This window comes from Ambystoma mexicanum, chromosome 6q, assembly GCF_040938575.1.
Source record: "Ambystoma mexicanum isolate Mex_15411 chromosome 6q, UKY_AmexF1_1, whole genome shotgun sequence".
In the NCBI taxonomy this organism is placed as follows: domain Eukaryota; kingdom Metazoa; phylum Chordata; class Amphibia; order Caudata; family Ambystomatidae; genus Ambystoma; species Ambystoma mexicanum.
The window spans coordinates 1179235535-1180388967 of record NC_090937.1 but is presented as its reverse complement, the minus strand read 5'-3'; the positions used below and the strand labels follow the sequence as shown (position 1 = coordinate 1180388967).

Sequence of the window (1153433 nt, the reverse complement as noted above, 5' to 3'; positions counted from 1 at the left end):
CTCAGCCACAGCTACCAGGTAAATCTGGGTGGTACAGACTGCTACCAATTGGGTTTACTGCCAACCACCTGTAGTCCTAAATCTTTTGCAGCGGTCCCTGAGGGAACTGCACAGGTTTCTGCCTAACACCTCGACTAACCTCTTCCGCCCCTATGGCTTTCTCCATCTCACCCATCTTCTCTAACTGCTACACTATCACCTATCCCCCCTCTCGCATGGTAGGGTAGGAAAAAGCACAAAAAAGGCATCTTGAATGCAAACCCTGGACTTCCCAACGCAAACACCTATGCCAGTGCTTCTGCCAGAGTGGTTTTCACGGATATCCTATTCTCTGTCCCCTCTCCAGATCTATGGACCCCTCACCTCATCTCCACTCTCTCTCCTGCCACATCCTCTACCATTAGCACGGCTTCTCATCTTCTCATTGCTACGTTAATGTCTATCACACAGGCATTATCTTGGTTCAGGGCACACAACCCAACCTCCTTCTCTTTGACCGGATCCTGCCTTCTCTCATTAACTTCCTTCCTTCTCCTGCATCTCCCCTTCTACTCTCTCTCTTCCTCCTCTGGCTGGTGTACCACGACCCTGAACCCTACCTCAGAAAACATTCAAAGGCAGAGACCTCCTCCATCTGGCGACTCCTAACGCCCACTCAGCCAACCAACACTCTGCTGACATCTGCCTCCTTCTTGAATCCATTGACCTCAACCTTCTTGCTCTTACCGAGACATGGTTCAATGCCAGCTCAGTCACTGCTTTTGACTCCCTTCTCCCTAACGGCTTCAAAATCATCTCTAAGCCTCGCCCCACCGCACTGGCATGGGGGGGTTGCCTTAATCTTCCCTGAGTGGGTTCATGCGTCCATCCTACCCACCCAGCTCTACTCTTCCTTTGAAAGCCTGGTTTGCAAGTTGGTCATCTCTCCTATCTCCAAACTGACCATTGCTACCATTTACCAATCTCCAGTCGAAACCACCCTGTTACTCTCTGAATGGCCTGATTTCTGCTCTTCCTTACTTTCATCCACCTCCAACTCCTCCTCCTGGGTTATTTCAACATCCCACTGGACTCCCCTGGTTCTGCATCCACTCGTTTCACTGACCTCTGCACCTCTCTTTCCCTCTCCATTCTCCCATCTGGGCCAACATACTCAGCTGGACACACCCCAGACGCCCTCATACACCCTGACCTCTCTCTCTCCACCCCACTAGTCACCCCTCTCTCCTGGTCAGACCACTATCTCCCCTCCTCCCACTTGGGTCCCTTTGGTCCTCTGACCACCCATCAAAAAGCCCTGCCAACCTCAGTCACTAACATCCGCCCGATGAAACGAGTATCTGCTGCCACCTTCGCTTCCACCATCACCCCCCTCACCCTCCTACCCCTGGTACTACCTCTGACTCTACTTTCAGCAACCCCACCTTTCCATCACAAACGCTTTTGACATTCTTGCCCCAGTCATGGGGACCTGCCTGAAACCTGCATATAAGCGTAACAACTGGTACGACTCTGAACTTGCAGCCCTGAAATCAAAGTACAGGGTGGCGGAATGGAAGTGGCAAACAACAGGCTCATCCTCTGACAAACTTGCCTGCAGCCTGCTCCAAAGGCAATACAGACTCTCCATCCGCATACAGGCACAGGTTTCCATTGCATCCAACAACACGGTTGAACTTTTCAAAATCTACCGGGAACTAGCCAAACCTTCTGCAGTCTCCTCCCCCCCTTCTCCTTCCCAAGCCCTCTGCAATGCACTGGCCACACACTTCACCACCAAAACTCAGGACACTCTAAGCACACTTGCTACCCACCCTCTCAACTCATCCCATGCCCCCTTGCCTCCCTTGGCGCCTCACTTTCTTCCTTCCTCCTCTTCCTCCTTCTCCTGTGTCACACCTGAAGAAGTTACCAGAGTTGTCTGCTCCATGAAGGTCTCTTCTAAACAGGATTCCCCTTGCTCGTCCATGACCATTACGGATAACATTGGCTCTCTTGCCCACGCACATGCTGATTTCTGCTGCAGTCACTCTTTTCACACTGGATCTTTCCCCTCCTCCCTTAAGCACTCCCTTGTGCACCCACTCCTGAAAAAGCCTTCAGCAGACCCTACTTGCCCTGCCAACTACCACCCTATTTCCATCAACCTCTTCCTGGGGAAGCACTGCAGAAGTTGCATCACACTGAACTTGTTGATGGTCTCCACAACCATCAATCTGTATTCCAAGCATCGGGAGGCCAGAAACTGCTCCTCTGAACACCCGTGAAGAACTGCTCACATCTCTGGACTCCAACTCCCTTGCTGTCCTCATCCTTCTCAATCTCTCCTCTGCCTTTGATACAGTCAACCATTCCATCCTCATACAAAGGCTCCATGATACCCTTGGTATCTCGGAACGGGCATTAGACTGGCTGACATCCTTTCATACTGACCGCTCTTTCCAAATCATCCTGGGCACCTTCTCCTCTTCAACTGCCTTCTCCTCCTGTGGTGTCCCCCAGGGTTCTATCCTCTCCCCTTTGCTCTTTAACATCTACCTTGCTCTGCTTGCACACCTCATCCGCTCCTTCTCCTTCAACTTCCAGTGTTACGCAGATGACACACAGCTCTTTTTCACACTTCCTGCTGACCCTCTTGCACCCTCCAACATCCATGACTGCCTATCTGCCATCGAGTCCTGGAGCATCTCCTATGATCTCTGCCTCAACGCCGGTATAACTGAGATCCTTCCCATTGGGACCCCTGCTTCCTCCCTCTTCCCTTCACACTGGCCTTCCTCATTGGGCTCACCCTCTGGTCCTTCTTCTGAAGCCAGAAACCTTGGAGTCATCTTCGACTCCTCTCTCTCCTTCCTCCCTCACACTCAGGACATTGCCAAGAAGTCGCCTCCTCCTGAATATACCTTCTACCACTCTGTGACACCTCCAGCTAATCCAGAATAGGGGAGCAAAACGTATCCTTGACCTTAAACCCAGGGACTGCATCTCTCCTGCCCTAAAAAGTCTTCACTGGCTCCCGGTTGCTCAACGGGTTAAATTCAAATCCCTCTGCATCATCCACAAGGGTGTCTGGGCCCGAAGATCACACTATCTTTAACTTTATCTTACTAAATACTCTCCCTCTAGACCACTACATTCCCCTGGCACCAACTCTTTGTGTGTACAGCATTTTGTTAAACAGAGGATAGGTGGTCGATCGCTTTCCTCAGCTGGCTCCCTTCTATGGATCAGCCTTCCCCTGCCTCTGCGCCTTGAGCTGGGCTTCCTTAAATTCTGGAAGCTGCTCAAGACTTTCCTCTTTACCTTCTCCTTCCCTTCTTCTCTTCAGCTAATCCCACAGTTGCTGTGATTGGTGTCCAGAGCCCTTATGCATTCTCGGGACCCCTGACCACACACACCCAATCGGCCCAGCTCCTGTCTTCCCTCAGCACTTGCCTCAGCACATCCCCCCTCGAGTTTTGCACTTACCCCTAACTTAGCACTCAACAACCCAAGCACTTCATCCGTGGTTCACGCATGAGCCTGGACTCCCCAGCATTTACGCCCTCTTCCCTCTTCACCTCTGCACTTGCACGTTCTGAATGCTCACAAGGCATAGTAGGTTCATCTTTCCTTCCTTTCCCTTCCTTTGAAACAGTATTTTACTTGCCGTATAAGCGCCTAACAAGCACACAATAATATTAAAATAAATAAATAAATGTATTAAACTAGCAACATGACATCTCTGTGAATCTGATGATGACTGCTGTGGGCTGACCCTAACCCCCCCTCCTCTTCCCCGCTCATAAATCAAGGCAGAAAGGACCAAACTGAGGATGGCAGGCTGTATACTAAAACTCTATGACCACTGCTGCTGCATTTATTGATATCAAAGAATCCCAGCCTGACAACAAGAAGAAGTATTCAGGAATATGGGTCTGTGAAAGATCCCAACGCTGTAGATCAACTGTTACAGGCAAATAGCTCCTTCCTCAAGCCTTTGAGACCCAGTTTCAATGCAAACATGTCCTCATATTCTAACACCAAGAAGATTTCTTCGTAAAGAGCAGAGGATACGTTCATGCAGCTATGGGCATTAGATAATCATACTATTACTTTGCATTCTACATTCTCAATGTCTAGGCAGACTACCGCGGGTTACATTCTAGATGCCACCCAACATTAGATATGACATTGAGTAACTTGGAGTATGTTTGTCAGCTCAGATGCAACTCTCAAGTTGCAAATAATTCTTCGTGCCACCTGTTGTTCTCCTATACTTGACATTGAGTTATTTTTCAGACTTCCTTCCACTTGGAAGAGGATGCCCCCGCCTCTGACCTGATACTGCCCAGGAGGTGCACATGGCATGTGTGGCTCATTAATGACTTCACTATAGTATATATTTTATAAATCATTATGCAACTCTGTTACCCACGTTAACATTTACATCATTTTAATTCCAGTCCCACTCCTTTTTCACTAGCTTTTCAGTCATATGTTTGGGACTTGGTACATCCTTCCTGAACCCCCCACCCCCACTCGCACTCGTAGGCTTTCCAACCTTTCAAAAGCTGTTCGATACTCTGGTGTGGCATGCCTATTTTGCCTCTTCCATAGGAGCCTGTGCTTTCCAGACCCTGTTTCAGGGAGCCAGTTCCTACATCCAGTTGTGGTCGATGGTAGATGTTGTCCTGAGGCCTTTTTGCTGCATGTTTTACACTGTGCCCTGTCCTGCACCCAGACCTGATTGCTGTTTTGGGGAGTCAGTCGGCATCATTGTTTCTACTGCTGCACAGCAGCCGACCTGGAACTGTGCAAGAGCTGCTCCAATGAGATGAGCGAGGGAGAAGATCTGCCACGCTGCCGCTACTGCTGCCTGTCTTGTGAACCATGTCCCTCCAGCCCAGGTAACTGTACAGAGAAGGAAGGTTGCCATGGCTGGCCTTCTCCACACCATCCCGACTTCAGTCTTCGAAGACCAGAGGGTAAAGAATGGATCCCCTGATCAATGGGGCTCAGTAAGTTCCTTCCCTGCTCTTGAGTAAAACCTGCAGTAGAGTTCTGATCCTGCCTGTACTACATACTATAAGGGACCTCTCGGCAGAACATGCCCTGAGTACCTTAACTAGTGACTCAGCCCATATTCCACACTTAAGTACTATTCAGATATTCCCCATATGTCTCTAAAAGACAGTGTAAATAAGTTAAGTTATTGGAAACAATGCCCAGGTGCTGAGTATCAAAATTGAAGTTGTAGTTGTATAAAAAGAGGTTATTAGGGGTGGGTTCACTCATTCTCTCCCTGTTATGAAATTTTATAGAGTTAATCAGAACCACAGTATAGATACTCTTGGGTACATATATTTCTCAACTGTGTTTTCCGTGTGTGAAATGTTTAAAGCAGTTTATAGTTAACAGTGACACATACTGATAATTTAAAATAAAATAAGTTGCTGTTGTAAGAATTATCTTGTGTGTGGAGTCTTAACTCATTGGGCCTCATTCCGAGGTGGGCGCAAAGGGATACTGGGCACCGTTAAGGACATTGGTGCCGATAATCCCTTTGCGCCCTATTCCGAGGTCCCTTTGCGGATCCCGCTAAGGCTGCCTGGTTTTACCTTAGCAAAGGGTCCAGGGAGCAAATAACGGTACCGCAAATTGCGGTACCGTTATTTGCACCTTCTCCATTCCCACTGAGCCCTATGGGGGCTCAAATGGGAATGGGGAATGGTATTTTCAATGGGGACTTACTGGTCCCGCAAAGGTCCGACTAGACCGGTAAGTCCCCATTGAATGAGGGCAGACTCGGTACCGTTATTGGAGGCAGCCATGGCGCTATTAGCGCCATGGCTGCCTCCAATCTTGGAATGAGGCCCATTGTGTTTGTGGATTTATGAAAGAAAGTTGATTCAGTGGGCCTCATTATGAGTGTGCCGGTCGCGGTAACAACGGTGCTGGTAAACTACCAGCACCATTGTTACCGGACCGGCACACTCCGAGTTCTGCGGGAGGGTGCCGTCCAGTGCTGGTGCTACCGTCTTCCCCATTCCCACTGAGTCCTATGGGACTCGAATGGGAATGGGGACTTACTTTTTCCGGCGCCTGGCTTCCAGGACTGCCGCAGCTGTAATGCCCCGGTAATCCTCAAAGCCAGGCACAGCTACTGCCGGGGTCATAATGAGGCCCAGTTTCCCTGTTGAAGTTAAAGTGTGCACTTTTCCATTTAAACAAATTCAATTGCCCCGGTATCGATAATATTCCCCTGCATACTTCCTGCATATTTTGAACTGTCTGAATTTATGCTGCCTGTGTAGTATTCCATCCAATTTAAGGGTTACCCCACTGATATGTGTAAATACTACTTTAACATCTTGCCCATGTTACCAGTAAGAATATTATTCTGCCTGATTGTGTATCATTTGCATTTACCTTGTTTTAAATTATTCCTATTCATTTTTACTAAAACTATTGTTGGCCTCCATCCCTGGTGTAATGGTTGGGGGAATGAAAGACGGGATCCCCAGCATGTGAAGTTGCACAGTGGATCCCAAAATAAAAGAAAAAGAAATTCAGGTCCCTGACACGAGCCGCGCCGAGGACCCGGAAGAAAGAAAAAGGTTAGAGACAAAGGTTAGAGTAAGGGACCCTTGCACGTGGGCACACAAGGGTCCCTTTGCTCTAAAGAAAAAAAGCAGTCATCGGTGCTAGCAGAGTGCCGGTGACAGTTGGAGAAACCCTTCAACAGGGTTGGAGGTGTTCCGCTCAGTACAGATGTGACCTCTTTAACCCGGGCCTTTATGTTGGCATGATTAGCAGGAGAGTGCCTGTAAGCATTTCCACCCCCCCCCCAATGGCATCCCAGCACCTGGGACCCGGCCATTATTAACGACTGGCGCTCCCCATAGCAGGGGAGTATCCAAAATGTGTATTTCACCCCTCCTGGGGGCTGAACTTAAATTAAGGGCCATCCCCTTTCAGGTGGCCCACCTGAACTCCCTGGGCCACACCTGGCAGACGTGGCCTAGGTGGAGTGAATAGTGGGGGGCCCCCCACGTTCACTGTGTGTGATGGGCTGCATCTGACATACGCAGCCCAGCTCATATAAATACTTTGGGGCCCACACACTGTTGTTGTTGCCGCTGCTGCCCCAAAAGCCATCACAGAAGAGCGTAGGAAAGCAGGAAGAAAGAAGAATAAAAAGAAAGCAGCAAAGACCTTGAGACAGCCCTGGCCAGGTTGTCTTACAAGTAACGTCTTTTAAAATAGTTTATTAATACAGTGCACCGTATAGACTTTGTATATATTTTTAAGGACATATTATATTTTCTAAGGGACTCTTTTTCTATTTTTTGTGTTTCATTTGTAACGCAGCTGCTTAGGAGTAATTTAAGTTATATTTAGTGGTTTGTGTTTTGCCCCTTTTTGTACAAAACTCACAAAACCCTGATGGTATACTGGAAAAGTATATAAGAAAGCTTTTACCAACTAAAAAGAACTGTACACCAGCATTCCTTTTGTCCGCCTCTCCTTTTGTGCTCCAGTTACTCTAACCTTGTGTTTTCTCCTTAGGGGTATTTGGGGAACCTACCTGTCCTAACCTCATGATCTCCCCTACCCTTACCTTCTTTATAGTGAAGTACACCATGGTGATCTCAAACCCATGAGAGCGAGGTTTGGAGACAGGTAAGAGGTGGGTTAAGTTATAAGTGAGGGGTTAAGCTGTATATTGTGTGCCCGCCTATACCTGTCTCCCTATAAGGTGTGTTGGAAGATCACCCTGCTACACTGGTGTTGGTAATCATTTCTTAGGTTTGCTCTCATTCTTGTTGACATATCCAGTCTCCCATTACCTTGTATCATTGTGAATGTGTTGCATTGGCTACAGTTATTTGTCATTGACTCGTGATAGTCCATTTTATCACCCGTTGTGCAACGAGGACCCCAGCCAACTTCTTTCTCTCCTTCAGGCAGCGCCATTGTGGAGGTTTCTACAGTAGCTATCCTATCTACACTGTTGGTTCAAACTCAGGAGCATTTATCAGATTAACCTTTTATCATTCAGCACTAATTTCATGGAGGCACTCGCAAATAGGAACTCTAGTTTTTGAGGCCCTCATCCAGTGAGGGCACTTCGATACATCTGGGCCCTTTACAAACACATTTGTGTTAAAATGGCATAAGAGACAGGTGTGAGGAAGTAGCAAAATGTTGGACTTTATTTAACGAAAACAAGATATACTATCGTAGCAAAGGAGGTTTTTCCAGTTACGAAACTGCTATAACCGTTGAGGAAGTGACTTTAACGACCACAACACTCAAGCCTTAATGTATCAACCACCAAACGGGGTAAGAGCATATTGCTGGATTAGTTATACCAGCTCTTGCTGTGACCGAGGCTCAGAACCACATCCAGGCACACCCTATAATAAACAAGAAAAGAATTACTAATTACTCAAAAGTAATGTCTGACAAACACAAATTACAAAATATTTTAGTGAGCGTACCTCTGTCTGGGAGTCGCATAACACAGAGTTTATAATCAAGTAAACAGGAAGCTGACAGTCAAAAAGAATATGAAGATCTATTGGAAATAATGCATCAGGCAAATATTACATGCCTGTTTGGTAGCTGGTCAAAGGCAGTATTTGAAGCAAAAGGACACTAATCTACAATACAAAACCACCCATGAGCCAGGTTATTAACACATCACCGCCATACGGAGGATCTCTCCTCACTCAAAACCCTGTGAACCTTGCACAAAAAGCTGATTACTGACACCAAAGCAGCTTGTTATGCCACTGCAATTGAGAGTCCCCCTAATAGTAGCAGAACCCTCTTCGACATAGTCATACACTGCGCCAGGCCTACCCCGGACCACAAGGTCCCGGCTTCACAGGTGAAATGCAATAGCATTAACAGCTTCTTCCTCAATATAATTGCCAAAATCAGGGACTTTGTCAACTCCGCAAAGGCCTCCAAGGAGCCACCCTCAACCGGGAACCTCCCCGTTGGTGAGACTTCACCCCTCTCACCATTAAGGACCTGACACCCTTGCATCCCTCAAAATCACAGCCTACTCGGACAATCTCCTCCCAGCCTCCATCATCAAACAGCTCCGAGGCCACGCCCTCAACATACTCCTTAATATCGACAATCCCTCTCTCGTCGAAGGCTCCTTCCTGGACTCTCTAAAAACAGGCTGATTCGCCCCCTCTTGAAAAAGCACTCACTCGATCCTGATGACTTAGCAAACTACAGACCCATCACGAGCCTCCATTTCATAGGGAAACTCATTGAAAAGGCTGTAGCCAATCAATTGCTAGCCAAAATTGACCAACTCTGCCTCCTCCGCGACTACCAATTAGGGTTCCACCCCAAATGTAGCACGGAAACTGCCACAATTCAGGTGATAGATGACGCACTTCATCTTACGGACAGAGATGACTCCTGCCTCCTCATCCTCCTTGACCCTTCAGCAGCGTTCGACACGGTCGACCACCCCACGCTCATCTCGATCCTCACTACCAGAATGGGCCTCACAGGAAAGGTCCTTGACTGGTTCTCCTCATACCTCGCCAACAGATTCCAAGCCATCCCAATGGGGCAGTTCAAGTCCAAATGCCTACCGGTATCTTGTGGCACGCCACAGGGCTCCATTTCTGTCACCCATTACCTTCAACTTTTATATGGAACCCCTGGGTAGCCTCTTAAATGGCCCCAGCATCTCCATCCACCAGTACGCTGATGACAGGCAGCTGTACCTTAAGGTTACTGGCCCTCAAGATATCTCTCGTCTCTGCTGCTGCTTGGACACCATCAAGACCTGGATGTCATCTGCCTACCTAAAACTCAACCTCACTAAAACTGAGTTGATCTTACCAGCGCTCCCGTTCAAACAACAGATCTTTCAAAACTTGCTCGACAACATGAACCTAGACAGATTCACCCCCAAACTGACCGACTCAGCCAAATCCATAGGCTTGCTTATCGATAGCGGTCTCTCCCTCCAAAAACATGTGGCCAATAAAGCCCACACTGCATGGCTCAAATCTCCACACTTAGGAAAATCAAACCCTTCATCCCCCTGCTAAATTCCGTACATTAGTTCAGGCACTGTTCATCTCACACATTCATGCGGGTAACACCCTCCTTGCTGGGCTACCAGCCACATACCTGGCTGCCCACCACGGCACAGCCCATCTTATTGTGGGTGCTCATAGATTCAACCACATCACCCCCATCCTACGTGATCTCCACTGGCTCCCCCTCCTGCAAGGATTCTCAGTAAACCCACGTGAATCACATGCAATGCAGTCTCCAAAGGAACCCCCTCTTACCTGGCAGCCAAACTCCATGTCTCAGGAGGATCCCACACCTCCCGTAGCTTGACCATCAAAAGCTTAGTCCACACTTATCCATAAGGAAAGGACCAGAAAGAAGTCCTTCTCCTGCTATGCCCCACCCCTCTGGAACTTACTCCCCCTGAAGGCTCATACTGCCCCTTTCATCATGCAGTTCCACAAAATCGTGAAGACATGGCTCTTTCAACGCTTCCTCCCCCGGGACTGAAACCCAGACAATCCCCCACAGTACTGCGTTACTGTTAAAAACACTAGCTCGATGCTAGCCTTTGGCTTCTCCTGAACTCTGTAAAGCGCTCTGCTGCCATTCGGGCCGGGTTCACGCTATAAACAATAACAAATAAAAGTAAAATAAATACAAATCATGAGTGCTATCCTATGCATAATGATGTTGCTGTATGGAACACTCATGCAAGTGGCCATTGACTATTCATGCTCTTTTGTACCATAAGTCTGGAGCTTCTAGTGCCATTGTTGGTGTGTGTTGTGTGTGTGTACACATGGTTATTACTCCAGTAGTCATGAAACTCTGTTACAACCATGACGGTGTGCTTACTCCCGAAACATAACATGACTATTGGCTATATGTGTCCCTACAGTTCATCATTTGCGGCACTGTGTATTGTCATGTCGAGGGATCAGCAGACAACTTGAGACAGTTTAAAAGTTCATTACCAGATTTAAGTCTGTGTCACATAATGTAGTAATTAGGTTACTCACTAGGACTGTGGTCATCTGGTCTTCCCTCGCTATCTTGATGAGGGCCACCTCCTTGACGGGCAAAACAGACACTTTCAGTCTTTGGCAGTAGTACCCCTAACCTTTTTTTCTTGTCACTGGGACTTTCTTGATGCTGCAACCAATGTCAAGGCCACGTGTTGATCCTGCGGGACTCTAATACGAGGTATCCAGCACCCGGTACCTTTAGGATGGAAGCTGGTGGTTTTGCATAGATTATTGTAAGTGAACAAAATCATATAGATCTATGTTTATCCATGCCAAAGGTAGACAAAATGATTGAGCAGATTGGGGCAGCAGAATATACCTGCACTCTTGATCTAACAAAGGAGTATTGACAAATACTTTTGACCCCAGAAGAACGAGAAAAGACAGCTTTCATTACACTGATAGGAATTTCCAATTTCCAGTGTTACCCCCCCGGCTTACATGGTGCACCAACCGCTTTTCAGAGGGTGATGAAGGTAGTCCTCTAACATCTTGAAGCTTTTCCAGGGGCATACCTGGATGGCATTGTACTCTTTAGCAATCGCTAGGGTAACTATGTGAAATATCTGTTTCTGGTTTCCCACAGCTTACGAAAGGCTGATCTCAATGGTAATCCATCTAAGTGTCTCTTGGATTTGTCTTCAGTCTTCAATAAAGTATCTAGGCTTTCAAGTTAGAAAAGGAATCATGCAAGCACAAGCAACCAACGCCAACACGTTAAAACAAAGTTTTGCGAACTTTCCTGTGCATCGTCGGCTACTATTGACGGTTTGTACCAAATTTTTCAATGAGCTGTAGACCACTAACTGTCCAGTTAAAGAGGTCAAAGTTCAACCAAATACAGTTGACTGAGACAGCCTTTTGTCTATGAAAGTGTTAACAATGTCATCCATCCTTTGAAATTATGCAACACCTTTCAGAAACATTTATCCTACAGACAAATACCTTCAAGGTGGGTCTAGGGGCAGTAATATCTCAATTGAACAACACAATGGAACAAGAGGCCTCTTTCCGAGCTGGGCGGTCTGGTAAGAAAATGCCAGTATCCCCGAACGGGCTGGCATTTTACCGGACCGCCCGACTATGGGTTTGCCAATGGGCACCTGGGTTACCTCCAGCTAAATCCTAGAGGTAAGACAGGTGCCCTACTGGCCAAAAAAGCCCTCACTACCGCCACCGGCAATGCCGATGGCGGTTATGATGGAAAATCCCCTCATGGAGTCCTATGCATTAGCCAAAAGCTTCAATTTCATGAAAGGAATTATGCAACCACTGAACTGGAATGCCTGGATATCTGGTGCCCCATGCAGCCCCTCAAATACTATCTAGCTGGGCATAAATTTACATTAGCCATCAACAATGTCCCTTTGACCTGGATAGCGTGGGGGAAAGAGATACTAGGCAAAGACAACAATACTTGTTTTGCCCTTTCATAATGCACCCTTTCAGTTGTCCAAAGGGAGTTGGCCCAAGGCCAATGCAGGCCACTTTACTAGATTCCCCATTGGTGATCTGCAGAAGGCCCAAGAGGGAGAGGGTGGAAATATTTGATAAAGCCTGCTATCTGGTTCTGGGAAGTGGAAGTGATTAATTAACCGGTGTGCTACCACGAGCCAGTGCAGGACGAGCCAAGGGCACTTTGGTGAGGATTCTTTGGTCACAATTCATGTGTCTCTAAAATGTGCTCAGCTTCAGATTTAAGCTTTACCTGTTTCTTGGCAGTGGTTCTTCTTTGGTGGAAAAAAGGTCTTTCCTCTCCCGATGCCAGGGGTATCTGGATAGATACAGACTGGCCGGGCAATAGGAGAGGTCAGACCAAAGGAAAAACTCCAATGGAGTGACAAAACCTTGGTATTGTAGTAGTGTCCGTAGCTTAAGGAAAGTTCAAGGGTAATTCCCAAATGGTCTGAGGTTCAGGTGGATATTCTGAGAAGCAGGGTAACAGCGTAGAATGCAGGTGGCAGATGGGATGATGAGAAGTTCGAATACACCACAGATGTAGGTCAGCCAGAACAGGGCGAAAGGAAGCAAGCAGGACTGCAGAATGAGGAACAACATGGAAAATCGAGAAAACGAGAATAGAGAAAGGAACGACCAGGGAAGTGGAGGAAACTGGTTAGAAGTCAGAATGGAATGAAAGGACAGTTCTGATAGAGCATTTCCGGCAACAGGAAAGTTGTGATGCACCGCGTTGAGTCGGAGCTTGTGTTTTAATGTCCGGGTTGATCAGCCTCCTCCTCTGGAGAGTATCAACAGAACGTGAAAAACATGGGGGGCATTTTGTGAATGGCAATTGAACACTGGGAAAATGCTGTGCTTGGTATTACCTACGCCGTCTATCCCAAAGAGACTGCAGGCAATGTCGTGGTCTAACACTCAGGGACAATCACAAGTAGATCAACCCTCTCCAATACCATGGCAGTAGGGCAGTGCAGAGTATGTAGGACAACCCTGAACCATCCTAACCTGCATTACAGTACTGAGAGTGCCAGAGTCATGGTGAGGGATGTCTTTAACTGAAAAACTGTCCAGCTCAGCCAGACCTCTCCACAGGGCCATGGATGTGCTTACAATCTTTCCAGCAATGTCTGTTCAACTTGAACAGGCCAGGGACGCTTATATAACAAATTAATTCTAATTGTCAGGAGCCTACCCATAAGCTGCAGATGCACATACAATTTCTTTGGGCTCAGGGAGTCTGTGAACCTCACAGTCCGAGAACCTCTTGCACAATTGCCTCCTCTCAATCGTACACCATAAGAACAGTTTAGAGAATGATAACAAAATGGTCGGCCCAACCATTATAGGTTTGGACCCATCTTCAGAAATCCCAGTGAAACCCCCTCAGGAAATAAGGAACAAACAATCATAGGCATACATACATTGGCAGCACACCTGCAGACCTTGGAAAGAGGTCCTGCCCAGCAAAGTATAAAATAGAGGCAGCTCATACAGGTAGTTTGCGTCTTTGAAGGATATTGTGGAGGGCATTTGGAAGAAGTTTGAGAACAATATATGGAGCAGCAGATGGAGGTTTCAGATGTTGCAGGGGTAGAGGGAGCAGTAGGGATTGATGCCAGAAGGAGGTAAAGGTGATAATAGCAGGTAGCAGTGTTGGGGAGGTGTCAAAATTCATGTGGAGGTGGCAGTAACATTTGAGTCATTTTGGAAACCAAATTGGGTGTTTGGGTCCTTTAATCACCAAAGAAGTGATGGTCATCAAGCACATGTACCCCCATTTCAGGTATTGATCTTCAGGAAGGACAAAGAGAGATTCACGCATAAAGGTAGTACACCTTTGACCGGCCTCAAGATGTGTTGGACACAGTTGCATTTCTTTGGATCCAGGAGTGATATTCTTAGTCAACTCAAATTCTGATTTCAGACTAGATCAGGGAGAATTTTCGGTGATGGATTAAAACAAATCTTTTACTTGGAGCTCCTTTTGTCCTTCAGTACCCCATGGACCAGTCACCACAAATTCTACATAGTATGATCAGGCATCCATCCTGGATCCCTTTATGATACATTATCTTTTGTCCCCAAATGCCAATAATATCTTGCAAATAAAATCTGTATTCATATCCCTAATATCTTTTCTCTCTCGCATTTCTGAGTCCTGAGAATCTTTATACAGATGAAAAGAGCTGTCATGTTATCTGTAAACAAAGAGGATGTCACTTTGTTCACTTATGTCTCTTTACAGCTGGAACACAGTTATTGGCAATACATGAGAAGGAAGCACTGGCAATACAAAAGGGCTCTACCCCAACACTCGGACCTCTGCCACGGCAAACAGAGGAGTCACTACAAACGGCGCAAAACCTTTCCTTAAGTTGATTATCCTGGTGTTAGGGAGAATTCTCTCTTTAGGCTGAATTTCCTAACCTAGTGAGTCCCCCAGCAGCTTTGCTGGATTTCTGGAGTTTGTTTTTTCCTCCTGCCAAGAGTGAGACTCTTTTTCTCCCACTCTTGGACATGATGTATGGTGTTCCTTTGACTGGTAATGTGTTTTATGGGCTATGGGGTCCTTTACTCCATAGGGTCTCATGTGTTTTTACTATGTGTGTTACACAGCACCCTCCGTGCAGTAACACAGGGGTGTCATAGTGACACCCCACCATACACTCCATACCCTGGGACTGACTACTGTCTCCCAGGGCATGTAAAGTCACCATTGGCTTTACTAGTCCCAAATTCTTAACAAAAACCAGTACAAACCATCATATTGTGGACGTACTGGTCGGGGCAATTCGATTGCCCCGGGGTCTGTTAGTCGAGGGGGCACGTCTCTGTCCCCCCTGATCGAGTTTTGGCTGGTGGCAGTGGAAACTACATGTCATATTCGACCACGAATATTTTTCTATGGGATTTTCCCATTGTTCGAAGCTACCAACTTTAATTATTTAATTCTCATAGCCTCGAACATACCGCCAGTTTATTTAATTAATATTAATTCGCCGGTTGGCATTTTTTGCCAGGACTCGATTCTAAAATGGCGTTTGTGTTCTCTTCTGTGACTCCAACCCAAGTCGAGCCCTTTGTTCCACTTTTTGGCGGGCTTCTCCACAGAAGCCTCCAAAAGTGGTGCCACTCTGTCTGGGTACCACAGGGGGTGTGGGAGGGGGTTTAGGCACCCTGGACTGAGTTACCTTGGTAACTCAACTCGCACTCTTGTGTGATTGGCCTAGCATGTTTGATTGACAGCTAGGCTGAGTGAATGGGGGTATGCTGTATAAAAGCAGGGCTTTGGGGACTGGAACTTCAGAAGTCGCCACAGGACCTGAGAATCCGACGAGGGAGAAGCTGAGCCGCCCTACCACGACGACACCACCGGTGGAGCCCTGCGGAACCGACTCACCACTTCCCGACGACAGAGAAGATCTCCCGGCTGGAGAGGCTTCTTCCCCTGACTGGTGGGCACAACCAGTTTTACCTTCTTTCTTCGCACCCCAGACCGGTTTGTGGTCGAACTGCCCGTGCCAAGCACCCCGGCGGCCGGATAGCCACTCACCACTGAACCGCGAATCAACGGACCGCTCCTTGTACCTGAGAAACTCTGTGGCTGGTTTCTTCCCTGGCAGTGCAACGGACTTCTGTCTTCCTCCACGACGAGATCCTCTCTTCCCCTGGATGAAGCACCGACTTGCATCCGCTGCCAGGAGCAACTGCCCCCGCTGGAGTGTTCTCACCACTTTTAAGGTACTGTGTCCGCCAGGCCTCCCTTTCTAAAGATTGCTACAAGGTAATAATAACCCCTTAACCTTCTGGACTGGGCTGGCCGCCTTGACCCTCTAACTGGTCCCTTTCTTTGGTCCAACTCCTTTTGAACCATTACAAGACTTTTGTGCACTGCAACCGTGTGACCTTGGACACATTTCGTTGGATCCTCTTAAAGTGGATCTGGCCTATTGAACTCTAACTTCACGGTTGCCTTCCTCTTGTGTCATGTTCTTGTAAAAGCGTTGGGATCTGTTTCAATTTATTCTCTGCTTTTCTCTCCCTTTTTAAAACGAATTATTAGAGTGCCATCTACGTTAAGCGCTCACCGCTGTCTGAAAATAAGTGGGGCTTTACTTAAGACTTGTCTAATATTCTTTTAAGGGAGTGTATATCTTTTAGTGACCGTGTTTTTGAATTGCTTACTATTAGTGCCTGTGTGTTTTTCTAGATGTGGTTTTAAATAAATAATTATATCTCTTTTACACCAAGCCCTGGTCAGTGTTTACTTGTTCTATTGTGTTCTCTTGACCTATTGTGAATACTCTGTATACTGCCTAACTCTTCTTGAGGGAAGTCTGACTGCTCAGCCACAGCTACCAAGTGAATCTGTGTGGTACAGACTGCTCCCAAGTGGGTTTACTGCCAAACACCGGTAGTCTTAAATCTTTTGCAGTGGTCCCAGAGGTAACTGCACAGGTTTCTGCCTAACACCTGGCTAAAGGATGTCCCTTTTTAAGGTGCAGACAAGTTGAAAGCGACTGTGGCGATTCCATTTCGGTGCATTGGGGAAAGGCCATCCTGCTGAGCTCTAGAACAGGAACCTAGAAATCATCTGTAGCCCTTAGAATGTCTGGCTCTTGTGCCAAGCGGAGCTCTCCTGAGTGACTGTTGATAGATAGAGCTTCTTTCCCAGTTCGCACTCACTATCATTATAGGTAAACTAGAATTCTGGATTATTGAGACTCCCAACCATTTAAAGGCATCAATCACCTTCAAGAAACTGGGCCAACGAGTGGCATGTAATAGTTGGTTTCTTCCAGCACACATTTCCTACCTAATGAAGAGACATGGACTACTGGAACACACTGATGTGTCTGGGTTTCTACTCCCACATGCCAATAAAAATGTCGCTAAAATGTATAATCATTTGGTAATAGCTTCTACTACTTGAATAGACATATAGGTACACTGCGACCCAATGTAAAACATGTGAATATTTATGCACACTGTGCCAAAATCAGGTCTAGAATACCTGTGGAGAATCAGAAGAAGGACTCCCACCATTGGCTGACATGGTTTAAGGGTCATTATTGAAAGTAACAGAAAAACACTAACTTGCCCATTCTCTATCAGTGAAGTTCCCTACCCAGAAACTGAAACTAATGGTGCTAAAAGGAAAACAGTCCTTAATCCAAAATCCTATCCAACTAATCTGGCCCTACCCCTTCCGAAAACTTAACTAAAAGAGAGACCAGAACAATGACCTCTTTCTATGGCTTCTGCCTGGTCCAATCACTTGGAGGGTTTGTTGCTAGTTCCAGCGTTTATCAATAAAATAAAAATAGTTCTCAATTTTCTTTCGGAATTGTTTGGTCTAAAGAAAGTGTCTCCTTATAGTTTTCTTTTAATACATCTCTTTATAACAAGGCCATGGCTCTTAGACTACCCAAAGTCCTACAACCTTCTATCTGGAGGCAAAGAGATAGAAGAAATGTCACTGTTTGGTGGAGTCAAAACAGAAGTAACAACAGTCTGTCCAATTTTCATGTAGGCAGACAATGTATTCCTTATCAAGAGGGGAGTCAGTCCAAGTGAGGTCCCTCTTGCACAGGCCCCTATGGAGGGTCTTACTTAGCAGACTCATCTACCTCACTTCAAAGGGGTTGGCTCCAATTAGAAGAGAAGAGACAAATACCCTGGATTCGCAACATACCCCATAAAACATTTCTTACAATTGATGTACTCACTATGTCCTTTTCTCTAGACGTATGATTGATATATCGCTCCCATCATCATTTTCTACAACAGTTCTTACAATGTATTACATATGAATCTATGAAAATACACTTAATTTTCATTTATTATATATAATTTTTGTAGGAAAAGAATACATGTCAAGCATTCAAAATGAAGCTGAAGAAAACATAAACTGGCATAACAGAAAAATATTTCTACATTGCCATCTAAAAATAAGTGTGCCTTATTTTGTTACATGTATAATGGTTTTAAGCAACGATTTACAATGGATGTCGCATGTATGTGTTATTCTACGTTGTATACCATTAAGAATGTATGTACTTACAAGTTTATTTCTTTGTTTTTTTACTTGTTTCTAGGAATTAAACATGAGCAATTAAAGTGCATAGCTTTGGAAAAACCAATCATGAAACAGATTCCTTACATTGCTGCACAAGTGTTCCTGCTCGCACCATTACTTGTGGGTGCCTTATTCGGAAAGAACGATTTTCTAGAAAATCATTCAGAGAAGCGTCTCAGGAATGTGCCACATAACCTGCCATCACAGACCACCATTTTGTATTTATCAGAAAACAGCATATCTACACTGCTCCAGTCTGACTTCAGCTATTTGTCTAAACTTAACTTTTTAAACATTTCACACAATCTCATCACAGAGCTAGACTTCAGCATTTTCTCATTCAACAGTGACTTGCAATACCTGGATGTCTCCCACAACAGCTTGCGGAGTGTGAGCTGCGACTCACTGCATCACGCTGGGCATCTGAAACATTTAGATCTTTCCTACAACAGGTTTGCAACACTGAGCTCCTGCAGGGAATTTAGTTTTCTTTTAGATATGAAGTATCTGGGCTTGAGTGCCTTAGAGATCCATCATTCTGATTTTGAGGAAATCAAGGAATTGGAACTGGAAACTCTCTTCCTGGGATTAGAGGACCTCTCTGTCTATGAAAAAAGAAGCCTTCAAGTTCTAAATGCAAACAAACTCCATATTGCTGTCCCAACAAGTACACAAGGGCATTCCCTTTTACTGGATGCTTTCAATGCTTCTAGAACATTGGAGCTCTCGAACATTCAATGTGAGGCTCCATGTGATTATCCAACAGAATCTCTAAGCCAGATAAGCAAATCATCCAGGATAAAGACTCTCATTTTCCACAACATCACATTGTCTTTTGCTGACATTACCATTATCCTGCAATCTGTTCTTTGCTCGTGCGTGCAGTATTTAAATATCTATAGAATGACAGTAGTGTATGAGCTTCCATATTTCAAATTTGACTTTTCCCGCAGTTTCCTGAAAGAACTGACAATTAAGCACCTGATTAACAAAGTAACTCTGTATCACGGCATTCACCCTGTGAGAATGTTTTCTGAAATGGTTGTTGAGAACTTTACCTTATCAGATTCTGACCTCGTATATTTCTACTGTCCTCCAGAAACGAATAGATTCCACTTGTTGGATGTTTCCGAAAACAGAATCACTGATGATACTTTTCAAAATTGCACGACCTTGTCCCATTTAGAAATACTCCATCTACAAAGTAACATGCTTGAAGATCTGTCTAAAGTGAGTGCCATGACTGTCGCTATGAGATCTCTAAAGTATTTAGACGTAAGTAAGAACTTCTTGCAGTATGAGAAAAGCAAGGAATGTTTCTGGTCAGAAACATTGGTCATTCTAAATGTGTCATCAAATGAACTAGCTGACTCAGTGTTTGAATGCCTGCCAGCAAACATCCAAATACTTGATTTGCAAAAGAATCAAATTACAAGTATCCCAAAAGTGTTGAAATCTCTAACATTTTTGGAGGAACTGAATGTTGCATCCAACCGACTAACAGACCTCCCTGACTGCAGCAACTTTGGCAGCCTTGCAATACTGAATGTGGAAATGAATTCTATATTATCCCCCTCTTCAGATTCCTCCCATAAATGTCGTAATGTCACAAAAATAGATGCCCGAAACAATCCTTTCCTCTGCAACTGCGACATCAGAGAATTTATTAGCCAGGTAAAGGCATCACCTGAAAGACTGATAGGTTGGCCCAAGTCGTACAGGTGTGAATATCCAGAAGACATGAGGAGAACTTTGCTCAACAACTTTAATTTGTCTGAATTATCCTGCAATACAACCATTTTACTTGTGTTTGTTCTAACCACGACTGTGGTCTTTGTACTGTGCATATATTTTTTGTGTATATATTTTAACCTGCCATGGTATGTTAGGATGCTGTGGCAGTGGATACGAACAAAGTACCGGGTAAGGAACATGACTACTCAAGATCTTCAACGGGATTTGTTATTTCATGCCTTTGTCTCTTACAGTGAGCATGATTCAGGCTGGGTCAAAAATAGCCTCTTACCTAAGCTACAAAAAGAAGATGGTTCCATACGGATATGTCAACATGAAAGGAATTTTGTTCCAGGCAAAGGGATTGTTGAGAACATAATTAACAGCATTGAGAAAAGCTACAAATCCATATTTGTTTTGTCCCCTAACTTTGTGAAGAGCGAGTGGTGTCACTATGAGCTATATTTTGCTCATCACAGACTCTTTTGTGAGAGCTCCAATTCCTTGATCCTAATCCTGTTGGAGCCCATTCCACCGTACTTAATTCCTAAAAGATATCACAAACTGAAGGCTCTCATGGCACGTAGAACATATTTGGAGTGGCCTAAAGATATCAGCAAGCATGGGCTTTTCTGGGCTAACCTCAGGGAAGCTATACAGGTCAATCTTCCTCCATGTGAGCAAGAATTAGACAACCTTTTACACACCAGCCAAACATATGAGGAGAACTACATATAGAAATGGATGATGCAATGTGCTAACATGCAACGTTTAGATTATTGGACTGAGTAAAAATATTTATGAATCTCAATGCTACAGAATAAATTGTCTTCAGGTGCCTAACACAGGCAGCCTCACTCTACCTGAATACATATTATTCAAGATCTCTGCAAAGGTTTTAACACTGCAATATTGCTTTGCTAATTTAGTATGATTTTTAAAAACATGAATTTTATTCAAACCAACATGTTGCATGAGTCATGAAACTAGCAAGAGGAGAGATGTAGCCTTGGTATTACCACCGGATTACAAGTGGCGGTAGGTGGTATAGGTCCCCATTTATTTTGAGTTATTGGGACTCAATTGGAGATTTTGGTGGAATTTCTGCAGCGGTAATTCTGCCGACATTAATTCTGCCAAAATTTGGCAGAAAGTCAGCGGATTTACTGCCAACTCATAGCTGGAGGTGAAGCCTCCATCTTTCCGCCAAATGTATAGTTGGGCAGTGTTATAATGCGGTTATACGGTGATACCGCTGCATTTTACCTTTACCGCCCAACTTGTATTGAGGCCCATTGTGTGATATTACATGATTAGGGTAGCACAGTCTGCGTTTATGTAATCTTGCATCGCTAGGGCTTTCATGGATTTAAAAGTGCCTGCACAATGGATAATTGCCTGGATACAATCTTTGAGATTTATAACTGTTATGCTTCGACAGAGTAATTGATATTGGAGATGAGACCAGAGGTAAGAAAAATCAGTAAAGAACTGGAAGTTACAAAAATGTTAAAGCTGACAACGTTCAACCTGGTAAAACTCTGACACTCATATGAGACAGGTGCAGGTTTTGGCCTCTAAGACAATGGTAATGTGAGAAGAGGTGGATGAAATTAAGTTAAAGTTGGGTTTCTACAGTAATCAGATAGATGACAGTTGCAGGCTAAGCATGAGGGCACAGAGAATCAGATAAGAATGAGTAACTTGAGGTGTGCTATATTTAATGAAAGGATTAATGAAGGATACTTATTTTTTTTTTGGAAGACATCATAGAATGATAATCTTTGGTAGAATATAAAATAAGCTGGTGGTAGAAATCACTTGAGCATATAAATGCACCCTATTAAGGGGAGACATAGGTCTATTAGCGCCATGACTACCACCAATAATGGGACTGTGTCAATGGGGACTTACCGGTCCAGTCCGACCTTGGCGGGACCGGTAAGTCCCCATTGGAAAAGCCATTCCCCATTCCCATTTGAGCCCCCATAGGGCTCAATGGGAAGGCGTCAATAACGGTACCGCAAACTGTGGTACCGTTATTGACCCCGATGCCCCTTAACGGGTCCCGTCCATAACACCTGGTAAAACCAGGCGTTAAGGGAGGGACCCGCTAAGGGACCTCAGAATAGGGCGCAAAGGGATTACCGGCAATGGTGTCATTCACGGTGCCCGATATCCCTTTGCGCCCACCTCGTAATGAGGCCCATAGTTTGAATTGCCATATGCCAATTATGTCAAATATACTGAAGCTCCACAAGAGATTTTGGGACAGACACGAATATAGTACTAGTTGGCACGAAAAGGTTATGTTCTGTTGAAGTTGCAGATTACAGCAGGAAAACTATATTGAAGGAAGGGAGGTTTACAAAGTGTGCAAACCATTAAAGCCTGTTTTAGTCCATTTATCTAATTTTATTACCTGGCTGTAGTATGCAATTGATAAATTGTACTATTGTATGAATCTCAAGATGTGACACAGATTTGTAGTTTGATGTTTATGCCTATTTTAACTATTTTAATGTATTTTGGATTATTTTGTTTCTTTTATGGAATTTTATATTCTGAATAAAGATTTACTTAACGTACTTTACTAACCCTTTTAAAGGGCTTTAGCCACTATGTGTGCACAGCACACAGGTAGATCTAAATTGCCTCAAATGCATTTGCCTCACTGTTGGCCCCGGATAGCGTTGACACGTTTTGGCATTTCTGTTTGGGAGGCCACACAACCTCCCTGGTTCTAGCGGTCACCGGCTATTTAAGAGCACTGAACTTGGAGCAAACATTGGACGTTTTTTTTTTCTTTCTTTTTAACAGCTTGAACCGATTGACATATTTGTTTGTGTGATTTGTACCCTCATCAAAGGAGATTTAATGCGATGTTTTTCTAGTGATCCATGATATTAATTGTAGTCCAGCAAGCTTTTTCTCTTTTTCGTATCTAGATGTGTACATGTATTTACTGTTTTTATCATATTTATCCCTTTACATTTTTGTATTGTTCTTAAAACTTGTTTAATTTGTTAAACGTTAGATCATAACCATATGATAATAAAACAAAATAAATACGTTTAAAACAAGTTTGTAAGAATCGCAGGATGCAGTAAATTACATAACTATGGATAGAAAGCAAAGGGGCACTAATATACAAGTTACAATAATTCATGAAATAAGTGTAGCAGCCTGCACGGAAAGAAGCAATTTGGGGGAAAACATTAGGATGAAATGGGATAGGGATGGATAACGGGCATTTCTACACAGCATTTGGGTAGTGGTGGTAACAGTAAACCTGTGGTATTTTAAACACCTTCTACCACCTTATTGTAAATTGAGATTGCATGAGATATTTATCGCATAGGGCACATTGAAAATATGGTGGGGAAATAGCCCATATTTATTCCAACTCATACTTAGGTGGTATTCTATTAAGAAATACCACCATACTCTTATGGACCTTTGATGCTGTATAGATGGGATGCTATATAGAAGTGAGGAAGTTAAAATTGATAGAGATGATGAAAGATATTTTGTAAAATTATATATATAAGGTATTAAGTTAATAGGAATTGCAGAAGGTAACAAGAAATACATACACAGTGGTGTAATTTGTGACAATTGTTGAGTGAAGTTTGGCACAAGAAGCGTCTCTGGCAGGTGGGGAAGGTTTTGGCTCTCTCTATTTAGTGAGTGAGGCTGGTTGGAGCTGTGGAGAGGCAAGGGGGAGAAACTGGGGTGGGGATGGTTCGGACTGGAGGAAGAGTCTGTATTATGCATGTTATTCTGCATTTATAGTACATTGCGGGGCATTTAAAAATTAAATGAAATTGATGAATAGCATATTGTTTTTTACATATACTTTCAAGTTAAAAAAGTACCTAAAGTGAATTAAATATTAAGGCTGCAAGATGGTTACGTGTTCTTCTGAACTCCCAGAGGAATCAAGTGGAAAAGAACACACTATCAGGTCAATCAAAGGAAACTTTCATGTGCATAGTGTTACATGTTCAGTACTTTAGAAGAGTCTTACTTCTTGAATCAAATAGAAACTAGGGGCCACGTGGGTAAATATATGGAGAATAATCCTCATAGCTGAGTGGTAAAATAATTCAAAGTATAGGACTAATTCTACATGAACGTAGCTTATTATGGGATAACCTGCCCTATATGCTTGATGGAAGAAATAACCATATATTTATTTTATTTATTTATTTGCATTTGGTTAAAAGAAACCTTTGCAAAGATAAAACCCTAAAAACATTGTTAAAACTTAATTGCATTATAATTCAATTCATATTAAATCATTAAAACACACACATCATTAGACATTGCTGTCATTACATTTCAAAGATATACAAAATGTCCATTTCATTTCACACAATACAAGTTCAAAATTGTTTAAAACTGATATAGCCAATGATAACTCACAGCCGTTTAAAATCGTAGCCCAAATCTACTCAGTGTTGATAAAAATCTAAATCTACATCTGGGGCAAAGCACCGAAAAAGCTTAAGGTGGATTTCAACCAAAGCCAGGCATTCTAGCAGAAGATGGTGACTTGTTTCAATGTGTACAGAGCAATAACTACACACCCGCAGAGAGCGCCCAATACCCTGCCTTGGATCCATAACTTCCCTGGTAGGAATCGCATTCAATTTGAAACGTATCATTCCACAACGATGTTTCCTTGATGGATGTTGTTTCAAATAGAAAGGCATATTATTGCGTGCTCTTATTTCATATTTAAAGTTGTTAGTTTCTTTTTATCGATGTGCACAGTTACCAGTTTCTCAAGATTCAAATCATACTCAGCCAAAGGTGTTGCGCATCCTTGGAACCATTCTGTCAAAACTCTAGAGGAGTTACAAAACAACACTGCGTGCAACTCTGCTAATACATAATTCAGTGGTGGAAGCAGAAAAGATCTCAGAAGTTGCAGCCACTTCCAATCTGCCCGTGCTTGCAACAAAACCAATCCTACCTCTTGTCTAATGACAGACATCGGCGACCCCTTTGGAAGGGAGAGTAGGCTTTTCCACACCAGTGGACCCAAATGTTCGGCAATAAACCTGATTCCACTCCATACATCAGGCGCAACTCATTTTTTGATGATAATATTTCACCATGGGAATAGCTGAGAACCTGCCAAACCACATATCAAACACAAACATTTCAGAGGTGTTCAATCTAGTTTTTTTAATTCTTCAATCACAGTCATTCTGCATAGATCTCTTTGAGCTGATATCGATCCCCAAATCCAAATATTTGAAAGTTTGGACAACTTCCAATCGTTCCTTTGCTAAGGATAAATTAAACGTTTTTCCTTTTTTTACATTCAATTTCACATCCAGTGCTGCAAAATATTTGTTGGTCACTGTTAGTGCCCTTTGTAGGCCAATGGGGGTCAAGTCAAATAAAACTAAGTCGTCGGCGTATGCCAGGTAATTTATTGGCAGGTTCCCTAGCTTTGGGGGAACATTTCCAATTTGTTTAAAAGTCTCTCCCAGGTCACAGGTCTATAGACTATATAAGAATGGAGCCAACACACAGCCATGGTGCAGTCCACATCAGCTCCCCACCCACCTTGTGTAATTTCGTTTTTGGTCCAAGCGCACTCTCACCTTGGTGTCAGCATGTAACGCAATCAGAATATCTACCAAGGCCATCGGACATTCCATCTCCCTTAATTTTTCACACCAGCGTTGCGGTTTACTCAGTCAAATGCCTGTGAGATGTGCAAAATTGTACAATAGAACACCCCTTTTCCTGTTTGACCTGCATTTGCAGGAGATTGATTACAAAACAGTTATGAGCGGTGTTGAATCCTGACTGAAAACCAGATTGAAATGTATCAATAACATTGTTCCCATCTGCCCACACCCACATTTGGTCCTAAATAACAGCCCCAAAGATTTTACTGGAAGCATCATGGAGGGAGATAGGGTGATAGTTTGATGGAATGGCCCTGTATCCCTTATTGTAAATTACTACAATATTGGCTTTCTTCCAGGAGGATAGCAAAGTTTTGGTCTTTACAATTTCGCAAAATAGTACATACAAAAGTACTGCTCAAAGGTTCGGGTTCCATTTTAATGTGGCATTTGCCAAGCCGTCCGGACCTAGAGCATTTGAGGCTTTACTTTTCTTAATGGCCATCTTCATCACCCACAAATCAATCTTAACCTGTTCCGATCAATTGCTATTAAGCGCAGGTGTACCCTCCACCCCCTCATTTGCACGATGAAGGGAGGAGAGATGTGTCTGCCACACATTCAAAGGAACAGGCTGGCTTTGCAGTGAGCATTTTATGAATAATAGAACAGAGCATTGCTTCCGCATCGTTGATATAAAGCAAAAACCGGTGACCCTTGACCCAATTTTTGTACTCAAGTCTCAATGTTCTTGCTTTTCCTTCATCGTCTGAGGGACATTTTCTTAGCTGTCTCAAGGCTTTGTTAAATTCCCTCTTTTTCTCAGCCGACATGCTATCATACTTGTGCCTGTAACCTCGGTTCGTATTTGCATTCTTGCTACTCCCCCGATTCAGCGGATATAGACTGCCCAAGGCCCTTTGAATTGCCTTGTCATAGGTGGCTGGGTTACAGAGATCACCATCTTCATTGGAGCCCAAATAAAAATGCAATCATTGAACGATGCGATAAAGCTGGCTTCCAAACTAATGCATGATTCCTTAAGTAAAGTCACTTTTAAATTGTCACATTTCCAAAATAAAGATTTGGATAAAAATACATAATCTAAAGTGGATCTGGAGAGGCCGTTTACCCTAGTAAATTCGGGGGGTTTATCTTCCCTTAGGTTTCCATTGGCTAGGATTAGGTCCCAACTTTTAAATTCGGCTCTTTTTTGCCTCCCTCTTTTCCTTGCCATTAAAGATGCCCCAAGTCTGTTCTTTTCATAGTACCATTTGGGATCCAAGAAATTCACTATTGAAATCGCCCAATATAATAATCTCAGCACCCTCTTTTTCTAAGACATTTGACAAAAGAGCAGAGAGGGCTTTCAAGAATATTTCGATCTGCACAGATTTTGGGTAAATGTAGACATTACAGATATAGCAGCAAAAACTAAACAAGATTCCACAATAACCCTCCACCCTTACTTCTGGAATATCCCTCCCATATGTTTCGATGCTGGACATCCTTAAGCCAATACCATTCTTCAAAGCACATAGGAGACCCCCCCACTGGGTGATCCCCTGCTCACTGAGTAACATCTACAGTTAGAACCACATAGCCATCTATTATTGGGCATGCCGTTAACCTTGACTCTTGCAAGCATAACAAACAGCATTGAGGAAAAGAAAAAAAGTCTGTTTCTAAAAATGTATTACTTCCATGTTAGCAGTTCCATGAGGCCAAGCAAAGGTGGACCTTTCATCTAGAGTTTTGTAGATTACCCCCTTCGTGCAGAGTAGACAAAACTGTGGTCCAGTCATATGCCGCTGATGGTCTCATTGGGTTTTCATAAATTATACTTTGCCTGCCTCGATCATGCATATTGATAACTACTGAGAATGGGTTTTAAGAAAGCAAGTCATGAATGGACATAGGGGCAAGAGGAGTGCTAGCAAACTCTCTTTTAACAACGCATTGGGTCATACTTGATCCTGCAGCACATCATAACCCAGTGTTAGAAAAGACACCAGGTCGGACAGGACCAGAGCCCTAATCATAAGTGAAGAATAGTATAGCTTGGCCAGATGCCGTCTGCCCTTCACTGGACACTGGACCAGAGCGATATCACCAAAAGAAATCAGTCTCAAGCTTGGTGTTTCTAAAAACAGTGCCAGAGGAAATGTGGGACTGATTTAGTGGGAGTGAGTCCCTATTGGGAAACACCTCTCTTAAGAACAATGTGTGATCCTCTGGTAGGGTTACCCTGCTCCTGACTCTTCGATTTTTACTTTCAAAATTATTTATCTTTGGCCCTGGATCATAGCGTCACTGCGGGCATCATTCACCCCTTCTTTCTTTTGGATCGTTGTAGGTTGAGTTGCCCATGCCTGGGCGCTGAAGTAATTTTGCCTGTGGTTCCACTGAAACCCTCAGCCCACTTAACACTGACCCCGATATAGTAAACCACTTATCAGGTGGACTACGGGGAACTAGCGTACAGGCCCAAACAGGTTCCTCCAGGCCTGAGTCAACCTTGCTAGCCAAATACGACTTTTGCCTTCTTTCCTCTAATGTAAGAAAGAGAGGCTACCATAAATCTTTCTGGTTATTTAGTTATTTCTCCAAATGGTCTGGTATGACCAATGGGACACCAAAACTTCCTGTTTCCACATTTTGCACATAGACGTCCTTACTTTTAGGTGATAGATCTTTAGTTGCGAGACAACTCTCTTTAGCTAAACATGTCATTAATGGCAGCTTGGGCCCAAGACCCTGCGATTGAAAATTTGGTGCCAGTGGTTGTATTTATTTTTGTAATCAGCAATGGTTCTCTGCAAGGTTACTATCAGGCACATGTACCTCCAGAGGAGAGAGAGTCAGAGCATTCACTAGAGCGGAGGTAGGTGAATAATCCTCCACAAAGGCCAGGCTTAAGTCGGCCGGTTCTCCCAAACTCTCCATCTGAGAATACACTGACATAATACTTTGGTCCAAGATAACATATGGTTTTACAGATGGCTTTACACATTTATCTATGGGGACCTTTTGGCATGCCAGTAGTCTCTTCATCAACGTATCTGATTTCTTCTTTGCCTTCTTTGGAGTGATTAAGAATTCCTTGCAGGGCAGCTTTTTCTTCTTTTGATTTTCCAAACTTTCCCTCAACACATCCTCCTCAATTGTGGGAGATAGACTTTGACTCCGCCACAGGTTCCTCATAAAGCTGCGAGACCCACTTTGCCCTTTTTGAAGAGTTCTTTTATTTTTTTGTTTTTTCCTTTACCAACACGTTTCCTTAACCGCTGTATTGGTAGCCATATCAGCCATTGGACGCTTCACAATGCTGTTAGTTGCATTCTTGTTTGGTTTTTGGAGTTCGGAGCCGAGGGCCCACTCACTGATGGCCGCCCCACACCAGACTGCATTGGACCATGGGTTCAGTACGCTCCCCTGTACTCTGTGTCCACCCATAAATGCATCCTTCTATGAATGCAAGTTTGGAAGACATTGCATTTAAAAGTGAATGTTGGTCGCGAAACTCCTCTGCAATTAAATCGTACGAGTTTGCCATTTGGGAGAGGGTAAAGTTCAGAGCGTGGAGGGCAGAATCAGGTGTGTTAGGGGCCTCTTATGTTGTAGTGTGCTTATTAATAAAGCCATCTGCTTCCTGTGACATATCCCGCAGGGAAAGATCCAGTGGTGAGGCCATTTGCTTATGACCCAGAGGCTCAGATGTGAATAGTGACGGTGATTGTGAAAGATTTGCATCGATCGCTAATTGAGGCCCTGGGGAAAAAGAGATTCTGAAGTTGTTGTTTATTTAGGCGATACACTGCCACCTTTTGTAGAGGCCACATTTTGAACAGTCTTTAGAGGACCTGCATTATTATTTCTGTTTGTATTTATGCAGGATAACTGTAGTAAAGCTGTGTCAGTCAATGGGGAATTCGAGGTCAGAGAGGAGAGTGAGGGAGGGCTAATTTGGGGTGCCGGAGCCAAACGCCCAACGGTCCCACTTTTGAGCACCAGATGTGTGTTGTGGCAGAGCTTATGCCTGCTCCTTAGTGAATAAATTCTCATTTGCACCAAACAGTGTGATGAAATAGACAGTTTAGGGAGGCCAAAATAGATATAGACAGTCCCGTTAATTTGAGGCCATGTCATGGAAGCTGACTTACCAGCACTGTAATAGAAGATCCAAACGGGGCATCAAGGGGCTGGCATGCGGTTCTGCCCAACAGCTGCCGGTGTTTACCACAGGTCCATGGAGCCCCCCGCGGACCACTGCAGACCACTTTCGCCACCACCTCTGCGCCCGTACTGGTAATTCTTTAGAGGAAAGGGTCTCCTGCCAACTCTGCCTCTGCTCTGATAGAGGTAAAAAAAATACTGCTACGGTGTCTGGTGTCTACCGGGACTACTGCAGACCACTTTCACCACCACTTCCGCCATATCTGCTAGTTGCGGTAGCCGAAGATTGACAAAGCAAAGAATGAATTTAGAATTAAAGCCCTAGCTAAGAGAATATGATCAATTCAAGAGAGAAAGGGATTTTAAATGCATCAGAATTGCCAAAAAAAGAGTGGTTTGGTGTAATAACCGATCGGAGTTCCCCTCACAGATAATGTTTTATAAGTGTCAGTGCCTCAGTGAAAAGAATACAGCAAAATTAAAAAAGGGAAAAGATACAGATTGACCGGTGAATATTTTATTGGATGGTACATTTCAGGAAACAATTTCCAAAAACCGCTGACCGCAACACATGACCATCTCCTCTGAGGAAAGCCTCTTGAGCATGGTCATCTCAGCCATCTCTAGAGGTCACTTTGTCATAACGCGGAGCAAATGTAGGAGGTTACAGTCAGGGCAGCAGGTCAGATGATGAGAAATGAGGGCTGCACATTTCTCACTCCTGTAATCCCGAAAAACCCATTAAAATTATCTCACATAGCACCTTCAACAATTCTGCATGTGGGCTAAATCCTTGGTATTTTTCACCTGTGATGACTGACACAAAAGGTTGCAATTTATGTTACCACTTCAGGCAACGCATGGCAACATTAGTGTTTAATAAGCAATTTTTGTGTTATCAGAGCAGACAGTTCCGAGTGATGTGGGGTCCAACAGGGATATGGATGAGAGTAACATGCTGGACGTCATGGTGCACATGTTAAACAGGGCTTTAAAACACAGGTAATTCAGTTGCTTCTTTGATCACTTAAGATTACATATTATTGAAACATGTTATAAAATGACAGCAGTGAAATGTACTGCACCGTCTTAGGTCCTAATGTGAGTTTGCTTTTTGTGTCTAGTAAAACATATGGACAGGAGACGTGTTAGTCGTTTGTAATTAGTAAAATGTGTTTCACTATCAGGGCCATTTGTGATTGCAACTGAAATATATTCTGTGCAGGTTCACCTGCTATATGATGCGTGGTGAATCTGTTAAACAGGGGTTTAAAACACAGATAATTTAGTTCTATTGTTTACCTAGGATTGAGTAATATTGATACACCATCTTATAAGATGGTGGCAGTAATAGCTACTGGAGGGGAACAGTTCATTAAGTTCAAATTGATTCCAATTGTAGTAACTGTACGTGGCGTTTTGTAGGAGCTATCTGGATTGAACAGATCCTATGACACAAGGATCCAGAAATATAGGCAAGAAAAAAACGGTTAAAGCTACCCAGTAATGCCAGATGCTCACAAACTGCTCTCCTAATCAAAGCTGCAGCGTATGTTTCAATAGCCATTCAATATCGTTCTATCCGGTTGTCTTGAATATCCTTGACAGGTTATAGAGAAATAGAAGCAATCTCCATTTAATCAAATGAGTTAAATCAAAAATGTCAGGGCAAGCAGCTTCCTTAGCGGTATCAGGCTCATACCCCATGCATTTCGGAGCCTAACTCCATCTTCAGGGCTGAGCAATTAATTGTACACATATAATGATACAGGGGTTACATTGAAAACATGATGACGTAATTCAACAATGAATCAATACATACAGTCCATTTTTGTTCATGTGTCGTATGTACAAAGAAAACATGTGGATGGAGAGAGAAAGTAAAAAGTGAATAATAAAGCTCAAAGTCATTAATGACATGAAATGGAATTACTTAAAATGGGCTCCATCCCTTAATAGTAGACCCTTTAGTCTCTGTGAATAATAATGAGGTGCTTGTTAGCTAGAAACCAAACCAATGTGAGGTGAGGTGGGATCGTATTTAAATAGTATTACCTTGTAGTACGTACCGCGATCGTGGGAAGCTTCAGTAGTAAGGTTATGATGAAACACTTTGTGCGAGTGCTGCGCTGACTTCACCAGCACTCATCAGCGTGAAGCTTACCTGTTCAAGCGGGCGTTCTGTTTGCAAAGATGTTGTGCACGGTTGCGCGCATTCGTAAGTTTGTATATATGTAACCATGGAGACCCAAGTCGCCGACTGTTTTATGCACAAATACGAAACAGACCATGTTCTTACCCACCCAGTATGGCAGAAATATATCAAACTTTGGATCAGACATATAGACAATATTTTTGGCATATGGACAAGCACAGAGAATGAGCTCATGGATTTCTTTAAGTATCGAAATGCGATTGATCCAAGAATACACTTCACACATGAAATTTCGAAAGAGGAAATCCACTTTCAGGATGTTAATATCAAAGTGGATACAAATGGATACAGGACCAACATTTACTGTAAAGATACAGACAGGAATAATCTTCTACATAGGTTGAGTTTCCATCAACCAAGTCTATCAAAAATCTACCATACAGCCAGATGCTACGGGTTAAGTGCATTGTTAGTGACCCTGAAGACTATGCATGTGAAATAGCAGAGATGGGGAAGAAGTGTATAGCCCGAGGATACAACATGCAAGAAGTAGAGGCAGCTGCTGCCAAGACAACAAGAATACAAAGAGAAGAACTATTGACCCCTAAGAATAAAAGCAACACAGAATCTCCTCTTGTACACATTTCTAGATATTCTACCCAGAGCAACAGGATTAAGAACATAATAAAGAAGAATTGGAGAACGTTAACATGTGATTTTAGAGTGGAGCATCTTTTTAAGGAACTTCCAGTATTTGCTTACCAGAGGAGTAAACACTTTAGGGATCAACTGGTCAAGACCAGACCTCCGACAAATGGCGTCAGCACCTCTCGTAAAGGAACATTCCCCTGCCTCCATTGCAGCAACTGCAGATATGTACACAAAGGGAACATAATCACCGATCTGAGTACAGGTGAAAAGATGAGACTGAAGGATTATCCGACATTCAATGCCCCAAACATCATCTACTCTATTTAATGCCCTTGTGGTTTGTACTATATAGAGCAATTGAAGAAGTCAGCGAAGCTCAGATGGAATGAGCACAGTTCATGTATAAGGAATGGAAACCTGAACTCTGCTGTGACCAGACACTGGCAGGAGAAGCATCACAACCAATCCCAAATAAGGTTTCAAATTGTTGAAGTAGTGACAAGATATAACATACATCAAAATATTCACAAGAGACTCGATCCTAGGGAAACCTTTTGGATTGATCACCTTGGTACCCTGGCACCGAATGGCATAAATGAGGAGATTAATTATCTGGGCTTCATCTGATACTCTGTGCTGTTTATAGAATAAATGCTTTCAACCTGACTTCATATGGTGTTTGTGTATTACGTGACTTTTTATTCACATTTGTTTACACCAGACTTACATAGAATGACCTTTGTGCAAATGCCTCGTTCGCACATGCTTATTTGTTTCATTTGGGTTTTTATTTACACTTGATTGTGCATGCTGCACAGCATTTACTTTACTTTATCTGTATTGTACATATACATGGCTCCTCCTGTATTGGTTGTGCACTTTATACATACCTCCCTGCACTACAGGGTGGATTGTATTTGTGAGCATTGTTATTCGTAGGGGAACTCCTACAGCTTCAATTTCTCCATGCTATAATTTATACGGAATTCCACTTAAGCCGGAGAATCAAGCCCTGTTCATTAAATCTGCAATGGCTCATACTTTTTCTGACCAGACCTAGCCCTGGCCTCCCTGTTCGCGGAGGGCGTCAGGGGGCATGAGGTGTTGATGATGTCACGCTGCCACATGGCGCGTGAGACTTCAGCGCCTTGCGTCTCCATGGTTACATATATACAAACTTACATTTAATAAGTTCATCATCTTGGATATGTAAGAAAATCAGTTGGTATGAAATGCGTTCATGAAATTATTTAGCTGCACGTTAATTGTAATTTAAATATATTGGGCCTCATTCCGAGTACGGCGCTAACCAATGGCGCTATTAACGCCTTGGTTGACGCCGTACCCGGACCGGCAGCGCCTTGGTGGATGGCAGAATCACCGCCCCATTCCAAGGTTGGCGGGGCGGTAATTCCCCATTCACCAAGGCTCTTCCCCATTCCCGAATGAGCCCCCATAGGGCTCAATGGGAATGGGGAAGATGCAAATAACGGTGACCGTTCATTACGGTCACCGTTATTGGCTTGGAGGCCCCTTTGCGCCCTCGACTTTAACACCTGCTCAAAGCAGGCGTTAAGGGCGAGGGCGCAGAGGGAACTCGGAGTATGGCGGTAAGGGATTACCGCCACCGGTCTCGTTACCGGTGGCCGCTATCCCTTACCGCCATACTCGGAATGAGGCCCATTCTCTGTAGATGTAGTACCTTGATGAAGATGTGGCATTAATTAGCCATTAGACAGAAGGAAATAATTACGAAGAAAAAAGTATTTCATGGTGTTGGAATTAACTTGCCATTTGTTATTTATAGAAGGACTATTTTATTTTCAGAGCATAATTGTTGAACAGAATGAATTCCGGGTGTGATGTATTATTGTTTGTTGAATAATTGCACATGTATGTATATAGATGAAATTGTGGTATTTAGGAAATGTATTTTTTCAATGTGTTGGCAATTTGTACATAGATGAAATTTGTGGTATTTTGAAAATATATATTTTGTCAATGTGTTTAATATGTTTAAAAATAACCTGTGTATATGGATGAGTTTGACTTCGAAATTATAATTGTTGTAGCATAGAGTTTGTCAGTGTTATGCTGCTGGTTACACATAATTTGAATAATTATTTATTAAAATAATTTAACAGTACAATTTTGATTTATCCCATGTGTGACAATATTCTGCATATATAATGAGAGCAGACGTGAGGCACACACCCTTCACACCTATGGGTAACGCCAAGAAAATGTGTATAAATGACCACCCACCATGGGAGTTCAGAACGAAGGATGAACCATGGCTCTGATTCCTCAGTAAACCAACAGAAGCAGCCAAGCTGTGAAGAGGAGCAGACCAACCCTGTGGCAACAGAGAAGGCTCAATGATAGTGGAAGCAGGATCTGACCACATAAAGGGCAAAGTGAAATAAAGGCAAAAGATCCTCGAAAGGGTTAGGAACGGTGAGCCTGCGCATGGCTGGACTGCAGGGTGTTCTCTAGATGCCTCTGGAAGACACTAGAGGACTATACCCAGACCTCAGTTTTCTCTGGCTTCCTGGGATGGCAGAATACAGCATATTGAATTAGGAAATGATGGCCAGAGGAGGCAAATTCCTCAACTTTCAAGTGTTATCATTAGACGTGACAATAGCAGAAAATAGAACGAGGAATCTAAGCACAGAGACTCCACACAAAAAAGAAAGGGCTGGTGGAACTGCAAGTAGATGATACTTCAGAGCCCACTGAGTTCACTAAGGGTGAAAAAGGAACCACTGTTCTCCCATCACTTTCTCCTTTAAATATGGATCATTGACAGCCTATATCCAGAAAGCCATGGAAGCTAAATTAGAACACTTGGAGAAAAGATGGATGGGATTGAAGAAATTATCGAGTAATGTGGATAACAGATCGCCCTCCCTCTCTGTATCATGCTGTATGAGGAATCAAGGCCACGAACGATGCAAGGTCTCTCACCATGGCCCCATACCCTGACTTCCATGGCCCACAGATCACCACAACACCGTCAGAGCTCGCCACATCTTCAGAAAGCTTGCATAGCCGCACGAACAAGCACCAACCTGAACCACTATTACAGGTTCCCAAGGCTACTGGGCTGCTCACTTCTCTTGTTCCCCATCACCCTAAACAGCCCACAGAAAGAACAACTGATATTTGCCCCTATGATATAATCACGACTCAATCCCGCCTCCTCAACCTGACATTGCGGACTGACCCACCGCAGTTCCTGGACCTCGCAATCCCAATTAAAGAGAGGAACCGCCGCCTCCGAGCTCATACTCAATTACTGTCTCAGCCTAAGTTGTCTCATTTACACCGTACTCTTCCCTACATCTCTCCTTCCTCAATGAACCCATCTGAGCAAGCTACTGCACGTCCCTGCATGGATGCCTCCATCACCATCCACCAATTTGCCCATTATGATGTTAGTGCAACGGCCTCTGCCATAGGCACCTTCCCCAACATACCGTCGAGTGACTATGCTGCTAACCTTTTTACCTCTGCCAAAACCTGCTGCCCAAACGCTCTTCTGCACAATGTGAGTGGAAATGCTTCTGCCAAGATTTGTCCCGCGAATATACCTCTGCATGACAATGTCAATAAAGTATTTACTTCTGCCAAAGTTAGCTGCCCAAATGTTCTTCTGCCAGACAATGATGCGAGTGCTAATGCCTTTGCCAAGATTTGTCCTGTGAATATACCTATGCTTGACAACGCTGGTAATGTTTCTACCTCAGCAAAGGTTAGCCACCCATATACCCTTCTGCATGTCAACGCCGCTAATGTGAAAGCTATAGTTAGCTCCACCAATACGATCGAGCATTACAATAATGCCAGTCTAAATGTCCACCCCCACACCACAGATGCCTCCACCAAATCCCCTAGATCTGGCCCCTGCCTGCAGACTATGGCCCCATCCAAGACCTCTACACCTGCAAAACGTACCCCCTCCGTTACCTCCAACACCAATCTACCCAAAAGGCTATCATCTGCCCACAACAACTCCAAGGTCAAGCAACCCCTTTGCCCAGAGAAAGAGTCCTATCAAACTGTGCCCTTATCAACGCTCGCTCCCTACCTGCACATCCCCTTGACACCATGGACCTCCTTACCTCGCGCAACCTCGACACCCTAGCCATCTCTTAAATCTGGCATTAGGATGCCTCTGGCCCTGCCCTTGCACTTGCCCTCACCATGGGATATACAATATATCGGAAAGACTGGCCTAACGCTAGAGGCGCTGGTATGGCCTTGATAGCCAAAAAACAACCTCCCTTTTAGACAAGTGAACACTTCACTTCTAGGCAATGAAGACATACTATCCCTGAAGCTGACCCCTTCTGCCACCTGCACCATCACGTTCCATATCATCTACCGCCCCCCAGGCCCTCTCCACAACTTCAATGAAGAACTCACTTTGGAAGATAACCTTAAGACCTCCTCAAAAATAATCTTGCTAGGGGACACAAATCTAGGCTTCAAAGATCCTGAGGACCTGCATGCCACCTCTTTAGCAAAAGCCCTAGAAACCATAGGCATTAATCAGTATCAGTAATCCCACCCATTCCAAAGGCCGTACACTGGACTGGATTACTGACCTCAACTGTAGGATCTCTGTCATCTCCAACACACCCTGTCTCTGGTCGGATCATCAAGTCGTACTCTTCTCAATCGCGCAGCAAGAAGAATTCTACCTTTCCTCTCCTTCGCGCACAAAACACTCACTATCGTCGCCCTAATCATGTCAAAAATCAACTATGCAAACAACCTCTACCTTGGAATACCAGAATACCTCCTGAAGAAACTGCAATGGATCCAAAATGCAGCAGCAAGACTACTCCTCAAACTATCCAGAAGAGACCACATCACTGCAGCCCTAAAAACACTACACTGGCTCCCAGTAAAACACAGCATCACCTTCAAAACAATGTGCATAACGCACAGGGCAATCAGCGGACAAGGATCAGAATTCCTACAAAAGAAAATAACAGTCTACAAACCAACGAGATCCCTCCGATCAAGCAACGAAATCCGCCTGGAACTCAAACCATACTTTAAGAAAAAACTTGGAGGCACCTCCTTCTACCACTTAGCCGCAAAAACCTGGACCAACATCCCAAAAGAAATAAGAAACACTGAAGATCACCTAAAATTCAGAAAATCACTAAAAACCTGGCTCTTCAACACCACAGACTAAATCTGGAAACCAAAACCGGAAAAAAGATGAATAAACTGGAAAGCACACGGACATAGCCGACCCGAGAGGGTAACTCCCACGGCACCTGGACGGATGACACCAGATAGACTGGAACTTAGGCGACACGCACGAAAACTGAGTCAACTACCCCAGACAATCCCACCAACACTTTCTCCCACCCCTTAGTTACCGCCAGGCACCACAGTGATGTGGCAGCGTCGAGATATTGGCAATCACCACATTACCTGAGAGGTTGACATTGGCAGGTGCACTGGCCACAAGAGTATGAAGGGAGGATAAGGAAGCTATGAGAGAGCATGTTAGAGATGGGGACCAGAGGAGTAAGGAACCTTATATGCCAGTCGGACCCAGATCAGGACAGAGCCGAATCAGGGGAGACTAAGCAAACCGAGCGCCTCAATTCAGGATAGAGACGCAAACTAACCAACCCTACTAACAACTTCCCTTTCTGCATACACCTCTCAAACTCCAAACCAAGCACAACCAAAACCTACAGCACAACAAACTGCACAAACTTCACTACATCGCAACAACAAAACAAAAACACACATAGTCTTGCACAACAGTACACGATGACTACCGGCCGCAAACACCCCAGGCCCAGCCAACGGACCCACCGGGCTGAGGCCGCCAACAGCACATCACTGCTCTCTTGCACTTTTCCTGCTTCCTCCCACTAACCCAACCTCCCCTCCTTCTTCAGAGCCACCAGAGCGCCAGGGGACCACTCCGGTGGTGATAGTGCGCGGTACAAATGTCCTTTAATATTAACATTAACATTTACCATAAGAAACAAAAGATCTCTTCCCTGCCCTTGCTCCCAGCGCTTACCCGTAGCTTATGGAAGCTCACCAAGGGGAACTTTCTAACACTGCTGGACATGCCTAACCTTAAACCGCCATTCTCCTTTGACCCTACCACACTCGCCAATCTCTACACAGAAACACTAACCGTAATTGTGGACACAATTGCCCTGCTCACGGCAAGTAGAGCTAAACCTGTTAGACACTCCAACTCTTGGCTCACCCCTGACCTGCTAGAACTCAGGAATAATAAGCAACCTGGCATAAAAATCCTTCTGATGACACAAGAGCAGAGTAGCACAAAACCTCCAAATCATTCAAACTAGCTATAATTACAGCGAAATTCTCCTCCAGACCTCCTCCTAAAACCAGAATCACTAATGCCAAATGTGACACTAATGAACTGTTAACCATCTTCGGGGAATTGGAAAGTCCATCACCCCCTCCCTCCCCCACATCTAGTCACCAAGAATGAAGCCTGGTACACCAACATTCAGACAGCAATGCTGAATAAAATCGATTTGCTAAATAGAAGAACTCAGACCCATCAAGCCACCTCCCAACCGCACCCCACTGACCATAACCATGACACCATGTTGAACCCCAAGTCGTAAAGGTTTCCACAGTTTAATTTTAATATGACCACTGAAACTGAAGTCCAAGCTATCCTCACCAGTCTAAGACCCTCAAGGTGCAAAGGAGATATCTGACCAACCTCCACTGTCAAGGAATGTGCTGAAGCCCACACCCCATTCATCACCACATTCATAAATGCCTCCTTCTCCACAGGCCTATTACCCGCCAGCCTCAAGGAAGCGCGGGTGCTGCTGCTTCTAAAAAAAGTATGTTAGACCCCAAAAACTCTAACAACTACAGGCCCATAACTACAGTTCCTTTCCTTTTGAAAAATAACCGCATGTCAGGACTTTCAATTGATGCAAATTGATGCATACGCTCCCTTTTACCTAGGCCTTAAGCACAGGTGCACTCATTCAGAGTGTTTACAAGATGGTTACTCTCCAGTGCAATTCCATGCACATTACAATTTCATGCACATTGGACCTTCCCCATAGGCCCATCTCCAGCTTCAAATTCTCTTCTCTCTCGCCAGGTCATGCTGTTGTCATGCCAGCCAGTCCCATGCTCTTCAAATGAGGGACAGCCAGCGTTGAATGCGAGTGCAAAATGCTTTCAAAGCACCATAGATCAATGCTCAATCTCCTTCACTCAAGAGAACAAAAGCTTCACTGCTTTCAAACGTGGATTAGGCAAGAAATGCTTTCAGAGCGTTTATTCCTGCTCATTCCTTCATTTTTCTCTTTCTCTTGCTCAGGCACAAACTTGTCTGGTGCTGCTTCACAAAGTAAGGCATTCCAAATGGATTCTCTTCTCGCTGTAGATTACAAAAGCTGCTCACAAAGAAATTCGAATTTCTTCTCTTCTTCTCTGCTGCTGCACAATCTCTTTCACTGCTCTTTCTCTCTCACTTGGCACAGGATGCTGCAAGGTGTATTATCTCTGCACAGTCGGTCACGATCTTCACTTCCCATGGCAATAGGTGTCATGCCACAAAGTCTCTTTAGTCTGGGTAGCAAGCAGATTTTCTGGGTACATTCTCAGAGCACAGCCATTGGACAAGTCCACACCCTAAGGCCTCAAATCGGTCGGTCGGCATTCCCCAAAAGTGCTGCTGCAAAGCGTCAAGTGTCAGATGCCAATGTCTCATCATTGCTGCAAACAAACAGCCATGATGAGAAGTCACATTACAAGGTGACAAAAGCCAGTCTCTTTCTGGTGCTGCTTCAAAACAGCCATGCAAAGTCACAAGGTGTCAACCATCATGGATCAATCTGGTCTGGTCATGCCGGTTTCAGGCGTCATGCTGCTCCCTCATGGTCTGGTCATTTCATGCGGCGATGCCATCTGGTCTGGTCATCAATGCAATCTCGGTCTGGTCAAGGTGTCTCCAGATTTCATGCAAAGAAAACAAAAGTGCAAATATCAGTCTAAATCAGTTTCAGGTGTTTTCAAAGCCAAAAAATAAAACAGCATTTCTCATTGTGCGTTGAAGTGCACATCTATTTCTCTACCCTTTCCCATGTCTCTCAAAGGACATCAATGCTATCTCCCCTGTGTGTTCTATCAATGTTTCAGTGCCTCTAACTACTGTGCCTGTCTCTCCATGCCTGTCTCTCCATGCCTCATAATGCATGCATTTCTTAATGCATGACTCCTGCAGTTCCATCCCTATCTTTTTCAAAACAAAACAAAACAATCAATTTCACATACTCCAAATGATGCACATTCAAAAATGTCACAACTGCATTCAATTTCACTCCTGCATTTCCTTCTGTGTCACTTCATGTCTTGTAACCACAACACTCTCCCCATTTTTCATCATAGAGAATTCAAAACATTCAATTACTACATGTTGAAAAATCAAATCTGTTTCATTCAAACAGCCTCTCTCATATACAATGCAATTCACATTCAAACTACATTCCTGCAATCCTGGGAGAGATGCACTGCTATCTCCTGCTTCAAATACACAGTCTGCCAGTCCAGTGCGATCTCCAATGTCAACAAACTTTCTTTCCATGCACACATTTAAACTACGAAAATTCCAGGCATGCAATGTTTCAAAACATCCAAATTTACCACGATTCCCTTTATCAGCGTTCTCCTGCAATGCTGTCAAAATATCTATGTCATTGGACAATATTGTTTTCTCACTCGAAAATGTAGGAATCAAAATACTGGTGTTACCACTTGTTACGCTCACCTGGCTCCCCCAGGGGCGACATTTGGAACTGGATAGCTGCGGCCTGCACCAACGTAATTTGTAGTGCAGAGATGACTGACTGGACTGGCCTGCTCAATTTCATCTGCTTGACCCGTAGGAGTATTCTCCTGAAAGCGGAGAAAAGGAATTAGCCACCCATGGATTGAGCGAGCACACCCCCACCGTTTTCCCACTAATCACCTCCGATATTCCCTTTCACCAGTCTCACCTTATGGTTTTGAATGATGAGCTCTCCATCCTGCGTGGAGTGCAGGGGCGCGTAGATAACCAGTTACTTCACTGGTCCGAAGGAATTGGGTGAGTTCCAGACGAATATTGACTTCGAGGTAAGTGGCGAGGAGCCGTAAGTATTTGGTTCTTAAGAGTTCAGCTGGCGGTGCATCGTGCACAAAATAAAGTATTTTTCCTTGTTCGGATGCGCGAAGGATCCAGGATCAGATGAAGAATGAAGGTAATGTTCTTGCTCTAACCTTTTCTTCTTTTTTCCCTTCTTTTCTAGGAGCTCCGGATTCGAGGCGGGCGTGGCAGAAGACTGGATGCTGGACTGACAGGCACAGTGAACGTTACGCTGCAGGATGCAGAATAACGCGAAGCGTGTGCTGTTCATCGGGCGTGGTTTAAATAGCCTCCAAAGTAGTCCCAGGTAAGAAGTTCCCCAAGACCACACCCGAATAAAAAATAGTCCCTGAAACAAAGTAGTTCCTTCCAGGCCTCACGTTGGCTTGGATTCTTTGCAGCATGGTCTGCATGAGGTAAGTTTCTTCATATGAGCCTATGGCGCCAGGACTGATCCCATATATGAGCCTGGCGCCTATGGCGCCAGGACTTAACCCAGATAGCCCCTAGCCGGGGTGGCTGGGTTTTCAATAGGTGTCTGGATGCCTGCTCCATGGACTGATGGACTTGGTCTGGATGTCCGGGGTTAGGCATCAAGACAGCACTCCCCCCAAGGCCCCTCCTAAGGTCGTTCTTCCCCTTGGTCCTGGTTTGTCTGGGAAATTCCGATGGAATCTTTCCACCAATCGAGGTGCATGAACGTGGTCACTAGGCTCCCATGACCTTTCTTGTGGCCCGTAACCCTTCCAGTCAATTAAATAAAAAAGTCGTGATTTGACCATCAGAGTCCAGGATATTTTTAACTTCGAATTCGGGTTCCCCGTCTATTAGGATGGGAAGGGGTGGTTTGGTTAACCTGGTTCCGGGTTGTACTGGCTTCAGAAGTGAAACGTGAAAGACAGGATGAATTTGCATATTAGAAGGTAATTCCAATTTGAAGTCCACCGGGTTGATAATGGCTTTAATGGTGTAAGGTCCCAAATATCTAGGGTTAAAGGTATGAGTTCCTTTTAGAGGTAGGTTTCTTGCAGCTAGCCAAACTTGATTCCCAACCTGGTATTGTGGGGCTTCACTTCTATGTTGATCTGCATGTTTCTTGTATTTTTCTTTTGCTCGTTTCAAATGTTCAGTTGCCTCCTTAAAGGCTTGTGTAATAGTAGCGTGTAGATGGTTCACTGCGGGCATTTCCAAGTGTTGGGGCGAGTCGAGTTCTGAGGTCCGAGGATGATGCCCGTATATGGTATAAAAGGGGCTTTGTCCGGTTCCTGAATGTACAGAGTTGTTGTATGCGTATTCGGAAATCCATAAAATATCCTTCCAATTGCCTTGGGTTTGGTGTAACATGCAATGTAGGTATTGCTCAAGAGTCTGGTTGGTCCTCTCGGTCTGACCATCAGTCTGGGGATGATGACTGGTTGATAACCTCACATCGATTTGCACCAATTGACAGCATTTCCTCCAAAACTGCCAAATAAAGTGACTACCTCGGTCAGAGACCAACACGGAAGGAAATCCATGTATTCGGACAATGTTTTCAAGAAATTCCTTGGCCAAAGTTGAAGCTGAATGTAATCGTTTCAAAGGAATAAAGTGAGCCATTTTGGAAAAAAGATCCACTATAACTAGAATGGTGTTAAATCCACTACATGGGGGAAGGTCAGTAATAAAATCTAGGGACAAGGTGTGCCATGGTGTAGGCGGAATATCCAAAGGTTGGAAAAGACCAGCTGGTTTCTTCTTCAGACTCTTGTTTTGGGCGCAGATACCACAAGATTGCACAAATGACTTTACGTCTCTTCGCCAGGTGGGCCACCAGAATTGTCTTTTAATTTTGGCCTCTGTCTTTGCAATTCCTGGGTGTCCCTCAATCAAAGCATCGTGATAATTGGAGATAACTAGTTCTTGTAGTTCCTTGTGTGGTAGGAATAGACGACCTTGATAGTAGGGTAGTTCATCGATGACTGAATAATCTTGGCCTTTCTTTAGCCATTCCTGCAAGGCAGCTGGATCGAAAAGTTGTTTGATCTTTAAATGAATGTCTTCTAGAGTTTGTAAAGTAGTTATACCAAGGATTCTTTTCTCTGAAATTATAGGCACCGGTTCAGGGTTCGAATATGCTTCTCCCATTCCTATACGAGATAAGGCATCTGCTTTGCCATTTTTACAACCTGGTCGATAAGTAATCACGAAATCGAATTCCGTGAAGAACAAGGCCCACCTAAGTTGACATGATGATTGGGCCTTGGCTGTCTTCAAATATCGTAAATTCCTGTGATCAGTGATTACAGTGATGGTATGCCTGGCACCGAGAAGATAATGCCGCCAAGCGTTGAATGCAGATTTGATGGCCAATAACTCCTTATCGGTAACTGCATAGTTTAATTCGGGTGCCGAAAATTTTCTTGACCAGAATGCTACTGGATGAAGTTGGCCGGTTTCAGGATCCTTCTGGGAAAGAACAGCCCCCATGGCTAAACTGGATGCATCAGTTTCAACTACGTATGGAAGTTCAGGGCGTGGGTGCTTCAAAACAGGTGCAGACGTGAATTTCAATTTTAGTTCTTGGAAGGCCCTCCAGCCTCTTCGGTCCATAGGAAGCGCTTATTCTTTCGCAAGAGTGCTGTGAAGGGGTGTACAATATGTGAGAATTCTGGAATGAATCTGTGGTAGAAATTAGCAAATCCAAGCATGCTTTGTACTCCTTTAACTGAACTAGGTGATGGCCACTTGAGGATTGCGTCCACCTTTCGAGAGTCCATTCAAACTCCTTTTGGGGTCAGAATAAATCCAAGGAATTCGACTTCTGTAGAGTGAAAAACACATTTTTCCAATTTTGCATATAACTTATGCTGGCGTAGTTTTTCAAGAACGGCACAAACGTGCTTAACATGGTCTGATTCTGAGGAGGGGTACACAAGGATATCGTCTATGTATACAATAACACAGATGTCAATGAGCTCTCGAAGGACATCGTTCATAAAATACTGGAAGGCTGCCGGTGCATTGCACAACCCGAAAGGCATCACCTGATATTCGAACAATCCATACTTGGTGTGAAAGGCAGTCTTCCATCCGTCACCTTTCTTTACACGTACCAGATGATATGCCCCTCGGAGATCTAACTTGGTGTAGATACAAGCATCCTTTACTTGGTCCAGTAATTCGGGGATCAGAGGCAATGGGTATCGGTTTTTTACCGTAATTTTGTTTAATGTGCGGTAATCTATGCATGTTCTAAGGTCACCTTCCTTTTCGGGCACGAAGAATAAAGCTGAGGCTGCGGGGACTTGGATGGATGAATGAATCCATTAGCAAGGTATTGATCCAGGTATTGTCGTAGATGACGGTTTTTGGGCTCTGTAAGGGCGTAGATCCTACTGCATGGAGGTTGTGCACCGGGTAAAAGGTCGATCTGACAATCGTATGATCTGTGAGGTGGTAACGTGTTTGCCTGTTCTTTCTGAAAAACATCCTGAAATTCTTGATATTCCTGAGGTAACTGCACAATTGGAGTAACGACTGTGGCCAAGCCTTTATTCAAGGTTTTTTCCGGGTAACAGGTATGTGCACAATCCGGGAAGGTCATTCTCTTCTCTCGCCATTCAATACAAGGATTATGTGTTTCCAACCACGGCATTCCCAGAATTATTTGGGGCCTTGATTAAATCAAACCCAATGCTTTATCGATGCCCATCTTGACCCAACAGCTTCACCTCTGTAGTGGAGTGAGTTACTGGCCCAGAGGCAATTTCAGTCCCATCGACAGTGGTGATGACATCAGTTGTGGTCTTTTTGCGAGGTCTGAGTGTCCTTTTTTAAGCTCGGCAAGCGGACCTCTACGCTTGTTGGGCGTGGTCATTTTCCGAGTCAGGCTCTATATGGCTTTTGTCCGCAACTCCTACCACCTTCTTGGGTGGTTTAACAGAGCAATCTCTCAGAAAATGTCCCGAAGTTCCACAGTACAGACACAATTGCAATTGTCGCCTCGTTTCTTTTTCCTTTTGAGTAACCCCCCCGATCTGCATGGGTTCTGATGTATCTGTTCCCTTGGGAGTAACGTTGGGTTTAATAAATACCCGATTCCCAAATTTAGCTCGATCAGCCTTTCTATTCTGAAGTCTGTGATCTAACTGGACCACCAAGTCTATATATTCAGCGCAATCCTGGAGTGGATTCACTACTTGAGCGAACACATCTTTGAGTTCTCCTCAGAGTCCACGATGAAATAACGCAATTCGTTTTGCCTCAGGCCATCCGGTTTCTACCACCAACCTATTAAAGGTTGTGATGTAGGTGAGCAGATCCTGGTTACCCTGTTGTAGGCCTGTCCTTGTAAATGTCGGGCGAATAGTCTTTCCATGCTTATTTGAAAGCCCTGAAAATCCCAAAGAAGAGGATCATCCTGGTTGACTAGTGGAATTGACCAATCAGCTGCGCTGCCACTGAGATACGATAGTACAAAGGCTACTTTGGCTTGATCGTTCGGAAAGGCTCCATGTCTACATAAAAAGTGCAAGCGGCACTGGTTCATAAATACGGCAAACCTTTTTGGGTCTCCGGCAAAGCGTTCGGGTGGTGCTAAAGGCATATTTCCAGGTAAAACTATTTGCACAGGGTTCCCCTCCGAGTCCAGGTAAGGGTGTTTGCCCAGCTTGGTTTTGCAGCAGTTGCCTAGCAAGATCATCAGTGCGTTACTTAGACACAATCAGTTCTCTCCTGAGAGCATTAGTTTCTTGGCGGGTGGAATGTACTTCTGCCCTAAGTTCCCCTAATAATTGGGCCAGTTGGTCAGTTTCTGAGGTCTCCATAACGCCCGGGTGGGAATTTGTTGGCGGCTTCGCATTCTGTTACGCTCACCTGGCTCCAACAGGGGCGACGGTTGGAACTGGATAGCTGCGTCTCCACCAACGTAATTTGTAGTGCAGAGATGACTGACTGGACTGGCCTGCTCAATTTTGTCTGCTTGACCCGTAGGAGTATTCTCCTGAAAGCGGAGAAAAGGAATTAGCCACCGGTAGATTGAGCGAGCACACCCACAACATTTTCCCACTAATCACCTCCGATATTCCCTTTCACCAGTCTCACCTTATGGTTTTGAATGATGAGCTCTCCATCCTGCGTGGAGTGCAGGGGCGCGTAGATAACCAGTTACTTCACTGGTCCGAAGGGATTGGGTGAGTTCCAGATGAATATTGACTCCGAGGTAAGTGGCGATGAGCCGTAAGTATTTGGTTCTTAAGAGTTCAAAATGTCTGTTATTCACTCTTGTCTGATTCCTTCCTTTGTCTTGCAGCTTGATTCGAGAGGAGGTTGTCCCGTAGCAGCTGTTTGCGTTTAGGTAAGAGTCTGTGTTACCCAACACTGTCCGGTAAAAAATGCCAGTGCTTAACCTGTTGCTTTCTCTCTCCTTACAGGTGCAGTGTAAGACGATGTGGCGTGTAGAAGAATAATATCTCCGGCGGTAACTCGGTAAGTCTATAGTGATAATAGAAATTGTCTTTGTTGGTTTTCTCGGCTCACCTTATTGTCTTTCTTCGTCCCCTTAGGTGCCGGGAGTTCGGCGATGAATGATGGAGCAGCGCCGGGTCGAGGAGGTGCTGTGAAGACTGGTAAGTATAGCGCGGCACTGCAGCTCGCGGTGTGACGCGCACAAAATAAAGTCTTTTTCCTTGTTCGGATGCGCGAAGGTTCCAGGATCAGATGAAGAATGAAGGTAATGTTCTTGCTCTAACCTTTTCTTCTTATTTCCCTTCTTTCTAGGAGCTCCGGATTCGAGGCGGGCGTGGCAGAAGACGGGATGCTGGACTGACAGGCATGGTGAGCGTTACGCTGCAGGGTGCAGTATAACACGAAGCGTGTGCTGCTCATCGGGTGTGGTTTAAATAGCCTCCAAAGTAGTCCCAGGTAAGAAGTTCCCCAAGACCACACCTGAGTAAAAAATAGTCCCTGAAACAAAGTAGTTCCTTCCAGGCCTCACGTTGGCTTGGATTCTTTGCAGCATGGTCTGCATGAGGTAAGTTTCTTCATATGAGCCTGCCGCCTATGGTGCCAGGACTGATCCCATATATGAGCCTGGCGCCTACGGCACCAGGACTGAACCCAGATAGCCCCTAGACGTGATGGGTTTTCAATAGGTGTCTGGATGCCTGCTCCCTGGACTAGTCTGGATGTCCGGGGGTAGGCATCATGACAACACTGCTGTAAAAACTGTCATAATCTCTATTCAAATCAAAGATCTTCACATAACTACCTTCATGCACATAACTGTTTTCATGCAAAAGTCTCTTCAATGCACAATGCCTCAAATCTTCATAGGCAACCCCTCTATGCATTCCTCTAGCCAATTCTCTAGGCTCACTGCACATGTCTATCAAATCTGCACTATCTCTCCCACTATTCTGAGGTAACTCTCCCCACGAACAACATACATTACTATAGGAACTGTATTCCCGCCCATCACTGCTGATGAAATTGAATTCAATGGGTCTGATTCTGCTTTCAATGGGACATTTTCCCAATTACTAATCATTTCTCTGAGACGATATATTACTGAATGCAAATCAACAATATATGGGCTCCTCTCTGTCATAGCTATGTCACTTTTCACTTTCAATACAGTTGATCCCTGTGATACATCCCAGGCCTCAAGCATATTTTTAAGCTTATTTCTTATTGCCTTCAGGTCACTAAGAAATGAACTCATTCTGCAGTTTCAATTATTTCTAGTACCACGAGCGTCTTCAAGAAAAAAAACTGTTTCTCTCACTCGGTGAATCAATGTACATTTATTCATAAAACATTGCCAGTCATAAAATACTGCTCTCGGTCAATGTCAATCAAATGTCAACTAATGTCAACCAATTCCGGCAAATCAAGGTCAAACAATTATGTGCCCCTTCATACAACGAACGAAATTGCAGACAGCATGCTCTAAACATCCCCAAGACAGACAAAACATGAAACACAAAAAAAATCTCTTCCCACAACGAACTTACAGAAAAAAACAAAACACAGTTGCACAAAATGTTCAAACTTCGACTGCTGCAAAACCAATAAGTATATCAACAAACCAGCTGCAAAACATCTTATCAGTGAGCATTTAGTGAAGATCCAGGTGTCCCCTCCATTTGTTTGTCTGAAATTACAAATCCTTAACCATCGCCTTGCCCCCCCGCCCCTGGGCAAGCATGCTCCGGTCTCAGACAATCTTTGACAATCCCCTAGGGGGTTATGGATCACTATACCCCCCCACCCCCGCTGCATTCGTATCTCAGGCCCTATGTGCACTGTGTTACTCCTAGATTACTTTTAACAACAGAATAACATAAGACACAACACAAAAATAACACATGAATCGATTCAATTATAACAACGAAATACATTTATTTATGATCACACAGAATGCAAAGCATAGCAATGCAGGAAATCTTATTGCTATGTCTAATTTGCACCTTTTATGCTTCTGGTGCAAAGCAAATCTACCATGCAATATTTATAAGCCTTACAGGTTTCTAATGCAAGCCTGTAATGTCTAATGCAGTCTAATGCAAGCGTCAGCATCCATCTCCTTCATGGACAAATCCACACCAATCCACACCATCTTTACACTCTCACTCTAAACAATCCCTGTCTGATTTCCCCTTCACCCAAAGCTCTTTGTGTGTGTGTGTGTGTGTGTGTGTGTGTGTGTGTCTGTTCTAATCAATCAGTTTAGTGTAGGTCAAACCCATGCTTCCCATTTTGCATGTGTTCCAGCTCTGTCTTTGCCATCAGTCAGTCAGTGGCAGGCCTCTCAAGATCTGGTAACTGCCAACTGCCAAGCTCTCGATCTCATCAGAGCCAACGGATTCTGCTGCACCAAGACACCTCTCTCTCATCTCGTCTTGCACCATCTCCAGCCAACTCTCTGCAACTCTCCCGAACTCCCCTTCAGCAACCAACAACTTCGCAACTCCTCAGCAACTCACTCCAGCCAATTCCAGCCTCCTTGGTTATACTCTTTTCCTGACGCACTCATCCCTATTGTTACTCACACTCTATAAGCTAAGAATGTCTGTCTGTCAGTGTTTAGCAAAAATGCCTGCCAGACTGTGTAATGTGTGTTCCTGTCTCGTGTACTTTCACGGCATGTCTTGTGTCAAAGAGTGTCAAAGTGACATTGGACCTCACATCTTCTTTCATGGCCATCTGTGTCTGGTGCGAAAAACACCATCTATTACCTATATTTCTGCATTACTCCACTGTTGGCTCTTTTTGGCATCACGAAATGCTCTCTCTGTCCAGTCTCTATCTCATGCAAAAGCACTCCCTCCATCTCTCCATGTCGCTCTCTGGTGCACCCCCCCCCTCGTGTTGTCTCCGCGAAGCTCAGAGCCCAAGCTGATAAGCTTCCTTCTCGGACAAGGACTCGTTATCTGTGTCTGCCAAACAAATGTTTACAAATTCCTTCTTTCAGTGTTAATTCAAAACACTCTTCGCACACAGTGGCGCTTCTGTGTCTCCATGAGAAATGGCTCATAGGCCTCATGCTAAATGCTTCCTATCGTTTACCGCAAATCCAAGCACTATAATGCAAACTCATTCTAAGTGCATACTCAACATACATACATACATGTCAGTCTATAACAATCTGAATGGCTTTTCATGTCATTTCAAATATGACTGTGTGTGTCATTTCCAGGCCTAATTCGTTCTCTTCTAGTGCAAACAATACGTTTCTCCCAGCCTAAGCGCTACTTCTAATGCAAACATAGATACATAGCAAATCATGATGCAAATATACCGTGTCTCTAAAGCACTTCAAAATATGGTGCAAGTATCATTCTATTGCAAATGGCAAAGTGTCTAGCAAGTTTCTCTCCTAATGACAAGAACTATATGCAAACATGTCAATCTATAAGCAAATGGCAAATGCATACAAAGGTGTCAGTCTAATAATGTGGATAGTGTCTACTTCAGCAATGTACCTATCAGAACTAGACAGAATGCAATAATGGAATGATTCCATAGCAAAGAGTAATGATTGGGTAATGGTGATTCTAATGATTCTCTAACAGTGAGTCTAATAATGGGTAATGGTTCTCTACAGAGAGTACTGATTCTAATAATGGGTCTTATGATTCTTCTGAAGATAACAATCCAGGGTCCTCATTTTATTCCACAAAGTAAACGCCATAGCCTCCTTGGAGCGGCTTACGTGACCAAATTACTCAAAACCACTAAACCCTTCCTAACCACAGAGAGTTGCCTCACTATCGCCCAGGCAGTCATTGGTTCGAAGCTGCACTACTTCAACGCCTTCTTTGTGGGCACTTCCTCAAAAAATATCCTGAAGCTACATGTCATTTAAAATAACGTGCTCCGAGCAGCATGCAGCATTCCTAAGAAAGACCAAATCTCTGCTGCAAGGATAGCTGCACATTGGCTACCGATTAAGAAACTAATCGTTTTCAAAACCGTATCCATTCCCCACAAATGCCTTTCCAAGTCCGCACCCCCCACCTGTCCCAGAACATCATCAAAGCCCACTCTAACAGACCAACCAGAACACCCTGTGCACACTGCATCATCCAACCTAAATTCAGACTTGCGAAAGCAGGGGGCTCTCGTTTCCCATACATGGCAGCTAAACAATGGAACGGCCCGCCTACCTCCCTCAGAGCCAATCTGTCTTACTTGATGTTCTACAAAGCCCTAAAAACGTTGCTATTGAATAATCTGTCTGACAACACTGTGCCTACTGCACTGTCCTTCTCAGATGCTCATGTTATTGAATTGTGAGTAACTGGTTGTAACAGCGCCTCGTTGCTGGGCACTTTATAAGTGAAATAAATAAATAAATAACACAGAGAAAAATCCCTGGAATCAGCTGAGACATTTTAGTGGTGTGCAGTGGAAAGCATCTTGAAACTGGAAACCAAACATCTGAGGAGTTAAACCCACCCATGAGTGCTCAGACATTTGTATGATATTGCGGAGGAGGAAATTCTTACTTAACTAAAGGGGCTTCTAATGGACCTGATGGTGTCATAGGAACGATTTAGAGTTCTGATACTGCCAAAACAACACTAGAAACACCTCCATCATTGACCTCCTTTCAACGATAAATGCTGAGGTTAAATAACATACAGATGCAGGCCATCAGCCCCAGAAGGATAGAACTGTCCCCCTCACCCCCCAGACATCACAAACACACAAAGGTCACCATGCATCGTGTAGATGAAGATCCTTTGTTAGCTCTGGAGATATGAAAACATCCTGCAACATCGGGCCCTACAGTCAAGGAGCAGCTTGCAAAGGCCACCCGCACCCATGATCAGGCTTTGGGAACTAATGGACACCCATATCATGATGCTTTGTCACCTGAATAGATAAGGCATCATTTATGTACTATAGCTCCTAGAGGGGGGGACATAGAAAGTCACATATGTGTACTATACACACAGCCCTACCCCCTCTACTGAAGGTGGTGGCTGTAATACATTTAAGTACCAGTGACGTATTCCAGCCTTCTGTTGGCATGTTGCATGGCATGTCACAGCCCACATTTGTATGTGTGCTTGTTTGGGTATTAAGTGATCTCCTTCGACATACCTCAGATCACATCACACTACCTACCACCAGGATGACAATCAACTATCACAGGCACAGTATGGGGAGGGTTTTGGTAAGCTTGAGCTTCCGCCGGAAGACCTCCACCAACTAGGTATTCCTTTCCTGGCTCGTTCAATACATATCTATTCCATGGTCCTGCAGCTACTCTCCAAACCTCCCTCTTAGTTTACCTCCTTGACAGTCCACAAAGGTCTGGTTCCAACAGGAACCTTGCATCTATACTCCTCCATTGGTCTTTCCTCCTCCTTCCTCTTTCACTCCTTCCTGTTCTTCCTCCTCCTAGAGGTCTCAACACAATCTCGTGCTTAAACCCCTCTCTAGAGTACTTTCTTCTTCTTCTCATTCTTGAGCAGACTCCCCTCCTGACCTCCCACGGTTCTGCTGCTTCTGTTCCTTTCTAGTGATAACTTTCTTAATATTTCTCCAAACCTCCTTGAGGCACACAGACTACCATGTATCTGTCTAAGGGACAGCATGGTCACTGGCACAATTGTGGGGAGGTATTTTCACTTGTAAGTCATTTCCCATGTGTTCTATGACTTCTAGACCTCTGGGATGACTTGTATGTCTCTTGGCAAGCTTTGCTATGCCATGGTATGATCTGCTACATATAGTTTCAGATTGTTCTAGTCATCGAGGTTTCTAACTGCTCCCGCACTAGTACACACAAATATTATAGTCAAACACACAATATGTGTATACCAACTAAGCCACCTGCATTTGGCAATTGAACAACCCAATCCAATAGAATATTGAACTCATAACTCATACAACCAGCATACGGACCACAGTTCTGGCCATTGCATGTTATCACCACGGACACACATGGCTTCACATCAGACACACATGTCTCTAAACTCTTGAAACAGAATGTCTATGAACTGATCTGCATGCAGATTAATGCAATAGCACTGTGTTCTTTCATTTCCCTCCTTTACACTGTGGCGGCCTACAGAGAAGTATGGATATTTCCTAGTGGACTTCTACACCCTAGGCCTCTTTCTCTGGGCACCTTTTTATTCTTCTCCTCTTGCCCCTTTGACAGTTTAAATTCCCCAACGCGCATGCCCAATGGCCAGCCAGGCCATGGGCATTTTGCTTCACCAGCCTTGCAAGCCCCATTGGGGATGCAAACTGGGGAACTGCAGCCCTAAATGCACCTAAGAGGCACTACCACACCTCGCGTACATTTAGACATTTAGGCCTCCCTGGATTTTGTTTGGGAGACGCTCTGCCCTCGGGAACCCGGAAGCTCTTTCTGCTTCCTGGTTCTTGTTAATGATGCACAGGAGCCGAAGGTCTTCTGTGGAAGATGGCATCGGGGCTGGGGCAGCAGAAAGGGGATTTTTTAATGAGTCTATCTGTATGCGTGCATGAGAGTGCTTGTATCTGTAAGTGTGCAGAGTGAATGAGAGCGTGTCTGTTGTATGTGTGCACATGTGAATGGAGAAATGAATGGATGTTTTTGAATGCATGTTACAATGAAAGGATGAATGAATGTGTATGAATGTGTGCAGGTCTGCGCGGGGATGGGAAGGGTGCAGGGAGGGAGTGACGCTGTAATGTCATTCCTGGCACACACACATCTTACCCTTACAGTGAGGATGAGGGTGGTATGCCAGGACATGACATTGCATGATTTTAGGTCATCAAGAGTCAGCAAGAAAGGCTCAAGTTTGCTTTACTCTAAATGTCCATTTTGTTTTTACATGGCAAGACTGGCCTACGTTGGTAGGCCAGTATGGATACATTTTTACTGTAGAACAGTAAAAATAATATTCGCTCTGGATTCCGGTCCACTTCGGCCGTGTGCTGCCTTGGCTACGTTGGTGGACCAGTCTGGATATATTTTTACTGTTCTACAGTAAAAATATATCCAGAATGTTCTACAGTAAAAATATATCCAAATTCGCCCACCAATTGCCTTTGACTTCTTGTACCTCACTGTTAGGTATTTGCTACCTGTAACCCTGGCATTGCCTTTTACTTCTTGTAACTAAGACACTTTCTCGAAACAGCGCCTCAATGCCTCTGGGCTGCTAGGCGCTTTACAAATATAAAAATAAAATAAATAAATTAAATATAGCCCAGTATTGACAAGGCAGCACAAGGTTAAGTGGCTCAGATTGCGGAGCAGGAATGCTGATAGGAAAACAAGAAAATATGTATTTGTGTGTGCGTGTATGCAAGGGTGTGTGTCTGGAAGTGGGTGTGTGAATGAGAGAGTGTATGTTGTTTGGATGCGTGTGTTTATGTGAGAACGTATGAATGCTTTATGGGTGCAAGGGTGAATGTGAGTGTATAAGTGAATGAAGAATTAATGCCGTATGAATGCTGATGCATGTGTGTGAATGTAGGAGTGAATGAATAATTAATGCATGATGTTGAAGGAATGCTAATGCCTGTGTTTGAATGTGAGAGTGAATGAAGAATGAATGCTGGTTCATTGTTTGAATGTGAAAGTGAATGTAGAATGGATATTGTATAAATGATGAATGCCAATACGTGTGTTTGAAAGTGAGAGTGAATGAAGAATGAATGTGGTATACACTTGTTTGAATGTGAGAGTGAATGAAGAATAAATGTTGTATGAATGATCATTGATGGATGTGTGTGTGCCAGCTGGGCAGCAGGATTCGTGGAGGGGCGGTGGGACGGTTCGCCAGGAGGATTCTTTTTTTTATAAGTGAGGTGAATATTTGTCCAAACTGGACACACCAAGGTGGTATGCCCAGTTGAGCAAATATTCACTGTGGCATGGCATTTTGTTACTGTGCAACAAAGGAGAAGGAAGCATATTGAGAGTTCTTGTACTGCTCCACATTGGTGGCTCCAGTCTAGACAAGTTGCTTTACTGTGGCATGGCATTTTGTACTGGGCATCAAAGGTGAAGGCAGCATAGTGAGTATTCCTACATGCTGCTGGACTCGTTATGCTGTCTTCACCATTCTGCCTTCAGCAGTATGGACATATTGCTCTACTGTGGCATAGCATTTCATATATTGGGCATCAAGGATGAAGAGAGTATGAGTGTTCCTTCATGGTACTGGGCCACATTGGTGGGTCCAGTTTGGGCATATTTATTTAATGTAATATGGCATTTTTTTTACTGGGCATCAGGGGTGAAGACAGCATAATTATTGTTCCTACATGATACTGGCCCACATTGGTGGGTCCAGTCTGAACACGTTTCTTTACTGTGTATTGGCTCACATTGGTGGGTCCAGTCTAAACACGTTTCTTTACTGTGGCATGGCATGTTTTATTGAGCATCAAGGGTGAAGACAGCATGCATGTTCCCACATGATACTGGCCCGTATTGGTAGGTCCAGTCTGGACATATTTTCTTACTGTGTCATTTCATTTGGTACTGCTAAAGCCAATATGAGTATGTTCCATTATGGTAATATTGGTGCAGCCTCCATGGACATGTATAGGCACCAACAGCATGAAAATATTTTTATAATCGCATATATTATGTGGAAGAGCATCATGACAATGAGCTGGACATGCTCCTGTGCAATGTTGATGACTTGCATCTATTGGATTTGTTCATGAGTTACCCTACAAAACCCTGGCTTTTCACTGAATTTATCACAGCTAGTGTGCTTAAAATGCAAGATTTTAATCCAATATTTCAAAAAAGTTCTCATGGGAGAACCCCAACTGTACCCTACTTGCTTGGTTTGGACTCCCTCCTTATGGGAAAACATTACGCAACTTCAATTGAAGAAATTCACCAGCCGCCACAGTTTATGTTAGTATTTTTATGTTTACTTTTTCATTTCTCTAAATAGACAAATTCACTTTAAAATCCACTATTTGGACCCATTTGTCCACATTTGGAAAAACACTGCCACCCCTGACCAATACCTTAGCTAGAGTGGTTGAGCTTCCTCGCTGCATTCAGCATGGTCTGTTATCCATCCACTTTGAAGAACATGTCCAGGGCCACTTTTGTTTCCCATTCCACCCTGCTCTCACCCCACTAACCTCGTTCAGACCCCCTAGAGCTGGAAACCTATCAAATGGTAGCAGAACGCTGTCTATTTCTCAAAACTGTATCACAGGTTAACTCAATGAGCATGATAATCCTCTTCGCATTATGCTAATGCATATTCATTTTTTTATAATGCTACGCAGCGTGTTTTATTGCTATTTCTTCACATGGAGATGTAGCCAGATTTGGAACTGGACAGCAGCGACACGGAAGTGAAACTGCACCGGCAGGGGGACCTATGAGAGGCACCAAACTCAACCCCCACAGATGCAAAGAAAGACTACTACAGCGTAAATAAAATTATTGGCCACCTGAAGGCGCTAAAGGCATACAGTAGCTGGAAGTTCTGCTGCATAAGTGAAACAAATTCAGTGGCGTGTGATCAGGAAATTGGAGTTGCCTCAAAGCATAATAGCTTTTAATTCGGTTTGTTTGTTTGTTTGTTTATTATTTATAATGCGTGTCATACCCGGGGGTAACAGGGCTCAGCGGTTACAAGTATATGCGAAGCTTGGTTACAGCAGTTACAGTGATACATATATACATAAGGGTGAAAAATATATACAGGGAGAGCAAATTTGCTGGCCTATGTACAGAATAAACAAAGAATATCGTATGAGTGTTGAAGCGGTGAGCAAGAGGTTAGTCATGTTGGTTATGGGATTTTAGCCATGTAATGGCGTTAGTTCTAAACTTGTGATAAGTTTGGTCTGCTCTAAGGCTTGGAGGCAGGGTGTTCCAAAGTTTGGACGCTTGCAACGGGAAGCTGTTCCCTCCAATAGTGGATCTTTTGAAGGTCGGTATGATGAGGCGATCTTTGTTCATGAGTCTTGTTGGTCTAGTAGATGTCTGTTTGTGAAATCTTTCAGCCAAGTAGATAGGTGCGGCATTGTTGAGAGATTTGTGTGTCAATGACAGAGTTTTTAGAAGGACTTTGTCGTGGCTGGAGAACCAGTTATTCTGTCGACTGGTCTCTGAGATGTGGTCTCTTCTGGATATACCTAATGCCGCTCTAAGAGCGTTATTTTGTAGAATTTGGATTCTTTTAGTGGTAGATTTAGGCGATCCTAAGTAGAGGGCGTTGCAGTAGTCCAGACGTGAGAGGATGAGGGCTCTAGCTAGTGTCATGCAGCTACTGTCAGAGAGGAAAGGCTTACCAGTACGTATAAGTTTACACATGTAAGCTGTGGAGGATGCTAGTGAGTTGATCTGTTTGGTAAATGAGAGATTGGAGTCGAGGTAGACACCAAGTGTTTTCACCTCATGTTCAACATTTATAATATTGGCATTGATGATGAATGATGTGTATATGGGTCCTAGTTTTTTTAGATTAGACGGGGTGCCCAGGATGATGAGTTCAGTTTTATCATCATTCAAGCATAGACCATGTGTGGCCATCCATTCCTGAATGATAATATACACTCTGTTTACCAAGGCCAAATCCTTTTCATAATCCCCAGAAAGCGGGAGGAGGATCTGGGTATCATCTGCATAGTTAGTGTAGGTGATACCGAGATGGTCCAGATCATCGCAGAGGGGCTTGGTGAAAATATTGTAGAGTGTCGGTGAAATGCATGCACCCTGGGGCACACCGCAGGTGATAGGTATGGGATCTGCGGCAGCTAGCGGCGAGAAGACCCTCATCGTTCTGCCATTTAAGAAGGATCTAATCCAAGTGACAGCTTCATTGGAGAAATGTGCTGCTGTGTATAAGTGGTTGCAGAGGATAGCATGGTCGACTAGATCGAACACTGCTGAAAGATCGAGAAGGAGGAGTATTGCTCATTTCCCATTGTCCTTGAGCTCGTCAATTTGAGTCTTCAAATCGATAAGGGCAGTTTCCGTGCCGTGCTGGGGGCGGTAGCCAGACTGTCTAGCACCTAATAGTTGTTGTTGTTCTAGGTGTCTTTGAATTTGAGTGTATGCTACCTTGTCTAGAATTTTTAGGAGGAATGGCACAGTCGTGATAAGTCTGTAGTTAGTAGGTGAGGATGGGTCAAGGGTGGTTTTTTTTAAAAGGGGGAGTACCCATGATTGTTTAAGGTTAGTTGGAATAGTGCCCGTGGAGAAGGACGCATTAATAAGTTTAGTGATGAATGGACAAAGGTTGCGGGCAGCATCCTTAATAAGCTGCGCTGGGCAGAGGTCGCCCTGAAAATTTGAGGGTTTGAGGGACATGATCATTTTTTCCACCTCAATGATGGAGACATTGGTAAAATTAAATCGCGTAGAATCATCTCTACTGGCCTTGTCTGTTATACTAGAATCAGGGGGATCAATTAGGCTGGTCCTTTTGCGTGAGTTTTTATTTTGTAAGGTGGCTATTTTGTTGGCTAAGGCATGTTGGATGTCTTCACACCATTTTTTATCCTTCAAGCAGGTGTCAGGTGGTGCGATTGGAGTCTCTATTTCTCTAAGAATGGTGAATAATTCTTTTGTGTTGGATTTGGCGTTAGATGTGCGTGTGTCGAAGGAGGTTCGTTTGGCTAGGCATATTTCTTTTTTGTAGAGGGAGGACAGATTAGTAAGTTTGAGTTTGTTGGCTTCAGTTGGATGTTTCGTCCATGTGGCCTCGCAGTTTCTTTTTTGTAGTCTTAAGTTTTTTAAGAAGGGCGTGAACCATTTATTCAAATGGGTTTTCTGTTTGCTAGGTCTGAGTTTTGCGGGGGCAATCTGGTCCAGTGACGAAGTCATGATTTTGTTAAATTCTTCGACTAAACTCTCCGGGTCAGTTTTGTCCTGGAGTGAGTTGAGAGTGGGGATTATTAATGGGATAAGTCTGTCTGCAGTGATGCTTTTTTATTTCTGGTTAGAGTGGGTGTAGCTCTGGGGTCCATGCTCGGTGGAGGTTTATTAGTGGAAAGCATGAAGGACACGAGATGGTGGTCCGTCCAAGCTAATGGGGAGATGGAAAGGATGTTGGCCTGCCAGTTATGGTCAGCCCCCCAGTCGAGTATTCTGCCTTTCTCATGTGTGGCACTGTTACATCTTTGGGTGAATTCAAGTTCCGTTCGGGTATTGGCTGTACTAATAGCAAGCTGGTCTGAGTGGTCATTGAAACCCATGTTCACGTCCCCGAGAAGAAGTACTTGCAAACTATTTTTAAGATTGTTGGTAAGGATGGAGTTGATGTCATCCATGAAAGTTCCGGGTGGGCCTGGGGGGCGGTATATAAGGTGGATGTTTAGAGTTTGGGCATTGTTTAGAGGAACTTTGACTGAGAGTAGTTCGCACGACTGGATATCGATCTGGGTAGCAAGTCTCATAGCGAGACCACATTGGTAGATAACGGCGATACCTCCTCCTCTGGAGTTAGGTCTGTCATGTCTCAGGATGGAAAACCCATCAGGGACTGCTAGCATAATCATGGGGCCTGCAGCAGGGTGTAGCCATGTTTCAGTGATGGCCAGAAAGTCTAAGTCCTCTTTCAGGATCAGATCGGCTACTTCCGTAGCATGTGCTACCAGGGATCTGGAGTTTATTAAGGCTCCTTTTATTTGTGGACTTGAAGTAGTAGGAATGGTTGGCGAAGGGGCCTGTAGTTGTTTGGGTTTCCTGGGCTTGGTTAAGCTAGTTTTCGTAGGCAAGGAGTCGCAGTGGGAGGCTGAAGGCAGGCTCGGTGTCCTAGTACCTAGGGATATATTTAGAGACCTAGCGAGAGGCTCGTATAACTTGGCTAGTCTTGCTCTAAGGCAGAGATTTCTTTCCAAAGTTGGGCATGGCTTGCATGGGAAGTAGCTAGAGTTATCTGTCATGTTATGAAGTGTCGTAGTAAGCGGCAAGGGTAAAGTGGTAGATGTCATGGAAGGCAGTGTCCTGTTGGCCGAAGTGGAAGGTGCCATGGTGAGGAGCAGGTTTCCAGGTCATGTGTTTTTCAAAGGTAGGTGCTCACATAACAGTTGTTCTTCTTATTTTGGCAGATAAGCCTCAGGGAGAAAAAACGATTTGCCCAGGAGCACACACTTTGTTTAAGTGGCGAAGAAGGGATTTGAGATCAGTCTGCAACTCAGGCACATGAACAAATGTCTCTAGGCTGCAGTTGGTGAACATTGTGTTGATGTCTGGTCTTTTTGTAACTTTGCTAGAGAACAAGCCAACGTTTGGGGGAATGTACTGTGGAATCCAGTGCAAAAAATGTGATTGTGATTTTTCCAGCTGAACTAATCTGTTGTTATTGCAGCAGTTTAATGATTGTTTTTATTGTTATGGTGTATATATTTGGCCATTTTGTCCAACCTAGCAATATGCCTTTAAAACATTAGGTGTGGCGGGGAGCAGGAGAAACACATGCAGGTGTGTTCTGCAATTTCACCTATATTGTTATGCTACAAAGATCAATATGACAATATGTAACTTGATGACATTTAAGCATTTGTTGTTTAGTTTTTTTTTATAAATAAGGATGAGAGTAATTTGCACTGCACACTTTTGATTTTCTGTGGATGCACAAGTTGATACACAAGTTCAACTCGAAGTGGACTTCTGATTGTTTTAGAGGGATGGGAGTGTTTTCTTGATTAGGCATTTCCTTGGGTTTTCTTTATTTTGGTGGTAGGATTTGGTTTTTCTGCAACGGGGAAAGTTGTGATTTTTGCGAAGAAGATATTTTTCCTTTTTCTTATTTGTCATGTTTAGTAGTCATTTTATGTATGTGAATGTGTTTGTACATGATTTTCTTATGTATATGTGTAAATTAAACTTGAAATTGTTCAATGACTTTTGAAATACTGTCATATTGATCTTTGCAGAATAACAATATTGGTGAAATTGCAGGACACGCCTCCATGTTTTTCTCTTGGTCTCTTTCATGATCCCAATTTGGGGTGTGTGCATCAGAATAAGTATTGGTGGATTGTGTCTCCTCTTTAGTTTGGGCTATTAGGCGTCGCTTGCGACACCTATAATAGCCCAAACTATTGCATTCAAATACTGATTCATGTGTACATAGGGAGAAGGGCTTCTGACATGGGGCACACATGAATGACATCTGAGTTGGGATACACAGTGTATTGGGTGTTGTTTGGTTATTGATCCTTCCCATTCACTGACCATAACCATGCTAATCCCTATGACTGATCCCACCCATTCCTGCCCATTTTGGGAACACTTTGAGCTCTGAGCTCTTCCGGGTAGGCAGCCATCTTGGATGACTGTCTCTAAGGAAGCTCTCTGGAAACAAGCCATAACTAGCGGCCATCTTTGAATGCAAAACGTACCATACCTCTTCCAAATAAAATGATGCATTGAAGCATGTGAGTGTATTTGTTTTTATTTTGGTGACACTTGCCAAGATGCCTTTCGCTGTGGGGGGTTGTTCTTTCTTGGTTCATATGAGCGGAAATGGTTTTTCAAATACACACACACCGAGACAAATGCACGTGTGTCTTGGAAAATTGATTCTCTGCATGAATTTCTGCAGCTGGCAAAAACAAAAGAAAATCATTTTGTGTACACCTGCATACTATTGGCGCCACTTGTTGGGGTAACACATAATGCACCTAGAATGAAGAGATTTGTTTCAGGAATGGATTGTCAGCAGACTAATAGAATATATATATATATATTTTTTTTAGAAAGGTGTATATATGTGCAAATATTAGAAATTCGTTTTGAATTTATTTTCGATTTATTATGGACACGTTGACTTAATGGATCATGATTAATTGTGACTTTTCACTCATTCCAACTAGGCACCTAAGACATTGGTCTTAAAATGGTTATTTTTTTATAGTTGCCTCTGATGTTATAATTAATTGCAGTATCATGCTGTCATCTGCAACTGTATAATGCAATGTCGACTCAGACTGCCTCAGCGCTTCAAGACTATATCTGTGTCATTAAGGGCTTTACAAATATTCTGAAGTATCCTGTACGTGTTGGTGCACTAAATAATTTGTATTCCTGTAGTGCTGCATGTGTTTAAGTACTGTAATAACCAGTTGTTGTTTTCTGCTCAATTTATCGACCTCAGGGATGAGTTGACCCTGCTGATGGATTGGGAAATCCACACTCCTCATGTCGGAGGCCAGCATTTAACTCGTGAGCGATCCACCCAAAAAACCTAACATAACACGGAACCCTTAGTGGTTTCTCTATGGTTCCAGTAACAGCCGTAACTTGCAGACTGCATCTCTGTAAATGCTGGCAACCCAAAGTCTAGTGTTATTACCAGTCACCGGGGATAGTGTAGATTTCAGTACTGGTGCATTGTGAGAGAGGTAGCCTAATTTATGGGGGTTTGGCAACAGTAGTCCACAAGCAAAAATTGGAGCGTGGGTTTTGCAAATGATTGTTAGGCTACCTTATGTCGAACTATTCATGTCGTAGTGAATTTGGGCGGGGCTTACCAGAAAACCACTTTCATTTTGCATCCATTGACTACTTTCTTAAAGCTTTATTGAACCACAAGGCAAAATTATCAGCATTTTAAGAGTGTTCTATTCCTAATAATGGCCAGTGTGCAGCCGTGGAGTTGCAGAACTACATAGCAATCAATAATACAGACTGCGGCCTGGTGTATGCAAACAGTAGGGAGCATGGGGGTTGCAAGAGATTGTGACTTGTGTGTGCAGATTCACAGCCACCTGTTGTGGTCACCTGCACACAGCATGTGCAGGGATGTCATTTCACCAAAATGCCAGGGGTAGCGGAAGTGATATCACATACCACGCCCCCAGTGACATCACAGGAAGTGATGTCATTTGACCACACCCGAGTGACATCACAGTAAGTGGTGTTATTTGACTCCCCACGTGACATCACCGGACGTGGCATCCTAAGGCATTATCCCTCAGTACACTAAGAAAACTAAGGTTACAATATCAATGTAATATGACACACATGCAATACAAGAATGGATCATCATGTAGCAGTGTGTCAAGGCCCATATTATCACGGAAGTGAATGAACCCAAATGATAAATCCCCTCTTTATGTGGATCCGCCCTGTTATTTCAGCATGACTACAGAGCAAAATCACATTCTGGGAGGATAGGGGCGCATGGGGCGGGTATAGGGATAAGGGAAAGCCAGGATAGAAGGGGAGAGAGGGAGAATATTCCACCAGAGAACACATGTTCTTATACAGTTGCTTTTCCTTCACTGTTCTGATCATAAAACTTAAAATGTAGTTTCTTACCAGCTTGACCCCATTTTTTTCTGATTCGAAAAGTTACCTTTAGTATTACCTCTCAGTAAGACGTGTTGCAGTTGTTTCATGAACTCATTATTCCTGCACAAAACAGCCAGAAATCTCCGATATTCATCTCCTTCAGAACCTACAGCTAAGCTTACAGCTAAGCTTAAAATGGTTTCATTAGTGCATTGGCAAATCCTGCTACCTGCTACCTGATCATCCTCCTGTATCTATTCAAAGTGCTTAGTAACAAAACATTTCAAGTTCTTATGCATTACTATTATCACACTCACTCTCATACTTTCAAACAAGAATAATTTTGTTGTTTCATGTACACATCCAACCATACAAGGTCTGCTACAAGACCAGGGGCTCTGTGTGCAACCAATCTACTCGCACACTTTACTTTTTCTTTCTTTCACCAATAAATCAGGGCTGTGGACCTAAGATGCTCACACTGGCCATCTTGATTGTAGCAAACAAAAACTCTGCTACAAGACCAGGGGATAAACATGGATCTGTAAAATGTAATTATTTGTACAGTGTGTGTCATTTTTCAAATAAAATGGACAGACACGTACAGATACATACACAAGTAGCATGCCCACAATCGCCTCGACACTCACCTGCATGCTGGTTGTAGCCCGTTGCACGGCCGCAGACATCATTCTGCCATTTGGTCGGAGCCAGCACCTGCCCTCTGAACAGGTGTAAGGGGCGAGCGGGTAACAGTCTCATCATCTGGTGGTGCCCAGCCTCTGCGTAGAGAAGAACAGGGTCCAGGCGAGCTGGAATTGGATGCTTAGGGCACCCTGGGCATCAATTTAAGATTAATTCCCCCCAGAGGTGCGCCGCGCTCAGTAATTATTTTTCTTCCTCTGAGCGCCAGTCCCTGGGCTCTGATACAAAGGCGCGATTGTGCACGCACAGCGCTCTCGGTTAAGCTAATGGTTGCTAAGCAACCCTTGCAAGGCTTGCAGAACTGAAGGCCAATCAAGGAGACACATTGGTACCTGTGCTTGCCCGCCGCCCAAACAGCAAACTGACAATCAACCACGAGCTTGAGAACGTGCGGTGCAGACAGAGTCTGCAGACACAGTGGTGCCTACCGGCCGGGCCAGCTTGCGCATTGTGCTTTTTTTAACTAGTAGTTTGCAGTGGTCTGTCCCTGTTGAAAACAGCAAACTGGGCCTCATTACAACCCCGGCGGTAGCCGTGCTGGTAAAAACGGCAGGCAGCTGCCGGAGTTGTACATTTTTTCAGGCGCCTGGCTTTGGGTAATTTCCTGGGCAGTACAGCCCTGGCGATCCCTAAAGCCAGGCGCCGGAAAATGTCACTCCCCAGTCCCATTTGAGTCCCATAGGACTCAATGGGAATGGGGATGATGGAAACACTGGCAAAGTCATTCAAGTCCATGCTAGTCACGCCATACAGGACAGTCACTCATTTCCCTCACCAAGCGGGAGTCCAGCTATTTCCCGGCATACAAAAAGAGCACTCGTTGTTTGCCCACCCATTTCAAAGACTATATGGCCTCATTACGAGGTGGACAGTGTGGGAAAATTTGGCGGGAATGCAATGGTAATTCCGTTACCCACACAATCCAGCAGCTGAACTATGAGATTGGTGGTGGGATGGAGGTGAATCTGCCAACCTATCACAATTTTTCTGCAGAATTACCACAGCAGAACTACCGCCGGAGGATTTCTGCCAAAAACCTCATGGAGTCCTATGGACTCCGAAAATGGGGATTTACACCACCATCCATGTGCAACTTGTAATCCTGCGTTACGGCCACAGGACAAAGTAGCAGTAACAGTAAACGAGTTTGGCGGTACTTCAGCAGCATTACTGCTGAACTACCACCAATCTCATATATACGAATGTATGAGTAATGATAAGATAATTACAGGTTTATTTTGCCTGTCCTTCATGCTTGTGATAGGTTTGTTTTCCGTTTGTTTGAGAAGGGATGTTCCTTCCTAGCATTAGGCTGTATCAACATGCATGATCATGTCATTGAGTTAATAAAGCCCATGAGCACATAGCTTGACGTATGCATATAGAGAGCCACTCTGAGCATTGCTATAGGGTGATGTAGTTCTAAATCTGTATCTGCCATTCTCGCAGAATCTAGCACTCAGCACATCATGCATGTACTGCCAATGCCGAGCAGAGTTGATGCTCTTGAGTTCAGAGAAACTAACACTGAGTTAGCCAATGCAGACACTGGCTGTAAAGATGCAGGGACCCTCCCTGCTCCGCTTGGCCTGGTCTTCCAAACAATCAAGCTATGAAAGGTGGGGAGTGAAGGGGTGCATAGCATTCGGGGCCTCATTGCGAGTTGGGCGGTATCCTGGCGGTAAATCCATCGGAATACTGCCCAACTGAATTACCGTTACCGCCACTTGGTCCAGCGGAATTACCACCAGAGTATAGTGCTGGTGTTAATCCCCATTTATTTTGAGTTCATTGGACTCAATGGGGCTTTTTTGGCAGAATGACCACAGCGGAATTCCCACAGTGATAATTCCAACAATGTTGCTGACTTTTGGGGGGAGATGGGTGGAATTACCTCCAGGATTTGTCTGCAAGTAAATCCTCAACTCCAGACCGACCTCAGAATTTGGCATAGTGGTAAAGTTGGCGGTAATGGATTTACCGCCAATTTTACCATTTAACGCCATACTTGTAATGAGGCCCTTTGTTTGTGAAGTTGAAAATGTAGACTTTGAAGGGTTCATAACACGTCCTCTTGTCAGGGTGTCAAAATGTAGAGACACAGACACACACGAACACAGAAAAGCATGCTGGAACACCCCATAAGAAATGATGTACTGGAAGGATTTATTTAATAAAGTAATTAGATACATAACAAAAGCCTGGATCACAGGCTGGTACGGTATGGGAGGAGGGAAAGGAGGAACAGTCGATGCCAGACTCTCCAGCTGAAAACGTGAAACTGAAAGGATCCAGAATTCATGCCATTTCCCAAAAAAAGATCTGGCTTTGTTATTTATTTGTTGATGCTGAGAATGGATATGTCTTTCTCTGTGCGATAAGTCACCTTCTTTGATATTAATGTGAAGGAGTGTAACGCAGGTGATGGGTATCAAAGACTTGACCCACAGAGAAAATTTTAATTCAAAGGGCCACATTACAAGTATTGCAGTAAATCCGTTACCACCAACTTTACCACTACGCCAAATTCTGAGGTCAGGCCTGGAGTGGAGGATTTACCTCCTGAAAAATCCTGGAGGTAAATTCTCCCACTTACTGCCAAAAAGTCGCCAAAATCAGTGGCATTTCCGCAGCGGAAATTCTGCTGAAGTAATTCTGCCAAAACAGCCCCATTGAGTCCAATGGACTCAAAATAAATGAGGATTTACACTGTCACCGCCAGTTGTAATCCAGTGGTAATTCAGCCGGACCAAGTGGATGTAATGGTAATTCAGGTGGGCAGTATTGCAGCGGATTTACCGCCGGGAAACCGCCCACCTCGTAATGAGGCCCTTTAAATGTCTTTATTCGGGAACTATAGCAGTCTGGGGCCAAAATAATAAACTGGTATGTCATGAAGTGAAATTGAAAACGTACCACAGTAGGTTCAGTGGTTCTAACAAAAATTTGAGGAAAATCAAATTTCACAATGTCTCTCAGTCTGAGGAGGTACTGGGGTTCTACTTATAGGAAGTGAAAGTGATGCCCCAAGGAAAAAGTCTATCAGAAAAAGAAAAGTCTCTAGTTCTTCCGATAAATGGCACTTGCCTTCTACTGAATTCAGGTAATTATTGCATTCCATGGAATTCTTCCCCTTTCTTTCCTCTTGTAATTTGTCCCTTGTGATTGCTGGTTTGCTGTATGCGAGGCTCGGCAGTGATTCCCTTTGTATAGTATTTGAAGTAATCTCCCCCTGTGAAGTTCTTACTTTCCCATACCCGGAAAGTTGTGGTTTGGGTGTCACTTCTCAAAGTCAAGGATGTGGACCAAGGAAGGTCAGTAGGGTGAGGGGGTGGCCAACTGCTCTTCCTAGGATTGCATCCCTTACTCCCTTTAGATGTATCCATCCAAACATTGAGGGGAATGCTTTCCTATTTCAGTCCTAGGCTCTTTCGCTTCACTTGCTCATATTCCCCTGTTTAAAATGTTGATCTCTGGGATCAGACTTCCATTCACCCCTTTGAGCTTGGCTATCTCCCCTCTACAAGTCTTTAACACTATTAACTTCTTCCCCTCTTTGAGCACAGCTATCGCCCTGCTCCAGTTCTATCCCTTGCACCCGTTTGGGCACACCTTTTTCCCCACTCTCCAGCTCCCTCCAAGTATCACATTTGTCACCCCTTCGGGAACAACTGTCTCCACTTTCCAGATCTTTCTATCAACTTCACCCCTTCGGGCACAGATGTGTCCACTTGTCAGATCCTTCTCTCCATCCCCTTCTTCACACCTGTGTAATGCTCACCTGGTATCCACTGGGACATCACTCAGCCTGTTCGACTGGAGACTGGGCCTGAAACACAGGATTGGTAGAGTTTAACTCCCTATTGTCTCTGTGTGCTTGAACCCCTTCTTCCCCGGGGTCCAACCCTTCCCTTTGATCCACAGCTCACCTTGTTTTCTTGGATAGAGTGCTCTCTGTCCTGCTTTCAGCGCAGGGGCGCGTTGATTGATGCAGGCTTGTTGCTGCCTAGTTACTTCACTGGCAAGAGTCCAACAGGTAAGTATAATGAGTCTTTTGAACATTTCTCTAACTTCGTTCCTTTCCTTCCTTAGATGATGGCCGGCGTTCGCGGGTGGCGGCGTGCTGCTGAGATGAATAGTGCTGAAGGTGAGCGAGAGCGCGATGCACCCCTTTCGTATTTGCATTGAACTGAGTTCTTTTTCTGTGTCTTTTAGGTGCCGCAATGTTTTCAGCGTGGATGCCGGTTATGAAGAAAAAATGCGGTGGGTAAGCGCGGTATGCGGCGCCTCTAGATGTTTCCACGCTAACCTGGAGTGTCTTTTCCCTCTTGCAGATGGATGAGAAGTTCTGTAGACAGAGTTCCCCCAGAGCGGCTGGGATTCAGGTAAGCGTTTGAAGCTCGTACAGTATTTAAAAATAAGCGAATATTTGCAGAATGCTTACTAATGCCTTTTTTCTGTTCTTTTCCCTTTTCCTTAGGAAGCAGCGTGCCGGGATGGGAATGACACCGCCGAAGATGCCCGCAGAACAGAAGGAGCGATGAAGGATGGGCAGAAGCGCCGCAAGGTAAGGCTGTTCCTAACGGTGTTCTTGTTCTTGCAGGAGCTGAGCGCAGAAGAAAGATGCAGGCCTACTGGAGACCGATCCGAACACGGTGAGTGTCACGCTGCAGGTGCAGAAAACGCAAAGCATGTTTCTCAGCCTGGGTGTGGCTTAAATAGTCTCTGGGTATCCCAGGTGTCTCTGGGCTGAACCACACCCAAAAGACTAGACCGCACATGCAGTTCGGGGAACTGAAATATGTGGGGGCATCCATCTTGTCCCCATCTGTTACGCTCACCTGGTTCCCACGGGGACGTCGATCTGGACCGGCCTGGTGCCACGTAGAGCCGAGATGACTGACTGGACACCCCCACTTACTTCGTTTGTCGGCTCGTATGAATATCTTTCTGCAAAGGAGAAAGGGAATTAACCTCCCGTAATTCGAGCGTTAACCCACCTTCCACTCCCGTTGTCTGCCCACTGACCACTCCCGATGTTCCCTCTTGTTCTCACCTGATGGTTTAGAAAGGTGGGCTCTCCATCCTGCATCGAGCGCAGGGGCGTGTAGATGACCAGTTACTTCACTGGCGTGGAGGAATTGGTGAGTTCCAGTATTAACTCTAGGATCCAATAGTTTGTAAGAGTTCAAATGTCTGATCTTCACTCTTTCCGATTCCTTGTAGGTTGCCAACTTAACCACCACGGAGAGTCCAAAGGGCAGTTGGTGAGAGTCAGGTAAATCTATAGTGGTTTTCCCCTTAGGGGCTGGGGTACGGCGATGATGCAGAGTTAACTGCGCCGACCCGATATGAGGTGAGTTCCCCCTGCGGTAAATCAGGTAAGTCTTTGGGGGGGTAGCTTGTAATGTCCAGTGGTTTCCCCTTAGGGGCCGGGGTGCGGCGGTGATGCAGAGTTAACTGCGCCGACCCGAGATGAGGTGAGTATTCCCCGTGGTAATCTGGTAAGTCTTTGGGGGTAGCTTACTTACTTGTCCTTTTGTTTTCCCTTAGCTCACCTTGTTGTTCTTGTCTCCCTAGGTGTAGGCGAGCGGCCGGGAGATGCTGAAGATCGCGATGGAATGCGGAGATGCAGCGAAGGCCGGTGAGTTCAGCGCGGCGCCGCGAGATGCGAGGCGACGCAAGTGTGACTTCTTGCTTCCAGCTCGAGTGCGTGATGGATCAAGGATTCATGTAAGGATTACTGTGATGCTCCTGTTCTAACCTCTTCTCCTTTTTTCTTCTTATTTCTAGAAGCTCCGGGCTTGAAGCGGGCATGGCAGAAGACTGGAAGCTGCTGCAGGCACGGTGAGCGTTACGCTGCTGGATGCAGAATAACGCGAAGCACGTGTGGCTGTCCGGGCGTGGTTTAAATAGCCTAGGAAGAAGTCCCAGGTAAGTATTCTTCCACATCCCCCACCCGAGAAAAAAGTAGTCCCTTAAGTAAATAGTCCCTCCTAAGCCCCATTTGGCTTGTGGCTTCGTGCAGCATGGTCTGCACCAGGTGAGTATGCAGCATGCTTTGCATTAGGTAAGTTTTCTGAAATGAGCCTGGCGCCCATGGCCCCTAACTGGGGTTTTTGGGCATGCTCTAAATGGCATGATGCCTGCTTCCGGGGTTGCTGGGCCTGGTCTGGCTTCCCGGGGGCAGGAATCATGACAGCACTCCCCCTCAAGGCCCCTCCTAAAGTCGTTCTTCCCCCTGGCCTTGGTTTGTTAGGAAATTCTCGGTGGAACCTCTTCACTAATTGAGGAGCATGCACGTGGTCACTAGGTTCCCAAGACCTTTCCTGAGGACCGTAGCCTTTCCAGTCGATTAGATAAAAGATTTTTGATCTCACTTTTTTTGAGTCCAAGATGCTCTTAACCTCAAATTCGGGCTCTCCGTCTATGAGGATGGGGTCCGGAGGTTTGGTTAGTCTTGTTCCTGGTTGTGCTGGCTTTAAAAGGGATACGTGAAAAACGGGATGAATCCGCATATGAGCAGGTAGGTCCAACTTGACAGCCACCGGGTTAATGATGGCCTTGATGGAGTAAGGTCCTAAATACCTAGGGTTAAAGGTCCGTGTTCCCTTGAGTGGGATGTGCTTAGTGGCCAACCACACTTGGTCCCCTATCTGGTATTGCGGTGCTTCACTCCTGTGCAGATCCGCATCTTTCTTGTATTTTTCCTTAGCCTTTCGCAAATGTGCAGGCTTGTGTAATAACAGTGTGGAGATGGTCCACCGCAGGCATCTCCAAGTGTTGGGGCGAATCAAGGTCCGAGGTTCGAGGATGGTGTCCATAGATGGTAAAAAAAGGACTTTGTCTGGTTCCCGAGTGTACGGAATTATTGTACGCATACTCGGTAATCCAAAGAATGTCTTTCCAAGTACCCTCAGACTGATGTAGCATACAACGCAAGTACTGCTCAAGAGTCTGGTTGGTCCTCTCTGTTTGACCGTCGGTCTGAGGGTGGTGACTGGTGGAAAGCCTAACATCTATCTGCGCCAATTGGCAACATTTTCTCCAGAAATGCGAAATGAATTGACTGCCCCGGTCCGAAATCAACACGGATGGGAAGCCGTGTAGGCGAACAATGTTTTCAAGGAACTCTTTGGCCAGGACTAAAGCTGAAGGTATCCCTTTTAAAGGAATAAAGTGAGAAATTTTAGAAAAAAGGTCTACAATAACTAAAATGGTGTTAAAGCCATTGCACGGGGGTAGATCTGTTATAAAGTCTAATGACAAGGTATGCCAAGGAGTGGGTGGGATAGCCAGAGGCTGTAATAGTCCAGCAGGTCTTTTCTTTTGACTTTTATTTTGGGCGCAAATGCCACAAGACATGACAAACAATTTAATGTCTTTGCACCAGGTGGGCCACCAGAATTGTTTCTTAATTTTGGCTTCAGTTTTTGCAATACCAGGATGTCCTTCCAGTAAGGTGTCATGGTACCGGGAAATGACAAGTTCTTGTAGTTCCTTTTGTGGCAGAAATAGCCGGCCTTGGTAATAAGGTAAATCATCGGTGACAGAATACTCTGGACCTTTCTTGGCCCAGTCCTGTAAGGCAACTGAATCAAAGAGCTGGTGGATCTTTTCTTGAATGTCCTCCAGTGAATGTATAGACGTCAGGCCAAGGATCCTTTGTTTGGGAATTATGGGTACTGGTTCTAAGGCTATTTCTGTTTCTCCCATTCCAATTCGGGACAAGGCGTCTGCTTTACCACTTTTACAACCTGGTCGATAGGTTATTACAAAATCAAACTCGGCGAAGAATAATGCCCAACGGAGTTGGCGCGAAGATTGGGCCTTAGCTGTCTTTAGGTATTGCAAGTTTCCGTGATCGGTGACAACCGTGATGGTATGTCTGGCACCCAGCAGATAGTGCCGCCAAGCCTTGAAGGCGGACTTGATGGCTAATAGCTCCTTGTCGGTAATGGCATAGTTTAACTCGGGAGGCGAAAACTTCCTTGACCAGAATGCCACTGGATGAAGCTGGTTGGTTTCGGGATCCCTTTGGGAGAGCACCGCTCCCATGGCTGAACTGGATGCATCCGTTTCCACTATGTATGGAAGCTCAGGGCGCGGGTGTCTTAATACAGGGGCAGATGTGAATTTTGCTTTTAACTCTTGGAAGGCGTTTTCGGCTTCCTCTGTCCACACAAAGCGTTTATTTTTTCGCAAAAGCGTTGTTATGGGATGCACAATGTGTGAGAAGTCCGGGATAAACCTGCGGTAGAAATTGGCAAAGCCAAGCATGCTTTGGATGCCTTTGACTGAAGTTGGCAAAGGCCAATTAAGAATTGCGTCCACCTTACGTGTATCCATCCTGATTCCTCTCGGGGTCAGAATAAATCCAAGGAATTCCACTTCCGTAGTGGGAAAGACGCACTTTTCCAGTTTAGCATATAGTTTATGCTGGCGTAACTTCTCTAGGACTGCTCGGACGTGTTTTACATGATCAGATTCTGATAAGGAGTATACTAAGATATCGTCGATGTAAACGACCACACAAACATCGATGAGCTCTCGGAGGACATCGTTCATGAAGAATTGGAAGGCTGCTGGTGCATTGCATAGTCCGAAAGGCATCACCTGGTACTCAAATAATCCGTACTTGGTGCGAAAAGCAGTCTTCCATTCATCGCCCTCTTTGACACGTACCAGATGATATGCCCCCCGAAGGTCTAGTTTAGTGTATATACAAGCGTCCTTCACCTGGTCTAGTAGTTCAGGTATCAAAGGCAATGGGTATCGATTCGTGATGGTTATCTGATTCAGAGCGCGGTAGTCTATGCATGTTCTAAGGTCGCCTTCCTTTTTTGGTACGAAGAACAAAGCTGAAGATGCAGGGGATTTGGACGGGCGAATGAAACCATTAGCAAGGTACTGGTCAAGGTACTGACGCAAGTGAAGGTTTTCGGGTTCCGTAAGGGCATAGATTCTGCTGCAAGGTGGTTGTGCTCCCGGTACAAGATCTATTTGACAATCATACGATCTGTGAGGTGGTAAAGTGTTTGCCTGTTCCTTTTGGAAGACATCCTGAAAGTCTTGGTATTCAGCAGGTAATTGCGTGTCAGCTGGGATTACTGGGGCCAGGGCTGAGTTTTGAGTTTTCTTAGGGTAGCAGGTGTGAGCACATTCTGGGAAGGTTAGTCTCTTCTCTCGCCAATCAATGCAGGGATTATGTTTTTCTAACCAAGGTATTCCCAGTATTAGTTGGAACTGTGGGGCCTTGATCAAATCAAACACAATAACCTCTTGGTGCCAATCTTGACCCAGCAATGTCATTTCTGCAGTGGAATGAGTTACGGGCCCAGAGACAATTTCCGTTCCATCCACTGTAGTGACGACATCGGCAGTGGTCTTTCGTTGAGAGATAGATTCATCCTGGAAGCCAATTCACAGTCCAAATAGTTACCTATGACTCCACTATCAACGTATGCCTTTACCGCGTGCATGCGTGATGGTTGCTCTGGATCTACAAGGACCATGGGTATGGTGAAATGCAAGGTCAGAGTGTCCTTCTTTAGGCTCGGCAAGCGGACCTCTACACTTGCCGGGCTTGATCGTTTCCCGAGTCAGGTTCTAAATGGCTTTCGTCTGCTGCTCCTATAGTTTTCTTGGGTGGTTTTACTGGGCAGTTCCGAAGGAAATGACTGGTAGCTCCGCAATAAAGACATAATTGCAGTTGTCGTCTTCTTTCTCTTTCCTTCTGCGTTAGGGGTCCTCTAACCCCCCCAAGTTGCATAGGTTCTGGGGCATCTACTCCCTTGGAGCTTACGTGGGTTTTAATCAACACCCTATTCTCAATCTTGGCTCGGTCAGCCTTTCTGGTTTGAAGTCTGTGATCCAACTGGACCACTAAATCTATATATTCAGCACAGTCCTGAGGCTGGCTCACTATTTGGGCTAAAACATCTTTGAGTTCTCCTCGAAGCCCTCGATGGAATAATGTGATTCGCTTGGCTTCAGGCCATTCGGTTTCCACTACTAATCTGTTAAAGGTTGCAATGTAAGATAAAAGGTCCTGATTGTCTTGCCGTAAGGATAAAAGTTCGTTATCCAAAGCCTGTCCTTGGGAGTGTCGGGCGAACAGTCTTTCCATGCTTGTTCGAAAACCCTGGAAATCTCAAAGAATCGGGTCATCCTGATTGACTAGAGGAATGGACCAATCCGCCGCACTGCCGCTGAGATATGACAGTACAAAGGCCACCTTGGCCTGATCGTTCGGGAAGGCTCCAGGTCTACATAGAAAGTGCAAGCGGCATTGATTCATGAATGTAGCAAACCTTTTTGGGTCTCCGGCAAAGCGTTCAGGCGGAGCCAAGGGAACGGCTCCAGGTAGATTTATCTGCACCGGGTTACTCAGTGGTACAGGAGCTGGACTTGCCCCAAGTCCTGGTAGAGGAGTTTGTCCAGCCTGGCTTTGCAATAGTTGTCTGGCCAAATCATCGGTTCGTTCTTTTGATACTATCAGTTCTCTCCTGAGGGCATTAGTTTCTTGACGGGCGGAATGCACTTCGGCCATTAATTCCCCTAATAATTGGGCCAACTGATCCGTTTCCGAGGTCTCCATGACGCCCAGGTGGGTATTTGTGGGTAGGCTTTGCGTTCTGTTACGCTCACCTGGTTCCCACGGGGACGTCGATCTGGACCGGCCTGGTGCCACGTAGAGCCGAGGTGACTGACTGGACACCCCCACTTACTTCGTTTGTCGGCTCGTATGAATATCTTTCTGCAATGGAGAAAGGGAATTAACCTCCCGTAATTCGAGCGTTAACCCACCTTCCACTCCCGTTGTCTGTCCAATGACCACTCCCGATGTTCCCTCTTGTTCTCACCTGATGGTTTAGAAAGGTGGGCTCTCCATCCTGCATCGAGCGCAGGGGCGCGTAGATGACCAGTTACTTCACTGGCGTGGAGGAATTGGTGAGTTCCAGTATTAACTCTAGGATCCAATAGTTTGTAAGAGTTCAAATGTCTGATCTTCACTCTTTCTGATTCCTTGTAGGTTGCCAACTTAACCACCACGGAGAGTCCAAAGGGCAGTTGGTGAGAGTCAGGTAAATCTATAGTGGTTTTCCCCTTAGGGGACGGGGTACGGCGATGATGCAGAGTTAACTGCGCCGACACGATATGAGGTGAGTTCCTCCTGCGGTAAATCAGGTAAGTCTTTGGGGGGGTAGCTTGTAATGTCCAGTGGTTTCCCCTTAGGGGCCGGGGTGCGGCGGTGATGCAGAGTTAAGTGCTCTGACCCGAGATGAGGTGAGTATTCCCCGTGGTAATCCGGTAAGTCTTTGGGGGTAGCTTGCTTACTTGTCCTTTTGTTTTCCCTTAGCTCACCTTGTTGTTCTTGTCTCCCTAGGTGTAGGCCTAGCGGACGGGAGATGCTGAAGATCGCGATGGAATGCGGAGATGCCGCGAAGGCCGGTGAGTTCAGCGTGGCGCCGCGAGATGCGAGGCGACGCACGTGTGACTTCTTGCTTCCAGCTCTAGTGCGTGATGGATCAAGGATTCAGGTAAGGATTACTGTGATGCTCCTGTTCTAACCTCTTCTCCTTCTTCCTTCTTTTTTCTAGAAGCTCCGGGCTTGAAGCGGGCGTGGCAGAAGACTGGAAGCTGCTGCAGGCACGGTGAGCGTTACGCTGCTGGATGCAGAATAACGCGAAGCACGTGTGGCTGTCTGGGCGTGGTTTAAATAGCCTAGGAAGAAATCCCAGGTAAGTATTCTTCCACATCCCCCACCCGAGAAAAAAGTAGTCCCTTAAGTAAATAGTCCCTCCTAAGCCCCATTTGGCTTGTGGCTTCGTGCAGCATGGTCTGCACCAGGTGAGTATGCAGCATGGTCTGCATTAGGTAAGTTTTCTGAAATGAGCCTGGCGCCCATGGCGCCAGGACTGACTTTATCCTTAAGAGCCTGGCGCCATAGGCGCCAGGACTGCACCCAAACAGCCCCTAAATGGGGTTTTTGGGCATGCTCTAAATGGCATGATGCCTGTTTCCGGGGTTGCTGGGCCTGGTCTGGCTTCCCGGGGGCAGGCATCATGACACCATCAATGCACTACAAGTCCAATCCCCAATGTTATCCTATGGGAGTGAGTGAGTCTGGTGCCACAAGCGCCAAGTCTGACTCCAAGTGGGTCTTTGTAGGGATGGAGAGGCCCTTGAGGGCCATGTAGGTGATTGTGGCCTGGCTCCAGCCTGACATCTTGGAGGGCTGGGGACATGAGGGGCAGGAATCATGACAACCTGTGGGCTCATCTTTCCCTACTTACCAAATCTATTAAACTATTACCCGATTCACTCCTTTGGGCAGATCTGTCACCACCTTCTCATCCTCTATTCCTTCCGCCCTTTTCAGCCCTTTGGGCCCACATTTCTACACTCTCCAGGGATGTCCTACTATCAACTGCATCACCCCTTTGGGCACCTACCACTCTCAGGACACCTTTGCTCTCTTTGGCCACCACACCCTCCCACCTTACCAGCAGCCCCATTTGGTCTGTTGGCTCTTTCAGTTCTCTCCTCCAGCTCCCATGCTCCAGTATGGACGGCTCTTTGGTCCTCTTTTCAAACCTCCTGGGCACTACTCTCCCTCCAGGGTCTCTAGCTCTCTCCTCCTGCCTTCTCCAAAACAGCTCATGTCTTCTATCTCTGCTCTTCAGCTCCTACTACAACTGCTCCCAACCACAGACTAAGCCATTGGCTTTGTATAGGGCTTCAGTCATGCTTCTCAGCCTTTGGTGAAAGGGAATTCAGGTATGTCTGCTTGATGAGGATTTATTGTTTGGATCCACCTTACAGCCCTGTTGTGAGACTTGGATTTGGCCCGTCCGTCCCACTAGGCTGTCCTCCTACAGTCTGCCACACTGTGATTCTGCTTTCTAGCCTCTCCCTTGATAAAAGGTGTGTTTCTTCAGGCATCTGGTGTAGGGCTGGACTCGTTTGCTGCACTCCTGAGTATGGCTCCCAGTTCTGATAGGGGGTAGGAGAATGTTAGGTGGTTGTGTCTTTGATTCTCATGACTACTCCTGCCTCCTCAACGGACTGCCTAATGACTTGCATGATGGATAGCTGGTTGACTGGCAGTAATCCCTTCCTAATTCAGGTTCCCCTCTTTCTTGTGGTGGATGGCTTTCCTGAAGTTGCATGAGGAGAGCCAAGCATGTCGACGCTGCTGAACCACCATCCCTCGATTCCGTTAAAGGGTCAGTAGCTGCATGATCACTGTCTTCAGTAGATGAAAAAGCTTTGTGATTTGGTTTGGGGAGAGTCTGATTTCTCAGATCCCATATGGTCTCTGCTTCCCAGGTGTCAGGGTTTTGCCCATTAAAGGGACTCTGTCTCTAGCTGATTCCACGCGTCTGTCTCCCGTCCTAGGACAAGGACCAAGTGTGGGTTACCAGGGACTCCCATACTGCCCCTAGGCCCATCTGGCAGTACCTTGGGGAGGCATCTGGTCCCCTTGTTCACCTCTTTGTAGCTCACCAGGGCAAGAGAGGGGACTACGTAACAGGAGGTAGTATTGTTTGCTGTAACTTGTGATCATTGTTTACATTTAAGCAGAATGATTGTGCGGTTATGCTGATGAAGGAAGATATGTGACTTGGATGTTTGGTTTCTTATTTTGGAGTCTGGGGACCTTAGTCCTCTGGTCCTGGCTTCCACACCAGGTCTTAATCACTTACGTGGACAAGTGGGGGGTTTGTTAAAATGAATGATCTATTCATCTGCCAAAATGTCACATATAAGTCATTTCATGGGTCTACTGATTGGAATTACACATGAGACTGTTTCTTTCATTGTTTCCTAGAAGCTGATTTGGAAAGGTTGCTGGTCGCACTATCACATGGTCAATAGAGCCTGTTGTTTTAATTCATGAGACATTTTAGCCAAAATAATCCACCCTTTATGTTCATAGGAATGGTGCAGTCACTTTTGTGTCATATGCCACTTCTAGCTGCTTCACAATGGTTGACTATAGTTTGTGTAAGGAAATTTGATTATAGGAATTCAGAAGTATAAAATGGCCATGACCAGCAACGCAATACTCACTAACACACTTTGGCAGTTATATTTGATGTCGTAATGCTGTGGCTTTGCTCCTCTGATATGATATGATATGGCATTTGTAACGCGCCTATACACAAGTGTTTTTAAAGGCGCGACGAGACAGGGAGGGGGGAACAAGGGGAAGACAGATAACGATCCTACTAGGCCAGGTGTCATGCAGACCGTGCAGGGGTAGTGGTAGGGGGAAGGGAAAAGTGCAAGGGGAAGGGGAGGGGGGAAGTGCAGTACAAGTAAGTAGAATAAAGTAAATAAATAGGGCCAGCTGGTGGCAAGTGCAAGGTAAGTGCAGACAAGTGCTGGGAAAGGGGGGCTGTAGGGATACAGAGACAGTCCCTCAGTGCAGGGGTTGCCAGGGAGGCAGTGCAAGAGGAGAGTGGCTGGGCCCAGGACCGAGGTCGGTGAGAGTGGCCCAGTTGCAGATTCGGTGCAGATTCAGTCAAGAATTTAGCAGGGGAAAGGGAGAGAGAAAGCAGAAGCAAAGAGGAAGGTTTTGAGGTGCTTCCGGAACCGGAGATGGTTCTCCTCAAGTTTAAGCGAGGCCCCTGCCACGGCGAGAGATCTACCCCCAGCTCGTTGCTTCGAGAAGCGGCTGACCCTGAGGGAGTTGGAGATGGATGAGCGAAGGGCTCGGGAAGGAAGATATTTAGGAAGAGAGAGTTGAAGATATTTAGGCCCCAGGCCCCAGAAGGCCTTGTGGACAATGCAGAGGGTTTTGAACTTAATCCTCGCAGCCACTGGGAGCCAGTGTAGAGATTTCAGTCCTGGAGAGATACGGTCCCTGGGCTTGAGGCCAAGGACAAGTCTCGCAGTTCTGTTTTGGATGAGTTGCAGGGGGCGGAGAGTGGAGGCAGACAGATTAAGATAGAGGCTGTTACAGTAGTCCAGCTTCGAGAGAACCAGGGCTCGGGAGACAGGGAGCTTCTGGGGGAAGGAGAGGAAGGGAAGAATACCTCTGAGGAGGTGCAGGTGGTAGTGTGACTTCTTAGAGACGTCAGATATATGAGGAGAGAAGGAGAGTGTGGAGTCGAAGATGACCCCAAGGTTTTTTCCCTTGCAGATAGGAGCAGGAGGAGGGCCAAGCGAGGCTGGCCAGAGAGCTACAGGGAAGGAGGGAGTGGGTGTGCCGATGAGTAGAATCTCAGTCTTACTAGCATTAAGGCAGAGGTCATTGGCGGCACACCATTCCTGGATGGCAGACAGACAGTCAGAGATGAGGGAAGGAGAGGAGGAGGCCGAGGGTAGCCTGAAAATGAGCTGTGTGTCGTCCACATAGCACTGAAAGTAGGGGCAGAGAGCGGCGATGCGGTGGGCAAGGAGTGCCAGATACTGGTTGAACAGCCAGGGAGAGAGATTAGATCCCTGGGGAACACCACAGGTGGAGAAAAAGATGTCAGAGAGGAAGGACCCAAGTTGGACCTGGGAGGGTCGATTGGAAAGGAAAGAGGTCAGCCACGCCAGAGCCTGACCAGTGATACCCAGGTTATCACAGAGACGGTTGAGCAGGATGGCATGGTTGACAGTGTCAAAGGCAGAAGAGAGATCGAGCAGAATAAGAACACACAGAGTGTTGGAGTCGAGGTTCAAGAGCAGGTCCTCACGGATGTTCAGGAGAGCAGTTTCCGTGCTTCTGGCCGCTCTGAAGCCAGATTGATGGTCATGGAGACTACCAACAGTTTCAGCATGGAGGTTAAGCTGGGAGATGGCCAGTTTCTCCAGGAGCTTGCCCAGGAAGGGAGTGATGGAGATTGGCCGATAGTTAGCCGGGCAGGAGGGGTCGGAAGAGGGTTTCTTAAGAAGAGGGTGCACAAGGGAGTGCTTGAGGGGGGATGGGAAGACTCCAGAGGCAAAGGAGTGGTTGCAAAAGTCAGTCAGGGCAGGAGCCAGGGAGTCGATGTGGTCCTTGATAGTTTTGGAGGAACAGGGGTGAACCTGTTTAGACAAGACTTTCATAGATCGGACTTTTCGGGAAACTTCATCAGCAGAAAAAAGTGGAAAGGCAGAGAAGGAGGGAGGAGGGGTGGCTGCAGAAGGGCCAGAGGAAGAGCCGGGAAGAGAGGGAGGGAGGTGATAGGAGGAGAGTGAGGACAGGATGTCCTGAGTTTTAGAGATGAAGTGAGAGGCCAGTGCAGTGCAGAGGGCCTGGGAGGGGACAGGAGAGGTAGAGACTGCAGCAGGCTTGGCAAGCTCCTTGCAGATTTTAAAGAGTTCAGCCGAGTTGTTGGATGCCGCAGAGATGCGGGCTTGGATAAGGGCTCTCTTTTTGGTGAGACCGGAGAGACGGTATTGCCTTTGGAGCAGGCGGCAGGCCAGTTTATCAGAGGATGAACATAAAGCACGCCATTTCCTCTCAGCCACCCTGCACGTGCGTTTTAGGGTGACGAGATCCGAGTCATACCAGGAGTTACATTTGGCTTTGGGCTTCAGGCGGATTCTCATGACAGGGGCAAGGATATCAAGAGTATCAGATATAGGAGAGTGGAGCATGGAGAGTGCTGTGTCAGGGTGGGAGTCAGCCGAAGGGGGAGGGGGGGGCGAGAAGGTGGCAGCGAAAGCCTCAACTGACACGCGCTTCATGGGTCGGATGACCGAGAAGGTGGGTGGCAATGATGAGGGTGGCTTTGCCTGTGGGGTAGGGAGGGTGAGGTGGGAGGTTAGGAGAAAGTGATCACTCCAGGAGAGAGGAGTGGAGAGAGGGACAGAGAGGGGAAGGTCAGAAGAGATCAGAGCATCAAGTGTGCCCTGCAGAATGAGTAGGCCCAGACGGGAGAATAGAGAGTGAGAGAGAGTCGCAGAGGTCACGAAAGAGTCCAGTGGGGGGACAGGAGGCATCAAGGTGGATGTTGAAGTCACCAAGAAAGAGGAGTTGAGTGGTTGAGGACAGGAGTGAGGAGGAGAGGTCAGCCCACTCAGAGAGGAAGGAGGAAATTTGACCAGGTGGCCGATAGATAGTAGCCACGGTAAGGGAATGGCTAGGAGAGAGAGAGAGTCGGCAGACAAGACATTCAAAAGAGGAGTAGGTCTGCGTAGGAGTGACAGTGACAGGAATCCACTCAGGGAAGATAAGGGCAACAACCCCCCCTGCGCGGTTGGGCCTGGGCACGGAGAAGATCTTGTAACCGTCAGGTAGGAGTGTGTCAAAGCTGGTGACAGAGCTGGCTGTGAACCATGTCTCAGTGAGACCGAGGACGTCAAGGTCCAGTTCCTCAAGAAGGCGACAGATATCAAAGGAATGCTTGATGGCAGAGCGAGAGTTAAGAGTGGCAATGTGGAGAAGGTTGCCAGCCTTGAAGGACTTCCGGGGAGGGGTACAGATCAGAGGTACGCCCTGCGGAGGTGTAGAAGAAGGAGGTGAAGAAGGAGCACGAGAGGGGGCAGGGAGGGTAGAGGCAAGGTAGCCGAGGACAGAGGAGGGGGGACAGCGGGAGAGGAAAGGAAGTTGATGAGGCGAGGGAAGCGTCTATCAAAGAGGTGATGGTTGGCCTGAGGACCTTGGACCAAGACGGTCCCATTAGTGTAGACATTAATGATGGCCTTAGAGGAGCGGAAGGGGGCCAAGAGGACATCCCAACGGGTGCCACCATTAATGGGAGCACAGGAAAAAGGAGAGAGCACAGAGACCATATGAAGGGTCCATAGGTCAGGTAAAGGCACGAAAAAGAGGATGTCAGTGAGAGTTTCCTTAGAGCAGGCACTAGTGTAGGTGTCAGCGATAGGGAGGCCTGGGTTGGAGACCAGGATGTCCTTTTTAAACTTTTTCCTACCAGATTTAGTGAGGAGAGCAGGATAGTCAATGGAGAAGCAGTTAGAGAAGATAGGCGAGATAGAGAGCACCATGGAGTAGGAGGGAGTGGGGGGGGGGAGACAGATGATGCGAGAGGCCGCAGACAGGAATAGAGCGGCAAGCACAGGTTTACCACAATTCAGAACAACAACAGTAATGCGTATTAGGTACACAGAGGAGAGCCCACCTAAGTTTGAGAATCCTGCGAGGGGAGAAAAACCCTAGTTAACCACAACTGTTGAACACAGTGAGGTGAAGACACCAATGCGAATTTAGTGACCCGGTGTAGGTGGGGTGGGCCGGGAGAAGGTGGAGATAGCAAGTGATGCTGGCGCCTGGCGTCCCCTGCGGACACCTGCAGACACACAGGGAGCCGCAACTGTAGGAGTCGCCCTTGGCCTAGGGGCCCTTAGCCGCAGGGGGCTGCCGGGCAGAGGGCTGCCCAGGAGGGAATGGTTATAGGAAGAGGAGGGGGAGAGGGGGTGTGGGCGGGCAGGGAGGCGGGAGGGAGAGGAGGACCAGGAAGTGGGAGGGGAGGGGAGAGCAGGCACAACAACGCGCTCAGAGCGCAGATGCAAAAAGCATCAAAGGAAAACACTTGATCAACTCACGGAGGCCCGCTAGGGCCGGGCAGGGCTTCTGACATTTTTGTCCTGGTTTTTCTAGATCAGTCAATTCTTTTTGGCTTAGATGAGATGTAGCAGTAGGGTACATGTGGGGGTGAGTGGTAATTTGACTGAGAGTAGCTCAGCTGATGGAAGTGAGGTGCTGGAGATCTCTCTGAGGCGGAGGTGGGATTTGGCTATGAATGCGACACCGCCCACTTTGCCAGAGGTTCTATCAGCTCTAATGATGGTATAGTTGTCTGGAAGGGCTAATGCTAGAGAGGGTCCTGTAGCTGGGTTTAGCCAAGTTTCTGATATAGCGACAAAGTCTAATTGATTAGCGATGATGAAGTCAGCAATATCCAGTGAGTGGGCTCCTAGGGAGCAAGTATTGATAAGGGCTCCTTTGATATCTGGTGAGGTAGGTGGAAGTGGCAGAAGTCACGTGGAGGGGGTGTCTTTAGAAAGGGGGGTGCATATGTGCTGTGATAGGTGTCTGTGCCGTGGTGGGGTTGGTAGAGAGCTGGGGAGTGACTGTCCTGGTTCTTGATACCTTGTGACAGAGGCGAGACCCTAGTCTTGCATTCCTCATTATGAGAGAGCAGGGTGCCAGATGCGTATGTGGTGCAGCAAAACGAGTAATCCATTCCTCTGGGGTAAGTGGACAGGAAGAAGTCAGGGTATTCCAACTGGCTGGAGGGGTGTTAAACACGTTGGAGGATTGGGAATTGGTGGGAGAAGTAGTATGGAGTGTAGGTAGAAGAAAGGCCATTACGAGAGTTAAGCTACAGAAATAGGCCATTCAGAAGAGAGCTGGGCACGGTGTTGTTAGGTTTGTGTGTAACTGTAGCGTTCTTGGGGAAGTGACGGTAGGCGGCAAACCTGGTGGGCGATTAAGCAATAGATGTGGGGTGCTAAGGAGGCTTGCGAAGCACAACATGTGGTTCTGTAACACTGGGCAATGCAAGGGCACTAAAGATGGGTACTATGCTCGAGGGACAGTAATAGTCAGTACATTAACTAGCCCTGGCTCCTTTCTTGTACATTGGTTGAATTATGGCCAACTTCCAGGATTAGGGTATGAGCACAGTTCTGCAAATTGCATTAAAACTAAGAGCCAATAAGGGGGAACACAAATGAATCTCAACCCGGAACTAGTCCACTGGTATGCCGTTGGGGCCAGTACAGAGATTGAGTTTCTGACTGGGTATAGCATTGCTTATCTCAGTGTTGGAAAATAGTAGAACTTGCGGCTCTGTGTGGCCACACTCGATGATGTTGCAGTAATCGGGACGATTATGGGAACCAAGCTCCTCGTTCCGCTGGTTAGTTTCTATATCATATAGAGTGGTAAATTGATTGATCAATATTTTATCCGGGACATTCGCCTCCAAACCCCCTCGCTCTCGTTTGTATTTGGGACGCAGGGTCACCAGTTCCAAACATTTTCTGGAGGTATTTTCCTTTGCTGCATCAACCAATTATTTTAAAGAAATGTTATCTCAATCTCTTTTCCGCTTAATGATCAGTTCCTTATACATGGCTGTGGCAGCCCTAATGTCCGGTTTCAAGGTGTCTGGATTTTTCAGTAATAGGAGCAACCTCCTCCTCACACTGCTGTATTCATTGTTAAACCCCGGCCATATGCTGAGTTACCTGGTTTAACATAGGCCTTCTGAAATTCATCTGAGATGTTATAGTGCAAAATGTTAAATTTGGATACCACAAGTGGAGGATCTGCCATCAGCTCAATCATAGAATTAATTTCTCAAATGTTACTATGAATTATGCATTGCTGTGTCACCTTTTTGTCAACAGCTGCCCAACACACGGCCACTTTTGTTGGATTTGTGTCTGCCATCCTCAGATGCAGGTTATTACTACTATTCCTTCCTGTTTGCCATTTGATTTTAGAGCCAGGGGATGATGGTCACTTAGTGTGCCCTCCACAACATGGTAATCTATAATTGAACCCCAATCGGAGACCGGAAAACAACAATAATCAATGGTGGAACTACCCTGTATGCTCCTAGATGTATGTTTCCTGGGTCTATCGCTATATATTCACCATTTGAGGGCCTAGGGCCCCATTCCTACAACCAGAATACCATAAGCCCATTTGTGCACAATCTAGGATCCATCATATGTGGGTTAAGTATGCCTTGCGGCCTGTCTGCGGCTTGATCAAAGAGGTCAAGGGTCGGGCCATTCCCTAACTTTATATTAAAATCCCACACTAAAATTACAGTAGCGTTCTCTGTACAGAATCCAGACAAGGGGCCTCATTACGAGAATGGAGGTAGCCGTGGAGCTATTAGCTCCATGGCTGCCTCCGTTCCGGGCTCCATTACCGGGTTCCAGCAATGGGGACTTACCGGGTTACTCCGACATAGGAGGACCCGGTAATTCCTCCTTGCAGGAACCCATCCCCATTCCCATTTGAGCCCCCATAGGGCTCAATGGGAATGGGAAGAGCGGTAATAACGGGCAGATTACATCTTGCCCGTTATTGCCTCCCTCTTCCCCTCACGGGACCCGGAAAGCACACCTGGTTTTACCATGCGTGCGATCCGGGTCCCGCGATGGGAAGTTCATAATCGGCGCTCCCGGAATGAAGGGGGCCGGCCCCGTACCGGCCCCCTTCATTCCGGGAGCGCAAGGGTCATAATGAGGCCCAAGGATTCTTTCAACCATTGTTTTAAAGAGATTAGGCAACTCGCCTCGTTGAATTTATGCAGACTGTTTAAAACCTAACAATTATCAATTGATTCAATGGACCTCATTACGGGTCCAGCAGTAACCCTGCTGGTGCTACCGGCGGGTTGCCGTCTGCGGCTTGATCAAAGAGGTCAAGGGTCGGGCCATTTCCTAACTTTATATTAAAATCCCACACTAAAATTACAGTAGAATTCCCTGTACAGAATCCAGACAATGATTCTTTTAACCATTGTTTTAAAGAGATTAGGCAACTCGCCTCGTTGAATTTATGCAGGCTGTTTAAAAAGTAACAATTATCAATCGATTCAATGGACCTCATTATGGGTCCGGCAGTAACCCTGCCGGTGCTACCGGCCGGGAAGTCAGGTGCCGGTAATTTTGTTAATCCCCATTCCCATAGAGTCCTACAGGAAGGACTCTATGGGAGTGGGGACACGGAAGCACCGGCACTGTTGTTAACGGTACCGGTGCTTCCGTGACGGGCTTGCTTACCATGACCACTGCGCCCGGCAGGGTCAGACCTGTTGGGCACAGCGGCTCCGGCAGGCAAACCCGTAGTTTGCCGGTCTGGAAATAAGGGTGACGGTCAGTTTACTGGCACCCTTATTTCCGGACCGGCAAACCTGTCATGAAGCCCAATGTGTCGGTTTTAATGTTAACTGATTGTAAAAACGATTTGATGTGCCCTATTTCCAAATGTTGACACTCAAGGTAGGTTTCATTAATATTGCGATCTGCCTATATAATCTGCCTGTTGGCTTCCTTTGAGCAGGGATTTGAAATGTCTGGGTGCCATCTATTAAAAAATCCTCAGATGCCCATTTCTCTTGTTTAAGTATTATATGACATCTGGCCGTTCAAATTTACACCTGGCCCCAACCATGTTCCACGCGATAGACATTTTGACTGAATCCTAGATTGCTCCAACACATGTACGTACTTATGTCTATCAGTGATGCTATAGCCCGAACCTAAAACTATAAGCATGTTGACCTGATGCCCACTGACTCCAATATTTGGCGTGTAGCGTACACTTTTGCTTCACCCTCTTTGCTGCTGCATAGTCTTGTCTCATGCAGCGCAGGTCTGTGTTAGGCGTCATGTTTCAAGAAGCTCTGAAGTTTCTGTTCTCAGATGTTGTGGTTGATTCCACATTTCCTCTATGTGGGTTGGGGAGGATCAGTTCTGTGTGGTAGGCTACCTCAGTTCTTCATGTATCGTTGAGATGATATCATAAGGTGTTTTTCTGCAACGATGTGGTTGTCTTTTTGATTGATTGCAGTCAAAGATTTTCTCTGGGATTCCAGGGATTTCTCGTGGACATGGCATTGATGTGACACATAAGTACTCCTTATCCATTGCAGTATGTGGTAACATATGCTCCATTGTGTTGCTACAGCTTCTGTATGGTTTAAGAATATGCAATAAAGTTGTTTGTATACTCAGTTTTGGTCTCTCTGTGGCTGCATTGATTGTATATTGTGATTGGTCCAGAAGTGACTGTTTCTGGTCTTCCCTCCTGTGGTTATGACTGATGCAATATATGTCCAAGTGAATGGATTCCTTCCTTATCTGAAGTCTAGTTAGTCCTTGTTTCGCAAATATGTGTTCCTTTTTAATCGTCTCTACTGGTGGTTATTAAAAGTCTCAAACACCATATACCCTATAATACATTATTTTGATAACACTGAAGAGTGATGAGAACTTACATTTTCAATAGAAAATGTGAATCTTTTGTAATCCTGTGTCTTGAAATCACTTTAAGCTTACATTTCATACAATTTAAAGAACCCCCTCATAGAGAATCTGTATTAAAAATTATAATTGGAAATTCAGGTGGTCATTGCTCTCTGGTGTTATTAAACTTATTTATCACATTGTATGTGTTTTTGGATACTTTCAATGATAGTTGTTCCTAAACCAGGAAATCAAATGAGTTTTGGACTATAATGTTGAATTTCTGCGTCCAAAAGTTTTGCATTAACTTCCTCTGCTGGTGGTTAGATGGCTATCCATCTGCTGGTTTGCTCTGTCTAGTTTTTCTCAATTGACTGCAGTTTCGCTGCCGGGGTCTAAGCCTCTCCCCATAAACGTGCATACGTCATTAGGCAGTGGAGCTATCATGAGAGCTACATATTTGGAAGGGTTTCTTTACATGAGGAACAGTGTTGCTGTGTAGGCAGGAACTGCTATTTCTGAAATGCGGATATAGATGACCTCCCAGCAGTGGAGGAGAGACATATTGCACACTCTCAAAGTCCTGTGTGCAATGAGGGACATAAGGGAGGTGGCTGCTGAAATCAGTTTGATTCTTGTTTGTCAGCGTTTGCTGTGACTGTATGTTTGTGTAAATGGAATAGAGCGCAAGTTGATTTACACTATTGAAGGGACACTGCAGTAATGAAGGTTACTCTCTTATACTAATGCATCCTTGACTCAATTTACTTAAACAGATATGTTAATTCCTGGTTGCTTAGTTCCAGTAAAAAGTAAGTTCTTAGGGTACATATGATATATATACCCTCAGGCCCCTGTCTGAGTCTGTCCGGGCCGAGGAGGGCCTGGAGGGCTTCTCTACCCCCCCCACAAACTATGACTCAGCCTCCAGACTAGTTACTGCTACCCCATGTTTTTAGATCCTTGGACATCTACACTGCCTGCAGATCTGCAAGTGAGTGATGGCTGAACTCCTCCATTGCCTCCACCACTAATCTTCCTGAACCATTTACTGCGCCTATGTACTCTGCCTTCCTTGCTTCAACTATCCTACATCCTGTACTTTTACATCTGTGCACCTCCTGCATTGCAGTTGGTCCTCCTTTTAAAAAAATCAAATTTAGCTGTGTATACTTTTACATTTGTGCCCCTCTTATTGCATTTCTGCCTCCTTTTAAAAAAATCAAATTTAGCTGTGTGTACATTTACATCTGTGCACCTCTTGCATTGCATTTGTGCCTTTTTTTACATCAAATTTAGCTGTGTGTACTTTTACATCTGTGCACCTCTTGCATTGCATTTGTGCCTCCTTTTTAAAAAATCGAATTTAGCTGTGTGTACTTTTACATCTATACGCCTCTTGTCTCTTGAAATTTGATTTCCTTTCTGGATTGCATTTATACCTTTGTGACTACTGCTACTAGGCCTAATGGTGATTGTAGCTAGAACCGTGCTTTGCAGCCACTCTTCTTCATTCCTCGACTAACCTCTGCCACCCCTATGGCTCTCTCTAACACCCCATCTTCTCTAACTGATACACTATCACCTATCCCCCCTCTCTCACAAAGTCCGTCAGGAAAAAGCACAAAAAAAGATATCTTGAGTCTCGGGGGGATAGCTCAGCAGCAACGTGTTCGCCTTGGAAGCAAAACGACACAGAGCATCACAGGTTCGATCCCCGGGTTCGCACTTAGAAACCTCTGGGTATTAAGCGTGTTATAAATAACCCATCATATCATATCACATCAAACACTGGCATTCCCATCGCAGACACCTAATTCAGCACTTCCTCCAGAGAGGTCTTCACTAATATCATCTTCTCTCCAGATCTATGCACCCTCATGTCATCTGTGCTCTCTCTCCTTCCACATCATCTCCCATTAATGGTGGTATTAAGTGGGTAGTCCTCTTGGCCGGCTTCTCATCTTCACGTTGCTTCGTTAATGTCTATCACACAGGCACTATCCTGGTTCAGGGTCCTCAACCCAACCTCCTTCTCTTTGACCGGATCCTGCCCTCTCTCATTAACTTCCTTCCTTCTCCTGCACCTCCCCCTAATACTCTCTCTAGCCCCTGTACCCCACCTCAGGAAAACCTTCAAAGGCAGATACCTCCTCCATCTGGCGACTTTTAAGACCCGCTCAGCCAACAAACACGCTGCTGACATCTGCCTTCTTCTTGAAGACATTGACCTCAATATTTTCGCTCTTATTGAGACATGGCTCAATACCAGCTCAGTCACTGCTTTTAACTCCCTCCTCCCTGACGGCTTCAAGATCATCTCCAAGCCTCGAACTCACCACCCTGGTGGCAGGGTTACCTCAATCTTCCCTGAGTGGGTCCTTGCTTCTATCTTACCCACCCAGCTCTACTCTTCCTTTGAGAGCCTGGTATGCAAGTTGGTCATCTCTCCCATCTCCACTCTGACCATTGCTACTATTTACCGGCCCCCAGGTGCCACCACCCTGTTCCTCTCTGAATGGGCTGATTTCTGTTCTTCCCTACTTTCATCCAACTCTAACCTCCTCCTCTTGGGTGATTTCAACATCCAACTGGACTCCCCAGGCTCAGCATCCACGCTCTTCATCTATGTCTGTACCTCTCTATCCCTCTCCATTCTCTCTTTTGGTTGAACCCACTCGGCTGGACACACTCTGGACGCCCTCTTTCACTCTGACCTCTCTCTCCCAGCCCCACTAGTCACCCCTCTCTCCTTGTTGGACCATTCTCTCCTCTCCTCCCACTTGGGTCCTTTGGCCCTCTGTCTGCTCCCCCAAAAGCCCTGCCAACCTCGTTCACTAACATCCACCCGATGAAACGAGTGTCAGCTGCTGCCTTGCTTCCACCTTCATCCCCTCTCACACCCCTATCTCAGACTCTACCTCTGACTCTGCTCTCACCAATCTCCACTTGTCCATCACCAATACTCTTGACCTTCTTACCCCAGTCATGAGGATCCGCCTGAAACCTGCATCTAGGCGTAACACCTGGTACGACTCTGAACTTGGGGCCCTGAAATTAAAGTGCAGGGCGGTGGAACGGAAGTCGCAAACCTCAGGCTCATCCTCTGCCAAACTGGCCTGTCGCCTGCTCTAAAGGCAATACAGACCCTCCATTATGCCAAGAAAAGAGCCCACATGCAGGCACAGGTTTCTGGTGCTTCCAACAACATGGCTGAACTTTTCAAGATCTGCAGGAAGCTAGCCAACCCTTCCACAGTCTCCTCCTCCCCTTCCCCTTCCCTGGCCCTCTGCAACGCACTGGCCATGCACTTCGCCACCAAAACCAGGACATCCTGAACACCCTTGTTACTCACCCTCCCAACCCATCCCACACCCCCTTGCCTCCCTTGGCCCCTCACCATTCTCGTTCCCCCCTCTCCTCCTTCTAACCTGTCACACCTGAAGAATTTACCAGAGTTGTCCGCTCCATGAAGGACTCTTCTAAACAGGTATCCCCTTGCTCATCCAGAACCATCAAGAATAACATTGGCTCTCTTTCCCCCACACTCACTGATTTCTGCAATCATTCTTTTGCCACTGGATCATTCCCCTTCTCCTTTAAACACTCCCTTGTGCAACCCATCCTGAAAAAAACCTTCAGCAGACCCTAGCTGTCCTGCCAACTACCGCCCTATTTCCATCACCCCCTTCCTGGGTAAGCTGCTTGAGAAGCTGGCATTGCCCCAACTCAACTCACACACCAAACTTGTTGGTGGTCTCCACGACCATCAATCTGGATTCTGAGCATCCAGAGGCATGGAAACTGCTCTTCTGAACGCCCGTGAAGAATTGCTTTCATCTCTGGACTCCAACTCCCCAGCTGTCCTCATCCTTCTCGACCTCTCCTTTGCCTTTGACACGGCCAACCAATCCATCCTCATACAAAGGCTCCATGATATCCTTGGTATCTCGGAATGGGCACTGGACTGGCTGACATCCTCCATAACTGACCACTCTTCCAAAGTCATCCTGGGCACCTTTTTCCTCTCCTACTTCCTTCTCCACCTGTGGTGTCCCCTAGGGTTCTATGCTCTCCCTATGGCTCTTTAATATCTATCTTGCTCAGCTTGCACGCCTCATCTCCTCCTTTTCCTCTAACTTTCAGTGTTATGCAGACGATACACAACTCTTTTTCAAACTTCCTGCTGACCCCTCCTTGCACCTTCCATCATCCCCGAATGCCTATCTGCCATCCAGTCCTGGTGCACTTCCAACAATCTCTGCCTCAACGCCAGCAAAACAGAGATCCGTCCTATTGGGATCCCTGCACCCGACTTGTTCCCTTCACTCAGGCCTTCCTTCTTGGGCTCTCCCCCTGCTCCTTCTTCTGGAGCCAGAACCTTGGAGTCATCTTCGACTCCTCTCTCTCATTCCTCCCTCACACTCAGGACATTGCCAAGAAGTCCTACTTTCAGCTCTTCCTTCTCAAAGGAATTCTCCCTTTTTTCTCACCTCCCGCCAGAGGCTCAATGTTACCCGAGCCCTGGCTCTCTAGGTTTGACTTTTGGAATAGCCTCCTCCTGAATCTACCTTCTTCCATTCTACAACCCCATCCAGCTAATCCAGAATAGGGCAGCAAGACTTATCCTTGGCTTTAAGCCCAAGGACCGCATCTCTCCTGCCCAAAAAAGTATTTGCTGGCTCCCAGTTGCTGCACGGATTAAATTCAAATCCCTCTGCATCATCCACAAGACTGTCTGGGCCCAGGGACCAGACTATTGTAGAGGAGGTCCCAAATATTGCCTGCACTCCAGTCACCCATTTTGAAGTACCAGGAACGTTCACACCGAGATATGTGACGTATGATGAGCAAATAAACCAGCAGAGAGCCACACTAGGACTCTGCCCAGTGCCCATCAGAAGAGCAACACCTATTGAAGTGCCAATAACCAGACAACCATGGACAGTAAGGTGTCCATTGAGACAACCCTACCAGAAAATGACACGAAATGAAGGTTGCTTAAACACTGTCCCAGAAGAAACTCAAAAGGCCTTAATTGAAGACGAATGGTGACGACACAAGGGCCCGGACAGACTCACAGATGAAACAAACAACAACCAAAAGATGACACACAAAGACAAAATGTCCTGAATAAGAACATCATGAACTTAAGAAGAGACAATGTTGAAATATAAAGAAACTCAAACTGTAGAGCAGGATGAAAATATCCAACCAGTTAACGCCTGTACATATGCTTGAAACGCAAGAAGCTAAGAGGATCAATGCGGCTTGCTATGCTTAGTAGGAGAATAGAGCGGCAAGCAACAACCATATATCTACCTCAACGAAGCACACTATGTAAGTGCACGTCCACGTTATACAAAAGCAGAATTAACCCAGGTTACTAAGGGTCAAACAGGACAGGAATCGTATTCCAGCTAAAACAAGAAGAGAGACGGCAGAATCGAAACTCAGCAAGGAGCAGGCCATGCCTGGGAAGTCGAGGTCAAACTAAGAAAGGGAGGCGGACTGAAACTTCAGAGAATCGAAACTTAAGAGCTCGAGATAAGGAGGCCCAGGCAGGTGGCAGGCCGAAATGAGAATTAAATGCACAAATAGAAGGAAAACAAAGCTGATTCACGGTGTACTAACGCGTGACCAGCCAAGCGTGAAGAGGTACCAACATCTGATGTCACCAGAAGATACCATAACTTATCCTGACAAGAAGCTACAGTTTCGAGGCCAACCACAGCCAACTAATTGACACATAGCAATAAAGTACCGATTGATGGAAAGGAGGCTGGATGAATCTTGGGGCATCCTGCATCTGGGTGACCATTCTGCATGCTGCTAATTAAAGTGGAGATTTATGCCTGGGGTTGTAGCCAACCCAATCACAATGGACCAAATAATCTAGGGTCCTATAGCTAGAGGAACCAATGAGACGTCGTACTTTTAGTGACATTTACCTGAGTAATGTAAGAGGGAAGGGCATAGACGCCCACCCGATAAGGGTTATCCAATCCTCGCACTCCATTACCATATACAGATATAGCACCTATACTTAAGTTACCTTTTCCAACCAATACATTTGTATGACAAATTTATGAGTGTTACACGTCAATGAAGATGAATTTTGGGTATAACTGTCACTGTTGAATGAAGATTGCTGGGAGTTGAAGCGAGACGGGCTATCGCATCACTGTTGATTTCCATGTTTCCCCGTTTTCTGTACTTGTCATTAAACGGACTCCCCTTTGCCAAACCATTGAGTTGTCCTTATTGATTGGGGCTTGAGTAAAAAATCCTGCACCCCTTCCACCTTGAGGTGCAGCTATCTTGTCTTAAAGTACTCAAGAGCGAGCTCCGACTCTATGGGCCGGTCAGGGATCACTCCCCCTCTTGCACACTTGGTAGCAGAGGATGGTTGGAAACCATTGATTATTGATTATTGATTAAAATAAGACACCTATTGACCGTCGACACGAAGTAACTCTAGGGCTTCGGCAATATCACAAGTCCTTCGCCATTCGGCTGAGTAGACTGTGAAGCTTCCTGTGGACAATGGTAGTGTAACTGACCGAAGACTGCAGTCAGGGCCTGAAGGGACCCGTTTTAAAAACATATCCCTTCCCATTCCTACGGGCAGCTGATTGGACGAAAACCTGAAGGAGGCAGTAACGGAGGCGGTGATCCCGAAGGTCTGGAGACGAACGGTGCGAACAGTGAGTGAAAAGAAAGAAAAAATTGAGTGCTTTGGCAAATGGCGTAAGCCTTAGAACAAGTAAAGGGAAAAGGTAATGGAGGGAGGAGGAAAAACAAAATAGTCAAAAGTAGAGAAGACTGTATATATATAAGGGGATAATGACTCGAGAATAATTGAACAAATAGAGAATACCGGGATGGACACCTGAGAAGAGAGGGGATACCAGGGCGGACACCTGAGAAGTGAGAGGATACGCCTTATTCCTGCGCTTTAATATAGCGGTCAGAAGAAACGTGAACCCAGAGTCCCACATAATGGGGAACAATTAGGCTACCACCACGTTTAAAGACGTCGTAAATGGGGTTCGTTTAAACTCCATGTAGGGGTAATGATTAGAGGCAGAGATATTTATGTCCAGCTGGTGTCTGTCTAGTATGTTAAGTGTCTGTCCTATATGTTTTGTGTGGCATCATTTTGTGAAATTGTTATTACGAGAACTGGTTGAAAAATTGTTGCGCGATTCGATAATTGAGACTGAATCGCACCTGAACTAAATGTTTTTGAGCAAAGTGGTGATATAAGAGATTTTTGTTTGGTGGACAATTTGGTTTGGAGCTTGCAGTGTTTAGTGCTCGCTCATATTGTTACAAGGTGTTTTAATCACAAAGTATGGACAAGTGTTGTACAAGAGGAAAGAAAACAGATATAAACATGGAAGACATAACTCCATTAGCACACTTATGCAAACAGTTACCGAAACACGCGCCCAAGCTAAAGAAGTATAGCACCGAGTGGGTTAAGGGTACTGCCCACAAAATGTTTATGCCATGGCCACAAAATGGGTCTTTATCCAAAGCCGTCTTACAACACATGATGACATATTTGCATGCCACATATACAGTCAAAAAGCTAGAGAAACGCCTTGCTGTTCTATAACTCTGGAAAATGTTTGAACAGTCAAAGGAGGAAGAGCCACCTGCAGATTGGATATTAAATGTATGCACAGAGGGGGGTGAGATGCCTACCGCGCCACCTGCCCCACCTGAAACAGAAACCGAAGAAAGTAAGGCTGAGGGACTCTACCCATTAAGAGAGCTTAAAACAGCCACAGGGTACAGCAACCCCGCATATGAGTCACCTACATACAGTAGTGACGAAAATGAAAGGAAGGATAAGGACAAGAATCTTACCTCTGCAGTCCCAAGGGACAAGGGGAGACGCGATGATGAAAGAAAGGATCAGGCACAGACAAGTGCATCTCCCGACAAGGAGAGAGAGGGAAAGAAATGGAAAGGTAGCGAAGATAGAACTGATGAGATAGCATTCGCAAAAGACAAATGGATGGGAGGACAAATCTTATTGAAACTTGATGGGAAAGGAAGTGATGACGTGAGACCTAAAGAGAGGTTAGATGAGGCACAGAGAAAGGAGGAAGAAAGGGAGTTAAGGGACGAAAGGATAAGAAGGAAAGATAGGTTGAGGCGAGAACAGCTATATCATGAAGAGCAAGAAAAGCAGCTTGATCGCAAACAGAGAGCAGCCTATGATCAAGACAGACAGAAACAGCAAAGGTTGGAAGAAGTGCAAAGGGTATGTGAAAAAAGGATAAGGAGACAAAGAGATGAGGAAATACGAAGGGCAGATGAATGTATAAATTAAAAGAGAAGGGAAGAGGATTGGGTCAAAGAAGAGGCGAGGAAGCGCATGGAATTTGATGATGATACTGAACGTAAGCATAGACAGAGGGCACGCGATCTTGAATAGTTGTAGACTGGGAAGACATTGAAGAATTCTTTCCTGCGTACGATTCAGTACCAGGCACGTCTAGGGCAAATATTGAAGATGACTTCGACACCAGAAGCATCGGGGAAACAATCGATAAAATATATGATGATATTGGGCTAGAACAAATACCCCAAGGAGAGGGGGAAGACAAGTACTTGGAAAGCACTCCGCTGTATGACACTGAGGATGTCACCCGAGGTAGTGGGAGTAGGAAACTGTCCCTGGATAGATTAGAAATCAGTAGAAACGATGATGACACAAGAAGTTGCGTGAATTGGGAACAAACAATGTCCGAAGAGGAGGAGCGCGAGGCAAATGAAGAAGGGCGACAGCTCGAAAGATGACTCCTAAGGGAAAGAGGGGTACAATAGTCAGATACTAGCAAGTCCGTACCAAGGGCATCAGAGTCAGCCGCACAGTCTGACCGGCGTGAAGGAACAACCCATGGTCAGAAGGGGTGTCGTCACCGCCCTATGTAGACAGATTAAGGACATCGCCAGGTAGACGGCGATGCAGGAATATCACCCCTGCGATAGACAGGAGAACAATGAGGGCAGAGAAAGATGGCTGCGCACTTACATTTCCACTACTAGAAAAGGGGGGAGCAAGACCACAATATATTCCATGGCCACACATGGATCAAGAAAACCTGAAGAACAAGCTTCCAATGCTGACATCGGGAGCTGGAAAATTGATACATGAGTTAGAATAAATGACAGGAGGAACCACGTTAGCTATAGGGGACAGTAAAGGTCTCCTGATCGCCATACTTGGTGAGAGAGCAGACGATGTGTGGACACGGGCAGGCTACCCTGGTGTAACCACAATTAACACTGCGCATGGCGGAGCACCATTCAACAACTGCAGAGCAGCAGTATGGAAAAAGCTACGAGTGCTTTACCCAGGCACTTCCGATATGGGAGCTATAATGACTCGGAAAATGAAGGAGGCGGAAGATCTGTTAATTTATATCCAGAATTTCCAAGACGCGTGGGTGCTCGAAATGCATGAATCTTGGACGAAATCAATACCTGTGTTTTACCACATATTGTGCCAAGGGTTGCCAGAACCAGTGCAGAAACAGCTCAAGAAATTGGTAGGAGTTCAGGCTAAACCTTGTGCTGAAATACAGTTGACTATCGCACATTACTGTAGACTGTTGCAAGTAAAGAATCGGAAAAAAGAGGCGACTCGAAAGGGTGAGGAAGCGAAACTGGTGCAAAAGAAATTATCAAAGTATGCTCTTGAAGGAGCTATGGTAACTAACGCAGTTGAACAAAACATTTAGCAGGTGGTTAACCCGCAACAGAATAACCAGGGTAACGTAGGATTTTACCCGAGGGGAAGAGGATTTAGAGGAAGAGGATGGCAGAGCAATCAGGGAGGTTTCCAAAGTAATCAAGGAGGCTTTCAAAATGTGCAAATTGGTAATCCAGATATGTCAAATGGACAAATAATCCGACCACCACTAGTATGTTGGCTGTGTGGAATGACAGGGCACTTGGCGCGCACGTGCAGAAGTCAAGGCATGTTGCAGAACGGGCAAGGAATGGGAGCAGGCATGGCGAATCCACCTGAAGTTTCACAACAGGGCGTTACACAGAATCACACGGTGCAGCAGCAAGCGCCAGGAGTGCAGCAAGGTGCACAACAAGGGGTACAACCGGGCGTGGCTTGGCGGCCATGCAAGCGTGAGCGAACTCTGAGAGGCTCCCACTCGATCCGGCTAATGATCCTGAAAAAAGGCCGAAATACACGTCGGAAGACCGAACGAACGCCAGGGAAAGGCATCGGAAGGCTCAGGGCGCATACGGGAGAAGACCCGAGAAAAATCGGAAGCTGGAACGAGCGAAAACGGAGAGGGAGAGATGCGTGGCGACACCAACAAAATGGCGGGCGCGCAACACTGAGACCACGACCCGCGTCCTGAGACACGAAGGAGGACGCGAAGAAGGACCGGAGGTGAAGGGAGAGACCGGAGGCGACGGGGGAGGCAGCCGACCAACACCCAGCTCCGGCAGAACCGGAATACTTCCCGAACGACGTAGGTGCGGAGTACCGACTGCAGCAGGCGGAGGAAGGAGCCCGCGACGGCACTGCAAGCAGTCGCGCTGCGTGGAACTGGAGCGGGCAGAGTCGCCGCGAGAAACGAGAAACGAGAGGCGGCCCACAGATCGGATCGAAGAAGAGCCCTCCCCTGCCGGCGCGGAGGTGAGCAACTGTAACGGAGACCCGGCGGAAGAAAGGGGCGCGGCAGTGACCGGGACGTCAAAGCCAGGACCCAGACCCGGACCGAGGACCAAGCGGAGCCTGCGAGAGGAGCTGCGGCCGAACTGGGACGGCGCAGAGACGAGTAGGCGCGAAGTACCAACTGCGTGGAACTGGAGCGGGCAGAGTCGCAGCGAGAAATGAGAAGCGGCCCACAGGTCGGACCGAAGAAGAGCCCTCCCCTGCCGACGCGGAGGCGAGCATCTGTAACGGAGACCCGGTAGGGGAAAGAGGTGCAGCAGCGACCGGGACGCCAAAGCCCGAACCCGGACCGAGGACTAAGCGGAGCCTGCGAGGAGAGCTGAGGCCGCACTGGGACGGCGCAGAGCCAAGAGGCGGCCGTTGACATAACGACAGGGAAGTGAACCAAAGGGGACACACACAGAAGCAGACCCCGGCCCAGCCGGCCGCCTCAGGACAATAAGTAAGAGAGTAAAATAACCCCCGAGGCGGCTCCTCAATAGAAGCACGAGCTACAAATTCAGCTGGTAAGACTGGCCGCCCGCAATAACGCCAGGACAGGGGCAGTGACCAGGGGAAGAACCGCCCCACGGTAAGATAGACCGCAAGCACCCACGGGTGAGCGAGAAGACAATACCGCAGAGAGACACGGTGGAAGGGCAAATACAGAGAGACAGAAGGAAGAAGCTCTTTAGAGGCCAACACACGCAGGAAGTGTGTAGGTGAGGGCGAAGACTGCGCAGAAACCCATCGGAGCGCAAAGCAGACCCCGGGCAAGTAGGACTCCACTACAGGCCGAGACGAGCAGGTATCAACATGCCAGACAAGCCAAAGAGCGGCAGAGGGAGACAGACTGTCATGGAGACATTTGCCCGCAAGAGTGAAGACCAGCAGCCTGAGGCGGAAGAGAAAGACACGCCAGAGCCATATGTCACGCAAGGAGAGATCAGGCAAGTGGAAAGCAGCATATTGGAAGCCATAGAGGCGCTAAAGACGTCAATAGAAGGCAAGCTAGATGCAGTAATGGTGGATGTGGGTCTCCTCAGACAAGACACGAGGAACCTGGCGGAGAGGATGACAACAGTAGAGCAACAAGTGCACAGCAATTCAGCGGAAGTATCCACCTCGCGTACACAAATGTCAGAAGCAATAGAGAGAATCAATATACTAGAACGCAGAGCGGAAGACGCAGAAAGCAGGGCCCGACGTAACAACGTACGCATAGTAGGGCTGCCGGAGGGGGAGGAAGGAAGAGACCCCACGAATTACATAGAGAACCTCCTGATCCAAGAAGTAGGAGCTGGGACCCTGTCCCAGGGCTTTGTAGTGGAGAGAGCACATCGGGCGCTAACCAGAAAACCGCGCCCAGGAGCACCACCGAGACCAATGATTGCAAAGATCATGAACTTTAAGGACAGGGAAAAAATCCTGACTTTCTCGAGAGAAGGAGGGAGCATAACAAGAAATGGGGCCAAGATAACGATGTATCCAGACTATACGGTCCTTGTGCAAAGACAGAGAGCCCAGTTCTGGCAGACCAAAGGGCGCCTTCGAGCGGCAGAGGTGAAATTCATGCTGCTGTACCCAGCCAAACTTAAAATACTGCATAACGGAAAGACACAGATCTTCGAGACAACGGCTGACGCCCAGGAGTGGATGGACCAACAAGGGATTCCGCAGTTGGCAGAGGGAGGCGAGCGAAACAGAAACTCCCCCCGGCGAAACAGAGAGTGAAACCAAGCGCGATATGCGTACCCAACGCCACAGCAACAGAGCAGTAGAGACACCCTGCCGTGAAATACCGGAATAGGGTGACCGACAGCCTCCAAGTTGAAAAGCCTACAGTAAAGAGAATTGCAGGAGGAGCAAGAAACTCAGGGAAGCGGAACCGCCAAGACCCACAGTGGAACCCCAGTTATGACAATGTTTATAGTGTCAGTTTTGAGACACTACGCCGCGACAGGCAGGCCCAAGGAGAGGAAGACGGCACCTGGAGAGCGGTGGGGCCCGAGCAGGGGGAGGGAGGCTGGGCGTTTGTTGATGTTCTTTTGGTTAACAGTTATAGCAGTTGGAGAGTTAAGGCTAAGCCCGCAGGAAAAAGAGGAAAGCAGAAGGAGAAATAACAGTTGTCATACACAAAGAATCATTATGGAAGACAAACACAGAGAGCAGCACCCACAAGCAGAGAGCTGGCGGAAAGCACGAAACGAGACTGTCAACAACGGAATACAGCGAACAGTAGGGGAACCGACCCGAGAGGGCCGACGAACAGACTATTTAAATTCCAACAGGCAGAAGAAGGGGTACAAATTCCTGGCAAGAGTAAATCGAGGGAATGGAACACTGAGCAGGCCCATGGGAAAAAATAGGCCTCTAGAGCGAGTCTCCATAAGGACCGAGACGACCTGAGGATTGTCACGTGGAACGTCAGAGGGATGAACGCATATGTCAAGAGATTGAGGATATTTACCTGGTTGAACAAAACAAGGACCCACATTGCAATGCTGCAGGAGACACACCTGACGGCCGCAAAACAAGCCAAGATAGAGAAAAAATGGGGTGGTCAGATGTATAGCGCAACATACTCCAATTACGCAAGGGGAGTAATGACCTGGGTCGCTCCCGGAATCCCATTCCAGCTCATCAACCAAGAAAAAGACGCGGAAGGCAGGGTCCTGATGGTCCATGGGATGCTGGAAAACCGGGAGATATGCCTGGTGAATACCTATGCCCCCAATCATGACGCGACGGCCTTCTTCAGGACACTCCTGCCCCGGCTGGCCCCGTACAGGAATGCTACGATGATCTGGGCGGGCGACCACAATTGCACATTAGACCCCCGGCTAGACAGGTCGGACAATAAGCACAAGAGAGCGGCGCCACCAGCGAGAGCACTATGACAGATGTTAGACCAACTCGAGCTCGAAGACATCTGGAGGAAGGTACATGGGGAAGAGAGGGGATACACGCATTACAGTGCCCCACATGGGACATTCACACGGATAGACTACCTTTTCACGGGCAAGGAGACACTGGGGGAATTTACTGAGGCACATATACATGCGCGAACCCTATCTGACCACGCCCCCCTGACAATCACATGGGAGCACACACACAGGAGAGCCCCTATACCCACGTGGAGATTAAGGGCAGAAGCATTATTAGATGGAGGTTTCCAAGAATACATTCAAAATGTAATAGACGATTATTTTCAGCATAACGCGGGTAGTGTGGAAAGCACGGGCACGGTATGGGAGGCCTTCAAGGTGGTGGTCAGAGGTGAGGCGATGGGGAAGATGGGAGGCCTTAGGCGAGAAACCCTAACGCAACTAGACGAGCTGGAGGGGGAAATCGAGAGAGCTGAGGAGCAGGCGGGGGAGAGGGGAGCGGAACAGGGGAACCTCACCACCCTGCGACAACAGTGTGTAGAGACCTGGGAAAGACTAGGGCGCCTTGACTATGGGAAATATATACAGAAATTACACGCCGAAGGGGACAAGCCCAGCAGACTCCTGGCCTGGCTAACCAAACAGGACACTAAGCGGGAACCGATCAACGCAATCCAAAATAGACAGGGAGAGGTGATAAGATCCCAGGACGGTATAAATGAGGTGTTCTCGCAATTTTACGAGGATTTATACTCCAGGGTCCAGGAAGCGGAGGAGGGGGACCTGGAGGATGCCCTCGCGGAAATCAGCCTCCCACAATTGACGGAGGAACAGGCCCAAATGTTAGAAGCCCCTCTCACTGTAGAGGAACTAACAGAAGTGATTACCCGGTTACCGACAGGGAAATCTCCGGGGCCAGACGGGTTGCCAGGCGAATTTTATAAACAATACAAAAACGACATAGCCCCGAGACTGCTGGAAACATTAGAGGAAGCATATGAGAAAGGAAGACTCCCGAGAAGCATGTCAGAATCGATAATAGTCCCCATCCTTAAACCAGGAAAGCCACCCCTCGAATGCGGCTCCTACAGACCGATCTCCCTAATAAACCAGGACTCCAAGATCCTGACGGCGACATTGGCTAACCGCCTTAAAAAAGTGCTACCCACCCTGATCCACACAGATCAGACAGGGTATGTACCGGAACGAAACACGTCCTGGAATCTACGCAGACTCTATTATGTCATAGAAAGGACAAACCAAGAGGGAGGGGAGAGGGCTGTGGCTTCACTGGATGCAATCAAAGCATTCGATTCGGTGGGATGGGACTGGCTCCTGGGAACGCTCGCCCACTACGGGATTGGTCAAGGGTTCATACGATGGATTGAACTATTATACAAGGATCCGAGAGCGAGGGTCAAGACAGGTAGACAAGTTTCTAAGGAATGGGGCATAGAGCGAGGCACAAAACAGGGATGCCCCCTGTCTCCAATGTTATATATTCTGGCCCTGGAGCCGTTCGCAGTATTCCTAAGAACGGATTACAAGGACACGGGCATAGAGATAGATGGGGAAACACATCAGATATCCATATACGCAGACGATATACTCCTCTACATACAGAACCCACGCGCCCACCTGCAGGACTTGCTGGAAGCGCTGAGCGCGTTCGGTAGGTTATCCGGAATAGTGGTCAACAGAGAAAAATCCTCACTATTTCCCTTAGCTGGCCTACGCGCAATACCGACAGACCAATTGCCGCACCTAGGTATCGCATGGACCCCGAACACCTTTAAATACCTGGGAGTAGACATTTACCACGACACCACGGAAACACATGCAGGTAATACACAAGCAGCCCTGAACAAAATCGAAAACGCCATGAAATTTTGGCAGACCTTACCGTTGGGCATGATAGGCCGAGCGGCACTGCTAAAGATGACGGTCCTGCCCCGACTTTTATATTACTTTACAAACATCCCATATAACATACCGAGGTCCTTCTTTAAACACCTACACACCAGGGTGAGAACCTTCCTGTGGGGAGAGGGGAGAAACAGGGTGGCACTAAACACACTACAAAGGAGCTACGAGTGGGGGGGCATAAAACTCCCAGATTATGAGCATTACTACTTGGCAGCACAACTCCAATTTGTCGTGCAATGGCTAGGGGAAGAAATCTCCATAGACGCAATACTTTTTGGGCCAACACTCCGGAGATACCACCTGAGAGAACTTTTATGGATAAAGGCCACCCAAGCCAAAGACCTTCCCAACATAGTTCAGCTAGGCCGAACACTATGGAAAAGAGCTTGGAAATCACAAGGCATACGAGACCCTTGCTCAAGACATATTCCACTAGCAGGGCTAGTGGACACCCGAGTGGCCAGTTTGGCCACGTACAGAACACAATGGGAAGACAAAGGAGTAGCCCAAATAGGGGATCTGTGGCGAGAAGGACAATGGGTCAAATTCCAAACCCTGGTAGATGAACAGGACATGCACAAGGGCCAATTCATCCTACATAATAGCCTAATTTGCGCAATAAAGAAAAGGTGGAACACCATGCCAGAGCCCGAGGACACCGAAGGAGCACTGGAAGCATGGTATGATATTTCCGAAGGGGGGCACACCGTATCCAGACTCTATGAGCAGTTGCTGGGAATCACCAACAAAAAGACACTAAGAGTACGTATGAAATGGGAAGAGGAACTTCAACAACCCTTTGAAGAAGAGGAATGGAACAAAGTCCTCTGGTACACGAAAAGGGTCTCCAGGAACGCCAGGTTCAGGCAGCTGCAACTCTACATAGTGCATAGAGCATACCTGACTCCCAAGAGAATGTCGAGGATGGGAGATGGACAGGCCCGGTGCTGCCCGCGTTGCGGAGTCGAACAAGCCGACATGGTGCACATGTTCTGGTCGTGCCCGCAGATAACAGACTTCTGGAACATGGTGAAAGAGAAGGCACTGACAGCAGACATACACATGCCAGCGGGATCGCCAGCATCATACTTGTTGGGCCTGTTCCCAAGGGGGCACCGGCAGATGTCACATGTGGCAAAAATGAAAGACTTAATGATAATACTGGCAAAGCGCTGCATAGCGATGGCATGGAACAGGAGCGAAGGCCCCTCGAAGGAGGGCTGGTGGGCCGACCTACAAAAATGGACAATAGCAGAGACGGCAGTCTGGGCGAGAGCCACTCAAAGGGGGGAGAGTAACAGTGGAGCCAGACTATTGGCATGGAACTCTCTGGTACGAGACCTGCTAGGTAACAGAAACGGGGATGACACGAGCGACCAGGGCGACTCAGGAAATGAGGAAACTGGCCCGCCCACGCCAGAGGGCACCATATGATTCAGAGACAGGAAAGAACTGGGTGGAAAGAGGCCTGGCCGTAGCCTGCGCAGACGCTGAACAGTGGAAACCCTACTTGGAAAGGCCAGCATACACACGCATAGACGAGAGCAGGGACACTCCCAGTGAAAGGAAGGAGGCTGCTGAGAGACCGGTCCCTCCGCTATAAACGCGACAACTGTTAGAGCCAAGCCCGAGGAGGCGATGGACTACGAACATACTGCGGCAGCCTTTGGGAGAGGGAGGGGGGAGGAGGAGAAAAAAGGGAAATGGGGAATGCGTTCTTTTTTGGTTTGTTCTTTTCCGTTATGTTGTAAACAATAAAAAGAAGTTAAAAAAAAAAAACAAGGGGTACAACCACAGAACATGGGAAATTTGTCACAAGGACAATCCCAACAGACACCGTCACACGAGTCACACACGATGAGCACAGGGCAGGTCCAGAAACCTGGAAGGGGAAGCAACACTGGGAATGGGGAAAATCTGCAAGTGCACAGTAGGCGAAACATATATTTAAACTAGGACTGCTCACTGAGAACCCTGATGTGCTCTATCCTATCAGTGACACCAGACCTTCATAGAGAACCTAGGGTGGATGTTGTTATAGGGGGTAAAGAATATTCCTTCCTAGTGGACACAGGTGCAACACGCTCGTGCATACGTGAAGGCAAGTTTTACTTGTCCGGCGAGGCCATAGATACTCAAAGGTTTACAGGAGGTCACAGTCGAGTTCCCTTTACAGACGCACTCCCAGTCTCCAAAGGAGAGTGCAATGTACCTCTATTATATTCACGTCAGACCCCAGTAAACATTTTGGGTCGAGACTTAATGACAAAGTTGAACATGACAATTTGGTTCACCTAAGAGGGCATAGTATGCTCCACTCCAGGAATGCACTATTCAAATGTATGCGAAATGATTAGAGCATACTCAGGACACATAGCCATGAGGGCCATACCATTGGAGCCAGACATTTTCGCATATGGCATCCGTGTGCTTATGGCAGGATTTCCAGACCTTGCAGATAGAACTATGAGAACCCCTGATGAGTTCTTATTCAGACCAAGAATACCTATGCATGAGGAGGAGGGACAGGTATTTTCCTTGATGATAAATGCAGCAGCAGTGCGAGGAAACATAGCATTGGTTGGCGGATACGATGATGAAGGCAGACAATGGTGCGCTATTATCGCCATCGAAGAAGGATATCGAGTGACTGTCATCACCGATGGTGATCTGTTTGAAGAACAATCAGGCACGGAAGAGACAAGGGTGGAAGTAAGTCTCGTATTTTGGGTAAAAATGATCAAAAGAGAAGTGCCCCAGAGAATGATGTTGGCACTGAAACGCCCAGAATATTTTGATGAGGATATAGCTAAAGTACCTGTCTCAGTGTGGACTACATGACCATATGACGTAGTCCTCTTGAAAGGGGTGGGAGAAGTGAAAATTAAACAAAAGCCAGGAGCAATTTTGCCGAGAGTCCGACAATATCCCATTCCCAGAGAGGCAGACGAAGGGATTTTTAAGACAATCTCTGCGAGGATAGACCAGGGCATCCTAGTGACGTCAGAGTCACCATGTAATACAGCGGTTTATCCTGTCAAGAAATCAAAGGGGGGGTCTTGGCGTTTGATCCAGGATTTACGAGCATTGAACGATATTGTTGAAGCTGAGTTCCCTTTAGTCCCTAATCCATCTACAATTCTATGTAATATACCCGTCAAGGCAAAATATTTCACAGTGATCGACTTGAAAAATGCCTTTTTCTTAATCCCGTTGCACCGTGACTCACAAGATCTGACGTCATTCACGTTCAGACAAATGTGCCTGAAAAGCACGAGGCTGCCACAGGGGTACTGCGAGTTCCCGTCCATTTTCAATAGAGTCCTGCAGATGGACCTAAAAGCAATATTGCATTAGAAAGTGTCGTCTTGCAGTATGTGGATGATATCCTAATCTGTAGTACCACAGAAGAGCAATGCAGGCACGATCCTGTTCAGCTACTGACTATATTGGCTGAGAAAGGTTATAAGGTTGACAAGGAAAAGTTACAATATTGTCAACAGGAAGTGCTGTACGTAGGCCAGCTGATCTCTCATGAAGGAAAGAAGGTGACCCCAGAAAGGGCAGAAGCAATATTGAACACGGCTAAGCCACACACGATAAAGCAAATGCAGAGCTTTCTGGACCTGTGCAACTATGTTAGGGCATGGGTTTTCGATTAAAGCTTGTATACTAAGCCTTTACTTGAGGCCCTAAAGAAGGCCCAAGTGACAAAGGAAAATATTGAATGGTCTGAGACGATGGAGAAAGGGTTTACTGAACTCAAGAGAGCGATTTGTACGGCTCCAGTTCTTGGAATTCCTAATTATGCAGAGGAATTCTACCTGTTTTCGCACACAGTGGTAACGTTATAACGGCAGTGCTCGCCCAAAGAACCTCGCTGGGGTACAAACCCTTAGCATATTACAGTGGGAACCTGGACCCAGTGATGAAGGGCCACTTCCTATGCGAACAAAGTTTAGCTGCCGCAGCGTTCGCCATAGAAAAAGCGACAACCATTGTAATGGGCTGTTCCATGACGTTATACGTCGAGCATTCATTATTTGCCATTTTAGAGAAACCAAAGAGCACATTGACATCTCAGAGAGCTTCGGCCTATGAAGTGATCATATCAAACCTATCGATCAAAATGGTCCGATGTAAGATAGTGAACCCAGCTATGTGTATACCAGAGCCAGTCACTGAAGGAGAGCCGATACATGACTACACAAATTATGAAGAATTCTATGATGAAATCCCCAGGGTAAAGGAAAATGCCTAGGCGATAGGAGAGATCGTCTTTATTGATGGTTCTTCGAGGATCGACCAAAATGATGGACAAAGATATACAGGTGTCGCTGTGATGAAACACATAGCAAATGGAGAATTTCGAGTACTTGTTAGTGCGCGAATACCATCTCACTACTCAGCACAGGCAGCAGAATTATTGGTGTTGATACTCGCCATTGAGAATCACGCAGACCAGGAAATAACAGTGTACAGTGAATCCGCCTATGTGACGTCAACAGTGCACGCAGGTTTAGCGCACTGGAAAAGGAGGGGCTACCTCTGAGCAGACGGCACACCAGTGCAGCACGCAGCCTTATTGGACAACCTGATTAAGGCACTAAATCTCCAAGTGGGCATAGCGGTCGTGAAATGCGCCACCCACACCAAGGGGACAGATTTGGGTCGCGTGAAAACCACGCAGCAGACACGGAAGCCAAGCGTATGGCATCCAAAAGCAAGACGGTTGTGGAAGTGGCGTGCATCCATGAAAGGATGATGGTAGCACAAACCACACCTATAGCAATCTTGGGCAAATGCAACTAATGGAACTCCAAGGGGAGGCACCACAGGAAGAGAAAAACCTATGGAGACGTCGAGGGTGTTCTTTAAACCCCTCTGACAGCTTGTGGCGACAAGACAGCACTGGTAAACCAGTAATGCCTGTAGCCCTACTAAAAATAGCGTTGGAACAATTGCATTACCCGACGCACATGGCAAAGGAGAATCTAGCAGCAACACTCGCGGAAGACTGGCTTATGCCGAATTTAGCTGAGCATGTTGCATTTGTTATGGTGAGCTTCATAATCTGCCACCAATTCACCTCCAGGCACACATTAAAAGTTATGAGAGGAGTCATCCCCAGGCCAAATGGTCCTTTTCAGCACTTGCATGTCGATTACGTCGACATGATTCAAGTATGGAACGAGTACAGGTATTTGATTGTCGTGGTGTGTCCATTCTCTAGATGGATAGAAGCGGGTCCATGTGAACACCCAAACTCTACCTGTGCGGCCAAATTCCTTGTGAGAGAAGTGTTCCCTAGGTGGGTGGTGTGTGAAGTAATGAGATCAGATAATGGGGCTCATTTTGTAAATGCAGTCTTTGAGCAGATTAGCTTGCTGCTTTGGTATAAAGTACAAGTTCTTGTCGGCGTATCATCCAGAAGGTAATGGGATCTGTGAGAGGCTCAACAGCTTGTTAAAGGAAAGGATAGCCAAGATGAAGCTCACTCTAAAGAGGGGATGGTTGCACTGCCTTCCTCTGGCATTGTATGCTCTTCGGAACCAATCCGGCTCCGACCATCATCTTACTCCACACGAGATAGCCACAGGAAGACGAATACGCACTCCCTTGATGCTCCGAGATAGAGCTAGATGTGATGCCCAGTCGACTAGGGAGATTCTGGGAACTGAAATGCAAAACTATCTGAACTGCATGACATCTTGCCTTACTGTAATTTCAGACCAGCTGCAGCGACGACGAACAGGGTGCAAGGCAGCGCAGGACACAGAAAGAGACAATACATCAGACCCAGCTCAGGGTCTACGTTCTCCACTCGTCTTCCCTGGAGATACTGTCCTGGTGAGAAATTTCACAAGGAAAAAGTGGGATGAGCCAAGATTCAACGGACCATTCACAGTTGAAGACGTTACTCCTTCCGCAGTCAAATTACAAGGGAGAAGAGCGTGGATCTTCCTGGGTGATATCAAGCCATACGTCGGAGGAGATGCCCTGCCTGCACCCCACCGTGAAGAAACTACAGACAACGGTGAAGAACCACAACACGTGCAGACGAGATCCATGACGAAGAAGAAGGACGCATGACCAGCAAAGCAAAGACAAGGAACTCTTTTGCAAGTTGTGGCTTAACTTGGACATTTCCTCTAAACAAAAGGGGATAAGGACATAAAAAATGGACACTCTGTGCATCCTAGTTGTAGGGTGAAGAAGACAATTGCGCATCTAAGCCACAACACGTTTGGTGACGCAAACTTTTGAACCAAGTCACAATTAAGCCTTGATGAGGAAAAGACTATAACAAACGTTTGAACAAATATAGCTAAATTGGAAACAGATACAACATCCCAAGTTGTCAAAAAACCGAGACTTTGTTTGTCAGCACTTATGCTGTCCCACAGTAGAGACACCACAAAGGACGTGGTTACGTACTTCCACTTAGTGCTAATATCATACCCGTCACTGGTAGGGAGGGTCACCAGTGTCACAGACTTTCTTCAAGATCCTGACAATGGAAAAATAATCAGACACCTGCTTACTGTCATTGCGGAAGCATTCATCGTACTCCCGGAGTACGGTGAGAAGGACATAAATGCTTCCACCACAGGTGATACTAGATGAACTCATCAATACACTTTTCTTTCGCATAATCGAAGAGTGCCCATCTATTGTCGGAAGAACCATGTATACATTGACGTTTCTTCGAGATCCAGCAAACACTGAACATTTGAGTCACCTGTTAAACAAAATCAGCATTTTGGACGCACTCCACGCGACCGGACAGTGCAAACATTGCTCACGTCAAGGAAAGAACATATAATCCTGAATCTCAACAAAGATTGGACAATTGTCCCTATCACCGGAAGACAGTAGATTTGCATACCACGTCTTCTTTCACCTCATTGAGAACTTTCCAGGGCTAGTGGGAAGACCAACCAACGTTGACGTACTTTCATTCCTTGGAGATCCAGTAAAGAATGCTCAGCTCAACATGCTCTTGCATGCCATCATAGCTTAAATTAAAAATACTAATGTCCATCGACTCCTTAGGAGATCCTGAAGAAACTTTCCGCCGAGGGACAGATCGAGGGAGCAGAGTCAAGAACCTTATTTGTTATATTTGTTGCCATTTTTCCCATATTTCTTCATACTGACCAGTGTCCAACACGTCCTCAGGACTGAAGCACAGTAAAGGAGTGAACTGGGAACTCGCACACTTTGAACTTGCACAGTGAAGGTGTCTCACTGAAGTGTTACTTTAATCTATTTTTCCCATAGTAGCAAAGGAACTGTATCCTGTATCAAGAGACAATTACCTTCTGCAAGAGGGGGGACACGTGTGACACAACTGACACTTTCTGACACTAAAACTGTCCAAAGAACGATATTGGGGGGATAACAGCGACATTTCACAAATGATTGAGATGGGGGCCCAGAACAGTAACCTGGTCCTCCCACATGTAGAGAGGCATCCCCGCTTCTCTGGAAGAAAATGATGTTGTCTTACATATCGAACTATAATGTACTTATGCATTGTATTTGTCATTATTTTACTTTCATTGACGATCAGAACTGCATTCTTCATTGGTGCACAAATCGTTCCAATTTCAGTGCACCCACCTGATGATGCACGCATGAAACCCACAAAAGCACCCAGACCGTATATAGTCATTCCAGTCCCGAGAAAATCTGATGGTAAAATAAACGAACTGGAAATTAATGTAATTAGCAGCGATACACACAAACGTGAGGTAATGAATGAAGATGAAAGCTGGAGACATGGTCAGCACGAGATGAATGAAAACAGAGCACTGACAACTACACACGCACACACACTAAATGCACACGAACCAGGCCAGATGGCAAGAACCACAGAACCTCAAACGAAAGCAGCAGAGAAGACGAGACTGCCTACCGAAAAAGCTTTCACAGGAGATAGTGAGAAAAAACGAGACAAATTAAAAGGAGAGCCAACAGAAGCAGTTCTGTCAGAAGCCCTAACGAAAACAGAAGCGGCCGTAGAAAGACTCTCTGCAAGGACACAAATGTTAGTAGACCTTCTATTTCCACACCTGAGCAGAGCGAGAAAACGACAAGAGGAACTGAAGAACAGAACAATAGAGGCTGCACTATCCAGCACGCATAGTCCAACATGAGGGACAAGTACCAGGCCTAAAACACAGCCATATACTGGGCCAGCGTCAAGATGGTGGTTGATAAGGGCACTTATAAATGGCAGAAAAAGGATGCAAGAAGAGAAGGAGAGAACTGCAAAACCTCCACCTACCCCATTGATGCAGATAAAGAGACCTGCACCGTGGACCAGAATACCTGAGAGTCCTCCAGCAAGAAAAAGTCATACAGATGCATTTAGGGATATAGTTATAGCAAACTACAGGAAGACACTAAGAATCAGGAGAAGCCTACATGAAGAAAATAATGAACTGAATGATTACCTGGACAGCACAACACATCTAGGGAACAACATTTGGTACCAGCACATGAAAGAAATTGGAAGGCGAAATTCAGAAGGAGAATGCTTCGTTTGTGCACTTCTACAGTACAGTATGGGGAAATCCAAGATCTTCGTGGCTTTAGAGATTGATGTCCCGACAGCACATTGTCTGTCACATGTAGCAATATGCAACACCAGAGGCCAGTTCATGGGAAGCAATGCCTCATTGATATGGGCAACCGAGACAGATTACCCCGATGAAGATGATTATGTTCAGGACATTAAGACGAGAAATAGAGCTCACACTAGGAATCACGTGATCATGTATGAAAAGCCTGAAGTTAAAGGAGCAGGAATAAGATGGGAAGTAAACGCGAGACTGAACGCCCAAGGAAAAACTCGAGAAGAGGCTCAAATTTGGGAAACAGTGCTTCCACCAAACGGATGGGAAGAAGGAGTGGTGATCTGCCGAGCATGGATGGACCTTGGAGCCTGCAAGGAAGCAATAGAAAACTCACAGAGATTGTGCAAACCTCTATGGCCGAAACTCACAAAATGACTAACATGGGTCGAAGACAGAGGAGGACCCCTGCAGATAGTGCCCCTGGAAAACCCGAAATTGTGCTTCAGGAACATTGGCACAAGGAAGATGGGGGAGAATCAGAGCTGCGGACGAATTTTTGAAGCTCCAGGAATGACGCATGGAACTGCAGTAATTATGGATCATTATTGGGCATGTGGATCCAAAGCATATAATCAGACTGCCGAAAAATTGGGGAGGCATATGCACAATAGTGAATGCCCACGTTCCAGCACTAGTGATCCTGAAAGGTGACCTGCATATTGATAGTTTCCCAAAAGCAGATGCTCACCTGAGGAAGAGGAGATCTGTGGAACTGACAACTCGAGTGAAAAGAGAAAATTACTTTTCTGCCAAATCAGAAGAAGCATTTCATGCAATCCCATATGAACACAGGCTGTTCAGCCTCACTTCATCAGTGTTCGCGGCAATCCTCATGCCAAGATTCCAAGTTGGAGCAAATACTAAATGGTTACAGATAACCAGATGGGAGTTACTGCAAACCATCAACTTGTCAATAAAAGGATTCAATGCAATCAAGGAAGAGTTAAGAGCAATCCGACTGATGACTCTCCAGAACAGATATGTACTTGATATGATCATAGCTATGGATGGAGGTGTTTGTGCAAAAATCGGAGAATCATGTTTCACATTTATACCTTCTCACGACGAAGAAAACAGAACTTTAACAGAACCATAGGTATGCTGACGAACCTACAGAACCAGATGATCAATGAAACTGACGAAGTTGATGATGACAGCTGGTTTGGATGACTATTCTCGTGGGTCCCACATTGGATGGCAGCCATATTCAAGTTTCTGGGAGCCCTGCTATTGATGATACTACTAGGATTTTGTGTTATCAAGATAATAATCTCGCAATGGCAGAAAACTGCAAAGAAAGCCATAGGGATGAAGATCATGATTGGTGTCAAACCAGGATGCAAGCCCAGAGACTTAATTGATGATGAAATAAAGGACTTTGTGAAGGCAAGCAAACATGCACCAGAAGGTACGAAGTTTCTGTATCCCAGGAAACGCACAAATTATGAAGGAAAATTGATATATTGTAGCCCAAAGGGACAATGTCATCTAATGACATGGAACAAGGATGAACATGTAAAAACAGCAGGAAGCCTGAAATGAGTGATAAAACTATGGACTCCAAAGAGACACTCCTTCATACCATCATGTACAAACCCAGAAGACGAAGAAGAAATGGACACAGAAGAACCAAGTAAGACGAATCCAAAGGAGGAAGCGGAAGTGGTCGATAAACCGGCCAGAGGGGGGAGTGTAGAGGAGGTCCCAAATATAGCCTGCACTCCAGCCACCCATTTTGAAGTACCAGGAACGTTCACAACGAGATATGTGATGTATGATGAGCAAATAAACCAGCAGAGAGCCGCACTAGGACTCTGCCCAGTGCCCATCAGAAGACCAACACCTATTGAAGTGCCAATAACCTGACAACCATGGACAGTAAGGTATCAATTGAGACAACCCTACCAGCAAATGACACGAAATGAAGGTTGCTTAAACACTGTCCCAGAAGAAACTCAAAAGGCCTTAATTGAAGACGAATGGTGATGACACAAGGGCCCGGACAGACCCACAGATGAAAGAAACGACAACCAAAAGATGACACACAAAGACAAAATGTCCTGAATAAGAACATCATGAACTTAGAAGAAGAGACAATGTTGAAATATAAAGAAACTCAAACTGTAGAGCAGGATGAAAATATCCAACCAGTTAACGCCTGTACATATGCTTGAAACGCAAGAAGCTAAGAGAACAATGCGGCTTGCTATGCTTAGTAGGAGAATAGAGCGGCAAGCGCCAACCATATATCTACCTCAACGAAGCACACTATATAAGTCCACGTCCACGTTATACAAAAGCAGAATTAACCCAGGTTACTAAGGGTCAAACAGGACAGGATTCTTATTTCAGCTAAAACAAGAAGAGAGACGGCAGAATCGAAACTCAGCAAGGAGCAGGCTGTGCCTGGCAAGTCGAGGTCAAACCAAGAAAGGGAGGCAGACAGAAACTTCGGAGAATCGAAACTTAAGAGCAGAGCAGCCTGCCCCGTGAAGGTCGAGATAAGGAGGCCCTGGCAGGTGGCAGCCCGAAAGGAGAATTAAATGCACAAATAGAAGGAAAACAAAGCCAATTCACGGTGTACTAACACGTGACCAGCCAAGCACGAAGAGGTACCAACGTCTGATGTCACCCAAAACCAGAAGATACCATAACTTTTCCTGACAAGAAGCTACAGTTTCGAGGCCAACCACAGCCAACTAATTGACACATAGCAATAAAGTACTGATTGATGGAAGGGAGGCTGGGTGAATCTTGGGGCATCCTGCATCCGGGTGACCATTCTGCATGCTGCTAATTAAAGTGGAGATTTATGCCTGGGGTTTGTAGCCAACCCAATCACAATGGACCAAATAATCTAGGGTCCTATAGCTAGTAGAACCAATGAGACATTGTACCTTTAGTGACATTTACATGAGTAATGTTAGAGGGAAGGGCATAGACGCCCACCCGATAAGGGTTATCCAATCCTCACACTCCATTACCATATAGAGATTTAGCACCTATACTTAAGTTACCTTTTCCAACCAATAGATTTGTATGGCAAATTTATAAGTGTTACACGTTAATGATGACGAATTTTGTGTATAACTGTTACTGTTGAATGAAGATTGCTGGGAGTTGAAGCGAGACGGGCTATCACATCACTGTTGATTTTCATGTTTCCCCGTTTTCTGCACTTGTCATTAAACTGACTCCCCTTTGCCAAACCATTGAGTGTTCTTATTGATTGGTGCTTCAGTAAGAAATCCTGCACCCCTTCCACCTCGAGGTGCAGCTATCTTGTCTTAAAGTACTCGAGGGCGAGCTCTGACTGTATGGGCCGGTCAGGGGTCACTCCCCCTCTTGTACACTATCTTCAACTGGATCTTACTAAATGCTCTCCCTCTAGACCACTACGTTCCCCTGGCACCAACTATTTGTGTGTAAAGTGTTTTGATAAACAGAAGGTAGGTGGTCGATCGCTCTCCTCAGCTGGCTCCCTCCTACAGAACAGCCTCCCTCTCACTCTACACCTTGAGCAGGACTTCCTTAAATTCCGGAATCTCCTGAAAACGTTCCTCTTTACCTCCTCCTTCCCTTCTTCTCTCCTCTGCTAATCTCACAGTTGTGATTGGTGTCCTGGGCCCTTATGCATCCTTTGGGCACCTGATCTCCCACACCCAATTGCTCAGCTCCTGTCGACCCTCAGCACTTGCCTTGGTACACCCTCTGGCCCTGGAGGTTCGGACTTACACCTAACGCGGCTCTGGCCTTGTAGCACTCACCACACCATGCACCTCATCTGTGACTCAACCATGAGCCCAGGCACTTCAGCGCTTACCCCTCTACCCTCTTCTTTGTTGCACTTGCACGTGCTGAATACTCACATGGCATAGTAGGTTCGTCCTTTTTTCCTTTTTCCCTCAAGTACTTTTTAATGATGGTGTTTTTTAATGTGTTTCACTCCTGTGTTCCCTCCCTTTGCCCTGTGGGTGCTTTGAAACAGTATTTTACTTGCTGTATAAGCGCCTTACAAGCGAACAATAAATAAATAAAATAAATAAGCAACACCCACCGGACCATCAATTCAATTGTCCTTAATTGACAAGCACAGAACTCTCATTCATGCACTCAAATATTCCACAGTCAACCATCCACATACATCACGGACACGCACACTGCAATAACTCTACCTGCATGCAAATTCAAAAGACCAGGCCCAGTAAAATAATCACAGAGTAAGAAAACATGTGCAATACAAAACAATGCATCCATTTAGCCTACCAATCTCACACGCACACAAAACACCACTATCTCATACATCTACTACTACTACAGTCAGGTAGAATTCAATTGTAAGAGGCGAGGCCGAGATGAAGGGAGTTGCAATAATCTAGCTACGATTGCACAACTGCAGTGACAGTGGTTGTGTGTGCAGGTGGAGTGAGGAAAAGGAGTAAGATAAAGCAATGTTGCTGATTTTTGGAGATGAGGAGATTTCGCCATCAAGGTTGAATCCTGGGTTTCTAACAGCAGACAATGGTGAGGGGCACAGCAGAAGTGACAGAGGCCAAATGACAGGTGACCACAGGATAGGGAGGCCTGCAAAGACCATGACCTTACACATGTGATAACATCACATGGCTGATCCCTTCTGAAACCACTTTGATGTTTATCTGAGGGCGTCTGGGGACCATAATTATCTCCCAGAATGCACTAGTAGCACTTACAATCCCATACATGGAAAGATCACGAGGAGGAAAGCAACATCTTCCTCTCTAAAAAGTGACTCAAGAAGAGGAAAGGCCTCTAGCCCATGCAGGAGTGATCTCTAGAGGGAGTATAACAACTGGGGCCCAATATACCATACCAGGGTAGAGTGAGGGTTGACGGGCTAAGGACAGGATTTAGTGGGACCCTAGCACATGAGCTTCCATATTGCCACAAGACCAGATCAGAATGGAAGAGTTTTGATGCATAATTCCCTCAGATTAAAAACCCAGAGCATATTTCAGATTTGCCAAAATAAACCCAGAGAAGGAAATATTTGGGGAAAGCCTTAAACACCAGGTGTTGCCTTGTTTTACAGGGAATATACTGGTATGGGAAACACACAACTCTCCCTCATGCAACAGCAGTGCTTTCAACAAGAAGCACACAGCTTTCCACAGGGAAAGACACCACACTTCTGCCTCTCTCAGGTGGACATAGAAAGAGCTTGAACACTCCCTCTAAAGCAGCAACCATACCTGGAAAGGTGGAATTACTGACTTTTGCCAACCCAATTGAAAGAAATGGAAGACATCCTTCCCTCTCACACTCTGAGGGAAATCTTTTTTTTCTGTTTGGGAAAGTTAAGAGACTTTTCCTTAATACAGATACTGGCTCAGGAAGAGCAGCACACCAAAAACGCACCTTAAGGAGTTAGAAGATACCAGAGCTCTAACTTAACACAAGACAGTGGTTAGTTAGATCAGAACAAAGCACTCAAACTATGGCACTGCTAACACATGTACTTGAGAGGGAGAATCAAAAAACAAACACCTGATTAATATCTGCTCCATACCTGCTAGGGGGCACTTTCTTTGCCTCCCTATAGCCGCCTCTAGGAAGAAACCATAAGAGGCAATTACCATACGAACGCATCACATTCACACGCGCACTGCTGCAAAAATTATACAAGGTACAAGGAAAAGAAAAAAAGACATTGAATGAAGTGCAACCACGTGCGCACAACAGCAAGGTCTGGAAGGACAGGAAGGACACGCATGAACTGTAGACACAGCGTGCATGTCCATTAGGAAGAAAAACAACCAAGATACAAGCCAAACTAAGGTGAAGTGACATAACTGGTCACAGCCGGACTGGACCAGATCCAGTGATGTAACTGGTTAGAGTCAACTCAACCTTTGCATTACAAGTAAGTCGAACCCCCATCGGGGTGGGTTTGGGAAGTTGAAGCTTAAAACCTGTAGTAAAGCAGCTTCTTTCCCTTCAGGGGATCCCGCTGACAGAAGCAGCCTTGGTGCAACATTCTTCATCACCAACCCTACTCCCTCTTGTCCTAAGCACGTATGGGGGCCCTCAGTTGCGCCTCATGTGGTTGGGGCGGAAGGTGGTGTGAGATAGTACACAGAGTCCTGACGTCCCCACAAGACATAAAGTAAGCATTACAAATATTTCCCCTCCCCTGGGTTCTCTCTTTGTAACTATCTTGTTAACTCAATAGTCTTCTCTGTCCTTCTTTATTACAAGATTTTATGCCAGAGATTCTCCCCTTTTCATCTTGGTGTTTGTTAGGAAAGATTTCGTAATTGTAGGGAATTTTCCTTCCATGTGGCAACCCCTAAACTTTTTGCTATTGTTTTTAACCTTGTTCTTGACTTTGCCAGAGAAGTACAGCCTTCTGCCGCACTTCTCTGGGCTTTCGCTCCTTTTCTTATGGGGAAACTGACATGCCCTTAAGACAGTCAGTACCGGGGAACGCTGTTTCCCGTAGTTTCTTTTATCATGTTGCGGCTTTAGTGCAACATGACACAAGAGGGCACTGTAAGCTAAGTTACAGCTCTCTTGGGTCTCTAGCCTTCTACAGGCCCTAGATACTCTTTTAGGATGGTATTTGATCGGTGCAAGTCATTCAGGGACTGGAATGGTGGCAGCGATCGTTTTGTTTATTTTGAGCTCCTTTTGCCGTTCTGAGCACATTTTTGCACTGAACCCAAAATGGTGGCCTGGCTCCCCAAAATGACCAGACCACGAGGCTCCTTTGTCCTGTCCACTGACCGTCTTGCTCCCTTCACCTTCCCCAGGTCGGGCGACCCGGGGCCTTCCTTATTTGGGCATGTACTTTCCCGCGAAACGTGGTTGCTTTCGCGGGCTTCTACATGTCGTTTGCGTGCCTCCAGGGTGTGGGCTGGGATGTCTGGTCCCAATACACATCCTGGGTGCCAGAGAGTCTAGGGTAGTGTGAATGCCTGGGACCACCGTGGTCCGTGATTGGTCCACGTATGGTATGTGTGTTGAGCGGATCTCCCATTGGCTCCCCTCCGTTTTGGCGCGAAGGGAACCGTGGATAAGAGGGGGCTGGAAACACCACTACCATGTCGATCTCCTGAGTTCTCACGAACGAAGGAATACAGGAGCCAAGTATCCTGCAACCAAGAGGCTGGACCGAGGAATCGCTGGTGACCCGCTGAAGGAATCCTCCTTTGCACTGCTGTCGTCCTGTGAAACCCTTTCCTCCTTGGATCGAACCAGAAGGCCTGTACTGGTGCTTCGACCTTTGGAATAGCAGGACCAGCTATTCCCGGCGACTTCATCATCTCCTGCCAAGTAAGCCTTCGGAAGTGTCTCTGGGCCATCCAGTTGACTGACCAGCTTACAAGGGAGTCCTGCTCTGTAACTGCCGCCAGGTTGTGTTGTATTTCGAGTCCTTGTCACTCTCCCACGCTTCGTACACTTGGCGTTCCCAAGTCTGAAGGGAGGAGTGTACATTTGGCTTGAATACACACGGCCGCTCCGTTGTCCTGCTGCGGCAACAAAACTGTGCTGGTTCGTCGATTGGGACGTCTTTTTGCTCTACACGACTACGAGGCGTTCCCTGCTCTTCTGAACCTGCCAGCTGCTGAAACTAACGTGGAGAAGCCTGGGTCTGCTTGCTTCGGGGACCGGTGAGTAGTTTAGCTAGGATCTGGTCGCCCTCCTGCAGTATCCCATTGCTTTTCCCTGCTGTGTAAAAACAGCACCCTTTTGGCCGTACTCGCGCTCTGCTTCTGCCCGCTGTGGAGGCTGCGCTTGAGTTGCGGAACCTATTCTCCTTCTGCTGTGCACTAACCCGAACTGCCTGACTTCCTCCGAAGAGCTTCCCCTTTTGCCCGTTGGCACCGGCGTGGCAGGTACTTTGAGCACAAGGCTCCACTCTTCGCAGGGCTCGGACTTCCATCTAGTTAGGTGCCTCTGAAGGCGAACTGAGTCTAAAGCGTTATCGCACTGCCTGTTTTCCTTTCCTTTCAGGTGGACTACATATTTCGTGCTTTAAACGCTTGCGACTGTGTATTTGTATATATATTGTGTTGAGATGGTATGTGTTGGTTTAATATTGTGATATTGTGATTTTCTCGCTACGGTCATTGTTTTAAAGGCCTTAAAATAAATGTGTATCTATTTTTGATATAACAACTGTTTGGAGTAGTTTGTAAGCGCTCTTGCTTTGTGTGCTCATTGCGGGCTTTCAGTCACCCTCACCCCTCTTGAGACCTAGTCTTGACCGCCGCGATCGCTACCTTGATTGGTCTGGCTTGTCCAGAGGTTACCCTGTTCCAAGTAATTAGGTTGGCCTTCTGAACTTCTGCGCCACCAGGACAGAGTTCAGAAATCCGTCTTAACAAATTGGTGTACAGCGGTGGGATACGACTGAAGGTATCCAGTGTTGCGCTCGAACTAAGGCATTTCAGGTTATTCCAAACAGTACACGTAGTGAATTGTTGTAATATAACTTTAAAAAGGCCATAGTCCTATCAGACAGTATGGAAACAAATACCTTGTTAACTTTAAATGCTTCCAAATCAGAAACGCTGAAAAAGATGTGTGCGGAGAGAGGTGTTTCCTCTCAAGGCACAAAATTGGAAATGATCCAGAGAATCGTGGCGTGGCAAGAAGCGCAGCTTGACGCTATAACTTCCGAGGACAGTGCAGAAGGTGGTGGGGCTGCTCTCACTGGCAGAACCGACGGTTCTGCCGCTGCACTGATCCATCGCGACCACGAGGACAGGGAGGATGTGATGTCTAATGTTTCCTCTGCCAGTGTTGATGGGGAGGCTATGCTTGAATTCAAGAAGCAAGAGCTGCGGTTTAGGCAGCAGGAGCTTGAATTCAGCATAGCCAAACTAAAAATCGAACAGGCAGAAAAACAGAAAGACAGGGATCACCAGTTGGAACTGGCCAAGCTTCAGGTTGCAAATGGATCCAAGGGTCCTAGACATGGGTCTGGGGCTTCCTCTCATCCACGGTTTCCGAAAGATCTGCTCAGTGTGTATGAAGAAAGGAATGACATTATGGACTGGCTGAATGCGTTTGAGTATGCATGCGAGGTTCAAGAAGTTGACAATGCTGATAAGATTGCGTGGTTGCTCAGTAGACTGCCCCATTCTGGCTGCAGTGCCATTATGGAAATGTCGAAGGCTGAGCGGGCTGATTTCGCAATGTTAAAGCAAACTCTCATTTTAAAGTTTGGCAAGACTCCGGCCCAATATTTAAAGCGTTTTCGAGAGTATAAGAAAAAGGAAGGTGGTACTTGGGTATCTTATGTCGCTGAATCCTTGAAAAACTTAACTGGCTGGGTCGAAGGTTATAAGGTTTCTACCTTCGAAGGCATGATCAATCTGGTCATGCTGGAACACATTTTTGCTTCTTCTTCCCCGGAGCTTAAGCAGCATTTGGCCGATTCGAAGGAGATAGATCCTAAGAAGCTGGCCATTGCAGCAGACTTATGGGTGTCACATCGAGTGTCCCATAAGGACAAAACTCATCCTGGTAAGCAGGAGGAAGGGAAAAAGTCCAAAGATATGGAGGGTGGGGAATCTGCTAAATCTTCTTCCCATAAGGGCCACAAAAAGAAAAACAAGGGTAAGACACAAGAGAACTCACAGGGTAGTGGAGGTCAGCCTCCAAAACAGAACTCTGGTTACAATAAGCCTCCCTACGTAAACAGACCCACTGGGGCTTGTTTTTCTTGTGGAGCAACTGACCATGTGAAGGGGGATCCCCGTTGTAAGGTTAGACCTTTGGGGGTCCACTCCGCTAATCTGGCCTTCTCCTCCTACGAGGAAGAAGAGATTACAGGAGCATCCTTCTCCTCAGACTCATTTCCCAGCGGAATAGAGGCTGAGGTAGTTTTAGTGTCCCTGGGTTCCTGGGAGCCTAAAGTCGCAGAGGCTTATGCTAGGATTCCGGATAATACCAAGCACTACTTTAAAGACAGTGTGCTGATCAATGGAGTGGATACTCCAGCTCTTAGGGATAGTGGGTGCAGTCGCACTGTAGTGGATTCTACCTTGGTAGACTCAGAGGAAGTTTCCAGAGCTACTCTGATGCCCACTAAGTTGGCTGACGGCCCCCTCCGTATGTTTCCCGTGATCCCTGTAAATCTTACTTTAAATGGTACAGCAGTCAGGATTCCAGTGAGCATTCAGAGAAACGTCCCGGGAAAGGTCTTGTTAGATAATGATCTCAGAGCTTTAGGGCTCGTAGGAGACACTGCCGAAAGACCCTACACACGGTCTCAAGCACGGGCAGCATTGGCCAAGTCCAATACGCCGCCCCAGCCAAAGGGGAAACCCAAGGCGAAAGGAGTCTACAAGTCAAAACGAGGGAAAGAGAATATTCCCCCGAGCTCGCCCACCACTGCGGTGGAGGAAGTTGGTCAATCGCCCGGGCCTGACGAGGAGGTGGCGATGCCTGAAGTATTCGACCCCAACGATCATCCTGAACTAAAAGACTTGTTAGTTGAAGGAGGTCCTGATAGGGACGAATTCAGTAAAGGCCAACGTGAGTGCCCATCTCTGGAAGGCCTAAGGAGACAGGCCTGCTCCCAGCTTGAGGGTGAACCTCCTGGGAAGCATAGGATTTATTGGGAAGGTGGACTCCTGTATAGTGAGCCCACAGAGTCTACAGAAGGAGACCATAGGAGGTTGGTGGTTCCCCTTGCTGTTAGGCCCTTCCTCCTGCAGTTGGCGCATGAAGTTCCCCTTGCTGGTCACCTTGGTATGAAGAGGACCAAGCAAAGGTTATCCATGCACTTCTACTGGCCCAAGATGGGGGTCCAAGTAGAAAGTCACTGCAGGAGTTGTGCCTCCTGCCAGTTGTCTGGTAAGGTTGGCGCGACAATCCAAGCTCCGTTGGTACCGCTCCCAGTTGTGGGGGTACCATTTGAAAGGGTAGGGATCGACATCGTTGGTCCCCTTGACCCGCAAACATCCTCGGGCAATAGGTTTATCCTGGTGCTGGTCGACCATGCAACCAGGTATCCTGAGGCCATCCCATTGAAAACTGTAACTGCCAAGTCAGTTGCAAAAGCTTTACTCGGCATATTTACTAGGGTTGGCTTCCCTAAAGAAGTTGTGTCAGATCGTGGCAGCAACTTTATGTCGAAGTATATGCAGGCTATGTGGAAAGAATGTGGGGTCACCTACAAGTTCTCTTCTGCATACCACCCCCAGACCAATGGTCTGGTGGAACGTTTCAACAGAACGTTAAAGAGCATGATTGGGGCTCTGGAGGAACCCCAGAGAAGAAAATGGGATCTTCTTTTACCATGCTTACTGTTTGCCTACCGAGAGGTACCACAGGAGGGTGTTGGCTTCAGCCCCTTCGAACTTCTGTTCGGTCATCCCGTACGGGGACCCTTAGCCATCGTCAAAGAGGGATGGGAGATGCCCACTCCCCCTGTTACTACCAATGTAGTTGACTATGTGCTAGGGCTCAGAAAACGGATGGTACTTCTGATGGGCTTGGCTAGTGATAAATTGAAGGCAGGGCAAGCGCTGGTGAAACATTGGTACGACCAGAAAGCTTCCCTCATCAACTTTACACCTGGTCAGCAAGTCCTGATCATGAATCCAATAAGGCCTCGAGCTTTACAGGACAAATGGTCAGGCCCTTACACAGTGGTGGAGCCCCTGGGTGAGGTGAACTATTTAGTGGACCTTGGAAGGCCTGGACAGGCCCCAAAAGTGTTCCACGTGAATAGGCTGAAGGCTTTCGTCCCAAGAGTCGAAATCGCAGCACTGCTACTGGCTTCAGATGTTGAGGAAGAGGAGTCAGAACCTCTCCCCGACCTGTTCCAAAGCGGTCCTTCAGATAGCTCCGTTGAGGGTGTCCGAGTGGCCCCTCACCTGACTTCTGCTCAGCAGGCTGAGGTGAAAAGTTTGCTTAGGCAGTTTTCCCCCCTGTTTTCACAGTCCCCTGGTTTGACACCTTGGTGCAAACATAACATTGACACAGGAGACAGTGTACCTACCAAAAGTAGGGGATACAGGATGTCAGATAAAGTACGGTCTTATATTAAGACCGAGGTCAACAAGATGTTAGACCTTGGGGTGATTGAACCCTCTAGTAGTCCTTGGTCCAGTCCTGTGGTGTTGGTTCCAAAAGCAGGCACTTCTGAATTGAGGTTCTGCGTGGATTACAGGGCTCTGAATGCTGTCACCAAGACAGATGCACACCCCTTGCCTCGAACAGATGAGCTGGTGGATACTTTGGGTGCCTCCAAGTACCTCAGCACGTTTGACCTCACTGCTGGCTATTGGCAAATAGCTTCAGCAGAACATGCCAAGGAGAAGACAGCATTTTCTACTCCAGACGGCCTTTACCAATTCCGGGTAATGCCGTTCGGGTTGAAGAATGCACCTGCCACTTTCCAGAGGCTTGTGAATCATGTGTTGAATGGGTTGGACGAATTCTGTCTTGCATATCTAGACGATATAGCAGTTTTCAGTGCCACCTGGGAAGACCATGTGAAACACCTCAGGATTGTGCTCCAGGCTCTTCAGAAAGCCCACTTGACCATAAAGGCTAGTAAATGCCAGATTGGACAAGGCTCAGTGGTTTACCTTGGACATGAAGTAGGTGGAGGGAGGATACAGCCTCTACCCAGTAAAGTACAAGCAGTACAAGACTGGCCTACCCCCACTACGCAAACCCAAGTGAGAGCCTTCTTAGGACTCACGGGGTATTATCGCAATTTTGTGGCAGACTATGGCACCATAGCTGCTCCTCTGACTGCCCTCACAACTCCGAAGAAACCCAAGAAGGTAACTTGGACCGACGAGTGTGAGAAGGCCTTCAATGGCTTAAAAGACTCCTTGTGCCAGGCCCCTGTGCTAAGGGCCCCTGATTATCAAAGACCTTTTATCGTGCAGACGGATGCCTCTGACACTGGGATAGGAGCTGTACTATCACAAGTAGATGAGAAGGGTAAGGAACACCCTATCGGTTTTATTAGTCGCCAGCTTAAGGACAGAGAGCTCAGATGGTCCACGGTAGAGAAAGAATGTTTCTCTGTTGTGTGGGCCCTAAGGAAGCTGAGGCCCTACCTCTATGGGACCCACTTCACTGTGCAGACTGACCATAAGCCGTTAAAGTGGCTAATGAACATGAAGGGGGAGAATCCAAAGTTGCTTAGGTGGTCCATAAGTCTACAAGGCTTCGACTTCACCATTGAGCATAGGCCAGGTGTCCAACATAGCAATGCTGATGGGTTGTCCAGAATGTTTAACCGACCTGAACAAGAGACTCATCCAGGGGTGGATTAGTTCCCCCTGTCCATAGTCTGGGAGGGGCGAGTGTTAGGAAAGATTTCGTAATTGTAGGGAATTTTCCTTCCATGTGGCAACCCCTAAACTTTTTGCTATTGTTTTTAACCTTGTTCTTGACTTTGCCAGAGAAGTACAGCCTTCTGCCGCACTTCTCTGGGCTTTCGCTCCTTTTCTTATGGGGAAACTGACATGCCCTTAAGACAGTCAGTACCGGGGAACGCTGTTTCCCGTAGTTTCTTTTATCATGTTGCGGCTTTAGTGCAACATGACACAAGAGGGCACTGTAAGCTAAGTTACAGCTCTCTTGGGTCTCTAGCCTTCTACAGGCCCTAGATACTCTTTTAGGATGGTATTTGATCGGTGCAAGTCATTCAGGGACTGGAATGGTGGCAGCGATCGTTTTGTTTATTTTGAGCTCCTTTTGCCGTTCTGAGCACATTTTTGCACTGAACCCAAAATGGTGGCCTGGCTCCCCAAAATGGCCAGACCACGAGGCTCCTTTGTCCTGTCCACTGACCGTCTTGCTCCCTTCACCTTCCCCAGGTCGGGCGACCCGGGGCCTTCCTTATTTGGGCATGTACTTTCCCGCGAAACGTGGTTGCTTTCGCGGGCTTCTACATGTCGTTTGCGTGCCTCCAGGGTGTGGGCTGGGATGTCTGGTCCCAATACACATCCTGGGTGCCAGAGAGTCTAGGGTAGTGTGAATGCCTGGGACCACCGTGGTCCGTGATTGGTCCACGTATGGTATGTGTGTTGAGCGGATCTCCCATTGGCTCCCCTCCGTTTTGGCGCGAAGGGAACCGTGGATAAGAGGGGGCTGGAAACACCACTACCATGTCGATCTCCTGAGTTCTCACGAACGAAGGAATACAGGAGCCAAGTATCCTGCAACCAAGAGGCTGGACCGAGGAATCGCTGGTGACCCGCTGAAGGAATCCTCCTTTGCACTGCTGTCGTCCTGTGAAACCCTTTCCTCCTTGGATCGAACCAGAAGGCCTGTACTGGTGCTTCGACCTTTGGAATAGCAGGACCAGCTATTCCCGGCGACTTCATCATCTCCTGCCAAGTAAGCCTTCGGAAGTGTCTCTGGGCCATCCAGTTGACTGACCAGCTTACAAGGGAGTCCTGCTCTGTAACTGCCGCCAGGTTGTGTTGTATTTCGAGTCCTTGTCAATCTCCCACGCTTCGTACACTTGGCGTTCCCAAGTCTGAAGGGAGGAGTGTACATTTGGCTTGAATACACACGGCCGCTCCGTTGTCCTGCTGCGGCAACAAAACTGTGCTGGTTTCGTCGATTGGGACGTCTTTTTGCTCTACACGACTACGAGGCGTTCCCTGCTCTTCTGAACCTGCCAGCTGCTGAAACTAACGTGGAGAAGCCTGGGTCTGCTTGCTTCGGGGACCGGTGAGTAGTTTAGCTAGGATCTGGTCGCGCTCCTGCAGTATCCCATTGCTTTTCCCTGCTGTGTAAAAACAGCACCCTTTTGGCCGTACTCGCGCTCTGCTTCTGCCCGCTGTGGAGGCTGCGCTTGAGTTGCGGAACCTATTCTCCTTCTGCTGTGCACTAACCCGAACTGCCTGACTTCCTCCGAAGAGCTTCCCCTTTTGCCCGTTGGCACCGGCGTGGCAGGTACTTTGAGCACAAGGCTCCACTCTTCGCAGGGCTCGGACCTCCATCTAGTTAGGTGCCTCTGAAGGCGAACTGAGTCTAAAGCGTTATCGCACTGCCTGTTTTCCTTTCCTTTCAGGTGGACTACATATTTCGTGCTTTAAACGCTTGCAACTGTGTATTTGTATATATATTGTGTTGAGATGGTATGTGTTGGTTTAATATTGTGATATTGTGATTTTCTCGCTACGGTCATTGTTTTAAAGGCCTTAAAATAAATGTGTATCTATTTTTGATATAACAACTGTTTGGAGTAGTTTGTAAGCGCTCTTGTTTTGTGTGCTCATTGAGGGCTTTCAGTCACCCTCACCCCTCTTGAGACCTAGTCTTGACCGCCACCTTGATTGGTCTGGCTTGTCCAGAGGTTACCCTGTTCCAAGTAATTAGGTTGGCCTTCTGAACTTCTGCGCCACCAGGACAGAGTTCAGAAATCCGTCTTAACAGTGTTCATATAGTAATTTTCCTCCTTTAAAAGGTATTTGTTTGGAGTCGTCAGAGAACTCCTACACAAGTTTATTCAATCTCCTCTTTATCAGCTTCATACAGTTCCAATTAAACAGGTTTATATTATGTAACTCGTCGTGAGTACTGCAACAAGTTTTTTTTCTTGTACTCAGCTGACCAGGCAGCCTCCCGCTTCTCCTATTCTCCCCGTTACTTCTCTGTCAGAGAACGTTGCAGGCCATGGCATTTGCTCGGCTGATCCTCTTCGATACTGTCTTTCTTATTCCTTATTTTCGTCATTCTCCCGTTCTCAGCTTCCCTTCTGCGGTAAATGGAGATTGACGGTGGGAAGTGTGATGAGTCCTATGGAGTCCTCACAAAAACCCTGCATAAAGTCTCCTCTCAGGTGGCCAGGGAAAGGCAGACACTTCTTCATCCTGACCCTGGGGGCAGTGTTAGCCGGTACGATCACCTGGGAGGAAAAGGGCCCAGAGAAACATGAGGACTTCATGGGATGAGACCCAGTACTTGTCTACCTCAAGGATAGGAATGTCATTAATAACAGCACATATAATGGCATGTGGTAAAAGAGAATGGTTATTCCCTAAAGCTAACTCCAATAGTGCGAGTGAAGACAATTATAATCAGTGATTTAACAGGAGTAAGAAAAGCTCTTACCAAATGTATAACACTCACAGAAATAGTAAAACCTATGACTCCCAGGAAAAGCATGCGCAGAGGTCTTTAAAAATTACCAATTTAAATTGGGAAAAACCTTAATCATCTGTAAAAACAATATCTTTTAATCTTTATGCTACTCCTTTAAGGAGTATGTTTGAGGAGAGAAAAGAAAGTTGGTGGGAAAAGGATTAGTGAGAAAACAGACTTTTGTTTTAGGGACTTCGGGTCCCAGAATTCCCAGAGTACGGGGATGAAGAAAAGGGCTGCAGAGGCACAAGGTTACAGCATGTAGCCCATTAGGGCTGTTGACCCACACCCGAGGGTGGCTGAGAGGCATAAAAGGCCCCCTCAGGTGCAGGCCATAGGACGAAGGTGGATGAAGGCGAGGAAGGTGAAGCAGCAGCAGCAGGAGGGCAGTTGTAGTCATGTTTTGATGAGTTTTGAAATCTACACGAAGCAGCAGAGTAAGAAATATCATAAGAGCCAGGACGCCGGGACCAGAGTGGTGAGAGAAATGTATGCCGGTCCTGAGAGCGTCATATGGGCTCGAGATTTCAGCTACAGAGGTTGCGCTGTGGAAAGCGCACCTTTCTGTGATTTTACCCATTGTGAAGCGTTCAGCGGTGGCAGACGAGCACCAGATCGCTGGGGGAGCCTCAAGGGCTCTGAAAGTCACATACGCGAGACCTGGGAAGCTGTGAAGGAGAGGTTGTCGGGCCACGCAGAAGAACTGAAGATTTTCTGCATGTTATATATAATTTTCCAAAGTACAAATAGGTTCAATCTTTATGAGTCCAGATTTCTCGATAGGGATTGTTTTGATTAGACCGATGGGTGTCCCCTATCTGCTACTACACGTTTCGGGCTCTCGCACCCTTCTTCAGGTACAGATATCAGGAGTTAATAACATCTGTAAAAGTAATACTATTTAGGTATCGAGATATCTGGACTCACAAAGATTGAACCTTTTTGTACTTTGGAAAATGATATGTAACATGCAGAAAATCTTTATGATAAACACGAAACACTTGTTAATGAGTTGTTGTTGAACAATAGAGAATTGTTTGAAATGATACAGATAGTAATGGCATTAATTACTTTGTATGAATAATAATTATTTTGACATCAAGTTAATGCTTGAGATTGTATGAATTGAAATCTTCAATATAAAATCTTTTATGAAAAAGAACCTTTTTGTTTGGTTTAAAAAGAAGTGCAAAAACTTTAACAATTATATTAGTTGTTGTGTGCCCTTGTTGGCCCCTCGTTCTCAAGGGACCTGCTCTCTTCAAACATTACACATAGGGCCTCATTACGACCCAGGCGTTAAGGGTTAACGCCGTCGTTAACCCTTAACGCCTATTCTGATTTTAACGGCTGCTCTCAGCAGCCGTTAAAATCCATGGCGCTAACCAGCCATGATGCTAATTACGCCACCGTAATTTACGGTGGCGTAATTAGCGCCTTCCCCACTCCCATTATGCCCTATGGGACAAAAATGGGAATGGGGAAGGGAAAATGGGAAATGGGGATTTACCGCCCCACTCACCTTGGAATGGGGCGGTAAATCCGCCATCCACCATGGTGTAAACGTAGTTTACGTAGTAAAGTTGGCGCAATTAGCGCCTGGGTCGTAATGACCCCCATAGTCAGCAATAATTGATCTAGGATGCCAGAGGGCAAAATACAGTGTGGTAGTTAAATACTAAAACTTATAACTCAAATGCTTCCAGGGAAGAAAAACTCAGCGATCCATGCAGACAAAATGTGAGAACTTTCCTAACACCCAACCAGGCCCGGCCCCCCCAATCCCCCTTCTGGCCCCCCTAGAAAGTAGCCCATGCCAGTGGGACCTCAGGGAATATGGGTGTGGGGGTGGATTTCACTCTACACATGCAGCAGCAACCTCAGAGATATTCTGAGAGGCTGAACTGTAGGAGGCTGGCCAGGATTTGTTTTCATGCCCTAAATAATGATGTATGCCCCCCCAGGCATGAAATTACCAGGGAGATGGAGGGCCATTCACACCTATAAGTGAAGTAGCATACTTATTCAAGTTGGCTGCCTACAACTATTTTCTCAGACCTAAACTCACAGGTTAGCTTTATGTAATTTAAAGCATGTCTATCTTTTGTGGCAATATAGCGGTTTTTCGCAACATGCTTAATAAAATTGTTATCTATATCAAGCAATAAATGATAGATTATGTTGCTTGAACATAGATTTCTGAAGAAGATGCATCATCTGACTGGGGTACCTTACAAATTACATTCAAAGTATTTATTCTGCTGCATTAACTACTTGAGTATAAGTGAAAGGATAAGGTTGATAGTAACACAAATGTAATTCTGGAGGGTAGTAAAATAAAAAGTGAGAGATGCAAGGCTTTGAATTAAACATTACCACTAGGGCTGCTCTGAGCAACATGCCATGCCATAATTATGTAGTATGTCTGTGCCATTACAGAAGGGGACAAGCCATTAGCAAATGACCCTTGGTGCTGCCACCAAAAGGTGCAGTCCAATCTCAATTGCTAGGCCATGACCCCTCTGCACTGGAACACAGCAACGACATGCATTTTGAGTCCTGGTGGTCTAGAAGTTTGGGAAGGACTTCTCGCATTGGTGAATGGGCCAAGGCTGATTTGCAAACAATGGTAAAGAAGGCTGGCCAGTGCAATGTCAGTGGTTATAATTGTTTTAGACCTTTTCCTATTAGGTTCAAGACAGAACAGTACTCATGTAGTGGAACACAGATAGGATTGAGATAAAATGTAAGGAGAAACACACATCCTATGGGTGCATTTGGTCATTTACCCACTCATTGACTAGCCATGGCTATGTTAGAGCCGATGGCATTAACAGCAACTACCTGCCTCTTGCCACCAAAACGTAACCTTTCTGGAACTCTTTGAGCAAGCTCTATCACAAAGTAACACCAAACGTGTTGCTATATAGGGCCTGCCAGTGTTATATCTAAGCATTCTTTTAGTGTTTAATTACTTAATTGCCACTGTAAATGAGCTCCTGGTATGATAAAAAAACTCTTAATGTGTGTCTTCAGTTAGTTGATTTTATAAAAAATATCTTTGTCAATGCATGTGCCTGAAGTAGTGTCTTAGACAAGCAGTCGCAAAGCCAACAGTTTTTGATTGTGTATTGGTATTAGACACTTGCCAAGCAATGCCATCATATGTCCAGGTACTCGCACCATTTTCCAGCCGTTCCCATGTTATGGCCAGGTGGTACCCTTATGGCAGTGCCTGGATAATGCCTATCCATGCCTAATCAAAAGCCCAAGCTGTTTGTTTTTTCAATGTATATTGTTTTCAGTTTGTCTCACGAAGTGAACATGTATATGCCCAGATGTGAGTGCCTTGCTTGCTACGCCTAGGTAATCAAGCTGCACCTCACTGAGTTGGTCAAACAAGGCCATACCTGAAAATTATAAGGCTAGGATGGCAAGGGTGGACCAGTTTCAGATCTTCTCATGCATACTTAACAGTGGGGCTCCAACCTAAATAGAATATATCTTTTTCTGTGTGGAAGCTAGTCTGCCAGAAAGCTTCATGATTCAAACTAAGTGCCAACTTAATAAGCTCATAATGTTTGAGTAACTCAACACAGTTTGCATTCCAACAGAATACATCATGTGCATTGTGGGTGTTGTTTGGAAAGTATAATGGAAATCCTGGGTGCTGGGTGTTTAGGTAGTGCCAGAATCCCTTTAAGAGCACCTTTAAAATAACACGAGAGAAGAGCATTTCCTATAATGTTGCGTGCAAAGCATAAAAGGTGTAAATCTTTTCAAACTAAAAAGCAGTATTTAAATATTTCTTAAAGAGTGCAATCAGATGTGGATTTCACATTTGGACATGGGGCTCTACCTCTCTCCCCCAAATACAAACAGTCAGGGCTTCACAGGCCCTCCCATTGAGGTTGTGTCTCAGAGGCAACTTATTTACAACAGGAAGTGATTAACAGTAAGTAATTAGAGATGGAAAAGGTAACATGTAGTGACCATTTCTGTGGCCCTCTTTTCTTTACATTATATAGGGTTTTAACAAGCCGTTTAAGTGTGATCATTGGGTGATTAGGAGACAGAACAAGCAGTGTTTCGCATTGTGTCTGTATGAGATTTTTTGTGAATTCTCATTAATGTCTATGCTGGAACCTATATGCTTCAATTCAGGATGGGGAAAACAAAGTTACAATCGTAGGGGGTCATTTTCCAAGCAAAGCGGAGTGCAAGAAGTGGTGATAGATTGCATTTATATCAGCTTTTTATGACCTGCAGGATTTTGTATGATTTTTTATGCGAGGTTGAAGACCAGAGGTCCTACTGCCAAATCAGATTTGTTTTCCACCAGCATGTATTTTTATGTTGGCAGAAAACCAATGGATTCCTCTGGGATCCATGTGACATATACACCTGGTAAAAGCAGGCAGATTCCAAAGGAATCCATTGTGGTTGGCTCCCACAATCATTAATTGTAGAAGCGATTTACACTTTCCCAGACACGTAGTGAAAATGTAAAGAGCAAAGGCGATTTTCGCCTGTGTTTTACACTTTACATTTCCAGTACTTGGTTGAAACAATTACAATTAATGAATTGCCCCTTTTGCAAAAAGTGCAAACAGGAGTGGTCCCTTCCTGTGAAATTTAGGATTCAAAACAAAATGCCCCTGTGTTATGTTTTAACCTACCCTGGGTCTGAGGCCATTCCCTATGTATGTGTGAGCTTGAGTCCAGAATGTTTTGTGTGGTGCATTCCATGTAGAATGTTATGGTATGAGTGCCAAGGTTCTCCCTCTGCAGTTAGAAAATGAACTGGGCAGAGGGGGACCGGTGGATGCTTCCCTCCCTTATGTACTTATCCTGCCTGTAACTTATTACCTGTGACTTATGTACCACGAACCCACTAAACTCTCTTAACCCAACCTGGTCTCCTGGCTCATCATTACAACCCCTCAACTTGCGTTGTAACACTGGCGACGAGGATTTTGGTGATTGAGGTGTACCTGGGGCTGAAAAGCAGCAAGAAAGGACAGAAAAGAAGCAAACCTGTGGCAGAAGGAATATGGTGCACAGGAAGTTGCCCACCAAAAAGGAGTGAGGAACCAGATGGGGCTGAAAAGCAGCAAGAAAGGACAGAAAAGAAGCAAACTTGTGCCAGAAGGAATATGGTGCACAGGAAGTTGCCCACCAAAAAGGAGTGAGGAACCAGAAGCATCCACCGCCCCCTCCACCCCCCGGACCCAAGGTGAGCGCGCCCCATGTCCTGCATGACTGATTAGTGAGGGACATTTATAGTGATTTTGGGGGGCAGCGCTGCTCACTTTCATTTGTTCTGCATCTGCCACAGCAATGGCTTCTTAATATATGAAGGCATAGGCGCATTTTTAGTTTGGCGCTTCACAAGAAGTCAATGGCGTGTTATTGGCAGAGCAAGGGGTCGGGGGAACAAAAGAGAGACTCTGCTTATCAGCAGTGCAAGTGGCTCCAGCGATAATGCGCATAGAAGTAGCCGGGCATTTGACATCACGCCCACGTTCATAAGACTTTTACAAGCTGCGTTTGAACATGCTGTAAAAAGGAGCAGCTGCAAGTCATATTAACACTGAGTAGGAGTTAAAGGCGCAGCTGGATTGACTGTTCATTACCTTCGGCATTACTGGAACGTTACATGTACTGCAATGACTGGAGGATGCATTTCAAGGCTATCAAAATGAAAGCGGCAGGCATTTATTTTCTATTAGCATTTCCATTTCGTCTGATCGGATCTTCAGGAAAGTGTTTCTGCCTTTCGATTTTCTTGAAAGTGTAATGTGCAAACTCAAAATGTTTTGCCTTATGTACATTGCAATTTTCTTTTGTGACATTGCCATTTTATTGAGCTGATATTTAAGAGTTGAAAGCAACATGCAATGTACCCATGCAACGTTTCTTTATATTGTAAATGCAAAGGCCATCACATGCTAAAATGTTGTTTGGAAAATGAAAATGAAGGCAATGCATCACTTTGGGAATGTGATATATGAAAACATGGGTCACATTTTGCAGGCATTGTGGTGTAGTTTTTATGGTTTGTTATATGGCATTCTATAACATGCTTCTGGGAAAGGAGTTTCCTGTTTTTTGTGCCAATAGCGTTGGCAGGAGTGTTGATATACAGTGGCCATGTGCTGTGGGTCTCTTTATTGGTGTTGGTGCATCATTGTAACAATGTGGTGTTGGCATTGTTTGGGAATGTGGTTCCCGTATCAGTAGCTCCAAATTGATTTGACATTGTACCAAGGATATAATGTTGCATGGTGGCGGTGGCAAGCCACGCATGGTGGCCATTTAGTGACGCAGCGCCACTGACAGTGGTGTTTGGTCTTGGTGTACCTCATGAGGTAGCATGTGAAATGCTCTGTCCAGGCACATTCCCACTGCTAGTGGTATTTGCGGTAGGGTGCCACTACATTTAGGGTCAGTAGTGACTATTGGTCAAAGTATTTCATGGTGCCAAAAGTGGTTTTGGCAAAATGTTTTGGATTATGTTGAATTTAGGCAGCCAACAAAAAAAAAGTACCTTATGAAATGTCAAGTGTTTGTTTTCTTTATGCACTAATCCAAATTCTCTCCACAGGCACATTAATACAAGACTCTGCAAGCATTACATTTTGAACTCTTATTGTGGCGCAACTAAAATTCCGGATATTCAAAATTTGTAATGCAGAATTCGTCTTGTAACTATATGGATTTTGGGAGTGCTTTGGGAGAACTGCATATCTGTATCATAGTCACTTGAAAATGTTTGTTCTCAACCTAATTTTGTTTCCACAGTAATTTTAAAAAGAAAAGTGGACTCTGCAAGAATGATTTTGGGACTCGCTATGGTGATTTACTTACAATGTCTTATATTCCCAAAAGTCATTCTGAATTCGTTCATTAATTGTTTTAGGAGTAACTGTGTGAGTAATTAAAGTTGACCACCTGAATGATTGCGGTTGTATGGTTGTCTGAGTGTCAGTGTGTGATGACACGCAGTGCACTCTAGTTGCAATGCTATTAGGCATCAGAACTAAGGTGCCTATGTCTTGTGCTCAGCTGCGGCGGGCAGTCAGTAGAGTCATGGGTAAATGCTCAGGTGAGCATTGGTTGTTCGAAGTCTGTGGCCAGGTTACAGAACTGGTATTGTGTTGGCACACTGCTTGCGTCAATTTGTTGGTAAGTAAATTTTGACCTTTTGGTTGGGTATCAACTTTGGTGATCTACGTCATCGATATTGTGGTTGGTGCCCAGCATTATGTTATGTTGAGGCTCATTGTTGCCTCAATAGGTTTATGCTTTAGGCAGATAGAGGGTTTAACCCTGTGGTTTCTTCAGGAAGCTGTTGATGTTGGTGAAGGTTGATACAGGGTTAATGAGGTGATGCAGGCCGTTAGGATTGCTTATATGACTGTGGGCTGGTCCCCTGTGTATGAGTTCCATAATTGCCCATTATGGTTCTGGTGAGTGTTTTTGTAGTGTTTTAGCTATTCATAGCTATATTATGGAATTGGTAGGGAATAGCATTTTGCTTTCAGTTGTTTGCAGGATGGGTTTTGGAAGAATATAGTTCTTTGAGATTTATGTGTTCATTTACTTCTTCCCCTGCTTTTCTCCTTTATTGTATTGTTATGAAAGGGGGGAGATGTGTTATGTTTTAACCTACCCTGGGTCTGAGGCCATTCCCTATGTATGTGTGAGCTTGAGTCCAGAATGTTTTGTGTGGTGCATTCCATGTAGAATGTTATGGTATGAGTGCCAAGGTTCTCCCTCTGCAGTTAGAAAATGAACTGGGCAGAGGGGGACCGGTGGATGCTTCCCTCCCTTATGTACTTATCCTGCCTGTAACTTATTACCTGTGACTTATGTACCACGAACCCACTCAAGTCTCTTAACCCAACCTGGTCTCCTGGCTCATCATTACAACCCCTCAACTTGCGTTGTAACACCCTGTTACTCTTTTCATCAAAACGTTTCTATAATGATGAATTCATTGTCAGGTTGATTTATCGTTTGACTTGTGCATTTTTAAAGTAATCTGTATACAATTCAGTATTATTGTAGGTATTCAAAACCAAACTTCAACAAATATTTGTACCAAGCTGAGCTTGGACGATGCATGGTCAAGTATCTAAATGTCAGGCTAGACTCAAATTCTGGCTTTACCACTCAACCAAAGTGTGTGATCCCGTACAAATCATTTAATTTCACTATGTCATACCTGCTAAAATGAGGTGCCCCTAAAAGTCATTCATTTTGCATTATAAGCTATTCCAAACGCCCCACTCATGGTTTAATAGATGGGCAGCACATGAACACACACACACATCTTTCTTTGAAAATATAAGGCTGCATTTATTGAACAAAACCGTGTTATTCAATAGCAAATCATAGTAAACACATCAAACAAAAAGTCATCATGGACAATTGCATATTATAACCAGTATGTACCAGACAATGAACTACAGGGGCAAGGCAAGGGAGCAAGGCCCTCTCCTCCCTGCCACACGCCACCAGGATTGATACCAGGAGGCCGAAAACCCCTAAACCTGCACAGTCTGCCTCCTCATGCAACTCTCCCAGCCATAGCACTCTCACCTACATGCTAGCACTCCCTCAACTCAATTAAAATGGGCTGCAAAAATGCAACTTACTTTTCTAAGAAACAAAATCTCCTATTCCTTACTTCAGTATTCTGGGGGCAGGGAATGGGGGGTCTATCTTTCACATAAGATGGAGGGACCACAACACCTCCTCTGGGGCCTCTTGGGAGTAGCCACAGTGTTCACGAAGGCATTGTTGGGTGAACACCATCATCTGAGATGGTACACAGACTGGGGGCCTCACTGCTCAGCCCTCTCAGAGGAGGTGGAAGATGCAATACCCACCATGCTCCCCAGCCAGGATAAGAAAGACATGCTGGGGGCTGCTCGCAGTAGGTGGGAGTGGAGGTAGATGGGAATGGTGATTAGGGGAGCTGAAGGAAGGTGACTGGGGGTGAACAGTGGAGGAGGATAGGACATAATAGCAACGGAAGAGCAGATGGGAAGTTAAAATAGGTAGATTGATTTTACAACACTATTTTCCTTGCTTCTCCTTTTGCTCTGTACTGTTTTTTTATAGAGGGGTGCAAATGTATTTTTCCAGATCTGGGAAGACATTTTTGCTGGATCACGGATCTGGCAAATCTGGAACAACGCCAGCACTTTCTTTAGGGTGATCCTAGACCCAAACCCAATGGAATTTTCAGCCTCCCTTATCAGAAACCTGGCCCTCCCAGACAAATATTCCTGGAGCCGGGCCTGCACCCAGGCCTGCACCCAACACACCACTAACTCTGACATGAGGCAAACCCGATAAACATCACTTACACAATAGAGACCCAACGTTGAATTTATTCCTGAGGTGTTCAAATATTTCTCAATACCACACATAAACCAGAAATGCTAGCATGCCATACTCTTGTACACTGAATGCAGTCACAAACACCTATAACCCACCTACCAGTACTGATACCGAATTGTATCACATAACCTGAATTGTAAGGCTCCCAGAACATTCCTGCCATTCCAGGGTATATAACACAGCATTTGGTGCACCCCCTGAGCGTAAACGGCTATCCCAGGACAAAGTGCAATGCAAAGTACATGGCACAAAACAGTACACTAACTTTATGTTACCATATATCATCCAGAACCCACTGACCAAGCATCCAAACCTCAGAAAATATCAGACAATTCCAGACCCGCCCACGCACCACAACAGTAGATGGAACAAAAACACGCCCTCATGAAACATGCATGTTGCTCCTAGCTGACACTAGTGGAAACACTGCACCAACATTCCACACACATTCCACATCTGACCTCACACACCTCATGACATCACTGCACATCCAGCCTGATCACCAGGAAAAGGAAAGAAGCATGCACAGAGGTGTGCGAGGTCAGATGTGGAATGTTGGTTCAGAGATTCCAGTGTCATTTAGGAGCAGCCCGGGTGGTGGGCTGCGGCGGGCTTTCCCCTTCTCTTCTTGGAGATTAAGCTGCATCATTGCCTGATACTGACACCACAGCAGAGCCTCTAGAATCCATATCCGAAGGCAATGTCTGCAGGGTCTTTTTGAGAGGAAGTGAGAAAATATCATCATACCAAAAATAAGGATGAACGCCAACAATTGTCTCGAGGCGTATGGCCAATACCAGAGCACAGATACACTTTAAAAGGACCAACAACGAAGGGGCACTAGAAGAAGTACAACTAGTGAAGAAGAAACGAGAGATAATATCCTACTTCACGCTCAAGAAATAACAGCCATCGAGCGGAATAGAAAAATATGTCACTTTACAATATTTCACACAAACAGCAGACACAAATAACAAAGACAATTGTAGATTAAGGCGTTTTGTTTGCACCAACACATTACTGACATTTTTCCCAGAGCAAGGTGGACCTTTTTGCAGTCGTTCAGAAACTCAAAATTAAAAAAAAGATTTCAAGTATACTGCCACAACGATGAGCCATAGTCATACATACAAACTACTAACCAATTTCAGAATTCATAACTGATGACTGTTGATCTTGAGGCCATATGCCCGAGGCGGCAAGCCGACCCTGTCAGTAAAGGCCTGCCACCCAAGTTAAGGGCCAAGCAGCCATGGACTCTTAAAGAAGGCGGCGGTGCAGTTACTGAAAGTGTCGGCCCACCGCCGAGGGGCATATCGTCATTAGCACCTGTGTAGTTCCCTACATAGCTGCTAATGGTGTTTGGTTGTTTTTTATAAAAAGATTTAAAAATAAATGTGCCTTTCCTGCGTGGCCTGGCTGCCGCTTTACAGTGCTGCTTTAAGCCTCAGTCCATTTTCACTGTTGATGAAAACGGACTGAGGGGGCAGCAGCAGTGCGTGGCGTTGGGCCGCGCAGCAAAGGTACTTTTTAAATATATTGTTTTTAAAAAGACTCCATTAGCACCTGTGTAGAAAACTAAAAGGGTGCTAAGGTGAGGGGGAGCAGGGAAGGGAAGGGGCGCTGGCTACCCAGACTGCTCAGAAACACAGGCTTGTACCAGACAATACAGCCAGTGATCCGAGCATCCTGATTGGCCAGCACCCCATTCCAGCGTGTTAATGAAGACCTTGTTATCCTAACAGGTATTGAACATAATGAGGATCTAGAAGATTCAGGTATAGTGAAGCACTGAACATCAACTTTAGACAAAGCAGGAATTGCGAGTTTGGCAGAATTTATTGGTGGCAAAACCTCCAAAAGGAAGTACTCTTACCACCACGTTGCCGCATCAGAACTGGAGGTAAATCCTCAATTTTCCGAGGTTGGGTTGGGTGGAATTACCGTCATAGGTATTTTCACCAGTGGAAATTCCTCCACTTTTGGGACACAAACTGGTTGGAAATATTTCCAGCCAAGTGTTGGGAGGTTTTTCCTCCACTTTACCTCCAAAGTCAGAATTTGGCGATATGGTAAAAGGGGTGGTAATTCCGTTATTGCCACTTTTGTACCGCACCGCCAAACTGCGACTGACTGACCCACCAGCATCACAGATGTTGTTTATTCAGCCATTTCTAAAGACCTGGGATAGCTCTATATAAAATCAGAAAAGGCGGCATTCTAGAATCCAGTAAAAGTACTGTGGCGTTGGCCCTTTAAGGGTACGCACGCGACGGGGTGACGTTCACTCCGTCGTGTGCGCAGTTAAATAAACGGGGCGTTCCCAGTGACGACTCAGTCACCGGGGAGCCCACACTGGTAACACCGCTGTCTCCGTGTCTCTGTGTCACCGGGGGTGGGGGGCTCACGGAAGGCGGCATCCGGAGACCGCCAACAGTGGCGACGAGTGCCGGGATCACTTCCTGGAACAGGCAGAGACATTTGCTGGGAGCGTAGATGATCCTACGTGAACGCTCCAGCGAATTCTGACCGCGGAGAAGGAAGAGACACACGCGGCCGGCGGCCATCTTGATGAATAGGCCTCGGAGACTCACGGCTTCATAGCGAAGCGTCGGTGAGCCATCCGGACATAATTTTTGGATATTTCAGCGGCGGACAGTCGCTGGAAACAGCACGTGTCAATTTCAGAATGATTCATTGACATTTTCACTGTTTTTCACCGAGTAGATGGGTGAGACTCTATGGGAAGCCTGCTGAATGCACTAGGGGTCTTCCCCCCTGCTCAATTTTTGGACACTTCATTGTCTGCCTGCCGGCTTGAGTGATACATCTACGAGGAGTGCGCCTGGTGAGAGGCAGAATTCAATCCATCTCTGGAGGCTGACTGCTGGTGGTGAGTTGCGGCCCCATCAATTATATCTTCGGGGGTGCCTGTGCGCTATCCACCATGAGTCAAGCTGCTGCTGCTGCGCCTCCGCCTGCTCCCCCGCTGAAACCACCTGGGTCCCTACAGCCAATGCCTGAGTTTGATACCTCGGGTGCTCCATCAAGCCTGGGACAGAGGTGGAAGATGTGGATGGATAGGCTTGAGATGTACTTCAGGGCCACGATGGAGACAAGCGACGACAGCAAGCTGGCCACTCTCCTGTACTCTGCTGGCCCAGCAGTGCATGAGATATTTCTGTCCCTGCAGCCGGCGGATGGGTCGTTTGCGGCGGCAAAGGATGCACTCCATAATCATTTTCTGCCAATGGCCAACGCAGATTATGAACGTTTTCTCATGGGAACGGCTCGACAGAAGGATGACGAGACTCTGGATGTATTCTATGGGCAGCTGCGGAGACTGGCGGCGCCATGTGCGTGGAACGACCCTGAAGTCATGATTCGCAACCAACTCATTCAGGGGTGTGTCTCTGGGAAACTGAGGCGCCAGATATTGCACGAGCCTGGCATCCCCCTTCCTCGCATCCTAGAACTGGGAAGGTGCCACGAGGTGTCGGAATTGCGGGCGACCAGAATGGAAGCTGGTGCCCGCCCAGGCAAGGTCGAGGAGGTCTGCGCGGTCGGAAGAGGCCGTGGAGCGAGGCGCCCCATGAACACTCAGAGCCCGCGCCCGCTTGGGACCACTTCCTCGTGCCCAAAGTGTGGGTACGATCTCCCGCACCCAGCTGAATGCCCTGCGACTGGGGTTAAGTGCGGTAGGTGCGGAGGCGCGGATCACTTCGCCAGGATGTGCAGTTCTGCAGCTCCCAAGATAGTGCCTAGGGGGCCTGTTCGAGCTGGTTTCTTCCGACCCCAAAGGACGTCCAACGCCGCTCAGGTGGACCAGGGTGACGAAGGGGCGCCTCAGGAAGGGGAGGAGGAGGAAGAGGACGAGGAAACGTCTTCTTCGTGTCCAGTGTGAGCATGCTCAAATCCCGCTCCAAGAGACAACCCAGGTGCAACGTGCTTGTCAATGGTGACTCTGTACCAATGCTAGTGGACACCGATGCGTCCGTGAATGTGATGGCCAAACAGCACTATGATACCATGCAGGCCCCGCCCACGCTGACCGCACCGAGAGCACGCATATTCGCTTTCGGCAGCGATCAGCCCCTCCCTCTGGACGGCGTATTCGTGGCTGATGTTCAATATGGTGACTCACACATCCGGGCCAGATTCTATGTCACCCCGGTGAGCGACAACACCTTGCTTTGCTGTGCTGCGGCTGAGGCGCTGGGAATTGTCACATTTGCATACTCAGTGTACTTAGACGACATTCAGGTACTCCTGGCCAAACACAGCTCCCTGTTTGAAGGCATTGGACAGTTGGTGGGTGAGCCGGTCCGGCTCCACATTGATGAGTCAATCCAACCAGTGGCGCTGAAGCACCGGCAAGTTCCTTTTCATCTCAGGGATCTGGTGGATCGAGAACTGGACAATCTGGTGGGGCTGGACATTATTGAAAAGGTTGAGGGCCCCACCCCGTGGGTGTCTCCCATTGTCATCGCGCGCAAGCCTAAACAGCCGGATGCGGTGAGGATCTGTGTGGACATGCGACTCCCCAATAAGGCCATAAAGAGGGAGCGACACTTTACCCCTACCATCGATGACATCATAGCAGAACTGCAAGGGGCGAGGTTCTTTTCCAAACTGGACCTGAGAGCAGGCTATCATCAGGTGGTCCTGCACCCAGAGTCCCGCTACATCACAACCTTTACCACTCATCGAGGTCTTTACCGATACAAGAGGTTGAGTTTTGGGGTGTCTTCCGCGGCAGAGGTTTTTCCAAAACATCATAAGAGGGGCACTAGCGGATTTGGATGGAGTCCTTAATATTAGCGACGACATCTTGGTGTATGCCAGGTCGGAGACGGAGCATCTGGCACGCCTGGCCAAGACCTTTGAACGCCTGCGCTCGCTGGGACTCACCCTGCACAAGGACAAGTGTGAATTTCTGAAAACAACGATCGAATTCTTTGGGTTCGTGTTCAAGGCGGATGGGGTGTCGCCGGACCCCCGCAAAGTGAGGGACATAAAGGAGGCGCGTCCGCCAGAGAATGTTGCGGAGGTGAGGAGCTTCTTGGGTATGGTTACTTACTGTGGCGGTTTCATCAGGAATCTGGCGTCCCGTTCAGAGCCGTTGAGATCCCTCACAAAGAAGGACACCACCTGGCAGTGGGGCCCCCTTGAGCAGGCGGCATTCGATGACATCAGAGGTGCCTTGGCGGCGGACGACACCATGGCGTTCTTCGATCCGAGTCTGCAGACAGAGATCGTTGTGGTCGCCAGCCCATATGGACTGGGGGCAGTGCTTACACAAGTGGGGAATGACCAGGAGATTCGACCCATAGCATACGCCAGTAAGGCGCTCTCCGACACTGAGCAAAGGTATTCCCAGATTGAGAGGGAAGCCCTGGCGGTGCTGTGGGGTTGCAGACATTTTCGCCTCTACATTCTGGGGCGCCCCGTGACTGTGGTCACTGACCACAAGCCGTTGTTGCCGATCATGGCGGGCTCATCATCCCGTCCACCAGTGAGAATAGAGCGCTGGATGCTCGCCCTGCTCGAGTATGGAGTGTCGTTGACATATCGTCCAGGGGCTAACAACGCGGCATACTACCTCTCTCGACACCCAAGAGGGGACTCGCAGGAGTCTGCATCAGCGGAAGAGGCCGACGAACATGTCCGCCTGGTTGTGGAGACGGCCACCCCAAACTCCATGCAGGTGGAAGAGCTCGAGGTTGCATCAAAAGGCGACGAATGTTTCGCCATCCTGAGGGAAGCCATGCAGAGGGGTACCTGGAAGACGGTACTGGAGGCCGTGGAACGCAGGACATGTGAAGCCAGAGTGGCCCTCGAGCAGTTATGGAGAGTGAGAGAAGAACTGACATTCTCAGAGTCGGGGCTGCTACTGAGGGGTGAGAGAATCGTGGTGCCCCATGCCAAAATTGCACAGGTCATCGCCTTTGCGCACCAGGGTCACCAAGGGGCGCCCAAAACCAAAGCTCGCCTCCGCCAGAAGGTGTGGTTCCCGGAACTCGAGCGGAAGGTGGAAGCATTTGTGGCGTCGTGCGTATGGTGCCATGCTGCGGCACCGGCCCAGCGGGAACCATCCATTGAAGCGATGCCCAGAGGGACCAGGCCATGGGAAGTAGTGCACGCAGACTCCGGGTCCACGTCGAGAGGCACTCACTTCCTAGTTGTGGTGGACGAGTGGTCTCGATACCCGGAGGTCGAGTTCATAGAGTCCGTCGCATTTGAGAACGTGGTGGTGGCGCTGGAGAAGATTTTCGCCACCCATGGCCTGCCCTCTGTGCTGTGCTCCGACAACGGGGCACCATTCCAAGGCGAGAGTTTTGCCGAGCTCATGAGGGAGTATGGCATTCAACACCGGCGGGTAACCCCACTGTGGCCCCGGGCCAACGGGGAGGCAGAGCGCATGATGCGCACCCTCAACAAAGTGTTCAGGATCGCCCATGGAAAGGGCGAGTGCTTGCAGAGGGCCCTGTACGTCTTCCTGCGGGGATATCAGACCACACCTCACTCCTCAACGGGTGTGGCCCCGGCGGAGGCTCTCTTCCAGAGATGCCCGAGAGACGTCATACCGGAGGTGGGGGACAGGGACCCTGCCGTCATTGACAATGAACAGGTCGAAGAGGACAGACGAATCAGGACGCAGATGGAAAACATCCGGAGGGGCCTGAGACCCCCACACATCGCGCCGGGAGATGAGGTTTTGGTGAGGAATCACCACCCACAAGGAAAGTTGTCCCTCACGTATGAACCCGCTCCTCTAGATGTCGTGGCGGTCAAGGGCTCTATGGTGACAGCCTCTGACGGGACGTCGTCTGTAACAAGGAATGCTTCATTCTTCAGGAGAATCGGCGACCCGAGAGTGGACAGCCCGGACAAACGAGAGGGTGAGGGTGCCTTGGATGAAGGTGGGGGTGAAAGCCCCGCCGTGGACTCTCCGGCTCGAGGCAGACCAGGTCAAGAGACACCGGCCAGGGACGTTGGCAGGAGGTACCCCCTGAGAACAGGGCGTGGGAAACCTGCCCGTCTCACAGACTATGTGACGGACTAAGCTGGGGAGGCTGACCGGGGGTAATGGTCAGGCCATGACAGGTACCCGCGGGGGATCCAGGGTGGCTGTGAATAAATGGGGGTTTTTGGAGTTGACAGAGTTGTGTGCGTTATAAATGTGTGATAGTTAGTCCCTCCTGTTTCCAATTTGTTGTTATGGAAAAGGAGGAGTGTGGCGTTGGCCCTTTAAGGGTACGCACGCGACGGGGTGACGTTCACTCCGTCGCGTGCGCAGTTAAATAAACGGGGCATTCCCAGTGACGACACAGTCACCGGGGAGCCCACACTGGTAACACCGCTGTCTCCGTGTCTCTGTGTCACGGGGGGTGGGGGGCTCACGGACGGCGGCATCCGGAGACCACCAACAAGTACTGCAATACAAGCAGCAGGCAAAGGGAGCAACATTGCTGTGATGAATATGGAGCAGCATGTACATGTTGCGCACATCTTGCGGACACAACTATTATGAAGAATTTGTAAATCCAACTCTAGAACGCCAATCTGAATGGCATGAATGATTACACCAAATGCTAGATAATAGTCCGAGTACAAATGAGTAATGCAAGTACTGTGATAGGATATGATAGATATGAATGATGCGCAGACCCGGGGATCGAACCTGTGTTGCTCTGTGTCGTCTTGCTTCCAAGGCAAGCCCGTTGCCCCTGAGCTATCCTCCCAAGAGAATACTGGACGAAGCAGCCCTTCGGAGCGCGGGTGCCTGTCACAGTGCTCTACAAGTCTCCATCTGAATAAATAGCTCACCATCTATCAACTATTGTGAAGAAACACACATCTTATGTACAAGCTTCCAGTGACCTTTTCAAAAAAAACAAATACATACCAAATGAGACAACATCTGCAGACTGTCACAGCATAAACAAACTGCTTTAAACAACAGAGAAAAGTGCTTCCCAATAGGATTGTTTTTGCATTGGAAAATAACTTTGCCTGCGTATTTTACAGAAAACAATTGTTTTCTGGGGAACAATGATATTATAGTGAAATGGAACAGAGATATGCTATCATTGACTACATACACTGAGTGCAGCAATGAGAATGACATCTTAGAAATTAACCACTGCGGTAAATACATTGGGCCTCATTACACGGAAGGCGGTAAACCATGGTGCTATTAGCACCACGGTTGCCACCGGTACCATACCGGTACCACCATGGAGAAAAGGGGAATTACCACCCCATTCCAAGGTTGGCGGGGCGGTAATTCCCCCTTTCTCCATGGCCCTTCCCCATTCCCATTTTTGCCCCATAGGGCATAATGGGAATGGGGAAGGCGGTAAATACGGTACCGCAAATTGCGGTACCGTAATTAGCACCATGGTCCCTTTGCGGGTCCCAACTTTAACGGCTGGTCTACACTAGGCGTTAAGGTCGGGTCCTACAAAGGGACCTCGTAGTAAGGCGGTAAGGGTTAACGGTCACCGGTACCCTTACCGGTGACCGTTAACCCTTACCGCCTTCCGTGTAATGAGGCCCTTTCTATTTCTTGATTGAACATTGTACGTACAGCACAGCAGACTACAAATCACCAATCACTGTACAATTGCAGCACTGAACTCCAATCTGCATGCTGACAGTATCCATTTGAGACAATTCATTTAAAGTGTACTTTATGCTGAATTGTATTCATAAGCATAATTGTAGAAGCATGGGAAAATTAGATACACTAAGAAAGGGTCATTAAAAGAGGACAAAAACACCAGAGTGCCACCACATTACAAACCATAGGCAGATATTCTGCCTGACCCATGACCCATGATCTGATGTAGCTGTCTGGAACACAAACGTCTTTGACCAGGATATACGTTTATCCAAGATCCATTCTGCACGTGGCCTTATAGACATTGGGAGACCTGAATAGATTCTCTAGTATTAAGAACCGAACCCTGACTAGAAATACTGTGAGAGCTCCCACACAACAGGGTGCTATATGCCGGAAAGGCATCCCTGAAGGCAAATGTGAGACCGGCCGAATGTGCTGATGCCGGAATGTAAAGCAATGTAAGGTACAGGCTCAAACAGTGTTTACATACTGCACTCAAACAGGGATCTGTGGAGGATCAGAAGAAGGACGCGGACACTGTGAAGACATTTTTACCATATAGTTTATTTAAAGTAAAATAAGGCCTCCCTTTACCTATGTCTATGGGGCATTCCCTACCTATTTTACTAACTATGGTGCTTGTCAGTCAGAGCGAATGTCCAAAACAAGTATGTCCACTGTCCAAATCTAGCCTATCTAACCCTACCACTAATATATCAAAAAAGGTAGCAGGCGCTCCTCTCCAGAAAGAACATGGCATGATAACCTGTTCTGAAATGAGAGTTTGCAGCACACGCTTTTTGCTCACTGTACCTTTCACAGTTGGGAAATATCCATTTGCATATCAGTCTTTGTCCCGCCCACATGGGCAGTCTACCACTAATATAACTAACTAAGGCAAGGAGAATGAGTCCCTTTACCCGGATGCAGTGTTCTTTCACTGGGGCTTTCTTGATTATATTGTCCTACTCAATAGACCATGTGTAAATAGTCTCTACTTATCCTTTGGACTAAGTTCTGCAGTTCTTTTAGGGACTGTCAGCTTGCTTGTTCTCTTTCTTAGAGATTATCTTTGCTCTGGTAAAGTTACCTCTCTCTCTCTTATAGGACTCCAAACATCCTTGAATTTGGTTCACCTCTCGGGAATGTTGGTTGCCCAATTTCCTAGTATAGTTCACCTGTTCCTGGGGTGCTCTTTCATGTATAATGTTTGTCTTCCTGACCTCAAGGGTCTTGACTCCCCAAATGTCTCTCTTTTGTTTCTGTTTCTTATGTTCGGGATATGGATTGACCTTTCCCTTTTCCCAAGGCAATAAGATTTTAACTCTATTTCAGTCCCAATCTGTCGTTTTTGTGTTACTCTTCATCTCATTAATATAGTTTGGATTGATCTGCTAATTTCCCATTATTTTTCCATTAGTACTGGGACAAGTTTCATTTAACTTATAATGAGCCCCTTTCAACTTTCTGGTACTTCCTGTTCCCCGTATTACCTTCTGTCATCAGGGGTAATGTTGCCGGTACCTGCAGGACTTTGGGCTCTCTCTCTCTGCATCTTGGTAGCTCCGTGGTTCACTCTCCACAATATGCATCCCACTCGTGCCTGATGGATGGAACTGTTGCCGGGACTCACTTCGGGAGTTTCTTCCACCCAATGGTCGTGTTGGCTTCATTGTGGAGGCTGGCTGCCCACCACGATTGCTGCGTGGTCACGCCACTACCGAACGCTCGGTTCCAACTTGTTTGCATTTCCTCTGTTCTTGGATGCCAGTCTCTCCGCGTTTCTCATTCTGCGATGGTGCTGCTCTGGCTTACGCAGGCTCTGCGTTCTGCAACTGCTCCGCCTCCTTCTGCTCTGTTTGTACACAAGGCATCCCCTGGTATTGTCGGCTTTCCTACCTCTCTTGGCTTTCGGCCTCCTCTCGCTGACTCTTTGGCTTGTGATCCCTTTTCAGCATACTTGGCACAGTCGATTGGAGACTCTGATTTATAGGGATATCCTCAGTTTCTTGTTGTTGATAATATAAATTCACTTTATCTTCATGAAACTGATAACATTCAGTTATATTAATAAAGTCCATATAAGCCAGGACTTTTTCCAGGTGAGATCCCAATTGCCTTCAATACCTAGCGAAGCTGTTGAGAAGCATGCTCACCTCACTAGCCTCACAGGGGGGAGGTCACGCCCTTTGGGACAAGGGACAAGTTCCCTCAATTCGTCACAGATACCTATGGTTTTATGAGAAATTCATACCTTTGCTGACGTCCCCAGTGACGTACAATGCTATAGAGCAGAGCTGCCAAAGGGGATGAGGAGCAGCGGGAAAGCAAAGCTGAGCCAAGTGAATGGAGCGAGATTTCCACCTAGAGTGAACATGGTCATGGGCTTTATGTGGGCTCAGGAAGCTTTTGACCTGCAAAACTCAATCAGATCACATAATAAGGCATCAAGACCTAAGAGTTGCAGACAATTCAGGAAAAACAAAAACTAATTGGAGGATAATTGAGATGAAGATCAGATAGAGAATAGATAGAGACCTATAAAAGACCAGAGCAAGACAAAGAAATCAAAGCATTTCTCAAGAAACAGAGAGAGAGAGGGGGAGATCAAGGAAGAGGAAGTGAAAGAGGAAGAGAAAGAGAAAGAAAAATATAAAGAGAACGACAAAGAGAGAGAGAGAGATTCCAGGACCATAGAAAGGCAGCCTGAACCTGGGCCACAGACTCAGACTAGGAGAGCCTTAAACCTTGAGATTCCTGGGCCATCTTGGGAGGCTGGCCAAGCTGCTGATGCTGAAAGACTGTAGCATTCCAGGAAAGCTGGAAATCGTTAAGGGACTGAGACTGCCTACCCAGGATAAGGGCAAGATATCCATTGAATGTAGGAAGGATAATGATATCCCTTGACAGTGAGACAAGCAAGATATCCCTTAAGAGTGATAGGGGCACTATATGCACTGTGAGAGAACTGGGGCATATACAACTGGACCAGGAAGAAGTGGCTGGATTACAAATAACGAGCTAAGCCCATAACACTATGAAATGGAATTGTGGGAAGAAAGCTGCTGGGCACTACATGCCTGTGACTGTGAATTGAGCCAATACGTGGCAAGGGACTATAACCTTGAGACTGCTTTTTAAAATTGGGAATCTGTAATAACTGCATCAGTGAGAAAGGATTTCAGCATCTCTTGACACTTGGTTATCTCAAGATTCATTATCATGTAGATTCCAGGTCTAAACAAATCTTATTGTCTTAACTCCAGCTGTTCTCTGGCTAATCCTCCCTCGGTGTAACAGCCTGCAAACCACCTTGGTTCAAGAACTCCTGTTTTAAAATGTATTTATTTTTTTATTTTGTCAATTATATACCCCATCTAGGAACATTTTGCTTAAGAAGTTGGTTACAGTGGTTACTTAGAGAGTTAGAAAGTTACAGTCAATGCATGAATAGATTACAGAATACATTACATGATTAGCTCACAAGAGATAATAGGTTACAGATTACAGTTATGGTTAACGTAGGTTACAGCTCGCTAGCAGACACAGGAGGTTACAGACATTGCATAATTCGTTCACATGAGTCATGGGTTGCAGAGATTGCTTGCGTACGTAGCAGACAAGATTACATAGGTTTCCACCTTTAGTTACAGCCAACCTTAAATTAGTTGTGTTCTTGGGCAAAGAAACAGGTTTTAAGGCCTTTGGGGAAGGACCAAAGTGATGGGTCTGTTCTCAAGGCTAGGGGCAAGGAGTTCCATTGTTTGGCCGAAATCACCAGGAAGCTGGAGCCACCGGATTTGCGTCGTCTGAACCTAGGGATGGCAATATGGCCCTCATAGGTTGAGTGGGTGGGTCTGTTGGACTGGGCATTAGAGATTTGTCTTGCTAGGTAGAGCGGAGCACTTTTGGAGGGGCATTTGTGGGTTAGTGAGAGGGATTTGAATTTTATACGATCTCGGACTGGTAGCCAGTGGATGTTGCGTCTAGCTGAGGAGATGTGATAATTTTTGGGGATGTTGAGGGCAGCTCTGATAGCACCGTTTTGAACTATTTGTAATTTGTTTATGTTACAGGCGTTGGAGGCAGCAGAGAGGGAGTTGCAGTAATCAATCCATGATAGGATAAGTGCTCTGGCCAGGGTGGTGCAAATGTCTGCGGATAAGAAGGGTCTGCTAGCTCTGATCAATTTGGAAGTTAAGCTGCTGAGGAGGCTAAGGCATAAACGTGCCTTGTTAGGGAGAGTGAACAGTCAATGTAGACTCCTAACGTTTTTACCTCCTTTGCTACAGTGATAATGTTGCTGTCAATGGTGAAGGATTTGTAGGGCTCTCTCCGACATAGATCCAAACCCTATTCTCCAATGTCAAAACATTGTATCTCTTGGGGGGGCGCTATTGAGCACAACGAAGATGGCCGCCTGATTGTGAGCTCCCGCTCCAACTAAGAATCCTAGGTCCAGACATCCTGTTAGACGTCGCCCGGAGAGCTGGAATTCAAGGCACAGATGCCCTAAACACCCGACTGTACCTTGAGAAAACCCTGGACAGCTGCGTGAGTGCTGCCCGAAGTTGTGTCCGTCGGATCCTGGGCCAGCCCGTGCCATGGGCGCGATCCGCCCGAGGGCTCCGCGGTGAAGTAACCAGCGGCCGCGGATGCAAGGAGGCGTGAGGCCGCGGTGGGTGGAGCTTGCGCTGGTGTAACGTGCTGAGCCTTCGCACATGGCAGAGGACTGTGCCGCAGGCCGAGTGGGGGCAAAGCACCATCAGCGAACTGGGCGCCTGACTACAGCTGCCGGTGGCTAGCCCGGGGGCCGCACTGTGTCATCTGGGGCCCCGGAGTGTGCGGTCGGCTTGCGACTGTGGTGCGAGTGGACCCGAGGCGACGAGCAAGGACACAAGTAAGGAGGCAGTGGAGCGGCGGTTGGGGGGAAGGAGTCTATCCAACTAGATGCATATGTTGGAGGCAGCTTGGACCCCTCCAACCCCTCTACTGCTTGACGGCTGGTCGCGTTCGACCCGACTTCTCTGTGGAGCTGATACATCCGAAGCTGTGTGTCTCCTGGTCCTGGCGGGCTCTGGGCTGTGAATTGTGGACTTGCCCGGGCTCGGTGGGACAAGCTGGGCTAGGCCCTGCCTGAGGCGCCCGGCCTGAAAATCCTTCATACCAGGCCCCTGGATCTCACCCCGGAGTGGCAACATCCGCCTATATTAGACTGAAGGGGCTGGGTGGGGGTAAGAGCCCACCTGGAATCTACTGGCTGCGGCTGGCGCAACCTCATTCCCCTTGCTGCTCTAACAGTGGCTGTGTTGGGGCTCCCAACCTGTTTGGCCTATGGTGCGCACATGGCCTTCAACTCGCACGCGCCCTATTAGACAACTGAGGGTAGACAAACCCCGGACTCAACCTGTGAAGAGCCCAGGTTGTCCCTTCAACATAATCATTGCGCAGGAGGCTCCCTGGAAGCTCCTAGCTGATGACGACGCTAGATTGCTCCATACTCGTATCCTTTGTCAAATCTACGTGGGAGAACACAGTCCACTGGCGGCGGACACCCCCTGATCCCCTGGAACCCCCCTTTGCTAGGCTCCCTCTGCCAGAGTCCGTACCTCCATACAACATGTGTCAGGGGGAAGAAAGGGGGGAAGGATAATACTACAGAGCAGCGAAACATCCTAATACACCATGAGCGAACCACAGAAACTTGGAAAAGGAGGCAACAAGAAAAAAGGCCCAATGGACGCCTACACAGGTGGCCAGACCCAGACCGCAGCTGCAGAGGTATGCACCAACGCTAAAGAGGCCCTGTGCACTGAGTGTGAGGAACAGGAGGACAGGCTAACAACAATAGTTCAAAACGGGTTCCGTGCAGTGAACATTAAGTTGGACGACATAGTATCCACCATAGGCTCTCTTAAAGCAAGGGTCGAAAAAGAGAGTGCACGTGTCACAGAAACGGAGAATAGAATAAGCACTAACGAGGATGCCATAGCGCACCACAGCCGAGACATCAACCAGCTCAAGGAGGCCATGTCAAAAATGCAAAACAAGTGCGAGGACCTGGAATCGCGATCGAGGCGTAATAACATACGGGTAGTAGGAGTGAGAGAATCATTCGGCAAAGGCCAGATGGAGAAGCAGCTGGAAGCACTACTTAAATTCGTATTCGGCCCAGAGGCATTCTCAGAGCATTTCCTAGTAGAAAGGGCTCATCGCACTTTGGCCCCGGACCCTAAACCAGGTGAGTTGCCGCGCACGATAATTGCGAGGCTCCTCAATTACAGGGATAGAGACACAATCCTACGGATGGCAAGGGAGGCTGGAACACTCCAATATGAAGGGAGCCGTATCCATATATACCCGGATTTCTCTGCCGGGGTTCAGGCCAGTAGAAGATCCTATGAACCGGTTAAAAGACTCCTCAGAGACCGCCAAGTGTCATACGCCTTGATGTTTCCGGCCAAGATGAGAATACAGCATGCGGGAAGTGCGCACTTCTTCGAGTCCCTGGCTGAGGCAACGCAGTACATTCAGACTTCTATACCTCTTCCTCCTAGAGGGGGCAGACCGGCACAAAACAACAGGCCCAGGCCAGAGGACTAGGACAAACGTGTTGTTTGCATATTTGGAGGGCCGCTGTGCCGTATGGAACTCAGATTAGTGGAAAAATGGTCCGGGCGGCTCCATCTAAGATTATCACTGGAGTGTTGGGGCCAAATCGGCGGTCATGTGGAGCGACATGTCCACCCCTGGAATGCTCCATCAGTTAATTGGGATATATCATCAAGTTGGGGGTGATGATGTGGGAGGGAGGGAGGGGGGAGGGGACGGGACGGATTTCGCTGCAGGGAGAAGTTCTGGTCACCAAGAGAAGAGTGACCCAGGTTATAACTTGGCTATCGTTAACTGTTTGTTCTATGTTAAAAAAGTGGCCGCACTGGGAGTGGCGCTGTTCGGCTGGTACAGACGGCACAGCTTTAATGGTCATGGCTCTGGGAAGATTTGTCATTGCACAATACTGGTGACGAGATGAGAATACAACTGCTTACATGGAATGTAAGGGGACTGAATAACCAGGTGAAAGTCAAGAAGATTGCCAATTATGTTGCTAGACATGGCCCCCAGATACGGATGCTGCAAGAGACACATACAATGGGAAGCAGTAATTTACACATGATGCCCAAATGGGGAACCCAGCGTTTCTATACAGACTGTAAGTGCACGAAAGTGTGCTGTTGGCTGAGCAGGAATTCTACACGCTTCGTGGATTCTATTTGGAAGCGCTTTTCTTCTGAGGACACAGTCGGCAAGACACGTGGAGGAATTCCTTTTCAGTTACACTGGGACTCTGCCTGACTTTGCAGGCACCGGATTGGCCCGACCTACTTGGTCCCACCTCTCCACTTCCCCCGAACTGGAACTTATTCCCAGCATGCAGCGCACCTCGCGCGCGCACCTGTAAGTGCACGAAAGTGTGCTGTTGGCTGAGCAGGAATTCTACACGCTTCCTGGATTCTATTTGGAAGCGCTTTTCTTCTGAGGACACAGTCGGCAAGACACGTGGAGGAAGTCCTTTTCAGTTACACTGGGACTCTGCCTGACTTTGCAGTAAATATATTTGAGCAGTTTGGTTTAGCACGTCATTCCCCCTCTGTGTCACTCGGGGTTTTGATTTTACTTGGATACGCCCACCCTCCTTGTACAAATGCTCTAATACAGCCCCTCTTGGATACGCCCACCCTCCTTGTACAAATGCTCTAATACAGCCCCTCTTAGACACGCCCACTTTTAGAAAATATACTCGATCCTCGTTTGTTTTAAGACACATTTCATGTGTTAGCACATGATTTTAATGAGTTTTTTATTTGTTCTGACTTTCCAGGGCACCGGATTGGCCCGACCTACTTGGTCCCACCTCTCCACTTCCCCCGAACTGGAACTTATTCCCAGCATGCAGCGCACATCGCGCGCGCACCTGTAAGTGCACGAAAGTGTGCTGTTGGCTGTTCGCGGTGCGAGGCGCGAGTCGCATTGCGAGAAGTTCAATTAAGAGAACTAGAGACTAATACATGAGAGGTAACTAATTAGGTCTGCTTTTTAATTTTTTTTTTTTTTTTTTTTTTTAACGCAATACAGATTTTAACTAAAAGATTCCACCTGTGTATATTACAATAAAGGTGTGTGGAATTATAATAGCCATTTAACATTTTTCCTGTTCTTAAAATAAATTTAGGTTGAGAATGAATTTAAGATCTAACAACAGCATTGATATTGAAGTGAAAAAAATTACGGAGATGATTCAGCGCCCCAATCGTGCGTGCAAAAGAAAGATCATAGGCAAACAGGGTCTCCTACCGGAGGCCAAATTAGCCAAAATGACGTCCTTTTTTGACAAAATTGAGCCAATAAAGTCAGCTAATTCTACACTAGCTGAAAGTGTCAGATCTGAGACAAGCGCTGAATTAGTAGAAGATCTTGCTAATAGACTTCCATGTATCGGTTCTAAGTTTCTTTCTGAGTTGTTAGAAAGCCAAAACAACAAAGAGGAGCTGAAACCACTACTCAAGGGTAGTCACACCTTAGACTACTGTAACTCATGTACCGATATGGCTATATGGAGTAGTACTGCAGTGCATCGACCGGACTTACCCTATTCTATAGATCTAAAAAAATGGCAAGCACCCGACCCCATTACCCATACATCAATTAAACATGACATATGTTACGATACTGCTTCCAAGATGGACAGTAGTCTGAATTCCAGTCAACGGTGCAAATTAGACGGAAGCACTAAAGACAGAATTATTGTCGACCCCATCTCAGGTTTAATAAAATACACTGCCACTTGCCTTAATGAGATAAATACAAATACAGCTATCCCCAATACCTGTATGAATGCTAGTATGATCACCATAAACAGCCGACAATCTGAGGAGAATGAGAGCTTTACTCTCATGAAAAATGAGGAACTGTGGGAAGCTCTAGAGCGAGTGCAAAATGAGATAGTCGAAAAATGTGACATAATTGAACGAAAGTTAGAAAGTCACACTACTATACTGCAAGTTCACTCCTCTAAAGTAAGCACAACATTCAGAGAAACTTCCACCAATACCGAACCAATTATAACCCCAAATACACAAAGCTGTCCTGTGATCGACGTAAATACATCTAAGGCAATACATGACCACCAAGCGGGATATTCTATTGATTCTAATGCGACAGTTTGCTGGTATAAGAAAAAGCTGAAAAAAGGGAAAAAAAAAGCAATGTACCAAAGAAAACTGGAAAAAATTCAGCAACCATCCTCACGTGGGGTGTGTGAGAGACCATTCACGAACGGATGTATCGTAAATGATGAGACTCTGCCCAATAAAGTAGAAAAATGTGCAACTATCAGTTCAGAAGAGGGTACGATGGAAGTTATGAAAACCAAACCAATCCATATTCCCAAAGAACCCAATTTCTCCGGTAAACATACAGTTACAATCCACGCTCCAGTTGATAAGACTGGTAATGGTAGCAGCAAAAAACAAAAAAATCCAAGTAAAACCTGCAAGATCCCAAAACAAATTAAGCTAGTGGCACCAACACTTGATGAATGGGTAGTCCCTATAAGTCAAAAAGAAAAGCGAGGTAAAAAGACGGACAAGAATAATGAAATCTCTACCAAGGTACTAAAAGCCATTAAAACTCTCTTCTTAGAAGAGAAATTTGAACCTGTCCTCAACCTAGTTTCATCTTCCGAGGCTGTCCTCACCCATGAATGTGAAGAGGCAGAGAAACTAGTAGAAAAAGTTGTCCGCTTTGGTGAAAATAGTGACGACAAAGTGTACGATCCTGCCTATAAGAGAGACCCATTACACTTTGTCAAGGCACTACAGTTTCAGGTAATTGATAAACATGATCCCCTAGTGTTACTAAATAGACATCGAATAGTCGAACTCTGTTCTCTAGTAGTACCGTTGCGGATGGTAAAAACTAGCGACTTTAAGATCGTTGACCAACTAGTAACTCCAAATTCAATTACGACTAATGTATGGTGCCTAGAAGACTGCATCCATGAATTTATACTTAGTTACCATGAGTGCTTTACTAAACTTGGACTCACCTGCACAGAAACTTCTATGGGTAGAGTGAAATATCAAAGATTACCAGTCGAAGTAAAGAGAAATGCGAATGTAAGATCAGTAAATCTGACTACGACTCACATCGACATTAATTCGAATTCACCACATAAATGTACTAAAGCAATAGTAAACCAAATCCAAGCTAGTAAGGATAACCAATCGAGAATACCCGGTAATGTAAAAGCTCATGGTATGTCTAATAGTGATCCAAACACCGCAGGCTATTGGCAATGGCTTCCAATAGAATTTAAATCCAGACTGGAACAAAGTTCCTGATGACACTTGCATGATGATTTCATGGAACACCAGAGGGAATATGCATTATGAGAAGAATGCGGGTCTCCTTAATAATTTAGACATATTTAGTTTGGTCACACTGCAAGAGACATGGTTGTGTGACCCCTGTGAAATAGATGGGTGGTGCTCCTTTCAAAGTTTAGCATGCAAAGGGTTGAAAGGCCGCCCGAAAGGTGGACTCTTAACAGCTATCAAATATCCATGGACCGGTGTGAAATCTAGCTGGTCAAATAATATGATCCTGGGAGTGATTGTCAAAACTAATAGCATCCACCTTCCCAATTTTTTGTTGATAAACATATACAACCCCCCAAATGGAATTAAGAACAAAGAGAACATTGAGATGTTAACTGAAATATTGTTAGAATACAATGCTGTGCTACCTATCATTATCGCAGGAGATTTTAATGCCAAGATATTCTTACCTGTAGACCCTATGTGTGACGATAAGATCTCTGGCCCCATTACTAGGGATTTTCCCAATAGGTGTGGTGATGCTTGGTGTAAACTGATCATTAGCCAACAGCTTTCAATGCTAAATGGCCACACTAAAAGCGATACCAACCGTGGGATAACAAGAGTTGGCTGGGGTAGTTTATCCACAATTGACTACATCTTAGTAAATGAAAAAGCCAATAGTTTTATTATTGATATGGCAATAGGCAGTCGTGAAGAAAGTGACCACTTTCCACTTGTTGTGATGCTGGAACACCCCAAAGACGAGGCTGACTTCCATATGGCTGGGAATATTAAATGCAATAATGCGGCTAACCGAATTTCTTGGAATCCTACCAATCTAAAAAAAACTAATTGCGTAGCCGTTAAAGAACTGCTAGAATGGTGGGAGTCGATTGATGCTGGGCAAACTGCTACTGACAATACATTGATTGTCACATATGAAGCAGCCATAAGTAAGATCAAAGTAACCTCCTCTAAAAAACGAGAGTATTCCAGCAATGGTGAAAAATGGAATCTTACTCATGGCAAACATAATTCCTATGACACGACAATAAATAAAGCAAAAAACATCTTAAGGAAGGCTATAAAGCATATTGCTGAAACCAAGAGCACCGAAGCTACCTCACAAATAAAATGGCTAAAAAAACAACACAAGAAGTGGATGAGTAACCATAAAAGATTCAAGGCAAGTGAAATCTGGTTAAGGATTGCAGACCAAGCGAGAAGTAATAACCAACAAGGGATGTGGAGAGTGATAAACGATGCAAAAAAACGTAACCTCCCTATTAATTGCGTGGGAGAAAATGAGTGGATTATGCACGTTATACATACCCTGGGCTCTGAAGAGAGTATTAAAATCAGCCCATTATCTTGACGAGCAATCTGGGTAGGTAACTTCTCTGAATCTTCCTTGGTTAATATGATAAGGAAATTGCATACCTCTAGAGCCACTGGCCCTGATGGGACATGTAATGCTCTTTTACGCTTATCTCCAGAAGTTTGGGCTAAAGCCTTATATCTGTTGTTTAGATGGATTGGCATGAATGGGGTGATTCCAAAAACTTGGCATGAAAGTGTCATTTTGCCAATCTACAAAAAGGGAGAGTGGAAAGATCCACGTAACTATCGCATGCTAGCAATGCTAGATATTCCAGCTAAATTATTTGCAAAAGTTTTGCTAGACGACCTTGACATATGGATAGAGAAGAAGAAGATCCTACCAATATACCAAGCGGGGTTTCGAGCGAAATCCTCCACTACTCATAATATAATTAACCTAGTATCAGCAATTGAGTATTCTTGGTATGTTCGCGAACTTCCAGTATATGTGGTGTTCATAGATTACTCTGCGGCCTTTGATACTGTAATAAGAGGTAAACTTTGGTCCAAATTAAAACTTTGGGGGATTCCCGAAGGCCTTCTAGCTATGATACAGTTATTATATTCTGATACCTCTGTCAGGATACGTCTAGATGGTGAAGGACGGCTCTCCCAACCAATTTCCACCTTTTGTGGAGTAAAACAAGGCTGCAGACTAGCAGCAACATTGTTTAATCTTTATCTAGCCGATTGCATGAATGAGATAGACAAAAACATCGTTAACCCAGTGCGGACGGGCACAATAGAGTTACCCTGGTTAGGCTATGCCGATGATTTGATTCTATTAGACTACACACCGGCAGGTCTTCAATCAAGATTAGACTGTCTACTCCATTTCTCTGAAAATAATGGGTTAAAGATTAACATCGCAAAAACAAAGGTAATGGCATTTCGAAGCACTACGAAGCAAACACGGTCCAACAACTTTAAGTGGATGCTGAATTCAGAAATACTTGAAAAAGTCGACTGTTACCGTTACTTAGGAGTCATAATTGACTCTAAGCTACTATGGAAACCCCACTGGGAGGCTACTAAACTGCTATGTTTAAATAACACCGGTGCCATTAGTAAATTTATAGGAAAACAAGGAGGCATCTCTGTAAATACAATTTTATTACTGTACGCAAGTAAGATAATATCCTGCTTATTATATGGTGCTGAGATCTGGGGGAGTAAATTTACCAATGAAATGTGTTTATTAGAAGGAAAATTTTTAAAAACACTGTTCAGGTTACCTAGTTCAACATCTTGTGAATACATTTTATTAGAATGTAACATTAGATATGCGAAAGACATTTTAGAATACAAATCCGCAATGTTATACGCTAAATTAAGTATGCTATCTATTAGTACTTTTGTGGTTGAACTGATGAAAACATTTACCAAGGAGGGTCATAAAAAACAGTTTGTATCCTTAAGCAGATTACATACGATATATGAGAAATGGGCGACAGTTAATTCAAAGAGTTGGCTACTCGTCAAGCAAACTAAGATTAAAAACGTATTACAAGGAACTATATATAGCCATGCAAAAGAACGTGATATGATTACTCTGTCCACAAAATCCACTAGTGGCTTATTCCTAGAATACTGGACGCCAAAAACTGTGAAACCTAAATATCAATTTGCGTTTCCGACCGCAGCCACTATAAGACAGTATTTTTTGTTTAAGTTCAACCGTTGTGATACTCTGGAAATTTTAGGAGCTAAACTCAAGCTCGAGAGAAATATAAGGTTCTGTCGATTATGTGGAACCCTAGAAATCGAAAATGCGAAGCATTTAATATGTTACTGTGAAAGTCTTACAGTTATTCGTGGAAAATTTCTCTTTCGCTATAATAACACCAGTATCACTGAGGATGTTGAAATTATTTGGAAAAAACTACTAGAAGGAAATGATATCAATTTAATATATCATATGATGAAATTTTACAAACTAGTCTTAATAATTTTAAAGGATTTATCTGAGAGTATTTTTGTATGAAATTTGTTTTTAATTTTTATGGATTGTGTGATTTTTGTATGTTAAATTGTTTGTGTGTGTAAATTGTTTGTATATGTAAAGCCATTATTTGGCTATGAGCATATTATAAATAAATAAATAAATAAATACAGACTATTCTACGCAGGCCAGAGGGGTAATTACTCTTATCCACCCAAGCTTGGGGTTCAGGCTGGAGGGCCATAAGGTGGATCAGCTGGGAAGATATGTGGTCGTATGGGGCAGGCTCGCCAGACAACAACTGCTTCTGGTTAATACGTATGGGCCGAATATAGACGACCCTGCATTCTATGTAAATATATACCAGATGATTACTGCCTATGGTTTGTCTAATGTGATATGGGGAGGGGACTTCAACGTGGCACTGGACCCTGTGTTAGATAGGTCTTCCAGGGTCAGTAGAACCCCTATTAAAACAGCCTCCACCCTGAGTAGCATTCTTGCACAATTGTCAATGGTGGATGCCTGGCATATGATACACCCTGGGACAGGAGATATACGTATTACTCTTTGGTTCACGAGTCCAGGATAGATTACTGGTTTGTTACATCGGTTATGTCCTCTATGCTGCAGAAATGTGAAATCTTGCCCCGCACGTTCTCGGACCACTCCCCAGTGATGATAGAATTGAAGATTCAGAATGCCCCTTGTCCCGCTAAAAGATGGAGAATGCCGAGTGGAATGTTGGGAGACCCTGGGGTGGTGGAAACACTACATGTTGAGATAGCAGAATTTTTCACCAATAATGTGGGAACGGTAAGCAAATACTCTACTGTGTGGGAATCTTTTAAAGTGTGGATCAGAGGAGTACTGCTGTCCAAATCAGTTGGCATGTTAAAGAACGTGTGCGCTGAACTAACGGACATTGAAAGTAAATTGGTTGAATTGGAGGGAAACTACACCCGAACACAGAATAGGGAACTGTTAGCGGATATACACACACACTTGCAGGAATTTGATAAGCTGGCCGCTAGGGAGGTGCATTACGCGGCGACCCTCATGCGCGCACATAGATACGGAGAAGGTAACAAGGCTGGCAGGACACTCTCTAATCTTCTCAAGTGTGATAAACAACCTAACCAAATTACTAGTATACAAACAGAACAGGGGGAGGTACTCTTAGGGGAAGATGAGATAAACAAAGAATTTGTCAAATTTTTTACCAAGCTGTACTCCAACCAAGATAAAAAATCACCCGTAGACATTAAAAACTATCTCGCGACTCTCAACCTACCCCAACTCTCAGAGGTTGAACGTGTAGCATTAGATCAGCCAATATCGGCAGAAGAGGTCACAGAAGCTATTAAAATGTTGACATCAGGTAAGGCACCAGGGTCTGATGGGATAGGGGCAGAATTTTATAAAGAATTCCGGGAAGAGCTTGTCCCGTGCTTCTCCAGGTGTGGGAGGAATCCCTTGAATGCAATATACTGCCTCCATCTCTGAGAGAGGCGGTGATTACGGTGCTCCCCAAGCCACGACGACCACCACAGGATGTGTCGTCCTACAGGCCCCTGTCACTTATAAACACGGATGCTAAAATATTCGCAAAAGTAATGGCCAATAGACTCTTACTGGCGGTCCCCGGGCTGGTCCACCCCGATCAAAATGGGTTTATTCCCGCCAGGTCCACAGCCCTGAATCTCCGTAGGCTCTTCGGTCTAATGGCACAAATAGACCCCAAGAGAAGCGCAGCTGCAATATCCTTAGACGCTGAGAAAGCCTTTGACTCAGTGTCCTGGGTCTACCTTGTTGCGGTACTTGAGACATTTGGGATGGGCCCTAACTTTATTAGGTATGTAAAGCTGTTATACACTGAACCGGGGGCTTGAGTTCTGACCAATAGGTCAATTTCCGACCTATTCTTACTGGGCAGGGGTACCAGACAGGGCTGTCCGTTTTCACCCCTGCTCTTTGCACTGACTATAAAGCCCATGGCAGCTGCGGTGAGGCTGAGACACGCTGACAAGGGCATAAATATAAAGGGGTCCATCCAATTAATCTCACTATATGTCGATGATACGTTATTATACATCTGTGAACCTAGGACAAATATAGCACCCATAATGGCGGAAATACAATAATGTGCGGCTTTCTCGGGGTACACGGTGAACAGAGCCAAGTCTGAAATATTCCCACTCACGCCGTCCACTGAGTGCCCTGACGTGCTGCACGGACTTAAATGGTCGGATCGACACATCAGGTACCTGGGGATCGTGGTGTCTAGGGATAGGAACACGCTATACCAGGACAATTATGAGGCTACACTGCAGACCATTACCACGAAGCTCCAGATATGGGGGCGTTTGCCGATATCTCTACACGGCAGGGTGGCGGCCCTTAAAATGATAATCCTTCCCAAGCTGCTTTATCTGTTTTTTAATATTCCCATATGGCCGGGTAGAACCTTCTTCGCCAAGCTCCGTTCCATAGTGGTGACGTTCCTCTAGGATGGAAAAACTGCTAGGATTAGTTGGGAGAAGACGACTGAGTCGTACTCTACGGGTGGTATAGCAGCTCCCGACTTTGAGCTATATTACCATGTGGCTCAAGCACAATTTGCAAAACATTGGTATGATACAACGCAGGAGACACCCCATGCACTAATAGAGGAATACACCACACATCCCACAAATATACAATCAGTCATTTTTGATACACAATACAGGGACACGTGCGAATACAACCCAGATAGCTGCACGATTAAAGCATGGGAGGCCATATACAGAAGATTGCAATTAGAAGCAACCTATAATCCAGAGGTACCTCTCTGGAACTACCCAGGTATACCCCCCACACATGACAGCACAATACAGGAGTCCTGGGACCCCAACATGGAAATTAAAATTGGTGATATGTTCATAAATGGCAAATTTGCGTCCCTGGAGGACATATTGAGAGCGCTTGGAGGTGGCCAACTCAGGACACTCCAATATTACTGCATTCAAAATAAATGGTCACTGTTCCCGGACGAACCCCAGCCACACCCATGTTTACAGATGGTGACTGCTGTGGGAGGCCTGGGAATTTCTAAACTGTACACGGCGGTGCAGTCCCAAACCCCCACTATAAACCAAATAAAAGAAAAATGGCAAAGGGATTTACAGGTGCCCATCGAAGACGAGAAATAGCATAGATATTGCTCACTAACTAAGAAGGTCTCTCTGAACGCTGGCCTGCGGGTAATCCAATTCAAGATTCTGAACAGATTACATTACACCCCAATTAAAATAGCGAAATTTACCCCTGGTGCGTCAGATGCATGACCCAAATGTAATATGCCACAGGCAGGAGACTATCATATGTATTGGGAATGTCGGGTGGTGAGGAGCTTTTGGTGGGAGGTTGCTGAAATGTTGGGGGAAATTACACAGATCCCCCCAGACCTGAAGTCCCAAAAATACCTATTTGGGGACATAGGCAAATGTTCCGAGAATACTAGAAGATTGTTTAATGTTGCATGTGCAATTGCTAAAAAATCTATCCTATTGAAGTGGAAAAATGCGAGCCCACCCAGCATGAACCAATTTCTTCGTGAACTAACGTATGTAAATGAGTCAGAAGAACAGTATGCAATGACCGGACCCACAGCCTGCAGACCCAAAGATATATGGGGCCCATTCAGAACTTACTTATGCAACTTGGCCTCTCATGACAACGAATCTATGTAATGCAAATGTCATGATCATGATGTCTATACTCTGTTTTGTATATGTATGGTGCGGGCGGAGGAGTGTCATGTATCCCTGTGTTGCCACTAATAAAAAGAGTTTGAAAAAAAAAACATTGCATCTCTTGGATGTGGTGCTGGAACCAGCCTTTATAGAGGTCTGCCATTCCCTCACGACATAATCCTATGTAGCATTGACTAGTTTCCACTCTATGTATGATCTCATTGGGGCATCCCAAAAAACCTCACCCTCTTCAAAAAGGAAGCCAGGTATCTGCTGGTAGTGATAAAATAGACTGCCACCATTTTGGAATCTTATTTTAAACTAGGCTCCCAATGTGGAAGATACTCATAACCTTTTAATGTTCAGGTCACTGAGACTCCCAACATCACTGACAGCTACACTGTGCACCCCTTGGTTAGTCCAATTGGAAAGCTTCTGTTCTTGCCTTTTCTCACAGATAAAGCTCAGCTCAGAACATGGTGGTTTGTCCGCCGGTGGGAATGACATTTGAGTACCCTTCCTCTACGCAGATCGGTTGCTTCATTACAGCGAGGCCTGTGTTCAGGCTTGCTTCATTACAGGAGGTAGAAGGCACGTTACAGTGACTATTAAAATCATAATTAGTGAGGTGGATGACCTGGTTCTCTGGCTTGGATGATGTCAAGCTCTTGCATGAGAAGTGAGTCTTGGTGTTTGTGTCAACCTAGGGCACCATGGATACCAGAAACATGGTGGAGCCAAAAGACATCACTATCGCTGTTAGGTGATTTTGCAGACCTCTCCTTGTTGAACCGATCAACAGTCTTTAGAGAGAGTTGCACTGGCAGAGGTATAGATGTCTCCCAGCATGGCTGACGTATGTAGAAATGCTCCAGATGGTGTGAAGGTGCTCCAGCAAGTGGTGCAAACTGAAAACAAGGTCATCTTGCATGGTTATGAGGGCACCTGCACTGATGACTTTTCAGATTCTATACAGTTCCGATCTTGTGTAGTTGCAAGCCTTTGTCTCTGTTAGCCAGAAGGCCTCTTGGTTCTGCTTGCTCTCTCCTATGTCATTGTAGTCAGTGCAATGACCAGGTCAAGCAAAACTTTCAGAAAGTACAAAAGTTGATACTGGTGTAAAGTAAAGTTATATCGAGATTAGTTGTGTGAGCACAATCCTAGGTAATTTGTTCCAAAAACAAGGGGATTTTCAGTAAAGGGCCTGTTTCCTAGTTTTATTCCATCTTGTACTTCTTTGTTTCCAGTTTCCCAATGCAGTGGCTATGGGGTGTGCCTTTGCCTCAGGAGGTGGGTTTTCAGACAGGAAGAGTGGTGTTTAGGGTGTGATGGCTTTATAGGTGACACAAGCTGTTTTGAACATGATCCGTGCTTGAACAGTTCTACAATGCAGTTCTTTGAGGAGGAGAGTATTGTGGTAGGCGTTTCTTAGCACTGGGATGAGGCATGCTGCATTGTGCTGGACAGCTCCCAGATGGGCTAAGGTGGCATCTGGGACTCCTGCAAGTAAGCCCTTGCTGATGTCCAGGTGGGAAAATACCAGGAGTTGAACAACTGTTCTGAAACTTGGGGCAGGTACGAAGGTCTTGACTTTACAAGGAGCACAAGCTGGTACCATGATGATGGGGTCTTCTTGGCTTCAAATGAGTGGTTAGTCGATGGTAAAGCCATGAGATTGTGCATTGGATAAGAGTTAAGGCATGAGTCCATCGAGCTTAATTTCTGTGAGTGAACTCTTGATTAGACCGTACTTGCTGGAATTTCCTAGGAAAATTAATTTGTTCTTTGTCAAGTTGGTCGCTTGATATGTGTGCTTGGATGAGGAACAGACAATGCTTGAATCAATAAACAGTGTTGACATACATAACTGATATTTAGGTAAATCTGTGTGCCATCTCTGTATTGGTGTATCTTAATTTAGGTGGTGGCAAGTTCTCTCATGGACTCTATATAGAGGTTGAAGATGACCAGGAACAGGGTAGAGGCATGTAAAACTCTACAGTTATTGGTCCATACTTGAAAATCTGTTGAGTGGTGACTGGAAAACCACTGTGGGACTATTCCTTTGAAGCCCGTACTGCTGTCTCTGATGTAGATGAGGGCTTTAAGATCAACTCTTTGGAAGATGGCAAAGAGTATGTGGAAGACATCCTTCATAACTTAAATGGTGGCAGCCGCCCTGTTTCACTGTGATTAAACTCTGGATTGGTAGTCCTGTAGGAGATATTTATTTTTATTTTTATATCTTTATTTTTTATTAGGTGATTTGGTAAAAATTAGCTTGCTTGACAGTGGCCCTTCAGTTTCAAAGTAAAGAAAATGCTGATTCCAACAATGGCTCACCGAGGCTGAACTGAGACATTTCCACATGTTGAACAGGAATGTACAGGGAGATCTTGATGGTGCTAAAACATGGTACAATAGAAAGCCGAGCGCAAGCCTGGATTACTTTTTTGTGTCTAGGAACGTAATGACTAGGGTGGCCACTCTAAATGTTCTCCCTGCCCAAGCCAGTGATCACAACCCTGTGATCTTATCATGTAACATGACAGGTAAACCAAAGGTCGCATTGTGTAAACAAACAGTTGAATTGGACCCTGGAAGCAACAAACTGCGTATTAGATCACAAGAACTACCGCGTCTTACTGCTGATATACAAGCCTGGCAAGAGTGTGAAGATGCATGTGTGGACTATGATTGTTTGCTGACTGCCTTTAGAGAACAACTTCACGAAGGCCATAAACCTCTCTTCAAACGCAGGAACTCCTTTGCAGAGCAGTCAAAACCCCAGCATTTTCCCTCCGCAAGGACCTAAGAGCCCTCCAGGATGCACCCATGATTATTTGAGACCAACTAATTAAGAAGCGCAGGCAAAAATATCGAAACTGGATTTCCACTTACAGATTGGTGCAGAACTAATGTTACAAGCTCTAAAACCACAGAATACTCTGAAACCTGTGTCAGCTCTTGAATGGTAGAGAAGCTGACAATGGCTCCCTTAAGCTCAATCCCATCCCTGAATCGTTATGGATGTCACATTTTGAAAACCTGTGTAACAGTTCCTCTAATTTGCAAGCTGAACAACTGCCTGAAAAAAGATGCAATGGCACATTAGCTTCGATAAAGAGGAAATCCTATTAATAATCAAGAAATCCAGTAACTCCCATGCCCCAGGACTTGACAGACTGACCAATGAAATATTGAAAAAAAGTCCCTGAAGAGTGGGCTGAGTTCTGCCAGACTCTATTTCAAAGAATCACGCTGAGAGGTAAAGTCCCGGCATCATAGAGGAAATCGGTGGTAATACCAAGTTTTAAGAAGAAGGGTGATCGAGCTGATCTGAAAAACTACCGCCCCATTGCCCTCCTTGATGTTTTGGGTAAAATCATTGCTGAGGTTCTTTTGAGACTTCTGAATGAGTGGGTGAAACCCTCGTCCAACTGAATTTGCAAAAGAGGTGGGGTGTGATTTGAATCTGTTACTACTGAGTCTCCTAAAGATGGAGACCTTAAGAGGCGAATGCAAAATCTACTTAGCCTGAATTGACATAGAACAAGCTTTTGACAGCAGAAAATGACCACCAGTGGATGCCCAGAAGATCTCCTATCGGCAATAAGGGATTTATACATGGGGACGTCACTACAAATCAGACTTCTGTCAAAGTCTATTCCAACCTCCAGAGTCCTAAAACAAGGATGTCCCTTGGCTGCCGCTCTATTAAGCCAGTTCATCGTAATGGATCCTCATCTTCATGCTCCCCAAAGATCAACGGTCATATGATGGGTTGGCTTTTGAAGGCTGATGATTTAGTTATCTTAGATAGAACATGTGCAGTCTACAAAAGAAACTGGATATCCTACAAAAGTATGTATAACAGAATGGCCTGAAAATCAACACCAATAAAACCGAAATATTGATCTTGGAGAACCGAAAGGGACAAAGGTTGAATTCGCTAAATTGGACTCTGAATAAGCATAGAATCAGGCCAGTTCAGTCCATAAAATATCTAGGGGCAATAACAAGTGCAAGAACCTGCGAAACCCCATGGAAAGAACAACTAGAGGGTAAAATTAAATAACTAACTGTTCAAGGCGTATTGATCACAAGGAAATGTGGGACATTTTCGTTTCTGTCAATCATTCACGATTGCAACCAAAAAGTGACGCCTCCCCTTAACTACACCACTGAAGCCTTTCTTGGCTGCCATGGGACCTATGGGACCGCTTGGAAGGTAGATTCTGGAGACGGATTCTACGTTTACCCAATGCGGTACCCATGGCGGTGATCAGACACGAAATCGGCTTTCTATCCTTGTATGTAAGGGTGGTTTGGAAGCCCCTGCTGCTTTTTGGCAAATTACACACCCCTGATTGTCCACCTCAATATAAGATCTTATTGACAAACAAAGACATAACCCCTGACTGGTCTATGAAGATATGGATAGACAGATGTAATGACCTCTTGTTAAATCTAGGATTAACTATCAACATGCTAATCAGAAATCCCACACATGTTAAAAAGATGCTTTGAGCTGATGACTGGAGGGATACAGAACTAAAAAGAGCAAATTCTAAAGTGCATACCCTTTCAAAAAATCTTTCTGCGTCATTGAATATGACCGCATTATATCTTAAACAATTCCTGAGCGTAAAACACTGAGACCTGTTCCTTAGGTTCCGGTAAAACATTCTACGCACACAGACCACACTATGTAGCTATGGTCTGACCTCAGGAGCCGAAAACTGTAGACTGTGTTACGCCAAAGTGGAATCCTTGAATCATTTAATTTTGTTCTGCCCTTCGTTGAGATCACATTGAACCTTGCTTTTCTATAATCGATTGGCTACAAAATTTGGACATGATGCGGAAACCTGGTGGGAGACCCACTATTGGAAAGAAAATGTAGGACTAACACATGCATTAGTGACATTTTTGAAGATTCTTTTTTTAAAGAAATTCAAAGAACTGGAATTTTAAAGATTGATGGTTTTGTAATCTGTAATTGTGATAGGCAAAGGTTTGTAATGAACTAAATGCCTGCCAAGAATAAAAAAAGAACCAATTACACCAATTACAAAATAAACAGTAATACACAGTAATACAGTGAATAAAAAGCTCATACAACATATACAATATCAATGGGAGATTGTTTTGCATGATCCTTCCCAACAGCAAAATGGCAAGATCCCCCATATCAGTAAAAATATACCCTCTTCTCATAGTCTCTGTGACAACTTATAATCAGTTATCTTTACTAAAATAATTACAATACATAATGAAATTGTTAAAGAATATGTTGGTTATCAGATTAATGGCTTCCACACTAAGTCGCTCCTTTAAAAACATTCCAATGAAGGCGCTGGATGACAGTTTCTCCAACTGCCCCACCTCTGTGAACGCCAACCAAACTATCAGCCTCCTCGCATGCTCAAGAGCCCTTTATCAACAAACTGTCCCTAACAGTTCTTGGGCAATGCTGGCTCAAGGCCCACAAACCAGAGGAGCTTCTATAAGCATGCCTTGGAAAAAGCCAAGGTACTATTTAGGATGGGAGTTATGGCCTACAATGGTAGGCTGGCAGGAGAAATGCTGACATCATGCATGTATATAAAAGGCATAGTTGAGAGCCAGATAGATTACATCCTAATAGATTTACCACACTGGAAGCGACTGAATAATCTGCATGTTCACTGCACAAGTGAAAGCCACCACTATCTAGTGGTCAACAGTTGTATTGCCCCTGAGGCCAGAAGTAAAAAAGAGTCAATCCCCATTGTCCAGACGATATCTACCACAAGTCACAGGAGAAGACTTCCCTGGATAGAGTTGAGTCTAATAACAGTATTCCATCGATTTTCAATGAAATCATCTCTCTACTTGAGGTTGTTCTCTGTCAAAATGAAGCAAGCGATGAGACAGTATGGGAATCTTATATGATTACAACTAGGACTCTGTATAGCCATCATTCTCGGCCATGTGATACCACAGCTCCCCGGGGCCCAAAGAATAGTACTACTGGATGGTTTGAACAAGAGTGCAAGTCAAAAAAGGAGAATTATTAGTAGCACTAAAATCGAATCAGTGGGGGTCATTCCGAGTATGGAGGTAACCATGCCGCTATTAGCGGCATGGCTACTCCCATACCGGGTACCGGGTACGGGTTCCTTGAATTAAGAATTACCGGGCCATTCCGACCTTGGAGGGCCCGGTAATTCCTCATTCAAGGAACCCGGACCCGGTACAGCCCCCATAGGGCTCAACGGGAATGGGGAGGATGCTAACAACGGGCCCGTTAATAACAGGCCTGTTGTTAGAATTCTGGTCTGCTCGCGGGACCTGCTAAGTACGCCTGGTTTTACCAGGCGTCCATAGCGGGTTCCCGAGAGCAGACTCGTAATGGGGCGGTAAGGGGTTGACAGCTCCGGCACCTTTACCGGCATCATTAACCCCTTACCACATACCTCGTAATGAGGTCCAATGTCATAGATGCCTTTTATTCAGCCATTTCTAAAGACCTGAAAGATATCTGGATAAAAATACACTTACTCATCTCACAGTTACTAGAAATCCTTCCAAATTGGAAAAAGCATCACTCTAGAATCTGATAAAAGTATTGCAATCCATTAACCTGACAGGGGTAGAAAAATAGTCATTTTGAACAGGGAACAACAATGCATATGCTGCTATTGCACATCTTGAGGACACCTTATGAACAGTTGATTGCACGTCCAACTCTAGGAAACCAGTCTGAATGATATGATTGATTACATCAATGGCAAGGTGATGGTCTGATTACAGATTATCTATGTAAGTACTTATCTGTGTAATTTCCTGGAATGCCGTTATTTCATATACACCTAAAATACTCAAATCATTTGTAGAGTTGCCAATCTGTAGACTAGTCATCCATGTTTTAAAAAGCACAGCAAAATGCTTCTCAAGGTGATTAATTTTTCTCTGGAAATTAAAATCTCCTACAACTACAAATTACCAATCAATGTACATTTGCTGCAGTGAGTTCCATCCTGCATCCTGACAGCATCAATTCGAGTTAATGTTAATTGTTATTGTTATTGTTATTTTGCATTTATATAGCGCCTTATATACCATTGGTATGGTCTGAAGGCGCTGGTAGGTTGAACGCCCTTGGGAACCGAAGTTCAGGTCAGTAGAGAGAGTAGAGGGAGTCCAAAAGTGCGTGTGCGCACCAGGTATGTGTGCAGCTGGTGCGGAAATCGAGTGGTAGCTGCTTCTTAGCTGTAGGTGTGGTGGTTGAGCGGTCAGGAGTATGTGTTCGCTCTGGTCGGTTTTACCCAGAACGAGTGTGGCTGCGTTAGGCCTGAGGAGAACGCCTGGCTGGGGGGTGTGAAACCAGCAATGATTACTTAGAGTGATGTGGAGTAAGCGGGAGAATGTAGATATGAGAACAGTTATACCGAATGGTGTCACAGTATCTCTGTGTTCTAGATGAGTGGTGGTGTAAGGGGGAGAGTAAGCGTGGGGTGTGGTATGATGTATGTTTTCAAGTGTTTCCTTCATTCCAAAGCATATTAAGTATCGTCCGTTGCACATATTCGTCCGTTCCTCATACTCGTCCGCTCCACACATTCGTCTAGTCATTATCATCGTCTAGTTCACACCCTGGTCCAGTCGGCACACTCGTTCAGTCCGCACGCTTTCTTTGCTGCGATTGGTGTGAGAGAGGGTAGGGGGGTTAGAGGGGGAGACAGAGGCAGCTTTGGTTCTCGCTAGGGCTAGGCGCGCAGTTTTTAGGGAGGGGAAAGGGTGCGGTCGGGGGGGAGGTGGCAGGGGTATGATGGCAAGGCGGGGGGTGGGTGATTGCGGGGTGGGGTGTGGTAGTGGGGGGAGCGGGCACGGGCAGTGCTGGTGGGTCGGCAGTGGGGTTCAGGAGATGAGTGGTCTTGGGTTTCTGATGGGCACTGGTGGAGTTGGTGCGCTCATGATTGGTGTGAGGTTGATTTGGGAGGGTTTTCTGATTGTAGTTCTAGGGTCGGTGACTCACACTTATAGGTACACTTCTGGGCTCAACTAGTCAAGGACTAATTGGTGCTTCTAAGCAATTGGATATACTTCTAAGTGCAACTTGGTACGGTTCTAAATGCAATTGGGTACACTTTCTTAATGCAGTTGGGTATACTACTGAGTTGAGCAACTTTCAGAGAGGCTAATGGGCGCAACTTCAACTGTAGTTGGATATACTTCTAAATGCAGGTGGGAACAGTCCTAAATTCAACTTTCTCAGAGAGGGTATTGGGTGCAATTTCTAAATGCAATTGGGTACACTTCTAAATGTTGGTGGGAACAATTCTAAATTCAACTTTCTCAGAGAGGGTGCAGGGTACAGTTCTAGATGCAGGTAGGAACAGTTCTTAATTCAACTTTCTCAGAGAGGCTAATTGGGCGCAATTCCTTGATAAAGGATATTTGTACCGCGCACTACAAGGTCCCCAGGAGCTCTGAATAAATTAAAAGTGCACCATACGATGAACTGCCTACATAAACACAATTGTAGTAAAATGTGAGACTGAGACACACAATGAGTTATTACAAGAAAAAGAAAACAACAGTCGGCCGCAGCATTGATAACCTTGGGCAGATATTTTGGCTAAAACATGATCTAATGCTGATCGCGGGAACCCTAAAGGCCTTAGCCAGGACATGAATTGATGAGCAATATTTTTAGATATTAAGAGGGTAATTCATAGAATTTCGCAGAAAAGTGTCGCAAGCGGCTGGCGCAGAGTGTCCGCGTGCGATTGTCTGCGCCAGGCACGTGCGCTAAAACCGATTTCCGCGCACAGCGTATTCATGGATTTCAGGCTCCCAAACCAGCCGTGGCGCAGAGTATCGCAGCGACCCTGCAGCAGCGCCAGTAACGCCCCCAAGAACGCCCTCGCACAAGGAAAAGCCATCAAAATCGCTAAATCATCGCAAAGGGCTGCGCTAACCCTGGACCAGTCTACAGGGCTGCCAAACAAGGAACGCAAAGCGGGTAACGTGCATATCAGGGGTACGCGTGAAGTCATACACGCGATTAGCCAGGGTACGTGTATTACAGGGGTACGCGGGAAGTTCTACACGCGATTCGGCTGGGTACGTGTATTACAGGGGTGCGCGGGAATTCTCACATGCGATTTGGCCAGGTACGTGAATTACAGGGGTGCGCGGGAATTATCACACGCGATTTGGCCTGGTACGTGTATTACAGGGGTGCGTGGGAAGTTCTACACGCGATTGGCCAGGGTACGTGAATTACAGGGGTGCGCGGGAATTATCACACGCGATTTGGCTTGGTACGTGTATTACAGGGGTGCGTGGGAAGTTCTACACGCGATTGGCCAGGGTACGTGTATTACAGGGGTGTGTGGGAAGTTCTACACGCGATTCGGCTGGGTACGTGTATTACAGGGGTGCGCGGGAATTCTCACATGCGATTTGGCCAGGTACGTGTATTACAGGGGTGCGCGGGAATTATCACACGCGATTTGGCCTGGTACGTGTATTACAGGGGTGCGTGGGAAGTTCTACACGCGATTGGCCAGGGTACGTGTATTACAGGGGTGCGCGGGAATTCTCACATGCGATTTGGCCAGGTACGTGTATTACAGGGGTGTGCGGGAATTATCACACGCAATTAGGCTGGGTGGGTCCTCACAGGTGTTCCCTGTACACCCTCCACGGCCCCTGCAGGCAGCCCACAAAACAGGGGACTACCCTGCACACCTGCTCATGTCCCCCTGCACCCCCACCCCCCAGCAGTGCAGGGGCAGCCTCCACCAGGCCCCCACCCATGTCCCCTATCACCCCCACCCCCCAGCAGTGCAGGGGCACACTCCACCAGGCCCCCACCCATGTCCCCTATCACCACCACCCCCCAGCAGTGCAGGGGCACCCTCCACCAGGCCCCCACCCATGTCTCCCAACACCCCCACCCCCCAGCATCCAGGGGCACCCTCCACCAGGCCCCCACCCATGTCCCCTATCACCCCCACCCCCCAGCCACCAGGGGCACCCTCCACCAGGCCCCCACTCATGTCTCCCACCACCCCCACCCCCCAGCAGTGCAGGGGCACCCTCCACCAGGCCCCCACTCATGTCCCCTATCACCCCCACCCCCCCGCCACCAGGGGCACCCTCCACCAGGCCCCCACTCATGTCCCCTATCACCCCCACCCCCCAGCCACCAGGGGCACCCTCCACCAGGCCCCCACTCATGTCTCCCACCACCCCCACCCCCCAGCCACCAGGGGCACCCTCCACCAGGCCCCCACCCATGTCTCCCACCACCCCCACCCCCCCGCCACCAGGGGCACCCTCCACCAGGCCCCCACCCATGTCCCCTATCACCCCCACCCCCCCGCCACCAGGGGCACCCTCCACCAGGCCCCCACCCATGTCTCCCAACACCCCCACCCCCCAGCATCCAGGGGCACCCTCCACCAGGCCCCCACCCATGTCTCCCACCACCCCCACCCCCCCGCCACCAGGGGCACCCTCCACCAGGCCCCCACCCATGTCCCCTATCACCCCCACCCCCCCGCCACCAGGGGCACCCTCCACCAGGCCCCCACCCATGTCTCCCAACACCCCCACCCCCCAGCATCCAGGGGCACCCTCCACCAGGCCCCCACCCATGTCTCCCACCACCCCCACCCCCCTGCCACCAGGGGCACCCTCCACCAGGCCCCCACCCATGTCCCCTATCACCCCCACCCCCCCGCCACCAGGGGCACCCTCCACCAGGCCCCCACCCATGTCTCCCAACACCCCCACCCCCCAGCCACCAGGGGCACCCTCCACCAGGCCCCCACCCATGTCTCCCAACACCCCCACCCCCCAGCATCCAGGGGCACCCTCCACCAGGCCCCCACCCATGTCCCCTATCACCCCCACCCCCCAGCCACCAGGGGCACCCTCCACCAGGCCCCCACTCATGTCTCCCACCACCCCCACCCCCCAGCAGTGCAGGGGCACCCTCCACCAGGCCCCCACCCATGTCTCCCACCACCCCCACCCCCCCGCCACCAGGGGCACCCTCCACCAGGCCCCCACCCATGTCCCCTATCACCCCCACCCCCCGCCACCAGGGGCACCCTCCACCAGGCCCCCACTCATGTCTCCCAACACCCCCACCCCCCAGCCACCAGGGGCACCCTCCACCAGGCCCCCACCCATGTCTCCCAACACCCCCACCCCCCAGCATCCAGGGGCACCCTCCACCAGGCCCCCACCCATGTCCCCTATCACCCCCACCCCCCCGCCACCAGGGGCACCCTCCACCAGGCCCCCACCCATGTCCCCTATCACCCCCACCCCCCAGCAGTGCAGGGGCAGCAGGCAGTCAGGCAGCAGCAGGTGGGAGCGTGCTCGGGGCTCTGGGGGGCAGTAGTTCGGCCTTCCGGGCAGGAGCGTGGTATTCCGTGTGCGTAGGCGTGGCCAGCTTGGTACGGAGTGATTTGGCACGTCAGCGTGAAAACCGAGGAAAGGCCCTCAGCGCGTAAGCGCGTCTGTGACGTGACCCGCACGGGTGTTTCCCACACAGCACGTGATGACAGAGCACACGTGGAAAGACTGCACGTCAGAGTGTAATCGCGTGTGATTGGTGGAAATGGCCCTACACGCAGAAGTGACAAAGCGTGTGATTGGTGGAAATGGCCCTACACGCAGAAGTGACAAAGCGTGTAATTGGTGGAAATGTCCCTACACGCAGAAGTGACAAAGCGTGTAATTGGTGGAAATGGCCCTAGCGCGTACACGCCGCGTAAGTGACGCTGGACGTGTGGCCCTGTATAAAAGGTATGTGTAGAACACGTTTTCCTTGTACGTGCTTTTCGTGGAGAGCGAGTGGGTGAATTCTGTACTTCTTGTCGTTTCACACGCGATTTACTTCACGGCGTTTCAAGTTCGTATTCCCTGCTCGGGGCTCTGGGGGGCAGTAGTTCGGCCTTCCGGGCAGGAGCGTGGTATTCCGTGTGCGTAGGCGTGGCCAGCTTGGTACGGAGTGATTTGGCACGTGAAAATCCTGCACGTCAGCGTGAAAACCGAGGAAAGGCCCTCAGCGCGTAAGCGCGTCTGTGACGTGACCCGCACGGGTGTTTCCCACACAGCACGTGATGACAGAGCACACGTGGAAAGACTGCACGTCAGAGTGTAATCGCGTGTGATTGGTGGAAATGGCCCTACACGCAGAAGTGACAAAGCGTGTAATTGGTGGAAATGGCCCTAGCGCGTACACGCCGCGTAAGTGACGCTGGACGTGTGGCCCTGTATAAAAGGTATGTGTAGAACACGTTTTCCTTGTACGTGCTTTTCGTGGAGAGCGAGTGGGTGAATTCTGTACTTCTTGTCGTTTCACACGCGATTTACTTCACGGCGTTTCAAGTTCGTATTCCCTGTTACCTCTGACAGCTTTTTCTCTTTTTTCGCTTTTACTGGTTTACCTGGGCCTGTTCCCTCAAACAGTGTTCCCTTCTACTGTTGTCCTGTCTCCTCAGACAGCGTACAAATCTTCTTTTGGCGGGGGTGTTGCCAACCAAATGTGCTCCTTTTACACGCTCGTTTACCAGGCAGACGGTGAGTCACGCACGTATCTAACATCTGTGCTTGCCCCGTGTGTAGCCTACCCCTTCAGAGGTCATTCTAGGCTGCGTGTGACACGCATACGTTCATTCTTGTGTTACTGGGTGCCACAGCGTAGTGCAGGTTTTTCTTTCTGCACACGTGGTCTAGGAGGGGTTGCGTGCACGTCATCTCCCTTTTTTGGGGCTCCTGTGCGTAGCGTGACCCGTCATCTTTCCCCAGGGGTTACAATCAGCCTTGCAAGAGCACTAGGGTACAATTACCATCTGGTACCCAACCCCTTTGACCCCCAATTGCCCAGGACAATAGTTTCCAGCCACTCCCATGCGCACATTTACATCAGTGCCATGGCTGGGAGGCGAGGATTCCGTAAGGGTGGCAAAGGTGGAAGAGCCACAAGTGGTGGCCGTGGTGGATCCGGTAGGGGACGTGGTCGTTACTTGCAGGGTGAGCCTGTCCCCCCATGTGTGGAGGACAAGTCAAGGGCACCCATAATCCCCCCCACCCCCCCCTCCCGTTGAGGCTGATGTGGCTGACACCATCCATGCTCAGCCCTTGTTGGACCAGCCCATTGTGGCACCAGATCTGGCTGACTCCATGGCTGACTTCCAGGTCAGCAGGCCTATGACACGTGCGCTGGTGCACGTTGATGTCACCATGCCACGTGCATCTGGGCCAGCAAGGTCATCTGCTGCACCAAGGAGGCAGGGCGGAGAGGCTGCAGGGGCAGCTGCGGCTCCATCCACCCCAGCCCTCACACACCCAGCCAGGACAGTGTCGGTCCTAGTCCATGCTGCTGACATTCCCCCTGACACCATCACACTAGAGCCAATGCCTGCACCAACTCCCATGCTGAGTGTGCAATCCCACACTCCTGATACAGAGTCCACCAGGGCTCCTGCCCCTAGTGTCCAGAGCGGCGCAGGACACTCAGGATCACCACCACCTTCCAAGCGGAAGAGGAAGAGTGCTCGTCCGGCACAGGCTGATGCCCCAGACACGGCTACACAGTCCAGCCCATCCAGGAAGCCCAGGTTCACGGATGACGAACTGAATGCACTTGTCGAGTATGTGTCCGGACATGACAACGAGATGGTCATTGTTGCAGGATCCAAGACCACACCTGCACAACGCCAGGCACACTGGCAGACCGTTGCGGACATCGTAATTGCCCTTGGAATCGTGAGGCGCACAGCCAATGATTGCTATAAGCGCTGGAATGACCTAAAGCGCAGGGCAAAGAGTAAGCTGGCCTCAAGTCATGCCGCAACTCTAGTGACTGGAGGTGGGTCTCCAGTAGTAGACATGGAACTCACTCCACATGAGTCAGTCGCTGGGACCTACGTCACGGAGGAACAGATCCAAGGCGTGGGAGATCTGGCTGATTACGAGGCATTGTCCGGTGAGTGCACATGCATGTGTGTGTCATCCATGTGCATGGTGTGTGTGTGAGGGCTTCCGTTTGTGTGCCAGGTGAGAGTGTGTGCGCCTGAGTCGTATGGGTCAGCCATGTGCTTCATGCAATACTTCCTGCGCAGCTGCATTTGGCCATAGCAGTATCCCTTCTGCCAACAGTAGACATCTAGCCCAACTGCACGCCAGTTGCCCTTGAAGTGTCACCTTGCCACAACATAGTTGCTTATTTTTCACTGTTCATTCAGTCAGTTTGTTTGCATTCCACCACTTTTACTAGGCATGTCGCTGTCCACTAGTCACATGTCTGACATGGCTATGGTAAAGTGGAGTGACTTTGTTACCTGGATATCATTTGTACACACATGTCCCTGTGCAATTGGACCATTTCAGACTGGCAGCTCCAGGTGAAAAATCTGACCTGTTAGAATTAGAAAAGCGATTACATGCGGGAACTGGACTGAATGAATAGGTGCTGCCCTCCTCTCCATCTTCACTCAATAGCAATGGTACATGCCATCTGTGTGATGGCATGTGTGTTTCACCTGGCAATCACAGGCCAATGTGTGATGCCACTGCCAGGCAGCATGCAGAAAATGTGTTCATCTTCCATCTTGGTGTCATCAGTGTGTGCCATTTGCCTGCACTTCATACGCAGTGAGGGTGCATGCATGGGAGGGTTTTAGTCATGTGGGACATGTGTCAATCAAGTACTGGTTCTCTTGCTTCGCAGCCCTCATTGTGTGCCATGGTGCTAATGCCTGTTTCCATTTCTTTGTTTTCATGTCTTTGCAGGGGAAGACGCACCTGATACTGCTGGGGTTGTGGAGATGGTGCAGACCCAGGAGGGGTCCGAGGGCCGACCAACCACCAGTGAGGGACGTGGTGTGGTGGTGGGGGAGAACCCACAAGTGCTGCAGGTCGTGCTCTCAAGGGGTGTCTCTGGTTGCACCTCCCCCGAGCTGTACTCAGGTGTTGATTCGGATGAGACCTACGTGCCGTTGCAGGTGAGTGTTCCAGGGAGGGATTCTGTTCTGTCTCACCCACCTGCACCAGGGTCAGAACCCTCCATGGGGATGTCAGTGTTGGCAGCTACGCCTTCGGTGGTTACGGATGCAGGGTCACACTCCGCGACATCTGATCCTGTTCCTGGGCCAGCAGATCAGAGGGGGAATGCAGTCCTGCAGCCTCAGGCAGTGCCGGCACAGCAAGGCGCAGTTCGCCTTGCCCCAGACAGGTGTGGTGCCCGCCGACGTGGTGGCCGTACACCACCCGGCAATACCGCATGGGAGCAATCCATTTACGGTATGGCAACCCAGCAGGCTGCATCATCCGAGATGATGGCTCAGGCCATGGATAGGGTGGCCACTTCCATTGTCCCCCCAGAAAGGCTGATGGAGCGACTAGAGCAGGCAACCGACTCCATCTGCCAGTCACACAGGGAGGACATGTTGGGGTCCAACAGGGACAGGCGGGCGGCACTGGCGACTCTGCAGGAGGCCATCTCCATTGAGTCCCAGGGCCACAGGGAAGCCCTGAGGCAGGAGCTCCTTCACCTCAGGACGACTCTTGTTGAGCTTGAGGCTTCAACACACCAAAGGACAGAACAGCAGCTGGAGCGTCTCACCCGTACGCTCTCAGCTGAGATGCAGGCAACGAGGGCGGAGGTCCGGGCATCCCGTGAGTTGTTGCATGGGGACCTCCGCACACTCATCCTCCAGAACCAGACATACCACACCTGCATGCTTGCAGCCATGGAGGAGCAGACTAGGGCCTTGCGTGGGCTGCCTCCCATAGTGCAACCACCTCCGGATGCAGCTGCACAGGGTGATAATAGCGACAGCAGTGATACTCCCACAATAGGGTAGCCGTGTGGGCCATGAGCCCATGGAGGTGTTTTATCTTCCCAGGATCCACGCAGGTGGGTTCTGGTGTGCATCCTGTCCTCGGACCTCCTGGGTGGCCTCCCCAACCCCCCCGGGCCCATCAATGGCCATTTTTGATTGTTTCTTATTTTTATTTTTATTTTGATTTCTTTTATTCCCAATTTTTTTGGGACGATTTGTTGGCTTCCGTGGTTCCTGTGGGCATACGCTGCATTGTGGCTGGGCACATGCAGGCTTGTAATGTATTTGGTTCAGATGCTTGGGTTTGAGTCACACACACCCCTCCTGCTTCCCGTTTCCATGGGCTTGCAAAGGGTGTGCCCAAGTGACAGTGAATTACACAGTGACGTTGGACTCCCATGAGCTGTGTGGGCTGTCTGTAGTCAATCCTGTGTATACATTCCTAGTGCATTTTGCTGTTGTGTTGTACACTGCATGTTGCATTGATGTGTAACTCTTCTTCTGTGTCTACCTCCCAATTTGCAGGTCCCTTCCTCATGTCTACACAAGGACCTCTAGTCTGGAGATGGGGTCCATGTTGGCAGCAGTGCACCTACAACTCTACATGGCGCCAACACTGCACAGTTGGTAGTGGTGGGAGTGCAGGCATTTCCAGGTGGTGAGACTACTAATATGTAACATTTGTGATGTCATGTTAATGGTAGTACGTGCTCAAGTATGTTGTTGGTCCGGCATTGCTGTGAGCATTTCAGGTGTTGCAGGTTTCTAATAGGGACACTGTACATAGTGACACTAGTGTCATGTTGTGGGGATTACTTTGTTTACCTGCAATTAGCATGACATGGCACGGTGTGTCGTGTGGCGGTGCTGGGGTTGGGTTGGCTGACATGGCACTGTCCTCTTGTTGCATTTTGCAAGTGGGTATTCATTTTAGCTGCTTGAATGTGTAACTTCACAAAACTGCATTAGTGGTGTCTGTGTGGGTAGGGATGCACACATTGTGACACTTCCAGGTGAACAATCTCAGGCTGATATGGTATTCACGGTTCATTCTCCAGACATTCAGGATCAGTGTCAGGTTGAGTCATCATTGATTGTCAGATGGAATGTGCCAGGGCAGTGTGCACTCCACAGGGGTGTGATTTCTATGTGAAGTAATTAGCCACTAGCTGTGTACGGGCTGCCTCCCCCGTGCCCTTTCCCCTCCCATGCGCAGCGGCTGTGCATGTGGTTGGGGATGTGGGGCCACCACCATGTCCACGGCCAGGCCCCGGCGTGTTGCAACGTTGTGCAGGACACATGCTGCCCTATGATCCTGCACACTACTGGGGGAGCGTATACCAGCTGCCCGCCAGAATGGTCAAGGGAGCGAAAGCGTGACTTTAGCACTCCGAATGTGCGCTCCACTATGCCCCGGGTCGTAATGTGGGCTGTGTTATATCTTACCTCGGGTGGCGTGGTGGGGTTCCGAATTGGCGTCATCATGTGGGGGCTGAGAGGGTAGGCACTGTCCCCTGTGGAGGTGGTGATTGGTATCATTGGTGGGGTTGTGACCTTGCTCAGTATCCAACATGCATGCATGTGCAGTGGCATACATACTCACCAAGCAGCCATGTATCGCCATGCCGCCCAGCTTCTAGGTCCCGGCTTAGGGTGGACATTCGGTAAATGAAGCTGTCGTGGGTGGAGCCGGGATAGTTGGCATATACTGAGGTGATGATTCCCTTGGCATTACATGCTACCTGCACGTTGATGGAATGCCAGTGCTTGCGGTTCCTATAGATGTGCTCAGATGCCCTGGGGGGACGTAGAGCCACATGGGTGCAGTCGATGGCACCTAGCACTTTGGGGAATCGTGCCACACCGTAAAAATCCAGGGCGCCAGCATGCCTTTCTGCAGGTGTTCTGGGCAGGTATATGTGCCTGCGGACTGATGGGCGTGCAGTGATGATGTTCAAGACCTGGTGTAGGCAGCGTGACTGGGTGGCCTGTGACACCCCACCCACTATGGCACTTGTCCGCTGAAATGATCCAGTGACTAAGAAGTGCAGTACATTGAGGACCTTCTCCAGGGGGCTGAGTGCTTGGGAGCACAGGGTGGGTGATGTGAGGTCATCCTCCCACTCACTCACCAGGTCCAGTATAATGTGTGGTGGAAACCTGTACCTCCCATACACCTGGTCATCAGGCATCCCGAAAAGGCTGGTTCTGGGTGTGAATATTCTGGCCCTGACTATCCTCCTCCTCCTCCTTTGGTAGCCCAATGCCACTGCTGCTAGGAACGGTATGTTCATCCTGGCGTCTGAGCTTGTTATTGTTAAAGTGCGCAAATTTATGCTTTGCGCATGTTCTAGGCGAGCGTGTGACCCGCGCACCCCTGGAATCCAGTTCCCAGTCCAATAGCGTGTGGAAATTCACACGCACCATGGGATACAGGTTCGCTGACGTACTTGCGTGTGTAAGTGCCCGCGCACCCATGAAATACACGTACATAGGCCAATCGCGTGTACGCGCACTTTTGTCCAATTACACGCGATGACACTCTGACGTGCAGTATTTCCACGTGTGCTCCATCATCACGTGCTGAGTGGGGAACACCCGTGCGGGTCACGTCACAGACGCGCTTACGCGCTGAGGGACTCTGGTCCAATAGAATCGCGTATGCGTGCTGACGCGCTTACGCGCTAAGGGCCTTTCCTCGGATTTCACGCTGACGTGCAGGATTTTCACGTGCCAAATCACTCCGTATCAAGCTGGCCACGCGAAAACACACGGAAGACCACGCTCCTGCCCAGAAGGCCGAGTTACTGCCCCCCAGTGCCCCGAGCAGCCTCCCACGTGCCATCTGCTGCTGCCTGCCTGCCTGCCTGCCTGCCTGCTGCCACCGTGCCCTGCCATTTGGTGCCTGCACATCAGCCATCTGCAGGGGTCCAGTTGCTGTGTCCACCCCTGCTGGAACTGAAGACTCCCGACTGGGATTACATCGCACAGCCCAGCCCCAGGACCCAGTTGCCCACCCACACCTGCCTCTGGGGTTGCCATGTCGGGCACTTCCACATCTGGCACCAGTGGCAACCCCAGGCCAGAGGGGCAGAGGGGCACCAGCTTCACTGACACCGAAGTTGGTGTCCTGGTAGAGCATGTCCTGGGGCAGTATGATGCCCTCTTTGGATCGTCCCGCGCCAGCAAGGAAGGACGGGAGAGGATCTGGGCCGACTGTGTGGTTGCCATCAACGCGGAGGGGGTGGCAACCCGCAACGTCCTGAAGATCAAGAAGCGCTGGGAGGACTTGAGGTCCAGGACCCTTGTGAAGGCCCGGCGCCTCGTGGAGGGGGGCCGGGGCCGCATGAGTTCCATCCAGATGAGGGTCCTGGAACGCGTACGCCCAGCGCTCCACGCCCAGATCCTTGAGAGGGAGGCCCGTCTGGAGTTGAGCGGTAAGTGTCCAAGCATTACTGTGTGAGACAGGGCATGTTGCGGTGTGCTGGTTCTATGATACTTGCCTGTATGTGTGCCATAGGCCATGTATGCATGTATGTGTGCAGGGACATCATGGTAATGCATGTGCGACCAGTGATGTGTGACCCACATGGTTGATGCATGTGTTCAAATGCCGCTTGGGGAGCCCTATGCAGATTTTGAACATGAGAGCATGCCAGTCTCTGTACCTGGACATGGGTGGGGGTGAGGGATGGGTGCTGATGCCAGGTACATATATGGTAGCCATGTCTGTGTGCCTGACCTGCGTGTCTGTGACTTGTGCATGCCATGGATGCATGACACATGTGTGTACAATGCACAGATTCAGTGAAGCAGGCAAATTACCCTTGTATCCGCTGTGTTTGGTGTGTTTGGGCCCAGATGGATGTGACTGAGGTGAAGTGTGTGCATGTGATAGGCATGAGCCATGATGCATGTGAGTTACATATCATTGAATGTTTCAAGAGTCCATTGGACATGCATGGAAATGTCCATGGCATGCACCATGCCTGTTACTGTGTGTGTTTTGCCTGGACTGACCCATGTGTTGTGGAGGGACATGATGGAAGTGTACTTTGACAGTGGTGCTCATCTGCTATTGCTTCCTGTCTAGGGGACCATTGTACAGTGCCCTGATGCGTGTGTTCTTTGTCTCCCTCTACGCAGCGGCTAGTGAAGAAGAGGGCGGAGACGGCGCTGTGGAGCAAGGCGGCGGGGATGCCCCCACGGCTGCAGCGGAAGGGGTGGGTGAGCCCCCACAGGGGCCTGCTACGGTGGGAGACGGTGAGGAGCCATCCAGGTTGGTGGTTTGCACAGAGGAGGAGGAGGCCGCCACTGGGGCACACATGGGGCCTGGTGGGGGCATCCCTGCTGGTGCAAGTGGTGCAGTCCAGGGCCAGGGGCAGGAGGCAGCACAGGTCACCGTGGAGGGGCCTGTGCATGTCGCTGTCCCTGACCCTGTGAGTGCACCACCATGCACCAGCAGGGATGCCCCGTCCCAGGCCCGTCCGCAGGTAGAGGGGATGTCCATGTCACCTGACTCCCCTCCACCTGCGGACGTGGGAACCCCTGGCCGTGTGGAGAAGGTCCTGATTGGGGTCGCGATGCGCACGGCTGTGATTCGTGATGCCGTGCGTGCTTCCCGGGAGGAGGACGCACGTCATCACGAAGTGCACCGTGCCGACGTGGCCCAATTGGGATCGGCCATGTTCGGGGGTTTCCTGCATGTGTTGTCCAATCTGGCGGCCCTCTCCTTCTCTGTGCAGGCTATACACCAGTCGTTCTCCTTGCCGTCTTCCGGCCCAGATGCCACCAGGGCCCCCTGTGGACCTGCCCCGACCAATGCAGCCAGCTCGGTGGGGATCCCATCCCTGCCACAGTTGGGTGTCGGAGGTCCAGCAGGGGTGGACAACACAGCAACTGGACCCCAGCAGATGGAAGATGTGACAGCATCATCAGGCAGGGCACGTGCACGACGGCGTCGGTGGTTTCCATCAGCCTGGATGCCGTCGTGCTGGCAGAGGCAGTGGCGTCGGAGGCAGCAGCAGGCTCGACGTGGGAGGCATCATGGCTCGGGGCCTTCAAGATCAGAGGGGCAGGCATCGGCCGGAGGGCAGGGCAACCCTGGGATGGTGGTGTCTTCCGTGTGGGAGCAGTTGGTCCAGCGGATAGGTGCGGAGCGGCAGCGGGCGGAAGAGGAGCGGCTCACCATGGTCAGGGCGGAGTTCTCCATGCGTCGGGCGTTGAGGCGGGCTGAGTGCCTCGAGGAAGCTCGCAGGGAGTTTGAGCTGGACATGGGGTTATCCCTGCGAGACCTCGGGGCCAGGACAGAGTCCCGCCTCCAGGACATCGACATGGAGTTCGATGATGCCCTGGCCAGCAACATCACCGAGTGAGCCGCAGGACTTGCCCGCTGCCTTTGCATATAGTTATTTAGTTAGTTAGTGTTAGGTTTCCTTTATTAATTTTTGTTTTTTTGGACCGCTCGGACAATGGCCACTTTTTTGTATATATTATTTTCATTAGGTAGTAGTAGGTTTCATTTATGGTGTTGGGCTCATGGACCCTGGAATTTTCGTGTATATAGTTTGCTTTTTGAAGAAACATTTTTTTTATTAATTATTGTGTTCACCATGAGGAAATGGTTTTTCTTTATTTTACTTCCACATGATTTTGCTTTGGACAACATTTGTTTTTGGATTACTTTGTTTTTTTTATTTTTACATTTGTTCTCGGACATGGACCATTTATTTTGTTATCCCCATTGTTGTATGTTTTATTTGTTTACTTATTTTTCATCTTTAATACATGTTTTTTTAACTTTCACTTGTGGTATTTTCTCATTGGTTTCATACATGTCATGATATGGGTTTTGACATTCACTTGCACCCATTGTGTATGTGTGTGTGACGGACATGTGTTCATTTACAGACTTGCCATTGGGGTTGTATCATGTAATTGCATTCACTATGTGGGTGGATGCAATCCTTGCCTGGGTGTTTGTGCTGGGTATGCTGCCCATTACTGCCATGATTGAGTATCGTCAGGACCTGGGGGCAGGGGGACATGTGTGGGTGCCTGGTGGAGGATGCCCCTGGTGGCTGGGGTGTGGGGGTGGTGGGAGACATGAGTGGGGGCCTGGTGGAGGGTGACCCTGGTGGCTGGGGGGTGGGGGTGGTGGGAGACATGGGTGGGGGCCTGGTGGAGGGTGCCCCTGGTGGCTGGGGGGTGGGGGTGGTGGGTGACATGAGTGGGGGCCTGGTGGAGGGTGACCCTGGTGGCTGGGGGGTGGGGGTGGTGGGAGACATGGGTGGGGGCCTGGTGGAGGGTGACCCTGGTGGCTGGGGGGTGGGGGTGGTGGGTGACATGAGTGGGGGCCTGGTGGAGGGTGACCCTGGTGGCTGGGGGGTGGGGGTGGTGGGGGACATGAGTTGGACATGGGTGGGGGCCTGCTGGCAGGCGCCCCACAGTGCTGGGGGGTGGGGGTGGTGGGGGACATGAGTTGGACATGGGTGGGGGCCTGCTGGCAGGTGCCCCACAGTGCTGGGGGGTGGGGGTGGTGGGGGACATGAGTTGGTGTTCATTAGTTCAAGGAGACATGTGCCTTTGCTGGGGGGCATGCCCATGTTGGGTGGGCTGCCTGCGGGACATGACCAGGGATGCAGGGTAGTCCCCTGTGGTGTGGGCTGCCTGCAGGGGCCGTGGAGGGTGTACAGGGTACACCTGGGAGGACCCACACTGTCAAATCACATGTGGGACTCCCCGGCACCCCTGAAATACACGTACCGTGCAGAAATCGCGTGTAAAACTTCCCGCGCACCCCTGAAATACACGCGCACAGGCTATTCGCGTGTGGAACTTCCCGCGCACCCCTGAAATACACGCGCCCAGGCTATTCGCGTGTAAAACTTCCCGCGCACCCCTGAAGTACACGCGCCCAGGCTATTCGCGTGTGGAACTTCCCGCGCACCCCTGAAATACACGCGCCCAGGCTATTCGCGTGTGGAACTTCCCGCGCACACCTGAAATACACGCGCCCAGGCTATTCGCGTGTGGAACTTCCCGCGCACCCCTGAAATACACGCGCCCAGGCTATTCGCGTGTGGAACTTCCCGCGCACCCCTGAAATACACGCGCCCAGGCTATTCGCGTGTGGAACTTCCCGCGCACCCCTGAAATACACGCGCCCAGGCTATTCGCGTGTGGAACTTCCCGCGCACCCCTGAAATACACGCGCCCAGGCTATTCGCGTGTGGAACTTCCCGCGCACACCTGAAATACACGCGCCCAGGCTATTCGCGTGTGGAACTTCCCGCGCACCCCTGAAATACACGCGCCCAGGCTATTCGCGTGTGGTACTTCCCGCGCACCCCTGAAATACACGCGCCCAGGCTATTCGCGTGTGGAACTTCCCGCGCACCCCTGAAATACACGCGCCCAGGCTATTCGCGTGTGGAACTTCCCGCGCACCCCTGAAATACACGCGCCCAGGCTATTCGCGTGTGGAACTTCCCGCGCACCCCTCAAATACAGGCGCCCAGGCTATTTGCGTGTGGAACTTCCCGCGCACCCCTGAAATACACGCGCCCAGGCTATTCGCGTGTGGAACTTCTCACGCACCCCTGGAATACACGTAGCCCGCTCCCCCAGGCCCGATCGCGTGAGGAACTTCACGCGAACCCCTGTAATACACATAGCCCGCTCCCCCAGGCCCGATCGCGTGTGAAACTTCACGCGAACCCCTGAAATACACGTAGCACGCTCCCCCAAGCCCGATCGCGTGAGGAACTTCACGCGAACCCCTGTAATACACGTAGCCCGCTCCCCCAGGCCCGATCGCGTGTGAAACTTCACGCGAACCCCTGAAATACACGTAGCACGCTCCCCCAGGCCCGATCGCGTGAGAAACTTCACGCGAACCCCTGAAATACACGTAGCCCGCTCCCCCAGGCCCGATCGCGTGAATAACTTCACGCGAACCCCTGTGATGCACGTACCCTGCTGAAATCGCGTGTGAGACTTCCCGCGCACCCCGGTATACACGCACACGTATTTTTTGTCAGCGGGTGTCCGTGTTTGTGGGTACCCCTTTGCACGTCATTTTTCCTGGAGGGCCACAGTATGGGACATTCATCATGGCAGTATATAGGTGCTATTTGTTGGCGCACCTTTTGGCGCACATTTCTTACAGCCGCAGAGACGCTACCGCCTGCTTTCTTGTGGCGGTCGTGTTTGTGCCTGTGCGCTGGTTTGAGCGTGCGCTTTTTTCCCCTATTCTATTCCATGAATACGTGTTGTAGGCGAGCGTGTGGGCGTTCCGCGCACTTGTGCCCTGTACTTCCCCCGTGACGCCCACGTTTTGGCAAGTTGTTCCCCATTCCGAGTGTTACGCCCGTGTTCCGCCTACTTTTGTTGCGTGCGCCGCGCTATGTGCGAATTTCGCTGTGGCCTGTGCGATTTTCGCTGTGACCTGGCGCACGCTGTTAGATGGCCTGTGCGCCAACGTGCGCCGTGCACTTTTTTATCGCACATCCGCTGGTTTTCTCGCGCACGGCCTTCCATGAATCGACGTGCGCTGCTTTTCGTGCGATTTTCGCACTTGCACTGCGATTTTCGCTATTCCACTGCGATTCGCACGTTTTTGCCCACTTGCGCCGCGCTAATTATTCCATGAATCGGCCTGTAAGAGGGTAATTCATAGAATTTCGCAGAAAAGTGTCGCAAGCGGCTGGCGCAGAGTGTCCGCGTGCGATTGTCTGCGCCAGGCACGTGCGCTAAAACCGATTTCCGCGCACAGCGTATTCATGGATTTCAGGCTCCCAAACCAGCCATGGTGCAGAGTATCGCAGCGACCCTGCAGCAGCGCCAGTAACGCCCCCAAGAACGCCCTCGCGCAAGGAAAAGCCATCAAAATCGCTAAATCATCGCAAAGGGCTGCGCTAACCCTGGACCAGTCTACAGGGCTGCCAAACAAGGAACGCAAAGCGGGTAACGTGCATATCAGGGGTACGCGTGAAGTCATACACGCGATTAGCCAGGCTACGTGTATTACAGGGGTACGCGGGAAGTTCTACACGCGATTCGGCTGGGTACGTGTATTACAGGGGTGCGCGGGAATTCTCACATGCGATTTGGCCAGGTACGTGTATTACAGGGGTGCGCGGGAATTATCACACGCGATTTGGCCTGGTACGTGTATTACAGGGGTGCGTGGGAAGTTCTACACGCGATTGGCCAGGGTACGTGAATTACAGGGGTGCGCGGGAATTATCACACGCGATTTGGCTTGGTACGTGTATTACAGGGGTGCGTGGGAAGTTCTACACGCGATTGGCCAGGGTACGTGTATTACAGGGGTGTGCGGGAAGTTCTACACGCGATTCGGCTGGGTACGTGTATTACAGGGGTGCGCGGGAATTCTCACATGCGATTTGGCCAGGTACGTGTATTACAGGGGTGCGCGGGAATTATCACACGCGATTTGGCCTGGTACGTGTATTACAGGGGTGCGTGGGAAGTTCTACACGCGATTGGCCAGGGTACGTGTATTACAGGGGTGCGCGGGAATTCTCACATGCGATTTGGCCAGGTACGTGTATTACAGGGGTGTGCGGGAATTATCACACGCAATTAGGCTGGGTGGGTCCTCACAGGTGTTCCCTGTACACCCTCCACGGCCCCTGCAGGCAGCCCACAAAACAGGGGACTACCCTGCACACCTGCTCATGTCCCCCTGCACCCCCACCCCCCAGCAGTGCAGGGGCAGCCTCCACCAGGCCCCCACCCATGTCCCCTATCACTCCCACCCCCCAGCAGTGCAGGGGCACCCTCCACCAGGCCCCCACCCATGTCCCCTATCACCCCCACCCCCCAGCAGTGCAGGGGCACCCTCCACCAGGCCCCCACCCATGTCTCCCAACACCCCCACCCCCCAGCATCCAGGGGCACCCTCCACCAGGCCCCCACCCATGTCCCCTATCACCCCCACCCCCCAGCCACCAGGGGCACCCTCCACCAGGCCCCCACTCATGTCTCCCACCACCCCCACCCCCCAGCCACCAGGGGCACCCTCCACCAGGCCCCCACCCATGTCTCCCACCACCCCCACCCCCCCGCCACCAGGGGCACCCTCCACCAGGCCCCCACCCATGTCCCCTATCACCCCCACCCCCCCGCCACCAGGGGCACCCTCCACCAGGCCCCCACCCATGTCTCCCACCACCCCCACCCCCCGCCACCAGGGGCACCCTCCACCAGGCCCCCACCCATGTCCCCTATCACCCCCACCCCCCCACCACCAGGGGCACCCTCCACCAGGCCCCCACCCATGTCTCCCAACACCCCCACCCCCCAGCATCCAGGGGCACCCTCCACCAGGCCCCCACCCATGTCTCCCACCACCCCCACCCCCCCGCCACCAGGGGCACCCTCCACCAGGCCCCCACCCATGTCCCCTATCACCCCCACCCCCCCGCCACCAGGGGCACCCTCCACCAGGCCCCCACCCATGTCTCCCAACACCCCCACCCCCAGCATCCAGGGGCACCCTCCACCAGGCCCCCACCCATGTCTCCCACCACCCCCACCCCCCGCCACCAGGGGCACCCTCCACCAGGCCCCCACCCATGTCCCCTATCACCCCCACCCCCCCGCCACCAGGGGCACCCTCCACCAGGCCCCCACCCATGTCTCCCAACACCCCCACCCCCCAGCCACCAGGGGCACCCTCCACCAGGCCCCCACCCATGTCTCCCAACACCCCCACCCCCCAGCATCCAGGGGCACCCTCCACCAGGCCCCCACCCATGTCCCCTATCACCCCCACCCCCCAGCCACCAGGGGCACCCTCCACCAGGCCCCCACTCATGTCTCCCACCACCCCCACCCCCCAGCAGTGCAGGGGCACCCTCCACCAGGCCCCCACCCATGTCTCCCACCACCCCCACCCCCCCGCCACCAGGGGCACCCTCCACCAGGCCCCCACCCATGTCCCCTATCACCCCCACCCCCCGCCACCAGGGGCACCCTCCACCAGGCCCCCACTCATGTCTCCCACCACCCCCACCCCCCAGCAGTGCAGGGGCACCCTCCACCAGGCCCCCACTCATGTCTCCCACCACCCCCACACCCCAGCAGTGCAGGGGCACCCTCCACCAGGCCCCCACTCATGTCTACCACCACCCCCACCCCCCTGCCACCAGGGGCACCCTCCACCAGGCCCCCACCCATGTCTCCCAACCCCCCCAGCCACCAGGGGCACCCTCCACCAGGCCCCCACCCATGTCTCCCAACACCCCCACCCCCCAGCATCCAGGGGCACCCTCCACCAGGCCCCCACCCATGTCCCCTATCACCCCCACCCCCCCGCCACCAGGGGCACCCTCCACCAGGCCCCCACCCATGTCTCCCAACACCTCCACCCCCCAGCCACCAGGGGCACCCTCCACCAGGCCCCCACCCATGTCTCCCAACACCCCCACCCCCCAGCATCCAGGGGCACCCTCCACCAGGCCCCCACCCATGTCCCCTATCACCCCCACCCCCCCGCCACCAGGGGCACCCTCCACCAGGCCCCCACCCATGTCCCCTATCACCCCCACCCCCCAGCAGTGCAGGGGCAGCAGGCAGTCAGGCAGCAGCAGGTGGGAGCGTGCTCGGGGCTCTGGGGGGCAGTAGTTCGGCCTTCCGGGCAGGAGCGTGGTATTCCGTGTGCGTAGGCGTGGCCAGCTTGGTACGGAGTGATTTGGCACGTGAAAATCCTGCACGTCAGCGTGAAAACCGAGGAAAGGCCCTCAGCGCGTAAGCGCGTCTGTGACGTGACCCGCACGGGTGTTTCCCACACAGCACGTGATGACAGAGCACACGTGGAAAGACTGCACGTCAGAGTGTAATCGCGTGTGATTGGTGGAAATGGCCCTACACGCAGAAGTGACAAAGCGTGTAATTGGTGGAAATGGCCCTAGCGCGTACACGCCGCGTAAGTGACGCTGGACGTGTGGCCCTGTATAAAAGGTATGTGTAGAACACGTTTTCCTTGTACGTGCTTTTCGTGGAGAGCGAGTGGGTGAATTCTGTACTTCTTGTCGTTTCACACGCGATTTACTTCACGGCGTTTCAAGTTCGTATTCCCTGTTACCTCTGACAGCTTTTTCTCTTTTTTCGCTTTTACTGGTTTACCTGGGCCTGTTCCCTCAAACAGTGTTCCCTTCTACTGTTGTCCTGTCTCCTCAGACAGCGTACAAATCTTCTTTTGGCGGGGGTGTTGCCAACCAAATGTGCTCCTTTTACACGCTCGTTTACCAGGCAGACGGTGAGTCACGCACGTATCTAACATCTGTGCTTGCCCCGTGTGTAGCCTACCCCTTCAGAGGTCATTCTAGGCTGCGTGTGACACGCATACGTTCATTCTTGTGTTACTGGGTGCCACAGCGTAGTGCAGGTTTTTCTTTCTGCACACATGGTCTAGGAGGGGTTGCGTGCACGTCATCTCCCTTTTTTGGGGCTCCTGTGCGTAGCGTGACCCGTCATCTTTCCCCAGGGGTTACAATCAGCCTTGCAAGAGCACTAGGGTACAATTACCATCTGGTACCCAACCCCTTTGACCCCCAATTGCCCAGGACAATAGTTTCCAGCCACTCCCATGCGCACATTTACATAAGTGCCATGGCTGGGAGGCGAGGATTCCGTAAGGGTGGCAAAGGTGGAAGAGCCACAAGTGGTGGCCGTGGTGGATCCGGTAGGGGACGTGGTCGTTACTTGCAGGGTGAGCCTGTCCCCCCATGTGTGGAGGACCAGTCAAGGGCACCCATAATCCCCCCCACCCCCCCCTCCCGTTGAGGCTGATGTGGCTGACACCATCCATGCTCAGCCCTTGTTGGACCAGCCCATTGTGGCACCAGATCTGGCTGACTCCATGGCTGACTTCCAGGTCAGCAGGCCTATGACACGTGCGCTGGTGCACGTTGATGTCACCATGCCACGTGCATCTGGGCCAGCAAGGTCATCTGCTGCACCAAGGAGGCAGGGCGGAGAGGCTGCAGGGGCAGCTGCGGCTCCATCCACCCCAGCCCTCACACACCCAGCCAGGACAGTGTCGGTCCTAGTCCATGCTGCTGACATTCCCCCTGACACCATCACACTAGAGCCAATGCCTGCACCAACTCCCATGCTGAGTGTGCAATCCCACACTCCTGATACAGAGTCCACCAGGGCTCCTGCCCCTAGTGTCCAGAGCGGCGCAGGACACTCAGGATCACCACCACCTTCCAAGCGGAAGAGGAAGAGTGCTCGTCCGGCACAGGCTGATGCCCCAGACACGGCTACACAGTCCAGCCCATCCAGGAAGCCCAGGTTCACGGATGACGAACTGAATGCACTTGTCGAGTATGTGTCCGGACATGACAACGAGATGGTCATTGTTGCAGGATCCAAGACCACACCTGCACAACGCCAGGCACACTGGCAGACCGTTGCGGACATCGTAAGTGCCCTTGGAATCGTGAGGCGCACAGCCAATGATTGCTATAAGCGCTGGAATGACCTAAAGCGCAGGGCAAAGAGTAAGCTGGCCTCAAGTCATGCCGCAACTCTAGTGACTGGAGGTGGGTCTCCAGTAGTAGACATGGAACTCACTCCACATGAGTCAGTCGCTGGGACCTACGTCACGGAGGAACAGATCCAAGGCATGGGAGATCTGGCTGATTACGAGGCATTGTCCGGTGAGTGCACATGCATGTGTGTGTCATCCATGTGCATGGTGTGTGTGTGAGGGCTTCCGTTTGTGTGCCAGGTGAGAGTGTGTGCGCCTGAGTCGTATGGGTCAGCCATGTGCTTCATGCAATACTTCCTGCGCAGCTGCATTTGGCCATAGCAGTATCCCTTCTGCCAACAGTAGACATCTAGCCCAACTGCACGCCAGTTGCCCTTGAAGTGTCACCTTGCCACAACATAGTTGCTTATTTTTCACTGTTCATTCAGTCAGTTTGTTTGCATTCCACCACTTTTACTAGGCATGTCGCTGTCCACTAGTCACATGTCTGACATGGCTATGGTAAAGTGGAGTGACTTTGTTACCTGGATATCATTTGTACACACATGTCCCTGTGCAATTGGACCATTTCAGACTGGCAGCTCCAGGTGAAAAATCTGACCTGTTAGAATTAGAAAAGCGATTACATGCGGGAACTGGACTGAATGAATAGGTGCTGCCCTCCTCTCCATCTTCACTCAATAGCAATGGTACATGCCATCTGTGTGATGGCATGTGTGTTTCACCTGGCAATCACAGGCCAATGTGTGATGCCACTGCCAGGCAGCATGCAGAAAATGTGTTCATCTTCCATCTTGGTGTCATCAGTGTGTGCCATTTGCCTGCACTTCATACGCAGTGAGGGTGCATGCATGGGAGGGTTTTAGTCATGTGGGACATGTGTCAATCAAGTACTGGTTCTCTTGCTTCGCAGCCCTCATTGTGTGCCATGGTGCTAATGCCTGTTTCCATTTCTTTGTTTTCATGTCTTTGCAGGGGAAGACGCACCTGATACTGCTGGGGTTGTGGAGATGGTGCAGACCCAGGAGGGGTCCGAGGGCCGACCAACCACCAGTGAGGGACGTGGTGTGGTGGTGGGGGAGAACCCACAAGTGCTGCAGGTCGTGCTCTCAAGGGGTGTCTCTGGCTGCACCTCCCCCGAGCTGTACTCAGGTGTTGATTCGGATGAGACCTACGTGCCGTTGCAGGTGAGTGTTCCAGGGAGGGATTCTGTTCTGTCTCACCCACCTGCACCAGGGTCAGAACCCTCCATGGGGATGTCAGTGTTGGCAGCTACGCCTTCGGTGGTTACGGATGCAGGGTCACACTCCGCGACATCTGATCCTGTTCCTGGGCCAGCAGATCAGAGGGGGAATGCAGTCCTGCAGCCTCAGGCAGTGCCGGCACAGCAAGGCGCAGTTCGCCTTGCCCCAGACAGGTGTGGTGCCCGCCGACGTGGTGGCCGTACACCACCCGGCAATACCGCATGGGAGCAATCCATTTACGGTATGGCAACCCAGCAGGCTGCATCATCCGAGATGATGGCTCAGGCCATGGATAGGGTGGCCACTTCCATTGTCCCCCCAGAAAGGCTGATGGAGCGACTAGAGCAGGCAACCGACTCCATCTGCCAGTCACACAGGGAGGACATGTTGGGGTCCAACAGGGACAGGCGGGCGGCACTGGCGACTCTGCAGGAGGCCATCTCCATTGAGTCCCAGGGCCACAGGGAAGCCCTGAGGCAGGAGCTCCTTCACCTCAGGACGACTCTTGTTGAGCTTGAGGCTTCAACACACCAAAGGACAGAACAGCAGCTGGAGCGTCTCACCCGTACGCTCTCAGCTGAGATGCAGGCAACGAGGGCGGAGGTCCGGGCATCCCGTGAGTTGTTGCATGGGGACCTCCGCACACTCATCCTCCAGAACCAGACCTACCACACCTGCATGCTTGCAGCCATGGAGGAGCAGACTAGGGCCTTGTGTGGGCTGCCTCCCATAGTGCAACCACCTCCGGATGCAGCTGCACAGGGTGATAATAGCGACAGCAGTGATACTCCCACAATAGGGTAGCCGTGTGGGCCATGAGAGGTGTTTTATCTTCCCAGGATCCACGCAGGTGGGTTCTGGTGTGCATCCTGTCCTCGGACCTCCTGGGTGGCCTCCCCAACCCCCCCGGGCCCATCAATGGCCATTTTTGATTGTTTCTTATTTTTATTTTTATTTTGATTTCTTTTATTCCCAATTTTTTTGGGACGATTTGTTGGCTTCCGTGGTTCCTGTGGGCATACGCTGCATTGTGGCTGGGCACATGCAGGCTTGTAATGTATTTGGTTCAGATGCTTGGGTTTGAGTCACACACACCCCTCCTGCTTCCCGTTTCCATGGGCTTGCAAAGGGTGTGCCCAAGTGACAGTGAATTACACAGTGACGTTGGACTCCCATGAGCTGTGTGGGCTGTCTGTAGTCAATCCTGTGTATACATTCCTAGTGCATTTTGCTGTTGTGTTGTACACTGCATGTTGCATTGATGTGTAACTCTTCTTCTGTGTCTACCTCCCAATTTGCAGGTCCCTTCCTCATGTCTACACAAGGACCTCTAGTCTGGAGATGGGGTCCATGTTGGCAGCAGTGCACCTACAACTCTACATGGCGCCAACACTGCACAGTTGGTAGTGGTGGGAGTGCAGGCATTTCCAGGTGGTGAGACTACTAATATGTAACATTTGTGATGTCATGTTAATGGTAGTACGTGCTCAAGTATGTTGTTGGTCCGGCATTGCTGTGAGCATTTCAGGTGTTGCAGGTTTCTAATAGGGACACTGTACATAGTGACACTAGTGTCATGTTGTGGGGATTACTTTGTTTACCTGCAATTAGCATGACATGGCACGGTGTGTCGTGTGGCGGTGCTGGGGTTGGGTTGGCTGACATGGCACTGTCCTCTTGTTGCATTTTGCAAGTGGGTATTCATTTTAGCTGCTTGAATGTGTAACTTCACAAAACTGCATTGGTGGTGTCTGTGTGGGTAGGGATGCACACATTGTGACACTTCCAGGTGAACAATCTCAGGCTGATATGGTATTCACGGTTCATTCTCCAGACATTCAGGATCAGTGTCAGGTTGAGTCATCATTGATTGTCAGATGGAATGTGCCAGGGCAGTGTGCACTCCACAGGGGTGTGATTTCTATGTGAAGTAATTAGCCACTAGCTGTGTACGGGCTGCCTCCCCCCGTGCCCTTTCCCCTCCCATGCGCAGCGGCTGTGCATGTGGTTGGGGATGTGGGGCCACCACCATGTCCACGGCCAGGCCCCGGCGTGTTGCAACGTTGTGCAGGACACATGCTGCCACTATGATCCTGCACACTACTGGGGGAGCGTATAACAGCTGCCCGCCAGAACGGTCAAGGGAGCGAAAGCGTGACTTTAGCACTCCCAATGTGCGCTCCACTATGCCCCGGGTCGTAATGTGGGCTGTGTTATATCTTACCTCGGGTGGCGTGGTGGGGTTCCGAATTGGCGTCATCATGTGGGGGCTGAGAGGGTAGGCACTGTCCCCTGTGGAGGTGGTGATTGGTATCATTGGTGGGGTTGTGACCTTGCTCAGTATCCAACATGCATGCATGTGCAGTGGCATACATACTCACCAAGCAGCCATGTATCGCCATGCCGCCCAGCTTCTAGGTCCCGGCTTAGGGTGGACATTCGGTAAATGAAGCTGTCGTGGGTGGAGCCGGGATAGTTGGCATATACTGAGGTGATGATTCCCTTGGCATTACATGCTACCTGCACGTTGATGGAATGCCAGTGCTTGCGGTTCCTATAGATGTGCTCAGATGCCCTGGGGGGACGTAGAGCCACATGGGTGCAGTCGATGGCACCTAGCACTTTGGGGAATCGTGCCACACCGTAAAAATCCAGGGCGCCAGCATGCCTTTCTGCAGGTGTTCTGGGCAGGTATATGTGCCTGCGGACTGATGGGCGTGCAGTGATGATGTTCAAGACCTGGTGTAGGCAGCGTGACTGGGTGGCCTGTGACACCCCACCCACTATGGCACTTGTCCGCTGAAATGATCCAGTGGCTAAGAAGTGCAGTACATTGAGGACCTTCTCCAGGGGGCTGAGTGCTTGGGAGCACAGGGTGGGTGATGTGAGGTCATCCTCCCACTCACTCACCAGGTCCAGTATAATGTGTGGTGGAAACCTGTACCTCCCATACACCTGGTCATCAGGCATCCCGAAAAGGCTGGTTCTGGGTGTGAATATTCTGGCCCTGACTATCCTCCTCCTCCTCCTTTGGTAGCCCACTGCCACTGCTGCTAGGAACGGTATGTTCATCCTGGCGTCTGAGCTTGTTATTGTTAAAGTGCGCAAATTTATGCTTTGCGCGTGTTCTAGGCGAGCGTGTGACCCGCGCACCCCTGGAATCCAGTTCCCAGTCCAATAGCGTGTGGAAATTCACACGCACCACGGGATACAGGTTCGCTGACGTACTTGCGTGTGTAAGTGCCCGCGCACCCATGAAATACACGTACATAGGCCAATCGCGTGTACGCGCACTTTTGTCCAATTACACGCGATGACACTCTGACGTGCAGTATTTCCACGTGTGCTCCATCATCACGTGCTGAGTGGGGAACACCCGTGCGGGTCACGTCACAGACGCGCTTACGCGCTGAGGGACTCTGGTACAATAGAATCGCGTATGCGTGCTGACGCGCTTACGCGCTAAGGGCCTTTCCTCGGATTTCACGCTGACGTGCAGGATTTTCACGTGCCAAATCACTCCGTATCAAGCTGGCCACGCGAAAACACACTGAAGACCACGCTCCTGCCCAGAAGGCCGAGTTACTGCCCCCCAGTGCCCCGAGCAGCCTCCCACGTGCCATCTGCTGCTGCCTGCCTGCCTGCCTGCCTGCCTGCTGCCACCGTGCCCTGCCATTTGGTGCCTGCACATCAGCCATCTGCAGGGGTCCAGTTGCTGTGTCCACCCCTGCTGGAACTGAAGACTCCCGACTGGGATTACATCGCTCCACAGCCCAGCCCCAGGACCCAGTTGCCCACCCACACCTGCCTCTGGGGTTGCCATGTCGGGCACTTCCACATCTGGCACCAGTGGCAACCCCAGGCCAGAGGGGCAGAGGGGCACCAGCTTCACTGACACCGAAGTTGGTGTCCTGGTAGAGCATGTCCTGGGGCAGTATGATGCCCTCTTTGGATCGTCCCGCGCCAGCAAGGAAGGACGGGAGAGGATCTGGGCCGACTGTGTGGTTGCCATCAACGCGGAGGGGGTGGCAACCCGCAACGTCCTGAAGATCAAGAAGCGCTGGGAGGACTTGAGGTCCAGGACCCTTGTGAAGGCCCGGCGCCTCGTGGAGGGGGGCCGGGGCCGCATGAGTTCCATCCAGATGAGGGTCCTGGAACGCGTACGCCCAGCGCTCCACGCCCAGATCCTTGAGAGGGAGGCCCGTCTGGAGTTGAGCGGTAAGTGTCCAAGCATTACTGTGTGAGACAGGGCATGTTGCGGTGTGCTGGTTCTATGATACTTGCCTGTATGTGTGCCATAGGCCATGTATGCATGTATGTGTGCAGGGACATCATGGTAATGCATGTGCGACCAGTGATGTGTGACCCACATGGTTGTTGCATGTGTTCAAATGCCGCTTGGGGAGCCCTATGCAGATTTTGAACATGAGAGCATGCCAGTCTCTGTACCTGGACATGGGTGGGGGTGAGGGATGGGTGCTGATGCCAGGTACATATATGGTAGCCATGTCTGTGTGCCTGACCTGCGTGTCTGTGACTTGTGCATGCCATGGATGCATGACACATGTGTGTGACAATGCACAGATTCAGTGAAGCAGGCAAATTACCCTTGTATCCGCTGTGTTTGGTGTGTTTGGGCCCAGATGGATGTGACTGAGGTGAAGTGTGTGCATGTGATAGGCATGAGCCATGATGCATGTGAGTTACATATCATTGAATGTTTCAAGAGTCCATTGGACATGCATGGAAATGTCCATGGCATGCACCATGCCTGTTACTGTGTGTGTTTTGCCTGGACTGACCCATGTGTTGTGGAGGGACATGATGGAAGTGTACTTTGACAGTGGTGCTCATCTGCTATTGCTTCCTGTCTAGGGGACCATTGTACAGTGCCCTGATGCTTGTGTTCTTTGTCTCCCTCTACGCAGCGGCTAGTGAAGAAGAGGGCGGAGACGGCGCTGTGGAGCAAGGCGGCGGGGATGCCCCCACGGCTGCAGCGGAAGGGTTGGGTGAGCCCCCACAGGGGCCTGCTACGGTGGGAGACGCTGAGGAGCCATCCAGGTTGGTGGTTTGCACAGAGGAGGAGGAGGCCGCCACTGGGGCACACATGGGGCCTGGTGGGGGCATCCCTGTTGGTGCAAGTGGTGCAGTCCAGGGCCAGGGGCAGGAGGCAGCACAGGTCACCGTGGAGGGGCCTGTGCATGTCGCTGTCCCTGACCCTGTGAGTGCACCACCATGCACCAGCAGGGATGCCCCGTCCCAGGCCCGTCCGCAGGTAGAGGGGATGTCCATGTCACCTGACTCCCCTCCACCTGCGGACGTGGGAACCCCTGGCCGTGTGGAGAAGGTCCTGATTGGGGTCGCGATGCGCACGGCTGTGATTCGTGATGCCGTGCATGCTTCCTGGGAGGAGGACGCACGTCATCACGAAGTGCACCGTGCCGACGTGGCCCAATTGGGATCGGCCATGTTCGGGGGTTTCCTGCATGTGTTGTCCAATCTGGCGGCCCTCTCCTCCTCTGTGCAGGCTATACACCAGTCGTTCTCCTTGCCGTCTTCCGGCCCAGATGCCACCAGGGCCCCCTGTGGACCTGCCCCGACCAATGCAGCCAGCTCGGTGGGGATCCCATCCCTGCCACAGTTGGGAGTCGGAGGTCCAGCAGGGGTGAACAACACAGCCACTGGACCCCAGCAGATGGAAGATGTGACAGCATCATCAGGCAGGGCACGTGCACGACGGCGTCGGTGGTTTCCATCAGCCTGGATGCCGTTGTGCTGGCAGAGGCAGTGGCGTCGGAGGCAGCAGCAGGCTCGACGTGGGAGGCATCATGGCTCGGGGCCTTCAAGATCAGAGGGGCAGGCATCGGCCGGAGGGCAGGGCAACCCTGGGATGGTGGTGTCTTCCGTGTGGGAGCAGTTGGTCCAGCGGATAGGTGCGGAGCGGCAGCGGGCGGAAGAGGAGCGGCTCACCATGGTCAGGGCGGAGTTCTCCATGCGTCGGGCGTTGAGGCGGGCTGAGTGCCTCGAGGAAGCTCGCAGGGAGTTTGAGCTGGACATGGGGTTATCCCTGCGAGACCTCGGGGCCAGGACAGAGTCCCGCCTCCAGGACATCGACATGGAGTTCGATGATGCCCTGGCCAGCAACATCACCGAGTGAGCCGCAGGACTTGCCCGCTGCCTTTGTATATAGTTATTTAGTTAGTTAGTGTTAGGTTTCCTTTATTAATTTTTGTTTTTTTGGACCGCTCGGACAATGGCCACTTTTTTGTATATATTATTTTCATTAGGTAGTAGTAGGTTTCATTTATGGTGTTGGGCTCATGGACCCTGGAATTTTCGTGTATATAGTTTGCTTTTTGAAGAAACATTTTTTTTATTAATTATTGTGTTCACCATGAGGAAATGGTTTTTCTTTATTTTACTTCCACATGATTTTGCTTTGGACAACATTTGTTTTTGGATTACTTTGTTTTTTTTATTTTTACATTTGTTCTCGGACATGGACCATTTATTTTGTTATCCCCATTGTTGTATGTTTTATTTGTTTACTTATTTTTCATCTTTAATACATGTTTTTTTAACTTTCACTTGTGGTATTTTCTCATTGGTTTCATACATGTCATGATATGGGTTTTGACATTCACTTGCACCCATTGTGTATGTGTGTGTGGCGGACATGTGTTCATTTACAGACTTGCCATTGGGGTTGTTTCATGTAATTGCATTCACTATGTGGGTGGATGCAATCCTTGTCTGGGTGTTTGTGCTGGGTATGCTGCCCATTACTGCCATGATTGAGTATCGTCAGGACCTGGGGGCAGGGGGACATGTGTGGGTGCCTGGTGGAGGATGCCCCTGGTGGCTGGGGTGTGGGGGTGGTGGGAGACATGAGTGGGGGCCTGGTGGAGGGTGACCCTGGTGGCTGGGGGGTGGGGGTGGTGGGAGACATGAGTGGGGGCCTGGTGGAGGGTGCCCCTGGTGGCTGGGGGGTGGGGGTGGTGGGTGACATGAGTGGGGGCCTGCTGGAGGGTGACCCTGGTGGCTGGGGGGTGGGGGTGGTGGGTGACATGAGTGGGGGCCTGGTGGAGGCTGCCCCTGCACTGCTGGGGTGTGGGGGTGGTGGTAGACATGAGTGGGGGCCTGGTGGAGGGTGCCCCTGCACTGCTGGGGTGTGGGGGTGGTGGGAGACATGAGTGGGGGCCTGGTGGAGGGTGACCCTGGTGGCTGGGGGGTGGGGGTGGTGGGAGACATGAGTGGGGGCCTGCTGGAGGGTGACCCTGGTGGCTGGGGGGTGGGGGTGGTGGGAGACATGAGTGGGGGCCTGGTGGAGGGTGCCCCTGGTGGCTGGGGGGTGGGGGTGGTGGGAGACATGAGTGGGGGCCTGGTGGAGGGTGCCCCTGGTGGCTGGGGTGTGGGGGTGGTGGGAGACATGAGTGGGGGCCTGGTGGAGGGTGACCCTGGTGGCTGGGGGGTGGGGGTGGTGGGAGACATGGGTGGGGGCCTGGTGGAGGGTGCCCCTGGTGGCTGGGGGGGTGGGGGTGGTGGTAGACATGAGTGGGGGCCTGGTGGAGGGTGCCCCTGCACTGCTGGGGTGTGGGGGTGGTGGTAGACATGAGTGGGGGCCTGGTGGAGGGTGCCCCTGCACTGCTGGGGTGTGGGGGTGGTGGGAGACATGAGTGGGGACCTGCTGGAGGGTGACCCTGGTGGCAGGGGGGGGGGTGGTGGGTGACATGAGTGGGGGCCTGGTGGAGGGTGACCCTGGTGGCTGGGGGGTGGGGGTGGTGGGAGACATGAGTGGGGGCCTGGTGGAGGGTGCCCCTGGTGGCTGGGGGGGTGGGGGTGGTGGTAGACATGAGTGGGGGCCTGGTGGAGGGTGCCCCTGCACTGCTGGGGTGTGGGGGTGGTGGGAGACATGGGTGGGGGCCTGCTGGAGGGTGACCCTGGTGGCTGGGGGGTGGGGGTGGTGGGTGACATGAGTGGGGGCCTGGTGGAGGCTGCCCCTGCACTGCTGGGGTGTGGGGGTGGTGGGAGACATGAGTGGGGGCCTGGTGGAGGGTGCCCCTGGTGGCTGGGGGGGTGGGGGTGGTGGTAGACATGAGTGGGGGCCTGGTGGAGGGTGCCAATGCACTGCTGGGGGGTGGGGGTGGTAGGAGACATGGGTGGGGGCCTGGTGGAGGGTGCCCCTGGTGGCTGGGGGGTGGGGGTGGTGGGTGACATGAGTGGGGGCCTGGTGGAGGCTGCCCCTGCACTGCTGGGGTGTGGGGGTGGTGGGAGACATGAGTGGGGGCCTGGTGGAGGGTGACCCTGGTGGCTGGGGGGTGGGGGTGGTGGGAGACATGGGTGGGGGCCTGGTGGAGGGTGCCCCTGGTGGCTGGGGGGTGGGGGTGGTGGGTGACATGAGTGGGGGCCTGGTGGAGGGTGACCCTGGTGGCTGGGGGGTGGGGGTGGTGTGAGACATGGGTGGGGGCCTGGTGGAGGGTGACCCTGGTGGCTGGGGGGTGGGGGTGGTGGGTGACATGAGTGGGGGCCTGGTGGAGGGTGACCCTGGTGGCTGGGGGGTGGGGGTGGTGGGGGACATGAGTTGGACATGGGTGGGGGCCTGCTGGCAGGTGCCCCACAGTGCTGGGGGGTGGGGGTGGTGGGGGACATGAGTTGGACATGGGTGGGGGCCTGCTGGCAGGTGCCCCACAGTGCTGGGGGGTGGGGGTGGTGGGGGACATGAGTTGGTGTTCATTAGTTCAAGGAGACATGTGCCTTTGCTGGGGGGCATGCCCATGTTGGGTGGGCTGCCTGCGGGACATGACCAGGGATGCAGGGTAGTCCCCTGTGGTGTGGGCTGCCTGCAGGGGCCGTGGAGGGTGTACAGGGTACACCTGGGAGGACCCACACTGCCAAATCACATGTGGGACTCCCCGGCACCCCTGAAATACACGTACCGTGCAGAAATCGCGTGTAAAACTTCCCGCGCACCCCTGAAATACACGCGCCCAGGCTATTCGCGTGTGGAACTTCCCGCGCACCCCTGAAATACACGCGCCCAGGCTATTCGCGTGTATAACTTCCCGCGCACCCCTGAAATACACGCGCCCAGGCTATTCGCGTGTGGAACTTCCCGCGCACACCTGAAATACACGCGCCCAGGCTATTCGCGTGTGGAACTTCCCGCGCACCCCTGAAATACACGCGCCCAGGCTATTCGCGTGTGGAACTTCCCGCGCACCCCTGAAATACACGCGCCCAGGCTATTCGCGTGTGGAACTTCCCGCGCACCCCTGAAATACACGCGCCCAGGCTATTCGCGTGTGGAACTTCCCGCGCACACCTGAAATACACGCGCCCAGGCTATTCGCGTGTGGAACTTCCCGCGCACCCCTGAAATACACGCGCCCAGGCTATTCGCGTGTGGTACTTCCCGCGCACCCCTGAAATACACGCGCCCAGGCTATACGCGTGTGGAACTTCCCGCGCACCCCTGAAATACACGCGCCCAGGCTATTCGCGTGTGGAACTTCCCGCGCACCCCTGAAATACACGCGCCCAGGCTATTCGCGTGTGGAACTTCCTGCGCACCCCTGAAATACACGCGCCCAGGCTATTCGCGTGTGGAACTTCTCACGCACCCCTGGAATACACATAGCCCGCTCCCCCAGGCCCGATCGCGTGAGGAACTTCACGCGAACCCCTGTAATACACGTAGCCCGCTCCCCCAGGCCCGATCGCGTGTGAAACTTCACGCGAACCCCTGAAATACACATAGCTCGCTCCCCCAGGCCCGATCGCGTGAGGAACTTCACGCGAACCCCTGTAATACACGTAGCCCGCTCCCCCAGGCCCGATCGCGTGTGAAACTTCACGCGAACCCCTGAAATACACGTAGCACGCTCCCCCAGGCCCGATCGCGTGAGAAACTTCACGCGAAGCCCTGAAATACACGTAGCCCGCTCCCCCAGGCCCGATCGCGTGAATAACTTCACGCGAACCCCTGTGATGCACGTACCCTGCTGAAATCGCGTGTGAGACTTCCCGCGCACCCCGGTATACACGCACACGTATTTTTTGTCAGCGGGTGTCCGTGTTTGTGGGTACCCCTTTGCACGTCATTTTTCCTGGAGGGCCACAGTATGGGACATTCATCATGGCAGTATATAGGTGCTATTTGTTGGCGCACCTTTTGGCGCACATTTCTTACAGCCGCAGAGACGCTACCGCCTGCTTTCTTGTGGCGGTCGTGTTTGTGCCTGTGCGCTGGTTTGAGCGTGCGCTTTTTTCCCCTATTCTATTCCATGAATACGTGTTGTAGGCGAGCGTGTGGGCGTTCCGCGCACTTGTGCCCTGTACTTCCCCCGTGACGCCCACGTTTTGGCAAGTTGTTCCCCATTCCGAGTGTTACGCCCGTGTTCCGCCTACTTTTGTTGCGTGCGCCGCGCTATGTGCGAATTTCGCTGTGGACTGTGCGATTTTCGCTGTGACCTGGCGCACGCTGTTAGATGGCCTGTGCGCCAACGTGCGCCGCGCACTTTTTTATCGCACATCCGCTGGTTTTCTCGCACACGGCCTTCCATGAATCGACGTGCGCTGCTTTTCGTGCGATTTTCGCACTTGCACTGCGATTTTCGCTATTCCACTGCGATTCGCACGTTTTTGCCCACTTGCGCCGCGCTAATTTTTCCATGAATCGGCCTGTAAATTAGAGAGCTCAGATGTTCAGAAAATCAAGCTACACTTTGTCCCACTTTGGCCCAGTACAAAATGCAATTTGTTTGTAAAAAGAATCATTTGCTGCAGAGTTTAAGCAGTAAAGAAAGTACAATACTCAACTCCACTCTAATAGCATTGTGTCTTTCCTGTACTATCCAATTTGGGAAATGAGTATTGCAACTGACGTCCATAATGTCATTTTTGACGTACCTCATATAGATCACCTGTGATAAATTACTTTTTTCTGAATGCAATGCCTGCACTCAAATGGGAAGAAAGGGTCCTTTTATTTTTTGGTACATAATTCCGGCTGGTTGAGGACTTAATGATCATTAGAACAGACTTAGTTCCTCAACATTATCAAATGTGCACTAGCAATCATTTATTTGGTCATCTGAGTGATCTGGCACTTATTTGCAACACAACTTTGGTATGAGAGTATATGTTGACTAATTTCAGAAAAATCTTGGATCCGTTGCTTAATTACGTACTGTATTGGGGGTCTTCTGGGAAGATTAACAGGTAACACACTTGGCTTCCTCTTTCATAGCAAAAGAAGTCAAGGCATGGTCTTTCTGGTGCAGGCCAGAAGACTCAATAGAGGTGCTATGAAGGTTAGATTGTGTGAAACTAACATTAACTACATTGGGAGCACATCTGCGAATCCAGTCTGGAGCTGCCAGTCCCTCCCCAACCTGTAACACCTGGCTGTAACCATATCCTCTCTCTCCTTGTCCTTCCAAGTGTAACCTTAAAAGGGCATAATGTTTTTGTGTTTTCTATGTTAAAGTACCTTCATGTCAACTGTTTTGCAATGTTTATATTCTCAAATGCAGTGTGGATTCAGTTATTGTTCACTGTGTATTGTTAATTTTCACTGTTTTGAAGAGGAGACATTTTTGTGCGTGCTTCAATTTATTTTTTACTTTATTGCATTTATACCGCGCACCAATAAACCCGTAGGCGTGAGGGCGCATTGAACATAAACTATTACATTAACACATGAGGAAATAATCATGAGAAGGTAGAGTACCCACGACAAGGTGTGGCCACAAACACGGGGCAGAGGACTAAAACAAGAGCAGAACGCATATCAAAAAGGAAAAAGGAAAAAGGCATAAAATAATAAAAGACCTTACAATATCAAAGTACAATTTGAGGCTCCTCTGCGAAAGTATTTGCAGCGTCTTAGGAAAGCAGGAAGAGTACTAACCCCACAGCCAATTAAGACACAGTCACTATTTGGTTGTGTGCACCAATCATTAAGGTCCAATCTCCGAAGAATCAACAAATCAGCCATTCTGACTACACGCGGTCCTGTTCTCTGTCGTAGCCAGGCAAGAACTTTATTGCGTAAGGCTTGTTTGGATTCTTTTCCTTCGGTCTTTGGGATATTAGTAATGACAATGCTCCTTTGGTCCATAATGAAGTCATAATTGCTCAAGTCATTTAATTTAGGCATTTGTGATTTCTTTTGGGTGAAAACTCCGCCAAGGTGCCTTCTTGTATTTAACAGTCCCCACTACAAGTTGTTCAGCTACTTGTTGACCAGGTATGGGTACCAGTGGAGATATTTCCTGTATTGGATCTGTGATGTCAGCATTGGGGGACTTGGCTCTCTCGTTAATGGATAATGTTGGTCCCTTGGCCACTATGGGACCTTCGTTGAAAAAGACAGTCTGTGTAGCCTGATCTATGTTAGCCCTATGCAAATTGACTTGGCAAGCGTTGTCCAATTTAGATGGCTGTGCCAGGGCGGCTGGACTAAGATGCCCGTCTATACGAGAGACAGAAGTCACCTCAGATTGACGTAGATCAAGCACCCAGTCATTCAGAGAGTCCACCAGAATACCAAGATCAAAGGGGTTAACACATAGAAGGAGCTCTTTGGCAATACTAGCCATGAGAAGTGGCCATTGTTCAAGTTGGGCAGACCCAGCCGATAATGGGATTGGTTCCACTGAGTCCATAGCAGCGGTACACCTTGTGTATTCATGCAGACCCGTGGTAGCCAGAGTCCTGGACAGTGGGTCAGTCACCCCACTCTACGCACATTTCTCAATCGGGGTCATAGCAACATGCAACGCCCCATGTGAGAACGCAAACAGTGGGCACTGCCTAGGCGGAAGTAAATCACAAGACACAGGGTAGTTAGCTACATCCGCTAAAAAAAGGAACTATCATGGAGGTTTCCGTGATCAGCCCTAATTAGATCCAAGCTTACCAATGGTGCCGGCTACACCACAGCATTTGCAGTGTTCACAGTCTTCTGCCAATTAGGGGTTCCAAGAGTTCCCACCGGGGTGCCTTTACCTCATATGAGAGCGTCACCGAGAGCGTCATCAGGAGGCTGTAGGGCAGTTGATAATCCCTGACAGCCGGCTGACACCAATGCGGAACACCGCAGCCCACTACGGCGGACCCTGCTAGAGCCGCTGGAGCCTGCAGCCAGCACACGCATACAACGCCGAGATGTAAGAGGAGAGGACCTAGCTAGACGTCAAACCGCACGGCTACAGAAGGTTGCTACCACCTCTGACGCTTGTAGCGATGCCACTTTGGCAGCATCAGAAACACACAAATCTGACTGGTTAGATCCACACCGCAGCCCACTACTGTGGACCCTGCTAAAGCCGCTGGAGCCTGCAGCCAGCACACGCATACAACGCCGAGATGTAAGAGGAGAGGACCTAGCTAGATGTCAAACCGCATGGCTACAGAAGATTGCTACCGCCTCTGACGCGTGTAGTGATGCCACTTTGGCAGCATCAGAAACACACAAATCTGACTGGTTAGTTTACAGATTGTAGGGAAATTGTTTGAAAGAACCCAATTGTGTGTTTTAATAATCAGATAACCCAGTTTATTCACAATGTCTTAGTTACACAGAATAAGTACAATGGTTGGTTGATATCTTTTACACCACTAACTGAAAATATTATGCTGAGATGCAATATAGGGATAAACCCGGCACTGGGTGCTGAAAGGGCCGATTAACGACTGCTGGAGCCATGTAGGCTTTTCAAGTGCTCATGGCCGTTACTGGCCCTATCAATTGTCGTTTGTGGGGTTATCACTATTAGAACACTACAGGCTCTCACCAGGGCACTAAAAGTTGTAGACTATTTTTTTTATCTCATGTAGAAAAAAACAAAGATGGTCGCTGTCATTGCAAATAGAAAAGGGATTTATAGCTTTTCTATTTCCATGGAGGTGGCTGAGATGACCCCAGACCAGAGGAAAGGAGCAGGTAAGTCGGTTTCGGTGGCTGAGGGAAAAAGGTGGGTGTGGAGAGAGGGAACAGGGGGGGGTTAGTGGGTGTTTAAAAGAAATGATGACAGACTCTAAGGAGTGGCACTCGGGTGGCCAAGAGAATGCAGTTACTGTGGTATTCAGCCCGTGTTTCTGGACACCTCATTTGTCAGGTACTCGCTCCCTTACTAACAATGCAAGACATTTCGAAGATACGTAGATGATCTTCATTCGATAGTAAAAAGCATAGTGAGGGTTATGAACAATAATGAGAGTTTAGCGTCCAAGGCTGGCATGCTAGAAATGCAATTTTGGGATAATTGTATCTAACAGCTTTAAATCTACACATCAGAACCATTAACTTGCAGACAAAGCAGTTGAAAATATTGCACTGCTTAAAAGGTGTATGAAACTCCAAATCCCCAGCTTAGAAAAACTATAATGAAGTAGAATTCTGTCATTGAGGAAAGATGTCCGGGAGCAAGGAGGGGCATGAAGATGCAGGGAGTATTCCTGTGTTTTTCCATTTATGGAGGTTTTTCTTTCCTTTCTGATGCCCTCACTATGCCCATATATAATCAACCCTAGAGCTTATTATTTCCCTTTAAATCAAATCAGACATTGTTAAGAGTTTCCCCTTGGTCTACTGGCATGAGGAAATCCTTGTGAGTGACTTTATAGACTGAGCATGCATCCCTCAGAATATGCTGAGTTTAGACCTTTCAGCATGCCCGGGGTGACAGAGCAAAGGACATCTGCCCACCATTTTGTGGAATAATCTAGTTGTAGTTGGCATAAACAATGAGCCACACATAGGGGGTTGGAACTGTGTTAGGGGGTGGAGGAAGTACACCCCTCTCCTGGAAGGACTGAACTGCATGTTGCAAGAATCCGTCATCATGCCCCAGAAGCGGATTATCACATAATGTGCTAGAATCGTGCAAAGATAAGACAGACTTTTGTAAAAATATTTTTCCCGTTTTTCGTTTTGCTCCCCTCAGGATTATTCCACACTGCTTATATGTGAATTTCTTTTGGCTGACTTACTGACAGGTGAGCATCCACTTAAGGACTGGTTTCATTCTCCCCTTATAGGAACTGGTGGGCATCAGTCATCAAGATGGGGTGAGCTTCCCTGCAAAGCATGTCTGCTGTCTCTATCACTGAAGAAGGTCTAGAACTTTAACTCCAGGTAGGCAGCACTTACAGTGCTCTCCTAATAATCCAAAATGGGTCCAAAAGGAAAGCAATCTATTCTATCCTCCTTGCTGTTGTTATCAATTCTCCTTTCTCTTCTTCTTGCAATCATCAGTGAGTGCGTGAGTGTCTGCCCCCAGAATCTTTGGATTTTGACTTTTACAGAAACCACACCCCTAAAAGGTGTGTATCATTTCTCTAATCCAATTGATCAATGTATGTGATTGGACAGTGTTCCAAAAGTGACATCACTCTAAACCAAACCCTCTGTAGTCATTGGGCATATTAATGAGGAGGGCAGTGTGATGGGAGTAACTTCCAAACCCACTTTCCCTACCTTTTGATGTGATGTCATCTTAGAGATTTTGGCATTAAACAATTATAACTTTCTAGAACACCATATTCCACAAATGTGATCTGAGCATGATATGGGATATGTGTGCCACCATTTTTTGTCTTTTTCACTCTGATACTTTTGCACAAAAATTGCATTTCCAGATAAGAATAACATGCTCTCCAGCACAGACTCTAGCATGTATAAATCGCTGCTGTGTTCCATTTCTGAGCGTAACTATCCATACTTGCCTAATTTGCATAATTAACACAATATTAAAAAATTGATTTGTATTCAACAAATAAGAGTTTCAAGCTGAAATAATGTTTTAAATAAATAAAGTCTCTAGGACCTTCCGTTCAGAATTTACATGCAAAAATGTGATTTGCAATACAATTTCAATGGTCCATTCTTTTCTTATTTTTCTTATTATCTTATTTTGAATGTCTCTTTTATGCCCTAGTTGCTAATATGCAATGCTGAGAACAAAATGCTTGTATTTCAAGCAAATATATAATGTCCTGCCTGCATTCCCACAATCCAAATGTGGAAGGACCGAAACTTCCTGTGCTTGAACCTTGTCAACACTGATCTTAGTATCAGGTAATACAGCCACTTTTAAAGAAATCTGAAAAAAGAGATAGAGCCTTGCTCCTCCCTCCACGCACAACTAAGCAGTAAAGAACATAGGTGTTCTACTAGATTCTAAGCAATCCTTGTTGTCTCAAATAATGAGAGTTCTAAAAATGTTAAAAAACTAGAGTTCAAGAATGTTAGGTTTAGTTACAATGACAGATAGAACTCCAGTACTTCTCAACAACATGCATACATGCTTGGAATCTCAGAAAAAAACATTGTGCCCAAACATTTGGGAATCTACAGTCAACATCATACATAGACATTGTTTTCTCCCAAAAAAGCTAACATAGATTAAAACAAAATGCTATCAATGAAAGCTATGATTACACATATGGAGAAAACTCATATTGTGACTTGTGTGCATACCTTAGAAACTCTGCATGATATGCACACTTGTGCTCACACACTCAGAAGAAACATTATTGTGCCAAGTCAAAAACACACACTCAAACTCATACATACCGTTCTCCAGCAGACAATTATATCACAACTGGTAATAACAATTGTGTTAGCACAAGGATTTCAGATTCTCTCGTGGTTCACCATGGAAGCAGAATGCCCCTCCCCATCCCCCACAGATGCCTCTGAGTTCTGCAATCCCTATACCTAAAAGACACAGAAAGGAAATTAGAACCCCATGGGAAAGAAAATATGGAGTATTGAAAATAACAAATTGTGACACCATTCTTGAGTGAAAACCTAAGGAAACACCAATAACCATACTAATTGAAACTTCAAACTTCGAAATGTTCTAACATTGTTCTGCTTTACTAAATACCATTGATGTACTAACATGCCACCGGTGTCCCTTGTCCTTGAGGTTCTGTGGTGGTATCGACTGGAGTATAGGAATTGGATTTATTTGCTTATTTGCTTTGGTGCTTTCAACATTCATTATATTGATGCTTTAAAAGAAGAGGGACTTCCTTTTTAATCTCCCTCTCAGCTTTGGGTTATTGCATTGCCCACCCATAAAATATGATTCTTGAAAGACTCTAGCCTTCACGTCACAAAATGTCCTTCTCCTTTGTCTGTGTTGAAGTTCCATAATCCGTTATTGTAGAGTCCTATACAAGAACCATTTGTCCAAGTACTTCTGTTCCCAAGCAAATTCTGCAAGAACTAACGTTCCCTTCCTTCAAATCAGTGTCCATTATAGCTTCTCAGGTTTTCCTGAAAACCAGTGCGGACCCTTGCTAGCCACCAGTAGGGCCTTGATGAGAGACTTCTGCAGGCATCGCCAGCTCCTCTGGAGAGCAGTACCAGATCCAGGCTGTAACTGCATACTGGTCAAATTGTTGAAGGACCACAGGCAATCTTATCTCGTTAATCCCTGAAACACGTGAATTTCAAGCCATTCAGCAAATTGAACTTTCTAAAACGTACTTTGTGGTTTGGACAAGTATGATGTCAAATGTTATAAATAAGATATATGCCGTCGGCGTTCACCTTGTACTCAAAGACAGGAGGTTGCTAGAGTAGTTGATGGAGAGGTAGAATATACAAATTGCATGTAGTTAACAGAGAGCTAAAACATTAAAATAGGATTAAGTTGAGGAAGAGATAAAACATTTATAATAGGATTTAGTTGAGGGAAAGGTAGAACATTTAAATAGGGTAGGCCATCTTTTTTAGACTGGTTGAACAGAGACTAATTATGACCACCATTCATGACATACACGCACGTGACACTTCTTGTGATTACAGAGAGAAGAGAAAATACCAGATATATTTTGAGTCAACCAGGATATTAATGGGTGGCTGTACTCGAGTTTTCCATATTTTTGTGATGTTCAAGACAGAATACTAGTTGTGAAGAAATAAATCATAGAAGTGTTTTGAACAGGTGATTACATTCAGTAGCTGTAACTAGGTGTGCCAACTATTTGTGATGGACAAGACAGAATAGGCATTTTGGTTCTTCTATAGATTACAATTATTATTTAATTTCTGTTTGCTGATGTGCATTGTTGTGTGTTTGAATCTAAATCAAGCCAAATTAGTATCCTGGTCAGGGCAAGATTGAGCTACAGAAAATATGCTTAGTAAATATGGCAAATTATAATAGGCTACGGGAGAAATTGCTCAAAATATCAATAACCGATAAACAATAGAAATATTTATATATATATACATGCACAAACAAAGACTATCGCCCTTAATATGGGCTACACAGTTGATCGATTTGAAATTTGTACACCAGTTTTATTTTTCACTGTCTTAGCTGCATTAAATATATCTAGAGCCAGCTCACAAATGTGGAAGACATCATAAAAAGCATAGATATACGAGTTCTATTGACATGTTTTTCACACAAGTTAAACATTGAAAGAGACCATCGATCCGGAACCAATGGTGGTACTAGTGGGTTATGTCAGGAATGTAGGCAATCATGTGCGCAGACTGGCTGGACTATTATTTGCTCTAGCATGCCCATGTATAGCCAAAACACGGGGAAGAGGCCCTTTACTTACACTTATGGTCTGGATACCTTACTCTTATAATGCAGATTCACAGTACATCAGAACGTTGATCTTATCTCTGAGACCCGAGGACATTTGTATATGGCATAGAAATTATCTTGTCACTAGGTCACTAGGAGAGGATAATAATGTTTAGATTTGTAACTGTTGATGTTAGTTAACAGATGATGTAGATGAGCGACACAGGATTGCTAATGCAATGTTCGTGGAATACACACATATGATGTAGGGGTGGAGAGGTTCCTCCTATTGCTCTGGATATGGTACAGGATATGTTACCGGAGTGTGACTATTGTGTCCTTTGTATGCTAAATGATACAATGTTAGGGTGGAGTGCGGAGGAGTGTGTTGCTGTGTGGAAGCTGTGCAGTCTTTCCTTGTTCACTATTGAAGGAAACGGTCTCTGTGCTACAAACACTTCTCCCCAAGCGGAGCATGGCGGAGAGCGGAAGAGTGTGTTGCCATGTGAGAGCTGTGCAGTCTTTCCTTGCTCACTTTTGAAAGAGTTGGTCTTTGTGCTACAAACACTTCTCCCCCAAGCGGAGCGTGGTGGCGTGCAGAGGAGTGTGCTGCCATGTGGGAGTTGTGCAGTCTTTCCTTGCTCACTATTGAAGAAGGCGGACTTTGTGCTAGAAACACTTCTCCCCCAAGCAGAGTGTGGCAGAGTGCGCAGGAGTGTGTTGCTGTTTTTCCATGGTCCCGCGGTCCTGTGGTCTAAAGGCATTGAGGCACTGAGGTACTTAGGAGCAAACAACAGAGCAGTGAGTGATCGACTTGCAGCGTTGCCTAAAATATTGCTAAAACATTTGCTTTTGGTGCTGGGATTTGGTTTGCCGCTGTGATCATCGTGGCTCAATAGTGAGTGGTAAGAGCCTTTGAATAATTTCTGAAGTACTGTGGCGCCGGCTGGCTTTGTTATATGGCGCTCGGCATTGAGCATAAATAACTGTGAACCAGGGACTTAATTCCCGACTCATAGGGAAGCAAGCCAACGGTTGTCCAGTCTTCACCTAATTCACCCACTGCACTTCAGAGGCAGAATATCGAGCACTACAGTGCATTACAGTGAGTTTAAAAATCTACAGGCGATCACAGCTTGAGGGCTTCCAGACTGTTGCACTGCGGTTATGCTGGTTTAAGAACTGTGATTTGTGACAATTTGTGATGATATCCTGTCTGTGTAAAAACAACATAACGATATAAGGCAAAAGATAGAAAGGAAGACTGTGTACAACTGTGTAAAAACCTGTGTATAATGATATAAGGAAAGAGACAGAGAAGAAGAATAACTTGAATCTGCTTACAAGGTTACATTAGCAGAGTGTCACTAATGCCCACGATCTGTATCTTAAGAAGTGGGAGCATGAGAGACAATCTTATAGCACCAGAAATGGATGACGTACCAAGGCAAGATAATGAGGAGGTTCAGAGACATCATTCATTAATATTTGTCTGTACGGATCAGGAAACGTATTGTGCTTGTTCTTTTACTGAGTAAGAGCAGATTTGAACATCTGCTTCTTGGTCCCCCTTTATGGAACGGACCTTAGGAGAAGCATATACGAATAACTTGGAATGTAACCTTTCCACAACATCGATGAAAAGGAAAATAACAGATTTTTTGTAAAAGAGAAGATCCTGCAGTCTTGAGGATGCAGATACTCCAACAATAACTATGCCAATATCAGTATGGCCCCTTTCATTAGAGTTCCCTCGATTGGAGACTCAAGCAGTGGGGGATGACAGAGTTAATATTGACCATATAGCAAGCAAAGCGCTCCAGGCTCATTGATTACTAGTCATCAGTACACCAACAAACAGGGGTTATTTTACTTCTAATGAAAGCATGCTCAACAGGGAGTCTGTCCAGTGCTGCAATGGGATTTCAGTTGCCATGCGCGAGAAGGACCATTCGGAGCCAACACTTTCTGTGCTGAATTTTGGCCTGAATTCTTTGGTTAATGTGTTTGAGATGCTTTAAAGTGAAGTACAAACCCACTCAGGAATCCTTCTTGACTTGACTACAGAATGGGGCTTCTGTGATTCATCACTAGTTGGTTTAAAAAGTGCAATAAACACCTCTTTGATGGACATTCTGAAAGATCTGTTATTATCCCACAGAGAAAAATCAGTAACCTTGTCAAAAGTTGATGATAATTTCTCCAGTATTAACTTTCAACTCAAATTGATGGGAGGAGATATTATGGGCCTAAAGGATCTTAATCCTTCGAGGTACCAAGAGACGGAAGCTTTTACAATGCAATTAGAGGCAAACGCGATAAACTCTATTTTAGATGATACTCTGCTCTGAAATTCTGTCCTAGAAGAATTTATTAAGTTGGCCCGGATTGTTGATGATTCAAGACTTGGGGTGGCTCCATCTGAGACTCCAGTTGAACTGATATCCAAGCGTCCTAAAGCGTTGAAGTTTGTGACCCATTCTTCAACTCCGAAAGTCAATCCATCGCGTGAGCAAATGAAGAAGAAAAACAAGGGAAGGAAAAAGAAGCCCACACAAGTAGTGGAGGTAGTGGAAACTGACTCACAAAATGTTTTTAAAAAACAACAGGAAGAGCAAAGAAAGTGGGAAAGTCCAAAATTCTTTTGAGCCATGAATAAAATATGCGATGACGCACAGGTGGCTAGTCCCTCACCCAATATTAAAACTAAGTCCTTTAATCAACAGGTCGATTTATGTGACAAAGAGCTGAGCAGGGGAAGACTTCGGTTCCTCCATTGCAGAGTCGAGATACAGACCGAAGTTAGGGAACCACGAAAATCTAGTGTGGGTATGCAAACAGAAAAGCCTGTAACCCTGGCGACTCCGTGGGAACCTATTTTCTACAGAGGTAGAAAGAACCTGAACATCAACTCAAACAACAAGGCCCAGGCAGAGAACCCATCTCTGAGGAATTCAACTGCGTCTGCTTTACCCACAGGTAACGTCTTGAAACCTCCCGCGGGAAATACACAGGAAGCAAACAGCGATTAGTCAGAGACCGAGAGGGCAGAAGACACTCGGACTAATCAAGCAGGCAGCTCGAGTATGGAGCAAGCTGTCATGTCTCAGACAGACCAAGGAGACGAGATGAAGACACAGATCCACAAGCCCTTAGCCAAGCCCAAAATTTGGCTAAGATAGTTGAACGCAGAAGAAGGCCATAAGGGGTTAAATCCTGGAATTATATTATCAATTGTGAGATAAATTCCTGATCTATTTTTGTTTTCTTCCCACGATATTGAGTATGTATGTTTCCCTATGAGGAGTCTACTCACATAGTACAAGTAGCTTTAAAGACCAGGATGGGTGCCAACGCAATGTTGAATACAGCCACTGAATTCAGAAAACTGCGAATAGAGATCTCGGCTACCCTACCAGATTACCATTTAAAACAATTGTGTAATGGGTGTGAGGTCTGAAGAAATAGTATTGTGTCCAATTGTAGGGATGCCAGCGAACGTAAGACTTCCACTACGGGCAGAGGTGGAAGACAGGGAGGAAGTGAAAATAGCCCCTCTGTAGATAACAAGATGAAGATTTGGTCTCTATTTCTGGACATTTTGACACAGATATTTCAGTAGCTGAATATGGGTGAGGAATTGCTTTCGTGAAGGAACAGATTTGATATGCTGGAACACGCAGGGCTGTAGCTCTTTTAGGGGCAAAGCCATGCGTGAGTTCATTTTTCACAACCATTACCTGATCCTCTTTCAAGAAACTTGGCTTCAAGAGAGTTTCAAGTTGTACAGCTTTAAGATCATAGAGTAACTATCTATCTGTCCTAATGGTGACAGGCCTTCGGGTGGCTTATTAATAACGGGGCGTAACTCACTCATGCTAAACTCAGAACCCATTAGTACAGAAGTGCAAGGACTTATGGTTATAAGGGTGTCTCTGAGAGCGGGCAATGCACTAAAATCAATGGTCTTTAACCGCTATTGGAACCGCGCCTGTTCCAGTTTACCCTCCTATATGGAAGATTTTTCTGTTCTGTTCACGGAGGTGAACTCTAGATACGGACAGGATAGCTTATAGTTGGCTGGGGATTTAAATTCACATTGTGCCCCTAGTGCACACACAAAGGGTGAAAACTCTGTAGGGAAAGGAAATGGTGAAAGGCGGAAAAAAAATTAAGATTTGAATTTTTGGATTTGGTACCTGCAATTACTTGGAAGAATGGATCTGCAGGAACAGTAATTGGTTATCTGGCGCTTTCTGCAGACCTTTTCAATCAATTTGAGACTTTCAGAATGAGAGAGATAGGCTCTAGCGACCATAACCCGTTCACAGCTTCTTTCTTGATGAAAATTCAGGCAGCAGAGAAAAGTGTATATGCAGTTGTCAGGGTAAACTCTAGTAAAAACAGGATAGTACAATTCAAAAAAGAAGGATCTGTTTTGAATAAGAAATTCTTGGAGGCCCTGAATTCAACTGCAGAATCAGATCTGGAGAAGTGGTGCACGCCTACAGGCTTTGTACAGTTTTTGTGGGACCTGGACCAGCCAAAAGTAAAAAATGGCCAAAAACTCTGTTGGCATAAGCACAACTTTGATGAGGAGAAGTCCGGGAGGAAAAAAGGTCTTAGAAAAGCGATACGAGCCCTTAAATATCAAATGATTTCTACACCAGACTTTCTCCAAAAGAAAAGGAAGTTGTTCACTGCATATAAGAACTGGTCCAGACACCACAGCTTTGATTGCAGTGAGTGTCCTTGATGACCAACTGATGTTAGAGGCAGTAAATACAGGAAACTCCAAAAACTTGGGGCGTATGGTTAATCGGCAACAGTTCTCTCAGGGATATCTTCAGAGCAATGCGTTCTCAGAATCCACTTGGCTGAAGTATATCGGAAATGTATTTAAGGAGTTCAATCCAGTGAGCATGGAGCCATTAAATGAGTCCCCATGGACCTTACACCTACACCGTGGGACCACATGGGTCTTACACCTACACCGTGGGACCATTGAAAAATTAATAATTCAAGCTTCTAATAATAATAATAATAATAATAATAATAATAATAATAATAATAATAATAATAATAATAATAATAATTTGGCATTTATATAGCGCTACGAACCCTCAGGTATCTGAGCGCTGCTTATTATTACCCACGGTGTGTGGTGCTCATTTATCGACCTCGGAAGGATGAAACGCTGAGTTTGGAGCTGCCGGAATTCGAACCTGCATTCGCAGGCTCTGCACCGATGTCAAAGCGAGCGCTCTACTCGCTGTGCCACTTGACCGGCTATGGTCATTGACCATTCTAGGTCAAGGGCACATGGTCCTAATGAGCTGACTAATCGGATCCTCAAAGAGGATGAAGCGGGATGTGCACAACCCTTACTGCTGATGTTCAGAGGTATTCTGACTGCTAGACAGTGGCCGGAATCCTGGAGACCATAATTCCCATCTAGAAGAAGGCCGATAAAATAAATCTGGAATAGTTTTGAGGGAACTGGAAGAGTGGGTGAAAAAGAAGGGCATCTTCTCAAAATATCAGATTGGTTTCCACAAGGGTCTATCCACGACACTGAAGGGCCTGATAATCAACATTGTAAATGATAATTCTTGGTAAAAAAAGAGTCCTGTTCTATACAGAGGTTGGATCGACTTGTCAAAAGCCTTTGATACGGTCAACTGATGTAGATTGTGGCTTAAATTGAAGCATTTGGGGGCTTCCAGAATGTCTGTTGGCTGTTCTTGTTCATTTGCATGAGAACACCTGTATGCAAGTAAGGCTAGATAAGGCTAAGGCCTTGACAAACTTGGGCAGTTAACATCTTCATGCCGACACAGCGAGTGATGCGTCTTGGCTCCCTGCCTCTTTAACCTGTATTTAGCAGATCTAGTGCGAGCCTTAACAGCATAGACACTAGCTAGCCCCAAAATCGGTACCTGCGCAATCAATTGGATGGCCTATGTGGACGATCTAGTCCTATCAGACTATACGCCCATCGTCATCCAACGTCTGTTGACTGCTTTTAACAACTATGCAGCCTTAAATGATCTACAACCCAATCCAGCAAAGTCATGCATTTTAGCCTTTTGTAATCCCCTATAAAGGTTTCCAAAATGTAGGTGGAAGTTAAGTCATAAATCATTATCTGCCACAAAAGAAGTCCTATATTTGGGTTTCCATGTAAGGGCTAGTTCATCATTAAGAAGGCTTGAATCGGACATCACTTTTTTGTTTGTAGTTGGTCTCCCTATGTGAGAGTGGGTATGCCCAGACGTAGGTCCCTTGCTTACTGTGCCATAAGGAACCAAGCTGCACAACAAGGCAGAAACATGCCTGGGGATGCTTGTGTTTTCGTGCAGAGGGGACCTGGCCTAGCAGTTTGGGTTGTGCTGCTACCATTGGTGGCAGTACATGACTGAGTTGCATATGGCTGGACCCCTTTTGCAATGGCACAGATGGGCTAAACAACGATGGTGTGGAAGGTTGCCCAGAGCAGTGCAGTGGTTCAGATTTATTTAAAACCTTCAACCCATTACTTTTCTGGTTGTAATTTGTCTCCCTATGTGAGAGAAGGCATGCCAAGACATGGGTCCCTTGCTCGCTGTGCCATAGGGACCAAGCCACCTAACTTAGGAGACCCAAAAAGGGTGAAACATGTCTGGGGTTGCTTGTGTTTTCGTGCAGAGGGCCCTGGCCTAGCAGTTTGGGTTGTGCTGCTACCATTGGTGGCAGTACATGACTGATTTGCATATGGCTGGACCCCTTTTGCAATGGCACAGATGGGCTAAGCAACGATGGTGTGGAAGGTTGCCCAGAGCAGTGCAGTTGTTCAGAGTTAGTCAAAACCATCCTCCCATCACTTTTTTGGTTGTAAAAAAATCTCATATTCACTCTGTAGATTTTCCATGCTTCTGTTAATAACATTCTGCAAGGGAAAGGTTATCCTGACTATTCTTCATGGCATGGATATTGAGCCTCATGCCCGTAAAATTAATTGGATAAGAGTCGAAGGTCGAATATGGAAGAAGGTGTTGAATCCGCCTATGTCCCCTCCAATTGCTCACTTGAGATATGAACTGGGCTTACAAGCACCAAGAGCATATCTAGATTGGAAAGTAGTCTCACTTTATAGATTAATCCTGGTGCCTAAGAAGAACTCACTATATCTGGATGTAGGAGTTCACCTGGACCAGAGGAATAGTGAGACTCTTTCCACTCTGAAGAATGAAGCCTGCCAAATTCTAGCTACTTGCCAGCAATCAGAGATTGAGTTAATTGAATATCCCACCAAAGTAAAAAAGACCACAATGACAATGGCCTGGATATTGACCAAAGCCAAGATAAGGGATTTGGAGTATTTCAGGTCATTTCCTATCACAGACATGCTGAAGGGTTTTGTGTTACCTTACTTGTGTCGATTTCCAAATGCTAGATGGAGATTTGAATTTCTGAGATTTCGTCTTAATTTAATTCAAACAAAATTTAATTCAAACAAAAGAAATCCTGAGAATTTGTAATAAAGGACTTTCTCAGGAGGGGACTTGTAATCTCTGTGGGGAATCCCAGACTCAAGATCTGAGACACTTACTGACAGTCTGTTGGGCAACAAAGTCTTTGAGAATAAAGTACCTTGCACGTTTTGTAAGCAAAATTGACTGGTTGGACACAAATGACATCTGGTGGAGACTGTCCTTTTAACCTTGGGAAATATTAGGGTTATTAAATGAATTGGGTTTTATTAAATTATGAATTATTTGAATGTGATGAAATGTAATTGCAAGTTAGATTTCATGTCAGTATTTTATTCAATTGTGTTTTTTATTTCCTTCGAATTTTACGGATGAATGCACTAAAGAAATACAAAATAAAAAAGATACAATGATTCTGTTTACCAAGCTGTAGTTCTCAATCAAAAGAATTCAACAAAAAAAAGGAGTGAGCTACAGAATAGGCACCGTCATTCGAGTTGAAGATTTGTACTACCTGAAGTGACAGTGGAAGATACTTCTTTCCTCCTCAGTTGTATTTATGGGCCAAGTATTGCAATCAGAAGTTTCTTGAAAACTCTATAGCTGAAATTGTGTGCTTTGCACACTCGCAATATTATTTTAGGCGTAGACTTTGATACAGTCTTCAAGAATACATTTGATAGGACTTCCATTGAGTGGGCGAGTCGTGGGGGATCTTGTAGGGAGTTTAATAGATTAATTAAACTGCATGACTTGATGGACGGCTGGAGGTTCCCACATCACAACAATAGGGAATACATCCTCTACTCCCCTGTTCATGACTCATACTCCCGGATAGATATTTGGCTCCTTTTTCAAAGGATTGCTAATAGGGTGTTGGGCTCCCTACAATTCAAGAAATAGGTGTTGCAATCAGGTGAACATGCAATTGATTTAAGTTGGCAATAGGTTGAAGAATTGTGATAGATGGACTCTGAAAACATTTGCTGTAAATAATGATACATTTGATGAACTTATTAAAGCATGATATGATATGATAAGTCATTTATAACGCGCCTGTACACAAGTGTTTCTAAGCGCGACAAGACAAGGAAGGCAAGACAGAAGGAGGACAAAACAACAATCTTAATAGGCCTAGTGTCATTCAGATTACGCAAGTGCGGGGGGTGCCGGAGGGGAGAAATGGCAGAGGGGCATGATTTAAGGAATAAAATAAATCTGGGAAGGAATGATTAACAAAACGTATGGAATGCTTTTAAGGCGACTATCCAGGTGAATTCACTACCCACATGACATAAAAAATATAGAGCTTTTGAGTAGAGTATTCTGGATAATTTGAAGGAAGCAGTGAAGTTGCATGCCTTCATCAAGCAGGAGAGGAATCACAGCAAGATACTTATTTTTTAAACATTTAAGTTAATGCCTTTGGATAATTAAAGCCTTTTGCATACACATTAAAACACAATTTACAAAAGAAGGCACATCATGTTAAATCAGATAATTGAATGATTAGTCATATAAATTATTTAAAACCATCACAATTAATAACATCACAATGACACAATAAAACATTAAATGGGTATAATTCACAGTATCCACTATGCTTTTACATAGCAGTTCACTTCAAACCCCACATAAGATACTACTTATAATACTCTTACATAGTGGGTAATTTAACCTAAGGCTGCGACTTCAGTCGGGTACAGCAAGGATGGGGTCCACCCCCTCCCAGATCATTTGTGTTCAATTCATGCCTGACTATTTCCCAGACATGATGAGCAGCAACAACAACAACCAAAGGCTCGGCTGAGTAAACCGTTGGTCAGACTCATGGCCCCCATGCATTGCACAGAACCTGCTATAGGCCTGTGGTAATGTCCATTGAGCTCACTGCAGCCTGTAAGTATGTGCCTACAGGACTCTATCTTACACTTGTAGATGCGACAAAGCTGCTGTTCTCTTTGGTCCCCGAATCCAGTGTGCTCATGCATGGGCAAGATGTTCAATCATAGATATAATATGAATCATAGCAGTTGAAGGCTGCAGTATTTCACCAGGTAATTACATGGCTTTTACCAAACAAAGCCCTGTCTGGTGTACTCTGCATAATGCTTCTGAAGAGCTAGGGCCTCCATAGTCGTGATCCTGTCCCATTTGAGCAATTTACTATTTAATTCGGCCAGGAAAGGGCCCGGGAAGGCCATGTCTTAAATGGGGAGCTCAATGTGTGAAAGATGCTCATTTACAATCTTAGTCAGCTGGGAATAGACAGAATATTTTGGTTTCAAAGACCTGTGAGCTTCCAGCAAGTCCAATAGGGTGGTAGAAGTGGAAGTAGTCTTTGCTGGCAGGATCTTCATTAGCAACCTTATGCATTTCAATTTCCACATCATCGACAATGCGCTAACCCCCGGTTCCATTCTCAATGCCTCAACAGATACAGTTTGCAGTAGACCCAGCATAGATTTTAGGAGTCTCCCCTCGATCTTATTTAACCAGGCTGAAGTTGCGCTGTGGACTGCTTCTAGGCCATATAGGAGGCAAGAAATGGCAGACCTACGATACACCTCCAAATAACCTCCCACGGACTCACCCCCACCTCTGCCAATAAAATGTTTCCAGGACCTGCCATTTAAGTAATACTTGAGTAAGTACTGGCCTCCCAAATGCCACTCCAAAAGGGCTCACAGGAAAGGGACAGCCCAAGTAAAGATAGGAGATCACTCATTCAAGCTAAGTCCCATCTGTCCACCAATTATGCATTACTGGCTTTTTGCTCTTACACTGTCATTGCAATTTCTTGATTTAAAAAAAAATTGATTTGCATATTTGTGTTCTTCTGCATACAACGTTAGGGCATCCAGTGAGCATTTTAAGCCCAATGGTGTGAGATCTAAAATCACTGTGTCTGTCATCCCTGTAGCCAATCCACGCGGTGGGTGTTCCTCCTAGGCATGGTGGATAATTTCAGGACTGAGGAAGAGGAAGACCCATGTACGCCACATACAGGTTAAAGAGCAGGGGTGCTAAAATGCACCCCTGCTTTAATCCTATATTAGATGGGGTTGTACAGCCATCTTGGGTAAGATGCACAAGTATAATCGTCTCCGTGTAAAGGAGACAAATGAAATAAAGGAGCTGGTGGTCAATGCCCCAGGCCTCCAGTTTGTACCAGAGTCGGGCACGTATCACAGAGTCAAGCGCAGCCGTGTAGTCCCCGAAGCAGAGGTAACGAGCACCGGAAGTGCCCAAATCGCTTTTCATGATGAACTGCCCTTCCGGAACACTATTTGTTGTGGCTGTAGCAAGTGGTGTGCTTCTACCCACTCCTCTAGATGCACAAGCAGGATGGAGGTAAAAATCTTGCTGTTGGAATCCTGCATGGCAAGTAGGCGATAATTGCGGGCATCATTATGCAGTCCCTTTTTAAAAACTGGTATAAGAATACAATATCACCAGGAATCCAGGATCTATCCTCCATGCAGGATTCAAGCAGAAATAAGACTTAATACCTCTGCCTAGTACAGGCGGCGTCTTTTAAGTACAACATTTGCAAGCCCATTGGGGTCGGGGGAACAAGATGGTTTAACTCATGAATTAATGACAGTGATATCCTTGCTGTTGACATATCCAATAGCCTATCTCCCCTCAATTTTGTAAAAAGACTTGTGATCTGAGATTTAGGGTCCCAATAAGTCGCAGTCAAATGCCTCATCCATTGCTGATCCGTAACCACACATTCCTCCACTATGGAGTTGAAGGCCAAATGTTTTCTGTACAAATGCCAGAGCTTCTGTGAGTCATTGGTCTTGGCTAATTTGTACACCATTTCAAAAAGGTAGCTGGCGCTCCTCTCCAGAAAGAACATGGCATGATAACCTGTTCTGAGATGAGAGTTTGCAGCACACGCTTTTTGCTCACTGTACCTTTCACAGATGGGAAATATCCATTTGCATATCAGTCTTTGTCCCACCCACATGGGCAGTCCAGCACCGAAATGCTATAGCAATTCCTCACTGAACAAGAGTACCAGCAGCAACCCCATACACGTGTTTCAGCCTTGTTGGGCCTCATCAGTGAGGTGAAGCTGCGCCTCTCTGAGCACAGTGAGCAGGGAGTCCACGTCTGGTTGCCCCCAGGTAACTTAGGGTGACCAACCCCAAGTTCCTTGCAAATATTTCAAAAAGGTAGCTGGCTCTCCTCTCCAGAAAGAACATGGCATGATAACCTGTTCTGAGATGAGAGTTTGCAGCACACGCTTTTTGCTCACTGTACCTTTCATAGATGGGAAATATCCATTTGCATATTAGTCTTTGCCCCACCCACATGGGCAGTCCAGCACCGAAATGCTATGGCAATTCCTCTCTGAACAAGAGTACCAGCAGCAACCCCATACACGTGTTTCAGCCTTGTTGGGCCTCATCAGTGAGGTGAAGCTGCGCCTCTCTGAGCACAGTGAGCAGGGAGTCCACGTCTGGTTGCCCCCAGGTAACTTAGGGTGACCAACCCCAAGTTCCTTGCAAATATTTCAAAAAGGTAGCTGGCTCTCCTCTCCAGAAAGAACATGGCATGATAACCTGTTCTGAGATGAGAGTTTGCAGCACACACTTTTTGCTCACTGTACGTTTCACAGATGGGAAATATCCATTTGCATATCAGGCTTTGTCCCACCCACATGGGCAGTCCAGCACCAAAATGCTATGGCAATTCCTCTCTGAACAAGAGTACCAGCAGCAACCCCATACACGTGCTTCAGCCTTGTTGGGCCTCATCAGTGAGGTGAAGCTGCGCCTCTCTGAGCACAGTGAGCAGGGAGTCCAAGTCTGGTTGCCCCCAAGGTAACTTAGGGTGACCAACCACAAGTTCCTTGCAAATATTTCAAAAAGGTAGCTGGCGCTCCTCTCCAGAAAGAACATGGCATGATAACCTGTTCTGAGATGAGAGTTTGCAGCACACGCTTTTTGCTCACTGTACCTTTCACAGATGGAAAATATTCATTTGCATATCAGTCTTTGTCCCACCCACATGGGCAGTCCAGCACCAAAATGCTATGGCAATTCCTCTCTGAACAAGAGAACCAGCAGCAACCCCATACACATGTTTCAGCCTTGTTGGGCCTCATCAGTGAGGTGAAGCTGCACCTCTCTGAGCACAGTGAGCAGGGAGTCCACGTCTGGTTGCCCTCAGGTAACTTAGGGTGACCAACCCCAAGTTCTTTGCAAATATTTCAAAAAGGTAGCTGGTGCTCCTCTCCAGAAAGAACATGGCATGATAACCTGTTCTGAGATGAGAGTTTGCAGCACACGCTTTTTGCTAATTTGTACACCAACATCCAGTTGGCTGACCTCAAATCCTATTTTGCTCATGCAGCAAGATTTTGCATACCGACTTGACAGATGCTATTTCAGCTTTTTGTTTGAACAGAGTAAGACCCCTTACGTTTAATGAGAGAAATGACATGTCGCAAGCACTGCTTCTTATTGTAAATGCACATATCAAATAAGTGCTGCTTGCAGCCATTCTAAACCATGGCTCTCTTGGGCCGATGACATGGCAGCCACACTATGAGCAATAAGTGTGTAAGGTCGCTTGGGGACCAACCTATTTTGTCAATAATATCAGTAATTTTTTTTTTATTATTTGTTTAGTTGCATAACAACTTTTCAAATATATATAGACATAAAATTAATTTCGTTACAATTCATTTCATTTACAATAAAACTGTCAATTAAATTGACACTTAAAATTCAATCATAAGGTAGCAATTAGTCTGTGATCCAAAAACAGCTTAGAAAAACAAGAAGCAAAAGGGAGCGAAGGAGAAATGGATGAAATGCTTCAAACATAACTTACTAATGCATTACAATAAACTTAAAGCATCATTATTCACCTTCAACCTTCCTACTTTAGCTGTGGTCAGGCACTATGATGTCTAAATAGTGGACAATTGCTACTTTTACCGATAATCTTGGGCTTAAAAAAACCAATTGCCAAATTTCCTGTGCATTTAGGGATGCTGCAAAATCAAACACCCTTTGAAAAAATTGCTTGCGAATCGCAATCAATGCAGGACATTGCACCAACAAATGTTTCAGTGTTTCAGGTTCGCGTTCATTTAAACAGTACCAGCAATGTATTAGCTTTTTCGAAATTATTCTCCTTCGAACCAATACATTGCGCGTATGCCACAAATTAAGCCTAAATCGCATATACTGACATAGAATGCGTGGTGAGAGACATTTAATCAGATATTCAGCCATTTGTCTATACCTTTTTACCCCAAACAGTTATATCAAAGTCCTTATATTGAGTACAGGTCTCCACATTCTGAATCCAATCAAATTGGAAAAGTTTGATTTTTGCTCGCCCAGGGTTGTTCATTAACAATTCCAAATCAATGGATGCTTCTGTCATAGCATTGCATGTTATTTTACACCAGGTTTTTGATAGTGTATTGCAGTTTGATAATAGATGTTTGGCTGCTATGCTCAACACATTGTGCAATTGAGTACTCAGTAAACATTTGCGTAACAAGGAACACATTTTCCATAATAATTGAGAATACAGGGAGAGTTACCCCAGTTCGTGTCGGATCAAGGGTAGAGGGGTGCAGTTGGGTAGATTCAGTACTTTTTTCCAAAAACTGGCTTCCAATTTATTCCACTCCTCTTTTTTTACAACACAAAAGGCCTCCATGCCATATATTAAGATTGGTGTTACTTTCATTTGATAAAATGATAGAACATGCTTGAGTGAACATTTCCCAAACCTATATGCTAATGTATTAGCTTGTGATGTTAAAGCTTGTAGTTTAGATTCTAGTTCGACTCTGTGGTGGATTTGGTTAATTGTATTTGAAAATACTATGCCTAGATATTTATAATGATCAACCACAGTCAAACTTGTGTTTTGAATTCTCCACGGGCCTTCTTGTTTTCTTTTTTTTTAGATGGTCTCAGCTTGCATACTACCAACTGTGATTTATTGATGTTTATGATCATGTTATTTTTTTGGGTGTATGCATCTAGAGCTTGTAGCATGTTTTGCAGCCCACTGGGGGTTTGAGACATAACTACCAAGTCATCGGCATAGAGTAGATATTTTATTTTTTGGTTGCCCAACTTCGGAGCATCACAGATAATACTGGTGAATATGTCCCCCATATCCAGGATGAAGAAAATTGAACAAAAATGATGCAAGAGAACATCTTTGTTTCAGACCTCTCTTCGTAGCTATCATAGCTGATAGGTGGCCCCCATATGTTAGACGTACTTGCATTGTAGTGTTCGTGTGGAGTAGCATAACTAAGGTTAATATGGAAACAGGACACTTATATTTTATCAATTTGTTGTATAGCATAGTTCTGTCAATCGAATCAAATGCTGCCTGAAAGTCGATAAATGGCAAGTATAATGGTTGGCCCTTTTCTGCGTATTGCTGTTTTATCAAGTTTAGGCATAGGATATTTGGCACTGTACCCAACCCCGACACGAAACCTGCTTGAAATGGATCATTTAGATGTTCGGCCGTGGTCCATTTGTTTAGTTCTTTCAATAAAAGTCTTCCATAGATTTTGCCAGGGACGTCAAGCAGTGAAATTGGTCGATAACTAGTCGGCAGTTGACGATCTCCCTTTTTAAATAGGGGCACAGTTATGGCATGAGTCCAGCTGTTTGGGATCACTTACTCTTGATTTATAGCCGTAAATATTTTGTACAAAAAAGATGCCCACAGTTCCGGTTGCAATTTCAGTTGGTAGTTAGATAATCCATCTGGGCCAGACGCCTTAGAGTTGCTTGCTGATTTAATCAAGAGCCATATATCCTCTTGATCAAATTCTAAGTTACATTTTTGCATAGACTTGTTATATTCAGGACATTCACTGCCCTGTGGAGCGGCATAACGATTTGTAAAGTGCTGTACCCATTTTTGTTCATTGACTGCATTTGCTTGAATTGCCACCTGTGAGGCAACCGTTGCTTGATTAATGATTGACCACATTTTTGCTGTATTTTTGGAGGCTAAAATACTCAGCATGTTTGCACCATCATTTTGATACAGTTGGGCTCGATGTTGTCTTACCCAATTTACATATTGATTTTAGCCTTCCTGAGTTGAAGTACCTTCTGATCCAGAGGGTTTCTAGCTGTGCGCCTCACTTCAGCTCGATATGCTCTTTTTCTCAATTTCATTTCTGAATCAAAAGAGTGTAAATGAGGTTTGGCTATTGATTTGACGTATGTTGATTTGGGCTGCTGGAAAAGTTGCATTGCATTACTATATTCCGTTCCCAGATAGCCCCTGCTCCCCGCTTCCATAGAGAGCGAATTTGACAAAAGTTTGTTGAGATGCTGTAAACCCTCCTCAGACCATCTAAGGAAATTCAACCCAGGATTAACATATAGGTGGTTTCCTTGCAGAGCATTATTACAAATTGTTTTCTGATACTCGTTCTCCCAAGTCATTGCTAAAATGTTGTGATCACTTTTTTCTGAGTGCAGCACCTCAAAGCCTACTACAGCTGAAAGTAAATTCTCATTTACATATATGTAATCAATTATGGAGTGGTTGCTCCCTCGTTTCCACGTGGCATGAGGTGGCGTGTCTGTTTTGAATGCACCATTAAGCATGTGAAGGTTTCGATGTTTCGTAAATAACTTCCATCTATGTGTTTTAAGTTTATCACTTTGCGTTTTACTTTCCCAACAATTGATATTGAGATCACCTGCCATTACTACATAGGATACCATTATCAGTAATACTCTGCGCATTTGCCTCCGTCCATACAATGCAGATTCCCTGCGTATTGAGAGAAGACCTGCTTAAAGTTGGGATATTTATTTCATTCAGGTAGATATTAAAATTGACTTTTAACTGGGCATCATCACTGAGTGATGAAAATATAGTCTCAAAGGTGCTTGAGAGGCGACGCGAGTGTAGAAAGCAAACATGCAGTTAAGGCTGGAAACACTAGATTCAGCCTGTCTAGTAATATCATCAATCAACATAGTTTTCCCCTTAGAAATTAGAGGTTGCAAGGAAAATTATACTAGGGTATCTACCCATACTATGTCCCTATTTATCACATAATTAGCATGTTTGCTTGTCATCACTGAGTGTTTCCCCAATAGCTTTAGTTCAGTGTCCGACAGCTGAGACTCCCAAGGGAGGAAACAATGAGCATTAAAATCCCCAGCCACAATGGTTTCACCAGCTGGGTGTAGCCTAATCCATCTTCCGAGTAAGGCTATAATTTATTTTCGGAGAGTCACTGTCCCATGGCCATCCGGTGGATCATGGACTTTGAGAATCCACGTGCAGGAAGCGGGGTAGGGAAACTTGACAATCACTATTGCCAACAAATTTGCTGATTTATTAGGGGTAACAAACAGTGTGGCATCTATGCTGGCATGTACCCCAATACAAAGGCCACCCATCGGACCACCCCTTGGGTCGGTTTGAACAGCTTTGTTGAAAATAGTATATCCATCCATAATAATATCATGCTTGAGCCAAGTTTCTTAGAGGATACATATTTTCACAGATGTTAATGCCTGGATACTGGCTGTGTGAGAAGTGAAAGAGGTGTACCCCTGAGTGTTCTAATAGAGCATGGAGCAGGTGAAGGCAGTAGACATACATCAATGAAAGGGAGTTCCGTTTGCTGATTGCTAAATTCTGATTGAGGCTGGCTATGTTCGATCATTTGCTGCAACTGAGACGGGTAGAGATAAGGATCAAATTGCTGCCTAGAGCACTTCCCTCCATTTGGCTTGACTTTGCCCCTCAACAACAGATTGGTGGGCAAGGGTGGGCCTTCAGATGATGTCTATCACTATTCACACTCTGCGTAACTCAGGTGCTGCACGCATAACCGTTTCCACATCCACCAGTGAAGCAAACAGGACAATAGACCAATTTGTCGAGCTATGCAATGTTGTTCAATATCCCAGGATGTTAAGATTCTTAAATCCTGTATGTTACTAAAAAGGACCATGAGGGACTAAAGGTTAAGGAAAGGGCTTTTCTCAGTTGGGTCCAGCTCCTCAAAACGTACCAGACAGCTCCTGATATGAAATGAGAGTGAGGATTGATGCTTTATTTGCAGAGATGTTTGCAAAATGTTGGCATAATTGCTTAACTCCGAATCCATCTTTGTTATGGCCAATGAAGATGGGCCTCGGAGTAGATAGACTCTTGATTCAGACTCATCTACCCCCCACTGATGTTCATTGGCACCCCACTCTTCACAGTTTGCTCCACTGGATTGTGGGTTCCATCCACGAATACAGGTGCCAGGCCCAAGCTACTTATAGCCTGAGACACTACGGCCTGTTTATAAGTACTGCTGAAAAGGGTGTGTACCGCTGCACTCAACTATTTTTGGAATTGGAAGATAGATTGGATAAATATTGTCAAACAAGCTACATAAAAGTAAAAACAAACATTTTCGCCAAACAATTGTTAGCAATGATGTTAGGTTGTTCTCTTCCAATCAACATATCAATAGCCAATTCATGGAGTGTTATCACAACGTGCATTCACAATAAACCGCCAGTGGGGAAGCCCCCTTAAAAATCTTTTAAGTCACCTTGGCATTGTCAAGATTGGCAGAAGCTATTAAGTTAGCTATGAAAATCGAGAAGATCACAAGGGCATTAGAACAGATTTCAATGAGTAACGCTCATGTATCCGATGGCCTTAAGGATAAATTCCTTATGTTTTTTTTCTGAGCTGCTCTCTTCTATCCACTGTGAGCTCTATAATACTTGAATGGAGCTGGGCAACTTCAGTGACTCAATGAAGAATGCCTTGATCACTCTTATTCCAAAACTAGGAAAGAATCACCATGAGAACCCAAGCGTAAATGTGGATGTCAAAATCCTCTTAAATCTTTTCAGAGGCAGTGCAAGGGTGAACATGCACAATAATTAACATGTTCCAGATAGGTTCAATGAAAAATAGGTATGCAAATCTAGGGGAGATACATTACTTGATGTGCTGTGTGCCAAATGCCATACTCAACTGCAGCAGTTTTCTTGGAGGCTGTGAAGGAATTTAATTTGGCTTCATCTGGTGTGGAGGAGGGCTTTGATTAGCAATTTTGCTCCTTATGCTCTTGGGCATCAGTGCATATTTGGTCCAGTGGGGTTCTACCAGAATGTTTCGTACTTGCAAGGGGTAAGCAAAAAAGGGTGCCTATTGTCATAGCTCCTGTTTAATAGACCAGTAGAACCTCTTGCATCATATGTGAGGCAGAGTCAGGCTGTAAGAGGAATCAAATATGGGGAGAGGGTTAACAAGGTTTTTCATTTTTGGATGGCATGGCAGACTGATCCCAAGATAATGTGCAGTCCCTTGGTGGAATTCAGAAAAAGTTCTGGACATAAAATCACTTAGAAACATTCTGACGTCTTTCCCCTGTAAGCTAGCTCATCCATGAAAGTTTGTGCACACTTGGGAGCTAAATGGCCAAGACAGAAGGTAAGACACATGGAAATCACGTTTAAGAGGGACCTGAAAAAGGTTGTTTCAGTAAACCTGGACTTGATCTTGAAAGAGATAGACCAGACTGCATAACTAAACTTAAATAAAACGTAATCTATGCACGGAGGTTTAATTCCATAAAAACGTGCTTACAACCAAGGGCCCTTTAAGTTTTCCAGACACTGAACCTGTCTTTCGCACATGGGCACTTAAAGAAATTGAATAAAATGATGAGGAGATTCTTATTGGGGGAAGGCAGACAGTGCCCCCCACTTTTTCCTGAGAACAATTGTGGGAAAGGGAGGTTTTGGCTAATTATCATAAGGCATTATCCTTATGAGGCAGTGTTTGATTAGATTCATAGTGATGGTGATGGGAGGCCGGATTGGGTGAACATTGAGAAGTATTCAGTAAGGTTGTTTGGCCTGGGTGCTCTTTACTCTATGGATAGACACGTCTACTTTCTTTCGGTGCAAGTTACTAGAATATTTCTGAAAGGATGGCTGGCAGACAATTGTTACACTTTTTGCTTGAATGCTGAAGGGTCACTCTGGGAAGATTCTACATTACAAAGGAAAAATAAGAATAAGTTTTAGTGGAATTTGAGTGAAGCTAGGATACTAAAGCATGAAGATGTCTGGGTGCCCGATTCAATAATTCCTTTTACGATCTAAAAGAAAAGTTGGGGACCCACCTAAGAGAACTCAAATGCTACCATCAACTTTGTTAACTGTTAGAGAGAATAAAAAGAAGTCCCTCCTCCTCATCACCTTGGCCATAATGTCACCCCTCATGCCACCTGACTCACTAGATGCCCGCCCTCTCCTCTCCGCCACCATGTACAGCTCTACCCCACCTCTGTGCCCCTCTGTATCCTACCCCCCGCTGTATATCTGTTCTGTTGTTACCAGTGAAAAGCGCTCCGTTATGCATCTGTAATGTTGTACACCTCTGCAATGCGCTCGATTATGTATCTGTATTGGTGTATACCTCTGTAAAGCGCTCCGTTGCTTCTCGAAGCTAGGTCCGCGCTTAATAAATACCATAATAATAATAAATAATAATAAAGTATGGTACTCTACTAGGTGGTAGTCCCAGGCAGCCAGTATTTGCAGGTTGCTTAGACACACTCCCTGCAGCACCATTACATATTTAGAATCCCGCAAATGAGGGGGAAGATTCAAGAGGGAGGAGAGAGAATCGGCAGTTGGATTTGCACATACTTTTTCAATGGGCCTATGGGAGACATTATATTTTCAGGCATTTCTGTTGAAAGTTGATCTTGTCTGTAGACTTATTCAGTGGACTATAGTGCCCCCTTGTATTAGACCCCCTCTAAAATGAATTCCATAGGACTGAATACTGGGATTGATGAATGCTGGGATTAGAGGGGGGCTCCCCCTTTGGGAGAAGGGATTAATTCCAGAAATTCATCACAGATCCCTGATGTCTCATGAGAAATCCATAACTTTACTGATGTCCCATTGCCATACAATGCTATAGAGTAGAGCTGCCGAAGGAGATGAGGAGCAGCAGGAGAGTGAAGCTGAGCCAAGTGAATGGAGCGAGTCTTCCACCCAGAGTGAAAATGGTCATGGGCTTTATGTAGGCTCAAAAAGCTTTGGACCTACGGGCGCTGTTGCGCCGAAGTAAGATGGCCGCCTAGGTGTTTTGCTCCGGACTGGGGAGGCAAAGAGACGTCGCGTTCAGGACCGCAACCTCATTGCATCTGTCTGAAATCAACAGCGATCCTTCAGGACCATATCCGCTGCACCCCTGGAAACATTTGGGGAGAACTGCACCTCCACCGCAGAGCTGTGCGCCCTGACCCCCGCTGAGACTCCTGTTGCCAGTTCTCCCGGCCTCCCGCTCCGGGGACTGCGGCTCGCCCGACCACTTGGGGGCGTGGTGCCGTGGCCTGCTGTGGGGGAGGGGCACCAAGTCCCCCAAGCCCGCCGTGCTGCTGAGGCCGACTGAGCCAGCCCCTGCCCCTCCGGCTGTTACAGCGAGCCGCCTCGACCTGCTGTCCCGCAGCAACTAATCCGGCAGCAACCTCCTCTAGCGTCAGCGACGCCCAGACAAGAGCGGTCACCGGTGCGACTGCCATACCAGCCGCGGCCCCGCGCCCATCAGCACTACATCTTCCTCCCCCCTGCCGCCCTTTGCAGACATGCCGGATCGGACCTGCCATCAGGTAGGGGGAGCGGGGGGTTGAGAGTGTGCCTCCTGCGGGCCGCGGCACTCCTCATCTGTTGGCGCGTGGGTGCCTCACGGCTTCACCTCTCCCCTCCTCTGCACAACTACGGCCTCTCAGCTGTCTCGATCCTGCACGGACCACAGAATCTGCACTGGAGCGTGGGCTCCTGCCTGCCGCGGCTCTGCGCCCACCAGCAGGACGCCTTCCTCCCCCCCCGCCACCCTCTGCAGGCACATCGGATCGGGCCTGCTGTCAAGTAGGGGGCGCGGGGGGCGTTGAGTGTGTGTCTCCTGCAGGCCGCGGCCCTCCTCATCTACTGGCGCGTGGGCGCCTCACTGCTTACCTCTCTTAGCTCCTCTGCTCAACTACGGCCCCTCGGCCATCTTGGTCCAGCATGGACCACAGAATCTGCACTGCAGTGTGGGCTCCTGCCTGCCGCAGCTCGGCACCTACTGGCACGGCGCCTCCCTCCCCCCTTCCGCCCCCTTCAGGCGCTCCGGATCGGGCCTGCTGTCAGGTGGGGGTGCGGGTGGTTGAGTGTGTGTCTCCTGTGGGCTGCGGCCCTCTCCATCTGCCGGCGCGTGTGCGCCTCACGCCTCGCCTCCCCATCTTCTGCTCAATTACCGGTGACTCGCCATTGGAGTGTGGGCCCACAACACTTGCTACCACCTGCCTGTGATTTTTGATCCCCTGGCCTCAACCTCGCCCACAATACGCGCTGCTATTGCCTCTTACTGCGGGCAATCTGATCATCCGTGCCTAGCCTTGGATCTCATTGGGGCCCGAGAGACACGCTTATAAAGGCAAACCCTGCTGCGGAGTGAACGTTCTGTCGCTTACACCACGCAGCACCTCAGTGCTGTGGCTGCACTTAATTACAGGATCTCACTGCCTACTGAACTGCTTACTATGGCTGAGAAAAACTGAGGAACCTCGTGGTTCTTGACCCCCTCATAACATCTCCCTGTTCCTGGCGGGCCAACCCGCTGGTTGCACACTGATACTTCATAGTTCCACACGCCCAGGTCCTGCCCCCAGTATTGCCCTGCCTGTGTCGGCCCACGGCAACTAAGGGGAGCATACCTTGTGACTTGCTATCTGGCTTTGTGAGGCTCCTACCACTGGTGCTCCACCCATACCCCGGCCCCGCTTCCACGCTGCGACGATTGGCGTTATCCACCTCTACTGTATACACAGCGGCGCACCTGGGCTGTGTGGGGGGCCATCTCGACCACAGTGATATTGTAGCCTCTGTGTGCCTCCCGGTGCACTCGGACCTGCACCGGTTGCCTGCCTGTAATACTACTGAATGCCCTCCCACCTGCCACAGAAACATTGTCTGCTCGCCTTCTCCCTTCTCGCAGCGAAATAGCTAATCTAAACTACAGGAAAGTTGTCTGCTCGCCTTCTTCCTTCTCGCAGTGAACCAGCTACTCTAAGCCCCTCACGGCTGTGCCCCCATTGCTCTTAATTAAAGCACACCTAGACTTACACCTCTGCTCTCAGGGGCCTCTTGCCACCTCAACGATACTGGTCTATAACCGTGTGCCCACTCGCCATCTCACTCTTATATTAACTACATATACGCTCCACGCCTCATGACCTGGGGGGGGCACCCGCATTGGCACCTAGTTTGCCTACCTCAACCTCCTCGTAGAGGCTGGAGTGCCCCGACCTGGACTCCGCCATACCTCTGCACGGCCTACCCTTGAGCCAGCAACTGCGCCACGTCCTCCTGCGTTACATCGCTGATCCAACGATCCAGTGGCAATATCACATTTGGTCCACCCCTCCGGCCCCTGTTGCCTCGCCTCCTGGTCCTGTGCACTCTGGCGACCAGGCCCTGATCGCAGGACACGGCCTACCACCATGACTAAGGGAGCCGGTTCTAGTAAGAAGCAAAGTTCACTAAACATGTTTGCTAAGACCCCCTCCAAGCCACTGACTGACCGTCCGGAGGAATCACCGACCACCATGGCACCCTCAACCTCTGACGACTCGCAAAAAATGCTGGAGTACATGCGAGAGGGCTTCACTACGCTCCACACTAAGTTAGACGATATGAATGGGACCATCTCGTCTATAAAGGCCCATATCGAGAGGACAGACAGCAGGTTCGCCGAGATCGAGACAAGGGTTGGCACCGCAGAGGACGACCTGGTCTCCTTACGCACCGCTGTAACCACCTTGACCAGCCGGGTCTCTATGGTTGAAAAGAAAAATGACAACCTCGAATCCCCCTCCAGGAGAAATAACCTCTGCATTGTTGGTATACCGGAGGACAACATTCGTGAGTCCATGGAGGATTACGTGGAACGCATCCTCCTAGCGCTTCTGGATAACCCCAAGCTCTCGGCACAATTTGCAGTTGAGAGAGCCCACCGATCCTTGACCGCCAAGCCCAGGCCGGGTGCCCCACCCCGTCCCATCATAGCCAGAATCCTCAATTTCCGTGACCGTGATGCCCTGCTCTGGGCGGCCCGGGCCAAGGGGGAGCTGCATCTTGGGGCGGTGAGAATACACTTGTATCCGGATTACTCTGTGGCTGTGACTTCTACTTTCACCTAGCCACTCTACTTGAGAGCTACCCCCTGATTCCTATTTTATGGGGTGGGGACTTCAATACGATATTAGATGTCACCTTGGATAGGTCCGGTTCTCGCCCTCGCCAACTGTCTAGGGCAGCCTACTCTATCTTGACTTTGCTCCCCCGCTTGGCACTGGTGGACGTTTGGCGCCTGATGCATCCTGATGACCGTACATACTCCGTTTACTCCTCAGTGCATGATTACCACTCTAGAATAGATAGATGGCTAGTCACAGACTTACTGGTTAGATGCGTAACTCACTTGGCCATTCTCCCCAGGACACTGTCGGACCACTCACCGGTACTAATCTCCTTAAACTGGGGATCGGACGCCAACAAAACAAGACAGTGGAGGATGAGTCCTCACGCGCTTCTTGACCAGGTTTTTGCCTCCGAGCTTGAATCCTCCATTGAGGAATATTTCGAGATTAACATAAACTCTGTCTCCACACACGCTGTGCTCTGGGAAGCCTTTAAGGCACACACGAGAGGAGTCGCCATCTCTCAGAAAAGTGGCATCCTTAAGGGCATCCGTGCTGACATCGCCACCAGCGAATCAGCCCTATCTGTTTATGAATCCCAATACGCAGTAGATCACTCCCCGGCTACTTTAGCGATGCTGGGTTCTGAGCTGGACAGGTTCCGTGGCCTTGCCGAGCGCGAGGTTAAGTTCCTGGACTCCCCTCGATCGGCGAGGAAATACGGCGAGGGTGAGCGCCCCGGCAGAATGTTAGCTAGGCTTCTACGTCGCAAATTCGGTGCCCCCAACATACCGGCCATTACTAGACCAGATGGCACACTCGCCACCTCCCCCCAAGACATCAATTCTGAGTTTCTCGCGTTTTACACTTCCCTGTACTCGGAGGTTGACACTTCCCAGATTTCTGAAATCAATTCCTACTTAGAGAACCTCCCTTTATCAGTCCTATCGGCCGACACTAGTGCCTCCCTCGAGAGGCCCTTTACCCTAGAGGAAATCGTGGAGGCCATCGAGTCACTGGCATCGGGGAAGGCTCCCAGCCCTGATGGGCTCCCGATGGATTTCAACAAACTATACAAGGCCCAACTAGCGCCGCAACTACTGACCCTATGGGAAGAATCGTGCGACATGGGCATACTTCCACCGTCTCTCCGGGAGGCATTGATTACGGTGCTCCTCAAGCCTGGTAAAGTCCCCACGCAGTGTAGCTCTTACCGACCCCTCTCACTGATTAATAGCGATATTAAAATATTTGCCAAACTACTTGCCAATCGCTTAGGCCCATACATGTCTCACATTGTTCATCCAGACCAGGCTGGCTTCGTCCCTGGCAGCTCCACCTCCCTAAATTTACGGAGACTCTTCAATGTAGTCAGCAGAATCGCCCGGCCACACAAGCAGTGGCAGCCACATTAGACATGCAAAAGGCATTTGATTCAGTTTCTTGGAAATACCTGTGGTGTGTTCTCGAGAAAGGCAAATTCGGCCCCAACTTCCGCGCCTGGATAAAGCTCCTTTACATCGCCCCGTCGGCCAAGGTCCGTACGGAAGACAGGTGCTCTTCCCCCTTTCAGATATTTAGAGGTACACGCCAGGGATGCCCCTTTTCCCCACTCATTTTTGCTATAGCCATAGAGCCCTTTGCTGACATGATTCGGCAGTCACACTCGCACAGAGGGTTGCGCACATCTGGCCAGACTGACATAGTCTCCCTTTATGCTGACGATACCCTGCTGTTTGTTCGATCCCCTGAAATTAATCTTTTACCTATACTGACAGACGTGGCTCGATTTGGGGACATATCCGGTTTGACGGTCAATTGCTCCAAGTCTACATTATTCCCACTCCCAGATTTGACACGACCCCCTCCCGATCTGCATGGGTTCAACTGGGCTTCCTCTAGCTTCACCTACCTGGGGGTGGGGGTCTGCCGGCACACGTCACAGCTACGTGACGACAATTATCACACTTATCTAACTAACCTGGAGGCTAAAACCTCCAGATTGACTAAGCTTCCTCTCTCACTAGCAGGCAGAATAGGCATACTTAAAATGATTGTATTACCTCAATTACTGTATCGATTTACCAATCTGCCTCTGTGGCCTGGGGATACCTTTTTCCAAACACTGCGCACCATATGTAACACCTTCCTCTGGCACTCTGGGGCCATCCGGCTCAAATTGACTACACTAACTGCTCCTAAGGCGTTGGGCGGCTTTAGCGCACCTGATTTTATCAGATACTGGGTGGTGGCCCAATCACAGTTCGCTGCATTCTGGTTCAACACCATTGATCCGCCCCCTCATGTCCGCCTTGAGAAGCTAGCTGTCTGTGACCGAGTGATCGGGTCCCGGGTCCCTGGTCCTCCAGCCAATCCCCCCTGCCTTAAACTCTGCGAATCCGGTGGCTTGTACATCCCTGGCGTTGACCAAACTCTGGTCCATGGTCGACACACCTCGCCCGTTCCATGGGGATCTGCCACTGTGGAACTTCCTTCCCGATGTTCCACACATTCCACTTTCGGTGGTCACTCGCTGGGCCGCTACCGGCTTCCTGACCTTACACGATGCCTTTGAACAGGGAAACTTTATAGAATGGTCTGACCGTCCCCCTTCACTCAGGTCGCCGACCCTCGGTGTGGCTACAGTACTCTTCACTCCGAGCACATCTCAAGTCCAGATATTCAGACTTCCCCGCCTTGCCCACTGATGAACCTATAGTTGAGGAGCTTTGCTCCTATCTCTCCTTCAGAGGTAAGGTGTCGAGGCTGTATTCCTTATTGCAGACTAGAGCGGCCCCCCACTTCACCGAGCTGAGACGCAGATGGGAGGAGGACCTTGGTACTGAGATCACCGACGAGAGGTGGGCTCGGATGTGCGCCCATACCCACGAGGCCTCCTACAACACTAAATTTAAACTCATTCAGTTTAAAATTCTACACAGGTATCATCATACACCCATGAGACTCCACCGCATGCTTCACGCCAACCCCCCCACTTGTCCTAGGTGCGGCGCAGATCAAGCCTCCTATATACACATGTTGTGGCTATGTCCCTGTCTGTCCCAATTTTGGCTAGACATTTGTTCTACATTGTCTGACATTCTGGAACACCCAATCACCCCCACCCCACTGCACTGCTTATTCCATGATCTCCCGCAGTTACCCCGTGATGCTAAGAAACTGGCAGGCCTCTGCATGCTACTGGCAGTTCGCTGTATATTACTCTGTTGGCTCCGCCCTAGAGCACCTACCTTGAGAGAGAGAGAGAGAGAGAAAGAGAGAGAGAGAGAGAGTGAGAGAGAGAAAGAAAAGGAGAGAGAGAAAGAAAAGGAGAGAGAGACTCCAGGAGGAAGGGAAGCGTTACCTGGGCCACAGACGCAGACTAGGAGAGCCTTAAACCTTGAGATTCCTGGGCCATTTTGGGAGGCTGGCCAAGATGCTGATGCCGAAAGAGTGTAGGGTTCCAAATAATCTGGAAATCCTTAAGGGACTGAGACTGCCTACCAGTGAGATGAACACAGTATTCTTTGCAAGGAGAAAGGCAGGATATCCCTTGAATGCAGGAAGGGTAATGATATCCCTTGACAGCGAGACAGGCATGATATCCCTTAAGAGTGATAGAGGAACTATGTGGGTTATGAGCAAACTGGGGTACATACATCTGGACCAGAAAGAAGTGGCTGGATTACACAGAACTAGCTTGGCGCATAGCACTGTGAAGTGTAATTGTGGGACAGAAGAGTCTCGGCACTATATCCCTGTGACTAACAATTGAAGCAAGACGTGGCTGGGTAGTATACCCTTGAGACAGCTTTTTAAAGTTGCGAAACAGTGGAAACTTTATCAGTGAGAAAGGATTTCAGCATCTCTTGAGCCTTGGTGATCTCAAGGTTTCATTATCATGTAGTTTTCAGGTCTAAACAAATCTTATCTTCTTAGATCCAGGTGTTTTCTGGCTGCATCCCCTCTCAGGTTAACAGTCTACAAATCTCTATGGTTCAAGAACTCCTGGGTTCAGATTCTCTCTGACTAAGCTCCCACCCCTATTCTCCAATGTCAAAACATTGTATCTCTTGGATGAGGTCCTGGAACCAGCCTTATTAGAGGTCTTCCATTCCCTCACAACATAATCCTATGTAGCACAGACTAGTTTCCACTCCGTGTATGATCTCATTGGGGCATCACAAAACCTCATCCTCTTTCAAAAGGAAGTGTGATGACATCTGTGGAGGGGTTCTATACTGAACCCCAGCATAGGATCTCCTCGCATGTGGCCAGGGGAAGGCAGCCACTACCTGATCCTAATCCTGGGGGTGATATCGTGATGGAGGATTGCACGGAAGGAGATGGCTGTCAGGGGGAAGAAGTGACTCCTTTGGGAGAGATGCAGTATTCATATTCTTGTGAGGATGAGAGTGTTATGACCACCAGTGCAGTATCACAGAAAACACAATGGACACTTACCTCTCATGAAGCGCAGTCTGCAAATGGGGTAAATGGGGAGCCTTCCACACTCTCCAACGATGCCTGAAAGGTAGAAACAGAGCCCAGGGGAAAGTCTCGGGAACCCTCCTGGGGACTAAAACCTAATAGTTGATTCAGGAAGTTGTTCTTCCAGACGGTGATTGTAGGGGTAAGTGCTGAGATGCAACCAAATAGTTTCCACTAATGCTGGCAGCAATAGCATCAACTATGAATGAAACGAGAACAATTAGGAAAGCAAACAGGGCACTGTAAGGAGGCATGGTATCAGACACAAGTGACCACAGTTCAAGGGTGTTTATTGAACTTCAAAAAAAGGGTTTGAAAAGCGCCTGTCTAATCCTAAATTTTAAGATGGAAGCTAGCCACGACCATAAAATAATAAAAATGCAGTCCTAGTGGTGTCTTGTCAAGATAAAAGGGCCTATACTGATAAACCTATTGCCAAGCCTTACTTCTAAATACAAATAGTGTGGGAAACAATGTTATGCAAAAGAAAAGTGTTCACAAAATGATATGTCAGGATATTCAGGCCGTTGGCCTCCCTTCCCCACGTTTGATACACGGAACAAGGTGACACACTCCAACTTAGCACATTCTCTGGCTTCTCTAGCACGAGGATGCAGTTGAAAACCTCAACTTCAGGGCCTTCTGTGCCAAAGTCTCTTTGCCATTCAAAGTCTCTTATTCCAGAGGGCCTGATGCAACACGACAAACATTAAAGTTCCTTACTTCTTAGGATTTCACATATACAACTTCTAGGGTGATTTACCGTTCACCCCGGGTCCCCCTCTGCCGGGCTCTGCCCCACTTTAACACAAAACCTTCAATTGGTCTCCCTCCATCGGGCTCGGACCAAATGTATCTACTTTTCTAAACTTTCTCTACTTCATCAAAATCAAAGACTTTCGACTGTTTACAGTATACCCTTCTGTTTTGCCGTCTTACGCCTCATGTTAAACTGCCATCTTGGAACTGCTGGTTCCTCGTGTGCTTTGCCTCACTCAGTGTGCTCTTGTGCTCCGCCATTTATCTGTGTGGGGAAATGTAATGGAAGTCAGGTGTGTGTAATGGTCAGTAATTACCTGACCTCGCCTGACCATTGTATTGGGATACGTCAAGTATACTGCTCGGGTGTTAGTCTGTTTTCTCTCATAGCGGGCTGTCCTTGTGGACGTGTTTTTGTTGTAAAACTGGGGGGTAGAGTTCCTAAATGTCCTAACTGGTAGGATGGGGTAAAGGTATTACAGTGATGGGGATACCATGTCTCACCCTCCGGTTTCCCACTCCCCGAAGACCACTCACCCAGGTGATCCTCCACACTGGTCCACCCCCAGGAACTGGATCCAAAAGCGATGTCCGTGTCCTGGCCACCTGGATGACAGATCCCTGGGGACCAGTGGGTGACACACCTACTGGTTTCTCACACACAGGAGATGCAAGCAGTACAGCAAAACAACATAGTGTATCCCACAGACCAGAGTGGGTTACATTTTTGGCCAAGGAGAAGAGGGAATGGGCGTAGAGGAGGAGGACAAGGCGAATTTCAAAACCCTCAGGGAAGATTAGGATTTAATGGCAGACAGCCGCAACATTGCTGTAAGTGCAGATGAATATGACACATAGCCTGAGCATGTAGAAGCAGAGGAGGCACGCAACAAAATGTGTCAGCTCCAAGAGTGGGGATGGGCTATGTTCCACAATACATTGTGGAACATAGCCCATCCCCACTCTTGGATCTTACACATTATAATACAGAGTCACAGGAGAATCATGACCAAGATCACACACAGGCTCAGACATATGCACTGCAACCACAGCAAATACAGCAAGCGCCATTACAAATGCAATCGCCACAAGGACAATCGCAGCAAGTACCCATGCAAACACAACAGGTACAAACTCAGCAAGCGCAGACACAGCAGGTCATGGTACCACAAAGGAATATGAATATAGGAGTTCAGGAGGAAATCCTTTCACGGGTACAGGGATGAATTTATATCCACAATAGCACAGCCCACAGAGCGACTTGATGTGTTCAGTACTATCTTTGACATCACACCCCCAAACTAATCAAGGGGTCAAGGTGACGATAGGAGGCAAGACATTTTCATTTCTTGTGGACATTGGAGTAACTCATTCCTGTGTCCGTGAGGGAAAATATCCAATGTCAGGTATTGCGATGAATGCGCAGAGATTCTCTGGGGTGATGAGTTTAGTTCCTTTTACAGACGAATTACCAATCTCTATAGGAGAACATGACATGTTGATGCCATTATTATATTCTAGCCAGATGCTGGTTAATATATTAGGGCGTGACTTAATGACAAAACTTAACATGACAATGGGCCTCATTACGACTCAGGCGGTAAGTGATTGAAATTACCGCCATGGCGTAATGAGCGTTAACGCCATGGTCCGATGGCGATAAGAGCGCCACATTACGACCCATCGCGCACGAGCATTACGCCATGGCGGTAACGTAAACTACGCCATGCCGTAAACAGCCCTTACCGCCCTCGTTAACAGCGCAGGGTGACCTACCGCCACCCATCATTGCGCCGACCGTAGTCAGCGGTCACCGTAATTAGCGGTGACCGCAATTAGGCGGAACCGGAAATAGCGTAATCGCGGCGGAACGGGAAACAGCACAGCGGCCATCTTAAAAAACACAATCCATTGCCATCCTACCCAACCACACCACAACCAACCCTCAAACCCTGACATTCCCATAACCCACCCATTTCCTCAGCCAACCATGCCTAAAGTTGTCAAGAAGGCATGTGACAGGCAGTGGCAGGAGCGCTTCAGTCGAGAGGAACTGCAAATGCTTGCAGACACGCTCCAGGAGAAGGCCGATGTTGTCTTCTCCAATGAGATGACCCGAACAGCCATAGGCCGCAAAAAGGAGGTGTGGGAACTTGTGGCACAACGTGTCAGTGCTGTTGGAACCACCCCACGCACCTCCAAACAGTCCCGCAAGAGATGGGACGACCTGCGGATCAGGGTCCGGGGCATTATGTCTGCCAACCGTAACCTGGCCCTGGGAACTGGCAGGTCAGCAGACTCCCCACTGAAGATGCAGCCATGGGAGGAGACATGTGCCTCTCTGATTGGCATTGAGTGCATCGAAGGTGTCGGCGAGATGGAGAGAGGGGCCCCGAGATCTGGAGACACAGGTAGGTGCCTCATATCCAGCCATGCAAGACACCCTGATACACTTGCACGTGACAATCACAATGTGGCAGACGCAACACATCAGCAGATGAGCCACACCCTGCGCACATGCAGCATGTACACTGTACAGTAGGCAGACACACACCTGCATGCAAAACCGAACCTAAAGGGAGGCAACCTGTATGTCACGGGCTACTAACTCCACCATCTATCCATTACACTCTTCACAATGCCTGCTCAATGTCCGCTGAACCATCAATAACAGTCACCCTCCTCTGCTCCACCACAGGCTCGCAATCGGACACTGGCAGGGACGACAGCACCAGCACCCCAGCCAAGAAGGCCAGGAAAGTGGGAGAAGGGAACAATGCATCCACCTCTGCTGGACCCAGGCAGAATCCACGCCAGGCTGAAGAGCCCAGGGCAGCAAAGTCCACCGAGGAAGGTGTCGTGACAGCACCTGCAGCCCAACCACACCCACTGTTGCCCACTGAGGGCAATGTGTCAGCAGGGAGCAGTACTGTTGGGGAGACTGCAGCCATCGCTGCCTGCTCCGACAGTGATGTGGAGGATGACACCGGACTTGACCACAACACACAACTGCACTCACCACACCTATCCCCAATCAGCCATCATGGAGATGACACCCAGGGCCCATCGCCAGCTAATTCATGGCCAGCAACTCCAAGCCCAGTGGGAGTTGTGGAAGATGGGAGTAGTCCCATTGGTCCCCCATTGGCACCCTCCATTGGGCCAGAATTCCAGCTGTCGCTGGAGCAGATTGCCAACAGGCAGGAAGCACTGGGCACACTCCTCACGCAGCATGTTGCAGAATGTGGAAGTACCAGTGCAGCTATGGAGAGGAGTGCTGATGGCATCAGGGCTGCCATCCAAACTGCCAGCAGGGACATTTGCACCGAACTTGCTGCAGGGCGGCAGATGATGAGCCAGCTCATCCAGACAATTCTGGACACATGCCGTACTGAGCAGCCCGGTACATCCTCGGCTGCAAGTTCAGCACAAGCCTCTCCCGTCCGCAGGTCATCCAGGACCCTGAGGAGCACAGGCAGGGGGGCCCGAGGTTCCGGGAGAGGGGGCAGTCAATAGTGTGCTGAACTATACACACTTCACCACGGGCACTGTCACATGTTTGCAGGGTGTTCAGGGGGGAGGGGGAGGGGGGAATTGGGTGTGTTGGAGTGTTCAGGGGGGAGGGGGAGGGGGGAATTGGGTGTGTTGGAGTGTTCAGGGGGGGGGGGGAGGGGGGAATTGGGTGTGTTGGAGTGTTCAGGGGGGAGGGGGAGGGGTACTGTTATACCTATTCAGTAGAACAATACACTTTTTCTTTTCTCACAAACGAAAAGTGTGGACATTGCTCATTGCGTATGTGTGCTTTATTGTTACAGTCCACAGTGTTGACATACCAGACACACACAGTGCCCCAAGTGCCATCCATATGTCACACACTCGCTGTGTGTGCTAGAAGTATCGGTCAATGACATTCTGACGCATTATATGGCCCTCCTGTGCATCGCTGCCTCCCTGAGGTGCTGCCCCATCATCATCATCCCCATCATCAGGTGGTTGTGGTTCTGCGTCAGGGGGCAGAGGCACGTTTCGTCTGATGCACATATTGTGTAGCATGACACATGCCATGACGATCTTTGCAACCTTCTCATGGCGGTACAGGAGTGCCCCGCTAGACCTGCTGAGGCAGCGGAAACGTGCCTTCAGTAGGCCAAAAGCATGCTCTATCACCACACGGGTACGTGCATGGTTATGGTTGTAGTCCTCCTCATGCTGGTTCGATGGGTTCCGCACTGGTGTGAGGAGCCACCTCTTCAGGGGATAGCCCGCATCACCTGTTAAATGTGAGAAAAGAATGTGTCAGGAACGAGATTGATATGTGAACATGATGCACAACCATGCCTTGATTCTGACTGTTACTGTGCACCAATTGGAGTTGTGGTTATGGATTTACACTGTGCAACCAGTATGTGTTCATGGCTCTCATGTACTGTTTTGCATGCTAAAACACAATGCAGGGGGGACGATTGCCTTGTGAGTGGCCATCCACTGTGTCCGTTCAGGACGTCATTCATGTGACCTTGCACGTGTCCTGTGAGCTTGAAGCTCACATGATAGCAACATCGATGTCTGGCTCATTATGACCCCAGTAAGCATTACTGGTGTCAATGGAGACAGTTTGTGGGTCTTGTAGTGGTGCATTGATGTCCCTGTCTGTCATGTGCCTCCTTTGTGCGCAGTTGTGGGGGACAGGCCTTTCAGTAGTTGGTGCATGGTGACGTGCATGTTGGTGTTATTCTTTGGGTCAATGCGGCCACAATTTGCACAATGCACTTGCAAATGGTTGTGTCGTTTTTGGGATGCACTTTCATTCACATGTTGGGATGATTAGGTCAGGCATGATGTGTACACTACTCTGTTGATGTCAGTGCTGCCACAGGGAATGATCTGGCTACTGCTAGTTGCACCCACCCCCCTGTATCTGCCAGATGTAATATGCATTGGTACGTCATTCAACACCCACTTTGCATTTCCATGCTCATGTCATTAGACTCACCGAGTAGGTAGGATCTTGGGCCTGCATGTCGCTCCATGTAGCGTGGTATTGTTGAGTTCCGAAGGATCATAGAATCATGGGTTGATCCGGGGAATCTGGCACAACAATGTGTGATGATCCTGTTGGAGTCACAGACCATTTGCACGTTGATTGAGTGGAAATGTTTACGGTTGCGGTACGGTACCTCCATGGCATGTGGGACCACCAATTCAACATGGGTGCAGTCAATGGCACCAATGCAACCAGGTATGCCGGCCAGTGCATGGAAACCCACTTTGGTGTTGGCAATCTCCTGGGCAGACCGTGGTAATGAGATGTGGTCATCTGTGTGCTTGAGGAGGGCATCGAGCACTTGCATCAGTGTACGCGAGAATAATGGTTGTGATATGCCATGCAAGTGCCCCACTGTGTGCTGGTAGGTGCCTGTGGCCAGGAAGTGGAGCACGGACACTACCTTCAGTAGGGGGGGGTGGCAGTGGGTGTATCAATCATGCTGACGATGTCGTTGTGTATCATGTCCACAATGGTGGTGATGGTGTCCCGGTCCAGTCGGTACAGGGTGTGGATCTGCTCAGCGGTGAGGTTGAATGGGCTGGGTCTGATGCGTGGGATTGGGGGCTGCCTGCGTGGTGGCACTGGCTGTGCTGGTGGGGCTTGCTGGGCCTGCCTTGCCCTCCTTCTCCTCCTGCGTCTCCTCTGTGCAGCCTGTTGTTGTTGTTGTTGTTGTAGTTGCTGTTGTAGCACTCGCATTGCTATCAGGTCCTCCAGCCCCAACATTGCTAGTCCTATTGGTATCATTGTGGAGTGTGACTGGGTGTGGGAAGGGGTGGGGTGTGCTCTTTCTGTACTTCCTGAGTCTGAATTGCCTTCACCTGTGCTGTTTCTGTGCACCTGTGGCAGCTGCATTCACTTTACATGGCCCTTTACGGTTGGTTCGCGATGGCGTAATTAGCACCATGGCGGTAAGGTACTTAACGGGCTGGGTGATGGCGTTAGGGGCATGTCCGCTTGGGTCGGTATTCCCGCACCTTTCCGCCATGGCGCTAAGTACGGTGTGGATGTTCGCGTGCGCGCGCCCTTGGCGCAGTCAGCGGCAGCGTTAGCTACGATGCCGCTAGTGACATCGTAGTTTACGGTCACGGGTCGTAATCGCCCCGAGCGGAAGACGATGGCGGTAATCGTTTACCGCCATCGTTTTTCGCTTTGCGCCAGGGTCGTAATGAGGGCCAATATCTTTTACTGACAAAGAAATAGTGTGTTCCATCCCAGGGATACATTATATGAATGTGAGAGAGCTTATATTAGCCTTTACAGGCTAGAAGGCATTGCGAGGAGTTCCCTTAGACACAGAAGTATTCTTTTATGGAGTGACTGTTTAATTAGCATGGTTACCCAGATTGATAGGTAAACTATTAAGAATACCTGATAAGTTTTTGTTCAGACCAGAAATCCCTATGGATGATGAAGAAGGGCAGATTATCCCCTTGGAGTTAGAAGCAGCAGTGGTCAGAGAGGAAAGGGTGGTTATTCATGGAACAGATGATGAGGGAAGAGGATGGAGAACAGTGATAGCCCTCAGGGAAGGATACAGGCTGACAGATTTGACAGACGAGGAGATGTTTAAGGATGAGTACTCATATGATGAATTAGTATTTTTCATAAGTCTCACTTATTGGATTGAAGTAGAGAATAGAGAAATACTGCAGAGAATTGGATTGGTAAAAAAGAAACCGTAATTTTTCCAGGACGATTTAGAGAAAGGGCCAAATATTTCATGGACCACAAGTCCATATGATGTGTGTATATTAAAAGGGGTAGGAGCAGTTAAAATCAAACTTAAACCAAGAGCCCTTTTGCCACATGCAAAGCAATACTCCAAGTACAGAGAGGCGAATAAAGGTATATTTGAGACCATTTCCGCTTTAATGAAACAAAGCGTGGAGAGTCATACAGGATCTTTGCCCCCTAAACAATATAGTCGAAGCTGAGTTTCCCTTAGTTCCAGACCCTGCAACAATATTGTGCAACATCCCATCTAAGGCCAGATATTTTACAGTCATAGATTTAAAGAATGAATTCTTCTCAATTCCCCTTCACAAAGACTCACGTTGGCCTTCCTTACCCACATCTAATGCACGGGACAAGGCGGCACATTCGGGCTTAGCATAGTCTCTGTTTTTTCTGGCACAAGGGTCCAGTTCAAACATTAGCATCGGGGCCTTCTGTGCCCAAGTCTCTTTGCCTTTGAAAGTCTCTTCATTCAGAGGGCCTGATGCAACAAACAAACAATAAGTTCCTTTCCTCTTAGAATTTCACACATACTCAATGTCACAGGTTATTCACTATTAACCCCAGATCCCAATCAGCCGGGCTCAGATCCCCTTTAATGCAATGCTTGTTGGATTTTCATGTATCCAACTTATACATCCAATTTCTCGGGTGATTCATGGTTCACACCGGATCACCCTCAACCAGGCTCAGATCTGTTTTAACACATTGTTCAATCAGTCTCCCTCCGCCGGGCTCGGACCAATTTGACTTTAACACAAACTTGCTTTGAACAAAAAGCTCTCTGCTGATCTCCCTCGTTCGGGCTCGGACCAACTTCATCTACTTCGTCATCAACTTTCTTTACTCTATCAACATCAAAGACTTTCGATTGTGGACAGGATTTTGCTTGACCTGTTGCAGGACCACTTCGATTCACAACCCTTTGTCACTCTTCTGCTTTTGCCACCTCTCAGTTGGATACCTTACAGAGACTTTTGAATGAGCATGCACGCGGTGCCGGACCACTCTGTCTAAGGTATCGTATCTTGGTTTCAATGGTCAATCACTCATCTGTTGTTCAATTTTACTTCCTTTGGTTATCACATGTGTTTCATAGACTATTCGCTTCAGCGTTCACCATACAATGTTGCTGCTTGCAACCTTGGCTTCAGACCGGTCTGGTACCGGCCTCCCAACTCACTGACTGTGTTCATTTGACTGGCGTTGTTTTGTTGTAGGAGCCAAGGACATTTCAACAGCAGCAGGAGATTTGCCCCGCATTGAATATCGATGCGGGAGAGCCCAGGTACCTCTGACACACACTGCAGGATTCTTCAGCCTGGTTTCCTGATCTTACGCTTTCTCTTCTTGAGGTTTTGTGAAAGTAACAGTTCCTCATCAAAACGGTCAAGGGAACATCCCTCTTTGCAATCCCCTTCTGTTTTGCCGTATTTCATTTCGTGTTGAACTGCCATCTTGGAACTGCTATTTCCTCATATGCTTTGCCTCACTCAGAGTGTGCTCCCGTGCTTTGCCTTTTATTTGTGTGGGGAAATGTAATGGAATTCAGGTGTGAGTGATGGTCAGTAATTGCCTGACCCTGCCTGACTATCGTATTGGGACATGTAAGGTATACGGCTCAGGTGTTAGTCCGTTTTCCCTCATAGTGAGCTGTCTGTCAGAAAGTGTTTGTGTGGTGATGGGGAGGGTTTGAGTTCCTAAGGATGCTACCTGGTAGGATAGGATAAAGGTGTTACAGGAAAGGGGATACCGCGTCTCACCATCCAATGTCCCGCACCCACTCCCGAAGACCCCTCACCCAGGTGGTCTCTGTCCGCACCAAGAAGAGAGTCCATATTGAAGCCTGTGTCTATGCAGCATCTAACAACTTGCCCAAACTCTTTAAAATCTGCAAGGAGCTCGCCAACCCTGCTGCTGTCTCCACCCCTCCTCTTGCCTCCCAGGCTCTCTGCAATGCCCTTGCCTCTCACTTTATCTCAAAAACTCAGGACATCCTGTCCACCCTCTCCTCCCCTTCCCCTCCTTTTCCCTCTCAGTCTGTGCTCGTTGACCCCCCTTTTGCCACCCCCCACCCTCCTTCTCTTCCTTTCCTCTTTTTTCTCCTGATGGGGTCGCTAGACAAGTCCGGTCTATGAAAGCCTCGTCAAAACAGGTTCATCCCTGTTCCTCTAAAACCATCAGGGACCACATTGACACTCTCGCTCCAACCCTTGCCGATTTATATAAGCACTCCTTTGCTCAGTATCTGTCCCCTCCCCCCTGAAGCCCTCCCTTGTGCATCCTCTTCTCAAGAAACCCACAGCTGATCCTTCCTGTCCAGCTAACTATTGCCCAATTTCCATTACTCCCTTTCTGGGCAAACTCCTGGAAAAGCTGGCCATCGCTCAGCTTAACCTTCATTTCGATTCTGTTGGCTGTCTCCATGACCACCAGTCTGGCTTTAGAGCGGCCAGAAGCACGGAAACTGCTCTACTGAACATCCGTGAAGATATGCTGTCCAACCTTGATTCTAACATTCCCTCTGTCCTCATCCTACTCGATCTCTCTTCTGCCTTCGACACGGTCAACCATACCATCCTGCTCAACCGTCTCCGTGATAACCTGGGTATCACTGATATAGGCTCTGGCCGGCCTCCCTTGTCCCTTCTCCTACCCCCACCTGCGTGGCTAAGAACCTCGGGGTCATCTTTGACTCCACACTTTTCTTCTCAGACCACATCTCTGAGGTCTCAAAAAAGTAAAACTTCCTACTGTACCTCCTCAGAGGTACTCTGCCTTTCCTCTCTTTCCCCCAGAAGCTCACTGTCTCCCAAGTTCTGGTTCTCTCTAGGTTGGACTATTGTAACAGCCTCTTTCTAAATCTACCTGCCTCAACTCTCCGCCCTAATCCAGAACAGGACAGAGACTTGTCCTTGGCCTTAAGCCCTGGGATCGTATCTCTCCAGCTCTGAAATCGCTCCACTGGCTCCCAGTGGATGCAAGGATTAAATTCAAAACCTTCTACATTGGCCACAAGACTTTCTGGGGCTTGGTACAAAATACCTTCAGCTATCCCTCCACAAATACCTCCCCTCTCGAGCTCTTCGCTCCTCTACCTCTAACTCTCTCAGGGTCAGTTGTTTTTAAAAGAAACGAGCTGGGGTAGATCTCTGTCTTGGGCTGGGGCCTCCCTCTGGAATAGCCTCCCGGCCACTCTAAAACTTGATGAGAACCATCTCCGGTTCCGGAAGCACCCTAAGACCTTCCTCTTTGCTTCTGCCTTCGCACCCCTTCCCCTGCTGATTCTGCTCTCTCTTGGCACTGTGCACTTGGCCACCCTGTGTCCCCTGGGCCCAGGTACCTGTTCACCCTGTCACCCTCCTTCACTGCCTCCTGGCCTCCCCTTTCACTGGGGACTATATCTGTATCCATATAGTCCCCCACACCTCCCATTTTTTCTTTTTCTGCACTTATCAGACTTACCCAGTCTGCTGCAATTAACACAGCACTTGCCATTTGCTGGCTGCTCTACCAATGTTTATTGCCTCCATCATCTATCTATTTTTATTTATTATTATTTATTTGTTCTCCTCTGCTCTGCACTTTCCACTCTCCACCTTCCAGGAACTGGATCCAAAAGCGATGGCCATGTCCGGACCACCTGGATGACAGATCCCCGGGTACTAGCGGGTGAGACACCTTCAGGTTTCTCACAGCACAAGAGGTAAGAATACATCACTAAGAGAAGTAGGGCAGGCTGTAATGAGAATGGTAATAGTGCTTTACGTAATACTTATATGGGGAAAGCGAGATGCAGTCCAGATTAGCAGCATAAGAGGACTGATCACAAGAAAGATACGAGTAGTGTGGCTTGTTAAAACACAATACAGGATTGGGTTTCCTAATGTAAGCGCATTGTCATGGCGAGAGAAAAGAAATCCCAGCTAGCGGAGTGTCTGGACGCAAAGAAACTAAGAGCACAGGCTGCCGCACAGAGGCTCAGAAGAAGTGTGAGATCCCAAATCGCAAAAGCTTTGAGGTTCACAATGTTAGTAGGCATGGATTACAGTATGCAGGGAGCAGCGCTGGAGCTCAGGGGGAGCGCAAGGCTAATGGCAGTGATAATATCAAAATGAATAGTCACGCAGAACTCCACAATGAAATGGGGAACGAGTTGCGCTGTGATGGGTGAAGCAAACTTGCAGGCTTGGTGCACGAGTTACGCTGAATGCTGCGAGGCAGGAAAATTATTGAGAAGTCACTCTGTGGCTCACAATGAATGATGGATAAAGAGAACAAGAAAAGGATAGAAAGCAAATAGCGAGGTGGGATGGGAGAACAGGATTTAAACAGAGAAAAACCTGTATAGCTAGATAGTAGAATACTTACAGTAGCGCTAGGGTCAAGATAGAAGCAATGCATCAGGCTGGCTGTGTTGATCCTTTAAAAAGACATGCTGAGTGATTGTGATTTGCTAGAGGCCATTTTGAGAATAACTAAACAGTTGTAAGAGCTTAACATCTAAGGAGCACTTGGGCACCATATTGGATGGGTAATGACAGGATCTTACTCTCATGCATTTTCACTTGCACCATAAGGACCGTGAGGAATTCATGACAGAGAATTCATGACAGAAAGTCCTATAATTCCTGAATACCTAATGTCATGTTGTCAAAAAAAGGAGAACTTGGCATCTAAGTGGTTAAAACGGTGTAGGGAGCCAATGATGAGGAGCTCTGTTTTTTCATCATTGAGGCACAAGTTATGCGTAGTCGTCCAATTCTAAATTTTACTATAAACTGCATTCTTTTTGTCCGTATCAGCGTGAATATCACCCATCAGTGGGATAACAATTTGTGTATCATCAGCAAAGTTGGTATAAATGATCACTCTTGTATCAAGGAGATCAAAAAGTGTTTTTTTGTATTATTGTAGAGGGAGGGCGAGAAAGTGAATCCTTGTGGCACACCGAGCGGAGCAGAGATGACATCAGCTTCCCCTATGAACACATGTGTGATCCGATCACTAAGAATGGATTTGATCCACAGGGTGGCTTCTGGGGAGAAATGGAAGTGCTGGCTAAAGTGTTGGCACAGGATGTTGTGATCAACAAGGTTGAAAGCCGCAGAGAGATCCAGCAGGAGGAGGATGGCTAATTTGCCAGAGTCACAGATGGAGTCCAATTGTATTTTTAAATCCAGAAGAGCCGTTTCTGTACTATGCGTAGGGTGACATCCAGATTGCCTTTTGTCTGGAAGATGGTTAGTCTCCAAGAACTGCTGGACTTGGGTGTAGACTTGGTGGTCCAGAATGTTTAGTAAGAAAGGGACTGTGGTAATGGGGCGGTAGTTGGTAGCGATTGAGGAGACCAGGGAGGATTTTTTCAATAGTGGTGTTACCCGGCAGATTTGATTTTGGCAGGTGCCAGCATATCTTTCTAGCTGCCTTTCCTGGTTGGCAGCATAAAGGATGCTCAGGTCTAACAATCGCGACTTCTACAGGCCCCTTGGACCAAGGTTGATGTTGTCGCTCAGGGATCCTTTGCTTATGCTGCCCCCAAGAGCTGGAATGCTTTGCCCCCCCCCGACCTGAGACGGTGCCAGTCTTTCTCAAAGTTTAAACATGGACTAAAAACACTAATGTTCTGTTGACCTTTGGGTCCAGTTCAGATCATGATGGGGCACTTTTGATAAGAGATGTTATGTGTGACAGCCTCTGCAGAAGTCTCAAAAGGGACCAACAATTCTTGGTGTTTTGTGGAAGATGGGCTTACCTCAGGTTCTGAGGTGGCACCTCTGAGTATAGGTTTACATGATGTTTGTGATGTACTGTTTTATGTTCTGTCTGCGTTACTATGCCTCTGAACCTATATAAGTGCCATACAAATAAATAAGGACGCATTGGAGGGCATTTTGTGTTGAACTGAACAGAACTTTGTTTAATCAGAACTTTTCCAAGAGTGTTCCTGAATTGATCCAGCGGAAGGGAGCCCAGCCCTAGTCACAAGGAGTACTTTCTAAAACCTATAAGTTTGAACCTTTACACTGTTTAGTTGAACTGAAGATAGCCAAATATTCCTTGTATGCTTATGCTTTTGCCGTATGTATTAGTGTGAGGGTCATGGACGTTTTGGACACTAGGTCATCTTTCTTTAATTTTAGTTTGCTAGGTAGGGAGATCCTCATTAGGATATGGAAAGACAGGCATTTATCATCTCCCTGTTCAGTTTAATAAGTGGCAAACATTGAGAAAACTATACTTTGTGTCTGTCTCGCATTTCCTACCCCTCACAGAAGCCAGGCATCTTCAGGTAGTGATGAAATGGTCTGCCACAATTTTGAAATCTTATTTTAAACCAGGCTCCAGATGCGGTAGATACTCATGCTGCAACTTTTAAATGCTGAGGCGACAGACTCAAACGCCACTGACAGCTACCCTGTGCATCCCTTGGTTAGTCCGATTGGAAAGCTGCTGTTTTTGCCTTTCTCGCAGGTAAAGCTCTGTTCGGTACATGGTGGTCTGCCACAGGTATGTTATAATGACATTTCAGTATACTTCCTCCACACAGATCACTTTGCTTTAACTATCTCTGGGATGAATCAATGTTCCTGTCAATTCCAAAGAAGATGGGGTGAGGCCTGTGTTCGTGCCTGCTTCATTACAGAAGATAAAAGCGAGATTACAGTGACTATTAAAACCATAATTAGTGAGGTGGCTGACCTGGTTCTCCTGCTTGGATGATGTTGAGCTCTTGCATGCCGAGGGCGTCTTGGTGTTAGTGTCAACCTAGGGTAGAGGGATACTAGAGCAATGGTGGAGCCAAAAGATATCACTTTTGGTGTTAGGTTATTTTGCAGATCTCTCATTGTTCAACAGATCAACAGTCTTTAGAGAGGGGGGCGTGGACTGATTGCTAACGATGAGGACGTGAGCTCTGTGAGCTCCTGCCAGCGCCAACTACATCCTGCGTTATCATCCTATTTTTCGTCTGAAAACAATTGATGAAGGGCACAAACTGAATCCACGAAGTGAGGGTCTTCATTGGGTCGAGTTTGCAGCTTCTACTCTTCCAACTGACAGATAAAATGGGAAGGTAGCTGAGCGCCGGTGATACACCCGAGCGCGCTCCAAAATGGGTGACAACTGATACTCAGAGTGACCAAGTGGCCGTCCGAATTGCCCTCGCTAACTCCAGACCACATAACCCTGCTGCAGCGACGGAGGCAGAGGCTGGTAGACGTACCTGGAATGAGGGGCTGTGCAAGCGAAGTGAACGAATGCTGAGGCACTTCGGGACATTTCAAATCCCCGGCTGCACCAGCAGGCTAAGGAATCGGTGACTCGCCGGAGGACCATATCACAGCCAACGGAGGACAAGGCACGATTGACCCGACATACAGGCGTCCGCAGATGCCGGGATGCTTTCAGCAATCCTGTGGTGAGACTGAAGGGATGCAAGCACCATCACATGCCCCCCTCCTTGTGGGACACAGAGGTGCTGGGTGACGCCTGGTGGAGATAGCTCCTTCCACCCTTGCAGCTGACATGCCGCGCGGAACTCGAGCGGCATGATAGCGGGGGCTGGGCCCCGCTGGGACGAGAACTGCGCTGCCTGCGAGGCTCGGGAATCGAACACTGAGTGAGCGGGCAACCCCTAAGTAGAGCCGAATGCCCTGCGGCTGCACAGCCAACGTGGGACATGCTGCGAGCAACTGGATAAGCACCACTCTCGACAGGACGCCTGACACGACATGCTCTGACCCTTGGGCTGTGCCGCGCGGGGCACACACTTGGCCAGGCCTGCCCTACCTGCATGCCCACCTGCAAATCGAGACGCTGCCCCGAAATGGGCCGCCTGCACTGAGGGCCATCCCCACGCGTCCACCGCCCGCGGAAAGTGAGGAAACGTGCTCTGGGTTTGCCAGACGAGACGGCGTTAGCATCAGCGCATCAGGGCACACGACAGGTAAGTGTCCCCCTCTGCAGAACTCTTTCCAAAATCAATTGGTCCAAGGTAGCAAATCACTCGTGAAGAGGACACCGGCTCCGGGGGCCTTGTAGGAACGTGCAACTGCAGGGCATGGTGATGGAGGGGTTGTGGCAGAGCGGCCCTCCCTCCACCCTACTGGACACATAGGGATGATGACCACAGAGTGAACGCCGGGGTATCGGAGTGCTGAGTGAGGGGTACGGCACAGCTGAAGCTGGACTGGGCTTTCCGAACTCCACCTGTGTTACGGCCTAGACCCCAATCTCTCATGCCACAGGCCCACTGATTGTAAGCATCCCAAAGGCGCTCTGTCAGGACTACTTGAGAAGGACTCTCAAACTCTGCCACATCCGGCTTGCGACACCGGATACTGAATGAGGGTCTGTCCTGTGCCACTGGCAGCTCCGCGCCGTTTCTGAGAACCTCAGTGGGAGGTTGAGCTTGAACCGGTCAGGAAGAACCGACACAGGAACTCGGACCTGATATTGAGTGCTGGCAGGGGCGCTGGCGCACTACAGCCACAGTAAACAGATGCACTGACCAGATATACCCAGACCTGTTGTACTGGGGGTCTACAGCTTTGAACTGGCACACAATCAGTCAGGGAGTTACTCGTGGCCAGACCTAGCCTCACACCAATAGAACCCGGAATCTAAACGATCCACATAATGGGCAAAGATAGACAATGGAAAACGTCAACACAAAGTAGCATGGACCAGTATGCGATCACCAGTACTCTGGTGTCAACGAACCATTCGGCACGGCCGAGCTCCCCCATTGGCGAGGAAGTTCTCTCACTGCAGGATGTGATGGCCGCCATTGCCAGCTCCTGCTACTCTATGGTGACCAAGATGGACAGCATTGCAGCGTATGTCTCCTTTCTACGCCATGACCTCTAAAAGCTCACCTCCCGCACTGGTGAGGCGGAACATCGTATCTCTGGAACGGAAGACAACATCAGAGACATCAACCAGCGACTATCGCAAGCTTTGAACTACATGAAAACCCTGGAAACCCGAGTGGATGAAGGGGAGGGAAGATCACGCCGTAATAATGTGCGCATCCTTGGACTTCCGGAAGGAGAAGAGCCCAGCATGGAACTGTTTTTGCAACAATGGCTGACAAATATCTTTGCGCTTCACTCCTTCTCCAAATGCTTTTCGGTGGAGAGAGCCCACAGGATGCCCTCGGGCAGACCCACGCCAGGCACAACACCCAAGACAGTAATCGCTAAACTACTCAACTACCGGGATTGAGACGCGCTCCTCCAGATGTCCCGTACAAAAGGAACAATCACCCACAATGGGTCCAAAATTGCATTTTTTCCTGACTACACCCGGGAGGTGCAGCTTGCGAGACAGTCATTTGAACCACTCAAGAGTCAGTTAGCACTCATGAACGTGAATTACGGGCTGCTGTTCCCAGCCCAACTCAAAGTTTATCACAAGGGAACCACGGTGCACTTTACCGATCCACAAGAGGCTTGGAAATGGGCAGAGGCACACTTCGAAGGCGACTGGACTGCGAGGCCATCAAGACAGAGAGGGAGGCCCCGGCCCAGACCGGACCACCCCCCCTGAGTGAAACCTAGAAGCTCAAGGATTGGATGTTCCGGAACTCGCAGCAGACCGAGACGAACGGTGAGCCTTATATGATCCCCCTCTACAGAATAAAGTGGACGGTCATAGTGCAGTACTACAGGGTTCTATAAAGTTGTTTCTTTGTGGTACGATCCCAAACTCACATGGAAATCTTGAACAGACGGCGCAGAATGCAGAGCTCAAGAGCAAATTCCTCCCCAGCGGCTAGTCCCTCCTTCTTCCCTTCTTGTCTCTCCTTCTCATCTGACCTCCTTCCCCTGTCCTCTCCCTCCCTTTTCCCCTGTTCTTACTTGCCTCTAATTACCTGCCTGGCGGTGCTCTTTTACAGGCAGCAGGTTTGGGGTATTGAGTGTTGGAGTTTCATGTTTAGACTGACGGTTTCGTTCTGAGTGTCAAAAATGTTCGGGCGACAGGTACTTCGTGTTGGGGTGGAGTATAGGGAAGGAAGGGGGGAAAGTTTATGTTGTTCTGGAGAGGTTAGGAGTCTGTTCAGTTTAGTTATTAAAAGGTTCCATCAGGCACAACACACATTAAAGCATGAAAATAAGGCAGCAACATACAAGCATTGCCCATATTGGCGCTCCCTGGCACTTATCACTGAATACAATACTCCTATTGTCAGCGGACATGACAACACATAACAACACCGCCAGAACTCTCCGGTTCATGACTTGGAATGTCAACGGTCTGGGGAATGGGGTCAAATGATGACTAGTCGTGCAACTCCTGAACAGACACACGCCAGACGTAGTGTTCCTGACCAAAACCCACCTCGCAGGCACAGACTGTACCCTATTCAAACGCACAAACTACAGATTAGCGATACACGCTGGATTTACAATGGGCTCCGGCGGTGTACTGATACTAATACATAAAAAGCTGCCCTTCCACTTAAACAATGTCACCCAGGATACAAGCGGCAGGTACGCATACATAACAGGGACTCTCTGGGATGAATCTATTGCTATGATAGCGGTCTACGCGCCACCTACTCTTCTAACATCGCTACTCACTGATGTTTCTCCCTTGATCACAAAAGACACGTCTGATGTCATGGTCGTAGGTGGCAACTTCAACGAAGTCATGGTCGTAGGATTAGACCGTACACACCTACGCAGCAGAAACCCAACCACGAACACCAACTGGCTACATTTGTAAATGCCCGGGGAATGAGGGATGTGTGTCGGGATCTACATCCAAATTGCAGAGAATATTCCAACCACTCTGGGGCACATGCCTCGCTTTCAAGACTAGATTACTTCTTTCTTCCGTCAACAGACGTACATAAAGCACACAAGGCATACCTACTCCCCAGGGGAGTCTCCGACCACTCCCCCTTAGTATTGGAACTCAGCACCTCCAGACCGACCCCCCTCCTCCCCAGCTGGCGCTTAAATAACTACTACCTGGGATTTCAAGAGCTAATAGACAAGATCCAAGACACAACCAAATCCTACTTCGATCTAAACACAGGGACTGTAGGCACAGAAACGCCTTCAGAACGTGGCTATGGATAATGCCAGGCAAGCTCACAGGGCGATGCGAGCCAGGGTGTATGAAAGAGGAGACAAAAGCAGCAAGATGTTGGCATGGTTGGAATGCAGAGAGGAGGGGCATAGCCAGGTCAGACGCTTAAACACAGGAGATCGGAACTCACTAGTAGTGGATCGAGATATAGAGAAGGGATTGCAGATTACTATGCAGACCTGTATAGGACACCCACCTCTACCTTGGATGACTCACCCTCCCCGCTCTTAGCGCGGTACAGCTGAACCTACCGGAGAAGGAAATCAAGGAGGAGGAGGTGATGGCAGCCATGGCCGCACTCCAATCCGGGAAATCTCCGGATCCGAACGTCTTCCCGGTGGAGCTGTGGCGGAAGGTGGGGGCAAGCGAAATCGCCCCGCACCTGCTTCGCATGTACCAGAATGCAAGGGAAAAGGGCTCCCTCTCCCTGGACCTTAGAGAGGCTACAATAATAGTACTGCCCAAGGCAAACAAACCCCCTGAGTTATGTAGTTCATACAGACCTATCTCCCTCATAAATAGTGAAACAAAAATCTTAGCAAAGGTACTGGCGGACCGACTGCAACAGGTCTTCCCAGCATTGATCCACCCAGACCAATGTGGTTTTATGCCCCAACGATCAACCTGCATGAACCTCTATAGGCTACACTCAGCTTTGGAAAGTGCTGATAGCCTTCAGAGCCCACTGGCACTGCTTACAATCGACTTCAAAAAAGCCTTTGATTCGGTGCACTGGGAGGCCATTTGGGTAATAATGCGTCGCATGGGATTAAGCCAGCAATTTATGAGCTGGGTGAGGCTCCTGTACAGCTGCCCGAGTGCAAGAACTAAAGTCAATGGCTGGCAATCGGACCCTTTCGTCTTAGGAAGGGGCACGAGGCAAGTCTGCCCCCTGTCAGCCATCATCTTTTCAATCGCCACAGAACCCCTTGCAATACTGCTGAGAAGCCCAGCACTCTGGGAGGGCTTCCGATGGTCTGACACATGGGAGGACAAAGTCTCACTGTATGCAGATGACTTGTTGATCTACCTAAAGGACCCGATATATTTATACCCCATAGTTACACACATGTTAGAAAGATACAGAGTCTTCAGCGGGTTACATGTCAACTGGTCCAAATCCACTCTATTCCCGATAGGAGGGGTAAGTGCCACAATACCAACAACCTGCCCTTTGAGACGGAACAATTCAGGTACTTAGGGGTGCAGATCACGAAAAACGTAACAGACTACATACCCATGAACCTACACCCAATCGTAGCGAGATTCTCGGAGGACACCCGGCACTGGGACTCTCTGCCACTAACGCTGTTGGGCAGAGCAGCCCTCTTCAAAATGATTGCTCGTTCTCGCTTCTTGTACTTTCTGCAAAACGCCCCGCTACACATCCCAAAGCATGAATTTCTAAAAACTGAACGCGTCCTCCGGAAACTATTGTGGTGCGGGGGTCACCCACGTATAGCACTCACAACGCTTCAAAGGTCCATCTGGGAGGGGGGAATTGGACTGCCCAGAATACAGACATACTATTGGGTCAGTCAGATGGCATTGGTGAACAACCTGCTGCACGGGAATGTGATCTTGCCACACATTAAAGCGATAAACACTAATAGCACAATGCCGCCACCAGAGCTCTTATACCGCGACCTGCGCAGGGAGTCGCCCCCTGCCATCACATCACAGCTAACACGAGCATGGGCAGAAACGCATAAGTACATGGGATGGGACACAAAATGGACGTCCCTTCAACCAATAGATGCCTCCCAGAAATTAGTAAGCTCCCCAGATGATCTGCCTGGAAATCACAAGGGATAGCACAGATTGGAGATGTTGTGTGGGAGGGCAAGATGGTCTCATTTGAAACTCTGCAGTCTGACTTCTCCCTCCCACTAACAGAAATATACCACTACACCCAACTGAAAAACATACTGCAACCCTACCTCCCGAACATGCGCAATATGCCAGAATGCACCCCGGTGGAACGCAACATAGTCCTGGAACAAATTAAACACAAAGTCACCTCAACCATGTATAACGCAATCACATCCTTTGCCACACCGGAACTAACCAGCCTGAAAGCTAAATGGGAGCGGGACGTGGGAACATTACAACCAGAGAGCTGGGTTACTGCGCTGATGTACCCCCGGTAGGTAACCATATCATCCCAACTCAGGCTGGTCCAACTTAAGATCCTACATCAGACTTATTACCTGAGAGTGGCTCTCTTTAGATGGGGTAGAGCTTCAGATTCACGATGCTTGCGTTGCAAACGCGAAGAAGGTACCTTCTTCCACATCTTATGGGAATGTGCCAAAATACAACAATACTGGCAGGCGTGCTGCAATGTGTTGTCAAGGGTCATGGGCAAACCGATATCGAGGGAACCAAAACACCTGTTGCTGGGGGTGGATGATGAAATCGATCTGACATAATACGAGAAGTTATTTTTGTCAACTGCCATGGCTGTACTCAGGAGGAATATTGCACAGCTGTGGGGATCGGAGGCGACACCCAGCTACGATCAATGGGCTACAGATGTGGACATATGCGCTGAAATGGAACACAGAGAGTACACTGCAAGAGGGTGCCCTGACAAGGCGCACAAAGTTTGGCAGAAATGGGAGGACGCCCGCTAACTGGTTTAATGTTTGCCTGAAAGCCCATACCCCCAGGAGAGTGTGTAAATCATAGATGTGTTAGATACACCACCCAACATTACTAGCGGCTCCGCTTTCTATGTTTTCTCTGTAGTGCTTGTTGGACCCAGGGGGCTGTGACCCCCCCCTTTTCTTGTTTAGTTGCTAATGTAATGTTTGTTCACATATGGAAACCCAATAAAATCTCTGATTAAAAGAAATAACAGTCTTTAGAGAGAGTTGCACTGGCAGAGGTACAGATGTCTCCCAGCATGGCTGACTAATCTGGAAATGCCCCAGATGGCACGAGGGTGTTCCAGCAAGTGCTGCAAACTGAAAACAGGGTTTTCTTGCATGGTTATGAGGGCCCCTGCACTGATGACTTTGCAGATTCTATACAGTTCTGATCTTGTGGAGTTGCAAGCCGTTGGCTCTGCGAGCCAGAAGTCCTCTTGGTTCTGCTTGCTCTCCCCTATGTCATTGTAGTCAATGCAATGACCAGGACAAGCAAGACGTTCGGAAAGCACAAGGGTTGATTCTGGTATAAAGTAAAGTCATATCAAGACTAGTTGTATGTAATTTGTTTCAACAGCAATGGGGTTAGCAGTAAAGGGCATGTTTCCTAATAGTTTTCATCTTGTACTTCTGTGTTTTCAATTTCCCAATGCAGTGTCTATTGGGTGTGTCTTGGCTGCAGGAGATGGTGGGTCTTTGGACAGGGAGAGTGGTGTTCAGGTTGTGACGGCTCTAGAGGTGATACAAGCTGTTTTGAACATGATCCGTGCTCAAACATTTATGAAATGTAGTTCTTTGAGGATGAGAATATTGTGGTAGGAGTTTCTTAGCACTGGGATGATGTTACGCTCACCTGGTCTCTGCTGAGGCGTTCGGGCATGGTTGCAGCCCTCCCAGGGATTAGTTCACCCTTATCTGGCTTCTCCCTCTGCGCTTGTACAGTTACTGTGTTGGTGCTGCTCAAGACTGCTCCTATGCAAACATAAAGGAGGCATAAGTATGCCAATCTGTAATCCGAGTCCCCTTTCAGACCCCTTCCACCCAGGGTGTGGTTCCGTAAGTTGCACTGCCCTTAGAAGGCTCACCTGCTTATCTTGATTGATGAGCTCTCCGTCCTGCTACTTCTGGCAGGGGCGCTTGTCTGACTGGGACCTTCACTGGTCCCTGCGTGTGGTAGTCCAGTCCAGCTGCGACTAATCAATTTCTCCCCAGGTGAGTGTTTTTGTTTGTATAGTCCGCTTTGCTTTCAGCCTGCTTTTGCTGTGTTTGTTTCGTCCATTCCGGTATTGTTGTCCGCTCTTTCTTTAATGTCTTTCTTTTGCTCTTTACCCGTGTAGATGATGTCGTGGCCCGGCAGCAGTTGCAGAGCTGAAGATGGCAGCTGGAGTGAGCAGAGAGCAAACCCACGATGGCCCAGCAACAGGTGAGTGGTCTCTGAGGATGCGCGTGTAGTTTCAGTGCAGCGCGACCCTTTAGCTGCTGAGATTTAACTATCTAACCTTGTCTTTATGCTTCTTTACAGGACCTGACTCTGTGGATGATTGGCGCAGCGTTGGATGATGAGCGCAGCGCCGGAATCCAGGTTGCTGGTTTTCCTGAAGGTGAGTATGCCGATGCAATGAGATGGCAAGCGCTGGTTCTCTAAAGGTGAGTATGCTTGAGTGATGAGACGGTGGATGCTGGTCTCCAGAAGGTGAGTATGCGGATGCGATGAGACGGTGAATACTGGTTTCCCGAAGGTGAGTAAACTGGTCCAAGCGACTGTGAGCGTCACGTTGCATGAGGATGTAAAGTAACGTGAAGCGTTGGCGTTGGAGATGGAACAGCTTTTATAGCTGTGCTCCTGAGGCCACGCCCATGAGTTCTGTTCTGCTTGCCACACCCTGCCCCTCCTGGAATCTGAACGTGCAGCCTGGGCCTGGAGAACCACACCCAATGGCATGCTCATGGAAAGTGTTTCTGAATAAAAGCACATGGACAAGTTCTTGAGACTGAAGCACTCCTGTACCAAAATAAACTGTTACTGCTATCCCTTTACATGAGCCTGGCGCCAAAGGCTCGAGGACTGAGTCCAGCCAGGCCCCCTGTGTACATCTGTCCCATATCCCACTCCCCCATCACTTGATGGCATGGCATCTGTGCCATTGGGCCAGTACTCATGACAGCACTCCCCCTCAAGGCCCCTCTCAAGGGTGGTTCGTCTCCTGGTCCTGGCTTGGTGGGATTGTTGCGATGGAACCGCTTGATCAATCGTGGAGAATGGATATGCTCTCTGGGTTCCCATGTCTGGTCTTGAGGTCCATAGCCTTTCCAGTCTATAAGATAATACAATTTGGACCGGACTATAATAATTTAATAATAATATTAATAATTTGGCATTTATATAGCGCTACGAACCCTCAGGTATCTGAGCGCTGCTTATTATTACCCACGATGTGTGGTGCTCATTTATCGACCTCGGAAGGATGAAAGGCTGAGTTTGGCCCCGCCGGGATTCGAACCTGCGTTAGCAAGCTCTGCACGGATGTCAGAGCGAGCGCTCTACTCGCTGTGCCACTTGAACTATTTTGGAATCTAGGATATTTTTGACTTTAAATTCTGGTTCTCCCTCTATTATTTCGGGGTCCGGTGGAGTATCAATCCGTGTACCTGGTTTCACTGGTTTTAGAAGGGAGACGTGAAATACAGGGTGGATCCGCATGTGAGATGGTAATTCTAATATCATGGCAGCAGGATTAATCACAGCTCTGATGGTGTAGGGCCCCAAGTATCGAGGCCGGAAGGCCCGCAGTCCTTTCAGAGGAATGTTTTTAGATGCTAACCAAACCTTGTCTCCGACTTGATAGTTTGGAGCTTCCTTTCTGTGGCGATCTGCAAACTGCTTTTGTTTCTCTTTGGCTCTGGCCAGATGTTCTGCTGCTTCCTTAAGAACCCAGGTGATGGTCTTATGTAAAGTTGTTATAGCTGGCATTTCCAATGACTCAGGTGGATCAAAGACGGATGTTTGTGGATGTCGTCAGTACACTGTAGAATGGACTTTTCCCAGTACTGGTGTGGATGGAGTTGTATGAATATTCAGCTAGCCACAGTATGTCTTTCCAGGTATCCTCGGTTTGTTGCAGCATACATCTTATGTACTGCTCTAGAGTCTGGTTGGTCTATTTGGTCTGGCCATCGGTTTGGGGATGATGACTGGTGGATAGTCGAAGATCGATCTTGGCAATTTTGCAACATCTTCTCCAAAAGGCAGAGACAAACTGAGTCCATCGGTCAGATATTAATATTGATGGGAACCCGTGAAGCCGATCAATCTGTTCCAGGAATACGGTAGCCAGGGTAGATGCAGTAGGTAGGCCTTTCAGAGGAATAAAATAGCCATTTTGGAGAACAGATCTACAATGACTAAAATGGTGTTGTATCCGTTGCAGGGGGGAAGATCGGTAATAAAATCCATTGATAATGTATGCCATGGCGCTGGGGGTACCGATAAAGGTTGCAGTAGACCTGCAGGACTGTTGGGTATTTTGTGTAGATTTAGGGCCTAGCGGTATTTTCTTACCGCCAAAAACAAAAATAATTTAGCAATAATCACCCCTTGCATTTAGATTGGGTTTGGTATTATAATGGTATAGTGGCTAAGCATTATTTCTGTACACAAATACATTTGGTTGGTATACATTTCGTTGTGGTATAATGCTGAGTATGATTTTCTGTTCTACTTGTGGTCCCCAATATACAAAACCCCCTTTTTCTTGCTTGGTCTGTTTGTGTGATCACTAGAGAGACCTTGGGCCTACATTTTATGGATACCACAATTTTCATATATAGCATTCACCGACCCCTGTGGTATTATCACTAATTTATTTACATTAGTGAAATTATGTTTCCATGGAGTATTCACAATAACATGTGGTATTATCACTAATTTATTTACATTAGTGAGACTATGTTTCCATAGGCCTCTCTCTGCTGATTCATATACGCTCAGCATACTATTGCATTATATTCCACTCAGAAGCCACACACACATACCCTGAGTGGAATCACGCACACAGCTATTTATAATTGCTCATAACATTACTTCATCTGCATAGGAAGTTTGGCACATATATCACCTAATAACCTTCCCTTTTATTATGTGATATGGGCTAAATGCACCAGAGAAAAACAGAAGCATGAAAAAAAAACTTTACACAGGCTGTGATTTATAGCAGTTTCATTTCAAAATAATACATTACCAGCTTTGCGAGGCAGTCTTTTCTAGAATAAACAGAAAAGAGACAAGTGCAAAAATACAAGGCATTTCACTTTGCAACAATAAAAAGAAAAGTCATTTAGATGGCAATATTATAAATTGGCATTTGAACACAGGAGAATTCCCTATCGCTACACTGCCTGTCTAATAGTAGATCATCCGTCCGGCAGTCACAGCAATCTCACTCCATTTGTATATTTACCAGCTATATGTAGCTTTTCAGCACGCAAAGTCTCCTGGCTTGTCGTCTTTGGGCAGTGACACAGGGCTCTCTTTTTTCTTTCTTCAAAGCACCCAGCGAGAACATGCAGTTCAATCTGCAATCTGCATTTCTCAAGCCGGTGCCAAGTGACGAGGAAACCCAAGTCTCTGAAGGTCAGTGGTCCAGCTCCTCACAGCCGCAGTACAAAGGCGACCTCACAGCAACCCCGCAAAATGTCTTCTCCCTCTCCTTCTCCCCGAGCTGCTTCAAGAAACATCTGTTACAGCCCCTAAGGTGACGTGTCACCAATCAAAATACACAATAGTCTACCCTCCTTCCTCAACAATGGCTCACTTTTACAGTAGCAACTGTATCTAACTGATTTCCTGCTATTCGAATTTTTGCTTCCTGCAAAGACCGTGGACAGAGCAAAGAGAGAGAAAGAAAAAAAAATCTGAACACACGTTTAAAATTAATCTCTGCCTGCTTCATTTTGCATATGGACAACACATTATAATGTTAAGGAGTTAAAATCGTGTTAGTATTTGTTAATCCAGTTAATTAATTAAGTATCTAATGTTTCTCCTGTAATTGAGGCATTTCAGGTGAGAGAAAAAAAATGGTGTGCTTTTAAACCAAGTATTGAGAAAAATGGTGTGCTTTAACATAAATATCCTGTCTTCATATACCTGTCCATATGTTACCCTGGCAACACATGGCTTGCTGTACCACATTACAGCAATACTGTGAAACACGCTAAATTACACTACATACCCTCCTTTTTCTGAGAATTTGGCCATGGTCCAAGCCACAATTGGAAGAAATCCAACTTGTTCCCTTTCTTCTTTTAAAATGTATCAATTCAACAAAATGAATATTCATGTGTGGAAAATGAAAATTGAAAAATCATTGTTCAATCATCATAATATCAAAATTCATCTATGAGTCCATCAGTTCTTATAAAATATTTTACATATTTCATCCCAATGGAAGTGTTCATAGTCCAGTGTCTTACTTTTATACTTGAAGTCTATCACAAAACAATAAAATAAAACAAATAGTTAAAATAAAGAATTAACATAACAGATTAAAATAATCAATTAAAATAATAAACACGTGGAACTCCATACTCCAGGACACTTGTCTGCCTCTGATATGTCCCGACCAGCGATGTCACATCATTTGGTTCATTGGGGTACTCTTTCATCCTGGCACTCTTGGATCCTTTTTCAATAGGAGTCGTCTTTTTTTGGCATTCTGATTACTTTGTCTTCACCTCCGCCCGGAGGCAGGCATAATTTGATCTTCATCCAGGGGACTCCAGGACTCCATCATCTCCCATGTCCTCCGGTCCCATGACCTCCAAGCCAAAATGTGTTAATCAATAGTCTAAATCAAATAGAAAAGAAACAAATTAAGTACATAGCACAATACTAACCTCACCCTTTTGCCAAAAATAAAACATGCTTTGTAAAACATTTCGCCCTTTTTCTCTCGCTTTCTGAAATTAAGCACATGTTAAAGAAAAAACAAACATACATAAAATAGCATTCAACATTTACTACATTTTCATTTTGCAAACCAACTCTACTAATTTCAGCTTCCATTTTTTTTTTACCTATATACATATGTAATAATCAATCACCTCTATTTAATTTCTCTGCTGTTGCTCTCTGACTAAACCCATTTACCTTACCTTCTTTTATGTATTCAAGGGACTTTATCTGTTTCTACACGCTCAAGTCTTTTAATTTCGTGTCTGAGGTGCCAGGGTTTAATTTGGTTTACATGAACAACTGTTCTGTTGCTGTTCCACCTTCAGTTTTCAAAATTTTATAAACCACAGGAGAGACCTTATCTATAATTCGAAATACATAAATGACAAAACTGTTGAAGAGAGTCAAATTCTGTCTAGCCAAGAGAAAAGTATTTTAAGTTTGGAAAACATTTTTTTGTATAATGATGTTATGTAAAATGTAATATTTTATCTGGATGTGAAAACAAAAATTTTAAATATTTGAAAAGTTGTTTTTAGCAACTAACCAAATTAAAAAATAAATAAATAATTCGAAATGGCCCCTGCCAGGCTGCTAGAAATTTGGTATTTTTCTGTTTACCTTTTCCAAAATGAAATGTATACACCTGATCACCCACACAATATTCTTTCACTGATGTCTTTTTATCATAATATGACTTTGCACTGTCAGCAGCTCTTTCTAGATTCTGCTGTACAAAAGCAAATGCATGTTGTAAATGCCTCCTCAGTTCATCAATGTATTCATTAACTGTGGATGCACTCACAAGTGTCTGCTCATGTGTTCTGTATAGCAGGTGTTGTGGTAACACCATTTTCCTACCTGTCAAAACCTCATGGGGGCTAATACCTGTTGCTTTGGCAGGAGTTGATCTGATTGCCAGCAAAACCGAAGGTAAACGTAAATCCCAGCTGGAACCTGCTTCTGCTACAAATTTCTTTAATATGTCCAAAACAGACCTATTACAGCGTTCAACTCCCCCTGAAGAAGCCGCCCGATATGCAATATGTAATTTTCTTTTCACACCCCGTATTTGCCATACCTTACTCATTAGAGCACTTGTGAAATTACTTCCTCTGTCTGATTCTATTCTTTGTGGTAACCCAAACCTTGAAAACACATGATTCACCAGTAAAGTAGCTGCTGTTTGCGCACTACAATCTGGTGCAGGCATACACTCAATCCACTTCGAAATCAAACACACCACACTCCAAATATAACAGTTCCCCCTGCTCGGCTTCTTTACAGGCCCTACATAGTCTATTTGCAAATCTAACCATGGAAGATTCAAGCCTCTTTTCATTAATGGAGCTCTGTGCATTGGTGAAGCAGGTTTAAATTGGGCGCATACTAGACATCCTCTAGTATAATTCCACATCTTGGGACATATGTGGCCAGTAAGCATAATCTTTTAGTATTTCCAATGTGTTTTGTGAACCTCTGTTGCCTGCAGTTATTGCATCAGGTGCATGGTGTAGCATTAACCCTCTGAATGAAAGGGTTACCACCCACTGTATATGTCCTGTTATGGATTCTCTAATCATGAGTCCATACTGTAGTCTAATTCATTTTTTATTCTTTAATAGAACCCTCAACTCTTCTTTTCCTATACAATCATTTTCTGTTAAAGGGTTTTGTTCAGGATCTATCAAATGATTATAATATATTCCCAAAATTCAATCATCTTTTTGTGCCTCTATCAGATCTTGATCCGGTGTACCATAACTGCACTGTACCACTGGTTGATCTGTCTCCTTTGGTGCCTTAGAACGTGTTACTGCATCAATTTGTATTTCACCAAGTAAATGTTCAATAGGTAGCAATTCTCCCATCACAGCCCCAATTTTAGCCAGGTGATCTGCCTTATCATTCCCCTCCTTATCCTCTCCTGGAGTTTTTAAATGCCCACGAATTTTCCTCCAGTATATTGTTAAGTCATTCTCTGACACTAATTTGTCTATGGCTTGTATCATTTTTCCATGTTTAAGTGGCTTTTTGTTGTACGTAATCATGCCTCTCGCTTTCCAGCCAGGTAAATATTCCACAAAGCTATTTCGTGCATAGTCAGAATCAGTCACCAGGACAATTTCACTGAATTTATTATCAACTGCAGTAGCAATTGCTTTATAAATGGCTGCCAATTCCGCTACTTGACTGCTCCTAGCTCCAATTCTCATCCCTATACTGGGGACGCCTTCACATTTCAACCAGACATTTCCTATTCCTGACACTCATTGTTTATTACTGTCATTTTCAATGTGAAAAGCACAACCATCAACATATACAGTTGGTAAACTAGATTCCACTTCTACTTCGTTTAATACATGTTCAGCTGCACAGTCATGTAGATCTGCTAAACCCTGAGCAACTGGGCTTTTTTATTTTGGCCATATCTCACTTCTACAGGAAAACCTTGTAATGCTAGCGTCCATGAAGTGATTCTGGACTGTGCTAGGTTACCTGACCTGATTCTTTTACTCTCTAAAAACTGCAATGGTTGATGATTGGTCTCAATAATTACCTTTTCTCCCTGAACAATGGGGCGGAAATGCTGTAGCACCCACACAGTGGTCAAAAGGGCCTTTTCACATTCACTGAATTTAATTTCAACTTGGGAAAACGCCTTACTTGCATAGGCAATGGTTTTGTGATTCAAATCATGTTTTTGTGATAGCACTGCTGACATACACTGTTCAGAGAAACCTATTTCTATAAAGAAATCCCTATTCTTTATGGGGTATGCCAAACATGGTGCCTTTACAAGACATTCCTTTAATTTAGCCACTGCCTCAGACTGCTCTGTTTCCCATTTCCAGGGTGTATTCAGCTTTAACAGCTTAGTTAATGGTTGAGTAATTTCAGCATAATTTTCAATGAACTTCCTGTTATAGCCCGTCATTCCTAATAAATCTTTTACCCCTTTCACATTTTTAGGGTCTTTTAGTTTTTGTATAGCCTCCACTTTCTTCTTTTGTGGGTTTAATCCATGTTCAGTCACTTCATGGCCTAGAAAATTCACCTTTTTCTTGCACCATTGTGCCTTTTGTAAAGATACTTTGGCGCCTGCTTTCTGCAATTGGCCAAGAACATGTCTTATTTCATCAAAATGGTTTTTCAAACTTTCATTTTTTATCAGTACATCATCCACATAAACTATGGTACCTCTTTCTGCTGTATCAGGCATGGCCTTTCTCAAAAATATTCCAAATTCACTCCCACTATTGACATACCCAAATGGAACTCTAACCCATGCATATTGAGTCTTATCAAATGAAAATGAAAATAAATTCTGTATCTCCTCTGCCAATGGCACGCACCAATATCCAGAGGTGAGATCTAACGTGGTAAACACTTTTGAACCATGTACCTGAGCTAGGCCCTGATCAATGAATGGCAGTGGCCATCTGGATACTGGCACTCTTTTATTTAACTCCCTCAAATCTGCACATAGCCGCCATTGACCATTTGGCTTTAACACACCTTAAATAGGTGTGTTGGATGTGCTATGAATGGGCCTGATGATTCCCCACGACTCCAAATTCTTAATAATCTCTGCCAATGACTCTAAAAATGCCAATGGTAATCTATACTGGCGCACAAATACTGGGTTTCTGCTACACCCTTCCGGTAGCGTGGCCACATGTAAATCAGTTAGACCGCAATCATAAGCATCTTTTGCAAATACATCTTTAAACTCCATAAATATCTTCCTCAGTTCATTTCTATCCTCATCGTTGTCACATGCATCCGCTGATAAAATCTGCCCATCTACCATTTTGGAGAATTCTGGAAAATGTTCTGGTAGGGGAATCACGGCGCTTTCCTCCAACTGTGTGGCTGTGTCTCTCTGTAAAGCCGCCACTTTTAAATGTTTTGGTATATCAGCTTCCACTTCAATGGGCTGATTTTCTATTTCATTTTTATTTAAGTTAAATGTTATGCAATCCTCTTGATGACAGCACACTGTCTCATTTGAATCATAAGGGTACACAGAATGAATTTTAAATATTCCTTTGGGTTGGGAATTCAGGTGTTCTGGCAATTCACCCTTTGCATCTACATATTTTTCAGGTATATTTCCAATCACCATGTTGTTCAGATCTACAGTACAGTGTGATTTTTGTATGGCCGTTCCTAATGAGGAGTTTTCCTCTAAATGAATATCTTGACAACTTTTATTATTCACCATGATTTTTACAGACCCTTCACCAATATCTACCAATGGAATGTATTCATAATCCAGGCCTTGCTGTTTTATGGATTCATTCAAGCAGACAAATGCATCAGAATCTTTCAACTGCTGTCCATTTTTGCATTTCAGTGTTATTGCAACCTGTTTGGTGAACGCAGGGATAATAGTATCCTTCCTCAGTTGTAATTCAATTGCATATGGGACCAGCTGTACGCAATGATAAGCCCTTCTTTTGTCTTCAAATTCAGGTGCCAGCCCACCTAGGCGTGACCATATCTTTTGATTAAGGAAATCTAACACCATACACATTCTGTGCATGATATCATTGCCCATGTAAAAGTCATTTTGTGTTCCGCTCACTATCCATATATTATGGTAAATTGTTTTCTGCCCAATGCTAATTTTTAACATGCATCTTCCTGCAATTCGGTTTTCAAAGTCTGGACTGTCCAAACCAGAGACATATTGGTTTTCAATTCTAAATTTCGGGATCTCCTCCCTTTCCATTATTTTTTGCAACAATTTCTCATTAATGAAGCTCCTTTCCTGTTCAAGCGCTAAAGTGGCTTTTATTGTTTTAGAATAGTCATTTATACCAACATGAACCCATGGTTGCTCATCTTCCATGTGTATTTCAGCAAGAGTGGTGATGTGTTTTTCTGAATCTGCTTTAGGAGTAATATCCTGTTAGCATGTTTTCTCTTTTAAATAAAAGCATAATGTGTGCTCATCTATGGCAGTTTGCCATCTTTTCCTTGGGTCCAAGTATATCTGTACAGATTGTTTCTCATCTTCACTCTGCATTTTATCTTGACACATTAATATAACAGTGACGCTAGGTATGCAACTATTCTGGAGATATACCTCCACTGCATCATTTGTTTTGGCAACGGCGTGACATTCATTTATATTGCTGTTTTGTGATTTTAGCTTTTTAGGTCTCAATGGTTTTTTGATTAAGGACCACAGTACTCCATTCACCCCATCTATGAGAGGAGATAATCTTTTCAGGCAATCTGTTCCCATCAAAAATGGAATTTCACAAATGGATGTGACCAATACCTCCTGTTTCATTCTGTGTTTACCTATCTTTATGTCAACCTCGGTGACACCTATAATAGGCACCTCCTCCCCATTAAAATTATGCAATGGACCTTTACTTTCCTTCACTGTGACCTGATTCTGCAGGGATCTCCGTTCATTGATACTCTTTACCAATTCTTTAGGCATAATTGTGGCCTGTGCGCCAGTGTCAATCATTGCAAATGTATTGCATTTTTCTTCTAAAGTGATGGGAGCATAATACCTGTCCTCAACTTCCTCCAACACACATAAGAAGTGTGAATTCTTACTGATTTCAGGGCTCAACCTTCTCAGGTCTTTTTCACTTTTGGCTAAGCACATTGGTAAATGGAAAGACATTTTTCCCTCCTTTTTGCCCATTCCTGTGTGAGAGACTTTATTCATTTCCCCATGTTCAGAGTTTTTTTGGAGTGTGGCCACTGTTAGCCCATCCATCCAGGTATCATCAGAGGTCACACTACAACCCTCCAACTAAACATGTGTAACAACATCACTTGGCAATTTGTCATTGTCTAATTCTGTGCATTTGTGATTTTTCAGTATGGTACCAGCCCTTTTAACCTCTTCAAAAATATGTGGCTCAAAGAATTCTTCAGGTGATTGACCTGTACCCTCCTTTTGAGCATTTCTTTTTCCTGCCTGTGTTTGGTCATTGTTTTGATTGCCAAGGGAAGGAGTTATAGCATCGACACTTACTCCCGGTTCACTCGTATTCCCCAAGCATGAGTCATTTTTCTTAAATCTGTCTCTTTGTTCTTTTGGATCTTCAGGTTTTCCTATTTCATTTGTACAAATCTCCAATGTTTGATTTAGTTCTAGGTTAAACCGTACCTCTCTTTTAGAAGTATTTGCATTTTCTGTTACATGTTCATTTACTGGTATTTTTACTTTTAAATCATTAGGCATCTCAGAGTCATGCAAAATTGCATCAGAGCAAACTGTCTTTTTAGCACTGCAGGTATCATAAGTACTTAGTCACTTTTCAGAAGCCCCCCGGTCATTGCTATGGCCTTCTGCCCCCTCCTTTGATGACTGTTTTTTGTGCTGTACAGAGGCTTCCTATTTGCTCAGCTAACATTTTCACTTGGGCTTCGAGACACTGGAATCTTTCCATCTCTCTAGAATCCTCTCTCTGAGACCTAGATCGATATTGGTTGTTTTCTCCCTGATTGGATCTATTCTGATACCTCTCAGGGGAATGGTTTCTATTGGGATGGTTCCTGAACTCTTGACTCATTTGTGGAGGGGAGCGGGGTGCACCCATCCTTTGGTTGTAGTCCCCTGGTGGGGAATCATTGTACTGACGTGGAGTGTAGTTTATGCTCTGCCTCATGTCCTGTCTCTCATGTTGTGGGTACTGGCCTCTATGGTGATTCCCATTATCAGCAAATCGATCCACATATCTGGGTCTATCCTGATTACCATATATCATGGTATTGGGATCAAATCTGCTTTGTGTCCCCAATGTCTGATAAGGACCATCATCTCTTTGATCCTGATTTTGTCTCTGGTTATTGTTCATACCTGACCTATCAGGTCGATAGCCTGCCCGGGGCCTATCTCCTAAGTACCTGGGGCTGATGTAGCTCTCCCTATTAGTAGGATCATGTGATTGAAACATTGGTGCAGGGTGTGATGACCTTTGTTGATTACCCCTTTGTTCAGGTGCCAAATTATTTTTACTTGGACTTTTAGCAGAGTCAAGGGACATTTTGGCTGACCTGATTTCCATTACTGTTGCTGAGGGTTCTTTAGATTTAGGTCTATTATCTTTCATTTTATCACTTTCTCTACCCTGACAATAGAGTACCTCATACAGTTTTGTGCTTTGGTGTACAATCTATTCAAGGGACTTGTCACGGTCAAATTCACGGACCAATTGGGATATGATGTCTTTCTGTAGCCCATAGAAGTAGGCAGTTTTAAACTCATTGGAATTGGGGTCAAAAGATACATCAAAGCGAGAAAATGCTCTTTTTAAGTCTTGTAAAAACTGGCGAGGGGATGTATTAGGCCTAGCAGTGATTGTGTAAGCGACTTTCTTTGCCTCCTGCAATGACTGGAAAGGAGAAAAATGACGCCTAATCTCTTTTTCAAACTCTGCCCATGTCTTATTCTGCTGTTCATTCAATCCCCTTATGATACTGGCCGTCGGAGCATCTGAAGTTAAATGAAAATACTGCCTGTACTGTTCCTTAGGTATCTGGAGGGCTTTAAAAATGTCATGAACTGCTTCTAAGTGATCCTCTATGCAGCATTCCCCTCCCTTATTAAATGGTTTGATCAGGGCTTTAATGGATTTCATTATCTTTATGGGGCTACTTGTTGCAATGCATGGAATTGCACTACTTGGTGACTCAACCCTGGTTCCAGGTGTATGGGATTGGTGGCTGCCCCCAATGGGAGTATCAAATCCCCCATGGGCGCTGCAACCAAGTTCAGTCACCGGCCCATTCACTGGGGCACTAGCTCTTTGGGTAGAAATAGAATTCACCTCAACTCCATTGAATGTGGTGCCCTGCCGCCTCCCCTGGTACTTGGGAATGCACATTTGCTGTTCCAAGTCCTTACACTTTTTAAGGAGCCTGTCTGCTTCGTTTTGCAAATAGTTGTTTTCATCACTCATTTTATTAATTACCTCCTGCATGTCGCACATTTGCATTTGGCATTGATTACATTCTTTATTTCTCTTGTCCCTTTCTTGAAGCATTTTAACCAACTCTTGTTCTGCATTTTGGAGGTCACTTTCTTTTTCAAAATGTTCTTTTTGTAAAACTTGCATTTCTGAAACCATCTCATCTTTATCTTGTCTAATGTGGTCCACCAATGCTTTTAAGTGTACCAATTCTTACTCACTGTCTTCAAACTGTTTCTTGCTTTTGGACAATTGAATATCAAAATCTCTGCATTTTAACTGCATATCTTTTTGACATACATCCAATTCCGCTCTTAACATTTCCTCTTTCTTACTTGCCCCATCTAAGTCAGTCTTTAACCTGTTAATTAGCTGCGTATCATTTTCCTGCATTCGCAGGGACCTGCACAAAATAAACCAGATCTTGGCGCATAGCCGTATCAAACAGTCTTTCTCTGCATTTTTATCGGCTGCATTTAATAACCTTAGAAGGCACACCTGAATTATGCTGCCTTCTGCAAAAATATTGTCTAGTTTTTATTTCTGCACCTCACCATGAATGCGGTCATGCCATTCTGAGGTACTATTCGATGACCACGTCCCATGTGCAAATAATTTTGCCCCTAAATATTGCACTAGGTCTGAGAATGTGGCTTCCCTTTGAGACATTCTGAAATTCGTTTTTATTGACACACTGCTATTATGAAATGGGTTCCCTTTAATGTACAGATGGCGGTGTGAGACACTTGCCACGCCCTGTAAGTGCTCGATGATCACTTTCTCGGCCTGCAACGCACCATAAATATGTTGGGTATTTTGTGTAGATTTAGGGCCTAGCGGTATTTTCTTACCGCCAAAAACCAAAATAATTTAGCAATAAACACCCCTTGCATTTAGATTGGGTTTGGTATTATAACGGTATAGTGGCTATGCATTATTTCAGTACACAAATACATTTGGTTGGTATACATTTCGTTGTGGTATAGTGATGAGTATGATTTTCGGTTCTGCTTGTGGTCCCCAATATACAAAACCCCCTTTTTCTTGCTTGGTCTGTTCGTGTGATCACTAGAGAGAACTTGGGCCTGCATTTTATGGTTCCACAATTTTCAAATATAGCATTATTATTATTATTATTATTATTATTATTATTATTATTAATATTATTATTATTATTATTATTATTATTATTATTATTTGTATTCACCAACCCCTGTGGTATTATCACTAATTTATTTACATTAGTGAAATTATGTTTCCATGGAGTATTCACAATAACGTGGTATTATCACTAATGCATTTACATTAGTGAGACTATGGGCCTCATTACACGGATGGCGGTGGACCAAAGTGCCATTAGCACCTTGGTCCATGCCGGTAAAATACCGGCACCGCCTTGGTGGAAAGGGAAATTACCGCCCTATTCCAAGGTTGGTGGGGTGGTAATTCCCCCTTCCCCCATTGCCCTTCCCCATTCCCATTTTTGCCCCATAGGGCTCTATGGGAATGGTGAAGGCGCTAATTACAGTACCGCAAATTGCGGTACCGTAATTAGCCCCCTGGTCCCTTTGCTGGTTGGTTTTTAACGCCTGCAAAAAGCAGGCGTTAAATTCCCCAACCCGCAAAGGGACCTCGTAGTAAGGCGGTAAGGGTTTACCGGTACCGGTAAAATACCGGTACCGGTAAACCCTTACCGCCTACTGTGTAATGAGGCCCTATGTTTCCATAGGCCTCTCTCTGCTGATTCATATACGCTCAGCAGACTATTGCATTATATTCCACTCAGAAGCCACACACACATACCCTGAGTGGAATCACGCACACAGCTATTTATAATTGCTCATAACATTACTTCATCTGCATAGGAAGTTAGGAAGTTTGGCACATATATCACCTAATAACCTTCCCTTTTATTATGTGATATGGGCCAAATGCACCAGAGAAAAACAGAAGCAGGAAAAAAAAACTTTACACAGGCTGTGATCTATAGCAGTTTCATTTCAAAATAATACATTACCAGCTTTGCGAGGCAGTCTTTTCTAGAATAAACAGAAGAGAGACAAGTGCAAAAATATGAGGCATTTCACTTTGCAACAATAAAAAGAACAGTCATTTAGATGGCAATAGTATAAAGTGGCATTTGAGCACAGGAGAATTCCCTATCGCTACACTGCCTGTCTAATAGTAGATCATCCGTCCGGCAGTCACAGCAATCTCACTCCATTTGTATATTTACCAGCTATATGTAGCTTTTCAGCACACAAAGTCTCCTGGCTTGTCGTCTTTGGGCAGTGACACAGGGCTCTCTTTTTTCTTTCTTCAAAGCACCCAGCGAGAACATGCAGTTCAATCTGCAATCTGCATTTCTCAAGCCGGTGCCAAGTGACTAGGAAACCCAAGCCACTGAAGGTCAGTGGTCCAGCTCCTCACAGCCGCAGTACAAAGGCGACCTCACTGCAACCCTGCAAAATGTCTTCTCCCTCTCCTTCTCCCCGAGCTGCTTCAAGAAACATCTGTTACAGCCCCTAAGGTGACGTGTCACCAATCAAAATACACAATAGTCTACCCTCCTTCCTCGACAATGGCTCACTTTTACAGTAGCAACTGTATCTAACTGATTTCCTGCTATTCAAATTTTTGCTTCCTGCAAACACCGTGGACAGAGCAAAGAGAGAGAAAGAAAAAAAAAATCTGAACACACGTTTAAAATGAATCTCAGCCTGCCTCATTTTGCATATGGAGAACACATTATAATGTTAAGGAGTTAAAATTGTGTTAGTATTTGTTAATTAATTAAGTATCTAATGTTTCTCCTGTAATTGAGGCATTTCAGGTGAGAGAAAAAAAATGGTGTGCTTTTAAACCAAGTATTGAGAAAAATGGTGTGCTTTAACATAAATATCCTGTCTTCAAATACCTGTCCATATGTTACCCTGGCAACACATGGCTTGCTGTACCACATTACAGCAATACTGTGAAACACGCTAAATTATACTACAGGACTTTGTTTTTGGGATTTGTGTTGTGCGCAAGCACCACAGGTTTCGATGAATTGGGCAATGTCCTTTCGCCAAGTTGGCCACCAGTAATTTTTCCCTATTTTAGCTAGGGTTTTTGTTATTCCTGGGTGTCCTTCTACTAAAGAGTCGTGATAGTTGGTTATGATCTGATTCTGGAATGTACAGCCGTCCTTGAAAATATGGCAGATTGTTCACGATGGTATGACGGTCTCCCTTCGATAACCAGTCCCCTTGTTCTGCTTGATTCATAGAATGTTGTAGACTAGATTTTAAGTCGTCTAAAGAGGTTGTTGCAGCGATCGTGTGTAGGATCCGTCCTTCCAGAATGATGGCCACAGGGTCTGGTGTAATGAATGCCTCCTCATTCTCGCTCATTCGTGACAACGCGTGTGCTTTTCCATTGCGAACTCCGGATCTGTAGGTAATTACAAAATCGTATTCTGCGAAAAAGAGGGCCGAGCGAAGTTGGCGTGAAGATTGGGATTTAACTGTCTTTAAGTATTGCAGATTGCGATGATCTCTGATGACGGTAACTGTATGTCTAGCTCCGACAAGTTAATGCCTCCATGCTTTGAAGGCTGCTTTGATTGCTAGCAATTCTTTATCAGTAATTGCATAGTTTAATTTGGGGGCAGAGATCTTACGAGACCAGAATGCCACTGGATGCAGTTGTCCTGTTTCGGGGTCTTGTTGTGACAGGACTGCTCCCATTGCTATGTTGGATGCATCCGTTTCGCCCACGTATGGTAGTTCTGGTCGAGGATGTCGTAAAACTGAAGCTGTTGTGAAAGCTTGTTTTAGTTTCTGGAAGGCTTCTTCGGCATCTGCAGACCAATTAAATTATTTATTCTTCCGTAGCAAAGAGGTAATTGGATGAACAATCTGAGAGAACCCTAGAATAAACCAATGATAAAAGTTGGCGAATCCAACCACACTTTGTACTCCCTTTGTGGATGTCGGTTAAGGGCAGTGGAGGATGGGGTCTACTTTGCGCATGTCCATGCGTACACCCCGTGGTGTGAGGACAAAGCAGAGGAATTCTACCTCTGTCACATGAAAGAAGCACTTTTCCAGTTTGGCATATAGCTGATGTTGTCGAAGCCTCTTTAAGACTGCCCGAACATGACCAACGTGGTCTTCTTTGATGGTTGAGTAGATGAGAATGTCATCAATGTAGACAAGTGCACAGACGTCCAATAGTTCACAGAGTACGTCGTTCATGAAGAATTGAAATGCCGCAGGGGCATTACATGCCCATAGGGCATGACCTGGTATTCAAAAAGACCATATTTTGTATGAAAGGCAGTCTTCCACTCGTCCACTTTTTTGACTCTTACCAAATGATAGGCCCCTCACAAGTCTAATTTTGTATAAATCTGTTTGTTCAGGGATAAGCGGCAAAGGATACCGTTTTTTTACCGTGATCTGGTTAAGTGCCCTATAGTCAATGCAAGTTCTTAAATCTCCCTCCTTTTTGGGCACAAAAAAGAGGGGCAATGATGCAGGGGACTTGGATCGGTGAATGAAGCCGTTTGCCAGATACTGATCTAGGTATGTTCTTAAATGCTGGTTTTCTTGTTCGATTACGATGTAGATCCGGCTGCACGGAACTTGGGCCCCGGGTACGAGGTCAATTTGACAGTCGTACGGCCTGTGCTGAGGTAGGAAACTTGCTTGCTCCTTTTGAAAAACATCAGACTTGTGGGGCCCATTACCGTTGTTCTCTCAGTGCTTGGGTCAGTGAAACCTTTCAATGGGAATCTTTTGTTATAACAGGAGTCTTTTGGAAAGGTCAGCCCTCTTTTACGCCAGTCATTCTTAGGGTTGTGGGTCTCCAGCCAAGGCATTCCCAATATCATCTGGAACTGAGGAGCGTCAATGAGATCGAAGGAGATGTCTTCTCGGTGACCGTCCTGACACAGAAAAGTAACCATCTCGGTGTAGTGCGTCACGGGCCGGATGATAGCTGAGATCCATCAACTGCTGTAACGTTTTCCGAGATTTGCTTCTGTCGGACAGGAAGGCCTATCCTGGGTAGCCAGATGTTAGTCAATGTAATTCCCCACAGCTCCACTGTCAATGTATGCCTCCAAAGCATGTATTTTTGATGGTTGTTTGTGGTTTACCAAGAGCACCGGGATGACTAGGTGTGAGGTCTGTGTTGGTTGCTTTTTACCGCTCGACAAGTGGACCCCTACGCTTGCCGTTCATTGGAGTTTCCCGAGTCCTGTTGTTCTTCTTTTTCTTCGCCTTTGTCAGTTGCTCCTACTGTTTTCCTGGGTGGTTTCACCGGGCGTTCTCGAAGAAAATGGCCTGCTTTACCACAATATAAACAAAGCTGTTGCTGTCTCCTTTTCTCTCTTCCTGCCTTGGTGAGTGGATTCCGCAAGCCCCCAATTTGCATAGGCTCAGACTGATCGTGTGGCTTGGGTTGATTCTCACGGAATCATACGTAGACCCACCGCCCTTCTGCTCTTGCTCAATCCATTTTTCGGTTCTGTAACCTGTGATCAAGCTGCACTGTTAGGTCGATGTACTCTGCACAACTATCCGGTGGATTTATTATTTGGGCTAAAGCGTCCTTAAATTCCCCTCTCAACCCTCGGTAAAAGAGCGTAGTCCTCTTCTCCTCTGGCCAATTGGTCTGGGCTATACCGTGATTGAAAGTGGAGATGTAGGTTAATAAGTCTTGGTTATCCTGCTGGAGTGACAACAGTTTGTTGTTCAAAGCTTGTCCTTGAGTATGTCGTGCAAACAGTTTCTCCATTTCACACTGAAAACCCCCAAAATCTCGAAGTGAAGGGTCATCTTGGGTGACCAAAGGTATTGACCAGTCCACCGCACTACTTCCCAAGAATGAAAGCAGAAATGCCACTCTAGATTGTCCGTTGGGGAATGCCCCGGGTCTGCACAAGAAATGTAGGCGGCATTGGTTCATAAAAAGGGCATACTTATTTGGGTCGCCTGTGAAACGTTCGGGCAGGGCCAGGGGAACTGCCCCTGGAAGGACCACCTGTACTGGCCTTGACTGTGCAGGTGTAGCAAAAGGGGTTAACCCTGGCAGTGGGATTTGGCGGGCTTGTGCTTGAAGCATGTGTTTTGCTAGTTCATCAGTTTGTTCACGATTCACAATGAGATCCCTTCTTAGGGCATTGGTTTCCTGTCTTGAGGCATGAACCTCAGTCCGTAATTCACACAGTAATTGGGCCAACTGGTCAGTCTCAGAAGTTTCCATTACGCCCAGGCAGAGATTCAAAGAGGCTTTGTGTTCTGTTACTGTGAACTCTAGCCCTCCCACGCTCTCCCAATTTCCACTCCTCCTTACCTGAATCTTCGGATGATGGTTTCCTTCTTGGTTCTTTCTTCTGTGGTTTTTTATGTGAGAAGAGATAAGGCCATCCCCGGACGGAAGCCACCCTGACACCCTAATTGGACAGGGATACAGGGGACTCCCCTCCAGAAGGGCCACCGAGAGGAATAAAGCAACTGCTAAAAAAAAACTCTCTTGTAGGTAGATCAGGTGGATTGGAGGTAAGATCTGAATCGAGAGTCCGAGAAGGTAAGTGGCTCGAAGGGTCTTTGGACGAAATAGAGATTCCGGAATTATCTTCATCAGCACTGTAGCAGATGTTTTGCACACTGCAGTGGATCTCCACGAAGGATACACAGGAATGGCTGAAGGCTTGGAACTAATAGAAAAGTTTAAAGCACCGTAACCTGGAAGAACCAGGGTAAAGGAGGAGGAGTCAAGTAACAAGAAGGAGAAACAGGTGAGCAGAGAGGAAAGACTGCAAAGGAGGAGAGGAGAGAAGGTGAAAGCAAGGACCCAGCAAGACGCCCGGGTACAGAACGGAAGGAGCGACACAACAGAAAGAAAGTAAGAGGACCGACACAGATGAAAAAGGCGGTGCCAGGAAGCAGGGAAAAACAGAGCGTAGCGAGCGGAAGGAAGCGGGACGAAGCCCGGGAGGAAAGCACAGAGGAACGTTGAAGCGAGATAGCACAGCGGAAAGCGCAGGCACCCAGAGCGCAAAAGCAAAGGGTTGCAACGTGCCGAGTGGAGGAAGAGGCGGGGCTAAAGAAGGGGAAGCAAAACAGCAGAAAAGAAACAACTAGACCATCAAACAAGGAAATGAAAGGAAGGAATGGAACAAGCTAATGGTGGATATGTCACCATCTATTCCACAAGCGCCAGGAAGGAGGGCGCATGAAGTGCGTGACAGTATGCCCCCTTCCATGGGGAACACCCCCTGGCTTCCTAGGATGGAGAAGATGGAACTTTTGCACTAGCCTGGGGGCATGGATATATGAAACAGGTTCCCAGGATTCCTCTGCGTGTGGGTAGCCTTTCCAATGCACCAGATATTCTAATCGACCCTTTCTATATCTTGAGTCTCTGATAGTTTCCACCTCAAACTCTTCGGGATCATCATTGCGGACTGCAAGTAGTCTTGGTATCCTTCGGTGGTATGGATCTTCCTGGTGTTAATTGGGATGAATGAAAAACTGGATGAATGTGTCTCATGTGCCTGAGTAGCTGAAGGCGATATGATACTGGATTAAGACGATTCAGGATGGTGAAGGGACCAAGATACCTCGGGGTCAGTTTTGAGGGGTGTAACCAACGAGGTAAGTATTTAGTAGATAACCATACTTTAGTACCCGTGTTCAACTCAGGGGCAGGAAGACAGTGAGGATTCTTTTGCTGACTATACCGTAGCTGGCTAGTCTGTAAGCTGTCAAAGGCGATCTTATGTGCTGCAGAAATATTGGATAAAATGGCATCAACCAATGGCATGGCTGAGGAAGGAAGATTCAAGTCTGGAATGAAGTTGGGGTGAAAACCATATGAGCAATAGAACGGACTAAGATTAGTGGCACTGTGTTTAGAATTGTTATAAGCAAATTCTGCAGTAGGCAATAATGAAACCCAGTTACTCTGTTGGGGATTCACAAAACAACGTAGGTATTGCTCTAATGAAGCGTTGGTCCGCTCAGTTTGACCATTAGTCTGCGGGTGAAACCCTGAAGACATAGCCCTTTCGATGCGCAAGGTATCACAAAGTGTCTTCCAGAAACGAGATGAGTATTGATATCCTCTGTCGGATATAATCTTGTTAGGTAACCCATGTATGCGAAAAACGTCCTCGGTGAAAACAGACGCCATCTCTGCAGCTGTAGGAAGAACCGACAGGGGGGAGAAATTAGCCATTTTAGTGAAACAGTCTACGGTGACCATGATGCAGGAGCACCCTTCTGAAGGAGGTAAATCTACAATGAAGTCTGTGGTTATGATGCTCCAGGGTTTTTCGGGAGGCGACTCCTGCTGAAGAAAACCCAATGGTCTTTGTGTATTGTATTTAGACCTGCAGCCGTTGGGACAGGATAAGACGTAGTTGGCAGCTTCTTGTACCATACCAGGCCACCAAACTGCCTTTTAAGAAGGTCAGACGTGTTAGTAATACCCCTATGTCCTACCACCGGGTTATCGTGACACCACTGCAGAGCGTTCATGCGAGTCTTCTGATCAGGTAAGTACAAGCGATGGTTGACGAAATAGAGGCCGTTGTTCTTCTGTATGGAATCCGGGGACCTGACTAGGGGTGGTGTAAGTAGATGCATGGAACCCTTGCGTACCTCTTCCAAAAAGGAGGATACGGTACCGATAATCCTCTTTTGTGGCAAGAGAAGGTTTGGGTAGGGCTCGGTGGTCACATTTGGAGAGGGTATTCTGGATAGTGCGTCGGCCAGTAAGTTCTTGGTGCCAGGTAATTAAGTCAAAACAAAATCATATTGAAAGAAAAAATTAGCCCAACGGGCTTGTCGAGAATTGACGCATTCCATGATTTTTATTTTTACAATCAGAAGTGTACCCAATAGCCCTTCTGTGACAGTTGAATCTAGAAGTGTGTCCAATAGCCTCTCTGTGAAAGCTGACTATAGAAGTGCGCCCAACAACTTCTCTGTGAAAGTTGTCTATAGAAGTGTGCCCAACAACCTCTTTGTGAAAGTTGACTATAGAAGTGTGCCCAACAACCTCTCTGTGAAAGTGACTATAGAAGTGTACCCAATAGCCCTTCTGTGATAGTTAAATCTAAAAGTGTGTCCAATAGCCTCTCTGTGAAAGCTGATTATAGAAGTGTGCCCAACAGCCTCCCTGCACAAAACCTAAGTTAGAATAACCCTAGTAATGTGTACAGTTGAATTTAAAAGTGTACCTATTAGTACCTAATTAGCCCAACATCATCTCTGTGATCAGTTGAACCTAGAAGTACACGTAATAGTCTGAATTTCAATTGTGCAAATCGAACCTGAAGTGTGCCTAATAGCATATCCCCACTCAAATCTAGAACTACAATTAAAAACCTGCCTAAATTCCTCCTAAAAGTCCAACTAAAACCATACCTGGGGTACTGCTACATCCAATTCCTCCTTAATAGTTTACCTGTGCGCCAGCATACTAGAAAGCCTACCCAACAGCGTAACTGTGCTGTAGCGACAACTAAATAGACCGCCTAATTAGCACTTCCTAACGGCTAGCTACAGTTAAAAACGGCCTAATATCTGCAAGCTAGTACAAATAGTTCGCCAAAACCTAGAATTAGTGAATAATATCACCCGGCTTCATGGAACCCTGAAATCAAGCTCACTCTCAACTAGTGATATCACCGAGTTTATATAAGTCCAATAAACTAAAAGTCGCACTTGAAACTACACCTAACAGCTACTAAGCATGAGTGCACTCACTCCACCAAAGTTTGTTGGAAACAAGCACCATGGACCGCTCCCACTGCATGATCTGCCTGCCCTCACGTCCCGGCCCCCCTCTTCCCCAATCAACCCACCCTTCTTCGCTTTCCCTACCATTCCCCTCTCCAAACACCAAGCCAGAGGGGCAAGATGGCGAGCCAACCACCCTAAAACCACTCCTCCCTCAAACCCCACCACCGACCAACCAAGGATAACCATGCCCGCTCCCCTCACTATCATACCGGGGACATCCCGCCCTGCAAACATCCACCCTAAGACCACTCCTCCCCTGAATCCCACCACCGACCAGCCAAGGTTAACCATCCCCGCTCCTCTCACTATCATACCAGGGACATCCCGACCTACAACCTCCCACCCCCTGCCTTGCCCACAAACCCCCGCCACCTTCCACCACCGACCACACCCTTTCCCCTCCCTAGAAACTGCAACCCTGACCCTAGCAAGAACTGAAGCCGCATCCCTCTCCCCCTCTGACCCCACACCCTCTCTGACACTCCAATCACAACAAAGAAACTAAAGAGGAAACGTACCTGGTCCCCATCAACCTCTCAACACTCTTCATCTCACCTGTCTCGACCCACCTCCTCTATTCCCCAATCACCTCCTTCCCCCGTGGCTTCACCCTTCCTGAAACCCCTGTCCCTCCACTTCTCATCATCTGCAACTGAAACGCCTAACCGACCACAACCCACATTCAAATCCCCCGAGCCAAACCCGATCATCCTAACACAGGCAAGCACCCAATCCGGCCCGAAGCGCACCATTTCGTCAGCGCACCAACTATTCCCAACGATCATCACCCACACTAATACCCCGCCCCCTCTCCAGCTTCCACTCTCTCCGCCAACACCCCCCTCCCTCCAGCCCCGAGACCATCCTCGCCTGCCGAAGTGAACTGCATCCTCTTTAATGCCCGGTCAGTAGCAAAAAACAGACACTGCATGTTTGACCTCCTCACCTCTGACAAACCAGACTTGGTCTTCATCACCAAAACTTGGTTCTCGGACGACTTCGCCCCAATCGCCAATGAAGCCTTCCCCCCTGACTACTCCCTCATCCCACCGAACTGTCCCTCTAGAGGAGTGGGAGTAGCATTCGTCTTCAAGTCTCTCTTCCGTGCCTCAATCATCGACAACCAACCTTCCATTCCTTCCTGCAAATCCCTCCTCGTTAAACTATCCCTCTCCGCCTCGCTCTCACACAGCTTCCTAATAACCTACAGACCCCCTGGCTACGATGGGCAATTCGCAAACAACCTCTGCGACTCTATTGCCACCCTTCAACTAAACCATCCCAACCCCACCCTTCTTGGAGACTTCAACATATGGCTCGACATCCCCACCAACCCTATGACACACTCTCTGGTTGACGGTTTAGACGCAATGAAGCTCCAACCCCACATAAATGGCCCGACTCACTATAAAGGACATGCTCTTGATGCCATCTTTAGCTCCAACACCCGGATTCATTTAAACCCACTCACCCCTATCATCTGGTCCGATCACTTCATTCTCTCTTTCACCATTCGCTCACCTGACCCCCTTTGCGTACTCGAATCCGAACCTCTGAATCTACGCAAATGCTGGAAAAACTAATAATCATGCCAGATCTAGCCGACACCCTCCTCCAGTCTCCACCACCTACCTGCCAACTCAATAAACAACTAACCCCTGACGCCTTTGACTCGTGGCTCAATGCATCTCTGATGCGGCTCACTCCCTCTTGCAAACCATCAACACACCTTGGCCTTTTCCCCAGATGGTTCACTCCAGAGTTGAAGACCACTAAACAACTATTTAAATACCTAGAACGCAAATGGCAGAATAACAAAACCCAGGAGAGCAAGGCCACCTTGGCCAGACAGACATCTCTATCAGTACAAGGCCGAAATCCAGAAAGCAAAAAAAGCCCACTACAACTCCCGAATCCTAAACTGCAAAAATCCAAGCAAAGAACTCCACAAAATCATCTCTGAATTCACCAAACCCGCTTGCACCACCACCGTCCCGACCCCCTCCCAATCACTGTGCGACTCACTCTCCCTCCACTTTTACACCACAGCTCTCGAAAGAACAAATACTTTAGCCACCAAGCTAGCTCTCTTACATCCACCAGACAATACTTCCCCCATACCGCCCAGTCCATCGGCTGCGACCACTACCTGACCAAGGTTCGAATCCTTTAGTCCAATATCTCCAGAGCAATTTCTCAAACTTCTATCTGCCCGCAAACCATCCGGCTCTCCGCTGGACCCTTGCCCAGCCACAACCCTCAAAGAGATTTTCGCTTCCACCTGCGCAGGTGAACACGCAAGATCCATCATAAATGCCTCCTTATCCTCTGGTATCTTTCCCGACGCATTCAAAACGGTTGATGTCAAACCTCTAATTAAAAAACCTTTGCTCGACCCTCTCGAGCCCAAAAACTACCGCCCCATCTCAAACACCAGGTTCCTTGCCAAACTCATTGACCGAACCGCCTACTCCCAACTAAATGCCTTTGTCGAGGCCAACAACCTCCTTGACCCCGCACAATCAGGTTTCAGAGCCCGTCATGGAACCAAAACCACCCTAACCTCAATCTGGGATGACCTTAAAATAACAGCAGACTCTGCGGGATGCGCCGCACTAATCCTTCTTGACCTATCGCCGCCTTTGACACAATCAACCACTCAATCCTCCTAGACCGCCTCCACTCCCTAGGAGTCTGTGAACCTCTCTTAAATGGATAGCTTCATTTCTCAAAGATAGGTACCAAATAATGATACTCTCCACCTATACCTCCCAAGCCAGACCAGTCGACACAGGAGTCTCACAAGGAGCATGCCTATCCGCCCTCCTATTCAATCTCTACTTGATCACCCTCCCACCGATAATTTGTTCACACAACATCCTGTGCTACAAATACCCTGACGACACTCAACTAATTCTAAAACTCCTGAACTCAAAACCCAACTCCCGACCTGACCTGGCCTCCTGCCTCCTCGACATAGAACTCTGGATGTCCCAAAGCCACCTCTTGTTAAACCCCTCCAAAACGGAACTCATGGTATGTGGCAACTCAGAACTTCTTCCGCACCCACTACCCTGGCCATCCGCCATGGGCAACTCACTGACCCCCTCTAACTCAGTGAAAAACCTTGGTTGCACCCTTGACTCTGATCTAACACTCTCGCGCCAAGTCAACAACGTCTCAAAGTCCTGCCACTACCACCTTAAAATCCTGAGGCACATCTTTCCATATCTCTCCTTTCCCAACAGACTCTCCGCAGTCCAATCAATCGTTATATCAAGACTGGACTATGCAAACCCCCTATACCTCGGAATCCATGCGTACCAACTGAATAAACTCCAAAGGGCACAAAATGCGGCTGCCAAAATGCTACATGCGCTCGGCCCAAGAGACCACATCTCCCCAGCCCTTAAGACGCTGCACTGGCTCCCAGTAGCCCGAAAGGTGACCTTCAAAACCTTATGCATCTCCCATCGAGCACTGCATAAAACCAGACATCAAAATCTTCAAGACAAGCTAAAACCCTATCACCCCCCTCGCACCCTGAGATCAAGTTCAGCCGGCCTCCTAGTCATACCAAAGACAAACTCAGTCAGGTTAGGTGGATCATCATTCTCAGCCTTGGCGCCCTCGCTATGGAACTCACTCCCACCCCACATCCGCCTAACCAAGGATTTAACATCTTTCCGCAAACTGCTGAAAACTGGATCTTCCCCTAAAAACCAACCTGTACCAAATAACCCAAACAGACTAACAGCAACTCAATGATACCAACCCAACAAACTACCTGATGCAAGAAATTGACAGCCAATAATCCCGAATAAAAACTAGAAGGACAACCAGAATTAAACGAATAAAGTAGATCAAAGCAGAAAAATGGTTAATAAGAGTAAATCTTACGGAATCAGTAACGAGATTCAAACTCCTGAAATAGACAGATTTGCATGACGAGTGAACAAAGTGAATGGCATGGATGAAATAGTTAGAATAGATGAAGCAGGTGAAGCAGATGCGCTGAGTGGATGAATGCATGAATGGAAGAACAGATAACTATATAGTTCGAATGAATGTGGAAATCGAATGAAAATGTAGATCGGATGAGTGTATAGAATGGATAAACATATTTAGCGGATGAGTGTGTAGAGCGGACGAGCGTGTACCGCAGAGGATTGCGTAAACACGGTGAAGCAAGTAGAATGCAGGAATACGTAAGCCTGATGAATGTGCAGAACAGATGAGCGTAAACCCGGATGAATGTGTAGAACAAATGAGTTTGTGGAGCGGATGAGTATGTAGAGCACACGAGTGTAGATAGCGGATGAATACAGAAGTGGATAGCCAGAGCAGATGAATGTATAGAACGGTTGGGTCTATAGAGCACATGAGTGTATAGAGGGAATGACTGTATAGAGGGAATGAGTGTGCAGAGGGGATGAGTGTGCAGAGGCGATGAGTGTGCAGAGGGGATGAGTGCGTGAAACAGATGAGCGCGCAGAGGGGATGAGTGTGCAGAGGGGATGAGTGTACAGAGGGAATGAGTGTACAGGGGGAATGAGTGTGCAGAGGGAAATAGTGTGCAGAGGGAAAGAGTGTGCAGAGGGAAAAAGTGTGCAGAGGAAAAGAGTGTGCAGAGGGGATGAGTGTGCAGAGGGGATGAGTGTGCAGAGGGGATGAGTTGTGCAGAGGGGATGAGTGTGCAGAGGGGATGAGTGTGCAGAGGCGATGAGTGTGCAGAGGGGATTAGTGCGTGAAGTGGATGAGCGCGCAGAGGGGATGAGTGTACAGAGGGAATGAGTCTACAGAGGGAATGAGTGTGCAGAGGGAAAGAGTGTGCAGAGGGAAAGAGTGTGCAGAGGGAAAAAGTCTGCAGAGGAAAAGAGTGTGCAGAGGGGATGAGTGTGCAGAGGGGATGAGTATGCAGAGGGGATGAGTGTGCAGAGGGGATGAGCGTGCAGAAGGAATGAGCGTGCAGAGGGAAAGAGTGTGCAGAGGGAAAGAGTGTGCAGAGGGGATGAGTGTGCGGAGGGGATAAGTGTGCTGAGGGGATGAGTGAACTCGATGAGTGTGTAGAACAGATGAATATGTGGAGCGGACGAGTATGTAAAGCCCACAAGTCTGAATAGTGGATGAATGCGGAAGTGCGGAGAGTGTTTAGATCGCCAGAGTAGACGAATGTACAAACCTGGCGAAAGTATAGAGCACATGAGTGTATAGCGCACATGAGCGTATGGAGTGGATGAGCGTATGGAGTGGATGAGTGTATGAAGTGGATGAATGTATGGAGTGGATGAGTGTATGGAGTGGATGAATGTATGGAGTGGATGAGTGTATGGAGTGGATGAGTGTATGGAGTGGATGAGCGTAAGGAGCGGATGAGAGTAGGGAGCGGATGAGAGCAGATGAGAGTAGGGAGCGGATGAGTGTAGGGAGAGGATGAATGTAAGGAGCGGATGAGTGTAGTGAGCGTATGAGTGTAGGGAGCAGATGAGTGTAGGGAGCGGATGAGGGTAGGGAGCGGATGAGTGTAGGGAGCGGACGGAGCGGATGTGTTGATGGTGCGGATGAGCATATGGAGCGGATGAGTGTATGGAGCGGATGAGTGTATAGAACGGATGGGTATGCACAAGAGGGCAAGCGTGGAGCGGACAGGAGGGCATGCATGGGGCGGAGAAGAGGGCACGCGTCGGGAGGACAAGAGGGCATGCGTGGGGCGGACAAGAGTGCATGTGCGGGACAGAATAGAGCGTGCGGGGCAGAAAGGAGTATTGGACGGACTGGAGAGCATAGAATTGCATGACGTATATAGTATGGCCTAGAATGCAGTGAGTGTTTAAAGAGCATATAACCCATCAGATCACTCCACCACGCTTACTCTCTTCTTTACATCACCACTCAACTAGAAGACAGAGATACTATGACACCATTCGGTATAACTGTTCTCATACCAACATCTGCCGCTCACTGCACATCATTCTAAGTAAACACTGCTGGCTTCACACCCCCCAGCCAGGCGTTCTCCTCAGGCCTAACGCAGCCACAGCCGTTCTGGATAAAACCCGCCAGAACGAACACATTCTCCTGATCTCTCAACCACCACACCTACCGCTAAGAAGCAGCTATTACACGAATACCGCACAAGCTGCACACATACCCGGTGCTCACATGCACCTTTGACTCTCTCTACTCTCTCTACTGACCTGAACTTCGGTTCCCGAGGGTGTTCAACCTACCAGCGCCTTCAGACCATACCAATGGTATATAAGGCGCTATATAAGTGCAAAATAACATAACATAATTTAACATTAGCTTCAGATTCTTGTGGTCGGTTCTCAGTTCAAAAGGATAGTTGGCTCCTTGTAAAAGGTGACGCCATTCTTCACAGGCTGCTTTGATGGCTAGCAGCTCCTTCTCAATTACCGAATAATGGAGTTGGCTGGTAGTCAACATCTTAGATAGGCTACTGGATGTTCTATTCCGTCACATTCTTGCAAAAAAGCAGCCCCTATGGCAGATGTCGAGGCATCTGTTTCGACAATGAACGGTCGTCCCTGATTGGGCTGACGTAACACCGGGGCGGAACAGAATGCTTTCTTTAGGCGTTGGAAGGCCTCATCAGCGTTGGTGGACCATAAAAAAGGAAGTGAAGTCTTCTTTAGGAGTTGGGTAATGGGTAGCACAACCTCGGAAAAACTGAAGATAAACTTCCGGTAAAAGTTGGCTAAACCCAGAAACCTCTGTACTTCCTTCACAGAAGTGGGAGCAGGCCATCCGAGTATGGATTCAACTTTACGGGGGTCCATCCTTATACCCTCTGCTGACAAAATAAACCCTAAGTACGGAACACTAGTGGCTTGAAACACGCACTTCTCTGGGTTTACTGATAGATGATTTTCTTCAAGTCGTTGAAGCACGCTTCTGAGATGTTCGACATGTTGTTATTCAGAGGTAGAGTATACCAGGATATTGTCTAAATAAATGATAGTACACTGCAGTTGAAGATCAGAAAAAATTTGATCCATGAATCTTTGAAATATGGAAGGCGCATTAACCAACCCGAAGGGCATTACACGATATTCAAAGTGGCCGAACGGGGTCTTTAATGCCGTCTTCCATTCGTCTCCAGCAAGTATGCGTAAGAGGTGGTAAGCTCGTCGTAAGTCAAGCTTCGAAAATATCACAGCCCCTTGGACAGCCTCAAGAATATCTTTTATAAGGGGCATAGGATAACGATCTCTATGGTAAATTTGTTTAATCCTCTGTAATCTATGCATCATCGTAATTCACTGGTGTCTTTTTTAGGGACAAAAAATAAAGATGCACCAGCTTTTTCTTTAAGGGATAGTGAAAACATTCGCCCAAAGGGGATGATGGCATCAGGTATAATTTCTATAGCGCAATCTTCGGGTCGATGCGGTGGCAGTTCTTGTGGTACCTTATCAAGAAACACCTCATTGTTTTGGCACAACTCTGTGGGTAATGCATGTACCCCCACGGATTGTGATGACGAAGACAGTTCTTTGCAAGCTCGTACCATGGTGTAGTAAGCCTCAGATAGACAGGCCCTACGGCAGTGAGCGGAATTGAATGCCATTTGGTTCTTTTCCCAGTCTATAGAGGGATTGTGTTTCCGTAGCCAAGATATTCCAAGGATGATTGGAAAGTGGGCAGCCCTTTTCAGGTCAAATCGAATAGTCTCGGAATGCTGTAGGATCTTCATCTCCATAAGTGGAGAGGTGTGTGTGTGATGATGCCTGAGCTGAGAGGTTTTCCATCTACACCCTCCACCTTCTGATCTACCTCTTTTTCCTGTCGTTCAATCCCTCATTTGTTTGCCCATACTCTGTCCATAAAACAACCGACGGCCCCACAGTCTATAAGGGCCAGCACATCAAAATGCTTTTTATGGAAGGTTAACTGTACCGCCACCACCATCAATCGATTGTCTTCTGATGAAGTTGTCGGGGTTATGGACATTGATACATAGGGACTAGGGGATTCTCCTTGGTAACCTGTCCCTAAAAGTTCTGAGGATGAGCGTTTCCCTGCCGCCGTGGGGGACCCTCAGGACAGTCTCTTAGAAGGTGTTGTTCCGACCCACAATACATACACAGATTATTGTCTTTTCTCCTCTTTCTTTCTTCAGTAGTTAATGGTCCTCTTGTGTTGCCAATCTGCATAGGCTCTTCTTTGGGGTGACCAGGTGAGGAGGTTGGGGGCACAGGGATGTCCTGGAAAGCTGGGAGATTACGACCTTTATGTCGTTCTGACCGTCTTTCTGATAGGCGAAAGTCCAATTGTAGAACGGTGGATCAAAGATCAGACAGTGCAGCAGGCCTGGGTAGGCGGGCAAGTTCATCCTTCAAGTATTCTCGGAGACCACGGCGGAAGATGGTGTACTGAGCGGTCTCAGGCCACCGAGTCTCAGCTGCTATCCTTTTAAATAAGGAGATGTAAGATAGGAGGACGCTGTTTCCTTGACGGATGTCCAGTAATTGCTCACTGGTCACTTGCACCGTCTCCTTTCTTTTGAAGGCTTCCTTAAATTGAGCCGTAAATTCACTGTAGTCTTGCAACAGGGAACTAGCACTAGTAACCAATGGGGTGGCCCAGGCTAAAGCATTCCCCGTTAAATTAGAAATCAAAAACCCTATGCGGGCTTTGTCAGAAGAGAAGGTCTGAGGTCTGAAAGTAAAATGGATAATGCAAGCCTCCATAAATTCTTTAAACTTGCGGGGTGAGCCATAATATTTGCCAGATGTTATTGGTAAAGGAGGTAATTCAGTCTGCATTCTTTCGTGTTGGTCTACCCTTTGTCTGAGGGCAGTATTTTCAGCCTTAAGTGTTTGGAGTTCTTGGGAAAGGCCCTGAACAGCAGTGAGCAATTCCTGAATTTGTTCAGCAGAGGCCATGTCGGAGGTCTTTGGGCGTTGCAATCTGTCAACTCTAGCCCTCCCACGCTCTCCCAATTTCCACTCCTCCTCACCTGACTCTTCGGATGATGGTTTCTTTCTTGGTTCTTTCTTTTTCTGTGTTTTTTTGCGTGAGAAGAGATAAGGCCGTCCCCGGACGGAAGCCATCCTGACACCCTAATTGGACAGGGATACAGGGGACTCCCCCCGGAGGGGCCACCGAGAGGAAAAAAGCAACTGCTAAAAAAAACTCTCTTGTAGGTGGATCAGGTGGATTGCAGGTAAGATCTGAATCGAGAGTCCGAGAAGGTAAGTGGCTAGAAGGGTCTTTGGACGAAATAGAGATTCTGGAATTATCTTCAGCAGCACTGTAGCAGATGTCTTGCACACTGTAGAGGATCTCCACGAAGGATACACAGGAATGGCTGAAGGCTTGGAACTAATAGAAAAGTTTAAAGCACCGTAACCTGACCTGGAAGAACCAGGGTAAAGGAGGAGGAGTCAAGTAAGAAGATGGAGAAACAGGTGAGCAGAGAGGAAAGACTGCAAAGGAGGAGAGGAGAGAAGGAGAAAGCAAGGACCCAGCAAAACGGCTGGGTACAGAACGGAATGAGCGACACAACGGAAAGAAGGTAAGAGGACCGACACCGACAAAAAAGGCGGTACCGGGAAGCAGGGAAAAACAGAGCTTAGCGAGTGGAAGCAAGCGGGACAAAGCCCAGGAGGAAAGCACAGAGGAACGCCGAAGCGAGATAGCACTGCGGAAAGCACAGGCACCCGGAGCGCAAAAGCAAAGGGTTGCAACGCGCCGAGTGGAGGAAGAGGTGGGGCTAAAGAAGGGGAAGCAAAACAGCAGAAAAGAAACAACTAGACCGTCAAACAAGGAAATGAAAGGAAGGAATGGAACAAGCTAATGGCGGATATGTCGCCATCTATTCCACAAGCGCCAGGAAGGAGGGCGCATGAAGCGCGTGACAGTAATGCTCACTGGAAGCGTTGGGGCACGGTTGCAGCCCTCCCATGGATTAGTTCGCCCTTATGTGGCTTCTCCCTCTGCGCTTGTACAATTACTGTGATGGTGCTGCTCAAGACTGCTCCTATGCAAACATAAAGGAGGCATAAGTATGCCAATCTGTACTCTGAGTCCCCTTTCAGGCCCATTCCACCCTGGGTGTGGTTTCCGTAAATTGCGCTGCACCTAGAAGACTCACCTGCTTATCTTGATTGATGAGCTCTCCGTCCTGCTACTTCTGGCAGAGGGCTTGTCTGACTGGGACCGAGTTCCTTCACTGGTCCCTGCGTGTGGTAGTCCAGTCCAGCTGCGACTAATCCACTGTTCCCCAGGTGAGTGTTTTTGTTTGTATAGTTGTATAGTCCGCTTTGCTTTCAGCCTGCTTTTGCTGTGTTTGTTTCATCCGTTCCGGTATTGTTGTCCGCTCTTTCTTTAATGTCTTTCATTGCTCTCTCCCTGTGTAGATGATGTCGCGGAGCTGAAGATGGCAGCTGGAGTGAGCAGAGAGCGAGCCCACGATGGCCCAGCAACAGGTGAGTGGTCTCTGAGGATGCGCATGTAGTTCCAGTGCAGCGCGACCCCTAAGGTGCCGAGCTTTACCTATCTAAACTTCTCTTTCTGCTTCTTTACAGGACCCGACTCCTTGGATGATTGGCGCAGCGTTGGAGGATGAGCGCGGCGCCGGAATCCAGGTTGCTGGTTTTCCTGAAGTTGGGTATGCTGATGTGATGAGATGGCGAGCGCTGGTTCTCTGAAGGTGAGTATGCTGGTGCGATGAGAAGATGAGCGCTGGATCTCAGAAGGTGAGTATGCAGACGCGATGAGATGGTGGGTGCTGGTCTCCAGAAGGTGAGTATGCAGATGCGATGAGATGGTGAGCGCTGGTTTCCCGAAGGTGAGTAAACTGGTCCAAGCGGCGGTGAGCGTCACTTTGCGTGAGGATGCAAAATAACACAAAGCGCTGACGTTGGAGATGGAATAGCTTTTATAGCTGTGCTCTTGAGGCCACGCCCATGAGTTCTGTTCTGCTTGCCACACCCTGCCCCTCCTGGAATCTACATGTGCAGCCTGGGCCTGGAGAACCATACCCAATGGCATGCTCATGGAAAGTGTTTCTGAATAAAAGCACATGGACAAGTTCTTGAGGCTGAAGCACTGATGTACCAAAGTAAAGTGTTACTGCTATCCCTTTACATGAGCCTGGCGCCAAAGGCGCCAGGTCTGAGTCCAGCCGGGCCCCCTGTGTACATCTGTCCCATATCCCACTCCCCCCTTCACTTGATGGCATGATATCTGTGCCTTTGAGCCAGTGCTCATGACGGATGAGGCATTCTGCATTGTGCTGGACAGCTTTTAGATGGGCCACAGTGGCATCTGGGTCTCCTGAAAGTAAGACCTTGCCAATGTCCAGGTGGTAAAATACCAGGGGTTGAACAAGAGTTCTGAAACTTGGGACAGGGACCAAGGTCTTGACTTTACAAGGATCACAAGCTGGTACCATGATGACTGGGTCTTCTTGGCTTTGAATGAGAGGTTAGTCGATGTTAAAGCCATGAGGTTTTGTACTGGGTAAGAGTTAAGACGTGAATCCATCCAGCTTCATTTCCGTCAGTGTAATCTGGATTAGACTGTGCTTGCTGGAATTTCCTGGGAAAATTAATTTGTTCTTTGTCAAGTTGGACGCTTGATATGTGTGCTTGGATGAGGAACAGACAGTGCTTGAATCAATAAAATGTTTTGACATAACTGATATTTGGGTAATGCTGTGTGTCTGTATTGGTGTATCTTGATTTAGGTGGTAGCAAGTTCTCTCATGGATTCTATGTAATGGTTGAAGATGGCATGTACAACTGTACAGTTATTGGTCAACACTTGGGAATCTGTTTAGGCCCAGCTGGACGAGTTGATGTCTGTTGAAGTGGTTGCTGGAAAACCACTGCGGGACTATAACTTTGAAGCCTATACTGCTGTCTAGGATGTAGATGAGGGCTTTAAGATCAACTTTTTGGAAGACGGCAAAAAGGTCAAGTAGGCCAGGTAGGAAGGGGTTCCCTTTGACCAGGATGTGGAGGATATCATCCATAACCTAGATGGTGGGAGTCTCCCTGCTTCAATGTGATTAGAATCTGGATTGGTAGTCCTGTAGGAGATTGTTCTTTTTTTATTTTCATTTTTTGTTGTTAGGTATTTCTGGTAAAATAACCATTGACACAAATTACAAAATGAATAGTAATACACAGTAATTAATACAGTGAATAAAAAGCTCATAAAAACATACATGAAATATCAATGGGAGATTGTTCTACATGATCCTACCTAACAGAAAAATGGCACGAACCCCATATCAGAACCCCATATCAGAAAAAATACCTTCCTCTCACAGTCTCTGTAACAACTTATAATCAGTTTTTTAAACTAAAATAATTACGATATATAATGAAACTGCTAATAAATATGTTGGCTATCAGATTATTGGCTTCCACATTAAGTTGCTCCTTTAAAAATGTTCCAGTGGAGGTGCTGGATAACAGATTCTCCAACTGCCCCACCTCTGTGAACAGCAACCAAACCGTCAGCCCCCTCGTATACTCAAGAGCTCTTTATCAACAAACTGTCCCTAAAAATTCTTGGGAAAGGCTGTCTCAGGCCCGCAAACCAGAGAATCTTCTATAAGCATGGAAATAGCCAAGATACTATTTAGGATGGGAGTTATAGCCTGCAATGGTAGGCTGGCAGAAGAAATTCTACCATCATGCATGTATAGAAAAGGCATAGTTGAGACCCGCAAAGATTATATCATAATAGATTTAACACACTGGAAGCTACTGAATAATCTGCATGTTCACTGCACAAGTGAAAGCCACCACTATCCAGCTGCCATCAGTTGTATTGTCCCTGAGGTCAGAAGTAAATAGAGTCAATCCCCATTGGCCAGAGGATATCTAAAACGAGTAACAGAAGGAGGTTTACCTGGCATAGAGCTGAGTCTCATAACAGTAGTCCATCAACTTTCACAGAAATCCTCCCTCTACTTGAGATTTTTCTCTGCCAAAACAGAGCAAGAGACCAGACATTGTGGCAATATAGTGTGATTATAACCAGGACTCTGTATAGCCATCGTACTCTGCCTTTTCACGGCTAAAGAGTTAGTGTCATGACCACTGTGAGGGGGCACAAGTTGTGCCACAAGCAGGCTCCCACCAGAACCCTGAGGGCCTTAAAACCACTGCAAATGGGCTCTTGGAGCCAGTCCTGGCGCCAAACCACTGCAAAAGGACTCTTGGAGCCAGTCCTGGTGCCTTTGGCACCAGGCTCATATGTAGGAAGGAAGGGCTGTTCAAACGAGCTCCCATTTATGTACATGGGCGTTTAAATCCAACATGGAAGCACCCACACAGTATAGTTCTAAGAACCAAGCCATGTGGTATAGTGTTTTGGGTGTGGCAGGCTTGTAACTACTTTCCCTGGTACTACTTTACCTGGGCTATATAAACCACACCCTGGGCCTCATTAGAAGGTTGGAGGTAACCATGCCGCTTTTAGCGGCATGATTGCCTCCATACCGCAATCCGGGCCCGGGTTACTCGAATGAGGAATTACCGGGCCATCGCAACCTTGGCGGACCCGGTAATTCCCTGTCCGAGGAACCCGGACCCGGTCCATCTCCATTCCCATTGGAGCCCCCATAGGGCGCAATGGGAATGGGGATGGAGCTAACAACGGGCCCGTTAATGACAGGCCCGTTGTTAGCTCCCGGGTCCCCTCACGGGACCCGGTAAGGACGCCTGGTTTTTCCAGGCGCCCATTGCGGGTCCCGCGAGGAGACCTCGTAATAGGGCGGAACGGGTTTACCGGCACCGGCACCGTTACCGGTGCCGGTAAACCCATTCCGCCAACCTTATAGTGAGGCCCCCTGGCTGCAGAACGCGTTTCGTGTTATTCTGCAACCTGCAGCGTGACGCTCACCGTGTCCAGCTCCTGGTCTTCAGCATCTTCCTGTAATCCTGCAAGAACAAAAACAAGATTGTTCTGTCTTACCTGAGAAAACACCATCCAGCACTCAGCATCTCAACTGGGCTGCAATCTGTGGAAACCGAGAGAAGAAGAAACATCACTAACCTGTGAGTACTAGCTTAAGGATTTCCGGCGAACCGCTACCACAGCTGCTGTTCGAACATTGCGACCTGCAATAACGAGAAAGGGAAAAACAATATTAGAAGGCGCGCTTCCAAAACATCGAATTCCATCAGTTTTACCTGAATTCCACACTTCCATCCAGAGCACCACAGCAACATCTGCAAAGGAAAAAAGACATATTCAGGTTCGCTTTCAATATTAAACAACTGCACAGCGCTGCACTTACCTTAACAGATTCCAGGGGCCTGTTATTCATCGCGCTCTCATCCACTCACAGCACCACAGCGGCCTGTGAGGAGAATAAGAAAAAAACACAGGTTAGCTTTAAAAGACAATGTAAAGGTTAGCTTTAAAAGACAATGGCCCTCATTACGACCCTTGCGGAAATCGAAAAACGATGGCGGAAATGCAATACCGCCATCGAATAGCGCTCGGTGCGACTATGACCCGTCACCGCAAAGTACGATGCCATTAGCGACACCGTAGTGAACGCCAACGCTAACTGCACCAAGTACGCGCGCGCGCGCCATGCCAAACCGTAAATACCACCATGGCGCAAGGGTACGCGAATTCCAACCCTAGCGGACATGTACCTAACGCCATCAAGCATGGCGGAAAGTACCATTCCGCCATGGTGAGAAGTACGGCATCGCGAATCAACCGTAAACGGCCCCACTGAGTGCCTGTACACCGCTCCCTGCCCACAAAGTACAACTCCCCGTAGGTGCAATGAAGTCACAATGCAACCAGTGAAATGTACAAGTCACCCATGCATGCCAACGAACAAAAGATTCACAAGAGGGGCCAATGGGAGCTGCAGGGCACAGATGGCACGAATACAGAAGCCATTCCAATGGACATGACCACAGTCCCCCCCCCCGAAACGCACGCAAACACAGGCACCTGTGACCAGCAATATTCCGAAAATCACATCATTCCACCAGTCCACCTGGCTGACCGGCATCTGTTACACAAAACCCAATCCCCCGCCCCTGAGCATGACAACATTCAAACTGTCATATTGGCAGCCCCCATCCCTGACCTCACTGGGCTTCGTAGGCAAACGCGCCCAGCACAGTACCACGCAACTAAACTCCGAAGCTGGAACCCAATGCAGATCTCCTCACAATACATCGCTCCCCAAATAGGAATATGCCACATCACTCGCAAAGAAGAACGCTACACGGCCCATATCAGAATAGAAATTTAATGCACAACAAAATCACCAAGCCCATACAGCCATTAGGCCATGAACTCCAAAACACATTTCACCATTGTGGGCTGCATCCGCAAGAAATGACCAGCTACTACTTGTGTGACGCCCTGTTCCATCATGGTACACAGAGCCACATTCACGTACGAAAAGGCAACATGGAAGCGCACAGAACCGCAGGGCCGTCCCAATGGGGAGCCACTAGTCCAGCTGAAAGGCCGAAATGTTGCTCCGAGCCACTAGTACTGCGTAAGGGCATGTGGCCCATTGGCGATCGTCCCATAAGATCGTAATGCTGCTCCACTGATTAACACGAAGCAGCAGGTGTCGGGAGTAAAAGCCATCTGCAGGAGTGGCATACAGATGGCAGTGGCAAAAGGGGAGGAGATACCTGTCAACCAAAAGAAAAGAAAAAGAACAGAATGGCCATCAGAACTACATTCGAACAACTCACTTCAATGATCACACTAAATCCACAGCCATATGCATGCTAGCCCACTCCAAAGGATCATCACCACCCCAAAGCCACTTGCGACTCATAACCATCTATATCGAGGTGTAAACACCATCACAAACGAGTGTACCTGTGCATGCGTCTGTCAAAACAGAATCCATCAGATGGGAATGTTAACGTGCATGGACACAAGTGTCTGAAGGCGCGTCGAGAAAGGGAGGGCTCAACAAGGCCAGATAGACGATGGTCCCACTATGGCAGCCCTGCATCACATAGCGCAGGGGAGGCGGATAGATTCCAAGAAGCCCTGTACATGGCAAACTCTGTATCAAATCATCTGCCCATGCATCCATTCATCATTCCCTCATCCCGGTATAAAAACGCCTGAATATTTACTCACATAACATTAGAAATATCCATTGAGTCTGTGCGTTATGCAGCCTGCAAAATCCACAGTGCCCCAGCCCGTAATTCCAGTGTTGTGAAGTAACATGTATTTGGGAACGTCCGGCCTCATCGCCCACGTCGCTATTGCGCATCCCAAACTATTCATATCAATCATTGCTTCCTCGCCATGGCCCCTGTCTCAAGGACATTGAACAATAGAACGTTATATTTGCAGTCAGACCTGTGGGCATCTCCTCGCCGCTAGCTGAAAACCGAAAGCGCCGCCCTTCGAATTCCTCATTTGCAACATCACGTCGAAAAGGCATCTGTGGCCGTTTGAAATCACAAATTAATCCATCTAGTGCGGCTGTGTGTGAAAATGGCAACTGCCTTCACCCACAAATGGGACGCCCCACCCGTCGGTGCAACTCGGTACAGTGATGCATGAGGGCCCACCGTTACTCGAGTACTACGTTCCACTGACCCTTCACAAGTCTGTTCGCGACTGCAAAGATTGTATGTGAAACAATGGGACCATAGCCGAATGTACATATCAACAAATGTTACACGGCCATCGGGTACAAATACATGATTGCAATAGCAAGATGCCATTACTCGAATTGCAGCGTTGTGTGTGGGACGTGCTCGGCCAAAGGGGAGAGCAGCTTGCACAGGTGGAATGAATCACCACAGGTGGAGGCCATACAGCCTGAAAACACATAAATTGCACACCCAGTCTCCTCCCACAACCACACCCACTCCGAAATGCTACCGGCAGGACTCGCGATGTTGGCCCTGGGGGACCTGATAGCACTGCAAGTACTCCAACTCCAAGAAGAAGACGAACACCAACTACAACCGGCCGCACGGAGGGGACGCAGGAGGAGGAGGAGGCCAAGGCAGGGCCAGCAAGGGCCGCCAGCACAGCCACTACCACCACGCAGGCAGCCCGCAATCCCACGCCTCCGAGCACATCCGTTCAACCTCACTGATGAGCAGATCCACACCCTCTACCGTTTGGACCGGGACACCATAGCCGCCATTGTGGACATGACACAGGCTGACCTTGTCAGCATGATAGATAGCCCAACCGCCATCCCACCCCTACTGAAGGTGGTGTCTGTACTACACTTCCTGGCCACAGGCACCTACCAGCACACAGTCGGACAGTTGCATGGCATTTCTCAGCCACTGTTCTCACGGACACTATTGCAAGGGCTCGATGCCCTCCTGCAGCACGCAGACGACTACATCTCCCTACCACGCTCGGAGCAGGAAATTACAAACACAAAAGTGGGATTCCATGCACTTGCCGGCATACCGGGTTGCATTGGTGCCATCGACTGCACCCATGTGGAATTGGTCGTCCCACATGCCATGGAGGCCCAGTACCGCAACCGAAAACAATTTCATTCCCTGAATGTACAAATGGTGTGTGACTCCAACAGGATCATTACACATTGTTGTGCCCGATTCCCTGGATCAACCCATGATTCTATGGTCTTGAGGAACTCTACAATACCACGCTACATGGAGCGACACGCAGGGAACAGATCCTGGCTACTCGGTGAGTCTCATTACATGCATGATAATGTGGGGTATGTGATTCGGCAATGACCTGGCAGGAAGGGGGGGGGTGTGCGTACGTAGCAATGGCATTCCACATAATCCGTTTATCGTCCACATACAGGTGATGCTGGATATCCACTGAAGAGATGGCTCCTCACACCAGTCCGGAACCCACGGGACCAGCATGAGGAGGACTACAACCATGCCCACTCACGTACCCGTGTAGTCATTGAACAGGCATTCGGCCTACTGAAGACTCGTTTCCGCTGCCTCAGCAGGTCTGGCGGGGCACTCCTGTATCGCCATGAGAAGGTTGCAAAGATGGTGATGGCATGTGTCATGCTCCACAACATGTGCGTACGTAGAAATGTGCCCATGCCCCCTGACGCAGAACTGCAAGCACCTGATGATGGTCATGATGAGGGTGGGGATGTGGCAGCACCTCAAGGAGTCTGCGAGGCACCGGAGGGCCGTGACATTCGTCAGCATCTCATTGATGCATGCTTCTAGCACTCACGCCTGGTGGCTGATACATGGACACGGTACTCGTGGCACTGTGTGTGTCTGGTACATGCACAATATGGACTGTACGCCTATGATGGCCTAGTACACAAAGATCATTGTCCACACATCTCATTGGTTGATCGTGCACTGTTTATGGCATATGTGATATCATATTGAACACCCTATCGACCCGCCACCCAAGTGAGCCCAACACACCCCCTCCACCCTCCTACCTCCCCCCCGAACACCAGTGTCCAAAGATGCTCATTGTCAGTGGGCTGTCGCTATTGCAAGCCCCCTCTGCGGGTATCAGGGGCACCCCTGCCTGTGGAGCGCAGGTTCCTCCCAGATCTACGTTGGGGGCTGCCCTGGACGGAACTTGCAACGGATGATGTCTCTGCCTGCTCACGTCCATGCATGTCCCTAAGTGTTTGTGAGAGCTCAGTGAGCACACGGCGCACTGCGGCAAGTTCGGCACATACGTCTGTGGACGTCGCATGCAGTTCCCCCCTCAGGCTCTCGGTGCTTCTCTCCATTTGGACTCTCAGGCTCTCGGTGCCACTCTCCATTTGGACTCTCAGGCTCTCGGTGCTACTCTCCATTTGGACTCTCAGGCTCTCGGTGCTACTCTCCATTTGTGCCCTTAGTGTCTCTGTACTTCTCTCCATTTCTGCCCTAAGTGTCTCAGTTGATGTTTCTATGTCTGCCTTAGTGCCCCCACATTCATCGGCATGGTCCTTGAGGAGCGTGGCCAGTTGCTGCTGTTGCACGATTAACTGGTCGAGGGACTGTTGCCTCTGCTGGGCCATGGCCATTTGCGGGGGTGTCACAGAGGGGCTGTTGACCTCATGTTGCCTTGCCACAGGGCTTGTGGGGGATGGCCAGTCGTCGTCTTGTGGGTGCCCCTGCGTGGTATCCTCATGTTGTACGGGATGGGACAGACAGGGGGATTGGGACAGGTCATGGATGGATCTGACTTCGACATCCCCGTCTTCTGTGTCGGAGCATGCTGCCATCAATGGGGTGTCACCTATGGTGCTGCTGCCACCAGAGGCAGTGCCTTCTGTGGCATCCGTTGGGGGGACCTGTGGTGGTGGTGTTGTGGGCATGCTGGCTGCTGGGGTGCCTGTTGATGTTCCCTCCTCTGTGCTGCCACCTGATTTGTGCTGCTGCCGTGTCTTGATGCGTGCAGCTGAGGTGGAGGGTCTTTGGCCGTTGGTCTTGGCCCTCTTTGCAGGTGTGCTGGTAGGGGTGTCCTGATGCTCGTCGTTTGGATCGGACCCTGTGGTGGAGTAAAGGAGGGCGAGGGTTATTAATGGGTCTGTGGGTATTGGAATGGCATTGTATCACATGCATTGGGGTGGTACCTGAGGGTGATTTGGGTCGGGGCCTTGGAGGTGCTTTCATTTGTGTGTGGAGTGAGGGTGCAGTTGTTTGGCAGCCTGCAGTTAGGGTGTGCCTGCTGCACGTGTAGTGGGTGTTTTAGGGGTTTTTAATATTTATGTATTTATTGTGAGTTTTAAAGTGCGCTATCAGGCCGATGTGTTTGGACGTTCTCCTGGACATGTGTTTCTGTTGCACTATGTGGACACATGGTACTTCACATGATTGGACATTGTGGATTTAGCATTGTTTTATTTGGCCCACCTACCTGAATCTTCGGATGTCTGCACTCCTTTCTCCATCCCTCCGACTCCCTCTATGCTCTCCATTCCGATGGTGGAGGCACAGATTTCTTCCCAGGGGGTCAACTTGATGGGTGATTCAGGACCTCCCCCGGTGGCTGTGGCAATGTTGCGGTTGGCAGAAAGTATGCTGCGGACGCGTATCCGCAGGTCGTCCCATCGCTTTCTGCATTGCTGTGGGTTGCGGGGTGCGGTCCCCACCGCACTTACACGCTGTGCCACCAGAGCCCATATGGCCTTCTTGTTCGCAAGTGCCGTCCTGGTCATTTGCGTGGAGAAGACGACGGCAGCATTCTCCTGGAGGGTCTCTGTTAGCACGGTGAGTTCCTCACGGGAGAAGTGGACCTGCCGCTTGCGGTCGCACGCTTTCTTCGCTACTTTTCCCATTTTTCTTGGTTTCGCTAGGGTGGATGACGGGTTGGGGTGTGTCTCAGGGTAGTGTTTTTAGTGGTTGTGTGGATTTTGTGGTTTTATAGGTGTACGGCGGGATGTTTCCCGTTCCGGGCCCATGTTTTTACTTCCGTTTCCGTATATTTACGGTCACCGTACTTTCCGGTTGGCGCTCACTGCGGTGTCCGCTGTGATGGGTGGCGGTATTGCACCTAGGGCGCCGTACGGCGGCGGTGTGGGCCGTTTTGGGGTCATTTCCGCCATCGCGGACTTTGCACTTCCGCCATGGCGTGGTGCTCGTGCCCGATGGGTCGGAATGGGCCGCACTTTGCTCCATCGTGCAATGGCGGAAACGCTATTTACGCTGTGGCGGTCCGGTCAGTCACTTTCCGCCAGGGTCGTAATGAGGGCCAATAAAGGCGCTGCGCTTCGTGCTTTCTCTTACCTAGAAAATGTGCCTCTCCATCCGGCACGCCAGCATGAAGACCTTCGCACCTGAAAAGAAGGAGATAAAGACATTAACGAATTCCCACCCTAAACAGAACAACGACTTACAATTAACAAACCTACCTGCCTATCAGTAGATTCGGGGTCACAGCAGGCCTGGGCCCAAGCAAGACGTACTGCACCAGTGAAGCAACTCGGGCAGCTCGCCAACAAGCGTCAAGCGCCCATGCACAAGAAACACAGGACAGATAGCTCACCCCCGCCCCCGGGGATATCAGGTGAGCGTAACAGAACACGAAGCCTCTAAACCTTATCCATCTGTTAGGCAGAAACCTGTGCAGTACCCTTAGGGACCACTGCAAAAAGTTTAAGACTACAGGTGTTGGCAGTAAACCCAATTGGTAGCAGTCTGCACCACCCAGATTTGCCTGGTAGCTGTGGCTGAGCAGTCAGACTTCTCTCAAGACGAGTTAGGCAGTATATAGAGTATACACATTAGGTACAAAAATACAGTAGCACAAGCAAACACTGACCAGAGCTTGGGTATAAAAGTGGATCTTTATTTATTTAAAAACACACTTGTAAAAATACACTGGCACTAATATGTCAAGCAAGTTCAAACACAGTCATTAGAAATATATACACCTCCCTGATTAATTATTCGACAAGTCTTAGGAAAAGAACACCACTTATTATCAAATACCGAGGTGAGCGCTTAACCAAGATGGCACTCCAATAATTATTTAAAAAGGGAAGGAAAGGCAGAATTAGGAAAGCACACAATACCAACACTTTTAAAAGAACCACATCAAGTCAAGAAAGGCAGAGTCTACTGTAGAGCAAGAAAGTTCATAGGCCAGGCCCACCCTTGGAGAGAGCAAGGCGGAATGTGCCCAAGATCACACAGTTGAAGTACATTTAAAAAGTCTTTGCAGATAGTTCAAAGGGAGTTGGATCAGTTCAGAAAAGTTAGTTAACAGGTCCCAGGTCACCCCAGGATAGAGAGTCAACGATTTACGGCACACCTTGAACAGTCTGTTGCAAGGGAGACCAGGCGGGATAAAGTACCTGAAATGGTGAGAAAGCTCCAGCGGGGGCAGTTGTTCCTGGCAGCGGGTGCAAGTCAGTGCTTCGTCCAGGGGAAGAGAAGATCTCGACGTGGAGGAAAGCTCGAGGTCGTTGCACTGCCAGGGAAGAAACCAGCCGCAGAGTTTCCCGGTTAAAAGGTACTACCCTTTTATTCGCGGTAGTGGTGAAGCGTGGCTACCCGGCCGCCGGGGTGCTTGGCACTGGTGATTCGACCACGAGACGATCCAGGAAGGCAAAAAGAGGGCGAACTGGTTAACCCCACCAGTTCAAAGGAAGAAGACTCTCCAGGATGAAGATCTTCTCTGTCGTCGGGAAGTGGTGAGGTGGTTCAGCAGGGCTCCACCGGTGGTGTCGTCGTTGCAGGTCGGCTCAGCTTCTCCCTCTTCGGATTCTTTAGGTCCTGTGGCGACTTCTGAAGTTCCAGTCCCCAAAGCCCTGCTTTTATGCAGAAAACCCCCATTCATCAGTCCTAGCTGTCACTCAAACATGATAAGTGGTGAGCCGGGCGGCTCACCACTGGGCCAATCACACAAGAGTGCGACTTGAGTTGCCGAGGCAACTCAGCCCAGGGTGTCTATTCCCCCCTCCCACACATCCTGTAGACCCAGACAGAGTGGCACCACTTTTGGAGGCTTCTGTGCAGAAGCCCACCAAAAGTGGAACAAAGGGTTCGACTTGGGTTGCAGTTACAGAGGCGAACACAAACGCCATTTTAAAACCGAGTCCTGGCAAAAAGACCCAACCGGGGAATAAATATTAAATAAATAACCCGGCAGTATCTTTAGCATTGCACCAAAAAAGTGGTGCGTTTAAAATGAATGGGAAAATCCCATAGGAAATATTCCGGTGGAATATTTCGTGTAGTAACCACTGCCACCAGCCAGAAACTCGACAAGGGGGACTGCACAGTGCCCCCTCAAAAAACAGACCCAGGGGCAATCTAATTACCCCTACCAGTACTTCCACAATATGATGGTTTGTACTGGTTCTGTTCACAATTTAAGACTAGTAAAGTCAATGGTGGCTTTACATGCCCTGGGAGACAGTAGTCAGTCCCAGGGTATGGAGTCTATGTTTGGGGGTCACTATGACACCCCTGTGTTACTGCACTGAGGGTGCTGTGTAACACACATACCAAAAACACATGAAACCTTATGGAGTAAAAGACCCTATAGCCCATAAAACACATTACAAAGTCAAAGGACATTCTCAAATCATGCCTAAGAGTAGGAGAAAAAGAGTCTCACTCTTAGCAGGAGAAAAAAATAAACCCCAAAAATCCAGCAAAGCTGCTGGGGGACTCACTAGATTTGGGAAATTAGCCTATACAGAGAATTCTCCCTAACACTCGCCCCCCTCCCCAGACTAAGGGACAGGAGGATTTAATCCACTCCTGGATGAATCTCATACCTCTAGTCGATGACATACATCCTAGAGAGACCATCAGCATTTTGGTGTTGACACCCTGACCTGTGCTCAATGGTGAAATCAAACCCTTGAAGGCAGATTGACCATCTCAGTAGTTTTGGGTTTTCCCCCTTCATTTGCATCAACCATCTCAAGGGTTGGTGGTCAGTCTGAATGACAAAAGTAGAACCATACAAGTATGGCCTAAACTTCTTCAGTGCCCACACAATAGCAAACCATTCTCTTTCAATTGTTGCCCACCTTGTCTCAGGATCCTTCAGCTTTCTGCTGATGAAGCAAATGGGGTGCTCCCTACCTTTCTCATCCAGTTGGCTAAGGACTGCACCTATACCTACATTAGATGCATCTGTCTGCACAATGAAAGTTTGGTGGTAGTCCGGAGCTCTCAGTACTGGTGCTTGGCAAAGAGCTTTCTTCAGGTTTTCAAAGGCCTGATTGCACTCCTCATTCCATCTGACCTTCCTAGGGAATTTTGGAGAGGAGATTACATTCAGTGGAGAAGCTATGGTCCCATAGTTCTCAATGAAATTCCTGTAATACCCAGTGAGGCCTAGGAAGGCTCTCACCTGGGTTTGAGTAGTAGGTGTTGTCCAATTTTGCACAGCTTCTATCTTACTGAGCAAAGGCCTTATTTCTCTGCCTCATGCCCAAGGTAGACCACCTTACTCTGTCCAATCTGGCATTTGCTTGCCTTTATGGTCAGGTTGGCCTTCCCAAGAGCCTGCAAAACATGTCTTAGGTGGTTAACATGCTCTTCCCAAGAGTGGCTGGACACTGCAATGTCATCCAAGTATGCCATGCAGAAGTCCTCCATCCCAGCCAGAACCTGATTTACCATCCTTTCGAATGTTGCAGGTGCATTTTTCAGTCCAAAAGGCATAACCTTAAATTGGTATAAGCCAACTGGGGTAGAAAATGCAGTTTTCTCCTTGGCATGGTCTGGCAGGGCTATTTGCCAATAGCTTGACATTAGATCAAATGTGCTGAGGAACTTGGCTGCACCAAGTCTATCCACCAACTCATCTGTTCTAGGCAAAGGGTGGGCATCAGACTTGGTGACTGCATTAAGAGCTCTATAACCCACGCAGAATCTCAATTCTTTGGATCCTGCCTTTGGTACTAACACAACTGGGCTAGACCATGGACTAGTAGAGGGCTCTATTACCCCGAGGTCATGCATCTTCATGACCTCCCCTTTGATGTGGGATCTCACATTTTCTGACATTCTATATCCTCTTCTTTTGACTGGCAGACAGTCACCAGTGAGTATATCATGCTGGCCCCAAAGGGTCAAGCCTGGTGAAAGTGAGAACAGGGAGGCAAAGTGATTTAACATAGATTTGCACTCCTCTCGTTGCTCAGGTGTCAGATTTGAAGAGAGATTTACTCCTTCAATCTTTTCATCCAAGGGTAAACCGCTGAGGAGATCAGGGAGAGCTTCACTCTCTTCTTCCTCTTCTGTTGAAGCTAGAAGCAAGGCTCCTACTTCAGGCCTGGAGACATACGCCTTTAGTCTGTTGGTGTGGAAGACTCTGGGAGCCTCCTTGGGATTGCCCAGGTCCACCAGATAGTTCACCTCTTCAAGTTTACCCACAACCTTGAAGGGTCCCTGCCTTGTTGGGATCATAACTAGAACTAGCTAGTCTTGAGCGAACTCAACCATGTTAGCCTTTTGATTATGCCAATGCTTGACCAAAGCTTGTCCAGCTTCCAGCTTTCAGGTTATCACTAGCTTCTGCCATCATTTGTGACATTCTCCTCCGGAGACCTATCACATAGTCAATCACTCTGACTGGCTTGGGGGAAGGAGCACTCTCCAACCCCTCCTTAATCTGGGCCAATGGACCTCTGACTGGATGGCCATAAAGAAGTTCAAAGGGAGAATAACCTACTCCCTCCTGAGGGACTTCTCTATAAGCAAAGAGAAAGCATGGCAGTAGAAGGTCCCACTTTCTTTTAAGGGGATCTTCCAAAGCACTATCATGCTCTTCATGGTTCTGTTGAACCTTTCTACCAATCCGTTTGTCTGAGGGTGGTATGCGGTTGAGAACTTGTAAGTAACTTCACAGGTTTTCCACATGGCTTTCATGTAGTGGGACATAAAATGTGACCCCCTGTCAGAGATAACTTCCTTAGGAAACCCAACTCTGGTAAAAATACCAAGGAGGGCCTTAGCTACACCCTGAGCTGTAACAGTCCTCATAGGAATTGCCTCAGGGTATCTAGTAGCATGGTCTACTACAACAAGGATAAACATGTTGCCTGAGGAGGTTGGAGGATCAAGGGGACCAACTATGTCAATCCCTACCCTCTCAAATGGGACTCCCACTACTGGGAGAGGCACTAAAGGTGCCACATTCTTGGAACCAATCTTACCAGAAGTTTGGAAGGTGTGGCAGCTCTTGCAAAACTTATCTACCTCAGCCCCCATTTCTGGCCAATAAAAGTAGAGCGAGAACCTTTCTTTGGTCTTCTTGAAACTCAAGTGACCAGCCAAAGGAATCTCACGGGCTAGTTGCAAGAATTGTTGTCTGTTTTCTTGGGGTAGTACAAGCCGCTTGTAGTCTCCAGGTGCAGACTCAGTCGTTTCACTGTAGAAGAGGCCATATTCCCAGTGCAACCTATACTTCCCAGTCTCTTACCCATCAGCCTGAGAAGCTGCCTGTTGGCGAAGACATTCCAGAGTTGGGTCCACCTTCTGCCAGTAATGACTGCAGCTCAGGATGGTCAACAGGATCCAGATCTCCAATGAGTTCTTGGCCATCCACTAGCTCCTCTTCAGAGGCTTGCTCAACCACACAGGGTTGTACCTCCCTCTCAGCCTGAGCTGGAGGTGGAGTTACAGTTGTAACTTTGGACAACATAGGGGAAGCCCTTGTTGGAAGCACTGGAGTGCTTGCTGCTGGCTGTTTCCTAGAAGTCTTGGGTTTCCCCTTTGCTTCTTGTTGTTCAGAGATAGCAAGTTGTAACTCCAGTGTAGTAGGAGTGATATCCTTCTTCATCATATCCTTGGGAGTACCTATCATGGTTCTCTCCCTTGCAGGTCTGGTGAGCTCCTGTAACGTTTTACTAGGAGGTCTGGGGGTATGTGACACTACTCCAAGAGTTTTCAGGTCATTTGTAATGATGCATACCCCCGGGGACCCAGACCAAGTCCAGCAACCCCGGAAGCAGGCATCTATTGTGCATATGCCTCCCCAGTTTTTCGGTAGTCTTATGTATGCCTTGTATCCACACACCCAGTAATGATCCATAATTACTGCAGTTCCATGCATCATTCCTGGGGCCTCAAAAATTCGTCCGCAGTTCTGATTCTCTCCTATCTTCCTCGTGCCATTGTTCCTTAAGTACAATTTTGGGCTTTCCAATGGCACTATCTGCAGTGGTCCTCCTCTGTCTTCAACCCATGTCAGTAATTCTGTGAGTTTCGGCCATAGAGGTTTGCACAACCTCTGTGAGTTCTCTATTGCTTCCTCATAGGCTCCTTAGACCATCCATGCTCGGCAGATCACCACTCCTTCTTCCCATCCGTTTGGTGAAAGCACTGTTCCCCAAATCTGCATTTGGCCTCTGTTCTTCCAAATTTTTGCCTCTTCTTGAGTTTTTCCTTGGACATTCAGCTTTGGGTTCACTTCCCATCTGATTGCTATTCCTTTAACTCCAGGCTTCTCATACCTGATTACATGATTTCTTGTATGGGCTCTGTTTCTCGTCTTAATGTCCTGTATATAATCATCTTCATTGGGGTCATTTGTCTCGGTTGCCCATATCAATGAGGCATCCCTTCCCATGAACTATCCTCTGGTGTTGCACATTGCTACGTGTGAAAGACAGTGAGCTGTCGGGGCATCAATTTCTACAGCCGCAAAGATCTTGGATTTCCCCCTGCTGTACAGTAGCAGTGCACAAACGAAGCATTCTCCTTCTGATTTCCCTCTTCCAACTTCCTTCATGTGTTGGTACCAAATGTTGTTTCCTAGATGTGCTGTGCTGTCTAGGTAGTCGTTCAGTTCACTGTTATCTTCATGCAGGCTCCTCTTGATCCTTAGTGTCTTCCTGTAGTTCGCTATAACTACATCTCTAAACGCGTCTGTGTGGCTTTTCCTTGCTGGGGGTCTCTCGGGCATTCTGGTCGATGGAGCAGGTTTCTTTATCTGCATCAATGTGGTAGCTGGAGGTTTCACAATTCTCTCCTTCTCTTCTTGCATTCTTTTCCTGCCCTCTATAAGTGCCTTTATTAGCCACCAGCCTGTCACCGGCCCAGTGTATGGCTGCATGTGGGCCTGGTACTTGTTCCTTGTGTTGGAACTTGTGTGTTTGTCAGTACAGTCTCTGCGGTTTTCTTTTTCAGTTCCTCATGTCATTTCTTTGCTCTAGCTATAAACAGTAATAAATGATCTATTAACCTTTGTGTCTTTGCAGTGAATTCTCCTACAGCCACTTCTGTCTTTTTAAAGGCTTGTGTTAAGTCTTCTTTCGTTGGCTTTTCTCTTGATTCTTCTTGGTTTCTCTCATTGTTTTCTGGGGCTAATTGTTCGGTAGGCAGTCTCATGCTCTCGATTGCCTTCGCTGGAGGTCCTGTGGCCATTGACACATGCCCTGGTTCGTGTGCATTCAGTGTGTGTGTGCGTGTAGTTGTCAGTGCTATGTTTTCATTCATTCCGTGATGACCCTGTCTCCAGCTCTTCTTTTCATTCGTTACCTCAAGTGTGTATGTGTCACTGTTAATTACATTCATTTTCAGTTCATTTACTTTACCATCGGATTTTCTCGGGACTGGAATAACTATATAGGTTCTGGGTGCTTTTGTGGGACATGTGCGTACATCATCAGGTGGGTGCACTGAAATTGGAATGCTTTGTGCACCAAGACAAAATGCAGCTCTGATCATTAATGACAGCAAAATAATGATAAACACAATGCATAAATGCATGATGGTATGGTACGTGAGACGGCAGCACTTCCTTGCGGAGAAGAGAGGGCGTCCCTTTGCTTTTGGGAGGACCAGGTTACTGTTCTGGGCCCCCATCCCGCTCATAACAAAATGTCAATGTTTATTTTTTTTCCCCCAATTAACTTGTTCTCGAACAGTTTGTATCATAAAGTGTCTGGTGCTTCACAAGTGTCCCCCCTTTTGCGGGTGATGATTGTCTCTTGATTCAGGATGCAGTATCCTTACTAGACTATGGAAAATAGATTAGACTAACACTTCGATAAGTCACTTTTACTGTGTATATTAAAGTAGGTGAGTTCCCAGGCCAACCCCCGAATCTGCTTCAGTCCTGAGGTCATGCTGGACACTGTTCAATGTGAAGAAATGGGAAAAATGGCAATCAAAACAAATAAAGGTGAAGGTCTTGTCTCTGATCCCTCGATCTGTCCCTCGGCGGAAAGATGAAGTGCTTGCCTCGGCAGAAGGTTTCACTGGAACCTCCTCATGTAATCTCTCTGAAAGTTGGACAGCTCCACTTGAAGCATGATGACATGCAGAAGCGTTCCAATCTGTGCGACGTTAGCTGGATCTCTGATGAAGGTGAGGACGTCAACCTCGACAGGTCTCCCCACCATTTCTGGAAAGTCAGTTACTAGGCAGAAGAGGACGTTGTGAGCCAGTCGGCTGTCCTCAGGTGACAGGGACATTTGTCCTGCCTTGGTGGGTTCAGGATTATAGGCTCTTCCCTTGCTTGATGTGAACAGTGCATGTACTTTCCTGACGCTTGGATTGCGACCAGATAACGTAGCTTGGTCCACAGCTGGCTCAAGCGTTCAGAGTTTGCTGGATCTCGGATAAAAGTGAGGGTGTCAGTGGTTCTCCCGACAATTGCTGGGCACTCCTCTACGATACGAAAGAAAAGCGTATTGACGAGTTCATCTACTATCGCCTGTGGTGGAAGCATTTGTGTCCTTATCACTGTATTCAGGCAGTTCAATGAAGGCTTCCGCGATGACGGTAAGTAGTTGCCAGATTATCTTCTTGTTCGCAGTATCTTGGATAAAGTCTGTGATACTGGTAACCCTCCCTACTAGTGATGGATAGGATTCCAATACTAACTGAAAGTTGGTTATCACATCACATTTCTGCTGGGAGACACCATAAGTGCTGCACAACAAAGTCTTGATATTTGATGATTCAGGATACTGTGTTTAGCTCTTAAGGTAAAAGTCCTTGATCAATGTCTGTTAGAGACTTGTTTCAACAATGCTGGAGTACGGGCTAATTCACAAGTTCGTGTCAACAAAACCTGTTGTGGCTTAAATGCGCAATTCTCTTCTTCACCCTGCAACTAGGATGCACAGAGTGTCCGTTTTATGTCCTTATCCCCCTTTTTGCTTAGAGGAAATGTCCAATTTTAGCCACAATTTGCTTAAGAGTTCTTTGTCTTGGCTTTGCTGCTCATGTGCCCTTCTTCCTCGTCATGGATCTCGTCTGCACGTGCTGACATTCTTCCCCATTGTCTGTAGTTTCTTCGCGTGGGGTGCAGCTAGAGGACTTTCTCCGATATAGGGCTTGATGTCATTGAGAAAAATCCATGCTCTCCTGCCTTGCAGTTTCACAGCTGAAGGAGTGCAGTCCTCTACGATGAAAGGGCCATAGAATCTTGACTCGTCCCACCTCTTCCTCGTGTGGTTTTTTACTACCACCACATCTCCAGGAAAGATGAGTGGAATACGTAGACCTTGAACTGCATCTGTTTCAGTGTCTCCTGCTGTGGTTTCTGCTGAGTTGCACCCTTTTCGTTGGCGCTGCAGTTGGTCTGAAATTACAGTAAGAGTGGATGTCATGCAGTTCAGATATTCTTGTAATTCGGAATACAGGATCTCTCGGGTTGGCTGAGCATCACATCTAGCTCTGTCTCGAGGGGTTAGGGGAGTATTCATTCTACTTCCTGTGACTGTCTCGTGCGGCATAAGATGATGGTCGGAGCCTGGTTGGTTCTGAAGAGCATACAATGCTAGTGGAAGTCAGTGCAACCATCCCCTCTTTAGAGTAAGCTTCAACTTGGCTATCCTTTCTTTTAACAAGCCGTTGAGCCTCTTACAGATATCATTACCTTCCCAATGATACGCTGACGAGAACTTGTGCTTTATACCAAGCAACAAGCTAATCTGCTCAAAGACTGAATTTACAAAGTGAGCCCCATTATCTAACCTCATTACTTCACACACCCCCCACCTAGGGAACACTTCCCTTACCAGAAATTTGGCCACACAGGTAGAGTCTGGGTGTGTACATGGACCTGCTTCTATCCATCTAGAGAATGGACACACCACTACAATTAAGTACCTGTACCCGTTACACACTTGAATCGTGTCGACGTAGTCGATATGTAAGTGCTTAAAAGGCCCATTTGGCCGGGGGATGACTCTCTCACTACTTTTAATGTGTGCCCAGCGGTGAATTGCTGGCAGATTATGCAGTTCACCATAAAGAATGCAACATGCTCAGCTAAATTCAGTATGAACCAGTCTTCCGCGAGCGTTGCTGCTAGATTTTCCTTTGACATGTGTATGGAGTAATGCAATTGCTCCAATGCTATTTTTAGTAGGGCTACAGGCATTACTGGTTTACCAGTGCTGTCTTGCTGCCACAAACTATCAGAGGGGTTTAAAGAACACCCTCAACATTTCCATAGGTTCTTCTCGTCCTGTGGAGCCTCCCCTTGAAGAACCATTAGTTGCGTCTGTCCCATATTACTATAGGCTTCGGGTGTGGTTCGTGCCACCATCATTCTCTCATGGGTACATGCCACTTCCACTTCCATGATCGTCTCACTTTTGGATGCCATACGCTTGGCTTCCGTGTCTGCTGCATGATTTCCGCGTGACACAAAATCTGTCCCTTTGGTGTGGGTGGCGCATTTCACGACTGCTATGCCCACTGGGAGCTGTAGTGCATTGAGCAGCCTGTCCAATAAGGCTGCATGCTGCACTGGTGTGCTGTCCGCTCGGAGGCAGCCCTTCCTTTTCCAACATGCTAGTCCTGCGTGCACTGTGGACGTCAGATGCGCGGAGTCACTATACACTGTTACCTCCTGGTCTGCGTGATTCTCTATGGCGAGTATCAATGCCAATAGTTCTGCAGCCTGAAACTGAATAATGAGATGGTATTCGTGCACTGACGAGCACCCGGAATTCTCCGTTTGCAATGTGTTTCATTACAGCAATGCCTGTATATCTTTGTCCGACTTCTTGGTTGATTCTCGAAGAGCTGTCAATGGAAACAAGCTCCCCTCCCGCCAGGGCATTTTCTCTCACCCTGGGGATTTCATCATAGAATTCTTCATAGTTTGCACAGTCATGTATGGGCTCTCTTTCAGTGACTGGCTCTTCTATGAATGTAGCTGGGTTCACTGTTTTACATCAAACTATTTTGATCAATGGATTAGATATGATCACTTCAAATGCAGAGGCTCTCTGAGACAGCAACGTGCCTTTAGGTTTCTCTAAAATAGCGAACAGTAAATGTTCGACGTATAAAGTCATGGAACATCCCATCGCAATAGTGGTTGCCTTTTTTTATGGCGAACGCTGTGGCAGCTAAAGTTTGTTCGCATGGGAAGTGGTCTCTCATTACTGGGTCCAGGATACCACTGTAATATGCCAGGGGCTTGTAACCCAGCAAAGTTTTTTGGGCGAGCACTGCTGTCATAACGTTTCCATCTGTGTGCGAAAACAGGTAGAATTCCTCTGCATAATTAGGAATTCCGGGAACTGGAGCTGTACAAATCGCTCTCTTGAGTTCAGCAAACCCTTTTTCCATTGCCTCAGTCCATTCAATCGTTTCCTTTGTCACCAGGGCTGTCTTTAAAGCCTGGAGCAAGGGCTTGGTATACGAGCTGTCATCGAAGACCCATGCTCTAACATAATTGCACAGTCCTAAAAAGCTCTGCATTTGCTTTATCGTGAGTGGCTTTGCCGTGTTCATGATAGCTTCAGTCCTTTCTGGGGTCACCTTTTTTCCCTCATCCCTCATGCGAGATGAGTTGGCCTATGCACAGCACTTCCTGTTGACAATTCTGTAGCTTTTCCTTGTCAACCTTATAACCTTTCTCAGCTAGTATGGTCAATAGCCGGATAGAATCGCATCTGCATTGTTCTTCCATGGAGCTGCAGATCAAGATGTCGTCTACATATTGCAAGATGACACTTTCTAATGCAATGTTGCTTGAAAATGTACAGGGACTCACAGTACCCGTGTGGCAACTTTGTGCTTTTCAGACGCATTTGTCGGAATGTGAATGACGTCAGATCTTGAGAGTCACGGTGCAACGTGATTGAGAAAAAGGCATTTTTCAAGTCAATCACCATAAAATATTTTGCCTCGGTGGGTATATTACACAAGATGGTAGATGGATTAGGGACTAGAGGGACCTCGGCTTCAACAATATCGTTTAATGCTCTTAAATCTTGGATTAAATGCCAAGACCCTCCCTTTGATTTCTTGACTGGATAAATCACTGTATTACATGGTGACTCTGACGTCACCAAGATGCCATGGTCCATCATGGCGGATATTGTCTTTGCAATCCCCTCATCCGCCTCTCTGGACATGGGATATTGTCGTGCCCTCGGTAAAATTGCTCCTGGTTTCAGTTTAATTTTCACTTCCCCCACTCCCTTCAGGAGGCCTACGTCATATGATCCTGTAGTCCATACTGAGACAGGCACCTGGGCCTTGTCGTCATCAAAGTATTCTGGACGTATCAGTGCCAACATCATTCTCTGGGGCACTTCTCTTTTGATCATTTTTACCCAAAATATGAGACTCACTTCTACCCTTGTTTCTTCTAAGTCTGGTTGTTCTTCAAACAGATCGTCATTGGTGACTTCAGTCACTCGAAACCCTTCTTCAATGGCGATAATTGTGCACCATTGTCTGCCTTCATCATCTCAGCCTTCAACCAATACTATTTTCCCTCGCACTGCGGCGGTATGTATCATTAAGGGAAATACTTGTCCCTCCTCCTCTTCATGCATAGGTATTCTTGGTCTGAATAAAAATTAATTGGGGGTTCTCATGGTCTTATCTTCGAAGCCTGGCAACCCTGCCATAAGCACACGCATGCCATATGCGAAGACCTCTGGCTCTAGAGGTACGGCCCTCATGGCTATATGCCCTGAGTATGCCCTGATCATTTTGCACACGTTTGAATAGTGCATTCCTGGAGTGGAGCATATTATGCCCTCCTCCGTGAACAAGATCGTCATGTTCAACTTTGTCATTAAGTCTCGACCCAAAATGTTTGCCGGGGTCTGACGTGAATATAATAAAGGCACATTCATCTCTTACTCTCCTACAGAGATTGGGAGTGCGTCTGTAAAGGGAACTCGACTGTGAGCTCCTTGGCCTCGCCAGACAAGGAAAACGTGCCTTCACGTATGCACGAGCGTGTTGCACCCGTGTCAACTAAGAAGGAATATTCTTACCCCCTATGACGACATTCACCCTAGGTACCCTATTAGGGTCTGGTGTCACTGAAAGGATAGAGCACATCAGGGTTCCCAGTGAGCTGTCCTAGTTCATATATACGTTCGGTCCACTGTACACTTGTGGATTCCCTCCACTCCCTGGGCTGCCTCCCCTTCCAGAGTTTGTGCCCTGAGACGATTGCGGTGGTGCCTGTTGAAATTGCCCTTGTGGCAAATTCCCCATGTTCGGGGGTTGAACCCCTTGTTGTGTACCTTGCTGCGAGCCTGGTGCTTGCTGCTGCACTGTGTGGTTTTGCGCATTACCCTGTTGTGAGATCGCAGATGGATTCGCTATGCCTGCTCCCATTCCTTGGCTGTTCTGCCACACTTCTTGACTTCTGCACGTGCGCGCCAGATGCCCCGTCATTCCACACAGCCAACATACTGGCGGTGGTCGGATTATTTGTCTGTTTGACATATCTGGGTTGCCCATTTGCACATTTTGAAAACCTCCTTGATTACTCTGGAAACCTCCCTGATTACTCTGCCATCCTCTTCCTCTAAATCCCCTTCCCCTTGGATACAATCCTATGTTACCCTGGTTGTTCTGCTGTGGGTTAGCCACCTGTTGCACGTTCTGTTCAGATGGGCTAGTTAGCATGGCTCCTTCAAGAGCATACTTTGTTCATTTCTTTTGCACCAGCTTCGCTTCCTCACCCTTTCGTGTTGCCTCCTTTTTCCGATTCTTTTCTTGCAACAATCTACAGTAATGTGCGATAGTTAACTGTATTTCAGCCCAAGGTTTAGCCTCAACCCCTACCACTTTCCTGAGCTGTTTCTGCACTGGTTCTGGCAACCCTTGGCATAATATGTGGTAAAACACTGGTATAGATTTCATCCAAGATTCATGCGTTTCGAGCACCCGTCTTGGAAATTCTGAATATAAATCAACGGATCTTCTGACTCCTTCATTTTGCGAGTCATTATAGCTCCCATATTGGAAGTGTCTGGGTTCAGCACTCGTAGCGCTTTCCATACTGCTGCTCTGCAATTATTAAATGGTGCTCCGTCGTGAGCAGGGTTAATTATGGTTACCCCAGGGTACCCTGCCCACGTCCACACATCGCCTGCTCTCTCACCAAGTATGGCGATCAGGAGACCTTTAATGTCCCCTATTGCGAGCGTGACACCCCCTGTCTAACTTGTGTATCCACTTTCCGGCTCCCGATGTCAGCATTGGAAGCTTCTTTTTCATGTTTTCTCGATCCATGTGTGGCCATGGAATATATTGCAGTCTTGCCCCACTTTTCTAGTAGTGGAAATTGGAATGCACAGCCTTCCTTCTCTTCTCTCAGATCTCTCCTGTCTACCGCAGGGGTAATATTCCTGCATCGCCGTCTGCCTGGCAATGTCCTCAACCTGTCTACATAGGCGGGTGCTGACACCCCCCTCTGACCATGGGGTGTTCCATCATGTCGGTTCGAATGTGTGGTAGACTCTCATGTCTTCGGTGCAGACTCACTAGCATCCGACCATCGTACCCCTTTGTCCCTTGGGAGCCGCTTTTCGCACCGTCTCCCTTCTTCATTTGTCTCGCACTCCGTTTTCTCTCCGGAGTCGAACATTGATTGTTCCCAATTCACGCAACTCCTTGTCTCATCATAATTTTTACTGATTTCTAGTCTGTCCAGGGACAGTCTCCTGCTCCCACTACTTCGGGTGATATCCTCAGTGTCAAACAGCTGAATGCTCTCCAGGCGCTCGTTTTCCCTTTCCCCTTGGGATACTTGTTCTAACCCCATTTCATCATATATCTTATTGATTGTTTCCCTGATGCTTCTGGTGTCGAAGTCTATATGCAAACAGAGGGGCCACTGTTCAGTGGCAATGGTCTGCCTGTTGGGAGACGCACCAGTCAAGGGCAAAAATATCAAATCAAGATGGTGTCGAAGTCATCTTCAATATTTGCCCTGGTCGTGCCTGGTACTGAGTCATACGCAGGGAAGAATTCTTCAATGTCTTCCCATTCTACAGCAGGATTAGGTTTTTTAAGTTCCCGTGCCAGATATTCGAGATCGCGTGCCCTCTGTCTACGCTTATGTTCTATGATATCATCACATTCTTTGCGCTTCCTCGCCTCTTCTCTGACCTTATCTTCTTCTCTTCTCCTTTAATTTTACGTTCATTTTCGCTTCGAACTTCCTCATCCCTTCGTCTCCTTATCTTGTCACGTACTCTTTGCTCTTCTTCTAAACCTTGCTGTTTCTGTCTGTCCAAGGCAGAGACTGCTCTCTGTTTGCGATCAAGCTGTTTCTCTTGCTCTTCGCGATATAGCTGTTCACGCCTCAGTCTATCCTTCCGTCTTATCCTTTCATGACATGACATGACATGATAGGTTATTTATAATGCGCTTAATACCCAGAGGTTTCTAAGCACAGGCCCAGGGATCGAACCTGTGTTGCTCCGTGTCATTTTGCTTCCAAGACAAGCACGTTGCCACTGAGCTATCCTCCCGAAACTCCTTGTCTTTCTCCTTTCTCCCTGCCTCATCTAACCTCTCCATAGTTCTGACGTCATCACTTCTTTTTCCATCGAGTTTGAACAATATCTGTCCTCCCATCCATTCGTCTTTTGCAAATGCTATCTCATCAGTTCTGCTTTCACCTTCTTTCTCTTTCTTTCCCTCTCTCTCCTTATCGAGAGATGCACTAATCTGTGCCTGATCCTTCCTCTCATCATCGCGTCTCTCCTTGTCCCTCGGGACAGCACAGGTAAGAATCTTGTCCTGATCCTTCCCTCGGTTTTTGTCACTACTCTAAGTAGGTGATTCATATGCGGGGTTGCTGTACCCTGTGGCTGCTTTATTCGGTAGAGTCCCTCAGGCTTACTTCCCTCAGTTTCTGTTTCAGGTGGGGCAGGTGGCACGGTAGGCGTCTCACCCCCGTGCGTGCATACGTTTAATATCCAGTCTGCAGGTGGCCCTTCCCCCTTCGACGGTTTGAACATTTTCCAGAGTTCTAGAACAGCAAGGCGTTTCTCTAGTTTTTTCCCTGTATACGTGGCATGCAAGTAAGTGGTCATATGCTGTAAGATGGCTTTAGATAAAAACCCATTTTGTGGCCGCGGCATAAACATCTTGTGGGCGGTGCCCTTAACCCACTCTGTGCTATATTTCTTAAGCTTGGGTGCATGTTTCGGCAGTTGGTTACATAGTTGTGCTTATGGTGTAATTTCTTCCATCCTTAAATCTGTTCCACTTTCCTCTGAAACACCACTTTTCAATGCTTCCATGCAATTTTAACACTGTCAGTAATATGAGCGAGCACCAAACCTCCAATCCAATTTTTCCCACCAAAACTTTTTTTTCACCAATTTACTCAGGAATATCAATCCATGTGCGATTCCCTCTCAACTATTGTCATGATGCCTACCCCTGGAGCACCAGGCCAGGCCCAGCACCCCCGGGAGCAGGCATCATGCCCCCGGGTAAAAGCCCAGCGGCCCATTATAGGGGCTCTTTGGACTCTGTCCTGGCGCCGTTGGCGCCAGGCTCATGTTGGACATCAGTCCTGGCGCATAGGCGCCAGGCTCATAAAGGAAGGTGTTTTGTGCACTTACCTGATGCAGACCATGCTGCAAGATTCAGGCCTCCCTGAGACCTGAAAGGGACTATTTTTTCATTGGGACTATTTTGCCACTCGGGCGTGGCCAGGGAAGGATACTTACCTGGAACTACTTTGGGGGCTATTTAAGCCACGCCCAGACAGTAGCTCACGCTTCTCGTTGTTCTGCATTCAAGCAGCTGAACGCTCACTGTGTCTGCTCCTGCATCTGGTCTCCAGCCACGCTCGCCTCGATCCTGGAACACCTGTAAGGAAAGAAGAGAAGAGAAAGGTGAAAACCAAGAATTTTACCAAACTTCTTACCGGCATCCGGAACCTCCACGCCAGCGTTCCTGAGAAAAGACTTTCATTTAAAAGCACCGCGTTGCTCGCTGCAGCGCCACGCTTCACTCACCTGTCCTCGGGAGTTCTTCAAACTATTTTGATCAATGGATTAGATATGATCACTTCAAATGCAGAGGCTCTCTGAGACATCAACATGCCTTTAGGTTTCTCCAAAATAGCGAACAGTAAATGTTCGACGTATAAAGTCATGGAACATCCCATCGCAATAGTGGTTGCCTTTTCTAGGGCGAACGCTGTGGCAGCTAAATTTTGTTCGCATGGGAAGTGGCCTCTCATTACTGGGTCCAGGATCCCACTGTAATATGCCAAGGGCTTGTAACCCAACAAAGTTTTTTGAGCGAGCACTGCCGTCATAACGTTGCCATCTGTGTGCGAAAACAGTTAGAATTCCTCTGCATAATTAGGAATTCCGGGAACTGGAGCTGTACAAATCGCTCTCTTGAGTTCAGCAAACCCTTTTTCCATTGCCTCAGTCCATTCAATCGTTTCCTTTGTCACCAGGGCTGTCTTTAAAGCCTGGAGCAAGGGCTTGGTATACGAGCTGTCATCGAAGACCCATGCTCTAACATAATTGCACAGTCCTAAAAAGCTCTGCATTTGCTTTATCGTGAGTGGCTTTGCCGTGTTCATGATAGCTCCAGTCCTTTCTGGGGTCACCTTTTTTCCCTCATCCCTCATGCGAGATGAGTTGGCCTATGCACAGCACTTCCTGTTGACAATTCTGTAGCTTTTCCTTGCAACTAGTATGGTCAATAGCCGGATAGAATCGCATCTGCATTGTTCTTCCATGGAGCTGCAGATCAAGATGTCGTCCACATATTGCAAGATGACACTTTCTAATGCAATGTTGCTTGAAAATGTACAGGGACTCACAATACCCGTGTGGCAACTTTGTGCTTTTCAGATGCATTTGTCGGAATGTGAATGACGTCAGATCTTGAGAGTCACGGTGCAACGTGATTGAGAAAAAGGCATTTTTCAAGTCAATCACCATAAAATAGTTTGCCTCGGTGGGTATATTACACAAGATGGTAGATGGATTAGGGACTAGAGGGAACTCGGCTTCAACAATATCGTTTAATGCTCTTAAATCTTGGATTAAACGCCAAGACCCTCCCTTTGATTTCTTGACTGGATAAATCACTGTATTACACGGTGACTCTGACGTCACCAAGATGCCATGGTCCATCATGGCGGAAATTGTCTTTGGAATCCCCTCATCCGCCTCTCTGGACATGGGATATTGTCGCGCCCTCGGTAAAATTGCTCCTGGTTTCAGTTTAATTTTCACGTCCCCCACTCCCTTCAGGAGGCCTACGTCATATGGTCCTGTAGTCCATACTGAGACAGGCACCTGGGCCATGTCGTCATCAAAGTATTCCGGACGTATCAGTGCCAACATCATTCTCTGGGGCACTTCTCTTTTGATCATTTTTACCCAAAATATGAGACTCACTTCTACCCTTGTTTCTTCTAAGTCTGGTTGTTCTTCAAACAGATCATCATCGGTGACTTCAGTCACTCGACACCCTTCTTCAATGGTGATAATTGTGCACCATTGTCTGCCTTCATCATCTCAGCCTTCAACCAATACTATTTTCCCTCGCACAGCGGCGGTATGTATCATTAAGGGAAATACTTGTCCTCCTCCTCTTCATGCATAGGTATTCTTGGTCTGAATAAAAATTCATTGGGGTTCTCATGGTCTTATCTGCGAAGCCTGGCAACCCTGCCATAAGCACACGCATGCCATATGCGAAGACCTCTTGCTCTAGAGGTACGGCCCTCATGGCTATATGCCCTGAGTATGCCCTGATCATTTCGCACACGTTTGAATAGTGCATTCCTGGAGTGGAGCATATTATGCCCTCCTCCGTGAACGAGATCGTCATGTTCAACTTTGTCATTAAGTCTCGACCCAAAATGTTTGCCGGGGTCTGACGTGAATATAATAAAGGCACATTCATCTCTCACTCTCCTACGGGGATTGGGAGTGCGTCTGTAAAGGGAACTCGACTGTGAGCTCCTTGGCCTCGCCAGACAAGGAAAACGTGCCTTCACGTATGCACGAGCGTGTTGCACCCGTGTCAACTGAGAAGGAATATTCTTACCCCCTATGACGACATTCACCCCAGGTACCCTATTAGGGTCTGGTGTCACTGAAAGGATAGAGCACATCAGGGTTCCCAGGGGTCCCTAACTAGCCCACCTGTTGCACGTTCTGTTCAGCTGGGCTAGTTAGCATGGCTCCTTCAAGAGCATACTTTGTTCATTTCTTTTGCACCAGCTTCGCTTCCTCACCCTTTCGTGTTGCCTCCTTTTTCCGATTCTGTTCTTGCAACAATCTACAGTAATGTGCGATAGTTAACTGTATTTCAGCCCAAGGTTTAGCCTCAACCCCTACCACTTTCCTGAGCTGTTTCTGCACTGGTTCTGGCAACCCTTGGCATAATATGTGGTAAAACACTGGTATAGATTTCATCCAAGATTCATGCGTTTCGAGCACCCACCCGTCTTGGAAATTCTGAATATAAATCAACGGATCTTCTGACTCCTTCATTTTGCGAGTCATTATAGCTCCCATATCGGAAGTGTCTGGGTACAGCACTCATAGCGCTTTCCATACTGCTGCTCTGCAATTATTAAATGGTGCTCCGTCGTGAGCAGTGTTAATTATGGTTACCCCAGGGTACCCTGCCCACGTCCACAGAGCGTCTGCTCTCTCACCAAGTATGGCGATCAGGAGACCTTTAATGTCCCCTATTGCGAGCGTGACACCCCCTGTCATTTTTTCTAACTTGTGTATCCACTTTCCGGCTCCCGATGTCAGCATTGGAAGCTTATTTTTCATGTTTTCTCGATCCATGTGTGGCCATGGAATATATTGCAGTCTTGCCCCCCTTTTCTAGTAGCGGAAATTGGAATGCACAGCCTTCCTTTTCTTCTCTCAGATCTCTCCTGTCTACCGCAGGGGTAATATTCCTGCATCGCCGTCTGCCTGGCAATGTCCTCAACCTGTCTACATAGGCGGGTGCTGACACCCCCCTCTGACCATGGGGTGTTCCATCATGTCGGTTCGAATGTGTGGTAGACTCTGATGTCTTCGGTGCAGACTCACTAGCATCCGACCATCGTACCCCTTTGTCCCTTGGGAGCCGCTTTTCGCGCCGTCTCCCTTCTTCATTTGTCTCGCACTCCGTTTCCTCTCCGGAGTCGGACATTGATTGTTCCCAATTCACGCAACTCCTTGTCTCATCATAATTTTTACTGATTTCTAGTCTGTCCAGGGACAGTCTCCTGCTCCCACTACTTCGGGTGATATCCTCAGTGTCAAACAGCTGAATGCTCTCCAGGCGCTCGTTTTCCCTTTCCCCTTGGGATACTTGTTCTAACCCCATTTCATCATATATCTTATTGATTGTTTCCCTGATGCTTCTGGTGTCGAAAGTCTATATGCAAACAGAGGGGCCACTGTTCAGTGGCAATGGTCTGCCTGTTGGGAGACGCACCAGTCAAGGGCAAAAATATCAAATCAAGATGGTGTCGAAGTCATCTTCAATATTTGCCCTGGTCGTGCCTGGTACTGAGTCATACGCAGGGAAGAATTCTTCAATGTCTTCCCATTCTACAGCAGGATTAGGTTTTTTAAGTTCCCGTGCCAGATATTCGAGATCGCGTGCCCTCTGTCTACGCTTATGTTCTATGATATCATCACATTCTTTGCGCTTCCTCGCCTCTTCTCTGACCTTATCTTCTTCTCTTCTCCTTTAATTTTACGTTCATTTTCGCTTCGAACTTCCTCATCCCTTCGTCTCCTTATCTTGTCACGTACTCTTTGCTCTTCTTCTAAACCTTGCTGTTTCTGTCTGTCCAAGGCAGAGACTGCTCTCTGTTTGCGATCAAGCTGTTTCTCTTGCTCTTCACGATATAGCTGTTCACGCCTCAGTCTATCCTTCCGTCTTATCCTTTCATGACATGACATGACATGATAGGTTATTTATAATGCGCTTAATACCCAGAGGTTTCTAAGCACAGGCCCAGGGATCGAACCTGTGTTGCTCCATGTCGTTTTGCTTCCAAGACAAACACGTTGCCACTGAGCTATCCACCCGAAACTCCTTGTCTTTCTCCTTTCTCCCTGCCTCATCTAACCTCTCCATAGTTCTGACGTCATCACTTCTTTTTCCATCGAGTTTAAACAATATCTGTCCTCCCATCCATTCGTCTTTTGCGAATGCTATCTCATCAGTTCTGCTTTCACCTTCTTTCCCTTTCTTTCCCTCTCTCTCCTTATCGAGAGATGCACTAATCTGTGCCTGATCCTTCCTCTCATCATCGCGTCTCTCCTTGTCCATCGGGACAGCACAGATAAGAATCTTGTCCTGATCCTTCCCTCGGTTTTTGTCACTACTCTAAGTAGGTGATTCATATGCGGGGTTGCTGTACCCTGTGGCTGCTTTAATCGGTAGAGTCCCTCAGGCTTACTTCCCTCAGTTTCTGTTTCAGGTGGGGCAGGTGGCACGGTAGGCGTCTCACCCCCCTGCGTGCATACGTTTAATATCCAGTCTGCAGGTGGCTCTTCCCCCTTCGACTGTTTGAACATTTTCCAAAGTTCTAGAACAGCAAGGCGTTTCTCTAGTTTTTTCCCTGTATACGTGGCATGCAAGTAAGTGGTCATATGCTGTAAAATGGCTTTAGATAAAAACCCATTTTGTGGCCGCGGCATAAACATCTTGTGGGCGGTGCCCTTAACCCACTCTCTGTTATATTTCTTAAGCTTGGGTGCATGTTTCGGCAGTTGGTTAAATAGTTGTGCTTATGGTGTAATTTCTTCCATCCTTAAATCTGTTCCACTTTCCTCTGAAACACCACTTTTCAATGCTTCCATGCAATTTTAACACTGTCAGTAATATGAGCGAGCACCAAACCTCCAATCCAATTTTTCCCACCAAAACTTTTTTTTCACCAATTTACTCAAGAATATCAATCCATGTGCGATTCCCTCTCAACTATTGTCATGATGCCTACCCCTGGAGCACCAGGCCAGGCCCAGCACCCCCGGGAGCAGGCATCATGCCCCCGGGTAAAAGCCCAGCGGCCCATTATAGGGGCTCTTTGGACTCTGTCCTGGCGCCGTTGGCGCCAGGCTCATGTTGGACATCAGTCCTGGCGCCATAGGCGCCAGGTACATAAAGGAAGGTGTTTTGTGCACTTACCTGATGCAGACCATGCTGCAAGATTCAGGCCTCCCTGAGACTTGAAAGGGACTATTTTTTCATTGGGACTATTTTGCCACTCGGGCGTGGCCAGGGAAGGATACTTACCTGGAACTACTTTGGGGGCTATTTAAGCCACGCCCAGACAGTAGCTCACGCTTCGCGTTGTTCTGCATTCAAGCAGCTGAACGCTCACCGTGTCTGCTCCTGCATCTGGTCTCCAGCCACGCCCGCCTCGATCCTGGAACACCTGTAAGGAAAGAAGAGAAGAGAAAGGTGAAAACCAAGAATTTTACCAAACTTCTTACCTGCATCCGGAACCTCCACGCCAGCGTTCCTGAGAAAAGACTTTCATTTAAAATCACCGCGTTGCTCGCTGCAGCGCCACGCTTCACTCACCTGTCCTCGGGAGTTCTTCTGGCTCCACCGCGACTGTCTGCACCGGTCGCCACATCTCTGCGCCTAGGGGAGAGAAGAAGAGACAAAAGGTGAGCAGAAGGAACATATGAGGAAAGCCTAATTTTCCGCCATAACACTTACCGGTCTTCTGTTGGTGGACCATTCCTCATTTCGGGTCGGCGCCGCTTCGTTGGCAGGTACCGCACCCCAGCCCCTATGGGGAAAGGACAAAAGACATTACTGGAGGAATATAAAGACATTAAGAGGGATCGCCCCCATCGCTAACTCACCTGAGTTTACCATCGGCAATTCAATCCCTCAACGCATCGCCTTCATTCTGCACCTGAAATAAAGGACAGATCATAGGTTAGGAAGGCAACAGAAAAGGAGGCTCAACACTTGAACTTTTGTAATCTTCATACTTACGGTGTTCCGCTCGGAAAAGTCAAGTGGATTTTGCCAGCGCCATTCTGAAAACCAGTGAAGTAACTGGACTAACACCCGCCCCTGCACCAGAAGCAGGATGGAGAGTTCATCCTTTCAAACCATAAGGTGAGCTTCAAACGGGGATTTCGGAGGAAGTTAGAGAAGAACGAAGGGTGGGAGGGGGGCGCAAGCACACTATTCTGCAGACTGTTAATCCCCTTTCTCATCTGCAGAAGGATATTCCTATGGGCCAGACAAGCAAGATTTGAGGGTCCTGTTCAGTCGGTGTTCCGAGTTCTGCACATCACGCTCGAAGAGGCCACAGCAACCCAGACTAGACCAGCGCCTCCGTGGGAGTCAGGTGAGCGTTACAGAACACAAAGCCTTCCTACAAATTCCCACCCAGGGGCTATGGAAACTTCTGAGACTGATCAGTTGGCCCAACTACTGGGGGAATTACGGGCCGAAGTACACGCTGCTCGTCAAGAGACTAATGCTCTCAGGAGGGAAGTGATTGTATCAAAGGAAAGAACTGATGACCTGGCTAGACAGTTTTTGCAAGGTCAAGCTGGACACACTCCTCTACCCGGTTCCGGGGGGAACCCCGCTCCTGTGGTTCCCAGTAACCCTGTGCAGATTAATCTACCTGGAAACATGCCGCTGGCCCCACCCGAACGCTTTGCTGGGGACCCCAAACGATTTGCCGTATTCATGAATCAGTGTCGTTTGCACTTCCTATGCAGCCCTGGGCCTTCCCTAATAACCAGACCAAGGTAGCCTTTGTATTGTCATATGTCAGCGGCTGTGCTGCCGATTGGTCAGTTCCACTGGTTACTCAAGATGACCCGATTCTCCGTGATTTTCAAGTATTTCAAGCAAGCATGGAAAGGTTATTTGCTCGACACTTTCAGGGGTAGGTTCTGGATGACGAACTCCTATCCCTGCGACAGGACAATCAGGACCTCCTATCCTACATTGCAACCTTTAATAGACTAATTGTGGAAACTGTGTGGCCAGAGGATAAAAGAATCACGTTATTTTATCGAGGTCTACGCGGAGAACTTAAAGATGTCCTGGCCCAAGTTGTAAATCCGCCCCAAGAATGCACAGAATATATAGACTTAGTGGTCCAATTGGATCACAGACTTCAAAACAGAAAAGCAGATTGGTCCAAGTTTGAGACGCGGGTGTTGGTCAAGACCCACGCTAACCCCAAGGGTGCTGATGTCTCTGAGCCTATGCAAATCGGAGGGGTTAAAGGACCTTTAACTCAAAAAGAACGTGAAAGAAGACGGCAGATGCAATTATGTCTTTATTGTGGGTCCTCTGGACACTTTCTACGAGATTGCCCGGCAAAACCGCCCAAGAAGGTGGTAGGAGCCGCTGATAAAAACCATGAAGCCTCTGTTTCGGGAAACGACCACGCCCGACAAGCGTAGTGGTCCGCTTGCCGAGCTTGAAAACCAACTCTCAGACCTCGCATTTCAATGTGCCAATGGTCCTCGTAGATCCAGAACAGCCTAAGGGGTTGCATGCAATAAAGGCATACATCGATAGTGGGGCTGTAGGAAATTATGTGGATCGTGAATTGGTCTCTAGGATTAACCTCCCTCTGCGTCCTAAAACCAGCAAAGATGTCATCACCACAGTCGATGGAACGGAAATTGCCTCTGGACCGGTAACACATTCCACTGCTGAGGTGACACTTATAGGCCCGGACGGCCATCGGGAGGCAGTTGTGTTTGATGTAATCAAGGCTCCACAGTTTCAGGTTATTCTCGGAATCCCTTGGTTAGAGACACATAATCCTCAAATTGATTGGCGAGCGAAGAGAATAACCTTCCCGGATTGTGCACAAACCTGCTATCCAGAAAATCTGAAGATTAGTCTAGCGTCTGTAACCTCTGTCTCCATGCAACTACCCTCCGGAATACCAAGACTTTCAGGACGTCTTCCAAAAGGAACAGGCCAACACGTTACCTCCCCACAGATCGTACGATTGCCAAATCGATCTGGTGCCCGGTGCACAACCCCCTTGTAGCAGGATTTATGCCCTTACTGAACCTGAGAATCTGCATTTGAGACAATATTTAGATCAATACCTAGCCAAGGATTTCATTCGCCCGTCTAAGTCTCCGGCATCCTCGGCTTTGTTCTTCGTGCCCAAAAAAGAAGGCGACCTTAGAACTTGTATCGACTACCGCGCATTGAACCAGATAACTGTTAAAAACCGTTACCCTCTACCTCTGATCCCTGAACTCCTTGATCAGGTGAAGGACGCTTGCGTATACACCAAGTTAGATCTCCGGGGGGCTTATCATCTGGTGCGAGTAAAAGAGGCGACGAATGGAAAACGGCCTTCCATACAAAATATGGATTATTCGAATACCAGGTGATGCCTTTCGGGTTGTGCAACGCGCCTGCTGCCTTCCAATTCTTCATGAACGATGTCCTACGGGAACTCATCGATGTTTGTGTTGTCGTATATATCAATGACATTCTTGTGTACTCCTCTTCGGAATCTGATCACAGAAGGCATGTCAGGGCCGTCCTTGAGAAATTGCGCCAGCACAAACTGTTTGCAAAGCTGGAAAAGTGCGTTTTCCATACCACCAAGGTTGAGTTTCTTGGATTCATTCTGACACCTAAAGGGGTCCGCATGGACTCACGAAAAGTGGATGCCATCCTCAAATGGCCATCACCTAGTTCGGTGAAAGGTGTCCAAAGCATGCTTGGTTTTGCTAATTTTTATCGCAGATTTATCCCGGAATTTTCACGTGTGGTACAACCCATCAGTGCACTCTTGCGAAAAAATAAACGCTTCGAATGGACCGAGGAAGCCGAACAGGCCTTTCAGGAATTGAAAGCTAAATTCACGTCCGCACCTATTTTGAAGCACCCGCGTCCCGATCTCCCATATATAGTCGAAACCGACGCGTCCAGCTTAGCCATGGGAGCTGTCCTGTCTCAGAGAGACCCTGAAACCAACCAACTGCACCCCGTAGCATTTTGGTCCAGAAAGTTCTCGCCGCCTGAGGTAAATTATGCAATCACTGACAAGGAATTATTAGCCATTAAGTCCGCCTTTAAGGCTTGGCGGCATTATCTTCTTGGCGCCAGGCATACCATCACCATGATCACTGATCACCGAAACTTACAATATTTAAAAACTGCCAAGGCTCAATCGTCACGTCAGCTCCGATGGGCTTTGTTCTTTGCTGAGTTCGATTTTGTAATCACTTACCGCCCCGGCTGTAAGAATGGCAAAGCGGACGCGCTATCTCGAATAGGAATGGGAGAAATAGACACAAACTCAGAACCTGTGCCGATAATTCCCGAACAAAGAATTTTGGGGATAACCTCTTTACAAACCCTTGAAGACATTCAAGCATGGGTAAAACAACTCCTGGACTCTACAGCCTTGTAGGATTGGATCCAAAGGGGGTCTTACTTTTCGATCAACGATGGCCTACCTTACTTCCAAGGACGCTTATTTCTGCCAGAAAAGGAGTTGCAAGAACTGGTTATTTCCCGTCATCATGATACCCTGATGGAAGGACATCCTGGCATTGCCAAAACTGAGGAATAAATTAAACGACAATTCTGGTGGCCTTCCTGGCGAAAGGATATTAAATCTTTTGTGATGTCCTGTGGAGTTTGCGCCCAAAACAAAGGCCAAAAGACAAAACCCGCCAATCTTCTTCAGCCTTTAGACATTCCACCAGCACCTTGGCACCCCTTGTCACTAGATTTTATCACGGACCTGCCCCCTTGTAATGGATACAATACTATTCTGGTTGTGGTGGATTTATTTTCCAAGATGGCCCATTTTATTCCGTTGAAAGGATTACCTTCAGCTTCTGTCCTAGCCAAGGAATTCCTTGAAAATATCATCCGTTTGCATGGATTCCCGTCCATACTAGTCTCCGACCAGGGAAGCCAGTTTATTTCTCATTTTTGGAGAAAGTGTTGTCAACTGGCACAAATCGACGTAAGACTCTCAACCAGCCACCACCCACAGACCGATGGTCAGACGGAGAGAACGAACCAGACCCTTGAACAATACCTACGATGTATGTTGCACCAATCGGAGGGTAATTGGAAGGATATTTTATAGGTGGCCGAATATGCATACAATAACTCGGTACACTCTGGAACTGGACAAAGCCCCTTTTATACCCTGTATGGACATCACCCTCGTACTTCAGACCTGGACTCACCTCTGAGCCTTGAAATGCCCGCAGTGGACCATTTGCATTCCACGATAACTCAAGCCTTCAAGGATGCAACTGCACATTTGCAACAAGTGAAAGGGAAATACAAAAAGAATGTGGATCTGCATCGGAGTGAGGCGCCTCCATACCAAATAGGGGATCAAGTATGGTTGGCTACCAAACACTTATTGCTCAAGGGACCCCGAACTTTTAATCCAAGGTATTTGGGCCCTTACTCGATCAAAGCTATAATTAACCCAGTGGCAGTCAAGCTCGATCTACCAGCTAACATGCGGATTCACCCCGTTTTTCATGTGTCACTTTTGAAACCAGTGCAACCAGGAACCAGATTAATAAAGCCACCAGAACCAATCCAGATAGATGGGGAGCCTGAATTCGAGGTGAAGAACATTTTGGATTCTAAGATCTCAAAATCAAAACTTTTCTATCTAATTGATTGGAAAGGGTACGGGCCTCAGGAAAGGTCTTGGGAACCCAGCGACCACGTACATGCACCTCGGCTGGTAAAAAGGTTCCATCAGAATTTCCCAAACAAACCGAAACCTCCAGAGGGAACGACCTTGGGAGGGGCCTTGGGTGGGAGTGCTGTCATGATGCCTACCCCCGGAGCACCAGGCCAGGCCCAGCACCCCCGGGAGCAGGCATCATGCCCCCGGGTAAAAGCCCAGCGGCCCCTTTTAGGGGCTCTTTGGACTCTGTCCTGGCGCCGTTGGCGCCAGGCTCATGTTGGACATCAGTCCTGGCGCCATAGGCGCCAGGCTCATAAAGGAAGGTGTTTTGTGCACTTACCTGATGCAGACCATGCTGCAAGATTCAGGCCTCCCTGAGACCTGAAAGGGACTATTTTTTCATTGGGACTATTTTGCCACTCGGGCGTGGCCAGGGAAGGATACTTACCTGGAACTGCTTTGGGGGCTATTTAAGCCACGCCCAGACAGTAGCTCACGCTTCGCGTTGTTCTGCATCCAAGCAGCTGAACGCTCACCGTGTCTGCTCCTGCATCTGGTCTCCAGCCACGCCCGCCTCGATCCTGGAACACCTGTAAGGAAAGAAGAGAAGAGAAAGGTGAAAACCAAGAATTTTACCAAACTTCTTACCTGCATCCGGAACCTCCACGCCAGCGTTCCTGAGAAAAGACTTTCATTTAAAAGCACTGCGTTGCTCGCTGCAGCGCCGCGCTTCACTCACCTGTCCTCGGGAGTTCTTCTGGCTCCACCGCGACTGTCTGCACCGGTCGCCACATCTCTGCGCCTAGGGGAGAGAAGAAGAGACAAAAGGTGAGCAGAAGGAACATGTGAGGAAAGCCTAATTTTCCGCCATAACACTTACCGGTCTTCTGTTGGTGGACCATTCCTCATTTCGGGTCGGCGCCGCTTCGTTGGCAGGTACCGCACCCCAGCTCCTATGGGGAAAGGACAAAAGACATTACTAGAGGAATAGAAAGACATTAAGAGGGATCGCCCCCATCGCTAACTCACCTGAGTTTACCATCGGCATTTCAATCCCTCAACGCATCGCCTTCATTCTGCACCTGAAATAAAGGACAGATCATAGGTTAGGAAGGCAACAGAAAAGGAGGCTCAACACTTGAACTTTTGTAATCTTCATACTTAACGGCGTTCCGCTCGGAAAAGTCAAGTGGATTTTGCCAGCGCCATTCTGAAAACCAGTGAAGTAACTGGACTAGCACGCGCCCCTGCACCAGAAGCAGGATGGAGAGTTCATCCTTTCAAACCATAAGGTGAGCTTCAACCGGGGATTTCGGAGGAGGTTAGAGAAGAACGAAGGGGGGAAGGAGGGAGCAAGCACACTATTCTGCAGACTGTTAATCCCCTTTCTCATCTGGAGAAGGATATTCCTACGGGCCAGACAAGCAAGATTTGAGGGTCCTGTTCAGTCGGTGTTCCGAGTTCTGCGCATCATGCTCGAAGAGGCCACAGCAACCCAGACTAGACCAGCGCCTCCGTGGGAGTCAGGTGAGCGTTACAAATATAGAATCGCATAAAAACCCTATTTGATTTCAAGCAACTATACAGACACCAGTTGGACACAAATATCTCTGCCTTCTAATTAATACCCTGACATGGAATCTAAACAAACTCCTTTTACGAAGTCTTTAACCGTCGTAGTAGCCTATTTGTTCCCTATTATGTGGGACTATGAGTTCACGTTTCTTCTGACCGCTATATTAAAGCGCAGGAACAAGACGAATCCTCTCTCTCCTCAGGTGTCCGCCCTGGAATCTTCTCTCTTCTCGGGTGTCTACCCAGGTATTCTTTAATATCTCAGGTCTCCACCCTGGTATTCTTTAATATCTCAATTATTCTCGAGTCATTATCCCCTTATATATATATGTATAAACAGTTTTCTCTACTTCTGACTATTTTGTCTTTTCCACCTCCCTCCGTTACCTTTCCCTTACTTGTTCTAATGCCTATAACATTTGCCAAAGCATTACATTTTTTGTTTCACTCAACGCTTGCATCGTTCCTCTCTGGATCCAAAGGATCACCGCCTCCGTTACGGCCTCTTTTAGTCTTTCGCCTGATCCACTGCCCGTAGGAATGGAAGGATTTATGTTCATAAGACGGTTTCCTTCAGACGGTTTCCTTCAGACCCACTGCAGATTTTACATAGATTTATACTATCATTGTCCACGGAAGCTTCACAGTCTACTTGGCCAAATGGCGAAGGACTCGTGATATTGCCGAAGACCTACAGTTACTTTGTGTCGACGGTCAATAGGTGTCTTATCAATAATCAATAATCAATAGTTGATGGTCAAAACCATCCTCTCCGCTACCAAGTGTACAGGAGGGCCAAGCGATCTCTGACGGGCCCATGGGATCAGAGCTCACCCTCGAGTACTTTAAGACGAGATAGCTGCACCTTGAGGAGGATGGGGTGCAGGATTCTCTTACTCCAACACCAATCAATAAGGACTCAATGGTTTGGCAAAGGGAAGTCCGTTTAAAGACAAGTACCAAAAACGGGGAAACATTAGGAAATCATCAGTGAAGCGATCGCCCGTCTCGCTTCAACTCCCACAATCTTCATTCAAACAGCAACTGTTATAGGCAATATTCGTCATCATTGACATGTAACACTCGAAAGTTTGTCATGCAAGTCTATTGGTTGGAAAAGGTAACTTAAGTATAGGTGCTATATCTGTATATGGTAAGAGAGTGTGAGGATTGGATATCTCTTATCAGGTGGGCGTCTACGCCCATCCCTCTGCATCACTTGTAATAAACGTCACTACAAGTACAACGTCTCATTGGTTCTACTAGCTATAGGACCCTAGATTATTTGGTCCATTGTGATTGGGTAGGTTACACCCCTAGACATAAATCTCCACTTTAATTAACAACATGCAGAATGGACACCCAGATGCAGCGTGCCCCAAGATTCACCCTGCCTCCCTTCCATCAATCAGTACTTTAGGGCTATGTGTCAATTAGTTGGCTGAGGATGGCCTCGAAACTGTAGCTTCTTATCAGGAAAAGTTATGGCATCCTCTGGTTTTGGGTGACATCAGCCATTGGTACCTCTTCGCACTTGGCTGGTCACGTGTCAGTACACCGTGAAGCTGCTTCATTTTCCATCTTTTTGTGTATTTGATTCCCCTTTGGCCTCGCCACCTGCCTGGGCCTCCTTATCTCGACCTTCACTGGGAGGCTGCTATGCTCTTAAGTTTCGATTCTTCGAAGTTGCCGCTCTCCTCCCTTCCTTGGGTTGACCTCGAATTCCTAGGCCTGAGCTGCTTCTTGCTAAGTTTCGATTCCGCTCTTCCGTCTGGCTTTGTGCTGGTATATGAATCCTGGCCTGTTAGGCCCCTACCATCCTGGGCTTAATTCTGCTTTCATGTAAAAGTGGACTGCACTTATATAATGTGCTTCATTGAGGTAAATATATATATAGTTGGCGCTTGCCACTCTATTCTTCTACTAAGCATATCAAGCCATACTGTTTTCTTAGCTTCTTGCATTACAAGCCTATGTACAGGCGTTAGCTGGTTGCATATTTACATCCTGCTTTATGGTTACGTTTCTTTATGTTTCGACATCGTCTCATCTTCTATGTCTGTGATATCTTTGCTCTTTACATTTCGTCCTTGTGTGTCATCTTTCGATTGTCGTTTATTTTCATTCTGTACGTCTGTCCGGGCTCTTGTGTCATCACCATTCGCATTCCATTAAGGCCCTGTGGGTTTCTTCTGGGACAGTCTGAAAGTAGTCTTCATGTCGTGTCAGCTGTTGATACGGTTGTCTCAATGTGTACCGTGCTGCTCATGGTTGTCTGGTTATTGGCATTTCAACAGGTATTGCTCTTCTGATGGGCACTGGGCAGAGCCTCAGTGTGGCTCTCTGCTGGTTTATTTGCTCATCATACGTCACATATCTCGGCGAGTATGTTCCTGGTATTTCAAAATGGGTGGCTGGAGTGCAAGCCATATCTGGGACCTCCTCTATACCTGGCATACTCTTTCTCTTGATTTTATTACAGACTTACCTCCCTGTCAAGGTTTTAATACCATTCTGGTGGTTGTAGACCTGTTCTCTAAAATGGCACATTTCATTCATTCAAAGGACTTTCTAACGCTACCGGTCTGGCAAAAGCATTTATTGAACAGATTATAAAACTGGATGATTTCCCTTCAGTCCTAATCTCAGATCGTGGAAGCCAATTTGTATCCAACTTCTGGAGGAAATGTTGTACCATGGCACAAATCGATGTTCGATTATCCACTAGCTATCACTTCCAAACTGATGGACAAACAGAAAGAACAAACCAGACATTAGAACAGTATCTACGTTGCATGCTGCATCAAGTGGAAGAGAATTGGAAAGACTTGTTATGGATAGCGGAATAGGCATACAATAACTCCATACACACCAGCACGGGACAAAGCCCGTTCTACACAATACATGGAAGACATCCACGTACCTCTGAACGAGACTTCCCCACGACCTTGGAAATGCCAGCGGTAAACACTCTACACACAAGCTTAACCCAAGCCTTCAAAAGGGCAAATGAACATTTACTGCAAGCCAAAGACAGACAAAAAAATGCTTGGACTGGCATCAAAAGAAAGCTCCCGATTACCAAGTTGGAGACGAAGTCTGGTTGGCATCAAACCATGTGCCCATAAAAGGTACCCGGACCTTTCGTCCAAGATATCTAGGAACTTATACCATCGAATCAGTGATGAATCCGGTGGCCGTCAAGTTAGCCTTACCACCAAGCATGCAAATTCATCCGGTGTTCCAAGTGTCACTTGTAAAACTGAACAACCAGAAACCCGAGTCTTAACACTGGCAAAACCTGTGCTAGTTGATGGAGAGCCAGAATTTGAAGTTAAAAACATCCTGGATTCGAAACGTACCAGATCTAAGCTATACTATTTAGTGGACTGGAAAGGGTACGGGCCTCAAGACAGAACTTGGGAACCAAGTAAACATATTCACGCATCACGTCTGCTTAAGAGGTTTCACCTGGATAATCCCACCAAACCCAGACCAGACAGGAAGGATACCATGAGAGGGGCCTTTGAGGCGGAGTGCTGTCATGACCACTGTGAGGTGGCACAAGTTGTGCCACAAGCAGGCTCCCACCTGAATCCTGAGGGCCTTAAAACCACTGCAAAAGGGCTCTTGGAGCCAGCCCTGGTGCCTTTGGCAGGAAGGAAGGGCTGTTCAAACTAGGTCCCATTTATGTACATGGGCCTTTAAATCCAACATGGAAGCACCCACACAGTATAGTTCTAAGAACCAAGCCATGCGGTCTAGTGTTTTGGGTGTGGCAGGCCTGGAACTACTTTTCCTGGTACTACTTTACCTGGGCTATATAAACCACAACCTGACTGCAGAACACGCTTCGTGTTTTTCTGCAACCTGCAGCGTGACGCTCACCGTGTCCAGCTCCTGGTCTTCAGCATCTTCCTGTAATCCTGCAAGAACAAGAACAAGATTATTCTGTTTTACCTGAGAAAACAACATCCAGCACTCAGCATCTCAACTGGGCTGCAATCTGTGTAAACCGAGAGAAGAAGAAACATCACTCACATGTGAGTACTAGCTTAAGGACTTCTGGCGAACCGCTACCATAGCTGCTGTTCGAACATTGCGACCTGCAATAACGAAAAAGGGAAAAACAATATTAGAAGGTGCGCTTCCAAAACATCGAATTCCATCAGTCCTACCTGAATTCCATCGCGCTACGCCACGCTTCCATCCGGAGCACCACAGCAACATCTGCAAAGGAAAAAAGACATATTCAGGTTCGCTTTCAATATTATACAACTGCACAGCACTGTACTTACCTTAATGGATTCCGGGGGCCTGTTTTTCATCGTGCTCTCATCCACTTGCATCACCACAGCGGCCTGTGAGGAGAAGAAGAAGAAAACACAGGTTAGCTTTAAAAGACAATAAAGGCGCTGCGCTTTGCGCTCTCTCTTACCTAGTTGCGCCTGGATACCGCCCAACGCAATTTGCGTTACTGAAATTGTACCGGATCATGAGTAGTGGTAAGGCGGTAAGTCCCCATTTCCCATTGGGTCCATTAGACCCAATGCGGATGGGTGGCGCTATTACTGCCGGCACAAATACCGCCAGCGGTAATATCACCAGCTCAGAGCTGGAAGTGAAAGAGTCCAGTTATGGCCATACCCATGATTGGGCGGAGCGGAAAATGTGTCGGTAATAGCATTACCGCTGCATTTTACCGCTCCACCAAACTCATGATGAGGCCCTTAGCTCCTTCAGAGTTGAAACGTTCCACAGTTACACCACTGCTGAAAAAGTTCATGCTTGACACAAATGTCCTCCAAAACTATAGTCCAGTGGCCTGGCTCCCTCGGCCTGTCAAAATTCGAGAAAAAATGGTAACTAACCAACTGCAGGAACATGTGGAAAAACACTAATTGTTTCATAACTGTTAGTCTGGTTTTCGTCCTATTCACGGAACTGAGACTGCACTGGTGGCGGTCTGGGCTGATATATTAAAGGAGGCTGTGGGGCCTGTCTGTGGCCCAGATACTGTGGACCATGAGATTCTATTGTCCCATTTGTGTTTTAGTGAGTGGAGTATCGGTTCATGTGCTGCGCGGGTTCACGTCATTTCTCTCCAATCACTTTGAACGGGTGAAATTAATAGGCCATCTCTCGGACGCACTAGAACTGAAGTGCAGTGTTCCTCAGGGCTCTTCGCTCTCGCCTCTTTTGTTTATCCTTGATTTACAACCACTGATGGCCATCTTTATGAAATTCGACCTGTGCTACCACTCCTTTGCTGATGACACCCAGATTTCTTTGAGCACCAACAAATCAGCTGAGTCTCTTCATAAGGTAGTGCAATGCTTAGAGGAGGTGGGACAGTGGATGTCCCATAATCGGCTCCAACTGAACCCTCAGAAGATAGAGGTTATTTTGTTTGGTTCTAAACATCTTTTAGAGTAGCAAGCTAAATGTCCTCTGACACCATGGCCGTCATTATGAGTTTGACGGTAGCCATGCCGCTGTTGGCGGCATGACTGCCGCCAAAATCGGGTCCGGGTTCCCAGAATGGGGAATTACCGGGCCATTCCGAGTTCGGAGGACCCGGTAATTCCTCCCTTCAGGAACCGGGGCCCGGACCTTCCCCATTCCCATTTCAGCCCCAATAGGGCTGAATGGGAATGGGAGAGGGAGCAAACAACGGGCCGATTACGAGGGGCCCGTTGCTTGCTCCCTCTTCCCCTCGCGGCACCCGCTCTGTATGTCTGGTTTTACCAGGCGTGCAGACCGGTCCCCGTGAGGGAACCGCGTAATCAGGCGGTACGGGGTTGACGGTGCCGACACCTTTACCGGCGCCTAATGAGGCCCCATGTCTTTTGGGCTCCAAGATGACTCTTTCTCCCAAAATTAAGAACCTGGGTAGCATCTGGCAGTCTAATCTTGGGTGTGAGCAACAGGTTGGAGCCAAGGTGCAATCAGTGTTCCACTCTCTCTGCCTGCTTCGTCTAGCTCTCAAATTTGGTCCTAGGGTAGACCATGCTGCTGTGGTTGTGGCATTGATTAATTTGAGACTGGCATACGGTAATAATACCGTGATGGGTATTCCTGAGATACAAATGACCCGACTTCAGAGGGAACAGAATGCAGCAGTGCGACTTATTTTCAAAGTGTCTAAATCGCCATCGATCTCGCCTCTGCATAGATCACTGCACTGGCTTCCCATCAAAGAAAGGATAGATTTTGAGATTCTTTGCTTGGTCTTTAAGTGTTTACACAATCTAGCACCAAAATATCTCTCAGATATGTGCCAACATATTCTTTGTGATCTTCAGAAAGATTTTAATTGGTGGTTCCATCCATATCTGATTCCAGGGGCAACAGATGCTTCTCCGTCTATGGTCACAGATGGTGGAATTCACTGCCGGCGGCTGATATTCGGAGTATCACAATGCTCCCTTGTTTCAGGAAGGCCTTAGAAACCTGATTGGCCTCTTGTGGTTTTACTCTGATTGTGGTCCCTTTGATCCTGGTTTATATGATTGTATGTCTTTTACATGTGTACTTAGAGGCAGTTCATTTTGTCGGTGCCATGATACAAATGATTCAAAATTGCAATTCAAATCTCAGTGACAGAATTCAACCCATCTGTACCAATCAACCAGAGTTGGCACAAGCACAGGTTGGTGAGTCCTTGAGCCATCCCTAGACGCACCTCAATTGCCTACCAATCAAACCTACTGGACACAAGCTCAGGCTGTTTTGAACTTTGAGCCAACACTAGAATCAGCCTGACTAGTTTGATGTCTCTAATTCACATGTTCGACTCCCAAAGCCCTGATACCTACCATCGACGGCCATTGAGTCATGCCTTTTAAATCATTTACGCTCACAAATATCGATTTCTGACAAGAGTTCTCCTTGAGGCATGCCTGCACATTGTGATTGATTCCATCTGGATGGTAAGGATCCCTGCACCCACCACCTTTGACCATGTTTGGACCCACAACCAAAAATGCATGCATTTTGGTTCTCAAATAAAACCCAGGGAACTTGTTGGTTCTACTATTGCACTATATGGACCAACCTCTCAGTATAAAAAAGGGGATAGACTTGCTCAATTCCACTATAGGAGTACTTGATTCATGGAAATTGAAAATCAGATTGAACCCATAAACTCTGAGAGCAAATCTACTGATTTTAGAGTCTGAAGAAGACCATGCGGGACTTGGTGAAGAGCTTCAAGCCTGATTACTCCCCAGCAGACCTACATGTAATTTGAGTATCTCATACAAGACAAGGATCGGAGACTCTTCATATTTCAAAATATTTTTGTCAATCAACCTAGGTAACCACAGGTCGGAAGTAATATGTACAATGAGGGAATAGAGAACAGATTGACGATGAAGCTAGTCCCAGTGTAGAAAGAGTACATTGAAAGCTTTGGCTCGCAAACTTTTAGGTAGACATTTACTTCCCAATCACCAAGAGGGACAGCCACATTTTAATTTTCACTGTGATTGTTCACATGACAAGCGGTGCTCACAATTACACTTAAAACAACACGAGAGTTAAATATATTTCAATTATTAACACTGCTTACCACGCACAAATGGCAAGCAGTGTTCACAAATACAAATGAACCCTCCACGATGAGCATGGTGGAAGTGTTTCATTGTAATTGTACACGCTCCCGGACATGCTCGTATGGCAGGGAGTGTGTACAATGGATCCCTAAGAGGCCCAGCTGCTTTATGCTGGTTCATAAAATAGGCGAACCCCATAGGAATCTCCAGCATTTGTGCCAGCATGAAAATCCATGCTGGCATAGATGCTGGAGCATTTGAATGGTAGAGAGGAAGGGAGAGGAAGGGAGACGGCAGAAACGTAAGTTGTGTTCCGCCCCCTCTCTCCGCCATGCAAATGATGGAAATGAACCGTGGTGTGAATGGAGGGCTTTAAAGCCTTACTCAAGGCTTTTGCACCTTCCATTCACATTATGCCTCTCATGATCATGAGCTCCATTGAGTTGGCTCATAACCCCCTGAAAGAAGTAGTCTATTTGTAACAAACTTTCCCATTCTAGTGTCTCTGCATCTTCCACGTTTCCCTCAATCTATCACGGAGAGAGCTTATCATGCTTTTTCATTGACAACTTTCAGTCTTTTTGTTCCACCGTCTCCTTGTGTTCACTGTCATCGCTCTCACCTTAACTCTTTTTTCTTGTAATTCTATGTCTGCCTCTCCCATTCCTCTACTTGACTCATGTGCCTGTTTGTCTCTTAAGGATTTTATTCACCTCACCAAATTTAAATTTGCGCCACAACTGGCACGCTCCACTGCTAAAATGTCCAAGCTTTGTCCTTTACCATCTATGAGACAAGTTTTCCCTTTCTCATGAACAATCTTTCTTTGGGCTTAGTCTCTTGACCTCTGAAATCTACTGTAGTGACGCCTCTTCTAAAGAGCACATCTCTTGACCCTCCTCATCCCACTAACTACCATCCTATCTCTCTTCTTCATTAAACAATCTTGTATTTTACATCCTTACCATTCTGCCTTTCACCCAGCTCACATTACCAAGGCTGTTCTTTCTGCTTGCCTTGATGACAACCGCATGGTCTGTGATGCCAGTGGTGCCATGGACCACGGTATTCTTCACCTTTATGCAGCCTCCAAAACTATTGACTGCACCATTCCTCTTGAATGTGTCTACAGTCCTAGCATCACCGGTGTGTACTTTCCTGGTTCCCTTCTTTTCTTACTAATCGTTTTAAATCTGGCACTCTGCCTCCTTTCTTTTCAGCCTTCGCACCCTGCTATGTCTGCCATCTCTAGGTGGGTGAATGAAAATTCTCTTCCCCATAACTCTGAAAAGGTGGATCTCACTCTGTTTGAGGTCCGCTCTTTTGGCCCTTTGCTTTAGGCTCTTGCCCTACTCCATTCTCTACTTCAAGAATCTTGGCTGCACATTTTGTGATAATAATTTGTTTGTCCTACAAGTTAATCATGTTTCAAGTTCTTGCTTTTTCAAATACCCCTTGCTCTGTCAACTCTTTCCTTGTCTGCTCATATCTCTCCTGCTTCTGCACTCATCCAATCCCACCTCGGTTATGCCAATACTCTTTATCTGGAATGCCTTGAGGGTCAACTTCAAAGTGTTAATTAGAGGGGAGGGGAGTTTTCAGATTTTAGGCCTATATTGTTCACTTTTCCAATATGTTGGTGGGAAGGTGCAAATGTATCCCCAATTAATGATTGCAGAAGACATTTACAATGGATTTATATGGAATCCACCTGCATTTATCAGATGGTAACTTCAAGTGGATTGCCTGGGAATCCATTTGTTTTCTATCCGCATGAAAAGAAAGTGTGTCTTGCTCCCAAACTATGCCTGGCAAATTAACGAGAATCACACAGATTCGCAAAAATAGTAACTAAACTGCACCAGCACTTTTAACACTATTTTGTACTGGTCCACGAGACCAGCAAAACGATCACCTCTGCCTTCTACCCTTGGAATCTGCAAGTGATTCAGAATTCTGAAGCTCTTCTTATGATTGGAGTCTGTATATTTGCACTCTTCACGCCATTTCTGGCTACCTTGCACTGACTCCCTGCTACGAAATGTAGTGTAGTGTAGAAGTGCAGCTCTATTGCTAGGCCTAGATTTCTATCCTCCCCTCTTGTTCTCTTTGACCTGTGAGCCTGGTCCTTCTGACGATCTGCTTGAAAGGGCGATCAGGCTTTCGCAGTCCTATCCTCTTTGTCATGCTCTCCCATTTTCCTCCTCTCTACCCTTAGCCTTCCATAGAAAACTGAAGGTTTGGCTCTTTTCATCTGCCTTTTCCACTAAGCACTAGGCATCATCATGCACTATATGTGTGCTTTGTCAAAAAAGATCTGAACTAGAGAATAGAAAAAGTTATTGATCCTCATCACCGACTCCTATATGCCTATATATCCTTTGGTGTGGAACATGCATATGCACATATATTGCTGCACACTTGCCTGCAGTGCGCCCGAGATCTGCATCTTTCCCTTTTATTACATACATGAAATTCCAACTAGCCGGAGCAGGGCACAGCAGAGGCTGTGCGCCATGCACTGCATATTTTTATTAAATCTTCCCCCAGATTTTATTACATCTAAACAAGCTGGTTTAGACAGGCTTTTCACAAAGGAGAAACAAAGTCAATTTTGCAGCCATGACCAGCGGGCCACAAGGTACCATTCTCATTTTCTGAACTATTTAATAAGGATGTTTCCACTAAAATGCAAACATACAACAAGCATATCTGAAAGTCAGGTGGAAGAAATCAAGCATTCTAGGTTAGGAGCCACATACCAGATTTTATTGAGACAAGGTGGTTATGAAATCCGATCCTTCTGTTCTACCATAGGAGTTGTGATTCATCTGATGGTGTCATCATTCATTTCCCTCAGGTAGCCTCTGCTCATGTTACCAGGGGAAGGTACCTGCTACCTGATCCTGACCCTGGGTGCAGCTAAATGAAAGAGGGGGCCCCCAGGGGGAAGACACAACATCATTGGAGAAAGGCACATACCCCCATTGCCTTTTAGGGATGGTCCCTCCCTTCCTCATGCCTTGATGACATATTGTAACAGTCTCCTTCAACCACTTGCCAAGTCTACTTCAAGTATTCCCCAATATCACATAAAGAATAGTACGACAACGACTGAGCCGAAGAAGAGAACCACTGTCAGCGGTCTAGTTGCTGAGGAAATTCTATTGGCCCGACATGGTTCAAAATCATGCTGGGAAGAGAAGCATGGCGTTCCCGAACCCTGAACAGAGCAACGTACCAGCAGCGATACAAATGTCCATGCAGCTACACAAAGCAAGAGGGCAGCCCGGTGAGTGACGTACTCAGAGAGGTTCCGCAGAAACCGGAATGAAACACGAGGAAACAAGTCATGCTTCCTGACTACTGCAGAGGGTGGAAAGCTGACTGAAGCCCAAATGCTTACCTCTGGAAAGGGCTGGAAAGCCGACCAAAGCCCATACATCTACTGGAGGTGCCGGCAAGGGCAGAGAGAGATGCAGGAGCCATAGTACCATCCAACATGGAGTTGGGAATGCTGAGAAAGCACAAGAAGAAAACCAAGAGCCCAGGGAAAAGGTTGGGATGCCAAGGCACTGTCGGGCGAGATAACGAAAGTCCTAGACATTGGGTCTGGGGTCTGGGACCCTCAGTACAAACTTGGAGAGACGAAGAAGGGAAACCAGAGAGAATATTTTGTGTTCAAACCTGGTACCACAATATACCAAGTGTTTGGAAAGCAAGCTGAATGATTATATTGAAACACTAAACACACGTTTTTGAAAGAAACTGCATGAGAGTCCTGGCAGGAGAGTATACCAGGCAAAGCCAAGTGCTTGAAAAAACTGCATAAACATCCTAGCAGGAAAGTATACCAGCCAATGTCAAGTGTGTGCAAGAAAGTGAAAGAGACGTAAGCAAGACCTGGCAGGAAAGTATGCCAGGCAAAGTCAAGTGTGTATGATAAACTATGTTAAAAGAGAATTTCAAGGAAGATCTATGCCCTTAAGATTGTGAATTATTGTAAATGTGAAAAAGAGCCTTGCAGGGAAGTATACCAGGTGGCATTGAGTCTGAGACCCACACGCACATTGGAATGCAGCAAAAGAGAATCTTAGGAAGACTTAGGATTTTTAATTGTTTTGAATGTAAAGAGGAAACCTAGGCAATGGAACCATTTCCTCAGGACCAGTGAACCTACCAAGAGGAAGGAATTATCCTCTTGATATACACGGAACTTGGTTCTTCTTTGAACTTTTCATTTTGGAGAAAAGGAATCTGGGGGGGGGGAGCCATTCCCTGGAACTATGAACATTGACCATTTGAAATATTTTTGGTTGGATTTATACTTTTGTATTGGATGTGAACCTTTGTGCACTTTGAGAACCAGAGACAATTTCCTTCACACCTTAGAGTTTGTTTTTAGTGTGAGGGCCAGGATAGGATTTTGGATACTGGACATACCTTTACTTTGGACAGCTTGACAATGGACAGACCCATTAGTTTTGGTTGAAGTAGGCAAACTCCTCCTAGATTACGGAAAGCAAGGCATTTCCAAACCTCTTTTATAATTTAATACAAGTTTGTAACCAAAACATGAGAGCTTTGTGTTCGTGTCTCATTCCTGGCTACTCACATAGTGATCTGAATTATCTGTTCTCGCTTTTTTAAAGAGACCAACCAATGCTAGCAGAGCATTCACTTCTCACACTTAAAGCCAAAAAGACACTAGGATTCTACATCAAGAGGACTAAGGATTTCCACAAATTAGAAACATTCTTTTCAGTCTTTGGCCACTTATCGAAGGGCTACCCTCTCTCTAAGCAGGGAGATGCCCCATGAATCATCTCTTGCTATCTACTACTATCATATGGTGGCAGGCGTTAAAAAAGAAAAAGCTTGGCTGGTGATCACCTTCACTCTATAAAGGTCAGAGCAGTGTAACTTCATATTGGAGTCAGCTTACAGGATATCTGCAAGACTGTAACATGAAGAATGCTGCATGCATTCACCAAACACTGGGTCTCATTCCAAGTGTGGTGGTCTGTTAAAAAAGTGCAGTTATCCAGAGATACCAGCACTTTAACGGACTGCCCGACTACGGGAGTGCCAGTGGGGCACTTGGGGCACCTGCAGCTAAATGCTGGAGGTAAGTCAGGTGCCATACCGGACAAAACAGCCCTTGTTACCGCCACCAGCATTGCCGTTGGCAGTAATGATGGCAAATCCCCTCATGGAGTCCTAACAGACTCCATGAATGGGGACTTACATTGTTCCGCCGGAACCTTTAATCCGGCGGCAATGCAGCCGGACCGGGTGCCGGAAACGCTAACAACCCTTCCCGGTATCGTGGCGGCTCTACCGCAAGGATACCAGCAAGGTTGTAATGAGGCCCACTATTTTCATGAGGTGGATGGGGGAATTGAGTCATCACAGGGAGGTAAGCAGTGGTCTTGTATCTCACATTTGGTAAGGTAAAATAGGCTTCTTCCCCCAACCTGTTTGTAAACTAGCCAAAGCATGTAAATCTATGAAAGATCAATGCTAGCTGCAACTGCAGTTCCTCCATGTTGGTTTGTCCCCAAATTCACAAGTGATCCACCCTCCTCCCTTACAGGGCTTGAAAGGTATTACACATGCAACATGAGATCTCAGTGAATCTGATGATGATTGCTGTTTGCTGACCCTATCTCCCCATCCCCACTCAGTAATCATGGCAGAAATGAACAAACTGAGGTGGGCAGGCTGTAAACTAAATCTTTATGATCACGACTGCTGTATTTATTGATACCAAAGAATTCCAGCCTGATAACGAGGAATATGGATCTATGAAATGGTCCCAACACTGTAGATCAACTGTTACAGACATGCAACTCCTTCCACAAGCATTTGAAACCCAGTTTCAATGCAAGCATGTCCTCATATTCTAACACAAGGAATATTTATTTGTAAAGAGCAGCTGACAAGTTCATGCAGCTATAGGCATTAGAGAGTCATACCATCACTTTGCATTCTACATTCTCAATGTCTAGGCAGACTACAGCGAGTTACAGGCCAGAGGTCACCCAACGTTAGATATGATGCAGAGTATCTTGGAGCATGTTTATCAGCTCAGATGCAATCCTCATGTTGTAAATAACTCTTCCTGCCACCTGTTGTTCTCCTATAGTTAACATTGAGTTGTTCTTCAAACTTCCTTCCACTTGGAAGAGAATACCCCCTCTTCTGACCTGATACTGCACAGGAGGTGCAGTTGGCATGTGTGGATATTTAATTACTTTACTATATTTTATCATAAAACGTGATGTAATTCTGTTGTCCATGTTCAAATTTACTTCATTTATTCCAGTCAGTCTCACTCTTTTTTCACTACATCTCCAGTTACATGTTTGGGACTAGGTACATCCTGCCTGAACCCCACCTGATGCACCTCTCTTCGGTAGAATTTCAAACCCTTGAAAAGCTGATCCATACCCTGGTTTGGCATGCCTATTTTGACCCTTCCAAAGGAGCCTGCACATCCCAGACCCTCTTTCCGAGGAACTGTTCATGCGTCCAGTTGTTCTCCGAGGTAGCAGTGTCTTGAAGCTATGTTGCTGAGTGTTTAACCCCGTGCCCTGTCCTGTTCTGTACCCAGACTCGAGTGTTGTTTTGGGGTTGAGGTAGCTGTTTCTACTGCTGAGCTACAACCAACCTCGGACTGTGAGAGAGATGTTTAACCCCAAAGCCTGATATCCAGAGGGATAAGATCTTCTTAGGCTGTCGCTATTGCTGCCTGTCCTATGAACCAGGTCCCTCCATTTTATCATAAAACTTGATGTAATTCTGTTGTCCATGTTCAAATTTACTTCATTTATTCCAGTCAGTCTCACTCTTTTTTCACTACATCTCCAGTTACATGTTTGGGACTAGGTACATCCTGCCTGAACCCCACCTGACGCACCTCTCTTCGGTAGAATTTCAAACCCTTGAAAAGCTGATCCATACCCTGGTTTGGCATGCCTATTTTGACCCTTCCAAAGGAGCCTGCACATCCCAGACCCTCTTTCCGAGGAACTGTTCATGCGTCCAGTTGTTCTCCGAGGTAGCAGTGTCTTGAAGCTTTGTTGCTGAGTGTTTAACCCTGTGCCCTGTCCTGTTCTGTACCCAGACTCGAGTGTTGTTTTGGGGTTGAGGTAGCTGTTTCTACTGCTGAGCTGCAACCAACCTCGGACTGTGAGAGAGATGTTTAACCCCAAAGCCTGATATCCAGAGGGATAAGATCTTCTTAGGCTGTCGCTACTGCTGCCTGTCCCATGAACCAGGTCCCTCCATCCCAGGTAACTGTACAGAGAAAGAAGGTTGCCATGGCCGTTCTTCACCACCCCATGCTGGCTACAGACTTCCAAGACCAGAGGGGAAAGAATGAGTCTCCTGATCACTTCGGCTTGGTACGTTCCTCCCCTGCTCTGGGGTAGGACCTGCAGTAGAGCTTTGCTCACGCTTGTGCTACACACTATAAGGTATCCCCCCACAGAACTGGCCCCCAGTAGCTTTGCTCATGACCCAGCCAGTATTCCCCCACTGAGTACTTTTCAAATAATTCCCATATGCCAGTAAACAACAGTGTACATAAATTAAGTTATTCAAGCAATTCCCAGGTGCAGAGTATCACTATTCAAGGTGTAGTTGTAGGATGAGAGGTTATATGGGGTAGGTTCACCTGTTATCTGCTTATCTTTGAATTGTATAGAGTTCCTCAGAGGCCCAGTAGAGATACTTGTGGGTAAATATATTTGTAAGCTGTGTTTTTCTTGTGTGAAATATATAAAGTAGTATATAGTTAACAGTGACACCTGCAGATCATTCAAAAAATACAGTTTTCTGTTTTAAGAATGATCTTGTGTGTGAAGTCTTAACTCACTGCGTGTGACTTTACGAAAGAACGTTGATTCAGTTTCCCTGTTGAAGTTTAAAGTGTGCAGTATTTCATTTGAACAAATTCAGTTGCCCCGGTATAGAGAATATTACCCCTGTGTATTTTGAGAACTGTCTGCATTTATTCTACCTGTGCAGTATTTTATCCGATTTAAAGTTTTCCCATTGATTTGTGTTACTACTACTTTCAAATTATCTCGCCCATATTGAATTCTGCCAATTCATTTGAACTAAAACTGGCATCTTTGGTGGTAGAAATCGTTGCTCTCCCCCTCCTCCCTCTACTCCCTGCTCTTCCTCAGGCCCTTCCTCAGCCACCTCTCCTCCTTCCTTCTCTGCCTTTCCCCTGTTCTTCCCAGACGAGGTTTCTGGACAAGTCTGAGCTATGAAAGTGTCGTCAAAACAGGTTCACCCCTGTTCCTCCAAAACCATCAAGGACCACATTGACACCGTGGCTCCTGTTCTGGCTGACTTCTGCAACAACTCCTTCACCACTGGAGTCTTCCATGGCCCCCTGAAGTACTCCCTTGTGCATCCTCTTCTTAAGAAACCGTCTGCTGACCCTTCCAGCCCGGCTAACTATCGCCCAATCTCCATCACTCCTTTCCTGGGCAAACTCCTGGAAAAGCTGGCCATCTCCCAGCTTACTCTTCACACTGAATCTGTTGGCTGTCTCCACGACCATCAGTCTGGCTTCAGAGCTGCCAGAAGCACAGAAACTGCTCTCCTGAACATCCGTGAAGACCTGCTCTCCAACCTTGATTCCAACACCCCCTGTGTCCTCATCTTACTTGATCTCTCATCTGCCTTTGACAAAGTCAACCACACTATCCTGCTCAACCGTCTCTGTGACAACTTGGGTATCACCGATCAGGCCCTGGCTTGGCTGACTTCTTACCTCTCCGATCGACCCTCCCATGTCAAACTTGGATGCTTCCTCTCCTCTATCTCTATCTCTACCTGTGGTGTTCCCCAGGAGTTTAACCTCTCTCCCTGGCTGTTCAACCAATACCTGGCACTTCTTGCCCACCGCATTGCCGCTCTTTGCCCTAGCTTCCAGTGCTATGCGGATGACACTCAACTCATTTTCAGGCTCCCTTCTGCCACCTCTTCCCCTTCTCTCATCTCTGACTGTCTGCTATCCAGGGGTGGTGTGCCGCCAATGATCTCTGCCTTAATGCCAGTAAGACCAAGATTCTCCTCATCGGCACACCTGCTCCCTCCTTTCCTGTAACTCTCTGGCCGGCCTCTCTTGGTCCTCTTCCTGCTCCAACCTTTGAGGATAAAAACCTCGACATCATCTTCTACTCCACACTTTCCTTCTCTCCTCACATCTCTGATGTCTCTAAGAAGTCACACTACCAGCTGCACCTCCTCACATGTATTCTTCCTTTCCTCTCCTTCCCCCAGAAACTCACTGTCTCTAGAGCTCTGTTTCTCTTTAGGCTGGACTACTGCAACAGCCTCTTTCTAAGTCTGCCTGCCTCTACTCTTTATTATGTTTTACCATTGTGAATATGTTTAATTGGCTACAGTTATTTCTTATTGAACCTTGATGAGATCGTCCATTTTATTAGTGGTAGTGCAACAAGGGCCCCAGTCAACTACTTTCGCTCCTACAGGCATCGCCATTGTGGAGGTTTCCACAGTAGCTGTCCCATCCTCACTGTTGGTTCACACTCAGGAACATTTATTAGGTAACCCCTTTATCATTCAGCGCTAATTGAATGGAGGCACTCGCAAATAAGAACTCATGCGGCCCTCACCCAGTCAGATACACTTGTGTTACAAAGGCATAAAAGAGAGTTGTGTGAGGAAGAACAGCAACATTTTGGGCTGTTAGGAAACAAGATACACTAGCCTAGCAACAGAGGTTTATCAAGTTATGAAACTACTATAACCGTCAGAGAAGTCACTGTCCTGGGGTATGAGCAGCTTGCTGGATTAGTTATATCAGCTTTTTCTGTGATTGATGCTCAGAACTGCAGCCAGGCACACCCTTCAATAAAAAAGACAAGATTTACTAATTGCTCACAAGTAATGTCTCACAAACTCACAATTTTAGAGAGTGTACCTCTATAGCTGTCTGGGAATTGCATATCTCATAGTTCCCAGTGATCAATTTACAATCAAGTAAACTCACAGCTGTCAGTCAAATAGAGAATGAAGCCCCACTAGAAATATTGCATGAGGCAACAACTGCATGACTGTTTGTTACCTGGTAAAAAAAGGCAGTATTTGAAGCAAAATTACTCTAATTCCCCATACAAAATAGACCATGATCCAGGTGCTCACCACATCACCTGGAACATGAAAGTGCTGACCCACGTATCCTTTAGCTGCTGGAGAGAGAGAGCGAGAGAAAAAGTAAAAAAGATACAAATATAGAGAAAGAGAGAAAGAAAACTAGAGGAAGAGAAAAAGAGGGTGAGCGAAAAGGAAAGAGAGAGAGAGAGAGAGAGAAAGAAAGAGAGAGAGAGTGGGGGACAGGGGGTGGGAGTGAGAGAGGGAGCGAGAGAGAGTTTACTCCGGCAGTCATGACACTCTGTCAGGTCCACGGCCGTTTGCTTCCGTCCTAAACATAACACGTGACTATTCACTGTGTGTGTCCTCCCAGTTCATCATTAGGATCATTGTGTATTCTCATGGCTGATGGATCATAATGTAGGAATTAGGTTACTCAGTAGGACTGTCTTCCTCAGTCCTTCCCTCTCTCCCTTGATCAGGTCCGCCTCCTAGGCGGGCACATTTTCAGTCTCTGGGAGTTGTAGTGTTCCTAACGTTTCTTTTTTGTCACTGGGATTTTCTTGATGCTGCAATCAACAACAAGGCCACGTGCTGGTACCCTTAGGATGGAAGCTAGTGGTTTTGCATAGATTTTTGTAAGTCATCACAATCTCATATATATACCTCCACCTTTGATCTAACAAAGGATTATTGACAAATCCTATTTACCCCAGAAGAACAAGAAAAGACAGCTTTTACTATACTGATAGGAGTTTACAGATTACAGTGTTACCCCCTGGCTTGCATGGTGCGCCAACCACTATTCAGAGGGTGATGAAGGTGGTCCTCTAACATCATTACGCCTTTTCAGAGGCATACCTGAATGGCATTGTATTATTTAGCAATTGCTAGGCTACCAAGGTGAACAATGTGTATCTGGTTTCCCACAGCTTTATTAAATGGCTGATCTAAACGGTAATACTTCTAAGTAACTCATGGCTTTGTCTTCAGTCTTCAATAAGGTATCTAGGATTGTAAGTTAGAAAAGGAATCATACAAGCACAAGCACCCAAAGCCAATATTATCCAGGAGATGCTGACCCCTTAAATGAAGAGTTGCAAACTTTCCTCTGCCTCGTCGGCTACTATTGACGGTTTGCACCATATTTTTTAATGGGCTGTAGACCACTAATTCACCAATTAAAGAGGTCCAAGTTCAACTGAATACTGTTGACTGAGATGGCAGAGAAAGCCTTTGGGCCTCATTACGCGGTATGTGGTAAGGGATTACGGCACCAGTAAGGTCACCGGTGCCGGTAATCCCTTACCACCCTGTTCCGAGGTCCCTTAGCGGGTCCCTTCCCCAACGCCTGGTTTTACCAGGCGTTATGGATGGGACCCGTTAAGGGAAAAATGTGAGCTAATAACGGTACTGCAAATTGCGGTCCCGTTTTTAGCTCCATCCCCATTCCCATTGAGCCCTATGGGGTCTCGAGTGGGAATGGGGAATGGTTCCTGGAATGGGGATTTACCGGGTCCTCCAAGGTTGGAATGACCCGGTAAGTCCCTATTTTGGGAACCCGGACCCGAAATGCGGTAAGGGAGCACCATGGCTACCTCCTACCACGTAATGAGGCCCTTTGTCTGTAAAAGCCAATGGGCCTCATTACGAGTTTGGAGGTAGCCATGCCCTTAATAAGGGCATGGCTACCCCCAAACTCAGGTCCGTGTCCGGGTTCCCTGAATGGGGAAATACTGGGCCATTCCAACCTTGGAGGGCCCAGTATTTCCCCATTCAAGGAACCCAGACCCGGTCCATCCCTATTCCCATTTGAGCCCCCATAGGGCTCAATGGGAATGGGGAGCATGCTAAGAACGGACCCGTTAATGACGGTCGCTATTGGATCCAGACCCTCGGGGTGGAGAAGCGAGGGAGGTTCACCTGGGTGGAGCGTCCTAGAGGATTGGGATTGGGGTGCATTCAGGCGAGACATGGTATCCCCCTTTCCTTATAGACAACCAACTTAATGCTCCCCTGACCATTATGGGCAATTATAAGCCAGTTCCCCATAACTTTCCACATGTAACACTTGACAGTACTGGGATGAATAAGAGACAGCTAAGAGCAGTAAATATTACATCTTTTCACCACTTTGGTACTGGGACGAGGAAGATGTCACTAAGATTTGTGAGGGTCAGGCATGTCCCTTTGATTGCGGTTAGGCAGGGCTAATTGGATATCGACACCTGCAACCTGTCAAGTGGCTGCAGGTATATAAATGGAGATTAGGCAGACAGAAATAGAGGGAAGGGGCGCTACAGAGGGAGCAACGTCTGACGAGGCAGCCATGGTGGGACTGGAGCCGCTCGAGCCAGGATGCCGGCAACATACCTAAGGGACTTGGGGAACCCGATGTAGGTGAGCGGTGTGATTTCCCCAAGCCTGGGTGCCTTCCTACCACAGAGTGAGCTGCAGGAGCTGCCATGGAGCTGGAGCAGAGAGAACGCTTCCCGTGTGCCATCAGAAGCACTGAAGCTGCCGGTGTACGGAGAGAGGAACAAGGCAGGCAAGCTGGGCTTTAAAGGGAATGAATGGTATCACAAGTATGACACTGACACAATGGACACAATTTGGAAAACATTTATTGAAAATGTTGGGGTCGGAGAAACTCCTATTTTGCCCTATAGCTAAGGATGGGAGTAGTCTCGACCAGCAAACGATAAACAAAACAGTGCTAGTGGAGTCCGTCAAATGAAAATGGCCTATGCTAACAAAACCTAATGCCTGCCCTATCTCTTGTACAAAAGGTGTAAAAAGGAGAAATGTATGCAAAGGAAAAATCAGTGTTCAAAGGAATATAGGTAGTTGAACCAGCTCTCCTCCTCACTCGCAGAGTAAGGATGTCCTTGTAGGCAGGATGACCCACTCTGGCTCAGTTTCTAACACTCTAAGCAGTTCCAAATTGTGGATTGAGGCCCGCCTGGCCTTCCACGATAAAGTCTCTTTCTTGACATTCAAAATTGTACTCTAACGTAAAGTTCACAAAGATCCCCCTCTGCCGGGCTCAGACCTTACAGCACACAGTTCATGTAGGTCCCCCTCTGTCTGGTTCAGACCTCTTCACATAACAGTTCAACACAAACTTTCCAGGGCTCCCTTCCCCAAGCTTATTGTACTTTGGGACTCCCTCACTCGGTCTTGGCCCTTTTCGGATGTCGAAGACTTTCGAATGTGCGTGGTTCTCTTTACAGACCACCGCAGGAACACTTCGACTCAAAAGTTCACGTTTACTCTCGCTTAAATAATTTTTGACATTTGTTCGCTTTATAGCATCAAACAATGTCCCTTTCACTGAGACTTTCGAATGGGCTAATGTCTTTCGCAGGACCACTCCGTTACTTAGTATCGCTGATCTTACAGCTGTATTTTACTTCAAGGTTCTTTCACAGGTCTGCCTTTCTTCACGTCTCATCCACACACGTGCAGCCTTCATTTGTGATATAATGTTGCTACTTCATTTGCTTTAACACACACCGCTCTCTCAGGTCGCTTGGCAACTCACCGCCTGTGTGTGCTTCTTTCTTGTTTTGCTATTTCCAATTTCACGTGTTAAGGTTAGTACCACAGGCTTTGCCTCGCCTCCCCAACTCTGCCGTTCATGTGGGTAGGTCGCTGGCATCCTTGAAACACAATACAATCTTCATTTGTGGGATCTGGCCATCTCTATGTGTCTTTCATGGTCTGTCAGAGGCAACAACCTCCAGTAGGGATCCCTTGGGGTTTTTGACCCACTGCTATCGTCCCTTGGTCTGTTGCTCTGCTCCAGTAGGTGTGCCTTTAACCCCGGAAGTCCTGCTCACACTTGTGTTCTGCCTTGCTCAGAGTGTGTCTTTAGGTGTTGCCTTTTATTCGTGTGAGCAGAGCTAACTAGTATCAGGTGTATGCACTTAATGGAAAGTGCCTGGCTTTGCATGACCCGATTAACGGGACATGTCCTGTACAATGTGAGAGAGTTAGGCTCTCATTATAACTTTGCCGGTCCGGAAACAACAGTGACGGTAAACTTACTGGCACCGTTGTTTCCCCACTGACAAAGTACAAGTCTTCGGGCTGGTTGCCTTTCCGCCCGCCAGGTCTGCCCTAGTGGGCAAACAGAACCCCTGCAGACTTTCACAGAAGCACTGGCACCGTCATTAACGGTGCCGGTACTTCCGTCATCCCCATTCCCATTGAGTCCTAATGGGAATGGGGATTAACAATTACTGCCGCCTGACTTACCGGACCACGGGGGCTGTAATGCCCCAGTGTTTCCGGGGAGTCAGGCGGCAGTAAATCATTACAGGTCTGGCGGCTACCTGCCGGTTTTACCGGCACGGTTCCCGCCGGACCTGTAGTGAGGGCCTTAGTCTGGTTACTCTCAGTCACCCTCATCCTCGGCCCAGTGTTTGTGGAAAGGGGGGGGGAATTGGGACTTTGGAAAATCCTACTAAATAGGATGGGGTAGATGAACAAAAAAGGGGGAATACCGCGTCTCACCATCCGCTGTCTCACCCCTACTACCCAAAGAACGCTGACCCAGGTGATCCTCCTGCACTGGTCAACCTCAAGGGTCTGGATCCAAAGGTAATGGCCGTGCCCTGGCCACCTGAGCGAGAGATCCCCGGGGACTAGTGGGTGAGACAGCCCCTGGTTTCACACAGCTTGCTCTAATAAAGCACAGTAGACCGATGAGTGTCGGGAGGGCAGAGAGGCTCTGGGGCGGTCCGTAATATGGAAACAACTATGTGTTTATTGAATACCGAACTAAAGAGAAATTTAACTTTGAACAATTAAATGCTCATTGAATGCCAAACTAAAAAGAAACTTCATTTTGAACAATTCAATACTCATTGAATACCAAACTAAATAGAAACTTAACTTTGAACAACCACATGCTCATTGAATAGTGAACAAAAGGCAAACTTAAACATTGAAACAAAGGTGTATATTACATATCAAACTGAATAGAACTTTAAATCTGAACAATAAAAGTGCACATTGAACAGAATTGAGCACATGTTGCATAATGATTTAATTCAAACATCAAAGTCAAGAGTACTAAAAGCAGACAAGATTCAAAGAGTGAACTTTTATCAGTAAATGCAGTGCGGCAATGCCTGGCAGCAGGTGTGTGACACATGGTGGCAGGGTCACAAGGCTACTAAGGAGAAGCCAGGAGAAGCCAGAGAGGTGTAAGAATACCCACAAAGCCAAGAGGCCAATAAAAGGAACTAAGTGAAGGTGACTTGGTGCACAGGAGCAAGTTCCAAAGAACCTGTGTTTGTGTGCGCTGAGGAGTCCCGGGGCCCTGGTTTTGTGACCTGTAATGGGTGCGGTCTAACAACTGTGCCTGAACCAGAAAGCCCTGCATGGTGAAGTGGGCCAGAAAGAAGGTCAGGTTGACCTGGTGTTTTGTTAGGACTACTTTCTTTGGAAAGATTGTAACAAGTATAAATGGCAGAGTGAAGTCTTGGGGAAGGGAACACTGAGACTTAAAAGAACCACACTTGTTGTCTTGAGAACGGAGTCTCAAGACCCTTTTTGCTTTTGGATTGTGTTACTTAACAACTTGGGGAAGGGAACCCCAGGATTGGTTCTGAACTACATCACCTTGAACTGGGAAAAGATAAACCTTGAGACTTTTTCAGGGAACGCTTTTGTGTTTAGGGAAGGGATAAAAAATCTGTGAGATGCAAGAAGCTCAGAACATTGAGTTGAACACGATTTCCTTTGACTTTTGCATACATTCCTACACATTGGTTAATTGTAATTGTGAGGCAAGGATAGGTTTTGGACACAAAACAGAATTTTAAGTTGAACTCTTTGACACATTCTTTAGTTTCGTTTAGGTAGGGAAATCCCACCTTAGCATAGGGCAAGTTGGGCGTTCAACCATCCTGACATTTAAGTTAATAAATATCTTTTGTTTGAACTTTACTTCATGATGTCTTCACACTGAGCACATTTTTACACCAACACTGTCCCTTCGACCTGCATAGCCACGGAAGAAGATACTAAGTAAAGATCACAAGAATTGTTTTTGCTCTTGAATAATACACCCTCTTGGTTGTCTAAAGGGAAGTCCGACCCCAGGCCAACACAGGTTCCTTAGTAGATGACACATGGGGAATCCGCAAAAGGGGCCAAGAGGAAGATGGTGTAAATATGCGACAAAAGGCCTCATCACGAGTTGGGCGATGGCACTTAAATGCAGTGGTAACGCTATTACTGCTGCATTGAAGGGTCCGCCCAAGCCCAAGTATGGCCACATTTACTTCCAGCTCAGAGTGATTCAGGGAGCCAGGTGCCTCTATGAGCCAGTGTAGAATGAGCCAAGGGTGATATGGTGAGGATCCGTTGGTCATGTCCCGACCATGTAGCAGGTACAGTCACAAGCAAACCGACCCTCTCCAGCCTCTTTCGAAGGCAGCAGAGAACCTCCATACACTGGCAGTAGGGCAGTGGCAATTATTTAGAGAAACCCTGACCCATCCTCGTCTGCATTACAGTACTGAGAATCCCAGAGAAGTGGTGAGGGTCTTCTTCAACCGTAAAACTAAGAAACTCACCCAGACCTCGCCCCAGGGCCATGGATGCGCTTTCAATCTTTTCTGCAAAACCTGTTCAACATTAACAGACCGGGGACGCTTAAATAACAAATTAATTCATCTTGCCCAAAGCCTAACCACAAGTTGCAGATGCACATATAATTTCTTTGAGACTCAGAGACCATACACCATAAGAACAGTTTAGAGAATTATTTCAAAATGGTGGATCCAACATTTATAGATTGGGACACACCTTCAAAAGGCCCAGTGAATCCCCTTGAAGAAATTAGGCACACTCATCACAGGCATACACACTTTGGCAGCACACCTGCAGACCCTCAAAAGAAGTCCCGCCCATCACAGAATGAAATGCAGGCAGCTCATTCAGGAGTGTGGGTCTTTGGAGGATAGTATGGCAGGTCTTTGGAAGGAGCATGAGAGCAATATATGGAGTGGAGCAGGAGGTATTGATACCAGAAGGTGGTGAAGGTGGCTTTGTGGACGAGGTGCTAATGTCTTAACAACAGGTGGCAGTGTGGAGGTGGTGACAACATGAAGAGATGAGGTGGTGGTAGTTTCAGGATGCAGTCAAAAAACTGGGTGGGATTGAAGGGACATGAAGGAAAAAAACAGGAATGTTCCATCAGGCAAGACCATAAGGGGAAATGGGTACTAGATTCAGGCAAGCAGTCCTTGGCTCCACTTGAGAGCCCTAGGGAAGCTCAAGTTATAAATCCAGCTGCCTTAGGTGATCTAAGGATCTACAGAAGCTGATAGCTGACTGGGCCACATGTTGGAAACCTACTTGGGTTGTGGACTTGACTATCAGGAGACAGATTGACCTAGTGTAGGGGACCCTGGAAAGCCTGCAGCTAGTTAATCTTTGGATAATGCTCACGGGGACTGAGAAACCATCATTTTATGGCGAGAGACTTTTTATTTAATTTTGATTGTTGAACAGTATCCTTTTCATGACTCTTTTGCTGATTTAAAGATAAAGACCTTGTGAATCATATCTTTGAGTCCAGTATTTTGTGGATCTCACCTGCATTCATGACAGAGGATAAAATCCCCACCTTAAATAAGGGTGGACCTTTTATGACCAATATTAATGAGAAAAGCAAAATACCCTGTAATTGATCAGCTCTTTGTTAGGGCATGTGGATAGAGCCACCAGAGTCCTGAACATAGAGGTGCACATGCAGAGGAAAGCCTGGGTTTAGTACTCATTCATTCCCATGAAAAGGTGTTCAAACTCGCAATGTATGCTAAGGAGCCTTTTCCAGAACCACCTGACGAGCAGCTAATAAAAGGCAAGTCTGAGTGCAAACAGTCAAGTGCAAACACTTCATTACCTCCTAGCTCTCAGCTAGGTCCTCAGGGCCAGCATATACCTCAAATTAGGACAAGCTCTGCTATTGTCAGGATTTCTGTGGCATTACAAAGATTAGGAGCAGGCAAGACTTCTCCACACGTTGTCAAAGGGGGATGTGGCAGAAGACAAACAGGAGCTTTCTCTGCTCCAACCCCTCCAAAGGCCATTACCACCCACAAAGGAAAGCAGAAATGAGTGCCACCTGTAAACTGAAGAGTCCTCACCCATGGTGGAGGAAAGAGTACTGAGCCACATCCTGACTAAAGTGTAACTCACCAATGGCCCTTTAACACATGGTACAGATGGTCTCAACAACACACCAACTCCTGAAGATAATTCAAGGGTTTTTAGGTGAAGTTGTGAGACAGGAATCAGTAAGGGCTGCGCCTTTCTCTCTCAGCTAGTGTAGGTCGCCTCACCTAAATAATCCACACCTTCCTGTTTCCTGTGTCTGCTTTTATCTACCCACCTCCCCCTCCATTGGTTAATTCCCCCATCTGGTTCTCCAGGCCAACCTCTACCTGTCTTTTTTGCAGAGGGGAGGTGTACTCCAGCACTGGATTTTACATAAATTCACATGCTGTTTGAATATTGCCCGGTCGTCAGGCTTCCTCCGTATAGTAAAGCAGTTTTTGTTTACATTTTAAAACTGCTGTCACTTTAGTGCTCTATCAGAGTGGGTCATATTGCCCGCAGCCAATTCACAGGTCACCCTTAGCTTCACCCTCAGAGGCCATCTTCAGATTTTGCATCACACGTTCAGTGTTGGGAGTCCTAAAAAATCTCTCAATTTCTTTGATGATTTTTCCACAATTTCTGAATTTTCTGGGATATCCTTCAATTCTTCACGATGCCAGGAACTTCCTCTGCCCATCTGTGTTTTCGTTCCTGCTTTCCAGCTCCTCCGGAGATACTGTTTATGTGTACTCTCATTTAGGCCTTGGACCCGTCTGTTAGGCTATGGCTGACCCCAGAAGGAAAAGCCTTTTCAAGGCTGTGCTACCTGCGAGCTGAAGAACATTTATATAGAGGACCTCTGCAATGACTGCCTCTACTGTCTTTATCCTGACCACAAAATCAGAGAATGCTGTCAGTGGTTTTCCAGCAAGACAATCTGAGACCGTCACCGAAGGTTAGTGACGTGGCTTGATGATGCCCTTTGTCCGTATCCATGCTTCTCTCAGGGAGAGCAGGGCCCATGAACACACATCTTCATCTAAGAGGTCCAAGGTCCCACAATGAAACGCCCCTTGGTAAAAGGGCAAAAAAGGGTCATTCAACCCTATCTCATGCTGCTGCCTCGACCATGTTACTATCAAAATCTTCGCCTGTGGTTACATCAATGACGATTTCGTCCACAAAGACTGCTTTGTCTATACTTGCGAAACATCCGTCCATGTCTTCGGCTGATCCGCGCACGTCATCCATAAAGAGGCACTTGTCCGCACCTGACAATCTCATTGTTCCCAATACTGACAACAACTTCTTTGTTACACCGAACTCCATCAGTGTCTTCGCCAATACCACCTCGTCCACTGTAAAAGTGCATGCCTCCTTCTTGATGGTTCCGGTAGGTGTCTCTCTGGCTGGAGATTGAACTTCTGCGCTTTCTGCACTATGAAGGCCTACGCATACCCATTCACTGTTTACACTGGCTGTGTATGTCCTTCCTGTCTCTTCTGGTCCTATTACACTGCCATCAAAGGATATATGGCAACCTGATAGTGAGGCAGAGGTTGATTAGGGAGGTGTCTTCTCTGACAACGACTACACCTATTTTGGTGACAATCAAGTGAGTCTTTACTATCTACCGCAGCTGGAGTTTCAACAAATATGTCACCCCCCCAATGGCACTCTCTGCTCCTGCTGGGCCATCTCTCTCAGCTCCTGCTGGGCCATCTCCAAAATCAGCTCCCGCTCAACCAGAGCCCTGTGACCTCTTCTTGGACATCCTGTCCACACTGCAAATTCTGCAGAACAGGCTTCCAGCCCCTTCTGTGTCTCCATGTCAAGAGTTTCTAGCGGGTCCATTGCCTGCTACTCCACCACCAGCCAGTCGCCACGTAGGGGCACACACACTGACTTTCCTCCTCCAGCGACCTTTACAGATACTCATACTGAGAACCACATCTTCCAGGGTGACACCTCAGTTGATTTCGATAATGTTGTTCCTGGAACCGATGAACCAAAGGATTCTCCTCTTTGTGACTCTCCTACAGACGAAATCACATTTAGCATGCCCTGATGTCTAGAGCTGTCAAGTTATTTGATCTCGTTCCAGAGGAGCAAAAGAAGAAAGGATTTGTGTACCAGTGACGAGAGCAATTAAGGAAGTCTGCGATGGCCATACCTGTCCTTAACGACATCTGGGAAGATGGCCTGCTTACTATGAGGAATCCTTCCTCTGCCCCTCTGAAAAAGGACAGACTTCAGAAAAAGTACAAAGCTCCAAACCTGCTGCCTAAAGGTCTCAGGATGCAGCCAAGTCCAGACTCTGCAGTTTCGGCTGCAGTACGAAAACGCTTTGCAAATTCTTTCCTTTCATGTTCAGTGCCATCCGACAAGGAGGGGTAACAAATAGAGTCCTTCGGGAAGCGCATCATCTCCACGACCGCCACTACCACCAGGGAAGCTAATGCGATGGCTATCCTGTCCAAATACAACAGGGAGCACTGGTTTAAGATGGGCCCCATCTTGGATTCTTTCCGGACGACAAGAAGGGTGATGCACTTGCCATTCTTCGCGAAGGGCAAGCCGCCTCTGTTCATGTAATTTCAGTGGCAGTAAACATTGCAGACACTAGCTATCTGGGAAACGGGTAACAGCGCTGTCCTTCTCTGTCAAGGTTGTCTCAAAGCCACTAACTTCCATCCAGTGGTGCCGTTGAAGGTGGTGGACATGCCCTTTGATGGGGACGATCTTTTTGGGAAGAAGGTGGACAACACTTTGACACCATCATGACGGAGAAAGATACCACCCTCTCCCTGGGCATGCTGCAACAACAATACCAGTCCCTTTGGTCTGGAAAGACATGTTTTTTAAGGACGTCTCGTGACTATAGGCTGTCTTATTCAGTCCCAATCCTACCACTCAAGCACCTACCGCTCATCTGAGAGGGGAATACAGATCGAGCAGTGCCGTAGCGACTCCTTGCAAGCCAGAGGCCAATTCTCTAAGCATGCTTCACCAGGCTCCGCCATCATCCATACACTTTCACACCCCAAGTGTGAGGGCAACTTGTCAAGTTCATCTAATAGTGGCACTCCATCACCACGGGTCAATGAGTGTTGTCGCTGATCCATTAAGGCTAAACGCTAGATTTTATCAGCCACTCGACCTCCACTTCTTCCTTGTACAAGGTCGAGGAGCACTTGCCATTACTCCTGCAAGAAGTTCAGTACTTCCTTTCCAAAGGGATAATCAAGCGCATCCCCCCTGCAACAAAATCAAGGAGTGTACTCAAGATATTTTCTCTTACGGAGGAAATCAAGGGGCTGGAGGCCCATTCTTGATCCACGTCTTCTCAACAAGTTCCTGCAGGCTCAGATCTTCAAGATGGTCACCCTCCAGCATGATCTCGCACAGCAGCAGGAAGAGGATTTCCTATCATCCCAAGACATAGAAGACGTGCACTTTTATGTCAAAATCCATCTCCGGCAGCAGAAATACCTTCAACTGAGCTGTGAGCAACACAGAGCTCATTACAACACCACATAACACACTCATTCCATCCACCTAAGGCTGCGTACAGAGGTTAGGAGACCTACAAGAAGCCTATAGGAAAAATCTAGAGGCTGCTCCAGCGAACTCTGATCCCAAAACTGCCATCTTTGAAAGGTCTTTCCATCTCCAAAAGAGGCTTCAAATGGTCTGAGAGAAACACAGAGCTCATTACACCACTGCCAGAAGTACACATTCCAACTGCCTGAGGCTTCCTGCAGCAATCATGGGGCCTACAAGAAGCATCCTGTCATGATGCCTACCCCCAGGCATCCGGACCAAGCCCATCAGCCCCGGGAGCAGGCATCTAGACATTTAGTAAAACCTCAGCAGCCCCGGCTAGGGGCTATGTGGGTTCGGCTCATAGTAGAAATCAGTCCTGGCGCCTAAGTCGCCAGGCTCATAGTCATTACTTACCTCAGCCAGACCATGCTGCAAATGACTCCTATCCAACATGAAGCCTGAAAGGGACTATTTTACTGCAGGGACTATTTTTTACTCGGGGTGTGGTTCTAGGGACTTCTTACCTGGGACTACTTTTGAGGCTATTTAAACCACGCCGACCAGCAACACACGCTTCGTGTTATTCTGCATCCAGCAGCGTAACGCTCACCGTGCCTGCAAGTCAGCTTCCAGACCTCTGCCACGCCCGTCCTGAATCCGGAGCTCCTAGAGAAGAAGGAAAGTAGAGGCAAGGTTAGAAAACGAACTTTATTCCAGTTTCTCACCTGATTCCGGAACCATCACGTCTCAGCACCTGGAAAGGACATTCTTTCTACACGCGTCACATCGCCAGCTGCAGTGCCGCGCCATACTCACCAGTCCTCACAGCACCTTTCGACCCGGCGCTGCCTCCATCATTTCTTCGCCGGGCTCCGGCATCTGGGGACAAAAGAATAACCAGGTGAGCCGAGAGAGCCAACAAATACAATCTCTCTTATCACCATAGACTTACCTGATTTACCACCGTAGGCATTATTCTTTAGCTCTTCACATCTTCAAACGCCGCATCTGAAAACGTAGAGAAAACAACACGTTAAATACATGCATCATTTACCGGACAGCATTAGGTAATGCAGACTCTTACCTGAACGCCATCTACCGCCACAAGACCATCTTTCTCGAACTCCACTGCAAGATAGGAAAGGAATGGGACAACAGTGAACATCGGACATATTGAACTCTATGAACACTATACTTACTGGTCTTCGCCAGGAACCTCAGAGTCAACTCTTGTCCGGAACTCCCCAATGCCTTTTAACCAGTGAAGCAACTAGTGTCTACGCACCCCTGCAATCAACGCAGGATGGAGAGCTCATCTTTCAAGAATATAAGGTGACAGTACTGGAAGGGGATTTCGGAGGTGATTAGTGGGGAGAGCAGGGAGGTGCCATCACTAGAATCCACAGGTGGCTAAATTCCTCTCTCCACATGCAGGAGAATCCTTCTACGGGTCAAGCTGACGAGATTAGGAGGGCCAGTCTAGTCTGTCATCTCTGCACTACGTTGGTGGAGACCGTAGCAGTCCGGGTCTGACCGACGCCCCTGTGGGAGCCAGGTGAGCGTAACACATCCAGGATCCATCCAGAGGCTACTCGCGTGAACTCTGTCCCCAAAACTCCATCTTTGAAACGTCTTAGACTCCCAAAAGGGGCTGTAACTGGGCTAAGAGCAATCCAGAGATCATTACAGTGCCACCGAGGCACTGCCTCCAACCTCCTGAGGATGCCTGCAGAGGTTAGGGGACCTACTAGAAGAATCCAGGATCATTCTAGGGGCTGCTCAGGTGACCTCTGACCCCAAAACTGGGATCTCTGAAAGGTCTTTCTACCTCCAAAAGCAGCTTAAACTGGGCTGAGAGCAACATGGGGCTAATTACTATAACCCCAGAGGCACTCATTCCATCGGGCTGAGGATGCCTGCAGAGGTCAAGGGACCAAAAGGAAGAACCCAGGATCATTCTAGGGGCTGCTCAAGTGACCTCTGACCCCAAAATAGCCATCTTTGCAAGGTCGTTCCACCTACTGTTATGCTCACCTGGTCTCTGCGGGGGCGTTGGGGCACGGTTGGAGCCCTCCCTCGACTTGGCTCCCCTGGATAGGCTCTCTCCCCCAACTGCTGCTGAGCCTGCTGTTCTGGACACTGGTATTGCCCGTGAGAGATGATGATAGGCAATGAGAATGGCGTGGTGGTGTCATGAATTCCCTCAAACCTCTCGTGCCAAAATGAAGTGCACAAGCGTTTTCCCATGCAAGCTCACCTGTGGTTTTGTAACGTTGAGCTCTCCGTCCTGCTTCTTGTAGCAGGGGTGCGTAGAGTGGACCTAGTTGCTTCACTAGTCCGTGGAAGTGGTGATCCAGACCGGCTGCGACCAATCCACTTAGATGGTAAGTCTTTTGGTTATGATTAATGTTTGTTATATTATAATGTCTTTTGCCTTGATTATTAATAGTAATTCTTTGCAGTGTCTTATCTCTTCCCAATAGGTGTGAAGATGGCAGATCGGAGTCGGGGAGCGAGTTAGGGGATTCCCTGAGGATGATGGAGCTCCCAAATTAGCTGGTAAATTGGCCTTTATAATGGAACTCTGGACTCAGGTATGGCGCGGCCAAGCGTTCGTTATTATATGGCTTCTAACCTGTTGCGTTCTTTTTCCCTTGCAGGAGAAGACTGGCGGCATAGAGCAGAGTCTGGATGCTTGGGAGCAGCTCCGCGGCTGCAGGATGAAGGTACCGCGAAGATGAAGAAAAGAAGTGGGGCTCCCGCGTCCCTGGACGCCTGGATCAGGTGAGGAAAGGCTCCAACTCCAATAGCGATAGGATGCAGGTAATATGCGGGCACAGCGAGGGAGCGGCTGGAATCAGGTAAGAGGCGCCTTCAGCGATGGATTAGCCGGATTCAGGTAAGATAAGCCTTCAGTGATGGAATAGCTGTAATCAGGTAAGGTGTGCCTTCAGCAATGGAGTTTCTGGAATTCGGTAAGATGCGCCTTCCGTGATGAAGTAGCAGGATCCAGGTAAGATGGTCTTCAGAGATGGAGCAGCTGGAATCAAGTGGATGCACGACGAGATGAAGAACAGGTAAGGACAGCGGTAAGCGTTAAGCTGCTGAAAGCAGAATAACGCGAAGCAGAGGCATGTGGGTGGATTGGCCTTAAATAGGCTGGCCCTGGCACCTCCCTTTGGCTTTGCCTTGTGGCTCCACCTTGCCCCTCCCAGGGACTCTTGGACATGCCTTCCAATGATGTTCTATGGCCACGCCTGGCCCTGGTGCACGTGCCCTAGGCACAGAGTGTGCAAAGCCCATTTTTCCTTGAGCATGTCGCCATAGGCACCAGGACCGGGTCCATTTGGACCTTGGGGGTGAGTAAGGCCTGGACCCTTGTCCAATGGCCATGACAGCACTCCCCCGCAAGGCCCCTCTCACGGGCGTTCCTCTCTTCCCGGTCCAGGTTTGGTGGGGTTGTTATGGTGAAACCACCTGATTAGTCGAGGTGCATGGACAAATTCCACAGGTTCCCAAGTGCTTTCTACATGTCCATAACCCTCCCAATCGATTAAGTAGTACAGTTTTGATCATACTATTTTAGAATCCAGGATGTCTTTAACCTCATACTCAAGTTCTCCTTCGATAACTTCAGGCTCCGGTGGTTTTTTGATCCTAGTCTCAGGCTTCACAGGCTTCAAGAGGGAAACGTGAAACACTGGATGAATTTGCATATTGGCGGGTAGATCTAGTTTTACTGCGGCCGGGTTGATGATGGCCTTGATGGGATAAGGTCCAAGATATCTGGGACGGAAGACCTGAGGTCCTTTTAATGGTATATTTCTGGCAGCCAACCAAACTCTATCCCTAATTTGGTAATGTGGAGCCTCCATTCTATGCCTGTCAGCAAACTTCTTTTGTTGTTCCTTGGCTTTAGTTAAATTCTTGGTTGCTTCCTTAAGAGTTTGAGTAATAGTCTTATGTAGAGAGGTGATTGCCGGCATTTGTAGCTCGTCAAGAGGGTCAAAAGGGGACGTCCGGCAATGCCGACCATTCATGATGTACAATGGGGTTTGTTGAGTACTGGTGTGGATAGAGTTATTGTATGCAAATTCAGTTAACCAAAGAACGTCCTTCCAGGATCCTTCTGTCTGCTGCAGCATGCATCTCAGGTATTGCTCTAACGTCTGATTAGTCCTCTCAGTTTGACCATCGGTTTGGGGATGGTGACTGGTTGACAGGCGAAGATCGATCTGCGCTATCTTGCAACAACTCCTCCAAAAGGCCGAGACAAATTGCGTTCCTCGATCAGAAATCAATACCGAAGGGAAACCATGTAGTTTGATTACTTGTTCTAGGAATACAGTAGGCAGAGTTCCGGCAGTAGGAAGTCCTTTTAGTGGAATAAAATGTGCCATCTTGGAGAATAAATCTACCACCACTGAAATTGTGTTGAAGCCGTCGCAGGGAGGTAAATCTGTAATGAAGTCCATGGATAATGTATGCCAAGGGACCGGTGGTACAGCCAGTGGATGCAATAATCCTGCGGGACTTGACTTTTGGGATTTATGTTGGGCACAAACTCTGCAGGTTGTAATAAATTGGGCCACGTCCTTTCTCCAGGTTGGCCACCAATAATTCTTCCTGATTTTGGCTCGTGTTTTAGTAATCCTGTGATGTCCCTCCACTAATGACTCGTGGTAATTTGCTATAATCTTATTTTGAGTTTCTTTGTCTTTAATGTATAGCCTCCCCTGGAAATAGGGTAAATTATCCTTGACGGAGTACTGGTCTCCCTTGTTTAACCATTCTTGTTGGGTGGTTTGGTCCATTTGAGACTGGGGGTCAACCTTCAAATCTTCAAAGCAGGCAGTTACTGCAATCTGATTTCGAATGTGCTCTTCCGGAATGATGGGTACTGGTTCTGATGGTATAAACGCGTCTTTGTCTTCTCCCATTCGCGACAGAGCGTGTGCTTTTCCGTTATGCACTCTTGGTCGGTATGTGATCACAAAATCGTACTCCACGAAGAAAAGAGCCTAGCGAAGCTGATGAGAAGATTGGGCCTTGGAAGTTTTTAAATATTGCAAATTACGGTGATCTGTCATAACGGTGACAGTATGTCTAGCCCCCAGGAGGTAGTGTCTCCAGGTTTGAAGGGCTCCTTTGATCGCCAATAATAATTTGTCGGTTATGGCATAGTTCATTTCTGGTGCTGTAAACTTATGGCACCAAAATGCTATGGGATGTAACTGACCCGTGTCCGGGTCCCTTTGTGATAACACCGCCTCCATGGCCACACTGGAGGCATCGGTCTCAACTACATAGGGCAGATCAGGTCGAGGATGCCGAAAAACGGGTGCTGAAGTGAAAGCCAATTTCAAGTCCTGGAAGGCCTTTTCGGCGTCTGGAGTCCAAGAAAACTTTTTATTATTTCTTAGTAAAGAAGTAATAGGATGAACGATTTGAGAAAATCCTGGGATGAATCGCCGGTAGAAATTGGCAAACCCGTGTACGTTCTGCACTCCCTTGGTCGATGTTGGGGATGGCCACTGAAGAATAGCTTCCACCTTACGAGTGTCCATGTGCACCCCTCATGGGGTAAGCATGAAGCCCAAGAACTCGGCTTCTGTGACATGGATTTTTTTTTCCCAATTTGGCAAACAGCCGATGCTTACAGAGTTTTTCCAGAACGGCCCTTACATGGCCCACCTGATCTTCCTTGGATGCTGAATAGAAGAGAATGTCGTCGGTGTAGACAAGGACACAGACGTCCAGCAGTTCGTGGAGTACATCGTTCATAAAGAACTGGAATGCTGCTGGTGCGTTGCATAACCCAAAGAGCATGACCTGTTACTCGAAAAGTCTGTATTTGGTTCGGAATGCTGTCTTCCATTCGTCACCTTTTTTCACTCTTACCAAATGGTAAGCTCCTCGTAGGTCCAATTTTTAATAGATTTGAGCATTCTTTACTTGGTTAAGTAGTTTGGGAATGAGTGGCAGAGGGTATCTATTCTTCACGGTAATCTGGTTTAGCGCCCTATAATATATACAAGTTCTGCGGTCCCCTTCCTTGGCACGAAGAAGAGAGCTGAGGGGGCTGGGGACTTGGATGGGCGGATGAACCGATTAGCTAGGTACTGATCTAGATATGTTCTTAGATGCTTATTTTCTTGCTCAGTCAGAGCATAGATTCCGCTACAGAGAATTTGTGCAGCTGGGACCAGATCGATTTGGCAGTCATAAGTTCTGTGGGAATTCCCCAAAGTTTCGAAGTATTGGATCATCCTGGGTAAATAATGGTATTGAACAGTCAGCTGCACAGCCTCCCAAATAGGAAAGTACTAAGGCCACCCTTGCGCTATCGTTAGGGAAGGCTCCTGGTCGGCACAAAAAGTGGAGACAGCACTGGCTCATGAACACAGCATAATTGTTCGGGTTGCTAGAGAAGCGTTCTGGTGGAGCCAGTGGGAGTTGAGGCAAAGGAGTTGGTGCAATCCCGGGTAACTGAACTTGTCCTGCGTGTGCCTGGAGCATTTGCCTTGCCAAATCATCCGTCCGTTCTCTCAAGGAATTAGTCTCTTGTCTTGAGACATGCACTTCAGCCCGCAGATCCCCCAGTATTTGGGCTAACTGGTCAGTTTCAGAGGTTTCCATAACGCCCAGGCAGAGATTCAGAGAGGCTTCACGTTCTGTTATGCTCACCTGGTCTCTGCGGGGGCGTTGGGGCACAGTTGGAGTCCTCCATCGACTTGGCTCTCCTGGATAGGCTCTCTCCCCAACTGCGGCTGAGCCTGCTGTTCTGGACGCTGGTATTGCCCCTGAGAGAAGATGAGAGGCAATGAGAATGGCGTGGTGGTGTCGTGAATTCCCTCGATCGTCTCGTGCCAAAATGAAGTGCACAAGCGCTTTCCCATGCAAGCTCACCTGTGGTTTTGTAACGTTGAGCTCTCCGTCCTGCTTCTTGTAGCAGGGGTACGTAGAGTGGACTTAGTTGGTTCACTGGTCTGTGGAAGTGGTGATCCAGACCGGCTGCGACCAATCCACTTAGAAGGTAAGTCTTTTGGTTCGTTATATTATAATGTCTTTTGCCTTGATTATTAGTAGTAATTCCTGAAATGTCTTATCTCTTCCCAATAAGTGTGAAGATGGCAGATCGGAGTCGGGGAGCGAGTTTGGGGATTCCCTGAGGATGATGGAGCTCCCGAATTAGCTGGTAAATTGGACTTTATAATGGAACTCGAGACTCAGGTATGGCGCAACCAAGCGTTCATTGTTTATATGGCTTCTAACATGTTGCGTTCTTTTTCCCTTGCAGGAGAAGACTGGCGGCGTAGAGCAGAGTCTGGATGTCCGGGAGCAGCTCCGCGGCTGCAGGATGAAGGTACAGCAAAGATGAAGAAAAGAAGTGGGCCTCCCGCGTTGCTGGACGCCCGGATCAGGTGAGGAAAGTCTGCGACTCCGATAGCGATGGGATGCAGGTAAGATGCACGCACAGCGATGGAGCGGCTGGAATCAGGTAAGGTGCGCCTTCAGCGATGGAGTAGCTGGATTCAGGTAAGAGGCGCCTTCAGCGATGGAGTAGCTGGAATCAGGTAAGATACACCTTCAGCGATGGAATAGCTGGAATCAGGTAAGGTGTGCCTTCGGCGATAGGGTTTCTGGAATCTGGTAAAATGCGCCTTCCGCGATGAAGTAGCGGGATCCAGGTAAAATGGTCTTCAGGGATGGAGCAGCTGGAATCAAGTGGATGCACAACGAGATGAAGAACAGGTAAGGACAGCGGTAAGCATTACGCTGCTGAAATCAGCATAACGCGAAGCAGAGGCATGTGGGTGGGTTGGCCCTAAATAGGCTGGCTCTTGCCCATCCCTTTGGCCCCACCTTGTGGCTCCACCTTACCCCTCCCAGGGACTCTTGCATGTGCCTTCCAATGATGTTCTATGGCCACACCCGGCCCTGGTGCATGTGCCCTAGGCAAAGCACATTTTTCCATGAGCCAGGCGCCAGAGGCACCAGGACTGGGTCCATTTGGACCTTGGGGGTGAGGAAGGCCTGGGCCTTGTCCAATGGCCATGACACCTACAGCAACAACACCTGCTCCCAGCCAGCACTTCTTTTACCTTTACTACAGACCTGCCTCCATTTTAACCACCTGTCGGGGGCATTGGTCTCAAATCACATAACCAGGGTCCTCAAGCCAAAAGTGGCAGTCATCTTAAGGTGACTCTGCCCCATCACATAGTTTAGTAGCTCCACATAGGTGTCCATTCCATGGACATCTTCAATTAAGGGCGTTGAAGTAAAGGGCAAACTCTCAGCCTTCTTCCCTCAGCCTCTTACCTATGAGCCTTTGCTTTGCTGTGTCCTGCTACTTGTCTGTAAGCAACCATTAATGCTTCTTCTCAGCCTCGCCCTCACCATGCAGTTCCCATGCTATCTCTTCCTTTCCCTTCTACTCCTCTCGGCACTCTCCTCTGCTCAGAAACATCTCAACTCTCTTCCCATCCCCATCATATCTTCTCCTCGATGACACCCCTCTTCTTGCTGCACTACTTTCTTCATTCACAAAACCTACTCCAACCCCAGCTTTCATTACACTTCATATTCTCGCATTTATCCCAGCACCTCTCTATTTATCAGGCTCAACGTCGCTATGCTTCTACATTTCACTCTCTTTCTAGTGCTCTTTGAATTGTGCAGTTTGTTGGTAGTAAAACATCCTTTATGTCAGACTTCTTCTTTTCACAGTCTCCTTTTCTTGACCTCATTAACCTTACCAAAAAATGGATCCCTCCCTCTGATTCTGCAACACTTTCTGCCTTTCATGGCCCTGCCCACACATTCACCCACTATCTCCACCTCACTGGCAGGGGTGGTGGTGTAGGACTGTTTTCATCTTCCAAACTTCCTACCTCTTCTACTCCCCTATCTCCCGCTAATTCTCCATCTTTCGAATACACTATCTCCACAACTACTGTCCCCTGCGACATGCACATTACCTCTCTCTATCGGCTACCTGGTCTGGTAGATACATTCTTCAACAACTTGCTTCCTCCCGGTCACCACCTCATTGGCATTGGTGACTGCAACCTCCCCTCTCTCTCTGCTCCTCTATCCACTGACTTTAACTCTTTTCTCTTTAACCACTCATTCTCTTCTGTCCACTCTCTGCCCACTCATTGAAAAGGAAACTCCCTGGACCTTATTCTCAGCTTCTCTCAACTCTCTGCCTCAAATATCTCCACTGCTCATTCTTTCTCCAATCACTCTATCACCTTTTCCTCAATCTCCACTCCTGCTTTGGCCTCCCTCACTCTCCATCTAATACTACTTTTACTTAGCGGATGCTGGCCGCCTCTAAACTCCTGGACTACCTCTCTGGCCTATATCACTCTCTCTCCTCCTAATCTGAACTCGCCTTTCCATTGACTGAAGAAGCATTCACTAATTTAAACACTGTTCTCTAAGCTCCCTTCTCCTCTCGCTACACTCTTCCACATTTACTCCTAAATCACCCCCTCCACGGCCTTGTATTAGACCTATCATCCGAATCCTGAAAACAACAAGGTGGAAAAAGCTCTGCACTGGGAAGAGATCAAGACACTCCTCAAATCTCCAACTCTACCTCCCAGCTCTTCAAAACTACTCCTTGGGTCTTGACTCTTCCAAACGTGACTTCTATCTCCCTTTCATTTCACTTCAATCCTCCCAACCCAGGCGCTTTCTGCAAATGATCTTGCTCTCAACTTTGCTTCTAGAATTTCTACCATTTGCGGTAACCCCGCTACTTACCTTCTAACCCCTCCTCCTGCTCACTTTTCTCCACCACCCCTTCCCTCCTCTCCTGCTACTTTATCTTCCTTTGTGTCCACCAACCCTGGTGAGATTCTTGCCTTACTCCTCATGGCCGTTCCCCCACTGACCCACGGTCCCCGTACATTCTAAAGCACATAGCTCCCACTGTGGCTTCATATCTTACTTCCCCTTCAACTCAACTCTTGACAAGGCTACTTTTACCTCATCCTATAAATTAGCTACTGACATCCCATTCCTTAAGAAACCTGTTCTTGAATCTAACTGGCCTGCCACTTTCATCCTGTCTCTCTTCTACCATATTATTCCATAATCCTAGAGTGAGTAGTATTCAATCGACTCACTGAGTTCCTTGATACACCCAGCCTCTGGGACACCCTTCAACCTGGCTTCCGACCTTTGCATTCTACTCAGACAGTTCTCCTCAATGCCAGCTACTTAATCTCTTCCGCACATCATGCAAACCTTGAACTTGATTGTTGCAGCCACAGGGAAACAGTGAAGAGATTTCAGAGCTGGAGAGATACGATCCCTGGGCTTAAGGCCAAGGACAAGTCTTGCAGTATTGTTCTGGATACGTTGTAAAGGTCGAAGAGTAGAGGCAGGCAGTTTTAGAAAGAGGCTATTGCAGTAGCCCAGCCTAGAGAGGACCAGAGCTCTGGAGACAGTGAGATTCTGGGGGAAAGTGAGAAAAGGAAGATTACCTCTGAGTAGGTGCAGCTGATTGTTTGACTTCTTAGAGACGTTGAAGATTTGATGAGGGAAGGAGTGGGTGGAGTCTAAGATGACACCAAGGTTCTTAGCCATAAAGTAATCAGGGAGAGGGCACAGAGGGGCGGCCAGAGAGAGAGAGAGATGAAAGGAGGGAGCAGGTGTCCCGATGAGGAGGATCTCCGTCTTACTGGCATTAAGGCAGAGATAATTGGCGGCACACCATTCCTGAATTGCGGGTAGGCATTCTGGTATGAGAGAAGGATCATAGGTGGCTGAAGGGAGCCTGAAAGAAAGCTGGGTGTCATCTGCTTAAGACTGAACATTGCAGCAGAAAGTAGCAATGCGGTGGGCAAGAGGTGCCAAGTAGTGGTTGAAAAGCCAGGGAGAAAGGTTAGACCCCTGGGGAACACCACAAGTAGAGAGAGAGCTAGAAGAGACCAAAGACCCCAGTTGGACCTGAGAGTGTCGGTCAGTGAGAAAGGAGGTCAACCAGGCCAGGGCCTGATCAGTGATACCCTGGTTGTCACAGAGGCGATTGAACAGAATGGCATGGTTGGCCGTATCAGAAGCAGAGGATAGACCGAGGAGAATGAGAATGAGGAAGATTAGAGTCAAGATTAGAGAGCGGGTCTTCACGGGTGTTCAGGAGAGCTGTTTCCATGCTTCTGGCAGCTCTGAAGCCAGACTGGTGGTCATGGAGACAACCAACAGATTCAGTATGCAGATTAAACTGGGAGATGGCCAGCTTTTCCGGGAGTTGGTCCAGGAAAGGAGTGATGGAGATTGGGCAATAGTTAGCCGGAGAGGAAGGATCGCCAGAGGGCTTCTTTAGGTGTACAATCAAAATCTGGTAACTGTACTGCAAACGAGATAAGACCAACAGACATGAAGATGAGTAAAAACAACTAAGTTTATTCGCTTCAAGCAGACCCAGGTTCTACCCAGCAATAGCTGTGCAGAAATGAGCAATTTACAGCAAGGAAAGCATGTCTTTTATGCACCCCAGTTTACATGTGTTCCGCTGTGAAATGCCATACATAGTTTACAGCTGCATGTTCGTATAGGGTTTTCTGTGAAAACATACATACATTTCGTCAGTGATTTCATGCTTATATATTATAACTTTCTGACCTTACAAGACAACAGACTGTTCTCGCTGTTCTGACTGAGAGGAAACATTCCTACCAACATTATCTTTTGTTTTCATGACCAAGGGTTACTGTGCAGCAGCATGTTTTGACAGTTTGTTTAGGATAACTCTTTCCTAGTACAAACAGAACAGAACAGAACAGAACATCTCCTGTGTCCCAAACTATTCTTATTATTAATGCATGCATTTGTGAGACCCACGCAATTAACAGCTGCAGATGAAAATATTTGATTGTGCTTGGTCGGGCCTGTGCAAGATCCAAAGCTGTAATAACAATGATCTAATTTCTTTGCAACAACATTCTCAGCACTCATGTGCGGCAATTCCTTGCAGCTCCAAAATAGGAGATTTTGCAAGATAGTGTGAGTGCATGGAACAAAATGGGGGAGCTTAAGGCTAACCTGAATAAATGCATTTTCACAAACCCTCCTTTTAGCCTAAGCTAAGCCATTTTTTATACATCATCACATGCATGTATATTGATATTCATAAATTTATGAATTTCCATATCCTGCATAATCAGTGCATTTGTCACATTCCCAGGGCTCAAGCGCTCCAGTTATAAGTGTTCCAGAGCTCTTGAACAGCACTGGCATAGCATAGATCCTAAAGTAGGTAAGCATTGTATGCAGCAAATGCAGCAGAGAATAGCAACAGCGATCATAGCAAGGACAGAAGGTATTTTCCAGCCCCATGTGGTATACAGATTCCTAGCCCAAGTACCAATGTCTCCGCTACCTTCGTTAACATGAATTCCAGACCCCAATGTGTGTAACCTCTTAATAGCCTGAAACACAGTAGAGGAGGAATCTGCTATGTAAACCCAGCAAGATGACCCGAACATTATACAAACCCTTCCTCTTTCAGCTAACATTGTGTCCAATACCATCCCATTCTGAAGTGCAACCAGCCTTATAGCTCTCTGTTCTAATGTCATGTTGAATAGCATATTGGTCGTTTCATTAATCATTCTTTCTAAAACTCGTGCCAACCTTCTGATGTCTCTGGAGTTTATTGTCGGGCCATGAAGGGGAACTATCACTTTTGACATATTCCCTAATATTTGGCCAGTTGTATCGTCATCGGTATCCCTCCTAGTATGGTTATCAATATTTCTGTTGATGTCAAGTAAACCTCTGGTAACAGTATCCTCAGGTAACATGTTCTTTTCCTATCTTTGGGTAATCATGGATAGGCTTGCTTCCCACAAACAAAATCAATTGATCCCCCAATGTGCAAGGGCCTTGTTTCGTTACTGCAGTATTTATATGTTTGCCATATGTACCCATGTACCTAGAACCTTCCTTACTTAGACAACATAGTACCATAGCAGGATTATTGTTAATTGTGTATGCTGGAGGAGTTGCTTCCCTATTCCCTACTGGTGACATTTGAAACAATATCATTGATTGTTATGGCCTAGAATTCCTGTCTGAACATTTGATAGAGGCAGTGTCGCTAGTGCTCCTGTTAGCAAACACCGAGCATCCCAAAGGTAGTAGCACCTGTTGATCAAAAGTATTTATATTTGTCCCATCAAAGTTACCTGTGGTACTGTCATTCCATCTGCCAAAAAACATGGTCCTAAAGGATGCATAGCAAGCAGTGGACAAGGGGAGAGGATATATATGTACCATCCTAACCCTTTCTCAACGTATTGTGGAAGGTGGGGACATACCCAACAATTGGTTTTGTTCAGAATAGCATGAGTATCATTCATTATTCTTATGAAGGTGTTATTGAGATATCCCTCTCAGTGTTCAAGATCAAGGAGACGAAGTGTGTATGTGTATACATAGAAATGAGACATAGTAGTGGAGCTGACCGTAGGCAATGGTGAGCTATGGGTGTGTGAGCTCTCCAGAAACAATAAAACAGTCATAAGTATGATACATGCTACAATAGCTATAATCAAATATTTATCTCTAGTTCACCACAATCCTTTGGACCTGGTCATTCCAGTGGCAAAGCTTTCCATTTCATCGCTTCTTCGTACCCCAAACAGAGGCATTGCACCTCATTACAAGCATGCCAGTAAGAAATCCCAGTTTCCAGCATGCCGCACCATTTCCGATAACCCCTGGTGCTGGAATCTCAGGATGATTACGTGTTGTCGTGCATGCGCATTCCGGCATGCCGGAAACGGCGGTACCGGCATGCTAGAAACACAATCAAAATCCCCAAAAAATGTCAACACCATCCACCCCGGCGCTGATGCATCTGCACCGGGCAACATGGTCCTGGACCCCCTGGAAACAGCAGTCCCACAATTACTGTGACTGGAAATAAAGTGATTGCCGGAAAAGGAAATCAGCTGGCAGAAAAAACACAATCTATTTCAATCCTCAAAGCACAGTATGTATCCAGTTCTTCTTCTCTGCTTCACGCACAGCAGTTTGGGTGGCCTATAAGACCTAGAGTGGCCACTTGCCACACAGTCCAAGGCTGGATTTCCACTGGAAGTCTTTCACCAGAATGTAGTCGCCAGGCCGAATGGTGTGGCCAGGACTCACGTATCGATCAGGCAACGCTTCTCGCACCTGTTGGTGAATCAAGTGCAAGTTTTGAGTCAACTGGTTACAATAATCTACCAATAATATATACTCAATCTCTTCGGCATGGGTACATTCCACACATTAGCAGGTCTCCCCATCACAATCTCATATGGGGACAGACCTGTTTTTGCTTGTGCTGTCCTTCTCATTGACATTAAGGCTAATGGTAGGACTTCAGGCCATTTTAGATGGCTATGTGCACATACCTTAGCTAACTTGTTCTTTAGGGTACAGTTGTGTATCTCATCTAACCTTGCCGATTGGGGATGGTTTGTGGAATAACATTTCTTTCTTATCTGTAATCCCTCACACAAGTGATTGGTGATTGATGCTATAAAGTGTGAACCATTGTCTGACCAGATCACCCTTGCTGAACCAAAACGGGGAAAGTACTCTATTAGCATTACTTTTGCTGTTGACATTGCAGTGTTATCTTCCAGAGGGAAAGCCTCGACTCATTTGCTAAATGCTAAAACTACCTCTAGAACGTATTTAACATTCTGACATCTTTCCATCTCAATGAAATCAAAGTTTATTACTACAAAGGGCATGGAAGGTGGACCAAAGCTGCCCTTAGGTACTGGTGTTCCTTTGCCAATGTTATGCTGTAAACAGATCATGCAATTCTTGACCAGGCGGTCCGCTATTTTGGGTATGTTGGAGTTCCTCCATACCGGGTCTAAATGTTTACAAATGTTTACAAATGCTTTTTGTGCTTATGTGGGTTCGGCCATGGCCATGGTTGCTATAGCTGTACATATGCATTAGGTGATATCCATCTCTGTTTGTCATGGTCAACCCAACAACTTCCTCATCTACGTGGGCTGGTCCTGATCCCCACTCTTTGATTTCTTCGGCTGTGGCCTCGGACTGAATCTCTTTTACACTGCTAATTCCCTCTTCCATCATCCCACTCTCAGCGAATGCCAGAAATGCCAGATTTCCCCACAGAATTCAAGAGAAGGTAATTTCCCCATAGGATTACATTGGCGATATAGTTATTTTAGGCAGGAGACAGTAAAAAAATGGTGCTATTTCCAGTTGAAAAATCAGGAGTCTCCCACCTAAATCAGGAGAGTTGGCATGTATGCAATATGTACATTCCAGACTGTAAGTCTGTGGCTGTTTGTTTGGCAATTCGGTCTGCGAAAGCATTGCCTTTCCGAATACTGTCAGTGATTTTCTGGTGGCCTGTGCATTTCATTATTGCTAGCTGTACAGGTATTGCTAGTGCTGATAAAAGCTGCACTATCAAGGGACCATGCTGAATCTTGGTGCCATGGGATGTCAGAAATCCCCTTTCGGCCCATAGTTTTCCAAAATTGTGAGCAACACCAAAGGCGTTCTGGCTGTCCGTATAAATATTTACTTTGAACCATTGAGATACCTCACAAGCTAGAGCCAGGGCAGTTATTTCTTCTGCTTGGGTGGAGTTGTAAGTAATCCTCCTAGTTTCTACTACTCTGTCTAGTGTGGTGATTGCATAGGCAGCAGTAGAAGTCCCAACCTGGAAGTTTAAAGCAAGAACCATCACAGTGGCATGGCAGCTGGAGCGGCTTTGTAGGAGCTCCCGGCTTGAGCCACGCAACCGACGGTTATGTACCAGTGAAACCGTCTTCCGAACCCAATGCACAGAAGCGTCTTGATCCCCATAAGGTCTGGCTAGCGTGGGGGAATTTTTAAACTTTAATACCAGCTGATTTGGGTGATTCCTCCGTCGGACGAAATGCTCACCATGTGCATAAGGAGACAGGCAAAATGGCGGACGCCTCCTCGAACAATGAGCTCCCCTGGGCTTAAGTGACTCCCGGGACACTAAACACCTGCTGCTGGCCACCCGGGGGTTACGACCGCCTAAGAAGAAGCCATTTCTGGCCGCTGAGGTTCTCGAGGAGGAGCTAGAGCTGTCCTCCATTCCGAAACGGGTGAGATCCCCCCATGTTGCCGCGGTCAGCCCACCCCATCAAGGCGTGCAACATGAGCACACACCCAATGGAGCCTCCCCCCTGCTGGGGGTGGACCGGCACTTCCAGCTTGCTTTCGGTACCACCAGAGAGCCCTGAAGGTTCAAAAGGTGCCCCCATACATGGCTGGGGCTGCGGCTGGGATCTCTCCCAATCTACACCACTCGGCGTAAGCAGAGGAAGAGGCATGAAGGCGGCGGAGAAAGAGAAACTCGGTGGCCCTGCTGCTGATAGCAATAGCCAGTCTCGATGAGCTCCTCTCGTGGGCGGCGTCCCTGAAATAGAAGCAGCCCACATCCCGCTGTGCATCTCTCATGATATGCGTACACGGGAAAGGCATCTGCACCCCTCCATTGGAAGCAAAAGGTAACCTGCATCCCGCTTCCCTCCTGGTGGACGAAGGCCCACCAGAATCACCCAAAAAGCCTCTCAACACCCAGCTGGAAGGTAGGGTTATCCAGTGGCGGAGGCCCCCTCTCCCCGGTACAGGATCTGAGGGTGCTACCCCGTGGGACCCTTGCCCCGTAAAGCATCTGCACCCATCCGTGGTGGTGGAGACCACAGCAGCAGCCCCTGTCCCTACCCTCAACAAACACCACTGCGCTGCACCTGCGCTGCCCATAACTCTTACAAACCTGGCTGGGCAGATTTCCCTGCTATTGGCAGCAGTGCTGGAAGCCCGGATCCAGGCCACAAGGCTGCTAGCTCGCCAGACACTGCTCCTCCCTGCACAAACCAATAAATAAGGTGCCAAGCTTGAAGAAACATCACGTCTCTCCTGGGCGGGATAGAGCGTGCATGCACACAGGCCGCATCAATACAGCCCACACAGTGTGAACTTGGAGTAGAGCCCAAATTCCAGGTCATTTCCAGTAGGTACAAAACAAATAAACAAAGACATCTGTAGCGCTATCGCTGCCCCATCCTGCATAATCAAAGGTGGGGAGTTCACCCCTTTTTTTATAGCTTGTCTAACACCTGACAGAGGAGTAAGGAGCATAGATGGGGACGGACTCGCCCCAACAGTGGACCAGAGGGGAGCATACAATGGCTAAAAATCCAAAAGCAGCAAAACAGGTGGACATTTCCACGCTGCTGTTAACCCCTGCAGCAGACAAAGCAAATAGGGGGGAGTGACACAAAGTCATGGCTACAGGAACGCACGCAGAAGCGGGTTCCGGCCCCTCGACGCAGGCTGTTACGAAATCCAACCTTCAAGGACTGTTGTCGGCCATCACGAAGGAATACCAGAAGGGCACCGAAGAGGTGATGAGTAAGATTACGACCCTAGACAAGCGGGTGGAGATAACACTTCAGTGTCAAGTCCGCAGACACGTCTGAGTTTCCCCCCAAGGGACAACAATTGTGATCTCCAGAGCTTCTGATTCACCAGCCGCAAGAAAGCTATGTTTCACCAAAAGTTATAAGAGGCTCAGTTGCCTCCAGCCTAGTCGGTTGCCTCGGCCTAGCCGGATACCCCGTTGGCCAAAGGCTGGACCCGACAACCTGGTTCTATTTTGGGGAAGGAGGGGTTTGGACGAGGAGGGGAGTTTCGGAAGGGGGCTAGACAAACGGCAAGGGATCCGGTACACCAGAGGATACCTGGAAAAGTGGTTCAAAGCGATCCACAGGCAGAAACCACAATCTCCACATGGAATATGGGGGACTAGCACGCAGTTCCACAGAGCTCTGCTCAGATGACGGACAACAATAAAGAACTCACCATGATAAAATGGAACGTACTAGGTGTGAACTCTCACAGAAAACGAAAGTCGGTAGAACACTAGGCTGCCCCAGCTCACAGCAGACATTGTATGCCTGCAAAAAACACATCTCCTAGTGACGGATGAGAAGCAACTCAACTTCCAACGATACCCCAAGCAATATTTTGTGTCATCAGGCCAGAAGAAAAGGGGAGCAGCCATACTAATCAGCAGTGAGGTCCCCTAACACAAATCACAATTAAGAGAGACCCGGTGGGAAGGTTCTTCCTGCTCAAGGGACGCTTGGTCGAATTACTGATTACCATAGCAGCAATATACTGCCCAAACAATGCCCAAGATTGCTTCCTCCGAAATATCATTCCAACGATAACCACCTTTACAGAGGGCCGCCTACTGATTGGAGGCGACTTCAACCTTACCCCGGACCCCAACAATGACAAAACACTACCGCCCACCAGGGAGGATTTCGCCCGAGTAGTAGGGATGGCAGAATTCCTATGGGAGACAGGAACTATAGACGTCTGGAGGCTTGCCAACAAAGGGGCCCGAGAATACACATTTTACTTGCACGTCCACAGGGGATATTCAAGGATAGACCTATGGTTGGTAACCAGTGTTCTCTTCCCATGTATAGAAGACATACAAATTGGACACAGAATAATATCAGATCACACACCAGTGATAGTCCGCCTGCAAGTTCAGGGCCTGCCAACCCCCCCACAAAGATCGTGGAAGCTGCAATACCATATCCTGTCAGACATAGCCTCCAGTAATGAATCCCTCACCAATTACAGCAAAAGGCACCTCTGAAGCGAATGTCTGGCACGCAATTAAGTGGGTGGTCAGAGGGGTAGCAATCAACTGAACGACGGCACGCAAACAACGGCACCAATTGCAGCTCTCCAAGCTGAAAGTGAAAGTAGCAAGCTGGAGATAAACTTCAAAAGACCCCAGGCTACGAAAACAGGAAGTGAGCTTAGAAAGGCAAAGACAGCCCTCGGTGTGCACCTGGCAGATCGGTCAGCCCGAACCCTAGCATATACGAAACAGTATTATTACTTAAACACCAACAAGGCAAATTGACTGCTGGTGCACAAACTTAAAAAGCTGCACATGCGGAACAACATACACGGCCTCCAAGACCCGAGCGACAAGCTTTGCTATGCAGAGACAGAGAAACTGGGGATCATCACAGAGTACCACCGGGACATTATATCAGGCGCCCCAACAGACAAGGCAGCACAGATCCAATACTTACTCACTAACCAAAAGGGCTACCCACATCCACAAATGGAAACCCTAGAGCTCCCAATGACTACAGATGAGGTGGGCGTGACAATCTGCTCCTTGAAGAACAATGCCCTGGGCCTCGATGGGCTGACGGCCCCGTTCTACAAAAAATATCCTCATATTCTCTCACCCCACCTGGCATCTCTGTATAACACATTCCTCTCCACAGGTAGCATAACCCCTTCAATGGAAGAATCCCTAACAGTCCTGATCCTGAAACCAGAGAAAAACCCAGAACACTGTGCATCATACAGACCCATTACACTAATGAATTTGACGCCAAAATATTCTCCAAGATCCTAGTGCACAGATTGCCAAAAATCCCCCCAGACCTAATCCATCCAGACCAAACAGGATTCATCTCAGGCTGTAACACGCCAGATAACAGCAGGCCCACTCTTAACATAATAGAGTTGGCAAACAGGGCTGGAGTGCAAATAACAGGGATGCCCCCTCTCACCACTCATATTCGCACTTTCCATGGAGCCGTTTACCAGCAGAATCTGCCAGAACCCACTAATACACAGGTTGGAAGTAAAGGGGGAATCCTACAAAACAGCCCTGTACGCAGAAAACGATCTTCTTACCCTAACCCGGACTGAGACCTCCACGAGAGTCCTCTGGCAAGAATTAGAAGCATTCGGGGAGGCATAAGAGTTCAGGGTCAATTTCACAAAATCAACAGCCCTAAGAATTAACACTCTTATGGAAACCCTTGCAACTAGATATCCTGTCCCATGGACCAAATCCCACATTAGCTACCTGGGAGTCCAGATCCCAAGTAAAACAGAAAGAACGTACAAAATAAACTTTCCGCCACTGCTTGAAGAACTACAGAGTGATTTAGTATGCTGGCAAAAACTAGTGGTGTCATGGATGGGGAGAATCACAGAGTTAAAGATGAACTTGGTACCAAGACTGCTCTACTTCTATCTGGCCCTCCCGGTTCCCGTCCCCAGAAAGGATCTGTAGAAGCTACAAACAAACATCCTAATATTAGTCTGGGGTGGAAAAAAGCAGCGAATAGCCAAAACAAATAATACTCTGAAACCTTGGGATGGGCAGTTTGGGGGTGCCGGGCGCCGCTACATACTGTCTCGCCGCGCAGTTATCGCCGGCCTTTACATGGAAGGTGAGCATCAACCAACCCCGCTGGAAAAAAACAGACGAATATTGGAGCCAAAGCACATTAGAAACGCTTCCACACATCCGAAGGCCCAGGGACCCCCCTGACGCTGGTCCCCTGACATGTACTAGAAACACGGTGGAGTGCTGGAAAAAAGCAGCTTGACAATGGAACTGTAGGAGCGCGGTGGGCGCGCTTTCCGCAATCTGGGAAAACCCTGACGTCTACTCGGGAATCACGCCATACGGCTTCGACTGATGGAAAGAAGGAGGCCTGAAGTACATAGCAGACTTCTTCGCGAATGGCACCCCATTGACATTTGAAGCTTGTAAAACTAAATTCCAGGTGCCAAATACGGAAAGATTCCACTACATGCAGCTGAGGCACTGGCTATCCCACAACTCGATAAGAACGCATGGGAGCTGGGAACTAACGGCACTAGTACAAACCTTAACAGCGCTCACTCCTGCAGGCAAAATATCCACCCTATACAAGTTACTGGACAGAACGGACCCCAACAAAAAAGAAGCCTACATGCAGAAATGGGAAAAGGACATAGGTAAAGAACTGGGGATGGAGGAATGGAACTGCATCTGGACACGACTACACAAGAGCTCGAAATGTATCACTAACAAGGTGGGAACGATCAAATGGTGTTGCAGATGGTATTTGACGCTGGAAATCCTAAACAAAAGCAACCCAGCAATCCCATCAAAATGTTGGAGAGGCTACTCAGACACAGTCACGTTGTTCCATCTGCTGTGGTCTGTCTGAATATCATGCAGTTCTGGAAAGAAATACTAGAACAAATCAAACTAATCACAGGACTATCGATCCCGTGTGACCCAGGAATAGTTCTACTGGGAGGCACAGGCGATGGCCAATTCCCAATGTCCAGCCGACTAGCGGAGCTATGCTCCCACTTACTCACAGCAGCTACAATCTCTATTGCAAGACTGTGGAAACATCCAGAGGGCCCAGCTGTACCCATGTGGTGGACCAAGTGTTGGGACATAGCAGTCGCAGAAATAATAACCGCCTATTGCTTCAGAAACAGAAGCAAGTTCTACAGTATTTGGGCACCCTTCTTAGGCTATGCACAACAATTTCCGGGAGTGGTGAGACAACCTCCATCCCTTCGCTGGCTAGCAAAATACGACTAAACTCCGACCGAACCCGGCAAGAAGCACCTGTCCACTGCACCAGAGACCCCGGAAGGAAGCGGAACTCTGCCCCTTATATCCATTTAAACCATAAGCCCCAGGAACATGACGCCTGGAGCCATGGACTACAAAGCGCCCCCTAACTTTATTCGCTACAAACTGATGCTCCCCCGACTCCCTTAGTTATTGTTTCGTGTTTGTTTAATTTTGTTCATTCTGTCTCCGCATAATCTGAATGATGTATAATGATGTACTTATATGTTGATAAAAAACTTCAATAAAAAAGATTTGTTGAAAAAAGAAAAAAGCATGAACCATCACAAAATATTTCTCTATCTGAGGATGGCATAGGTGTGTCAGTCAAATCGATTCTTCCTTTTATTTCATTTTCAGTGATAAAAATGCAATCATGATTGGTATCAAGAAACACTTGTGTACACAGGCCTTATAAATGCCACATCATATCATATATCATATCAGGAATGCTACTCTCCTCTAGGGGAGGTAACAGTTCAGCTGGGTTTAACGTGTTGCATCGTTTGATTTTGATGTGAGGTGCAAACAAAATGAGCTTGTATCTAGTGAGGTAAGCGGATGTGAGATGCAGTGTTTGTGTTCGGTTCAATAGTACATCTACTGAGTGAGGCACCATGACAGTAAAGGGGTGACCCAAAACCATGCCTTCACTCTGCTCTACTGATGCAGTGGCAGCAGCCACAGCTTTAAGACATTTTGGCCAAGTGCATGCAACCGGGTCCAGCGTGCAGGAAAAATAGCTACATGGACTGTTCTTTCCCCCATGTTCCTGCTTTCATGCACAAATAACACAAACTCCTTAGTGTACTTTTGGGTGCCCAACACTGCCTCAGAACACAGCAGTTTTGAGCATATCAAAAGCGTCTTGACAAGCTGTATCCCAAGGTAGAGGTAGAGCTACATCTTTTTTTGTTAGTGCTAACAATGGCTTAAGAAAAAGGGAGAAATGTGGAATCCATTGCCTGCAATAGGAAGTCATCCCGATAAAAGTTCTAACCTCAGTTTGTGAGTTTGGAACCGCCATGTCAGAGATAGCCTGTATTCTTTCTGGTGCAAGACGCTTGCCCTCGTTCAACAGGAGGTATCCTAAATAGGCAAACTCCTGTTGACAATATTGGAATTTCTTCAAAAAAAGCCCTGTGACCGTTGTTAGCCAAGTGTGTTAACAACAACAAAGTACCCTCCTTGCAACCTTCATCAGAATCAGCGGCAATAAGTAGGTCGTCAATGTACTCTATCAAAGTGCAAGATGAAGGTAATTCTAAAGTGTCCAGTTGTTCCTTGAAGGCCCTACTATAAATGCCTGCGCTTTCAGTGTATCCTTGGGGTATTCTAGTGAATGTAAACGACAACCCTCCCAGAGTAAAGGCAAAGGAGTACTTATGGTATGCTGAAAAATGCGTTCTTTAAATCTACCACAGAAAAATGAGTGGCCTGGGCAGGAATCATAGTCAAAATAGTCATGATGTCAGGCACAATGGGAAATTGGAGACAATTTTATCGATGGGTCGTAAATCAATTACACAATGGTAAGGCTGTGCGTTGTCACCTTTCTTGTACACAGGAAGTATGGTACTGTTACAAGTGCTAGCGGTAATCAGTTCAATGACACCTAGATGTACAAGATCTGAAATTATTATTTTGAGTGCAGCTTCCCCGTCCACTGAAACCTTCTATTGTGGTATGTGCGAAATGTGATGTTTTGCTTTAACTGGATGCATACTGGCACAACATTGAGTATTCCCACGTCATTATCGCTAGGGGCCCATAAATGAGTGGGTACATTTTTTCTATTCATTGGGTAGTGGGAGTGCTAACAACTGAGATGTAGAAGTGTGCTGTGGTGAAATAGTCAAATATGCACCATTGGGTGAGCAGTAAATAACAGCTTAACATTTCTTCAGTGAATTCAAACCGAACAAGTTTTTACCACAGTTAGTTGTCAATAGAAAGTGAAATGCATCAGTGAATGGTCCCAGAGAAATAGGTGCTGGTTTGGAGACCGGACTTATTACAGGTGTGCCAGCAAACCCTACAGAAACATTTTGTTGCCCTAACAGAGGAACATCTGGAACAAATAGGTGATCAATGGAGCACTTCGGTGCACCAGTATCAACTAGAAATGTGCAATGGCCTATCCCCAACTTTCATTGTAACATAGGGTCCCTTTTGATTGACAGGGATAGGGGTAGGATCCAGCCCCTGATTCGGGCTGTCCTAGCCAAAGAATATGTCGTCAGATGTGTAGTCCTCTGAAAAATAATTCTGTGAGGCAGTGTTATCGAAACAATGTTGACGGGCTTAGTCGGGTGTTGAAATACTCTGTTACCCCCTCAGATTTCCCTTGCCTGCAGGCTGTTAATTTGTCCCACATAATCCTTTTCTCTGGTACTAAAGTCTTAAGTTTAGCAAGGATAGTGTTAGGTAATGCTAATATTTTCTCTGGAGGTTTATCACCTGCTTTTCTTTGTATCTCAGCAGCCATGAGTTCTGACCATGTTCCCCCCAATGCCCCGTTATCATCTATGTTCCTGATTTGCTTCCATAAATTGGAAGGTAAGGTAAAAACTGAAGAAGCCAAGACTGACTGTACTTCCTTATAGAACCCCATGGGGTTCTTCCTTATGTCTGGGATGAATAACTTAATTGTGTTAACTTCTTGTCTGGAAAGGGGGACATATGCAAATTGGCCTTATCAATCCTATTGTTGGGCAGTAAAGCTAAATCGAGAGACTGGGAATTGAGTGCAGTGTCATCTGTGAAGGTGTGTTTATATATTTTCATAACATCTGGTGTACAACACAATTTGCTTTTAATGTACTTGTCTTGTAGGTATTCAGCCATTATTTGTAATACCTCTTTCTGAATGGATCAGGAGTATTGCTTAAATGTGTCATGGATCTCCAGGGGGGAAAGGGATGGATTAGAAATCCATCTAAGAACGTGTCTAAAGATGATGAGCTTTTCTGCAGTACCTTTACCGTGTTTGGGGAGAGGGCTTTTCAGAATGAATATGTTGTTTATTAAAGGACAAGATATTCCTAAAGCATCTAGCTTTACTATCTGTAGGTCATGTAGTTCCTCCTTATTTGAGAACAGATCAGATAGGTGCTGATGTGCGTCTTCTAGTGTATTAATGGTGCATGCTAAATAATGTAAATGTTGCAATTCTTTGGGTACTACAGTATCAGTGAGTTTGCACCATTCTCGGGCAAGTGCTTTTACCATGTGTTCTAACAAATATTTTCGTTCAGGGGTATGGTAGTCAGTCAACATATGTAAGGCAGCTAATTTATTGCCATCCAGTATATAGTCTTCTGCTGTTCCTTCTAACCCTGTCTTTTTATTCCCTGTCAGTGCGCTACAAAGTCCTGCTCTCTGATCACAAAGTGGGCGTGAATATTGCAATAGAGGGGTGTCAGATTTGGAAGTGGCAGGGGAGCTATGTTACGTAGCCTTAAGGAGCTCCAGTGTGGGAGGTGTAGCAGGCTAAGAGTCAGTGTCTGGTACATGTGGCACTGGTTGAGGCACCGCTGGTACATACGGAGGTGGTGCAGTCAGACGTTCTCATCTTTCATTCAATAGTGCATCCAATAATTTCTCAGCTGTGTGCAGTTCTTTTGATGGGTATATTTTGCATATGTCTAACTGCATTTCTTTGTCTGTCGCCCTATCACAGTTTTCCTGTTGCTTTTGGACATGCACTCAAGCCTTTTCTGACTGGGTCATATGTTTGCGAGCTTGCTTCTGTCTGCATTTGATGTGTTGGGTTGCTTCTTTGCGACAATCCCTAACCGCATCAAAAGCAGCTGGCCTAGCCTTTTTCTGCAATAAAGGTGTCTCCAAATGCTGTATCCTTGCTAGTTCAATCGACCCAAAATCAGGGCATTGTAAATCAGGTACATGTCTGGTCTGGCAATGCCGCTATTAAAAACAATTGCTCCCAGCCCATATTTAATATACATATCATACTATGGAGAACCTTCAGGTGGGTCAGGCTGTCCATATTCTAACCCAGTGCGTTGTTTTCTACAACAGCACAACATTGCCCAACAAGTGTGCATTTTACTGACTCAGGCATTTTACACAAAATGGTGTTTCTCACCTGGGAATATATTTTGCAAAATATTTTTGTACAACCAACTCGAAACAGACTTACCTGATTTCAATCAAACAGCCCCCATCAAGCATAATCCGTGACTGGTGGTCTTCAAAAGGGTGAAACACAGTCACACAGCTATGGTCTGGAACCCTCATCGAGATGATCGCTGGGCAGAGAGAGGCCGATGAGGATCACTGATAGCAGCTACAAGAAGCTTCATCTCAGATTTGGCAGGGATCCCTGGTACTCAGTGGTCCCAACACTCAGTCAGTCCGTCCTCAAAATACAATGGATCATCCTCAAGAGGGCCAATGTCCCGGGCACCAATTTTAAAACCAAAATCTGGTAGCTGTACTGAAAACGAGGTAAGACCAACAGACACAGAGATGAGTAAAAACAACAGAGTTTATTTGCTTCAAGCGGACCCAGGTTCTACCCAGCAATATCTGTGCAGAAGTGAGCAATTTACAGCAAGGAAAGCACGTCTTTTATGTACCTCAGTTTACATGCGTTCTGCTGCGAAATGCCATGTCACAGATGGTTTACAGCTCCATGCTACATATACGGTTTTCTTTGAAAATATACATGCATTTCATCAGTGATTTAATGCTTGTTCATTCTAACTTTCTGACCTTACAAGACAACAGACTGTTGTCACTGTTTTCACTGAAAGGAAACATTCCTACCAACATTATCTTTTGTTTTCATGACCGAGGGTTACTGTGTAGTGGCATGTTTTTACAGCTTGTTTAGGATAACCCTTTCCTGGTACAAACAGAACAGAACATCTCCTGTGTCACAAACTATTCTTACTATGATTACGTGCATTTGTGAGACCCATGCAATTAACAGCTGTAGATGAAAATATTTCATCGCCCTTTGTCCGGCCTGTGTAAGATCCAAGGCTGTAATAACAATGAGCTCATTTCTTTGCAACAACATTCTCAGCACTCTTGTGCAGAGATTCCTTGCAGCTCCAAAATAGATTTTTCAAGATTTTGTGAGTGCATGAAACAAAATGGGGGAGCTTAAAGCTAACCTGAATACATGTATTTTCACAAAGTGCCTGCTTAAGGGGGAGGGGAAGGTTGCAATGGCAAAGGAGTGTTTGCAGAATTTGGTCAAGGCTGAAGCAAGGGTGTCAATGTGGTCTTTGATGGTTCTGGATGAGCAGGGGAGAACCTGCTTTGACAAGACTTTCATAGATAGAAACATTGTCAGGGGTGAACAAGGGAACAAGGGAAAGGAGGAGAAAGGAGGAGGAGAAACGGCCACAGACAGGCCAGGAGTGGTAGTGGAGGAGGAAGAGAAGGTAGAGGAAGAGAGGGTGGACATGATGTCCTGAGTTTTAGTGGTAAAATGAGAAGCCAAGGCTGTGCAGAGAGCCTGGGAGGGAACAGGAGAGGTAGAGACTGTAGCAGGATTGGGCAGCTCCTTGCAGATTTTGAAAAGTTTGGCTGAGTTGTTAGATGCTGCAGAGATGCAGGCTTTAAGTAGGCTCTCTTCTTAGAGAGGGCAGAGAGTCTGTACTGAGTCACAGAGGTTGTGAAAGTGTCCCTAAGAATGGCTAATGGCACACCATCACCTTATTTCCCCTCACTCTCTGGCCGGCCTCCCTTGGCCCTCCTCCTTTCCCCACCTGCGAGGCCAAGAACCTTGGTGTCACCTTTGATGCCATACTCTCCTTCTCTGCCCACATCGCTGATGTATCAAAAAAGTCAAACCTCCTACTGGACCTCCTCAGAGGTATTCTTCCTTTCCTCTCATTCCCCCAGAAGCTCACTGTCTCCCAAGCTCTGGTTCTCTCTAAGCTGGACGATTCCAACAGCCTCTTTCTTAATCTACCTGCCTCTACTCTCCGCCCTTTAAAACTTACCCAGAACAGGACTGCGAGACTTGTCCTTGGCCTCAAGCCCTGGGATCATATCTCTCCAGCTCTGAAATCTCCCCATTGGCTCCCAGTGGATGCAAGGATTAAATTCAAAACCCTCTGCATTGTCCACAAGGCTTTCTGGGGCCTGAGTCCAACATACCTTCAGCTATCCCTCCGCAAATACCTCCCTTCTCGAGATCTTCGCTCCTCTACCTCTAACTCCCTCAGGGTCAGTCGTTTATCAAAGAAACGAGCTCGGGGTAGATCTCTTTCTTTGGCTGGGGCCTCCCTCTGGAACAGCCTCCCTGCCACTCTAAAACTTGAGGAGAACCATCTCCGGTTCCGCAAGCACCTCAAAACCTTCCTCTTTGCTTCTGCCTTCTCCTCCCCTCTCCCCTGTTGATTCTACTCTCCCTCGGCACCATGCACCTGGCCACCCACTGTCTTCTGGGCCCAGGTACCTGCTCATCTTTCCACCCTCACGCACTGCCTCCGGGCCACCTCCTGCACTGGGGTCTGTATCTGTACCCATACAGCCCTCCCCTTTTCTTCCTGCACTTTCAGACCAACACGGCCTGCTGCCATAAACCCAGCACTTGCCACTTGCTGGCTGCACTCCCATTGTTTGTTGCCTTTTTATTTATTATTTTATTATTATTTTTGGGTTTTTTTCCTTCTCGCTCCGCACTCTCCTTTTGTTCCCCCTTCCATGCACTTCTCCCCCTTCTCCCTCTACCCTGCACTTGCACATTCTCAATGTCACTGGGCCTAGTAAGATCGTTGTTTTTGTTCTCCCCTGTTCCCTTTCCTTGCCTGGTCGCGCTCTGAAACACTTGTGTATGAGCGCGATAGAAATAAAATATCAATCAATCAATCAATCCAGGTAGATGTTCAGTTGTCCGAGGAGGAGAAGTTGAGAGGTAGAGGCAAGGAGAGAGGAGGAGTGGTCATCCCACTCAGAGAGGAAGAGGGCAACCTGGCCAGGCAGCCCGTAGATAGTGGCACAGTGAGAGAGAGGTCAGGAGAGATAGAGAACCTGCAGACCAGGCATTCAAAGGAGGAGTAGTCCTGCATACGAATGACAGAGGCAGGGATACACTCTGGGAAAATCAAGGCTACACCACCACAAGGATGGTTGGTTCTGGGATCAGATAGGATCTTGTAGCCGTCAGGAAGGAGAGTGTCAAAACTCGTGACAGAGCTCGCCATGAACCAAGTCTCGGTGAGACCGAGTACATCCAAGTCAGGCTCTTCTAGGAGACGGCAGATGTCAGAGGAATGTTTGACAGCTGAGCGAGTGTTGAGAGTAGCGATGTGGAGCAGGTTGCCACATTTTAAGGACTTTTGTGGAGGGGTACAGGCCAGAGGTACACCCTGCGGAAGTGTTGGAGGTGGGCGAGGATGGGCAGAGGAGGAAGGAAGAGAAGGCAGGGTAATCAGAGAGGAATAAGAAAGTGCCAGAGAGGTAGCAGAGGAAGGAGGCAACAGGGTGGTATGAGAAACAGCAGGAGGTGCTGAATAGGTGGCAGGGGAGCCAAAGAGGGGTAAGTAGGGATAGCAGGAGAGGAAAGGAAGTTGATAAGGCACAATAAGCATCTATCAAAAAGGAGGAGATTGGCCTGAGGGCCCTGGGCCAAGACTGTGCCATTTTAGTAGACATTAATGATGGTCTTAGGAGGGCCTCCCACTGGGTGCCACTATTAATGGGAGAAGAGGAAAAAAGGATAGAGAACAGAGGCCATATGTGGGGTCCATAGGCCTGGAGAGGGAACGACAAAGAGGATGTCGGTAAGGGTCTGTCTGGAGGAAGCACTAGTGTAGGTATCAGCAATAGGGAGGCCTGGTTTGGAGACCAGGATGTCCCTTTTGAGTTTCTTCCTGCCAGACCTAGTGAGAGGGATAGGACAGTCAATAGAAAAGCAGTTAGAGAAGATAAGCGAGACAGAGAGCACCATAGAGGGTGCAGGGTTGAGAGGGGGGGAGCCCAAGCAGGGGGGTGGGGTATAGCGCTGGGGGCAGACAGGTGGGAGGCCCAAGGGGGGACACAAAAGGGAGGGGAGCACAACAAAGAACAAGAAAAATGGACCTGCGAAATCAGATGCAATACAGAACCAACAACATAGCACAAAACACAACAGGGAACATAGAAGAAAAGAATGCAGGCAATGCAATGTAATGCTTAAAACCGTAGGGAACAGCACAAAGTCAATATCATCAACAAGGCACAATACACAACAGGGAACCTAGAAGAAAAGAATGCAGACAATGCAATGTAATGCCAAAAAACATAGAGAACAACACAATATCAAAACCCTAGAGAACATCACAAAGTCAATACCGTCAACAAGGTACCTAGAAGGAAAGAATTCAGACAATGCAATGTAATGTCAAAAACCACGTGGCCTAAGTTGCAAGGGGGTGCACGCAGCCTAGGTTGCGAGGGAGCGCACAGGGCCTAGGTTGTGGTGTAGCCAGATGCATGGCAGCGCACATGGCCTGAGTTTCGGGGGGGTAGATTAACCAGGGGTGCACGTGGCCTAAGTCGCAAGGCCACACACGCGGCATGAGTAGCAGGGGCTAGGGCATGCTGCCTGAGTTGCGGCGGGCGCACGGGGCCTAAGTTGCGAGGGAGCGCACGTATGCAGTGGATAAGTGAGAAAGTGGGGGGGTGTGAGGACTGGTTGCAGGGGGAGTAACGCGTATGCAAGAGGGAGAAGGGACACAAGGTCAGGGTGGTTGCGTGGAGTGTAGGGAAACATACTCTCCCAGCACCTTCTTACCTTGCGGCCACAGACAAGAGGGTGAGATTGTCTGTGCTCACAATCTACGCTGCTACCCCATCGCTGCCAAACACCTGCGTCGCTCACCACTGCAGCCTTGTCCTGCAAGGGCTTTGCCACAGAGGGTGTCAACCTCTGTTCTTAAAGGCTCAGAAGCGTGGATGTAGCATTGCGTGCTATGTATAATCGGGCAGCATCTCCTGCACACCTTTGTCGCTGAACACCGTGGCCTAGTCCTGCGAGGGCTTTGCCACAGAGGGTCCAAACCTCGGTTCTTAAAGTCTCAGAAGCACAGACGTAGCGATGTGTGCAATGTATAGTTAAGCAGCGTCTCCTGTGTACCTGTGTCACTCAACACCACAGCCTTATTCTGTGAGGTAATTGCCGCAGAGGGTCTGAACCTCGGTTCTTAAAGGCTCGGAAGTGTGGACGTAGCGATGTGGGCTACGTATAACCGGGCAATGTCTCCAGCGCACCTGCATCGCTCAACACTGCAGCCTTGTCCTGTGAGGGCTTTGCAGCAGGAGGTCCAAACCACGATTCCTAAAGGCTCGGAAGCGTGGACGTATCGATGCATGGTACTTATATTCGGAAAGTGTCTCCTGCGTACCTGTGTTGCTAAAAAATGTCAAACTGTCTCTCTGCCATCCAATATTGGATGGCATCTCACTCGGTCATGCTCAACTCCGCGAAGACTGAAGTTCTCTACTTCCCAGCCAAACAGACTATGGGCCTCATTACATTGTTTCTGGACCGGCTGATTCCTAGTCCTGCATGTGGGAGGTGTCACTCCCGCCAGGTCTGACCTGGCGGAAGTAACACCACCCGCCTGCAGGCGGACATGAAAACACTGGCTCTGTCATAGACGTAACCAGTGTTTCCATGGACACCATCCCCGTGGAGCCCTACGGGACTCCATGGGAATGTGGATTTACTGAATTACGCCTCCAGAATTACCGGGTCACCGGGTTGTAATGCCTTTTTTGTAATGTTTTTCAGGCACGGCTACCGCCAGACTCGTAATGAAGCCCTATCTCTTCCTTTCCCCTTCTTCTTCTTTTCTCTCCTGACTACCTTCCTTACTCTGCTTCTGCTCGTACCCCTGGCGTCATCTTTGACCTATCTCACAACCTCTCGCTCTTCATCTCCAAATCTGCCACTGCAGCCAGACGCAACCTCTTCAATATGAGAAAAATCTGTCTTCTTCTGTTCAATACTGTCAAACAACTAATCTCCTTAGTCCTTACTAGATCTGACTACTGTGCCAGTCTCCTCTATGGCCTTCCAAACTATGCTGTTTAACCTCTGGACAAAGTCCTCAACTTGGCAGTCTGCACACTTTTCAACCTTTCTTGCGTTCCCTCTACCTCCTCTGCCTGTCACCAGATTGGCTGTCTGTCTATGAAACAAAGAGATGAGTATAAACTTCTCGTCATCTTCAAAACTATCTATGGACTTGCCCCACCCTACCTATCTGCTCATCTCACTCCCTACTCCCCCACTCACTCATTACGATCATCCTCAGCTTACCTCCTTGCCACTACTCAAGCCCTCTGCGCTCCCTCTCATTTCCACTTTCTCCGTCTCCTTGCTCCCATACCGTTGAATGCTCTTCCTCTCCTTCTCTGTACCACTCCAACTTTACCACTATTTAAATCCAACCTCAAAGCCCTCCTCCTTTCTGAAGAACCTGTTTCCTAGCACTCTTCGTTACTCCATCACCCTGCTTCCCTCTCTCCCTACCTCACAGACAGCCCTACAGCACTTTTCCATCACCCCTAGAGCCTTAATTTAGCACTTCTTCCACCATCCAGTTCCTGTGTTATTCTGTCCTGTCCTCGTCCCTGGTTTATGTTTCCAACCTCCACTGCAACATCTGGTCTTCAAGTCAAATTCTCTCACCCATTATCCTCCACTCAGTGACACAGTGTTGTCAATGTTAAATTTTGGAAGCGTTTTTGTGTCAAGAATGCATTTTTCTCCTGTTATTTCTCTAAATAAATAAATACCTTCGATTCACACTCGCAGGTCAACATTTTCAGTACAAGGCCTCGCCCTTCAGCCTCCACTTATCGCCAAGGGTGCTCACGAAGGTTTGGCTCCAGCGGCCATTCATCCACATTGTGGTGTCTCTTAGGTCAAAAGGGTGGGGCAGGTGGAGTACTTGCTATGCGTCCCCGGCTGCTTGTGCTGTATTGGCGGCATCTTCTGGTGCACCTTCCGCCATTGTAGAGGACGCCTTCTGGTCCGACATGGCGGGACATGGAGATGGGCCCATTACTGTGCATTTATCATGCGGTGGGGTGTGCTTTCCTTCAGTTTGGTCGTAACCTTCTCTTGACCCCAGGCCCTGGCTTGGGCCCTGTGCACTGTGTGTGTCTGGCTTCTATGGGGTTGCTGCCCCACTCACCATCACTTAGGGTTGGTGTGCCTCTCCCCTCTGGCCTGAACTGTTACCAGAGCATGCCGTCGAGCCTCTGGTGTGTTGGTAGGCCTTTGTGGTGGTTTCTGCGCCTCCCTGTGCGCTGTCAGGCACCCGCGCCTGGTGTTATTGTAGTGAGCCCCTCCCCCAGCTCTCACCAACACCTGGACCTCGTCCCCACGGTGAGCCTCGGCCTCCAAGCGGGCCAGCGCGGCTGGGCCGTCTGCTTGGGCAATAAAGGGCAGAAGGGGCAGGCATGAGCTTTGGAGGCACGCCAACGCATCTTCCAGGCCTTGCGGCAGCGCATACCTCTGGTGGGTCCTCCACACCACCTCGGGTCCAGAACGTACCTCATCGCGAATGTGGAACTCTCAGATGGCTTCCCACAACCATCCAGCTAAACGGGCCTCTCGGACATGTTCAACGCTGTGCGGGCCTGGCACAATAAGACACAGACAAGAGGAGCTGCGGCACACGTCCTTCTTTATTTCAATGCAGCATAGATCTCGACTATCCCCCCGCGTAACACCCGCCTCCCTAGCCCCAACGTCACTTCCCAGGAAACGACTGCAACGGCAGCCGTCCCACACAACAATGTGATGGGGCTGTATGGGTGCCTCTTGCACACCCTGACACCGTACCTGGATGATTGACTGGTTTGAGACAACTCTCTTGCATTGGCCCATCGATACATAGAGGCGACGATCCATTGCTTAATATGCCTGGGGTTGTTCCTCAACTTTGCCAAGACTTGCTTGACCCCCTCGCTATTCGCCCTATTCTTAGGAGCTTGACTAGACAAGCTGTCCTGTACGGCTATGCCTTCGGAAGACAGGGTGAAAGCCATGCTAGCGAAAGCTCACCTACTGTCACGGAAAAGTCATTCTCGTTCCTCATGTCGAAGTCCCTGCTGGGGATGTTGTCCTCCTGCATCCCCTTGATCCAGCACTGCAGGCTTTGAATACAACCTCTCCAGGAGTTCATTGATGCTCGATGTAAACGGATCTCTGGCACATGGGAGGACATCATTCTTCTGACGCACTCTTTTCACGACACGTCGCTGGTGGATGCTTTGGTCTAATCTCACCAAGGGAGCACCTTTTCGTCTTCCAGACCAGCAGGTCACAGTCACTACAGATGCATCTCTGGAAGGCTGGGGAGCTCACACAGGCAATCTCCATGCCAGGGATCTCTGGTTGCAAAAGGAAAAGACATTGCACATCAACGTCCTAGAGCTACTGGCTGTGAAGTCTTTTCTACCACAGCTTAATGGCTGGGTGGTCTGAGGGCTTACCGACAACATGACGACAATACTTTACATCTGCAAGCAAGGAGGCACATGGTCCCCCATGTTGTCTGCAGAAGCACAACCCCTGGGGTCTGGGTCCTTGCCCACCACTTCTTCATCATCCCATTCCATTTACTGGGGATTCGCAATACGGATGTCGCACTGTCTTGGTGGTCTTTGAAGGCAACAGCTATGTTTTTCCTTTCTAGCCTTCCTACGTATTTCAAAAATCCCCAGGCCTCCTGTAAGAGAACCAAAGGTTTCTAGAAGTAAATGCAATCTATATAGTAACCCCGAAAGTGTGTATTCAAAGTTTTGATTCTTGCTTATTTGAGGTATATAAAGAAATGGGAAGTCTGTCTCTCATATTGGATTTCCAATACTTCAATATGGTGCTTGCACAGGAAACTTTCAAAATTATGCCACTTGGTAATATCCTCTCCTCCCTACAGGGAGGGTATTAGCATAGAGTCATTTTATATATCTGTGAGGCCCACAGGAAGTTCATTTGTTTTATGACAGAGGGAGTAACTTCATTATGGCTTTAGCTCTGTCCCCTGGCTATGGCAAAAGGTGTTGGAATTACCTACATAACCAAACTCATTGGTTAAATGCCTCTTATCTCAGAGGACAACAGATTCTCTTTAGTAAATTTGTCTTTACTGGATATTGGTTGTTAATCAACCTTTTGATATCTAACTTCATCACAGTGCTTGCTCTACATTTGAGTCACTTTGGAAACCAAATTGGGTGGTTGGGTCCTTCAAACAACCAAAGAGGAGCAGGCCATCAAGCACATGTACTCCCATTTCAGGTGTTGATCTTCGGTCATGGCCCTTGTGATTTAAAAGAGAGCTTCATGCATACAGGTAGTAAGCACCTTTGATCGGCTTCGAGATGTGTTGGGCAATGTGTTTGCATTTCTGAGGATCCAGGAGTGAGATTCTTAGTCAACTCAAATCCCGATTTCAGACTAGATCAGGGAGAATGTTCAGTGATGGATTACAACAAATCTTTTGCTGGATGCTCCTTTTGTTCTTCAGTACCCCATTGATCCATCATTGCAAACCCTACACAGTATGATATGGGATCCATTCTTGATCCCTTTATGATGTGTTATCTTTTGTCCCCAAAAGCCATTATCCTGGAACTAAAACATGTATTCATATCCTTGATGTAATTCTTCCCTCCCATCTCTGAGTCAAGAGAATATTTTTACAGAGAAATAAATGCTGTCATGTAAACAAAGAGGATGACACTAAGATCACATGTCACTTTATAGTGGGAATGCAGTAATTTGCAATACATGGGAACGCAGCACTGGCAATACAAAAGTCCTCTACCCCAACACTCTGGCCTCTGCCACTGCAAAAGGCGCAAAGCTTTTCCTTAAGAGGATTATCCTGGCTACAGGCTTAAGGCTGTCCGTTTTTAAGGTGCAGACAAGTTGAAAATTACTGTGGAGAGTCAATTAGGGTGCATGTGGGAAAGGCCATCCTGCGGAACTCTAAAATAGAGACTTAGAAATCATCTGTAGCCCTTAGAATGGCTGGCTCTTGACTGTTGGTAGATTGAGTTTACCTTCCCAGTTCACACCCACTATAATTATAGGTAAACTGGAATTCTGGATTGTTGAGACTCTCAACCATTTAACGGCATCAATCACGTTTGCGCTAGTTCAGGCACCTGGGCCAAAGAGTGCCATCTAATAGTTGGTTTCTTCCAGCACGCATTTCCTGCCTAAAAGAAGAGACATGGGATTCTGGGCCACACTGATGTGTCCAGGTTTCTGTTTCCATGTGCCAATACAAAATGTTGTTAAAAGATATATTCACTTGGTAATAGCTGCTATTATTTGAATAGACATATAGGTACACTGGGACGCAATGGAAAAAACCTGAATGTTTCTGCACACTGTGCCACATTCAGGTCTAAAATACCCCAGAAAATACTTGTTTTAATTGATTTAATCACTATGTCCTTTTTTCTAGACCTATGATTGATATATCGCTCCCATTGTTCATTTTCTACAACAGTTGTTGTAATGGAACCCCAGTGTGTTGATTTCCATCCAGGGTTCCACTTTCTTTATCAGTTGATTGTTGTGTGGGCGGCTGGGTGGCCGAGGTCCGTATCCAGCAATAAACCTATGTTCCGTACCTGCATTCCTGCGTGGACATCCTCACTTCACTAGCGACGAGGTGGTGTGTACCGAAACAGACCTCCCCGAGCCCCCTACGCGTGCATTTTCCATACCTGGCACACCCTTCGTGCCCCCAGCTGCACGACAGGAGCTTGTCCAGCAGTCATCGGAGCTGACCACAGGCAAGTCCTTCCCCATTTGCCTTAAAGGGAGGCACAGGGGAGCATCGGCCCTAAAGTGAGGCGCAAATGCGGCTTGGCTCGGAACGCTTTCCGCTTACGCCTGGCAACCAAACGATTATAGTGCAACCAAGCAACCAAGGAGACGAGCGCTCCCAGCTCCAGCCCAGCAATGAAAAATGAACAACTGACCAAGCGCAACAAGCACAACCGAGTTCACCATCCAAGACACCAAGGTAGGTTCAGCTTGTGCAAGGAATAATAGAACTGGGAACTATTTCTATTAAAGAACTATTTACAATGGATGTAGCATGCATGTGTTTAATTTGTCCTTGTGTACCATTAATAATATTTGTGCTTACAAGTGTATCTCTTTTTTTACTACTTTTTTCCTAAGAATTAAACAAAGTGCATTGCTTTGGAAAAAACAATCATGAAACAGATTCCGTACATTTTAGCACAAGTGTTCCTACTTGCACCATTACATGTGTGTGCCCTATTCATAAATAAGGCTTTTCTTGCAAACTATTCAGAGAGGCATCTCAAGTATGTGCCACATAACCTGCCACCACAGACCACCATTTTGTATTTGTCAGAAAACAGAATATCTACACTGCTCCAGTCTGACTTCAGCTATTTGTCTAAACTTAACTTTTTAAACATTTCACACAATCTCATCAAAGAGCTAGACTTCAGCATGTTCTCATTCAACAGTGACTTGCAATATCTGGATGTCTCCCACAACAGCTTGCACAGTGTGAACTGCGACTCACTGCATCACGCTGGGCATCTGAAACATTTAGATCTTTCCTACAACAGGTTTGGAACACTGAGCTCCTGCAGGGAATTTAGTTTTCTTTTAGAGATGAAGTATCTGGGCTTGAGTACCTTTAAGATCCATCATTCCGATTTTGAGGAAATCAAGACATTGGAACTGGAAACTCTCTTCCTGGGATTAGAGGACCACTCTGTCTATGAAAAAAAATCCTTCAAGTTCTAAATGCAAACAAGCTCCATATTGCTGTCCCAAAAAGTACACAATTGCATTCCCTTTTACTGGATGCTTTCAATGCTTCTAGAACATTGGAGCTCTCGAACATTCAATGTGAGGCACCATGTGATTATCCAACAGAATCTCTAAGCCAGATAAGCAAATCACCCAGGATAAAGACCCTCATTTTCAACAACATCACATGTCTTTTGCTGACATTAACGTTATCCTGCAATCTGTTTTGTACTCGTACGTGGAGCATTTAATATCTATAGAATGACAGTGGTGCATGAGCTACCATATTTCAAATTTGAGTTTTCCCGCAGTTTCCTGAAAGAACTAAAAATGAAGCACCTGATTAACAAAGCAACTCTGCATCATGGCATTTAACATGTGAGAATATTTTCCGAAATGGTTGTTGAGAACTTTACCTTGTCAGATTCTGACCTCGTATATTTCAACTGTCCTCCAGTAAGTAATATATTCCGCGTTGTTGAGGTTTCTGAAAACAGAATCACTGATGATACTTTTCAAAACTGCACGACCTTGTCCCATTTAGAAATACTCCATCTACAAAGTAAAATGCTTGAAGATCTGTCTAAAGTGAGTGCTATGACCGCCGCTATGAGATCTCTAAAACATTTAGACATAAGTAAGAACTTCTTGCAGTTTAAGAGAAGCAAGAAATGTTTCTGGTTAGAAACATTGGTCATTCTAAATGTGTCAGAAAATGAATTAGCTGACTCAGTATTTGAATGTCTGCCAGCAAAAATCAAAACACTCGATTTGCCAAAGAATTAAATTACAAGTATCCCAAAATTGTTGAAAATGCTAACTTTTTTGGAGGAACTGAATATTGCATCCAACCGACTAATAGACCTCCCTGACTGCAGGAACTTTGGCAGCCTTGCAATACTGAATGTGGAAATTAATTCGATTTTATCCCCCTCTTCTGATTCCTCCCATAAATGTCGGAATGTCACAAAAATAGATGCTGAAAACAATCGTTTCCTCTGTAACTGCGACATCAGAGAATTTATTATCCAAGTAAAGGCATCACCTGAAAGACTGATAGGTTGGCCCAAGTCATACAGGTGTGAATATCAAGAAGATGTGAGGGGAACTTTGCTCAAAGACTTTAATTTGTCTGAATTATCCTGCAATAAGACCATTTTACTTGCGTTTATTCTAATCACGACTGTGGTCTTTGTAGTGTACATATGTTTTTTGTGTATATATTTTAGCCTGCCATGGTGTGTTAGGATGCTGTGGCAGTGGATACGAACAAAGTACCGGGTAAGGAACATGACTACTCAAGATCTTCAACGGGATTTGTTATTTCATGCCTTTGTCTCTTACAGTGAGCACGATTCAGGCTGGGTCAAAAATAGCCTCTTACCTAACCTACAAAAAGAAGATGGTTCCATATGGATATGTCAACATGAAAGGAATTTTGTTCCAGGAAAAGTCATTGTTGAGAACATAATTAACAGCATTGAGACAAGCTACAAATCTATCTTTGTTTTGTCCCCAAACTTTGTGAAGAGCGAGTGGTGTCAATATGAGCTATATTTCGCTCACCAAAGACTCTTTGGTGAGAACTCCAATTCCTTGATCCTGATCCTGTTGGAGCCCATTACACTGTACCTTATTACTAACAGATATCACAAACTGAAGGCTTTCATGGTGCGTAGAACATATTTGGAGTGGCCTAAGGATATCAGCAAGCATGGGCTTTTCTGGGCCAACCTCAGAGAAGCCATAGAGGTCAGTCTTCGAGCATCTCAGCAAGAAATAGACAACCTTTTACACACCAGCCAAGCATACGAAGAGAAACTGGATATAGAAGTGGATGATACAATGTGCTAATCTGCAACATTTAGTATTGATGGACTGATTAAAGATATTTTTAGGGCTCAATGCTACAGAATAAACTGTCTCTAGACGCCCAACACAGAGAACCCCCCTCTTCCAGAATAAATATTATTAAAGATCTCTGAAAAGGTTTTAACACTGCAACTTTGCTTTGCTGTTTTAATATGATTTTTAAAAAACATGCATTTTAATCAAACCAACATGTTGCATGCTTCATGAGCACCACACACCATGGGATAATAAGCAGCGTTCAGATGCCTGAGGGTTCTTAGCGCCATATAAAAAGCAAAATATACATTATTATTATTATGAAAACAGCAAGAGGAGAATGTTAGCCACAGTTTCTTTTAAAAAAAAGTGATTGGTAACCTTAATGCTAACCGCTTCTGTACAGTATTGTTTGAACAATGCTATGTTATGTTAAGTTTTCTAATACCTGCACCATTACCATTGGCATGGTCTCCAGGTGCTCACGTGGTTCTGCAAGAAAGTGAGTTGGGTAGAGTAGAGGGGGAAGAGGGAGAAGAATAGAGGTTGTTCTTTTCTGTTGGTGCTTGTAGAACCCGGAGGTACCGGCGTCCGTGCAAGTCTTCTGTTGAGGGGTGTTTGGATTGTGCGGACAGGTATTATTGTGTCCGGAAGGTCAACATCCAGAGACTCGGATGTTTGATTGCGGCAATTAGTTTCGTGGTGGATGTGTATATTGTGTGTTTTTGTGTAATTAGGCTCATTCATTACATCACATGATGCAATTGTGGGGTATGCTGGAGAGGCGGTAGGAGTGGGCAGGGTTAGTATTTAGTGTACTGATTTAGTTATTTTGTTGGTTCTAGAGTTTGTGCTGTCATTGGGTTGTTTTGGGCTCCCTTGGTATCACTGGCGTTTCCTGTTTTATGCTAATCATTGTGAGTGGAATAACCAATTTTTTGTCATTTTCTGAAGGTGAGATGGTCTTCTGACATTCTTATTTCCTTCAGGATTCTGTTCAATAGATTGGCGATTAGCCATGAGAATGCGGATCCTCTGAATTTCCTTTTTTTGTATTGCTTTGTTTCGATTTGAGTTTGTCGCTTGATCTTAGGTTTCTTCCTGGTTGATCTTGGAAAGGAGGAATTCAGCTCCTTGTCCATGCAATGATTTGCGGGCGATGGAGAGGACTTTGAAGTTAATGCATATTTTTACTGGGTGCCAGTGCGCACTTCTCAGGGCTGGTGTGATGTGATCTCTTCTTTTTAGTCTCAGGATGATCCTTGCTGCAGTGTTTTGGATTCATTGGTGTTTTTTAGTCATCCGTTCTGGCATTCCAAAGTAGAGGTTGTTTGCCTTGTCAATTCTGGATAACACTAAGGAGATGATTGTGAGGGTTCTGTGTGGGAAGGAGATAGGGGAGGATCCGTCAGAGTAGTCTCAGGAGGTAGAAGTATTTATTTGCTATAGTGTTGACTTGTGGTTCCAGTTAAAGTCAGTTGTCCATGAGTATTCCCAGATTTTTTACCACAGCTGATGCTTCCTGTTTGTCTCCATGCCAGGCGGCCAGTCCAGCTGTTGCATTGTCCTCTGGGGTTGAGATCATTAGTTGTGTTTTGGTCGGGTTTAGCTTGAGGTTGCTTGTTGTCATCCAACTGCATATGTCACAGAGGCAGTGGTTGAGGGTGCTGTTTGCGTCTTGGGTTGTGGCTATCTTGATGATGAGCTGAGTGTCATCTGCGTAGTTGTAGGCGGTCAGTCTGTGGATTTGAAAGAATTTCATTAAGGGAGACATGTAGATGTTGAAGAGGAGCGGGGAGAGGCCAGAGCCTTGTGGTATGCCACAGGAGATGTTTTTGGGGTTGGAGGTAAATGGGGGTAGGTAGTATCTTGCGGTTCGGTCAGTGAGGAAAGATTTTAGCCATTGTAGAGCAGAGGCTTTTATACCACATTTATCCAGACTATCAATTAGTGTGGAGTGTCTGATATGTCCAGTAGTTTGAGAGCAGATTGTGTGATGCTGTCTGCATGTATTTTTAGGTCATCACATATGGATAGGAGTGCTAATTCTTTTTCTCTCATGGGTCTGAAGCCAACATGCGAGTGGTAGAGTATTCTGTGTGTTTCTATGTGGTTGAAAAGGATTTTGGAGAAGGTTCTCCTGTAGTTTTGCCGAGTAGGGTAGATTAGATAGAGGTCTGTAGTTGGTGGGGTCTTCGGTGCTTCCCATTTCGTTATTTAGGAATGGCTTGATGAAGGCTGATTTGAAAGATTTTGGTACTATTCGTGTGATTAGGGATGATTCATCAGTAGCCGTTAGTAAGAAGGTGGTGTGCTGTGGTTGAGGATTTCTTTGCAAATGCCTGGGCAGCAAGAACACTTGGGGATCCGGTGAGGTTGGTGTCCTATTTTGTTGCCACACACTGGAACACCCTACCTACGCACCTCAGGGGGATCGACTCTCACCTAGCCTTCCGCAAAGCCATCAAAACTAGGCTATTTGTCTGATCTGATAACCCCTAGTACTCAACCTGTACACACTGAAACATACCCAACTGTATTTTGTGACCTAGCACCTCCAATCATCCCCATTGTAACCAAGTAACCACATGTTGTAACCGTAATCTTGCCTATGTACACTTTCATATAAAAGCACCTCAATACCTTTGGGCTGTAGTGCGCTATACAAATGTAAAAAATAAAAAAATTAAAAAACAAATATTAGTTTGGAAAACCTTTCTTAAACTATGGGCTTGAATCAATCGAGTGTTGCTGTTGTTGGCAAATTTCCTGTTATTGAAGGTTCCATGGTTGTATTGTGTTTATATTTGCATGGTTTGCTTCAATGGTCTGTTGGATTGTTTCTATTTTTGTTCTTAGGTAGTTGGTGATGTTGTGACATAGCGCTTGTGATGGGATGATGCCTTTGTTGCATGATGTAAGGTTTTTGATTTCTTTGATGATTTTGAAGAGTTATTTTTGTGGGTTTGTTGCTGCTTGGATTTTCGTGGCATAGTATGTTTTCCTTTTGCTTTGAGGACTGCTGATTTGTATATTCTGTGTTGTCTTTTGTACTTTATTTTCTCACACTGATTATAGTGGTTTCTCCATAGTTTTCCCAGTTTGTGGTTTGTTTTTCTGAGTTCTCTCAGCTCTTCTGTGTACCACCTTGCTGCCATTTCTTTTGCAGTGGCTTTGAAAGGTTTTGCTGGTGCTAATTGGTCTAGAGCCTCAGTGATCCAGGCGTCAAGTATTTTGTCAGCTGAGTCAGGGGTCATTCTCTTCAGTTCGCAAATGTTTGGTTGAGTTGCTAAAAGCAATTCTGTTAAGGGTTCCAGATCCAGGTTCTTCCAGTTTCTTTTCTTTGTAATGTGCATTATTGCATTCCGGGTAGCATGCGGGTCGGACATTTGACGGAGAATGGTATCAGGAGGCTACGTTAGAAGTATTTAATGAAACCTCCTTAAAATACATAGAAATTCATTGTGTCATATTACATGATTAGGGCATCACCATTCGTGTTTATGCCATCTTGCATCGCTAGGGCTTTCATGGATTTAAAATAGCCTACAGAATGAATAATTGTCTGGATACAAACTTTGAGATTGATTTATAACTGTTATGCTTCCACAGAGTAATTGATATTGGAAATAAGAGCAGAGGTAAGACAAATCAGTAAAGAATTGGAAGTTACAAAAGAGTTAAAGCCGACAAAGTTCAATCTGACAGAACTCTGAAACTCAGATGAAATATGTGCAGGTTTTGGAAACGAAGAGGTAATGTGAGGAGAGGTGGATTAAATTAAGTTAAAATTGGGTTTCTACAGTAATCAGGTACATAGCAGTCGCAGGCTAAGCAAGAGGGCACGGAGAATCAGATAAGTATGTGTAACATGAGGTCTGCCAGATTTAAGGAAAGGGATAATAAAGGATATTTAAGTCTTTTGTAAGACATAATAGAATGATAATCTTTGGTAGAGTGTACAATAAACTGGTGGTAGTATAAATTGCTGTATGCCAATTATATCAAATAGATTGAAGCTCCACAATTATGTTGAAGAGGCGATTTCGAGGCAGAATGTAGCACTAGTTGGCGTGAAAATTGAACTGTTCTATTGAAGTTGCAGATTACAGCTGGAAATCTATACAGAAGGAAGGGAGGTTTAAAAGTGTACGAACACTTCATGCCTGTTTAAGTCCATTTAATCTAATTGTATTACCTGGGTGTAGTATGCGATTGATGAATTTTATCGAGTATTCTATGAATCTCAAGATGTGACACAGATTTGTAGTTTCATGTTTATGCCTATTTTAACTGTTTTAATGTATTATGGATGTTGTTGTTTCTTTTATAGAATTTTATATTCCGAATAAAGATTTACTTTTCTAACCCTTTTAAAGGGCTTTAGGCCACTATGTGCACAGCACACACATAGATCAGTGGTGGGAATCCACTTTGTGCCTCATTAGGAGTATGGTGGTAACAGTAACTTTGTGGTATTTTAAATACCTTCTACCACCTTATTGTAAAATGGGATTGCATGCAACATTTAAGGCAAAGGGCACATTGAAAATACTGCAGGGGAAATAACCAATATTTATTCCAACTCATACTTAGGTCAAGAGAAACGCAAGGAACTAGAAATCCAGCGGAAGTGCACCACCATCTGGCACAAGGAACTCTATCCTTTTGGAACACTTTGTGTTGGAGTTACACATTTTCTTTTTGAACATTTATACACAACTAAAGGCCAAAGACATTTTCCCTTTTCACCTTAGAGTTGTTTTGTTAGGATGTGCTGGCCATAATAGTACTTTGGACATAGGGCGTTTTGCTTTGGACATTCTGACCGCTGAGAGACCCTTAGTTTTGGTTTTAGGTAGGGAAACATCTCTTAGAACAGGGACAAAGAGGCATTTCACAACTCCCTTTTATTTTACTAAACGTCTTTGAGCTACACCATGGATCCTCTGTGACCACGTCTCATTCCTGGCTCCTCATAGTTAGGTGTTCTTCTGAACTACCAGAGGAATCAAGTCGAAAAGAACATACTATTAACTCAATCTAAGGAAGATATCATGTGCATAGCTTTTACGTGTTCAGTACTTTAAAAGAGTCTTACTTCTTAAAACAAATAGAAACTAGTGGGTAAATATATGGCATATCAACCTCACAGGTGTGTGGTTATAGAACTCATAGTGTAGGAATAAGTCTACATGATCGTGGATTATTGTAGGATAACTTTCCCTACATTTGATAGAAGAAATAACCATATATGCTAGTTGAGCTAGTTGAAGATTGACAAAGCAAAGAGTTCATTTAGCATTAAAGAACTGGCTAAGACAATTTGATCTGGTTGATAATCGGACTCTTATCTGGGGTAGGAATGTACTTTAATTCATGGGCAAGAAGCCAATTCAACAGGGGAATGGATTTCAAATGCACAAGACTTGCCAAAACAAGTGGTTGGTGTAATAATCAATCAGATTCTGCTCAAAGATACATGTTTCATAAGTGTCAGTGCTTAATTGAAAAGAATGCAGCACAATGAAAAAGGGTAAAGATTGACCAGTGAATATTTTACTGGCTGGTACATTTATAAACCTTTTCTGAAATTAATTTGAGTACAGTGGGATTAACTGTGTGTACTTTGAGTTATTGTGTGTAGTTGAATGAAGAGATTATCATATTTGTTTTATCTAGATAGAAAGGGTGTGAATGATCACCCTGTGTCAAATTGAAGAATTCATACACAAGCAGGGCATTGGCAAGCAGAATTTGCAATGTATAAATCTATTCACCTCCATATAGCAAGTAGAAACAAGGTAATACAAGAAATGTACATCACAAGTGTGCTCTAGCACCTTGAACTGTCTCTTGTGCTAGATGGAATTACCAATAAAGATCTTAGACCATATAACTAGACAGACTTATTGAATATGGCAAAGTACTACTTTATTCTCAATTTAATAAAGCTGGGCAAACTGGCAGACATCAGACTTATTCTTGCACACTCACACACAAACGTGATTACAGAGGTTTTATACCCCAATATGTGTCACCTATGACGTCATCTTACGTGGAAAACTGTAAAACCTATTGACAGTAGGGATTGGTTAGAAGATCCTGTGTGGTCAATGTACTTTTAGGTTTCTCTAAAATCACAAATAATGAATGCTCTACAAATAGTGTTACTGACCACCCCATTGTTATACTTGAAGCTTTTTCAATTGTGAATGCAGCAGCATCTAAAGACTGCTCACAAGGATAATGCCCTTTCATAATGGGATCTAAAATCTCACTATAATAGGCCATTGGTTTGTGTCCATGTTCTAATGTCAATTTCTGTGTAAGGACTGCTGTCATTACTTCCTCATTTGAATGAGAAAATAGGTGAAAGTCTTCATGATAATCTGCAATTCCCAACACTGGGGCTGTATTGATTGCCTTTTTTAATTCTTCAAATCCTTCAGTCATCTCATCTGTCCATATCATTTTGCTCTTGCCCGCCTGCGCTTCTTTAAGCCGTTTTAAAAGTGGTTGAATGTATGTATTGTAAAAAAGAAAACAGGCCTTCAATAGTTACATAGGCATACAAATGGTTGCATTTCCCTCACTGTTTTAGGTTCTGAGGTCTTCATAGTTGCTCCTGCTCTCTCTGCTGTCACTTTCCTACCCTCATGAGAAATCAACTGCACTATATACAAGGCCTCTTCCTGGAAGTATTGTAGCTTCTCTTTGTCATCTTTATATCTTTTCTCTGAGAGTATAGTCATGAGATTAACAGAATCTTCTCTGCATCTTTCTTCTGTCTCACTTCACACCAAAATGCCATACACATATTGGACTATTGCACTTTCCAGCTGAACATTGCCTAGGTCAATTTGAAGGACTCTCTTAAATATTGTAGGGGACTCATAGTACTCCTGGTGTAAACAAGTATGTTTCAGGTGGATAGTTCTGTAGAAAAATGAAGTCAAATCCCGTGGATCTATAAAGGGGAATTGAAAATAATGTGTTCTTTAAATCTCTGACTGTAAAATATCTGGCCTTAGATGGGATGTTGCACAATATTATCACAGGGTATGGAACTAAGGGAAAATCAGCTTCGACTATTTTGTTTAGGGGCAAAGGTTCTGTATGAATCTCCACAACCCCCCTGTTGATTTTCTCACTGGGTACAAAGCTGTGTTACATTGAGAATTGGATGGTACCAATATTCCTTTTTTCATTAAAGCGGAAATTGTCTCAAATATACCTTCAATCGCCTCTACGGACATGGGGTATTGCGTTGCACGTGGCAAGAGGGCTCCTGGTTTAGGTTTGATATTAAGTGCTCCTACTCCTTTTAATAGACCCATGTCATATGGACTTGTGGTCCATAAAATATTTGGCACTTTCTCTAAATCTTCCTGGAAAAATTACGGTTTATTTTTTATTATACCATTCTCTGCAGAATTTCTCTATTCTCTCCTTTAATCCAATAGGTGAGATTTATGAACAATACTAATAAATCATCTGAGTACTGATTCTTAAACAGCTCCTTGTCTGTCAAATCTGTCAGCCTGCATCCTTCCCTGAGGGCTAGCAATGTTCTCCATCCTCTTACCTCATCATCTGCTCCATGAAGAACCACCCTTTCATCTCTGACCACTGCTGCTTCTAACTCCAAGGGGATAATCTGCCCTTCTTCATCATCTATAGGGATTTCTGGTCTGAACAAAAACGAATCAGGCACTCCTAATAGTTTACCTATTAATCTGGGTAACCATGATAATATAAATGTCACTCCATACAAGACTATTTCTGCATCTAAGAGAACTCCTCACAATGCCTTCTGGCCTGTAAAGGCTAATAGAAACTCTCTCACATTCATATAATGCATCCCTGGGATGGAACACACTATTGCTTTGTCAGTAAAAGATACCGTCATGTTAGGTTTCGTCATTAAGTCACGCCCTAATATATTAACCGGCGTCTGCCTAGAATAGAATAATGGCATCGACATGTCATGTTCTCCTATAGAGATTGGTGTCACGCTCACCTGGATTCCACGGGGGCGCCGAACGAAGCTGGACTGCTGCAGTCTCCACCAGTGTGACTCGTAGCGAAGTGATGATCGACTGCACTTGCCCACTCAGTTTCGTCTGCCTGGCCCGCAAGAGGATTTTCCTAGAAGCAGTAAAGGGAATTAGCCACCCGTGGTAAAGGGGTTAACACTAACACTATCTTCCCGAAAACTTCTAGTATTCCCCTTCGTAAAGTCTCACCTTATAGTTAGGAAGGAAGAACTCTCCATCCTGCGTTTGGAGTGCAGGGGTGCGTAGAACTTCAGCTACTTCACTGATCTGAAGGTATTTGGCAGAGTTCCAGACAAATAATGACTCTGAGGTAAGTTGCGTGTAAACCAAATGTATAGTTCTTTTAGAGTTTAACTGTCTGTTTATTCACTCATGCTCCTTTCATACCTTTCCCCATGCAGAGTGGTCCGAGGAGCGAGTTCACCTCGATGGATGAGGGTAGCGCCTTGGTAAGAGCCAGTTTGCACCAAGCACTGTTTAGCAAGTAATATTGTCCCAAGTGCGATTAACCAATAGTTCTCTATCTTCGTTGCAGGTGCGGTGCCTTTGCGAAAATGTCGAGCGTAGAATGGTGACCAGCGCTGCCTCGAGCGGTAATATGCCAAGTAAGTATCTTGCGGTAAGTAAGTGAATGCCTTTGGCGGAACCCCACTCACCTTTTGTTTGTTCTCATTTTTTCAGATGCTGATGTTGCGAGCAGCGATTCAACGGGCACCGCGCTGGGTCGTGAAGATGCTCTAATGATAGGTGAGTATGGCGCGCCACTGCAGCTGGCAATGCGACGCGGTTGTTTTAAATGTTTTTTCCCTTTCTCACAGGTGCGGCTGCTCCAGGAGAAGATGATGACCAAATGGGAATCTTCCTGTTCTAACCTTCTCTTCTTCTTTCCTTCTCTCTAGGATCGGCTCCAGACACAAACGGGTGTAGCTGTAGACTGAATACTGGACTGCAGACACGGTGAGCGTTACGCTGCTGAGATGCAGAATAACGTGAAGCGTGTGCTGCTCTTCGGGCGTGGTTTAAATAGAATCAAAAAAGTAGTTCCCAGGTAAAGAGTTCCAGTACCACACCCAAGTAGTAAAATAGTTCCTTAAGGAAAGTAGTCCCTTCATGGCCTCATGATGGCCTGTATGTGAGTTCTTTGCAGGATGACCTGCACAATTTAAAGATGGCAATATGAGCCTGGCGCCCATGGTGCCAGGACTGAACCCATATAGCCCCTAGACAGGGTTTTGGGAATTCCTGGGTCTTCATGGATGCCTGTTCCCCGGATAGATGGACCTGTTCCGGATGTCTGGGGCAGGCATCGTGACAATTGGTTATTGTCTGTAAAAGGGACTAAACTCATCGCCCCAGAGAATCCCTGCGCATTTATGGCAATACCTGACATTGAATATTTTCCCTCACGGATGCAGGATCGAGTTGCTGCTGTGTCCACAAGAAATGAAAAGGTCTTGCCTCCTATTATCACCTTAACCCCTTGGTTCCTCTAGGGGGTCTAGTGTCACAGATAATACTGAACACATCAGGTCGCTCTGTGAGCTGTGCTATTGTGGATATAAAGTCATCCCTGTACCTGTAAAAGGATTTACTCCAACCATGGTCACACTCCCAAATTTGGGTGCGGGTGCTTGCTGAACTCCTGTATTCTTATTCCATTGTGGTACCATGGCCTGCTCTGTCTGCGCTTGCTGAGTTTGTACCTGTTGTGTTTGCATGGGTACTTGCTGCGATTGCACTTTTGGCGATTGCATTTGTAATGGCGCTTGCTGTATTTGCTGTGGTTGCAGTGCATATGCCCGAGCCTGCATGTGATCTTGGGCATAATATTCCTGCGATTCTGTATTATATTGCGGAACATAGCCCATCCCCACTCTTAGAGCATCCCTCCTTTGCTTCTACATGCTCAGGCTATGTTTCATATTCTTTTGCAATTCCAGCATTCTTGCGGCTGTCCACCATTAAATCCTCCTCTTCCCTGGGAGTTTTGAAATCCGCCGTGTTCTCCTCTTCCTCTAGGCCCATTTCCTCTTCCCTTTGGCCAAAAACTGTACCCACTCTGGTCTGTGACATACTACATTGTTTTGCTGTACTGATTGCATCTCCTTTGTGTGAAAAACTAGAAGGTGTCTCACCCACTAGTCCCTGGGAATCAGCGTCAGTGAAATCAACACAGCCGGTGAGTTGGGGAGACTGATGCAAGAACGGTCTGTGTTGATGCCAAGGTTGCAAGCAACGAACAGTGTTCAAACGCATGTGATAAGAGATGCAAGGGAAGTTGAACTGCTGATGAGTGATTGAGCTTTAAAAGCAAGATACTATAACTTTGACAGAGTGCGCAATGGAAGGTCGCTGTAAGGTATCCAGCTGAGAAGTGACAAAATCGAAAGTGAGAAAAGGTTATATCAAGAAGAAAACGAGTAATTGTGAATCAAAGTGGTCCTGCGATGTGTCAAGCAAAATCCTGCACACAGATAAAATCTTCGATTTTGATGAAGTAGAGAAAGTTTGAAAAAGTAGATACATTTGGTCCAAACCCAGCAGAGGGAGACAAATTGAAGGTTTTGTGTTAAAGTGGGTCTGAGCCCGGTAGAGGGGGACCCTGCCTGAATCGAAAATCACCCGACAAGTTGTAAATGTGAAATCCTAAGAAGAAAGTAACTTTAATGTTTGTCGTGTTGCATCAGGCCTTTGAACAGCAAAGAGAGTTTGGCATAGAAGGCCCTCATTTTGAGGTTTGGAACTGAACCTCGTCCTAGAGAAGCCAGAGAATGTGCTAAGATGGAGTGTGCCGCCTTTTTCCGTGCTGAAAACATGGGGAAGAGAAGCCAACGGCTTGAGTATCCTGGCATGTCATTTCTTAAACACTTTTCTTGCATAAGATTGTTTCCCACACAAGGCGTGGCCAGGACGGCCATGTGAGAGGACGCACTCCGGAGGAGCTCCGATGATCCTGTAATGATCCTTACAATGGTTGTGTGCACGGATGCCCTCCAGTGCTGAAAAATGATATCCATGCCTATGAAGGCGGGGAGTGCACTCGTTGGAACTCTGGTGTTTACGCGATGCACAGAAACGAAGTTACAAATGGTTTCGTACGGCGAGCGCTGGGAGGAAATAATAATCAAAATGGCGGCGAGAACAAAGGAGCTTTCGAATGCTTGGGGACGCTGCCGTGAGCCCAGCTGAAGCCTGTGATCTGCAGACGTGCGCTGCCCTGAGACGTGAATCTGAGGGGGCCGGAGCGCTGTGGAGTGGAAAGCGCGAGGCGAGCGGTACAGGCCGCACAACTGTCCTGTGGCTGGGAGAGCGAAGGCACGACATCTTCAGGAGCGCATTCAGTGCACACGGGTGCATGGCCTGCAGCTGGAAGAATCAGAGGAACACAAACGAACCGGCGGCGGGCGCCGGGCCAGCGACACAGACGGACCGAACTTTGGGGGAGCCATAGAAGATACAAGGTATCTTCATATTGCAAGGCGATATTAATGAGTGCTGTGTTGAGCACATAGGGTCGGCTGCAACAAAATAGCAGTGGCCCCTTTGCCTGGAGAGAGAGGAAGAGCGGCAGTAGCAGCACACACCAAGGCTGGGGATAAGCCTTGTACAGGAGTAGGAGAAGGACAAAGAGGTTGCCAACTGCCCCACACGTCCAACACTATTGTAAACTGCAAACTGGGCTGCCTGTGGGAGATGGGACGGTCAGTGCTGGGGGTTGAGCCAGCACACAGAGGATAAGGCACGCTCTGGGGGGCTGCCCCCAGAGAGCACTGGATGCCGCGCAGACCATAGCGCCCAAGGGCCCAAAGACGAATTGAAGCACATAGGGGGCCCTGGAAGAGGCAACGGGGTGCGCAGGGACACCAGCGGCACATGTGCCAGTGGCGGCGATTGGCGGAGTTAGGAAGAGACTCAGTGAAAGTGCCCTGGCCTGCGAACTTTGAGGGTGGTGGGTCCTCAGTGTGAGCCATAATCAGAAGACAGGAGGCGGCCTCCCTGGCTGGGGAGTGTGTGGACTGCACCCGGGGCTGGACTGGGGCTTGGATGGCCTTAGGGCTGACAGAGAGCCGTGGTAGCAGAGCGCCGGGCCAACGGATGCATACGCTCACTGGCTACAGAGAGATTACAGCGGAGACCAGATGAGCTACACTACGGGGGCATAGCTACGTGGGTGGACACAACCCACCCAAGGCTGGGAGCGGGCAATAAGGACACATCCGAACACGGCGGTATTGGCCCTTGCAGTGCCAAGCGGGGCCAGGCGCCACGTGGACCACTGTCATGATCTCTGCTTCCAAAAGGTCAGGGTTTTCCCAACTCCATTGGAAGCAGATCCATAACCCAGGTTCCGAGTGCCAACCAGTCCCAATTGGGACCTTTTGGACCCAGTCCTGGCGCCAGTGGCACCAGGCTCATAAATATGCCCAGTCCCAGCGCTGGAAGCGCCGGGCTCATAATGCTTGGGTGGACTTACCTGCAGCAGACCATGCTGCTTACTTGCCTGCCAGTTGAGCCTCTGATCCTCTTCTGTTTGGAACTACTTTTCCTGTTGGGTGGGGCTGGAGCCACTCCCTAGATTCAGAACACTGGAACTCTTCTGGAAGGCAGGAACTCTTTTCTTACCAGGAACTCTTTTCTTACTTAGGCGTGGCTGGGGAAGGAGACACCTAAGCACTACAGGAGGCTATTTAAACCACACCCGGTGGATGAATCTTGCTTTGCGTTATTCTGCACCCTCTGCAGCAGAACGCTCATCGTGTCTTCTGCATCCGGTCCTGGGCCTAAGGAAAAAGGCTTACCATCCTGAATCCAGTCTTCAGCAACACCTATAAAGACAAGAAAGAACAGGTTAGCATTCCGGCATCTGAAAGGCAAAGGCTTACCTAATCTTCGTGCGCTCCGGAGGTCTTCACACTGCATTCCGGCATCTGAAAGACAAAAGCTTACCAACTCTTCGCACGCTCCGGAGGCCGTCGGCGCTGCATCCCGCATCTGAAAGACAAAACAAGGTGCGTTTAAAGACATTGGGGAACTTTAATACTCACGTGCCATTACTCCTTTCCACATCTAACCCAGTTGGTATCCCGGCACCCTGCAGCCGCTCCGAACTTGTACCTGCAAAATAAAAAGACAGTTAGAGCGCATCGTGAAGCTGGCAACAAGCGCTTACTTACGTGCTTCCAGGCGCTTCTATCCATCACACGGGCTCCATCTTCAACTCACTTCAGCCCGTCATCCGCCATCGCCGGAACCCTGCAAAACAAGAGACATCATTATTAAAGACTTTAAAGACATTTGAGTTACTCGAAACTTACAGTTCGTGCAGTAAACGACGGACAGCAGTCCTCTGAAGTCAAGAGGCCTGCGCTACCTATCCAGTGAAGAAACTGGTTACAGCACCCTGCCCCGAGGCAGATGGAGAGCTCGGCATTCACTTACCTAAGGTGAGAGCGTTAACCTGTGGGGGTCTACAGGAGAGGAGAAGGGGAAAGAGATAGGGACACCCCAATAACCCCAGTTCATTAACCCCGTATTTTCTATCTGCAGACATCTTACTCTGCACGTCAGGCATACAGGGCACAGAAGTCCAGCCCAAAGAGCCAACCGGGTGCTGCACATCACCTTTGAAGATACGGTAGTCGCCCAGTCAAGACCGGCGCCTCTGCGAGAATCAGGTCAGCGTTACAGAACGCAAAGCCTACCGCAAAACTCTCGCCCAGGCGCTATGGAAACCTCGGATACTGACCACCTAGCCCGGTTACTTGGGGAACTAAGGGCAGAAGTGCATGCAGCTCGTCAGGAAACGAACGCTCTAAGAAGGGAACTAATTATTTCCAAGGAGAGAACAGATGATCTTGCTAGACAATTGCTACAGTCACAAGCCGGACAGACCCCGCTACCCGCATCAGGGGCAAATCTTCCTTCAACATCCTCTATGAATCCAGTGCAGATCAACCTACCTGGGGATGTACCTCTGGCTCCGCCCGAACGATTTTCTGGTGACCCAAAGAGGTTTGCGATATTTATCAATCAGTGCCGGTTGCACTTCTTATGCCGGCCAGCAGCCTTTCCAACTGATCAAGCTAAAGTAGCTTTTGTACTTTCGTACCTTAGTGGCAATGCGGCAGACTGGTCGATCCCTCTAGTTAATCAAGATGATCCGGTTCTCCACGATTTTCAAGCCTTTCAGCTTAGTATGGAAAAACTGTTCGCAAGACATGCACAGGGGCAGGCCTTGGACAATGAGCTTCTTTCGTTGCGACAGGGTAATCAAGACCTTTTGGCTTATATTGCATCTTTCAATAGACTAATAGTGGAAACTCAATGGCCTGAGGACAAAAGGATTACGCTGTTTTATAGAGGTCTACGTGGAGAGCTCAAAGACGTTTTAGCCCAAGTAGTGAATCCCCCACAAGACTGTTCGGATTATATAGACTTGGTCGTTCAAATAGATCACAGACTGCAGAACAGGAAGGCCGATCGTTCCAAGTTTGATGCTCGAGTATTTTCCAAACCGCCAACTCCTTCCAAAGGAGTAGACTCCGGGGAACCCATGCAAATAGGGGGTCTGAAAGGTCCTCTAACACAAAGGGAGCGGGAAAGGAGAAAACAGTTGCAATTATGCCTATATTGCGGAAACTCAGGGCACTTTCTTCGAGACTGTCCGGTGAAACCTGCCAAGAAGGCAGTAGGAGCTGCAGTTACCACAGTTACAAACTCTGAGCAGGGAAACGACCTCGCCCGACAAGAATAGAGGTCCTCTTGCCGAGCGTGAAAACCAGTTCCGTGACCTCGCATTTCGTGATACCTATGGTCCTCATTAGCCCTGATCATCCGGATCGATTACATGCAATTGAAGCTTACGTCGACAGCGGTGCCATCGGCAATTATGTGGATCATGAAATGGTTTTGAGGATGAATCTAACTCTTTGTCCCAAGGCTGTAAAGGACGTCATTACTACGGTGGATGGTACGGAGATAGCCTCCGGGCCAGTAACGCATACCACTCAAGAGGTGACGCTAGTAAGTCAAGATGGACACCATGAGAAGATCGTGTTCGATGTGATCAAGGCCCCTCAGTTCCAGATTATTCTAGGAATACCTTGGTTAGAGAAACACAATCCTCTGATCGATTGGCGAGCAAGAACGGTCCAGTTTCCAGAATGTGTCTCTACTTGTCACCCTCCACCTGGTGTTGCACTGGCAGCAATTTCTTCAGAGACTCCCCAGTTACCTCCCGAATACCTAGAATACCAAGATGTTTTCCGGAAGGAGCAGGCTAACTCTCTACCTCCTCATAGGTCTTATGACTGCCAGATAGACCTGATACCTGGATCTACTCCTCCTTGTAGTAGAATTTATGCCCTCACCGAGCCTGAGAACCTTCACCTTCGACAATACCTGGATCAATACCTGGCAAATGGGTTTATTCGTCCTTCCAAGTCCCCTGCCTCTTCAGCTTTGTTCTTCGTTCCAAAAAAGGAAGGAGACCTTAGAACTTGCATCGATTATCGCTCCCTGAACCAGATCACCGTTAAGAATAGAGATCCGTTACCTTTGATCTCTGAACTCCTGGACCAAGTCAGAAAAGCATGCATATATACAAAGCTGGATCTTAGAGGAGCTTACCACTTGGTACGAGTAAAAGAGGGCGATGAATGGAAGACGGCCTTCCGCACCAAGTATGGACTATTTGAATATCAGGTCATGCCCTTCGGATTTTGCAATGCCCCGGCCGCCTTTCAATATTTTATGAACGATGTCCTTAGAGAGCTCATAGATGTGTGTGTTGTTGTTTACATCGACAACATTCTCGTTTATTCTTCATCGGAATCTGAACATCGGAAACACGTGAAAATGGTCCTCGAAAGATTGCGTCAACACAAACTTTTCGCTAAGTTGGAAAAATGTGTTTTCAACGTGACTGAAGTTGAATTCTTGGGATTCATATTATCACCTGGCGGAGTGCGTATGGATTCAAAGAAGGTTGATGCAGTTCTCAAATGGCCATCACCATCCTCCGTAAAAGGTGTGCAAAGCATGTTAGGCTTCGCTAACTTTTACCGCAGGTTTATCCCCGAGTTCTCTCGAATAGTCCAGCCCATCACTGCCTTGTTAAAGAAAAACAAACGATTTGAATGGTCTACCTAGGCGGAACAAGCTTTCCAGTATTTGAAGACTAAATTTATCTCTGCACCAATCTTAAAACACCCTCGCCCCGAACTCCCCTACATCGTGGAAACTGATGCTTCAAGCCTTGCCATGGGGGCAGTTCTATCACAAAAGGACCCGGTAACCAATCAGTTGCATCCCGTGGCATTTTGGTCCCGCAAATTCTCGCCTCCTGAAGTCAATTACACGATTACTGACAAGGAACTTCTGGCTATCAAGTCTGCCTTTAAGGCTTGGCGGCATTATCTGCTGGGGGCCCGACACACCGTTACTGTGATTACGGATCACGGAAACCTGCAATATTTGAAAACCGCAAAAGCCCAATCCTCTAGACAACTCCGTTGGGCATTATTCTTTGCCGAGTTTGACTTCATAATTACCTATCGACCTGGTACAAAGAATGGTAAAGCCGATGCCCTTTCTCGGATGGGAGTGGAAGAACACTTGATCAACCCTAAACCTGTACCAATCATTCCCGAACAAAGAATTCTGGGTGTAATCGCCACAGAATCCATAGAGGAAGTTAAGGATAAAGCCAGGCAACTTGTAACTCCAGCAGACATACAGAATTGGCATCTGCAGGGAAAGGACTTTGCAGTAAAGGACAACTTATTGTATTTCCAAGAACGATTATACCTACCCAGCACAGATTTACAGAAAAAAGTAATCTCTGTTATCACGACTCTTTAATGGAAGGTCATCCCGGTATAGCCAAGACCTCAGAAAAGATCAAGCGCTACTTCTGGTGGCCGTCTTGGAAAAAAGATAACAGAGACTTTATAATGTCCTGTGGAGTATGCGCCCAAAACAAGAGTCAAAAGGAAAGACCAGCAGGCCTCTTACGCCCTATTGACATCCCACCTCGCCCTTGGCATACGCTTTCTATGGACTTCATCACCGATCTACCTCCATGCTCCGGATACAATACGATTCTAGTAATCGTGGACTTATTCTCCAAGATGGCGCATTTCATTCCGCTCAAAGGCTTGCCAACAGCAGCAACTCTGGCCCGAGAATTTCTCGAAAACATCGTCCGACTGCACGGTTTTCCTTCGGTTCTAATTTCGGATCGAGGTAGTCAATTTATTTCTCATTTTTGGTGAAGTTGCTGTCGGTCGGCTCAAATTGATGTGAGACTATCGACCAGTCACCACCCTCAGACCGACGGACAAACCGAGAGGACCAATCAAACTCTGGAACAGTATTTACGCTGCATGCTGCAACAAACTGAAAAAACTTGGAAAGATATCCTTTGGATAGCCGAGTATGCCTACAATAACTCTGTCCATTCGGGAACTGGGAAAACCCCGTTTTTTCTTTTGTACGGCAGTCACCCTCGAACCTCGGAGTTGGATCCCCTCCAAGATCTTGAAACACCAGCAGTAGACTACCTGCATTCTACAATCACCCAAGCCTTTAAGGAAGCTGTTTCTCACCTTCAAAGGGCTAATGAACAATACAAGAAAGGAGCAGATCAACATCGGAAGGAAGCCCCTCACTATCAAGTAGGGGATCAAGTCTGGTTATCCACCAAATATCTATCTCTAAAAGGGCCACGCACATTCAACCCAAGATACCTTGGTCCCTATTCCATCACTACCATAGTAAACCCAGTAGCGGTCAAGTTGGACTTGCCCCCGCACATGAAGATACATCCGGTCTTCCACGTCTCTCTATTAAAACCCGTGCAACCTCAAACCCGACTAACCAAATCTCCAAAACCTATCCTAGTTGATGGAGAACTCGAGTTTGAAGTCAAAAGCATTCTGGACTCCAAGATCTCCAAATCTAAACTATTCTACCTAATTGACTGGAAAGGCTACGGCCCCCAAGAGAGATCCTGGGAACCTGCTGAATATGTCCACGCTCCTCGCCTAATCAAAAGATTTCACCGAACATTTCCTGACAAGCCAAAACCCCCGGAGAAGCCCGGTTTGGGAGGGGCCTTGAGGGGGGGTACTGTCATGATCTCTGCTTCCAAAAGGTCAGGGTTTTCCCAACTCCCTTGGAAGCAGATCCATAACCCAGGTTCCGAGTGCCAACCAGTCCCAATTGGGACCTTTTGGACCCAGTCCTGGCGCCAGTGGCACCAGGCTCATAAATATGCCCAGTCCCAGCGCTGGAAGCGCCGGGCTCATAATGCTTGGGTGGACTTACCTGCAGCAGACCATGCTGCTTACTTGCCTGCCAGTTGAGCCTCTGATCCTCTTCTGTTTGGAACTACTTTTCCTGTTGGGTGGGGCTGGAGCCACTCCCTAGATTCAGAACACTGGAACTCTTCTGGAAGGCAGGAACTCTTTTCTTACCAGGAACTCTTTTCTTACTTAGGCATGGCTGTGGAAGGAGACACCTAAGCACTACAGGAGGCTATTTAAACCACACCCGGTGGATGAATCTTGCTTTGCGTTATTCTGCACCCTCTGCAGCAGAACGCTCATCGTGTCTTCTGCATCCGGTCCTGGGCCTAAGGAAAAAGGCTTACCATCCTGAATCCAGTCTTCAGCAACACCTATAAAGACAAGAAAGAACAGGTTAGCATTCCGGCATCTGAAAGGCAAAGGCTTACATAATCTTTGTGCGCTCCGGAGGTCTTCACACTGCATTCCGGCATCTGAAAGACAAAAGCTTACCAACTCTTCGCACGCTCCGGAGGCCGTCGGCGCTGCATCCCGCATCTGAAAGACAAAACAAGGTGCGTTTAAAGACATTGGGGAACTTTAATACTCACGTGCCATTACTCCTTTCCACATCTAACCCAGTGGGTATCCCGGCACCCTGCAGCCGCTCCGAACTTGTACCTGCAAAATAAAAAGACAGTTAGAGCGCATCGTGAAGCTGGCAACAAGCGCTTACTTACGTGCTTCCAGGCGCTTCTATCCATCACACGGGCTCCATCTTCAACTCACTTCAGCCCGTCATCCGCCATCGCCGGAACCCTGCAAAACAAGAGACATCATTATTAAAGACTTTAAAGACATTTGAGTTACTCGAAACTTACCGTTCGTGCAGTAAACGACGGACAGCAGTCCTCTGAAGTCAAGAGGCCTGCGCTACCTATCCAGTGAAGAAACTGGTTACAGCACCCTGCCCCGAGGCAGATGGAGAGCTCGGCATTCACTTACCTAAGGTGAGAGCGTTAACCTGTGGGGGTCTACAGGAGAGGAGAAGGGGAAAGAGATAGGGACACCCCAATAACCCCAGTTCATTAACCCCGTATTTTCTATCTGCAGACATCTTACTCTGCACGTCAGGCATACAGGGCACAGAGGTCCAGCCCAAAGAGCCAACCGGGTGCTGCACATCACCTTTGAAGATACGGTAGTCGCCCAGTCAAGACCGGCGCCTCTGCGAGAATCAGGTGAGCGTTACACCGCTTGCACGTGAGGGGGTGCTGCCGGCTTGTGCCCGGATGACATAGCAGGATGTCTTCCAGGATAGTCAAGCCCAAAAACAAGCAATCCACACTGGAGACCTATGCTAGGTCGCCCCATGCTGCAGAAGGGGGCAAAAGTAGAGACACCAGCACAACAGTAGCGGAGACACCAGGCACGATCCAGGAAGTGCTGGCTGCGATAGCAGACTTGAAAGTTGCCTGGGAGACTAAACTGGACCTGGCAATGAGCGATTTGAAAGTGGGCCTGGACCTCAAGATTGGTGCGGTCCAGGAGGAAGTTAATCTGCTAAAACAGGACGTGCGTGCGATTGCAGAACGCACTGGAAAATTGGAACAGGAAATGGCCCCAAACACGGCGGCATGCGCCGCCCATGGATCGGAGCTCCATGCCCTTGTGCACCGGCTGGGCAACCTGGAATTCAGGGCGGAGGAGGCAGAAGGGTGCGCCCGACGCAACTGTTACGCTCACCTGACTCCCACGGAGGCGCAGGTCTGGTTTGGAGTGTTGTTGCTTCTTCTATGGTGAAGCGCAGGACCCGGAAGATGGACTGGACCGGACCTTCGAATCTGGCTTGTCTGGCTCACAGGAATATCTTTCTGTATGTGAAAAGGGAGTATTAACAATCTGCGGGAGAAAGTATAAGCCTCCCGCTCCCTTCTCACCCCTCTACAAAACCCTCCTGCGACCCCCACGTGAAGTCTCACCTTAGGGTTTGAAAGGTTGTGCTCTCCATCCTGCTTCTCATGCAGGGGCGCGTTGTATCCTGTTACTTCACTGGGATTTTGATTATAGAGGGTTCAAGTTTTGTTTTCCCGGTATAGTACCGTAAGGATTCTGTTAATGAGTATGATTCCGCAATAATAATTGTTCGTTGTCTCTTTTTCAGGTGCGGAAACTATTCCGAGAAGAGCTGTGGAACCGAAGAATGAGACTGGTGAGCTTGATGAGAGTTCTCTCAGTGTCCTTGTATCAATGCGCTCACTAACGCTGATGTCTTTTTTCCCCATAGGGGCTGGGGTCCGGAAATGCCTGGATGCGGCACCGACCCGAAACAAAGCTCAATCCAGAAGAAATCAGGTAAGTCTTTAATGGGCGTTTGGGTAATGTCTTTTCATGCGCCCACTAATGCTGATGTCTTTTTTCCCCATAGGGGCCGGGGTCCGGAAATGCCTGGATGCGGCACCGACCCGAAACAAAGATCAATCCAGAAGAAATCAGGTAAGTCTTTAATGGATGTTGGGTAACGTCTTTTCATGCGCCCACTAACGCTGATGTCTCTTTTTACCCTTAGGGGCCGGGGTCCGGAAATGCCAGGATGCGGCACCGACCCGAAATGAAGTTGGAATAACCCAACAGGTAAGCTTTGTAATGGAAATTAAGGTTTCCTTGTTTTCTTTCCCCTCTCACCTTTATTCTTGTCTTTTTCTCCCTAGGCGCGGTGATGTGTCTGCAAGTCCAGATGTCGCCGTAGAACGTGGTGGCACCTTGTACAGGTGAGTGAGATGTGGCGCTGCAGCGATCGATGCGATGTGCTTTTAAATGGATGTCTTCCTTTTCAGGACCGTCGGCGAGATGTCTCCGGAATGCGGATTTAGCAGGTAAGGACTCTACTTTACCCTTTTCTCTTCTCTTCTCTCTTTGCAGGTGTTCCAGGATGCTGGCAGGAGTGGCAGAAGACAGAATGCAGGAGCAAACACGGTGAGCGTCCAGCTGCTAGATGCAGAACAACGGGAAGCGTGAGTTGCTGCTTGGCCGTGGCTTAAATAGCCTTCAAAGTAGTTCCAGGTATGTATCCTTCCTCTCAGGTATGTATTCCTCCCCTGACCACACCCGTGTGGTTAAGTAGTTCCATAGATAAAGTAGTCCCATTCAGGCCTCAGAAGGCCTGGATGTTGCAGCATGGTCTGCATCAGGTAAGTTAACACTAAGCACCTTTAACACAAAGTGCCCTTTTATGAGCCTGGCGCCTATGGCGCCAGGACTGTGGCCCGATATGAGCCTGGCGCCAAAGGCGCCAGGACTGAGACCAAAGAGCCCCTACTTGAGGCTGTTGTGACTTCCCTTGAAGACATGATGTCTGCCTATGGGGTAGCTGGGTCTTGTCTGGCACCTTGGAGGTAGGCATCATGACAGTACCCCCTCCCAAGGCCCCTCCCAAGGTCGTCCTTTCCGGGGGTTTCGGCTTGCTTGGGAATTTTCGGTGGAATCTTTGCACTAATCGCGGGGCGTGTACATGGTCACTTAGTTCCCAAGATCTTTCCTGAGGTCCGTACCCCTTCCAATCAACTAGATAGAAGAGTTTTGATTTTAACATTTTGGAATCTAATATGTCCTTACCTTCAAATTCTAATTCCCCATCGATTTGAATTGGTTCAGGTGGTTTGCTTAGTCTGGTTCCAGGCTGCACCGGTTTTAACAGTGATGCATGAAAAACAGGATGAATTCGCATGTTGGCTGGTAGATCAAGTTTAAAGGCCAACGGGTTAATTATAGCTTTGATGGGATAGGGTCCAATGTATCTGGGATTAAAAGTCTGCGGTCCTTTGAGAGGCAAATGCTTGGTTGCCAGCCACACCTGGTCTCCAATCTGGTACGAAGGTGCTTCACTCCGATGTAGATCAGCATTTTCTTTGTATTTTTTCTTGGCTTGTTGCAAATGAGTTGTAGCTTCCTTGAAGGCTTGGGTTATAGTAGAATGCAAATGATCAACTGCAGGCATTTTCAGGTTTTGAGGAGGGTCTAGGTCTGAGGTTCTAGGATGATGACCATACAAGGTGTAAAAAGGGGTTTGTCCTGTTCCAAAATTTACAGAATTGTTATATGCATACTCTGCGATCCATAGAATATCTTTCCAGCTGTTTTCAGATTGATGCAACATGCACCGAAGATATTGTTCAAGGGTTTGGTTAGTCCTCTCGGTTTGACCATCGGTCTGGGGGTGGTGACTAGTGGATAAGCGTACATCAATTTGTGCCAGTTGGTAACATTTCCTCCAAAAATGGGAAATAAATTGGCTTCCTCGGTCTGAGATTAAAATGGATGGAAAACCATGCATACGAACTATGTTTTCCAGAAATTCCTTGGCCAAGATGGAGGCTGAAGGTACCCCTTTTAAAGGGATAAAGTGGGCCATCTTGGAGAACAGATCCACGATTACCAAGATAGTGTTATATCCATAGCAAGGAGGCAGGTCGGTAATAAAGTTCATTGACAAGGTGTGCCAAGGGGCCGGTGGAATATCCAAGGGTTGTAGGAGACCGGCTGGTCTCTTCTTTTGACCTTTATTTTGGGCGCAAACTCCGCAAGACATCACAAAAGATTTTATGTCTTTTCTCCAGGATGGCCACCAGAATTGTCGTTTGATCTTTTCCTCAGTTTTGCGATACCAGGATGTCCTTCCATTAAGGTATCATGATAGTGAGCAATGACCAATTCTTGCAGTTCTTTGTTGGGCAGAAATAACTGCCCCTGGAAGTACGGTAAATCGTTATTAACGGAAACGTGTGACCCCTTTTGAGTCCATTCTTGCAAGGTTGTGGAATTTAAAAGTTGTTTAACTCGAGTTTGAACGTTCTCTATAGTTTGTAAAGAGGTCAAGCCTAAAATTCTTTGTTCGGGTATAATTGGTACTGGTTCTAAGTTTGAATTTGTTTCATCCATTCCAATCCGGGATAAAGCGTCTGCTTTGCCATTCTTGCAACCAGGGCGGTAGGTGATTATGAAATCAAATTCTGCAAAGAATAAAGCCCATCGGAGTTGGCGGGATGATTGGGCTTTGGCCGTTTTTAGATATTGCAAATTCCTGTGATCTGTAATCACCGTAATGGTGTGTCTTGCGCCAAGGAGGTAATGACGCCAAGCCTTGAAGGCGGACTTAATAGCTAGTAATTCTTTGTCGATGATTGCGTAATTGATTTCAGGAGCCGTGAATTTCCTGGACCAAAAGGCTACAGGGTGCATCTGATTAGTTTCTGGATCCCTTTGAGACAAGACAGCACCCATGGCCAAACTGGAAGCGTCAGTTTCAACAATGTAAGGGAGATCTGGGCGCGGATGCTTCAATACAGGGGCGGAGGTGAATTTGGTCTTTAGGTCTTGAAAGGCCTGTTCTGCCTCAGGAGTCCATTCGAAACGTTTATTCTTCCGTAAGAGGGCTGTTATGGGTTGAACCACTCGAGAAAATTCCGGGATGAATCTTCGATAGAAATTGGCAAAGCCAAGCATACTCTGAACCCCCTTAACAGAGTTAGGAGATGGCCATTTGAAGATGGCGTCCACCTTTCGTGAGTCCATTCGGACTCCTTTAGGTGTCAGGATGAATCCGAGAAACTCGACCTCTGTGGTATGAAAAACGCATTTTTCGAGTTTCGCAAACAGGTTGTGCTGGCGCAATTTCTCAAGAACTGCCCTGACATGTTTTCTGTGTTCGGATTCCGAGGAGGAGTATACCAGGATGTCATCGATATATACGATGACACAAACATCGATAAGTTCCCGAAGAACATCATTCATAAAGTATTGAAAGGCGGCAGGTGCGTTGCATAATCCGAAGGGCATCACCTGATATTCAAAGAGCCCATATTTGGTGCGGAATGCAGGCTTCCATTCGTCGCCTTCTTTTATACGTACCAGGTGATAAGCTCCTCGGAGATCTAACTTGGTGTATATACAAGCATCTTTTACCTGGTCAAGAAGTTCAGGGATCAGAGGCAGAGGATAACAATTCTTAATCGTTATTTGATTTAGGGCGCGGTAGTCAATACATGTCGCCTTCTTTTTTCGGCACGAAGAACAGAGCTGAGGAAACAGGAGACTTTGACGGGCGAATAAAACCGTTGGCAAGATACTGATCTAAATACTGACGCAAATGAACGTTCTCAGGTTCAGTAAGAGCATAAATCCTACTACAGGGCGGTTGAGCATTGGGTACCAGGTCGATTTGACAATCGTACAACCGGTGGGGAGGTAACGTGTTCGCCTGTTCTTTTTGAAAAACGTCTTGGAACTCTTGGTATTCAACCGGTAGTTGTATCGTGGTGGAAGTTACTGTGGCCAGACCCATATCTGGATTTCTTGGATAACAAGTCAGTTCACAATCAGGAAAGGTTATTCTCTTTGCTCGCCAGTCAATTCGAGGATAATGTGTTTCTAACCAAGGGATTCCCAGAATTACTTGAAATTGTGGGGCCTTGATTACATCGAACACAATTGCTTCCCGATGTCCATCCTGTCCCACTAGTGTCATTTCTGTAGTGGAATGTGTTATCGGCCCTGAGGCTATTTCGGTTCCATCTACTGTAGTAATGATATCCTTGTTAACTTTCGGACGGAGAGGAAGATTAATCCTGGAGGCCAATTCACGATCTACGTAGTTTCCAATAGCTCCACTGTTGATGTATGCTTTTATAGCATGCAACCGCTGAGGCTGTTTCGGGTCCACGAGCACCATTGGCATGACAAAATGCGAGATCAAAGAGTCTGTTTTCAAGCTCGGCAAGCGGACCTCTACGCTTGTCGGGCTTGACCGTTTCCCGAATCAGGTTCTATTAAATTGTTGTCCGTGGCTCCAACCACCTTCTTAGGTGGCTTTACCGGGCAGTCTCGTAGAAAGTGACCAGAAGCCCCGCAATAGAGACATAGTTGCTTTTGCCGTCTTCTCTCTCGTTCCTTCTGCGTCAATGGTCCTTTAACACCGCCGATCTGCATAGGTTCTGAAACGTCGGTACTCTTAGGGTTAACGTGAGTTTTGATCAGAACTCGAGTTTCGAACTTGGACCGATCTGCTTTTCTAGTTTGCAGTCTGTGGTCAAGTTGGACCACTAAGTCTATGTATTCTGGGCAGGCTTGAGGTGGATTTACTATTTGAGCTAGAACATCCTTAAGTTCTCCGCGCAGGCCTCGATGAAATAGTGTGATCCTTTTATTTTCGGGCCACCCCGTTTCTACAACCAGCCTATTAAATGTGGCAATATAAGATAAGAGATCTTGGTTACCTTGTCGTAAGGATAGTAGTTCGTTGTCAAGGGCCTGTCCCTGAGAGTGTCGAGCGAATAATCTTTCCATGCTCACCTGGAAGCTTTGAAAATCCTGGAGAATTGGGTCATCCTGACTTACCAACGGAACAGACCAATCGGCAGCACAGCCACTGAGATAAGATAATACAAAGGCTACCTTGGTTTGATCATTAGGGAAGGCCCCAGGTCTGCATAGAAAGTGTAGGCGACATTGGTTCATAAAAACAGCATATTTCTTGGGGTCCCCCGCAAAACGTTCAGGCGGGGCCAAAGGCATGTTTCCAGGTAGATTGATTTGTACCGGGTTATTCGAAACCATTGACGAGGCATTACCCCCAGAACTAGGTAAAGGAGTTTGTCCTGCTTGACCCTGCAACAATCGTTTGGCCAGGTCATCAGTTCTTTCCTTGGATAAGATTAATTCACTTTTGAGAGCATTAGTTTCCTGGCGGGCGGAGTGTACTTCTGCCCTTAATTCCCCCAAAAGCTGAGCCAACTGGTCTGTCTCGGAAGTTTCCATAGCGCCCGGGTGGGAAATTGTAGGTAGGCTTCGCGTTCTGTTACGCTCACCTGACTCCCACGGAGGCGCAGGTCTGGTTTGGAGTGTTGTTGCTTCTTCTATGGTGAAGCGCAGGACCCGGAAGATGGACTGGACCGGACCTTCGAATCTGGCTTGTCTGGCTCACAGGAATATCTTTCTGTTTGTAAAAAGGGAGTATTAACAATCTGCAGGAGAAAGTATAAGCCTCCCGCTCCCTTCTCACCCCTCTACGAAACCCTCCTGCGACCCCCACGTGAAGTCCCACCTTAGGGTTTGAAAGGTTGAGCTCTCCATCCTGCTTCTCATGCATGGGCGCATTGTATCCAGTTAGTTCACTGGGATTTTGATTATAGAGGGTTCAAGTTTTGTTTTCCCGGTATAGTACCGTAAGGATTCTGTTAATGAGTATGATTCCGCAATAATAATTGTTCGTTGTCTCTTTTTCAGGTGCAGAAACTAGTCCGAGAAGAGCTGTGGAACCGAAGAATGAGACTCTGGTGAGCTTGATGAGAGTTCTCTCAGTGTCCTTGTATCAATGCGCTCACTAACGCTGATGTCTTTTTTCCCCATAGGGGCCGGGGTCCGGAAATGCCTGGATGCGGCACCGACCCGAAACGAAGCTCAATCCAGAAGAAATCAGGTAAGTCTTTAATGGGCGTTTGGGTAATGTCTTTTCATGCGCCCACTAACGCTGATGTCTTTTTTCCCCATAGGGGCTGGGATCCGGAAATGCCTGGATGCGGCACCGACCCGAAACAAAGATCAATCCAGAAGAAATCAGGTAAGTCTTTAATGGGCGTTGGGTAACGTCTTTTCATGCGCCCACTAACGCTGATGTCTCTTTTTCCCCTTAGGGGCCGGGGTCCGGAAATGCCAGGATGCGGCACCGACCCGAAATGAAGTTGGAATAACCCAACAGGTAAGCTTTGTAATGGAAATTAAGGTTTCCTTGTTTTCTTTCCCCTCTCCCCTTTATTCTTGTCTTTTTCTCCCTAGGCGCGGTGATGTGTCTGCGAGTCCAGATGTCGCCGTAGAACGTGGTGGCACCTTGTACAGGTGAGTGAGATGCGGCGCTGCAGCGATCGATGCGATGTGCTTTTAAATGGATGTCTTCCTTTTCAGGACCGTCGGCGAGATGTCTCCGGAATGCAGATTTAGCAGGTAAGGACTCTTCTTTACCCTTTTCTCTTCTCTTCTCTCTTTGCAGGTGTTCCAGGATGCTGGCAGGAGTGGCAGAAGACAGAATGCAGGAGCAAACACAGTGAGCGTCCAGCTGCTAGATGCAGAACAACGCGAAGCGTGAGTTGCTGCTTGGCCGTGGCTTAAATAGCCTTCAAAGTAGTTCCAGGTATGTATCCTTCCTCTCAGGTATGTATTCCTCCCCTGACCACACCCGTGTGGTTAAGTAGTTCCAAAGATAAAGTAGTCCCATTCAGGCCTCAGAAGGCCTGGATGTTGCAGCATGGTCTGCATCAGGTAAGTTAACACTAAGCACCTTTAACACAAAGTCCCCTTTTATGAGCCTGGCGCCTATGGCGCCAGGACTGTGGCCCGATATGAGCCTGGCGCCAAAGACGCCAGACTGAGTCCAAAGAGCCCCTACTTGAGGCTGTTAAGACTTCCCTTGAAGACATGATGTCTGCCTCTGGGGTAGCTGGGTCTTGTCTGGCACCTTGGAGGTAGGCATCATGACAGCAAAAACATTCGCATTGTTGGGCTGCCGGAAGGAATGGAGGGCACTAATCCAACAGAATATGTGGAAACCATGCTCCTGCAGGAGATAACAGGCGGAGCACTGACACAGGGGTTTGCAGTTGAGAGAGCACACAGGGCCTTGACGAAAAGACAGCCCCCGGGTGCCCCCCCGCGGCCGCTGATAGCAAAGATTCTGAATTATCAGGATCGAGAGAAAATACTTGAATTTTTCCGGAGAGGAGGAACAATGGAAAAGGGGTCGGCAAAAATTACAGAGTATCCGGATTACACTTTGCAAGTACAGCGCAGTAGGATGAACTACGGGGTGGTGAAAAGAAGGTTGAGAGAGGCCGGACACCGCTACATGTTGCTCTACCCAGCCAAACTGAAAGTGTTCCACAAGAACAGAACCCTGTTTTTTGACACGCTGAAAGATGCTATGGAATGGCTGGACAGGAACCGGAACCGGATGTCCAGACGGGAGTGGCAGAAGATAAGTAGTATGCAGCCGAGTCACCTCTGGTGACATAGATGAGACATTGGGACTTGAATATAGTGTCAAATAAAGCTTGTGGGAATGTATAGTAACAATTCAGCGATTAGGCGCTGGCGGGTCCCGGTGGATGCGGCTATTCCATTTAGATAAGTGGGAGCTCCCGGGAGACAATCCTTCAACCTCTTAGTAGTATACTTAGTTAGGTCACTGTTAGATCGGTGACGCCCCGCGGGGTCCTAGTCCTCGGTACCGAGACAGGACCAGACGCGGGTGGGCCTGAGATCCAGGGATGGAGCTGGGCATTTGTTGGGGCCGGGCAGGGTGGGGGGAAGGGAAGGGTCGTGTGCACTGGGGTGGAGTATTGGGAAGGGGGGGAGTTGTGGATAGCGGGAGGGTTAAAAGCCGGACAATGGGCCATCAGAGAAGACATTGGAGGGGAGGGTGGAGAGGGAGTACACCGAGTAGATGGCATCGGGTAGTCTCAGAGTGGTGACCTGGAATGTGCAGGGCCTCAACAGTTATCTAAAACGCAACAAAGTGATGATGTATCTAAAGAGGATGCGCATTGACGTAGCCTTGTGACAGGAGACCCACCTCACCAAGGAGAAGTTGGAGGTGGTTAGAAGAAAATGGAAGGGCAGTGTCATAGGAGCCACATACTCGGCATATGCAAGAGGGGTGATCACTTGGGTGGCGCCGCACGTGCCGTTCAGGTTGCTCAGCTCGACAATACACCCAGAGGGCAGAATGGTGGTGGTGGCGGGACTCCTGGAGAATAGGGAAGTGAACATTTTAAACCTGTATGCCCCTAACCACGACACAGCTGCATATTTCAGGTCACTATACAACAAAATTAGCCCCCTGGTGGGAGGCGCGATGGTGTGGGGAGGGGATTTTAATTGCACCTTGAACCCTGGGATAGAGAGGTCAGATGGCAAATTGGGGAAGCCAGCGCCAGCAGCTAAAGTACTGTGAGCACTGCTGACAGACCTTGGTTTGGAGGACGTGTGGAGAAGGCTACACCCAATGGATAGGCAGTATTCGCACCATGCAGCGCCACATGACCTGCATACAAGGTTGGATTACGTGTTTGCTGCTGCGGATATAGTGGGAGAAATGGTGGGGGCCGAATACAAGACAAGGGTATTATCTGACCATTCGCCTCTGGTCGTAGAGTGGCAACATCAACCTCCCAGAGCACGCATCCCGACATGGAGGCTTAGAACAGAGGCGCTACAGGATACGGAATTCCGAGAGGATCTGAGGGAGGCAATCGAGGAATACTTTGAAATTAACACAGGCAGTGTGCGTTCTGTGGGAACAGTATTGCAGGCATTCAAGTTAGTGGTACGTGGGGTAGCCATATCAAAATCTAAGGGGCTCCTCGGGGGTATTGAACGGGAACTGCAAGAAACAGAAAGAGAGCTGGAGAGCCTTGATCAAGATGAGGGGACCGCCCAAGAGAACAGTGCCAAGATAAGGGATTTGCGGATTGCCTGTGGTGAACTCTGGGACAGATTATGCAAATTCAATTATAAGAAATATACAGAGAGGTTACACGCAGGGGGAGACAAGCCGGGTATATTACTGGCCTGGCTATATAAAAATGAGACCCCCCATTCGGTGATCAGGGAGATCAGAGATGTGGAGGGTCAAATCCATAATACCCAGGAGGGGGTAAACGGGGAGTTCCTCAAGTATTATAGACGATTATATGAAGATACAGGGGAGGATATGAGCCAAGAAATATTGGAAACAATTGAGGATATGGGGTTGCCCACCCTGGATGACTTAGAATGCGCAGATTTGGACGCCCCCATTACTCCGGACGAACTGGAGGCGGTGATTCAACACCTCCCTACATGTAAAGCGCCCGGGCCGGATGGATTACCCAGTGAGTTCTATAAAACATACAAGCAGGAGCTACTCCAGCCGCTGCTGGCCATGTTTAGTGAAGCTTATGAGCGGGGGGAACTGCCAGCATCCCTCCGTGAGGCAGTGATCATCCCGCTCCTGAAACCTGGCAAGCCGGAGGAGGAATGTGGGTCCTATAGGCCCTTGTCCATGCTCAACCAGGATAGCAAAATAATCACGGCAGTGCTGGCCAACAGGTTAAAGAGGGTAATTGGTAAGCTGATACACCCAGACCAAACGGGTTATGTCCCTGGCCGAAACATCACGGACAACCACAGGCGGCTACACTATATCATCGATCAAACCAAGGTAGACTTGGATGAGATGGCTATCGTGTCACTGGACGCGGTTAAAGCCTTTGATTCAGTGCGGTGGCCGTGGTTGAAAGCAGCCCTGAAAGGAAACAGGATGGGACCAGGATATATCAGATGGGTCCAGCTGTTTTACAGCTCCCCGATTGCGAGAGTCAAAACTGGACCCATAGTTTCCGAAAAATGGCAGCTCAGCAGGGGGACCAGACAGGGTTGCCCCTGGTCACCAATGTTATATATTCTGGCATTGGAACCGTTGGCAATATGCCTGTGCCAACAATACGGGGAGGTGGGGATTCACACGACAGGGGGCACACACCTGATATCATTGTATGCGGATGACATTCTCCTCTACTTGCGCTACCCCGAGGAAAATCTGCATTATGTGCTGGAGGTGATGAATCGTTACGCCACCCTCTCGGGCATATCGGTGAACCCCGGGAAGTCTAGCTTGTTCCCCTTGGGGAGGTACAGGAACACCCCACCGGAGAGACTACCCGTTCTGTGGATACCCTGGCAGACGGTGACATTTAGGTATCTGGGCGTGAACATTTTCCATAAAATAGAAACAGAGCACAAACATAATACAGAGAAGGCGATCGAGGGAATTAGGAATAGCATGGCATTCTGGTCTAGATTACCCCTAGCAATGATGGGGAGAGCGGCTCTGCTCAAAATTGTCGTTTTGCCCAGACTCTTGCACTTTTTTGTGAATGTCCCGTACCTGATCCCCAGACGCTTTTTTGTAAGACTCCATGGCATGTGTAGGGGCTTCTTATGGGGCAACTCCAGGAGTACGGTGGCCCTGTGGAAACTTCAGAATACTTGTGATAGGGGGGGCATAAACCTGCCAAATTTTGAACTGTATTATCTAGCAGGACAGCTGATGTACGTAGCCAGGTGGTTGTCTGCTGAAGACTCGGCGGAAGCTAGGCTTTTGCAGGGTGACTCAGCCCCGTACTTCTTTAGGGAAACGGTGTGGATGCATAAAACTGAGATGGCAGGGAGGGGGAGACTTTTGGAGCTGGGATGAGAAGTCTGGCGCAGGACATGGAAAACGGTGGGCGACCCAGACCCGCTATCTCCGCAGGTCCCGCTAGTGGCGCTATGTGGAAATGACCCCCAATTGTTCAAGGCGGTCCGCAGATGCTGGGAACCGGTGGGCCTAGCTACCCTCAGAGACATATGGCAGGAAGGGGAGATATTGGAGTTCCAGAGGTTGCAGGAGGAGACAGGGGTGCATAGAGGCCAATACATCACATATATTAGGCTTATAAAACGAGTAAGAGGAAGATGGCCAGAGACGGCACTCGCTGAGGAACCCGACGACGCCCTAGAAATGATGTACGATGTCTCGGAGGGTGGGTATGAAATATCTAGGATATATGAGCTCTTAAGAGCGAAGGCAGAGAGGGAGCCGCTCCAGCTGAGGCATGATTGGGAAGAGGAGATGGGCAATGACAGATGAGCTCTTTCCCATGACAGATGGACAATGGGAAAGAGCTCAAAGGTACCATAAAAAGGTGTCCGGGAATGCGAGGCTTCAGCAGATCCAGCTCTACGTCACCCACAGGGCCTATCTGCCTCCTGGAAGAATAGCCAGGTTTGGAGGTTCAACCATACAGAGATGCCCCAGGTGCGGCGAGGAGGAGGCAGGATTGCTGCACATGTTCTGGGCTTGCCCAGAGGTACATAGATTCTGGGAAGAAATAAGGACGAAAATGGCCGGTGGGGGCGTGGTGCTGGATGTGGGGTCAGCTGGGGCATGTATGCTTGGGAATTTTCCCAGGCCACGTAATTTAAAGCATATCAACAAAACGAGGGATCTGGCCTATATCCTGGCCAAGCGCAGGATCGCAATGTGCTGGAAGGCAGCTCATAGGCCTAGAGTGGAGACATGGTGGGCGGACCTCCTGAGTTGGGCGGAAGCAGAAACTGTGGTTTGGTTCGAAGCTGTCACCAGGGGGGGAGAGGAGGAAGTAGGCCCCCTGATAGCCTCGAGGCAACTAGTGACCTCAATGGCAACCCCTCACCAGGTCAATCATGAAACGGAGGACTCAGATGAGACGGCCAGTACTGAGACTCCCGAACATGCTCATGAAGATGACACTGATGGTACGGCTCGAAGTTGTGGGGAGAGAGGGGGGGAGGAAGGGAAATGCATAAATGTGTTGATTTGACATTGATTATGAACGTCCTAAAAGTTGTAATGTTTGGTGTGTTGTTGTTTTAAAATAATAAAAATTGCTTTAAAAAAATAAAAAAAAAATAAAAAGATTGTTTCCCACACGATTTGTATAAGTAAGGATTGGCAATAGGTTTATTAGTATAGGCCCTTTTATTTTGACATACTCAGCTAGGACTGTGTTATTATTATTTGATCGTCGTAGCTTGCTCCTATCTTTAGATTTAGGATTAGATAGGCGTTTTTCAAACCCATTTGAAGTTCAATAAACACCCTTGAACTGTGAACACTTGTGTCTGTCTTACTGTTTGATACTGTGCCTTCCTTACATGTGTCACCATACCTTCATTACTCATCAATACCGCTCCCTCTATGGCGTTTTTTGAAAACTTTTTCTGAACTAACTGCTTCCTCCTGCTTCCTACTCTACGCTTTCTTCTTATTTTTCTCCTGCATCAATCGCCAGTGATGCACGATTGTCAGTTGTATTTCTGGCCATGGTTTTGCTTTCATTCCCACCAGTTTCTTCATCTGCCATTGCACTGGCTCGGGCCGTCCCCGACACAAAATGCAGTAAAATAATGCCACTGTTTTATCCCATGGTTCACGCGTCTCAAGGTGCCATCTCTCTTGAATGTCTTGAATATAGGCTACAGGGTCTTCACTCCCCCCAATTTTCCCATGCAACCATATCAGATGTATAAGGATATTTTACTCTATTAAATGGCGCTCCATCGTGTGTCGTGTTTTGTGCAGTCACACCTGTGTATCCTGCTCACTTCCAAATGTCATCAGCTCTCTCTACTATAATGGCTGCTGGCAAGCCTTTTATGTCACCTATGACTAACGTCAGTCTCTCTAATTCATAAATCCATTCTCCCGCACCGGAGGTTAAACTCAATAATTTACATTTTAAATTGTCTTTATCCATTTGTGGCCACGGAATATATTGTGTTCATCCTCCCTCTTTATCTAATAATGGGAATTGCGAAAATCCTGCTCCGTAATCACACCTGCCTACACTTCTTGTTTTCCAGGCGGGGCTAGTCTCGCCCATTTGTACTGTGTGATTGTGCTTGTGGTCGCTCAGTATATGGTGGCGATTCCGGTGTTTCTTCTTTGGCCTCCTCTAAATCTGACCATTTACACCTTTTTCTACACTCAATTCTTTTGAAAATCTGCATGCAACCTCCCTTCGTGCGCTCTCATTTTCTTCCCTTTGTTCGTCTGAAATTATTATGTCCCAGCTTGTGAGAATGTCATTTTTCACATCATCAAGATCTTGTCTGTTATGACATCATCTAGCCTTCCTCCAGTTTTCCTTGATAGAGATCCTTCTAAGTTCTCTTGGGTTTTATACCCTTACCTATCCCTCATTCGCCTACATAAATCCCCAATTCTTTTCCCCATACGTCATCTGTATCTCGATTATAAGCCCATGTTGGTATTCCCACTCTTTTCCTCAAATAGTTCTTGTGCTCCGATCAGCACTATGCTTTTATGAAATAGATACTCTCTTGTCATCGTATAGCCCCACTTCTGTTTTTTTCTTCTTCCCTTCTCCTCATCTCCCTCAATTTATCCTTCTCTCGCCTTCTTTGCAACCTATGTACTTTCATTATTTGTGCTTCTACCTCCTCTCGTCTCTTCTCTTCTTGTCTCTCCTTTTCGTTCCTTATCTTGTACTGTCTTCATTCTTCCCTTCACTTGTATTCTCTTTCTTTCTGTTCTTTAAATGCACTCTCTTCTTCTTTTTCTTTCTTTTCCCACTCTACTCTTTCTTCTCTTTCTCAAACTCCATCAATGCCCTTATAATCCAGTTCGAGTAATATTAGTCCTCCCATCCATTCATTCTGTACTATTGTTATTCCCTTATCTTTGTTCTTTATTTCTTTCTGCTTCCTTACTTCTTCCTCTATCTCCATCTGCCTAGCTTGCATGTCCTTTCTCTCATCACGCTGCTTTCTTTCATCGCATGTCGATATATATTTGCGTTCTCTGCTTTTGCTCTCTTCTACATTGCCCTCACTGTTATAAGCAGGGTGCTCGTATGTCGGATTAACATACCCCGTTGCTGCTTTCACTGTGTCTATGCTCTTATTTCCAGGAGGGGAAAGGGGAGCTGAAAGGCGTTACATCCTCCCAGCCTACGGGCTACAGCGCGTAAGAAATAAGTAAATAAATAAATAAAATCTGAAATAAATTTATGCTGATTAAGCATCCACTCCTTCTCGGCTGGATCTTCTTTCTCACTCTGATACATTTTCCATAACTCTAAAATAGCCAACCTTTTCTGTAACTTCTTTCCCTTACATGTAGCATACAAATATGTCATTATATGTCGCAATACTGCTTTTGACAATGAACACTCCTGAGGCCACGGCATACATATGTTTCTTATTGGTCATGCCTCGAACCCACTCCGAATGATACTTCCTTTTGGCTCTGTATTTTGGCAATGTTTTGCATAAGTGTAAAAGAGGAGTGTCCCCCATGGTGATGAGTCGATCTCAACTGTCTATACTTACATGTAATTTTATTCCCCTCTTTATTTAATCAAGTATACCACACTTATCAATTTGAGCGGGCACCATCCATCGCTGCTTATTTATCCGTAAAATCAACTACATATTACACGGGCCGCGGTAGAGGGCGTGTAGTTATGGTTAAGTTGCTAAACTCATAGGAAGAGCACTTTTTTCGGCTTATAACTGTGCTCCCCTGGATGAATCCTCACCAAACTTTGCAAAAAACGTATATGGGCCGCTCTGTATTTTTTCGCCAACTTTGGTGAGGTTTCATGCAGGGGGGGAAATGTTATAGGGGGCTACCTAAAAATGTTTTTTTTCATAGACTGAATGGGGGGAAACTTTGCGCATGGCTACAGGCTGAACGGCTGGATGGATTTGCACCAAACCTGTGGCAGGAGCGGGGGCCTAGGTCAGAATGCATGCTTTTGTTTGTTTGGTGGGAATTGGACCAGTACTTTTGTTGCAAACTGAAATGTACGTGTCTAAAAATGTGTGATATCAGACCAATTTCCCTGTTCGCTCCACGGACAAAAGTGTCATTGGTTTTGCAGTGCGGCATGCTGTCGGAGAACTTTGGACGCAGCCGGTGGTTGGCTGGAGGGAAGCGTGCTCTGTGTCAAGTGCGCCGGTGGAAGGGTCTGCAAAATATACCGTACGCCATGTGTTACGGCAAGAAGGGAGGGAAAGTGTGAGGGAGTGAGAAGTGGTTAATGTGGCATATGTAAATAGGTGGAAGAAGACGGAGGAGTGGCTGCAGTATTAGTGCGTATTGCGCCAATTCGCATGTACCTAGACAGGCGATTACTCTGTGTGGTGATTGGTGTAAGCTGTCGTAACGGCCCGATAGCTTCTGCCACGACCTGTTTGGGGCAACCTCTTTCCGTGGTGAGTGTTGGCAGGTGAATTTCAGAAGGGGAGTGAATTGCACATGGCATAGGTTGGGTGGGAGCGCGGGTGCCTGTGCTATGCAGATGGGTAGCGGTAGTTGGGCACATGGTGGCATGCATGGGTGCATGAAGTAGCAGTGGATCTGTTGAAGGATTAAACTATTGGGTGCTTGGCCGAAGGCTGGAGGTCATGCACTCAAGAGCCTAGGGCTTCAGCTCACCCACCCCAGCAATGCATGTCTGACTGTGCATCCGGTCGAGGGGGGTGCTTGCATAGTGTAGTGTGTGCAGATTTGTTGGAGTAGGGACATTGTTGCGAACAGTATGTGGGTAGGTTGCAGTGACACAGTACTTTGTGAATGGAAGTGGCTACGGTCGTAGTATGTGAATGAAAGTGCACAGGGGTGCAGGAGACAGTGTTCTATTTCTACATTATGGTAAGTGTTGCAATTCTTTTCTGCATAGCTCCAAGGCGTTGCGCAGATTGGGTAGGAGTGCTGGTTGCAGTGCTGTGTATGTGGATTGTCGTAGTTGGTGACATGGTGACATGTATGGTGGCATTATGTTGAGGTGGGTGTGTACAAGGCCTAGACTATGGGTGCATGGCCGAAGTCCGTAAGCCGTAGGCTATGCACTGAAGAGCATAGGGCTTGAGCACACCCACGGCAGTAATGCATTGTTGACTCTGCATCAGTTAGAGGGTGGTGACTTGTACAGAATGGGTTTGGAGCATATTTCAGAAGCAATAGAGCAGCAGAAGTGAGCTGCCATGCGTGTATGTTTGGTTTCGCAGGTCAGGTGACTGTTAGAACATGGTAAAGTTTTTGATGCATGGTTGGAGATGCTGCAGTGAAAGGTCATGCAGTCTGTGCACTGGGTACAATGTTTGCATATTGTCAGTATGGTAGAGGGTATGGTTTAAGGGCAGCTTATATGTGCTTGGATAGTGTTCTGTGTGCAGATTGCTTGGAGTATGGGCAATGTTGTGAGCATTTTGAGGTTAGGTTGGCAGCAACACAATACTTTCTGAGTGGATGTGGGTAAGACAATAGTATGTGAAGGAAAGGGCGTAGGGGTGCAGGAGACAGTGTAATGTTTGTACATTATGGTAAGTGTTGCATTTAACGCTGTGCATATGCATTGCGGTGTGGAGGGTGGGTAGGAGTGCTGGTAACAGTGGTGTGTATGTGCATAGTGGTACTTGGTGACATGTATGGTTGCATTACGGTGCAGGAAATGTGTGCAAGGAGCACACCCACTGCAGCAATGCAGGTTTCACAGTACATTAGGCACAAGGTGGTGATCTTTGGAGAATGGGTGTGGAGCACATTAAAGACGCGCTAAAGCAGCACAAGCGAGTTGCAAAGCATGTATTGTGCATTCCACGGTTGTGGTGATAGTTGCAACATGCTACAGTATTTGGTGTACGACAGGAGATGGTGCAGTGAGAAGTTGTGTAGTGTGGCAACAGGGTGCAGTGTTTATGTAATGTGAGTATGGAACAGGGCATGGTAGAAGTGCAGCTTGGTTACTTTGTTGTGTGCACATTTATTGAAGTAGGCCCAATGTTGTGAAGCTGTTGTGCATACGTTGCCAGTGACACAATACTTTGTGAATGGCATTGGGTAGGGGTGGTGCAGGCTGTGGTATGTTTGTGGATGCTGGTAATTGTGACACTTAATCATCAATTGGTGATTTATGGTGTGGGGGAGTTGGGTAGAAGTGCTGCTACGTATGTTACGTTTGTGCATAATGTTAGGTGCCCACATGGTCGCATGCATGGATCCATAGTGTTGTGGTGGGTGTGGAAAGGGCTGCACTGTTGTGCGCATAGCCAAATGTGTGCTCGGTGCACGTCAGGATCTTTGTGGATGCTGCAATCGTGCATTGTTTAGCAGAAGTTTCTGGTGGGGGGGGCTTTGAAATGAAACGGAATGTGTACTGAGACTGTGTGAAGGTAAATGTGGAGTGGTGTACAGAAATGATAGTGTGCAATGCAGAGGGTTTGTATGTGATTGCTGCATGTGTGTTTGAAATTTGACAGCACCCAATGGGAGAGTGCTGCAAAAATGCCTGTGCACAGGGAAGAAGTATTGTGTGTGCTTTATTGGGCCGTGTCCTCACTGTAGATGGGAAAGCGCACGTGCCACATTCTTCCATTATGAGCATGGTGGACATGGAAATGGAATTGTGGGATATAAGCAATTAGGTGTTTATGGTGTGGTTGAAAGGAAGGGGCGTTACCAGTTCGTCCCAATACTGTGTTGTGAGGTTGGTCGAGAAGGAGAGACGCACAGTGCTTATCGTTGGTGATACCTTTGTGCACCATCTGCCCAGGTGTTGTGTGCAAAGAGGCATTGCTGGTAATTTCGGGTTGGAAGGAGTGGACGCTTTCTGGGGCTATCAGGGTGACTGCAGTTTCGGCAGGATGGTTCGCCTTTGCAGATATGTGGCGTCTGTCACGAACGTTGACTTTGTCGTGGTGCACTATGAAAGTCTACATTTGGGTTACATGTCGTGAGGACGTTTAATCCGTCACCTGAAGAGATTGCTGAATGCAGTGATGCAGATTTTTCCTACTGCCAAAGTCGTTTCTCATGCATAACACCAAGACGAATATGGGCCCATGACGGTGTAATTTGTCCCCAGCCAGAGGTCGGAAGGTGTGTTAAAAACAGAAATATGCGTGAATTTATGCAGACTGCTGGCATGTTCTCCAACCACTATGAGATCATGAGGTCACAAAATATGCAGTGGTTCTGTTGAAGTGGCATTTATTTGAGCGCTATTGGCAATGCTGTTTTCTTTTACACTGTGCAAGAAGCATTGACCAGAATGTGGTAAAAATATGAGGAGAGGCAAATAGAAACGCATATAAAGAGAAAAAACAAAAAAAGTTGCACGCACGTAATAAATAAATAAATAAACCTTTATACATCTATGATGGAAGACCCAATCCCCTACCCAGCTTGATATTGGTTACCCCGACCCTCACCCCTGACTATCATTAAAGGGTGCAGATTCTGCAGTACTTTCAGGATTACACGTGCCACATTCTGGGTGGCCATGTGGATGTATGCAGATGGAGGAATTGTGCATACTTTTACTGAGCTTTGTAGTGGACGTGCTTAGGAATGGCACGACACTTGTACTGTAAATGTGTAATGGTACATTTGGAGTGTTGTACAGGAGTGACAGTGTTGGATGATGGCGGCTTTGATGCGATTGGTGGCTGTGTGTGTGCCTATGTACGTGCAACCCAATAATGTAGTCCTGCAGAGGAGTTAGTGCAATGGGAAGAAGGACTGCTCCAGCTTTACAGTGGTGTAGCCTACGCGGTAGGCGCATGTGCCACTATCTGCCCTTCGCACCATGTTGCCCAATTGACATGGCAGTTTGGGGATTATCCAATCAGGTACTGTGGGTGTGGTTAACAGGAAGGGGCGGTGAAAGCGTTGTACATTATACTCTGCGTACTAAGGGTGACTGACATGGTGAAATGCATTGTGTTGCCTGTAGGTGATCCTTTGTCATAGATTTGCACAACTAGGCCCTGGAAAGACACTTTCACAGCAATTTTGGTTTGGAAGGAGTGGACGCATTGTGGAAGCTGTGTATGAGAGCAATTTCGCCGATATGCATGCACTTTGCAAAGACCTGGCAACATTTGCAGGAGTAGATGTTATCATCATCCACAACGCTGGCATGCATATGGGTTACCTGGCTTGCTTAGATTTGTTCAGTAGACTGAGGAGATTGCTGGATGTCGTGAAGACGCTTTTTCCCCACTGCCAAGGTGCTTTTCTCATCCATAATACCACAAACTGTATGGGCTACTGCTCATGGATGTTGTTCCGAGCCAGATGCAGAAAGGTGTCTCATCAACAGAAGCATGTATACTTTTTTGTCCACTGGTGGAATGTTCTTCTGCAACAATGACCTCATTAGTTGTGGAAATGCGGAGTTCTTCCAAGAATATGGCATTTTGTTGTCAGCCATTGGCAATGCAGTTTTGTCTGCCAGTCTACAGGATGCAGTGAAGAGTTTATTGTTCTAATGTGAGCACAAGAAAACACAAAAGCAAATAAAAACCAAAGAAAAGGTGTTTCTCTAAATGCATCAACAACAAAAAAAGGCTCTTTTAAGAGCCGACCCTTATGACGAACTCCCCCTTCCCTGGTTTCAAGTTATTCGCTCGCGCCCGCACGCAGCACAAAAGGCACATCCGGGGATTTTGTGGGTGGCAGCCATGGAAATGGGACTGTGTGGATTGTCCAATCAGGTGCTTAGGGTGTGCGCCAATAGGAAGAATGTCTCCTGCTTCACTTGGGCCTGGCCCTCGCCGTAGTTGGGGAACCGCGCGTGCCACAGTCAGCGCTTCTCACCATGCTGCCCTATGGAAATGGGACTTTAGGGATTGTCCTATCAGGTACTCAGAGCGTGTGTCACAGGAAAGCATGCCAATAGGAAGAAGGATTCCTCCTGCTTTACTGGGCCGTGGCCCTCATGGTACTTGGGGAAAGGCACGTGCCACATTCTGCACTTATCACCACGGTGGCCAATAGAAATGAGACTGTGGGGAATGTCCAATCAGGCGCTCAGGGTGCGCGTCACAGGAAAGGGCGGCAATCAATGTTTCCATTAGTTTGTGTACTGCGGCTGCCAAACATGGCAAGATGCACAGTTTTCGTCGTAGGTGATGCCTTTGTGGAAGATCTGTTTGAGTATGCACTCCAAGAAGGCTTTTATGGCAATTTTAGTTTGGAGGGAGTGGACGCTTTGTGGTGCAGTGTCAAATCGTGCTGTTTCGGCAGAGTGCTTGTAGAATGTTGACGCATGGCCCCTTCTGGAACTGTACATGTTGTGGTTGTGCACTTGGAGCCTTCTTTTTGGGTTACATGCCTTGTTCCCGTGTGTACCATCAACTAAAGATTATGATGAAAGCAGTGCAGCGCATTTTTCCTACTGCCAAGGTACTTTTCTCATGTATACCCCTAAGAATAGTGTGGAAGTATTCCAATGATTCTTGTCGCCATCCAGAGGTCGGAAGGGGTCTCATCAACAGAAGCATGTGTGACTTCTTGTGTGTGACTTCTTGAATCTTGCTGGGATGTTCTCCTGTGAGAATGAGAACATTGGTTCTCGATATATGCACCTTTTCAAGGCAAATAGCATGTCCTTGTCGACCAGTGGCAATGAAATTTTGTTTCACAATCTACAGACTGCACTGAAGAGCCTATTGTAAGAATGTGAGCTGACGTTGAAAACACAAATTTAGCTATAAAAACCGGGGCTGTGTTGTGACTGTGCATCCCGCAGCACCTTAAAAAAAAGTAAAAATAAAACACAAAGGCTCTTTTAAGAGTCGCCACAGCTAACGACATCCCCTACCCTGGCTGAAAGTTATTCCACCAGTCCTGCGCGCGCACAGCATGAAAAGTCTGCGAATATCGTGATACTTGCAGGGTGGCACGTGTTATATACGCCCCTTTTTCAGATGACGGCCATAGAAATGGGCCTGTAGAGGCTACGGGATTGGTCAATAAGGTTTCTGGGTGTGGTGTGTACGCACAGACTGTGGTATACAATGTATTTGTCGACAGAAATGCAGAGGGTGTGGTTATGGCTGTGTTTTTCACGAGGCACAGCGTGCGGGTCTTAGGTGACGTCGAACTACATTGACTGAAAGTGAATGGAAAATACTGTGCAGTGGCTGCCTATTTTGGAATCTATCATGTGGATATGTAGTGCTATGAAGTACCTACAATGAAGTGACTGATTTTGGTTTGTCTGTGTGACACTTTGGTGACAGGCAATCATGCAGATATTATTGTTGTGCATTGAGGAGGGAAAATTGCACAGCATGTTACACAAGTTTCAGTGCTGTTTCCAATGAAGGCGGCACTTGCCCAGGTCATGTGTTTGTTGCCGATCTCTTGCATAACTTTCTAGCGCATTATGCAGACACCAATGTGGCTGCGTCATTTTCTATTTGGTCCGTACATGGAGAAAGCGCGGTACATTGCGAAGACTTGTATTTGCGCCTTTGTACGACATGTGCCAATGGTGTACTTCACACATGGGAATATGACGTTTCACAACACGAACAGTTTCCCCAGCTATAACGTCCATTTTACTATGCCTGCCATCCCGATTTCTGCACACCCCCTCTAAATTGCCTTGCTGCCCTTCTTGAAAGTAGTGAAAAAATGTGTTGTGCAATGACACGCTTCAAAATGCTCAGCAACTCGTAAAGAAACCTCTTTGTACAGCGTCCCCCTTTCTAACCGACCCCCTTTCTAACCGATTGAACTACAGTGTTTTGCACAGTGCCACGCCTCCCGCCTGTCCCGTTCATTGGCAATTCCATTGTTGATCTGTAAAAGGTGCTTTCTTTATTTCCCTTTTTTCCTTTCCCAGTTAATTTCCATTTATTATGGTCTTCTGACACACGCCACAGAAGGAACGGCAGGAAAGGCTTGGTACAGAAGGGGCAGCACCTGCATGGCTATCATAGGAGATGTGCCAAGAGACTGAATTATGGGTGGCCTTCACCTACATAGGTGCCAGTCATTGTAATGCTCCCAGAAGGACTCTTCCCACGCACTTCCAAGTATCTTCCCTCTGTAGAGTAGCGCATTGCAGTAAAGGCAAAATACAATGCCCTTTGCCGGGTAAGGGTCTGTATCGCGGCATATGGTTTGCAAGGATGTTTTACAGCTTCCCTGCCCTACATGAGTGCCCTTCTTGTTGCACGTAGCAGATGTGGCAAATGCTGTACATGAAATTACCCTATGTAATTGTTGGAAGGGCGGTAAACTGCCCACTGGTCCCATGTGCTTTAATTTCAGTTGTCGTCACATGCAGTACAAACACTTCATGGTACGCCATTAGCCTTAGGGGTAGCATTCACTGAGATGCATACATTGTGGAATACAAGAATGTTTACTACAACGCGGAACACAGCTTCATTACGTGGAGCAGGAAGCCATTTATTCTGTGCGACCCATGCAGCTACAGTACTTTTCTAACCACCACTAACATTGTTTGCACTCTGCATATTCTGCGGTTTGCTTACTTGCCTTTACATGCACTAGTATGTGCGTGACCTATCTGCAGCAGCTTTGCCATTTTGCAGACTCACTACAAACTGTCCCCCCTGCAGTTATATGTGTTCTTCAACTGTACAACCCGCAGGCGACCTCTTGACACTTTCCATCACACTGCTCAGTGCAGACACAATGTGTCTGTTTCATGGGTCATGGAAAGGCAAGCAGCACATCAATCAAATTAATGCAACATTTAACAGACCCACGTGACACTGCAGGTTGCTGTTCCTTGTTTACAAGTGGGTGTCATACAGGCACGCATGCTTTAGCCACATATTGCTAGGTTTGCAGAGCCACCCACGTAGTCGGCAGGAGTACTTGAAATGCAGTCGCCTACTGTATGAATCCGTAGGGCTGGCAACAGGGGCGGTGTTACCAGCACACAGTGGATGACCTATGCATGGGTATAGGTGTGGAATGGATACACGTGCGCTTCACACAAATATTTTAAATTGCATTTGAAGATGCAGACATGCAGCCACTAATGGAGTCCTACGGATACTTGCAGTGTGCTTGCACATACGCCGACCAGGTGTAGTCTCCCTAGGAAACGTCCATATTGCTCATCTGTAGTCATCTCGGCCAGTACTGTGTGGCACAGATTCACCATCCAATGTTACACAAAAAGAGAACCTACTCAAACACTCACCAACATTTACCATGTACACATCTGTAATTGCTAAGATACACCAACACTATTCGGAAAAGCAAGGGGTAGCACAAATGGATACATACACCTGACAATTTGGCCTTTCAACACGTTTATCATGAGGACAGCCAAGGAATCAGTAACAAACCGTTGTTAACGGGACGTTATGTTTCCGTTGCAGTACCAAACAGCTATCATCTTTACAGAAAACAGTATGGTAAAGCAACGTTCTGGTTACAGTGCCCTACTAAAAACCTATGAAATTCACTAACAAAAACATTGTTAAAGGGACGTTATGGTTAAGTTGCACTAGCAAAAACCTATGAAATTCCATGGTTAAACATTGTTACAGGGACGTTATGGGTACAGGTAAAACTGAAAAACCCCTGAAATCTGCCAGTTATGGTAAGCTAAGCAACCATAACTCACGTCACCAGTGTGCATTGCAAAGATTAACACCCATGACATCAAAGATTCCATCACAAATCTCATTGATGACATCACTGATGACTGACGACTGACGATTATGATAGCATCAATTTACGTCCTGAATACAAGACAGGATAGCTTTCTCAGAGCTGCCTCGGCAGACCTAGAGTCATTTGGGAAGGAGGAGATACTCATGATGGGGGATTTCAACCTGGAATGGGACCCGGTGAGCTATAGGAGTAAACACACAAACCATAGCAGCACCCTCCCTCACAAGCTCTATGTGCTAAAATGGACCAACTGGCCCTAAGAGACTCTTGGTTAGCTCTTAAAAGATAGTTCCGGGACTTTTTTTTTATTGTCCCTACGGTTCGGCCATGTGTTTTTAAGCATAACTCGGTAGATCGTATAAAACTTTCCTATGGACCTTACCCGACTTTTCGTCCATTAACGCACTCGAAATCAGCTGCCATTTTGTGATAATCCTATCACTTTCCGCATCGCCCTGGCTGACCTGCTTTTGCGGCACTAAATCAAATCCCCCGCCCCTGAGCCTGACATCAGCAGACGGGCACCGCCCATTTCCCAACGCCAAAGCACGTCTCGTGTCAACAATCGCTGCGCCTCAGCTAATGAAGTGTCGCCATGGAAATGGCAGGACGCCTCTTTCCTCAATAAGTATAAACACACCGTTTCACAACACGCAGCAGCAGATTTTCGATTCCATTACTCTCTCTGTGTTACTTTGAGTATTCTGTGACTCGTTTCTGTGCTCTGGTCAGCTACCTTCGCTGCTTCTAGGCCTTGTGAACACCTGTACCATCTCTGTAAATTATTTTACTTTCTTTACCACACAATGGCTACAATAATGCCGTATATGTACGAGCCCGAGTACACCGAGGAGGAACTACTGGAAAGGCAAGCACGCGAAAACGATGGGGATTCGGACGGCAGTTGGGAGGACCAGTCAAAGGATGAAGAGCCTGGACCATGTCGCATGGACGGCGTCTCCACCTGGTGCACGTGCAATCGGTGCGAGCTAATGCCAACTGAGGAGGAGAACTGCTGCTGCCGTGAAAATTCCGGGTGCTTGGCCTACATTTCGGAAGGCGATCCAAGTCCGCAATGCATCACCGAGCTGCCAGAGTTCAGGGAAGCCTGCCTCTCACGGACCGTGTTGAGGATGATGATGGTGCTTATGCACGAACTTCGCGGCACTGTTCGTCCGCGTAATCCGAGTAACGAGTAAGTATACTCTGGTTGTGATGTCAGTGATGCCACTACTATGTCATGGTCGTCTCCCACATAACAAATTACATATACATATCATTCGAATGCATGTAAATTGGTTCCATATTGTGCATTTTCTAGATAGAATTTTTTTCAAAGCAGAATGACATTTTTTAACTGAATCGACAGTGATGAGAAAGTTTTGTCATTTTAATACAGTTTGCATCTTTCATTTTCACAGGTGGTACAGGCTGGTGGCCTATCGTTGCTTCACTTGGTGGCTTCACGGGAGGCTCGGACACCGCGTTCGGAGAGTAATACCTGCCTGTGCGGTACTTGCCATTAGACAACATTTCCCCAGCGACAGTGGACAATACCGCGGATTTTCCCTGTATGTGCTGCAACCGGAACTTTACAATGTGTAATGTTTATTATTTATGTTCAATTGAAATTAAGATCTAAAATAAAACCCAGCATATATTTTAAAAATGGTTGTTTTGATTTTTTAAATCAATCTAGTGTGTCTCCATTGAATAGTCTTCCTGTGCCTTGTCTTGTCACACCACATGTCTCCGGCCAGCATCCTCCCTCACGCTGGCCGCCCACCTTCAATCCACATAACCGTTGAACCCATATGCAGCAGACATACATATGTTATTTTGCGGGTTGGCATCAAGCCTCCCGGCCTTGCCTCCTCCCCCAAAAATACTTACCACACCACTTTGTTCAAGCGTTGGCAATAAAAGGAAGGCCGTTGGATTTTATTGATACAAAACATGGTTATAGGTAGATAATCCATATGGTTGATCATAATAAATCATCCTTTTGGACACCGGGTACAGAGATGACCCCCTCTGGCCCGTGCCGCCTTGCCACCACAGGCCAGCCTGCTGCTGACTAACTGCCTAGGCATCCAGGGTCTCCAGGGTGAACTGCAGCCATATATTATCCTGGGAGGGTGAGGTATTTATAAACTCACCCCCCTGCCTTCCATGTACTAGATCCTGCAGCCTGCCTCTTACATGCAGTTAGATGGCCTCTCCTTGGTGAGGCCCTGCTGCAAACGAGTCTTGTCTGCACAAAGACCATGTACACTTCAAAGTGGTCTATAGAGCATGGGTTGTTGTTCCCATGTCTACCTCCAGACCCCGTGTCTCCTGCCAAGCATCCCCCTCACGCTGGACGCACCCCTGCAATCCACATAAGTGTGTCTCCATTCACAAGTCTTCCTGTGTCTTGTCTGCACGACCAGCGCCCCAATCCACCCCCCGCCCTATCAAAGGCAGTTCGCACCGGGGTACTTGCGCTGGCAAGTGGAGCTGTCGGGGAGCGATAAAGGCCAAGAGGTGCCAAAGACCATGTACACTTCAAAGTGGTCTATAGAGCATGGGTTGTTGTTCCCATGTCTACCTCCAGACCCCGTGTCTCCTGCCAAGCATCCCCCCTCACGCTGGACGCCCCCCTGCAATCCACATAAGTGTGTCTCCATTCACAAGTCTTCCTGTGTCTTGTCTGCACGACCAGCGCCCCAATCCACCCCCCGCCCTATCAAAGGCAGTTCGCACCGGGGTACTTGCGCTGGCAAGTGGAGCTGTCGGGGAGCGATAAAGGCCAAGAGGTGCCAAAGACCATGTACACTTCAAAGTGGTCTATAGAGCATGGGTTGTTGTTCCCATGTCTACCTCCAGACCCCGTGTCTCCTGCCAAGCATCCCCCTCACGCTGGACGCACCCCTGCAATCCACATAAGTGTGTCTCCATTCACAAGTCTTCCTGTGTCTTGTCTGCACGACCAGCGCCCCAATCCACCCCCCGCCCTATCAAAGGCAGTTCGCACCGGGGTACTTGCGCTGGCAAGTGGAGCTGTCGGGGAGCGATAAAGGCCAAGAGGTGCCAAAGACCATGTACACTTCAAAGTGGTCTATAGAGCATGGGTTGTTGTTCCCATGTCTACCTCCAGACCCCGTGTCTCCTGCCAAGCATCCCCCCTCACGCTGGACGCCCCCCTGCAATCCACATAAGTGTGTCTCCATTCACAAGTCTTCCTGTGTCTTGTCTGCACGACCAGCGCCCCAATCCACCCCCCGCCCTATCAAAGGCAGTTCGCACCGGGGTACTTGCGCTGGCAAGTGGAGCTGTCGGGGAGCGATAAAGGCCAAGAGGTGCCAAAGACCATGTACACTTCAAAGTGGTCTATAGAGCATGGGTTGTTGTTCCCATGTCTACCTCCAGACCCCGTGTCTCCTGCCAAGCATCCCCCCTCACGCTGGACGCCCCCCTGCAATCCACATAATGCACGCATAATGCACGTCACGACATATACACGTCATTCATTCACAAACACACCCCTGTTTCGAATTCTTTATAACCCACTTCAGATTTCGAATGAGAACTTCTTTGCGCTTTGCTAGTCAACCCGTGAAGGTGCTGGTTATCTGCTCATCGTCTTTGTGAACTTCCGTGACCACTTCGAGCAAACTCGTCAGTTTGCAACCTGTGAACTGCTCCCTGTTCTACGACAAGAAACTACTCTGATCCCTGCATCTAACTGTTTGTTCGTCAAGGTAAGGCCATGTACCATAATCATTTGGCGTCCAATTTTTAAATTTATATCTATTTGCTAGTAGTCATCAAATTGCATCCATGTTTTCTTTTCGTTCAAGACAGTACATGCAAGGAACTAGTCACATGTTCTGAGTTTAGTCAAATTATTTTTCTAATTTTTTAAAGTTATTCATATACTTATCCGCATGTGAATAACGTGTATAGTTCCAAGAACCTAAACGAACCTTGCATTGGACCTTTTATGTGTCATTTAATTTTTTAACACATTGGTATTCATTGAGAATTGTTGATCTTTACTTTTCAGAACTTTCCACAATGCCTGCCTGTTCCATTGGCGGTTGCCCTTCTAAGACCCATAATAAATCTGAAGGTACTATAATGCATGTTTTCCCTAAGACAATAGATCAGATAAGAGAATGGGTTAGATATTGCGGGTATCCACCGTCTGAGCTTGAAAGTAGAGTCCAAGAAGTCTTTGCGGACAAGAGGGGTGATCAATACCGCATCTGCAGCAGGCACTTTAGCTCAGACATGTACTCCACATCATTGCTAATAAAGAAGAACACACCGCGAGCGAGGCGAAAATTGCTCCCAACCGCAATTCCCACTCTATTCGTCCACATCCCTCCACTGGTGAGTCAAGTTTACGGATCTAGCTCTCGGCCTTGCGGTAGTGTGTAGCATTAGCTAACACAAATTTCCACATTTATGTATCCACTCAATATGAAGGCAGAAGATTCTCCATCCGTGTCGTTTTTGCAGTCATCAGCCACTTCAAGCGCCTATCGGGTAATCTTACTTAGCTATTCTGCCACTGACTTGTTTTAGGCATGTAAATCAATAGTTTTCATTTATCGTGTAATTATTTTACCTAATGGTACACCCTAGTACTCGTCCTCTAGTCTCTGTTTTCAGTTATAATTATTGTTATCCAAAATAATGCAAGTACTGTCTTTCAGGGAGATGCTGAGGAGTCCAACGCATTGACGACAACCGTTGATGTCACTCAGATGCTCGAGGTACGTTTCCGGACAGTTCCATCGATGGAGATCATCAGATCTTGCATTCTTGTAGCGTGATTGTTACACACAATGTTTCTTTCGTTTTTAGCCATTGATATGTCCTTCTGTCGTCGCCCTCCTATGTGTCTTCTTTTTTCAATATTGTGTTCATTACTAATGAAAGTCCAATGTTTCAGGGAGTCGATGGAGCATTAGTCCAAGAAGAAGGGGGAGCATGCAGTTACGGGTCGGCGCAACAGCTAGCAGAAGTGTGCACCGCAGTTACATCTTCCCTTGATGTTCTTATGCATTTCGAGGTATGGATACTGACAGTTCGATCAAGCGAGATCATATGACGTGATTACATCCGCTATACTTCCTTCTTTATTAACGCAAGTACTATGTTTCAGGGAGATGACGGAGCTTCTTCTACAAGAACATCACCCCTAGTAGTCGATGCAGATCTCTGGGTGGTGACACTTCCAACGATCGAGCAAATCGAATCATATTTAAATGTCCATTATTTATTTTTGACAACTGATCATTTGTGCATGTCTATTCAGATGAGCCGTTGACGCCTGCACAAAGTTTATGTTCTTTCCATACTAATGCAATTACTGTGTTTCAGGGCGTTGCTGAAGCGTCATCTTCAATAATATCATCAATGGAAGTCTATGCGGAGCCCGAGGTATGGATCTCGACAGTTCCATCTAACTAGATCAACAATGCCTGAATAATCTTCGTTAGAATGTTCTACACAATGCGTTGATTCGTGTATTGCTATTGAGATGTACGTGGGTATTGGTCCCCAAGTACATTTTGTGTTTTCAATATTATTATACATACTAATGAAAGTTCTATGTTTCAGGGAGTCGATGGAGCGTCAGTGAGTGATGGATGTGCTAATCGTGAAAATATAGTCGTTGCAGCGCAAGAGGAAGTGGAGACATGCACACACGAGTCGGAGCAACAGCATCCAGATGTTGAAGTTCGAGGCAAGAAAGTTTCAAAGAAAAGAAAGCAAAAGAAGGTTAGTGTCCCGGTCACTATATTATGTTGTTTTTCACTGTTAATAGTTCAATACTGTAAGTTGTGTTTAAACTGAACATCCCTTTTCCAATCTGTCCTCTAGTTGCGAGTGGGTGTACGAACTAGATCTACACAGACAGTGAAGCGAACGAGAGATGTTGCTTGTCAAACCTTTTGGCAGGGACTTGATACTGGAGATGCATCGTGCCAATGGGAAGAATATGAAGTGATTGACAACGGAGCTATACCACCACCAGCCATTGATAGTGAATGTCCTCCTGGTAGTTCGGATGCAGTCGGAGATCAATTCACAGAATCCACACCCGCAAAAACTAAGACCGCGAGAAAGTTGAAGAAATTGTTTTTTTCTCCCATCGCCGGTGAAGGAACAGATGTTTCAATGGAAGAGAATGTAATGGACGACAATGAAACACCATCAATATCACTGAACATAGCGGAAGATGATATCAGAGATTCTACCTTTCATGTGAGTGACATGTCCTCAACGTTACAGGCCGAACCAGCTGGGATGCAGAGTGACAATATAAGGAAAGAGGCCAAATTCATTGTATTCGATAGTTGTTTGATTGATATTATTATTATGCTGAAATGTGGGCATTTGGTAGGTGGGGAAGTATGTGGTGAGCCATTGATTAATGTGACTCGTGCAATTCGAGGCACTAACCTAAAAATACATGCCACCTGTACACAATATCATCCGTTCTCATGGTCTGCACAACCCGTGCTGGGGCAACTGCCAGCAGGCAATCTACTTTGTGCAGCGGCCGCACTTTTTAGTGGTTCAAGTTTTAAAAAGTTAGAGTCTTTCTTTCAGTTTGTGGGAATCCATTTCATTGCGAAAACTCAGTTCTACAAATACCAAACCGATTATCTATTTCCAGCCATTAGCGAAGCTTGGAGAATGGAAAAAATGTCTATTGATAGTACATTCGCGGGCAAAAGGTTCAGGCTAGCCGGTGATGGACAGTGCGACAGCCCAGGATTTTCAGCCAAGTACTGCACCTACCACTTTCAGGACATGGAAAGTAAGAAAATTGTGAGTTCGGTGGTCGTGCAGGTGTCACAAAGTACATCCTCAGTGGCCATGGAGAAAGTTGGCTTTGTAGCATCATTGCAAGAAATACAATCGCGGGGAATGGTGATCGACCTGATAGCCACGGACAGACACGTTTCAATTGCCAAGACAATGAGAGAAGAGTACAAAAATATAAATCACCAATTTGACGTATGGCATCTTGCAAAATCAATCAATAAAAAAATGTCAGCTGCAGGTAAAAAAAAAGATACGAAAGATATTACACAGTGGTCGTTGGAAATTCTACTTGAAAAATGGCGGTCAGTAATTTTACACTGTACAAATGTTCACCGTTGGAACACAAACCAATATTTCCACAATTGTGAACATGGCCTTTTGTCCACAGAGGAGGCACGGAAGAAGAAGTGGTTGATTCCTTCATCAGCCACTCACAAAGCCATTGAAAAGATTGTATTTGATAAAACTATAACAAAAGATTTGAGGGGACTCACGGAATTCTGCCACACAGGAGATTTGGAGGTGTTTCACAATATGTGCCTAAAGTACAGGCCAAAACGATTGCATTTTGGCATGGAGGGCATGATAAATTGGACTCTTCTAGCGGTCTTGGCACATAACCATAATGTTGGCCGTCAACAAAGTAGGACGACCGGAACTTTAGGGACGCTTCGCTACAATAAGGCCTTCACTAAAAGAAGTAAACAATGGGTGATCAAACCAGTGTTTGAGGATATGCAATATGAGTTTATTGAGAGACTTATTGTCGATGTCATAGATAGGCACATACATGGAGTTGTGAACGAACCTGTGCAGGGGACAACTGCATTGCCACCCAACATTGCCTCAGTTCCATGTCCACCTAAAGCAGAGCTCATTGAGAAATACACATCGCGGTTTAAATGATTGTAATTTGATTGTCTTTGCTCTCGAGTCTGCTCATGTCGCAGGCCCATTGAATGCTATGTATTGTGTAAATAAAAGTGATTGCTCAGTGTACATGCAATGTGTCTCTCAACCCTTGCCCCTCCCTTCACCGTGCAGTAGTGCGAACCACCCGGGTGTCACCTGTGACTTTGCTCTCGAGTCTGCTCATGTCGCAGGCCCATTGAATGCTATGTATTGTGTAAATAAAAGTGATTGCTCAGTGTACATGCAATGTGTCTCTCCACCCTTGCCCCTCCCTTCACCGTGCAGTAGTGCGAACCACCCGGGTGTCACCTGTGACTTTGCTCTCGAGTCTGCTCATGTCGCAGGCCCATTGAATGCTATGTATTGTGTAAATAAAAGTGATTGCTCAGTGTACATGCAATGTGTCTCTCCACCCTTGCCCCTCCCTTCACCGTGCAGTAGTGCGTACCACCCGGGTGTCACCTGTGACTTTGCTCTCGAGTCTGCTCATGTCGCAGGCCCATTGAATGCTATGTATTGTGTAAATAAAAGTGATTGCTCAGTGTACATGCAATGTGTCTCTCCACCCTTGCCCCTCCCTTCACCGTGCAGTAGTGCGAACCACCCGGGTGTCACCTGTGACTTTGCTCTCGAGTCTGCTCATGTCGCAGGCCCATTGAATGCTATGTATTGTGTAAATAAAAGTGATTGCTCAGTGTACATGCAATGTGTCTCTCCAACCTTGTTCATTTGCGCATTGAATTAAACCAAACAGTAATATAAATCATTTTTCAAAAAATATAGAATGTCTCCGTATTTATGGTTCACTGGGGCTGGAAATACACGCACACAAAATGCAAAGATGGAGTGTAAATTTCAAGTCCTGTGAGACGGCCTTACACTGAATGTAGCTAACTAGGAATGTGTGCTCGTTCAAAGTGAAGGTCAGCTGCTTTGATTTTAGCTCGGGTGCCGGAATGGCCCACGACTCAGTATAAGGTTCTATTGTTATTTGACCTTGACAGGCCGGGACCATCCCGAAAGACTTCTTTTTGGGGGTGTGGTGCAGTAACGTGAAAGATAATGAATATAATTTCCGAAACGAAAGCCATTTAATGTTCGTTCCATAGAAGAAATCACGTCGGCATAGAAGGAGTGTTATTTCGTGGCTGCCCGACACACAGATACAATGGAAATTGCTAATATAATGTAAGTAACTCTTTAGATGAGTTTATACCTCATTTTATTTACTATACAGTAGCTTTAAAGACGGGTTAAGGTGTACTTGTTCGTTCTATGTGGCATATTGTTTTGTACCGCGCACTATCTTGAGGAGAACCATCTCCTTTTACGGAAGCACCTCAAAACCTTCATCTTTGCTTCTGCTTTCTCTCTCCCTCTCCCCTGCTACAACTGGTCCACTGTCTGCGAACTCGGTCCTGGGCCCTTCCACTCTCCACCTGCACTGCCTCCCTGTCAACCCCTGCATTGGGGGACTGTCTCAGTATCCTACAGCCCCCCCTTCCCAGCACTTGTTCTGCACTTACCTTGCACTCGCCACCAGCTGGCCCTATGTATTTATTATTTTATGCTACTTACCTTGTCTGTCTTCTCCTTGTCCCCCCCTCTCCCTGCTTCGCCACGTCTTGAAATACTTGTGTATAGGCGCGTTGCAAATGCCATATTATATCATATCAGTGACGAAGTGGTCCACTGGCGCTCAGGCGGCTCTGAAAAAGGCGGAGGAGAGGGGGCGGGTTACTGGAAATGACGTAAAATACCCAGTTGCACTGTCCTAGCTATGAAACAATTTCCCGACCTAATATATAAAATGAATAATTTTAATAAAGATCTGATGGTGAGACTAATTTCATTTTTTATGTTTTTAAAACAGGTACATCCTGCTTCACTGTCCGTGTCACGAATACCAGACACCTGTGGATGGCTTTTACAGCCGCCAGTTGCTTCTCGGCGTGAACAACGTTACCACCCTGACCATTTTATGGGACGATCGCCAAGTACAAGTATGCCCTTACGCGGTACTAACGGCTAGATGCAACATACCTACCATTGTGGTGGCCTAGTGCCTCGTTGTTGGAACAGCCATGCGATTATCAGTGCGACCGAAGAGCTTATTTTATCGTAAACCAACACCCTGTGCACTGCACACGAACGTCGCTTGCTTCAAGACGAACTATTTTGGATCGAGAGCAAATAAAAATGCAAATCTCTGAATATTCTACAAACATTTGATGTCCAATAAATGTACTTTGCCAAATGTACAATCTTGCCGTTTGCTTTTAAACCACAGTTTCATATTTCGAATTGTGCCGCTGTATTGTGAGATGATCAAAGACCCTGTGTACTGCACACGAACATCGCTTGCCTCAAGACGAACTATTTTGGATCGAGAGCAAATAAAAATGCAAATCGCTGAATATTCTCTAAACATTTGATGTCAAATAAATGTACTTCACCAAAATTACAATCTTGCGGTTTGATTTGAAAGTACAGTTTCATATTCCGAATTGTGGCGCGCTGTGTTGTGAGCTGATCTGTGTTGGTTTCCGGGTTCTGTGTGGAGTCGCGTAGAAGACGCCTGGGCGCGTTTGCCTACGCAGCACAGTCACGTCACGGAGAGAGGCGGGGAATATGAATGTTTTGATAAAGTCTGTTTCAGGGGCGGGGGATTTGATTTAGTGCCGCAAAAGCAGGTCAGCCAGGGCGATGCGGAAAGTGATAGGATTATCACAAAATGGCAGCTGATTTCGAGTGCGTTAATGGACGAAAAGTCAGGTAAGGTCCATAGGAAAGTTTTATACGATCTACCGATTTATGCTTAAAAACACATGGCCGAACCGTAGGGACAATAAAAAAAAAGTCCCGGAACTATCCTTTAAGGGCTTCACCTTTTACTCACATGTCCACAAATCCTTTTCCCGCATAGATTATAGCTGGGCTTCAGCTACCCTAGTGGGCTTGATTAGGGAGATTGACCTGGGAACTAACCAGATGTCAACCCATGCCCTGCTGACTATCAGGCTGGATTTACCAAAGGTAAGGAGAGGCCTATGGTACTGGTCGTTCCCTCAGGGGCTCTTAGCAGACCAGATACTGAGGAAGGGAATAGAATCTAAGATTAGAGACTTCTTCGAACTCAACGCTTCACCGGAAACCACAGAACGCTGTCTCTTGGATGCCTTTAAGGCAACACTACAGGGAGACCAAATCGCAATGCAGGTGGCTAGGGCAAAACTGTCTTTTGCGCTTGAATGCAAGATGGAACGGGAACTCTAGGAATTCATGCAGAAAATGGAGATGGACGCAGTAAACTGGACCTCCTCCAGACCAAAAAAGGCAGGCAAGGGGCTGCCACACCTTTGGCAAAAATACTATGTGCATGCCAATAAAGCTGATAGACCTCTAGGGTGCCAACTGAAACCAAAGGCGGCATCGCAGGTCATTCACGAAATAATAACCTCCGGTGGGTCTAAAGTTACCATCACTCGGGACATCACAGACAAATTCACAACAGTCTACACAGCCGTCTACGCATTCAACTGCCCCTATAGTGCCTTGTAGGATGCTTACATCATCTTAGTCTCCATTCAAAAAATAACCCTGGGCAAATGAGAGCAGGTAGAGAAAGATATCACTGTCGAGGAGGTACTAAAAGCAAATAGGGAACTTCCGCCCAACAAATCCCCTGGCACTGATGGCTATCTGTCCATTATTTACAAAGCTTTTCAGAAGCTACTTGCCTGCAGACTGAGTAGGCTCTTCAACACATTCAGAAACCCAAATCCATAACCCCAACAATGGAAGAAGCGAAGATGGTCCTGTTTCCAAAGCCGGCCAAGGACCATGCTCTTTGTGGGTCCTACCGACCCATTGTTCTTATTAATATTGATGCCATGCTCTATGCAAAAGTCCTGGGGAACCGCATTCAAGACCTTCTCCCTAAACTAATACACCCAGACCAGTGAGGGTTTACTAAGCGACAGTAGACTTTCAACAATATTAGGAGGGTTTGTCACTTAGTTGAGAAAGCCGCAAAGAAGGCCACTCCATCGGTCATCCTTTCACTGGATGCAGAGATGTCATTCGACTGAGTGGAGTGGTCCTTCTTGTTCTGCACAATGGGGTTCGGGGTGTCCTTCCTGCAAAGGGTGCATGCTAACTACAACAATCCGACTGTTAGGATTCAATTAACAGACAGCTATCCAAGAGTATCCTGCTAAGAAGAGGAACCAAGCAGGTCTGCCCCCTATCCCTGCTCCTCTATGCCATCCATTTAGAGCCGTTTCTGAGTAAAATCAGATCTTTGGGGGATATTAGAGGGATCCCGAGCACTCCCTTCCGACGGTAGTGCACTAGGACCCCAACCGGCCCATAAAGCTGGGGGTTGCCCAATAGCACTTTAAGATGAGTAGCAGCACCCGTGAGATGGATGGAGATGCAGCTTAATTCTCTAGCATCAAATCAATAATGGCAACTCAATGGTTTGGCAAATGGAGTCCATTTAATGACAAGTACAAAAAAACGGGGAGTTCATGAACATCAGCTATTGCTTGATATTCCTGCTCGCTTCAACAACTCCAATGAACTTCATAAAAAACACATATTTATACTAAAAACTCATCATCACTGACCTGTAATGCTTAAAATGTTGCATGCAATTCTATTGGTTATACGAAGGTAACTTTAATATAGGTGCTATATCTGTATATGGTAACAGAGTGAGGGGATTGAATAAACAGTGTCAGGTGGGGCATCTAAGCCCTTCCTTCAAAATGGCTACTGTGGACATCACTAAAAGTATGATGTCTCATTGGTTCTACTAACTATAGGACCCTAGATTACTTGGTCCATTATGATTGGGTTGGCACCAACCCCACTCATACTTTTCTACTCGCTTAGCAGCGTGCAGAATAGCCGGCCAGGTGCAGGGTGCTTGTCTGCTCTCCCAGCCTTCCTCCAATTATTGCTACATCAATCATCACCTCAGTGGTCCTGTGTCAATTTCTTCTTTGTGGTTGGCCTTGAGACTGCATCTCTGTCTGGAAAAGTTCAGATATCTGTAAATGGCACAAGGCCACGCTTAGGTGTGAAAGCTCCATCTCTTTTCGCTTGGCTGGTCACGTGATTCAGACACCGTGAAATTGTCTCATTCTCCATGTAATTCATGGATTTGATTTAGTTTTGCCCACCACCTACCTTCTGCGGTTTATCTTGACCTCTCTGAACAGGATACTCTGTTCTTTGCTTCATTAATTGTATCTATTGTTGGTCTCTTTCAGCCGATACAACCTTGGCTTCTTGGCACGATTTACATGCGTCCGAGTTTCTCTGTGTCTTTAGTTTTTGATTTACGTGCTGAGGGGCTCCTCTCCTGAGACCTTTAGTAACCTTTGGTTGATTCTGCTCTTGTGCATAGTGGAAGTATACTTATATAAAATGCTCCTTTTTGAGGTAGATATGTATAGGTGGCGCTTGCCACAGCATAAGCAAGCTGTGCGATTTCTCAGCTTTCTTGCAGTTCCAAGCATATGTACACGTGTAAACTGACTGCATGTCTTCATCACGCTTATGGCATAAGCTTTTTACATTTGACATCACTCATTTCACCTTAAACTCAGGATGTCACTTATCCATGGTGTTTCATATCTTTTCGTCATTTGCTTGTCGTCATATCTTCTATGTTAGACTCACCACCGTGCAGACAGGCCGGGGCGTTAGTTCAGGAGAGCTGATCAAAGAGTCCAGAATCTTCAGTCACTGCTGGAGTAATTCCCGGAGGGGAAAATATCTAGACCGGACTCCCTCTCACTGAGGGAACTCTTTTTGGTAATGGACCCTCCCGCTGTATTAGATAACAGCCAAGATGATTAATTACCCAAAGGAACGGGGATACCCACATCGCTTTCACCAGGCTGTAAAGAAAGGACAAATTATTAGAACCAAAATGGAAGAAGGAAAATGTAACACAGATCTGCTGCTAGGGTCAGTACCTGAAATACAGGTGATAGGAGGTTGGTAGTATCTATGAGAAAAGAATGGAGTTTTACATTAGCCAGGGACAAAGAGAAAATGCTTGCAGAGAAACGATAGAGGTATTGCCAATTCTTACCCTCTGTAGCCTAAAGAAATGCTTAGATTGTGGTAACAACGGCAGGATAAAATAAGAAAAAGGAAGGTTAGTATAGGGAACTCCCCGGGCGGAACGAGGGGCGATACTAGGTTCGGTTTGGTGCAATGCTTACAGCAGAGCGTTCGGAGTATTGCACTGATCTTGAGGTAAGTTTCCAAAGAGGAGATAATGAGTACAATGTATTGTCCAGGTATGCTGATGGTGAATAATCGCTGATTATGGTATTGTAGGTAGGGGGATATAGAGGACATAGGGTGTGGAAGACAATTCCCAGTGTCATTCCTGCGCCATGGGCGCATCCATTTAGGCTCAATATGGACTATTTGTTTATCATTTATTTGCAACAGACTCTTGGATCCATCTATATTTACTTTGGGAACTTTATTATTTTTCCCACAAACTACGTATACCACAATGCACCTGGCTACAAGCATCAATTCCTGGCTGTTCCTATGGGTTATCAAAGGAACTACACCCCCCAGAAGCCCAAGGGACTTGCCCTGCTTCCACCAGCCCAGGAACAGAAAGTGAGGTGGCCGATTGCCTGCAGGTGTGCTTAGCCAGGTGCAACCAATTAGCCTGCCTCTGTGCTGGGCTAGGCAGTATAAAGGCTGCTGCCTGCAGTGGCTCAGCCTCTTGCACCTGAGAGTCCTTCCTCCACCTTTCGCGTCTTCCTACGGATCCTGTATGCTGTTTACCTTCACTCCTACTTGGACCCTGCCTTGTTGCTTGCTACACCCTGCTGCCTATAGCCCTAGCCTTCTGGGCTCCCTGCCTCAGTCCAGCTCCTCTGGGCTTCCTGCCTTGCAGCCTGTTACACTTCGCTGCCTACAGCCATAGCCTTCTGGGCTCCCTGCCTCAGTCCAGCTCCTCTGGGCTTCCTGCCTTGCAGCCTGTTACACTTTGCTGCCCTCCAGCCTCCGCCCTTGCCCTGCCGGGCTCTCCACATTGCAGCCGAACACGCTCTGCTGCCTTCCAGCCTCCGCCCTTGCCCTGCCGGGCTCTCCACATTGCAGCCGATCACGCTCCGCTGCCTTCCAGCCTCCGCCCTTGCCCTGCCGGGCTCTCCACATTGCAGCCGATCACGCTCTGCTGCCTTCCAGCCTCCGCCCTTGCCCTGCCGGGCTCTCCACATTGCAGCCGATCACGCTTTGCTGCCTTCCAGCCTCCGCCCTTGCTCTGCCAGGCTCTCCACATTGCAGCCGATCACGCTCTGCCGCCTTCCAGCCTCTGCCCTTGCCCTGCCGGGCTCTCCACATTGCAGCCGATCACGCTCTGCTGCCTTCCAGCCTCCGCCCTTGCCCTGCCGGGCTCTCCACATTGCAGCCGATCACGCTCTGCTGCCTTCCAGCCTTCAGCCCTTGTCTTCTGGGCTCCCTGCTCTGCAGCCTGCCTCACTCCGGCTGCCTTAGCCCTTGTCCTCTGGGCTCCCTGCTCTACAGCCTACCTCACTCTGACTACCTACAGCCCTTGTCCTCTGGGCCTTCCTACTTTGCAGCTTATCACGCTCCGCTGCCTACTACCTACCTTTTCCGCTGGGTGCTCGGCCTAGCAGCCCTCTACAGTCCTCTGCTACCTTCTACGTTCAGCGGCCCTGTCCCTCAGGGTTCACTCCTTACTGCCCGGCCCTTTTGGGATCCTTGCCGTGCAGTCTGCTTTACTCTGCTGCCCTAAGCCCTTTTCCTCTGGGCTTTCTACCTTACAGTCCTACTCCTGTGGGCTTACTCATTGCTTTCCTGCTCCTCTGAGCTCTCAACCTTGTTCCTTACTGTCCTCTGCTATCCTATCCTGTTACACGACTTTCCCTTCATTTCCTTCTGCTAGTTTGCTATCACCTCCTTTCCTGGATTTGTCTGTAGTATCTTCTCTTGTACTGTTTGTAGACCTTTTTGTACAGAGCTTGTCTGTTGGTTCCCATCAGTCAACCTCTGCCCCTTCCCTTGTCTCGTTTCTACATTACAGACATCCATAGCTGCTGTTCCAAGTCATGAGCAAACAGCGTGGGCCTCTGTTATAGCAAACTGTGCAGAAGGCTAGAGTATTTCCAAGGTTCGTGGAATACTCTTTTCCTATATCTGCATACACCCCAAGAGGGTATTCATTCTGTATCTTTTCCCTTGCTACTCTTGCCTACTCTTCGTTCTCTTTCCTTTCCGCTGTGTGTGTTCTTGTCTGTCCACTTTATTTGGCACAACCACCCAAACCCTTTCTGGGTGTCCTGTGCCACTCTTAATAGAGTGCCATCCGTGACAGAATACAAGAGCCAAAAATGTCTTATTCCATAGGCCGGAAAGGCACACAGAGAACAAAGATGCTTTCCTTTCGGGTTAAGAAACCTTTGCATAAACCTATGGTTTCCCTAAAGACAGCAAACAAGAACCTTAGTCTAAAGGACAGTCTCGCCTCAGTAAACAAAGATTTACAAGCACGGTACTATACTCACTGGCTAGCTGACCCTTCTTCCATGTACAATTATTATGACATTTGCGACTATGACCCGCAGTCCTTATCTGTTGCAGAGCTACAGCAAGATAATGAATTCTTACAGATCTTGTTAAACCAAACAGTGAAAAACACTCCTGCGTCTTCTGACAAGCCTTCTAACACCGCAACAGCCAAGGATATAGCACTCATTGTGGGAGACTCTAAACCAGAATACACTGTTGCCAGAGTGATATGCGCAAGATCAGCTTGGCAAGCGCCCCAGAATGCTGGAAACCCTTATTTGACAGGACAAGGCAGTCATTATCCTGAGGTTTGTGCATCTGGTCCTGGGTACAAAAGACCTATACTAACCATCGGTTGTCTTAATGCTTCCACAGTATCTACTAACCACAATAACCCTAAGGTCAGTCTTCCCATTGCTACAACCGAATTTTCTGCCACACCAGCTTCTGAAGCTTTAGATCAAACCAATGATACTTACCTGCTACACGAACAACTCCTACGCCTTAAAAGAAAGACCAAAGACCTCTATGATGACTTTGTTTATTTGCATTATAAGAATCTTATGAAGGGACACAAGTCACCAGACCATCTGACACTATGTCCAACACCTGACATCTTATCTTTAGAGATCGACATGATAAGGCCTGGAATTGCCATACAGAAAAGTATACAGACTTATACCAAGCAGATGGAAGACCTAAATATAGCATATGTATCCCTTCTAAAGACTGACACAGCTCTTTCACCTTCCAGCCACAGAAACTCAGGTTGTTGTACTGACAGAAAAGAATTAACTCCTCCGGTGGGTCAAATCACGGACACAGCCATTACACCACAAAACAAGGGTGGTCTTCTGATTGGAAATCCCTCTGAGTCAAAGGATGGTTCCGCCCTCACCCTTGCCTATTGTCCAGTACTCACACTTACAACCTCTTCTGAAATGACAATGGCAGCTGAAGAGACTGGCGCAGTTCACACCGAGCATGCTGAAGTGGCAAGCGGGGCTTACCAAAGTGTGGCTGTGCTATCAGACAACACTCTTGAGCAATCAACATCTTCAGTTTCTTCGATACCCCCTGAATCGCCAGTGGTTGAGGTACCCGATCCACCAGTAGTTGCAACACCTGAACTGTCTGTAGCTGCTACAGCACCCGAACTTCCAACTGCAATTCATGATCTTCCTGCTGCCGTGGTTCCTAAACTCCCTGCCACATTTGAGACTCCTCAAGTCTCTGCTGCAAATCTTGAGGTTGCTATAGCTACTGTGATTCCTGAAGCTACTGCTAATTCTGATGCTCCCGATGCCCAGATTTCTACTTCCTTCGCAGCTGTGCTCGCTGCAGCAGGATCCTCTGCTACACAACCTGATCCCTCAGCACCTTCTCTTCCTGATCCTACATCCGCTATGCTAACTGTTGCAAAGTCAGCGAAGGGTTTTTCTGTTAAGACTACTGCTCCAGTTGTTCCTGCTGGTGTATCTATAGCACTAAGACTGCCAGACTCTACTCTACCAGTCTCAGGTGCGTTCCAGCCCGCTGGTTCTCTCATGATACCCACACACCCAGTTGCTACAGCCTTGATACTCTCTACAGCCGTTCAAGATCTCACTGCTGCTGTAACCTCTGAACTGTCTACTAATCATGGGGAAACCGCCGCTGTGACTCCTGAACTCTCTGCGGCTAACCCTAACGTTGTCATGGCTGCTCTGGCTGTCTTGGAAAACCTTCCTAAAGCTACCAACTCTGCTGTACCTATGTCTCCACCTTCCAGCATCATACTGTTGCCCGTCAAAGCAAAATCTATCATGGAGCCTGCAGCAGTTTTTCGCAGTTCCTCTCTTCATGCACACACAGTTGGGGTCTGTGTTCCAAAGACTTCGTCTATTCTGATCTCTACATCAAAAGTTCAGAACATTGGTACTATCTCCGTCGTTCAAGACTCTCACCTTGCAACCTGTTTCTGGTGCTTCATGATGTGCCTTTTTGGATTAAGACTCTTGTACGGTGTGACAGACATTCTTCCTATAGGTCGGTCTTCAGGGAGCCCGGAGAGGGGCCTGGAGAGGGGCATACTGTCATGCCTGCGCCATGGGCGCATCCATTTACGCTCAATATGGACTATTTGTTTATCATTTATTTGCAACAGACTCTTGGATCCATCTATATTTACTTTGGGAACTGTATTATTTTTCCCACAAACTACGTATACCACAATGCACCTGGCTACAAGCATCGATTCCTGGCTGTTCCTATGGGTTATCAAAGGAACTACACCCCCCAGAAGCCCAAGGGACTTGCCCTGCTTCCACCAGCCCAAGAACAGAAAGGGAGGTGGCCGATTGCCTGCAGGTGTGCTTAGCCAGGTGCAAACAATTAGCCTGCCTCTGTGCTGGGCTAGGCAGTATAAAGGCTGCTGCCTGCAGTGGCTCAGCCTCTTGCATCTGAGAGTCCTTCCTCCACCTTTCGCGTCTTCCTACGGATCCTGTATGCTGTTTACCTTCACTCCTACTTGGACCCTGCCTTGTTGCTTGCTACACCCTGCTGCCTATAGCCCTCGCTTTCTGGGCTCCCTGCCTCAGTCCAGCTCCTCTTGGCTTCCTGCCTTGAAGCCTGTTACACTTCGCTGCCTACAGCCATAGACTTCTGGGCTCCCTGCCTCAGTCCAGCTCCTCTGGGCTTCCTGCCTTGCAGCCTGTTACACTTTGCTGCCCTCCAGCCTCCGCCCTTGCCCTGCCGGGCTCTCCACATTGCAGCCGATCACGCTCTGCTGCCTTCCAGCCTCCGCCCTTGCCCTGCCGGGCTCTCCACATTGCAGCCTATCACGCTCTGCTGCCTTCCAGCCTCTGCCCTTGCCCTGCCGGGCTCTCCACATTGCAGCCGATCACGCTCTGCTGCCTTCCAGCCTCCGCCCTTGCCCTGCCGGGCTCTCCACATTGCAGCCGATCACGCTCTGCTGCCTTCCAGCCTCCGCCCTTGCTCTGCCGGGCTCTCCACATTGCAGCCGATCACGCTCTGCTGCCTTCCAGCCTTCAGCCCTTGTCTTCTGGGCTCCCTGCTCTGCAGCCTGCCTCACTCTGGCTGCCTTAGCCCTTGTCCTCTGGGCTCCCTGCTCTACAGCCTTCCTCACTCCGACTACCTACAGCCCTTGTCCTCTGGGCCTTCCTACTTTGCAGCTTATCACGCTCCGCTGCCTACTACCTACCTTTTCCGCTGGGTGCTCGGCCTAGCAGCCCTCTACAGTCCTCTGCTACCTTCTACGTTCAGCGGCCCTGTCCCTCAGGGTTCACTCGTTACTGCCCGGCCCTTTTGGGATCCTTGCCGTGCAGTCTGCTTTACTCTGCTGCCCTAAGCCCTTTTCCTCTGGGCTTTCTACCTTACAGTCCTACTCCTGTCGGCTTACTCATTGCTTTCCTGCTCCTCTGAGCTCTCAACCTTGTTCCTTACTGTCCTCTGCTATCCTATCCTGTTACACGACTTTCCCTTAATTTCCTTCTGCTAGTTTGCTATCACCTCCTTTCCTGGATTTGTCTGTAGTATCTTCTCTTGTACTGTTTGTAGACCTTTTTGTACAGAGCTTGTCTGTTGGCTCCCATCAGTCAACCTCTGCCCCTTCCCTTGTCTCGTTTCTACATTACAGACATCCATAGCTGCTGTTCCAAGTCATGAGCAAACAGCGTGGGCCTCTGTTATAGCAAACTGTGCAGAAGGCTAGAGTATTTCCAAGGTTCGTGGAATACTCTTTTCCTATATCTGCATACACCCCAAGAGGGTATTCATTCTGTATCTTTTCTCTTGCTACTCTTGCCTACTCTTCGTTCTCTTTCCTTTCCGCTGTGTGTGTTCTTGTCTGTCCACTTTATTTGGCACAACCACCCAAACCCTTTCTGGGTGTCCTGTGCCACTCTTAATAGAGTGCCATCCGTGACACCCAGAGGAAAAAAAAGGTAAAGTTCAGTCTTACCAGGTGAGGAGGAGTCTCAGCCTCTCAGGATCACCAATCGGGAATACCGGTGAGTACCACAATAGCGGGGTATGTCTTGGGTCCTGTGAGTACACTAGGTACGCGGGAACTGCTTAGCTCGAAGATGGGGATTCGTGCTAGGAGGAGAAAATTCCGAGCGTGAGTTCGCCTTGAAGAGCTCCAGGAAGTCAGCGGAAATGCTGAAAACAAGGTCGGACGGTCCAGGTCAGAAGCCAGCGAGTCAAGAGCCAGGTAACAAGGGAGAGACGAGAAGAGTGGTCAAAGAGGGATATCCGATGTCAGTTTCACAAAGGATTTTGGCGGTAAATGATTGGAAGTAGTAACGCTAATCAGAAGCACCTAGTTTGGCATTATGGACACCTTTATGGGAAAGTGAACAGGAATTGAGGAGGCGTGTCATTCTACTGGCAGGCAGCGTAGCAGTCAGCTGATCAGTCACATGACTACGTGACAACTAACTCCGTTTCCCTAGCAACCTCCAGCGTTGCCAGAAAGGAGCCGTTCTCCGCAGTCTTCGCTCCTGCATAGAAGGGTAAAGCAAGGGGCGCAGCTCGGATTGTACTGGAGGTGTGACAGCATCTGCCCTCAAAGATAACGGCAACCCCCTGGAGGCATGAATGGGACGAAAAAGGTGGGGAGCATGGATATTAGCCAACGGTTCCCATGTGCGATCTTCTTAACATCCAGAATACGTGACACCTCAAATTCCTCCTCCCGCTCCACTTGAACAGGGTCAGGGCGCACAGGCAACCGGGAATCTGGAGGCAGGGCTTCAACAGGGAGACATGAAAAACTGGATGAACCCGCCAATTGGAGGGCAAAGACAGACGGACGGCAGCAGGGTTAACAACTGCATCCACCTTGTAAGGACCCATGAAGCGGGGTAGCAGTTTCTTGCATCCAGGAATGTGCAGATGGCGCGTGGACAGCCATACTTTCATGCCCGTGCAGTATGCAGGAGCCGGGACACGATGGACATCTTCATATGTTTTTGCTTGCACCTGAGCACGTAGAAGGCGAGACCGCACATCACGCCAAAGATGATCCAAATCCTTCACACACGCACTGGCACCTGGATTAGCAATCGGCAAGTCGAAGTCCAAAGGCAATGAGTGCGGATGAAACCCGTATAGAGAGTAAAACGGGGACGATTTAGTGGCCGAGTGCAATGAATTATTGTATGCAAACTCAGCATGAGGCAGAGCTTGTAACCATGAATGTTGAAACTGGAGGCACAAACAGCATAAATATTGCTCCATCGTAGCATTGTTGCTCTTAGTTTGGCCATCTATTTGAGGATGGTAAGAAGAAGAAAAACGATCGTTAATGAGCAATGTAGCTGTTAAGGCACTTCAAAAACGAGCGGTGAATTGGGATCCCCTGTCGGTGATAATAATCGACGGAAGACCAAACCTCTAGAAGATGTGGGAGAGAAACAGATTGGCCAAAACAGGAGCGGTAGGAATACCCGCACACGGTATAAAGACTGCGTATTTAGTAAAATAATCAACCACAACCAGAATTGTGTCAAAACCTTTGGTTTTGGGTAAGTCCACGACAAAGTCCATCGATATCATGTGCCATGGCTTGTACAGCACCGGAAGGGGTTGCAATAAACCCATTGGTTTAGATTTGGAGGACTTGCACTCAGCATAGATTGCACATGATGCCAGATGATCAAGAAACGTCTCTAGACATTGACGGCCACCAAGACCAACGTCTAAGAGATTCAATAGTTTTCTGCTGGCCGAGATGTGCAGCGTTAATGGAATTATGAGCCCATTGTAGGGCAAGGAGATGAGCAGGTCCTGGTGGAATAAAAACTCTTCCTTGGATGAAGGGCAGACTATTCACAATGCCTAAATTGAGGTCCGTAACTTCGGAGGGGTTTGAAGATGCCCATTCCTCCAGAAGAGTCTGTAGTGAAGGTTGGACAGAACAACCACAGACCACATTGCTGTGTAACAATGGAATAGGCTCGGTACAGGTCAGGGACTGCTCTACGTGTAGATGAGAGAGCGCATCTGCAGAGGGTTGCATCCGAGCAGGTCTGTAAGCGATTGTGAATCGGAATTGAGAAAAGAACAGATGCCACCGGGCTTGGCGGGCGGTAAGACATTTCATTGATCGGAAAGCCAAGAGACTCCGATGATCGGAGTACACAGTGACACTATGTTTAGCTCCCAGCAGGTGGTGTCTCCACTCAACAAAGGCTTTCTTGATTGCCAACAATTCCCTCTCGATAATGGAATAGTTCCACTCATAAGCAGTACGTTTGCGGGAAAAATAAGCTACAGGGTGTATGGTCCCTGAATTCGAACAGGGTTGGGACAACACTGCTCCCACAGCAAAACCCGAGGCATCCGCCTCAACAAAGAATGGTCGGTCGGGATCAGGATGCTGTAGCACCGGTGCTGCAGTGAAGTCGATCTTGAGTTGTTCAAAAGCCTTCTGAGCTTCTTTGGACCATATGAATGGTTGTTTGGTGCTTGTCAGAGCAGTGAGCGGAGCGGCCAATGAGGAAAATGGATAAATAAAGCGGTGATAAAAATTCGCGAAACCTAAAAAGGATTGCAAAGCTTTAATCGACGTGGGTGTAGGCCAATCCAGGAACGCTTTTACTTTAGAAGAACACATTTGTATCCCATGATCAGAGAGGTCAAAACCCAGGAACTCAACCTGTGTAGAATGAAAAATGCATTTTTCAGCCTTAACATACAAGAGATTATCCCGGAGGTGTTGAAGGACCGTGGAAACGTGTTGGAGATGTTCAGACCTTGATGATGAGTAAATCAAGATGTCGTCCAAATAGATCACTACATATTAGTCCATTATGTCACGAAATATATTGTTCATAAATGCCTGAAAAGTGTCCGGGGCATTACAAAGGCTAAATGGCATTACTAAGTACTTAAACAGTCCAAACCGCGTCTTAAAGGCGGTTTTCCACTCGTCTCCACTCCTCATTCGTACCAAATGATATGCCCCACGGAGGTCTAGTTTGGTAAATATCTTGGATTGCCCTAACTGATCCAGTAGGACTGAGATCAGTGGGAGGGGGTACTGGTTTCTGACTGTCACCGCATTGAGAGCTCTGTAATCAACACAGGGCCTGAGGTCCCCCTCCTTCTTGAGCACAAACAAATTGGGAAAGGCAGCAGGCGAGGTGGAGGGCCGAATGAAACCCATGGACAATCCTTGTCCAGATATTCTTTGAGTGCAGCATCTTCCTTAAGAGATAATGAATACACCCTGCCTGATGGAATCTTAGCCCCTGGGATCAGCTCAATTGGGCAGTCATATACGCTCGATGCGGAGGAAGGGTTTCCGCCATTTCTTTTATCAAATACTTCGGAGAAATCCGAATACTCTGGAGGTATTGCTGGACAAGGTTCTGTAGAAATGGCCCCTATAGATGGTGAGGTGGTGGCCAAAGCATGGCCAGGAGTGAACACCGAAATACTATGAATAAGTAGACACTGGCCGTTACAGAACAGTGAAGGGAACTGAATAGTACCCAGAGCCCAATCAATCACAAGGTTATGGAGCTGTAGCCAGGGAATCCCCAAAATTATTCTGTATTCTGGAGCCTTTATAACATCAAAAGTGATCTCCTCAGTATGCCCATCAATAGTACACATCGTGAGTGGCGACGTATGTTGAGTTATCAGACCCGAAACTAGAGCGGAACCATCCACTGCACTGACCATCTAGGGTTGAGATTTGTTGATGAGGGCAATACCCGAGGATGTTGCAAAATCCTGATCGACGTAATTTCCTGTGGCTCCAGAATCGATAATGGCAGAGGCAGGAAAAGACATCCCATTTGCTGTTGAAAAGGTGACCTGAAGACTGAATAATGATGGTAGGCTGGCTACGATAGAGTCCAAAACAGGTTTTTCCGACAAAGGGACTCTTTCTACTGTCGGGATCTGGCGTTTCCCGCCTTCTTTTTTGGTTTCTTATTGCAATCGTGTAACAAATGATCCGAGGACCCACAGTACATACAGAGATTGTTTTTTCTGCGGTGTTCCCATTGAGCTGGGGTAAGGGGCCCCTTAATGGTTCCGATCTGCATGGGTTCAGGTGCTGGGGAAGAGACTGTAGAAGTATCAGCAACTATGGGGAGAAGAGGGGGACGTTTCTCACCCTTCCTTTCTGCTCTATCGGCATCGATTTGGAGTAACAAATCCAAAGGTTCACTATAGTCCGTGGGTACTACAGGAACCGTGGATAACGTGTCTTTTAGCTTTTCTGAAAGGCCTTGGTAGAATACTGCGTTTTTTTGTCCTCAGGCAAATCAGTTTCAGCAGCGAGCTGATTGAAACGAGCTAGGTAGGGGATCAAGGAGGAAGTATCTTGCCTGAGTTTAAGGAGCTCTAAATCCGAGGCCTGAGTAGTGTATCGAGTATCAAAAACTCGACTCATGGCGGAAAGTATGGCGACACAATCATATAGCACATTGCTATTGGACTCCAACAGGGGGTCGGCCCAAGCGGCTGCAGTACCTCCCAAATGAGATAAAACAAAAGCAGCCTTGGTAGTAGAAGTGTGGAATGACGCAGGTCAACACAAAACGTGTATTGTACACTGGTTAACAAACGTGCAATACTGCTTAGGGTCCCCCGTAAACCATTCAGGTGGGGCCAAAGGGAACTGCGTTTAGACCACTATTGGAGCCGGTTCTTGCCCAGGAGTGGGAAAACCTGAACTCGAGACAGAAACACTTGCTGCCCCAGAGACCTGTGGCGCAGGTGGTGTCACCATTTGTTAAAGGGTATCGATTTTTTGTCGAAGGTTCTCTTGTGCAGAGATCATGTCTGACCTGAATTCAGTAATCATCTGCATAAGCTTTGCCAATGATTCTGTGGGATCCATTGGCTTTCTTTCTTAAGGCTTCTGATTCTGTTAGACTCACCACTGTGCAGACAGGCCGGGGTGTTGGCTCAGGACCAGACGAGAGCTGTTCAATGAGTCCAGAATCTTCAGTCACTGCTGGAGTAATTCCCAGAGGGGAAAATATCCAGACCGGACTCCCTCTCACTAAGGGAACTCTTTTTGGTAATGGACCCTCCCGCTGTTTTAGATAACAGCCAAGATGATAAATTACCCAAAAGAGCGGGGATACCCACACCGCTTTCAACAGGATGTAAAGAAAGGACAAATGATTAGAAGCAAAATGGAAGAAGGAAAATGTAACACAGATCTGCTGCTAGGGTCAGTACCTGCAATACAGGTGATAGGAGGTTGGTAGTATCTATAAGAAAAGTATGAAGGTTTACATTAGCCAGGGACAAAGAGAAAAAGCTTGCAGAGAAACGATAGAGGTATTGCCAATTCTTACCCTCTGTAGCCTAAAGAAATGTTTAGATAGTGGTAACAACGGCAGGATAAAATAAGAAAAAGGAAGGTTAGTATAGGGAACTCCCCGGGCGGAACAAGGGGAGATACTAGGTTCGGGTTGGTGCAATGTTTACAGCAGAGCGTTCAGAGTATTGCACTGATCTTCAGGTAAGTTTCCAAAGAGGAGATTATGAGTACAATATGTATTGTCCAGGTATGCTGATGGAAAATAATCGCTGATTATGGTATTCTAGGTAGGGGGATACAGAGGACACAGGGTGTGGAAGACAATTCCCAGATGAAAAAAAAGGTAAAGTTTCAGTCCTACCAGGTGAGGAGAAGTCTCAGTCTCTCAGGATCACTGATCGGGAATACCGGTGAGTACCGCGATAGCGTGGTATGTCTTGGGTCCCGTGAGTATGCTAGGTATGCAGGAACTGCTTAGCTCGAAGACGGGGATTCGTGCTAGGCGGAAAAAATTGTGAATGGGAGTTCGTCTTGAAGAGCTCCAGGAAGTCAGCGGAAATGCTGAAAACAAGGTCGGACGCTCCAGGTCAGAAGCCAGCGAGTCAAGAGCGAGGTAACAAGGGAGAGACAAGAAGCGTGGTCAAAGAGGGATATCCGAGGTCAGTTTCACAAAGGATTTCAGCGGGAAATTATTGGAAGTAGTAACGCTAATCAGAAGCACCTAGTCTGGTGTTACAGACACCTTTATGGGAAAGTGAATGGGAATTGAGGAGGCGTGTCGTGCTACTGGCAGGCAGCGTACCGGTCAGCTGATCAGTCACATGACTACGTGACAACAAACTCTGTTTCCCTAGCAACCTCCAGCGTTGCCAGAAAGGAGCCGTTCTCTGCAGTCTTCGCTCCTGCTTAGAAGGGTAAAGCAAGGGGCGCATCGCGGATCGTACCGTAGGTGTGACATTCTATATGTGCGTCAGTCCGGGTTCTTGTGACGTCACCATTCGTCTTCTTTTAGGACTTTCTTGGCTTCTTCAGGCATTGTGTTTTGGCAATCGTCAGATTGTCTCACTTGTCCATATGGTTTCCTCAATGGGTACCTTACTGTCCAAGGTTTCTTATGTGCAGGTACTTCAATAGGTGCTGTCAGTCTGATAGCTACTGGGCAGAGTCTCACTGCGGCTCTCTGCTGATTAATTTGCTCATCACACATCACATATTTCGGCGTGAAGGTTCCTAGTACTTCAAAAAGACCGATTTGAGTGCGGGTCGTGCTTGAGACCTCCTCTACAAAGCGTTCAGGGTGGTGGCAGGACTGAAAGTCAACATCACTAAGTCAGAGATCCTGAACCTAGTGCCCACAGACGACTCACGGTGGACCGTGGCAAGCACCTCCTTTCGCTTGGTGCCACATGGCATACGGCTTCTGGGGGTAACAATCACCAAAATCCTAGCAAAGCTATACGTCACGAACTATAAACCGCTACTGGAGGTAACGAAAACCCAACTGCACCGCAGGGCCCACCTATCGGTCTCCTGGCTCAGGAGAATTAACACTATTAGTCCAGCCTAGATTGCTGTACTACTTCCAGGCACTTCCCATTCCTGTCCCTAAGCACTTTTACCGAGCTATAAACAAGATGTTTGCAGCCTATGTGTTGAACAACAGAGCCCAGCGGATGGCCCTACACACAATGATGGCCCCGGTATACAAACAGGGGCTGGGTCTGCCGAATGTTTCACTCTACTACATAGCGGCCCAACTGAGGTATATTAAAGATTGGTTTACAAGGAACACGGAACAAACATGGCTGTGTATGGATAGGGCAGTGACGGGTGCCCCCCACAACCCAGGAGGTCCTGTGGCTGAACAGAGGAGATAGACCACCAAATGTACACAAGGGTGTCAATCCGGGTCTATTGGCAGACCCTTGGGACCAAGCAATACACCAATGCAGTATTACTACATTCCCATCTCCCTTCACGCCACTGTTCCAAAGCCCTCAGTTTACCCTGGGGATGGAGCCAGGAGCTTTTGCTAGTTGGAAAGTCAGTGGGTGCACCAAGATGGGGGCATATGACACAGCGTCAGGGGGTCAAGATGTTTGACCAGTGCCAACAGGAACTGGACCTGATGAAAAGCGGCAGGCTAAAATATCTACAACTCAGGCAATGGCTGTCATCCCCCTTTAACAAGATATCTACAACAAAGTCCCTCCCCGACAAATATCTCACCACGAATCCTGGAGATAAGAAATTAGTTTCCAATATGTACACATTTCTGGCAGATGGAATCCCTAGGCCGCCCAATGCATATATAGCCAGATGGGAGCAGACACTGGGGGGGCCCATAGATGAGGCGGAATGCTGGAGGGACATCCCGAAACTCACAAGGGCTATCCACACTAGGGAGATATGGTATAAGGTCTTGACTCAGTGGCACTACACGCCAGCGCGGTTACACTCCATTAATGGGAGATCTTCCCAGGCTGTTGGCGGGCATGTGGGGGACAGGGAGGTTAGGCCCATATCTGGTGGGGCTGCCCTAAACTGGTGGAATACTAGAAGGCAATAAATGACAATATGAAGAAAGTGTTAGGCAATCAGATCAAAAGGGGCATAAAAGAATGCATGCTGGGCCTGGGAAAATCTGCAAATACAGACTGGCTGAAGCCCCAGAGGAAGGCCTATGCAATACTGTCCTTGGTGGCGCTCTTGGTAATAGCACAACACTGGAAGGTGAAAGATCCCCCTAGCACACATGACTGGTATGCCAAAGTGTGGCACTTCGTAGCCCTGGAATGGCTGACTTACTCGCTTCAGGGAGACAGCACCGAGTTCACGATCGAGTGGAGAAGGTCCTCGCATTCCTACACGAAGATACTGCGAGGCACACTGTCAGCAAAAACTACGCATCCTGGGAACTAACTGACATACTTAGCTCAATTATCCAACCACACATTCGTAGAAAGCCACCTGTTCCAAGGGGGAGAATGGGACGGGGTGGGTCTGGGGGTTAGGGAAGGGTAGGTAGTGGGGAGGTGGGGTGAATTCAATGTTATTGTTATGTTTGAAAATGCCCCATAAACAAACATTATAAAAAACAGCAACGCCTGAAGAAACCGTCATCTCCGCCCCCTGTAGGATGTTATCCAACCCTACCCACCACGTGCTATAATAATCCAATGTATGTGTCCCCCACTGCCCCAGCGCCGCCCCATCTGTGTTAATGCCCCCATATCAAACGAGTGCTAATACTGCTGTAGCGATGCATAGGAAACCACAAAAGAAATTAGAAGAGGGTTTAAAGGCGGCGCGAGCAGAATTGGCACAGTTGAGGGCACTTCGGGAAGAAGGGAGCAAATCGGGGTGTGGACTAGATGAATGGAGGGCCGGAGACATTTTATTAGATTAGACAGCACTGCGATCAAGGATGTGCACATTGAGAAAGGGAAATGTGATTAACGGGAAACGGGAAGAAAATATTACGTGAACAGGTTACGGGACAGCAAGGTCAGAAAGGGAGTTACGGAAGGATGATTGGAACACGGTGGATGAATTGAAAGTTGATGAGGAGGTATCAGCAGTCACCCCACGGGTAGAAAGCTTGTGGGGTCCACAGTTGAGGAACAGATTTGGCCGTGCAGCAGTGTCAAGGAAAAAGGCAAGTGACGGCTCGAAGGAAAGAGGGGAATGGGCACACAGTTGCCATTATTGCATAAAGGACCAGGTGGGCGCAGTATGTACTGTGGGCCCAAATGGACAAAAACAACTTGATCAAAGCACTCCTGCCCCTCACTACAGGCGCTGGGAAGTGTACATACACTTTCAAAAAATAAACAGCTGGAGTCCCTTTAGCAGCGGGAGATATAAATAGTTTGCTTGTAGCAATTGGATATCCAGCAGAGGATGTTTGGATCAAGGCTGGATATCCCAGAGTTAAAATAGACGATGATGTACACGATGGGGAACCCTTTAATGACATCAGGGCACAGGTGTAGGCTGCCCTTAGGTGGCCATATCCAAATACACCGGATTTGCAGTACATAATGCAGTATACAATGGGGATGATGAATACATGTTGAAGGTACAGGAGATGTGGAGGGCAGAGACCGGGAACAATGGGCCCGATCAGTTTGGCTTTTCTTTTCTGTTTTCAAAAGGGGATTGCACGAGGAGGTACAGAAAGCTCTGAAAAAGATTGTGGGTATAGAAACGAAAGGATGGGCAGAAATACAGACTATTATTATACATCGTTGTAAGAAGATCAAAGGGAAGGGATGGCAGTTTTACTTGATGCAGTGCCCCAAATAAGTAAAGCATTTTGGCGGATACCATACATTTTCATCTTCAGACCTGTTGTGACCCCAGAGCTTGTGGCAGGGACCATACTCTCACTAGACCTGCAAGAGTTAGTGGTGTTAGAGAAAAGGATTGTTGTAGTAGGGCTGATTCAGATGGATGTCAGTTGCATACTGTACTGTGTATTGAGCCAACAGTACCCCTAAAAGAAGTAACTGATGCAGAATTGGTTTAGGACCGGGTTGATGATGGAGAGATAGTGTTGGCTATTTGCATACCCTGCAATATCATAGTGCAGTATCGTAGAGTACAATGTTGTTTTATGGCCCTTGCAACAGCGCCCTCTTTCTATAAAAGGATTTGGACCAAGTTCCTGAGAGGTTCTGGGCAACCAGTACCTACGATTCCGGTGCCTTGCGGGGAGTGGCACCCGTTTGACTCACACTCAAGGAAGGTGCAGTGTTTCCCCGGGTGAAAGAATACCAACTGTCCAAAGAAGCAGAGGAGGGAATAAGAGATACCATCTCTGCGCTCCAAAAATCAGGGGATTATTGTGCCTCCGAGCTCTCCATGCAACACGTCTATATACTCGATAAAAAAGGTCGAAGGGATCAAGTTGGAGAATGATCCAGGATCTGTGCCTCCTAAATAACATTGTACAGGCAGAATTTCTAGTAGTTCCTAACCCTGCAACCATTTTGTGTACAATCCCAAAGCAAGCAACACATTTCACTGTTGTGGACTTGAAGAATTCCTTCCTTTCCATACCCTTGCATCCAGACTCCGAATGCCTCACTGCGTTTCCATATGGCAGAAAGGGGTACAAGCATACAGGATTGCCACAGGGGTACTGTGAATCCCCTAGTATCTTTAACAGAATACTACAAGCAGATTTAGGGGGAAAAAAGGTGCCCAGCCCTATCATTCAATACATGGACGACTTGCTAGTATACAGTGACAGTGAACAATAATGCCGGAGGGACTCTGTCATGCTTTTGCAGTTACTGGCATATAAAGGGTATAAGGTAGACAAAGCAAAGCTACAATACTGCCTCCAGGAGGTTCTTTACTTGGGTCAGTTAATCGCGGTCCATTGAAAGAAGATAATACCAGAATGTGACACATCAGTGCGCAGTGCCCCCCAGCCAAATACTGTCAAAGAAATGCCTGTTCAATTACTGCAGGGCATGGATCTTAGATTACCCCGCATACACCAGTCCCTTGTTGCAAGGCCTTAAAGAAGCACAGAAAACAGATAACAACCAACCATGGACACAGGACATGCTTACGAGCTTTAAGGAATTAAAAGAAGCCATGTCCACTGGCCCAGTGTTAGCAACCCCTGACTACACTCAAGAGTTTTACTAGTTTTCTCATTCAAATGGTCAGATGATGACTGAGTACTTACTCAGAAGAGCACTATAGGCCACAAGCCATTGATCTATTACAGTGGACTGCTAGTAAAGAAAGGACAATTCCCTTGCGATGAAGCGCTTGCCCCTGCTGCATTCCCCATTGAGAAAAGCTCAAGGTAGTTCGCGGTTAAGTCTTTTCCAAGAATTTTGGACGAAGTTGGTCAGCAGAAAAGTTAGTTTAAAGAGTAGAGAAGGACAAGCCCTGGGATTGGAGCAAGATTTCACACACTTTCCCCGCGGCTGAACGAAACGAACAACCGGATTTGCACAGTACCTTTAAATGGAGAAGATGCTGTAGCTGAGGCGGACTTTCCTGGCAGTTCCAGCAGGCTCACGGTTCCTGAAGCGACTGTCAGACTGACATGAAGTAGGAAGAGTGGAGGGTCCTGCACTGCCCAGGGAAGAAACCAGCAGCAGAGCAAAGCAACAAATATAAGGTGCGCTCCTTAAAACCCAAGCAGGGTCCGACCTTCCTGGCTATCTGGCCCACTGTAGCTCTGTACAGCGAATTCGACCAGAGGAAGGAGTCCTGGCTTGCAGCTTGGGCGAACTGGTTGGTCCCACCAGCTCATGGGAAGAAGATTCCTGGAGGATCTTCTCTGTCGTTGGAGTTCGAGGATTGGGACCTGCAGCAGGGCTTCACCAGGTGGTTCAGTCGTGGTAGGGGTCCTCTTCCATCAGCTCCTTGTCGGTTCTTTCGTTCCAGTGGCGACTCTGCCTTTCCAGACCCAGAGACCTGCTTTTTATGCAGTTCTCCCCCTTCACACAGCCTGGCTGTCAATCATACAGCAGGGGGCTGTCCAGCCGGACAGTCACTACAGCCAATCACTTTAGAGTGCGACATGGGTCTCCAAGGAGACCCTGTGCAGGGAGTCCTAAACCCCTCCCTCACATCCTGTCCCGCCCAGACATACAGGCCCCTAAGGAGGGCTTCTGCGTAGAAGCCAGCGAAAAGCTGGTGAACAAAGGAACCAAAGCTGGTTTGGTGCTCAGAGTAAAATACGAGAAAGACATTTTCAAAAAGAAATGGTGAATAAACCTAGCCGGAACCGAAATAAAACATATATGGTCCAGCGGGTTTAAGTTCGAGGCTACCAAGATAGCCTAAAACAATACCAAGGATATTTAAGATAACTGCGGTAGAAAAAATAGGCTAGTTACCACTGCCACCAGCCAAGTCTTGATGAAAAGGGAGCGAAACAAAGCTCCAAGAGAAACAGACAAAAAGGGATAAGTATTAACCCTTTCCAGTACTCTATGTAAGATAGGGTGTTTTGGGTCTGTGGTTTTACAGAGGCTAATAAAGTTAATGGCAACTTTATATGTTCTGGGAGACAGGAGTCAGTCCCAGAAAATGGAGTCTGAGTTGGGAAGCCTAAACGACAACCCTGTGTCACTGCACTGAAGGTGCTGTGTAACACACAGTAAAAATATGATGCCTGTGGGTGAGGCTCCACAGTCCATGAACACAAAAAATGTTAAACACACAAAGCAAAACACATTCATGAGTGGGAAAAAAAGGCTCACACTCTTACCAGGTGAAAAAAATAAATCCTAGAAATCCAGCAAAGCTGCTGAGGAACTCAGTAGGTAAGGGAAATTAGCCATTCTGGAGAATTCTCCCTAACAGTCACTACATCGGTGCACCCAGGGCATGCAAGGTGGAAGAGGTGAGGGTTCAGAAGGGGTGATGGTTCCCCCCACAACGTGCTACATTATCAGATAAATTGATCAATGCCCTTTGAGAGCCCTCTGTGATGGTGGTGGTTAGATCACTGCCTATACTAGTGACACAGACGCAGTTTCACTCGGCAACAGCACCACAGACTCGGCGGCCAAACAGGCAGTGTATCTTCCCTTGCTTGTCATTCCAGGGTACCCAGTAGCACACAGACGGGATCAGTTGCCAGCCTGTACACTTCCCCTCCAATGGCACAGATTATTGTACTACAGAACAGAACAGGCCCCACAGGAGGAGAAAGAGTTGTGGCAGAAAAGAGGGTGAACACAATCCTCTACAGATTTGTTATGGCTTCAAGAAAGCACAGGTAAAGTTGTTATGCTGCGCAGACTGCTACTGATCACCTTCGACCAGTTGCATCATCCATCTCACTTGTCAAAACAACATATTGTTGCAGACATACGGGAGTCCTGGGTTGTTCCCAATCTCCAGGAAGTTCTTACTAAATTGGTGATAAATTGCATTACATGCCAAACCTACAGCACTTGTCACAGTCTGAGAACAATACAAGGCACACTGCCTCACCCTACTGGGCCATTTCAGGAGCTCCACATTAACTACGCAGACATGGGAGGGCGGTGAAATAGGTGCAGGTGTTTAATTGTTGTGGTATGTCCCTTCTCCTGGTAGGTAAAGGCAGGTCCTTGTGCACATCCAGACGCTAAGTGCACTGCCAAATATTTAGTGAGAGAGGTGTTTCCTTGGTTCGTCGCTGGGGTGTCTGCGATGTGTTGCTGTCAGACAATGGCACCCATTTCCTTAGTAAACTCTTTAAGGAAATAACCGTGTTTATAGGCATCAATCGGATATGCACAATTTACCACCCCAGGCCAACGGGCTTGTAGAGAGGATCAATGGATTACTGAAAGCAAAACTCTCTAAGTTATGAACCACCCTTAAAAGAAACTGGGTGCATTGTCTCCATCTTGCTTTATTCCGTTTACGCATGCAGCCCTGTAAGGATCATCACTTATCACATCATTAGGTAGTAACAGGCTGGTGAATGCATACGACTTTATCTCCTGTACGGAGGGCCTCTGATGCTCACAGGGCAGCGTCCATTCTCGGTGAGGAATTCAAGGTCTATTTGACTGTGTTAACTAGATCCATAAAATGTATCTCTCAACAGCTAGCACCACGCCGGTCTGAAGGTGGATGGTGATGAGGATGGGATGCGATATGGCCATAAGCCAAAAAACTGGTGTTTTTCACTGTAATAGTCTTTGAATGGTCCGGATGTTTGCGAACAGTCCTGTGAAGTTTGCGAACATCTGTGTCTATTTCTGTATTACAGGGTTTGTGAAAAGCAGTTCTTGGATGGCTTATAACTTTGGCACCACTCAATGAAAGTGCATGAAATGTATTCTACACCTGGTTCGAAAGGTTTGGCAGAGTTTGGTGGGATTCTGCCAAGAGGGGGCAAAATTAGAGGGGGGGTCCCAAAATATTGTAAAGGCTTATAAATGTGGTGCAATTTGACAAATCTACACAAAAGTTTGCAAAAAGATTTTAGATCTAGATATAAATATTTTTGTAAAGTTTGGTGGGGTTTTGTCAAGAGGGGCTAAATTAGAGGGAGGCACAACATTTTTAGATGGCTTAGAACTTTGTTGCTGTTTGACGAATGTGGACACATGTTTTCAGAAAGATTATAGATGCAACCTTGAATGTTTGTGTAAAGTCTGAATGGATTTTGTCAAGTGGGGGATATGTTATATAACTATTGTATGTGCATACATTTGACACTTTGAAAAAATAAAACATGGGTGGATTTCCAGCAAACTCGTGTAAGGAGCATTGGCAAGGACCTTAAAGCATGGTTTTGCAAATGTGCCCGTGTTTTATTTTAACAAATGTCATAATGTAGGCACAAAAAATAGTTATATACCTTTGGTGACTGAGGTATAGTCTGTGGCCATGGGCAGTGGCCAGATTGTCCGGGTCATTGAATAAGGTCATGACCTGGACAATCTGGCTACTGGCCCTGTCCACGAGGGACAACAAATGGGGTTAAAATGGCCATGTGCACCTGGGACCGGCTTTGTGGTAAAGTTATTAGAAAGTGGGATAATTTTTAAAGGGAAGAAAAATGTGCTTGTTGTATTGTGGTCATATGGTTCTCTATTTGCCTTCTGCAGGCTGCCATGGAAAGCGAAGAGGGGCCCTATAAGGAGCCCTGCCTTCCCTTTCCATGGTTGCCATCTTGGAAAAGGATTTTGCTTCCTACACCACGGCGCCGAAGGCCAAAGGTGTCCTGGTGTAGGAAGAAAAATACTTTTTTTTTAGTACCCCGGGTTCCCGCTTTGGGAACCCAGGGTGCTAATGGTCTTCATCCCCCATTGCATGGGCTGGATTGGGGGATAATGATCCAGTGACCTTGTTATCTACCCTCGCTTCGCTTGGGCTGAAAACTTGGGCTGCCGGGCCGTTATCCACTGTTCCAGTCCCTGGAACGGGGGATGAACGCCACAATATTTCCATTAGCATAACACAAAAAGCTAATGGAAATGTTGGAAAATCTTTTTGAGTTTATGTACTTTACTGAGAAATGTAATGTAGATGGAGTCTATATTTTCTTTAGTTCTATTTTTTAACTGTGAAAGGTGGTTCCTAAAGGAACATTTCTTTTGTTGTTTTTTGCTGTTTTTGCAGGAGAGCTTAGAACGAAAGGGGAAGAGGGAAATGAGGAAAGAGGCACCAAGCACTAATATGGAGGGGCACGTGGACAGGGGAAGATGTTGCGTATGTGTTACTTCTAAGGTAGGGGGCAGTGTGTCTCATGCTCCTTTTTTACAGCTTCAAAAGCACTTCGAAAATTGCTTCCCTCTGCAGAATGTTGTGTTGTAGTATATACAGAGGACTGTTGTCTTCGAAAAATATGGATGAACAGCCTCTTTTATTGCTTGCAAGGCAGCTGGTGGAATTTTGTGTCCCACAGAAGTCGGCTGTGTGGTTACAGTAAAGGTTGAGGAAGTTGAGGTGGAGGAAGTTAGCCTCCTACTTGTTAAGAAAGCAACAACCTTTCTGAGAGCATTGTGGTCATTGGATTTGGTGTGGCAGCACATGGAGGTGGTCCTGTAGAAGTACTGTCGAGGTAGTCCGCAACTGAGTACAAAGTTGCACTCAGTGCATTTCACTTTGGTAGCTTTAGCCTTTGGTACATTGCCAACAGTGGAGTGCCTACCTCTAGCACCCATGATTCTCACTGGGTGCTAGAGGTAGGCACTTCCTCTGCTTCATCTTCTTGGTCCTCTTCATTGTCTTTGGAAGTACTGTGCTTTTTTTGTGAAGGTCCTCCAGCTGGTGGTGGTGGTGGCTCTTAGGGAGGAGGGATGGCAATAACTGATGCCATTTTTAAGATAAATACCAGTTTTTCTAAAATTCTATGTACTGTGTTCTAGATTGTTAATGGATAATGAGTAAGAATAGGTGTAGGAGCTGTGCAAGCGACATTTAAGTTGAATGTTCCTAGATCAGTAGAAAATGCAGTTCCGAACTGTCTTTGAAGCATGGACACGTTCGCGAACAAGTCATCATGCCGTGCGCGAGCATATGGTCACGCGGCACTGTCCACATGGTCTGCAATGAAGTCAGACGTTCCTGGATGTCTACGCACGCAAAATTTGTTGAAAAAGTTGCAAAAAGTGTATAGAAGTGTTATAAATGATGCTAGAAGGTGGGAGATTGCAGAGTTTTAAGGTGAAACTTTGTAAATTGGACACAAATATTGCTATATTGGGTAAGTATGACATTACTAAGATGTAGGAAAATAGCATGCACTGGTAAAAATCCATGAAATTAACTGAAAAAACTTGGTTAAAGGGACTTTATGGTTACAAGTAAAACCGAAACCCCCCAGAAATTCGCCAGTAAGCTAAGCAACCATAACTCGCGCCACCACCGTGCATGGCTAAGACTAACACCCAGGACATCAAATATGACATCACTGATGACATCACAAATCTGCGATGTGGGCGATTATGAAGGGGTGGCAGGTACGATTGCCTCGGTGTACGTCCCTAACCAGGACCAGGAGACCTTTTCTCAAAGTCTTCTTGGGAATTTTGGAGGAAGTGGCGAGAGATCATATAATAATGATGGGGGCCTTTGACCTGGTGCGGGACACTAGACAGATCGGCCTGAGAGGGGTGTGTAGAGGTGGAATAGTAACCAAGTCACTGCAGAAACGCTTCAAAACTTTAGGCCTTAGGGATGTGTGGAGAGAATTGCATGGTGAGAGGGAGGGCTTTACCTTCTACTCCTATGTACACAAGTCGCACTCACGGATCGAATATATTTTGTCATCACTTGTAGGGGAAGTCAAAGAGATTGCGGTGGGGCCCCAGGGCATAGCCGTTACTCACAATGACAATGTAATTAGCGGGCCAGAGGAGGGGGATCTAGAGCTGGAGAATGCCATCAGACTTACTGACGGACGTGGTCCTCAGACGGGAAATGGAGGGCAAGATTACCTCCTTCTTTGAGGAGAATAAGGTGCAGGATACGAGGGTGGTGACACGCTGGGATGCGTTCAAAGCGACTATTAGTAGAGAGTTCACTGCGGCTAAGGCTAGGCGGGATAAGCAGATGAAACAGCTGGAGACTCAGCTGGAAGTAGAGGTGGAGGAAGCTAGGCAGAGGCTCCTGAGTGCACGTACTAGAGAAAATATAAGGATACACAGGCAGGGAGGGGGTCAGCTGCGCATTCTGAGAACCAAAAGGGCGGAGAGAGCCATGCTGTCATAACGTCAGCATTATTACGCTACGGCAAACAAAGCAGATAAGCTCTTAGCTATATTGTTGAGGGGGGAAGAGACCAAGAAGACACTGACAGCAATAGTGAATGATTCGGGCCGTGTCCGCACTCTTACGAGATATATCCAGGAATGCTTTGCACAGTTTTACGGGGAGCTGTATAAAACGTAAGCGCCGCCCACATAAGAACAGGAAAACTTCCTGGTGAAGGTAAGTTTGCCGACACTGGGTGAGGAAGAGGAAGCACAGCTACGGAAGGACATAACCGAAGAAGAGGTCCAACATGTCATAAAGGCACTACCCCTCAACAAAGCGCCGGGCCCGGAAAGGTATACGGCAGCCTTTTACAAGGCCTTTGCGGGCACCCTGGTCCCTCACTTGACAGGGTTATTCAATCAGTTTCGGGTGTGTGGCTACATCACGGCATCAACGGAGGAGGCTAAAATTACCTTTATCCCCAAACCGAATAAAGACCCTACTAAGTGCGGCTCGTACCGGCCCATAGCATTGATCAACGTTGATGCAAAAATGTACACAAAGATTCTGGCTAACCAATTAGATGGCCTCCTCCCAAAATTGATACACCCGAACCAGTTGGGGTTTGTACGGGGGCGCCAAACATTAGATAATATAAGACGAATAGCGAATACCCCCAAAGCAAGGCTCCTCATCAACAGGACCCTCCCCAGCAGTTTTAATTTGACTAGGGGTATTAAGCAGGGGTGCCCCCTATCACCTCTGTTCTATGCAATATATCTGGAGCCCCTCCTACAGGGACTGTGGGAATCGGAAGAAGTTCAGGGAATCCCATTTGGGGGTGTATAGCTCAAGGTCCCATTATTTGCGGACGACATGCTTCTTGCCCTTACTCATCCAAAAGACTCGTTGGTGGAGTGAAAGAGGATTCTCAACGAGTTTGGGGTAGCCTCAGGACTAACGATTAATGAATCAAAATTGTAGGTCCTAAACCTGATAGTGGGGGGTAGGGAGGTGGCAGCCTTGAGGGCGCTGGTGCCCTTTGCCTGGAGCCTGAAATGGATTAAATATCTGGAGATATACATAACACTGCAACTATCAGGGTGGTACGCAGCAAACTACGCACCCATGCTGACCTCCATCGCGGCAGACCTTTACAAAAGGAAAACACTTGGGATTTCCTGGTTGGGTCAGCGAGCAGCAGTGAAGATAGTGTCTCTCCCCCGACTGCTCTACATCTTTCAAGCACTGCGGGTGTCCGTGCTGGGTAGTTTCGTCAGGGAATTAAAGAAGCACACTGGAATCTTCATCATGGAGGGTAAGAGGCAGAGGATCAATCGAGCCCTGTTGATGGCCCAGAGAAGGGAGGGGGGTTGGCACTCCCCAACTTTCAACTACAGTATGTGACGGCTCAGACTAGGCTGATAAAGAAATGGAGTGTAGACGAAAGGGAGAAGTTATGGGTAGACATGAACCGGGTGGTAGTGGGACAGGACCTCTCCCAGGTCCTATGGCTCAAAAAGCAAGACAGGCATAACGGATTTATGCGAGCACTGTAACCAAGCAGCTAACCGACACCTGGAATGCACTGGCCAAGAAATATGGTATCACGACATTCCCTTCCCCAATCACACCAATTCTTTGCAATCCGGCTTTCACGCCAGTAATGGAATCAGGTGGCAGGAGAGGGGGTGCCGGACGATACGGGGCATATTCAGGGTCAGACAATCAGGTCATTTGTTGAATGTAAATTGTGTTTTGGGGTGGGAGAACAGGAGAGATTGCAGTACTGTCAAATTAGACATTGGGCCCTGAACCCAGAAATCAAGGGGGCGGCAACCCGCCAGCTCAAGGCACTAGAGGAATTCCTCACAACACAGGATGGTCCTCATCACGAATCTATGTAAGATACTGGATGAGGCCATCCCCAGAGCAGCATGGGTGTACATGGGGAAATGGGAGAAAACATTTGGAAAGGAAATAACTAGGGATGAGTGGAAGAGGCTGTGGAGGCTGGGTCCGAAGACACTGAAGGCAACACAACTTAGAGAATGCTGGTACAAATTGATCTTCCGTTGGCATTACACCCCCGCTCGCCTACACAAAATATATTCGGTGGCCTTTCAGGGGTGTTGGAGGGGGAGAAGGGAAAATGGGACTTGGGATCATATCACGTCTTTTTGGGAAGAGGTCCTGGGAGCAGTAAAGTCAGCCCTTAGGGAAAACAGTGGAGTACCCCAGGATGTGGCGATTTTGGGAATGGGGGGGAAGAGGAGGAGGGGAAACCTAGGGACTGAGGGAAGGCTCACCTGGTGCTCACCATGGCAGCTATGTTGCTCATAGCGCATAGATGGAAGGGGGTTGAAATCAACATTTTCCAGGACTGATTGCGCAAGGTATGGGACTTTGTGGCGCTGGAGTGGGCATTGTATGCTGTCTAAAATAATCTCTCATGTTTTGCAAAAGACTGGGGAGAGGTGTTGGCCTTCCTGAAAGAGGATTACAGGCAGCAATGGTGCCCCCAGCAGCTGAAGCTATTGGACTTGAATTAGGGCATAGAACAATGACAAAGAATTCTCAGATAACTTCTACATGTTTACCCCAGGGAGAGGACGGGGGTGGGGTGGGCACAAGGAAAAATGTCGAATGTTGATGTATTTCCTTAATGTTTATTGGAAAATAATAAAAAGAAGTTTAAAAAAATAATGTTTTTGGTAGTGTTTTAGAATACTTTTATTGCCTGGAGTAAATTATTTTCTTTTTACTTTGTTTATTCTTATTATTTTAGTTTATTTTCCTTTTTATCGTACAATGTCAATTCATTTGCTATTTCTACTGTACAGTATGAAGCAAAGAAAAGGTCTCATACGCCATGTTTTGGTCCATTTATATGTGTGTCATGCTTGTGCCACTGAAAATATTTTAGGTTTTTATGTTTGGGGTAGCACTGTATCTAGTATGTTATTGGTTAGAACATATGAAAGGGGGATACCCGAGTGAGGTGTACCAGGGGTGGTTGTACATATCATCAGAATGGGGATAATAACACAATATTGGGAATTCACACTGATACACCACTAAAGGGGAATGTGATGTCACAAACAATTAATATAAATGTATTATCAGATGCGAAGTCATATGCAAGAATATTAAAGTGTTTTAAAAGACAAACTAGGAAGAATTATTATCAGTATTGAGGTTTAGGTTTTGATATGAAAGAGGATGTGCACCACCCAGAGATGAGTAACAGTTGGGCTGCAGACCTCAGTTTGGTGGGGAAACATGAGGGTAAATGAGAGTTGGTATATTTTCTCCTTAATACCACATGCGTTGGGAGCACCCAAGGTATTAATACCACACAAGGTCCTGTTTTTGGACGATGAATGTGTTGTCCATCTAGCATTATGTAGATTGTGAAGCACATTCCAAGCGCACAGCATACTCCTTGTGATGATGGATCCAGATGAACAGCAGTGTGTCCGCAAGCCAGAAGTCTACAGTGTTAGCAAAGACCATATATGCAGCTAGAAGGAGTGAGGTTTGTGGCCAATCGGTGGAAAGAGACTGTGTTGGGCTGTATGGCAGGAGAAGTTATAGGACAGAAAAAAGAAGTGATTCAGAGGGTTAACGAAGTATGTCAAGAATACTGGGGGAAGCAGGTGGCAAAGTTAACATGGATCGAAGGAAAAGAGAAGCCGGTGAAGGTGCAGAAACAAGAATAATATTAACGGTGCTTCTATAGTACAGGAGATGTCACTGTGGGTACCAATGACAAGAGCAATGTGACAATAAACGTTTCAGATCTCAAGAAAGGAACAGCAGCAGTGATGGATTCCTACTGGGTCTGCGGCCAGCAGGCGTTCATACGCCTCCCACCATCATGGAGGGGCATATGCTCGCTGACCACGCTGCAGTCCGCTCTTCTCGTAATCCCTGATGCACACCTAACCATGAGACCAGGGAGCTTGGGTACCCCAAAGCCACCACCAGGGCCTACTGCCTCTGCATCGCCCTCCAGCTGGCTGTTTTTCAGATCTTGCCAGAGAAGAAAAGGTTTAACTATCAACAAACTCAGATCAATTGCTCAAAGAAATATCTGATAAATATAGACTGTTCAAGAAAGAAGATTCATTTTTCGCTTCTCTAATGGCTTCAGATTGTTAGGTGGGAGCTGATACAACTGGCAAATGATACCAAAAAAGGCCTCAATGCTATCAAGGTCGAACGGAGAGCCATTCTGTTGACATTTCAGAACCGGTATGTGCTCGATCTACTTACAGCTATGGAGGGGGTTGTTTGTAAAAATAATAGGATGATCCTGCCGTACTTACGTACCCCCAAACGATGCTGAGAATGGGTCTCTCATTCAGATAATAGAGGCCAAGCACACTCTCAGAGAACATATGCAGACAGAAGCGGGGATTCATAGCAGTAACTGGTTTGATTATCTCCTTTGATAGGCACCATCATGGATGGGAGCAGTTGTGAAAATATTGGTGCCAATGGTGGTGTTCATGCTGGTGATCTTCTGCATGTGCCAGTTGGGACTTCGATTCTGTTCTAAAGTGATCCCTAATAGTGCAATGATGATAGTTTCAATTAGGGTAAGCTGTGCACCTCGCAGTACAAAAGATGGCAGGTACAAACAGATGACCCAAATAAGCCCTGCATCGTGAGAATAGAGCAAATTATGAATCCCCCCCAAACAGTTACCACAGCCCTGCTAGACCCTGAAAACTATATGGAACACTGGGTTGACTTAGAAGGAAATGGGCACTGCATATACCTTATGTGATCCCCAGAGCAGCACGCCCAAGCAGGAGAATGTTTGCGGTCAGTACATAGAGGATTGGGTGCCCAAGACAGGAACATGGAGGAATGAGGAGGCTGAAAGAATGGCAAGAGAGTTTGTTAATATAGAATTAATGAAAGGGGGGAATGTTGGGAAGCAGGGGCAAACGTCCCAGGCCCCCAGGCGATTTAGGACAAGTTGGTTGTAGAAGGAGATGCTATAAGGGAGCTGGGAGAATGGAGGGGAGAGGGGGCCCGCCACAGAAGTTGGATTGTAATGGAAACGAAGTGAATGGCAACATTAGAATCGCAAGAGTAATGAAACTCCATTTTAGAAGTTAGACGCCATCTTGAAATTGAGGCCTAGTGCCACAGCTATGCTAGTACACGTACATTCAATTCTGAAGGTTTCAAGGGTGTGCGTGCCTTCTTTGCTCACAGCCCTGGCAGTTTCGCAGAAGGTTAATTTCTTGAACACACATCCTTTATTGTGTCTTATCAGCAGTGCCAGCAACCCAAAAAGAATGTGCCCTGCAAAGCCAAGGGAGGGCCGTAATGGGTCTTTGATGAGTTGTCCCACGAGAAAGGGGGGTGAGGGCTCTAGGCCTTCACTGTTCAGATCTATAAATTATTACGGCCCGAGAACCCCAAGTTCTGGACACAAACATTTGAGTCCCTGACAAGCCCAAGACCCTGGTCATAAAAATATAAAAGGACCAATCGACCAGGATGATCAGAGAACAGGGGCGGCCTGCCTCCACTTTTAGCCTGTGTGATTTGTGCTGCGAGGTGCCAGGGGAGAAGGTACAAATGTATGCAGCGCGTAGTGAAGGTGTGGAGGAGCCAACGTGTCTGGGAAAGGAACGGGGGTACACGTAGTTCTGAAAAGAGAAGAGGAGCAGCCAAATGCCTCTACAAGAATTCCCGCCCATCTGCTACCTGTATGCTGGGAACCACAAGTCATGCCAAGTTTAGTACCAGTAACTGGGACTATTCTGCAGAGAGTCTTCGAGACGAAGTAACCATTAAAGAAACCCTGTCTGATGTATCCTCAGAGAACTGACATTCTCCTGGAAGAGGTTTTCCGAAGGAATATGAAAATATGAGAAAAGAGAAGCTAGATGACGTCACAAGAAATGAGAGTGACGCATTGAGAAGATTGGTCTAAGGAGAAGATGCATAGACGGTATAGAATCTGATGACTAAGTGAAGAACTGAGTAAGCTTTCATATGCGGAATGAAGATTGCATGTGTGAAGAGCACTGCAGAAAATGCAAGCCATTTTATAACTGTCCAGATGCAGCAACGCAAGTAGACTAAGTAATCATAAGACTGCTATACGTAGTGAAATAGACTGCAGGCCGTGCCGCCATTATATAGAATTTGGATGTTCGATGTCACAATTTTAGTAAGCTTAACCCCACGGAGAAAGGAGGATTGATAGCTATGCATGTGTTGCAAAGAAATAAACTGAAGTTCAAAGGAAAACCAAGGAAGGCTGTCTGGCCTGGAGTGAAAGGCTGAAGCAGCCAAAACTGGTTATCAGTCCTTGAAGAACAGTGAACGTAAGATGCTGAGGCATCCCTTCTTAAGTTACAAAGAGAGAACACCATGAGTGCCAGGTTTATTAATTCAAGACAATTAAATGCTGCAGAACAGGCCAAAATACAGTCTCTTGTCATGTGAGCCAAGGAAGGAAATAGGAGTTGGGGTGCACAGACCAAAACTGCGATAAGAAGTAGCCATACTGCCATTTATTCCCAGGAGCAGTGACACTTTGCAAGAACAAGTTCAAAGACAATTTGAATGGCAGACGGCATGAGCGATGAGAGAAGTAGGGCTAATTGGGTGGGAAGACACAGTGAAGTCCACCCGCTGAAACCTGGGGTTCCAGCTTATCTGCTGCTAGTGAGTCGAATGTTCCAGAAGGGTATAGGCGTGCCAACCAATTATAGAAGGCAATATAACAAAGGGCGTTATAGTTTGAGAGCCAATAATGTACCGCGTATCTAATAACTGTAGAAGATGACTTGCACTAGGGGTGGGCATAAATTGTCCACCTGACTGAAGAGACCCAATCACAACCCATCCCTATATAGCAAATATACTTGGATGTTTCCCTTAAGCCAACCACAATCCCACATAGGTTTTTCTTGTTTGCCACGTAGTATGAGGTCACATATGACGAATTTCTGCTACATAAGAATGCTTTTTTATGAAATGCGTTGAGACTATGTGTCATGATGCCTACCTCTAAGGAGCCAGGCCGGGCCCAGCAACCCCAGAGGCAGACATCATTTTCCCCAGGGAAGTCTCAGCGGGCCCAAGTCGGGGCCCTTTGGACTCAGTCCTGGCGCCTTAGGCGCCAGGCTCATAGCGGACCCCAGTCCTGGTGCCTTAGGCGCCAGGCTCATAGAAGAGGATATGTGTTTAAGTGCTTGGGTGCACACTTACCTGATGCAGACCTTGCTGCTTCATCCAGGCCCTCTTGAGGCCTGAATGGGACTACTTAACCTGTAGGACTACTTCACCACCCGGGTGTGGTCGGGGAAGGATACATACCTGATTGGTGGAAGGATACATACCAGGAACTTCTTCCAAGGCTATTTAAACCCCACCCGAACAGCCACACATGCTTCGCGTTGTTCTGCACCTAGCAGCTGGACGCTCACCGTGTCAGCTCCTGCATCCTGACTTCAGCCACGCCTGCCAGCACCCTGGAACACCTGCAAGGGGAGAAAGGAAGAGAATAGGAGAAGAAAAGCCCTTACCTGCTAAATCTGCATCCCGGAGTCATTTCTCCAACGGCCCTGAAAAGGAAGACATCATTTTAAAGGCATTTCGTTTCGATCGCTGCAGCGCTGCATTTTACTCACCTTTGCAAGGCGCTTCCATCTTCAGCAGCGATCTTCCGGATTCAGCTACACCCCGGTGCCTAGAGGAAAAAAGACAAGAACAAAGGTGAGAGGGAGAAAAGGAATAAGGAAAGCTCAGTTTCTTTTTAAGTCTTACGTGTTGGATTATTCCCACTGCATTTCGGGTCCTGCCGCTTCCTGGCATCTCCGGACCCCGGCCCCTATGGGAAAAAAAGACAAAGACATTGAATGAGTGAATGCAAAGACATTACCTGAGCGCTCATCCAGAACTGTTTCACTTCGGGTCGGCGCCATATCTCCGGCACTCCGAACCCCGGCCCCTAAGGGGAAAAAGACATAAGCATTAGCGCTTGCTGCAATTAGACAACGAACATTATTATTAAGCTTGAACTTTTGAACAGAACTTTTACAGCGCCTTACCTGAACAGTCAAGCTTACCTGAACTCCCATCAATCCTCAATCCAGTGAAGTAACTGGGTTTCAACGCGCCCCTGCATCAGAAGCAGGATGGAGAGCTCATCCTTCCAAACCCTAAGGTGAGGCTTCACGGGGAATCGTGGAGGAGGTATCGTGGTCTTGTGGAGGGTTGGAAGGGAGTGGGAGGCTTGAGCATTGTTCCACAGTTGGTAATACTCCCTTTTCACGCACAGGAGGGTATCCAACGAGCCAGGGAAGCCAGAATAGAGGGGCCCTTCCTGTCCATCTTCAGAGTTCTGCGCCTTCGACGCCGCGCCTCCGTGGGAACCAGGTGAGCGTTACAGAACGCGAAGCCTTACCACAATTTCCCACCTGGGCGCTATGGAGACTTCCGAGACAGATCAGCTGGCCCATCTTTTAGGGGAATTACGGGCAGAAGTGCACTCAGCCCGCCAGGAGACTAATGCTCTCAGAAGGGAACTAATCCTATCCAAGGAAAGAACTGATGATCTGGCCAAAAGGTTATTGCAGGGCCAGGCAGAGCACACTCCTTTACCTGTTTCCGGAGATATTTCTACAACAATGGGTTCGAATAACCCGGTACAAATCAATCTACCTGGACACATGCCTTTGGCCCCGCCGGAATGTTTTGCGGGGGATCCCAAGAAATATGCCGTTTTTATGAACCAATGCCGTTTACACTTTTTATGCAGGCCCGGGGCCTTCCCCAACGACCAGACCAAAGTAGCCTTTGTACTATCTTACCTCAGTGGCTGTGCTGCCGATTGGTCTATTCCATTGGTAAATCAGGATGATCCCATTCTCCGGGATTTCCAGGGCTTCCAGGCCAGCATGGAAAGATTGTTCGCTCGACACTCGCAGGGACAGGCCCTTGACAACGAACTGCTATCCTTACGACAAGGTAATCAGGATCTTTTGTCCTATATCGCCACCTTTAATAGACTAGTTGTGGAAACCGGATGGCCTGAAAATAAAAGGATCACATTGTTTCATCGAGGCCTGCGCGGAGAGCTTAAAGATGTTATAGCTCAGATAGTAGATCCACCCCAGGCCTGCGCAGACTACATAGACTTAGTGGTTCAACTTGATCACAGACTTCAAAATAGAAAAGCAGATCGGCTCAAGTATGAAACCAGAGTACCTATCAAGACCCACGTTAACTCCAAGAGTACTGACGTTTCCGAACCTATGCAAATTGGCAGTGTTAAAGGACCATTAACGCAGAAGGAACGAGAGAGAAGGCGACAAATGCAACTTTGTCTGTATTGCGGAACTTCCGGTCACTTTCTTCAAAGTTGTCCAGTTAAACCACCCAAGAAGGTGGTTGGAGCCACTGATAACGAGTTATTGACACCTGGTTCGGGAAACGACCTAGCCCGACAAGCGTAGGGGTCCGCTTGCCGAGCTTGAAAACAAACTCTTTGACCTCGCATTTTGTCATGCCAATGGTGCTTGTGAACCCAAAACAGCCTCAGCAGTTGCATGCTATAAAAGCATACATAGACAGTGGAGCTATTGGAAATTACATAGACCGTGAATTGGCTTCCAGGATTAAGCTTCCTCTCCGCCCGAAAGTAGCCCAAGATGTAATTACTACAGTTGATGGAACCGAAATAGCCTCAGGGCCTCTAACGCATTCCACAGTTGAAATCACTCTGGTGGGTCAGGACGGACATCGGGAAGCAATCGTGTTTGATGTGATCAAGGCCCCACAATTTCAAGTACTTCTTGGAATCCCTTGGTTAGAAACACATAATCCGAGAATAGACTGGCGAGCAAAGAAGATAACTTTTCCTGATTGTGAACCAACCTGTTACCCAAGGAATCCAGCTATGGGTCTAGCCTCTGTAACTTCCACCCCTGTACAGCTACCATCTGAATACCAAGAATTCCAAGGCGTTTTTCAGAAAGAGCAGGCTAACACCTTACCTCCCCATCGATCTTACGATTGCCAAATCGACTTGGTACCCAATGCACAACTACCTTGTAGTAGGATTTATGCTCTTACTGAACCTGAGAACCTGCATTTGCGCCAGTATTTGGATCAATACCTGGCCAATGGTTTCATTCGCCCATCAAAGTCACCAGTCTCTTCCGCTTTGTTCTTCGTACCTAAAAAAGAAGGAGACCTTAGGGCCTGTATTGACTACCGCGCCCTAAATCAGATAACGATTAAGAATCGTTACCCTTTGCCCCTGATACCTGAGCTTATCGACCAAGTAAAAGATGCTCGTGTGTACACCAAGATAGATCTCCGAGGAGCTTACCACCTGGTACGTATAAAAGAGGGCGACGAGTGGAAGACTGCATTCCGCACCAAATTTGGGCTCTTCGAATATCAAGTAATGCCCTTCGGTTTGTGCAACGCACCTGCCGCCGTTCAGTACTTCATGAATGATGTTCTTCGGGAACTTATCGATGTTTGTGTCATCGTTTATATTGACGACATCCTGGTGTATTCCTCCTCAGAATCTGATCACAGAAACCCTGTTAGGGCAGTTCTTGAGAAATTGCGCCAGCACAAATTATTTGCCAAGCTCGAAAAATGCGTTTTTCATACCACAGAAGTGGAGTTTCTCGGATTCATCCTGACACCTCAAGGAATCCGAATGGACTCGCGGAAAGTGGACGCCATCCTCAAATGGCCATCTCCTAGCTCTGTGAAGGGAGTGCAAAGCATGCTTGGCTTTGCCAATTTCTATCGAAGGTTCATCCCGGAATTTTCTCAAACTGTTCAACCCATCACAGCTCTCCTAAAGAAAAACAAACGCTTTGAATGGACTCTTGAGGCTGAACAAGCCTTTCAGGACCTGAAAACCAAATTCACCTCTGCACCTGTATTGAAGCACCCGCGCCCAGATCTCCCTTACATCGTGGAAACCGATGCATCCAGTTCGGCCATGGGAGCTGTCCTGTCGCAAAGAGACCCAGAAACTAACCAACTACACCCTGTAGCCTTTTGGTCCAGAAAATTCTCTCCACCTGAACTCAATTACGCAATTACCGACAAAGAACTACTGGCTATTAAATCAGCTTTCAAGGCTTGGCGTCACTATCTTCTCGGTGCAAGACACACCATCACCGTAATTACGGACCACAGAAATTTGCAGTATTTAAAGACGGCCAAAGCTCAATCTTCGCGACAACTCCGATGGGCTTTATTCTTTGCGGAATTTGATTTTGTAATTACCTATCGCCCTGGCTGCAAGAATGGTAAGGCAGATGCCTTATCCCGGATAGGCATGGAAGAACCCAATTCGAGTTTAGAACCTGTGCCAATCATACCGGAACAAAGAATTCTGGGCTTGACTTCATTGCAAACCATTGAGGACATCCAAGCTCAAGTAAAACAGCTTTTTGACTCTTCTGCCTTACTGGAATGGAGTCAAAAGGGTCCTCACTACACCGTTAAGGATGATTTACCCTACTTCCAAGAGCGGTTATTTCTGCCAAGTAAAGAATTGCAGGAACTTGTCATTACCCGTCATCATGAATCATTAATGGAAGGACACCCCGGTATCGCGAAAACAGAAGAAAAGATCAAACGCCACTTCTGGTGGCCTTCTTGGAGAAAAGACATAAAGTCATTTGTGTTGTCTTGCGGAATCTGTGCCCAAAATAAGAGTCAAAAGAAAAGGCCAGCCGGCCTACTTCAACCTTTGGACATTCCACCAGCACCTTGGCACACCTTGTCAATGGACTTTATAACTGACCTGCCTCCTTGTGGTGGTTACAACACGATTCTCGTAATAGTGGATCTATTCTCCAAAATGGCCCATTTTATCCCTTTAAAAGGATTGCCGTCAGCTTCCACCTTGGCCAAGGAATTTATGGAAAATATAGTGCGGTTACATGGTTTCCCTTCCATATTAGTCTCAGACCGTGGAAGTCAATTTATCTCCCACTTTTGGAAGAAATGTTGCCAACTAGCACAAATAGACGTGCGGTTATCCACCAGCCACCACCCCCAGACCGACGGACAAACCGAGAGAACCAATCAGACTCTCGAGCAATATCTGCGGTGCATGTTACACCAATCCGAGTTGAATTGGAAGGACATCCTTTGGATTGCAGAATATGCATACAACAATTCAGTGCATTCTGCAACCGGACAGACTCCTTTTTATACCCTGTATGGTCACCATCCTCGGACCTCTGACCTAGATCCACCTCTGACCCTGGAGATGCCTGCAGTAAATCACCTACATTCCACAATAACCCAAGCCTTCAAAGAAGCTACAACCCACTTACAGCAAGCCAAGAAAAAGTATAAAGAAAACGCTGATTTGCACCGAAGTAAAACTCCTCCTTACCAAGTAGGAGATCAGGTATGGCTAGCAACTAAACATCTACCCCTCAAGGGTCAGCGAACTTTTAATCCCAGATTCATTGGGCCTTACCCCATCAAAGCTATTATCAACCCAGTGGCCTTTAAACTCAATTTACCATCCAACATGCGGATTCATCCCGTTTTTCACGCATCTCTTCTAAAACCAGTACAACCTGGAACCAGGCTGTCTGAGCCCCCAGGCCCTGTCCAAATTGATGGAGAATTAGAATTCGAAGTGAAAGACATTTTAGATTCCAAGATAGTTAAGTCGAAACTCTTCTATCTTGTTGATTGGAAAGGATATGGACCTCAGGAAAGATCTTGGGAACCCAGTAACTATGTTCACGCACCACGATTAATTCAAAGATTCCATCGAAGATTCCCGCACAAACCAAAACCCCCGGAGGAAAAGACCTTGGGAGGGGCCTTGAGGGGGGGTACTGTCATGATGCCTACCTCTAAGGAGCCAGGCCGGGCCCAGCAACCCCAGAGGCAGACATCATTTTCCCCAGGGAAGTCTCAGCGGGCCCAAGTCGGGGCCCTTTGGACTCAGTCCTGGCGCCTTAGGCGCCAGGCTCATAGCGGACCCCAGTCCTGGCGCCTTAGGCGCCAGGCTCATAGAAGAGGATATGTGTTTAAGTGCTTGGGTGCACACTTACCTGATGCAGACCTTGCTGCTTCATCCAGGCCCTCTTGAGGCCTGAATGGGACTACTTAACCTGTAGGACTACTTCACCACCCGGGTGTGGTCGGGGAAGGATACATACCTGATTGGTGGAAGGATACATACCAGGAACTTCTTCCAAGGCTATTTAAACCCCACCCGAACAGCCACACATGCTTCGCGTTGTTCTGCACCTAGCAGCTGGACGCTCACCGTGTCAGCTCCTGCATCCTGACTTCAGCCACGCCTGCCAGCACCCTGGAACACCTGCAAGGGGAGAAAGGAAGAGAATAGGAGAAGAAAAGCCCTTACCTGCTAAATCTGCATCCCGGAGTCATTTCTCCAACGGCCCTGAAAAGGAAGACATCATTTTAAAGGCATTTCGTTTCGATCGCTGCAGCGCTGCATTTTACTCACCTTTGCAAGGCGCTTCCATCTTCAGCAGCGATCTTCCGGATTCAGCTACGCCCCGGTGCCTAGAGGAAAAAAGACAAGAACAAAAGTGAGAGGGAGAAAAGGAATAAGGAAATCTCAGTTTCCTTTTAAGTCTTACCTGTTGGATTATTCCCACTGCATTTCGGGTCCTGCCACTTCCTGGCATCTCCGGACCCCGGCCCCTATGGGGAAAAAAGACAAAGACATTGAATGAGTGAATGCAAAGACATTACCTGAGCGCTCATCCAGAACTGTTTCACTTCGGGTCGGCGCCATATCTCCGGCACTCCGAACCCCGGCCCCTAAGGGGAAAAAGACATAAGCATTAGCGCTTGCTGCAATTAGACAACGAACATTATTATTAAGCTTGAACTTTTGAACAGAACTTTTACAGCGCCTTACCTGAACAGTCAAGCTTACCTGAACTCCCATCAATCCTCAATCCAGTGAAGTAACTGGGTTTCAACGCGCCCCTGCATCAGAAGCAGGATGGAGAGCTCATCCTTCCAAACCCTAAGGTGAGGCTTCACGGGGAATCGTGGAGGAGGTATCGTGGAGGGTTGGAAGGGAGTGGGAGGCTTGAGCATTGTTCCACAGTTGGTAATACTCCCTTTTCACGCACAGGAGGGTATCCAACGAGCCAGGGAAGCCAGAATAGAGGGGCCCTTCCTGTCCATCTTCAGAGTTCTGCGCGTTCGACGCCGCGCCTCCGTGGGAACCAGGTGAGCGTTACACTATGCTGTGTGACGTCCGTTGATGTCCATTGTAAATCCCTGTTTTAGACAATTGAAAATAAAACAGTCTGGCGAGACATTTTGCCAACTTCTTGAGTCGGTCTTATTATTTGGTGTAAGAGTTATTCTGCATCCCATCCATCATACGATGTATTACCTAATTAAAGGACAATAAGGGTTCAAAGTTATCGCAACCTCAAAAGTAGCCGCTTCGCTCATGTCCTTGGTACCATTTGCACTGTTGAGTTGTGAAATGCCCATGTAAATAATTGTCAATTACTGTTTTTGTATTGAATGAAGACAGAAGAAGATCCCCACATGGAGGAAGATGGATAGAAAATGCTTGGACCAATCGCCTGGTATCCTATATGGAGGAGGCTACAATAATACAGTACGCAGATGATTTACTCGTCTGTAGTAAAAGTGAAGAGCAGTGCAGAACAGATTCAATCACACTGCTAAATTTGTTGGCCAAAAAAGGGTACAAGGTAGACAAGGGCAAACTACAATATTGCCTAGCAGAAGTACTATACTTGGGACAATTAATTTCAAAAGATGGCAAAAGAATACTACCAGACAGAGCAGCAGCCATACATCACCTGATCATACCAAAAACAGTAAAAGACATGCAAACATTTCTCGGCATCGGCAATTACTGCCACGCATGGATACTTGACTATGCAGCACATACGCCCTTTACTACAGGCACTCAAAGAAGCGCAAAAGAATAATGTCACATTATAATGGACAGATGACATGATGACACAGTATTTTAAACTGAAGGATCTCATTGCACACGCACCAGTTTTGGCGAACCCTGATTATGACTGGGAGTTTTACTTATTCTCCCACTGCAATGGCATTTTAATGACAGCAGTATTAACACAGAAAACATCCTTAGGCCACAAGCCATTGGCCTATTACAGTGGTACATTGGACTTAGTAATGTAAGGTCAATTCGCATGCGAACAAGCTCTTGCTGCAGCGGCCTTCGCAATAGAAAAAAGTGCAACCATTGTAATGGGATGCTCAGTGACCGTATATATGCAGAACACTCCTTTTTTGCAATTTTAGAAAGGTCAAAATCAACACTGACAACACAAAGGGCAACGGCCTACGAAATAATAATATCAAGCCCAAACGTTCATGTGGTCAGGTGCAGGACAGTGAACCAAGCCACATTCATCACAGAACCGTGCACAGTTGAAGATATCCAGACACATGACTGTGCCACATACGAGGGAGAGGAAGATGATATTCCCAAAGCCAGTGAAAATGCATTAAAGGAGGGAGAGATATACTTTGTGGATGGGTCAGCATCAATAGACAGTGAAACAGGGGAAAAACACGTGGGGGCGGCACTTGTGAGGATGGAAGAGGAAGAATATGAGATTATTGTACAAAAGCGCCTCCCTTCCCATTACTCAGCTCAAGCAGCAGAATTGATAGCGCTAATTGAAGCACTGCGCATGGCTAAAGGATGTGCAGTGACAATATACTCTGACTCTGCATATGCTACAACAACAGTACACTCAGCTTTATCACAATGGCGGCGCAGAGGGTTTCGAAGGGCAGATGGTTCACCAGTACAACATGCCACATTGGTAGAGCCGTCCGTAGTAGCTTTGGTGAAGTGCCAAGCACACACCAACAACACGGACGCAATCTCATTGGGGAACGCGGCAGCAGATGCAGCAGCAAAAGACGCTGCATATTTCAACATACCACAAGCAATAGAATGCATTGTAAAAACAACAAGCACAGATGCATTAGAAGAAGGATACAGTCACACACCAATTGCCCAAATAATAGAGCTACAAAAGCGTGCACCTGCAGAAGAACAAAACATGTGGGGGAAGAGAGGATGCAAACAGTCACCAACAGACCTCATATGGAGACAGGAATTAACAGGAAAAATGGTGATGCTAGTGGAATTATTAGAAATAGCATTCCACTAATTGAACTTTCCCACACATGTGACCAAAACAACACATTGCAGCAGAGATACAAGAGCATTGGTTCATTCCAAACTTGCACGAACACTTGTCCAAATTAACAATAGAGTGTACAACATGTCAAACATATAATTCAGAAATGACACTAAGAACATTGAGAGGAACATTGCCGCGCCCTGTGGGTCCATTTAGAGAGCTCCACATAGACTATGCGGATATGGGGGAAAGATGTAATGGTGCAAGGTACCTGATTGTGATTGTGTGCCTTTTTTCAAGGTGGGTGGAAGCGGGACCCTGCCCACACCAAGATGCAAAAAGTGCCGCCAAGTTCTTAGTGCGGGAAGTTTTTTCTAGGTGGGGCATATGCGACGTAATAGGATCAGACAATGGCATACACTTTGTGAATGACCTCTTCAAAGAAGTAACATCATTACCTGGGATCAAGCACAAACTGTGTTCTATTTATCACCCGATGGCAAACAGAGTGATGGAAAAGATCAACGGTCTGCTAAAAAGCAAGTTATCAAAGTTATGTAACAGCTCAAAACGAATTGGGTGTATCGCTTGCCTCTAGCACTGTTCCAACTCAGAACGCAGCCAAGTAAAGACCATTTGAGTCCGCATGAAATAGTGACGGGAAGGCGCATTCACACGCCACTCTCCCCCGTGAGAGGAGCTTCAGATGCTCACAGAGCTACCACAGTGCTGGGGGATGAATTTAAGGAATATCTCGCCCACTTGACACGAGCGGTGCGGAGCATAGCAAAACAAATTGCACCACAATTCACAGGAAACGCTACAACAAACACTGCAATCGCAGCAGATGACAGTGCAAAGGGTCAAATGATGCCAGGTGAAAATGTATATGTGAGGAGTTTTGTGCGGAGATGGAACTCTCCAAGATTTCATGGGCCATATAAAGTGATTTACTGCACACCCACTGCAGTGAAAGTTAAAGGATTGAAATATTGGGTGCATCTGTCTGATGTGAGACGAGCACGTGATAGTGCAGTCCCTCAAAATGAACCCAATAACAGCAACGAAGTTGCAAGTGGGTAAAAGTAAGGTAAAAAGGTACACAAAGACAGAAATGAATACAAATGTAAAGAAATGACCAAAAATTATGTTGAACTATTATGCTCTCTTTCTCTCTCTCTCTCTTTATCAATGAGGAACATTACGATTGATTGCGTGTATTGAAGAGTTTTTGGTAATTGCAAAGTAGAACATATAAGGAATAAGAGATGTTTTCTAATTAAGTTTCAGAAAAGTTATGAGAATAATGATAGGGTGTGCACACCAGTAGAGTTTCAAATACAGTGTTATAGTAGTGAAAAAATAACAAGTTAAAATGATAACGTATGTATGCATGTGACTTAACAATTTGATATCGCCCCTTTAGGTGACACAATGTCAGAAAGGAGTGCACTCACTGATGACAACGCAATTTTAGTTAGTGATAGAGTAGTTAAAAGAGCCAGCAAGTACTATAATTATGAATGTGGCATAAAGTATTCAATAATAGTGTTTTCTGCAATGTTGTTTTTTATGGCATGGTACTCTACTGTGTCTTCTATTGTGAGTGACATAAAAGAAGGGGGGAGTGGGGTAAACCTAATACGACAAGGCTCAATACTTATATGGGCCGGGGTGAAAACAATGTGGAAACATAGTCCCTCTGCCCACGCAAACCTCACCACGCTGCATTAGAAAAGTTTGTTCATCACAGCCCTTAGAAACATCCACCCTGAAGCACTTAGAGGACTAACTGAAGAAAACTTTCAATGGGTCAAAGAAATGTTTGCTCCCTTCTGGTCCCAACACATTGCAAAACTCACATGGGTTACTGCTCTCGAAAAACCTATCAAAATGCAAAAAGAAATCTCACATGAACTCCGTTTCCAAGGAGAGGAAAAGGTGCCAATGGGTGCCAATAAGCGATGCAACAAAACAATCATCATTCCCGACATGAAAAAAGGTACAGCAGCACTCATGGATATGTATTGGGTGTGTGGCAAACAAGCCTACATGCATCTGCAGCATCATGGAGAGCAGGGACGTCATTTCACCAAAATGCCAGGGGTAGCGGAAGTGACATCACACGACCCTTGACCCCCGATGACATCACAGGAAGTGATGTCATTTGACCCCACCCCGAAGTGATATCGCGGGAAGCAATGGAACACCACCTTTCACTTGTTGACAGAACAGGAAGTGGCATCACATAGCATTGTAGGTTACGAAAAATATGGTAGAATTCCAGAAAGACACTTAACTTGGTATTCCTATTCTTTCCTATTTAGGGTCACTACTGAAAGTGTTAGACTTGTGGCACTCTTGTTCTTTTTTTTTCTTCTCTTTTTTTGTTTAAGTGGCCTGAACAAGAAAGCCAGCCACTCCAGAAGTAAAAAGCCACATTGTGCTGCCCACAGCCCAGGAGTTTGCATTACAAAAAAAATGTTTTTAATTTTTTATTTTTTAGAGGTCGCAAAGGAGCAGTTGTAACCTCTGGCGACCCCTAAATGACGTCCCTGATGGAGAGGCACTTGCGACCTAGCCACACTGCACTACGCATTGATGGTAATGCCAGAAAGCAATATCCAAGGGGGGAGAGGATCGGCTGGCATATCGGCAGCAGGGGAATCGGCTGGCATATCGACAGCGGGACAATCGGCTGACACATCAGCAGCGCCCCAAACAGCAGCCACAGAGCTTTACTCATATGACATCCTGTCTGAAAGTGACTTAAAAAACAGACTGTCCCGCAAAAAGAGGTTGTCAAATTATATTTCCAGTGAGTCCACAAATCTTCTCGCGGAGATCCTGGCAAAGTATAAACTCTTTAACTCTGCAGAGACATTCTTTGCCTCCCTCCTAACGCGAGGGCTTCAGGCACGGACAAACGCCAAATGGTTACAGATCGTCTGCTGGGAACTGATCCAACTGGCCAATGACACTGAAGAGGGATTCAACATGATCAAGGTGGAACTTCGCTCCTTGTGTCTAATGACAATGCAGAACCGGTACGTCCTAGAACTCCTCACAGCGATGGACGGCAGTGTTTGCCGAAAAATCGGTAGCACATGCTGTACATTCATACCTTCTGAAGACGCAGATAATGGAACCCTCTCCCACGTCATCTCAGCAGTACACACCCTGGGGGAAAGAATGTGGGAAGAAGGAGGAATAGAGCCAAGTAACTGGTTTGACAACATGTTCAATTGGATACCATCCTGGTTCAGCATCATGATGGAAATATTTGTTCCAGTCATCGTTTTTATTTTACTATTTTTTTGTGTGTGCCAACTAGGTATTCGATCTGAAAAATCTATTCCTAATTCAAAAATGATGATGACAATGGGCAGACAGACAACGGCAGCCACCATGATAGATGCACAAATGCAAACTGGAGAATCAAACCCACTACAGTATCGCATGACAGCTGTCTACCGCCAGAATAGGGATAGGGTGGATAATTTGTATCACAAAACTATAAGGAACCAAGGGAGCTGCAATGGTACAGGGAGGTGTGAGTGGACCTGGATGGGGATGGAGGAATATATATGACATACACACCTGACGAGTATGCTAGGAATGGGCATAGCCTGGAAAGTGTATGTCAGGCTTGGATGCCAATGAAAGGTACACCTGCTTGGGATGAAGCGATAGCAGAAGCAAAGTATTATCGGAATGAGAATAATAATAAAAAGTAGTTTGTTACTTTAGATGTAACGAAAGGGGGAATGTGTGGGAGTGAGGGGTCGTTTGGGCCCCCCTCATGCATTCAGTACAATGTGCATCATTTGCTCGTCCAGCAGTGGCGGGTCGCCTCCATTGCCCTTATGCTCATAACCAGCCCTCATGCTGACGATGACATAGGTGGGACTGTTGCAGAGGCATTTGGCATCCATTGTGTACACCCACAACTCCATTTTGGCTAGGCCTCAATGCGATAATACGAAAAGGCTTCTCTCCCCTCTGCAGCGCCGTGCACACTGCGCTCATGGACCCCACCTTTTCTCCCTGTGCCTGAAAGCTTTGCAGCTCCGTTCTCATGCCTGAACCAGAGGTAATTGCAACAGAACAAATGTAACATCTCACTCTTCCTCTGAGACCAGTGCCCCATGTGTGAACCGGCCCGATCCAGGCCCTGCTGCTCATCCATCTCCACAAACCAGCCTGTACCCTCTCACCCCCACCATTGGAAAATGACTGCCAGTGTAACCCTGTGTCCCTGCAAGGTATTCTCTTGATGTACCAGATACGCGACCCTGCCAGGAAGCCCATCTCAGTGTGCCCCCAACTAAGATCAGACCTCTGTCACAGTATATTGCACTCCAGAACTAACAAACGTCAGAGTGCCCCCTAGTTTCTTTGATGCGCACAGACCCACCCCATGATTGATGTTATCACACCCGCCAAAAGCCCTAAGCCTAGAACCCCATATAAGTCTTAATGAGTGATGGTATGATCGTATATATATATATATATATATACAATTTATAATTTTGTGATGATTTGTTCAAAGAAGCGTAGTGATTATTATTTAGTGCATGTCTAACAATAGTATCCCATGTTAGCTTAGTGGCCACTGTGCTCCACAGCGACCTGACCCTCACCCTGCCTGGACACTGGCTGCTGGACCACGTGATGCTCACCTCCCACCAACCGAACAGCTAATCCTGAGGGAGCAACACCTACACATCCATAGGCAACGCAAACGTGTGTCCAACCACAGCATACTTTGCAATCTTTATGTCTGACCTCATTGATGACGATTTTTGTTTTTATAATCATTTTTATGTGTATTGTTTGCCAGAGCGCTCTCGGGCAGCAGAGTTCTATGGATGCCAATTTTACATAAAGACAACTAACTCTCGCAGGTTGTTCTCTTAGTCTCATTCCCCATTGGGGTGTGTCTTATTTCTTTGCATTGCACATTTAAGACGGGGATGGGCCTTTACAATGTGTATAGGGTCACTCCAACCAGATACCTGGATTTGTAACATATGCAATGTACGTCAGTTTTGACACTGTTTATCCTTAAAAGCTATTGCTCATGCTGTTTTGGTCAGAGTGCTCCATGGCAGCAGAGATCTTTGCTGGCGCTTACTTGTATTTTTTAGATTAAACCTTGTTCTCCCTGCAAGAGGTGTGATGGGCCTTTTTCGCTAGTGGGTTGTATTTTTTCTGGTGTGAGCGTTTAGGAGTTACTCTATAGTGTTAAAGTCTGAGTACACATTTATGCAGCAGTAATTGAATAGTTAACTAATACATGAAAATAATGTACAGTTTCTGCGTTTACACAAAGCAAATGCTCGATTTAGAGCGATTGAATATAGCACATACATACGGTTATACGGATCGTGTTAGAATAAGCCCTGAAAAAGCCAACTGTTCTGATGTCAGAGAGAAGTGAGCCCACTGTGATCAATGCAAAATACCATTTTACAAAAGCACCTTCAAAGTTTGTGCAATGTGCACGTTTTTTGATCAAATTGCCATTTAAATCTGTGCCACTTGTTTCCCTACTTTTTGTCCTGCTTTATTCACTCTTGTTTTGCACAGATAAATAATTCATGCACTCTACACTTGCAAGCACTCACGTGGTAAATGTCCCTCAGCACACAAATCACATTTAATGATTTGTACAGATGCATTTTGACAAATACATTTTACACACGCAATTCAGGGAATGCTCCAATTCTAGTTCTTTTGATGACGACTACATTTTCACTCTACAACATATCCACACTTGTGCAAAGTAGGGTAATAACCCACTTTCCGTGAGTGCACATTGGGCTAAAATCATTTGTATTGTTCTTACACTCACTGTGTGAAGTCAGTTTAAAACAAATGTATTTCCGTTTTAGGCAATATTAGATGACATATAAACCAAAATCTGGTGATTATTTGAGTGTATATTTAGCAAGGAAAACAAGGTGCAAACTAAGAAATTGCTACTGTACTTCCTACAAGTCCTTCCCATTTCAACATAGCTATGGTTCCAAATACTCATGGCAGACACTATAGGAAGTGGACTAAACCCTTTATTTTATGCGTTCCACACGCTGCACGAGATGCATGGGTGAGGGCCGCCTTCGACCAGAGGTCTTATACAGCACACACCCATGAGCAACAAAGTCGAACCAGGCACCGCCAAATTATAAGAATAACAAATATCTTCTAATATTTAAGATGTATAATCTCAAATATTATGATCTACCACACAGAGGGGAGCTCAAATATTTTTAGGAGGTATTGAGGGTCTATCCTCCGCAGAAATTTGCAGACAGCGAGCAAGCCAAAAACCAGATGGGGAGTTAAGGGTAATGTCCTCCAAGAAATTGTTGCCAGAAAATGATTTTGTGGTATATTTCCGCACACAAACATATTGCATGCAACCAACACATTTCCAGAGGGGCGTGGGTGCGTTTTTATAGCATTTGTTACCGTATTATTTCAATCAAAATACAATAGTTAAAACGTTAAACACTACAACGATGATCTGTTGTGTCACACTAATGCGTTGAGGTAGGTAGTGGTACGTTGCATGTTGTGGTCTCGATACATTTGTTTGGAAAATGCATTAACACAAGCTCCCTTGGTTTTCTGAGACACTTTTAAAGGTGTTCAGTCCAGAGGCGTTGCTTAGGGAGGGCTAAGGGGGCTATAGCCCCTAATCTTTTGGTAGTAGCCCTGGATAGAATCTTAGGAGCTACAACCAAAAGGCTATAGCTAGCCCCGAATCCTGCCAGTCCCGACATTAGCTTAGCCCCTGATCTTTTCCAGACCTAGCAACACCCCTGGTTCAGTCAGTCCCGCCCTTCATTCTTGCCAGAGTCAGGTGCTCCCATAAGCACCCCTTGCGGGCAGCACAAGAGGAGCCCAGACATATAAGAGGCCAGTGCCTTTGACCCTCATATAAGATCATGGTAGGGTATGTTTCGACCAGTGGCACGCTTATATGCAGGACTTCATCCTTTGACAACTTTCGAAGTGAGGTCATGGCCATACGTTTCTGCTGGAAGAAAGGAATTAACATATCTCATTATGGCCGCTGGTGTTTGTTCCAGCTTGACGTGTGCTTCCTTTCTGGGTCGGTGATTGTGCAAGAGCTGCTTTTAAAGTTAAAGTGTATTGCCACGGACACCTAGTCAAACGTCGTGTTGACAGGGATTGGCTGTTCCATGAGCATCAAGAAAAAGAAAGACAAATTAAAGTAGAACTAGCTGCAAGACTCACGAGAAAACATCACTGCAGCATCATTAGCCCTCGTGCATATTTTTGACCTTTTTCTTCAAAAAGACTTTTATCTTCTTTATGTGGCTGATTGTCAACCTTGCATCGGTGAATATACTTTTCTGCAGTTAGGGACATGAACATGAAAGGAGTAGAAGTGAAAGATACAACACAAAGCATTTATTACACAGAAACAAAACACAAGTTAACAGACACTTCCTTGCACTACTTGAAGCTTTAAAACTCACAAATAAACGTCAAGAAACAGACAGGCATTCAGTAAATGTCCCTCCTCAATAAACTCTCATCCAAACAACGTTGAGGTTTACATCATTTCAAAATCAGGCAAAAGAAAGCATCATTTGTATTTTTCTGTCAGTCGCCTGTCACCACCACTCACCGTGAAGCACACCTCCTTTCTAAGGAGGGTGGTCACCCTATATTTAGTGAATTCTGCCAGTCTATGAAAAATAAGCATCAGAAGGCTTTCGTAAATCCTGAATTGCAACTAAGGCATGTCTCTAATCGCTACTTTTAAAATACTTAAAGTGCCAAAGGACATTTGTGGTGGGTTTTTGGGGAAACTTCAATATGGTTTTAATTTTATTGCAAAACAATACACATTATCCCACTATATGTTGCCTTTGATTTTTTGAAGAAAAACAATGTGAGAACAGATCAGTTGTTTTCAGAAATGTGAGTGTTTTCAATGCCTGGCTGCCAGCAATCTCCCGCCACAGTCACTTGCAGTGCTGCCTTTTTAAAGGTTTTTTGGGAATCTAGTGGTACTGACTGTGTACTGTGGGATTCTAGCTCCAGGAGCAGCGAGCTCATCAATGGCGAGTCCTGTGATTGGGCAGGGAGGTTTTCCACTAGAGTTCACAGCAGGATATTCGAGCCTTGTTCCGCCATATGATCGATCAATGGCCTTTCTGCAAAGCATACATTTTGCTTCATTTGCCATAGAGTCCTCCTGTGTCTACTCTATGCGCACTCATTGAGCATCTACCACCCTGTATCACTCAAAGCTTCTACTTTTTCTCAGAGCGGTGTGCAGATAGACCAGGCCCTTTTGAGTGAATGTAACTACACCATTGTTACCCCTCCATTCATGAGCGAGCAACAGTGAAAAAAGGCATGTACCAATTAATTCTAAATTCTTTCCCCACTTTCCTGAAACGGTCCACTCTCATCTGCTTCCGGCAGGTTAACCGTTATCGCTGCCCTTAGGTTGGCCCAAAATAGTCGCTGCTTGCCTCTTTCCTTTGGCCACGTCAAGTACGTTCTCTGCGCCATGAGAGCCTTCAGCTTGTGATATCTGGCAGGGATCAGGTATTGTGGAATAGGTTCTAATAAAACCAAAATTAACTCATTAGAGTTTTCAGTAAATAGCTTGTGATGGGCAAAGTAGAGCTCATAATGGCACCACTCACTTTGGATAAAATTAGGTGACAAGACAAAGATTGATTTGAAGCTTTTATCAATGCAATTGACAATGTTTTCAACAATACTTTTGCCTGCTACAAAGTTGCGTTCATGTCGACAGATCTGGATAGACCCATCTTCCCTTTCCAAATTTGGCAGCAGACACTCCTTCACCCAGGATGAATCGCGCTCACTATATGAGATAAAAGCATGGAAGGAAAAGTTCTGTTTAAGGCTTTGAGGCCTGTTACTTCTAATCCTATTCCTGTGCCTCGTTTGTGTCCACTGCCATAGCATCTTGATGTACCAGGGAATGTCCAGGTACTTGCACAGACAAAACAAGAACAAGGCTAGGACAGCGACAGTGATGAAAACCAACACAATCAAAAGTGTTCTATTGCAAGACAGTTCAGAAATTCGAAAGTCCTGCAGCAAAGTTCCCTTGACGGTTTCTGGATATGCACATTGGTAAGATGCAGGCCATTTTGTCAAACGCGCTGATGTCTGTTTTTCTTGATAAACAAATTCCCGTATATCACAATCACACTGAAATGGATTATTGTCTGCCTCTATTGTCTCTACACTCTTACAGCTATGAAGAAATTCAGAAGAAGGACTTTGAAGGACATTGAAAGCCACATTTAGCATTGCAAGACTTTTGAAAGGACGGCAATCTGGGAGGTCTTTTAATCGATTCGATGCAAGATTCAGTTCCTCTAGAGCTAACAGCTGCACGATTTCAGCAGAGATGTAACCGATTTGGTTACGTTGGAGATCCAGCTTTTTGATGGTGGTGGGCAAGCATCGGAACACGGAGTCAGTCAGGTCATTTGCAGCTAAGTTTACAGAAAGGACACTTCCAGGCCATTGACACTCATCCCCCATCTCATACTGCAAGGAGTTGTGGCTAATGTCCAGATGTTGCAACAATGGCATATTAAGAACCATAAAACTCACTTTTGATAGCTCTGTTAATTTGTTCCATGATAGTATCAGTGATTCCAACCTAACTAAGGTGTGGCAATCTTGAAAGGTGGCATCTGTCAGCGTATTGTGTGCAAAATTCAAATGTCTAAATGGGCTAGGTTTGGAAGGGCAAAGCATGTACAGAATACTATCATGATTTAATGTCAAATTCTGAATATTCATTTCAGAAAAAAATATATACACATCATCTTGTGAAAACAGGTATTTTGTAATAGTAACATTTTGTACAGTCACTGCTTGTACTGAAGTCGTACCATAATAAAACTGTTCTCTTTTAATGAGTCCCACCAGCGTCACTTTTTTCACAGTTAGGGATTTTACTGAAGACTTCCAGATGGCCTGAAAGAGTCCAATCATTGCACTCCAAGTCAATGTCACTTTCTCCATTGTCATATCAGAAACCCTGGAGTGTTTGAAGCTTTCTGGACCAATACCCGTAGTCGTATAGTTTATGTTTGAGACTTCTAGACTTACTGAAGCATTGAGGGCATCCGATAAAATAATCCAAGGGTCCATTTCCTTTATTGGCAAAACAAGCCGAAGCATCTGTGTGTTGAGCATTTGAATGCTGCCGGGTTCATAATCAGAGAGTTTTTCCAACTCCAGAACTACGGTGATGAGCATCAAATGCTCTAAACCTCTTAAATCGGATCTATGCACAATTTCAGCACCAAGACCCAAAAAATCAAGATGTATCAGATTTTCAAATTTTTCACACATCGACAAAGACTGGAAATTGTTGAAAGAAAGATCCAAATGTTGAAGGCCTTCATTACATTGATTGGAGATGATAGTCAAGCTATTGTGAGATAAATCCAGGTACACCAACTCTTTGTTCAATGAAAAAACATTGCAGTCCAGCTCACCTAATACATTTTGGGACATATTTAGGACTTTTAGATTAGGTAAAGAACTAAAGTCAGAGATCACAAGTATGTTTATATAGTTCTGTTGTAAGTCCAGGACTGTTGTCTGTAGCGGCACGTCCTTTGGAACGCTGTGCAGGGAGTGATGCGAGTAGTTTGCAACATAGTATGCTTTTTCAGGCAGCTGAACGCTATAGGGGACAATGGAGACAAAGTTGGAGAATAAAATGACTGCCATTAGTATGCACCCTGCCATCCTTTCAGGAGATCGTGCAGTGTGCCTTCAACGTGCTTGTGGCGATTCTGACAAACTTCTCTGCAGATTTCAACGTCCTATAAAAGGAAAAAAACATATTGTTACATTGTTGCGATTTTCATCAACTTGAGTGGCAATGACATTTCAAACGTTTCACTTTCTAGAATCCACAATCTGGCTTCGCCCAGTGCACATCACAGCGTTTCACAATAGCTTATTGCATCGGGAGACATTAAAGCAGACTTTACACATGCCTGTTGTGTGAAGCAGACCACTCTAAAAAGCATGCAGCACTGCAAGGAAGGTATAGTATCAAAGTAAGACAGACACAAGTGATCACAGTTCAAGGGTGTTTATTGAATTTTATCAGGGGTGTGAAAAATGCCTATCTAAACCTAAATCTAAGATGGGAGCAAGCTACGACCATCAAATAATAATAACTAGATGGGGCACCCGACATTGCCTGTGTTCTGATCGAGTGGTGTCTCATGTGCCCGGGAGGATGTTGCTCTTTGTCCTCATGTCAGCAAGTCTTGCTTCAGTTTGCTCTGGCACCTCATTTGCCCTGGAGAAAGTTGCTCGTGGCCTATGGTCGGCAAGTCATGCTGCTGTTTGTTTTTGTGTTTCAAAAGCGCTTGATATTAATTTTTGCTTTGCATCAGATGGAGCTTTTCCAAGTGATGTTCGTTTTTTGGGCGGCATGTTTCAGTCACTCAATGGCTTCAGCACATTTGAAAAAATGTCCAAGAAAGATTGATTGTGCTCTTTTCTCGTGAATGAACTTAAGTACACTGTAACCTTGCCATTTCCCATATTTGTAGTGGCGTGATAAAAAAAGAATTTAAAACATCTTTTTTAAAATTCCCTTTAAAAATGCTTTCATAAACACTTTCAAACTGTATACAGTAGTAATACATTTCAAAGGAATAACCAACACATCGAACATTTTGCTTCAGACACTTTTTAACATTTTGCCTCCTTTTAGTACCTATGTTAGTGAATCGGGGTGAGCATCAGGAAATGAGGGTGTCTTGTATTTGTATTATATTGCTCATAGCGCAAACCCAGCTCAAGAGCAGTGGGGGGAGCGCTTTCCAACAGGAGACTGCCAGCATTGGGCTTGTCATTTTAGTACTGAGTAGGTAGCGCAGAACTGTTGGTGGAGGCGGAGGGGGATTTTTATTCCTATGTAAGTATTGTTGAAAGGCACGTTGTTAGTGTTTTGCGAAACTGGAGGTCGGTGGGGGAATTGGAGCTTCTGGCGGGATTGTGTTCCAGGTGGTTGGGGCATGGCAGGAGAAGGACTGTTTGCGCGAGCCCTCACTTGGGCTGGCTTCGACTCCGACCTTTTGATCGCTTTGCTACTTGCAAGAGCGTCCAGAGGTGTGGACTTCAGCCACAAAGTATTTTGTTGATCCACTCGAGACGGCTTTGTAGGTGATATATTTAGTTTTGTATATAATCCTGTCGGGGAGGGCGTACCAGTGTGACTCACGCAGTTATGGAGAGATATAGTCGAATTTGCAGGCACCTGTAATGAGGTGGATATTTCATGTCTGTCCTTTCTTACTTAGTTTGTGGCATTTGCAGAAACCAGCCACAAAGGGTGCGGAACATCAAGGCCTTGTACTGCACACCCTATCACCCTCACCCCCAGTGAGAGTGCATTGCTTTCAATCCATCCCCTCTTCCACCCAATTCGTACATCTTCCTAGAAGTCCTATATGTTCCTGGCTCTTATTTCATTCAAAACACTGATTATAATTTGGTGTGTCCATGGGTATGAAGCCTAGAGAGATCTACTTGAGTGACACTCAGTGCTCCAAGCAAAGCTTTCCTCGCACACTCAACAGTAAGACTAGGGGCGTTCATAAAAGGGTTCCATGTGAAAATCTCCCCCTCAAAAAGACAGTCATTACAAAAGATCGCCGGTAAAGGGCTGTGGTTAAAGGTCGTTTCATTTTGTATTGTCCCCTGCATTCCATGTAATGAAAGCGGGGGGACACCCCCGCAAATCCTGAACCCATTATACGTTCATGGGAAGCGGGGGACCTCCTGCAACGACCGTTGCGCCTGAACGTATAGTATAATACAAAACGAAACGGCCTCTCACCACAGCCTTTTCGTGGTGACTTTTTGTAATGACTGTCTTTTTGTTGGGGCTATTTTCACTGCTTATGGTATAAAACAAGGTTGTGGAATCGCCAGCGTAAAGCCTGAGTCGGTCCTTGTCATGGAATTATGGATATCCTAGGAAAATTGAACATCCTGTCAACACTCCTTCTAAAAAAAAAGAAAAAAACACTATAAGAATACATAGAAGTATATAATGCCTAAAATACCCGCTGTGGCTCAGACCCTGTCCTGTGCCACTCCTATCTCTATATCGAGACGCTAGATGCATAGAAAACGCCAGATATAAACATCACAGCAACAACCTATAGCCGTAAGGCACTAATATTTTGAACAACATGACTTCCATGGCATTTGAGAGGTACAGAACCCCAACGGATCATATAAAAGAACCAGGCCTATTCAATAAGTGCATTGTGGGCTTTTGGGACTCTCCAAGTGATGTGCGGTTTGGTTCGCAAGTCTCTTTAAACTTTTGTTACCTGGAGCATCAGCTCGAATCTTGTTCCAGAGTCATGAATTTACAGAGCATGTTTGAGCAGTTTTGGGTTACAGCCAATGATGTGTGGTGAAGAAAAATCTTGAATGGATAAGGATGCAGGAAGAGAGAAAATGTGGTGGCAAGAGGACTGGTGGTGAGGCCGGATGGGCGTAGCAAGAGAGGAGATCGAATGCTGTCAATCTATCTTGTTCCCATTGGGTAGTACATCATACTCTTCAGCAAGATATCTCCATAGGTAAAGCACCTGGAATTGAGGTGTGCTTGACACGTGCAGGTCACACATTCAACTCAGATTTTCATCCTTCAGAATATTTACTGCTGAAGACAGTAAATGTAAAACTGCAAGGTAGACCTACGCCTGTGCAGGTCTGGGGGAAAAGTCAATCGCATGTGCAACATGCCTTCATTTGCTTTATGTTCTCTTGAAGTCATTAACGTGACTCTCGCTGAAGCGGGTAATATTAAAATAAGGAGAGTTCATTACAGCCATTTACCTCCAAAAAGGCCTATTTAGCTGGCAAAGAGTCATACACATTTCATGCATTCATGATGAACCACTCTTCCTTTCCTGGTTGCTTCCACGCATGCATTAATGACACCAGTGGACTCCACAAAGGACACAACTTCAGGACTTGTTTCACAAGTTTTATCCGGGAGGGTATACACAATTGGGCAACTCAAAAGGGTCAGAATGGCAAAAGACTTCAACTCAAAAGGGTTCCCGGTGTCTTTCAGGATCTCTTAGGTGTCAGCTTGTAGAACAAACATATATTTTATTTAATTTACGGGCGGTACAATTAAACATAACTTTACACACAACAGAAAAATATTACCAAAAGACGATAATAGAACAGAATAAATACAATATATAGTACAATTGGTAATATTGCAAGTATCACATCATTCATATATACTAATTCATGACCGTTCATAAATGCATCAATTAATGCAACAGACATCAATCAAACCATCCATTAACAACAGTATCACTATTGATCCATAAACCTGATAGACAATATGCCAAAAACAAGTCGGATTTAATCCACAATGGACAATATACAAAACCCCCCTGATATTTAAAGTGGAATTCCATCAGACTAGAACAATGAGCAGAAATATGCCGGGTACTCTCTAAAATACAAGTCAGTTGACATAATCTGCAACATCTTTTGTCCTCTAGGCTCCCCATTCTAGCACCCAAAATTCAAAAATAAGATAGCAGATTAAAACGCCACATCATAAAAAGTCTGCGAGGTTTGGGAGAAGGGAACCGCATCACATATTTCTGCGGTTGTAAAAAAGTTAAGGTCTGTAAAAAATACTCAGTTAGCATTTTCTTTCAAGTTAGATAGGCAACATTCCTACTCCAGTCTCATTTCTGTACTTATCTACAAGGTCTGCTTTCAGCATCTCAAAATTCATGTTCCAATCAGGAGTCCTATTGATTTTCATATACAGATTGTTACAGTACTTGGCAAAGCATAACAGCAATTTGCAAATGTTAATATCATGTAGCAGTTTGCCTAGTATTCCAAGAAGGGACTTATCATATGGCAAATATATGCGCAGGAAACAAATACATCTAGGAAGCTCCATCGAAGCACCAAGAGAATACACTGGATATAGGTGTATTGAGGTAAGCCTGAGGGTGATCATCAGAGTTTTCCCTCCAACTTATCTAACCAATGGCATACTGGATCTACTCCCTACCATACCATACATAATTATCTATTTATTGCTTATATATCTTTATCAATTAATACATAGAACAGCCTCCTGTATAATTCACAAAATCTCTAGGTCCAGCATGTAACGCAGAGGATTTCTTGTTGATTTTTCTCTTATTGCATCCTCCATCTTGAAGCTAAAAATTGCACACCCTGATATAAAAATATCTGTAACTCCATAATCTTATTACCATGAAGCACCCACTTAATATATTTTGATTGTTTGAAGCTGACATGTATCATCTTGATTTTCTCAACTACTAATTTCCAGAGATGTATGGCAGACATATTTATACAAGGCTGTCAAAGAGCCTTTTGGGCACACAGGGGTTTGGTCCAGTAGCGCCCTTTATCATCCGCTTATCTCAGCTAAGTAAAATGGATCCTACTTAACTTTGGGTGACATTATTAACATGTACAGGAGGGCGGAGTGACCTCTGACGGGCCCATAGGATCAGAGCTCACACTCAAGTACTTTAGGACGACATAGCTGCACCTTGAGATGGATGGGGTGCGAGATTCTATTACTCCAACACCAATCAATAAGGACAACTCAATGGTTTGGCAAAGGGAAGTCTGTTTAATGACAAGTACAGGAAACGGGGAAACAATAGGAGATCATCAGTGATGCGATCGCCCGTCTCGCTTCAACTTCCCAATTCTTCATTCATACAGCAATAGTTATAGCAAATTCTCGTCATCATTGACGTATAACACTTAAAAGTTTGTCATGCAATTCTATTGGTTAAAAAGACAACTTAAGTATAAGTACTATATCTGTATATGGTAACGGAGTGTGAGGATTGGATAACTCTTATCGGGTGGGCGTCTAAACCCATCCCTCTACATCACTCATGATAGACATCAATATAAGTACGACGTCTCATCGGTTCTACAAGCTATAGGACCCTAGATTATTTGGTCCATTGTGATTGGGTCAGTTACACCCCTAGGCATAAATCTCCACTTTAATTAGCAGCATGCAGAATGTTCACCCAGGTGCAGTGTGCCCCAGGATTCACCCTGCCTCCCTTCCATCAATCAGTACTTTAGGGCTATGTGTCAATTAGTTGGCTGAGGATGGCCTCGAAACTGTAGCTTCTTATCAGGAGAAGTTATGGCATCCTCTGGCTAAGGATGACATCAGACGTGTGTACCTCTCCGTGCCTGGCTGGTCCTGTGTTAGTACGCCGTGAATCTGCTTCAATTTCCTTCTATTTGCGTATTTGATTCTTCATTCTGCCTTGCCACCTGCCTAGGCCTCTTGATCTCGACCTTCACGGGGCAAGCTGCTATGCTCTTAAGTTTCAATTCTTCGAAGTTGCCGCTCTCCTCCCTTCCTTGGATTGACCTTGAATTCCCAACATGAGGTGCTTCTTGCTGAGTTTCGATTCTGCTCTTTTGTCTGGTTTTGTGCTGGTATATGAATCTTGGCTTGTTTGACCCCTAGCAACCTGGGTTACTTCTACTTTGGTTACAAAGTGGCTGTGCACTTATATAATGTGCTTCATTGAGGTAGATATATAGTTGGCGCTTGCCGCTCTATTCTTCTACTAAGCATAGCAAGCAGTACTGTTTTCTTAGCTTCTTGCGTTCCAAGCCTATTTACAGGCGTTTAACTTAGTTGCATATTTTCATCCTGCCTTTATGGTTATTTCTCTTTATATTTCAACATCACCTCTTTTAAGTTCATTACATCTTTATTCATAACTTTCGTCCTTGTGGGTCATCTTTTGGTTGTCATTTTATTCATCTGTACGTCTGCTCGGGCCCTTGGTCTCGTCACCATTCGCCTTTGATTAAGGCCCTTTGGGTCTCCACTGGGACAGTTTGTAAGTAATCTTCATTTCGTGTCAGCTGCTGGTACGGTTGTCTCAATGGGTACCGCGCTGCCCATGGTTGTCTGGTTATTGGCACTTCAACAGGTATTGCTCTTCTGATGGGCACTGGACAGAGCCATGGTGATGCTCTCTGTTGGTTTATTTGCTCTTCATGCGTCACATATCATGGTGAGTATGTTCCTGGTACTTCAAAATGGGTGGTTGGAATGCAGGCCATATCTGGGACCTCCTCTACACTCCCCACTCTGGTCGGTTCATCGCCCACCTCTGCTTCCTTCATTTGATTCGTCTTACTTGGTTCTTCTGTATCCATTTCTTCATCCTCTGGGTTTGTACACGATGGTGTGAAGGAGTGTCCCTTTGGAATCCAAATTTTTATCACTCCTTTCAAACTTCCTGCTGTTCTTACATGTTCGTCTTTGTTCCAGGTCATTAGCTGACATTGTCCATTCGGGCTACAATAGATCCATTTTCCTTCATAATTCCTAGGTTTCCTGTGGTACAGGAACTTTGTTCCTTCTGGCGCATATTCGCTGGCCTTCACAAAGTTTCTTATTTCTTCATCAGTCAGGTCTCTGGGCTTCCATACTGATTTGACATTGATCATGATCTTCATCCCTATGGCTTCCTTCGCAGTTTTCTGGCATTGTGAGATTATTATCTTAATGACACAAAATCCTAGTAGTATCATCAATACCAGGGCTCCCAGAAACTTGAATATGTTTGCCATCCATTGTGGGACCCATGAGAATAGTGTTCCAAACCAGCTGTCATCATCACCTTTGTCAGTTTCCTCGATCATCTGGTCCTGTAGGTTTGTCAGCATACTTATGGCTTCTGTTAAAGTTCTATTTTCTTCGTAATGCGAAGGTATAAAAGTGCAACATGATTCTCCGATTTTTGCACAAACACATCCATCCATCGCTGTGAACATGTCAAGTACATATCTGTTCTGTAGAGTCATCAATCAGATTGCTCTTAGTTCTTCCTTAATCACATTGAATCCTTTTATGGTAGTGTTGATGGTCTGCAATAACTCCCATCTGGTTATTTGCAACCAATTAGTGTTTGCTCCAACTTGGAATCTTGGCATGAGGATTGTCGCGAACACTGATGAGGTGAGGCTGAAAAGCCTGTGTTCATATGGGATTGCATGAAATGCTTCATCTGATTTGGCAGAAAAATAATTTTCTCTCTTCACTCGTGTTGTCAGATTCCACAGATCTCCTTTTCCTCAGGTGGGCATCTGCTTTCGGGAAACGGTCAATATTCAGGTCATTTTTCTGGATTACTAGTGCTGGCACGTGGACGTTCACTATTGTACATAGGCCTCCCCAGTTTTTTGGCAGTCTGATGTATGCTTTGGATCCACACGCCCACTAATGATCCATAATTACTGCGGTTCTGTGAGTCATTCCCGGAGCTTCAAAAATTCATCCACAGTTCTGATTCTCTCCCATCTTCCTTGTCCTATTGTTCCTGAAGCACAATTTTGGGCTTTCCAGTGGCACTATCTGCAGGGGTACCCCTCTGTCTTCGACCCATGTCAGTAATTTTGCGAGTCTCCGCCATAGAGGTTTGTACAACCTCTGTGAGTTTTCTATTGCTTCTTTGCAGGCTCCAAGGACCATCCATGCTGGGCAGATCACGACTCCTTCTTCCCATCCATTGGGGGAAAGCACTGCCCCCCAAATCTGCATCTGGCCTTTGTTCCTCCAAATTTGAGCCTCTTCTCGAGTTTTCCCTTGGACGTTCAGTCTCGGGTTTATTTCCCATCTTGTTCCTGTTCCTTTAACTTCAGGCTTTTCGTACCTGATCACGTGATTCCTAGTATGGGCTCTATTTCACATCTTAATGTCCTGGACGTAGCCATCTTCATCAGGGTAATCCGTTTCAGTTGCCCATATCAATGAGGCATCCCTTCCCATAAACTGTCCTATGGTGTTGCACATTGATGCGTGTGACAGACAGTGTGCTGTCGGAACATCAATTTCTACAGCCACAAAGATCTTGGATTTCCCCACTCTGTACGGTAGAAGTGCGCAAACAAAGCATTCTCCTTCTGATTTCTTCTTCCGACTTCTTTCATGTGTTGGTACCAGATGTTGTTTCCTTGATTTGCTGTGCTGTCCAGGTAGTCGTTCAGTTCACCCTTATCTTCAAGCAGGCTTCTCTTGATTCTTAGTGTCTTTCGGTAGTTGCTATAACCGCATCCCTAAATGCCTCCGTATGGCTTTTCCTTACTGGAGGATTCTCGGCCTTCTGGTACACGGAGCAGGTTTCTTTGTCTGCATCGATGTGGCAGGTGGAGGTTTTACGATTCGCTCCTTCTCTTCTTGCATTCTTTTCTTGCCCTCTATAAGTGCCTTTATCAACCACCAGCCTGTCACCGGCCCAGTGTATGGCTGCATCGCGGGCCTAGTACTTGTTCTTTGTGTTGGAACTTGTATGCTTGTTAATACAGTCTCTGCGGTTTTATTTTTCAGTTCCTCATGCCATTTATTTGCTCTAGATATACACGGGAATACATGATCTATTAACATTTGTGTCCTTGCAGTGAATTCTGCTACAGCCGCTTCTGTCTTCTTAAGGGCTTTTGTTAAGTCTTCTTTTGTTGGCCTTTCTCTCGATTCTTTTCGGTCTCTCTCATTATTTTCTGAGACTGATTGTTCTGTAGGCAGTCTCATGCTCCCTGTTGCCTTCGCTTGAGGTTCTGTGGCCATTGACACATGCCCTGGTTCGTGTTCATTCAGTGTGTGTGTGCGTGCAGTTGTCAGTGCTATGTTTTCATTCATTCCGTGCTAACCCTGTCTCCAGCTTTTCTCTTCATTTGTTACCTCAAGTGTGTATGTTTCACTGCTAACTATATTCATTCTCAGGTCATTTACCTTACCATCAGATTTTCTCGGGACTGGAATTACTATATAGGATCTGGGTGCTTTTGTAGGACTCATCCGTACACCATCAGGTGGGTGCACTGAAATTGGACCGCTTCGCGCACCAAGAAAAAATGCAGTTCTGATCATCAGTGACAGCAAAATAATGATAAACATAATGCATAAATACATGATGGTACGGTAAGTGAGGCAGCAGCATTTTCTCTCAGAGAAGCGAGAGTGCCCCTCTGCTTGTGGGAGGACCAGGTTACTGTTCTGGGCCCCCATCTTGATCATTTATTCAATGTCAATGTTATTGAATTCCCCCAATTCAATATTGTTCTTGAACAGTTTGTATCATAAATTGTCTGGTGCTTCACAAGTGTCCCCCCTCTTGCGGGTCACGATTGTCTCTTGATACAGATGCAATATCCTTGCTAGACTATGGAAAAATTGATTACACTAACACTTCAGTAAGTCACTTTTACTGTGCATGCTCAAAGTAGGTGAGTTCCCAGTCCACCCCTCGAATCTGCGTCAGTCCTGAGGACATGCTGGACACTGGTCACTGTGAAGAAATGGGAAAATGGCAATCAAACAACAAAAGGTGAAGTTCTTGTCTCTGCTCCCTCGATCTGTCCCTCGGCGGAGTGATGACGTGCTTGACTCTGCTTTCTCGATCTGTCCCTCGGCAGAAAGATTCACTGGAATCTCCTCAGATAATCTCTCTGAAAGTTTGGCAGCTCCACCAGCAACATTATGCCATGGAGGAGCGTCCCTATCTTCGCAACATTAGCTGGATCTCTGATGAAGGTGAGGACGTCAACCTCGATAGGTCTCCCCACCATCTCTGGAAAGCCAATCACTAGGCGAAATAGGACACTATGTGCCAGTCGTCTGTCTTCGGGTGACAGGGACATTTGTCCTGCCTCGCTGGGTTCAGGATTACAGGCCCTTCCCTTGACGTGAACAATCCTTGCACCTTTCTGAAGCGTGGATTGCGACCAAATAGCTGAGTTTGTTGCACAGCTGGTTCAAATGTTCTGTGTTAGCTGGATCTCTAATGAAAGTCAACGTGTCGGTATTCCTTCCGACAATAGCTGGGCACTCTTCGATTATGCAAAAGAAAAGCGTATTAATAAGTTCATCTAGAATCTCCTGTGGTGGAAGCATTTGTGTCCTTATCACTGTATTCAGGCAGCACAATGAAGGCTTCCACGATGATGGTATGTAGTTGCCAGATTACCTTCTTGTTGGCAGGATCTTGGATAAAGTCTGACACTGGTGACCCTCTCTACTAGTGACGGATATAATACCAATACTAAATGGAAATAGTTGAGCACGTCCTTTGTGATGTCTCTACTAGGGGACACCATAAGTGCTGCCAACCAAAGTCTTGGTGCTGGATGATTTTGGATGCTGTATTTTGCTTTTACTATAAAAGTCCTTGATCAACCTTTGTTACAGTCTTTTCCTTAATAAGTGCTTGAGTGTGACTTCATTCACAGTTCGTGTCAGCAAATGTGTTGTGGCTTACATGCGCAATTTTATTCTTCACCTCGCAACTAGAATGCACAGAGTGTCCGTTTTATGTCCTTATCCCCTTTTTTGCTTAGAGGAAATGTCCAATTTAAGCCACAACTTGCAAATGGGTTATTATGTCTTGGCTTTGCTGCTCATGCGTCCTTCTTCCTCGTCATGGTTCTCATCTGCACGTGCTGTGGTTCTTTCCCGTTGTCTGTAGTTTCTTTGTGGTGGGGTGCGGCTTTCTCCGATATAGGGCTTGATGTCATTGAGAAAAATCCATGCTCTCCTGCCCTGCAGTTTTACAGCTGAAGGAGTGCAGTCCTCCACGATGAAAGGACCGTTGAATCTCGGCTCATCCCACTTTTTTCTCATATGGTTTTTTACCGATACGGCATCTCCAGGGAAGATGAGTGGAACACGTAGACCTTGAACTCCGTCTGTTTCAGTGTCTCCTGCTGTGTTTTGTGCTGTGCTGCACCCTTTCCATCGTCGCTGCAGTTGGTCTGAAATTACAGTAAGACTGGATGTCATGCAGTTTAGGCATCTCTGCATTTCGGATCCCAGGACCTCTCTGGTTGGCTGGGCATCACATCTAGCTCTGCCTCAAGGGGTAAGGGGAGCATTCATTCTCCTTCCTGTGACTATCTTGTGCGGCGTAAGATGATGGTCGGAGCCTGGTTGGTTCCGAAGAGCATACAATACCAGTTTAAGGCAGTGCAACCATCCCTTCTTAAGAGTAAGCTTCATCTTGGCTATCCTTTCCTTTAAAAAGCCGTTGAGCTTCTCATAAATACCATTCCCTTCCGGATGATACGCCGACGAGAACTTGTGCTTTATACCAAGCAACAAGCTAATCTGTTCAAAGACTGCATTTACAAAATGAGCCCCATTATCTGATCTCATCACTTCACACACTCCCCATCTAGGGAACACTTCCCTCACTAGGAATTTGGTCGCAGAGGTAGAGTCTGGGTGTGTACATGGACCTGCTTCTATCCATCTAGACAATGGACACACCACTACAATTAAGTATCTGTACCCGTTAAACACTTGAATCATGTCAACACATTCGATATGTAAGTGCTGAAAAGGCCCAGTTGGCCCGGGGATGACTCCTCTCACTACTTTTAATGTGTGCCCAGCGGTGAACTGCTGGCAGGCGATGCAGTTCACCATAAAGAATGCAACATGCTCTGCTAAATTCGGTATAAACCAGTCTTCCGTGAGCGTTGCTGCTATTTTCAGTAGGGCTACAGGCATTACTGGTTTACCAGTGCTGTCTTGCCACCACAATCTGTCAGAGGGGTTTAAAGAACACCCTCGACATTTCCACAGGTTCTTTTCGTCCTGCGGTGCCTCCCCTTGAAGCTCCATTAGTTGTGTCTACCCCAGATTTCTATAGGCTTCCAGTGTGGTTCCTTCTACCATCATCCTTTCATGGGTGCACGCCACTTCCACTTCCACGATCGTCTCACTTTTGGAGGCCATATGTTTGGCTTCTGTGTCTGCTGCGTGGTTTCCGTGCGACACAAAATCTGTCCCTTTCGTATGGGCGGTGCATTTCACGACCACTATGCCCACTGGGAGCTGTAGTGCCTTAATCAGCCTGTCCAATAAGGCTGTGTGCTGCACTGGTGTACCATCCGCTCAGAGGTAGCCCCGCCTTTTCCAGCGTGCTAGTCCAGCGTGCACCGTGGACGTCACATAGGTGGAGTCACTGTACACTGTAACTTCCTGGTCTGCATGATTCTCAATGGCGAGTATCAACGCCAATAATTCTGCACCCTGTGCTGATATAATGAGATGGTATGCACTGACGAGTACTCGAAAAACTCTGTTTGCTATGTGTTTCATTACGGCAACACCCGTATATCTTTGTCCGTCTTCTTGATCTATTCTCGAAGATCCAGTACATCGCTCTCTTGAGTTCAGCAAACCCTTTTTCCATCGCTTCAGATCATTCAATCTTTTCCTTTGTCACCTGGGCCTTCTTTAGAGCCTGAAGCAAAGGCTTGGTATAAGAGCTATAATCGAAGACCCATGCTCTAACATAGTTGCACAGGCCTAGAAAACTCTGCATTTGCTTTATCGTGTGTGGCTTAGCCGTGTTAAAGATGGCTTCCGCCCTTTCTGGGGTCACTTTCTTGCCTTCATGTGAGATCAGTTGGCCTATGTATAGCACCTCCTGTTGACAATATTGTAGTTTTTCCTTGTCAACCATATAGCCTTTCTCAGCCGGTATAGTCAATAGCTGGACAGAGTCACGCCTGCATTGCTCCTCTGTAGTGCTGCAGATTAAGATGTCGTCCACATACAGCAAGGTGACACTTTCTAATGTAATATTGCTTTGGTCCATGTGTAGGACTCTGTTGAAAATGGACGGGGACTCACAGTACCCCTATGGCAACCTTGTGCTTTTCAGACGCATTTGTCTGAATGTAAATGACATCAGATCTTATAAGTCACGGTGCAACGGGATTGAGAAAAAAGCATTTTTCAAGTCAATGCTTGAAATATTTTGCCTTGATGGGTATGTTACATAGGATTGTAGATGGATTAGGAACTAGAGGAAACTCGGCTTCCACAATATCGTTTAATGCTCTTAAATCTTGGATTAAACGCCACAACCCTCCCTTTGATTACTTGATGGGATAAATCACCGTATTACATGGTGACTCTGACGTCACTAAGATGCCCTGGTCCATCATGGTGGAAATTGTCTTCGCGATCCCTTCGTCCGCCTCTCTGGACATGGGATATTGCCGCGCTCTCTGTAAAATTGCTCCTGGTTTCAGTTTAATTTTCACTTCTCCACCCCCTTCAGGAGGCCTACGTCATAAGGTCCTGTAGTCCATACTGAGAAAGGCACCTGGGCCATGTCGTTATCAAAGTATTCCGGATGTATCAGCGCCAACATCATTCTCTGAGGCACTTCTCCTTTGATCATTTTTACCCAAAATATGAGACTCACTTCCACCCTGGTCTCTTCTGAATCTGGTTGTTCTTCAAACCGATCGTCATCGGTGACGTCAGTCACTCAATACCCTTCTTCAATGGCGATAATTGCACACCATTGTCTGCCTTCATCATTGTATCCGTCGACCAATGCTACTTTCCCTCGCACTGCTGCTGCGTGTATCATCAAGGGAAATACTTGTCCCGTCCTCTTCATGCATAGTTATTCTCAGTCTGAATAAAAACTCACCGGGGGTTCACATGGTCCTATCTGCGTGGCCTGGCAATCCTGCCATGAGCACACGCATGCCATATGCGAAAACTTCTGGCTTCAGCGGTATAGCTCTCATGGCTATGTGTCCTGAATATGCTCTAATCAATTCGCACACGTTCGAATAATGCATTCCTGGAGTGGAGCATACTATGCCCTCCTCCGTGAACGAGATTGTCATATTCAATTTTGTCATCAAGTCTCGACCCAAAATGTTTACTGGGGTCTGACGTGAATACAACAAAGGTACATTCATTTTGCGCTCTCCTATGGAGACTGGGAGTGCATCTGTAAAGGGAACTCGACTGTGAGCTCCTGTAAAACTCTGAGTATCTATGGCCTTGCCAGACAATGAAAACTTGCCTTCACGTATGCACGAGCGTGTTGCACCCGTGTCAACTAAGAAGGAATATTCTTTACCCCCTATGGCGACATTCACCCTCGGTTCCCTATTAGGGTCTGGTGTCCCTGATAGGATAGAGCACATCCGGGTTCCCAGTGAGCTGTCCTAGTTCATGTATAATTTCGGTCCACTGTACACTTGTGGATTCTCTCCATTCCCTGGGTTGCCTCCCCTTTCAGAGTTTGTGCCCCGAGACGTTTGTGGTGGTGCCTGTTGAAATTGCCCTTGTGGCAAATTCCCCATGTTCGGGGGTTGAACCCCTTGTTGCGCACCTTGCTGCACGCCTGGTGCTTGCTGCTGCACTGTGTGATTCTGTGTACCGGCCTGTTGTGAGATTGCAGGTGGATTTGCCATGCCTGCTCCCATTCCTTGACTTCTACACGTGCGTGTTAAATGCCCCATCATTCCACACAGCCAACATATTGGCGGTGGTCAGATTATTTGTCCCTTTGACATATCTAGGCTGCCTGTTTGCACATTTTGAAAGCCTCTTTGATTGCTTTGCATCCTCTTCCTCTAAATCCTCTTCCCCTTGGATACCGTCCTACGTTACCGTGGTTATTCTGCTGTGGGTTAGCCACCTGTTGTATGTTCTGTTCAGCTGGGTTAGTTAGCATGGCTCCTTCAAGAGCATACTTTAATAATTTATTTTGCACCAGCTTCGCTACCTCACCCTTTCGAGTTGCCTCCTTTTTCCGATTCTTTTCTTGCAACAATCTATACAGTAATGTGCGATAGTTAACTGTATTTCAGCCCAAGGTTTAGCCTCAACTCCTACCAATTTCTTGAGCTGTTTCTGCACTGGTTCTGGCAACCCATGGCACAATATGTGGTAAAACACCGGTATAGATTTCGTCCAAGATTCATGCGTTTCGAGCACCCACGCGTATTGGAAATTCTGGATATAAATCAATGGATCTTCTGACTCCTTCATTTTTTGAGCCATTATAGCTCCCATATCGGAAGTGTCTGGGTAAAGCATTCATAGCGCTTTCCATACTGCTGCTCTGCAATTATTAAATGGCGCTCCGTCGTGTGCAGTGTTAATTATGGTTACACCAGGGTACCCTGCCCGTGTCCACACATTGTCTTCTCTCTCACCAAGTATGGCGATCAGGAGACCTTTAATGTCCCCTATCGCGAGCGTGACTCCCCTTGTCATTTTTTCTAACTCATGTATCCACTTCCAGGCTCCCGATGTCAACATTGGAAGCTTATTTTTCAGGTTTTTTAGATTCATGTGTGGCCATGGAATATATTGCGGTCTTGCTCCCCCCTTTTCTAATAGCAGAAATTGGAATTCGCAGCCTTCTTTCTCTTCCCCCATAGCTCTCCTGTCTATCGCTGGGGTAACATTCCCGCATCGCCGTCTGCCTGGCAATGTCCTCAACCTGTCTACATAGGCGGGTGCTGACACCCCCCTCTGACCATGAGGTGTACCTTCATGTTGGTCAGACTGTGCGGCAGACTCTGATGTCCTCGGATCGGACTCGCTAGCGTCTGTCCATCTTACCCCTTTGTCCCTTGGGAGCTGCTTTTCACGGCGTCTCCCCTCTTTATTTGTCTCCTCTCCGGAGTCGGACATTGATTGTTCCCAATTCACGCAACTCCTTGTGTCGTCATCGTTTTTACTGAGTTGTAGTCTGCCCAGGTACAGTCTCCTGTTCCCACTACTTCGGGTGACATCATTAGTGTCATACAGCTGAGTTCTTTCCAAGCACTTTTCTTCCCTTTCCCCTCGGGATATTTGTTCTAACCCCATTTCATCATATATTTTATCGATCGTCTCCCCGATGCTTCTGGTGTCGAAGTCATCTTCAATGCTTGCCCCAGTCGTGCCTGGTACTGAGTCGTACTCAGGAAAGAATTCTTCAATGTCTCCCCAGTCTACTACAGGATCAGTTTTGTTAACTTCCCGCTTCAGATATTCGAGATTGTGTGCCCTCTGTCTACGCTTATGTTCAATATCATCATCAAATTCTTTGCGCTTCCTCGCCACTTCTCTGACCTCATCTTCTTCCCTTCTCCTTTCATTTCTACGTTCATCTGCCCTTCGAACTTCTTCATCTTTTCGTCTCCTAATCCTTTTTTCACGTACCCTTTGCTCTTCTTCTAACCTTTGCTGTTTCTGTCTGTACTGGTCATAGGCTGTTTTCTGTTTGCAATCGAGCTGCTTTCCTTGCTCCTCGCGATATAGCTGTTCTCGCCTCAGCCTATATTTCCTTCTTATCCTTTCGTCCCTTAACTCCTTCTTCTTCCTCTGTGCCTCATCTAACCTCTCCTTAGGTCTCACGTCATCACTTCCTTTTCCATCGAGTTTCAACAATATCTGTCCTCCCATCCATTCGTCTTTTGCAATTGTTATCTCATCAGTTATGTCTTCACTACCTTTCCATTTCTTTCCCTCTCTCTCCTTATCGAAAGATTCACTTGTCTGTGCCTGTTCCTTTCTCTCATCATCATCGCGTCTCTCCTTGTCCCTCGGGACTGCAGAGGTAAGATTCTTATCCTGATCCTTCCCTTTATTTTCGTCACTACTATACGTAGGTGACTCATATGCGGGTTGCTATACCCTGTGGCTGCCTTAAGCTCTCTTAATGGGTTGAGTCCCTCAGGCTTACGTCCCTTGGTTTCTGTTTCAGGCAGGGCAGGTGGCGCAGTAGGCGTCTCACCCCCCTCTGTGCATACGTTTAATATCCAGTCAGCAGGTGGCTCTTCCTCCTTCGACTGTTCGAACATTTTCCAAAGTTCTAGAACAGCAAGGCGTTTCTCTAGTTTCTTGCCTCTATATGTGGCATGCAAGTAATTCGTCATATGCTGTAAGATGGCTTTTGATAAGGACCCATTTTGTGGCCACTTAACCCACTCAGTGCTATATTTCTTAAGCTTGGGTGCATGCTTCGGCAGTTGCTTACATAAGTGTGCTAATGGTGTAATTTCTTCCATGCTTAAATCCGTTTTTAACAATATTTTCATGCAACTTCAACACTCCCAACAATATGAGCGAGCACCAAATACTGCAAGATGCAATCCAATCTTTTCCCACCAAAACTTTTATATCACCAATTCACTCAAAAACATCAATTTGTGTGCGATTCCCTCTTGGCTATAGAATCGCGGAAACCCCTACTTAGTTTCAAACAACAAAGAGACAAAATTCCTTACATATGACATACAACAGAACACATACAACAGACACTTGACAGATTAGACAGACACCAGCTGGACACAAATATCTCTGCCTCTAATTTGTACCCCGACATGGAGTTTAAACGAACCCCTTTTATGACGTCTTTAAACGTGGTAGTAGCCTAGTCGTCCCCTATTATGTGGGGCTCTGGGTTCACGTTTCTTCTGACCGCTATATTAAAGTGCAGGAATAAGGCGTATCCTCTCTCTCCTCAGGTGTTCGCCCTGGTATCCTCTAACTTCTCAGGTGTCCATCCTGGTATTCTCTAATTTCTCAGGTGTCCACCCTGGTATTCTTTAATATCTCAATTATTCTGGAGTCATTATCCCCTTATATAGAACAGTCTTCTCTGCTTCTGACTGTTTTGTGTTTTTTTTTTCCTTTCCCACCTCTCTCCATTACCTTTTCCCTTTACTTGTTCTAATGCCTATTACATTTGCCAAAGCATTCAATTTTTGTTTCACTCACCGCTCGCATCGTTCATCTCTGGACCCTTGGGATCACCGCCTCCGTTACCGCCCCCTTCAGTCTTTCGCCTGATCTGCTGCCCATAGGAATGGAAGGGTTATGTTTTTAAAACGGGTCCCTTCAGGCCCACTGCAGTTTTTGGATCAATTTAAACTATCATTGTCCACGGGAAGCTTCACAGTCTACTCAACCGAATGGCGAAGGACTTGCGATATTGCCGAAGACCTAGAGTTACTTCGCGTTGACGGTCAATAGGTGTCCTATTTTATTCAATAATCAATAATTGATGGTCAAACCATCCTCTCTGCTACCGAGTGTACAGGAGGGCGGAGTGACCTCTGACGGGCCCATAGGATCAGAGCTCACCCTCAAGTACTTTAGGACGAGATAGCTGCACCTTGAGGTGGATGGGGTGCGGGATTCTATTACTCCAACACCAATCAATTAGGACAACTCAATGGTTTGGCAAAGGGAAGTCCGTTTAATGACAAGTACAAGAAACGGGTAAACAATAGGGCAATCGCCCGTCTCGCTTTAACTTCTCAATTCTTCATTCAGACAGCAATAGTTATAGCAAATTCTCGTCATCATTGATGTATAACAATCAAAATAGTTTGTCATGCAATTCTATTCGTTAAAAAGACAACTTAAGTATAAGTACTATATCTGTATATGGTAAGGGAGTGTGAGGATTGGATAACTCTTATCGGGTGGGCGTCTAAGCCCATCCCTCTACATCACCCGTGCTAGACGTCACTAAAACTACAACGTCTAATTGGTTCTACTAGCTATAGGACCCTAGATTATTTAGTACATTGTGATTGGGTCAGTTACACCCGTAGGCATAAATCTCCACCTTAATTAGCAGCATGCAGAATGTTCACCCAGGTGCAGTGTGCCCCAGGATTCACCCTGCCTCCCTTCCATCAATCAGTACTTTAGGGCTATGTGTCAATTAGTTGGCTGAGGATGGCCTTGAAACTTTAGCTTCTTATCAGAAGTTATGGCATCCTCTGGCTTCGGATGACATCAGACGTGGGTACCTCTCCGCGCCTGGCTGGTCCCATGTTAGTATGCCGTGAATCTGCTTCAATTTCCTTCTATTTGCTTATTTGATTCTGCATTCGGCCTTGCCACCTGCCTAGGCCTCCTTATCTCGACCTTCACGGGGCAGGCTGCTATGCTCTTAAGTTTCAATTCTTCGAAGTTGCCGCTCTCCTCCCTTCCTTGGATTGACCTCGAATTCCCAGGCATGTGCTGCTTCTTGCTGAGTTTCAATTCTGCTCTTTTGTCTGGTTTTGTGATGGTATATGAATCTTGGCTTGTTTGACCCCTAGCAACCTGGGTTACTTCTGCTTTGGTTACAAAGTGGCTGTGCACTTATATAATGTGCTTCATTGAGGTAGATATATAGTTGGCGCTTGCCGCTCTATTCTTCTACTAAGCATAGCAAGCAGTACTGTTTTCTTAGCTTCTTGCATTCCAAGCCTATTTACAGGCATTTAGCTTAGTTGCATATTTTCATCCTGCTTTTATGGTTATGTCTCTTTATATTTCAACATCACCTCTTTTAAGTTCATTACGTCTTTATTCATAACATTTCGTCCTTGCGGGTCATCTTTTGGTTGTCATTTTGTTCATCTTTACGTCTGCTTGGGCCCTTTGTCTCATCACCATTTGCCTTTGATTAAGGCCCTTTGGCTCTCTTCTGGGACCGTTTGTAAGTAATCTTCATTTCGTGTCAGCTGCTGGTACGGTTGTCTCAATGGGTACCGCGCTGCCCATGGTAGTCTGGTTATTGGCACTTCAACAGGTATTGCTCTTCTGATGGGCACTGGACAGAGCCCGAGTGCTGCTCTCTGTTGGTATATTTGCTCTTCATACGTCACATATCACTGTGAGTATGTTCCTAGTACTTCAAAATGGGTGGTTGGAGTGCAGGCCATAACTGGGACCTCCTCTACAAACAGATGACAGAGTGTACGGGAAATCAGCAAGGTACAAATTAAACAATGCAGGGCCAAAACGCATCCCTGCTTCAAGCCAACAGTTAATTTAAATGATTTACATAGAAGGAATACCGCCATGTAGCGTGGACAAGATGGCCGCCTAGAGAACGAGCTCCCAGCACTCTCTAGGCACCACTTAATTCAGCTGAAAATGGAAGGTTGCTGGGCTCGGAGGACCCATTGCACCGACTGGGGACCGTGAAGGGATGATATTGAGAGCGGGGGCCCTTGAATATGGCAGCAGTGCGAAGTGGCACCGAGGCCACCCGAACAGCGGGTGGTGCCTGAAGGGAACGCCGAGAGGGGTGTGCAGGAGCGTTCATCCAGCTCAGAGCCTGACCGTTGTTGGAAGCGCAAGAGGTGGCCCTCAGGGCAGAGACTTGACCGGCTGACCCAGCCCTGAGATCCTTCACTGGAACAAGACTGGCAGGCAAGAGGAGACGGGGATCGGGGAATGGCTGGTAAGGGCTCTCCGATCCTGGAAGGGGGGTGGGGTAGAGTTATAGATTGGGAGTCACAGTGAGAGGCCAGTGATCACCTGGCTTTCAACACTAGGAGAAGGCCCAGATTAAAAATCGACCCGGCCCGCATGACCTGAGGGTGTCCAAACAGAATACTTATATTAGTGGATCCTCCTCTGTGGACTAAGGATGCATTTGTCATAGAGTCCTCGACCCAGTTGGAGGCAGATACGCTCATGAATTTGGACATGTTGAATATTCTACAGCAAATCAAGGCTCTCAGGATGGACCTGCAGACCTCACTTAGTCCTACGTCCCATCCCTTTTCCTCCATACTGTATGGCCGTCCCAGTACATGGACGGGACTGGTACCATTTTGAAGCACGCTGAGGCGCGTCCACGGCATAACCGAATATTTGTTGCAGTTACTGTTCACGCATACGATAGGTTGCTCGGATCATGACATGGTGCAGATGCAATTGATGTGGGAGCGGGAGACCGATAAGTGCAGCAGATGGCAATGTAATGATACACTGCTGCACAACCTGATCTTTCAGGAATTTCTTGGTACAAAAGTAAAGCAATACTTTGAAGCTAATGATAACGGAGAGGTTGCCTTAAATACCGTCTGGTAAGCAGCCAACGCCACATTCAGGGGCATTTTAATTGCAGAGTGGGCTAGGAAGAAGAGAGAACGGGGCTATAGGAAGCCAAACTGGCTGACGGCATATCAGCTCTGCAGAGTAGGTTTTTGACACAAGGGAACAATGCTAGAGACATTGTAGAGGACAGCTAATCAAAGAGGCAGGAGATGAGGAGGTTGGGTCTTGCGGGGGCATACAGGCCATCAAAAGGGTAAAGCAAAGGTACTACGAGAAGGGAGATTGAGCTGGAACGATGTTGACAAACCGGATAAGAGCACAGATGTTAGATAGGAGGGTGAAGCAGGTTAAGATCATGGAGGGCTAGTTGTTTAGTGATCCTCAATGGATATCAGTGGGTTTTGCAGAGTATACCAGCACATCGAATGAGAAAGAAAGCAGGGAAAGCGAGGAGGGACTGGAGGACTATCTCTGAGAAATAACCTGCACAAAACTAACCACTGAAAAATTGCAGTGTGTGGATAGTCCCATACAGCAAGAAGAAGTGGTATTAGGGTTCAAGAATTTGAAAATAGGTAAGTCGACGGGTGACGATGGCTTTACAGAGCTCTTTTACAAGACTGACATGGCCCCTCTAGCCTAATTTTTATCTAAACTTTATTACAGTTTCCGACCCAGGCCTCCCCATATCTGACACCTATGTCAATGCCTTTTCCAGACAGACTGTCACCAACATCCTCTTTGTCGTTCACTCTCCAGACCTTTGGATTCCCGAATTGCTCTCTGTGGTCTTCCCTTTATCCTCCTCTCCCATTAATGGTGGCACCCGCTGGGAGGCAAACTTGGCTTCCTTCCTGTCCCCTAGGGTCTTCATTAATGTCTACTTAAATGGCACTGTCATGGCCCAAAGCTCTCAACCCAACCTCCTCCTTCTTGTCAGGCATCTCCTGTCTCTCATCAACTTCCTCCCCTCTCCTGCCACTCCTACTGCTGTCTTCCCTCTGCTTCCTCTTCACCTCTGTCAGGTTTACCACATCCCTGTGTCCCCCTCAGAAGACCTTCAAAAGTGGTAACCTGCTTCACTTAGTTACCCTCAACTCTCGCTCTGCCGACAAACACTCCTATGACATCTGCCACCTCCTTGAGGACCTCAACCTAGATTTCTTTGCTCTTACTGAAACATGGTTTACTGCCAGCTCTGTCACCACGGGTTTTGACATTCTACAACATGGGGTTACAAGATCCTTTATAATCCCAGGCCTAACCAGCCCGGGGGTGGAGTGGCCTTGATATTCTCTGAGTGTGTCCCTGATATCAACATACCCACTCAAGCCTACTCCTCTTCCTAATTCCTTGTCTGCAAGCTTGATGTCTCCCCTGGTCTCTTTATGACTTTGGCCACCATCTACAGGCCACCTGGCCAGGTCTGCCACTTCCTCTCTGAATGGGCTGACCTCACCTCTTCTCTTTTGGCCTCCACCTCCAAGCTCCCTCTCGCAAGAGACTTTTAATATTCACCTTGACTCCCCAAAGCAACCTTTGTGACTCTCTTTCCCTCTCTCTTCATTCCTCCGCTCTGACACACTCTGTTGGACACACCTTGGATGCCCTCATCTCTTCAGACCTTCCCATCTCCATCCCTCTCATTACTCCTCTTTCCTGGTCTGACCATGCTCTTCTTTCCTCTCAACTGGATCTCCCTGGGCCACCGGCTAAGCCTCTACCCACACCTCTAGCCTCCTTCTCCTTCATTTGACCTATGAAGCGAGTGTCAGTTGCCGCTTTTGCTGCCACTTTCACTCCCCCTCCTACTCCTACGAATGATTCTCACCCTGACACTGACCTCTATAACCCTCAACTCTCCATGTCCAACACTCTGGACATCCTTCCTTCTGCCATGAGGATCCGCATGAAACCTACCTCCAAGTGCAACTCTTGATTTGATTCCGACTTGGCCACTCTGAAATGCATGTGCAAAGCAGCTGAACAGAAATGGCAGACTTTGAGAACATCTTTATGACAAACTGGCCTGCCACCAGCTCCAAAGGCAATACAGACTCTCCATCTGCTCAAAGAAGAGGGCCTTTATCCAAGCCTGCATCTCTGCTGCCACTAACCACAAAGCAGATCTTTTCAAAATCTGCAAGGAACTAGCCAGCCCTACTGCAGTCTCCCCTTTCCCCTGCCCCCCCCCCATGCCCTCTGCACTTCTCTGGCCTCCCACTCCTCTTCTCACTCTCTTCTATCTATTCCACACCCTCCTCCCTCACCTGCTCTCTCTCTTTCACTTGTACCCTTTGGCCCCCCACTTCCCTACTCACCTTCACCCCTCTTTCTCCCATAACACCTGAGGAATTGTCTAGATTAGTCTGCTCTAGGAAAGTCTCCTCTAAACAGGTGCGCCCTTGTTCCTCCAGAACTATCGAGTACAACATTGCCTCTCTTGCTCCAGCCTTGGCCGATTTCTGCAATCATTCCGTTGCCACTGGATCTTTCCCCTCACTCCTCAAGCACTCCCTTGTGCGCGCTCTCCTAAAAAAGCCTTCTGCTGGCCCTTCTTGTCCTGCCAACTACTGCCCCATCTACATTACCCCCTTCCTTGGCAAACTCTTGAAGAAGCTGGCCATCTCGGAGCTTATCCACCAAAATTAGTATGTTGGTTGCCTCCACGACCACGAGTCTGGCTTCAGAGCTGCCAGAGGCATGGAAACTGCTCTGCTGAACACCCGTGAAGACTTGCTCTATAATCTTGAATCCAACTCTCCTTCTGTTCTCATCCTTCTTGACCTTTTTTCTGCCTTCGATACGGTCAACCATGCCACCCTGATAAAGTGGCTCTGTGACACACTTTGCATCATGGACTGGCTCTGGATTGGCTGACCTCCTTCCTCTCTGACCAACCTACCAATGTGCAACTGGGCCCCTTTCCTTCCACCATCTCACTCTCCACCTGTGGTGTCCATCAGGGCCCTATCCTCTCGCCCTGGCTTTTGAATATCTACCTGGCCTCTCTAGCGCAGTTGATCTCCACCTTCTCGCCTAACTTCCATTGTTATGCAGGTGACACACAGCTCTCCTTCAAGGTTCCCTCCTCTGCCTCCACTTCTTTCTCTCTCATTCCTGACTGCCTATCTGTTATTCAGAAATGGGGCACTACTAATGATCTGTGCCTTAATGCCAGTAAGACGGAGATCCTTCTCATCAGGACCCCTGATCCCTCTTTCCCTCCCACACTCTGGCCACCCTCCATGGGCCCCCTCCTCTCACCCTCCTATGAAGCAAACACCTGGCTATCATCTTCGATTCCACCCTCTCCTCCTCTCCTCACATTTCAGATCTGGCCAAGAAGGCCCACATTCAGCTGCACCTCCTCAGAGGTATTCTCCCTTTCCTCACCTTACCCCAGAAACTCAATGTCTCCAGAGCTCTGCTCTACAGATTAGAGGTTTTTCCAAGTAGAGAGTGGGCGGTAGATCTCTCTCCTCTGCAGGTGTCTCCCTCTGGAATGGTCTCCGTGCCCCTCTCAGACTTGAGCTGGATATCCTTATGTTCTGGAAGCTCCTCAAGACTTTCCTCTTCTCTTCCTTCGTCCCTCTCCCTCTGCCCAGCTAATCTTCCCCTCTGCCTTAGACTGGCAGCCTGGTTCCTTCAAGAGTCTTATGGGTCACCAGCCCCACCTCCCCTCCCATTGTCCAGTCTACCTGTGCACTTGGTTGCACCTGTCCTACCCCACCTCCAAACCCCTCATCTTGCACTTGCCCTTAAGGGTCCCTGCCTGACCTTGTCTGGGTGGTCTGCACCCCAACAGCCATTCCAGCCAGTTACCCTGCCCTTAACTTGTGGACCCTCCTTCAGCTGCTCCCTCTGCTTCCCTCGTCCCGTCAACCTGGCCTCCACTGGCACTCCCTCTCCCATGGACCTTCGGCCCTTCTCAAGCACTTCCCCCCTTCCCTCCACTCTGCACTTCACATCGCTGCACTTGCACAAACTGAATGTCGCAAGGCCTAGTATGATCGCTTCCCTATTTGTCCTTCTGTGTCCCCCTCCCCCTGCCTTGTTGCGCCTCAAAACAGTTGTGTATAGGCGCAATACAAATAACCAATAAATCAAAATAAATAAACTGCATGGTATATTCTCTTGCCAGGGCTTTCTTTCTTGTACTGCCTGGTATACTCTTGTGCCAGGGCTTTCTTGCACAAAGTTGCAACTGTCTGGTATACTCTCCTTCCAGGACTTTCATGAACACACTTGCGACTGCCTGGTATACTCTCCTGCCTGGGCTTTCTTGAACACACTTGCAACTGCCGGTATACTGTCTTGCCAAGACTTTCTAAAACACACTTGCAACGGCCTGGTATACTTCTCTTGCCAGGGTTTTCCTATACAAATTTGCAACTTTACTTTATCGAAGTTATCCTCCTGTCAGGGCTTTTCTCGTGTGGGCCTTGCATACACATCCAACCACAATGTTTTCCTGACTTAGTAGTATCTAATTCTGAATATGCCTGGTATACTATCCTGGCAGGGCTTGTTTTACGTGTGCATTGCAGACACTCACTAAGGTAAGTCTTTAACTTCTTTTCGGTTTTCCCATTTAACAAAATGCCCACTGGCTTTTTCACTTTTCAATACCTCATTTGCTTTTTTAATGTTTATTTGCATGCGACATGGCCGCCTATATGCCCTGGTGTAGCGGTTTCCTTTTGGGGACTCACCGGCTCTTGCTGGTGTATTTCCTTCTTTCTGGTGCAAACCGGTGACGGTGATCAGTGTCTCTTCTTGTCTTGCCCCTTTCGCTGTTCATTTTCTCTGCCTGCTGCGGTCCGCGCTGGGCTCTTCTCCCCTGCATCAGGCTTCCATCAAGTAAGCAGTGTCGCTCAATAGCTGCGAACGCCCAGGAACCCCAGTTCGGCTTCTGGCATTCCCGCAGCCTGTTTTGATTCGCCGACAACCTTCCTCTTCTGCCTCTTTGAGCCGCATGGCTACATGGCACTCCTGCAGTTCTATGGTCTCCCAGTGCCAACCAAGAGAAACAGCCTTCTCCTTCCAGCAAAGGCGCACCACAGTCAGCTGCACGTGGTTTATGCTATTGTGGTATATTAGGTGTGAGGAATCTGAGGGCATTCTCACTTCTTTCACCAATATTTCCTCTTACCAGGTGGCCAGGGAAAGGCTGTTGTCAGGATCCTGACCCTGAGGGTGGATATGCAAAGGGGGATAACCTGGGTGGAGGAGACTTGGGGTGTGGGGATGAGGTACCATTGGGCGGGACACGGTATCCCCCATTTCCCTTTGATAAAGATTCAGCTGTCGCCCAGGCCTTTGTAGGGTATTACCAGTCGCTTCCCTATTTTTCCAGTAAACCATCTCCCAGCACACAGCAGTCAGGTACTGGAATGAGGAAGAGACACACCAGAGCCACACCTCCTCTCTTTATTGACTCATACACACACAGACACCACTCTGGTACTAGGACCCTTATGTAGTGAATGAAGATTGCGTGCACCTGAGGCTAAGGGGACAGTATAAATGGCCTGCTCAGGGGTCACTAATGAGATTGCCTGTGGAATGCTTGCAGGAGAAGCTGGAGGTGAAGCCAGGGAGACGCGTGCCTGAAGCACCTATGAGCTGCAGAGTCAATGGAGCGGAAGCAGATTGTGACAGTAGGACTCGGAAGGTCTCCGGTAGCAGAGCTGGTCTGCATACCCCCGTGAGTCAGAGAGACTCACTCTCCCTTCCACCGGGGTGGCAGAGATCCTGGAGAAGAGTCATGCCGAGCCACAGGCCTGCTGCCGCAGAAAAAGGAACCTGAGGACAGCGTAAACAGAGTCAGAGAAGCCTGAATGACCCCAGGACGCTGAGGTGTAGACCGCATGGTTGCTGCAGGTCCGATCGCTCAGGAGTGAAGGAGCGTGTGGGCTATGTGAATCCGGTCCAGATTTAACTAAATAAACACGATAACCCGAAGGTGCTGAGAAAACCAAAGAAAAGCATTTTGTGTGAATACCGAACTGTGAAAAGAGATGAAAATGACAGGGCCAAGAGACGGCTAGGGACTCGTGAATCAGCCAGAGAACAAGATACAAGTTTCTGCATTACAGAAAGATTGTTACAGAACTTTTTTTGCTTCAACAGAACTTTTTGCCTAACAGAACCTTTTGGTTGAACAATAACTTTGTGAGTTCAGTGAAGACACCAAAGAACTGTTAGCTAAAAATAAACATTGCCATTCTGTTTATGAATCCAGGGGAAAGGGACCATCCTCTGGAGCCAAGGGTCTTTCTTTACCTTGGAGAACATTTTCGTTGGAGTCATTCTTACACTTTTTTGGTTTTAGCACACTTTTTTCAACCATCAAGTTTGTTTATAAGTATAGGTTGTTTTAGACACAAGGAGAATATTTTCAGTTACTGACATCCTGACACAGAAAGATCCTTAGTTTTATTTTCTAGATAGGGAAGTTCCTTTTTAGAATAGTGTTAGAGAGGCGTTTTTCCCACCCATTGACCCCTCACAGAATGAACATCAGGGAGATGAATAAAATGTAATGAAAGCCCAGAATGAGAGGAATTGGGCAGTTGGAAAAGGCCCCAGAACAAAAGAACCTATTGATAGCCTATCTAGGGGAGTTGTTAGGATAGGTTAACACCTAGAAGAACCCCGGAGGGAGTAAACTGGAACAGGCTAAGGCTTTTAGGGCATAATTGTAGTTAGAATTATAGACAGTAGGTGTTACCAACCTCTAGTTCACACTGTGGGATACGGGAAGGTCTGGGTTAGGAAGCCCATGGGAGATGAGAGCGGGACGGCCACACACACACACGTGCACACACACACACACATCCAATTAAGGCCCATGATGGTGGAGGATGGAGATATAAAGGGCTATATAAATACAGTACCACCTGCAAATGGGGGGCGGGGTGAGAGGGGTAGGTTGACTCAAGGGTATCATGCAACCAGGACTATAAGAAAGGAGACCTGAGAGAGCTTGGGAACTGGAGAGATTGTAAAGCACAGACTCCTGGAGAATCTCATTGACTGACTATTGCTGCTGACCCTTAAAAAGACAGCTGAGGCAATGGAAATCCCAAGCACCTTGCAAGCCTTGGGACTGCAGAGGGCTGCACACTATATCTCTGATGAGTGAGGGTGCACTATATCCCTAGTGTGAGAGAGGGACACGAGAGAGGGAGAGACAGAGAGATAGAGAGAGGCACATGAGCGAGAGAAGCAAAAGAGAGAGAGAGAGGAGGGCATGAGAGAGAGGGGTGAGAGAGAGCGAGAGAGAGACTATATCCCTAATGAGAGAGAAAATAGCAACATACCGTGATAAGTGAAAAGGACACTATATCCCTTTTAAGTAAGCAAGTCACTGTATCCACGATTGAGGGGGTGATATATCCCAAAGTAAGCTTGGCCTTATATTTTATGTCATGTTAATATACTTTTACACTGTGCCAAATCACCACCGTGGCAGTGTCAGAGCACCTATGCTTGTAGGTGGAGTGATATAATATGCCCCCAACAAGTCTGCTGGAAGAAAGAAAATGCACGAGGGGAAGAGGATACTATGAACATAGGGAGGGAGCGGTGCAGGGGGGGGAGAATGTTTTCTGATACTATGTCAGTCCTGTTAGGTGCACCATGGTTCTGCATAAAGGGGGCGGCAGATAGGTCATAACGCGTTGTGATAATTAGAGTGTGCTTTCCAGAGCTGGTTTGGAGAGTTGTAAGTTAGTACCTAATGTAATGTTGGATGCATGACGGTTCGAGAGCATGCTTGGGCAATCCTGGAAGTTAGGTGGCTTATTTGCTGGGACAGCTCTATACTTTGTAACCCAGGTTAAACTATAAAATGATAATTCTGTGAGTATCCAGCTTGAACCAGGAGTGTCATAGTCAAGGATAGACTGTGTATAAAAGTGAATGTTGTTGGTAACAGAAGGTACGGGAATGAAGTGGTCAAATTAACAACGCCTGATGTCAAAAAGGTTATTATGAGTGTGTTGTATGCCACGTGTTGCTAGACTTTATTTTAGTTGACTGCGAGACAGAGTGCTGCCTTACTTGGAAGTACCCTACTCCCCATACAGGAAGTGTTGATTAGACTGTGAAAGGCAGAGGTGGATGTGCGACCAAACAGGGTAGGTACGGAGAAAATGGGCAGATGTCTGTCCTTCTGTATGCAGTGAAAGACTGGCACTCATCTCTCATTTTCTATTACTATGCTTTGACGGTTACTATGAGGTTATGAAATGTTCTATATAGCACTTTATGCCACAGTAGGGTCACCTCACTGGACTGAGAAGCAGGAAGAGAAGCCAACAAACCAGGACACACATGCGCACAATGGTCAGCATCGAAAGGCCCCTCAGCCAGCCAAAGTGTAGAAAATAGGTGTGAAAGGAATTAAATGTGCCACAAAATGCACTCACAAACAAGATAAATGGTTATATGTGAAGCTTGAACACCTGGAACACGTTCTAATAACAACATTTGTGAGTGGTTGTATGTTAGAAATGTGAATTTGCCATGTTCACAACTCCCTGAAAAATGAAGCAAAATCACCAACTTTTTTTTGTATTCCCTTTATGTTATGCCAACAACAAAGATGTTATACTGCACCGTGTCATCATCACCGTAATCCCTCTCAGAGCAACCAGGCTTGAGCTTTTGGGCAAAGCGTTTAAAGACATGGACACTGTCTCTTGCAGAGTAGTGGTTAAACATTTAAGACTTCCAAAGTTCCAGCGTGCCACTGTGAGTCTGGGAATGTTAAAATGAGGCCAGACAAAACAAAGAGAACAAAGCCTGCCTTTGCCTTAGTCCCTCAGCCACAAATGGCCGGGTTCTATAGCTAGGAAGGCAGAAGGAAATATGTGCTTTGTAAATATGGGTGGGTTATCAACCATGGCGGCCCTGGAGGCAAAAGCCCTAAACCGGGCTTTCCAGAGGTTCCTGGGGCCCGCTCTGATGATTATATTGGTGTGGGAGGCAGGAATAATCTTGGGCTGACTGTAGGCATTTATGGGAGTGAATCTGCGTAAGCCAGCCCTGGTGTATCCTTGTCGACCTAGGATGTGGTTAGCTTGTTCTGTTAAAAGTGGGTACTATCTGAATATTAGGTCAAAGCAGGGCTGTAGAGTCTGGTTAACTGTGTTTTTTTGTTTATTTGCTTCTTCTGGGAAGTGTTACCTGTTGACTTTTGGCTACTTCAAGGTGCTTGAACATTAGATATTAAAGCAAAACAATGTAAGTAGCACAGTACATATATATTTTAACATGACATAACGTGACCTAACCAGCTAGTATAAATGACAACCGATATCATGAGCCCCCCAAAACAAGAAGGGATGTATAAATACAAGTCAAAAACTAGCAAAACTCAGGCAGATTCTAATTAAAATGCATGTCCTATTTGGGAACAAAACACATAGATCCTAGCAGACAAACACTGGACATGTTCCTACAGCTGAAAAACATCGAATGGTGTAGCATACCAAACCTCAGCAAGCTTAGCATTTCAGAGCAGAGCAGAAGATATACCATTTAGCATAGAGCAGACACATAACAAAACATAACAAAGCTCAGCACCCCAAACAAAAATGATTGCAGCCGACCCACGCCCCGCTTCAGACTCATTGCTTCCAAACTTGAAATCTGGTGCTGCTCTGGGGATTGACTCCCTTCAAGATGTGAATGGAATGCTCTTGTTTAGGCCAATGACCAGACCTCCAAGGCAAGAAGATACACCCTTTCTTCATTATGGCCTGGGAAAAACTGCTATTTCCTTTGATTAAGAGAACCCATTTCTCATTTCATTTAAGAGGGTTTGTCTCTCATGGCTACAGGAAGGAACATGATACCTTTTTGGCAAGTGAGTTATGGCTCATGTTTTTATACAACACGTGGCTTCCATAAACAGGGTTTCTTTTTTGTTATTTTCTTATTTGTTTTGTGTTATATATAGCGCTAACATGCTGCCTTGCATTTCCTACCAGGGCTTTGAAGCACTGCCTTTGATTGCAAATGCCACGTATGAAAACGAATGAATAAATCCCAGAGTGACCTGGCTCTATGCTCCTGAGTAAACTGGACCCTATATCCCCAAGTGAGTGGGGCACTATATCCCTGAGTGAGCTGGGCTGTATGTCACTGACCAATGTCTGGGCACTGTATCCCTGAAGGGAGAATGGGGCACCGTATCCAGTAAATTGGGAAGAGGTAGCACTACGCCCCTGTGACTAATTGACAAAGGAAAGACATTTAAAACACCCACAGAGGCTTTTCATAGTCTAATCTCCAATAAATAGAAACTATTTGCACAATTAAAATGGCAGCTTTTCATCAATGCAGCAGCATCCAATGATTAGGTGCTTGGCTCTGGCAATGTATAGAAAACATGAATACAACCATTTTAGAACAAAGCTGGATTACACATTTTCTAAAGTATTCCAGGATCCAGTGATCTGTGAGATCCCCTCGCAGATTAAAAGCATCCAGGGCAGAGGGGGGTGTAACCAGGAGAATACCATTAGCTCGAGGACAAGAAAGCACTGTGTCCAGATAGGATTCAGATAATGCTTTAATCTCTGTCTTGCATGGTGGGCTGCGCATATCTTCCAATGTATGCATTAACTGCAGACAAACCAACCTTTCTGGATTCATTGAAGACAAAACCTAATCATTACCGTCTGTATAAAGGGGAAATTGGTGGGCTCAACTATCTACGTTTCATCCATGAAGATGAAACCCTTTTGGCTGAAATTATTCTGGAGCATGTACAGCAGTCCTGAGTGGAGGAGGACAACGCTCTGACTCCTGTTCCTGCAATGACGGCTCAACCACAGAGAAAGATTCCAACCAGATGAACATCCTACATCAATTCCAATTGGAAACACATATTCCCTTATGAACGGCTTTCTTGGCAGATTTCCATGAGTCTGCACTTCCAGACACTTGACCACAGTGCCTAGGCAGAGATATGCGCCCATTGAGGAGGGCCCTATCTCCAGGTGCCAATGATTCGCAGAACAGAGTCTTCGATTTGGAGGCCTGCGCACCTTTGCAGATCATTTTCATCATCCAACGCTAGGTTGTCATTAGACAGTTGGAGACAGTTACATATGATGATTGTCTTGAACTGAAGCAGAGTATCATCGGCATGTTACCTCATAGATATTTGCAAAGCGCAGTGCTACACCTAGTAGGGGGCTCCAAGGCGCTGAGACACAGACAACATGTACAGATGCGAAGACAAGCAGCTGAACAACAGAAAAACAAGAATTACCAAGTTTATTTCCGAAACGAATACAATGTATGTTGACTTCTCAAGTTATGATGATCGGCTACCTTCCTCTATGAGAATGAAAGTTGATTCACGATTTGGCTGCTCGTAGCTAAAAGGATTTGCTAACGTTTTTTCTCTCATTGGGAATCTGGAATAAACTACAGCAGAGGTTATGCCAAGAGTGCAAGTTTCAGCACGGGATATATACAGCAAATTTTCTACAAAGGAACATAGGTCGCATTATGGAAAGAGTCAGAGCGCGCTAAACTGAACACGCTGCGCAACTGGAAGCCGGTAGAGCTTGCGCAGCACAGGAGTTGCATGCTCCCTCCACAGCCATTTAAGGAGGAACCTTGCATTCTGCACTCTCTAAAGAACGCTCATAGACTGGAGTAGCATACCTAGGTAGATGTAGCTAAAATGGCCGAGCCTTGCTCTAATGTAGGCGTTAAGGGTAGTCACTTGCTGAGAAACGTAGACTCTTCAGCAGTTTTAAGTGCTTAAAAAAACTTTATTTGTAGGACTAATGACAATTTATATATATTGTCCACTAGAAATGCAGAGGGGCGGGCTCAAATCTACAGGCCACACGACCGGATTCCATCCTATATCCTACAGACCACACAGTAGGACTTCAGACTTGCTTGCCTTAAATTGCAACTGCTTTAGTTTTATCCAGTTCTGGAACTCCTTCATGCAGACCGACTGTCTGACAGTCAATCTACTTTCTCCAAAACACAGGCCAGAACAACTGATCCAAGCCTGTGGCTGGGGAATGGAGCCAGCATATTGACCATCACTCCAGTCCCAGGTGCGAATCTCCTTTCATGCACATCTTTTAGAAAAAAGAAAAGAAAAACACTTCTGGTTCATTGTACCATTTTCAGCACTCACCTCTGAACACACCCTACAATCAATTCCATCTTCACAGACACCTGACTGCACACTTTTTTTTCCTGATCGTACATCACATCCTAGTTTAGGCTACATTAAAACTAAAATACTAGTTTACGATCATTTTAATATACGGGGTGAAACCTTTAATTCGACACACGCCTTAAAAAAATAAAAGAAAGACTCCTTTAAAATCTAGAAGTAATACATTTCACATTAGGAGTAACTGGGTTTCACATTGGGAGTAACTGGGCCAACAGATGTCAAGAAACATAGGTTGGGCCTCATCTTTAGCACAAAGGTAAATGATGATCTTACAGTAAAGACTCCTTCACCCCTGGCACCAGGCAGGGCTTAGTGGCTGATTGCCCCTCTCCCTTGCAAGCGGTTATAAGTACATTGGAGGATTACCAGATACGCCAACAGCACTTGGGGGTCATCATAACGGTTTGGGATTCTTCTGGCACCATACATACATGACTATTCTAGAGAAGCAAGGGCCCACCACAGGTTCTGATACAAAGTCGATAGAGTCACCCTGATGCAGTGGTCTGAGTCCTAAAATCATCACTGAGTGAGTTCTCACGCTGGGCCCAACGAGAACTCAGTCCACTGCACCTGAACAATCTGAGCTCGGGAAGGAACCCCAAATGTGCTTCTCATCTGAGCTCAATATAAGTGTTACCGAATTTCTCTAGAAGCAGCAAGTCACTAGAGGGTGCAATGCAAAATACCTTTATTTCGCCCCAGGAACATTTCTGCGAGAGTTCTCGTCAGGATCTGGGCGGCGAAGAAAGCAACTGAAACCAGTGCACATGTTGGCCAGACAGCAAACACTGACAAAACGATTGGTTAATGCTGCAACACAAACGTCAACCGAGTGCAAGGTTTCTCTGAGAGCCAACTCAGTTGGATCTCACCAGCTCCAGTTGACGATGTGGACGGCATAAAAATGGCACTTAAAATGAATATCTAGGCATCTCTCTGCTGGGGCCCAGGAAAACCTTCCTGAAAGATGAAATCACCACCCTGAGGGCAGACCACACTAAGAGCATGACATAAAATACAAAGTACATCAAGTCTCTTTTTTGCAAAAGTAACTGATTGTGAGGGAAACATCTGAACCTTGCATGAATCCTGTGTGGCCAAGAGTTCAGAATTGGATTTCCTGAAAAACACACTGCATGTGCTGCAACACAAGTGTGAGCACCTTGCAGACCATTTGAGGAGAGGTGGCCTATGCAAACAAGTTTTGAGAGAGGTCTCTGAGGGAATTGATATCAAACTTTGCCTCAAGCAAGTCTTCTCCAACTTGGAGACCCGCGGGATCCCACCTTCTTCATAAATAGAGCCCAGAGTAGGAATGCAAAAACAGATGATACTGCGCTTCCCAGGGACATCCTTGCTCAGATGCATAGTCTTTCACACGAAAGAAACAATAATGACAGCGGACAAAAATAAAACTACAATCAAATTCTTGGACAGCTCTGTGCAGTTCTTTCACTACATAGCTCTGGCCACATGTGCCTGAGAGAGGGAATCAAAGCAAGCTGATGAAAGACTACAAGCACAGCAAAAGAGGTACCAGTGTACAGTTGCCTTCGGCCCTCCATTTAGACATCAGCACAGGACAGTCACAGTACAAATGGTGGAGAAAGGTATGGAGCATCTAGGAATCTGATGGAAAGCGAGAGCAGGAACCAAAGAAGGACAGGAGTCACTGTGAGACCACATATTCATAACTGGATGACAAAGCCAACAAATGTAGAGCCAGAGGTTGCTGAGGCCTGAAAAGCTCCCCCTTGAAAACTCCCGTCTTTGTGTCTAAAACCTACACTGGCTATTTAAGGGGACACGAGGACTACCCCTGTATCTTTGGCAGTAAACGTACACTCGCCACTAGCTATTGACTATTGATAATGGACTTGTGGTAAGTATAGAATTGAGGCAGTGAGGGGCTGTGTATATTCATAAGGCAGCATTCACCACTCTTTAGTTGACTCGCTGGATGGATTTGGATAAAATTCACCAATACAAAAGTTTGTTTCAGGGCCTTCCCAAATGGACATTATGGGTAAATTTGATAAAAGGCGGAAAAGTTATTAGGAAAATAAAAATCACTGTTTTTGGCCTAGTCCTATTTATTTTCCCATAGAGAAAACGTGGTTCGAATCAGCACCCAAAGCATGAAAATCGCTGGAAAGATTTGCACCAAATAAGAAATAACTTGGGCACAAAGTGTCACAGATTTACATTTTGGTTGTTTGGGGTAAAGTCGTTTATGAACATATTTAACAGAGAAGAGGGTAGCCACTGCTGTTGAAAACATGTTAATTAATGCCATATGGGCTTTGCGGCAGAGACGCTAAAAGGCTTTTCAGAAATTAAAATCGCCATTTCTTTTGCTCGATGCGAGTGATTCCAGCTGTAATACAGAGGGAAGCTGAAATGAAAAGTTCTCAAAATTATATTTGTATGAAGAAAAGGGGTGCATCCATATCAGGCTACAGGTGGGAAGGGGAAAAGTTGACCACATGTGCTGTGGGGGAGTTTGGGATGGGCTAGGGAGCACCATTGGGGGGAGAACATCTTATTCAATTTATCTGGGAAATCTTGCAGAAATCTTAATCCCACTGTAACGTCTCAAGTCATGCTTGGAAAAGAAGCTGCGTTAAAAGAACAGAAGGGTAAAAGGGTTAATTGGGACAGGGTCATTGAAGTAAAACACAAGGGAGGGGAGCGGTGGGGTCACGAAAAGAGAAGGGGAACACATGGCGAGTGCCAGGAAGGATGGGGACGATTTTATTTTTTAAGCATTTCCTCATTTCCGCGGGAATGATCATTGGGAATAAGAAATTAAGGTGGGAATAAAAAGAGGGGGGTGATGAGGGGTGTAATCAATAGCCCAAGGACCACTGGGAGTCTTTAAACTTGCACATAGGTGGGATCAGAACTACTAGGCAGGGGGATATGGGTCTTTTAAAATAATTTGTGCCACATGTACAGTGGATACGGCCATGGCAAGTGGACCCTGAGGCCGCCGGCTAAGTCTCTCTGTGTTTTTTTATATTTGGGGCAACATGGACATTGGGCACGGCCAAAGGCTGTGGCCTCTGGCCATGGCTGAAATCCATGGCTAATGGGCCACTGGCTACGGCTGAAGGGCAGAGGACCACATGGCCTTAGGCTATTGCTTCGAGGGATATGGTTTGGTATTAAAGTGGGGGTATGGGCCTTGTTCAAAGGCCATGGCCAATGGCCTTCCCTTTCTTTAAATCATTGGTGTAACATGTACAGTAGCCACGGCCGACCTGGCCAGTGGGCCCCAAAGAACCAATGGTATAACAAAACCCTTCAAATGCAGTGAAATACATTTAGTTATAAGAGAGTTATGGTGATCTGAATTATCGCAACAAAACCCATGTGTGTAGGAACTGATGAGCATCTTGACTCGGTGTGTCCTCCCGTCGCTATGCCAATGAGCACATACATCTCATCACCGAAGGGATTGAAAAGGAGACACAAAATAACATTTCAAGGGATTTGATGCCGGGTCACCTTAACTCTCTCAACTAAACTTTTTTCACTGTGTGTATTTATCAGAATCAGCCGTTTCAGTTAAATCACACAGAGCATAGCACATGTTCACCTTCAGTTCAAAACCAAATGGACAATGCAATGCAATGCGGGTATGCAATTTACCTCAAATATCATGTCTTTGCTCTAGGACATTGGGCCTCATTATAAGTTTGCCGGTCCGGAAACAAGGGTGCCGGTAAGCTCACCGGCACTCTTATTTCTGGACCAGCAACTTCAAGTTTGCCTGCCAGAGCCGCTGTGCCCGACAGGTCTGAACCTGCCTGGCACAGTGGCCACGGTAGGCAGACTCTTCATGGGAGCACCGTTAACAACAGTGCCGATGCTTCCGTGTCCCCATTCCCATGGAGTCCTATGGGACACCACAGGAATGGGGACTTAGACGCCTGACTTTCTGGCCCGCCGGGGTTGTAATCTCCCGGTGGCACCGGGAAGTCAGGCGCCAGTAAATTACTCCGCGTCCGGGGGGGCACCCGCCGGTAGCTCAGAATGAGGCCCATTGTCTTCGTCTATAGGGCAGTGCTATTTTATGCATAGCATTTTTCAACCCAAGAAAGGATAGCTCTCAAGGAGCCAGACAAGTGCATTCCTGTTTCCATATTGAGGATCATCAGTGCAGTATAGTCTGAATCCTTGTGGTTGGAAATTATGGTGGGTTGAAATGGCTTGAACATAGCCTTTCTACCTGAGATGAGAAAGCAGAGTCAGCCATTTCAGGCAAGTCACACACAGCACAGCGTCACTCAGTAGCCATCACTTGAGCCAGTTCTGGGTGTCCAGTACTTACCAGAAGCTCAAACCCTTCAAGGCTGAATTAATACCGCTGATCAACAACATCAAAACACCCTGACATCCAGACCTGATGCTCTACTATGAACCTCAAATCTAATAAGAGGAAGCTTTCCTCTTTTACCTGGTCCTTGAAGGGGTCTTGAATGGACCACGTACAGCTTTCCACGAATAACAAAGTTACTCACTGTAGTGACTACCTTACTCCTAGTCCACAGTCCCCTTTCCTCCATACTTGTGGGACATATCATCCTTCTGGATGCAACTGGAGCACTTTTGTTGAAAAGCATTAGAAATGTAATTTGTGTCCTTTTATTTTTAAACGGGGCCACTGCACGTGGCCGCAACCCCGCCCACCGTAGCTCCGCCCTGCGCATCGCCCTTCTGTCCTTTTCTATCACCAGGTCTGAGACCCTTTAAGCAACAATAGAGGATACCTTTTAGAGGGGACGGCGGGCGGGCGTATGGTGGAAAGGGGACTATGGACTAGGAGTAAGGTAGTCACTACGGTGAGTAACTTTGTTATACTCCTTCGTCCTGTCCCCCTTCCTCCATACTTGTGGGAGATTACAAAGCACAACCATAAATAGTACGAGTGGATGGAAAATCCCTTTACTGGAATAGGTTTTTGAGTACAGCCTGGCCAAATTGGGCATCACCCCTGGAGCTCAGGTCTAAACAGTAATGCTTACAAAAAGCGGATGGGGAGGCCCATGTAGTCACCTTGGCGATGGACTCCCAAGGGACATACTTTTGGAAGGCAAGAGCAGCCACTCTGCCACGGACAAGATGAGCGAGGATGCCCTTTGGTGGCTGAAGGCCCTGGGCGTTATAGGCCTCTGAAATACACAAGGCAATCCAGTGAGAAATGGTTGCCTTGGAATCTGGTTTTTCCTTCGGAACTCAGAATGTGACAAAAAGCTGTGAGGACCCTCTGAGTTCACTCGTTTTATCGAGGTAAATTTTCAAGGCTCGCCTGACATCCAAATTATGTAAAACTCTCTCAGCATCAGATGCCGGGTTAGGGAAAAGCAAAGGCAAGGAGATTGATTAGTTCAAATGAAAATCCGTAATCACCTTAGGCAGGAAGGAAGGATGTGTACGTAGTACAACCTTGTCCTTGTGGAAAGTGAGAAACGGGTGTTCCACGGAGAGAGCTTGGAGCTTGCTTACTCGACTTGCCGATGTTACTGCGATCACGAAAGCAACCTTCCAAGAGAAGTACTTAAGATCGGTAGTTTCCATGGGTTCAAACGGCTTTACGCGGTGAGGACCACATTTAGATCCTATTTGGGATGAGGTGTCCGGACCGGCGGGAAGAGATGAAGAAGACACGCAAAATCCCCTTTGATGACTGGATTGGTCAATGAACAAGAACAGCTGTCCGTGGACAGCTAGGTTGCAATAGCGGATAACTAAGTCCTGCATTAGAGGACCTGAATGCCAGAAGCTGCCAGGTGAGACACAAAGGATAGAACAGTGTCCAATGAAGCATCCCTGGGATCGAGCCGACAAGCTAAACACCAATGGCAAAAACTGAGCCATTTGCTCCTGTACTGGGCCCTTGTAGAAGGTTTCCTGGCCACTTGGATAATGCGCATGTTGTCATCAGACAGATGGAACTATGCTAAAGATCTAAACTCAGGCACCAGGCCGCAAGCTCAATGATTGTGGGGAGGGGTGCCACAGCTGGTGGTTGCTCTGGTGAAGAAGGTCGAGAATCTGCAGCAATCTGATCGGGGGAAGTACCGACAGATGCTGTAGTTTCGAAAACCAGAATCTGGCTTGCCACCAAGGAGCCATGAACAGCAGAGTGCAGTTCGATGTAGTCCTGAGCTTACAGAGTGACCGGTGAATGAGAGGCAATGGAGGGAAGGCATAAACCCTCATGTTGTCCCACAGAATCTCGAGCGTGTCCCCCAGGGAGGACTCCCCGAGTCCGTCCCTGGATGCATAAAGAGGAAGTTTTTTTGTTTGAAGAAGTTGCAAAGAGGGCCACCTCTGGAGTCCCCCATTGATGGAAGATGTTGTAGAGGACATTGCTGTTCATCTCCCACTCGTAACTGGCTGCCGACTGATGGCTGAGGGAATCTGCAGCCACATTGATGTGGCCCGGATGTGTACAGCTTGGAGCTAAACATTGTGCTGGATGGCTCAGTCCCAAATTTGTATAGCAGGATCCACCAGCAGAGGTGACTTGGTGCCGCCCTGCTTGTTGATGTAAAACATTGCCACAGAGTTGTCCGTGTGAATACGGACTACATTGTTGGTGATACTCGGGTGAAAAGCCTTGAGCGACAGGAAGACAGCCAGGAGTTCCAGGTAATTGATATGAAACTGCCTGTCTTGAGGCGTCCACAAATTGAATACTTCGAGGTGACCCAGCATCGCTCCCCATCCCAGAAGGGAGGAGTCGTGACCGTTACTTGTGGATAGGGTTCCTGAAAGGAGGTCCCCACAGAAAGGTTGCTGGCAGTAGACCACCATTGTAGATCCGCCTTCATGCAGGATGGAACTGGAATCATCTTGGAATCCAGATCCGAAGCATGGGACCAGCAGCTCTGTGCAGGAGGTAGAGCTAACACGCAAGAGGCCATGAGACCCAGAAGTCTTTGAAACCACCAGGCCGTCATGTTGAGGACTGGAGGAAAGGTTGGCATGTGGCCTACAGGTCTGCAATCCTGTCCGTCATTAGGAACACCTTGGTACTGACCCAGAAAAATCAGGTCTTGAGTGACAATCATGGATGATTTCCGCAAATTCACCGACAGCCCAAGGCGGAACAGGAGCTGAAGGAGTGACTGAAGATTGGTCAAAGCCGTCAGTGGGTGAGGACTGCGCAGAAGCCAATCGTCTAAATATGGGTATACATGAATCCCCCGCAGTCTGAGAAAGGCTGCAATGACCGACATCATCTTCGTAAAGACATGCAGTTCCGAGCTGAAACCAAAAGGGAGTACACGAAACTGGAAGTGTTCTGCTCCCGCAGAGAACCGCAGATATTTCCGATGCAAGCTCCAAATTAGAATGTGCATGTATGCATCCTGGAGGTCTACTACGCTGAGCCAGTCGCCCTTCCAGAGAGAGGACTTTAACTGGGAGGGCGTAATCATCTTGAATTTATCTTGGGAAAGAGAAAGATTGGACTTGGAAAGATCGAGGATAGTGCACAGGCCAGCCTGTTTGGGTTTGGGCACTATGAACAGACGGGAGTAGTAGCCCTTCCCTTGCTCCCTGAGGGTAACAGGCTCTACCGCTCTGAGGTCTAGAATCCCCCGCAGCTCCTCAGCTCTGAGGGAGGGCGACCCAGTCTGCTGGAAGGGAGGGTTGAAGGATAGGGTAGAGGGGAAGGGCAAGCGAAAGCCCGCCCGAGCGATTGACAAAACCCATCGGTCTTCGGTGATGGTCTGCCATGACACCAGAGTGTCGTGCGACCGACAAAAATATAAGTTGGAGGATTTTTCGGCAGGGAGACTACCTGTCCCAGGAGAAAAGGCTGTTGTCCGAGAGAAAAACCAGCCACGTTGCCGCCTTTGCTTATGGCGTGGCACGTCAGCCGGAGCATCATATCAGCGCACACATCGATCCTGTAAACCCCTGAATCCAGAGAAGGATCGTGTTTGGGACCCTGACCTCTGTGTATAAGGGGCCTTGGCTGGAGCTTTTGCCAGGACCATTAAAGACTTTGCTGTCTGAGTGCTTGCCTCGGTCTTAGTTAGTTCCTCACATGTGGAGGAATGGAACAATACCTTACCATCAAAAGGGAGATCAAGCACCTTATCTTGAACTTCCTTTGAGAACTACATAACATGGAGCCACGCTTGGCGGGAAATGTCACCCCAGACCATGAGGCCGCGAGCGGAAGTGTCCATGTGCTGTGCCGCAGCCTCCAGTAAATCCTGTGCCAATACTCTGGCATACGACAAGCCTGCTTTGAAGTCCTCAAGCCTATCTGCAGGAATACATTCCTGGAAGTCGGCCAGCTCCCTCCATAGCTTGACATTGGCAGCCGCTAGGATCAGCTAGGTGTTAGCCTGACGAAGCTGGAAAGCCGAATTGGAAAAGACTTTCTTCCCAATGGCACCTAGAAGCTTGTCCTCCTTGGAGAGGATTTGCGCTGCTGCCGTGGAGGATGTAGAGGCCGGCTTGGACTGGCGAGTGGCTGCTGCCACCACCGTCGACGAAGGGAGCAGACAAGCAGCCAAAGATACGTCCTCAGAAATAAGAAGCTTGTATCAAGTGTCAATCTTCTTGTTGAGATGCTGCCCGGAATGAGGTTTTTCCCAGACGTTGCGGCCTCAGCCAAAACGTCCTTCTGAAGGAACAGGCCGGTGCGCTCCTGAGTCCACAGAGTGAAGGCTCCAGAAAGCACCCCCTCCTGTGGTGCTGGGGCCTCGGGTACTGGAATGTCAAGCAGCGCCATCATGTCCAGTACCCGGTCATGAAATGTGCTAATAGAGGGGGGCGGCTCATGGCTGTCCTGGTCCGCCTGACCCTCGTCCAGTGAAGTAGGAGCAGAGGACTGATCTGATGCACCTACTGCCTCAGGTCCGAAAGTGTTGTCAGGCCGCGCCCCCAGAGCTTTCTCTATCAGGGAAAGTGGAGGCAGAGGAGGAAGTGGTGTAGGAGGACAGACAGGAAGAGGTGGCGGCGGAGGCAGCGCCACCGGTACCTGCATAGGACCTGCCGGAGTAGAAGATGGAATAGGACATATAGGATACATTTCTCTGAAGGGATCCTTAAGGTACGCCTTCATGGGATCAGAATGCATCGGCATCTGAAATCTTTCGAAAAAGCACATCCTCAGACGAAGATCTAGGCGCTGGAGTGGGCAGAGGCTGCTCAGAAGGGGCATAATCCCATGAATGCAATGAGGATGGTTGCCAGGATGGGCCTCCACCAACTGGGTCCACATAGATCAAGGGTTTCGGATGCAGGAGGAAGTGAGACTGTAAGAGGCAGCGGTCTCCGAGCACGCCAATACATCGGAGGGCGGAACGGGTTCTTATTATCCACATATTAATAAGTAAGGCTGTTCTGCCCCGAAGGGAGGCCCCCCAGCACCAGCTGTAGTGAAGGTTGGTGTGAGAGAGGTGGACAAAATGGCTGCTGTGGTCCGTGAAGGTTGGGCTGCCATTTTGTCATCGCCAGAGGCGAACTGCGTCACAGGAGAAAGTGAGGCAATAGTCTCCTCAGGGGAGTCAGGGGCCTTATGTGCCATTTTAGCCTTAATGGAAGGAGCGTCGGCAGAGCCGGTACTGGCAGATCTAGGGTGTTTTCTCAACACCTTAGGGACGGCCCCAGAATTAGCCTCAAGTGAAGGATCCTCGGCAGAGCTGGTACTGGAAGGTCTGTGGTGCGTGAATGCCTTCTTTACCCCCCTCAACAGAATTGGTATCACCACGGTCGTGAGCGTGGGAAGGCTAAGGGATGTACTTCACAGCCAGAGCCCTCAAAGAAGGTCCCTGAATTCTGCCGGTGTCCGACTTAGCCCCAATAAAGGGAACCTCAGGTTTAACACCGGTATGTTTAGCAACCTCGAGAGGGGCCTCGAGCCGAGACTCGGTACTGTTAGTTACAGAAGCGGAAACCTCAGGGCGAACCCTGGTACTCTGAGCCACAGAAGATCTGGGCCCAACTTTAGCTCCCAAACGGGAAACCTCAGAAGATCTGGTGTTGGCAGGCCCATTGCGGGGGCCCTCTGAGGAAGCTCCAGTGCGCCAATTAGGCCCCTTGCGGGACACTTCAGGGATATCCCTGGTGGAAGAGCTACACGAGCCCTCCCGATCCTGGAAGACTCCGGGAAGGAGTCCCCAGGCCGGGGTGCCCTAAAAAGGAAAGAACTCACTGGATGTTTCTATTTCTCGTTGATGAAGAGCTGCAAATGCGGTGGAGGAACACATTGAAACACCTCCACCAACCTGACAAGACGACGCTGGAGTGCCCGAACGGAAAGGGAGTCGCAATAAAAACACGAGTCCCAATGGTGTTCCGGGCCTATACACTCAAAGCAAAGAGAATGGGGATCCGCCCTCGTGAAACAACGTTTGCAGGAAGATCAGGACACAAATCCCAGACACTGCGGCATAGACAGAGGACAAGATGACAGTGGAACTGGAGCAGGAAGGAAGGACAAAAGAGAATAAAAGAAAAATTCCAAGTGATGCAAGTGCGTCCGACCCTGACCGCACAGAGAAAAACACTGAAGGGCGATGCACAGGGCAGAGTTCAGGAGGGCGGGGTTGGGGCCATATGCGGTGGCCCCGCGTAAAAATAAAAGATGGACAAAAATATAATTTTTGATGTTTTTTAACAAAAGTGCTCCGGTCCCGTCCAGAAGGACGGAATGTCCCACAAGTATGGAGGAAAGAGGACGGGGCGTAGGAGTATTTAAGTTTTGAGATGTATGGTAAACCTTGTCCCCACCGGGTACATGCACATTTGAAGAAGAAATCCCTTCTTTTCCTAGCCCAAATGAAACGTATTCATCACAAATACTGCCGATTTTCATTTATGCCGGTAAGGTTCCTCCAAGTTTAATTTACGGCTTAGAACTATGGCATGTATTCGGATAGTAATTTGTGATTAAACTCGAAGGTTTAATATGGAAGTCAGTCCTGTGATTTTCCAAATGTGGCCCGGTTCCAGCAATACTTTTTCAACGTGGTCTAAACTCCATAGGATCTCGTACTCAATGGAATATTCCAATTCTATATACTTTAAACTCTGGGTTTCATCTGAGAATACAGTTTATCTTGATATACACTCTTGAGGGAAGTTGGGCAAAAGTATGTGGCTGAACGCCCTTGGCGCCTCAAGCAAAGCTCTTCTGGCTGACTGAGGTTAAACGTAAACTATGGGAGTATGACTGTATAAACACACATGACGTGCTTGCTAAATACAAGCTTTATAAACTTCTATATGATGAATTGAAATATCTGGGATCTCTTCCACTCTCTCTACGCACATTTCCCATCTTTTATCATTGTGAACTCTAAGATTTCACATGAACATCTTACTGCGTGGAGAAATAGTTTCAATTAGAGATGGCTTGAGAATTCCTGGTGAATTATGTACATTTTGTGGGAAATCTGCCCATACGGAATCATGCAGACACTTGCTTTTTCTTAGCCATTTTATTAATTCTGTTGACTCGGATCTCTAACTGGTTTTGGTACAGAATGGCTTCAGGGAACAACACTGCATTGACATTAGTGGCTTCTAAGTTGCTTATGAATGTTTAATATTTATGACATGGGTTGCACTTAGCTTCTATATATTTTTAGGCAATTCAAATCTAAGTATGTAGTGTTATGTGTATTGTTATTTGGAATTCTTTTCTGTTCTTCTGTACTAAATTGTAAAAGGTTTTTCTTGAACCTGAACACATTCATAATTTTAAAGAGAAACTCAAGGGCTTCACACCCCAGCTGGTCACCTGTGTCAAGTCCCTTTTGTTTGACATTGACAGACACCTCTCCCTCAAACAGCAGATAGCCAGGAAGACACATATGGCTTGGTACCAATCACCCCAGGAAACAACTGCAGATCTGCTCTTCAAGGCTTAGACCTCTCCCACCTTGATGAGGGCAATGCCCTTTTGGAAGGTCTTCCGGCGACTACTTTGGCACCCCAGAGTTGTGCTCTGCATGCTGCAGCAAAACTCAAAGTATCCACAAATTCTAATACACATCATCAAACTGCACTCCGCTCACACTGCAGGCACATATCTTCAAATCCTGCTGCTTCATCTATAAGGCGGTCACCCTATAGTCCCAAAGCTAGCTAACTGAGAAACTCAGCATTTCCAGAGGCCTACGAGCCATCAGAGATAAGGGCATGTGCAGACCTGTACTCTGCCAGTGCAGGAAGGAAAGAACCAGAAGACATGCCTTCTCGGTCTATGCCCCAAGACTCTGGAACATCCTCTGTGTCAACACCAGACTTTCTACCTTGCTTCTTCATTTCAGGATTGAACTGAAGACCCTCCTCTTTGAGGAATGGCTCCTCCCTAACACCTAAGTCCACACACCCTTCAATCCCCACCTGTGAGGGGTCAGCAACGTGAGGCGGACAACTGTTTAAAGATCTTTCCAAAAATGCCATTTTATTTTAAAAGAAGATGTATCAAAAAGCCTCACTTTGCCTACTCTGTTGAGGAATTCCCTGCCTATTCTAAAAGCTAAGGGAACACACTCTAACACAGGATAACTGGCCCTCACACTAAACAACAACACATAAATAAATGGTATGGCAATTCAACAGAACATAAACAATATGTACATTTCCTAAGTGACCTTCAGAAGTCCTGTGAGATTCCACTTCCCCAGGATTTAAAGTTGCTTCATCAAAATATTCAACCTTGGAAAGGAAACGTCTTAACTTTTTCCTTATAGATGTAAAGTTAAAGCAAAGGTTAATCAACAAAATGTTCCGATGGTAACAATCTCCTCCTTTTAACAAAAGTTCCACTAGCAACAATTCTCGATATCAAGTCAATATATCTAAAAGATTACAGAGTGGTAAATTTCAGAGTGGACCATAATACCAAAAAACACTGCAAACATTAATTAAATAAATAATGGGTAGTGGGGTAAAGGGGTTAAAATGGATCAGATTGGGTTGGGGTGGCGTTATAAGGGTAAAAAACAGAGGGTTGGGGGCACCTCCCAAAAAAAAAAAAAAAAAAAAAAATGGGTGTTTTTCTTTATTTTGTCCGTGTTTAAATTTACCACTCTATAATTGTGGTTGGTAAAATCACATATAACCCAAATCTCCTCCTTTTGGGTGAGGTTTTCCACTTTTTACTTCAAACAAAATAGCCCGAATGGTATTCCTGGCCATGATGCTTTGTCAATCCCACAGGAAGATTTGCCACAGTTCAAAAGTCAACACAATATCCATACTGTTAATGGTATACAGTTCTTGATTAACGGTTAGGATTCCTTTAAATAAGGTTTCAACAATGAAAACGACATATTGGTCAAGATGACTACTTAATACTGTTGCTTCTACTTCAACAACTATATTTCTTCTTATTGTTACAATGAAAACAGTCAGCTTTGTCCCATAGTAGTTCACCTTGGTTTCAACAACTGCAATATATCATCTACTGACAAGCAAATGTCGGGAAATACTTTGGACTACTACCACTTCGTCAATGACTTTTACACAGACTTTGAGAAGATAGTGTTGACAATATTTCAAGGCTATGCACTTCAACACTTCAAACTGTTTTCTTCAAAGGGGGAGCCTCTTAGCCTCTCTTGTCTAACTGTCAACATTGGTAGCCTGTGTTTGCCTTCAAGACTCCCTCCTCTCTGGCCTCCACAGTCTTGGGCATTACAGGTTGAGTCTACTTCAAAAGAAGCACTGGTGCCACTCTCTTAGCCTCAGGTAACACTTGTATACTTGTTGGTTTATGCCAATGAACTGTTAATAACTTCACAGTATTGCTGGATTGTTTTCAACTCTGAGAAAGGTTCAGCTTCACACTTCATATGGGGTACCCTTTGGCTTTAGGCACTGCTTGTTCTCTTCCTCAGTATGTTATACTCTTGTGAATAAAAGGAATGTCACTTGTATACAAAGTATAAGGTTCAGTCTTTCAGGAGAAACCACAATTTGGCACATGCAACCACTCTTAGATGTAATTTTCAAGCTTTAAAATGTGGTTGTGAAATTGTATTCCCATAGAAGCAAATGATAGAGTTTAGGCCTCCTTCGGGAATCACAATTAGGTACACGCGACCATTCGTTAATGTAGTTTTCCCACGATAAAGATTGGAACTTTGAAATAATCACTGTTAAGTGTTGTGCAATGTTCTTCGCAGCGTTTCCTTTTCTTAACTAGGGACACACGACCACTTCTTGAACATTAATAGTCTTTTGTTAAAGGAACAATGGGCTGTAACAGCGTTAGCTACCTACGAGAGCAAGAAGCCTTCTCCTCAATACGTGTGCATTACATCTCCATTGTTTAAAGAATCTTTAATACAGCAGTCCACTTCTACTCACTGAAAATCTTAAGCGAGTGGCAAAGGAGATAGTTACTGTTACCGGCAGGGCTCACGCAATGCCTTAGAACACTGTGTTTCACTCACTGGCTTCTGAAGCATTTTCTCTGCGGGTAGCACTGCTTTCCCGACTTCTCCTACAACTTCTACTGCTTTTGGCTTTCTGGGGACCCACACCCTTCCCCTGAACAGGTGTCTCCAGTCCGGCCACATGTCTTGGGAGTTTCCTCTACTCCTGAGACCCTCGACGTGGCAATTATTTATTGTCTCAGTGTCCAACACACCAACAGCTCTGCAACCATGGCAATCAGGCTCACATGGGGAAAAATGTTTCTCCAGCACCTCTTCTGCTGCGCAGCCTCTGCACTTCTGAGAGAGTACTGTCCTCCCAAACTCTGAACACGCAGATGAAATCTGATGTGATCTCGTTCCAGGGTCCCTCTTATTCTCCCACTTCTGCTTGGTTTTCCAGCCTTGTGTCTTCCTTCTGCTTCCACTGCCACATCCTGCACTCCAGCCAACGTTCCAGCTCCTTCCACTCCTTCCTCCTTTCTCTCCCTGAGGGGGCCTTTTATGCCTCCCAGGTTCAGTGATCATTTTCAGGTGTGGGCTATTAGCCTCAATTCTCCTCACTCCTCCTTCCCTTCCTAACTCTGTTCAGTTTTTACTGACTAGTCGCCTGGTCCACCTTCAGGGCCTCACAGGTCCCAGGCTCCCCAGCCAGTTTTTGCACTTGCCTCTGGCACGCTGCACAATGTTCAGACTACTGCACTGGCAGCATATGCTCCATGAGAGGTGTAACCTCTCTGCACTTAACCCAGGGTCCTGCTGAACTGGGCGTACTCAAACCCCCTTGCACATCCATCTGTACACTTGCATAATCCAAATTTCCTAGGACTAGCAAGTTCTGTCTTATCCCCCCTTTGTCTTCCCTCTATAGTTTGGTTGCGCCTGAAACACTTCATGCACTTGCACTAGGTGAAATGCCGTCAGGCGTAGTACGCTAGTTACTTTTTGTTAGATCATTTGAAAACTTCAAGGCCCAAGAATAACTACTGTATTCCCTTGCTCCCTTCCCACCTTGAAGTGCTTTGAAGCACTTCACTTGTGTGTAGCACTGTACAAATAAAAAATAAATACATACATAAATAAATTGCCTGACTACTGCAATGGCTATTAGGCTTAATTGCCTGGCTTTGACAACGGCATGCCTCCTCAGCCCTCTTCCTCATCTCAGTCCCTCTAGGATTCTGGGAGTTGTAGGGCTATGAAGATTAGCCTTCACAGAGGAAGCTAGTTTATTGAAGACATTTCCACATTTCTTTATAGTGAACCCTTGGGTTTGAGGAAGGTGTTTAGTTTGAGATACCAAAAAGTATCTTTCTTTTGGTAAAGTTTGCTCAGACCTCACAGCATTAAGGTCCACAATTCGAGATCTAACATGAGAGTTAGGGACATTAACAGGAGAATAGGCCATGACCTCTCTAGGTACCTTTGGAAGATTTTTCCTTCCAGAGGAAAAATACACTGTCTCATCCCACAGAATCTCCTCCCCACCCTGGACCCTGTCTCCTGCCAGGTGATCCTCCCGCAGTACACCACCCCCAGGCTTTGGATCAATAAGAGTCTGCCTTCCTCTGGCCACCTGGGAGGAAGCTTTAAGGCAGGGTTTCAGTGAAGGTCTGCAGGATTCTTCACACACCCGACCTGAGAATGGGGGATCTGCTCCCCACTGTTTCAGCCCCTGGTAGCTTGTAGATCTCTTGCTGCCAAATTGCCCACGCTTTCCACCTCCGTTGTTATCTTCATGCTCCCTTGTATCGCTGCTTCCCACACAATGTCCTTCACCCAATGATTTGTGAAGAGCTCTGCTGTATCCCAAAGCTAGATCCACACTCAATTAATATGTTATACATAATAATAAATCCCTGCAGAATTCACCTCCAGTTCAGAGCCAGATGGGCAATGCATTGTGGGTATACAAATCTGCAGCAATTGAAAAACTGCCTCATAATCTTGTATTTTCTACAGACAAGTTCTAGGGTGAGTGCATGGTGACAGTCCTGCATGACTTTGGGAGAGACCTAAACAACAGAATAGAAAGGCTTCCATGGGGAAAAATGTCAGGACAGAAAGCTTATCTGAAATCCAATGAAGGGCCTATTCCAAGAGGACCTTGTTCTGAAGTTCAATTTCCAGTCCCAATCCTAAATCATAAGCTCATGGGCATCCACACCAATGAAAGTGTATATCAGATCTCTCACAGTATGCAGGCCATTTTACATGCCAAGGGACACCTGCTTTGGCCCTGTCAGACAATCCCAATGGTGTATACTCTTGGACTGCTGTAGCCGTTGAACTCCTACTGGAGTAAGATAAATGCTAGGTGCCTCTTGATGATTTACTGAGGCAAGACCTGTAGCTCCCATGCTAACCATATGCATTTGTCTGGGTTGCCTTGCTTCTCCACTACCTAGGTATTAGTCAGGCTGCAGAAATTAGGACAACCCCTACCACCCGTATCTGGGCTCCCGTCTCATGGCCTGGATCCTGCGAGCTTCTGGGTGAAGGCTTCCAGCAGGCTCTCTACTCTGGCCCTTCCCAAGCCTGATCTGCGTTGTGGCTCGCTTGGCATAGCCAGCTTCATTTCTATACCAGTCTCACTTAGTACCATGTGTTGGGTGTGTTTTAATGATGGCAATTAGCTCTGGCCCCGGTGCCTGTGGATAAAGATCTCAAAAAGCCTGTCTGCCATCTTTGTTAGTAGTGGTTCCTGACTACCAAGCAAAATGACCCCAGTGCTGGAAATGCTGCAGATATGGTTGCTCGCTTGCAAAGGTGCCTGCACGCAGAGGAGTCTGCAGGGGAATCTGGGAATCTATAGCCCCTGGTCTTTGGGTTTTAGCCCCTGATAGAAGCTCGGGTGATACAACCAAAAGTCTAGCTAGCCCATCGTTCCGACAGTGCCGACTTTAGCGTAGCCCCGGATCTTTTACAAACCTAGCAAGACCTTTGCCTGCACGCACGGACCACTCCTGTTCATACTGCTCATTTCTCCTTGTTGCAGTGTACAGTGCACACCTAACCAAACCTTCCTTTGGCTGATTTTCTGTATGTTTCTTTCCTTGGCCCCTGGGATAATGTCCCTCACCAGGACATACTGCTGGGCGCTGTCCCTCATTAAGCATGAGACATATTTCCCCCTGTCCCCGGATGAGCCAAGTGATTTTTGCCTGACCAGGACACCTTCTGAACATTTAGTTGAATGGCTGAGGGGATGTGGAGAGCTCTACAGGATCCCCCAAATACCACCTCCAGTGGGTTGCATTACATAGCTATTAGGTGGCTTCCCCTGACCCCCAGTGTTCCCACACTACTGCCCTTTGCTGCTGGTGAAGCTGCTGGGTGGCAGATGTGGAGCATGCTAGGTGATGCAAAATAATGGTACTGATCCTCAAGGCCAGGCCTGCAGTATGGTCTCCCCTAGAGGAAGGGCCCTGGCTTCCTTTGCTCATCACCTCCCATAAGAACCCCCTGCTTTACAAGCTCAAAGGTGTCTGCCATGTAGTCCAGCCTTTTGAAGTCCCCACAGGTAGATGACGTGTGAATAAGTAATTTGGTAGGACAAAAAGTCTTCCTGTGCTGGGCTCCAGGCAGGTGAGGTTAGTTCTGGGAGTGCAGCTGCTTTCCCAGCCGGTTCCCTCTCTCTCTCCGGGCCAATCAGCAAATAGCAAGGTTTGCACATTTATGTTAAGCTAATATGGCCCGTGCATTTGTTTTGTTTATACCACAATGCATCCGATAGGCAATATGTTGATCTATATTTAAGAGCGCCCGCCCACCCATATGTATGTTGGTAGTGCATTGCCACAAGGTATTGCCATACATTGGTTAATATGAATATAGTTTTAGCATCAAGCTCTATTGTTTGCAATACAGCCTCACTGCTGCCAGGCACAGTTTTTGGCCCAGTGATTTCTTGGTTAAAATCATAGTTTATCTGACGAGTATTGTTTAGTATGGAGAAGGTCAGGGGCGCCGACATGCATGTGTACAATAGTAAAACATGTTCTACTGCCAATGGGCTCCTAAAGGAAGCTATAATTAGAAGATGGAACCTGGTTTTCCCATCAGCCCATTTCGGGTTGCATGGAAATGTGTTAATGTGAGATCGCTATTTTGCCCTCCAGATGCTGGTGTGCACAGCAGCAGGGCATCTCAATGCACTACAAGAGTGTCAGCGATTTAGCCACTCGCCCCATTGGATGCAATGAAGCGCAGCTGGAACCACCAGCACCATTTTTAACTACAGACCATACGCGGAATGTGGGTTTCTTTGGCAAAGTTCACTTTCCTACAGAACCCACCTTCATTCCATGCCACAATTATTTTAAAACTATAGGCGGGTATGCTTCGCGTGCCCCATTATGTCATGACTATAGAGTAAGCGACAGTCTATTAACGGTATGTCCACGCAGGCAGGGCCCGGCCGACTGGCAAAATTAAGCTGCTTTGGCTATTAATGGCCAACGGGTTTTGAGTCTTCGCTGCATTCTCTCCTCTATCATTCACTTTACTGTGTGTTACTTTCTGCATACAGTTGTTAGACCTAATGTTTTTAGATACAAATATATTGGTACAATATGTACACGTTTGTGTAGTCAAATTTCCGCTCCGCTGTCTCATTATTAAAGCATGTGTTGTTTGTGTTCATTTGGCGGGTTTTTTAATAAGAAATGTGAAAAAGGTCTGATAACTTAACAAACTAACAGTTGAATATATAAAGGGCATTTTACCTAGTAGGTTATTCATTACACCCCATCTACAAGCCAGTCACTCATTACCACAGCAATGGCATGGAGGTTTAGAGCCCGATTAATGAAATTATTTGCGTGGGGAAAAGGGATCTTAAGTACCAAACTGTGCAAAATCCCATTTCTCGATTCATGGAATCGAATGCGTTGGATTTTCCTTGGACTTGCACAGATCTGGCTGCAGCCCAGCATGCCCCTGCATGCGGCCGAGACTCCACAGAGCATGTGCGTGGCTTGTGCACTTGTGCAGAGGGCTGAGAAGGGGGAAGAACACAGAAAATGGAGAAGAACTTGTGAAAAAGTGGGCGTTACGAGATTTGGGACGCGGGTAGTCCATTGCACGCCCACAAATGCACATAACCAAGCGTATTCATGGATCCGGTTGCGCAACCTCTCAGCAGGGAAATGCCCACGTAAAGCCCTCATGCCATCCACCACACAAAGGCAGACATACAGACACTTGCACATAGGATCCACCGCGCAGAGGTAAGATCGGGTGTTGGATTTAGGGGTGCGTGTATGCAGCCGGGTTTCCGATCTAATGTAGGGGTGTAAGTACACAGTGTAGGGGGATGCAGGAATGGTTTACGGGGTTGGACACTGATTTTCCAAGTTTTACCCGAGTTACAATAAATCATACGCATGTTGTAGGGGTGCCTGTAACAGTTACGGGGGACACCATGCAGGGACCCCAAGATGCAGGCCTGCTTGGAAGGGACCCCACGTACTGTTTTGAGGGTGCATTTATTCACGCACAGGGAGCACGCAAAGATAGGTGTTTCAGTCTGTTTTTGCTTTACGTGTGGACATGTCGGGGGCGTTCCGGCCACGACTTGCATATACTGTTACTTTACGCAAACAATTCCATGAATACACAGAGTGCGCAGAAAAACCTCTGCACGCAGGCTTGCGCAGTGTCGTTCTTGGCACGCGTTTGCAGGATTAATGCACACTTTTCCATGAATCCGGCCCTTAGTATTTCGCTCAAGTCTAGTAGATAGGCCGCAGCGTGATATGAACAGGTACCAAAACGTACAGCTTTGTATTGAAATATGTACTTAAGTTTCCCCGACAAGAAATTAATGTTGGCTTTTATGAGATTAAGATTACATTTGTAACGGGCCATTGAGATTTTGAGAGAGACACCAAGGATTCAACGAGATTTTAGATTCTGGAGATGTTGTCATTTCTCCCAAAGTTTTGGACTCATTAGAACACTTTTGTATAGATTGTAATGAACTCCATACTTTAAGAATGCAATATTTTAAACATTTTGTTCATAATGAAAGGGTGAATTTTGAGAAAGAATTTTGAGTGAGTGGCAACCAATCAATGCTCTTTTCGGTGATCAATCATATTCATAAGATTTTAGGAAGGGATTTTCAAGCTTTTATTCAAATTTCCTATTTTTTAGATTGATGAATATATTTCTTGCTGTAGAATAATGTGTTATAATATTCACTTGCTTTTTTAGAGTTGTGTAAGGTTTACAATAAACCAAATCAACAAAAAGAAAAAAAAACAAATGCATGACATACATATTTGTAAAAACACCTTCATTCCCTCACTTATTTGGGTATAAAATAATCAAGAGTCAGAGGATTGTGCAATCTTGCACCTTGAATCAACAGTATCAATGCTTCTTATACAGTACTCCCCTTTTTGATCAAAAGTCAAATGGTCCATTTTATTTTACTGCATCTTGTTTCCCAAATATGTAGATGGTGGGTTTGGTGCAAGTATATAGTAAGGGGGAGGGTGGGGGAAGTGAGAGGAGGGATTGGGGGAGCTCTACTCCTACTTTCATTAAAAATGTTAATTGTCCCAACATAGAACCTCTTACACGCCTTCTAGTCCTTGCATGCACAGTTCCTACACGTACCTACCCTCTCTCCTGCTACTCTCCACTCCACCACTACTGCCCCCTCTCCACAACACTCCTACAGCACAACTATAACTCTCCCATTGCTACCCCATCACTACCCCCACTATACTCCTACTCTATCCTCGCCACACTAGTAGTAGTAGTAGTAGTAGTTATTTATATAGCACATTTTCCCATTTGTATGACCTCAGTGCACTTTGAGGTAGGAACGCCCTCGGGGACCGAAGTCCAGCTATGGGAAATATTCTCAGAAAATGCTTAAAGTGCATGTGTTTATTTGGCCAAGATTAGGAATTGGGTGGGCTGGCTAGGCTACAGTAAACTACTCAAATACTCCACTCCATGTTTTTACTCAGTCTCCCTCCTTTTACACCCTTAGTCATCTTACACTTATTCTCTACTCTTCACTGCTACTTTCACTCACAGACCACACACAATCATAGGACAGTACCACATCATCTCACCAACCAATGCTTCCCCTTTTCTGAAAACCTCCTCCACACTCCTGTCCACCATCCTTCCTCCTCCTGGTCTCTTGGTCAGCAACCTCATCCTCCTCTAACCTCACCCTAAAAACCCACCCCTTCCTGTTTAAGGCTCCTTATCCTCTCAGTATTTTCATTGCTCCCTTCCTCCTGGGTCCCCAGGCCAATCTTGCCCGCTCTTCCCTGCTCGGGAAGGTTTACAGATAGGCGAAAACATAACGTCACAGAATGTGTCTCTAATACTCATACGGATGGTGTGCATTTAAAAAAGTCGCCAGAAATAATCCAAGAGACTAACTTTGGGATGTCTGGTCCATGCACAGCCACTATCGTTTATTACACATGTGGCAATATCACAAGTATGGCTTTTTTGGAGCAGAAAACAGTGTGTACTTTGGCACATAAATCTAGTGGGATGAAATGATTTGCCCAGGAGCGCATACGTTGGCTAAGTACTGAAGCCGGGATTTGAGACCAATCTGCGACTCTGGCACTTAAACACATAGCTACCCAGCTGGAGTTGGTGGACATTTCTTTGTGACTCGTCTTTTTTTCAACTTTGCGTTGAAAATGATATCTGTGAAATGCAGTGCAGAAAATGTGACTGTGTTTTGCTAACTGAAGTAAAATGTCGCTTTTGAAACAGTTGCATGTTTGCTGTTATTTTTATTTTGTAGTATATATTTGACCACATTGTCCAAATTAGCAAAATGCTTTTAATTCGGGAGCTACAAGTGTGGATTCATTTTCCTATAAAATAAAAGAAAATCTCCAAGCAATGATTATTTTCAAAACATACCCATGTCTCCTGCTGACAGCAGGTTCCAAGGGCACCAGGGCAGCGATTGGACCGGATGTATACAGGGCAATGTGCTTCTACTGAAGGGTGAGGTGCGCACTGGTCTACATGGAAGTCTGGAGATCCCCCAGTATGCCTCTGCACCCTGAGCCTCTTGCGGAAACCTATTTTACTTCAAATGTAAAAAACCGCACAGGACCAGTGAAAGCAATCTCTCCAGTCGCCATGACAGCATCCACTCTTCCCACATCCTTGGCAAGTCGCCATGACTCATTTGCCCCCTCTCCTCATTCCCCCTGCACACCCGCGTGGTTACTCTAAAAAATATTCTTTTATAAAGAAGTATTGGACATTATAACAGAACTCCTACAAATATGTAAATCCTCATACAAAAATGTTTAGCTTAAAGAGTAAGCATTGTAGCATTATTTCCCCCCAGCTTAAATGTAAGACTGCACATACAAGAATGCAATTCAGTGGAGGGTTAAAATAGATGGCCGTGTGTTTTGTGAATGTACTTTCAAGATTGAAAATCTCACAACAAAAGACTGGTTGTTTTTTCATTGTCTGGCCAAGGCCTGTTTCGTCAATAATTTTAGAAACATATGAGCTTTGACAAACAAAAATAAACATTTTGGTGTGGTCAATTGTGAACACATTAAAATATGGTAACTAGTTTACCACTTTTTTGTCCAACATATGTTGTGTTATTCTGTTAATTCTTTTGGAAGAAGGCGTACATTTGGGTGGCTAACTGGTGCTTTTTGTGTCCATTCATTGATGAGGCCAGCTGAAACACGTGCCTGGGATTGCTGTGGGTACTCTTGTTCAAAGGAGGTGTGCCTGGCATTTCGGTGCTGCACTGCCCTTGTGAGTGGGATAAAGACTCATATGCAAATAGTATTCCTCCTTTGTGAAAGGTACAGTGAGCTAAAAGTGATGGCTGCAGATTCTCAAAGTGGGAAAAAAACCAAAGAACAGGTTATCATGCCATGTTCTTTCGAGAGAGGGGCGCCTACTATCCTTTTTTGTAGAATAAAAACGCACCTTTTGCAGTTCTTATCACGGAAACGTTAAAACCGCTTGTCTTAAACAATGGTTACTTATATGACGCATCACTTATAAATAGCTTTCACTTTAAATGCTCCTTCAGCACAAAGAATATGGAGCTAAGGATTTATGAGGCCCCAGTGTGCGGTGTTTGTCCCCAGCGCATCTGTTTGTTGTGGGAGATGACTGCATGGACTCGCAGGGACTGGCAGAAAACAAGCATTGACAATGTCAATAGTTTTGGGGTTTGTAGTTTATTGCTTTTTACATTTAACATGTAGGGAGGGAATGAGGATTGACAGTTGAGGGAAGGAGAAATTACAGCATGTGAAGGAATAAAGGGCAGTGCTGGGGCTGAGGGAAGCACTGCAGAGAGCAGAATAAAATATAAATGGCAACACAAGGAGAATGAAACAATCCAATCGATGAAAGCTAGGCCAGCAACGGTACACGGTAGCACTGGACAACATTTGAAGGAAGGAGTGGCAGTGCAAATGGGGGGGGGGGGGAGTGACTGGCAAATTGGGTGGTAGAAGCAACAGCACAAGGTGGGAAGTGTTACCACATCGCTTACCTGGTGCAGGGGGCGCGCCTGTCGGTCCCGGCGCGCCCCATCCTGGCATCTCTATCCCCGATTTCGGCTGGGAAGACGGCGGCCTTTTGCGGCACTCGCCGCTTCCGGGTTTCCCGTGTCTTTGGGCTCGCGCATGCGCGGAAGGCAGTGTTTCGCCCTTCGTGCATGTGCTGTCCACAGAGCGCTTGGGAAGCCGCAAGCTTGCTTCCCAAGCCTTGTTTTGGGCGCGGCAGCACCCGGGGACAGCACGGCTTGTGTTCCAAGCCTCCCGGGTGCTGCCGGCCCTATTTAAGGGCCAGTGTCTTGTAACTCACCGCGTCTCAACGCGGTTTGCTTCTGGATCACGTCCTCGCCCCTGCAGCTTCCTGCAGCTGCACCTTACCTGCTTCAGCCTGTTTTCTTGCTTCCTCCCTGGTTTCCCTTGCTGATTCCCGTGGGGGTTGTCCCTTCTCCCTTCCACTCCTTTTGGTTCCCCCTGGGTTCACCTTGTTTTCTTGGGTCCCCTTCTCAGGCAGCCCTAGGCTTCTGGGCTTCTGACCCTGCCCTGTTCCTCTCAGCCAGTTGCTTCTGGCACTGTTCTGCCTTTTGCCTGCCATTTCCTGGAGTCATTGCTGCACTCGGCTGTGGACAATCTTCTCAAGCTTCTGCCTTTTCTCTGCTGCCATTTCCTGGAGTAATTGCTGCACTCAGCTGTGGGCAATCATCTCAAGCATCTGCCTTTTGCCTGCTGCCATTTCTTGGAGTCATTGCTGTAGTATTCAGCTGTGGACAATCATCATTGTATCAAGACCCGCATTCCCTGACAGTGCTTGCACTGTCCCGACGTCACGAAAATCAGGGAAGCGCGCATCCGTGGTGTTGGGAGCCGGTCCACTTCTGACCCTGTTGATTCCAGGGTGAGGGTTGTCCCGGTTTCTCGCGTCACACTTTCTGCATTCATCAGTCGGACAGCCTGGCGATTTCACCACGATCGACAACCAGAAGTTCAGGTATTCAGCACCCGCGAGACGCTTTCCTTAACAGGAAGGAGTAACAGCACAAGGGGGAAGGAGCGGCAGCGCAAGGGGCAGGAGTGACAGCGCAATGGGGGACTAAGCAACAGCACAAGGGGGGGAAGGAGCGACAGATAAGGGGAAAGAGTGACAGAGTAAGGGGAAGAGTGACAGAGCAATGGGGAAAAGCGACAGAGCAAGGGGGGGAAGAGCGACAGAGCAAGTTGGAGGAAGAGTGACAGCAAGGGGGAAGGAGCGACAGCAGGGGGGAGGAAAGAGCGGCAGCGCAATGGGGGAAAAGCGACAGAGGAAGGGTGTAGAGTGACAGAGAAAGTTGAGGGAGGAGTGACAGAGCAAGTTGGGGGAGGAGTGACAACAAGGGGGAAGGAGCAACAGCAAGAGGGGAAGGAGTGACAGCAAGGGGGAGGAAAGAGCGACAGTGCAATGAGCGACAGCACATCAACAAAGCCCGAGAACAAACATTTTTTCAATAATTTAAACGTAAGGCAGATATGAAAAGCCCAGTATCTGAACAATAAACTGCATTACAAGTACTATTTTCTCAGATTTCTTATGAGGACCTCTGTATGTTGTCAGTGGTACTGCACCTCTCCAAATAACAATGCTTGTATTTTAACAGAGGAAAATAGCTGAAATATAGACTCTGGTTCTTTAAAAAATAAAGACCACTATGGGGCCCCAGCTTTGAATTTGACACATACTGATTTCAAAGTGCATCTCAAATTCAGAAATGAGACATGCTTTGAAATGCGCATAAATCATGATTTGATAGCGAGCAGGGAATGCACAATGCATATACAGTTAATTCATGACCCTGTAACGCTATTTTTAATTTCTATCCCTCCAACAGAAATAGAAATGCTTGAATGACATGGCGAAATGGCAGAAGCACAGCCCTCCTGGAAATAAATCAAGAGCGGATGGTGCTTCGGCCCTTTCATCCTGTAAGTATTGGACAATTGCCATGCCAACGCGAGACTTCTCCCGAACTCCCCTTTCTCTTACAGTACCTTTATTTTGGCATTTGGTGCGCCAAAACCAAGAAAAGGAGTGTGTATGAATACAGCGCAACCCTGCTAGAATGTAGTCTGGGTGACTCCATATACACATGGCAGCTGGTTCATGGCACAGACCAGGCTCGGACTGGCCTATAGGGCAATGTCTGAACCAAAAATGCAAAATGTGTGGGCCAGATTTTTTGGTCAAAGTGGGCCACTTTTTGGGTCATTGTGGCCATTTTGACAAGTTTGCTCAATATGTGGCTAGTAGTTTTGACCATTTTTGCTAAATACTCTTTAAATTGCTTAATTCGCATCACGTTAGCAAAAACCTCCCCCTTGGGTACTATTCAAACAGTCTGTCACAAAAGGAGTGGATTGCCATTTGCAACTGTGCGCCACTTTTTCATTGGTGCCGGAGACAATTGTATGCCACATTCTGACCCTGGCGCAGACTACACATGCCTAGGGCCGGCCCTAGAAATTGTGACTCCAGCCTCCAAGTATGGGATTTGTGTCACTGAGGTGGGGAGGCAATACTCTGCTCCAAGTATCGGTTTTGTGTTTTGGGGTGTAGAAAGACAGGACTCCAGGCATGGGTTCTGTGCTGCAAATCTCTCAAGTTTCCCCCCTCCATGCATGCGTACGCCACCCAGTCCTGTTTTTTTACACAAAAGGCAGATTTTGATACCTTTTATTGAACTAACTGCAGAGTGAAATGACACTTGCGCTTATTTGTATTAGAAATGCCCCCACCGCCCTGAGACGAAAACAAACCCTGCCTGGCAGAAGGCTTTCAGATCCAGGCGTAGTGACGCACCATAATCTCTGAACGGAGTACCTGAAAATGAGATTAAACTGGGTTTTATCGCGATGACCTGAAAACAAGGTAGCCGGGCTCCAGTGCGCGCATGGCTCAAATGTAAACGTTACGTTAGAGTATAACATAATAGGGAAGACATGTCACCAATATATATATATACACAACAAAAATCAACGTTTGCATTCCATCTTTTTTTAGGGTTGAGAATATAATGGGTCGCAAGAAAACGGTTATTTGTACGTTTGGTTTCGCAGAGTGTTTGTTGTGCCTACTGAAATAGGCAGTAGCAAGTCCGATGGAGTTGCGGTTAGAAAGCACTTGGGAGGGGAATTTGCAAGGAACGTTACGAAGCATTGGAGTGGCCCCGAAACACAGCGCGAACTTGCGTAGAAATGGTCCCAAAAGCGCAGTAAAACGAACCAACCTCAGGATTGCTTGGCGTGCAGACTGCAGGAAGCTGCCTGGTTTCTGGTCCAGCCCTTATTTCAAATGGAGGGGCAGCAGATACACTCCTCCTACGTGGTGTGGCGCCGAGGAAGCACCCGAGCTCTCTTTGGGCTATTTTTCGGAGTTCCCCGCGGAGTTAAACTGGTCATGTCTTCCTAGACCGGCTTAATTTCAAAGATTTGGTTGCGGTAAATCTCGCCGTGTTGCTCTTTTGGACACTGCAAACGGGAAGTAAATCAGTGATGAGAACCCGTCTGTCCGGTTCAACCTAATTGCCGTGAGCAGCGTTGCGCAGTTTATTTGATTAACCCGCCGAAAGTGAAAGTGGCAGAGCTGCGATGAAGTGCCAGCCTGCTACAGGGCGCTCATTGCACGTGTTCGCTATTATTTTCTTGTCGGGGGAATTCCAGTTTTCCCAATGGTTCCTTTATGTCACATGTTTGGTACCCAGTTGTTTAAGCAGTAGAATGGTGTGTTCAGCAGGTGGGCTCTGGGTGATAAAGCTCGACCAATCACAAAAACCTTAATTCCTCCATACTAAAATGTTTGCTTTCATGTGAAACAAGGAAGCTCACATGAAAATGCTACCCTGCCATACAGACACACAACTTAAAGTTATTGCATGTGTTAGAACTTTTTAATTAATCCAACTGCCACCCTCTAAAATTCCACCACTCTTTCAATCTACTACCCAAAGTCCCTGCTAACTTTACCCCAACGCTGTTCAGAAAGGCCACACTGTCATAAACACAGGCAACCAAAACCCTGTACCACCTTGCACCCCTCACTTGCCCCTAAACCTGTCACTTCAAAAGCCCATTTCACAACGAGAATTGAATTTTTTCAACAAAACGACAGGGGCAAAAAAATGTCTTAGCGTGGCCATTACCTATTTGTCAAAGGTCTGAAGGATGATGTGGAGCGCTAGTCTTGTGACAGCGGCACTGCCCATGCTCTCGCGAGACTTTGCCTGCACGTGCGGTTACGTGCCATGCAGAGCAACGCAGTCAGGAAAGAGATGGCACCCATGGCTCTCCTCCTGTATACAAGGTATATCCCCATAGACTTGATGAAGACATACGGGCAATTACAGATGCATTAAACTGTCCAGAATGTAAATAGTTATTTCCTGAGAATGAAAGCTCAACACTTTAATCCTTTGTAAGGCTCATCCTTGCCAGACCACAACATAATTGGTGACAAGGACGGACTCAGACCAGCAGAGACACATAATGGCAGAGAAGAAGGATGCAAGACGCAACACCACCCCCAGAGTTTCTACACACGCCATGTAGGCCAGCCATTCTGTGGTGCCAAGGTGAGCCCCCTGTAATTCACAAATACCTGTGGAATGGCGTATCCGCCGACACCGGATAGCTCAAACAGGAAATGCCCATCCAGTCCAGTAGAAATGAGGGGTGTACAAGGGTGTCCCTCTGGTCTTGGTGGGAGAGCAGTGTGGAATTCTAACCCCTGAGCCAAGCTGGAAGAGAAGAACTAGCCTGGAAGAGAAGAACTAGCCTGGAACAGGGAGAAGTTGCCCAGCACCACAGTAGAATGACCTTCCCACTTTTCGCGTGGTGCCAAGCAGTGCAAGAACTGAAGTTGGGAGTTCAGGAGAAACCAAGTAGATAAGGAAAAGAGCGAACCCAGGGCCCGGCAGAAAAGGGAGGGTCAAATGCCAGGAGAGTAACTGCAGGTAAGCCAAGAAAGGAGCCCAGGGCAGGCAGAAGGAAAGAATAGAGCTGGCCAGCAGGAGTGACAAGAGACCGGCAACAAGGCAAGCAGGTCAGCAAGATGACAGGAGGCAAGCCACAGGACCGCTAAGGGCAAAAGAACAAGGAAAAGATTCCATCAATAGCATATAACCTTACGGAAAAGGTTGCGACGCACCGGGCTCCGTGACAACCGCGTTTATATGTTGTAATGTGGCCAATGGGGGCCGAGCGCAGAGGCGCTGGTTGCCCGTGGCAACAGACCAAGCTGTGCTTACTGCGCATGCGCAGAATGCAGCCATTGGTCCCTGGCACATACGCGGAGCACGCAACATGGAAGCCCCCAGTTGTGAAACACGGCCGGTATGCTGACACAGCTGCAAGGATTCCCAGAGCCGCCAGCAAGCCCTCCAAGTTAGGGATCCCGCATGCGCTGTGACATGCCACCCACCACGAAGACCAGAAGGAGCACCACGTTTCCAAGGACAGCGAAGGTAGAAACAGCAAATAAAATTGGGGGCATGAGTACTCGAACCCGGTTTCCATGAATTGTCACAGCAGCATAACCTTTCTAGCATACCAGGTAGTAGAGCCATCCACGGCGGAAGCAAGCATCGCATATGATGGCCACCTCGAATTCAGGGGTGCCGGCCACGTGGAGGGGGCCTGCACTTGGAGGAGATCGATGGCAAGTATCAGCATGTTAGGGCTTCAGTAAGGACACACGAAAGACCAGGTGGATCCTCCAGGATGAAGGCAGATGCAGACAGAACACCACTGAAGAAAGGCAACGAGAGATGCGGAAGGAGAAGCAAAACGAGGAGCGAGTTTCCTGGGGATATTGCATAGCGGCAGGTTCCGGGTAGAAAGCCATACATGATCGCCAACATGATAATCCGCTTCAGCAGACTAGCGCCGATCAGCTGCCGCCTTCACCATTGCTTGAGAGGCATGGGGATGCGTGGTGACCTGTGATTGAATTTTGTATTTGTATTTTATTGAATTTATATAGCCCTTTACTCCAAAGTACTGAGAAGAAGTAAACATACAGCAAGCATCAGATGACAATTGAACCACAACCTGATAACAGCATAAAGAACAACTTCTAATATTACAGCGGAGAGAAGGGTGTAGGAGGGGGGAGGTGAACAAGGGAGTGGTAGGTGGAAGAGGAGTTAAGGACGGGGAAAGAGCAGGAATGTGAGGGAAGAAGTTAGGTGAAAGTGAGACAAGAATCAAGCGGGGGGGGAAGGGATGGAGAGGGTTAGGAAGAGGAGGAGTATGAGGTGAGGGTAAAGGGGAAGGGAGGAGGTAGAGAAGGAGGTGTGCTAGGGAGGAGAGTGAAAGAGGTAAGATTTTAGAGAGGAGTGAAAGGAAGGGTAGGAGGGAGAAGAGCAGATGTGAAGGGGGAGGCGGTTCCAGAAGGGGGAGTGGAAGGGAGCAAGGAGTTGGAAGGAGCGGAAGCGGCACAGGGTGGAGGAGGAGAAAGTAGGAAAAGATTAGCGGAGAGGACGAGAAGGGGTGTGAAAGGAAAGAAGGGAGGAGAGGTAAGGGGGAGCAATATTATAGAGGGATTTCAAAAATATCCTGAAGACGAGAGACCATGGCGGAGCTGGTGGTGCAAAGACCCGGAGTAGTGGACGTTGTAGGCAGGAATGATGGGTGAAAACCAGAGAAACAGAAAAATGGGCCGACACTAGTGGCAGAGTGAACAGAGTTGTTATATGCCACCTTTGCCATGAGCAGATACTCACTCCAGTCCGACTGCATTCCGCTAGCGTAACAGCGTAGGTACTGCTCCAGCGTCTGGTTGGTTCGCTCTGTCTGTCCATTTGTCTGTGGGTGGTCAGAGCTAAAGGTGATGGGTAATCCAATGCAATTACACAAGGAAGTCCAAAAACGAGAAGTAAACTGCAAACCCCTGTCTGAAATGATCTTGTCAGGCAGGCCATGCAAACGGTAGATGTTGGAGAAGAACACGTTCAGCATCTGAAGGGCAGTCGGCAATCCAGGCCAGGGTATAAAATGAGACATTTTGAAAAAGCAATCCACCACCACCATAATGCAGGTGAAACCATCAGAAGGAGGTAAATCGATGAATTCCATGGCAATGGTATGCCAAGGATGGGGAGGTATACCCAAAGGAAGGAGAAGACCAACTGGACACTTGTGTTTGGGCTTGGTCTGTGCACAGACAGGACAAGAGGCCACATAGAAATCATGTACGTGCTCCTGTAGATTCGGCCACCAGAATTGTCGGGTTAGGAGTTCAGTGGCAGCCTGTACTCCTCTATGACCAGCTAAGGTGGAGTCATGCAACTTAGAAAGAACCAGACCCTCAAGAGGCTTGGTAGGAATGTATTGACGGTGTTCGTGAAACAAGAGTCCATTAGTAAGGGTATTAGCAGGGTGTTGAAGGAGAGTAGGAACTGCAAGGTCCCCGGCAGCCTGTCTTAGGACTTCGTCAAGAAGAAGCTGGATAGCTGCCAAAAAATGTGAAACAGGAGATTAGATGTACCCAGGAGGTTTTGCGTTCTGGTTAGAATTGAAGGAACGGGACAAGGCATCATCTCGTGTGTTATGATAACCAGGTATATAAATCACAAAGAAATCATATTGCAGAAATAAAAAGGCCTATCTAGTTTGTCTACCCTTAAGATTATGTTGGAGTTACCAGTGTTTTAGGCTTTTCCCTTTGCACCCAGGTAGGTGCACCCACACATATGAGGTACCGTTTTCGTTGGGAAATCTGCGGAAACGCGGGAATGTAGGCCACGTGTTGTTAGCTGCGTGTTTCGGTGTGTGACCAGAGTGAAATGTGCGGAAATTGTGTTTTTTTTTCCTGACAATTTCCAAATTTCCTCCCAAACTATGTAATCTTTCCCTACATAGTTGGTGCCTGACCTTCGCAAATCACCCCTTCCTAAACTTGGAAGATTGTCTACCTTTCAGAAATGTATGCCTTTTGGCTTCCCATTCAGCTTTCCTACCCTTTTCTTCCATTCCGTCCATGGATGTCCTATTGGACAAAAAACGCCAAAATCGCCTACCTCTCACAAAACGGCTGATTAGCATATCAAAATATGTTATTTAGGTTTCTACACAATCTGTTCCTGAAAGCCTGGAAAATGGTGAATCCAGCACAGCAAACTATTTGTTCCTAGCTCTTACAAGGAAAACACCACAGGCTTCTTTGTACAACATTTTATTGTCATTTTCTGAAAAAAACCCAAATGTTCTCCTTTTTGGTCATTTTCTCTCACCCCCCCTACAGCAAACTAGGATTCCTGGGTGGCGTTACGACCGCCTACATGTGGGAAAAATGGGGCCAACAAAGAAGTTACAAAGGATTGAATGGCGACATACCGAAATCACCAAAAAAGGCCTTGGCACTGGGGGGAAATACCCATGGCAGTTAAGGGGTTAAGACACTAAATCCCCAGAGGAAATATCGTTTGTAAGGTAGCTCAGTTAGTTAATGCTCCAAATGCAGATTGTGCACAGGAATATCTAACACCTGTGTTCAGCACCTGGCTTTATCTTCCAGTGGGATAATAGGCAGAGTGAATGCATTCAGCTTCCAATGCAACACAGCATTTTCCAAGTCAATTGGTTCAGAAAGAGTGGTGGAAAACACTATTACTGTCGCTTTTTCTAATTGGCCAGATTTTCATGCATTTTCTGGGTGGAATTCGGGAGCCGAGTGGACACACCAGGACCCCCTGTATTTCCTGCTCTACCAGACAAATGCGGCCTTACTGCCAGCATGGATTCTTATGCTGGAAATAAGGAAAGGGATTCCTCTGGGATCTGCTTGGAAATGATACCTGGTAAAAGCGGGCAGAGTCCAGAGGAAGCCATTGTCAATTCCGCCAGCAATCGCTAATTGCGCCAAGAATTTACAAAGTGGAAAAGCAATGTGATTTCACCTGCCTTTTATGCTAAAATCTTCCATTTTGTGGCAGAAAAGTAAAAACGTGCGCCAATGGAATTGGTCCATTCCATGCAGTTTACTTTGCGCCTTGATGCTTGGGGGTTTTGCGTGATGCTACACATGTAATAAATAAATAAATACATTTAACAGGACCCAAATAAATGGAAATTCGTGATCAGAATGAGTGAGCATGACATGTCGCTGGAAGAGGGTGTCCTGTGCATCTTGAGTGTGTTGGCAAATGCCCTTAATTGCCATCTCGCGTTAAGCAGGTGCTTAAACCCATCAGTGTGGATTGTGCAATAATAAGTCGACAGAAGTATTTCAAATGGCCAATTTCGCTCTTTTGGTGACATTGTCAAAGTGGGAGAATGTTGCCCAGCATGTGCCACTTTCTCTGCAGAGTCAATTGTGCCCACCCCGAGGAAGAAGTGTGAAAACCCACAAGGGCACTGTGCCCTGCTTTTTCTGTGTGTGTCTTCCCCAGAGGGCGACAGATGCCGACTCAGACATGGGTAAGTCTCAGGTGTGAAGCCTGTACCCTAGTTGATGTGGCAAAGGATTCCAGACTTCTGAGGCTGATAACATTAGTAGCAATGAGTTTCATGCCACCTGACAGGTATGTGTGATGAAGTTGCAAAGCAGAGCTGTTAGTGGGATAAAGCATGAGGCAATGTCTGCCCACCCTCAAAGGGTACGTACAACCAAAAGTAATAGGCCTCTCCCCCCATCATGGCTGTAGGGGCCAGGCTCCAAACCAGGGCAAGAATGCCCTCCAATCATCCATGCCCACGAGTAGGGTACCCCTCGTGCTCCAGGAACCCTGTTGAGCAACCTCTGTGCTTTCCAGGTGATACTAACGTTATTTAAAGCCAGAAGTCTAAAAGGTAATCACTTAATTGTAGCTGGAAATTAGCTCCTGGCATGATCAAAATGTATTAACAAAGTGTGACATCATCTCCTTCATTAATAAGCAATATGTGTGTTCTCGCATTTCTTCATCCACTGAATTACTGTTAGAAACAAAAGCGAGAGTTGTGTCTCTTGTGTAGGCATTAGGAAGGCAGTTGCCAGCCTCTGGCGTACTATGCCCATGTTCTTCCAATATTGGCTAGCTGTTGCGCTCTTATGGCCAGGTAGAACCATCATGGCAGTGACTGGCAAATGCCTTTCCCCTGCAGACAGAAAAGCAGAAATAAGAGGCCAATTCAAGACACGGAACAAATAGAAGTTAAGACAGACTGCAACTGCCATTGCTGTGTTACTGAGAATATGTTGAGTGTTCAAGCAAGGATGTATGTATTAAGCAAGCAAGCAGTGAGACAAGGGAGAGGCAAAGAAAGGCCAGAGGGGCTCTTTGAATGAATAATGTAACAGGGCAGAGGACCCATGTTCTGCCGTCCTAGTAACATATGAGAGAATCAAATAGATCAGGCTTTGCAGCAAATGTTAAACGAGAAAGGAACAGAGTCCAGCTCTGCATTCAGAATAACAAAGGCAAAGAAAGGCTAGGCTCTTTAGCCAACATGAGATGGAATAAGAGGGACCAGACTCATCGTGAGAGGCGCAGGGGCGCTAGAGGGGCAGCCCGCTATGTGGCCACCCCCCTGGGTCCAAATACACCCCACCTACTAGGCATCCCCCAGATCCGACACATCCGGCCGCGGACCTGGGGAGTGCTTATAAAGGTGGTGGGCTTGCGATCGCTCATCCTCCTTTTTTGCTGTACCCCATTCCCCCGGAGAGGACAGTCAAAGCAGCAACATCACACACCTTGTCCCTCTACTCCCATAACATGGCTTACTCAGAGGTACAAACAAGATTTCCTCTTTCTTTGAAACCCCCATCCTTCCATTCCAAGAGACACACACGTCTCCTTGCCCCACACAAAAAAGTAGCAACTTGCAGTTGGTAGAAAAGGCTGCAACTCCTTTATTTGGCAGGAGTCCACTTACAGGTGATCTGCCTCTTAATGAGCTGGCGTCCTAGCTGTGGCCCACTGGAAGTAATTGTTATTTCCTCTCTCTTACCATGAGCTCATAGTCAGATGAAAAATCCAGAAATGCAACATACAAAGACATGTTCTTTGCTGCTGTATCCTTTCATTTTCTTCTGTTTTCTTTTCTTCTTTTCTCTTGTTTTATACGGTGATATTTGTAATTTAATACGTACTGCTATTTTAATTCTAATTTTGTGAAAAGTCGAGTTCTTTGACTAAAACACAATAAATAAATAAATAAATAAATAAAGTAAAGTCCCCAAGAGGTCCCCTGCCCCCTCAGATTTTATGTGTCTCCTACGCCCCTCTACACATATACCGCTAAGTTTGTTTTTATGTGCTGATTGTTTGTTATAAAAGGTTAATAAAAATTGTTTAAAAAAAAAACTATGCAAAATGTGGTACAGATTGGTGAAACGGTATGAAATTGTGTAAGCAACAACACTTCGAAAAGCCATAAATCCACAAACAAATTCAGGGTTTTGCTGAAATCCAGGGAAAGGGGTGAGGTGTCCAAATGTCATGTTGCCATTAATGTCTGGAGGGTCCTAACAGGTAACTATGCAACATTTTGTGCAGATTGGTGAAACAGTGTGGAATTGTATAAGAAATAACGCTACTTGTGCTGAAATCCAGGGAATCGGGTGGGATGACCAAATGTCATGTAGCCAGTGTGGCCCTGAGGGTTCTAACAGGTAACTGTGCAAAATGTGGTGCCGATTGGTGAAACGATGTGGAATTGAATAAGGAACAGTGCTTTACCACAAACCCAGCTACCCACAAATGTTCACTTCTATAAATCTAGATTTTTACACTGGCTCTGCCCATACATTTCCATGCTGCCTGCACCATTATACCCAAGTATTTCCATGTAAAAACATACTCATGTTTGCTTTGCGCATAATACCACTAATGATACTATAAGAAAACATGTCCATGTTTTTTCAGCCAATATATGGCAGTATCCCCACGTAAGAACATGCTCCCCTTGACTTTACCATTATACGTGTATGCCACAGTATGAAAACATGTCCGAACTGACAGCACTAAAATGCCCGTCTAGCTACATAATAACACGTATCATGCTTGCTTTACCAAAGATGCCCAATACAAAATGTCATGCCACAGTAAGAAATGGCTAGACTGGTTGCATAAAAATGCCAGTCTAGCTTTGTAATAACACTTATAATGCTTGCTTTATCAACCATGGGCAGTAAATAAAAATGCCATGCCTGCCCCATGGTGTGCCAGCATCTTGCACTCAGACATGATCACATTAATGATGAATGTGATTATGTTCGAGTGCGAGGCGCTCGAGGCACAGGGGTCGGATGCGTTTCATGCACTGGGGGCACAGGATACAGGCTTGGCAGTTTTTACTGCCCAGTAAAAACTGCCATGCCCTCCCCTGAAGCCCTGAGCACCTCAAAGGCACACATTAATTGTGCATTTTTGTACTGGGCATCTATAAGATGCCCATGAATTAAAGGCATTCCTTCCCCCATTGTTATGTGTACATGCGAGGCACTGGGGGGCTTAGGGCTTAGACTTGACATTGCATGTGAGGCACGAGGGATCCCAGCGGACTGGGCTGGCATTCTTCACTGGGCATACCCAGACTGGAAACTGAAACTGGAACTGCTGATCCTCGATGCCCAGCTGGAAGAAGAAGACTTGCTGTTCCATTTGCTTTGACCTGATCTGAAAGCTGCCGAATTCGTCGAAGACTGATCCGAGAGAGGACCTGGTAAGGCGCCCTCTTCCCGTGCTCCGAGGGACCATCGAGCACCGCTAAGCTTCACCGAAGCTCCCAGGAAGCCAGACCCTCGAAAGGCTGCCGACCGGAGACGGGACCGCCGAGGAGATCGAAGTGAATTACCCGGACTTCGCCGCCGTCGAAGTCCATTGCCGTCGACCAGGGTTTGCAGGTTTGTGTAACCGCTGGAGGCCCATCGAAGTTGTGTTGCCCAGACGCGGGGACCACTTGACGCCGTGCCGCTGACGACCGGAGCCGCCCGCTCCTTTGCCTAAGATCATTTGAATCGAAGAACTCCCTTGTCCGCACCGTCGACCGCTTTGTCCTGCCGGAGAAAGTCAAGGCCGCCAACGCGCTGAGGAGAATCCGCCGGTGGGTTTCCTGCCACCTGAAGGCCACAAAGACTTCGACGACTCGATGCCCTTGCTGGGCCACAGTTCTTCAGAAACTCTTTGCGGTTGTGAACAATCAATCGCCGAGGTGCCCCGCACACCTCATCCTCGCAGGACGTCGTCGACGAGCACCGCCTGGATCTACGTCATGGTCTCGGCACCCTCAAACTTCTCATCAACGCCGTCGACCACAAGTTCACCTTCTTCGACGCCTCTCAACGATCTGTAGCTCCTGCTTTAAAGGGAGTCACTCAAGAAGGATCCGTCGACGCTTCTTCGAAGAACTCTACTCCACCAGGTACATTTGGGGGGTAAAAACATTATAGGAGAGAACAAGACTATTGAGCAATATATGGACTGGGCTTGTGCTATATATCTTTATTTTACAGGTTGCCCAGGTGGGGGGGGGTCTCCACACAGAAGCGTGTCTAGGTAGCTGGTCCCGTAGTCTGCCAATTGTGTCAACCATCTTGCTTTTCTTCCTATCTCTTTTGCTGGTTTCCTTGTTATTGATCTGTGTGACATTCTAACAGTTTAGTTGATGCACTTTAATGAGATCTGATAATATTGGTGGTACCACTTTAGAATTGTATATATTTACCATTGTTGATTTCTGAGTACAAAGTGCGTTATTGTGATAGTGTACATACCTTTGAATATTAATTATATAAAGACTATGTTTTCAGTAATACAGTGTGTGGACATTCCTTTGTGGGGGTTCGGGGACTACACTGTACTTAAGAACCAGTTGAAGAAAAGATGCTCCACACTTGAACTGCTCCACAGCGTTTATTGTGGAAACTGAAATTTATTAATTATAATGCCCTTTTGGATAACACGTGTTTTGACACACCAGTGTCTTTTTCAAATCAGGGCTGGTGATAAAACTAGTAAATGTGTAGCCAAATTCACAGTGAAAAACATATATCAGAGATCATAATGCACAGTCAAACACATATAGAAGCAAACCATGAAAGCAAAAGATTAAATTCAATTAAATAAAAAATAGTCGCAGAGAAAAAAGGAGGGGTCAAGGGGAGGAGGTTCAAGGTAAGTAAAAAGAAAGCAAAAAGGTAAAAAACAACAACGCATTAGTACATACTCATAGGTCAGTGTCTAGTATTATTTAGACAAAAACGCCAATCTTACTTAAGATAATAGATATAGAAGTGTGCCCATGGAGGCCTTACCTATATTCCAAATCAAAAGTCTTCAATTCAGTAGAACAGAAAGTCATGGGTTAAATCCCCCTATTGTAATTCATGCCAAAATATCACATTTTAGACAGTAAATACATGTGACTCGTCATTTAAAAAGTTCAAAATTACTAAAGTCTCCTACATTGCGTATTATTGAAACTATATGTCTAAGTAGAAAATCATACAATAGTGAATTTTGGCTACACATTTACTAGTTTTATCACCAGCCCTGATTTGAAAAAGACACTGGTGTGTCGAAACACGGGTTATCCAAAAGGGCATTATAATTAATAAATTTCAGTTTCCACAATAAACGCTGTGGCGCAGTTCCTCAAGTGTGGAGCATCTTTTCTTCAACTGTTTTCTCAAAGGGGTAGGGGTCAAAAGCCCCCTTTTTTGTCCGACATCAACTGCAACACCTTTTTGAATTGTAATACATATCCAGGCGCATGGAAACATTTTCGTATTTGGTACAAAACAAAACCCTACCAGTGTGGCATAATCTGGTACTTAAGAACCAACCTGCATCACATCCTGAGAAGCTAGGCCTTGATTGCTCGTCCATTGCTACCCTATAGAGAATCTTGGCTGGGGTCCTCCGTGCCTCTCCTCTACCATATAGAGAGCAGAAGTACAGACACCCCCCTCCAGTCTTTACAACGAGGATGTGATTGAAGCACAGTCAGGTCAGGAGAGAAGAGACCCTGTTAAGTTGTGCAGGTCCCGGGGGCAAAGGAAGTGAATACTGACACAGGAACCAAACAAACCTCTACATAAGCGGGGAAGCCAGCCCTGCGGGAGACTCTCAGAGTCACAGCACGGGATACCAGTGATTCAGCGTGAGAGTGGAAGGGGCCCTGGGGCGTACGCAACAGTGAAAGAGTGGTTAACGGATACTTCTTGTCGACCAAATCAAAGTAAGATAAAAAAGGCAAATATGGTACAATATTTCTTACGCAAGATGTCAGTTGCAGGAAACCTGGGGCAGCATTGCTATAAGCCAAAATACATTGGGAAAGAATTTAAGAGGCAACCTTGGTACAATTCTCCTGTCTCCTGACATGAGATGTCAGTTGCAGAAAACCTGGAACCAGCATTGATATAAGTCATGAGACATTAAGAGAGAGATAAGGAGGCAAAGGTTTGGCAGCTCTCTTGACATAAGATGTCAGGTGGGAGGGATCTGGAGCAAGAATTGTCAAGAGCCAAGAGAAATTGGAAGAAAGGTTGACAGATAGAGCTTGAACAAACCCTCATACATGAGAAGTTTGCATGGGGGAAATTGATACAAGTAGCCACTGACAGCAGTGGTCGAAGTGGGCGGGAGCGGTCGGGAGCGGTGCTCCTCTACTTCTTTTAATTAAGTGTTCCCGTTCATATACTTTTATTTTAAAAATAAACCGTTCCGGAACGGTTTCGTTTTAAAATAAAAGTCTAGGAAGAAGTTGAAACTTGCACTTTCACTGCACTGCGCAGGCTGTTTTCTTAAAGAGCAGGCACATGTGTTTAGGGAGTTTTATTGTGCATGGGAGGGGCGCAGTGATGGTGACTGTGGGGAGCGTTGCAGGCCAGTAGGGAACATAGTTCCACTACTTCTTTTCGTACACTTCGACCACTGACTGACAGTCAACAAATTGTGTCACTGAAGAAATATGATTGCATGAAGTAAAAGGAAGACCTGATAAGAGTACCAGGTGTAAAGAATTGTTTTGGAAGAAGATATTCCTGGCAGGAGAGTAAACCAGGATATGTTATGTTATGTTGTGTTATTTTGCATTTATATAGCGCCTTATGTATCATTGGAATGATCTCAAAGCGCTGGTAAGTTGAACGCCCTCGGGAACCGTAGTTCAAGTCAGTAGAGAGAGAGAGAGAGAGAGAGAGTCATAAGGTGCGTGGGTGCACTGAATATGTGTGCAGCTGGCGTGGTACTTGCATGATAGCTGCTTCTTAGAGGTAGGTGTGGTGGTTGAGAGGTCAGGAATATGTGTTCATTCTGGTGGGTTGATACCCAGACTGATTTCTGGCTGTGTTAGGCCTGAGGAGACGCTTAGGCTAGCGGTGTGTGCTGAGCTAGCTGTGTTTACTTAGGATGATGAGGAGTATGAGTCGGGTGTTAGTATGAGAACAGCTATACCGAATGAGTCATAGTATCACCGTGTTCTAGTTGAGTGGTGGTGTATAGGAGAGAGTAAACGTGGTGGTGTGATGTGGTGGTTTTCAGTAAGGTTCGGTTTTCAGTAAGGTGCTTGAGATCGAGCGCTAATCTGTACCATCTATTCTATTTGTTGTATTCACTCTGTCCGTTCATTCAGCTTCGTCTGTTCGTACATTTCATCTGGTTCATCATGTAGTTTACTGGTCTTTCGATTCATTCCATCATTCGATCCTTCATCTACATAAACTACACCATCCAGTCTGTTGATCCGTTTCATCCTTCCCATCTGTTTAGTGTGTTCCGTCTGTTCCATCCTTTTTATTCATTCGATTTGTTCCATGTTTTACTCACTCCATCAGTTCCACCCGCCTCATCCGATTCCATCCACTCCACCCGTTACATCAACTCCATCCGTTCCGTGCACTCCATCGGTCCCGTGCACTCCATCGGTTCTGTGCACTCCATATGTCCTTTCTGTTCCGTCTACTCCATCCGTTCTATCCACTCCATCCATTCCGCGCACTATATTCATTCCGTGCACTATATCCATTCCGTGCACTATATCCATTCCATGCACTCCATCCGTTCTATGCACTCCATCCGTTCTATCTGTGCCATGGACTCCATCTGTTCCAAGCGCTTCCGTTCTATCCATTCCAACCGTTCTCTCCATTCTATCAGTTCCATTTTATCTATCTGTTCCATCCACTCTATACGTTCCATCCACTCTATACGTTCCATATGCTCCATCCGTTCCAACCGATCCATCCTCTCCAACCGATCCATCAACTCCATCAATTCTATCCGTTCCATCTACTCCATCCGTTCCATCCACTCCACCCGTTCCATCCACTCCACCCGTTCCATCCACTCCACCCGTTTCCTCCACTCCATCTGTTCCATCCACTTCATCAGTTCCATCCATTCTACCGGTCTCATCTACTCTACCTGTTCCATTCACTTCATCTATTCCATCTACTCCATCAGACCGATCCACTCCATCTGTTCCCTCCACTCCATTTGTTTCGTCAACTGCATCCATACTGTCTACTGTATCCGTTTTTATCCATTGCATCTGTTCAGTCCATTTGATCAGTTCCATTTGTTAAAGCTAGTCATTTTTCCATTCGTTCAGTCTGCTCGGTAGTCTCACCTTTTCAATCCACTCATCTGTTTTATCTGTTCGACTCCTACCATCTGTTCAGTCTGTTCCATCCATTCATTCGTTCCATCCACTCCATCTGTTCCACCCACTCCATCCGTTCCACCCACTCCATCCGTTCCACCCACTCCATCCGTTCTAATCACTCTATGTGTTGTTCGTCTGTTCCATTTGCTCTTCTAGCCAGTACGTTTACTCCGTTCCATCTGATTTGTCTTTACCATCTACTTCATCCGTTTGTTTCGACAGGTAGACTTATTACTGCTAGTACTTTGTTCCATTTTTCCATTCACTCTATCGGTTTGATCCATTCTGTGCATTCGATCCGCTCTATACCTTCTGTCAACTCCATCTGTTCCATCTATTCTCTCTGCTCAATTAAGTCACCTTTTCATCCATTTCATTCCTTTGTCCATTTTGTTTGTCACTCCATACCTTCCACGCGTTCAATCTACTTTTCTGTTTTGTATACATGGTCTGTACTTTATTTCTCATCCGTTTGTTACATTTCATCTATTCACGATACTTCTTTTAATCCCTTCTTCCATTCTATCCAATTCATTCTTCCGTTTTTTCCACTTCTTACGTTCCAACCACTTGTTCCGTTCCAACTACTTGTTCCGTTCCATCCACTTCATCCGCTTCATCCGATCCATCCACTTCGTCCGATCCGTCCACTTCGTCCGATCCGTCCACTTCGTCCGATCCATCTACTTTGTCTGTTCCATCTACTTGGTCTGTTCGATCCGTTCCATCTGTTCCGTCTGCTCCATCCATTCCATCCACTTCATTCGCTCAGTCTACTTCATTGTTCCACCCACTTCATTCGTTCCATGCACTTCATCTGTTCCATCCGTTCCGTCCACTTCATCCGTTCTGTCCACTTCATCCGTTCTGTTCACTTCATCCGTTCTGTCCACTTCATCCGTTCTGTCCACTTCATCCCTTCCACCCGCTTCATCCGTTACACCTACTGCATCCGATTCATCTGCTTCATCTGTTTCTTCCGCTGCATTCATTTCACCCGCTGCATCTACTTCATTCCTTTCATCCACTTCATTCCTTTCATCCACTTCATTCATTCTATTCAGTTTATCCATTTTAGTTTACATTAGCAGTTTTAGTTTTCATTTTTCTCTATCGGGTCTTGATGCTGGATTGTTATTTTTGATACAGCAACCTTGGCTGCTGACTGTTGTTGCTGTTATACTGTTTGCGTTAATAGTCTATTTTTAGGGGAAGAGCCACTTTTTCAGTAATTTGCAGAAAGACATGAGGTTCTTGGTGTCTCGGATGTGGGGTGGAAGTGAGTTCCACAGAGTGGGGGCTAGGGTTGAGAATGATGATCCACCTAACCTGACTGAGTTGGTTTTTGGTATCACTAGGAGGCGGGCAAAGCTTGATCTTAGAGTGTGTGGTGGATGGTAGGGTTTTAGATTGTCTTGAAGATATTGAGTTCCAGTTTTATGCATTGCTCATTGAGAGATGCATAAGGTTTTGAAGGTCACTCTCCGGGCAATCAGAAGCCAGTGCAGAGTTTTGAGAGCTGGGGAGGTGTGATCTCTTGGGCCAAGTGCAAGTAGGAGTTTGGCCGCTGCATTTTGTGCTCTTTGTAGTTTAGTCAGGTGGTACACATGGACTCCGAGGTAGAGGGTGTTAGCGTAGTCCAGTCTTGACATAACAATTGATTGGACCGCAGAGAGTCTGTTGGGAAAGGAGAGGTATGGAAAAATGCACCCACGAATTTTGAGGTGGTAGTGGCAGGACTTAGAGACGTTGTTGACTTGGAGTGAGAGGGTTAGGTCAGTGTCGAGAGTGCATCCAAGGTTTTTTACTGAGTTTGAGGTTTTCGGGGAATTTCCCATGGCAGATGGCCAGGGAAGGGGGTGCGGAAGAAGTTTGGTGTTGCCACACACCATGATTTCAGTTTTGGAGGGGTTTAACAGGAGGTGGTTTGTGGTCATCCAATGATCTATGTAAAGGAGACAGGCAGCGAGGTAGGGTTGGTAGTTGGGTTTCGGATTTAGGATTTCTAGGATTAGTTGGGTGTCATCGGTGTAGTTGTAGCACAGGATATTGTGCGAGCGGATTATTCGTGAGAGGGTGGACATATAGAGATTGAACAGGAGGGCTGATAGGCAAGCAGGCAAGCTCCTTGTGGAACTCCGGTATTGACTGGTCGGGCGGGGGAAGCATAGGAGGAGAGTAGGGTTATTTGTTTTCTATTGTTGAGGAAGAATGCTATCCATTTGAGAGCATTTTCACGGATTCCTAGGGAGAGGAGGCAGTTGAGGAGGATTGAGTGGTTGATTGTGTCAAAGGCGGCGGATAGGTCAAGAAGGATTAATGTGGTGCATCCCGCAGAATCTGCAGTGTTTTTAAGGTCATCCCAGATTGAGGTTAGGGTGGTTTCGTTTCCGTGTCGGGATCTGAAACCTGATTGAGCCGGGTCTAGGAGATTGTTGGCTTAGACAAAGGCATTTAGTTGGGAGTAGGCGGTTCAGTGAATGATCTTAGCAAGGAACCTGGTGTTTGAGATGGGGCGGTAGTTTTTGGGGTCGAGGGAAGGTTTTTTAGAAGAGGTTTGACATGAGCAGTTTTGAACGCATCAGTAAAGATTCCTGAGGAGAGGGAGCCGTTTATGATGGTTCTTGCGTGTTCTCCTGTGCATGTAGATGCAAATATTTCTTTGAGGGTTGTGGCTGGGCAGGGGTCTAGCGGGGAGCCGGATGGTTTGAGGGCAGAGAGAAGTTTCAGAAATTGGTCAGTTGATATTGGAGTGAAGGAGTCGAAGGTCGGTGGGTAGAGGTTATAGGCAGTGGAATGGCAGATAGGGTGGGTGGATCATGTGGTGGGTGCAAGAGGACCAGTTTGTTGGTTAGAGAATTTGTTCTTTCGAGAGCAGTGGTGTAGAAGTGGAGAGAGAGTGAGTCACAGAGTGATTGTGAGGGGGTCGATTGGGAGGTGGTACATGATGGTTTGGTGAATTTGGAGATGATTTTGTGGAGTTCTTTGCTGGTGTTTTCACAGTTCAGGATTCGGGAGTTGTAATGGGCTTTTTTTGCTTTCCGGAATTCGGCTTTGTAGTGGCGATGGTGCCGGGCCAAGGTGGATCTGCTCAGAATGGTTTTGTCTTTCTGCCATTTGCGTTCGAAGGATTTCTATAGTTGTTTTGCAGTCTTCAGTTCTGGTGTAAACCATCTAGGAAAAGGGCCATGGCGAGCTGATGGTTTGCAAGAGGGGGTGAGCGGGATTAATGAGATATTGAGCCATGAGTCAAAGGCGTCAGAGGTTAGGTATTCATCAAGTGGGTGGGTAAGGGGAGGAAGAAGCGCGTCAGCTAGGTCGGGAAGGATTTTTAGTTTCTTCCAGGATTTGCGTAGATTTGGAGGTTCTGGTTTGGGTATGGAGGGTGGGGTGGGTGAGTGAATGGTGAAAGAGACAATGAAGTGATCGGACCAGATGATAGGGGTGGGGGGTAGATGTATCTGGTCGTAGGAGCTGAAGATGGCATCAAGGGTGTGTCCTTTATAGTCAGTTGGCCTGTTTATGTGGGTATGGAGGTCAATCACGTCTAGGTAGTCAAACAGAGAGTGGGTCATAGGGTTGGTGGGGATGTCAAGCCAGATATTGAAATCTCCTAGAAGGGTGAGGGTGGCATGGTTTCATTGGAGGGTGGCTAACGGGTCGCAGAGGTTGTTTAAGAATGGTCTGTCGTAGCCAGGAGGTCTGTAGATGATTAGGAAGCTGTGGGAGAACGAGGGGGGAGGGATAGTTTTACGAGAAGCAATTTGAAGGAAGAGATGGTTGGCTGGTTGTCAATGATTGAGGCGGAGAAGTGTAACTTGAAGGCGATCGCTATTCCTCCTCCTCTCGAGGGTCGGTTAGGTGGGATGGGGGAGTAGTCTGCGGTGAAGGCTTCATTGGTGATAGGGGCAAAGTCATCAGAGAACCAGGTTTCCAAGATAAAGACCAGGTCCGGTTTGTCAGAGGCGAGGAGGTCAAAGATGCTGTCTCTGTTTTTTGCTACAGATTAGGCATTAAAAAGGATGCATCTTACTTCGGTACAGGAGGATGATGTGGGAGTAACAGAGGTGGAGGATGGGAGGGGAGGGGCAGTGGGTCAGAGGGGTGGTGGGCAGGGTCGGAGGGGGGAGAGAGTGGAAGCTGGAGCAAGAGAGAGGGGGGTGGTTGGCGGTCGATGGGAAGAGTAGGCGGGCGGTCGAGGTGGTGGGTGTGGGGGGAGGGGTTGGACGGGTGTGTCGGGCTGGTTGGATTTGGGTCGGGGGATTTGAAGGTGGGGTGCGGGGGGTTGGGAGTTTCAGTTGTGGTTGGTGAGAATTCAAGGGATATGGGTTTCAGGCAGGGTGAGGCGGGGGAGGGTGGTGATGATTGAGATTGGGAGATTAAGGTGGTGGGTTGAGACAGGAGTGGCGAGGAGTAGTGAGAGATTGAGGGGGACCAGGTACATTTTCTCTTCAGGGTTTTTGTTGCGGTTGGTGTGTGAGAGATGGTAGGTGGGTCGGAGGGTGATAGGGATGTGGCTACTGTTCTTGCTAGGGTGAGGCAAGCAGTTTTTAGGGAGGGGAAAGAGTGGGGTCGGAGGAGGATGTTGGTGGGAGTTGATGAGGGGAAGGGTGGGGGGTGGTTGCGGGGCTGGGTGTGCTTGGGAGGCTAGGCGGGCCTTTAGTTGGGGGTCTGGGGGTACCGGTATGAAGATAGTGGGCAGGTGGGTGGAGGGGATGGGAGGAACAGGGGTCTTAGGACGGTTGGCTCGCCATCGGGCTCCTGTGGCTTGGTGTTTGGATAGGGGATGGGGTGGGGGTGGCGTGGAGGGTGGGCTGGATTGGGATGGGGTGGTTCGTCTTGCTTGGGAGTTGGATAGGGGTTGGGCAGAGGATGTGGTGGGGGGCGGGATGGTTTGGGGAACGGGGCCCGGGGGTAGGGCAAGAGGGAAGGGAGGCGGGCGCGAGCGGGTCTCTTTCGGCTGACCTTGGTGGGTTGGGTGGGCTCATGGCATGGTTAAGTTTGAACTGTGTTATAGTTGGCATAGGAAGATTTTGTTCACAAATTCCAAGTTCAACTATACCACCAGAGGTTGATTGTTCACACTTTCTATCTTTACATGTACTACAGCTAGGGATAGTTTCTAGGTTGAACGTAAGACACCGTAAGATATTATTCGCTCTTTCTAAGTTTGCCTATACCACAGTTATGGACCGTTTCTAAGTTCAACTGAGCCACCGGAAGATATTATCCACACTCTCTAAGATTATCTATACCACAGTTAGGGATGGTTTCTAAGTTAAACTGAACCACAGGAGGATATTATTCTAAATTGAACTAGACCATAGCTACAACATTGGCACACTTTCTGAATTCAACTATGGCACAGTGTGGTTTCTGGGTACACGCTCTAAATTGAGTTAGAGTGCAGTTAGTTGTTAGGGAATGTTCTAAATTCAGCTTTGGCACACTGTGGTTATCAGACACACTCTAAATGCAACTAAACCACAGTTATGCTATTAGGCACTCTTTCTAAATGCAACTAAACCGCAATTATGTTATTAAGCAGACTTTCTAAATGCAACTAAACCAAAGTTATGATATTAGGCACACTTTCTAAATGCAACTAAACCACAGTTATGCTATTAGGCAGACTTTTTAAATGCAACTATACCACAATTATGCTATTTAGGCACACTTTCTAAATGCAACTAAACCATGATTATGCTATTAGGCACACTTTCTAAATGCAACTAAACCACAGTTATGCTATTAGGTACACTTTTAAATGCAACTGAACCACAGTTAGGCTATTTAGGCACACTTTCTAAATGCAACTAAACCCCAGTTATGCTATTAAGCACACTTTCTGAATGCAACTAAACCACAATTATGCTATTAGTCACACTTTCTTAATGCAACTAAACGACAATTATGTTATTGGGCAGACTTTCTAAATGCAACTAAACCACGGTTATGCTATTAGGCACACTTTTAAATGCAACTAAACCACAGCTATGCTATTTAGGCACACTTTCTAAATGCAACTAAACCACAGTTATGCTATTAGGCAAACTTTCTAAATGCATATAAACCACAGGTATGCTATTAGGCACACTTTCTAAATGTAGCTAAACCACAGTTGTGCTATTAGGCACACTTTTAAATGTAACTAAATCACAGTTATGCTATTAGGTACTCTTTCTGAATGCAACTAAACCACAGTTGTGCTATTAGGTACACTTTCTGAATGTATCTAAACCACAGTTATGCTATTAAGCACACTTTCTAAATGCAAATAAACCACAATTATGTTATTAAGCAGACTTTCTAAATGCAACTAAACCACAGTTATGCTATTAGGTACACTTTTAAATGCAACTAAACCACAGTTAGGCTATTTAGGCACACTTTCTAAATGCAACTAAACCCCAGTTATGCTATTAGGCACACTTTCTAAATGCGACTGTACCACAGTTATGCTATGAGGCACACTTTCTAAGTGCATATAAACCACAGGTATGCTATTAGGCACACTTTCTAAATGCAACTAAACCACAGTTATTCTATTTAGGCACACTTTCTAAATGCAACTAAACCACGGTTATGCTATTAGGCACACTTTCTAAATGCAACTAAACCACAGTTATGCTATTAGGCACACTTTCTAAATGCATATAAACCACAGGTATGCTATTAGGCACACTTTCTAAATGCAGCTAAACCACAGTTATGCTATTAGGCACACTTTTAAATGCAACTAAACCACAGTTATGTTATTAGGCACACTTTCTAAATGCAACTAAACCACAATTATTTTATTAGGCACGCTCTATTACGCTATTAGGTAGACTCTCTAAATGCAACTAAACCAACAAACCACAGTTATGCTATTTAAGCACACTTTCTACATTTGTGTGGTTTGTGCAGACTATATAGAGGTGTGATTCAACTCAATGGAGCAAATCGGGTGCACTCAACGATGTTGTGAGTATAGTTTAGATGCAAGAGTTTACAACAGTTAGGCTTGTAGGGTTGAGTGGTAGGGTAGTATGGCGTGAAGTAATTGCTTCAGTCCCCGCCCTTGCCACACTTACTAATTGGTAGGTGAAGGATTAGGTTGAGGAATTCCTGTCAGGAGATGAACAGTTGTGTAAGAGAGAAGCCTTATCATTTTGAAAACAGTGTTCTATGATGGAGACATTTGGTTTGGCTACACTGTGAACAGTATGCTATAAAGAGACATTTGGTGTTGTCCTCCTCAGAAGAGTGTTCTGCGTAAAAGACATGTGTTTGGCTATTCTGACAACCATATTGTATGGATGAGAAATGTTTGCTTTGCTGAATCCAAAGAGACATTTTCATTCATTTGGACAGTAACAACATATTTCCAATAGGCTTCCTGAATTGATTCAGGGGAAGGGAGCCAACTCCTGAACACAAGGATTGCTTTACTGGATTACTGGAATCACCTATTTGAACTTTCACACTTTCTTTTGTTGGGTTGGAACTACAGACATTTACCTTGCACAGTTTTGTATGCGTTAGTGTGAGGGTCAGACACAAAATTGGGCACATGGTCAAATTACTTTCATTTTTAGTTTCGTAGGTTGGCACATTCCCATTAGGATATGGACAGATAGGGATTTATCACACCCAATTTGTTTTAATAAACACTGCAGAGGTTGAGAACCCTACAATTTTGTGTCAGTCTCTCATTCCTGACCCCTAACACATCCTACATAATCTATTGCAATACATCAGCCTAAATGGATTGCTCCCTGAATCATTGTGCAAATGCATCACAGTCCTGATTTTATACATTTGGGAATCATTCAAAACCTGCAAGCTATAGGATTCTAGCCATTCTCAATGCACTTGGGAAAATATTTGCAAGAATCCTATTGGAAGAACTTAATGCCTAGACTAAAAATAACAAGATTCTCCTGTGTAATCAAATCGGCTTTACACAAGGTAATTCCACTATGGATAATGTTATTGGCTTGGTTTCCATGGTATAACGCGACTGAATGTGACGAAATCTTTCACTGTACGTGGCTTTTGTAGACTTCAGCGTGGCATTCGATACAGGCTGAAATTGTGAATGAAGTTGAAGAAGTGGGGACTCTTCCTCGGTTTACTAAATCCTATAAGCACACTGTACCCTGATACCACCAGTAGAGTCAGAATTGACAGTAAATGTACTCTAACTGACCCCATAACAACTAAACAGGGCCAAAACAAGGATGCATCATGGCCCCTTTGTTGTTCAACACATATATGGCTGATTTTATTTGTCATTTACCTCACTGATTGCATTTCCGCCACAGCTTGGCAATGCAAACATAAGTTGATTGGGGATGGCTGTCCTCTGCCTTGAACAAACTAAGAAAGGACTAGCAAAGAAGCAATCCAACTATACCAGCAGGTACATTAATATCATAGAAAAGCAGAGGATTTCATCACCTGTTCAACAATAATCATTCAGAGCTGAAGGAAGCCCATATTATCTATCTCCAAGAAACGTGGATAAGAGCGAAGCCAGCTTGTGGCAGTTTCGAAACGCTAATCAATCCAGCCGAAAAGGGATGCAATGGAAGACCATTTGTCTGGCTTTTGACACTGATCAAAATTGACTGCAATTTAATAGTGCTCGACTATGGAACTCCAAATCCATACATACTGTGGACCATTCTACAAACTACCGAGCAAGCGACTAATACTCCTACGTTTCTGGTTCTCATAAATGTATACTGGAATCCAGTAAAAAAAAAGTCCACAGAGATGCTAGACATAATCCCATCAATAATTGATAATGCCCAAGAGCATCATCATTGCCCAATGGTGCTAATTTGCAGAGACCTAAACATGAATGGTCTAAATATAGAGGGTTTCCCAATTAGAAAGTCGATGGTGACAAGCAACAGAAAACCAATGAAATTGATCAGAGTGATGGAGGCCAGAAATATGTACATGTTAAATGGGCAAATAGAAGGTGACATCCCAGGCAAAAAGACAATGGCCAATGGGAGTCAAGCTCCACAATAGATTACATTTGGATTTCGAGGAATCATCTTGATAAAATACAAAGTTTGGAAGTGAAATCACAACTCCATAGTGACCACAACACACTAAAATTAACTTGGGATGTAACAAGTGTCTATGCTGTGAAACTTAATACCAGACACTGGAAATAAACCAAGGAGGCAACAGATTAAAGCTTCGGAAAAAAGACATAAAAAAACTAACTGACAAGTACATAGATGAAACTAAACTAGATCGTTCAGACACTTCATACAAACCCCCTTTGGAATCTTATAGGGTGGTGAAGACTGGATTGAAACAGCCCTTACTAGATCCCAGGTACAGATACAGTAGTACAGTGGTGGAACAACGGAAACACCTAAGAAAAGACCTGAGAGACATTCAGAGCAAAAACCAAACATCAATGAAATAGAACTAAAGCGATTGCTGAAGGCCAGAAAACAGCGATACAGAAACTGGATGATTAGCTTTAGAACAATTTGTAAACAGTAACAAGGCGAAGAAATGATAAAAGCAATGGCCGACTTAACTTCACGAGAAATGTGGTCAATCATAAACAAAATCACTCTGAATCAGCAAAGCCGGCTAAATTGCGGTGTCTCCGAGACTAATAGGTTGGCTCACTATGCCAAAGTCTTTGCAAGTTACAACAAGGAACCAACTGAGCAAGCTGGTCACCCTCCTATTAAATGGGTAGTGGAAGCTGACGTGGACCACATTAGAGGCATGATAAAAAAAATAAAAAACTCATCAGCAGCAGGTCCAGATTGCCTCTCAAACATAAAACTCAAAGCAGTCCCAGATGCCTGGGTCAGCTTTATAGCAACAGTATTTAAGAACATTGAGAACTGTGGAAAGATTCCTACGTCATGGACTTTGAGCATAATAATCCCGATATTCAAAAAGGGTGCGAGCGATGACCCAGCGAACTACAGGCCCATTACGTTACTAGACGTGATAGGAAAAGTCTTCACATCTACTTTACAAACACGGTTAACGCAATGGGCAGAGTGCAAAAGAATCGCAAATCCACAACAATCAGGTTTCACAAAGGGTATTGGGACAGACCTAAACCTATTCATTGTATCGCTGCTAAAATTAGACACCATCAGAGCAAAAGGCACACTTTTCATAGGCTTTATTGACATGAAACAGGCCTTTGATGGTGTAAACCGCCAGAAACTGTGGTCAAAGCTACGTGCCTGGAAATGTCCAGATGAGCTGCTGTGGCCCATAGAGGATAGAGGCAATACGTTAAAAAAAAAAAAAAAATTGCGTCGGGCCTGAAAAAAAAGGCACCTGCACACCAGCAATTCAAGTCAACAAAAGAGTAAAGCAGGGGTGTCCCCTAGCAGCTACGCTGTTTAAATTGTACATTGCAGATCTACCTGAAGCCTTCCAACAGACACAGCACTTTCCTCCAAAATTGAACAACACAGAGATCCCAGTCATTGCATTCGCAGACGACCTGGTAATAACGGATCAGACCCAGATCGGCCTGCAGCACCTATTAGATAAACTTCAAGACTACACGTATGAAAATGACCTGGCCATAAACAGTGCAAAAACAAAGATAATGTCTATTGGGGCAAAACATGGGAAATGCTCAAAATTATTTAATTGGAGAATTGGTGGGGAAAAGCTTGAAAAAGTACACGCAACACGCTATCTGGGTATAAACTTCAATACTTCACTGGCAGAAAAGGCATGGGAAGAGGAATGACATCAAAAAGCTACTTATGCTAGCCTCCCAAAGTGCCATATTGCATGCTAGATATGGCACATTTTCAATAGGGCCCCTGAGGACATTCTATGTGAACAAAGTGATACCCATTTTGACATATGGAGGAGAGGCTGTGCTAAACCTTTCGTGGAAGGTGTGGGAAATTCTAGAAGGAGAATTCTGGAAGAAAACGCTACGAGTTCCAAGCCTATGGAAGCGATCCGTGCAGAGTTTGGCCTACAGTCTCTCCGTTCCATAGTTCTTTGGAAATCTCTGGGGCTGCTACGAAAATTGTCCGAAGACTTACAGGCACCGGGGTATACCTTCCTAAAACAAGAAGGGAAAGTTAAAAGATCCAGGACCCTAACCGACTGGAAAAATAAGTGTGAGAAATATCTGGAGTATTTGAACGCATCTTTAAAACAGCTGATTGAAAATCCAGAGAAAGTGAAGGAAAAGCTGAAGAGGAATGACTGGATTAAAACCCTGGAAGCGAAAACGCAATTGTCATCCTCGAGAAATACGGCCACAAACCATCGCCTGAGAAACACATATCCTCGATACCTGCAAACGTTTCCAAGTAAAGTTCATCGCAACACATGTTTAAGGATAAGACTAAACATTTATCAAACTAACGAATATCTCCACAAGACACGAAAACGCAGGGGAAATGATGGACATTGCAGGTTCTGCAACACTCAAGGAAGCCTGGAAACAGTGAAACACCTAATATTGCACTGTCATGGAGTGACTGACGAGAGATCTCCATTTATAGCAAAATACATCGAAAATTGTAAAATCGCTCACAGCAGACAAATGGTGAGAGCTATTCACAGAGGGAGACAAACCAGGACTGGTGTGTGCGGGGAATCAATATTTTAGAGAAGATAATGAGAGAAGTGGTCACTCCTGACTGTAGCAGCAATATGGATATCGACAATAGACAGATCATTGGCTCGACATTATTGTGGATCAAAGTCCGAAAGCAAGACTGAGCATGAAACAAGGACGTCTAAATGGGGGACCAATTCTGCCTAACTGGAAATCTTTTTAACTTTGAACCAACATTCCTGTTGAGAATGTGTAAAAAGGTTGTTAGTAAACTATAATACACAAAAAGAACATAAATTGTCTGGTGTACAACGATGGCCTCCTATTTGTATACATATATATATTATTATTATAATTGGTTATTTATAACATGCTTAATATCCACAGGTATCTAAGCGCGGACCCGGAGATCAAACCTGTGATCGAAGCGCATTGTCTTGCTTCCAAGGCGAGCGCGCTGCCACTGAGCTATCCTGCCGAGCTATACTCCTAAAGGTCTTCGTGGATTATTAAGAAAACTATCACCTTGTGCCACTAATTACCATCTTAAGATAAACACTGCAAAAACAAGATCATGATATTCAGCAACAAAAGGAATGGAGCTATAAAATATACACCGAAATGGGAATTAGAAAAGCAGGTAAAGAAATGCGAATATCTTGGCGTGGACATTGCTGATATGTCCACATCTGGAGACCCTGTAAACTGATATCCGCCAAGTGCTGGGTGTCACTCACCAATTTGTGAATAAGCATGGTCAGTGGATTAAGTGGGAAGCTAAATCGAGGGGGGCTCTCATTAGGGGCGTGGCCTAAGTATGTGTGTACTTAGACCACGCTCCGTAATGAACACCCCCTTCGCCAGTGGGTGGGGAGATCGGCAGGTGAAAGCAGGGAAGCTGGGGCGCACCAGCGTTATAACCTTTGGTGTGCCCAGGCCCGTGTGACACCAGTGTGCACCACCTCTCACACGCAGCAGGCAGGCCTTTCACTAAAGGTGCCACGTGGGTAAAAAACATAAGCTCCCTGAATGAAACGTCGGCCTGCTGGGGGAGGACTCTGTACTCTGAAACAGAAGAAGGAATTAAGGGCGCAGCCCCTCCTTTTGTTTCTGAGTAGAGTCATCGCGCATCATGAAGCCTAGCTTAAAAGGCTTTGTGATGCATGATCAGAGGTCGAAATGGGTGGGAGCGGTCGAGAGCGGTGCTCCTATACTTTTTATTTTTAAGTTTCACTGTTCCTATACTTTTATTTAAAAAAGAAACCGTGCTGGAACGGTTTCGTTTTAAAATAAAAGTGTGGGAAGAAGTTGAAGCTTGCGCTTCAGTGTTGCACTGAACATCCCCTTAAATAATAGGTGTGTTTGTTTGGGGGTTTGGATTGTGTGTGGGAGGGGGCGCAGTGATGGGGTTTGTGGAGAGCGGGTCAGACCGGCAGGGAAGATAGCTCCACTACTTCTTTTCGTACACTTCGACCACTGTGCATGATGAACCTTTGCTCGAAAACAAAAAGGAGAGACTATCCCCTCCAGCCCTTTTCCTGTTTCGGAGCTCAGAGTCATCTGGCAGCCGAAGCCACGGTTACACAGACTGTCTGCAGATGTCAGAACTTCCGAAGTGATGACATCTGCAGGCAGTCTGCGTAACTGTGCAGCGCTTTGGCTACATGGCTGCCTGGGGTGCCGGCATGGCTGGGGCTGGTCGGAGGCCTTGGCTTGGAAGCCCTTTCTGTGAACTTTAGGAGCCCTGGTAGCCCTGGCCCCCTTAAAGCCCCGAGCATGGTGGATAGTCCCTCTCCTCTATTTGCACCATCTAGAAGTCTAGGTTTGTGCAGAAATTAAGGTATGGAAATACCTTAAGGAAAAAAATGCATACTTTTTATCAAACTGGAAGCCATATGCCTGAAATCATCGTTTCGTCCACCAACCAGAACACCAGCGGATTTCCTACATAATGAGTTCATGATAAAGTCAATATCGGATCTCGGCGCCACCCATGGCGCTATATAATATCACAAGCTGAAGGGAAAAGCCAAACAAAGCTGCACGTGGACAGTGTGATTTGCAGCGAGCGTTACGCCAATTAGTGACGGGAAGAAAAGAAAATCACAGAGGCGGCTTCCTAGCCAAAGGGTCTCAATTGCGGAAATAGAGTGAATCGTGTGTTGGCGAGCCAGGGTTTAATTACTTGCTTTCTTTCAAACAAAATCAAATTGGTCGAAATTATGCACGCCACCTCACCCCTGGTGGGAGACATGGTATGCCCCAGTATGTTTGTCGTGGTCACATGGGGAACCATGTGACCAAGTTAGTAAAAAGCACAAGCTGTTTCCGGCTCGTAGGTCAATCCAACAAAGGCTCCGGTGTCGTTGCTGTCTGGCACCATGCTGGTGCAACACCGCCTGTTCTGGGCCCAGGGATGGGGCCCAGCATGAGGACGGTGCCCCTGCTAGGCAACTCCGTCCCATGGGGATCCTGATGCCATGTGACCATGGCTGCTGGTGCAACCCCGGCCTGGGTGCCCGCAGAGCCGGGGCTGCGGTGTGCTGGGTGCCCCCAGCCATGTGGGTTGCTCCGGTGATCCGGAGCGGGTGGGGTGACCCCCACCTCTTTGTTTGTGGCGTGTGCGCCGCACTGCAGGTCTGTGTTGGGTGCTCCCAACACACGTAGGGGCCGGCTCGGTGATCTGAGACAGGCCCCCAACAATGGCGACGAGGGCTGGAGCCCCCGTGTGCATGGCGGCGTCGGCCGCTGTTGCTGAGGTGGCTCAGCGGGAGGCCCAGGGCCCGTGTTCATGGACACAGGACGCCTGGTGCCCGCATGGGAGCCGTGCTGTGCGGGGCCGGAGCGGCCGCGATGGCCAGGAGGTGTGGTTGGTACCAGCACCAGGAAGAGTGAAGCGGCATCGGCCACGTGTGCTGCTGCGCCCCCTCCCACACCATGGAGGCGGCCTCTGCCGCAACGTTGAGGGAGGCAGCGTCCACCACACCAGGAGGGAGGCGAGTTACCCCCCCATTGAGGAAAGCGGCATCCGCAGAGTGGGGGGAGGGTAAGCTGTCCCTTCCCGCACCTGTAAGCAATACAAAATGGAGCGGCTGGACACCGAGGCTCAGAAGCGGCCTCGACCGCACTAAAATGAAAAGGCGGTGTTGGTCGCAACAAAGGAGAGGAGAAAGTGGTGGCAGCATTGGCTGCAGCCGTATCTTAAGGTGTGTGGCATTGGCCGCATGAGAAAGAAAGTCTGCCCCCACCACCACCAGGAGGGAGGGAGCTGTCCACCTCCCTTCCCCCCCGTGAGGAGGAGGAACACTCGGCGGCATCGGCCACGGAGCGAAAAGCAAGGGGCATGGCCTAAACATACCGGGCTGCGGCGGTGAAAAATGTGAAATGGGGCTGCCGCACAGCGGAGGCAAACCCTGGTGATAAGTGGCATCGACCACACCGCTGAAGAGGTGGAGGGGCCGCCAAACACCAAAGGTGACCCCCACGGGAGGCAGGCCCAAGTCCAACCGGGCCCGCGCAAAAAATAAAGAAATGTGGAGAAAAAAAAAAAGTACAAAGCAAAGCGGCATCGGGTCGTGAGCTGCTGCTGTCCCCCCACCTGAGGTGAAGAACTGCGCTGGCCCCCACAAGACCCGGGCCCTCCAGGGGTGACCTGTTGTAGTGCTCCATCCTGGAGCAGAAAAGGAATAGAGTGCGTCGGCCCCAGCCGCAAGGAGAACTGCGCTACCCCAGCCCATGCTGCAATGAGGAGGCACTGCCCCTCCCCCACCCTCAAGCCGTGAAATTGAAGAGCAGCGGAGTGCGCCGCTATAGAAAAAAAAATGAGGCGGGCCCAACTCCAACTGGGCCCGCAAGGAAGAAGAATAAAAAGGACACGTGGACAATGGGGTGGGGTGCAGCCCCAAGCGGCAAGGAAAAGGGGGCAGTCTTAACCTGCAGCGCTCCACCACCCTCCACCAGAATGGAGCGCTGCACTGGTCAGCTGGGTGGTCACTCACAAGGGCCCGTTAATGTGTGCCTCACAGAGGCTCTCAGTTTGCCACTGAAGAGCCACGAAGGGTAGCGGCTCCATGGGGAGTTCTCGTGCGCCCTCAGGGATTTCGACTCTGAACCGGTCCAGGTGCATGCAGCCAGTGGACACGGCAAGGGAACATCAATGAGCCTGGTGTGGAAAAGGGAGTGGCCCATCGTTGAATCACCCACCCTGCCATCGTGCTGCCCGAGTCTCCCTGCAACCACCCAGAGATCAGACTGAGGTGGCGCCCTGGCGTTCCCAAGTGCAGCGCTGCCTGCCCTGAATATGGAGCTGGCCCATCATGGCCACGCCAGCAGCCTGCCATGGTATCTGCCTCTACCAGCGAAGGACTAGGCCGATGTGGCCCCTGGTGCCCCCAGGTGCGGCTTTGCCGGCCACTGAACTGTGGTGTGACTGTCCTAAGCGAACATAGGCGAGGATCCAAACTGGTCTCCTGCTACTCCATGGGTACGCCGATGGACACTGTAGACATCCCCATGAAGGCTGAGAGCCGGCAGACTTGGAGTTGCTTAAAATGGCCCAGTCGGTGGAAATGTAAACTGGTGAACGTCAGTATATGTGGAGTGCTTTATGTGATGCCAGGGTTCCTCAGTGGTGCCGTTCAGCAACATGAGATCCACTAACCCAGGTTAATAAAGGGTGCATGTGTGTGGGAGTTATGGTTTGTAGAGTTAGTGTGTGCATTATGTCATGGTGTTCCATTTATTTTGTTGTTATGAAAAAGGAGGAGTGTTGCATGTCACCTCCGGTGGGAGACATGGTATGTCCCAGTATGTTTGTCGTGGTCACATGGGGAACCATGTGACCAAGTTAATAAAAAGCACAAGCTGTTTCCGGCTCGTCAGTCACTCCAACAAAGGCTCCAGTGTTGTTCCTGTCTGGCACCATGCTGGTGCAACACTGCCTGATCTGGGCCCAGGGACGGGGCCCAGCACGAGGACGGTGCCCCTGCTGGGAAACTCCATCCCATGGGGATCCTGATACCATGTGACCATGGCTGCTGGAGCGACCCCGGCCTGGGTGCCCCCAGAGCCGGGGCCACGGTGTGCTGGGTGCCCTCAGCCATGTGGGTTGCTCCGGTGATCCGCCACGGGTGCGGTGACCCCCTCCCCTTTGTTCGTGGCGTGGGCGCTGCACTGCAGGTCTGTGTCGGGTGCTCCCGACACACATAGGGGCCTGCCCGGTGATCCGAGGAAGGCCCCCAACACTGACCACATGGACCTTCAAGCGGGTGGCATTTCGAAAAATCATTCACTCTTTCTATTACTGTGCATATATTTTGAAATCGTGCCGCTGTTAGTCATTTCGCACCTCCCTTAAATCTCTTCTTCTCCATCCCCCTCCGTGAAGCCTCCTTCTGCGCTCTCTTACCCCCCCTGATTTCCTCACTTCAATTCCTCTCCCCCCTCTCCCTTTACTCTCTCTCTCCCTTCCTTCTACACTTTTTCAATCCTTCTCCTGGTCCCCTCAACTCTCCAACTCCCACTCCACTTCTCCCTCCCTCAGGTAATTGCTCTTTACACTGTTTTATGGAATGATTCAAGTTGTAATTTTTTGCTCACACTGTTAATTTGTTGTTATTTCTGTGTATTTGTTGTTACAATGTACAGACAGAGCTTTGGTGCAAAGCGCTCTATAAATCAATCAATCAAAACGACCAGAAAAAAAGTCCAGTTTGCAGACACGCATACATAGTAAGAATTGGATTTTTTTCCTGGTCGTTTGAACTAACAGTGGAACAATTTTAAATATATACACAGTAAAAGAAGTTGGAAAGAGAGGGAAGAGTTTTAAGAAATTAAAAATGGTTAGAATGTTTGGTAAAACGTTATAGAAACGGCCCGCTACCTTGCCATCCATTTGTGAGAAGACGCGATGCGGACCGACAGTTCCAGCAGCCAGTCGCTGTGCACCCCCGCATCTCACACCTGCTAGTAGTACAGTAGTAAACACGGCATAAGCCAGGCCGGCATTGTCCCCCGGTGACGTTTGGCCGGGCCTGCCCCGGCCTCTCCTTCCACTCCCCTCCCCTTCTAGGCCCAGCCTCCGCACGCCTTCTCTGCCTGGCGACGTGGCGCCCAGTGAGGGAGGGGTATTGGGGGTGCGGCACCGGCAATGGCAGCGCCGGGAAACAGCTGAGCCCGAGTTACATAGCGGTAAGAAAAGAGCATCCATACGTTTTCTAGATAATCTGCCTTTTGGGCAGTCGTTACTGTGGTGGCATGTGTTCTGGGGAAGCAGCGCTGTGGGCGCCCCAGGGGGCAACCCGTGCTTTATTTCACACTGCCGTGCTGATTTGTCCTGTGGCTATCACAGCATCTCGGGTGCCAGTGCTGTGCAGGGCAGTGCTGCCACCCGGTTGCCCAGGGAAGGGGCTTGGTGGCGGGTCAGCCTGTCGCACCCAGCTAAGGTTTTTACTTTTGGTTGCAGTTCTAAACGCTTAACGGCAGAACGCCAGGATATAGTCTCGTGGCAGTTGCACCCTGAACTCCATGACGGAGAAACTTCTTTCAGGACTCTTTGGGACAGTTAAGTTGTGAAGAGGGGGAGCCGAGCGCAATGTAGTTTGTCGACCACTGTGTGGCGGTGCAACACCGCACTTAAGGTAATCACTCTATAGCTAGAAAATACATACTGTCCTGCACGGTCTATCGGTATTGTTCCTTAGAAAGTTTTTTGACTTTTTTTTTCGTCCTCGATTCTGTTAAGATTAACTGACCACAATTGATTTGTGATTCATAATAAAGTTTTATTGTAAAAGAGCCCCCGATATGGCGCAGCCAGCCTCTCTCAATATTCAGTTGCATACTGTTATGTTAGTTTTACTACTAGCCATTATGTTTCCCTTCCATATTATTAGCGATTGTATTCCAAGTACTCATTGCATCACAATTGTGTCTTGCCTGCCCCAATGACCATTGTGTGGTAATTACACCTTGCCTGCGCTATTGCCCTCTGATTGACAACTGTATTGTGCCTGCCGTAGTGACCAACTGCTTGACTATTGCATCCCGCCTCCATTAGTGGCCCATTGCTTCACAATTGTACTCTGCATGCCCCCATGCCCATGGTGTGACATTTGTACTGTGCCTGCCCATTGCCCACTGTCTGATACTTATCACCGGTTAGCCCCAGAGGCCTTCTGCTCAAGATTGCTCAACCACGTAAAGCGGAAACACTAGACACATGTATTACAGATTTGGTAGGATAGCAGCCGCAACGCCAGGCATACTGACAATACTGATACTATCAATAATGAATGCCCAACAGCTACCCCATTCTCGTACCAAAATAATCGCAACCTCAGTTCCAGGCCCACCCACCACATCCAAAGTATGGCTCACCTATCCCTTAGACTCCACCCCATGCTCTGGTTCCATCCAATTAAGCTCAGGCCTAGTACGTCTATACTGTCCTATACATCATCCATCACCATGTCTAACTCCATTCCTACCGAACACACCACCTTTTACACCCATACCCACAACACACCTATCATAGGCACACTACGCCAAGCCAGACTTTCCACCAGAACACCTAGTAGCCAGCATGCACTAAGGCCTGCTTGCACCAAGCCCATACTAGGCACCCTGAGAAAAATAAGACTCTCCTCCAGGACCGTCCGTAACTACAACGTCCCACTTCACACCAAAAACATTGATACCTATCTAAACACCAGTATCCGCAAAACCATGAAGTCCAGCACACCAACCTCCGCCAAACCAAACTGGAAACATGTAAGGCCCCAGACGGCCGCACTGCCACCACAAGCACACCCCCCAGCACCAAAAACACCTAAATCCACCCCCAACCTGAATACACCGCCATTAAAAGGTGCCTTGATCAATGTAAGATCATTGGGAACACATGCCATCGACATACATGATCTTATCCTTGAACATGAACTCAACTTCCTTGTCCTAACAGAAACTTGGCTGCATTCAGCCTCAGACCCATTACCCTCCATCGCCATTCCACCAGACTATACGATACTCAGAGCAGATTGTCAAGCCACCACAGGTGGAGGAGTAGCCATCATATCAAAATGCTCCCTCCAGCTTAGAGAATGTAAAACAGAAACCCTACCTTGGTACGAACTGCTAGCTGTCAAACTAACCACTGACCCCAAAACCGCTATCAACTTTCTTATAATCTATAAAACCCCTAGCTCAAATAGCACTCCAGACACAGACCTTCCTCTCCTCATTTCCCCTGCTCTCGTGCCCAATACCAAATATATTCTTCCAGGAGACGTCAATCTAGGGTTCAATGATCCCTCCGACCTCAAGGCCACTGCCCTCCATATTGCATTCCTAGAAATGCAATTCTCGCAAATTGTCAACGCCCCAACCCCCTAGATTGGATTCTGGCACTGAATACCACAGTACTGCTTGAAGGGATCCTAGAGATCTCCTGGACAGATCATTTCCTTATCAGATTCAACTTTGTCCTTACCAAGAGCACCACACCCACCAACACACTTTCCACCCCCGTACTAGCAAGAAACTCCAAGAAACTTATCATTGATAACTTAACCCCACTGGTGGACAAACTACTCTGCGCACATCCCATAGACGACTCCAACCCAGACAGCATTTCATCACATTACCATAGCTGTCTCAAAACTGCAGTGGACGATCTAGCACCTCTCAAACGTAAGAGCCCCAAGCTTAAACGTAACAACACATAGTTCAACGACGACCTTATCGAACTTAGAAGAAAAAAAAGAGCACATGAACATCTCCACAGGAAAAACGCTACCAATGAGTCCAAAACACAACTTAAGCATATATCCAAAGTCTATAAAGCAGAAATATTCACACAGAAAGCTAACTCCCTCCACCTACGTTTCACCAACGCCACCTCAATCAGTAAAGAGCTATTCTCTATCATCGGAGAATTAGAAGCTCCTATCCTCCCTCCCTGCCTAGTCACTGTAAACAAGGACTGGTGCACCACCATCCAAGATGCCCTAACATCCAAGATAAACACACTCCAAAATAAAATGGACTCGCACAGAAAACTCTTACACCCACCACCAAGCCAGCCTCATTACCACTAGAACACACCAACTCTCCCAAATTTCAGTTCAAGCCAGTGAACTCTAATTCTGTACTCAAAACAATAGCCGCACTCAAACCCTCAAACTGTAAAGGGGACAGCCTACTGTCCAAACTAGTCAAAGACTGCGCCCCCATACTGGCACCTATGGACACCAATTTCGTCAACCCCAACCCCTTGTTTAAGACAAATACCGTCCCAACCAATATCAAAGAAGCTTGGGTCACCCCACTTCTCAAAAAACCATCACTAGACCCGACCATCCCCACCAACTATAGGCCCATCACCACAGTGCCCTTCTTTCTCAAAATAATAGACAAAATCTCATGCACACAAGTCCAATCTCACCTTGAAAATAACCAGTTACTAAGAGAAAGACAATCAGGATTCCGCCCTAGACGTAGCACAGAGACTGCATTACTGGACCTAAAAAAACTGGATGGATGCCATTAGGGACTCAGTGAAATTATGTATTCTACTACTCTTAGACCTCTCTACGGTCTTCGATCTAGTAGACCATAACAAACTCTGCCTTACGCTTGCTAACAATTTCCACTTCTCAAAAGAGGCCACTGCTTGGATTAAGTCATTCCTGGCAGACCGCACGTCGAGAGAAGCAATAGGTGATGTTGCAGCAGACCCCATTACAGTCCCACTGGGAGTTCCCCAAGGCTCATGCCTCTCCCCGACACTCTATAATGCATACACACAATTACTCTTTGCAGCACTCGATGCCCTGGGTGTAATATATACCCGCTTTGCAGATTCCACACAAATACTCATCCCAATCTCAGGCGACCTCGAACAGGACATCATCACTATCAATAACATCTACTCCATCATCCAGAATTGGATGGCAACCAACAGCCATTGCCTCAACGGAGAAAAGACAGAGATTCTCATAGTAGGCGCCCCAGACCGACTAAGTAAACTTCACCCACATTACTCAGCCATAGTCATTGACGGCACACCAATCAATATCTCCAAACAAGTCAAAACGTTAGGAGTCTATCTAGACTCTAGCCTTACTATGTGAAAACCCCTAAGTGCACTCTCCTCATCCACAGCATACACAGCCAAGCTCATAGCCCTTAGCAGACCATTCCTCACACCCCAAAATTGCACCACCCTTGCCAGAGCCCTCATCCTGGCAAAAATCGACTACTGCAATATACTTCTTCGAGGAACCTCAAAAAAGAAACTTGAACAGAATGCCACTAATTCAGAACAAAGCCCTCCGAGCAGCACTAGGCATAAAAAGAGACCATATTACTCATCATTGAAAAGAAGCACACTGGCTACCCATACAAGTAATGGATCATACACAAAACCCTCATCATAGCACACAAATGTGTAGCAGGTACAGCACCAAGTTACCTCAACCAATGCCTAATCCATAAAATCCCATTGAGAACACTAAGATCGAACACAGACACCCTTCTGTGCATCCCACGCTTTAGAAATGCAAGAACAGGCAACACTAGCTTCCCAGTAGCAGCCCCCAGAATCTGGGATTCACTCCCATCCTCCATTACCAATCAACCATCCTTCCCCAAATTCAAGAAAATCCTCAAAACCTGGCTATTTTATAAATTCTAACAAGCCCCACAACTTCCAGCACAACTACTAACCCTTGAAAGTAAATACCAAATGCAAGATGTACCTCTCTGTGGAGCGCTGTGGGGGCAATGTAACGCCATGTAAATGTTTTTCTGTCACTCACCTACAGTAATAATGTTGTTTGCTCACAAATATTCCAACATGGAAAAACTAAGCACTAAGTATCCTTGCAACCTACGGCGTGATACCCGAGGGTTTGGGCGTATAACCAAATGCAATAAATAAAGAAATAAAAATAATCCGTCACCCTTATGCTCTAGAATCCCAGTGGGAATTCGAGAACCCTACCAGCACTGGAGCACGGAAGGCATACATACAGCATGTTCCCCAGTAATCTGTTGCGCTAGGTAAGGCACCCCTTAAACTGGCAGACGTGGGAGTTATGCCCCCCCCCCCAACAACATAACTCAAACTTCCCCAACTCCCCTTCCCCCCAGGCCCCTCAATCTTTTTGTGGATGCAGAGATGCCTCACGGGCATGTCAGTGGAGTCTTATGTCCTTTTTTAAGACTTCGTAAGCAGATGACCTATTTACATAGTACATAAATAATGGACATTTTATTCAAACATAGGTTTAGAGATGGGCGTCGCTGAAGATCTGTGGGGTCTTATTTCAATTTCAACATGATAGTTGGGGCAGGCCTTGCTTAGAGCGGAAAAGAGGCTGAGTTATTCATGGATTGCATATATTGTAATTGAGACAAAGAAATATATCTAGGGGTTAATACGAGACAGCCAGCCAGCAGGACGCTGAAACACTAAATGCCCACTGAAAAGCTGTACATCCTTCTTTGAGAGCAAGCTGCCGATGTGGAGGAACCCTGTGTACCCTGAGGGAAGGGATGGCCGAAAGGGCTCCAGCAAACACAGCTTGTAAGGAGAGCAGTGCAATGTGCAAATTTAAAGCCCCAGAACGAAAGTTAACATATAACGGAATATATTGCTGTGTTATGAGACTGCTGACTGGCAATATGGGTGCATTTATTGGGGGAGGAGAGGGGCAGGGCACTGACGATCTACGCCACTTTCAACTGAAATGGTTGAAAGGCCCCCACCCGTTCCTGGGGTTAGGCCTGTGAGGATGGTGAAGGTCACTGATCACTCAGTAGAGCCCAACGGTAAGGGCTGTAACGCTATTAGAGCTTGTGCAAGGGGAAAAGAGGAATGCCTCAGTGGAGGCGTCCTGTGACTGGGTGTGTCCATTTGCCGTTGCCTTGCCCAGTGTGTTCACATCTCAGAGGGAAGCTTGAAATGCAGCATTTTAGAGCCTCTATTTCATGCTTGCTGGTTGGCTAGAGAGCTGTAAACGGTGAGAAGGACCATGGAATATAGTCTCCTATTTGTGAGTCCACACTTCCTGATTGCCTTCAGCATCCCTTTTCTCGCTGCATGCACCTGGATTAAATCAGTAAATTATTCTCCCAAAACCTGTAACTGCTGCAGATGGTCCAACCCTCTCTCCTGTCATTCACAAATTCATAGCTCATACTCACTCCTTGATCTATATTTAGATTATACGCTCCCCAGTAAGTATCTATGACCCTCTGCCTTGGACTTTGAGCGTGCCTCCACTAGACGCATCCACGACTCAGCCTCATTTAAGCAAAGCCATAGTGCTTGTGCTTGCGGAACAGCCACCCCTCTCTTCCCCCACCTGTAACTCTCCTTCTTGGCATGGGAGTAAATCTACATTTCATAGCCTGCAGGCGTAGGGCGGTGAATATTGCCTGAATGCGGCTGTATTTTTCTTTCCCTGGTGGATACCTTCAGAACCTCATCTTTTGAGCATACAGTTTATAAAACCTTATCTACCGTTTCATCTCCCAATTGGCCATCGCTTGTGTGTTCTGGTCTAAGCGTGACTAGAGTACCCTTAAAGAGCTTCCTATGTAACCCATAGACTTTAGGTGCAGGATTATATATCCTCTGATCGATAATTGGAAACACGTTATTTTTGCCCGAGAACCAGATTATTTCACAATAGGACAATTTTGAGAATAAGATACAATTCATGGATGGCAGTGCCAGATCACCATGAATCACCGCAATAGGTATGCTGCCCCGGAGACACAAAGAATTTCCACAACATTTTCTCTCAATTTGTCCCAGAAATTATTTGCAAATGCAACCAGGTTTCTGTGCCATCAAATATCATGCTTACCGTGGGCAAGCAAAAGTGAAATGCAGCGATATGCCCGGCCTCATGTGTTCCACTGAATCCTGAAACGCAGCCAAAAGCTTTAACGCTCTTCCTAGCTGCTTGCATCCACTCGGGCTTGCAATCGGCGTAACTCAAAAATATCAAAATTCCTCCCAGATTTCGAGCCAGTCTCCTGACAGTATGCTGATAATTTTTCCCTTGTGCCTTCCAAACCACATCATTTTCGATTTTGGTCAAACGATTATTTATTTGGCAGTTGATCTCAACTGCTCCTGAAAGATAATCTTCCCTAAAAGCAGTGGGGTCCTTCCAGGTGGTATCGCCGGCATAAGTCAGATAATGAATGTGTGCCATCCCTAATGCTGCCAGAAAGGTACGCGCCTCTGGCAAACCCTTAGGCAGATCAGCAGCATATACATCAAACAGTATAGGGTCCAAAAGACATGCCTGTATACCTAAATTAGCTGGATTATCCTCCTTGCCTTTTCATGTAGACAAATCCAGATGCGGTCCCTCCACGAACTGGGCATGATTGCAGGCATAGAGTGTGTGCCCAGTGTAAGTATGAGTTTGTAAGACCAGGTTCCATTGGCCCAGACGCTCTTGAGAACTTAAGAGCATCAGTTCTCTGGAGGATAGCTCATGGGCAACGTGCTCGCCTTGGAAGCTAGACGACGCATCCCCGGGTCCGCGCTTAGAAACCTCTGGGTATTTGGTGCGTTATAAATAACCAACTACAATCCAATTACAGTTCTCCTCTTTTATAACATTCTCAGAAGTTGAAGAAATCTGAACTGGGAGCCAGGAAACAATTCTTAGCTTGCTCCAGAGGTAGGATCCCTTTCTCCTGACCAGCTGGTGTTTCTCCATCCATCGATTTAAAATATTTATTTTTCTTTTATGCTTACTGATGTCTGGTTATAGCTTTTTTTTTAGCCAACAGCAGGTTGCAGCGGGGACTTGTAGTCCCATACCTGTAATGCAAAATAAATGTACCAGATGCAATGTGCCTTATTACTTGTTTCACGGTAACAGTGAATAGTGATGGCAATTGAGTGACTGCAACTTTTATCGTTCCAACAAATTCCAAGTCATTCAAGTTTTGCTGTAAATCCTCTGCTGCAATTTTCATCGGAGGAAAAAGCGCCAGAGCAATTACTGCCAAAACATTTTGGTAATTCCTCCAGCACTATGCAGGTGAATTCTACCCCAAAAAAGCAAGTGGTAATTCCACAATTTTACAAGGTGAAATACCACTAAAATAATACCAAAAACAGGCGGAAATATCTCCAAAAACCCAGTCAGTTACCTGTGCCCAAGAGGTGGAAGTAAATGATTATAATGTTTTTTTCTATTCTATTATTTACTTGATTGAATAAAATTATTATTATAATTGTTATTTTATAACGCTGTTAATACCAACAGTGGTTTCTAAGCACAGGATTGGGATTCGAACCAGTGTGGCACTGCCGCCAAACGCGTTGCCCCTGAGCTGTCCTTCCTCCCTAAATGTATTCATCTTCTTTTTTTTATTTTATTGTTGCGTTTTTAGTTTACAAAAAACCTTACACAACATGTAAAGAAAAACATCATATAAAATACATAATTATTAATAAGACTCCATATTACATAAAACATCACTAGAGCCTGACCAAAAAATTCATCACAGAAGATAAAAGCTACATCCACAGATTACAGAGTATATTAGGTATATGCAAAGTTTCTCACGCCCAGTTTAGCCTTTCTATGCCCGAATTCATTTGATCCAGACCATTGTTTATACCCTGCAAGAATGCATTCAAAGCCACGATTAGAGATATATTTAAGCCCCACATGCATCTGTTCCAGAATAGGTTCACTGAGAGCTGTGATTACCTATCTTTGAGTGTCAAAGCACGTACAGGCTCAAAACGGGAGCAACCAAGTACTAAATGCTTGAGTTAGTCTCCCTACAAAAGCAACACCTCAGTTCTAGGGAATGCGTCCCAGACACACCGTTAATACCCCAGTGGTTTATCCTCTCAAGGGTCGGTAGCTGATTCAACCTAAAACGCATGTAGGTGGTTCTTCCCCTCTCACATGGAAACCTCTGCAGATAGAGGGGCAAACATTCCCTAGCGTGGCAGAAATCAGCGTATTCTTTGTAAGTGGCATAGGAGTTGACACATTCACCCGTTTCCACCCAGTCAGCCCTAAGGAGAAACCTCTTCACCAAACCTGGCCGTTGTATAAGATCTTATAAAGTTAGTCCTAGGGACAGAAGTATTAAATTCATTCTGTCCCAGAACTTTATCATAGAAGGAACTGTTTCAGATCTTACCACCTCTCTTAGAGTTTCGTAGAGGGAATTGGTGGGAGGGCCGTTTATTTTTATTACCATCGCACTGAGTCATGGACATGTGCATGACCTGGGTTTATTATTTCAATTGGCTGTTCGGGATCTAAAACCCATTCCCAGGCAGCCCGAAAGCACTGCTTTACAGAAATCTGCGTATGAATGGCTGTAGACTCAGCCTTGTTAGCAGGCAATGGCAGGGCTGTGTGTGGCTGGGCATGTTCGTTAAGATGTGCGAATGGTGCACACTGAGGAGGACATTGACACACTTCAAGGACATGTTGGCCATGTAAATGCCCTTTCTTTCGTGTTTTCGTCACTCTTACTAGAACTTTTGTAAAACTCAATTTGGCAGGGTGGAGTTGCGGAAAGGATTGGGGTTTGAATGGAGGGGTTGGGGGGCGCAGTGCCATAGAGTATGGGGCGAGTGGGCAAAGGGAACATTGTACCACTACTTTTTGAACACTTCGACCACTGTCCACACCTGACCGTGAGCCACTGCTGTGCCAGATTTCCAGGTTCAATTCAGGATCCATGATGCTACAGAGCTCTCTGCCAGGATGCATGGCTACCCATCCAGGACAGCGTACCTGAAAGAGAGACAAGGGACGGAGAAGCAACACAATACACATTTTATCTAATCATAGCCGCACCTTTACCTGTGCATGTTGTACATGTCCAGAAGGACACCACAATCTATGGTCTACGCCTTTTAACCCTGTTGCACATTTCCATTGCGGGAGTCACCCGTTGGCCTAGGCACACACTGGGCCTGATAGCACTACAGGTACCAACATGCATTGGGTGAGAAGCCTAAAATAGCCCACACCCTCATCCTCCTGGACACAGTGAACAATGATGCACACCACAGTTTCCCACTCAGGCATGCAGGTAACAGGGCTCGCAATACATTTGCCAAACCACGGACTCTGTCACATCATGGAACTCTTCCCAGTAATGGTGGCATCTGCAAACATAAGCTCAGCTTCAGTCAGATGGATTATGGGGCCGCCCCATTGCAATTATAGGAGTTGTGAAGATTAAAAAGGAAGTGGGGAGGAACCGAGTCTTGCAAAACAGCTTGGGCTCTGTTAGGTTGTTTGCGCCCCTAGTCAGTGAATTTGCTGGCTGATGCTCGCTGGTTGGCAAACAGGTCAGCAAATACACACAAGGCTGTAAACCAACACACGCTGGTGGCATGGCGTCAGGATGGCTTGGAGGACTGGACCTGGGGACAGTTCCCAGTAACATGAATTTACAGTGCGCAGTACAAGTGGAGAGTTATTGGGGTGGAAGGAGACAATGGGTGAGCAGTTCAGGTGCACCACAAACTCACAGAAGTCTGCGTTAGGATAAAATGGCTGCAGGCCAAGCGCCCCTGGCATTTACACTTGGGCTGCATGCATGCCTCGAGACCCAAGGCCTCAGTGGTGATCAATGCTGGCATCAATTACAGCCTGTTTCATTTGTGTAGTGTTTACAACATGGAGCTGTTGCCCAAACCCTCTCCTGGGAATAGGTTTCACAGTGCCTCTGTTGGACGTCTTTTCTGCCCAAAGACCTTTTTCCGGTCAGCAGCTGTAGGTTGACAATGGCGGCAGAGTGGGCCTTATTTTGGGTATGCGTACTCCAGTAGGGTACAGTTAGCACAGTAACCTATATAGCACTGCTCCGTAGTACCCTCAGCCTGGTGGAAAACTGCCGAGTTAGGTGAAGTATCAATCCTCCATATCCCATCTACTTTTCACAGGAAGCCTGCCCTACATCTTGTCTGTTGTGTCACCGAGGGACAGGAGCCATTTTGAAGCATAGATCTGGACCCCTCCTTCTGGAGCATGTCAATCTCTGTGCCGGATCTTTCTACAGGGAAGCTTTTTTCTTTTTATAAATGGAGCTTTCCCTGCAGGCTAGGAACTGATCTGGCCTAATAGCCTGCGCTAGGGCCCTTGAGTCAATTGGATCACTTCCCCTACCCCAGGTCCATTTGAGGATGGATGTTAACATTTTGGATCACTTCCCCTACCCCAGGTCCATTTGAGGATGGATCTTATTAACATTGTCTGCATCGTAAACCACGACTAGATAATAAAGCCAGCTTAGTTCAGTGATTCCTCTTTTAATTTGGGGGAATGACCCCCTGTCCCATATGCACTGACTTTACGAAGTAACAAGTATGTGCAGCCTCTTCCAGATCGCTCGGGGACTTCATTTGCAGGGCTTCCTTTTGTTGGATATCACTGCTTGCACTGATTGATGCCGCACCCGGATTAGTGACGCAACAGTCACTGGGTTAGCTGATGCAATCGGAATGGCTTTAACATGCTGATGTTCTTTCTCATACCAAACTCCTTTTTGGTTCCAGTCTTTTAGCCCATATTCCTACAAGATACGGTTGCACCCATTATAGTTGTTAGACAATTAATGCAAAAGAGTTTACATTGCTATGTTGGTCTGAATCTAAAGCTGACTAGCATATGAGGAGTACATCCAAAATGTCATCAATAGGGTCTGCCCTTCGCCCTATTTCCCGTCGCGCTCCATAATTTTTAATTAGCACTAAATATGATCCTAAGTGTCTTGGGCTATTTTAATTATGGAATCCTGTATGGTCCATGTCAATTTCAATCCTCCTGGTTACCCATCAATCTATTGGTGCCTCCCAACTGCCTAGGTTAAGTAACACAAAATCTTACTGGAGTGTTTGTGAGGTCTCCATTTTATTAATCGCAAGCTCATATGTTTCGGAGTTGTTTGTGTTCTCGGGCAATCATTATTCGTTTCTCACAACCTCCTCATATTGGCCTCAAAAAAGCAAACCATTGCAAAACGCTTGTTGGCCCATAACTAATACAATTGTGACCTTCAGTAAGTAGTTGAACCAGGTGTGCTTCTCGGGGAGAAGCGCGCAGTACAAGTAAAGCGTTGGATGGTCAATTTACACGTAACTCTGGCCCGCGCAGCTGCATCCCATCTTCTCACCAATCGTGCACGTCCTTTCAAGTTGCAAATTACCGACGGCCCAGTGCATGAGCACGGCTTTGCACCCTTTTCTTCTGCCAAATCTAAATGAGTGCTTACGGGTCCTGAGTGATAAGTGTGCTGAAGAAACATTATATGAAATGGTTCCCCCATCAACTGCACCGAAGCTGTGGACCAAAGTCGGAAAGCCGATGTGATCACAAGATCTTGTGGCCAAAGATGCAGGCCGGGTAGTCTGGCAGTTTCATTGCCCTGAGATAAAGCTCGTGGGCAAACGGCATTGGGTGCTGTGGGTAGCGGCCAGTGCATGTTCCACGCCTTTGCCATCCACCAGCAGCTATTGTCCACTTCAGAGTACTGAAATCTCTAACTATTGCAGTTCTTATTCTTTTTTCCATTCAAAACCTTTATTGCGATATCAAGTTGGGCAACATTGTAATGACAACCCATGCCTCATTTATAAACATGGCCTAAACATTAAAACCATACATGAGAAGTTACATCATTGCTCCAATACCTGTCTATAATGTAGGTAAATCTCGGTCATATATCGCTAAAGTCAAATAATGCCAGTTTAGCATCAGCAATCATAATTACAAAAGGACAAACATAAACACTTAACACGTACACGTGTGGGAGCATGGTGGGTTGTAATGCCTAAAACACATTATCAATTATTACAGTAGGGAAAAGGAAGTCATCTCATGGGGATTGTGGTGTATCTCGGAACCGTCATGCTGGTTCCCATAAGCAATAAGAGGGCCCATTCCTGAATGTATCGAGCAGATTCTCCCCTAGCTGCCGCATCTATTTTGTGCATCGCCACTACATACCAGATCCTAGACCACCATTCTTTAATGTGTGGGGGGGCAGGGATTTCCAATTATTTGCTATGACCATCTTTGCTGCAACTAGAAAATTGGTTATTAGTTTAGACTGTTTTGACCGCAGGTTGGAATACACCTGCAGATCTTCAACGCCTAACAGTATCACTAGTGGGTCCACTACCAATTCTACTCCGATTTATTGTTTTAAGTTTTAATCAATCTGAGCTAATACTTCCTTCCAAAACAGCTGTGTGACTGGGCATGTCCACCACTAGTGATAAAAGGTGATCGTAGCAACGCAGCATCTCCAACACGTGGGGGGGAGGGGTGCAGGGTTAATTTTATTTAAGCGCTCAGGGGTCAAATACCATAGTAGTAACAGATGAACACAATTTTCCTTGAGGTGAAATGATTTGGAGTATTTCCCTGTCCTAGTCCATATATTATACCGGGCCAATTCATCTATGGGTCTCCTGATGTCTTCCTCCTATTTGACTATGCATGGGTGGGGTGAGTTGAACCTTTTAGAGTTAAGAATTTTATAGATGGATGATACTAGGCCTTTAAGTGGATCCTCAATAAATGGGTCCTCAAACTGGGTAGTGTCTCGGTTAATTTGAGCTGCCAGCTTTGTGTTAAGAGAGCCAATGACGGAGGAGTATAACTGGGAGAAATGCATAATCCAACTGCCTTCAGTAATAGGATTTTCCTGTAATTCATCTTGTAAATTCTCTTTTTCATTGATTTAATTTCCAGAAGCTCCTATCTGATTTGCACAAAATATGCTGGAACTGCTCTCTCCCACTCGCTGATTGTATTTGTTTACTTCCCTTTTACCTTGCTTATGAGGGAGAGACTCAAAATACTATTTAAGACCAATTTCTTTGTTTTCTAACCTTTCTTCTCATCTCCCTCTTTATTGCCTGTATCTTTGGTACATAGAAATTTCTCCTAGAAGTTATTCTCATTCCATAAACTCGATACGTCGAGATAATATTTTGTAAAATTTCGGAGAAAAGAGCATGGTAACTAATTTTGATATCTCTTAAAACCATAGTTCCAGGCCAAATATTCCTAAAATCATTCCAAAATGTCATTACCCCTCATTCTTAAAAACAGTTTTTCATTGTATTTACTTTTAAGCTCGGAACCCTATTCATGTCCTTTACGTAATAGAAGCATGACAAATGTCCCAGTAGGACCGAGTGGTCACTCGGCTCTCCAGCGCAAATTGAATACTCGCATTGTAAAAACATCTTTCTTGTTACAAAGATGAAGTCAACCATGGACTTCTGATTGCCTCCTGACCAACTGGTTTTTCCCTCAAGATCGCCCACACCACACCCATTGACAGGAACAAAATCCCACTGCCTAAAAAAGCTATCCCACTTCAATCCCCGGCGGCTTGATGGACTAGTCCACTGGTCATCAACTACCCCAGATTTCACATTCCCCAATCGATTTGTGTTGAACACCTGCAATGACCACATTTTCTAAATAACTAGTCTCTAGCAGAACCAAAATATTGATTCCAAATGAGCCAGCAATTCGTCCTGACTCTTCTCCTGATAATTACAATATAGATTAATAACTGTTAGGACCTTAAAGATGCAATGAGTTTTAACCTTCATGGCCAAGATACATGGCAGAGCTGTATATATTAAGTCAATTGACTCTACCCAGTCACTCTTGGCTGCGATGATCAATCCCGCCCGATATATCCTCTGTTGAATTTATCCTCAAGGTTGGGATGTCATACATTAATGATGAAATTGTGCTCCGATTCATTGAAAGTGATGCTAGGAGTAAAGCGTGATCTACTGTGTCGAAAACAGCAGAAAGATCTAAGAGAATAAGAAAAGAAGAGTCCTTGGAGTAGCGAGCTGTGAGAAGAGAATTTAGAACAGACATCGAGGCAGTTTCAGTAGAGTAAAGAGGACAAAAGCCATATGGAAGTAGAGAAGAAACAGTGACAAAATGAGTGTAGACAAGAGGATCGAAGTGATTTCTTTCCATTGCGGAAAAGTCAGCGACGGAAAAGCTTGCATGAGAAATGTGCGAACCACAAAAGGTTTGCACATTTCCCATGCGAACACCACAGTCTGGCTTCTTTCTTCTCTCCCCATCTTTGGCTCAAGTTAACCGCTATCAGTTGCCTATTCTTCTTCCTCCGGGTCATTTCTCTGAATTGGATCACAAAGCAGGTTTCCTCCTGGGCCGTTGAGTATTAATATTGTGCTTTTTCCACACGGGACCGCAGTGCTATGTTGCTCAGCCTAAGCATATGGGAGGTTCCTAGCTCTTTGGAGTTGACATTAATTGCCCTGTTCCTCTAAGTCATTATTTGAACACATCTGTAGCACAATTTGATGTTTGTTTTACCATTGCCCAAGCGTGGTTCGCTGTTTGGTCTGTGTGTCTATTTTGACAGTTCTGCCATGGCTATGTACACTTGGCTCCGTCGCCTTAGGGGACACCACATGGCAGGGTGGCACATAGAGCCTCGATTCTGATTATTTATTCTCGCATCCCAGAACCTTGATCCGCCACGTAGAACGTAAGAAGAATTTTCATCCGGCTGGCATGTTTCCGTTGGGAGCTGTGAAGCGATCATGGCACGGTCTTTTGTTGCCATCCACGACATATCTGGAAAGTTGCTCTTCCCGTTCCTTAATCTGTGCACAGTGTACTCTCTTCCAGGCTGCCTGGTCGCCCACTTTATCTTCTCTCCACTTTGGCTGATGCAGCTAAGCTTCCTGTCCCACCAGTTCTCTTAGATATGTTCCACAGTTTTGCACATGCAACCCATTAGAGATTGCCTCCAAGCACACAGTAAATCTTTCTGAAGACCTTCGTTGTTGTCATCGTTTATTATATTTATTTGGACATTTGATCTAATCCATAACTTATTGAAATCCAGGCATGGTGCCCTAGCTTGCTCTGGCCAAAGATCCAAGCTGCACTTCCGTGTTGATGCACAGCAAAGCCGAAACATGTATGGAGTTGCAGGTGTTCTTTGCAGGAGCAACATAAATAACAGTGCAGACAGGGCTGCCATGTATTCGATAGGACCTTTCCCCTTCTGTGTAATGACACAGATGTGCTAACCAATGATGGAATGCAAGTCTGCCCAGAGAAATTTCTCATGGTGGTGACTGATTCAAAACTTTCCATCCATAAGCTTGTGTTTTGTTTGTATGCTAACCTAACCTATATCGCGGGTTATTATTATTATTTTTTTATTATTTGTGCATGTTTGAAAGGGTTATTATGTGAGCCCTTTACTTTCCAGATGAAATCTTATTTCTTTTTTCCGTGGTGACATATACTTTTTTAAGCAGAATGGCAGTGAACAGAGCTCACTACCTGGCCTCCACCCTATGCATCCTTGTAGTATAATATCAACAGTGGGAAGAAACAAGGGGCATCTGTCCTGCAAAAGATGGTACTCAATAGCAAAGGGCACGCCCTGCCTCACAATTATGACATCTCAAGCAGTTGTTAAGAAGCGTGCTCACCACACTTTGCAATTAGCCGTATCTAGGGCACTATGAAGGGACCTTGTTACAGATGGCGCCTTCTAAATCCCAAATGAATAGCACCTCAATAGAGCAAACGAGTTTGTTGGCATAACAGCGGCAGTATTGTTGTTATAATGTTTACCGTACAAAAAGGCGGCTATGATGCATGCCTGTCTGTATTGCCCTAGTCTGGATAGACTAGACCTGGATGTGTACACAGTCTGCACTCTTGTTTATCCCTGGTTTGGCCACGCACATGGTACCAGAGTTGGCCTGTTTCGGGAAAATTGTTTGTGAATCACAAACATTTGTTGAGGGCCAAAGGGAATGAAAAAAAGGTCCGAGTTTGGTAGGTTTCCAGATTTGTCTGTAGGACCTCAACTATTTTCTTGTGTGGCCCTAGTCTTCCAGTCCTTATTTCTTAATTAGCATAGTTCCCTTACTTTGTCAAGTCTTGTACTAGGGCATACTTGTGGATGGATTGAGGAATGACCACAGATGTGCTTCCAATAAGGCGACTGGTTTAACTGAGGAATTTTAGGACTATCTCACAAGTGTAAAAACACACACACTGAAGGAGAGTTGGCCCAGTGGATAAGATCAGAACTATGATTTTGTGAGAGAGCAGTGAATTCTTCATATGGCATCTGAGCAGAAGCGGTGAACTCGGAAAAATAAATACTAGATTTATTCCAAAATGCTTGAAACATGCACCAGGCATATGGGAACAGCCACACTTAGAAGATTAGAGAATCTAAGTTCCATGTGTAGTTTGCAAGTCGAGAGCAGTGTGTAAACAACGGATATGGTGGGCCTGTCTATTCTGATCTGCTATCAAATCATTATTCTATTTAGACTATAGCAGGGAACCTGGTCACCTTACCAAAGAAATGTTTCTGGTGTAAACAATTTCACATCCCGATTTTCAAAAAAGAAAAAAACAGGGGTCACATGGGTGTCCCCTATGCAATGAGAGGGAAATATTGACAAGCAACCCCTCCTGAACAGTAAAAGGGGAGATGGGGCAGGAGTCTGCAACATTTGGCTCTCCAGATATTTTGGACTACAACTCCCTTGAGCCCTCACGATTTACTATGATAGCTAGAGATGGTAGTATATTTAGTCCAAAACCTCTGGAGAGCCAAAGGTTCCAGACCCCTGAGCTAGCGGAATGGAAAATGAGTTGTAGAAAAATGACCCGCAATCTGGTGACCTCCCCCTCCCCCAACCATAGACGAGTAGCCAATTTTTTAACACACTCTACTAGATCTCATGTTGTTCCATTTTATATTTTCTGGTGTGTCAGAATAGATTCCACACTTATGTCCTTCTGAGCATTAAGCTTATCTCTTACATTTTTTGAATTGTTGAATGGGAGGTCTTAAAAAGTAAGCTGTGGGAATATGACTGCGCGTCAACCTCCCAGTGACATGATTGTTTATGTTTATGCTGCAATTGTCACTAAAGACTGATTTTACACATTTCTGTCAATATATAAAGTGACAATTGATTTTGATTTCTAGGCCTAAATAAAAATGTCTGCTGGCTCAAGTGAGGTGCCAAGCGGTGAAGTGCCATCCGAAGCAGTGCTAATGGATAACAGCGCTGGCGACCAACGACATGATGATGATTCTGCTGAAATATCCAAGGACTCTTTGCTAGCGGAACCCAGAGACTCTTCCCTTGTAGGCAGCACAGAAGGAGCAGAGGGACATTCAGCCAATGCAGAACTTCAGCTGCAGGAAAACGTGATAACCACGCAACCTTCCTCTGGAGACGGTCCGGAGAACGGACCTGAGTGCAGTGACTTTGTCAGCCTAGAACCTGAGTCTGAACCTGAAGGGACACCGGAAGGGCACGATCTTCAGGTATTTTTACCTATAAAATGCATGTAATTCCATGACGCTGAAGTTGGCTTCTTATTCGCCAGCTTCTTATAGGCTGAAGTTAGTTGGAAGTTATTTTTTTCTGCATCGAATGAGACATGCATTTTATGTGGGGGGTTCTCCAATTCCCTGCATCAAATGAGACATTCATTTTGTTTTGTTTGTGAAATTCAGCTTGGCTTACACATGTTCACATTGTATTGTTCACCACACTTTGCAAACCTCAAAATAGGTCCGAATGAGGAACTAGCATTTCCCATGGGGAAATACATTTGGCTCACATATGCCTTTATTGCTCCTCACTCGCAAGGCATCCCATATGAGATTCAGGTGTATCTAGCCTGAGCATAACAATATTACAAATGAAACGAAGACTGTGCCACATGCTACTCCATGTATTCCTATGAAGCTATGTCGAATATCTAACCAGTCCTTTCCTACTTCAAAATCAACTTGGCTCACAGGTATCGATGTTAATAGGCACACATTGGGAAGCCCTCTACCTAACTCTTGTATAATTTCCCTGAGCTAAGCAGGAATAGTCAAGCTATTTGGCACCAAATATGGCACGCTCAGTTCAATGCGATTCTACTGAGATAAGTCAGGATGAGGAACTTGCATTTCCTATGGAGAAATCTAGTTGTCTCACATATCTCCTTATTGATCCAAAATCGATTAAACTGACTTACCCAGTCTGTGGACCCAAAAGTGGGCCGAGGGGGTAGTTACCATTCAATCATACCTTTCTGCAGTTCTTGGTGGTTCAACAGTGTTTATGCAAAACAAATGAGGTGATGACTGGAAGGTTTGGAATTAATCCTAACCTCTGGCACTGCTCTGAGCAACCCTCAGGACCATCGTTCTTCACCTGCCAAGCCATTACAAAAGAGGAAAGACCATATGCAAATCAGGTTTGGTCCCACCCCAAAAGGGGCAGTCCAGCCCAAACTGATTGGTCACATCCCTTCTGCACAAGACCACAAGCATCCCCAAACATGTTTCGGCCTTGTTGGGCCTCATCAGTGAGGAGTAGCTTGGGTCTCTAGGCCCAGCAGGCACGGGACCCACGTCTGGGCATACCCGTCTCACTCGGGGTGATTTACGCAAAACAAAAGGGGTGATGGCTAGAAGTTTTGGAATTAATCCTAACCTCTGCCATTGCTCTGGGCAACCCTCCAGACCATTGTCCTTCGCCTGCCAAGCCAATACGAAAGAGGAAAGACCATGTGCAAATCGGGCTTGGTTCCACCCCAAAAGGGGCAGTCAAGCCCGAACTGTGTTTCCAGTGTTCTTGATCCTGTACAAGCCAGTCAAGCTAAGTTCTATGATAGTAATTTATTTAGGCCCAATCAGGGAGCAAAGGTTGATGGTTGCTTGGCACAGATGACTGAGCGATGCACTTCAGATGGCTCACCACTGTCATTTCGCAGATCGAGTCTAGTTCGAGACGTTGTTACTGCTGCCTAAGTTCAGAGTGTGACACGCCAGCAGTTTGACTCGAGTGATCGTGAGTATCCTATGTGTGGTTTGATGTGGTGACAATCTGGTGTCAAGCCAGTTCAAGTTGTTGGGTAACCACTGGGTTGATGCGTGCCGTGATACTTCCAGCAGTTTGCGACGGGGTCCGGCAGTGAGTGGTTGGTTCCAGCGAAACGGGTATGAGTAAAATGCCAGACAATTCACTTAAATTTGATGCATGCTTTGCTTCCTCGATGGACCATTTCCAATGTGCAACCCCATGAGCATTAAAGATAGGTATTTATTTTATTTATTTATTGCATTTGATAAATGCCCAAACCCTGAGGTATCACGGTGTAGGTTACAGTAAACTTAATTCTCTGGTTACAGCTGGAAAAACATGGGTAATATACATACATAGATAGGTTACAATGATATAGTACATGTAAAGGAAGATACTGTCTCCGTAGTCCAGATAGTACAACTCAAGCATGAATAGGTTGGGAAGAAAAGCATAAGTGGTCTGGGTGGCCGTCTTGTTCTACTATCCTTATGGCATGTCTACTTCAATTTAGTATTTGTTGAAAAGCCAGGTTTTTAGTAGCTTTTTAAATCTCTGGTGAGACGGCTCATTTCTAGTGTGCATGGGGAGGGAGTTCCAGATTTTGGGCTGCAAGCCGGCAACACAGGGAAACTGCTTCCTCCAGCCTTTTGAGAGTTTGAAACGTGGGACAAACAATCAGGTACAATTGTTAGATATGAGTGTTCTAGTGGCCCTGTTGATGGTAATGGCATTGTTAAGGTAGGTGGGTGCGCCTTATGCATTTATGTGTGATACAGAGTGTTTTAAAGATGATTCTTGCTTTCACCAGTAGCCAGTGAGCTTCCTTCCTGGTCTTGGTTATGTGGTCAGACTTTTTCTATTTCTACTACTGCTCACAGCGCTTTATTTTGCAGTAATTGGAGTTTGGCAAGGATATTTGAGAAGCCTAGCAGTAGTACGTTGCAGAAGTGAATTTTTGACAAGATAAGTGCACGGGCGGGTGCGATACAGTTTTGTGGAGTCAAAAATCGATGACTTAGCGCGATGAGCCTGGCCGTGTAGGAGGTGGCTAACGCGAGGGCGTTACCCTGTTTTAGTCATTGCTAGATTGGTGTCTAAAAGGACACCCAGCATTTATACCTGCTTGAGGATTGTAATGGGTGTTCCATCAATCATTATGGATGAGTAGTCTGGGTGGAGAGCTTTCGATTTTGGCAGGGGATCCCACGATGAGAATCTCTGTTTTGTCATTGTTAAGACATAAACTGTTAGTAGTCATCCAGTTTTGGATTATGGCATAAATCTTGTCCACGGTGATTGTGTCTTCCTCATGATTCCCTGTGATGGGGATGGGAATCTGGGTATCATCTGCGAAGTTCATGTAGATAAAACCCATCGCATCTAAAGCAGCAAATAGCAGTTTCGTATAGGCATTATAGAAGGTAGGCAATAAGCATGAGCCTTTCTCCTAGGTGACTGGTACAAGACATAAAATAAGCAGTGTCACATAGCAATTTGCTATGCAATTCTGAAGATTTGCTAATTAAACTGATACTTGTGTAGCACAACTTACAATTTAAATTACCCTGTTCAATGAAAGCACAGCTCACGCTGCATTCCTCTCTTGCCCTCTGGGGTCTCTCCACCCTCTTTTCCCTGTTCACTGCAAGTTCAAAGGGGCTAATGGACAGAGTGCAGCAGTAATACTCTCCTCCATACTTAAAAGTGCCAAAGCCCAGAGCTGCCACCGGGGTTCTGGGATGGCCAGTAGTGGTAACTTTGAGTGCCCCCCTATGGGGCAATAAAGATCTCCCGAAATTCATAAGATGAGCTTTGCTAGATGAGGGCCACTCAAGCGCATTTGCTTGCTAAACAATGTGATTTTTGAGAAAGGCTTACTCTCCTATGAACTGCTCCAACAACAGTTTTCACTATTAACATATGATTTTTTTCTTCAATACACAGTTCAAACATGCTATGGTCATGCAATTCCGGGGTGGGTATGATCTCCTGGCACAGTCCCAGATAGAGGCCAACATCAACAATGAGCTGATCCCTAAAAGGGCAATCTCGTCACTCTATCAGGTTATCCTCAATTTACGGCCTCGGTCCTTCTTAAAACCTAAGCAGAAATGGGAAGATGTGGGTACTCTGGAACAAGAAGATTGGCAGGAAGCCTTGATGTTCCCAGTTGAAAAATGTCATAGGGTTTACTATGCACGCAATCTCCTCTTTAAATATGGTTGGGCCATGCCGCCGGACGGATTACACAGTCAAGCCTTCAGGTGCACTTTTTGCCATATGCTTTGGCAATGCCCTTTAATCCAAAACCTCTGGAGTGCTGTTTTTAATTATTTGTCAATGATAGTCAGGCAGGAGCTGGACGTTAATCCGAACATGTCTCTGTTTTGTTAATTGGGGGGGAATTCTGATCACACTCGTTACCACAAACTTCTGTCTACTGCATGAACCCAAGTGCAATATTGCAGTGTTATGGGGAGCACGCACACCCCCCCACAGTGTCCAAATGGGAAAGAGATATGGATAACTGCATTCAAATCGAGCAGCAGGATCACTGCATGCTAATGGAAGAGCGGGTATATAGCTCTGGGGTTGGCTCCAGAAATATTGGAAAACATGGGACAAGTGGGTTGCTAACGGTTGAATTGTGGGAGCTTCTAGATTGGGTCTTGTCACTGTGTTTATTCTTTAGGAATTGGGTGCAAATTTTGTGCAGGATGCAGGTTAATAATGGCTATTCTGGCTATTTTGTCTCACCTATATTCGTATTGTTGGTACTTTGATTTGTATTAAAATTCAATTAAAAGAAATATAGAAAAAAAAGTGGCAAAGCCTGTTAAAAAAAAGTACCAGTACCACAGATAGTGGCTCTGAGTGCTAATGTTGATAAATATCACTGTCATGGGTGTACATGGCTGGAATTAGGTGCTTTGGCCTACCTGGCTTGGGGCTGAGGTTATTAGCGGCTCTGCCTTGCCCCAAAAGTAGTATTTAATGCTATATTGAAAATCATAACGATGACGGGCAAGGACCATCTTGTTCACCTGAAGTTGACAATGATCCTGCCTTCCGCGACACTATACTACCTACTTAGTCTCAGGCTATGACTTTCCTTTAACATTGTGATCTTTTTTGATTTGTGAAACATCTGAACTTCTCCTTGCAGAGCAAATGATGGGTCAAGCATGTGGGTCATACAATATATGCAACACCGCCCTGTGCAACACCGACTGGACCCAGCTGCATAGAGCCAGAAAACCTTTTCAGAGCCTTTTTATCATGCCCATTCATGCAGCTAAACATTACATTTTACAAACCCTCATCTCCTCAATGCTTTATTTCAGCAGTTTAAAAAGATTGCAGTGATGCGATAAGAGGGCTTCCAAGTTTTTATTGAACGGGCCTGCAGAAACTCATAAAGCTGTTCACAGCTTAACCCAATCGCCTCTCGCTCTAGAATCTCTGTTTCCGGAGCGTTCTAGGTTCTATGAAGAGAAGGCTCAGGAGACGGATCATAACACAGATCACTACATATCTTCCCCCTCACAAATAATTCAAAATAGATAAACTCAACACAAAAAGATCATGAAAGAAAAATTAGAACAGAACTATAGTACAACGAAATGGACTCTATTGAAAATAACCTTTAAACTTTGAATCAATTAGCTGCACTTATTTCACAGGATGACAAAAATATATTTGCTGCAATTTCCACAGGCATCCCATAACCACTATTCACGTACAACATCTTGTAACCATCTGGGTCCCCGTATCGATCTCTTGGGTGACACCCTTTCATCACTCATTTCACTCTCACTTTGCACACCTCTGGACAACAAACAACCTTCCATCACCCAATTCACTCTCCCTTTGTACCCCACTATAACCATTTTCATGACCGTTTTTAACGTTTGCCAATCTGCCCATTGACCACACTTCACCTCCTTCCACAATGACCACCCCCTTCCTCACAGCCGAAATCCTCTTGGGGCCAATGAATTTACTTTCCACACATTTATGGGTGAACCTGGGATTTTTTTATGAGGACCCATTCTCCCACTTTCCACCCAATATCCTTCACACGCCTCCTCCTGTCAAATGATTCTTTACAGACTTTGGCTCTGTCTAACATAGTTCCTTATGTTCTTCCGGTCCACAATTACCTAACCTGCTAAACCTAGCCACCCCGGGCATAATTTAGTACTGGGTTCCATCCCTTTCAGAGACGCAAACGGAGACACTTTAGTCACAGAATGGGGGGTGGTTAGATAGCCCCGCATCATGTGGTCCAGAACCTCTTTCCACGGTTTACCGCACGTAATGCCAATTGAATCCCCCTTTTATGAATCTGTTGGTCCTTTCCACCAGCCCATTAGCCGTGGGATGATATAGAGCTGTCCGTGTGTGTTTAATTGCATAACTGTTCAAACGTGAGATCTGACGAAAATTGGACACCGTTATCAGAAACGATTTCTGAAGGAAACCCTTCTCTCAGAAAAACTTTCTCCAAAAATGATACCATTTGTTTTGCCGTCACTTCTCTGACAACACTCCATTCTACCCACTTTGCATAAAAATCCACCATTACAAATATAAATTTCAACCCTTCACCTAAACCAGCTATAGGTCCCATTATATTGATAGCCACTTTTCTCCAGGGCTGGTCAGGTACAAAATTGGGAATAAGCGGAGATTCTCTCACAACCTTGCTCTTATCACTCAGGTTACAGGGAACACAATTCTTGACTTCCTATCATCTATCTTCCTCTCCACCTGTGGGGTTCCCCAGGGGTCTAACCTCTCACCCTGGCTCTTCAACCAATACCTGGCAACTCTCGCTCACTGCATTGCCATTTTCTGCTCAAATTTCCAGTGCTACGTTGATTACACTCAACTAATTTTCCGGCTGCCCTCGGCCACCTCCTCTTCCTCTCTCATCTCCGACTGCTTAACTGCCATTCAAGATTGGTGTGCCGCCAATGATCTTTGACTGAATGCCAGCAAGACGGAGATCCTCCTCATTGGCACACCATCTGCATCCTTTCCCCTCACTCACTGGCCGGCCTCCCCTGGCCCTACGCCTACCTGCAAGGCGAAGAACCTTGGGGTCATCTTTGACTCCACACTTTCCTTCTCGACCCATATCTCTGAGGTCTCTAAAAAGTCAAACTTCCTACTGCACCTCCTCAGAGGTACTCTGCCTTTCCTCTCCTTCCCTCAGAAGCTCACTGTCTCCCAAGCTCTGGTTCTCTCTAGGTTGGACTTTTGTAACAGCCTCTTTATAAATCTACCTGCCTCAACTCTCTCCCCTCTACAACCTATCCAGAACAGGACTGCGAGACCTGTCCTTGGCCTCAAGCCCTGGGATCGTATCTCTCCAGCTCTGAAATCTCTCCATTGGCTCCCAGTGGGTGCAGAGTTAAATTCAAAGCCCTCTGCATTGTCAACAAGGCTTTCTGGAGCCTGGCTCCAAAATACCTTCCGCTATCCGTCCGCAAATACCCCCCCTCTCGAGCTCTTCGCTCCTCTACCTCTAACTCCCGCCGGGTCAATCGTTTTTCAAAGAAACGAGCTGGGGGTAGATCTCGATCTTCGGCTGGGGCCTCCATCTGGAACAGCCTCCCTGCCACTCTAAAACTTGAGGAGAACCATCTCCAGTTCCGGAAGCACCTCTTTGCTTCTGCCTCTGCTCCCCTTCTCCCCTGCTGATCTGCTCTCTCTTGGCACTGTGCACCTGGCCACCCTCGGTCCCCTGGGCCCAGGTACCTGCTCACCCTGCCACCTTCCTGCACTGCCCCCTGGCAACCCCTTGCACTGGGTACTGTATCTGTACCCATACAGCCCCCCCCATTTTTCTTCTTTTTCTGCAATTATCAGACTTACCCAGTCTGCTGCCTTAAACACAGCACGTGCCACTTGCTGGCTGCACTACCACTGTTTATTGTCTCCATTTTCTCTTTATCTTTATTATTATTTATCTGCACTCCTCTGCTCCGCACTTTCCACTCTCCCCCTTCCATGCATTTTTTCCTTTTTCCCATTCCCATGCACTTGCTTATTCTCAATGTCACTGGGCCTGGTAAGATCGTTTTTATGTTGTGCTGTGTTCTCCCCTTTTCCCCTCCCTTGCCTAGTCGCGCTCTGAAACACTTGTGTACGAGCGCGATACAAATAAAATGTCATATCATATCAATTCATCCTTAACAACCCACCACGCTTCAAACTTCTTTTCTAATAATTCTTTACTGGGCCATCCCTCTACCGTCCATGCTCTAATTGCTTGCATGTCTTCATCCATGTGTACACTCTGCTCCCATTCCATTTTCCCCACACATCCTACATCAACCTACGCCACAATATTTTCCTCATCCCATTCTCCCCACATCTCCTCATCTCCCCCTGTAGTGGGCATCCTTGATAGAATCCGCCACAACATTGTTTTTACCCGGTAAATAACACACTTCAAAATTATATCCTTGTAGACCTAAACACCACCTGCTGATCCTGGGCGATCCTACAGCCCAGTTCCCGCTTTCAAACAAATGGACTAATGGTTTGTGGTCCGACCTCACTGTAAATTTCCTGCCCTACACGAAAAGTTTGAAATGACACACAACATTGCCAATGTCTCTCGTTCAATTCAGCACCCTTCAATGTTCTTGAAGCGTTTGCTATTACTCTCTCTGTTTTGTTACTATCATATTGTGTGAGGGTTGCTCCTAACCCCAGAATACTGGCATTTACAGACAAAATACACCTGTCTCCTGGATCAAACTTCCCTATAGAAGGTGCTCCCACTATGTCTCCCTTTATCTTCTGAATTGCTTCTTCATACACATCCGACCACTCAAACTTGACACCCCTTTTCAAAAATAACCTTAAGGGCGTAGAAATTACTGCAAAGTTTTTTTACAAACTTGTGCTAGTACTCAGATAGGCCTAAAAATTATCTTAATTGATCCTTTTCTAACGGGCTTGGAGCCTTTTATATGGCTTCCACCAAGCTAAGTTTCGGCTTAATGACATTGCATGACACCACATGGCCCAAATATTCCACACTCTCCACTGCCAATTTGTACTTTTTCCTCTGCGCTGTCAACCCTGCACCTTTCAGCTTATTCAACACTATTCTAACCAACTCATCATGTCTCTCACTCGATTCTGCATAAATTAGAATGTCATACTGAAATATGATATTTGGCACCCCCTCCAACACCTTCTCCATAACTCTCTAAAAGACTGCTGCTGCTGAGGCTAAGCCAACCGATATACAACAGTACTTATATGTCCCTTCTGTTGTCACAAACGCTGTGAGATGCTGGCACTCCTCTGACAGTGGTACCTGGTGATATACGGAAGATAAATCAATTACCGAAAAAACACCATTGCATTGTTCAAGGTTGACAACTCCTCCGATATGACTGGAAGTGGGTTGCGATCTGCCCAAATGTTTTTATTTAGGTCTCTTAGGTCCACAGAGAGCCTAATAATACCATTTGGTTTAGCTGCAATTACCACCGGAGATAACCATTCCGATCCTTCAATTCTCTCAATTATCCCCCTTTGAAGCAATGTTTCTATTTCCACCTTCACCTTGCTCTTCAGTTGTTGAGGCACTGCTCTTACTTTATGCACTCTCGGTACAGCTTTCTCCTTAAGTTAGATACTGTGTTCAAAACCTTCCTAGCTCCTCCCAGAACACTTCCAGAAATTCCCTTTCCCTTTTGTCTACTATCTCTGCTATGGTAACAGGTGCTCTTGCATTGGCTTGAATTCGAATGCCCAGCTTGCTCTATTTGCTCCATCCCGAAGCGATGACCCTTCTTTGGTCACATACATTTCTGCCTCACAACTTCTGCCTTTGTACTTGATAATCGCCTGGAATTTCTCCAACACTTCGATCTTCACATTTCCATATGCACACGGTTATATTTCATGTTTCATTAATTCTTCTACCTCTCCATCCACACATTTTCCATATGTCTCCTTCGACATGATGGTCCAAGGCGAACAACTGTCTACTTTCATCGTCACCACTCTGCCGTTTATTAGGAATACATAAATCAGACCTCTTCCTCCGCCAGACATGTCACTCACTTTCAGCACATGTCTTGCTTGAGTCGTGGATGCACTTACTGAGCTCTCCTCTTGTTCTGGTCGCCTTCCTCCTCGACCGTAGATGGCTCACGACAGACTCTTGCGAAATGATCTTTCTTCTTACACTTAAGGCAATTTACATTCTTTGCTGGACAAAAGATTTTGGATGAAATGTGCTGATTACTGCCACACCTGTAGCATTTCACTTCCTTCCCTTCATTCCATGTTCTGTTGTTCTTCAATTCCGCCACCTCATTTCCTTGTCTCTCATTTTTCATGCTTTTCGTGTATTTGGTAGTTTTTTCCATGCCCATGGCAACCTCTACTTCCTGCTCTAATGGCAAGTCTCTTGATAACAGTTTCTCTTGAACCCTGCTACTGTTGGTACATCGCACAAGTTGATCCCTTATCAACGAGTTGGTTAATGCTCCAAAGTCGCACGTATGACTCCTTGTCCTCAAAGCAGCCACAAAACATTCAACTGCCTCTTGTGGTTCTTGGACTCTCTCAAAGAATGTATGTTCTTCCTAGGCTCAAAGTGGTCCTGTAACTTTTTCTCTACAACTTTATATTCATCCGTGTCACCTTGGCCTGCCTCTTCTGGCTCTGGTAAACCATACTATACACTCCTCCCTTCCGCACCAGGGTTGTGTAAGAGAATAGCTTGCTTCCTACAAGGAGTGAACTTGTCCCCCCAATTGCTAGTAAATATGTTAGAAAAAAAACTCTTCCACCTGTCCCACCTGATACTTGGTGTTCCTGGTTCAGGCAAGAAGGGTGGGGGCGGAGACATACTTGCAGCTTCTATGCTTATGTCAAAATAGAGCGTTTCTTATTTACTCTATTTATTTGTTCATTCTTTTTTTTTTTTGTACTTCCACTTCAATATTGTCCTTGTTTTGCTGTGCTTCTATGTATTTGGGCATTAGCATTGTAACTTCAGTTACTGAAAGCTGTCCCAAGTGTCTCCTTTCAGGCCTATTGCTTTCCCGATTGTCTGTTGTGAAGGTTGCTATGGCAACCTCCACTCCGCTGTAGTCATGCTCGCGGGTGCTTTTTTTTATCACGCGAGCGTGATGACGTGCGTTAGCCCAAATAAAATGGGTTTTGTTTTCTGCCTCTCAGCCTTATGCTCCGCGCCCTCACCTGCTGGTGCCGCTGAAAGGCCTCCGTGCACACTGTAACCTTCCGCCCAAGTTCGAGCTCGCCTCTGTTGGGCCTTAACGCTGGTGTGATCCCATGATGCAGGGATCAGCACAAAGTCCCCCGTAGGCCCGCTTCACAATCCCATCCTCGTCGCCATTAAAAAGATTGCAGTGACGCGGTAAGAGGGTTTCCAAGTTTTTATTGAACGGGCCTGCAGAGACCCATAAAGCTGTTCAGAGCTCAACCCAACCGCCTCTCGCTCTAGAATCTCCATCTCCCGAGCCTTCTAGGTTCTATGAAGAGAAGGCTTGGGAGACAGATCATAACACAGACCACTACACAGTACACAAACTGATGTATTGTTGCTCATTTTATGTCTTGGATACAAATAACTTCTGGCAACATTAAAAATATTGGTACAAAATTGCTAATCAAATATGTTTGCTTGCTAATCAAGAAAATGTTAAATAGCAAAACCTGCTCATCAATTTTTAAAAAAGAATTTATGCCTTGTGGTATAGGGTCTGCAGCTTCCTTACCTAATGAAACTCTGGAGGTTCGTTCTGAAAGAAATGATTTAAACTAGAGGGTTGCTTCTTGAGAGAAATGGAAGTTGTCTGCCAGGGTATTGCATAGTTTATCATGGTCGACCAGATCAAATGCTCCTGACAGATCTAATAGTAGAAGGATTCACCTTTTGGGCTTCTTTATATATATATACACCCCATTCTCCTCCCCTTTATCTGGACGATTGTTGAGAGCATACGTATGTGAGTGTTTTTGATTGTCAGTGCTGGATTGGCCGCATCTTAAAATGTTTTTTGCTTCAAGTGTATTTCTTTAAAAGAGCGTTAGTTTCCTGCATTCTTTGGAGCAAGGCACAAATAGGTGGTCCACCATGTTGTATTCTTTCTGATATGAGGTGCCTGCTGGGTGGACAAGATCTCCTGTCTGTAAACGATTGGTCTGTCTGAATACAAGTCAGCAGTGCAGTAACCCTGGTGAACAAATGCACAGCTTTAGATGAATGCTCATCTAAATCTGGCCTGCATGTCCACTACTTACTTTTTACCAATTCCCCCTATTGAGTCGCCAAGGTATTGGACCACAACTCCATGCCAATGTTGGACCCGCCCACTGAACATCTGTGGCTATGTTAAAAAAAAAAAGGCCTCTAACTAGCAGAAGCATACTCCCTACCCATTTTGCTTACTTAATGTGTGGTCTGGATCATCCAGCAGTGCTACTTCCATCCGTTAGACTGTATGTACTGCCCATTTACATAATGTCACCTCCTATCTGCAACCTGGAAATCCAGTCCACCAAGCTACCTTCAAATACATAAAATACAAAGGTATACTAGGTAGTTATAAGGTCCCTTGTCATGGTACAGAGTGGACTAATCACTGGCATTGCAACCAAACCTGCTGCAGTTCAGGAAAAAGTCAGAGACTGCGCCCCAAGCCCAGCCCCAAGTAACCAGCACGGCCAGATCAATCCCATTTTCCCCATTCTCCTGAACGAACTTGGGCACACCACCCAACATGTCATAACTACATAAACAACTACGGATGGGCATCCATCTTGCCTCTCTCTTCCATCTAGGACACACGCCCCGAAACCAATATCATGTTTGATTAGCAACCAGGGCCTAAGCAACAGAAAATGAATGGACGTACAGTGCACTGTCCACTGTAACACATCATGAGCAACAAATTACAGGTTGCGATCCCGTCTGAAAACCTGCTTCTAATGGGCATGAGGTACCATGTATTTGAAGGTCTACTAAGCAACTCAAATAGACACACATTTGATATTCACACCTCTGGTGTGTTCTATAATCAGTAAACATGGGTAAACATGGGTTGTACACGCTTGTCGTTCATGTTATAACACATTTCATACTGACCTTTGTAGTAGATGAGGATTCACTTTGACGACCCAAAACGATATGTCCAACTGCATGTGATGGAGTTATGACCAGTTTCATAGTTCCAGTTGTGGCAGCTACTTGGCCACTGCCGGAACGTTGCATTTCTTTCATTCCATCATAAAATACCCAGTTATCTTTTTGCAGGCGATGGAAGCACAGAAAGTGTTCAGCAGCATGGTAGGTAATGGCCACTGGCTTATACCTTAGTTATATAAAAAGAATATTACTGCAGTTTGTTAAAAATGTTATTTCATTAATAATTAGCAATAGACTAAGAATGCATATCTCCAAAACCCTATCAAATATAGAGTATTTCTGTGAAACACACATAGGCTGCAGAGGGACCACAATGAAACTCTTGTACACTGAACACTAATTTTCATGAGCCTAACTCATGGTGCTTTAAACTGAAGGCTGGCATGTGCACGTATTCGGAGTGATGGGGAGGCACATTTCAGTATTTTATATTGTTTATGTATGACTGATAAATGACGTGTCTTTTCAAATTAAAACTGGAAAAACATGTTTTGTCCAACAGTCACAGCTGAAGCGTTTGTTCAAATATTCTGATGTAGAGGTTTAATAAACATGGCAGGCACATTTGATGGATGTATATGTCAAGCCTGCAATTTGCATGTTGAAATCCCTAGAAGAGCTGACTCAGCCCATCATCCTTCTAATGTTGATAAACCTAGTCCCCCCTCCCAGTAGTCCAGCACCAAAGGGTGGCGTGGGGGTATAACCTTAGACACCTCCTGCTGCACCCCCCTCACAGACCTCCCACGACACCTCTCCACCCCATCTACACCCACCCTTGCGCCCCCCCAAACCCCTACCCACCAAGGTCTTGGTATCCCTAAGTGCTGCCATGCTTACTATGCTTACCCTCACCAACACACGCCCCGCCGATCCTTATGTCATTAAATAATTAATAAGCTCCCCTATTGATTTGCACAAAGCTGAAATATGCCTGGCTTTGACTCATACTGTAAGGTTTGAGCAGAACCAAATCTAACACTCTGCCTCTACCAACTGCGAAGGCATCAGAAAGCAGACACAATCAACTGAGTAAAGTTTGGGCTACAAACTTTTATAAAAATCAAAATAAGGTTGGGAAAAGGCCTTACTTGCCCTATGCTAAGGTTGGATTTCCCTACCTAACAAACTAATGATAGTCTGTGTCAGGAATTCCAAAGTAAATGCCTGTCTGTGTCAAAAAAACTACACTTGCCCTCACATCTACTTGTAGAAACATGTGTAGGGATGTCAGCATCAAAATGGGAAGTGTTCAATCAAAAGTTCAGAGGTTCTTCCAGCTCTTGGTCGGAATAGGATCCCTTCCCAGGATTCAAGACCATTCACCTTACCAAAAAGAGGAGGTCCCATCCCTGAGCTTTCAAGTCTCTCAATGTTACAAAACAACACAATTCCGTGGCATACTTCCCAACCTTTCAGGCTTCTGTGTCTTTCACCAATGTCACAAAGTTCAGCTCCTTAAGTTCAAAATACATAAACTTTCCTTGACATTCAATCACAAACTTATAGATGAATTAAGTGGCTTTTCCTTTAGTTGGGTGTACTCGGCCTAGGGGCAGTTGTCGAACCACCCGGTCCACCCATTACAGGTCACGCAACCGACACACCTTATTTGCTTCTTTTACACAGTTACACTGCCACTGCTTCATCTTCACAGTGATATTGGACTTATCCTCTTGCAGCTTTCTCAGTACTTGTTTTGCTACCATTCACTTGTTAGATTATCAAATTGTCTTATAGCTTTTGCCACTGCTTAATCTTTCCAATTATACAGTTCCTCTTATTCTTATGGCTCTTGCCAATGCTTGTTTTCTTCAGTTTACAAAATTCACAGTTTCTTTGTATCCGGGAATATCACCCACTGCTTTCAATCCAAGTGGTATTCAATTATAATTGCTTTCTATCGGTTCTGTATTCAAACTTAGTTTCATGTTCTTCCAATGAGTCACATTAAATAAAGCAACTTCAAATTCCTGGTTTACTCTCCTGCTGGGAATTTGCACCATGTTCCCGGGCTTATTCACACTTTCAAAAGTTCACTGCTTTCCTGGCCTTTCCTTGGCCTTGTCAGTTTCACTTCATTTACAATTTGGTATTCACAAAATCCTTTCATTAATTTCTTTCAGCTTCAGGTTATCGTAGTTCTCAATCATCTGTATTTTATGCTGAACCGGCATTCCAATTGCCTGCATAGTCCCTCACTCACTTGTGAGCTATCCAACCTGCATAAACCATGCGGCGCACACCTGGGAGAAGAATATATTGGGGAAAGAAGTGAGGATGCCCTCAGATTTCCTCACACAACACGTAAGAGTTGAGAAGAATTTGCTTCTTTAGATAATTTAATTCCTGGCGGGACAGTCTTTTCTGTTTTTGCTTATACTGCCCCAGCTCTATCCAGAGTAGGGGACGCCCCCATGTTTATACCTCCCACCAAACTTTCACAAAAACCCATGCTTGCACCCTTCCAACCCCTACCCACCAATGTCTTTGTATCCCTAAGCGCCGCCTGGGCTTCTGTCACCAATAACCCACGTTTGGCTGCCTCGCCGACATTGACACACACACACAAACACCACTGGCACCCAATAATCCCTTAAAACACAGAATCTGCAACACCTGGACCATCTCATCTCTGCACACTTAACCCTACTTAACCCTATCTGTCAGATCCATGAATACACCACTCACCTAAACCATTCCGATCTCCCCCCCCCCAACTCACCCAACCCAGTCTAATCAGTCTACAACCCATTCCTCAACACCTCCAGGACTGTCCCCTCCTGACACGCCTTTGGAAATCAGAAACCCAACGTATTTTCTGACCTTACATACTTCCGTCTCATCTGCCTCCATTCATCTTCAACCCCTCTCTGGGGGGACCCAAGTGGCTGCACTGCACCCTCACCAGCCCCCCTTAAATCCCCTGACTGAACACCTCAGACGAGGGACCCCTCTACAATCCACTCTCACACACCCTCTACTCCCCTCACCACTCCAGGCCTCCTCCGAAGGAACCGCACATCTCAGGCACTCTTCTCACATACTCTGATTGCTCATAGCCTCCACTCTCACAACACACACCTCACCTCCCCCTAACAACATCACCCCTTCCATCCCCCTCACTGCACACCCTAACTGCCCTTCAGTTCACACAGTTCCCCACCACAGGGCCTCCTCCAGGGGATCATTGGCCCTGCCCTCACTCATCCTCCCTGCCGGACCTCCTCCGCCCCCATCCCCAGGGACCAGCAACCTACATCCAATTAATCATATTTTGTGCATCCTCGTTAACGGTAACTCTGTCGTCAAATACGGACACAACATATATGACCTAATTTCCTCTGAAAGCTCCGACATCCTTTTCATCACAGAAACCTGGTTCTCTGATGACTAGCGTCCCATCGCACACGATGCATTTCCCCCAGGCTACACACTTATTGTATACAACCGAGCCAGCAGAGCAGGGGGAATCGCCATCCTTCATAAATTATACCTCAATATCTTACACTCCGAGGAACAAGCCTGCAACGCAGATTGCAAATTCCTTCTAGTGAAATTTCCGATCCACCCCCTTTTTACCCACGGCTTCTTACTCATATACAGACCATCCGGCTATGACAGAAACGTTGCTGATGCCCTATGCGACACCCTAGCAGGCATCCTGGATGCCCACCCCTCCCTCGCCATGCTAGGAGATCTCAACGTAGGGTTTAATACCCTGCATTACCCCATGGCACAATCATTCCTGGACAACCTGATGGCCCTCAACATGACTCAACTGATATCCGGTCCCATGTACACTGCAGGACATACCCTAGATGCAATATTCAGTTCCTCCAATCTGATCTCCACTCTCCCCATGACCACTAATCTGGATGGACCACACAGCCATGTTCTTCTCGCTATTCATTTAAATCCCTCCTCCCCGCTTGACTAACCCCAGACCGTCCACCTGCTTTCCTCTCTGGAACAAGGTCATAGTAACTCCAGACTTGGCTGGATCCCTGCTTGCCTCCCTTCCCAATCCCCCTCTCCAGGGAGGTCTGCCCTCCATCAGACACTTTGGCCTCTTGCACAAAAGATTACGGTCTTACCTGCAACTTAATATATCAATAAGATATGGCAGATCATCTGGAATGGGAGTGTGATATGTGGAGTTATTTTGTGCACTGGCAAAAGCTGCAATCAATAGAAGCAAGGCCAGCCATGTTCAAACGTCTGTTCTGAAATAGTTCATATAGCGGAATTCCAATTGCTTCCTGTGAAGAAAATGGGGCATCAGTGAAATCATCAATAAAAATAGTGTTCTATATATAGTTTGCACTTGACAGTGAATGTGTTAGTTTGTTCACCAGTACACATGTTAAAGCATTGCTGTAGATATTGAATGAGTGTAATCTGATTAACTGTCTGCATAGTGGAATGAATCATTGCCCAAATTAAGTCTATTTCAACCTTTTATGAAATTAGTCTACGGTTGGATAACTTAAGGAAGTTATGGGCCATACAGTTCTGCCAGTGAAGAATGGTGGGTGTGCTTTGGTCAGAAGATAACATTTCTGCCATTGGCACTGTGTGGTGAGCCGAAGCCTGAATTTGGAGAGACAGTGCATAATACAAAATCTTATGCATGGTTCCTTTCAGTTTGGCTATTACAGAGCCTGTAGCATCAAGATAAAGAAAACAGCTTTCAAACAATTGAAGATCCTTGAGCATCTGTAGATGAGCCTCAGAGTACACATGGATTACAAAAGGACTATTGCAAATATACTGAATGTAGGAATGCCTTGTCCAAACTGGGGTACTCTTTCTTATCTTGTCTTTGTTGTATTCCAAGACAATCCAAAAACTCGTTCTTGTTCAATCGATTGCCAAGGTTCTTTTCACTGGAAATCCTCAGCAAAACCATGGTAGATTTTACAACATTAAGGTTACCAGCTAAAAGCTGTTCAGAGTCTGCACTGACAAAGGAATTCATGTACAGTTGTGTTGGTCGTGTCTGTCCTGATTGGGATTTCAGTTTCTATCTCTTTGCCCTTCGTAAGCCTCTTGAAACATTGATTAGTCGAATGATTTATTGAGCTGCTAACCTCCACTTGAATAATAACATTGTTGATTTTCTTCTGAGGTTTGTTGCTCATTGTGAAAACATATTTTGTGCAATCCCTACATTTACAGTGTCCATTTCCACGCCAGTAAACAGATTATTGTTTTCGGGAGCCCTTGCATCTGACTCTATTGTATTCGAAAGTAATAACACAAAATGTATTTATTTCACTGACCTTTCTGCTAATCGGGTCAGACCAACCTCTCTTCAGTAGACGATAGCCATGCCTACTATCTGGTTTTATTTGTTTCCATTCTTCCTCGGACAACTTTAGTACAAATCCTGTTGGGATCTTCTTGTCTAGTTTGATTTTCTTCACAGATGTATCTATTAAAATCATTTGTTGTAGTGTTCTTTCTGTAGAATATTTCATGCTTATGGCTGTTTGTTATTGCAAATGTTGTCTGATGTTTCGGTTATGACGTATGTGTTTTACCATCGCTTTCCTCCGTTGGCATTAAGGCAACCATATAATTCATGCTCCTTATAGGAAGTGATTCATTTGACTTTGTGGGTTGTTTTGCGAACAATGATTTTTGGGACCTATTTGAATTTATATGGTTTAGCAATTTTTGGTTTGCCTTTTTGTTTTTTTGCATTCTGGGCAAAACCATGGTGAAATTGACGCAATGGGCCTCATTACACGGTAGGCGGTAAACCATGGCGCTATTATATTAGCGCCATGGTTCATGCTGGTAATTTACCGGTACCGCCTTGGAGGAAAGGGGAATTACCGCCCTATTCCAAGGTTGGGAAGGCGGTAATTCCTCCTTCCTCTATTGCCCTTCCCCATTCCCATTTTTGCCCCATAGGGCATAATGGGGATGGGGAAGGCGCTAATTACGGTACCGCAAATTGCGGTACCGTAATTAGCACCCTGGTCCCTTTGCGGGTTCGTTTTTTAACGCCTGCAAAAAGCAGGTGTTAATGTACCAACCCTCAAAGGGACCTCGTAGTAAGGCGGTAAGGGTTTACCGGTACCAGTAAAATACCGGTACCGATAAACCCTTACTGCCTACCATGTAATGAGGCCCAATGTTTGCAATACTTTTGTACCCAATACAAATTGGATGAATCTAATCTTTCAAAAGATCACATTGTGCATATGGTTGATATGGGTAATTTTTCTGGTCACATACACAGTCTGGCTTTTCATCTTCTGTTGAAGTTAAAGCAGAAACCGGAGGTTGTTGGCTGAGTATTTTATGATCTTTCCCAACAAATGATTGCACACTTTGGTGGGTCTTTTGATAATCCAATGTTTTTGTTTTTTATTTTCCTTGTCTTCTCTCCAGATATGATTAAGCCATAGGGCCTGATTCACAGAAGCCTTGTATAATGGCGCGATCCCATTGGAAAATACTCTGTGAATCTGGCCCAATAATCTTGCAGACAATTTTTCCTGTCCTAGAGCTAGACTATTCTTTCCCCAAACAGAATTATAGTGACGGTAACCCTCTTTGTTCAGCAATGATAGGTTTTCAAAGTAAAGCCTTATCATTCTGAGTTCAGAGGCCTCATTAGATCCTAGACATCTACACAACAAACCTTAAATATATGGCTCAACAAAAATGAATACAAGATAGCAAAGCATGTGTTCCCAAACCTAGCCTAAAGTTACAGAGTTGCATTGATGACTGCGACGTTCAATATATGCTGGCCTGCAAAATGACAATGTGCACTTTGTCATGTTTCATTTGTCGTGCAATACTGAATAACGGGACAGAGGGAAAGAGACAAAGCTAATCAAATTAATCTCTATGTGAAGATTTTCTCTCTTTGAATGATGCACTTCTGCAACAGGGAGATATATTAAATAGAGTCCTGGTTTAGAAACAGCTGCAATTTAGAATGTTCCATTAAAAGATCATTTACAAAGAAAACATTCCTAGCTAGAGAGTACTACATAGAAGCCAGTGTAATGAGAAGCACTATCCATCACTCTGTTATGGCAACTGAGGTGCATTGAACTCTATTGACCTAAGCGACAGAGGCAGCTTTTGGTGCCAGGGAAAGGGAATCAAATAACTCTGAGGGTCCCCAGGATTCTAAATGATTCATGAATCAGTCCTCATGGCTGATGAAAGTTGCCAGTGTCTCAATCTTTCCCAAAGTAGCTACTTCATGTAGTGAAGTAGCCCAGAATAAGGGCAGTTTCGGGGGTTCTCACTGTGAGAACATTTGAGAACCTTTTAAAATAATGTGGTAAAATGGTGCATTTGCAGCACCATTATTTTAGATGACGGATTCGCCAGGGGACCACTCCGGTGGTGATAGTGCACTGTACAAATATCCTTTAACATTAACATGTACAAAGCCATACGAATAACAGTTCTCTCGGATAACTCATGAAAAAACGCGGGTAAATGCTGTGTCACCAACATTGCACACTCCTTTTCATGAGGATGCAACCACAAACTTATCTATTGTGTAATGGTCATTGCAAATCCTTTGCGTGAAGCTAGGCCCACAATATAACTATGCTAGTAATGGTAATTATAAATCACATGCTTGAGGCTGCCACCACAATCTATCTTTGCCAGTAATGGTCATAGTAATTGCTACTGCACCCATCATGCACGCCCACATTTCATTCATACTTAATGCAAGGGTGTAGAACTATGAGACTGACACGCAGGTTGTATGATGGTTGCTACAATCCTTTATTACAACATACATGAAAAAGAAAACTCTATCTTGCCCTATTGCTAAGAGGGATTTCCCTGCCTCAAATAACAGACTAAGGAATGTGTCAGAATGTCCCAAATAATACATGTCCACCGTTGTGTCAAACCCTACTACTTTCCTTAGCACTTTTAGACAAATAAGGATAAAGTCTCTGTTGAGTCCAGAAGAATGCCCCCCTCCTTCTGGACAGAGGGTTTGAAAGTTTCTTAAATATGTCTCAGGTGGAGTATTTCCGTTCCCCTGGTTTCTCTCAAGGTTCCACTGTGCCACAGCCCCAGGGGGAATAACTCCCTTCCCCTGGTTTCTCTGCTTCACAATGCCAGGAGGACATGACTCCCTTTCCCCTAGCTTTCTTCCCGGTGTCCAACAACAGCAGAGGGGGATCACTCACTCCCCCTGATCTCTCTGCTTCACAATGCCAGGAGGAAATTATTCCCTTTTCATTAGCTTTCTTCTCAGGTTTCTTTTGGCGTGGGGCCCAGCCCCCGAGTAGTGGACTTGGTTCTCTTCTTCACCAGGTACTGCAATGAAGAAGAGGGATGGATCTACTGTTACTTCTTGAGGTACCTGGTTCGCTATCCTGCCAGGTACTATCATGTCAGTTTGTGATAGGGATTTCTATTGCTCGTCGGGTCCCAGATCCTCCTTTCTTGGTTTCCTTTAAACCCTTGTGCTTCTGGTCTTCTTTCTAGCTCCACTCCGCCCACCTTTTGGCTTGGTTTGCGTGGGTGTCAACCTCTCCGGGGCATCTGCGGTTGAGTGGTAGCTCTTTCCTATTTTGTCTGAGGTTTTGTTGAGTGCAGCGGTTCCGCACTGTCCCAGTTCCTCTGGGTGGTGTGGTTCTTGCTCTACACCCTTCTTGTGCTTTAGGAACCCTGGGTGCCATCCTGAGCTTGCTAGTTAAGTTACTTTCTCTCCACTCTAGGTCAGCTATGGAGCATCTTGCTCCATGATCAGCATCCTGGTCTCTGCTTCTCCTTCGCATCCAGCCTCTCGGGGTTCCTCCTGGGAGGACCCAACTGCATGTTTGGTCCTTCTTCCCTTTTTGTAGCTCTCATTTGGGCAGATTGTCCATATTGACTAGTTTGTGTTTGTTGGTTCCATGGGGTACTCTTCAATACTCCACACTTCTTCTTCGTCTCAGTCAAATCATTTTTCTTCTATACTGGGTAACCGATGATCTTCTTCGTCCCAGTTTTAAGATAGGATTCCCATGGGTAGTCCTTACTCTTCCTGGTCTCAATATAAGGTTTTGAGATGGAATGATCTACTTTACATGTGATGATGGAAACTTGTGGGACCAAGTTACCTAGTCTAGGGTAAGAGGGCAAGAGAGTTTGGAAGGGGGTGGGCGGATACCGCATTCTCCCTGACATGTCGTCCCTCATCTCATAAGGGGTTCCCCATCCCATGTGATCCTCTGACGATGTACCAAGTCCAGGGGGATTATTGGACTATAGTCACACCGCCCTGATCCCATGGGAAGGGTCCCCACCTATGGGAGAATGGATGACATCCAAGGATCCGTCACATTACACTCATACACAGGGCCCCCGAATGTACACACGCACACACACACCGATTTGTAACACCTGCAGAAACATTAATTGCAGGCATTACACTCAAGCATGCACAAATATAGAGCAGTGGCACAAAGAGCTTCCCAATGTGTGTCTATCAAGATCGATATCTGTGAGCCAAGTTGATTTTGAAGTAGGAAATGACTGGTTACTTATTCGGACATACCTTCATAGGAATACATTGAGTAGCATGTCGCACCCTCTTTGTTTCGTAAGAGATAGTGCTTTCCAATAGGTCCTCTGGCCTGGGCGTGCCATGCATATATTTGTTCAGCAGGTGCTAGGAAAGGCGCACACTGGTTTGTGCTGACCATGCTTGGTTGTGATTTGTATGTTAACGGTCATATTTTGTTTGAAATAAAATGAGTGTCTGTATGCTTTGCCAACCTCTCGTGGCAAAATTATATTGCAAACATATATGGTCTTTCGCCCTCATAACCCCTGCCTGCAGCATCGTATGAGCGGTTGGGAGCAGTGCTCCTCTACTTTTTTATATTTTTAGGTTTTACTGTTTCTATGCTTTTATTTTCAAAGGAAACCATTCCAGAATGTTTAATTCCAATATGAAAGCCATACAGCGGACAGCAGCAGTTATACATTCCAATGCTTGTGTACAGTTTCGTATTTTTCCACCACCCCCTGCCACCCTCCTCCCCTATCCCGAGCCTACCCCACATCACCGCCATCCACCACCATTTCTGAGGGAGCCCCTCCCTCCGATCCCCTTGAAGAACCGTCGTCCCCCAGGTGTGCCTGCGCAGACCCAGACAGTGTGGCTACTGATTGCCTCCAGGCTGTCAACGTCTCTACTTCATCCTCCCCACCTCTGCCTACTGCTTCGCCTCACACCACCGTTTCCGCATTCGCCCATTTCCGAAGATCGTGCCACCAGGCTTCTACTTTCGGTCTGTTACTTGCTTTCCAGCTCATAGCTATTCTGCGCTTAGCTAAAATGTAAGCCAGGCCTTTGAGTTTACTTACGTACTTCAATTTACGCGGCCTGGGGAACCCCCTACCATGCACGTCCACATAGATTCCACATCCAGATGTATCTCTTTCCCTGCCATGAGGTTGGCTACCTCCCCCCAGAATCTCCTAATTCCTGGGCATGCCCAGAACATATGTACCGGTCCCGCATTCACCTCCCCACATTTAGGACATGTTTGTGTTCCCGCAGTTTTTAAATTTAGCTGTCTTCTTAGGAGTCATGTACTCTCTATGGGTAACATATAACTGGATTTGTTGCAGTCTCACGTTCCTGGACACTTTTTTGTGGTATCCCTGTACCCTCACCCACAACCCGTTGCCCATCGATTCTCTGGCTTCCTCCTCCCAATCCCGCCTCAACTGGATCACCTCCTTCCCTGCTCTCGACATCAGCAGTTCATATATTCGGGAGACCTCATGGCCTCCGTCCGACACATCATAAAATGTTTCTATGGCTGTATCAGGCTGTCTAGCCAACAATGTTTCTGACCACGTGTCTTTTATCATCCGCACCAGCCTAGTATAAGTAATATATTGTCCCCGGTGTAAACCGGTGTCTTCCACCAGCGTATCAAACTCCACCACCTTCCCGTCCTGCCACACATCCCCCAGAGTTGCTATACCAATCGGTTCACAATGCCTTCTGACTGTCTTCCTCATTTGCTCGTTCACCCCTTTCAGTGCCACTAGCGGCATCTGTGGGGAACACGGGAACGGGTTCTCCTCCACATTTTCCAACCCAAATCTAACATTCTTGTCCCTTCGTCTCGTTGCGATATTGGCAGCCATATCCATTCATTCAGAAAAAACGGGGCACATTCAGCCTTCAACAATCTGGACTCCGGTGTGCAGTCTTCCAATAACCACCTCGCCACACATTGTATGTAGTTGGCCAGCCAGATAATAAATCTCAAAGTTGGGCAGTTTAATGCCCCCCTGTTCGTGTGCGTTTTGCAGCTTCCATAATGCTATACTATTCCTAGAATTATGCCATATGAACCCCCTACACATACTCTGGATTTTGGCAAAGAATCGCTTGGGTATCATGTATGGTATGTTCGCAAAGTAGTGCAATAGCCTAGGCAGTACCACCATCTTTAACAGTGCCACCCTCCCCATCATGGTCAAAGGGAGCTTGGCTCAGAACCTCATGCTATTTTCAATGTTAGCCACCGCCTTCTCTGTGTTTTGTTTGTGTTCGACCTCAACACTATGGTGTACATCTATCTCCAAGTATCTAAAGGTCTCGGTCTCCCATTGTATTTGTAATACCAGCAGTTTATCCCGTGGTATCCCTTTATATCTGCCAAGGGGAAATATTCACAATTTTTTGGGGTTCACTGTTATGCCGGACAGCACCGCATATCGCTCCATAACTTCCAAAATATATTGTAGGTTCTCTTCAGGGTATCTCAAATATAACAGCATATCATCAGCATACGTCGATATCAGATTTTTCCCTCCCTTCGTGCTGATCCCCACTTCTCCGTATTGCTGCCTCAAGTATATCGCCAGGGGTTCAAGTCCTAGGATAAACAGCGTGGGGGACCATGGGCATCCCTGTCTAGTACCCCTTCTAAGTTGCCATTGTTCTGAGATGGTCGCTCCTGTCCTGACTCAAGCCAGTGGTTTACTGTACAGCAGCTGGGCCCACTTCAAGTATATGGGCCCGACCCCATACTCCTTCAAGGCTGCCATCAACCATGGCCATTTGACACAGTCGAAGGCTTTCACTGCATCTAATGAAATTATTGCAATCTCCTGGGAGTCCCTTTCCGTCTGTTCTATAACATGATGGAGCCTTCTTAGATTGTCGGATAAACTTTGTTCACACCTACTTCAGGTCCCGACCTACCACTAGCCCATACCACAGGGATATTTAATAGTCAACATGGATATAATTGCTGGTGCTGGAGGTGGGGTTGCTATTATATATCGGAAATCATTGAATATTCATCAGGTTGATGTGGAAGCCCCTGATGGTTCTGATTTTCTACTCATAAAATTAATTAATCCTAGAATGACCTGTACTTTTATGCTCTTATATAAACCACCACATATTTCCACCTATTTTGAAGAACAATGTTTATTTTTTTTTATATTCCAGTGTCAAATCTGCCACCAAGGTTATTATCCTTGGGGAGTTTAACTTATGGTTTCATGACTCACGGGATCATAGAGCTACTTCTATGGTTCAAGCCCTTACTGATCTTGGTTTTATTCAGACCATTTTTGAGCCTACACACAAAGAAGGGCACACCATAGACTGGTTATGTACCTCTGGTATTCCAGTCACATTTCCAGAGGTCATACCGTGGTCTGAACATTATTTTATTATTTTTAAGATTGGTACTCCCAGTTTACTACTGCAATGTTATCCTCAGAAGGAGGTGGTTGTTTAAGTGTAGCTTACATAAAATTACGCCTCTCCCACTTGAACCTTTTCTGGAGTCTCATATTTCTTATCCTTGTTATGACACCTTGCATGAGGAGTTAGCATCTTGTTTACAATCATCACAAATTGTCTTTATCCCTTGATACCATTAGTTCTTTGAGAGCCTGTAGATCCCCTTAGGCGGATAGTACGTTGCAAACTTAGTATACAGAGGATCTGTGTAATCTGCAGTCCAGTACAAATAAAGTGTTTTGACTTTGCCAAAAGACACTACTCGCCTCAATAAAGATGCTTATTGTTTAATTTCCAGACAGTATAAGAATCTAGTTTTATAAGCCAACAAAGAACACTTGAATAATCTCATTAGTCGCGCTGCGTCAAACTGGCTGATTCTGTGGTCAAGGGCCAAGATTGGTGCTTCAACATTCAGCACATCATTTTTGAGAAGGTTTCCTTACTCAAAGCAGCCATTTCTCAGAAAAGACATAGTCTCTCAGAACCGTAACTGTCTTTGTCTTCAATACTGCGTCTTTGGCACCTTTTAACTCCAGGTAAGTGACTGTGTTAGAAGTTGAAGCAACAATACAGTCAATAAAACCAACCAACTGTCCTGGGGACCCGTGTCCTTCCAGGATTGTAATAACATGTGTGTCTGCTGTCTCGGCCATGATCACTGAATATGTGAATGCTTCTTTCATGTCGGCTTCAGTGCCATCTTGTATTAAAAAAGCTTGGATTACTGAGCTGATGAAAAAAAAAACACTCTTTACCCTAATACTCCCTCTAATTACATAGTGATTAAGTGTTCCATTCCTGTTAAAGATACTTGACCGTCTGGCCAATCTGCAGGTACAAGCACACTTGGAAGAGCATGAGTTATTGGGAGCTAGACAGTCGCGTTTTAGAGCGGGACATGGCACTGAGTCTGCACCACTGGATTTAAAAACAAGCTTGTCACAAATCATGGACAATAGTAGGGCTACGCTTCTTATTCTTTTGGATTTACCGGCAGATTTTGATTTTAAGTTTTTAATACCCTATTTCATAGAGTTCAGACCACTGCTAATCTTTCCAAGGAGTGAATTTTATCATTTTTATCAGGCCAAGAGTTTTTAATAAAAACCTGTAAGGCGCCACCCGTTGAGCTCTCTTGTGGTGTACCGCAGGGATCTTGTCTGTCCCCTACTCTTTTTAACCTTATTATGAAGCCTTTGTTTGATCTTTTAGATGAGCAGGATATTTTATACAAAAATTATGCTGAAGATCATCATTGCTGTTTATGACCGGATTCACGCTATGCTCGGGCCTATTAAGTCGGCCTCCGAGCCGTTACCACCCATTCCGGCCTGTGTAACGGGCGATTATTGATAAAATATAACCTCCCTCCCAAACCCCCCCACCCCACCGATGGACACATGCATAACTTAACTCACTCGCAGATCAACAACAGGCTAGAACTCTTTAAAAGTTCATTTTTGTACCAAGGCTCTTAAAAAAAAAAAAAAAGGGGGGGTGGAAGGATTGCTCAGGGCAACGCATTTGTCTTGGAAGGAAGACAATGTGGCGCAACACAGGTTTGAATCCCGATCCCGTGGTTTGAAACTACTTTTGTGGTATTAAGCTTGTTATAAATGAACAATAAAATAAAAATCATTTTTTTAAAAGGAGTCCTCGCTAATACCAAACACCATTTACTCCCCAATTAACTGACTGTCCTTGGAATCTCAAACAACCTTGCACTAGGAGCACACACCTTGCACTCAGCAACTTTATGCCTACCGACACCACACTCCTTTTGACAAAGCTACACCAGAGACCACTTCCTTGGCTCTATACCTCGCTAAACTAGTCTCGCAGGGTTGTGATTTATCAGACCTGTTGTTGCCCCTCCTGGATCAATCACATACCCAAGTGTCACTGCAAAACCACATAGAACCATACTGGCATTCAGGACATGGCTATTTCTGGCCTGCATTCATAAATGGTGATCCTTATTTGTATTTGTTGCCACTAGAACCTAAAGGCTTTAATGATGCCGATCCTGACCAAATTAATAAATGTGTTGAATTTAACTAGTGACTTCTATGTGCTCTGTTAAATCCTTAATCACATTGCTGCAGTAGAATCCTTCAATTGGTGTCTGCCAACTGACTATTGTGACAAGACCAGTGCCCTAGCCTTATCAAAAGCGGGTAGAACCCACGCTCCACAGTAGTTGGTAAGGGAAGGGAGGGTACCAGAGCCAGTCCTACCCATGAGGTGGATGGAAGCAGCAGAGAGCCCCAATTCCTCTTGTGCCTGTTTGCTGGCAGACCCCTGCCTACAGCTTTATCTACTTTTTGAGATACTTGCCCGTTTCTTTTTACTCATTGCAGAGCTCCCACTGTAGAATCATGCAGAACCCAGCAAAGCAGAATGGCATGGCCTGGCCGCTACAGTGACACCGGTGTGGGAGAATGCTCCAGCACGCATCATTCTCACAGAGCCGCAAAAAAACGCACAGACGGCTCAAGTAAAATCCCCATAGACCACGGGGGGAACAGAAAGGGAGAAGGATCCACCCTCCCTAGACGGACAAGCCTCACAGAACAGGGTCTCAGAGCCCAGACTGGATCATTGGCCTTCCCAAGCTGCATGCATCAGTAAATGGCAACGCTGCTGGACTCACAAACAAGAAAAAGGAACCTGCACAACAAGCCGTACATTCTCTAAACCTCCAGGGATCAAACTGGTAGAAGAATCCACCCTCCCCCCAACAAACTTGCCTGGATTCCCTACAGAAATGGCTCTCGAGGACAAACTCGAACATTGACCTTTCCATGCCACCATATTTGGTACGCGACAAGCCCTTGCTGAGAAAGTTGGCGAGCTTAGCCCCCTTCTTATGACTTCTCATTACACATACACACACTGGGTGTGGAAGATGGGCCAGATTGTTCAGGGAAGAGTTGCCCAATCCTAAGCAGGTGTGAGGTCAGAGGTTGGGGTGAAGGATGACCCAGAAGCCAGTAAGAGGAAGGTAGGAGAAGCAGAGCCAGGAGGCGATTTGTTGAGCAGGTGAGGTATTTTCTAGGGAGTGGAAGTGGTACTGTAGTATGAGTGTGCTTGTTTGTGTGGCGAGTGTGTAGAAAAGAGTAAGTTGTGATTGTGAAGTAAATGGTATGGAGTAAAAGCAGGGTGAATATTTTGGAGGGAGGAGTTGAGTAGTATTGCAGAGGATGAGAATAGGAGTATGGAGGAGTAAGGAGAAGTTGACGTAACATCAGAGGGTGGCATTAAAACCTAGGAGGAGTGGAACACTTAATGTGTTAATTTTCGTCCGGTTTCTAAATTCTCTAAATGAAACAGTGCAGGCAACATGATGGTTGATTTTTGCAGTTATATAATGTGTAACATGAAAGTGCACCACAGTCTAAGAGCTATCGGGCTGTTTTTTTGAATAGCTGGCAACTCGGAGATAAGGAATGCTGACTCATCTAATTGTTTCTGTAGTTGTCTACTAGACCCCAGGGTCTGACTGTATCTTACTAATAGAAGTTCAAACCCATTCCAGGATGTATGCAGATTTCAAAATCTAGATAAACAAAGTTGACAACTTCAGCAAGCCAGGGAGATACTGTGGTTCTGCCAACCTTTCCATGGCTTAAGCCACAAGGTGAGCCTACCTTGGACATGGTTCAAACACCCTTTCAAATTTAATAAAATAATGGTGACCCTGACCACCTCCTTCAACATTTCACTGGTTGCCCTCTCAATCAACATTATTGACCATAAATTTAATCGCCAAAAGACAAATCCCTCAGTATTCATTCACAGTGGACCTCTTAAAAGCAACTTCCATGCCATTTTTAGAGATTACTATGCCTGAGCTTGCGTGACTTGGCAAGCGAGATCCCCATCGTACCGTTTCCAGAAACCCAATGCCAACATAGCATCCCTTCAGAGATGCAACTAAACGGTAAAGACCAATGGCAGCAAATATTTGTTCAAACACAATGGGGACAACATGAAAAATAACGTTAAAAGTTATTACTGTAGGACTCCTTCTGAGTCACTTATAGCCCAATGTGAGATCCAAACAACTGACAACTATAGGGCAGTCGTAAGGGCCACTAATGTATATTACTCCATTTGTACCAATGAGATCTCAAACTAATAATAATGTTTAAGGTCTGTCCCAAGTTGTCTGCTTTTAAGAGCACTCCGATTTCAGACAGTATCGCTGCTTCCGTTTAAATCTTCTCCAACGGCACTGACATGTGGGGTCCCTCAGGGCTCTGCCTTGTCTCCGCTATCATTTAATTTGTATTTGCATCTACTGGTGTGTCTTATTGCCGAACATGGGGTGCATTTCAACAGCTACACAGACGATATACAGATCCTTTTTCGTTTAAATGCTCCAGGGTTGGATCCTCCCTCCAAACTGCGGAACTGTTTATCTTCCATTGGGGAGTGGATGGCCATGAACTGGCTAAAACTCAGTGGTGATGAAACAGAGGTGCTGGTAGTGTGTTCCCTGCCTCTGGGTCCCCATGGAGTGCTGGATATTGGCTTACCTCTCTGGGACCCTGTCCTCGATCTGTGGAAGCGGTAAAAAGTCTTGGAATTAAACTTCTTTCCAGTGGCTCTAGAGAAGCACACATTTCCTGTGTGTGTCAAATAATCTTTGCCAAGCTTAAAGTACTAAGGAAAGTTCTGCAATTCTTTCCTCCTGAATCCCAGACCAAGGTGGTTACCTCTTCCATTATGGGGTCCGTGGACTATTGCAATGGCATCTACTTGGGGCAACCTGCTTTTTTGCTGCAGTGTCTGCAGGTTCTGCAGAACTCTGCAGCACGATTGGCTCTTGGAGCACCAAGACTGTCCCACTCTTTGCCCTAGCTTCGCCAGTTGCACTGGCTCCCCATTGAGAGCCACATCAAGTTCAAGATACCGTGCTGGTTCATCGTGCCATCTACAATACTGGAGCGGAATATCTCTGTTCCAAGCTTACCCTATCCACGCTGGTTAGAACCCTACGGTTTTCTTCACAAGTTCTTTTGAAGGTTCTGAGCTACTGCAGGGCCCGAGCCAGGGGACGATCCTTTTCAGTCTTGGCTCCTACTCTTTGGAACTCTCTTCCTTTGTTTCTATGGGAGTGCACTGATCACATTCAATTTCGAAGAAATCTGAAAATCCATCCTTTCTGATCTCTAGGTGGTCTGTTTCAGTTGTTTCTCTCCCCTATCTGTGTTGCTTAGCTCCAAGATGCCGTTTGGAGCTGTTTTCAAAATGTTCATACAATACACTACACTCTGAGGACCACCCAATATTCTATGCAAAGACTGCAGTCCCTTTTAAAATAGGAAATCCCAAGATCTGATCTACTATTGCAACAGTGATGCAACACCATGTGAATATCTCCAATCCTTCCACCTGTCTGAAGGCCTCTTTATTTATGTTCCAGCTGCAAAGTATCAATGAAATTCACAAGGTGGCAGGGTACACAGTAACAAGGAACCTGGGAGTCTTATTTCACTCGGTACTCTGCTTTGGGCCACAGAAAAAGCTGTCGCTTGTCAGGTTGTCTGTTTCTGAGATCAGTATGCTCCTTTTCTTCGGCAGTGTGTCGAAATGTGCATGTACGTGGTGAGCTTAGTGTAGCACACACCTGGCTGTAAAGCAACAGAGAGCTGGACGAGTGGGTACAATGATGGGGTACAATTAGAAGACTAGACTATTAAGGGTAGACTTGGAAGGTCATGGAGGGAGGGGATACAGATTAGAAGGGGAAAGGCTGACCCATTCTTGATTCATTGGTTGGTAGTCGCTTAAGTTCTTCCTTAAGCTATATTCCTTTGCTTCAAACAATCTGGCCTTCCAGATTTCCCTGGTCAGGCAGCAAATCTGCCTCTGCGATAGCCTCTTTTTCGGTCTTCTAAGTTGATCATTGTACAGAACTCTTAAGATACACAGTCCTATAGAAGCTGGATTACCGCAACATTGTGTGCATAGGCTTCCCCAAGAAGCAGCTGTTAAAAATAGCAGTGAATCCACAGGCTGGAACACATGGTTTGTTTGAGATGACTGACGAAATTCGGTCATACCACAGCTGCTTTTTAGGCCTTACACTGGCTCCCAGTTGGCCCTAAGATGTAGTTCACAGTCATCCCCAAAGCTTACCAGGGAAAAGGCGCACACTACGGTACCTACATAGCCAATCAAAGCACTACACATTTTCCAATAGCCTATGGTCTCATTTTTCATGGCCCATCACACAAGCCATATTGCATTTCACCAAACACAAGCACAAATGCATGCTAGTCCAACACACCAGCCATGGACATATTAGAGTGCAAAAGACGAGTCGGTTCAGGCAGGTTTTAGTCCATTTGTTCTAAAAACAGAACCTTAACATCTACATTTCACATCCAGGGGCAATTGCCACCCACCCAGCTGGAACCATTTCCCTGGGGGCTATCAGTAGTCCAGTGGTTCCTTTACCGCCTAATATCCATGCAGCAAAATAAATTGGTTACCTGCAACCGACAACTGAACAATTCTCTTGAATTTCTTGAATCCCTGTCTTTGAAACTAGGCTGCATGTAATGCTCAAAATAACTCTTTTACTGCATATCAGTGCTCAGGAAAAACATAAACACCCACAAACCTTCGTAGTCTTTGTTGTTCATGCTGCTCACATTTGTTCTTGTTTTGCTGCGCACTATGTATTGAAAAGAGGACTATTCCATTGTAATCCAATGTGCAGTGTATTCTGTGCAATACGTGGACACCGAAAGGGCATATGACAGGCCTGCCAGCTACGAGGCAGTTGAGGTAAGTGCAGAGAGGGAAAGGGTAAGTTCAGGAGAGAGGGAGAGTGCACTTGTGGGGGACGAGGATGAGGGAGAGTGCACTTGGGATGGGGTTTGGGGGGATGAAGGGTTGGGAAGTGGAGAAGGAAAAGAGGATGAGGGAGTGGAAAGGATTCTGTGTGTTCACCGGATAATGGCAGTGGGAAACTGGGGGAGGAAGATGGGTTGAAGGAAAGGGCAGGAGCTCCAGGAGGGTTCTCATGAGAGGCAGAAGAACCAAAGGTTACAGATCCATGTAATAGTCCAATACTGTTATTTCTTGGATAAAAATCCATGAAAATCACCACCTCTCCTATAGGGTTGTAGTTGGAACAACACACCCCATGTAATGTACTCTGGAGAATGAATGAGAGAGGTGAAATTTTTGCAAGCCCACTTTCAGTGTTGGCGCTAGACTGGAGTTTATGTATTCTGATACAAACCTTTCTTGAAGTTTCTCTACTTATTTCAGATTACATTAAACACATCAACTCATAGACAACACAAGTCGTCTGACAATTCAAAAAGGAATTGTTTCCAATGTAGCATGGCAAAGACTAATTATTTTCCAGGACCCCTAAACCTTCAAACTATGCTTGAAATTTCCTTTAATGGGAGTCTGGCTCTATATGGAACTTATTCACTGTTGGACTAGGATATCTATAGGCACGAACAAGCACTTGGTTGACGTGTTTGGCTCTCTTAAAAACAAATAATGGTGTGTTTGGACTGTGTAAAGCATCCTTTACCAAATGCAAGTTCCTTTTGATAATCTTTTGAACATGATTGACAATCTGGTTAAAGTTTAGTACACAAACCTATCGGTCAGCCTTTTCACTTTGATGAGGAGATAACAATGTCCCTCGATTTATATTCCACATCCTTTTGCTAACTTCCTGTATCATCTTAATGGATATTCCGTTTGTTTCAGTATTTCAGTTAACACTTGTGCACGATATTCATAATCTTGTCTCCTAAGGCAGCTTCTACTAATCCAAAACAACTGTCCATATGGAAGGTTTATTAGTGGAGACCATGATTGATAGATATTATATCTCACAAGAGAATTGTTAGGTTTGAATATAAGGTGGTCTATTAATAGCCAGTATCTACACATAATGGTTAATCATGCACCTACAAATGGAATGTGTATTGCAGGAAAGTTTGCAGCAAACCATAAATGAGTATTCTGGTTACTCAACCAAACATAGATTTTCTGTAATATTTTCTCGAATCCCTGCCAACCTCATACCATGTTGTCTGTATATTTGATCCATATCCACAGTTGAGACCTGAAGCTATTTGTATCCGCTGACATCACTTTTCCATCCACATCAGACACAGATTGGCCACACTGGGGGCCACCATTGCCCCAGTGCTGCTGCCCTTAATCTGCTGGTAATAATCCTACTTAAAAATAAAGACATTTTTAGTCTAAACAATGCAGGTCTTATCCATCAAGAAACCTGTCAGTACTGTAACAGGCAGTGGTCTTTGATCTAGAACTGTTGCAATCCCAGAAAGGGCTCCCTTTTGTGGGACACTGGTGTAGAGCGGTTTGACATCCGAAGTGGCAGTTCTATTGTTGTCAGGAGTCAAATTGCATTCCTTCTAACTCCTTAATAGTGTGTGGTGTCACGGTCATAAAAGACAGACATATCACGAACAAGAGACCTTAAAAGAAAATCCCAGAACTGCAACACATGTTCGCGAAATGAGTTCTTTCCAGATATTATGGGGCATCCCGATGATGATTATACATCTTTATGGAACTTAGGAAGTGTATATATCGCCAGAATCATGGTGCAGTCCTCCTTCAGAAAGGCACCTTTCTTAGCAGTAATCCATTCCTCAACAATGGCCCCTTCAATTATACAGGCATTTGTTCATGAATCTCAGTTGAGGGATCCATATGCAACTGATATCATTGTAGAGGATTCTGTAATTGCCTAAAAATCTCAGCCTCCTAATCTTCTGTGTCCTTTTGGACGATCCATCCACCTTTTTAAGCTGGATTAATGGTCCATAATGTATCATTGGACAGAGTGTGTAGAGCTCTCTGTTCTAAATGTGTTACTATTTTGCCAATTGTCATTTCTAATGGAGGTAATAGACTTAACCTCAAGCACGATCCTATTTTCAAATACCTTGATCTCAGCAGGTATAAAATGGTCAAGGCGATTAGATGGTCAACACTTTCTATTTGCATCATCCTGAGGTGTAGGTTCACAAAGGGAAAACACAGTTTTAACCAGATTTTCCTTGAAAATATCTAACTCCATTTGTACACCATTCAAATCAACAGAGTTAATTGGAACACATGATAGTGATTTACTCAAGACTCCTCATGTGTACTTAAGGATTTAAAGAATATATTCATGCTAGGATCCAAGTCAAACCATGATTAATCATGTTGCCTGGGGGAATATTGTAATCCCCTACCATCTGCCTCTGAATCCTCACCCGCTCCACATTATTGACCATGTTCCTTCTGCGCATATGCCCGAATGACCATCGTTTCTGATTCATCATACTCTCAACTTCTAAACAAGGAATTGGAAAAAGTGGCTATTTCTGGGTTTGGCATTCATGCGGCGGTTGTTGTAGAATTCCAGGTCCAAATTGAGCGACGGGCTTCTCAATATAGTGGTCTGCTAGCAAATATGGATACACCCTTTCCTTATTAAAATTACCAATATCTTTAATCAATTTATCAAAAAATTGTCTTTATAATAAACTCCTCAAATTGGATAATCCTATGATGTATGGATGGATGTCAGCTAGTATCGACTTCGGACCCGATTATGAGTTTGGCAGTAGTGGTAAAACACCCAGAAACTATCATTACTTGGTGTTTTACCACTTCACATAAATCTGATCAGAGTTTCGTTACCTAAACCCTTTTTATCGGCTTCCTTGGTGTGGTGGAAATTACCGCCACACAAAAGCAGTGCTCCATGCGGTAATGTCCGAGTGGGTAATTCATAAATTCCTATGGCACACCAAAAGGGGGCATAAGGGTCTGCATGGCTTGTAATCATGTGGACACCCCGGGCCACCTGTTAAGCATCTCATGTGGTAATTGTAAACTACTTTGGAGGTATTACCAGAGGAAATACCTGCACACTCAGAATTGGGCCCTTCGTCACACAATAGGAATGTTCTTCCTTGCAAACCCTTCTATATTATCTTAGTCTGAAGATACTCAAGCTGAGCATCCCATGTTGTTCAGACGGCACAAACTCCCTTTTGACCCAAATAATCGTCTTGCACGCATTGCGTGTAGAATGGACATTATCTTTTGAAGTATTGCCCAATAAAGACAGCCAGTGATCCACTCCTGAAGCAATTCACCAGAATTTGCCACACCCATTCGTGCCATGATGCACAATTTTCTCGCAAAGCAGCATACCCTTGCCATGGCACATCAATGGAAACGCTAGCCAAAAATCGCTCTGGGACAACCAAAAGATTAGGGCTACAAACCTAAGATTTCTATGAACCACAAATTAATATCTGGGACATATACATCATTGGTCTCAATTTAAATCACACAAAATACCCATGCTATACTCCAGGGCAGCACCAAATATCCACAGCGTAGCCGGGGTATTAAACCAGATCCTAGAAAATAAGCAACCAACACCCCTTACACTCTCTCCGTTCTTGGGGGCAGGGAAGGTCTTGAAAAAACTGTGTTGAGAACATGGGGAGGACCATTCCACAATCAATTTCATTAATACATCTGGTAAAATTACAAAAAATGTGCATGGCCAATGTTAGCCAGTAAGTACAACAATCATACAAATTGTTATATAAAATATACTTTATTTTTCACTTTTATAAATAAATACAAATGAATATTGTAGCCTCCAAATTCTTGTGAAATCATAAAACAATATAAAATAGGAAACGTGGGAATGTGAGAGACCTATAAATCAGAATAATGGAACAAATGAAACAGCTCATATAGAATATGAAGTGGCAACATGGTACCCCCTGATACTCCCCTGATAACCTATCTATACTTTCATCGGCTTACCACACAGCACTAAGGACCAGCGAGCAGAATCTTTGAAAACCTTGGTCTCAGGTGGTGGAAAAGTGGCCTCTCTGTGGCATATCCTGTACTTGATGTTTCTTAACGCTAATAAAGCTTGCTCTTCAACACCTGTTATTGAACCAACGCTCTCTTGGTTTCAATGCCTGCTTTTTATTAATTGTTGTGCTTGTTTTTAAGTTCTAGGCATCAGAAGATCTAAAATGGCTAAAGCGCTTTTCGGTCATTTTTGCATCACTAACGCCTTAATTTACTTAGCATTTCGCAAACTTTAGAGCGAAGGCGCAGGGAGGCGACTATCAACTGTTTGTCACAGAATGTTCTTCTACAATCTCTAATCGCCATTTACGCTAATAACTATTGACTGGATCTCATTGTATTTAAGGGTAATAAACATGTATTGGGTCTCATGCATTCACTGCGACGTGTGACACTAGCAAGATTGACCTGTGGGCATAGCTTCCCTTTGAGAGCGTTTGCATAATGGCATCACTTGCAGGCTTTACGTTTGCCACCTGGGTGGGCTATGGCACATGGACTCTGTTTTTAAACATTATGCCTTGACCTTTCCACCAAAGGTGCTCTTGTTGGTCACTTAAAATGGCTCGCGTGCCAACTCCTGACCTTTTTGCAGCAGAACATCTTCCCCTTTTAGCTTCCAAATGCACATACTAAGAGAGCCACAGGGACCTCCTTAAAGAGCGGAAAAGATGTCCAGCCCAGGCACAGGACAGGTCAAACCCTAATAATCAATACTATTTGCTGGAAAATTAGATGTTGGGCATATAGTAAGTTTTGATTCTGGCTTTAGTTTTTGCCACTTTTTCTTGTTATTTTGTCTCCATTTTCTTTGCTTATTTTGTTGACCTGCACCCCTCTATTGCTCTATCATTACCGATTGAGTTTCCATTGCTTTCATCACACCCTCTACCCCTTAAGTCCCAATGGATTACCTCCCCAGTGCCAAGGACGAGATAGCTCGTCCTTGGCACTTAAGGGGTTAATGAAGGAGAACATGTTAGAAGGCTTTGAATGGTGAAATACCGAAATCGCCAAAAAAGGCCTTGGCAGGGGGGGGGGAACCCATGGCAGTTATCCCTATCCTACACCTGACATCGCTTTTTTGTCACTTCACAACTCTGAGGTTAACTTCTGCTGAGGACGCTATGGGCCTCATTATAAGTTATCCGGCATACTGCCAGTGTTTCCATGGGTGCAGGTGGTGCTGATTCCATCACCCGCAACCAGGGAAACACCGGCATATCACAACTTCACGGGAGCGCGCCTTCCGGCATGCCGGAAACTGTGCCCCCGGCATGACGGAAACACCAGCAGTATACACTTTTCCTTGTTTTGCCATCACCGAAATTACCAGTGGCACCGTTACTGGCGTGTATGCTACGGAAACACCGGCAACGTACAATGTGCAACACCAAAATAATGACTGCAGGCATGCAAATGTAGGGCACAACACATGTCCAATTGCACGACAATAGACCACATCCAACCCATACAGTGGCCAATGTACCATGGCCGTTGGCCTAGGATGCACACATTCCCCCTTTCGTACACACATATGCCGACATGAGTACAGGTCATGTGCAGACACTGACGACATGAGAATCAACACCTACACGAGGCACACACCCTCCAAGGCAGCAGGCATGCACCACCAGCAATCTGCCCCGTAACACACCCACATGCTTGGCCGCATCCAAAGCACCCTGACGTACCTGGCAGTGGCATGGTTGACCGGCTACCTGTCCGATTGACGCCCCCAAGTGCCACAGTGCCCTCCCCACCCTTCCACCTCACTGCCCTACCTGTGGCGTCCCCCTGGGTACCATTCCAACCCAATGGACCCACAACACCTACCTCGCACCTCTGGCCCACTCGATCAACACCATTACACCACACTTCCAGTGTAATGCTGATGACACCTACAGACTACCATCCTGAGCTGCCTCTCCATCCCCTGCCAAACATGATTGCCTGACTGCCAATCATGCAATGTGGACTGCTGACGATCCCTGCCTCAACACCAGCAAGACAGAGAAGCCCCCTTGACGGCTATGCCCTTGCAGAGAAGGAGCCAAGTACCCCCACCTCAACCATCTCGCCGATATTGCCTATATGTTGGGAACCAGAGTGTGAGACACGTGCAGTACCATTGAAAATACAGATACCGAGGAGAATCCTGGAAGCAAGGTTCCCATTGAGAAAGCCATACCTGCACACACGTATGATGACCATTTGAATGAAATCCCAGAAGAAGCAGGACCAATGAATGAGCGAGCAGAATGGTGATGTCACACGAAGCAAGCCTGACGTACATAGAAGAGATGCAGAAACAAGAGAATGCAGATATTCTATAAGGCATCAAGAAAGTATCAAAGATAAGTGACATCTTTGGCTCAAGATGAAGACACTTATGCTATAGAAACGAGGAAGATATCAAGTCATTTTACACGTGTACATATGCAAAGAAACGCAAGCAGACAAAGTATTCTTGAGGCTAGCTAAGTAGTGAATAGATTGCGGCATGCGCCATTGTATACATATATAGGAGCAAGTAAATAATGGATGATTCCACTACTTGTTATAGCAGTGCTAGAACAGGGAAGGGAAGGCCTTTCCAGCATGTTGCAGTTGAAAAAGCAATTGAATTAAAGTAGCAGATCTCAGAAATGCGAGGCTGGATGAGCCCCAAGAAGCCAAGGTCGTATCGGACTAGGATGAACGGACATTAGTTACAAATCGTGTGAAAGACGAAACTCTTGTTCAGAAGGCATGGACAAAAACAAGGAAGATGTCAGAGGTCTATAAATAGTATTTTAAATGCACCAGAGCTCAAATTTTTGGTCTTCAGTCACTTGGAAGTGTGAAGTTGGACAAACATGACAAGCCACACCTACGCATGAAGGCAGAGCGTGCCTTCACTCCCCTGAATTCTCCAGAGCAAAGAACATTTCCAAGGACAAGTTCAAAGCCTTAATTGACAGCAGACCACTGAGGTGATGATAGATGATATGCTAATTGGTGGGAATCTATGGTTATGACCAGCTCACCAGCACCTGGAAGTCTAGCTTGCGTGCTGCTAACGGAGGTGGAAAAGTACTGACGGATGTAAGAGTACAAACCAATTGTAGGGGGCTGCGTAATTAAGGGCCCTATAGTTTGTGTAACCAATGGGATGTTGTGTATTTAGTGACGTTCATAGTGACCAGTTTGAGTGGAGCGCTTAGTTGCCCCACCTGATGTTAAGAAGCCTATCACTTTCTCAGACTAGTATGGAAAGTATACTTAGATGTTCCCCTAGAACCAATCACTCTCTTCAATAGGTTTTTGTAGTTTGCCACGTAGGATGACGTTAGTGAATACATAGGTTAACGTCATCAATGACAAGTTTTTACTATAAGTATTATGTTTTTTCTGAAGTAAATTGAGAGACTGTGCGGTGAGACATCCGTTGATGTCCGTTGTACTCCCTGTTTTAGATAATTGATATTAAAACAGTCAACCTTTTTGCCAACTACCCGAGTCGTTTCAATTATTGATGTTTGAGTAACTTCTGCATCCCCACTCATCTCATAGTATTGCTACCTTGTCTTAAAGGGCTGGGTCAAGTCAGACAGTTCACTCTGACACCCAACCACTCCCTGGCCACCCTCCATGCCCCCCTCCCCACACTTCCCTGCAAGGCTACAGAACCTGTTGACTGCTTTGACCCATGCGAATACATTTTCAAACTCAGTTTTTTGCTCTGCCTTTTCCTCTGCCTGCCCACCTCAAAGAGGGCTGGGAATTTGTAAATGACATAAAATATTTCTAACTAAATTCCTTTTGTGAGTTGAAAATTAGCTCTGGCGAGATTTACTGCCATTGGGTTTGACTGTGCATTTTTAAAACCTGACTGACCTCAGAAAATCATTTTATCTTCCTTAGGATCTAAACTCCCCCACAGCAGGTGGTGGGTGGGGAGCCTGGGGATCTTGGGGCAAGTCTCTGCTATCAACAGCTACTGCATCAGTTGGTGAGTATTGTGATTCGCAGTGTGCCTTGTATTTTGGTGTGATGTTCCTCCCTTTTTAAATCCATGTCGATACTATTTTATAGTAGGCCAGCAAAGAAAATGTTTGCCTGTAAAACTGAATAATGTAACTATTTTGAATGTATAGAAATTGAGCAATATTATTTTACTTGGTGGGCATGGGCGTAATTTTAGGGGGGTGGGCAGGGGTGTTTGTCCCCCCCAACTTTCATGGCACACCATTTTGTCCCCATTCATTTGGCTGTGGCACCTTTTCTTCAGATGTCACGTTCCCCCCAACATTTTCAGCAAAGCTACTCCACTGGTGGTAGGGTCATACCATGCGGTAACGGCCCATCTCCCAGGTTATTATACCCTAGTGAATCAAAGGCCTTTAATGAAGATGGCAGGCCGTTGCGACCACAACTGAAGACATTATTACCATTAGCAAAGTGAGAAAGCGCTTTTTTTGGGTGGGGGGGTTAAAAAAAGTGAGCATTAAGGAGAGAAAGGCATAAATTGACAAGCAAGATGGCCACAAGACAATCGGAAAGGGTGGGGGACTGTGGTAGCCTAAGGATCACAGGACACCAGCATTGATGCAGGGTGTTTATTTGGTAGCAGGTAGTGCAAACAGGGTAGCTGTACTCCTGGCCAATGTCCTCAAGAAACCAGGGCAGTTGACTTCACTGCGCTCGTTTTATAGTCTCTGCTGGAGTCTCTTAACATATATACATGAGCAGGGGTCAAGTCCTAAAAATTAAAGTGGGGGGACTCATCAGCAAATGCATCAAAGTGAAATATGCACATTTCATCAAATTGGCTTTGCATAGCCAACCAAATTGCACATGGCAAATGGCATTTGCCTTTCATAAAATCAACACCCCCACAAAACCAAGAGAGGATTTTTCTTCTAATAGTGTTTTTGAAAATGTTAAAAGGTGCGCATGTTTTAAACTCCAAGAACCAATACAAATGTTTTCCCGGGGACTTGCAGTGCCGAAATGGGACATTTCACCTTTAGTTGTCTGTTATTTTTCATTAGTAACCCGGCGAGAGACAATCTGAATGCAACAAGCATTATGATTGGCTCTCGCCAGGTCCCTACCCGGCCGGGAATCCCTCTGTCGGGATTCCACAGCCTTTGTCCCCGGCGGGAGGCGTGGCAACCCCTCAGCCAATGAGGAGGCTTGAAGCGAGGCCAGCCCCGCTCCGAGCCTTCCCGCGGCTGAGCGGCTGCCTTTGCCCCCCGCCGGGGAATCTGATAAGTCTTTTTTTTAAAATTTTATTTCTTAATTCCCTTCCCTCCCTCCCTCCCTCCTACCCGCCCCCCCAACTCACCTTCTTGGTCCTGCGTCCCCGGCGGGGGACGATGGAAGCCTCCAGTCGTGTAGACTCGGAGCGGGGCCATCCCCGCTCTGCGCCTCCACACGGCTGGGGGCTTCCCTCGTCCCCCGCTGGGGACGCAGGTACGTTTTATTTATTTTTCCCCCTCATCCCCCGTCCCACTCCCGCCCTCCCAGCCCCACTTACCTTCATTTTGATCCTTTTTCGAGAGCGGACGCGCTGGGAACACTTGTGTTCCCAGCACGTTTGCTCCCGATGGCCGCCATGGAAAGGGAAAACGGACTCCGTTTTCTTTCCATGGCGGTGGGCATTTTCTCTTGTTTTTTTTTTCGAAACGCCGCAGCGCCCGAAACGCTGCAGCATTTTAGGGACAAAAAAAAAAGCTTTTAGTGCCCCGGTCACGCAATTTTTGCAGGCCAGGGTACTAATAACAATAGAACACTCGCGTCGGGGGCATTACCGAATCTGGTAATGCCTCGGGGCCCATAGGTAAGGATGGGCCCCGAGGCATTACCTGAGTCGGTAATGCCCCCGATGCTCAGGTTCTATTGCTTAATTAGATTATATAATGCAGTTGTGAAGTGTCCGGCCTACAAATGCGACGACTGTGGTTCGATCCATTTGGTCACCTTTAATGCATAAATTCAAAGAGGATATTCAAAGTTTCTCATTTTAGCTGGGGGGGCCTGAGTCCACCCTCTGAAAAAAGTGGGTGGACTCTGTCCGCCCACGTGTACCCTCGACTTGAGCCCTGTACATGAGCCACCACTCGGCCCCGGGTGGCGGCTGTGGAATTATGCTCCTTCAATACACTTAATAGTTCATGTGCAGTGTCTGCTTTCTGGAGGCCTCGAGCCTCACTTTAGGAGGAGCGTTGGGGCACGTCTGTAGCCCTGTCGGTCCGCTCTGTGTCTGGCGAGTTCCATTGCCATTGTGCACTTTGCACAGGTCATCTTGCGAGACTCCAGGAGGGGTGGGCCAAGGTCTTGCGGGATAGAGTTCTCGCATACCTCCTTTCGTTAGAACAGTTTTGCCCTACTCCATTATGTAGTCTCTATATCTGGTTGGCTTTCTCCTTTCTCGTTGGGGTTGGTTCTCGCTGATTGCTGTACTGGGACTCAGAGCGTTCACGCCCTGTGCTTCTTCTGCGACCTGGGAGGCTAGAGTCTTTTCTTTGTGGTGTTCACTCCACAAGTGTGCGGGGCTTCTCATGACTCTCTCTTCCTGGCGCTCTTCCTCCATATCTTCTGCTCCTGTCCTCTCAACGTCGTCAGCTGATTCTAACAGTGCGTTAGTATCTCCCACTCCTATAGATGCGTGCATTTCCAGAATGTTCCTCTTGTACATGGCCACCCTTTCTCGATTCCACAGAGTACAGACGTGGTTGGTGCCTTTCTGGGTAACTTCAGCAGGCCGGCTATACCTGCAGCCAGTTGCGGTATCTTTGTAGGGCAGTCGTATTTTTACAAGATCCCCTTCATTGACTGCTGTGCAGTGGACAGACCTGCGAACATCTCTTTGCGCTTTCATTACATCCTTGCTCTTCTGTGTCCTATTGCCATCAAATGCCTAGGAAGTCATGCTACTTTCAAGCTGTTTCCACCCTATACTCTGGTAGTCTAACTCTGTGGCAGATAGATACATATTTTTATTATGAACTAGTGTACAGGCCGTGTAACCGGGCGAAGTGCAGGTTTTCAGTAAAACAGTAGGACCACTATCGATCCTAAGCTTACAGCTCCCTCTAGCTGGGATAACAGGCGAAGCAATGAGAATTAGACCACTGTATATCCTAAGGCAACAGCTCCCTCTAGTGGAGCATTCTGTGCATTCAGGCAGCCTCTACTGCGCATGACGGCATCAGACCAAATTAGATCTGGCCTTTTATTATATAGTAAGATTGGTTTAAGAAAATTAAACCTTACAAAATTATCTTTCATATATGGCAGATTTGGCATTAAATGCTTAAATACACCATTTGGCAGGTTACAGGCCTGAGCAAAGCAAGGGCCTTAACGAAGTTGGTTCTGGGAGCATTTTGGCAAAAATATCACAAGTGGCATGACCCAGCCCCCGCTCTATGCTAACCTGGCTATAATGTTTGCAACAGACTTCTTGCCCTATTCTTTTTGCACAATACCTAGATTCCGCCAGCTTTTGGGAAAAGGCAATCGCCACTGGGAAATTCCTGGCCACCATTTTTTTTCTCCTGCGAGGCAGCACTGGAAACGTGCAACAAGATTTTGTCCACTGCGGGGGTTACTACACCATTGCCAAGTGCCACAAAATAGACTTCATCATGGACCTGTGGTCCAGTGATCAGAGAATTGCACACTGGGTGGGCTTTGTTTCCTCTGCCAGCAGAGAGCGGTCCCGGAATAATGCATTGGGCAGCAGGTATGCGCAGTTGTGCATACGAGGACTTGATTGCAGAATCCACATAGTCCCTGATATCTATGTGATAGTGGGGGTAAAGTGGCTAAGGTCTCTTGATTTGCGTTTAGTCTTTGGTGTGGCAAGCAATGCATGCAATGTCCTTGATTCCTTACATATTGGTACGACAATGCACGTCCCCTGCATTACACATGTCCTTCGCCTTATCACATGTTTTATGAGCACTTGTGAGTGTGTGGAATAAGTGCTTGCTGTATCCCCAAAAATCCGCTCACATCAATCGTGTTTTCCATGCAAACTTGCAATGGCCGTTTGCAGATGCACCACAACTTGCCACTGTACAACCTAAGGACCTCCTTAGCAACATTGTTATTAAGTGGCTAAAATGCATTTTCATACAATCAGTCTAGCCAATACTTACTGTGGCATGACATTTTTTACCGGGCATCTATGATACAGAATTGTAGATGCCCAGCAAAACATCTATCCTCTTCCCCCCCTCCCCCCTCCGCTACCCACCTCCACCATACTCCACCCCACCCAAATCAGCCTCCCAGGCTAGCACAAACACAACACAAGCTAACCCACATTCATTCACTCATTCAAACACACATTCATACAAAATTCGCACAGCATTCATCTAAAAAAGTTCAAACAGAATTTACTTGCTCATTCAAACATATATTCACACATTGTAACGGCACTAACACACATTTATTTTCTCATTCAAACACATTCACGCATTCTAACAGCATTCACTCATTCACACACACCCAACCACCCATAGATCAAATACTCCAAGTACCAATTTCGGTTGGGTGATATTGTATGCAAATATGTGCTCTGTAAAGCGCTTTGGATAAAGGCGCTATATAAATAACACATCATTATCATTACTCGCTCATACACTCATTTATACACACAATATACACATACAAAATTACATTTTCCTTCCTCTTACCTCTGAGACAGTGCTGGTCCGGATCCTGCTTCTAAGCTCCACCCGCGCAAAAGTACTGAAACCAAGAAGCACAGAGCGCTTCCTGGTTTCTGCACTGGCATGCAGGAGCCCTGCCTCTTTACTCCTTCAGCAGGGGTTGGAGTGAAGTCACCAGGAGTCACAGCTGGAAACCCCCAATTTACACCCATGTTTCCAATCTTAACATGGTTATCCAGGCATTGTTGCATTTAGCAGAATTTTGGAAAAACATCTGTAAGGTAACCTATCGTCCAGTGTTTTAATACTTGTGTTTTTAAGTTTTTATTAAAAAAATAATCATATTGGCTTTTGCTAGTTATATTAAGCATAACTGTTTATGCTTTATTTTGCCTTTATCGGCTTATGAATTATTGGCCACGAGATGCTCCTTAGGACGTTATCGCATTGGATGGGGATCAGAACCTTAGTTTTGGATTGGTTGCTTACTATTTCAACCAACTCTCATCAGGCAGTTGCTGATGGTCAAGCAACCTGAGATCCCTATCCAGTTCCTTTTGGACTCCCTCAAGGGCCAGTCCTGTTGCCTATTCTGTTTAATTCATATATGGAACCATTTGGAAATGTGGCCGTCAAACTGATAGTGCGCATGCGCCAATATGCTGACGATGCACATCTATATTCAAGTTTCGTTGGATGGTGATTGGAAACACCATGAAGATTTAGATGGCGTCTCATTTTTAAAACTATTCCCTTGAAATTTATTTTCATATTCTTGTCCTAAACCTGATTACTTTTTTATATGGTTTTCGGGAGCATAAATTCCAGGTGCTTCTTCACAATTTGCTAGATTTGCAAGTTTCATTTTACACCTTTCTTTCTACGGCTCACTTTCGATTATGTGTGATAATTCTTAGTATTATCATACATCGATTTTGAAAATTCTCTTTTAGTAGATCTTCCTAAAACCTCCGTGCCCCGTTCTAAGCGTTTTTTAAGCTGCTGAGAAATTCAAATCTATTTCTCCAATTTTAATGTCTGCATTGGCTCCCACTTTAGTCAAGAATTAGCTTTAAATTAATGTGTGTTACATATAAAGCCATCCACTCCTAGACTCCATATCTAGCTGACAAATAAAACATTCCTGAACGTTTCAAAGGCCTTCGTAGCCGTGAATCTCTCATCCTTAAAGTACCTCAAGGTCAACTTCGCTGAATCGTTCTTTTTCTGGTGCACCGGGGATGTGTTGGCGCAATCTTCCTCCAGAATTACAATTGATGCCTGAATATTTTAAGTTTTGCTAAGCTTTAAAATGTTGGCACTAGAATGTTGTATTTTAATCCCCATTTACCGTGTTATGTTTTTGTTGGTTCATTCATGAGTCTGTTTTTATCTTCAATCTGTCTAAACTGGAACACTTTGGTACTTTGTATATGTTGACATTGTAAAGCGCTCTGTTGAACTTGTTGGCTGGTTCGAATTATACAAGAATTTGAAATAAATTCATATTAGAAGACAAAATTGTGCTCATTTTCCTGACCTCAGAATGACGAGAGGCTGAAGGGGACCATGCCACGATTCAAATCGGTGATTTACAGCTTGCATACATACTTCTACAACTTGAGCACAACACACTGAGCTGCCTTGTTCTGTCTAGTCAGTGTTTTGTATAATTATGATGTTTACATGACTCCATAAGCCCCTTAGATTCCACCAGAAAACTATAGGCCCACATATAACTCAGGTGTTAGGAGAGTGGCATGGGAGGGTCCAGGGTGTGAGGCTGTGGCCAGAGGGACACCGCTGACAAATTGATTTCTGCTTCCTCGGTATGAAGAAAGCAGAGGCCAGCATTAGTCTAGTTGTACAAATAGGCGAGTGACTCTCAGGAACAATGTTATTATTATTATTATAATTCTGTTAGCTGATACGTAGACATCTATGGGTTCATATGTCTCGCTGGAAAGGAGACTTCGTAGCACCAATGGAAGGTCACTGTGGGGAATTGATTTTCCTTGCCACATATGAGTAAAAGCTAGCATGCAGTATGCAGAGCAGATGTTTTGAGAATGACACGTGGATGGGTGATACGTTTTCAACGGGCCAAATGCTATGCTATGAGGGGGTGGGCAGGGGAGTTGCAAGGTCTGGAAAAGACCTGGGGCTAAGCTGATGTTGGAACTGTTGGGACTGGGGGCTAGCTAGTCTTTTGGCTGTAGCTCCTGAGATTCTATCAGGGGCTACAACCAAAAGATCAGGGGCTATAGCCCCCTTAGCCCCCCCCCCCAGCAACGCCCCTGGGGGTGGGTAACTGGTACTGCCTGCCATCCGAATCTCCTCACTTCTGCAAGAGGCCAGCTCTCACCCAGATTCAGGGCTGAAGGCAGCAGGGGCAGAATGCAAGCTACAGCAGCTTTGAGGCAAAGCCGGCACCCCCCTCGGTGCTTTTCTTCCATGCCTGCCTGCCCTGGCCCACCCTAGAGTGTGCCAAATAGAGGAGAGGATGTCACACTTCATGACGCTGACATGAGTCCATCTCGTCTTGCGTGGATCGGCTTAGCAACAGCCTGCCTGTCTCCCAGAAGAGCTACAGTAAATCAAGTGGACTATCTTTAAATTTAAACACACATTTACAGTCCCAACCAATTCAAAGTAAAATTCAACCAGCGCATTTTGTACCACCTAAATAGAATCTGCAGCACTGGTGCGCTTCTCAGCCTCATGCCAATGAGGGACTATAGTGCCACTTTCTGTGGCCGCCTCTTCTAGAGCAAACGATACGAATGGTGACATGCTTCAGGACTCGAGGTTTGCTAGGTATTCTATAGAAATGTGAATAATTCTATTTCTCATTTTTAATTGGTGGGACTGAAGACTGCAGACACAGCTGTTGAAAATGTGTTAAATATGCTATCAATTTCAAGGGTGGTTAAAAACAATACAATATACAAAAAGAAGAATTGTTCCTGTTGCTAAAATGACTTGTGAACGTTCACGACGGATCATTCTACGCAGCGGAGTTGCTAGGACTGGAAAAGACCCGGGGCTACGCTGATGTCGGAACTGTTGGGACTGGGGGCTAGCTAGTCTTTTGGCTGTAGCTCCTGAGATTCTATCCGGGGCTACAACCAAAAGATCAGGGGCTATAGCCCCCTTAGCCCCCCCCTAGCAACGCCCCTGATTCTACGCCTAATTTAAGATCATTGTAGTATTCCATTATTGCGTCTGGTGCTGTTTCCAGATTTGGCAATAGATTTCGATCTATTGCCATTTTTAATATGTATTTTGATAGGCAGTTACTTCATTGCACGTACTGAAGACAGTGTTTTAATGTGTGATTGAATTCTATGTGTTATCAAATTCTGTAGCAATTCATTTTTTAAAAACATTTTGGGATTATTTTTAATTTTAGTTTTTGATTGTGTGGAATGTTAAATCAATTAATGAGTGAGTCTAATGTAGATAGATTATTATTGGTAATTACATTGATTGTTACAATGAATTTAAATCAAGCATACAATTTAGTATTGATTTTTCACAACCTATTTTACCAACAAGATTCTTCTTTTTGTATGTTGGGAGGATGGCTCAGGGGCAACGGGCTTGTCTTGGCAACAAGGGTTCGATCCCCGGGAACCTCTGGGTTGTTACAAATAACCAATTAAAATATTGCTCCCTACCACCCAAGTTACTAATTTACGTACAGGTTGCCCTCATATTTTGTGAATCAAAGAAAAGCAATGCAACCTATCTTGTAAAAGGTCTTTTAGGTTATGTGTCCTATTATTTTTGTGTTTAAAGATTTTATTGGATGCAATTTGGTATACCAGGCAAATAATACAAACATCATATGTCAAGAATACCGTAAGACGAGGCATGCAAGATATAATAGAGATTAATACTAAAGTAAGCCAAGCATCCTTGTATCATATAATTTCAAACAGTACTAATCATTTTTAAATATTGAGGGGCGAACAACATTACACACAGCAAGACAGAACACCAACTGGACAGAACACACACAAGAAGAGGGAAGGGGATGAAAAGTAGGGTACACATATAACGAGCATTATTACAGGGTAATGATTCGCAGGTTACTGATGAGAATCTACATGGATAAATAGTCATTGAATTATTGCCATTTCAACTGATACTTATTTAGTAAGTCAGGAGTAGATGCATTACAGCCTTCCAACCTATGCATATTGCATATAGAATTACACCAAAATGTATCCTGAATTTGACTTAGGTTTTTCCAATTGGTTGTGATATTTTGGATTGCTACCATTAAGCATGAATCAAACAGACATCTAGCATGTTTGTTGCCTGAATTGTTATGTAACATGGAGCTGCCTAAGATAAGACAATCAAAACCAAAAAGGTTAAAAATACATTTGATGGTATTTCACTCAGAGTTCCAAATGGCTTCACAAATGGACATTCTATAAACATATGCTTGAAAGAACCTTGAACCTGCAGGCAACTCCAGCAATTATCATTGGGTGATAGACCACATTTGAACAGGGATACAGGGATGATAAATGCTCTGTGATGAAAAAAGAACAAGGTTTGGATAAGGCTTGCAGAGGTGGTAATTTTTAGAAATACACTGCCATTGGGGGGCCAGCAAAACTGATGATCGAACAGTAAGCAATCTCTTCTCCAGTCACTGTGAAGGCACTCAATCGGGGTAGGTGAAGAACTTAATAGGATGTTATAGTAGGTAGAGGCTGTCATATTAGAGTTGAGCATATGAAGCAGTCTTAGCACATTAGGATTATTGGAACTATACATCAGTGTCTCAAAATGTTCACATATTGCAGCAATAATTGTAAGAAATTGCATCAGGGAAGAACTGGGCATATGGAATTTGACAATAAATTCATCGAATGTAATGGGAATAACACATTTAAATAGTTAATTACAAAATGTGATGGCCCCACAGGGCCACGGCTTCCAGAAAATGGATTTACCTTTGATTTTAATCAGGGGATTATACCAAATGAGAGGGGATATAAATGAGGATTGCTAAGCTATGAATGGGAACATAAATATCTTAAGGGAAAGGAAGTGTTGATGAAAACAGGAGTATTTAGTGAATGTATGTTTCCCTCTATTCAGATAAAGGTCACTGCTGTGTTTGCTTAGCAGTAAAGGCTAAATTATATATTTTTAAATCGGGGAAGCCTCCCCCCTCCCAGGGAGCGGGATCTTTTAAGCTTACTAAGCGAAATTCTATGTTTCTTTCTCCCCCATAAGAATGTAATGAGACAGGAATCTATTGATTTGAAGAAGGAAGGAGGAATAGGTAACATATAGAGAAGATAGAGTATTATGGGGGAGATCATCATCTTAATCAATTCCAGTCGGCCCCACCAGGAGAGATAAAGGGGGGACCAGGAGGACACTAGCTCTTTGTCTCTGGCTAACGTACTATCTGAGTTATGTTTACAAATACTATTGATGGAAGCAGAAATGTGGATACCTTGTATTAGAATCGTAGGGGAGACCACTTCATGCCTAAAGTACCAATGGTGAAACGGGGTGAAATGTATGTTAAGTGGAAGAATCTCAGGTTTGTCAGTGTTAGGTTTGTAGCCTGACGCATCTGAAAATCTAGATATAACATTAAGTAAATGTTGGGCGCTATGTTGAGGTTTTTTTTTTTAAGAGTAAAAGTACATCATCAACATACAACACTGTTTTGATATGTAGATTGTCAAATGAAATTCCCAAAATGTTATTATTTTGTTTTAGGGCTTCGAGAAAGGGTTCTAATGATAGAATAAAGAGGATCGGGGATGGTGGGCAGCCCTGACGTGTTCCTCTAGATAAGGGAAAATGTCTCCTATTTTTAATTATTTGTTTTTCGTGTAACATATTATACTGCTGATAAATATGTAATCTAATTCAGTTGATGATACATTTCATGATTGTAACTTCATTTGCCCAATAGGTCATGGATTGACAGCAGTTAAGGAAAAGGCAGGAGCCACCCTTCGAATTCATAGCACAGCGTCTCATGAAGATGGGCGTCAAGAGACCTCTGAATCCATACAAACAGGTGCATGACTGATTTCTCGTTTTTTTCTTAAATTGGGTGAGTTCTGTAGCATCTGGATTTAAGCATATATTAATTTGTGCATATAATGCCTTAGAGTCAGATGTCAGTGAGTTCATTTTGTGGGAAATTGTGGAAAGAGAATCTGTATATGTATAAATGAGGAAGTATTTTTATTGCTACTTACTCCACCCTGAATAGTATGTGGTGAACATAAAATGATTGTATATCAGTGTAGATTTAGTTTTAGCCTATGTGTCACAGAGGCGCAGAACACAATGGAGTCTCAATGACGGTTCAAAGTTTTAAAAAAGGTTTTGTGGGACCTAGGGCCATCCCTCTTTAATGCTTCCCCATCCGAATAATTGGTTGGCGCTAGAGCTTATTGACCCCTACTGTCTGATGTCTGCCGTGACCTTCCGATGTTCTCCCTAAAGACAGGCTCTCTATCTCCCTCCGAGACTTCCTAACCTTCCCTACTCTCACAAGATGTTTGTGTTCTATTGAGAATGTTAGGGGTTCTGCCTTACAGTGAGATTCACCTGGTTCCACTCACATTCACTGCAACCTTTCCCTTCTACTCTACCTGCTCCTTCCCTGTCTCCTCCCCACCAACTTCCTGTCCCTCCGATGTATCACTCCTCTCTCCTGCCTCCTCCCTTTGATGTTAACTGTTCCTAGCTCCTACTACTCCACTACCCTGCCTCCTAGATCTCCCTCCTCCCCACTCATACAACTACTGCTCCTACTACAACCAATCTCTCACCCACTACTGCTTTTCCTCTCCCTACTACCACTCTTCCACTCCTTACTACCACTCCGCATCTCCTCACTACTGATATGATATGATGTGGCATTTATAACATGCCTGTACACCACTATTTATAGGTGCAAAACTACTACCACTACTACTTTTACTACTGCCACTCCTCCTACTCTCCCTACACCCAGTCCTACTACTACTTCCATTCTTCTTCCTACTACTACTACCACCACTCTTCCTCTGACTACTTTCACTCCTCCCACTACTACCCCTCCTCCCACTCTCCGATTTAGTCACCCTCCATTCTCACACCTTACACTGCCTTTCTTATCCGCTTGTCTCACAAATATGCACACTCACACAACACAACCACTAACACTCACCTGCTCAAAACTCTCCTCCACAATCCGCCACTCCTTCCTTCCTCCTTCTGGTCTCTTGGTCGCCATCCACCTCCTCCTCTGACCTCACCGGATACACTTCCTGTTTCCTGTCCCAAACTCTTATATATCTCTCTTTCTGAGGGTTTGCCAACTGTCCCTACCCGATCCACTTGCTTCCTATCCCTCCCTTGGTGTGTATCTGCGAGAAAAGGCTCGAAAGTGAGTCTTAGCCTGCCCACCTTTTCTGCACAGGCTGCCACCCAGGATAACGGATGGTGCTGGAAGATGCAGTCCAAACTCCGGGATCATTCCCCCCCACAAGTCCATGGTGGCCTAGTGGATGGGGACTACCGGTGAGCTTAGCATGTCCCATTTGTACTGCAGCCAATTAGGGCTACTGTGCAGCTGCGCTAAGATTCTGCATGGTTGCCTTATGTCTCTTGTGTGGCTGGAGCTGGTGTCGCGTTCTCTGTCACCACTCTGCCGCGGCGATCAGGTCTTTGTGGCGCTGGAATCTCATTATTACAGGCAGCTGTCTCTGATCCTCCTGCCGTTTTCTTCTTCTTTCTGTGTTCACTATTTGCTCTTCCCTTACTCTGGACTTTGCACTTGAAATGGAAAGAGAAGAATGCAAGCCTATGTACTGAGAGGCAAGGCTGGAGACCTGGTTCTGCACAGAAACAAATAGGCACAAGGCGGCAGCGGTAGGAAATGGCAGTGCTTAAAGTGGGCCGGGGCCGGGCCCCGGCAGTCTCCAAAAAGTGGGGCTGAGCAGGGGCACTGCCGGGGCCCCGTCCCACCGCCCGCAACATTGGCAGGATGCATTATCCCGCCGCGGCCGCAGCCGCGACGGGAGATGCATGCGCCTGCCATGAAGTCAGGCGATCTGACAAAAGTGGCAGCCAACCACAGGGATGCTGTGCCTGGCTGCCACTTCCGTCAGTCATAGTAACTGCATCTGGTGACCCCTCGCGCGCGAGGTCACCAGAGGCAGTTACTGTCCCTTTGTTTCCCCAGGTCGCCGAGGCGTCTTTAACCCTCGGCGAACCTGGGGATTCCTCGACATATTTCGGGTTTATAAAAGATGGCTTTGAAAGTACACATTTTAAGCCATCTTTTATAAAGCTTTGCCGACGTACAATTTTGTCCGTAGTCAAAGCTTTATAAAAGATGGCTTGAATTGTGTACTTTCAAAGCCATCTTTTATAAACCCGAAATGTTTAAAAAAGATGGCCTGAGAACTAGGCAAACCGTAGGGTATGCACACAAATATATAAAATGTTATATATTTGTGTGTGTACCTTACTATGGTTTGTGTACTTTGCAAGCCATCTTTTATAAACGTAAAAATATGTTACATTCTCTATGTTTAGAAAAGATAGCTTGCATAGTACACAAACCATAGTACGGTACGCACACAAATATATAACATTTATATATATTTGTGTGTATATCCTACGATTTGCGTACTTTTTAGGCCACGCCCCTCCCACAAGCCACGTCCCCAAATGAGGGCCCCCCCTCGATTCCTTACCCCCCTTAAAGCCCTTGGAAATGGGTTCCTCTCTGCTGCCACGTCTACCTTGTGGTAGAACTGGCTATGGCAGCAACCCTGTAAGGCCTCCCACCCCTGAATGAGAGTTCCTGCCCCCCCTGACAAGGCCCAATTATTGCACTTGCCACATATTTTAGCGAATTTTGGCGAAGTTTCATCATTGTTTTCATGGGCAAAATGATTGATGAAAAAGCATTTTTTGCATATTTTTTTTTTTTTCAGAGACGGAAAAATCACAATTTCGACCCGGATATCGCAATATTGTCTGCTTTGATTTCGTAGTACTTATCTGACATTAGAAAATGTGATGAGCCGAACACCAGATTCACTTTTTATGCAAAATTAGTACCCGGCGAGGGACAATGAGTTTGCAACAAGTGAGCTGGCCCAGGCTGCGGCGGTGCCACAAGTGATAAAAGGCATACGCTCCTAAACCACTGTGGCGAGTTTGCAGTAATGGCATACCAGGACTGCGTGTGTGCATGGACTTGCCAAGCCATAGGCACGGCACCTCCAAGGGACCACGTGCTGAGAGGGAGGTGTGTGAAGCTAATGGGACGGTGGTGCTCCAGCTATATTGTGGGTCTGGCGTCCACAACTGATCTTATCTAACATGAGATGCTACAGGATTAGCTGTGATAGGGCACCAGGAGGCCTAAAAAAAGTAGCAGCCAGGGATAGGGGGGCAGACCCAGCATGGCCGAGGCCCTTTAGCTGGGTGCTTATAAAAAAAACCTGCTAAAACACAAGTTAAGAAAATAGTAATTACTCTATACAACAAAGCTTTGCGGCAAGCAATTCTGCGCAGTCTATCGGTATGGCGAGCTCTGCTGGGGATGCCGGTGCTCAACAAGGTGGGGTGCCGTGAGCTGACTACCCAACTAACAGCGACCTTAAACAACTGACCATCAATGGCAATAGACACATCTCTGAGCAAATTGGCACATTATCACAAAGCATTTTACTGATTAGACAAGACCAGTTTAAGAGGGAGAACGTTTGAGGCTGAACAATGATCATCTAAGGTTGAAGATACATTGGCAGATACTTCTAAGGACGTCGCACATATTAAGGGCAGATATGCTGAGCTCCAGCACAAGGTCACCGATCTGGGTGACCGTTTGCACCAAAACAACATACACCTTTTAGGCCTCCTGGAGGGCATGGAGAAGGGAGGCCTGGAAAAAGTCCTCAGCCAGAAGTGGAGGAACTACACTGCTTGATAATTGATAGGGCACACCGGGTCCCTACGTAACGACCAATACCAAGGGCTCCACCAAGAACCGTCATCCTGAAATTTCTCGGATACCAAAACAAAGGTGAAGCTGATAACAGCAGCTAGAGATCGTTGAGATATTCTGTACAATGGCACAAGGCTGGCATTATACTCGGATTACAGCATTGCCGCGCAAAAAGAAAAATGGATGTTTAACAGGGCCAGGAAACTACTGACCCAGAGGAATCTGAAGTATGCCTTGTTGCCGCTGGTGCTCCTGAGGATCGATGTGGAGAGCAAGAGACGCTTTTTCTCTGACTCGAGGGAAGCTGTGCGATATGCGGAGACCCTCCCCAAATGAGGCTGAGTGAGGGCCGTAGATCTATCCCTAAAGAAGCGGAGGTGGCCTCTGCACACACAAACGAAGAGGCGCACGACAGGTAAAAACTCTCCACTACAGGAAACTGTCTCTATGGTTCAGATAAGACAAATACAAGTATGAACTACACGAAATGTAGAAGGCATAAGAGTAAGCTGGTGGTGGGAGGGGCATGAAGCTGTTATAGACACAAAACTGTGCTGCATATATGGTTGTGTGCCACAGCCGCGTCGCCATCTGAGTTCGGCGGCTGAAACCCAGCTTGTCACATGGCTAGAGCAGGTGGCTGGCACCTTAGGAGCCAAGTTACCTCAAAGTTTGTTTGTCCCGGTTGGAAAAGGTAGGGAGTACATTTGCCAGACCTTTATCCAACCAATTGTTGCTTCGCAGGTTGGGGTTTGGAAGCCGGGGGGGGGGAAGGGGAGTTATAGGTCTTGATGTTGAATTATGTTTTAGACACGATTTCATGCGCTTATCAGATCAACGGTGGGTTAATCGAGACCTGTAGGTGGGCTGCAGCAGGGCACAGATCGATAGCTCATTGTGATGGTGGCTAATGGAAGAAGGGGCGCAGCACTGGTGACATGGAACATTGGGGGCATTAATAATGTTGTGAAAAGACAAAGGGTCATCTGTTACTTAAAACGCCATAAAATTGAAATAGCTATGTTCCAGGAAACGCACCTTACTAGCGCAGAACACGTCAAATTGCGTAATAAGGTAAAGGGCCAACTGTATTTTTATCCTTCTCTGTTGCAACAAGAGAAGCAGCAATCTGGATAGCACCAACAGTCCAGTTTGAATGACAAAAACAAGTCTCTTCAACGACTCTGGCAGATTTATTGGGATTCCCGGATGGCTATTAGGCACAAGGGCGTTTCTGTTGAACATTTATGCGTCGAATATAGACGACCCTGGGTTTTTCAATTTGATGTCTCTGATGTTGCTAGATGAAATGGGTAATAGAATCATCTGTGGAGGCAATTTCAACTGCATACTCGATACAAACTTGGATAGCCCCAGGAAAACATGTTGGTCCTTAGGGGCAGCATCCAGGGCATAATTGCAAGTCCTTGACAAGTTCCAGCTGATAGACACCTGGCGTAATCATCCTGGGTCTTCCTATTGGTCACCGGTACATAATACCTTCTCGTGTATTGACATGATATTTGTGAGTACATTGGATTTACATACGGTGAGAGAAGCAGCATTCTTAGATCATTTTTCGTTAAACGTGCTGATGGACGGAGGTGGGCGCCCTAGCTCTCGTCCGCAATAGAGATTGCAAACCTCAGCTCTGCAGGACGTAGCGTACATGAACATGATGGAGGGGGAAGTACAGGCATTTTTCGATGTCAACAGAGGCACAGTAGATGCCTGTGGGATGCCTTGGGAGGCCTTCAAGATCATGATCTGAGGGGTTGTTAATGTCTAAGACCTGGTGAGTGAGGAGTATGTTAAATAAAGAGATAAAGAAATTGGAGAAACAAATACAGGAGCTAGCTACGCCGCACCGACCCAACAGTCCCTGCTCATCTAGCACAGGCACAGGTGATAAATGCAGCACAAGAGAGGTTAAGTAGATTCGAGTACCGTGAATATACCAAATTCCATGGATGACCATGACATCTCAAGGCCTGAAGCCCATCACACGCATTGAGACATCTGAGGGTACTATCACGCTAGAACTGCAGCCCATTAATAAGGTATTCACAGAGTATTACTTCGACTTATACAATGCTAATGGGGAAGCGGAGGAGGCAGAAAACACAGACCACCTGGCAGAAATAACACTACTGCGGCTGACCCAGCTCGACCTACTGAATCTAGAGAACTGTTACCATACAAGATGTGCACTGGGCAATCTTGAACCTCCCAACGGGCAAGGCTCCGGGCCCGAATGGCTTACCAGTTGAATTTGCCACTATATTCAGTGAGATCCTACTCCTGCACTTGCATGATAGGTACATGGAGGCCTTGGAAGTGGGGAGGTTGCCGGCTTCTTTTCGGTTTTGCTTGATGTGAAGCCCTGGGACGACGAAACTGATATGGCTATCATTGTAATACTGCTAAAACTGGGTAAATCGGAAGATAAGTGCGGTCATATAAAGGTGGTGCCCTACATGGTCACACAAGAGCAGGCGGGATTCATAGCAGGGAGGAATACCTCCCTTAGCTTACATAGAGTACTTTTGGTGCTTGATGGAGTCAAGACCATATCCGGAGATTATATACTAGCAATTCTAGGCGCTGAAAAGGCGTTCGACTCTGTTCACTGGGGATTCATGTATGTTGCACTGCAAAAATATATGGGTTAGGACCAGGGTTACGAAGATGGATCTAACTGCTTTACAACAACCCAGTAGCAAAAATGAGGACCAATTACATTACTTCTGAGCCAATCGACAAATGCAGAAGGACGAGGTAGGAATGTCCTCTGCTACCTCTACTATTTGCTTTATTAATCGAACCACTGGTGTGAAGTCTCAGAACAAAATGTGCTAATCAGGGGATCACCATAGCTGGTGCCCAACACATAATAACGACACAAAAAGGAGGTAAAAGGGAAAAAAAACCCGTATTCAACCAACCCTCAATAAGGTCAACAACCTTTAGCAAGCAACATTAGGGTCAAACGGGCATCTTGATTCTATTTCTTGAAGGTAACAACAGGACCAAACAATGTTATTGGATGGTAGTCTGCCTCTTATTCCATTAAATTAACAGGCAGTGTCAACAAACTAAAAAAATATAGTTGTTTTATTAAAGTACAAAAGTCAAATGCATGTAAAAACAGAGAAAAATACAATACACAATTAATGTTGTACTAACGGAAAATAATTCTAGAAATAGGTCTGGAACAGAAAGCAATGTGGTTTACTTCCTCTGTACTCTGCCCTTCCTATTTTTCAGCTCTAACCAAAAACAGTGCAAAACATAGAGCAGACGATAAGTCTTGTAGGTGTAGAAAGGGCTAGAAAGGGTTACAGCCCTCTAGGGTCTGTGATATCTACAGAAAATGTCATTTGGATGTGCAATTACACAACTGCTTACGAAAACAAACAAGATTTTTCAATGCAGCGTTACTTTCTTTCACTCAAAATGCTACACACACACCCCCTTCTCAACACAAACTCATCCAACATGTTTCTTTCCAACAAACAAAAAAGAGTGTAAACCAAGTGTGGGGAAATTCGTCAGGGAACTGTCCAAAAAAGTCAAGTCTATGTTGTCAATTTACACACTGTGTAGCGCCTAAAGCGCTGTGAGCTATGATAGATGGAAAAAACCCCTCTGCCTCTTAACTCGGCACTTTAGAGTTCCATACTAGCAACAAAGAAATACAAACAATAGCCTAACACATAAGCCCTTAATCACAGAGTGGTTTCCAATGGGGTTTTGCCATTATAAAACGCTTCTGTGAATTAGGCCCATAGTCTCACTATACGCTGACGACATATTGTACACAAAAGACCCGGGAAACACTATACCACTAATTCCGTGTGAAATAGACAGTTTTGGGAAGGTATCGTGTCTGAAGATTACCTGGCCTAAATCGGTTTTATACCCACTACCAGGTTCCAGTGAGCTGGGATTGGATATGATATGGCATTCATAATGGATAATCTACTGCTATAGTTTTCCAGATTCCTTCCTGTATCTCGGTGTAATGGTGAACGCAGATTTTGACGAGGTGTACAGGGAGAATTTGGGGGATATGGGTCCTGAGCTCGACCATATTGTCAATATATTGTCAATACTTGGGCTAACCTTCCAATATCACTCATGGGGACAATTGCTACAGCAAAGATGGTTATACTACCAAGACAGCTGCATTGCATGCAGGTGTTAGCACTGATCATACTTCTGGCATTTTTTAAGAAACTTGATGCTATACTGCTCCAACTATTTGGGGGAAATAAGAACCCGAGGATTGCACTAACCAAGCTGAAACAACCCATAGTGACTGGAGGGCTGGGTGCCCCTGATTTTCAGTTACATTATTATGTAGCTCAGTTACAGCGGGTAGTAAACTGGTGGGGGGAAATTGCACTAGGCCTCCTTAATAGGATGATACAAGCCATACCTGGGGAAGAAAAGCTGTTGAATCTGCTATGGGCGGATGTCCTGAAATGGTGGCGAAAGCAAAAGGGTTACTGTCTCCGGTTAAGTACTGCACGATATTTGGGCTAGACTGGGCCCGCATAAACGAGGCAGACACGTAGTGGCACGTTTATTTTTAAAGGCCCAGTGAATGGCATCAGGAGAAGGGTCTGGGGAGAAAGAGGCTGTAAGACCAGGGGTGATTTGTACTGGAATGGAAGGGCGCAGCCATTCCAAGAATCCTGCTTGAAGTGGAATATGAGAGGCTCACCATTTTTGTCATAGGCTGCCACAATTGTGGTCATCGGAGAAACGTGGGAGGACTTCCCCGAAATACCCCCCGAACATGCAACGGTAGCAACAATTACAGGGCTAGTGTGAAGGGGACGGAAAATCGCAACAGTACATAAGGCACTGCAAGACGATCAGGCCCCTGGCCCGATGAAAGTCAAGGAGCAATGGGGAAAGGGATCTTGGTGTAGGTGCAATGCCAATATGTGCACAGAGGATACATGACACCAGAACATATACATAAATTGATTCTCCCCAAGTTGCTCCGCTGCCTGTCCTAGATGTGAGGTGCAGTCAGCGAACCTTCTGCAGATGGTATGGGAGTGCTGTCCAATTAGATCTGTATGGTACTGGACATTAAGACAGCTCACAAAAATGGCTGGATGGGAATTAGCCGGTGACCCACTGGAATGCCTACTGGGGAAAATCCCTGCACGTAAAAATTGGAAAGTTACCAGGCAGTTTCTAGCACTAGGGTTTATACTGTTGACGCGCTGGATAGCAATGCAATGGAAGAGTGCGAATGCTCTGTCATTTAAAAATGGCAGGGGGATGTGATGGGATGGACCGCAGCTGAGAGAGATGTATGTGTATAGGGGGCTGTCGGGATGAGAGCCTAGATTCGGCACTCTAGGTGGGGCGAGTTGCTCGATCGGTCGCAATATCCATTCGAATTGAGGCCACCATAAATCTAAGTATCTTACATCCAGGACAAATGCTACCCAGCAGGCGGCTTTGACGAGAAATGCACGAGCAGCTATGGAAAGAGGGGCGGGCTTTCTATCAGACTGCAAAATGTATCTGTTGATTATGATCCCACTTAATATTTATTTATTGTAATGTGATACAGTTTTAAAGAAATTAAAACTTTACACATTTAACCCAAATTTACAGGAAGGCACAAAAAAATTTAGAATACTTGCTTAATAATTAATACATCAGTTCATGAAATGTCAATCAATTCATTGGACTTTCTCGTATAATTACATATACTTAATATGTATATTGATAGAAGAAAACCTTAGTAACACACTTAACAAGCAAATTTCCATGAAGGGGGTGTTCAAATTAATCAGATCTTAGGTTAGGTCATTAATATCAGAGCGAAGAATGATACCTCTTACTGATCACAACTACTCATTTGTTTTTCGGCAATTAACCAGATGTTAAATAGTGCGATATGGAGCCTAGAGTTTAGAGTGTTAATACAATAATTCCAGAACTCATGAGATCCCAGATGATCCATTTTGTGTACATAAGTTCTGAAATACTTGGAATAATGGTGACTCATCGATGGGCACTGTGTTAACACATGCCTTGCTGTTTCAGAGTTGGATGAGATACCACAAACTGCAATTTTTTATAGATTGTCGAGACACATGAACCCAAGGTCTATTTACTAATGTGGGTAGATAATTGATGCGCAGGAGCAAGATGAAATGTCTCAACGCCGGGGAAGGGCAGAGATTGAGATATAATTGACTCTTCATGAAAGTATAGAGGACATAAGTCACAAAACTATAACTTTTCAGGGTAGCCAAATGCAAATAATTCTCCTGCCAGTCCCAAAGTGCGATGGACTTCTGCAGACAATAAAACATCTTTTGGTTATGTTGGCCCCAACACGGGGACCAGCCGCTTGCCTCACTCAGCGCCAACATATCTTGCTCCAATTTAGACTGTTTACAGCCTCCAAAAAGATCTTTTATACATTTCAATAAGGGGTTAGTTGGATTGTTCTTAATCTTAATGTAAAGCTCAGCTCTCTTACGCAATACAACAGATTTAAGGGAAAGAAGCCCTAGTTCTAAACGTAATATTTCCACCGGGATGCATTGGGGGGGACCAAGTATACGTCTCCAGAATTTCCCCTCCCAAGAGCTGAAGCCAGTCTAGATTCATGTTAGTCAATGATTCTAGCCCATAGGTGACCATAGGTATGAAACACTGCACATAAGGTTGTCTTGCACCCCAGATTGAATAGCCACTCTGATCCTGGGTAAACCTACATATTAAAGCTGTAAGTTGAGCTGCTTTTATCTTTCTTGCCTGGATACAGAGTGTATAGTTACCTCTATTATCAAACTCCACTCCTAGATATTTATAGGAGTTTGTGTAATTAATTTCAAGCCTGCCAACATACATAGTGGGGCGTGCAACTTTACCTGCAATATATAGAAGTACTTCGGTTTTATTCTGATTGATGGTCAATTCATTCACCTCTGCGTATTGCCACAGCCTAATCGCTGATCTCTGAAGTCCGCTGAATGTGTGATCAAAAATCACAACATCGTCGGCGTAGGCCCAGATAGTACACTGGGTCTTACCCACTTTTGGGGGACAATTCCGTATGCCCAGAAGGTATTCAGGTATGTCTGAGACAAAGAGGTTGTAAAGCAGGAGAGCAGTAACGCAGTCCTGCTTAACACCCCTTAACTGTGTAACTGGGCGTGTTAAATTACCTGTACTATCTAAGTGTAGCTGTACCAAGGTGTTTGTGTGAAGTAACTCTAAATAGTAAATGAGAGCTGGAGGACAAGACCAACTTTCAAGTTTGTGCCAGAGTAGAGCTCTATTGACTGTGTCGAAAGCTGCCCTAAAATCGACATAAAGAGCATATAAAGGTGGACTATTGGGCTGTAATGCCTTGTTCCTAAATGAATCCATGACTAACAAGTTGTGTGACGTTGAGTAACCAGGTCTAAAGCCGCTCTGAAAATGGTCTAAGATCCCCGTTTTTTCCACCCATGCTTGTAGCTTTTTTAGTAGGAATGAAGCAAATAATTTTCCAGTGCTATCTAGCATTGAGAGGAGTCGATAATTAGAAGGGTCCAGTCTGTTACCCTTTTTAAAAACTGGTATCAGAGTGGCCCTTTGCCATGTGGTCGGCACTCTACCGTCAGCTATTACTTTCTCGAACAGTAACTTCATTAAGTGTGCCCAAAATAGGGGATTACTCTTTAAGACTGCGTTGGAAAGTCCATTGGGTCCCGGGGCACGAGAAGCTTTTAAGTTTTTGATGTTACTTAATAGATCATTAATGAAGATGACTCTTCGAACCCAGCGCCACTTCTATTACGCATTTCAAGAAAGGAAACCCATTCCTGGGCACCTATTGGGTTCAGCATTGGGATTCTCCCTTTACTCTTTGCTCCCCCTAGGATTGCCCAAATATTACGGGAATTTCTGGAGCAAAGCACACTTACTGTTTTACACCAGTTGCCCAATTTCAGATTTTTTTAATAGTGTTTTAACCACGTATGGTATTTATTTTTTAATTTTCGAGTATTGAGGGCAATTAGATTTAAAGAATGGTTAGTGGTTCTGAGTTTCCTTATATCTCCCCTAAGTTTACGTTTTGCATTGCAAATTATCTTATCAAATGGGGGATTCGAGGACATTTCCTTCAGTGCCAATGGGCGTATGCATATCGCATGTTCCCCCGAGAAACTGGTTATCCAGTTTTCAATTTCATCGGGCGACATGGCACCTAGTTTTGTTGCATAGTCTAAGTTCCACTGGTCAGTAACCCTAGAGGCCTTAATAATATTATTGTCAGACCAGATAATTCGGTTTGCTGGATAGTTTACAATTAATTCACCGCTATGGATATTCTGAGGAATGGAAAGAATAGTATCTATGGTCAAAATAAGCGGATTTTGATCACTCCAAGGGTTCTGGGTTACTGACATATCGAGGACCTTAGTTGCCACTTCCGTACTGGTGTAAATATAGTAGATTGTACTCTGGTACAATCCCTGATGCCAGGTACTCTTTCCTGGTCTATCACTCTGGGTTCGATCATTCATTATCTCCAAGTCCCAACATTTGAAGAATAGACGCCAGCATTCACCCTCAGTATCCTCTAATGCAGTCTCCATTCTGCTGTCTTGGTGTAGGCCATTAGTGTGAACAGATCCCCGGGCCCCAATAATATGACAAATCAAGACGCCGGCAAAAATAATGTGGTTAGACCCGGTGTTCATTCTCCATTTGCCAATTAAATCGTGGAGTGCTTCTTGTATTAGTTCTCGGTGCTTAGCACCCGGGGGGTTGTAGACATTGATTATGAGCACTTTTATCGCTGTGACATCCATCCCTAGTACTGCTTCAATTGCACAGATATAGTCCTCATAGGTTGTGGATAGCCTGATACTAGGGATGGTATTCTTCACTCCAATCAATAATCCACCAAATGGGCGACCCCTGGGTCCTTTTTTAGCTGGACAGTAGTGTATAGCATAACCGTCCATGAGAAGGGGTCACATGAGCCAAGTCTCCTGGAGTAGGAAAAAATCTTGAGTACCAATAAGCGGAAGAGAACCCTGAGAGGTAAGTAGATGAGTGAAGCCTCGTGTATTCCAAGACAAAAGAGAACAAGTTCATTGCTTTTGGAGGACCATAGGGAGTGTGTCAGCCAGCCATTTCAAGGTGTTTTGAATATCACTTAGTTGTACCTTCTTGTTAGTAGGGAGGTTAGGCATTATGGCCTGACTGATCTTCCTGGTACTATCTACGCTTGGTATTAATGGGTCCTCTTCTTCTTTGTTTACATCAACCCCCAATCCCACCTGTGCTAGACTAGATTTATGAGCACGAATTAGCTCGATCGTTTCATGTACCTCACAGTGTAGCGCAGTTACATTGGGGTTGGGTACTTTCAAAGGTTGCACGAAAGAGAAATCTTCAGACCGTATCCGCAGTTGTGGGATTAGATGAAGTTTGGCCAGCACTTGTGATCTGTTCAGCCATTTATTTGTATTCCTTTGATTCAAATTTTTAATGTAGCATATTTTCAATAGAGTATTGTTAGGTTTATTGTTTTGTTTCACGGCTGATGAAGATTTCTGTGGATATTTATCTTTCCTGCGTGGGGTGGAATATACATTGGATTTTTCCTCTGAATAGATTGGTGAGCCTGGCTCCTGATCATTGCTACTGACATACGAGATCTCATTAGGTTTATCAGACAGTAACCAGCTAGTTAGTTTGCCTGCTTGTGCACTCAGGCACTTCTTTGATCTGCTGGCTCTTTTCCGTGCTTTCCTAGATTTTATTGGCACGGGTGCTGTTGCTGGAAGTGGGGAGGCTATAATCACAGGCATCTTTTGGTTCTTTAACCGTCTGGTCAGTCTCCGTTGCTTCTTGGATAAAGGAGCCACCTCCCCTTCCATTAAAGTAGATGCCCTTTCTTCATTGATAGAAGGAGCCTCAGTTGTAGAGATTTCTTTGGGACTCGCAAGTTCCAGATGGGGGGTGTCTTGCAGGATTCAAGGGTCGGGTAGACCCAGATGGAGGACTGTATTAACATGAATTCTGCCACAAAGTTTGAGTAGAATATTTTTGCATGGTGCCCATCGAAGTTGGAAGTTCAGCAATTGATGTTGCTTGGGAATGGGAGTTATCGTTTCCCCTGATCTCATCGGCCCCGGCTGACCCTTCCAGGTCGATATACAGATTAGGTGAGGCCGAAAGGCGGTCCCTATCTGAGGTAGATGATGGGATATCGGGGAGAGGTGATTGTAGGTCTTCAACTCTGCTAGGGATAGTGCCACCAGTTGGTATCAGGTCTTGAGGCTCAGCGAATGATGCTGCCAATGCATCTGTCGCACGCAAAACCTGCGCTTCAACTGTCTGGCCACCATTGGTGGCAGGATTTCCACCTCCTGGGAGAGGGGTCATAGATTTTTGTATGGGCAGACAGAGATTCAACAGCGAGTTGTTATCAATATCCTCATAGTTAGAAACATCCAATTGTTGACTCCCATTGTGATTAGATTCATGGGAATCACCTAAAAGCTCAGAGCCCAATTTTTTTTTTTTAGGGATGCCTTTTTGGAATAACGCAGGTATAGTGCCTTTATCGGGCTTCTCCCCCTCATGCACAATCTTATTGTCTTTAACAGTAGGTGTATGATCGTCCTTGGCACCGTTACCCCTCCTCAAGTTGTAGAGGGTTTTGGAAGTTTTAGGTTTAACCATTTTGAGCAATTTGAACAACTAAAAGGTAACCAGGATCAAAGAGGTTGTTAACACCTCCGCAGTCTCCTGATCACACGTATGTTTGCTTACTTAGCAATATTTCATGGAATAGGTAAATTCAGCTTCACAGCCCTTACCTCCACTGAAGTTCGTAGTGTTTCGGTTCGATTGTATAGGGCCCAGTGTAGCTAAGTTAGATGGCACCCCAGCACCAAACAGCCATAAAACAGTCAGCGCCCTTGACACCGTCGGGCTTAACGCCGCAAGGGTGGCTGGGGGCTGGCTAAAAGCCCAGTTGAAATCACGTGACAAGTCACGTGACGGCGATAGACTCCGCCTCCTCCAGGAAGCGGTCTGGCCACAGCAAGAGCTTCCCTTAGCTCGCAGTGCTATGGCAGGAGCTGAGAGCAGGTAAAAGTTCCTTTTGTTAAAACAAGGCTTCCAGGAGCAAGTCAAGTTAATATACTTTCCAGCCTTTTATGAATTATTCACACTGCACAAAAATTAAATCTGTCGCAACGGTTTATTTAAAATGAAATAAATATATACACAAAAAAGGGTCATTAGCGTATATGGTCGTGGGCAGCATCACCCGATGGAAACAATTTCGTAGGATATTTGTACTGAAAAATATTATTATTATTTGTTTATGGTTATAGACATAACTTTTACAAAAGATAAAAATATAATACAAAACGAAAACCAGATAAAAAAAAATGAAAAATATGTTGCTTGCACAGAATGTAATGACTGGCCTCAGTGCAACGTTGTCACAGTTGCCAAGGCTACAGATAAATCCGGTGTGTAGCGACCTTCTCTGCCTCAGGCCAATGGTGACCTTGCATCAGTGGCAGGTTTCATACAAATATGGCTTGTAATGTTTCTGGTGCAGCCAAGGAAGGCACTCCATTTCCTTGCTATCCCCCCGGATTCTTGCCTCTCGCATGTAGGATAAACTCTACTCCATGGACCGCCCCAGGGATGGGCTGTCTGATGTGTTGCGAAGAGCCTTGCGGTCACGATTAGCTCCCTTTGCTCCCATTCCCCCCACTTGGGGGCCTGGTTTGGGGATTATTCCCTAATGTACTTTCCTTTTGAACCTCATGCGATAGTGCTGCGGTAAACAGCGCTAAATCCTTATTTTCCATGTTACTTCCGTTCCAGATCCATTCCAGGTTTTTGGTAGTTAGAATGCTGCTTTAATCTAAAGAGCATGCTTCCCAGAATGCCTGGCCCACTGCTTCATCCCCACCCTTTCAGGACAAGATTGGGTGGAGGATAAGCAGCACCTGTGGCTGGCAAGTTAAGCAAGCGACACACCTGAGGCATGTGCTCGTTAGCCAGCTTCAGTCCAGCGCTGGTCATTGATACAGTGTTCCTGTTTGTGACTGGTCCATAGTTCCTGGTGCTTAGCTTAGTGTCTAGTTCCTAGTTTCTCATTTCTTGCTCCCTTTTCCCAGGATTTCGAATTTAGTGTGCTTATTAGTAATGTCTGCTTCCTGGATTCCCTTTCTGTCTTCCTCTGTTTTGCAGTCAGCACATCCCAGTGCTTTCCTTTTTCTGTGCAGCCCAGTTTGTCTGGGTTCTTTATTCCTTTGATATTGCCCTATTCAGCAGTGAAACCTTGATCCTTTAGTCACTCCTCCTTTATAGATTTAGTATTTTGTCCCTGTTTGCCTTTCCATCCCTGGGTAGGGAGGTTTTGCCATTGTAATTTCGTTTTTCCTGTTCCTTTACTTCCTCTTGGAGTCTGTTCCAGGTTTTCCCTTGCACTTCTCCCTTGTTCCCCATCGATTGTTAGGTGTGGTGTGCTGTTTGTAGCCAGCTCCTGTGTGAATGCCTGTTTTCCTCACTATTCTGTAACCACTCTACCTGTCCCTTGTAAGGAGTCTGATGTATTAAGTTGTCCTCCCTTTGCTGTTATTGCCTTTATGGGTCCTTGTTTGATCAACAGGGTCCGTGGGCTTTTCTGACATTTCAAGTGGTATTTCTCGTCCTTGTGAGTATTGTCTTTAGGTTACCTTATACAATACCATCAAGGATGTTGGCTCACAAATCCTGTCGTTGCTTGCCCTGTATATGGGCTTAGCGCTAACATAACGTGTAACAGCAATTGTAGGTAAGGAGCTTGCCGACTTTCTTTGTAATCATAAGGAGCTTCCTAGTGGTTACCGCACATCCCTTTTCATATATTTGTATTCGCATCACGCTCTACTTGCACATCCTGGGTTTTAGTGTACATGTGTCTTGGTTTCAAGAGTGCATGTTGTGCGACTCTAAGCTATTCACTGTGTGATCTTGTGCACATTTCCCTCGGCATATTAACTGCCTTTGTCCTCTCATGACACTCGTGCTCATGGAGGGAGGGGGCACTCGCAAGCACTAGGTGCCACATATACACCAAATAATACAACTTATATTTAAAAGTGGCTGCACTGCTTTCAGACACAAGGTGCTTAGTTTCTGCCTTTCCCAACACAAGAATGCCGGTCCTCTGTCCTCGCAACTATTTGACCACTTATCACTCTTAGTTTTGGTACACCATTTGAAGTGGAAGCAATTTACAATTGATGAAAATAACCATTGGGCCTCATTATAACAGTGGCATCCACTGTATGAACGGTGCCCCTGAGGCACCTTTCATACCGGGCAGCCACATTACGAGTTCTGCTCGTGGGTTTCTGACAGGCCGCCAGGTCTTACCTGGCTGGCTGTGCGGCACCCGCGAGCAGAACTCGTGATTGCACCGTTATCAACAGTGCCGTTTGCGAGCATGGAGGTAGCCGTGCCTGCCATCCAGGCACGGCTACCGCCATGCTCGTAATGAGGCCCTTGTCTTTGGTACAAGAATTCCTTAACGTTTCAGTGATAAGAACTGCAAAAGGGGCATTTTATTCTGAAAGCACACACAAGGCACCAGTTAACTGTCCAAATCGATGCCTTCATCCAAGACAATCAAAATACATGTCTCCCTTTTTTTGACACACCAAACATTTTCTGGGTTTGGGTAGAATGTCACATTCAAAGGGATTGTGTCCTCCGACGTATTCCTCATGTTAGATATCTCCTTCCAGCTCTGCTGGCCTCGGAAAAATTTTTCTCTAGAGGGCGCTGCGCGTCGACGTCCTCCGAGTCGATGTCCCTCGACAGCCGCCGTATCAACGTCGATGTCATCCTGCCTATAAAGGCCGCGCGCAGGGGGCGTGGCTTGGCGCCGATGGCGAGCGGTAGCTGATCCGCCGAGCTCCGGCCGAGACGCCGTTTCCTGATCCTTTTTCTCCGGCTCGCGTGCGACCCCGACTTCTGAAAAGGAACGAGCGGTTGGGCGAAGCAGCCCTGCACCTGAATAGTTGCTGGGCCCACCAAATTGGACCCCCCTGAGACTCCGGTGGCCCTGAATCGGTTCTCCCCCCCTCCCGTTCTTACTGGATCCAAGATGGCGCCCCGCACAGCATAGCGGTGCCTGCGAGGGGTACCCCCTCCCCCAACGGATTCCAGGGCCCGGCGGGGAGAGGCAGCAGCAAAAGAGAGGCTCCGCTCTTCTAGAGACCACCTCTACGGACCACACCATCACACACGGGGGCAGACCACAGCTCACGGCCCGATATTTGGCCAGGTGAAGGGCCCCACCAGTGATCTCACAAGTGAACTAACTTTTGAGGCCTAAAACACCCGCAACCATCGCCCCAAGATGGCCGCCAAGAACAAGACCAGAGCCGCCACCATGGACTCCTTTGTTTCCACCAGGGCGAAGACCCCCACTCAATCCAAGGCCAGCTCCTCTGAAGTTGCCCAGTCGAGCGAAGAGGTGGCGGCCGATAACCACTCTCAGATACTTGATGCTATAGCCTCGCTAAAGACGCATATAGACTCCAAGATCGACGAATTCAAAGTCGATATTCAACTGATCCGCCAAGACGCTCGCAACTTAACGGAGAGGGTCGCGACCGTTGAACAGTCGGCAGAGGAAGCCTCCACGGCCATCACAGCCATAAAGTCCGAAGTTGTCCTCCTGAAGAGGAAAGTCACCTTTTTGGAGGAAAAGGCGGAGGAGGCCGAAGGTCGGGCCAGACGGAGCAACATCAGGATCCTGGGGGTCCCGGAGGGGAACGAGGGAGTAAATACCACATCCTTCGTCGAAACCCTTCTGCTACAAGAAATAGGGGCCGGCAAATTGACCCAGGGATTCTCTGTCGAAAGGGCCCACAGATCCCTTCAGAGGCGCCCTCCCCCCGGATCGCACCCCAGACCCATAATCGCTAAGATACTGAACTTTCAGGACAGAGAAACTATCTTACGGCGATCCAGGGAGGGGGGCCCCATCGAGCGAGGAGACTCCAAAATCTCCATTTATCCGGACTACACGCAGAAGGTACAAAGAGAGCGGAACTCATTTATCCCGATAAAAGCCCGGCTCCGACAACTGAACCTAAAATATAGACTACTTTATCCATCGCGCCTAAGGGTTGTCTACAAGGAGAGAGTGGTATTTCTCGAGAACCCAGATGCGGCCAACATGTGGCTTGAGGATAATAACCTGGCGGATGGCAAGGACAACTCACAGACTGAGACCTAACCCCCCAGCGACCCCCATGTAAGAAACATCGCACGTGAGACCGGAATACAGAAGATAATCCAACTACAGTTTTTTCACTTGGAAACGGCCTCGTTCGGCTCTGCCGCCAGGCCCTTGCCCCACCCCCAGCGTAGTATTTACCCGGTCTGGGCACCCGCCTGACCCAGCTCGCGCCCGACTCCCGGATGGGCTCCGACGGCTCGAGAGCGCCTGAGCACCGCGACAATGTTGTAGTTGCTGGGCGCACCAGTTTAAGTTTTGTTGTTAGTTTTATTAGTTGTACAGTCTTCATGCCTCTTTTGCCAACGCGGACCGAGATGGGTCTGGGACATGACACCGATGAACGAGATGCAGTGGTATCCCCCCTGCAGCCCACCCGAACAAGACTAAAGTGGAGTCGGACCCCAGAGTCCCACACCAAATCTGAAACTCGAACCGGATGGCGGCACAGCTTACTGTAATGACCTGGAATGTGCGGGGCATGGGCTCATACCTCAGGCGCAATCGTATACAGTCCTACCTCAGGAGGAAGAAAATCTCCATTGCACTCCTTCAAGAGACTCACCTCACGACGGAGGCCATGTCTAAAATTGCAGACCGATGGGCTGGGACTGTTAGAGGGTCCCCCTACTCTAAATACGCCAGAGGGGTGCTAATATGGATAAGCCCGGACGTCCCCTTCCAGATGGAGGGAAGTGAACAAGATAAAGAAGGGAGATTCACAGCGATTTGGGGCACATTGGAACAAACCCCAGTCTGCTTCATCAACTCTTACTTCCCTCATCACGGGATATCGGCGTACCTCGCCACATTGATAACGAAGCTGACTCGGTACCGGGACCGCACCTTCATATGGGGAGGGGACTTCAACTGTGTTGCTGACACGAGTGCAGACAGATCGCTGCCCCCCCCACGCCCGAGCAGCCTCACATCCGGTGCCTTGAGGGAAACTCTGGAGCAACTCAACTTAGTGGACATCTGGAGGGAACACCATCCGACCGACAGGTCCTACTCCCACTACTCAGCTCCACACGGAGTTCACACAAGAATTGACTATCTGTTCATCAATAAGGAACTTACCCCACACATAGCAACCACAGAATACCTGGGGCGGACGATCTCCGACCACTCCCCACTGACCATGTTATGGCAAATGAGAGGCCCCAGACCCCCGATCCCCATGTGGAGGATGCCGACCGCGGCACTTGCGGACCTCGAGTTCAGGGAAACCCTTGCCGAAAAATTGGAAGAATACTTGGAGAACAACATCGGTTCGGTCCCCTCCTGGGGCACATTATGGGAAGCAATGAAGGTGGTGACCAGAGGCGAAATCATATCGAGAGCCGGCGGAACTCGCAGGCAGTTGCGGAGAACCCTGGAAGCACAGGAAGCTGAGATCTCCCGACTGGAGTCCACATGCGACAACTCTATGGAGACAGAGACCAAGCTGAAGGAAGCCCGCACAGAATGTCAGCAGGCATGGGAAAGACTGGAAAAATTTGATTTCGCCACGCACACCGCCAGATCTCATAAAGAATCGGACAAACCGGGAAGACTACTAGCATGGCTCTGCAAACGGGAACACCCCAAACATCTCCCAGTGGAGATACGGGACGCTAATGGGTCATCCCACTCGACTCAGCTAGGGATCAATGAAGCCTTTGCTAAATTCTACACAGAACTGTATACCCACAAGACCCAGATTCCTGCTGCAGACATCATAGACACACTCGAGGAGATAGAACTTCCCCACATTTCGCTCGAGCAGAGAGAGGAGCTGGAAACCGAGATCACTCTTGAGGACGTTCAAGGGGCAATCAGGTCCCTCTCCAACAACAAAGCCCCTGGCAGTGACGGCCTCCCACCTGAGTTCTATAAAGCGTATGAGTCCATCCTTGCCCCAGTTCTCCACGAGGTCTACCAGGAGGCACACACGGATGGGATTCTCCCCAACACCATGAAGGAAACCATAATAGTCCCCATGCTTAAGCCACACAAATCGCCCACCGACTGTGAGTCCTATCGCCCTCTGGCTATGCTAAACTACGATGCCAAGATCCTCACATCCATATTGGCCCGCAAGCTAGCCAGGGTGGTGGGTTCCATCGTTCACGAAGATCAGAACGGATTCGTTCCTGGGCGCAACACCACTGCTAACCTCCGGAGGTTGCAGCATGTAATGGCCGAAACATATGACAGGGACGAGGACCTGGCGGTGTTGTCGCTCGACGCCATCAAGGCCTTCGACTCCATATACTGGGAGTGGATCAGGGAGGTCCTGAGAAGATTTGGCTTTGGAGGGGGCTTCATCAGGTGGGTTGAGGTCCTCTACAATTCCCCGACGGCGAGAGTAAGAACGGGAAGAGTGGTTTCAGCGGCTTGGGATATACAAAGGGGAACAAGGCAGGGCTGCCCGTTATCACCCATGCTGTACATACTGGGCCTGGAACCGATTGCATTATACTTCAGGCAGCAGCTTTTCGATGCTGGCATTAAGGTGGGCAATGCACACCACATAATATCCTTGTATGCAGACGACGTCCTTCTTTACCTAAGCTCCCCCGAAGTTAACGCGCCAACCGCGTTGGAGATACTGGACAACTATGCGAAGTACTCAGGGATCCGCTTTAGTAGGAATAAGTCCTCTGCCTTCCCCTTGGCGGGCTTACGCAACATTCCGGAAAACAATCTCCCAGAGATAGGAATAAGCTGGCAACTGGTCCAGTTCCGTTATTTGGGGATCAACATAAGCCACACCCCGCTACTCATGCATGAACACAACACCGAGGCTGCCATCACGAGTCTCCGAAGTTCTATAAAGTTTTGGTCCAAGCTCCCATTGGCCATGGTGGGCAGGGCAGCGATTGTCAAGATGATCGTACTCCCCCGATTCCTGTATTTCTTCGTAAACATTTGCCATTACATTAGACCGTCCTTCTTCAAGAAGCTGGAGGCCATCATCAGGGACTTCCTTTGGGGCCCACACAGGCATAAACTGTCGCTGTCCGTCCTCTCTCTCCCACACAAAGAAGGCGGAATAAAGTTGCCGGATCTCCAGTTGTACTACCTGGCTGCCCAGCTGAGTCACATAACGAGATGGCTCTCGGATGAGCCTTCAGCAGAGACCGAACTGCTGAGGCAACCCTTGGACAATGTGATCCCCAAGGAGATCCTATGGCACCCTACATGGCAACCCCCGGTCCCCTCCATGGTGATTGACCTGGGAAGAAAGATATGGGCCAGGTCCTGCTGTATCAGGCGAATACGACACCCATACTCTCCGGACAATCCCATCCTAGCAGACACCTGTCGAACGGCTGCAGACATCTCTACGGCAAGGAGGTGGGAAGAGGCCGGCATTTACACATGGAGCGACATGTATGAGGAGGGAGAATTCAGGGATTTCGAATCTCTTAAGGCTGCCGATGGAATTCCCCCGGGCCAGTTCCTCTGGTACCATCGCCTCAAACAAACTGCTAAGAAACAATGGACCGGATGGCCAGAGGAGCCCTCCCCTGACCCTCTGCTACAAGAGATGCATGACCTCTCGGACGGCTGGAGACCTGTCTCCAGGCTTTACAGCAGACTATGTGATAAAACCAACCCTAAATGCGAAGATCTGAGGACAAAATGGGAGGCGGACCTTGAGACCCCGATTTCAGATAAAGAATGGGAAAGAGCGCTGATATTTCCCAAAAAAGTATCCAGGAACACCAGGTTTGGCCAGATCCAATTGAACGTTCTCTACAGGACATACATGACCCCACATAGGGTTGCCTCCTTCAATAAGACATCCTCCCCTGCATGCCCCTGGTGCGGGAATGATAAAGCAGATGTGATTCACATGTTCTGGACCTGCACCAAGGCGATGGCACTGTGGTCCAAGGCCAAACAGACCTGCATGGACGCCGGAATGACAAGATACGAATGGACTCCTGGCGAGTGCCTCCTGGGGACCTACCCCAGACCTAGCAAATCCAAGCACGCTGTTAAATTAATGGACATATCATGTATCCTGGCTAAAAGAACAATAGCGATGGCCTGGAAGACGCCGTCGGGCCCCAGGCAAGAGAGATGGCTCAAAGAACTCGAGAGATGGACAACAGCTGAAACCAGGGCCTGGCAGGAAGGAATCACGAACAGTGGCGAAACCGAAGGTGGCACTTTGGAATCATGGAAGGCCCTCCTCAGAGACATACGCTTCAGCGCTGACTACAAACCCCCCTGAAGTCCCACACCACTGCATTGACACTGCTCGGATGCCGGCATTGGTGGAACCACCCCTGTGTTTGACCCCTCTTGCTTCCTGAAACTTTGGGTCATTGCCCCTAACCCACCCGTCCACTGTAAGTTTGCTACAACATGAAGACTGTTGTTGATTTGTTCGTTCCCCCCCCCTTGTTTCCCCCTCACCGTCTCCTCCCCAGTTCAAACCAATGTTGATTTCTTGTTGTATTACACGTTTTCTTTTTCTTTTTTCTATCAAAACCAATAAAATACGTTTTAAAAAAAAATAAAGGCCGCGCGCAGCGTCCGTTGCTCAGTTCCGTTTTTCCGCGCTTACTAAGTGCCTCGGAATACCGTTGCTCAGTTTTGTCAGGTTAAACCTATTTACCTCGAGTTATTCGATCCGTACTCGATGGCTTCTTCGTCGGAACCGACAACTCCTCGATCCGGCTTCAAAAAATGCCGAGATTGTGGGAAAAAGATGTCGCTGACTGACCCTCACAGAGTTTGTCTGTGGTGTTTGGGAGCTGAACACCATTGTTCGTAGTGCGAGGACTGTATGTCCATGACAGCTAAGGCCCTGAAGGAGCGTAGGGGGAAGCTGGAGAAAGGTAAGACTTTTAAAGCTTCTTCTTCGTCGACGAAGTCGAGACATTCGTCTCCTCGTCACCATTCGCGCTCCAGGTCTCGGAGTGGGTCCCATCACTCCTCGAGATCGAAGCACTCGAAGAGGAGACGTCGAAGATCCCCTTCTCCGTCTTCCTCTTCCTGTGTTTCGCCAAAGAGAATCCCTTGCCCCACGAAACATAGTTCCCGGGCTGAATGGGAGGAATTCCGCAAAAATATGATGAGCGTCTTCGAAAAAGCGGCCTCGACCCCCTCGAAGACTGCCGAGAGCGATGCTCTGGTCGAAAGACCCAAAGGTCCAAAACGCCGCGAGTCGCAGTACCCGGCGAAGGAAACCTCTCGAGCGCGTCTCGAACCCTCGAGTAGGACTATGACCTCCAAACCTTCCTCGAAGGTTCCGTCAACGCTGTCGACGAAGGTTCCGTCGACGCCGAGGTCGGTGTCTTCGACGCCGTTGTCGAAGGGACCTTCGACACACGGGTCTGTCGACTCGACGCCAGCTTCGACACCGGCATCGACGCCAAGAAAAGTCACGGTTACGACACACCCAGTGACTATCCCCAGGTCCTCGATGACGGTGGCTTCGAGATTGTCGAGCAGAATCCCAATTCTGTCGAGGTCATCGAGGCCTCCGCCTTTGTTTTCGACGCCACGCTCGAAGACTTTGACGTCGGCGTCGACGACATCGACGTTTTCGAGGCCGATTTTGACAAGTTCGGCACCCTCTGCCTTGGAAATGGGGTTTACACCCTTTATGAGTTCAGAACAATTGAGAGCTATGTCCTCAATTATGGAAGAGGGTGAATTGTCTGAACAGGACGACACATTTGAGTTGCAGGGACCTGTAACCCCAATTAGAGAGGAATTTTCCTCTGAAGAACGCAGGTTAAAGGATCTTCATGATTCCTTACATGAGGCAAGTGGGTTAGACACTTCCCCTGAGGTGGAGTTTGCTAGGCCAGACCTGGGGGAGCATGCTGAAACCCCCTATAGAGCCTTAATGGCCAGGATCACAGAGTTTATGGGGTGGTCTGCACCTTCACAATCTTTCCAACAAGATGACCTCACGGATATTCTTGACAAAGGCCCACAGGAGGATCCTGTGGTGCCTTTTCATAAAGCTCTTCAGTGGAAGATTATGACGAACTGGGAAACCCCAGATGTCGTCCCGGCAGTAAATAAAAAACTGTCTACAAAATACAGGGTATCCTCTACAGACCCAGAGTTTTTGTCAAAACACCCATCCCCAGAAAGTCTGGTGGTACAGGCAGCATCTTCTACCGATGTCAAGACGGCTTATCCTACCGTCCCACAGGACAGGGACGATAAAAAATATGATGCTATGGCAAAGAAAGTTTTTTTCGGCATGTAGCATGGCGTTAAAATCTGTTAATGTTACTTGCACCCTTGCTAGATTCAGCCATACACTTTGGGAGTGTGCTTCTACAGCGGCTGACTGCATCCCGGAGGGAGAAGAAAGGGATGCGTTCCTGAATATCATACAGGACGGTAAAGACGCTATGTGCGAATCCCTCCAGACGGGCATTGATTCGGCTGACAGTATCAGCAGAGCAATGGCGGCAAGTACAACAACCAGGAGATTCGCTTGGTTGAGAAAGTCTGGTTTTGCCCCAGATGTGCAAGCCAGGCTCTTGAACATGCCATTCGATGGCTCTTCTTTGTTCGGGAAAAAGGCGGATGACAGTTTAGAGAAACTGCAAACTTCAAAAGCAGCAGCAAAATCCCTAGGCGCTGCAATCCGTCAGACACCTTTTCGTCCCACAGAAACCTCTGCGAGGGGCAAGTCCTTTCGCTTCTACTCCGCATTCGGAAGAGGTAGAGGACGACCGGCTCAAAAGGGACAAAGAAGAACTACCCGAGGTGGACGGGGTAGATATTCAAAAGCCGCAGCAACAGCAGGTGCCTCTTTACCATCGGCATCTGCATCAGCCGCCCCAAAACCACTCTGAGGACTTCCCTCACAGGACACCTGTAGGAGGCAGGTTGACTCAACATCTGGCGGTATGGCAGGCTATCACGTCAGATGCTTGGGCATTGGAAACAGTTGCCCAAGGTTACTGCCTGCCTTTCCTACGCATACCTCAGAGTCATCCACCGGGGATCAGCTCTCAGAAAGCTCCAGATCCGCTCCTCTTGCAGGAAATTTTGGACCTGCTAGAGAAAGGTGCCATAGAACCGGTACCTGTAGCGGAGAGGAACAAGGGCTGGTACTCCCCTTACTTTCTCATTCCAAAGAAAGACGGAGGACTGAGACCCATCTTGGACTTGCGAGAATTGAACAAATTCCTCAGGAAAGACAAATTCAAGATGGTCACTCTTTCTCAGATCCTCCAGACCCTTCAGTTCCAGGACTGGTTGGTATCTCTGGACCTTCAGGACGCTTATTTCCATGTGCCTATCCATCTCAAACACAGGAAATACCTGAGGTTCGCAATTGGCAAATCTCACTATCAATTTCGAGTGCTGCCATTTGGGCTGACCTCCTCCCCGAGGGTCTTCACCAAGTTAATGTCGGTAGTGGCGGCAAGTCTAAGGAGGGAAGGGATTCACGTCTACCCCTACCTGGACGATTGGTTGATCAGGGCTGTTTCTTCGGAACAAGCTCAGATCCAGCTAAATCACGTGTGCCACTCCCTTCACAAACTGGGCTTCTCCCTCAATTTAAAGAAATCACAAATGATACCATCGCAGAGACTCCAGTTCACAGGAGCGATCCTGGACACTTCCCTGGGAAAAGCCTCGCCACCAGAGGTGAGGGCTCAAGATATTCTACAGATGGTTACCAAGTTCCAAGATGCCCAACGTCTCCCAGCCTTCGACTTTTTGAGGTTGCTAGGCCTCATGGCATCCTGCATTTTCCTAGTGCCAGAGGCTCGCCTGAGAATGAGATCCCTCCAGTGGGCACTGAGGACTCAGTGGTCACAATTCTCAGGGAGAATGACAGATCTTCTTCAGGTTCCCGACAGGGTGGCTCCAGACCTTCAGTGGTGGGCCTGTCAGGAGAACATTCTGAAAGGAGAACATTTTTGGCAACCCTGGCCGGAGATAACAGTAGTCACGGATGCCTCACTCACGGGGTGGGGAGCCCACGCCAACGACTTGACCATCAGCGGTCGTTGGTCTCCATCGGAGTCCAGACTACATATCAACCTGCTAGAGCTGAGAGCCATCAGACTTGCGCTGAAGGCGTTCCTGCCAGCTGTACAAGGGAAAAACGTCCTGATAATGACGGACAACACGGTGGCCATGCATTACCTCAACAAAAGAGGAGGCGTAGGATCACTACCCCTGTGCAGAGAGGCGATGCAGCTCTTGACAGCGGACGCTCTGAGCAGGCAGAGCACAGTCTCCCACGAGTGGGAGCTAGCTCAGGAAGTCCTTCAAGAGATCTTCGCCCTTTGGGGAACCCCTCAGGTGGATCTGTTCGCCAACAGCCTCAACAGGAAATGCGATCTGTTCTGCTCAAGGGAATTTCCCCCGAGAGGAGCTCTGGGAGACACGTTCATAGTGGACTGGGAGTTTCCGCTTCTGTACGCGTTCCCACCGGTCCCTGTCATTCCTCAAATTATCAGGAGGTTCAGAAGATTCCGGAGAACCATGATCCTAATTGCCCCGGATTGGGCCAGGAGAATGTGGTACCCGGACCTTCTAGACTTGTCCATCTGCCCTCCAATTCGACTTCCGCTCAGAGAGAACCTACTCTCACAGAAGGGAGATCAGGTTCGCCATCCAGACATCAAAACCCTCAACCTTCACGCTTGGCTTCTGAAAGGCTGAGGTACAAGGATTGGGACCTCCCTGATGATGTTATGGAGGTGTTGCTTTCGGCAAGGAGGCCAGCAACAAAGTCTTTATACCACTGCCGTTGGAACAGATTTTGCAGCTGGTGTAGAGAACAGAATATCGACCCTTTTTCATGTGGTACACCAATGGTTTTGTCCTTCCTGCTATATTTGGTGAATTCAGGCCTTCAAGTTGGCACCATTAAGGGCTATCTCGCAGCGCTATCCATCTTTAAGCGCACTGCGGAAGAACCATCCTATTTCAAGTTATCCTTGGTAATACAGTTTCTAAAGGGGTTAACCAATGTTTATGCCCCAAGACCATTCCAAGTTCCCCTATGGGATTTAAACTTAGTCCTAACTTTCCTGATGGCCACACCTTTCGAACCACTCCATTCTTGTTCGTTAAGATTCCTTACCCTTAAAACTGTTTTATTAATAGCACTTACATCTGCTAGAAGGGTGAGCGAATTACAAGCTCTTTCTTGTAAACCCCCTCACACAATCTTTCACAAAGACAAAGTTGTCCTGCAAGTGAAGCCTAATTTCCTCCTAAAGGTGGTTTCTGAATTCCATATCACTCAGAAGATTACCCTACCATCTTTCTATCCTCCTCCTCATCCGGGGAAAGAGGAAGAGAGGTTACACAGGCTAGACCCTAGAAGGGCTTTAAGTTTTTACATCAGTAGACTAGCCAGGATAAGACGGGCAGACCAGCTGTTTGTAGGTTACACAGGTCACAAGCTGGGGTTACCAATAACTAAGCAGACCATTTCCAGATGGATCATTCTAGCCATTCTGGAATGTTATAAACTGGCAGGGAAAGAGCCCCCTCAAAACCTTAGGGCTCATTCGACCAGAGGTATTGCAGCTTCATCGGCCCTCAAAAGAGGTGTGCCGGTTAAAGACATCTGTGCGGCAGCTACATGGTCGTCTGTCCATACCTTTACACGATTTTACAACTTGGATTCCTCCTCCAGTCAAGAGACTAGGTTTGGAAGGTCTGTACTGCATTCTATTCATCAATAGAAGACAGCGTGAAGTCAGTACTCCCTCCTCCAATAATAGAATACTGCTATGGGAGCCTATCTAAGATGAGGAATACGTCGGAGGACACAATCCTTTCGAAGAACAAGTTACTTCTTACCTTGTAACGTTCTTTCGACGGGATGTTCCTCCGACGTATTCCTCATCGACCCTCCCATCCATCCCCGCAGTTCTACTTCCCTTGTTGTTGCAGCTTACGCTCCTTCAGGGTGATTAGTCTAGTCCAGAAAGAATTTTTGTGGGCTACAAAACGGAACTGAGCAACGGACGCTGCGCGCGGCCTTTATAGGCAGGATGACGTCGACGTCGATACGGCGGCTGTCGAGGGACATCGACTCGGAGGACGTCGACGCGCAGCGCCCTCTAGAGAAAAAATTTTCTGAGGCCAGCAGAGCTGGAAGGAGATATCTAAGATGAGGAATACGTCGGAGGAACATCCCGTCGAAAGAACGTTACAAGGTAAGAAGTAACTTGTTCTTTTCCTCGCATAATATACGAAGTCTGCCTTCGTCAAACAATTAAACAGTTTACGTTTTCACACATTGGGCCTCTTTTCAAGTTTAGCAGTAAATCTGTCGATTTATCAATGGGGATTGTAGGCATGTTTACCATGATCGGTAATACTGTGCAGAAAATGGGAGAATTTACCTTAATTCTGGTGGAGTTGAATCCTCCACTTTACCTCCTAATGTGAAATTAAGCGATGCTGTAAAAGTGGCAGTAATTCTCTTATCTGCAAAAGAACTGGTGGCAACAGAATTAGCACCACCTTTTTTACTGCACCGCCAAACTCTTAATGAGGCACATTGGGCCTCATTACAACTCTAGAGGTAGCTGTGCCCTTATTAAGGGCACGGCTGCCGCCGGAGTTGCATTTTTTCCAGCACCCATGAATAGGCAAGAACCGGGTCATGCCGTGCTCGGCGGACCCGTTAATTCCCCGTTTGCGGGTGCCAGAATCAAGGGCCTCCCGATTATTCTTCCCCATAGGGCTGAATGGGGATGGGGATGTCGGATGCACCGGCACAACTCTTCATGTGCCGGTGCATCCGACATGCTCTGCTTGCGGGTGCCGTTACACCTGCCAGGGACAACCGGGCGGGTCAAACGGCACCCGCGAGCAGAGCACTTAGTATGGCGGTCCGGGAACTACGGTACCGGCATGCTTACCGGTACCGTAGTTCCCGGACCGTCCTGGTTGTAATGAGGCCCATTATGTTTTGTTGCAAATCTTAAAGTCCTGAATGTACATTTGCAATGCAAGCTTTTTTGTAGCCTTCCACTGAAAGCACTTAGCATATTTCTATAAGTATTTACATATTGGGCTCCTTTAATTATGATTTGAGTACTTGTCTAGCCATCTTTATCAAACAGAATAGCGTTGTAAGCCAAGCATGGGGCTAAGGGGGAGAGAGCAAGTGAGTCCTGATTATTTGCCGGGGATGTGGGAAGAGCGGTTTCTGTCCTGGTAACTGGACAGATTGCTTTCCCTGGTCCTGGCCCTATGCTGATTTTGTTAACATTTACAGCCCTCTGAAATTGCTTACTCTCATTGCCCCAAGACCTTGCAGGTAAATAGGTTCTGTCTCGATCACGCTGTAAGGCAATCCTGCAGTAGAGGCACTTTGACCCATCTGCCCCACACCCAATCACAGACGTCCTTGGAACCTGCAGTGACAACAGAAGACTTTCTTTAGTTATGTTGCTTGCCTTATGTTTTAAAAATAATTAAATCATTGCTTTGAGAGTCGTTTCTTTGGACAATCTAATTCAGTTGCAAACAATATTTCTGCCAACTACAGCTGGGAAGATATGTTTTCAAGTACCTTAATTGCAGACTGGTCTGGTCTCAAATCCCGGCTTCACTCCTGAATTTAAGGGCAAATAAGTGTATCTAGCCATGTCTTTTTCGGCCAAATGAGAGGTCCTTCGAGCCAATTAATCTCACACTTATAATGCCACATATGTAAAAAGATTGGCCATTCATATACTGGACAATATAGTTTATTTGTATCTTAGTTTACTACTAGTAACTTATTTATTAAGACTCACTTTTGACGTCCAATGCCTTGCAAATCCTTGGGCCGACCCTGTACACCTCTGTCGGCAGAGCGCTCAGTGACAGCCTGAAATCTTGCTTTCTTGTCTTCTGACCTCGGTGTCTTGTGACCTACTTTAGGCACAATGCAGCCATCTTTCTGTGCTAAGCGATGCATTCTTTACCCGTTCTGGGGCCAAAGCATTTGCAAGTATCCCATTTCCTCTCTTCTTGGATGCATAGAAAGAATACAGGAGGCACACATGCAATGCCGGCCAAGCGCCATCTTGGATGAGTGAAAGCACAGGAAGTATGGTTATATTTCTTTAGAACCGTGCGGTTACCCTTGCACTGGGCTCCTTCCGCTTAGCTAAAACAGAAATACATTAGTGCATCAAGGGAAAAGTGTTTCTCATGGACGAAAGGGCTCTTTGCCTGCATGCACTTGACATCAGGGGGTGCTCGCCCCGCGGCTGTTGATAACGAAATGTCTTTGGATGCATTTAACTACTCTTGGTGTTGTAACATGCTGACTGTCCTATCAAAGTATAAATTCAGCATGTTTAATTTCACAGGTCGATGAGATGTACGAGAAGGTGTGAGGTGTTTATATTTCTCTTTTTTTGAAACAGAAGGTGCTTCTGAAGCAGAAGGGGGCTCAGCCGAATCCCCACCTTCAACAGGTCCTCGCGGAGTGTTGTCAACAATCACAAATGTGGTCCAAAATACGGTAAGTGGCTCTGCGGGTCCTAGAGAGGCGCTTTACGAAGTACTAAGCTTTACACTAACGGGGTCATCACGAGTTTGCCGGTAACCCTTAAATGCGGCAGTAACGCTATTACCGTTGCATTTAATGGTCCGCCAAATCATGTGTTTGAGGTAAATTGCAGCGGATTTGCCGATTTTCAGGGCAATTACAGTGCGGTAATACCGCCGACAGTAGTCGTGCCGAAAATTCCCGATTGGGCATAATGGGGAATTCCCGACTGGGCCCAATGGGGAATGGGCAATTCCCGTTCCGCCAAACCCATGATCTGGTGCTAATCGTGCCGGGGGTTTGGCGGTAACACCATTAGCCCCGGCGGTATACTGCCCAACTCGTGATGAGGTCCTAAGGCTGAGACCTAAATGCATGAAATGTATGACAACTTGTATTTACAGACATGCCAACCTTCCCGATTTAGGCGGGAGACTCCCAATTTTGAAATGAATAATATTGCTATTTTTCACGCTTTAAAATAATTCTAGCCCCAATGCATTCCTAGGGAGAAATTAATTTCTCCCGAATTCTCTCATGAAATCTCCCTCCCAGTTGCCTCAGAATGTTGGCATGTATGTATTTATTATTCAGTGGGTCGTAATATGGCTTTTTACACCATGTCATAGAAAAACTCCCAGACCAGCAGACTGGCCTAGAAAGACAGCTCTAGCCAAAAGATAATTGTTCAATATTAAGTACTCTTGTTTTCTTCCATCTGTATTGGGACCCCATAAATGAGTGCCTATCTTGTACAAAGGAAAATTCCAAGACTGGCCTCGAATACACGCTTCAAAATGGCCAAAAAACAAAAGCAAAATGTCAGCATCGACATGAACTATTGTCCACAATTTTGTCTCGGAAAGGATTGAAGAGGTTATCAAAATGTGATGCTGGACTGGCTCAGAAACACGCCATAGGCCTTGTGCCCACTGTCACTAGTGCTAATGTACGTGTACCCAAGAGACATCTGTGGTGGTATCATGCATGCAGGTGAGCTTGAGGCTGGTGTGAGAATGTTGGATGGAAGGTAGAATGGGTACTGCTGGAGATTCCGAGTGACTATTGATCTGGACTTCAGCATGGGACTGTGAGCTGATCAGATCCACACGCCCTGTGTTCTGTTCCTTGGACGTCATTTAGAGGTTGCCGGGGGTCGCAACTGCGACCCCTGGGGTCTCCCTTGCTACCCCTCAGTAAAAAAAAAACATTGGAGTGGCTGGTTTTCCGATGGCTATAGCCGGTAAGATAGTTCAGTGGATTGAGGACTGGCTGCTGCAATGTGTGTGTGATCTGCAGGTTGCAGGTTCGACCCCCAGCAAGGTCAACTCAGCCTTTCATCCTGCTGAGGTTGATAAATGAGCACCAACACAGGTTGGGTGATGTTGTATATATATTTGTTCTATATGAAGCGCTTAAGCATAAGTGCTATATAATAACACATCATTATCATTTGGCCTTGGATGTCTGCTTGCATTCTCAGTGATTTGCTAAAATGGGCCTATACGCACTGATATTAACGATACATATGGTGATCAATTCCTGTATGAAATGTATATCACTTTACAGTGATATCGTAACCATATTATGTAATGCTGGCTTGTATTTCCTGTTGTCCTTTTGTAAAGTGCTATATAAAAATTTAATAAATACAAAATATTTTTCATAGTATACTCAGAAACAATGCTAGGTGATGCCACTTCCTCTTTTGTCATGGGGTGAAAGGCTGCATTCTATCACTTCCTGTGATGTCACTTCTGGGTGGGGTCAAATGACATCCCTTCCGGTGATGTCATCAGGGGTCAAGGGTCATGTACTGTCACTTCTGCTACCACTGGCATTTTGGTGAAATGATGTCCCTGTTCTGATCGAAGCCTTAATCTGGAACTGAAGAATAAAGTGCAATTCCTGTTTTGTGCTTAACGGCTCCTGCCTGGTTCCTGTGTCCTAGTCCCATGCTGGATGCTTCAAAATCCTCTGGTAGTAAAGCGTGGCTTCAGAAGCAGTGAGGCCATTAGGCTCTGCTCATGGTTTAGCGGATGCAGGCAGTTCTGTGGTACCAGTGCGTGTGTTGCTGTGGTATAGTGTGTGCCGTGGTTTTTTAGTTTTGGCAATTAGGTGGGCACTGTAAGTGGTGCCTATAAGCCAACACTATTGGCATGGGAAGCAAAGGTATAAGAGAGATAAGATGTGAGGAGGGATACACATCCTTTGGTGGTGTTTGGTATTTGCTTACCCACTGACTGCTGATGCTCTAGTCCCTATGGCCATTCGCACCCATTACTTGCCTCTCTCCACCCAAAACACACACCTCTGGGATCTCTTGATGCTTGCTTTGGGCTTTTAAGGGGATGCCTTAAGTAGTCTTCTGAAAGGTAATGGCATAAATGCAGCTGTAAGCCACGATCCATTATATCAAAAATGTCTTACCCAGTGTGCCGTCAGCAGCTTAATCAATGCCCCCTTGCATCTGTTCCTTGCACTGAATGCCTATTAAAAACAAGCATTGATAAATCCATCCATTTGGCCTTCTATAAGCATTAGGCAGGCATTTGCTAGGTACTGCCACACAGGTACTAACACCATTGCCCAGATGTTGCAATCTAATGAGGCAGGCAGTACCCTTTTCCCAGTGCCTGCACAAACGCCAAAACGGTTGGCTTTGTCAATGCTTCTTTCATTACAGAGTTGAGTACATTAGTACACCGATTATTCAGTCATATTCCCCAAATGTTCAAATCTACAGCATGCAGAATGCAATCTGATCACCCATAACGGTTGTGTAGCAATAACATTTATATAAATACAAAGCCGATTCTAATTTACCAGCATGCATATATTTTAACTGTATTAAACCGTATTTTGGCCATCGATCTTTAATGCGCAGAGAAGACACACAGAACATAGAACCAGAAAATGGCAGCCGATTTTGTAAAACAGACTGGGGGGTGTGTATAAAATCAGAAATGGAAGATGGTTAAGGGGGCGATCCAGAGTGAGTGAGCTGGTCCTCAATCTACTGTCATCTTTGTGTGAAATAAGCATGGGCGATAAGTCAAGCACATTGCGCAGAACTCCTCCTGGGGTGCAGTCAGTGTTTTGATGCCATCATGTCTTGTCACGATATAAGAAAGCACAACAGGATGATGTGTTGACATTTGTGGTTCATCTGTGTCCTCTGGGGTCCATGTACATAGGGGCAGACGTAAGTGACAAGGGGTGTTTCCATAACACTCCTCTGCTCCCTGTATAGCCCGAGTCATACTGGCGTCTGCTAACATTGGGTTATGGATATTTGCATCGTGTGGCCCTTGTCCAGGGCCCGGCCAGCGGGTTGCCTTGCATTGTGTGGGAGGATAGTTCCTTGCATGCTAGTACATTCACATACATCAGAGGGGCAGCACTCTTTGGGACAGGCTCGCCATGGGGGGGGGGGGGGGGGGGGTGAAGAGAAGAGGTTTTTAGTTATTTTCTGAAAGGATGCATGGTGGAGCGAGTTTTAGATGTATGGCTGAAGAGTTCCAGAAGATAGGGGCGTGAAATGTGAAAGCCTGTCTTCTTGTGTCTTCCGTGTTGCCTTAGCATTGCATCGGGCCTGCGGGTGGCATGTGCCCAACAAGGAAGCTGTAGTTTCTCCTTCAGGTAGACTTGTTTGTCAGAAATCAGGGTTTTGTGGAAGGAGTGTGTGCCGGCCTGGCAAAGAAGTTAATATGTGGTCCTTAAGAGTACGTGCAAAGCGGTCAAATGTGCACTGTGCTGAGAGGAGCTGTGCTTCAGTTTGGACATCGCCTTGATGCTGGTGACAAAGGTCGTGTGTGAGGCCAGTGACGGTGGATCACGCCCCCATCAATGAGGGGGAAGAACCGTGCTGTGTGTGCATCACAGCATACATTGTTTTCAGGGAGGAAAGATGTGATATTCTGACCAGGCTTAATTCGGGGAAAAGCCAACTGGGATTTCTTTTTGACACAAAGCTTTAAGGGGAAGGTGTGGTGGATGTAGAAACCTGGAGACGGGTCTGGTCTAAAGGGAGGGGGAGAGAAAGCCCTGAGGTGCATTTCTAAGTTCTAGGCTGGAGTTTGACCCCTTTGATGTGGGTTGAGTTTCAGGTAGACAGGTAGACTGAAGACACCCATGCTCAGAGGTGTCGAGGCAGACTCTAAGCAGCTGATAACGTAAGTGTGATGATGCACAGGACTGTGAAGCTAGGGAGGTGAGCCCGCTACGCAACATTCCCCCTAAGGATGGCAGTAAGCGGAACCTCACAGGGAGATGCTCCCCAATTCTGTGAAGGAACTCCCTGCCCCACTTTCCTATGGGTCCCTCAGACCATCACTGCCTCAGAAGACACAACAGACCACTGTCTGCTATTGTAATACAACATCTACTATTCAAACCCAAAATAAATCCACTGAGATGAAGAGTGGGGGAATAATGCTGATCCCTCCTCCATGGCACGTAGAGAACTCTGTGAGGAGTGGGAACCACTGAGTTATAAAGAATACTTCAGGGAAAGAGAAGGAGGACAAGGATCCTCTGCTGGGGAGGACTCAGCTCAGATGCATAAAAGGTAAAGAAGGATTTGCATTAGGGAGTCATGTTCACCGAGCAGGTGAGGCCTGGGAAGTACAAACCTGGGAGAGAGGCCAGGGCATTCCAGGAGGTCCTCGGTCGAGAGGACGGGGAGCATGAAGGAGAAAATTGGACTTGGGGATTATTTCTGCTTGTCGCTAGGTGAGGAATCTTTTTCCCCCTCTCACCTAGTCTTTTACTATTTTTATGGGTGACCTTTTTATGTCTCTTTATACTGTATGATTGAAGTTATAGTTTTATATAACTTTTGGGGCATAGGCTGGGTTGCCCCGTTGGGCTTCCCTGTTAATTTCACTTTAATGTACTGTACTTGGGTGAACTACTGTTCCCAAGGGGTAAAGAAGGGTTTTCATCCCCTTTACAGTGAGCCAGAACTCCCTATCTTGTGTGGAGTGCTGCGGGATACAATGTAGCCCCTTTCTTACTTGGTAACATTTGTGTTACAATTGCAAGTTTACTTTAATGATTGGTGGCAGTGTAACAACTTTCAAGACTTTTTGTCATTATTACTTGCAGGCTGTTAAATCAGCCTTGGTAATGTACTGAAGGGCCACCATTCTGCTAGAATGATGGGCTCCTTCTTGCACCATTTCTCATGTGCTTGTGTTTCTGAGGTCTTCCCTTGCCACCCTAGGCGGGAACGACCTCAGTGGAAGTTTTGTCTTCGGAGGGAATCCTTTGTATTCCCCCCACCCCCCAGGCTCTAGAGTGTCTGAGGAGGCAGGAAGCGAGGGAGGAGTCCAAAACTCTGCAGCCCTTTGTCTTTCACCTTGCCTGAAAGTAACCAACTCCCAGTGGGGGACCGCTCCCTTTCTGTAAACTGCAACGAGAGTTTGCAGGTGCTGTGCTGTAGTTCCTGATACATACTCTGAACCTGGAAGCTGCTGACAAGACCACTGGATCTGAAACTGAAGAGGAAGATGAAGAAAAGACGTCTGTAGCGATTTCCAGTGACCAGAGAGCCTGCTGTGTAACCACAGCCTGATGCAACCCTTTCTTCCAATCGAACTGGGGGTCCAGAATGCGATAAGTCTTACCCGGGGGCTGATGAGATCCACTAGTCTCAAGAAGATCTGCATTTTGAGCCATCCCACGACGTGCTGCGATCTTGTTGGGCTGTAAAACGCCAATACCCTGGGACTCGAGCCTGAGTACAGTGCATGGACTTCTGAAATCCAAATCCGTCTGAAACTTTGGTGGACTCCTGCTGTGTCTCCAGAGACACGATTCAAATCCCTGAAGTCCCCTCACTGGAGTGCAGAACCAAGCGAGTGAAGAGAATCCGACCAGTAATATTTGTTCTTCATCTGGCTGCTATAAAAAGGCGCCAAATCCACAGAGCCGCAAGAATCCATGAAGAAACCTTTGGTGGAAGCCTCCTCTGGTGACTGCTGCTGCAAGTTCCCATCCAGTGTCCAGTTCTTTCGTCTCCGGACCAAGAATCCAGGGACAGGGTCCTGTGCTGCTGCATCCAGAAAGCATTCACTTCGAAGCACTTCTTTTCTCCTAAGGTACTGTGTGGGCTTGGGTAATACTTACCTTAAGTCTGGTGTGCATCCTGTGATGCTGAGTGGGTGATTCGTGTAGTTGGGAGTTTGCCCATACCACTTGCCCAGGCCTAATGCTGGAACATATATAGGGCACCTTCTAAGAAGTCCCTGAATACTTTTAACTAACTCTGAATGTGAATACTTACTTGTTAAAGAAGATATCCTCTGGAACCTTGACTTTCCTGCAACGGAACCCTATCTCAACTTGCCTACAGCTTGCACCTAAACCACTAGGGTCCCACTTCTGACTCTGAGTAAAATCATGCAATAGACTTGGGAAGGACTGGGTAAGAAAAGGATTCTGACTTGGAAGTATAACAAGTACTTACTTGTTAAAGAGGTTAGTGTGGTAGCTGTATCTCTGTGAAAGCAGGAGTAAAAACTTGTCATTAAGTGTACATGCTTCTTCATTAACTCTAAATGGTGTTCCCCTTTTAAAAGGTAATAAGTGTTGGTACTGTTTTATCAGTGCTTAACTGAATGGGTGTAAAAGCTTACTTGGGTTTACCTGCCTTGAATAACCTTGTGTCATTCTTAAAGTGTATCATTGAGGTTTACTTTTCCTGGTCTGCTTTGTACAGATCTAAAACAGTCTTTGAGTTAATACTTGTCTTTGAGTTGCTGGTAGCCCCTCTTAAAAGTATATAGGCCTTACTCACCTTACATAACTGCTGCTCTTCTAAACATGTAACCCTGGGTTGTGCTTTCCTGAATTACTTTGGTGCTTTTCTAAAATAGTTTCATAAAGTTCTTATTTACCTTAGAAATTGTATTATACACTTCAGTATACTGGGCATAACTAGCTATCAGTTAGCGGATTGTTATGTACCATTAGGTCAGTTACTTACCTGGAAATACATTCTGCCTTTTTTAAAGTGTAATAGGATGTTTCTTTCCCTGATCTGCTCAGTGCAGTCTAAAATAGTGATTGAGTGTCCACACTTATCATTGGGTAGCTTGAGGCCCCTCCAGAAAGTATGAGTTGACTACGTTCTAAAAAGTAATGTTGCAATGAGTATACTTGTAATGGGTTGGTTTATTATGTGATTTCAGAACTGATTGTCACTTCATGACTGACGGGGGTCAACTGCCATTGAAATACTGATTGTATTCTAAAAGTGTATCTAACCTGGTCTTATTCCCCAAGAATATTATGTTACTAGCCTGAATGTATAACCTTAGGTTTGACTCACCTTGACGTGCTTCTTGCTCCTGTATATAAGGTTATACCTTGGTTTGCATACCAACAGTATTGAGTTGTTTTTGGTGATTGTGTTTATATGATGTTATAATACTTGATCTTCACGTCTACAGTGAAGAAGATTGGTGGACTAAGCTAATGAGTGGAGAAAAGACTGCATGGGTGATAGCGGTGGTTGGCTTTTTTTCAGAGCTAGCTCTAGACAGATTGGCTGATCTCTAACCCTGCTACCCCAGGTATCTGAGAATTTTATGGATGTGTTTCACGGCTTGGCACTAGACAGGGATGATAACCATGGAATCACGGTTTTGTTGTAAAAATTGATTATCAATTAAATCAAGTAATAAAAAAAAATACCAAGGGACTTCTCATACTCGCACCTGTAACTGGGAAAGCAGTAGAGTATATAGTGAATACCAAGAGACTCCTCACACTTTTCCCAGTGATTACAACAGCAGAAAAGATAGTGTGGAAAGTCAAAAGACTAGTAATGCCTGTCTCAGTGGTTGGAAATACCAAGACACAAGCAAAGAGGAGCAGAAGAACCTGCATGTTGGTTCTTATAGGTGGAAGTGCTTGGAAGATAACAAAGTGTTAAAAAGGACTCGGGACACAGGTCTCCATGGAATGAGAGGCTGTTAATCAAGTAAAAGCGAGAGAGCTATTGGTGCAAAAGAAATCCAGAAGGTTATAGGCCAAGACCCTCAACTGGGGAAACTGGGGTTCTGATGTTTGTTAATCTGTTTAGAATCACATGCTGTGCATATGGTCCGACATCCAGTGGTAACCTCAGAGTATTACATCTTGTTTTTCGAGAATCAAAAGGGGACGTCGACATGGGCATGCCTGTAACACTATCCCTACGTGACGTGTAGTGTACCCAAGATCCCTCACCTGTCGAGGTCCCTCAGATTGTTTTTTTCATAACTGTTTATTATTTGAATATAATCACAGGTAGAAATGCCACCTCTGTCTGCCTCCTTCTTTTGACCTACCACATAAAGCTGGGTGTCATTAACATATTGATGCAATGTTCTGTCTTGCCTAGTTAGTAGAGCCCTCATAGGCTCCATGTAAAGAGTGCATGTCCTGGGGGAGAGGGTTAATCCCTGGGGACCTCTGCAGTGGCCTGGGACAGTGGTTCTTCTGGATGGCTCCATTGTGGATGTCATGCTGTTGGCTGTTAATGAAGAGAGAGGTGAACCGAATTGCGGTTGTTTTACCGTGGCGGAAAGGTCCGCGACGGAAATGACCGCATGAGAAATGCACCATATACATAAATGTTCGTACATTTCTCATGCGGGCATTCCTTCTGAAACAACCCCAAAACGTAACCCCTGCCCACAACCCCACCCCCGCCCACAGCCCCAACTCACCACCACCCACTTACTTAACTTTCATGTCGAAGCGCGATGTCCCTGCAGCGCTGGTTCCCTTTCATTTCCGTGATCGAGAACCGGTGCCGCAGGGCCCGTTTTCTTTTTTTTTTCTTTTTCTTTTTTGGGGTCAGCTGCGGTAGTGTCCCCTGCAACCCCTGCTTACTATACTGCAAAGTATAGTGAGCAAGGGTTGCAGGGGACAACGCTGCAGCCTTTGTATTTGTTTTTTTTTAATTTTTGTTTTTACCTACCCCACCAAAACATACATACCACAAAAGATTCAAACTTTTTGTAGTTCGAACCTTTGGTGGTATGTATTTTAGGTCTTTTGGTGGGGTAGGTAAATTGGATTGGGTCATTTCGGCCGAATCCGGTGAACCAGCTGAGAACTCTGTCACTTATGCCCGTCTGGCTGGAGACAATGGAAAGACATCTAGGAGGAACAGGAACCCGGGGTCACCGTGACCATTAAGATGCAGCATGGTCAAGGGATAGAGTGGCAAGTCTGGAGCAGGTTGTGCTGATTCATATGCTCTTGGAGTTAGGTCGCCCCTGCCTTTTCTAGGACTATGCTGAGTAATAAGATATGATATGGTATTTATAAGTGTTTCAAGGCACAGCGAGGCAAGGGAAGGGAAACAAGGGAGGACAAGACAATGATTTTACTAGGCCTAGTGACATTGAGATCGCGCAAGTGCAGGGGAGATGCAGGGGGGAAAAGTGCCAGGGGAAGGGGAGGAAGAGCAAGTGCAAGACACAGGATCAAACATCAAAGAACAAGTAGTGCGGCCAGCAGGTGGCAGTGCAAGGTTAGGTGCAGACAACAAGTGTCTGATAAGTGCAGGTGGGGGGACTGTAGGGCTACAGATACAGACCGAAGTGCAGAGTTGCCAGGAAGCAGTGCAGGGCTGCAACTGGGAGGGCAGGGATCTGGGCCCGTGGTTGAGAGGATAGCAAGGTGACCAGTGCAGTATCAGACAGGAGATCAGCAGGGAAGAGAGAAGGCAGCAGCAAAGAAGAAAGTCTGGAGATGCTTCCAGAACCAGAGATCGTCCTGCTCAAGTTTCAGAGAGGTAGGGAGGCTGTTTCAGAGGGAGGTGCCTGCCCAAGAGAGAGATCTTCCCCCAACTCATTGCTTGGAAAAGCAACTGACCTTCAAGGAGTTGAAGGTGGAGGAGTGAAGAGCTTGAGTAGGAAGATACTTCCGAAGAGAAAGTTGGCGGTATTGTGGTCCCAGGCCCCAGAACGCTTTGTGGACAATGCAGAGGGTCTTGAACTTGATCCTTGCAGCCACTGGGAGCCAATGGAGAGCTTTCTGGGCTGGAGAGATACGATCCCTGGGCTTGAGGCCAAGGACAAGTCTTGCAGTCCTGCCCATAGAAGGTGGACGATAGGGTGGGAGGTTGCTAAGTCATCACATTGTTGGTTTTTTTAAGGATGCCAAAAACATCTGATCATGTTCAAGACTGGGAGAAATATAGGGGATGAATGATTTTTTGATGAGCGAGGGTGTATGCCTTTTATTAGTATTTATTGATTGACGTCATGATATTTTGAATAGGAATATCTTTTAGTAGGTCAACGCAGAGTTCAGATCTGTCCATGTTTGGGTACTTTCCAAAAGTGATGATAGTGTGCTAAGGTTCAGTCAGTTGGGGTCAGGAGACAACATAGAAGGAAGACAATGCAAACTAAACACTAGTTTGTACCAACACAAAAAACTGTTATTGAAGATGTGTATCAATTTTAGTTCACCAAACATAAACTGAGTAAGACCATGCTCGAAGGGATTGTGTCCTCCGACGTATTCCACATTTATGACAGTAATCACCACAGCTGTGCTGCTTTGGAAAGAAATTTTGGCATCGGTGTCCTACGTCGATGACGTAGATACGCAGTCCCCCGACGGCCTCCGTTGAGCTGATGTCACCAGATGTTATATATAGGACGCACAACGCCTCTAGCCTCAGTTCCGTTTTTTCCACGAACGTGTTTGCTTCGGAATCTCGGCGCGCCTCGGTTCTTCTCCTGTCTAATAGGTTCTTCGATCTTGGTTGTTTGTGAAATATCTCTTTGTCTTCTTCTAACCCGTGGTCGGGTTTCAAGAAGTGCCGGGACTGCGGTTCCAAGATGTTGCTTACGGACCCGCACGACGACTGCCTGTGGTGCCTCGACGAGAGCCATGCTACCATGACTGCGATGAATCGCAGTCTTTGACGTCGAAGGCCTTGCGGGAGCGGAAGAAGTTGTTATCTGTAGGTAGTGTTTCCAAACCCCGTAAATCGAAATCCGCGGGGCTTTCGACCGACGGTTCGAGGGGCGACACTCCGCGTTGGCGTAAATCCAAGGGGTCTCGGCCCTGGAGTGGTTCCCGCCATTCCTCTTCCTCTTCTAGGCATTTGCGGAAGCGCCGTCACCGGTCGCCTTCCCCGTCCGAGGACTCCGCCAGACGGCGGGTAGCTTGTCCCAACAAGCATTCATCTCCGGCAGAATGGGACACATTTCGTAAGGAGATGATGGTGATTTTTGAATCGCAGGGCTCCGTTCCGTCCGCGCCTTCGAGAGAAGCCGGCAAGGAATGCGCTAGGGCCACCGCTCGCACGCCTTCGGGCTCGAGCGGTCGGCGCGATCATCGGGAGCCGTTGTGGTCCCGATCGGACAAGGTAGATCCCTCTAGCCATGCCCGCTCCAGGTCACGGTCCTCGATGCCGTCAAGACCGTTGGAGCCTGTGAGGCCTTCGAAGAAGGCATCAGCGCCGAAGCTGTCGAAGGACACGCTCGGGGCTCCGGCCTCGAAGCCGTTGTCGAAGTCGTTGGCTCCTCGCTCGACGTCGATGCCGATTCCGTCGACGCCCTCGACGCCTTTTGAGGAGGCTTTGTCGGAGGTGCCCCGGATATGGTGGAAACTTTGAGGAAGGCCCTGAGTAAATGAGTGAGGCCTGTGTTTGAGCCTTTTTCTGTACCCTCATCCAGGGATTTATTCCAGCCTTTGGATTACATCTCCGAGGTGGATGAAGGGTCAGATGTGGAGGGGTTTGTTCCTCCTGAGGTTCCTGATGACCTGTTATCGGGTCATAGCCAGATGGAAGACCTGCTTCAATCCTTACATGACGTCAGTGATCTGGACACCTCTGCGGAGGTTGAGATTGGGAGGCCTGAGCCTGGTACACACACCGAGTCATCATACAGGCGTCTCATGTCGAGGGTGACAGAGTACTTGGGGTGGTCTGCTCCACGTGTGGATTTTCTGCAGGATGACCGGACAGATATTTTGGACCAAGATCCACCCACTGACCCGGTGCTGCCATTTCATATGACCTAACAAAGCAGGGTAACGGCAGCGTGGACTGCTCCAGAGAGTCTCCCGGCAGTGAATAAGTTGCTACTGAAAAAATACTGTCCAGCCAGTAGTGACCCCTGCTACTTGTCTACGCACCCCACTCTGGAGAGTTTGGTGGTGCAGGCGGGTACGGCCCCAAAAAAGCAGGCTGCGTACCTTACCATCCCTCCAGATAGGGATGACCAGCGCTTTGACGGTTGGCCCAAGAAACTGTTTTCATCTGGGGGTATGGCTTTAAAGGCAGCCAACTCCATTTGTGCCCTGGCAAGATTCACTCACACTCTGTGGAATTGTGCATCTTTGGCGGCTGAACATATTCCTGAAGGGGAGGAACGGGATGTTTTTCTTGCCCTCGTTCAGGATGGCAAGGATGCCATGTGTGAATCCATTCAGTCGGGTCTGGACGTGGCAGACTGTGTCAGCCGGTCCATGGCGGCGAGCACCGTGATGCGCAGGTTTGCGTGGTTGCAGAAGTCAGGGTTTGCTCCTGATGTACAGTACCGGCTTCTCAACATGCCCTTTGATGGTGACCATCTTTTTGGCAGCAAGGCTGACGAGAGCCTTGAGAGGTTGCAGACCTCCAAAGCTACAGCGAAGTCCTTCAGCGCTGCAGTACGTCAACCTCCGCCTTTTTGTCCTAGGGGACAGCAATGGAGGGGAGGTTCCTTTCGATACTACTCTTCCTTTATTAGATCGAGGGGAGCTGCCAGTCAAAGGGGCCAACGAAGGAGTACCAGAGGTGGAAAGCAAGGTACTCGAGGTACCAAAGCCGCTCGGGCAGTTGCCTCTTTGCCCTCAGGCACAGACGCAGCTGCTTCCGCTTAGTCATGAGGCCATGTCCCATGGTTCGCCAGTTGGGGGAAGGCTGGCGCAGCATCTTGTAGAACGGCGTGCCATTACTTCAGATGTGTGGGTTCTGGAGATCATAGCCCATGGCTACTGTCTGCCTTTCCGGCAGAGGCCTCACGACAATCCACCGGGGAAGCTCTCTTTGAAAAGTCTGGATCCGCTCCTTGCACAGGAAATCAAATCCCTGCTGGAGAAAGGCGCCAGAGAACTGGTGCCTGTAGCGGAGAGGAACAAGGGATGGTATTCCCCATATTTTTTTATCCCAAAAAAACACTGGGGATTGAGACCCATCATGGACTTGCGTGGTTTGAACAAGCTCCTCAGGAAGGACAGCTTCAAGATGGTTACTCTCGCTCAAGTCCTACAGGCCCTTCAACTTCAGGACTGGTTGGTGTCTCTCGACCTCAAGGACGCTTACTTTCATGTGCCGATTCATCTCAAGCGCAGGAGGTACCGGAGGTTCACGGTTGGCGACTCGCATTTTCAGTTTCTGGTCCTGCCATTCGGATTGACCTCCGCCCAAGGGTCTTCGCCAAGCTAATGGTGGTGGTGGCAGCGTATCTCAGGAAAGGGGGGATTCACGTCTACCCCTACCTGGATGATTGGATGATCAGGGCGCGCCCTCCCGAGCAAGCCCTGGATCATCCATCAGTCACCTGTGACTCCCTTCACAAGCTGGGCTTCTCCCTCAGCTTAAAGAAGTCTCACTTGATACCTACCCAGCGGCTCCAGTACATCGGAGCAGTGCTCGATACATCCCTCGGGGTGTGTTAGCCTCCCCAGATGAGGGCTCATCACATTCTGCAGATGGTGGACAAGTTTCAACATGCCCAGAGTCTCCCGGCGTTCGAGTTCTTGAGATTGCTCCGCCTCATGGCATCCTGCATTCTAATGGTGCCAGAGGCCAGACTGCGGATGAGATCTCTGCAGTGGGCTCTCAAAATGCAATGGTCGCAGTCCTCCAGCAGGATGTCGGTTCCCGTTCATGTGCTGCCCTCGGTCGCCCAGGATCTTCTGTGGTGGTCCGTCGAAGGCAATCTGATGAAGAGGGCTCCGTTTTGGCTACCCTGGCCGGAGGTGACAATTGTGACGGACGCATTCCTCACGGGAGGGGAGCTCATGCCAACGAGTTGACAGCGGTCGTTGGTCTCCATCGGAGTCTAGACTCCATATCAATCTGTTGGAGCTGAGGGCCATCAGGTTAGCCCTGAAGGCTTTTCTGGGGTCTGTGCGGGGGAGTGTCCTGATTATGACGGACAATACAGTGGCCATGCACTACCTCAACAAAAAGGGGGGGCAGGGTCTCTCCCACTCTGCAGAGAGGCGATGCAGCTCTGGTTCTGGGCCATCCAGCAGGAAATTTCGATCTCGGCAATTCATCTGGCCAGAGACAAAAACGCGGTGGCGGACACTCTGAGCAGGCAGAGCACGGTCTCTCACGAGTGGGAGCTGTCTCAGGAAGTTCTTTTGGAGATCTTCGCCACTTGGGGGACCCCACAATTGGATCTCTTCGCCACCAGCGTCAACCGGATGTGCGAAAGATTCTGCTTGCGGGACTGTCCTCCAAGAGGAGCTGTACGCGTTTCCTCCGGTCCCCGTCATTCCGCAAGTGTTGCAGAGGTTACGGAGGTTCAGTTCCCGAATTATCCTCATTGCTTCGGCATGGGCAGGAGAGCGTGGTACCCAGACCTTCTCGACATGTCCATCTGCCCTCTGCGCCGTCTTCCCTACCGAGACGATCTGCTCTCACGGGAGGGGGGTCAGGTTCTCCATCCAGAGGTCAAGTCTCTCAGCCTTCATGCTTGGCATCTCAAAGGCTGAGATATAAGGATTGGGACTTCATGAAGACGTGATGGAGGTGTTGCTTTCGGCCAGAAGGCCCGCAACAAAATCCCTGTACTGTTGCCGTTTGAGAAAGTTCGGCGACTGGTGCAGGGTAAAGAATTTGGATCCTTTTTCATGTGCCATTCCTGTGGTTCTGTCTTTTTTGCTTTCGTTATCCCACAAGGGCGTGCAAGTGGGTACCATTAAGGGTTACCTGGCAGCGCTGTCCATATTTAAGCGCTCGTCTGAGGAGTGTTCTTATTTTAATTTTAAGATTCCTTTGATTTCTCAGTTTCTAAAAGGGCTAACTAATGTGTTTCCACCGTCACCTTTCCAGGTGCCGGGATGGGATTTGAACTTAGTTCTAAAGTTCCTAATGGGAGCTCCGTTTGAGCCCTTACATTCTTGTCCATTGAGACTGTTGTCCTTTAAGACTTTATTTTTAGTTTCTATTACTTCCGCTCGCAGAGTGAGTGAGTTGCAGGCACTTTCCGCCAAGCCACCTTTCACGGTGTTCCATAAGGACAGGGGTTGTTCTTAGGGTTCGTCCTTATTTTCTTCCGAAGGTTGTATCGGAATTTCATTTGAGCCAGAAGGTAATTCTTCCGGCATTTTATCCTCCTCTGCATCCTGGTAAGGAAGAGGAGAGGCTCCATAGGTTGGATCCTAGGAGTGCTTTTAGTTTCTACATCTCACGGATGTCCCGGGTCAGAGTGGACGATCAGCTCTTTGTTGGATATGCTGGAAGGCGTTTAGGTCAAGCTGTTTCTAAGCAGACCTTGTCCCGTTAGATCTTCTTGACAATCTCTGAATGCTACCGTCTGGCGGGTAAGGACCCTCCGGTAGAATTACGGGCCCATTCTACTAGGGGTGTGGCTTCCTCTACTGCTCTGCAGAGGGGTGTTCCCATTCGTAATATCTGTGAAGCAGCCACATGGGCCTCTGTCCATACTTTTCTAAGACACTACTCCCTGGATTCTAACCATGGGCAAGATTTAGCCTTAGGGAAGGCGGTCCTTTATTCTGCAATTTGATTGGGCATTCTAAAATTCTAAATTATTTTCCCACCTCCATACGTTGGTACTGCTTTGGGAGTCTGTCATAGATGTGGAATACGTCGGAGGACACAATCCCTTCGAAGAACAAGTTACTTTCTTACCTGGTAACGTTCTTTCGATGGGATGTTCCTCCAATGTATTCCACATGGCATCCTCCCAGCCTGCTCCTCTACAGAATTTCTTATGCGATTGCATCTTCCGTTTCCGCAAGGCTTTCTGTAGTCATACTGGAAGAAGATTGGTGCTACACATTCTGGGAAAAAAACAACAACTGAGGCTAGAGGCGTTGTGCATCCTATATATAACATCCGGTGACATTGGCTCGACGGAGGCCCTCGAGGGACAGCGTATCGACGTAGGACACTGACACCAAAAAAAATTCCAAAGCAGCGCAGCTGTGGTGATTACTGTCATAGATGTGGAATACGTCAGAGGAACATCCCATCGAAAGAACGTTACCAGGTAAGAAAGTAACTTGTTCTTTCTTCCCCGTTTCACTGAAGTCCATCTATATTGACTACAGTAGGGGAGGAATTGGGTTGCGACAAGACAGAGCTGTGTTCTGGCAAAAACTGTCTTGCCAGAGCGCTGTTCCGTGTAGACATGAGGCCCACTATACTGACTATTCTGACAGAGGAAATAAGAACCATACCATGTGTGCATTGCGTGCCCAGAAGGAATGAACATTTCAATGGCTAGCACAGATATGATTGATACATTGTTGATCATTCTTATGTTCCCAAAATGCACTTTGTTTTCATGCAAAGCAGCCAGCATCCTGGATTCAGGGCACGCACACCATTCAACACTTATCTCCACCCCCCAGTCACGCCCACACCACTGACAATCCGTCCCCAGTCCTGCCCACAGCACTGACAATCTGCCCATTGCCCCTCCCTCCAAAGGGGCAAGGGAGAGGCCGGGGAATTCCCATTGTGAATGTTGTCCTTTTCCAGCACTGGACTAACGTGACACAAATATCGAAATACAACAACAAAAGCACGGCCAAAAATGACAACACAAAACACGTTGCATACAAAAGTGTATAGGAACGATTAAAAAAGACGTCCTCTTTCCGGACCAGTTCCAAAAGATTCTGCAGTATAAACACAACATACATCAATGGACAGAAATGAAACTTTCTAGCACACGTCATCTGCAAACAAGACTCCTGTTAAGAGCGGTCAGTTGAGGGCAGAGAAGTTACGTAAGAAAAAACGTCCATTCGATAAACATGCACGAAAGGAAGTATGTAATTCTGCACGGAAGGAGGAGAAGGGAGCACACGCGATATTCTGCCACAGTGTCATTCACGCAGATAGAGATTGAAAAGGACAAAACGAATGGCCTTAGGCTGGTACAAACAAGAGGGCACAAGAGAGCCCACATGCGAGAAACGGAGGAGCGGGAGGGACAAGCGAGACCAGCCACAGTAAAGAACAGCGAGAGAAGCGAAAGAGAGGGGGAGAGGGAATGCAAAACAGCTAGTGAGCTGGCCGCAGACTCGCTGGAGAGGCGGAACTAAGGACAAATTACACCGAATCCGAGCAGCCAAGCAATGGAGAAAGCAATATAATGTGGGGACTTGGGAAGGGGAGAGCGGAAATAAGCCGCCCGAGTAAGTAAACAAGAGAATAATGGGAAAGGGACACGAGATGAAAAGGAAGTGCCGCGATTTAGACTCGGGATTGAAAATGAGGCCACTCACGGTGACCCCTGCATGTCGAGGTTTGATGTGTCTGAACAGGTGCAGTCGAGCTTCTTGCAGTTTACATGCTAGTGAGGTCAGCAGGAGGGCGCGTGCGGGCACAGTTGTAGTAGTAGACGCACACATGGCAGAAGGACACGTGCAGATGAGGGCTGGGATAATGGGAGGGACGGTGCTTGTTAGGTGGGACCCTCCTGTGTGTGCGTTGCCCCTTTAAGGGGATGTGTTTTCCTCACGTGTATGGCCCCTTTAAGATGGGCCATGACGGTGTCATGGCCCAAGCTAATAAAAGGAGCCTCTGCAGGCACGTGAGAAGAGAACGGCTGCAGACTCCGTGGAAGGTTGGTCTGAGTCCGTGTCTCATTAATGCTGTAGGAGGTACAGGCCTGCAGGCCCTGGTGCCATGGGACCCTCGTGCCAGGACGGCGGCCGAGGTCCGCATGGTCAGGACCCTGGCAGGCTGTGCCCCTACCCCGATGGCGCTGGTGTCCCATAGCGCCACGGGGCCTGCCCGATGGACCTGGCAGGCCCCAAACTCCCACAGGCGCTGGGCCTGTTTGGGTGCTGTGAGGAAGCAGCACCCCGGGGGCGCCTGCCAGATGGACCTGGCAGGCGACCCCCAACAATGGCGACGAGGGCTGGTGCCCTGTGTGCAAGGAGGCCTCGGCCGCGTGTGTTGCGGCGCCCCTCCCCCACCATGGAGGCGGCCTCTCCCGAGCATCGGAGAGGAGTGAGTGGTGGCTGCGTTGGAAGACTCTGTGCATTGATGTGGGCGGCGTCGGCCGCATGTAGGGAGTTGCCTGCCCCCCACCAACACCTGAAAGAGAGGGAGCTGGCCCCCCGCGGGGAGCGAGAGTGCCCGCGGCGTGGGCCACGATGAGGAGGTGCTGCCCCTCCCCCCCGCGACGGGGAGGTGCGGCAAACATCGCCGCAAGCAAGACAATGGTGCGGGCCCAACTACAATGGGGCCCGCAACAGACACAGGGAGGGAGCTGCTGCCCGCCACGTGTGGGGGAGGAATGGCTGCGGCCTCGGCCATTATAAACGTAGGGGCGGTGTCGGCCGCTAATAAGATACCCGGCGCCCCCCCTTGCCGCCGCAAGGTGATGCTGCCCCGTTTTCCCCCACTGTCTGGAGGATAATGCGCCCCGGGCCGCAACAAGGAGAACAACGTCGTCACCCGCGATCGGGAGAGGTGCGGCTCCCAAGAAAAAATGAGCGGCATCCGCCGCAATGGTGAGGGGAGCTGCCCCTCCCTCGCGACCTGTCAACAACACATGCTGGCGGCATCCGCCGCGGAGGAGGACGATTAAAATGAGGGGCCTCCAAACAGCTGAGGCGGCCTGACTGAGGAGCGGCATCGGCCGTGATGAAGAGGCGCTGCCCCTTCCCCAGTGGTGGGAGGGAGAGGTGTGGCGTCGAGGCCCAAGAGGAGGGGGAAAGGTGCGGGGCAGCCCCCCCCCTCAAAGAAGAGATGGAGCGGCTGCAGCCGCAATAACAAGGTGAGCTGCCTGCTCCTCCCCCACCCGCGGGCCGCGAATACAAAGAGTGGCTGCCAGGCAGCGAAAGCGGATGAGGAGGTGAAGTCCCCCCCACCCCCAATCGAGACCTAATGGGCGTCATCTGCCGCGATGTGAGAGGCCGCGCCCCCCCAAGAAGAGCTGGGGCGCCCGCTGCCCTAAGGAAGGTGTCAGACACCCGATGCCGCCAGCAGCCCACAAGAAGAACTGGGGCGCCTGCTGCCCCACGAAAGGAGGTGCTGGTGGCGATGCCACGAACTAATAAAGAACTCTCCACCTGGGGAGTGGATCCAACCCACACCCTAACAGTGTCCGCCGCACTCAGGTATCATCTGCAATCGGAGCCCCCGTAGTGATCCCGGGCCGCGGGCGGTGTGTGTGGCAGCGTCGAGGAAGATCAGAAAGGGGAGGAAGAAGGTATGCCCCTGCTGGAGCGAGCACCACTGAAGCAAGGCCCGGGGCACGTGGCGGTGACGAGAGAACTAGAATGCTAGGCCCTGCCGGAGCGGACACAGTTCCAGCTGCCCGGGCCATGTGGTGAGGAACGAATGGCATGGTGCCCCACTTTAGGGCGGCATTGGGGAGAGCCCCTGCCTGACTTCGGGCCCGGCGGTGGGCGCATCTGGAGGGTGCTTGGTTCTGGGGCAGGGCCGCAGTGCTCAGGGATGGGCAGACTGAACACCTGCCGGGCCCCCAGCATGATCTCGGGCCCGGCGGTGAAGGAAAAGGCGTGCTCCAGCATGAAGAGGCACCTGTGGGTGCATGGCATGATCCTGGGCGACCCCCAGTGGGATATTACCCACAGTCGGTGACCATCATGAGGACCAGAGCACACAAACAAAGATGGGCAAATGTGACATCCCTGCCCCGCAGGGCCCAGACTTGAGGTGGTGCCTGGGGAGTGCCGTGCTGCCCAAAGTACCCCAAGGAAGATCTCGCGCCGGGCAAGGGCAGTAAGAATCAAGAGCCCCGCGAGGTCCCAAGATGCCGGGTGGCAATCGAGGTAGCGACTCTGGGGCAGAGGTGCCCCAGCAGCTAGTCCCACGGCGCGGCCCGCTCTGAGCACATGGGACACATAACAAACTGCGGCACCGGTGTCCACAGAGCCGCAATGCCTCTACCAGAGGGCCTCCACTCTCATGTTCATTGAGGTGTCAGGCCAGGACGTTGGAGCGAGCGGTGCACTGTACACCAGACTAACGGTGCCCTCCAGGAGGTGCTACATGGGACAGGAGACATTCTGTAATGCCGGGCCTTCTGTAAAACCGGGTATCCTTGCCCACATTCGGTGCCAGTGTGGTCCAGCGGGGGATGTGGCACTGGCAGGGCAGGAAGAGGAAAAGACCCTCCAGGACCGGGGATGAGGCGCGATGCGCAATTTCAAACCAGAGGTGGCAGCCAGACAAGACCTGGCACAACGCTACAGTGAGTGGAAAGGAGGGTCAATCAGCAGAGGAGTGATCCTCTCCCGGATCAACGCCATCGAATACAAGCGATTCTGCTCGACATACTAGTAGCCCGGACTGTCCGCTACTGGGAACACCCAGGCTGCCTGCTGCTAATGACACTCTGTGTGCGATGCCATCGAAGGGGCAAGCTCAATGGGGTTTGGTGAAGATACCGGCCGGATCCTTGAGTTCAATCGACGCCGGGGGTATGACCAATTGACCAGGCAGCTCTGGGCCCTAAAACCAAGACTCAGTGCATCAGTCGAGAAATGGGTTGCAGCTCATCATGAGTGCTTGCGCGCCTTGCTGTGTCCCTTGGAGGAAAGAGATGTGCCAGATCAGGGGAGCATCGCCAACCAAAAAGGGGTGAGTGCTGCCATGTCGCTCCGCACTCGATCAACACCACAGTAATCTGTCAACAGCACATGAGCAGCCTGGATGCCCTGTGACCGGCGTCTCCCTACTCTGCTCTGAACGTCAAGTGACTATGCCGATGTGGCCCCTGGTACCCGCCAGGTGCGGCTTTGCCGGCCGTGAACTACACCATCAATGGACCTGAACTCGTGAAGTGACTCCTAAACGGACGCTGCTGGGAAATGGACTGGTCTCCTGCTGCCTCGCGATTGGTTGAGGAGGACTCAGTAATCTTGTGTTGTGATGCTGTTGACCTGCATAGTAACTACATGCTTTAAGTGGTCTCACTAAAGAATAATAAGGTGAGGCTGTGATCCCACAGTTGCGAGGTGTGCATGTAATGCCAGCCGCCAACCACGGCGTTTGGTTCTATGTTACCGTTCAGAGCCCCAGGTTAATAAAGGGTTTTGCAAACTATGGCGGAAAGGCCGGTGGTCCTCTGGCACCCCACCTGCCACGGCTGTCACCTGTTGAGTGGGTTTTGAAATGGGACGATATATGTTAAGTCGGTAATTAGTAGGCGTTAGGTCTTTAATTGTTTGAGTAAGCAAAGTATGGGGTGGTGGAATATCTTATTGTTTGTCTACCCCACAAGTTTTAAACCGACAAGAATGTCATTGTTTTATAACAGGTGGGATGCCTGTGTGTTTCAACATTTGTCTGTTTTTGGTCGTTATGAAAAAGGAGGAGTGTTAGGTGGGACCCTCCTGTGTGTGCGTTGCCCCTTTAAGGGGATGTGTTTTCCTCACGTGTATGGCCCCTTTAAGATGGGCCATGACGGTGTCATGGCCCAAGCTAATAAAAGGAGCCTCTGCAGGCACGTGAGAAGAGAACGGCTGCAGACTCCGTGGAAGGTTGGTCTGAGTCCGTGTCTCATTAATGCTGTAGGAGGTACAGGCCTGCAGGCCCTGGTGCCATGGGACCCTCGTGCCAGGACGGCGGCCGAGGTCCGCATGGTCAGGACCCTGGCAGGCTGTGCCCCTACCCCGATGGCGCTGGTGTCCCATAGCGCCACGGGGCCTGCCCGATGGACCTGGCAGGCCCCAAACTCCCACAGGCGCTGGGCCTGTTTGGGTGCTGTGAGGAAGCAGCACCCCGGGGGCGCCTGCCAGATGGACCTGGCAGGCGACCCCCAACAGTGCTGTGCCCATTCGCGAGATAGGAGATTTCTTCTGAGGGTTGTTTTTGCTGTATTGGGTGGCTTAGGGATTTGATGCCAGTTTACAAGCTGACACTGTTACATGTAAGCCCCTCTTTCATGTTCTGTGAATGATGGTTATGACGGATAGATTAGGTTTGAGAGAACTGTGTATATATTGGGGCGAAGGAGAAGCAGGTCTGTGGTATTGTGTGCAGAGTACTTAATTCATGTGCGAGTACATGGTGACGTATTAGAGTGCTTCTGTGGGATGAGTCGTAAAGCGAGTCATATAGTGAGTGGCGTTTCCCTCCCTCTCTCCCTCGCCCCTCTCTATCTCTCTCTCTCCCTCTCTCTACGCCTCCGCTCTCCCCCGCTCTCTCTCACATTGTCCCATCTCCTCTCTCTCTCTCTCTCTCTCTCTCTCTTCCTCCTCCTCCTCCCCCTTTCTCTCCCTCTCTCTCTCTCTCTCTCTTCCCCCCCTCCCTCTGTATCTCTCACTGTGCAGGATCTAACATGTATTAGTGGACTGACCGTGAGCTTCTGAAGGTAAACTCCGGATGAAGGGCCCTAGGGGGCAGATGACATACTCTATTACCCAGAGAGAAGACACTTGTAGGAAAAAGATTTACACCATGTATTAGATAGGGTTGGTGGTCGGCTAGGGTTTGATATTCCTCGTTATGCTATTTCAGCAAAGAATCACACAGTATGCTTTTTTGGTACAACTTCTTGCCAAGTCTCTGTGGGCTGCACAAGGGCACCCAGCAAGAGTCAGTGTGTATTAATATGTTACAGGTTCTTATATCAGACACTGTTGCCACCTGTGTGGTTTCTTGGCGCTAAGGTGGATCTGTAAAGAAAGGAGGGAGGCGGGTAAGTTACTGGCACTCTTATTTCTATACCGGCAAACTCAGCATGAGGCCAAATGTGCAGTGTGGTTATATGTGGTGGTGGTAGCACTTCTGTCCAGTACATAGGGGCTTGTGTGATACCCATTGAAGGCAGGATGCCTATGGAAAAAATGTGGTCGGTATCCTAGGAGGTAAAGTATTGGTTTAGCTGAGGTTGAATAATCCCCGGGCGAAGGGATGGGTTAAACTGGAACAATAAGAGTAACTGATCAGGCGGTCATAACACCATTCAACGGGATTGAAGAGAATGCCCACACTGGCGTACATGGGAGTGTGGGAGCATACATGGCAATCAGAGGCCTTCATTAGGTCAGCGTATGCCCAAGAGAAGTTGAGGAAGGTATTGGTATCTGGATGTAGGATGTCGGCGGTAGGGGGAGGCAGAGCCAATACCATGGTAAGGAACAGCAACATTCAGCTGCCCCCAGCTCCCTCGAGCTGGAGCACTAATGCACCTACACTCAGTTGTGCAGCGTTTTTGTAGCTGCTTGTTGACAAACACTTTTGAGAGTGAGGGGCCACCTGTAGGAGACGTATTGGCGTGCTTCTGGTAGGTGAGGTTCATCTACTGATATCAGGTGAGATGGTGGTTGCAATCCGCAAGTTGTATCTCGGGACCGGTAGCGGAACTTCATTGTCAAAGAGTTCTGGATGCAGGGTTACCAGGGTTTTAGCTGCTGGGGCCCGGTGGGCAGCTGAAGAGGAGTGTCTTCGGTGCAGGCTGACGGCGGGCATCTTTGTCCTGCACCCCTTGCTGTTCTCTTCATTGTCGATTGGAGGCACTGTTTTCACACACTGGTTGACATGGACCCAGGAGTCATGGCCTCTACAGCGTACTGCAGCATGGGTTGTCAGCAGGACCAGGAACAGACCCTTCCAGCGAGGATGCAGTGAGGATTTTTGCTAATGCACTTTCAGCACTACCCAGTCCCCTGGCAGGAGGCTCTCGCACAGCATTTCAGGCAGTAGAGGCAGAGCTTCTTGGAGTTGCTGGAAGCGAGAACTGACAACAAGCATTAGTCATTCGCAATAGGAAACAAGATCAACATTCAGTTGTAAATCAGAGTTCTGGGGAAGGTGGCAGAGTGACAGGCATTCTCATGGGCTTCCCCATGAGTATCTCGTGTGGTGAGAGGCCATGCACTCTATTTGCAGTGTTTCACATGTCCATGGGTACAAGAGGGAGGGCATCAGGCCACTTTAGGCCTCTTTCCTGGCAGAACTTGGCAATGGTAGTATTATTTTTTGTATAACTCTCCTCATTGTACCAACTGCGAACCGAGCCCCAGACTCCAACATGAATGTAACATCGTCATTGTAGCGTATTTTAGGCGTTTCCCACTGATCATTAGAAGGTCTTGATTTCTGTGCTCCCTGTATTCTTCTCAGTAAGCCTGGGGTAATGGCTGGTATGGATAAACATACTAAGGAAGATGCTTCCTCCTGTCTCACATTAATGGTCACATTGGTGATATCCTACTAGGATCAACCTTATTTGAAGGATTCAGTATTCTTCCTCTACGGCCCTTCTGAATTCTTTTCCTGTCCCCACTGCAGGTGGATACCCTTTGCTAAAGATCCTGCTGCAGCTTCACGGTGGCAGGCTGAGGCCTTTTTTATTTTTTAGTGGGATTTTCAGAGAGAGTCTATTGATTGACTCCTCCCTATCTTCTATTTTCCCGGATTCCACTTTTTGTCATTGCATTCTTACGTAGCACTGACTGGCGACTGCTCAGCCTGTTTGGTGTCCACATGAGCAGAAAGAGCTGAACAACCTATTTGAACAGATCAGTAAATGTAATGGTTATTAGCACGTATGGAAGAAGCACAAGACACATGACCCAGAACGAGAGTTTAATCTCTCAACACAAGCCTACGTTCCATCCCGGCCACTAGCATGTCACCCACGGTCCTCCCATTTTCCTTTCAGCCCCTTGCCACCACAGGCTACCTGCAGCTCCCATATCCCCATATTCTGCATCCCCCTTGACTCAGTACGCTCCTTCCTCCACACTGACATATTTGAAATGTTCCCCCACACTCTGGCCACCATGGAAACAGTAAAGGGTCTTGCACCTGAGCTCCCTTTTACTATACCCATGTCCCGGGAGGATAGCTCAGCGGCAACATGCTCGCCTTGGAAGCAAGACGACACGAAGCAACACAGGTTCGATCCGCGGGTCTGCGCTTAGAAACCTCTGAGTGTTTAAGCACGTTAAAAATACGCAACTAAGACAGAAACAATTACGCAACTAAAAAAAATAAAATAAATAAACTATTCCTGTAACAGCGCCTCGATGCCTGCGGGCTGTGTGAGCGCTTTAAAAATGTAAAATCTATAAAGTAGCAAACTTGGTTTGTATTTTCTTTATGAGCAATCAATGCACAAGATCTGCTCAACGCTGATTCCCCCTTTAAAAAACATGAAGCCCATTGATACCCTGGATGTTTGCGCAGGGTGCTAATAGCGTTAATAGCCAGGGAAGATGGCTTATCAGGCCGTTAATGGCACTTAGCGAATACCTGTGCTAGCAAGCCTAGTAAGCCCTAGCCCACATCTATTATGGCAACGTTGAAGTCAGTGGATTTTGGAGTAGGATATTAGCACATATCATTAGAGTAAGTGTCCCCTTTATCTTTGCTTGGCACCTGCTTCTGCCCTTGGGGCTACCTCAGTTCCTAATTTAGCTAGATATCTTTTTTTAACGTGTTACCTGGGTAGTGACAATGGTAATATCTATGGGGCTGAAGGAGCATACAGATTGCCCCATTAGAAACTCATAACTGCAATTCGCAGGTTGCAAAGTTAAGGCCAGAACTGGACTATCCTATCCCGACTGGAATGGGGCATGTGGGCATGTATGAAGAATGCTATGAAGGAAAGAAGATTCTACCTAGGAATCCTCCCGTCCCCTGTACACTTTCAAATGTTTGGACATCAGTCCACTACTGTAATTAGTCAAAAAGTATGATCATATATTGTACAAGTTCGATGTAGATAGGTAAATAACAAGATCTTACAAGAAGGTTGTTTTTATAAGCAAAGCATATAATTCAATGTCAATAAAATGATTTTTATAGAAAAGAAAGCAATAACGCATCATAGTGTACATAAAACAGTAAAGAAAAGAAAGATGGAGTCCGTTCTATTCGGCAACGTGTTTCGAGGTTACTTTTCCTCTTCTTCAAATGGCCCGTATGTACTCTTTAAAAGAAAGAGACAATGGTGTACAATAATATACTCAAAGTGATACTCCAAATAATACAACTTGTTCATACAATTTAACATACTATCTACACCAACATAATATATAGTAGTTATTCCCTGGTAGAGTGGTCACTCATCTAATGAAATTCCGGTATTTTACTGAAATGTGGTATTGTTAACAACAATATCATGTTTGATTCAAGTTACGTGGTGGTGTTCTACTGTGACAACTAACAAGTGTTAGTTGCAGGTAGGTACACGAGTAAGTTGATCACAAGTATAGTAGTTAAAAGGGTGAATAGATAGTGAGTAGATAACAGGAATTCCAAATAGAAGGTCTACCACTGTTACCATGTGCAGTACGTGATGGAAATCACAGTCTAAACAAGAATTTGGGAAGTGTGTATTAATTGGGCATAAAGAGCCAATCTAGGATAGAGACTACAAGTAGAAAGTCTAACATGATTACCATAAGCGGTGCGTGGACAATTCACAATCTGTGAAAGCATTGGGTAGAGTGTCTTGAATAGACAATCGAATCTGCATTAGGATTCAATGGATCCAAGAGTGGTCACAAAAGTGATACCATAGGCGAAATCCAGCCTGGAAAAATAAGTATGTGCATAAGTATGCGTGGAGTGAGCAGCAGAGTGAAGGCAGACTCTGGCAGTGGCAGACCAGAGTCTTTCGGCTGTGTTCACCATTGTTTTTGGGACACACCTATTTCTACCTGGGCCTGCCGCAGAGTGAGCAGCAGAGTGAAGGCAGACTTTGGCAGACCGTGGCAAGCCGTGCAAGCCGCCTGCCGTTTTGCTGTCACCCTGCTGTCGTCTTCACTGAACCTTGTTGACCCTGTTGAATTGAACCGTCAACTGGTTTTCCCCGTTAGATGGAGAAAAAGGAAAACGCCAGGACAGAGGCGTGGCAGAAGGACACACAAGTTTCAGGTATGGCCCCCCCTACCCTTCAGTACTCTCCTTCTCCCTTGTTGCCTCTTTCCTCATCCCTCCCCCCCTCTGCTCCTTCCCTTTCCCATCAACCCTCCCCTGTCCTAGTAGTGGGCCTACCTGCAACTTGTAGCCCTGTCCTGGGGAACCACACGGAACCTCTTAGATGTGTGCTGCGTCTGCTGAAGGAGTCCGTCATCTCCAAGACGAACACGAAGAAAAGGGGGGAGAAGCTCGCTGCACTGAAGCGACCGCTAAGATTGAAATCGAGTGCCGATGCCAGAGACATCCATCCAGCCGTGTCGAGCGAGTCTGTAGCGGTGGGGGCTGGATCGAGCGAGGAAGGCGCCCCGCCCACAGCAAACGCCTCCCTCGGGAAGTCGATCCAGACAGGCGCTGAGCCAGGCCCCCGAGCTCCATCTACGGATGTGCGGGACATTAAACACACAGGATTGTGTATTAACAGCACGCAACCCGGCGACAAACAGGAAACGATAAACGGTGACAACACTGAGCGGTCCTCTAATCCAGCCCCACTGGGTCCCGGTGTTGCACGTAAAAGCACTGCAGTGACATTAACAACAGAAAACCTAAACAGTATAACAGTAACAGCTATTGAAATACATGCTACACCTTTATCAGAGGACTTAAAGAGCCAGAGCCTGAAGCTGTCAGGACACTGATGACCCTTAACGAAATCCAGCAGGCTGACCCAAATGCCCCTAGCAGTGAAAAAGAACATGGGCAATCTATTGTCTTTGTTACCGTGGTCAACCCTCATTTCGCCAAAACAAAAGCGTGTAATGGCATGGAGGGCAACGAGGCACGCGCCCTACGTAGCCTGAAAAGATCAGACTAACTCGACCACTCACTGTCGCCCAGCACAACCCAACAAAAGGAAGATGGAACGGACCGTAATAAGGCCCACCTGATCGAATGTAACGAAGACGAGGATCCCCGGGAAATCACAAAGAGAGATCAGGTCCATACCTAAAGGTTCGGCACTTCAATACAAGCAAATTAACATGAAGAGCATCTGTGCGAGCAAAGGCTCCAAAACAAATAGGCCCAAGGAAAAGACCGGACTTACCCATAAGCGCAGAATCTCTAAACAATTTCTTCAAGAAGAAAAAAGGGCCCCACGAGACAGTTGTACCTGAAATATCAGACATGGAGATTCTGGAAAGTTTAAGCCAACAAGAATCAAGTATTGCGCCACCAACAAACAACATGAACGGCCCAAAACCCAGTGAGAGCCTTTTTGAATCAGAAAAATCAGGACTGCAAAAGAACAACAGGACTGGGCCCGCTTTAAGATGGCACTTTGATAAAAAACTAGGACGTGACCCCCCAGCCGCTTATGGCGAAGGGACATCCCGGAGCTATAACAGAGAGCTAAGGAGACCGTGGAAACTGAAAGCTCCCCAGTGTCAGTACCAAGCAGCAGGAATGTATCTGGCGATAACGCCCCATCTATATCCTCAGGGCTGTTAGCGGAGACCAGGGGTCCAGGGTTAGAAAGATTGTCTCCGAGGAGCCCCCCTACACCCCAAGATGCACCAATAAATCAAGCAGGAACACAGTCTGGGGTGGCATTAACAACATCTGGTCGGACCCCAAACCATAACGGCCGAGCCGGGGAAAAGGGGCCCATCAGTGAGGACGACTCACCACAGACCCCAATTCAGTTGAGAAGATTAAGCAAACTCCAACAACTACCCCCTCACGATTCCTCAACCGAAACAAAAAATCGACCTCTTCAACATAATGTCCACGGTCACAATCGCGCTTGGTCCTTTTAGCAAGCTCTACAAGGGCATTAACGACACTTTGAAAGACCAGACTTCAATAACAGCCCTGATGCACACAAAACTAAACTATCGGGAAGGTTTCTTGGTAGGAACTGAGGGAAGCTTGACATCAAGGATCGAACAGTCCTTCAGACAAGAAGAGGTGAGATCTCTAAAAAGACTGCAGGAACAAATACTAGCGGCTGGACATCCCACCCGGTTGGCGGAGAAGGCCTCTCAAACGACGTGCGAACTATCAAACTTTACGGCTAAAGACCTGTCTCCGAAGATAGGCCAACAAGATCTGAGAAAGTCGGCCCCAAGTCATTTAGTCTGCCCAGATCCCATGGACAAAATAATCGCCATAATAGACGATGAAGAGGCAAACAAGAAATCTCTCCAGAACTGTGCCATCACCAACAAACAACAAGTTCAAGACATGAACCCTCCTGAGCTTAATATAAGACCAGACGATATCAGACGCAAGAGCACAGTCACGGACCAAAACACAGACGTCTTTTCTTACGGCATATTTAACCAACAGAAATCCCTTCTCTCCACCTCTACCAAGCAAAGCAGGCACCAGGTAGCGAGAAACAACAGTTCAAAAACACTCAAGGGCAACACCAAAGTCATGAAAAAAGGAGTAGTGCTGAAATAAAATCCATCGGAAGAGAAGCTATGGCCTGAGAAATCTAAATCTCCAGAAAGAAGTAAAGACCGCCCTACCCTAAAACCCATCTCGCCGACCCCCGGCGATCAATCGGAGTGGAGTACGTACACGTTGGAGGAATCAGACCTAGAAACTCCAACAAACGATAACCTTAAAAGGAAAGCAGAGATGGTCGAGGATAGATCGCCAAGCACGGAGCCTGCAAAGAAAGTCCAAATATACGAGATACCCTCCCAGATGGACAATATATCACCGACAAAAAGAGAAAACATTCGGAGGGGGCTACAGAAAAGAAGCAAAAAGGACAATCGAAAAGGCAAAAGATGGTAGAGACAAAAAAAAAACAAAGGCCAAAGATGACCAATCCCCTGTTAGTAGACGACAAAGACGGGAAGATCGGGACGAGGGACCTCGCAAAAGCAACTAAACTCCAGAAGAACACATCGGGGAACATCGAAAAAGATGCTCGCCTACGAAACCAAAAAGAAATTCCCCATTAAGGAATCAAGCGATGTATAACGAAGACAGAGGCCAAAGAAGTTTGCAAAAACAAATTGAAAGTGTCTGCATCCTAAAAATTAAATGCACTCGCCATCGTGCAGATGGATTGACCCTAAACAGAGGAACTCTCCTAAAAATATTTGCACAAATTCCAAGTCTAAGGAATGTTTATAACGAGGACTTGTGGATAGTGGAACCTTGCCACTCGGGAAGAAGTGACTCCTCATACCGCCACCTGAAGTCCAAAATCATTAATTATCAACTATTGAAAGAGACAGAAAGTCTGTCGCTGATGGGATATGACTTGACTCAACTAGAGGATTTGGAAAAAGTCTCGGCAGACACACTGAAAGAAAAAGACCAGAAGGGGGGCGAACTTAAAAAGAATTTGCAGTACTAAAGAGCGCCCACGCGTTCACTATATAAGCAAAATGGAACATCTTCAAGACCTGCATAAAGACCAGAGACATGGGACCAGAGAGCAGCACAAAACCTTTATCGAGACGATGCGAGAGGTACCAGGTGCTCAGAGCCGACAGAAGAGACGTCGGGAAGGATCTAGTACTGAGATCACCAAGACAAACTCCAAACAACCCTTTGTTATTGAAAGCAAAAGGAGCGTCAGAAGAATAATAAGAGTTGTGGACCTGGGCAAAGACGCCGGTCGACTCTACTCACAAAAACTAGCCACCATCACAGAAGAACAGACGTCCTCCACCCATAATTGAAGAGGTGAAGAAAACAATAGCATTTGAACAGAGGGAGAAGATCATACTTGGTTGTTGGAATACCCGGGGCTTTGAACACCTCACAAGGATAACTGACGTCAACCTTGGCCAATTCGACCTGCTGTGTCTACAAGAGACATGGCTGACAGCCAAACCCCAGATAGATGGGTACGATCTAATATTCAACCCAGCAAAAAAAGGACCGCTTTGGCGACCGATGGCTGGCCTGTTAACAACAATTAGAGCAGGGTCGGACATCGATGTGTGTGAAGTGTTGCCCACACCCTATTGGATCCAAGCGATGATACTAAATTGGCAGCAGCCATAGATCAACTCCCAACTAAGGAAATGGGAAAGAATTCTTCTCATAAATCTGTACTGGAACCCGGAATCAACAACACAGGAGGAATTCACCAACGAGCTGGGAGAAATCATGCAGGTGGCAATGGCCCACAAGGGGGGCTACTACACAATCATTAACAGTGACTTTAACGCCTCGTGTGAAGGTATAGGGCTGAATGTGAAGCAAAAAGACCATAATCTTCCAGTGTGGGAGTGAGGGCAGCTGTTGGAAGAGTTCATGTCAACACGGGACATGCATAATCTTCACCAGATGCGATCTAAATCAAACACAAATGTCCCGTCGTGGCAACGTGGACGCCAACAAGGAACCATCAACCATGTATATGTGTCGAAAGACCTGCTGCCGGAGAGATCACCAACTTTAAACTGGTCCGTACAACTTTCAGCGACCACAACTTACTAATTACAGAGTGCCTAGCACCAAGGCTCCTACACCTCTCCACCTGCCCGGAAATCACAGCAGTTTCAGGAGGCAACCGTGTAAAGATTTCAGAAAAAGCTCTTCTTCAAATAATGAGCCAATACAAACTGTTCACTGAAGATGGCTTTATACCAGTAGAACTATGCAAGAGCAATTTGGATTACACGCCTCTACTCACCAGATATGCTATGAAGGTTAAGAAAACCCTCAAACCCAAAGTAAACCATACGCATGAGTACAACTCAGAATTAGTTGGGAAAAGAAATCTCCATCAGAGGCACAAGAGAATCTTCAATAAAGTACAAACAGCAGAAAACAAGGAGAGGTGGAAAAGAGCTCTTAACGATTACAGGAGTTGGCTAATTCATTACAGGCACAAATTATATCAGCAAGACGCAGAACTAATGCTGACCGTAATATGCGGTAACAAAGCCAAAGAATTCTGGAACTTGATTAAGGGCTCAGCCAAAACGGTGAACAACAACATACAAAATAATGTGGGAGAAAACCGGTGGATAACCCACTTCGCTTCTCTTTATGCCCCACTACCGGCGGAAGGCAAACAGGACAAGAGTACTAGGGTCGCCGAATCAGGTAGCAAGCCACGCTGGACCATTCCCTCGGACAAAGAGTCAATCTTAAACAAAATCAGGAAACTGAATAGCTTGAGGGCGCCCGACCCAGATGGCATTTGTAATCTGGAACTAAAAAAGTATCCGGAGCAATGGGCTGATCTAATGAGCAGAATCTTTGTGAACTGTAACATCGCCCAGGAAGTCCCACAATCATGGCGAAAAGCAATTATCGTACCATCTTTAAAAGAGGAGCGACGGACGACCCAAACCATTACAGGCCCATCGCACTCCTGGACGTGATGGGTAAGGTTTTTGCCTCATTGGCATTAGACGCTTTCCATAACTGGCTTCGATCCACTGATTTTGCCAACCCATTCCAGAACGGCTTTGTAAAAAGCTCAGAGACAGGAACGAACATTCTTCTGCTGAGTGTTATGAAAGCCAAGATCCTACAGGGTGGACCGCCAGTATACATGGCATTCATTGACCAGGTCCAAGCCTTCGACCAGATCAATAGACAACGCTTTTGGAAGAAACTGGAAGCAATGAACTGCCCCTCTTACATCCTGGAGCCGATACAAGCCCTGCATCAAGAAACATCGGTAAGGGTACGCATGAGCGCAGAGGGACGCCTGTCAGACGAAATAAAAACCGCAAGAGGGGTCAAGCAGGGCTGTCCCCTAGCCCCAACGCTATGTAATGCGTATATAGCAGACTGTGGCGATGCATCTCACAAAGTCAGGCATTTTCCACCGTCATTAGGAGGTATGAAAATTCCAAGACTCCTATATGCCGATGACATAATCGTGATGGACCTAACTCCCATCGGCCTCCAACGACAACTAGACAGCCTGGTGGTCTATCTAAAGAAGAACAACCTTCAACTAAACAAGGAAAAAACCAAAATCCTAGTAATGGGAAAACCGTCCACGAGAGCGCCTAAATCCTGTTGGTGTTGCGATGGATCAAAATTGGAAAAAGTGAACACCTTCAAATATTTGGAGATAATTATAAACAATGACAAACAAGAAGTACCCATGCAAGACCTTCTGTGGAAAAAGATAAAAAATCTAACAGCACAGGCGAAGGCTGATGACAGGAAGTACGGGAGGTTCTCAATCATCCCGATTCTAAAATTCTTTAAGATGAAGGTGGTCACATTGCTAATATACAGCATGGACGCAATGCCCTTACTACCAAACTCAATCTGGGAGAAACTCGAGGACTACTTTTGGAGGGGGCTACTGGGATTGGCGAAATCCACCCCAATGGCGTTAATCAGAAGAGAACTTTGTCTATCATCGTTGCTGGTAATCAAAATGAGAGCCTCTCTGATGTTGTATAGAAAAGTGACAAACAATCCCGAAGCAAAAGTCTTGGAATTAATCAGAAGGGAGATGGTGGATGGGTCGAATCTGATGTTGCAGCAATGTGAACAGCTAAATCTGAACATACTGAAAGACCTGATACAACTGCAGAATTGCTGACACAAAATCCAAACAAAGTCTCAAAGAAGCTACTTGAGGCAGACTGGATTAATACTCAGGCGGCCGATAGGTACTCCCTGACCAAAGATTTCCTGTCAACACCTATGAAGTTGAACGATGTCAGAGGGTACCTAAAGCAATTCCCGGACAAAAGGCTAAGCAGATCTTTCCTAAGATTTCGGCTAAACCAAGGAAGATTCCTTAGTGGAAACTAGTAGGCACCTACTGTTGGAGTGCAAAGAACTCAAAAGTGAAAGAATAAGATTTCTTGCTGAACCACTGGAAAACTTCAGAACCTTGGACGCAGACAATCTGTGGAACCTTCTTACGTGCAGAAACAACAGACGAAGTGTAATTGGAGTGACCTCTTTCCTGAAGTTCTTGGACATTCAGTAAACTGGAACTCTTGGTGGGGGAAAATGTGGTCGATCAACAGCTCCAATACACCTCTACCTACCTACCCAATTAGGAATTGACCTAACGAAAATGACGATTTGGCGTATTTTAAATTTTGTAAAAATTGCCTCGCAATTGAATCAAAAAAATAAAAATAAAAGTATGTTCAAATTAAAATAGAAAAAGGGTGAGTAGTTAAAATTATTTAGTTCCTAACTCCTTGCTTATATATACCTACTAGGCATCTGATAAAGAGTGATGAAGAGTGATAAATGTTCATTCAGGAAACTGAAAAGTATTCTAGACGAATCAGAAGGAATCCTCGTCATCAAACGAGGAATCCCAAATTGTATGGAGAATTCAATGCCATCTAAGGAATATTTAGAATATAAACACGTTAAGTCACTCTTAGGCAATGGAACCTCGTGAGCCCCCAGAGAGAGTAAGGATAACTAAAGAGTGCCTACCTACCAAAAAAATGGATACGCAAAATGTGTCGGGATAAAGTATGGATGACGTTGTCCCAAAAGGTTCTGACTGAAACTTTCTCTGGCGTGGTAGCACGCTGAGTCAAAATCCAAATCCCTAAAGTAAATGTATAAAATGTACGTAAGAGCCTAATAGTTTATAGAAAACCCGTAAGGTGATAGACCAGATAACGAGCTGGAGTTCGTCTATGGTATCACTTTTGTGACTACTCTTGGATCCATTGAATCCTTATGCGGATTAGATTGTCTATTCAAGACACTCTACCCAATGCTTTCACAGATCATGACTTGTCCACGCACCGACTTTCTACTTGTAGCCTCTATCCTAGATTGGTTCTTTATGCCTAATTAATACACACTTCCTAAATTCTTGTTTAGACCGTGATTTCCATCACGTACTGCACATGGTAACGGTGGTAGACCTTCTATTTGGAATTCCTGTTATCTGCTCACTATCTATTCACCTTTTTAACTACTATACTTGTGATCAACTTACTTGTGTACCTACCTGCAAATAACACTTGTTAGTTGTCACAGTAGAACACCACAACTTAACTTGAATCAAACATGGTACTGTTGTTAACAATACCACAATTCAGTAAAATACCAGAAATTCATTAGATGAGTGACCACTCTATCAGGGAATAACTGCTATATTATGTCGGTGTAGATAGTATGTTAAATTGTATGAACAAGTTGTATTATTTGGAGTATCACTTTGAGTATATTATTGTACACCATTGTCTCTTTCTTTTAAAGAGTACGTACTGGCCATTTGAAGAAGAGGAAAAGTAACCTCGAAACGCGTCGCCGAATATAACGGACTACATCTTTCTTTTCTTTACTGTTTTATGTACACTATGATGCTGTATTGACTTCTTTTCTATAAAAATCCTTTTATTGACCTTGAATTATATGCTTTGCTTATAAAAACAACCTTCTTGTAAGATCTTGATATTTACCTATCTACATTGAACTTGTACAATATATTATCATACTTTTTGACTAATTACAGTAGTGGCCTGATGTCCAAACATTTGAAAGTGTGCAGGGGACGGGAGGATTCCTAGGTAGAATCTTCTTTCCTTCATTGTCTTTTGTAGGAATTTTGTGCCAAGATCCCTGTTCCTCCCCCGCACCTAAAATATGTATGTTACACTCTATATCACCAAAAAAACTCCTTTTCACCATAGGTGTGCACCGTTGTCCAAATTCTACCATGTATGAAGAATGCTGTCATTGGGCAGCCTATTTCAAATGAACGGGTTTGTGTTGTTTCTGCATGACACGAATACAGTGTGTTTACTCAATCACACTCGCCCTCTAGCACCTGGACCAATGCCAGCCGAGGCTGTGGTCCCACTCACTGCTTCCCCACCACTCCTCCCACCTACAATGTTGGCCTCAGTATGCCTTCTCTGAAAACCAAACAATGGTGCCTTCTCTGAGCGCTCAATTCGGGTAGCCAGTTGGGAAAAGAGGGTAGAGGAGGGGCATTTATGGGGAAAGCTTGCTGCTCCCCTCTGGGAGCCCACGGTCTGCTGCCTCGATGCTTCAAGCACCTCCTGCATTGTGCTGTGCTGCACTGTGTTAAAGATTTGCTGTGCTTAGAGTTGCATTGGCTGCTCTCCAAAGGTTTTCAGCCCTTACACCCAAAGACCTCCTGGCGTTCATGCACCAGTACTGGTCATGGCTCAGCTTGCTGGGGTAGACGGTACTGTAGCTCAACATATAGAGGATAGCACGCTATTTGGGTAGGATGAGCCAAGTATTGAAATATTTTTAAACCCTCTCACCTCAGTTGTCCTTAAGGGTGTTCCAAACCTCAGCCCCACACCTGCTGGCCCTTGAGGACCAGCAATCAGTCTGAAGTACGTGTCCTGATGCCTTAATGAAGGCTCAGCAATGCAAAACTCTGTTTAGCTGTTCACTTTGCAACCACATTTTACTGTCCCTAGTGCATCCTCCTCTTCTAATGATTAGAGGCAAAATAATTGAAGCCGTCTGCTCTAGTTTACAGACCTGAGTGGTGTAGCCCAGCGAGAGCTACCATCTTTTCTGTTCTCCTGTTGGTTACGCCATCATATATTCCTGCTTCCACTACTGAATTTCTAATCAAGCTCTCAAAGAAGTTAGCTGCGAGTTAACCCCAGTAGAGGGTATTTCTCACTTAACTTAGAGTTCAGGAAGGAGTTATTTCAATGCTTAGTGACCATCCACCTGTAACTCCAAAAAGTGTGATGTATGGGACTAGCCTTAAGTGGGCTGTCATCATCAATGCTCCATAATTCAAAGAATGCAAAGATTGGTTAGCCTGAGTGTGGACTACACTTAAACATGATCGAGAAAAGGGCACGTTTTGTACTGAGTAATGTTTAAAGCACAGTAATATCTAATGACAGAGAGTCCGGGAGTCTTTCCTCAACTGTAATACACTTCAACATGTACATTTCGTCTCCCAACCCCCATTTACACCCTGAATACAGTGTCACAGGCTGGGATAGGACGAGAGGTTCTTTTAATGTATTGTGGGTGTTATCTCTGCATCGTGTCAGCGCTTGAACCATTCTGGCAGTCAAACTGGTGAGCAGACGGTGGAGAGGACAGGCAGAGAAAAGGAATCGCTGTCTTAACACTTCACAGCCATCGCTGAGTAGTAGTTTCCTCAGGCGGTCATGGGAGGACAATGAATCAAGAGCTAAATGAATGGTCAGATGAGGGATCCATAAGGTGGGATACCCCACCTCGATTGGGAGGTCAACAAAGGCGAACATCTGAAAAGGATCTACGGCAGGCGTTCATTGGGGTTTTGTAAGCGTGCAAATCATACCACATTGGCAATGAAGCAGTCTATTGTAAAGGGTTTCTTTGTCTGCTTGAATGAAGACCGACTTTCCTTCCAAAATAGGTTCTTCATCACAAGAGAAATGCAGTTGGTCCTACGCCAAGCACTGTTGGGCCAGGTCCCAAACCAAGTGCTGTGCCGACAAATACCCACTGTTCTCGTCCCTGGCAGTGAGGCCCCCCGATTTCCAAACAGTGTAACCTATAGCAGACTTCCCGGAGAAGATTACAGCAAATGTTAAATGTCACTTCTCCTCTAAAGATGTTGAAGTGTTTATTTTAATACCACTACATTCCTATAGTCCCACTTTCGTGGCCGCATCATTGAAATATTCGGCCTTTGGTCAATAGTGTAGCAATATTACTAACCAATTTACTGCATAATATTGCTTCGTCCTATCCAGGGTAAAACTGTACTGACTGGTGGACTGGATGCTCTGGAGTTCATCGGCAAGAAAACCATGAACGTGCTCGCGGAGAGTGATCCTGGCTTCAAAAGAACGAAAATACTGATGCAGCGGACGGTCTCCCTTTCTCAGGTAACACTGATTCCGGTTCATGCATCGCCAGCCCGCCCTCCTTCCGCAGAACCCTAACCCTCAGAGGGTGAATTAATTAGATTGGGAGAAAGCAATTAAGACCATAGCAATTAACAGTAATGGTTAAATGAAGCTTGTAATTGTTTTTTATGTCTCTTGGGTGCTACAGGATGTCAAGCATGTAAATCATCATGAAGAAACCTATTTGCATGCCTTGGGTAGGGAAATATTGCAGTGTATGTATCCTGTGTACGATGGAAGGCACAGCTTGCATTCATTTCACTGAGAATAAGCGAAGCAATGCAATATATATTTGTGTTTGTCGATGTAAGCTAAATGAGAGCTTGGATAGGGTTCTTGTCTAGTTTCTTCTTTCCTCAACTGTTTAATATTATTTAATTAATGTTCTATTTTAAACATTCTATTTAAGTGTGGGTGTAAGCATCAATACAATGCTTACAACAATGCCCTTTACCACTAAATGGTGATCTAAATATTGTGCTGACGCGGAGAAGGAAGACATTAGGCTACAAATACGAAGAGCACCTTTATTTGTTTCCAGACAGTTATTTGAAAAGTAATGGACAACAGTGCAGTCAGGGAAATCAACTGGCGGTTTTCATTTTAAAACAAATAGTTCTTACTTTATAAATGAGGGTTGTTAGAAAGGTTGGAATACTGTATGAGCAACAACAACGAACATTGCATTATCGTGTGGAGATTATATCTTTTATTATACACCTGTAAGCCGCCATTTGAGCAAACGGAGTGCTTCAGGAAATGAGAATATCACTTGGCAGCTTAAATGTCCCTCCTCTGGCCCCATGTCACTGCTAATGGCTGGAGCTTTGTCTGCTTCCACCCAAAGTACATACTTGGTCATAGCAATCCAAAGGTGTCTCTAGGGACACCTGCGGCGCAAATCTGACATGTCATTCATGATGTTCCCTGTGGGTGACGGGCCTGTCGCCGCCCAGGTTTTATCAGAGGGTTGAAACCCCCCCGTCACCCTCATCCCTTGTGGTCAGTGCCACTGGTACCTGGCAAAAAGGTTGAGAGAGGCATAGTGGTCAAGGGCGCCAAAGGTGGCAGAGCGAGTGAGCAGGACCAGAAAGCATGGGTCACCCTTGCCCCCCAATGTGCATAGTGTCGTCAGTGACCTGGATGGCTGCAGTCTCAGTGTTGCATCTTGGCCTAAAGCCATATTGGTAGTCTCTTTGAAGGTTGTATTCAGAGATTCTCTCGTTTAATTAAAGGGTGATGGTTTTCAATACAAGCAGTTTAGAGAAGGTGTTCTGTGGCATCCCTCTGTATTCTGTCGATGATGGCAGTTCACAGTGAAGCCAGAGATTTATACAAATTTAAATTGAAGAAATATTAAAATACAATTTAAACCTTACAGGATTCAATGCGCGCATACCAATGATGCAAATACCACTTTCAAAATCATGTTTTAGAAATTATAAAAATGTGTCCTTTTTCCTAGAGATCTTTCAATCCCCAGATTACAATATCTATCCGTGTATATGTGTACATTGCATACGGCCAAGGACATTTAAGCGCTAATATTTGTAGTCAAAATATGAGTAATATAAATTTGATTGGAAAAGATGAGTTATAAGTTTGCGTCTGAAAACAAGGAGCTGTTGGGTTGATCGAAGATCTTGCAAAAGAGAATTCCAAAGCGTGGTCGCTTGAACTTGGAAAGAGCGTCCCATCGCTCTTTATCAATTAAAACAGAATCAAGCTAGTGACAAAGAGTAGGTAGATCTAAGAGTGCGTGATGGACAATAGAATTGGAATTTATGTGGCAAATACTTAAAACTCATCCCATGGCGGGCCCTAAACACAAGGATTAGTGCCGTAATCCTTGCTGAAACCAGAAGCCAGTGTAAGTTTCCGAGAACAGGTTAGATATGTGTTCTGTGTGAGATGCCAGTTACAATTCTGGCTGTCATGTTTTGGATTACCTGTTGTTAGGCAGAAACCTGTGCAGTTCCCTCTGGGACCACTACAAAAGATTTAAGACTACAGGTGTTGGCAGTAAACCCACTTGGTAGCAGTCTGCACCGCACAGATTCACTGTAGTAGCTGTGGCTGAGCAGTCAGACTTCCCTCAAGAAGAGTTAGGCAGTATACAGAGGATACACAATAGGTACAGAGGCACAGTAGCACAAGCAAACACTGACCAGAGCTAGGTGTAAAAGTATAAACTTATTTATTAAAGGTACACTCATAAATTACACTAGCACATTAGAAAAGGTAAGAAAGTCAAACACAGTTACTATTACTCGTATGTACATCCCTAATCATTTGTTGGACAATTCTAAGTTAACCCCACTTATTTCCAACCAGAGGTGAGCGCTTAACCTTAGATGGTACTCCAACAAGTATTACCAAAAGGGAGGGAAAAGGCAGAAATAAAGAGAGCAGTAAGGTAAAACACTTTTCACATAAGGTTAGCAAAGTCAGTCAATGGTGGAACAAGGAGAATTAGTTCGGGGCCCGCTTTAGAGGGAGCCAGGCGAAAAATGTGCCCAAGATCACACAATGTCACAAGTCTTTGCAGGTGAGAGAAAAAGGTTTTACTACGGTTCTGAAAAGTTTAGTTAGGGTGTCCCAGACCTACCCAGGTTCGAGAGCCGAGGGCTAAATCTACCCCGTACAATCGGTGGCAAGGGAGGCCGGGCGGAACACAGTACCTTTAAAAGTGGAAAGATTCCTCCAGCGGTGGTAGTCGTTCCTGGTAGTGGGTGCAAGTCGCGGCGTCGTCCCGAGGAAGAGGTGATCTCGACGTGGAGGAAAGCTGCAGGTCGTTGCACTACCAGGGATGAGGCCAGCCGTGGAGTTTTCCGGTCACAAAGGATTTTTACCCCTCTTTCGCGGTTGAGGTAAAAAGTGGTTTCCCGGTTGCTGGGGTGCTTGGCACAGGCAAGGCGGCCACGAGATGCTTCGAGACGGCGAAAAGAAGGCAGCAACTGGTTGTCCCCACCAGTTAAGGGAAGAAGACTCTCCGGCGGGAGATCTCCTCTGTCGTCGGGAAAAGTGGTGAGACGGTTCTGCAGGGCTTCACCGGTGGTGTCGTCTTGGCAGGTCGGCTCGGCTTCTCCCTCTTCGGCTTCTTAGGTCCTGTGGCGACTTCTGAAGAACCAGTCCCAAAAACCCTGCTTTTATGCAGCAAACCCCCATTCATACAGCCTAGCTGTCACTCAAACATGCTAAGTGGTGAGCGGGGTGGCTCACCACTTGGGCCAATCACACTAGAGTGCGACATGAGTTGGCAAGGCAACTCAGTCCAGGGTGCCTAAACCCCCTCCCACACCCCCTGTGGTACCCAGACAGAATGGCACCACTTTGGAGGGCTTCTGTGCAGAAGCCCGCCAAAAGTGGAACAAAGGCTCGACTCGGGTTCAGGGTTACTGAAGTGAACCTAGACGCCATTTTGGCGGCGAGTTCCGGCAAAAAATCCCAACCGGTGAATTTATATTAAAATAAATAAACCGGCGGTATCTTTAACATTACACCAAAAAGTGGTGCATCAAAAACAATGGGAAATCCCATTGGGAAATATTCCGGTGGAATATTTCCGTGGTATCCACTGCCACCAGCCAGAACTCGGCGAGGGGGGACGGGACAGTACCCCCTCGACAACAGACCCAGGGGCAATCTAATTGCCCCTACCAGTACTTCCACTGTAAGATGGTTTGTACTGGTTAAGTTCCTAAATTAAGACTAGTAAAGTCAATGGTAACTTTACAGACCCAGGGAGACAGTAGTCAGTCCCAGGGTGTGGAGTCTATGTTTGGGGGTCTCTAGGACACCCCTGTGCTACTGCACTGAGGGTGCTGTGTAACACACATTCAGAAACCAATGATGGCCTATGCGGAAAATTACCCCCTAGCCCATAAGCACATAGCAAGTCACAGAAAACACTCTCAAGTCATGTCCAAGAGTGAGGGTAAAAGAGTCTCACTCTTGGCAGGAGAAAAAAATAAACCCCAAAAAATCCAGCAAAGCTGCTGGGGGACTCACTAGGTTAGGAAATTCAGCCTAAACAGAGAATTCTTCCTAACACTCGCCCCCCCAGACTAAGGGACAGGAGGATTTAATCCACTCCTGGATGAACCTCATACCTCTAGTCGATGACATACATCCTAGAGAGTCCATCAGCATTTTGATGGTGACACCCTGACCTGTGCTCAATGGTGAAATCAAACCCTTGGAGGCAGATTGACCATCTCAATAGTTTTGGATTTTCCCCTTTCATTTGCATTAACCATCTCAAGGGTTGGTGGTCAGTCTGAATGACAAAAGTAGAACCATACAAGTATGGCCTAAACTTCTTCAGTGCCCACACACTAGCAAAGCATTCTCTTTCGATTGTTGCCCACCTTGTTTCAGGATCCTTCAGTTTTCTACTGATGAAGCAAATGGGGTGGTCCCTACCCTTCTCATCCAGTTGGCTAAGAACTGCACCTATACCTACATTGGAAGCATCAGTTTGTACAATGAAAGTTTGGTGGTAGTCAGGAGCTCTGAGTACTGGAGCTTGGCAGAGAGCTTTCTTCAGGTTTTCAAAGGCCTGATTGCATTCCTCATTCCATTTGACCTTCTTAGGGAATTTTGGAGAGGAGATCACATTCAGAGGAGAAGCTATGGTCCCATAGTTCTCAATGAAATTCCTGTAGTACCCAGTGAGGCCTAAGAAGGCTCTCACCTGGGTCTGAGTAGTAGGTGTTGTCCAATTTTGCACAGCTTCAATCTTGCTGAGCAAAGGCCTTATTTCTCCACCTCCTACCTCATGTCCAAGGTAGACCACTTTACTCTGACCAATTTGGCACTTGCTTGCCTTTATGGTCAGATTGGCCTGCTCAAGAGCCTGCAAAAACATGTCCTAAGTGGGTCACATGTTCTTCCCAGGAGTGGCTGAAGACTGCAATGTCATCCAAGTATGCCATGCAGAAGTCCTCCATCCCAGGTAGAACTTGGTTCACCATCCTCTGGAATGTTGCAGGTGCATTTTTCAGTCCAAAAGGCATAACCTTGAATTGGTATAGGCCAACTGGGGTAGAAAATGCAGTTTTCTCCTTGGCATGGTCTGTCAGGGCTATTTGCCAGTAACCTGACATAAGGTCCAGTGTGCTGAGGTACTTGGCTGCACCAAGTTTATCCACCAACTCATCTGTCCTTGGCAAAGGGTGGGCATCAGTCTTGGTGACTGCATTAAGAGCTCTATAGCCAACAGAATCTCAACTCTTTCGATCCTGCCTTTGGTACTAACACTACTGGGCTAGACCATGGACTAGTAGAGGGCTCTATTACCCCGAGATCAAGCATCTTCTTGACCTCTCCTTTGATGTGGGTTCTGACATGTTCTGACATTCTATATCCCCTGCTTTTGACTGGCAGACAGTCACCAGTGAGTATCTCATGCTGTCCCCAAGGGGTCAAGCCTGGTGAAAGTGAGAACAGGGGGGCAAACTGATTTAACATAGCTTTGCACTCCTCCTATTGCTCAGGGGTCAGATCTGAAGAGAGATTAACTCCTTCAACCTTTTCGTCCAAAGGTAAGCCTCTCAGGAGGTCAGGTAGAGCGTCACTCTCCTCCTCCTCTTCCGATGAAGCTAGAAGCAATGCTCCTACTTCTGGTCTAGAGACATAGGCTTTGAGGCGGTTGGTGTGGAAGACTCTGGGAGCTTCCCTGGGTTTGCCCAGATCCACCAGATAGTTGACCTCTCCAAGATTTCCCACAACCTTGAAGGGTCCCATCCATTTGTCTTGCAAGGCCCTCTGCCTTGTTGGGAGCATAACTAGAACTAGCTGGTCTTGTGTAAACTCAACCATTTTAGCCTTCTGATCATGCCAATGTTTGATCAGAGCTTGGCCAGCTTTCAAGTTGTCACTTGCTTCTGCCATCATGAGTGACATTCTCCTTCGGAGACCTCAAGGAGCACTCTCCAACCCCTCCTTAATCAGGGCCAAGGGGCCTCTGACGGGATGGCCATAGAGAAGTTCAAAGGGAGAATAACCCACTCCCTCCTGGGGGACTTCCCTATAAGCAAATAGAAGGCATGGCAGTAGAAGGTCCCACTTCTTCTTAAGGGGTTCTTCTAAGGCACCTATCATGCTCTTCATGGTTCTGTTAAATCTTTCTACCAACCCGTTTGTCTGAGGGTGGTAGGCGGTTGAGAACTTGTAGGTGACTCCGCAGGTTTTCCACATGGCTTTCATGTAGTTGGACATAAAATTTGTCCCCCTGTCAGAGATCACCTCCTTAGGAAACCCAACCCTGGTAAAGATACCAAGGAGGGCCTTAGCCACAGCCTGAGCTGTAACAGTCCTCATAGGAATTGCCTCAGGGTATCTAGTAGCATGGTCTACTACAACAAGGATAATCCTTTTGCCTGAGGAGGTTGGGGGATCAAGGGGACCAACAATGTCAATCCCTACCCTCTCAAATGGGACTCCCACGACTGGGAGAGGCACTAAAGGTGCCACATTCTTGGAACCAACCTTACCAGAAGTCTGGCAGGTATGGCAGCTCCTGCAATACCTATCTACTTCAGCCCCCATTTTTGGCCAATAGAAGTAGAGAGAGAGCCTTTCCTTGGTCATCTTGAAACTCAAGTGACCAGCCAAAGGAATCTCGTGGGCTAGTTGCAAGAACTGTTGTCTGTTCTCTTGGGGCACTACCAGGCGTTGGTATGCTCCAGGTTCAGATTCGGTTGGTTCACTGTAGAAGAGGCCATCTTCCCAGTGTAACCTATACTTCCCAGGCTCTTGCCCATCAGCCTGAGAAGCTGCCTGCTGGCGGAGACCCTCCAGAGTTGGACATTCTCTTTGTCCCTTACGGAAAGCTGTCCTGCTGGGTCCACCTTCTGCCAGTAAAGACTGCAGCTCAGGATGGTCAGCCGGGTCCAGGTCTCCAATAAGTTCTGGGCCTCCTACTAGCTCTTCTTCAGAGTCTAGTTCAACCAAACAGGGTTGTACCGCCCTCTCAGCCTCAGCTGGAGGTGGAGTTACAGGTGTAACTTTGGACAACCTCGGGGAAGTCCTTGTTGGAAGCACTGGAGTGCTTGCTGTAGGCTTTTTCCTAGGAGTCTTGGGTTGCCCCTTTGCTCCTGATCTGGTAGTTACTGCAGTAAGTTGTTCCAGTGGGAGAGGAGTGATTTCTGTCATCATCTCCTGAGATAAACCTCGCAGGGTTTTCTCTCTTGCAGATTTGGTGAGCTCCTGTAACCTTTTACTAGGAGGTCTGGGGGTATGTGACACAACTCCCAGAGCTTTCAGGTCATTTCCTAGCAGAACTCTTCCTGGCACTTCACATTGTATACTGACAGGTATCTTCACAGCCATATCATTACACTGGATGAGAACTGGTAACTGGGGACACATCTGCACAGGCCCTCCAGCTAACTTGGTGAGGCATTTGGGTGCCTTAGCAACATCCTCTGCCTTGAAAAATGATTCATCCACCACAGTTATGCTGGCCCCAGTGTCCCTGATGGCAGGAGTCTCCTGACCATTCACGTGGACACTGTCCTTATAATACTCTTTAGTATTATCTGGGATAGAATTATATACATCTAAATTCTGCTGTTCCCACAACCCCAGAGAGACTAAAGAAACACTGGCTGAGACTCCAGTGGGTTCATCAGCCAGTAGTAGAAAGTTTCCACTTGCCATAGTGACTTCCTCCTCTGGAGCGAAGGCTAAGGAGACAAGTTGGACCCCTGAAGGTTTACCCTTACATCTGGGATCTCCTTTCACATGGTCAGTAGCCTTACAAACATAACAGGCCCCAAAGGCCCTTTGGAATGGAGGCTTGTTCTGACCTCCTTCTGGTTTAGCACCAGAAGGTATACTACTCTGCTGTGGTTTCCCAGGTGGCTTACCCTTATGGTTTTGTTTGGGGCCCTCTTTGGAATTAGGATTATTAGAATTCTCTTTGGAGTCTTTCTTAGACTGTCTTCCCTCATCCTTCTTCTGAGTTACCCCAGAATCCTTGTGAGTAGCCCTGTTGGCAACCCACAAGTCAGCAGCCTTAGCTAGTTTCCTAGGATCTAATTCCTGTAAATCAGCCAAGTGCTGTCTGAGCTCAGGAGAGCAGGCATCATAAATTGACTCCATCATTACCAGATTTCTCATTCCTTCATAAGTGTTCACCTTGTAACCCTTAATCCATCCCTCTAAGTTTTTCAACCCTTCACACACCCAGGTAGCCCAAGGGGTACCATCATGCTTTCTGAGGCTCCTAAACCTCTTAAGATACTGGGAAGGGGTCTTCCCAAAGCTAGCTATCAAAGCTAGTTTCACACATTCATACTCTTTCCTATCCTCCTCCCCCAACTCCATTACCACATCAGTTGCAACAGGGGGAAGCCTAGAGAACAACCAGGTGAGTAACTCATTACCTGTGATGTTCTGGAGCCCATGATTATACTCAAACATAGACAACCAATCCAACACATCCAACTTAGGCTCATACATACCAATCAATTCCTTAGGCATCCGGGGTCTTTTAGGACTGGAACCTCTAGAGGAGCCAGAGAGAGAAGCATTCTCAACAGACAATTTCTTCATTTCTAGCTCATACTTGAGCTCCATTTCCCTTAGCCTTAGTTCTTTGTCAGTTTGAGCATTAAGTTTCTTGTACTCTAATTCAAGTTTCATTTTCTCTAGTTCAAAGTATTGAGGGCTAAATGTGGGACCTGGCAAAATTCCAGTAGGTATAGCTGGTAGAGCAGACAGAGGCCTAGAGGGACTATCTACAACAGTTTCATCCTCCTCTTCTGGTTCTGACCCAAGATCATCAATACTTTGTGCCATATCAAGATCATTGCTGCTTTCTACATTTGCTGGAGTGATAGGTTCCTCTGGACCATCCTCCAGACTTTGGTTTTCTAACAACCTTTCTATTAGCTCTATTTTCTTTCCTTTACCTTTAGTCATGAGATTCTTATGCTTACAGAGAAGTCTTAAACAATCAGCAGTTTTTGTAGCAAGGGACTCTTGACTATAATTTTCCATAGTAGACTGGTTAAAAATTACTTTTTCTTTCTTGTGCTTAAGCTTTGTGGTTAGTTGCACTAAGGTATCTCAAAAGTACTCTAAAGTGTATACTCAATACAGATCCCACCGCTGTACACCAGTGTTAGGCAGAAACCTGTGCAGTTCCCTCTGGGACCACTGCAAAAGATTTAAGACTACAGGTGTTGGCAGTAAACCCACTTGGTAGCAGTCTGCACCGCACAGATTCACTGTGGTAGCTGTGGCTGAGCAGTCAGACTTCCCTCAAGAAGAGTTAGGCAGTATACAGAGGATACACAATAGGTACAGAGGCACAGTAGCACAAGCAAACACTGACCAGAGCTAGGTGTAAAAGTATAAACTTATTTATTAAAGGTACACTCATAAATTACACTAGCACATTAGAAAAGGTAAGAAAGTCAAACACAGTTACTATTACTCGTATGTACATCCCTAATCATTTGTTGGACAATTCTAAGTTAACCCCACTTATTTCCAACCAGAGGTGAGCGCTTAACGTTAGATGGTACTCCAACAAGTATTACCAAAAGGGAGGGAAAAGGCAGAAATAAAGAGAGCAGTAAGGTAAAACACTTTTCACATAAGGTTAGCAAAGACAGTCAATGGTGGAACAAGGAGAATTAGTTCGGGGCCCGCTTTAGAGGGAGCCAGGCGAAAAATGTGCCCAAGATCACACAATGTCACAAGTCTTTGCAGGTGAGAGAAAAAGGTTTTACTACGGTTCTGAAAAGTTTAGTTAGGGTGTCCCAGACCTACCCAGGTTCGAGAGCCGAGGGCTAAATCTACCCTGTACAATCGGTGGCGAGGGAGGCCGGGCGGAACACAGTACCTTTAAAAGTGGAAAGATTCCTCCAGCGGTGGTAGTCGTTCCTGGTAGTGGGTGCAAGTCGCGGCGTCGTCCCGAGGAAGAGGTGATCTCGACGTGGAGGAAAGCTGCAGGTCGTTGCACTACCAGGGATGAGGCCAGCCGTGGAGTTTTCCGGTCACAAAGGATTTTTACCCCTCTTTCGCGGTTGAGGTAAAAAGTGGTTTCCCGGTTGCCGGGGTGCTTGGCACAGGCAAGGCGGCCACGAGATGCTTCGAGACGGCAAAAAGAAGGCAGCAACTGGTTGTCCCCACCAGTTAAGGGAAGAAGACTCTCCGGCGGGAGATCTCCTCTGTCGTCGGGAAAAGTGGTGAGACGGTTCTGCAGGGCTTCACCGGTGGTGTCGTCTTGGCAGGTCGGCTCGGCTTCTCCCTCTTCGGCTTCTTAGGTCCTGTGGCGACTTCTGAAGAACCAGTCCCAAAAACCCTGCTTTTATGCAGCAAACCCCCATTCATACAGCCTAGCTGTCACTCAAACATGCTAAGTGGTGAGCGGGGTGGCTCACCACTTGGGCCAATCACACTAGAGTGCGACATGAGTTGGCAAGGCAACTCAGTCCAGGGTGCCTAAACCCCCTCCCACACCCCCTGTGGTACCCAGACAGAATGGCACCACTTTGGAGGGCTTCTGTGCAGAAGCCTGCCAAAAGTGGAACAAAGGCTCGACTCGGGTTCAGGGTTACTGAAGTGAACCTAGACGCCATTTTGGCGGCGAGTTCCGGCAAAAAATCCCAACCGGTGAATTTATATTAAAATAAATAAACCGGCGGTATCTTTAACATTGCACCAAAAAGTGGTGCATCAAAAACAATGGGAAATCCCATTGGGAAATATTCCGGTGGAATATTTCCGTGGTATCCACTGCCACCAGCCAGAACTCGGCGAGGGGGGACGGGACAGTACCCCCTCGACAACAGACCCAGGGGCAATCTAATTGCCCCTACCAGTACTTCCACTGTAAGATGGTTTGTACTGGTTAAGTTCCTAAGTTAAGACTAGTAAAGTCAATGGTAACTTTACAGACCCAGGGAGACAGTAGTCAGTCCCAGGGTGTGGAGTCTATGTTTGGGGGTCTCTAGGACACCATTGTGCTACTGCACTGAGGGTGCTGTGTAACACACATTCAGAAACCAATGATGGCCTATGCGGAAAATTACCCCCTAGCCCATAAGCACATAGCAAGTCACAGAAAACACTCTCAAGGCATGTCCAAGAGTGAGGGTAAAAGAGTCTCACTCTTGGCAGGAGAAAAAAATAAACCCCAAAAAATCCAGCAAAGCTGCTGGGGGACTCACTAGGTTATGAAATTCAGCCTAAACAGAGAATTCTTCCTAACACCTGTACACAATCTAGTACCTATTGGGGTGCTCCCAACAAGAGTGCATTCACATGATCAATCGCAGAGCTAATAATTGTTGGGGCTATGACAGCCACATGATGGCCTAATTTATGTAGGTACCATCAGATGGTAGTTAGATGAACCAACTATTTTATTGACCTGCTGAGTAATTTGAAGATGGGAATCAAAATGGGCTCCTAGATTGTGCACTGTCGTCTGCACTTTGGTGTTGACTTTATCAAGATACCTTTCTTCTGCGTTATTCAAAGATAATAAGCATAGGGAAGTAATTAGGCCCTCGGTTTTTGAGGCTTTCAGACTTCATCAGTTAGTGCCCATCAAGTGTTCCATATTTCTACAATTTTTTGCTATGAATTTTGAATTCTTTTGTAATTTATCTGAATTTAAGTGGAAAATTAGATTTGAATCATCAGCAAACGCTGATGAAGGCTAATGTTTTGAGATATTAGCCAATCATTAAGTGGTTTTAAATGTATGTTAAACAACAATTGGGACAGACAGATCCCTGGTGGCACCCCACATTCAACATTTGGGTTTTACAACTCTTATACATTGAGTTTTACCATGGCAATGCAACCTTTTAGACATGTGTAAATCCATTTGAAGGCTTTTTCTGAAATTGTGTACATTTGTTTCATCCTGGTCATGAGTATAGTATGGTCTAGGGTATCAAATGTGACCGACGGGTATAATAACATAAGTAGTGCTGCGGAGCCCTGGTCCATGATGTTAAGAAGTCAGTCTTTTACATCAATGAGAACTGGCTCATTGCTCCTCCAAGAGCGAAATGCTGATTGATAGTCGCCTACAGGGGTGTTGCTAGGTCTGGAAAAGATCAGGGGCTAAGCTAATGGCGGGACTGGCAGGACTCGGGGCTAGCTGTAGCACCTGAGCTTCAATCCGGGGCTACAACCAAAAGACCCGCGGCTTAAGCTACCTCAGCCACCCCCCTAGCAACGCCTCTGGTCGCCTAGCAATTGTTTTTGCGCTAGATGTACTTGAAGTTGGTTTGTGGCTACTTTGGCCAGGACCTTTAAGAGAAATAGACTATTAGAGATAGAGTGGTAGTTTCCTGTGTTGTAAGGCTCTAATGTCGTTTTCTTAAGTAGGGAAGTACTCCAAGTACTTTGTACGGTTTGCAGGGATGTGTTCTTTGGCAAATGATCTCTTGACAAAGTCTGTAATTGTAGGAGTTAATGCTGAGGCGCACGGTTTAATAGCAGTAGGCGGACAGAGATCCCAGGGAATGGAATTAGCTTTATCATTGTTATTTTGTTGGTCATTTGTTCCATAGTAATAGGTGTGAAATTAAATTCAGGGAGATCTGTATTTCCTGTCTGCTCATTAGGGAAGGTGCAGTCAAGAGCTGAAAGTCGTCTCGCCAGTTTATTGGCTATTAAGCTTTTCATACTTTCAGTTTTAGCTTGAACGTTTTGTGCAAGAGACTTGCGCCACTCACGTGATGCAGGCAAAGGAGTTAAACATGGGGACCAAAGTTGGTGTAAGAATTGAAACATTTTTCGTTTTAATCTACAGGATTGGCCAACACGAGTTTCACACGTTGTTCTTCTTCAGGCCCTTGTATCTTCTTAATATGCACTCATTTTTGTCCACCTCAGTGGATTCAATGTATATGTATTACTTATGCACCGTAGCAATTGCTGTAATTAATCTGCTACTTAAATCTTATTATGTGTTGCGTTGGAGTATGTCAATGCTGTCTTAATTGGTAACTGGTTAGGTTAATTTTGCTGAAACCTCTTTAACTTTTTAATTCTGCTTTTAAGTTACAGTAATGTGTACATTGTATTTTTCTTCCAATTGTGATGCTGTATGTTAGATCGTGTATGTTGATATGAAGGCCTTAGTTCTAGCGGATCGCAACATACAAGCGGAATCTCAAAGAAGTGTCTGTGGTTACAATAGCGGCATATGCACAATTGCTTCCAAAACAATTCGAAAGAAACAAGGGTTTGACACCACCAAGCCATTTGTAAAAAATAAATAAAAATAAATAAAAAAAATACTATGTTTAAAGCAGCAGTAGATCAAAGGAAAGAACTATATCCAGGAATACTGTATACTTGGAAGTATCCTTGGCTTTCTTGTTAAGGTTCCAGCAGAAACATTTTATTTTTATTCCCAGAATTAACTAGGTGAACCCGCCCTATGTATTTGTTCCACATAATAAACTGCAGTGTTAAAACAAAAAATAGTTGCATTATGTTAAAAGCCAACTCTTCCCCCCTTTCCGTGTTTGTGTAAGCAACTACAATAGCTACATCAGCTGTCATGCCTCGGAGCAGGTGGGTCCCATCTCTTGCAGTTTCCCCTTTCTGCCCTTATTCTCCAACACTAACACCTGCATCGATGGGAATGACTGTTATGATATTTGGCTTTTGTTTTCACGGCTGTAGAACGCTAATGTTTTTCAGCATTTTAATAAAATGGCCACCAGGAAAATGGAACAAACGCAGTAATGCAAGACGCCGTAGAACCACCAGTTGCAGGTCACCAGTTGATGCCTGTGCTGAGTTGTGGGGATTCAGAGTGACATTGTGTAAAGTGCAATGTGGACGATGGAGTCTCATAATTATGTGATTTCCATTGATAAAGTCACAATGAGAAAGGTTGCCAGGGTGAGCCATTTCCCCAAATTTGCACTTTCCCTGAATATTCTAGGACTGGAGTTAGAATAGTAATTAATACCAGTTGTAGAGTATGTGGGGGAAGGCTTTTAGGGGTGCACAGAAAGAAATCGCCTACCTGGCGACTTTCTTTCCCCTGGGGACCTTTTCAATTAGAACCACTAATCTGTGTACTACGCAGCCCTACTCCGGTTTTCGCTCCGACATTTCTCCCCAGAATTCATGCTCAAGTCAAAGCTGTGCTTTTAGAAGTGTACAGCTGCCAGCACAGATTGTTTGACCAAAGCTGCACTGGCGACAGTGGGTCAGATGTAGCTCGGATAAATGTCACATCCTGTACTTTGGCCTCATTCATAATGATCGCCAGATCCAGGGCCAAGTTACTAAAGGTGTTACTCCTCAGAGGTTAGTGACATGCTATGCAGGCCACGGTAACGACAGATGACTATGTCCAAGACCTGGGTGTCTTCATCGTGCCATTTCTCTCCTGAGGGTTGGGATCCCAAGTGCACAATGTGGGCAGTATGTACATTACGAAACTGTGTGTAACTTACACATGGCATAGCTTTAGGAGATTTCAAAGTTCTAGCAATTTAATTTCTGTTCTCCTTGCTGGAAAGTATTTTCTTCAAACTTTTGTCACTTCCTACGCACATTATCCATTTGACAGCAATAAGTGTGCATTCCTAGATGTTTTGCATTTCCTACACCTAGATCACTAACATGTAAGTTCGAGGTACAGATGAATGCCTCTGTAATTTACAACTTGTTGGGTGGCCGCATTGTGCGCCGCCTGCCCTTCCTTGCATACTCCTTCCACCACTTTGGCAATGACCCCTCAGAATGCTACCTGGGCATGCATAACTTTTCTCGAAGTTACACACTATTCCAAAACATTTTTTTAAATACCCCACTAATCCTCTTCTTGTGGCTCAGACATAACTCCTTTAGTCAGAACATACACATGTGTAAGCTCCTCCTCTTTGCAGTCCCACTTAGTTCTATAATAATACATGTAATAGCTTTGCCATGTTCTCATTTGCTTTCTCACTCCCAACTATTTTCCCACCACAAATCCCTTTTTACTCCACACATCTGACACGTGTATATAAACTAGCACATCTCACAACCAACAGGTTACACTGCGCAGATTCAGGTGTTATTTAAGTATGTTCGCAAAGGTTTCTAAGACAACTTTGAAGTTTTGTGCTGTTAAATTACAATGTTGTGGTGTTATACGTCTTCCACATTCAGACACTCCGGTGCCTACTCCTAAATCCATAACTAGCGTCTGCACTTGTGCGGAGTAACTTACTGAGGAGTAAGATACTACTTTTTAATGGACTAATTCCTGGAAAAAGCTTTGATTCAGCCACTTTGTGTGTAACTCAGAAACAGAAAGCAGGGTATGTGGTCAGTCCCAAACCATCACCCTTAGTCAAACGCCGCCCATGTTCACACAACATTAAATGTGATGGTCTACATATGAAAGCAAATTGCCAGTAAAGCAGAAAGTAGATGGATAAACACTATACATTATAGGTGCTACTGATAGCAGAAAGATGTCTTGCTTTACATCCGTGAGCAATTTGAAAAATCAGTCCTAAGGTTAGTGGGCTGAGCCCTAATCAAAGGGTTCTCCCTTTGCAGGGGCCTGACACTGGCCTCTTGTCACATCTTAATACCTGGAGGATACCATCGGCAGGGTCCCAGTAAAGGAGGGGCTTGCCTATATTTATGAACATTTTGGGTCTTGGAGGGTTTAGGATACCATTGCCTGTTTAGGAACGGCTCTCCTTAGCAGGACTGTAGGTAAGTGTCAGGGAGGGCCAAAGATGTTGTGCAAACACAAAGCGGTGTGAGGAGGAAGCCTTGAGTTTGGCCTGGAAGAGGGTTGGATTAAAAATAACACACTGAGATGGAGAGGGAGGGAGACAGAGGGAGACAGAGGGAGACAGAGGGAGACAGACAGAGAGAGAGAGAGAGAGAGAGAGAGAGAGAGAGAGAGAGAGAGATTGATTAAGAGGATAGTGGACAGGCAACAGGAAGAGTCAGAGCCTGAATGCAAAAGGGGGATACCACATAGGAATCCGTGAGAGGCGAGTCAGGGAAGTGTAGATGGGAAAGTAAACAGGAGGCAGCGAGAGAGCTGATAAGAAGCAATGCATGGAGCCGGCGAGGACTGAAGGGGAGAGTGGGTAGGGGGATCTATGGGGAGCGTCAAGGTGGGCTTGCAAATAAGAGTGACTGGAACGGAGAAAGGGAGTAGTGTTTTTTTCCGCCCTTTTTCTCTACTTAATAAGCCCTCCAGCCTCTTTCCTTTGCAGCTGGTGAGCAGGTGCAAGTGGATCTAGGTCACTTGGCCTAAGCCCCACCCATCTTCTTAGCCCTGCCTCTTCCTTTCTTCTCTTAACTCTTAGATCAAGATCATTGTTTTGTTCTCCCCTGTTCCCCTCCCTTGCCTTGTCGCGCTCTGAAACACTTGTGTACTAGCGTGATAGAAATAAGATATCAATCAATCTCACCTGGGCGTCCGAAGTGAAGGGCAGATGAAGATAAGGGAAATTCCTGTTTGGTCCTGTTCGGACCAGGAGGACCCAAGGCCTGAACCCCTGCTCAGACAGCAGGTAAGCACGCACCGACCTGTGTTTTCTCCCTCCGTCCCCACAGGCCATCTCCACCATCATCAGGCAACGCTAACATCAATGACATTGCCCCTCCTCTAAAGCATGGACTTCGCAATGCAGCAACCTCGCCCACATCAGCCTCAAGCCCATCAACCCCCCTCACCATCCACAACATGGAGGTTGATGCTTGCCAACGTCTGCTCAGCTATTACCCATGCAGAAGACATCGCTGACCTCATCACTACAGACAAACTTGATGCCATATTAATCACCAAGACCTGGCTGACACCCACCTCCACCAACATCCTAGACGTCCTTGTCCCTGACGGCTACAGCATCCAAAACAGAGACCGGCCGAACAAGACAGACGGAGACCTTGCAGTCATACACAAAACATTGTGGCTCTACACCAGACTTGATGTCGACAACATTGGCTCCTACGAAGTCCGTGCCTGCCACTTCCCACTCTCCCTGATGAGCACAGTCACCTTCCATCTCATCTACAGACCACACAAACCCAACACCACCTTCATCGTAGACTTCACAGACCTGGTCAGCACCATGTCCTTTATGCATGCAAACATCTTCCTAGGGGACTTCAACCTCCCAGGCAACACAGCCACCAAACCGATGAAGGAAGCTCACTTGAGCCTTCTCGATGCCCTCAGCCTCACACAACACAAACACGAAAGACCCAACACACGAGAAAGATAACATCCTCGACCTAATCATCACCACACTGTCTTCCCTCCACTATAGCTCTCCTATCCTGTGTGACTGGTCTGACCACCTAGCCATGCCCTCCAACATCCTGCACACCACCCCAGTGAAGCACTCCCAGCAGAAGCCCAGCAGACAAACCTTTAGGTACTTCACAAACTTCCCAGTGGAAGCCCTCACAGAAGTCCTTGCCAACCTACACCTTGCATGGATGGAACACCCTCAAACAAACTGCGACTCTCTACTGGACGTACTCAACTCCACCCTCTCAGCCTCCATCAGCCAACATGTGCCTCTGAAACAATGCACACCTGCAAACCGAAACAGTCATCACCCTCGTACATGGAAAAACGTAACCTCAGCAAAGAGTCATCAGGAAACGAGAGAAAATCTGGCACTGCTCCAAGATTGCATCCGACCTGGCTCTCCTCAAGGAACTCCAAGCAACCAGCCGACAACTAATCAACACATCCATGGCCTCCTACTATTAGAATACCATAGCAGAAGCCAACAACAAAAGCAGAGCGCTCTTCAAAGTGGTCAAACAGTACGTCCGGTACCCAACCCTGCCATACCACACTCCATCAATAAATCCACCGCCATCAACACCTTCTTTATTGACAAAATCAGCAAGATTCGCCAGCGCATAGATGCCAGCTCTGCATCCACAGACCCACCTCACGTCCCTCCTCACAAAATCCTCACACCCTGGACAACATTCACGATGCTCTCGACAAAGAACCTGGTAAAAACTCTGACCACCCTCAAAGACACACAACTCCCTAACTCAAGGAACCTTCCCATCCACCCTAAAAACAGGACAAATCGTCCCTCTACTAACAAAAGACTCTGGATCCTGACAACCTAGGTAACTATTGCCTGATCACCCATATTCCCTTTCCAGGTAAGATCGAGAAAGCGGTAGCTGCTCCACTACAGCAACACATCGACACCAACAATCTCCTCCAAACCTGCCCATCTGGATTCACGCCAAGATACAGCAAGGAGACAGCAACCATACAGGTGGTTGATGAGGCCCTCCACATCCTTGATGACGGCCACCTCTGCCTCCTGGTTCTACTCGACACCTACATCGGCGTATGGGGATCAGCAACCTTGCACTACACTGGTTCAAGTCCTACCTCACCAACAGCAAGCAGTTGGTTCAGATGGACTCCTCTAGATCGCCAATGCTACCCATCACCTGTGGAGTCACGCAAGCATCCAACCTCTCCCCAGTGATCTTCAATCTATACATGGAGCCGCTGGGAGCCCTCCTAGCCACACACAACATCCACACCCACCAATATGCCACCAATATGCCGACGACAGACAGCTTTACCTCAAGAACGACATCCATGGTTGGGACAAAGGCACAGAGCAGCCCCAGCCAAGGTTTTCTATATGGTAGAATGGACGAGCAATCAAGACTTAAGCTCTCAGGAAGGGATGCAGGCAGGTTCTTAAGTACAGTGAATCCACAAGCCCCCACACAGGAATGTCCAAACAGTATGTTGGGTGATAACTCAGTTTATTTATATAAAATAAGGTTGCTACTAAAAATATACATATAAATAATAACACTTTGTGCTTGGAAATACTTATTCAAAGAATGCAAATATATACATTCTATCTAGTACCATACAATCCTTAAATTCAGTAATAGATGCACTAACTGCAGACAGTTTTAAATGGGCATGTGAATTCTTAAGTGAGGTGTATCAGCACAGAATAGGGAAGAAAGGCGGGTTAGTTTTGAACATTGGTAAAATGCTTCCTTTTGGCTCGATATACAATTCGGTGTGAAGAACCTCCCCTCACCCCCATCTGGGCAACCTGTAATGGAAATGTTAGGGAGTAACTTATCTTGTCTTTTACAGCCCAGTCCAATAATGTTCAATAACCTTCTGCTTTCTTTAGAAAGGTTCTACTGCCCCAAAGTACCTGAGAAGCCACAGGAGAACAGGATCCAAGACGAATCTGGGACTCCTGGACAACTCCAGCTAGACGATGCTCTTCCTCGTCACAGTACCTTTGGTTCCTTGGCCGGCAAAGCGGCAGAGTTTCTCGGTTTCACTTGATGACTCCCTCTGAGGATGGACCCCCACCCCTTGGAAGAAGGATCCACAGGATGCTGAGTCCAAAAAGAAAAATGGAACCAAATTCTTTCTGAAGTGCAGATGTTTTGCTCTTTGTGGTTCTCTTTGTTGGTCGATGATTTCTCAGAATGCAGAAGCCCTGTGAAGATCAAACTTGATGTGAGCTTAACCCCTTAAGTATGCTCCTCCATTTTGCATAAACTGACTTGTATAATATCGTGGCACTTAAACGGTTAAAGGCTTGGCAGATGAGAGTAAGACCCCTCAGACCCTTTAATGACTTCTTGTGACGACGGGTGCATAGGTCACTTTTGGTGTCGGGTTTCGGAATATCACGGTTTTCTAATGTTCGGTTTTTCTGTGTTGCAGCCACGGCACGGACCTCTGGATGGCTTCTGGTGACCTGGAATCGACCACTGAAGTGGACCACGTTCCTCACCAAGTCTGGACCCTCAGGAGTCTTTGTTAGCTTCTGGTGGCTGGAATCCCATTGACAGAACTTCCTCTGCACTCAGCGACTCTGAACTCTCTCCAGTGGGAAAAGGTGGTTGGTGATGATGGCAGAGATGTCCCTTGAAATATTCTTAGGCAGTTTGGAACTTTCACAGCTCTGGGTGTCCAGCAGCACTATGCCAGGGTAGCCCCTTTCCTGAGAAGTAGACCGCAACGGCTTCCAGCGGTCACGAAACGCACTGCTGAACCCTAGGTGACACCAATGAACTTCTTCGACTCGAGATGTCCAGGCACTCCTCTTCAGGACTCATGAAGACCCATTCTGTAGACGGCAGGCACACAGGACTGACTTCCAGGGCACTTCGGATTAAGAGCAGCAGTTGCACGATACTCCCTCGTAGCTAGGGAGAGGTCTCCTTGGCATGACCTCTCTGGATCAGTTCTTGAAAGAACACGGCAGCTTCTGGATTACACGAAGACAATGCAGCAGCAGACTTCTACAGCTGGGCTTCAAGGCACAGCTTCTTCTTGCTTCAGCTTGGACTTCAGCTTCTGTACAAATTGGTGAGTGAGAGGTCCCCAGTCATACACATTGATTCTCATTCAGTTTGGCTGAGCCATGTTCAGTCAACCAATCACGCAGAAGGGCATTAATGCAGGCAGGCAGCCAATCAGGCTCACAGGCATTCAGTCCATTCACTCAACCCAGACACCCATAACAAAGAATGTGGATTGGGGTAAGCACCCAGCCTTTCAGCACGCTACACTGCATTCATGTCAGTTTCAGTCAGGGCTGTCTCAGTTATTGTGTCACACACAGAAACCAGACACCCATAACACAAAATTAGAGTTCACTTCAGGCTCCATTCGCACAGGTCCCACCCCTCGGGTGTACCCACAACATACAGTCTCTGGGAAGGCTCCATTCAATCTGACAGGAGTCGGCCACAGAGTCATATTTGGTATTTCCACCCAACAGCCTGTCAGGCGGAAGGGACAGAGTCGGGGCTTCCCAGGACTTTGGGAAACAAGGCAAAAGGCAATAGAAACCAAGAGGCCACAGTGGCTGCCTTGCCTTTCTTCAGAAATCCATTGATTACTATGACAGGGCCTGGGTGTCCAAAAATGGAGGACACTCCGAGCCACTGCCATGTCGGCATGTAGCTGCCACCAACCCATACCCTGCTCTGTGGGCAACACACAGGTGCCCACAAACACACATAGGGGGTAGAAGGGTGTACCCCGACCCATGGTTGCCATAAGGGTATCTCATGGGTGGTGTTCAACAAAAGGAAAACATGAAGAGCTGCACTGCCAGAGGTTCAGGCTGGACCTCAGTGGCAGACAACAGAGACAACGTACACAGAGAAGTGGTGGGACAAGGACTAGAAGGCCCTGTCCCTCCCAAAGGCATTTCCAGCATCACAAATGTCCAGTGCATACTTTAAGCTCAACCCCTCCAAGACCGAATTCCTACTCCTCACCAACAACACTGAACGCCCAGACATACAGACCTGGCTATCGACCATGAACCCTGAGGGCTTCACACCCGAGCTTACCTCCTGCAGAAGTACCTCGGGTTCCACATCAACAAACACCTCTCCTTTAAGACGCACATAGCTAAGAAAACTCAGCTTGGTATCAGCTCTCCCTCCTGCAAAGAAAAGTCAAGCCCTATCTCCCTCCGGACAGCTTTAGATCCCACCATTCAAGCACTGGTCCTATCTATTCTTTGTATTATTATGGTGTTATACAGTTAACAAAAAATCTACTTTTAATAGCACAAAGTAATAAACCCAAGTTCAATCCAAAAATAAAAATAAAAACGAGATCCATTAATTAAATAATTCACTAATGTTCGTAGCCCAAACATCAGTTTGCCCACTTGATTAGTTCACATTTGTCCATACACATTATGGCAACATCTCCATGATGTTGGTAATTCTTTTCCATAGAATAGTCAGAAATATTATGCATGCTTCATGACAACCATTCATAAAAAGATTCCCAAGAACCTCAGCTGTGGAGTTCCCATTGAGACTATCTGAACTTGGAGCCTGCAATCGTAACATCAGTAGTGAAGAGCACCAAGTCAATAGATGTTTGGCTGATTCCAGTTGTAACTCGCCGCACAGGTGGCGGTGTCTAGCACTTCTCAGGATTGTTTGGTCCTATCCCATGAGGGCAATGCACTCCTTGAAAGCCTCCCTGCCATCCTCTCGTGTGCCCCTAAGAAGTGTTCTACACGCAGCTGTATGCCTCATCAAGGGTCTAAGCAGATACAACCAAATACGACCTGTTAGGCAGAAACCTGTGCAATTCCCTCTGGGACCACTGCAAAAGATTTAAGTCTACAGGTGTTGGCAGTAAACCCACTTGGTAGCAGTCTGTACCACACAGATTCACTGTGGTAGCTGTGGCTGAGCAGTCAGACTTCCCTCAAGAAGAGTTAGGCAGTATACAGAGGATACATAATAGGTACAGAGGCACAGTAGCACGAGCAAACACTGACCAGAGCTAGGTGTAAAAGTATAGACTTATTTATTAAAGGTACACTCCTAAATTACACTAGCACGATAGAAAAGATAAGAAAGTCAAACACAGTTACTATTACTCGTATGTACATCCCTAATCATTTGTTGGACAATTCTAAGTTAACCCCACTTATTTCCAAACAGAGGTGAGCGCTTAACGTTAGATGATACTCCAACAAGTATTACCAAAAGGGAGGGAAAAGGCAGAAATAAAGAGAGCAGTAAGGTAAAACACTTTTCACATAAGGTTAGCAAAGACAGTCAATGGTGGAACAAGGAGAATTAGTTCGGGGCCCGCTTTAGAGGGAGCCAGGCGAAGAAATGTGCCCAAGATCACACAATGTCATCGGTCTTTGCAGGTGAGAGAAAAAGGTTTTACTACGGTTCTGAAAAGTTTAGTTAGGGTGTCCCAGACCTACCCAGGTTCGAGAGCCGAGGGCTAAATCTACCCCGTACAATCGGTGGCAAGGGAGGCCGGGCGGAACACAGTACCTTAAAAAGTGGAAAGGATCCTCCAGCGGTGGTAGTTGTTCCTGGTAGTGGGTGTAAGTCGCGGCGTCGTCCAGGGGAAGAGGTGATCCCGACGTGGAGGAAAGCTGCAGATCGTTGCACTACCAGGGAAGAGACCAGCCGTGGAGTTTTCCGGTCACAAAGGATTTTTACCCCTCTTTCGCGGTTGAGGTAAAAAGTGGTATCCCGGTTGCCAGGGTGCTTGGCACAGGCAAGGCGGCCACGAGATGCTTCGGGACGGCGAAAAGAAGGCAGCAACTGGTTGTCCCCACCAGTTAAGGGAAGAAGACTCTCCGGCGGGAGATCTCCTCTGTCGTCGGGAAAAGTGGTGAGACGGTTCTGCAGGGCTTCACCGGTGGTGTCGTCTTGGCAGGTCGGCTCGGCTTCTCCCTCTTGGGCTTCTTAGGTCCTGTGGCGACTTCTGAAGAACCAGTCCCAAAAACCCTGCTTTTATGCAGCAACCCCCCATTCATACAGCCTAGCTGTCACTCAAACATGCTAAGTGGTGAGCGGGGTGGCTCACCACTTGGGCCAATCACACTAGAGTGCGACATGAGTTGGCAAGGCAACTCAGTCCAGGGTGCCTAAACCCCCTCCCACACCCCCTGTGGTACCCAGACAGAATGGCACCACTTTGGAGGGCTTCTGTGAAGAAGCCCGCCAAAAGTGGAACAAAGGCTCGACTCGGGTTCAGGGTTACTGAAGTGAACCTAGACGCCATTTTGGCGGCGAGTTCTGGCAAAAAATCCCAACCGGTGAATTTATATTAAATAAATAACCCGGCGGTATCTTTAACATTGCACCAAAAAGTGGTGCATTAAAAACAATGGGAAATCCCATTGGGAAATATTCTGGTGGAATATTTCCGTGGTATCCACTGCCACCAGCCAGAACTCAGCGAGGGGGGGACGGGACAGTACCCCCCTCGACAACAGACCCAGGGGCAATCTAATTGCCCCTACCAGTACTTCCACAGTAAGATGGTTTGTACTGGTTAAGTTTCTAAGTTAAGACTAGTAAAGTAAATGGTAACTTTACAGACCCAGGGAGACAGTAGTCAGTCCCAGGGTGTGGAGTCTATGTTTGGGGGTCTCTAGGACACCCCTGTGCTACTGCACTGAGGGTGCTGTGTAACACACATTCAAAAACCAATGATGGCCTATGGGGAGAATTACCCCCTAGCCCATAAGCACATAGCAAGTCACAGAAACACTCTCAAGTCATGTCCAAGAGTGAGGGTAAAAGAGTCTCACTCTTGGCAGGAGGAAAAAATAAACCCCAAAAATCCAGCAAAGCTGCTGGGGGACTCACTAGGTTAGGAAATTCAGCCTAAACAGAGAATTCTTCCTAACACTCGCCCCCCCCCAGACTAAGGGACAGGAGGATTTAATCCACTCCTGGATGAACCTCATACCTCTAGTCGATGACATACATCCTAGAGAGTCCATCAGCATTTTGATGGTGACACCCTGACCTGTGCTCAATGGTGAAATCAAACCCTTGGAGGCAGATTGACCATCTCAATAGTTTTGGATTTTCCCCTTTCATTTGCATTAACCATCTCAAGGGTTGGTGGTCAGTCTGAATGACAAAAGTAGAACCATACAAGTATGGCCTAAACTTCTTCAGTGCCCACACAATAGCAAAGCATTCTCTTTCGATTGTTGCCCACCTTGTTTCAGGTTCCTTCAGTTTTCTACTGATGAAGCAAATGGGGTGTTCCCTACCCTTCTCATCCAGTTGGCTAAGAACTGCACCTATACCTACATTGGAAGCATCAGTTTGTACAATGAAAGTTTGGTGGTAGTCAGGAGCTCTGAGTACTGGAGCTTGGCAGAGAGCTTTCTTCAGGTTTTCAAAGGCCTGATTGCATTCCTCATTCCATTTGACCTTCTTAGGGAATTTTGGAGAGGAGATCACATTCAGGGGCGAAGCTATGGTCCCATAGTTCTCAATGAAATTCCTGTAGTACCCAGTGAGGCCTAAGAAGGCTCTCACTTGGGTCTGAGTAGTAGGTGTTGTCCAATTTTGCACAGCTTCAATCTTGCTGAGCAAAGGCCTTATTTCTCCACCTCCTACCTCATGTCCAAGGTAGACCACTTTACTCTGACCGATTTGGCACTTGCTTACCTTTATGGTCAGATTGGCCTGCTCAAGAGCCTGCAAAACATGTCCTAGGTGGGTCACAGGTTCTTCCCAGGAGTGGCTGAAGACTGCAATGTCATCCAAGTATGCCATGCAGAAGTCCTCCATCCCAGCTAGAACTTGGTTCACCATCCTCTGGAATGTTGCAGGTGCATTTTTCAGTCCAAAAGGCATAACCTTGAATTGGTATAGGCCAACTGGGGTAGAAAATGCAGTTTTCTCCTTGGCATGGTCTGTCAGGGCTATTTGCCAGTAGCCTGACGTAAGGTCCAGTGTGCTGAGGTACTTGGCTGCACCAAGTTTATCCACCAACTCATCTGTCCTTGGCAAAGGGTGGGCATAAGTCTTGGTGACTGCATTAAGAGCTCTATAGTCCACACAGAATCGCAACTCTTTGGATCCTGCCTTTGGTACTAACACTACTGGGCTAGACCATGGACTAGTAGAGGGCTCTATTACCCCGAGATCAAGCATCTTCTTGACCTCCCCTTTGATGTGGGTTCTGACATGTTCTGACATTCTATATCCCCTGCTTTTGACTGGCAGGCAGTCACCAGTGAGTATCTCATGCTGTCCCCAAGGGGTCAAGCCTGGTGAAAGTGAGAACAGGGGGGCAAACTGATTTAACATAGCTTTGCACTCTTCCTGTTGCTCAGGGGTCAGATCTGAAGAGAGATTAACTCCTTCAACCTTTTCGTCCAAAGGTAAGCCTCTCAGGAGGTCAGGTAGAGCTTCACTCTCCTCCTCCTCTTCTGATGAAGCTAGAAGCAATGCTCCTACTTCTGGTCTAGAGACATAGGCTTTGAGGCGGTTGGTGTGGAAGACTCTGGGAGCTTCCCTGGGTTTGCCCAGATCCACCAGATAGTTGACCTCCCCAAGTTTTCCCACAACCTTGAAGGGTCCCATCCATTTGTCTTGCAAGGCCCTCTGCCTTGTTGGAAGCATAACTAGAACTAGCTGGTCTTGAGTAAACTCAACCATGTTAGCCTTCTGATCATGCCAATGTTTGATCAGAGCTTGGCCAGCTTTCAAGTTGTCACTTGCTTCTGCCATCATGTGTGACATTCTCCTTCGGAGACCTATCACATAGTCAGTCACTCTGACTGGCTTGGGGGAAGGAGCACTCTCCAACCCCTCCTTAATCAGGGCCAAGGGGCCTCTGACGGGATGGCCATAGAGAAGTTCAAAGGGAGAATAACCCACTCCCTCCTGAGGGACTTCCCTATAAGCAAATAGAAGGCATGGCAGTAGAAGGTCCCACTTCTTCTTAAGGGGTTCTTCTAAGGCACCTATCATGCTCTTCATGGTTCTGTTAAATCTTTCTACCAACCCGTTTGTCTGAGGGTGGTAGGCGGTTGAGAACTTGTAGGTGACTCTGCAGGTTTTCCACATGGCCTTCATGTAGTTGGACATAAAATTTGTCCCCCTGTCAGAGATCACCTCCTTAGGAAACCCAACCCTGGTAAAGATACCAAGGAGGGCCTTAGCCACAGCCTGAGCTGTAACAGTCCTCATAGGAATTGCCTCAGGGTACCTAGTAGCATGGTCTACTACAACAACGATAAACCTGTTGCCTGAGGAGGTTGGGGGATCAAGGGGACCAACAATGTCAATCCCTACCCTCTCAAATGGGCCTCCCACAACTGGGAGAGGCACTAAAGGTGCCACATTCTTGGAACCAACCTTACCAGAAGTCTGGCAGGTATGGCAGCTCCTGCAATATCTATCTACTTCAGCCCCCATCTTTGGCCAATAAAAGTAGAGAGAGAGCCTTTCCTTGGTCTTCTTGAAACTCAAGTGACCAGCCAAAGGAATCTCGTGGGCTAGTTGCAAGAACTGTTGTCTGTTCTCTTGGGGCACTACCAGGCGTTGGTAGGCTCCAGGTTCAGATTCAGTTGGTTCACTGTAGAAGAGGCCATCTTCCCAGTGTAACCTATACTTCCCAGGCTCTTGCCCATCAGCCTGAGAAGCTGCCTGTTGGCGAAGGCCCTCCAGAGTTGGACATTCTCTTTGTCCCTTACGAAAAGCTGTCCTGCTGGGTCCACCTTCTGCCAGTAAAGACTGCAGCTCAGGATGGTCAGCCGGGTCCAGGTCTCCAATAAGTTCTGGGCCTCCTACTAGCTCTTCTTCAGAGTCTAGTTCAACCAAACAGGGTTGTACCTCCCTCTCAGCCTCAGCTGGAGGTGGAGTTACAGGTGTAACTTTGGACAACCTCGGGGAAGTCCTTGTTGGAAGCACTGGAGTGCTTGCTGTAGGCTTTTTCCTAGGAGTCTTGGGTGGCCCCTTTGCTCCTGATCTGGTAGTTACTGCAGTAAGTTGTTCCAGTGGGAGAGGAGTGATTTCTGTCATCATCGCCCCTGAGATAAACCTTGCAGGGTTTTCTCTCTTGCAGATTTGGTGAGCTCCTGTAACCTTTTACTAGGAGGTCGGGGGGTATGTGACACAACTCCCAGAGCTTTCAGGTCATTTCCTAGCAGAACTCTTCCTGGCACTTCACATTGTATACTGACAGGTATCTTCACAACCATATCATTACACTGGATGAGAACTGGTAACTGGGGACACATCTGCACAGGCCCTCCAGCTAACTTGGTGAGGCATTTGGGTGCCTTAGCAACATCCTCTGCCTTGAAAAATGATTCATCCACCACAGTTATGCTGGCCCCAGTGTCCCTGATGGCAGGAGTCTCCTGACCATTCACGTGGACACTGTCCTTATAATACTCTTTAGTATTATCTGGGATAGAATTATACACATCTAAATTTTGTTGTTCCCACAACCCCAGAGAGACTAAAGAAACACTGGCTGAGACTCCAGTGGGTTCATCAGCCAGTAGTAGAAAGTTTCCACTTGCCATAGTGACTTCCTCCTCTGGAGCGAAGGCTAAGGAGACAAGTTGGACCCCTGAAGGTTTACCCTTACATCTGGGATCTCCTTTCACATGGTCAGTAGCCTTACAAACTTAACAGGCCCCAAAGGTCCTTTGGAATGGAGGCTTGTTCTGACCTCCTTCTGGTTTAGCACCAGAAGGTATACTACTCTGCTGTGGTTTCCCAGGTGGCTTACCCTTAGGGTTTTGTTTGGGGCCCTCTTTGGAATTAGGATTATTAGAATTCTCTTTGGAGTCTTTCTTAGGCTGTCTTCCCTCATCCTTCTTCTGAGTTACCCCAGAATCCTTGTGAGTAGCCCTGTTGGCAACCCACAAGTCAGCAGCCTTAGCTAGTTTCCTAGGGTCTAATTCCTGCGAATCAGCCAAGTGCTGTCTGAGCTCAGGAGAGCAGGCATCATAAATTGACTCCATCATTACAAGATTTCTCATTCCTTCATAAGTGTTCACCTTGTAACCCTTAATCCATCCCTCTAAGTTTTTCAGCCCTTCACACACCCAGGTAGCCCAAGGGGTACCATCATGCTTTTTGAGGCTCCTAAACCTCTTATGATACTGGGAAGGGGTCTTCCCAAGCCTAGCTATCAAAGCTAGTTTCACACATTCATACTCTTTCCTATCCTCCTCCCCCAACTCCATTACCACACCAGTTGCAACAGGGGGAAGCCTAGAGAACAACCAGGTGAGTAACTCATTACCTGTGATGTTCTGGAGCCCATGATTATACTCAAACATAGACAACCAATCCAACACATCCAACTTAGGCTCATACATACCAATCAATTCCTTAGGCATCCGGGGTCTTTTAGGACTGGAACTTCTAGAGGAGCCAGAGAGAGAAGCATTCTCAACAGACAATTTCTTCATTTCTAGCTCATACTTGAGCTCCATTTCCCTTAGCCTCAGTTCTTTGTCAGTTTGAGCATTAAGTTTCTTGTACTCTAATTCAAGTTTCATTTTCTCTAGTTCAAAGTATTGAGGGCTAAATGTGGGACCTGGCAAAGGTCCAGTAGGTACAGCTGGTAGAGCAGACAGAGGCCTAGAGGGACTATCTACAACAGTTTCATCCTCCTCTTCTGGTTCTGACCCAGGATCATCAATACTTTGTGCCATATCAATATCATTGCTGCTTTCTACATTTGCTGGAGTGATAGGTTCCTCTGGACCATCCTCCAGACTTTGGTTTTCTAACAACCTTTCTATTAGCTCTATTTTCTTTCCTTTAGTCATGAGATTCTTATGCTTACAGAGAAGTCTTAGACAATCAGCAGTTTTTGTAGCAAGGGACTCTTGACTATAACTTTCCATAGTAGACAGGTTAAAAAATGACTTTTTCTTTCTTGTGCTTAAGCTTTGTGGTTAGTTGTACTAAGGTATCTCAAAAGTACTCTAAAGTGTATACTCAATACAGATCCCACCGCTGCCACCAGTGTTAGGCAGAAACCTGTGCAGTTCCCTCTGGGACCACTGCAAAAGATTTAAGTCTACAGGTGTTGGCAGTAACCCCACTTGGTAGCAGTCTGTACCACACAGATTCACTGTGGTAGCTGTGGCTGAGCAGTCAGACTTCCCTCAAGAAGAGTTAGGCAGTATACAGACGATACATAATAGGTACAGAGGCACAGTAGCACGAGCAAACACTGACCAGAGCTAGGTGTAAAAGTATAGACTTATTTATTAAAGGAACACTCCTAAATTACACTAGCACGATAGAAAAGATAAGAAAGTCAAACACAGTTACTATTACTCATATGTACATCCCTAATCATTTGTTGGACAATTCTAAGTTAACCCCACTTATTTCCAAACAGAGGTGAGCGCTTAACGTTAGATGACACTCCAACAAGTATTACCAAAAGGGAGGGAAAAGGCAGAAATAAAGAGAGCAGTAAGGTAAAACACTTTTCACATAAGGTTAGCAAAGACAGTCAATGGTGGAACAAGGAGAATTAGTTCGGGGCCCGATTTAGAGGGAGCCAGGCGAAGAAATGTGCCCAAGATCACACAATGTCATCGGTCTTTGCAGGTGAGAGAAAAAGGTTTTACTACGGTTCTGAAAAGTTTAGTTAGGGTGTCCCAGACCTACCTAGGTTCGAGAGCCGAGGGCTAAATCTACCCCATACAATCGGTGGCAAGGGAGGCCGGGCGGAACACAGTACCTTAAAAAGTGGAAAGGATCCTCCAGCGGTGGTAGTTGTTCCTGGTAGTGGGTTTAAGTCGCGGCGTCGTCCAGGGGAAGAGGTGATCCCGACGTGGAGGAAAGCTGCAGATCGTTGCACTACCAGGGAAGAGACCAGCCGTGGAGTTTTCCGGTCACAAAGGATTTTTACCCCTCTTTCGCGGTTGAGGTAAAAAGTGGTATCCCGGTTGCCAGGGTGCTTGGCACAGGCAAGGCGGCCACGAGATGCTTCGGGACGGCGAAAAGAAGGCAGCAACTGGTTGTCCCCACCAGTTAAGGGAAGAAGACTCTCCGGCGGGAGATCTCCTCTGTCGTCGGGAAAAGTGGTGAGACGGTTCTGCAGGGCTTCACCGGTGGTGTCGTCTTGGCAGGTTGGCTCGGCTTCTCCCTCTTGGGCTTCTTAGGTCCTGTGGCGACTTCTGAAGAACCAGTCCCAAAAACCCTGCTTTTATGCAGCAAACCCCCATTCATACAGCCTAGCTGTCACTCAAACATGCTAAGTGGTGAGCGGGGTGGCTCACCACTTGGGCCAATCACACTAGAGTGCGACATGAGTTGGCAAGGCAACTCAGTCCAGGGTGCCTAAACCCCCTCCCACACCCCCTGTGGTACCCAGACAGAATGGCACCACTTTGGAGGGCTTCTGTGCAGAAGCCCGCCAAAAGTGGAACAAAGGCTCGACTGGGGTTCAGGGTTACTGAAGTGAACCTAGACGCCATTTTGGCGGCGAGTTCTGGCAAAAAATCCCAACCGGTGAATTTATATTAAATAAATAACCCGGCGGTATCTTTAACATTGCACCAAAAAGTGGTGCATTAAAAACAATGGGAAATCCCATTGGGAAATATTCTGGTGGAATATTTCCATGGTATCCACTGCCACCAGCCAGAACTCGGCGAGGGGGGGACGGGACAGTACCCCCCTCGACAACAGACCCAGGGGAAATCTAATTGCCCCTACCAGTACTTCCACAGTAAGATGGTTTGTACTGGTTAAGTTCCTAAGTTAACACTAGTAAAGTAAATGGTTACTTTACAGACCCAGGGAGACAGTAGTCAGTCCCAGGGTGTGGAGTCTATGTTTGGGGGTCTCTAGGACACCCCTGTGCTACTGCACTGAGGGTGCTGTGTAACACACATTCAAAAACCAATGATGGCCTATGGGGAAAATTACCCCCTAGCCCATAAGCACATAGCAAGTCACAGAAACACTCTCAAGTCATGTCCAAGAGTGAGGGTAAAAGAGTCTCACTCTTGGCAGGAGAAAAAAATAAACCCCAAAAATCCAGCAAAGCTGCTGGGGGACTCACTAGGTTAGGAAATTCAGCCTAAACAGAGAATTCTTCCTAACACGACCACTTCATCCTGGCCCTCGTGGACCTTCACTGGCTCCCACTGCACGCACAAATCACCTTCAAGTCTTGCTGCATCATCTATGAGGCAGTCGCCCTCAAGTCACCAAGCTACCTCACTGAGACACTCTGCATCCCTGGCGAACAGCACACCACCAGAAGCCAGGACACATGCAGACTTGAAATCCGCCAATGCAAAAAGGAAAGGACCAGAAAACAAGCCTTCTCTGGATATGCCACAAGACTATGAAACCTCCTCCCCGTCGGCATCAGACTCGCCCCAACACGCTCCTACGATTCAGTATATAACTCAAGACCCACCTATTCAAGGAGTCTCTCCTCCTCAACACCTAGGCCATCATGTCGTCTCTTGCGCCACCTGACTCACTGGACGCCACCCACCCCTCTCCTCCCTGCTACCCGGTACAGCTGTACCCACTCCTCTGTCCCCCTCTGTATCCTACCCCTCGTTGTATATCTGTTCTATTGTTACCACTGAAAAACGCTCTGTTATGCACCTGTAATGTTGTACACCTCCGTAAAGCGCTCCGATATGTATCTGTATTGGTGTAGTCCTCTGTAAAGCGCTCCATTGCTTCTCGAAGCTAGGTCTGCACTCAATAAATGCCATAATAATAATAAAAGTTGAGTGGACAGGAACCAGCAGGTGGTGAAAGCACTGAGATAAGTGGCAGGTGGTGAAGTTTGGAGGAGTGAATAAACAAGACAGGGCCACATCAATGAGGAGTGGAGCGATTCTAGGGAGGCGGGAAATAAGCAGTGGAGAGTGTGAGAAACCTGAAGGCATCTGACTTACTAGTCCCTGGGGATCTGTCATCCAGGTGACCAGGACACAGCCATCACTATTAGATACAGTTCCTGGGGGTGGACCGGTGGGGCAGGATCACCTGGATGGGGGGGGGCTTCGGGGAGTGGAAGTGTAATGCTGAAGGTTGATCGTAGTACCCCCTTCCTTGTAACACCTTTTCCCCATTCTAACCTGTAGGATATTTAGAAGCTATACCCCCTTTCCTCTGACACGAACACTTTCTTACACCGTAACAAACAGAGCCATTTACCTAACAGGTCCCAACCCCAGGGTCTGGCAGAGTCAGGCAATTGACAATAATCACGCACATCTGACGGCCCTTTACCTTTCCCACAGGGATATAAGGTGGAGCACGAGAGCACACTACGAGCAAGGCCAAACGCACAAGGAAAAAGATACACAGAACCAGCAGTTCAAACAGAGCAGGAAAGCGGCGAGACCTGGATGGACGACGAAGGGGAAACAGCCCTTGCCCTTTTTACAACTCGGACCCTTGAAGCCTCCGAAAGGGAATTCATAAGACCGGGAGTTACAGCTGGCATGTGGAGAAATTAATGTCAACGATGCACTGGGGCCTCCTGCATTAACACAGGCGGGCTGGCTACTCTGGTACTGTCCTTGACTCCACAGGCAAGACAATCCAGCGGACTCGACAACACAATCGTTGAGTCGAAGGAAGAAGATGGCAACTGAAGTGTATCGAGCCCAAGGTTGGAAGTGGCAACATTAGAGGAGCATAAAAGCAAGATAACAAAGAACTTGTGTATTTGAACTTTTGGGAAGGCCTGAAAAGGGCCAGCTGCAGAGTTGTCAGGTGCCGCAGGAGTGCTCATTCGAAGGACTCTCGCTGGCCCCTTTTTCATAAGAAACTGCAAGTACCAGAAAGCCCTAGGAAAGGGCAGTGTGCGTTATCAGAATGGTCCTACCAGGGTCACGTCAAATCACTTGTACACTCGAAAGTGTCTGACCCATTGCCAAGAGAAAGCTAAGGGAGGCAAGTCCTACATCATAAGAAAGTAAAGTGAACTGTATATTAGGCAAATGTGAACTCGGTTTGAGCGATGCCTGCGAGATGGGTTGAAAAGTAATAGACCTGTGACCACTGTGTAGACACGAGCGAACCCGGCCCAGGTTGTCCACAGTTGAAAGCTGATGAAAAAGGACAATAAGGTTCTTGAATATTGCAAGCTGCATTTGAAATGCAGTAGTGAACCTGACCGAGGGAGGCCCAACATGCAAGAAGGATCTGAGCCAGGTGGAGGGAGATCCAAGGGGTGAAGAGCAATCGCCCAAGAAACTTTTGGTTTCTTTGCTGTTTACGAGGAAGGGTGAAGAATAATAAACCCAGGAACAGTGTGTCGACGTGAGTGAACCCGGTCGAGGGTTGTCCACAATGTTATTGGTTTGAACGGACATTGAAGCTCCTGAAGGTTACAAGCGATATTTGAGAGGCTGTAGGAACCCGACATAGGGAGGCCCATTTTGCAAAGAGGATCCGAGCCTGTAGGAGGGAGATCCTAGGGGCGATGAGCAATCACCCAAAGGTACAAGATAACCGAAGGAACTTTTGTTTGTTGTTTTGATCGATTAGACATTCTAGACAAGATAGTTTGCAGAGAAGAGACTTGGCCCCTAAAGGTTCTGGTATCAAACTGGAATTGTAAGCCTTGTGCTGGAGAGCCCAGGAGTGTGCTGTGCTCAGAAGTCCCGCCTTGCCCTATGCTAAAAACATGGGGAAGAAGACCCAGCCATACCATCCTGACTTATACTTTTGGGGACACTTCTTCATTTTCTGGTGAACATTATCCCACACACTTTTTGTAAATTAGTGGTAAAGATTGGCAATATTTTATTTTTTAGTATAGGACCTTTTTATTTGACAAGACGCCCCTAGGAATGCCTTATTATTATTTTGATGGTCGTAGCTTGCTCCAATCTTAGATTTAGGTTTAGATTGGGCGTTTAGCTCACCCAGCATAAAGTTCAATAAACACCCTTGAACTGTGATCACTTGTGTCTGTCTTTACTGTTGCCACCATGAGTTCCTTACAAGAGTCAGGGAGGTCTGAGTGTGAGAGTGAAGAGAATGCAGGGAGTATAGTCTTGAGTAACTGGTGGGGTCTGCACAGGTGTAATGAGACATGACTAGGAGGCAGTTAGAATGGACAGGTTCAGGGGTAGCTGGAGGATAGGGGAAGGCAGGAGACACATGGAGAATGTCCAAGGTCTGTGGATAGCACATTGTTGGAAAGGCGAAAAATGATGGGAACAGTTGGTAAGAAGCTATCAGAGCGTGTAGATCCAGGGGGAGCTGCAAGGGAAAAGGGGCAGAGGGAAAGGTGGCAAGAATGAGACAGGAAGGCGGGGCAGTGCTTTAAGTGGGCCGGGGCCAGCTAGGGCTGGGCCCCAGCAGTCTCCAAAAAGGGTGGCTGAAATGGGGCCCTGCTGGGCACCCCAATCGCATCACAGCATTGGCCTGACACATTATCCAGCCATGCCCACAGCCGCGACGGGAGATGCACCAGCCATTTTCAAGCTAGGCAAGCTGACAGAAGTGCTAGCCAGCCACAGCTGTGGCTGGCTGCCACTTCTGTCATTCACTGTAACTTCCTCTTGTGACCCTTCACAAGAGGGGACACAAGACGAAGTTACTGTCTTTTTGTTTCCCCGCCCACTCTCCAGGTCACCAAGGCGTCTTTGACCCTCAGCGAACCTGGGGACTCCTTGCTAATTTCTATGTTTATAAAATATGGCTTTCAAGCTTTGCCTGTCGTCAAAGCTTTATGAAAGATGGATTGAATTGTGTACTTTCAAGCCACGTTTAAAAAAGATTGCTTGAAAAGTACAAAAACCATAAGGTATGCACACAGATATATAAAAGTTATATATTTGTGTGCGCACCTTAATATGGTTTATGTACTTTTCAAGCCATCTTGAAGTACCCAAACTATGGTAAGGCACGCAAACACATATATAAATGTAAGCATTTATATATGTATGTGCGTACCTTACTATGGTTTGTGTACTTTTCAAGCCATCTTTTATAAACATAGAAATATGTAACATAAAGATGGCTTGCACAGCACACAAACCATAGAACGGTACGCATACACATATATAAATGCTTACATGAAAGCATTTATACATTTGTTTGTGTACCTTACTATGGTTTGTGTACTTTTGTAGGCCACGCCCATGCCGCAAGCCACACCCCCAAATGAGCCCCCATCCTCTCTTTCTTACCCCACATAAAGCCCCGAGGAAGGGAGAACTGGGCAGGGAGAGTCGGGCGGTGGGGTGTGGACAAGAGGCAGTGCTAGAAGTGAGATTCCTGAATCTCTTCTGGACTACTGGTGTCCTCTTGCTTGAAGCATGAACATCCTAGTGAGTGGGCATAGTACCGCCTAAATCGGTAGGGTTGGCAAGCGCCTAGATGCCTTCGGGCCATAGTTCACGCTTTATACATTTTATTATAATAATAACGCATTCAGCGTTATGGCTTCCCACCTGTGGAATACTTTATAGTCTGTTCATAATTTCCTTTATAGAATTTTCCTCACTGTGGTTCTTCAGCTCAGAGATGTGTAAGGGCTAGCAGTGAGTGGTGTGAGAAACTATTTGGGGGAGGGAGGGTCGTACGTTAGAGTCTCCAGGAAGCAGGATCGCAGGGACGTCATTCAAGTCAAGAGAGTACCGTTATGGGAGGTTGGAAGAGAACATTTGAATGAAGGCTGTGAGTCATTGCGGGCAGTGGGTTGGTGGGGAAAGTGGAGTGGAGCTTGTGAGGGAGGGTTGAGGTAAGGGGAACTGAATGGAAATTAAGACAGGAGGCAAGACCTGAAGGAAGAATTAGGAAGTTCTCAAGAATGGACAGGAGATAGTGAAGGTGATGGCGGCCAAGGAAGCCAAACGCGAACAGTGGTGAGGAAGCAGTCACAGTCAAGTCGTAAACGGGAGATTGGATTGGTTTGCATGTTACGCAGTTCTAGAATGTTGCAAGGGCAGACGTGGAATGCGCGCCAATCCTCGCAGTAGCATGAACCCTAGGCGTGGATGGAAGTTTTAAATGCCCTTGTTTTGTGTTGTCGCTGTGAACCTGCTGCAGGATTCCTGGAGGTCTTTCTGTGTGAACAGTTTCTTGTACCCCTCAGAACTGGGGGGATATGTCTGAGGGAACGCTGCGTCGTAGCCGGTTACGGCTATGAACCTTCATCTTGGGTTAGACACATCGCAAATCATATTTTGTGTTGATTATTGGGTTGATGAATTCGAGCATGCTGTCAGCTCAGGTTTGTCATCCCCGTCAACATTTCAGGTCGAGTGCCAGTAAACAGTGAGGTGGTGCCTGGGGGGCATTTTTGCTGCCACGCAGAGTCCAATGGGTTTCCTCTGACGCTGCTTCGTTGGGGCATGTAGTCTCTTGTTGTATATATTCCTTATGACATTGTATTTACAAAAAGAGTGGACCCCATATATTGAGCATGTTATCCTATGTATTCCCTTATAGCTCTACAGTAAGTATAATGATGTTTGTAATAACTTTAATGTTCGTGCTTGCTGGCGATCTTGCAACTTCCTAGCAGTGTGCATGTTAGCCACCTAACTTAATGGTGTGCTTTTCGTTGATTCCTGCCTGAGCCGACTCCTCCATCTGTCCACCCCAAGTCAAACTTTGATCTCTAGGTTTCAAACTCGAAGATGTATGCAGCGGGTGCATTAACTAACTGAGCCTTTTTACTGTGTTGTGCACCACAATTGCAATGCAGGCTCGCGTTTACATCACTCCTGGATTAATCTCTCTACTTGCTTTAGGTTGCCATTAGAGGTTCTTTTCTGTGCTAGGGGAGTTATGTTTATGTGAATAAGCCCTAAAGCACGACCAAATTACCCCTGCGAACACAATATTATCGATTCAGGAACGGAAGATTAGGGTATGGTTTGATTTTAGACAATCCACTTTATGCATAGATTTCCTGAAATCACTGAACGTTCGCAGAAGGCATAGCTTTGTGTGGGTCCGTGCGAAAGATGTATTTATTTATTTATTTGGAGGCTTCTATAGCGTGCCAAGCCCGGAAATGACATTGCTGATAAGAACAAAAATAACAGTGGAGCTAATAACAGAATAACATGCAGAGATTTACATATTAAGGGAGGTAAAGCGGGGTGTGTAGGCGGGATAGATGAGAGGGAGTGCTTGTTTATTTAAACTTTGGGTGAAGAGGTACGTTTTGAGTTGTTTCCAGAACATCCAGAGGGATTCCTGATCTCTGAGTGGGAGCTGCAGTGAGTTCCAGAGTTTGCTGCCAAAAGTGGGCCAGCTGCAGCCACCAGCCTCTTGGAGCTTGAACCAGGGAGTGGCTAGGCGGTGCTGATAGACTGAGCGGGTGGGTCTGGTGCGTTGTGTCACAGTGAAACTGTTGGTTGTGACAGATTTGTAGTTATTCCAGCATGAAGAAGGCAGAAATACACACACATTCAAAATCGGCCACTCTGGAATTCAACAAAGTGCATATTTTGTCCAAAACAGTCCGACCAAATACGCTTTTCACTAAAAATGCTTACTTTCCCTAGTGGTCGAAGTGAACGGGAACGGTCAGGAGCAGTGTTCAACTACTTTTTTTTTCCAACATATTTTTTATTGTTTTTAGCACAACAAGCATTGCAAATATTCAAATATTACATGCTTTTCACACTTGTCATGGCACTTAAGAGAAGAAAACTGCAATTAGCATAACTGAATCATAACAACTCATGGATTTTCTTCAAAAACCAAACCAATAATAACTGGACGGGGGGGGGGGGAGAGCAAGCCATGTACAGAGTAGGAACGTAAGACTGCTTCATTCACAGTTGGCGTATTATGAAACTATTGGTATGTCTCTGTGTGTGGGTTTAGGATGGGTTCCCCCGGCAGAAGCCTCTACAGGTCAGTGCCACTAACCTACTTAGCCTTCAGTGACTCGGTTGTGAGCAGGAGACTTCCCGCACACCGACTATATGTTCTGTCCCTTTCTATTCAGTCCTGGGATTCCATCCAACGCAGCGCCGGGGGCTGTCTTGCCATGCCGGGGAATTGCTGCACATAGTCCAGGAAGGGGGCCCAGGTACGTTCAAATTTAGACCTGTTGTCGAGTCTGAGGGCAGTGACTTTCTCAGCTGCTACGATTGCCCAACATTTGGACCACCACATTTGCGTAGACGAACCCTCTGGGTTTTTCCATAGTCTGGCGATGGAGATTTTGGCGGCTGTTAGGAGGTGAGAGCAGAGGTTCGCCATGCAGCCTGTTAAGGGGAATTGACCATCTCCTGTCGCACCCAAGTGTTCCACTACATTTACATGTTACTGTTAACAGCGCCACTACTTTTGAAGTTAAAGCACACTTTGCCATTTTACCACCGGAAATCCGATACACCTAAACTGATCCGTTTCCACCCAATTGGCTGTCAACCAGCATGACAGCAATCTGCAACCCTTGGAAAATGTGTTGCACGTTGCTCCCTTCCTTCCTACTCTGTGTCCGCTGGAGTCAGAGTGCCACTACGTTTCTGGTGCACTTCTGTCACTGACTTGCCCTTTCCATTGACAGTAACAGGGGCGCACAGCAGACCTAAGTAGACGCTGAACACCTAGGTTGCGAAAAGACTAGCACTAGAGAGTTGAGGGGTGAGTGGGGGGTGGGGGGCATAAGGTTTTGCAGAAATTATTGGGTGAGACTGACCCTTGCCTTTCATGCCACAGGTTGAATCATACCAGTGCTTGATTCAAGTTAGGTTACGCCGTGCTCTGCTGCGTTATGCATTACTGCATGGTGTGGATGCAACCACTGAGCTATGCCATGTGTGAAACGTATTCTGTGAATCAACATCTCTCAACCTTCTACCCTAACCGACAGACACTCGCACAACTCTACACACGAACCAAATGCATCTTCTGATGCACGCCACATACTTCTTTTACCTCGCCAAGTCAGTCATACAAACCTGCGTGAAGGCAATGGCTCCAGCCTGCTGAGCACCCGCCCACAGTGACAGTGTAATGGCGCATACTGTATGACCATCCACGTGCATGCGCCGCTATCGCACCGACAGAGACTCGAGCGTCCACATACACGAAACGCTACTCCTGGCCTGGCTCACAGAGCTAATTACCCGCAACCTCTGCTTTTTACATCCTCACCCTTATGTGTAGGAAACACGCATAGACCCTCCAGGTATGTGGGGAAGGGTGGGATGCCCGTGTTTCAATTGGCTCCCTCTGGCAGGGACTCTATGTTGTGCTAATTTCAACGGTCCCAACCACGTTTTTCAGGGGGCCCTGGCACTTTGTGTGCCGTCTCCCACTTCATCTGTTTGTTATTGTTGTTGAGGGACTGCCCATTTCTAACTTCCTCACTCCAGGGACGCAGATCCGGGCTCTTTCCATCAAACGACCTTACTTTCAAACTTCTAAGTACGAGAGTAAGTAGCTTGTGAATAAGTAGCTGTTGAATAAGAGACTTGCCACGTGCCTGGAATAGTTCCCAACTTTCCCAGTTCCATGTGGGTGTCTTAGAGCCGGTCCTAGTTTTTGCTTCCAGTTGCATGCTGGGCTTGTAGTTTAGTTTTTTTCCTGCGGTAAGGGGTTGTCCTACAATTCCCAGCATGCAGTTTGAAGAAAAAAGAACAGGACTGGCTGGAAGACGCCTGCATGGAACTGGGAAAGTTGGGAGCTATGGCTTGAACCGGGCGCTGCATGCATAGGATTTATAGCAACATTTTGACATTTGAGAAGCCGAACTGCGTCATGAAAGGGATTCATGAAGGTAGCTGTGTGCATACAGCAAATACAGCAACTGTCCTGAGAGGCGGCTCACGTTGAATCTGTTGTCGGGAGGGGGTTTAATGGTTTAGGCTTCCGAGGTGACGGCGCAGAAGGGGAGGTTCATGCGAGTGTGTTTTCTTTCTCCTGTGCGCAGATGCTGAGAGAAGCCAAGGAGAAGGAGAAGGAGAGGCTGGCCCAGCAGCTCACAGATGACAGGACGGCCCACTACGGCTTGCTCTTCGATGAGTTCCAAGGTCTCTCCCACCTGGAAGCGCTGGAAATCCTTTCCAATGAAAGCGAAACTAAGGTATGAGTGACGCAATGTGCACGCAGTAAAGCCATCTGGAATAATGAAACCCCATCTCCAATCAGGGCTGGACTGGGAACTAAAAGAGGCCCTGGAAATAATTAGTGGGGACCAAAAGAGGCCCTGGAAATAAAGCTCAAAGTGGCCCCATATGATGCATTTTCAGCAAGCCCAATGCTTTTCCTATGAGACATTTTGAAAATAGCACAGAAAAGAGGCCCAGGGTGCAGAGGCCCACCGGGAAATCTCCAGAGTTCCCTATAGGCCAGTCCACCCCTGTCTCCAATTGACACATTTAGTCCCTGCTGATTCTTTCCAATGGGACTGAAACCACATTGAAATAAACCTTGAAACCATGGATAGTGGTGGCCTTTATACCGATGTCCTATAGCCCTTTGATAGGCCTTCACATGTGGCATCCTGTGACCAGAGACGCCCATAATGTGCTTGGTAGGTACTCCCATCACATGGCCGGTCTGCCATCATATACCAGCTATTGCACTTCAACCTTGTACACTGTAAGGCAGGAGTCTGCAACCTTTGTCTAGCCAGTATAGGAATGGTGAGGAATCATGGAAGCCATAATCTACAACATCTATGGAGCAGTAGGTTGTAGCTCTCGGCTATAAGGGCATAATCACCTTTCCCCCTGATTCTGGTAACATTCTCTGATGTGTGTGCCCTTTCAAATTACTATGCACTATTTTGCTTATGGAAGGATACACACATTCTGATTTTATTTTTTATTTTATTGCTTAAAGCGCAGACCTGCCTCCAGAGCAGCAGAGCGCTGTACAGGGTGTGGCTAACCCGGCATTTGGGCTGGTATCTTTTAAGAATAGTTCAGTAATGGGACGTCTGTGAATTGGTATGTGCGTCCATTGGAATTTAGTCCTTAGTCAGGTTTTGTTGAAAGAACAATGTTTGGTCAGATTTGCAAAATTGGAGAATTGTTGGGGCATTCCGAGCTGACACCAGGATTGAGTTCCAGAGGGTGGGTGCATGAAAAGAGAAGGATTGTTTGCAGGTGATTTCTTTGAGGACGAGTTGTGATTCAAGCCGGTTGGTTGATTTGCTGTGTGAGGAGTGTATGCAATCAGATATGTGGGGTTTAGCCACCAGGTATGCTGGTGTGTTATTCGTGACTGCTTTGTAGATGATACATACAGTCTTGAACAGTTTCCTGGCTTGGAGTGTAAGCCAATGTAGTTCACGCAGGACTGGGGTAATTTGATCAAATTTCTGTGCTCCCATAATAAGACGTGCTGCAGCCTGGTGAACTGCTATTAAGGGAGCCAAGTGAGCAGCTGGAAGACCTGTCAGGAGAGCATTTCCCCCATCGATATGCAAGATCACAAGGGCCTGTACTCTTGGCCAGAAGTCTTGCGGCGGGATGAAGGGTTTGATTTTTCAGAAGATAGATATTCGGTAAATTCTGAGCCAGGCTATTTGGGCCTTCTTGGCTAAGTGCTTCTGGAAAGACAGATTTCTGTCGATGATGAAGCCTAAGGATTGAGTCTGAGAGTTGTGGATAAAATCCTTCTAGGTTCATATCATTGAGCCATTGTTGGACAAGTTGTTTTTTAGCAGGTGGACTGATGAGGATGAATTCAGACTTCAATGGGGTTAGTTTGAGGTAGGCCAGGACTGGATGATGGCTAGGTAATTGCGCAGACGAAGGATGTCCTGCGCGCTATTTACGCTCTTGTACAACTCTGTATCATCTGCATATTGGTGGATGGCCATATTGGAATATTTGTGATATGGTTGGTTGATCTTTTGTCCGTTCACTGCCATGTGCATGACAACAGTTGGCAAATGATGACTGGGTCCCTTAATTAAACCAGAATTATAAAGAAAGTCTCAAATGTCTAAAGCCAGTGCAGTGTCATATAAACTGACCTCTCACTGGATTAAAACATTGAATCACAATACACAAAGGTCAGTTATAAAAGGTAAACACGTTGTTATAAGAATACTGCAACCCATACATATCTAATGAAAGCTACAAATCCACTAGAAGGTGCAAAACAAATTTTACCTAAATACACACCCGGGATAGCTTTGTTCCAAAATGCCTGTATTTTTACCTGTAAGAACACTCAAGTGAAGGTTTTGCCTCAATATGCAGGTTTTACTCCATCCCTTTAAGAATACACCCTTGAAGGTATTTCCCCAACATCCCAGCTTTTTCCAGTGTACAAATAAGCAATATATTAAATTAAGCATAGACCTAGCAGATAGACTTCCTTTATCTGCAGTGAATTGAAGTTTTTATTAAGTCCTTGCTTAACTTAATAGTGGGCAAAACTAAAGTTGCACACCGTTTTTTTAGTGTTAAAAGGTATTTGCCTCTTACCATACAAGCTTGACACACTCTTCATCACCAAAACATTCTTTACCTCAGCATCCCCCATGTGTTTGGCATCCTCTTACCACCTCAGCTATTGCATCCAATGTGCTGACTGGCCAAGAGTGCCATTCCCCCTTGCCATTCCTCCTCCTGCCAATCATCTACAGGAGCGATTGGCCGAGCTTCATTACCCTCTCCCCAAGAACAAGCTCATTCAAATCACTCGCCTGCCCGTTTCCTTCATCTCACAAAGAATCCATCACCCTCCACCTCAGCTACAGAACACCACACAGGAGTGACTCTTTCAGGAGTGACTCTTTCATTGACAACATCTTCAACGTACTCTCTTCTGCCAAATTAGCACACACGAATACTGTCTTAATACTGTCTTTGTCATAGATTTCAACGCCCCCAAGCCTCATGCCAACAAGACTGCCACACTCGAAGAGCACTTTACACACTGACCGGATCCATGAACCATAAGAAAATTGTGCTCTCTCCCACGCACAACAAAGGCAACACCCTAGACCTAGTCTTGACATAATCCTCCCTCATCTGCGCAGAGCCTATCCCGCTCAACTGGTCTGACCAAACTGCATCCCACTGTAGCTTACACATTCAACCACGGTCCAGAAAGGTCAAGCAAAATGCTCTCTCACTCAGTGCCGATCATTCAAAACCTTTCGGGTCAATAAACTGAAAGCAAACTTCTCAGACTTCCCTGCCACTGGGGAATGCCTCGGTTCTCCTAAAATTGGTAAACAACTGTGCTTTAAAACTGGTGGCTACGCATGCCACCCTAAAAACCAGCTGCGCTAAGATCGAGCCATCCACCCCTTGGTACACCCCCGAGTTTGCCTCCAACAAAAGCTCAAGCAGAGCCACAGAGAAACGGTGGTGCCGTAACCACTGAGATCTTTCAAACCCCATCAGAGCATCCTATCACAGGGCCAAAGCTCTCTCCGAAATAGTAAAGCATTGTACCAAACCCTGACCCAGAGGTGCCAGCAACTCTGGAAAAATGTGACCGAATCAACATTTTCATCAAAAAAATAGACACAATCTGATAGATCATTGAATCAGCTTCCCCAGCATGGGGCCCCCCTGCACTCCAGCATGCACACTGCCCCTGTGGACTGAATTATCTCCTCTCTCTCTCTCACTCTGGCCTCCTAAATATTCTTTCCTTCTTTAAATCCTACCTCCTACCCTGATGATATCATCTCAACCTTCATCATCAAACAGTTGAGCGGCCCGGCACGCCACGCGCTCCTCAGCATCATTATTGCCGCCTTCACTGATGGGTGATTCCCAGACACCCTCAAGCATAGTTTCATAGGCCCTTTTCTGAAAAAAAACAACCCTACACCCAGATGACCTGGCCAACTACCAGGCCATTAAAAACTCAGCAAAATCTTGGAAAGGGTAGTCTCTACAAAACTACTCACCAGAGTCGAACAACTACACTTCCCAGATGATTATCAGTTGAGGTTTCGCCCCAAATGCAGCATCCAGACAGCCGCCATCCAGGTGACGGATGGTGACCTCCAAATCATGGATAAGGATGACCCATGCCTCCTACTCCACCTTCACCTCTTGGCTACATTCGACATAGTCGAGCACAGAATCTTTCTCTCCCTGCGCGCCGACAGGATGGGATTCTCTGGCACTGTCCTCAACTGTTTTACCTCTTACCTCTCTGGCAGACATTAGGCCGCCCAGATGAACACATTGCATTTTAGCAGTCTCCCACAGAGTCCTACAAGGCACTGTTCTCACACCTATTCTTTTTAAGCTTTACATTGAGCCTCTTTACAATGATGTTCTTGTAAAATCCTTATGAGATGGCATTACACTCACCAGTGACTAAATAGCGTTACCACGCTGTGTTTGAGAGGGTTCCTGGACTTTGTCCCATTAGGACATATGCAGTGGACATATATATATTCTAATATTCTACCACTGATGGATATAGGGAATTCTAAACAGAGGCAAGAGGGATTGTGTAAATCTGTGAATGTTCGAATGTCTTCTTCATCTATCTCTAGTAGTCCAAGGCTGAGGAAGTCATCCATGCCGGTGATTAGAGATGAGACCATAAGAGACTTTGCTATGGACCACAGGAACTTTATCATTACCAACGTTGAGAATCCATGTGGTAAAGAACCGAGCGAGGCTTTAAGGAATAAAGATCTGGCCTGGCTCTCTCAAAGAACTGGGCCAGGAGTAGTTAGAAGTTCAGATCTGAAGATCCTACGACGGATTGAGATTGTCGTTGGTGTTCATCGGGAAGTCAAAACTGTGTTTTGGTGGGATGTGGGGACAGTAACTTGCCCCTCTTTCTTAGTCACTGCAATTACTTGCCCAAGAGCTCTTCGAACTTAAGCCTTATTTGGACCAGGTCCTTGACCTTAAACGTGTGCCTTGGGTTTTGACCGTGATTAAATGCAACTGAACCATTTTGGCCATTTGTTTTATGTTGGTTTCTGTTTTATGTTTTTTTTGATGTTTTAATTTATCATATGCTCTTTTTTTTTCCTTTTTAAGTTTTTGTATTGTACATCGCTCTGATGCCTGTGGGCGTTCAACACTATGTAAATAAATACATTCTCCTTCCCTCTGATCACATTCTGTCCTTCCTCCACTACACCCCCAACACTATGTTAGCATACTTGATGTAGTGAAGGAAAGGAAGAGATTGAAATTGATAGAGATGATTGGAGGGTTGTAGTATAGAGTGAAGGAAGAACAGAGAATGTGAGAAGAAGGTTGGATGATTGAGGAAGGACAGAGATCATATTCGGCCCCTCCTTCCTTCACCCTCCAATCCTCTTCTCCATAATCGGTCTATCTCTGGCAGTGTAGGTGTGCCATACTGAACACGATGGCCAATGTGTGCTTTAAAAAATAAATAAAGGTAAAAATAACAAATGAAGGCTCGGTAAGAGCGCCAGCTCTACCGGAGCCCAGGAGGGGAACCGGGCATGGAGGATGAACACGGTCTGAGTGGGCATTTTAAAGAATTTGGACCAGCCTTAATTGCTCAAGCCCATTTTACTCCCCTGCATCGCGTGGTTACAGTAAAGCAATAATAACATTTGACTGCAGCTCCCTTCAACATAATCAACAGCTCTATTCATTGTGTATTTATATTGTGAATAAACGGTGAATTACATTTAAATATGCAAAGTGGGGGCCGAGTTACCATTACTTGATTGGCTCTGCGTAATGGCACTTCGTGTTTGTGTATGCATTATGTCCGTGTGTGATATTGTATTAGCATGAACGTACATGTTACACATTGACGCCTGTGAAGGAGCATGCCAAATACATGTTGCTATGAAATATCGCGTTTCTATATGTTTTGAAATATTTTGTGTTTTTATTTCACGTTATGGATCATCAAAGGGTTTATTGAAACCCTGTTTTAACAAATGGGTAAAGTCGAAAATCTGCATCTTTTTAATGAATGATGTCATCAATTAATAAATGATACATGATCCGTTTACTATCTAGCTATGCAACCAGTGTGCATTACTTTAAGACGATCCATTAGCTCGACTTAATTAATGTTGGCCTTTTTATATCATTTCCATTCACTCCAGAATTCCAGGGTCAGGGATAATGATGTCTTTTCCACGCTGCAGAGTGATGTGATCCTCAGCCAAAATCTTTAAAAGGCATTACTGTGCCCCATTATAAGCCCACCCATGGCATTTTTAAATGCGCGCCATATGAATATCTTAAATTGAAGCTCGCACATTCAATACATTTAACTTTAGACTTTTCCATTCTTATGCAGAAGAATAAAGAATATGTCAATATGCCGAAAGGCGTACATGGACATATTTCGTTTCTGTTCACTGCTGAATGAGCTCGGTCTCATTTACATAAATTGCCTGACTGCAAGTCCCCAGCCAATGGTTACCAGCCTAAGTCACACTGGATCCAGGAAGCCAGTGGCTGAAAGGCTCTGTGGACCTGTGCTGGACCATTCGACTCGCTTCTATGCAGCTCGAAAATAACATGGCTCTCAACTCAAACGCTTTTGGCGGGTGTCACCCGCCTTGTAAACAGCCACTCACCCGCCAAGGCTCCTGCACGCCTATTCGTTTCAATGGGCCTCTCACCCTCCAAAAATAAAAACGGGTGTTTTCACCCGCCTTTGGGACACAAATGGTTGGGAGCTATGAAAATACTTACGATAAAAAGACACATCCAATCTTGGGAACTGGCGATTATTCAGTGAATGTGGAAGGTTTTAGTAAAACAAAGCCTCACTTCCCAACCAGCCCCCAACATATCTAATAGGGACAGGTTTTCCTTCGACTCAGAGAGAATTAAATTGCTGAGCGGAAATGGCAGCATCGTCAATAAAGATGGCCGCTCGTCACGCTTCAATTTTAATACTGCAGAAGCGTGTTCGGACTGTCTGCGGTTGCACATCTTACATTTAGGGGATGGATAATGCCATGACTGTAATTTCCGTTCGCATGCTGCAGTTTGGGCTGTGTCATTTGATTACATGATACTCTGAGGCATGGTGAATTGAATTAAGCATGAACGGCTTTCAATTTCAGGTTCAATCCTATTTGGCATCACTGGATGGAGAAGCGCTGGAGACTCTGAAAGCTGACCTGGTGGCAATCAAAGAGATCTTCCTGCAGAAGGAGGTAGAAAAGGAAGCCGAGGCAGAAGATACAGGTATAGACCAATCAATCAGCAATCTCGTTCTTTCCCAGAATGCAATGTTATAAGGTCGTTTTTAAGGAACCGCTGCCATTTGTGTGGCCTTGTTGCGAGTGGCTCTGCAAGAAAAGAGAAGGGCTAGGGGTTGTTGGTGGGATAGAGGGGGTGGCGCATGTGAAACCTGTGATGTTCGTGAGGGGAGGCCAGACGTACGCAAGCACCGAGTGCTGGTATGGTTCTGTATAATTTGGCAGAGACACTTGGGCATGTGCTTTATGTGGACGGAAATACCCACGGTCTGAATAATCACAGCGCTGGAGAGCAGATTAGCCACTGGCTTGGGGGGGTGTGATGGAGCTAAAGATGGGATTTTTGACATCTCTTGGTCAAGGCTACTGTGGTTCTGGTAGGTATTAAATGACCATGTGCAAGATGGTCTGTTTGTATATTGTAAGGTGGCAGAGGAGAGATGAGTTGGTCAGTTGGGGAGAAGTGGTTTTCGGTTTAGTGAGAACTTCTGTAATGGAGTCTTATTATTAGACTGCATCATTGAAATACGGTCTCTTTTTGAACCATGGGCGGGCTCTAAGTGTGGTATTCTGGATTCGGAAGCAGCAGTCTTACTGTTCTGGATTCAGTTCTAAGGCAAGCACGGGATATACCGACCTCGCTGTTAGGTAAGATTTTCATATATGTGAATTATCTCCCTGACCTGCGTCAACCCCAGAACATTTTGCTTGGACTAATTATTTTTCCTTATTCCTAGACTTGGTAATAATTTTTCCTTATCCCTAGCTGAAGGGGGATTTTTGTCCGCTCTCACATAGTCTTTTATTCTTTTTATGGCTGACCAACCTTTTTAAGTCTCTCCATAGTCTGTGATTGGAGTTATAGTTCACTATAACTTTTGGGCTTATCCTGGGTTGCCCCTTTGGGCTTCCCTTTGTAATTTCTCTTTAACGTACTTGGGTAAACTACTGTTCCCAAGGGGTAAAGAGAGATTTTCTTCACAGATACATTTGTAAATAGTGAGCCAGCACACGTCACTTTATGTGGAGCACTGGGGAGATGCACTGTATCCCCTTTTCAATTACAAGATCACTTGAATGGCTGGTGGCAGTGAAACAACTTTTATGACTATTAGTCCTTTTTACTCGAAGGCTGTCAAATCAGCCATGGTAATGCACAGGAGGGTCACCATCCTGCTAGAATGGTGGGCTTCTTATTTTTTCGCCATTTCTCATTTGCTTTTTGTTTCAGAAGTTGTTTTCTGCCATTCTAGGTGGCAACGACCTTGATGGAAGTTTTGTCTTCGTCAGGAATTCTTTGTATTCCCTGCGGAGGGAGGCTCCAGAGTGCCTGAGAAGGCAGGAAGCGAGGGAGAAGTCCAACACTCTGCAGCCCTTTGTCTTTCACCTTGCCTGAAAGGAACCGGTTTCCACTGGGGTCTGGCTGTCCTTATTGTACAGCCAGACCGCCCCTTTCTGTAAATTGCAGGGAGAGTTGGCAGAAGTTGTGCTGTAGTTCGGATAAAAACTCTGATCCTGGAGGCTGCTGACAAGTCAACCATTGGAACCAAATCTGAAGAGGAAGATGAAGAAACGATGGCTGTAACCATTTTCAGCAACCGGAGAGCCTGCTGTTTAACCAGAGCCTGATGTAACTCTTCCTTCCAAGCGTCCTGGGTCTCGAATGTGACGACTCCTTCCCAGAGCTGGTGAGATCCACTAGTCTTGAGAAGGCAAGCAAAATAAGTGACCCCTCAATGTGCTGTGACTTTGCTGAGCTGCAAGTGTGCAGTGCATGGTCTTCCGAAGTCTGATTTCGTCCGAAACTTTGATGGCTCCTGCTGGACCTCTAGAGACACGATTCGAATCCCTGAAGTCCCCTCACCAGAGTGCAGGAGAGCGAAGAGAATCCAACCAGTGATATTTGTTCGCCATCTGGCTCCTGTAAAAGGGTGCCAAATCCACAGAGCTGCGAGAAACTGGGAAGAATACTTTGTTGGAAGCCTCCTCTGATGACTGCTGCTGCAAGTTCCCATCCAGTGTCTGTTTAGTTTGTCTCCAGACCAAGAATCCAAGGACCTGGTCTTGTACTGTTGCATCCTGAAGGCATCCACCCAGAAGCTCTGCTTTTCTCCTAAGGTACTGTGTTCCCTTGGGTAATACTTACCTTCATTCTTGTGTGATTCTGTGAGGCTGAGTGGGTGTGGTTGGGGGTTTGCCCATACCACTGGCTCAGGCCTAATGCTGGAAGGCATATAGGAGAGTTCTGTGAAGTCCTTGAACATTTTCAACTTATTTTTAAGTGTCTACTTGTCTGAAGAGATCCTCTGGAACTCTGACCTACCCGCAACTGAACCCTATCCTGCCCTGCCTCCAGCTGGCTCCAAGACCACTGGGCTCCCTCTTCTGCCGGTGTTATGTGATTTTTCTGCATTTTAAAGGGCAAACACAGGCCGCTTTTGTGTGCCCTTCAAAATGCAGAAAAATGACATTTTGAATCACCTCCCCCTCTGGAAGGTGATCACACACCCCACCCTCTCCCAACCTCCCTAGATTGCTATAAAATCAGGGAATTCTTCCCAGAACCCTCTTCCCTTAAATCCACCACCACCCCCTTCCCTGCCCAACACATTCCCCCTCCCCTCCCACACACAGTCATGCAAACACACATTTACACACTCCCCCGTCCCCAATCGCAAACATACACACACAAATTACAAACTAAAAACACTTATCTCATTCCCTTGACTGGCCGCTGCTGTCAGCCCCTGCGCGCACTCATGTGTGGCAGTGGCATGACAGTTTGATTTAGAAAGACCGCTCCCAGCGCTCTTCGCATGGTCTTTCTCAAAAAGAGTCTTTTTTTAATTTCGAGAAATAAAGACATTTTCACTTAATACTCTTCTGCCTCTGAGAAAACTCATGCTATAGACTAGAGAGGGACTTTAAGATAAATCTCCTGTCCTGAAAATATAACAGGTGTAAAAGTACTTACTCGCTAAAGAAGTTAGTGGTGTGCATGGTAGTGCGTTTCGAGGTATCGAGGTGACAGGTCGTTTTAATCCAGTCTGCTTTCCCTGTTGAATGAACACAAAGGCCTGCAGTCCTTCTTTTCACTGCCTATCGACGGATCGAGGATCAGAGCACCGCGCATGCGCGGAGCGCTGTGCAGTGTGCAAGGCAGTGTGTTTCAAGGTGACGGGTCCCTTTCATCCAGCCCACTTTCCCTGTTGGATAAACACGAAGACCTGCAGTCCGTCTTCTTTTCCCTGCCCATCGACGGATCGAGGATAAGACCACTGCGCATGTGTGGAGTGCAAGGCAGTGTGTTTCGTGTTTGATGATTGGAGACTGGAAACTGGAACAAAACGGAGGTCCGTATCACCCCAAGTTGCGGTGAGCCATCAATTTGGTGTATCTTGCATATACTGGAAACACTGCATAATTATACTCAGTAACTTGGATTGAAATATCTTTCTTACTGACCTATCGGGGAGTGTGAGTTCTCATAGCCCTCTTACTGTGGGTATAAATAGGGATTGGGAGTGTGAGTTATTATTACTGTTAGCTCATAGCCCTCTACCCTATACCACAGCCTTGTTCCTCGCAGTACGAGATCTTAGACTATTATGTGTAGAATGTAAGCACTTTTGATTTATATATTGATTGTTTTTTAAATTTTTTTATTCGTTTTTATTTGATTTTAAGTCAAACAGGATACAGCATTTCCATCAGAAATAAACAAACATCAAAAACAGAGAAGAAAAAGATGGTATTGTCACCAAGCAAAAATAAGACAATCCGATTGTAGATTTCAGTGTTGCTTTCGTGAACTGCCCATTCACATGTAACTTTCATTTAAAATAGTAATGGTTGTCAACAGTAATCCCTGTTTTCCCTTCCCTCCCTCCCCTCCCCCCACCCTACAGGATTCCATCTACCGCCACCAAGGAGTGTGCTTTCTGTTGCATGGTGAGTTGAATATTAGATGTAACAGGTTTTGGGGACCACCTTGTGTGGAGAGTTGGCATGGGCTTTCAATGTCTTAGATCATACATTCAATCGACAGGTGCTTTCCCACAGTGTGGGGCTATAGGGCTAGTGGGCCTGTGGGTGTTAATGTTTCCTTTCCGGCATGTATTTGTTGAGGAATTCCATCCACAGGATCTCACATTGTGCAGATTTCCCATGTATGGTTGACGTGATCTTTTCCAAGGTGCACATGTTAGACGCAACATCGACCCATTCTCTTTCGGTTGGGACCGAGGGACATTTCCATTTCGTGGCCAAGAGAGCCCTCGCGGCTAGCAATAGCGGTGCGGCTATATCTGTAACCCTCCTCCTCTCATCCTCAATATTTTCAAAGCCAAATAGTACTAGGAGGGGGTCCGCTATCCTCTGGATCCCATATAAGTTCTTAATCCATCCCAAGACTTCGTTCCAATATATTTGGATTTGGGGGCAGGTCCACCACATGTGCCAATAATCCGCAGTGGATCCACAACCCGTCCAACACAGTGGGCTAGATGATTGGTAAATTTTTGAGAGTCTATGCGGGTCATATTGCCATCTATTAAGTAATTTAATCGCGTGCAGTTTAAATTGACAAGAGATTGAAGCTTTAGGTGCAGCCCGACATATTTTGTCCCACATCTCTGGATCAATACTGTCCCCAATGTCCTTCTCCCATTTCAAACTGAGGTTCTGTCGATCCTTCCCCTGCCTCTATGAGCGTTCTACATAGGGTCGAAATCAATCCCTTTGTTTCTGTTCTAGAGTCTAATATAGTCTCGAATGGGGTGAGGTCCCTTTCAAACATATCCTTCCATTCGGGCTTCGTCAGGACACCCTTAATTTGCAGAAAGTGGAATACAGATAATTTGCCAATTCCGAGTGCCTCCTCCAATTCGGGGAGTGTGATAAATGAGTCCTTTTTTAGTAGTTGCCCTACCCTCTCCAGGCCCGCCTCATACCAGGATTGAAATCTCTCTACGTTAGGAATCTGGTCATTGATGCCAGGGGACCACAGGTGACTTAGTGGCAATGGCCACGTAGTGATATTTTTCATGTCCCTGCCTTCTCTCCATATTTCCCATACGGTTTCAAACTTCTAGTGTGCTTTAGATTTCTTTAGCACTCTCCTTCTGGGGAACCATAGCCACTCCGAGATTGTCGCCGGGGACAGATAGTGGTTGTCCATGGCAATCCATTGGGGGTGTTTTCTGATCATGTTGATGGGGAATGAGGATTCGCAACTGGGTCGCTTCATAATATTTCTGAATATCCGGGAGGCCTACCCCACCTTTGTCTTTAGGCAGCGTCAAGTTAGTGTACGCAATTCTTGGTTTTTTCCCCTGCCACAGGAACTTTATGATCGCTTTCTTGACTTCAGTAAAGAATTGGCGTGGCATTTGGATGGGGAGCATTTGAAAGGGATATAAAAATCTCGGGAGACAAGTCATTTTAATTGCAATTAAGCGTCCCAGCCAGGATATGGTTAATTTATCCTACCTGGCGAGGTCGGCATGGAATTTTTGGAGAAGTGCCGGGAAGTTAGCCTCTTATAGATCACGGAGAGATCTCATGACATGTATCCCCAAGTATTTTAGTTTCTCATGTTCTATCGTAAGGCCCAGGGAAGAGTATCTGTCATTGATCAGTTCCATTGAACCCAGTAGGGGGAAGAGTATCGACTTGGATCTATTGATTTTAAAACCCGAAATTCGGCCGTATGCATCTATTGGGTTTAGTGCCCTGGGAATAGATGTGTTGGGGTTTATCACATGCAGAAGTAGGTCATCGGCGTACAGTGCCACCTTATATTCCCCCCGACCCAGTCTCATTCCCTGAATCAGGGTGTCTTTCCTAATTTTCTGTGCCAAAGGCTCTACAGAAAGGGCAAAGAGTATGGCCGAGAGGGGACATCCCTGTCAGGTACAGCGTTTCAGCTCAAACAATCTCGATTACTCCCCGTTGACTGACACTGCGGCTTTCGGTGCAGTGTACACCGCTTTTATCCCTTTTCTAAATCTTGGTCCTATACCCACGGCACCGAGGACTGCGGCAAGGAATTCCCATTCAACCCTGTCAAACGCTTTCTCAGCGTCGATGGAAAGCAAGGCGGGTTCTTCGTCCATGGTCTGGGAGGCTGCGACCAAATGAAGAGTTTTCTGCATGGTGTCTGCCCCTTGTCCAAGATGGGGCATGTGAGTCTCCAGCCTGGCTGCCAGCACCCTTGTGTAAATTTTCGCGTAGAGATTCAACAGGGATATAGGGCGGTATGAACCGCAACATTTGGGGTCCCTACCTTCCTTGGGGATAACCGATATGAGTGCTTGAACAAAGGAGTCGGGAGCAGTTCCCGAGTCCAAGACTTCATTGAATAATTCAGTCAGGAATGGGGCTAGAAGGGCGCTGAAGGTCTTATATAAGCCAGCTGAATATCCGTCCTCCCCCGGGGATTTGCGCAATGTTAGCCTTTTGATCGCCATGTGTACTTCCTCTTCCGTAATGGGTGACTCAAGGTGGGCCGAGTCTTCCTCAGCTAGTTTGGGAAGATCGGTGTCTGCGAGATGGCTATCTGTCTCTTGCGAGTTTGGGTCTGTTTCAGAAGAGTATAAGGATTTGTAAAAGTTTGCGAAGAGTTCAGGGATGGTTGGTTTGTCTTGCCCCGGAACAGGAGCGTTATTTGTTATTTTCTTTACCCTTCGTTTGGCTCTCTGCATCCTGAGTCTAGCAGCCAGCAGTGCATCAGCTTTATCCCGCTTTTCGTAGAACTTCTGTTTCAGTAAGTGCAATTTGCGTGTTATCTGCTCTCGTTCCAGGTGGCGAAGTTCCTCCCGTTTCATTTTAGCTTCTTGGATCTTATCGAGGTCTGTGGTATCCTCTTCCCTGGCCTCCCTATCTAATCGACAGATTTCGTTCTGAAGCTTATTTTCAATGAGGGTCCTCTCCCTTTTCTTCCGCGCCCCCTCCTGTATAAGGATCCCCCTCCAGGTTGCTTTGGCCGCTTCCCACACAACCTGTTTGGAGATCTCCCAGGTGTCGTTGGTTTTGAAATATTCAATAATCTCTGTCTCGAACTCTTCTCTAAAGACGGGGTCCCTCCACAGGGTCTCATTGCACCTCCATTTCCCACCCCTGGTTGGCAAGTGGTCCCATCGTATAGCAACTTTGACCATGTCATGATCGGACCATGTTATTGGGGTGATCTCAGAGTGTGATGTGATGTAGTAGAGTTCCCGTGAGAGGTAGATATAGTCTATTCGAGTGAAGGTGTTGTGTGGGGGAGAGTAAAATGTGTATCCCCTTGCATCAGGGTGCATTTCCCTCCATGCATCAACCAGCGTGTATACCTGCATCATGCTTACAAAATTATTATGGTCTCCTCTCATTTCGTTGTTGACTGCCTTACGATCCAAGCTGGGGTCAGCCCATAGGTTGAAGTCCCCATCCAATACAACATGTCCCGTAGCCTCTAACATTATTTTGGGGATGGTTCTGGAGAGGAATCTGAGTTGTCCTACATTGGGGGAATAGATCGTGGCTATCGTTACCTCAACCCTCCCGATGGTTCCCACCACCAATAGGGCTCGCCCTTCCACGTCTGACCAGGTTTTAGTGACTTGACAGTCGATTCCCCTTCTTGTAAGGATCCCCCCCCTTTGCGCAATGGACCTGAGCCCCAAAACTCCAAGCCGAGACGTTTCTCTAGGATAGGTCTCTCCTCCCCCTTCATATACTTGGTTTCCTGCAGGAATAAGATGTAAATTTTGGCCCTCCGAAATTCCCTTAATACTAGCGACCTCTTGGTAGGTGAGTTAAGGCCCTTAACATTAAGCGTCCCCACTCTCAAGGGGTCCCGCGTGCTAATTTCAGGGGTAGCCATTTATTTGTGATATTTGATTATTCGTACTAGTAAGCAGCCATTCCCTGTGGTTCATGCATCTAACCATCATCAATGTTTTCCACTCCTCAGCAGTAATTGAGAAAACTGTATCAGTCCTTCCATCCCCAAGATCCTGTTTACCCTCCCTCCCCTTGTGTGTTCTCCCTCCTTTCCCTCCCTTGCTCCCCCTCCCCCCAATTTGACGGAATCCGAGAGAGTCCAATTAGCCTCACTGAACAAGCAACGAACCACCAGTAGGGACCATCGTCGCGCGGTCCTTCAATCAACAATAAACATCAGATTAGTCTGAGCCCCCACCCCAACCCCCCTTCTTCAACTACCACAAATAGCCATCAACAATTGCTTTTTTTGCATTGGACCAGCAGCAGCCACTAGCTAAAACGCACCTACAATATCAAGATAAGTGCTGCTGGTTTAGTTCACTTGTCCCCCTCTGGGGAATTGTTACCTCGCCGAAATTTTCTCGACCCTTTCACCCTCTGTCTCTTAGGTCCTCGAGGTTTCCACTCGCGCCCTTCGACCCTGGGGGCGTCTCCATCTTCCCCTCGTTCATGAGCATCAACAAGATCGGATATGCATGCCTTGATCTCCCTCTCCGATTGTAATCTAATCCTCGTGCCCTCATGTTCGAAAGAGAGTGAGAAGGGGTATCCCCACCTGTATCGGGTGTCCCGCTCTTTCAGCCATTTCGTCAGAGGGCTACACATCCTTCGTAGCGCCAATGTCATAGCAGATAGGTCTTGATATATGGTTACCTGGACTCTGTTAGGGTGATCACACCCTCGCGTCTCGCCTTCTCGAGAATGTTCGCCTTGTCCTGATATCTGTGGTGCCGGGCGAGGACCGATCTCGGGCCTCCTGGTGGACCACCCGCTCTGTGGATCCGTTCAGTTCTTGGTTCATCAATCTCGTCATCAGCTGCCAAGATTTTGATGATGTCGTGAAGCGTTGCTTTTAGGCTTTCCTCCGTCTCCCCATCCTGTTCCGGTATCCCGAAGAACCGTAGATTGTTTCGCCTCTCTCGGTTTTCCAAATCGTCCATTTTCAGTCTGTGCTCCTCCTCTCGCTGCTCAAGGTCTGTGATTCTATCAAGTTGCGTTTCCAGAGTATCTATGGAAGCCTGGTTATTTTCCACTCCCTCCAGTCTGTCTTCGATCTCGTCTATGCGTTGGGTGATTTTGTCAATCTTGCCCCCTATATTGGCACCCATATTCTTTATCTCCGTGAGAAGGGCTGCTATGTCACCTTTTGTGGCCGCTGTCTCACCGTGTGCCATAGATTCGGTCGCCATCTCGAGGGTGGTGGGTGTGCGGTTGGAGGGGGCGTAAGCATACGTAGATAACTTCGTTTTGGCTATATGTGGGAACTGTGTCTTGTCGTCTCGGGTTCGAACTTGGCATGGGTAAGATGCACGGGCCTCACATTCGGGTCACTCCGCCTGCGTCCAGAGTGCGTGGTCGCTTACATGCACAGTGTTCTACAGCTCACCTTGGTTTCTGAGGCCAGCAAGATTGGAGGGTAGGCGTAGCAGGTCACTTATACCTTAACGTTCAATGACTGGCTATTTGTGGCGGAGGAGGCACACGCCCCTAATCCGGGGGCTCTACCCTCTGCACTACAGTGCACACCGTTGGCTTCAGAGCGATTCCGGGTATTGGGCGGTGTTCCAGGTCACCGTGCTACTTGGAGGTAGGTGTGGGGTGCCTAGGTCCTGGTGGATCACGTTGGGCACTCTTCGTGGCTCCTGTGTTAAGGGGCTAGTTGTACGGCCTTCTCCTGAAGGGATCACAGAGGGGTGTGTGGGATCTACTCGAGTCACACGATCGACGCTATGCTGCCAGTGCAGTTCCGTTTGCTAGGGGTCTTCCAAGTCCGGGAATGCACCCCCCAACACTTCTGGTGATCTTCACTTCACTCTTGTGAGCCGCCTGTTATTTGACTCTCTTCCCCTCACTTCTTTCCTCTCTCTCTTGGAATTGTCCTCCAGGTAAATGACCGGGCGGTATTGAAGTGTATGGAGATCTTGGGGGGCCCCCTGAGAGGGTGGGGGAGCATGCATGTGTATGGAGCTCACAGTTCGTTCTAGCGACAGACAAACCTCCCTGTCTTGCCACGCACCTGTACTTCAACACACTCGATCCGTCTAGAAGGGCGCCTCTGAAGTGGGCAGGTTCTCTCCTTCATGCGCAGTCGATGACATCTATTCCACAGCACCCTTCAGAAGCCAGGGTGAGTCCGGGCAGGCCACGGTCGACCTCACTGTAGGCATGCGGTGCACTAAGGGACACGATGTTCCAATTGACCTTTCCTGCCCCCCACCTACGTCTTTGAGGTATCAGTGGTCGCCCCTGGGGCCAGGGTTGAGCCGCCGCGCCTCCAACCAATGCACCTCACAGCGCACACCCATTCATTTCACTCCATTGTGATTCCAGGTGGAGGCCTTAAGAAGCGGGCTGTAGGCCTTACCAATGATGAAGTTGTCCGGGGCTAAATGCGCCGTCGATTCCTGCAGAAGTAGGAGTGGGCCCAGGGCTTTCCTGATGTGCGCGGCGATGTCTTTCAGGAGCAGGGGCAGGCCTGCAAAGTTATATAAGTGTCCGCGCTGCGGGCCCCAGTGCCCATGCCTACCGTAGCTGCGGTCGGACTAGGGAGCAGGATTGGGGGCGAGGGAAGGAAACAGCTCCAAAACACACGCACTCGTTGAGCCGGGGCCTGGACAGTCACGTCACATTTCAGCAGGATCGGACTCTGGGAACGGTCTCTCGGGCAGGGGGAGGCGATCGGTCCCCAGCCCCCCTCATACTGGGAAGCCCGCACAGTGTCCCTACCAGCGCCGTCTCCAACGCGGAGGGAGACCGCGACTGGGAGGATCGCGGCACCAACCAGGGGGAGCGCCTCCAAGAGATGATCAACAACAGGGGGCAATCATGCACGGGGCAGGTACCTCTGCACCGGCAGCATCTGTTTCGGGCCGAGACCGCCAACCTCTCCGGCACTCTTTGTCGGGCCCCCGTGCACCGCGCAGTTCCTCACTCGTCAGTCACGTCTCAGCCCGGACGGACCGACGCAGCTGTTGGTTTCTCAGGGAAGGCGGCTCCGATTCTTTCCGAATTTTTCACAGGATAGAGGGGCAGCATTCAGACAGCGCTTGCTCGAATTGGGGCTCTGGGGGGGGTCGCCAAGTGGGGGCTCAAGTCCACTTTTCGGACCATGGGCGCAGAGCTCACATGATGAGCGAGATCATCCACGCGCCCCCTGGTGGCCGTCTCCTATATTGATTGTTTTAAGCTGGAAATGTCCAAATCCACAATTATGTATGAACTCCGTAGTCGCAAATCATTGACTCAAACTACTAAGGCAGATCAATACATATCTGATGCAGAGATGTTGGTAGCACTCAATTTACCCCTTCCAACCTAAACCAACACAAAAATGTGCTCTGATCTTTGTTCCTGTCCTGTGGTCATGATATCAATAAGCGAGGCTGTAACTGACTCTTTAGGAACAAATTCAAATGAAATTGTGAGTCCTACCACATTGAAAACCTTAATCACTTCCTTCTTTCCATCTGAAGGAAAAATAAAAACAGGAAGTAATGTGATCCAGGCTCCAGCGAAAGCACAGGTACAGGAGGAGTTACGGAACACTGTGCGGGATGAGGTGTCAATAAGTGATTACGTAGCTTCAGTGGAACATAGTTTTGCTGACATCCCACCAGACATTGCTAATGACTCTTCATCTATCACAGACTCTTTTCTTCGACTCAACCTCAGCATCAGCTCAGCCAAGACAACTTTCTGCCTTGACTCCAGGTCTACCTTGTCATTGGAACTCTCCTTCGAACCAAACATTAATTCAGATAAACCAGGTGCTGTGTATTTTGGTATCGCTTTTTGAATGCTTGCAGACTGAGGTTAGATCAAATTCAGCAGCCTTGGAGTCTTTGCTGTTTAAATTTGATAGTATCAAACTACATATTGCAGCTAAAGAGTTTCTCTTTAAGTGCAGGGGTGGGCCTGATATAACGCCCACAGGTGGGGTTTCTAAGCTGGCTACTGCCCCACTGAGGTGCGATAATGTCAGAGTGGAAAACATGGTTGGGAAATCTGGTGTTGTGAACCCACACAATGTTGATGAAACTATGAAACAAACTTACTCTGACATACCTCTGAAGATTTTACCCTTGGTTGAATTTTCTGATTCTCCATCTGATGACGATGTGCCACACCTAATATCCACTGTGAACATTGATTCTGGTATTGAGGCTACTTGTTCCTTGTCACAGGTCTCGTCCATGCCCATTATTACAACAACAGTGCATGCTAAGAATAGACAGAATAATGTAGCTCAACAAACAACGTAAATCTAATAATATGCCTGCCCAAAAAAAAAGTAATAATCAAGCTACAAAGCAGTTCTTATATTCTTTCTTTAATCAACCTAAGGTGAAGACCGTTCTCTCAAAACCTGCACTCCCTACTATTAATTCACATCAAGATCAATTACAAGTAAAGCCAATTTCCAGGCCAAATCTTCATTCTAAAGTTGATGGCCTAATCTGTGTAGGGCCTGTTCAGAATAATTTGATTGTTGGCAATCTTGGAGACCCTGTGATTGAATCCATTAGACATGGTGTAGCCAAATCATGTTTTATGAGAAATGGAGTATGCGTGTTTATGCCTGATAAATGCGAGAGTATCCATCAAACAATTTTTCCCAGTTTGATTACGTCTAATGGTCAACCTATTAACGGGACCCAGATGTTAGGAAATTTAGGAAATATCGATCAGCTCCACAATAATAACAAACTCCATGGCTATCGATAATTCCCCATTACATGCCAATATAGCAGTTACTCATGGTTTAGTGCAAGGGAGTGGGTTAGCATTAGGTGTTAAACATTCCTCACCACATATTAATATCATGGAAAGTCAGGATTTAGATCAGATGAATGGATTGAGGTTAAATAAACATAACCATAATGGCTGTGGTACTACACATAGGGAATCCCTGTTCTGTCTGATCCATTGTGTTCAAAACATGGCAGTACCTAAGATTTTCTCCCATGGAGCCCAAAGTGGAAATAAATGTGCTAATGATGACCAGAGAATTAAGTATGCGGTTGGTCCAAATAACGTGAAATAACGAGTGAAACACTCTGAAATGTTACGACCTGTTCAGCAATTCATGCAATTGTATTTGAGGGGATATTACCGGAAAATTGTTCTCTGACCCTGGGAAGAACTGCAATCTTTCAGTTGTTACAGACATTCACTGTAATCTCCTCTGATGACTTACAAAGGGTTGATTTTATTGACGGTGCTAGAGCTGATCGATCTATAGTCTTCATACAATCAAAGTTTATTTGTGATAGTATTATGAATGAACAAGAGTACTTCAGAATTCTTGATTTTGATATTGCTGAATACCAATGGCCATGTGATCAACGTCTCGATCTGTGTGCAGTAGAGACAGTTCCTAATCAAAGGGCAGAAATACAGCTCTTGAAAGATATGATTCAAACGTAAGAGCAAACTAATAATTGGTCATGGTTACTGAAGGCATCCCAACAAAAGTGAATTTTAAACAACCTGGAAGCACACAAGTGTCCAAGTCTCACATTGATTTCCTGGAATGCCAGGTGCCATATGCATCTGTTGTCCAATGCTGAATTGGGTGGTAAGCTTCAATCATTCATAATTGTTATCCTACAAGAGACAGGGTTGCTGGAGATTCCAGCTATGGGTGCATATCATGTAATATGTCAATTGGCAAAGCGAGGCACTGCTGGACGACCTTCTGGTTTTGATAGGTGTTCGTTTCAGCCCTCGCTAATTGTAATTGGGTCAAGTGAGATATGCCATGGTATCCGAACTACCCATGTGCGTTTTTTCAATTAGCCCTCCTAAAATTATTTGATTATAAATGTATACTGGCTACACAAAATGGGAAACTTGGAAACTATGTTGAAAATGCTGATAAATTACTTGGAAACTTGTAGCTCGACTTTTTTGAGTGGCCATATAATACTAGCTGGCAACCTGAATTTCAATTGTACTAGTCCTGAACTAATTGGTGAGGTAGGGACAAAGGGGACTTCAGTTCTAATAAAAACGGAAATGGAAGCCGCTAGCTTAAGTAATTGAACGGTTTCGGGTTGGAGATGTTGAATGATTATTATTATGCTTCAGTTTAAGTCGAACCAGCATGGTCAGATGGTCTTAGATCGTCAACCATTGATTATATGTTTGTTAGCAGTTGGTTATACTCGCGCCTTACCATGTTCACGGTGGCAACAACTGATTGTAGTGATCATGCAATGCTGGAAGCAGTCTTTAAGATCTGATTAGACTTTGGAAGGGATACTTCGATGGGTCCTTGAGATCTTACTTTGAATAAGGCAGGTAACAGGATTACAGGGAACGCTGCTAATCTAAACCTTATAAATAGTCATTTGTCCAAATGTATCCAATCCACTCCCGAGGGCTTGAAGGGAAAAATCCTTGCTGCAGAAACATTTGGGCCGCTTGTTAAAACTCTGATAGACAATGCAGGTATTTTTGTGAATGGTGGAAGATGGGAGAAAGGTGAACATGAGGGACACCGTCATTCATATAATGAATTGATTATTAGAAGGCGATTTGTGAGGAGGACGGTAAAGTATTATAAAACTTAATCTAATTTACCTTGGGAAGAGGTGCTTGCTTTTATTAAGAAAGCTTGGCAGTCCTATAAAAATTGGATTCGAAATTCCTGTGCCAAAAGATTACAGGAAGATTGCAAAGCTACACTGGCCTGCCTTGTTAACACAGACTGCAAAGCATTACGGATTAGGGAAGCAAGTTAATAGAATTGACACTTCTCAACCAAGTATGCAAACCAACGCAGTAAATGAAATGGCACGGGTAACTCACTTTCGAAATGTCTTCTCAATTAAGAACCACAAGCCTTGTACCTTGATGTCAGTTTATGAAAATGGTACTGATCTAAATTCCGGAGATTTTTGACCAGAAAAAGTGCTTTACTCTATTGGGCACCTTAGCTCTTCTCATGCTTCTGGTCCCAACAAACTCTACAATTCCTTATTCAAAAATGATCCCGAACTATGGTAAGTTCTATCCTCTTTATTTCAGAATGTTGTGAATGTTGTGAGTTTGGGTAAAATGCCTGAATCTTGGTCCACAGCATATGTAAGTCCAATCTATAAAAAGGGGATTTCGTTCTTGCCCCCTAAATTATCGGCCGCCAAGATGCCGAAAGCAAGGTTTTTGCTTCAATCCTGCTAACACACCTTGAATCATGGATAGCAGATTGCCAGATTTTGATCAAATGGCAAACGGGTTTTAGGAACAACGTAGGGACTTGGTTAAATGGACTAGTGATAAACTGCCTACAGCAATTGTCGTGGGTTGGGACCTACAAGTCCATTTTCGTTGAGTCTCTCGATCTGGCATCGGCGATTGATGCCGTTGAGCGTAATTAATTATGGTAAAAATTACAGGCATGGGGTATACCGTCAGGATTGCTGCAATTGCTTGTCGGATTGTATAGTAATACAAAGATGCATGTTTTCCTAAACCATCAGGGAGGTTTATCTATGTCCATCCCTGGCTTGTGTGGGGATAGACAGGGATGCGTTTTGGCAGCCTGTCTGTTTAAACTATACCTTACGGATGCAGACGATTCCCTGCTGTCTTTCAGCTTTTGTGTCACCTAAATTGGGCAATTTAAGGATAACCCCTTTGGCATACGCTGATGATTTCTTGCTTTTTGCCTGCACTGTGGTTGGCCTTCAGCGATTGATTAACTCATTTGTGAATTACATCGAGGATCATTCCCTGAGAGTCAGCCCGGAAAAAACAAAGATAATGCAGTCCTCTAGAAGGAAGACTAAAAACTTTTATCGATGGAAGATATGTGAGACAAAATTGGACATTGTCCACTTTATGACTTATTTGGGCTTTCTGATAAATTCTCACCTTAGTATTGGGAATCAAAAATTGCGGTTCAATGACCGAGTCTTTGTTCTCTCTTCCTAGTTGATGAAGATTGCTTAAAAACTCTGCACATTTTCCATTAAACAGACCATCAGGTACTATGAAGCCAAATGTAAACCCAAATTGCTGTATGGGATTGAAACTTACCCACCAGAGGTAATCAACTATCTTCCATCTTTTGAACCAATATTCTGGAGAAGAACTTTGAGGTTGCCAACTTCCTTGCCAGTAGTTCTATAAGATATGAATTCGGAATTATAGTCTTAAAAGCAAGACCTGTTTGGCAAATTCTTTCTTTATTATGTAAGATCCTGTGCCCCACCTTGGGATCCCTTTTGTTGATCTAAACGAAATCTTGCGGAATTATAATTGCAATTGGGTGATCTCAATTGTGGAAAGATGTATGGTTACCTTAGCGGAAATTGAATGCACAATTGAAGATCTGGTGCACATTCCTGTGCGGGGGAAACTATCATTGTTTAACTATGATTGGATAAAAACAATTGATGCATTGCACTCCTACCCTTTCATGAGCCATTTATACACTGTCTACAAGGAGCAGGGCACCATAGCCTGCTTTTTAAGTATTTATCCTGACCGAGTAACAAGGGCTATATTCCTACCATTTCATTGGAATTTAATACTAACAAGACTGATCCTAGCAAGGTATGGTCAGATCTCAAAGGAAAATTGTGTGTGTAGATTCTGGTGTGAAAAAGGCTCTTGCAAAACCTTTAAGACACTGCTTGACTGCATATAAATCTTTGTCATATGCCATAAACTATATTTTGATAGATTTTTACCATTAAATCAAATTACTGACAATTAACAACTTTGGAGCATATGTTTAGCGGGGAGAACAACATCACAGTATAAAATCTTTGGAACTTGCAGCAAATCCCCATCTAACTGTCTAGTGGCCTTATAGCCTTGTTGACAGAGATAATCTGTAATTAATTCTTGCCCTGATTTGTGGTATGGTAATCATTTCTAACAAATAATATAGATTGATAACATTAAGATTGAACTGAATTTTTTTATATGTCAATTTTAGCTGTATTGCGAGATGACATTTTTACTATTGTTGAGATCTTATTGTAAATTAAGAAATTTCATAATTTGTATTGTATTAAAGGTTGAATGCCCTTTAACCAAAAATAAAAAAAAGAATTAGTGTGGCAACTGTATCTCTGTAATAGAAGAAGTTACAAAGTGTCATTTAGTTTATACTTAACTTTGGGTTGCATGCTGCTTCTCTAAAAAAGTATATTTGAATGGTATTTCCCACCCTTTCTAAAAAGTAAAACATGTTGGCATTGTTTTATTCTTCTTAACTGAATGAGTGCAAAAGCTTCCAAATAGGGTTTACCTAACTTGAATACCATTTTGTCATTCTTAAAGTGTGCCATTAGGTTTTCCTTTCCCTGATCTGCTCCAGTGCATTTCTAAAACAGTCTGGTAGTTAAAACCTACCTATGAATTGCTGAAGCATTCCCTATAATAGGTTGATTACTTACCTTGAAATACATTGTGCCTTTCTAAAAGTGTATAATTGGGTTATGCTTTTCCTGGACTGCTTTAGAGCACTTCTAAAATAGTTATAAAGTTGCTACTTACTTTAGAACTGTATATTATACTTCTGAAATCTATAATTGGTGAAACTGCCTATTCATGTGATGGAAATAGTGTAACAGGTTTATATACCGATAGGTTGATTACTTACCTTGTACTACCTTGCGTCTTTATTAAATTGAAAGTGGGTTTTGCTTTCCCTGAATTGCTTAGTGCATTCTAAAACAGTTATTGGCCCTCATTAGAACTTTGCCCGTCCGGAAACAATGGTGCTGGTAAAGAACAAGTACCTGCAGATCTGACTTGCCGGGCAGACCGGCACCCGCCCACAGGCTTTCACAGAAGCACCGGCATCGTTATAAACGGTGCCGGTGCTTCTGTGAGGCTTATGGGTCTCAAACGGGAATGAGGAACAACATGTTGCTGGCGCCTGATTTAGCGATCGCCAGGGTTGTAATACCCCGGTGTTACCAGCAAGTCAGGTGCTGGTAACTGTTTACGGGTCCAGTGGCTACCTGCTGGTTTTACCGGCGCAGTTACCGCCTGACTTGTAAGGAGGGCCATTAAGTGTTCATACTTAGAACATTGTGTAGCTTAAGGCCCCTCCAGAAATATGAGTTATTTTACTAGCTCTGAACTGTATTCTACAAAGTACAATATGTTGCCAGGTGTATACTTGTAACTGGGTTGGTTTATTAAATGATTCTGTGATTAAATAACACTCTATGACCTATCCAATAGGGTCTACTACCCTTGACTACTCATTGTATTCTAAACGTATATCTAACCTGGTTTTACTCCCCAAGAATAGCTGAATGCCATTCTGAAGGTGTTATAGGTTTGACTCACCTTGACTGTTTAGTGTAATATAAATAATGTTATACTTTAGTTTTTAAACCAGAAGTATTGAGTTGTTTTTTAGAATTGTCTTTATATGATATGTTATAATACTTACTTTCCCAAGATTTATTTTGGCCTACTTGTATTTAAATAAACCCTTTATTTTTAAAATACATAGCGTTTCAGTGTTTCTTTGGACCATATGGATGCTGCAATTTCTTTGTAGCAGGCTACAGCCCTCTCTCCCTCCTAAAATAAGCCTAGCTGCTCTGTATATGCTACCAAATGTCCTCAGGTGGTACAGCCTTATACTAAAAGTGCAATTATGTACTGCCTCAGATGTATGGTTTTTCACGTTCAGCTTCCATACATATATAGAATAGCTGATTTTGTTGCTGGCCAGCAAACCAGAGTTTTGCAGAACCACTCTTAGTGAAAAGTGTCCCAAATGCATGAAACACAAAAGAAGCTAATGCAATATGAAAATAATCCAAGTTTATGAAGTAATAGGGAAACAAAGGGGCTAATGAGACTAAATATATTGCATAATGAACAACAGATGTACATAGATTGTGAGCAATTACTTCATAATGTGCATATCTGTATGTGATTGTATCACTAAATATAACTTGTGAATGAATAATGGTGCACACATTTAAGAAAGCCCTTATACACAATTGGGAAAACTGTTATATTTGTTATATAATACTATTGATGTATTAGTTTTGACTATTGGGTGGTGCTAAAGCTCCACCTTTAGGCTGGTAAGATATCTTGGAGGAATGAGCGCTCTCTAATGCAATCTGTGTGTGATCTGCAGGTCGCAGGTTCTAATCCCGGCAAGGCACACTCAGCTTTTCATCCTTCCTAGGCCGATTAATGAGTACCAACTTCGGTTGGGTGACATTGTATCTAAATATGTTCTCTGTAAAGCAAAACACATTATTATCATTTAAGCCTATACTACTGCATTAGAGTACAGCTAGTGATAAATTGCATATGAGGAGGGATACAAAGCTTGCAAGAAGTTTATTTATTTGAACATTTATATAGCGCCCCAAACCCAGAGGTATCTAGGTGCTTACATCATACGAGATTGGTTACGATATAGGCATAAGTTTCACTTGATCACAGAGGCATATGTAGAAGTTACAGGGTATAATACAGGTTTGCAATATTTACAAGGAAAACAGATTTACACAGGTAGCATAGGTGACCGTATATTTGCTAGATTTGGGCAGCATCTTGTTTGAACATCGTCTTTAGTTTTTTTTCGGAATGACCCGACGGACGTGTCCATTCTTAGTGGGGGAGGCAGAGTGTTTCAAAGTCGGGCAGTGACCACCAAGAAGCTAACTCCGCCGGCCTTCTGTCTCCTGAATCTAGGCGTGGAGATTAGGCTGGTGTTGGATGAGCGGGTAGATCTGCTGGATTGGGTTTTTGCAATTTGGTTGCAAAGGTAGGCTGGGTCCTTGTTAGAGAGGCATTTATGTGTCAGTGAGAGGACTTTGAATTTGATTCTGTCTCTTACTGGGAGTCTGTGAATGTTACGTCTTGTTGATGAGATGTGTTCATGTCTGGGTATGTCAAGGGGAGTTCTGATTGCGTTGCTTTGCACAACTTGAAGTTTGCTGATGTTTCCGGAGTTGGAACCTGCATAGAGAGAATTCCAATAGTCTATCCTCGAGAGGATGAGTGCTCTGGCCAGAGTAATGCAATTGTCGGGTGATTGGAAGGGTCTGCTAGGTCTAATTAGTTTTGAAGTGTAAGCCGATGAGGAGACAATGGAATTGACCTGTCTTGTTAAAGATGGGGTTGAGTCAATATAGACGCCCAAGGTTTTTATTACTTTGGCCACAGTAATAGTGTTACCGTCAATGTTGAAGGATTTGTATTGTTGTGGGTGGTTAAGTTTGGGCTTGCTGCTATGATGAGAAGTTCTGGCTTCTCGTCATTCAGACATAGTTAATTTTAAAGCCATCCAAGCTTGGATGATGAGGTAAACTTTGTTGATGGTGTCTGAGCCAGTGTCATAAGAGCCAGTGATGGGAAGGAGTATTTGGGTGTCGCCCGTAGTATACGTGACACCCAAGTTGTCTAGTTTGTCGAAGAGTAGTTTGGTAAATGCATTATATAGTGTGGGTGATGCATACAAGCATTATGGTACACCACAGGAGACTAGGGCTGGGGTAGCAGCTGCAGAGTCTGAGAAGACCCTAATGGTGCGGTTGGAGAGAAACAATTTAATCCAATTAATGCCTTCCAGGGAGAAGTGTGCAGCTGTTTTGAGTTGGTGGCACAAAATATTGTGGTTGACCAAATCGAAAGCTGCAAACAGGTCGAGCAGGAGAAGGATGCATAGGTCCCCTTGGTCCTTGATTTGATCAATTTGTGTTTTACGATCCAAGAGAGTTGTTTCAGTTCTGTGACTGGGCGGAATTCAGACTGTCTAAGGCCTAGAAGATTGTTTGATTCTAGAAACGTTTGAATCTGTAGTTAAGCTACTCGGTCTAGTATTTTGAGTAAGAAAGGCACTGTGGTGATGGGACGGAAATTGGTTGGGATGTTTGGGTCCAACATTTTTTGTTTTTTTTGTTTTTAGAAGTGGTAGTACCCAAGCTTCTTTTAAGCCATCTGGTACGTTACCAGAAGCAAAGGAGCTGTTGATGAGTGAGGCAATGAATGGGGCCAGTTTGTTCGCGCATTCCTTAATGAATCTGAGAGGGCAGATGTCCCCTTTGCATCTTGAGGGTTTAAGTCCTTTGATAATTTTGATGGTTTCTGAGCTGGTCAGAGGAGTGAAGGTGAATGTGTGTGTATTTATCTGCTTTATGGGCAAAGTATCTTCCGGGGTCTGGTCCGGGTTAAGTATTACTTTTTTGGTTTCACTTTTGCAGGAGGGTGATTTTGTCCGCCAGTGCAGTTTGGATGTTCAGGTTGGGTTATTTACCCACCCATTGACTGCCTCTGGCCATGCTAATGTCTGTGGCCATTCCCACAAATATCCTGCCCCTCCACGCCCAAAACACATCCTCCGGGGATCTCTTTGAGTTAGGTTTATCAAGCGTTACCATCAAACTTTGTTCTCAAAGTTGTTAGAAGCGTTTTTCTAAAGTCTTACCAAGACTTCATAAAAACCATATCTGAGGCTGTGCATAAGTTCCACTCTTAGAATAAGGCTGTATCACCTTCAAATGTGGACAGCATGGACAGAAGCCAGGTTTATCTTAGGAGGCAGTGAGGGCTGTAGGTTGGTACAAAGAAATTGTAGCATAGATATGGTCCATAGAAAATCATGAAACCAACTTGGGAAAAGACTTGGGAGTGATGCTAAGTGAGGAACAATGGCTCAGATATTGCCAACTTACCAAATCTGTGTCTTTGAACTCTGGTCTACGGCTGATACAATTTAAGATTCTTAACCAGCTCCATTACACCTCTGCGAAACTGGCTAAGTTCGTGGTGGACTGCACGGGGGAATGTTTGAAATGTGGCGCACCGAATGCGGGCACCTTTTATATGTATTGGGCATGTCCTTGATAACTACTTTCTGGGGCTCAGACATCCTTGAAAATATCAAGGCAATCCCTGCATCACTATCCCCCTTGAAATATTTGTTCGGGGACATCAGCAAGGTAGCTGAAACCACCAGACGTCTATTTAATGTGACTTGTGTTGTTGCATAAACTTTGCTTATTGAAATGCTGGAAAGCCGCATATGCACCCTGTAGTGACAATTTTCTTGGTGACCTAACACTGGTTCATGAATCTGAAGAACAATATGTACTAACTGTGTCAGCGACTTGCCGCCCCAAGGACATTTGGTCTCCGTTGAGAAATTCTGTGTAATATGCTATCCGATAGTGATCTCTCCCCCTCGTCTACGCCTTGACCTACCACCTCTTTTATGACGTATATGTTAATACTATTGTGTTGTATTGATTGTGATGTACCTGTGATACTTTGGTGTTGATATGACTCAATAAAATAAAGTTTATAAAAAAGAATTGATACATGTTGGCTCTTCACGAACGTAGAAAGATACAACATTAAAACTGCAAAATGCTGCACAAACTTGCCGCACACAAGAATGGGTTACCTAGTAAAGAAGATCCGCGTAAAACAGCACAAGGTTTACAGTCCTGCAAAGGAACAGATGTTATCCTGCCCTTTGTATTAAAATCTTGGGGTTAGCCATTTGATTCGTGGTAATCAAGATGAGGCCGAGTCCAGGGTATCCAGCAGTTAAGTGTTTTTTTCCAGGTCATAAGAGGCTCTATGTGGCCACACAAATTGGATGGTGTTTTAGAAGAGCCAGGAGTCTGGAAAATTGAGATTGCATTCAGTAGTTCAAAGAAAATCCTTTTTATGTGGACTATGTGCAATTACACTTAAAGTTCAAAGGCCTTAGGCCAGTTATTGCTAGCAATTATGTTTTCAATACCAATATTTAACCATGTACTGAGGTCACGACCTACTACGGACAAATCCCAAGAAGAGGTGTGTTTTGAATATGATCTGAAGATATTAATCAAGATAAGACTGGCCAATGAAAATGGAAGAATTGGGAAAAGATGGGATTTCTTAGAGGTTTTGTCCCATCATATTTGGGGGGTGTAATAAAGTATCTTGGAGTGTTTTAAATTGTTGCAAAAAGTATATAAGATGCCAACTGATTGTATTTTTGAGACTTTGGTTAGTTTGGTCCTGCAACACCATCTAACCGCTCCCCGGACCTTTGTAAAATAAACTTGCTTTATGTACAACAGTGTACTCGCTTCTTAACTGGTGGGCCAGTTTTGGGTTAGGTGATTACAGGCCCATCCCCACAAGGTCATCCACATAGTCACCCCGATGGCGAATCTGAAAATGTACCTTTTGGATCCACACTGGGGTCTCCTTCCCCAAACGAGAGAGATTGTTTGAGGTATGTCCTAAATTTGGCAGAGTAGACATAGCCTGGGTTAAACATGTTCTCTGGCACCCTTTCACATTTCTGCGATCTGGTTACGGTTTCTCCATAGTCTTCCTCCTCTCACATCCAAAGAGGCCTCTCCCAGGTTTTCTTTAATGTTGGGCTTTAGAAAATATGCTGCATATCTTGGCCTTGTGATAGGGTTTTAGGTAGACCTGAGGTTGTCATTCCCAGGTCCCAGAGACAATGGGCCTCATTAGGAGTGTGGTAAGGGACCGGCACTGTTCATTCCGGGCCGCCACATTACGAGTTCTGCAGTGGGTCCCGCTCTGGATGCCTGGCCAGACCAGACGTGCAGAGCGGGACCCGCTAGCAGTCCAGGATGCTAACAGGGCTGTCATTAACGGATTAACGGGCCGTTGTTAGCATCCTCCCCATTCCCATTGAGCCCTATGGGGAATGGGGACGTACCGGGTCCGGGTCCCGCGAAAGGGAATGGAATGGCCCGGTAAGTCCCCTTTTGCCAGACCCAGACACGAGTTTGGGGTAGCCATGCCGCTAAAAACGGCATGGCTACCTCCAAACTCGTAATGACGTCCAATGTCCACGAAGTCACTTTATCACAGGTGGTAGTATTATCACTTTTAAACATAATGTCTTGCTTGAAAGATTTTTTTAGGGTCAGTGGTTGCCTTCGTCTCTCCATCTGGCTGGAAGGAAAGAGCCCGTCAGGTGAGAAGAAGAAGAAGTCCGAGCGGTCTTCTATGTCCTGTCGGGGCGCCCCGGCAACAGGGGCCCAACAGAAGGCAAAGCACTGCGAGTCCGCGGGCACCGGGAGCGCCGAACGGCCGGGCTCCTCGGCTGCCAGTCAGGGCGCATCCTCTCCAGCGCCATCAACCATGAGCCAATGCTCTGGCTCAGGAAAGAGGAAGGTCGAGAACCCGGCAAAGCTTCTGGAGAGGCCCCAGTCGATCTCGAATGATCCAGCCAAGGGGGACCGAGGAGGTGACCCTCCCCCCAAGGTGAAGGCCACAGGCCCGCAGAAGGTGGTGAAGGCCTTGATTCACCCGGCCAAGGCCTCTATCGAGGAAGCCGCCGCGGCGGCCCTGGTGCATCCTGAGGAGGCTACACCAGTGGAGGCGACCTTGGGGCCCAGAGTTTCCCTGCCACCGCGGAGGGAAGCCTCTTTCAGGCCCATCGAGAAGACCCCCGTGAAGACCCTGGCAGAAAAAGAGGGGGGGGAACCGGCGGCCATTGTGGACACGGACACAGCCTCCGAGGAGGAACTGGTTGAAGTCTTGGAGGGCCTCGATGAGGGCGTCAAAGAGGCCTGGTCCCACGGGAGGGATCCCGACGAAGGGGACAACGAGAGTGACGGCGGCGCCGGCGAGGTTCCTAGTCAACAGTCGCGCCCCTCGCTTCCGGAGCCGCAGGACCACTCGGTGGCCATTTTGTTGGCAATACAATCCTTATTTTCGGAGATAAGGACAAGATTGCCCCTACCACCGACGGAGGAGCCAGAACCAGGCCCGACGGAGGAGCCAGAGCAAGGCCCGTCGGGAAGTCCCCCAAACAAGAGAAGACGGACCCATCCAGCCCCGCCTTTTCAGCCCTCGCGGCCTGCTCATCGTTTGCCCACGTCCCCCGTACCTGGGGATGACACTGGAACGGACACGGCCACGACGGGTACGGATGATGACGGCGGCAACGACGGGACGGAGCTCCCATCGCTTCCAGCCCGGGCCTCCCCGCCCGACGAGATTGGGTCTTTCCACGCTATGATCGCCAGGGCATCTGAGCTTTTTCAGCTCTGCCCCGAAGAGAAGGAAGGAAGGTTTCCTTTACCAACGGCGCGAGGCCAAGAGGAAGACAGTCCTCGCCGTGCCTCTGCTGGATGACATCTGGGACGAGGGTCTCAACCTTCTCAAGAACCCGTCTACGACGCCTGCCAAGAGGGATCGGTACGAGAAGTAGTACCGGGTCCCCGACGCGGCACCTTTTGTGCCTTAGGGTGCAACCGACCCCTGACTCGGTCGTCTCAGCGGCGGCCAAGAAGAAAGCAGGGGGGCATCGGCCTCAATGTCAACTTCCCCGCCGGATGGCGAAGGAAAGAAGCTGGATGCAATGGGATCGTGACACGCTACGACAGGGAGTTATGGTACAAGATCGCCCCCCTGTTGGACTTCCTACTGGACGACAAGAGGGCTGAGGACCTGGAGATCTTGCAGGAAGGTGAGGTGGCATCGGACCACGCCATAAAGGTGGCAACGGACATTGCTGACACCGGTTTCTGCCCGCTAGGCAACAGCGTTTGCCTCAGACGACGAGGGTGGCTCAAGGCGATGGATTTCCGCCAGGACGTACAAGCCAAGATTTTGGACATGCCGTTCGACAGGAACAACCTGTTTGGGGAAAACAGTGGATGAGTCCCTCCAAGCCATCAAGGCGGACACAGAGACAGCTAAGGCCCTAGGAGTTCTCCAGCAATGAAGGCCGTCCTTTCGGCGCTCCGGAGGCAAGCAGGGTGCCTCCAAGGGATTCGGCGGTGGCTCAGGACGTGGCCAGAGTGAGGTCCATCAAGTCCCTCCTTGGGATGATGTCCTCTTGCATTTATCTCGTGCGCCTGTGCAGGCTTCGGATGCACCCTCTACAGGAGTTCCTCGACGCCTGCTGGATTTAAGCGACGGGCAGCTTCGAGGACAGGATCCCTCTCAACGAGACCTTCCGACGAGCGATCCGGTGGTGGGGCACCCACGCTCATCTAGCGGCAGGGCCAGACTTTCAGACCCCGGCCCACCAGGCAACGGTGACGACGGATGCCTCCCTGGAGGGGTGGGGAGCGCACACCGGAGATCTTCACGCGAGATGCCTTTGGCTCCCGGAGGAGAAGCCACTCCTCATCAACATCCTGGAGCTCCGGGCAGTGTTCTGGGCCCTCAGGTCCTTTCTTCCATCCCTCAAGGGCAAGGTGGTGAGGATCTTCACCAACAACACCACCACGATGTTCTACATCCGGAAGCAGGGCGGAACCAGATCCCCGGCCCTATCCAAGGAAGCCCAGGACCTGTGGCATTGGGCCGTTGCTCAAGGGATGTTTCTGGTGCCGTTTCATCTGGCAGGGATAAAAAACACCATCGCGACTCACTCAGCAGAGAGCTGCGCTCTTGCCACGAGTGGGAACTACGCCAGGATCAAGTGGACCGACTCTTTCTGCGATGGGGCAAACCCCAGATCGACCTGTTCGTGACGGCGACGAACTCCAAGTGCCAGAGGTTCGCCAGCAGGTTTCCCCAACCGAGGAGCATGGGCGATGCTTTCTCGTTCCCCTGGGACAGCCTGTTCCTATATGTGTTTCCTCCGTTGCCGTTGCTGCTCCGACTCATCAACCAGCTCAAGAGGTCCCGGTGCAGAATGATCCTCGTCGCACCGGCGTGGCCGAGACAGATCTGGTTCCCGGACCTTCTGGACTTGTCAGCGTCCCCACCAGTCAAGCTGTCGATGGACGCAGATCTTCTCTCCAGAGAAGGAGGCGCAATTCTTCATCACGACCCAGAGTCGCTGAACTTGCAGGCCTGGCTCCTGCAGCACTAGAGTTTGGAGGATACGATATCCCGGCCGACTGCAGAGAGGTTCTTGCGAAGGCCAGGGCGTCCTCAACTCTCAATTGCTACGGACATAAGTGGAAGAGGTTCTCTATCTGATGCCGTGCACAGAAGATTAACCCTCTGCGGATTACGGCCCCTCAAGTATTGCCGTACCTTCTGTCGCTAGCCAAAGCTGGACTATCTCATGCTTCAATCAAGATACACCTGGCAGCGATTTCCCGATACACCAGGACTACAGGGCGGTCATCCCTGTGGTCTCATCGACTGGTTAAGGAATTTATGAAGGGACTGTTTCGATAATTTCCACCGGTGAAGGCGCCAGCCCCGGCGAGGGAGCTCAACGTGTTGCGGACCAGGCTCATGGGTCCGCCATTCGAGCCATTGCATTCGGCCACGTTGAAGTTTCTGTCGTGGAAAACAGCGTTCCTGGTGGCCATCACCTCCGCACGACGTGTGGGAGAGATCCAGGCACTATCCTGCAAGCCTCCATACCTGACCTTTCACGATACGAGGGTAGTGCTGAGGATGCACCCTTCCTTCATGCCCAAGGTGCCGTCTGACTTCCATCTCAATGAGCCCTTGGTGTTACCAGTCTTTTTCCCGTCGCCTTTGTCGCCGGCCGAGAGGACTTTGCACTCGCTGGATGTAGCTAGAGCGCTGAAGTTCTACGTGGACCAAACAAAGAGTTTTCGGAGGACATCACAGCTGTTTGTGAACTTTGGACCTGTGAACCAAGGGAAGGCTCTCTCGAAGGCTTTCATTTCCAGATGGCTTTCAGGCTGCATCATGCACTGTCATCGTTTGGCAAACCAACCGTGGCCCGGCCGTCCGAGAGCCCATTCGACCAGAGCGGTCGCTGCTACCACGGCGTTCTTGTCTGGTGTGCCCCTGCTGGACATCTGCAGGGCTACTACGTGGAGGTCGACGCACACCTTCACGAGATTCTACTGCATCGACCGGGATTCCAGGTAGGAGTCCAGGGTCGGCCAAGCAGTGCTGCGCAACCTTTTCGCTTAAGGTGAGCCTGGTGAGGAGGTAAGAAATGCTTAATGTTGAGTTTTGATGTAATGCTTAATATTGAGCCTTTGCCACCTCCCGTGGTTGTGCATGTGTGTACTGCTATGTATTCTTATATTCATGAGCCTGTGAATCCATGCCAGACCCCATGCTGGAGAAGGAACAAGTTACTTACCTGTAACTGTTATTCTCCAGCATGGGCCTGGCATGGATTCACATGCGAACCCTCCCTCCTACCCCTCTACGGCTCTTCACTTGGTCATACTGCCACTTTATGTGCTACCAAATCTGAGGATGGCTGCCAGAGGCGGGGCTTAGGGAGAGGGCAGTCATTGGCTGGGGGCAGTATGACCCAGAGACCAGTGATTGGTTACTACTAAGAAAGACCAATCAGAAACGAAACTGATACTGATTTTTTCTTTACCGAGAATTCCTGGCCTGACGACGGGGAATATTCATGAGCATGTGAATCCATGCCAGACCGTTGCTGGAGAACAACACTTACAGGTAAGTAACTTGTTCCATCTGATCATTGAGGCTCGTGTACACCTCTTGGTTCTCCCCGGGCACTTACATCCCTTATTTTGTGCTACGAGAGCTGTCAGATTGCTAGTCCTTTCAAGGGATGCACCAAGAAGTAATTTCTATTGCTGTCATGAAGTGTGGACAGCTAGTACTAGGTTTGCGGATCAGCCCATGGGATATGGGAGTACTTTAATATACTGAAAGCCTCTGTGTCTGGTTCATTGGCTGGCTTCTACAGAGAACAGATGGCGCAGCAACAGCAGCTCGTCAGAACACTGTGCGAGGACCATCCGTCCGTCAGTGTGCCAAATGCGCATATCTGTTCCAAGATGGTGGCCAAGCTGTTCCAGAACTCAATCCCAGTCTCTGCTCTACCCCGAGCAGCCAAAATGTTGTCAGGTGTGCTAAAGGAGGAAAGTCAAATAGACCAATCACAAGCCCAAAACATTTATTTACCACTGATGCATGCACTCATGATTAGCACAGTCTAGGAGGTGGCCACCAACATCAATGTGGGGTTAGGGCATAGAGAGGGAGGCACAAAGTATGCGCAAAAGGAGGCTGTGGCAGAGGAGGTGAAGGTCTCTGGAGAAAAAGGTGAGTTGGGGGCAGGAAGAAAAGGGAGGGGAGAGCACAGCAAAAGAAGTTTGGAGGGACGAGACAGAGATTATAGCAGGTTGGAAGAAATTGCAAAGAAGATGGTAAGAGGAGTATTGGAATTGAGGGGATCAGGAGTTTTGTGATAGAGTTTGGGAGACGTTATCAGGAGGGTAGTGGAGAAGGCTCCAGAGAAGGAATTATGAGTTGTGAGGAGGAGGTTGTGAGAAGCTACAGCGAATGTGGTGATGAGACTCCAGAGAAGAAGGTTTATCAGAGTTTGGAGGAAGAGATTAGCAGGGATACAGCAGAATGGTTTTATGAAACTCAAAGGCCGAAACTAAATAGAACAAGGAGAAGGAGGAGAGGAACTGTATTGCCCTAGATGCTAAAAATAGAAACAAGGATGTAGGAGAGGAAGCACATGCACAAATAACCACAGAGAGGTGCATGGATGAGAAAGACTCTTAGAAACTAGGGCATTGCGAATTGTCAAGTTGGAAGATGAGGTTGGGGTTTCGGGGGGAGTGGGGCAGAGCTAGAACCATGTGACATAGAGGAAGCAAACAAGTTACCAGAGAGACCCAGTTTTGCAGGTAGGGCCAGGAAGGACCATAAGGAAAAAACCAAGGCGTGGAGGGGAAGTTAGGGAGAGGGAACAAGGACCCCTTAGGAATGATATATTGTTGCAGGTCATTGCAGATGTAGAAGAGGTTGTTGTTTCGGGGGAATAAGGTTAGTACCCTGGGATGGGGAGGTGGCGAAGGAGGCAAAGGAGACGAGACTAAACGAGCCATCCACTAGTGGACCTTCTGGGTTGTTCTTTAGTCTGCCCCACCGGAGGCCTTATGTGCAGGAGCCACTTGGGCCTGGAGGACCTTGAAGGGTTTTCTGCTTTAACAAGGATCAGAAGCAGTGGGCCATACTTGCCAGAACAGGAGCCATGGGGGGGAAGTGTCAACTTTAAAAAACCAGGACTGTGAAAGTGTTGTTAACTCCAAGAAGGGACCTGGATTTAGCCAAAAATCGTGTAGCTCAAGGACAAAGCTATCCCGTGGACGTTATTGAACTCTTCAATTGAAGCTCAAGGAGATGTTATCCTGTGGGTGTTATTGAACACTCTGAGGTTGGGCTCAATGCGGATGTATCCTTTACGCCTGGAGATATCATCCTATTGCCACTGTTGAAACTTCTTTTGCGCTTTCCTTTCTCATTATTTTTCCCAACCACGTAAATATGCCTATTAAACTGTACTTTAAGAATATTTCTCTTGGCCTGCCTCTTTTATTTTGACACACATGCGGGGAGAGGGTATAGACACCTACACAAACTAAGGTGTGTCTATAACTAAGACAAGAATCCCCTTCCTGGTCTTGGCCTCAACAAAGTGTCAGGGTGGAATAAATAATGAAGTGCACCATTCTGCCCTATCATGGGGCTACTGGTATCCCCAAGTTCTCTAAATCTCAATGCAGTTGCACGGATATAGCACCCAGCCACCTCTTGGATCACAACTATGTATCAGGAATCTAGCAATCAGCTGAGTTTTTATGCAGTTCACCATCTCGAGGATATGGTGCAGAGTCGCTTATTTACCTGTTGCTTTTCATGGGGCGTGCAGTCCTGCTCCTCTTTGTAATAACCTACGGAAGGATAGTGCCTGGTACACTGTTTCCGGATCCATTGATCTAGTGCCCCATTTTACTGTGAGGATCACAGGTGTCCTTTACTCTCCTACTAAAGACCTCTCTTACACGTACTCTCCTCACTGTAAAAAGGGTATGGTACCCTTCCCACTCAATTGGTTATCGTGTCTCTTTTTACCCAACGGTTATAGTGTCCTTCTCACTCAGGAGAATAGTGTGCCTTTCAGTTTTAGGATTATATCTCTGGTTTTGGTTTTCTTACTCTCTCCTTATCATAATAGTGCCTTCTCACACCATAAGGAGGAATACGGTGCCCTTTCCACCTGGGAGTAGTTCTGTGGCTTGCTTATTCCCTCTCCATAAAGGTATTGTGCCCTTCTCACTCAGGAGAGATGAGTTACCCTGAACACTGAAGTAGGCCTAGTTCCTTCGGGTATCCAGGGGGCCCAGCTTCTAGGGTCCTTCCTCAGGATCATCCACAGCTGTGAGGCGAAGTGGGGTTTCCATAGTTGGCCCTTTCTGAGCCCCAACCTGTCTCTTGTCCTCCTGGCTGCTCATGTGGCTGCTCTCCTGGCTCCTCTAATCTGCCTCCGGTTCCTGTTCTCTCCGCTCCTAGGCTCTGCCAGCTCTCCTGCTCCCACCCCTGCCTCAAGTGTCCGGCTTCCCTTGGCCTCTGCTCCTGGTCTCTGCAGGCTTGCTGGTGCCCACCCCTGCCTCAAGTGTCCAGCTTCCCTTGGCCTCTGCTCCTGGTCTCTGCAGGCTTGCTGGTGCCCACCCCTGCCTCAAGTGTCCAGCTTCCCTTGTCCTCTGCTCCTGGTCTTTGCAGGCTTGCTGGTGCCCACCCCTGCCTCAAGTGTCTGGCTTCCCTTGGCCTCTGAACCTGGTCTCTGCAGGCTTGCTGGTTCCCACACCTGCCTCAAGCGTCTCACCTTTTCTTGCCATCGCTACTCCTGGACTCTGCTGCCACTCTGCCTCCCCCAGCTGCCTCACTTTGTTGGTGTTGTCTCTGCCTCTTTATAAGCCTTGCCTCCTCCTTTAGTCACCCCGCCTTTTTTCGCCTATGCATTGTAATTATCTATAAGGAATGTATGCATTGGTTAAATTTGTGGCAGATCAACTGACTGCATGTAAGGTAAACGGTCAAACTTTTTAAATTTAAAACTAGTACACGTTTGTGATAAATGCTTGTAAAACGGATTAGAGGTTTATCTATAGCCAAATCAGACTCCCTCCTTGAGAGTGGTATATGCAAACATGGTCAGGCTAGGATAAACAATATGGTGGCGGGGCTGTCCCGATCATGGGGCTATCGGTCTCCCTCAGGATCTCTAAGAAATCCCGCAGTCTCAGACTTTTCCACAAATATCACCCTGCCACTTCTTTAATCATTGCATTCATTAGGGATATAGCGCCCAGCTGTTTCTTTGGCATTGTAATCAGTTATTTATAACGAGCTTAATACCCAGAGGTTTCTACACGCGGACCCAAGGATCAAACTGTGTTGTTCTCTTCCTTCCAAGGCGACCATGTTGCCCCTGAGCTATCCTCCCGAGAATGGCATAGGTCCTCATCACGGGTATATTGTGCTCTGCCCCCTATTTGTAATTCACACCAGAAGGATAGTGCTTCTTGATCCGGGCTCTTAGTGACGCAGTTTACTGTGAGGGTCAGGGTGCCCTTACCTCTCTAGAAATGGATGTCACTCTCCTGCCCCATCTCACTTGTACTACTTTTTCTACATTAAGGGATGTAGTGCACTTCCCACTAAACAGGATGACCTTTCTTGATCTTTTTATGAGAGCAGTAGTGTCCTTTTCCCCAGGACGAATATGGTGCCCTTCCCACTAGTGCAGTGCTAGGGTTTAGCATGTAAATGAGGGTGCCTGGTATTGAGATTTTTCTCCTGGCTTTTCCACGTACAGAAGTCTCCAAACTTGGCCTCTGCTAGACCTCAGCCCACTTTACAGTCCGCCTGGAGGTTGTTGGCTTCTGCGGATGCACCCTCAGCTGTGCCATTCTGCATCCGGAATCTGGCCTCCTTGCTTGTTGTTCCTGGATACTGCCGGCTCCTCTTCTTCTTTGCTTGCGCTCCCCTTTGCCTATGCTTCTCATTATGCCACCCTACTTCTTCCTCCAGCATGTGGTTACGTACAGCTTTATGTGCGCAGTTGGTAATCCACAATGCGCCACTGTCCTGATCCACTAGATCTTCTTGCTCCCTCTGGGCTTGAACACAGAAGTATTAAGCAAGCCAGCACACAACCACTAAGGCTCATCTTTGTTCACTCCTTCCTTCCTCCCTCTTTCTCTCCTCTGCTGTTCTGAGCCACCATTCTCAGGGAGATTCTGTGCTTTGACACACCACTGGTTAAAGTGATCGCTGGATGCCTGATATGGAGGGGTTGTTCCCCAGGATGGCATTGGCTTATTTGACTTCGAATTTCCCTCTTTTATTGGCCACATACAGGCACTCGTAGAATGTCCAACAAGTACAGGGATTATGGATCCTCAGCTGTAGACATACTACCACTCATATCTGGTCATGTAACCCAGGCAGGGTGGAGCTCCACGCAGAATCCCTCACATAGTTCCTCCATGGAACTTGCCGCTGTGTTCCTGAGATGCTGGCTACCCTTGGCTGTAGCGATCCTTCCCGTACCCGTGATGTAGGTGGTTACTCTGCTTCATCACACATGGTAATATGGGTTTTCCTTCTCTGAGCCTGCGGTGCCCCTTTGACACGAGGTGGAAGTCCTGCTTTCTCCACGATTCCACACTGGACACTTAAGGGTTCTACTGCTGTTTCCTCCGGGGGGACTGCATCACCCAGGCACCCACGGTACCACTGCAGCTGTCATTGGCCTCCGATTTGCCTGTAAGCTCTTGGATTTGTTTGCACCGAGTCAGGTGTCCAGGTGGAAGCCGGCCTCAGTGGAGGAACTGGATGCAGTTTACACGAATGTGACATGTATCCGCTTCTCACTGAGGAGGGCTGACTGCTGTTATTTGGCTATGGCTTAAATTCCAAATATTCCATGTCTTCTACTAGGTCACTTAGGAGACTAGTAGATTTAGAGCTCTGACATGTTTATCTCACTCCAATTCCAGCACAGCGAATGTTTCATCATAATAGTCTTTACACTATTTTCATTTTTGATCCCCCTTTCTCTAGTTCTCATCACCAGTAATGAAGGCCTTTCACCTGCACGTTTTTTCCTAGGTTTTGTAATCTGGGTTGACCTGGGAGAACACATGGGCACAGGGACCAACACAAGTGGCCCTTATGCACCCCTTTTTACGAGATACCGTGGCAGGTGATGCATGTTTTAATCCCGTTTGCCAGTTACATTGGTCAGAATGGCCAGCTGCACTGTGAGCGAAGGCATCAAACTGGTTTCTATTGCACATTGGCGATTGTGTGCGAGACAGAGTACAAGCAGTTGGTGTTGGTAGTCTCAGCAGAGCGAGCAGGATGAAATGTGCCTGCTTCTAAAAGACCTTCATCCCTCGTTGGCAGGAATTCTAATTTCGGTAGGCACTGTGAGGAGCTACCACCACTGCAAAGAGGAAGCGGAAACATTTCAGAAACTGTGCCAACAGGATTTTCATTTTTTCTCTCTCTCTCTCTCTCTCTCTCTCTTTATCTCGCTCTATCTTTCTCTCTCTCTCTCTCGCTCTCTTTATCTCGCTCTATCTTTTTCTCTCTCTCTCTCCCTCTCTCCCTTTCCCCTTTGTCTACACCTCCCCCATTCCAAATGACTGACAGTATTCCAGCACTCCCCGGCTTGCAAATGCGGCAACCCATTTATACATCTCGTAATGTGTACAAGGACACACCGTCCATTCGCCAGTAGAGCAGGGGTAGAAATAATCACAAGTAATGCAAGTGTTACATGTTACTAACACTACTCGAGATCTAGGTTTAACCTGTAGGCTCATGTGCCAATCCTGGTGTGTTGGATTCCCGGCCGGTTTAGGGACCTGGCGAGAGCCAATCAGAATGCTTGTTGCATTCTGCTTCGCTCTCGCCGGGTTACTAATACTGCAGAGCCCACTCTTCTCAGCAGGGCTGCTGTAGTGTTAATGGGACGTTAGGATACTTTTCAGCAGGACTATGGTACTTTCAAAAGTGATTGCAATGTATATTTCATTAGAACGGCTATACCTTTAGTCAGGCAGTACCAGCACTTATCACCATGGCTGCCATGCTCTTCATAGGACATTAGGGCTGTGCAGCCCATGCTGTCTGCACATACTACAGGACATCACTTTCCTCCCCAATTCCAGAATGGAATGCATCAATTTCCGTATTTGCTTCCACCCTGCAATGGGTACTTGAGACAGTTGGATTGATCGGTATAAAATGTTTTTTACCATCATATTGACTCGAACACTTGCGTTGTTAGGTGCGCTTTTTGGGTGGAATCACTAAGAATGCCCAGGTGCCCCAATTCCGCCATTCCACTGTACTACACCGAATGGAAGTGCTTCTGCCATTCCTCTAGGATAGGGCAGCGTTTTGCAGCAGAGCGTTATACGTTGTATAAGACACTACTCTACCTTTCAATATGACTGTTACTCTCTAAAAGGGAAGGAAGAAGCACTTCCCAGCATAGCTGCTATACTAGTAATAGACAATTTAATGTTCTTGCCTTTCTGCGTTTTGCAGCAGGGCGCTATACGTTGTATAAGACACTACTCTACTTTTCAATATGACTGTTACTCTCTAAAAGGCAAGGAAGAAGCACTTCCCAGCATAGCTGCTATACTAGTAATAGACAATTTAATGTTCTTGCCTTTCTCGGAAGAGCCTCTTTACGTTTAAAAGTACATCACAGACACCATTTTGGTTCACAGCATGAAGTCCAATATGACATTTGAACTCTTTCTAGACCTTCTGAAAGGAATGGTGAACACCAGACTGCCTCTCTTCTACCCTTTGTTTGGCTGATACTGGTCAGCTGTACAGACCTTTAAGAAATATGCCTGCTATTATAGCACAGCGCAGTTGCTATCTCTTGGTATCATGTGCTTGTGCGGAGAATGGCATATATGATTCTCACCCTATGCTGGATAAACACTCCAGATTGCTTTTTCTCTGAGTATCACATGACAACATCTGCCCTTTGCAGACATTCCAATTCCATGATAAAGAGATGAGTCATTGACCAGCAGCACTTAATGGAAAGACATGGGTTACATTTCCATACAGTTCCCTGCACTAGTCATTGTACATGTGTCACAAACATGATTGGTCGCATTTACTACTGATCATGGGCGTACAAAGAGCAACCCATACCTCTCTGTTCTGTTCAATTTCATTACTTTGACCTCGTTGAATAAAATAAATTCTGTCAGTCAATAAAATATTCATAGATTTTTTTTAATATGAAGAGGATAATACCTCGGGTATTATCAGGAGAAAAGCTCTGAATAAAGCATTTGATGCGAATTATCTCTCCAAATCTGTGTTTCAAGTTTGAAATCTATCCACTTACATAGAGGAGGAAGTGGCAGGGGGTTCCAAGTGCTGTCTGTAATGGAGACCACCTTGAATTCACTGTATTCATGCAGCTATTAACTAATGTCTCCACCATGCCTAGATCAGAATTGGCAGAAAAAGCCTGACCAATCAGTCACTGGGGCACTTTGGTACTTTAAGGCAGCCATTTTACCAAAGCCTGAATGAGCAATTAAGAATCCCTTTCGCTGGTGAAGCTGCTCTCAAATAAAATGCAGCCCTCAGCATACCACATATTTCTTATGTAATTGGTGAATTGTGCTTCCATTACACCCGTGCACCACATGTTTCCAAAAATCTACTAAAGTGATTTCCCCATCCCACACGCAGTTCCTAAGAAAGGAGTTGGTGTGCTTGCTGCTCCTGCTGGCTCAGTAGCATTGGGATTGCTCCTGCCATTTTTATTTTGGTGACATGACATCACTGGCCAACTCCCCCACTCTGAAAATAATTACAGCACGACTACCAAGCACCACGATTCACAGGTGGGACAATCAGTATGAAGACATTTATTTAACTCGTTATCTACCACACACCCTCCACTAAAGAGGCATATGCGCACTAATCTATGCATATCATATGAATCTAAAACGGTTGGATAAGCTGCAAAAGATAAATGTTACTATCCAGTAATCATTTTGCAGCTTGTATTGGTTTTAGTGTTGCATGTTCCTGAAACAACTTCCGCCGGACTGTGTGAAAGGCGCAAATAAATAGTAAAACATACGCAAAAAATAAACACTCTGTGAAGGGCATCGTCAAAGGAGCATTGTGGATAGCACATACAACTAATACATAGACGTTAGCCCGACTCCTAACTTTTCACTTTACTAAAAACGGTGTACTCCAGACCGACCACTAGTTGATGGAATATGCATAACATTCGATTGGAAAGCAGATACAAGTTGTGAAAAGACTATTACTGGTAAGTAAAGTTTATCTTATCTTTGCCTTCACATGTTCACATCTTCATTATAAATCTCATGAATTATAGTTCTGATTGTTACTACATTGAAACACAGAATCGTTTTGTTTGGTCTTGACCATTTTAGCCAAAACTCTGCCATTGAAACTGGTGTTGCTTTTAATTCCAGAAGTAAAGGATGAAGAGTTTATTAGCATGTTGACAGAATTGCTATTTGAACTCCATGTGGCTGCCACTCCAGACAAGCTCAATAAGGTTAGTGGCATGCAGTTTTCATTTTATGTAATCAGCCTTACAATCTTCTAATGTGCAGTTTTCTGAATCCCAAATTGAGAAGCATATTTGGTCATTTCATATTTGTGTATCCATGAAGAACCAACGCTTTCATTTCTGATTGTAGTGGACACTGTTAAATGTATTGTGTAACCTTTTTAGTCACATGAACAAAAAATGGGGACCCAGCCAACGCCCGTTACAAGCAGTTTTTTTGGACAAATGCTTAATTGCGGTTCACTTCTGGTTAACAGTTACTGGGGTAGTTACTGAGCCAGTCACTTTGTCTCGGACAGCGGATGAACCGTTAGCCAGAGGAAAACCGCAATTAAGCATTTGTCCAAAAACCCTCCATGTAACGGGCGTTGAAAATTGCACAGAGGACTGCACTACATGATTGGAACCATAAAATGCATTGTGCGTTTTGCAAGAGAAAGAAGCTAAAAATTATAAGAGCATAATGACTGTGAAAAGAGAATATTGCAGTGTAGCGGTTGATCTGAACACAGGTCCTAATATGGTTCTACTTTGAAGTTCCAAGTAAAGTCTTTGCAGAACAACACCATTTCAGTATACATCGCTGAAGTGGAAGAACGGAACTTGAAGAATGGGGTTTAAAATATTTATTCGCCCTGATGAAGGCCCAACTGACAGTGAAGGGGTAGAGTTTTGTCAGGTCCGACCCCTTTTTTAAATGGGCCGAAAGGCATATGTGTCGACGTATAAAAAAATGTGTTCCCATTGTATGTTTTGGTTATGAGTTAACCAGAGGTTTAAGATTTACCTAGCAGCAGCAGAATAAGTGAGAATGGGTGCCTATGTTACTGCTTCGATCAAACTGTCATTGCATGTAGTTGAGAATTGGGCATCCATTGCGTGACGGTTGAAGAAAATCGTTGCAGCTTGGATCTAAACTTTTACAATGGTCTATAGTAGGTTCAGGAGTATCTACTGATCACAAGTATTTAATGTTACTCACTAACCCCTGCACAATTCCAGTGATTGTGTTTTTAAAGAAACAAGTTTTTTTAAAAACGTTTTTTATCTGAATGTAAACATTGGTATTTTTTGGTATTTGTAAATAATAACAAAAAAGGATGTATATTTATTGAAACCATCTGAGCCGTCCGTGCATTACAGTTGTTAATTGGCAAGCGGAGCGGGAATAGTGACTCTTGCAGTACTCCCAAAAGGTGAGGTGCCTGTAGTCTGTGATTATCCCGAAAGTGGAAGGTACTTGACCAGGTCCCCTTTTTTTGTGCACATGACTATAAAGGTTACACAATACATTTAACAGTGTCCACTAAAGCCAGAAATGAAAGTTTTGGCAGCTTTGTGGATACAAACATGAATTTACCAAATTGGCAGAACACTGATGTTTGGGACATGCGCTTAACTCACTGAGCTACCTGTGTTGTACAATAGATCACATATAGGATGTGGTGGAGGTATTCTTCCTTTTAGCAGTTGCTCAAGCCATGCTATTATGAGCTAGTGTGCAGTGTTTTTGAATGCATTCCATGAGGTTGACTCGGAAAGTAGATCTCTGTACAGAGATGTTGCTTACTTCCGGAACCCAGGGAGATAGTCAAACACACTGAGAGAGAATAAGTGAGGGTCTAATAGCCAACAAGAAGGTGAGAAATGGTTTATCTAATGCCACAAACACTACAAAAATACTGTCCATGCACACAAAGCTAACTGGACCTACTTGCAAGATCCTGAAGTGGGTCTCTGCCTAACTTTGGTAGTACCAGTGATCAAAGTGAGCGGGAATGGTCGGGAGCAGTGTGTCACTACTTTTATTTCTTCTGTTTAACATTCCTTTACTTTTTGCGACCATATTCACCATTCTATATAGAGAATTTATTTGCCAATTAAGGTCGATGTGCAAGTGTAAAGTTGTAATAGGAGCCTTAACTGGTCACTTGGACTATTGCAATGCCCCAGCCGCAGCACCTTATCACATGTTGCACTATGCTTCCGCCTACCATCCCCTTTGCCGGGATCACAGTTCCAGTTCCACAAAATGTTTTGGTATACTTCTACCACTGGGTAGTAACGGCTATGGGTACAAGGAGTGTAGAAAACCTAAGAACATAATGGCTGGGAGGATACCTCAGGAGCAACGCGTTTGTCTTGGAAGCAAGACTATGCAGAGCAACCCCGGATCGAATGGATTATTCAACGTAACAATGGTTGGAAAAAGGCCTATCTTGCCATACGCTAAGGTGGGATTTCCCTACCTAACTGATTAATGATAGACTATGTTAGGAAGTCCAAAGTAAATGTCTGTCTGTGTTCAAAACCTATACTTGACCTCACATCTACTTGTACATAAAGTGTAGGGATGTCAACGCCAAACTAAATAAGTGTTCACATAACTGTTCATAGCTTATTCTAGCTCTAGGCTTGCCAAGGGGTTCCCTTCCCCGAGCTTTAAGACAGTTCACAATTCCCAGGGGTTCCCTTCCCCAAGCTTCAAGTCTTGCAACTTCCTAAACACATTTTCCAGGGATACGTCCCTGCTCCTCTGGTTTGGTTACTCTTCACCAGTTTCACAGCAAAAGTTCCTTAATGTCAGTACACACAAAACTCAACACAATTCTCAAAAGGTAATTTGCATGGCTTTTCAATAGTTGGGTGTTCTCGGTCTAGGCGCAGTTGTCGGACCACACGGTCCAGACATTACAGGTCGCGCAATTGACACACCTTTCTTGCTTCTTCTCATCCGTTCCTTGTATGCACAATACCACTCTTTTACTGATACATTGGTGACTGGTTTATTTTCCGGCTAGGTGAAGGCAATTTCTCATTTCACATTCGTATGCTGCTTTACAATGTTTGTCTTGCCACTATTCAAATATTGCAGTTCATAGATTCTTATTGCTCTTGCCAATGCGTGTTAGTTTCTGAAATCAAAGTTTCCAATGGCTCTTTCCAATGCTTGTTAGATTCTCAAATCACAGTTTCAAATGGCTCATGGTGTGAGAAAGCTGAAGGTGTCTCACCCGCTAGTCCCCGGGGATCTGTCATCCAGGTGGCCAGGACACGGCCATCGCTATTGGATCCAGTTCCTTGGGGTGGACCAGTGTGGGAGGATCAATAGATGGGGGGGGGGGGAATCTTCAGGAAGTGGAAATGGGACACCGACGGGTGAGACGCGGTACCCCCTTCCTTATAACACCTTTTCCCCATCCTACCCTGTAGGATATTCAAAAGCTCTAACCTCCTCCCCCTTTTCCTACACGAAAACTTCCCTAACACTGTGAAAGATAACAGACTAACACCAGAGCTTTTTACCTAACATGTCCTAACAAAAGGGTCAGGCAGAGTCAGGTAATTGCGATAACTACTCACACCTGACTGCCCTGTCCCTTCCCCACAGGGATAAAAGGCGGAGCCTGAGAGCACACTTTGAGCAAGGCCTAAAGCACATGGAAGCAGCTATTCCGGGATGGCAGTTCAAACGAAGGAGAAAGGCAGAGGAAACCGAAAGGACGACAAGGAGGGAATTACCCTTGCCCTTTTCAACCCAGACCAGCGAAGCCTTCTATAAAGGAATAGTAAGACTGGGAATTGCAGATGGAGATTGGTGTGGCAGATGTCATTGGTACACGGGGCCCTCCGCACTGATAGCCAGGGCGGGTAAAAGAGCTTGCCACCGTGGTACCGCCCTTGACTCCAGCGGAAGAAAAGCCAATGAGTTCAGCACAGCCGGTGAGGCAGAAAAAACTGATAGTAGACCGGACTATGTTAAGCTCAAGGTTGCAAGCGCAACATTTATGTAAAGGACAGAAGATAATAGGGCGCCCCGTGGGCGCTCATTCGAAAGACTCTAACGAATACCCCGCTCCTAAACAAGGAGTATATGTTGAACAAGAGGCCCCAGTGGAGGCCAGCGAGAGAAGTCAAAGTAGTCATTCAGTCAAGTCAAAACCCCTTGTATAGTCGAAAATCTTTTGAAATGTGGTGAGTTAAAACAAAGTGAACTGCATTGTGGTGACAAACGTGAACCCGACTGAGGGATGTTCACAGTGAGTTGTTGGTCTGAGCCCAATTGAGGGAGGCTGACGTTGTGAAAGTGATCGGAGCCCGGCTGACGGGGATCCTCGGGTGAAGAGTAATCGCCCGACGTGAAGAAACAGAAGGAACATTTGTTTGTTGTTTGTGATGTATCAAGCCCTCTGAAGCAAGAGACCTCAGCACAGAAGGCCCTGATATTGGAAAAAGAACTGTAAACTCAGGCCGGAGAAGCCCAAAAGTGTGCTGTGCTCAAGAGTCCCGCCTTGTCCCGTGCTTCCAACGTGGGGAAGGGAGACCCTGGCTACAACATCCTCACCCTTTTGAGAACACTTCTTTCATTCTTTATGAACATTATACCACACTATTTTGTATTTAGAGGTATGGCCTGGCAATAGTTTTGTTTTAGTATAGTCCCTTTGTATTTGACTAGACTCCACTAGGACTGTATTATTATTATTTGATGGTCATAGCTTTCTCCCATCTTAGATTTAGGTTTAGATCAGGCATTTATCTCACCCATTTTTACAGTTTAATAAACACCCTTGTACTGTGATAACTTGTGGCTGTCTTGCTTTGATGCCATGCCTTCCTTACAATGCCAACACTTGTTTACTTTCATGGAATCAGTTTCAAATGGCTTGTGCCAACACGTGTTTACTCACACTGAGGCACAGTTTCATATGGATCTTTGTTGCCTTTTTATATTATAATCCTGTTCAGGACTTTGCCAGTGTTCATATGCCTCTGAGGCTGGTTTATGCAAGCAGTAAACAGTATGGAGCACCCCAGTGTACTGAATCCCTAGAAAGGCTCACTGGTTACTGCTGGCGGCTTCATCGTCCTCCGTGATGGCTGTAGGGCATAGCGGTTCTCCCGCTCGGCAGCCCAGCATCTCACCGGCCTCTCCAGTTCCTTTTGCCATCTGGGTCTCCTGCTCTTGGAGCCTCCGTTGCTCCTCCCTTCTCAACCACAGCTTTGCAGCTCTCACACTTCTCTCGCCGGCTACGCTTCCACGCCTATCCTTACAGCTGGTTGCACTGAACAGCCACGCCGTTCCCAAGCCACTGCTTGAGACCATGGAACCCCTCTCCCTTTCACCTGCAGCATCTTTAAACTCCTGCTGCTGCGAGTTGACATGCCGGGAACCAATCACAAAGGTTCCACAACTAGACCACTGAGCAATCCTCTTCCTCCTAGTCCTCTTCTTTGTCCCACTGGTGTTTGTGTGTATGCGAATCATTGGGAAAATAAGAACAGGATTGATAAAACCCTAAAAAGGCCTGAGGGATATTCAACTCCCTATGAAAGGGAAATGGGGGATACAGCGTCTTGTCTAAGGGTGCCTCATCTCCACTCCCAAAGTCTCTTCCACCCAGGGGATCCTCCCTCGCATATCCGCCCCCAGGGTCAGGATCCAAAAGCAATGGCCTTTCCCTGGCCCCCTGGGAGGAGGATATTTTGGGGCAAGAAGAGAGGACGCCATCAGATTCCTCACACAGGACCGATATATTATTAAGCAAGCACTTGCACAGACTGAGGGTAAATGGTACAGCAAGGTACACTGCAGGAGGGTGATCTCCTGTCAGACACAGACTATTGGAGACCATCCTATGGATGAGTTAAGGTAAGTGAAAGAATCACAAGAGGAATATTCGGTGGCAAGGAAGACTATGCCCACCATGGTTGAGCTTCTGAGATCAGGTACAGAGTATAATCCCGACAGAGCTCTGAAAAGTGGCTACTGTAAAGAGCCCGGGGAAACATCAATGATCAATAAATAAGGGGCTCTAAAAAAAGTGAATACCTCTTAAATAGAGCACCACCACGGACCCTCACAGACAGCAATAGGAATAGTCATTCATTTGACATGCAGTGCTGCCCTACGTGGTATGGCACACAGTCCTTTTTATCGGGGGCCTCCAAGCCACTTTTACTACCCAAACTCAGCAGGACTGACATTTCTGGTGACTTGTTTTTACAAAAGAGATCATTGATTTTTTTTGAGGCGCTGCTCTATTGGATTTGTTGCTATAACATCGGTATATAAATGCTAAGCCCCTGTCTGCCTTTTGCACTATGGGAACTCCATGTCATGCAATAACCATTGAACATTTTGGGTCCACTGAAGTGACTTAATTTGGCACCTATTTCATTTGAGTAATTATGTCAATTTCCCAGCAGCCAGATCCTTCCTCGCATTTTAACCTACAATGTGTTTCTATCAAAAGTGGTTCTATACAAAGGACATCTTATTTCTGTATAGGGGCATGCCAGCTATGTGGTTGATGTGGTTGATGTTTGGGACTGTTCACCAGGTCACACCACATACCAGAAAATAAGTGGTTTGAATGCGTTTTACAAGCCCCTGAAAAACATGATCTGCCGTCAAGTATCCTAAGGGACAGCTGTGGCCAAATGGCATGTGGGCCTGCCCAGCGTCTGTTTTCCCCGGGGCGGCAGACAATCCATTACCAGATACAGCACCTTCACCCTTATGTTGAAGCACCCGTTGAAAGATCCTTTGGAGCTGGTTAAGGGTCAGTAAATTAAATTTGAGCAGAACACTGTGGTAAATACAATGCATGAGGCTATCAGGATTTATTTTTATATGTAGCTGTTTCTAAGATTCTAGATTTTGGGTAATTGCTATCTCTTCCCTCATGCTCTGGCATTAATTGGTCTGCTTCGGTATAATGTGCAGAAAAGGTATCAGGTAATATTATCCCCACCAAAATTATCGCTGTATATATGTCCGGAACGGCCATAGGCAAGATTTCAAGTGGGGATAATGTTAGGTTATTTTGGGAGCGGGGGTGGCGGTGGTGACCCTTGCTCCTTTTAAAATAATACAGGGGTTGCGAAGGTGTCCCCCCGCATGTTCCATGCTTTAATATCACTGCAAAAATATGGCGGTATTTTTGTATGGCGATATTTGTGCCGGGATATTAACACATGGAACCCAGAAAAGGGAATGAGTTCAATAGCCTTTTCAGGGCCCGTTCTCCCTGACCCCTTTACAAGTTCCATGTGGGCGCCACATCCACTCTCCTTCAAAAAGAGTCATTGCTGGTGGCCTGGATAGTGAAGGCAAACAATGCCATGGAGGTCATATGGATGTGAGGCCTGAAAGTTATCAAGAGATTTCAATAAAGTCCTTTCGTGCTCATTCCAGATAAGGGCCAGCAATTAAATGTGATTTTAGGTTAACGCTGAAGGGACTTAATTTTGCACCTATTTCGTTTGAGTCATTATGTCACTTTACCAGCAGCCAAATCCTTCCCTGCATTTTTTCAGAGGGTGGACTCAGTCCCCCACAGCTAAAATGAGAAACATTGAATGTCCTCTTTGAATTTATGCATTAAAGCTGACCATAGTGATCGAACCACAGTCGTCAGGTTTGTAGGCCGGACACGTAACCACTGCCTTATGTAAACTGATGAAAAATAACAAACCACTAAAGGTGAAATGTCCCATTTCGGTACTGCAAGTCCCAGGGAAAACATTTGTATTGGTTCTTGGTGTTTAAAACATGCACACCTTTTAACGTTTTCAAAAACACTGTTAGAAGAAAATACCCTTTCTTGGTTTTGTGTGTGTTGATTTTATGAAAAGGCAAATGCAATTCGTCCTGTACAATTTGGGTGGTTATGCAAAGACAATTTAATGAAATGTGCACATTTCACCTTCATATGCTAATTTCTGGCAACGTCACATCCCATTGCATTTGTTGATGAGTCCCCCCACTTTAATTTTTAGGACTTGACCCCTGGTTCTTCCTCATCCTAGTTACTCTGGTGTTATGTTCTAGATTACATTAATACATTGGTTTGCCTTCAATGTAGTGGCTCTGAACATTGGGGAGGGTTAGGGAATGGCAGGGGAACTAATGGGTAACGGCCATACCTCCCTAGCCTCATGGGAAAGGACTCCCACTGTGCAGAAGTGACAACACCTTGTGAATCATCACAGCACACACACACCTTGCCAAAGTCACAGAGCATAAGGTACAAAAACAACATATACAGGGAAACATATGGGAAACCAAATACAATTAGCACTCTTCCATACAAGCTACTTTCACACTTACTGCTCCAAATAGAGAATGGAAAACCTGATTAAATGGAATGGAAATACCGGTTATCCCCACACACGTGTAATTACTGCCAACCAGTTTAGCATTGCTTCCTTTCACCCACATTAGGTGAGGGGATTATAAAGCATTGACACAGTGAATACTCAAACTTGCTACACTAATGCGCCAGCAAATTGGAGCAATGTTTGGTAGAAGTGAGCAATTGGATGAAAAATAACTATTTACAGCTTAATGCTGCTAAAACGGAATTTATATTGTTCGGTCCTAAGCATCTGCTGACGACCGCTAAGAAATTGCCTGTTCCAACATTGCTGGGAAAAAGCTTGACATTTGTATCAAAGATTAAAAATTTGGGATATATGTGGCAAGAAGATCTTGGCAGAGAAACACAGGTGGGAGCTAAGACCAAAGCAGTCTATTTTGTTCTGTGACTACTACGTCAGGCACTCCCTTACATCCCCAAAGAGAATCATGCTTGGGTAGTCGGGGCACTAACTAGTGCCCATCTTGACTACTGTACTAGTCAACTGATAGGTATTCCTTCTAAACAGCTTCAGCGGCTCCAGAGAGCTCATAATGCGGCTGTTAGATTGATTTTTAAACTACATAAATGTATTCATGTGTCTCCATATCGCAGGGAGCTACATTGGCTCTCAATTGCTGACCGCATCAAATTTAAGAGCCTGTATTGTCTTTAAATGTGTAAATGGCATTGCCCCTTTGTACGTAAGGGAGCTAATTCAACCGTATCCTCCTACGAGACAACTACGCTCTAGTAATAGCCATCTCATGATCATTCCTCATTCTACTTATGCATCTCGAGGTGACAGAAGATTTTCTGTCTTCAGCCCTAGGCTGTGGAATTCATTGCCGCTACAGCTTAGGACCATGAGTTCTCTCTTACAATTTCGCCAAGCACTGAAAACTTTCCTTTTTAGGTAGATGATCCCCTTTGTCTGGCGATTCTAAATTTCGTTACACTATCTACCTAATTTATATCATCTGCGCCAATATACAATCAAGTTCGTTATGTGCGCTCTATAAATGTAAAAAATCAAATCAAAATGAAAATCAAATACATTTCATTCTGATAGGAGCAATGTCTTACTGATGAAAGTAACTGATTGCTTTTCACTGTAAACATTTTTCTTTAGCAGCACAGCCACCATTTCCATGTCAGTTGCATCATCCTTCACTGATAGGCTTGTCACACTCGTGTGCTTGCAGGAGGGAGACCTTGCTCAGCAGTATCTTCAGCTTATGTTAACTGGATACTTGCTACTCTGAAAAAGCCTGTAGTTTACTTGTTCACAACCCTACCACATACCAGAGAAGGGCCTGGGACCCAAGAAAAGATAGTGATCCCATTAGAGGAAATCTTCCTCCTCACAAACCACTGACCACCAGAGAAGGGTCTGGGACCCAAGAACACATACTGGAAGCATCAGAGGAGGTTTTCCTAATCACAGGTGGGAAAGAGAAAACCAATGACCACCATAGAAGGGTCTGGGACCCCAACAAGACTGGGGGCTTTGCTAACAATAGATCTTAGAGGCAAAATATGCATCAAAACTGAAAGCAGTGAGAAATAAAACTGTATCCAGCAATACCCGGAGAAGGGAGTCATTCTCCTGGTACCAAATCAGAATTTTTGATAGACGCCAAATGGAAATGAGTCATTCCCCCTGGCCTTATGTTGAACTGTATCAAGCCATTCCAGGTGAAGGGAGTCATTCTCCAGGTATCAAACCAGATGTGGTATTAAAGACACAAGGGGAACAGAGTCATTTACCTTGCCTTGTTAACTCTGCAAAGTCATCCCAAGAGAAGGGAGGCATTCTCTTGGTTTGGAACAGAGTGACCAGGGGAAGGGAGTCATTCCCCCTTGGTTTTAATGGAAGTTTCTTCAGCTTATGGTAACTGGATACTTGCTACTCTGGAAAAGCCTGTAGTTTACTTGTTCACAATGTTGCCTTTCCTATTTACAGCAGACATATATTTCTTTAAAATCTTTTGAGAGAAGATGACCAGCAAATAGTGGAGATAGCAATAATGGGGCTGGGCACATGAGGGCAGACACAGGTGCAAGTGTCGTATTTGAAAGGGGCGAATACCTATGTCCAATACCTCAATTATTGATATAACTGGGAAAGTTAAGCCTTGATTCTGGATTGTGGGCATGTTCCTGGCATTATAGGCCTCAATTTTGAGATTAGGAAACAGTTTCCTGCTTCCTCCCAAGTTTCATCATTTAGGTTGCATTTTCCCTAGTCGTAATAACTCAGTTATTTTGAGCTCAAGGATGATAGACTGAAGAACACCCCGAGCTACAGGTATTGGTCCACCTGGAAAAAGTGAGGTCACATAGATAGGTCATGACAAAGGTGTTACAGACTTGCAGCACGCAGCTGAGGGTGCTGGATCATTCTTCATTTCAAAGGCCATGCCAGTGAACTGACATGTGTCCTCAAGGATTCAATGCACACATTCAAAGAGGACATTCAATGTTTCTCATTTTAGCTGTGGGGGACTGAGTCCACCCTCTGAAAAAAGTGGGTGAACTCAGTCTCCGCGCGTGTACCCTCGACTTCAGCCCTGGGAAGAACACAGGAGACATAAAGATCATTTACTGTATGTATGCTGGTACGGTTGTAGGTCAAAGGATCGACAACCAAAGGGTCCAATGGTCAAAGGATCGACACCAAAGGACCGAAAACCAAAGGATTGAATCTTTTTTTGGTTTTGGGGGGGTCCCCCCAACTCCTGTTTTTGTGGTAAAACCACTTTTTTTCACTAAAACGAAAACCCCCCAAAAATATATAATTTAAAAAAAAAATTTGATCCTTTGGTTTTCGATCCTTTGGTGTCGATCCTTTGACCATTCGACCCTTTGGATTCGATCCTTTGACCAGACACCTGCTGGTACAAGGTGGCCCCGTGGAGACAGGAAGATCCAATCATCAACAGAGTTAATGGACGATCCTGAAGAAAACGCCTGATTTCTGACTAAATTAGGTCCCAGAACACTCCTGTCGGGTGCCGGACACCCCCGTGCACAAGCTGGGAAGAAAGCAGCTCAAACCGCGACCAAATCCCCGAGTTAGAGCTCGAAGAACTTTGCACGAGCGCCAAACCAACCGGCCTTCAAGATGGCCGCCGGCAGACACTGACGCCAGGAAGCGGAACTCCACTGAAGCGGTGCCCGGCTCGCCCACTGGTGTCGGTGGAGGAGAAGCGCGGCCCCCCTGGGAAGGCTCCGGCAGCGCTCCGATACGTGGGCCCACCTGCGAGCCCCTGTCATGGTGGGATGCCCTCGGCGCCGCAAAGGAGCGCCGTGTACCCTCCCAAACAGCGTCGCGGGAGGGGCGGATGGTGACAGGGAGACTGAACGAGGCCTGCGAATCGTGGCTCGGAGGACCTGCGATGGGCGGCTTTGGCGCTGCGAACTAGAGCCCGCCAACAGCCTGGTCTCACAGGAGCCTGGAGGAGAGCGACGCACACGCCGTCCGTTGAGCGGGGCCTGCTGACAAGACACCACCCAGAGGAGGCCTGCGGCGGCTGAGCACCACACGCAAACAGCGGATACGCTTTTGGAGGTAGGAGGACACGCAAACTGGACCACCCAAATAGGCCCATCCCAGAAGTAAGCAGGCCAGTCCTCGGAGGAGGCCGTGAGGCCGCGGAGCCACCCGGCCGCCATATCACCCACACTGACGCTGGCCTGGGCGGCAAGGGGGCCCAAGGCAGGAGAAGACCGCACCCATAACTGGAGGATTGCAGTCCCACACGCAGTGGCTATGAAGCGGTAGCACGCCACCCAAATAAAGGCCACTCGACCCAGAAAGAGCCCCATCATAGGGTGAGGGCCCCGCACGCACCGCTCCAACCCCCAGGGCAGCAGGAAGAAAAGACCGAGGCCAGGGACTAAGTGCTGCAGGCCAACCGTGAGGCAATCAGACCCAAAGTAGAAAGGCTCACTGCTGCCGAATAAGACTCGGGGGGGGGGGGGGGGGGGGGTCACGACCGGACCATATTCCGCAGAGGCCTCCAAACGCAATCCCAGAGCCAACAGCCCAAAACACACGGGTGGACAAAACACACCGATATCCAACCACCACAAGAGGATCACCACGCAAAGACCACAGCCGCAAGGTGCAACGGGAACCATGGGAAAAGAGAAATCCAGAAAGCAGCCCACTCAAAGCAGAATGGATCAATACACCATTCCCCCACTGCAGGCCCCCGACTTACACGCGCCATCCCCAGAAGATGCAGAATCAGAACATCCCCAGAAGATGCAGAATCAGAACATATAATCTCCCTGAAGGACGTAATGACCGCCATTGCAGATTCCCGCACATCAATGGAACAAAAAATGGACGGGATCAGCATGGATGTGTCCCTCCTCAGGCACGACCTTCAAAAACTGACGGCCCGCACCAGGGAAGCCGAACATCGTATATCTAACACTGAGGATAGAATGAACACCGTGCAACAACAGCTCCAAAATGTCACATCTAAACTGAAGGTGCTGGAGGACAGAAGAAGGAGAGAGTAGATCCAGACGCAACAATGTGCGTATTCTCGGCATACCCGAGAGAGCCGAAGGTCCCTGCATGGAGCTCTTTTTGGAGCAATGGTTGACCGACCTGTACGAGCCGGACGCCTTTTCCAAGTTCTTCTCCATAGAAAGGGCACACAGAGTACCCACAGGCAGACCTCAACCCGGTGCGCCTCCACGCACGATAATCGCAAAGTTTCTGAACTACAGGAACCGTGATGCCCTACTACAGTATGCGCGTGCGAAAGGCACTGTCACATTTAACGGCTCCAAAGTTGCCTTCTTTCCCGACTACACCAGGGACGTCCAAAAGGCGAGACAATCCTTTGATCATCTCAAGAAACAGCTGCAAACAATGGGAGTGAAGTATGGCCTGCTCTTCCCGGCGCAACTCAAGATATATCATAAAGGGACAACGGTCCACTTTAACGACCCCAAGGAGGCCTGGCGATGGGCTGAACAAAACATAGACGGAGACTGGTCCGTCCCCCGTGACGGCGGACGGAGGAACCGTAGGTCTCCACCAGACCAACAGCGAGTGGCCCGCCGACCACCAGCACAAGATCCACCGGAGGACATGGGGGGCTGACCACAGCCCCAATAGTAGCCAGACGCCTGAAGCCCCGTGAGGCTACCCGGGTAGAGAAACAGAACCTTTTGTTTACACACGCATACATAATACCAGGCAACACACACATACCTGATGCGGCCGCGGTACGCCCCAAAACCGCAACACGAAGAGAGCCCCCCCCCCCCCGGGGCTGAATCGAACCCCACGTACACTACACGTAATTGTCCCCCTCCGGGCATACCTCGCGAGGAGGGCTTTTATCCCCTGGGTTGTTAAGAAGGGGGTAACCACCCGTACTGAAAGTCAAACTAAACGCATATAAGGCATTCAGTTGACGCTGAGGGGAAAATTCCCCCCCCCTTCCCTCAAGGAGGGAAACAAATCCCACGTGTTGCACACGGGCAGTTTCCCACGGGGACCTCCTCTAGAGGAGCAGCAGCTGCCCCCTTGGGCTTCATCTAGGGGAAAGTCACTTTCACCAGAAAGTAAGTTTGGTAAATGTTAAGTGTCCGGTCGACACCATAGAGCTGTTGTTTGGGCGACCGATGCTTCTAGTTGGGAGGAGTATAGGGTGGGGGGTTAGGGGTTTGTTAAGGACAGCTTCAGGCGGGACCAATCAAACTCATAAGGGAATATGGCTGGAGTGGATGTCGGGGTCCCATGGGCAGGGCTCCAATGGGCGTATGTCGCCGCCGGAGACACTGAGGGTTAATATCATTAAACGCTCATATGGCAGAGGACAACAGTAAGGCGGATGCCCTCAGAACACTAAGACTTATGTCTTGGAACGTAAATGGCCTGGGCAATGCCATCAAGCGCCGCCTGGTGCGCCAATTCCTGAATAGACGGGAGGGCCGATATAGTGTTCCTATCCGAGACACACCTCGCAGGCACAGAATGTACCCTATTCAGACGTACGAACTATAAGTTAGCACTCCATTCCGGCTTCACGATGAGTGCAAGAGGCGTCATGATCCTGGTACAAAAAAACCTCCACCTCCACACGGTGACCCATGATACAGGTGGCAGATACATATATACGACGGGTGAGCTGTGGGGACAATCCGTGGCACTAATAGCAATTTATGCACCACCAACCCTACTAGAGCCACTACTCACCGACATTACCCCGCTAATCGCCAATGATACATCTGACTACATGGTACTAGGCGGTGACTTTAATGAAGTCATGAACGTAACCCTGGATAGATCACATATACGCAACAGAAACCCGAACGTCCCCACCAGACTGGCCACATTCACCAACGCACTCGGCCTTTGCGATGTGTGGAGAGAACTACACCCAGACACTAGAGCGTACTCCTTCCACTCCGGGGCACATGCCTCGCTCTCCAGATTGGATTATTTTTTCACCCCCGCTACCGACCTACACAGGGCACAGGAAATAAGCATGCTACCTAGAGGTTTTTCTGACCATTCTCCGATTGAAATGGTACTCACCACATCCCGGAAAATCCCACCACCGTGCTGGCGCCTGAACAGCTATCACCTGGGTGACCCTGAGCTGGTCGACAGACTACAGGAAATTACTAATACATACTTCGAGCTAAACACACAGGCGGAAGCGAACCCTGAAACGCTGTGGGAAGCCTATAAAACGGTCCTAAGAGGCGAGCTGATCTCGTGGACGGCGGCCCAAAAGAGGCAGCATATGCACAAGATCCTTGAAGCAGAGACACAAGCCAAACAGGCAGAGGAGAGGCACATAAACGAAAATACGCCAGCCTCCAACCGGGAGTTGCTATTAGCACAAAAAAGATTGCAAAGTATTGCGATGGATAACGCTAGACAAGCACACACTGCAATGAGAGCAAGGATCTATGACACAGGCGACAAGGCCGGCAAGATGTTGGCATGGCTGGAAAGGAAGGAGCAGGGACGCAACCATGTCCGAAGACTGGAACCAAAAGGATCAAATGCAGGAGTAACAGGCCAGGAAATAACCCAAGGCTTTGCGGAATACTATGCCGAGTTATACGGCGAACCCATTACTCCAATGGACGCTACGATCATGGACCACATTGAAATCCCTACCCTAAATGAAGCCCAGCGGCAACAACTGGAGCGAGAGATCACGGAGGAAGAGATCCTAGGTGCCATCTATGGTCTCCAGTCTGGTAAGACCCCTGGCCCAAATGGCTTCCCGGTGGAGATATGGCGTAAGGTAGGCGCTAACGTGATAGCCCCCCAGTTGCTGAAAATGTACCTCCACGCACGAGAAAAGGGCACTCTCCCCCCAGACCTACGAGAAGCAACAATAGTAGTGATACCCAAACCGGACTAGCCCCCAGAAAGATGCAGCTCATACAGGCCCATCTCGCTCATTAACTCGGAGACTAAGATACTCGCAAAACTGTTAGCGGATAGACTACAGAAGGTAATCCCCGCCCTAATACACCCGGACCAATGCGGCTTTATGCCACAAAGATCAACCCGCATGAACCTCCGCAGGCTATTTTCAGCGTTGGAAAGGGCCAACAACATACAGGGCCCACTAGCCCTGTTAGCAATCGACTTTGAAAAAGCCTTCGATTCGGTGAGATGGGAAGCTGTCTGGACCATAATGCACCGCATGGGCTTCGGTGAAACCTTCATGAGCTGGGTGCGACTGCTGTATGAATTCCCGGTTGCTAGGACCAGGGTCAATGGCTGGAGATCAGAACTGTTCAGGCTGGGAAGAGGCACAAGGCAGGGCTGTCCACTATCGGCCATGATCTTCGCCATCGAACCCCTGGCGATCCTACTGCGAAACACTCGAACCTGGAAGGGCTTCCGATGGTCTGAGACCTGGGAGGACCGAATATCTCTTTATGCGGATTATCTTCTCATCTACCTAAAGAACCCGATAGCCTCCTGCCCCAAGGTCGTGCAACTACTGAGGCAATATGAGGTATTTTGCGGACTTCGTGTGAACTGGTCCAAGTCCATCCTTTTTCCTATATGAGGCACTCCAGTAGCGGGCCTAGCTCCGGGCCCCTACCAGATCGAGAAGGAGAAGTTCAAATACTTGGGAATACATATCACAACGCAACTCACGGAATACACGGTGCTGAACCCCTCCCCCCTGATAACGAGATTCGCAGAGGACACCCGCCATTGGATCTCCTTACCACTTACGCTGCTGGGTAGAGCAGCTCTGTTCAAAATGATTGCCCTTCCCAAATTCCTATACATCCTGCAAAACGCGCCGTTGTACATCCATCATCAGGACTTTCGCAAAATTGAATGCATCCTCCGGAAACTGCTATGGAAAGGAGGACACCCAAGAATTGCCCTTGCCACTCTTCAGAGGTCTGTATGGGAGGGAGGGATCGGGTTGCCCAGACTGCAATCTTACTACTGGGCTGCCCAAATGGAAGTGGTGAATGATATGCTCCACGGCGACGGGAGCCTGCCACACATCAGGGGCTTCCACTGTAACGCCACGGCGAAACCAATAGAGCACCTCTACAGAGACCTGGACAGACCTCCGAAACCAGACATGATATCTCACATAATGAGAATCTGGAAGGAAGCGTCGCGATATTTGGGCTGGGGAGGGAAAATAACTCTGACCCAACCGTTGTGGAACAACTGCAACCTGCCCGAAATACGGAAACTGCCAAGATGGCCCGAATGGACCCAACGAGGAATCTCCAATGTCAGAGACGCCGTGCATGAGGATAACCTGGCAACATTCGAAATGTTGCAAGAGAAATTCTCCCTGCCAGACACAAAAAGATTCCACCATATGCAACTAGTCCATGCCTGGACGGCCCAGCGACAATCCATACAAGATCTGCCAGAAAGCTCTCCACTAGAGCGCAACATAGTCCAAGACCGAGTGGAGCGGAAGGTTACCTCCACAATGTACAACGTAATAACCTCATTTGCGACACTGGAGCTATCCAGCCTGAAAGCAAAGTGGGAACGTGACGTGGGCCAGCTTCTGCCAGAAGACTGGGTGGAGGCCCTGATGTACCCACGAGAAACAACTATCTCTTCAAGGCTCCGACTGGTCCAGCTGAAGATACTGCACCGCACCTATTACCCAAGCGTGGCCCTCTTCCGTTGGGGCAGGGCCTCGGATGCAAGATGTCTGCGCTGCAAGCGAGAGGAAGGTACATTTTTTCATATACTGTGGGACTGTGATAACATCCAGCAGCTATGGCAGAAATGCTGCGACAAGCTGTCCAGAGTTCTGGGTAAACAGATACAGAGGTGCCCGAAGCAACTGCTTTTGGAGATCTCCGGTGAATCGGACCTCTCCCGTTATGAGAAACTGTTATGGTCCACTGCAATGGCAGTCCTCAGGCGAAACATTACTCAGTTGTGGGGGTCAGAGCGCACACCCAGCTACGACCAATGGGTTACGGATGTGGACATATGTGCAGTAATGGAACATCGTGTGTACAAAGCGAGGGGTTGCCCGAAAAAAGACGAAAGAATTTGGAAAAGATGGGAGGAGGATGATTGAGATTCAGGGGCAAGTACTGTAGCCACTGAGACTGTAAGAGGCCCACCAGAGGGGAATACTGACTCTGTTAAACGCACCCTGTGACATGAGGACTTCCGAGGTCGATTCCAACAGACAGTCGCACCATGGTCCCTGAAGCTGTGTTGTTGTTGTTGATGTTATTGTTTTTCTTGTTCACCTCGCTCCCTCCATGTTATCCCTCCTTCCTCCCCCTCCCCTCCCCACCCCCCTCTTTTTCCCTCCCCATGTCCCCTACCCAGAATGTAGAGAGGTGTATGTAATGCTGTTTTAATGTAAAAATCAATAAAATCTTTGATAAAAAAAACAGAGTTAATGGACACTTGTAATCCGCATGGGAGGATCTGGATAGAAAGTATAAAGAACAACAAAGAACAATCAAAGAAGGCAAGTCCGGCCACAGAGTCGAGTGCAGCCATGAGAGGACGCAGGTCCAGGCAATCTTCAGTGTGGGAGAATCGAATCCTGCTGGTGGTCCAGCAATAGAGGAATGTGAAGAACGCCGGTGAGCAGCTGTGGGAATTCTCTGTTAGGTTTGTCGGTGCAGACCCATGCTTACGACCGAGGGAAGGAAGAAAGCAGAGCTGTGCAGGGAGATGCCATGTTGAGGATCCTGACAAGGAAAGAAGCCTCAAGAACCAGCGAAGCTGATTCCGGTCTCGGGAAGCACCAGTGACGTACCTAGGACCCCAAGGAGGTAAGGGGAGGTACGGGAGACACAGAGGGGAATCGGGAACGGGAAGGTCAAATGCTCATGCAGTTTTCAGTCTGCCCTGTAGGACTGAAGCAGTTGTTGGGCCTAGCCAATGTCCGTCGTCCCTCCAGCACCATCCCCCTCGTCTCCGTGGCAGACAGAAACACACTGACCACCAGGGAAGGGTTGACAACCCTACCACATACCAGAGAAGGGCCTGGGACCCAAGAAAAGATAGTGATGCCATTAGAGGAAATCTTCCTCCTCACAAACCACTGACCACCAGAGAAGGGTCTGGGACCCAAGAACACATACTGAAAGCATCAGAGGAGGTTTTCCTAATCACAGGTGGGAAAGAGAAAACCACTGACCACCATAGAAGTGTCTGGGACCCCAACAAGACTGGGGACTTTGCTAACAATAGATCTGAGAGGCAGAATGTGCATCAAAACTGAAAGCAGTGAGAAATAAAACTGTATCCAGCAATACCCGGAGAAGGGAGTCATTCTCCTGGTACCAAATCAGAATTTTTGATAGACGCCAAATGGAAATGAGTCATTCCCCCTGGCCTTATGTTGAACTGTATCAAGCCATTCCAGGTGAAGGGAGTCATTCTCCAGGTATCAAACCAGATGTGGTATTAAAGACACAAGGGGAACAGAGTCATTTACCTTGCCTTGTTAACTCTGCAAAGTCATCCCAAGAGAAGGGAGGCATTCTCTTGGTTTGGAACAGAGTGACCAGGGGAAGGGAGTCATTCCCCCTTGGTTTTAATGGAAGTTTTACAGATCCATACCAGGAGAAGGCATTCATTTTCCTGGACTTGACATTGTGTAAAGATAGCTGAAACCCGCAAGCCTGGGGAAGGGAGTAATTATCCCTGATATTTTTTGTTGTGATAGAACTTTGTTTATGAACGCTATCAAAGAAGCAGGAGAATGGAACCATTCTCCTAAAAGAAGGGACTTTATGTTAGTTTACCTTTTTAGTTGTAGTGTGAGGGATAGAAGTAGGCTGTGACACAGGACAGTGAAAATAACTTTGACAGACATTCTGACAGGACCTTTTAGTATTAGTTTTGAGCGAGGGGGTACCCCTCTTAGAAGTTAGGATTAGCGAGGACCTTTTCTTATATAAAATAAGTCTACTACCAAAATCTTGTCACCTTTTGTGTCAGCTTCCTTCTTCAACACCCTTACAGTGTGTGTGTTGTTTTGTGTGCATGCCTGTGTACAATTTTACAAAAAGTCTAAAGCTGAGGAATTAATGTAATGCTTGAATTTTGGCCCTCCAGCTATCTGCCATCTTAGTACTTGTGGTGGTTTATAGAGCAAAGTGATCTTTTCAACCCTGCCTAGCACCATTCTGTATGTCATTCTGTGGGCTAATGTAGATTGCCTTATAGTTACTGTTAAAGGACATTTGTACCGCGCACTATCACCACCAGAGTGGTCCCCTGGCGCACTGGCAGCTCTGAAAGAGGAAGGGAGGGCGAGCTAGTGGGAGGAAGCTGGAAAAGTGCGAGAAAGCAGTGATGTGCTGTTGGCGGCCTCAGCCCGGTGGGTCCGTTGGCTGGGCCTGGGGTGTTTGCGGCCGGTAGTCATCGTGTACTGTTGTGCGAGTCTATGTGTTTTTTGTTTCATTGTTGCAATGTAGTGAAGTTTATGCGGTTTGTTGTGCTGTAGGTTTATGGTTGTGTTTGATTTGGAGTTTGAGAGATGTATGCAGAGGGGGAAATTGTTAGTGCAATTGGTTAGTTGGCATCTCTATCCTGAATTGAGGCGCTGGGCTTCTGTAATCTCCCCAGATGGGGTTTGGGAGCACCCCTGCGCCTCTATCCTGATCTGGGCCCGTCCGGCATTCAAGGTCCCTTTTCACATCTGGCCCCCTCCTCCACCAGCCACCCTCACAGCCCCACCTGTCTTCCCTTCCCACTGAGACGGCCAGTGCACCTGCCAATGTCCCCAACTCGGCTAGTGTGGTGATTGCCAATATCCCGACAATTTCACAACACTGTGGTACCTAGTAGCAACTAAGGGGCGAGTGAGGGTGTTGGGTGGGATTTGGGTGGGGTTGTTTACTCCGTCTCCATGGGTGTCACCTGTGTTCCACTCTATCCGACGTCACCCGTGAGGAATGACTGGGACATGAGGAAACGCGTAGAGAAGTGGATATTCCCAGTCCACTACGAACGCGTATCCTAGAGCTCCTCTTGGGGGAAATTCCCTGGAGCAGTATAGTTTGCGCTTCCTGTTGACATAGGTCGCAAACAGATCCACTTGAGGGGTTCCCCAAAGGGTGAAGATCTCTTGAAGGACTTCCTGACCTAGTTCCCACATGAGACTGCTCTGCCTGCTCAGAGCGTCCGCCGTTGTTGTGTTCTCTTCGGCTAGATGAACTGCAGATTCCTTCTTGTATTGCCCAGAACCAGAGCTGCATTGCCTCTTTGCACAGTGGTAGTGACCCTACACCTCTTTTGTTGAGGTACTACATGGCCACTGTGTTTTCAGTCATTATCGGGACATTCTTCCCCCGTACAGGCGGCAGGAAGGCCTTTAGCGCTAGTCTAATTGCCCTCAACTCTAAAAGGTTGATATGCAGTTTGGACTCCGATGGAGACCAACGACCGCTGATGGTCAAATCGTTGGTATGGGCTCCCCACCCCGTGAGTGAGCCGTCCGTCACTACTGTTATCTCCGGCCACAGTTGCCAAAAGGGTTCTCCTTTCAAGATGTTTTCCCAACATGCCCCTCACTGAAGGTCCAGTGAGACTGTTTGGGATTTGTAGGAGATATGACATCCTTCCCGAGAACTGTGACCACTGGGTCCTGAGAGCCCATTTGAGAGATCTCATTCTCAGGCGAGCCTCTGGCACCAGAACAATGCAGGATGCCATGAGGACGAGCAACCTCAAATCATAGCCCGGAAGATGTTAGCCATTTTGGAATTTTGCACCATCTGTAGAGTTGGAGTCTGTGATGGTATCATGTGGGACTTCTGAGGGAGAATCCCAGTCTGTGGAGGGAGTGAAAGGTGGAGCAGAGATCTTCCAGGGCCTATCCTGTTCTGGGGAACTGGCCCTGATCAGCCCATCGTCTAGGTAGGGGTAGATGTGAAACCCCTCCCCCCCTCCTTAGACTCCCTGCCACAACCACCATTAACTTGGTGAAAACCCTCGGGCGGAGGTCAGCCCAATTGGCAGAACCCGAAACTGATAGTGAGAGTTGCCAATGGCGAGCATGGATTGGCACATGAAAGTAAGCATCCTGAAGGTCCAATGATACCATCCAATCCTGAACCTGGAGTGCCTAGCCTGAAGGATCTGACAAAGGGTTACCATCTTGAACTTGTCCTTCCTGAGGAAATTGTTCAAGTCTCTTAAGTCCAAGATGGGTCTCAATCCTCTGTCCTTTTTCGAATCAGAAAATACAGGGAATACCAACCCTTGTTCCGCTACAGGTACTGGTTCTACAGCACCTCTCTCTAGCAGGGTTAAAATCCTTAAACCTTAAATGTGATGAACACAGAGCCGAGTACTTTTAAATTTCAGTTCTCTGTGATCTTGCAGAAAATGAAAGCATAACTCATGGATTAGTGGGGATTTCACAATCTAAGACACAACCACCTCCATTCCACAAATCTCTGCTCTTGGCCCCGCCCCCTTCCTCTTCCTTGGATTCGCCCAAAGTCAAAAGAAGAAACGTCACTTTGATCCAGTTAATCTCCCCCGCCCCTGCTAACTTCCCCCCTCTGCTCTTGAATAGCTGCCTGGTTCCTCAGATCCTTACAGGGCAACATGCCCTCCCCTACCAGTCTAGCCCTGCACTTGGTCTCCTCTGCCCCCCCCACTTACACTTGCCCTTCTGGGCTCCCTCCCCCTGCACTAGCCTGGCTGGACCTGCAACCCCTCAGCCTTTCCAGCCCGCCCCTGCACTCTCCCCTTCCTGGGCTCTGTCCACCTAGCCTCCCCGGGCCCTCACTTAACCCTCCTGCACTCCCTCTCCCTCTCCCCTGCACTTCTATCACTGCACTTGCACGGTCCGAATGTCACAAGGCCTAGTTGCACCGTTATTGTCTTGTCATCCCTGTCCCCTTAACTTGTCTTGTTGCACCTTGAAACACATAGTTTATAGGCGCATTATAAAAACCCAATAAATAAATACAAATAAATAAATAAAATAACTCATGACCACGGAGGGCGTTCAAGAGCCCGCCATGATGGCTGCCAGAGTGTGAGCTCCCTGCCTGCCCAAGAAAATCTAGAAATATTCTTTTGACTCCTGCCTTGGTGTGGCGCTGTCCCGCAATTGCCAGCAATGGGAAGGTCCTTAGCATCTCAAGGGACTGCAGTTGTTTACTAATCAGCGCTGAGAAGAGCTTTTCTCTTCACCTATTCCCTCCGGTGGAGAGGCTTAGTGAGCCGTGCGGGCACATCACTGACACAGCACGGCGTAGACGGCAGCCTGAGACAAGGACCAAGGGACTGCACTATGTCCCCAACAGCAGGACTCTGAGTGGCATTTAGTTCCTCTTGAAGAGGTGACATCACGGGCTGAGTACGGAGAGAGTGAATATCCTGCAGCGGTCACTAGCAGAGTTGTGCCACTGCAGCCTGGCAAATTAGTCTCTCTTGATAAACAGACAGAGCTCGGAGAAATCACAGCCACAAGAAAGAGAAGCCGCCCTCAGTGAAGAAGCGGCTCTCCCCTGCTGCTATATAGCTGCATTGGGATAGTGTGGACACGTGATCATTTTCCGAGGTGCTGTTGGGGGGAGCCTGCACACCTTGTGGTGAGTCAGCAATTCCTCATGGAAAACTGCGCTCTGGCGCTCAGAGCTGTTGGTTGTTACCCTGGGAGCTTTGTGATTTCACCCACAAACCTTACTGCAGGTCTGCACTCCCATGTATGAGCATGTTTGAGAATTGAGGCACCCCTGCCTGGGTGTTAACTGTCTCGATCTGGGTGGGATCCCATTACTGGTGCTTGGAGACCTTGTGTGGCGATTTGCAGTGCAGTACATTGGCATTGGCTACACAATCCATTTATATTCTCTGCTACTGGAGCTGTTTTACCATTTGGAGGTGCCACTGTGAGCTACAATGGGCAGTGGGTAGTGGTAAGGCTTATCCCTGGAGGGAATCTACCAGTGACAACTGGTAACAGCACCTGGTGTGCTATATTACTGTGCACAGCCACAGGCTGCGCAAGCTGTTTTATACTCACCGTGACGGGAGCTGCTTCATTATTTTGGTCCCATACTGCAAGCTCTGCGCAATGATGGTCAAAACAGATGAGAATCGGTCAAAACGTCCTTTTTCAACTCCCTCCCAGAGTAAACATTCTGACTGCATTGGAAACTGAGACCGCATCAGATTCGCAAGCCGCTGCCCCCTCTGATGCATTGCAGAATATTAAGGGCATGTTCTGGCAACTTCAGGCAGGCATTCACTCTGATAACAAGCTTGACACTTTGACCTGCAAAGGTGACCACATGCAGGTCAGATTAAATAAGCAAGGCAATAGGTTGGATGAGGCTGAAACCCGTCTCTCCACTTTTTAGAATGAGTCCTCATTGACCACCAGAGAAGTGGCCTATATGAAAAAAGTGAATTAAGAGTTGATGGAGAAACGGGAGGACCTGAAATCGAGATCCCACAGAAACAATCTCTTAGGTAGTGGGAGTCGGATTTGGGTTCCATGGAGTTGTTGGTAGAAGCTATCCTACGTGACACTCAGGGCCAACATGGCTTTTTTCAGTGTCTGTGGTGGAGCGGGCAGACCGTATACCAATAGTGAATCCTTCAGCACCTGGCGCACCTCCTAGACCCATTATTGCCAGGCTGCTCAACTACAGGGATATGGATTTTGCCCTGCATCACTCCAAAGTATGAGGTGACAAGGGAGAACAAGTGGAACTTTTTCTGGATTTCTCTAATAAGGTCCAGGCAGCCAGAAAAACATTCTTAGATGTTAAGAAGAGACTCAGTTTCCTGTGATGCACTATGTTGAATAAAGCAGGAAAGTGCTGTTTTTTCAAACTCCAGAGGAGACGTGTGATTTTCTTAGGTGCTAGCGGCTCCAAGCCTCCAAGGAATAAGAACAACCCGGGTGGTCCTCAAACGGGGACCTTGGTTGATCCATATTCATTATCCTGAGTGTGTATTAGTCAATCGGACGGGCAGGGGTGGCTGGGCTCGAGTGGTACTCATGCATATGTGCAAAATGCATTTGACCATAATGGAGGGGGGGTCATAACTGCCAGATTGGAGTTGCTGGTGGGGTAGGGGTGATTTTTGGAGGACTTTTGAGACTGTTTAGTTGGCATCTTTGTTGATGTTTCAGACAGCAAGTTATCAATATAAACAAGATGATCGTATGCTTGGCTCCATTTTGGGGTTGCTCCCACTCGAGGAGGTCTGGGTGGTCTTTTCATTAGTCACTTGGGGTGCTGTGATAATGTTGATCCGGGGGACTGTTCTGGGAGCAGGGAGTGAATAGCTAATATGATGTTAGGCATTATGTGCAATGTTCATGGCCTTAATTGCCCCTTCAAGGCCCGTTGAGTGTTAGTCTATTTGCAGAGGCATCAGGTGGATATAGCGTTTTACGTGAAACGCAAATGCACCCCCTAACCCCCACTGGAATCAGAATTTGCTAAATCATGGGGCTGCCATAGATACTTTTCCTCCTATTCTAGCTACTCTAGGGGTGTGTGCAATATGGTTAGGGGGACAGTAACCTTTCGCCTCATAGAAGTTGTGAAGGACACTGAGGGCAGAGTTTTAGTTGTCCGTGGTGATGTAGGTGGCCAGGTTGTTACGTTGGTTAACTACTATGGCCTCAACTCTGAATCAATCGCTCGAGATACTGGAGTGGATTGAGAGGTAATTACTTAGGCTTCCCCATAGTGAGATCTTCTGGGCGGGGGGATGTCAATGCTGTGATGGACCCTCTCCTGGACGGAACAAGTGGAACCCTTAGGCTGACCTCTAAAGCCACGCAGAAGTTATACCACATTTGCACTACGTGTTTGAGTGATGTCTGGAGTGAACGTCAACCTGAAGAGAGGGGATATACATTTAGGTCAGCAGTTCACTAGTCAACATCTCAGCTGGACTATTTCCAGAAGAGGGTACAGGGTGGGTCACGGATGGTGTAATTCTGGATCACACACTGTCAGATCATGCTCCGGTAACTATAGTGGTGGCTATACCTGGTAAAGCGAGACATAGTGGCTCCTCGATATTTAAGAATGACAGGTTGACTGACTTGGTGTTTAGAGTGGCCATCCAGGATAGTGTTACTGCTTTTTTTAAGGAAAATGAGGGTTCTGTACCTTGTGACTCAATTTTATGCAAAGTGTTTAAATGCATTATTCAAGGGGAATGTACAGCGAAAGAGGAAGGCATGCCTAATACTATCAGAGCAGAGCTGGCTAGTAGCAAGGCTCAGATCCGTGAGATAGAAGCAGAATTACACTATCCTCCTGATCCCGTTGGTGGTCGGTCAAAAGACCGAAAAAAAAATCTCGAAATACAATAATCTCTAATCCAAAATCCCGAAAAAAAAAAAGTCGAATTTTTTATTTATTTAATTATATGCTTTTTTGGGGTCAGGTAAGTAAAAAAAATGGGTTCAAATAAAAAAAAAATAGAAAAAAGGGGGGTTGGGGGGGGAACCCCCCCATTTGGAACAAAAAACGTCATTAAAAAAAAATTCGACTTTTTTTTTTTCGAGATTTTGGATTCGAGATTATTGTATTCGGGATTTTTGTTTTCGGTTTTATGACTATAAACCGATCCCGTTATGCAAGCTCGGTTGTACAGAGAACTTGAAGCCTTCCGAGAAGCGGCTCAAAGGGAGGTGACAATTTTAAGGAGACCGAGAACGGTCAGGCCGTTTGGGGAGGGTCAAAGTTCAGACATGTTACTGGCTCACATGGCGAGGGTTGAAGCCCCCAAATCCCTTATCGTGGCTATGAAGAGCAAATCTGGGGATCTGAGATACACTGACATGAGATAACTCGTGTTCTACAGGTCTTCTACACAGCTCTCTGTTACTCCACAAAACAGACTCCCCTCAGTCGCTGGAGGGGATCCTCGATCAGGTTGCACTTTATTGGTTTGATCAGGGGGAGTGGGTGTGGTTCTGCAGCCCTATTACGCTACAGGAGGTTCAAAAGGCTATCGGTGCACTTCCTTTGGGTGAGGCCCCCTGCCCGGATGGTTTCTCTGCCGACTTCTATAATGCTTTCTCAGCAAGTGTGGCACCATACCTTCTGTGGGTGTTTCAGCAGGCGCAACTGGTTGGAAGGCTGCCGGAGTCAGTGAGGGAGGCAGTTGTCACACTCCTTTTGAAACCGGGGAAAGTGGCTGAAGACTGTGCCTCCTACAGCCCAATATCTCTTATTAATATCGATAGTAAAATTATGGCTCAAATCCTTGCTTCTGGACCAGCCCCTGATGACTAAGTGTGCAAAGGCATATCAGGTGAGTTTCATACCTGGGGGGTCTTCCTCCTATGGATTGAGTTTTCAGCCTCCTCTCAGCCGTTGATCAACAACAACCTGTAGTAGCCGCTTTATTAGACTCCATGGAGTGGCCCTTTCTTTTCATAGTGCTGAGGCATATGGGAGACTGGGAAGAATGTAACTCTTTGGTGTCTCTGCTATACACTGCCACTGTGGCGCGACTGTCAGCCAATGGGCAACTATCTGGACTGATTGCATTAGTTAGGGGAAAGAAACAGGGCTATTCTCTTTCCCTCCTGCTATTCGCTTTGGCTATTGCACCCTTAGCAAAATTGATTAGGGAGTGGCACATCCACAGCAGGGTCCAATTGTTTACTCCTAAGCCTCTGATCTTGCTATATGCAGATGACATGGATCTGTATGTTTCAGACCCTGCTAACTTGACGCCTATAATGTTGGATGTTCTTGAACTTGGGAAATGTTCTGAACTAAAAATCAATCCCACTAAATCATTGCTTTTCCCGCTGACCAACCGGATGGAAGTATATCCGGACGGACATGGGTTTCCGTGGCACTTGGACAGTACTCTGTATTTAGCAGTAGTTGTTAATAACCCCGTCATCCTTTTCCCAAAAACATTGTCAAATTACTGGAGCAGACCCGCGTCATGACTGATAGATGGCAGCATCTTCCAGTTTTCCTTCTAGGTACAGTTTCTCTTGTAAAAATGGTACTCCTACCTAGATTTCTCTACATCTTTTTAAACGTCCCCTTAATGATATGCATTTATTTTTCAAGGAAGTGAACTGTACACTTTCAAGGTTTATTTGGGTGGGTAAACAAACCAGGGTGAGCTGGGATGAACTGATTGCCCCACTGGATATGAGTGGGCTAGTGCATCGCCAACTGGAGACCTATTACGATGCAGCACAGGCTGCATTTCTATCTTACTGGTTCGCTCCTAACTCAGACAGACCACACGTGCAATTTGAGAGGGCCTTGGCATCTCCTGCACTTTTAAGATTGGTGATACTTACCGCCCTGCCCTGCACTGCTCATCGAGGGGGCAGAGCACATAGTTGGAGGTACATGCAGAGACTGGCAAAGAATAGAATGTAAATCACACCATAAAGTGCTGTACTGTCCCCTGCTGCCGGTAGTATATATTCCAGGGATACCCCAGCCTGGTGAAACGGGATACATAAAATGTATAAGTAAGTTGGGTACCTCCCAATTTCGAGACCTCTTTCGCAGGGGCACTTTCTCACTTAGCAAGAGTTTAAACAATTGGGTAGTATGAATGCATTAGACTGGTTCTTATCTTTTCGTTTTAAGACCACTTTGACCACTTTGCAGGAGTTCTTCCCATCATTCCCTAATGCTCCTGACATCAACCCGCTTCTCCATGATTTGATAGTGGCGAAAGGCAACAGGAAGTTGGTCCCGATTCCATGTAGCAAGATCATGGATAGAAATATTAGGTGGGCTACTGTGGTGCTTGGGAAAAAGGGAGGAATCATTGGGGGTCACGCTGCCTGATGATGTCTGGTAGTATTGCTGTGCACAGATTAAGAGGGTGGCCGTCAATGGTAAATTCAGGTTAATACAGTTTAAGTTTTTGCAACGATTCTATTACACCCCGTTTGTCTTAGAGATTTTATCCTGGAACTTCAGATGGATGCTTAGGGTGTACACATTCTCCAGCTACCTTTCTCCATCTGGATTGGCGTTGCCCACAGATATTTGACTTTTGGACACAAATGTTTGATATCCTGAGCAAAATTGTGGGTGAAGTTATAGTGCCCTCTCTGTTGGATGCATTTTGGTGGTATACCAAGGGAATTGCTGGACACGCAAGTACGTTGACTGGACTTGTATTACTCTTGGCAAAGAGGAGAGTGGCCATGGTTTGGGGACAGGGTCATCTACCTGCAGTTGACTAGTGGAAAATGGGCATCCTTTACTGCCATGGCATTGAAGCAGAATACTGCACCACATTGAACCCCTGTGTGAGACCCCAGAATATATGGGAGCCATACAAGTTATACCTGTTAACCAAGGCACAGGCAGGGTCAGATCCAGAAGATGGAAGTTTATATGCTTTGTTTGTAATGCCGTCTTGTTTTTATGTTAAAAAAAATAAAATAAAGAGCATTTACAAAACTATAACCATCCTGAAGACCTTTGAGTACATTGTACCCCAAAACTGGGTTTTTACCCATGCCAAGGAAAGCAGAAGATGCAGAATGGGACTCTATTTCAAAGTTCAAAGAGGCACGAATATATAAGGAATTTGATTCACCTAACTGGATAACATAGCCAGTGTTCCAAAAATTAACTGAAAAGTGAGAAGATTTAAGCAAATCATTCTGTGATTTCATAGGAAGTTATATTTTCATGTCCTGGACAAAGAACAAAAATGCACCTATGATTTATAAACTGACATGTTACATGCTTTCAAATGGAACACAACAAAATGATAAGTGGATTGCATCCTGTAATGTATTTCATTTAAATCATGGGAAATAATGTGAATGGAAAAATTATACAATTATAAACAAAACAAAAATAAGCAACAGCTCTATTGATTTAGATAACACTGTATACAATTCAGTTTGAAATTTTGCTGACTGCCTGTAAACTCATATTCAACTCTGAGCAGAATCCCTCCCACCTTTGTGAGGCATCCTGGAACATAGCTTTAGAAAACAAATATGAAATGCACTCAGGAGTCGGCCTCTTGCAATAGGCATGGATGGATGCTGGGCTCCATGTACAGAGAACAAAGGTTTTCTGTTTTATTTTCATTCACATCCATCATTGACAGAAACCACAAATGAGGGCCTGTATAATTATGGTGGACCAATGAGGCCCCACACTGGACATATAAAAACCTATCAATTCAATGGATTTTTCTTTTTTGAGTTAAATAAGAATATATGGTACCAGTGATGCAAAATACAACCGCTAATAACATCCATAACTTTTCAATGGTAGGACATTTTAGCCTGAAACCAATTACTCCCATTCAGGTTGACACCACATTAGACTCGTCTATGATTTATAATAACTATTATTAATATTTAGAATTATGACCGAATATGACATATGGTCAACTTGCATCTTCAAAAGTGTGTCTATAAACACAGAGTCCAATTATGTTGGTTTCATTGCATTGGCATGTTTCTGTTATGAATTGTGGAAGCAACATTATGCTTGTAGCAGCACATTTTTGCAGATGGAAAGGAGGAGGAAGTTATCCGTGCATATGTTGGGCGGTAGAGAATTTGTCCCATCTATGAGGATTTGGGAAGGATCTGGCTGCTAAGTATACTTGGGGCAGTGGTTTCAGACATTACAGACCGGCTCTCATCTTCTTGTTGATGTGATCTGAGGTGAGAGTAACCTTTGCCCTGGGTTTCTATTTGAATAGGGCATGGTCAAGTAGACAGCAGCATATTCGTTTATGAGAGGGCTGTACAGGCACTGCATATGTTTTAATCTTTTGCTATTGTAATTGTCTGCTTTTATGTGTTTGATGTGTTACAATGAATCTCTGCTGGGGATTTTATGTTTTTTTATGGAACTTTGTGGATGCACTTGTATTTTGTATAATGATGTGTAATCTTTTATGGCGCTTTCCACCAAAATAATGGCATTTGATTGAAAGCAAAAAGAAACTGCTGTCAAAAACATAAGAAGGGGTGTTTGCCCCCACCTTTTTCTGACCACAAATGTAGAAATTAAAATCACCCAAAGAAGAAAGGTGGTATAGGAGTGTCTGACTATTGGGTAAGCCAATAGAAGGGTTAAGCAAATCACATAGTGCAACATAATAAGGACATAACCTGAAAATACTGAAGACTTTGAAAACAGTTTGAGCAAATTCAGACACCACTGGAAAGAGCTCCAGAGAGGAGGAACACCTGCCACTATTAGATGAATGTTGAAGTTTGAAGATACTTTGGAATTGTTGCCCTGATTAGGACCTGAGGTGCAGGGGAATTAGGGTGGTGATTGTCAGTATGGGTAACCTCTTCAAAATAGAAAAATCCTATTATTTTGTGCTTACCAAAATATTGAAAGCTTGATGAGACTTGACTGTGTATAGAAAACATGCCATATCTGCACATAGACTGAGGGATTGATTAAATAGTATTCACGGAAATCGAATAGGATATTGATGTTTGCTAGGTTGAGCTACACCTTGATTTCATGGTATTCAAGGTTGAGAGTGATTTCAAATATACAAAAGTGCATTCTGTGGTAAGTCAGACATAGGAGACAGACAAGAGGGCACATGTGAACAGTGTGTTTTATTAAAGAAATTAAAGAATTCTCCTCGACCCCTATTTCTATAGTGAAATCCTTATTCTAGAAAAAAAGAAATGGTGCTCCTCAGGACGTCCCACAAATGAATTCTGTCCTCTGTCAAAATCTATGCTAACTTAACATCAGCCCTACCACTATGTAGAGAAAGAAAAAAAGATAGAAAGAATGAAAGATAATCTAAACTTTTAACTTCAGATAGCATTACCCCCCCTTGGGTAACTTAGTGGTGGCTGGTTTTCTGACCCTCACCAAAGAGTTCATACAGTGTCTTCCAGCTTTTAGTGGTGTAGAAAATTTCTAGCAAAATTTTTTTCTCTCAGCGTGTCCTTAGGATTAAAACAATGTTATTGTCAGGTAGTCCATACAGTTTCAAACTTATCCTTTCTGCTGGGATGCATTCTCCTGATCGGTAGAAGTCACATCTCAGTACCAATCTAAATCTTTGTCCCTCCTGGGATGTTCACAGTTTCTGCGTCGGGTAAGCTCCTGGCCTGTTCAGCCCTATTTGCATTATTCCTTCTCTCATTCCTTTTGGACTAGCTGGTTTCTCATCACCTGAGTTGGGTTGAGCCTGTTTTATTCCTTCTGTGGATATCACTCTTCCTGGGGTATTCATATTTATAAGCCAGAATGGGTTGCAGGACTGTTCAGCCTTATTGAGTCATCGCTTCTCTTACCCCCTTCTGGGGTATTTATTCTGTTAGCCCTGCCTGGGCCACAGAATTGCTGAGCCCTATATTGTTTATTGCTTCTCTCACCCCCCTCCTGGGGTACTCCGGTTGTTAGCCCTGTGAAGGCTTTGGGCTGCTCAGCAATGTATTGTTTATTGCTTCTCTCACCCCCTCCTGGGCTACTCCGGTTGTTAGTCCTGTGAAGGCTTTGGGCTGCTCAGCAATGTATTGTTTATTGCTTCTCTCACCCCCTCATGGAGTACTCCGGTTCTTAGCCCTGTGAAGGCTTTGGGCTGTTCAGCAATGTATTGTTAATTGCTTCTTTCGCCCCCTCCTGGGGTGCTCCGGTTGTTAGCCCTGTGTTTACATCGGGCTGCTCAGCCCTGTAATTTCTATTGCTTCTCTCACCTCCTCCTAGGGTACTTGGGTTGTTAGTCCCGTGTGGGCTTCAGTCTTGATCAGCCCTATCTCGTTGATTGCCTCTCTCATCCCCTTCTGGGCTATTTGTATCTTAAACCCAGCGTTGCTCGGTGACAGCCTCACTGCCCCACAACTACACCTTGGGTGCTGCCACGTATCTGTGCTACAGCAGCATTGCTCTGCAGTGAAGGCTGTCGTTCTGACCCTTGCAGTTCTGTGTCTGTGTCTTTGCTCCAGTCCACATGGTCTCTTCTTCCATGGTGCTTCTGTCTCTCTGCGTTGGCCGAATAGGATGCCAGTCGGCCCAGTGGTGTTCGGCTTTGGTCTTTTGTGGCTCCCGTCTGCTTGGGACTCCCGCTCTCTCTGCAGCAACAGCACTCTGCAGGCTACCATCGGGCTCCTGCCTCCATGCCGACTGGATGGCTGTCACCTCCTCCTTTGTGGAAGTGTCTCCATCTGTTTTGAACCATCAGAAGCCGGTGTTCCTCAACTACAGGCTGATTTATTTCCTTGTTTGGTGTGGTGCTGTATTTGGTTTCTTTCCTGGAACAGAGGTAACCCTGGTAAGTTCCCATACAACCCATACGAATTTGCAATGAGGGGAGGTGAAAGGGAATTCCTACTTGGGCTTTCCTTGTCCCTATAGGGGGTGGGTTCCTACCCAATAGGATCCCACTTGCCCTGTGCGATCGGGAGGGTATTGCGTAGCGGGCTCACCTGTCTAGCCCCAAAGGCGTTGGTTCCCTCTTGGGGAGAAGGAATTAATTCCCTGGATTTATTACAATTCTGTCATGAACATGCTGAAAAATAGGGAAGGATTCCCTGCACTGACAATTAGCAATATTTAAAAAGTACCTTAAGTGCTAACACAGATTAAATTGTATATGTTCTAAATTGAAAACATTACTTCTGTAACTCAAAACCTGTAGAACTCAAATGTATGCATAGTGTAAGCTTCACACGTTAGAAACCAACAGTACCCCATTTATGCACGGAAAAGAAAGACATGCAATAGTTCTGATTTTTTTAATTGATGGTGTCATTGGGGAAAGTAATGGTCTTTCATTAATTTGCAAATGTGACTTTATGTGTAATTTGGAATTGATCATAGAAATGAGTGAGAAATAGTGAAATTATTGCAGCCCAGCCAATTTTGTTTTTTATAACAGCTGTCTATGATTGTATAACATTTTGGTGACTTCCCCTGCATAAAGCTGGAGACCCCCTTTGCTTTGATTTCAGATTTAATTTCTTAGTTTCAATAAATTCGAATTTAGACAACACTGCCTGATTCTTGACCAGAATTGTGGGGTGGGACTGTAGAATTCAGGAGCATTAGACCAGTGGGTCCTCTTGATGTAGGAATTCTATATTGACTAATGTATATCTCAAAGATGCACCCTTGCAAGTGTAAAGTTGCACACACCCAATAAACAGTACTGTGAACGGCCATATTAAAGCGTCCTCTTAAAAGGGTTTTTAGCACCAGATTCTAGGGGCAGGTTCAGAGAGGCTAACCTAAGTGATGAGCAAGGGATTTTTACACTTGGTTTCTCTAACTCTGTCATGGTAGAATAGGATGATCAGTAAGGCAGACTTGTGAGATCAGGGGCTGGTGTGGTAGTATGGTTAATCACACTTGGATATAGCCACTTAATAGATATACTTAAGGTAAAACTCCAGACTACTATACACTGCAAAACGCACTTATCCACACATATATGCAAAGCCATTGTAGTAGTGCATGGCATAGTTAAGTTCAAGTGTCATTGTCTATCTAGTTCCAGAAAATAAATGTTATAATAACTTTTGAACCCTTTCTATCAAAAAATTCCACAATAATATTTTAAGTCAGGCGCCCCTGCATAATTTTTCACAGGCTTCATATTATTAAAAAATGTGTTTTGATCGCCTTTTGAACAGCTTTTAATCTGTGGTTTTCTCATGGGGAACGGCAAGGGCGGGTGAATACAGCCTAAATATCTCAAATTTGCTGCTACGATTTTCAAGATTTTTGTTATGCACCTATATCTTCTCATGAATTGATGCACTGAAAACAATATGGTGCAAAATGTATTTTTGCTATTATACATACGAAATCTCACATTAAAGTCAGGACTAACTTTTATGACAGTTTTCATATAGGAAATGTAAATTGCGTACACGTACGAAATTTTAAAACTCCTATACTTCTCTTAAAAACTTGCATCAAAGTTAGACCACACTTTAATGCAAGCTTTCATACTTATAGAAGGTGTACAATACATGCGGAGTCGTGAGCTGAGTCAGTCTACGGCAGTCAGCTACGACTTTTTCTCTTGTGAGGAGCTGCAGCGACGTGTTTCTTTTCTGCTTGTACTGCTGGCCGGGGTCTGTGCCTTTAACATCAGCACAAATCGCTTGGAGGCGGACCCTATTTAACCTCGATTCCGGCGCGGAGCGCGCGCGGAGTCGTGAGCTGACTCAGTCTACGGCAGTCAGCTACGACTTTTTCTCTTGTGAGGAGCTGCAGCGACGTGTTTCTTTTCTGCTTGTACTGCTGGCCGGGGTCTGTGCCTTTAACATCAGCACAAATCGCTTGGAGGCGGACCCTATTTAACCTCGATTCCGGCGCGGAGCGCGCGCGGAGTCGTGAGCTGAGTCAGTCTACGGCAGTCAGCTACGACTTTTTCTCTTGTGAGGAGCTGCAGCGACGTGTTTCTTTTCTGCTTGTACTGCTGGCCGGGGTCTGTGCCTTTAACATCAGCACAAATCGCTTGGAGGCGGACCCTATTTAACCTCGATTCCGGCGCAGAGCGCGCGCGGAGTCGTGAGCTGAGTCAGTCTACGGCAGTCAACGGCCAGTCTCGGCAGTGCGGAACCAGCTATTTATGACGGCACACTCCGGTACAGGTGACCAAGCCGGTTCGGGTCCCCTTACCCGACGAAGAACTATCCAACAACGCCGTATGCAGAACCCCTGGACTGCGCTGAAAAGCGACTCGAGATCGGTCCCAACAAAGGTAAGCTCTTTGCACCACAAATGTGCTTCTAAACACTCGCCTGAGCTCAGATCCCCTAATCCCTTGTCAACCGATCATACTACTACTCCTACTTATGATGACATGCCTATTGTTAACCCTCTGCCCGCACCGATGACAACGCATTCAGTCGAGCATTCAGTCGAGCAGTTCACTGAGATTGCCATTGAGATTTCCACTGAAATGCGTGCACCAGCAACCCTTGATAAAAAGGGAGATACCGCGCCTCCGTATCATCCATCACTTTCATCTGATACCGCGATTACCGAGACAACATCAATTGATCCGCCAACGTCATGCTTAGACGAGTCTGAAGCAAATGCATCTACCGCTGACACGTCTGGTAGAGGTTCTGTATGTGCTCGGCACGTGGCCTTGACCAGAGAAGTCAGCGAAGCCGAAACTGTGGCTTTATTTTCAGATGATGGAACCGACGCCGAAGCCCCCATCAGTCCCTTACAACGACCGCTACTAACTTTAATTGAGCTTCATCCCTTAAATCGGAGCACAGATGCACCAACCCCAGTCAAACCACCTTATTCGGACAAAGGAGACGAATTCTTTACGCCATATGATTTAACAGATATTGAGCTCATGGAAGCTTCACAAGAAAATGAGGATCTTGCCTCAATAAGTAACCTTGAAGCCAAAAACTCTATTGCATCGAATTTAACTGCACCAGCAATTATCGAACATGACGAAACCACTTTGGCTGTGAGTGCCTTAGTATCAAACTTGAAGCACATCAAAGCCCAAAGAGTGGTCAAATGTCGAGCTGTCGACAATTTCGACAAGACTCCCACACGTACTGTTTCTGTCTATACAAAGCTCAATTCCGTCATTGAAAACGACACCACACCGTCAAAGAGGACCTTCTTCTTTGCTGAAACGGAGCAACGTGGCCAACGAAACAATACTGACTGGCCCCACAAGGAAAACAGCGACGAGCACAACACAGCAAGGTTACCTCACACCAGTGCTTCGACGCGACAAGCATCTTATCCTGGGCAGCTAACGCATTCCGAATGCGTGTCTGACGACAAATCTAATTACGCGTCACGGCATAAGACGCACAATGCCCAATCACATCACCAAACTACACCTTCTGTGTATTTAACAAAAAATAAAAATCCGTCCTCAAATATTCAATCTGTTTCAAAAGAAGTCCATGCGAATGCAATTGGCGACGCCGTATCAACATCAGATTCTCACTTAGACTCTATAAATAGCAATCAGTCTAACGTAGGAGACCAGACTGGAGTGGGCCCTAAACCGAGCCTCTCATCAGCAGCAGCAATGCAGATCTACAACAATGTATTAGCTGCATCATCCACAGCACTCCTGCCTTTTCTAAAAACGTATGAATCCTTGCTTGATGCACACAAGGACCAGTCCACACTTATTATTTCACTAAAGGAAAAAATGGACAGTTTTGAGACTGTAACAAACTTTTTACAGGCCCAGCTGACCCAGGAAGCCGAAAAGACTATGCGTTGGCAAGAACGCCTAAGTGATCTTGCGGCTCGACATCATTGCCAAAATGACTCCCTGTCTGACGGCCTTCTTGAGGCGGTAAAATGGATGCGACATTTCTCAACTGAAACTAGTTCTAAAACTGAGTCTCAAAACATAGATTCAATGTCCACGCGAAACCTTGAATTACAAAGAATTCCAACGCAGGATGCTTCTACGCAGGCTGCAACAAAGGCAACAATCCAGTCAACAGTAGGTCAAACCTTAACATTAATCGAAAAAACATCCAACTCCTTGATCTCTGTTTCACAGGAAGCTCCTGCGAGTAGTCGAAATAAATCTCCTTTAATTCAAGAAGTTTCTGATTGTGACCATTTAAAAACCCCTTCAATAAATGGCCTTTCATCTCAGCTCCCGGCGACGAAGTCCGTAGCCTCCTTCGGCATTTTTCACGACCCCTTAAAACAAACAGAAGCAAATGTCTTCAACGTTGGAAACCATATCAAACGTTCTGTTCTGAACTCACGCTCGACAACTTCAAGAAAGGGAGTCAAGAAATGTACATCGTCTGTGAACTCTCGAAACCTGATTAGAAACTTACCAAAGGTCCCAACCCCCGGATTATTTAATCAGGCAAAAGTAGCTAACCAAAACGATCCAGACATTGGAAAAAACTAAACAAAACAGGCAAGGGAGATCGATGCCCCAAAAGTCCATCCGAACAAACGTCAAAGAGTTGACTCTGACTCAGTAATTGCTCCAAATAATCTTTCCAGTTCCACAATTGATATCTGCGACCTATCTACATATTCTGAGGATTTGTCGACTGACCATCAATATTCTGGCCCGGATACAGCTCAAGAAGCCTTACAATCGGCCCGTTTACCGCTGACAACACACGATCTTAATCGACCTATGAGCACTGACAAAAACCCAACGAGGACGAAGCCAAATAAGGAACAAAAGTTCTCCCAATTGAATCCAAAACACATAACTTCGCATGGGAATAGGTCAGTTCACTATCACTCTCAGGCACCTACCTCATCGGGTTCTAGTGTCGGTCTAACACCATATAAACTTAGATTGCAAAATCTCCATCACGACGACCATGATTTGAACATGAACAGGAAGAACGTGATGAAACTATTTACTTGCATTCCGTCACTACGAACGATAGTGTCAGCAGACATAAGAATTGTGGAATATGCAACGGAACGATGCTGCGATCAAGTGCTCCTGCACATACCATCTGCCCTAGTACGGAACACTATTCTGCAAGCCGCAAATGAATTACTGAGCTATGGCTTTGATATTTCAATTGAACCGCAAAATCTGGTCACAAATAATCGAAAAACTAGCCCAGTGCACTCTGCTTTCAGAGATCGTGAACATAAATACGTGGATTTCAGACAGAAAGCACCACGAGTTGAACCTCAAAGACCTGGGACGAATTGGGCCCCGAAGAACAACCCGACGAACAGTACTACAGATCGGAATTAGCCATCAGTCTGTGCAAATGAATGCACACGTGAAATTCTCTCTTGGAATACCAGAGGGTCCTCCCATTTATTCAATCAATTCGATGTCAATCTGGATAAGGCATTTATCATCTGCCTCCAAGAAACTTGGCTAAGTGTACCCCCTATGAGAGATGGCTTCACGATCCTACTAAATCCTGCTGTCAAAGGTCCAAAGGGCCGCCCCTCTTCTGGTCTACTAATGATGATCAAAATCAATACATGGTGGCAGCTTAAGGCCTCATTTACCCCAAATCCTTTTATACAAGGCGTTTTACTACAATCAAATCATCAATCTGATGATGCCCGGACACACCTGCTCATTCTAAATGGTTATTGGAATCCATATAAAATCAGTACCAAGCTTTTTCTGAGTTCTATGCTCTACATAATTGATGAGGCCATACTGAAATACAGGAATCTCTCAATCATTTGTGCAGGAGACTTTAATTGTGCCTGGTTTAAATACGAGCATGAAACGCAGAGTTACAAGCCAGCTCTAGACAAAGACATCCCCATCCGTGGCATGCTATGGAGCCGTGCTCTTCGCGCAAGGAATTGTCTAATGGTTAATGGGAATGTCCCAGGGGACCAACCGCCAAGCCAAACGTGGTCAAATAACAAGACCCATTCAATAATTGATTATTTCTGGGTCTCACATAATTTATTTGAGAAAAACCTGGCTCTAACAATCTTGCCTATGTCAACGAGCGATCATAACCTCTTGCGACTTACCTGTTTGCTGGAATGGTCATCGGATTTTCGCTTTTATAAAATTCCGATTTCAGTGACTGCAGGTGGCAATCGCCTCAGAATAAATAGAAAGAACCTTCAGGAAATAAGACAGAATTTTGACATCAAAGACGATTCACTGATTGAGTATACTCCATTATTCTCCGACTTTGTCACCGTACGTACTTCCAACTCAACCATGGGTCATTTACATAAACATGTTTCATCCATGACAATAACATCGGCAAAGAGAGAAATGCGTCGGGATGTGAGGAAGCTAAAGAAGTTGATTAAGTCCACCGATAATGGAAGTTCCATCACTGATGATATCCAAAAGCGGCGACAACTGTATCGTAATTGGCTTAAATCACAAAAAACCATAATTGAACAAGACAAAGCGGAGTCGCTATTAAAACAGCTAATTCAGAATAACTCCCGTGAAACCTGGGCTATACTAAACACTGGGAATTCCAAATATCAGCCGACGACGACAAACGTTATTTCCCCCGATCAATGGACATTACATTATGCAAAAATCTTCAGTAACATACAACATGAAGTACAAAGTGTTCCAGACTTAAACTTAACTTCATGGGGGCTACGAATTACCGCCGACGACATAAAAACTGCAATACAAGCATTGAAAAACTCTAATGCTGCGGGCCCTGATCTAATCACAAACATCATGTTAAAAGATAACGCGGAGGAATGGGCAAAACTAATAGAACTCTTGTTTACTAGAATATCCACAACAACAACAATTCCTGGATCTTGGCGAGAAGCAATAATAGTCCCAATTTATAAAAGGGGCAATCGAGCAGACCCATCCAACTATCGCCCGATTGCCTTGCTGGATACTATTGGAAAAATCTTTGCTTCCTTTCTACGTTTACAGCTCACGCACTGGTCAATAACGAATTCAATCCCAGACATCCGGCAGACCGGTTTTACAAAAGGGGTTGGGGTGGAAGTAAACCTGCTTCTAATGACAATTCTAAAATTGGAAAGCAAAAGGACCAAAACCAAACTGTACGCAGCCTTCATCGATCTACGTAGTGCTTTCGATACCATCAATCGCTCAAAACTCTGGGCTAAACTAGAAAAATGGAACTGCCCAAGTAACTTGATAGATCCAATAAGAGCGCTACACTCAAATACTTCAATCAGCATCCGACTAAATAACCAAGGTGCTCTTTCCAACCCTATTCCAACAAACACAGGGGTGAAACAAGGATGTCCATTGGCAGCTGAGTTATTCAAACTGTTCATTGCCGATATACCTGATCACCGAATAAACGTGAGATGCTTTCCACCAACCTTAAATAACATCGAAATCGGTCACTTAATATACGCAGATGATATAGTCCTACTGGATAAAACCCAGATAGGCCTTCAACGGCAATTGGCCAATATAAACGAATACCTCGACTGCAATGACTTGTCAATTAACATCGCCAAGACCAAAATCATTATTATCGGCAAACCAAAATCTAATAATCAACGCCCTTTCATCTGGTATATTAACAAAAAACCACTAGATGTTGTCGACTCAATTAGATATTTGGGGATATCCTTTAATAATTCACTCTGTGAAACCCCTTGGAAAGCAGATTTGAAAACCCGAATGGTACAGTTTGGAATCCAAGCCCAGCTTTTGGACAAATCCTATGGCAAATTCGCACTTACTCCTATCCTAAAATTCTATTTGCAAAAAGTTGTTCCAGCGATTACTTATGGATCCGAAGCAGGATGGTCCATTGACGCAGCCTTCTGGCAGAAGCTTGAAGCTGTTTTCTGGCGGCGTGTTTTGAAATTACCAACCTACACTTCAATGATCCAATTAAGATATGAACTTTCCATAAATTCGCTTCATGCTTGCGTAATTTGGAAATCTCTGATGGCATTTAGGAAAATGATCATGCCTTCTAAACCACCTGCCTATCAGCCCTTTTGTACTAGACCTGGACCTGGGAGTTCAGTATTACTTGAAGAGTGGAAACAACGCCTGACAAACATCCTTGCTCATGCCAATTCAAACATCGATGAATTGATAATGCGACCTCAATTGGCTAAGCAAAAGGTCGATACCATGCATTGGATCCAGAATTGCGACCAGCGTTGTAAGATGGTTACAACGTTGGACACAGGAATTGGTCAACACAAACTGGGTGTTCAATGTAAATACTTGGTAAATTGTCCCTCCCGTCATCATCGGGCTCAGTTTTTACGAATTCGGCTAAATGCAATCAATACAAAAGCAGCATTATGGCTTCGTCACTCAAATAAAGTAAACAACGACAGATGTCGTTTCTGTATGAACGATGCTGAAACTATCGAACATCTGATAACCAAATGCACGTCGCTCACAACAAAACGATCCTTACACTTAGGCAACTATCGCCCAGCGGACCCAGAAGCAAGGGATTGGTGGTCGCAGGCAATGGCCGGGAATGGTGTAAATCTTTGTTGTGCGATAGTCAACTTTATAGACGCACTTGATTTAGAGAATATAGAAGGATGAACCTTAATGGAAATCACATTAAATGAATTTGTGATGAAATTTGGTTGTAATAAAAGTCTGATGTCACGGTATTATACTGTGACATATTTTGACTGATGTTTCAATAAAAAAAAAAAAAAAAAAAAACAATACATGCACTGAATGAATGTACATCTCCTATACAAACTATACAAATACATTTTTCAGATGCACATTCTAATACATATGAAAACTTGCATCAAAGTGAGGACTGACTATAAAGTTGTTTTTCAAATGTATATCAGATGTGTAAATTGCATACATGTACAAACTGTAAAACACCTATTAGCCTCCTATATACATAAAAACTAACATTAAAGTCAAACCACAATTTAACGTGACTTTTCATATGTGCAGGATGCATATATGACATGATTATTTCATGACTTTACTTATAAGCCATACACACTCACATGGCAGACAATTACACACCAAACACTTGTATGCCTTACACCACACACTCTAAACCACATAAGCACTGCTGTTATGACACACGCTCTTACACCACAAGCAGTCTTATGACACAAGCTCTTATAACAGACACATGCTCTTACAACCCATGCACGTACGAAACACACGCTGTTCCGACATACATTCTTACATCACACACTCTTATGGCACACAGACTTAACGCCCCATGCTTGTATGCAATGTCCTGATACATCACACTCACTTATAGCACATGCTCATACAACACATAACAAGCATTCAGAATCAATGTACATCTTTTATAGAAAGTGTACACATAGGGGTAGATGTACATTTCATACTTGTGCAATAATATATGTATGAAAATACATCAGTCAGGACTGACTTTGAAAGTCACTTTTATATATTATGTAAACTGCATAGTGTGAGAAACCAGAAGGTGTCTCAACCACTAGTCCCTGGGGATCTGTCGTCCAAGTAGCCATGACATGGCCATCGCTTTTGGATCCAGTTCCTCGAGGTGGACCAGTGCGGGAGGATCACCTGGGTGAGGGGTCTTCGGGGAGTGGGAGTGGCACACTGGATGGTGAGATGCGGTATCCCCTTCCATGTAACACCTTTACCCCATCCTACCAGGTAGGATACTTAGGAACTCAACCCCTCCCTCCCTTTCACAACACAAACACTTTCTCAGTGACAGCCTGCTATGAAAGAAAACAGACTAACACCCGAGCCGTATACCGGACTTGTCCCAATACAATGGTCAGGCAGGGTCAGGCAATTATTGACCACCACGCACACCTGACTTCCATTAAACATTCCCACACAGATAAAAGGCGGAGCACGAGAGCACACTCTGAGCGAGGCAAAGCACACGAGGAAACAACAGTTCCAAGATGGCAGTTTAAAATGAGGTGAAAGGCGGCGAAACCGAAGGGGAACACAAGGAGGGAAGTTCCCTTGACCTTTTCAACAAGGAACTGTTACTTTCATGAAGCCTCGAGAATCGAAAGCGTAAGACCAGGAAACCAGGCTGAGGAATCCTGCATTGTGCGTCGGGGGTACCCGGTGACCTCCCGCATCGATAATCAGGGCGGGGAGAATCAGCAGCTGCCATTGTACTGTCCTTGGCTCCAAAAACAAAGCAGCATCAGTGAAATCAACACAGCAATTGAGTTGGGGAGACAGATACACGCCCAGTCTGTGTTGAAGCCAAGGTGCAAGCGGCAACATTGCATGGCGAGTGCTGGAAAGAACATTGTATAAAACACGTGTGATAACCAACGTGAGTAAAGTTGAACTGCAAATGAGTGATTGAACTTTGAAACCAAGATATATGATACCTTTGACAGTGGTCCGGCACTGCATGCACGCTCAATCGAAGGTCTCTGTAAGGTGTTCAGCTGAGAGTTGACAAAAGTGAAAGAGTGGCAAAGGATTGTAAATCGAAGTGGTCCTGCAACTGGGTCAAGCCAATTCCTGTGCACAATCGAAAGTCTTCGATGTTGATACAGTAAAGAAAGTTGATGGCAAAGTAGATAAAGTCGGTTCCGACCCCGACAGAGGAAGATCAATTGAACGCTTGGTGTTACAATGGATAAATTGGTCCGAGCCTGGCAGAGGCAGACTGATTGAAGATTTTGTGTTAGAACGGATCTGAGTCTGGCAGAGAGTGATCCGGGGTAAACTGAGAATCACCCGAGAAATTGGATACGTGGAAATCCTAAGAAAATTGTGTTAAAGTGGATCTGAGCCCGGCATAGGGCAATCCAAGGTGAACATTACATCACCCGAGAAAAGTGTGCGTAAGATAATCCTGGAAGGAAAGGAACTTTATTATTTTGTTTGTTGCATCAGGCCCTCTGAAAGAAGAGGCTTTGAATGGCACATCGAAATTTGGCACAGAAGGTCCATGATGTTGGAGTTTTTAACTGCACCCTCGTGCTAGAGAGGCCAGAGACTGTGCTAATCTTGAATGTGCAGCCTTATCCTGTGCTGAAAACGTGGGGATGGGAAACCAAAAGCTTGAATATCCTGACGTATCATTTTTTAAACACTTTTCCTTTTCATAACATTGTTTCCCACACTATTTGTATTTAGAGGTAAGGATTGGCAATAGGTTTATTAGTATAGGCCCTTTGCTTTGACAAGACACCACTAGGACTGTGTGATTATTATTTGATGGTCGTAGCTTGCTTCCATCTTTAGATTTAGGATTAGATATGTGTTTTTCAAATCCAATTAAGGTTCAATAAACACCCTTGAACTGTGGTCACTTGTGCCTGTCTTACTGTTGATGCCTGCCTTCCTTTCAATAGGATATGCAAATTGTGTACATTTGCAAACTATAACACTTTATTACGCCTCCTAAACTTATGAAAACTGACCTCAAAGTAAACCCTCACTTTAATATGAGTTATCATACGTTTAGGAGGCTAATGGGACATGTGCATTTCATATGGCTTCGCTCCAAACACTCGTAAACTGCTTATACGCAACACACACATGCCAAACACACCAAACACTCATATGCTGCACAGTGCATACTCTTACAACACACACCCTTAAACAGGAGCGGTTTGTCCATAATGGGCGAGTGAGCACCGACCCACAAGAACCCTCACCCATTATGGAGGAGTCGTGCCAGCCCAGAAGTGCTCCCTCAGTAGCTTGAACTGTCAAAGGGAAATGCTGTTTACCTTTGACAGTTCAGTTCTCCGCTGTGCATGCTCAATGAGCCATGCAATGTTGATAACTTATACTTCCCCAGCCCTGCATGGCCAATTGGGACGACTTTGGGTGCGAGGGAGTGCTACTGCATCTCTCATGCATACAAACTGAGCGGGGCTCCGCATCCTCAGCGCTCAGGCTTCTGCTGGCGCATGAGCAGGAGCCCGGAAGCACAGCACTTCCGGGTTTCTGCTAATGCGCAAGCAGAAGCTGGAAGAGGAGACCACAGTGGAGCTGACTCCAGACCAGATCTGCGTTCAGTTAAGATTTTTATATTTTTGTATTATAATGTTAATGTGTGTGTGCTGAGTGCATGTATGGTGCATGGATGCGCGTTTGAATTAGTGAGTGCTGTGTGCAAATGTATTGTGTGAGTGTGTATGCAAGTGTGTTTGTGATTGCCCAGGGAGTGGGGAAGGGGTGCAAGTGGGTGAGGGGTGGTGGTGCAGAACAATGCATTTTTAATGGGGCATCTATGATAGATGCCCAGTAAAAAAAAATCATCCTTTCTTTCATCAACCGCCGGCTGATGAAAGAAAGAATGATGTGTCATTACTTCAGTTAGCCAGACTGTCAAAAAGCAAATCTAGCCATTTTGTACTGCATATCTTTGATAAAGCAAGCCTGTTAATTGTTATTACTTGGATAGAATGGCATTTTGGGACAGCCACTTTAGCCCTTTCTTACTGTGGCATGTCGTTTTTTACTGTGGCATGTCCGTTTTCTTTTTTTTTTTTTATTTGGCATCTATTATGAACCAAGCAAGATTTCTTACTTTGCTGGACTGGCATTTTGAGCCAGCTAATCTAGCCCTTTCTTACTGTTGGTTGGCTTTTTATTCTGGGCATCTATGATTTTGTTCCCTGGTGAACCTAAGGTGTGGCCCCCTGCATCCCAACCTTAATTTGCAAACTGTGTTTTGTGCCTTTTTGTTTTTTAATCTCATCGGCCCTTGTGCGCTCCCTCCTGCCTGCCCTTCCGTGTTGTTTCCCGACCTTATGTCCCGCTCCCTCACCCGATTGGTCCAAAGGATCCCATTATTATCATAATGCTAGGGCAGCCCTCTGCCCGTTGCAGCCCCAACGGCTAAGGGCCCCAAGGCAAAAAAGGGCGGCTCCTACAGTGGCGTCTCCAGACTGTGTCTGCGGGTGTCATCAGGGGAAGCAGCCACCCGCTAACATAAACCAAGCCTAAACTACCAACTACCCTCTCAATCCCTCAGTGAAATGTATAACCAAACAGGCGCAATGTGCCCCATCACATAGCTCATTCACTGCACTGAGCACAAGGAAAAGGACCAACACTGCTCCCACCAGAGTCCCCGGGTGGAGTGTCAAACACCAACCGTTCACCTAACAGCCAACATTTCCCTGCTGCAACCGCAATCAACGAGGTGGTTGCAAAGGCATAATTCCACCCGCAAACTAGCAGTAGCAGCCGGCTGCAGTGCCCAGACGTGCCAAAACGAGGAACAGACTATCGTCAACCAGCATCAACCGAAAGGTAGGCACAATTTCACTGATACTAATAACCACTTTAGCATTATCCCCAACATACAACACCACCACCGGGAAAGAAGTACGCCAACCACTCACATCTGTCACACTCAATAGGAAATCCATTGTGAACAGAAACTGTTTTAAAAACACTCCCTCCAGGCAGGATTCTCAAATCTATGTGTGTCCTCCCATAATTGCATATTATATTGTGAAACCTATTGTATTGTGAAACCTAGGCCTCTCTCCCACCATACAGGATTCTCAAATCTATGTGTGTCCTCCCATAATTGCCTATTGTATAGGGGGAGAAAGGTCTAGGTTTCACAATACTGTAGGTTTCAAAATATAATAGGCAATTATGGGAGGGCTGGGGCAGGGATTCCTATTTCTTCTAATCTCCCGGTGAGGATTTCATGATTGACTAACAAACAGGACAGAAACCGTCTGGATCAAACCTTTCAAATCTCCTGCAAGGGAATCCAACTGCAGAGTACCGCAAGGATCACCCTTCTCCCCATTGCTCTTCAATATATATCTGATGCCACTAATCAAACTCATAAAAAAACGCGGCCTCACATGCTACAACTTCATATGTGACACGCAGATCATCTACAAGATACATAGCAAGAAAACAAAATTCTGAACAACTGCCTACAAGAGCTCTACAGCTGGATGAACACAAACAGCCTCAAACTCAACTCGGACAAAACTGAAATAATGATCATAGCTAAAAGCGAGAAAAACAACCACTACATCCCATGGCTGGGTACAGCACCGACTGATGGACAACGAACTAACACTTGAACCATAAGTAAACACCATAATCAAGAAATGTTTCTTCCTGCAACACGCAGTAAAAAGGTTCCTACCATTCCTCTCTTTCACCCACAAAACACTCACCATCATTGCACTCATGACCAGAGTAGACTATGCCAACAGCCTATACCTAGGAATGCCAGAACAACTGTTAAAAAAACGTCAGCGCATCCAAAATGCTGCAGCTCCTGCTCAGACTTCCACGGAGAGAACACATTACCCCAGGGCTGTAAATGCTACACTGGCTGCCAATAAAAGAATAAAGTTCAAAACGATGTGCATAACACAAAGAGCAGTCCACGGCCAGGGAGCAGAGTTCCTAAAGAAAAGAATAACAGTCTACCACCCGACAACATCACTCCGATCAAGCAACGACATTCGCCTAGTACCAAAACCTTACAACAAAAGAAAACTCGGAGGATCATCTTTCATTCACCAGGCAACATTGACCTGGAATAACCTACCAAAAACATACGCAATACAAGGGGTAATTTGGAGCTCAGAAAACTACTCAAAACCTGGCTCTTTGGTCCAGACTCAGGAAGAAAGGTCCACAATGAAACCTGTGATTACCCCTGTAAGAAACCAAAAACCCTAACCTACCCCTCCATTATAAAAGTGGGAGTGGGCGCGCACCGCCCACACAGCCCCAAACGCGACGAATCCAAAAGGATACTTGAATGGATATGGACAACAAGGGACAAGTGCTGTGACCAAACCTACACCTGCTGCAGGGCAGGTGAAGCAGCGGATATGAACTAGATACACAAACCACTGGGGAGACACAAAGAGAGCTCCCACTACGCAGCATGCCTGGCGACTAGGCGGTCAAAGTAGAGTACCAAACACACAGGATAATCCTGAGGTTGAGCGCAGAAACGCGAAGAGAAAATGGTAAGTAATTGACAAATACTTGAAAACCATTAGAACCGTTCATTAAAATGTAAACTTTCCGCATACTCAACATACAGAAACTCACACAACCACCTCTCTGCACAGCAACCCGCATGCACTTCACCACATTGCAACAAAAGACTACCAACACATAACCTGCCACAACAGCACATGGGAATCATGGCACCTATTGGAAACCGCACATAAGCTCAGCGAACGGTGCAAACATCACAACTCTCTCTCTCCTATTCCCACTCCACCCTACTAACCCCCCGCCCCCACTACCCGCTCTTGACACCCTCCTTTTCAGATGCGCCAGAGCGCCTAAGGACCACAGCAGTGGTGACGGTGCGTGGTACAAATACCTTTAACATTAACATAAAGCAAGCATGTTAAATGTGATTACGTGTCTAGACTGGACTACATTGTGAAGCCAGTTAGGCCATGTTTTCTTATTGTGTCATGACATCTTTAAAGGCAAAGCCAATAGGAGTAGATTTTTTGTGGGGCTACTGCAATATATTGGCAGAGCCAGTGTGGACATTTTTTCTTATAGTATCATTACTGCCAATATGTTGAAAGCAAACCTGAGTATGTTCTTATATAGGAATTCTGGCATATTATGGTGCTGCCAGCATGTAAATGTATGGGCACAGCCAGTGTGAAAATGTTTTTATACTGGCATATATTGTGGGCGAAGGCATGAAAATGTGTTGGGAAATGCTCCTGTGCACTCTTGGTAACTTGCAGCTATTGGATTTTTGGATTGGAGTTAACCTACACAACCAATTGCAAACTGTTTGACTTTTTACCCAGTTTTTCACAGGAATTGAGCCCTATAATGCACCATTTTAATCCAATATCCAAGAGAACCCCCTCCCAAATCCATCTTTGGCGGGTCGCTGTGTCATATTTGCGGGGAATATTTACTCCCCTCCAATTAAACAATTCACCATCCGCCACTATACTTATAAACTCATGCCATCCACTCGGCTACATATAGAAAGCCTAGAAGGCATGCAATCAATGAATGGACACCGTCAACACAAACTTGACATGTATGTGAATGAAATTTACATTACGTGCATGCACACTACTATACATAAAAATATTAAAATCAATGTCAAGACTAACTTTTATGTGAATTTTCATATGTACACAAGACGTACAAAATTTAAACCGTATGGTTCATATGGCTCATATGCCATACAGCAAACACTCATACTCCCCAAATGAAAAACACTGAAATTAGATTTTTTTAAAACCTTTTAAATGAAGAGTTAGCGTTAATCTAACAAAGTCTAGAAAGAGTGGGAATAACAGCGTTAAGGTATCCACTTAACATTCACCATGAAACTCTGAAGTATAAACATTCATTCCAGACCACTACAAATATAACCTAAATCTCTTCCATAATATTACCATAAGGTCCCCCTTCTACCAGCACTAAAATGAGCCCATAATTATCCGAAGCTAATCTTAATATAGTTTTACAAAGGTAGCGGGCGCCCCTCTCTCGCAAGAACAGACATGATAACCTGTTCAGTGGTTATTAACCACTTGAGAGTTCGCAGCCACTGCTTTTACTCACTGTGCCTTTCACAGATGGGAAATATCCATTTGCATATCAGTCTTTGTCCTGCCCAAGGGCAGTCCAGCACCGAAATACAATGGCAATTCCAATCTGAACGAGAGTACCACCAGCAACCCCATACACGTGTTTCACCCTTGACAAGATGAGCTTGGTATTCCATTAACCATTAACCACTGATATTCAGGTTCTTGCAGCGTAAAAAAGAAATACCATGCAACATTGTTTGACGTACACTGCATATGCTGTCTCTGCCTCTACCAAGATGGAGCCCTGTCTTTTTGGCTTAGGACTATGGGTGCCTGATTCATGTCTTTTTATCATCAGTGCTCCATTTCAACGGTCCCACACTTCTTCAACAGAGCAACAAGCACCAGTATTTTAGAATAAACTCTCCAAATAACATGTAGATTTATGGTTTATAGCTTTGCTTTGTTTGGCTACCCTGAAAACATAGAGTGGATTTGATGCTTGAGGACTGCACAGAAGATACCCGGTCTAGTTGCAAGGCAGCCTCTTGGAAGTTTAATCGATTGCAGAATCATAGTTGTTCAGCTTCCTTAGTAATCACCTTTCACAAATATGCCTAACCATTAATCATCGCTGCTTGTTCAGATCTTCGTAATTGCAGGCTCTAAAGTATGGAATGCCCTTTGGTTGCAATCTATATGTGCACCCAAGATACCTGATGAGAAAGACTTAAGCTATTCTTTTCCACAAAAGTTGAAGTTTTGCAATTTGATAAAGTACTTTTATTTGAAGTCCTTGCATATTCACTCTTTACTTTTCGTTTCTTCACATTTTAATCCCTGCAGCCCCTCAAATAGTTGTAGTGCCCTTTTCTTTATTTTTTCCAATTATACAGTTTCTTTCTTAAATTAGAGATCAGTATGCTAAATGTGGTCTTCACAATGCGGCACAGAAAAGAAGTATTACTTCCAGGCCTCTACATGCTGTGCAGTACATCTTCCAACACATCTCATTAACTCAAATACTTTTCAAACATCCGTATGAAAATAAATAGATAGCAGGATTGTTAATAGATCAGTTATGAGAATGCAACTTGTCAAGGGCAGATCAAACCTCTCCTAGCTGAAAGTCCTTATGTGTGTTGTTTTAGTGTTCAATGTGCATCCAAAGTACTTTACTCATATCAGGTTAACACCATGGGGCCTGCATGAGTCACAGGTTCTTCCTCATTTCACTAAGTAATCACCAGCTGCTTCTTACTTTTGTTTGTTTCTCATACAAACCTTTCCCACTTGCTTATACCGTATGTTCCAACATATTATTGGCTATTGTGTGTTGTGTAATTAGGAGGGGCACAGAGGGGGCCAAAGACAAAAGTAGGGGGGCATAGACAAATGTAGGGGGAGAACATGGTCACTGCTCGTTTTAGGTGGGGGGCACAGGGTTTCACAGGGGGGGGGGGCCCAGCCCCCCAGACCCCATCTAGCGACGCCACTAATTACCCAAATGGAACATACAAGCCATCTTTCTTTCTAAATGCTTCTATGCTGTTAGTGCCTAGTCCATCCAGAAAATATGAATCTTCTTTTTTTCCTAAATGTTATCTCTAGTTGTAGTCAAAAGTCCATCTTTGATTAAATCACTCATGACTACACTTCCAAATCAAATTAACTGCCTTATTCAAAAGAAGCACTCATCTAATTAATGCAGTGACCTTGGTTTAGGTTAAGAAAGCCCCTTCCTTTTAAACCTACCTTTGCTTTCTTTACACCAAACATATTGGTTGGATGTCACTTTTTCAGTTTCTCCTTTGCTCACATCTTTCATTGAAGTATTACTATACACTTCGACAAGCAAACTCTGATTTATTTTTAATGTCCAAGATACTTTACAATTTGACATATATTTGAGTTACATCCTATAATATTTGTAACAGCCTCATTTTGGTCTTTCAAGTTATTTATGTAGTTCTTATAGGTTTTCTAAGTTGTTTATTTTTTGACCTTGTGTTTGTGGGGGCTTTTGTTGTACAAAGAAATTGGTAAGACAAACCATTCTTGGAGCCATTTCCTGCTTCACAGTATGTACCACCCAATCGTTAAATTCAAAACTTACAAAGATTAAAGCAATGCATAATGTGTAGAAGAACATAGTTTTATCTCTCACTTGGTGATCAGGATTGACATGGGTCTATTACTACAGGACAGTGTGTCCCGGTCAGACATGAAATTCCTGGTCCATGCAGAGCCATGTATTTGGTTCGGGCCTTTGTTGGCTTGCATACAACTAGTGGTACATTAGCTCCTACATCAGAAAATATGAGCCTTTTAATATTGCCATTTTTAGAATCTGTTATGACATTGTTTAACAAATGTATGTTTTCAACAATTTTCATCAAAATGTATTTTTTCAGGCCAGGAAAAAAGCCCATGACTGGCTGTCTGAAGCAGAGTGTGTGGCGCTCCTAAATCCAGAGGATGTTCCAGTGGCAGAACCTAGAGATTCTGTCACAGAGACTGCTAACGAGAAAGAAGACAAAAGCAGCCCTGAAGAAAAGCACTGCACGGATGTGGAGGTAATGCTATGCACACCAAGGGCGTGTGCACTAACATGATTGTTTAATAGTTCCAAAGCCTATTTTTTTCGGTAAGCATTTGGATCTTTGACAATCGAACACAGAAGATGATGATGGTGGATGTGTATTAACTAAAGTGCGTGGCAAAGGATCACCAGAACACTAAGTCAGAAATACAGTTCAACATCTTTATTTATATGCAACAGGTGGTATGGGAGGAACTCTTAAAAGGTCCTATGTGATTTTTCCTAACACCCAAGAAGAGAGTTCTACTAAAGCATCAGGATGTGGCGCACAGTCTGTTAGAGAATTATTAGGAAAATAGGTCACTGCTCTAGGTTTACCTAACTCATATAAATGACTACTTTAAATGATCAGGATGGTAGATTCCACAAAAGGTTGTATGTCCTTATCTATGTGCAGTCTTTCCTTAAGGTTCTTTTTATTCTAATCTACAAACTCTCTGACATAGTTTGTTTTTTGTTTGTTTCTTTGTTTAGAATTTATTATGCGCATGGGACCTTGGGGTATAAGGGCGCAGCAGGTAAGAAGATGTATAGCTTAGAACAAGGTTACAGGTTACAGGGTCGTAGGTTACAAGTGTATTATACATGTGAAAGGTGACAATTGTATCAGACACGTAGGTAAAGGCAGTCGGTAGCAAGTTCATACATTCATTTAACATTTGATGTCGTCAGCCAATTGATCAAATTTTGCCTGAATTTGGTGAACGATTGTTCTAGTGTCACAGTGGTGGGTAGTTCATTCCACAATTGCGCAGCTTTGACTGGGAAGCTGGCTCCTCCGATAGTGGCGAGTTTGAATCGGGGTACTTGAAGGTGATTGGTGTTGGCTAGTCGTGTTTGTCTAGTGGAGTGTGTTCTCGTGAATCTGTCCTTAAGGTATTGTGGGGCTTTATTATAAAGTGATTTGTATGTGAGGGATGGCGTTTTGAGTTTAACTTTCTCATGGGTGGAGAGCCATTTGTGTTTCCTTCTTGTTTCAGAAATATGTTCTCTCTTAGGAATATTTAATGCTGCTCGGAGAGCATTGTTTTGCTGTATCTGGATTTTGTTGATGGTGGATTTTGTGGCTTCGATGTACAATGCGTTAGTCACGTTTGGAGATAATTAAGGCTCTAGCTAGTATTAGGCAACTGTGCTGCGATAGAAATTGTTTTCCTGCTCTGATTAATTTGCATGTGTACGCTGTTGATGAGGCTAGGGTATTTACCTGTTTGGAGAATGATACGGTGGAATCGAGGTAGATAACTAACGTTTTTACTACTTTGGCTACTTGTATGAGGTTCTCATCGATGATGAAGGAAGAGTAGTTTGTACTTAGTTTATTGATGTGGGAAGTGGTACCTAGTATGAGATGCTCAGTTTTATCATCGTTGAGGCATAGGCCATGGGTTGCCATCCATGCCTGAACGATGCTGTAGATTCTGTTAACCATTGCTGAGTCCTTTTCATAGTCCCCTGAGAGTGGGAGGAGGATCTGGGTATTGTCAGCGTAGTTAGTATACGTGATACCCAGATGGTCCAAGTCATCAAACAGGGGCTTAGTGAAAATGTTGTATAGCGTTGGGGAGACGCAGGAACCCTGTGGTACGCCGCAGGTGATGGGTATGGGGTCTGCGGCTGCTGACGGGTGCATGTTGCTTCTTGAGCCACAACTCATATTTTCAGCGACGGACCACCCACTGGTTTCGAACTTGCAGTACCAGAACCTCTTGACTTTCCTTCACCAGCAAATGTTCTTACACTCTAGCCGCGGGTAGCCATCCGGGAGCAAAAGCAACACCTTGGACACACTTCCAGCAAGTATTCTCCCCTGCCCCTTTCTTCTTTTCCTAGGTTACTAACATATAGATATCTATTATCACCTTCTAGTAAATATTGCCTTCCTTGGCTAATGGCGGTAACTTTAGAGACAATGCTACCAGCAAGTATTTCTCTACCCACATCACACTGCTTAGGCTATTCACCTTTCACCTAGAACTCCCAGCAAGTGCTTCTTTCCACTTGCTTTAGGCTCTTTTGTCAGAATGCTAAATTCTCACCCAACAGCCGCGAGTTCACCCTCCTAGGGCAAAGTGGTTAACCCTTACAAGATCATATGGTTTTCTTTCTTAGTCTCTGACTTTATTTTTATTTATTGCTCATTTATAAAGCGCTTTATCCAGTAAGTGGTTTCTAAGCGCGAGATAGGAATTCGAACCTGTGTTGCGCCGCATTGCCTTGCTTCCAAGATAAACGTGTTGCCCCTGAGCTATCCTTCCTCCTGCCAGTGGATGAGATACAGTCCTCAGTAGGTTTGCAGCATTTTTCTTTTCTCTGGTTCTGGTCTCAGCAAATATGTGAGACCAGAATTCGAGGCTCAGATACCTCTTAAGAGTCAGGCCTGCTGTAAAGCAGGGTTGTCCAACTCCAGGCCTCGAGGGCAGGAATCCTGACAGGTTTTCAAGGAAATCCTTTATTAATATTCTTGAGAAAAAATGTGCATACTTTTAGAATCATTGCAATTTCTCTCATGAATGTTAGAGGGTAGCCTGAAAATCCAACATGCTTCTGTCTCTCGAGGCCTGGAGTTGGACAACCCTGCTGTAAAGGCTGGAGGGAACTTGTGCTCGTTTACTGTCGCCGGACAGTGAATTCGAACACACGCTGATGTTCGAACGTTCATAATGCTGCGCAGCTCTATGAAAGTTATAGTAATACAGCAAACACGCCCTGTTCAGCAGAATTATGCTAAACGGGGCTGTTTACTATGTTTTTATAACTTTCGTAGGGCTACGCAGGTGAACACGCTCTGTTCATTCAGTTAAACAGGTTGTGATTGGCTTGTTCTTTGAAAGGTACTTGTATGGTCTAGTGGTTACAGGTTCACCCTTACAGCCACGCAGCCTGTGTTTCAGCCCCGGCCTGTTTATTTCGCTGGTGCATCAATTTTTGTTTTACACAAGAGGACATGTTCCACTGACTGTTGGGTTGTACATCTTGATTTTAAGCATAGTGCAGTACAATTGATGCATCAAATTGAAGTGTCAGAGTCTGTATTTCTGCCTGGCAAAGTGCAATTCTTCTGAGTGCAGATTTCAGCCCAGACACAATCGTCAATTGCCACCCCTCATGGTGCCTCCCACTTGTGTTTAGGAATTTGTATTTCATTTTACCTCCACAACCAAAAATATTGATGCAGTGAGGAGATTTGCTTACACATATTGGCTGTTTGTGTGATCTATGGTACAATGGCCTTTCAAGTGGGGGGGTGCTTATGAAATGATGGCATCCCTACAGATGAGGGGTGTATCAGCCAGTTGTACTTTCTAAAAATAGGAGAATACTCCTAGAAAATAAAAATAGGGAGTAAAAATACCCCCAACAAAAAATGGGAAACGGACACAAAATACCTTGTGCGCCATGGATATGTTTGGACCAGCAGTGCAAAGTAGTAAGTACCACAGGAAGAAATTGCTATTATTAATGGCTGATCGAAAGACGTAAACATGTATCTTTTAATATGTATGAATTACTAAGTGCAAAGAAATAATTATCACAACGCCATTTGCGTTTCCCAGTTCAAACATATTTATGCTTGCTTCTAAAAGACTCCCATTGGGAATTGGACTTACATTTTTACTCCCTAAAGAAATAATTTTACTCCCAACTTTAAAATATAGGGAGTAAAATACTCCCACTTCCAAATATTATCTGGAGCACTGAATGAAGGGTAATGTGTCGATAATTCTCCTTTCGATCATGCAACATCACCAATTCAAGACTGTGTGTTCTCTAACCAAAGCCATTTCATGATTGAAGGCCAGCCTAGGGATCGTGTATAAGTAAAAGTGAGAGCAGTGTGGTGGAGGCTTTTGAAAGGTAACATGCCACCTAGTGCATGCTCGTATCGTTTTGACTGCAGGGTTCACCATGCTTTTATAAATTGGTGGAGCCCTTAGAATTGCTGTTTGAAGTGTTTTCGAGGTGTGATGAGTCGGAGGACATCGTCCCAGTTAGAAAGAGAAATAGCTACACTCACATAGCTACCCCAAGGAAACTGCTAAAGGTACCCACAATAACCCATGAAGAAAGGACTCGGAGGGCATATGGTTATATGTATCTTTGTAAAGCAACTCCTGTATCCAAATAATATAGTCCTTTCTCTATGACCGATAAACATCAAACCCATAAAATAGAAGAAGGGCTAGCCCTCAGTGTTAATGTTGGTAGCTGTAATAGGAGAGGAAGCAGATTGAGTAATGGACATAACCTAGTGAGGGTAGAAAGTGCAAAAACGCAGCAGGAGCCGCTGTTCACGCACAAGGACCAATATAATTGTCAGACTCTCTGCGTGGTCACCGCTAAAATGCGGACAGTGGCGTGGAAAATAGGTGCCGCGGGACAGAGTGCACCACGAGCATGGCGGTTCTGCAGGGGCCGTGAAAGGGAAGTAGGCAGCACCTGGCAACAGTGTAAGACACTGTGCCGGTCCACAACAGAGGTCCCACTTCTAAGGGTATGCAGACCGCGATAAGACGTACATGAGGAAGAGAAGGAGGTATTCATTCACTGGTGTTGGCAGCGTTCAGCTGAGGGAGACCAGCTCACGTCACGGTGGAGCCATGGGACGCGACTGCATTAAAGAAGGTGACGGAGCTGCCCTGGCAGGAGAAGAGGTATGAATTGGGAAGCGAAGAGAGACTGTTAAAAGAGGGAGAGAATAAGAGAATCAACTGGCTAACCCCTTTTCCCCCCTCGCCTTAACCACATGAGTGTTAAACTGCAAGAAGTGGTAGAAGGAAATTAGACAGTGTGTAGCAAGGAGAAATTATTGGTAAAAGTGGATAAAGGAGAAAGAAACCTTTCTTTCTTTACCCAGGAGAGCACCTGAAGAAAGGAGTAAACTCAAGTCCCCTATCCTCCCTCAGCCCAGTGGAGCGGGTAAATAACATTTATAGAGTGTTGTCAGGAAAGAAATTTAAGGCTGCCAGTAATGGGCAACCAGTGCATAAGCAGTTGCTTACCAGAAGGGCTCCTAAGGGGAAAAGGGAGACCTGCATGATTATCATAATATACATGAGTGTGCAGGAGAAATCCTAAAAAATAAGGAAAGACAGGGGGGTGCGGATTGCAGGGTACTAAATTGAGGGGAGCTGGGTAGCTTGACACCACAGCTACCAGGAACAATTTTTGGTTCCTAGGGCCAACTGGTGTCTTCCATACATGTAAATGTGACATTAACTTTGGCTATTTGAGAATGTTATTGGAATTAGAACACATGTAATATGCACTTAAAATCAATGGTTCATACAAAATGTTAAAAGCAGCATCTCTGGTAGCTCCTGGTTCCCCCGCTATAGCTGTTACGTACAGGATGATGTCTGACACCCAGGAGCTGGTTTTAGCTCCTGCTCATCGAATCTCAATTTTGCACCCTGGGATTGTCCCCCCCTGGCATTGCGAGATCCACTGCATAAGGAAGAGGGACACTTCGCAAATGGTGGATAACCCTTGAAGTAAGAGACCCTTACTAAGTCACTTTGTTTAGCTTTGCAGGTGAATTACAAAATGTTCAACACTGGCACAAGATACGGAAAGTCCAAGGAAGAGGATTGTCCACTTGGTATGGTTAATTTTGCTACCTTGGGAAGATAAGTATTCCCTCGGAAGTTAAAAATAACATCACTATAGCAAATACTAGTTTGACAAGCTAATTGTCAAGTAGGCTGTAAGAAAAAGCCTGAGGAAACCGTATTATTTCTCCAATTTGGAGACTGTTGTTGAAAATTAAGTGTGAGGGTCAGAGTAGGTTTTTGACACAGCACAGTGGACATTATTTATTTTGACATCCTGACGACTGTCACTTTAGTTAGTTTTGTTGAGGCTGGGAAACCCCTCATAGATTTAGGGTTAGTGAGGCTTTTTCCCCCCCCACCCTTTTATTTAAATAAAAGCATTTTTGAACAAATGATCTACCTGTTTCTGTCTCCTTAGTCGGGCACTTCGCAGGGGCCACTGCTATTTTCCTGAGGTTAACTTATTGCGAAGTTAGAAAAGCAATGTAATTGAACGGCATGGTGGAATTGTGTTTATAAAATGATTTCCATATCAGGTACTCCTAATCATCCCGATCCGTTTCCCTTTTCAGTTGAGGATGTCCACCTGCCCAAATATTTCTAATCACCTTGGAGCTGGAAAGAGACTGCCTGGAAGTTTCAGTGGGATGTTCATAAAGAGGGACAGATATAGGAAGGACGGTTTGAATCGATGAATCCGTCTCTGAAATACAAATAGGATGTCTGAGCAATCTGTGCACTTTGAGTTGAACCAATATTTCCTCTGGTCCTTTGTCAACGCCGCCAGCAACAAAAGCTGTGATTTGTACCACTTTGTGTAACCCCGAAATACCACCACAGCCTTTTACCTGTGTAATAGAGCCAGGATTGTCTTCAGGGCAATCAACATAGATGCAAAAGTAGTCTACATATATTGATGATCCAGCAGGACCTTTTGAGAAATGTGAAGATGTAATTGGTTTGCTAGAACGTTGGCAAGAATTGTTTTGTCCAGATTGAGAATAGAGAGAGGGGTCTATAATATTGACATTTTGTTTTATCCTTTACTGACTTGGTAAGCACTATCCTCAGAGCCTCTCTGGCAGACTGGCAAAGTGCACCTTCCAAGTCAGCTTCCTGATAAAGACGCGTATGCTTAGGGGTATACATGTCTGACAATTACTTCTATAATTGAAAGACTATGCCATCTGGGCCAGGGTCTTTATTAGAAGCATATCACAGATAGCACATGCGATTTTAGCTTCATTAATACAAGCTCCCAGTTATTCCCTGTGCAAATCCCATAGCCACACCAGATTGAAACAATCTAAGTAGGTCCCAACATGACCAGTAGGAGTGTTGTTGCCTTAAAGTACATACATCTCTATACTACCAGGTAAAAACCTCATTCACCCACCACGTTGTTGCGCTTTGCTTTGGTGCACCTAGTGCTCTAGAATTCTTTGTTTTCTAAAAAAAAAATAGCCTTATCCGTCCTCTCCTGACTTTGGGCCTCATTACAAGTCCGGCGGTAATCTGCTGGTGCTACCGGCGGGTTGCCACCGGAATCGTAACACTGTTTCTGCCTTCTGTCATCCCAGTGCCACCAGGACATTACAAGTCCAGGACATTACAAGTCCCGGCGTCCTGGGATATCAGGCGGCAGAAAGTGTAAGTCCCCATTCCCATAGAGTCCCATGGGACTTAATGGGAACGGGGACACAGCAGCACCGGCACCATTTCTAACATGCTGATACTTCTGTGAATACTCTGTGGGCGGGTGCCTTTACGCTGACCGGTCAGACCTGTCAGGTGCAATGGCCTCTGCCTGCAGAGTTGTAGTGTGTCGATCCGGAAAGGGTGCAGGTATGGTGTGACCGGCACCCTTATTTCCGGACTGCCACACTTGTCATGAGACCCTTGGTGTCCATGAGAGCAACTTCCCTGAACTGTCACTATCCCCATGTTTCTGGGCCGCACCTTTGTAAGACATACATTTTGACTTATACTGGGGTGGATCATGACAATTGAAATAGTTTTCCCTTAATGGTGGAGAGGAGGTGCTCGAAACCTCTTGTGTATCATACTCGATCTGCATCTTGGGAACACCCTTTCCAGCCGGTCCATGTCCATGTCCTCAGCACCCCAACCTAATTGCCAATGCAGGAACTGTGGAGAAATGTATTGAATAGCTCCTGTGTCGTAGCAAATCAGGAAAACCAAATCTTTGTTATCTGAGAAGTAGAATATCTCTAGAGAGTATTGAAAGAAATGGCAAGTTGTCCAATGTGTTGGGTTTGGAGCTCCATGGCAGAGGTTTCTGGTGCATCAGGCTTAAGGATAGTTCAGTTACAAGTGGAGGGCGACAGATGAAATATAAAAGATTATTCTGACATTACACAAAGCATTTGCGAGCTGGCAAGTGTGGTGAAAATTGCGGTGCCATGATTCACACCAGAGCCTTACCCAGACCTATTGGCAGTAGTGATGCTGCCTACTGGAGCGGGTTGGCGACAGCAGAGGCGCAGCTCACGACGTGTGCAGGAACGGATGGCATCCACCCCTTGGTCGTTCCAGGGCTGAAACGGAGTGAGCCGGGGTGGCGGTGTGCTCTGTTCTGAGGGATGGAAGTCAATGAGAGAAGATGGCAGAGAGACACTGCCGGTTCTCAGAGCAAAGACCCTAGCCTTTTCCTTCGACAGCATCAGGAAAAGTCCCGGATGTTTGAAACTCCATAGAGCCTAAAAACCTGAGCCCCCAAGGATCAGACACATATAGTATTTAAAAGGAGCCCAGGATAAAACAAGAATACAAAAAGCAAATAAAGTTAAAGTAAATTTACAATTGAAGTAATGGAAGCCCAACTGGCCAACAGAAGGAAAGGCAAAACACAGGAGGACAAGAGTGGAAACACCCTGCCAGCCAATTCTGTAAGCAGGGCTTTCCACTATATCAGCCAACAGGATGAGGAGGAGTCTGGCTATAAAAGCAGAGGCGGCTCATTCTTAACTTGTCTCAGTTAGGGACAGGTTTCCTGTACTTCTCTCCAGACGCTGTTGCGTGAAGAGGAGCTGTATCCCGAAGGAGGAGTTGGTGCCTGGGTGAAGGAGCCTGGACTACCCTGGAGCACTGCCTTTCCTGGAAACTTCCTGAAGAGCCTGGAGGAAACTGATTGACCCAGGGGGAAGAAGGAGGGTAACCCTGCATCCTCACCTAAACCAGAAAGGGTGGAAGAGCTAACCTGCCTGAGAAGCCTAAGAAGAAGCTAATGAGAGTAGCTGACCCAGTGGGAAGGAGGAGAAAGGGTAGAAAAGCTGACCTGCTTGAGAAGCCTGAGAAGAGGCTAAGGAAACTGAATAACCCAGGGGGAAGTGGGGTACCCCTACAGCCAGAAAGGTGAAAGAGCTGACCCGCCTGAGTAGCTTGGGAAGAGGCTAAGGCAAAACCTTGTTAAGATCATGGTATAGAGATCAGGACAGAAGGAGGTGGAGGAGAATATTGGCAAAAGCAAATATCCCCTGAAAGGAGAGGGGGCAACAATCCAGTAAGGGCAAAAGAAGAAAGAGAAAAGGAAGTGTGAAGGCATCATGAAGCAAGACACAGACAACAGATTCAAAGTTCAAACAAAAATAATGCATTAACTGAAATGTCAGGATGGTTGAAGGCCTAACATGCCCTGTACTAAAGTGGGATTTCCCTACCTAAAGAAACTAAGGAAAGTCTAAGTCAGAAAGTTCAATTTAAAAGTCTCTCTGTGTCCAAAACCTATACTTGCCCTCACAGCTAAAGTGAACTAATGTGTAGGGATGTCAATAATAAAGAAACAGTGTTCAAAATAAAGTTCTGAGCTTGCAGCTCCTAGTTCGCATTCCAGCTCCCTTTCCCCAGGTTCATCCTCTAGAATACCATACATTTTAAAGACTCATTACCAGTTGATGGAGTGGCGATGCGCTGATCAACAGCGCCCGAATCTCCCAGAGCCATCACAATTCGGGTGGGAGAAAACAAATACTCCATATTCTCCTACTATATGTACGTTTCCGTGTGCACCTCAATTAATCATGCAGCCGGTACGGTATGCATTACAAAGGCTGAGCTCAGTCACTAATGCGCACAGAACTGTGTAAGTGTGGTGGTGACAAAGCGCTCTGTGATAACGATTTTGTAGATGATGAAAATGAACTCTGGGACTCAGAAGAGGTCCTGTAAAACCTTAATTTCTCGCTTCAAATGTAAATAACTATTGTAGTTTTAATAAATTGTATATTTCAATGAGAAAGCTGCACATTATTTCAAGCTTTCTAATTTAGTGAGCATACTTATTTATTTATGTGAATTTATAAAGTGCTTAGCAGCCCTTGGGCATCGTGGCACTGTTACAGGTTACTTGCTTAGACGAACAACAGTCAATGTACATTTTACTTGTTAGACGATGAATACAGTTCAACACCATTTACAAGAGTGTTTCTAATCATAGACCGGTGAGATGCTTTTCACACAGGTGCGACAATAGGATTTTGTGTATTGGGCAGTGTGTGACTGTGGTGGTAAATTGTCTAGTGGAAGAGTTGAGTTTTCAGAGCCTTTCGGAACACTGTGCTTGAGGTTTCATTTCTGAGTTCTGGTGGTAGTGCATTCCAGTTTTTTGGGGCTAAGACTGTGAAGCTTGCGCCTCCTGCTTCGGTTCTTCTGAAGGTTGGAACTGTAAGCTGGTTGCAGTATTGGGTTCGCTTGGGCCTTTCTGAGGTGGCACGGTGAATGGTTTCTGAGAGATAGTGGTGCTGTGTTGGCGAGGAAAGAGTGTGTGATTGAGAGGGCTTTAAAAAGGATGCGTTCTTTAACTGGGAGCCAGTGGGCGTCCTTCCTTGCTTGGGATATGTGCTCCCTCTTCGGTATGCTGAGTGCAGCTCTGATGGCGTTGTTTTGTATGGTTTGGAGTTTCTTCATGTTTTTTGATGATGTGCCTAGGAACAGGACATTACAGTAGTCTAACCTTGCACCTACTGTGGCTCTTGCTATGGGCAGGCAGTTTTTGGGGGAGAGGTAGGGTTTGACTGCATTTACGATCTTTGTAGTTAGTGTGGCTGATGAGGTGATGGCGCTGACTTGCCTTGACATGGACAGGGTGGCATCTATGTAAACTCCTAGAGTTTTGGCTGCCTCTGATGTTGCGATAGTGGTGTTGTCAATGATGAATGAGTAGTATTTGCTGTCCAGTTTGTTGAGGGTTTGTTTGGTACCTACCAGGAGTATTTCAGTCTTGTCTCCATTGAGACAAAGGCCATTGGCCGCCATCCAGGCCTGGATGATGGCATAGATCTGGCTGAGCGCGGCAGCGTCTTGTTCCTAATAGCCGGTGAGTGGGAGTAACACTTGCATATCATCGGCTTAATTAGTGTACGTTTCGCCGTGATCGTCAAGGTCCTTGAGGAGTGGGAGAGTGAAAATGTTGTAGAGGGTTAGTGAGGTACAAGACCCCTGTGGGACTCTGCAGTGAATGGGCGTGAGGGTGGCGCAGGCTTGATGGGAGAATACTGTCATTAGTCTGTCTTCCAGAAAGGAGGTGATCCATGAAGTGGCTTGTTGTGAGAAACGGGTGGTCTCCTTGAGGTGTCTGCATAGGATCTTATGATCTACAAGATCGAAGGCTGCAATCAGATCAAGCAGTAATAGTAGAGCTAGTTTCCCTTTGTCTGTGGTTTGCTCAATTTGCATTTTAAGGTTGAGTATGGTGGACTCTGTCCCGTGCCGTGGTCGGAAGCCCGATTGCCTTTTGCCCAGGATGTTTTTTCTTCCAGGAATTGTTGGATTTGGAGGTATGTGGCCTTGTCCAATATTTTAAGCAGAAATGGCACGATGGTAATCGGTCGGTAGTTGTTGGGCATGTCTGGGTCGAGTGAGTTTTTTTTTTTTAGAAGCGGGCGAACACAGGCCTCTTTGAGGGACTTGGGGACGATGCCCAAGGAGAGTGACGCATTGGTGATGGCTGTGATCAGTCGAAGGTTTGCGATAAAGTAGCAATAATTTACAAGGCTATATCTTGGATATGGTAAAAGATGATAATAATAATAATAATAATAATAATAAATAATAATAATTTAGCATTTATATAGCGATACAAACCCTCAGGTATCTGAGCGCAGCTTATTATTACCCACAGTGTGTGGTGCTCATTTATCACCCTTGGAAGGATGAAAGGCTGAGTTTGGCCCTGCCGGGATTCGAACCTGTGCCAGTAGGCTCTGCGCAGATGCTATCAGACCCGCATATCAAAAGATTCCTTGTATGTACTTTTCTATTCCTTTGATCTTGTCCATCAAAAAACCTCTTTAGCATATTTTTCATAGAACCACTCTAAAAGCAGTTACAGCTCAAAAATGACATTACTTTCCCTCTGCCACAAATCCAGACAAAACACTTGGTACTACACGATTGTATGCTTCGTTATCAATTCATCCCCAGTAGGCATACCTTCCCTTCATTCAAAACCCCACGCACTAGGTTATTGTAACTGATGCCCCTGAATTATGGAAATCTTTAACTTTGTAAAAGCAATGCATATATCAAATCCACACCCAGCCCTTATGAAGACATGTGTGTTTTCAAATATAACAGTGATACTGCAGCCCTTCTATCCCTAATGATTCCCTTAAGAGTGAGACGGTCCATGTGACCAAAGGAGCAAAAAAGCCATAAAGAGGAAGGGACCAAGTTAGAAAGGAGGTCCTTGATTTACTGGTGTGTCCCACATGGGACAATTCTATTAAAAATAAAGCAGGTGTTCACAGGGGGACACCAGTAAAAGGCCACACTGGGGAGCGGAACACTCGGTATGTAGAGTTCCCTTAAATGCGAGGGCATAAAGAAGAGCAGCACCAGGGATACCGAAACATGAGGGACCAGGGGCAATTGAAATAAATACCTGCGTTATGGTATCTCAAACCCCATAGGAAGAGCAATATAAATCAAAACCACCCCACACATGCACTGGTAAACTCCTAACATCCCAAAGTGGTACCCAACAACTATGCCCAAAACAAATAACAGTAAAACAGAAAATGCCAATCCCCACATTGGGGGAGCTAGAGTAGTGAGGTGGTTGTGTGCACTCTCATTAGGTATCACACCCAGTGTTGCAATGTTCAGAATGCAGTGAAACCCAGTAGTTATTGACTGTTCTCTGACGATTCTGATTGGTTGAGAGGAGGTGAATAATGATCTTCATTTGCTAATATTTCTTCTCGAGAAATGTTTGACATAATTGTTGTTCAATTTCTCATCATCTTATTGCTGCAGAGATATAAAACAGTGTCTTCTAGTGTGGTTACAATATCCATGGTGGAGTTCAAATGTTGCTTTGCCTCGTTCATGTTACTACCTTTCAAAAAAAATCTTTTGCCTCAACATTTGAGTTGAAAGTATGAAACTTTTGGTCAATGTTGGCCAGGCTATGCTACAGCTGGTGGAGCACAGCAGTTGGGTTAGTGTCCAACAAGCCCTTCAAAGACATCTCACCCATCGTTGCACCTGAAGTATTCACCTGGTCTGTTGTACCAGCAGCGACTTTCTTAGCAAAACAGTCAATGTTTGACTAACTTATTCTCATTACAGTAGGCAGAGAGTAGATCCTTGTGGCAAGTCTCAACTATTGTGCAGTATATTCAGCGGCAGCTGGCCTGCATGGCGCTCGAGGGAGAACATGTGTATAGTTTGAGGTGTCAGTGAGGAGGAGCGCTTTGTATAGGCGGATTCAAATGGGGGTGATTCATAGTAGCATTTATCACTTGGTATCAGAGTATCAGGATTGTGCTGCTACTTATAGTGTTGACTAGCTGCCATGCCAACGCCAGATGGAACCAGGTTAGGTATGCATGTCCTAGAGTTACAACAAGAGCACAACTCAATGGTAAAATAAGTAATAAATACCATACAATCTGACAGCAGCTGAAGAGTGGATATTCAGATGCCACATTATGGACACGGGCTATTCATTGTCAACTTCGATAAGGCACTGCGCCTCATTACGAGCCATGCGGTACCGGGTTAACGGCACCGGTAAAGCTGCCGGCACAGTTAACCCCCTACCGCCTCATTACGAGGTCTGCTTGCGGGACCCACTAAGGACGCCTGGTAAAACAAGACGTCCTTAGCGGGTCCCGCAAGCAGACCGGGATGCTAACAACGGGCCCGTCATTACCGGGCCCGTTGTTAGCATCCTCCCCATTCCCATTGTGCCCTATGGGGGCTCAAATGGGAATGGGGATGTACCAGGTCCGGGTTCCTTGAATGGGGAAATACCGGGCCCTCCAAGGTCGGAATGGCCCGGTATTTCCCCATTCAAGGAAACCGGACCAGTACCCGGTATGGGGGTAGCCATGCCACTAAAGGCTACCTCCATACTCGGAATGAGGCTCACTGAGTCTATCAAACCAGCACATGTAAAGGCCTGACCATGAATTAGGGCACAAGTCAAATGGGTCACACTTTGGATACTCTGCTGATTCTCCTTTCCCTGTGATAGTTAATAAGGCTTGGGGGCGTACTACAGAGAATATGATGCATTATCAATATGGACCAGCACTGGTATTTCACTCTTCTTGATTGTTGAAGCAGAGGAAAGCAGTCTCCAGGATCTCAGCAGAAAATTCTGCAGCACCTCAACACGGTGCAAGCTGGGTCTATACGGGATACAATTGAGCAAATGGTGCCCCTAAATATGTTCCTTTCCTCCCTCGCTGATTAGTGCTAGTAATTATGGCTAGTTGAAATTGTTCATTTGATTGAGATGGACAGATATAGCGGATTTCCCTTTAAATAGTGTTACCTGATATGAGAGAAAAAGGATTGTGGAAAAGAGGTGACCAATCAGTGAATGGTATATTATGATTAAAAGCCTCACTGATGCAGGATTTTGATCCTTGGCTACTTGGGTGCCCCTATGACACATTGCTTGGTGTTCCTGCTCCAAGCCTTACCCAGGTTCGGACAAAAATATCTTTTTTTATTATTGACACTCTGCCTCATTATGGCTAGATAGTCTCTGATTTGAATTTAAAATGCCCCTCACTCCGTTCTGAGGTTCAGTAATCCCCAAACGATAGACTTAAAATATTTCCACCCATTGACTATCCTTTCACCACTGAGCTTGTGTCGGATCCAACTGCCCTACCCCATCCTTCCTACCTGACCCCACCACCGGATCAAGTAACGCTTAATTATATTATTTTGTATATTTAAATAGTACTTCCGTTATTTTATGTTATGTTATTTTATTTATAAGGCACCGAAGGCGTCCAGGTGCCATAAAGAGGAAAAGATAAGCCCTATCTAATGAAGCAGGTGGCTAGATCAGAGTTATGAGAACAGAATAGTCTTTAGCTGTTTCCGGAAGACCAGAAGATTGGCTGTATTACGTAAAGGAACAGGCAGGGCATTCCAAGTCCGTGCGGCCCGCACATGAAAAGCGCGACCATTTCCACAAGCTCTTTTGACTCAGTCCACTTGTAGGGAGCAGGCCTTAGGTGATCGGAGAGATCTACTTAGGGGTATATAATCTCAGCCTGTTTTTGAGGTATATAGGTGCATCACCATAGACACACTTGTGACAGATAGTCAAAAGCTTGAACTGTACTCTAGCTGAGACTGGCAGCCAGTGGAGTGTCCTGCTGGCTACAGATGTAGGTTCTAGGCGCTTCATCTGGAAGACAATACGTACTGCAGCATTTTGAATTTTTTGAGTCTTTGAAGGTCTGCCTTCTTAGCTCCTCCCAAGAGGGCATTGCAATAATCCACTCTTGGTAGTATTACAGCTCGAACCAATTTCTTGCGGTTATCCTCTGAAACCAGAGGGGCCACTTGGCAAAGCACTTTCAAGTAATAGTTGGTGCTTTCTACAATTACATCAACATGAGCGTTATCTACATTGGCCTCCAAATAAGTACCCAGGGTCTTAACTTTATGTACCACTGGAATCTGACATCCGTCAACTAGGAAGCAGTCATACAGGGGGTCCAGCTTCTCTCTGGCTAGTTTGGGGCCATATAACATTAGCTCTGTCTTTGTGGCGTTAAGGCAGAGCCAATTAGTCATCATCCAGCCTTTCACCATCAGATAGACCTGATCCAATGTTTGTTGGTCTTGATTGTGGTCTCCATTGACCACCAGTGCCAACTGAAAATCGTCTGCATAATTGCAGAAGAAAAGTTCAGCGTTTTCAAGATCCCTGCATAGTGGAATAATATAGATATTAAAAAGCAGGGGGGGGGGAGACAAGCCCCCTGGGGAACTCCACAAATAGTGATCTCGGTGTCAGAAGCACTGTCGCCCCAATGTACTGGGGAGCTACGCCCCTCAAGAAACGATTTGAGCCAGAGAGGGCACTAGAGGGCCACCCAAGATGGCCGGTTGTTAGCGAGCTCCCGCACAGCCACAATAAATCCTGTGAAATCCTGCCGTAATTCGGTAACCTGTCGCCTTGATGATCAATATCCCAGCTGGGAAATCGCTGGCCCAATACTGACCGGAATCCTGAACCAAAACGGGGGAAGCAAAGACCCCCAACGCGATTGTCCAGCTCCGAAGCCATCCGGAGGCGGGGGGGCCAACAAGCCGCGTGGTGCTGTGCTGCAATCCCGAGCCGAGCGGGGGACCCGACTGGCCGACCCTCCCCACTTCCGACTGTCTCCTGGGGGGCGCGGACCGGGAGTTCCGAGGGCCATGGGGAGCCACCCCCCCTCTTCCTCCCTGCCCTCACGCAGAGACAACTCGGGGCCGTGAACCTGGGCCCGTGAGAGTGGCGGCCCCGGGCGGGCTGCGGATTGGGGCCAAGTGGAGCAGAACCCCCCAACAACTGAAGCGGAGGAAGGCAGGAGTCAAGTCGCAGCGGTGCGCTCCTCCCCAGGGCCTCTCCTCCCCGCGCTTGGGAGGGAGAGAGTGTGCAGAAAGGCGCTGGGAGCTGTGACCGCCATCCCCCCTGGACCAAAACCATCAAGCACCTGCCGACCTGATAACAGACACCCCCCTGCAGAGAGGCGCATAGGTACAGCGCAAGCTCACTATACACGGGCATAGTGCCCCGCACTCCTGCAAAGTTCCCGCAGCGCCCAGCTAACCCATATCTCCAAGGCCACCTGCGAGCTCCGACATAAAGCCAACGTTGAGTTATCCTCGCCCAAAGCGTGCGTAGCTAAGAGACTCCCTTGGTCCAACGGCCTCCCTCCTCAGCCACAGGGAAAGGTCCTCTGAGCCACTCCCTCACCAGACAACGGCACATTCCCTGCCTAGAATCGTACTCCGGGGCCTTTAGCCTCTTTGAGAACAGCAGACTTGTGAGACGAGCTGGATTAACAAGCTCCACCCTGCCACTGATCCCCGGAGGGCCCCAGCTCAACCAGCAACAACCTTCCAACCAGTCCACACCCCATTCCTACATAAAGGCATTGCTGGAGCCCCGATTTTCAGCTGTGAAACCCACTGACCACACAGGGTCACCCCCAACCACCCAGATCCAATGGGTAAAACGGACAGATCCCAAAGGAAGTTAAACTTTGAAACTGGAACAGTCCCCAAGACCCCAGGCTCCAAGAAGACCCTGAACCCTCGATGGCCAGCTCACACCTAATGGATAAGGAAACCTCTGCTACCGACATCAAGGCGCTCCTCCTCGATCTGAAACCTGGCATTGGACACCTAAACAACAAGATGGACGGCTTCGCCTCCAATGTAGACCTCCTACAGCACTGCATGGACACCCACACCAAACGCCTGAATGAAGTGGAGCAGCGAGTGTCCAACCTAGACGCTGGGGCTGCAACCCTGACTGCAAAAGTGGCCCAACTAGAAACACAGATGAAAGCAACCATCGCTAAATGCGAGGACCTGGAAGGACGGTCGAGAAGAAGTAACATCAGGATCGTCGGGGTACGAGAGCAGACGCCGCAACCCAAAATGGAAGACTTCATTGAGTCACTCTGCACCACCTTGTTTGGCAGAGAAGCATTCTCCCACATGTTCGTAGTGGAGCGAGCCCACAGAGTCTCATCCGCCAAACCCGCACCAGGTGCGCCCTCGAGGCCGATAATAGCCAAACTACTTAACTATAGGGATTGCGACACCATTCTTCGTCTGGCCAGAGAAAAAGGAGAAATACAACATGATGGAGACAAGATACACTTTTTCCCGACTTCTCCCCTGCAGTCCAGACACAAAGGCGATCCTTCACATCGGTTAGACAAAGGCACAAAGATAATCAAATACCCTACTCCATGATCTTCCCTGCCCGGCTGAGGGTGCAGCATGGAGGTAGGGCACACTTTTTCCCGTCACCTGCGGCGGCAAATGATTTCCTGGACCGTGCTGGCTGCCCCGGAACAAATCCCAATCAGCTACGCGCACAGACGGAAAGATTCCACAGAAACCCAACATAAATCATTCAAGAGCGAAAGCGAAAGTCCTATAAATACAGAACAGCTTCTACACTGGAATAACCACAGGTGCTAAGCACTCCGAGGCCGTGCAGCCTGGGAGGCCCCTTGCACCCCTTGCACAGCACAGTTACCTTAGTTTACTAGTTACATGTTCAGAGAAAGGGGGAAAATGACGAGCAAGTTGGGGGTTGCTCGCAGGAAACAGATGGGGATTCTACACAAGATGGGGGTTAACAAGTTCTACCGAACCCAAGGCTATCTACATGCGCCGCCCGCAAGAAGACTACACCTCGCCCATTGCTGTGACGACAAGTCCTACGACCTGCGCCTCCCAGCAACCAATTGGAAAAACTCATTTACACACAGATATAAAAAGACAGCGCCTTCACCGTAGCGACATGGAATATTAAAGGAGGGAACCAGCCGGCTAAAGTGAGAAGAATAACACAATACCTCCGCCGACATAAAATAGATGTAGCTTTCATCCAAGAAACTCACCTACGCCCGACCACCGAATACCCATGGGCCAAAGACTGGGGATGTCACTGCTACTTCTCATCATTCTCGTCATATGCCAGGGGAGTAGCCATCCTTGTTAATAAAGCAACCAATTTCAGACTGATTTCAGAGAAAAAGGACACCGAAGGCAGATCACTCCTGAGACACGGAATAATTGATGGCGAGGAAGTGACTTTAGTGAACTCATATGGCCCAAATACTGATAGCTCCAGCAATTTCGAACGGGTGATGACCCATTTGAACACGACCGGACGGTCCACGATCATATGGGGCGGAGACCTCAACACAACACTTAACCCATCCATGGACAAGTCGCACAATACAATGTCAGCCGCGTCCAAAGCGAGCCTGCAAATCATAGAAATCTGCAAAGCCTATGACCTTATTGATATCTGGAGAAATAAATACCCAAACACTCAAGACTATACCTTCCACTCCTGAGTTCACAACACCAGTTCCAGAATAGACTACCTTCTTGTGTCTACTCACAGCCGCCTGCAGTGGGGCGACTGCCACATCCTACCGAGATCTCTGTCAGACCACTCCATGGTAACCCTAGAATGTAGCACGTCACAAACAACCAAAACCAAGCCACAATGGAGGTTCAAACCCAGAGCACTGCAAGACACTGTCTTCGCAGAAGAACTACGAACAGAGATCAAGTCCTTCTTAGACACCAACATAGGATCGGTGGCCTCCACCGGGACACTGTGGGAAACACTGAAGTGCTACACCAGAGGAGTATGCATAACAAAAGAATGCAGGATCCTTAAATTGTTGCGAAGAGAATTGAACGCCAGTGAAACTCGACTCAAGGAACTCGAGAGCTTACTCCGAACCGATGACAACTCGCAGACCCTGGCGGCAACCAAAAGGCAACCAAAAAGGAATTAGAGCTGTTCCGCACCACAGCAGAAAGAGAAGTAAAATTCCTAAACAGTCACCACAAAATCCATCAGTACGGCAAGGGACAACAACCGGGGTCACTCCTAGCAAGGCTTCTAGCTGCCGACAGGAAACCCACATCGATTGAATCAGTGACCGACCACACGGGCAGCACTGTCCACTCCGCAACCAACATCGTCGAAGCATTCCGCAACTTCTACCAAAGGCTATATGATTCAAACTACTCCGCAAACCCGGCTGAACTGACACAATACCTAGACACTGTCGAACTATACTGGACAGACCCAGAGCTGAGGGAAACGCTGAACGCTCCAATAACCATCGAAGAAATCTAGGAAGTCATCAAGGAGCTACCGAATACAAAAGCACCAGACCCGGATGGCCTGTCTGGAGAATTCTATAAATTCTATGGAGACCTCCTTGCCCCACTACTCCTACAGGTAGACGACGAGGCCTTAACCAATGACCAACTGCCGCCAACACTCTTCATGGCCAACATAACCCTTCTACATAAACCCGGCAAAGACCCAACAGAATGCGGTTCATATAGTCCAATATCACTGATAAACCTGGACAATAAAATCTTTGCGAAGATCCTAACCAAGAGACTATTACCCCTCATGCCCGCCATGGTACTGGCCGATCAAGCCGGCATCATCCCAGGAAGGAACACATCCTACGGGATAAGAAGAATGCTCGGAGCGCTAGAAGCCCTCGACCCGGAATGCCAGGCGGTGAGGGTACTACTTGATGCCAAAAAGACCTTCGACTCTGTCGAATGGCCCTTCCTCTTCACAGTTCTAGAAAGGATGGGACTGGGTAAACGCTTCATACAACTGGTCTCACTGCTTTACAAAAAGCCAACATCAAACATCACACTGGGCGGTATCCGATCGGCCGACATCCATCTAACAAGAGGGACCAGACAGGGATGTCCACTCTCTGCACTTTTGTTTGCCTTAGTGATGGAACCTCTGGCCTCCGATCTACGCATGCATCACCTCCATAGAGGCCTTACATTCGGCCCACACAAAATGATCATCTTACTATATGCCGACGACGTAGCCCTGTTTCTCCAGAACGCCGACGAAAACCTGAACCCGGTGATGAGAGCAATAATCCAATTTGTCCATTTCTCAGGACTAAGAATCAACAGTAGCAAATCAGTCACCTTCCCACTTACCGCCGCCACCACCGAATTCATAGACGACTTTGGCTTCCAATGGCAGCGCTCACGCGTGAGATACCTTGGTATCCATATGTCCAGATTGAAAGAGGACGTCCTACGAGATAACTACGAAGCCACATTGGACACTATTCAACTCAAAATAGACAGGTGGAAATCCCTACCACTTACTATCTGGGGCAAAGCATCAATAGTAAAGATGATCATCCTACCGAAACATTTGTACCTCTTCTCCAACATCCCTCTACTTCTCCCACATAAGCTCCTACAGCGGATCAAAAGCATGGTCTTTGACCTCATCTGGGCGGGCAGGGTGGCGAGAGTGGCCTACACCACACTAACTCTACCAACGCGACAGGGCGGATTAGCTCTCCCCGACATGGAACGCTACAACTTGGCAGCCCAAGCCCACTTCCTTAGCCATTAGTATACAACGCATTTCATAAAACCTCACGTTCAGATAGAGAGAGCGCTGGCAACACCACATCTCCTCCGTTCCATTATCTTTGGCCAATTCCCGGTAAATCAATCATCCATGAACACTGTCACTACCACGGATTCAATCTGGAAAAAGATAGCCAAGTAAAGTGACATCACATCCAGATTCTCCTCTCTTCTCCTGATTAAACACATCCCAGGAATCTGCATCACAACAGAAAAGGTCTTCCTGCTTTGGACGGAAAAACTACAGCTAAGCACCATGAAGGACCTCTTCCCACAAGGTACATTCCTGTCCCTCCACCAAGCCCAAGACAGAGGAAGCAATAACGCCCTTGATACCTTAATTTACTTCAGACTGCGACACTCACTGCAGGCAGCAATCCCAACTTTTCCACAACAACCGCCAGTCTGGCCACTACTCCACAACACAATCCAGGCTCAAGGAGAGGGGCATTTGGTAGCAAACATCTACAGAGCCCTCCTCAACTAATCAAACCAACCTGCTCAGGCGCCAAAAGGAGATGGGGGGGAAAAACGCTTGGAAGCATAATCCCAGAGGGGGAATGGGCCTACATACTAAATCTCACTCAAAAAGTAGCGATTAATTCAAGATTTAAGCTGATCCACTTTAACTTCCTACATCAAACATACCATACACCAGCAAAACTCCATGCCCGAAGAGACACAATATCGGCAGAGTGCGACAGATGCGGAGAGCCGGAGGCGGACTTCCTACACCTGGCGTGGTTATGCCCACCGGTGGCCACCTTCTGGAGGGCAGTGCTGGAGAAAACATCGGCCATAATAGGAACGGTCCTCGACCCCGACCCGAAAATAACAATGCTAGGACTGACCCAATCACTGCCCAGCACAGTTAAGAAATTAGCAAACCTACTTCTAGTCTTGGCACGAAGAAGGGTCGCACACAACTGGGGTAGAGGACCCCCACCAAGCCCGCAGCTCTGGCTTATAGACATCACATATTGCCAAGACGTGGAAACTAACTTTATCAAGACACTACCGCTCCATTCACGCCCCCCAGACATTTGGGGCCCATATATAGCATACCTGCTCTCAACAACAGACGTACTAGATTCGCAACACCGATCCCCTTCACAGAACTCGAACACCAGCTCGACACACAACGGCGAGACCACAGAGACGGAGCAACGATCATAACTGCTCAAGCACACAGACAATGCCACTGCAATGGGTGGTGCGGGGGGCGGCAGGAGAGTTGGGCACTTGCGAGGGGGCCGGTGCATGGCCTTATTGTTTGTTTTATTTGAAAATGCCAATAAAGAAAGTTTAAAATAAAAGAAAAGATTGGAGCCAAGTTATTGCCTCCCCCGAGAGACCTCCAACAGTAGACATGTGGTCCAACAGAATCTTGTGATCTAGCTAGTCAAAAGCTGCTGATAAATCTAACATCAGCAGCAGCCCCGACTTGCTGAACTCCAACCCAGAAAGCATATGCGTTTGAAGGTCTAACAAGGCACTCTCGGTGCCATGGAAACTACGAAACCCTGATTGTTTTTTGTGAAAGATACCTCTTTCTAGCACATGTGCCTGTAGTTGTAGTGTTGCTACCTTATCCACAAGTTTTAGGACAAAGGAAGTGTTGGTGATTGCCCTAAGATTGGCAGCATCATTGGGATCTATGCCAGCTTTTTTTAACAGCGGAGTGACTGCTACATGTCTTTGTGTTCAAGTATCGTTTTCAACGGTAGAAGTTCACCCGAGCAGCTTGTGGGGTGCATAGCCCGCATGACATTACACATATCTGTTGTAGTTGTTGAGGTGGTTGCTCTCCATCAGCTAATGGTTTAGAGGCAGTTTTAAGATTAAACTTTGCCTCCTCAGTACTGTTATGAATAGATTCCCTATAGGTAACAGTAGGAGTTATTTTAGCTAATTCTTGGAGAATTTTGTTTTGGAGAGTTTTTAATTTATCGGGAAAAGCTTTCTGCACTTTTTTGCAGTCGTCATTGGTAGGTTTAATGACCGGACCTATACTGGCAGGCTTTTCCCAGGACCTCAAGAGTCCGAAATTTTCTTTCGTTTGGTTTCCAGCTTGGGTGATTTGATTATTGTAGAAGTTATGCTTAGCCTCTACAATTTTCATCTTGTATTCTTTTGCCTTGGTTTTCCAAATGTCTAAGTTTTCTTGGGAGTTCTCTTTTAGCCAGGTATTTTCCGCCTGTCTTTTAGCTGTTTTTAATTCTGCCAGCGTTGGAGTAAACCATCTATGGTGGTTTGGGGTGTCTATCACCGTTCTGACTTTCAGAGGGGCGACCTTATCTAACATTCTTTGGATTTCATCATTATAAGTACTAATAAGAACTTCCGGCCTTCTCTTTGGTTTGAAACACTTGCCCCTTAAATTAATGTTACTTTTTAAGTCACTTGTTTTTTTATATATGTTTTCTAATAGTTTTGTCCCTTGTATATGTCACATTCTTGCACCCTCATAAATCACCACACCACTTGCGCTCATCTTTGGACTATTGTACTAGCAATAGTCGTGGGAATGCCTCCACCATCTGTATTATTGCAAGTTATTTCTGTTTGAAATTGATATCCCTGTTCTTCAAATAAGTTCAAATTCTAGCATAGAAAACTAACCTCAGCATGAAGATCCTTCTCTATAATGACAAACTTCATAACAAATCACCCAAACGTGCCAGTGTCACGGGCTAAGATAACAAGAAAATAGTAATTCAGAGAGACGTGTTGCAATGCATGCCATAGTAATGATCAAGGCGCAGAGCTTACCTGCGGGCGGGTGGGTGGGATCGGGTCAGTATGAGGACCCTTAGCAGGTAGGTTCTAGAACTTCAATCATCATTCACCATTCTAAGATATATTTAGAACTTGTTTCCTATGAGCCATTGGGTACGAAATGTTTCTCTGAAAAATGGAATTGGCCTCAAAATTTCAAAGCAGTGTTCAAGATTTCTCTCTGCTTTACTATTTTTTAATGCTTTCCAACTCCTTATTTCGACCTTAGTCTTCTCTTGCTTAATCTGCTGTTCTAGCTTATTACTTGGTCTCCATGCCCATCATCTTGCCCCACTTTGCTCGCTTTACCATTCTTTGATCCATGTTATCTGCAACTTTCCCCCTTTTGAATTTATTTCTACTTCTCTACACTTTCTCCGGTGACTGACTTTCAAAGCCAGTTTTATTGTTTGGTATTGAAATGTCTCTATGGTCTCGCTCTACCCTAATCTCTAATTTCTATTCTCCGTCCTGCTCAATTCACTCAATCATTCTTTCTTTTGGTGGTTCCTCTTGTTTCTGCTGCTTTTCTCTCCTCGACTGAAAGCACTGGAAGGCCCTCCCTCGGTCTATTCAGTCTCTGACTTCTTTCACTCTCAAAAATTCAAGTGAACGAGAACCTGCTCAAACTGATTTTGTATTATCAAGTCCTTTTGTTGTACCATTTTGACCTTTGTGAAGTGCATAGGTGTTAAATGCTATATAAATTAAATAAAACGCAAATAGAAGCCGAGGTTTGACCATTCAGATTTCAGCTATTAACAACCAATATCTAACTTAACATAACAAAACCTTTGTAGAGCCAATAACATCTTGGAGAGGCAGTTGTCTTTCTCTCATGGGAAATCGAAATTGTTTCTTTCTTCCTTTTTGACGATTTGAGACAGAAAGTGGATAGCAGTGATATTCATGCTTAGGTGTGACATGTTGCAGCCATCAATTTCCAGCCTCTACACACCTTTGCACAGACTAGTATAACTTGGGCATTCTTCATTAGGCTTGAATTGAGATGGTGGCCATACCTCATTATGCTCAGTCATCTACCTGACCTGTGAGGTCCAACAAGTGTTAATACTCTCCCCCAGTCTTTTTTAGGGGATCTACATGATTACTGCGTGGCTCAAAATTATGAATCCAAAAATGTCAAATCTGAAAAATCACAAATTATCATGCATCCCCCTAACCCTTGCCCCCTTACTTACCTTTTCAGTGGGACACTTCTGTGTGTGCCTCCGACTCACCTCCATCCCTGCAGCCTAAGTTCCCTCCCACTAACGTGGGTCAGAGCTGGCGCTGCAGCGTCCCTTTTTTTGTTTTACTTTATTGTCCCCCGCTTTCAATGTCATGGACCCCAGCTAGTTCGACACTATGCGCTTCGTTTTTTTTCCCCATGCTGAAAACACATTAATTACGCATTCCGCTTTCTTTATTTGACATTTTCGTCCAAAACATTTTAAGTGATCTGCTTTCTATACCTAATTCAGAAGAGATTTCAGGATGTGCTTCTATTATTAGGTTGATGATACACAGTTACTGGTCCAACTGCTTCCTCACCCGACTCTTGGAAAATGTTCCCCCATTTATCTCCAGTTCAAAAATGGAACCTTCACAACTGAATACCTAGTGATATTTATCGAGGACATAGCCACATGGTGACTATGGCCCTCGTTACAAGTCTACTGGTAACCCGCCACCCCTACCACTTCATTGGCACACCAGTAAGCATTGTTCTATCTTAAAGTCAGGTCTGAAAAGGATCTTCTCTTATGAGATCTACTCATACATTAATTGCCAAAGATTTTGCCAGTTTACACCGTTACATTAGTCTTTCCTAGAGCCACACTCTCCCTATTGTTGTACATACAGAAAACAAATGCATGTTTTCTTTACCATTTAAGTATGCTTCTCCACTATTCGGTCATTGCACTGGTTAAATGTGTTAAAGTTGTAATGAGGTTCAATACGTTGTGTATCGTCCCTCAGGCAAACAAACATAGCTGTTTGAATATAATGACACACTATGCACCAACCAAAAGTCTGGGCTTGCTACTCTCATTTTAGAGCTTTCTTCTTTCAGGAAAAAAACGCATGGACAGAGGATATTTCTCTGTTCAGGATGCCACCCAATGGAACAGAGTACCATTAAATCTATTATCAGGGATGTGAATGTAGGCCAACAATGCATTCCATACCTATGTGGGACCAAGTCAAATGCACACATTTGACATCAAAGTGTCACGAAATAAATCACCTGCTTTACTTCTATAAAGCAATATTGTGGGCATTGACTCCAAATTATACCATGATATAATACTAACCTGTTCCTTTTCTTCTTCACATCAGGATGCATATATGCGCTCCATTGAAAGCCTTGCCGAAGTAACTGCACGTTGTATTGAACAGCTTCACAAGATAGCAGAGTTAATTCTTCATGGACAGGATGTGGAAAAGCCAGCCCAGGACCAATCAAAAGTTCTGACAAGGTGAACTAGATCTTTTCTCTCAAAAGGAAATATATCTGTGATGATTGAGTGCTAATATATATGACTATGGTTTCTATAGTGTGTTTTCTACATAACCTAAACATGAAGGATTCACTCTGCCATGTAGGTTCACTTGAACAGCTGATTACTGCTACCTGCTAACTGTTGTTTGTGTGTCTGCTCCTGTGTGCTGCGTATGCCCAGATAGAAATCTTGTGTGCCCTTGTGTGTTTTCATCTTTTGTTGAATCACGAGATACACCTTACCCCTTGTCCTAACACTACAGAGAGAAAAGCACTCTCACTGTAGACTGTAGTTTCCTGATTCACTCAGAAACTACATTTCTCAGGCTTCCTCTCCCTATTTATCGAGACATCAGGCCGGTCCACGCCCTGACAAGACGATACGCTCTCCATCTGCTGCACACTAAGCGCGCTTCTGAGTAAGTACCGTTATACGTATGTACACCCTAGGCAGACCTAAGCCGAATAGACCTTCTGAATACTGTGGTCAGACAGTCTTGCTGGCTGCCTGCTCTAACTTTCCTTCAGGATGGGTTACCTTGATAACATCAACCTATTACTCGCTGGCCAGAAAGCCTGCCAACTAGCTATTATTGACAAATACCCCCGTATGAGACTCGACTAGTTACCCAGCGCTCTGTAAGAACAATATCTCCCTACCACTTCCTACAAAGCCACTTCTGAAAGTTCTGACGCTTCTGCACCAATCAAGTTAACCGATTCAGTGAAAATTCCACCTTTATTCGAGCAGGCTCCTGACACAACCTCTTCTCACCGCGACCCCTTCTCACCGCATTACCACAGATGTTCTTTTTCCTCCAATAGCCACCCCACAGAACGTGGAAGAAGTTGATAGAAGTTCCCTTAACCCTTGGGTTGACTGATCCACACGTATGTTAGACCAGCCTGAGGAAAATGGCCCCTCATCTCTTGACACGATGGACCTAAGCACTAACACTCTGCTTATGAAACCACTGTCAATAACAACGTTGAAATGCGTCTTATTTGCTCCTTTTCCAAACATGCAACTAACATACACAATTACATTGTAGAGCTCGACCTATGTATACTATGCCTTACTGAGACCTGGACTTCAGAAGTAAGTGGCCCTCTACTTGTCTTAGCCACGCCTGACGGCTTTACTACTGTCTGCATAAACCGCCGTACAGGTTCTGGAAATAAAAACAGCTAGGTTTATTCTTATTATTATTAAGCTCAATGTACGTGCACTGACTGTGAGATTCTCCACGTCAAAATGACTCTTACTCCCCAAAGTTGCATTAATATTGTCTCATCTATCGTCCCCCAACAAACATGCCACTTTTCAATGATGAAATCAGGTACATTCTAAATGACCTACAAGGCCCAAATTTTGCGACCCTCCTTGTTGGGGACCTTAACCATTGGTGTAACAACAACACCGACAAGGAAGCTATTCCTCTTGAGAACGCATTAAACAACATCGACTACAGCTAATAATTTGCCCCCTCATATCAAAGGGAATACCCTTGACTGGGTTGTGGCTAAGAATCTGTCTATACAAATTAACAGCACTTTAGCCTGCATCTGGTCAGACCACTACTCAATAGTCTTTCAGACTCTATTTAAACACCTCACCCCTAAAGGGATGAATCTGCAAAGACAGGTCTCAAAATGCAACTTCAAAAAAGTTACTGGTAAGGATTTGGAAAACTGTCTGAACATAATAATGACTGCTACATCAGATCTTGATACTCTTGTGATCTTGGTTGACTCTCTGAACCTAGCCTTATACTCTTTTAGACAAAGTAGCCCCTATAAGGAGCAAACTAGTTACAGAGACATGACCCATCAAAACTGGTACACCCAAAATTGAGGCTAATGAAAAAATACAAAAGACAAGCACAGTCAAAATGGCTAAAATGCCCATCTGAAGCAACATATATTACTTGGAAAACCTTAGACAAAAAATACAAACTGGCCATCTGTGACACTAAGAAAAACTTCTTTAACAAGCAAATCGATTAGTCCAATAATAACAGCAAAAAGCAAGGCACTACACTTGTGACCCCAACAGACGAAGACTGCCTCAATATACAACTGGCCTTTTGAGGCAAAAGTTGACAAGGCACGCTCTAAGATTAAACTTGAAGTAAATAAGAACAACATCATCTCTCCACTTTAGTACACAAAGAGGAGTCTGCCAAATTTACATTTTCCCTCATTACTATCTCAGACATGATGAATATACTATCCTCTCTACGCTCCTCACAATGCTCGGAAAATGTGATTCCCCCTAATCTTATCCTGGAACATAAAGAAATCTTTGCCCCTTTCCTTGTTAGATTTGTTACCTCCTCCTTCTCTAGCAACCAAGTCTCGGACGCAGTAAAAAAGGTCACTGTCACACCTTTTTGGCTTTGAAACCTGGCCTTGACCCTAAAGAACCAAGCAATCTACGTCCCATTATAAATTCCAGCAAGCAACATCCTTCTCTGTAGACAATCTGGTTTTCATCCACACTACAGCACAGAGACTGCACTCTTAGACCTCTAGTCCCATATGTTGGGCATCGCAGATAAAGGCAATGCTGGCCTACTCGTACTACTGGTCTTATCAGTGGCATTTGAGCTTTTAGACCACAACCGCCTGCTCCAATAGCTGGAGAAATAGGACTATGTAGCAGAGATACCATCCAATTGGTACAGTCCTTTCTCTTGCAGCGCACATGCAGAGTCTGCTGGGGAGATGCAACTTCACCATCTGCACCCCTAACCTGTGGCGTCTCCAGGGATCCTGTATGTCCCCATTACTTTTTAACTTGTACATCAGGCTATTGTGCATCCGCTTGGATGGACAACCTCAATGTGTTTGTTTCGAATTACCCTGATGACACACAGTTAGTCCTTGAGCTCTCCGGAGATTACGATCTTGACTCATCCACTTTACAAACCTCATATGATCACATTGAGGCGTTGATGAACTCAAAGTGGATGTGCCTCAACAGCAATAAAACAGGGTTGTTGACATTTGGCACAGCACATGCAAGCTCCAAACTTGACCCTAGGTACCTGTCTTTTTCCATACTCGATTGCTGCATTCAAGTATCTAAGAGAGTTAAGATGCTAAATTTCCATCTAGATCCCCTACTAAACGCTGATGCACACGTGAATCGGACTGTGAGAAACTGTTCCTACTACCTCTGACTACAGAAAAATCTATGACCGTTCCTGTTGGAGTCCAATTGTGCATCCGTTGCTCTCGCAATTATTTTGTCCAGGCTGCACTACGGGAATGCCCTCCTGATAGACAACCACAGAAAAACATACAGGCAATGCAGTTAGTACAAAACAATGCAGTTCGCATCGTCAAGGAAAAATCCAGAAGAGACCATATCTTGCACTGTTGATGAGACTTCCACTGGCCCCCTATCATTGCCCGACTACACTTCAAGACAGCAACTCTTGTCCATAAAGCCTTATATGGTAACCTTCTAGTCTACATTAAAGATCTTGTGTCTAGTCACAAACCCCCAAGGAGTTTACGCTGTTCTACACTCGCCTTGGTCAGAAATCCCAACTTCAAACGTGTTAACAGCCTGGGAAGATCATTCCTTGTGCAGGCTGCCAATATTTGGAACTTCCTTCCACCAGATCTAAGGCTACTTAAAGAATCAAAAAAATTCTGTTGAGAACTGAAAACCCTGCTGTTCCACTGAGACCCCACACCGCTCTTTGTTAGGCCCAACTTGTACCTCCCTCTTGTCCCTGTTATCACTGTTGCACCTTGTGTTTTTGTTACAGCGCCCAATGCCCGCAGGCTTTTGATGCAATATAAATGAATACATTAAATTAAAATAAACTATCCATAGCCGTATAATATTCTACATAAAGGGAAGGGAACCGTTCGGTCTTTATTAACAGGGGTGGAGTTAGAAGCTCAAAAGGCAAAGTCGAGGACCCTCTCCACCCCATTCAGTAGCTCCATGGCAGTGCCAGCCCCCCTACGGAAAATATTGCTATTGTTAATGAGAGCCCTTTGAATTAGGATTGTAATCCCAATAACTGTGCCTTGAAAAATAGGCTTTGTTTATTTGGCTGTTGCGATTGATTTTACTACCTAAAAACGGAAAGCAGTAATGTGTTTAGAGTATAGAGGCGTTGTTTGTATGCTGTTAAATTGTTTTACTAACCTTGTTTGTTCAATTGAAATGAGATAATTGAACCATTCATGTATTGATGAAAAAGGGTGCTCAGAATTTTTGTGATTTCTTCAAGGCCTTTGTCAGAGAATGTATTTGCTATCTTGACAATGAACTTCCTTTAGAGACAGTTCAGACTCACTTTGGATTCTCTGAGGCCTCCCAGTTAGCTATTGGCCAGCTGTCAGCCAGTCAGCTTCCAGCATTCAAACCATACGCTGCTGTATTCAAAATATAGCATTATTGAAGATCCTATGGGGCACTGTTTTGAGATAATTGACTGATAGTCAAATTTTGTCCCCAGAGCCAAAGGAGCATAACCAGAGTGAAGGATCAATAGAAGCCAGGGAGAGGTTTGTAGTCATGGCTACTGGCCATGGGATGCTCTATAGACCAGATGTTAAATGCTTGCAGCACGGTTAAGGGAATTTCACAGCTGGAATAGCTTGCCAATGCAGGTGATATGGCTTTATGGCTATTAGCAACTGGGTATGCAGCTGGGTGAATTTTGCACACTGAATGCAACACACAAACCTTGTGTTAGGCATGCAACATGGGTCCCTGTATGCTGACAAACATGAACTGCTCCTAGAAGATGGCTGTCAAATTGAGATTATGGTAGTGATGCAGTGGCAGATCCTCTTTTGTAGCTTTATTGCTATTGGGAACTGGCTTGAGTGAAGCAAGCAGAGAAGGTAGCAAGGATGCAAAGCATGAATATAATACACAGACACACACCAGAGTTTTGACGGGTTGGAGCACTGCATGGAACAGTAGAGCAGTTGTTCACCTTTGTGAACATTGAGGCACTGTGGCTTTGGCAGTGCAGACAACTTGTACCCCTTCTCTGCCCACAGCAGATAAATAGTGTGAACCCACTTCCTTAACAATTGTGGCTAATTAAGATAACCACCTGGAATATAAGGGGTGGCAACCATCCTGGCAAGACTAGGAAACTGCTTTTGTACCAGAGTAGGCACGCTGTAAATGAGGTATACCTTCAAGAAACACACCTTACCTGTCTATCTGACGGTAATTGGGCCTTGCACTGGATGTCACTGATATTACTCCTCATACGCCAGGGGGTTGCAATATCAATTCACCAATCACTTGTATTTCGTTTACTGAGGTTCAGAAGGACCGAGAAGGTAGGGCGCTGATGGTCTCGGGCCTCCTAAATGGTGCGCAGGTTGTGCTCGTCAACACATATGCACCCAACTCAGACGAACCAGAGTTCTTTACTTGGTTGCTTAAAAATGTAAGAGATGTAGGAAACTCTGTGGTTCTCTGGGATGGGGACTTTAGCACAGTCCTGGATCCTAAGGTGGCTAGCTCTAACAAGGAAATGACTATTCGATCTAAGGCTATCCACAAGGTGGAAAATGTATATTCTATTTATTACCTGGTTAACATATGGAGGGTGCAACATGTGGGGCTGCGGGAGTACACCTTCCATTCGTGGGTTCATGCAATGGCCTTACATATAGATTACATATTGGTTTCCAGGACAAGCGCATTTTATTTCAAAGATTGTGAGATCCTTCTGCTTACATTCTCGGATCACTCCCTGGTCACTTTGGTATGTGTGATGACTGAGAGGCATCATCGTAGGAGGAATTGGTGATTTAAGGCAGATGCACTCAAAGAAACTGTGTTTCACAGGGAGTTACAAAAAGAGATGACTTCCTTTTTTTTAGATCAATCAGGGTTCGGTAGACTTGTGAAGCATGGCATGGGAGTCATTTAAATGCTATATTGGGGGGGTGTGCATTAGCAAAGAAGCTGGGATTCTCAAACTGATTAGGAGGGAACAAGAGAACAACAAAGCCAATCCTAAATACCTGGAGACGGAATTTCGTTTGTCTGGAGACAAGGGAAAATTGACAGAGATCTGGGAAGAACTAGACAAATTCTGGGAGAACGCTCTGAGGGATGTTAAGTTCCTGAGCAGGGCTCATCACATCGGACAATATGGGGAAGGCCAAAAGCCTGGGGCTCTGTTGGCCATTGAGCATCAATCAAAGCACATTCACCTAATTAGAAAACCAGAATGGAGACCTCATATATGAGGTGTCTGTTATAGCAGAGGTGCTCCAAGTGTTCTATTACTCCCTGTACACTTCGAAGGGGAACTTACCGGAGAGGCATGTTTAGCAATACTTAGACGAGATTAAACTTTACTCGCTATCGCACATTAAAAGTGGGGCGTTGGAGCAGGAATTCTCGGTTGAGGAGATGTTGGGTGTTATCAGGGCATTGCCAGGCTCGAAGGCCCCTGGGCCAGATGGGCTAGTGGTTGCATTATAAATAACTAGTATACGCATATCCTAGCACCTTATCTGCTCTGAATGTACTTGGAATTGAAGGACCAGGAAATTTTTGCAGCAACACTTAGAAACGCTGCAATAACCCTATTGCACAAAGCCAGTAAACCGCCAGAGAATGTGCGCCATACCACCCATTATCCCTTATAAATGTTGATAATAAAATCTTTACAAACCTGCTGGCAAATCGCCTTCTTTCCATTATGCCAGACGTAATCCTTGTAGAACAGTCCGGTTTTATTCCCGGGCGAAGCACAACATATGGTTTATGCCATTTCTTTGGGCTCCTTGTCGCTATGGATCTGGGAGTATCAGGGATTTTGGTTCTCTTGGATGCCAAAAAGTAATTCGACTCTGTTGAATGGCTGTATTTGTTTAGTGTTCTTAATGAAATTGGGTTGGGAACTAAGTTTGTCTTGCGTGGTTCGGCTAGACAGCCTCCCAGCGGCCAGATTGCCATTAATGGAACTCTTTCTGAGTCTTTGATAATGGGGAGGGGGACAAAGGCAAGGGTGCCCACTTTCTCCTTTATTGTTCACCCTGGTGATGGAGTCATTGGCCGCTTTATTGCGTGTGCAACATTTACATAGAGGAATTCAATTATATTCCACCAAGTTAATTATATCACTATACACCATGACCTATTGCTTTTCATCAAGGAGCCAAGGGAGTGATAAGGCGGCAGGTGATTTGCTTTGGGGAACTCTTCTGGCTGAAGATTAATCATGGTAAATCAGTGGTCTTCCCACCAACTGCGAACACGCCAACCTTTGTGGATGATTTTGGGTTCAAATGGGAGGTGGATAATACTAAGTATCTGGAGAAAGAGGTTTCGAGAAACCCCCGACATTCTCTTTCAGGAAAACTATGGTAGGGCAGTGGATAAAGAGGTGGCGCAGTCTCCCACTCTCTGTGAAATTGTCTCAAGAAATTGTGCCCAGCGGTCACCGGGCCAGGAGCCTATTGTACCTTGCAAATGTTGTTAACTTATGTACTTGTCCATGTAACTGATGTACTTCCTCAAGAAATGTGCCCAGATGCCCTCGGGCCAGGCGCGCCATACAAATAAAATAAATGCAAATGCTGTTAGGACGAATTGCAGTGATGAAAATGACTGTACTGCTGAGATTTCTATATATTTTCCTGAATATCCTACTATGTCTCCCAACAATATTCTTCTCAATGTTCTGTGGGATTCTTCTGGACTTCCTATGGGCGGGTAAGCATCACATGGTTAAGAGATATGCTGGTGCAGCCTTTAGAGAGGGGAGGACTGGCACTTTCAGATTTTGAAAGGTATTACCTGGGGGCACAGGCACACATTTTGTCTTTTTGGTATGCTGTACAATCCATCAGGCCTCAAGTGGAGATAGAAAGGGCAATAGTCACTTCAGCTTTACTGTGGACGGCTGTGTTGGGCAAGTCTATACGTAAACCTAAGGAAATAAATATGGTATTGTGTGTCTGTGCGGCTTGGCATAAAATAGCCTACAAAATGGGAACAGAAATGTAATATTCACCACTGATCCCAGCCTGTTTTGTGCAGGGGCTGAAGATCACGCACAAGAAAGTATATATTGATCTTGTAGACAAGCTTGGTATAACTAGATTGGGAGAATATTATATTGATAGGCTACTCGCTTCATTAGAGGCGGTGATGAATCTGACAATATCATCACTCCTTTCCCTGATATAAACTCCCCCTATGTGGCCAGGGGAGACCGGATGATATCATTGGTGAAAACCATATGCTCCCCATTCCTTTCCAGGATGCTTCCTCAGTCCCCCATGCCTTAATGTCATATTGGTATGCTCAGCCTCCACTTCCTAATAAATCTATTGTGATAATCCTCAAACTGGCAATTAGGATGAGGAAGAGGCAGGGAGTAGTGAGGATCACTTCTCAGAAGGCTCAATACCCACGTTCTTCAAGTAATTCAGAAAGCAACTCCATAATGACTGACATGAGAAAGAACAACAGCGTAATGAGCTAGTTGTTGGCAAGCAAACCGGGAAGTTTAAATATGGCTCGGCTGTAGCTGATTATGAGAAGGAGAGAGGAGAGCTGCAGATGCCAAACTGCCATGCAACCTGAAATACTGCTGAGCACCACGCTGAAGGCAAGCATGCCATCGCAGGTGACCTGAAAGTGAATCCAATATGGGAATGGCGATATCAGGGTGCGGGCCGTCCGCTGCTGAAAGAGTGAGACCAGCAGGAACTGCACACTGTGAAAGCCGACACAGCGAGAGTGCAGCGCTTGATGGTGCGCACGCGAAGCCGGGGAGAGCGGAGAAACTCTGAAGATAACCGGTAAGTGCTGGGAAGGAAACATGGCTACCAGTTTGCCGGCAAGTATATTTCGCTCTGCAGAAGGAACAGAAAGAACCGGTCAACCTAAAAGGAACAAGTGGGTTACCAAATGACCAGAATGCAGCGCGAGGGAAGCAGCACCGTTACCAAAGAAGTGAGAGTATTAGCAAAACAAGTTATTCATAATTATTAATCCCTAAGCTGAAAGAGTGACTCTTATAGTTAAGCCCTGGCAAACAATTATACCAGGTGAAGTTAAGTATCTGCATAACAAAGTGTTTGTGTAACAAAGTCCTGGCAGGAATGTATGCCAGGTGAAATTTAGTATTTGTGTATAGTAACGCCCTGGCAGGAAAGTATACAAGGTGAAGATTGAAGTTTACATGACAAAGTCCTGATAGGAAAGTGCACCAGGTGAAGTGAAAGTTAGGCATTTGTGTGACCAGGCAGGTGGGAGAGTATCCCGGTTGAAGACCAAATATCTATTGTAAAGAACTTTAAGGAAGGCCCTTGAACTAATGTACTATTGTCAAATTGTACACCGAAAAAGAGAGTCCTTAGGAAGAGACATACCCTTGGGATTTGCAACATATAAAAGGGGGAAGAGAAAGCTTGGGGAAAGGAGCTGATACTGCAAGAGAAATAAATACACTGAGGGGAGGGTGTAGTCCTGTTGTAGTCCGAATATTCGTTTGAGTTAGAATTTTGATAGAGAGTTCAGAAGAGAGTTCATGAAAAGAGAAGAAGATTTGGGTGTTGTTCGCGAAGAGTTGGTACGAGAAACCTAAGGAGGAGATTAGTGCCCAAGAGCAGAGGTTGTAGAGTGTAAAGAGGAGCAGACCCAAGACAGAGCATTGTGGAACACCAATAGTTAGAGGAGTGAGTTGAGAGGTGTTGTTGCTCCAGGAGCCAGAGAATTGGTGAGGTGCAAGGTAGGATTCAATCCAGGCAAGGGCTTGATCATAAATCCCAAGAAGAAAGAGAGTATTAAGGAGATCAAAGTATTTGACAGTGTCAAATACAGCAGACGGGCCAAGGAGAATTAGGGTAGAGGATAGGTTGGAGTGCTTAGCAGAGGCGATGAAGTTGGACACATTCATGAGAGAAGTTTCCGTGGAGTGACAGGAGCTGAAGCCTGCTTGTTTGAGACTCATGTATGGAGAACTTGGTGATTGCAACAGGGATCGCTGAATGCTTTACCTTGACGCTCACTCAGAGCCTTTCAACATCAACAAAGGATTTGAGTGGAGATGCAACTCATGAATCCCGCTCTCACATGCGTTGGCTATGCATCTGGAGAGTGAGGGCCTGCAAAGCTTTACCCAACTCAGAAATACTGCAGCATGTTCATTGCTAAAGTGCAGGCGCAGGTCTCCATGGTTCATCCCTGACCACAAGCCAGAGCAAAACAATTGCAAGATGGCAGCCAGCCTTAATGAAGTCTTGGGCTGCAGACACACACTCCAACAAAAAGAAATGTGGCCTTGGAATTTTTAGTGCCGTCACAAGACAGCTAATCTGTGGACTCGTCCAAACCAAAACATCAGCTCAAAGTAACAAAAAAATGATCTGGTCAACAGGCCAACCCACTGGTTGCAGCTAATGTGGGAGAAAGGTGTTAGAAGCTCATGGAGTTAATTGGTATATTTTGGAGTAGCAGAGTGGATGGGAGAAGATGCTGCAACAACTTGAGAAGTAGGACGGAGGAAGAACAAAAGTTTATAGGATGAGAGTAGTGGAGGAATAGGAGAGCACTGCAACAGAAAGGGGTGAATAGAAGATGAAAGAGTGATAGAAAAGTTAAAAGGACGAGGAAAGGCAGTTGGGGAAAATATCAGCAGAAGAGGAAGAGGTAAATGGAGCAAAGGATAAGGGAGGGGAAGTGGAGGAAAGAGGGGGGTTCAAGAGAACATGGAGGAGCAGTCACAAAGGGAGACTAGTGCATTGCGGAACATTGAGAAGAGGAAGAAAATGACCAGAAGAGGAGGCAAGGAAATAAACCAGTAGCACAGCAATGGAGAGGAGAGAAGAGTAGTATGTAGTCAAAAGGGGATACGGTTGGCCTGGAACTGGACTTTTGCACAGACTTCTGAGCTGATGGAGGCTAAGCATAAACCGTCTCTGGCAACTTAAGAATGGGCAAACCTCCACAACCCAGTTGCTTCAGGCAATCCTAGCCAGGATTCTAAAGAGTCAGATGGCTCTCCTGTCCTAACAGAGCAAGGCCTAAGGGTGGTGGTGCCAAGGTAACCAGGATGGGAAGCAGGTAAATTGCACACTGACCACAACACTTTTGTTGCTAATAAAGAAATGCGCAGCACTTAAAACTCCAGAAACTGGGTGACTCTTTTATCACCTCCAGGAGGGTGCTCTGAGATTTATGGTCATGAAGGAAAGTTTGAAGTTCTCCTTTACTTAGATGTAGTTAGGTAGTCTATTATTGTTGTTAACCAATTGACTTGTTCATTTGGATTCTCTTTTATTGTTATAATTTGATTGATTATTGATGTATTGTACATCTATATGCAATATTGAAAATAAAAATATTCGACCAAGAAGTTCTCCTTTGCCACAGCCATACCTTATTCCTTTCTTTTTTCTGTTACATAAAGACCCTTGGAAACTTGACAAATGGCTACACATTTAGAAGATTCTTTTCAGCGCTTCTCTGAATTTTTGGTTGTCTGTCTGCCTCCAGTTTTAATTGGGCTTGGAGGAAGGGCCGCAGTTTGGGTCCCTTTCAGGTGAACGTTTTGCCTCTGGAACATTTCTTCCAGTAGGCAAAGAGGCTTTCGCCTAAACTTAGAAGTTTCTTTGCAAGGTATGGTACTTAGGGCCGACACCCCATGGAGCTCTATGAACAAATATCAAAGGTTTGAAGTGTGTGTGTTTCTAAATGGCAAGCACACCATTTGTGTACCTAGGCAGACACATAGTCAATGTAAACTAAAGATGCGGTTAGTGTACACATCACTGGTGATGCTTCATTTGGAGCACTGTGACCAGTTGGGGACATCTTGTACCATATTACATAAAATACCACCCCTGACATGAGTAAAGTTCTATTATTCATCGGCCAGTTGGAAGCAGGTTTTGGAGCATGTTCGCACAAACGATTCCCACTCTGCTGTCTTGATGAGAAATGTTGGTGCTTCAGAGTAGCAGAGAGCTGTTGGAGCCCTTTCCCATGGAATTGTGCAGCTCTCTGGCAGGCACAACGTAGGTGCTCCTATTTACAGTTTTGTAGTAATGGTCTCCCAGTTACAACATCTGGAAAAGGGTTGCTGAGGGAGAAGAGTGGGAAATTCGCCGGGGGTACACCACAAGAAAATGAATTCAATCAATTCTCTGTAACTAGTCATTGTGCAGCATCTTTTAAATTGGCCATGGGGATACATTGGGCCCACCAGTGGAGCTGCTTCTTTCCTCATCACTGCGGGTCAGCATACCGCTTAGACTTTTCCCAGCTATACATATTTTAATATAAATCGATCCCCTTTGAGGGACACTAACGTCCGCTGTAAATGGGGTAACTGTTGAGTCCTTATCAGAGCAATGCACACCTCGGTCACTACATCACACTCGGCGAAGGGATGATCGCTCCACTAAATTTTTGAGGACTGCAGAGCTCTCTAGTCCCCAAGATGGGATGGGAGATCAAGAGCCAAGCAGAACCCTCTCTGGAGGGGCCTGCTCTGTTTCCGTGTTTATTATCTCCTCACTTTTACACCTTTCCCTTCATCAGTTGCCGGCATTGTTAACATATTGCTGTAATATCACATAGATACCCTGGTAATAACACAGCCTGCTAGGGATTTACAGGCAGTGAGTCTTTATCCTCTTGCTTCAAGTTGTATACTGGGTTCAGTTAAGGAGTGTTATATGTGATGATTTTCCCTGAAGGAGTCCATCGATGGCTGCCCCCCCAATCCCCGCCCCCTGAAGTAACTGTCTCACAATTAGAATGCCTTTGAGATAAAAATTTAGAAAATGTCCCAGCTGATAAGGGGTAAGCATGCATGAAGCCTGCCCAGCAACGCAGCAATAGCATGCATACCACGAGAGGGAGGGAATGAACCTTCAATTCATGGATTAACACCTTCTATGACCGTGAGAGCAGAGGAGAGCAGGTTCAGAGCTCTAAAGTTCCCTGTGGACATGCACGAGAAGGCCCTCCTGTCCTGTTTACCCCCTTTGAGTTGTAGGACTTGTCGTTTTTTTTTTACCATTTGAAATTTAGAAAAATGTCCACGTTTCAGAATTCAAACGAAAACAGGATTGGGTGGCCTTCTCGTGCATTGCCATGGGAAACTTCAGAGCTCTGCTATTAGCGGTGTTAAACACTGAAATAAAGTTAGTTATAGTACAGGAACCAGTACAAAGGACATGTATCTCATACAATGTCTTATTCTTTAAATGTTTCTCATACAATATATGTTTTTCTTGGTTTTTTTCTGTGACTGGATGCTACAGTGGTTTTGGTCCTGGTTTATGGTTTAACAGTAATAAGAGCATTATTTGGCCTGTCATCAATTACTGTATTCAATTAACGTGACCCAGGATTATATGTGGCATAATGAATGTGGCAGTCAAAGACAAGACTGGAACTACTTTTGTGGTGAGATTACCAGCACCTTGCCAGGCCCAAGCCCCCCTAACATGTTTAGGGTATAAACCGAGAAGTATGGTTTTCTGCGTTCGTCCCCAAAATAAACAATGGGTAAGAGTATTACTTGACCGAAAAGGGTCAAACTGAGGAAAATCATTTAATTTCCAATAATTGTGATGCCCTGCCACAGACCGAGCCCCATTCCAGCATTGTGTGTAAAAGTAAACAAATCCCCACCATTTTGGACATATTTTAATGACATCTAATGACGTTTTCAGATCCCAAACAGTGAATTATGGCCAACTGTGACCTGTTTCCATATGATTTTTCCTGTAAATGAAAGGTTACTGGCAGATTGACCAGGGAGTTACACCTTCAGCACCTCTAGGTGCTAGTCAGCAACTGATTACTTTCTAGTGGATGTGCTTGATTGGCAGTATTTGCAGTATTTAAAAATTGAACAACACCCTGAGAGCGACCATGATCCTATGATTTTGTCAATGTTTTTACGGCAATAATACTAGCGCTTATACTGTCCCGAACAGATAGTCATGATAAATCTATTGGTAGAAAGCACATAAAATGGGCAACAATGGACAGTTTCACTAACAAGATAATAGCTGCCTGTCTTCCTTGTACTTTTTTTTTAAACTTCTTTTTATTGGTGTTTTACCAAAACAAGTCATGGTCATCACATCCAATAACAATCCATCAACAGTGCAGGGTCACGATTACATAAGCATCATATGTCATATTATGGTTCGAAGTCGGTCGGAGGGGGGAGCGGCACAAGCCGACCGCGTCAGGGGTCCCCATTGTGGTTCAGTGGGGGGAGACCAGGCATGTGCTGCTGTGTGCCATTATAGCCATTACCCAGTGGTCCGGTGCATGGGGGTAGCTATGACTCATCCATCCATTTCCCCCAAACTGTAAGGTGCTTTCCGGGGCATACCCTTACGTTATTTATGTGTCACTCGAGGGACGCACACCGGTCCATTTCGTTAACCCATCTATTAAGGCTCAGTTCCTCAGAGGAGCCCCAGGTTGTGGCTATGAGCCTTTTCCCAAGACCCAGTGCCACTGCAAGAAATGTCCTTTCATACCTGGTGTGGTCCGCTTCTCCTTTGATCACTAGTATGATCAGTTTTGGGTCGTGTGGAAGGGGGGACCCCAGCACCCTGCTAATCCTGTTAATACACTGGACCCAAAAGCCCTGGATAACATTGCAGTCCTAAATCATGTTTAAGAATGTTCCCTCTACCCGTCTGCAGCGTAGGCAGTTACCATTTTCTTTTGTCCCCCATTTCAGCATTGTGGCCCTGGAGTGGTAGGCCTGGTGTAGTATCTTGTATTGGATCAGGCGGAGTCTGGTGTCTATGCCGATTTCTCGGGAGAACATCAGCACTTCGGCCTATTCCTCAGGCTCCAGTGGACCCAACAGTCTCTCCCATTTCTCCCGGAGCCTGGAGAGCTCCTGGGCCCCGAAGGCTGATATCACCTGATAGACCGTGGACGTGACCTTGGCAGGGATCATAGTTTGAAGCATGTTTGCCTCAAGGGGAGAGCACTTTGAGATGTCTGCTGGGTCGGGGAATTGTGTCCGGTTGCATGTGTCTGTATCTGTCCCCATCCCATCCGGGAGTGAGAATCTGTTCTGCACATCATTGAATGTGACTAGGTGGCCATCCCGGAGTATGTCCACCAGTGACCGTATTCCCTGTTCCTCCCTGCGTGTGAAGTGCCCCATTTGCAGGACTTACGGGATGTGTATGTTGTTCCATAGGGGTTGGTCCGCTGTCGGACTCCCTCCCCAACCCGTGTGGTGCGTGGCCTCCACCCAGACTTTGCGGGTCTGATGTGTCAGCCCAGACAGGGCAGTCAGCTCATTTTCTCTCCCGTACAGTATGTGGAGGGGTGTTATTGCACCATGTGTCTGATCACTCCTTTAATGTGTGGGAGGTCTGGGTCCCCGTGGAGCCTGTCATTCACTTCTCCCAGTTGGGCAGACTAGTATTAGGCCCGAAGGCATGGTAGACCTATCCTGCCCTCCCAGACAGAGCGTTGTAGGGTTGTTAAGGCTATGCAGGGTTGTTTCCCGGCCCAGAGTAATCTCCTAAGGGTGGTCTCTATAGAGACGAAGGTCAGCCTAGTAATGTGGAGCGGGGCGTTCTGGGGGGCGTACAGGAATCTCGAAAGGGTTAACATTTTAAAAAGGGCTGGCCTACCCATGAACGTCAGCGGGAGGGACTGCCAGTGGGTGGCGTCAGCTTCGGATCTGTCTACCACCGGCTGTAGATTGAGTTGAGCAAAGTCCTCGGTGTTGCGGCTAAATACGATACCCAAATATGTGAAGCTCTGTATAGAAACAGGGTAGGGGCTGTGCTTCGGGATTGCCTCTGCCCCCCCCCCACTGTAGTGGGAAGAGCATTGTTTTTTGTTTATTAACCTTCAGGCCGCAGAAGGCCTGGTATTTGGTGAGAATTTTTGTTACTACCGGGCACACGGTCTGGGGGTTACCCATGTACACAAGGAGATCGCCTGCATAGAGTGACACTCTGTCTTCTCCTCCCCATGGTGTTACGCTCACCTGGTCTCTGCGGAGGCATTGGGGCACGGTTGCAGCCCTTCCTGAACTTGAATCACCCCCTTCAGGCCTCTCCCCCAGTAGAAAAGTTGTGAGCGGTGGTACGTGGTGATACTGCTCCTGCGTGGAGATAAGAGTGTGTGAGTGCGCCAATCTATGATTGTTGTACCTCTGGAACCGTTTGCCCCAAAGTACGGTTTCTGTGAGCATACGCCGGCCCATAAAGCTCACCTGTGAATTATGGAAGATAAGCTCTCCGTCCTGCTACTTCAGGCAGGGGCGCGTCGAATGAGGATCTAGTTCCTTCACTGATCCCTGATAAGGATTAGTCCAGTCCAACTGCGACTATGCTTCTCCTTATGATTGGTAAGTCTTTCTTGAGCTCTTGTGATGCTGTTCGTTCTCTTTAATGTCTGTATATGTTGCTCCTGTTTATGTCTGCAATATCTCTCTTCTGTTTTCTTCCATTAGATGGAAAGGCGGCCTCAATGCAGCTGTGAGACGCGAGACGCGGCCGGATGGAAGATGGATGCAACCGCAATACTCAACAGCAGGTAAGTGATGGTTTAAGGAAAAGCGTGAAGTATGGCGAAGCGCAACCTTAAACTGAAAGTTTTTTCGATGTCTAACCTTGTCTTCTGTTTTTCCTTGCAGGCGCTGCAGTCGACAATGAAGCGTGTTGTGCTGCAGTGCCAAGATGAAGATTTCGGCGTTCCGGAAACTGTAAAGATGAATACTTGGTTCATTGAAGAGATGTACAGGTAAGAACAGCTTCCCCCAGTTGGTAAGTATGCTGGCAGGAAGCAGGATGTCCAGGAAGCAGGATCTTCAAAGGTAAGTCTGACTTCAGGCGACAGTGAGAGTTATGTTGCTTGCAAGTGCAGAATAACACGAAGCGTCGGTCTTGCGGATCGGGGCAGCTTATATAGCTGAGATTGAGGACACGCCCATTAGGGCCAGCTTACCTGCCACTCCTAGAGAGTGAGCAGGTGCGAAGGCAATCCATTAGCAGCCACACCCAATAATACACTTGGGGCTGCTTAATGGATGGAATTTTCAAGGTTAATGCACCCTGCTTAATGGATGGAATGTTCAAGGTTAATGCATCTGAAGTGCTATGTCCATAATAAAAGTCTTTCGGTGTTAAATGGATGATCTTCTTTACTTTTGTTCATGAGCCTGGTGCCAAAGGCGCCAGGACAGTGTCCACCCAGGTCTCCTGTGCATGCGACCCCTGCATGCCTGTGCCCCTGACTTCATGACCATGACACATGGCCATTTGAATCCAGAACATTCAAGCGCGGACCTTAGTCTAATTGCGAGTGGTTCTATGGCTAGTGTAAAAAGTAAGGCGGATAAGGGGCATCCTTGTCTAGTTCCTCGCCCGAGCCTGAAGGCCTTGGACGTGGACCCATTCACTCTCACTACCGCCTCTGGGGTGTTGTATAGTAGCTTGACCCATGAAATGTACTTGGGCCCGAATCCCATTTGTTCCATGATGTCTCAGAGGGCCGACCAGCTCACCGGGTAAAAGGCTTTTTCAAAGTCCATCCCTAGCAGTGCAAGTGGGCCTTTTATTGCAGCCACCTGATCAATGGTGAACTGGGCCCTTCTCAGGTTCATCCGGGTAGGTCTAGAAGGCATAAATCCGCATTGGTCTGGATGAATTGAGGAATGAATGGTCCCTAGTAGTCTGTCAGACAGGACACGGGCGAGGACCTTGGCCTCTCCATTAATGAGGGATATCAGCCTGTAGGAGGCACAGAATTCTCGTGACTTGCTGGGTTTAGGGATCACTACTATGGCTGCTTGTCTCAGATCTTGGGGGAGCCTTCCCTCTTCCGGGGCACATCTAAACATGCAGTACATGTGGGTTGTGACCGTGCCCACTAGCCTCTTCCACATTTCCACCGGAAACCCATTTGGGCCTGGGGCCTTCCCTGGTTGAAGTTAGGACAGGGCTGTGGCGATCTCTTCCTCTGTGATTTCTGCTTCTAGGGCACCTATTTGTTGTTCCGAGAGCCTGGGTAGTGCAATGGTCTCCAGCAATTGCGAGCCCAATGATCCGGGTGATGTCAGCTGCTGGGCGTACAGGCTTTCGTAGAAAGCCGCGAATGCGTCCGCAATCTCGGTATCTTCTGAGAGTAATTCCCCTTCAGCCCCACGTATAGCGCACACCTACCCCTTGTTTTGGGCATGTCGCTCTAGCCACGCTAGAGTCTTGCACGCCTTGTCTCTGGTCTCATAGATCTGGCTGCGTGTGGCCCAGTGTGCTGTCCTGGCATTGTCTAAGGCCAGGTTTCACAGCGTTTCTTGGGCTGTGAGTAGCGCCTCCCAGTTTTATCAGCGAGAAACTCCTCTTCTGCCCGCGATGAATGTTCCTCGCCCTTAGCAATTTCTTGAGTGTGTATTTTGCGGTGGGCCGACACCAGGGAAAGGGCCTCCCCCCGAAGCACTGCTTTATATCCTTCCCACAATACAATGGGGCTGTCTACAGACCCTTTGTTGATGGAGAAGTATTCCTCCGTCTTATGAGTAAGAGCTTCTGTGACTTCAGGCATCCCTAGGTAATATGCACTAAGGCACCAGGTGGGATGAGGGGCTTTCTTGCCTTGTTTCAATGTCATGGTTAGGGGGAGTGGTCTGAAATGCCCCTAGCTAGGTAGGTGGCCGTTAAGAGTGTGTGTGTCATGTCTTGCGGAACAAAAAAATAATCGATGCAAGATAGGGATTTGTGCGCGCCAAAGAGGAAGGAGAACCCAGGGTCTGAGGGATGGATTGTCCTCCACTCGTTCACCCACCCAAGTGACGAGGCGAAGGAGTGGAGTTTTGTCTGGTGGTCGGGATTTCTGTTACCCACATGCGTTCTATCCTTGGTCACTTCCATCACCTCGTTAAAGTCGCCCCCTAGGACCCAGTAGTTAGCCTGCATATCCAGCAATGCTGCTTGAAGGTCCGCGAGGAGTTTGTGCGTGAGCGGGGGGTTGAGGGTGCATAAACCACAGCAATTCCCCAGGCATCCCATGTATGCTACCGGTCACCACTACAAAGCATCTCCTTTGGTCTGCATGTACCCCTCCCATCTGGAATGGGATCCTTTTATGTATGAGGATCATAGTTCCCCGTGACCCACTGGTGAAGCCCGCATGGTAGGCCGCGGCGTAGTTGGATCTTTGGAAGAATTTGCATTCAGTGCCCAGGGGGTGTGTTTTGGTTAGCAGTGCGATGTCCGGGGAATGCCTATTCAGGTATTGAAGCACTAGTCTGTTCTTGATACTGGAGCCCAGCCCGTTAACGTTCCATGTGAACAGAGTTAAGCATCCCTCATGTGTCATTGTTATCCCAGGGGGGTGTATATCCTTTGTGGGTGGGTGTGGGTTCCTGTCTGTGCTTTGCTCCTGCCTCCCTTGTTCAGCCATGTATGCGACCCTTTAGTCGGAACCATGACCGTGTGAGCATGCAAATCAAACAAGAAAAAAACAATAACAATAAACATCCTGACCCCTCTTCCCCAGTCAATAGAGCCCCTTATAGACATTAGGCCGCATGTACAGGTGGGTGCTTCGGCACGAGCTGTCAGAGCCAAAGTAGGATTGTGCAATCTGGTTAGTGCTGCCAAGGCTCCAACGCAGGGGCGTTCCCCGATATAGGTCACCTCTTCTTGTGGTTTCCTGCCAGTCCCATGGCACCCCAATCCTCCCAACCAGAAGCACCTGTAGCCCTAACTGTGTGCCAACAGGGCACAAAACAGCAAAACCGAAACATTGCTAAATGTTATAAGGTGTTCGCGCTATCCCCGCTTGGGTGTCTTCGTCGTTGCTCGGCGGCCGCCGCTATGTGTTCCCCATAGTTCCCCTGTACCTTCATTGTGTTGGTTCATGGCGACGGATATCAACCATTCTTTGCACTGTTTTCTCCACCTTGTGGGAGCATGGGTGGGTCGAGGTCCTGTAGATCCGTTTGCGGTGGAGAGCTTTCTGTTATCAGCTGTCGTGTCACAGGTCTGCTCTGGGATCGTTTCTGTTCTGTTCCGTTCAGAATTTGGGTCTCCAGCCATTCCCAGGCCTCTTTAGGTGAGTAGAACAAGTGGGTACTGAGTGCTGGGAAGAACAGAGCATATTTTATGGATAGGGAGTGTCATTTCTTCTTGACTGAGTCAAACGATTGCCGGGCCTTCTACACCTCCCTGGGATAGTATGGGTAGAAGCCAATACGATAGCCATTATAGGTGATGGGGCCAGTGGCTCGGGCCATCTGGAGAATACCGTCTCTGTTGCGGAAGTTCATTAGCTTGGCGATAATTGTTTGTGGTGGTGCGCCAGGGACCGGGCATCCAGTTGGGACCCTGTGGGCACAGAGTTTTTTAGGAGCGAATACTTCAGTAAGCCAGTCCTCCAGAAAGAGCTCAACACTGAGTCCTGCTCCTTTTCAGGGATCCCGAGAATCCAGATGTTATCTCTCCTTGCTCGCCCCTCGCTGTCTTCAGCTCTGTTCTCGAGTTGGGACACCTTTTGGGTGATGGCAGCTAGTTGTTTCTCCATCTGCTTCACCCTGCCCTCCGTGCTCGAGATCCTCTGTTCCGTTTCTCCCACTCTCGAGGTTAGGTTGCGAAGGTCTTGGCAGAGGAATTAAACTTTCGTAGATAGGTATCCTATTTTCCACTCTAGGGACGTCCTCGATTCCCCGATAGCTTTCATGACATCGCTGAGAGAAATATGGGGGTCCTCCTCTGTCGCTTCGCCACTCTCCGAGTTCCGTGTTGAGGGTCCTTGCATGGTTCTGATCGTGAAGAGGTCCATTTTGCTCTGGAGGGTCTGCCTTTTGGTTTTGTCCTTGCCCATGGCTCCACTGGTTCCGGACTGGGAGAGGCTATGCATTTCGTCTGCTCCTTGGGTTTGTGTCATGGGGGCCCCACGGACCCCTTCGCGGCCCAGTGTGGAGCACAAGTTTACACTGGGCAGTTTGTGAAACTGGCTGGGTGTCTGCAGGCGTTCCACCTAGTTGGAGGGACGAAGGGGGGGGCCCTCTCAGGAGGGCTGGTACCAGAGGCGGGGCCCCCTTCACTGGCTTTCGGTAGTGTCTTTGCGTCTGGGGTCCGACTGCTATGGTGGCCCGTTGTTCCTTATGCTGAGGGGGGGGAGGGGTGGAGCAAGCCCCTTCCACAGTCCGCGCCTTGTTTTGGGTTCTTCCCCTTGATAGCCGGGGTTGTTCCCTCTCCTTGTGCAGCCAGGTCTGCCTATTGGGAGGGGTGGTGGGCTTTACGCTCCAGCAGAGGTGCCTGAAACCTGGATGTGTTGTGTAGCGCTCAGTCGGCCTTTAGTCCCCTTCCTGGATGTCTCAGTGCTAGGGCAGGGCAGAGGTCCTCTGTGTTTATGTCTCTCACCCCTTAGTAACATGCGGGTGCAGGTCCCTTCCCCTGGCCAATGTTATGGTTGTGTCCCCTTGCCTGGCGGCAAAGCTGGCCCTCAGGGCATATGTTTTGCTCCTGGAGCCTTGTCTGTGTGCCGGTATTCACCCCCTTGTTGCCTGCTTTTATTTAATGCGCTTTGTGCAGGAGTCTTAATTATGGGGGCTCCCGCCGACCAGCAGAGCTTGGGGCCCGGGACTCTGGGGGCCTGGGAGTCCGCTGTGTGACCAAGCAGCTGGGGAGCACTGTCTGGCTCCTTGGTGTTGCGGGTGTCTGGGGGAGTGGGCTTGGCGTGCAGGGTGCCTCACCTCTGGTCTGGCGTTGCGCTGTGCCTTGGGCCAGCGGTGGGCCTCCCTTGATTGCAGACAGGTGTACCCGGTGTCGTGTGGGCTCTGGAGGGCACTTCCGGTCCCGGATCCTGTGTGGACGGGAGGAGAGATCATAGACGGCTCTTGGGGCCGCCACGGGCGTTGTGTGCCGGTGTCTCTGCCTCCCATGAGCTAATCCCTCACCGGTTGCCTCCCCGGTCCGTGGCACCTGGGTCTCGTTCTCCGGATATGAAGGCGCCTGGGGCATATAGGCAGGCAGGGTGTCTGCAGTTTTCAGTGCGGTGCCAAGATGGCGTCGTACGCTCCCCTGATGGGTCGTCAGCCCGATTCTCAGTTTCGTGCCCCGATTTCAGTCAGGATTGGAGCTGCCAGTTGCTAGGGTATTTCGGCACTGTAGCGTTTCCTTCCTCCGTTGAAGCAAACGCAGGGGATCAGGAAAAATGAGGATGATTTCCGCGGCCAGTGAGAGCGAGCTCTTTTACTTCCTCATGCGTGGCTCGCACATGCGCTCCTGTCTTCCTTTTATTGAGCTTTGTTGCTCCATTTGCAAGACAGATTCAGCGTATCTACATATTTACAATAGTATTATTAACATCTGCTGACTTAATACGGCCACTGTGCATCAGCCAAGCAATCAAAAAACCCAAAGTCTGTATGGTATAACAAAGACTGTAGACGTTTGAAGTCCACGCTCTTGGGAATAGCAAAGGGTCTGAACCGAAATAATGGAACTGGAAGAGGAAGCCAAAAAATCAAATAAAAGTGATTTTTGAAAAATAGTGTCATTTGGTACCTGCCACCCTAGAGGCAAATCGAACGAGTTCCCTACTACCTTTGCCTGTAACAACCACTTTTCTGGGTTGTTTGGTCGCAGGGGAGATAAAATTGTTGTTGAAACAGAAAGCTGTTTATATCCATCTTATGTTATAAACACTCAAACATTCCATGAGTTCTGGGTCGACAAAATAAAGGAAGCTTTGTTTTGTATCCCTCCTGGAAAGGCTCTTGGTCCCGACCAGGTGGTGGCCGATATATTCAGGAACGAACATCAAATATGGGTTCCCGTATTTACTAAAATCTTTAACACACTCTTGCCTAGAAGCACATTGCCAGATGGCTGGAAGGAATCTATAATAATTCCAATTTTTTTAAAAAGGAGATATATTTGATCCAAGGTGTTACCGGCCAATATCCCTGATCGATGCCACTGCAAAATGGCTAGGCAGGGCGATTTGTCTCTGCATAGCAAACTGGGCAAAAGAAAATTGTATACTGTCCAAGGAGCAATATGGTTCCAGGGCAGGGGTCGGTACAGTGGAGCAAGTCCTAAATTTTAGTTTGATCATAGACCAGTATACTAAAGGTTACGGCTGTCCAGTCTATCTGGGGTTTATGGACTTTAATCACTCTTTTGACAGGGTAAATCGCAGAAAGCTGTGGAACCTACTACATTCCATGGACTTGCTAACACCTATTTTAAAAATGCTGATTTCCCTACATACAGGCCTGAAAGCAGCAGTGACGTTGGACAATGAAGGAAAACTATCTCCATAATTGGACATTTTATGCAGGGCCAGGCAAGGGTGCGTCCTGGCCCCTTTATTGTTCAACCTCTATGTCTGCAATTTGACGAAAGAACTAAATAAAGCCACATAGGATACACCTAGTGTTGGAGGGAGCAATATTACTGTGCTGTTTTGCGACAGGTACCCCGCCAGCATTACAGAAGCTTGTTCACGCCTACATTAAATACATGGACAGCAGCAATCTGTTAGGGAACACAAAGGAATCTAAAGTTATGTGCGTCGGCAGGCAGACCACAAATCTACCCTCCTCCCCCATTTTTCGCAGCCAGACCCAAACTTGGCTGGTTGGAAAAATGCACTTATCTAGGGGTGACCTTTAATAGGAGGCAACGAAGACATTTCCCCAGGGTTGTAGCACGTTATATAGATTTGGTCTCGAGATGGGTGTGTTAACCATTAAGCCAACACTTGATATTTATTGGGCCAAGCCTGTTGTGTCAAGTACTTACAGCGCAGAAGTGAGGAGCCTATCCTCTATTCAATCGAGTCTGGCTAAAGAAAATAGCATCCTGCGGAATATTTTGGGGGATGTAAAGAGCAACTCAACTTGTTTGCTCCACCAAGAATGAAGCTTGGATTACATAGTTGATTTCATAAGCTTTAAACCTATGTTCTGGATGAGAATATGGTATCAAACTGAAACTCACTCACCACATGAGATCCTATGATATCTTCGGACATCTGTGGGAATATGAATAAACTGGGTAAATATTTTGGAATCTTGACTTGTTGGGTGTCTATGTAGCCCTATCAATAGTCTCTAGAGCCGATATCACACTGGTGCCCAAACAACACATGGAGTATCGAAGGAATCTGCGTAACTGCACTGAGATAAGGAATTGATCACTCTTCAGGTACTATCATTATGGTTGCAGTGGGCTAAATGCTGATTATATGCATTGGTTTCGCTGTAAGCGAATAAGGAGCGCCTTGCTCCACCTGTGGACTAGCCGTTTTCCGTCATCGATGTTTGTTGATGACATGATTAGTTTAATCAATTTAATGATCAGACTGAAAATACATAATCAGCGGAAAACATAATTGATGTGTAACTGTTTTAGAACAGAAGATTTTGAACCCCATAGTTCCACATATTTGCAAGCAGGCAAAGTAAAACATTGCAAATCTTGCTATGCTCTTTCTCAGAATCAAACTTGACATTACTAATGTGCACCATCATATTATGATGTTTTATTTTGGCCAATGAGCTGTTTCAGGCTGGACAGTTATGTCATCAGCATTAAACTGGTGCCTTTGTGAAATGCCTGAAATAATATGAGATTTGGTCATTGGGTGGTAGGAGTGTGGGCAGCACTTTGACTTGTTGCTTCTTTTTGTCCACCAATGCTTTGGCTGCAACTCTTGTCAGCATGTTTACGTGCCTCTGAATGGGGATCCTGTGTTCATTGTGGACAGGGTGTGCAAGCGTTTTGACCCCAGTTAAATGACAAAATGACAAACAGTGTCTCATACAGCTATAACAAGCGTTTATCACAGATATTTTGGGACCACAAAAGTGGTGATATGTGTTGATGAGCTGGGAGGTGCGACTATCGAAACAAAGGTATGTCCAAATGACAGTCTACAGTACAGGAGCCTGCCCATGTCTAGGGGCAGGGACTGGTTGGGGTGGGGGCTCTCATTCAAGAGGAGCAAACAATTGGCTTTAAAATGAGTTATTACACATTATTCCAGTAAGACTGTAATTGCCTCTAAGGAAGCATATTGTACGAGAGATAAATGCCCCTGAATATATTTTAATCCTGGAATCCTCTCCTCCCGCTCCCTACCCTTTGGTAAAGTGTAATTCTCTGAAAGACTTCTGCTCTGTTTTGCCCACCTGAAAGTCAAAACACCAGTATGATGCCAAGGGACCTTTGGAGTTTTTCTACACCATTGCTCGCAGTCATTTGGCAAGAACCAGTGCACTATCTACATATCTGTTGACTTACTTGTCTACTGTAGTGTTGTAGAAATCGTAGTTACTTTTCATGTGGCCCTCCGCAGGATTTGGACTTCAGCTCCCATGATCCCTTGCCAGCACAGTCAATGATTTTTAAAAATATCTTTTATTGAAAGATTTACACACAAGTGCAGGTACATAGAACTACCCAATATACATAGCACACCACCTATTAATAAGAAGAGATACAGAACTGAATATTTGCTCATGGCTCGGGGGAATTTTATTAAACCAATCCACATTGAGTATCAGAGTACATTAGCTTTAACAAGGAAAAAAGGAACATCAAAGGTACTACATGCCTGTCCATGAACGATCCACATAAGACCTAGAAAGTCATGTACAGATCTGTTGAATCATATACAGGGGTTAAGATGAAGCGCAATCATTTGCAGTTCACTTGAAACACATAGGACATTGACTTTTATGCACTTTCATGGGGGGGTATGTAACAAGGGAGATTAAGTACTGGGATAGAATCCTACCCCATTCTATAGAGCGGCCTCCGATCTCCGGCCCCATTATGGGTTGACATAGCACGCCATGATCGAATGGGGCTGAGACACAGAGACAGTCATTTCCTTTCACCAGCTGCCCATATTTGGGGACTGAGGTGCTATCCTTTTGAGTTCTATTGCTCTTTACGATTAGAGAAGATCAAAAGTGATACACTTGCACTTTATTTTATCGTTTTAAAAGCCGGGAGAAATATCTAATAAACACATATCTCAGGGGATATCTTGTTTGTGGCCTGTTCTAGAATATTTACAATACTATTGCATTAGATCTGTAACTGTGTACATGACCCCAGATCACATGTTTCATGTTGCTTCACTGTACAGGCATTTAGGGCAGCAATCTTGCTTGGAAGGGTCTAATGTGTGTCATAGCCGTGAGAATATGTACATTCTGTGTAGTATGTTGTATTGGATAAACTAAAATCGGCAGTGTGGGTCCCTTTTTTGGGATGTAAGGAAATTCTTTGACATTCAGAAATCGTCAACACCCTACCTAGATCCCGTTGCCAGTCATCTTGTATTTTTAAGCGTGGGAAAGACTCTTTTGCACAAGTAGCGTGGTGTAAAGTAGTGTCTGGTTTGAAACCAGAGTCACAATTCTCCACTGCAACAAAGTTAATGATGAAGGATAATGGGAGTTGTAGTCCAAACAAATATAGTGCCACATGAGTAACCGTGCATTGGGCATTCCCACATTGAGTGACAATAGTGGGTCTTGGAGCATCCGATCTGTAGCACGCCTCACATATTCCAAGAATATGCTTTACTAAATCACATTAAATTGGAGGCACTAAGCAAAGTGTATACCAATTCTCTTCATCAAAGCTTTAAAGATCGATAACACAAAATGATTATTTTTCTGTGTACCTTGTATCACAGAGGAAGAGTATATTGTACTTATTTTCCATAATTTCTTTAGGTCAGGGCTCTGCAATCTGGAGAACTCCAGATGTTTTGGACTACAACTCTTATCATTCCCCTGCTATTGACTATACCAGCTAAGCCTGATGGGAGTTGTAGTCCAAAACATCTGAATAGCCAAAGATTGCAGATCCCTGCTTTATTTAGATCATAGCTATCTTAATTAAAACTCTCTGGTGGGTAATACCCAATTTGCTCGAATCAAAATGTCCGTATTCGGGGAGCACCATTTGTTCGAAGCTCAAAATACCGAAATGAGGATGGGGGCTGCAGGGGTATCCACCGCTCCCCATATTCAGTATTATGGGCTTTGGGGGCTGCAGGGAAGTGGGGAAAAAGGGTGCCTGCAGGGTCAGCTCCGACCCACGTTAGAGGGACGGAACTGACGCTGTAGCGCTGTAGAAGAAGCACCGGCGAGAAGGTAAGTAGGGGAGGGGGGATTAGTATGAGTCTACTTGTGGCACAGGGATTTGGGTTGTTTCACCAAAGGTCAAACATATTTGCAGTGGAATCGACTACAGACCATTCCGCCACAAACTTTTTGACTTCGGTCAAACATCCCTGATCTGGTCTGGTGGCCATTGTGCTTGTATTGAGGTATTTGTAAACCTCAATATTGTTTGTAGGAGCCATCTAATGCTGTTTTTCTTGCCTTTTGATCAGGTTGAATGACGCAATGTGTAAGGAAGTATCTGCATTATCAAAGAACTTTTCAGACTTTTTAACTACAACTGGGGTAAGAAGCCAACATTTCTCAATTTTTCCTCACCCATGTGCACGTTAAGTAAGAACACTATTTGCATTACAAAGCATGATATACATTAATGGAGGCTCTTGAGTAGCATTGGACATTTCCCTCTATTGTGCTTTAAATATGTCCTTTCCTATTGTGTGACTATATTTTTGTAATATTCTTTGAGATAGTCATTTAAACTTGATGTAATTGCGCATTCACTTTAAATGATCATTGTTTTATTTCCCTTTTCTCTAAAATCCATTTGTTCCATCCTCATTGTAATTGTATCAATATGGAAATCCCACAGTATTCAAGAAACCGAGCCTGATTGCACTTTCCTAGAAATAACACTATTTGTAACAAACTGTGAGACTTTATATATTTTACAATGCTGATTCTTCACATTAAAACCTCAATAGTTTAGCCAAAACAATTATAACTAACAAAGTCCCCCAGAAAACAGGGCTATTGGCAAGAGCACTGAGGACTGCTCGTACTCTACAATTGAGTACTCTGAAGAAGACCTGGATGTATCGGGGGACGCCACAAAACCTCCAACCATCCCCCAAAGACTCAATTTCTCTGAGCCACACTCCACGCCGACTGAAACAGTATCCACAAGTCGCCTGAATCCTATGGTAGCAACCAACATTAAGTGCCAGTCACAACAATGTATGACGTCTTTTCCCAAGTTTACTAAGCAGCAGCTGAGTAAAAAACCACTGATGAAAGAAAACACCATCACGCCCTTGCAAGGCTCAAAAAACACCAACAACAGGATCCATAGTCGACTTCTTTGCGACAGAAAAAAAATACCTGCAGGAGGAAGACAAAGCTGAGTTATCGCCGAACTCTTGGAAGGAACTCATCAAGACCTGAACCACGAAAGCAATAAAGACTCTCTGCGCAAACATGCGTTCCTGAAAAGATGGCACCTCAAAGTGGAGAGGCCAGGCCTTGGAACCAATTAACTGCGTCCCTGTCACAAGTAAGACAGTCGAGGATCCTGTGCTAAGAGGTTCTGTAATTCCAATGAAGAGTCAATGCCGGACCGAACTCCTGAGCAAAGACTTAATAAATTCGACCGACCAGGAAGTGAGGAAAAGAGACGCTGCTCCTTGTAGTTCCACCCAAGAGAACTCTGCAAGTGAGAGGCTCAATAATTTACGTCAACCCTCGCCGGAAAGATATGATCCTAACTCTATGCCCGACTCTAGAGCTGCTCCTGGCTCACCCACTAAATCTCCAAAAAGAAAAACAGACCTCTTTGCCATCATGTCATCCCTGACTATAGCACTAGCTCCTTTCACCAAGCTGTATGAAGCGCTCAACGACTCAGCAAAAGACCAAGTAACTTTATTGGCCCACATGCAAACGTGACTTTCCTTCATCAAAGGCTACATTACAGCAAATGAAATCAATAAACCTCCTACGGGAGAAGTTTCTCTGCAACCTGGACATCCTGCCGTTGGCACAAAGTTTTCGAAACCCACTCAAACGGACGAGCCAATCATCAAAACCTTCCAATTTACAGGAAACTCGGCAAAGGAAGCCACGATAGCCATTACCACTCAAGCAATAAGCGAACCATCTGGCCGGAAGGTAGCGACAAAAGCTGAAGTTCCTCCTGCAAGCTCGACTACACTGAAATCAAAAGAAAAAAACAAATCTTTGAACACTAAGCCTTTGCGGTCGTCTCCAACTAACCTGAAGAAAATCAATCTGATAACTGTAACCAAACCTCAACTGAAAAATGAATGTGCAATCTGGTCCTCTGACCAATCCATCCAAAAAGACGGTGCTAAACTGAGTGGGCACTCCAAGGCGACGAGGAGCAGGCCCTCAGCCAGACTCAAAATTGATGACGACAGTCTGGCATCTTCATTAAAACAATCCTGCCTACCTTTTGAGCCCAAACCTAATGATCCTACTCTTCTTCCTCAACCAAAGATTTTACGTACTTACACCAAAGGAAAGCAGGATACAGACGATATCACCTTGTCAATCACGGAAAGTGACTTGATGGAGGCGGCCTTTAATGAGACAGAAACCTGGGAGGACTGGGACGAGGTCGATCGGAAGCCACCACAAAAAAGGAAAAGAAACGTAAATAGTAAATCTCCTGCGCCAAGTACCGAGGACATTGACCAAAAACAAGAAAAAAATGCTCTCTCTGGAGCAAACAAGTCCAATCTTTTTAACACTGGAGGAGAAGAAACAATCTCCTGGCAAAAAATAAAGGCACTAGAATGTTTCAATACCCACCGGCCAAGAAAACGGAAAAGTCTCCTGTGCGGGCTAGGTCCAGGCCCCGTTCATCTAACAAGAAACTATCAATGAGAGGTGATTCTCAAAAACCAAAATACGAACGGCCGACAGAAAATTCAACTCATTGGCGCTCTAGAGTCCATAGAAGTCGCCATAGGGATGAGCGTTCAACTTCAAGAAATGGGAGCACAAAAAGGCAACCAAAATCAGATCATGCAGCCAGACCCTCGTTTACACCAAGAAAACCACGAACTTCAAATTCCAGAGGGCCCCGAAATTCAAAGCACGCGACAACACACAGAGAAAAAAGCAAAGAACGCTGAGCAAAAAGAGAACTCATAAGCGTTCTGCTAGGTCTACTAAGACCCGCTCTTTCATCCTGAAAAGGATCTGGAAAGAAGATTCCTCTTTCATTCTCAATAGGAAAACCATTCTAAAAACTTGCACTTGGTTCCAACATTAAAAAATCTATCAACAGAAGATCTTGCGATTGTGGGGTTTCAAGACAAAAAGCGAGTTGACAGTGTTTACTTACACATACAGTCTGAAACAATAAAGTCTCTCTTAACCAAGGCAAAAAATAAATTAAGAGCTTTAGGATACGATCTCATAGATTACACGATCAATGAAGGTCACAATCACAAAGAGCATTCAACAGATCGTTTGGAAAGACGCTCGAGAGCCAGAAAGACGAACGACCAACGGGTCCCCTCACTTGTATGAGCGTGTTTCGTCATCTTCAAACAGCCGTAACCCAAGGTCCGCTCTGCGGAAACAGAACGAGGGCCATCGTCCAAGCTCTCTAGAAATGGAAAGAGTCCCGTCAGGTCCCCAGGAAAACTGGAACATTACCATCGAACAAGACATCTCAACTAAAGGAAAAGAGAAGTCATTTGGTGACCGGAACCAAATTAGTCTCAAAGAAGATCCAAACCATTGGGCCTGGCTGCCCAAAGCCCTGTCAACAAAACAAAGATACTAGCAATCAAACATAAGACAGATAAACAAGAATTCCTCTGGTCAGTCATCAAACATGGAATCCATTACCGGCCTAACCTTGGGTTCCTGGAGTACACAAGGCTTCACCCACCTGACAAACTCCTCAGATGTAAACTTGGGATCATATGACATTTGGTGTCTCCAAGAAACATGGATCCAAAACAAACCAACGATAGAGGGCTATGTAACCATCTTACAGCCACAGGTCGACCAAGGGCCGGATTACTGACTGCTCTGCGCATCGGATCCAGCCTCCAGTTTCTTAAAGTTATAAAGGAGGAGCCGCACATCTTGGCAGCGCTGATTCAACGAGGCGCCAGCCAACAAGGATCAAGTAAACAAAAGAAAACTATTTACTTACTATTAAACTTGTATTGGAACCCTAAAGAATGTGCAACGGAGCACTTCTTATCAAACATCGAAAACATTCTGAAAGATGCTCTATCAAACGACTCAATCGACAGTATAATCATCTGTGGTGATTTAAATGTCAAGATCATGCAAAAAAGAGTCAAAGTCACAAATAAAAGCCAACATCTTAACATTGCCAGAAAACTCCCTACAAAGAAGAAAGAAATGGGCGAACTTGGTGGACACTTTCGATCTTCACAACGCCCACTTCTTGGGCAAAGCATCCCACCCGGTCCTCCCAACTTGGGAGTTAGCAGGAAGACACGCTATCCTAGACTATGTCTATCTCTCCAGAAACCTTCGGATGCAGGTCACAGGCTTTGAGGTTATCAGAACACGCAACAGCGACCACAACCTTTTGAAAATGACGTGGACAGCTTTCCGCCTACATGTCCATGAGAGCTCGTGTGCCCTGAGAACGGCCAACATTGAGACCCACGCCAACTCCACACGTTTGAGGTAGAAAGGCTCAGCCATTACGACACTAACCACAAATTATTGTCAAGCAAAAGCACTGGACATTTTAAGAGAGGCAGGTAGCCGCACGGACTACTGTCCCCTACTACAGCCATACCAGATTCAAAAAACTGGTAGCCGAAGCAAAGTGAAGACCCACCACTATAACAATTTGATACTTAGAGAAAAAAGGCTGATAATGAGACGAGCCACAAGAAAGGCTAGACGTTTTCCTTCGACTATTAATAGAGAAGCAGCTCGGACCGCTACCAATGTTTATAAGAACTGGTTAAAAGGCTTCAAACTCCAGCTTTATCAAGACGATTCCGAGCAAATGCTGCGAGTACTTAGTGGCAAGCAAACAAAGGCATTCTGGTCATTGATTACTTCAAAGAGCTCATCAAGTGAGGACGCTTTATCATCCAGCGTCCCAGAGGAAGCTGGATTGCCCACTTTTCAGCTCTCTTCAGCCTACCCGAGAAGGGGATAGAATCTTTGAAACATCGAAGTACCCATTGGGACATCGAACTTGACCCAACTTGCATTGAATCCAAAATTAAGAAACTAAAATCCTCACGAGCACCTGACAAACATGGACTTAAAATCCAATCTGGCATGCTTGTCTATCCCGATAGCGGAAATCTTTGAATCGTGCATGGCAACTAGATCTATTCCGACGTCCTGGAAGACAGCAAACGTTGTGCCTATTTACAAATCAGGAGACAGATGCGACCCGAACAATCGCCCCATCGCACTCCTCGACTGCATCGGAAAACTCTTCGGATCCTTCCTATTTGACAGCTTCAAGATCTGGGTGTCCTCTTTAGAAGGGTGGGACACTTTCCAAACTGGCTTTAGGAAAAACCTTAGCACCATAGCAAACATATTTACTATCAACATTCTCAAGGCCAGAGTCCAGGAAGGGGCCCTGTACCTGGCTTTTATCGACTTGTCCAAAGCATTCGACAAAGTAAACAGAGAGAATCTATGGACAAAACTTACCAACTGGAACTGTCCGCCCGCCTTGTTGGATCCTATACAAGAACTTTACTCCGAAACATCTATGAGAGTCCGACTCAATGATACAGGTCTACTCTCCTCACCAATTGGTACAAACTGCGGGGTAAAGCAAGGATGTCCCTTGGCACCAGCACTTTACAACGCCTACACTGACGATTACCAACATGCCGAAAGAAATCTAAAATCTTTTCCCCCTTCTCTGGGCTCTGAAAAGATCAGTAGGCTGCTTTACGCAGATGATATAATTCTAATTGACTAAACGAAGATAGGGCTCCAGCGAAAACTGGACAATTTGAATGAATATCTGAAAACCAATGATCTGGAAAGCAACACCCTGAAAACTAAAGTGATGCGCCTGATAAAAGCGGCCAAACGAAAAGCATCAGAGGCATGGTTCTTCAACAACGTCCGCCTCAAGGAGGTGGAATCTTTCAGATACCTGGGCACCATGTTCAGCAATAAGATGAATGAGCAACCAATGCTAGACCTCTTGATCCATAAAAACAAAACCTTGACTAATCAACTGATTATCATGGACAAAAAATGTGGTCGCTTCTCAGTCAAGGCGGCAATCAACATTTACAGGATGAAAGTGGTTCCAGCGCTTACCTACGGTGTGGCAGCCATGCCAAGTATTCCAGACTCAATTTGGCCCAAACTGGAAGGCTTCCTCTGGAAAAAAGTCCTCCGACTGCCTATCTCTACGTCAATAACTCTTATAAGAAGAGAACTCGCCCTTATCTCACTCGAAGGCTCAGGATCCCTTAACAGCTTGATGTTCTACAGGGAAGTGAGATCATCTAAGGAGAAAATCTACACACGGATCCAAGAAGAAATCAAGAAAGGCTCAAACAAAATGCTAACAACCTGGATGCATAAAAACCAAACTCTCCTAAAAACAATAGGAAGTTCAGAGGATGAGCTTTTGGTTAATCCAACAAAGACGGCAAAAAAAATTGAAAGAATTTGACTGGTGCGACACACAGCTGAAAGCTCTGAATTACAAATCTGCGACCCATCTACCGCTTTTTCCCCAAAAAATAAATGAGCCTATCAGCTATTTATTGAAGTTTCCGAAAGATCTTTCGTTCGACTTTCTTGAGAGCAAGACTGAACATTTTAAAAACAAATGAGGTCTTGAGAACTCAAGGCAAATCTGTGACTGACTCTTGCCGTTTTTGTCAGAACCAGGACTCAAAGGAGAGCCTAAAACACTTGATTCTCCATTGCCCGGGTACCACTGGCCACAGGGAAACCCACCTAGGTCACCTCTATTCTGAATTTTCAAGACTGGACAAGGACTATTGGTGGTCTTTCTTGATGAATGCGCTAAGTCGAAGACCAGTTATCGCTGTTGTAAACCTTCTGCATAGTTTGAACTTGGACGCTATCTGTCAATGACCAGAAAAACCTTAAAGGACTTAGCCCTTCGACAAGCAACTTGAAGAAACAAAATGTGAAAACACACAAAAGTTTTTGAGGAAATAGGATTTTCTTTTGTAAAAACTGTTAATTCAGTTAACACAATAAAAAAGAATAATAAATAACTGACATATTATTTAACCCATTTTGTTAAGCTCATGTGTGTCCACTTAGGACCACTTCATACCACTGAATCGTGTTGGTCTGGCTTCATTAGCCGAAAGTCCAAAAAGGAAAGTCTCCTTTCCTCCATACTGTATGGACTGGCCCCATTTGGGGGTCGGGACAAGAGATATTTGTACCACAAGCATGCTTCCCCTTTTTAAATGAGAAGGTGTGCACAGGCAAGGCAGTGGATCATCACTCCACTCCACAAGCCCAGTCCTCTAGCCGGACAGGAGCAGTTGCCTTCCTCATAGGGTTTCATTTTCTTTGTGCTCTTTCCCAGAATCTTTTATTTTAGTGATTTCCATCTGTGCTCCCGGGGGCTTGTCAGTTCAACTTGCAACGGCTCCTTCCCCACGTCAGACCCAGTGGAGCTCAACCTCACGCCTGCCAACAGGTCATACACTTTTGTAGCTTGGCCAGCACTCTTGTGCCAAAGACTCTTAAAAACATTATTGGGGGGATTCCAAGATGCCTGCCGTAGGGAAAGCTGCGTGAAGCTGAAATCCCCCCCCGACCCCCCGCGGCCTAAAACAGCTAAATAAAGTAAATATACTCCTCCTCAGGTGAGGGAACAGGTTGCAAAGGAGGGATCCTCTGCCCAAAACCTATTTGTAATCCCAACACCCCTGGGGCACTGAGCCGACACAACAGAGTAGGCAGCCCATTGCATAGCGGAGAAAGCCCGTGGGGTATTGGCAGCCCCTTGGCAGCAGCTCACCCAAAAGGCTTGCAGGAGAGGAAGCGGATTCCCTCCTGGGAAGGGGAAATGTGTCACTCACCCCTCCGCCCCCATCGGGAGCAGCAGCAAAGCTCCGGAGAGCCATAAAGAAGGAGGGGGACGTTACACAGATCCCTGCAACAGAGTAGCGGAGACGGGCTCCGGATCCAGCAAGAAGGTATGCGTGGCCATGGGGGCTGGAGGAGGGAACAGGGGATAGGAAAACTTGAGGGACTGGTCCCCCCTCCCCCGCCCCGGCAATGCAAGGAAAGGCATCGGCTCATCCGAGCCTTGCAGCCACAGGGGGCTGCGATCTGGAAGCTGCGGGAGGAAGGAAATCAATACAGGGAAGGCCCTGATGGGGGACCATTAGTTACACAGCCGCCGGAAAGGCCCCCAGCCCAAAGAGAACAGCGGGGGAAGAGTCCTTCTAGTAGTGGAGAACTGCCCCCCCCAGACCTGGCGACCGGCCCGGAGGTCTAAACAAAAAACTGCCATTAGCATTAAATAATACAACAGGACTACCAAGTAATCTGGCAGCCACCCCAGACATTAGCAGTACCCTATTTGAAGATAAGAGGCACTTGTAGTGGGACCGGGCGAAGAGACAGTGACTGAGAAGCTAAAGTGGACAAAGAGCCTCGATACAGGTGACAAAACAAGTAAGAATTATCTCAAGCTTCCATTGAGGTCAAATAAAACCCCAAGGCCCACCAGTGCTGGGGATGGAAAAGGAGGAGAGGTTTCCCCAACGAAAAGCAGCCCCTCAAGAAACTACCAGGAAGCACAGGAGGTGAGGTTGTCGCTCTCGACTGGAGGGGACGAACCGACTGACACCAAAACCTGAAGATTACAGCCCTTTGACCAACGAGAGGCAAGACTTTGAAAAACAGCGGAAAAGAATCCCAGAAGCCACCCAAATCCGTGAAAAAAGTTCCAAGAGGGCAACATCCACAAATTGTGGCACAAAGATGGGGATACCCAGCTGGAGGGCGAGCAGGACCCGGATACATCAATGGAGGAGGGTCAACAGGGTAAGATTGGAATCAAGCAAGTAGTCACTCAAGAGGTTCTCAAATAGTGCATTCAAGACTTTGAGGACAAAATAGCAAACACCATACACGTGCAAATGGACAAAATGAGAGAGGACTTATCTATGGCCCTTCAGGATGTCAAGGTGGACATGAATATGTGTTGGTCGCCCCACATACCTACGAGCAAAGGGAGAGAGTGCTGGCAGCGTCAAGGAAATCTGGGTGGATTACGTACAATGGGTCTGACTTGCAGCTCTACTAAGACCTTGCTCAGACCACCTTAGCTAAAAGGCAAATGATGGGTCTGGTGGTCAGAGCCTTGAGGAAGAGGGAGATCTGCTACAGATGCACCTTTCCCTTTAGAGTTTTGTTTGATTGGGAGGTTCTTCAACGCTGATTACCACTTTTGAGGAAGGGATGAGAATCCTGGACATTGAATAGGAGGAGGTCGACGGGATTTCCCAAAAGCCAGCAAGGGATCTTGTCAAAAGCAAGCTGTAGAAATGGACCAAATACACAATGAAAAAACCAAGGAAAAAACGGGCACTGAGTGGCCCAACTAAACCCCCCTAAGAAAGGGTTAGAGGGGGACAAGAGCAACATGGCAGAGACTATGAGCAGATTGAACAGAAGATCAAATGCTGCCTGGGGAAGGAGGTTACAAAGGAGGTACCGGGGGAGGGTTTGGGGGATCTAGACTAAACTGGAATCACTCATGGGTCTGGGGGGACCCGCACAAGAATCTGCTGGGAAGGTGCAGGGGCTCAACTCCCGAGATGGGAAGTCAGGAGGGGGGCGGGGGGGTGCTCGAGGCTGGTTGAGCCCACCCAGTGAGAGAGGGGGGGGTGAAAGGAGAAGGGAGGGGGTGGGGGCATGGGAGGAAAGACAGGGAGAGGGAGGGGCAGTTCCAACCAACACCTGTACTACGCAGCAGCAAGTAGTATGTCATACCATACCCATGGCTAGAAGAGACACCTTTAAGATCATCTCCCTGAACATTAGGAGGATAAACTCCCCGGTGAAAAGGAAAAAACTTGAAAATTTTCTGGGGCGGGAGGGACCAGGAATACTAGCCCTCCAGGAAACACATATCCGCAAACAAGACAAACACAAAGTGAGAATAAGCGGGTACCAGCAAACATTCCAGGCCAACGCAGCGGGCAAGAGGCAGGGGCGGGTATTGATTTCCATGCGAGCTAACATGGGCTTTCACATCACAACCATGGGGAAAGACTCCGGTCATTATTTAACTCTGACCTTTCAAGGGAGGCGGGGGGGGGCCTACACCCTGGCAGCTTGTCTCGGGAGGATAGCTCAGTGGCAACATGCTCGCCTTGAAAGCAAGACGGCATGGAGCAACACAGGTTCGATCCCCGGGTCCACACTTAGAAACCTCTGGGTATTAAGCGCATTATAAATAACCTATCAAATCAAAAATCTAAATGTATGCACCCAATGTGAGGCAGGACAGGTTCCTAAGACTAATACTATGAAAGCTGGAGGTCTTTGCGAAAGGTGATATAATTCTGTGGGGGATTTCAACATGGCTTGAAAGTGCGAGGGTCTTCCATAACCAGTGCAAGCCCTCGAAAGAGCTAATAGAAAAAATGACACTTATGTCACTGGTAGATGGTTGGAGAGAAAAGTGTGGGAACGAGAAAGGGTACACATTCTAGTCATACGTGCATAGAACCTTCTCAAGGATTGATTATACATGGGTGTCAAGGGCCTTATTGGGAGAGGTAAAGGAAATGGAGGTGGGTGCTATTGCCCTGGCTGACCATGCTCCCGTTAAATTTTCCATAAATATTGGGGAAGGCACACCTGGGCTGTGCCGATGGCGATATCCTTCGCATATTCTTAAATATGAGATCCTAAGGGCAGAAGTAAAAGATAGAATACTAGCTTTCTTTAGCAATAACAGCTCAGGTGAGACGAGCCAACAAGTGTTATGGGATGCCTTTAAAGGCACTTTGAGGGGGACGCTTATAGCTTTGAAATTGCAGAGGGATAGACAATTGGGACAATTGGAAACGGAGCTTGAAGGAAAAATGAAAAAAATAATGGCCTGCATGGCAGAAGGTGCCGGAAGGGTTATCAGAAGGGAGTACCGGCTGATAAAGGGTCATCTCGAGGTCCTACAAACGAAAGTGGCTGAACGATTGCTGATCTACCTTAAATAGAAATATTATATTAAAGCCAACAAGGCGGATCACCTATTGGCGAGGGCACTGAGGAAGAAAGACGTCAAGAACAATACTGAAAATTAAAGTAGAGGGGGGCAGGGAAAGCTCAGCTCTTCCAGAAATTATGAGGGCATTCACAAAATATTACTCCACTCTGTATAAAATGGATTCAGAACAGATGCAAAAAGAATACCTCGAAACATGCCCATTAAAAATAGGTCACCATTCGGGATCAGGAGGAAATGGACAGTGATATGACAGTAGAAGCAGTAAGGGTGGCCATAATTAGTCTACCAATGTGGAAGGTGCCAGGACCGGATGGACTTCTACAAAACCTACAGGGAAATTCGTACTCCATATCTGGTCCTGCTCTTTAATTCATTTGGGGCGAACAGAGGAAATCACACCTTCCATGGAAGAAGCCAAAGTAGTGTTCTTGCCGAAACCGGGGAAAGATAGTACCCAATGCAGATCCTATAGGCCGATCACACTTATTAAAATCGATGCAAAGATTTATATGAACATTCTGGTGAACCGAATCGACCGGCTCCTCCCGGAGCTTGTCGACCCGGACCAATCTGGATTCATCAGAAGTAGACAGACAAGCAATAACACTGAAAGGGTCAGTCATGTCATTGACAAGGTTAATAATTTGGGGATCCCAGCGCTAACTCTAGAACCCTAGATGCTGAAAAAATTGTGGAAAAAATGGGATTCAGGGCCAAATTCCTAGCAATGATAAAGGCGAATTATCACTGGCACAGATTACAACTGGCAATTAATGGCCAGCTCTCTGAGTGCATCTCAGTCTCGAGAGGTACATGGCAGGGGTGCCCCCTTTCCCCGCTGCTTTATGCAATCCATTTGGAACAACCATTCGGACCACTGATGAAATAAAAGGGATCCCATTCGGGGAGGGTTTTGTGGGGGTCAGAAAGACGCAGCATTCGCTGATGGCTTGCTGCAAACGATTACTGACCCAGACATGACTTTCCGAGTAGTGGACCGGGTACTGCGTGTAATTTATTAGGCCGCAAGAGGGAGGCTGCACAAAACTGAGGGACATGTTTGATGGACAGAAGTTGAAAGCCTTCAATCAGTGTAAACAGGACTTTAAGTTAACAGAAGGGGAGCAATATCTCTATTTTCAAATACGACACAGGTGACAACAACCCATGATTAGGAGAGCCGCTACCAGGGAACTCGCCCCCTTTGAGAAATGTCACAACAGATACAGAGGACAAACATATAGTGGGGGCAATTTATGCCATTATCAAAGGGGGAGGAATCCGGAAAAAGGGCATACGTGAAGAGCTGGAAGTCGATAGCGGACATCCATTAGAAGAACAACAATGGACATCCAACAGAAGAAGAACAATGGTCTAGTTTGTGGGCACAGATCCCGAACCTAGCAAGGGCAATCCAAATACAAAAGATTTTGACAAAGATATTGGTTCAATGGCACCACACCCCCGAGAAGCTACATAGATGGCATCAGTCAGTCCCGGATAAATGCTGGAGGGAATGCCGGGAGGTGGGAACATGGGCACACATCTTGTGGGAATGTCCATCCATTCAATCGTATTGTGTAATGATCCTGACAGCAATGTAAGAGATCATTGGGGTACAATGGAGGGGCACTCAGGAAGAGGACATCTTGGGTCCTGGAAGAGTTACCAACAAAGTCACAAAGAAAGGCATATGTGTTTCTGATGATGGTGGTGGCACAGAAGTGTAGAAAGAGGGAACCCCCAATGAACATGAATGGGTGGGTAAGGTATGGAATTTTGTGGCACTGGAGTGGGTCACTTACTCCATTCAGGGGCATCACCAACGATTTCTTGTAGAATGGGATTTGATCATGGAGTTTCTTCAGTGGGACTCGAGAGGGGCATGGTGCCCGAGGGGAATGAAACTGTTGGGGTGATCTGAGTGAAGAAATAGCAAATAGCACAAAGGGGCAAGGTCTGTCGATGCCTTGGTCAGGAAACAACACAGAGACTCGGATCACATCCGAGGGCGGGACAGACAAACGGGCAGAGAGGAAGGTGTAACGCTCACCTGATTCCCACGGAGGCGCTGACCCAAACTGGACTGCTACAGTTGCTTCTATGACTATGATGAGGCGTAGAACTCGGAAGACGCTCTGGGCAGGACCTCCGAATATTGACTTTTCTGCAGGTGGAAGAAAAAGGGGTAATTACAAGCTGGTTGGATAAGTTCTCCCACCAATCTTCTGCTTTTCCCACTTCTTGGTTCTCGACTGGTCTCCACGAACTCTCACCTTTGGTTTAGTAAAGCCGAGCTCTTCATCCTGCTTCTGGTGCAGGGGCGCGTGGAATCCAGTTACGTCACTAGATGATTTCAGTGTTTAGGCTCAGTGTCCTTTTGTGGCTTGTAATAGTCCTTCAGGTGCCGAGGAGCTGTTGGCGACACCACCACTGCTGTGCAAGAAGAGGCCCGTGAGTATAGAAGATCTGAGGCCGCTTCTGAAGGAGCACCCTTTTATAATGTCCTTTTCTGTCTTTCAGGTGCCGAGATGCTGTGGGCGATGCTGTTCCGCCTGCGGTGGTACGTAAGTATAACTGAATTGTGGCCGTTTCCAAATGGGTGCCTCTGATAATGTCTTTTCCTTCCTTTCAGGTGCCGAAATGCTGAGGGCGATGCTGCCGTGCTGCGCGTGAAGAAGCGCGTAAGTATTACTGAATTGTGGCCACTTCAAAATGGGCACCTCTAATAATGTCTTTTGTCTTCCAGGTGCTTGGATGCTGCCGAAGCGAAGGCCGCGGTGAACCACGGTGTGATCACGGATGGATAAGGTAAGCGAGCGCAGCTGCGAGCGTGTTGCCCGTTTTCTAACCTTATGTCTTTATTTGCAGGTTGTCAGAGACTGGACTCTTGTGGCTGAATTCTGGTGAGTAGATGTTCCTGTGCCTTTTCTTCATCCACAGGTTGCTGCTCGAGAAGCTGAGGGTGTGTCTGGACCTGGAATGTAGGAGCCGACTCGGTGAGCGTCCTGCTGCCGTTGCAGAATAACGCGAAGCACGTGAATTCTATCGGGCGTGGTTTAAATAGTGGAGAAGTGCTTTGGTGCGTATTCTTCCTCCAGCCTCACCCAGGTAAGAAAAGAGTTCCACTGTCAGAGGATTAGCATCAGCCCCACCCAGGTAAGAAAAGAGCTCCTGTAACAGAGGATTGGTCCCTCCCAGCCAGTGGCTGGGACTTCACCCAGCTTGGATTGTTCTAGGTGAGTATGCAGCATGGTCTGCCACAGGTAAGTCCACCCAATCACTACTGCACACTTTAAGAATATGTGCCCGGCGCCCATGGCGCCAGGACTGTGGTTCCTTATGAGCCTGGCGCCAGAGGCGCCAGACATGGTCCAAAGGGCCCCTGTAGGGGTCTGCTGGAACCGGGGGTGTGGATGATGAGCCTGCTTCCGTGGACGCTGGGCCATTCTTGGCTCCTCGGGAGTAGCGCTCATGACAGCACCCCCCCTCAAGGCCCCTCCCAAGCTTGTCCTCCCCGGGGGTTTTGGTTTATCGGGAAAGGTTCGGTGGAATTTCCAGACTAGACGAGGAGCATGGACGTAGTCATAGGGTTCCCAGGATCTTTCCTGGGGTCCGTAGCCTTTCCAGTCGATTAGGTAGAATAGTTTTGATTTGATGATCTTGGAGTCCAAAATGTTTTTAACTTCAAATTCGGGCTCTCCATTCACCTGAATGGGTTCTGGAGGTCTGGTCAGTCTGGTTCCAGGTTGCATGGGTTTCAAAAGAGATACGTGAAACACAGGATGTATTCTCATATGGGTTGGCAAATCTAATTTAACGGCCACTGGATTAATTATGGCCGTAATTGATTATGGTCCCAGGTATTTGGGGTTGAAGGTGCGAGGTCCTTTTAGCGATAAATGTTTGGTGGACAACCAGACTTGATCCCCAACCTGGTATTGAGGGGCATCGCTCCGGTGTTGGTCTGCTCCTTTTTTGTACCTTTCTTTATCTTGTTGTAGTTGTGCAGTCTCTTCCTTGAAAGCTTGGGTAATAACAGAGTGCAACTGATCTACTGGTGTTCCAAGATCTTGAGGTGGGTCGAGGTTGGAGATTCGAGGATGAATTCCATAAAAGATGTAGAAGGGACTCTTCCCGGTTCCCGAATGAACTGAATTGTTGTATGCATATTCAGCTATCCAAAGGATGTCCTTCCAGTTGCTTTCAGACTGTTGTAGCATGCATCGTAAATATTGTTCGAGAGTCTGGTTTGTTCTCTCGGTTTGCCCGTCGGTCTGTGGGTGATGGCTGGTTGAAAGTCTTACATCGATTTGAGCTGACCGACAACAACTACGCCAAAAGTGAGACATAAACTGGCTTCCTCTATCAGAGATTAGTACCGACGGGAAGCCGTGTAACCGGACAATGTTTTCAAGGAATTCTCTGGCTAGTACTGAAGCTGAAGGTAAGCCTTTTAGCGGAATGAAGTGGGCCATTTTAGAAAACAAATCCACAATAACGAGAATAGTGTTGTACCCGGAACAAGAGGGTAAGTCTGAGATGAAGTCCATGGAAAGGGTATGCCAGGGACACGGTGGAATGTCTAATGGTTGCAGAAGACCAGCCGGCCTTTTCTTTTGACCCTTGTTTTGAGCGCGCACACACCACAGGACATCACAAATTCTTTTATGTCTTTTCTCCATGAAGGCCACCAGAAGTGTCTCTTCACTTTTTCTGTGGTTTTGGCGATGCCAGGGTGACCCTCCATTAATGAATCATGATAACAGGAGATTACCTGTTTTTGTAAATCGGCGTGTGGTAGGAATAATCATCCTTGGAAATAAGGCAAGTCATTGTTTACGGTGAAGTTCTCTCCTCTTTGTAACCAGCTCTGTAAGTCTGATGGGGTCACAAGTTGTTTAGTTTTTGCCTCAATATCCTCGATGGATTGCGAAGAAATCAGACCCAAGATCCTTTGTTCAGGAATTATTGGTACGGGTTCGGGATTGACAACGTTATCTCCCATTCCAATTCGGGAAAGAGCATCCGCTTTGCCGTTCTTGTTGCCAGGGCGGTAAGTGATCACGAAGTCAAATTCAGCAAAGAATAGAGCCCAGCGAAGCTGTCTGGAGGATTGAGCTTTGGCGGTTTTCAGATATTGTAGATTTCGATGATCGGTGATCACCGTAACGGTGTGTTTGGCCCCGAGGAGATAATGCCGCCAGGCCTTAAAGGCGGATTTAATAGCTAAAAGCTCTTTGTCCGTGATGGTGTAATTAATCTCAGGCGCCGAGAACTTTCAAGACCAAAACGCCACAGGATGCAGTTGGTTAGTCTCTGGATCCCTTTGTGATAGAACTGCTCCCATTGCTAAGCTGGAGGCGTCGGTTTCAACGATGTAAGGGAGATCCGGGCATGGGTGTTTCAGTATTGGCGCCGAGGTGTACTTGGCCTTTAGCTCTTGGAAGGCTTGTTCAGCTTCTGCAGACCATTCAAAGCACTTATTTTTTCTTAAGAGGGATGTGATGGGTTGTACCACTCGTGAAAACTCTGGAATAAATCTGCAGTAAAAATTGGCAAAGCCTAGCATGCTTTGAACGCCTTTCACGGAAGTAGGAGATGGCCATTTGAGGATTGCGTCAACTTTTTTCAAGTCCATGTGGACTCCTTCGGGTGTCAGAATAAATCCCAGAAATTCGACCTCAGTGACATGAAAGGCACATTTCTCGAGCTTGGCAAAGAGTTTATGTTGGCGAAGTTTTTCAAGGACCGCGCTAACATGATTTCGATGATCAGCTTCCGAAGATGAGTACACAAGAATGTCGTCTATGTAGACGACAACACAGACATCAATGAGCTCTCTGAGGACGTCATTCATGAAATATTGGAAGGCGGCCGGCGCATTGCATAGTCCGAAGGGCATCACTTGGTATTCAAATAGCCCATTCTTAGTGCGAAATGCCGTCTTCCATTCATCACCTTCCTTGATCCGTACCAAATGATAAGCTCCCCGGAGATCAAGCTTGGTATAAATACAGGCGTTTTTCACCTGGTCGAGGAGTTCCGGGATCAGAGGTAAGGGGTATCTGTTTTTTACTGTTATCTGATTCAGAGCACGGTAATCAATACAGGTTCTGAGGTCACCTTCTTTTTTTGGTACGAAGAACAGAGTCGAGGATGCAGGAGACTTTGACGGACGGATAAAGCCATTGGTCAGATACTGGTCTAAATACTGTCGCAGATGAAGGTTCACAGGCTCGGTGAGGGCGTAAATCCTACTGCAAGGGGGAGTTGCACCGGGTAGCAGATCTATCTGACAATCGTATGATCTGTGAGGTGGCAAGGTGTTAGCCTGTTCCTTTTGAAAAACATCTTGGAACTCTCGATACTCTTGAGGTAATTGTGGACCGTCAGTCGTTGCTGATGCTAGGCCAATGCTGGGTCGTGGATAGCAGGTTGGTGCACACTCAGGGAACATTATCGTCTTTGCTCGCCAATCAATCTGAGGGTTGTGCTTCTCCAACCAAGGGATTCCTAGGATTACTTGGAATTGAGGAGCCTTGATCACGTCGAACACAATTACCTCCCGATGCCCGTCTTCGCCTAGTAACGTCACTTCAGCAGTGGTATGGGTTACCGGTCCGGAGACGATTTCGGTCCCATCCACCGTGGTAATGACGTCTTTAACCGCCTTTGGACAAAGAGGTAGGTTCATCCTGGAAGCCAATTCGCGGTCCACGTAATGTCCTATTGCTCCACTATCAATGTATGCCTTAATAGCATGTAAACGTTCTGGTTGCTTTGGGTTTACGAGGACCATAGGCATTATGAAGTGCGAGGTCAAAGAACTGGTTTTTAAGCTCGGCAAGCAGACCTCTACACTTGTCGGGCGAGGTTGTTTCCCGGCTCAGGCTTTTCAGAGTTCTTGTCAGAAGCTCCTACTGTCTTCTTAGGTGGTTTTACCGGGCAATCTCGAAGAAAATGTCCAGAGTTTCCACAATAGAGGCACAATTGCATTTGTCGTCTTCTGTCACACTCTTTCTGGGTTAAGGGACCCTTTACGGCCCCAATCTGCATAGGTTCAACGGTGTCGACCCCTTTGGCGTTGCTTTGTGTTTTCGTGAATACTCGGGTTTCAAACCTGGATCGGTCCGCCTTTCTGTTTTGGAGCCTATGATCCAATTGGACCACCAAATCAATATATTCCGAACAGTCCTGAGGAGGATTCACGACCTGGGCAAGGACGTCTTTAAGTTCACCACACACACCTCTGTGAAATAGCGTGATCCTTTTATCCTCGGGCCATCTAGTTTCCACGATTAACCTATTAAAAGATGCAAGGTAGGCTAAGAGGTCCTGGCTGCCCTGTCGCAGGGAGAGGAGTTCGTTGTCCAGGGCCTGCCCTTGGGAATGTCTTGCAAAAAGTCTCTCCATACTCGCCTGGAAGGCTGAGAAGTTCCGAAGAATTGGGTCCTCCTGTGTAACCAGAGGGATCGACCAATCAGCGGCGCTGCCGCTAAGATACGAAAGTACAAAGGCTACCTTGGTCTGGTCAGTTGGAAAGGCTGCGGGTCTATAAAGAAAGTGCAGTCGGCATTGATTTATAAACACTGCAAATCTTTTAGGGTCACCTGAAAAGCGTTCAGGTGGTGCCAATGGCACATTTCCAGGTAGGTTGATTTGGACGGGATTGGTTGAAGTAACTGGGGTATAATTCCCCCCTGAGTTAGGTTGAGGAGTTTGCCCCGCTTGACTCTGTAATAACTGTCTGGCGAGATCGTCAGTTCGTTCTTTTGACATTATCAATTCCCTCTTAAGGGCGTTCGTTTCCTGGCGAGCAGCATGGACTTCAGCTCTTAATTCCCCCAACAACTGGGCCAATTGGTCTGTGTCGGAAGTTTCCATAGCGCCTGGGTAGGACATTATGGGTAGGCTTCGCGTTCTGTAACGCTCACCTGATTCCCACGGAGGCGCCGACCCAAACTGGACTGCTACAGTTGCTTCTATGACTATGATGAGGCGTAGAACTCGGAAGACGCTCTGGGCAGGACCTCCAAATATTGACTGTCTGGCTTGTAAGGTGAGTTTTCTGCAGGTGGAAGAAAAAGGGGTAATTGATATGATATGATATATGATATGGAATTTGTAATGCGCCTATACACAGGTGTTTCAAGGCGCGACGAGGCAGGGAGGGGAGGAACAAGGGGAGACAGACAACGATCCTACTAGGCCAGGTGTCATTCAGATCGCGCAAGTGCAAGGGTGGGGGAGGGGGAAAAGTGCAAGGGGAAGGGGAGGGGGGGAAGTGCAAGGGGAAGGGGAGGGGGGGAAGTGCAGTACAAGGTAAGTGGCGTAAAGTAATAAATAAATAGGGCCAGCTGGTGGCAAGTGCAAGGTAAGTGCAGAACAAGTGCTGGAAAAGGGGGGGGGGGCTGTAGGGATACAGAGACAGTCCCGCAGTGCAGAGGGGTTCCAGGGCATCAGTGCAAGTGGAGAGTGGCTGGGCCCAGGACCGAGGCCGTTAAGAGTGGTCCAGTTGCAGAATCAGTGCAGTTTCAGTGAAGAATATTAGCTGTTCAGCAGGGGAGAGGGAGAGAGAAAGCAGAAGCAAAGAGGAAGGTTTTGAGTTGGATAAGTTCTCCCACCAATCTTCTGCTTTTCCCACTTCTTGGTTCTCGACTGGTCTCCACGAACTCTCACCTTTGGTTTAGTAAAGCCGAGCTCTCCATCCTGCTTCTGGTGCAGGAACGCGTGGAATCCAGTTACGTCACTGGGTGATTTCAGTGTTTAGGCTCGGTGTCCTTTTGTGGCTTGTAATAGTCCTTCAGGTGCCGAGGAGCTGTTGGCGACACCACCACTGCTGTGCAAGAAGAGGCTCGTGAGTATAGAAGATCTGAGGCCGCTTCTGAAGGAGCACCCTTTTATAATGTCCTTTTCTGTCTTTCAGGTGCCGAGATGCTGAGGGCGATGCTGCCGCTGCTGCACGTGAAGAAGCGCGTAAGTATTACTGAATTGTGGCCACTTCAAAATGGGCACCTCTAATAATGTCTTTTGTCTTCCAGGTGCTCGGATGCTGCCGAAGCGAAGGCCGCGGTGAACTCCGGTGTGATCACGGATGGATAAGGTAAGCGAGCGCAGCTGCGAGCGTGTTGCCCGTTTTCTAACCTTATGTCTTTATTTGCAGGTTGTCAGAGACTGGACTCTTGTGGCTGAATTCTGGCGAGTAGATGTTCCTGTGCCTTTTCTTCATCCACAGGTTGCTGCTCGAGAAGCTGAGGGTGTGTCTGGACCTGGAATGCAGGAGCCGGCTCGGTGAGCGTCCTGCTGTCGTTGCAGAATAACGCAAAGCACGTGAATTCTATCGGGTGTGGTTTAAATAGTGGAGAAGTGCTTTGGTGCGTATTCTTCCTCCAGCCTCACCCAGGTAAGAAAAGAGTTCCAGTGTCAGAGGATTAGCATCAGCCCCACCCAGGTAAGAAAAGAGTTCCTGTAACAGAGGATTGGTCCCTCCCAGCCAGTGGCTGGGACTTCACCCAGCTTGGATTGTTCTAGGTGAGTATGCAGCATGGTCTGCCACAGGTAAGTCCACCCAATCACTACTGCACACTTTAAGAATATGAGCCCGGCGCCCATGGCGCCGGGACTGTGGTTCCTTATCAGCCTGGCGCCAGAGGCGCCAGTACATGGTCCAAAGGGCCCCTGTAGGGGTCTGCTGGAACCGGGGGTGTGGATGATGAGCCTGCTTCCGGGGACGCTGGGCCAGTCTTGGCTCCTCGGGAGTAGCGCTCATGACAGCAGGATCAGGGAATGGAACGGGTTACGGTTGGGAAGCGGGTTAGGGGAAAGGGGAGGGTGGTGGGATAGAAAATAGAGTTAACAATGTTGTGTTGTTTGGGAAATGCCAATAAAATTTATTTTTGAAATAAAACATTTGCGATCCAGATGGAGATGTTTTGCAGGTGGTCTAGGGTTTGCCAAGAAGTAGACCTGAGCAGACAAGATGAATACCCCCTTGTTTTCAAGGGTTCCCAATTTCCTGGGAGCTTGTCAGCTGGGAAAGGCCACAACAGTGATCCTTCAGCAAAGTCTTCCTTATGTACCAGGGACTCCTTAGAGGCCTGTCGGGCTAACTCTACCAGCGCGCACAATGAGGGACGAGCAAGCTCCTCTACTGTGCGTGAACCTGAGGCTCATAGGGCTTGAACTACTAGCGTGTGTGCCAAGAGGCTACCTAACTCTTCTATCGGGCCTAGATCCCCGGGAATGCCTATATGTGGTGTGACTACCGGTGCTTCCAGCTCTGAGGACCCAAAGCCTTCAAAGATGCAGGGCGAGTTCCAAAGCAGCATCACTACAAGTGTTATTCCCAAGGGTACCAGGGAACCTTTCTCATGCTGGATGGCAGCTTACCATGTATCCTGAAGAAACTGCATCACAACGGCCTAGACAATATGGCGACCATTCATGATGCCAAGAATGAGCCGGGCTTGTCTTCATGCAGCACATCTCCATCAGATAGAGCAGCAGACCTTGGGGGCATCTGGAACCACACATCCTTATTAGGCTGCCCTCCCCCTAGTCACTAGATATACAATTTTGCCCCTAGAGTCAGTGTAGATGCCGTGGCGCATCACTTGCAGTTCTCCTCAGCTCCCATGCACAGAGACCCATGAACAGATTCAGTCCATCAGTGCATTGGGTGTCGGTCACACATGCAGCTACCCCTTCAATGACTCCAGGGAACCCTACCATGCAGTGTTGGGGCACCAGGCTGTCTTGTGAGGACAGAGTCTTTTCTAACTTCATGGTCCTTGTAAACATCTCACCAAATCAAGGACCTTGATTCAGGAGTTCTTGCTTCTTCCAGAGCCAACGTCCCCTGTGGTCTCGAATCCAGTGCTGCCTCCACAGATGATGCCTCCTCAGGCACTCCCCTGCTCCAACCTCTGGAGAGCCTGCTGCTGGTCCCATTTCCTATGGTTCCTGAACTGTCTGCTGCTGAGAGGCCCTAGACTCCACCTGAACCCTCAGTACCTAGCACCTGGCTGGGCGAGCAGCTTTAGCACACCAAAGTGGCAGAAGATATGGATGTGGAGGAGGAGTTCCTCATCTAGTATCTAGATCATTCCATGACTGCATAGCTGGCATTGCTACATTCCTGGATATCCCTCCTCCCGCACAAGCTCAATCAGAAGGATTCTTGGGAGAGGTGTTAGCATTACAGTCATACATATTATCAGGCGTTCCTTTGCAAAGGAATGTCTTGAAATTTGCTACCAAGATTTGGAAGACACCACACTCATGCCAGACCACAAAATAAATTATATATGTACAGAATGGGGGCCACTCTGTGGCCACAGTGGTCTGCCCCGGGGGTTATCATACCAGTAGGGGGCGGAATATATAATCTCAACAGAAAAAGGGTACTGGTATGTTGTGGGTTAGCCAAATATAAGTGAATTAGAGATGTTCACCCGGTCTCAACCCACATAATCTTGATGGCTATCAATTTTGCATGCACATATGTGTACTGAAACACTCCTTTACAATAAACAGATATTTGGAGAGATTGATGTAAAAACTTTATATCAAAAAATAGTACATGTAATAAAATCCAACTTGGAAGGACATATACAATCAAAAACATAAATATAGATCTTCCATTTGTGAATTGAGGATGGACATTTTCAAACAATCAAAAAAGAAAATCAGAATTCGTGCATCAAAGAGAAAACATATACAGAAATGACAAAGCAATTTTCAATATTGACAAAAAAACAAAAAACCCAGTTATTTATCACTGGGATGCTTGATTAAATCAGAAAGCAAAAAAGTATCTACAGAGTGATGAGTACAACTATACCTCTATTCAAAATAGAAAGAATATAGAGCAAATAAACAATATTCTTGAGTATTTAGAATCAATTCCCGAGGCTGAGAATGTTGTGTGTCGGGATGGGGTCTGCCAACGCTACAGGGGGAATAGGTAAGCAACATAAAATGTGGGTGCTTCGCGTGGATGACATGGTCCCATCAGTGGATAATGCCACATGAGCAAGCAAGGTCCTGGTGATCCACAAATGTTGCTGTGAAGAACCTTTTGTTCCCCTCTGGTAGAAGAAAGCGTTTTGGCGGAACAGAATCGGTGAAAAAAATACTTTTCATGCGAAAAGAATGTACTCCGCCTTCATCAGGGCGACAATTAGCAGGACCCTGCAGGGGTGCAAAGGGGAGAGAAGAAAAAAAGGAAAATGGAAGAAGGAAAAAGGGGGAATGAATCACCGGAATAAATAAAGAAGTGAAAATAAATCAAACATGGAAGTGAAACTGTACATAATTGCTTTGCATGCAAATGTAGGGATAAATCAAGGAGGCAGACATCGATCTTGGTCGAGTCTGTAGATATATCTCGTAGTCACATACAAACAAACCCCCAGATGGAGAGAGGGAAGTCTCGGGAAAAGTTTCGATGAGTCCCCCCCCTGGGGAGGGGGCAGAGATAGCAGATTGTGACATTGGGTCCCCTTTGGAGGAGTGGTGCACGAGTCCCCAGCAGGTACCCGCCGGTCTGAAAAACCAGGGTCCAACCGGGCAAAGGCAGAAAAAAGCTGAGGGAGTCAATAATTAACTTACCAAAAATTGGGTGGAAAGGATGCGTGCCGTGGGAGGTAGGATAGAAGGTGCTTGTTGCTAAAGCGGGGGAACGGGAGGACCATAGGAGGCACTTATCGGTCCATTGGTCATCAACACTGGACAGGGCAAATGGGATCTGAGGGGTGGAAGTAACTATGAATGAATACAATGAATGGAAAACCTATGCTGGGATCGAGGAAAACACCCCGAAAAAGCAGGGCAAAATGTAGTCAGGAAGAGAAGTTACCTGGGCAGCGTCTTCTCAGGAAGAAGTGAAGTGAAGACAGGAACAAGGGCCACCAGTTGGTCTGTTGCTAGAAAAATCTAGGTCCACGTTCAAGTGTAGGTGGATGAAGCCTGTGGTGGGAAGGTGTATATGGGGGTAGTGGTCCCCACGATGCTGTATGGGAAATTGAAAAGAGGAAAGACAGAGGGAGCAAAACTGATTACTCTGTGTGACTCCAAATAAGTGGTGTGAGGTGCAAATCAGGACCACAAAATAAAAACATTGATGCCAGATATGACCAATTTGCAGCAGACTCATCATATCCAACTAACCACCCACAGCCTTTCTAATTGGTGGTGGTGGCAACTGTCATCCAGCTCTCTTTCTGCATCAGCATAATATATGAGAAAGGACAGCAGAGTACTGAATGCCTATGGCTGTAAGGCTTATAGAACGCTGTATTTCACCTGTAATTAACTCATGGTGGCAACAGTAAAGACAGACACAAGTGCTCACAGTTCCAAGGTATTTATTAAACTGTATGCAGGTTGGAAAAACGCCTAATCTAAGATGACAGCAAGTTTCGACCATCAAATGAAAATAAGGCAGTCATTGTGGCGTCTTGTCAAAATAAGTGGCCTATACTAAAAAAATCTATTGCCAAATCCTTACAACTAAATATAGAAAGAGTGTGGGTTACGGGTTTCAAGAAAAAAAGAAGCGTTCATAAATAATAAGTCAGGATGCAAGTTGCCAGGGGTCTCCCTTACCCATGTTTTAGCACGGGATAAGGTGGGACTCCTAAGCATAGCATTCTTCTCGAACTTTCCCCAGCACTAGACGACCGTTCCGATTTCAACTTCTCAGAAGACTCGACGGCCAAGTCTCTTTTCAACAAAAGTTTCTTGCCTTCGAGGGTCAGTAAAATAACAAACAAATGAAAGTTCTTTTCAACTTGTATTTGGGAGGATGATTCATCGCCCCTGTGTCCCTTCTTCCGGGCGCAGACCCCTCTCGATTCTCAGCCTCCCTCTGCCAGGTTCACGATGGCTTTTCTTGTATACGCGAATCTTAATGTCTTTTTAAACAGTTCTCCGTGGACATCCCTCTGTCAGGTTCATTTTTGCCATTTTACAATTCCTTTTGCTGTCAACGATTGCAGGATTCACTTCCCTTGCTTTCTCTTGATGCAGGATTCCCTCTTGCTTTCTCCTAACAGTTTGACGGTCAAAGACTTTCGATTGTAAAGGGATTTTGCTAGATCTCCTGCCTGACCACTTTGACCTGCTTTGGCGGCTCTCCTACAGCCTTCTGGTATCAGCAGTTTCAACAAACACGGGATAGACCAGAGTATCTCGAGTGAGCCCCCACATGATGCCGAATCCCTCTGCAGTTGGTCTCCCCTTTTCATAACAGTTCTTTGAATATCCCTAAGTTGCTACTTTGCAGCTTTCATTCAACACAGTTCGGTTTCTTATCGATTCTCCCCACGACTCACCGGATGTGATGAACCACTTGGCTTTCTCTTCGGAGTTAAGGTTGGTACCACAGAGATAAGCGTCTCTCCCCGGCTTGTTGTCAGCGGAGGAGGGTCTCTTGTGTCATTGACATCTGCTGCAACACACGCTGACGATTGTTCTCGGTCTTACGATTCCTTCTGCAGAGGATTCACAGGCCTTGATCATAAAGGGCAAGGCCGCTTCTCTCCTTGTCACCCCCTCGGTATGTTCTTTCTCCTCCTCTTGAACTCCCCACTGAGTTCTCTCACGTCATTTGGTCTGCCTTGCTAGTACTGTGCTCTATTGCTCCACCTTTTATCCCTGTGGGTCGTCAGGTGTGTGATTCTGGTCAGTTGCCTGACTTTGGCTGGCCCTTGTATTGGGACATGTCAGGTAAACAGCTCGGGTGTTAGTCCATTCTCTTTTGTGTTGTGCAAAATTGTTTGTGTCAGAAAAGGGGGGCCAGTGTTTTGAATGCCCTACGTAGTAGGATGGGGAAAGGTTGTTGAAAGAAGGGGGATACCGCATCTCACCCGTCGGTGTCCCACTCCCAGAGGACCGCCCCATCCAGGTGATCCTCCCTCACTGGTCCACCCCCAGGAAATGGATCCAATGGACCCACCTGGATGAGAGCTCCCCTGGGGCTAGCTAGGGAGACAACTTCAGGTTTCTCACACACTTTAGGCATAGCAATCTGGGTGCAATAATCTGTGCCTCTAGCAGGAAATAATTGCAGATATCCTTCGCCAGAGCTCCTCCAATGCAGGAAGGCTGCTTTTAATATTTGGTGTGGCTGAGGCTAAGCAAGGAGCTCAAGACCTGTTTAAATCCTATGCTAAATGATATGATATATTTATAACACGGCTAGTTGTGGGATGTGCACTGTGGCAGACACAAGACTCTCAATTTGGATGCATTCCACTCAATTTGTCTTAGTTAAGCAGGATCCTTCTTTTGATCTGCCTTTCAACATCAGCGATCTAGTCCACTTCTGTACAGAAAAGGAATTAAATAAGAAAAAAGACCAGCTCATTAACACCAAAGTCATTAGTGGTCTTCACCAAGCCTATGGAAAAGCCTTAACCTCAGTCACACAAAATAAGATCAATAGCCTTAGGTGGCTTCAGCGAGTATCGGAAAAGGTGGTATGGCAACCAGACAGATCACCCAGCACCCATTGCTGCAGGCTTTCTCTATCTGGACAGCTATCAAGGGCTTTTACTTGCCACCCTCCATCCTGCGCCCCTGAAACAAAGCAGCAATGAGATGATCCTCCAGGTCCACCAGTCCTTCATCAGTGACATAAAGACCCTGCCCATCCATGCTTGCTCACCAATTAGCTTACTCTTTGGATCCTGCAGGTTGTTTCAAGGGAGATCCGGCTCCACTTTTGAGACTTGCAGTATAGGTCCTTAGCACTTCAACTCTAGGTCTCAAAACTCATCCAGCCGAGAGTACTGGATTCGGTCCTGATCCCCTGCATATTTTCAGTTCCCAAAAAGGGCCAGGCAGGCATGAGGGTACTGCTGGGCATTTTCTTCTTTCATCAATTTATAAAAGTTTAAGATGGTGACTCCAGTGCAGATTTCTGAATCCTTATGTGTTAGGGGTTTCGCTCTGTATAGTGGGCCTACACATACCCATTTGAAGGTCGCACCACAAATATGTTCTCAATCATGAGCTGTGGCTCATCTAAAACTGGTACCTTGGGATGGAATGAGCAGGGCAGTGACTTGGTCCGCTCTTTCTGCCTGTTGCAAGTATTACTGAATGGATGGTAGCACAGGTACTTATGCAGCTTTCGGCCAGGTACTTAACTTTTAATTGAGTTCAGGATCCTCTTCCCAGAGGACATTAATGTTGTGCGATTACCCATACAGGATGGAGGAAAGGGGATAGATGCAGGAGGAGTAAGAAAAGTTACCTTTCATTAGTCGTAGTCATTACTGTACTCCATAGTCCCCTTTCCACTGCATGGCTCCCCATCCAGCCCCCATAAAAGAGTCATTTGTTGCATTTGTGAACTCTGAGAAACCAGAGGGTATTCTCACTCCTACTCCCCTTGGATCCTCTGGTCAGGTGGCCAGGGAAAGGCCATCGCTCTTGGATCCTGACCCTGGGGGGTGAAAAAGCGCTGGAGGATCACCTGGTTGGAGGGTTCTTGAGGGTTTGGAATGGAGAACCCTTGGGCGAGAGATGGTACCCTCCTTTTTCTAGTGATGAAAAGCCTAACCCTCTCCCAACCTGCATGGTCTATTATAAGCGAGCTCCCCTCATTTTTCCACACGTGACATTTGCCAATAGTTGGACAAGGAAGAGACGACTAGGAGTTATGCACGCCAACATCCAACTACACCACTTTGGTACTGAGACGAGGAAGAGGGCCTCAGAGGAGTACCGTTGTCAAGACCAGATATGTCTTACTAATCAGCCTAACTATAGTCTGGCAATTAAGGGAAAGGACTCACACCTGCAACCCTTTTACCCAATCCAGGTATATAAAGGGGTGTGGGCAGGAAGGTGAGGAGTGAGAGGCGAGACGCTGATGGGAACCATGGTGAGTCGTTCTGCAGCCGGTGAAGCACACTGAGGACTGAAGCAGCTGAGGGCCCTGATGAGTGTGAAGGGGGCATGAGCTCCGTGGCTCCGAGGCGAGGCAAAGGAAGCAGACCAGATGAGGGCTTGTCCATCATTCCTTCAAAGGGATTGCTTGTTCTCCTTGGTGCTGCAAGAGCGCAAGAGTATCTAAGGGGCAGAGAAAGACCCCCTGGAGGGAAGCCACCAAGTTTGTGGCCAGTGTGATATGGAAATGGACTTTAAAGTGAGCCAGTGAGTTTCCCAAATAGAGAAACCCGGTATTACTGTAACCGCTAGGCTCGTAAAGTGAACTGCTATAGTTAAATGAGAGCAGAGACTGGTACAATGTAGCAGAGTGGTTGTGTGCCTTGTTAAAGGAAAAAGCACGTTTTTGAAAGTCTCTGAATGTTAAGAATCCTTCCTTTTGTACCAATTAACATGTTGTTGAAGTGTTTGTGTGCCTTAGAAGGAACGTTATCAAAAGTCTTCAACCAAGGAATGAAAGTAAAACACGTAAAGCGTGTGAACTGTGAATTGAGAGAAAGCCAATGCATATTGAACACCGAATTTAAGGGAAATGTAATATTCAAGCAAACCATTAAACTTTGAATACTGAATGCATGTTGCACAAAGTATTAACTCAAATCATGAATCTGAATATAATTGAGCTGTAAAACCAAAATCTCTTAACACTACTAAAAATGAGATAAGACCAACACAAACACAGAGATGAGTATAAACAACAAAGTTTATTCGCTTCAAATGGACTCCGGTTCTACCCAGCAATAGCTATGTATAAGTGAGCAATTTACAGAAAGAAAATCACATCCTTTTATGCACCCCAGTTTACATGAGTTCTGCTGCGAGTATGATGTCAAAAATATCATAGATGGTTAACAGCTCCATGCTACGAATAGTTTTTTTTTGCGAGAACATACATTTTCGTCAGTGATTTCATACTTAAACAATCTGACTTTCAGACCTTACAAGACAACAGACTGTTCTCCTTGAAAGAAAAACATTCCTACCAACATTATCTTTTGTTTTCATGACCGAGGGTTGCTGTGTAGCAGCATGTTTTTACAGTTTGTTTAAGGTGTCCCTTTCCTGGTACAAACAGAACAGAACATCTCCTGTGTCAGAAACTATTCTCATTATGAGTATGTGCATTTGTGAAACCCACGCAATTAAAGAGCTGCAGACGAAAACATTTGATCCAGCCTGTGCAAGATCCAAGGCTGTAAAAACAATGAGATCATTCATTTGCCACAGCAGACTCAGCACTCTGGTATGGTGATTCCATGCAGCTCCAAATAGTAGATTTATGCAAGATGGAGAGAGTGCATGAAACAAAATGGGGGAATTTATGGCTAACCTGAATAAATGCACTTTCACAAACCCACTTTTTAGCCTAAGCTAAGCCATTTTGTTATACATCATAAAAAAATGTATGTCGATATTCATACATTTCTGATTTTCCAAATTCTGCATAATTAGTGCATTTGTCACATTCCCAGGGGACAAGCGTTCAGAGTTCTTGAACAGCACTTGCATAGCATAGATCCTAATTGTATGCAGCAACGAACAGCAGAGAATGGCAACAGTGATCAGCACAAGGACAAAGTATTTTCCAACCCCATGTGGTAAACAAATTCTAAGCTCAAGTACAGATGTCCCAGCTAACCTCATTAACATGAATTTCGGACCGCAGTGTGTGTAACCTCTGAATAGCCTGAAACACAGTAGGGGAGGAATCTGCTATGTAAACGCAGCAAGATGACCCAACCATTTTGCAAACCCCTCCTCTTTTAGCCAACATGATTTCTAATACCATCCTAACTCTTTCTCACCATGTTGTGGAAGGTGGGAACATACCCAACAATTGGTTTTGTTCCGTATTGCATGAGTTTCATTCATTATTGTTATGAAGGTGTTATTGAGATATCCCTCTCTGTGTTCAAGATCAAGGTGACAAAGTGTGCATGTGTGTACATAGAAAGGAGACATAGTAGTGGAGATGACCATAGGCAATAGTGAGCTAAGGGGGTATGAGCTCTCCAGAAACCATAAAACAGGCCTTCATATAAGTACAATACATGCCACAATAGCTATAATCACACATGTATCTCTAGTTTACCACAATCCTTTGGACCTGGTCATTCCAGTGGCAAAACTGTCCATATGATTGCTTCTGCGTACCCCAAACAGAGAAGAAGCCTCACTGATATAGGCTTTATAAATTCATCCGTGGGTGGCACCTGATCACACGGCCTATCTTGCTTGGAGTCTTCTTTTCCCTGCCCCCCTCTACCACCAGGCATCTTTGGGAGTATGGGGGGAATTTTGTTGGTTTCTTGTGGGTGCAGTACATAAAAAATACCATACTTTCCTACTCGCAAGAAGTCCTTCCCTAGCTATTTCCGTGATCGAAGATTGTATCTGGACACCACAGGCACGGAGTGATCCTAAGCAATGTGTCAGTGGTTGGCAAAGGTGAAACGTCTGGCAGCTTAATATTTGGGTTAGTGTATTCCCCATCACTGAAAGGTACATGCTGATGAACGTATTCGTGTTCCGAATCAGCTACCCCCTCCTTTACCCATCTCTCATAGGTCAAATGCAAAGGTACTCATTTTAGTTGTGATATCCCACACGCGCAGCAGTCTGGGTGGCCAATAGGACCTGCCCCTTCCAGCGCGGTTTAAGGATGGATTTCGGCTGTAAGTCTTTCCCCAGATTGTAGTCGCCAGGTCGAATGGTGTGGCCAGGACCCACGTATTGATCAGGCAACGCATCTCGCACCTGTTGGTGAGTCAAACGCATGTTTTGAGTCAACTGGTTACAATAGTCTACCAATAATGGATACTCGATCCCTGACAATTTTTTCGGCCTGGGTACATTCTACAGATTAGCAGGTCTCCCCATCACAATCTCATATGGGGACAGACCTGTGTTTGCTTGGGCTGTCATTCTCATTGACATTAAGGCTAATGGTAGGTATTCAGGCCATTTTAGCTGGCCTTCTGCACATATCTTTGCTAGCTTGTTCTGTAGGGTACTGGTGTGTCTCTCAACTAAACCCGCTGATTGAGGATGGTCCGGAATGACATTTCTTTATCTGTAATCCCTCTCACATGTGCTTGGTGACTAATGCTATAAAGTGTCAACCATTGTCAAACCAGATTAGCCTTGGTAAACCAAAACGGGAAAAGTACTCTTTTACCTTTTTAGTTTTGCTGTTGACATTGCAGTTTTATCTTTCAGAGGGAAAGCTTTGACCCATTTGCTAAATACACAAACTATCACTTTAACATATTTGGCATTCTGACATCTTTCCATCTCAATGAAATCAAATGTATTACTTCAAAGGGTATGGATGGGGGACCGAAGCTGCCCTTAGATACTGGTGTTCCTTTCCCAATGTTATGCTGTAAACAGATCATGCCATTCCTGACCAGTCGGTCCACTATTTTGGGTACTTTGGAGTTCCTCCATACCCGGTCTGGGTCACAAATGCTTTTTGTGCTTGTGGGCTGGGCCTTGGTCACTAAAGCTTAGACATATGCATTAGGTAACATCCATCTCTGTTTGTCATGGTCAACCCAACAACCTTCCTCACCTACGCGGGCTAGTCCCGATGTCCACTCTTTGATTTCTTTGGGTGTGGCCTCGGCCTAAATCTCGTTTACACTGCCCTCTTCCATCATCCCACTGTCAGCGACCCATCTAGCAGGACCCAATACACTCCAGACTGTAAGTCTATGGCTGTTTGTTTGGCAATTCGGTCTGCGAAAGCATTTGCTTTTCCAATACTGTCAGTGATTTTCTGGTGGGCTGCGTATTTCGTTATTGCAAGCTGTACAGGTAATGCTACTGCTGATAAAAGCTGCACTATCAAGGGACCATGCTGAATCTTGGTGCCATGGGATGTCAGAAATCCCCTTTCGACCCATAGTGTCCAATTTTGAGCTACAGCAAAGGCGTACTGGCTGTCTGTATAAATATTTACTTTCAACCCTTGAGATACCGCACAAGCTCCACTCAGGGCAATTATTTCTGCTGCTTGGGTGGAGTTATGAGGAAGAGTCCTAGTTTCTACAACTGTATCTAGTGTGGTGATTGCATAGGCAGCAGTAGAAGTGCAGTCCCGATGTTTAAAGCAAGAACCATCACTAAATATTTCTGCATCTGAGGGTGGCAGAGGTGCGTCAATCTAATCAATTCTTCCTTTTGTTTCATTTTCAGTGATAAAAATGCAATCATGATTGCCATCAGGAATGCTACTCTCTTCTAGGGGAGGTAACAGAATAGCTGGGCTTAACGTGTTACATCGTTTAATGTTGATGTGAGGTGCAAACAAAATTAGCTCGTATCTAGTGAGGCGAGCAGATGTGAGATGCTCGGTTTGCGTTCTGTTCAAAAGTACATCTGCCAAGTGAGGCACCACAACAGTGAATGAGTGACTCAAAACCATGCCTTTGCTCAGTTTTACTGATGCAGCGGCAGCTGTCACAGCTTGAAGACATGTTGGCATCGTGGAGGAAAAATAGCTGCACGGCCTGTACTTTCCCCTGTGTTCCTACGTTAAAACAGCCAAAGCAAAACCATCTCTTTCATGCACAAATAAAACAAACTCTGTAGTGTAATTTAGTGTGCCCAATACTAGCGCGGAACACAGAGCAGTTTTGAGCATATCAAAAGCATCTTGGCAAGCTGTATCCCAAGGTAAAGGTAGAGCTGCATCTTTTTTTCATTGGTGCTAAGAATGGCTTAATAAAAAGGGAGAAATTCGGAATCCATTGCCTGCATTGGGAAGTCATCCTGATAAAAGTTTGAATCTCAGTTTGCTGTTTGGAACCGCCATGTCAGAGAGAGCCTGTATTCTTTCTGGTGCAAGACGCCTACCCTCCTTCGACAGGAGGTATCCTAAATAGGCAACCTACTGTTGACAATATTGGAATTTCTTAAAAGAAGCCTTGTGACCGTTGTTAGCCAAGTGTGCTAACAGCAACAAAGTGCCCTCCTTGCAAGCTTCCTCACAATCTGCGGCAGTAAGCTGGTCATCTATGTACTATATCATTGTGCAAGATGAAGATAATTCTAAACTGTCCAGTTGTTCCTATAGGGCTCTACTATAAATGCTTGGGCTTTCAGTGTATCCTTGGGGTATTCTAGTGAATGTGAACGATAACCCTCCCAGAGTGAAGGCGAATAAATACCTACTGTCAGCATGTATCAGTATGCTAAAAAAATGCGTTCTCTAAATCTACCACAGAAAAAAGAGTGGCCTGGACATGAATCATAGTCAAAATAGCTGTGATGTGAGGCACAATGGGAAATTGTGGACAAACAATTTTATTGGTGGCCCGTAAATCAATTACAAAACGGTAAGGCAGTGTGTTCTCACCCTTCTTGTACACAGGACACATGAGACTGTTACAAGTGCTACACGTAATCCGTTCAATGACACCTAGATGTACAAGATCTGAAATTATTAAAGTCTGGAAGTAGAGCGGTTCCAGGCCCCAGAAAGAATGAAGTTGATCCTTGCAGCCACGGGGAGCCACTGAACAGATTTCAGAGCTGGAGATATGATCCCTGGGCTTGAGGCCATGGACACGTCTTGCAGGCCTGTTCTGGATAAGTTGTAAAGGTCGAAGAGTAGAGGCAGGAAGATTAAGAAAGGCTGTTGCAATAGTCCAGCCTAAGGAGGACCAGAGCTCTGCAGACAGTGATCTACTGGGGACATCTACATTAACTCTGATCCCATAATACTGAGCCATCCGCAGTATTTCGGAAGGTGTCTTTGTTTGCCAGGCACTCTCTGAAGCCGTGATTTGAGACTGAATTTTGGGCAAGAGAGCATGTACAAACTTTTTTTTAACCATTTTATTTGTTTTATTCACACATTACAAACAAAAAGTAAACACCAGTGTCTTCACCATGACAGTGCATTTTCAGACATGTTTGAGAGCAGTTACAAACTTGTCAACAATCTCTTTTCCGATTCAGTGCTCAAATCGTGTTCCCTGCAGTCAGCAAATACCTGCTCAAATCTATTGAAATACACTGTTGCCCCCTCAAATTTCCCTTGCATGCACGGTGTTCATTTGTCCCATATAATCCTTTTCTCTCGTACTAATGTCTTAAGTTTAGCAAGCATGGTGTTAAATAATGCTAATGTTTTCTCTGGTGGTTTCTCACCTGCTTTTCGCTGTATGTCGGCAGCCATGACTTCTGGCCATGTTCCCCCCAATCCGCTGTAATCATTTATGTTCATGATTTACTTCCATAAATCGGAAGGTAAAATGAGGCGAAATATCAAATGGGCCTCATTACAAGTTTGCCGGTCCGGAAACAACGGTACTGGTAAGCTTGCCTGTACTGTTGTTTCCAGACCAGCAAACTAAGAGGTCTGCAAGCGGGTGCCTGTCAGCCCACCAGGTCTGACCTGGTGAGCGGAGCGGCACCCGCATGCAGACCTACACAGTAGCACCGGCACCGTTATTAACGGTGCTGGTGCTACCGTCCTCCCATTCCCATTGAGCCCTATGGGGCTCGAATGGGAATGGGGAGCATTTTTCACTGGCCCCCGGGAATGGGCAATTACCGGGTCCGGCAAGGCCGTAATGACCAGATAAATGCCCATTCCCGGGCGCTGGTAAAGAAATGACGCCAGCGGCAGCCGTGCTGGTTTTACCGGGGGTGTAATGCCTTGGTAAATCCCTACGTGTCCGGTGGCAGCCTGCCAGACTTGTAATGAGGGCTATTGTCTTTTTATTCTGTCAGTGCGCTACGAAGCCCAGCTCTCTGATCACAAAGTGGGCGTGAATATTGCAATAGAAGGCTATCTGATTTAGAAGTGGTAGAGGAGCTAGGTTTCGTAGCCTTAAAGGAGCTCCGGTATGAGAGCTGCAGCAGGCCAAGAATCAGTGTTGGGTACATACGGCACTGGTAAAGGCAACGCTGATACATAGGTAGGTGTACCAATAGTGCATCCATTAATTTATCAGGGATGGGTATATTTTGCATGTGTCCAACTATATTGCTCTGTCGCCCTAACACAGTCTTCATGTTGCTTTTGGTCATACACTAAAGCCTTTTTTCGTTTGGGTCATATGTTTGCAAGCTTGCTTCTGTCTTCATTTGATGCGCTGGGTTGCCTCTTTGCACCAATCCCTAACCGCATCAAAAGCAGCTGCCATTAAGTTGAGCTCTTTGAATCAGACTTTTCTTAGTTTCATTTGGGTAGGGAAATCCCACCTTAGCATAGGGCAAGTTAGGCCTTCAACCATCCTGATATTTGATTAATAAAATATGTATTGTTTTAACTTGAAGTCTGTTGTATTTGTATTGCTTCATGATGCCTTCACATAACTTACCTATAACATTAGACATACTTCAATACGATGAGGAAACTGAGGGCGTCCTCACTTCTCCCCGATATTTTCTACTCAGGGGGAGGGGGAGCAGGGAAGGGCCATCGCTTTTGGATCCTGACCCTGGGGGTGAATATGCAAGGGAGGATAAAAATAAGAACTGATATAAATAGGATACATGGCAGGAACGGACTGGAAGGGAAGGGAGATGATTTAGTTGAGGAAGAGGTGGAGACCGCTAGTCATTTTCTTCTCACTAGCACACCATTGCTCTGTAATGGTAAATGGAGTCCCAGTTAGAGTCCTAATTGGCTCATGGAGTAAGCAGACAGCAGTAAGATCTAATTTGATATCTCCCAGGGACCTGGAAAATGGAACCCCTATCAAGGTCACATGCGTAAATGGGAATGAGGAGATTTATCATAGGACCCCAGTCACCATCAGTGTTCAAGGGGGATCCACAGAAATTAATGTTGATGTCATTCCAGGACTCTCAGAAGAGACTATAATAGGCACTGACTTCCAAAAGAATGTAAATGAACAATCCTTATTCCCCAATTTACCCAAGGAAGGAAGAGGGATTTTCTTCAGAAGATCCTATGTGGAGGTGGGAAATCCAAACTAAGGAACATCTAGCCCCTAAGGGGGGAAACTTCTAATTATCTTCTAAAGGATAGCCCAAGAGCAGGAAGCCGGGTCTTTAGGCAAGGGCATGTGATGAATCCAGTCGAGTCATCACTCTTTCCCTGGCAGTGACCTCCTCCCATGTGGCCAGGGGAGGGCAGCTGCTACCTAATCCTGACCCTGGGGTGGTTACATGAGGGAGGATCACATGGGAGTAGAAGACTACCGGTGCAATATGGCGACTTCACTGGAGAAGACGCTGTATTTCCCCCTTTCCCATGATGAAGTCCATCCGATGCCCAAGAGCTTAATGGCCTATTTTCAGTTAACAGTTCCCTTTCGTAGAGAAAGTCAAAAAACCTCTTCTGTAAACTACTTTAGTCAGAACCCCACTTTTCACCCAAATACCCACAATCCACACAACATCTTGTGTTTCCAATATGCCATTATGTAAAATTCAAAAGAAAAAACATGTAGAAGTTAAAACTCCAATAATTACTATCGACTACAACTCCCATAATCCCTGAGGTACTGAGACGAGGAGGAGGAGGATGAAGGAGTGTATGCAAATTGTCAGGAGCCTGAACCACGACACGCAGACTAGTTGTTGCTCCAAACATCCAGTGTGCAGGGCATTTACAAATGGTTACTGCACTGTGATTAGAGGCAATGTAGAAGGCAATGAAGGAGGCATTGCAAGAGGCAGTGCAGGAGAGGATGCTACTCTCCCGGCTGGAGCTTGCAAACGAGAAGCACAGAGAAAGGCTTGCTAGCACAGAGAAGTCCACCGGAACAGTGATATGATAAGGCATTTATAACGTGCCTATACACAAGTGTTTCAAGTGTAAGAGAAGCAGGCGAGCAAAGAGGGCCACAGAGGAACAGGGAGCCGCAAAGGTGCTCCTGGAGATCAGACTGCTCGCAGAGGCTGTGCTCTTCAGTCCAGAATGAGAGGGGAAAGTCGGTGTGATACAGCAGAGCAGCACGGACGCTGGATCTCACCATAGTGGAAAGCGGGTGAAGAAGCAGTCCCGCAGAGCCGCAATCATAACCTGAAATGCCCGGTGAGTCTGCCCAAAGCATCTGGGGATTCTGCAGTGTTTCCACAAGCGAGGCAAAATCAGTTGTTTGAAAATTAAAAGATCACTGATATAGAAAATGCCCAAAGGCTATTTGAATGTTGCATAGATGAGATGCAAAGACATTCCCAATAAGAAGAATGTTTGAATGTTGCAAAGATGAGATGCAAAGTTCATTCCCAATAAGAAGAATGTTTGAATGCAGAAAGGACATAGAAGAATGTTTGAATGCAGATCAGGCAAAGTGCAAAGGCCAACTCCAGTCCAATACAGATGCATGAGATGGCAGTGTGGGCGAGCAATTTGCACAATTGCTAACAAAGATAGATAGACCAAGTGTTCACAGTATATGTTATTCTGATACAATCAAAGAACTTGAGAATGGCATAAGAAGTCCCAGCAGGCGAGTATACCGGGCAGCTGAAGTTGAGTAAACATTCCTGGCAGGGGACTATACCAGGTAATCTGAAAACCCATAAAAGAAGTCCTGGCCGGCAAGTACACCAGGCAATTGAGATTGAATACAGATTCCTGGCAGGGGAGTATACCATGCCATCTACAAGGTTACGAGAAGTGTACAGAAGGATTGCTGAAGAACTTTATTGCTTGAGCCAGAACGTTGTGGGCTCAGAGAAGGTCCAAAGTAACTTTAATTTAGAGAGACACTCTTTGACATCCTGTTTAAATAATCCAGGGGAAGGTAACCACCCTGTGGGTCCAATGGTCTTTTTCTTGGAAAACATTTTCATTGTAGTTATTCTGATACTTTTCATTTTTGAAGACCTTTTGGTATCATCAATACAAAGACATTTCTTTGCACCTTTTGTTGTTTTATTTTTTAGTGTAAGGACCCGGATAGGACGTTTTTGGACACGAGGACAACTTATTATTAATGGACATCCTGACGCAGCCAGATTCCTAGTTTTGCTTTCTAGGTAGGGAGATTCCTCTTTCGAATAGGGCTAGAAAAGCACTCTCCCAACCCTTTTTCCTTTAATAAATGTCTGTGTTTAAAATCATGAATAACTTGTGTCCGCCTCTCATTGCTGACATATCATACCACATACACTCTGCACATGCACGCTGCAATCGCAGACATGTACGCATGTTCACACACGCATACATTAAAATGTGCACTCACTCAGGCCCACACATCCCCTCACACAAACATGTTTTTTTAAAAGATTTGCTTTACTCGTTGCATGCTTCCCTTGGCTCAAGTCTTCCTTCTTTACATGCTGCTGCTATCCTGGAAGGCGTGTCCTGAGTACCCTGTGAGCAAGGAGAGATGTCAGTCAAATGCTATGCCCTCAGTCCTGGTTCCTGGGGTGCGAGGCAGAACTACTGGAGCTTAGACCCTGAGAGACCCTGTGCCATGGTGATACACAGGACACCTCTACATGTTTTTGAGCTTGCATTAACCCTACCAGCATGGCTAATCGGTCATGCAGGCATGTAGAAGCAAACAACCCCTAGCCTTACATGGCCCATTGGGCCTGCACAGCTGGGTTACTCCACATCAGAGGAAACCTTGTTTCCCCAACATGGAAGTATGGCCTTGTTACACCTCCTCAGCTGCAGCTCAGCTTGGGGAGCTTTTAGGTTTTCACTTGGTGGCTATTTTTTATGATTCAGAGGAGAATGGGGTGCAGAATGTGTGGCAAATTCCTCACTGAGCCTTGCACCCTGTAGATTCACAGAGAAACCCATACTGACACTGTGTGCTTTTGACATTTGGCACACAGTACTTTGAATGCAGGCCCACCTGGGCGGGGGCATGGGTATATCCACCTATGGGGACGCCCTTTATGTACTGGCAATGCAGCCCGGTGGCTGTGCTGCCATGGTTTGTGAATGATGTCCCTGCAGCCTTGGATCAGGTAGCCCACAAGTTCTGATGCAGATTGCAGGGCTGCTACAATACACTGGGTGTCTGCTGGACTCCGTCCACCGGCCTTCCTGGCCAGTACTCGCAGGTGAAACAAGGTTGAGATCTGGGAATTTAAAAAATTCAAGGCACTACAATGAGCTGTGGGAGGTCTTGGAAGACATCTGTGGCTGTGACCTGAATGCGCGGGGAGTTGGAGTGCAGTGGACAATCCCTTGCAGTGTGGTGGACTGCAGGCGGTAGGGCACTGTGGAGCTCCCAGTGATGGTTATAATTGGAAGAACAGCATGAAGATGAACTTAGGGCTTGATTCAAAAGGTGGTGCTGCCATGTGGGGTAGACTTTGTTACTCTCCGCTCTGAATGTCGTTGGCTGCTGGGGGTACTTGGAGGTACTGCAGTGTGATGGTGATCATGGATTTGGGGATATATTAGTGAAGCTGCAATTGTGGAACATACTACTGGGCGTGGGCACATGATACAGACTCGTGAGTGGCAGCAGAGTGTGCTGTGATTCTTGTTCATGCGTTTGGGTTTGACACCTATCTGGGCCTGATAAGCTGACAGCATACCACCGGCATTGGGTTAGACGTGCCGCAGGATGTCTAAAGTAAGCTAGGTGGGAAAGCAGCGGTATAAACTTCAATTTGACACGCCAGCTCAATCCAACAGTCATAAAACAATCGAGGGCTCCCCGGGTGCGAACACTGAGCCCGTCTCCCAGGATGCCTCTGTGGTGTTTCATGACATTAATGTTCAGTTAGCTGCAGGCCAGCATACAATCGCTAGATGGGAAGGTGGACACGCTGACATGTAAAGTGGACCACATACAGGTTTGCCTAGATAAACCTGAGAAGAGAATGGATGAGGTGGAAGGCCATGTTTCCACCTTAGAGGATGAGTCTTCATCCACGTCCAGAGAGTTGGTACAAGTTAAAAAAGCTTTGAAGGAATTGATGGATAAACAGGAGGACCTCGAATCAAGGTCTAGAAGGAACAATCTGAGGCTAGTGGGCATTCCAGAAATGGTGGAGCAGAGATCCATGGAACCTTTGGTCGAATCTATACTATGTGAGGCTCTGGGCACTGAGGGCTTCTCGGCAGTGTTTATAGTGGAGAGAGCACACCGAATACAGAGTGGTAGGAGACCGGTGCCGGGGGGGCTTCATCTTGTCCGATTTATAGTCAGGATGCTGAATTATCGAAACAGGGATCTCGCTCTCCTTAAAGCCAGGGAGAAGGGAACTTGGACGTATAAGTGAGATGCTATCAAGCTCTTTCCAGACTTTTCAGACAAGGTGCAGGCATCCAGGTGAACTTATATTGATGTGAAGAAGTGCCTAACGGAGTGGGGCATGAAGTATGCCATGCTCTTTCCCCGACACACTTAGAGTGGAACATGAGGAACGGGTACTATTTTTTCATACTCCGGATGACGCCAACACCTTCCTCTAATTGCTGCTACAGCGTCCCAGGCGGCGAGGCAGTAATGAGTTATGATGTGCTCGATTTGATGTATAATTGTTTACTGGCAGCAGATGAGTGATGCGATATATGGGTTGGAAGTGGCCAGAAGGTGACTTATCATAGCAGGGGCGTAAGAGGTGGCTGGGTACTAAGCTGCCTCTCATGGAGAGGCCTCAGTTTGCTAAGGAGGTAGGGGGAGGGGCCTGGCTTGTTGGGGTTGCTGGCGGGGTGGAGGGGAACAGTTGGGGGTTGGGATTGTTAAGGGCGTGAGCAGAGGTTTGGGGGGTTACTGGTCTGTTGGGATTGCAGATGGGGTGGGGGGTTAGGCCTGTTGACGGAGAGGGGTGGTGGTTCAGGTGGCCGCTCCCGTTGATGATTGGGGTTCACGTTCTGTGCTGCTGTTTCTCACAAATGGGCTAATAGGGCAGAAGTCCATGGATTGCTTGGGGACGACCTGAGTAGCCTACATTGGACGGTTAGGGGGCCAAAATGCATGACCAGGATTATTAGGGGATTGAATTGTTCATCCAAGGCACGCAAGATCTTATTGTACATGAGACGCCACAACATTGATGTGGCGTTCTTGCAGGGGACGCACTTGACTATGTCTGCGGAGTTGCGCTTTGGGCAGGGATAGGGCTGTCATCGCTACTACTCCTATTCTAGGCATGTGTGTATATTGATACACAGTTCGGTTGGCTTTCGCCTCATGCATATGGTCAAAGACCAGGAGGGCTGGGCACTGGAGTTTGGAGGTGTGGTGCATGGGTATCCAGTCTCTTTGGTCAATTACTATGGTTCAAATGTTGATACGGTAGAAATGGTGGACTGGATAGCTCAAAAACTGGATCAGTCCTCTCTGGGGGTGCTTATCTGGCGGGAGACTTCAATGTGGTGATGCAGCCGGTCTTAGACAGAACGGGTGGGGCATCATGGTCCCCCTTGAAGGCGACCAGCACGTTGCGGGAACTGTGCTGAGAATGGGAGTTGGATGACATCTGGAGGAGTAGGCATGGGAATGAACAAGGGTATACGTTTCACTCCTCGGTCCATCAGTCTGTGTCACGGCTGGATTATTTTTTGGTCTCAGAGAGGATTACTGGATGGGTGGCAGAAGTTTGCATTTTAGCGCACACACAATCGGATCACATGCCTGTGGTTATGGTGCTGGATATGCTGGGGCGAATGGGGGGGGGGGTAGACCAGCCTGGGTGTTTAAGAGTGATGGTTTGTCTGACACAGTGTTTTCGGCAGGAATTTCTGAAGTCATGGATAATTTATTTGCTGAAAATGAGGGCTTGGTTGCCTCGCACGCCTTGCTGTGGGAAACAATCAAATGCGTGGTGCGAGGGGAATGGATTTCAAAGGAGGCTGGGGTGCTGAAATTGATATGAGGTGAGTTGAAGGACAGCAAGGCCCACATTCAGAGGCTGCAGGAGTACACCGGTCTATTGACTGACCCGATCAAGCCGAATTTGGTTAAGGAGGAAATGGGGAAATGTAAGGAAGTGGCCCAGAGGGAAGTGAAGTTTCTGTCTAGGAAAGTGGCTGTGAGACAATATGGTGAGGGTAGCGCCCTGGGAAATTTCCTATCGAAGGCGGCCACAATGGATACACCTAGATCACATATCAACGCCATCAAGGATGGGCAGGGACACAAGCTGCATGCGAATAGAGACATTATACAGGCGTGTTGTGATTTTTTTTTAAGCCCACTTGTATGCTTCAAAAGCCTGGGTGTCACACTCTGAGGTGGACGAATATTTGGACAAGGTAGCGCTTTACTGGTGTCAGGTGGGAGAAAGGGAGTGGATGTGTCGTCCCATCACTGAACAGGAAGTCCTTCTGGCAAGGAAAGCATTGTCATATGGGAAAGCCCCTGAGCCGTATGGGTTCATGGAGGAGTTCAACACATGCTTTATACCCAGGTTGGCTCCAGATCTACCAAATACGTATAAGTGGGCACTGAAAGGTAGGCACCTGCCAGAATCCAGAAGGGAGACAGTGGTCACAGTATTGTTGAAACCTGGGAAGGCTGATGATGATTGTGCCTCCTACGGCCCCATTTCGCTTATTCACCTAGACAATAAGATACTGGCACAACTGTTGGCTGCAAGGTTGGCTCCCCTGATGATAAAATGTGTAAAATCGGATCAATTGGGGTTTAATCCAGGAAACTCTACCTCGTATGGGCTGCAAAGCCTGTTTGGGTTAATGTCAGTGGTGTCTCTGGAGGACCTTGTGGTGGTGGGACTATTGGACGGTGAAAAGGCGTTTGACTCTGTGGAGGGGCCCTTTTTGTTTGCGGTGCTGAGAAGAATGGAGCTGGGAAACGAGTTTGTCTCTCTATGGTTACATTGCTGTATACCTTACCCAACGCCAGGATCAAGGTGAATGGCTGGTTAACATCTGTTATAGCCCTGGAGAAGGGTACCAGACAAGGATGCCAGCTCTCGCCTTGGTTGTTTGCCCTGGCTATTCAACCCGTAGCCAAATTACTGAGAGATAATCATATGCATAGGGGCTTACAGTTGTATAGCCACAGGGTGGTGGTTTCTCTATATGCACATGATATTGTACTTTATGTCAAAGATCCGCGAGACAACTTGGCACCGATTGTGGCAAATGTGTTGGCCTTTGGAGAACTTTCAGGTTTGAGAATTAACACTACAAAATGTATTTTTCCTGTTACTGCCTCAACAGTGCAGTTTGATGATGGCTTAGGATTCCAGTTGTATATGGATTATAAGAGGTACCTGGGTATTGATATGGCGCGCACCACTGAGGTGCTATATCAGCGTAATTACGTAAGAGTATTGGAACCAGTCAGGATGGATGTTGGACAGTGGATGGGACTTCCCCGTAACCTCTATGGCAGGATCTCCTTGGTGAAAATGGTGTTGCTACCTCGATTTCTGTATGTTTTTCTTAATGTGCCGTTAGCGATACCCAAGTCCTATTTTTGAGAGGTGCAGTCAGCATTGTCTAGGTTTATCTGGGTGGGCAAGCAACCTCAGTTGGCTTGGCAAAGACTGCTAGCGTCATTAGAGAAAGAGGGACTAGCACTTCCTGATGTGGAAGCATACTGTGAAGTAGCTCAGGCTAGTTTTCTGGTGTATTAGTTTTGTAAAGAGTTGGATAGGTGTCATGTTCAGGTGGAACGTGCTCTTGCTGCATCCTCGATACTTCGAGCAGTAATACTAGCGGCTCCTGTTAGGCTGTCTAGACCACAAAATATGGAATTTGGTGGAATTGACTTGTTGAGCATGGGTATGTATCAAAAGGAAAGATGTGATTTATGGTCCTGAATTACTGATTATTCACATTCCTGGTGTGTCCCTGACAGGGGAGGTTGGTTATGTGCGGTATACAGAGGATGGGACTCTCCAGGTTTTGGGACCTACCGGAGTGGCATTTTCTGTCAATAGAATGTTGGATGGGAAAGGGGAGTGTTACATCCTTGGAGGTGTTTATATATTTTCAGTTATGGGACTCCCTGAAGGAACCTGAAATAGCCTCCATACTGAACGGGATAATAAAGGCTGACAACGCCATGAAGGTGGTGTCTACCATGTACAGCAAGGTGATGGAGGCCCATGGAGATAGGACGGAAGCAGCTCAAGAGAGGTGGCAAGTGGCATTGGGTGCCGTTATAACTGATGATGTGGGGTGGTATTTCTGTGCACATGTTATGAGAATTGCTTTTAATAGCAGATATAAATTGATACATTTTAAATATTTACACCAATTTTACTACACCTCTGCAGTGTTGTACATTTTTTTTCTTGAAGCCTCAGATTAGTGCGTTCAATGCGTAACTCCCCCAGAGGACTGAAGTGCTGAGTGAGGTCATAGGGGAGCGATTGGAACCCACACCAGAGATGGCTTTATTAGGGTCTACCAAGTGCCCCACGAACTAATGCTGGAAAGAGGATAACCTTTAATGTAATGAGTTGGAAATTGAGTGTGGAATGATTGTTCACCTGCGTCCTAAGCCTAAAGACATCTGGGATCCTTACAAACAAAATATACTTGTGAGGAGTGAGCAGCAGAGTGAGGTTGCAGACAGTGGCAGACCGGAGTCTTTCTGCTGTTTCTCCACTTTTCCCAGCATACCTGTGTCTACAAAGGGGCCTCCCACCCGCGGAGCGGCCGCGGAGTGAGCAGCAGAGTGAGGTTGCAGACAGTGGCAGACTGTGGCCAGAGTGTGGGCTAAGGGGAAAGCTACCGAAATGGACACACACCCGTGGACAGACGAGTCTGAGAGGACTACACTTGCAATGAACATTGTGAACGAACAGAGAGTTGCAAGGGTGGAGTTATCGCAACCAGGAGCGTTCACAGGTACGGGTGCGGCTCCCCTTAACTATACTCTGGGAGTGGAGGGCTCTGTAAAGGATCCTTCAGTCGCGGACTTTTCAGCCCTCCTTGCCGCCCGACCCCCCTCTCCGTCTCCCTTGTTGGAAAATTCTCCCCTTCACGAAACCTGCTTTCCCGTTACCCTACCCACCTCCCGTATTATTTCCCCGCCTTCGCTTTCCCGTTCCCTTACCTGTTCGACCTTGGAGGTGGAGACTGCAACAAATCACTGGGTGCTTAGACCGTTGAAGGAGTCCTGTCCGGGAAGAGGCTTTCCCCGGAAACGTGGAGAGAAGATCACAGCTCCCAAGAGGGTGCCGAAGCGCACTATTTCGTCTGACCAAGCCGAGTCTCCTGTGACACCCAAACTCAAGACCGCGAGACTCCTGCTGAGTAATTCCAGCGACGAAGCGCTCTGCATCACACCGGAAACGGAAGAAGTCGGGCCCTCGCCTTCGGTGGACCCGAGAGGCAACTCGTCAGTGGAGGCTCAGTGGGGAGGAACCACTGTGTCAGCGGTGTCGGCCCCCCGATCTGCACGTGTGTGCCGAGAGGGGGAGGAGAGCCAGACTACTAGAAATCATATGGCCCTCGATGCATTGCTTATTGCCGGTGTGAATTGCATTAGCCCAAAGGGTGATAAAGATCAAACAGAGACATTTGTGGGACAACGCCCAAGGATGGACTTGGCCGCCACCGGCGACTTTTCAGAACAACCAAATAACAGAGGTAGCGCCCAAGACGCTACGTCCAAGTCGTTGGGGTTTGCAACGAAAACTTTATGTGCCGCGCAAATTCACACTGCATCAGCAGCAGAAAATCAAGAATGTCAAATAAAGGAGCCCCGGCCGATGCAAATTGTGGCCATAGAAAAACCTGGAGAAGTACTTAATTGCAAAACTGTACATCGAAATCCGGCGGTCTTCGACTCCTCAGTGGATGGAAGTACTGAGGATATCGAAACCCTTACGGAATTGGGCACTGCAACTATAATTTCGGAAAAACCGACAGTTGCATATTTCCAAATGAAAACCCAACCGAAAAAGAAAAAAGAAAAAATGGGAGTGGACAACGAGTGTCAGAACACCCTACCCTTAACGACGATCTGCAAACCGCACCGATATAACTACAATAAAGTGAGAAGTAAAACGACCCCTAGACCGAAAGCTCTCAAAAAAAAACTGGGGCCAAAAATCGGTCCTATCAAAGGCTGCACAGTGACAGCTATGAACGATTTTTTTAGAACGAAGCTGGAGTTAAAATTAAATCAAGGCCACAAGCTGTCTGACTGTGAAATTCTTGAGAGTCTTGGTGAAGCAGAAACAAATACATCAAAACCAGACTGTCTCACAGTAGAGGCCCCTGTAAGTCCAGAACCACTGATCAATCCATCAGCCAAGACGCAGGGAGTTCCCTCCTTTAAGATGGCAAATAATCACAAGAAGACGACTGAATTTAGTGAATCAACGGGAAAGATCACTGAATTAAGCTCCCAAGTTTCATCGGAGGTTGAACTAAGGACAGATAAGGAGAGAACTGAAGAAGAGATCTTGACCCTAGAGCCTAACACAGACCTGCACGAAACCACAACTATAGAAGGCAGCCTTATTAAAGAATCACGAGACATGGATCCTAAAAGCGATAAGATCAAGAGACCACAGGCAGCTGAGAAGCAAGTGATGGACATCGGAGCAGTGTCGCCTCCAGTTGAATGGGGACCAACTGCCAATCCAAAAGACAATGAGATTAACAGGGGAAAAACAACTCTACTGTATCCCGCACGAGCCGTGACGCGGAGCCTCGAGGAAATTCGACAACTACTTCCACTAAACCTCGTGCCGCAAAGTATGGATCAATCAACATTAATGTCGTCAGTGACGATAGCAATGGCGCCATTTACAAAGATGTATGAGACTATAAATGATACACTCCGGGACCAGGTGTCTATGCTTACCGTAATGCAGTCCAAACTGCAATATTTGGAAGGCTACATTATGGGGGCCCAAAACTCTGAATCGGATGGAAGAACGCAAAAAAAAAGGCAGGTTGAAACCTGCCGCTGCGGTTATGCCTATGGATCCCACCCGACAGCTGAGGAACTTGAGAATAAACAATCACAATATCCTAATACAGATCAGACAGCCACATCTATCGGACAGGATGAAACCGTAAGGTCACAGGTTCATGATGAAAGAGTCGCCAATATTTCCAACATCGAACAAGGTGGCGAGCCATTGGACGCTATTATAGCTATTCTTGAAGAAGGAGATAATCATATGGTGACGGCAAAAGAAGCAGTCACGAACGGGGCAAATCAAGAAACAGCTAATCCCTTTTCCTATATCCAGACTGGGGAAAAAGTCAAGAACCCCAGTAAAGATATCAATGCAAAGCCAAAGAACTTTACATTTGGCATATTCTCGCAACAAAAATCAATCGTCAATCAAACTTCAAAGAAGGAAGGGATTAGACCAATAGCTTCTTTGGTCTCTGAAACATCAGTGAAGCAGCAAAAGGTCGCCGTTAGGAAAAACGGTCCTCCAACCAAACTAGCGAAGAAATCCACTGCTCGGACTACTAACGAGAGAGAAAAGCAAGCTAATTGTGCAAAGGGAAAAGGGCCTGTTCTTACGGTAGCAGAGCAGTCGGATTGGAGTATTGTGACTGTTGACGAGACAGGATCCGAAAATCACCCCACAAAATCGTCAAAGAGAAAGGCACACAAAGCGATCACGGACTCTCCCAAAAACGAACCACCATATAAGGTCCTTATGTATGAAATTCCTGACTCGCCAACAGAAGTAACAGTGAAAAACTTAAGACCGCAAAAAGCTGAATCCACATCTACCTCGAACTCAAGGCCTAACATTCAGGAAGTACAAAGAACAAAAGAGGGACGCAGAAACATCACAAACGTCACAAACATATGGAAGGAAAACATAAACCGGTCTACTCCGGCTCATACTCGAGGACAGGCAGATAAAGGAGAGCGGATAAAGCCTCGCAAATTTAGCTATGACAACAAAAAAAAGACATCAGATTCTTACCTCCAATACATCACCGAGGTGAACCTGAAAAAAAAAGGAGAAAGCATATTAGAACAAGATCAAGAGCGGAAAAAAGCAGTAAAACAAATCTTTTGGCACCCATATGTTAAGACTGAAAAACATCAACTCAAAGCAAGAGGATATAATCATGAACAGAACCAACATTATAAAAAATTTGACCCAAATCACAAGCCTGCAGCACATCGAAAATAAAGATCTGTGGATAGTAGAACCAAGCACCACCGGGAGATCTGATTATTCTTACATACACCTTTCTTCGGAGAACACCAAACGCCACATAATGAGAGAATCCGAAAAGCTACTGTCGATGGGATTTGAATTAACTGACCCCAAACATGCCCACGTAAAAGAGGACTCAACTACACGAAGTGATAGAGACACGAGAAATCTGAAGGCCACTCCGCAAATGAGCACTAGATACATCAGTAAAATGCCTCACGCGCAGCCTGGTCTGACGAATCGAAGACCATACAATTCAAGAACAGGAGCGGTCAACCAGAAAGAAAGAAAAAGATCCGAGATAATTCTACAAAAAGAATCGCTACGGGAACAAAACATTAATCGAAACAAAAGACCCCCACAATTTAACTGCAATAACCCGTCTTCCAACAACGATGGTAGACTAACTTCAAACGAAGTGGAATCATGGACATGGCACAGAACTGAAGTACCAAATCGAAAAAACCATTAGCAACGAACGATGGGAATGAAGACTCCCACGCGCTCAGGAAAGCTAAAAGTTTGGGAGACACAAATTCAATCGCCACACCCACTAAGAATTGGCTGCTGGAACACGAGAGGCTTCGCTCATTTAACAAGAGAAACCGATGTTAACCTGGGAAATTTCGATGCACTTTGCCTCCAGGAGACCTGGTTAACTACTAAACCCCAACTAGACGGTTACGACATAGTATTAACGTGTGCCAGAAAAGGTGAATCGGGAAGACCGTCAGCAGGTCTCATCACCGCCATTAAAGCAGGGTCTGGCCTGGAAATTTTTGAAATACTAAAAACTTCTTATTGGACACAGGCCATGTTTCTAACAAGAAAATCTTCCACTCTGAACCAAAAGGAAAGTATGGTTCTTTTGGTCAATGTCTACTGGAATCCACAGGTAACAACCAACGAAAATTTCCTCAATGAACTTCAAAATGTTTTTGAGGAAGCACAGAAGATACGGAGTGACCACAGTACCATCATAAGCGGGGACTTCAATGCCATCTGTGAAGGAATTGGTAACCGCTCTACATCGTTTATTCAAAAGTCTCCTGCGCGGGAGAGAGGCAACCTTCTTGAAAAGATCATGGCTGAACGAGATATGCACAACCTACACTGGCAGCGAAATAAGGTAAATCTGGCAATTCCCTCATGGCAACGAGACGAACAAACAGGAACGATAGACCATATATTCGTCTCGAGAGACATCTTGCCAGAGATTCGTTCCTTTACAATTAGGCCAACAATTTTCAGTGATCATAATCTCTTAGTGACAGAAGTTTGGGCTGCTAAACCCCAAATGACTTTGAACAATCTGCCACTGGAGACAACAGAAAAAAGCAAGCGAGTCAAAATATCTGCGAAGGGCATACGGGAATTGGAAGCCCAATTTGTTGGTCCTCAAACTCTAAGACCGACAGTGCTAAAAAGAAAAGAGATTGATCTGGACTATACACCCCTTCTAACCAGGTTTCTAATGGACCCAGTTAAAGCATCGGCGGAGAAGAAAGATCGTTCTCATCCCCATGTATATAATAAAGAACTTGTAGAGAAAAGGAAGGAATACAGAAAACTTAAAAGACTAGCACAAAGAACTCCATCCTCAGAGAATAATGAAAAATGGCAAAAATCGGTACGGCATTACAAAAGCTGGCTTCAAAATCATCGCCACAAGCTGTATCTGAACGATTCCCAGCAAATGCTGTTAACCATCTGTGGCAAAAAGCCTAAGGAATTCTGGAACTTGATCAAAGGAACACAAAAGAATGCTAATGAGAGCATCCAGAACAATGTGAGTGAGGCACGTTGGATTGATCATTTTTCAAAATTATTCGCACCCATTAGGGCACTGAACGTAACTGAAACTTCTAAGAGTGACCGTCATAAAAAGACAAGCCCATGGTCTATTCCTGACGACAAAGAGTCTATCTTAGACAAACTTAAGAATCTAAACAACTCAAGGGCTCCAGGACCCGATGGGATCAGTAATTGGGAACTGAAAAAAAATCCGGAGTGCTGGGCTAACATCATGAGTGAGCTTTTTACAAATTGTAACAGAAAAGGAGCTATACCGCCAACCTGGCAAAAAGCCAACATTGTGCCCATCTACAAGAGAGGTGCGACCAATGACCCGAACCAATACAGGCCCATTGCCCTTCTGGACGCAATGGGAAAAGTATTCGCGTCTCTGGCTCTAGACGCGTTCCAAGATTGGATGCGCTCGTCAAAAGTATTGGACCCATTCCAGAATGGCTTTATCAGAAACTCTGGAACCTCAACGAACATCCTACTCATGAGTGCTTTAAAGGGAAAGGCTCTTCAAAGTGGCAATCCAATCTATGTCGTTTTTATCGACCTGGTCCAAGCGTTTGACCAGGTAGACAGGGAGCGCTTATGGGCGAAATTGGAATCAAAAGGTTGTCCGGAGTCAATCTTAAACCCAATAAAGGCCTTACATCAAGGGACATCAATTCGAGTTCGCTTGAGTGCAGATGGTCGACTCTCGGAAGAAATTGAAACAGCTCGTGGAGTCAAACAGGGTTGTCCTTTGGCTCCATCGCTGTACAACTCTTACATCGCAGACTACGGAGATTCCACCCTTGCGATTAGACATTTTCCCCCGACTATGGGAGGGGAGAAGATAGATCGCTTACTGTACGCGGATGACATCATCTTGATGGACTTAACACCTATAGGCCTTCAACGGCAATTGGATAACATGGTAACATACATGTCTGAAAACAACTTGCGCCTAAACAACGCAAAGACAAAAGTGCTCATTCTGGGCAGACCTCCAAAGTGGACTTCCAAATTCACCTGGCACTGTGATGGCAGTAGGCTGGAAAGAGTGGAAGCCTTTAAATATCTTGGGATCACAATTAGTAACGACCAAGAGGAAAAAATCCTGTTGGAAACACTCTGGGCAAAATTAAAAAATCTTACAGCCCAAGCCAAGGCTGTGGACAAGAAACACGTCTGCTTCTCGATCGTACCTATTGTGAGATTCTATAAAGCCAAGGTCGTTCCGGCCCTAATCTACGGGATGGATGCAATGTTGCTAGCTCCGAACACCATCTGGGAGAAACTGGAAGCTTTTTTCTGGCGAAGGGTCCTTGGTTTAGCCCAATCTACTCCAATTGCATTAATAAGACGAGAGCTATGCACCTCCTCACTGTTGGCAATAAAACTGAGAGCAACCTTGATGTTATACCGTAAGGTAATAAATAATCCAGAAGCCCGAGTATTGCACTTGATATGGAAAGAACTTTCTGAGGGAAACAATCGGATGCTTGTATCCTGGGAACAATCCAACCGGAGAATATTGGAAGAATTGGATCTGCCTGTTGAGACACTCATACACAATCCAAATCGAGTGTCGAAAAAACTTTTGAAAGCCGACTGGATTCATACTCAAGAAGTGGCTTGGTCGTACTCCATCACAGCAAAATTACCAACTGCTCCAATGAAGCTAAACGCCACGCGAGGTTACTTATTGAAATTCCCAGATAAGAACCTAAGTCGTCTGTTTTTAAGATTCAAGTTGAACCAAATAAAAACCAATGAGATCTTGGCAATTCGTAACCAAGTACCATCGAGCACCTGCCGCTTCTGTCAGCCTATAAACGCTATAGAAAGCACAAAACACCTGCTAATGGAATGTTCCGGGCTCAAAACGAAAAGAGACAAGTATCTTGCTGACCCACTGAAAAACCACCTCACCCTCGATGAGGATAATCTCTGGTCACTTCTGACGAATGGGAATAACACCAGATGTGTCTTAGGAGTAACACTCTTCCTCAAATCCTTGAAGCTTGAGCAGGAGGAACTCCACTATGCTCTAGCTCATTGAACAAAGATATGTCTAAAAGGAACCTGGACGTTTGATGTATGAAGACTACTCATGTCTTATTTTTGTAAAAATTGTGACACAATTAAAACAAATATTAAAAAAAAAAAAATATATATATATATATATATATACTTGCACAAGCATGAGAGACAGATAGACAGAAGTAGATACCAAAAAGGGGGCATTTTAAGGATTTAAATTGTGTATCAGAATGGGCTGTGGGAATATTCATGCGCACTGGCAAGGGAGGCACATTGTATGTGGAATGAAGGGTGGACCGACTGAACCACTGCTTGTTTTTTCTTTTTGTGTTGAAAATAATAGAGTTTAAAAAAAAAGACAAGACACATAATCAGTAGAAACACAGCCTGTTACAGCTCCTATATTAGGATAGAGAAGAGTGTGAAAGAATAGTGGGATCGCAACCTGGGTTACACATTTAGGTTTTGCAGTGACGAGGCATGGGTTAAGACAAGACAGTCATAGGACTCTCATCCAAGTATTTTCTTTTGCACTCATTTAGAACACATTAATCCCTGATCGGTCCTGCACTACTCTAACCAACACAGCTGTCTCATGTTCTCTTTTGAGCCAGTAGGAGGAATGGATGCACTGCTTTTAAACTTCAGCGGCCAGACGCTTTAATAATTTCCTTATTCAGATAACCAGTCCTATCGCCAAAGTACTTTCCCTCCTGATTCTTAAAGATTCCCATATGATTTGAGGCAAGCGAGTGCGCTCGTAGTATGACTTCCACTTTATTGTAACGATTTTCTTGAGAAAACGAGAGCTTAAATCCTGCTTGCATATGCCAAAAGGGAAACACACCGGAAGCGAGAAATTAGAGAGCAAGCATTCCAACATGCAAAGTGAGAGGCCTTCATTGCAAAGACATGCGCAGTACGCTCTTAAGTGTCCGCCTCGCATAAGCAAGAAACGTTGTCTAAACGTGGCAAGTTTCAGTGCCTAACATTTTAATTTCCCAATGTTCCCAATGACCGACCAAAGTCCTACAATAGGAATGAGCCCTAGCTAAGAGAGAGAGGAAATTCATTGAGGTTCTGATAGAGGAGTGTGTAATATAGTGTGCTCTGATGCTTGCATTTGAATAAAGAATACGGAATAGCACGAGAGCACAAGACAGTTAGAGAGAGACCGAGCGAATGAGGAGGATGGAGATGGTGCTGGTGATTTTGAATAAAGGATACTTTACAACCTCACCTGAGCGCTCACCTGGAGTTCCTTAAACACCACAGAGTGCACTAGTAAAGAGTGAGAAAGGGGGTATGAAAGAGGAGGAAGAATACCACCTAGAGATGAAAGAACTGAAAGAGGCCAGCTAAAGTGAGGCAGAAGGCTGGGGATTAGAGTGACAAAAGAAGATTGAGAGATGGGAGTGGTTAAATTACTGGGCAGCAGGGTTTGTGTGACAATCCACCAAGGACCGTACAGCGTAGTTGTCCGCCCTCTTACCCTACTTAGCTCTCTGGGTGCACTCTCTGGGAGTTTCCTCAACCTCAAGCCATGCCCATCCCTTTCTTGACTGAATACCCCACCAACTCTACAGATGGTGGAAAACAAAAGAAGAAACATTGCCCACAAGTACCAACATTTACAAAGAAAGAAAGGAGAGATGCCCCCCATAAATTCAGTACGGCAGAAGACAGCTTGGCTTGAGGAAAGTCCCAGACACTGGGTAGCTGAAAGGACTTTTTTTTGTTTGTTTGTGGAAGAAACCTTTGCCCACTAGACATTTTTTCTTTGAGTCACAAGAAGGGAAAACATATTCACAATGCTGAAAACAGCATGTTTGAACACCCCCCCCCCTGAAATTTGAATTGTTCAACGGCCTAAAACTATTCTAGCATTTCAGTTGCACCTTCATACCCACAGTGTATTATTTTCCCTACTTAATGTCAAGGTTGTTCTAATAAACCACATTTTAACTTAACGTTTAGGTGTGTGTTTGTGTGTGTATGTTCCTTGATTCCTTTCATCTTTATGTCAACATATGGGGAGCATCATCAATGACCTAGGCGGTAGTCACTTAGGTGTCACATCAAAGTCGAATGCTGGATTGGTAGTCCAGTGCCTGTTGTGCTGGTCAATTCCTTCCCATGGTTGAATGGCCTATTCCATATATTTTGTATTTTTCAATAATTTTGCCCATGGGGTATTTGAAATTGTTGGTGCTCTTCAATGATTTGTTGATTTTTGTCTCCGAAAAAGTCATTGATGGCATTGCATTTTTTTGTCAACTGGGATATGGTGAGTTTGGGAAGGGGGTTGATGCAGTTTTTGATTATCTTGGTGTATTTCTTATGCCTACTTTAATGATGGAAGAATTGAAATATGAGGTTTGGGGTGGATTATTATGCTCATGCGGTATTGTATGGCGAGATTGATGCAGCCTTAGGTCATTTGTGTTTGGTAGACTTTATCTGGATGGCACATGGCACATTTACTGTTGGTGAATTGTTCTAATTACCAGAATGCACAGGGTTTGAGTCTGTTCCATGTTTTCAGGAATGCCTTGGAGTTGACAGTGTATGTTGGGATGTTTAAATGAGTGCTGATATATTTTCATGGATCAGATGGGAATGGTGTCCAGACAAAGGTTTTCTTTTAGTGTTTTCATGGAGAATGGGCCTCATTACGACTTTTGCATAATGGGTGAACGGGCTCCGCTAATGGTGGCAGGCCCGTTAACACCATTACACAAAATTACGAGGTCCCCTTGCGGGACCTGGTAAAGACGCCTGGTTTTGCCAGGCGTCCTTACCGGGTCCCGCGAGGGGAAGAGGGAGCTAACAACGGGCCGGTTGTTAGCTCCCTCTCCCATTCCCATTGAGCCCTATGGGGGCTCAGATGGGAATGGGGAAGGTCCAGGCTCTGGTTCCCAGAGGGAGGAATTACCGGGCCCTCCGAACTCGGAATGGCCCGGTAATTCCCCATTCTGGGAATCCAGTAAAGGAGCCCGGTTTGGCGGCAGCCATGGAGCTAATAGTTCCATGTGAAGATGGATGTAGATTGCAACACATTCTGTCCAATCCAGTGGTAATGGGGGGGTTATGGATTGACTGCATTAGCTATATGGTATATGTTATCTCTTTGGTTCTATGAAAAAATACTGTGCTAACGACTTTGCTCTTTGGATAATTCTTTTGCTGTGAAATTAGTGATTCTCTTATGTGCTCCCTACCCCCCTCTTTCCTTCCCCTTTCTCTTTACCTCGTTTTCACGATGGTTCACTTCACTTTTCCTCAATTTTTATTTATTTGTAACCTTTTTCTATTTTCTGACCTTCTGGTTACCCTATTTTTAGTTAGAAAAGGGGGTTGTTAAAAAATGTCATTTTTTCCTCGTGAGCCTGACCACCCATCGTTTTATTCTAACAGAGCAAAAAGAAAGCAGAGGTCCTTAGTCCAATGGTGAACAGTGTTTTAGAAGAGGTAAGATCCCATGTTATCAATTAGTTTACTTCTTACTTTGTTTTAACTTTTTTGCATGTACATTTAAAAGCAACTAAAGACTTATTTGCTATCAAACCTGATCCCTTGTGTCTACTGTGCTAAAAACAAATAACAGCATGCCATAAAAAAAAAAAAAAATCAGGTTTCAAAGTTCTTTGCATATCAGCTAGAATTGAGTTCAGTGTGTATAATGGCATTGAAACAAATGTTAATCAGTACTTTGACTTATGTCATGCATCGTTAGGTAAGATGTTAACCTTAGCGTTAAATCTACCTCACTTATGAGAACCCCAGAACTTTTTGCTTTACTGGTGTATTATATTTCCCTAAACCTCAGTGAGTGGGAACCTTTTTCTACACTCGGATCATTTTTTTCTCTTTTTATTGGTCTCATTTTTAAGACTCTCCACAGTGTCCGTTTAATTTTACTCCGTTTGACAACATTTGGTATATACCTTTTTTTATTGTTACAGGGCTGCCCTTGGGGCTCCCCTTTTACTTTCTCTGGCTAACCTCCTGAGAACTACAGTTCCCAAGGATAGAAAGGATATTGTATCCTCCCTAAACTTTATTTAGGTGAGACCAGCACACCCCACCTTATGTGGAGTGCTGGGGAGATACAATGTATCCCCTTTCTCATTTTAACTGTAACATTTCTGTTACAGGGACAAGCTTAGGTTTAATGGTTGGTGGCAGTGAACCTTTTTACAAATTCGGTGCACCTTTACTGCATGCTATTTCCACAGCCCCAGTAAGGGACGGATGGTGCTAATTTTACCAAAATAGCCCCCGTCTTCTTTTTTTTGCCATTTAAGCATCCCTTTTTCCTTCTCCTGACCTCCAGGGAGGAAAAATCCTTTGTGTCAATTTTATCTTCGTCGGGAGACCTCAGTCAAGCCCCCAGACTCCAGAGTGTCTGTGAAGGTAGGAAGTGAGGTAGGAGTCCAAAACTCTGCAGCCCGTTGTCTTCCAGCCTGATTGCCAAAATCCTTTTCAAACTGGGAGGCTGGCTGTCCTGAAAGGTCCGCCAACCTCCCCAAACTTAAATGTTTCAAGTCTGTTTGATTGGCTGGTTTCCTGCATAAAAGGCCTATGCTGGATGCTGAAGAGGTAGTCGACCACTGGATCTGCATTCGAAGAGGAAGCTTAAGAAAACACAGCTGAGACAATTTCCAGCGACTGGAGAGCCTGCTGTGTAACCAGAGCCTGTTGTTACCCTTCCTTCCGAGCGACCTGGGGACTCAGAAAACTAAGACCCTGACCCAGAGCCTGGTGTGTTCCACTAGACTCAAGAAGACCTGCATTTTGAGCCATCTCACGTCATGCTGCACCCTTGTAGAGCTGCAATACCCCAGTACATTGGGACCTCGATCCATTGTGTGGTGCATGATCTTCTGAATTGAGCCGAAACTTGGGAAGAATCCTGTTGGGCCTCCAGAGACGTGAATTGAGTCTGAAAAGTCCCCTCAGCCGAGTGCTGGACCTTGCAAGCAACGAGAATCCAATCAGCGATATTCAGTCTTCTTCTGGCTCCTGAGAAGGGCACCAAAACTACAGAGCCACATCCAGCCACAAAGAAACTATTGCCTGGAGCCTTTACCCTTGATCCCTGCTGCAAAAGCCCTTCCAGTGTCCTGTCTTTAGTCTTAATGACAAGAAATTCAGCAACTGTGTTTTTGGCTGCAGATCCTGAAGTCTTCTTGCTGCAAACTATTATCCCGTGCTAAGGTACTGTGCTGGCTGGGGTATTTACTTACCTTAAGCCTTTGTGATTTCTGTAAAGCTTTGGGGTGTTCTTGTGATTGGGAGGCCTCATCCAGTTCACGCAAGCCCAACTGTTGGAATCCTCCTAGGGTGCCTTCTCGGAAGTCACTGTACCCTCAACTAACTCTAAAGTGAAATACCTACTTGTTTGAACAGTCTTCCACAGGAACTCTGACATTTGCCTGCAACAGAAGCCTATCTCACCCTGCCTACAGCTGGCTCCTAGACCACCAGGGTCCCTCTTCTGCCCCTGAATGAGCTCATTCAATAGTATAGGGAAGGACTAGATAAGTAAAGGATTCTGTCTTGAAAAGTATAACGAGTGTTTAAAAGTACTTGTGAAAGAGTTGGTTGGTAACTGTCACTCTGAGAGTGGACGGTTACAAAAGTTCTTACCGTGAATGTATAAGGTTAATTTACTCACCTGTGAATTGGTTGTGCCTCTTCCTCAAAATGAATGGCTTCACTTTACTATTCCTGTTAGGATATAAATGTATGAGTGACCCCATTGGGTTTTGCTTCCCCTGACATGCTGTTACCCTATCTAGAATAAGTCTGCCTTAGGTTATACTAACCTTTAAGTTGCTGATAACTCCTTTAACAAAAAGTATATGGATTTTACTTACCTTGAGTTAGCTGTGTGCCATCCTAGAATTAGTTATGGTTTACCCCCATCTGTGTTCCACTGATCCGAAAAAGCAACTGTAATAGTGTATTACAACATTAGGTTGTACCTGCCTATAATAGCTGTGTGCCATTCTTTAAAACATGTTCTTTTGGTATAGTTGACCTTGGTCTGCCTGGTGCAATCCTAAATTAGTGTAGAGTTCTTGCTTATCTTAGTCTCTGTTCCACTGAGTGGAAAAGCAACTGTAATTGTATGTTATCATAAATGTAGTTATAGGTTTATACTGTTCCTTCAATCAGTGTTCCACTATTCAGAAAGGTATCCTAGTAACAGGGTTGGTTGATTATGTGATCTCTTTGCTGGGTGACACTGTATGACTGGCAGGGTTTACTACCCTTGACGTACTGTAAAGTAATCCAGTAGTCACTTGGTTTTACCCCCATGAAAAGGTGTGGCCTGTACTAAATGTGTATGAAAAGGTCTGACTTCCCTAGAATTACAGTTTGGTATTCTGAAGAAGCTTTATGCTTTGGTCTGTTTTACCTTTAAGCATTGTGTTGTATTTTTATAAGGTGATTATGACTCTATGACCAGTACTTACCCCAAGACTTAACATGGCCTACTTGTATTCATAATAAACCTTTATTTTTATAATGCTTCCGGTTATAAGTGCTTCTTTTGAATCCTTGGTATACTACAGGTTCTGTGTACTTTCCTACAGCCCTCTCTCCTTCCTAAGATAAGCCTGGCTGCTCTGTCTACGCTACCATTTACTCATGTGGTACAGCTTTATTCTAAGAGTGGAGTCTTGTACTTGTTCTGTTGAATGGTTTTACTAAGCCCTTAGTTGGGCTTTAGACAAACTGTCCTAACAATCATTACAAGTACATTTCTATATAGAATTGTGTGTGCCATTTACATGAGGAAAATAAGTTTTGTAATTGGCATCCCCGATCTCTTATCCCTAAATTGGGGTTGCAGGTTTGTGAGAAATCAGTGCGAGACAGTGACATTGTACATACCTCTTAATGCCCACAATCCATCCCATAATAGGTGATCTGTTCTTTTTCTCATACAAATATGTGTTCTGATTCTCTTTTGTCATTGTGACCAACCAAACTACATAACCACTTGACCTCAAAAGTAAACTTAAACTAAAGGATTTAAAAAGAAATGTTGTAGGGTTGGCACTGTTCTGTTATGGGTGAGTTGTCACTGCAGTTTACAAACTCAAGTTATTTTAAGTATTCCAACAACCAGCATTCATTGTTGAAGTCCTTTAGTGTCTCTACCGCAAGTACTTTAGTGTCTCTACTGCAAGATGCCAGTAGAGCTCTGATGCCTGCACCTTGCATGCATTTTTCTTCTGCAATGACTTATTTTCTATTCCTTCAATCTGTCTTCCTCGTTCTCATGACATTCTAGGAACTTGCCGTCTATGTTCCAGCATGCACTGTGTCTACTCCCTGTGTCACTCAATCAGGATTTATCCATGTTCGTTTCCTCTCTGTCTAGGGATCACCTACTCCACATCTATTAATCCACTCTCCTGGCTGAATCCACATGCCAGGACTCATGGCCGCTTCACTCATCCTCATTGCGGTCTAATGCCTCTATCAGACATCCTTCAACTTTCCTGGGTTTAGTCACAGATCCTCCACTCACATTGGTCACAATTTCTAGAAAGCACTTTAATAAACATCTTCTGTAAATCATGATCACCTTTTATTTTGCTCATCAAATGGAGTGGAAAATAAATATGGTGCTTAATAACTCGGAGGATTTTGAATTTTGAGCAACTTGTTCTGAATTTTAAGGCTTTCAAGTTTGACCCCTCTGTCCAGCATTCATAATGGGGTTTTGAATGGGTCTTCAGCTGTTTCTCGGTAATTCCTTTTTAGTTAACTCCTGAATCTAGTTTTTTGGAACTGCTCGCCAACATGTAGAAAATCAATCCCGATTATGAGGAGAGTCGCAGACAAGAGATAAATAGATGATTCTAACCATGCACAAGTTTACTTTTATTTTTATTTGGTACCAACAATAAAGGGATTAGGTTTTGAATGAGGCCCTTGAATGGGTTTAGGGTTGTTTAACAAATCAATCAAGCTTTCTTCAGGACTATAGTCCTCAGACCTTTCCTCTCCCTCCCCACTTAAAGTCCACCCCCTAGTCAGCATACTGACTCTAGAATTTATAGTAGTGCCCCACATTTCTTTCTTAACCTTCACTGTCTTTTTTCCGCTCATCCCAGGGGTGTCTGGAGCTTGTGTTGGTACACCTACCAGCTACCCCGCCTAGCACCCTATGTTCTTCTTATGGAGGGGGGACAGCTAGATCCCAAGGATTATCAGGTTTCCTACCCAGGTGGCAATGAGCAACTTTGCCTTGCAGGCTCTCAAAATGAGTTGCCATAATCATGTGCCTCTTCACCACTGTATGATCACCCCTTTCCTCCTTCTCTCTGCTATCTCATAGGTTCCTTGTCTTCTCTCGGCTGATCTCTCTTCCTCCTTTCCTTCCATTATAAACAGTCTGCCTATAGACCTTGTTCTGACAACTCCCCCACAGCCCCCTTGATGGAAGCCCAGCCATCCCAATGGAGTATATTCATTATATAACTCCTGACTTCTTCCTGATACTAGAGGGATCCACGAAACATGGATGAGCATGGCCTGTGGTAAGCTTAACAGGCGAGGTTAGCAAACCCTTGCCACCTTGAAAATGGCATTTGCTATGGGCATAACACAGCTCACAGATGTCCGACCCAGCATGCCTGTGGGTGGCTCGGTTCTGCTTCATTACATCTATATTTTCAACATTGCATGTATGCTTGTTGGGCAATTATATGGCTCCCGTGAAAGGGCAACTGCCTATATAGACAGTACTTAGGATGGAATGAGAGACAGTGGGGATCCCCCACATACCACCATTCAGGGCCGATATTACAGGTGGTTTTAGTCTCCAGGATCAACCCACGTCCACCCTGTATCGTCCTGCTTGTGATTTCATCACTAGTCACCTTGGTTCGCTAGGGAATGTCCATGCTCTAGATGTTGAATATCAGTTTGTCATTCTGGCAGCTGTTTGTTTTCACAGATGCATGTAATTCTCACCTTTCCCCAATTTCATATTCCTGTTGGTCAACTAACTCGGGAACTATTGTTGTCTTTTCCTTGCCAGAGTCCAACATTTCAGTTGTGACCATGGACTTTTAACTCTAGTATTACATTGGTGCCCAGATTTCTTGTTGGATCGGAATTTCGGAGTGGGTGGATCTTCCTCTTTGCCTTTGAATACTTGAAGCTTTATAATAGCTCTTTGTGACAAATTCAGGGAATTTGTCCCATCTCCCCCAGGCAGAACCCCCCTCTCCCTGTGAAGTTAGCGAGAGGAGCCCGCTTTGCAACACCCTCCTTAGGGGTCAAAGCAAGTGGGACCTCACTGGGAGAGATTCTTCCCATGGGGACAAGGACTCCCGTTCCTGTGAGGCGGTCCCTGATGCCCTCGAAGTGATGGGCTATATGAATTTGTCTAACCTAACGTAGCATTATCAATTCCATAAAGATGAAGTGAACAAATGCTATCCACAACAGAAAACTAAGACTATCCCTTTAAATCAGTCCCTTCAATGATCTGTGCCGAGGATGCTGAAAAGGGATGATATGACCAGCGAGAGTGAGAGATGGCGAGAGAGGGTGAGAAGCCAAGAGAAGCCGTAAAGCAGAGAGTACCAGGGGAAGCCCCCTGTGCGTAGCAGATTGGAAGGAGGCAGAGCACTTGCAGAACGCAGAGCCCGTGTAAGTCAGTCGAGCTCCGACACAGAGCCAAAGACACTGGGAGATGGCACATGAGAGCAGAAGAAAACAACGCGACTGAAGGGAGAGTTCAGAGGTGATGTGACCACACAGCAATGGTGGTGGGCAGTCTGCCCACAGAACAGTGCTGATACCACTGACTGGACAAAACCACTCCCGACCCAAGATACAGAGTAAGTTCATTTTGAAAGATGAGAACGAAACGCACATGAATCCGCATAGAGTGATATCAGATGTTTTTGCCCACCAATCGTAACGCCCGCTTCTAGATATTCCTGACATTGGTATGCAGCCAGAGGTTCCATGGCTAAAATATATAGCATGGATGAAAGAGAGCAACCATGGCGGGTCCCCCGCTGTATATCCCACACTCCAGATATCTGTCTATCCGAATTCAGTCTAGCTGTTGGGGAGGTATACAAGATTTTTACCCATCAGATGAATCCTCCCCCCAACCCAAAGTTATGTAGCCAGGTCAGTAACCATTCCCAGTAGACTGAATCAAAGGCCTTGATGGCGTCCAAGGATGCTACCAAGTGAGGTTCTTCAAATTAATTTGTTTGGTCAATGATATGTTGGAGTCTGCGTTCAGGGCTGTGCTGCAACCCGGCACAATCCCAGTCTGGTCCGTATGTACCAGGGTAGAGATGACTTTACGGAGACGTGTCACCAGCACCGTTGTAAGTATCTTTACATCATAGTTTAACATAGCTAGGGGCCGGTAGCAGTCACATCTATCCATTGGCTTCCCTGGTTTAGGGATGGGTATCACCAAGGTCTCTCTCATGCCAGCTGGGATTATGCCAGTGTCGTAGGCTTCTCCAAAGACCTATATGAGTATTAAGACTAGGGTGGCGCTATATGCTTTATAAAACTCTGGGGGGAGGACATCTGTGCCCGGAGTCTTACAAGTGGAAAGGGAGGCAACTGCCTCAACCAATTCCTCCACGGTAATGGGTAGGTCTAGGGAGGTTCTTTGGTTGTCCGTGAGCCTCGGGAAGTGAATCAATGAAAAGGCCTCTGTCAAATCTGCCTGTGGGACTTGGTGGTCATGTCTGTACATTTGAGTGTAGTAGGAGGTAAAAATGTCATTCATCGCCTGTTGGGCTCTCCACGGAGCCCCACACTCGTCATGGAGTAGCATGGTCAAGGGCCTAGGGTGTTCATGCTTGCAGAGCCATGCTAATAGCCTCCCAGGTTTATCCCCGTCTGCGTGGGCACGTGCCATCCGAATGGCATAATCAAATTTGGACAGTCTCCCCCATGCTTCCTGACACCTGGAGCGAGCTTCAACCAGTTTCCTTCCACTAACAGTTGGCCATGGTGTTGAGCTTCCAATGCTCTAATCTCCTCCTCTGTGGACTCTTAAGACCTGTCGCAGCTCCCGGCGGATGCCGCCTGCGCTTTCTATGACCTCGCCCTGATTACAACCCTCATGGATTCCCAGATGGTGCCCCAGCTATCTACGCTGCCAACATTGTGTTAGAAGAAATTGGTCAGGGAATCTAATAATGACTTCTTAAAAGCTGCGTCCGTTAGGGCCCCCACAGGAATGCACCACGTCAGGATAGTCGGTCTAGGGGCCACAAAGCCCCACTCCAACATCAGGGGGGAATGGTCCGACATTGTGCGGCCCAGATATTCTGCTCTGCTAAATTCTATAAGGTTCCCCGACCCAACAAAGAAGTCATTGATGTGGGTATGTAGTTTCTGAGGTATCTAGTAAAAGGAATAACCTCTAGCTACCGGGTGTAATACCCTCAGGACGTCCACCAGGTCAAGATAAGTCAGTGTCTCATTCAGAGCAACGGAAGCTGGTGTAAGGGCCGCCACTTGGGAGCGAGGATCTATTAAGCTCTGCGTCCCTCACACAGTTAAAGTCTCCACCCCACAAAGTGAAGCCATCGAGCCTTGTAGCAACAAGATTACACAGCGCATGTACATGTGACGGGATCCTGTGCTTTGGAAAGTATGAGTTAACAATACAAATTTCCCTATGATCAAGGTACCCTCGGACAAATATGCATCTCCCTTCCCTATCCCTCTCAACCTCCAGCAATTGAAATGGCAGCGACCGATCAATCCAGATCATCACCCCTCTGTCAAATTTTCAATGTGTAGCGCCATATCCTCTGCCTCCCCAGCGGTTCAGAATTGCCATCTCCTGGCATAACGCTATGGATATTTTCTTGTGTTGCAAGTAGGACTTCACCCTGTTTCTGCAGAGGTAGGAGCCCAGGCCTCGCACATTTCAAGTCAATATTCTAATGGCAGCCATTCATGTATCCCTTGTCAGACAGTCCTCCCCTTGCCCAAGGATCCCCCCGCCATAGCTCATCCCCATCTCAGCGTACACACCGGAGCAGGCACGCAGCATATTTGTTCCCAGTGCCAGTAACAACATTGCAATTACCCAGAGCCAGCGATTTCAGCACCAATCTAAACAGCCAGACAGGGACCCCTGTGAGCCATCTTGTATGGATAGAACAAAACACAACATTGATTGTTTATTTACTATGCGCTTATACACAAGTGTTTCAAAGCGCAACCATGCATGGGAGGGGAAGACAAGCTATCTTACTAGGCATGGTACATTCAGATTAAGCAGGTGAACAGAAAAGGAAGTACGTGGGGGGGGGGGCAATGGGAACAAGTGCACCCAGTCCCCTCAGAACATGGGTTAAGTGCAGAGAGCTACCACTCTTATGGGACTTAACCGAAGTACAGTAGTGGCGCTGCAAGAGCAAGGCCCGGGGGCAAGTGCAGTAGACTGGCGAGGAAAGCTTGGGACCTGTGAGGATGAGAAGGTACACCAGGCAGCCAGTCAGTGAAACTGAGTAGAGTAGAGGAGAGAGAGAGAGAGAGAGCGCAGGAAGAGGTGGTTAGCAGGGGAGGGGGAGAGAGAAGGAGGAGCCTAAGAGGAAAGTCTTAAGTTTCCGGAATTTAAGGAGATCCGGCTCAAGATGGAGAGAGGCAGGGAGGCTATTCCAGAGGGAGGCACCTGCAGAGGATAAAGATCTCCACGCAAGTCTCTACTTGGAGAAGCGGCTCACCCGCAGAGAGTTGAAGGAAGACGAGCAGAGGGCTCGGGAAGGCGAGTATTTACAAGCGTTACAGAGAGAGTGGACCCAGGCCCCAGAAAGCCTTTGTAGACAATGCAAAGTGTCTTGAACTTAATCCTTGCCGCCACGGGGGACTAGTGAAGGGATTTTAGCACTGAAGAGATGCAGTCCCTGGGCTTGAGGCCAAGGATAACTATTGCAATTCTGTTCTGGTTGAGTTGAAGAGGACTGACGGTAGAAGAGGGCAGGTTGAGAAAGAGGCTGTTGCAGTAGCCCAGCCTAAAGAGGACCAGGGCTCTAGAGACTGTGAGCCTCTGGGGAAAGGTGAGAAAAAGTAGAATACCTCTGAGAAGGTGCAGTTGGTAGCGGGACTTTTAAGAGATGTCTGTGATGTGAGACGACAAGGAGAGAGTGGAGTCGAAGATGACCCCCAGGATTTTTGTCTTGTTGGATGCTGAGGGCGCAGGGCCAAGGGAGGCCGGCCAGAGAGAAAGAGGGAAGGCGGAAGCAAGCGGTCCCGATGAGGACAATCTGTCTTACTGGCATTGAGGCAGAGGAAATTTGCAGCACACCATGACTGAATTGCGGTCAGACAGTCAGGCATGAGTGAGGAAGAGGCTGAGGCCAAGGGTGGCCTAAAGAAGAGCTGCGTGTCATCCACGTAACACTGAAAGTTGGAGGTGAAGGTGATTATCATACGACCAGGGGGTCCATATAGCCATTGAAAAGCCAGGGGGATAGGTTAGGTCCCTGGGGGACACTGCAAGTAGAGAGAGTGACAAGGGAGAGGAAAGAGCCCAGATCCACCTGGGATGGGTGGTCGGAGAGAAAGTAGGTTAGCCACGCCAGGCCCTGATTGGTGATGCCAGGGTATCACGGAGACATGCGATCAGTGTGTTGTGGTTCACCGTTTCGAAGGCAGAGTAGAGGTCGAGTAGAATGAGGACAGAGGGAGAGTTCGAATCAAGATTTTGGAGCAGATCTTCACAGGTGTCCAGAAGAGCAGTTTCTGTGCCTCTGGATACTCTAAAGCCAGATTGGTGGTCATGGAAGCAGCCAACAGATTCAGTGTGGAGGGTAAACTAGGAAATAGCCAACTTCTCCTGGAGTTTGCCCAGGAAAGGAGTGATAGAGATCGGGTGACAGTTTGCTGGAATGGAAGGGTCAGCAGAAGGTTTTATTGAGGAAAGGGTGCACAAGGGAGTGCTTAGGAGCAGTGGGGAAAACTCCACTGGCGAAGGAGAGGTTGCAGAGGTCGGCCAAGGTTGGGGCAAGAGAGTCAATGTTGTCCTTGATGGGTTTTGAGGGACAGGGGTCCACCTGTTTGGAGGAGGCGTTCATAGATCGGACTTATCTAATGACCTCCTCGGGTGTGACAGGGGAGAGAGAAGAAGTGGAGGAGTGGAGGTGAACAATGGTGGTACAAGAGATGTTTGTGCATGAGGTGGTGAGGAAGAGAGGGAGGATAGGATATCCTGTGTTTTTGAGGTGAAGTGTGCAGCCAGGGCTGAGCAAAGGGCCTGGGTGGGTGCAATGGTGGAGGCGGCTGCGGTAGGGTTGGCTAGTTCCTTGCAGACTTTGAAATGTTTGGCCGTGTTATTGTATGCCGCAGTGATGCAGGCTTGAATAAAGACTCTTTTCTTGGTCTATGCTGCCTTTGCAGGAGGCGGCAGGACAGTTTGTCAGAGGGTGCGCCAGAGGAATCACATTTCCGTTCGGCTGCCCTGCACTTATGTTTAGGGGCATCAAGTTCGGAGTCATACCAAGAGTTGCACTTTTTGGTAGACTTCAGTCGTACCCTCATGACAGGGGTGAGAATATCAAGAGTGTTGGAAATGGAGAGGTTCAAGTTAGAGAGGGCTGTGTGAGGGTGGGAGTCAGCCGCAGTAGTGGAAGGAGTGGAATAGTTGGAGGCAAAGGCAGCTAATGACGATCTTTTCATGGGTCGGATGACCTTGTAGACGGGAGGCAGTGCCAGGCTTACCAATACAAGAGGAGAAGAGAGCTTCAAGTGAGAAGAGAGGAGAGAGTGATCAGTCCAGGAGAGAGAAGTAGTGAGAGGGATAGATAGAGGAATGTCAGTTGAGATGAGAGCATCCAAGTTGTGGCCAGCGCAGTGCGTTGGGTAAGATGGAAATTGAGAGAGAGTGTCACAAAGGTTGCAGAAAGGTCCTGAAGAATCAGGTGAGTCGAGATGAATGTTGAGATCACCCAGTAGGAGGAGTTGGAAGAGAAGAAAAGGAGAGAGGAGGCCAGGTCAGCCCATTCCAAAAGGGAGAGGGAGGGCTGACCAGGTGGCGAGTATCTTGTAGCCTTCTGGGAGTAGTGTGTCAAAACTCGTAACAGAGCTATCCTTGAACCAGGTTTCAGTGAGGGCAAAAACATCAAGATCCAGGAGCAAAAGGAGGTTGCAGATGTCAGAGGAGTGTTTGACAGTTGAGCGAGTGTTTAGCGTGGCAATTTTGAGCAGATTGCCATCAGTGAAAGACTTGCAGGGGACAGTGGTCCCCCCATAAGTGATGAGAGTGCCTGTGTTTAGTGAACCTGTCAGGACACCTTTTTGTTTTCTGTTGCGGTGTTAGTGGGTGGCAGGTTCACCAAAGTGGAGGAGAAGGCTGACTGGATTGTCAATGTGGGGTGTGGTGACAAGGAGGCCGTGGCAAGGGTAGAAGGGTGGTTAGGAGGTGGAAAGGGAGCCAAGGTGGGCACAGCTGGCAAGGGAGCCACGGATGCCCAAGCAGCTGGTGCAGAACGAGGAGGGAGGTTGATAAGGTGGGAGAGGAGCCTATCGAAGAGTAGAAGGTTGGGTTGAGGACCCTGTACCATAATTGTACCATTTTTTTTTATTTATAGTTACAAAGTAACTTTTACAAAAAATAATCTTTAGATTCCAACCATAACAATACAAACATGAACGTAATATAAACATTTCATTACATTTTTAGTTACAACATACAAAAGACAGTACTAACAAATGATTTCCAACATGATTACTTAAGAACAATATAAAAAAAAACCTAAAATGATGTAATTCATCATGATAATCGAATCATTTTAGAAAATATAAAAAGATACTTAAATTCCTATGAGTAATGATATTTCTCTATAACTCAATTAAGCTCGTTGGATCGAATTTTTCCCCAAGACCTGGGTTCCCAGAGAGCTAATGCGGGACTATATTCTTGTTGTGGTTACAGCAGATTTTGTGATGTTCTCACCTCACAACACACTTTCAAGAACCTTACGACCTCAATCTGTAGGGATGCCCTCTCCCCATATAACATATCGCACCAAAGGAGTTCCAGATCAACTCGCTCCGTGTTGGGCACAAACTTACTAAAGTACCCAATACGCTCTTCTCTGAGCCCATCACATGTCGTCAACCAGTGGCACAATGATTCCACGTTATCTTTTTCTTTACAAAACTTACAAACTTTACCGGTGCCGTTAACCCCCTACCGCCAGGGTCGGAATGACCCCCATAGTATTTTTGTTTGTGTTTCTAGACGCTGTTATTAGCAATCTTAACGCATATTTATAAAATAGCTGGTAACGAAGAGTATTACCGAACATAATGTCCTAAATAGTCTGTCTTCGCTCCCCTTTCCTTCTCTTCTTTATTAATTAAAACAAAGACTTCTCGACTATTACCTTAATACCCTTATAAACACTTTATTCATCTGGATGTAATCTGTAGTTGTTTTGTAAAACATGTTCTTGTGTATAATATTGGTGCCAGAGGTATGATTTTATTTACCATTTGAAAACAAAATAATCCCACTTTTGGTTTTGGCGGGTGTACATTGTCAATGCACCAGATTGCTGGGTGCTATGAATTGCTTTGTCATTGTTGGAGTTAAAATAATTAAACCTAGTCACAGAAGTGTAAATGAGCTTCTTTAACATTCACCATGGATTGGATTAAGGATGCTTTTTAAAATCCTGAACAATTGGCATTTTCCATTGTCAATTGTTGGGATTACTTTGGAAATACAGGCCTCCTGGGCCCTAATTAAAGCTTTATTAAGTCTGCTCTCTTCTTTGTGAACCGAAGGAATTTTCTTTGTGATCCATTGTCATCATACATGTGAATGCCGCCTTTCCTGCCCACGTGTGGGAGGATTGTATGTATTTGCAATTACCCCTTGAGCTCCTGTGGCTATCCCATCCCTGCACTAGCAATACTACTATGCTGAGAAATGATTTTCTCTCTGCCTCTTCTCACAGAAACAATAACCTGGATGGCTGCTGGAAAGGGAAGCAAGTTAGGCAAGTTATGCTGCGTTGGAAGGGAGACCGTAGAACAAAACTGTACACCATAGCAATTCTTGCCTGCTCTGCCAGTGTCTAAAAGACCACCCTTAAAGTCCATCCCCAGCTTCAGTGGATTACATTAATGACTCCGGGTTTAGTCCTGAGTGGGGTGTAGGGTCCCCACAGATAAATCCTTCACTGGTTAGTTCTTTAGCTGGGGCCGCTCCACAGTCACACCCCCAACAGCTGACATATGCACATCTTTATTTGTGTTCTCCAGTTTTGTAGTGTGTGCACAAAAAAACACAAGTGTCTCACAGTTGGAGCGAATCTGGAAAAACGTGATGTGCTCCAGTACATCGCTGAGCTTCTACAGGCATTTTGAGATTTGCCCAGGTTTGTGACTTTGAGATTCTAGTATAAGGGAACAGGTGCAATTCTGAGATGTTCCCTGGCATCCCCAATTTGCTCCATGGCAAGTCTTTGTGATTCAAGTCTGTGTTCCTATCGCGAAACGTATGTATGCGGTTTATAGTTATAACTTCTTTAAGCATGATTTTTAACCACATTGTCCTGCTTTCATAGGGTTCAAACAGCACCACCTACATTCAAGATGCTTTCCAGCTGCTGCTGCCTGTAATGCAGATTTCACATATACAGACCAGAGGTTCCAAAACGCAACAGTGATGCCTCGCCGAGGAATGTTCTCTCAAAAAGACACTATGATTCGGAATCTATTTATGCCCAAGTAGCTTAAGGAGATGCAAAAAAGGCTGTCTGTAAACATTCAGGATGATCAAGTTATAGGTTTTGCACATATTCAATTGGAAAAAATTTAGTGTCATTGCATTCATTGTAAGTAGCTGTTCGTTTTGTTTGCAAATCCTAGTGTATTTTCTTTTGCATTGGGTAGGCAATGATGCCTGGAATAAGAGTCAGCTCCAGTCGTGCAGCAGTTTACATACACTACAAGATCAGAACAGTGCATGGCAACCAAAGACTACCTAGCATACATTGTCAATCTTTGCAGCTTAGCACTTTATGGACAATTGGTCTTTATACTTTCTCTCTACTGCAGACATTCTAGTGAATTATGAAATCCTGTCGTATAATTATTGTTTTGAATGCTGTTCTTTATTTAAGTGAAACACATAAAATTGTATAGAGGGGTCATTTTCGCAAATTGTATGACTGATGCATGCTCCGAGTTGATCATTGGGTAAATATATGATCTAATGTTTTGGTATCTTTGTTGAGACTCTGATCATGTATTCTTGCATAGATTCGTGCACCCAGTTCTAACATCGCTGTGTAGACTAGATGAGTAGTTCAGTCAGAAAGGTACAACCACTCAATAGTCCAGTTGAGTGGGTCTGCCTACCTAAACCAGTGTGGTCATGCAGCATTTACAAGAAAATATTTCACGAAGCACACTACCCTTGTATGTAGTATTTACCATTAAAGGAGTGGTATCGTGTTTTGTTTAAGTGGCACCCTGAAGGCATTAGACTACATGTAAATATGTAAATTACTCCCAAAAAAAAACCTCATATTTACAGCTATGAAGAACCATTTTAAAATTACTCTTTGCCGCTCTGCAGTAAAACAAAGGTGGTGATGTCTGGAAGGTTTAGAATTATTCATTGTTGGTCGCTAGGCCCAGCAAGCACAGACCCACGTCCCACGCGGTGTGACTACAGCAAAACAAAGGAGGCGATGGCTGGATGGACTTTGCCACTCTGCAGCAATTTAACAAAGTAACACAAAAACATGGATGACTTGAAGCATGGCATTGTTCAGCTGACACTACACCTGAAAAGAAATACAGGGCCTCTTTGTATCACTGCACCACAATAGTTTTGGGGATCGAAGGAACAAGCAAAAGCATTCACTGCATCTTTTCCCATGGAACTAGCTGCATGAAACGTGGTATATTCGATGGTCAGCCGCAATCAGAGTTTCTCCTACTATTTGAACCATGACCTTTAAAGTGCTTTGGAAGATAAGACTTCAAACACCTGCAAATGTATACTCAATGTATCTCGTGTACGTTTCACCAAATGAAAATGAAGGAACATGGTGATGAACCCTACCTTAAAGAGTATTGTTTGTAAGGAAAGGTTTCATCAGGTTGTTTTTCCCAAGTTGATACGTAAGAACTCAGGTTGGGAACACACGATTGCTGTTTCAGGTAAAAGGACTTTGTTCAGTCTTATAAATGAATAGAGCCAAATATTTCTGACGAAGGTTATGCTGGCCCTAATAGTCAACCATAATGTCCATCTACATTTTGGCATGCTTGCAGAATCTCTTTTGTGGGAAGTAGATTTAGATGACCTCTCAGAGATTGCTCTTGTAAGGAAGTATTATGAAATTATTCAAGGTACCCCAGACGTATTCCCAATGATGTATCCAATTTAGGAAAGGTAGAATGCAGGCTATAACTTTTGAGTCCTATCAATAGTTTCATTCCAGTCTGTTCTCATTATACATATTCTTTTTACCCAAACAGGCTTTTATAATAGATCAGATTTAGTTCTACCACATTGATCCAGAATTAATTCAGACACTGTTTTTAGTTTAACTAAAAATGGTACTGACTCCATAGTCATTGCATTATTTAACTCTTTATTCATAGACGGATTCAGAGGCAGTATTATCCTTCCATATAATGAAACTAACTGCCTTTGAAACCAAGCCTTTAGTGACAACAAGCCTTTTTCGAGGCTCTACCCTCTAATCGTTCCCATGCCAATTCATACGCCTGAGGCTTGATTTCCATACTATATAAAATGGACAGAATAATCTTTCCCCTATAGAAATGAACTAATGGTTTGATTGAAAGTGTGCAATACTTCAGTTAAATTCTTCTAATTTGAAATACCACTTGTTCAATGTGTCCCTCTAATCTTGCTTAAGTAGCTCCTACATTCGATTGTGCTGTAATACTACCCAAATAGGTTACTTCTTTAACCAAAGCCATTTCTTTCTGATCTACAAACCATTTGAAGCTCACACTTTTATTTGCATTTTTAACTAACCGAATAATGTTTTTTTTTAATCTCAAAATCATTAATCTAAGCATAGTTACTGAGGCCAGTTAGGAGCCTCTGGAGGCCTATTGGTGTATCATTCAGCAGTACAATTTTGTCTGCATAGGCCATCCAGCAGATCCCCTGCCCTCCAACCTCCAACTTTAGGACTTACAAATGCAACTACTTGTAATATCTCTCCCAGATCAGCCAGGTACAGATTAAAAAGGCAGGGGGCCAAAATGCACCCCTACCTCAATCCTCTTGCAGTATTCACAGAACTAGACAAACTACCCACTTTGTCTAGTTTAATCAAGGCCTGCATATTCCCATGCATATATTCTATTATAGTAATAGGGGAGATGGTATGCCCCAACATTTTAGCTTCTGCCACAGGTAACCATGGCTCACTGTATCGAAGGCTTTTGAAAAGTCTACTAGTGCCACATATAGGGAAATATTATTTTTAGACCATGCGCTCTCTCGCATGGTTGACACTATTAAACCATTCAAATGTGTAGACATACCCTTTCTGAAGCCTATTTGAAGCTTTGGTAGTATACCTTTTTGAGTCGTTCATGCTTGAAGACTCCCCAGCACTAAAGCGGCAAAGATTTTGCTATCTGTATCAAGTAAGCAATCGGTCTATAGTAGGTTGGATCAGACTGATCGCCCCTCTTGAAAGTAGGTACTATTATTGACAGTTTCCATGATTCTGGCATATATCTACAGCAGATGATAACCTTAAGAAGTAATATCAGGATAGAAGGTCAGACCTGTTTATATTCCTTTCGTATTTTATTTGTCAGGCCATTAAGACCTGCAGCTCTGGAGCCAGAAGCCTTAGCAATCAATTGTTCTATATCTTCCTTTTCAAAATAAAGTTCCGATATAGCATATTCCAAAACTCTCATTCCTTCTTTAGCTGTACTTTTATATGTTTCTTTAAAGTACTCCATCCATCTAGCCTCAGTGACTATGTTGCTTTGCACGTGGGCTTGGGATTTTGATTTGTTACCAAAACCCAAAAATGATTGGTATTTTTCTCAATCACAGTTGACAAAATTCTCTCCCCATCTTTCTGAATCATCAAATGCCTATGTCCTATGAGCCTATTTTTATGATATCTCATACATTTTTTCTTCCTTATAATATAGTTCCCATCATTAATACTCATTATTTTCAAAGCACAAAGTTATTTTCGATACAGCCTTTTCCTTTCCCATACTGCCTGATTAAATGTGTGTCAATGATCCACCTTCGCGCCTACTCTCAAATATTTCGGCATCTCTCTATACCATAAAAACTCCCTTAAAGTTCCAGCATTACATACTTTCTCCAATTGACCCTTGGTAGTGACAGACCTATACGTTTTCCATTCTTTAAGTCTTCTACCACCACCATTGAACTTCATTATATGGCTTCCACCAGGGTTTATTGTCAAACCTGTTTGATCCAATGATTGATATAATTTGGATGTCAATGTTAACAGTGCAATTAGCATATTGTGGTCACTAAGCTGTGTGTCTACTACCTTTAAAAAGGTACATGCCCTCCACAAAGCTTGGGAAAGTACCACATAATCTATTGTTGAAACACTTGTGCTATTTATCTAGGTGTTCCTTGCAATTATATCTCCTTGTATGTTCCCATTAGCCAATACGAAATCTCATTCTTGGAAGAATTCTCTACACCTTTGACCATTTTGAATATTACTGTGATTTGTCCTACCACCGGAAGACCCCTGAAGACAATAAGAATTCAGGTCTCCCGTCATTATGATGTTTTCTTTTTCATTATAAATCATCCACTCTGCCAAGAGCTCAGTGACCTTCAATAAAAACTCACCCAGAATGGAAGACGCAGGTTTCCAATAGAGATTTACCAGCAATATGTGCCCTAACCTTTTGTATAAATCGGCAAAGGCACGAAACATAGAATTCAAAGCAGAAACAGAGTGAGGTTAATTTAATTATTTCGTCCACTTCTCTTAATGTGTGATGTAGCATTCCTCTTTTTCTCATGTTGATGTTATGACATTGAGAGAGGTTACTTGTTGAAAGTAATACAGTCAACTGTGTGGGTGTTCTTGGACATGCATCGTGTTGGTGAAAATCTGCAGCTAGTGGTACTTCTTGGATTTCTTTGCTGGCCCCTGTTAAAACAGAATGACTTCTGAGTTGGTAATTTACTTCAACCATTATTGCCAATGATAGTTCTCAATTCAATAAGAACTTGTTACTGAAGTTTCAAAGTCAATTAGTGGTAACGATGCAGAAATGGTGTAACTATATTGCTATGTTTCAAGAGTTTCGATTTATCCAGTTTCCAGTATCTGATTTTTCTAGATACGACCAGAACCCCTAATATGCAGGGGCTTACCTTCCAAAATCCACCGGGCACTGTTCAATCATTCACACTACGAGCTGCTATGCAGACGACGGGCCTCAGCCACCAACGCGTCCTTTTGCTGCTGTTTTTACACTAAGCGGCTACGAAGTGGTTCTCCTCAGTTTCTTGCTCTCTTGCTGCGACTTTACCGTGCTGCGCTCCACGCGGCAAATGGGTCTTTAAGAACTGGTCCAAACTAACAGGCTGGATAGCACTGCCTCCTTGGCATGGAAACTGGAAACAGACTGGATTCAAAGCAACAGCCATGTCAGGCCACTTTACATTTTATTTTCTTCATTTGTGTTTAAAAGAAATTGCTATATTCTCTAATATTTGGTTTATTTTCCTATTTCTTGTTTGTGATGGCTTTTAACCTTTGTTGACTTTCTGTTAACATGGGACTATAGGCAGGATTTTGGGCAATACCCCTCCATCAGAAGACAACTGCTCACAAGTGTTGTCTGTACAATGTTGATTTGGAAGATCGCCTTTCCATAAGTATTACAGGTGGATACTAATGGAGGTCTATTTAACAATTATGTGAATAAGAGTAATTCTCTTTGGAGAATGAGCAAACAAAGAATATACAATATATTATAAAATGTACAGTCCTGTTGACAAAGGTACACACAGAATTACACAAGATGAAACATCTTTAAAGTCCAAATCATAAGTCAAGAGCTTTAAGGTGGGGTGAAATAAACCATAAGGTAGAGTGAAATGTGTAGCCATAAAGTAAGTGTAAGAGGGAATGGAATACAAGGTACTGCTCCGTAATGAAGCAAACAGCCCTGTTTTAATGTATTTTTTCTATGACTTTTAATCTTGAACAAAGTTTAACATTACATGTTGTGATAAAAGATGATGCCAAACATATTGACTAAGTGATATTTTTTCTCCAAATATCATTAAAGTAGAATTGTTAAGTTACCACCTTCATTTTCCATACACATATTCTGCCTACCCGTTTCAATTCTATGTCAAGACCGGAGGCTCCCATTATGCTTCTCTTTCTTTTTATTAAATTATTAAAGGAAGCTCAGCAGCAAGAATATTTCTTCAGAATGCTGAAAAATATATATGTAACGAGTAAATAAGACAAAAAACACAAGAAACTCCATTTCCGAGGAGGACTGTGAAAAAGTTTAACATGAGGTCACCAACATGTGACTTGAAACGTCCAATGGCAAGGTAAGTCCCTGCATAAACAGTCCTGAAAAAGATGCCACTTCCTCTTTCTTTGCTGCTCACAGCAAGAGATAAGTACATCATTTTCTGGATCTGTTTATTATGTTTAATATGTATTTGAAGTGATTGTTGCATGATTTGCGCAACGTTCGCCGCGCGTAATAGTGAGAGCTAATTCTCGACTTCGTTCGTCGAGCGCTCATCGCGTGTGTCAGTGTTTACTCTCCGACGCCGACCGCTTCCGGCCGGCGCCGGAGAGTACTTCGCCTTCTCAGCCTTCGTTCGGCTGTTTGTTTATATTTGTTTTCGTTGCGAGCGTAAGCCGCGGCTCGGTTTCCCTTCGCTTTCCAAGCGACCTGCGTTCGCAGGGCTTGGGGGAAACCGCGGAGTCCTTCATTGACCGCGGTGCCTCATACGGCCACCAGAGGGAGCGCCTGCCGTCTGAGGTCCGCTCCTCAGTTTTCTGGCGCTCGCGATCGCTTTCCGTTTTACTTCACAGCGGATTAGCGATCGCGAGTGCCGGGAGCTGCGCTTCACGAAATTGACGAACTTTGAAGCATAATAAAAAAAAAAATTAAAAAAAAAGAGAGGAATTTGAAGGACACAGCGGATCGCTGCTTCCTGCCCTTATAGTTGGGGTTTTTTCTCCACAATTTTCCTCATCTCCTTCAGTGGGCATTGAGAGAAGGCAGTCTGCCCACACATACATTTAAAAAAAAAAAAAAAAAAAGGGGTAGGGTGAATTGAAAGGTGCTTATAATATGGCAGCACAATACTTCCCTCAAGAAGGCCAGGATTGGTCTGGTCAGGAGGAAGAGATTTATGATGTTGATGAAGTGGCTATGGCTTCCAGCCTAAAGAAGGTACTGGGTTCCACAGTGGAGACCAGCATAAAAAAAGCGGTGACACAAATGCTTATGCCTATCCAGCAGCGCCTGGATGACATGGAGGAGCATCTGCAAGTCAAATCCCTACCAAAGAAAAAGACTCATAAAAGAAAGCACCTTTCAGAAGGGGGATGTACACCGGCTCGCCTGAGTAAGAACTCTACGACCCCCCCGAGCCAGCCAGAACCAGCCACTGCTGCCTTATCAGACGCCTTCTCCAGGCTTAAGAAAGCCTTTTTGGACAGGAAGGGGCCCCCTTCCACAGATGAACCCTCCTATCCGGAGGAAGAATTCAGAGATATTACATCTCTAAGCCCAGAAGAATATCATCAGGGCCAGGATCAAGAGGAGCTCGACTTTCACGGTCAGTCTCCAGCTTCCTCGGAAGAAGATGCATACTCAATCGAGTCGCGACCCTCTACCTCAGGGATTGTGGCAGCCCCCATCCCTAAGAAATTAAGCACAGATTCCCTTTCCTCTAAAGGGATGTTTGTGCCGGAGGATCTAGTACACCCCAGATCTTCACATTGGGAGTCATCTTCTAAGACAACAGATTATATCAAGAGCAGGCTTCGTAAGCCATTGGACAAAGAGGTCCGAGCAAAGCTTAGAGCGGAATGTCCACGCCCCGAAATACCAGATAAAGTGGCCCTAACACCGGAGTTAGACTCCAGGATGATTACTTTCCTAGGAAAGAATATTAAAGATCCACGAAAAGGTATAGATCGTGCCTGGAAGTCGTGCCAAGACCGGGTACTGGACATTACAGGCCCTCTAGCCAAGATAATGGATCTAGCAGAGGCAGCTATTAACACAGGAGAACCCATCGATCCTGTGACACTTTCAAATTGGGCTCAAAGAGCCATTTGTCTGCTGGGCAATGCCAACTGTACCATCTCAGCAGAGCGTCGCAAAGGTATCTTGCACAAAATAGACGCTAAACTATGCGAATTAGCAGACACAGAATTTGGAGCAACTGCTCAAGGCCTACTTTTCGGAGACTCCTTCATGAAGGAAATGTCCAAATTCGTAGGTACCTTTACTGCGCTGGACAAAGCACAAGCATCCATTAAAAGAGTGTTTTCTTCAAGAATTTTTGCCAGGGCCGGACGAGGCAGAGGTCGCTCTTCCGGCCGATATTCCTTCGATAGAAGACCTCAGCAATATAGAGACCAACACTCCTGGCAAGATTGCTCAGAGACCTTCTTCCCTTCGAGAGGGAGAGGCAGAGGTCGCGGCTGGAGGAGAGCCGCCCGGTACCCAGCTCAACAACAACAAACCACAGGTCAGTCTACCCTTCACAGCGCCTGCGCCCCATATGCCTATAGGGGGGAGGCTGGCTCATTTTGCGCATGCTTGGGATTGCTTATCCAGGGACGCTTGGGTCAGAGATACAGTACGCGGCATGCGCCTAGAATTCTTCGCGCATCCCTTCCAAGCAAATCGTCCTGCTCCCATCCCTATGTCCAACGACGACCATATCGCTTTGGACAAAGAAATTCACAGCCTAGCAATGAAACAAGCGATTCGCCCTTGCACGGGCCAAGGCAGGTTTTTCAGTCCTATATTTCTGGTACGCAGAAAAGAGAAAGTGCGTCCAGTAATAAATCTGAAGGCCCTCAACGATTTTATCATCTACCGTCATTTCAAAATGGAGGGTATTCATATGCTGAGAGATCTTCGGAGACCCAACGACTGGCTAACGCGCCTAGATCTAAAAGACGCGTACCTAGCAGTTCCCATACACCAGGACCACACGAGTTACCTCAGATTCTCTTGGAATCTTCACAGCTGGGAGTTCACGAGCTTGCCTTTCGGTCTCTCTTCCGCTCCTTGGGTTTTCTCCAAACTCCTCCGGCCTGTAGTAGCACATCTCAGAGAACAGGGTGTTCGCCTGATCATATACTTGGACGATATGATCTTCTTGGCTCAGTCGCAAGCTCTAGCGGAGCAACAGACCAAGCTAGCCATAGACCTACTCCACAGTCTCGGTTTCCTCATAAATTGGGAAAAATCAATCCTTCTCCCTTCCAGAAACTTAGAATTTCTAGGGTTCATCGTAGACACCGAGTTAACTCAACTCCGTCTCCCCACAGCCAAAATTCATTCTACCAAACGGGAGATCCGCAGGCTCCTTCAGAGGGAGGAGTTCTCTCTTCGGGATCTAGCGAGAGTGATAGGGCTTCTCTCCTCCTCCATTCAAGCGATCTTTCCTGGACCTTTACATTACCGGGAGTTACAGAGACTCAAAGGGCAACACCTAAGACGCAGTCTCTCCTACTCGCAACGGCTAACCCTGTCGCCGGAAGCAAGGACAGAGCTCAACTGGTGGCTCACCCACATGGAAGCCTGGAACGGCCGAGCAATCTTCGGCTCCGCACCAGACCTCGTGATAGAGTCAGATGCCAGCCGCTCCGGCTGGGGAGCGAGATGCGGTTCAATAGCTACAGGAGGAACATGGTCTCCTTTGGAACTCGAGATGCACATAAACTGCCTAGAACTCTTAGCGGGTTCCTTCGCAGTACGCTCATTCGCCAAAGGCAGAGTGAGTTGTTGTATCTTGTTAAAAATGGACAACGTCTCGGCAGTGAGATATATCAATCATCTGGGAGGCACCAGATCTCGACCCCTAGCGGAATTAGCCAAAGATTTTTGGCATTTCTGTCTGCAACACCAGATTTCTGTCACAGCGGAATACCTTCCAGGTCTCACGAATGTAGTAGCAGACTGGTATTCCCGTAACACATCCGATTACAGCGATTGGAGACTCGACAGAGAAGTCTTCCTCAGAATTCAACGAGTTTGGGGTCCCATGTCCAAGGACCTGTTTGCCTCGCGCCTGAACGCTCAACTTCCAGTATTCTTCAGCTGGAACCCAGACCCAGCAGCGACGGCGACAGATGCTTTCCTCCAACCTTGGTCAGAAGGGGTTCACTATGCCTTCCCCCCCTTCAACATGATTGCGAGGACCCTGGCGAAGGCACGTCAGGAGCAATCAGAATTGGTTCTGATAACACCGGTCTGGACCTCTCAGACCTGGTATCCAGTTCTTCTGGAACTTTCTTCGGATTTTCCAATCCTTCTACCCCGATTTCCAGATCTCCTTCTAGATCCGACGGGCGGTCGCCACCCCCTACTCCTCCACGGCTCGCTGTCTTTAGCAGCCTGGAGGATTTCAGGGCAAGGTGGAGAGTTCCAGGCATGTCCTTCAAGGCAGTTAGCCTCATCGAAGAAAGTTGGGCCCCTGCCACTCTTAAAAGATATGCGAACTCTTGGAACGCCTGGAGAAGCTGGTGTCAACAAAAAGGCTTACATCCAGTTTCGGCACCTGTAGAGGAGATCCTCAATTTCCTCGCATCCTTAGCGGAAAGAGGCTTAGCATATAGATCAGTTAACGCGTACCGTTCTGCAATATCAGCAGGTCACGACCCTATAGAAGGAGTTCCGGCAGGGGAACATCATTTAGTTTGCAGGCTACTCAAGGGCATCAGACTTACAATACCTCCTCCGTCCCGCTACAACAAGCTTTGGGACGTTAACATAGTACTGAATCTGTTTCTTTCCTGGCCAGATAACAAGGAACTTTCTCGCACTGCCCTGTCCGGCAAACTAGTTACCTTGCTCTGTCTCGTCTCCTGCAGGAGAGTTTCCGACGTTAAAGCCCTAGACATAGCAGGCAGAACCTTTTCTCCAGATGGCATTGTATTCCACATACATAGAAGGACCAAGTGCAACTCTAGAGTGATCTCGTACCCTGCTTTCTCAGATCAACCAAAGCTCTGCTTAGTAAGATGTCTAAAAGCCTATGAAGAGGTTACGGCACCTCTCAGGAGCCCGCCAGACGGACAACTATTGATAGCCTTACGTAAACCGCATAAAGCAGTTTCCTCCCCAACTTTAGCACGCTGGGTGCGATGGACCCTAGCCCAAGCAGGGATCGATACCTTACACTTTGGAGCACACTCTGTTAGAGGAGCCATGGCCTCCAAAGCGTTTCAAGTTGGGATTCGCCTGGATGACATAATGAGAATGGCAGACTGGGCAAGTGAATCGGTATTCAAGGAATTTTATCTGAAACCAGTAGAACAGCCGGCGGCCATTGTGGTAAGTAAGCTCTAAACTAGCATAATGGGAGCCTCCGGTCTTGACATAGAATAAAGATTTTCCATAATGTCTTACTAGAAAGTCTTAATTCTATTAAAGACACGGAGGCGAGCATTATCCCACCCGGCGAGAAATTTAAATATGATTACACATTGTTGTATATGAATGGTTTTATTTTAAACTGTACTGTTGCTTGAGTAACAATGTATTTCTCTCCCACCCCTATACGGGAACTAGGGTTGTAATATGCGTAAACTGACTGTGTTTTGTTCTGTCTTCCTGACAGGGTCAGCAGACAAATCGACCTGATACAGAACTCCCGTATTACGTCGCATGATGACCTGGCTCAGGGCTATCTTGGACACGTTCGCAGCTTCGAAAGAGGAAGTGGCATCTTTTTCAGGACTGTTTATGCAGGGACTTACCTTGCCATTGGACGTTTCAAGTCACATGTTGGTGACCTCATGTTGAACTTTTTCACAGTCCTCCTGGGAAATGGAGTTTCTTGTGTTTTTTGTCTTATTTACTCGTTACATATATATTTTTCAGCATTCTGAAGAAATATTCTTGCTGCTGAGCTTCCTTTAATAATTTAATAAAAAGAAAGAGAAGCATAATGCTCACCTCCGTGTCTTTAATAGAATTAAGACTTTCTAGTAAGACATTATGGAAAATCTTTATTCTATTCTGTGTCCCAGTCAACATCCACAGATTACATTTTCACAAAAATGTGTTCCTTAAAAGTAGTTGGTTAGGTCTGTGATTTTGCCTGTTCCTGACACTCCTGTTATGCAGCAAGGTTGTTTGGATTGTGTTGTGTTCATTACTTTCCATAAAGGGACATTGCCAATTGAAAGTAAAAACTGTACACATCTCTGTTCACCTGTCAAATAGTTATTGCCCTTTTATTCTTACTGTTCATTTTGAGGCTTTGAATGCACAAAATGTAATCAAATGCTGTAAATATTTACTGTGAGTCCTGTGGTTGAATTTCCATGGAAAGGCTGATGCAGTACATCAAAGAAGAATCATGCTTTCTCTAAAGGCGGAGGAAAGAGTGCCTGCCACCCACAAAGGTCCTGAGTCCTGTTTTACTTACTTTTAAGCACATTTAGTGGAGTACTAGTTCCTGGATTCACTGTATTTGTCAACCAAGTTCATCAGAGAATAGTCTTCTTTTGGATGTCGGAGTCCTGGCTGCAGTCACATCATTAGCGGGTCAAAGGACTATGCGGTCGCCCCATATGGGGTATGCACTGCTTGCATTTTAGACCTGTTTTACTTACTTTTAAGCACATTTAGTGGAGTACTAGTTCCTGGATTCACTGTATTTGTCAGCCAAGTTCATCAGAGAATAGTCTTCTTTTGGATGTCAGAGTCCTGGCTGCAGTCACATCATTAGCGGGTCAAAGGACTATGCGGTCGCCCCATATGGGGTATGCACTGCTTGACACTCAGAAAGCTTCACCACACCACTTTAAATGTACCCCAATTCTTTTCACTTTTTCTGCATCCTATCAATCACTTTGTACTCATGGGAGCATTATACTAAAATCACGTCCTTTTTGCTTACTTCGCTGCATTCGGTTCATTTTGGGACTCTCCTCTCCTTTTTTATCATTCTCATTTATTGTTCTATATTGATTTGGATTTGTTGCATGATGGATCTCCTTTTGTTTTGAGAGAAACGTTATGCTTGGCCTTCTACAACAAATTGATCAGTCTTACAACATTCTGTATCCTCTGTTTATTGTGCGTGTACTTGTGGGCATGTGTGGGTGTGGGGGGGTGTGTGTGTGTGTGTGTGTGTGTGTGTTTTAAATCCATGCCTGAGCCTTACTGTAGGTTTAAGGAAACTTGTAGTCTTTCAAAGCTCTTCCAGGTCTCTGGTGCTTGAAAAGGGAAGACCAATCCTTACCTGATCACTCCTTGCCGGCTCTGTCTTTGGAACATGTGTACCTAAAATCATGCTCTATCATAACTCACAGTCCATGTGTGCAGTACTGTTTATTTCAGTCAATTCATAAGCTTGCAAGTAGTTGCTCTGGTTCTTGCATGGGTTGCGCTCCCCCCTGTTAAGACTCCTTCCACTTAAATCTGCCAGGGATGACTGTTTAGCCCAAGTGTTAAGTCTAGTTCCTTCAGGTCCTTACGTCTTATTCAATTACTTTCATTTGAACATTGAAAACAAAGGGGTCACATCCCAAGAAAAAATATAAAATGGTCACAAATTGTGTCAGGATGTGGAAAAATTGGAAGAATTATTTATTTTTAACTTTACTATAGACAGTCATCTTTATTCATATTCACATATTTTTTAAATCGAACATTTATGTAGTGCAATGTTCTTCAAATCATCCCAGTAAAACTAATAAGCATGATAGTACTAGTATGTATTTTCTGTACAAAAAAAACATTGGAGACACTAAGCACTTTAATTCATGGCCATGTGCTAGCAGGTTGCATTGCTTAGAAATAAAGGGGATGAAGGCATACTTGCTTGAGATGTTTTTATTACACCTGAAGCTACTTGATAACTGCAATCACCCATTACCTTCCAGAGGGATGTGTTTGCAGACAGAAAATTCTGTTTTAAATCGCCTTCATCTGGTAAAGACTTTGATAAAGAGCAGTTTAGGATCTGCAAGTTAAGCCATTACCTTTCAAACAGAACAACAAGTTACTTCTTACCTGGTAACGTTCTTTCGATGGGATGTTCCTCCGACGTATTCCTTATCTTGATAGATCATCTCCAGCTTGCTGGCCTCGGAATTTTTTTTTCAGTAGAGGGCCCTGCGCGTCGATGTCCCTCGAGCCGATGTCCCTCGACAGCCTCCGTATCGGCGCTGACGTCATCATGCGTATAAACAGACTCACGCAGCGACCGTTGCTCAGTTCCGTTTCGACATTAACAGTTGTTTTACATGAATTGGTTAGTGACCCAGAAGGAGCGTAAGCTGTAACCACAAGGGAAGTTTTACTGAGGGGATGGATGGGAGGGGCGATAAGGAATACGTCGGAGGAACATCCCATCGAAAGAACGTTATCAGGTAAGAAGTAACTTGTTCTTCGAAGGGATTGTGTCCTCTGACGTATTCCTTATCTTGATAGACTCCCATAGCAGTGGTGTGTAACTGGAGGTTGGAGTAAAATTGCCATGTTTCCCTTCAAGAGTACACAGAGTGCAACACAGCTTTGCCAAATCTAGTCTCTTGGCTATAGGAGGAATCCAGGTTGTAAAATCTTGTGAAGGTATGTGCGGACGACCATGTGGCAGCCACACATATGTCTCGAATCGGTACCCCTCTTTGGAGGACCGAGGAGGCTGCGATACCCCTGGTTTAATGAGCCCTAAGATTTTGAGGAGGCTCTTTCCCTGCCAGTTTGTAACATTCCAGAATGGCCAAAATAATCCATCTAGAAATGGTCTGTTTTGTTATCGGTAATCCCAATTTCTGCCCTGAGTAACCTACGAACAGTTGGTCTGCTTGCCTAATCCTAGCAAGTCTGCTGATGTAAAAACTCAAAGCTCACCTTGGGTCCAGCCTATGCATCCTTTCTTCCTCTTTCCCCAGATGGGGAGGGGGATAAAATGAAGGTAAGGTAATCTTCTGAGTGATGTGGAATTCAGAAACCACCTTTGGGAGAAAATTAGGCTTCACTTGTAGGACAACTTTGTCTTTATGAAAAATTGTATGAGGGGGTTTACAAGATAGAGCTTGTAATTCGCTCACCCTCCTAGCAGATCTCAATGCCACTAATAAGACAGTTTGAAGGGTGAGAAACCTTAGTGAACAAGAGTGGAGTGGTTCAAAAGGAGTACCCATCAGGAAATTTAAGACTAAATTTAAGTCCCATAAGGGAATTTGGAATGGCCTTGGAGGATAGACATTGGTTAATCCCTTCAGAAATTGTATTACTGTTACGCTCACCTGGCTCCAACAGTGGCGTCGATCGGACCCGGACACCTGCGACCGCCTCCAACGTGAAGCGTAGTGCAGAGATGACAGACTGGACCGCCTAATCTCGTCTGCTTGACCCATAGAAGTGTTCTCCTTATGTTTGTAAATGATGAGCTCTCCATCCTGCGTGAATTGCAGGGGCGTGTAGATACCAGTTACTTCACTGGTTTGAAGGCGTTGGAAGAGTTCCGGATGAATATTGACTCCGAGGTTCCAGGTGAGAACCCGTAAGTATAAAGTTCAAAGAGTTCAATATGTCCGATGTTCACTCTTGTACATTCCTTTCTTGTGTTGCAGCTGGGTCCAAGGGAAGATTGTCTTGTGCCAGCTGATGGTGTTCAGGTAAAAGTCTGTATTACCCAACACTGTCCGGCCAAAGATGCGTGTGTTTAAATTGCTGGTTTCTCTCTCCTTACAGGTGCGGCGTAAGAAGTTGCGGTTTGTTACAGAATAATGCCTCCAGTTGTTAATCAGGTAAGTCTATGGTGGAGAGGTTGTATTTGTTGGCTCTCTCGCTCACCTTATGTTTCTTTTGTCCCCTAGATGGTGGAATTCGGCGGAGAAAATGATGGAGGCGGTGCCGGATCGAAAAATGCTGTGAGGACTGGTGAGTATGGTGTGGCGCTGCATCGGGCGATGCGACACGTGTAGAATAATGTCTTTTTCAGTTCGAAGACGTGATGGATCTGGAATTCAGGTAAGGATTGAAATAATATCTGTTTTCTAACCTTTCCTTCTTTTTTCTATTGCTAGGAGCTCTGGATTCGAGACGAGCGTGGCTGAAGGACTGGATGCTGACTGCAGGCACGGTGAGCGTTACGCTGCTGTATGCAGAATAACGCAAAGCATGTGCTGCTGTTCGGGCGTGGTTTAAATAGCCTCCAAAGTAGTTCCAGGTAAGAAGTCCCTAGAACCACACCTGAGTAAAAAATAGTCCCTGTAGTAAAATAGTCCCATCCAGGCCTCACGTTGGCTTGGATTCATTTGCAGCATGGTCTGCATGAGGTGAGTAAAGTCTATGAGCCTGGCGCCTATGGCGCCAGGACTGATTTCTATTATGAGCCTGGCGCCTAAGGCGCCAGGACTGAACCCAGACAGCCCCCCAGCCGGGGCTGCTGGGGTTTTATTAAATATCTGGATGCCTGCTCCCGGGGCTGATGGGCTTGATCCGGATGCCCGGGGGTAGGCATCATGACAATTACTAAGGGTAACTTGAACTACGATGGTTCCTCTGCAGTGCGCTTGAAGATCGATAGCGCTGCGAGATAGCCCTTAATAGTGCCAACCTGAAGGCCTGAATTTGCCAAATAGAGTAGAAAAGATAACACTGTTGGTGTACCACATGAAAAGGGGTCCATATTCTTTTCTCTACACCAGCTGCAAAATGTGTTCCAACGGCAGCGGTATAAAGACTTTGGGCCCGATTACACGGTAGGCGGAGAACCATGGCGCTATTAGCGCCATGGTTCATGCCGGTAAAATACCGGCACCACCTTGCTGGAAAGGGGAATTACCCCCCCATTCCAAGGTTGGCGGGACGGTAATTCCCCCTTCCACCATTGCCCTTCCCCATTCCCATTTTTGCCCCATAGGGCTCTATGGGAATGGGGAAGGCGCTATTATGGTACCGCAAACTGGGGTACCGTAATTAGCCCCACTGGTCCCTTTGCGGGTTGGTTTTTAACGCCTGCAAAAAGCAGGCGTTAAATTCCCCAACCCGCAAAGGGACCTCGTAGTAAGGCAGTAAGGATTTACTGGTACCGGTAAAATACCGGTACCGGTAAACCCTTACCGCCTACCGTGTAGTGAGGCCCTTTGTTGCTGGCCTCCTTGCCGAAAGCAACACCTCAATGACATCATCTGGGAGGTCCCAATCCTTGTATCTCAACCTTTCAGATACCAAGCATGAAGGTTAAGGGTTCTGATGTCTGGATGGAGAACCTGACCTCCCTTCTGCGAGAGAAGATTCTCCTTGAGTGGAAGACGAATTGGAGGGCAGATGGACATGTCCAGAAGGTCCGGGTACCACGTTCTCCTGGCGCAGTCCAGGGCAATTAGGATCATGGCTTTCCGGAACCTTCTCAACCTCCTGATCATTTGAGGAATGACAGGGACTGGAGGAAACGCGTACAGAAGTGGAAACTCCCAGTCCATTACGAACGCGTCCCGTAGAGCTCCTCTCGGGGGAAATTCCCTTGAAGAAAACTGATATCACTTCCTGTTGATACTAGTGGCGAACAGATCCACTTGAGAGGTTCCCCAAAGGGTGAAGATCTGTTGAAGGACTTCCTGAGCTAATTCCCACTCGTGGGAGACTGTACTCTGCCTGCTCAGAGCGTCCGCTGTCAAGTTTTTCTCTCCGGCTAAGTGAACTGCCGATAGAGAGATTCCTTCTTGGATTGCCCAAAACCAGAGCTGCATCGCCTCTCAGGCAGTGATCCTACGCCTCCTCTTTTATTGAGGTAGTGCATGGCCACTGTGTTGTCCGTCATTATCAGGACATTTTTCCCCTGTACAGCTGGCAGAAAAGCCTTCACCGCTAGTCTGATTTCTCTCAGCTCTAACAGGTTGATATGTAGTCTGGACTCCGATGGAGACCAACGACCGCTGATGGTCAAGTCGTTGGCATGGGCTCCCCATCCCATAAGTGAGGCATCTGTGACTACTGTTATCTCCGGCCATGGTTGCCAAAACAGTTCTCCTTTCAAGATGTTCTCCTGGCAGGCCCACCACTGAAGGTCTCGAGCCACCTTGTCCGGAACCTGAAGGAGATCTGTCATTCTTCCTGAGAATTGTGCCCACTGAAGAGATCTTATTCTCAGGCAAGCCTCTAGCACAAGGAAGATGCAGGATGCCATGAGGCCTAGCAACCTCAAAAAGTCGAAGGATGGGAGACGTTGGGCATTTTGAAACTTGGTGACCATCTGCAAAATATCTTGAGCCCTCACCTCTGGTGGCGAGGCTTTTCCCAGGGAAGTGTCCAGGACCGCTCCAATGAACTGGAGTCTCTGTGATGGTATCATCTGTGACTTCTTTAAATTGAGGGAGAAGCCCAGTTTGTGAAGGAAGTGGCAAACATAATCTAGCTGGATCTGAGGTTGTTCCGGAGATACAGCTCTGATCAGCCAATCGTCCAGGTAGGGTAGACGTGAATCCCTTCCCTCCTTAGACTTGCAGCCACTACCGACATTAGCTTGGTGAAAACCCTCGGGGCGGAGGTCAGCCCAAATGGCAGAACTCAAAATTGATAATGAGAGTCGCCAATTGCGAACCTCAGGTATTTCCTGTGTTTGAGATGGATTGGCACATGGAAATAAGCATCCTGAAGGTCCAGAGATACCAGCCAGTCCTGGAGCTGGAGGGCCTGAACGATCTGAGAAACAGTTACCATCTTGAACTTGTCCTTCCTGAGGAACTTGTTCAATTCTCGTAAGTCCAGGATAGGTCTCAGTCCTCTGTCCTTCTTCGGTATTAGGAAGTAGGGGGAGTACCAGCCCTTGTTCCTCTCCGCTACAGGTACCGGTTCTATGGCACCTTTCTCCAGCAGGTCTACAATTTCCTGCAAGAGGAGCGGATTTGAAATTTTCCGAGAACTGTTCCCCGGTGGGTGACTCTGAGGAATGCATATGAAAGGCAGGCAGTAACCTTGGGCAACTGTCTCCAATGCCCAAACATCTGACGTAATAGCCTGCCATTCGGTCAGATGTTGAGTTAGCCTGCCCCCTACTGGTATCTTGTGAGGAAAGTCCTCAGAGTGATTTAGAAGCGGCTGATGCAGGTGCCGAGGGTAAAGAGGCACGTGCTGCTGCTGCTGCGGCTTTTGTATTTTTACCCTGTCCACCTCGGGTGAATCTTTTTTGACCTCTTTGAACCGACTGTCCTCTGCCTTTTCCGAATGCAGAATAAAAGCAAAAGGACTTACCTCTCCAAGAGGTTCCTGAGGGGCGATATGGCGTTTGACGGATTGCAGCTCCCAGGGATTTTGCTGCTGCTTTGGATGTCTGTAACTTTTCTAGGCTGTCATCCGCCTTCTTACCAAACAAAGAAGAGCCGTCAAAGGGCATATTTAAAAGTCTGGCTTGTACATCTGGAGCAAACCCAGACTTTCGCAACCACGCAAATCTGCGGTTGTAGTACTTGCCGCCATGGCCCTACTGATGCTGTCAGCAGAATCAATGCCAGTTTGAAGGGATTCGTACATTGCGTCTTTACCATCCTTAATGATGTTTAGAAACGCTTCCCTTTCTTCTCCCTCTGGGAGGCAGTCAGCCGCTGATGAAGCACACTCCCAAAGTGTATGGCTGAACCTTGCGAGCGTACAAGTAGCGTTAATAGATTTCAACGCCATGCTACATGCAGAAAAAACTTTCTTAGCCATAGAGTCGTATCTTTTGTCATCCCTGTCCTGTGGAACAGTAGGGTATGCCGATCTACTGCCTGATGCAGTTGCTGCTTGAACAACCAGACTCTCTGGCGTTGGATGTTTAGATAAAAATTCAGGGTCAGTAACAGATACCCTATATTTGGCTGATAACTTTTTGTTAACCGCCGGGATAACCTCAGGAGTTTCCCCAGTTAGCCAATATCTTTCTTTGTAATGCAGCGTGAAATGGAACCACAGGACCCTCCTGTGGGCCTTTAACTAAAATGTCTGTAAGGTCATCCTGTTGGAATGCAGGTGAAGGTGTAGACCAACCCATGAATTCTATAATTCTTGCCATTAAAATTCTGTAAGGGGTCTCAGCATTTCCCCTGGGTCTGGTCTGGCAAATTCTATTTCTGGGGAAGTATCTAACCCACTTGCCTCATGTAAGGATTCTCGAAGGTCCTTCAACCTATTTTCTTCAGAGGTAAATTCCTCTGGTTCTGGTGTTGCACATCTCTGCAACCCAAAGGGTCTTTCTTGATCCGAATCCTCCCCTTCCTCATAAATTGAAGACAAAGGTCTGAAATGATCAGACCTTGGAAATGGCTTAAATCCCATTTCCAGAGCAGAAGGGGCTAAATTTGTCATAATTGGTTGGGAAAACGTCGACGTCATCGACGCAGACGTTAAAGGCTTCGAAAAAAAACGAAAAAGGCGTCAAGAAGATTGGAAGAGGCCTCGAAGAACTCGAGAGGATCAGGATCCTACTCAAGGTTGTCGATGACCTCGAAGTCATGACAGAGACCCTGGGTATGACCACTGGCTGTGAGGTAGTGACGGCCGTGGGTTTGTTCTTTTTCGACGTCGAAGACAGCGTCGATTCGATCAACCTATGCGTCAGTGAGCCCTTCGACGATGGCGTCGATGGCACAGTGCATTTGCTCGAGGGTTCTTGACTCTCTCGAGTAGTTTCTTTCGCCGGGTGCAACGACTCGCAGCATTTAGATTTTCCAGGTCTTTCACCCAGGGTATCACTCTCAGCTGTCTTCGAGGGGGTTGAGGCCGCTTTCTCGAAGACGCGAAGCATCCTTTTACGGAATTCCTCCCACTCAGCCTTAGAGCTATGTTTTGTAGGGCAGGTGTCTCTTTCCGGAGAAACAGAAGAAGACGAGGAAGGGGATCGTCGACGTCTCTTACTTGAATGCTTGGATCTCGAAGAGTGGTGGGAACTGCTTCGAGACCTAGAACGAGAATGTTTCCTGTGTCGGCGAGGAGACGAATGTCTCTACTCTGCCTAGGAAACTTTCGAAGGAGTTTTAACTGTCTTACCTCTCTCAAGCTTCCCCTTACGCTCCTTCAAGGCTTTCTCCATCATGGACATGCAGTCCTCGCACTCCGAACATTGGTGTCCGATCCCAGGCACCACAAACAGATCCTGTGAGAATCTATCGATGACATTTTCTTTCCACAGTCTCAACATTTTTTGAAGCCGGACCATGGAGTCGTCGGTTCGGATGAGAAAGCCATCGAGTAAGAGTTGGTATTCTCGAGGAATAATGAAGAATATATTCTCTGACTAATGAACTGAGCAACGCGATTCCGAGGCCCACTAAGCGCAGAAAAATGGAACTGAGCAACGGACGCTGCGCAAGTCTATTTATATGCTTGATGACGTCGGCGACGTTACGGAGGCTGTCGAGGGACATCGGCTCGAGGAACATCGACGCGCAGCACCATCTACTGAAAAAAACTTCCAAGGCCAGCAAGCTGGAGATGATCTATCAAGATAAGGAATACGTCGGAGGACACAATCCCTTTGAAGTTTTTTTCTGCAGGCATACGTCATTTTAATGTGACAAGACATTAGATAAGAGAATTAGCCACTTACCATTCTACTGGCATTTGTGTATCCCTCCACAAATGACTAAAAAAAAAAAACAACATTGGGAGTTGGCAACAATGATGTTAGTTCTAAATGCCCATAGTCTTAGGACCCATAAAGTCAGTGTTTATATTGAATAGCTTTTAATCAGTGATTCCCTTAATGAAGGCCAGATAAAGTGCGTAGTAATATCCTAAATAACTGATCCCTACTCATTATATTGCCCAGATACCCTTTGGATAACAACCACTGTCATTAGGAGCTCTGCTTCTATTAATACCAACCAAGTGTCTTTCAGAACTCTGCTTCCAAAAGTTCCGAATAACTCAAACCTCGACTTGCTCTCACTTCAAATCTTTATTATAATACCCGAGTACTCGGAGCACTGCTAAAAATGCATAGACTAACTTAGATTTAATCTTCCTAATAGAACTGTGTCATTCATGGTTGGTTCTTTTCCTGATGACCGAATTCACTTAGAGCTCCGCTACTGCTTATAATAATTTTATTGATTAAAGAAAACGTTTTGACTCTGTGCTCTTATGCCAATAATGCCAGACCCATTCAGATCCCTATTTCATTTACAAGTCAGATTATCTTGCAGTTCAGCTCCTGATATTACAGACTCCCTGGGGGTTCTGCTGTAGCTAATATTTATTTTCACTCATAGTTGTGCTCCTTATGATCCAAGATTCACAGATGGGAATGCCCCTACTGTGATACATCCTATGGAGTCATCACTGATTCCCCAGCAATGACCTCCTCCCATATGACCAGGGGACGTTAACTGATCCTGACCCTGGGGTTGGTAATATGAGGGAGATCATGTGGAAGGAGGCGACTGCCGGGGGAGCTGGTGACTCCATTGGAAGAGATACAGTATTATTCCCCTTTCATGGATAAAGAATACCCAAGTTTTGATGGCTGTTTGTCACCCCACAAATCCTTCTTATTGTAGAACCCAGAAAGCCCTCCGTTAAGTCACTCTAGACAGAGTCCCATTTGTTTGGACAGTTTTTCTGAAGTCCAACTAAGGGCTTAGTAAAACCATAGAACTGAGACAGTACACAATTCCACTCGTAGTGTAAGGCTGTATCACCAGAGTTTTTGGTATCGTATAAAGAGCAGCCAGGCTTATCTTAGGAGGGAGTGCAGGCTGTAAGAAAGCACAAAGAACCTGTAGTATACAAATGGTTCAACAGAAACACTTAAATCCAGAAGTATTATAAAAGATAAAACTTTATTATAGATACAAATAGGTCACGGTCTGTAAGTACTTTGTCATAGAATCATTAACACAATATAAAAACACAACACAGTAGTTGAAGGTACACAGACCAAAGCATAGACCTTGTTCAGAATCACTAACAGTATTTCTAGGCAGGTCTTACCTAATCATACACATTTAGAATAGAACACATCTATTCAGGGGGAGTAAAACCACAAGTTACTTTTAGATTACATACAGTAATTCAAGGGGAGTAGACCCTATCAGTTATGCAGTGACACTCAGTCAAGAAATCACTTAGTAAACCAACCCTGTTACTAGAATACTTTCCTGAAAAGTGGAACACAAATTCATGGAACAGTATAAACCTATAACTACATTCAATATTCCTCTCAGTTATACCAGGTGAGTAAGACCTGATGTTGTAATAAACTATTAGAGTTGCTTTTCAGATAAGTAGGACACAGATTGAGGTACGCAATAACTCTCCAACTTATTTTAGGATGGCACAAGGCAGACGTAGGTTAGTAAAACCTACAATGCACTTATAAATAATTGCACACCGCTATTCGGGGTAAGTAAAACCCAAGGCAGACTTATTCTAGACAGGCTATACAGAAGGTCAGGGAAAGCAAGACCCCATTGGGAAACTCATACACTTATTTTCCGAAAGAAATAGTTAGGTGAAGCCAACAGCATTACTTTTGGGAATTTGGGGAACCAATTCACAGGTGAGTAAAATAACCTTATATATACTTTTCAAAATGGCAAACACATTCAAAGTATAGTAAGAACTTTTGCAACTGCTCATATTTCAGAGGGACAGTTACCAACCAACTCTTTAACTAAGTAACTTTTAAACACTTGTTATACTTTACAAGGCAAAATCCTTTTCTTATCCAGTCCTTCACTAGTCTATTGCATGAGTTCTCTCAGAGGCAGAAGGGGGATCATAGTGGTCTAGGTGCCAGCTGTAGGCAGGGTGAGATAGGGTTCAGTGGCAGGAAAAGCCACAGTTCCTGAGGAAGTCTCTTCAAAACAAGGAAGTAGTTCACTTAAGAGGTAGTTAGGGTTCCAGGGACTTCAGAGAAGACACCCTAGAGGGATTCCAGCAATGGGACTGGATGAACAGGATGAGAGGACTCGCAATCACCCCCGAAGCTTCACAGAAATCACAAAAGGCTTAAGGTAAGTAATACCCCAGCCAACACAGTACCTCGGCACAGAAGAAGAGTTTGAAGCATGACGCCTTGAGGATCCGCACCCAAAAACACAGTCGATGAATTCCTTGTCATGAAGACTGAAGACAGGACACTGGAAAAGAATTTGCAGTAGTGATCAATTGGGAAGACTCCAGACAAGGGTGTCATCGTGGCTGGATGCAGTTCTGTGGTTTTGGTGCCCTTTTCAGTAGCTAGGAGAAGACTGAATATTGCTGGTTAGATTTTCATCGCTTATCTGGTCCAGCACTCTGGTGAGGGGACTTCAAGGATTCATTTTGTGTCTCTGGAGATCTAGGAGGAGGCCACCAAAGTTTCAAATGGATTCGGACTTCAGAAGACCATGCACCACACACCGGCTTGAGGTCCCAGGGTATTTGGGGTATTGCAGCCCCTGAAAGGTTGCAGCACAACATGGAATGGCTCTAAATGCAGGCCTTTTTGAGTCTAGTGGATCTCATCAGGCTCGTGTCAGGGTGATCATTTCCGGGACCCCCAGGTGCATTGGAAGGAAGGTTTACAGCAGGCTCCAGTTACACAGCAGACTCTTCGAGCACTGGAAATCGCTACAGCCGTCTTCTCATCATCTTCCCCTTCGGTTTCAGCTCCAGTGGTCGACTTCTCAGCAGCTTTCAAGTTCTGAGTATTTAACAGGAGCCCGTTTATTAGAGGCCGAGACCAATATTGGGGCCAATGAAGACGGTCTGCATGTCCTCCAGAACACTGTGGCAACCCTTACCCAAAACATGAAGTTTGTTAAAAATAAGTGTGACGACCTCGAGTCCCACTCATGAAGAAACAACATCCAGATAGTCTGGGTCCCAGAGGAAGCACTTACTGGGAAAATGGAATTGGCCACCGAGAACCTTCTTAAAAACCTATTGTGGAACCCTCACCTTTCTCCCCTTCTTCACTGTTGGGCGTGCCAACCGGGCCCTGGTCCCACGTCCCAAGCCTGGTGACTTACCGAGGCATGATAATTGTGAAACTTCTAAGTTTCGGAGACAGAGATTGCCTTCTCGGGCTGGCTCGGGGGGGAAAAAAAAAAGCTGAAGCTGGGATCCCAGCCCATCAGGATCTTCCCAGACTTTTCCACCGGGGTGCAACAAGAACGGTGCCAATTCATCGGGGTGGAAAAGATGCTCACGGAGAGAAATATACAGTACGCCATGTTGTTCCTGGCATGCCTGAAGCTCAAGTTCTGGGGCAAACTCTATTTCTTCACTGTCCTGAGCGAAGCAGTGAAATTCATAGAATCACAGATAACCTTGGACAACCCAGCTGCTGACCTGATGGAAGAAAATCAACCGGACTGAGAACGCCTGGCACACATTGACCGGATTCAGCTCACTGATCACTTTACGAACATGAGCCAATAGTGGCACACTGAAGCAACAGCCGCCTTTCCATGTCATACCTGTGGGTGTCTAACCCCAGTTCCACTGTTTGTGGCCCTACTGCAATAGCGTTCCCCCAGGTCCCGGTTGAACCACAAGAGAAGAGGGGTGGGTTGTGGCCCTGCTAGGTTGGGGTTGGCAGTGGGGGAGGGTGGGAAATGTTCCGGTGATACCAGGTGGTGGCCTGTTGGCAATAAAGGTGCCCTTGGCACAGCCGTTGAAAGTTCGAGGGTGAAAATTCTAAAACATTTGGGAACTAGGTATTCGAGGGAGAGGGCCTTACTAAAAATACATACAGGGCTAATGCATCCCATTTTGCACAAGTTGTAATGACACACAGAAAATGGCACAGCAAATAAAGATACGGAGCTGGAACGTCCAGGGGCTTGGGAATTTTGTTAAGACACGCAAGATCGATATCATATGCCCTCTGGTACAAAGCAAACGTGCTGCTCCTCCAAGAAATGCACGCCAAGGAAGGGGGTTGCTGCAGGCTGGCCACCGGTTGGGGCCCTAAGAGATATTTCAACTCCTTCTCTTCCCAATCTTGGGCGTTATAACCCTGGTGCATAAAAACCTAAGATTTGTTGACAAAAAGTCACATATAGAACCCAAAGGGAGATACGTGGTGACCCACTGTATATTAGAAGGCATGGAAATGATCACAATCAACACGTACTGCCCAAATGTGGACTCCCTGGAATTTCTTGAGGTGCTGGAGCAGCTACTATCTGCATATGTTGGAGTGCCCGTGATCTGGGGGGGAGACATGAATCTGATACTAAACCGCGCACTGGATAGGACAAACCCCACCCCTAGAGCCCAATCAAGGGCCGCCCGCCAGCTGCACACTCTCATCCAATTACCTGGCCTCTGCGACAACATGCACCCACACATGAGGGACTATACCTTCTCTGTGCACAATATGTCTTCCCGAATCAACATGTTCTAGATCTCCGGCTCACTGATGGGGAGAGTTACAGACACAGATATCAGACCCCACACTCTATCCGACCACTCCCTGATAACCCTGACACTACAGATGGAGGGCAGACAGGGCGGCTTTTCCTGGAGGTTTAAGTCGGCTGCACTAGACAACATAGTTTTTCGCACGGACATTAAAGCAGACATCGATAACTTTTTTGCTAGTAACATGGCGGATGACAGTCCATGGAATTAGATGGCAGGCCTTTAAGGTGTTCATTAGAGGGATGGCAATATCTAGAGAAGCGGGGTCCTCAAATGCATACGTAGAGATCTTGAGAAATCCAAAAGGTCCCTTGAGAAACTAGAGATGGAATACGTCCGATCCCCTCGCCCCCAAATACTGCAGCAAATTAGATTGGAACTAGAAACATTTGAATCACACGCGACATGCGAGGCCTGCTACTTCTCCCGTCCTGTAGCAGCCAGGAAGTATGGGGAAGGGGACAGACCCGGTAGGACTCTGGCCAGGTTGGTACAAGCAGAAAGAGGGAGATCCCATGTTGAATCCATACTTAATGCGAAAGGCGAACTCATGTGGGCAGATGCAGAGGTGATGGGGGTGTTCCGGTGACTTCTACCGTGAATTATACACTGCCGGTCCACTCCAAAACAGCCAGCCCTTACACGCTCTACTAGAGGGCATTCCGATATCACGGCTTAACACCCAAAGCAGGGAGGCATTTGACCGCCCCATCACACTGGAGGAAATCATGGGGTTATTATCCAACTTGCCCAAAGGGAAAGCCCCAAGTCCGGTCAGTCTGACTGCAGAATTCTATCGGGAATATGCAGCGGTACTAGCCCTCCTATCCTACACGACGAATGGGAGGAATCTTTGCGGGTGGGGCTGCTCCCTGCTTCGCTGAGGGAGGCTGTGATAACAATACTCCTTAAACAGGACAAGCCCAGCAACCAGTGCAACTTCTATAGACCTCTATCGCTCATGAACTGCGATACCAACATTTTCGCCAAAGTACTTGCCAACCGCCCCTGAGGACACACTTGATTCACCCCGACCAAGCCCGGTTCATCCCTTGGAGATGCACATCGCTGAACATCAGGAGACTATTCAACGTCATAGCAAGGCTAGACCCCCAAGCACAGGCAGTGACTGTAGCCATCGATGCACCAAAAGCCTTCCATATGGTGTCCTGGGAATACTTGTGGGTGGTCCTGGGGAAAATGGGGATAGACCCGAACATGATATGTTATATTCAACTACTATACACACAACCTGTAGCTAGAGTGATGGTTAACTCATTTTTGTCTGAGCAATTCCAATTGGGCAGGGGCACCCAGCAGGGCTGCCCCTTCTCCCCCATTTTATTTGCCCTGGCTGTCGAACCCATGGCAGACTTCATCAGAGAGCACCATGGGCCACGTGGGATCCACCTGCTTGGCTGACTGGAGATAGTGGCCCTCATTCCGAGATTGGAGGTAGCCATGGTGCTATTTGCGCCATGGCTGCCTCCAATACCGGGTCCGGCACCGGTCTGGTTGAATGGGGACTTACGGGGTCCGCACAGGTCGGAATGTCCCAGTAAGTCCCCATTCAACCAACCATTCCCCATTCCCAATTGAGTCCCCATAGGGCTCAATGGGAATGGGGAAGGCGCTAATAACGGACCCGCGAATAGCAGGCCTGTTATTAGCGCCCTGGTCCCTTAGCGGGACCCGTAAAGGACGTGTGGTCAGACCACACGTCCTTTACGGTTCCCGCTAAGGCACCTCGGAATTGGGCGGTAAGGGATTACCGGCACCGGTCTCCTTACCGGTGCCCGGTATCCCTTACCACCCAACTCATAATGACCCCCAGTGTCGCTGTACGCCGATGACGTGCTGCTTTATGTCCGTGACCCTCACATTAACCTAGACCCCATTTCACAGGATGTAGTTCACATTGGGCAGTTTTCCAGATTCACAATTAACCTCTGCAAATCTGAAGTATTTTCGCTCACGGATTATACCCCCTGCGCTGGGCACCGACCATATCAAATACCTGGGGGTGCGGATATCGAGGGCGTGGCTCACATTGCTGAAGAACAGCTATGACACAGCAGCCGCAGTAGTCGAGAACAAAATGACAAGTGGCAAGCTCTCCCATTGTCCACACCAGCCAAGCTCTCGCTAATTAAAATGACACTACTACCTAAATTAATTTATGTTTTTTTCCAATGTCCCAGTCTGGCCCGGGAAATCCTACTTCACCAAACTACACTTAGTCTTCGCTCAATTTCTGTGGCACTCTGGGGCGGTTCGAAAGAAATGGGCTGAATTAACAGCCTCATACGAGAAGGGGGGCTTCTCTGCACTGCACATTGAACTATACTGGTTGGCCTCCCAGGTGCAATTCACTTCATACTGGTATATAGTGGAGCACCCTCCCCCTCATGTCAAACTAGAGACACTGGCTGCTGGGCATACCGACCACAAAACCATAGTGCTGGACCTTCAGTACAAAGACGATTCCCCGCTGGACCTGGTTGCCTCCGCAATGAGAGCATGGTTATCGATCTTTTCCCACGTAGGGGCCGAACACCCATTCTATCGTTGGCTTCCAATCTGGAACTTTCCCAGGCTACAGCCACTGCAGGACAAGGCAACCCAAATCGGTGGGAGGTTCTGGGATACAGAGTAATGGCCGATTTCTTCCCACGCGGTAAATTCATCACACCAGAGACCTGGAAGCCTGGCCACTATGGCACGGGGGGGGGGGGAAGACCTGTTTCAATACTACCAAATCTGCTCTGCAATGGCAACTAGATGCCCCGATTATCCCAGTGAACCGCCCGGGACTCCTATACTTGCATACATAGCTAATTCAGGCGATAGCAGGCACATTTTATCCACATTATATAGAATGTTGTTAGACAAGATGCCCCTCCACGAAAGCACAGTCCAGCTGGTCTGAGGAACTGGTGACGTATCTCACAGACACCCAATGGGCACACGTGCGCCCACACTAGGAAGGTCTCCCTTAACTTTCAGTTTAAATTTATGCAATTTAAAATACTGCATCATTTATATTACACCCTGCAGGACTCTCCAAAATGCCCCCCAGGCCCTCTATGGCGCACTACTGTCCCAGATGCCATGTGGAAGCAGCAGACCACCTACATATGTTCTGGGGTTGCCCACGATTGGAAACCTTTTCGACTAGAATCATTGATGTACTGTCGGGCATAACGTGCACCCCACTGGAGAAACACCCACATGGGGCCCTATTTAGTTTGTGGTCCTGTGCACTGAGTAGAGGTAACAGAGCATTTGTCAATGTGGGATGCATAATTGCTAAAAGGGCTATACTCTTCCATTTGAAAAATAAAAATCCCCCTACAGAGAATGAATGGCTAAAAGCGCTGACTTGGGCACAAGAGAATGAGGAACATTATGCCCACACACTCCCAGCTGCAGCCAGACCCCGAGACATCTGGGGCAACCTTCGTTCTTATTTGGCCTGAGAAGAAGTGAGTGAGTGAGAATACTAATGTAAGATCCTGCTGCAGTACTGCTGACTGAATTTCCCATACCCTCCATGTGTTTGTTCATTGCACGGATGCCGATAATGTTGACGTATACAGCCACTGTTGATGCAATGCCATTCTTTCTGTTGTACCTGTAAGTCGCCAACTTAAATAAAGTTTTTTTTTTAAGTGACGCTATCATGGCATATTAAAGGACAGTGAAATTGATAAGAAGTCCAGGTGAAAGGAGTACACAGACAATTGACAATTGGGGTGAAGTTACCCGGCAAAGAAGTACACCGGGGGATCTGTAGGACCCAAAGAAGGATTCTTGGCAGGGGGGTATACCGGACAATCCACCAAAGGCATCTGAAGTTATAAGACATTGTGGCAAAGGCAGAGGAGTATATCGGGGGATCTAGGAAGTCCAAAGAGTAAGACCGGCAGCAACATATAGCAGGCACTTTGAAATTGAATGTGCACTGTTGGGTGTCCTGACCCGCGTTTGGACTATTATGGACACTTGGTGCTGTGGGCTTAGGAAATCCAAGAGGGTGGAAAAGCCCACATTTGCGCCAGAATCCTGGAGAACCGCGCAGTCTTTGCGCACAACAAAATGGTCACTTGACCTGCCACCCACCGGTGTGAGCATGAGGGGCCAGAAGCGCCATGAGTGAAATCAGTGATAAGGAATATAGTGCTGTTCAAAATCTGTTGTTATTAATGTCAAAAATGGGTGAAATACTGGTGCTCACCACTACCAGAAAGCTGGCGTTTTAAAACCACCAGACACTTGTGTAAAACTGAACAAATGAACCAAACCAGGCCAAAGAAAGACTTACTAAGAGGTGGATACAATGTAAAACTATATTCTGAAATGTACTGAGTGAGGAACTTCTTGAGTGGGGATCTCATAAGGTGTACTCTCGCGACCCGTATGTTAGTGCTATTAAAGTTGGCAATGGTTTTCTTATTTTATTATTTTATTCTTGTGTCGCAAGGATGTAGGTCAACACGGAGACATAGAGTCCCTCAGCTCCGTTTGTAAAGTAAGCAGTAGTTTGTTTGTGCCTACACCTCTTTGCGCCAAATTTCTGATGTAAATGAATAAAAGTACGTAGTCAAGTTTCTTCAAGTATATTTTCTAAAATTTTGATATATGTTCTGCCCATATGGATGACACGTGTTTCGGCGTTTCATTGGCGCCTTTTTCAAATCCGAGCTGAATGCAAGCGTAACATGTAATAAAACAAAACACAAAATATAACATATGAAATAGCATTTTAGCATATTTTGTAACACATTTAGTAGTTAGAATAGTGACTTAGGCTGTGTAGTATATCCTTTTAGCATTCTCAAATTGCATGAACACCTAAAAGTGCAGCACCTCTTAGTTACCTCAAATGGTTAAAAATAAATCCATTACAGTGACTATGTTAGTTTTTTAAAATTAAATTTGTGCAATCCGAAAAAGAAGTAAGTATGGGATGGCATGGACCTAACAATTTTTGGCTGTCAGAAAAGCATGTGAATTTGTTTTCTTACCCTTATTGAATGTAATGCGAATCTCCCTTTCCTTATTTCCGGAATTTAGTTTTTAGTTGAAGTGTATCACGGTAGTTCCAGGGTTAAATCCCACCTAGAACAAATTTGGTTGTTCTGTTATGCTAACATTAGCCTTTTAACCTTCTATCGGATTGATTCTTTATGCATGATTCCCTGGCATATATTTAGACACATTTTAAACTCTAGTAAGCATGACTAGTAACATCTTTCTCATTGCATTTATGTAAAAAGTGCTATTCATATTTGCAATCCTCCAATCGCATTACATATCCTTGGTCTCATGCATTCTGTTACTCTAGCGGTCACTAGGAATTACTTTTTCAGTTACAATGACTGGTAACCGATTTGCTCCCCATTTGTGTTTACCAAAACACCCTTTCGCGCGAGTTTGAAATCCCAACCAAAATATATTTTGTTTATGCCACTCGGCATCAAGCGTGCTGAATTCTACATTGAGCATGCTTGTAGCGGTGGTCTTTCCACCCCTTAAAAGCGCTTACCTACAAAATTCTCTTGCTCAAGCATCGGGGGTCCTGTTTTGGTTCTGGCAAATCCTTGTTCATAAAGAGTTACAGATTGCTAGTCCCTCTTTCCTTTTGTTCATTTACAAAATTCGGCGGCCATACTTTGGGCTGAGTTTTAGTACGTAAGTCCTTTTTTCCTTTTTGATGTTTAAAATGATCTGTTGCATTTGTGTTTAGTATAACATTGATTTGAATTTAAACTTCCGTATTTATCTTGCGCGGCTGATCTGTTACTTATTATATATATAATGCTCATGACAACTTTAGAGAACAATGTTTTCATTTTCAACTATCAGTTTTTTCGACAAATACGTGGAGTCGCAATGGGCGTTAAATATGCCCCAGCACTTGCCAACATTGTAATGGGAATGTTTGAAGACCTACACATATACCAAATACCTGAGTTTAAGAACAAAATAATCAAATGGCTAAGGTACATCGATGATGTACTAATTATTTGGAACGGTACACTGGAAGAACTGGAGTCTTTACTAAACCAAGCAAATAACAATGAATTTGGCCTAGAATTTATTGGGCAAAGCAGCAAAACGGAAATTAAATTTTTGGATCTAACCATCTTTGTATCCACAGGACAATTACACACAAAAACATTCAGAAAAGAGACGGAAGTCAATTCAACATTGTATGCGACCAGCTGCCACCATAAACCGGATATCTACAACATTCCGAAAGGAGAGTTCATTAGAGCACGACGTAATTGCACAGAATTATCAGATTTTGAGAGTGAATGTCAACTGTTATCAGACAGATTTAAGGCCAGAGGATACTCACAAAAATCAATTAAAACTGCAAAAATGAAAGCCAAAAACAGGACCAGACAATCAACATTATCTCAAAGCAGCAAAAGTACACAACAAGACGATACTATTCATTTTATTACGGCATATTGTGCAAACAACAAAGAAATTTAAAAAGTCCTAAAAAAGAACTGGTATCTATTAAAACTAGACCCACATATCGAGAAACACATACAAGATTATCCAACAATAATTTATAGGAAAACCAGAACTCTGAAAAACATGTTGAGTCCTTCTATGATGTCCGAAGAGGAGGAAGAAGAAACAAGATCACAAACATGGTTACGACAACCACAGTCAGGTTTCAGGAAATGTGGCTTCTGTTCGATGTGCCACTATGCACTACAAGAAACAGTTACTTTTACGAACCAAGAAGGTGTCAAAACAAAGATTAGGGAACAAATTAATTGTAGATCCAAACACGTGGTCTACGCAGTGATATGTGTCTGTAATCTGCTCTACATTGGGAGCACCATTCGGGAGTTAAGAACTAGAATTAGAGAACATATTTCAGCCATAGGAAGTCAAGACAAAATCCTCCCGTTATCTGTTCATTGGCAAAACCAACACCAAATGCAAAATAAAAAAGACATTAGATTTATTGGACTGAAAAGAATCAAAATGGGCAAACGAGGAGGAAATCAAGAACTTTGCTTAAGGCAAGAAGAAGCCAGATTAATCTGTCATTTTCAAACATTGGAACATGGATTAAATTCAGACAATGAAATGATTCACTTTTTGTGATGCTGGAGAAGTAGCAGAGAAATAGCAGAAACAAAACCAAAAAAATGATAATATACAGGACTCTTGTTATGAATATTGCAAATGTTTTCATTAATTACAAAAATGGGTTTTTTTTCCTGTTTTCTATTTTGTTCAATTATAATTTGTTGCATAGAAAAATATTATTGAATACTGCAATGTTAAAACATATGCTTCAGATATACACATGGGGAGATCCTATATGGGCGAAACCGCTAATCAGATGAAAGTTAAACAGATGAGAGAGGCGAAATTTACATCAAACCACAGGCACCACAATGCACCATTCTGAAATTGTGAAAAGAATGCTAATAAAACATAGTGAGAAAATAATGGTCAATGAAGAAAACTAAAGTTACCATAATGCACCATTCCCAACAGGAAACTGTCTTAGGTATACATAATATAAAGAGATTGCAGGGGGGGGGGAGAAGAAAAAAAAAATACTAATAAACATAGTGAAAAATTAGTTACTCCTTTAACTTTAATTTTTGTAAATTTGGACATAATAATAAGTAACAGATCAGCCGCGCAAGATAAATACGGAAGTTTAAATTCAAATCAATGTTATACTAAACACAAATACAACAGATCATTTTAAACATCAAAAAGGAAAGAAGGACTTACGTACTAAAACTCAGCCCAAAGTATGGCCGCCGAATTTTGTAAATGAACAAAAGGAAAGAGGGACTAGCAATCTGTAACTCTTTATGAACAAGGATTTGCCAGAACCAAAACAGGACCCCCGATGCTTGAGCAAGAGAATTTTGTAGGTAAGCGCTTTTAAGGGGTGGAAAGACCACCGCTACAAGCATGCTCAATGTAGAATTCAGCACGCTTGATGCCGAGTGGCATAAACAAAATATATTTTGGTTGGGATTTCAAACTCACGCGAAAGGGTGTTTTGGTAAACACAAATGGGGAGCAAATCGGTTACCAGTCATTGTAACTGAAAAAGTAATTCCTAGTGACCGCTAGAGTAACAGAATGCATGAGACCAAGGATATGTAATGCGATTGGAGGATTGCAAATATGAATAGCACTTTTTACATAAATGCAATGAGAAAGATGTTACTAGTCATGCTTACTAGAGTTTAAAATGTGTCTAAATATATGCCAGGGAATCATGCATAAAGAATCAATCCGATAGAAGGTTAAAAGGCTAATGTTAGCATAACAGAACAACCAAATTTGTTCTAGGTGGGATTTAACCCTGGAACTACCGTGATACACTTCAACTAAAAACTAAATTCCGGAAATAAGGAAAGGGCGATTCGCATTACATTCAATAAGGGTAAGAAAACAAATTCACATGCTTTTCTGACAGCCAAAAATTGTTAGGTCCATGCCATCCCATACTTACTTCTTTTTCGGATTGCACAAATTTAATTTTAAAAAACTAACATAGTCACTGTAATGGATTTATTTTTAACCATTTGAGGTAACTAAGAGGTGCTGCACTTTTAGGTGTTCATGCAATTTGAGAATGCTAAAAGGATATACTACACAGCCTAAGTCACTATTCTAACTACTAAATGTGTTACAAAATATGCTAAAATGCTATTTCATATGTTATATTTTGTGTTTTGTTTTATTACATGTTACGCTTGCATTCAGCCCGGATTTGAAAAAGGCGCCAATGAAACGCCGAAACACATGTCATCCATATGGGCAGAACATATATCAAATAAATTAAGAAAATATACTTGAAGAAACTTGACTACGTACTTTTATTCATTTACATCAGAAATTTGGCGCAAAGAGGTGTAGGCACAAACAAACTACTGCTATATTCTGAAATGACTTGAAGGAAGTAATTGCCTAATGTATGTATTGAAAATAGCTGGGGATGTCAGCAGCTTAAGTGAATTTGGGTTTAAAGCCACTAAAATCGAAATGTTTAGAATAAATGAGTGACCTACTTTTGAGTGTCACATAGGTTGCAATTGTTTAAATGTCAAAGTTTTGAACTTAGAATCAGTGTTCTAGCTGCATGTGTAAACATTGCAAGTTTGGTTTGAATGTAGACAACTGGGAACCAAAGTGACATTTAGCTGAAGCCTGGCTTAAAGAGATTGAATTCTGCCTGACAACTACCCCCGACTGGAGTTGAAACTTGATCAGCAGCCACTATTCCCAGGCCTGGCCTGCATTCTCCTGCCCTCGCCAAAGGGAGATGACACCTCTCTGATTGGATTAGGGGAGGAGCACCTGGGGACTGCAGGAAACTGAACAAAGCACTGTCTTGGGCTCAGGCAAATGTTATATTGGGGGAGGTCGTAAAATAGCTTCCTCTTGGGAGAAGTGGGAGGAGAAGTGCCTCTGTGAGCAAGCTGAGCTTGGGGGAAGTGGACAAACCAGAAATTCCACCATGTGCTTTGGAAAACCACACCCCTTTGGGGCCAGAGCATAATTTTAAAAAGATGGATAATTCATAGTGCGGACTTGTAAAAATTATATAAATAATATCATTCTTGTGATTTTTCTGTGCACATTTTAAGAGGCGTCAGGACTCTGTGGTATGTTCTGGGCAGTAGTAGCGGAAAATAAGGTTGTTACTCCAAATGTATGCATGTTAAAAATCTGACACTTAATCATCTGAAACCCATATCCCTTGTGCACATTTGTGTAAAATCTGGAAAAGTTTAGAGGTTGTTATCTGGATGAAAAGGGCAGAATTCTGTCAAAAGTGGACACGACATCTTACAAAGACAGGGATCAGATGGTTTGGTGCTACAGAAAATATGTTAACTGGACATATAATATTAGAAAAATGGTACATAGATAAATGGGTATTTGGATCAAAAATAGATTTGTGTGCAATTTGACAAGGGGAGGATCCTCTGACCATAAACCTACCTCATCACTCTGACTCACTGTTCCCTTCTCAAATCAGGTCAAAGAGAAATCCTTGACCTATCAAATAGTGAGCGAGTTGGGCAAAGAAAGTTAGCATCCGACTTTCTATTCATTATACTTTTTCCGTAGCACTCGACGCACTCGGAAAAAGTGCCGCGATTTGCGATTTGGCTCAAATTTCTTCACTTGTCAAAATAGCAGCTTCTTGCTTTCCTTTGCTGAAATTCGTTGCAACCTGACAATCATTCATAGAGCATTGCTAAAGTGATCCTGAACTAATTTGAAGTAGCTATCACCCACCCTGAATCTCTTATAGGGAATTAAAATCATTTTTAGCATATTTTTCCCTTCTTTGCATACCACCTTTAAAGTACTTGGCCTGTGTTTAAAATCATCCCGGTTTCTCTAAGCTTGCTAGGGGGGAACTGAATTTGTATTGTACTGTGATTGTATTCCTGAAGACTGTGTGTGTTACTTCCATTTCCTTATATTGCATAAAGGGGGGGAGTGAATTGTCAAAAGAAAAAGTGATCACATTATCTCTTGTTGAAATCATATCAAATTATTTCTGTGTTGCATTCTGTCCCACCTTGCATTTCCTTGAACCATATAAAGCATTCTCAGTTACCTTTTCCTCCCTATACTAACTCTTAAGTAATTAAATCAGTGTGCTAGTGTAACATCACCCAGTGTTGATCACTGTCATATTCTTAAGTGTGATATCAAATATTAATTTATTATAAAAGTGTAATATATATATTGTTTAATTTTTCCATTAAATATTTTAAATTGCAAAACAAACCTACTTCTTAGCTCAGTGAGGTCAGGGGGATTCAAAGAGAGGGGCGTTATATAAGGGTTTATCATCCAGAGTATAACTTTTCATAAAAATATATAAATAAGGGCTTCCCTTGGGCGTCCCAGAGGAGGCACTGACTTAGTGGGATTGCTGAATTGAAGTCATTTAACAGCACTACCAGGGGATCTAAAGAAAACGATTAAAGGAATCCTGGTAGGGGAGTATACCAGAAAGTTCACTAAAGTTATAGAATGAAATTTACCCATGTTGCAAAACACCTGGCAGAGAAATATAGCTGGGAAACACATGGAGGAGGTCTTGGCGGATAGATGCACCAGGCATTTGAAGTTGAACAAAGACCTTTTGATATTGTGACAAGATGCATGGAAGGGGAGTACACCAGGAAATCTGAAGAATTCACAGGAGTATTCCTGATTTTAAAAAAACACATAAGGTAATTCACCAAAGTACAGAAGAGGGTAATGGAAACCTTGTCTGAAATGTCTCATTTGAATAAAACCTTTTTTATAAACTCAGTACAAAGAAACCAAGGACGAGTTGAATAATATAGAATGTACTGTCTGCATAACAACTTCCTGAAACTAACTCAAAGAACCAAAGAAAATGTTGTTTGGAAGAAACACATTTGCCATCTGTGAGACAGGCATGGTATCAATAGAGAGACAGACTCAAGGGTATTTGTTTTAAAACCTTTATTTAATAAGGTTCCTGGGTTGGTGGAATGCCCGACTGGACCTAACTCTAAAGGGATGGTTCCCCTAACTGATGTTTCTAATGGCCGTCTTCTAATAGTCCAAAATAAAAGTCTGTCTGTGTCTAAACCTATGCTAGCCCTCATACTGCACAGAAAAGTGATAGTAAGTCTTTTGAAAAGGTAAAAATAGTGGGTCAACAAAAATGGCAAACCAAAGTTAGTTTCAGGTGGTCTTCTCACCAGGTGATATTCGGTCAATGTCACAAAGGTGGGTTCACTCACCAGGCCTGTTCTTACAATGTCTTTGTGTTCCTTGGAGTTCCCTTCCCAAGCTTCAACTTATTCACGTTCAGCTTTCAAAACAAAATGCAAAGTCTACTTTTCTCATTAGGCTTTTCAGGGTTCCCTTCCTCAAGCTCAGGCCTCTTCCAGCTTTGAAAACACAAAACCAGTTGGTCAGAATGTGCCTTTTTTTCTCATGTGCAGTCTTTCTTGCATATCATCCTTGTATGGGGTAGAGACAGAGGCTTTTGAAAACGCCAGGCTCTTTGCTTTTCCTCAGCACAACCACTGTGACCCTTTGCCCCTCTCTTTGTTTCTTACTTTTGCACTTTTTATCTTTAGGTGCTTCCTGCACCACTTTCACGTATTCCTTTCTCTTTTTCCCTGTGCACACTTGCACTGTCCTTTATTCCTTATCCTTTTTGTACCTCTTGCACGTTTCTTTCGTTCTGTCGTGCACACTTGCACTTGTTTCTTTCATTACGGGTCGCTCGCACCCTTTTCATACTGTCCTTTCCTTTCGTGCCTCTTGCACCTTTTCCCACGGGCTTCCGGCCCCCTTTTAATTCCTATCGCTTCATTATCCAGCTTCCTTTCATTTCCAATTTCATACACGCGCGCCTCGCGCTTACACTGTTACTTGTATAATTGTTGCAGACTTCCCGTCAATCGAAATGTTCATTCAAGCGCGGCCCTCTTTCTAACGCGTTTCTAGCGTTACTTTGTATCGTGCTTTTCACACCCAGCTCTGCAATGCTTTCAGACTCATCGGTCTGACTTCTGTGTTGCCGCTCCACTATGGTTCTTCGTGCCAAAGTCATTGTCTCACCGCCCTGCCCCTTGGACACTCCTGGGCTGTCTCACTAGCCCAGGGGAACGAGCATTCGCATACACAGGTTCTGCAGGGAACCAGCACGCCTCATGGCTCCCATACATGGACCCTTGTTGGATCCCTGACCACGCTTCTGCTCTTTTGTACTGCAGTTTCTCAGCTTCTCGGCATTCCAGTCTCTGGCCTCCTGTCCTGGGCAACTCTGGCGTCTCCGCTGTCCTCTCAACTCGCTTTCCTGCTTGCTCTCCTATACGCTCAGACATCTGTGTCAGACCACACCGTTTATAGTGAAAAGACCAGTTATACGGAGTCAGGTATGACTGGTTACTCTTAAATGCCTGACCCTGCCCGACTCTATTAGTGGGACAACTTTAGGTCTTTCTATAGTAGGTTGCCCTTGTTTTCCCCATGTTATTTCTATGGGTAATCTTTATTGATCTTAGTTGCCTCTTTCTTGGCTCAGTATTTGTTGGAAATTGGGAAGGGAGATGGGGTGAGAGCGGAGATACCCCATAAAGGCTGAGGGAGAGTAGGTAGGGGTGGTTTTGGAACCAGGGAAATACAATGTCTCGCCCTTGGGTATCCTCCTCCCAATCCCTCATGACCCTCCACTCAAGTGATCCACCCTCACTTGTCCATCCCCAGGGTCGGGATCCAAAAGCGATGGCCCTTCCCTGGTCACCTGAATGGAAGATCCTGTGGGAGTAGGTGGGAAAATACCATTAGGTTTTTCACACATCCCACCTAAACGGTTGGCAGCTCCACCAGATTGTTATTTGAGATCTTTATTGCAGACTCCCGTCAGCTTCAATCCAAACACTCATTCAAGCGTGGTCCTCTTTCTTGCGCTTTTGTAGCGTTACCTTGTATCGTGCTCTTCACATCCCGGCTCTGCAATGCTTTCAGATTCACCGGGCTGACTTCTGCACTGCCACTCCACAACGGTTCTTAGTTCCGAGGTCAGGGCCTCACTGCCTGCCTCTTGGACACTCCTGGGCTATCTCACCGGCCCAGGGGAATGAACATTCGCATACATAGGTTCTGCAGGGGACCAGCAGGTCTCCCATACATGGACCCTTCTTGGCTGCTTCGCCATGCTTATGCTCTTTCGCACTGAAGTTTCTCCGTGTCTTTACATCCTGGTCTCTGGCCTCTGGTCCTGGGCAACTCTTGCACCTCGACTCTCCTCTCAACTCGCTCTCCTGCTCACTCTCTTACTCGCTCATTCATCTGTGTCAGACCACACCTTTTATAGTGAAAAGACCAGTCAGGTGTGAATGGTTACTCTTAAATGTCTGACCCTACCTAACTATTAGTGGGACAACTTGAGTTCTTTCTATAATAGGTTTCCCTTGTGTTCCCCATGTCATTTCTATAGGTAATCTTTACTGATCTTAGTTGCCTCTTCCTCGTCTCATTATTTGTTTGAAATGAGAAGGGGGAGATGGGGTGAGATTGGAGATACCCCTGAGGGAGAGTAGGTTGGGGTGGTTTTGGGACTGGGAAAATACCAGGTCTTACCCTTGGATATCCTTCTCCCAATCCCTTGTGACTCTCCACTCAAGTGATCCTCCCTCACTTGTCCAGCCCCAGTGTCGGGATCCAAAAGTGATTGCCCTTCCCTGGCCACCGAATGGAAGATCCATCAGGTTTCTCACTCATCATGGCAGCTTCAACAGATGATGTTATTTGAGGTCAAGTAACTGTCTTGGTTTCATTATCTGTATTGCTGATGCTACTGGGATCTGAAAATGGCAGGAAATCCCGGTTATAATAATTTAGTAATTCTGGTATTTCTGTGGAGAGTCCACTGTGGCATTGTCAGTGCACTTTGTGGTCCATTGCCACAACTCTGCTGTGTCACCCACAAGAGGAGCTCTTCCTAGGCTGTTGGAGTTTTTAGGACCAACAGTGCTAGGCAACCAAACAAGGCTTAGGGATGGACTGGAGAGCCTGAGGGTCCCTTCCATGGCATATATCGCAGAGTAGATGGTGGTCCCCGAGACACCAGAGTCACCCATGTCCCTCCAGATTTTGACTTAGTCAAAATCATTTGATGTACATCTTCCTCTTCTTCCTCTTTATTTTCCTGGGTCAGGCAGATTATGTCCCAATATATCTACTTTAAATGTTGCCTGTTGTACTCAACATCAGCCCTGCAGTAGCTAAGGGCAGGTTCAAAAGCTGCAGGTGCTTTCCTGGCTACTGCTTGAACGCAACATCCCTGCAATCAGAGGTGGCTTGGTAATTGTCTACACTTCTGATCTAAATTATAATAATTGTGTAAGCTGGACAGCCTGGTGGCTTGCAAACATTTAAATTTAAACCATACCTAGTTTGTCACAGTGGCTACTAAGGTCACACAATTATACAGCCACAGCAATTTCAACAGGGCTGATGTGATGTGTATTCATGCCTGGCCTGACTGTATCCACAGCTGCCATGTAGGACAATGGCCTGGCTGCTGCCTTTTCATAATCCTGAATGAAGAGCAACACCATCCTCTAGGGGGATAGGTAACCTCGCCTGGTGCTTAAAGGCTTCACTGACATAACCAAGTCACACTCACCAGGTCTCTTACAACTGAAGCCTCTTTGAAGTCAGCAAACACGGGAAGAGGGCAAAGTAGTGGGCTGGGAGAGGGTTTCCACCATCTTTTATTCTGTTCGGACTCTCTGGGCTCATGTTCCATTAATTTGTCATTTTTTTGGCGGAGATCAGTTACACTTACACTGTAACGTTGGCAGGTCACTGCCACCAATTGTCATTTGTACTGCAGGATGCAAATATAGAGGGCAAAGGGTGGTGTACAAGCATGTAAACCACCTTTGCTCTTGCACTTTCACATTTGCACTCTGCAGTGCAAAGTGAGTAAATGATGCCTGGCATGCCAGGCAGTGTTTATTTATTTTATTTATTTATTTAAATTCTTGATAACGCACCAAATCACCCAAAGGCCTCACGGCGCACACAAAACAAAACAAAAAAGACAATACTAAACAGACAGTTGAAAAGCGGACATCTCAGGGGGAACTATGAAATGAAGATTTAAGGAGCATTGAAGAGATGGGACTTGAGATTTTTCTTGAACTGAGTCAGTGAGGAGGAGCTCTTAAGATGGAGAGGAAGAGTGTTCCAGAGAGTAGGGGCTGAGACACTGAAGATAGTTTGGCCAAACTTGGCAGTTCGAAAACGGGGCTGAGTGAGCATGGCTTGCTCAGTGGACCTAAGTGAACGGCCGGGGACGTAGCGATGAATACACTGGGTCAGGTAGATGTGTGCAGAACCAATCAGACATTTGAAGGTAAGAGTGAGTACCTTAAAAGGATACTCTATGCTTGATGGGCAGCCAGTGCAATTTCTTCCTGGCATCAGTAATAGAAGAGTGCCTCGCCAGACCTAACACGGCTCAGACTGTGCCGTTTTGGGTTGTCTGAAGAGCAGTGATATTAGCAGCAGAGGTATTTGCTAGGAAACTGTTACAATAGTCTAACCTAGAATTAACAAGGGCCGTTGCTAGAAGAGACATATTGCTGACAGAGAGAAACGGCCACAACGCAAAGAGTTGCTTGTTGATCCAGCAACAGGATGCCCTGGTTTTAGCAACATGTTGGCGCATTGAGAGCTCGGCATCAATAGTGACGCCCAGAGTCTTAACGCTGCGTGCCACTGGAATGGATACATTGGCAAAGTGTTTACTTTGATTGTGATCACCGCTTTGCTTTTGAGCCCCCTTCCTACTTTTTTCCTGCAAGAACATATTCTTGAACATTAGCAACAGCAGTAATCTTTGCCCTGAACACACCCTTTGCACGTCAACTCTTAGTGCCATTTCACAAAAGGTTCTGCATGCTCTGCGCTTCTTTTAGTGGGTGGGTTTTTAGCTAGTTCGTTTGCATTCATTGTTTTGCCAATGTTACTACATTTGTATAGCAACTTGATTGGAAATTCTTTTATTTTGGAACCATTGTACTAATGTGGGTTGGGTTGCTACTTTTATCAGTTCACACTCCTCCTGAAGATGTAGCCTTGGACCACATTACCAAAAGAGGCAAAGGAGTTATACCGGTCGCGATGTGACTGTTCCAGCTTCATAATTGGGAACACTATTATTTTAGGTGTAATGTAGGACTGAGTAGATTTAGCCAATACTCATAGTTGCACTCCTGCAGAGCACAAATAATTTTGAAACAATATTATTCTCTGCTACCTCGCAACCAATTGACCTGTTTTAATCATGACACTTTGGATCTGTCAAACAACCAAAATAATTATATCTCCAGGCTTTGAATTTTGTGCGCCACTTCTGTGGGGAACCAATAAACCGGTTTATGATGGATGTTCATTAAAATACTACAGTTGCCACAAATTTTAATGACCTTATACCGCGAGGTACTACTCAAACAACTGTAGCAACAATTATTGATTAATGATTTGTGATTACAGGCTACTTTGTGTGTCTGGACTTTTTTGTCCCAGTCCGAATGTATAGCCAGCAACATTCTCAGCTGCTGCCATTAACACTTGGTGGTAGCTCATGTTCTGGCCTACAATCAACACAACATCTGGCGTTTCTGTGTGGACTTCACAATGCATATTTCACTTACCAGTGCTCTCAGACCATACTTGAGGTTTGTCATAGGAGAACACCACATTCAATTTAAATCACTCCTTTTTGGTCTACATGTAGCCCAGAGTGTCCTGATAGCAATACTGGCTCTTGTGACAGCTTTGCTTTATCTTCAGAAGTTCTGTCTAGAAGACATTGGTCTAGACAATTGCCTAATAATATCCCTATCCCAGACCACACCTGAGGTTTGTCATAGGAGAACAGCACATTCAATTTTAGGCACTCCTTTTTGGGTCTACATGCATCCCAGAGTGTCCTGATAGCAATGCCGGCTCCTTTGAGGGGTTTGGTCTTATTCCTAAGGCGAAGATTTCGATCATCCACAAGATGGCGAGTCCTTTTGTTTCATGGCCATATGCTGATGCTATCAAAGATGCAGGAATAGTTCCTTATGTCAGGCTACATACCAAGAAGAGGACGCAGTCACGTTTTCAAACTTTAGACCATGCTTGTTCATGCCCAGCCATTGTTTCCACCACCCCTGCAATAGTGGGTCCATGCCCCGAACTTGATGGTAAGCTGCTTTTTAGCCTCTCGCATTTACAGTTCTCATTAACAGTGGCGTTTTATGCATTTGTGGTGAGAGGGAGATCTCATTGCAGAGACATCGCAATAACCTATTTGTACAAGATATATTCACTTGTAAGGCTGATTATTTAGATATTACTTATGGGGGAAACAGAACACAGCATATGATAATAAATGTAAGAGGACAGATGAAATGTGCATCAAGAAGGAAAAGCAAAACGGGGGCAATGGGTCTTGCAGCATACCTGGAAACTGCACAATGTCAATGCACGTCATGCTCCAAACTACACTCAAGAAGGCCTGATCTTAAATGAAACACCCTTCGTGTGATGAGGTGCATGCCCTCTGAGAACTAAAGGTTGTGTGGTGTTGCTCAGGGATCGACCACACTATGAAAGGAAAACAACCGATGCCTACTGCTGAGCTAGATTCTGAACATTTTACTTGCAGCACAATATACTTTGAAAACTATAGGCAGAAGTGTTCTACACCACCTGCAGTTTTTGTGTTGGAGACAGTGGGAGCTTTGCGTATTGTGGATACCCATAGTCTATGTGCATCAACACGAAAGCATGAGTTAATGATTTCATAGTTGTAGATGATTGGAAGATGTGCAAACCTCTAACTCTCCTGGCATCGAAATACAAGGAATTATGTCCTAGAATTATTGTGGAGCTGAGATTGGCGGTCTCAAATAGGCTGACTTGAGCTTACTCGGGTGATTAGGGGCAAGTGATTTCCGCTCCCCTTTTGCTGGAAAATTTGGTACAAGAGTTGCATAGCATCTCTGCCTGTTCAGCACCATAAGAATACATCGGCTACATGTTTAAAAAGTGTTTCTGAATACTTGTATATGAAGGTGTATGGTCTGGGCCTCTTGGAATTCCAACCTTGTTTCACACCTCAGTGAGACTGCTGTAGAAATGTGTGTGCTCACTTGTCTTTCTCTGTGGGTTTGGGTATGGCTAATTGAAGCTTCCAGCTCTTAAACACAGGGAGGGTTATGTACAGATACCTCCTTTGACTGATTGTACACTGCCATGTGACAGGGTTAAGGGAGGATGACCACGGGATCCCCCTTGTACTGACCTGTGGATCGTCTTCCTCTGGCTTGGGGAGGCACCCAACCCACATAGCCACACCCTTTTAATAAGTGCAGGACTTTGTCAAATTCATCCTTGGGGACGTACCAAGGTAAAAAGTCTGTGATTCACATGACCAATGAGACTACCTCCAGCAAGAAGTTTGCCAGGAGCTTGTGGTAATAATTTAGTTTCAACATTAAGGCCGATAAGGGTTGTTTGAGTCCGGTGGATCCCCAGACTTGTGAATCACTTAAACGTAGACAATCACCGGTTCCAAGAAGGGCACCTTCCTCACTACTAGCTGCATACACAGCATGGAGGTGATGGCCAACATCCTTGCTTAGAGCCTTTCATGACTTCAATGTGAGACTGCAAAGGTCGTAGCATTCGAACATCCACCCTTTGTTAAACACTGTTAGACAAGTCCCTTTGATGGTCCGTCAGGTGAGGTCCCAGGAAGTCATGGGACCAGTCACTGGCATACAGTTTAGTGCAGTCTGAAGCAAACCCCATAGCTTACCCCTGCTGAGAAAGTGTAGTTGCCTTGCATGTTCTATGCCCAATGACTTCTGCCTCTCCTGTGCCATCAGCTTCATCATTGGCAATTTCTCCATGTGTGCTGGATTCTCGCCTCCAATCGCTTACAGGCCTCCTGTGCTATAATATTTGGAGGTCACTCCCTTGATCTCCTCTACAATGTTGGTGTATGCAAAATGATAATCATTGAGCACTGTATGTTGGGGTCCTGAAAGCCACAAGGTAATGTGATGAATTGAGGGAACTTGTTACATCTCCCATGCCCCTCCCTGTGAGGCTAGGGAGGTGAGCCCACTCCGAAACACCCTCTATAGGGGTCGAGGCAAGTGGGATATCACTGGGAGAGACTCCTGTAAAGAACTCCCAAAGCCAAGCCATATGATGGCATATATGGGACTGTCTGCCATATCCAATACTTACAATTATCATGACTTGAAGAAGGAACAAGACAAAATATCCTATCCACAATAGAAAAGAGCAACTGGCTCTTTAAGTGAAAAGCCTAGATCCACTGAGAGAAGCGGATTTCAAGAGGATCGCTTGCTAACTCCGGGGAACAAGGAGAGAGCGAAGAGAGAGGATCGCATGGTGAAGCAGGGGAGGTCACCTGGTAACTTTACGCTATCTGGAGGTGAGTCAATGGATGAGTTCAGAGCCCGCAAAGTCCATAGTTGCTGGAAGGTGGCACCAGACACTGAAGGAGTTGGGACTCCGAGCAAAGCCAGTATAGTGGTGGCAGTGTGACCACGAGATCACAGTGGTGGGCAGGCTGCTTGAGTAAGGACACCACAACCGCTGCAACTGACTCGGTTCACCAGTGAGGAATACCGAAGTTGGCAAAGAAGACAAGCTGCGTTGGGCAAAGACGGCCAGGAGAATAAGAAGAAGGAACACCCAGAGAGACCTGAACCGTAAGCAATCCAGAGACATTCCCACATGAACGGGATGGTAACAGGGAATTGGGGAGGAACGGGTACCGAGGCGGGAATCATAAGAATGCTGAAACTCGTCCAAGTAGAAACGAGAAATGTGAGAATGTAATTCTGATGAACTTGAACTGCCTGGGTGGAGGAAAGAGGAGCATACCCACACTAAAACAGAAGCCAATAGAGTTGAAAAAGGAACAGAGTTGTTGCTAAACGTGAACTGCCTAAATGACAGAGCGAGAATAGTAACTAGTCCTGAAAGGGAGAGAAAGAGAACTGTAAGAGAGTATTGAAGCACACTTTAAAGAAAGTCAGAAAGGCTGGGAAGCCGTTAGGATAAACAACTTACCAGAAAGTACAGTATTATCCTGAACATAAGGGTAGATTACCCGTGTGCGAAGTGAATGAGTGGTATATAAGAAGGACAGAAGACAAGGAGCAGAAGACCCAAGTCACAAATAAATAGCAAGAGAATACAGAGGAGAGAGCTGGGAAATACACTGAAAAAAGAAATAAGAATACCATAGAGAATTACAGTTTGCCTGAATATACAAACACGCTCAAGAAGAACCTAAGGATCCGACCATACACCAGGAAAGTCTTTGCATCAAAGAAGGGGAGCAAAAAAAGCCCACTGAGAGAGTTGTATGACTTAATACGAGGTGTAATGATTTGTATTTAAAAATCACATATTAAACAGGGGTTTAAAAGAATAAAGAGAACAGTATAAGAAGCACCTGTCAGGAGAAAGGAAACAGTCTCCTGACCATATATCTTTGGCTCAGCTTAGTGGTAGGGTCAGATAGCACCGGTTTTTGGACAGTGGATTCATTCTTTTTGGACAATTCAAGAAGACTGACAAGCACCTTAGTAAAGTAGGTAGAGAATACCCCATGGGGATCGTCAGGTTTTCACTATATCATTTAATAAAGTCATTCTAAAGATGCCCTCAGAGAGTCCATGTCCTTCTGATCTGCCACAGTACGCAGCAGTGGTGGCATTACAACTAAGACATGAAGGTTCTAGGCCCAGATCTCAAGGCCAAAAATAAAGATTACATACATCTGGTCTAGATAATGGGCCTCGATATTGAGTCCCTCGTACTTAAACAATAGGTCCCTGAGGCAAGTGGCAGACTTAAGGCTCTGTTAGCGGCCTATAAAGCCCCCTGCTGAGGGGTGTATAACTATAAATACAGTGTGAAAGCTGGAATTCAATTGAGCAGGGGGTCCTGATGTACTAAAGCTAAGTGGCTGGAGGAAAGCCAGTCAGGCGCAGCATGGTGCAGGAGACGGAAAAACAAATGAAGCATTCTGGAAGAAGGGAAATTAGTGAGAGGCAGGGGGAGCAGAGGAAGGGCTGGCCAGGGACGAGGGTTTCAGTGGGACAAGGCAGACAGCAGAGGCATGAAAGCCAGGAAGAGAGTAACTACAGTAATGGGGAAGGGAGCAGCGGGAGAGCTGGGTTGAAGAAGTATCTCAGGGAACTGGCAGCTTTGGCGCTGCCCGATGACCGGGCGCGCACGCGGCGGCATGACATTGCACGCCGCCGCGCGCAACATAAATAAATAGGGCGTTCCCGGCCGCGTCAGAGCGACCGGGAAGCCCGAACTGAGAGGACATCTCTGAGTGAGTCCTTCGAGGTCTGGGGCTTGCGGAAGGCCCTGGGGGGTCCAGACCAACCCCCAACAGTGGCGACGAGTGGGGGAAACAATGCCTGGCCCGGCGGTGACTTGATCGGCAATTTATTTGTTATTGCAGCGAGGTCGTCTTGAGACTTCGCTCCGGCCCGCAGGCCTGTGCGTTACCCACACGGCTGGCGGCCATTTTGTGAATCAGGCCGTGAAACTTCTCCGAGCTCCGGTTTGAGCGGAGAAGTGCATCCAGGCCTAATTTTTGGCAATCCTGTCAGCAGGCAGTGATACCTGCATGTGATTATGCCCAGTTGGTGAGTTTACATTTTCCTGGGTCTCCTACGTCGAGTGTTAGCAAGAAGGAGGGCTACAATGGCTGGGCCTGCATAGCCCACATTTCTTTCTTGTCCTAATTTTTGGAGCAGCAGGAAGCTGAGGCTTCTCTTCATCTTCTTCATCATCAGACTGGTGGCCCCACTGATCTTTCATCCTCTTCATCATCACAAAGGTGTGGTGCAGCAGCTGTTTCTCCAATGGTGCAGGCTGGAGGTATTTGGACTTGGTGTTTGAGTTGCGGCCTCTGTCTTCCACGCTGGGGGTGCCTGTGCGCTCGAACTGATGAGTGATACCGAGGACCAGGACGGAGCAGCGGTGCAGCAGCCTCCACGTGTGCCAGCAGCACCTCAAGGTTTGCTGCCTCCAGTGCAGCCGGAACAGCAGCCTCCAGGTGGTCAGGCAGGTCTTCAGGGTCCTCTACTTCCAGGCAGCACCTGTTGTTCAGCAGATTCCCCCGCCATGGCTCAGGTACGTGCACAGGCGGCTCTGCAGCCCATCCCGGAGTTTGATGTATCGGGCCCACCTTACAGTTTGGGGCCCAGATGGAGGAGGTGGGTGGACCGCCTGGACATGTACTTTCGGGCTGCCCAGGTGGTGGATGATGACACCCGGCTGGCAACTATGCTGTACTTGGCCGGTCCATCTGTCCAAGAGACTTTTGAATCGCTTCCGCAAGGGGATGGATCCTACGATCAGATGAAGGCCGCTTTGCAGGCCTACTTTCTGCCTCTCGCCAATGCGATTATGAACGTTTTGTCATGCTCTCTGCCAAACAGAAAGACAATGAGGCTCTGGACACTTTCTATGGGCGCCTAAGTCGTCTCTCGATGGCCTGTGCATGGGGTGATGCTGAGGACATGATCATGACAATGCTTATCCAGGCTTGTTCATCAGGCAAATTAAGGCACCAGGTGTTACGGGAGCCTGGAATCATGCTTCAGCGCATCCTTGAACTGGGGAGGTGCCATGAGGTGTCGGAGGCGAGGGCAGCTAGAATGGAGGCCGGGTCGCGCCCCATCAAGACCAAAGAGGTATGTGCGATGTGGCGAGGTGGCAGGGGCACCCGAAGACCTGGCAGCAGTCCCCGGGATCGAGCCGGGAGGGCAGGAGAAATGTGGGTATGACATGCCCCACCCAGCTGAATGCCCTGCGGCTGGAAAGACCTGTGGACGGTGTGGGCTACAGGATAATTTCTCGAGGGTATGCAAAGCTGCAATGCCGGTGCTGATACCGAGGGGCCCGGGGCGGTCCAGTCTCAATCGCCAGGGTCGACCATCCAACGTAGCTAAGGTGGATCAGACGGAGGAGGATGCCCAGGTGGAGGAAGCGTAAGAAGAGGAGGAAGAGAACATCTTCTTCGTCTCGAGTGTGGGGATCCTGAGATGTAAGAACAGGAGACAGCCAAGGTGCGTGGTCGTGGTGAACCAATCTCCAGTCCCAGTCCTCGTGGACACTGGGGCTTTGGTGAATGTAATGGCCTGTGGACACTATGATGCCATGGACCAGCCCCGCAAGTTGGCTGCTCCCAAGGCCCGGATCTTTGCCTTCGGTGGTGTTGACCCCATCCCTCTGGACGGTGTGTTCATGGCAAAAGTAGAACATGAGGGCTCCCAAATCACAGCACGATTCTACGTGACACCGGTGAGCACCAATACATTGCTAAATTGTGCTGCAGCAGAGGCCCTTGGCATAGTCAGCTTTGCATACTCTGTCTATTTAGAGGACATTAATGACTTGCTCGAGAAGTATGCCGCACTGTTCAAGGGGATCGGGCAGATGGCCGGTGACCCAGTGAGGTTACACATTGATGAGTCGGTCCAGCCCATCGCCCTGAAACATCGAAGGGTACCGTTCCACCTCCGTGAGCTTGTCGACAAGGAGCTGGACAATTTGGCCAATCTTGACATTATAGAAAAGTTTGAGGGCCCGACGCCCTGGGTGTCCCCGATAGTGGTGGCACGGAAGCCTAAACAACCTGACACCCTGGGGCGTCCGCAAGTGAAGACCAGGACGCCTGCGCAGAAGAAGCTGAAGAACACGTCCGGGTGGTGGTGAAGGCAGCCACGCCGAATGCCATGCCTCTCCAGGAGCTGGAGGCAGCTGCAGCGCAAGATGAGTGCTTCCAAATCCGAAGACACTTGATGCAACAGGGCTCCTGGAAGTCGGTGCTGGACGCTCTGGCAGGGCACACTCAAGAGGCCAGGACCGGGCTTGAGCAATTATGGAAAGTCCGGGAGGAGTTATCGTTCGCAACATCTGGCCTTCTGCTCTGCGGAGATCGGATTGTGGTGCCCCAGTCGAAGGTGGATGAGGTGATCGCCCTGGCACACCGTGGTCATCAGGGCGCTGCCAAGACCAAGGCACACCTTACGGCTGAAGGTGTGGTTCCCTGAGCTGGAACGCAAGGTGGATGACTTTGTGGTGGCCTGTGTTTGGTGCCAGGCGGCATCTCCCCTGCAGAGTGAACCTGCCATAGAGACAATGCCTAGGGGGACGCGCCCTTGGGAAATTGTTCATGCAGACTTTGGGTCCACCACCATGGGCACCCACTTCCTAGTTCTGGTCGACGAGTACTCCAGGTACCCCGAGGTGGAGTTTGTGGACTCTGTGGCGTTTGAGCACGTCGTGGTGGCCGTGGAAAAGGTGTTTGCGGCCCATGGTTTCCCACGCACGCTGTGCTCAGACAGCTGGGTGCCCTTCCAGAGTGAACGCTTCTCGGAGCTGATGGAAAGCTATGGGGTGGTACACAGGAAGATCATGCCCTTCTGGCCCCGGGCCAATGGCGAAGCAGAACGGCTCATGAGGACTCTAAATAAGACCTTTAGAATTGCTCAGGGGCAGGGGCAGTCACTCCAGAGAGCCCTGTACCAGTTTCTGAGGGTGTACCGCACCACGCCACATGCATCCACTGGAGTGGCCCCGGCTGAGGCATTTTTCAAGTGGTGTCCTCGAGGTTTGCTACCAGAGGTAGGAGAGAAAGTGCCTGGGGTGATTAATGACCAACAGGTTGAGATGGACCGGCGGCTGAGGATCGAGCAAGAGAACGTTCGGAGAGGGCTTCGCCCGCAGAGGCTGGAGCCAGGTGATGAGGTCCTCATTCGGAATAGGCATCCCCATGGAAAGCTCTCCCTACCGTATGAGCCGGAACCGCTGGATGTCATCGCAGTCCGGGGATCCATGGTGACTGCATCGGATGGACGGTCTGCGGTAACTCGCAATGTGAGTTTCTTCAAGAAACTGCGGGATCCAAGAACTTATCCACCTCCTGATCCAGACCCAGGAGCGATCCCTGAGGACCAAGGGGAAACACCCTGTCTGCCTGAGTCCCCGGCCCGGGGCATGCCCATGGACAGATCACCCGTGCCGGAGGTGAGCATGAGGTACCCCCAGAGGGCTGGGCGAGGGAAACCTGCTCACCTCAGCGATTACGTGTTGGGTCACCTGGCTGTTTGTCCTAATGTTGAGAACTGTTAAGTAAGGGGACCCGGGTGGATGTCAGTAAAGGGGTGTTTTGAACATGGGGTTTCGTGAAACGTTAAGTATTCATGTTGATTTGGTTTGCAGTGTCTAGTACTAGTATTGTTATTGTTCTCCTGGAAAAAGGAAGAGTGTGGTGCTGCCCGATGAACGGGCGCGCACGCGGCGGCATGACGTTGCACGCTGCCGCGTGCAACATAACTAAATGGGGCGTTCCCGGCCGCGTCAGAGCGACCGGGAAGGCCGAACCGAGAGGACGTCTCTGAGTGAGTCCTTCGGGGTCTGGGGCTTGCAGAAGGCGCTGGGGGGTCCCGACCAACAGCAGCTAGTGGAAGGGGCCACAATACAAACACAGGGGTCGTGGGGGAGAAGGCTGACGAGCAGGGATACAGATGAAAAAATGTAATTTAGGGCAAGTCAAAGATATTAGTACCCTAGGAGGGAAAGCTCTGAGTTTGACCAATCAGCAGACAGTCGGCACGAGAGCAGGGTACTAATATCTGATTTACTCTAAATCAAATTTTATCTCGTAAGTTTAAGGCCTGTTTCAATCCTTCTTAATATAGAGCCATGCGATTTTATCTTTGCAATACACCTCTGGTATTTTACTATTTTCTTAAAGTCCTTAAGTGCCCTTTAGTGTCCATTTTAAACATTATCAAGTATGCACAAAGTTCTGAATGCGGCTTTAAGCACATATATGCCTGATGTTAACCGTTTGAATTTGTTACGGATGCATGTTATTGGCTAAGTGGTAACTCCTAAACCCCTTCTGATGGTTGATGTAAAGGCTGGCTCGTGTGGGCCTGTATGGAACTCGGGAGATTCATGAAATGTGTGGTGCACCTCTACAAAAATGTGGGGCTACTGTAGCTGTTAAGTGTCAAGTCAGTGCGATGTTGGCCTCTACAGCTAGACAGGACTTCCAGTCTGCCACAGTGAGAGGGGCACAGCAGCTATAATAAATGATGATTGATCACTGTGACCCACTCTTGGGCTGAAAAATGTCCCCAGAGCAACCTCTATGAATCAACAACTTAAGTAACCAATCAACTGACAAGGAGTGCAGCAATAACATGCAGCCTGCACAATTGCAGAACATTATCTGGGCCAGACATTGTGTGTCATTATTTAGGACAGATGAAGCATGCACTGTTGTTGACCATAACTGTAAATCAATGAATGCAGCAGTGGAAGTTTACTAATGCACAGTGCATAGGTTTGGCATGTGTTCCTGATTGACTAAAGATCTTTTTCTTGTATATGTATGTGGATATCATCCCCATTTTTATTCTTGACGAATGGGGGCTTGGGGCGTAAGGGGGGATACAAGTCCCAAATGTCCTTGTATGCAGGACCTGGCCGGAGAAAGTGTCTCTTAGTCTCTACTTTGCCCAAGTCGCATTGTTTTCTGATTCTGTTCTCCCTGATCACCCAGTTTGAAATATGTCAGCCAGTCTCTTTTCCTGTCTGTTGTCAGTCATCCGGTATTTATTGAGTGTTTTCCTATGCTTTGTTTGGTTTTTGTAACCAAAAGTAAAAGTACTTTTCAAGTTTACAGTTTTGCCAGTGATATCAATAGCATTCTAGCTTGTTGAGCCGTCCTTTTTCTGCTCTCTAGTACATTGTATATATGTACTTTGGGGATTTATAAAGCAAGAACCTAGCTGGAAAGAAACAGAATGGGTTAAAAGTTTTAGGATGCAGGGGTAGCAAATAAGCTGGAATGGGTAGAGGAAGCAAGGGTGGGAACTCCAGAGGGGGAGAAAGGGTTGAATAGAGTGATCAGTGTTTGGAAATGTGACTTAACTCACTTCAACTTCCATGTCATTGAGAAATAGTTGCTGTTCTATGCTTTTTTTCCGGAACACCATGATTTTGGTCTTCTTTACGTTCCAGTCCAGAATCTTGGTCTTGCAATAGTCGAGGGGGTACAGGATGGGTTCGAGGCCTTCTTGGGTGCCAGTATGTCAGGGTTATCTGCAAACAGCAGGCATTTTATTTCTGGGCCCTTCAGTCTCAGATCGGGGATTCATCTAGCAACATTGGGTGGTCATTGATCCAGAAATTGAACAGGATTGGGTTCAGGTCCCACCTAAGCCTCATTCCTAGTTCCTATTTGAAGTCCCGTTTGGAAGTTTGTCAATATTCACTTTGCAGCTGATTGAGTTGCTCACAGGTTTTATTATGTCATACGTCTTCTCCCTTAATCCAGCCAGCAGTAATAAAACAGTTAGTCCCTGATGTCAGATCAAATCAAATGTGTTTTGGAAATCTACAAAACAAATATTTTCCCCGCTTTTGTTCTTTACATATTTTCTTATCGGGGCCTGCAAGGAGAATGTATGGTCTGCGGGTATGTGTTTGGGTAGGAATCCTATTTGGCTCTTATGTAAAATGGTACTGTTTATTAGGAAGTTGAAATTGATTCTTATGGTTCCCAAATGTTTCGCTGAGGTTACCATTTACACAGACGTTTGGCAGTCATCCACAAATCTAACTGGGTCTGTACCTTGCTATGAACTCCATGGAGTACCTCACTTGCCACTTTAATGCAAACTGCCACTTTTCATCTCATCCATTGCCCACCTCATAGGTAGGGGTAATTCTTTGGTGATTTCTTTCGGATCTCATCACATCAGCATCCACTGCACACTCAACAAATATCTTCCTTGGGGATCTTAACTTGCCAGGAACAAAAGCCACCAAAAGCACCAGGGATACTCTCTATCATTACACACAACTTATAAACATAAAACATGTACTGAACCCCGCCCACATCAGGGGAAACATACTAAACTTTCCTTTGTGGTTTTGTTGAAGGCTGATGTGAAGATTTTGATGAATGGGTTGTTTGGGCTAGCTAGCATTTCATGGCTGTGCTCTAACGCTTCCAAGGGAAGTTCTCAAAGGAGCAGTGAAAAGACATAGGCTTCACCTGTCCCTTATTATTAGTTGAGTGGTTATTGTAACGATTCACAGGTTCTCGTCACTTCTCCCCAGAGAGGAGCCCTTCCCTATGAGGCTAGGGAGGTGAGGTTGCTACCCAATAGTTCCCCTAGGGGTGATAAAAAGCATGAACAACCTCCCTAAACCTGTGTTCCCAGAAGCCATGGCCCTATTAACTCCTTCTCCTCCTAACCTGAAACTACTACTGTGTGTCATTGTGAAGTCTCCAATATCTCATCTGTAAGACCAGATAGGACTGAAACTAAGAAGAACCATTATATTAAAAAAAAGACAGTCACAAGGGACAACAATAGAAGGGATTACCAGATATCTGTGATGAGGTGGCCACTTGGAGTCATTAAGATAACTTCAGAGGCATTGATGACAAACATTGACGCTACGCTACCGTAGATTTCTTTGAGATTTCACCAAATTTATTTCATAGAAAATGGTAAGGGGAAATGGTGTATGTGTAATGCATAATAGGTGGGGTGTGGGGTAAGGATATAAGTTAGTGTAGGGAGGGGTGAGTGGGGATGCAGGGTAGATTTCGTAGATTTCGTTTTTCAGTGAAATGGATTCGGTGAAATCTCCATTAGGTGAAATATTTTCGGAGAAATCACATACATCCACGCTGGGGCGGTCTCAACAATATAAAGACCGAGGAAGGATGAATGGTGTTCGGGAGCAGGAAGAGAAGCGAGGGAAGCTGGCGTCGATCCTGCAGGGCCTGGGAAATTCAAAGCTGCGATGTCCGAAGCATCGAGTGACAGTCGGTCTTGGAAGAAACTAAAGGGAACCATGCAAGCCAGAGTAAACCCGACTCCCTGCCGAAGCAGGAAGAACTCGGCGGTGGTGTAGCCTTTCTGAGGTGAACCGTGTGTTCCATAAAACATGGAGAGATACCGCCGCAGCAATGGCTTTGTGGAGCCGCACAGACCAAGGAGGAGGAAAGCAGAAATACACGCTGAACGAGTGCAGAACCAACAGCAACCTGAGACCCTAGGAACAACCGGTAGTGCCCCCCAGGGAAGATACATATCACGGCAGTTGCAGGATTGCTGAGTGGGGTCCTGGGAGCCCAAAAAGTCTAGCATTCCTTGGGAGTGATCTCCCTCATCACAGTAGTTATACCTGTGAGACTGGCATGGTATCAAGAGTGATGACACAGACAACAGAACTCAAGTTTCCACACACTTTATTAAAATGTCAGTATGGTGAAAGGCCTAACTTACCCTATAACTAAGGTATGGATTTCTCTTCCTGAAGAAAACTAAGGAAAGTCTGAGTCAGTAAGACCAAATCAAAGTTCTGTCTGTGTCCAAAACATATGCTTGCCCTCAAATCTAGAAATAAACAAAGTGTGGGATTCTTCTTAACTAAAATAGTGTTAAAAAATAAAACCGGTCAGATAGCACAGCAAGTAGAGAACTCGCTTTCACATACAGTGCAGAGCCTGCTGAAGCAGGTTGAAATCCCGGGAGGGCCAAACTTATCCTTCCAAGGTAGATAAATGAGCACCACACACCATGGGTAACAATATGCAGCGCTCAGATGCCTGAGGGTTCGTAGCGTTATATAAGTGCAAATTATTATTATTATTATTATTATTATTATTATTATTAAAGTCTCAGCTGCTTTCAGCTTAAGTTCTTCTTGGGCCTTCCATTTCAGGCTCAATACAGTTCCAATAGTTGTTGGTCTAACCAATGTTCTGCCAAATCTGGAAGTTCCCTTCCCCGAGGTCAATTTAGCACAGTTCACAAAAAAAGGGTTCTTGAGGTTCCCTTTCCCCAAGACCGTGTTTCTCAGTTCTTTAAGTTCTCAGGATTCCCTTCACCAAGATTGCACTCTTGTACTCATATGACTTCTCACAAAGTTTCATGCTAGTCACCATTTAAGGCTGACTGGTCTACGCGCAGTTGTCAGATCACACGGTCCACCCATCAAAGGTTGCGTAACTAGAAGCCCTGTGCTTCTCCTTGAATTGATTTGCACTGTATGTGAATTTCACAGTGGGGAACTCCTAGGTCTAGGTGCAGTTGTCAGACCACACGGTCCACCCATCACAGGTCCCGCAACCATAAATTCCCCCCTTGGTCTCTTTTGCAACACTCTTGCACATTAGACTTTTGTAAGTCGCCTCCACATTGGTTTGTCAACCTTTTTGCTTTAGTTCTGTTCAAAATACTGCACTCACTCAATCTGATATTCCTTGTCAGTTGATTTTCCAATGTCCGTTCAGTGTTTAATATGCTGGTATTTAATATGCCTTGGTTTTAATTCAAACAATGCTTTTCATTCTGATCGGCATTTAATCTTGCATATTTTCATTCACACTGTATTTCTCGTTCAGTTCTGTATTCAAGATTGCATAATTTCATTCAAGCTGTACTTTTCAATCAGTTTGGTATTCAAGATTGAGTAATTGCATTTAAACAGTGCTTTTCGTACAGTTTGGTATTCAAGATTGAGTAATTGCATTCAGTTCCATGAACCGCTACTTGTCTGTGGTTCCCTGGGAGCGCTCTGCTGCTTCCAAGTCCACTAACCCTCACCGGCTCTTTGTGTCTCCACCGTGGAGCTCTCTGCTGCTCTCGCTCACCTTCTTGCCAGCCAGTATGCAGCCCGCCTTGACTTCACATCCTCGCCGGGCACTTCTCTGCACATGCCGGCGATCGGCGTGGCTGCAGCTTGCAGCCGTTCTGCTTTTCACCCGTTTGACAGCTCCAGCTGTCATGCTTCACTTTCACAGGTTCCTGGTCCTGTACCCACCACACAATTTACTCAGGTCTTGTGGGTCCTCCGGGACCGTTTACAGTCTCCTGGCCTCCTGGTCTCCCTCCACCAAGACAGCTCTCTCTCCTTCCACCAAGCTAGCTCTCTCTCCTTCCACCAAGGTGGCCCTCTCTTTTTATACACCTGCGCATGGTTAATGGGTCTCAGGTGTTTGTTGTTAGCTGATATTGCCTGACTATAACAAATCCAATTACTGAGACATGCCTGATCTTGAGTAGTGGATGTCTGCCTACTCCTCTTCTTCGCCCCAGTACTATAGAGGTGTTTCACAAAGGAAGTGTGCATTACTCCTAGTTCCCTCTTCTTAGTCTCAGTACCAGGTACGGGTGAATGGGGAATTATGAGTTGGGATTGTATACACCCCATAAAGGCTGAGGAAGGGTCAGACAGGTCAGTGTTAGGAAAGGGGAGATACCATATCTCACCTTTAGGTCCTCTCTCCCCAATTCCCAAGGACCCTCCAGCCAGGTGATCCTCGGGATCCAAAGGCGATGGCCTTCCCTGGCCACCTGAACAGAAGACCCCTAGGGAGTAGATGTGAGAGTACCCTTAGGTATTTCACAAACCCAGAGGACCAGGAGACAAGTATTCCTCAGGAGTGGTCTCCCTCGTCACAGTAGTGATACCCAAAGAACCATGAGTCAAGAATTCCTCGAGAGTGATCTCCCTCATCAAAATAGTGATACCTAGAGAAGCAAGAGTCAAGTTTTCTCAGGGGTGATCTCCCTCATAACAGTGGTGACACGAAAAAACATAACTCTCGGGAGTGAACTCCCTCTTCAAAGTGGGAAGCCCCACACATGTGAAAGATACTAAAAGGACAAAGAACTGTCAGGGAGTAATCTCCCCAATACTCAAGATATAAAATGTTCTGACAAAGTGCTGGCAATAAGAAGAGGAGGTGATAAAGTCTTAACTCTGTTGTTTGCAAATCCTTGGGAGGAAATAAAGAGACTTCTAAAAACGTGTACAATGGATATGAAGGAAGTGTGTCCAAAGCTCTTCCAGATTGACCAGGAGAAGGGAGTCGTTCTCCTGGTCTCAGTGTATTGGGAAATCAGACCCTATTGCAAGGGACTGCTGTTAAGACAGTCTAAGAACAAATTGATTCACCAGGAGAAGTGAGCCACTCTCACTGTGGCTTTGATAAGAAGTTCATTGACTCATTGTTGGTTTATTTCTTAGTGGTAGTGATAGAGTAGTTGGTGTGGACAGAGGACAGTATATTGGTTTTTGACTTACACCCTGACGAGCACCCGAGTTATTCTGTGTCAAAGTAGGGGAAACCCCTCTAAGAATGGCGAGAGATGGGTTCTTTTCTTTATTTGAATAAATGTCTATAGCCAAAATGGCGTCTGCCTCCTTGCTCCATCATGCCACAGTATGCTTAAAGATGATGGGGATGGCAGCATGGTCTGCCCAATCAGGTGGGCTCAGGTTGAGGTCTTCCCTGGTAAAAAGCCTCAACCTGATCCCACTTGCCATCTTTATCATCCTTACACTTACCCACTCAACTAATAAGGGACACCCTATTATGTTTTCGACTGCTCCTTTAAGAACTTACTTTGGAAGCACTAGAGCAGTCTTGCAATGCTAGCTAGCCTAAGCAACCTGAATGTTCACCCCTCCTTGTCGGCCTTCAATCAAACTATGAAGGAAATCGTAGACACACATGGCTTCCTGTAACAACGTCGCACCAGGTTTAAATCTGCTGCTCCCTGGTATAACCAAGAACTGACTGACAATAAACACATCTACTGAACACAATGAAAATGCTGGTGCATAACACATAAGCACAAAGACCTCCTCGCCGTAAAGGTGTAACGCAGTACACAACGTGCACTTGTCACTGAAGCAAGAGCTGCGCATTACTCCACTAATACTCGCGACTACTGCGGCATCCTCTAAGCCCTCTTTTTGGCAGTCAAAAACCTCTGCTGACCTGCCAATCCTCAAGTACACAGGAAAATGCAGCACAATTAACTTCATCACAATGATGCCTATAATCAGACAACGTATTGATGCATCAAAGTCGGTGGCCACCATCCGACCCTGGACAACCTTCAAATTCTGCACCCACAAGGACCTTGTAGATTCTCTTGTGTCACTAAAACCTACCTGATACAAGGACATGATTTCCTTCCACCGTAATGAAACATTTCAAAAGATCCTCCCTTTCCCATGACACCGAAATAGCAAATTCCTCATTCAATCATGGCATCTTCCCAAGCACCTTAGAACAGGATGGATAAATCTGCCCAATCCTCAGAAAATCCACTCGACCTTGCTAACTACTGGCCTCGCACTAGTGTTCTGTTCATTGGTAAAATTATTGAGAACCAATGCAACAATCAAATTAAACTATATAGCCTGTCCCACGATTTAGACCCAGATGCAGCATGAAAACTGCCACCATCCAGGTCCTAGATAATGCTCTCTAGATCATTGATAAAGGTGCCTCTGATATAGTTGAAAGCTTCTCACTTAAAGGCTTACTAGCAGATTGAACAAGGTTCACAGGCACATTCTACAACTATTTGGCTTCTTTCTTCAGACAGAAACTAAGCAGTCAAGATAGGTAACTTCAGATCCAGCCATCAGATGGTCACCTGCAGAGTTACACATGGATCAATATTCTCTCCAGTTATCTTCAATTTCATAGAAATAACTACTTCGGGTGCTGCTTAATTACCCTAAAACCTTTCTTTACAAATACACAAGACTGTGATCAGTTCTCCAGCATGGAGTCTTGCATGGATTCACATGCTCATGAATATTCCCTGTTGTCAGGCTGGGAATCCTCTGTAAACTTAAAGCAGTTTAGCTTTAAGCCAAAAACCGCTCATTGCTTCTATAGCCTGTCAATGTCACTTTGGGTCATACTGCCCCAGCCAATGACACTCGTCCTCCTAAGCTCGAGACCTGGTAGCCATCTCCAGGTTTTTACTGCACATTTCTCTTGTTGGGAGTCCTCAATTTCTCTGCAGCTTGTTTGCTTATCAGGATTTATTGTAAACGTTTTAGGTTAATTGTCCCACCTGTGAGAAACCTAAGTTTGTTTTCCCAAGTAGACCCCAAGAATCCCTTATTCAGGTGGCCGTGAAAGGGCTTGCGCTCTCAGATCCCAACCCTGGAGGTGGACGAGCGAGGGAGGATCACCTGGGTAAGGGAAGCCAGGGTTATGCTCAGGGGAATACCCCAGGTGAGACGCGGTATCCGCTTCCTTGCGCTACCTTTTCACCATTCTGCACGGTAGGGTATTTAGGAATTAACAAATATATAGTCCACGCTGTGTTAAAAACCTTTGATTTTATATATACTTAATTTATTTATGAGTGGTGTGTATCTACAAGGATATCACGTTGGGTACACTCCAAGGCAAAAGAAGACATTCCCGTCTAGTTCTGTAATACATTCACTTGTGTTTTATTCCAAGAATAAAATTAAATAAAAAAAATCAAACAAAAAATATCAGAATTACAATATACTGTAGCAGAAAGAGTGACGTAATACATAAAAGAAGCAAAGAAGAAGAACACATTTTGGTGCACAATAACATTGAATCAAGGAAAAAAAGGAAAAAAGGAAAGGGTAAGAACAAACAATTGGCTCCAAACATTTCAGGAACACACAAGCCCCCCCCCTTCCCGACACAGACAACTCACTGTGAACGACAACAGGACTACCCCACGTTCTCGGCAGTAATTTACCTGATTTTCCTAAACTTACTAGTGAAAACTACAATCCCATAATTCCTCCCCTCTGTACTTTTCTAAAGGAGGAGAGAGATTTGGAGGGTGAAGATTACCAATAGGGATCCACAGACACAGAAAACAGACTCTCCCCTTTCTACAGCAGACTGTCCCATTAATGAGGCCAGGCTAAGTCAGGCCTTCCTCTTTAATTAATCGCACCTGACTCCACTTGTCTCTCCCAGGAAGCATAAAAGGGATAGCAGGAAAGCACACTTTGAGCGAGTCGGGGATGCTGGAAGGTGCTGTAGAGAAGGAGAGAGCCCTAGTGAGCTACAGAAGCCTTGGGAGGCCTGGAGGAGGATAAAACTGTCCAAACAATGGCCCTGCTATTTTAGGGATTGCCTGGTGGTAACTACAGCAGCCTATACAGCAGGTGAACCCAATCTTTGTTTTTAACGAGGGATCTGTGTTACAACTGGGTTATCGGACCGATAGTGGAAAAGAGGGGAACACAGACTGCCTCCTACTCCTGCGTTGTGTGAGGGGAGACATGCATTATTCAATCTCTAAACCAAGCTGAAGCCCATAGGCATCGCGGGCAGAAACAACTTCTTTAAACAAAAACAGGCCTTTTTCAAAGAAGAAATAGTGTGATTCATAGGAGCCAGCAGGGTACAATATTTTATGAACCTGTCTACATTAGGTTTCTGTTCATCATAATGTAAAAAAGTGGCTCGCTATTTGAGACAGCACTTCACACAACATAACAAGTGTAACATATAACATCTAGTCAAAACATATACCTATATATATATATACATTTCTAAAATGTATCACAAACATTGGGTAGGTGAAATACCACTTAAATCACATATCATTCTTTCTGTGTCACTAAAATTTCTGACCACTTTCCGAGTTATTGCTTTTTGAGGTTTTTTCTTAACCTATCTCCTCTCAGGGGTGCTATTGGGCAGTGGATGAAGCTGCAAAATGATCATGTAAACGCGGTGCGTTTCGGCCCCTTTGGCATGAGATCCATCCGTGGTCTTCTCCTTTAGTGGTGCCGGGCCTACATCAGGATGGGGAGTTTGTTATCTATTGGGCTTCTGTAGTTTTGAACCCATGTGATACTTGTCTTCTTTCTAAAAATTAAAAATTAAAAATGCTGCATAAAACTAGGCCAACGGTTTTTAGTTTATCAAGTAAGTTTATATAAAATGCTCATTGTCATAGAGAATATACAGCATGTGGCTTCATGAAACACACATCACTCACCTCAATGTGGTGAGCAAAGCAGGGACAGAGGGAAGTCACTTGATTATTTCAGTTGACTGTTATGGCCTGTGAGATACAATAAACACAGGACATATCCTTAACCTCAAAGGACTACAGAGGTAGCTTACAACTATGTATACATGGTGAATTCTAAATTGTATATGTACATCTTGTATTACTGATGCCTGGATGATCAGTACTTGCTAAATGACAAGTTGATGTTGTTGCTCCAAGTGATGATTCTATCTCTCGGGTCTCATTGTAGACGCAGGCACGTTGGAAGTGCTCCTCCTGTTACCTTTAAACAAAAAGGAGACGGGAGCTTGTTAAGGCCAATCACTTCGGTTCACTAGTACGATCCGCGGCAGTGGCAGTATCTTTTTGTAGCCACTCATGTATTAGCCGTATATTGCGGGCTGGCGTGTCATAAATGCTACTGCAGGAGTGGGGGAGAAGGGAAAAAAAAGGGAACGGACATGAGCTGTTTCACTTACTAGTGTATATCGTGCAGCCGTGTTCGTAGTGCTCTCGGCGACTTCCTAGTTTGTCGGCCGTGTTTTTTTTTCGGTCTGTGCCTGCTCAGGTAAGCGAGCCGCCCAGTCTAGGGTTTTTTATTTTTTTCCCTATGTTACGTGCACGTGATCATTGGTCACGTGATGCTAAGTCAGAATGCGACTGAGCGTGAATTGTGGGAGACAGAGATTTCTTCTTTTTTTACTCGCTCGTCACTCCCGTGTGCACACTCATTTCTAGTAGGAGGCCCGTTATAGGTGAGAAGTGCAGTTCTTACTTACTTATTAAAAGGACGCAAAATTCCTAGTACAAATGGTGAGAAAACAGAAAAAAATTCCCCATGTGGCATCGCTCCCAACCTTTTTTGTCAGCATGGCGGGTGAAAACACCCGATTTTCTTTTTGGCGGGTGAGAGGCCCATAGAAGTGAATGGGCGTACGAAGGACTTGGCGGGTGATTCATCTGCTTTCAAGGCGGGTGACACCCACCAAAAGCGGGTGAGTTGAGAGCTATGATGTGGCAAAGTCAATTCTTCACGGAATTGTTTGTCTGTTAGTCGCGCTATCGCCCTTGGCTATCAAATATCTATTCAGGGTTATTTTCGGAGCATTCGTACACAAATATGAATAACAACACAGCATGATGAATAAACAGAGGGGAAACAAACCATAAGGGCAAAAGGCTGTTAACACATCACAGTTGAAGTGTGAAACGCAAAGAGTGTGAATACAACACATGAACAAATGTATGCATTTGAAAACAATTATGTGTTAGAACCTGTGTCAAATCACCATCTAATTATTGCTGCAGCCTATATTCAATAAGGAAACCAAAATCCAAATACCAATATCTCTTATTTAGTTATTGATTACTACATCCACTTGTGATACTAGGTACATCTATTTTTTGGCGTACCGCCCTTGGTTGGATGCCACATCCTGACGTAGTGTTGGAGTTAGACTATATCATAAGTTGCATAAACTGCTGCATCTTGTGACCAAATAATATGCTACTGCGACAGGGGTTGTGGCAAGAATTTATTCTCTAGGAGGTCTTATGTCTAGATGTGTCGTGTTGTTCAGCCCTATAGCTGGAGCAGTCAAAGAACTACATGACTACCACTTCAGATTGGTGTATTCAGGTGGATGACTCTTATATGGTCTCAAATAAAAAGGTTCCATTCAATGGTCTCAGACCTAATATTCAGACCGTTTTTCATGGTATCTAGCTTCTGTACCCATCGTTGTTCAAGCCGTCTAAGGGCTAGATCTCGGTCTCCACCCCGTTTCTTAATAGGTACTGTTTGTATGATAAACCATTTGATGTCAAGGTGTGTATGCTGTTTTTTCTGAAAATGTTCTACCAAGGGTTTATCAGCTATCTGATTTTTGACACATGAGCGGTGTTTGCATATGCGTTGTTTGACTGGCCTCTTAGTTTTTCCTATATACAACAGGTTGCATGGGCAATGTATTCCGTAAATGGCCCACAGTCTATTACAGTTGGTAAATTCTGCACATGTCCAATTGATGTTTTTCAGGTGGATGATCTTCAGGTTGTCTGTGAGGGGGCACACTGAGCAGTGTCCACATTTGAAATGCCCTTTCACTGGAAGCAAACCCCAGAGGCTTAGTTGATCATTCTAGATCTTCTTTTCTTCAAATGTGTGGACTAGCATTTGTTTCAGGTTTCTGGTCTTTTTGAAGGCGAACCTGGGTTTTACCAGATTGAAATCAGGTGTCATAATAAATGACCAGTGTTTGAGAATAGTCTTCTTAATGAGGTTACTTAATGGACTGTAAGTTGTTACACAGGTAATTTTGTCCTCTTTCTCCTTAGTGTGTTTTGTCAGACAAGTTTCTCATGGTGTATATTTCGCCCTTTTCATTGCGTTTTTGATCACCTTTCGGGGGTACCCACGTTGCTTTAGTCTCACTGTTAGATCATTTGCATGTTGTTCAAATTGTTGATTGGAACTGCAGTTTCTCCTGATGCGGACGAATTGTCCGTAGGGTAAATTCATTTTGAGATTGATAGGATGGTAGCTACCATAATGTAATAGGGTGTTCTTGTCCGTTGGTTTGCAGTACAGCTTCGTACCCAGGTTGCCATTTTCATCTCTTTGAATCATAAGATCTAGAAAAGGTATTTCCTTGGTGTCAAACGACATCGTAAACTTAAGGAAGGGGTCTTGTGTATTTAACCAGTTTTTGAAAAAGTCCAGTTGTAGCGATGTGACTTTCCAGATTATGAAAATGTCATCAATGTACCGATGCCAATTATTGATGTTGGATTTGAAAGGATTATACTCGTTATAGATGTATTTTGTTTAAGAAAAATCCTTATATGGATTTGCTATATCGGGCGCGAAAGTCGTGCCCATACTTGTCCCATGCATTTGCTGGAAAAGAGTTTCTCAAAGATGAAAAAGTTCTCAGTTAGAGCGAGCCTGATGCATTCTAAAATGAATGCAGTGGGGACCATGTTAGTAGTATGGGGTCTTGTTTCCAGATACACTTTCATTACTTTGATGCTGAGAATGTTGATCATCTCGGTTGTATCTTGTATCTAAGATTTCATCTTGAGCACAAAAGGCCTAAGGAAAAAGTCTGCATACTGTGATAGAGGTTCTAATGAAGAGGCAGTCTGTATTCCCCTCTTTTCCCCTATCGGTACCTACAGCATGACATCTCCCCTGGGCCCAGACAGGTGAACCCAGGTCCATGAGGGTCAGGAGCTACGACCCTGACCTCATTGAAACATCCCCCTTGTAGCTTCTACAGCTCCAAAGACATGGAATGCCGTTTTGGGGAGCTGTGAAGTGGGAGCAAAATTCTCACAATTGCTTTCTGAGCCTGGGAGCCCAAAAACATACTTTTTAAGATTGTAAACGTTGTGAGAAGGGTCTGAGCCCGGCAGAGGTAGACCCCTGTGAACTTTGCAAGAAGGGTTCGAGCCTGGCAGAGGGAGACCCCTGTGAACTTTTGTGAGAGAAACTGGCACCAGAGATAGTGTTCCGGCACCACGTGGGTGCTCATTCGAAGGTCACTGGCTGGTGCCCCTCTCCCGAACCAGGAGAAACAGCAAGTACCAAGAGGCCTTAGGGAAGGCCGGCCTGAGGTGTCAGTGGGTCATACAAGGGTCAAACCAAACCCCTTGTACAGTCGAAAGTCTTTGACACATTGGGGTGGCAAACATGAACCTGACTGAGGGATGCCTGCGAATTGGGGTGAACCCTAATACCCCAGAACATTGTGATGAATGAACTGCGTGAAGCCTGATTGGGGGCTTTAGGGAAACCCTGACTGGGGCCTTAAAGTGAAAGCCTGATTGAGGGGTGAGACCCAGACTTGGGTAAAGGAAAAAACCTAAAGGGTCTAGAATTAATTTGTTGAACTGTGAACTATGGCAAAGGTGAACTCGAGGGAGGGATGCCTGCGAAGTAAGCTGAACAGTAATACTCCTGTGAACATTGTAATGATAAGAGTGAACTCGACCGCGGGGGATGTTCACAGTGAGTGGTTGGTCTAAGCCTGACTGAGGGAGGCTATCGTTGAGAGAAGGATCGGAGCCCGGCTGAGGGGGATCCTAGGGTGAACAGTAGTCACCTGACGTGTAGATTAGCAGAAGGAACTTTTGTTTTGTTGTTTTGGCATATCAGACCTTCTGAAGCAAGAGACTTTGCGTGAGAAGACACTTGGGCACAGAAGGCCCTGATATAGAGAAAAGGAACTGTAAGCTCGTACCAGAGAAGCCCAGGAATGTGCTGTGCTCCAGAGCCTCGCCTTGTCCTGTGCTAAAAACGTGGGGAAGGGAGACCCCGGCCATAACAACCTCACTTATCATTTTGTGAACACTTCTTTCTTTTCTTATGAACATTATCCTACACTGTTTTGTAACATAGCGTTAAGGATTGGCAATAGGTGTCTTTGTATAGGCCGTTTTTATTTGACTAGACTCCACTTGGACAGTATTATTATTATTTGATGGTCATAGCTTGATGCCATCTAAGATTTAGGTTTATATTAGGCGTTTATCTCACCCATTTTACAGTTTAATAAACACCCTTGAACTGTGATGACTTGAAATTGGACTTTGTCCCACAAAAGCAGTTTACTTGGCGATTGAATACCTCATTGTTAGACAATAAGGAATTGCTGGACAAACTGTTAGCTGATATAGAATTTTTGGTAGATGAGAATTGCACAGGGGAGGTGGGGTCGGATGTGGTGTGGGAGGCATTTAAGTGCACGATGAGAGATATTCTTATTGGTTTGGCAAGTGGACAGAAAAAGACATTTGAAAAAAAACATCAAGAACTAAAATTAGGAATTAAAGAAGTTTCAAAGAGGCTGATGTATAGCCCTGCCTGTACAGGGCCAGTTTCAGAGCTGCTAAGATTAAAAAGGGAATTAAAGACACTGATAACAGAATGTATGGAGAAGAGATACTTTGATAAAAAAATGTACTTACTTTGAGAGGGTAGAGAAATGTGATTGGTGGTTGGCCTTCAGATTAAGAAAGAGAGATTCAGAGCGTGCAATTACTTCAGTCCAAGGTTTGGACGGGCAAATCACTTTCAAACCAAAAGAAATAAATGAGGTCTTTAGATCATTTTATACAGATTTATACAAAAATGAGACATATGTCAATGGAGCAGACGATGAGTTCCTGAAAGCAATAAAAGTTCCAAAGTTTCCAGTAGACAATGCAAAAGCACTTAAAGGAGACATAACACTGGACGAAGTTAGGAAAGCAATTGGTAGGCTAAATACAGGTAGGTCACCTGCCCCGATGGCCTGCCGGTGGAATTTTATAAATTGCTCCCCAATTCTGCCCAAAACCTTTTGGTGAGTATGTTTTCCACTTCGCTATCGAAACGTTTATTGCCAACAACTACCAGGCATGCAATTATTTCAGTATTACTAAAGAAAGGCAAGGGTGAGAATTTGGCCACAAGTTATAGGCCAATAAGTTTAATTAATGTTGACAATAAAATTCTGGCTAAAAGTTTGGCAATGAGATTGGAGTCATTATTACCAAAGCTAATACACAAAGATCAGTCAGGGTTTGTGAAGGAAAGGAGAACTTCGAGTAATATCAGGAAATTGCTGCGCACCATATCAAAAGCATCAGATTGTCAGGAAGATTCGGCGGTCCATTCACTGGACCCCGAAAAAGCCTTCGACCTGGTCAATTGGGAATTTCTTTTTACGATCTTGGAGAAGATGGGTTTCGGTGTCCAATTTAGGTCCTGGGTTAAACTGCTCTACACCTGCCCGACAGCTGATGTCAACACAAATGTGCAAAGATCAGAAGCTTTCAATTTGGAGCGAGGCACAAGACAAGGGTGCCCACTTTCACCTTTGTTATTCGTTATTGTGATTGAACCTCTGGCATTTGCTCTTCGATCGAATATAGGTATACAGGGTGTGAGATGCTGGGGTCTACAGCAAAATATTTGGCTATATGGCGATGATTTACTCTTAGTGTTAAGTAATCTAAATCAGTCTCTTTCAATACTTATGAATATCTTATCAGCTTTCACCGGTACTCAGGTTATAAAATAAACTGGGCCAAATCGGGTGTCCTGCCCCTAGTACACTTTTGTGCCAAGAATGTTATCACACAATTGGGGTTTAAATGGTGTGCTGAGAAGCTATTATACTTCGGAGTATGGATGAAGCCAGGAATCAATGATTTCATTAAAGAGAATATGAATATGGTCTGCTCTGCATTTAAATTAGACATAGAGAGGTTGAGACAACTTCACCTATCTCTTTGGGGGAAGGTAAATGCTTTGAAAATGGTTTCGACCCCAAGGATAAACTATGTTTTAAGCATGATACTGTATATTGAGAAAAGATATTGGATGGAGCTGGACAGGATTGTTCAGGGCTTCCATGTTTGAAGCTAAGTAAATTGCGATTGCCCTTGATAAAAGGTGGTTTGGGTGTACCGAATTTTAGGGCATACCATTTGGCTTTTGTATCGCAATTCCTAGTTTCATTTCTAGAACTTCAACCAAAGGAGTGGGTGCTTGCTGAAAGCAGTTTTCACGGACCACTCACACCTAAAGCAATGTTGACGACTGTGTCTAAAACAGGTGCTATAAAAGATCCCATAACTCGAAATATAAATATAAAGAGCACATGGGAGAAACTGAATGATTACCTAAATTGACGCCATGAGAGAACCGGGGTCCTCAATCTGGATGAATCCAAAGATCAAAATATAGGGGAAAGTTATTTTTTCGCATGAGTGGTTGCTTTGTGGTGTGAGATGGATCAGAGACCTTTACAAGAATGGAAAATGGATGACAGGGAAAGAAATTCAATCTACTTTTAATATTCTAAATTTCAGTGGTTCAGACCATCAGAAAATAAAGCAAGCTATAGGAGAGATTGAGGTAGAAGAAGGGTTAAATCTGGACCTAGATTCCAAAACTGGGTGAGAGTGGGTTGGCCAGCCGTGTATATGGAATGATTGTGTCTGCATACAACGGTAATGATGGTGATTGGTGAAAGACTGAAATATGATTTCAAGACTTTGATATTGGGAAGTGATGCAATGTTAGAAGATCTGACTACTTGCCAGAGGAAATGGATTTTCAGAAGCGCTATGGTGGGGAAAAAAATAATCCTGAGAGTTTGGAAGTTAGCAGAATCTGTCGATATTGCTGTGTGGCTTGCTGAAATGCATAATTTGGCGGAGATTGAAAGAATGCTTTACTGAAGAGACAAGAAACTTGCGTTATTTGAAATGATTTGGGGAAATGTTCTTACTCTATACTGAGCAATTGTATAAAATGTGAACCTTGAACATTAAGGGGGTGGGACATGATTTGTATATAGTTTAAAACAAAATAAAACTTTAAAAAAAAACATTGTGGGAGATGTTTTGTAGGAGGCACACCATATGCCAAAGGGTGTGGCATATAGTGATTCTACCAAAAGGGGCTAACTAAGCAGCTTGAAGTGCCTTATAAACCATGAATAAATTAACAGATACAAGTATGATCCCAGCAGACAGAGAAGACACTGAGGAGACGCTTGCTTCAGCACTCCCATGCATGAGGCCACTTCTCTAGTATCGCATGCTTTGTTTATCATGGGACGAGATCTATCGCAGATGCAAACCATGCCCCTACCTCCTTTTCATACTCATGCATAATTATTTCGATCTTATTGAGTTCTTGGATGGGGCACTAGCTGTATGACAATGTATTTGACAGGGGAATGCTGGCATATGTTGGGCATTGAGCTGTTAGCAATAGAATCGGACAGCACTGCAATATTGTGTTGGCATGCCTCATGATCTGTTCTGGGCATGGGCATTTTGTACATGCATTTTTACTGTTGCAATGTTCGCCTATACTGAGTATCAGAAGATTGAGCATGCTTTTCTAGAGTGGCATGTCACCTATACTTTGCACAGTCAGCACGAACATGTATTTTTACAGTGGTATGCTGGCATATATTGGGTATGGACAGCATGATATACTTGGCAATGCCAACAAATAATGAGTTTTTACTGTGGCATGCTGCCATATATTGGGTATGGACAGCATGAACATGTTATTATAGTATTGGGCCACGTCAGAATGGAAATGTGTTTTTACAGTGTCATGTTCCAAGCTGGCATATATTGGCCACAACCAGAATAAAAGTGTGTTTTACTGTGGCATGCTGACATATATTGGGCACTGCCAAAATGAAATGTGGTTTTACGTGACATATCTTTTTAGAGCAAGTTTGGAAACTTACGATTGAGCAACAAACTGCAAGAAACACTGATTACCCGTCATTGCTGGAATCCCCACAGATCGTAAAATTCATCACAAACCATTGTTCTGCAATATTCCCCAGAACCAAAAAGCCATGTTCAACACAAAGAGGAATCGGGCTCAGATAAATGGAGCACACCAAAACACTCAACACCTGGCTACAAACCAACACACATGCAAGTAAAACCGTATGAGACAAAGTGGGTGCATTCAGAAAAACGATGGCCTCAGATGCCTCCTCATCTGTGTCGGCGCCATTTACAAACATGGCACAGACCTCTATGATCTGCACAAAGAATACAACACAGGCCTAATGTTCATTGTAGGAACCTGGCTCAGTAGTTTTACAGTACACAATGCCATTGCATCAGATGGGCAGTTTAAACTCGCCAACTACACCTGCAAGAGAGGAGGTGAGAGCACACAAAGAGGAACTCAATGCTAAAATATCCTCAGAAACTATACCAGGCTGCTAATTGCCTCTTCTACAAAGCTCCACCTTGCAACTGTTTACATCGAGATTCCTGCTAATTTACAGACTCCACTTACACAACCCATCACTCCTGGACAACTGTGCAGATATGTTGCTAACTTCAGAGAAGACCTCCCATAGCTCACTTTACTGGGAGATTGCAAACTCTAGGTGCAATAAATTGGAAGCACACCCACCAAATCCCAAACATTCTGGATTCCCTGCATTTCAAGCAATTAGTACAAGGATCACTACACACAGCTGGACACACCTTGGATGGAGTTTCTGTAATGGAAATATCATTAAGGCACTCCTTTGCTTCTTTCCTGGGCTGACTACTTCCTGTCACATGACAAGTGTATTTAGGATTGTGTGTGTACAAATTAGACAGTATAGCTAACAGGTAAGGTTTGAACTGCCAAATTAATGTTGCCAGGATGGCTACGCTTCTGAAGAAGGATAGTGTTTTGGGATAGCTTAACAAAAGAAAGTTTCTGTAGAGGCAGTAAAGTGGGCTCTAATAAAAGTTCTCCTGTTTAACTGTAAATCCTGTTCCAGGACTCTCCCAACCAATGCCCAGTGAGCGCCCTGGGCTGAAGGGGTTCCTGCACCTTTCGTGTTTTTCTCATGGTCTCTTCTGCTTGATTATCAGTCCCTGTCTTATTTATTTTATTTATTGAATATTTATAAGGACCACTATACAGCAAAAAGGTGTTTCCAGGCGCCACAAGGAAAAGAAAAGGTGGGGTGAGCAGGGGAGATAAACAACAATAATGCTCGTACTAGGCCTTGTGACATTTGGATCGTACAAGTGCAGTAACAAGAAGAGCAGGGGGCAGGGGAGTGGTGTAGGGGGGCACAGGGAGGTAAGTGACAATCAGGGGAGGGGGCATAAAAGGCAGGGGGAGGGGTAGAAGGAAGAAATGGTCCATAGGCTAGGCAAGTGCTGGGGGCAGCCCAAGGGGGCTAGTGCCAGGGGTTGCCGGGGGCAGACCACTGTCTAAGTGCGAGGACAGGGGTGGACCAGACTCAGGAGGGATACCTAACCCACAAGGCTAGTCAGGGTAGGGGGCCCGGAAGGGCAGTGCTGGCAGTGGTGTAACACAAAAAGTGGGGGCCCCCCTGCGAGCCATGCTGAGGGGGCCCCCACAACTTGGCAACAAATAACGGGTCGCGCCACACTCTGGGCCGGCCTAGATTATCGCGCTTGCTCAATACACACAAACGTGCTGCTGAAGGGGTATGCCGCACAATACACTAGGAGAAAGATATAAATATGTGTTTTAATGCAATATACAGCACACTTTCTGAGAAAAATTGGTTAAAAAGCCTGAGTGTTTGCAAATTGGAAATGGTTAGTTGGCATCTCTAACCTGAATTGAGGCGCTGGGCTTGCATAGTCTCCCCTGATGCGCCTCTGTCCTGATCTGGGCCCGTCTGGCATAAAGGTCCCTTTCACATTTGGCCCCCACCTCCACCCTCCTCCCTCACAACCCCACCTGTCCTCCCTTCATACTCCTGTGGCCAGTGCACCTGCCATTGTCCACAACTCAGCTAGTGTGATGATTGCCAATATCTCGACAATTCCACAACACTGTGGTACCTGGTAGCAACTAAGGGGCGGGTGAAGATGTTGGGTGGGATTGGCTGGGGTAGTTGACTCCGTCTCCATGGGTGTCCCCTGTGTTTCAGTCTACCCGATGTCGCCCGTCTAGGTGCCGTGGGAGCTTCCCTGTCGGTTCTGGGGCTGTCAGTGTCTTTTCCAGTTTAGTCATCCCTTTTCTCTGTTGTTTCGGTTTTCAGTTTGAGTCTGTGGTTTTGAAGAGCCAGGTTTTTAGTAATTTCCTGAATTTGTGGTGATCTTCGGTGTTTCTTATTTCTTTTGGGATGTTGTTCTAGGTTTTTGCAGCTAAGTGGTAGAAGGAGGTGCCTCCAAGTTTTTTCTTAAGGTATGGTTTTAGTTCCAGGTGTATTTCGTTGCTTGATCGGAGGGGTCTCGTTGGTTTGTAGATTGTTATTTTCTTTTGTAGGAATTCTGCTCCTTGTCCACTGATTGCCCTGTGTGTTATGCACATGGTTTTGAAGGTGATGCGATGTGTTACTGGGAGCCAGTCTAGTGTTTTTAGGGCAGGAGTGATGTGGTCTTTTCTGGATAGTTTGAGGAATAGTCTGGCTGCTGCATTTTGGATTCGTTGTCGTTTCTTCAGGAGGTATTATGGTATTCCGAGGTAGAGGCTGTTTGCATAGTGAATTCTTGACATGATGAGGGCGACGATAGTGAGTGTTTTGTGTGTGAAGGAGAGGAAAGGTAGGATTCTTCTTGCCGTGTGGAGGAGGAAAAAACATTTCTTCACTGTTGCATTTATTTGTGGTTCTAAGGTTAGGGTGTTGTCCATCAGGACTCCCAGATTTTTTACTACCTTAGATGGTGTTGGTGCGGTTCCCATTTCCGTTGGCCACGGGATGGCGGTTTTGTTCTCTTGGTTTTTGGATACGATTATGATTTCTGTCTTTCCTGGGTTGATTTTCAGGTTGTTGGCATTCATCCAGTTAAGGACTTCTTTCAGACAGTCGATTAGGGTTGAATGATCGGCTTGGGTGTCTTTGATTTTGTAGATGATTTGAGTGTCATCCCGGTAGTTGTAGCATGTAATGTTGTATTTTTTGAAGATTCTGATGACCGGAGTCTGGTAGATTTTGAAATATAGTGGTGATAGTAAGGATCCTTGTGGCACTCCACAGTCTTGTGGAGTGGATTTCAATGGTTTAATCCTTACGGTTTCTGTTCTGTCTGCTAGGATTGATTTAGTCCAGAGTAGTGCCTGTCTGTTATGCCTATGTCTTCTAGACTTTTGGTCAGGGTGTCACGGCTAACTGTGTCAAAGGCTGCAGAGAGGTCGAGCAGAATAAAGGCTGAGGTTGTGTTTGAGTCTCTGTTCGTTTTTAGGTCGTCCCAGATGGATAGTAGTGCTGCTTCCGTTCCTCTTGCTGGTCTGAAACCTACTTGAGCTTGATCTAGCAAGTGGTGTTTTTCTACATGTTATTGGGTAAGTTTATATACATAGGTTTCCAGGAGTTTTGCCATTACAGGCACGTTATAAATTACTTATATCGTATCATATTATTTTATCACAGATGCCCAGAAAAATATACAATGTCTCAGTAAGAAACGGCTAGACTGGCAGCACCCAAATGCCAGTCTAGCAAGGTAATTACACTTAGCAGGACTGCTTTATCAGAAATGCCCAGATAAAAAAAAGTAATACCAAACTGAGGAATGACTAGACTGGCTACACCAAAATGCCTCACTAGCCACTAATACAACATATCATGCCTGCTTAGCCTGGACATTTTTTTCTTTTTCTTTTTTTTAACATTTGTAGAGCGCACTAACAGCCCATGGGTATCGAGGCGCTGTTGCAAGAGATTTTCTTTGTTACAGAAGTGTTGCATTGATCATGTTTACAGTGACTGCGAGGTCATACAAAGCAAGGTTTTAGAACTAGAAGGTTACAACATAGGTGTTTAGAGCACTTGGGACCAGAGGGTCCGTTCATACAAAACGCATGGTTTTAATTGCTTTCCTGAAGGCTAAGTGTGAATCAATACCCCTAATGTGGGTGGGAAGTGTATTCCAGTGTGACGCGGCCATGACTGAGAAGCTGGCTCCTCCTGCACAAATTCTCTGTGTTTTAGGAATGGAGATTCGGTTGGTGTAGGCCGATCTCGTTGGTCTGATGTGCTGATGGTTTGGCTATTCTCTGAGAAAGATAAATGAAAGATATGATGCGCTCTTTAATGGGTAGCCAATAGAACAGCTTCCTAGTTTCTGAGATGTGATCTCTCCTAGAGATGCCGGTTGCGGCCCTGTGGGCATTATTTTGGACCGTTTGTAATTTCCTGATGTTTTTAGCAGAGGTCCCTACTAGGAGGGCATTACAATAGTCCAGCCGAGACCCAATTATAGCTCTTGCTATAGTAAGGCAGTTCTGTTTTGAGAGAAAGGTCCTGGCTGCGTTCAGAAGTTTGGAATGGTATGCTGCTGAAGATGTGATGGCATTGACCTGTCTGCTCATTGTGAGGTTGGAGTCAAGGTAGACACCCAGTGTCCTCACAATTTGCAAAACAGCTATTGGCATGTTGTCAATCTTGAATTAGTTTTTGGTTGCCCAATTTTTTCAACGCTGCCGTTGATCCAATTAACAGGAGTTCGGTGTTTTCACCGTTAAGACAAAGACAATTTTCTGCCATCCATGTTTGAATGAGTAGATGGAGCTAAGAGTTTTCTGGTCTGCCACATAGTCATCGGTAAGGGTGATAAGAACCTGCGTGTCATCAGCATAATTAGTGTATGTGATGCCAAGCGAGTCCAGGATGTTAAAAAGTGGCCTTGGAGCAGGTTATAGAGGGTTGGTGAAATGCAAGAGCTCTGTGGGACTCCACATTTAAAGTCACTCGGATGAGCAGAGGCAGAGTCAGAGAAGACTTTCATGACCCTTCCCTGAAGAAACAAAGCGATCCAGGTTGTGGCCTTATGGGAGAAGTTGGCTGCAGAGGAGAGATGATGGCATAGGGTCTTATGGTCCACCAGGTCAAACTCTGCAGACAGATCCAGGAGCAGAAGGAACGCAGGTTTGCTGACGTCTCTAACATCGTCCATTTGGTTTTTGAGGTCCAAAAGAGTAGTTTCTGTCCCCTGTGCCGGACGGAAGCCTGACTGCCGTGAGCTGAGAAGGTTATTGGCCTCAAGGAACTTTTGTACTTGCAAGTAGGCCGCCTTGTCCAGAATTTTTAATAGAAACAGGACAGTGGTGATAGGCCTGTAGATACCTGATTACCTGGGACTGTGGGGTCCAGGGAGGGTTTCTTCAAGAGAGGGCATACCCATGCTTCCTTAAGGCATGTTGGGACATGGCCAGTGGCGAATGAGGAATTGATAAAGGTAGTCATGAAAGGGGCAAGGGCAGGGGCACACTCTTTGATGAGTTGTAGTGGGCAGGCATCCCCTTTGCAATGGGATGGCTTGATGGATTTGAGGAGGGAAAGAACTTATAGTTCGCTCATTTCCTTGAAGGCGAAAGGGGCTAGATCCCTCTGAGCAGTGGTGTTGTGGTCAGAGACAAAGTGGCTAAGACATGAACAACCATTATGAGTTATCGCACAATGCCGCCCCCCACACATCCCCTCTCCCTCCCAGCCCCTACTGCAACCTCCAAAATCAGCTCCTTGGTCCAGAATTACCATCCTGTCCCTCTTCCTTGTCCCAGAGCTTACGTATGAGGCTCATTGCCTCATAGGTAAGTACTGTGATGAGGAAGAGTGGGACTAAGAGCAATGAAGATTACAGGTAGCTAAGTCAGGCATTACCTCCATGTACCTCTACTTCATCCTAGTACTTGTGTATGAGGCAGAGTGACTCATACACAAGTACTGGGATGAGGAAGAATAGGGCTGGGAGTAATGAAGATTGCCAATAAGCAATCAAGGCATTAGACACAAGTAGTGGTGCAGCACCATTGAGTTGACTGGGCTTCAGAACTCCCCCCCGCCCCTGATATTTTGGGCTTTGTTGACTCGACCTGGCTGACCTTGAGAGCAGTTGCCGGGCAGAACAGGACACAGATGTTAGAAGCACCTGGGTTTTGCTGTTATACAAGTGCTCAGCAATTTCTAACATAAAGCATTTCACTGTTAGTACCTGCATTTCAATGGCAATTTTTTTTGGCAATTTCAATCATGATGTGGGTTTAGTACTTGCATGCCAGGGGAGTGATTGCAAGGGTAGAGAGGGAACAGGAGACTGCTCATTTTCACAGCAGTCCATAAGTGGGTGCTTTCAGACTTAAAGGAGAGAGCTAACTGCTTGTAACATTGAAGCTGCACTAGAATAGTCTCATTAAAATGTGTAAAGAAGTTAGATGCCCTCACACAAATAAGTTTGCTCTTCCCCCACCGCCCGTGAAGTTAGCGCCTCTCCCAACATTTGAAGGGTTAGCCCCCCTAAATGTAGGTTTTGTTGCACCCCTGAACACAACCACAAACACCATTCAACATATACACACATGCACACCCAGCCATCCATACATTTAAGGGTGCACTCTTTCACCATACAGGCACACACACCCAGGCAGCCATCCATACATTTAAGTGTGCACCCTTTCACCATACAGACACATACCAATACATTTAAGTGTGCACCCTTTCACTGTACACGCACACCCAGCCACCCATACATTTCTGTGCACCCTTTCACCATACACTCACACATGCGCACATCATGGGGTTGACGGGAGCCGTATTACTTCAAAAAGAAATTGTTTCTTTTTGAAGTCACTCTGACTTCATAAAGACATTTTTTCCATTAAGGACCGAACCATAACGGAAATAATTTCTTTATGAAGGTAGAGTGACTTAAAAATTATCTATTTCTTTTTGAAGTCATAGGATTCTCCCCACCCCATGACATGGAGGCCTCCAGCCTAGGGTCTTCCATGTCATGGGATTGGAGGAGCCCTCGGACTTCAAAAAGAAAGTTTCTTTTTGTAGTCACTCTGCCTACATAAATACATTATTTCTGTTAAAGAAATCATTTCTTTATGAATGCAGAGTGAATTCAAAAGAAAATGTAAAAAAAAAGAAAAATGTAAAATATTTTATTTAGCATTTTCTTTTCCTCCAAGTGGGCCCCCTTCCAGGACAAGTGCTGGTGGGGCCTGCTGGAGCCCCCATTACGCCAGTGGGTGCTGGTTGGGTGGGGGTGCTCGTATAGACTGGTCAAGGAGGGCCTGGTGGTCTGTAGGACTCAAGGGGTACAGGCCTCCTGTCGCAGTGGCATGTGGGGGCATTAGCAAGCGAGGGCCAGAAGAAGGAGGTAGAGAAGAGCAGGGTATTGGGAAGCTTCCGGATCTTAAGGAGGTGCGGCACAAGTCTGAGAGAGGCAGGGAGGCCATTCCAAAGGGAGGCACCTGCCGAAGAGAGAGATCTACCCCCACTCTCTGCTTGGAAAAAAGTCTCACCCGCAGAGAGTTGGAGCTAGAGTACCAAAGGGCTCCAGCAGGGAGGTATTTAGGGAGAGAGAGTTGGCTATACCGGGGTATCATGATGCCTACCCCCGGGGAACCAGACCAGGTCCAGCAACCCCGGAAGCAGGCATCACATTATTTTGAGCAAGCCCAAAAACCCCTGCTAGGGGCTGTTTGGGTGTGGTCCTGGCACCTATGGCGCCAGACTCATATGGAGAGTCAGTCCTGGCGCCATAGGCGCCATGCTCATAGAGTAGAACTTACCTGATGAAGACCATGCTGCAGAGCTCCAAGCCAAATGAGGCTTGGAAGGGACTATTTTACATAGGGACTATTTTTTACTCGGGTGGGGCTGGGGAGGAATACTTACCTGGGACTACTTTGGAGGCTATTTAAACCACGCCCGAAGAGCAGCACACGCTTCGTGTTATTCTGCATCCAGCAGCGTAATGCTCACCGTGTCTGCAAGCCTGCATCCAGTCTTCTGCCACGCCTGCCTCGAGTCTGCAGCTCCTAGAAAAAGGGAGGAACAGAAGGAGAAGAGGTTAGAATAAGAGCAAAACCTTCGATCCTTACCTGAATTCCGGATCCACCGCGCCTTCGAGCTGGAAGGAAGAAGCATTTTACGCACGCCGCCTCGCCTGCTGCAATGCCGTGCTGAACTCACCGGCCTTCGCAGCATCCTCACGATCCACCGCATCCTCCTGCACGTTCCCGCTGCACTCTGGCACCTGAGGGGAACACAAAAACAGCAAAGGTGAGCCAAGGGAATAAACAGAGGTAATAGTAACTACCCCCATAGACTTACCTGATTACCGCCGGGGGTACTATTCCTCTTCACCGGTCGGCGCAGTCTCCATTGCATCCTCGCCGTACCCCGGCCCCTAAGGGGAACAAAAAGACAACAAGGTGAGACAAAGGGACAAACAAGGGGAACTCTTCTCACCACAATAGACTTACCTAATTTTACCGCCGGAGGCATTATTCCCCAAACTTCATATTTTCTCTCCACACCTGAATAAGGGAGCAAGCAACAGGTTACATTCTGGCCTTATTTTATTGAACTGTGTAGGATAAGCCAAATCCTTACCTGAACTTCGTCAGCTACCAAGAGGAACTCTTCGCTGGGGTCAAGCTGCAAACTGCAAGGAATCGGACAAGAGTGAAAGTCAGACATGTGAACTCTTACAAACTACATACCTTTCGGAGTCAATATTGTTCTGGAGCTCCCCAATTCCTTCGAGCCAGTGAAGCAACTGGTTATCAACGCGCCCCTGCGCTCAATGCAGGATGGAGAGCTCATCTTTTCAAACCATCAGGTGAGACTATAAGAGGGGACATCAAAGGTGATCTGTGGGGAGAACAGCAGGGGGTGGGGGATTTACGCTCCACGGGTGGTTAATCCCCTTTCTCCATTTGCAGAAGAATATTCCTACGGGCCAAGCAAACGAAGCTAGGTGGGCCAGTCCAGTCCGTCATCTCGGCCCTACGCGTCACATTGGTGGAGACCGCAGCTGTCCAGTTCAGATTGACGCCTCTGTGGGAGCCAGGTGAGCGTAACACGGGGTCCCAGTCCCCAGAAAGCCTTGTGGGTGATGCAGAGGGTCTTGAATTTGATCCTTGCAGCCACCAGGAGCCAATGGAGAGATTTAAGGGCTGGAGAAATGCAGTCCCTGTGCTTGAGGCCAAGGATAAGTCATTCAGTTCTCTTCTGGATTAGTTGAAGGGGGTTAAGAGAAGAAAGAGGCAGAATGAGGAAGAGGCTGTTGCAGTAGGACAGCTTAGAGAGGACCAGAGCTCTGGATACATTGAGTTTCTGGGGGAAGGTAAGGAAGGAGAGAATGCCTCTGAGGAGATGAAGCTGAAATGTGGCCTTCTTGGCAAGGTCCGTGATGTGAGGGGAGATAGAGAGGGAGGAGTCAAAGATGACACAGTCAGTGGGAGGGAAGAAGGGGTCCCAATGAGAAGGATCTCGCTCTTACTGGCATTAAGACAGCGATCCTTAGCCGTGCACCATGCCTGAATAACAATCAAACAGTCAGGAATGAGAGAGGAAGAAGAGGAGGTAGTGGAGGGAAGCTTGAAGGAGAGCTGTGTGTCATCAGCATAACATTGGAAATGAGGAGAGAAGGAGGAAATCAAATGGGCTAGAGGGGCAAGGTAGATATTGAACAGCTACAGCAATAGGATAGAGACCTGAGGGACACCGCTGGTGAGGGAGGAGAGGAAAGGGCCCAGTTGCACCTGGGAAGGTCGATTAGATAAGAAGGAGGTCAACCAATCCAGTGCCAGGTCTGTGATACCAAGGGTATCATGGAGCCGCTTTATGAGGGTGGCATGATTGACTGTGTCAAAGGCATAGAACAAATCAAGGAAGATGAGAACAGGAGAGTTGGAGTCAAGGTTTGAGAGCAGGTCTTTGCAGATGTTCAGGAGAGCTGTTTCCGTGCCTATGGATACTCTGAAGCCAGACTGGTGGTCAGGAGATAGCCAACAGATTCAGTGTGGTGGGTCAATTGGGAGATGACAAACGTCTCCAAGAGTTTGCCCAGGAAGGGGGTAGTGGAGAAAGGGTAGTAGTTAGCCTGGCAGAAGGGGTCGGCAGGTGGCTTTTTTTAGGAAAGGGTGCACAAGGGAGTGCTTGAGGGATAGTGGGAAGGAGTCGATGGCAAAGGACTGGTTACAGAAATCAGCCAAAGCAGGAGCGAGAGAGGAAATGTTGTCCTTGATAGTTCTGGAGGAGCAGGGGAGCACCTGTTTGGAGGAGACTTTCATAGAGAGCACAGCTTTAGAGACCTCATCCGGACTATGGGCGAGAAGGAGGAGAGTATGGGGGAGGGAGAAAAGGGGGCCAAGGCACACCTGAGAGCAGGTGGAGGAGTAGGGAGGGGGGTAGAGGAGAGTGAGGACATGATGTTCTGGGTTTTGTTTGTGAAATGGGAGGCCAGTGCCATACAGAGGACCTGGGATGGAAGAGAAGTGGAAACTGCATTAGGATTGGTGCGTAGGAAGGCTTCCATACCCTTCCTCTAGCTTTATGAGGGGGAGCCTTCTCCTGGATCTCAGCTCTGGACTTGGAGCCTGTTTGCGGACTCTGTAGGTGGGGCTGTATGTAGCGGGCCTTCTAGCAAGTATCAGCATTACAGGATAACAGAGGGTTGCCCTAAAGTGACAGCAGGGTACTCACTATGTCCCGCAATATCACCCTTTCTCCCAGGCTTACGCATTCACCAGCCACCTACTCCAGTCTCACTCTCCCCCTTGGTGCCTCACATTCAGTCTTGTTCATTCACACCACTTAGGAGTACCGCTTAGTATTTTAGGGTCCACCACTTACACTAAGCTAGTGGTCTGTTAAAAGACTTGTGTTCTCCTCACTGGGCTGGGCTCTTTGTGAGCATCTGTACCTGTTTCCTGGAATTGGTGAGAGGCTGGGTTTGGCTGACTCTAGTTGGCCCGTCGTGCCTGCTCTGGAGTTTAGGGGCCTTTATTTGGGCTCTCCCTCATTTTGAAACTTATGTGCCACAAAGCTCTGTCTGAGAAAATCCCAGCTCCCTTGTCTCTTGAGCATATGAGACCAATGCTGGCTATCTCTGAAAAAGTGTTTCTGACTCCCCTGAATGTGAATGACACTTTTGTGTGTCTTTAAAGTGCAACTTTGTTTCTAATCGTGCGTGAATATTCTGTCTGACGACAGTGAATTAGATATGTTGTTTCACTCGTGTATGGGGGAAATGCTGTTCTCTGTTGAAATTGTAACTTGGTCATACTTTCGTGTGGAGAGTCTACTGGTAGACAATGGTTTGGTATCATTGTGTCCTGCACAGGTACGTGTGTCTCAAGGAAAGATTTTCAGGGCCTTTGATGTGGGGTTTCCCCTACTGTGGGAACTATGGCAATAGTAGCAGTGTGTTTTTTAAATGCATCTTATTTGCTAAGTGGCATGGGGTTGAGGCCAAATTAGTGTATTTACTCTTGGAACATGTGGGCCTGGCTAGTAGACGCTTTAAGTTGTTTAACATGGGGAGAAGCTGTGTATAGTTTATTTTTTATGGTCTTCCAAGTCTCAATCTTCTAAAGGGACTGTGTTTTATCATTGTATGCTCTCATGCATCCTTCTCTGTCTCAAGTCCTAGTTTCGTAAAAAGCCCTAAGGGGGCTGGTGGGACTTAGTGGATGGAAGTCTGTGGGGTACCCTCGGGTCTGAGTTATTGTCCCTTGAAGGTACAGGAGCATTTACGGTGGCAAAGTGTTGAGCCCCTGCCTCCTGTGTGAGACATGCTGGGGGTAACCAGTAGTTCCTCCCCATTTACTCCCTAGCCCAGCATCAGCTGGCATGTGGCAGCACTCAGCACCCTTGGTGACCCCTCCCTCCCTCATCCAACAATAAAGTGAGGCAGCAGATATCTTCACACTTGCCATACTATTCACAATTTTCATGCCAGTAATTTCAGTACCTAAAATTTTCAAGCCACCTTCAACATCGATCAGACCTTGGAGAACATCAAACTAGATGTGCTACTGACCAAATTAGAAACATCAAAACCTTACCCTACAACCTTAAAGCAGATGGGAAAACCAGATGAAGAACTCCAATGCCTCCATGGCTGGATCTCACCCAGACTTGACGTGCAAGCCCCAAAGAAGATTTTCAAACAATCCAAAAAGCAGTAAGTCACTGGTTCTCTCTAAAACTCAATTATCTCAAGAAAGTGATCTGGAGGCTAGAATGAACCTGGAGCTAACAAACAAACCAATATACCACTGACAGCAATTTTTTTTCCATTTGAAAAAAAAACTTTATTTGTTTTTAGTACAAAGACCTTTACAAATAATTCGTAAATACACTACAATTAAAAACCGTAAGAAAAACATAAACAATTGTAAAAACTATAACATCCATATAAATTTTGAACTTTATAATAATCTTGATATATAACTCAACTAATAGGAACCATCTGTTTTTACTTTCTAGTTAGCTCTTTCGATTTCACTCGCAATAACATTTGCCAACCTAGTTGTTTTAATTACAGAGGTATCTTTGGTTCCCCACATGCATGTTAGCCAGATCCAATTTCTAGCTAGGATCGTGTTTGCTTGTGAAAATGCATTCATTATTTTACACTGATCATTTTCAAAATCCGGACAAAAAATAAACAGGTGTTTTAAAGATTCCTTTGATAGATTACAGAATCTACATATTTCTGTGTTATTTTTCAGATACATTTTTATGCCAGGATTTCATCTGACCCTTGTAAGAAATAAATCGAATCGGAATAACATACATTAGCACAAGGACACAATGTTACATAAGTCATACGTGGTAGTTGTTTATGTAGAAATTTTGAATATTCAGCAAATGAGGAATAACTTTGGAACTTTGAGCAATTATCCACCCAATCACATTCAAACAGTTTTTTCTTAATTGACATTTGAAACAACTCTAGATCTTCAACAGGCGTATTCATTTAGTAGTAGTAAAAGCATTCTTGCTTTATATTGTACCATAGATGGAGGGTTATTGCTAGTTAGCATCTTATTTAACCCAATATACAAAGAGTTTTTGGGTGGAACCATCATTTTGGCAAAGTTCAAAAGTAAACGCCAGTTATATCTAGCTGATAAAGAAATGAGGCCTAATTCATGTTTAACAACAGCGTTAGGCATCGAAGCTGGTAAACCCAATGTATATTTCCATATAGCACCTTGCAATTGATCCAGGAGGGGTCCCAAATCGTATAGGAATAATTCTACAACATATAACACAATTGCCTCAACTTTTTTCAGATAGAATTCGAAAAGTGGAGTTAACGAAAATGTACAGATTTTATGCAGCTAAATTTTCATTTGGCACTTTAAAGGGAGGACCTTTACCATTAGGAGCTCTTTCATTCTTTTATATGACATTTTATTTGTCAAAATGAGTCCTAAATAAGGTAAGTTAATAGAAATTGTAATTGGAGAGGCACTTATCTTCCAAGTAAAATGCCGTATTTTTTTCTTGTTAGAGAATATGATTTTTCGATTTTTGGGGATTTACGGTCAAGTTGTTAATATTACATTATTGAAGAAAGCTTTCTAACTTCATTTGAAGTCCTGATTGCGTACGGTCAAACAGCAGAATATCATCTGCGTACGCTAGCCATGATAAGGAAAAGGCTCCAATACGAACTGCAAAGGATTTATCAGTATTCCATATTTCTTCAATGTCGGCCAAGTAGAGGTTAAAAAGGATAGCTGCAAGGTTGCATCCTTGTTTAACCCCCGTTCAACTCGGAATAGCCTCAGTAAGAGAACCTTCCCAATTAATCCTTACCTTAAAGTTCATTTTATAGTGCAGCATTTCTATTAAAGTAATCAAGTATTGTGGAAAATTTGCTTTGTGTAATTTTTCCAAAAGCCTACTTCTTATCACACCATCAAATGCTGCTTTTAAGTCAAGAGAGGCAACAAAGATGGGACTATTGGCAGGACAGGTAGCATGCGCAATGATGTGTCCAAGAATACAAGCATTGAGTGCGGTCCCCATACCTTTGCAAAATCCTACTTGGGCTTGGCATAAACAGTTATTTTTCCAGCAAAACATTTCTAGTTCTTGCAAAATAAGGGAGGCAAAGATTTTTGCTGCAACGTCAATAACAGCCACAGGTCTATAGTTGTTAGGATCTGAAATAGACCCTTTTTTATGAAGTGGAATAATGATTAACGTAAGCCAAGATGTTGGAATCATTTTTGATCGAAAGATTTCTTGGAGCATGGTCTCAAAGATGGGTGTCCAAAAAAGCGGATCATCCTTAATCAGACAAGGCGGGAGACCATCAGGACCCGCACATTTGGAACCCTTTAATTTTTGTATTGAATTGAGTATATATATCTGTCCCCAAGGACAAAGATTTGGAATTAGTTGGTACTCCGGATGGAGTTGAAATGGTTTAAATTCCTCAGGAAGAGCAAACTTAGAAAGAAAAAAGGAGGTCCAGGTTGAGCCATCAATTCCTGACTCAAATTCACGTGTTTCTTCATTATCTATCGATCTTAGAGATTTCCAGATGTCTTTGGTTTTACGATTACATAGAAGATTAACCATTATTTGATTTTTCTTTATTTTGTTTAGTACACACATCTGTCTTAGAGCGCCTTTATAGCTAGTTATAATCTGCTTTTTTCTTAGTAAATACTCAGAATTGAGGAAACTCAACCTCAACCTCCTTGCCTCACGAAGATCAAAATTTTTCTTCCTTTTAAGTGAGGCTACCTCAACACTAAATTGTGCTCCTTGATTTTTACTTTTGTTGTGAGAACCATTCGCTTGAGAAATCTTTAACAGATGAGATGCTATCATCTTTAAGTTCCATTTTAGAATTACAACGTTGTCAAGATGATTGATCCCAAAACCTTTCCAGGGATCTCGATTTACTAGCGCAGTAAATTTCCTACAAGTAGTTAGAGACCAATTGATTGAATTACACAGTCTATCACACTGAATTAGCGTTACATGGAGCTCAGGAGGGCAAAGTTTAAAGTATTGAAATATCGATAATGCTATCATTACATGATCTCCCAAGAAGGTCTCAATGGTAGTGAAAGCGGAGATCCCCCCCCCCCAGATAAACACCTGGAAGAAAACATGTGATCGATCCATGATTTTGCACCTCCACGTTTCCATGTGAATTTCATGTGATTACTTGCAGGTGTTACCAAATGCAAATCCCAACATTTAAGAACATTTCTCCAAATATTGCCCTTTTGAAGTGATGAGTGGAAATATAATGAGTTTTAACCAAACTACTACTATTGGCCCAAAATGATGCGTTAAAATCACCTCCAATAATGATTTCAGCCAAAAGTGTCTTGATGAAAGCCTCATTGAGAGCGTCATTCAAGATTTTGCAAGCTCTTTCAATGGGGTATTGACAAGGGTTCCAATACAGCGAGATTAGGAACTAATTTCTGTTTGACAGCACATCAAATGTAAGATCCGCCAAGATGAAAAGATCTGATTCATATACATTGTTGATCTTAAAATTCAACTTAGTATCGATCAAAACAGCTAACCCACCTGAAGGTCTACCTTCTAGCCCTTTGTTCGCAGGGTGGCAACAGGAAACAAATCCATCAAGTTCTAGCTTATTTACAGACATAGGGCCTGATCACGACTTTGGCGGTAACGCCGAACTCCCCGGCGCTAATAGCGCCGGATCACGAGTTCGGCGGTAATGTAATTCCCCATTAAGCCCATTCGGGAATGCCCCATTCCCTATTGGGCTCAAGGGGGAAAAATTGCACTTTTACTGCCGGCGGATTTCCCGCCGGTGGTAATATCGCGCATTTTTGGCGGATTTCCCCCCAGCTAAGAGCTGGGGTGAAATCCGGCGAAGTCCTGATTTGGCGGACCCTTAATTCCGGAGGTATTAGCGCTACAGCCGGATTTAAGGGTTACCGCCAAAGTCGTGATCAGGCCCATAGTCTCCTGTACCAGCAAAATGTGTGGGAAGGATCCCGCCAATGTCCCTCCCCATTTTAGCAGGTTCAGGAAGCCACAGCAATTCCACGATGCGATCCTAAGGTCATGAACTTATGATGATGCAGGTTGTAAAGTTGTGTTGGCGACTGTTTTGATCAAAGGTTCAAGCCATTTGAGCCCATTTAATGCATTTGTGAGTGCAGAAAGCTGTTCCATCATGTTTTTATTGGAGTCATTGGAACAGATTGAATTTTCAATATTATTAGTAACAGGTTTCACAGGAGGAGGTTGGAATTCTAAGAAGTCCATTGCTTCTTTAATTTGGGGAAATCCTACCATATCCAGCCCTAAGATCGCTAGATCACTCTGTTGCTCCCAAATCAGTTTTGCTATTATGGGGGATAGCATGTTGGACAACATACGATTATTATTTTCATTAGGAAGTCTAATCCACTCAATGTCATTAGTTACTAGACTTCTAAGCGATGGAATCTTGAAAAGCGCGTTCATTAGAAAAGATCGAGTAATGCGTACAGCTCCATTTATCTTCACATCGCTCTTCCATCCAATGATATTCTTCATTTCATTAGAAATCTTTTGGTAATGGAGGAGAGGTTGGAAGGAGGCATCTCCGAACGGTATCTCCAGCTCATTTTTGTCCCTGGAATCCTTTGTCTTTAGAACCATTAAATTCCTGAGGGATTTCTGTGGAGCTTTACTTTGTGCATCTTCTTCGTGATCAGTTTTTACAATTTGTAATTTCTCTGCCAACCCGATGCCATCAATTGGAACTATAGGGACTGATGGAAGCTTGGTTTGAGGGTCTTCGGTCAAGTTCTCACTGTGATCAGTAGATTGTGCTAGCTTTACATGAAGCTCTAAACTGTCTTTGTCACAATTGGAGCTTGCTTCTAGCATCTGGGTCCTTTTTTTAACCCCTTCTTTGGGGATTTCAGTGTTTTCACATTTCCCCTCTGTCCCATGTGGCGCTGAAGACGACCCCTCTGTTCTTTCTTTGACTTTTTCATTTCTTATGAGACCATCATTTTTTTTTATTATGATGTCTTTAAAAAACGCAGTTAAATGTGGCTGGGTCATGCAGGTAGGGTTTAGTGTTAAGTCAACTTTCTTTGTTAATTTCAATTCTGTCTCAACACATTCCACATTTGAAACCGTTAGTGTATCATTTTTTTTTCCGATTTATCAGCTGTTTCTTGATAATTTCCTTTTCAACAACTGAGCTGAGCTGCAAGGCTTTTTTGCTTTCCTGGTTCAGCTCACTCAGATTCAAATTTTGTTCAGAGGGAACCGCAGTAGTAAACTCTTTACTAGTGCTTGTTTGTCTTTTAGTATTATTGGAACCTTCAACGTGGGTTCTGTCATTTTTTTCTCCATCCTGACAGTGACTCCTTTATTTTTATGCCTTCTTTTTAAGGCCTTCAGGTGGTTCTTTTTTGCCCTTCTTGATGTAAAATAAAAGTTCTCTTTTGGAGTCGGGTCATCTTTTTGTGAGTCAGTGTTTTTATCTTTTTCCATGAGAATGATCAGAATTGATGGACTGTCAGGAGTAGCTTCTATGACACACGAGCTGGAACAAATTACTTCTTCTGCCGCTAGCATCTCCAAAATTGTATCTTTAGAGTTCATCTGTAAAAGGATTTTTTCGACCTGGAGAAGTCTGTCGTGTTGAATCTTTGCCACCTCCAGATAATCAATTTTTTCACATGGGGGAGTGTTCTTGTTCTCTAAAATTGGTTCTTCTTTCTGTTGGATTATTTGTGCAAACGTCATCGGAATTCCCTTTGATAGAAGTGGGTCATCCGTTGTTTGTGAGCTTACATGTTTTTTCTCAACCTGGGCATTAAGGTTTGGCAACTCATTTTTTACAATTGATGCTGCTCTTACATGGCAATCCAGATGGTATTTATGGCATGCTTCCTGCGCCAGGATATAACCTTCAATTTTTGCCAATCGTGAGGTATTTATAATCAAGTCCTTTTTTAATTCTTGAAGCAAAAGATGAGAGTATTCATGAACTCGATCAAGGAGGTTGAGTATTCTTGTGAATACAGATAGATCTTTAATATTGTGATCAAGAAGTTCATCTTCAAGGTTTTCTTTTGATAGGGGTAATTCCGGCAAATTAGAAAAGTTGAACACTGGAACAGATGTGTTTAAATTCAAGCGTACAGATGGTGTTTTTTGTGGTTTTGGCTCTTGGGAGAATTGCGCAGAAGGCGAGCTAGTTGAAGGGAAGTGTAACTGTTGTGCAAGGTGTTGCTCTTTTTGTTCGTGGTCAGAGCGGGGACACATTGGGCCTCATTACGACCCTGGCGCTAAGCGAAAAATGATGGCTGTAAATGATTACCGCCATCGTTTTCCGCTAGGTCCGATTATGACCCTTGACCGTTAACTACGATGCCATTAGCGGCATCGTAGTCAACGCTGCCGCTATCTGCGCCAAGGACGCGCGCACGCGATCTCCCACACCGTACTTAGCGCCATGGCGGAAAGGTACGTGAATGCCGACCCAAGCGGACATGCACCTAACGCCATCACCCAGCCCGTTAAGTACCTTACCGCCATGGCGCTAAGTACGCCATCTCGAACCAACCGTAAATGGCCATGTAAAGTGAATCCAGCTGCCACAGGTGCACAGAAACAGCACAGGTGGAGGCAATACAGACTCAGGAAGTACAAAAAGAGCACACCCCACCCCTTCCCACACCCAGTCACACTCCACAATGATACCAATACGACTTGCAATGTTGGGGCTGGAGGACCTGATAGCAATGCAAGTGCTACTACAACAACAACAACAACAACAGGCAGCACAGAGGAGACGCAGGAGGAGAAGGAGGGCAAGGCAGGGCCAGCAAGCCCCACCAGCACAGCCAGTGCCACCACGCAGGCAGCCCCCAATCCCACGCATCAGAGCCAGTCCATACAACCTCACTGCTGAGGAGATCCACACCCTGTACCGTTTGGACGGGGACACCATCAACGCCATCGTAGACATGACACACAACGACATCGTAAGCATGATAGAAAGTCCAACCGCCATCCCACCCCTACTGAAGGTAGTGTCTGTACTCCACTTCCTGGCCACAGGCACCTACCAGCACACAGTGGGGCACTTGCATGGCATTTCACAACCATTATTCTCACGTACACTTATCCAAGTGCTCGATGCCCTCCTCAAGCACACAGACGACCACATCTCATTACCACGGACTGCCCAGGAGATTGCAAACACCAAAGTGGGTTTCCATGCACTATCCGGCATACCTGGTTGCATTGGTGCCATCGACTGCACCCATGTGGAATTGGTGGTTCCACGTGCCATGGAGGTACCGTACCGCAACCGGAAACAATTCCACTCAATCAACGTACAAATGGTCTGTGACTCCAACAAGATCATCACACATTGTTGTGCCCGATTCCCCGGATCAACCCATGATTCAGTGGTCCTGGGGAACTCCACAATACCACGCTACATGGAGCGACATGCAGGCCCAAGATCCTGGCTACTCGGTGAGTCTAATGTCATGACCATGGAAATGTGAAGTGGGTAGGTGAACGATGTACCAATGCATACTCCACCTGGCTGAAAGGGGGGGGGGAATGATGCACACTCCACCTGGCTGAAAGGGGGGGGGAATGATGCACACTCCACCTGGCTGAAAGGGGGGGGAATGATGCATACTCTACCTGGCTGAAAGGGGGGGGGGATGATGCATACTCCACCTGGCTGAAAGGGGGGGAATGATGCATACTCCACCTGGCTGAAAGGTGGGGGGGATAATGCATACTCCACCTGGCTGTGAGTAGCAGAGAGAACGGAGACAGATGATACCCTAAAGCAACCCAAACTCCACCCAACACCATTAAAGCCAATACCCAATGTATGCAGCCCTACCATGTGAATGAGGTTGTGTCCCAACCATGACACAACCATCTGCAAGTGCATTCTACCAATTCAGACCACATTGTCAACAATGAAATGCACATACATGCACGTCACCAAACACCATCAACCTAAAGGCCTGTCCCCCATAACTGCCCACGAAGGAGGCACATGACGTACAGAAACATCAACACACCATTACACAGACAGCAGGGCCCCCAAAATGTCCCTATCAACATCAGCATTGCTCACTGGGGTCATGATGAAGACCACAGCAATATTGCAATGATGTGCGCATTGACATCACAGGACACGTGCCAGGCCAACAAAACAAACGGCATGAACGGACACAGTGGATGGGCACTCACAATGCACTCCACCTCTCTGCATACATTGGGTGATGGCATGCAAAACAGGCCATGAGAGCCATGAGCATATACTGGTTGCATTGTGTGAATCAATTAGTGCATTTAGAAGTGGTCCAAAGTAACAGTTGGATGCAAGCCATGGTGGCTCATCATGTTCTTGATCAGACGTCATGACTGACACATACATTCTCGCCTACATACAGGTGATGCAGGCTATCCCCTGAAGAGGTGGCTCCTTACACTAGGCCGGAACCCGCAGAACCAGCATGAGGAGGACTTCAACCGTGCACATACACGTACCCGTGTGGTCATTGAGCAGACATTCGGCCTATTGAAGGCACGGTTCCGATGTCTCAGCAGGTCTGGTGGGGCACTCCTGTACCGCCATGAGAAGGTGGCAAAGATCGTCATGGCATGTGTCATGCTACACAATATGTGCGTCAGACGAAATGTGCCCCTGCCACCTGACGCAGAACTGCAACCACCTGACGATGAGGATGAGGAGGGTGCAGATGGGGCCGCACCTCATGGAGGAGGTGATGCACAGGAGGGGCGTGAAATGCATCAAAATATCATCGACCAATGCTTCTAGCACACACGGCTGGTGTGTATCACATGGAGACGGCACTTGGGGCACTGTGTGTCTCTGGGACATGCACACTGTGGACTGTACACCAATAAAGCACACATATGCAAGGAAAATGTCCACACATTTCATTTCGGAAAAAGGAAAAAGTGTATTTTAATCATAAATTGTCGTGACACACACCCTCCACCCTCATCCCTCCCCCCTGCACACCCCAACACCCCCCCTCCACCCTCCCCCTCCCCCCTGCACACCCCAACACACCCCCTCCCCCCTGCACACCCAACACACCCCCTCCCCCCTCCCCTCTCCCCCCTGCACACCCCAACACACCCCCTGTGACTGTCTACAGATGCCTGTAATAGTGGGCACAGGCTATTACAAGCCCCCTCTCCCGGCCCCCGGGGCACCCCTGCCTGTGGAGCGCAGGTAGCGTCCTGAACGTCGGATGGGGCTGCTCTGGGCAGAACTGCCAGTGGAGGATGTCCCTGCCTGCTCCCGTGCATGCATGTCCTGTAGGGTGTGGGAGAGCTCTGTGAGCACACGGCGCACCCCGGCAAGTTTGCCACAAATGTCCCTTGACATGGACTGCATTGCATCCCTCAGGGTGTCAGTGCTCTGCGCAATTTCGGCCCTTAGGGTCTCCGTAGCCTGTTCGATGGCTGCCCTAGCCCCCACACATTCCGCAGCATGCTCGGTGAGTAGCGTGGACAGCTGTTGCTGCCGTTGAATGATTTCCTCAAGGGACTGTTGCCCCTGCTGGGCCATGCCCATTGCCGGTGGTGTGATGGAGGGGCTGCTCCCCTCCTGTAGACTTAGAGCTGGGCAAGGGGTAGATGGCCACTCCTCTTCCTCTGTGTGCCCCTGTGTGGGATCCTCATGGGGGCTGGCATGGGACAAACAGGGGGAATGTGGAAGGTCAGTGGGGCGTCTGACGTTGTGCTCCTCAATGTCGGAGTCTGAGCATGCTGCAATGGCAGCTGATTCTCCAATGGTGCTGCTGGCCGCAGAACCGGTGCCTTCTGTGGCAGGCAATGTTGGAACAGGTGGTGCTGCTGCTGCTGGCCTGCTGCCTACTGGGGTGCTTGCCGTTGGGCCGTCCTGTTTGCTGGCAGTGGATTGTGCCTGCTGTGGGGTCTGGCTCACTGCAGCTGAGGTTGTGGGTGCGTGAATGGTTGTCTTGGCCTTCTTGGCTCTTTTTGTCGCTCGGGTGTCCTCGTCCTCGGGGTGTGATTCTGAGCCTGTGGTGGAGCAAAGGAGGGAGAGCGTTATTGATGGGTCTGCGGACATTGGAATGACAATGATTGACATGATTTTGGTCAGTAGATGAGGCACATTTGAGGCAGGGGCATGCAGGTTGTCTCCTTTTTGTGTGGAATGAGGATGGAGGTATGTGGGTGCCGGCAGTTAAGGTGTGCATGCTACATGTATACAGGGTGGAGCTTGCATGTGGCTGTGGGCAGTATCCAGCTAATGTGTTGCATTTACACTCTAGAGCAACATTGTGCTACACATGAATGGACTTCAGTGACTATGGCATGTCTTGATTTGAGGCACCTACCTTCATCGCCTGATGTTGGTATTCCTCTTTCCATCCCTCCGACGCCTTCAAAGCCTTCCATGCCAATCGTGCTGGCACATATTTCCTCCACCGGTAGCCAGGGCAAGGTTGCGGTTGGCAGAGATGATGCTTCTTACACGTAGCCTAAGGTCATCCCACCGCTTCCTGCACTGCTGTGGGGTGCAGGGTACGGTCCCCACCGCGCTGACGCGCTCTGCCACCAGGGCCCATATGGCCTTCTTTTTGGCTTTCGCCGGCCTGGTCATTTGCGGCGAAAAAACAACGGCTGCATTGTCTTGTAGGGTCTCCGCGAGCATGCTCAGTTCCTCCCGGGAGAATCTGTCCTGGCGCTGGCGGTCGCATGCCTTCTTGACAACTTTGGGCATTTTTGGGTGGTTAAGTGGCTGGGTGATGGGTTGGGACAGGTGTCAGGGTTGCATCTGGTGTTGTTGGGAAGGATGGCAATGGATTGTGTTTTTAAAGATGGCCGCCGTGCTGTTTCCCGTTCCGCCGCGATGACGCTATTTCCGGTTCCGCTTTTTACAGTGACCGCTAATTGTGGCCACCGCTGATTACGGTGGCCGCTGAGATGGGTGGCAGTAGTGCACCTTGTGCGGCCTACGATGCCGGTAGGGGCCCTTTCCGCCATGGCGTTATTTACATTACCGCCATGGCGTAATACTCGTGCGCGATGGGTCAGAATGTGGCGCTCTTTCCGCCATCGATCCACGGCGTAAACGTTCATTACGCCATGGCGGTAATGTCGGCTACTTACCGCCAGGGTCGTAATGAGGCCCATTGCCTCCTTAACACTGGGTTTGCGAAAGTGTACATGCTCTCTACAGATCCCATGAATGGAAACTGGAGTAGAGGGACCAAGAGATAAGCATACTCTTTTATCCAGATCGGCCATAATTACAGGAGCAAACATAGATATATCTGATATGGGAAAATATTTATCTTCATGTATTTCTGCTGTGATTTTATGTTCCTTGAATAAATTGACCTCTGCAGCAAATGGGTCGTTCGTAATGTCCTCATTTGCGTTTTTTAGTGAACATATTTCTTTTGAACCTAAATTAGTTTCTTGACTATCAGGTGGCAAACTCTTCTCGATGGTAGGAATGATTTCCTCAGAATGAGTTGACATCGATAGAAAAGGGAAAAAGAGGGACTATTCTTTTTTTTTATTTACATTTTTTGGGGGTTCAGTTGTGGGCTGTGTTTTGGAAGAGCAGTCCTTCCGCTTTTTGCCATTTCTCAGAACCGACTCCATAAAAAGCAGGTAAGGATGAAGTTTGTTACCAAAAAACACCTAAAACAATTGCCAGTCTATGCAAGTGGTTATAGCTTTCCTAATCTGTATCCACTTCCCAAACACAGTTTGCTCATACCTATTTTCACAGCAGAATAGAGACAAACCCCTTCAAATTATGAAAATTGAATTCCCCAGAAAAATCCCATCTATTTCCAGTACTACAGAGGACCGCTCCCGACGCCGCGCAACGTGAACAATAAACAGTACTTATAGTACTTACACGGTGCGCGTTCGGGTGCGCAGACCTCTGGGTAAATGAAGGGTCAGAGGAGGCCGTGCGCACCACAAGGGAGGGATCAACAATTACTGGTCCTTGAAAGGAAACGAGGAAAAAAAGAAAAAATACAACGTTTCAGAAAGTGACGTAATAGCACAGTTGAAAGTTCACTGTATTAACGTGTATTAACGAGCACAACGTGCACAATAGGCACAACGTGCCAAAACAGTCACCTTTTTTCCTTTTTAGTGGGCCAGGCAAACAGTGGTGTCACTTCCAAAGACGTCCTCCAGTCGGGCATGTACGAACGCCGTAACTCGGGCTCAAATGCAGAATCCTGACAATGAAGAGGTTCACCCGCAGTGCCGTGCCAATAAACAGTACTTACTGACACGGTGCGTGCGCAGGTGCGCAGACCTCTGGGTAAATGAAGGGTCAGTTGGGGGCGTGCCCACCACAGGGGAGGGATCAACAATTACTGGTCCTTTTTTTCCTTTTTAGTGGGCCAGGCGAACAGTGGTGTCACTTCCAAAGACGTCCTCCGGTCGGGCGTGTACGAACGCCGTAACTCGGGCTCAGCAATGCAGAATCCTGACAATGAAGAGGTTCACCCGCAGTGCCGGGCCAGTAAACAGTACTTAAAGTACTTACACGGTGTGCGCGCGGGTGCGCAGACCTCTGGGTAAACGAAGGGTCAGAGGGGGACGTGCCAACCACAGGGGAGGGATCAACAATTACTGGTCCTATTGCAACGTTACGGTGCTGCGTCTTCTCAATCCACTGTGGTTACAAATACAGCAATGGATTTACAGATCAGGAAAGATAAAAGCAAAAAAAGCTAATTAGACAAATCATATAGACTCACGGAGGAGGCCCAACAAGGCCGAAACATGTGTCCTGAGTGGTTGCTGATGGTACTCTTGTTCAGAGGAGAACTGCCTAGCATTTTGGTGCTGGACTGCCCTTGTGGGTGGGACAAAGACTGATATGCAAATGGACTTTTCTCCTCTGTGAAGGGTGCAGTGAGCTAAAACATGGCTGTAGGCCCTCCTGAGTGAAAGAAATTCCATAAAACAGGGTATTTGACCAACCTTCGTTATCAGTAGCAGGGCTTCTACACACTGGCTTACATCATATAGAATCCATGCAACATTTTCAGCAAGAAGGAAATGTGTAAATGTATTACCGAATTCCATCCCATCACACTTCAACAACAAAATACTGCTGATCCAAGTGAACCTCGAAAACAGAGGCCAAGCTACAGCATGCAACCCAGCAATGGAACCTAATCTAGCAAAACCATGACAATCATAATTCATGTATTTCACCCCCTTTTCAATGCAAGAATTCATAAGCACTGTCAGCAACAAAGCCGGATCACTCAAAGTCCCATGCAAGCCCAGCATATACAAGACACTAACCCATCAGCACAGATTTGCAATCCTCTTCCAATCACTGCTCCACCCTGGAAAAATAGCAACACATCATCCCACAAGCTGCCAAAACCATTTATGTCAATTCTACTCTCAAGAACACAATGGGCAATCCTGCAGACCCGCTGAGATACTGCCCATCTCCATCAGACCCTACGTGTCAAAATTCCTTGATAAAGTCATATATCGGTAACACTAGAGCCAGGTGGAAAACCAAGACCTCTTGCATGACTCAGAACACAGCATTCCGACAAATGTCCCAAGGACAAGAGAGGTTTCAGAAGTCCTGGAAAGTCAGCCTAACAGGACATTGCCAGATCCATGAGCTACCTGGCAGTGGTACAGTATTGCTAGATGCTTATACGTGCATACGCTTGATGTTGTGGTTCTTCTTTTCCAGGTTGCCCACTGTGGGCTATTGTGGATCAGGTATGTTTGTAGGCAGTTTCAGTCCATGTTTTGTTGCATGTCTTCACTATCTATGCTTGTTGGCATAGCAGGTAAGTCCTATTTCTAGGGCTGGGTTTTGTTAAACAATGATCTTTGGGCTCTCAGCAGTTCCTAGGGCTTCTCATTAAGATTCCAACTGGCTTTTCACTCCTTGCAACTACTTGCTTGATACAAGCAGGATTATAGATAATATGTCAGTAATGTATGTCCACGGACAAAAGGAGTGGAGGGCTAAACATGTTGGCAAATGTAAAGGTCAAGAGCTGGTGTCTGTTTCTTGATTGGACTGACCTCAAACTGTAAGGACTGGAACTAGGAAAAACAGGACTTGTAAAGAAGATTAGCAGTAAATAATAAGAGATTTACACCTCATCTTTCCCACCCCTCAGTTCCTATAATCATCCTTGTGTAGCAGAATGTGTCGATAGTGGTGTAGCACCTTTGAACCTCCAGGTCAGTATAATCTTTTTATTTAGATTTCTAAATCACTTTTGGAAAGGCCCTGTACAATTGAGTCAAATAAACAGTAACAAAATAATTTAAGGATAAAAGGCTGTGCACATAAAGCTAAACGTTAGTGTTTGGTGGAAGATAAAAGATATGCTGTCATAGAAAAGGAAAGCAAGAGTAGGTGATGAACGGAAAGACAGTTAGAACATTTCACACTTCAAGAGCAAATATCGAAAATGAGTGGTAATGGGACTGAGCACAGTGAGAAAAAGGAACAGCTATGAGAAAGAAAAGAGCGGTGAGCTGTAAAACTAAGAAAATAAATCAATATAAGAGAAGCGCCATAAGGAAGTAAAGAAACATGTAGGTATTTAAAGACAATGAAAACAAAGCAATACTGGAGACGGGTAGGGAACAAAAGCCAATGGAGAGCAGCAAGAGAGGAGAGATATGAGAGCGAGGGGGAAGCAAGCAGAGGCGTCGCTAGGGGGGGGACTGCCGGGTCCTTTGGTTGTAGCTCCGGATAGAAGCTCAGCGGCTACAACCAAAAGGCTATCTAGTCTTGAGTCCCAAAGTCCCGACATTAGAGTAGCCCCAGATCTTTTCCAGACCTAGCAACACCCCTCGAAGTAAGTAAAGGAGACGGGTAGCAGAGCTGACGATACATTGAAGAGAGGAGAGAGCATTAGCCGAAAGACCTAAGGGAAGGGTGAAACAATAATGTAGTCATGAAAAAACTACTGAAAGTATGACAATTTTAGTAGAGGAGAAGGTAAGAATAGGTCAGATTTTGTAAATATGGCAAATGTGAAAATGCCATGAAGCAGCATGATAGGAAATGTGATGTGAAAAGGTAAGTGAAGGGTCAAAGATAATGCCAAGATTCCATGCAGGTGAAGAAAGGGGAAGAGAGCATAAGAACAACGAAGAGGTGGAGGGATACCCCTGGGGAAAGTAGCAGGAAAGAAGAGATGCTCCGTTTTGGTAGAGTTGAGATGGAGTGAATGAGAGAGAGCATGAATTGCTTAATGCCAGAAAGACAATTCGAGAGAGACAAATGAAGTTGGTCAGAAAAAGGAAACTATGGGGAAAAGATCTGATCATTTTCAGCATAGACATGGTAGTAATGGCAGTGCAGACCACATGAGAGAATGATAGAAGAAACGGGATGGGAATAGTGTAAATAAAGATTAGTACGAGGGTAAGGCATAAACACACGCAGAGGTGAAAAATTAGAGTAATCGCCGGCCCAGGAAATAAAGCGGTAAGAGGAGAGCCAGGTATACCATCTATATATATATATATTTGGGAACGTTTGTTTGAATGTTGGGGGTTGGCTCCAGCCCCATAAGAGTGATTGGGCTGAAATTCTGGTCCAAGGTCGGCATACCAGTCTGGGCTGTACTGGTGACAGTGAAACCTGACCAACCTACCCCTTCACCCTGCACGCTATCAGTATAGGCAATTTTAGGAGATTGCTGATTTTGCGATTTCTTTAAAATAGGAAGTTATGACACAATAAAACATACACAGGGCTATAGCAGACCCCCACGTGCTTTGTAGTCTACAGACCTGTGCAACGCTGGGTGGTACCACTAGTAGTAAGATAAAGAAGAGCAAAGAATGGGATGATCCACTTTCTCAAAAGCCAAAGACAGATCCAAACTAATGAGAAGGGAAGACTAATTGGAATGGCAAGAGGTAGAAAGGACATTTGTGACGTATAGAAGGCCAGTTTTAGTAGACCAAGCATGATGGAAACCTGATTGCAGGGCGGGCAAAGAGAATTAGAATCTACATATCAAGATAATTGACAGTCTTAAGCACACAAAATCCTCACGAATATAGGTGTCATTGGACATTCTGTATTTAATATATGCAAGGTTTGGTGACACTATATTTTAACATGTTACTTTCAGAAACAAACATCACAGAGCCACTCTATTGCCATTACAGCTGTGTGCACGCTTTTATTTATGAATTTGTAGGACCCTTGAGTTTCTAAAATTGGAACTGTGTGTTTTCTATTACTGAAAGTGGTCAAACAAGCTAAATGTTCAAATACATTCCAGCGTTGCACAGAAATGTATTAGCAATACAAAAAAGTCCTAAAATGGTCCTGTTATATTAAAATGATTCTTCCCAAAGCCCTGAACACAGCCATCATTTTAGAGGGTTTTTGACAGGTGTAGCTTGGAGCCATCAGAAATCCAAAGGGCAATGAATATAAAGAATGTATTTCTACACGTAACATTTTATGGGCTACCTTAGCGAACTGTAACAGTGTTTAATTTACAACACAAAAGGGACCTTTCAAAGTCTGGATTGCAATTTGTGACTTCTGTAGAGCAATTTATGTTGAAAATGTTCCTGTAAATAAGAATAAGTATAAGTCTCAGGTCTGGCCAATGAGCCCCGTTAGACCACAGAGAAGGAGAAAGGAAAATCAAGACAAAAGCAAAGAGATACGATTTAAGGATTCTTATGAGAGCAGCATGTGTGTAGAGCATGTGTGAGCTATGTCTTCTTAGACAACAGAACTATCCCCTAAAACGCACGTCCTGCACCGTAAATGGTCAGACCTTTGACAGCAGAACTATTCCCTAAATCGCGAGTCCTGTACCGTACATGGTCGGGCTTCAGATAGCAGAACTATCTGCTTAAGTTGCACATACTGCACTGTACATGTTCAGAACTATCCCCCTAAATTCCACATACTTCTTTGTGCATAGCCAGACTTTAAACAATAGAACAACCCACCGCCCCAATCACACATACTGCATCATACATCGTCAGGCTTCTGACAGGAGAGCTATATACACCTAAATCACACATACTGGACAGATCATGGCCAGGCTTACAACAGCAGTTATCACCTAAGTTGCATATACTGCACCTTACATGCTCAAGCTTTAGACAGCAGGACTAACCCCTCCTACCCACCTTATTGATGAAAGGAAGCCACCCTCTCTTTTATACTACATAATGAGGCCGATTCATGGAATTAATGTGCGCTGAAATTTTCAGCGCAAGAGTGCGAAAGCGTGCGAATCGCAGTGCCAGTGGGAAAATCGCAACGAAACCCGCGCACAGCGATTCATGGAAGTCAGTGCGCGTGGAAATCCATGGATGTGCGCTGAAATCCTGTTCGGCGCACGCTGGCGCACACGCCTTCAAACAGCGTGCGCTAAGCGCACAGCGAAAGCGCACATAGCGCAGTGCACACAACAAAAGTAGGCGTAACACGGGGCGTGACACGCGGAATGGGGAACAACGCGTGAAAATGTGGGCGTCACCGGGGAAGTACAGGAGGCAAGTGCGCGGAACGCCCACACGCTCGCCTACAACACGTATTCATGGAATCGAATAGGGCAAACCAGCGCACGGGCAAAGACGTGCACAGGCCTAAACACGTCCGCCACACGAAGGCAGGCGGTAGCGTCCCTGCACATTAAAAAAATGTGCGCTAACAAAAAAGCACGTACATACAGCTATGATGAATGTCCCATACTGTGTCCCTCTAGGACAAATGACGTGCAAAGGGGTACGCGACAAACACGGACACCCGCTGTGTGAAAAATAGCGTGTGCGTGTATTTCGGGGGGGTGCAGGAAGTTACACATGCGATAGGCCTTGGGCGAGCAGGGTACTTGTATAACTGGGGTTCGCGTGAAGTCTCACACGCGATTGGATCCGGGTACGTGTATTTCTGGGGTTCGCGTGAAGTTTCACACGCGATAGGCCCTGTGCGAGTGGGGTATGTGTATAACTGGGTACGCGTGGAGTTTCACACGCGATAGGCCCTGTGCGAGTGGGGTACATGTATAATTGGGGTTTGCGTGGAGTTTCACACGCGATAGGCCCTGTGCGAGTGGGGTACGTGTATAACTGGGGTTTGCGTGGAGTTTCATACGCGATTGGCCCTGTGCGAGTGGGGTACGTGTATTGCTGGGGTTCGCGGAAGTCTCACATGCGATTTCAGCAGGGTACGTGTATTTCGGGGGTGCCGGGGAGTCCTACACGTGAATTGGCAGTGTGGGTCCTCCCAGGTGTTCCCTCTACACCCTCCACAGCCCCTGCAGGCAGCCCACACCACAGGGGACTACCCTGCACCCCTGGTCATGTCCCGCAGGCAGCCCATCCACCATGGGCATGCCCCCCAGCCAAGCCACATGTCACCTTGCACTACTGATCATCAACGCATGACCCCCTGCACCGCCACCCCCCAGCAGTGCAGGGTACCTGCCAGCAGGCCCCCACTCATGTCCCCCATCACCCCACCCCCCAGCAGTGCAGGGCACCTGCCAGCAGGCCCCCACACATGTCCCTCAGCACCCCCACCCCCCAGCAGTGCAGGGCACCTGCCAGCAGTACCCCACACATGTACCCACGCACCCCCACCCCCCAGCAGGGCAGGGCACCTGCCAGCAGGCCCCCACACATGTCCCCCAGCACCCCCACCCCCCAGCAGTGCAGGGCACCTGCCAGCAGGCCCCCACTCATGTCCCCTTGCACCCCCACCCCCTCAGCAGTGAGGGGCACCTGCCAGCAGGCCCCCACTCATGTCCCCTGGCCCCCCACCCCCCAGCAGTGCAGGGCACCTACCAGCAGGCCCCCACTCATGTCCCCCTGCACCCCCACCCCCCAGCAGTGAGGGGTACCTGCCAGCAGGCCCCCACTCATGTCCCCCTGCACCCCTACCCCCCAGCAGTCAGGGGCACCTGCCAGCAGGCCCGCACATATGTCCCCCTGCACCCCCACCCCCCAGAAGTCAGGGGCACCTGCCAGCAGGCCCCCACACATGTCCCACACATGTCCCCCTGCACCCCCACCCCCCAGCAGTCAGGGGCACCTGCCAGCAGGCCCCGACACATGTCCCCCTGCACCCCCATCCCCCAGCAGTCAGGGGCACCTGCCAGCAGGCCCCGAAACATGTCCCCCTGCACCCCCACCCCCCAGCAGTCAGGGGCACCTGCCAGCAGGCCCCCAAACATGTCCCCCTGCACCATCACCCCCCAGCAGTGCAGGGCACCTGCTAGCAGGCCCCCACACATGTCCCCCTGCACCCCCAGCAGTCAGGGGCACCTGCCAGCAGGCCCCGACACATGTCCCCCAGCCAACACGTCATCACAATCCAGATCCCTGGCTCTTATGGCCACCCAAATCCCACCCCACGCCACCCCAGTCCAAACACCCAACCAAGCTTTACATCCACTCCAAATTGAAATCCCCATTACATGATAGATCACAAATAAGCAGTATGCGCATGAGTACAAGTCTGTCAGACCCACACAATGGCAACACATGACTGAGAAAACCCACATTGTGACATGCATGAAACCAATGAGAGAAGACCACACATTGAAGTAAGAAACAAAAATGTATTCAAGTCAAAATGAAGGGAATGAAATCAAAACACACAATAATGCCAATAATAATCAAAATGCAGCATGTCCCAAAAAATGATAAATAAATAAAATGAGAATCCAAATTAATCCAAATGAAAATGTGTCCAAAGTCACCGTCCAACAAAGCAAATCCAAAGGCAAAGAAAAGCGTAATATCCATTGCTCCATGGTGAAAAAAATGAAGGAGAAAAATCCACTGTAAAGCTATGTACAAATAGCAAATACAGGGTCCATGAGCCCAACGACATAAATGAAACCTACAAAGAAACCTACCTAATTACTAACTATATACAAAAATGTGGGGCATAGTCCATGCGCCCCAAATGAAAGAAAAAAGAAATGAAACTTAACACTAATGAACTATAAACAATGACGGCGGGCAAGTGCAACGGCTCACTTGTTGATGTCATAGGCCAGGGCATCATCGAACTCCTGTTCAATGTCTTGGAGGCGGGCCTGTTCTCTGGCCCCGAGGTCTCACAGGTATAACCCCATGTCCACCTCCAACTCCCTGCGAATTCCCTCGAGGCACTCAGCCCGCCTCAACGCCCTGCGCATGGAGTTCTCCGCTCTGACCATTGTGAGCCATGCCTCCTCCGCCCGCCGCCGCTCCACACCTATCTGCTGGCCCAACCGCTGCCACACGGAAGACACTCCCATTCCAGGGTCCTCCTGCCCTCCGGCCGATGCCTGCCCCTCTGATGTAGATGGCCCTGAGCCATGATGCCTCCCACGTTGAGCCTGCCGCTGCCTCTGACGCAACTGCCCCTGCCAGCACGACGGCATCCAGGCTGATGGAATCCACCGGCGCCGTCGTGCACGTGCCCTGCCTGATGATGCCGGCACATCCTCCATCTGCTGGGGTCCAGTTGCTGGGGTGTCCACCCCTGCTGGACCTCCGACTCCCGACTGTGGCAGGGATGGGATCCCCACCGAGCTGGCTGCGTTGGTCAGGGCAGGTCCACAGGTGGCCCTGGTGGCATCTGGGCCGGAAGACGGCATGGAGAACGACTGGCGCATAGTCTCCACAGAGGAGGAGAGGGCCGCCAGAGTGGCCGAGACATGTACAAAACCCCCGACCATGGACACTCCCAACTGGGCCACGTTGGCACGCTGCTCTTCGTGATGATGTGCGTGCTCCCCCCGGGAAGCATGCACGTCATCACGAAAGTCATGCGTGCGCAACGCGACACCAATCAGGACCTTCTCCATACTGCCAGGGGTCCCCTCGTCCGCAGGTAGAGGAGTGTCAGATGACATGGACATCCCCCCTACCTGCGGACGTGCCTGGGATGGGGCATCCCTGCTGGTGCATGGTGGTGCAGTCACAGTGTCAGGGACAGTGACATGCACAGGCCCCTCCACGGCGACCTGTGCTGCCTCCTGCCCCTGCCCCTGGACTGCACCACTTGCACCAGTGGTACCACCCCCACCAGGCCCCATGTGCGGCTCAGTAGCGGCCTCCTCCTCCTCAGTGGAAACCACCAACCTGGATGGCTCCACACCGTCTTCCGCCGCTGCAGCCGTAGTGGCAGAAGCAGCACCTGTCCCCTCACTCCCAGACGATAGTAATTTCTGGGAGGGTGACTGGGCCTTGCGTCGCCGGCCGGTGGGGGCATCCCCGCCGCTTTGCTCCACAGCGCCGTCTCCGCCCTCTTCATCACTAGCCGCAGTGTAGAGGGAGACATAGAACACAAGCATCAGGTACTGTACAATGGTCCCCTAGACAGGAAGCAATAGCAGATGAGTGGCACTGTCAAACATCACTTCCATCATGTCCCTCCACAACACATGGGTCAGTGCAGGCAAAACACATGCAGTAAAAGGCATGGCGCATGCTATGAACATTAGCATACATGTCCAAGGGACTCTTGAAACATACAATGCTGGTTTGAAACTCACATGCATCATGGGTCATGCCTATCACATGCGCACACTTCACCGTAGTTTCATCCATCTGGCCTCGTACACCCCAGACACAGTGGATACAAGGATGAGTAGGCTGCATCAGTGAATCTGAACATTGTCACAGACATGTGTCATGAATCCATGGCATTTACAAGTCACAGACACTCAAGTCAGACACACAGACATGGACACCAGACATGTCCATGACAGCAGCACCCATCTCTCACACCCCATCCATGTCCAATAACAGAGACAGGCATGCATTAATGTGTGCATTCCGCATGCTGCTCCGCATGTTGCATTGTAACACATGCACCAACCATGTGGTTCACACATTACTGGTCTCACATGCATGACCATGATGTCCCTGCACACACACATACTTACATGGCCTATGTCACACATACAGGCAAGTATCAGACAACCAGCACCCTGCAACATGCCCTGTCTCACACAGCAATGCTTGGCCACTTACCGCTCAACTCCAGACGGGTCTGCCTCTGAAGGATCTGGGCGTGGAGCGCTGGGCCTACGCGTTCCAGGACCCTCATCTGGATGGTACTCATGCTGCCCCGGCCCCCCTCCACGAGGCGCCGGGCCTTTATGAGGGTCCTGGACCTCAAGTCCTCCCAGCGCTTCTTGACTTGCTTGATGTTGCGGGTTGCCACCCCCTCCGCGTGGATGGCAACCACAAAGTCGTCCCAGATCCTATCCCGTCCTTCCTTGTTGGCGCGTGATGTTCCGAAGAGGGCATCATAATGCCCCAGGACATGCTCCACTAGGACACCAACTTCTTTCTGACTGAAGCTGGTGGCCCTCTGCCCCTCTGGCTGGGGGTCACCAGTGGTCTCAGATGGTGTTTGCCCCGACATGGCGACCCCCGAGGCAGGCGAGGGTGGGCAACTGTGTCCTGGGGCTGGGCTGTGGAGCGATGGTATCCCAGTCGGGAGTCTTCTGTTCCAGCAGGGGTGGACACAGCAACTGGACCCCTGCAGATGGCTGATGTGCAGGCACCAAATAGCAGGGCATGTGGGCAGTAGGCAGTCAGGCAGCAGTAGATGGCAGGTGGGAGCGTGCTCGGGACTCTGGGGGCAGGAAAATGGCCTTCAGGGCAGGAGTGTGGTCTTCCGTGTGTTTTCGCGTGGCCAGCTTGATACAGAGTGTTTTGGCACGTGAAAATCTTGCACGTCAGCGTGTAATTCGAGGAAAGGGCCTTAGCGCGTAAGTGCGTAAGTTACATAACACGCGCGGGCGTTTCCCTCATAGCATGTGATGACAGAGCACACGTGGAAAAACTGCATGTCCGAGTGGCATTGCGTGTAATTGGATGAAAGGACGCGTACATGCGTAAGTGAAGTGTACATGTGGGCCGGTTTAAAAGGTATGTGTAGGACGCCATTTTCTTGTACGTGCTTTTCGTGGAGAGCGAGTGGGTGAAATCTATACTTCTTGTCGGTTCACACGCGATAGGCCTTGGGCGAGCGGGGTACGTGTATTTCTGGGGTGTGCAGGAAGTTTTACACGCGATTGGGCCTGGGCGAGCGGGCTAGCACTCACCGTCTGCCTTGCGTGTAGAAGAACGCGTAGCCAACACCCACCCGCTGTGAAGTAATAGCGTGTGAACCCCAATGCCTGGAAAACACACGCACCGCACCCCACGAAAAGCACATACAGAGCAATGGAAATCCACGTGGGATCTTCAAGCCCTGCCAGGGCAACACCGTGCGTGATACGTCACAGACGCGGTTACGCGCTAAGGGCCTTTGGTCCAATGGAATCGCATGTGTGTGCTCACACGCTCACGCACTAAGGGCCTTTCCTCGAATTACACGCTGACGTGCAATTTTTTCACGTGCCAAATCACTCCGTATCAAGCTGGCCATGCGAAAACACATGGAAAACCACGCTCCTGCCCTGAAGGCCATTTTCCTTCCCCCAAGAGCCCCGAGCACGCTCCCACCTGCCATCTGCTGCTGCCTGTCTGCTGCCCACGTGCCCTGCTATTTGCTGCCTGCACATCAGCCAGGGGTGCAGTTGTTGTGACCACCCCTGCTGGAACTGAAGACTCCCGACTGGGATACCATCGCTCCACAGCCCAGCCCCAGGACCCAGTTGCCCACCCACACCTGCCTCTGGGGTTGCCATGTCGGGCACACCACCATCTGGCACCTCTGGCAACCCCCAGCCAGAGAGCCAGAGGGCCACCAGCTTCACTGCCACCAAAGTTGGTGTCCTGGTGGAGCAAGTCCTGGGGCAGTATGATGCCCTATTCGAAAGTTTGCGCGCCGACAAGGAAGGATGGACCAGGATCTGGACGGACATCGTGACTGCCATCAACGCGGAGGGGGTGGCAGTCCGCAAATTCAAACATGTCAAGAAGCGCTGGGAGGACTTCAGGTCCAGGACCCTCAACAAGGCCCGGCGCCTCTTGAAGGCAACGGATGCTAAGGGGCGCTGGGGCCACCTATCGGAACATCAAATTAGGGTCCTGGAACGCATATCCCCAGCGCTCCACGTCCAGGTCCTTGAGAGGCAGACCTGTCTGGAGTCGAGCGGTAAGTGTACATGCATACTGATTGTAAGCTGTGCGTGTGGTGGTGTGCCAGTAGTGTGCAGGTTGCACATGTGGTTTTGTAGGGCCATGTATGGATGTGTATGTACAGGGCCGTGAGGCTAACACATGCGAGTCCTCTCATGTGTGAGACACATGGATGGTGCATGTGTGTGTAAGCTTGCATGCCAAATGCAGATGTGTGAGCACACATGTTTGAATGACTGTGTATGTAAGTTGGCATGGTTGTGGTGTCACACATGGATGTCGGTTCCAGCTGCATGTATCTGCACAGTGTACATGTGCATGTGTGTGTATTTCACAAGGGTGCAACAGTGATGCAACATGGATACTTAGGACACTGATATGTAGAAGACTGATTGCCAGATGTGACATGGATGCCGATCTCATCACTGCGACAGTTGGTGGAGGTGTACACATGCATGTAAGTGTGGTGGCGTGTGTGCATGTCTAGTGCACTCCCTGTGTTTCATGTGATGTCTGGCTCACCTTTGGCTGCTCATGCTGTTGTATGTGTATGGATGGTGATGGCTGTTGCCATATGGCTGTGGAATTGCTCATGTGTGTGAGTTGACATGCCATGTGTGTTGGGGATTGTGATGCCATGTCTGAAGTTTGACACTGCCACTCATGTGCAACTGGCATGTGTGTATCAGTCCATTGTACAGTGTCCTGATGCCTGTCTCCTATCTCTCCCTGTCTGCAGCGTCAACTGATGAAGAGGGCAGAGAGGGTGCTGTGGAGCACAGCGGCGGGGATCACACCACCAGCCGGAGACGCAAGGCCCGGCTCCCCTCCCAGGTTGTGATCTCGTCAGGGAGTGAGGAGTCCGGTGCCACGTCCCAGGCTGCAGCTGCCGAGGGTAGGTCCAAGAGGCGGAGGTCGGAGTTGGACTCCTCGGCAGCAGAAGGGGCAGCTGAGACCCCACAGGGTCCGACGAGGGAAGATGGCACGGAGTCATCCAGGTTGGTGGGGGGTTTGGTGGAGGAGGAGGCCGCGCAAGGGACAGAGACAGGGTCTGGAGGTGGGGATTCCACTGGTGCCAGTGGTGCATTGCAGGGACAGGAGGCAGCACAGGCCGCCGCGGAGGAGGTGCCTGTGTGTAATCCTGTCCCCGATCCTGTGACTGCATCATCCCGCACCAGCAGGGATGCCTACGTCCAGAACCGTTTTCAGGGAGGGGATCCGCTTACAACAACTGGCCTTCCTCTCCCTGAGGATGTGGCTATCCGGGACTGGGTTGAGCCTGTCCTGGGTGGGGTGGCGTTGCGTCAACGTGCCATGCGAGGTGACCTGCAGTCTTTTCATGGGGAGACTGCACGTCATCTCGAATGGCTCGTTGACCACGTCAGCCTACTGGGACAGGTCGCCCAGGCCGGATTCCTCCGTTTGCTGAACCTTGCTTCGACCCCCTCCTCACCTGAACCCCTTATGCGCCAGTCGTCCTCCGTGCCATCTTCCCACCCATGTATCACATGGGTACCCTGTGGAGCTGCCTCTGACCGTGCGGGCAGGCTGGTGGAGGACACATCCCTGCCACAGTCGGAAGTCGGACGTCCAGCAGGGGTGGCCACCTTAACAACTGCACCCCAGCCGGAGGAGGATGTGCAGGCAGCAGGAGCCAGGGCACGGGCACAGGCACAGCAGCAGCAGCAACAAGGTGGGAGCCATGATGGCTCAGGGCCTTTGACATAGGAGGGGCAGGCATCGGCAGGAGGGCAGGAAGACCCTGGACGGGAAGTGTCTTCCGTGTGGCAGCGGTTAGGCCATGCTATAGATGCGGAGCGGCAGCGGGCGGAAGAGGCACGGCTCACGATGGTCAGGGCGGAGAACTCCATGCAAAGGGCTCTGAGGCGGGCCGAGTGCCTCGAGGCAATTCGCAGGGACCTGGAGGTCCAGATGTCATCGCCCCTGCGAACCCTCGGGCCCATGGAAGAGGACCACCTCTGGGACATCGAGCAGGAGTTCGATGATGCCCTGGCCCGGGAAATCAGGAAGTGAGCCATCAGACTAGCCCGCTGCCATTGTATATAGTTAATTAGTGTTAGGTTTCCTTTTGGTTTTCATTTCATTTGGGGCGCTTGGACAATGCACCACCTTTTTGTATATAGTTGTTCATTAGGTAGGGTTTTTGCAGGTTTCCTTTCAATGGTTGGGCTCATGGACCCTGGATTTGTACTTTGTATATAGTTCAACACTGGATTTCACTTCATTTAAGTTTCTTTTTTACCATGGATCAATGGATGTGTTTTATTTTTACACTTTGGTTTTGGTTGGACGGACAGACTCTTTGGACCCATTTGCTTTTGGATTGATTTGGATTCTGCTTTCACACATTTTTTTTGAATATTTTGGACATGCAGCTTTTTCTTCATTATTTCCATTATTGTGTGATTTTGTTTTATTCATTTGGTTAATTATTGAATACACATTTACTATATACTTTACTGATGTGGTCTTATATCATTTGTTTTGTGCATGTCACAATGTTGATCTTTTAACAGTCATGTGTCACCATTGCGTGGGTCTGAGGGACATTGATTCATGGCCATGCTGGTTATGTATTTTCTATCATGACTTTGGGAATTCAATGTGGGGTGTTTGGACTGGGGTGGGATTTGGGTGGCCATGAGGGGCATGGGTCTGGAGTGTGATGACCTGTCGGGGGGGACATGTGTGGGGGACCTGCTGGCAAGTGCCCCTGACTGCTGGGGGGTGGGGGTGCAGGGGGACATGTGTGGGGCCTGCTGGCAGGTGCCCATGACTGCTGGGGGGTGGGGGTGCAGGGGGACATGTGTGGGGGCCTGCTGGCAGGTGCCCCTGACTGCTGGGGGGTGGGGGCCCAGAGGGACATGTGTGGGACATGAGTGGGGGCCTGCTGGCAGGTGCCCCTGACTGCTGGGGTTGGGGGTGCTGGGGGACATGTGTCGTGGCATGCTTGCAGGTGCCTGTCAATGCTGGGGGGGGTGGGGTGCAGGGGGACATGTGTGGGACATGAGTGGGGGCCTGCTGGCAGGTGCCCCTGACTGCTGGGGGTGCTGGGGGACATGTGTGGGACATGAGTGGGGGCCTGCTGGCAGATGCCCCTGACTGCTGGGCGGTGGGGGTGCAGGGGGACATGTGTAGGATATGAGTGGGGGCCTGCTGGCAGGTGCCCCTGACTGCTGGGGGGTGGGGGCGCTGGGGGACATGTGTGGGGGCCTGCTGGCAGGTGCCCCTGACTGCTGGGGGGTGGGGGTGCAGGGGGACATGTGTGGGGGCCTGCTGGCAGGTGCCCCTGACTGCTGGGGGGTGGGGGTGCAGGGGGACATGTGTGGGGGCCTGCTGGCAGGTGCCCCTGACTGCTGGGGGGTGGGGGTGCAAGCTGACATGTGGCTTGGCTGGGGGGCATGCCCATGGTGGATGGGCTGCCTGCGGGACATGACCAGGGGTGGGGGGTCGTCCCCTGTGGTGTGGGCTGCCTGCAGGTGCCGTGGGGGGTGTAGAGGGAACACCTGGGAGGACCCACACTGCCAATTCACATGTAGGACTCACCGCGCACCCCTGAAATTCACATACCCCGCTCTGATAGCAAAATCGCGTGTGAAACTTCCCGCGAACCCCCGTAATACACGTACCCTGCTCCAATCGCATGTGAAACTTCACGCGAACCCCAGTTATACACGTACGCCACTCGCACAGGCCCTTTCACGTGTGAAACTTCACGCAAACCCCAGTTATACACGTACCCCACTCGCACAGGCCCTTTCACATGTGAAACTTCACGCGAACCCCCGAAATACACATACCCTGCTGAAATCGCGTGTGAAACTTCCCGCGAACCCCAGTTATGCACATACCCCACTCGTACAGGCCCTTTCGCGTGTGAAACTTCCCGCGAACCCCAGTTATACACGTACCCCACTCGCACAGGCCCTTTCGCGTGTGAAACTTCCTGCGAACCCCCGTAATACACGTACCCTGTTCCAATCGCGTGTGAAACTTCATGCGAACCCCAGTTATACATGTACGCCACTCGCACAGGCCCTTTCGCGTGTGAAACTTCACGCGAACCCCAGTTATACACGTACCCCACTCGCACAGGCCCTTTCGCGTGTGAAACTTCACGCAAACCCCCGAAATACACATACCCTCCTGAAATCGCGTGTGAAACTTCCCGCGAACCCCAGTTATACACGTACCCCACTCGCACAGGCCCTTTCGCGTGTGAAACTTGCCGCAAACCCCAATTATACACGTACCCCACTCACACAGGCCCTTTCGCGTGTGAAACTTCCCGCAAACCCCCGTAATACACGTACCCTGCTCCAATCGCGTGTGAAACTTCACGCAAACCCCAGTTATACACGTACCTCGCTCGCACAGGCCCTTTCGCGTGTGAAACTTCACGTGAACCCCAGTTATACACGTACCCCACTCGCACAGGCCCTTTTGTGTGTGAAACTTCATGCGAACCCCCGAAATACACGTACCCTGCTGAAATTGCGTGTGAAACTTCCCGCGAACCCCAGTTATACACATACCCCACTCGCACAGGCCCTTTTGCATGTGAAACTTCACGCAAACCCCAGCAATACACGTTCCCCGCTTGGCGTTTGCTGTTTGGCAGCCCTGTAAACTGGTCCAGGGTTAGCGCATCCCTTTGCGCTTGATTGGGGATTTTGATGGCTTTTCCGTGTGCTAGGGGCGTTCTTGGGGGCGTAACTGGCGCTGCTGAAGGGTCACTGCGCCACTCTGCGCCACGGCTGGTTTTGGAGGCGAAAATCCATGAATACGCGGTGCGCGGAAATCGATTTTAGCGCAGGCGGCTGGCGCAGACATTCGCACGCGCACACTGTGCGCCAGCCGCATGCGCCACTTTTGTGCGAAAATTCTATGAATTACCCTGAATAGCTGTTAACAGGTGAGGTGGTACCTCTCTGGTTCCAAGAGACCCCCAGTGGAAGCAACTCATGTTGTGCCTTTTCTAATCCCTGATAGCTTTTCCCTACTCATAGAAGTATAACACTTAAAATTAGATGAATACTGTATTTCCAACTACATCTGAGAGGAGAGGGTATCACACATGTACAGAAAGACGCAATGAATGTTAAAATATCCTCAGAAACTATACCAGGCTGCTAATTGCTTCTTCTACAAAGCTCCACCTTGCAACTGTTTACACTGAGCTTCTTGCTAATTTACAGAATCCATTTATACAACCCATCACTTCTGGACAACTTTTCAGATATGTTACTAACTTCAGGGAAGACCTCCCATAGCTCACTTTGCTGGGAGATTGCACACTCTAGGTTCAATAAATTGGAAGCACACCCACCAAATCCCAAACAATTAATCTGGATTCCCTGCATTTCAAGAAATTATTACGAGGACCACTACACACAGCTGGACACACCTTGGATGGAGTTTTTGTAATGAAAATATCAGTAAGGCGCTCCTCTGCTTCTTTCCTGGGCTGACTACATCCTGTCACATGACTGACATTGATCGACACATAAACGACAGAGAACGTGTACTCACATAAAAGTTTATTTAGGATTGTGTGTGTACAAATTAGACAGTATAGCTAACAGGTAAGGTTTGAACTGCCAAATTAATGTTGCCAGGATGGCTGCGCTTCTGAAGAAGGATAGTGTTTTGTGATAGTTTAACAAAAGAAAGTTTCTCTAGAGGGAATAAAGTGTGCTCTAATAAAGGTTCTCCTGTTTCACAGTAAATCCGGTGCCAGGACTCTCCCAGTCAATAACCAGTGAGCGCAGTGGCATAACTTTGCTGAACATGTTGGTGGGGACATGACATCGGAAGAAAAGGTGCCCCAGCCAAATGAATGGGGACAGAATGGTGTGCCATGAAAGTTGGGGGGTACAAATACCCCTGTCCCCCCTAAAATTACTCCCATGAGTGAGCGCCCTCGGCTGAAGGGGTTCCTGTAGCTTTCGTGTTTTTCTCATGGTCTCTTCTACTTGAATCTCAGTCCCGTCTTATTTAATTGAATATTTATAAGGAGCACTATACAGCAAAAAGGTTTTTCCAGGCGCCACAAGGAAAAAAAAGGGAGAGGGTGGGGCAGGGGAGATAAACAACAATAACGGTCCTACTAGGCCTTGTGACATTCGGATTGTGCAAGTGCAGTAACAAGAAGTGCAGGGGGGCAGGGCAGTGGTGGAGGGGGGATTACGGGGAGGTAAGTGACAGTCAGGCCAGGGGGTATAAAAGGCAGGGAGAGGGGAAGAAGGAAGAAATGGCCCAGAGGCTAGGCAAGTGCTTGAGGGAGCCCAAAGGGGGCAAGTGCCGGGGGCAGACCATCGTCTAAGTGCGAGGACGGGGGTGGACCAGACTGGGGAGGGATACCCAACCCACCAGGTTGGTCAGGGAGGGGGGCCCGGAAGGGCAGTGCTGGTTGGGTGGGGGTGCTAGTATAGACTGGTCAAGGAGGGCCTGGTGCTCTGTATGACTCCTAGGGGTACCGGCTGCCAGTCGCAGCGGCATGTAGGGGCATTAGCAAGCGAGGGCCAGAGAGAAGGAGGTAGAGAAGAGCAGGGTCTTGAGAATCTTCCTGAACTTGAGGAGGTCCAGCTGAAATCTGAGGGAGGCAGGGAGGCCACCCCAAAGGGAGGCATCTGCCAAAGAGAGAGATCTACCCCCCACTCCCTGGTTGGAAACATTTCTCACTTGCAGAGAGTTGGAGCTAGAGGACCGAAAGGCTCTAGCAGGGAGGCATTTTGGGAGAGAGAGTTGGATGTAGTGGGGTCCCAGTCCCAGAAAGCCTTGTGGGTGATGCAGAGGGTCTTGAATTCGATCCTTGCAGCCATCGGGAGCCAATGGGGAGATTTAAGGGCTGGAGAAATGCAGTCCCTAGGATTGATGCCAAGGATAAGTCTTACAGTCCTATTCTGGATCAGTTGAAGGGGGCGAAGAGAGGAAAGAGGCAGATTGAGGCAGAAGCTGTTGCAGTAGTCCAGCCTAGAGAGAACCATAGCTCTGTATACATTGAGTTTCTGGGGGAAGGTAAGGAAGGAGAGAATGCCTCTGAGGAGGTGAAGCTGAAGTTTGGCCTTCTGGGCAAGATCCGTGATGTGAGGGGAGAGGGGGATGAGTCAAAGATGACACTAAGGTTTTTAGCCTCACAAGATGGTGAGGGGAGGGGCCCCAAAGAGGGCGGCCAGAGAGTGGGAAGGAAGCAGGGGTCCCAATGAGAAGGATCTCAGTCTTACTGCCATTAAGTCAGTGGTCATTAGCCGTGCACCATGCCTGAATAACAGTCAGACAGTCAGGAATGATAGGGGAAGAAGAGGGGGTAGTGGAGGGAAGCTTGAAGGAGAGCTGTGTGTCATCAGCATAACATTGGAAATGAGGAGAGAAGGAGGAAATCAAATGGGGCAGAGGGGCAAGGTAGATGTTGAGCCACGTTGATAAAATAGAGCCCTGAACGTCGCCGCTGGTTGAGATTGAGATGGAGGAGAGGTAAGGGCCCAGCTGCACCTGGGAAGGTCGATTAGATAGGAAGGAGGTCAACCAATCCAGTGCCAGATCTGTGATACGAAGGGTATCATGGAGCCGTTTTATGAGGGCGGCATGATTAACCATGTCAAAGGCAGAGAACAAATCAAGGAATATGAGAACAGAAGGAAAGTTGGAGTCAAGGTTTGAGAGCAGGTCTTCCCGGGTGTTAAGGAGAGCTGTTTCCATGCCTATGGATGTTCTGAAGCCAGACTGGTGGTCATGGAGATAGCCAACAGATTCAGTGTGGTGGGTCAGTTGGGAGATGACAAACTTCTCCAAGAATTTGCCCAGGAAGGGGGTAGTGGAGATAGGGCGGTAGTTAGCCTGGCAGGAGGAGTCGGCAGATGGCTTTTTTAGGAGAAGGTGCACAATGGAGTTCTTTAGGGATAGTGGGAAGGAGTCGATGGCGAAGGAGTGGTTACAGAAATCAGCCAAGGCAGGAGCGAGAGAGGAAATGTCCTTGATAGTTCTGGAGGAGCAGGGGAGCACCTATTTGGAGGAGACCTTCACAGAGCGCACAGCTTTAGAGACCTCATCCGGTGCTATGGGCGATGAGGAGAGCATGGGGAGGCAGAAAATGGGGCCAAGGAAGGCCTGAGAGCAGGTGGAGGAGTAGGGAGGGGGGTAGAGGAGAGTGCGGACATGATGTTCTGGGTTTTGTTTGTGAAATGGGAGGCCAGTGCCATGCAAAGGACCTGGGGTGGAAGAGAAGTGGAAACTGCAGTAGGATTGCTGAGTGGGAAGGCTTCCATACCCTTCCTCTAGATTTATGAGGGGGAGCCTTCTCCTGGATCTCAGCTCTGGACTTGGAGCCTGTTTGTGGACTCTGTAGGTGGGGCTGTATGTAGCGGGCCTTCTAGCAAGTATCAGTGTTACAGGATAACAGAGGGTTACCCTAAAGTCACAACAGGGTACTCACTATGCCCCGCAATATCACCCTTTGTCTCAGGCTTACGCATTCACCAGCCACCTACTCCAGTCTCACTTTCCCCCTTGGTACCTCACATTCAGTCTTCTTCATTCACACCACTTAGGAGTACCGCTTTGTATTTTAGGGTCCGCCACTTAGACTAAGCCAGTGGTCTGTTTAAAGACCTGTGTGCTCCTCACTGGGCTGGGCTCTTTGTGAGCATCTGTACCTGTGTCCTGGAATTGGTGAGAAGGAAACTATGGGGAAAAGATCTGATCATTTTCAGCATAGACATGGTAGTAATGGCAGTGCAGACCACATGAGAGAATGATAGAAGAAACGGGATGGGAATAGTGTAAATAAAGATTAGTACGAGGGTAAGGCATAAACACACGCAGGGGTGAAAAATGAGAGTAATCGCCGGCCCAGGAAATAAAGCGGTAAGAGGAGAGCCAGGTATACCATCTATATATATATATTTCGGAACGTTTGTTTGAATGTTGGGGGTTGGCTCCAGCCCCATAAGAGTTGGTGGGCTGAAATTCTGGTCCATGGTGGGCATACCATTCTGGGCTGTACTGGTGACAGTGAAACCTGACCAATTCCACCCATTCATCTTGCACAGGGCAGGGTACTGCCCCGTGCTATCAGTATGGGTGATTTCAGAAGATTGCAGATTTTGCGATTCTTTGCTCCAGCCCCACAATAGTTGGTGGGCTGAGGTTCTGGCCGCCCGAGGTCAGCATACCAGTCTGGGGTGTACTGTCGATACTGAAATATGACCAACCTACCCATTCACCCTGCACGCTATCAGTATAGGCGATTTTAGGAGAATGCTGATTTTGAGATTTTTTTAAAATAGGAAGTTAGGACACAGTGTCACATACACAACACAAGGTTATAGCAGACCCCTCTGTGCATGCCAGCTACAGAGCCGGGCAACGCCGGGTGGTACCACAAGTATATATATATATATATATATATATATATATATATATATATATATATAGCTCCGGCCTCATAACAGTTGGTGGTGGGCTGAAATGTTGGTCCACGGTCGGCATACCAGTCTGGGGTGTACTGGTGATAGTGAAATTTGACCAATCCCACCCATTCGCCCTGTACAGGAGTTGACCGGGGTCCAGTATAGGCGATTTCGGGAGATTGATGATTTTGTGATTTTTCAAAAATTAGGAAGTTATGACACAATAAAACATACACAAGGCTATAGCAGACCCCCACGTGCTTTGTAGTCTACAGACCTGTGCAACGCTGGGTGGTACCACTAGTAGTAAGATAAAGAAGAGCAAAGAATGGGATGATCCACATTCTCAAAAGCCAAAGACAGATCCAAACTAATGAGAAGGGAAGACTAATTGGAATGGCAAAAGGTAGTAAGCACATTTGTGACGTATAGAAGGGCAGTTTTAGTAGACCACGCAGGATGGAAACCTGATTGCAGGGCGGGCAAAGAGAATTAGAATCTACATATCAAGATAATTGACAGTCTTAAGCACACAAAATCCTCACGAATATAGGTGTCATTGGACATTCTGTATTTAATATATGCAAGGTTTGGTGACACTATATTTTAACATGTTCCTTTCAGAAACAAATATCACAGAGCCACTCTATTGACAGTACAGCTGTGTGCACGCTTTTATTTATGAATTTGTAGGACCCTTGAGTTTCTAAAATTGGAGCTGTGTGTTTTCTATTACTGAACGTGGTCAAAAAAGCTAAATGTTCAAATGCTTTCCAGCGTTGCACAGAAACGTATTAGCAATACAAAAAAGTCACAAAACGGTCCTGTTATATTAAAATGATTCTTCCCAAAGCCCTGAACACAGCCATCATTTTAGAGGGTTTTTGACAGGTGTAGCTTGGAGCCACCCGAAATCCAATGGGCAATGAATATAAAGAATGTATTTCTACATGTAACATTTTATGGGCTACCTTAGCGAACTGTAACAGTGTTTAATTTACAACACAAAAGGGACCTTTCAAAGTCTGGATTGCAATTTGTGACTTCTGTAGAGCAATTTATGTTGAAAATGTTCCTGTAAATAAGAATAAGTATAAGTCTCAGGTCTGGCCAATGAGCCCCGTTAGACCACAGAGAAGGAGAAAGGAAAATCAAGACAAAAGAAAAGAGATACGATTTAAGGATTCTTATGAGAGCAGCATGTGTGTAGAGCATGTGTGAGCTATGTCTTCTTAGACAACAGAACTATCCCCTAAAACGCACGTCCTGCACCGTAAATGGTCAGACCTTTGACAGCAGAACTATTCCCTAAATCGCGAGTCTTGTACCGTACATGGTCGGGCTTCAGATAGCAGAACTATCTGCTTAAGTTGCACATACTGCACTGTACATGTTCAGAACTATCCCCCTAAATTCCACATACTTCTTTGTGCATAGCCAGACTTTAAACAATAGAACAACCCACCGCCCCAATCACACATACTGCATCATACATGGTCAGGCTTCTGACAGGAGAGCTATACACACCTAAATCACACATACTGGACAGATCATGGCCAGGCTTACAACAGCAGAGCTATCACCTAAATTGCATATACTGCACCTTACATGCTCAAGCTTTAGACAGCGGGACTAACCCCTCCTAAATGAAAAAGCCACTCACTACAAGAAGGTAGACAATGACCAGGCAACCAAAGCGAGCCCACATGGCCAAATATGGATTTTAATAGCTTTTGGAGATTTAAAACTATGCAAACATGATTCTCTGACATTCGCCTCAGAAACCATACCAAAGTGTGCAAAGTTGTAAATCCTAGAGCACACACTAGGCAAACCCACCTTATTGATGAAAGGAAACCATCCTCCCTTTTATACTACATAATAGCTGTTAATAGGTGAGGTGGTAGATCCCTGGTTCCAAGAGACCCCCGGTGGAAGCAACTCATATTGTGCCTTTTCTAATCCCTGATAGCTTTTCCCTACTCGTAGAAGGATAGCGCTTAAAATTAGATGAATACCGTATTTCTGCTTTTCCCCTTGTTTCATCATTTAGCAGCTGTATAACGCTCTGTAAGGAGCAGAGGAGTCTGCAAACTGCAAACTGGAGATTTCAGTGTTCTTAGACTGTCGAACATTTTCCCCCAACACAAACACCTACATTCCTGCAGCTGCCGCACCCCTGTTAGGCCAAGGGATGCTGCACCCAGCTTTCTTGGCATGTGGAGAAATTCACACCTTCTAGCTTTTCTCCTCTTCGTCCTGTTGTGAAGAACCTGCTACATCTAATCAGGTAATTTAACTTAAGATATATATATATATATATATATATATATATATATATATATATATATATATATATATATATATATATATATATATTACACAGCCACGGTAGTGGCTGTGTAGTTATGGTTAAGTTGCTGTTTCCATAGGAAGGGCACTTTTTGGGCGGCTTATAACTTCGCTCCCCCTGGACGAATCCTCACCAAACTTTAAAAAAAAGTATATGGGCCACTCTGAAATGTTTGGTGTTGCGAAAGCGATGCAAGGTGCCTGCTCCGGCAGCCGTCACCTACTCGACGATCAGGATGTCCCAGACTTTCATCCACCAGAAAGGCATGAGAGGGCCTTCCGTCGTTTTCCAGGTGCGGGCTATCACGTTCCTACCCGCAAGTAGGCATTGTGACAATAGTTTGGCCTTGGGGCCAGACCTGGGGTAGATCCCGGGGATCGGCGCTCCAAGGAGGATAGGCTCGGGGGCCAAGGGCAGTCGCACCTGAGTGATGTCCGCTATCGTCGCCAGGCATTGTTTCCAAAAGGTTTGGGCCTTGGGGCAGGACCACCACATGTGGAAGAAGGAACCTATTTGGCCACGCTGCCTCCAGCATTGAGGGTTGATCGTGGAGTTCATGTTGTGAAGTCTTAGGGGAGGGTAGTACCACCGGAGGAGGATCTTGTAGGCGCACTCTCTATTCATGATGCACGATGAGGAGGTGTGAGCCCGGGACCAGATGTCAACCCACTGTTGGTCTTCAATCGGATGGCCCAGGTCCGCCTCCCATAGGCCATTAACCGGGTCTTGGAGGTTAGGAAGTCCGTTTGGAGGCGCCTGTACAGAGTGGAGATTCTTCCTCGAGGCAGAAGCTCCTTAAGGGTCAATTCGATGGCTGTGGGGGGACAAGTAGCCGCCTGGCGAGTCTGAGAATGGGTGCACCAGTGGCGTAGCTGGGAATATGTGAACCTATCTCGTTCCTGGATCCCAAAGAGTTCTTTGCATCGCTCAAATGTGCAGGGTTGGCCCCCTTCAAAAAGTTGACCCAGGGTCTCTAGGCCTCCTGCAATCCAGGCCTTAAAATTCCAGGGAGACAGACCAGGAGAGAAGGTCGGGTTCATGAACACTGGGGAGAGGGGGATGAGCCCCGTCGGGATCCTCCTCTGTTTCAACGCCTTGTCCCACACCGAAATGGTGTGTTTGGTGGATGCCAGGAGATTCCGCCACTGTCGCCGTTCCAGAGGGGAGACATGCGGGAGAAAGCTTAATGGGAGGGGCAACTGCAATTGTTCGAGGAATACCCATCTAGGGCGGTTGGTAAGACCTTGCCATGATTGGATACAAGACAGGTGAGCCGCCATTTGGTATTTCTGCAAGTCGGGGACCCCGAGCCCACCCAATTTCGCGTTGCCCAGCATCGTGGATTTAGGGATCCTGGGCTTTTTCCCCCTCCAAATAAACTGCAGCATTTTCTTCTGTAAGCGTTGAAGGGCTGGCGATGGGACCGGCACCGGGAGTGTGGAGCATGCATACAGAAATCTTGGTAGTAAGTTCATTTTACAGGCTGTGATACGGCCCATCAGCGATATCTCCTGTGTCGCCCAGCGTCTCAAATCTGCCTCCAAGTTTGTAAATAATGGGGGAAAATTAGCCCAATAAGTCTCGCTTGGACTGGCCGGGATCTGAACTCCCAAGTAGCTAAGTTCTTTGGTCGACCAATGTATTGCGCACAGCGGAACCAGGGCTTCTCAGGCTTTCGGGTCAAGCCCACTCCCATGGCGACTGATTTCCGGTAGTTAACTGTGAAGCCTGTGACCCTGCCATAGCTCGTTATCTCAGCCAGGGCTTGAGGGAGGGAGGAGCGGGGTTTCGTGATAGTCAGGAGGACATCATCTGCATATAGGGCCAGTTTGTGGTGCACCAGGCCTGATTGAAAGCCTTCGACTGCAGGATTCAACCTGATCCGCTGGGCAAACGGTTCCATGATTAAAGCGAAGAGAAGTGGCGACAGCGGGCATCCCTGTCGGGTTCCGCAACTTAGGTTGATGGGGGAGGAGAGGGTGCCGTTAACTCTAAGAAGGGTTTTGGGGGCTTTGTAATTTGCCAGCGTCATGGTGCAGAATTCCGGGCCAAATCCAAAAGCCTCCAGGGTGAGCCTCATGAAAGTCCAATCCACTTTGTCAAACACCTTGGTCGCGTCCAGGGCCAAGAGCACCAACTCCCGGGAATCTCGGGAAGCGAGTTCCACCAGATCCAAGGCTCTTCGGATATTGTCGGCCGTGGAGCAGTGTCTGAGGAAGCCACTCTGATCCGCACTAATTATCTCCGGCAAGAATCGAGACAGACGAGACGCCAGGATTTTAGAGTAAATATTGGCATCTATGTTGAGCAGGGCAATGGGTCTATATGATGCAGGGTTCTTCGGATCGCCCCCAGGTTTAGGTAGTAAGACCGTAAGGTAGTAAGACCGTAATTGACTCCTGCATGGACGGGGTTACAGTGCCCGTGGTCCTGAATGAGTTAAACAACTGTACCAAAGGTGCTAATAGCTGGGGTTTGAAAATCTTATAGAACCTGGTTGTATAGCCATCAGGGCCAGGGGCTCGGGATTTGAGAGCTTTTATTGCCTCATCCACTTCTTCGTCAGTGATCGGCGCCTCCAGAGAGTCACGGGCTGTTCTTTTTAGCCGGGGAAGAGCCGCACCCTGTAAGTATTCCTTCTGTTCCTCCATGTCCCGCGCTGGAGCGGTCACCACCTGAGTTAGGTGGGCCGCATCAATTTGTCCTGGTCAGCGTAATGGACCTTGCCTTGTTGGTCCTGCAGGCCCACAATTGTATTGTTCCTCTTCGCTTTGGCAAGTTTGGCCACTAGTAGCTTATTTGCTTTGTTGTTTTTAGCATAACAAAATTGTTTTGCTTTTGCCATTTGGTGGGCAGTGTGTTCAGCATAGTGGGCCTCAATCTTTTTCTGGGCTATCCGGATGGCTCGCTGGGTTTTAGGGGTCCATCCCTTCTCCTTATGGGTCCTTTCTGCATTTTTAAGATCTTCCTCAAGGCCCTGGCGAGTTTGACGCTTGTGCCTATGATAGGTCGCTCCTTGCGCAATCAGTTCACCCCGCACTACTGCTTTCATTGTGTCCCAAGTGTTGGCGGTAGAGGTGTCCTCACTGGGGTTCTCCTTAAAGAAGTTGGTGATCGTGGTTGCGATTGCGTCCCTGAGTGGCATCTCGTTGAGAATCGGATCTTATAGGGTCCATCTGCGCTGTTGGGGGTTAGCTGGTTCCTGCACTCGGGTTTCCAGGGTCACTGGAGCATGATCAGACAAGATTCTGGAGCCAATTGTCACATCGTTCGTAAACGTAAAGATTTGTGGGGACACTAGGAGAAGATCTATCCTGGAGAAGGTCCGGTGGACATAGGAATAAAAGGAAAAGTCTCTTTCGGATGGGTGGAGAACTCTTCATGAATCCACCACCCCCAAGGTTCTAAATAGTTGTAGGAGAGCCAGGGCTATGGTGAGGTCTCCAGCACTGGGTGGGTGTGACTTGTATTTCGAGGGGTCTGGGACCCCATTGAAGTCCCCTCCAATCACTATCTGGCCTTTCAAAAACGGGCAGAGGGTTGTACACAGGGATTCATAGAACAGCGCCTGGCCTGAGTTGGGTGTATATACAGAGATTATAGAATAGAGTTGTCCTAGTAATAGGCATTTCACCGCCATGTATCGCCCCTCTGAGCAGCTTATAGAGTCCAGAATCTGAGGGTTCAGGCCCCTCCTGAATAGGATAGCTGTGCCACCCCTCTTGGAGTTCCCAGGCGTCAAAAGTTGCTTCAGAAAGTCTCGGGAGCGCAGGCGGCTGTGGTCTGCCGGCAGCAGATGGGTTTCTTGTAGCATAGCCACAGCTGCACCGTCGTTCTGAAGCTTCTGTAGGATAGACTTGCGTTTGGCGGGTGAATTTAGTCCCTTGACATTCAGGGAGATGAACCTTAAAGTTTGATGTTCCAGGGCCAGGCCCGAGGAGGTTGACGAGTCTTGGGGGAGGGAGGGAGATGTAGAGGAATCAGCCATCACGTCGCGGAGTGTGTAGCCATTCCCCAACCTGCCTGTGCGTTTTTTTCTCGGGCCGCCAACGGGAGGACCGAGTTTTAACTGAGGGTGGCTGACCTTTTGCGGGTCTAATGCCTCCCTTGGCCAACAGGGCCATCGAACAGTGTGTAGCCAACATGGCTAACCTTATGAGCAATCTTAGTGGTTTGTTCCAAGGACTCGTAGATGTATTGTGTCTTGGAACCGGGCATGGGCCGTGGAATAATGCCCGCTGCTTAAAGAATAAAGTTTATCTGTGTTCCTGAGGGTGTAGATCGGATCATGGTGCCGGACTGTGAGCCGGGATCGAGGTGAAAGCTCCATCATGGGGTCGCCTCTGGCTATTTCCTCTTCCGGAATCTGGGAACCCTCGACCAAGAGTTTTGTGTGGTATTAGGGGAGGCCACCAGGTTTGAATCAGCCGCTGCTTCGGAGGGCGGGAGAGATGAGGGATTGGAAGCATCTGGACGTAGGATGTCGGTAGCGTCTTCCAGGTGGCTAATTTTCCTGAGCGAGCCCTTGTAGGAAAATTGCAAAGCTGTGGGAAAGAGCCATCTGTAGCGGGTTTTTTCAGCCTGAAGAATGGCGGTTAAAGGGCGAAGGGCTCGCCTCTTTTGAAGAGTAAGCGGAGAAAGGTCCTGGAAGATCTGGAGAGAAGTCCCTTGAAATGTAATCTCGTCTTTGGAGCGGCTTATTGCCGAGATGGGTTCCTTCGTAGTAAAGAAGTGCACCCTAGTAATGACGTCGGGGGGGCCATCCGATTCCACTCCGCGTAGGGGGTTCAGCCTGTGGGTGCGATCCAGGAGAAGCAGTGAATCTTCGAGGTCGGGGAGAAGAGATTGGAAAAAGAGGCCCAGCTATTCAGCTAACCCCTTGTCTGGGATCGAGGTGGGACCCCCCGAATGCGCAGGTTGTTGCGCTGGGCCCTATTTTCGAGGTCTTCTTGCTTGTATTCCAAGATGTCGCACCTATCCTGCAGTAGTCCGATTGAGCGTTGGACCTCTGTTAGCGCGGAGGCATGGTCTTGGATATGATCCTCAACAACTCCTAGTCTTTGTTCAACCTCCGAGACCTTTTTGTCTGTGCTTTCCAGTTTAGTTGTGAGTTCTGCCATACAAGAGCGGAATTCTGATTTGATATCCGCCATGAATTCACGGATATCTTCTTTGGTCGCCAAAGGTCCCTTGTTATCTAGGGATTCCCGTGGGATAGAGGAGCAGGAATCTTATTTTTTAGCTTTGTCGGAAGCGGTCAGCAGAGTTGCTATGTCTGAAGACTTGGTGGTCTTTTGTTGCTTGGACATCTCGCTAGTTGTTAGAGGCAGGACAATGGCCACCGGGAGCAATGTAGTGGTGAAGACTGTGGGCCGGGGCGCCCCAGGAAGCGCTCAGGGAGAAGTGCATGCAAGCTAGGCCTACCTTAAATCTCTCAAGGGGCTCCCGCTGAAGGCTCCCGTCGCCAACCGTTGGGGGGAGGGTCTCTCATCTTCGCTTCAGGAATTGAGTCGCCTCTATCTGTGTCCATGAGCCGGAAGGTAGGCCCCACCGAGCATCCAGGTGGGCCATTAACGCAGCCACGTAGATCTCTGTCCGCTGGAAGTGTGTAGGGCGGCATGGGCCGGGGCGCCCCAGGAGGAAAAGGCAGAGGGTATGCAAAACGGGGCCGATGTATGCGGGGCTCTTTGCCGATTCCAGGGGGGGCCTTTGCCGGCCGATGGAAATAGTCCCCATTTGTCTGGATATCCGGATGTCCGTCTGTGCCCTCCGGCTCGAGTGTTACGGGGAGGATCGCCTCGGACTCCTGACTGTGGCCGCCATCATACGTGCGCCCGCCATCTTGGATTCTCCGAGCCGCAGAGGGGGGGACCGGGATTCAGGCGACGAGTACGGACATAGTGCTCCCTCTCCCAGCTTTCATCTTTGAGCCGCTAGAGCCCCATCGGTTCCGATCCACATAGCTGTCATCGGTGGGTCGTATAGGCCACAGGAACCACACGATTTTAGCTGAAGCAGCGGGCCGTCCACGGGCGGCTTTAGAGGAGCGACTGCACCGCGTCGGCTCCAAGCCACGCCCCCGGCACCATGGGTTTTATATACTACGGTGGTTGTGGGCAGGACGTAGAGTTTTGGGTGCATGGCTGCAGGCCGTAGGCCATACACCCAAGACTCTAGACCCTGCCCACAACCACTGCAGCATATCACATTCATACATCACACCCATATTGTCGATTATGTATCTGGTAGGTGTGGGCAGGGCTTAGAGTCCTGGGTGCAAATTGAGTATATGCTACAGTTAAAATCTTTCATTCTATGGATGTGCTAATGATTTATAAGCGACCATGGGTGTGATATGCTGCGGTGGTTGTGGCCACCATGCACCCAAGACCAAATGTATACGTAGTGAAGTTTTAAGCCACAATGGGTGTGATATGCTGTGGTGGTTGTGGGCAGGACCTAGAGTGAAGGCCATGCACCCAAGAACAAAGTTATAAGCACTGCAGTTATAAGCCACAATGGTTGTGATATGCTGCAGTGGTTGTGGCCAGGACCTAGAGTCTTGGGTGCATGGCCAAGCGCCATGCACCCAAGACTGAAGTTATAAGCACTGAAGTTAAAAGTCTGCATGGGTGTGATGTGGTGCGGTGGTTGTGTGCACGACCTAGAGTCTTAGGTGCATGGCCGCAGGCCATGCACCCAAGACCAAAGTTATAAGCAGTGAAGTTATAAGCCACCATGGTTTTGATATGCTGCGATGGTTGTGGGTAGGACCTATAGTCTTGGTTGCATGGCCGCAGGGTGTAGGTTGTAGGTTATACATCCAAGACTCTAAGCCCTGCCTACAGCCACTGCACCATGTTACTGCCATAGATCGGACGTATAGATTCGAATATGTATGAAATGTGTGAAATTATACTTACTGTTTACTTTGTTGAGATTCGATATATTTCTTACATGACTTTAGTACTTGGCGGACATATCATTTTTCAAGTTCTGTGATAAAAGAAAAGAGCATGTCAGTGTTTGTATTTTATAAAGACTTATTACATTGTACAATAGACATTTTTTTCCTTTTTTTACCCTCATATTTAGTTTACAAACCAGTGTACTGTGCATTTTGCTCTGTTTCTGTGTTTGTTTTTTAAATCATTGGGTCTGGGGCAAAAAATCCTTGTCGGATTAAAAAACCCCATTCTTTGCTATGCTGCAAACTATTTCTTTGTTTCCTTTGAGTTTTCACTTGTTGTTTCTGATTATTGTTATGCATGTTGGCTTGTTGCAGATTTTTTAAACAGTTAGATACCTGTTGGCATATTCTAACTGTATTTTTTGTTATAAATCTGTGGTATTCATTTAACTGTGTGGTTGTTATACACTCTGGGGCAGTTAGATACCTGTTGGCGTATTCTGTTTATAGTCTTTTACTTGATTTTTTGTTAATGTTGAAGTACACATTAGTTATTAAATTTTAGCTTTAAGAAGATTAAATACGCGTTTGTAAGATTTGCTGGTAATCTCTGCTTTAGAGTATTGCTATTATCATTACATTCGAACCATCCACATTTCTTTTTAATATATGCAGTGTAGTGACCTGCATTGGTTGTGGCTCCTGCGTGGTAGATTATACCTATTGTTGTGAAGGTTTTCTTACCAATTGACACTTGACCGTGTGTGAATCCAGTCAGCTTGCAGTTCTTTTTGGTACCATCTGCATTGTAACGTAGAAGCATTAGTATTATGTAGTTACTATGTTTTTGTATCAGTAAGGTGGAGCGATTATCTGAATTGCAGATAGTACATAATCTGCCATGGTTTGCATTTTGTAGAAGTTGCTGAAATGGAATGGATTCACAATTAGGTATGGATACATACACAAATCGCTAATTTGGGATTTGTTCCTGTGCCACATTGTTACAGAGAGTGCATGTATGTTTCCACATGTATGAAATCTTGAAGATTTCATTTATAGGTATGTTTTTGTTTTCGAGTACTTGTAGTAAGTACATTATAAATTCTTGTGGATCTTCTTGTGAGTTTATAGTGAATCTCACCATTCTAGCACAGTAGTCCAATTCTTGTCTTATTCTGTGAACACTATATGTGTTGTCAGGATTGTTTGTTGCGTTTCTATGAAGGACTAACATTTGCAATCACAATTGGTCTGTACTGTGTAAGTAAATGTTAACAATTGGTGGCAATTGAAAAAGAATATTCTTTGCTACATTTGCGTAGCAACTTACACCAGTTTCATTTGAAAATTTGAATGGTCCAGATAGTTGATTTTTTCGGAGTTTCTGTTCCTTCTTTGAAGAAGTACCTGATTTACTTTCCCTAAATAGGTTCTTCTTTGCTAGTGGTAATTGATGAAGTTTTAGCTTCTTTTGTTTTCTTTGAAGGACTTGCCATCAGATTCTGTTGCATTTCTGTTTGAATTAGTTTTCTTTTACCACGTTTTCCTTTTTCTGGAACAGGATATGATTTCAGATGGAGGGTGTACAGTGAACGCAGTTTATTGTATTCTAAAATGCAAGGAATATCAGCGTTCACTTTACTTGCATCAAAGTTGATTAGAAATAGACCGTCAAGTGTACGTAAGCGTGATAGTGCTACGTAGCTCATGCCTTCTTTAAAGACTGTACTTCCTATATCTATCAATGCTTTGTCTAGGGTAAGACCTTGGGATTTATGAATGGTGACTGCATATGCAAGAGTTAGAGAAAATTGTTCTCTACGTACATACATGTCTTTGAAGATAAAGAATCGAGCTGTTGAGCGCCCTATCCTTTTTACTTCTGAAAATTTGTCAAAGCGAATATTGCGAAAACTGAATGATATGATATGATATGGCATTTGTAACGCGCCTATACACAAGTGTTTCAAGGCGCGACGAGGCAGGGGGGGGGAACAAGGGGAAGACAGACAACGATCCTACTAGGCCAGGTGTCATTCAGATCGCGCAAGTGCAGGGGTAGCGGGAAGGGAGAAAGTGCATGGGGAAGGGGAGGGGGGAAGTGCAGTACAAGGTAAGTAGAATAAAATAAATAAAGGGCCAGCTGGTGGCAAGTGCAAGGTAAGTGCAGACAAGTGCTGGGAAGGGGGGGCTGTAGGGATACAGAGACAGTCCCGCAGTGCAGGGGTTGCCAGGGAGACAGTGCAAGTGGAGAGTGGCTGGGCCCAGGACCGAGGTCGGTGAGAGTGGCCCAGTTGCAGATTCGGTGCAGTTTCAGCAAAGAATTAGCAGGGGAGAGGGAGAGAGAAAGCAGAAGCAAAGAGGAAGGTTTTGAGGTGCTTCCGGAACCAGAGATGGTTCTCCTCAAGTTTCAGGGAGGCAGGAAGGCTGTTCCAGAGGGAGGCCCCTGCCGCGGAGAGAGATCTACCCCCAGCTTGTTGCTTCGAGAAGCGGCTGACCCTGAGGGAGTTGGAGACGGATGAGCGAAGGGCTCGGGAAGGAAGATATTTAGGAAGAGAGAATTGAAGGTATTTAGGCCCCAGACCCCAGAAGGCCTTGTGGACAATGCAGAGGCTTTTGAAATGTATCCTCGCAGCCACTGGGAGCCAGTGTAGAGACTTCAGTCCTGGAGAGATACGGTCCCTGGGCTTGAGGCCAAGGACAAGTCTCGCAGTTCTGTTCTGGATGAGTTGCAGAGGGCGGAGACTGGAGGCAGGCAGATTAAGATAGAGGCTGTTACAGTAGTCCAGCTTTGAGAGAACAAGGGCTCGTGAGTCAGAGAGCTTCTGGGGGAAGGAGAGGAAGGGAAGAATACCTCTGAGGTGGTACAGCTGGTAGTGTGACTTCTTAGATACGTCAGATATATGAGGAGAGAAGGAGAGTGTGGAGTCGAAGATAACCCCAAGGTTTTTTGTCTTGCAGGTAGGAGCAGGAAGAGGGCCAAGAGAGGCCGGCCAGAGAGCTGCAGGGAAGGAGGGAGTGGGTGTGCCGATGAGTAGAATCTCAGTCTTACTGGCATTAAGGCAGAGGTCATTGGCGGCACACCATTCCTGGATAGCAGACAGACAGTCAGAGATGAGGGAAGGAGAGGAGGAGGCCGAGGGTAGCCTGAAAATGAGCTGGGTATCATCCGCATAGCACTGAAAGTTGGGGCAGAGAGCGGCGATGCGGTGGGCAAGGAGTGCCAGATACTGGTTGAACAGCCAGGGGGAGAGATTTGATCCCTGGGGGACACCACAGGTGGAGAAAAAGATGTCAGAGAAGGAGGACCCCAGTTGGACCTGGGAGGGTCGATTGGAGAGGAAAGAGGTCAGCCACGCCAGAGCCTGACCAGTGATACCCAGGTTATCACGGAGACGGTTGAGCAGGATGGCATGGTTGACAGTGTCAAAGGCAGAAGAGAGATCGAGCAGAATGAGAACACACGGAGTGTTGGAGTCGAGGTTCAAGAGCAGGTCCTCACGGATGTTCAGGAGAGCAGTTTCCGTGCTTCTGGCAGCTCTGAAGCCAGATTGATGGTCATGAAGACTGCCAACAGATCAGCATGGAGGTTAAGCTGGGAGATGGCCAGTTTCTCCAGGAGCTTGCCCAGGAAGGGAGTGATGGAGATTGGGAGATAGTTAGCCGGGCAGGAGGGGTCAGAAGAGGGTTTCTTAAGAAGAGGGTGCACAAGGGAGTGCTTAAGGGGGGATGGGAAGACTCCAGAGGCAAAGGAGTGGTTGCAAAAGTCAGCCAGGGCTGGAGCCAGGGAGTCGATGTGGTCCTTGATAGTTTTGGAGGAACAGGGGTGAACCTGTTTAGACGAGACTTTCATAGATCGGACTTGTCTGGAAACCTCGTCAGCAGAAAAAAGGGGAAAGGCAGAGAAGGAGGGAGGAGGGGTGGCTGCAGAAGGGCCAGAGGAAGAGCCAGGAAGAGAGGGAGGGAGGTGATAAGAGGAGAGTGAGGACAGGATGTCCTGAGTTTTAGAGATGAAGTGAGAGGCTTGACAGTGCAGAGGGCCTGGGAGGGGATAGGAGAGGTAGAGACTGCAGCAGGGTTGGCAAGCTCCTTGCAGATTTTAAAGAGTACGGCCGAGTTGTTAGATGCCGCAGAGATGCGGGCTTGGATAAGGGCTCTCTTCTTGGTGAGAACGGAGAGACGGTATTGCCTTTGGAGCAGGCGGCAGGCCAGTTTGTCAGAGGATGAACATGAAGCACGCCATTTCCTCTCTGCCACCCTGCACTTGCGTTTAAGGGTGACGAGCTCTGAGTCATACCAGGAGTTACATTTGGCTTTGGGCTTCAGGCGGATTCTCATGACAGGGGCAAGGATATCAAGAGTATCAGATATAACAGAGTGGAGCATGGAGAGGGCTGTGTCAGGGTGGGAGTCAGCCGAAGGAGGAGAGGGGGTGAGAAGGTGGCAGCGAAAGCCTCAACTGACACGCGCTTCATGGGTCGGATGACCGAGAAGGTGGGTGGCAGTGATGAGGGTGGCTTTGCCTGTGGGGTAGGGAGGGTGAGGTGGGAGGATAGGAGAAAGTGATCACTCCAGGAGAGAGGAGGGGAGAGAGGGACGGAGAGGGGAAGGTCAGAAGAGATCAGAGCATCAAGAGTGTGCCCTGCAGAATGAGTATGCCCAGACGGGAGAATAGAGAGTGAGAGAGAGTCGCAGAGGTCACGAAAGAGTCCCGTGGGGGGACAGGAGGCATCCAAGTGGATGTTGAAGTCACCAAGAAAGAGGAGTTGAGTGGTTGAGGATAGGAGTGAGGAGGAGAGGTCAGCCCACTCAGAGAGGAAGGAGAAGATTTGACCAGGTGGCCGATAGATAGTAGCCACGGTAAGGGAATGGCTAGGAGAGAGAGAGAGACGGCAGACAAGGCATTCAAAAGAGGAGTAGGTCTGCGTAGTAGTGACAGTGGCAGGAATCCACTCAGGGAAGATAAGGGCTACACCCCCCCCCCCTGCACGGTTTGGCCTGGGCACGGATAGGATCTTGTAACCGTCAGGTAGGAGTGTGTCAAAGCTGGTGACAGAGCTGGCCGTGAACCATGTCTCAGTGAGACCGAGGACGTCAAGGTCCAGTTCCTCAAGAAGGTGACAGATATCAGAAGAATGCTTGATTGCAGAGCGAGAGTTAAGAGTGGCAATGTGGAGAAGGTTGCCATCCTTGAAGGACTTCCGGGGAGGGGTACAGATCAGAGGTATGCCCTGTGGAGGTGTAGAAGAGGGAGGTGAAGAAGGAGCAAGAGAGAGGGGGCAGGGAGGGAGGGTAGAGGCAAGGTAGCCGAGGACAGAGGAGGGGGGACAGCAGGAGAGGAAAGGAAGTTGATGAGGCGTGGGAAGCGTCTATCAAAGAGGTGAAGGTTAGCCTGAGGGCCTTGGACCAAGACGGTCCCATTAGCGTAGACATTAATGATGGCCTTAGAGGAGTGGAAGGAGGCCAAGAGAACATCCAATGGGTGCCACCATTAATGGGAGAAGAGGAGAAAGGAGAGAGCACAGAGACCATATGAAGGGTCCATAGGTCAGGCGAAGGCACGAAAAAGAGGATGTCAGTGAGAGTTTCCTTGGAGCAGGGACTAGTGTAGGTGTCAGCGATAGGGAGGCCTGGGTTGGAGACCAGGATGTCCTTTTTAAACTTTTTCCTACCAGATTTAGTGAGGAGAGCAGGATAGTCAATAGAGAAGCAGTTAGAGAAGATAGGCGAGATAGAGAGCACCATGGAGTAGGAGGGAGTGGGGGGGAAGACAGACGATACGAGAGCACGCAGGCAGGAAGTGAGCGGCAAGCCCTAGTTTACCACATTCAGAACAGTGAGTGCGTATTAGGTACAGAGGCCACCTAAGTTTGAGAATCCTGTGAGGGGAGAAAAATCCATAGTTTACCACATTTCAGAACAGTGAGTGCGTATTAGGTACAGAGGCCACCCAAGTTTGAGAATCCTGTGAGGGGAGAAAAATCCCTAGTTACCACAACTGTGGGACACAGTGAGGTGAAGACACCATGCGAAAGAAGTGACCAGGAATAGATGGGGTGGGCCGGGAGAAGGTGGAGAAAGAAGTACAGGCGCCTGGCGTCCCCCGCGGACACCTGCAGACACACAGGGAGCCGCAACCGTAGGAGCCGCCCTTTGCCTAAGGGGCCCTTTGCCGAGGGGGCTGCCGGGCAGGGGGCTGCCCAGGAAGGGGGTGGATATAGGCAGAGGGAGGATGGGAGGGGGGTGTGGGCGGGCAGGGATGTTGTCACGTGGGTATGTTTGAAAGCCAACAACTGTACCCAGTGCCCCATTAACTAGCCCTTGCTCTATGTCAAGGTTACGTTTAAGCATACTCTACAATTTAAGGATCATTTTCATATTTTTTCCAACCCAGCTGTGTTGGAGATTGAATTTTCTAAGGTATTTAGTCTTGTTGTGGCTTGCTGACACATGGGTAGTGTCATACCATGTATATCCAGTTTGTCTGTGGAGCAAATTTCAATTATTGGTTGCATTTCTTTTTTTAACATTGTTTCATTGAATTTGAAACAGCTTGCAAGAGTTGGCATTAAGGCCATACAATTGACATTTATGTGCGCTAATTGTTCCATAATATCAGTAGCACATGTGTTATCACCATAAAGTGCATGAATGTGCCGGTTTTTCAATATTGCTTGTGCAATTCTAATACTTTTTAAAATGTTGGCGTAAGTGAGGTCTGCAGATTGACGCATGTTTTCTGTTAATTCTCTGTATTGGAAATGTTGCCAAAGGTTGACATTTCCTATGCTGCCAACAGTTTTTCAGCAGAGTTTGTGTCCTAAGTTTTTAAAAATAGGTTCACCTTTCACTGGTGTCAATTGTAGTAGATCTCCGAAAACGATAATGTGTTTTCCTGCAAAGAGTTCTTCGTAGTTTGTTTTAAGTACTTCCTGCAATTTGAGGTGAATCAAAGCCAACATTAGGCTGGAGACCTTGCTCACTTCATCTATTAGTAGCATTTTCATTTGTCTTAATACTCTGCGTAGTTCCATTGCAGCTTCTGCAGACAGTTTGTAATAGTCTAATTTGTTTTGATGTTCTACTGGAAGGAGTAGTAATTGGTGTAAAGTGGCACCGCTTATGTTGCAGGCAGCTAAACCTGTGGGGGCAGTTACAACAGCTGACAGTTTGTTGTTTGTCAATTGTTGAAGGAACTTGCTGATGATCTTGATTAAGAATGTTTTTCCTGACCCAGCTTCACCACTGATGTACAGCAGTATAGGTTTGTAATTTTGGCAGGTACATTCTTTATTTTCGTGTTGTACACCATGTGAAATTTCTTTTGTTACTTCTTCAAAAATGGAGCGCTGATCTTTGTTAAGTTTTGATTGTAGTACAGTTAAGTCTTCTATATCTTCTTCATAGTGACACATAGTGTTTTCCACTTCTGTAATAGCTAATTCTGCCTCATTTGCTATTAGTGGCTGTCCTAGTGGTTCTTGACTTCCTGTTACAGAAGGTTGACTACTGTCGGAAGTGTCCTTATCTAATTGGGCCTGAAGTTCTTCTTCGTGTTGCTGTTCATTGTGCAACATTGTTTCGTATTGTGAAAAGTTCACATTGGTGATAGTGCTTTCATTTGCTTTGAAAGCGTCTTCCTAGCAGTCATAGTTATCTAGTATCTCTTCCTCTTTTCTCCGTGGTTTAAAAAGTTGTAGCAGGGACATGTAATATAGTTCTTTCTGTTGAGGAGTTTTTAATGACAATTTGCCATGATTAATTAAGCTTCGTTTGGTAAGTTTCACTAAGCTGCCTTCACAATCTGTCACTCTATATCTACCTTTGCTTTCATCGGGTTTTATATCATTTTTGTATGCAAAGGTTTGAGCTATGTGGTATAGACACATGGTTATCAAAGTGGTACTCCTGTTCGGGTAGTATGTGTCCAGTAAATTGTTTTTTAAAATGTCTTGGCTGTTGGGATCATTTTTGGCAATTGTTTCTATGTCCTCATATGATTTGAGAACTCTTTTTCTAGATTTAGCAGGACCAAGACTTAGCCATACTATGTTTTCTGATTCTCCATACAAAGCCGTAGCTGTCTATGAAGGTCACTATGTGTCCTTTGTGAAAGGATTTCACAAGAGACATATTTTTGGATGAACTGCAAAACAGTGGCATCACTGTCCTGACCAAATTTAGGTGCACCTTTGATCCATAAAATCATGTGAATATGTGGTGCTCCTCTGGCTTGGTATTCTTTTCACCAGAAGAAGTGTTACACTTCTCCGAGGGGAGGACCAGTTTTATTACAAATAAAGTGTAGCATAGCAATGAAACAATGATAGAAATATCTTGAGACATTCACAGGATCTAGAGAGCAAAGTTCTCCAGGTGTTAGTATATCTATGTTGGTTTTGTTGTTGTTTGACATGCGTAGGAAATCATGTAAATCTTCCCATGCATACTCTGCACAACTTAATATAACAAACCAAGTGGGTGGTCCAAGGTTTCTGATCATACAACGTACATCTCTGTGCCGTCGGAACCAGTATTCTTTCGTACCATGCATGTTTGCAAACAGATTTGTTATACTTGATTGTAAAACCTCATCTTTTTCTTGCACTTTTTGTATTAATTGCATAACTGACATATTTTGAAAGTGGGTTCCAGATTTCAATATGTGTGCAACTCCGTAACATAGGGTTGCTAGTTCACTTTCAAAGAGTAGGTGGAATATGTATTCCACATTTTGGGCCTCATCATGAGTTTGGTGGTAACCCTTAAATCCGGCGGTCGCGCTATTACTGCCGAATTTAAGGGTCTGCCAAATCAGGGCTTTGGCGAATTTCTCCCCAGCTCAGAGCTGGGGGGAAATCCTCCAAAAATTTGCGCTATTACCTGCGGCGGGAAATCCGCTGGCGGTAAGAGCGCAAAAATTCCCCATTGAGCCCAATGTGGAATGGGGCATTCCCGAATGGGCTCAGTGGGGAATGGGGAATTCCATTACCGCCAAACCCGTGATCCGACGCCAATAGCGCCGGGGGGTTTGGCGGTAGGGCTAATACAGCCGGCGGTAATACCGCCAGCGTTAACGCCCAACTCGTGATGAGGCCCTTTGTCTAAATCTGGGATCTTGAGAATACATTCGTAATGAGCGGTATTCTGATGTTGTTATCTGAGTGGGTCTATCATTGTATCTTCCTCCTTTGCCAGTAACAAATAGCAGTGGAAAAGCACATTTTGATTTTGTCTTTACCTTTCACATACTGATTGAGGAACTGACGTAAAGATTTGAAAGATTTGTTAGGAATGTTACACATTGACGTGCACAGCCATTTGTAAACTGGACGGTCTGGTTCAGTCGAATGGAGAGGTAATTCTGAGTTTTCAGGGGATGCATTTGTAAGCAGTGTTTCCTGTTCCATGATGGTATTATTGATTTTTTCATACCCTCGTCCACTGCAATGGATGGCAATTGTCTTTGTTTGATTTTGTTTGTATGCTTCTTCATTAAAATATGGTTCTGTGGTCGTTGTGTGACTCCATTCACCTCCACAAATATTTAAGAAGTTATTTTTGTTGACATTCCGTTCATTGAGAAGTTTCTTTTGTAGTTTAGTACTTAGTTTTGTTAATGGTTTCATCCTATTTAACACTAAAATAAACAACTTCCTTTGAGAAGGATTGCACTGTCTACGAGAGCTTGTAGGAATAATTTTCTATGGTAGGTTTTAAGGGTTGAGGATGATTTCGCTCCTCTTCTTATTAGATTCTGAAGGGCTCTGTGGCGGAACATTTTTGCTAAAATACTTTTTCTTCTATGGGTTCTTGCTAGTATATCAGGATTTATAGGAGCATGGTTAGCAGTAGTGGTAGCCGATTTCTTGTAAAGCATTTTCTGTTTTGTGCCACATTTTGATAGAGGAGCCAAAGTTTCTGTAGTTGAAGCTTCCTTTGTTTCACTAAATGACCGTATTAGCTGTTTTGTTTCAACATTCTGTACAAACTCTGCTAGAAATGGATGCTTACTTTGTACACTTTTATTTTCATTTGCTCTATTTCTGCGTTCCTTTCTACGGACTTGCTTTTCGGTAGGAATTTTTTGGGGTCTGTTGAAAAAAAAGAAGGCATGGGTTGGTCTGTTTTACAATGTATGTGTGCTGTGTGCATGCGTGTATGAGTTTGATGCGGAAGATGTTTGTGGTGGTGTGTGAATGTGCATTAGGCAGTTACAATGAGTTGGGAAAGTTATTTTTCTGTTTGTCTATTACTACACTGTGCTCCAGATGAGAGTAGAAAGTGAGCTAGTGGTGAGGAGAAGCATTAATAGTAAACGTAATTGTATAAAATTAAAACAGCTATTTGTTTTGTAGCACTAACATTCTAAGGCATCTGTATGTTATTTGTGTTCCAAAAACACAGGGATTTGTGTGCCATTCTGCCTGTTATTCTTTGTTTAATAAATGGGGATTTGTGGGCAGAATGGTTCAGAAATCAATGTTTTTTTTGGTGCGCAAATTACATAAATAACCCACACAGTCTCTTTGAGGAACCGTAAGAATATAAAGGAAGGACACCCAGGAGGGAGTTAATCAAGCTTTTGTGGATTATTATAAAGTGTTATACGGAGAAGATGGGGAAAGTAGCCGTGTAATGATGGAAGAAATGCTTGAGGATATGGGGCTGCCCAAGATAAGCGAGGAAGAAAGAGAGGAATTGGACACCCCGATTACCCTGGAGGAACTAGGGGAGGTGGTGAGGCAGCTGCCTACTAGTAAGACCCCGGGGACAGATGGGCTCCCAAGCAAATTTTACAAGGTATATATAGAAGAGGTCCTCCCCCCGCTGCTAGAAATGATAAACGAAGCGTTCGAGATGGGACGCTTACCAGAGTCACTGAGAGAAGCTGTCATAGTACCTCTCCCTAAACCTAATTAACCTGGGCGTAGCTGTGGTTCTTTAGACCCGTGTCAATGTTGAACCAAGACGGCAAGATATTAACTGCTGTCTTGGCGAATAGACTGAAGAGGGTCATTAGCAAATGAATACATCCGGATCAAACAGGCTATGTCCCCCATAGAAACATTACCAATAATCATAGGCGACTCCAGAGAATGAAAATACGGTATGTGGAAGTGAAGCCCTGGTCAGGAATGCGCACAACTGGATTTTCATGAAAGGAAATGAAGTAAAATTATGGTTAAGCTGCTGTCGTGTAGGTAGTGAGATGATCCTCCACTATCACCTTGAAGTATATCAAATTATTGTGAATTACTATCTACACAGGCTGCGCTTGGTAACCAACGTAAAAGCACTAATATGGAAAATTTAAACATAAATGATGGGGAATTAATCACAGCGATATTCAACTAATTTATTAGTGACAAAGAACAAGGTTGTTTATTCACAGGTAGAGTGTAACACATTAATTGTGTTAAATAAATCAAAACTTGGAAAAATTATACAGTGTATTTTTGTAAAAGGAAATACCAAGCGAAAGTCATACAATGTGTTGAGTACTTCAACAACCAAATCTTGAATATATCACATTGTTTGGAATAGGCTTGGTCAATACAACACCCACAATTTATATGCAATTGCGCAGCGTATTTGTTGAGTACTTCAACGACCAAAAACTTGAATAGATCACATTGTTTGAGAAAGGCTTATTCGCCAAAAAATCTTGAATATATCACATTGTTTGGAATAGGCTTGGTCAATACAACACCCACAATTTATATGCAATTGCGCAGCGTATTTGTTGAGTACTTCAACGAATAGATCACATTGTTTGAGAAAGGCTTATTCGCCAAATCACACACAATTTATATGCAATTGCGCAGCTTGTTTAACATTAAAGGAAAGTCAAGAATTTGCCAAAACATGCCAACACGTGTTTCAACCAAAGAGGTGTATTTTACCATTTGCATTAATCTGTAATTATTGAACCTTGGCTTAGATGTAATTGAGGTTTCCTAATACTTGATTCTACTTTCAGTAGTTGAGAGATTTGGTGATTTCTACATGCTTGACTGGACAGGGTCTCAATAAGAAACAACCGGCCATTGAGCACATTAACTTCTTGGATCGTATGCCGATTACGGCCGAACTTAAAGGCAAGGTACGCTAAAAACGGGCGTTACACTTCAATTATACTGCACCAGCGGCACGTCAGTCGAGCGACAACTATTACTTGTTTGCAAGACCGACCCTGTCCAGTCAAGCATGTAGAAATCACCAAATCTCTCAACTACTGAAAGTAGAATCAAGTATTAGGAAACCTCAATTACATCTAAGCCAAGGTTCAATAATTACAGATTAATGCAAATGGTAAAATACACTGGTATGCCCTGAGGACGACCTCTTTGGTTGAAACACGTGTTGGCATGTTTTGGCAAATTCTTGACTTTCCTTTAATGTTAAACAAGCTGCGCAATTGCATATAAATTGTGTGTGATTTGGCGAATAAGCCTTTCTCAAACAATGTGATCTATTCGTTGAAGTACTCAACAAATACGCTGCGCAATTGCATATAAATTGTGGGTGTTGTATTGACCAAGCCTATTCCAAACAATGTGATATATTCAAGATTTTTTGGCGAATAAGCCTTTCTCAAACAATGTGATCTATTCAAGTTTTTGGTCGTTGAAGTACTCAACAAATACGCTGCGCAATTGCATATAAATTGTGGGTGTTGTATTGACCAAGCCTATTCCAAACAATGTGATATATTCAAGATTTGGTTGTTGAAGTACTCAACACATTGTATGACTTTCGCTTGGTATTTCCTTTTACAAAAATACACTGTATAATTTTTCCAAGTTTTGATTTATTTAACACAATTAATGTGTTACACTCTACCTGTGAATAAACAACCTTGTTCTTTGTCACTAATAAATTAGTTGAATATCGCTGTGATTAATTCCCCATCATTTATGTTTAAATTTTCCATATTAGTGCTTTTACGTTGGTTACCAAGCGCAGCCTGTGTAGATAGTAATTCACAATAATTTGATAGACTCCAGAGAATCATTGAGTTTGGCAGAGAAAGTGATGAGGAAATGGCAATCGAGTCCTTGGATGCGATCAAGGCCTTCGACTCCGTCAAGTGGCCATGGCTGCTGGCGGCCCTGAAACACTACGGGTTAGGGCATGGCTATCTGAGTGGGCGAAGATTTTGTATAGCGAACCGCTGGCTAGAGTTAAGACAGGATCTGTGATATGAGAGAGGTGGCAGCTTAGCAGGGGTACTAGACAAGGATGCCCGTGGTCTCCTATGCTCTACATACTGGCCCTGGAACCTCTCGCGATTTATCTGAGGCAGCAATATGACACCATAGGCATTGAGGTGAAAGGGGAGCGGCATTTGATCTCCCTATATGCAGATGACATGCTGCTCTACGTGCGGTTCCCAGAGGAAAACCTCCAGTACATTTTGGAAGTGCTCGGGAGATACGCTGTGCTGTCTGGCATAGCGGTGAACCCCCAGAAGTCTAGCCTGTTCCCGTTGGGGGGTACATAGGGATTCCAGCAGAGAGGTTACCGGTATTGCAGGTACCGTGGGCGGTTAGTACTTTTCGGTACCTGGGGATAGACATATATCACACCGTGGAGGAGGAGCATAGGTGTAATACAGAAGTAGCTATCAAAAAAATTGAGAAGTGCATGCGGTTTTGGGCAAAGCTGCCTTTGGTGATGATGGGGCGGGGAGCGATGATAAAGATGGTGGTCCTGCCGAGGCTCCTACATTACTTCGGGAATATACCGTACCTGATTTCTAAGGGGTTCTTCACCAAACTGAATATCATGTGTAGGGACTTTTTGTGGCATGGCACGCGAAACAGAGTGCGTTATGGAAGCTTCAGAACTTCCATGACAAAGGGGGAATAAAGCTGCCTAACTATGAGGCGTACTATGTGGCAAGCCAGTTGCAGTATGTTGCCAAATGGCTCTCTGATGAAGAGACCTCTGAACTTAGGCTGTTTGGGTGTGATTGTGCACCTTTTTATTTGAAAGAAGTGATGTGGGCACTCAGGGCGGAAATGATGGGGCACCCTAAAATGATGCTACTGGGGTGGAAGGTGTAGCGCAGGGCATGTCAAATGATGGGGGACCCGTCCCCATGCTCACCGCAGATACCATTGGTTGTATTGACGGGGGCAGACGCTCAGCTGCGAATGATACTCCGGACCCACTGGGAACCGGCTGGGGTGGCAACGATGGGTGATATTTGCCAGGGGGGCTCAAGTGTTACTTTTGAGGGGCTGCGAGAAGAAGCTGGGTTGCACGAAGGCCAGTACATCACGTATCACGCAGTGGTACAGAGGATCAAGAGAACATGGCCTGAAACTGTGTTGGAGGAAAATTAGACGCCACCATAGACGTGATATATTACATAGCTGAGGGGGGTCATGAGATTTCCAGACTGTATGAGATGTTGATGTCTAAAAAGGGGAAGGAGGTCACGCAGTTGAGACTAGACTGGGAAATGGAGGTCAGGGCCCCAATGGGAGATGGGATGTGGGAACGGGTGCAAGGGTATCATAAGAAGGTGTCCAGAAACGCGAGGCTGAAACAGATACAGCTGTACATAACACACAGGATTTATATGACGCCTTGGAGGATATCGAGGTTTGAAAATGCAGGACGGCAAGCATGCCCCAAGTGTGACGAAGAGAACGCGGGCATGGTGCATATGTTCTGGTCATGCCCGATCATAGAGAGGTTCTGGAGGGGAGTGAAAGAGAAACTAGAAGAAAGAGGGGTCAAGATAGTAGTGGATACGGTGTGGGCCTGTCTGCTTGGGGGGTTCCCCAGACCACAGAAGCTCAGGCATGTAAGCAAACTGAGGGGCCTGGCTTATGTGCTTGCAAAAAGAAGGATTGCCATGGGATGGAAGTCATGCCATGTGCCGAAGATAGAGGTGTGGTGGAAAGACTTGCAAAAATGGGCAGAAGCCGAGACCATGGCATGGCAAGAAGCGTGTAGCAATGGGGAGGAGGATGAGAATGAGTCCCTAATGGCCTGGAAATCACTGATAGCCGAACTGTTTGGGTCATTAGCCGACCCGGCTGAGCCTGTGGAGGAGGAGACCAAACCACAGGATGCGGGAACTGAAGGTTTAACGCAATAGGCTCGCAAGGGGGGTGGGTTAGAGGGAGTAGTGGTTAGGATTTTAAGAAAAGTGTAATGAAACTGTTGGAACATGCACTATTTGTTTGGTTTTTATTGTTTGTTTGTTTGTTTGTTTGTAAAATTTAATAAAAACTTTAAAAAAAATAAAAAAAAGAATATAAAGGAAGTACTGTACTTACTTTTTTTTGTGGAATGACCAGGTTTCTTCGGATATGTTGTTTGCAGTGTAGATGCTGTTGATTTTCAGGAGAGTAGTCTTCTCTGCAATTGTAAAAGGAAGAAGTTAGTAATTTTGTGTGTTTTAAGCAGTGATGTTAATGTACAGGTTCATTTTGCATCTTTCGTCAGAGTATTCTTGTTTGATATCTCAACACAGTGTATGTGTGCATTTCATTTCACTATGTGCAGCCTTTATATGTTATTTGCAGTATGTTAGTTGAACCTGCTTCGCAAATGAGTACAATTTTCCGTTCATGAAATTCCCTTGTTTTTTTTAAGCTGTGTTGTCCATAGCAGAGAGGTTTGGAAGTGATAGGTCATTATAGTAGATAGGAAAAATTTGAATACTTTCATATTATAAATAGGAATGCCAAAAATCGGGAGCACCTCAGAGGGAGATGTCACCACAGCAATCGGGAATGTTTATTTTTTCTCATACGTTGGCATTGGAAGTAACATTCATTTAGGCAGAAGACAGTAAAAAATGGTGACATTTTCTAAATGGAAAATCGAGTTCCCCGCATAAATCGGGAAGGTTGCTACGTATGTATAGGTTATGCGGGAGACAGTAAGAAGTAGTGATATTTCTCAATGAAAAATCGGAAGTCTTGCACTTAAAGCGGGAGCGTTGGTATGTCGTTGGCTATGCAGATTTAGTGGCATTAATTTGTTTAAATGGAATCATAAGAGTTGTACATGTTCTCTGAATAAAATATGCATACCTGTACTTTGTACTCATGCATGTGCGTATGCATGGAGCTGTAAGCAGAAATCTGCGACACTTGCACAGTAGTTTTTGAAGTAGGTGCTTTGCAATGATATGCGACTTGCATTCAGAGTGATCAACAGTACATTTGAAGTGCGGAACTCTGATGACAGGGTTAGATGTAGAGGTCTTGAATGTGATTGGTGGATGGTTGTGTGACTGCTTAACTGTGTCCAATGAGGGAATGGATTTGAGAGTGATGTGGAAAGGGTAGAAGGACTGGCTAAGCGTTACTTGCTGCACAGAATACGGGGTTCTACAGCAAATCCAGCATGGAAAGGGGACTGTAGGCATCAGCCAATCAGATGTTCACATTGTTCATTTGTGTCGAAAGAGAGTGTGTGTGGTGAAGATGGCAGAGGTGGAGACAGTCAGGGTGTTGGTGCTCGGAGACATTTTTGTCCATAGTTTACAGCACTATTCCGAATGTAGGCATGTGGCAAACAATTTCGATGTCAGAGGAGTGGAGGTGGTGTGGAGCACTGCGACTGATTACAATGTAGCGGCAATTCTCCGAGTTTGTAGAGATATGCGTAGGATGACCAGTCGCCATGTGGTAGTTTTGCACTATGGTGCTTGCCATTTGGGGTACGTGAGTTCACCTACTTTGTTGGAAGATTTGGGACAGCTGGTTCAAGCAGTCATTAACATCTTTCCAACTGCAAAAGTAATTTTTTCTGGCTTACTCATGAGAACAAAATGGGATAACAGTTCTGTTTTTTGTCCTGATCAAAGTATTGGGAGGTGTACCATCAATCGCGGCATGTGTGCTTTCATGTTACAAGCTGGTATGTTTTTCTGCAGCCACGAGAACATTGTTTCCAGTAATGCGGCTTATTTTGAAGCAGATGGCGTTTCTTTATCTTTTTTGGGATATGCCATGTTCTTTTGGAATGTAAGGCTTGCTTTGGAGAAGGTTCTGTGATGATTGTAGGAGTAAAGTAAGAAGAAAAAAAAAATACAAAATAACAGGTGTCTGTCAGGCATCTGCAAAAAAAAACAAAAAAACATCTCTTTTCAGAGCCCACCTTAAAGGGGAAAAGGGGAATACTATTTAAATGTACAGTCGTCACGCTCAGATCCTCTACATGTCCACGGACATGGCGGTAGTCTGCAGGCAGCGCATATTACCAACGGGGATTCTGGGGTGGAGATGCATGCAAATGAGAGTGAGCGAAGCTAGGGATTGGTCAGTAAAGTTCAGTGGGTGTGTTCTGAACAGAGAGATTTAGTGATAACGTCTTTTTCCTGAGAAGAGAACAGACAGCTATGGCTCTGTGTGCTCGAAAACAGATTATCTGGATTTTGGGAGACTCATGGATACACTGGTTGAAGGTGCATGCAGAACGTTGCGGTATATCTGCATATCTTGGATTTTCTCATGTGGAAATGCACTGGCATGCAGTACGTGGAATGAAGTGGCTGTACTTGGTACCTCTCTGTGCTACTTTACAGACAGAGCGTCATCCTGATATAATTATCATTCATTGTGGAGGAAACAGTTTAGGGCATGTGTCTGGAATTTCTTTGCAATTTGCAATGAAGGAAGGACTTGCGAAGATCATGGACATGTTTCCAAATTGCCAAGTAATTTTTTCCCATATTCCACAAAGACAAATGTGGCTGCGTTCTTCTTCATTTGGTCCACAAATGGAGAAAGCGAGGCGCAATGTCAAAAAGGCTGTTTGTGCCTTTCTAAGAGATGTTGGCATGTCCTCTTTCCACAATGAAAACATTTTGTTTCGTAGCACATTCATTTTTCGCAGAGATGGAGTCAATCTTACATATGCTGGCAATCAGATTTTTCTTCGAAATGTACAAAATGCACTGCAACCTTTTTTGGATTCATAGTCACCTATTTTGCATTACATTTTTTCGAATCCACAGTTTTTCAAACACATACAACACCACCAAAAGGCTCTTTTGAGAGCCACCACTGAGCGAAAAGTGCATTGGTTTTAGTACGCTTGCACCCTACATTTTTGTGCGTCTTAAGACTGTCCGCAGACTTTTTGAAAAATGCGCAGGGGCCTACACCGGTCACTTGATAGTTTCATTGTTAAACTGTGAAAGGCGGCTCTGAAAAGAGTTTTTTTTTATTTTTGTTGTTTTATATATTTTTATTTTTTTACACATGACACACTAGGAGAGGAGGGTAAAGGAGGGTAAGGAAGGGACACCAACCATGGGGATAAGAAAGGGCAGGTGGAGAGAGAAAGATGTAGGGTGGGCCTTATTTAGGTAGGTAGCAGTTCTTCTGGTGCTCCGTACCCGTAGTCTCGAAAGCACTTCAAAGACTCTCCCCCTGCAGAGTACTGTGTCGCAGTAAATTAACAATATTGTGACCCTCGAAAGGTAAGGGTCAACAGCATCGCGAATGGCCTTTGAGGCAGCTGGAGGGATGCGCTCTCCCACAGGAGTGTCTCTTGTGGTGAGAGGATCGGACACGGAGGATGCTGCGGAGGAACTCAACCTACTACGTTCTTCACATGGTACCACCTTGCGAATGTCCGCACTGTGGAACGAAGTTAGGTGTCACTTCATGGTTGTCGTACCAAAGCTGTACGCACCAGGTCTCCCGCGACACAGCACCAACTTGCACTGTTTACAGGTGAACAGGTTCGCACATGCTTTTGGTACGTTACCAAAAACAGTAAACAACCGCCACACCCACGACTGCCGGCGAGTGCTGGTAGTACGGAGTTCCTCCACCTCATTCTCTTCATCCTCTTCTTCCTCGCTCTCTACATCCTCACGCGTATTTCCCTCTGCAGGCCCTTGGGGAGGTGGTGGCGGTGGAGGGTTTGGGGGTGGTGCTAAGGCTGAGGAAGCAACAACAGCCATGGATGCCATTAGGGTTTGTCAGATAATCTTCGCTACAGCAGTAAAGGCAGCAAAACTCAATCTGCTATAGCCAAAAGTACACTGAAGATGAACTCGGGGGTGTGGCCTTTTATAGGGGTGCAGGGGTGTACCTCGTGACCATATCGATCACTCAAAAGCTTTGAAAAAATTCTAAACAATATGTTGAAAGCTAGGGCCATTGTATGGGACATGTGAAATGGTGATTTTGTATTGTAAAATAATTTGCCATGTCTGCATAAGTTCTTTTGAAATGTTGCGGAAGGGGGGGCATGGCCTGGAGCGCCAGCAATGTGGCTGTTCCTCTAATGGCCTCCGCACAGGACCGCGGCAAAATCTTAATATCTCTCGTTCCTGCTATGCCCAAAGAGCATGAATGATGGCTCGAGGCAGCGGAATGCGGGTAGCCTCAACAACAGCAACCTGGCAGCTAAACGTGGACTAGATCCCCGAAAACACGGTGGGGGGACCCGCTGACAGCGTTCGTTTGGCAAATCCAAGATGGCGGGCGCCCCGCTGCAGCCCAGTCTCTGCAGTCCTCTGACAGCCTGCGCTGGCACCGTTCTGCCCCTGGTGCCGGGTTTCCTCCGCGGTTCGCCTGCGGAGCCTGAAGCTTCCAGCACCTCTGGCGGTGCCTTGGCTGTGGCCGCGGCACTCTTGGAGGCCAACTGAGTGCCCGACCCAGCCCACGAAGCCTGCACCCCTCACACCCGCTCCAGCGACTCCAGTCCCAACGCGACCAACTTGCCTTCTCCGCCGGAGGACTCTGCTCCCTCCTCTTCTGGGCCCGCGGGCCGCGGAGAACCCCGGCGGCGTCCTCCTGCCCCGCTGCACCAAGCCTTGGGATGCTCCTCCTCACGCCCGCATCTCTGCAGTGGTCCCCCAGACACGGAGATCCCACCTTCCACCGGGGAGCAGGGTGCTCACACCAGGCCGGCGGGGGCGGTCACTGTGATCCTCCCTCCCTCCACGCATCCGAATCACAGCTAACCGCCTGGGAGCGGGCACACCTGGGGCTACCCTCTGGGAGCGGGACACTCGGACATCTGCTGACCCCGGGCCCTCAGGGGCTCAGACAACATCTTTGGGAGCCAGCGGGGTGGCCCCCGATCTGAGCTCTGGCTACCTGGACCCGACAGCGCCACGCAGGGTTATCCTGCACAGAGGCCCCCCTCCTCCCTGGCTTCCTGGGGCGCCCCTGCCCACGTCCTGCCCACATCTGCCGAAGGGGCCTTATCCCCTCCGGTGGCCACTGCACCAGAAGCTTGGACCTGCCTCAGGGGCGGCGGACCACTCGCCGGCAGCCCACAACAACAGCCCCCCACCCCCCGACCCCCATCTATCACCGGAACGCTCACGACAGGGGGAGAGTTAAAAGCGCCCCCCCTTTTCTTCTTCTGCCTGAAGCTTGTCACCGGACCGTGACTGGAGCTCTGACGGGCCTCGCCAGCAACGCATCTGCCCACGGACATCTGGGGCAGCAATCCAGGATCCGCTGAACGCCCTCCCAGAACCTTCCGGCTGCAGCGTGGCCCCCGGCTCTTGAGAAGGGGTCACACACATCACTCAGGTGAGCCCAGTAGCCCCCCAACATAAAGGGTGGGCCCTGCCTTTTCCTGCCTGGAGTGCCTTGGGGATCCCTCTTCTTTCTCCCCCGTTGGTGCAGAGGCCCCCTGCTATTCGCTTTCAGCCTCCCCCTAGCCGCCCTGGTGGGGACCCGCTGCAACACCTCCCCCAAGGCCTTACCGTATCGCCCTGGTCCCCCTCCCTGTGAGGGCCCTGGAGTCCCCCAATTACTTACCCCCAAGACAGAGAGTGCGCCCCTGCCCACTTCCTCTCTTCTCCAGCCGGGGAGTGCCTGTTTTTTCGTCACCTGCATTCTGGACAATCACCCTACCTTGCTGATCTGCTCCACCACAGCAAACCTCACCTCCCCCTGAGGGCCTGGCACAACTGCCTGGGATGCCCCAGCCCTGTCCATCCCCACACCCTCCCGGCTGCCGCCTCTTCAGATCCTGCGAGACGTGGGCGCGGGGCTAACCCCCAGAGGGCGCCTCCTCACTTCGGAGCCATGACCAAAGCACTGAAGCGCCCCAAATCAGCTGACATTTCGACCAAGCTGCAGGCCTCAGAGAAGGGAAAGAAGACAGACCCCCCCTAAACTTACACCCCAGAAGGCGACCGACGACAAAGGGATGCTCGCAACCAAAGAGGACCTCCAGGCAACATCAAATCAGAATTCAGAACCTGTATGACGGAACTCACCCCCCAAACTGGAACAAGCAGAGCAAAGGGCCAGTAGCATTGAGCAAAGGGTGGGGGAGGTCGAGGACGACCACGGACCATTTCAGCTCGCTAACGGAGATACAACGCGCCATCCAGTCATTAATGGAGAGAACCAAAATTCTCGAGTATAAACAGGAAGACATGGAAAACCGCTCTTGCCTCAATAACCTGCGCATCCGAGGGGTGCCCTCTTCAATCACTGACAAGGCACTCCCTGAATACGTCAGCACCTTTTTCCAGTCTCTACTGCCAGACTTGGATGAGGCCCAGCTCCTGCTGGACCGAACCCACAGACTGCGCCCTCGCCGGGGTATGGACACAGACCACCCTCCGGATGTAATTACAAGGGTCCACTTTTACACCACCAAGGAGGCCATCGCTGCGATAGGCCGCTCAAAGGACGCGTCTCATTCCAAGGGGGCCCACTACTGATTTTCCAGTACCTCTCCCCACTAACCCTCCAGAAGCGCAGAATGCTCCGGCCACTTTCGCTCTTCCTCCGGGATCAGCAGATCCGCTACCGATGGCTCTTTCCCACGGCACTACAATTCTCGTACAAGGGCACCCCGTGCACCATCAGCCACCTCGACGATGCAGCATCAATTCTCCGCCCAGACTCCCCTGGGACCTCAGACCCATCCTGCCCGGGCCGAACAAGCCCGGCTCCAAACACAACCTCCCCAAAGCCGAAACGTGCCCCCTGGTCAAGAGTGCAGAGGAACCGCAAACCCAAATGACGTGCGAGGAAGCCCGCACAGGTTATATAGCACTGGAACCACCTAAATCTCTTAAAGCTCGCCGCGGACCCCATGCGGTCCATACCCCCCTCCAAGGCGGATGCCACCACTTTACCCTTGGTAAACCATGTTGGTCTTGTCAGAAGACAGCCTGGGCGCCCAGGGGTCATGCTGATAGTTTAAAATCGCACCCACTGGTCGCAGTTTGGACCTCTCATTGGAGGCTGTTGTTGAATGCTCATTTCTTCTGTTGGAGACTAGTTCAAAAACCCTCAACCACAGGAGAACCTAAAATAGCCATGCTGTCACACCCATGGCTGGCTTAACCTCTCCCCAATCCCCCCCCACAGCAAGCGAAATCCTTGAACCAGCCCCTGCATCGAAAACTTAAGTTCACCACCTTGAATGTTAGGGGCTTGAACTCCCCCCCAAAGAGGAAATCCATCCTGCAAAGACTACAAAATGACAGGACCTCGATCGCTTTCCTGCAAGAAACACACTTAATCCCAGCAGACTTCTCTCGCCTGCGAAACAGATTCTTCCCCTTACAATTCTTCGCTTTCAACGGAACTAAGAAGGGAGGCACCGCTATCCTATTTGCAAAAGATCTGAAGCCCCCGATCCTGGACTCGTTACGAGGTCAGGATGGTCGATTTATCGCAATCAAATGCACCGTCCTTGGTCAACTTTATACCCTCATCTCGGCGTACGCTCCGAACGAACTTCAAGAAGGTTTCTACCAAGACTTAGAAGACTCCCTCTTTCCATTCATTGAGGGGCATGTCGTCATGGGAGGGGACTTCAACAGGGTCCCGGACCCCCTCAAGGACAGATCCCACCCCCCCGACATCCAGAGATCTGAAGTTGGCCTCTGGCCTGCTCCACCTTTTCTGCACATTGAACATTGTGGACTCCTGGAGGGTATTGTCCCCGGATGAGAAGGACTTCACCTTTTACTTGTATGTGCATCGCACCTTCTCCAGGATTGACCTGCTCCTGATCTCCGCCCAGATCCTGACCTTCACAGACGAGGTGGCAATCGGCCCCCGAATCCTCTCGGACCATGCCCCAGTCACACTAACCCTGCGGTCCCATGACCCGGATCCCCCTCCTCGCCGCCAGTGGAGCCTATAT

General features: G+C 46.6%; 3 protein-coding genes and 1 pseudogene across 9 annotated transcripts in view; 3 read left to right on the top strand and 1 right to left on the bottom strand.

The window, feature by feature from the left end:
- Positions 1-23426, top strand: part of LOC138516572 (toll-like receptor 1) — a 236469-nt gene extending 213043 nt beyond the window's left edge. For 5 of the 6 annotated variants that reach the window (XM_069631805.1, XM_069631807.1, XM_069631806.1 and 2 more), the window contains one exon: positions 18629-23426. In XM_069631805.1, the coding sequence (XP_069487906.1) occupies positions 18676-21081 (2406 nt within the window). In that variant the 5' untranslated portion in view covers positions 18629-18675 and the 3' untranslated portion in view covers positions 21082-23426. Of the gene's footprint in view, positions 1-11709; positions 11838-18628 lie in introns of those variants that run through there. The other variant, XM_069631809.1, reaches the window with a different exon arrangement.
- Positions 23427-401627: 378201 nt separating this feature from the next.
- On the top strand, positions 401628-404054 carry LOC138515318 (toll-like receptor 6; annotated as a pseudogene).
- Positions 404055-510491: 106437 nt separating this feature from the next.
- LOC138516569 (toll-like receptor 1) lies at positions 510492-605656 on the bottom strand. 2 transcript variants are annotated; one of them, XM_069631802.1, is made up of 2 exons: positions 605524-605656; positions 510492-513354 (listed from the first exon to the last, which is right to left on the bottom strand). In XM_069631802.1, exon 2 carries the CDS (start codon positions 513275-513277, stop codon positions 510896-510898), a length of 2382 nt encoding a protein of 793 aa, XP_069487903.1. In that variant the 5' UTR covers positions 513278-513354; positions 605524-605656; the 3' UTR covers positions 510492-510895. The 2 variants fall into 2 exon arrangements, with proteins under 2 accessions (XP_069487903.1, XP_069487902.1); XM_069631801.1 differs by lacking the exon at positions 605524-605656 and adding an exon at positions 573697-573832.
- Positions 605639-1005326, top strand: FAM114A1 (family with sequence similarity 114 member A1). Its single transcript, XM_069631803.1, has 14 exons — positions 605639-605831; positions 623703-624047; positions 664398-664485; positions 675117-675224; positions 706845-706942; positions 744731-744865; positions 785082-785234; positions 792168-792291; positions 829523-829608; positions 881585-881746; positions 907908-908047; positions 935468-935540; positions 990475-990528; positions 1004661-1005326. The coding sequence occupies exons 2-14, from the start codon at positions 623715-623717 to the stop codon at positions 1004760-1004762; spliced, it is 1656 nt and encodes a 551-aa protein (XP_069487904.1). The 5' UTR covers positions 605639-605831; positions 623703-623714; the 3' UTR covers positions 1004763-1005326.
- Positions 1005327-1153433: the final 148107 nt, after the last annotated feature.

Excerpts from the sequence above, each read along its gene's own strand:
- LOC138516569 (XM_069631802.1), bottom strand. The coding sequence starts at position 513,277 with ATGGCAGGGTGCATACTAATGGCAGTCATTTTATTCTCCAACTTTGTC.
- FAM114A1 (XM_069631803.1), top strand. The coding sequence starts at position 623,715 with ATGTCTGCTGGCTCAAGTGAGGTGCCAAGCGGTGAAGTGCCATCCGAA. Across the intron at positions 624,048-664,397 it reads CGGAAGGGCACGATCTTCAG|GATCTAAACTCCCCCACAGC; the intron begins GTATTTTTACCT and ends TATCTTCCTTAG. Across the intron at positions 908,048-935,467 it reads CAATCAAAAGTTCTGACAAG|GTTGAATGACGCAATGTGTA; the intron begins GTGAACTAGATC and ends CCTTTTGATCAG.